The sequence below is a fragment of the Apodemus sylvaticus genome, chromosome 12 (assembly GCF_947179515.1).
Source record: "Apodemus sylvaticus chromosome 12, mApoSyl1.1, whole genome shotgun sequence".
In the NCBI taxonomy this organism is placed as follows: Eukaryota; Metazoa; Chordata; class Mammalia; order Rodentia; family Muridae; genus Apodemus; species Apodemus sylvaticus.
Window position 1 is genome coordinate 69,015,400 of NC_067483.1, and position 1,153,433 is coordinate 70,168,832.

Here is a 1,153,433-nt window from a genome sequence, read left to right on the forward strand (position 1 = left end):
GAGCATGTATGGAATTTGGACCAATTCTGTCTTAGAACAATTGTCTCTACACTTGAGTGTTGGTCCTTCCAACACCACAGCACTTTTAGGAGGAATAATGGATTTAAATGAACAATTGTTCTAATCCTCAGAATTATGGCTTTAAAAATTAACAATCAAGATTCCAATTGCCTATACTGTTAGTGATTCAAACCACCAAATTACAATCATACTTAGATGAATTGTGAATAATAATTCTTGCAGTTTTCCATTAGTTCTCCTGTACTAATTTCCAGACTTCAGCACACATCAGTGAGTTCCCATCAACTGAAGTCAGAGCAGAAAGTATGTAGGGAAATCCAGGATTTGCCAAACCAGAGACCTTCTGCTAGTAACCCATGGGAAGTGTTAAGTTTCAAGCCAGGGACAAAAGGCTGAGGTGCTTGTTTACCATATCAAAGCAGACCTGGCCTCTAGGTTCTCACAGCTTGTTTTAGTTCCTACCTGCATGACTGACACACCCTGCTCATGACCCTGAACTCCAGCCTGAGCTGCCCTGTCCTCAAACACTTCCCCATATAATCCAGACATTTCAATTACCTGCCCCCTGCCCTGTTTTGTACCTTTGGTCTTCTAGCTGCTGCACATCTCTCTGCTCTCCCTTCCGCTCCCCCTCTTTCCACATGGCTCAAGGTCATGTCCACTCTGGACTGTCTCAAAGGTCCCGCCTCTGGCTGAGCTCTCCCATATATCTACATTAAACCTTCTCCTCCAATGTTTCCAGGAGCAGTCAAGACCTTGTTATTTCCTGCTTATTTCTTTCCTCATTCAGATAGCTATTACACACACACACACACACACATAGAGAGAGAGAGAGAGAGAGAGAGAGAGAGAGAGAGAGAGTTTGTGTGTCTGTGTCTCTCTTTCTCTGTGTATATTCTTTCTTTTTTTTAGCAACAAAAACAACAGAAAGCCCACATAAACATGGAAACTGAACAATACTCTACTCAATGATACCTTGGTCAAGGAAGAAAGAAAGAAAGAAATCAAAGACTTTTTAGAATTTAATGAAAATGAAGACACAACATACCCAAATCTATGGGACACAATGAAAGCAGCGCTAAGAGGAAAACTCATAGCCCTGGGTGCCTCCAAAAAGAAAATGGAGAGAGCATACATTAGCAGCTTAATGACACACCTGAAAGCCCTGGAGCAAAAAGAAGTGAATTCACCCAGGAGGAGTAGAAGGCAGGAAATCATCAAACTCGGGGCCAAAATCAATCAAGTAGAAACAAAGAGAACCATACAAAGAATCAACAAAACCAGGAGCTGGTTCTTTGAGAAAATCAACAAGATAGATAAACCCTTAGCCAGACTAACCAAAGGGCACAGAGACAGTATCCAGATTAACAAAATTAGAAATGAAAAGGGAGATATAACAACAGCAACTGAGGAAATTCAAAAAATCATCAGATCTTACTACCAAAGCCTATACTCAACACAACTGGAGAATCTGGAGGAAATGGACAATTTCCTAGACAGATATCAAACACCAAAATTAAATCAGGATCAAATAGATCATCTAAATAGTCCCATAACCCCTAAAGAAATAAAAGGGGTCATAGAAAGTTTCCCAACCAAAAAAAGCACAGGACCAGATGGCTTCAGTGCAGAATTCTATCAGACCTTCAGAGAAGACCTAACACCAATACTCTTCAAACTGTTCCACAAAATAGAATCAGAAGGAACACTCACTACCCAACTTGTTCTATGAAGCCACAGTTACACTGATACCAAAACCACACAAAGATCCAACAAAGAAAGAGAACTTCTCTGTGTATGTTCAATAACATAAGATTTGTTAAATTCATGAGTAATTTTCCCTTAGAATGATGAAAGTACACTGAAAGAAATCAGAAACCTCATTAAAAGTGAGAGATTTACCTAACTCCTTGTGCTTCCTGTGTCACAGGGTATGGGAGGAATCTTTCTGAGGTTTGCTGAAATAAAGGTCAGGGAGAAAGACTGAAGGCAGGTTCTCAGCTCTTAACTCTCACAGTGAAAGCAGGACTTTAGTGAGAACACAAAGGAAGCAATGGTTTTAGAAGTGACCACTGGGGTTGCAGGTCTCTCAATTCTGGTAACAACTAAACAAAACTTGACCTCAGCAGGTTTTAAGCCATTTCCATGGGTAGTGGGTGTGGCAGGCTGAGCAAGGGCTGACATATTCAGTGTCCAAAGGAACACATTACTATAGACAGGCACAATGTCTTCCCGTGTGTCTTTAGACAATGGGAGGAAGCTAGCCTGCTCACTAGAGCCTTGGAGGTTGAAGAGACATTGTGGTAGGTAGCTCTTGTATATGGGCATCCCATCCCTAGAGAGGATGCTACCTACCCTCCACTGCTGTCTGCACATTGGCATGCTCCAACTTGTCTTGAAATCTATTGAAAATAAGACACCGCTCCCCCAAAATCATGAAAACAGAATACTATGGTTTTGGAATACCCTTCACTTCTAATATCTCAGCCAATGTAGGCTGGAAACATACAATTTTGTTTGGTGGTAATTGAGATTTGCCAAGCCACAGTGGCTATTTTTTTCTCAGATATCTCAGTTTGCATCTACTCTCTCTACTCACAAGACTTTTGAAATTAGGTTCTTTTCTAGTAAGCTCCATTGTAGCTGCATCTCAGCACCTGACCTTTTTCTGCAAAGGTCTACCAAGGTCTTTATGTTCTTGTCTTTGAAGCTGCCCTGTTCTAGTTTTTTAGATGCCTTATAATACTTACTAAATATGATTCCCCTTGCTAAGTATAAAATACAAATGCACTTATTCATTTAGTCAGGTATACAACAATTAACTATTCCTCAGTTTCCTAACCCTGTTCCTCTCAAGACCCAAATAATCCCACTCAAAACAAGACTTTTTTTCAGAGGCTAGACAAGGTTCCTTGGTACTGCAAGAATCTTACAATCTACATGTAAGTAAGGAACCCAACAGCAAGGCAGTTCTCTACAGTTGAGTTCACTGTTTGTTTGGTTTGGTTTTTTTTTTGATTTGTAAATATTTACTCCAAAAATTTTGAAATCCTAGAAGAAACAGATAATAAATGTAAATATATATATATATATATATATATATATATATATATATATATATATATATATATATATATATATATATATATACATACATATATAGGCAAATAGAAACTATCAAAGTTGAAACAAAAGGATGCAGATGACATGTTAATAACTAATAGGATGATGAAAACATTAATGGATGTCACTTTTTACCACATTTATCTCTGAAAAAAAACCTCACCAGTTCTCTTTGAACCATTCTATAAGACAAAGCAGTAAGAAACATGTGCAGATTCATTTCTTGTAAACACTATCACCCTTATACCATTATATCTAAGAAATAAAAACCAAACCAAAACAATTCTTTCAGCAACAAAAATTAGAGCAATATCCTTGATGAAAACAGTCCAGACACCCTCCATAATATTTTTAATTCTAAAATTAATAGCATATTAAAATCATCATGTACAAATATTAAATCAGTTGCATTTCAATTATCAAGGATGGTTCAACTTATGCAAATCACTACAAAATATCCAGCAAGTAAAAAAAAAAGGACAAGAATCATAGGACCATTTCAATGGTTGCAGATAAAGTTTTCTTCACAATTCAATAATCTCTTAAGTATGATAAAACCCCCAAGGAAACTATAAAGAGAATGTTCAGACCCACAACATAATAAAGGTGATATGCAAGCAGTCCACAGCCCAAACCAGGGACTGTGGGAATCCTGAAAGCATTTTATCTAAGATCAGGAAGAAGAAAAGAATGCTCACTCTTTGTTCAAAGTGCCTGAATTCTAAGCCAGAGCTCTAATACAAGAGAAAGACATAAAGAAGATAAAACCAAGAAAAGGAAGAAGGCAAATTATTTCTATTTGCAAATGAAATGAGGCAATACTTCAAAGATACAAAATTCTCAAACCCATGAGTTTTACTTCTGATCAGTAATGTAATAGAATATAAAATTTAAAAAAAGAATCCCCTAATAATAACAAAGTAAAAGAAGATATAACCTTGGGAGAGATGTGTATGGGCACTAACTGATTGGAAGAAATAAATGTGGAGTGAATATAACCAAGATATTTTGGAAAAGCCAGAGGATAGAGTGTCGGCTGTGAGATGATGTCTCCTTCATGCAGAAGAATGCGAATTGATCCATCCTTGTCTCCTTGTACTAAGCTCAACTCCAAATGGATCAAGGACCTACACGTAAAGCCAGACACTCTGAAGCTAATAGAAAAGAAACTGGGGAAGACCCTTGAGGACATTGGTACAGGGGGAAAGTTTCTGAACAGATCACCAATAGCATACGCTCTAAGATCAAGAATTGACAAACGGGACCTCATAAAATTACAAAGTTTCTGTAAGGCAAAGGACACCATCAAAAGGACAAATTGGCAACCAACAAATTGGGAAAAGATCTTCACCAACTCTACATCAGATAGAGGGCTAATATCCAATATATACAAAGAACTCAAGAAGTTAGACCCCAGAAAACCAAATAACCCTATTAAAAAATGGAGTACAGAGTTAAACAAAGAATTTTCACCTGAAGAACTTCAGATGGTGGAGAAGCATCTTAAAAAATGCTCAACTTCATTAGTCATTAGGGAAATGCAAATCAAAACAACCCTGAGATTTCACCTTACACCAGTCAGAATGGCTAAGATTAAAAATTCAGGAGACAGCAGGTGTTGGCAAGGATGTGGAGAAAGAGGAACACTCCTCCACTGCTGGTGGGGTTGCAAATTGGTACAAACAGTCTGGAAATCAGTTTGGCAGTTCCTCAGAAAACTGGGCACGTCACTTCCGGAAGATCCTGCTGTACCACTCCTGGGCATATACCCAGAGGATTCCCCAGCATGTAATAAGGATGCATGCTCCACTATGTTCATAGCAGCCCTATTTATAATAGCCAGAAGTTGGAAAGAACCCAGGTATCCCTCAACAGAAGAATGGATGCAAAAAAATGTGGTATATCTACACAATGGAGTACTATTCCGCCATTAGAAACAATGAATTCATGAAATTCTTAGGCAAATGGATGGAGCTGGAGAACATCATACTAAGTGAGGTAACCCAGTCTCAAAAAATCAATCATGGTATGCACTCACTAATAAGTGGATATTAACCTAGAAAACTGGAATACCCAAAACACAATCCACACATCAAATGAGGTACAAGAAGAACGGAGGAGTGGCCCTTGTTCTGGAAAGACTCAGTATAGCAGTATAAGGCAAAACCAGAACAGGGAAGTGGGAAGGGATGGGTGGAAGAACAGGGGGAGGGAAGGGGGTGTATGGGACTTTTGTGGAGTGGGGGGCCAGAAAAGGGGAAATCATTTGAAATGTAAATAAAAAATATATTGAATTAAAAAAAACGAAAGAAAAAAAAGTGACCAGAAAGCTTCATCTATGAAACCTTAACAATATGTATGCCTACAGAAGACCTGAAGAAGTACAATGCCAAGAGCTATGATAATGGAGAAGGGGAAACTCTCACAGGAATAGGAAACTAAGAATACTAAAGCAGGAAATGTGAGTGGTGAGCAGGCATGCGAATGGTCAGCATTGAACTCACACAAATGAAAGTAACACTAAAGCAAGATACATATCTAAGTAGAGGTGTACATGAGACGGGTTGGAGTCAGGATGGGAAAAGGGAAATCATATGATTATATTTTAATTCAAAGTGAACAAAGTTTAAAATGTAAAACATGTTATTCAAATAATTCTCATTTTTTGAGTTCACTGTTTTTGACCTGGGATCTTCTGGTTTTTCTTTCTGGTTCTTTATTTTTCACTATTGGTAGTGGCAGGTTCAGCACTCCAGCTTATATTTAAAAGATATGTATGTATTGAGATAATGTATAGGAATGCATAGTAGCTTTGCTTATGTTTCTGAATAGACAATGACTGGGTTCATGATGCTCACATGAATAGTGTTTTTCTCCTGGTAGTGATGGGTTCCAGATCAAGCCTTGATAGGAGACACTTTTCCCCAATCCCTCCCATCTCCTCTCATGCTTTTAAATTTCTAAAGCCCACACCAGCCACTTCTACATACTCCTTTGACTACTGAAGCATTTTTTTTTTCTGAAAGAACAAAAAGGCAAAACAGTGCTTGGAAAGATTTCCCCATCTTCCCATGTCCCCTCGCTCCGACTAGACAGTGACTGTGTGTAGAAATATGAATACCCTTACATAACTCACAGCCCCTTGGGATTGGACTGAAGCAGTGATTCTGCTTGAAGTTCTACCCTTGTAGATGGACTATTAGGCCTCTGGATTCATATGCCCAAAATAAGCCCTCTCTTCTATAAGTTGCCTTGACCATAGTGTTTTATCACAATAGAAAAATCACCAATTTAGGCTCTGTCTTGTCCTGACTCCAGCCAGTGACAGAAACTTTCAGGGGCAGATGTCCCACATTCCTGACATCTCCAACATCTGCCCATAGCCTTGCAGGATCTGCTGCAGACAATATGAACATGAACCACAATGAGTATCTCATACAGCAAACCCGGAGTCCTGTTTCCTGAAGACTCCTTGTTACTGCAAGGCTTTGCTGTTTTGCCTTGTAAGAATATCTTCAGGGAGGAAGGTCTAATTCTCCACTGAGCAATATAATCACAATGCATAACAACAGTGATAATTTTCCAAAAATCAATACCATTCAGCTTGATTAATGACTTAGCTAAAGATTTCTAAAAAAAAAAAAAAAATTAAAAATATGTATGGTTAAAAAGACTGGGTCAAGGTGATTTTTATGTGCCATTAACTAAATTAGGTCAGGGTGTTTTACTAGTTGCTTTGTAGTAGAAAAACCTAGGGTACAACATGAAAGTAAAAGTAAAAACTAAAAAAAAAAAAAAAAAAAAAACCCACCCCCCCCCCCAAAAAAAAACCCCACATTCTTAGTTACCTAATGAAAGGCCTGGTAAGGTCAGAGAACAAGAATAAAGTGTCCCTAGTTGCTAGGGGCTCGTGAGTTTTCCCTACAGGAGGTAGGCTAATTATGAAACACAGTAGTTGAGTTTCAATGCCCACTATGAAGATTGAGCTTCCATGTCCATTGTAAATCTGATTGTCTTGGCATATAACGATAAATTTGTTCATATGCTTTGGTGAGTGTCTTGGGGGCTTAGTGCTGTGCAGCATGTAGACTGGGTAGATTCTGCTTTTTCTGTTGTCTCAAGAAAAGTAAAAGATCTCTGACCTATAGTAATCTAGTTAACTATACATTTACTTTACTTATTAAAACACTCTAAGAATAGGTGTATAGTTACCTGTGTTAGATAATAAGAATTGTGTGAAGTTAGAATAACATGATGTCTATCTCCTTCCTTGTAACTTTAAACTTCTACCTACCAGTACAAGAGAAACTGGCTGTTAATAATATTTGACTTCCTCAAATTATGTTAATCTATATAGAAAAACTATTACTTTAGGATATAGATGTATTATGGGACGAAACCACATGAGAAGCTGGGTGATCAGGTATGAGACTTAGAATAACTTTTTTTTAAAATATGAAAATTATAATCATTATGTATGATTAAAACTGCAAAGCCCATAGGAAGAACAACAATATCAACCAACCAGACCCCCCCCCAGAGCTCCCAGGGACTAAACCACCAATCAAAGAGAACACATGGATCAACCCATGGCTCCAGCTACATATGTGGCAAAGGATGGCCTTGTCAGACATGAATGGAAGGAGAGGCCCTTGGTCCTGTGAAGGACGAATGCCCCAAAGTAGAGGAGCTAGGGTGGTGAGGTGGGAGTGGGGGGTAGCACCCTCATAGAAGCAGGAGGGGCATGAGGTAGGTGGACTCTGGAGGAGAAACAGGGAAAGGGGATTGTGGTGGGAAATATTTTTCTTAATTTTCTAATAAGACTAAATTTATTCAATACCCTAGAGTAAAGATTTGATTATAAGTATCCACAGTATAAAAAGTACAACACAGATCTGTAGATTTCTAATATATTAATACAAAGTGCATGACTACATACAGCACATCCTACAGGCAGAGAGTAGAAGCGGAGAAGGCTGTAGTTGAGGTCTAGTAATAAATAAATAAATAAATAAATAAATAAATAAATAAATAAATACAGAAATAGAGATGATCCATCAAAGTATATTCTACCACTAATACTGCAGCCAAAATGTATTAAAAAAAAAACCCATGTTAAAGTAACGCAGGAGAATGGTAATTGCTGGACTCTGTACTACCCCAGGGTTGTGGAGAAATTACCCACTCACTGGGCAGTCTGTGAACGTGGTAGTTTGTACTAGGTAAGTTTTTTCCAAAAGGAAGAAATACACAATGTAAAACTATAGTATGCCACAGACTGTGGCTTCTCCTTGTGAAACTCTAAAAGACTTTAAAATCCAGTTTCTAGAATAATCATGAGCAACAGAACTCTAAGGCAGCCACATACACCTCCTCTACGAGGTCTCAAGTGGCACTACTTATTTTTCCTGAACTTTGAGAAGAGGCAATTGGACAACTTCAGTTGGGTTCCACTGAGCCATTGAGATCTAGGAGTGTGAAACTCCATTCAGCTATCTTGATGTTAAGAAGTCAACCCAACCAAAGAACTCCGCCTCAACATACAACTCTTCTCTTTTAGTCAACTTTAAATAGTGGGGGGGAAACGACGAAACAACAAAACCCCAAATCCTAATAAGGTCTATGACAAGGCAAAGAACTACTCTATAGATAAAACCCCCACAAAGGTAAACTGAGGTAATCCAGAGCTAGAACTGAATCATGTGGATTTCAGTGAATCCCAGACAGTCATGTTAATACCAATGTCAATTATTTATATACTGTAAGCCCTCTAAGAAATGTGTCCCAAGCAGCATCAACGGTGTCCGTTGCAGGAAATATTTAAAAAAGAAAGAAAGAAAAAAGAACCGACATGTTCCCATGCTTGTGCCTTTGCCCCTGCAGCTTGGCCAGCCATGCACTGGCAGGCAATGACCAACCTGATTCAAATCTCATGGAGACTGATTCATAACTCCTCAATCTCTCCACCAGCTCACTAGGTTCCCACTTGCAGGTTGCTACCATGCCAACCCCAAACTTCAAATCCCCCATGGCTTTTATGGTGTACATCTGGTAAACCCATGCTTTGCCACCATACCTTTCTTTCTTGAACCCAGACAAGACATAACATGAAGGAAAACGCAACACAAACTTAGTTCAGAAACAATAGTAACTCAATTTCTGGCCACACTAAAACCTAATCTTGTAACCTTATTAAAATCTGATTCCTCTGGTGGTGAATCCTTGCGGATCTGCCATGATGTTGGGAAATTCTATGAGCTACATCTTACCCATATGCTGTCCCTGTTCCAAAAGGACTAACGCTCTCCTCCTTCCTCTTTTCCTCAGTCCAACTCGGAAGTCCCGCCTACTCGCCCAGTGATTGGCTCCTTTATTCATTAGGGGATTAGTTTACAAGAACAGCACACAGGCCCATCCACACAACAGGGTATAACACTTGAAATGTAAATAAATAAAATATTCAGTTTTTTAAAAAGTTACTGAAATGTGATTGTTTATCTACATGAGATATTTTATTCAAAAGGTATATAAGGACTAAAAGAAAAAATAAAATTGTTGGAGCCTTGCTTCATCTACCAAGTGTATGTGAGAGTGCTCCTGCTTTAAGTCAGTCTCAGACTCCACATCATCTCCTCTTTGGATTGCTAAGCACACTGTTGGAACTGGCCCCAGACAAAGGCAGTACCACATGAACAATAGAGGACTCTGGTGCCAGCCCAAGATTCTCCCCTATTACCAGCTGAAAGGTCACTGAGTCACTGTTGGCAAAACCTGGGAAAACACTCTCCTTGGCATGCCTGTTGGAGTGGGGCATTCCTGTGGTGGCACTCTATCACATACTCCTTTTTAAATGAAAGCTTTTCGAATGTGGAGCTCCCGCAGCCTGAAGCTTCTAATGGGGAGAACTTTCCTGAAGGTGCTTTTTATATTGTCGGAGTAAAAGGTTTCTCTTTAATGGTACTGATCTCACTAGCAGATACAGTCATTTGCAGCACTTACTTTGACTATAACTTTAATTCAGCTCATGTTCTTTTTCATATCAAGTTGAATGGTCTTTTTCCCCCCTCCTAATTTTACTAGAAATCTGGTGAAATGTAGGAAGCAGTCACAAGACAGCCTGAACTCTACTGCCTTGGAGTTTCATCGGACAAATTAATTAGGCCATTACTTTTGAATTCAGCCTCCCTCTAGTTATTAGGACACAGACAGAGCACATCTAGATTCTTTTAGAATGGATCATGAATTTCCTCTAGTCCACTTTGCAATAAAGTCTTATTTCCTCCTGAAAGACTACAATCTCTACTATGTGCATTTCTATCAGAACTCAGGCCTTCTAGGCTTTCCTGAAAACTGCCCATTAAAATCCATTTACAGCATTCTAGGGTTCTATAGGAATAGCCCATAGCTATATCCCTCCACCCAACTGGCTACTTTTACATCAACTTGACACAAGCTATTGTTATCTGAGAGGAGGGAACCTCAATTGAGAAAAAAATGCCTCCATAAGATCTGCTATAGGCAAGCCTGTGAAGTATTTTCTTAATTAGTGATTAATGGGGGACAGCCCAGCCCAATGTAGGTGGTGGTACCATCTTTAGGATGGTGGTAGTGAGATCTATTTAAAAATAAATGAAAGAAAGAAAGCAGGTTGAGTAAGCCAGGGAAAGCAAGCTAGTAAAAAGCATTCCTTCATGGCCTCAAGATTCCTGCCCTGTTTGAGGTCCTGTCCTGACTTCATCCAGTGATGAACAGCGTTATGGAAGTGTAAGCCAAATAAACCCTTGACTTCCCAACTCGCTTTTGGTCATGGTGTTTTATCACAGCAGTAGTAACCCTAACTAGGATACTTCCTTAACACCAGTTCTGGAATCTCTAAGGATCACATGATAGGTCACTCTGATATTCTTATGTTTTTCACATTGATTACTTTTAATGTTGTGAAAATACCCTAATAGTGGTTCTCAAGCAATTAAAGGGTCAGTGCTGTGACCCTTTAATACAGTTCCTCATGTTCTGGTGACCCCAACCATAAAATTATTTAGTTAGTACTCCATAACTGTAATTTTGCTACTATTATGATTCATAATGTAAATAGCTATCTGATATGCAGGATATCTGATATGTGGCCTCTTGGGGGTTGTGAGCCACAGGTTGAGAACAGCTGGCTTAGAAATAGTGCACAGGAAATAGAGCCATGATTCATTTGGCAAACAGTACAATTGGAGTTTTGCTTAAAAAGAAGACCAATACCAATGAGTCTGAATGCAGATGTGTAATTGGGTTGGGTAGAAATGTCCAAAGAGCAAGAATGGAATTCCCATGGGGTATGACAGTTATGCGTTGAATTGTCTAAAACATGAATGTCAAATTTCCCTCTAGATTTTTCTCTATTAAGATTCATTTATTGTTTCAAGGTTTCTTGCTCCCAATTTCAGTTTTAATTACAAAAATTATTCTTAACTGGAGATTATACTATTCAGACTTAGTGGATTGAAAAATGAAGACAGTGACCCTTGAGTGTTTTAGTTTTATTGTTAAGTGAAGTCTACAAAACTGAGCTTGTGCTCATCTATATGACTCTGTATAGAGAACGACATATTCACTTCACAATATGAGGATGCGTTTCTCTTGAATGGGTTATACCCCTTGATGTAACCCTAACTCTTGATTCTTAGTAGCATTCAGTCTCCTGAATAATTTGGAGAGTCACGCAAAATGTTAATCCATGAAAGTATTTTATTCTGTATACTGTATTGCCATATGCAATTTCATAAAACTTCTATAGATAGTCTATATATCTTTACAATAGACTCAATGACTAATAGTGTCTAGAAAGCATAAACCAATATCAGTATTAGCCATTATTTTCAAAAACCAGCTAGCTTACATTCTGAAACCCATGTGTAACAGCAGAGCCTTGTTTAAGTTGACCACAGAAGCAGTAGTTTGGAGGCTTCTATAAGGTCAGTCTTAGATCATGACATTTAATTTTAATAGCAGAGAAATGAAATGACATGGCTCCAGGTTCAAGTACTGTTGGCCATTTGTGAAATGTCAAGCAAAACAGTCCTTAAATTGACACATATTAAATATTTGATTTAGGGATGACATTAGCTATCTACATTATAAGCTTTCAGAACAAGCCCCAAACCTCCAGTCACTAAAAAAGTGATTCATGTATTTTTGAACTTTTCATTGATTCCTTGTGAGTTTCACATCATGTATCCCAATCCCACTCATCTCCCATCCCCCATATCTGCCCTTTGCACTTGCAACCTCCCCACGAAATAAAAACCACACACATACGTACATGCACACACACAAATAATGAGTTTGAATACACACACACACACACACACACACACACATATATCCATGAATATATATACATACATGTATGTATGTATGTATGTATGTATGCATATATGTATATATTGCTGTGCCCATAAGCCATCGGTAACTAACCAGAAATTCCAGTCCCAGGCATCTGGGATAGCCTGATATCCTAGGTATCCAATGGGATACCTCTTGATGAGATGATGGTCTGGGAGGATCCAGAGATCCAAAAATAATACAAGCTATTGCCCTTGCTCTGGTTTATACACCAGAGCAAGATGATAAAGATTCCACTGCTGAAAATATCAGACTTTGGTTGCAGAACATAGAGAAACAAGGCTGGAAGTGATCTGGAAACTTGTAACGTGTGTTAGCTTTTGTAGTGACAGGGAATGACATGCAAGTCACTGGGTGAGAAATGCTGGGTTGATCTTACCCAGTAGTGGGTCCTGGATACTACAGTACTGGCCTGCCAGGGAAGTTGTGTCCACTGATATAACATAGGTATGAAATCTATTGGGATAATCAATCACTTTCAAGGACATAGCATTGTCATTTTGTCCTATTGACAGTGTTCTTTGCATTACAGAAACTTTGTAATTTTATGAGGTCCCATTTGTCAATTCTTGATATTAGAGCATAAGCTATTGGTGTTCTGTTCAGAAAATTTTCCCGTGTCCCTGTGCTCAAGGCTCTTCCCCACTTTCTTTTCTTTTAATTTTAGTGTGTTTCATGTGGAGGTCCTTGATCCACTTGGACTTGAGCTTAGTACAAGGAGAGGACTTGAGCTTAGTACAAGGAGATAAGAATGGATCAATTTGCATTCTTCTGCACACTAACTGCCAGTTGAACTAGCACCATTTGTTGAAAGACAACAAAAGGAGGTCAAAGGGATACAAATTGGAAAGGAAGAAGTCAAACTATCACTATTTGCAGATGATATGATAGTATACTTAAGCGACCCAAAAAAATCCACCAGAGAACTCCTACAGCTGATAAACAACTTCAGCAAAGTGGCCAGATATAAAATCAACTCAAACAAATCAGTAGCCTTCCTATACTCAAAGGATAAACGGGCTAAGAAAGAGATTAAGGAAACATATCCTTCACAATACTCATAAACAATATAAAGTATCGTGGTGTGACTCTAACCAAACAAGCCAAAGATCTGTATGACAAGAACTTCAAGTCTCTGAAGAAAGAAATCAAAGAAGACCTCAGAAGATGGAAAGATCTCCCATGCTTGTGGATTGGCAGGATTAATATAGTAAAAATGGTAGATGCTTACCAAAATCAATCTACAGATTCAATGCAATTCCCATCAAAATTCCAACTCAATTCTTCAGAGTTAGAAAGAGCAGTTCTTAAATTCATCTGGAATAACAAAAAACCCAAGATAGCTAAAACTATTCTCAACAATTAAAGAACTTCTGGGGGAATCAGTATCCCAGACCTCAAGCAATACTCCAGAGCAATAGTGTTCAAAACTGCATGGTATTGGTACAGTGACAGTGCGGTCGATCAATTGAATTGAAGATCCAAAAATGAACCCACACACCTATGGTCACTTGATCTTTGACAAAGGAGCTAAATCCATCCAGTGGGGGGTGGGGAAACTATGTTCTTTTTAGTGCTGTTCAAGTCTTTTTATAAAAGAAAGCATGCATTCACACATACATGGCTGGAGACGTCAGCGCTTCCCTTACGTATGAGGCATAATGCTCCAGATAACTGAAGGGATTTTGGGGTTCATCTGGTGCTGCTATGTATTCAAGTGCTAAATATTTTATCTCAAGACCTGGTTACCACTAGATGAGTGAGTTCTCATGTTCACCAACTTTTGTTGTGCAAATCTTGCTTCCCAAGTTGATTGGTCAATAAAAGACTAAAGCCTATGATTGGGCAGTAGAGGTAGGCAGGTTTTCAGTTATCTGGCTGGGGACCTTAGGGAGAGAGGAAAGAGAAGGGAGAAAAGACCTGGAAGGAGGAGGAGGCCACCATGACAGCAAATGCACCACAAGCACGTGGCCAAGAGAAACAGCAAGTAACAAGGGATATAAGGCTGGGATGTAAATAGAATATGTGTGAAAACTGCCCAGTCTAGGCATACAGCTTGTAAATAAAATACCTGTATTGTGTGTCTTTTATACAGGCTAGCTAGAATTTATAATTCCCATTACAAAGGACCCCAGTTCTTTGGAGACATAAAAAAAATCTTATTTTATTAACTACTTTTGTTTTCTAAGTTGGAGATAGGACATGCATTCATTACTAGGCTTTGTGACAGGATTTACAAGGATCAGGCTTCAATGGCGAATTCACTAGGGTTAATGTCCCAGTATCACATCTATCATATTTTTTAATACACCTATGGTCCAAATTACTTCATCCCTGTCAAGCCCAGATTCAACAGATGGGGAAATAGATTCTACTCCTTGACAAGGGCAACAGTATTGTCACACTGAGTAAAGGACAGCCTATGAAGAGAATGCTTTCCCTCCCTCCTTCCTTCTCTGATATTTAACTTGCTTTCCTGATTTTTTTTTTGGTAAAAAAGAGTTACACCAAGACATTCTTTATAAGGAAAAAGCCAGTCTCCAAAAGGAACTCATGAATATCTGTTTCTTTTTCCTTGTCAATTATCTTTGAAAAAATTATCATAATTAAGAGTGTTATTTGACAATGAGCAAAAGAAGAGGTTTTTTCCTCTCCCCAAATCTGTTTCAGTAATTTGATTTTTTTTTTAACAATTATAAACACTGGATCATCATTTCAGTAACTGTTTTCAACCAATTTACTTTCAGAAAATTCCTTGCCTTCAATTTTTACTCACATTGAGCAATCTCTATTTGGCACACTTAGAAAGGATTTCTCTTGTGCCCATGGTCTTGCTATTTATGACATGAAAGGGCTTCATTGTCATTTGGTAATGAAACTAAGGCTAATCATGGTGACTTGCAGGTCTCCCTGTCTGTGGAATACTAAGAGTTCTTTTAGATGAAGGCCTTTGCACTTGTGACTCTCTTTGTCCCAAAATTCTTTCATGGTATCAAGTATATAAAATTAGTATGCCAAGTAAACTATGACTAATAATAACTCATAAATAAATTTATTTTAAAAAATTCTTTGGTATTTATGTACTCTTACTATTCGTTGAAGACTAAAGCAAATGTGAACCACTTAAAGCATATATTATTGTTTATTTCCACTGAAATCAGTAAGCCTTGATACTGCAGGAGGCAGAGAATCTTCAGTGTTTCAATGTTTTTCAGAGTTGATTGATGTTTTGATTTTACAGTCCTCAATGCTGAAAACACCGTGTCATGTGAATATGGATGCAAAACAGCGGAAGCTTGCCATTTCAGAATTTGTTGGGGATTCTGTACTGTCAGGCCAATATTCATTTAACAATTTTTAAAACAGTAACTTTCAAGATTAAACATTCTAAGACAATGTAGTCTGAAGTCAAAGCTTAATAACAACACACTAAGGAAGGTCAGTAAAAAACACAAAGGTCTGTTTTACATAATTGAATGACTATGTTTATCTAAGAGCAAATGGTGTATATACAATGAGTCACAGCAGCGCATAGCACACAATAGTCTCAAGTCTGAGCTTAGGGCACCATTTGTTGGCATTGTGTAACACGAGGGCACATACTGGGCAGAGTACACAATACTGTGTGTTTATAACCAAGTGTAACTCTAATTTTTTTAAACCTTAATTTTAATGATGCTTTTTAAACATTTTAACCTCCTTTTTAGCCCACCACCCACCAGAGGAAGAGGGAAAGAAAGAATACAGGGGAAGTGGACCTGTTCAGAAAGGATCACTAGACCATCTGCAATCTGTGTTATCTGGAAATCGGCAGCTCAGTTTACAGGTTAGCAGGCAGCAGCAGTTCGATACACTCACAAATACTTCATGGATATACACCAGCAGTCCAGTTCAGTAGAGTGGAGATAGCAAACAAGAATCAGCATGACCTAGCAGAGACAGCTAAGCCTCAGTCTCAACTCAAGTCAGCAGAGGGACCAGCAGGAACACCTGGAGAAGTTCTTTTTTTTTTTAATATTTTTATTTTCTATATTCTTTGTTTACATTCCAAATGATTTCCCCTTTCCCGGATCCCCCTTCCCCATATGTCCCATAAACCTTCTTCTCTCCATCCCTTCTCCAATCACCTCCCTCTTTTTTTTCTCTGTTCTTATATTCCCCTCCAATGCTAGATTAATCCTTTCCAGGATCAGGACCCTCTCCATACTTCTTCATGGGAGTCATTTGTTATGCAATTTGTGCCTTGGGTATTCAGAGCTTCTGGGCTAATTAATATCCACTTATCAGAGATTGCATTCCATGTATATTCTTTTGTGATTGGGTTACCTCACTTAGGATGATATTTTCCAGATCAAACCATTTGCCTAAAAATTTTGTGAATTCATTGTTTCTAATTGCTGAGTAGTATTCCATTGTGTAAATATACCACATTTTCTATACCACATGTTCCTCCTTTGAGGGACATCTGGGTTCATTCCAGCTTCTGGCTATTATAAATAAGGCTGCTATGTACATAATGGAGCATGTGTCTTTATTGCATGCCGGGGAATCCTTTGGGTATATGCCCAAGAGAGGTATAGTAGGGTCCGCTGGAAGTCTCATGATCCAGTGGAAAAAAGATAGCCTTTTCAACAAATGGTGCTGGATCAATTGGAGGTCAGCATGCAGAAGAATGCGCATTGATCCATTCTTATCTCCATGTACTAAACTTCACTCCAAGAGGATCAAGGACCTCCATGTAACACCAGACACACTGAAACTAATAGAAAAGAAACTGGGAAAGACCCTTGAGGACATGGGCACAGGGGAAAAGTTCCTGAACAGATCACCAATATCTTATGCTTTAAGATCAAGAATTGACAAATGGGACCTCATAAAATTACAAAGTTTCTGTAAGGCAAAGGACACTGTTAAAAGGACAAAACACCTGGAGAAGTTCTTAGCTGTACCTCTCTCAGTGAAGCAAAGACCAGAGAAGATCTGAGCCCCAGGTGTTGTACAGCTAGCTGTACCAGCAAGCCAAGCTCAGAAATGTCTCCAGCACTCCACTGAGTCCTATTTGTACCCTCCAATATCACGTCCTCTGTGTGCCTTGCTCAGCAGGTATCTTGCCTTAGCATGTTCGTTCAAGCAGCCTGAGTCCACGGGGTCTTGATAAATGGAGCTCAACTACACAATATAAGGCAGACCAATACATGTGTGTTGTTAGCCAAAAAATCCTCCATCGTATGTCCTTTCATGTGTTTGATTTAGTAGACCACCCTCTCTCTTGTGTCTGCTTTAGTGAAACGTTCCTTTATGAGTCTGCCTTAGCCTTTCAGCTGATCCTTCACATGATTGCCATCCAACACAACTGACTTTCCAAAGAACCCTTAAGTTTCCACTTCAGCCATGACTACATGGAAGTTATCTGATGCAACACAGGCAAGTGATTCTTTATATATTTATTTTAAATTAATATCTGACAAGCCTTTTATCCCTTCCATGTCCAGTTATGACCTATATAGCACCCATGACCTACAATGTATGAAGCCATGCTTTAAGACATCAATCAGGTTTGTTCTCCCCATTCTTCAGACTTAAAAAAAAATATTTCCCATGGGAGTCTACTAGAGAGTTCTTTAGCTACTATGCATGGTGCAACTATCTTCCTTTAGGCATTTCTGCCTTTGTCATACAAAATCGTGAAGATACACACATAAAACAAGAGATACATCCAGATGACATCCCTCAAGGACAATTCTGAATTGTACTCCAATACAGGAGCTTATAAGTATAGCTTATGCAGTCACAAAACAATATCCTTGGCCCAGGCCCACCTACATGCTCCCAGAACCTTTCTCCTCTATGTAGAAGCTATTCTGTCTTGTGCTTATCAGCTACAGCACTATAGTAATTCTGAAAATGACAGTTATTAGTGTCTTCTTGTCCTTTGTGAATACTCTTGTTCCTGGAATCATGGCGGATACTAGCACTAGTGCCCTTCATTTTTATCGGCTTACTATCAAGAAGCCTGGTAGGCTGTCAGTCTTGGGAAGGAAGAAATGTCAGCCCTGTAACATTGCCATACAAAATCATCCCAATGGACTGAGGCTCTGAGATTATGTTGATCAAGAACGGGAAGCTAAACAACAATAACCAAGTAGAATAAAATTGTTACCAAAGCTAGGCCTTCAGTCAGTAAACTTCCAGTTCCAAACATATAGAATGTCCTTTTCTGCCTCATAGATTAGTTCCTTTATCAACAATTTTCTTCTCCTTTCTAGTTATCTAGGTCTCAGTTCTATTATACATGATTCCATCGCATCTTATCATGGGACTCTCCAACAGCAGCAGAGCCTGAGGCATGGATTCAGGTACCAAAGAATTACTGGGAAGGTCGACAAGGGAGTAGAGAAGTGAGGGAAGAGAAAGCAGCCAGGCAATGATGTGCTATTACAGAAAAGAGAAGGGTAACTGTGAAGAAAGCCTGGGAGATAAAGTGGGAGCTGTTCCTGAGAGAACACTAAGAAGTTCATGAACCAAGTTCCTCCAGCGCTGTGTCAGGTTTGGTTCTGGGGGCCATGAACAGTCTGACATTTGTTTCACACAAACCTGGGCACAGCATCCTTTGATGCTCATTTAAAATAGAATGCCATATCTGTTAGTGGTCTTCGTAGATCTTTTCAGAGTTCATTGGACAACTTGTCTCTTTGAATAGAAACTAGAAAGGCATGAATGACCGAACAGCTTAGAGTGTGTCTTCAAAACAGTATCAGCTGTTGCTGCTGCCAATCACTATGAATTATATTCTTTACAGATAAGATAAATTTAACTTTTCTAAGTATTTGGTCACATATTCCTATTAAGGAGGATGTTGCTTCAAATTTCCCTACATTGTTTCTGGCATTTGATTGATTAGATCAGTAGTGGTGGCTAAACAGAATTTCTTAGTCTGAATGAAAAAAAAAAAAGAGATGACTTTGTACATCACTCAACAAGGTTGGCCTCTCTCTCTCTCTCTCTCTCTCTCTCTCTCTCTCTCCTATAAGTTCATGGTTTTTAAGATAAAGAAAGAAAAAGAAAAGCTAAAATGTTGTTCATTAGTAATGCCCTGGGTTTGATACCCAAGTATAGCAAAAATAAAAGTAATTTAACAAATATATAACTATTCAAAAACTAAAAAAAAAGAAAATCATTATTTTGTCTTTCCACAATCTGTCAATTTATTAAATAGCCATAAATACAAAAGTGTTTTGGGAGAGATTTCAGCATGTTTTATTTAAATTTCCTTTATTGAATTAAATTTGTTTCTAAACAATGTATTATTTTAAAAAATTATTTTATTTATTTACATTTCAAATGTTGCCTCCTTCCTGGTCCCCCCTCCCAGAGTTCTTCACCCCATTCCCCTAGCCCTTAGCCTCTGAGAAGGTGCTCCCCAAGCCATGCACTCACCCATCCCCATCTCACCCCCTATCCTCAGCATCCCCCTTTCCCTGGGACAGCAAGTCTCTACCAGATAGACACATCCTCTGCCACTGAAGCCAGACAAGGCAGTCCTCTGCTACAAATGTGCTTGGGGCCATGGAGCCTCTCAGAGGACACCCATGCCAGGCTCCTGTCTGCAAGTACAACATGGCATCAGTAATAGTGTCAGGGTTTGGTGCCTGTCCATGGGATGGATCCCAAGTTGAGTCAGTCACTGGATGGCCTTTCCCGAAGTCTCTCCTTCATTTTTGTCACTGCATTTCTTTTAGATAGGAACCAATCTGGGTCAAAGTTTTTAAAGGTAGGTTGGTGACCCATCCCTCCACTGGAGGCCCTGTCTATCCAGTAGGAGGTGGTTCCTTTAGATTCCATCTCCCCACTGTGGGGCATTGCAGCTAAGGTCATGCCCATTGAGTCCTAGGAGCCTCTCACATCCCAGGTCTCTAGAACTTTCTTGAGGTTCCCCCTCCCCCTTCCTCCCACCCACGACAGCTGCATAAGAGAAACCCAGAGGGCCAGGAGGAAAAAAATCATTTCTAAATAATGAGAGGAAGGACACTAAAGAGATGACTCAGCAGGAAAACTTTCACTATTCTCTCAGAATTCACTTTCAATTCCCAGCACCCACTTCAGGTAGTTCACAAGGTAGTTCCAGCTCCTGGAAATCTGATGCCCTCTTTCTGGCCTATGTGAATACCTGCATTCATGTGCCCATATACACACATAGACATACACATATACATGTAACTTCTTAAACAATGTTTTGAGACTATAATATAATCATAATAATATAACTTTCTCTATCCTTCCCTCTATCCAAATCCTTATGTGCCCCCTTCTTGCTTTCTTTCTAATTCATGGCCTCCTTTTGTTTATGTAATGAATACAACTAGACAGAGGGTCCACAAAAGTTTTAATGATATGATAAAGCAACTTTATCCAAGAAACATCAATGTAACACCCACCTAGTGTGGATCTTAATGTAGGCCATAAAATTAGCTCAAAAAATTTGATAATTGAAATTATGAACTACATTCTCAGACAAAAATAAAGTAAAACTCTAAATTAATAACAATGGAAAATTTGGAAATCCACAAATAAGTAAAACAAAGTTAATCTCTCAAATAAACAAATTAAGGAAAAATAAGGCAGCAATGACACTAGGGGAGAAAAGCACGATCCAATTGAGTATTATATGTGAAAATGAAAATGCAGCATACTTTCCTATGAATTTTTCAGGAAAAAGAAAGGAAAGAAGGAGAAAGGTTAAGGCAAAAAATATTGCTTAAAAACAGAAAACAGTGGATGATAGCAATGAAATCAAAAGTTGGCTCCTTGGAAAGATAATAAAATTGGTACACCTTTACTCTGGATGACAGGGAAAAATGGAAGATTTAAACTACTATTATATTGACTAGTAATTATCAAGGAGAGGATTTTATTTGCTAATTTTCCAAAATGAAGAACAATGGTAAAGAAAGAACAAGTTGGATAACTTAATAAAGTAGGAAAATCCCTAAAAGACACATGTAGCTAAAATTGACTGGTCAAGAAACTTTAAAATCCCAATAGATTTATTACAAGTAAAGAAAATTAAATTAGATATTTAGAAACTTTTCATAATGAAAGGCTCAAAGATATACAACTCCACTGGTAAAATCTAAGGAGTAATATCAATTCTTTATGTGCACTTTCAAAAAGTATAATAATAAAACACTATAACTATTTCTATGAGGCCCAAAGTACCCTGATGTTCAAGCCAGACAAAGCCATTACAAGAAAGAAAACCATATGCCAATAGCTTTATTATATTGGTGAGAAAATTTATGTAAGAAGCAGCAAATCAGCAATATTTGAGAACTTTAACAATACATATCAAATGCAGATTATCCCAGCAATTGAAGGTTGTCTCAATGTACAAAATAAAATAAAATCAACCAGTGGAACTACACTTGAACATATACAGAGTTATCAGCTGCTGTTTCCCAGGCCCCTCCTGGGTCAGAAGGGGCCGAGGTTGCTATGTCAACAGGCTTGCGGTTTGCTCTAAGAATAGAGAAAGGATGCTAAATCCAGACTGTGGAGGTTACACAATCCTGTGACTATACTAAACACTACTGAAGGGTACTTTCTTTTTTTTTCTTTTTTTTTAATTTTATTTTTATTCGATATATTTTTTATTTACAATTCAAAAGATTTCCCCTTTCCTAGCCCCCCCACTCCCCGAAAGTCCCGTAAGCCCCCTTCTCTCCCCCGCCCTCCCACCCACCCCTTCCCACTTCCCCGTTCTGGTTTTGCTGAATACTGCTTCACTGAGTCTTTCCAGAACAAGGGGCCACTCTTCCTTTCTTCTTGTACCTCATTTGATGTGTAGATTATGTTTTGGGTATTCCAGGTTTCTAGGTTAATATCCACTTATTAGTGAGTGCATACCATGATTCACCTTTTGCGTCTGGGTTACCTCACTTAGGATGATGTTCTCTAGATCCATCCATTTGCCTAAGAATTTCATGAATTCATTGTTTCTAATGACTGAATAGTACTCCATTGTGTAGATATACCACATTTTTTTGCATCCACTCTTCTGTTGAGGGATACCTGGATTCTTTCCAGCATCTGGCAATTATAAATAGGGCTGCTATGAACATAGTAGAGCATGTATCCTTATTACATGGTGGGGAATCCTCTGGGTATATGCCCAGGAGTGGTATAGCAGGATCCTCTGGAAGTGAGGTGCCCAGTTTTCGGAGGAACCGCCAGACTGCTTTCCAGAGTGGTTGTACCAATTTGGAACCCTACCAGCAGTGGAGGAGTGTTCCTCTTTCTCCACACCCTCTCCAACACCTGCTGTCTCCTGAATTTTTAATCTTAGCCATTCTGACTGGTGTAAGGCGAAATCTCAGGGTTGTTTTGATTTGCATTTCCCTAATGACTAATGAAGTTGAGCATTTTTTAAGATGCTTCTCTGCCATCCGAAGTTCTTCAGGTGAGAATTCTTTGTTTAACTCTGTACCCCATTTTTAATAGGGTTGTTTGGTTTTCTGGAGTCTAACTTCTTGAGTTCTTTATATATATTGGATATTGCCCTCTATCTGATGTAGGATTGGTGAAGATCTTTTCCCAATTTGTTGGTTGCCGATTTGTCCTTTTGATGGTGTCCTTTGCCTTACAGAAACTTTGTAATTTTATGAGGTCCCATTTGTCAATTCTTGATCTTAGAACATAAGCTATTGGTGTTCTGTTCAGAAAATTTCTCCCTGTACCGATGTCCTCAAGGGTCTTCCCCAGTTTCTTTTCTATTAGCTTCAGAGTGTCTGGCTTTATGTGGAGGTCCTTGATCCATTTGGATTTGAGTTTAGTACAAGGAGACAAGGATGGATCAATTCGCAATCTTCTGCATGCTGATCTCCAGTTGAACCAGCACCATTTGTTGAAAAGGCTATCTTTTTTCCATTGGATGTTTTCAGCCCCTTTGTCGAGGATCAAGTGGCCATAGGTGTGTGGGTTCATTTCTGGATCTTCAATCCTCTTCCATTGATCCTCCTGCCTGTCACTGTACCAATACCATGCAGTTTTTAACACTATTGCTCTGTAGTATTGCTTGAGGTCAGGGATACTGATTCCCCCAGACTTTCTTTTGTTGCTGAGAATAGTTTTAGCTATCCTGGGTTTTTTGTTGTTCCAGATAAATTTGATAATTGCTCTTTCTAACTCTGTGAAGAATTGAGTTGGGATTTTGATGGGTATTGCATTGAATCTGTATATTGCTTTTGGCAAAATGGCCATTTTAACTATATTGATTCTACCAATCCATGAGCATGGGAGGTTTTCCCATTTTTTGAGGTCTTATTCCATTTCCTTCTTCAGAATCTTGAAGTTCTTGTCATACAGATCTTTCACATGTTTGATAAGAGTCACCCCAAGATACTTTATATTGTTTGTGGCTATTGTGAAGGGGGTCATTTCCCTAATTTTTTTCTCAGCCTGCTTATCCTTTGAGTATAGGAAGGCCACTGATTTGCTTGAGTTGATTTTATAACCTGCCACTTTGCTGAAGTTGTTTATCAGCTGTAGGAGCTCTCTAGTGGAGTTTTTTGGGTCACTTAGGTAGACTATCATGTCATCTGCAAATAATGATAGTTTGACTTCTTCCTTTCCAATTTGTATCCCTTTGACATCCTTATGTTGTCTAATTGCCCGAGCTAGTACCTCAAGTACAATATTGAAAAGATAAGGAGAAAGGGGGCAGCCCAGTCTAGTCCCTGATTTTAGTGGGATTGCTTCAAGTTTGTCTCCATTTAGTTTGATGCTGGCTACTGGTTTGCTGTATATTGCTTTTACTATGTTTAGGTATGGGCCTTGAATTCCTGTTCTTTCCAAGACTTTAAGCATTAAAGGATGCTGAATTTTGTCAAATGCTTTTTCAGCATCCAATGAAATGACCATGTGGTTTTTTTCTTTGAGTTTGTTTATGTAGTGGATTGCATTGATGGATTTCCGTATATTGAACCAACCCGGATTTCCCGGGATAAAGCCTACTTGATCATGGTGGATCTTTTGATGTGTTCTTGGATTCGGTAGGCAAGAATTTTATTGAGTGTTTTTGCATCGATGTTCATAAGGAAAATTGGTCTGAAGTTCTCTTTCTTTGTTGGATCTTTGTGTGGTTTTGGTATCAGCGTAATTGTGGCTTCGTAGAAGGAATTGGGTAGTGTTCCTTCTGTTTCTATTTTGTGGAATAGTTTGAAGAGTATTGGTGTTAACTCTTCTTTGAAGATCTGATAGAATTCTGCACTGAAACCATCTGGTCCTGTGCATTTTTTGGTTGGGAGACTTTCTATGACTCCTTCTATTTCTTTAGGTGTTATGGGACTGTTTAGATGATCTATTTGGTCCTGATTTAATTTTGGTATTTGGTATCTGTCAAGGAAATTGTCCATTTCCTCCAGATTCTCCAGTTGTGTTGAGTACAGGCTCTTGTAGTAGGATCTGATGATTTTTTGGATTTCCTCAGTCTCTGTTGTTATATCTCCCTTTTCAGTTCTAAGTTTGTTAATTTTGATACTTTTTCTGTGCCCTTTGGTCAGTCTGGCTGAGGGTTTATCTATCTTGTTGATTTTCTCAAAGAACTAGGTCTTGGTTTTGTTGATTCTTTGTATGGTTCTCTTTGTTTCTACTGGATTGATTTCAGCCCTGAGTTTGATGATTTCCTGCCTTCTACTCCTCCTGGGTGAAATAGCTTCTTTTTGTTCCAGGGCTTTCAGGTGTGTTATTAAGCTGGTAATGTATGCTCTCTCCATTTTCTTTTTGGAGGCACTCAGGGCTATGAGTTTTCCTCTTAGCACTGCTTTCATTGTGTCCCATACATAGATTTGGGTATGTTGTGTCTTCATTTTCATTGTGTTCTAAAAAGTCTTTAATTTTTCTTTATTTCTTCCTTGACCAAGGTATCATTGAGTAGAATATTGTTCAGTTTCCACGTGTATGTGGGTTTTCTGTTGTTTTTGTTGCTATTGAAGACCACTTTTACTCCATAGTGATCTGATAGGAGGCATGGGATTAGTTTGATCTTCTTATATTTGTTGAGGTCTGTCTTGTGACCAATTATATGGTCGATTTTGGAGAAGGTACCATGAGGTGCTGAGAAAAAGGTATATTCTTTTGCTTTAGGATAGAATGTTCTATATATATATCTGTTAAATCTAATTGGTCCAAAGCTTCAATTAGTTTCATTGTGTCCTGGTTTAGTTTCTGTTTTCCTGATCGGTCCATTGAGGAAAGTGCAGTGTTGAAGTCACCCACAATTATTGTGTTAGGTGCAATGTGTGCTTTGAGCTTTAATAAAGTTTCTTTTACGAAAGAGGGTGCCCTTGCATTTGGAGCATAGATGTTCAGGATTGAGAGTTCTTCTTGTTGTATTTTTCCTTTGACCAGCAAGAAGTGTCCCTCAGAGTCTCTTTTGATGATTTTGGGTTGGAAGTCAATTTTATCTGATATTAAAATGGCTACTCCAGCTTGTTTCCTGAGACCATTTGCTTGTAAAATTGTCTTCCAGCCTTTTACTCTAAGGTAGTGTTTGTCTTTGACCCTGAGGTGTGTTTCCTGTAAGCAGCAAAATGTAGGGTCCTGTTTAGGTATCTAGTCAGTTAGTCTATGTCTTTTTATTGGGGCATTGAGTCCATTGATGTTAAGAGATATTAAGGAATAGTGATTGTTACTTCCTGTCATTTTTGACGTTATTTTTTAAATTTGATTGGTTAACTTCTTTTGGGTTTGATGAAAGGTTACTATCTTGCTTTTTCCAGGGTGAAGTTTCCCTCCTTGTATTGGTGTTTTCCTCCTATTATCCTTTTTAGGGCTGGGTTTGTGGATAGATATTGGGTAAACTTGGTTTTGTCATGGAATATCTTAGTTTCTCCATCTACGATGATTGAGAGTTTTGCTGGATATAGTAGTTTTGGCTGGCATTTGTGTTCTCTTAGAGTCTGCATGAGATCTGCCCAGGATCTTCTAGCCTTCATAGTCTCAGGTGAAATGTCTGCTGTATTCTTTCTTTGTTTCATACATTTGGTGTTTTGATTATTATGTGATGGGAAGTATTTCTGTTCTGGTCCAGTCTGTTTGGAATTCTGTAGGCTTCTTGTATATTCATGGGCATCTCTCTCTTTACGTTAGGGAAGTTTTCTTCCATAATTTTATTGAAGATATTTGCTGGCCCTTTAAGTTGTAAATCTTCACTCTCATCTATGCCTATAATCCTTAGCTTTGGTCCTCTCATTGTGTCCTGTATTTCCTGGATATTTTGGGTTACAAGCTTTTTGCATTTTGCATTTTCTTTAACTGTTGAGTCCATGGTTTCTATGGTATCTTCAGCATCTGAGATTCTTTCTTCTATCTCTTGTATTCTGTTGTTGATATTTGCATCTCTGTCCCCTGATTTCTTCCCAAAGCTTTCTATCTCCAAAGTTGTCTCCCTTTGAGTTTTCTTAGTTGTTTCTACTTCTGATTTTAGATCCTGGATGGTTTTGCTTAGCTCCTTCACTTGCTTGTTTGTGCTTTCCTGTAATTCTTTAACAGATTTTTGTGTTTCCTCTTTCATGACCTCAGCCTGTTGACCAAAGTTCTCCTGTATTTCTTTAAGTGTTTTTTGCATTTCCTCATTATTGGCTTTTGTATTCTCCTGGATTTCTTTCAATGATTTTTGTGTTTCCCTTGCAAGGGCTTCTAACTTTTGATCCATTTTCTCCTGAATTTCTTTAAGTATGTCCTTCATGTGTTCCTGTACCAGCATCATGACCAGTGATTTTAAATCCAAATCTTGTTTTACTGGTGTGATGGGGTATCCAGGACATGCTGGTAAAGGAGAATTGGGTTCAGATGTTGCCATATTGCCTTGATTTCTGTTAGTGAGGTTCCTGCATTTGCCTTTTGCCATCTAGTTCTCACTGGTATTAGTTGTGCAAGCTGCCCCTTCCCAGGTGGCCGCTGGGGCACAGCTTACCTCCTGCAGTGCCTGGAGACAGGGTGCTGTTGCCCAGGCTGTTCAGATCCTGAAGCAGACACCTGAAGGCTCCCGCTGGGGCCTGCTGGATTCACTGGAGCACACTGACTTCTCCCTGCTGGTCGCCCGGAAGCCCCTCTTGCCTCTTGTAGGACCTGGCGATGTGGTGTTGCCGCCCAGGCTGATCTGGATCCAGAAGCGGAGAGATCTGAGGGCTCCCGCCAGAGGTCTCAGGACTGGAACCTAAGCTCCGTGCCACAGGAGCAAGCTGTGCTGTGAGCTCCCAGACTGCCTCTCAGTGCATCCATTTAATCTCTGTATTTAGGAGGCAGAGCTAGGAGAATCTCTGAATTGAAGGTCAGCCTGGTCTATAAGAGCAAATTCTAGAATAGCCACAGTCATTCTAGAGAATATCTTGAAAATCACAACAAAACAAGAATGACAAAAATGACTTTTATGAATTATCTAAAATAAACAGTAACCATTTATTTAAAATGTATTTTGTACACAATTTCTATCTTTAAAAACTATCTGTATTAATTCTGAGTTTATGCTATTAGATGTTTTGTTATCTGGAACGATAAGAAAACTGGAGTTGATTAGCACCTTAAAAGTTGTGGGTAATTGTTATCTCATTACAGTTTCTGCATCTGGAATCATGTATATACGGATAATAAACTATGTTCACTAATAGGAAAGCTATGTTCAGAACAGTAGCTTAACTAAAGTGATAACTTGTTAGTAATGTGGGCTTAATTATTCCTAACTCCATTGCTCTTTCGAATATCTTCAAGAACAGAATCTACAAGAAAACCAGGTGGAATAATACATCTGAAAATGTTTTGTAGATTTCTTGGCTAAGGAAAGGGGAACCCAAGGAAAGTACAGTATGGTTTTAGGATAACAACACCAAGTACTAGTGAAAAAAGACCAGCAGAGATTCAGCCACGTGGTCCAGATCAGAGCTGGGTTTGATCTAGAATTTGCTACCAAGTCCCTGGGAACTTTGAATCATTCCAAATGCCCAGTAGATCATTCAGCAACAAATCACCAATATCTTTACTTTTCTACTTTTCCATGTTTTCAAAATGCTAGTTAAACGCGTTCAGACTCTGCCATTCCTTCATGCTGTGAATTCACTAGACAGTCTTAGATCTGTGGCTCTAAACCTCTCCATGTTAATTCCTCACCGGACTGATGCTTTTACTGCTTTGTTTCATTTCTAACCAATCTTGATTTTTCAAATGGTATTTCCTTACATGCTTTTCTTATGTGTAGGAAGGACTGGTAATTTTTTAAACTTTCCTCTGTCTTTATCTTCAATTCCATCAGTGACCACTTGAACTTTGATATTTTTCATAGGCCTCTTCAAAGGCCGTTGGTTGACACTTCAGTGGGTCTAGAATAACCGATGGGCTGTGTACTGGATGAACTACACTGCTGGGAATTGCTGATGTGTTGGTAACAGATTTTAGAAGGATGAGACCTTAGCCTAACCAAGAAATTTCATACTGGATGACTCCCTTGGCAAAGTAACTATTCTCTAGATAGTGGGGAGTTATGCTACTGACTCTGCTGAGTTTCTACTTCCTAAGTTGCAGTTGGAAGAATTGGACTGAAATCAGCATGGTAAATGTTTGTCAGCAGAAATGTACCTGACCTCTCAGTTGAAAGGTCTCTAGAATCCTTACTTTAATTAGTTATTTGCTCAATTTGATTTAAACCTCAGAGTTGAATTTATTATCAATCATCTATATTTATGTATGTATCTATCTATCATCTGTCATCTCTCTATATCTCTACCATCTATCTATATATCTAAATCTACCTATATCATCTCTATCTATAGATCTTTTATCTATCATTTATACATCATCTATCATCTTGTGTGTATGCCTGAGTGCATGTGTGTGCATGCATGCAAGTGTGTGTGTGTATGTGTGTGTATGTATGTGTGTAGGTGTTATTGTATACATGTATATGCACGTGTTTGTTGCTGGTACATGCAGAGAAGAGAATTTCAGGTATCTCACTTTATCATTCTCTGAATTATATATTTCCCCAGCACAGGGTTTCAGACTGAACCCAGAGCTTTTCTATTTTAGCCAGGCTGGCTGACCAGCAAGCTCCCAGAATCTACTTGTCTCCTGACCCAAGTGCTAACAATATTAGCATGCAGGACCATTCCTTGCTGTAATTAGGCTCTGGGTACTCTAACCCAGGTCTTAATTCTTGCATAGGAGATGCCCACGAATATACAAGAAGCCTACAGAACTCCAAACAGACTGGACCAGAACAGAAATACTTCCCGTCACATAATAATCAAAACACCAAATGTACTAAACAAAGAAAGAATATTAAAGGCAGTAAGAGAAAAAGGCCAAGTAACATATAAAGGAAGACCTATCAGAATCACACCAGACTCCTCACCTGAGACTATAAAAGCTAGAAGATCCTGGGCAGATCTCATGCAGACTCTAGGAAAACACAAATGCCAGCCAAAACTACTATACCCAGCAAAACTCTCAATCACCATAGATGGAGAAACTAAGATATTCCATGACAAAACCAAGTTTACGCAATATCTATCCACAAACACAGCCCTATAAAGGATAATATGAGGAAACCACCAATACAAGGAGGGGAAAATTCGCCCTGGAAAAAGCAAGATAGTAACCTTCTTTAGGAACATTTCATCCTAAAGCAAAAGAATATAACTTTTTCTCAGCACCTCATGGTACCTTCTCCAAAATTGACCATATAATTGCTCACAAGACAGACCTCAGCAAATATAAGAAGACCGAAATAATCCCATGCCTCCTATCAGATCACTATGGAGTAAAAGTGGTTTTCAATAGCAACAAAAACAACAGAAAACCCACATACACGTGGAAACTGAACAATACTCAATGATACCTTGGTCAAGGAAGAAATAAAGAAAGACATCAGAGACTTTTTAGAATTTAATGAAAATGAAGACACAACATACCCAAATCTATGGGACACAATGAAAGCAGTGCTAAGAGGAAAACTCATAGCCCTGAGTGTCTCCAAAAAGAAAATGGAGAGAACATACACTAACAGCTTAATGACACACCTGAAAGCCCTGGAACAAAAAGAAGGTATTTCACCCAGGAGGAGTAGAAGGCAGGAAATCATCAAACTCAGGGCTGAAATCAATCAAGTAGAAACTAAGAGAACCATACAAAGGATCAACAAAACCAGGAGATGTTTTTTTGAGAAAATCAACAAGATAGATAAACCCTTAGCCAGACTAATCAAAGGGCACAGAGACAGTATACAGATTAACAAACTTAGAAATGAAAAGGGAGATATAACAACAGAAACTGAGGAAATTAAAAAAATCATTAGATCCTACTACAAAAGTCTATACTCAACACAACTGGAGAATCTGGAGGAAATGGACAGTTTCCTAGACAGATATCAGCCACCAAAACTAAATCAGGATCAAATAGATCATCTAAACAGTCCCATGACACCTGAAGAAATAAAAAGGGTCATAGAAAGTCTCCCAAACAAAAAAAGCACGGGACCACATGGCTTCAGTGCAGAATTCTATCAGACCTTCATAGAAGACCTAACACCACTACTCTTCAAACTATTCCACAAAATAGAAACAGAAGGAACTCTACCCAACTCGTTCTATGAAGCCACAGTTACGCTGATACCAAAACCACACAAAGATCCAATAATGAAAGAGAACTTCAGCAAATTTCCCTTATGAATATTGATGCAAAAATAATAAAATTCTTGCCAACTGAATCCAAGAACACATCAAAATGATCATCCACCATGATCAAGTAGGCTTCATCCCAGGGATGTAGGGATGGTTCAATATAAGGAAATCCATCAATGCAATCCACTACATAAAAAAACTCAAAGAAAAAAACCATATGATCATCTCATTAGATGCTGAAAAAGCATTTGACAAAATTCAGCATCCTTTCACGCTAAAAGTCTTGGAAGGAACAGGAATTCAAGGCCCATACCTAAACATCCTTAAAGCAATATACAACAAACCAGTAGCCAACATCAAACTAAACCGAGAGAAACTTGAAGCAATCCCACCCACTAAAATCAGGTACTAGACAAGGCTGTCCTCTCTCTCCATATCTTTTCAATATAGTACTTGAAGTTCTAGATAGAGCAATTAGACAACATAAGGAGGTCAAGGGGATACAAATTGGAAAGGAAGAAGTCAAATTATCACTATTTGCAGATGACATGATAGTCTTCTTAAGTGACCCGAAAACCTCCACCAGAGAACTCCTACAGATGATAAACAACTTCAGCAAAGTGGCTGGTTATAAAATCAACTCAAGCAAATCAGTTGGCTTCCTATACTCAAAGGATAAGCAGGCTGAGAAAGAAGTTAGGGAAGTGACACCCTTCACAATAGCCATAAACAATATAAAGTATCTTGGTGTGACTCTAACCAAACAAGTGAAAGATCTATATGACAAGAACTTCAGGTCTCTGAGGAAGGAAATCAAAGAAGACCTCAGAAAATGGAAAAATCTGCCATGCTCATGGATTGGCAGGATTAATATTCTTAAAATGGCCATCTTGCCAAAAGCAATCTACAGATTCAACGCAATACCTATCAAAATCCCAACTCAGTTCTTCACAGAGTTAGAAAAAGCAATTCTCAAATTCATCTGGAATAACAAAAAAAAAAAAAAAAAAAAAAAAAAAAAAAAACCAGGATAGCTAAAACTATTCTCAACAACAAAAGAAATTCTGGGGGAATCAGTATCCTGACTTCAAGCAATACTACAGAGCAATAGTGTTAAAAACTGCATGGTATTGGCACAGTGACAGACAAGTGGACCAATGGAATAGAATTGAAGACCCAGAAATGCATCCACACACCTATGGTCACTTGATCTTCAACAAAGGAGCTGAAAACATCCAGTGGGAAAAAAAAAGATATCCTTTTCAACAAATGGTGCTGGTTCAATTGGAGGTCAGCATGCTGAAGACTGCGACTTGATCCATTCTTATCTCCATGTACTAAACTCCACTCCAAGTGGATTAAGGACCTCCACATAAAACCAGACACACTGAAACTAATAGAAAAGAAACTGGGGAAAACCCTTGAAGACATGGGCACAGGGGAAAAGTTCCTGAACAGAACACCAATAGCTTATGCTCTAAGATCAAGAATTGACAAATGGGACCTCATAAAATTACAAAGTTTCTGTAAGGCAAAGGACACTGTTAAAAGGACAAAATGACAACCAACAAATTGGGAAAGGATATTCACCAACCCTACATCTGATAGAGGGCTAATATCCAAAATATACAAAGAACTCAAGAAGTTAGACCCCAGGGAACCAAATAACCCTATTAAAAATGGGGTACAGATCTAAACAAAGAATTTTCACTTGAAGGAATTCGGATGGCAGAGAGGCACCTTAAGAAGTGCTCAACATCATTAGTCATTAGGGAAATGCAAATCAAAACAACCCTGAGATTTCACCTTACACCAGTCAGAATGGCTAAGGTCAAAAACTCAGGAGACAGCAGGTGTTAGCAAAGATGTGGAGAAAGAGGAACACTCCTCCACTGCTGGTGGGGCTGTAAGATGGTACAACCACTTTGGAAATCAGTCTGGTGGTTCCTCAGAAAACTGGACATGACACTTCCGGAGGACCCCCGCTATACCTCTCCTGGGCATATACCCAAAGGATTCCCCGGCATGCAATAAAGACACATGCTCCATTATGTTTATAGCAGCCTTATTTATAATAACCAGAAGCTGGAAAGAACCCAGATGTCCCTCAAAGGAGAAATGGATACAGAAAATGTGGTATATTTACACAATGGAATACTACTCAGCTATTAGAAACAATGAATTCACAAAAATTTTAGGCAAATGGTTTGATCTGGAAAATATCATCCTAAATGAGGTAACCCAATCACAAAAGAATACACATGGAATGCAATCTCTGATAAGTGGATATTAATTAGCCCAGAAGCTCTGAATACTGAAGTCACAAATCGCATAACAGATGACTCCCATGAAGAAGAATGGAGAGGGTCCTGATCCTGGAATGTTTTGATCTAGAGTTGGAGGAGAATATAAGGACAGAGAAAAAGGAGGGAGGTGATTGGAGAATGGGTGGAAAGAAGAAGGTTTATGGGCCATATGGGGAGGGCGGATCTGGGAAAGGGGAAATCATTTGGAATGTAAACAAAGAATATAGAAAATAAAAGTATGAAAAAAGAAAGAAAGAAAGAAAGAAAGAAAGAAAGAAAGAAAGAAAGAAAGAAAGAAAGAAAGAAAGAAAAAGAAATAAAGAAAGAACTACGCAGTCTCTGTCTCCATGGACAGCTCATTCAGGACAAACCCAGAATGTCTTCATTCCTTTAATCCTTATTTTCTTAGAAAGAAGTTGTTTTCTAATGCTAATCATTTTAATGCCATAAAACTGATCAGTAGTGTGATGTCATCACAGTATAGAAACTCAAAACCCTGGAGAGATTCTCTTCCCTAGAGTCGAATCTTCCTATTCAGAAAGACACTGTAGGGTCAGCAATGTATTCCTCTGACCGCATCTGTCCCAGCAAGAGTCCCTCTTCACCACATGCCCCCCCCACACACACACACACAAGGAACAGTAGAACTACATGAAAAGACTCACAAGCATGTCGATATCAATATCTCCATGCTACATATAAAACCTAGTGAAGAAAGGTGAGGCAGCTAAAACAGGAAGGAGTCCATGAGACTTCATATTGCTGAGGCTATCATGGATAACAGTAATACATAGGTGCCTTTTGAGCAGGTCAGAAACTCGTGTAGCGAGAGAGGGAGGGAGGGAGGAAGGCTCAACTCACAATATGATAATGTGTTCTGTGTCTCATCTTTCTCACCAGAGGGCAGTGTCCTGAAAAGGCAAGAATCGCATCTTCCAATTCACTGATAAATCCCCAGGACTTAGAAATATGCCTGGTGTATTAGAGGCTCAAACGTTTGTGGGATGAATGAATTAATGAATGGCGTAAGGAGGGTTATGAACTACATTCAGAACCAGAGTCCATGACACCTTGGTTAGCTCCTTTCAATGCCCTGCCCCAAACATGTATTTATTCATACATGCAGAAGAATGCGAATCAATCCATTCTTATCTCTTTGTACTGAGCTTTGTACTAAGCTCAGCTCCAAGTGGATCAAGGACCTCCACATAAAACCAGACACACTGAAACTAACAGAAAAGAAACTGGAGAAGCCCCTTGAGGATATCAGTACAGGGGGAAAGTTCCTGAACAGAACACCAATAGCTTATGCTCTAAGATCAAGAATTGACAAATGGGACCTCATAAAATTACAAAGTTTCTGTAAGGCAAAGAACACTGTTAAAAGGACAAAACGGCAACCAACAATTGGGAAAGGATATTCACCAACCCTACATCAGATAGAAGGCTAATATCCAATATATACAAAGAACTCAAGAAGTTAGACCCCAGAGAACCAAATAACCCTATTAAAAATGGGGTACAGAGCTAAACAAAGAATTTTCACCTGAAGAACTTGGAATGGCTGAGAAGCACCTTAAGAAATGTTCAGCATCATTAGTCATCAGGGAAATGCAAATCAAAACAACCCTGAGACTTCACCTCACACCAGTCAGAATGGCTAAGATTAAAAACTCAGGAAACAGCAGGTGTTGGTGAGGATGTGGAGAAAGAGGAACACTTCTCCACTGCTGGTGGGAATGCAAGTTGGTACAACCAGTCTGGAAATCAGTCTGGATGTTCCTCAGAAAACTGGGCATGACACTTCCAGAGGACCCTGCTATACCACTCCTGGGCATATACCCAAAAGATTCCCCAGCATGTAATAAGGATACATGTTCCACTATGTTCATAGCAGCCCTGTTTATAATAGTCAGAAGCTGGAAAGAACCCAGATGTCTCTCAATGGAGGAATGGTTACAGAAAATGTGGTATATTTACACAATGGAATACTACTCAGCAATTAAAAACAATGAATTCACAAAATTCTTAGGCAAATGGTTGGATCTGGAAAATATCATCCTAAGTGAGATAACCCAATCACAAAATAACACACATGGAATGCAGTCACTGATAAATTGATATTACCCCAGAAGTTCTGAATACCCAAGACATAATTCACATATCAAATCATTCCCAAGAAGAAGGAAGGAGAAGGCCCTGGTCCTGGAAAGGCTTGATGCAGCAAGCCTTGTAGGGGATTACCAAGACAGAGAAGTAGGAGGGGATTGATTGGAGAAAAGGAGGAGGAAAGAGGGCTTATGGGGCTTATGGGGAGGGAGGAACCAGGAAAGGTAAAATCATTTGGAATGTAAACAAAGAATATAGAAAAGAATAAAAAAAAGAATACAAAAATCAGACTTGTCATGTGTAGGTTAGGATAACCAAGTTAAGTAACTGGCTTCACTATATCACTTATCTGCATTCATTTATCCTAAATTCTAGCTCATCCAAGAAATAAGCACTCAGACTGTGAGGTACTGAAGAATGCTGTTATGTTACACAACAGGTTTGGTGCTATGACCTCAGGCCCGTTACTTGTAAATTAAAAGTTAGGTCACCTCTTTAGGTTATCGTAAGAATTAAATGAACAAGTTATATAAGTAACAGTGTCCAATATGCCATAGTTCTATTTAGTTGTTTTCTATAATTGCTCTAATTTAATGAGAATAATTCTCATTTCTCAGATTCTGTCATTATTCTTGGGAAATTCAATCTTTTTGTGCTACAAATTTTGACATTCTGGTTATGCCTGTTGGCCATTTCTCATCATAATACGATAAAAACATAAGTTGTATGAGCTAACCAATGAAAACAAATTTATACATCAGACTTTTTTTTATCTGTGATGTGGTAATATCTATCCTCTACAAATATTCTATAGCAAGAGATAACGACTAGATTTCACAGTTACCACAGATTTGAAGAAGCAATGACAGGCATAAACTCTTTTCAAGTTACTGGCAACACAGTGGAAAGATTTGTGAGCTCCATTGGTGGCACAGTCTCAGCCACTTCAAACACCGTTGTGGCTTGATGTCAATAATTAAAGGGAAATTTAAATTTTAGAATTTGGGGGAAATGAAATTTTAGAATTTGGGGGAAAAGAAATTTTAGAATTTGGGGGAAATGAAAGTTTTTCCCCTATTTAGGTTCATAAACAATTGAATGTCCAGTCCCTAACCCAAATTAATGACTTATGCTACAGAGCTGTGCACTTTAGCAGCTATCCAGAGTATTTTCAAAATACACATCATATGCATACGTATATATATGTATAATTTGACAACTAGACAGAAATATACACACATACCACATTTATATATAAAATATTCAATAGCGCACTGTCTAAAACTGCAAAAGATCCAAACAGCTAAAATATCTATGAGTAGGAATTAAAAAATAATTAATCCACACATTGTAAAACACAAATTGATTTTTGTTCATTAACAAGAAAAGAGTGAAGATTTAAGATCATCTTTTTTATGATATCAAAGACACAAAGTTACAAAGTATGTATAGTATATTCCATCTTCATGAAAAATACAGTTATATAGTTACTGGCTAACAGTGGCCACAAGGTGACTGATTATGTCAAACTTCTACTTTCTATCCATTTTGGTAAACATTTTATTTCCCACTAGGGCTGAATCTCCTCTTATAAAAATGTGAGAATGCTTATTATAGGATGAAAAGTTGAGCCTATGCTTACCTGGCACCCAGAAACCAATAATTACAGACTGTGTAGGAACCAAACATCTCCAGTGTTACTTGAATGTCTTCAGATAGTCTGAGAGAGATAACTTCTGGAGACTTGCCCACAATTCCTAGATAAGGATGATACCTGTGGTCCCCAAACAACAGCCCAATGGTTTTATATTACTGAAGATCTGAGCAACCATTTAATCTCAAAATCTTGTACACACTTTTGCTCTAAGTCTCCAAATATTTCCTGCTGGTGGGCCCCACTATCTCCACAGTCTCCAGACCTGCTGCTCCTTGATGTAAATCAAGGATTTAAGTCCTGTCCATTCATCCATAACATCTTCCTTCTCCCTGCAGCTCTCCCTCCCAGGCTTCACCCATGCAATAATTTGGTCTCTTTAAGATCAAACACTCTTTGAGTCAATCTCCAACTGCATTGCTACCATGAGGAAAGGTCAAATCTCAGTACAGGGGAGCCTTTGTGGGCAACAACAGGAAAATTGTTGAAGTTCTAAAAACATGTATGTGCTTTTATGATAGAGATGCCTTTATTTCCATATCTGGTAGCTTCCTGGTTTACAGCTATGTGGTTTCTGTGCTTCTGTTCGGCATCTGCCAAGCCGCTTGTGCACTTGTGTCCTTCTTTGTCTTCACTATGTCTGAACCCGTTGCTTACTCACAGCCATGAGTGTATGTCCTTCCTCCTGCAGTCCCCAAGCAACAGCCTGAGGGCTTTGTATTACTCATATGAGATACACTTTAATCTCACCGGGACCACTCCTATGACACTGTGCTCTTTGACTTCCTGTCTCTTAGAGATCCCCCCCCCACACTCATCTCTTAAATGTCAGGGTTCCTCAGAATTCTATTTATTGTCAAAAAGTAACAGCCCATAACAGTGCCAAGTTCAACATCCTAAACTCATCATTTTTTTTCTTTCCAAACACTCTCTTTTCTCTAACTTCCATTTCTTATCACAATTCATGACAACTGAGATTTTATATTTATCTTGTACCAAATATTAATCATCCTTCTAGAATACTCCTCACACATTATCCTGTATCCAAGCTATCTTTTTTAATCCATGTAAGTCACCCCCATGATTCTTTTGGATCCAGCTTACCCATTTGCTTTTGTAATTTGGGGCCTCCTTATCTCTCACTGGGGCAACTGCACATTTTTTACTATTGCCTCTAGTTTGGCTAACTTTACAGGTACCTAAACTATCTTCCTAAAGCCCAAACTTGATTAGTAAACACCCTTTGTTAAGTTTCTATCACAGATGCCAATAGCTTCTGGTATACAAGTAAAAATTCTTTAGTAATCAACCAATGTCCTTCATGATATGTTTTCTGTCTTATTTTTCTGGGTTTATAATTTGCTACTCCTGTTCCATACTGTTCAATCTACCTTTGTAAATGAATAGTTTATATGTCTATGTACTCATGAATGAATGAGTCTCTGTTCTTCAAACACCTGGTTGTCACACATATCACTACTATCACACATGTCCACAAACACACACCTGATATGTCTAGTTGATGTGTATCCATCCTTCAAAACCCAAATACAGCACCACTTACCCATATAGCATTGCTTCATCCTGTCCCTCCTTACCTGAGTTAAATTTTCTTTTCACTAGCACTCTCAGTGGCAACTTGGTTAGAAGGTTTTCAGTGATAAATGCCACAAATTATTGGACTGAATATCACCAACTACTGGACACTCAATAAATATTTGTGGAATAAACAAATGAACAGACTCTAACTCATAACGGTTGTTATGACACCAAACCTACCCGCTGCACTACACAGCCCCCAAACTGATAATGAGCTCATTTCACCCACTTCCTTACATGTTTCCTTCATGCTACCACTAGAATATAGTCTGTGTTTGATTTTCTTCACTATGACAAAATATCAGAGAAAATCAACTTAATAAGAAGAAGTTTTATACAAAGTTTCAGCACATTGTCTTGGCCTTCTTGCTTTGAACCTTTGTTAGCACTGTACATCATGATGAAAGGCCCTGGCTGATAAGGGTGCTCACCTCATGGTAACAAAGAAGCACCAGGAGTTGGGGTAGGGAGAAGGCTGGTCTTCCAGTATTCCATTCTACAACATCTCTCTAGTGAGAATTAGGCCTTTGAAAGCCACTTGAGATGTAAACCATCACAAAATCTGAACTCATCCATCACGAGTTTCAGGGAATCACAATCCATTCTGAAACTGACTTTTTTGAAGAATTTCTCACCATGGTCCTCAGAGACCTTTGCTGTAGCCTTATCCTAGCAGGCATCCTCCCCTTGAGTCTTATGCTTCCCAACTGTGGCTTACCAAGGTAGAACTAATGAAATCAGTCCTAACTAGGAAACATGGTTCTCTCCAAAAAGAAACCATTTCTTTTCCTTTTTTGTTCTCAACACAATGATGTCTCTATGTGGTGCTAATTACATTTTACTCCTTTCGTATGTAATTGCCTTTCTCCTCCAGTGCTCCTTAGAGCTTAGGTTGGCATTGCTAACCCTTCTCTATTTTCAGCACCATGATAGTTATTTTAATATAGTAATAAATAGAAGCCTGTTGAATTACATTACTCAGCTGCTAAGTTCCACTTCATTTAAAATTTGGAGCTTACTAAAGCAAAACTGTGCCCAAATTCAATGTAATGATCTACTAGTGGATTCTAAGTACTGAAACAACAAGGAAAAAAATACAAGAAACTATCACAAACCATGTATAAGATAAAGTCAATATCTAAACTATGGAATGTTCACCAACAATTTAATATTCCTAAACAAATCTGACTAAAAAGCAGAAGGTTCTAAAGGTTCCAAATAGACACTGATGAAGATATTCAAATGGCCAGTGGCTCTAGGGAAAGGTTTAGCATCACTATTATCATGGAAATAAAAACTGCAAATGAAAATCATGATGAAGAATCACCTCCAAACAGAACGGCTAATACTCTATAGCAGAAGATGTGGGGGAAAAAAGGAAGCCCTGTGTACCACTAACAGGCATGGAAAGTAGTGCAGTTCCTAGGGAAGGGAGAAGATGATATAAATGTGCCTCAAAAATTAGAAAGGAAATTGCCATCTGCTCCAGGAATCCTACTTCTTGGTATGTATCTAAAAGAATAGTGATCAAAATTGTAGGCAGCTACTATATGCCTCTACCTTTCCTCACAATAGTCGAGACATTGGAGCCACCCACATGACTGCTGGTGAGTTAATGGATAATGAAAATGAGATAGATATACATAAGTGAAAAGCACTCAGCCTTAAAGAGGTAGAAGATAGTCATCTGGGAGGCTTGTACTGCTTGTCACTCCATCAAAAACTGAAGAACATATTGGTGAGCAGAAGGAGATATATTCAAGGCTGGCCCTGAGAATGATGGAACCTTTTCTGTCTCATATCTCTATCTTCAAGAAGGTCCAGGGGTACAGATGGCCTTTGTGGGACACATGCGTGACATGAGACAATGCATGGGAAATCCCTGTGTTTGAGAGCCTTCATCATACACAAGCGCATTTCCTTCCTCTTCTCTGCCAAAAGCCACACAATAGATTTTGCTTTCCTGTGATTAGTCAACCAGAACCCGAGGAAGGACCTTTTTTTTTTTTTTTTCAGAAAAAAAAGGATCAATAATGGGAAACAAAGGGCAGTTTCAAATGAATCACTGTTGTAGTTCTGGAATAAAAGCCAGTGCAGTGGTTCTGAACCTTTCTAATGCTGTGACCCCTTAATACAGTTCCTTATGCTGTGGTGACCCTCAACCATAAACCTATTCTCATTGCTACTTTATAACCATAATTTTGCTACTGTTATCAATAGTAATGTAAACATCTGTGCTTTCTGATGGTCTTAGATGAGCCCTGTGAAAGGATCCTTCTACCAACAGGTTGAGAACTGCTGGTGTAGTGACTTCTTCCTTTTGGGCATTTAGTGAAGGTTGTACAACAGAGTGTATAGAATAGAGCGAATCTCATATTTCAGCAGCAGATGAAGAAATTTTTCTTCAAAAGCACACTGCTTATGACTGAAGGATCTTCCAAAAGCCTTCCCAGTACAGCACCACCCTGGGGACCTCATTTTGTCAATGAGACCATGGCAGGCTAACAGTATAGAAAATGACAAATCTCCTCTTTGTGAACTCTAAGCCAATGGAATAATATAGTACTCAAAAGAGAAAATGAAGCAGATATCCCTGGTTATCTTACAGCAGCCTTTGAGTATATGCCTGTGAAAGGGTAGTTCTCTCAGTCTGCCCTGTATCCTTCCATCCCTATAGGGAAATTCCAAGGTTCTCTTAGGCCACTGATGGGAGAAACACAGTGAATGTGATAGGACTAGGTGGTTCCCTCTGATTGTGTCAGAAACCCAAGTATCTCTCCTAGAATTACTCAGCATGTGGTCCCCATAGAAAGTAAAGGGCTTTGGCCAAAGATGAGAATGATGCCAATGAATGTAGGTGAATGTGAATGATGTGGGAAGAGATGAAGTCCGCTGGTTCAGGAAGGGAAGAGAGATGAAGTGCAGGGAAATCCCCTCCTTGGTCCTGGGTAAGGAGGAGGGAATTTCTTTTCTTTTCTTTTCTTTTCTTTTCTTTTCTTTTCTTTTCTTTTCTTTTCTTTTCTTTTCTTTTCTTTTCTTCTTCATCACAGTATCAGCTTACATCAGCTGAGCTCAGTGAGCACTATTTGTGAGTTTGGGTTTCTTTTAGACCTTGGGAAGAGTTATGAACAAAATGTCACAAAATCCTGGAGTGGCCCATTATTACAAAGGAAAACCATGAGGAAACAACAGGAAATTTGGTTACTAAAGGTCAGTTATAATCAGGTGATTCAGAATTCACACTTTGAGTAACTAGGAGGAAGAGATTCAGTAGCCAAAATACTCAAGGAGGCTCTTCTAGAGAATCTTCAGACTAAACTCACTTTAGTAAAAATAAGTGATTTCAACAGGAAAATTGTGGGAATCAACATACCAGGAGCTTGGAGAACTAAACTAAAACTTGTCATTTGTATAAAATGCTAGGAAGTCTAAATCTTTGAAGAATTTCTTCAGGGGTCATTTTACTTTAAAAATTAACTCAATTCTTTCTTTTTTCATTATTTAAAAGCCTTGATAATGGAGTCTCTTTGAATTTGCTCTATGTGGCCTCTTGATTCACCCCTGTCTACCCCTAGGCAATGGATTTTCAATCAATAAAACAATAAAAATAAAATCTCGAGATTTACATAGACCTTTCTTCCTTCTCCTCTTGAGAAATGTAATCCCAAGGCATCATCCTATAAAGAAATTCCCATTTATGCAGAAGGCCTCATAAACCCATGTAGCTTCTGCTGCACACCTGGGTCTTCATCCCATGTAAGCCCTCTCATCTATCACTCTATCTCTGATGTCCATTACCCTTTCTATTGATGATCTCAGTGTCTTTTCTGAGCTCTGAACACCATGACTCACCTAGGTTTATGAGAGTTCCAAACCAAATGGGAAGCTTTATACAGGATGGTGTCAGTATGATGCATCAGTGCAAACTGGGCTACACATGAGAAATAGAACTACGGAATTCTAGAACCTTTGAGCAAATGAGGGTTAATGTAGTGACAGTTTTTGGAGTTTTGTTTAAAAAAAACCAACAACACAGAACTATCATGGGAGTATGTTTTCATTTTAGTTCCAGGTGTGGGATATAAGGCTGCTTCAAATTGTCCACAGCAGCTGATTATGATGTGCCTCGTGCTCTAAGAGAAGTGGGTGGGTGGCTGGTTTTTGGTTGTTTGCTGTTGGTTGCTGTTGATCACAGTTTGTTAAATTGTAGTGTGCAAAAAAGAAAGAAGATGGAGGAAATTAAACTTACCCCAAGGAACTCAATGTCCCTAATCAGCCTAATCATCAGGAAGTAGTCTAATGACAGCCTTGTCCCCTTTCCAGCTGCTTACTTTATTCAGGGATCTCTTTACCTTCTCTCCTATGTAGTGTCAGAGAGTTGAAAGTATAGACGAAAAGAGGTGAAGAAGGGTGGAAGAATGAAAATAACCCCGAAGTAGCCAAAGTCTGGCTACAGGTTTGAGATCCAGGATGTAGCCAAGCACAGGACATTAGACCAGAGGGATGCTGCAGTGGTTCTTTTAGGTGTCTCTATGGTGAGACAACGTGATATTGGTTATGAGCAGGAAAGTAAATCAGAAGCATGTTCAGAACATTTGGTTAGGACAAAAATTAGAATGAATCAGATGACATTAGATGGCTGTTGGGAGTACTGACATGAAAACATGGATTATAGCATGTAAAGACAAAGACATTTCTATGGTAGAAGTATGTTTAAGTGTGTGTGCACTCATAGTGAGCACATAAAAGTACATATCCCCCTCATTCACTCCTTTGAGAGGTCCTAGGACAAATGACATTACAAGAATGATAAACATATCCAGCTCTTACACTGCTTTGAAACATTATCCTCTAGAAAGGCCCAAGACCCCTTAGAAACAGCTGGCTCTAGTACTAGATGATACAAATCACAAAATATTTTTGGATGTCTTATACCAGAAAACAAGAAAGTGCTCAAAAAACGGTAACATTGAAAAGGACACAGAAGCTGGACAGAAAGATTTGCAATACCTACAATTCAGACAATTATAAATTCTAAAGAGAATAGAGTCCACAGAGAATGGTTCAGCAGATAAAGACACTTGCTCCCTGAGCAGAGATCCCAAATACCAAATGGTAGAGAGAATTGACACCTGCAGATTGTCCTTTGGCTGTCACATGCACACTGTGGCATGTGTTTGTGTATGCATGGACAGCATGTGTATACATTCACACACAGACACACACACAAACACATAGGAATAAATAAAAAGTGCAGTAAAGATTAAAATTAAAAACAAGAATAATGTGGTACATTATGGTTTATTGAATTAAACAGAAATGCTACAAGCTTATATTGATATAAATAAATGTAAAAGCAAACAGCAAATATAAACTTCTGCCCAGAATGGTATAATTACATAGTTTCAAAGAATTTTTCTATAAAGTAAATTTGAACTACAAAGCAGGGAAATAGTAAATGGTAAAGTTATAGTATATAAGCCTGGATGATACACAGGCTCACTTCAATTCATTAGAAAAAGTAAATCATCAAAAGTAGCACAGTCAGGAAAGTAAAAGGAAGGCTAAAAATAGAGGGAGCCAACTGACAAAATTCAACATGCATCCCCAAACAGATATTCTTCCTGTAATGGCATCTGTGTGCAGCAAGTTCCTCCTCTGAGGTAAACACTTTCATCTTGCTGAGAAGCAGAGGTGATATGTTCTGTACTTCAGAGGAGCCCCTTAAGCCTAGGAAGCAAACAACCCAAAGGCTTCCGGAAGTTCCTAAAACTGACCAGAATCACTAGCCACCTCTCTTCTCAAGCACATATAAATAGTAAATACTATTCAGAGATGCTCTCAGACAAACTAAGCTGCCTAGAAGACCATCAAAACCCCTGAGCTGCCTGGAAGAGACAGGCTTCCATGCTGTGCATGCAGTCCAAGTTTCTAGGTTTGATCAGCTGTCCATTCATGCTGGAGTAGGCTTTAGTGATGCAGCTGTTGTTGAGGTTGAGTCATTTCTGCTCTTATAAGTAACCCCACACCCATATTCCTGTAGGTAATCCTATTAAAACTCATTGGTTCACCTCCAGAGAAATTGATTAAACACACACACACACACACAGTCTTGTCTGCCCTAGTGCAAAAAGAGAACCACCTCTGTCTCTGGAGTGCTGAGATTAAAGGCATGGACTACTATGCTCTTGCTTCATATTTTCTTGATTGCTAATTGATGTTGGGAAGACCTGCCCACTATGGGTGGGACCATACCTAGGCTGTATACTAAGCTGTATAGTAAATGTAAATGAGCATGGAAGTGAGCAGCTAAGCAGCATTCTTCTATGATCTGTACTTTAGGGTTTTGGCACGAGCTTATCCTGGCTTCCCTCCAGAATGGAGTATAGCATGAAATGCAAACACAAAACAAAACAAAACAAAGCAAAGCAAAAAAAAAAATACCCTTTTCCTCCTCCAAGCAGCTTTTGCTCAGTGTTTTATCCCAGCAACAGAAACCAAAGTGGGACGCAGCCATTTCAATTTTAGGGAACCCCTAAAAAGGCTGATATATTTATTTAGAATACTTTTGCCTCAGGTTAATTTTTTAGAGCAGTAAAATTTCCTGTTTTAAGAAAAATAATAGTTTTAACTAAAATGGTAACAATAGTTTTAACTAAAATAGTAACATTCTATATCTTGGGTATTTCAAATTTAATATTAGAAATTCACACACTAGTTTGGCACCAGGACTCAGACCTTAGTCCTCTCCTGACTTCCTACACTAAATGGTTCAAAATGTGACTTCCAAACATTAGCGTGTTCTGATGTCAGTTTAGAAAGTCACAACCAGTATTTCAAATGAGATAAACTTGAAAATGTCAGTGCATAAATAACATTTGTGCACTCAGATTTTGCTCCTCCAGAAATTTTAATCAGGAGGTGGGTGTCTTGCCTTGTTGGGTGACAGAAATGTCTTCTTGTTGTCCAAAAGCTTTGAGAACACTGCTCTAAGTGACTCTGTCCTATGTCATGCTTTCTCATGGCACTGCTGTGCTAATGATTTGTAAATCAAACTTATATCTTTGCAGGCACTTGACTGCCTGCCAGACTCCAGGTCTAGCTCTATCCAGCTTTTGAGCTGATACACAAATTTGGATGCTCATCATGTTCCTCAAACTAATGAGATCAAGTCTGAACACCTGGTGCTCCCACACACCGGCCCCACCTGCTCCTCTCTCCTCCTTAGATATGGCAGCTACGTGCCTCTCATTCCTGGACCAAAGACTCTATAGTCACCGTCAACATCTTTGTCACTTTCGTGCCCCATATTCATTGAGCCACCAGTTTCATCTGTTCAAACTGACAAGGTTCAGACAATTCATAGAACCAAAATGACTGCCCCTGTCCTGCTATAGTTTGATACAGCTGTTGCGGTAATAGCCTCCTCCTTCCTTTCTATTACATATGGTGGCCCTGTGCAAATATCAGACAGATAATCTCTCCCCTCTATTTTAAACCCTCTAATGGTGTGATGGTTTGTCTATGCTCAGCCCAGGGAGTGGCACTATTAGAAGGTGTGGCCTTGTTGGAGTGGGTGTGACCTTGTTGGAGTCACTGTGGGTGTGGGCTTTAAGACCTCATCCTAGCTTCCTGAAAGCCAGTATTCTTCTAGCAGCCTTCAGATGAAGATGCAGAACCCTCAGGTCCTCCTGCACCATGCTGGCCTGGATGCTACCATGTTCCCACCTTGAAAATAGTGGACTAAACTTCTGAAGCTGTAAGTCAGTCCCAATCAAATGTTGGCTTTATAAGAGTTGCCTTGGTCATGGTGTCTGTTCACAGCAGTAAACCCTGAGTAAGATAAATGGTTTCCTAATGTCATATAAGTAAAGCCCCAAGACCTGTCCAACATGTGCTGAATGTTCTTATTCCAAATACCCACGTGATTATTCCTTTATTATATTCAGACCCCTACTTAAATGCCACCTTACAGTAAGCCCTCTCATCCACAGCCTCTCATGACTATCCAGTACTCTCCCTATTGTACCTTACTCTGGATATTACACAGCATCAGGCAGAACTAACTGCTTTGCAGATCTATAACTACCCAGGGTAACCACAATATCAAGAATGAGCACTGCTCATTCTGACATACTCCTCAAGTCTCTTGAATACAGTTGGTAGTCTCTTCAGGAGCCTCTTCTTCAGGTAGGCTCTTCTCAACATGATGTTTTCACTAGCCCAGACTTCCAGAAATGCCACTTCTCCATCCACACATCCATTCTGTCTACCACACACATGAGACATAGGCTGGAGCCCCTTGATGGCTCAGGAATCTTTTTAAAAATCCCGAGGAATCACAGCACCTGGCATGGAGGAACATGCTCTCAGAGAGCTTTTCCTGATGAGACATGGCAAAATGGAGAGATGAAGACTTGCTTATCGGACTCTCCCATCAGACCATAAAATTTTTAACATTATCTGATGCATTTCATTTCCGACTTCCCAATATCACTTCAGTGTCTGCCACACAATACAAGCTCAAACATTTACACAATAAAGGAACAAGGATAAAGCTACCAAGATAGAAATAGATGGCTTTCTCAAGAAAAAAAAGGTCAGAACTAGAAAGCAGGACAGTGATAGTTATGATACCTTATTCACTCTCAAAAGCTATGAAATTGTCATGTTTCTGTAAGAGAAGATGGAGCTTAAATGGTTAAAGTCATTTACCAAAGATCAGCACAGTGATCTCTGTCTCTCTGAAGGAGTGGAGAGGAAAGACAGACAGGAACAGGGCAAAAGGATTCTGTACTCTCACGAGTAGAGAAAGCGGTGCTAAACTAAATCAGGTGACACGGACAAATTGTGTCAGCTGGGATGACTCTAGAGCATGTATTCAGATTAGAAAAGAAGTCAGTACAAAATTTAGAAATTACGCTAAATGAAGTTTTATTCCCTAAGACACTGTTTGACTAATAGAAATCGGTGATGAAGCCACCACAGGAGAGGGTGGGAGAAAGGAGTTACACGGGCTAAGAGAAACAAGGAGGTAGGAAGCAGGAAGAGGCCAGAATCCAGGAGGGACAAATCAGGGATCTGAGCTGAGAGAGTGTCTTCATCACGAGCAGGAAATGCTCAATAGCTTTGAAGCAATCTGAGCATTATCAAACGCATATCCACAGGGTCTTTCTGCAACGTCAGCACCTCCAGCTGCTAAGCAATTTACTGTAAAATCCAGAAGTAGGGCAGAAGATCAGTGTGTGGGCGTTCTAAACCACACTCCAGAGTCCAGGGGATTACCACGGGGTAAGGGCAGGGACCTGTCCAGGATTTGAAAATTTTATCAGAGGTGGTCAGAGACAACACTGAGGAGCACTCAGGGTAGAAAGCTAGAATACAGTCTTCACATTAGGTGTCTGAAGTGGCTTCACTTTAACGTTAAAGGAGCTTATCAGAGAATAATAGGAAACAGAGAAGCAGCTTCATGATCCCATGGCTTTGCTTTGAAGGAAGGGAAAGATGCAGAAGACAGGAAAGGGGTTGGGAAAGACACCCTGAGCAAAGAAAGACTCTAAAGCAGGAATTATCATGTGAACACGTGTGAGCATGCACGCATGCGCACAAGGGCTAGAGAGGCTCACCAGGGGTCTTTAGGTTTGACTTGGGTTACGCCCTGTTTTTCATTTCTATGCCTATGTGGGCTCACATGTTGTATGCACATAGGTGTGCAGATAAGGCAAATGTGGGCAGTCCTGCTCCATCACGTGACCTCAGCCTTATTCCCCTGAGACAGTCTCACACTGAACCTGGAGCTTGCCTTTCATGCTCAGTGGTCGACCAGCTATCTATAATGAGTCTCCTGTCACCACCACCCACTAGAACACTGAAATTAAGTACAGAGGTGATGCCTGGCTTTAACAACAAAACACAAACAACCAACAAGAAATGCAAACAACCACCACCACCCCCAACACAAAAACCATGAATGGTGGATGGGTGCTGGAGACCCAGAAGAAGTTACTTATGATTGTATAGAAGGTTTTCTTAGCCAGCAAGTCTGCCCCACAGCCCCGTTATTTAAATTTGTATAAGGAAATAAGATGGGGTTGGAGACATACCTCTCGCAGATCACAGCATCATTGTAAGACTAGACAGATGGAGGGGACCAGGGAGATGGTTCAGTAAAGGGCTCTTCTTGGCAGCATGAGGCCTCACATGTGTACCCTCTGTACCCACATAAAAATCTGTGTTAGACAGAACATACCTGTAGTTGTGGGTTGTAGAGGGAGAGACAGGAGGATCCCTGGAAGTGAGCCCAACTTCAGTGAGAAAGACCCCATCTTAAAATTTAAGATGGAGATTAGTTGAAGAAGTCACCTGATAGAAAACTCTGGCCTCTTCATGCACCCATATGTACATGTGCAATACATCCAAACTTGTACAATTACATATGCTCCCCACACACACATAAGGAAAAAACCCTACTAGATAGAATCCTACAAAACCTCCACTTTCCAGTGACACCAATGAATTTATGTGAACTGATGAAGTTAGTATGTATGGAACCAGAAACCATAGAACATCATTTTCTGTCATGAAACTATGATCAGGATAAAGATGTTATTATTAGAATCTGTCTGTAAAAGGGCAAAGCCTCCCTCTGCCTTCTCTCCATTTCTCTTTCCTCCTTCCTAATCCATTTTCTTCTTCCTTTCTTCTTCCCTTCCTTCCTTCGTTCCTCCTCCCCTCCCTCCTCCCCTCCCTTCTTCCCTCCCTTTTTGCTTTCTTTCCTTCATCCATTGCTCCTTATTACATACATACTAGCTGAATGCTAAGAGCATAGTAAAGGAATGTAAATGACATGAATTGTGCTTCCAGGGAGCTTCAAGGTAAAAAGCAAGAGGGAATTAGGGTATGGGGTGGGGTGGGGCAGGCTCCTGTGGTCAAGTTCAGTTTGGTCTTAGCCTTTCTTCAAGCAAGAAGCAGCCCCACTCTTTGTTTTCCTCTTTCAGTCCCACTTTCCCAGGGTGTTAGGCAACTTCCCACTTCCTGAGTGTGTTAGGCAACTTTCCATGAGCACAAGTAGTTTAGAGGTTGGTAAACGTTGTGACAAAACATAAAAAGGTTTCCCCCTGTAATAATTAAAGAGATACATGAAGCACTGTTGCCTATGTATTGAATTGGTTGTAAAATATTCACTTGACATAGCGATGTGTCAAATAATGAATTCTTAGCTCAGCCACTTCAGAGAACCATTTGAGACATAATTATAATCATAGTGGCGTTCAGATCTCTCGTTTGGTCATGAGTCTTAACAGAAACAAACAAACAAACACACACAGAAACAAATAGAGAAAGACCAATAGCACTGTTTGGAGAAGCCAAGGGAATCAGCAGTGCCACAATAAATGGCGGTCCCTGACGTGACTGGTCGGCTTCCCCAGCTCTCCCTCTGTCTCCTAGCCAACATTCAGTCTTCACTTCCAGCTATTCGTATTCATCTTTCAATTAGAGCACACATTTCCCTGTTAGGAAAGTTCAGTGCACTAAATTGTGGAATTGTTTTCCTAAAGTCAGTAAAAATGGGGCAGCCAGATGTTTCTCTTTTACAAATGACCTCATCCATCATAGATTGATTCGTTTAAATGAAAATCTCTTTTCACGAGCTTTGAGGTTTTTCCATCAATTTATTTATTCTCTTTACATCCCAATCATAGCCACCCCTTCCCAGTTCCCTCCATTACATAGCACCTCTTCAAATCCTACCTCCCCTTCTCTTCTGAAAAGGGACCCCCCCCATGCCAACACACCCTGGCACAAACCCTGGGTTTTATATCATTTTCTTAACTATTTTTTATTATTTGTGATTATAATTTAATTATATCATTTACCTCTTCCTCCCCTTCCTCAGACCCCTCCTATACACCCCTCTGTGCTCTCTTTCAAATTCATAGCCTCTTTTTTCATTAACTGTTGTTATATACATGTATATCTATACATACACATATATGTATACATATAGACACATACATATGCATTCCTAAACACATAACTATAATCTGCTTAGTCATTATAATATCACTTATGTGCATGTTTTCAGGGCCCGCCATTTGTATTGGATAATGAGCTGGTGTGTTCTTCCCTGGGGAAGACATTTTCCTGTTCTATTTTATAAGAATTCTAGGAAATGTAAGAAAAAAAAAGAGTCCTCAGAATGCTCTTCTAAAATGTTATCAGGTACAAAAATTAAACTCTCTTCAACTGGTTGAAGAGATAAAAATGGAATAGGATTTGCTATCAAGCACCACTAGGGCTTCCTTACCCAGCTGCAGCATGAGTACCTCGTGGTGAGCATCAGCCAGATCTTACACATTGGGATGCCCAGGGCACGTCCAGAATCTGCCTTCTTAGGGTTCTTTTACAGATAGTACTTTGTGGGAAGGTAAAAGCTATTCTGTGTTTTCACATGAGTTCTGAATCCTATTATCATTAAGAAAACAGAGAAAAACTGCTTCCCATGGCTATTTCCCAGATGAAATTGAAGGAACTCCAAAGACTGACAAAGGAATTCTGTTTTCTAGAAGCATCTAGGGTTTTAACATTATACAGAAGTCACTTAAGGGCACACTGAATTCTTTTATGTTCTTAAGAAAACTATTTAAGTTTTAACCAAATATATATATATATATATATATATATATATATATATATATATATATATATAGCTTGTTTTCTGACTCTTGGCATTTAATAAACAATTTCGTATCATTGTAGTTAATTTGCTCTGTATCTACTTTGACTTGATATGGCTGCCCTATCAGTTTCACGTATTTGCAATTATTTAATGTTACTATCACTTAAAATGCCTATATACCTATAATTTGGAAATATCATGGCAATATAATTGTTGTTACTCAGATTTGACAAATGTTAATTATTACTTTATAGAACCAAGCTTCTCAACTCTTTCAAAACATTCTCAGGAATAAAGTGCATTTCCACTGTGATAGAGATTCACCATGGTAACCGTCTCAGCATCTTCCAGACCAGTGGCTGTGGGGAAGAGGGTTACCTTTGGGAATTCTCATAGTGCACATACAGCTTGTATTAGTTCTCCTCACTGCTGTCCACCTGCACACCTATGTCCTAAACCTTGTAAATCAGACACAGTTCAAATCCCCCCAAAAGTTTTAAAAATAGTATACTGAAACACAAGTAAACTATAAGGCTAAACAGGAAGTCAAATAATGTCATGCGTGAACATTTTTTTTTCAAGCAGAGCATAGGGCACATGCCTTGAATTCCAACCCTTGGGGGTGGTGATGGGAACAAGCATATCTCTGAGTTCGAGACCAAGCTGGACTAGTGAGTTCCAGGACAGCCAGGGCTACATCATCAGACCTGGTTTAAAAGAAAAACAAAAACCTTTTTGTTGTAGCTGTTCTAATAGTCTCCACAGAGAAGAAAAATAACCTCTACTTGGAGAGCTTGGACTAAGTTTTTTGAGAAGGCACAGGCTTAGTTTTATCCTTTCCCTAAGGACTCCAGCACATCTTACAGGAGCCAACTTCAAAGTCTAGAGCAGAGAACAGAGTGCTGCCCATGTGCATGGGCACTCCACGACTGCAGGAGTTCCAGCCTGCCTTCTCCTCGCAGATCCAGAGGCAGGCATCACCACACGATTGTAGATCTGCTCCTCCCTCTTATTCTGCACCCCGAGCTATCAGACTGTTTCCTTTCCAACAGGACCATACACCACCCAGTCTGCTCTCCACCTAGCAGAACACTCCAGATATATCTCGTGGTGTTTCTACTGTGTCTATTCGTGTCTTGATGTAGGTGTCATGTCATGGGCACACCTTTCCTGACCTTGCTATCTACAATGGACCCCTCTGCTCTCCCCTATCACAGCATGACTCCTCTGTGACAATTCCCTGTGAAATAGCTTTGATTTGTCCTTTCTCTACCATGTTATCCCTGTTCTACTTAATTTCCCTGACAACAGGACTGATGTAATCTGCTCTCTAAGAGTACAACCATTTCTAGATTAGGGTTAGTGCTGAGATGGATTAATAAATGGGGGGGGGGGAGTTCATAAATAATATGTCAAACTGAAGTCTTATGTGTCAGAGAGTTTTATCAGCTGCCTTGGACTTAGTGTGACTGGAGAAAAGTAAAACAAAAAATTTATGAAATCTATCAGGAAAGGAGGCTTCCAGGCTTCCCTGTTGTTATCCCAGGGTGAAGATAGTAACTATCGGCTACGAGAGCTTTGGGATTTACCAAATCATTTACATATTTCAGAAGGTATGGAAAAGAATAAGAGAAGAGAAAGGGAGAAGAGAAGGAAGAAGAAAGAGAGGGAGAAGACAGAAGGGAAGCTATCAGTGAACCATGCTCTGCTTAAATGCATCTTGCGCATACACTTAATGACTATTATAGTTCACCATGGTGAACCGCAGCAGGATGAACGGTCCTCAAACTTAAAACCCAAAGCCACTTGCGCCTCCCAGTTACACAGGAGCCTGGCATGGGGTATCTGCCTCTTCCTCCTGGAGCATGTTTAATTTCCACCTGCAGTTTAGGAGGTCGAAGAGGCAAGGATGGTCTTTAGCAGGATGTCATGGCTACAAAGTGGCTTCAGAGCCTTTCTTCTTCTTCATTTCCACACAGAATCTCCAGAGGGTAGCTGGCCTTCTCATATAAAAGCTCAGAGTTCCACCCCAAGGGAGAATCTGCTTCGCCACCTCACTAAGTATAAAGCTGGTCTGCCATTGCTCCCATGTCATGCATTGGCCAGAGCAGTTGTGGCTTAGAACGAGATTCAAAATGAGGAGAAATAAATAGCAGCTCTTCATTGGAAAATTGGCAAAAAATATACAGCTGTTTTCAATATGCCATAATAAATAACCCTTCGACAAAAGATACTGGCATTTTTGGTTTTTAATTTTTTTAAAAAACGTATTAGTATGTGTACAGGTACTGGTGTATACATATACATGTGTGGGAGTTTGTGTTTTTACTTATTAGTGTGTGTACATGTGTATACATGTACATGTATGTAGTAGGGTACATGCATACCACATGTATGTGTGAAAGAGGACAATTTGCTGGGCTCAGTTCTCTCTTTTCAGCACCTGGGTCCCATGGTTCAAACTCAGGTTGCCAGCCTTCATGTTTTTCTTAATTAACACCTTCACCCACTGAGGTATCTCCCTGATCTCATCTCCAGTTTGCAGATATAGTCATTGAAATCTTGTATGAGTCTCTGCCTATATTATTTCTACAGTGGTCAAGGGGACAGATTTTTTTTGTAACTATTCTTTAGAGTAAAACAGCACATAAATATTGAGTAAGAGTAATGTAGTAAACATCACACACACACACACACACACACACACACTTTTATTCTAAGTAATTCCCTGTGGATTACATGAAATTTAGTTTCATGAGATCAAGATCCAATTATTTGTTGTGGGACCTTGGAGAAATCATAGTACTTCACTGAATCTCTTTAACTATGAAATAAAGATTATATTAAGTAATAAACAATTTCTTCCATATCTGTGTATCTGTTATTCAGACTCTTAAGGATGCTTTTGTGTTGTAATTCATATTTTCTATGAGATGGATTTTCCTGGTTCTGATTCCACAGAGCAGTCCTATCATCTGCTCCAGGTTGGAACACAGCCATCATTACAGAAGGAAGAATCTTCTGGTTCCCCTCTATAGAACATACACACACACACACACACACACACACACACACACACACGTGCGCAAATACACATTCACATACAAACACATGCAAATGCACATTCACATACAAACTCATACACTCATATACAAACATACACTCATATACACACACTTATATACAAACACACACACAACTCACACAATGCACATACAATGTACACACATACACACATACACACACTGCTGTAATACAATGGTGCCAGAAGTAAATTTCTTGAGAATGCATGGGATATGCAGTCTTATCATCTCAGAGAATGATTCTGTACAAACTACCCTGCATTTCTTGCTTTGCCTCTTAGGAGATGGCGTTGGAGAACCAAACTAAACCATCAGAGATAAACAGCATCAAACTTTCATTTTCCAAGCTATTCACCACAACAAATGCATACTCTTGCCCTGGGCTTTGAAGAGCTCCCTTCACTTCCTCTGTCACTGACTAAGAGCAGGTTTGGGTATGACACACCTCCCCTCTCGCTCACAGCTGTGGAGGTATAGGGCACAGATAGAGAAAGTAAGACTCACGAAAACATGACTCATTTTTGCATCCTTCGGGTTTTGATCAAATGCCAAGAGATGGCAAGAGATAAATGAGTCTTGGGGCATATGGAAACCAGTAACATTATGGGTGATAATTCAAGTTTCATTATTAATTTTCTTCTTCACAAAACTATAAATAAATTGTAGCACAGCAGGTAAAGGATGCAGTCCTGAAAATTCCTGGGAATAAGTAGATATTTCTTTCCCAGCAGTGTTTGTTACAGACACTAATGATTTACTGACACACGTGTCATGTTGGCAGAAAGGAAACAACCCGTTCACCACAAAACCTTGAGCCTCAGATCACCATGGCAAAGGGATACTAGTTACCTAGGAAAATATGAAAGGAGGGTTTTCTTTTAAGATACACTTGATTTTCTTCCCTTCAATGACAGAAAGAAGAAAACATTTCATAAATAGAATGTACTAACTTCCCCTGGAACAGAGCTAGAATACGGACCTAAACATGACCTTCTCCTGCTTCAGCCTCTCAAGCACTAGTGTTAGGGGTGCACCCTACTCTGACCCAGTTTTGTGATACCAAATGCTGTGATACCAAATTGGATCAAATCCAATGCTTTGTGCATGCTGGGCAGGAACTTTACCAACTGAATTATATCCTCAGCTTGTCCCCTTTAAAACAGAAGATCAAACCATGGTTCAAAGATAAAAGAGTGACCCAAGACAACAAATCCAATAACAGCCATTCACAAACCCACCAAGGAACACTCTCTGTTACCCACCATGCCGCCGATGGTGACGTTCTCATAATTTCATTATCTAGATCATGATGGCCAAGATTGAAGATGACAAAACAGTGGTTCTTTGTAGACACAGTGTTTGGGATATATCATGTACTTAATGAGCTCTATAAAATCAGTTATGTAAAAATTATCTTGAAAAATATGATTTAACAACATGTAAATGAAACACAAAAAAATTTGCAAGAATAGTAGCAAGTGGTAAACTAATCTCTTTGTGGCTCTTGGGTGAATTTTGCCTCCACAAAATTTTGCCTATGTGTACTGAGACCATTTAATTACATTTCCCTCCCTGCACCACAGTGACAGGTATACTCTTACAAAGCCTATATTTGCTTCTGAAATCAGAAGATAGAATTTGGAAATTCCTTTTATACTGCCTCTTGGGTAGTCGGCTGTGGCAGATGGAGATCTTTTTGTTACTGAAATATAATTGAAGTTATATTTCAACCCCATTGAAATAAAGCTCACAAAATATAATCCATATACAATATAACTGAGTCATTCGAAGTATATAATTTAGTGGCTTTCCAATTTTCCAATACATTTTAAAATATCTCCCCACTCTGAGAAACTTCAGATCCTCTTATCCCAGTCTCCACGTGCATCCGCCTTGTTCACCAACCTCTGGCACTACTCATTTGCCTTGTCTCTGTAGATGGAGATTTTCACACACTATTTAGTTTGTTGTGTCTAGCTTGACACTGAGAGTTGTGATTTTAGGATTCACCCAGGCTTGTCGCTGAGATAACTCAGGAGCAAAGCATCTGCCACATACCTGACCTCCTGAGCCCCAGGACACACACCTGACCTCCTGAGCCCCAGGACACACATGCCTATGAGTTGTCCTCTGACTTCCCTTGAATGCTTGGTATACCTGTATACACACATATTCACACACTCACACCCAACCAAAATAAAATACAATTTTTAAAAGGATTCATCTATGCTATACATATATCAGTACCTAATTCTCTTTTATGGCAAATTATAACAGTATATATATATATATATATATATATATATATATATACACACTCATATATAATATATTATATATAATCATATTTTATTCACACGTTTATTAGTTTAGGCATACATGAATTGATTTGGGCTCTAATTTGGGTCATGTTAATATGGACATTCATGAATATGGTTTCATGATTTTTTTCATTTCTTCTGGTTACATATCTATAAATATAGCTGCTGGGTCACTAAGAAATGGAATTTCACATGTAAACATGGGAATTTATACAACATTTTTTACAAAGTAAGAGAGCTGAAGGACAGTAATTGAAAGCGTGTCAGTCCATTAGATACCACTGTCAAGCCCAAGGAAGGGACTTGCCCATCTTTCTTGAACTGGCTATCCCAGGACAACTCTTACCATTTTCCTGTAATAGACAGCCCGTGCTGGAGAGAGCAGTCCCATTCTGGTTCCTCTTGTACACATGTATACCATTTTCCCATACACTTCTTCTTGCATACAATGAATCTATGGAATTATTCTGACAATGCATGTTAAGTATTTAGAAAACTATAAAACACAACACATACATACACACACATACACACACACACACACACTGCACACATACCTGTTAGACTACTTCCTCACACAGTTCTCTGAGACCTGAACAATCAGGGTAATATTAAAATCTTGCATTCTAAAGTTTGAAATTAAATGATTAATCACTACAATGAACAGGTCGTGTTTGAAGTCACAGTCATGAAGCAGTAGCGATATGATTTATGAGCGATGCTTCACATTGCACTGAACTGCCATTCAGATTCACAGTAAACTCAGTGCTTGCATTTCCTACAGAAAATGTAGAAATTGGCCATATTTTGTTCTGAAATTGTAATGAGACTTACAGTGTATATATCTTTGCTTTCAAAAGTAATCTGGCCTTATCCTTTACTTAGTTGTATGTGATAGCTGCGTACCACATACTTGGCATAGAGTTATTGCTTGTCTGTCACTGTGAGAGGTATCGCACAATAGCCTGCTATATGACACAGTTTCCAGGAACTCACTGTGGTGCTCAGTGGGGACTTTCTGCACCACAGTGTTGGGCTACACCTCCCCTGTTCTCATCACCCGTTGTCCTGTAGGTGATGCCGCAAATGTGTTACTGAGGTAGCTAGCTCTGGCAGGAATGTGGTATGATGGCTGTAGGGATGCCAGACCAGAGCCTCACCAAAAAGTACCTGCTGGTGACAAGCATGTTCTTTATATCTCTACTTTCAGAGAAAAAAAAAAACAAATCAAAAACCATGTCAGGTTATTTTCCAGGACATATGGGTCTATCAAGGCTGCTATTGCTTAAAGCTTGACAACAGAACTGCAGAGTCAGGAACTTTCCCTTACATCATATCAGTGCCCTAACTATCAAACATCAGAGCCCACCTGACTCCTAAGCTCTTAGCTGAACCATCTCATTTTTAAAAATAAAATTTTTATTGATAAATAATACTCATAGAATACAATGTATCACTTCTAGGCCTTTTGGCTAAGATCAAGTGTAGAATACTTACACAAGTGATGGTCTTTAATATGCCATAGTCATAAGATTATGAAGTCAGCACCACTTTCAATCTTAACACCTGGCACCATCATGAGAAGCAAGTAGCTAAAGCTACATAGGTTGTAAGCCTCAGAAAAGAACCTACTGCAGTTATCTTGCTAAATGGACATCATATCAAACTGGCCTCTAAGTTCATATCTTTATACCCCATAGGTCATTGTGCCCCTCAGCTCTTGTCACGGAAGCTGCTTCTTGTGATAGATAAAAGTTAACACAGGATCTACAACTTGTCATTAAAAAGTGTTCACTACTAAATCTTATAACACATTTTTATAATTTTATACACGTATAACATGTGAACATATCTCCTATGCCATTACCCTCTTATCTATCTCCAACTCCTGATGAGCCTTTCTTTCCTCCTCTTAGTCCCTGCTCTATTTTTGTTTTGTTTTTGTTTTGTTTTGTTTTGTTTTGTTTTGTTTTGTTTTGTTTTGTTTTTGGTAAGTTCTATGCGGTAGCCACAGCCACTGGTGTTCATAGTTGTGATGACCATGACATATCCAGAAGGCAGTGCTTCACCAAGAACTCCTTTTCTCCTCTCAGTCTTACAATCTTTGCACACCCTTTTCTACAGTGTTTCATTTCTTAAGCCTTAGACAGGGTGGTAGACATGTCACATTTAGACCTGGGCACTTAACAGTCACTTGTTCTCAGCCCTTTGGCTAGTTAAGAGCCTCTGCATTTACCTCAGCCCAATGTAAAAGGAAGCTTCTCTGGCCACCACTGAGAGCATCACTAGTCTATGGCCATAAACATTAATATGTGGAAGGCACTTTGATGGCATCTCCATTTAATAAACATCAGAAGTCAATTCCCTTAGGTCTTATGACCACCCCAGCCATGATACCTTGGTTATAGACAGACATATTTGACATCTGTAAACTCCTCACAGGGAGCTCAGCTCTCTCCTTTAGTTCAGGCATGCTAAACTCAGAGGCCTGGTGTTGAACCGTTCAGTTTTCTTAGAGTCTATATTGGTCCATGGAGCAGCCATTAATCACAGAACCAAATTAACAACCAAAATTGTTTCTATCTCTTTGGCAAATTAGCTTTGAAAAGTCTACCATAGAAATCACATTCTAAAACAACTAACCCTGGGTCCACAACTCCAGCCACCTCCTATGTCTAACCTTCTCATACAGAGCCAGTATCCTTTCATTAAACCACCAACCACCAGGACCACAAAACAAACACCTAGAGACCACCAGTCCTAAGAACAACCCTTCCCAAGCAAGTCAGGACTGATCTGTTGATTCTGACCTACTACACCAATTCCTCACAAAATGCCATGAAGACATCTGGCCTGTGTTTTCCTGTTGTTTCTCATTCTATCTCATGACTGGCTTAGGTGCCATATGGTCATTGTGGTGAATCATGTCTTCCACTCCAGGAAAACTGAGAGCCAATAACCTTTTATTTTTAACGGCATTGGTCCCTTGATGTCAACACTCAACGGCCAGTTTTATAAGCTGAGGCTTAGAGGCAACTGAGATTTGACTTTATAAGATGAAGACTCCTTGATGACCAACCTAGGACTTTTGGTAGATAAGTATTTGCTTTGCTCAACGACTGAAACTTTGAGGGGGTACATTGTTTTATTGTAACTTAGTTGAACCTCACTTTTGGGTTTTGTGTGTTTGTTTGCTTGTTTGTTTGGTAGCTAGAAGAGGGGATGTATGGAAATCATGCAGTATTCAAGATACAAAATAGGTATTCAAAACTTAGTAATTACTGGGCAGTTGGCAAGGATGAGTTTTGTCCCTTAAACCTATGTAAGCCTACCAACTGCAAGGGCCCACACTTGTGGTAAGTGGTGCTGGCAGCGGAATGAAGACTCCTTTGTACTCCCTGCTTCGTAAGTCTAGCCTATTCGGTGACCTGCAGGCCAATAAGACTCTGTCTCAAAGCATGACAGTGATCCTACAGATGACACCTGAGGCAGTCTCCCAGCCTTTTCAATCCCATGCATACACACACGCATGTCCATAATAGGAATTATTGTGACGATTGAGACTCAACAGCATCTAAAATTAACCTTTGTAAATAAAGCAAATGTAATCCACCCATTTATTATCCCATCAAGTAAAAAGAGTAAACAGATTTTGTTTCTTCTCCACTGAGAATTAAGAACATGATCAAGATCATCTGGCTTAAAACAAAAGTTGTGACATGCAAAAATATACTTTGGCAGTGTGGTCAAAGCCACAGGGAGTTGGCCTCTGGAAAAGCTAGAGGAGAGGCTGAAAGAGTCTCTTGTCGGGAATGGTACACTGTGGCAGACAGACAGAAAACGTCAGTGAATTAACAAGGGTGACCATATCAAGAGACAGGCACAAATAAATTACAGTTATTGCTTTGGTATCCATTTTCCCCCATAGGACAATTCATGCAACCAGGAGGCAGCAGAATGTATTCAGTAAGAAGTTAATAAGGCACAATAGGCCATTTAGTTTGTGTAACTTGCCACAGCTTACTTAAACACCCAGCATTTACAAACATCCCAACAAGTGCCATGTGAGGCACTCAGGGAAGCCTTGAGTTAGTGACAAAAAAAAAAAAAGCAGCAACCCGAACACATAACCACAGTTCTGTTTTGCATCTGTAACTGTGCCTGAGATCTGCGGCCCTCCATGTTGAATCTGGCCAATAACAAGTAAGGGAACAAGATTCAAATATGGAACATGAAGTGTGTAACCCCTGGGACTGATTCTTTCTCAGAGTGGTGCCTATAGGCAGGAAGGGAAGCACACTTCTTTAAGCCAGAGAAGCTCTATTTTACTGATGCCTCCTTCCATAGTAAGCATGGTCTCTGTCTTGACAATCTGTATGTTTATTCTTAGAGGTGACCCACACCTCACAGACCCTCCTCACAACCAAATATTATGCTTTATGTTAGTTTTCTGATTATAATTTGACTTCCCTCCCCATTCACCTTTTCTATGTGAATGGGAAGAACTAAGCAAAACAATCCTTCTAAATCTCTAGGCCCTAATACCTTGCACTATAACTTAATATGTTTACTCTACAAGATTGGTCGATTATGAACGTATTTTTTTTAAAGAAAACATCATAAGTTTACGTCAAAACTATGATGATGTCAATAACACTCAGGGGTGTTTTGGACATGGATGACCACATTTCAGAAACGATGTCATGTTGTGGTTCCATCAGACAATGCTGGATGATCATGACATTATTTAGCTTTTAGTACATTCCAAGAGCAGCTATTCACCATTAAGTAATTCTTATGAATCATACTATCCACATGTCATAGATAAGAGAACAGAGAAACAGAATTGTTAAGTAATTTCACTAACACCTGATGTGACAGAAACATGATTTAAACCCACACAGTCAGGCAGCAGTGTCAGCTTTCGTGACCTCTGTGCTAACCTGTTTCCATCCTGTCTCTCAAGAATGGTAAAATTTCAGAATCTTTCCACAAACTGTTTGTGTGTGTGTGTTGTTCAGAAGCATTAATAGGTCTTAAATGCCAAGGACCAGAGTGACCACAGTATTTGGTATAAATAAATAAATAAATAAATAAATAAATAAATAAAAGATGCCCACGTTTCAATTGGTGTTCTCTCTCACCTGTGTGGCCGAGGATGCTGCCTATGGCTTACAGACTAAACTATGGTTATGCTGGGCTCTCAAAGACAGTCTGCAGCTTGTACCTCAGATTCGCTTCTTCTGGTTCTAAGAATAGACTGACACAGACGCCAAGGCTGAATGGACTGAGGAAAGAGGCACAGGGCTTACCTTCAGCTGGTGCTGAAGCAATGGGAAAATGGATGAACTTAGGGAAAAAGCCACAGGAAGAGATACGAACTCAATGAATACTCCATATGGCTTAGGAGAGAAACTATGGTTGAAACCATAGAAACTCATAGAATACAGATGTGCTTTGCATTATCTGGATTTCTCTAGATCTATCTAGAATGTGAGAGTTTTCAGTTCTGTCTTGCTAACTAACGTATTAGAATTACCCACATAACAAACAGAGCAAGAATAGCATCATTTTACAAATAGAAGAACTGACCAACCATGGAATGATATCTGTATTTCTGTGCCTATGGAAAAGGTAGAGTGGCCCTAGGGACAGTACTAGACAGTACTTCGAGGTATTTTCTGTGCCCTTTGTAGACCTCTATGTGTATGACTAGGAGGATCCAGTATCATTATAATGTCATCAAATTGGTGAGTTTCCATCTTGTCTGAGTACATTTATGATATTCAAAACATTTCCATAAAGGATAAGGCAGCTATGTTCCCAGTATCAGCACAAAATGAAGAAGCCATCTTGCTAGTGCATTAAAGACATATTAGCAATATACTCAGTGCACATGATTGCGTTAGGAAGAGAAAACAAGCTAAGTAAAAAAGAGAAGTCCCATGAGATCTTCTATAATGTAAACTGAGCCTGAAGATTTAATAAACTTAGCCATAACTACCACCCCAGAACTGCATCTCTGGCATGCCAGTCCTGGTTCTTAGCAGTATTGAAGAAGGCATGCTCAAACAAGCAATGACTAATTATGGCAGTGACCTACTTCTTTCTATGTGCTTTAAGAAGTAAAATAATTGACTCTACTAGTAAACTGGCTCCACATTATTTTTAATTATTTGCCAGCTGTGTACTTTTCTCTAATCTATCCCATCCATGTATCTGCCTGTCTAACTAGAAGACATATCAGACCACTTCCCAGGAATCAGACAGGCATGGCTTACAAATGAGCATGCAGCTTGATTTTAATACTAAATGTGGTGGCTCACACCTGTAATCCCAGCATTCAGGGGCATACACAAGGAGGGTCTAGAGTTTGAGACCAACCTAGCTGATAGAGTGGGAATCTGAAAATAAAATCTAGCATTTACAAATTTATTTATAACTGATAAGCATGGTTGTTGATGGACTCTTGTTATTTGTAGAAATCATCTAAGCCTTTAAGTGTATACATAATATTTTTTAACAACTAGAGTTTTGGGGTTGGAGAGATATCTCGGTGCTAAGAGAGCACAGAGGGTGCAAATTTCCACCATCCATGTCAGATGACTCACAACATCTGTAACTGCAGTTCCATGGAAATCTGGCCAGTACAGGCATCTGTAGTCATGTGCACATAGCCACAAACACACACACACACAACCATACACATATTTTTTTAAAAAATAAATTAAATCATTAAAAAAAAACCCTGGAGTTAGAATTCTAAAACTTATAACTTTCAAAAAGTCACCTGGATTTTAATGTAAAATAGTGTTAAAAGATTTGGGAAAAAATGAATGTATTTATGACAATTTACTTGCTTCAAGTACTGCATGCATTTTTGGAACTACTACTAGCTGTTTTTAAAAAGATTTTAGAGTTTAAAGGAGTGTAAAAATAGTTGATTCAATATCGGTCAGCTGGAAGGCAAGACACACTGAGGAACCATGAAAGATGTATACGGGAAACTCAGAGAGAAGGCCACCAGATAATCTACTCCATGCAACCGAGATGCCGCAACAATGAAACAGAGAATCTGGAAGGAGGGTTTGTGCAATTGTAACAGAAGCGAGATGAATGCCATAGATTAGACTGTAGGAAGAACTGTGAAAATGCACAAAAGCACAACACAAAAAATACGTTACTGCTATGACAGCTTTGGTGAGAGTCATACAGCGGGGACAGCTAAGCACAACCCAAGACAGGTGGCAATGCTACAAATAGCTATCCAGATCTTTCAAGTCTGTGCTTTGCATAACTGATATGTAAAACTGCAGTAAACATGCTTATAATTGAATATTAGTGCCAAGCAAATATTTCTCTAAGATAACTTACAAGACCTTACCAAGATAGACATCTGATGCTCCAACATCTAATAAGGACGCATGTTCCACTGTGTTCATAGCAGCCTTATTTATAATAGCCAGAGCTGGAAAGAACCCAGATGTTCTTCAACAGAGGAATGGACACAGAAAATGTGGTACATTCACACAATGGAATACTAGTCAGATATTAAAAACAATGAATTCATTAAATTCTTAGGCAAATGGATGGAACTAGAAAATACGATCCTGAGTGAGGTAACCCAATCACAAAAGAACATACATGGTGTGCACTCACTGATAAGTGGATATTAGCCCAACAGCTTGGAATACCCAACATACAACTCACAGACCACATGAAGCTCAAGAAGAAGGAAGACTGAAGTGTGGATATTTCAGTCCCTCTTGGAAAGGGGAACAAAATACTCAAGGGAGGAAATGCAGAGACAAAGTGTGGAGCAGAGACTGAAGGAAAGGCCATCCAGAGATTGCCCCACCTGGGGATCCATCCCATATACAGATAGCAAAAGCAGATACTATTGTGGATGCCAAGAAGTGCTTGCTGACAGGAGCCTGATATAGCTGTCTCCTGAGAGGGTCTGCCAGAGCCTGACAACTACAGAGGTGGATGCTCACAGCCAACCATTGACTGAGCACGGGGTCCCCAATGAACCATATGTGTTAAAATATTTATCATGATTGGACATTTTCTTTCAATGCATTTATGTGTATGGGTCTTTTGCTTGTGTGGATGTCTGTGTATCCACATGTGTGCCTAGTGCCAGTGGAGGCCAGAAGAGGGCATCAGAGTCCCTAGGACTGAAGTTATAGTTGGTTGTGAGGCACCACAAGAATGCTGTGAATTGAATTCAGGTCCTCTGGAAGAGCAGCCAGTACTGTTAACCTCTGAGCCATCTCTCTAGTCCTGCGTACAAATATATTATCTATATGGTAATATAGATAAGATAATATATAATCTCAAACAGATCTTCTATGCTTGAGAATCAATCAACTAAGAGTCTACTAAGATTCAAAACAGCAGATCCATGCCTAGCTGAGCTTAAAGGTTGATTGACTTACTGACGGTGGCACTTCTTTCTCCAAAATAAAGTCTCACCCTCCCTCCCCAAGGCTCACACCTCGGAGCCCTCACTGTTCAACCCCTGCATCTCTTCCTTGAGCTGTCCATGTTCTCCTAATTTTCAAAATGCTAAGCTAACAATTCCTAAATCACCATGACTCAGTCTACCCTGTAAGCTAGTACTTGGGGTTTATTGGCAGATAGACCCAGATTTTATTCATCCATCCATCTTAAATGTGCAGTGCCCATAAGAATACCTCTTAACTATGAAATATTAAATCTCACATCTCAGATTCAAAGATGACAAGCCAAAGTTGTCTCCCTCATCCATTTCCCCCTTTATACTCCCCTCCTGCACATACGCTTTAAAATCACACTCCTACTTCCTACTGTGCTTTCTCTAAAATGTTCTGCCTTTCTCTGGGTGTTCTCATGCATAATCACAGTCCCTGCTAATGTTCCCTCGGGAGGGTCCACTAGAAAAATTGGCTTTTTCTGTTTTCCCTCACAGAATTGCCATTCTGGTCTGACATCTTTGCACCTGTGATTTCTTCCTGCCAGCCTTGCTGACTCCATCAGTTTCCTACGTCAGCTCTCCTTCTTCCCCAAACTGTCACACCCTCTGTCACTATGGAAATGCCTTGTCTCTATCCAAGGATCTCTACAAACTCCCTCGGTCTAGGAATGGGCCCCAAGTCCACCAGCCCCTCAGCCATCAGCCCCTCACCCACCAGCCCCTCACCAGAAGCTTCTAATGAGCTGGACTCCAGCCTGACCCTCCACTACTCTGCTCAGAAACCTGAAGTGTCCTCAGTTCTGTTTCTTCACCTCCTCTGTACTCACCCAATTCTTCCTAATTAGACTCCATTTCTCTCTACTAGTCCAAGGCCGGCGGACCCCTCTTCTCTTTTTTGGAAGCCAGTTTGGGCTAAAATCTTAGCACTTCACACAGCACGAGGACTCTGAGCCACATGTCAAATTCTATATAACAGAACCTTATTAAACATCCATTATTCATCAAATCAGGAACTGAGCCCTGTAATAGAAAATAAAAAGTATGACCCCGCCTTTGAAGGAGGCCTTGCCTATTAGAGAAGAGAAACAGAGGCATCTCACTCTACTAAGAGGAGACCCCACGAGGCAGATATAAGCATCTTTTTTGTGAATGTAGTAAAAAAAAAAATAACCAAAAGCACAAAAAACAGCCATTTCAATTAGAAACTAAGGAAGTCTTAGAAAAGATACCATTTGGTGAAGATATTGAAAGGTGCGTTTAAAAAAAAAAAAAAAAAACCAAGACAAAGGACATTTGGAAGAGAATCTGAGAGACAACGGGCATAAGATAAGTAAAACCAGAGACAAAAACCAAGCATCTTAGAATCATTAGACAATGTTGTAAAACAAGAGGAACTGGTAAGAGATGAGGTAAGAAGTGACGAGAAGACATCAACCAAGCAAGTGGGATTGGGAAATGATATTACGAATTTCACACTCTAATAATCTAGAACGACTGAGGGTGTTTGAGTAAAATAAAATTTTTTAAAAAAAGGTTAAATGATTAACTTTTGCTTTAGACAAAATATTTTCTTACTGCGAGAAAACAAGCGACTCAAGTCAGGAGGAAGGGGACCATAGTAAACAAAGTTCCAAGCCAGAAAGGGAAGGGCAGAATGCTGGGGGGTGGGGGTGGGGTCCCAAAGACAGAGTCAAATATCATTAAGAGCCCAAACCAACGAACCTCCCTGATTGTCAGACAAACAAGTGCTGAGTGATTCTACTCTTTCTGACCTGGGCAGCTAGATGAGGCTAGCAATGACGCTAACCACACTTTCACCTTGACTGCATATGTAATCTTTAGTTCCACATATTCCACAGAGCCTCAAATTTGGTATAAATTAAAACTTTCTTCTTGCTATTCTCTGCTCATAGCCTCTTGTGTGTACCAACAGTCTCCTAACAATGTTTGTGAAGTAAAGATAAAAACTTTGGGAGCAAGGATAGAAGAATCTTGGGGTACACCAGTAGCTAATGGACAGAGAAAATAGAAAAACTCATAAAAGCTAGAAATGAGTGGCTGAAGAGGTGTGAGGGGCCTGCAACACGGCTCAGTGGGTAGTGGTGCTTGCAGCCAAGCCTGGGGACCTGGGTTTCATCCCTGAGACCCCCACATGGTGGAAGAAGGCAGGAGAACGGTCCTTCCTTAGGGAAGAGCACTCCGATTGGTTGTCTGGTGCCAAATGGCCAGCTCTAAAAACACGCATACAGATAATATTATACCAGCTGAACAGATTGTTTTCAGGAATATATATGTGTATACATATACATACATGCATGCAGTTGATGAAAATGAGGCCATGGACCTGAAGAAGAGCAGAGAGGAATACATAGGAGGGCTTGATGAGAGGGAAAGGAAGGAAAAATGAAAATTCAAGTACAATCTCAAAAAATCAAACCAACAATAAGAATGAACTCCTGAAAGTTGTTCTATGGCTTCCACACGAACGCTGTGGCTCACGTCTTTCCTCCTCCCACCAAACGTCCGAGCATATTAAAGAACAATAAATGTCACAGGATTTGTTAAGTAAGAAGGGTGCGGGAAGAGATTACAGTCAGCAACATGAAGTGAAGACACAGAGAAAGACTGAGAAAGCCACCCACCACTCGGTGGTGTGAAATTCACCAGTGACCTTCAGAAAGTGAGGCTGAACCCCGTGCGTGCTGCGAGGAGATGAATAATAAATGGATTGCAATCATGACGCATAACCTAGCTGGAAAGAGAATTTTGATTGGGTAGAGGCAAGGTAGCCCCAGGGAAACCCAATTCAAACCAAAGGCATAAGGAGTGCAGAAACACGCAGTAAACTAGTAGATTCTTAATGAAATCCAATTCCTAAACAAATAAAAACCAAGTAGCTGCAAAGATACAAAGACTGGGGTGTCTCTTTCACACAAAAGACCGGAAGAAAAAGTCTCATGCATGCCTCTGGGAGAAGGCCAACGGCAGCATTCTCGACAGAAATATTAGAACGACCTATGAATCTGTTTTCCTGGAAGCTAGAAGCTCAAGGGAGCATTCCCCTTTTTCTGGGATCCCCTGGAGTCAGTGAAGATCTTCCTTTAGGGATCTAATCTTTTTGCTTCTGAATTAGCTGAGAGCCACTTTTGTGAGGTGTCACTGCGCCACCACGTGGGAACTTTCAGAAATAGCAATTTCCCCTAGTACAGTGGTTCTCCACATTCCTGACTCCGCGATCCTTCAGTTTAGGTCCTCATGTCGCGGTGACCCCAACCATAAAATTGTTTTCGTTGCTATCTCACAACTTTAATTTTGCTACTGTAATGCAAATATCTGTGTTTTCCGATGGTCTTAGATGACCCCTGTGAAAGGGTCATTCGACGCCAGAGACACAACATGTGCACGCACACCTTAGAAGTTGGCTACTGCATTGAATTACAAAATTCTGAGGCTGAGATTTTAGATACCCTTTATTTTGCAGTGAGAACAGAGGAGCCTTGCTTAGTTTTTCAAATTTCTTATTTTACCCTCATGGATACTGTAGGCACCTCTAAGTGCCTGCCCATAAAATGAAAACACATACAAAAATCTTAGTTTTATATTTTATTAGGCTTGTTCTTTGATTATTTCATGTATGTATTTGATGTATTCTGCTATCTTTACTTCTTTAATGTCCCTCATATCCCTTCAAAATCTATGAATCCTTGCCCCTCATCACAATTCCTCCGACCTTTGGAACATCTGATGTTCTCATTAAAACCCGTTGTAGCATCTACCTCTGTCTTAAGTTCAGTTCGTTAACTAAATGCAGAAAGGCAAAGCTTTGGTCTCAAACTTAATTCTTAGCAACCACCATTCTGTTGTGAGAGAGATACAATGTCTTGTGTTAATCTGAGTTACAGCAAAATAACAATTTTACAGTACGGAAGCTCAAATGCAAAGGTAATATAGGAATGAAGAGTCAGCCAGACAACATAATTAGTACGTGCTGATTGGTTGCTGCGAGGCCCCAAATACACCAGCAATCAAACCTCTCCCATCTCAACCCTCCATTACACAGGTAACCTTGGCTGTTTGACATGCTGTTTGAGTGATGATTAAATAATTTCTTTTAGAAAACCAGTACTTTAATACCTTTACCAATTTGTTTTACTCCTTTGATTGCTTTGTGGTTGTTTGTTTCTGAAAAATAATAGATGTAATTAAAGAAAATGTATGCATTTCTTGTGGAAGGAGTGAGACAAAATCACATGCAACTCCACAAGACACAACATCAATGTGTCTTAATATTTTGATACTTTCAATTCTTTAAATGTTTTACTAAAACATCAAACGGGTGGATTTATGTATGTACATAGGATTTATGTATGTGCATCTACGTATGCATGTATGTATCTAATGAGTTAAGTGTTCTGAATGTCTTCCGAGCACGGCAAAGCCTCCGCACTTCTGACTCACTGCAGAGATGTTTATCTTGGCACTGAATAGTCACTGTGGGAGGGAATGCCATGCCCTTGGAAGGGTGACGCTGACATGTTGCCCATGCTCCAGTAAACAACTTCCCATCCATGCAGAGGCATGAAGCCCTAATTAAATTTAGTGGCTACATACGAAAATCAGATGTGTGAAGTGTTTGCTGAGAAGAAAGGTCTCATCAGGAGGGGAGAGAGGAGAGGGGGAGGAGAGGTGAAAATGTATAAAACTCATTCAATAGACAGAGATTGTTAGTGATGCTCCTTCCCAGGGCTAATACTCAAGACGGTTAACTTCCACCCTGAACCCTATGGTTGTCTCAGCTTCCGTAGCTAGAATCCCTACTCCAATACATTGTCCAAGTGCCAAGTGCTTCGTGGGATACAGCTTTTTAATTCTTTGCAAACTATATCCATGTTATTCCATCAGGGCTGAGCACTTGGAAATCTTTTTAACTTACCCCTCTCTTTTGAATACATCAGACACATGTATCCATATTTTTTATGGGAGGGGGCCAGGGAAGACAAAAATATTTTAATAAAAAGAATGCAAAGAGAAAATTATCTAGTATCCAACCTCTGAAATACAAAAGATACATTTAAAAGGTATTATTTTATTGTTTGGAAAGGCAGTCTTTCCAAACTCTATTGAATCTCCGTCAAGATTCTCATTCTCAGAAATAGAACACAGAGCCCATAAGGGTGAATAGCCAGTCGGGCTTTCTGCTCTGAGATCACCAGTAGATACCACACTGGAAGTTAAAGGAAATGCCCATTCTCTCAATTGTTACAAAGAACAAAATGCTGGGGCAGCAGGAGAGCAATACTGCTATTGTGTGGGTTCCGGTTGCCTGTGTTCCAGACTTCCGTCCACAGTAGGTTCCGGTTGCGTGTGTTCCAGACTTCCATCCACAGTAGGTTCCGGTTGCGTGCATTCCGAGCTTCCGTCCACAGTAGGTTCCAGTTGCGTGTGTTCCAGACTTCCGTCCACAGTAGGTTCCAGTTGCGTGTGTTCCAGACTTCCGTCCACAGTAGGTTCCAGTTGCGTGTGTTCCAGACTTCTGTCCACAGTAGGTTCCCGTTGTGTGCGTTCCTGGCTTCCGTCCACAGTAGGTTCCGGTTGCGTGTGTTCCAGACTTCCGTCCACAGTAGGTTCCGGTTGCGTGCGTTCCGGGCTTCCATCCACAGTTGTGGAGATACATAGATAGCAACACAGGATGGCACACCTGCCTGCCTGTCACCTCCTCCCTATTGAGTTATCTGCAGAATACTCATATCCATACAGTGTGTGACCCACACAATTAGGACACTCAGTGTGGAGAGAATATCTCCTTCTGCTTCTAAAGCAACCTTCCCTTCTCTTCCCTTGGAATATCCAGGAGGAGTAGAAATCCAACAGACCACCCACTGATTTCACATTAGCAATATCATCACTTCAGAGGCTGAGGTAGGCCTGCAGACAAGTGGATTCACTGGAGAAAATGGTGGAAACCCCAGAGATTATGGCCAGTAAAAGCCATACTAACAGATTCTGAGCAGTTCAGATAAAGGTATCAGCTACCCTTAAACTTGCTTTGCCAGCAAGGCAAACAGCAGCCAGAAAAAAAACCACAAACATCACATGATTCTAGAGAATATGGGCCCAAAGTCCTTCACTCAAACGTGCTTAAGATGAATGTATATTATATAAAGTAGACACATAGAAGCAGGAAGAAGTGGCCAGAGAACATTAATCTAGTTTTATTTCCTAGACAGATGCAGTTACTTAAAGTGACAAATTAAATGATCAGATATAACTCATTTAAAACAAATTGAAAATGTTATCTCTCACTGCCCCCCAATCAACAGATGAATTTCCTGGATGAATATCAAGAAGTTTCTAGAAAAAAAATCTGACTTCCTTAGAGGGTCCAGGACGAGGTGGCAAATATCATATGTTCATCTCTTTCACTCCTTGAAACCATATGTACAGTGAAGCAAACCCTCAGAATGACAGAATAGAAGAGAAAAGGGGAAAAAAAGCCACAGCAACATAACACAGAAGCCTGAACAAGACAGACAACTCCTAAGCAACTGGATATCTGAGAGAACCGAATCGCTTAGACAGTAGACCCACCTGAGGAAGAATTATTCAATATCATAGAACCATCACTATTCTCAGGATCATTGTCTGAAGACCCTAGAGGTGCCAGTGTCTCTGGAATTAAGGGTGAGGGGATTATCTGAAATAAAGGCTGAGTGAACAGTTTCAGGGGAGGTTTGGAACCCCTGAATTCCTTGTCTTCCCCACAATCCACTCCCCACCCTGACATGTAATGTGTTCTCTGAAAAGGACAGCACAAAGTTCTCTGGATCAAAAGGCACAACTATGGTCACTGCAAGCTGACCCAGCAATGAGGAAGGATGGTACTTAATGACTACAGAGCACGGTAGGGTGTCGCCATCTTTCCCACTACACTTCCATGACAACACGTGTGGATGGACCGCTACTCCCAGGCAGGAAGCAAGAATCTAACTAAGCAGGCTGACCTGAAGCACTGGGATGTCAGAGATGGGTTTAGAGATGGTTTATCTAAGACTGTTGATTCAACTGAGCTGGCCTCTTTTGTTATATTGTTTTGTTTTTTGAGACAGGACATCACTTTGAGCCTAGGCTGACTTGGAATTCATTATGCAGTCCAAACTGTCCTCAAACTTCTTATGAGCCTCCTGCTTCAGCTAGGATTACAGACACGAGTCACTGTGCCCAGCTCTGAGACAGGTTTTTAACTTGAGTGCGGATTACATTGTCCAGTCAGACTAGTAATATAGCCCTTACTGTCATTGTCTTATTCTAATTTTGTGCTGAGTGATGTTTGCAGGGTCTCCTCCATCCCTTCAGTTTAGACGAGCTGAGGAGATTCCTTTAAACAAAACAAAACAAAACAAAAATCTCTTTTCCTGATGCCTAAAAGCTACAAGGAGATGATACTAAGAGGAAATAGAAAACATAAAGCATGTATTCATTCAATCTCACTGGCCAGCTACTCAGAGCCTGAAACACAGGGGAGCCCTGCCCGGAACCCCAACTATGGGGACTCCTGTTTCTCAGCTGCAATCTCTCTTGTCCACTGAATTCTCTCAGGGAATTTGTAAATTAATTCTTGACTGTAGCCTAGAGACTGTTAGGCTTGACATCTGTGAAGCTCTTGTACTGGGACAATGGCATGCTTTTTTCTATGTTCCACAGTTTCTATGCTCATCACTCAGGTTCCAAAAGCAAAGACACAAACTGCTTTAGGAATTTACACCCATACAGCAGGAGTGATAAAACACAGAGGTAAAAACAATCAAGACATCCCCATCCCTTTGGTACGTGGAGCTGTAAGCAGCACTAGAAACAGGAGGGCTGGCACACTGAGCAAGAGAAAGGTAGGGATGGCACCTGTCTGGGCCTGTCTGGATCTGCATATCATCAGGAGAACAGAGGACTCCACATTGAATGCACCCAGCTCTGCCCTCTAAGGGCTCACCGGGTACCCATCCCGCTTCCTAAAGAGAATGGGAATTTTTTTGTAAGTACACGGGAAACATCCCTTGAAAACCCCCAGCAGAATTAGGTGATGACGGTGGCAAAGGCAACTCGTCAAGATCTGGGCTCAGACTGACATCCCTACAGCCATCACCATAAGCTATTTCAGAACACCCAAGTGTGTTGTCCTTAATTATAAAATCAGTAGTGTGATGGACACGCATATTTGTTCAACCAATGACATTCACATAGCAAGCACCTATTCTGTGCCAGATCATTTATTGGCATTGGAATGTAACGATTAATTTTTTTTAAAGTCCTTGCTTTGTGGACTTTATAATCCAAAGGCATGAGGGAAAGAAGCAAAACAAATAGATACCTAATTGGAAAATCTATACAAAAGATAAACTCTGTGGAGGAAGGGTCTGGGCTGTTGTGAGTGTGGAGGATGCTGTGTTCAATTGTAGATAGGGCCACTACCATGACCTTCACTGGAAAGAAACAGTTGAGCTTGAAGGCTTGAATAATTGGAGGAGGACAGGACACCAGGTGACATGACCTTCCTCTTACTAGGCACCAGGGACGACTTAGTCTGATAACAACTTAGATCTTTTCTCAGATACGAGGACAGTGAATGCAGTAGGTCAGTGTCGACACAGGCATCGACTCATTGACCCATGTTGGCTTTTGATCATGCCTTGTTGAGCAGGCCTGTCCTAGATAGCATGTAAATGATCAACCACACACCCCTAAGACCAGAACAAAAAGAGACAGAGCAGAACCTCTCTCTAGATTTTTTTTTCAAATCATGGATTAAGTCTTTCTCCTAGACAGCCTGTTCCAGAATGTGTAGGCCTAAGTCATGCCACAGAATGAAAGACAAACTGGTGTTTGCTGTTGCATGTGAGAGGACTTAGTCCACAGTATCCCACACATGTGCAATACTCAATAGTTCATAGGTGTTTTAAGTGATTAGCAGAAAAAAATTAAAAATCAAAACAAAACACTGCAACCATCTTTGTTCCAGTTAACCGTAACCTCACAGTTATAGGCCATGAGACCCTTTGCTACCTGACCTCATGGACTGTGGGAAACCTGACTCTCTGATGAGGCATGCCACGACTCTCAGAAACTAATGGATAGCTCATGCAAGTTCCCTCCCAATTCTAACCAAAACACCGAGCTAACATAGAAGATCAAATAAAATGCAGATAGAAAATAGTCTCATGCTCCTACAGCTGATAAACAACTTCAGCAAAGTGGCAGGTTACAAAATCAACTCAAGCAAATCAGTGGCCTTCCTATACTCAAAGGATAAGCAGGCTGAGAAAGAAATTAGGGAAATGACCCCCTTCACAATAGCCACAAACAGTATAAAGTATCTTGGGGTGACTCTTACCAAACATGCGAAAGATCTGTATGGCAAGAACTTCAAGACTCTGAAGAAGGAAATGGAAGAAGACCTCAAAAAATGGGAAAACCTCCCATGCTCATGGATCGGTAGAATCAATATAGTTAAAATGGCCATTTTGCCTAAAGCACTATACAGATTCAATGCAATACCCATCAAAATCCCAACTCAATTCTTCACAGAGTTAGAAAGAGCAATTATCAAATTCATCTGGAACAACAAAAAACCCAGGATAGCTAAAACTATTCTCAGCAACAAAAGAAAATCTGGGGGAATCAGTATCCCTGACCTCAAGCAATACTACAGAGCAATAGTGTTAAAAACTGCATGGTATTGGTACAGTGACAGGCAGGAGGATCAATGGAACAGGATTGAAGATCCAGAAATGAACCCACACACCTATGGCCACTTGATCCTCGACAAAGAGGCTGAAAACATCCAATGGAAAAAAGATAGCCTTTTCAACAAATGGTGCTGGTTCAACTGGAGGTCAGCATGCAGAAGAATGCGAATTGATCCATCCTTGTCTCCTTGTACTAAGCTCAAATCCAAATGGATCAAGGACCTCCACATAAAGCCAGACACTCTGAAGCTAATAGAAAAGAAACTGGGGAAGACCCTTGAGGACATCGGTACAGGGAGAAAGTTTCTGAACAGAACACCAATAGCGTATGCTCTAAGAGCAAGAATTGACAAATGGGACCTCATAAGGTTACAGAGTTTCTGTAAGGCAAAGGACACCGTCAAGAGGACAGATCGGCAACCAACAAATTGGGAAAAGATCTTCACCAATCCTACATCAGATAGAGGGCTAATACCCAATATATATAAAGAACTCAAGAAGTTAGACTCCAGAAAACCGAACAACCCTATTAAAAAATGGGGTACAGAGTTAAACAAAGAATTCTCACCTGAAGAACTTCGGATGGCGGAGAAGCATCTTAAAAAATGCTCCACTTCATTAGTCATTAGGGAAATGCAAATCAAAACAACCCTAAGATTTCATCTTACACCAGTCAGAATGGCTAAGATTAAAAATTCAGGAGACAGCAGGTGTTGGAGAGGGTGCGGAGAAAGAGGAACACTCCTCCACTGCTGGTGGGGTTGCAAATTGGTACAACCACTCTGGAAAGCAGTCTGGCGGTTCCTCCGAAAACTGGGCACCTCACTTCCAGAAGATCCTGCTATACCACTCCTGGGCATATACCCAGAGGATTCCCCACCATGTAATAAGGATACATGCTCTACTATGTTCATAGCAGCCCTATTTATAATTGCCAGATGCTGGAAAGAACCCAGGTATCCCTCAACAGAAGAGTGGATACAAAAAATGTGGTATATCTACACAATGGAGTACTATTCAGCCATTAGAAACAATGAATTCATGAAATTCTTAGGCAAATGGATGGAGCTAGAGAACATCATACTAAGTGAGGTAACCCAGACTCAAAAGGTGAATCATGGTATGCACTCACTAATAAGTGGTTATTAACCTAGAAAACTGGAATACCCAAAACATAATCCACACATCAAATGAGATACAAGAAGAAAGCAGGAGTGGTCCCTGGTTCTGGAAAGACTCAGTGAAACAGTATTTGGCAAAACCAGAACGGGGAACTGGGAAGGGGTGGGAGGGAGGACAGGGGAAGAGAAGGGGGCTTACGGGACTTTCGGGGAGTGGGGGGGGGCTAGAAAAGGGGAAATCATTTGAAATGTAAATAAATTATATCAAATAAAAAAAAAAGACAAAAAAAAAAAAAAAGAAAAAAAAAAAAGAAAAGAAAATGGTCTCATGCACGGAAGTGCTGGGAGAAAGACAAGGAGACCCCGGGACCCATCAAAACAAAACTGAGCCATTTTACCCTGCGCCTTAGTGTCACAGGGTAACAGGCAGAAACTGAAACCAACAAGTCTTTATATTGATGCATTCTTCTGGGGCCCAAAGGTCCTGTAAGATTCTCAAACATTTCAAATAAGAGATTTCTCACCATGAAGTTGGGACAAAATGAGTTGGCCTGGCTGTTTGAAGCGTCAGGCAGGCCAGGGATCTCACACCACAAAACAAATACTGAAAAGAAAGGGAAGAGGAAACCCAACACCCTGCCAGCCCCATCCTGGAGTCTGTGAAGTCTCTTCTTTTTGCTTGACTGACAGCAAAGACATAGCCAGCTCCAATACATCAAAAAATGGGGGAAGTGACACCAGATGACATTCTCCACTCAAGAAATGAGTAATAATGTCAAAGGGGGTACAGTCTTCTACCCCTGCAGACTTTAGTGTGGCACTTGCGCCATAGAAACAGTGAGCCAGCAACAAGTGACAAATGCCACCCCAAACCAAACCTGTTACAGTCTGTTCCCCACTCAGCTGAAACTTGGAAGGGAGGAGACCAGCCAAGAACACAAAAGTCACACCTCGTCTGCATCTTTGGGACTCCACACAGACACCACACTGAGTACCCCTGGGTGCCAACTTCTAAGCTAAGTTTCTTTGCAAAATACTTAGCCTTGTTTAGATGAACACCCATGGCAGCCACAACCACTTTAGTTACCAGGAAAGCACTGGAAACCAAAGGGAATGATGTAGAGGAGATGAACCCTCTAGACATAAAAAAACAGATTCTGCTTTCTCATAATGAACTAGTGAACAGGGGGAACTTACAGAGCAGAAATGTCACTCAAGGAAACATGTCTTACCTGAGAATAACCCAACAAGGAATGGTCATGGCTGCTGTTACTGCAGTTTTTCCATCTCTGCTCTTGGTTGGTCTGGTCACACATGTTCTTAGTGTGGATACCTCATCCAAACACAGGGCCCTGTGGGCTGTGGAGTAGAAACCACTGCTTACAATTTTGCCAGATAAGAGGAATTTTAACCCAGACTATATCATAATACGGGATAATGGGACATCTTCATTGGATACATTCCTTCCTTTACCACCACAGCCTGTTCCCAGCCCCCAAATTCCTTCATTGTATATAGGAAGAGACACAAATCTCAAGAGGGGAAATAGATTCTACTTTCATATTTTATTACCAGGAATACATATGTGTTCATCAACATATTAAATGGCATTAGTAACATACCACCTTTCTGGAGTAGGTAAGATAGGTAACAAATCATGTAAAAACTTAAGTTTTTCATAATATTTGGGGGAAATGTGAGAAGAAACAGAACCCAAGAATGGACTTTAAGAAGTTTTTCTTTAAAGGTGGTGGTGGTGCCTTTAACCCCAGCACTTGGGAGGCAAAGGCAGGCAGATCTCTGTGAATTTGAGGCCAGCCTGGTCTACTGAGCAAGTTCCATGTCTGTAGGACTGTCAGGGATACACAGAGAAACAGTGTCTGTAAAAACAAACATACAAACAAATAAACAAATGAAAAAAACGAACAAAGAAGAGGAGGAGGAGGAAGAGGAGGAGGAGAAGAAGACAAAGTCGAAGCTATTTCTTGGCTCTTCATATTGTTCTTTCTCATCCCCATCCCAGGTCTTCTCTCTGTTATTCCCTTCCCCCTGTGTCAATTATCCTCAGGTGCAATGTGTCAATCTATAGATTATATACCATTTTCTCACAGGATACTTTCTCCCTCAAGTACCCGCCTGCACAGGACAGAACACAGGAAGAAAACATTCATATTCTTAGGTAAGACAGAGATCCCAGAGGAAGTATAACAGGGTCACGACTGGGTATCCTCAGCCTCCTCCCTTGGATAACTCTGTCATATTTTGACAACTAAGCAAGAAAACTTAAAATTTCTCTTGAGCTGTCCAAGAGTCAAAGGGCCACTTTCTCTGTCACCCACTGCAGCCCATTGTCTACCAGTTTTCCTTCAGTTACAGAACTTAGCCTCTCTATTCTAAACCATCACCTTAAAGCCCAGCACGCACACACCCCTTACTCTTCTATTGCTCCTGATGATGCGGTTCCTGTCCTGTCTCAATTTCCTGCACATTCTTTGTTTTTCTCAGTCTTACCCTTTGGGCTGGTCCCTTCGTGCAATTACCTGTATTTTTCTGAATCTTCCTGAGATCTTTCCTTCTACCTTTATCCTTTTCTAACCCTTCTCCTCTTCCACAGCATCACTCTTTCATTCTTCTAAGTTGTGTTGTCTTTCCACCCTTCTTGAATTACGTAAGGTTTAACTTCTAAATTCCTACATGGAGAGAAAAATAACAATAATTCTTGAATACTGTAGCCCACTGTAGTCTCAGATTTTGTTCCACATTCTTTGAAAGCATGCCTATTTTTATAGATAGCATTTTGTCTTTGTTGCAAGACACTTTCTTCCACCTGCAAACTTTCTTCGTTCCAGGAAAGGAAAATGTGTTTACTGTAGCCTCTTAGAGAAACGGTGCTCAAAAAATGAGCACTGTTCAACATGTTCTTCCCTCGTGGTCTCCAGGTTTAGAGTGCATCTCTTTGGAAAATGTTATTCAATGTATACCATTCTTATTCTGCTATTTAGTGGCTATATAAGGGTTTATTATTTATAAATAATGGCTACATTTTAACATGCCTAAAACCTTACAAATATTTTTGTATGTATTGGCCCCAGTGACTTAAAAATCAAGGGCACGAATAGAAAATGGAGATCAATAATAGTCTCAAGATTATTACTTCTGTCTAATAATTGTTCAATAAATGGTAATCAAAGTTAGCAGAACATTGATACTTCTATATTGACACTGGAGGAAGCTATGGAGATAAACTGGATCCAGGAAAGACACAGCACTTTGGAAAAATCATGCTACAACTTGGATGCTGTCTGAGTCAGGATTCATGAGCTAGATACTCTATTCCCAATCTAACAGTGATAGGATGTATCATTTAAGAGGTGGAACTTATTGAAAGTGGTTAGTTCACTGGGCATGCCATTCAGAAGAGATTAATGTAGTTTTATAAAGTCAAGAAAGTAGACAAGACTGCTCTGTGCTCTACACTATGCTGCTATTTCCTTCCACCCCTCTCACACGTATTATAGCCAAGGGAACCCTCATGAAAGTCCAAACACGTGTGTCTACCTAATACTGAACTTTCAACCTCCAAAACCATGAGCTAAACAGACCCTTTCCATTGACAAGTACCTTTCTCCAGGTATTGTGGTATAGTCACAACAAACAGAATAGTACAATACGGAATGAAACCATCCCCATGTTTATTTCAAGTCAAATAGAATGTAATGGTTGCTGAACACAGATTAATGGATCTTGACCTATAGTATTAATTTATATGTCAGACTGTAGAAGGCAGTCTATGTTCTGGTTGAGCTAGGTTTAAACCCGGAGACCCAGTGGACTTAATCCATGAGGGACAGAAGGCTGTTTGCCTATGCTCCCAGACACTAGGCTGACACCACAAGACCCTCAACTCCATAATTCTGTGGCCATCAGTCACGTAGGGCTTTGCCCCAGGCTCCTAGTATTCTGGCTGGACTCCACCCCCACAGTCACCTGGCTACAGCCAGGTTTGCCCCACCTCACAGTTGCCTGGCAACAGCCAGGTAGCCCAACCCACTATAAAAGGAGCTCCTTGGCCACTCCTCTCTCTTTTTCTCTTACTTTCTCACTCTCTTCTGTCTCTTGTCCCCTGTTCCCTCTCTTTCCATTTCCTTCCCCCTCTTTCCCCATGGCCATGGTTGGCTTCTACTTCCCTTCTCCCTTTTCTTTTTCCCTATACTTTTGACAATAAAGCTGTAAAATCTGTGTTCAGCAACCATTACATTCTATTTGATTTGAAATAAACATGGGCCTCAAGCAATACTACAGAGCAATAGTGATAAAAACTGCATGGTATTGGCACAGTGACAGGCAAGTGGAGCAATGGAATAGAATTTAAGACCCAGAAATGAACCCACACACCTATAGTCACTTGATCTTCGACAAAGGAGTGGAAAACATCCAGAGGAAAAAACATAGCCTTTTCAACAAATGGTGCTGATTCAACTGGAGGTCGGCATGCAGAAGAATGTGAATTGATCCATCCTTGTCACCTTGTTCTAAGCTCAACTCCAAGTGGATCAAGGACCTACACACAAAACCAGACACACTGAAACTAATAGAAAAGAAATTGGGGGAAACCCTTGAGGACATGGGCACAGGGGAAAAATTCCTGAATAGAACACCAATAGCTTATGCTCTAAGATCAAGAATTGACAAATGGGATCTCATAAAATTACAAAGTTTCTGTAAGGCCACTGTCAAAAGGACAAAACGTCAACCAATAAATTGGGAAAAGATCTTCACCAACCCTATATCTGATAGAGGGATAATATCAAATATATACAAAGAACTCAAGAAGTTAGACCCCAGGGAACCAAATAACCCTATTTAAAAATGGGGTACAGATCTAAACAAAGAATTTTCACCTGAAGAAATTCAGATGGCCGAGAAGCACCTTAAGAAATGCTCAACATCATTAGTCATTAGGGAAATGCAAATCAAAACAACCCTGAGATTTCACCTCACACCAGTCAGAATGGCTAAGGTTAAAAACTCAGGAGATAGCAGGTGTTGGCGAGGATGTGGAGAAAGAGGAACACTCCTCCACTGCTGATGGGATTGCAAAATGGTACAACCACTCTGGAAATCAGTCTGGTGGTTCCTCAGAAAACTGGACATGACACTTCCGGAGGACCCTGCTATACCTCTCCTGGGCATATACCCACAGGATTCCCCGGCATGCAATAAGGACACATGCTCTATTATGTTCATAGCAGCCTTATTTATAATAGCCAGAATCTGGAAAGAACCCAGATGTCCCTCAATGGAGGAATGGATACAGAAAATGTGGTATATTTACACAATGGAATACTACTCAGCAATTAAAAACAATGAATTCATGAAATTTTTAGGCAAATGGTTGGAACTGGAAAATATCATCCTAAGTGAGGTAACCCAATCACAAAAGAATATACAGGGAATGCAATCACTGATAAGTGGATATTAATTAGCCCAGAAGCTCTGAATACCCAAGACACAATTAGCATAACAAATGACTCCCATGAAGAAGTAAGGAGAGGGCCCTGATCCAGGAAAGGCTTGATCCAGCATTGTAGGGGAGTACCAGGAAGGAGAAAAAGGAGGGAGGTGATTGGAGAATAGGTGGGGAGAAGAAGGCTTATGGGACATATGGGGAGGGGGGAACCAGGAAAGGGGAAATCATTTAGAATGTAAACAAAGAATATAGGGAAAAAAAGAAAAGACAAAAAAAAAAAAGAATTCTCATCTGAGGAATACTGAATGGCTGAGAAACACCTAAAGAAATGTTCAACATCCTTAATCATCAGGGAAATGCAAATCAAAACTACCCTGAGATTCCACTTCACACCAGTCAGAATGGCTAAGATCAAAAACTCAGGGAACAGAAAATGCTGGAGAGGATGTGGAGAAAGAGGAACACTCCTCCATTGCTGTTGGGATTGCAAGCTGGCAAAACCACTCTGGAAATCAGTTTGTGGTTCCTCAGAAAATTGGACATAGTACTACCTGAGGACCCAGCTATACCACTCCTGTGCATATACCCAAAAGATGCTCCAACATGTAATAAGAACACATGCTCCACTATGTTCATAGCAGCCTTATTTACAATAGCCAGAAGCTGGAAAGAACCCAGATGTCCCTCAACAGAGGAATGGATACAGAAAATGTGGTACATTTACACAATGGAGTACTACTCAGCTATTAAAAACAAAGAATTCATGAAATTTTTAGGCAAATGGATGGAGCTAGAAAATATCATCCTGGGGCTGGTGAGATGGCTCAACAGGTAAGAGTACTGACTACTCTTCCCAAGGTCCTGAGTTCAAATCCCAGCAACCACACAGTGGCTAACAACCATTCATAATGAGATCTGACGCCCTCTTCTGGTGCATCTGAAGACAGCTACAGTATACTTACATATAGTAATAATAAATTCTTTTAAAAAAAAAAAAAGAAAAAAAGAAAGAAAATATCCTGAGTGAGGTACCCAATCACAAAAGAACACACATGGTCTGCAATCGCTGATACGTGGATATTAGCCCAAAAGCTCGGAACACCCAACATACAACTCACAGACCACATGAAACTCGAGAAGAAGGAAGACCAAAGTGTGGATACTTTCATCCTTATTGGAAAGTGGATCAAAATACCCATGGCTCAGTAGACTGAGCATAGGGTCCCCAGTGGAGCAGCTAGAGAAAGGACTCAAGGAGCTGAAGAGGTTTGCAGCCCCAAAGAAGAAACAATAATAAGTAACAACCAGTACCCTCAGAGCTCCCAGGGACTAAACCACATGGAGGGACTCATGGCTCCAGCTACATATGTAACAGAGGATGGCCATTTCAGACATCAATGAGAGAAGAGGCCTTTGGTCCTATGAAGGCTTGACACCCCAGTGTAGGGGAATGCCAGGTCAGGAAAGTGGGGGTGGGGGGTTGGTAAGCATGGAGAGGAGGGAGGGTATAGGTGGTTTTCAGAGGGGTAACAAGGAAAGGAGATACTATTTGAAATGTAAATAAAGCAAAGATCTACTTTAGAAAAAAAAGAAATAAACATGGGAATGATTTCATTCCATATTGTACTATTCTGTTTGTACAATGGGCTGTCTTCTTTCACCTAAACCCACCATGCTGGAGCAATGGAACAGTCCTCTCAGCATTTTCAGCCTCAGACCAGACCAAGGACTCGCACCCCACCCCCAGCCAGGTGTTCTCCACAGGCATCCAGTCCCATTTTTATATATAACTAAATATTGTGTATATATGGCTGACATGTGAATAATGTTTTTGTCATAAGAAGTAAAAATGCAGCTCATAGAGGCTAAACTGTGCTTTTCCTCTCCAATTTGTATCACTCTGTACTCAGTCATACATGGTCTACTAAAAAGCCTTGTCCTCTTACCCTACCTTTGACTACACCTTGAAGAAAGAGTCCATATCATGTAGGGAGACAAAAGAAGAACTCAAGAGTATTAGGCACTCACTTTGTTGTGTGCATTCTCCTATCTGCTCAACTCATTTTACTCTGAGAAGTAAACCCTGCTGTTTGTAGTTTTAGGAATGAGGAACTTGAGCTACTCTTCTCAAATTTGAATATTGTACTTTCGATCATATTCCAGAATAGAAAATGGGAGAACTGAAAATCTCAGGAGAATCTGACTTCAGTGACCTGGTCTTCCCTTCTGCACAGGACCAATTCCAATATTAGATTTGTTTTTGTTTTTGTTTTTTACAAGAGCACAAATTCACTTTTATTTATTTACTCTCCATTAGTTTAAATCCAGGATGAGTACAACATCACTCAGATTCTGAGTCCAACGGCCTTTGCAGGAAGGTTGCTTTGGAATTTGGCTCTATTCATGCCACTGCTTCAGTGGGGCAGAGTTATTTTTCGCCAGATCACTCTGGTTTTGTTAGGTTTGCTTCCAGTATTGTTTTTTGCTTTGTACACATAAGGATATCTCTTGCCTAAGTAGAACTCAATTTCATCTCGGGCATAAATGCCTTCAATTTTAAGAAGAGCAGTGTGCTCTCTTTGGTTCCCAAGACCTCACTTGCAGCCAACAAAAATGGACCTGCACCACAGCCTTCCAAACACACCTGCTTCTTTTCTTTTCTTTTCTTTTCTTTTCTTTTCTTTTCTTTTCTTTTCTTTTCTTTTCTTTTCTTTTCTCTTCTCTTCTTTTTTTCTTTTCTTTTCCTTTCTTTTCTTTTCTTCTCTTTTCTTTTCTTAGAAGTCATGTTTCCAGTAGGCCTCACAGGTGCCAAGATGGAAGAAAGAGCCCAACATTAGATTCTTAATGATATTTCATAGAGTACATCGTGGTTAACTCACACATGGTGGTACCTGTAATCCTAGCACACAAGGCTGTGATGGGGGTGTCAGAAGCTTGAGGTCCACTCGGGATACAAAGAGTAGCACAGTAGTGTTCGGTTATCATTATCTCTGCCTCATCCTGATCTTGGTTAGCATAATGGCCACACCAGTATGCTCAGTTTTTGAAAATTCACCAATCCTGTGATTTGTATACTTTATCTAACAAATAGTTCTACAAGTTTTCTTTCTCTAATAAAAATAGAGAAAATATGTTTAGATACTTTGGTTTCCAACTTTGTACTTACTGTTGTATAAAGTGCACATATTTATTACAAATCTGAAAACATAAAATTATAAAAGGCTTTCAGCAAGGAATCTCAGTTAACTAATCAGAGAGCAAAGTCATTACAGGGATATTTGAGGTAATATTAATTTTAATATTATGTTGGAAATAGCATAGCTGCCTTAGATTAAAATATATCCTTTTTTTAAAAGTTTATAAAATTAAAAGATTATATATAAATGTAATTATGTATAAATATGTTTAATGGAATATTGTACTTCTAACTATTATAAACATGAAAAATTAGTCTTTATATGTTAAAATAATATAATCAACAAGACAGATATTTAATTAAAATATATTTATATATAGGAATAAAATATACATATATACATAACTGCAAATATAGTGTGTAATATACAGAAGAATTCTTAGAAAAGTGAAAAGAAAATATCCTGGTTTTGTATCACAAGTATCTTTCCTAGAAAGTAAAATTATAAGTTGCCTTAATTTTCACTTTTACATTATTGTACATTTTCTAACTCGGATTTGGTTTTTACCCTAAATCCATCTTTGTTAGACATTGAGCACAATACTCCTCAACAAACTTACTTTATAATCTTTACACCGTGTGGCTCCTACAGTCAGAAAGACATCAACAAAGGCTGTGGAAAGGCAGAACACAAACCGCAGCATAGTGATGTTCCAGGTGGTGGTGACATTTGACATGATAGGTCTTCTTTCACTCCCGGGAATGCTTATGATCTTTCCAAGTTTTCTTCTATAACCATGGGTGGGGGGAGCTTTGAAGTATTCTGGAAAAGGAACCTTCCCGAACAATAGTATTGGAACCATCCAGTTTTTGTCTCTCCACAAAAGCAATATGTAGTGTTAAGAAATGCTGAAATCAACCTTCCCAGGTCTGTGGAAACTAACTGAAATGAAGTCTCTCAGTGACTTTAGGGTTTTGTTGTTCCCAAGAGTCGGGCCATCTAGTTTTGTGGCATTTGAATTTTCCCTATTCTTACTCCCTTCTTCTAATCCTCATAATAACCTCAAAGGTCTACAAGTTTGAAACCAGAGATGCTGTGAGATCAGCAACTTAACATCCGTGGAAGGGAACAGAGTAACTTTGGAGCATCCCAAAAATCTTCATCTTCACTTCAGGGAGTGAAAGTGGGGCTACTTCTAACATCTCACATTTCCAGGCTGTAGGCTTCCAGGAGCAGAGTGTGGCTTACAGCCAGCTGACAATGAACATGGCTTGTCTCTGTCCTCGGCTTTAAGGTGTAGAGAACAGCCAAGCTAGCTTCACATCAGTAATAGAAGCCATCTTGTAATCTGCTGCCCCAGGATTGGCAGCTGGACCATCTTCACAGGCATGTAGTCTTTGCCAGTCACAGAGCCATGGGCTTGGAATCACACTATACTCTGCTCCCACTGTCCTAACCTGGGTATCCTTAACTTTCATTTTCTCCTGCATCCCACAACCAAAATAATCAGGTTGCATCCAGAACAAGATGGAATGTGCACATATGTACTGTAGAGGTAACTGAGTCAGTGAACTGTGAGCCGGGCAAGCAAGAGGACTTATTGCCATACCCAAATCCACAGTAAAAAGCCAGGCTATGTGAATTTGTAATATCAGCATTGGAGATGCAGAGACAGCTAGATCCCTGGAGCTCACTTGCTGACCAACCTAGTCAATGTCAGCTAGGGAGCCCCAGATTCAGTGAGAGACTGTGTCTCAAAAATAAGATGCCTAATGCCAATTTCAGTTCTTTGCATATACCACAACACAAAGGCACACTGACACAGAGGCACAGACACACACACACACACACACACACACAGAGAGAGAGAGAGAGAAGGTGAACATATGTCAGCTTTGTTCTGCCTTCTAAGCTCCTGGATTTTGCAGTATATTTTCTATGGCTTCTGGTTCCTGCTCTTGATACTGCTCTGGATAGAGGCTAACAAGATGGAAGCTGAGGAAAACTGAGGAGGGTATAGCCCCCAAATACATGAGTAACTAGTTGGTGGTCATGATTTTGAAAGGTAAAAGGTTTTCAGCTTCTCTTTATGTATACCACATTTTCTTTACCTATCCATATACTGAAGGATACTGGGATTTGGATGTGTATTGTCCCATGATAAGCATGTGTGAGCAGATATACATGTGTTCAGATAAATATGTGTGTGTAGGTAACTCTGTACTGTGCAGCCTTATTGATTACTTCAGGTAATCATAATCAAGATTGGAATATCTGAATCGTATGCTAGCTCTATTTGATTTTTTTTGAAGAACTTTCCATACAGATCTCATTGTGACTGCACCAGTCCCTAGCAACAGTGCAGACATATCTTGCCACCCCACATCCTCAGCAGCATTTGTGTTGACGATGGCCATTCTGATCAGGATGAGACAGCATCTCAATACAGTTGCCACTTGCATTTCTGTGATAGCGAAAAATTTTGAAATTTTTTTCATGCATCTGTTGCCCATTTGTACTTCTTTTGAACAGATTTTTTTAAGGAGAAAGGGCCAATTGTGTACAGTGTAAGGATGAGAAAAGGAATCTATTCCATGCCAGACACTGCATGAAACATTACACACTTCTTATTTCTCAAAATGAATTATAAAATGTCACTATGATCCCAATTTGCAAATATATCAGTTAAATAGCTCATCCCAGAGTACACATCAAGCAACACAGATAGAGAGATCTCATGCCCACCGTAACAGCGAGGTCCATGTATTATCTTTGCTGGGCTCTCCATCTGAGTGCGCAGCATTTTTGTGGGAAACAATTAATAAATTGAGTATACAGTTTTTGCCATTTCATCTTTTAACTCATTTTAATTCTTTTGATACTCTAAGATAGATGCTTTTAACATTTCTAATGTAGATAAGCAAACACTTCCCAGTTTCCCTGCTAGTTAATGGTCAAAACCAGGTTTTAGAACATCCTTCCTAGCTCCATATACCAACATAATCATCACTGTATACTCTCACAAGGTAGAGAAAATTACCTAATAGAATAGAACTTGGTGGGTGGTGAGAGGCAGAGAGGGCAGCCACCAGCAGAACTGAGGTGACAGGGACCAGGCAGGCCCTGTGCCCACTACCACTGGCCATCACCGGCCAGCCAGGGTGCGGGATGCGTGTGGTGGAGTTGCAGCACTTTTTACCACACTGAAGCCCCATTAGACCTCTGCCTCCTGCCAGCCAGTTATGAGAGGTACTCTGCTATCTTGGCTACTGGACGCTAGAGAGATCTGACAGCACCAGGTACGCAGACATAGTACGAGGCTAACATCACTTAGGTCTAAACCTGTCAGGCTTTTGCCTGTACCCAGGCCCTGGGCAGCTCGGTTGGACCAGGCCAGGAGGTCGTTTGCCCTGCAGACTGCTCAGCATTTGCTGGGGCACTTTGCCATCTTGGCTACTAGACGCCAGAGAGATCTAACAGACAAAGCCAGATAGCAGACATAGCCCAAGGCTAACATCACTTGGATCTAAGCCTGGCAGGCTTTTGCCTGCACCTAGACCCTGGGCAGCTTGGGGGGCTATCTGTGTGCCAACCCGGCCAGGGGGTCGTTGGCCCTGCAGACTGCCCAGCACTTGCAGGGGTGTGCTCCACCATCGTGGCTACCAGATGCCAGAGAGATCTAAGAGACAAAGCCAGCTAGCAGTCATAGCCGAGGCTAACATCGCTCAGGCCTAAGCCTGTCAGGCTTTTGCATGCACCCAGGCCCTGGGCAGCTCGGTGGGCCATCTGTGCTCCAATCTGGTCAGGGATCGTTTGCCCTGCAGACTGCCCAGCACTTGCAGGGGTGCACCTTGCCATCTTGGCTACCTGACAAAACCAGTTAGCAGACATACCCCGAGGCGAACATCGCTTGGGCCTAAGCCTGTCAGGCTTTTACCTGGACTCAGAGCCTGGGCAGCTTGGCGGGCCACTTGTGCACCAACCTGGTTGGGGGATCTTTTGCCCTGCAGAGGGATCAGCACTTGGAAAAGGTCCCCGCAGCATCCACCATCATCACCCCCTGAAGGAGAAAACGGGCAACACCAGGTTCACAAAGACAACTTGGGGCAGGTCACACTAGGGCTCCAAGTGCACGAAGAGGAAGGCAACATATCAGCAATCTGTGCCAGGGGAAACCCAGTCATCCAGAGGTGCTGAAATAGCCTTACAGGCTCACAGGAGGTTCAAACACCAGTCAGTGGCAACAGGACCAACTAATGACAGAGATAACATGGCAAAAGGCAACCATAGGAACATTACTAACAGAAATCTAGGCAATATGGCAGCGTCTGAACCCAATTCTCCAACAACAGCAAGTCCTGGATACCCCAACACACCAGAAAAACAAGATTTGGATTTAAAATCACTGGTCCTGATGCTGCTAGAGGAATACAAAAAGGGCATAAATAAATCTCTTAAAGAAATACAGGGGAACATGAATAAGTTAGAAGCCCTTACAATGGAAACACAAAAATCATTTAAAGAAATTCAGGAGAATATGGGTCAACAGATAGAAGCCAATAAAGAGGAAACCAAAAATCACTTAAAGAAATGCAGGAGAAATTGAGTCAACAGGCAGAAGTCATGAAAGAGGAGACACAAAAATCTCTTAAAGAATTAAAGGAAAATGCAAACAAACAAATGAAGGAACTGAGCAAAACCATCCTGGATCTAAAAACAGAAGTAGAAACAACTAGGAAATCACAAAGGGAGACAACATTGGAGATAGAAAACCTTGGAAAGAAGTCAGGGTCCATAGATGCAAATATCAACACCAGAATACAAGAGATGGAAGAAAGAATCTCAAATGCCGAAGATATCATAGAAACCACTGACTCAACAGTCAAAGAAAATGCAAAATGCAAAAAGCTTGTAACCCAAAATATCCAGGAAATCCAGGACACAATGAGAAGACCAAAATTAGGATTATAGGTATAGATGATAGTGAAGAGTTACAAATGAAAGGAACAGCAAATATCTTCAACAAAATTATGGAAGAAAAAGAGAGAGATGCCCATGAATATACAAGAAGCCTACAGAACTCCAAACAGACTGGACCAGAACAGAAATACCTCCTGTCACATAATAATCAAAACCCCAAATATACTAAACAAAGAAAGAATATTAAAGGTAGTAAGAGAATAAGGCCAAGTAACATATAAAGGAAGACCTATCAGAATTACACCAGACTTCTCACCAGAGACCATGAAAGCTAGAAGATCCTGGGCATATCTCATGCAGACTTTAAGAGAACACAAATGTCAGCCAAGACTACTATACCCAGCAAAACTCTCATTCACCATAGATGGAGAAACCAAGATATTCCATGACAAAACCAAATTTACACAATATCTTTCCACAAACCCAGCCCTACAAAGAATAACAGGAGGAAAACACCAATAAAAAAACACCCTGAAAAAAGCAAGATAGTAACCTTCTTTCATCAAACCCAAAAGAAGATAACCACTCAAATATAAAAATAACATCAAAAATGACCAGAAGTAATAATCACTATTCCTTAATATCTCTTAACATCAGTGGTTTCAATTCCCCAAATAAAAGACATAGACTAACAGACTGGATTCATAAACAGGACCCTACATTTTGCTGCTTGCAGGAAACACAGCTCAGTGTCAAAGACAAAAACTACCTTAGAATAAAAGACTGGAAGACAATTTTACAAGTAAATGAACTCAGGAAACAAGCCAGAGTAGCCATTCTAATATCAGATAAAATTGACTTTCAACCTAAAGTCATCAAAAGAGACATGGAAGGATACTTCTTGCTGGTCAAAGGAAAAATCCTTTGACTCTCGATTCTAAACATCTATGCTCCAAATTCGAGGGCACCCTCATTCGTAAAAGAAACTTTACTAAAGCTCAAAGCACACATTGCACCTAACACAATAATTGTGGGTGACTTCAACACTCCATTCTCCTCAATGGACCAATCAGGAAAACAGAAACTAAACAGGGACACAGTAAAACTAATTGAATCTTTGGACCAATTGGATTTAACAGATATTTATAGAACATTTCATCCTAAAGCAAAAGAATATACCTTTTTCTCAGCACCTCATGGTATCTTCACCAAAATCGACCATATAATTGGTCATAAGACAGACCTCAACAAATATAAGAAGACTGATCTAATCCCATGCCTCCTATCAGATTACTATGGAGTAAGAGTGGTCTTCAATAGCAACAAAAACAACAGAAAGCCCACATACACATGGAGGCTGAACAATACTCTACTCAATGATGCCTTGGCCAAAGAAGAAATAAAGAAAGGAACCAAAGACTTTTTAGAATTTAATGAAAATGAAGTCACAACATACCCAAATCTACGGGATACAATGAAAGCAGTGCTAAGAGGAAAACTCATAGCCCTGAGTGCCTCCAAAAAGAAATGGGAGAGAGCATACACTAGCAGTTTAACAGCACGCAGGAAAGCTCTGGAACAAAAAGAAGCTAATTCACCCAGGAGGAATAGAAGACAGGAAATCATCTAACTCAGGGCTGAAATCAATCAAGTGGAAACAAAGAGAATCATACAAAGAATCAACAAAAACAAAAGAGAAAATCAACAAGATAGATAAACCCTTATCCAGACTAATCAAAGGGCACAGAGACAGTATTCAATTTAACAAAATTAGAAGTGAAAAGGGGGATATAACAACAGAAACTGAGGAAATTAAAAAAATCATCAGATCCTACTACAAAAACCTATACTCAACACAACTGGAGAATCTGGAGGGAATGGACATCAAAAGGACAAATCGACAACCAACAAATTGGGAAAAGATCTTCACTAACCCTACATCTGACAGAAGGCTAATATCCAATATATACAGAGAACTCAATAAGTTAGACCCCAGAAAACCAAATAACCCTATTAAAAAATGAGGTACAGAGCTAAACAAAGAATTTTCACCTGAAGAAAAAAGATTTCAGATGGCTGAGAAGCATCTTAAAAAATGTTCAACATCATTAGTCATTAGGGAAATGCAAATCAAAACAACCCTGAGATTTCACCTCACACCAGTCAGGATGGCTAAGATTAAAAACTCAGGAGACAGCAGGTATTGGCGAGGATGTGGAGAAAGAGGAACACTCCTCCACTGCTGGTGGGGTTGCAAATTGGTACAACCACTCTGGAAATCAGTCTGGAGGTTCCTCAGAAAACTGGGCATCTTACTTCCAGAAGACCCTGCTATACCACTCCTGGGCATATACCCAGAGGATTCCCCAGAATGTAATAAGGATACCTGCTCCACTATGTTCATAGCAGCCCTATTTATAATAGCCAGAAGCTGGAAACAACCCAGATGTCCCTCAACAGAGGAATGGATACAAAAAATGTGGTATATATACACAGTGGAGTACTATTCAGCCATTAGAAACAATGAATTCATGAAATTCTTAGACAAATAGATGGAGCTGGAGAACATCATACTAAGTGAGGTAACCCAGTCTCAAAAGATCAGTCATGGTATGCACTCACTAATAAGTGGATATTAGCCTAGAAAATTGGAATACCCAAGACATAATCCACATATCAAATGATGTCCAAGAAGAACAGAGGAGTGGCCCCTGGTTCTGGAAAGGCTCAGTGTTGCAGTATAGGGCAATACCAGAACAGGGAAGTGGGAAAGGGTGGATGGGGGAACAGGGGGATGGAAGAGGCCTTATGGGACTTTCGGAGAGTGGGGAGCCAGGAAAGGGGAAATCATTTGAAATGTAAATAAAAATTATATCAACTAAAAAAGAAAAAAAAAGAATAGAATGTAACTAAGATCCCTTCTGAGCATAAAGAGATATGGAAAAATTACCAGGTTCTTTTTTTTTTTAAATAGTCCTTGCACTAAATTGACTAAAGAATATCATGTTCTGGCATTAAACTGTCCCTATGTCATTTCCCAAGATGTACCACTTGGAAACTGATAACCAGCAAATCTCCCCAACCTAATCATCACAGCCTATCTCCCCCATGACCCTTGAAAATTCCCCTGCCATCCCATGAAAACATACTGTAAAGATCTTTCTCCATCCATCAGTCAATACGGGTCTCTTAGCAACCATCTTCCCATGTCAATGACTATGATACACTGAACAGACAGCATCCATTCCACACGGGGTGATCAAAGGTTCCTATTTTATACCACCATGATTCACTGTCCTTTCTCAGAACTCACTAGTTCATCTAGGACAAGAGAGATTCACTCAACACAAGCCATACTTGAGAGAGCCAGAGGCCAGTAGGAGGACTTCTAGATGAACAGAGAGTCGGGGGCCAGTAGGAGAACTTCTAGATGAACAGAGTCAGGGGCCAGTAGGAGAACTTCTAGATGAACAGAGAGTCAGGGGCCAGTAGGAGGACTTCTAGATGAACAGAGAGTCAGAGGCCAGTAGGAGGACTTCTAGATGAAGAGGATGGCCTTCGAACTTCCCTATACTTCCTCTGTCCATCATACCCACCCAATCCATTCCTCAGAGGGTACTTTTGTCAGGAGAAGCCAGTTATTCTCTCTCTCTCTCTCTCTCTCTCTCTCTCTCTCTCTCTCTCTCTCTCTCTCTCTCTCTCTCTCTCTCTCTCCAGAGCAGCCTTGGGATAGGAAACCACACACTTGTCTAGGTGTAGAAATGACTTTGATGTGTGGTCTAGAAACATACCAGTGAAACACAAGGTTGGGTCACAATCTCAGACATGCTACTGGATTATTCCACAGGCATTTTTGTGAAATATAGAGATGGGGGGATCCTTGCTGTGGTATAGAAGAAAAGGAAGAATGCAATTGGGGCAGTATGTGTGGCACCATTCCATTCTATCTGATAACTGGAAAAATATATTTTTAAATATGTCACTCAATAATAGTAATAGCTCTGGTCTCCATAATCGCTTGAGTTACTATTTATGTAGCACTTAGGGTCACCATTGTACTTTTCCTACAAAGCACCTACACTATCCCAATAGAGTGTCAACAGGTATCTTAATTAGTACAAACCTACATCATGTCTATTAATTTTTTAGGTGCATTTTGGCTTCTCTCACCTAAACAAGTATCTCTTTTAGGAAAGCAACTCCTTCAAAATTCTGCTACAATAACTCAATGATTTCATAATTCTGACCATATTCTATGAATCTAGCATCAAGGGTCACCTAGAAAAATCAAGTTAAAGAATAATATGCCTTGAGAGGAAACAAGAGTTTTTCTTCACAATTTTGAGAATATAAGTGTTTGTTTTATTCAGCCATCCTGAAACAAAACTGTGTATGTATTTGGAGATGGCTGTATGAAAAGAGACTTGGCCATCAAGTTCATCAAACAAGACATTTACTTGCACAAGAATAGTAAGTGTAGGTATAAACCAAGCTATTGATATAACTGGAAGGGAGATATTGATTCCTTGGTGGTGTACCTTGGACTTTGAGAATCTGAGGCGGCTCAGAGTAGATCATATCTATTTCACTTACCCCCTCTAAATAAAACAAATTATTACAGCTATACATGATTTTTCCAGGTCTTTTCATACCCTTTATTAAATCAGAATGGATTTTGATAGGAGTCTCAAAATTAATATTATCAAAGTTAAAAACATGACACTCAAAATTAATTCATTCTTCAATTATCAAAAATAAAACCCACATTGTTTCTAAGACAATATGTTCCTCCATGGCCATCCATTTCACTGATGGTCATTCCTTCAGTCAGTCCAAAGATAATAATACCCTGAGTGTCAGTTTCCATTTACAGACATCAAGGCACAAGCGCTGTGTCATTCACATATCAAATTCTAATCATGTTAGTTTACTGCACTGAATCTCCCCAGGGTTGAATCAATACATCTTGATTTTTTTCAGTAATCATATTCTTTTTTTAAAAAAATGTATATTCTCACTTTGTATCCAAGGCTGGCCTCAAACTCACAAATCTCCTTCTGCAACTTCTTGAATTACAGAATTATAGACATAAGCCACACTGCTCAGCTTTTGGTCAAATAATGGACTGCAGTTCACAGTAACTTCTAACTTACCATTTCCATCCTACAGTATGGGAATTTTATTTTCTCACTTTGTATTTCAATTAAGTGTTTTACTCGTTGTTTTCTACTTGGTTACACCAATTTGAGTCAGGGCAGGGTTGTGTTATTCAACCACCATTTAGGATTTATCTGACCTTTGGTTTATTTATGATTTTTTTCTTCTTCCCTTCCCCCCACCTAAAAAAGAAATGCACCAATTTTGTTTTCAAGTGGTATTATAATTATATATAATTATATAATAACAATGCAATAATTATAATCATTGCATTGTTGCAATGATTTCCATCTCTCTAGGATCTTTTGATGATTTTCTTCCTTTAGTTGTTGCTACACACAAATTATATATGTGTTCATTTCTAAACACATAAATACAATCTTCTCAGTCCATATACTGCTATAATTTCAAAAAATTAAAATTAAAAAAGAAAATGTAAAGATTATATATTTTATAAAGTTACTCAAAGTCAGAGACCAAATCAAGTTCTTGGGTGAAGGCAATATATTTGGGAAGTTGTCTCTGTCCTATGAGAAAATTTGGAGAACAGATAAGAAGTCAAGGAAGAATCAACACATATGTGACTAAGTGTGTTCAACTGAACCAAACACTCCTTAGACCCTCTGGGAACCTATGTGGGACATAAATGAAGACTTGTCCTCTTGGCTCTTCATAAATACTTTTCTGATAGCTCCTGCTTGCTTTGATGAAGAATTAGGCCAGTGTCACTGAGACATGCAGGAAGACTACAGCATCAGTGTCCCCAGGATACAAAATAAATGTCAGCTCTCACAGGAAAAGATGGCCAGTAAGAAACATCAAAAGAAAAGAAAAGGTCTAACAGGTCAACCAGTAGTTCTCAACTTATGCATCACAACAGCTTTAGGGTTGCATATCAGATATTTACATTACAGCTCATACCAGAGGCAAAATTACAGTTATAAAGTAGCAATAGTTTATAGTTAGGGGGTCACTATAACATTTTATTAAAGGGCCACAGCATTAGAAAAGTTGAGAACCACTAAGGTAGACAGACAATATTTCTCTCCCATAGTTAATTAGAAAATGGTAGCAAAGAAAGTAATCAGACACTAAGAAACCATTAATAGCTTTGGGATTCATATATATTTAAAGTATTTTGCCATCATACTCTCCTGACGTCTGCTTAAACAGCACAAGAGAAGTGCCCACGGACCTGCCCTGTGTTTCAAGTTTTGTAACTGCTTAACTGAGTTGCAGCTTGCTGGCTAGGATATTTTTCACCAGCATTATGTATTATCTTTGCAACAACTTCATGGGACAAGAATTATAGTCCCAATTTTCAGTAAAATGGAAGCTCAGAAAACGTAAACGATCCAAATAGGATCGCTCAACCAAATGACCAAGCTAGACCCAGAGGGAGTTCAGCTTGCTGCTGTCACAGTGGCCTGTCAATCAAGTCAGACTTCCTGCTGGGACAGACAAGGAGGAAAATGAAAGTGAGCACATGGATACCCCTGCTCTGTTTGTGCTCATGGAGGGGCACACCTCTGAGGGATGGGTCACCTTCACCAGGGGCAAGAGAAGAAAGAGCTGGGAATAAACACCACAGGTTTATTGCTGGGTTCCAAGCCAGAGGGGAAATCTACCTTTCAGGTTCCCTCCCAGACCCTGTAAACAGATGAGATAAGAACTAACTCTAAGCCACCAGCCTGAGGAGTGGCAACAAAGTTCCCAAGTGAGGGTGAGAATGTGTGATGTGAAGCATGGGGTTTAGGGAGGAGCTGAGGCCTTGACAGAAATACCCTTCAGAAACTATAATGTATTAAATGTACCCCAAATGGGGTTGGGGGAGGCAGCTTTCCCCTAGAGGCCTTCCAGTTAAAAATCACACTAATTGTCTATGGTCATGCCTGAAAAATCATACAAAGGCCTCTTGATCAGCACTTGGACTCCTCAGAGACTTCCTTCACTCAGAGTTTTGAAATCCAAATGTAATTTTGTTCCCTCTTCCTCAGGCCTGGGAATTTCATTTCTACATGCAGGAGGTAAGGACTCTTTAGGTCAAGGGAGATTTAAGAAGATTAATTGTTGTTCAAGTTGTCACTGAACCTTTAACATAAGGCAAGGAGAAAAGTAACAAATGCATTTTTTTTAGTTTAGATAATAATAATGATAATATTTATTAGGTTAAAAATAAATGTAACAAGCAACTGTTTCTGAAATTTTAGTGATAGTGACATCAATCATTGAGATACCTGTACCAATTCTTGAATGAAAATGTTCTTACTCAACATGAACCTTGAACAACCATATGAGCCTGAAACAGAATTGAATTCATCTGGAGCCCATCATTTCCATTCTGATGGGACACATGGCCTTAGCAGTGACTGTCAAAGAGTCAGCACTGATTAAGAATTATTCCCCAAATATTTCATTTTTAATAATTATTTACAGTTGAAAACCTTTTTCCTGGCCATTGTTATCAATAGGCAACATCATTGGATACTAATGATTTATTAGGGGTAGTAACAAATAGATAGAAACATCACAATATTACACGGAGGTATACAAAGTATTGATAATCCCAAACTGAAGTAAACTTTATATTCTCTTTATTGGATTATTTCTATCTTTCAAAAGGTTACAATGGTATCTCATCTTCTCTGATTTCTTTCCTCACAGATTATAGTGAGTCCTCAGTCCCCTCTACAAAGCAACCACAGCCTAAGGACTTCCCAACAGGAAGGGGCTTCTGAGAAGACTCTGCTTCAGCGAAGGATCCTGACACACATGTGTAACACTGAATGGATTTGTTGCATGTTGAAAGCTGGTATGTCACAATGCTCCCCATGAATGGCCAGTTAAGGTCAAACGCACCCTTCTGATTTCCTAGAGTCATTTTTTTTCATCTTACAAAAAGTAAATGAAGGAAGCGGGGGGAATAATACAGGAAATCTGTAAGATCTTTCTATATTATGAAGTCTGTCTCTATCTCTGTCTCTCTGACTCTCTCCCTCTCTTCCTCTTCTCCCTCATGCACATTGTGTGTGTGTGTGTGTGTGTGTGTGTGTGTGTGTGTGTGTACTGCTGAGAAATGAGGATTAATCATTATAAGATGGCCACTGAGGGACATCATGGCATCAATAATACTGAAGTTTCTATTTGGGTTTGTTCTCTGTCCATACAGGGCCTCCAGTGAAGAGGCATCTTGTGACAGAAATTAAACATGTGGTAATGAAGAAACAAGAAGAAAATAGTTTACACAGTCCAAGTCAACTCTCAAGGGGAAAACAAATATATATATATATATATATATATATATATATATATATATATATATATACCCTTCAAAACCTTGTCTAAATCTCACCTTAGCTTGCAGATAAAAGCACAGGGCCATCAGGCATGTGGAGTACCCCTCAGGGCTATCAGATCTCACTTTAAGGCAGTTTCTGCTAAGAAATGCTTATGGCATTTTCTGCTGGGTTTACAACATCCAGATCATAGAAACATACATGTGGGAAGCTCACCATTTGGAAGGATGCAGGTGCTGTGTGGTCTGCTGTTGCTGGGCCTGGACACAATCAGCTAGATACTATTGCCTTCTACTCTTCATAGGCAGAGAGCAGGCTCTCTGATTCTCTGCACCACCAAGGCCTCCTCCGCTCCCTTTCCACCGCTGCCATCTTGCTTCTCTGTCTTTACTGTTTATTTCCTTATAGCCGCCTGCCTCTGCTCTCTGGAACCAAGCTCATACTCTTTCCTCTGTAGATGCACTAAAGGTACAAAGGACATCTGACACAGCATCCTAGGAGTCCTCCCCTCTATTGCCTGGTAACAAACAAACAAAATATAAACAATGTGGTCACGTTTCATTCTAGAGAAACTAGGTCACTTGTGATTTCCAGAAAGATACACGCACAATTCCTCCCCCAAAAGAGCTGCAGAGACTTCAATTCAGAATGTTGGAAAGGAAGCAAAATACATAGGGCTGGCCAAACCTAAATATAAGAGTTATTTAGTATAATCTGGGGCTCTAAACAGAAGTCTGAGCATTAGGAGATAATAGCTGGGATTTGAATTAGAAATTAACAAAGACTTTAGAGTCGTAAAACTGTCACATGCCAGAGATCATTTGAGCTGGCTGCTTCATGTTTACAAAAGAAGAGAGTTTCATAGACTAAGGTTACTCAAGGTCATCTGACCAGTTAACAGTTGCCTTAATTATTCAAACCAGCATGTTTTGGGTGGTTTGGCTGTTTTCTTCTGTTCTTTGTTGCTCTTGTTTTGTTTTTGTGAATTTCATGGCTTCTGCACAGAAGAAAACAAAACTATAGCTTCCAAGCAACTAGAAGCCATGTTACCAGACTCTATTTTATACCTAACAAGTAGACTTCATTTTTGATCTAGTGTAAGTCTGACCAATCTTTATTTTCCATACACATTACCTGCTAATCCTCTCAATTTGAGTTCTCAGTTTAGAGACTCAGAAGTGATGTACAGTTCTGTTCTTCCCTCCTTTCTTGTTCTCATTGGCCTCCTGCTCAACCTTTTAGCTCACCACACAATGCCCAGTAGCACCCATTCTCTGTTTTCAATTTCTTGTCTCCATTCAGGCCACAGGACACCTAGAAGCACGCTGAGTGTAACCTTCACCTCCATCCAAGTTTATAAAAATCCTCAAGGAGAACACAGAGGGATTTGAGGCTAACTGATGATGTAGGGTTTTGTTTGCTTTTTTGTGTTTGTTTTTGTTTTATAATTGCTCTGTTTATGATACAAGGAGTTGAGGTCCTTTATAACAAGGACCTCAACCCACTGTTCTAGTACAAGACTGACTATCAGTAACCTTGACCGCAGAGCCAGTGCAATGTAGACATTCAGAAGTTTGAGTTCTGTACACTCAGCAATTGACAATTGCCCTGAAATGGAACCATCCAGGCTGAGAGAGAGTCTTAGAAGAATCCAAGAACCTCCATACAGCCATCTCTCCAAGGGCAGATGGGACTGTCTCCTCGACTCTGCAGTCACCATGCCTCATGCTTTTGGGAATCCCCACTTGCCTCCTGCTATAGAAAGATCTTGATGATTTCTCTTCAGCACACCTCACTGCCATGGCTCTGTGCCTCCCACTTTTGTACCCTCCTGAGTCTATACCACAGGACCTCTGCTCACCCCAGTCACCCCCTAGACATATGTCCCTTAGAACATCCCCAGATTTACATTCCACCCAGCCATCTCGTTCTTCACATACAGATTTCATTCCTCTGTATCTCCCATGTAGTATTTCCCATTCTGCCTCCTCTTAATCTTAACCTGCCATGGCCTACCAAGTAGCTCTGTCTACTTCCAGCTAATCCTCTTTGCTGGCTCTCCCTTCCTTATGCGGCATTCAGAAGTGTTAAAAGCATGGCATACCTTTCCTGGGCAATCTCCTTCATCCCTAATGGATGAGAGCATTATCAAATATTTTGCTTGTAGTCCAGAGTCTCCCATTAAACATTTGGTCTATGTGGCCTTTTGATTACTGAAGATTCTACAGCCACGAGTGGTTCAGCAGCTCCGCAAGTGAACTGTTTCCTCGATAGACTTTTCTCCTGAAAGGCAATGTGACTTTGGTGTCTGTCACTTTGGGAGTAGTCTGTCACTTTTCTCCTAAGAGTCAAGAGCTTCCCTGTTGTAAAAACCTAAGCAGAAGAACCAAAAATAAAGTGTTTTGTAGCTATTTTCCACAACTAGGGCTATTCTAAGAAAATGTAGACTCTAAGGCAGAAATACCACAAGTTTGAGACCAGTGTAGTTTACACAGTAAATTCTAAGCCAGTCAGTTCTAAATAGTGAGACTATTTAAAAATGTGTGTGTGAATTATCTGATTATAGTTTATGATAATATCTGTTAACTAGCTTATTTTCAAGGATTCAAAGACACATTATATTGACAATGCCAATTCTTGATTTAGCATGCAGATGTCCAATGAGTAGCTGAAATGAGATTAAATTGTTTAGCATCTCTGCTTTCATACCTTGTGTCTCTTTTACTCTCTGAACCTTTAGAGACCAGATTATTTCAAAATTTGCTTTTTATTTAGACATGTTGATAATTTGATAATTGGAATTTTTCTGGAGCTATAATATGGTCAAATTAACTATGTCTTGTCTCCTCATCTGGTTTCTCTTCTCCAAGACAGAAACATATACACACACACATACTCAACAAGACAGGAAACACCAGACCATAAAAGGGTGGTAACACTTTAGTTCCTGGAAGATCTCAACATACTCCAAGAAAGTCTACCAAGTTCTTCCCCTGTTCACACTGGCCACTCCCTTGTTATTCTCTTATTCTCTCACTATTCCTCAGAGTCCTTAGCAACTTGGAGCCAACACCCTGATTTAGCATTGATTCCCCTCTTCTCCATCCTTTTGCATTTGGGTGAGTGTGCACTGTTGACACTCATTGTTCAGTTTTAGATTCGTTAGCTTCATGACAACAAAAGAAAGAAGAGTCTGATTATGTATTACTAGCTATATGCCTGGAATCAATCTAAGTGCTATGTGTACAGCATTGAATTAAATAGACAAAGCCTCATGACCATGAAACTTGCATTTAGTAGTGAGAAGACTCAACATTGAATTGTATTCTTCCATATATGTTGAAATCATAACAACATAATAACATAACTGTGTTTGGAGATAGGGTTTTTACAATAACAAGATAAAGCTTGTGGAGTGGACCCTAATCCAGTATTGCTGGTATCTTTATAAGAAGAGAAAATATAGACTCAACTACAGAGGTAAGACAGTAAGAAGATAGGGAAAAGTTAGCTGTCCACTCTTCAAGGAGAGATATCAGATAATCCAAGCCTGCAAACATATTAATATCCAACTTTTAACTCCCAAAGTATGAGAAATTTAATTTCTGTTATTTATCCTGTCTGTAGGACTTTGTTGTGTCATCCCCGGAAAACAAGTAGAAAATCCTTTTCTTTTATGTTTTAAAGAAAAGAAAATTATAGAAGGTAAAAATGATAAGAAAAAAAGATGAGGCATGAACAAGTGATAACCAGGAAAGGGAGCAGTCCACCATGTTCTAGGCATGTTCTTCACGTGTAGGAAGAATGTTGGGGAGGAAAAGCAGACAGAATAAGAAGTTGAGAAGTGGGTATCCCAAAGCCTTCTTAGCTGAAGACAGAGAGTTGGTCTTTCTGTCAGTGTCTCTACCTAAGCACTATAACACTTTTTATCAAATAATTCTCTGATGTAAGAGGCTACCCTGTGTATATCAGGGCTTTAGTAGCCTCCATGAATTCTACCTAGGAAACACCAATGGAGCCCTGGTTCTTCCTGCTACCTCACTGTAGCAACATTTGTTGCCACCAAGGGACACAGAACAGCCTCTGCTTTGGAATTAATGCTACAGATGAAGCAGAGAACCACTGAAACTGTAATCGGACAATCACATGGTTCCAATCATATTGTCTGAATAAATCTAACAAGAGTGGATTGGGTCAAGGGGGAAGAGAGGGAGAAGGGGTGAAATCTAGGTAAGTTGCCCAAAAGAAAAAAGAAGATAGGTTTCAGAAATACAGGTGCGAGGCTCAGTGGAACGTGTGGTATGTAAGGGCAGGGAGGGGCAAGTCACAGATATCCTTTAGTTAGTGCTTTCAACACCCGGTGAATGGTACTGGGAGGAAGAAGCAGGTCTGGGGGGATGTCAGAGCATTATTTGTTCTTTTCTAAACATAGAATTGTCTTTTTAAAAACTACTTGTCCTTAGAGGAGAGATGTCAGTAAGAGATGCATATGTAAATCCGGAGCCCTAAAGAAACAATAGAACCAGAGATAAATCTTGAGTGTCCTCTTCTGGAGACAGCACTTAAAACCACAGAGTTGGAGCACACCCTCTAAGGAGAGCATCCAAAGCATAACAGGAATCTTCTTCACCTGCTTCTTTGATGAATTAGCAGTACATAGTCTTTGGCTAATTTTTCCTATTTAAAATTTTTTCCATTTTTGTCATGCAGAGGATAACTTTAATACTATAAAGATTAGTAGTCTAGCTAGTAGAAAAGCCAAACAATTTTTTTCCGTGTGGATTCTACACTGTATAGCTTGCCTTTAAAAAATCCTGATACTCCAAAACTATAGAACTATATATAATTCCCACAAGGATGGGCCTAATCATTGTTCCCAATTCTCTTCAAGGCTGAAATGGTCAGTAAATCCAGAGTAACCCATATTACTAACTGAGAGCTCACTAGACTAATGGAGGCTCAACCACACTATGGAATTACTGAGGTACTTACTTAAATACTCAGCAAGGACCTGAAGCCAGACTGGTTTTCCTAAGTCAAGAGCAGGGGCATTAAGTCTGCTAAGATCCAAGTATTCCTGCCCAGCTAACTGACCCATATGTTCACTAAAAGAAGGACAAAGAGAACTGGGACCTCTATAAATAAATCCCTTTAACTATCAGCAATCATTGTACCAAAAAGAGGAGAGTATACACTCCTTGTGTATTTCACAGTCAGCACAGGAGGGAAAACCCTGAGGTCTGGTCATATTTCTTTTGATTTTTTTGTGGTGTCAAGGATCAAACCAACACCCTCTTACATACTAGACAAGCACCCTTCCACTGAATTCCAACCCCTCATTTCTGCCTTTAATGTCTACCTTACCTTCTAGAAGGAGGATCCATCCCAGAGAACAACAGGTTCTTAAGTATAGATTAACTATTCCTCCCTTAGTAGGAAATATGTGTCAAGTGGGAAGAAACAAGAAAATGTCCCTTGGGTGCTTCCCAGAAAGGATGAAAGGAGAGATGGGGTTTCCCTTTCATGTGAATGATGGAGAAAAGAGATTTCCCATCAAAATCCACATGAATTTTCCATTATTAATTTCAGAAACCATCATGCTTTCATGCTTGTTACTAATAAGCAACATGTAAGCATCTTCACTTCATTTTTCAGAAAGACTGGTGCTCCATGATAGGCTGGGGGCAACAGAGTTGGGAAAGGTTTAGAGAATCTTGAGATGGACATTTCTCTGAACTAAGTGAAACTGGCTATTTCAAAGGCATATGATACAGGGCCTAAGAATTTACTCAAGTTAGACTGACTGGGCCTATTTATGTTTATTGACAATTATATCCAGGGTAGCAACAAACCAGCAAAAACATCTGGTCCACCTCCTTGCCCTGTGAGAAGGAACTGAGTATTCAGATATAAAGTTCTTCTCCATCTTTAAGAAGTAGCCCAAGACATGTCTGCAGAGGATTATGGCAGATAGCCTGACTATTTTTTAAAATACTCTGGCTCCTCCCCTTTCTGGGATATCTCTCCATTCAGAGGGATACAGGCTACATACACATCAGCTTTAGCCAAGTGGCTTGCTTTAGACTACTATATGGAAGCAGAATTGACATTTGTCACTTACAAGCAGAAGTTTTAAGAGACAACATGCAGCCACTGGGCTCAGTTTCCCTTATTCGTGCTCCAAGTAGAAGTTACATTGTTACCCTACATTCCTCAGTGAGGGCCTGGAGCAAAGCCTCACCAGAGCCATAACAGACATGTAAATTGGACAAAAACTCTTACTAGAGTTCAAGTCACTGTTAGTGTGGGTGCCATTTGTTACCTAAACACAACTTAGCTAAAGGGTCTGATGCAAGTGTTATTACACATGCCAACAGTGAGGATGTAGTAAACAAGTCTTTAAGAAGCAAACATCTTTTTATGAACTTGGATACATATAAAGGGGTCTAGTTGGAAGTGCAAAAGGAACTTACAAGGCATTGTGTGGAGATGGAGAGAATTGCCTTGAGTAATGAGTGTAGCAGTTTGGGAAAGTCAGACTATGCCATAATAGCAGCTGGATCCCAAATCTCAGACGCTCACACATTAGAAACTCATTTCTCATCTACACAGGTCCAGAGCAGGTTGGCCTCTTAGATAGCTTAACTATATACAGTGCTCAGAATTCAGGATGACCATAACTTGTGTTGCTTTCAACCTTATGAAAAATAAGTGGAAGATCTCACAGGAACTCCTCCTATGCCAGGCCAGAAAAAGTAAGACACGAGCCCCCTATGCTCTCAATTGATTATCTCTTCACTATCACCCCCAGATGCAAGGAAGGCTGGAGAACTAAACCTTCCTTAACCAGAAGGAAAGGAACATGGATTCACCAGCAATACTTTACCTTTGAAAGCTACACTTTTATAGGAAAAAAATATATAAAAGACAAGGCTTGAAAGCTTGAGGGAGATAAGTTAGAATACAACCAGATTGCAACCTTGTTAAGCTATTGCCACAGGATGTGCTGTGCGTGGGAACCCCAAAACCCAAAAAGCTTTCTGTTAGAGATAATGGGACCAAACACAGGCAAAAAAAAAAGAAAAAGAAAAAAAAGAAAGAAAAGCTGCAGATCAGAAGAGCTCGTGACAGCCAAGGGCATTACTGTTGTAAGGGACAAATGAACGCTGCTGGGAAGATGTTCAGGCCCAGTCTCCAGGCGTGCATGCAAGTGGTGGCGTGAGGAAGTGGACTCCAGTGGTTTCCATATTTAGCACCGGAGAAGGGTTGTGTTCCTCTCTGTGCTGCGTAAACTCTGGAATTCTTGGGGAATTTAAGTGGAGAGCTTCAAAAGAAAACATGCAACTGCTCCAGCAAAGGAATTAGAGAGAGAGAGAGAGAGAGAGAGAGAGAGAGAGAGAGAGAAACCATGCCCCTTTTTTGAATAGCAAATGTGTTGAGCATTTCTTTCTGGTTTTGCAAAGAAGATTATAGAAAAGACTACAGAGTAAGAGAGAAAGTGCAAGAATTCTAATATAGAAAAGTTAGTAGTATACTTTTACTAATTCTGGTTTTTGACTAAAATTTATTTTTAATCACTAACCAAATCTTGCAGCAATACAAAACAGTTTAACTGCCCACAGCATGGCACACTGAATGATGCATAGCTCAGTGCGAGCTAAATTCAGTTTAGAAATTCAGGGTCTTGAAAACAGAGCAAGATTTCTGTTCAAAATATTAAGAAACAAAGAGTATCTAGAGGATACCCTTCCGGGCCGTATTTAAAGTTCTCGTGTGACTGTGGGTGTCTGATCAGAGTTCTTATGTAAACAGGATCTATATGTGAGAACACTTTCAGAGGTCGAATGTGGAACTTGGTTACAAATGGAGTGAACGGTGGGCACCCAGCCAAGCAGTCACACAGGACTGAAACTGATGTTCTAAAGCCCGTTGGGCTCCTCACAACCTTCCCCACTGGCTCAGCCCACTCAAACACAAAACCAAACGAGGTGCTTCTCACCTGTGACTTGCCCCTACGCAAACCCCAAGTCATATCTGATCTCATCTGAGAAGGCCTTTTACACTGGCTCAAACACACCTCCTTCATGAGAAAAATGGCTTCTCTGACCCAGAGCGTGATTTTCCCTTGGGAACGCTAAGATTATTTTCTTTTAGTAAAAGAGAAGCATCAAGGACCTGTTAAGAAAGCCAACTGCTACTTTATATATCAAATCAAGTGACCCAAGGGCTTTGTCATTATTACAGGGATCTACCTATAACTCTTGCTCTCTGGCTCAAGAAGAATAGTAACCATAGTATCTTTGATGGACTCAGCAGCTGGACTGCACTGACATGAGCTCCAGAGGCCCTAAGACTAACTCTCTAGCATTCCAGGGCCTCCTGCTCTGCTGAATGGGTGGGGACCTATTTAACTAGGATCTCTAGTCTTAGGGTTGTCACTCAAACCACACAGGTATGAAGAGAACCACCTAACTGTAAGGCCATGTTCCCACCACACAAGTAGCTCCCATGATAGCTACAAGGCCCTCAACTATAACGGCTGTTACTCTTCTGCCCCAGGTATTCCAAACCCAGTATTTCTTTTTTGTTCCAGGTTTATTCCTAGTATTTTTAATGTACAGTGTTTTTGTTGTTGTTTTGGTTTTACACAAAAACTCTTAATTCATTGGGAATTTCTCTTATTCAACTATTAAGCCCAGAAGATAATCCAATTTTATTTTTATTATTTATTTATTTATTGTTTGGTTGGGTTTTGTTGTTGTTGTTGTTTGGTTGGTTTTTTTTTTTTTTTTGACAGGGTTTCTCTGTGTAGCCCTTGGCTGTCCTGGAGCTCACTCTGTAGACCAGGCTGGCCTTGAACTCAGAAATCCACCTGCCTCTGCCTCCCAGAGTGCTGGGATTACAGGTGTGCGCCACCACCGCCAGGCTTATTTTTATTATTTATATGCAGTTTAAGCCTGGAAAAATAAAAGGTAAATGATCTTGAAACCTTTGATGTGTCTTCTTTTATCCTTCCAACTTAAGACATAGGAAATCTTAAGGTATATATTTTCCCCAAACTCAGTTATGGCTCATTAGAGTGATATTGTAATTGGATCAATCTAAAAGTGACCCACAGGTGGTGGCACACGCCTGTAATCCCAGCACTCTGGGAGGCAGAGGCAGGCGGATTTCTGAGTTCAAGGCCAGCCTGGTCTACAGAGTGAGTTCCAGGAAAGCCAGGGCTATACAGAGAAACTCTGTCTCGGGGGAGGGGGGGACTAAAAGTGACCCACCCGATGTTTATGAGGAGGCATCTAAGTCACCATAAATCTACCTCAGTGATGCTCCTTGCCAATACCCAACAATGTGTCCCCTCCTATATTTTGTCTGAACTCTGATCAGGAATACTAATCCTGCCTCGTCTGTCTCCAATTAGCCCTATCAACGCTAATGCAAACAGCACTCCTAGTCCATTCTACCATAGCAGATTTTCTAAAATACTATGCGAATTAAACTCCCAGCATTGTGCCTAGTCTTTCTGCACTCTGGAAACTCCCAGCCCTGGGAATGAAGACTTGAAGAAGATGGTGCTATAGTTTTCAAGTGGCTCTGTTTTTGTCAAGCCAGCAAACCACTGAGCACCACGGTGTTGGAATGCTCTAGATTACTGAACTGGGTTCAGACAGTTCTTAGAAAAGCCTATTAGAGTTGGGCGTGGTAGCGCACGCCTGTAATCCCAGAACTTGGGAGGCAGAGGCAGGTGGATTTCTGAGTTCGAGGCCAGCCTGGTCTACAGAGTGAGTTCCAGGACAGCCAGGGCTACACAGAGAAACTCTGTCTCAAAAATCCGAAAAGAAAGAAAGAAAGAAAGAAGAAAGAAAGAAAGAAAGAAAGAAAGAAAGAAAGAAAGAAAGAAAGAAAGAAAGAAAGAAAGAAAGAAAGAAAGAAAGAAAAAGAAAGAAACCCTATTAGCTGGAAAAAACCAAGGAATTCCCCAGCTTGCACTAGGGGCAGCACCTTGTAAAGCTTTCAGTGGATTCAAGGAGGCACAGGGACAATCTGAGTTTGAAGAAAAGGGAAAACCAAGTTTCACTTGGTTATTTGGTTTTCCCTTCTCACAAGCTGCCAGAATCACAACTTTCGAGGATAAACTGCTCTTCTAAGGCCACCTGTGTAGCTCCTTGGACAGCAACAAATTGACTGCAAAGTAAAGTTTTCCAAGAAAAAAAAAGGAGTTGAAATAACTGTATTATGCAGAATGCGACTAAAGAACCTAGATGAATAAACTATAATAGGATATCAAAAGAGCATTGGTGGGTTAGGGTAATTTTACAGTAAAGTTTCAAAGTGATTTAGTTCCCCCGATGCCAAAGGATTCTTCATATATATATAAAAACACTCCGAAGTACTTCAGAAATTTCCCAAGGTTAGAACCTAGAAGAAAGCCACACTTTTTGCTATCTATGCAAATTTGAAGAATGATAAATATCACGGGGGTTGGGAAGTGACCTTAAAACCTTTCATATATCTGCCTATGCTTCTTCCAGTACAGGAGATCTTGTGAAACAGGCATATTTAGGAGGCTGCAGTCATGCACAGACTTAAAGAATCAATCACCTTTGGTTTGTATATTGTTGCTGTTTTTATTTTAATGCAAGTATCCAACGATGCCATCATTTCCAGAGCTGGTGACACAGGTCACAAGAGGAGTTGTGGAGAGGAGAAAAGGCTGTACTGGTGAGAGCTGAGCAGACACATTGGAGTTCTCAAGCTTACGGACCACCCCAGGAATGACCACTGCTGCAACCACCCAGTCCCGCTCACGAGTCTTCACATGCAGGCTCGTGAATCTAGCCACGGCAGGGTCTCATTTCCTTCAGAGCGGAGCTTCCCCAAGCTACAACTCTTCTACTTCTTCACCACAAATTTCTTCCACTTAATACAGAACATCCTACCTTCTATGTAAGATAAAGGTCATAGTTAAAACCAAAGAGTTTCACAAAAACAATAACCTCCTTGTTCCCCACTTCTCTCTACCGTGCAACCTCCTCACAGGGGAAACAACTGCAAGAAGGAATCTTGGTTTGAATAGAAATTGATTAAAGTGCTTTTTTTTTTCCAGTTTCAACACTACATCTTCTAAACACTTAGTTTCCAGTGACCTTTTAAAAGAAATCAAATGCAGAAATTGCAACAATTAAAAAAAAAAAGAAAGAAAAAAATCTAACTTTAAATGCCATTCAACAATTTGCCAATTCTTGTTTTTTGTGTTTCTTTTTCTTTTTGTTTTTAATAAATTGAGACTGAAATCCCAAGAGGTGAAAGCCTCCACATTTGTCATCATAACTCATCAGTTATACTGTCACCCTAAAAATGTCGAAACAACCATGACTGATAGCCCAGAAACTTCTCCCAAGAATGCTATTCCATACTTAAAAACCTACTTAAAGAAATGTTTTCAGCTATAGACATAGTTATCTATACTGGTAATACATAGGAAGACTTTCCAATGAACATGCATTTATACATATGTGTATAAATATAAACACACATATATGTATACTATCATCCATCTCTGACACACTTTCATGGACGTATGTGCACGCGCGCACGCGCACACACACACACACACACATGTACACACACATACACACACAGATAAACCCCACATAACATTTTGCTACCTGCATATATCCCTTAGCACTTCAGACTTGTGAACTGAAATAAAAAGATACAAACCACAACTCCAAACAGTTAATTCCTTCACATAGGTCTGGACAATGGTGCTCAGGTTCCCTCCATCAGTAGTCTTATTCTCTGAGACTCCTTGACTGTCAGATTTGGGGTCTGTGCTCCCCTTCCAACACCGCCTTTCCCACACTGAAGACCAACCTTTCTGCCTTTCCCTAAAACACCACTAGCATTAAGCTGCTGTACCTACCAGAATTCCAATGAAACTTTATAAGGCAGCTAGAGAGACAGTTCAGGGAGGAGTGTTTGCTGCTCTTTCAGAAGACCCAAGTTCAGATCCAAGCAGCTGTGAACAGCATCTCACAACCTCCTATAACATTAGCTACAAGGGATCTGGCACCCTCTTCTGCCCTTCACAGTCACCCATGCACACATGGAATACACGCGCACACTCTTAAATAAAAAATAAAAGTGAGTCTTTTTTTTTTTAAGAAAAGTTCAAGAGGGGTTTTGGAAAAGCTAGCAGACTCATGGAAGTATTAGTCGCCGCTATCCTCAAGTCTACTGACCATCTTCACCACACAGAGCCCCCGTGCACCACAGAGCACCCGTGTGCTTCAGGGCTCCTCTGCTGCCTCCTCAGCACCCTGCACTGGTGCCCCCTTTTCGCTGTCCGATGCTCTCCTTCGGGCTCTCCAAGTGCATGGAGTTGTATCACTATACCACACAGAGTCAGTTACTTCTCTCCCTGCGCTCTACTTTATGAGCAAAAGGACTCGTTATGGTGATTTTTTTTTCTAAGCAAAACATGTTTTTTTAACATGGGTTTATACCATAGTTAGGGAGGAGAAAATAGAAATGACCGTAGTGTTTAATGTTCTTTTTTAAGTTGCAGAGAAAGAGAGACAGGCAGGCAGGCAGGCAGGCAGGCAGGCAGAGAGACACAGGAGACATAGAGACAGAGAATAAACACACTGAATGTTCTGGAAAAACATGGCCTACTGACATGCTTCCATGCTCTTGATCGCAATCCACATCCTCCTCACAGGAGGGTGATTTAAAATCACACCCCAATACTTCCCAAATGCTTGAAACTTTTTACAGGCTTCAGTAAAGCCAAACACCTTCCCCAGACACTGTGGGCTCCGGCCCTGACCTTTCTCAGTGACCTCACTCCTGCTCCTATTCCTCACCCTGCCCCTGCCCCTGACCCTCCCCTGCCCCTGCTCACAATGCTCTACTCGTCCTAAGACTTCTTCAGGACCTCAGCATCTGCCTAGCACTCTCCACTCACTGACTTTTGTTGTTGTTGTTGTTGTTGTTGTTTGTTTGTTTTGTTTTGTTTTGCTTGTCTTAACTACAGCTGCAATTCCTCAGAAGACCTTGTGAGTACATTGTCTGAAAGCAAGCACAGTTTATTCTTCATTTAGATTACAATAAGAACATAGTAATGCTAAAATACAGATCTGTACTCTGTTTATTTTTAAGATTTATTTATTATTATATGTGAGTATACTGTAGTTATCTTCAGACACACCAGAAGAGGGCATCATCTCATTACAGGTGGTTGTGAGCCACCATGTGGTTGCTGGGATTTAAACTCAGGAGTCAGTGCTCTTAACCGCTGAGCCATCTTTCCAGCCCCCCAGATCTGTTCTCTTGATGGAAGCAAGTTCCACTCATGGGTTAACCCCTTGTGCCCAACCTTACTCATTGTTGTCTGTGTCAAAACTGGTTTCTACTACATCAGTTTGTCTTCCGACATTTTAGAAATGATATTTTTAAAAATGTTTTTCTTATCAGTACCTAAACAGAGCCAACTGTAACATCAATGACCTTTGTAACATGAATTTTGTGTTCTGCCTCCACTCCTGGACCCTCTTCAGGAACCAGTCCTTACTTTTTCATGTTTGTGTTGTTTCTAGTCAATTACTTCTTGCTTCAAGCTTTGTTATAGCTTGCTTACATCTTCTTTGAAAGAATGTTGAATATTTTCAAATATTGAAATACAAAGTAAATAGTTAAATACTATGTCGAGCACAGTTCTCACTAGACCATGTGTCTATGACTGTAAAAATCGGTAGTAAGCTAACAGGAAGAAAGAAGGAAGGGAAAGAGGTTTCCTGTTCTAGAAACCTGTGCCTCATAGTCAGGCTCTCCCATTAATCAACTTGCACCAGTCACCAGCCTTCCCCACCCCCAGCCCACTCCCACACTGAATCATTATCTTCACTGTCTCAAAGCAACCCTTGGCCATTTCCCTGAACTCATTTAGGTAGGGTGTGTCTCTCTTTGTCAGAGCTTGGGGCCCGGATCTGAGCAGCGACCATGGGGGTACCATTCCATGGAAACCCATAGACCAGTAGCTTGCATTCTGACTGCCTAAGCTAACCACATATTATCTGCAGTGCTGAATTTGTGCCCTCCCTAGGTAGACAGTCAATCTTATGAGAGGATTACTGCTAATGACTTCCTTTGAGTCTCGTAAGCATGTCTCAATAGAGGGGACCATGTAATTCATCACTGGGTGCTTCCTCTTATTACACATTTCTGACTTTGGTGCTTCTGTAGCTGTACAGTGGAAGTATAAAAGGTAGCAAACATTAGAGAAAAAAGCTTCCAGTCTAATATAATCTCACTTACATGTGTAGGAAAGGCTCACTAGGAGACCAGAAAGGACATGTGTGATTGAGCACAGGACACTTAGGAAAAAAGAAAATGAGGATATGGAGGAAGAAGGTTATTTTTCCCAAGGGGAGACAGCCTCAGACAAGGAAAATTGGAAATCTAAAAAGAACAGCAAAGACCATTGGCTGTAAATGTAGATAGGGAAGAAAGGAAAAGAAAATAGCATTTGCTGTTCACCAGTGACACCCCCCACCCCAAACTTAGACAATAAAAAAATGTCAGAGTTTTTAAGTGGGCAAAAGATCTGGACAGATACTCTCCCAAAGAAGATAAACAGATGAAAAATACATGAAAAGATGTTGATTATTATGGCCCTGGAGACTTGCAAGTTACAATGAGCTACTACTGCACACTAATTACATAGCAAACATCCAGTACGTAGAAACATCAAAAGCCTATGGACACTCGAAACAATGGCAAAGTTTATTCCTAACTTGTGAAAATGAGAAAAAAAAAACACAGACATTTTAGAAGATAGCTTGAGATCTCTGGATAAACTCCAAATAGTCATACACTATAACCCAGCAATTGCATTCATGGACCATTATCCAAATACACTGAAAACTTATGATCACACAAAGATTTGTCCATGACTGTTCAGAAATCTTATTCAGAATTGGAAACAATGGTGTCTTGCCATGAATAGTTGGATAAAGAAACTATAGTATGTTCATGAAATAGAATACTTCCCAGTAATTAAAAGAAATAAACTATTAAACCTCATGACTTTTCCATAAAAGAAAGAAAATTGCATGCACATTGCTCAGAGAAAGAAACCCGTCTGGGAAAGCTAAAATGATATGATTCTACTTACAGGGCATTCTAGAAAAGACAAAGCTATACTTAGTGATAGTATCAGTGGGTACTGCGGATTCAGGAAGGATGAATGATTAGGTGGGACTCGGGCAATGTTGGGTAGTGCAAACCATACTATAACAATGAGTACATGGCATTATAAATGTCTGAAAAATCTACAACAAAAACTATAGTGTTTTGACACTCTATTATGTAATAAATATCCCACAGCAATGTAAAACATTATTGATAACAAAAGGAATTGTGTAGGTGTGAGCACTGAAGAAAGAGTAATGTACATATACTTTCTTAATTTTTCTATAAACCTAAAACTACTCTTAAAAACTAAAGTGAATTAATTTGAAAAGTATTATGCCAAATTGAACTTTCTACTAAGTTCAGTGACTAGTCATCTGAGACTATAGACAGGTGTATATTTAGTTAACCTGTTATTACATGATTTCTCTTTCCTCCCTCAAACTTCTTCCATATCTCCTCCTCCTCCTCCTCCTCCTCCTCCTCCTCCTCCTCCTTCTCCTCCAGTCTCTCCCATGACCCCCATAATCCCTCTCAACTTCATGACCTCTTTGTCTATGATTATTGTTGTTACTAGTGTGAGTAAATGCACAGCTATATAGATACATCCTAGCTTGTCTGTCCAGGGCTGATCTTGTCAGTAAATATGTGTACTTAATGGAAGTTTTGCGGAGGTTTAGCCAAGTTTAATTTCTCTTAAACCTGAGATCAGCCTTTTCTTTTTCTTTTTTTTTTTTCAAGAGCTACCAAGTATTTTTGTTTCTGGGATTACTAATGTTAATTTTTCTATTAATCAATTCATGTCAAAAGCCACAATCTTGTCTCAGCATAAATCTATTTATTTTTTAACAAAATAAAATTTATTTTAAAATATACAACTCTGTATTGACATTTTTTTTAAGACAGGGTTTCTCTGTGTAGCCCTCAATATCCTGGAACTCACTCTGTAGACCAGGTTGGCCTCAAACTCAGAAATCCACCTGCCTCTGCCTCCCAAGTGCTGGGATTAAAGGCATGCACCACCACTGACATTTTTTAAGTCATCAAAATAATTTATAATAGTTAAATGCCCCTGAAATATACATGATATCTTCTGAAGCTAAAAGTAATATGCAATCAACCAGTTTGTTTTAGATATTTGCTTTATTTACATTTCAAATGTTACCCCCCTTTCCACATTACCCCACTGAAAACCCCCATCCCATCCCCCTCCGCCAGCTCACCCCCCTCCCCTAATTTCCTGACTTGTATTCCCCTATTCTGAGGAATTGAGCCTTCACAAGACTAATAGCCTCTCCTCTCATTGGTGTCTGAAATGGTCATCTTCTGCTACATATGTAGCTGGAGCCATGGGTCCCTCCATGTGTACTCTTTGGTTGGTGGTTTAGTCCCTAGGAGCTCTGGAGGTACTGGTTGGTACATATTATTGTTCCTACTGTGGAGCTGCAAACCTCTTCAGTTCCTTGGGTCCTCTCTCTAGCTGCTCCATTGGGGACCCTATGCTCATTCCATTTTATGTTTTTGTGGCTATCTTCTTTTGGGTTTTTGAAAGAAGATTACTTTTTTGCTTTTTCTAGGGTGTAGTTTCCATCTATTATCCTTTGTAGGGCTGGATTTGTGGAAAGATATTGTATAAATTTGTTTTTGTCACAGAATATCTTGGTTTCTCCATCTATGGTAACTGAGAGTTTGCTGGGTATAGTAGCCTGGGCTGGAATTTGTTTCTTAGGGTCTGTCTGTATGACATCTGCCCACAATCTTCTAGCATTCATAGTCTCCGGTGAGAAGTCTGGTGTAATTCTGATAGGCCTGCCTTTATATGTTACTTGATCTTTTTCCTTTACTGATTTTAGTATTCTTTTTTTGTTTTGTTTTGTGCATTTGATATTTTGACTATTATGCGACAGGAAGAATTTCTTTTCTGGTCCAATCTATTTGGAGTTCTATATGCCTCTTGTATGTTTTGGGGCATCTCTTACTTTAGGTTAGGGAACTTTTCTTCTATAATTTTGTTGAAGATATTTACTGGCCTTTTAAGTTGGGAATCTTCACTCTCTTCTATACCTATTATCTTTAGGTTTGGGCTTCTCATTGTGTCCTGAATTTCCTGGATGATTTGGGCTAGGAGCTTTTTGCATTTTGCATCTTCTTTGACTGTTGTGTTGATGTTTTCTATGGTATCTTCTGCACCTAAGATTCTCTCTTCTATCTCTTGTATATTGTTGTTGATGCTTGCATCTACAACTCCTGATCTCTTTCCTATGTTTCCTATCTCCGGGGTTGTCTCCCTCTGTGATTTCTTTATTGTTTCTATTTCCATATTTAGATTCTTGATGGTTTTGTTCAATTTCTTCACCTATTTGGTTGTATTTTCTTGTAATTCTTTAAGGGATTTTTGTGTTTCCTCTTTAAAGGTTTCTAGCTGTTTACATATGTTTTATTGTATTTCTTTAAGGGAGTTATTTATGTCCTTCTTAAAGTCCTCTATCATCGTCATGAGATGTGGTTTTAAATCAGAGTCTTGCTTTTTTGGTGTGTCGGGGTACCCAATGCTCAATGTGGTGGGAGAACTGGTTTCTGATGGTGCCAAGTAGCCTTGGTTTCTGCTGCTTATGTTCTTGCCCTTGCCTCTCACCATCTGGTTATCTCTGGTGTTAGCTGGTCTTGCTGTCTCTGACTGTGGCTTGTCCCTCCTACAAGCCTGTGTGTCAGTACTTCTGGGAGACCAGTTCTTTCTGGGAGGAATTTTGGTCTGGAGAGCTGTAGCACAGTATCAGGTCTGGAGTGCAGATGGAAACTAGAAGGATCCTGTCCCTGGCTGTTCTTTGGTTGCTGTGTCCTGATGGCTCTGGGTGGGCCCCTTTTGAGGCAGGAATTTGAGCAGAAGTGGTGATCTTACCTGTGCTCACAGGTGTGTCAGCACTCCTGGGAGACCAACTCTCAGCTGAAAGAATTTGGTATGGAGAGCTGTGGTACAGGATCAGCTCTGGGCCTAGCCTTTACTTTTAAGAACAGTCCTAAGGCTGCATATAATTTCAAATTTCTGCTTATGGCAAATGTATCATTTTCATACTTATTTAGTTTTCTAATAACTTTACAATTCCAAATTAGAGAAAATTTTATGTCAGTGGTAGGAGATTTTTTAGGACATAATCATGAGGACAAAGAGTATTCCTTCTAAACATATTTTTTTTAAAAAATTGTCTTTTGCAAATACTCATTCCTTTTTCCTTCACCCTCAACCCCCAAAACAAACCCCTCTCATTGGGATCCAGGGAGTGGTTCTACCACTCTAAACAAACAAACAAACAAACAAACAAACAAATTCCCAGTGATCACACAGTTCCAACCAGAAACACAATTCATTTAATTTAAATGTCTATTACCCCAGCCCACATCACAGAAAAAGAAAAGATTAGTGATGTCCATGCTAGAGTGTCACAGTTTGCTCATTATGACTTTATGTGGTTTCGTGAAAGGAGAGGGACTGTCATTATGTTACAATGTTTGCAGAAACAGGAAAGGAAAAAGAGGAACTAATCAAAGCCCTGGACAGCTACACATCAGAGTGCAGAGGGGACCAGTGGCACAAGTGGGACATTGGGGAATTTCCTCCAAGTCTTCGAAGCAAACAAATGAGACAACACCACAGAGTGCATTCAAACTGGCTGGTGCAGAAGTGAATTAGACGGACAAGCAGCTGGGTACCTCCTGGCTGCAGCTGCTGCTGGTCTTTGTCCTATGTAAAAGTGCCAAAGACAGAAACTGCAACTCAACCTTTCAATGAGAGGCGAAGGGTGACCATTTGAGAAAGGACCATCAACCTCTTTTACAAGTTTCATACATTTCTAGGAGGCCTCTAGTAAGATCTTGTTTAGAGTCAAGAGTTAGGCAAAATATTAAGTCTCATCTCTTGAGCCAGGTGTGGTAACCTCATACCTGTTACTCCAGCACTTGGGAGGTAGGGTGGGTGCAAGATCAAAGCTAGTGAGGGCAACAGAGAGCTTCAGGCCATGAAGCTACCCAGCTGCCTTGGAAAGAGACAGGGAGGGAGAAAAATGAGAGGGGGCAAAGAGAGAGGAAGAGAGGAGGGAAGAGAAAAAAGAGAAAGAGAGCGAAGACAGAAGAGAAGAGGGGAGGGGAGGGGAGGGGAGGGGAGGGGAGGGGAGGGGAGAAGAGAAGAGAAGAGAAGAGAAGAGAAGAGAAGAGAAGAGAAGAGAAGAGAAGAGAAGAGAAGAGAAGAGAAGAGAAGAGAAGAGGGAAGGGACGGGACCGGACGGGGAGGGGAGGGGAGGGGAGAGGAGGGGAAGGGAGGGAAGGGGAGGGGAAGGGAGGGAGGCGAGGGAAGGGGAGGGGAGGAGAGGAGGGAAGGGGAGGGGAGGAGAGGAGAGGAGAGGAGAGGAGAGAGAAGAGAAGAGAAGAGAAGAGAAGAGAAGAGAAGAGAAGAGAAGAGAAGAGAAGAGACGAGAAGAAGATTGGGGGAGGAAGAGAGGAAGGGAGGAAGGGAGGGAAGGAGAGAGAAGGAAGGTTAAGGATAAAGGGCAGAGGCAGTCTCCTCCTCAGACACTGCTTCGCTCCTAAGAACCAGAACAGACTGTGAACTAAACCAGCCTTGCCACAGCTCCTCTGTGCCATCCAGGGCCCAGCCCCCTCCCGCTCCCCTAGGGAAGTCCCTTCAGCATTAGCTTCACTAGTCTAGAATTTACTGGAGGTCTTGTTAGGCATAACCTCTGAATTCTTGATGTTTGTTTTGGAATAAGCAGGTGTGAAGGAATGTAATGGTGGAAGGATATTAGTCACTCATGTTATACAGTGACCTGCAAAACACACACACACATACACACACACACACACACACACAGAGAGAGAGAGAGAGAGAGAGAGAGTAAAAAAACTAGCAAGAAAATAAATTTAAATTATAACAATTCATATCTATCTTTACTGAATAAAATTTCCTTCAGGGACATGTAACAGGGCTTCTATAACTTCCAGCTTTGGGAATTAATTTTCAGATTTTGGACTAGCAAGATGGTTAAGTGGGTAAAGGCATTTGCTGCCACATCTGACCACTTGATGCCTGGGAGCCACACAGTGAAGGGGAGAAATAATTCCATTAAATTGTCCTCCACACCCCATACCTGATCGGCATACACATAAACACATGCAAATAACACACACATGCACACACATAAACATGCACATACATACATATATACATACATACACAGGCACACATGTAATAAAAATTAAAAATTCCATTTTAGTTAAATAAAATCTTTGGGAAGATTTCTACAATAAGAAAACACTAACCCAAACACCCTTCCTTTATGGTTAACCTATAGTAATCCACTTTCCACTTTAATTTTTATTTCTTTAATATCTTTAACATCAAAGATTGTAAAGCAAATCAATGTTCATCTTTTTTTTTCAGATTATCCACCAGAGCCTGCATAATCACATATATGAACACACATACAGCAATAGACAGCTGGGGAGACTGGATTGACTCCCTAAAAGTTGTATTTGGTCATCTGACTCTTTTTTTGTTCCCCAAAAGTGTGATTTCTCCAAAACTTAATCAACCGTTCAGTTGTATGTTAATGAATAGGCATTTACAGCAAGTGAATTTGAGATGAAACTACCATTTGCGTGAAGCTGAGGTGGTATAGTACCTGAGGGCACAGCATAGCCCATAGCATCAGTGGGGGCCACCGCCACCCCCACATACCTTTTTAATACTCTATTAAGCATTCTGGAAATCTCACAGGGCTCTGAGCCCATTCCACCCGGTCCTGTGAGAGGTGAATTTACTGGCATCGCCTGCCCAAGAAGGGCAGCTTCCGTGTGGGAGTAAAGGGAGCTAACAAGAGTAGTTAGAGTCCTGGGGAGCTAGGTAGCTGAAGCTGTGGTTTAACTACCAATTTCAGATCTGAGTTGTTGCCCCCACTGAGAAAGAGAAACGTAATGGTTGTTTGGTGGAGACTGGGTCTCAAGAACTCCCACCAGCACCTCAGTTCACCAAAGAGGAAACAGCATGGTCATTTTCATAGCGGCCGTGTTCCACAGACAGAGCCGGTTTCTCCATCACTGTCTGGTTCTCTGTGCTTACACCTCCCGCCCTCACCCCTGCCGCAGTCTGGTTAAACTAACGATCAACAGGTTCATCTACGTGACATCTGTCACCATTTCTTGACTGGGGCTGGGGCTAGGGGCGGGGGGACATGGAAACTTTGATTTACAGGTATAAGTGAGCAAGCCACCTGCCAAACTCTTACAAAACATTCTCCAAGTCCAGGTCCGATTTTAGCCGCTTAGTAAGCCTCCCTTAACAGTGCCCTCTGGCTTTGCACCGCTGCTAAATCCTTATCGCTGTGAAATTATGTCCTTTACGCAAATAACTGTTAAGGCATGTCCTTTGTGCAACACACATATTGTATTCACGTCAGATCCAAGGAACAAGTCTGTCCTTTGATTAGGACTGGGCTCTGTGTTCTTAGGAAAATGAAATAAGTATCGGAAGGAGAGAATATGATGGGGGAGGGGTGGTGAAAAGAGAGACGCGAAAAGTCAATTTTTCTTCCTGTTCACACAGTTATTATTCAAAAGACAAGCCATTCGATAGCTGTGTGCCCGCAGTCACGGGAAAGAACCAAAACCAAACTCTGACAAGGCGCAGGAGGCGAAGTGGGTCAACTTGTACCTCTACCCAAGACCAGCTTCCCATCATGGGACAGGGGAGGGGCTCAACAGGACACGCCCCTCCCTGAGGAGCTCTGAGCAGTTAAGGGTTACTCCAAAAGGAAGTCCTATTCCGCAATGGTGTAGCCCTGCTAAGTTGCCCTTCATTGAATAAATAACTGCCCACCTTCGCTCATGCAGGCATCCCCAATTAAATGTAGTGGGATGCCAATAAAGCAATTAAGAAAAAAAAGGTAGAAGGTATCTGTGTGTGTGTGTGTGTGTGTGTGTGTGCATGTGTGTGTGTGTGTGTGTGTGTGTGTGTGTATCTAGATCTAGATCTAGATATGGAATTGTGGAAGAATAATTAGCTTTTAAAAAACCAGACCATTATATTTGAGAATTATGTAATATACTCCTCGAGAGAAAGGTCAGTCAACCTGACCTACTTGAAGCCCTAATTTGGCCAAAGTTATACATATCTGTCCTGAGAATAAACAAAAGCTTAAACCCATATTTAGCAAAACTACATGGGAATGCCCTGAAGAAAGACAATCTGGCTGAGGTGAATTATATCGGCACCTGCGGCAAACAGAAGTCTGTGCCACTGTTGCAGAATGGCCAAGGGACCAGTCTTAGAAGTGGCTGGCCCAGGCAAGACTGGGCACCCATGCTCATTCCCAAAAAAATAAATCAGATTAACAGTAGCTTAACTGCTGGCTTTAGAAATACTGATAATTTTAATTGGAAGGAGACTATAGGAGACGAACCTAAAAGATACATTACCGTGCAAACAGACTCACACCTGATCTTGAAACAAACACTTGAACAAAAATTTAGAAGTTCAGAGCCCTAGTTTTGTGTCAACTTCAAATATGTGACTTCGTTCAGATCATTCCAGCTTTGCGGACTTTCCTTTTCTGCTTTGAAGGGCTAGGGCGCCTGGTGTGCCTGGGCAGGTGACGTGGTCAGATTCTCAAGAGTTTAAACTCCACAGGTCTCCTTAGCATTGACATGAACAATGAAAATAAAACTGTGTATGAATAAACAGAACTGTGATACAGTAAGTTTGGGGTTTAATGTTCTGAGTTAGAAACAGCACATTCATTCTTGTGTGTGTGTGTGTGTGTGCGCGCGCGCGCGCGCGCGCATGTGCATACATGCGTGCGCATTGAAAGCCAGAAGACAACCTCAGATTCAGGATTTAGTCACATCTTCGAGACTCTCCCTGGCCTGGAGCTTGCCGTGTGAGCGAAGCCGGCCAATGAGTAAGTCACAGAGTCTGCCTGTCTCCACCTCTCCAGGGCTGGGATTCCAAGCATGAGCTACCACAGCCAAGACTTAATTTTTACATGGTTTTCTAGGACTCAAATTCAGGTATTCTTTACCTCTGAGCTATCTCTCCAGCCCTCATCCATATTTTGTAATCCTTGCAAATAATGTAATGCAAATAATGTTCAAGATCCATTTATGCTTCTCATCACTGAAGTGGCAACATTCAACCCATCAGTTATTGCTAATGATATATATGTATATATATGTATATATATATAATCATGAATGTTTTGAAAACTGCATTTCAATATAACCTGTTCCTTTGTAACCCTGCACTTTGCTCTATACGTGACACTGTTCTGAGAAATGGTTTGTGAGCTTCATCCTATGGCCAATGGTTCCTGGCCAGCTTGACATTGTTTTAGTGACTAGATCTTTCTAGAAATTTCTAGCCATTTGGTCACTTCTCACAGCAACTCTAGGCTCTCCCCCGCAAGTCCCTGGTCTATACCTGTAATCTAGAGTTCGTGCCATTCCTGGCAACCAAGACTCCCACCGAAAACAACACATACCAGGTGCTTACCAACGTGAGTTTAACCCCTCTAGAAGGTATTAAAGAGGCTTTCGGAGCTAGGACCTACTGGAGCCCATCCATCGGAGCGGTTTCATAGGTCTCTCTGCTGAATTTAGTGTGCTCTAGCATATTGTTACAGTGTAGTTCCTAGGAACTGCCAACAACAGACCAAGTACCTGAAAGTTGTAGGAAATTCTCCTTTGTGAGGTAGGAGCAAGCTTTATACCCTTATAAAATGCAGAGGTCTTGAGGAGCTGAGTGATTATTCACTGCATCTTCCTCCCCCACCCAGATACTCCTGTCATTCTCTTCCCTCCCTTCCGCCATGAGTTTGCAAGGCATAGGCAGCAAAGACGTATCAGGGCTGGCGAGGTGAGAGTGCACTTGCTCCTTTTCAGAGTCAGGAGAGAATGACAGTCTGCCCATTGTGGTCCTGCCGTGACTCAGACTCCAAGGAGCCAAGTTAGATTGAAATTCTAGAACAGACATGCAAATAGGCTTCCTCTGGAGTGCCCAGCCTCTCTGTGTGGTGGGAGTCGCTGGCCAGAATGTAGAATGAGAAGAATCTCAACATGAAGAAATGCCACAGCTAACTGACAGGGCTCATCAAGGGTACGGAAGTGACAACATAGGTCACAGTATGTCACTTACATGCTTGAGGAAAGGAGGAAAGCGTAGCAGCTGCCAAAGGAGGGGTCACCTACATGTTTTCATGAGAAACAAAACAAAAAAACCAAACAAACAAAAAACACTGGGAGGGGACTGTGAAAAGAGCTAGACCCCAAGAAACCCCTTCTGTTTACTGGCTGGCTCTTCTCGGGCTCCATTTTTACGCTCAGTGGACCTCTAAGATTTCTCTAGTTCTGGTCAAATGGCTCAGTATCATGAGCTTTCTAATAGGCGTGAGACCTAAAAACATAACAACAGCCAATCACCCACTTGGAAACGTCCTTGTCTTGACTAGCTGATCAAATGAACCTGAGTCCATTTCTAGACTCTGCATCAACAGTATCACTCCCCAAAATAGGCAGAAAGACCCCAACAGTTCACCTTAAAGAAACATTCCACCTGAGACTCAGAAGCCAGAGACTGCTCTGATGGCTGGCACTCGCCACCGGAGGACTCTGCTGCGGAGTCTTTCTAGTCACAGTGCCCTTTTGAGCAAGGGTCACTCTTACTCCTAAGAGGAAAGTCGATCTGACTCACTTTCAGAAACTGAAAGCCTACGGTGTCCACGAGAGCTGGGACGCTTACTGTAAAACCACAAAAACCACATCAGAATTCTTCAGTTGCTCAGGAAGGAAAAGAGTCAGTGGGCCGAAAAAACTCATCCAGATTTCTCCACACATCGCTCACTGGAGGACTCACCAGCTTCTTTGCTAAGAGACTGGGAGCAAAGAACAGATTCTGGCAACCAGTGTGTGGACTGGGCCTCCACCTTCTGTTACTGAAGACAGGAGACAACGGCCCTCCCAAGGCTCCTTCAGGAAGCAGCATAGCTTTGGTTTTATTGTCTCTTCCCTTTTTTCTTGTCATTTTCTTCCCCAGATATCCATCTCAGGTCTAAATGTCTGTTGCTCAGTTAGTTTGTGCTAGCTGGTATGCAGGGACTAAGAGTGGGTCTTCGCTCTAGACTGGGCTCTTTCAGGATTCCAATAGAATGTTTTAATAATTTTACTCTATAATTGTGTGGAGAACAATCAAAGGCTGATGCTTTCATTGGCAAAGTAGCAGGAATCGTTTATTTATATTAACAAGAAGGATGATGGATGCCTCTTGACTACCCCACTCCCCTCTCCCCTTCCTTTCAGGGGGCAGAAGTATGAGTCTTGTGATTTCACAGTTTTCTGCTGCCACCTGGTGATAATTTACAATCAAACACCACTAAGCACCAACTTCCCTAATGCTGAGACCCTTTAATACAGTTCCCCATATTGTGGTGACCCCCCAAACATAAATGTATTTCATTACTACTTCATAAATGTAATTTTGCTACTGTTTTGAATTATAATGTAAACACCTGATATCTAGGATATCCGATATGTGACCTCCAAAGGAGTCGTGACCCACAGGTTGAGAACTAGAGTTTCAGTGGACGGAATTTCTGCTGTCCTCAGGCTGGCACATGGGGAATCATTCAAAGACAAAACGGTAGGTCCGTGACCACTCTATAAACATCTGGAACCGCCAGAGGAACCCTGGGAGCAAGATTACAGGATAATCCTCACCTCTCTTCTCTCTCCTGTGTCTCCTTACTACAGAGGGAAGAGGACTGATAGAGGAGAACCCAGATCTTCCCTGTGTGTCTCCACGGAGACCCCAGAGGGAATCAGAAAAGAAAGGGTCTGGACCTCTAGAAGAACTACGGCAAACTCGCTGAGGTCAGAGCAGCTGGAAGTCGTGTTCTGTCCCTGTAGTTCTGTCTATAGTTGGTCTTGAGAAGTGAATCCAAGACAGGTGTGGTGGTGGACAACTGTAATCCCAACCCTCAGGAGGCTAAGACCAAAGAATTGTGAGCAAACCTACACTATGTATCACGACTCTGTATTGGAAGAAAAGAACAAAAGAGTACAATGTCAAAGAAATGTGAGGGCCAGTGAGATGGCTCCGTGGGTAAAGGCACTTGCTGCCAAGCCTGATAACCTATTTGATACCTTAAACCCTCATGATAGAAAGATAGACTTCTCCAAATTTCAAATGCATACTGGGTATAACTCACAAGTGCGCACACACACACACACAAACACACACACACACACATCAATAAATAGATAAATACATTTAATTTAAAAAATTTTAAAGACATACCTGATTACTTCCTACTTATATTAGGACATATTTTTAATATAATCTTCCAAATGACTCTATAAGTGTGAATATTATAATTAGGTAAGTATATAATTATGTGTATTATTTATGGGATGAAATGTGATGTTTTGATTCATGTAAGTATTATAGAAAGACTCAGCTAAGCTGATGAACACAGCTATCACCTTGTAGGACGGGCCTTACTCTTCCATCTTCTGCCTCTCCCAATCCCTGCTGCTTGTTACAGAGTCTAGATACATACAAACTATAGTCTTTTAGCACATTTGAAACACACAGCACATCCCTGCTGTGTTCACTGAGCAGATTACTAAAACTAGAACTTTACAGACTTTGACTGATATCTTCCCTTTCCCAATCCCTCCCCAGGATAATGTATTTTCTCATTTCACAAATGAGGTGGGGAGGTGGGGAATGAAGGTGAAGAAAAGCTAAATCATGTGTCCATGTCCAAAGGCACCACTGATGCGGAGAAGAGATGAACCTGAGAAGAAATGGTTCCTAGGGCTTTGTTCTCCTGACTCTCCTGTGCCACCTGAAGCAGTGAACCAGGGAAAGGAGAGACTCATCCCTTTGACTGCTGGAGCCTGAATGCTGGGCCCCTGTGCATCACCACACTTCCAAGTACTGTAGCTCCATCAGACCAGATGCCCAGCTCCTGTGACCTCAAGGAATAAATACCCTCTTCTTTAATCTGGGTAGCTATAAGAAGGAATCAGAAAGCAAAATGTAAATCTGAATTCCCTTCTGGTCCAACCAATAAAACAATTAATGATTATTAGAATCAGTATGGAGGTACATAAGTTAAATAATCATAGGTCATAGTAATAAAAGTCACAGACCAAGTGGCAGCCAAAGAGCCCTCAGCTACAACCTCAGATGCTTTGACTGGTTCATTCATTGCTTGTTTGCCTCTGTCTGTCTGTCTGTCTGTCTGTCTGTCTGTCTGTCTGTCTAGCTCTATGTCTATCATATATCTATCAGTCATCTATCAACCATATATTTATCATCTACCTATTTATCATTTATCTATCATCTATCTACCATCTATTTATTCAGTGTATGTATCTCTATGTGAGACACACACACACAGAGAGAGAGAGACAGAGAGAGAGAGAGAGAGAGAGAGAGAGAGAGAGAGAGAGAGAGAGAGAGAGAGATCCTGAGTCCAGAAAAAGGGTATTAGATCCCTTGATACTGGAGTTACAGGAATTTGTGAACCCCTTGTCATAGGGGCTGAGAACCAAACCAGGACATCTGCAAGAGCAACAAGTGTTCTTAACCAAGGAGCCATCTCTCCAACCTTCATTCATCACTTTTTAAACCATGAAGATGCCTATGTTTAAAAAGCTAGGGAAAGTGTGATGGGTAACTCAAAGCTCAAGGCTTCTGACTCGATGTTCAGACTGTACAGGAAGTTCACTGAGATGGACGACAGAGTTGGGGGTTGGGAAGCGCTTGTTGGAGTCACTATGTTATTCTAACTTTCTGATTTTTGCTTTTGCTTTGCATGCTCTTCACAATAGGCTGACTTATAAAAACAGTTTTTTAAACTTTACTAAAGTCTGTGTGTGTGTGTGGCTTCTCTTGAAAAACGGGAAGGAAAAGGTCATATTATCACCACCTGATAACATACTGAGCTCATCTAGGCACTCCATAAAGGCAGTGCCTAGACAGCTGCTCATCTGTGGCAATCACTTAGTCCCTCCTCTGAAGTCCAAATGCTTTGAAACTTTGCCCTTAGTGGACAGACTACAACATCGCTACACTCTGATTTATAGGTAGCCTTTCTATTCTTGTTGACTTGGGAACTATTGAAACTCAAAGGTTTCCTCTTATTTATCTTTAGATTCTTTCCTCCTCCTCCCACCTCAATAGACCCTTAATAAAGTGTCTAGTGTTATATAATAACCTGTAATAGGTTATCCAAAAGGCAGCTTTAATTTTAAAGGGTTTCTGAATGGGCATTGGCTTCTACTGCCATCTACTGACAGAAATTAAAATTATGCCTAGAGCTCATTCTAAACCTAGTCATTCTGGCCTATTTTTAATTCCTTCCTATATTTTAAGATTTCATTTATTATTATTTTTATTTAATTGTTCATTCATTCAACTAGTAAAGCTTGGTATATTTTAGTAGCAGACTTACAAGAACATCAGGGCGGTGTTGGATGGAATGGAAGAAGTTGACCATAAATGAACAAAACAAGGATTTGGGGTGGTGATAGGACAATTCTGTAACTTGATTATGGTGGTAATTCTATAACTATGCCTTTACCAACATTCAAAATAGCATATACTTGGAGGAAATCTTAATTTATACAAAGATAAATATGATTGGAGAAAGTGTAATTGAGCATAATTACATTTACTGAGGTTCCCAACTATTAGACTATTTGGAGGGACTTGAACATTATCAACTAAAATAATCTTGTTTGGATCCAAGTTAGATGCATCGTTTAAGTCATCTGATATCAAATCGAACAGTTTGGAGGACCTGTGTGAAAACCTGAGTCTAAAGCCTGCCAACTCCCCTCACATACATATCTCTACCAGAGTGTCTCCTCAAGTTATCAATGAAATATGGCAAGAGGAGACCATTGGACAGCTGCTGCAATCTTTAAACCTTCCATTTCATGACTCCTTACTCAAACAGCAAGAGGCTATACCTAAATCCCCTCAGTCTAAGAAACAGCCTGACTGGTGGTCAACACCAGTAACTATCTGGATAAAGGAATTCTCAGGCCCTATGGTGATTCTCAGAAAGATGAATGGATCTCTGCAGCCATTGACTGCTTGGAATATCTTCCCAACCAGATGGTTGGGGATATAAGCAGGAATTTTCCTGAGCAACCAGACAGAACAGACTTAGTGAAGGAACTTCTGTTTGATGCTACAAATATTATATTTGTAGCAAATATTATAGTACTAGGGAGCCTCTGCTAAACCATCTGTATGATATTCATAATGGAATAGCAGAACTCCTGGTAAATGGGAAGACTGAAATAGCATTAGAAGCTACTCATCTGTTTCTGAAGTTTCTGGATTTCCAAAATAGGGAAGAATTTAGAAGACTGCTTTACTTCGTGGCTGTTGCAGCAGGTCCTTCTGAATTTAAATTACTGGAAGAAAGTGACAATGTGAAGGAAGTGAAAAGGGTATTCTAAAAAGCTACTATCAACAATTAAAAATTATCCAATGGAAAAACTGATCTTCTTGAACTCTTCTTAATAAATCACCAAAAAGATGTTTTCAAGGTTCCTGGAATTCTACCTAAAATTGTTAGTGTTAAGCTTCTGGCCATACAAAAGGGAAGAGATCCTACTAAAGACATAGGCTATATTTACTGCCAAGAATTGATGAGAGTATTCTAGCAGTAATCCACAATATAAACAAACTCAAAGAAGCAAAACCACATGATCATTTTATTAGATACTGAAAAATCATTTGACAAAGTTCAACATGCCTTCATTTAAAAGTCTTGGAAAGATCAGGAATTCAAGGTCAATACCTAGTATATGCAATATACAGCAAATCAGTAACCAACATCAAACTAAATGGAGAGAAACTTGAAGCAATCCCACTAAAATCAGGGACTAGACAAGGCTTCCCTCTCTATATATATCTATTCAATATAGTACTTGAAGTTCTACCTAGAGCAATTGGACCTCAAAAGCAGGTCCAGGGGATACAAATTGGAAAGGAAGAAGTTGAAATGTCACTATTTGCAGATGATATAATAGTATACTTAAGTGACCCCAAAAACTCCACCAGAGAACTCCTAAATCTGACAAACAACTTCAGCAAAGTCGCTGGATATAAAATTAACTCAAACAAATCAGTAGCCTTCTTATACTCACAGGATAAAGTGGCTGAGAAAGAAATTAGGGAAACAACACCCTTCACAATAGTCACAAACAATATAAAGTATCTTGATGTGACTCTAACCAAACAAGTGAAAGATCTATATGACAAGAACTTCAAGTGTCTCAAGAAATAAATTAAAGAAGACCTCAGAAGGTGGAAAGATCTTCCATGCTAATGGAATGGCAGGATTAATATAGTAAAAATGGCCATCTTGCTAAAAGCAATCTACAGATCCAATGCAATCCCCATCAAAATTCCAACTCAATTCTTCACAGAGTTAGAAAGAGCAATTCTCAAATCCATTTGGAATAACAAAAAAAGAAACCCAGGATATCAAAAACTATTATCAACAATAAAAGAACTTTGAGGGGGGAATCAGCATCCCTGACATCAAGCTGTACAATAGGGCAATAGTGATAAAACTGCATGCCATTGGTACAGGTACAGGCAGATAGATCAATGGAAGAGAATTGAAGACCCAGAAATAAACCCACACAGCTTCAGACACTTGATCTTTGACAAAGGAGCTAAAATCATCCAGGGGGCGGGGAGAAAGACAGCATTTTCAACAAATGGTGCTGGTTTAATTGGTGGTCAACATGTAGAAAAATTCAAATTCATCCATTCTTATCTCCCTGTACAAAGTTCAAGTTCAAATGGATCAAGGACCTCCACATAAAATCAGATACACAAAAGAAGAGAAAGTTGGGAAGAACCTCGAATCCATGGGCACAGGGGGAAAGTTCCTGAACAGAATACCAATGGCTTATGCTCTAAGATCAAGAATGGACAAATGGGACCTCATAAAATTGCAAAGATTCTGTAAGGCAAAGGACACTGTCAATAAGACAAAATGGCAACCAACAGACTGGGAAAAGATCTTTACTAATCCTACATCCGATAAAGGGCTAATAATATCCAATATAAACAAAGAACTCAAGAAGTTAGACTCTAGAGAACCAAATAATGCTGTTAAAAAATGGGGATCAGAGCTAAAAAGAGAATTCACAACTGAGGAAACTCAAAGGGCTGAGAAACAATCTAAAGAAATGCTCAACATCCTTAGTCATCAGGGAAATGCAAATCAAAACAATCCTGAGTTTCCAACATCTCACACCAGTCAGAATGGCTAAGATCAAAAACTTAGGTGACAGCAGATGTTGGCAAAGATGTGGAGAAAGAGGAACACTCCTCTATTGCTCGTTGGATTGCAAGCTGGTACAACCACTCTGGAAATCAGTCTGATGCTTCCTCAGAAAATTGGGCATGATACTACCGGAGGACCCAGCTATACCACTCCTGGGAATATACCCAAGAAGATGCTTCAACATGTAATAAGGACACATGCTCCACTATGTTTATAGCAGACATATTTATAATAGAATCTGGAAAGAGCCCAGATGTCCTTCAACAGAGGAATGGACACAGAAAATGTAGTACATTTACACAATGGAATACTACTCAGCTATTAAGAACAACGACTTCATAACATTCACAGGCAAATGGATGGAACTTGAGAATATCATCCTGAGTGAGGTGAATCAGTCACAAAGGAAAAAACATGGTATGTATTCTCTGATTATTGGATAATAGCCCAAAAGTTCCAAATACCTAAGATTCAATTCACAGGCCATATGAAGTCTAAGAAGAAGGAGGACCAAAATGTGAATGCTTCAGTGCTTTTTAGAAGGAAGAACAAAATGCTCACAAGAGGAAATATGGAGACAAAGTGTGGAGCAGAGACTGAAAGAAAGGCCATCCAGAGACTGCCCCACCTGGGGATCCATCCTGTATACAGCCACCAAACCTGGATGTGATTGTGGATGCCAGCTGGCAGGGAAATGCTTGCTGATGAAAACCTGATATGGCTGTTTCCTGAGAGGCTCTGCCAGATCCTGACAAAGACAAAGGCAGAAGCTCATAGCCAAACATTGGATTGAGCCCAGGGGTCCTTGATGGAGGAGTTGGAGAAGAGGATGAAGGAGCTGAGGGGGTTTGCAGCTCCATGAAGGGAGAAACAGTGTCAACGGGCAAGAGTCCCCAGAGCTCCTGGTGACTGGACCACCAACCAAAGAATACACATGGAGGGACCCATGGTGCTGACCACACTAATACACATAGTTGAATCGCTAAATACCCCAGGAGCAAAAGGACAATGTTCCCACTAAGGATGTGGTGTCTGACTAAGAACCTACATCTCAGCTAAAGGATATCTGGGTATAGCATGGCAGGTGGAAAGGTTTTTGCTGGCCTTTCTCTTGACCCAAAAATGAAGGTAATAAACTAAAGGTGCAGAGATATAAACCTTTGCCAGACCAGAACAGATGTAGAAAAGATTTATTAAAAGAAAACATAAGGAGAGACAGAGATTTAGAGAGAGGGACAGAGACAGAGAGAGACAGACAGAGATAGAAAGAGACAGGGAGAGACAGAAATAGGGATAGAGAGACAGATATACACAGAGAGAAAGAACCCTCCCTCTGAGATAGAATCAGTCCTTTTATAATGGTTCAGAGTTATTACATAGTCTTACCTCTTGTGCCATTTCTGCAATAAATAAGCAGGCATCTCACTATCTCATTACAGAGTAAATGTTACTATATCAGCCGCCTTTCTTCAGTCAGGCTATTGAAGGTAAGGGCGGTGGGTCACTAGTAATGAAGCTCGATATGTTTGTGGCATCACAAGTCATTCAGGTCAATGTCTGAGTCAGGGGCTAATTCTTAAAGATTAGTAATTCTTGCTTTTATTTGGGGCCTTTTTTGACTCTACACTTTATAACCCTTTAGGCAACTCCTGTCTTTGATGTGTCATTCTAAACTCCACAGAAAGGCTTTTGTAATGCTTGTCTCATTCCCAGTAAATATGAAATCACTTTTGGACAAATCTGGGAAGAAAATGCAGATGCAGGCCACAGACATGGAAATCCCAGTCCTGATTGCAAAAGAGGAGAAGGGGGCAAAGGAAACCACACACTGGGAAGATGGAGCACACACAGCTTGGTATCTTCTGCCTGTGGCTTCTCTGTGCTCTGACTGTTGTTTCCCCTGTATCTCATACATCCCCTTTGTGTTCCTGAATCCCTCAAGATGGAGAACTGAGACACAAATGCCTCCTCTGTTTCTCAAGGCCACCTGTGAACAAATATCTCCTTCTAATTTCTGCCTCTTAGGTTCTCCACCAAGCTGTGAGCAATACAACGTTAAACCCCATGATGACAGGAAGAGTGTGCAGAGACACAGGGTAAAGAATCCTAGTGTCTTTCCTCTAAGGGCCATGACCGCATACACTTTCTCCAGAGACAACTACCGGGAACTACTTGGAACCCAAAAGGCCAACGTGATGTTTTTCAACTGGAGGCTTTTGTAATTTCTTTTCACATGGGCAAATCCATGTTTTGTGACCAGCAGAGCTCTCTAAAAGTCTCCCTGACATTAAATCATACCAATCAGCAACCTCACTGTTATCAAATATAAAAAACAGATTTAAATTGCTCCAAATCTCTAGTTTCCATACTTATCAGTTGGCTTCAGACCTTTTCCAGATGGAAGACATCAAAACAGCAATTAATTCCAGGTTGAAGGGCCTGTGGACCCTTCCCATCTTTCTTGGAATTACCACTTAGGAAACAAAGAAGGGTTGTCTCCAAAGCCAGAGCCACCTTATCCCTGACATTCTCAGAAGTGCTCAGATTTGTCCCTGTTCCTTGACTGGCAGGGATGTCATAGATAAGTATTACTTCCAAGTCAGTGGAGGTTTACTACCTTCGTCATGGTTTATGTCAACACAGCATGACCAACTTCCTAAACACAAGGTTTTCTTGGGAGCATCTTTACAGTGGTGCCTACTCCAGGACTGAGGATGTAATAGATTGGTTCTAATGCTACTTGTGTTAATTGGGCTCCCAAAATTACACGGGGAGCCACCCGTCTGCAAGTAAGACACTGAGGGTCCCTTCCCCCAGTTGGCTTTGATTGGTAAAGTTGCCAGCAGCCAATGGCTGAGAAGAGAGACAGAGGTGGGACTTTCAAGTTCCTGGGCAAGGAACACAAAAGAGAGAGGGGAACCACCATTGCCGGGGAAGGAATAAGATGCAGGACTGAGAGCAGAGGAAGACAGAATACCGCCATGTAAGAGCTGGGAAAGAGCGCACCCCCCAATTGTGTCTAGGGTAACAACGATGGAATATAGATTTTAGTAACACCTCAAGCATGTCGGTGGGGAGGCTTTAGCAACATGGAAGTTTGAGAGTGGCCCAATCATTGTGCTGTTTAAGGCATATTAAAATAGAAATGTGCATATGTGTGTGTGTGTGTGTGTGTGTGTGTGTCTGATGTCTGTCTGTCTGTCATTTGAGAATCCAGAGCATTGCAGTGGCTAGTGAGGAATTCAAGCAGCTGCTTCCAGGGAGATAGAAAAGACTATTCAACTACAGCAACGAGGAGCTCAGCTAGCTGTCAATCACCTACCTGCTCAGTAACCCCTGCTCTCCACCTCTTCTCCCCTCAGATTGTCAGACCCACAACTCAGTGTGTTATATGGTATGACTGATTATACTTTTACAAAATTTCCAACCCCAGCAATCAAAGCTGGCTTTCTTACCTAGTGTCAGGAAAATCAACCACTGGCTATCAGTACAGGTTCCTCTCAGATTCCTCCAACTCTGAGTTTCCATTCCTGATGCAGGATCTCAACCCGTGAGCTTGGGACAGTATCCTTTAAAGACTCACACCATTTTTAAGAGGTCCCATTTGTCGATTCATAATCTTAGAGCATAAGCCATTGGTGTTCTGTTCAGGACATTTTCCCCTGTGCCCATGTGTTCAAGGCTCCTCCCCACTTTCTCCTCTGTAAGTTTCAGTGTATCTGGTTTTATGTGGAGATCCTTGATCCACTTGGGCTTGAGCTTTGTAAAAGGAGATAAGAATGGGTTGATTTGCATTCTTCTACATGCTGACCTCCATTTGAACCAGCACCATTTGTTTAAAATACTGTCTTTTTTCCACTGGATGTTTTTAGCTCCTTTGTCAAATATCAAGTGACCATAGGTGTGTGAGTTCATTTCTGGGTCTTCAATTCTGTTCCACTGATATACCTGCCTGTCACTGTACCAATACCATGCAGTTTTTAATCACTCTTGCTCTGTGATACAGCTTGAGGTCAGGGATGGTGATTCTCCTGAAGTTCTCTTATTGCTGAGAATAGTTTTTGCTATCCTGTTTTTTTTGTTGTTGTTGTTGTTACTCCAAATTAATTTGAAAATTGCTCTTTCTAACTCTATGAAGAATTGAGTTGGAATTTTGATAGGGATTGCATTGAATCTGTAGATTGCTTCTGTAAGGCAAAGGATACTGTCAATAGGACAAAACAGCAACCAACAAATTGGGGAAAGACCTTTATCAATCCAATAGAGGGCTAATATCCAATATATGCAAAGAACTCAAGAAGTTGGATTCCAGAGAATAACCCTATTTTAAAATAACCCTATTTAAAAATGGGCTAAACAAAGAATTTTCAACTGAGGAGTATCGAATAGCTGAGAAGCATCTAAAGAAATGTTCAACATCCTTAGTTATTAGGGAAATGCAAATCAAAACAACCCTGAGATTCCACCTCACACCAATCAGAATGGCTAAAATCAAAAACTCAGATGACAACAGATGGTGGTGAAGGTGTGGAGAAAGAGGAACACTCCTCCATTGCTGGTGGGATTGCAAGCTGGTACAACCACTCTGGAAATCAGTTTGGTGGCTCCTCAGAAAAATTGGACATAGCACTACCTGAGGACCCAGCTATACCACTCCTGGGCATATACCCAGAAAATGCTCCGATATGTAATAAGGACACATGCTCTACTATGTTCATAGCAGCCTTATTTATAATAGCCAGAAACTGGAAAGAACCCAGATGTCCTTCAACAGAGGAATGGATACAGAAAATGTGGTATATTTACACAATGCAATACTATTCAGCTATTAAGAGTGATGAATTCATTAAATTATTAGGCAAATGGATGGAACTAGAAAATATCATTCTCAGTGAGGTAACCAAATCACAAAAGAACACACATGGTACGCACTCAATGATAAGTGTATATTAGCCCAAAAGCTCTGAATACCCAAGATACAATTCTCAGACCACATGAAGCTTAAGAAGAAGGAAGACCAAAGTGTGGGTAATTCTGTTCTTCTGAGAAGGGGAACAAAATACTGACAGAAGCAAATATGTAGATAAAGTGTAGAGCATAAACTGAAGGAAAGGCTATCCAGAGACTGTACCACCTGGGGATTCATACCATATACAGTCACTAAACCCTGACACTATCATGGACGTCAAGAAATGCTTGCTGAAAGGAGCCTGATAAGGCTGTCTCCTGAGAGGCCCTGCCAGAGCCTTACAAATACAAAGTTGGATGCTTGCAGCCAACCATTGCACTGAGTGTGGGGTCCCCAATGGAGGAGTTAGAGAAAGGACTGAAGGAGCTGAAGGGTTTGCAACCCCATAGGAAGAACAACAATATCAACCAACCAGACTCCCCCCCCCCAGAGCTCCCAGGAACTAAGCCATCAACCAAGGGGTACACAAGGCTGTATCTGCACTTGTAGCAGAGGACTGCCTTGTCAGGCATCAATAGGAGGGGAAGTCCTTGGTCCTAGGGAGGCTTGATAGATGCCCCATTGTAGGGGAATCGAGGGCGGGGAGGTGAGAGTGGGGTGTGTGGAGGAACACCCTCATAGAAGTAGGGGGAAGGAAGATGGAATAGGGGCTATCCAGGAGGGGAAAACTAGGGAAGGGGATAACATTTGAAATGTAAATAAAGAATATATCCAATAAAAAAGAAAAGAAAAGAAAACTGACGCCAATTGAGCCTGAATAATGCCTACAATTGCCACTAGGTGGCATCAGTGAGCCAGATGTGTGTTAGGTGTTGGAGAAGGAAAAAAAGGAAACTAGAGAAAAGGAATGGAGGTGGTAGTGGATGGAAGGTCAGATGGGTGGGTGAGTAGATAGTTGAGGGGTGAGTGAATGGATCTATGGGTGGATGGATGGGTGTGGTGGTGGATGGGTGGATGGATGGATAGATAGATAGATAGATAGATAGATAGATAGATAGATAGATAGATAGACAGATAAATAGATAGAACAACACTGGCTGCATATCTACCTGTTCTTAACAACCATCTACTGGCTAAGCCCTACCAGCTTGGTAGGGGCAGGGAAAAGATTCCTGCTCCCTGGAATTCCTCCATAAGGCATGCACACATATCCTCCTTATTAAACTTAGAAAAAAAATAAGACATCAAATTATTATAAGACATCAAACATGGGAGATTAAATCATTCACACAAGCCCCTATTCTATGTTTTTCTGCCACATACATCTCAGCTTGTGCCTCACCAGGGCTCTGCTGTGCTCATTTAAGTCACATTTCCATATAACATATTATGCACGACTTCTTTCTTTGCAATGCAAAGGTGCCCAGGAACTGCTCAACTTCCCCACAAACAGATCTACAATTGAAATCCAAATCTGCCTGACTTCAAAACCTTCAGCTATTAAATGACCTATTTTATGTGACGCTTCCGGGAGCGCCTAAAAAGAAAAGAGCCACTTTATCTCAAAAAGGATGCTTCAGCTCCCGTTTCATCCAAAGTTCTTTCCTGGTGAGCGGGAAGGGAGAAAGGCTAGATTTAATCATGCAGCAAGCCAGCACGGGGCTGGGATCTGTAGGTGTGGCAGAGGCATGCCAGGTGAAAGGTTGAGAGAAGGTAGGTGCTGAGTCCTGTGTCTTCAGGACACAGAGATACTGTTTATCTGCTCAGGTTCACAGCTAAGCCCCTCACGCTGACCCCTCGGGCCTGGGTGATGGTTGCTGATGACATCATTTTTTCCTGGAATACTCCATTTGCTTTTGAGGAAGTGCCTTCCCTAAACCCTTAACAAGGTGGTCTGTGTGAATTTACCTCCACCCTCAGATCTTGGAGTTGGATTCACAGCAAAATCGGGACCTGAGAGACAAGGGTGAGTTTGCTGAGGGCTTCTTAGAGGGAACGCGTGTATTAATTTTTTTTACGTTTTGCTGTGTCAAAACACCTGACGAGGACAGACTAAGGAAAGGAAGGTTTGCTTAGCTCATAGTTTGAGGGTCTGTGGAAGAGAAGACAGCAGTGGCAGTAGCAGGCAGCTGGCCATATCTTACTTATGGGAAGCAGACAAAAGTGAATTTTCACGCTTAGTTCTTGTTCCATTTTGTATTCAGTCTGAGACCCCAATCCAGGGGCTTGGGGATAGGAGGAGTCAAACATTTACCATCTCAGCTAACCTGAACTAGGTGCTTCCTCATAGACACGCCCAGAGGTTTGTCTCCTGGGTCATTCTAGATCCTGCTGGAGTGACAGTATTTGCCATCACAAGACACCTCTCCCTCCTACCGGAAGGGAAAGTCCCCTAGCTATAAGGAAATACGGTCCAGGACCACTGTCACTGCTCTGGGGCCAGGCACCCCATGACAGAGCCAAAACCATGATGGTGTAGCCAGAGAAAACAAACAAATCAAAAACTGGAGCCGTGGAGATTCTGGATCACACAGGCCTGAAGTTCACTCAGTGTAGTTCATAATTCCACTGACTTCTTCTTTAAGCTAGCTGAAGTTAGTTTCCATTTCTATTGCTATATATAAGTACCAGCATGGAGAAAAAAAATCAATGCTTAGAAAATTTCTTAAGTCAGACCAATTGTAAAACTAAGGTTTGTCCCAAAAACTCTGGCCTCAGTGTTTTTTTTTTTCTGTTGTCGTTGCTGCTGTTCATTTGTTTCTTCCTCACCAGGATCTCTCCTGCCTCCATCTCCCGAGTTCTGGGAAGTACAGGCATGCACCAGCCTGGCCAGGCTCACCTAAACTAGAAACCACAAATGATTGCTTTCATATCTTTCAAAATAAGGAAGCTTCTTGTTCCCTCTAGCTTTAGCTAGCTGATGCTTAGCCCTTCTCCCCTGGGACTTCTCCTATTTTCTATGGAAACTCCCTTAAGCACCCTTCTTCACAGATCCATGGACCTGCCAAATGGCACTCTAATGGTCTGGGCTCATGAGAATAAACCGCTCTATTGGTTTTCAGGTGTGAACTATCAGGATAACTCAAAACCCAGCACCCAGTCAGGTGACTTCGGTGTTTTTTGGCTGTGCTCAGTAGCAGTCGTTCCTGGAACCCTGGTGACATCACAGAAAATACTGTCTAGTCACTGACATGGCTCAGCACGGCAGTCAGAGCAAACAGGGTGGCAAAGGCCTTGGAACGACACTGTTTACAACACGCTTGCCAAGAGGGTGAGAAGGTGATCACCCAGGGACCACTGCATCATCAAAGCACCGGCTCGGTGCCAATTCAGAACCACTCCCTCTCCTCTCAGAGTCCACGCGGAAAAGACCCAGACAGATCCACCACCTTCCATCACACCCAAGTTGCTCACTGCTTCCGCTAACTTAGCCAAATCCATAGAACAAGTGTGCCCTCAGTAGGATTATGAATGTGATTTCATGAGAGCGGAAGGGAGGGATGATGGGAAAGAAGAGGAACGGAGCAGAGGTGGAACTGGGAAGAGGCACCAAAATATTCACCAATAAAAACCATTAAAAAGACCAAAAGTGTCTTCTCATGAAGTAAAATTAGCAGAGAAAAGAAATCACTTCTTGGACACTGAAGGGCAGAGTCTCGGTTCAGTAAGCTCACTCCCCCAACTTGTTATTCAAGCTTTGTTTTTTTTAAAGTCACCCTGACCTTTTGTCTTTCTTCAAAGCCGCCTCCACTTTGTGGGCCCTCCTGTGGCCTCTGTAGCTAGTGGAGTTTGAAGGGTATACCCCAACAGCTGGGCTTTTGATGTGGGCTGGGCTGCTCTGCTTTCTTCATGGTTTGCAAGCCAGTTTCAACGATGTTTGTTCATCCGACTGATTTTCTGTTTGTTCTTTAGGTCTCCCAGGAGAATGGCAAAACGCGATACGTCTCTGTTGCTTTCTTCCGTCACGTGACAGAAAATCTCAGCTGGAGAGGAGGCGGGAGGAGGCGATGGAGGCACCGGTGGAGGAGGACAGGAGATAATTCTCCAAGTGCCTCCACCATAGCTTATGCCAAGATGGGGGAAAACCTCTGGACTTTAGCTATGGCTCTGAGAGTGAAGTCCAAACGTCTTATCAGGAATTTAATCCTGAGATCAGTGACATTTTTTGCAAAGTGGCTTCGGCATAAAGCCCCACTCCTAGCTGAGGAGCTACTGTCTGCTGGGGAAGATGTGGCCCCTGCAATATAACCTCTGCTCCAGTCTCCAGATTATTGTTGCTTCTAATACAGTCTATGAACTTGTGGGGGGAGGGGAAAGGATGAGGGGGAAGGAGAAAGTGGGGGGAAGAGAAGTGGTAGACTGGAGCAGAATTGATTTTATGCCTGTATAAAATTCTCAGACATTAAGAACTTTATCATTTGGACTATGGTCAGGTCAGACCATCTGAACAATAGTTTTTGTGACAACCATCAGACCAGCCTCGCCTGTGTCTACCAGGGGACCTTCTCTACCGTCCTTGTCTCACGTCTGTCCAGAACCTTCCTCTGCTGAGGTCCTTACTAGTTATATTTGAGATCTGTAGCTCAGGCATCAAGAAACCAAGGAACAAAACATATGCCAACCACTTCTCTACCACAGCTCTCTCCCTTTAACCACTGTGGGACAATTTCCACAAACACAAGATTAAACTTCCTCAGGCAGAATCTCAAGGTTTGGAATAAGAATCTAAAGGTAAACTAGTCAAATGTCTCTTGATGGAATTGCTTCTGTAGCATAAATTTTCACTGCTGTTGATGGAACCCAGTGCCTTCTTTCCAAAGCAAAATGTTCTGTACACAAAGAATTGCTCAAAAATATTTCTTGGGCTAGAAAGAGACTCAGCAGATAAAGGCTCCTGCTGCCTCTCCAGGGGACACAGTTTTGATTGCCCATAGCCACGTGGCAGCTCACAACTGTTTGTAACCCCAGTTCCAGGTAATCTGGTGGCCTCTTTTGGCAGGTACCAGATAGTGGTACATAGTCATGCAGGTAGGCAGAACACTCCTATACATAAAATAAGTGTTTTAAATTAAAACATATTTCTCCCTTGTATTTAAGATAAATCTGACTGTCTGTAATTTACATCTAGGGGCTCCTGGGATCTATGGATGCAAAGCTAGACCCTCTTTTGGAAGAGATGCTGGGCTGTGAAGCCCACCGCAGAGCAGAAGTTCAGCAGACAGGGGGACAAGCTCGTTCTTAGCATACAGTCTGATCTGAAAAAGCACCAAAGGCCATTGGGGTGATAGACACAAAGACATCATCATTCTGAAACAAGTGATTCTAACCAGAATCTTTTCTTTAAGTCACAATGGTCCTGAGAGAACCAGGGAAGTGCTGAGCGCCTGCGTTTCATGCTCTCTAGCAATCTTTGAACTTCTATCAGTGAATACGCTTTCATGTGGAGAACCCATGGAAGACAATAGTCTGCAGATGGAGAAATCCAGCTCTGGGTCATTTCAAGCGCTCACTTTGTAGGTGAAAAGAAGACCAAAGAGAAACGCTACAACAGTCGCTCTTTTGGGCTTCAAAGGAACAGCAAAGACTGGGGTTATCTTTTTAAATACATTTTTTTTATTGGAAGGAGATTAATCATTTACATCTTCTCTTTGTACATTTCTTTTTTGTACATATAACTGGTGCCATTCCTATCCTAGTTTCATTTTCTGTTAATGCAATAAAATGACCCCAAAATAACTCAAAATAGAAAAGCGCTTATGTCAGCTTACACTGCTGCGAAGACTGGGTGGTAACCCTAGGCAAGAACCTGGAGGCAGGAACTGAAGTAGACGGTGTGGAGGAATGCTGCTTGCTGGCTTGCTTCCCACGCTTGCTTAGCTTTCTTATACCAGCCAGGACCCACAAGGGGCTGAACCCTCCCACGCCAAACAGTAATCAGGAAAAGACTCTCATAGATTTGCATACAGGCCAATCTGATGGGGTCAAATCTTCAATTGAAGATCCATCTTTGGGGATAACAATGTCTTGTGTCAATTTGAACAGTACAATTCCTATCTCACTTTGCTTAATTCATGTCTAAGGAAGATTTGGTTGTGGTCTGGAATAAGAATGTGGTTAGAGAGAGAGAACTGGGTAGGAAGAGATCCTTTCAATGTTGTGTGGTGATTTCTGAGATGTGAATATGGGGACTGAAAACTACAAGGACACATGCCCTGGGTAATTTCTGGAGGAGACAAGGCTGCCTTCGGCCAAGTGGCGCAGAGTAGCCTCACTGCTAAGAACAAAACAAAAGCGATTCAGCAGAGGCCGTGCCAAAAATCCAGTATGCCATTGGAGAGACCTGTCATTCCAGCCTGGTTTTGCCTAGAAAATAGTATTCATATATTTCACTATATAGATTTCTCCATCTGAAGCCCTTTGTCTGAGAATGACTGGCAAAACTAAGAGCACAAAGACTTGATGCCAGCAAAAGAGCTTGCTTCTTTTACATTCATTCATTTATTCACCATTCATTCATTCACTATGACTTCGCTCTGTAGTCCAGAGTTGCCTGGAACTTTATCTGTAGTCCAGGATGTTCTCTAACTCATGATCCTCCTGCCTCAGTTTCCCAAGTGTTGGCATTACAGATCTGTGTCCCTACACCTATCCCTTACTTGTGTAGAAGCTAAGGAGGACAACACAAAGCCCTGTGAGTTAACTGTGCAGCTCACCATTTCTGCTAACAGATAATAGGCTAACAGGAACTTTATCTGACATTTAGCATGCTCTCAAAACTCCAAATCCCACACAGTTGGGTACATGTGAGTCCGGGGGTTTATTTCCTTTCTTGCACGTGGGAAGGACATTAGATACACTTTGTCTTAGCTGGAGTTTTTCTTCTCATAAGAGCCCATGGTTAATTCAACTTCCCAAGTTAATTCAAACGCACAGTATTGAGTCCCACGGGGAGTCCGTCCCATAGATATTGTGAGAGGGGGAGGGCTGGAAATCTCTATTTAAAACAATTACCATAGGTAGTCCTCAGTCCACACTTTGACATATATGGTTCTAGAAGTCCACAGAGCTCCCTACAATCAACATGAATAGAAAATCCAGAGGAATGAAGAACAACAGTGTCTCATCACCACAAAGGAAGACCCCTTCCCCTTCCCCCTCCCTCCTACTCCTTGTCTCTAATGTGTGTTTCTCTCACCTCAACACCCTTTCTGCCTGCCTCTTTCCCACGGCTTCTTCTTTCCCCTTGTTTCATTTTCAGCTACGATCATGAAAAAGGTAAATGAGGGGAGAAGAAAAGGGCTTGCGTGCCTTGGCATTTTTAGCACCAGGTAACTCTTTGATGATGTTCTTTTTACAGAAGATGCAGAAACCCTATGATACAGAATCATGACCTTTTTTCCTTTAGCATTGCTTAAAATATTGAAATCTTCATAACGAGTTAGTTTGGAGATGTAAAAAAAAAAGTGAAAAGTCAAGCTAGGGAGTTTCTTGTCAGCAGCTCAAGGAAAGCTTTATTGGAAAAGTAAAACTAGAAATCGTGAACACCAGGGACAAACTCATTCCCTCCTTTCAGTTCTTCAGGCATCAACAACTATACTTTTGGTGAAGACATGAGATAAAATTGAATAAAATGGATGCTGTTGATATTAAGAAACTGTTCATGGTGGGAGGGTGGGGGTCACTGGAGGGACGGCTCTGCAGGTAAAATCACTTGCATTCCAAACAATTAAAAAGCAAGAAAAGAGATAAAAATGGCAGTTGACAACTAGCATGAATTTCCATGTCACAGCAACCTTGCTTCCTGTTATTGAAAGGTGATCACTCTTTATTCATAAAGTCTTTAATCAATGGCCCACATCAACACATGGCCGTGGTCTAAAACAGGTTCAGGTGATGTTTTTCTACTTAAAGATGATGCAAAGGGAACAGTTGGCAGGTATTATTCTTCAAGCTTTGAAGTGGTTCTTTTATGCTTTGGTCATAGCATTATAATCAAGTATCTTCTCAAAATGCAGGGTGAGCATCAAGGTAATGAACTTCCGCTCTGAGAGAACCATGTGACCGTGCCACACCACTCTGTACAATGTACGCTACACTCCAGTGAATGGTGCTGCTGTACTGATTGACTCCTACAAGCTCTTAACAGAAACAACTGAAGATGGATGGATTGCCTTATACCCTTCCACCCATCTAAGGCATTGCTTCTTAACTGCTGCCCATAGGTCCTGAGAGCTCACTGGTAGATACCAGCAATTCAAGAACTTAAATTTAAGGAAAAAAAATATATATGTATACACCTTGATTTTCACTAATCTATTGTGTTTCTTTATTCTAATGTGGAAATGCTATTTTTAAATATAAAACCGATTGGTATTAATTTAATATGAGAGATTGTAATATACTTAGCTAAAAAACAAAACAAACAAACAAATGAAGGGGGCCATAGCATCAGAAAGAATTCTAGCAATAAGTTCACAAAAGTCTAATAAAGTATCAAATCAGATAATCTCTAAACAAAAATCTAGTGCTTAACACCTATTAAAATTCACTAGTGAGAAAAAGTTAGCATTATATCTCTTGGATTTATTTTTTAATTTCTTTCATTGTTTTTTAATTGAAAATAGATTCTTCTCTCATATATCCCAACCACAATTTTCCCTCCTTCAACTCCTCCAGCTCCTCTCTCGCTCCCCTCCCCCAGACTCACTCCCCACTCCTCTTCTGTTTCCATTTCAGAAAAAAGCAGGCCTCCAAGAGACAAGAGCCAAACAGGACAGAACAAGATTCAATAAGACAAGGCAAAAGCCCTCAAATTGAGGCTGGAGAGCCAACCCAATAGGAGAAAAAGTGTCTCAAGAAGAGGCAAAAAGGTCAGAGATACACCCGCTCCCATTGTCAGGAGTCCCACGAAAACACCAAGCTAACAGCAGATTATATATAAAATAAGTCTGCAGAGGACCTTGTGCAGACCCGTGCAGGCCCGTGCTTGCTGCTTCAGCCTCTGTGAGCCCAGGTGAGCCCTGCTTAGTTGGTTCAGTTAGCCATGTTCCCCTTTGTCCTCCATCCCTTCTAACTCATACAATCTTTCCTCCCCCTCCTCAGTGGAGTTCCCAATCCATGAGGGGAGGGACATGGTGGAGACCTCCAAGTTAGACTAGCTTCTTATAATGTCTGGCTGTAGGTCTATTCCTGTTGTGTGTTTGGATCTCTCATAGGTCGCTGGGCTATCCAGTCTCTGGTTCCTGACCATCCGAGCAGTAGAGGGCATGGGTTCTCTCTGGTGGCATAGGCCTTAAGTTAAGCCAAGCATTGGTTGGCCATCCCCACAAGTTCTGTGCACCAGTGCCCTAGCATATCATGCAAGCAGGACAGATTGTAGGTGGAAGGCTTTGTGGCTGGGTTGGCATCTGGGTTTCTCCTTCTATAGCCTGGAGCCTAGCTTCTTAAGCCAAAGAGACTAGAATGTAAAGGTGAACCCATGCAGGCACCAGATTGACCTTTTGTATTTGAAATCATCAGAATGTAAAAGATCTATCATAGGATCATAGAGCATCTTTTTAGACATCGTCCATTTCTTTATTCCTCTCTTACAAGGAAAATCACAAAGTTACTTTCTCTCAAAAAACCAATTCCATATATATGTATTTATGTATATGTATGTGTGTATATGTGTATGTGTATATGTATATATGTGTGTATCCCTCCTTTCATCCTTTCACTTTTCTAGACCCCTCTATCAAATAACAAGAATGATGTCATCTTTTGTTTCTTTTATTTAACTTTATTTATTTATTTATTTATTTATTTATTGGTGTACCTTGGGTTGTTTGACTAAAGCTGCCCAGTAAAATCTGTGCTAACTGTGGTCGTGGTGGTATTAACAGCATCATCTCAGTTTGACTGTAAAATTCTCCCTTCCCCGCAGTTTCTGTTATATTTTTACCTCTTGAAAATCATAACTTTTACGTACTTTTAAAAATAGGAAAGGCGAGAATTTTGGAAAAAAAATCATTTTAGGCAGTATCAAAGCCTACATATATCTCTATATATTGTCCAGGCTTTCCCTCATCCTAAGAAAATCAAAGGATCTCTCCTCCCCCATATAACTGCTAGAAGTTTCTGAGTCATTAGAGTTCAAAAACACTCTAGTACTAATCAACCTCAAACAAAGAAGAGCTTTTGCACCCAAATATTACAAGCCATGCCCACCACAAGATTCCACCAAGCTTAATAAAAATAGCTAGCCCCCATGACATTCCGATGATTCAGTCCTCCCAAGCATTAATTAACAGTTATGCAAATATTTCTGAGAGACAGAAGGACTTTGCCTTTTAAGGAGTTACTGATGACACCAACAAGTGGTGTTTAAAAATACATGTAATTGCTAACCACGCTCCACCTTCTTCCTCCCATAGCCAACTTCCTTTCCATCTCTCCATTATCCCTGGTCACTCACCCAATGGAACCTCCAGACACTCCTGGAAGATTTTCAAAGAAAATCGAAGAGCCGAAGAACTGATAATTCCTGTGGATAGCATCAAACCAGGAATGAGGCTGCTGGAGTCTTCACCCTCAGAAAGCGCCCACTGTCGCCACCCACCAAGATTTGATTTGGGCCCGACTCACTGGTATTGCAAGGGAGTGATGAGTCTTCCCAGTTCCCCATGAGAGTGAGGGGAGCTGAGTGAGGTAACTCGGCCCTTGGCCTTCTGGGGTCAGAAGGTGTGGGATGCCTTACTTAGCAGTTTCCTAAGTGCTGGGTAGGCTCCAGCAAAGAACTCTGACCTTTGGGGACTTAAAGCTACACACAATCAACATGAAGCTAAGCTTACAGAACCAAAGGTTAAGAAAGTAGAAAAGGCTTTCTGGTAGGGCTGGAGAGATGTTTACTGCTCTCGAAGAGGACTTGAATTTGGTTCCCAGCATCCATGAGAAGTCTTACGACTGCCTGTAACTCTAGCTCCAGTGAATCTGACAGTCTCTTCTGACCTCTTTGGGTACCTGCACTTACATGTACATGTACACACACACACACACACACACACACACACAGGGAGGCTGTGACATATGGAGACTCAGTTGGTATATTGTTTGCCACGCTAGCATAACAGTTGAGTTTCATCCCAGAATGTAGAAGAGAAAGTCAGGTGCTTGCACCTGTAATCTAAGTATTGAAGAGGCAGGGAAAAGTAGATCTCTGGGCTCTCTAGACAGCTAGCCTAACCTGCTTAGTGAGCTTGTGGCCAGTGGAAGATCCCCTTACTTTAAAAAAACCAAGACAGCTCCAGAAGAATGATACCTGAGGTCATTCTCTGGTCTCCTCCCATATATGCATATGCTCAGACACACATACACACACATACATATACACTCAGACACACATGCACACATACTCAGACACATGTACACACATATTCAAATATACATGCACATACAGACACACACATACACACATATGCATGCTCAGACACACATGCACATACACTCGGACACACATGCACACACTCAGACACATACACACACTCAAATACATACGCACATACACTCAGACACACATGCACACAGTCAAACACACATGCACACACATGCATACACAGTCAGAAATTCATACAGACATCTACACTCAAAAAGTGTTCACATATATGCACACACAAAAATTAAAAAGCTTTCTACCTGCAAAATAGCAAAAGGATGAGGAAAAGAAAGAAGGGAAAGAGAAAATGAAATACAGCAAAAGAAAATGCTTGAGTTTTATCTTAGAGTCATAATTTCTACAAAAAATATAAAATTGAAGAGGAAAAGTTGGCAGAGGCCTCTTCAAAATCACGACAGTAAAAGCAGGAGCATTAGCTCTCTCCTCAGAAAGACAGTGAAAAACTATGTATCAAACCTCGAAATAGAAACTGAGAGTGTTTCATGACTATATTAAACCTGAACATGTTTTAGTCACTTTTAAAAATACTGTTAGATATGCATCTACCCTATAACTTTGGAGTTCCACTTTTAGATACTTGCCCAAGACAAATGAATGCCTGTGTTCATAAGTACTTATATGCAAGCATTCAGAACAACCTTCCCATGATAATAAAAACTCAGGGAGAATCCAAGTTTCAAGAACATAGAATTGAGAAGAGATTGTTTTGTTGTATTCATACACTGGAAGGAAAAGGAATGGATTTCAGGTGTGGAGATCAAGATGACTGATGTGTTGGCAGAGAGAAGACAAACCCAGGCCAAAGTGATGTACACTGTCCTAAGTCAGTCAAGGGTGACCTGCGTGAATAACTAACTGGAGACCGGGGTGAGGGAACTTATATGAGAGTGATGGGAAGACTTACTTCCTGGGATCAAAGGCTTCTAAAAATCTTCCTTCTTTATTGCTGGTAAATTACACAAGAAGAGACAGACTGATAGGCAAAGAAGAAAAAATACTAGAGATAGGCTTTGTTGGCCAACAGAGAACAACTGGAAGTGTGTGAACAAATGGTCAACAAACATTATTAATACGCGCATGGTATGATAGAATGACACAAGAGAATACGGAAGACTCTTTAGGGCACTAGAAGACCTTTCTTAAACGATGGGCTGAGAAAAAGGATGAGAGAAATAAGCACACTGGTGGGGAGCGACATGGGTGGTTCCCTTGGGGCTGTGAGTACAGGGGAAGCTGGCATGTAGTAAGGTTGGGGAGGCAGGCAAGATGGGAGGACACAGAGCAAACTGGCCAATGTGGTTCAGAGGATGCTCTTAGCCGTGGAATAAAGGCAAGATTGCACTGATGTCTTAAAGAGATCATCCTGATGCCTGAGTAAAATGGACTGAAGAGACCTAAGTATTTCGTGACATGGTTTCTCTTTTAATAGATATTAACCTTTTAAAGATTGGATTTAACTTTCAAGTGTGTGCATATCAATTTTACTCTATGTCGAGCTTACTCTACTATGTCGATCTTACAGTCTTAAGTAGGGAATGGAAAAAAAGGGTAGTTCTCTACTCATTGAAATGGGTGGGCCATTAGTGTTGAAATCTAAAACACTTCTAGAGGGGTTTTCAAAGAAGTAGGATGAAATAGGAATTATCCTCACGGCCTGTCCCCTGCACTGATTCACCCAGAATCAGGGGGTGGAGGATGAGGAGAGGCTGGACAAGAGGACAGGGTAGAGACCCACAGCCAGAACACCTGAGGAGGCATTTCACATATCTTAAGCATAAAGCACTAAGGTAAGCAAAGGAGGAAAAGCCCTTTCTCAACCACCCTCCCCCGCACCTCATTTGCCTCACCTCACAAAGGGGAGACAGCTCAGTCTATAAGGCTAACTTGGAAAACACCCATTACGATCTAAGCTGTGGGGCCCAGACAACCCATCTATCCTATGCACCAAAGACGGCAAACCTCAAGTCGGTCTGGTTGTGCACTCATAGGAACAATGGATGAATCCCACCCCCACGGGGTTGCCTGAATAAACAAAAAGTAAAAGTTGACAAATAAGGGGAAATGGTGACGGGGCTCAGAAGTCTCTTCTATCTGCAGTGGAAATCAGTGCTCAGCAGACCTGAAGTGGGGAAGCACCACACAGGGGGAGAGATCAAAAGAAAAAGCTCCCGCTGTTCAGCGTGCTCCAGCCTGTCAGCTGAAGCAGGTGTCCTCTCACTTAGAAACTGAGCTGAGCAAGGGAAGGCCCACCTCCCACTCAGGGGAGAGTTTTACTTGCTAAGAAACAGAGGATTCCCACTGGTCTTTAAGGCACTTACTTATTTAAAAATAATGGTGAAGAAAATGAAGAAACAACATTGAAGTCGAGCGAATCAGGGGAAGAACCAGGTTGAGCTTGATAGAGCCACAGTGGAGCCAGAGTTCCAGACCTCTGCTAAGAAATTGTTGTTCCCCAAACCTGCTAAGCCAGGGCCTTGCTCATTTGAATCTGTTCTTGCCCAGATGTTCTCAATCCAGTTGAATGAAGGCCCAATACCAGCCACTGTTTTTAGTGCAAAAGTTGTTGTCTTCTCTCTGTGCCTCCTCTTGTCTCATAGATGCACAGATACCTTTTAGTGTAAATATTTCATCAAAGAAAATAATCTGATTATTATTAGATTTCCACACAATACAGAAAATAGAAAAAGAAAAATCTGTCTCTTAAGCCACAAGACTCTGATAGACCATTTAAATTCAGACCTAGACTAGATTAAGAGAGAAATAGATGCTGGACACAGATCGTACTTGATCAACAGTAATCATCACATTGTTTCAAAATGGAATATACAATTTTATTTTCATTTCTTTCTTCATTTATTTATTTATCTATTTATTTATTGGCTTTTCTGAGACGTAACAGGCTGTCCTGCTCCTCGCTGTCCAGACTGGCTATTTCTCTCCATGGAAGTCACACTGTCTGTTTATTCTAGGACACAAAAGACAGACAGGCACTTCAGCACAAGGCCTTTCACTGGTCCTAGAATTCAGCTTTACACAGAAGGGAACAACAGCAACAGCACAACAGAAATTCACACAGATTCTTCCCATGTGGATGTAGGTGTGTCACTTGGCATGATTAAGTAACATGATTCAGCTTGGGCATGGTGGTGCTCCCCTGTAACCCAAATTTTACAAAGGCCAAGGAAGGTAAATCATGAGTTGGAGGCTGGCCTGGGAAAATTAATAAAATTGTGCCTCAAAAATGGTAAACAGGCCTGTCATGGACCTCAGTGGTAGAGTATTGGACCAGTGTATGGGAGGCCTGAGGTTTGATCCTCAGTATTCCAAAATTAACCAACCAACCAACCAACCACTTGTGTCTTCTTAGGGAAAATTATTTGGTTCATATTTTCTATTAAATATATTGAATTTCTAATAGTCGCCACATATAGGGCACAAGCCAATGGTCTGGATTATATTTTCCCTGAAAAGGAAAACCAGTCACCAACCATGTGAAAGTATTCCAAGACTCCAGGGAGCATCCTTTGTTTGTAGAACACATGGTTTGGAATTTAATGGGAGTTTCTGCATTGAGGGAATAGCGTGTAGGGTTTTGTTTGGTTTTACAGTCTTTCTCTTTCTGTTCTGGACTGGATAGAGAGCACAGTATACATATGTGACTGGCTGGGAAAAAGAAATCTATCAAAATACATCGAACATATCCTTTAAAAAATGTCTTCTGGACACAGTGGGAGGGCTGCATATATGAACTCACAGTAGGTGTGACAACATGGACGAGACCTGTGCAAGCACAGGCTAGATCAAATCACATCATAAAGCAGGGAGTTGGATATAAAATGTCCCATTCTCTAGCTACGGAGTTATTGACAATTTTTAGCTGCTGGGAGAGAGAATGTGAGCTAAGATGTAGCATGTGATAGCTCAACTAGGCTTCAGTGGAAGGCTACAGATACAAGAATATTTGGATGGCACAAATTGGCTGTGGTGGTGGTAGGTGATAGAGACACAAAGTTGTGTCAGTATGGAGCGCAGTGTGAACCTGGGAAGAATCGGGGGAGGGATGAACACTGTACAAAATTCTCAAAAGAATTAATACATATGTATAATTTTTAATTGACAAAATTCATATTAAGTTACTGTGTAGAATTAGGTGTTTCAAATACATGTTCAATGAAGAATGGCCAGATTAACCATGCTTTCTATCCAATGCCTTGTCTATTTGACTTCTCTAATAACTTTTGATGCCTTCCTACTTTTGTATAATCTCTCCTAACTATTATAAAATGACAGCAGGACACACTGACACAAGTCATTGCTCACCCCCGTGTCTGTTGACCACATTGGTCTAGGCCTTCCCAACTCATCACCTTCGGTCATTATGAAAATTCTTTAAGCCTCAACCATAGCCCACTCTTAGAAAGGACCACAGTGCTCTGCCCAGAGGCATCTCGTCTCAAGGAGGGCCTTGAGACTCCTTTTATTCAGGGAGCAGCAAAGGAGAGTTTATCTTCCAGTATAGAATGAGAACTCTGAATGACAGACTGGGATGGGAGCTCAAGACCTCGGGATGAATTTGATAAGTGGTTGGGTAAACAGTGCCTGTAGTGACTGTAGTGACATCTTGGATGGGAACCTACAGTGTACTTGGAAGGGACCAGCAAGTGGTCACTAAGAGAGTATAGGGATGCCATGGAGGCTGGGACAATGACACACCGTGACCACATTTCTCTGCTACTTTGGACACACACACTCCTCTAACCTATGGATAGCCTGAGTGATTCTGAGGTGGGAAATCCATGAAAGATTGTTAATGCATCTTAATGTGTGGAAGCATTAATACATTTGACTCACCTACAAGAATATTTCTTTCTTCTAGATCCAGGTTAAACCAGGAAGACAGGGCTAATATCTGAGGAGCAATCTCTTGAAATTACAGTAGTCTGTCAACCCTCTGGCCCATCTATCTGAACAGACCACCATTCTCTCTTTTCTCCTCATAATGGGCATGTCTTCTTTGTAAGAACAATACAGGATCAAAGGGGTGAGGGTACCTAGTGTTAAGATCATGTTTTTTGTTTTTTTTCATAGTGACCCATAATATTAAAGGTTCTTTGAGTTGAAAAGTCACATTATTGACCAAAATGAGATTTCAAAATGATTTTTTCACTTACAACTTGTTTCCTAACCTTCTCTGTCTATGAAATACTTGCTCATCTCTGAAGACAGAAGGGCCAATCTACTGGTTCTGTCACAATACAAGAGCATTACAGTTCTTGGACCTTCATTAAAATATCTCTGCCAAGTCCATCATATCCTTTCCTCTTTCTAGGGGCATCTTCATCCACACCCCCAATCCAGAGAGTACCACCTTGTACCACAGGGAATCCCACTCTATAGCCCAGCTCAGAGCTGATTGGGAAGATTATGTGGCATTTAGCAAGGCCAGGGCTGCCTTGGTTCTAAATGGGATGTGGTTTGCCCAAGGTCACAGTGTTAATCAGAGCTTACCCTTGAATGGTCCCCATATCAGCACCTATCTTTAAACTGGTTAGTGAATAGATTCGCTTTCTATTCCATTACAAAGAGCAATAATCCAAGAATACAGATACACTGGAAGCAGTTATTCAATCCAGTTGGAATCCTGGGTTTATAAAATACAATAGTAGTTGGCCATCAATTCTGAGTAAATTTGGGGAAGGATGAGGTTCTAGAAGAGTGGGAGGGAGTGTGTTACACTGTCTCTTAGATCTTAGTATTCAAAGTCGGATCCTCAACAAGTAGGATCAGTTTCACCTGGGTGATTACTAGCAATGCAGAGTCTTAGGCCCCATCAGTGGTCTTCTGAGTCTGAAGATGCTTTCCAGAGACATCCACAGGTGAACTGTCTGAGGTTCTTTGCCTTAGAACAGCCCACTAGGTGCTCATTGCGATTACATTCATTATTGACAAGGAATATTTGATGAGTACAAAAGCAATGAAAAGCCCTTTAGGCTTCCTTTTTACTAAAGACCCAGGATCTGATATCATGAATGAGTGATAATAGGAAATGTGATTTGAAAAATTCTAGGTTAATATTTCAGATCACTTAAAAATTCAGAAGTACAACTCTGGCCTGAAAGAAATGCATGATCATTGCTAAACACCTTGTAAAATTAAACACATTCCAAGGGCAGCATTTAAATTAGCTAGATGCCTGTCCTATTTGGGGTGCCTCCTGCTGTGATGGAATACCATGGCCAAGACAATTTGGAGAGGAAGGGGTTTGTTTGGCTTCTACTTCTACACTGTAATCTACCACTGGGGGAAGTCAGGGCAGGAGCTCCAACAAGGCAGACCTGGAGGCAGGAGCTGATGCAGAGGCTTGGAGGCCTCATGCTTACTGGCTTACAACTCCTGGCTTGCTCAGCCTGACTTTTTATACACCCACCAACTCAAAGATGGCACCACCCACAATGGGCTGAGCTCTGCCCTGTCAATCAACAGTTAAAATATTGTCTTATCTTTAGGGAGGCATTTTTCAATTAAGCTACCTTTCTTTAAGAAGAATCTAGCTTGTGTCAAGTTGACACAAAACTAGCCAGCACAGTATTAACAGCATAGATTCTAAGATCAGAGCTCCTGACTTCTAAACTTGTCATTATGCTGTTAGCTATGTTTCCTGATCCAGTTTCCTTGGGCTCTCATTGTGTTTCGGTTTCCTCTTCTATGCAGCGGGAATAATAACAACAGAATTTACATAATAAGATTTTATGAAGACCAAATAAGGTAATACTTATTAAGAAATCAGCATAATGCCAAACACAAACTCTCAATATCAATTAAATAATATTTTAATTGCAGGATACAAATGACAGACAACCCTTTAGTGAAATAAGGAAAGCCTACCTAGATAAGCTGGGAAACACAGACCCTCAAAAGAGAGGGCTTTACACAGATGCTCAGAGAGCAGCCGTCACCGGACAATTGTAGGGTGAACTAGGTGAATGGGAACGGAAGGAGAGTGACAGACAGACACCCAAGTCTTCATAGCCCACAAACTGGTGACTCTTCTGCACATTCACAATCAATGGCAAGTGACTGAATCCTTGTAGACAAGGAAGGGAATGGAGCAACAGATGTTTGATGGGGCTCTTAGAGGAGAAAAGTCTGGAGAAAGTCCCCAAGATTTGTAACGATGAAAATCCATACTCATTTGTCATTTGGTTAGTCTGACTTGAGGGGAGGCATGTATTGCTGGAGTGGAACAATTCTCTATGCCCTCCTACCCTGCAGTCTGTACCTAAGAACATCCTCATTCAGCCCTGCTAGGAGCTGCTGCACTGTCCAGCCTCCCAGAGCTTGTTTGTCTGAGTTCACAGAACACCTACTATCTACCTCTGTCACAGAGAGCCTCCGCCTCACTCAATCACTACTAGCCGTGTACCTTTCACCCCTTCTCACTTTTTTGAGGCTGAATATACCTTTGCCAGCTCTGCAATCTAAGCACTATCCAAAGACCAGCTCGTGGTTTGTACTCAGTGCATGTTATCTTGAAAGGCAGAACCGATATTTGTTCTTAGTACAAAGATGTGTCTCTAATTCCATTTCCACATGGCACTGAGTGACCCTGAGGCTCACTTCTGATTTTCCTTCACGAAATTATTTCTTTCGGTGACAATTCTCAGAAAAAGAGAGAAAGGGAGGGAGAGTGGGAGGGAGAGAGAGTGAGGGAGAGAGAAAAGGGAGAGAGAGAGAGAAGGAGGGAAGGAGAGAGAAGGGAAGGAGAGTGGGAGGGAGAGGGAGGGAAGCAGAAAAGGAGGGAGGGAGAGGAGGGAGGGAGAGAAGGAGGGAGGGGGAGAGAGTGAGGGAATGAGAAAAGGAGGGAGAAGGAGGGAAGCAGAAAAGGAGGGAGGGAGGGAGGGAGAGGAGGGAGGAAGAGGAGGGAGGGAGGGAGACAGAAAGGGAGAGATAAAAGGATTTTAGTAACCAAAGATCTTGGATGATTGCTTACTTAATAGCTTTGTAGTTAATTTGTTTGTTTATTTGTTTGTTCATTTGTTTTACTTTAGCCCAAGCTTGTTACCATAGAAACCACAGACGATTTTTATTCAGCACCAGTGTGATGGAGTTATTTTGTTTAGTATGAGTTCCCAGGGCTCTTTGTAGTTCTTTTCACATTACTTAGTGAGAGGAAACTACCGCACAGGAAGAGCTGGCCACGCAGTGAGTCAGTGATCAGACATGCTTCCTGTGAGTGAAGTGGGTGCTACTGTGATGCAGCCACGCCCATCCCTGATGTCATTGGCCCCTTTCCTGGCTTGGCCTCTGCAAAAAAAGCCTGCAAGGGTTCAGCTTCACTCCCCACCTGTCTGGTCAGCCGGTCCTGTGTTCTAGGCCAACAACTTTCAGGAAAAAAAAGTGAAGACAAAAGTGTAATATGAAAATTGTAAATAAAAACAAGCAACATTGGAACATTAGAGAACAAAATGATAACAATGTGTGCTTTAAAAACAAAAGCTTATTATACCACAAATATCAGTGAGGAACCCCAAAGCCTGTTTCCTGGTTCACAGTGACTGTGTTCTAGACTTCTTTTCTCTCTTGGTTTCCAGCCTGTTTTGAAATAGTCTGTCCTTATCTCCCATTCCCAAACCTCAGAATCACTTCCTAATCCTAAGTGCACATTCTCCATTGATGCGCTGTTACTGAAACTATCTCAGATGACCCTGAGGTCTGTGTCACCTAGTCACAGGGCTTCTACTTCCCCCTCAGGCTACTGCCCCAGGCATTCTCAGAATGACACTTTCCTTCTCAGAATTCTGTCTGTCCTTTGCACAAAAGTGGCTCTACTGTCACAGCTCTCCCGTTGCATACGCTACTCTATTTCATTGACTTTGGTCAGTGATCTTGCCAGATCTGCTATAATCCAAGGTTCAGTCCTCAGTCTCCTGCTTTTTCCATTCAGTGCCCCTCATCTTCTCTCAAAGCTGAAAACACCCAGATAAACTGTAACCATGTATTTTTATGTTTTTACTTTTTAATTAATCATTTTATTCATTTACATTTCAAATTATATCCACCTTCCCAGTTACCCCTCCACGACCCCCACATCCCATCCCATTCACCCACTCCCACCACACCTCTCAAGCCTCCCTCCCCTCCCATTGATATCAGATAAGGCCATCCTCTGCTACATATGTAGCCCAAGTCCTGGCTCCCTTCATGTATATATACTCTCTGGTTGGTGGTTTAGTCCCTGTGTGGTCCAGTTAGTTGATATTGTTCTTCTTATGGGGTTGCAATTCCCTTCAGCTCCTTTAGTCCTTCCCCTAACTCCTCCACTGGGGTTCCCCGTGCTCAGTCTGATGGTTGGTTGTGAGATTATTAGTCAGATGCTGGTAGAACCTCTCAGGGGACAGCCTTGTCATGCTCCTGTCAGCAAGCTCTTCTTGGCAGCCACAATAGTGTAGGGGTGTGGTGTCTGCAGATGGGATGGATCCCTAGGTGAGGCCATCTCTGGATGGTCTTTCCTTCTGTCTCTGTTTCAATTTTTGTCCCTGTCTTTCCTTTGGATGGGAACATGTCTAGGTTAAAAGTTTTGAGATGTGTGGGTGGCTCCATCCCTCAACTGGGGGCTGTGCCTATCTACTGGAGGTGTTCTCTACCGATTCTATCCCCCTTTTGTTGGATATTTAGACTAAAGTCATCACCATTGGCTCCTGGGAGCCTCTTGCTTCCCTGGAGTCTGGGACTTTCTAGTGGCTAGCCCCAGTTCCCCATCCCCCACTGCTACATGTTTCTATTCAATATCACATCATCTGCCAGTGCTTTCAGTTTAACCAGCATTATATATATATATATATATATATATATATATATATATATATATATATATATATATATATATATATATTATATTTACCCCTCCATGATCCCCACATCCCATCCCTCCTCTCTTCCCTCCATTGTCTATAAATGTGCTCCTCCACCCATTCACCCACTCCCACCTCACCCCTCAAGCCTCCCTCCCCTCCCATTGATATCAGATAAGGCCATCCTCTGCTACATATGTAGCCCAATATATATTTACAAAAATATATATATATATTTGTAAAACCATGTTAAAAATCACTCCTGGGTGAGCACATGGGGAACTATGTCCTTCTTAAAGAAAAATCTAACAGCTAACATAAATATTCAGTCACCATGAATTTGGAGTTAAGTTTGCTTTTCCTTTCACATTAGCAGAGAGTTTCTGAACTACGAAGTCAACACAGAACAAGGCTTGCATCCTGCATGTTGGTTTCATGCTTAAGACAGGTATGCTAATTCAGATCATTTCTTAAACCTGTGAAGAATAACCAATAGAGAGATAGATAATGAAGCCTTTTATGTTGTGGTCTTTATAAGTCTGCTTCCGAATCCATGAGACTAGAATACATTGAAGGAAACTTATAATGAAAGGTAAAACACTGGAAAGCTCTAAGATCTTTACAAAGAAACTAGCAAGCCGACTAATCTAGAATTCCAACTCCATGCCTTCCCACAACCTAACATCTGAAAAGTCACCATTAGCTTCGAAGTGAGTTTTGGAAGTGTTGCTCAAACTTCACAGGTGAAATGACAGCCACCAATTCCTGCATCCTGCATGTGACCCTCTGAAGACCCCACCCTCCAGGACATACTTGTAATGATTGCCACTGTGAATTGGCGAAGAGCAGCATCCCATATGTTTTAAAAGATAAATCAAATATAAGTGAATAATTTTCCCTGAAAACACCAGGTTCCCACCACTGATATCAGAAGACAGTTTCACAGTCACGGTCATTTTTACCGTCCTTTGAGAGGCAAGGTGATCAGTAGTATAAAAAGCTACACCTAAATCTTGGAAGTGCTTCATTTCCAGAACATTGCAGGGCCGGGGCGGGGCGGGGCAGGGCGGGGCGGGGCGGGGCGGGGGAGCAGGGTGTGATGTTAATCTCATTATTTTATTGATGAGATTCAAGGTTTGTTCTTTTCTTTTCCTTTTCAGATGCAAAACTCTGGTGAGCCAGGATGGTTCGTAAGCAGGTCAATCATGGTGTTCCTCTTCCTGAACAGCCTTACCCTGTGAGCTGCTCAGCTATATGTTGAAGCAATGGCTGGCAAAGGCTGCCAAACATGTTGTGGTTCATAGGCACATAGAATGGCCACCACTAGAAACCGAGTGCTAAATTACTGTGGGTTTCCCTTCCCCCACTGCCTAAGCAACTGCCTTCTTCCCATTCACATTGTCACCTTACATCTCTTACCTGAAAATCTCTCAGTAGACTTAACCACACCATGGACTTTGAAACTTTTTGCAAGGTTTACTCAATGTCTTTCTCGATTCAACAAGTTTTGAATCCTAGGGCTCCATCCCATCTATGAACAAATTCAGACACTGTTGCTGATGCCAGGAGGTGCTTGCTGACAGGAGCCTGGTATAGCCATTGCCTGAGAGGCTCTCTCAGAGCCTGACCAGTATAGATGTTGATGCTCACAGCCAGCAGCCAACCATCAGACTGAGCATGGAGACCCCAATGGAGAAGTTAGGGGAAGGGCTGAAGGAGCTGCAGAGGTTTGTTTGCAACCCCAAAGGAAGAACAACAATATCAACCAACCAGGAGCTAAACCACCAACCAAAGAGCATGGCTCCATCTGCATATGTAGCAGAGGATGGCCTTATCTGGCATCAATGGGAGGGAGGCCCTTGGTCCTGTGGAGGCTTGATACCTCAGCACAGGGAGATGCTAGGGCAGTGAGACAGGAGTGGATGGGCGGGTGGGTGAAGGAGCACCCTCATAGAAACAGGGCTTGGGGATAGGGGGTTTGCAGAGGGGAAACTGGGAAGAGGGACATTTGAAATGTAAATAAATAAAATAACCAATTTTTTAAAAAAGAAATAACAAATATTTGCACTTTTGACCACAGAACAGGGAGGCAAACGGGAGATGGTGGCAGCACTGGCCAGGATGGTGATGGATTGGAGTCTTATTACTGGTAGCTAGGGGCTTTGGAAAATACCTGCAAAATAGACTCATTGCTGCCAAATGAGTCAAGAAGGGAAGGGCCTGAGGAGGGATGCCTGACTGTGACTGCTTTCTCCAACCCATCCCCCCACCAGCACCCCCAAAAGCCTCTGAACCTGGTGAGCACAATAGAGCAGGCAAGGAAGAGCAGAGTGATGTGGGGGCTGGACCTGAAGGCCAAGGGGTGAGACATGGCTGCCCCTGCTAGGTCCTTCCCACTGGGAAATGGCTAATGTTTAATCACACATTTGTAACCTCAGCAAACCGGATGTCCGAGCTCCTGAGGAAGCAGACGAGATGGTTCGAGGTCAAGGACACAGAAGGCACACTCAGGAAAATAAGAAAATCTAAGGGTTTAAGTCTAGAATATGTTGAAGAGGTTCCTGTAAAGTGACCTATATAAAACTATCATTTTTATGGTATTCCTGAGTGTGTGAACGAGTGTGTCTCTGATTCTTGTGCCTTCTTTCGGACCCTTTGTGTTTGTTTGTCTTGTCCAACTTTGATGTGATAGTTTTTGTTATATATTTTATTTTGTTATACTTTTTAAGTGAATGAATGAATGAGTGAATTAGTGAATGAATGAATGAATGAATTAATGAAAACCTAGCCACTGGGATAAAGGTTACCAACAGAAATGTTATTTAAACCTTCTGGGAAAATCAGTTATCTCCAATAGAGTGATGGCTGGATCGATCTATCAACCACTCCAGAGCAGGCCTGACATTCAGGAGTAGCTGACCAACAGATAATGGACTCCACGGTTTTGTGTGTGTGCTTTTATTTGATTTTAGTTTTATGCTTTTGTTTGTTTTTCCTCCGCTTGGGTCAGATATTTTGGTGTCTTGGTTTTGTTGCTACATTGAGTTTTTGTTTGGTTAAAAAAAATAAAACCACAAAAAATCTTAATAAAAACATTAAGAACTAAACAAAACTATATGAACACTTCCCCCAAAGGGGAGAAAAACATATAAATAAATGCTGAACCATTATACCACGTTTTCCCTGAGAGAGAAAGAGTGCAGAAGGGAAGAGGAGACTACGTCCCTATTGTGTCAGAGCAGCAGAGATGCAAAGCCCGTGCTGCTGTGCTCAGCTTGTGCTCTGCAAAGCTAGCTCATGTCCCCGCCACACCGCATCAGTGCAGGCTCTAAAGGCGTTATGGGGCTAAAACACTGCACCAATGCTCTATTGAAAAAATATAGTTATAAAATGAGGTGAGTCTAAGAATGAATGGCAAGGAGTTATGGAAGGCAAAAGAGATGTGTTTTGAAAACTCAAATATTTCTACATGGAAAATATTAACAGACAGATGACACACTGGAAGGAAATATCTGTAACATATGTAACAGATGCTATATGCTCTATTAACATGCAAAGTGTGGTCATGTACCACTGAAGAAAACACAGTGGCTTAATTTTTGTTTTTTTAAGATCAAATTATATTGGCTAACTACTACTGGGCATATACCCAGATGCTGCAACATGTAATAAGGACACGTGCTCCACTATGTTCGTATCAGCCTTATTTATAATAGCCAGAAGCTGGAAACAACCCAGGTGTCCCTCAACAGAGGAATGGATACAGAAAATGTGGTACATTTACACAGTGCAATCCTACTCAACTATTGCAAACAATGACTTCATGAAATTCACAGGCAAATGGATGGAACTTGAAAATATCATCCTGAGTGAGGTAACTCAGTCACAAAGAATACACATGGTATACACTCACTCATAGGTGGATATTAGCCATCCTATATACAATCAACAAACCCAGATGTTATTGTGGATGCCGGGAAGTGCTTGCTGATGGGACCCTGACATGGCTGAGCAGCTCAGACAAATACAAAGGTGGATGCTCGCAGCCAGCCATTGGACTGAGTGCCAGGTCCCTGATGGAGGAGTTGGAGAAAGGACTGAAGGAGCTGAGGGGGGTTGCAACCCCAGGAGGGAGCAACAGTGTCAACAGGCCAGACCCCCCCTGGAGCTCCTGGGGACTGGACCACCAACTAAAGAGTGCACAATGGAGGGACCCATGGCTCTGGCTACATATGTGGCAGAGGATGGCCTTGTTGGACATCAGTGGGAAGAGAGGCCCTTGGCCTGAGGGTGTTTGATGCCCCAGGGTAGAGGAATGCCAGGGCTGGAAAATGGGAGTGGGTAGGTGAGTGGGGGAGCACCCTCATAGAGGCAGGGGGGATGGGATAGGGGTTTCTGAAGGGGAGACCTGGAAAGAGGAAACATTTGAAATGTAAATAAAGAAAATATCCCCCCAAAAAAAGTTCACCAGGGAAACCAAAAATAAAAATGAAAAAATTCCAAAATATTTGTGAAATGTAAATTCTAATTCCAATTTTACCTGGCAGTTTCCATTTCTTCTTTTTTACTAATGACAAAACAGAATAGTAAAGAAACACTCTCAGGCGGTGGGCATAACAGTGTGAACTGATACAACATTTTAAATAATTTGACAAACATCAGAAGTTGGAGTAGACAGTATGTGCTTAGCCCTTTTAATTCTTTCTTTCCTAGGGACAGAGTAGCAGAAATATTGCTACATAAACATAATCACTGCAGCATTTTTTGAAAGAAGAACATTTTGAGAACAACCTAAATACCTTTAGGGAGATGGTGTGAAGGCCTGTGGAGGCTTTAAGATGAAGGAAGCTCTGTTTGCATGGAGAGGAGATATTTTTATTGTTTTTTATTGAAGCAATTGATCTTTGCACCAGACTAAAACCAGTTATGGATCTAATTGGAGAAACAAACACATAGAAAATTAAGTCTAGGAAATAATTGTGGTAAGTGCTATAAAGGAAACAGAGAAAAGGTAGGCGTAATCCTTGATTCATTTCTTTCCAACACCTAATCATCAGGCATGAAGGCCCTGCTATCAAAATATGTACCAACATTTTCCATTTCTCTTCCACTCCACTTCGATGACTCCATCCTGAAGCTTCCGTCAGTCCTATCAATAACGCAGAAACTCCTCACCCCAGCTTCCAGAGCCCTGTCCAGCGTTAACCCCACTTACTTCCCCAGCATCCATCTCTTCTCATCCCCAGGAATCCAGCAACATCGTTCTTTCTTCTCTTCATCCTACATGCGAAGCATACTCTTGCTTTAGATCCATCATCTAGTGGCTTTCAGTGAGAAGAGAGGAGTAAGACACCTCAGGTGGGGAGTCTGCAAACCAGGACAGATGTTTGATGTCCCAATGACAAGGTGGAAGTACAGATACGTAAACCTTAGGGATGCTCCCCAAAGCATATTGCCATGTGTTGTACAGTCTCCCGCCATAACGGAGGACTGTTTTGTATTGTTTGATTGCAATACAAATGATCACTATAAAGGAAATGATCTCTAGAATGATCACTACCTAGTGATTGTATTGCTATCTTATTTCTTATTATATCTTATAATTGTGTTCCTGTGGTAGTGCTAACGAGGGAACCCAGTGACTCCTGCAGGCATTCTCCCCCTTGGCTACATCTTCATCCCCGAATTTTCTTTTAAATTATACTCTATTATAATAATCACTAGCACATGCTGACTATATAAAAGGGTTCATGAAAGCATTTCAACGATTCCATATAAATTCATTTTGACTGCGCTCATGTACTCTTTCTTCCTCAGAGTCTTTTCTCTAATATCATTACCTAGTCTCTTTTTTAGCTTATTTTCTCTTTTAGTTCTCAAAATAGAACTTATCGTTGCCTAACAATTTCTGAGATCATGTGTTTATTTTCTTGTTTAGTTCTTTTAATCACATTTTTGAACCCCATTTAAGGATAAGTCTCATAAGAATGAATGAGAATTTGTGGGTGTACTTAGCAATAATAATACTTGCCTAGCAAATGCACAGTGCTGGGTTTGCTCCCCAGGACCCAAGATACAAATTAACAAAAGAATAATCATCATTATGTGTGCCATTCCATCCTCCAACTGGGCTTGGTCCCTGGCATGTTCTTACCAAATGGTTGTTAAATAACTGAATGCTGATAATTGTAATGAGGCCATAAGGCAAACTGATATGTGGCCAACAGTCCTCGGATGTGACAAGCCTAGCCGAGAGTTCTAACTGATGCTCCACAGCCACCGAGAAGTTGCCACTTCTCAGTTTTCTCACAGGCTGGAGTCAGGAATGTTTGGCTAAGGGGGTTGTTAAGGGTATACTTTCTAGAATTTTCTACAACCCTTACTCAAAGGGAGACAAGACAATCTTACTACGTACACGTGTCATGATTTGAGGGCAATAATAAGTTTTGTAGTAAATGTTATACCACTTTTAAAAGTTGAGATACTTAATCATTCAGTGAACCATAAACACAAATTTGGCTGTAAGGTAGAACAAAAGCATTCTTAATCAAACGTGAATCTGTCATGCGCTCACCTCGGCTCCTGGATACATTCTCTGCTAGAAACAGAAGCAATCTTCGTATCCATTGGGCAGGTTGGAAAAGCTGGCTGGCCAGCAACAACTGGGCCCAAGAGCACAACTCTAAAGGAAGCTTTAGCAGAATCAACCCTTGCTGGTTTCTTCTTTTCATCACCCTGTCCAAACCTCTGCAGAAGTCTTCTGAATTTCTTAGAAACCAGAATACGGCCACCTAAATGATGCAAAGAGGATGCTGAGGTTGAGATAATTCTTCCATCCAGCTCATGCTTCAGAGTTCTGTTTAACACCTCTGTGTCTCTTTCTCACCATCTAAAGGGTGTTGTCTCTTCTCAATGAATCTCAAAGGTCACTTCAGTCTAGACTTTAATCTCTTTGGTGAAGATCTAGCATCTTATTCATTTGCTTGAGTCTCTTTATAGTTCCACAAACCTCCTTCCATGGACCTTCTCTTTCAACGATAGACAACGTTTAGAACGTTCCATTCCAAAAAAAAACAAAAACAAAAACAAAAAAAAATGTGTATGCATTTTGTTCTACAGATTGGAAGTGGAACAAGAACAGAGTTGAGTTGAAGCAGGATGAAGCATAACTTCTAGAACAAATAAACTCAGAAGATCTATCCATGCCCATAGAAGCCTTGGAAACTCCAAGTGGCTGTCGTCTCATTGGCGATGGTTCTTGTCTTGTGTGCCTTACATATTTGAACACTTTAAAACTTGATGGTATCGAGGGTGTCTCTTACCAAAACTTCACATAGTCTTTGAAGTGGTTCACCCACAGAAAGTGGGGCTGTTAACATGAGAATCAGGAGGTTCTAGTCCCTCTATGACAGGCTGTACTGGAAAGAGGGGGAACCCCTTGGCAGCTCTCATCTCCTGAAGTGATCCCAGGTTTAATGAAGAGGGCAGCTACTGTCAAGGATAGCATGAAACTTAAATGTCCTGTTACCAAAATTAAATATTGAAATGTCATCTCTTAAAATTGTATTTCAGAATGAAAAGATACAGTCATCAGGATGGCTAATCAGATCTGCAGGATGTTAAGCAAAATATGCCAGACTTAGGAAAGTCAAATAGACAAGTATAATGTTTTACTTCAGATTGAAAACATGGATTTAAATATAAGTACATACTTACAAATAGAAAACAGAAGGAGGAAAGGAAGCCAGCAGGAAAGGAGAGAAAGGAACATGAGATGGCAACTGGAAATTAATATAAGCAAAATACATGATATGAATGTATGAATATGTTATGAGTCCCATTATTTGTATGCTAATTAAAATATGGCTAATCATAGTAGACTTTATATATAATGAACACATAAGATATCCAATATCTCAACTATGAATAAAGAATCTGACACAAACCAGTTGCTCTTCTTTGTATAGTGACATACTTAAAAATAAAAACAGGCTATAAAATGATTTTAAAGACTATGGTTAATATAAAATAGTATTCTTTTACTTTCACACCTCAGATTATTATTTTCTGTCTGTTTCTTATAACAGGGAGTTTTTTACAGTTGAGATTTTTCTATTTGAGTCTTATGAAAATATTAAAAAGCAAGAAATCTTAATTTTCTCTGTGCACATGTGTGTGTGTGTGTGTGATATGTGTATATAGGCACATATGTCACAGCACATGTGTGGGGGTCAGAAGAGTCAGTTTTCTCTTCCCACTTTTACACGCTTTCTGGGGAATTGACCTCGGTTCACTAGATTTGCAAGTGCCTTTGCCTGCCACACCATCTCACCTTCCCAGGAATTTATCTAACCATGACGATCAAGAAACTTGTAGAGAAATACTAAAGCTCCACTGTTCTTCCTCCAGTAGTCTTTCTGAGTCATGAAGTATTCCTTTTCATGGCATCAATGGCATTTCTATAGAGGACTAAGAAAAGAATTTTGCAATGTTCATGGGACTTACTTAAAGTCACACACACACAGTTAAGCAATAGCAGTGGGTGAACTCAGCCAGGCCTTGTCACCCTGACTTCAATCTCTTTCTTTCTTATCTCAAGACAACTGAGTTGCCAGAGAAAACAGCATGGTGGCTCTGGGAGTTCCGATGGAAGCAGAGTACATAGCTCTCAGAGGAAGAAGTTAGAGAAAATCTATGGACACCCCTGGGACACTGTGATCTCTATGTATAGGATGACCCTAACTCTGTCCTCTATTGCTACATCACAACACCATAGATTGAATAGTTTACAAGGTGAAGAATGAGGGACTCGTAAGGACCGGGAAGTCTATGGTCATATTGTGGGTATAAGGATGGGGCGGACAGAGGGAGGACATTTGACGATTGTCTTTGAACTGGTCCATAACTTGGCCAAAAGTGAGAGGACAAGAACACATGTTTTAAAAAGCAAAGTCAAAACACATAGTGGGCAGATTATTAGCCTAGTTCTTAATAAAATAAAATCAATCCACTCATGAGGGCTCTGTTTCATGACTTAGTCACCTCTTAATAGGTCCCATGTCCCAGAACTATCACTTCAAGGATTAAGTTTACAACATATGAATCTACATTACGCTAGAATAAAACCTAACAACTTTCCATTTTAAGTCTCTGAACTGGCAGCCTCTCTGCTTGAGCTGTTCTGCCCCAGACATCTGTATGTCTTCTTTTTGTCCTTTCAATGGCCACTTTCCCATCACTCTCTGCCACCTTAAATATGTGTTTGCTTTCTTCTGGAGAAGAGAAACTTGTGTAACCCAGTCTGACCTCAATCCTGCAATCCATCTGCCTTAGTCTGGTAAGTATAAGAATAACAGCTATGTACCTATATATTTTTTAATTATTTTTTATTGCCTGCTTTCCTCTTTGCCAATGAAATGAACTCTGTAAAGGACTCTATTATTGTATCATCTAGGAAAGTTTCTTTTGTATGGTAGACATTCAAAAGAAATGACACTTGCCAACTTCCAGGCAAGATGTCCCCACTAGTGTTGTAGTGGCTTTTGTTATAGGTGTGACTAACACCTCGTCAATTGAATTTGAGACTTGCTCCATTGGAGGGAAGCCATGCCAAGTATAATCTAGTCAAAAAATCCTTGCTGGTGGGAAATTACAGACTCTACCAGGGAAACTTGAATATCATGGTCTAGCTAAACGTTCATAGCAGCATCTGTCTTATAATTATTTATATCTTACCCATAGACAAATGTTACTTTCATCCTTAATCAAAGAAGTCTCTCTTCTTGATGAATGGTATTAAGTGCAGAGACTCATGTATACAAAGGGATGAAGACTTTGATCATGGGTGCTTGGTCCTAAACAAGACATTTATACCATACCCTTAAGGCTCAGAGAACATTATGAAAGAGGAACTAGGAAGAATGTAAAAGCCAGAAGTTAGGGAGAAGGGCTCCAATATGCTATCATCTGGTAAGACATAGCCACTTGCAATCACAGACTCACAACAGCTGCAGATGTTTGCACTGGGGCTGCACAAGAATAGGCCCATAATAAAAGTCAAACACAGAGGAGTGCCTCATAGGTTCCTGACCTTCACTAATGAACTATTTGCTACTGATAGACCCACAGAGAGAGGTAGTAATTGCCTTCAGTCCTGTGCCACCCGTGATCCTACCAGGCTCTAATTGTTCACATCGATGGCCAGGGTTAAATGAAATGAGTCACAGAACCAAACCAAAAGTCACACTTTATAGAAAGGGATGGATGGAGGGTAAGGGAGGTTGGAAATAAATAAGAAAGAGTGTAGGGGACAAAATAATCAGCAAACATATTATATGAGCATGAGATTGTCCAAATGACTGTCAGCAAAGACATTTTTAAAAGCCACTTGGAGAACAAATAAATATCTTAAGTTTAAGTACCAGAATTTTTGAGTGTCTACTCAAGAAGATATATGTGAATTTGGAAATGATGTAGTCTAATACTCAGTTTCACATGTAGCTTATATTTTGTGTATCACACACACACACACACACACACATACCATTACTCTAAACCTTTAGTTTATACACATTGTTTATACACATTGTTTTAGGGATGCCTTGAAGGCAATAAATTACTTTACTGTGGGAGTAGCAAGTGCTCTGGGAGAGCATCCACAGCTAGAATTCTAATTAGAGCCAGGAACCCTGCTATAATGGGTACTGTCCATTTACAGAGAATGGAGGTCTCATTGTCAGTCTTAGATTATGTGAAGACTGGAGCGCCTCTAAAATGTGAGCAGAAGTTTCACATCATTCTATAGAATTAGAATTTTAATTTCCCCACAGCTCCGAGGAAACCTCTGAATGAGACAGGATGGAAGCTGTATTGCCTTATTCTGAAGATGCATTTTCAGAAGTATGGAGAACTGTGTCACAGTTCAGCAGACCTGGGGCAGAAGTGAGCGGGTCAGCATGGAGATGACACTCTGCTGCTTTCTAAATGAACTTTAAGAAACAAGATGCCTGCTTAGCCATTTACATGGCTAAGTCTAGCACATTTTTAGGCGAGTTCTAAAGGTCCTTGGCACTATTCAGTTGGGCTCACTGCTGAGCCCATAAACGATGAGTTCTGCCTCTCTTTTTCTTTCTAAATCACTCATGACCCATGACATTAGGGAAGAAAAGGAATAAATGTAGAAATTCTACCCAGGTACTTTTAAACACACACACACACACACACACACACACACACAGCCTCTGTACTTCTTTTGATAAGGACCAGAGGATGTCTAAAGCTTAGCTCATAAAGGCAAGCATCTACTTTGGTTTTGAGGGGCCAGGTTTCCCCCTCCACTTCCCTCTTCTGAAAGGGTCTCAGATGAGGCACCTTTCTGATGATGGCCACAGGAGAGCTCTTTCCTGTTAAGCTGCGGTAAAGTCAAAACCTACTTCAGAGAACACAAAGCCACCACTCTGAGGGGCTAAGAAAAGAATGGGTGTTGTGTGCTGTTAGATGTTAGAAAACAAAACCTCAAACTACTGAACAAGAAGTGACTTCTGTGTGCGTCTGTGTTCAATTTTGTGTTTAATCATCTTTCGCTAAGAAACAACAGGTGATCCCCTTTTCAACAAATATATCTGAAGTTGTTTTGGTTTTAACATTACTTACATTTCAAGTTAAAGAAAAATACCTCAAGGGTTCTAAAGGTATTTTTACCATCTTTTGACTGGAACTAATACTATATTTGATCTTCACTGAAAGGCCAAGATCAGAACACTTCAAGTGTAGTGAGCTATTAATATAACCCCAGAGTCACCTTAGAGAGATGGAGATGATGAAAGTAGTTTGATTGCTAAGTTATAACACACACCAATCCCAAGATGCCTCTGCCCCACACTTAATTCTTCTTTACTGTAGAATGATTATCTAGAAATATCCACTGACCAAGAAAATAAAAACATCCAGAAAACATCCTGTGGCCCTTGGAGTAGGCGTCTTCAAAATATAAGGAAAAAAGATAAGGAAGGTTTTATCGTAGTGACTGGAAGGACAAATCTACAACCAAAAGACCAAATTCTCTCAGACATTCTGCAATTCTGCATTTAGGAACCAAACCACCCATAGCAGAATCTGAGGAAGAGCAGTTGAGTCTTTCCAACCTGAGTCTTTGGTTTTGTCCTTCGGTTCATTCAGGAAACATTTATTGTCTTTCAGATGAGATCTTGGAATCTGTTGTCTTGGTACTGTCCCTTCTCCTGCCCCTATTTAATTCCTGAACATATCGGATACCTAATGATATCAGTCTTGTGTCTAGTGCTATGGATTGTTGTGTGTTTCTTGTGTCTGTTTCCTTTTGTTCCACTTTCCCTCCTATTTGGTGCTTCAAACTCCCAGTCTGTAATCTATTCAAAGTTCTATTAAACATACACATTAAAGAGGCTCCACTGATATTACACATATATCAGCTCTTTTCTGCACATCAGAGGTCACCCAAAGACTACAAAGTGAGCTAAGAAAAAGGACAGAGACTCAACCCCAGCCTTTTAACTATGAAGCATGAGTCCTTTCCACTTTGTTCATAGCTCTGCCCCAGGAAAATATGAGCTGACATTGAATATATGAAAAGTTGGGTCTGCTTAACATTGGTCATAAAGCTGATAAACAAAACTCAGGGTAATGTGAGGTCCAGAGGAAAGTAACCAGAAAGAAAGAGAAGAGAAACCAAGGAAGATAGAGGAATTTGTCACATGGCTCTACTCACCTTTGCAAATTCTTCTCAGAATGCTCCAAAGTCATTATGAATGAAGAAACCGCAGAGAAAAGGAACAATAAACACATCTCACTGATTTCCAAAGTCTATGCCCTTAATTCATTTCTATACTCTATAACGTGATTTTATTTTTCTTTTCTTCATTAACATGCACAGGACATAAATACTAGTTATATTAAAGGAAAAACAGCATCAGTAGCTGATAATTAAAGATTTTTGAAGACTGTTAGAGTTTATTGCCAAGAAACATTCAGATCTTCTAGCATCAAATGTAACACAAACATTTCTAATATGTACTCCATAATGTACACATTATATTTCTATGACTCTTTAGAATCTGTTTCCTCTCATACATACAAACACACACAGAAATCATTGCACTGGAGGTACACATGCTATGTAGAGAATGATTTGTGCCTCAAGCATCCCTCTTATTTCTCTGTTAGTATCAAAGGTAGGCTCAGAAAACATCAGCTAACAGTAAAGATGGTGCCAATGGGACACTGGCTTTTTTCAGTCTCTAGCTTATCAGTTAAACCTAGCCTCCTTTCTCACCCTTGTATATTCATACCACAACTCTGGGTCTAAAAGATGGCGGCCTCCTGTGAGGTAGCAAGTAGACCCACCCTGGAAGGTGAGTTTAAAGGTGTCTTCTTCAATGGCTAAAATGCTCTTGACCGTTTGACATCAGACAGTTCCTTCTCTGTTGTGCCTCTGCATTGTCACACAGCAGCCCAAAGCTTTATGTTCCTCGGTCACAGTCCTCCTCCCATCTGGCTCATGATGCAGGCATTAAGGCCCACTCCATCAACCTCTAGAAAATGAAGGATAGCTGACCTGTTGGACCTTGTGATCGTGAGGTCTTTGTGGCTCACGTAGTCTTAATTAATCTCAATTGGTCTTAAGAAGACTCTCACTCAAGACAATATTCCTATTCAAGAATAATAGATCATTCTAAAATGCTTTTTCTTTTAAAGCTTATATAAGCCAAAAAAGGTCTTAGATTCCTCAAAATTGATCAGAGAGAGTTGAGATATGTTGACATATAAATGGTCAGCACTGGTAAGATTAAATACTGCCCCCAGGTAGCTGCTGTGGGCCCATATCTGGCCAGTAGTGCAGTAGTTCAACTTCTTCTCCTCCATTAGCACCAGATCCCCTGGATACTTAGAGTTCCTCATATAGACCTTGTGGTTTAGGGGCTGGTTGTTACAAGACTGACCCCGGAAGTATACTTTGGAATATACAAAGTACAAGCCAGCTTCACTGATCACAAGGCCACCTTTCTTATACTTCACTCCAGAGATCAGAGCAGTTCCATATGTGTCTTCCCATTCCAGAGGGATGGACCTTGAGTGGGGATTCCCTGTAATAAACCAGAGAGGAGCATTCAGCCAGAAAGACTCATACATCTGACACGCTAAGATTCCAAGGCAAAAACTGTGGGGCCTCCCTCAGCAAAAGTTCTATCCAGAATGACAGCTGATGCAAAAGTGGTCGAGGAGTTAAAACATGGTCCACCACGGAGTTTCTTCAACACGTTTGTTAAATTCCCCACCTCATTATAATCATCCATGTGATTAGGGCAAATTTAGTGTGTGACTCAGGTGAAACTCAGGGAAGATTATTAGGGTAATTTCAGCTCTCTGTAATAAACACTTTATAATCTAAATTAGTACAACACTTCTGGGCTCGAGGACCCCTCCATAAAGAAAGGGATCTCTGTCCCACATCTGGACAGAGTCTCATGATTATGTGGGCCATCTCCTCATTTAGTTGGTATTCCTTGGCCTCTTCTTTCAGGCTAATCCCCTTCCTTTGCATTCACACAGGATTAAATGTACCTACTCACAGCAAGTACTCAATAAGTGTTTATAGACCAAGATTAAGTTTTCTACAGTCTCCAGGTAATACAGAAGCCATGGTGAACCTCTTACTGTGAGATTTACCCACATTTTTGATGCTTAATTTTCTAATGGAGGGGCTCATACCATATTGCACTAAACCACTAAATAGCTAACCATTTCACCTTCTGGTGCTCCTATTGGACCTATGTCACAAGTCTCCCTGCAGACTTTGGAATGGTTGAAAAGAGTATGCTTTGCATGGGCAAGATGAAATCATACACAGTTCCATAGCACTAAGTTTTGTCAGATTAGGGTCATGAAATCCAAGAGATAAGAATGATCTTACATGATAACTATGGTTGTCAGTAATACTTTCCAAGAGCTACAATGGAAATTTAGCAGTTGGTCCACATTTTTCCAAAGGCTCTCTGTCCCCACCCACTCCTTGCAGACACAAACCTGTTAAATGGGCCACACTCCTTGGCTTTTTTTCAGAGGGTGTACTAGGGCTGGCTGCAACAACAGAGAGATAAAAGATATGTAAAAATTATTATGATAGAGGCCACCTACAATATATCTTGATGAGATTCTAAATCCCATCATTTAAATATAAGATTTTCAGAGCCTAAGATGAAATATTCCAGTACACACTCACCGAGAAAATCTAGACTGGGGGACTCATAGGAGTGTGTATTTCAAAAACAGTTTAAAAACACATGTTAGAAAAAGACAGATATATACATAAATTACATTGTAATAAAATCATGAATACAAACATTTCTGCACAAGACTGCTATTTTTGTCACTCCATTTAGAACTGGTCTTGGCCCCTTTAGGCCAAGATTACCCCCCTAATTATGTATGATTGGCAAAAAGACATTAGAAGCTGGCTGACGATAGTGATGGTGACAACCAGTATACACCCAGGCTGACTGTTACCCTGATTCTGCTGACTGATGAGAGTCTAGAAAAGATGACTGAGTCACCTTCTAGCCATCATCCTACAGTCTATTCCCAAACTGACTCTGTTAAGACCTCCTCACAGGTCATACGGTTGACAGGATTTTTATTCCATCAGGTTGCATTGCCTTGCTTCCTTTCCTTCCCCACATTGAGCACACTCATGCACAGCATGTGTCCTATGACCTGATTATGCCCCCTTCTTCCCTGCCCCTGGGCCTTCCTCATTCTGTCCGCAACACCCTCCAGATGAGATCTCTGTGTTACATTCCTGTCGATTCTCAGACCACCTTCACTGCTCTTTCTTTGGGAAACCCTTCTGCACCTTTTGTCAACTATGACCCTTCAACCTTTGAAACCTAAAAATCCCTCTGACTTTTCCTTTCTTGATACTTCTGGCTTCTCCTTGCTGGGGCAACTATTTAAAAAAAAAAAAAAAAAAAAAAAAACTCGTCTTTGCTTCCTTCTTGTCCAGGAAAACTGCACCTCTCTGGAATAAATACTTTATGACTAAACTAGTACTAACACTGCTGTGCTTTGAGATCTGGGCCACCAGGTCTTTCCCTAATGGCATTTTACAATATGGTAAAGTCACAAGAGCATTTAGTCTTATTTAGCGTAGCATCAGTAAACTAAATTGAGGAAATTAATATTGATAATATTCTTGAAAATAAACACCGTTTCTCTAACTGCAAAAATTTCAGCTAAGGTAGAAATCTATTACTGGGCTTCATGAATTCAGCTAACTGATATATTAAAAAAAAATTTATAGGAAAGTACTTGGTGACCTCAGGCTTGGAAGTAGACTATAAAACACACCCTGGGTGTAAAGATAGCCTGGTCTATTGAGTTCATGATAGAAACAATCGTGTCCTCTCTAGCACCTAGAACAAGCCCCCTTGAAAAACAGTGAGTGAACAGAATAGACAAGACTAGACCTTTTATACAGCATGAACCACCTGCGACCTAACCCAGCATTCCACCACACACTAACAGGAAATGGAACAGAGAGCCACACGTTGCTTACCTTTATTTTCCTCGTACAATCTAGTATGATGTTATTCTCGTAAAATATACTCCCATAAATATCTGCTCAACAGGTTCTAGCAATATCTAGAAATATAAGGAAAGACCTTTTCCTGCCTCAGACTCCTTGCATGGGAAATATGAATGTCCTTCCTGCTCCCTGACCCATACACACCTCTTCTCTCCAAGAGGTGTTTGACTGATCCCTGTGCCTCAGCATAAGCTACCCTACAAAGGAGGTTTCCAGACCACTCTGCTTCCTATCATTCTTAGTACAGATTGAAATTGTCTTGTTGCTTTGTTCCTATTCTCCACTGTGTGTAAGCTGAGAAAAGGCATCCATCTTTCTCTCTCATCCTCAATCACCAGCCAAGACTCAACCTCTGTCATGGGAGGTCCTCTAAAACCCTTGTATATAAGTAAGATGTCCAGTTAGCTAACCATGGGGAAGGTAGCAGTATAAAAAGAAACAGGGCTGGGCAGATGGCTGAGTGAGAAAAGGCAGTTGCTGCTAAGCATGAGTGCCTGAGTTTGATCCCTGGAACCCACAGGTAGAAGGAGAGAACTTATTCCCACAGGTTGTTCTCTGACCTCTACACACAAGCTTAGGCACACACACTACACATGTGCATGTGTACATAAACACACAATAGAATAAATAAATGTTTGAAAAGTATTTTCTTAGAAGTTTAAAAACATGCACATGCACTTGTATAATGAGTATTAAACTGAAAATGGCCTTTGATAACTTGTCTGTTTACCTAACAGCATTAAGTGCACAATATTCATGGCATTAAAAGTCCCACAAATCCTATTGTATTTCCACTCATCTTCTCTGAGAGTTCAGCTTCTTCCAAACTGCTCAAACTGTTGTTGTTTTATAAGAAAGTCATGAACACTACATATATATATATATATATATATATGTCTGTGTGTGTGTGTGTGTGTGTGTGTGAGAGAGAGAGAGAGAGAGAGAGAGAGAGAGAGAGAGAGAGAGAGAGAGAGAGAGATGACAACTAAAAGAATCTTTTGGTGATGTAATTACAAGGTAGACTAGCAGTTCAAGACCTCGGAATGAACTTTCTTCACTCAGTGAGTGTTCTTCAAGATTCTTAGAGCAATTTCCATGCACACTGGATGAGACTTGTGTCAAATATGACTTTTTTCTCTCTCACATATTTGATAATCTTTGTATTTTTCTTTTTATGAATTTGATGGAAGAAATAAATATTCCTTTCTTTAAATCAGCTCCTCTTAATAGTGAAGTTGCAATTTTGATGTTCCTGTGATGGTTCATCAATTTCTGGCCATCCACGTTGGTATAAAGAAGATAACCCCTGGGGTAGGCGACCTGACTCATCTGTTCATTTGACTTCTATTCACTAAAATGATTCCATCAAGTAGGTGAAAATGAGTGATCACCATCTGTTTCACAAGCCACGCTCCACTGATTTTCAAAATGATTTCACTTTAGAAATCCTGAGAAGTTTCGTTTTTCTAACAAGTTATTTCCACTGTGCCTGTGTAATCTGATCTCTGGGACTTGAATGCAGAGCTGAAAACCAGAGCACACCAGGATCATCCCTAGAAGAGCTTATATCCTCAGGCAGGAGCTAACTGGTTTCTTTCTTTCTTTCTTTCTTTCTTTCTTTCTTTCTTTCTTTCTTTCTTTCTTTCTTTCTTTCTTTCTTTCTTTCTTTCCTTCCTTCTTTCTTTCTTTCTTTGCTTCCTTCCTTCCTTCCTTCCTTCCTTCCTTCTTCCTTCCTTCCTTCCTTTCTTTTTCTTCCTTCCTTCCTTCATTTCTTTTCTTCTTTCCATTAATTTATTCATTCACTTTACATCTGGATCACAGCCCCTCCCCCATCCTCCTCCCACATAGCCCCTCCCCCACTCTTCTCCTTTGAGAAGGGGGAGCCCCCTGGATGTCACCCACTTTAGCACATCAAGTCACTAAGGACTAGGCACATCCTCTCCCACTGAGGCCAGACAAGGCAGCCAATTAGGGAAGTGGGATCCACAGGAAGGTAACAGACTCAGGGACAGCCCTCACTCCAGTTGTTGAAGGACCCGCATGAAGACCAAGCAGTACTATGTATGGGTCCAGCTCTCCTTTTCATGTTTTTCTTCAAAGTTATTAGGATAAAATTGTCATGTTGCCCTTGCAAAGGAAACTAGCTTTGTATTTGCTTCTCATTTCTGGGCCATTAGTGAGAGGTGGAGGTTTCTCTATGCATTGGAAAGTCCTAATAGGTAGCAAGGCATCAGGGGACTGTTCTCCTAGCCCCAGTTTTATTCCAGGAGGCTTGGGCACTGAACCTACTTGGTCTAGGATTTCGCATCTAGTACTCTTGCCTCTACTCCCCTCCTGTCCCTAGCAGTCACAGCCACCACAGTGCAAGATGGGACCAAGATGCTCTTGGAAGGAGCCAAGGGAAAAGGTCCAGGGCTATATGTGCATCTCTTTCTAAAGTCAAGTCCAAATCTGTTTGAGTTGTGTTCATTCAGAAACACTGATATTGAACAATAAACTGTAATCAATATTTTTACATAGTTCACTTTTTCTCAGGATTTCATACCTAAGAATGACAAGCCCAAAAATGAAACAGAATCCCAGGTGTCTCCCAACTCTGCTGAGTGTTGAAGACCACCTTTGGGAACTCAAAAGACAGACATAAAAGTACTTACCTATTTGCTTTTCAAAAGATGACACTTTAAGGCTTTGGTTGGTGAACTAGCGAGGGAAAAAGAATAAATGTGGAGTTATTTAAGCCAAGGAAGCGGAAGTCACAGCAGTCCATAGAAAGAGGACTCTAATACATCAGAGCCTGGCCTGAGTTAGAGTTTGGCCATGCGATTGTATCTACAGTAGTAGTAAGGCTTCTAAGTCTTTTCAAGATTTGGTTTATTTACTCTTCTGACAAATTCAAAATTGATTTTCTTCCTTGAATCACTAAATATGAAGCTTGTCAAATACCCTTGACAACTGAGAGAGGAATAATTATTTGCTTTGAATTCTCTAGAAGATGGAGAATAACCTCCTGTGAGTAGTGGTTCTCAACATTTCTAACACTGCAGCTCTTTAATACAGTCCTTCACATGATGGTGACCCCCAACCATAAAATTATTCCATTGTTACTTCATAACTGTAACTTTGCTACAGTTACAAATCATAATGCAAATATCTGATATGCAGACTATCTGATCTGCAACCCCCACAAAATGGTTGACTCCCCTCACTATGGGGTCACAGCCCACAGATTGAGAACAACTCTCTTTGAAGAAGTGAGCGCCTGATTCTCCAACTCTAAAGAAGAGACTCTAACAACTCTTTTCTAAAATAGAGGGCATTAAAAAAGATCTTTGCTACTAAAAACAAAACAACAACAAAAATCCCAAATCATTGCAAGCAACACAGTGGCCCATACGGACCATAGCAAGTCCCTACTCCCACGCCACAGGGTCATGGTGCAGCCATGGTGTTAACCCATGTGCTAGGCTTACCTCACGGAGTTCTGCCAGTTCCTTCTGCAGATGGAAGAGCTGGTACATTCCTAACCCCATTCCAACCAGAGCCACCAAAACCATGAAAAATATCACCGGTAGCCACAGATCTATGTTGTGCTCCTTCTTCTTTAGAGGGGTCAGTGGTGGCAGTGGGGGTGGTTGTGATGGCGGTGGTAGTGGTGATGGAGGTGGTGGTGGAGGTGGTGGTCTCCTTTGGTCCGGCCCTCTAGGCCCAGAAGATGGACAGGGAAAAACTGACTCTGGAGGAGCCCAAGGAGACGTGGCACTGCTGTCTACCCAGTAGATCTGGGGACATGGGTAGTTCATGGGCTGCTGCATGGCGCCCGGCCCCAGGAAAGGGTTTCCTTCTCTCAGTCTTGTGGAGACTCAAGTGTCAAGGACAGAACTCTGACGCTGACTGCTCCAGAGAACGTAAGTTTTCTTTATAAAGTTTCCACAGTCAAGGGAAACACCTCTCTCCTGTCCTCTTCTCTTTGCTTCTCAGTGAGACACCCACTCACCTGCATCTGAAGCTGAGAAGCCTCAAAAAGCTCACAGCAACCCCAGGAAGTTTCCGCCCACAAATTTCTGACGAAAAGTCTTCGAAGTTCCAATTGGTGATTCTGTGCTGAGAAGGCCGGTAAACCAGGCTTACCTGCCTGAGGTTCTCCTCAGCAAGTCAGCTGGACACCCCTTGAGGACATTAGCTATTCCGCAGCTGCAAGGCCCGTGCTGTGGAGTGTGTCCTGTGAAGCGTGTTGGTGCTGAGGCACTGGGAAAGACCAAGGAGTTTGGCTAGGGAAGCTATCTCCACATCCAAGCACAGGAAATTTGACCCTCTGTTGTCGTTCCTTCCCTCTCTCTATATATAGCCTTGGAGTTCACTGACTGAGAAGTGAGTGAACTTCTGAGAGGGTAAAAGTTGCCCCTCCCATTCCACAGATTAGATCAGAGGTTACAAACCACCGGGCCCATATGTCGTGTGGTACCACAGGATTGCTTTCCCATCAACAATATTTTTAGTTCCATTAGTTGCCCATTTTCAACATTGAGATCATGTCCACTGAAAATGCATACTTCTATTCTCTTTGGGAAACCGAAGAATATTACAGATCCCCTGAACTAACATCGGCAAGCTGCCACCAGGAATGTGTCGCAGGTGTTCCAGGTCGCCCTGCCCCCACTGTGCCTGCCTCCTATCCCACTCACCCCGGGCGGAAGTGGCCTTCCTACTCTGTAATCATTTAACTTTGCAATCTCTATTCTGGTCGCCCGATGAAAATTGAGGTGCCTAATTCAAAAGAGTTTGAGATAAGCAATAAATAATATTTTTTATAGCAAGTGTGCCTTAACCATCACCCAGAAGATACTAACACATTATTCAACATTTACAGCACATTCATATATATCTTATGCCTTTCTAATACTGACCACTCCCGCTTGGGTTTGACTTCAGTCTTCTGGCCACACACACACACACACACACACAGCGCATTTATGTCTAATAACCTCTAAGAACTCTGCCTTGGTTTCCATCACTTCCTCATATAAACCATATAAATCCCAATAAGTTCCTATATTCCACCTTTTTGGCAAACTCTACTTTTTAAGTGTTTTTTTTTTTTTTTTTTTTTTTTTAATTTCATGCTTTGGGATTTCTGTGATGAGCATCCTATCTCTCTCACCTATGCCAAAGCAACTCCCAAAGTGTTATTTTTCTGCCTTCATCCTGTCCCGCCCCAGCTGCTAATTCTCCTGAAGTCACTCTCCTGGCCACCTCAGGCTGCTCCTTCCTTTTGCCCCTGGTCACCCAGGCCTGCTTTTTCTCACCTAGGACACATTTCTTATCTTCCCCTCCTTCCCTATTGCCACGGCTGCTCCTCCTGTATCAGTGTCTCCTGGTTTTTCTACCTTAACTCCCAGCATTCTTCAGTAATTGCCATTCTGTCTGTACACATCTCTTTGTCGTTCTTTTGATTTACGTTTTTTCCCATCGAGGATTAGAAATATCAACCTCTACTGTCCACCAATCACAGGGAGAAAGTCCCAGCTGAAAGGGATGAGAAACTTCTAGAAACTGGATTGGAGTTTGGTAGTGCCATTCAGCAGAAATGGCACCATTACTGGCAGGATTGAAAAGAATAAACGCCCCTGCGAACGTTTTCAGGGACCCATTGCATTGGTACTAGAACCTTATCAATGAAATGAAATCACCATTCAAAGTAGAACTTAGCTCAGTAGCTGCTGAAGGAAAATCAGATGCAAGAGCCAGTGAGCTGAGGGCTCCCACGTCCTAGAACCTCGAACAGAGTCCTCTCAGCCTCCTACTCTTATGGTTCCACAGAATCAGCCTTAAAGTTGACTCTATAGACTCCAGGCCAGCTGAGTCCAGAGATGACTCAGGAGAAGCAGGGGCTGATGAATAGCCAGGGAACCTGCTATTTAACCGTAAGGAGCCTAGGGAAGCCCTCAGAGGCAGGCTGCCAAGCAGACAGACAGATCAGACAGGAATTTCTCAAATGTGAGCAAAGACCACAGTGCACTCCAAGCTTGTGTATTTATAAACACGAGCCCCCCCCCCCCCCAGTTCAACTTCTCTAAGTACCTCCAGGATGCTCACTTAGCAGCCCAGTCCCTCAGCACCACTGGCAGTTGCAGAAGGGCCATCCTGGCCTCTGCTTTCATCTCTGCTTTGTAAAATGCTACCCACCTTTCCAAGTTTTTGCCAGCATTATACCTATAAAGATAATGTCACTGACTATGAATTGCTTTCTCACTTGTTTCTTGTGAGTTTGAACGTCAGTCATTCATTGGGCAAGCAACTTTCCTGTTATGTGTGTTTTTCTGTTTGCCACATCCAATGACCAGGCTCCTAGAGGCCCCCTTGCATTGTAGACCATGCCTTGAATGCTTGAGCTCTAAGGAGACATCTACAGTTCAAACCAGGAGCCAGAAAGATGGTTCAGCAGTGAAGAGCATGTCCTGCTCTTGCAGAAGATCTGACGTCAGTCCCAGCACCCATCTCAGGCAGCGAACAACTCCTTACAGCTCCACAGGATCCCATGCCCTCTTCTGGTCTCCACAGGTACAGGTACCTGCATTCACAAGCACATGCCTACGCATAAGACACACATGCATATACATACTTAACAATTAGAAATAAGTTTCCAAAGCACAAACCTTGTACTATGTATGAACCGATTTCCTCAGCTTGGTCCCTCATGTCTTCTACTGAATCACAGTGGCATAGTTAATCATGGTTTCTACTGATGACATCTTACAGCTCTGATTTTTGTTTGATCTGCCCATCCATCTATCCTGGTACGAAAATTATGCAGCCTCCATAGTCATGGCATTGTAGATATGTTTTTTCCCCTTTATAGAAACAAAGAGTCTCTATGGACCCCAACTGACTCCCAACTCAGTGTGTACCCAGACTGGGCTCCTACTTGTAGCAATTCTCCATTTTCTTTAATTTTCTGGAATTACAGATGTTCATCTCCATGCCCAGCAACTTTAAAGATGTCTTGACTGGTTTGTTAGTCAGTTAGGCAAAATCTTTTTTCTCTTTGCTCTTAAAATACACACACACACACACACACACATTTGCATATATTTAATCTTCCATCTGTGTTAGCAAACAGTCATATTTGAAAAACATCCCATAGACTAGTAACTGTAATTGAAATAACCCAAGAAAAGTGCCGTACAAAGAACTGCAGTGTCGTCATTGTTAAAAATATGAGCAGTGGTCCTACAGAGATTAGCGTATTTTCTTCACAGATGAGCCAGGGAAACAAGAGAATTCTGGTGATGGAAATGTGACTCCATCACAAGGGAGATTGTTTCCCAATGACATGTACTCTTCCTGTTATTGTTTGCTGTGTGGTCCCTCTTCACTTCCACCATCATGATCCAATTGGTCAGGACAATTTCCTAGACAGACAGCGCTGTTGACAGCAACTAAGTAGGTGAATGTCTAGACCTTGCCTTACTTTACTTGATAGGTTTAGTCTTCAAAACAAAGAGGTTGTGGTATGTGTAACTTCTTTCTTATCATACCAGACTCAAGAGGGCTGTGGATGGGCTGTGATGACAGTAGTGATGGGTAGAAACTATTCCTCAACCCACAATAACACATGTGACAGCATTGTTATGATCTCCGAACTCTTTTTTTTAAAGATTTATTTATTATATGTCAGTACACTGTAGCTGTCTTCAGACACTCCAGAATAGGGTGTCAGATTTCGTTACGAATGGTTATGAGCCACCATGTGGTTGCTGGGATTTGAACTCAGGACCTTTGGAAGAGTAGTCAGTGCTCTTAACCACTGAGCCATCTCTCCAGCCCCCATCTCTGAACTCTTTACTTCCCTTCCGAAACTCATGGATATTGGTCAGGGCTGGTCAGGGAAATGGAAGTTACTCTGAGTATGAAGAGCTGTGGAAGGCTTATAATGAAAGGTTGGGTGGGGTTTTTTGTTTTGTTTTGTTCTGTTTTGTTTTGTTTGTTTGTATTCGTTGGTGTTGTTGTTATTATTTTTAAAGGTTATGAAGGCCAACTTTTAAACTGTTTAAAGGCTAGAACTCTTGTTACAACCAAAACTTCCAACTCCTAACAGCATTGTGATTATTAGGGGATCCCAAGATTATAGCAAAGCACCCACGGTGGCCTCTGCTATATTCAGCTGTCCTCTATGAGCTACTGTAAGTGCAGTGGCTTCTCCTTTCAGTCTTCTAAGCCCCACTGAGTTGTCACTTCTCAGTAAACTCTACTTAGTATCCTACCTGTAATGGAGAATAGGAATGATAGTTGTCATCTCTGGCCCTACCCTGGGAGGGGGAGGGGGCGGGCAGCAGGGAAGTGGGAGGATGGAGATGCCCCTGAGTATTAACAAATTGCACCCCATGCTTTGTATATCCTTATTCGCCATCACTGAATTCATAAGGAGATCCTGGCTGATTGGTGAGGGCAAGAGAGTCCCCTGTGAGGAAGAGGATGGCAGCCAGGAATGCTATGTGCTCCTCGTGCCCAAGGGCACTGAAGTTGTTAAGAGTTGCCTGGTAGCTTTCCCCCTGGTAGATCCATCAGGGGGATCCTGATGACACTACCTCTCCCTTCCTTCCATTAAGTTGGTTTATATGATTGCATGCTACTTTTATAATTTACAAATTTATAATTTAAAATTTATAATTCACTGTACCACTTCAAATAGCATATCATTGGCTTCTTGTTGATCTTAGGATAAAATATGAACTCTGTATTTATTTAAACTTCTCTATATACATGGCCCTGAAATATCAGTCACACCATAAAGTTGACAGCTGAGCCAAATTTATAGCCCAGAGAGGGTCTAATGTGGGAATGATCATAAGGATATTGAAGACTTGTTCACAAGCAGTGTTCTCGAGTGTCTCTCAAGGGTGTCTGGTACCTATAGTGTCACAGGGAAGTGAGACAGTGTATGAGGCACACCCCACAAGTATCTAGTAAGACTGGAAATATGTGGGTCTTGTGGGCACCTATTTTTGAGACAGTGCCTCTTGCACCCCAGACTGGCTTCAGACTCACTACATATGTGGTCAAGAGTAACTCTGAACTCCTAATTCCCCCACATCCACCTCTAAAGTGCTGGGATGGCATCCCTGTGTCACCCCACTTGTCTATTTTGAGGGACCTTTCTATGGGACTCTTTTTGATGTTTGAACCTCTTCATTAGAGAAACACATGTCACAATGGGTTTGTGGGAAAGCATGCTCACCCGAGGCTGACTTAAAGGTCAAGGTCGTTGCTTCTGGCACCCACTGTTTCCTCTGAGTCCTTTGCAGAGACTGTGTAGGGCATGCAGCCCGATGCTTCAAGAGCTTCCCAACCTTAGGGTAATCTCTTGAGAAATCACTTGTAAGCACACACTTAATCTTTGTGACACAGGTTTACTTGCTGTCTGTCCCAGACCTTGGACGAATAAGGAAATTAGAGCCTTGTTTTAGTAGTTGGTTATTTTATAAGTAAGATCTCTCCCAGAAGCCAAATTTAAAAATTATCTCCACTACTGCTGTTTTAGATAAAAACCTATACTTGGTGACTTAAGCAATAGAAACACAGTTCCTTCCAGTTCAGTAGGCCAGAAGTCCAAGTTCAACAGAGTATCATAACAGGTGGGTTCTGCTGGCCGAGGCCCCTCCTCTTGTCTTGCCCCTTAGTTAAAAATGATGGTCACTGGCCTTCAGAAACATAAGAGGGTTTCCCCAAGATTCCAAGATCCCACAGGCAGTGAAAAAATAAGGAAGAAAACATGGCCTGTCCCCTTGTGCCTTTCCACAAAATCAGATATCTGTAAATAAAAAAACACCCAACACCTGGTTTCTGTTCAAGTCCACCACTGAACTGTGTGTTCAGCATCTAGGATACTCAAGACGCCATGCAGGGTGCAAGGACAGGAGGACAGCCACCAGGTCCTAAGGAGCTCAGGGTGCCTCACGCCTCTGTTGTCATCCTCACTCTCAGTCCTGACCATTTATGGTTTTCATGATCAAATATGAATATAATGTTCGTTTAGACTAGATTGAGAGGAAAAGTGGAAAGACACATTTATTTAGTACCTACCACACACCAAGTTTTCTAGGAAAAATATACAGCAACTTTATTTGACTTTTGAGGGGACTTCTCAGGTAAGTATAATTATCCCTATTTTGCAAATGGTTCAGGGAAGTTAAAGAACTCATGAGACAGTTGAATATGAATTTGGGGATTTCTAGCATCCCTCGTTGCATCTGTTAGCTTCATCTTCTCCTCATGCATGTCTTCTTATCTCTGCAGAGTCTCACATCCTTTCAGGGTGCCTTCAAAAGCAAAGCTCCCAAAACATTGCTTACTGTTACCAAACATCTGACCAGAAGCAACCTAAGAGAAGAAAGGCTTTGGTTTTGTTTGTGCAGGAGGGGCTTACAGTTAGATACAGACCATCCTGCAGAGGCGACAGCAGTTGGTCACATTACATTTGTGGTCAGAAAAACACAGAATAGACAAGAAAGTTGAGCAAGGTTATGAAAGCTCCGCCCCACAGCAAACCACCTCCCCCAGTACATTCCACTTCAAAGGCCCCACAGTCTCACATGCCTCCCCCCCACCAAGTAATCGGAATTCTCTGCTCCTTTCTAAACTCGAACATCTTCCTGGGGAATGTTTCGAGGTGTGGATTTTAGAATCTGTTATTATTTACAGGCTGGCTTACAGGAAATCCTCAACAAGAGCTTCCTGAGATCAGTTCGTAGCCTTTGGCTGAGGTCAAACAAGTTACCACTCACTATTGACTTGTACAAACTCTATGAATAGAACCATATAACGAGACTGCAAAGGCAGCTCCATTAGTTTGAGTTACCTGAGGGTTGGGAGAAATACTGCTTCTGTCACTGGGTCCCCACTGTAGCAATCATCAAAGAATGACACACAGAATGAGTTGCCTTCAACATTCCCTGTCCCACACCTGCCAAGGACCAGAGACATTATGGTTCGACAAGGTTCAGGGCACAGAACTGTACGAAAGGTCTCTTGAGATCCCTGCTATCTCCATGTTGAGGGAAAGGATGAGTAGAGGGTGAGTAGAAGACAGGGTGGATGGAAGGAAAAGAGGTCCAAGAAGGAGAAAAGATGAGTCATTGAGGAAAGAGACATTGAAAAGTGGAGCTTGAAAGGGAATGGGAGAGGAGAAAATGTCAGGTGCAACATGGTTGTGAATGTGACTGCGTGACATCATTTTGACCGCAGGAGCACCATCAATGTGAGTACTGCATCTCTGGTTTTCTAGGATACAGATGGCCTTGCTCTTTTTTTTTGTATGCTTGTCTGTTTTGCCTTTTTCTATACCACATTTGTCCTCAAATATAACTCTGGTTAAAATTTTCTGGAAAAGGGTTGAGGGCATTACTAGAGAAGGAAATGGCTCTGATGTTTAATAGGAACAAATCGCTCTGGCCCTGATCATTCAAGTCATCAGCCCAGGCGTATCAGGACAAGGGGTTCTGGATGTGGAGGCTGGCGGCCTTAACTGTTCTCTGAGAGACAACTCTTAGCCAACTCATGATGATCAAGTTGACCAGGAAATGTTTTTGAGAAACCTGAAGTTTTCATAGTTAAGAGATTTGGAGACCCCAAGGAAAAAGAACACTGGACCCAGTCACTAAGGACAGGGATATCCATAGGAAATTCAAGGGACAAGAGAGATGAAGAAATAGGTAGCTCTGCTGGATTAGTGAGTGAGCAATGGTGAGAGCCCCCGCGAGAGAGATCTCTGAGAGTGGGAAGCTTGATCCAGAAATATTATTGGGGAAAATTGGAAGGCATATGTATAATAAAAAAATATGAAAGGATGGTTAAGAGTTTAGACCCCATAAGGAGGCCATTGGATTAGTGAGTTGACTTTTCTGGAAAGATTGGAAAATACTGATTTGACCCCCTGGCACTGCCTGCCTAAAGAAACTAGGGTACCAGTGATAAGAGATAGAAGTCAGGCAAGTAAAGGAGCCCTGGGGGGAAACTGCAAGAATTAGCATTTCATATGGAAAAGAGTTTGAAAAGCACTGTAGAAGCAGCTATTCAGATGAGTCCAATAAAGTGAGGAAGAGGTTCTGCAAATTTAGACAAGCTACAATATTAACATTCTTCTGACCTGCTAGCACTTTCTGTTCTCATGCTAATGCTGTAACTGCAAGTTTATGCCCAGATGACCTGTGATGTGGAGGTTTTCTGGAGAGTTAAAAGTTAATGTATAACTTGCTTTTGCAGGCACTGAATTGTGATTGTGTGTGTGCACTGTGCTTTCCGGTGACAGTTATATGGGTTTGAGGAAAATAATGAAAAGGTTTTTGATCAAGCATTATTGTATAACAAGGAAGTGTGTAACCAATACAAGACTGAGGTGAACTCAGAGAAAATAAGGAGAGAAAACCTGAGAGCTGTCTCTGAGCCTAGCTTCAGAACCAGTCCCCTGTCAGTTTCCACCTGCGTCCTTGCCTGACTCTGATTTTACCCCCCATCTAATCCTCCCATTCTCCAGACCCTCAAAACAACTGAGGCTGGCTTTCAGCAAGAAAATAGTTGTCCAATGGGCATCACTATCTCCTTCCCCTAAATAGGTGCTCACGGGGCACGATCAGATTCCTGGGTCTCTCTAGCCCATAGCACAAAGTCAGAGTAGTGAAGTTGGAGTCTGTGAGATGCTGCTTCTGCATGTCAGGCCTAAAGAAATATAATGCCCTCCCCACCCAAACGGGAACCAAAGTCTAAGGAAAACAAGCTACACTTGGCACAGCCGAGCCCTAACCAACTCTAAGTTAACCATCCAGAAGCATGAGCCCTCAAGCAACAAAACAATGAGATACCATAACCCCCTCCCCCAGCTGCAGTGATGCATCGGCTGCATACCCTTGAACCCTCTTTCCTCAGAGTTTACCACATAGTCTGCCACTGTTTCCAGGCACCATGAATGTGGTGGCGGGAGGCCAGCTCAAGGGGAGGCTCCAAGGCCTGACACTATTACTGATGCTATGGTGTGCTTACAGACAGGAGCCTAGCATGGCTGCCCTCCGAGAGGCCCAATAAACAGCTGAAAGAGTCAGATGCAGATACTTACACCCAACCAAAGGACAGAAGCTGGGGAACCCTGTGGTTGAATCAGGGAAAAGCTGGAAGAAACTGAGGAGGAGGGCGACCAGCTGGAGGAAAACCAGCAGCTTCAACTAACCTGGATCCCCAAGATCTCTCAGACACTGAGCCACTAACAAGGCAGCATACACCAGCTGATATGGGGCCCCAGACACATATACAGCAGAGGACTGTAGTGAGAAAAGTGGCCTCAGTGAGAGAAGATGCACCTAACCCTCAAGAGACTTGAGGCCCCAGGGAGTGGGGGAGGTCTGGTGGTGTGGGATGGGAACATCCTCTTGGAGAAGGAGAGTGGGGGGGGGGAGGAGGAATGGGATGAGGAACTGTTGGAGGGAGGACTGAGAGGGGGATAATGACTGGACTATAAAAAATAAAAAAGATTAAAGAATGATAATTTTTGAAAAAAAAAAAAAAGAAAAAAGAAAATGCCCTCCAGACCACTCTGATGGGTGCATTTTCTCCACTGAGGTTCCTTCTTCTCATATGATCCTGGCTTGTGTCAAATTGACAAGAATCAAAACAACACAAAACAGACTGAGTGGCCCTGGCGTCCATATAACACTGTTGCCCTATTTCATGGAGTCTTGTTCACGTGCTCTCTCCTGAGACAGGGCTCAGCTTACTTCTTTAGTCTTCCGATCGCTGGCCTTCTGCCCCAGAGCCTGTGCTGAGTCTCTACTACCTACTGCCTGAGTTTTCTGATGCAACCCCCTAATAGATGTGTCATCATGGTCTCAAGACACCTCTCTGCTGTCCTCTGTGGCCATATGGAGGTCAGTCTGCTGGACTTTTCCTGCCAGCACCAGAAACCCCAGGCATTATCATTACAGAGGTGAACGTTTAAAACTCACTGTCTACATATGGTCCATCTTCCCTGGTTAGAAACTTTTGGAACATAAATTGAACCACCAGAATTTATTCCCAAGATGGCTGCCAGCAGGATGAGCCAGATAAACAACTTCATCATCAAAGATTATTATGCTATTTTATATGAGTGTTAAGGATGCATGGAGCCATGGGACCAATTCTGTATGCATTCAAAGATAAATAACTCTTGAATCTGACAATGTATTTCCTCCTTTGGCCTCAAATTTCTCACATATCAAACATATTTGATTGTAAAAACAAAGAGACCTTGACCCTGGAGCCTATCGCCACGTTGATGTTTAACTAAGGGACTCAGCAGAGGAGCAACTGTGCTGAGGCTTCCTTTTCCTCTGAATTAGCTCCTTCGCTGTGCTACACATTCTATAAACCTGCAACACCGCTCCACACACACACACACCCCTCACTTCTCTTCTCCCCTTTCCCCTCTCACCCTCCCATCCCTGCTCATCTCCCTGTATCCTTGCACACATCTTGTGGCCTGCCCTGCTCCAAAACCTCCTAACCAACACCTTGCCCATACAGAAGGCCTGGAGAAGAACGGGAGGCAGAAACAATTACGTAAGGAACAAGTTTCACTTCCCCCTAACTCTTTCGGATGACTCTCTTCGGGTTACACCTCCAAAGACTGAAGCAGGGGCGCCGGAAGGCTGGTGGGTTAGTGAGGAAGTGGTCCAAAAGGTGACAGCAGGCATTTCCTTTCACAGAAGGCTTTGGGGGCAGAAGGTGAGTGGCATGGCGTCTCCATTAGAAATCTCGTCTGCAGTATGCATCTCCTTTCCACTTCACAGAATTCTGTCATGTGGCCATTCATTCACTCACTCACTCACTCATATTGTGAGAATATAATGCATCATTGTCCCAAGAGTAGGACCTGCTTCCAGAGCTCAACAGGAAGATAGCTATTCTAACGTTTTCATTGTCCAGGTGTTGATATGAAATGAAACAACCTTCCCAAACTGTACGTAACACTATAGCTAGTAGCTTATTGTCCTCAACAGTGAAATGTCTCAGTGAAAGAGAAAAATAGTAAACATTAAACTTATTTGGTTTTTGTGTTTCTGTGCACAGGTCTCTCCTTTACTTCCTATCCTCCAAAATTCCAGAATTCTAAGGATATTGGCTCATTTTTGGTGAGCAGTTGTTCTGGTTACAGTTCTATTGTTTTAAAGAAATATCATGACCAAGGCAACTCTTATAAGGAAAGCATTCATCTGAGGGCTTGCTACAGTTTCAGAGGCTGAGTCCATTAGCATCATGACAGGGCACGTGACAACATTCATGGCAGACATGGTGCTGGAGATGTAGCTGAGAGCTAGCTACACCCTAATCCATGCACAGAGAAAAAGAAGAGAGAAAGACAGGGACAGACAGAGACACAGAGGGAGAGGAGACAGACAGAGACAGAGATAGACAGAAAGACTCTAAACTTGGCATGAGCTTTTGAAACCTTGCCTACCTCCAGTGACACACTTCTTCCAACAAGGCCACACCTCCTAATCCTTTCAAATAGTGCCACTCCCTGGTAACTAAGCATTCAAATCTATGGCCTATGGGAGCCACTCTTATGTAATCCCCCCACAGCAGAGCCACGTCACAGAGTCAGCAGACACTGATGGTTAAATGTGCCTCAGGAACCAAGTATGGTCTTCACTGGATCACAACTTGCTAGGGTTATCTTTTGCTGGAAGCAAAGGTGGTCTGTCTGTCACTGGTAGACTTATACTCATCTCTGAATCAACTAAATTTGTTATCCTTTTATTCGTTACTGAATCTTGTAGCACACTAAGCTTCCCTGCCTATGAATACAGAGGAGGCAAGAAGGCCTGCAGTCTAGATGAATATTGTTTTTGAGGATCATGTTAATGACAATAACAATAAAATTATTTAGAAAAGAAATGGACTATACTGGAAAGAGAGTAGAGAGTTCAAAACAATACTATAGATGAGAATATTGAAACTCAGGGCAGGGGGAGGGAAGTGGGTTACTCAGACAAATCCAGGTGAAGAGCCACAGGGAAGAATTCAAACCTCCAGTCTCCCAACATCAAGACCACATACTGCCCACAGGAATTCCAAGTACTTTCCCTGGCTGGAGACAGGCCTCAAACTACGTGCAATTTTGCTTCTGTTCTGAAAATATAAGAAATAATTTTGTTCTAATAACTAGCTTTAGAAGCTTACATATTTTCCTTAGTTAACATGTAGAGATTATAATATTTCTCAATTCTCTGGACTGAAAAAGAATTAAATGGCTTGTCCTGTTGGTGATTGCTCCCAAGAGGAACACACCCATATTTTAGTAAACTTGCTTCTATATGGCAAAGGGAAGGTAAGACCTGACTTTAAGAACCATCTTTTAAAGATCACAGGAAGAAAAACCAATGTTCCCAGAGAAGCACTAACTCTTAGTTGGGATCTCTATTGAGCGACTGAACATGTTCATTGTAATATAAATTTGCCCTATAACCACAACCCCATCTTTTGGACAGCAACAACAGTCCAGTTTTCTTTCCTTGCGATCTAGTCGCTAATGATCCAAGATGAACTCTACCCTACTCCAGTCACAAGCACAGGACTCATTGTGTTCTGATTATTAGAAACACCAATAATGCCAAATGCTATAAGATGGTCTATTACGGCATTATTTTGGTTCCTAGAGTGAAGATAGCCTAGAAAACAAGATCTTTTGCTTCTGGGTTTGTTGATAACGAAGATGCAAAACCTTGGACTGCTTCTTCTAACCACTTCTATGGGAAGTCTGAAGACTGCAGAGAGACAGATGGAGAAAGACTCAAGGACTTTGGGTATCGGGTTCCAATTTGAGAAGTCCATTCTTCAATTTTATAAATTGTGGAAATCATAAAATTTCCTTTTTTAAATCACAAGCCAATTTGAGTTGGCTTCCTGTTTTTTGAAAAGAGAGAGAGGGGGGAGGGAAGGGAAGGGAAGGGAGAGAGCAAGAAGGATAGGGAAAGGGGGGAGGAAAGAGAGAGAGAGAGAGAGAGAGAGAGAGAGAGAGAGAGAGAGAGAGAGAGAGAGAGAGAGAGAGAGATTCAGTATGCACCCACAACAAAGATACTGGGGATGCTTGAACAGATTTCAGTGAAAGGGCAGGTGACAGGATCTGTGGTAAGTTCCTCTGAAAGTTGGATCCACTAAAATGGGGTAGCAGCTGGTCCTAAACAGGAGACCCTAGAAGCACAACAGAGCTCCGCAGGAGGAGAAGGCTCATCTCTGCTGACACCTAGCTCTACATCCACTAACATTCCTCTGAGTTCCAATGTGTGAGTATGAAACTCTCACAAGGCTTCGCTTGCTTGCCTCCCACAATGCTTTCCGGGTCCCTAGATTAGCTTTTATTTTAGAGGCACTTCAATATGCCTGGAATTGTACTTCACCACCAGATACACTTTCTGTATCACTGAAACCTGAATTTCCTACATTTGTGAGGACAAGCGTGACCTGAAGGCCCTTCTTTCTTTCTGACCGCCTCCCTCCAGTGTCCACCCACCCACAAGCAGGGAAGACAGCAGCCTTTTAACCACGGCACAGCATTGGGCCGTCATGGATTATTATGAGTAGATATTTTCATGCTGTATGCCATTTCCAGCATGATTTGTGCTAACCATTTAGTCCATCCTTGCCGACCATGGTTGAGGGTGAGAGCTTCAGACGCCAGATGGATGAGCCTCTGCAAAGCCGGGATGCCCACTTAGTCATCTCACCAACTCCTCCTGAGCCCCACGTGCCACTATGGAATGCAAAATAGCCTATCCTTAAGGGATTGAGTCAGAAAACCCTTACTGAAATCTTACCTGAAGTTCCTTGATCATAAAATAGTTACAAAGATCAGGGGCAGTCAAGACATCGCACATTTCTGAGGTTCGTGTCCTACAATGTGCTCCGTGCTTGAAATGTACAAGAGCTGCTTGGCTTTCCCTTCCCAGCATATGACAAATAGGGGACATCAGTCTCTAAGGAGATAGAAAGTTGGCCACCAGAGGCTGAGTCCCACGGTTCTATCATTGACCACTGAGTGCTTCTAAGATGTGATTTACATCAGTCACTACAGGAGGCAGAGGGACGAACCTTTGCTATCAGGTCCTCCACAACACTAAAGCTGGGAAGTACCCATGTGCCAGAAACTATTATTATAAGACTAACTTAGAGTGGGAAAAAAAACACTCTAAGAAAACACCAGGCTAGGCTACTATTAGGTTAGAGAAAAAAGAGCACATTTACACTGAAGTCTGGAGGAATGGACGAAGTTGGGAGCTAAAGAAACATTTCATGGAGGAGCTCACACATGTGAGATGATGCTTTTAAAACAATCTCACCAGGCCTGGTGGCCTGTCTTTGATCCTAGCACATGGAAAGCAAAGGATCTCTGTGAGTGTTAGGATTCGGTCTAAGCTCCACCCCATAATTACCTGGCAACAGCCTGCCCCTCACCACAGTTGCCTGGCAGCAGCCAGGTAGACCTGGCCCACTATAAAAGGGGCTGCTTGCCTCTCCTCTCTCTCTCATCACTCTTGCCTCTTGGCACCCTCACCTCTCTGCCCTTCTTGGGCTCTCCTCCCCCTCCCCGCTCTCTCTACGTGGTCATGGCCGGCCTCCACTTCTCTACTCCCCCTATCTCTCTGCCCTTCTCTGCCTCCACTACCCCATTAACTTCCATCCTCTGTCCTGAATAAACTCTATTCTATACCATGTCTGTGTGTGTGTGTCTGGTCTCTTAGGGCTGGGACGAGGGGAGGGGGGAATGGATGCCTGGGCATGAGCCCACCTAGGTACTCCCTTCCCCAACAGCCCATATACCACATTCTCTAAACATCTTTTTATGAACCCAACAGTGAGTTTGAGGCCAGCCTGGTCTACTTAGCGAGTTTCAGGACAGCTAGGATCACATAGAGAGACTGAAAAAATATCTCTACTTGTTTGAACAACAACCACAACAACGACAACAACAAAAACTTCTGACTCAATACATTGAAAAGACCACAGGAAGAAAAGAATTGAGCAGAAGTTGTAAATCTGTTAGGTGGTACTTGAGTATCCCTGCCAGTCTGGCTTGGGCTGCTCACTTGGCTCTCCTGTACCACCTGAAACCCTTCTCTCTCAAGGAAAGGTAAATTAAGCTATCTTTTGGCCATTAGTTCTTTCCCAGCCATCCTTTCAGGCCACAGACTCCCCTGGCAGCTAGGCAATTGTGGCCTGAGGCAACTGCTGTCCCTGAACAGAGTTCAACCAACCCTGGCTACTTTCTTTTAGAGGGGCTCAAAGCAGCTTAAAAGTCAAGGTTTCCAGAGGTGAGATCAAAGGCTTATCTGCCCACAGAACTCTGTGGTCTGGCTCAAAAGCTCAAGCGTTCCAGCATACAGTGGAACAAGTGCGTACTCCACAGAACAACAGAAATTCAGCTTCATCTTGTTCCATGGGGTGGCAACACACAAGGCCCCAGAGCCTCAGCCTCCAGTCTTCTAGAACACCTAGCCAGTCTCCAGGCATCTCAGACTAGTATGGAGTCTTATTGTGGACATACAGGCAGCCAGAGTCAGACGAAGCCACAGCGCGCAGGAAGACACTGAACAGAGATAGAACTGTACAGGGAGAGGTTTTTATACTTTCCTGTTGCGGTAAAAATGCATCCTGTTTGTCTAAGTTGATAAGTCTAAGTGCACATAAGGATGTCCCGACGTTTAGATGAACTGGCCACACGCCTAACATGTTTGTGTGCATGGTATATATATGATTATGCATCTGATATCTGACAACGAGATGACAGTACCGTAGCCTCCACTGATACCCTAGATTTCACTCTCGTGAAGAACCTTCCCAAAAATGAGGGTCATACACAATGGCTGTCAAGTTGGTTTTCCAAATCACCAATTGAGCAGTGTTGAAACAACAGAAAGAACTTTTCTTTGGGAAGAAATGAAAGAAAACAAGTCATAGAGTTTCTCTCCAAGTAAAGTAGCTCCCTTCCTGAACGTCTTTAGAAAGATGTCCTGTAATCAAAGAAGACAGAAAAGGAAAAGCAGTTGCCTTCAAGTTACTCTTTCTTAAATAGAATGTAAGTATTAACTTTAAGTTAAATCCATGGGGAATGTGTAGGAACAGGCACTCGGAAGCAAGAAGAAGGCTCACCAGTTCTGCACTGGCAAGATGGAGGCTGAAGACAGAACACATTTCAGTCGATGGGATAGCCAAACCACAGAGCAAAGGAAGAGTAGGAGGCAGTTTAACCTTGGGGAAAGGAGGGTCATTCAAGGTAGACAAAGAGCACCACAGAGCTTAAAGGAATGTCCTGCCATTCACCAAACTGGACCCCACCCATCCTTAATTTCTCTATGGTATTTGTTGTCATCTGACATTGTAATTTTGTTTGCTGTCTCCCTAAGTAGAATATAAGCTTTCTGAGGGCAAAGACTGTTTAATTCTATGCTGTGTCTATCAGCTTTAGGTCACTTAGGAAGAATCTGTAATCACTTGCAGAATATGTACACATGAAGAGTGAATGATCCTGAGTGAGCAGGTGAGGTAGCTGTCCCAGATCCCCAGGGTCTTGTGTACTTGTGTTGAGTGTAGGCATAACTTTGGACATTGAAAGCTGTGTTTACAAGCTGGCAACCCATGTGTCACAGATGGGGGTATTTTGTTTGACCAATATCATATTTCCAAACTAGAATATTTTATATAAAAACCTAGATTGATGAGTTTCCCTTAAAAATTCAGAGGCTACAGTGCTATGGAGCTGGTAGCCTCGAAGGTAAAGTCCTGGGTTGAGATACCAGTGTCTCAGGACTATAGCAGGTGCTTTCCAGGTGACCATTGTCTGCCTCAACTGGATCGCTGTGCCTCAGGTCGCCCTTACACCTACATCACATTGTCTTTCCTGGTGGACAAAGAGAGCTTTCAAACATGAGAATTGAAACTTCCATCATAATTACAACTCTCTGAAATGATCTCCTTCCTGATGAGCCATGCCTCTAGTAAGTATTTACGGAATCTAAAGGGTTCCTGGGCAATTGACAAGATTGTGAGACATGACCTATGACCAGCTCCCAAGACTCAAACCACTACAGGAGAGTCTGACTATGCTATGGCCTCCGTGCTGTGAGGAGGCCCAATCTAACATTGACGAGACCACACAGAGGAAAGTGAGATGCCCTAGCAGTCCCTTAGTGTTCTCTGATTCCATACGGTGCCAGATGTGTGGAAGCTGTATTTACACTGGGCAATTATTACAATTATTAGCTTTGAAGAGAGAAATCTATCTGATTACAATACACACAGATATGTAAGAAATCATAAGAGAACTGCTCAATTGTGCCTATTTGACTTATAGAACCATGATAAACAAAGTGCTGTGAACAACTGCTTTTTGTTTGCCTTGTTACCTGGTAATGTGCCCCTGCTCATATTAACACTCATTATCTGTAGGAGTCTTTGTAGCATGTAGTTTTTTTAAAACCCATCCCTGCTAAACTGACTAGGCACCGGCATCGGCGGCCTCACCCACCGCATGGCCAGCCTAAGGGGGTTTCTTGCCCTGCTTTCCCAGTCTGCTGCCAAGATGCTGGCACTTCTCAGGCCCTCTGCCCCTTGTGGCCAGCCTGCAGAAAGCCAGCTACCACTAAAATGATTAACGCTATATACCCGTAAATATCAGCCAGATTTATAATGGTAAATCTCCAACCCCCAAATGCCTATGCAAAGAATACAAAACTCAATTGATATAAATTCAAGCTGCATACCTAGGTTGGACAAATGTACCCTACATTTCTCTATTAATCCTGGTTCTCTATTAAATATACCCTACATTTCATCTATTAAATCCCTGGTTACTTAGGGCTCCTAGGGGCCACGTGGTTCTGGTTCGTCTTCCTCCATCTTCTTCTGTCCTCTGTCTCCTCTCATTTATCTTCTCTTTTCCCTCTAAAACTTTCAGCTCTGTCTTTTCCTTGCACTGCCCAATCACAGGCTCTAGCCTTATCTGATCAATTAAGATTTCACCTGATGGGGATTGTGTTGAATCTGTAGATCGCTTTTGGCAAGATGGCCATTTTAACTATATTAATCCTGCCAATCCACAAGCATGGGAGATTTTTCCATTTTCTGAGGTCTTCAATTTCCTTCTTCAGAGACCTGAAGTTCTTATCATACAGATCTTTCACTTGTTTGGTTAGAGTCACACCAAGATACTTTATATTGTTTGTGGCTATTGTGAAGGGTGTCATTTCCCTAATTTCTTTTTCAGCCTGCTTATCCTTTGAGTATAGGAAGGTTACTGATTTGCTTGAGTTGATTTTATAACCAGCCACTTTGCTGAAGTTGTTTATCAGTGGTAGGAGTTCTCTGGTGGAGTTTTTTGCTCACTGAAGTATACTCCTGCATCAGCAAATAGTGATAGTTTGACTTCTTCCTTTCCAATTTGTATCCTTTTGACCTCCTTATGTTGTCTAATTGCTCTAGCTAGTACAAGTACTATATTGAAAAGATATGGAGAGAGGGGGCAGCCTTGTCTAGTCCCCGGTTTTAGTGGGATTGCTTCAAGATTAGAAACAATGAATTCATGAAATTCTTAGACAAATGGATGGAGCTGGAGAACATCATCCTAAGTGAGGTTACCCAGTCTCAAAAGAACACTCATGGTATGCACTCACTGATAAGTGGATATTAGCCTAGAAACTTGGAATACCTGAGACACAATCCACATATCAAATGATGTCCAAGAAGAAGGAAGGAGTGGCCCCTGGTCCTGGAAAGGCTCAGTGCAGCAGTGTGGAGGAATACCAGGACAGGGAAGTGGGAAGGGGTGGATGGGGGAACAGGGAGAGGGAAGAGGATTTATGGGACTTTTGAGGAGGGGGGAGGTCCAGGAAAGGGGAAATCATTTGAAATGTAAATAAAGAATATATTGAATAAAAAAACAAAAACAACAAAAAAGAAGTGATTTTTGAAGGCCCATCATCAGAACAAAGAAAGTTTTTGTATAATTTTAAAATTAAAAAAATTTCCTTTAATAGAAAAAAAGAGATTTCACCTGACCTCACCTGAATACCAGCATCCCTCTCCAGGGAGCAGAAAATATAAACAGCAACCCATACCACCTCTATGCATGCAATTTCACACAAATACGGATCAATCATAACAGCTTGACTACAGGGATTATTCAAATTCATATTAGATCCATGAATGGAAAGCCTAGAACCCAGGCCAAGTAGGGTCAATAAATCACAAATGCTCCACAAATACCATGTGCTTCTCATTATTCGGGTTGTTGAAGCTTTTCTAGTGGAAAGCATATCTAAATCCAGGAACCAGAGCAGGGAAAAGGATAAAGACAGAAGATTAAGCAAGAGTAGGTTTGAGAAAAGTGCTCTTCATATGGTATATATGTTTCTGTGTCTCAAAGTCAGGTTCCAGGCAAGTGTCTACTCACCCCATTGGTATCCTGTACTAAGATGGTCCTACCAAATCATAATTAACCCATAATTTATTTAAAACTATGTATGAAACACAGATTGATATATGTAGTGTTCTATATGCTGGAGATGTATCAATAAATAAATTCACTCCTTTCATAAAGCTTCTAAACTAGTGTTAGGGAACAGACATAAAAGGAAATGAAATGTAGAGTTTTGGTCCAAAATGATAGGCGTGGTGGGGAAACAAAAATAATGGTGGACGGGAGCATGACTAGAGGGAACCAGGCTGTAATTGTAAGGCGGTAAGCTGAGGAAGGCTTTTCCTGTTAAAGAGGAGAGGTGCCTGCGTAGGGAGAAAGCATCAATTACACATAGTGAGAAGCCAAGATACAAAAGGGTGTGTCTTATATTGTTATATACATTGGTTATCATTCACACAATAAGTATGTTTCTCTCCAATAACTAAGGCAAATGTCGCTATACATTATCCTTACTCATTTTTATTGCTGTCTTACGAAACCAGCCAAGGCTGGCCTGGATATTACTATCATAACCCAGCCTGGCATCAAACTCACAGTCTCTGGCACCCACCTCTCAGTGCTGAGAGGTGTGCATAGCCCTGTCAGGCACTGATTCACTTTCTTATCCTATTGTGCTAATAGTTCTTAGAAATCGTTTGGGGACCAGGCAAGGCAGTATATTAATAAGCTTAAATTAGGCTAAGTGAGAAACAATCACAAAACCTCATTGGCTTACCACAGTAATTGTGTACTTTTGTTCCTACAAAGTCTACAGTAAGTAAACTATGGGGTCTTCATTAGGGGATCCTGAACAGCTGAGGCCCACCATTTACATTTTTAATCCTGCAGAGAGAAGACAATTTAAAATGCTTCTACAAATCTAGAAGGTATCCCTTCCCCTCCTGATTTACTAGCTAGAGCAACGTAAGAGCAACAGCATATGTGAGTAACCTATGTCCCTAAAATTAAAATAAAATACATACTGATAAATATTTTAACATGTGCCACATATTGATAAATAGAGTTTTCAGGTAGAATATAACTGATCAATAAAAAAAATAGATAGGTGGATAAGTAAGTAGATTGGGTGGATGGATAGATGGGTAAATGAACATATAGACAGATGTATACAAGAAACAGGGATTTAGAAATAGCAACCACTTACCATTCAACTAATCACATCTCAAAAATATTTGAAAACAAAAATGCCATGGTGTACTGAACTTGTCCAGGTAATTTTCCTTTGTTATCCCCAAACAATACGTTTCACACAGCATTTACACCGTACTGATATTACAAGTGGCTGTGCGTATGAGGTGACTGAATGCACAGGCTACCTGCAAACATTATGCTATTTTATGTGTGTGTTAAGGATGTGAGGGGCTGTGGGACCAATTCTGTATGCATTCATTTCAGAGAGCCTCCTGCTGTACAGCACCTATAAGGCTCTTTAGGAGCTCGGTGAGTCATGCATTAATGACTTTCAGTATCTCACATCTTCAAGGACGAGAGATATGATATGGGTCCCTTTCTTCTGACTAATAATTAGAGCCTTATTCTTACAGTTTGCTTTTTCCAGGCAGTGGGCTATGAGGGAAGGATCTGGCCTCAGTACCATCGAAATCTGCTCTTGATGAAATGTCAAAAATAGGGGCAAGTAGCTGGTAGAAGCCTTAAAACCAACATTGTATGAACATGTAAACGTCCTAAGACAAATGTCCAGTGACCTCTTGGTATGAATCTTGAGCTTCTGGGTAAACTGTAATTGGTCATTCCAGACATCTACGATCGAAAGTTTAAGAAATCAAAGTTCACGTTCCAGGAAGCAGCTGGAGACTGTCATAAGGCCTGCCATTTTGTCATGACCCTCTAGTTCCACTTTCAAAAGCTCTTTCAATATTATTTTTATCTCGATTTTTTTTTCTTGTTCTTTTCACAGCCTTCTAAAAGGAAAGCTTTGAAGCACAAGGATTGTACAGCAGGAGTCAGGACCGGTGACCTACACCATCACCGTCTTTCCTGCTGACAAATGTGTCCAGATGTTTCACGCATTGAGCTAGCCTCTTGAATACAGTCTCGATGAAACCTTACAGCTGCACTTTCTAAACCATCACTATCCCTAACTGATTTCTAAATGCTTACCTTCATACCCAAGGAAAAGCACAGTGCTTATTCCTCATCAAAGAAGTCTGACTCTCTTTGCAGCAGACAGAGACCATTACAGAAATCCACACTGGTCTAACACAGAGAACAATTGATCCTGGAGCCCAAGATCAGGGAGCATCACAGAAGAGGGGGCAGAATGCTTCTAAGAGCCAGCAGACCAGGAAGTCAGCTAAGATCATCTCTCTTAGAAATGACAGGGGAGCTCTACCTATGATAACCTCAACATTGCGGCCGTTATCATCAAAAGGGGAAATCTCACAGGACCCCACTCTTAGTCAAAGAACTGTATCAAGTAATGATAGCCAAGAGAAGGAGAATTGTGTTCAGGGATGAATCCCCTAGTTAACTATCCAATTCCAAAAGGTCAGCTCATAAATCACATACATACAAGCAACACTAAACAGATTCAATAGTTTATATTTATATATTTATACATATATGTAACAACAACAAAGAAAAGGATGACATAAATTTGAAAGGGAGTGAGGGTGTAAGGTATGTTTTCTGGTTTGGAGGAAAGAGAAGGGGGAAATAATAGTTATATTTTAATTTTAGAAAGAAAAAAATAAATATTTTTTAAATTTACAATACTGCCCCAAAATTAATACATTTTTAAAAAGTTCCTGAGACTCCAAGAAGACTAAGGATAAGTCCTTACAATATCAAAAAGAACATTTTGTATTCCCAAGGTACAAAAGCACAAAGGACAGAGTTCAATCCTTAAAGAGGATAAAAAAAAATTAATTTAAAAAAAAAAGGAAAGTTTCCTATTGGGTAGCATTCTTAGATTTTTGTGTATGAAAAATAAACATTTTTCTGGAGACAAAAATGCCAATTCCACATAAGAGCTTTCTAGCAGGGGTTGAGTTGGGCACTCTCCAATTAGGCTGCCCGAAAGAACAGGGAAGGGCTAGAGGCAGTGTGTTTCTTATATTTGGCTGTTAGCTGGATCTGGAATGAACTAAAAGGAAACCCACCAGGGATCTGTGACTCATTTCTTGATTAGAATATTTGAAGTACAAAGACCCACCCTTAAATGTGAGTGGCACCTTCCAGTGACAAATCAGATAGAAGCAAAATGGAAGACTGCTTTTTGTCTGCCTGCCTTAGCTCATTCTGGCAAATTCATTTTTTTTTTAAGATTTATTTATTGTTATATGTAAGTACATTGTAGCTGTCTTCAGAAACACAAGAAGAGGGTGTCAGATCTCATTATGAATGGTTGTGAACTACCATGTGGTTCCTGGGATTTGAACTCAGGACCTTCGGAAGAGCAGTCAGTGCTCTTAACTGCTGAGCCTTCTTACCAGCCCAGGTTCATCTATGCTGTTACTGCCACTGCTGCATTTCTTCCCAGCAGTTTCCAGAAATCCTCCAAGAGTTTAGGAAGATATTTGGACTACTGACATGTCCAGCCTCATGGACTATACAACTATGGGTTCTTGGCCTTTGTTGGACTACCCAGACAGTAACTGGTAAGGCCGTCTAATAAATCACACTTTAATCTATAGCTACTCTATTGGTTCTGTTCACCCAGGGAAGCCTGACTAAGACAGCAGTACTAGATCCTTGGAGCTGGACAGGAATAAACTGATGGACAAGATGTGTCACCAATATCTTCCAGAAACAAAGATGAGAAAAATCTAGCATGAGCTTCCTCCCAAACCTCCCAAACAGTGTGATGATAATCCTGATGTGTATCTTTATATGCATGCCAGACCTAGAAACCTGGCTCACCACAGCACCAGGTTACAACTTTCATGTTCTCTGCACCCTGCCCTCCCATTCTGCTCTACAGATATCTGCAAATCATCCAGCAAAGGGAGAAAAGGAGAACCAATGGTCAAGAGATGCTGCGAGCCCTGGCACCCAGGTTCTAACCCATCTCAGCCCTGGCAAGGGAAGAGAGTAGCTCAGTAAGATGGTATTTTATCTTTTATCTAGGACTGATGCTCTACATGGTAGTTTTGAGGCTGTTTTGCAGCTTATGATACTCAACATCAGAGTTCTGACCACATAATTCAGAAATACAGGAAGAACTAGTCGCATCAAGAGGCCGATGATTGTGTTTCTACTTTTGCTTGTTAAACTTACTACTTAAATTTGTTACTTCACAAGAAACGGCAGACAAGACCCTTTCTACAGGTCCATACTTTCCTCTGGATCACTTAAAGAGGTCAGTTTACCATTTCTCCTAGAAAACTCCAAAGTATCCATTTAAATGCAAGTTAGGGTTTAACGCTTATGGAGGTAAGTAGTTTCTGATGGGTATCATCCGTGTAGCATTTCCCCAAAATATCTAAAATTTACAAAAATAAAAACTATATTTGTATACATACATACATACATACATACATACATACATATATAGTTTATATATGTGAGAGACATTTATACCCAAACCACAAATATAGTTTTTATATACACACATAAACTATATATATGTGTACATATATGCAGCATTTCCCAAAATATCTATAACAAATATAAAAACTATAGTTTATATATCAACTACAAATATAAAAACCATATACATATATATTATATATACATTTTATATTATATTATATATCATATATATTACGTATTTATATTATACACAATTTATAAAAGAACTATAAACATATATTATATACATAGTTTGTAAAAAATACAAATAAAACTCTAAGTATTATATAGTTTATATGTAAACTATAAACAAAAACTATTCATATATATTTGTAGTTTTATAGATTTTTAGGGAAATGCTAGAGATATTTACACATACACATACATAGTTTGAGTTATGGAAGTAAGTAGTTTCCTACTAAACATAATACAGAAAGTTATATATATTTTGCATATACAGATATAGCTTTTACGTAGACGTATATAGATAGGTTTGGGGTGTAAAATATCCCCTATGGGCTTATGTATTTAAAAACCTGGTCTCATGTGATGGCACTGTTTGGAGCTGTAGGACCTTTATGACATGGATTCTGACTAATGGAAATGGGCCACTAGGGGTGATATACCCTGACAGATTCTGGTCCCACTGTTTCCTGGTACACAGCTGCTCTGTAAACAAGCCTCTGCCACATCCTTTCTATGCTACAGAACTTCTCTGTAAACTATGAACCAAAACAAATTCTTTCCCCAAGTTGCTTCTCTTGTCACATCAACAATAAAAACAACACACAAAAGCACTTTATTTTGGCTTACAGCTCAAGGCACAGTCCATCATGGTGGAGAAGTCAAAGCCAGCCAGAGCTTAAAGCAACCGGTCACACTGCATCCAAAAGGGAGGAGCGGAGGGCAGCAGATGTGTGCACTTAGCCTAGTTTCTCCTTTCTAGACGGTTCAGGATCCTTCTTAGGGAGCGGCCCCTTTTACCTCATATAACCTAAAATAATCCCCCCAGACAGTCCTGACTTCCAGGATTCTAGATCTGATTGTAGATCTTATCAGGTTAGAAATGAAATTAGGATTAACCATCACAATATGCATATTATATATATAAGCTATCATGTTTATATGTACACACGTGTACACACGTGTATGTGTAGGTATGGATATATAACTGAATTAATAGTTGAATCCAAAGATACACATACACACACACACACACATACACACACACACACACAGAGGAGGGGATGCAAGATGGAGTCTTATTGCCATCTAGGTGGATAGGGACCATGAAAAAAGATTATACAAGGAAAGGACAAAGATAAAATGTAACTTGTGAGTCATGCATTATATGTCCCAGGGCTCTGAAAGAATACCAGTCAGGAGACAGAACAGGCATCGTTGTCATGCAGGCTGCTTTTTGAGACTTTTCAAATACATTAGACAGAGCATGACCAAGAAGATAAGTGAAATAAAGAACATGAGATACTGCATTCTGTAATAAAAAGCCCCTACAATTAATATAGATAAATGCAGAGAAAGAAAGCCTGCAGTAACTCCTGATAATGAAATTAACCCTAAGAGAAACGCATTGTATACAGTGAAGCAAAGTGCTAATCATGATGAAAACATCCCCACGAACCAGTTCTGGACACACCTCTTAAAAGGTGGAAATGAGAGATATATCTAAAAACCCGCAGAGAAGGAAAAAGCAGATGCAAATTATGTCTAGGCAAATAATGCCCAACACAGCACCTTAACAAACTGTGCTGTGGGTACGGTATGGAAGCTTTCTGTATAAATAGGAAGACAGATAATGGGAAGAATTTCAGAGTCTGTAGCACAGACAGTTAAGAAAGTTTACCACAGTCCCTCCCAGTGAATAGAATTCATTAAGGTTAAATTGTTTAAAATGTTTAAATCAACCCTCTTCCTTTTCTCTCTAATATTAAAAATTATGGTAAAAGATATTAGGCAAAGAAACAGAAAGATCTCCCAAGTCTGCTTAGCCTGGGGTAATGACTTCAGCATTGAAGTCACAATACAAATAATATTTCATCCCACATTTGAGGTGTTCCAGCAGGTATGCTATCTCTGTGACTGTCTGACTTTTTGAGACTATGTGTTCCAAATAGTTTAAGGCAATAACAAAGGCCAACAGGCTCTATCAGACATTACAAAAGCGACAGTAGATTTCATGTGTTAACTGTCAGATTTGGCTTTTTATGAAAAAAATATAGCTTACCCTAGCCAACTAATAGAGCCAATACATAATAACAGATTCAAAAGCCAAGTTGATTCCTTCAAATAATATGGAGGATTTAGCACTGAATAATCTATTGTTAAATAATTCATTTCACATGACAAATCCCAGAAAAAAGTGCTAAACTTGTTTGTTGCTGAAAATATTTTAATAAAATCTACTATGTATTCCAAACTAAGAAAAAACTGTCAGCAAAACATTACTATGAAGATATTTATTGTTTTGCTTTTTGATAGGTTCTCTATATAGTCCAGACTCACCTCAATAAGCAATTCTCTATCAGCCTACCAAGTGCTACAATTCCATCACGAGCCACTGTGGCCAACTTAGAGTATCCATCTAGAACTAATTATTGACAACCATTGTACAATTTCTAATTTAGGTAAAGGAAAATGATGCCTGCTAGCATCCCTCCTGCTTAGGGCTGTCTGGGGAGTCCGGTTAACTCGAAATAAAGGTAGAAGGAATAGGAATGAGATAAATGTGATGAAGGTCAACTTTCTGGAAAAGAATCAACGGACAAAAAAAATGGAATCCAATAAGGTAAAATGATAAAATGCTTAAATAAAATGTCTTTTATCATATTATCAAAAAGTTATTAGAAAATATATTAGAAGTACCTCATTCATAATAGCAACAATATATAAAAGTATGAGAAATTACAGCAATCCTAAGAAGAGAATGTTTCAAAAAGACTTAAACATTTCACTACATATTGATTTTTACATTTTAATTAAAAGTTCAAGGGGAAGTCTTAGGAATTTGACAAAAGTAATTTCCTAATATAAATATATTCAGTCTACAGACTATCACAAACATTTTTAGTTATAGTTACACACCAGTCATTAAGACACTGAGCCACTCTCATAGTCTCTCTCTCTCTCTCTCTCTCACTCTCTCTCTCTCTTATACACACACACACACACACACACACACACACACACACACACACACACACACAAAGTAAATCTTAAAACCAAAACAAAACCCAATAGAGCCTATTCCTTTTAAGAGAATGATCAAAACAAAAAAAGAAACCTAGGAGGGATTTTCTGTGCCAAGAACCATTTGGTACCTAAGCCACACCACACTGGTCACGTCAGGTTGTGTCCAGCTGTAGCTACTATAGAAGTATAATCATGGATACCATGAAAGAGAAAGAAATGTGGCCTAGACTACATAAGCCCAGGTTGTAGAGAAAGGGCTAGGGCCATTTGACCAGTTGTAGAGATGAGGCTTAAAATTGAAGAGTGTTTCTGGTGTATTTTGTCAAGAATGAGTTGCAATAAATATTTGTGTTTTCTTCCCCCAATTTATCATGTGATGTAACATCAATTAGGAGAATATCAATGATTATCATATTTAAGTTTGAGATACTAAAAGAATTCTTCAAGAGACATTGCCACCTAAATTTATAATGCATTTGTAGTTTTATGAGGGATAGTTATATGGTTAGGTATAATTATGACTTGGTTAAATATATGTCAATGTCTGCAACTGTATGTAGGGTAGTTCTATCATCTTTAGGTGTAATAATGATTGCTATTGTTTTTATTTGGAAATTGATAATTACGACAAAAAGAATTGACAAGGGGTGAACTTAATGATAGCTATTCTTGGTTGTTAACTTTACTACATCTGGAATTAACTATAACCCACAAATGTGAGGGATTTTTTTAATTTGAAGTGGGAAGATCCATTTCTAATCTGGATCTTTGAGGTGGGAGACACATCTTTAAGTCAGATCATTTGGACTGGGAAGATGTACCTCTAATTTGGGCCATGCCTTCTGCTGGAAACGTATGTTAGGACATGGAAGAAAAGCTTTTGCTCTTTGCCTGCTTGCTTTTGACTCAATACCAACTCCACCCCTTTACTGGCATTGGAGTCTACTTCTTCAGGATTCCAGTATATACTGAAGAACAACTAAGATAGTTTTGTGGACTGAAGAACTGCTAGATTCTATGATTTTCTGTTTATAGGCAGCCATTGTTAGATTAGCTGGTCTTCAGCCTGTAAATCATTCTAAGAAATCTCCAAAATACAGAGATTCATTTGGTAAGTTGTTACCCTAGAGACCCCTAATATAGTCATGTAAGGATGGATATAAGGTAAATATCTTTATTCTAGGAAAATATATGAATTTATTCAAGGTAGAAGGGTCATGATGTCCTAACATATTCATCTAGTCTTATATATACACATACTTCTATATACCTATAACATACACTACACACATGTATGTATATGCAGACATATATATATACATATACATATATATACACACATATATAAACAAACTAAAAATATTAACAACTGGTAAATACAGGTAATGATGCATGAGTGTTTAACTTCTCCCTAAGTTTGGACCTTTCAGATTATCAGTTGAATAAAAACATGGTTTATGTCTGTCTGTGTCCAAATTGGACATGCATCTAAAACTAAAAATGTCAACAGAAGGCACAAGGTTAAGCACAGTAACTTGAATACAAAATTGAGAGTGAATGCCACTAGAATTGATATGGTGAACAGTGAAAGGTATTGGGGTAGTATGTATGTGTAACAGCATGAGGGAGAAAACCTATCTGTGTATAAACTTTGTAAAAACTATTTAATTCCTCAAATCATATGCATATATAAACCTCCACAGATACATGAAGATTTCAAAGAACTGACTTTGCTTGAGTTGAGTAAGTTTTATTTCATTCTGGTTTAATACCTTAATACTACAAATAAAATAAGTTTGGCTACCATGGAATGTTGAAAATCAGATTTACATACAGGTTTGAGTATGTCTGAAACACTTGGGAAATGTTTGAAGATTTTTGGATTCTGCTAATTTTGTTAGGTAGGCATCCTTAGTCCCAAAATCTAAAATCCAAACGTGCTAACCTCTAAAAATCCAAATCCTCTAAAAAAACTGAGCAGTAATTTAAAAGTTTAGGATTTTACAGCTCTTGGGTTTTGATTGTTACTTTTTAAAAACACAAATCTGCTCCTGGCAAGAATCTTCACTCAAAAACTCATTTAGTTTTTGTCACTTGGTTTTTTACGCTCTTACAAGTAGTTATAATCTGAAGGAGAAATAAAGCTCAGACTAAAGTTATAATTCTCTAGGTAGATAATGCATCTTACTAAATATTAGAACTGTCTGTTTAGACTTTGCAAAGGTAAATTATGATTATTAGCGAATATAATGCTTAGGTGAAAGACTGGTTGCCTGAAATGTGAGTGATACTGCCATATATTTAGCCTAAAAGATACCCCAAAAACCCCAACAAAACAAAGCAAAAAAACAAACAAACAAAAAACAAATCACCCTTAAATCTATGATCAGAAGTTAGTTATACATTTTTGCAATTTTTAAAGGACAAAAGAGCCAGTAATTAATAAAGACAAGTGTTCAGATTTATTTGGAAATTCACAGTTTCTAATGGTACTACAGCTCTGTAGTTACGGATTTAACCCTCTTCAGCACACAGTGACTTTCCACTTTCAGCTCTGCTTGCATCTGGACTTCTTGAGGGCCTGCTGTACCACCAGGCCATACTGCTCTGAATGGCTAACTGTGCAGACTGGAAGGGGGAAAATTCATTTCCTAAAACATACTGTTAACCTAAAGCAGCAACTTAAAACAAAAAGGCCTTAAATAAATCACATTACAAACAATACCAAAAAGGTATTAGACAAATTTAAAAACATTAACAAAAGTGCTCAATAAGTTATAACTTAAATTTTATAACACAAATGGTCAATTCTCTCTCAAAAACACGTATCACTTTCACTCATCCCTATACAATCACACATCAAAAAATCAATTTACTCAGACAGACACTGCCAATTACTAAAGGGGGAAAAACAACAAATGAAGACAGACACTGACACCACAACCATACACATCTGCACATTGTAGCCAACAAAAGCAAACATGAAGGAATCAGAATCCCAGACTTTACCAGGTAGACAGAGTCAGGCCTGACTCAGTGCTCACCGGCTGGTTCTGTGACTATGTACAAAGGCAGTGACTGGACCATGGAAAAACTGGTCTCGGTGGTGTAAAAAATTTGGAGGATTAGTGTTTACTGTGAACATTTAGAGCAATGTAAAGAAATCATCACAAATAGTTAAGTGTGTTTAAAGGTGAATTTATAATTTGTTTCAAAACCTGTCATTTCCAAGAAAATATTACCATTTTACTGAGTTAATAATAACTCAGGGGAAAAAAAAATAATGCAATCCAACTAATTTTAACGAGGCCAAGGGTGTTATCATCACCTTTTATCTGAAAGGCCTTTAGAAAACTTCAGCAAGTGTTTATTTCCAGTGAGACTACTGAGCGATTCTAAATTGGAAGTCTTTAGGATCTTTATGCAAATGACCCACATAGCTGAGCTTCAGGCAAGGACCACCTTTGTAGTGTTTGCAGCTTCAAAGACCTAATAAAGTTACAAAACAAATCAAACGACAGAAAAAGTTCTCCCTCCTCTTCCAGTGGCATTATAAATAGACAAAAGGCACATAAATATGGGAAGGTGCAAGAAACGGGAACCAAGCTGAAGGGAGAGGTTGAGGCTTTCATTCCTATCCACCCAAGGAACTGGGCTTCCAAATTACTTTTGTCCCAGTAATCATCTGTGAAAACACATCTTTATAAAATGTTTATCATCATCCTTATAGGAAGAGATCAGCCTTGTAAAACCGTAGTTCATCAGCCAAGATTGACACAATCCTGTCTACTTTTTAAAAGGCAAAATAAAAAGAAACCATAATTTCTGAATACTTTCCCCAATATTTTATCCCTCCCCCTGAACCCTTCAAATACCACAGGCTGTTCTTCAAAGAACAACAACAAAGTCCTCAGTATAAATATTCAGCTCCTTTTAGATATGTCCCGAGACTGCTGTAACCCCAAATGCTCCCACGGTGATCTCCTTGTTTCCTTTGATTATGTCATGCAGGCTCGGCAATGACCCCGACTTAGTCTGTATAAGAGCTTTTATTAACTTTCCTTGGTCTTGGACTTTAGATCGCCTTCGTTTTAAAGCTCTCTTCTCAGTTTTTGTCTTTTGGGTCTGTCCATTGCACAGACTTGTACAAGCTGAAATGCCACAAAAATAGGACTCTTCTGACTGTGATGAAGTTTCTGAGCTTCCCTCTGATGGAGGGCCCTTGTAGGAAGAGTGATAAACTTCTCCCATATTAGAAAAATCTCTCTGGTTCGTAAAAGGCTTTCTTCCTTTTATATCTCCATTTGCTATAGGTTGCAATGGATCTGCAGGCTTTATTGTCTCAATTTTTTCAGTTTTATACTTGCAACGTTTCTTCTACAACAGAAATAAAAGCACAGAAATTACTCCTCCTTATTAGATATGAGTTGTAAGAGGAAAGTAGCATTGCCTATGAGAAGTAACAAGTATTCTCTCTCTCTCATGCACACACACACACACACACACACACACACACACACTCTGCTGTGAATAAATAGTATCTCTGACATCCCCCTTTGTAAACTCAATGTTTCAATAGCTTACAGCAACTTGTGTATACAGAGTTAGGTAGAAACAGCTAATATCTGAATACCTCTATGTGTCAGAAGTTATACTGGTTACTTTCATATATGTTAACCCTGAGATGTTTGCCCTTGGCTCCTACATGAAAAAAAAAAAAAAAAAACTTTAGAGATTTGGCTCACTGCCTAAATTACAAAAGAGTAAATACTGAAGTTAGGATTAAAACCAATGCTGCTTTGCACTAATCTGAAATTCTACTACAGACAATTATTGTTAATCAAAATACATATTATATTTGAGAGGTTAAAAAAATCTCTCTTTATATCTGGGGGGGGCCTAGGAAGATACAAAGCAATGTCTACTATCTAATGGGGCATTCTAGTATAGCCTCTGGGTCTTCATTTTTTAAACGGAGATATTACCACTGCTAGGTTGTAGAGAGGATTATATAAACAGTACTTGTGCTGCTTTGCAGGCCTCATAAGTGTCTCTTTAATGAATTCTTAGTTTTACTTTGTAAACCTTTAAAAATAGGAATATACTTCTTGGCTCCTATTTCATTCAAAATAGACAATAGGTTGATGACCTCTCTAAACATTCATTTATACCTTATCACCACTGAAAATGAACATATAGGAACGGGGACTACAATTCAGTTAGCAAAGGGCTTGTACCGTAGGCATGAAGCCCAGGTTTGACCCTGAGTACTACATAAAACTGGGTGGGGTGTCTGCCTGCTCAAACAGTGCAATAGAGGCTCGAGGTCATTCTCAGGGTGCAACAAGAGTAGGCACCCTGGCACACATAAGACTTCATCCCAAACAAACAAAGACAAGGGGGCGGGGAGAAAAATCACCATTCTGGTTGGGTCTGATGGCTCCCATCTATTATCCTAGCCCTTGGAAGATTGAGGCAGGACTTCAGAGGGTTTGATGCCAGTCAGGGCTGCATACTGTAGTCCAGGCAAGCCTAAGCTACAGTGTGTGTGAGACTTTGTCTCAAAAACAACCGACCAAACAAAAAACAGCCAAACAACCCCCCCCCAAAAAAACAAAACAAAAAACCAAACCCAAAAACCTTAAAGCAGGGCCAACAAGATGGCTTAGCAGGAAATGACACTTGGTGTTAAGAATTCACAGGGTGGAGGAGTAACTCCTACAAGATACCCTTTTAGCACTGACACAATAAATGTAAAAACATCAACAACCACCCAAAACAACTAAAAAGAAAAAGAATAAACAAAATGCCAAAAAATACACATCAACATTTCAATATTTGTTTTTCATTTACTACCACACAGCTTGCAATAGACTTGAAAAGAAAAAGAATATTACCTTTTTCTCTGGAGAGAACTTGAGGGGTTCTACGATGTACAAATCATTCGGATCTACTATAAGTAAAGAAAAGGGGTGTAAAATAAAAGCAGATTATGCTATTACTAAACACATCCACAACAACATTAATGATTATTAGTGAAATGGATGACAGGTATCAGGATAACTATTATTTCTACATTGAAAATTAGTAAGCCAGAATAGTGTACTCTGAATTTGAATTTGGTCAAAGTTATTTGAAGATTGATCATCAACCCTGAAGGCAACCAACATTTAAATAAGTATATTTCCATTTTACATTTTGATTGAACAATTATCAATTGATACAGGAAGGGTCATTCTCTGGGACCAGATTTATTCCCCACCTGATGAGAAAAATGGCATACCTGGGCAAACCAACACTAAGCTTACAGGTAATCTAAAAGATGGATGGAGTCAGACAGGCACATTAATGATGTGTTGGAATCATAGATGTCAGAAGAACATAAAGTGAGATTTAGGAATGCTTTTTTTCTAATCTTTTATAATTCTGATTAAAACCATTAACTCTAAAATATAGAAATAGTTTGAACACAGTACATGTGACCACAAGCTCATGAAAAAAACATTCTGACATGATGAGGAAATCAAATCTATAGATTCACCTCTAAGTTTTTTTAAACTTACTGTTACTCAAAAACACATTCAGAGCCCCTACCTTTCCCTCCAACGACAAGCACAGATCTTGAGCTATTGAACTTCAGCCCTATGCAACTGGTTAAAACAACTTGTATTCTGACACAGACTAATTTATTATAAAGCTATACATACCAGAAACTTATTAATAACATGACTCCCATAAATTACAACTTGTATTATTCTAATCTCAAACATGGGCAATAAAGACACTATATTTAAGTGTGTTTAAATGTTAAAAAGCTGGAAAATATCTCAAGAAATACAAAGCAAGACTTTTAACAAAACACAAAGATCTCCTGGAAACAAAAAATGTGGTAAGTAAAATGCAAAACTCAATAGATAAACTTAAGGGTAGATTAGATATAGCTTTAGACTCTAGCTTAGGAAAAACCAAGGCACTGAAAAATATAAGAAAGCAAAAGCGGATTGGATTAATAGCAGATGCTACTCTACAGGGCTGAGCTTGGATTCCAGAATCCATGATAGGCAGCTCAGAGATCACAGCTCCAGGGATGAGCTGATTTCCAAAGGCACTTGCATCTACACTCACACAGTCACACACACAATTTTAAAAGGAAAAAACATAAACTTTACAAGAGGATGCATGAAGATGATTAATACATTTATGAACTTTGAGACTTAAGAGATGGAAGAATCAAGATAGGTAATATATCTAGGGGAAATTATCAGCTACAATTTTCCATTACTTATAAAATACCTATCTAAAGATCTAAAGAGCCCAACAAACCTAACACAGAATTAAAAAAAAAATGTAGTTCAAGGGGGTCAGTATGGTAGTGCACACCTCTAATCCCAGTAAAGGAAGGTGGATCTCTGAGTCATGAGACCAGTCTAGTTCCAGGACAGCAAGGGCCACAGAGGACAGCCAGGGCCAGAGAGAGATCCACAAAAAAAAAAAAAAAAAAAAAAAAGTAATTCAGAGGTTTAGAGATATAGTGGCAAATGAAAGATCTTAGAAAAAAAGATTTAAGACATACCAAAGAACTCACTCAGTAAATATGCAGACAAATTTGAAGATACAATAAATATAAAATATAACACTTTGAGTTAGAATTAAGCAGAAAAACTACAATAGAAGTAAAACAACATAAAAGTGAATATAATAAGAAAAACATGTAAATTAAATAGGATAAGCAAAGACTTTAATAGGATAATTGTACTGGTTCTGAAAGGGGCAAAACTGCTTCTTTAGATTAGTAAATTGTACCTTTCTTAAGTGACCAACAAAGACCAATAACTGTTTAACTCCCAACCTAAGTGTTATAATAGGGAAATGAATATCCCCGCCATCCAAACAAAAAGTCTCGAACAAGACAATGAAGGAGAAAGGAGGAGAGCACAGCAGACTGCTGCTTCACCAAATGCTCACTCTGAGAAAGTTCAGATGACGGGCTGAGTGTATGTTAATACACTCTAGCAGTTAAGGGAAAATGGGTAATTTTTGGAAATGCAATTGAACATGAAAACTTCATTCCTACAACTTACACTAAAGACCTATGTAGTTTACTAACTCAAGAGAGCCCATGAGCCATAACTATGGCATTATCTCAAAAGGACGAAACATAAACTTAAGAGGAGAATATGACAAGAAAAAACAAAAACAAAAAAACCAGAAGTGACATCTGAAACAGTAAGATGTAAATTTCCTCTTAAAAGTTCTGCTTTTTGAGGGGAAAATATCAAATATAATTCTTATCTTGCTTATGTATTCTTCAAAAGAGAATACTTTCATAAATAAGCAAAATAGAAGAAATGCTGTTGTCCAAAGATCTGCCTTGCAAAAAAATAATAGTAATTCAAAAAGAAGAAATAAAAAGAAACCTTTTTCTTATCCTTAAGTGGTTAACAGATAGCTATATTTAAATTAATATACACATGATTTTGTATGTATGTATAAGCTATATATGTATATGCATTAACAGAATAAATGATAGCAATATTACATGACATGGGAGACAGGATTTAGTATTAATTACTCTGTTGCTATAACCAAACCTGTGAAAAAGTATGGCTTTATTTAAAAGTGGAGGTAGGTTCGTTGTAAATGTATATGGTGAACAAGCAATCATTAGATTAACTCTATAAAGAATTATGTTGGATATGCTAACAAAAAAATCAGATAAAATAATTATAATCAAAAAGAGTAAAAATAAGTAATATAGGGGACAAAACAGAAACACAAATTAACAAATGGAAAATAATAATGATAATATTCTAACTATGTCAAAACAATTTTTAAAATCAGTAGTCTAAACAAACTAATTTAAGGGGTCTACCAGTCAATCAGATAATGAGATCTAACTATATATCACCTAAAAAATTTCATTTAAATGCAAAAGAAAGAGCTACACTCATTCGAGACAGAGGAAACTTTAGACATGGAACAAAATTGCATAATGACTATTGGACAAGAAAACATAATGATCACAAATTCATACACATTTAACATATTTAATAGGTCGTTAATAGTATGTAGAGATATGGTCAAGGGTTCTGTTTTACAAGGATGCTTGGACTACTCTCAAGGAGAAATAGATAATCTAGTCAATAAATTGTGCAGAGATAAATGGACCCCTTATATACAAAAATTAACTCCAAATACAGTACAGAACTAAACCTATAAAACTAGGAGAAAAAAAAACCATAAGTATCAGGACTCTGGACTTCACAAAGACTGCCTAGACAGGACATAGAAAGTACAGACAAGAAAACAAAATGGAGAGTGAAACCGCTACGTGCACAAAGGAAGATCTTCTTTCCTTCATGCATTACATTTACTTTTAAATGCTAATGTAAACATATGTATTTATATGTATGTGTGTTCACCCACATGTATACAAACACACACACACACACTCTGAATTAGAGAAATGCAAATCAAAGTCACAGTAGGCTATCCCACAGACATTAGAATAGCTATCATTACAAGGAAAAGCAAAAACTAACATACATGCGGATATGGAAACAACGGAACACTGTTGCTAGGCTTGTAAAGCAGTACAGTAAAATGGAAAATATGGAGATTACTCAAAGAGAAAAACCATGACTGTCACATGACCTAGCTATAAAATATGGAGAATACTCAAAGAGAAAAAACCAAGACTGTCACATGACCTAGCTATCCCATTTTCGGCTATATATGCAGAAGGACTGAGAGGGGACACTACTTAAATCTCATCAAAAGACGAACAGAAGGCTGATGAGATGGCTCACTGGGAAAAGGCACCTGATACCTTTTTTAAAATTTTAAGTTACTGCTTAAAAAAAGAAAATCTGACATGGTTCCTTCCTTCTAAGTTAAGAACTGAAAATACTAACAAAGTGGAAAAATTGAAGGCAGACCAAGAAAACTGCTCCAAGAAGAGCTTTAATTTTAAAAGAAAGGAAGAAAAGAAGGAAGGAAAGAAGGGAGGGAGAAAGGAAGGAAGAGGAGGAGAGAGGGAAGAGAAGGATGGATGGATGATGGATGGATGGATGGATGATGGATGGATGACAGAATCAGGACTGAAGTCAATTTCTTCCTACCTACTGTCCCCACCTATTGTCCTCAGCTTTCTTTAAAAGCAAGGTTAAGTCAAGATCACATTATTGTCTAAACAGAAGCAATTCTATTATGGGGGGGGGGGGAAAGCCTATTCTATTTGTCTTTAAAGAGTTAGAGGAAAAATAATAAAATATGTTAGTTCACTTAATTCAAAATAAGAGTAGAACTGAGATTGAAAACAAAAGCAATCTCAACATTATCTCACAACTATATGAATATACCTTAAAGAAGAAATGTATATACACCAAAAAGAATGACTATAAGACCCAAATTACTAAAATGTTTCCTAGGATGTGGAACATCTGACAAAGCTGGGGGGAAGCACCTAAAGTTGATGGAGGTCATTTACAGAAAGCCGTGCATTGTATTCACAAAGGCTGCCATACATGCTAAGACCCAGCACGACCACTTCCATTCCTGTTGGGAGATGCATGCATATCTTAAAGACATGTAAAGACTCTCTGAGTTTAATAAAGGCACATGGAGTGAAAAGCTTACACTCGTGACACTCAGGAAAGACTATCTGAAGGACATAATAACAGAAACATTTGTCTTAATTTCTAAAATCCTAAAAATAAGGGAAAACAGTTAGTTATGTAGGAAGCACCCTTAAATGAAATATATAATTATTTTACTATTGCTATAAGAATACATTTTTAAGTTTCTTAATAAGCACTAATTACAAAGGAAATAAAGTAGGAAAATAGTCACTCAGCATACATATTTTTATCCAAATGTTAACATGTCTTGAATGGAACCCAATTATAAACTCTGGGGCTATGAAAGTGCCTCGAAAATCCTAAACTAGAGATAAAAAAGGGTCCTACCTGCACAAGAAGAGGAGGCAGAAAAGCACAGGATGCTATGAGAGCACATTGAGCATTCAGGTTTTCCAAAGCTGTTGAACTTTCTCAAACATCCCTTTCTAAAAAGAAATACTTCTAAACAGGAGCATGTGCAAGCAAAACTACTCACTGCTAATTAACACTAAGTCCCCCTCCCCACCCTTTGGGCTTTCAAAGGAACAAAGAGTTTTAAAGCATGAAAATGATAAAGTGGCTTTGACTAGCACAAACACAAAGAGAACTGATTCGTTTTTTGGTTGCAGATGAAAACACAGCATGTACATTATACTTATTCCAGAAGCCAGTTTATACACATAGATCATATCCATAACAATCTACCTTCTTTGCCAGTAAACTGCAGAGATTTGGATCTGATGAGGGGAAATGATGTTCTTCTTTTCAAATTCATGTCATCATAGGAAGAGAAACACCTAAATATATTAAGAAAACAACATTACACACATTAAGCGTGTATATAAGATCTACCTTACTGTGTAGCCTATTTAAATGGAGGATTTGAGACCTGTATAATATACAGAACAAGCCTAAATTAGCACAATACTGCTAATATAAAACAAATCTTCTCCAAAGATCTTATCTTACAATGTTACTTCTCTTTCACCTTTGAATGCCACATTTGAACATCTTTCTCAACCAAAGTAAATTCAAAGGCTTGATGAATTTATCATTAGTTTCTCTTGATTACTCAGTTAGCACTATCTCCATATATAGTTACCATCTTGCTACAAGGATGTTTTTTGGTTGGTTGGTTGGTTGGTTGGTTGGTTGGTTGGTTTGGGTTTTTTTTTTTTTTTTTTTTTTTTTGGTTTTTTTCGAGATAGGGTTTCTCTGTGTAGCCCTGGCTGTCCTGGAACTCTCTCTGTAGACTAGGCTGGCCTCAAACTCAGAAATCTGCCTGCCTCTGCCTCCCAAGTGCTGGGATTATAGGCATGCGCCACCACCTCCTGGCTGCAAAGATGTTTTTAATATTTTGGTTTCATGTCCTTTTATCTGCTCAACATTTCTTTGAGGAAAACAAAACAAAATAAAACAAAACAGTGGTGAAAAAAAGAAAATTGTAAAATATAATGTTAACCTTACCTTTTAGGGCTTGGATACTGATTACTTTTAGGAAGTTTTGAAATGTAATCTCCATCAAATTGAGAAGTATTTCGACAACGTTGCATACAGAGCATCAGTCCCAAGACAACACATAAAACCAAAGACATGACAAGGTAACTCTGACGATCTGAAACCTGAAAAGATAAACCTAATTATAAACTATTTTAAAGAATAGACAGTGGAAGCTAAAATTCAAACAAGTAATTTTAAACAGTCAAGGTGCTCTGAACCATAAACACTGAGCATGCTGCTTGAACAAACTGTAGACATTTGCTCTTTCTTTTCTCTCCCCATCGAATTCTTTCTTGAAATATAATAAAAGCAGTACAGCAAGCACATATGCCTCAGACTTAAGCTTACCACTTAACATTCTTTTGATCTCTAGTCTGTTTTTCCATCTGCACTCTCTCCCTTAGGAATAGTATGCTAACACATAGCCTTTCCCACTATATACAATTCAACTTCTTAGTTATCAAACCTTAGATTCAACCTTAATTTTTATTTTATTTATCCTCACATACCCAATATTTCATTAAGGCTTATTTTTATTTTCTACCTCTTTAAATATATACTTAATTCAATTACCATCCTATTATTTTCTACTTCTAAAATCATAGTTAACTTCACCCAAGTTACTAAAATTGCCTTGTCCTTAAACAGATAATTCTCAGCAGGGTAGCAAATTAGGAGTTTCTCAACATGTTAAACATTATTGAAATGACCCAGATAATTTCTTTGATTAGTAATTTCCAATGATTTGCAATGTTCAGAATAAAAATCAAACTAAATTGCTTTTTCCAAAAGACCTGACAGAATTAACATAATACCTGCCTTATAGAAAGACCAAATCATGAAGGCCATGCTTTATAAAACTCTCAACAACACAGTTCCCAAACAATAAAATAATATATTTCGGTGTTACGAGAAAGTTCTACATAAGTCTCAGTTTTGTTTGGTTTAAGCTTTGAACTATCACATTCATATTTACAAGCTTGCCCTTCTGACAGTCTTCCTAGGAGCACTGTCTTACAAGGTAATTGAAAAATTACCTCTCGTTTTAATTCTGCTACAGTTGCTGATAAGTTTGAAACAAGCTGTGTCACATTGGCCAGTTGTGCCTGGAGCAAGTGGATGGCTTCAGTTTGTCGCTGATCCTATAACAAAAGATCATTTTTCTTTATATTTCATCTGTACATTAACTAAATTATAAATTTAAGTAAAATGTGTAATTTGGAAAAACCACTAAGTTCTTTCAAAATGTATTTTTGCAAAGATCTTAATAGAGAAACATGAACTTTGACTAAAAGTTTAAAAAAAAAAAAAAAGAAAAAGAAAATACATGAGAGTCTGGGATTGCTCAATCTCTCCCCTCAAAAGGAACTGTTCTGTCACTTCCCACCAGGATGTAGAATAGCATGTTAACAGAAGCTAATAATCTGCTTTTCAACTTAGTATTGAACTAGTGTATCATTAGATACATACATGCTACACTGACCAAGAGTTTTTAAAGCAAAGCAGCCAGTAGAAAGACGTGCCAAAATTTTTTTGAAGTTAGTTTCTGGATATAAGATATTTTAATATAAAAAAAAATCTTTCCTTTCATAGCAAAATACAATGGAATACAGGAAGTTATACCTATGTCATCTAATTGATGACTACTACCAATGAAGAAAAGGCCACCAAAGCTACCTTCATTTGGGTATTAGGCAAATGGTACTAAAATTTGAGTCTATTAAAAAAAGGAAGTAAAAAAAAGTCAGGAAGATGTCCAAGAACTTGAAAACTCTAATTTAAGACTTGATAGAAACTACATAAACTTTTATTATTCTAAGCTCAAAAAAAGTATCAAGTCTCAATTGTGTGTGAAGGAAGAAGGGTATATAAAACTAACAATGTGGTTTATTACTGAAAACCTTTGGTTCTTTCTAATATAGTTTACCTTTTAAAAATACTAAGTTAATACTTTATTAAATCACTTCTTTTGAAAGCCAACTCACATACTACACTAATTTGCCTGTGATAGTTACAAACAAGCTTAAACTGGTTGATACAATTGATTGATACTTTTAATCAATACATTTATTTTTGTTGAGATTACAAGAACATGAGGTTAAGAGCACTGACTGCTCTTCCAGAGGTCCTGAGTTCAATTCCCAGCAACCACATGGTGGCTCACAACCATCTGTAATGAAATCGGATGCCCTCTTCTGGTGTGTCTAAAGACAGCTACAGTGTACTTACATATAATAAACAAATCTTTTAAAAAAGACTATAAGACCATGAAAAGTATTTATATAAGTCTTTGAGAGATAAACTACAGATACTATATATAAAGCATAGAGAAAATAAAGGAGATATCAGATTAAATCTCAAAATATTTCTTGATTGTAACAGCACACACACACCATATTTAAAAGTATAATACTGGAATTTTTTCATTAAGACAGAGGAGTAAACTTATTACTGGTCATACTGTTATCATTATCTACATCTGGACAAGCAATAAATAAATAGAGAAAGATGGAAGGATCAAAAAGAAATAAAGCCATTCTTTTCTATAATCAACAAGAGTACTACAGAGAAAAACCACAAAACATTTTGCAGTTTTATCAAGTTGTAGAAAGGTTGTATACACATAATGCAATATTCAATGTTCAAATATTTTTCTAGATGACACCAATAGCTAGATAACTTCCAAAGCATGACATCATATCCAAGTTCCATCATTTGTTATCATGAAAAAATGTGAATAAGCATTACTTTTCCTACTTACATTTTACAAAAACAATAAATATTTACATCTAGAGTAACATGTAAGTCAGATGAGCCATTACTCAGAATAGTATTAAATTACTCTAAAAGGTAAAACAGACTTTTCCTATAACCCAGCAATTTCACTGTTGGGTGTGTTAAGGAGATAAAACAATGTCCAGTATTTATGGCAGAATTAGTCACAATAGATAAATTATGTCCTCATTCCTATATCTTTCAGTGAAGGAATGGACAAGAACCAAAAAACAGTGGTATATTTACATAATGGATACTATTCCACCATTAAAAAAAAAAAGAATAAAATATTGTTGCTTGTAACAATGTGGACCAATATGAAGACCATTACGTCAAGTGAAATGAACCACATACAGAAAGACACAGACCATATATTCTCACCCATTTGCAAAAAACTATCATCCTGAGTGAAATAACCCAGACTCAAAAGGACATGCACCGTATATATTCACTGATAAGTGGATATTAGCAAAAAAGTACAGAATACTTAGGATACAACTCACAGACTATAAGAAGTGTAACAAGTAGAAAGGCCCAAGAAAGGATGCTTCAATTCCACTAGAAGGAGGAAGAAAATAATCATAGGAGGCAAAAGGAGGAAGGTACCTGGGTAGAAGAGGACGGGGAAGGGAAAAGGGGAATAGGATCAGGTATGAGGAGAAGAGCAGAAGAAAAGCTCAGAGGGATAGGAGAATGAATAAAAATATGCAGCCTAGGAGGTGGGAGACTGGGGAACCATCTAGAAAGTCCCAGAGACTGGGAGGTGAGAGACTCTCAGAACTCAATAGGGGTGGCCTTAGTGAAAATGACCAACAATGGGGAAAGGGAACTCAAAGAGTCCACCTCCAGTAGATAGACAGGGCCTCACATGGCGGGATGGGATTACTAAATCAAAATTTGTGACCCAGAAATGTTTCTATCTAAAAGAATTGCAGGGACAAAAATGGAGAAGAGACATAAGACAGGAGGCTAGCATGGCTGACCTCTGAGAGAATCTACCAGCAGCTGACTGTGATAGATGCAGATACTTATACCAACCATTGAACTGAAGTCAGGGACTACTATGATTGAATAATGGTAAGGATTATTTAAGAAGCTGAAGAGGCCAATCTCATAGGAAGACCTGAAAACTCAACTAACCCAGACCCCAGGGAGCTACCAAAGAATGAGCCACCAACCAGGCAGCTTACGTGGGATGGTCCAAGGCCCCAGACACATACATAGCAGAGGACTGCCTGGTCTGGCTTCAGTGGGAGAAGATGCACCTAATCCACAAAAGGGGTAAGGGGGGAGGCCTGATGGAGGGGGCACCCTCTCGGAGGGAATGGGTAGCAGGAGTGGAATGAGGAATTGTGGGAGGAACAGGAGGCTCCAGAGCAAAGACTGGAATGTAAATAATTTTTTTTAACAATCCAGTAACATCAAATTTTATACAAAAAAATTGTCTAAATGGAGGTCCTATAAGGGAAGGAGGCTGACAGAGGCATTAATTATGTTGGAGTAGGAAGATATAGGTCAGCCAGAGAAGTGACACCAGAAAAATGAGAAGCTAGTTATGTTGTCAAAACACTAGGAAATGTATGGGCTAGCACTCTACAAACCTGATGAGAAAACTAGATAAAATTTCCAATAATTATAGAAAATAGCAACTGCAGACATACTTCTCTAACTAGAGAGAGAAGAAATAATTGTACTCCACAAAATAATACATGTGTACTCATATGCATAAAATACTTATATAATTACCATAAAGTAAATACTAAACATTCACATAAAACAAACCACCAGTATATTTTAAATGTATGAAATGGGCATACATGACATTGGAGAAGCTAATTTCAGTCACAGTACTGCCTAAAAATTGTAAAATATCCTTAAAATTACACTATCTAATAAGTGTCATTAAAAAGAAGTTTGTTGTAGTCTTCATTGATTAACAAAATTGGAAATAAGAAAAGTAAAATAGTATTGGTTTTTATTATCATCTAAAAAATGTATGATATACTTGAAATCAGACTATACTAACAATGGCTGAAATGACTTATTATCCTATTACACACTGTAGATGCGCATTAATTATAATACACTCTATAAAAATGGTTATCATGTTGCAGTGTGTTAAGTACATATACAGCAAAGAAGAAACCAACCTGCTCTTCTGCTATCCGTGAAGTATTCTGAAGTTTAACTATTGTCTTATTGAAAGCCTTTTGCATTTCTTCCATTTGTTTTCGGTACCTACAAAGTAAGAATTGCTTTAAATCCTCTTTCTTATTTATTAAGTACAGGAAAATAATTCTGATTTTGATATTGGAGAGTCTGTTTTTTCTTAAAATGTCCTACTCAGGACTGTGCAATACAGTAACACATATAAAAGGTAAACCGAATAGATCCTGGACATCAAGAGTAATGAAGCTGGACATGCTAGCAAAGGCCTACACTGCCAGTTAAGATGCTGACAAGGAGATCAAATTAAGCACAAGAGCTTGCGACTAATCATGACATGGTAAGAACACAAAAATTATAAAGGAGAAAACAAGACACAGAAAATGCATTAGCCCAATAATGCTTGTATGTCACTATAAGTATGGACAAAAACAGAAAAGAACAATTCTGGGAAGCTTTGAATATCATTTAAGTGGTTTCCTCCTTTTCCAGTTACAATATCTTACAATATCTTTGCAGATCACACTCAGCTGCTAAACTTATGGTGTAAAATGGCTGTACTTACCTTTGACTAAGCTCCTCCAGATAGCGACCACTGAGAGACATGTTAACTTCTAAGGCTTTAATACGATTATTGAGTCTCATAAATACTGACTCCTTCTGATTTGATCCATGCACAAGATTTCCATTACCATATCCCAGATCTGTAGAATTTTGTAACTCAGCATAGAAATCTGTAGCGGTCCTCTGTAAGCCTCTTAAAAGGGCATCTTCTGGAGACTGTTCATCTTCTTTCACTTCAGACAATGAAGGATCCATAACTGGAGTCACTGCATGCTTTAGTGTATCAGCTATACTAGGTTTGGTTTCCACACCCTCACTCTCTGGCACAGTGGCTGTGTTTATAGGTGGTGGTACTATTGTTTCAGGGTACTTGGTAACAACTTCTGTGGAGAATATGTCTTCTTTCACAGTACTGTCCATTACCTCATTAACTTTACTTGTTTCATAAATAACAGAGAGCTTCTCAACAGAACTAAAGCTCTCAGGCTTTTTTTCCATTTCATCATCAAACTCAACAGAACTCTCTTGGGGCATCACTTGTGATGGTATATGTCCACCCTCAGATTTAACAGACTCAGATCCTTCTACTTTAGACAGTGAATTGATTTCTGGAGTAACATCTAAAGGAAGAGACTGAGGAAGAGTTTGAGGGTAGCTTGGTTCAAGTTCAATTGTATCCACTGTGTGATTCATCAAATGACCCTGGTGCACACTACTTAAATCATCCAGAACAACATTTTCAGCTTCTCTTTCCACGTTCTCTTTATCCACATCTCCACTGGGAGGCTGCAGTACTGAAACCTCTATTGATTCTACAGGAAGTAGTAATGATGGCTGAGGTGACACAAAATCTTTTCCTTTACTCACAGTCCTGCTGCGTTGTCGATAGAGAGCAATTCTAACTGAGCACCATTTATATATGTACTCCGAAAAACTAGAAATACAACAAATTGAAGTCAGTTCACTACAAAGTATTTGTGTCTCAGACTCAAACCAGGATGACGATTCATCCTCCTGTTCACCGCTGCCCAAAAGGGTCACTGTAGATGGACTCGCTTCCTCTTCTTCCTCCTGAACTAGCTGCACAATTGGACTCTCTTTTGGAGGATCTGAGATTGATGGTTCTGTATCATGTGTATGTACTTCCTTGATTACATATCTAGAAATACATATACATAATTACATATCACTTAAGGAAGAAATCTAAATGTTAAAATAAGCTTAAGGAAAATGTATTAGGAACAACATAAAGATTGGGGTTATGGAAGAAATGCTGAGTACAAAAATGTACACAAATATGTTTGACAGTTTTCCCTATAGAACATTTTTCCATTTTATATAGAGTACTTAAGTCAGAAATGACAGCACAAAGTCCATATACCAAATAACCAACCAGATAGCTCAAACCACTGTACTCTACATCAAATTTGTGACTACCTCTCTCCCCTGTATGTACATTGTACCTTTGTTTCCATAATATTTACTAACTCATTGTAAGTCTTACCACTACTCTTTCAGATTAGAAATTAAAGATAACCAAGGGCTAGAACTAGAACCCAGGATTCCTAGTATCATCTACAGAAGGCAGCTAAAGTTCTAAAGACTATTTCTGTAGAAGCTGTGAGGAATTTCTACACAGCAGATTATCTACTTTTAAGGAAATACAATCTATATCATCTGAGCTAGTTTTCTTACTAAAAGACAAATGCTTAACCACTTTAATAAAAAGTGCTGAAGCGGGAAGTGGGGGGCCAGAAAAGGGTAAATCATTTGAAATGTAAATAAAAAATATATCGAATAAAAAAAAAAAAAAGAAAGATTCAAAAAAAAGTGCTGCCAGGTGGTGGTGGCGCACACCTGTAATCCCAGCACTCTGGGAGGCAGAGGCAGGCGGATTTCTGAGTTCGAGGCCAGCCTGGTCTACAGAGTGAGTTCCAGGACAGCCAGGGCTATACAGAGAAACCCTGTCTTGAAAAAAACCAAAAAAAAAAAAAAAAAAAAAAGTGCTGAAGCATCATAAATCTGTCTCACCACTGGATCTAGAGAAGGTCTGTGAGGTAGGGCCTAGAGAGGGGTAGTGTAGTAGAAACCAGGTTATAAATTATGATGCTTGTGGTTCTGTCTGTGATAAAGACAATTTCTGAACACAACTTTAAAGGACAAAGAAAAACCTTTATGAAAAACTCAGGTAATATGAAGACCAAAATTGAATTGTCTTTATATGCAAAATTTCCTACTTAAAAATTACTACCAGAAAATGTTTCCAAGTAGAGACATCTGCCACAATGACAAAAGCAAAGTCAAAGAGCATCTAAGCAGATTTTCATTTTTGCTGAAAACAAAATAAAAAAAAAAACAATTAAGTCATGTTTCTCTTAACAGAAAGCTATCTATAACCAGAGATCCATTTAGAACCTAATTGTCTTTCTTCCATATTCAAGTGGCATGTCAACTAATAGTTACAGGACAAACTGTGACAGTAAATAGGAGCAATGTCTGAAGAAAGGAAGGAGGAAATAAAAATCTGGTAAATACAAAGTTATATACTATATTGTAGTTAAAATACACTTAGGAAAAGAAAGTAACAGCTCTCTATAAATTTAGTAGTAATTTTGAATATGGAGACCTGCATTTTGGTTATCTTACCAAATGACTGCTATATAATCATTTTATAAAGTAAATAAATGAAGAAACTTTAAGTGAAAATTGTTCAATGATTTTGCCAATGTGGTGGCATGTGCCTGTAAGTCCAGTACTTGGGAGAAAGACACAGGAAGATCACAAGTTCAGGGCCAGGCTAGTATAAAAGGAAATTCTGACTCAAAGAAGTCCTCTTTCAAAATATTCACATTTGCATGTATGCATGTCTATGTGTGTATAAATAAAATTAGCTTGCTTAGTTTGCTTTAAAAAAAATCTGTTAACTGAAGAAGCAGCCTACTTATAAAATCAAAAATAGCAATTATACATCCAGATAATTAAAATACTAAGAATGTCTTTATCACGAATACATATTTTAAGTCCTTTTAAGAATCAGTAACATATGCTATATTTCTCACTCCAACCACCCAATAAATATTATCTTCATAGTCACTTTCAGAATATAAATATCTCACTCTACTTTTGAAAACACAAAATTACTTTTTGATTAGTATGCTAATTGGGAATTACAGTTTAAAGCATACATACTGCAATTCTGATTTCCTACTATTGTAAAATAGTTCAAATTCAAATATCCTTTCAGAGTTCCTCAGAGACAAAAAAGATTTAAAAATTTTACACAATAACCATAACCCATCAGCCAAATCACTGAGTTTATCGTCTTTTATAGATAACATATGTCTATGATGTAAATGCCTTTGGTAAGAAAACACCCACAGAATGAAGATATTTTATGCTATTTTACCTATATACAGTAAACCACTGACCAATGTGTGGCAATACAAAAAAAAAAAAAATCTATACAAATCAGTTTAAAAAGGGAATAAGTTAGCTTGTTGTGTGACAAACATGACTCAAGATCCACTGCACTAGGTATCTTGGGTACCCTCTATGGCTTTCTAGGGATGTTATATATACATACACAATGCTTTCAAACCTAAATTCAGTAAGAAGCCTTTGAAACCTGTCCTCAAGCCTAGAGTAATCACCCTCAGTAAGGAAATATTTTTCTTTAGAAAAGATTCAATGTGTGAAAGTGATGTATAATACTAAAACAATGGATTGTGGTCTGGAATAGTGTGTTTTTAATATACATATACACAAAAGAAAAGAAGCAACTGGAAAGTGTCCAGAGTAGCTGTAGGAATGTCTGTCCTATGTGGGCTCTCTTACAGATGACTATATACAGGTGATGAGCTCTTTCTCTTTCTGATAAACTCCGCTGTTTTAATAGAAATCTATTGTCGCAGCATCACTTACTCAGGTGATGGAACAGGAGTTGGAACACGAGTTGATTCAGGCATTTTAGGTTCAGTTGTGGCAGTGGCATTCTCAGATATACTTTTATTTCCTATTTTAAGAAAGATGCCCACATTGAGTTCAATGTTTAAAAACTGTACCATAAAATATTTTACTGTAACAAAGAGCTTTAGTCTCTCAGGGCAGAGGAAAAGGTCAAATACATTTGCTAATGAGGAGTTTTTTTCTTTTAAATCTCTTAGAAAGACATGACTGCACACGATCACAATTATAAAGAATGAACATTATTCCTTATTGGATGATATAAATTTTACATAATATTACATGATTAATATGCTTCTAGTCCAAAGTTATTGGAAAATGAGGAAGGAAAATGACTAACTTTGAAGCTTACACTTGGTTTAGTGGTTTTCAAAAACTAAAAGGCATCATTTGTTACTCTTCACTAATTGATATTTGCCATTCTCTAAAGAAAATAAAAATGGCCTAATATATTGATATATTTGCTACAAAAGAGGAAAGCTAACATAAAGTACCACTAGGACTTCAAATTCTCAATAAAGAGACGAGGGCATAGAATCATTACTGTGATGGCTAGAAGAATCAAATAGCAATTCAATTGAACAGGGTGGGAGCACCAGATACTAACAAGGCTAAGATAGGAGCACTGTTAAGTTCAAGGCCAGCCTGGCAACTTCATGAGACCTAGATTGAAAATAAAGGATCACTTGTATAGCACATATGATATTCTGGGTTAATCAATTCTACCAGGGTAGGAGAAGCATCTGGAAGGGCAGAGATCAATTCATGAAATTTATGTATATGAAGGTCTTTCATTTAAAAAAAAAGTGTGAAATTCAATAAACAATAGCTAATACAAGATTACTAAGTTCTATTCAATGGTCTCTTCATTTCTAAATGAAAATTCTATTTTGTTAGTTTATTACTTCTTTTTTCTAACTTAAAGGATCCATGAAGTAGCAGCTATTTTAAAAACCCATAAAATGATTAGGTACCTTCTGTCAAGTCTTCAGTTTTTGCTCCCAGAATATTAGCAGCAATATTCACCATATTTAGAATGGCATCTAAAACAAAATTCAATCAGAAAACAATACCAATATACCTAAAGAGTCTCATTAAAATCTTAAGATAACTTTTAAAAGGCCTATAAAGGTCATTTAATCATTTTCTTTTGACTAGATATTTTTTATTTTCTATCAAAATCTAATATAGGGTATAGATTTTAGCCAGAGTAAGTTGAAACTCTAAGGTTTGGAGGGAATTTTGAATAGTTTTTTTTTTTTAAAATAAAACTTCCTCCTACCTTTTACTAAATACTGTCTTTAAGACATTATAAAATTCAATTATAGTTCAACATATAGCCTGGACTGGAATATGGAGGACATGAGATAATCAAAATTCATATTTCAAACGTTTAAGAAGGTTCTATAGTTTAAAACAAAAAAATTAACTTATATAGACAAAGCAATTTTCTAAATGAGTGGTTATAGATAAAAATAAAATGGGGAGATTAGTATCCAAAGAAAAATAGAAAAATTCTATTAATTTTATAATACTATATTGTCATATAATATCTATCAGTCACATAAATTGGTAATATACATAATTAAATTTCCCTGTTGATGTTTAAAACTAATTAGGTAAACAGTATATTGTGGGTTATGTAACCCCTAATATCTTTTTGTGGGTAAGAGCTTTTTTAAAAGTCAAAGTCAGAACTGAGATATTTGCAACTTGGTTGTTTATTTGTTTGTTTTTTGCACAGTGGAGACATTTAGCTAACAAATAAAGGTACAAGCCTCTATTTCTATATAAAGACATCTATGAATGCCTAAGAATCAAAGAATGGCAGAAATCCATGAGAAACTGGTAATGGGAGTTGAGGGGGGTCTTCTAGGAATGTATTATAATTTCAGAGAATTTCCTCAGTCTACCTTGACCTGTCATCTGACATCAATTTCCATTATCACACACCTGTATTAAAGCACTAAGAATGGGCAGAGGCTATTCTGTAAGTCTCCCAAGTTACCCATCTTAGTCTCCAGATAAAAGTGTCTCATAGACTTTTGTATGATACTTTCAATAAAAAACAAAGATGTGAAATGCAAAGCTCTAAGGGAAAGCACATCGAGAAGGCTGAGACACTCAGCATGGTCATACAGACCCAGTTCTGAAAACCTGAGTGTAGGTAGGGAAAATTCACTGTTTTAATGAGGATTCCAAGTATAGTAATCTTGAAATGCACTTAACTGTGGTTTTATCAGAATATGACAATTTCAGTATTTTGTTTAGAGTCATCAGAATAACACAAAAGCTGCCAATGGCAATTGCCCCTAGATGTGACAATCTGATGAACAGAGAAGTACAACCCTGGATTTTTACTCAGGCTGAGATGTTTCACCTGAGGTAATGACAGGAACACAAACCTCCACGTGAGGAAACTGCTTCTTTCTAAGCCTACTCTGAAAGCCAATAATACCATCCTATTGGACATGAGCTTCTGCTTACACCACCACTCAAATAAAGTTCAGGCAAAGCTGCCTGCTTTACAAAAGTAAAAAAAAATTTATCTATACTTTATATTCTCTTGTATTCAAAGTAAACTTGTACTTTAGATTTCCAATTTAAGTCATCATTATTCAATTAACCAAAACCTATGTAAATCTGTATAAAGAACTAGTCTTTTATGTTATTTGGAACTCACTTTTATTACTAGCTCCACAGTAAGAAGACATAATCTATATCTTAAAAATTCATTTGTCATCATTTTAGGTGATGGCTTAGTAAGAAAACCAAATTTGGAAGATTTCTATTTTCTCAGTTCATCTAATGAAAAGAAACAATTTCCTTAAGTTCATGGAACATTTTTTCTTTTTGGTCTTTTGAGACAAAGCAACTTTATGAACAGTTTATTCTGACTGTTCTATATTCACAGCCGAATGTGGAGCAGCCTAGCATCACAGCCACGAAAATCCCTTTAGAATGGGTAAAGTAGTAATGTCAAACAGAACTCCATACTGGATTAAATATTCCCTCATTTCTCTGAGTAGAGAACATTACTAATCTCACATTATACCTTGGAATGAAAGACTCCTAGGACCAAATGTCTTTACATATGGTTGAGTCTTTCAGTACACCAATGGCACTTTGGCTACAGAAAACAAGAGTTGTCTAGGATGCAGAGATGCAGGAGTTTTTGTCTATGTTTCAATATACCAAGATAAACCAACCAAAATACCACTCCTTCTATGTGCTCTCAATTCCTTTGGATAATCATTTCTACTTTCTATCTGTAGGACCACATACTACATATATATTATTTTTCTAAAAATATGTTGATTTAAAAACTGCATTTTTGCCTTAAACATGCATCTAAGAGAAAAGACAAACTTGTAAAAATATCAAAGTAGACAGCAATCTGAAAAATCCACAAGACAAAATCCAAATGAAGCAGAAATGGTAGGGAGAATTCCTACTGACAAAAAAGATTTCCATGTTTTAGTTCAAGAATGTAAGCAGGAGTCAAAAGACTGAACAAGCATTCACACATGCTGCTGTAAGACAGCTATATCTATCTCCTTTGGTAATAAGTTACACAGGGATAAGCATGTCTGGATGTAGAGTATGTATGTATGTATGTGTGTATGTATATATTCTGGTGACGTATACTTCCTGTGAATACTAACTATAGGTTAAGCTATAAATTCTAAAAAAAAAAAAAAAAACTACTCTAAAAAGGTACAAAACTAACGCTTGACATGAAAGCCAAAATATTCCAAAAATATACTTTTTGGCCACTAACAGTTCCACAAGTAGAAAATTTTAAATATTACCTCATATGATAGATCATAAGTCAAAAATCAGGCACACTAAAAATATTGTATATAATTATCTTCAAGCATGCACAGTCAATAAATAAAAAGTAAAATTAAAAAAATGCCTCAAACTATGTATATAAATTATGAAACAGAATTTCACGTCTAAACTTAAATCTCATCCTCAAGATGCCTCATTATGCATATGTAAATATTCTGAAATACAAACTGTCAAATATTTCTGGCTCCAAGAATATCAATTAAGAGACACTGAACATGCTCCCAATAGAAAAAGGGAAAAGAAGTTTTTTATTAAGATTAAAATTACAAAATTCTGTTTGGTAGAGACTATGCACACTAATTTAAAAAGGAGGAAGTCTGTGTTGGTAAATACCTCTAATCACAACACTTCGGAAGTAGAGGCAAGAAGATGACAAGTCCGAAGCTACCTGACCTACACAGATGTTTCAAACATCTAAAAAGCAGGAGCAGAACAGTGCAGCAAAAGAGTACTTGCCTAGCATGTAAAAAGCCCTAGATCTGTTTTCCAGTACCAAAATGCTGGGTTCCAATCTCAAACTCATTTTGAACTGCCAAACTTGGACATTCTATGGTCAAATATTGGTTATTTAGACTATTTCTATACATGTATGCATTCCTTACACTATTAGTTATCCTATCTAAGACAATGTAGCTAAGCCAGGTTCAAAAGCAAACACTAATTTTTTAGAAGACTAACTATATAGGTCGGACCAGTAAACTTCATGACAGACAGCAAAGTAATGCTTTCTTCTCACCACCTCTTGTTTGGAAACCTTAAGAGGTACCAATAAATAAGTAAATAAACGGAAAAATATGTATCATAAAAAACATCATTTCAAAAGCTATTTTCCATACTATAGAGCAAGTAACATCTCCCTGTCCATATCATTTCACCATGCAAATTCTTTCAATATGCAGAACACTCAAAGGTAAATGGACAGCCCATCAAAACCCATTAAAGAAAAAAAAGAAGAAAAGTGTTAGTAAGAAACACATTTCTCAAGAAACAAGGAGAAAGACAAAAAATATTTGGGCCAAAGTAATCCTCTGTATATATTATATAACACTATATGGACAGAGAAAAGTCTACAAGTAGGGAAATGTCCTACACTGACATATAGTTATGTTTTTATGACATCTACAAACTAATCCCATAGGAAGAAAAAGTAAAATGCAGAATATTAATAGGATTTTCCCTTATCTAAATCTATGGTAAGAAACTACCTCTCTTTTGTGTCCTCTCCTTTCTGGTAACCATTAGAAGCTAAAGATATTTAGTCTGGATCTAATTCCATGTATAAAAAGAAAAGAAAAGAAAAAGGTACTTCCTTAGAACTAGCTCAGCATCATTAAGAATGATCATTATATAACATATAAAAATATATACTTAAGGAAATAAAAGCAAAATCCAGATATATAACATACAATCTCATTTTTTCATCACAGCAGTATTTTTATATCAGCAATAAAAATAACAACAGGTCCTAATTGAAACCAGTTGTTCAAATTTAAAAAGCCAAAAATTAGCAATAGGGGCTTGGGTTGTAGCCAAGTGCTACAGGGCTTTCCTAACTTATGAAAAAAAAAAAAAAAAAAAAACCAAAAACAAAATCAGAGAATATAAATGAAGTATAATGAACTAATAAGAAATGAATATTACATAACAGATTCTCCTCTAGCAGGTATTTTTAACACTCTTATTCTCATCCCTAGGAGGCTGCTAAAACTTATAATTTTCCATGGAGAAGAAAAGAGAGAGAAAAGAGACCAAAGAAAGTGACCCAACTCCACATACATATACATGGTGGCAGACAGTTTATATACACGTATTTGTATGACCTCTAGTTAATTTTGTATAAACAGAAAAATGTTCTAGTTGGGTAGTACTTTTCTAGAATTATCTTTAGCCAGCCTACCCCTATATTCACACTAGTTTGGAAGAAAAACAAACTAAACCACCAAGTAGGTCTCTTAGTCACTTTTTCATTGACAACAGTGTATTGTATTGGTACTATTATTGATGCACTCTGGAAGCAGCTTTGATATTTTACCATAAACAGAAAACTAGGCATAGGCACAGTTTACCAAGCCTTCATTCACTATGAATTTACTCATGTGATGCTTCCTTAATTTTTCCCCCAAAAATTCATAGGCCTATCTTTACAGCAAAGAGATTGTCCATCCCATGCTTACATTTTCCTCCTTTTTACCAACTCCATTTCACCTCCACTTCCACATAAGTACCATTCAAAGCTCACACAGGTCAATATTGGGAGTATAAGCATCCTAAACTATACTACAACAAATAGCAAGAGAGACTGAGACTTTGGCAGTATAAACAGGAACCCCCCAAATACTTACTAGTAGCAGAACCAAGAAGATTTTTTGAAGATTTATCCTCCATAGTATTATAATCCAGGGGATAATCTGTTTCAAGAGAAGAAAAAAATTTTGATGAAAATGATTTCCAATAATAGCATTTAAAGTTCCTGTATTTTGTCAATCAACTGACATTTCTAAAACATTATATAGTAAATATTAACTATAAATCTAAAACACATTTACATAAAGAGGAGGTTCAAGAAGAAGCCTTACAAGTGTAAATCAAGGATAATATATTAATGCTAACTAAAAATATTAAACTATATTTTCCCAAACTTTAGAAAATATCTTTGTATTTTTGGTAGGAAAATGACCAAAAAACACTTTCATTCTTAAAGTTAGGGTTTATACCATTTTGATCAAATAAAGAAGCGAGCCTAAAACTTTCCCCTCCCTTCTGACTCAAAAGAGCTTTTAAAAGACTCAGGTCTTCATGTGCTTATTCCAAAGCTCAAGGCAAATCAATAGAATCAATATTTTCTTCTGTTGTTTCAGTATCTTATGAGTTTAACACATTCTTCAACCTAGAATTGAGATAACTCATAATTTACAGCACTGATATTACAAAAGAAGAGTTCCAGTTACAAACAACTCACAGACAGGTTTGGGAAATAATTTAAGTTACAAAGCACTCACACTAGAAAATACATTTTTAAAACAGGCTAAACCATCTATGACTATGACTCACGCATTACTATTAGATTACCAAAAAAAAAAAAAAAAAAAAAAAAATTCCTGATAGTCTTCAGTTTAAAATCACTTACCATAGTCCTCATCAAATAGTTCCTGACGTTCTGACTGATACTGAGAGTCAGCAATTTCTTCATATTCTTCCACCATACTAGTACCGAAAACCCTAGTAACAATTTCATTACAGGTTTTCATTAAAATGCAAGACTCATCTTTTCTTAATTTTCATCTTAAAATTACTAAGGCTCATCTTTTCACAATACATGAGTAAAAATGTCACATTAATTGGGGTAATGTATTATGGGCCACTAGCTTTGCCCGCCAAAGCAATAAATATTTCTTACATTGATTCATTCGCTACTTCCATAAATATAATTAACTTAAAGCATTTAGAAATATAATGACCAATTTCCTATCAATCAGTGCTTCTATATATTACCAACATAATAAAACAGAATGTAAGTTAAGAACATATAAAAGGTTTATGTTTCAAATTCTCTTGACATTTTTTTCAAAGTACACTTACAAGAGATGAACAGCAGGAAATATTCATTTTGTATTACCTTATTAGGCTTAAAGGACAAAAGTGCTCTGATCCAAAATGTGATACTAGCTCCACCTGAAAAAAAGAAGTACATGAACTGGAAGCCAGCAGAGCACCTGCAAGGTTAACACACTCAGTAGTCTCAGTATAGCATTTCTAAAAACACAATCATTGCCCCCAAAATCAATACTTAAAAAGCTTTGGGACTGTTTTTTATCTTTGTAATGCATTAATACGTCATGGTCTGTTATTCAATATTGCAAAAGAGAAGGTTGCTAACCTTTAGGTACTTGATGAACATCTGAAGCAGGAGAAAGGAAAAGAAAAAGGAGTCAGTTGCCAAGTCTGGGTCACATGCCATAAGTAAGTAACAAGTATCTGCAACCCACATGTATGAAGTGTGGAAGCAACACGCTGTGACAGGTAAGACTGTAGTACTCCTAATTTTTTGCAGAGCCAAAACTCATAATTTCCATTCTTTACCATAACAACTGAAAAGCACAATCTAAATACTTGTAATAAATTAGCTTTAAGCTTATAAAGTGGAATAATCTTTAAATGCATTATTGTTTTCCATCTGTTAAATAAAAAAGGATTCTAAACCAATGGTTTCAAGAAATTACTGTCTTAAATATTACAGCCATATATACAGAAAAATGTATATATTAATAAACTAATTAATTTTTCTGGTGTTTTAAAATATTTTATCCAATGTGTTTCAGGTAAGGCATAAATTCTGGTATTCTATTATTTCATATATAACTAATACAACTGAAAGATGCTTTACTTACAAAATGTAAGTTTTAAAAAGTAATTTGTATATTTGTATTTAGTTAGTTTAGGTAAGCAAACCTAAACTAAAACTAATTAAGTTAGTTTAGGTGATACCCAGGTTAAGATTTTGTGTGCATATATAGCATTCATTACTACAAGCAAGTGGCTTTTAGACATGTCTCTACTAAAGAGGGTTTTTCCAAATAAAACAGTTCATAGACATTTTATGGTTTCTCTCCATAAAGCCAACAAGCAGAGAGTTTTACATGGCAATTTTGACACTGAAAATATCAACTGCATTTTCAATATAGAATCCAGCACTTTCATATTGAAATTAGGAATACTACAAGTTTACCCATTTGTAGAAATCAATTTAATTCATGCTTTAAAAAGAGAGAGTAAAAATCCCAGAAGACAAAATCAAGTAGCTATAAGTTCTTACAACTTAAAGAAAGCACAGAAATTAGAAGTTCTGCAGTTCCAAAAGGTCTTATTAACAGCATGGTACTTTAAGATGTGTCCATTATTTTCTATTAAAGGAAAAAGGGTTCAGGAAAGAGGCACAGAAACTTCCATATATTATTTAAATTCAACTCGAATAACAGTTGGTGAAGTAAGCAACAGAAATATTTAAAGTGTCTAAACTTTTATTTGACACTGCTAACTGGGCATAATGCTTCATTTAATTATAAAAAGAAAGAGCCAAAAGAAAAAAGGTACTAAAAATGAATCAATAATCTATGAATAAGATTTTAACAAATTAAAAATCAGAGCTACTTAAAAGATTCCAACGACAGCAGTATTTAAGTTTCACACTAGAGCACAGCACCAGGTGGATGACAATTTTGCGGTCTCAAGGATGCTGAGCATGGTGCTGCAGGACTGTACTCCACACATAGAGGCAGCAGTACCTGGTGAGTTAGGCCAGGGTGGGCTACATGAGACTCTGCCTCAAAAAATAAAAATAAAATAAAATAAAATAAAAGCAAAACTCAAAAACAATACTTGAAATTTGGCATTCATTAAAATAAATAGTTTGGTTTAGATTACCAAGAATACAAAAATGCCAGAAAAACAGTTGTCTATAAAATAAAATAGCTTAGTAAGAAGTATTTAATTGGTGTTATGCTAGGACTCTTAGTTTCTCTGATTCCTAAAAAGCAGGGTGGATAACTAAAATAGTTTCATTACAGAACATTGTCCTATATGGATAAAGGTTACCTTCACATATTTTGCATACATCTGTTCATCCAGAGGGAAACTTTGGACATTCCGCTCATCTCTACCGTGGAAAGTACCCAGCTTAATCCATTTATTTGTAGGATATCTAGAAAGTGTAAAAATAACTTTATCATGTACAGTTTTTCTTCTCATTTAAATACAACATGTCTTGAGTTCCACTTCACTGGGAGTTATTTGAAAAATCACATTAACAAACAGAAGACAGCCAGGCATGGTGGTGCACGCCTGTAATCTCATCACTTGGGAGGCAGAGGCAGGCGGATTTCTGAGTTCAAGGCCAGCCTGGTCTACAGAGTGAGTTCCAGGACAGCCAGGGCTACACAGAGAAACCCTGTCTCAAAGAACCAAAAAAACCAACCAACCAAACAAACAAACAAACAGAAGACAGCAAAAAGTCTTAAGACGAAGCAAGGCAGCTTCAAGGGTTTAGGGAACAAAAGGAACCATGAGACACCAAGAGAAATACGAAGAGACTGATACATGCAGCAGTGATGGGATTGTGATGAGGAAAGGCAGGAATATAGTACTAGCAGAAAGCAGTTAGAAAACACATTATTTAAATAGACACCTTCCATGGCTAATCCCTTTAAAAGGAAAGCTAGGATTCCAACTCTAAACCAACTATTGCTGTAACACTTAAAGAGCCCAAATTAATGAGTCATCTCTTCTCATCATTAAAAAACATGCGTACTTTAATTTTCAGAGCCAGATTTTACCATCTAACATACACAATATTAGGGGAATATTCTGGAAAAAAAGGTTGGTATCAAAATAATAGATGCAATTCTCAACACGTTTTGAGAACTAATTTCAAAAGGCGTACAGATACAAAGATGACACTGAGGGAGAGGAGAACACTGGAGCTGCCACCAACTGACAGCAGCACAGGGATTCACAGCATCCTTGAGGGCACACTAACATACAAACAAACACCTCTATTGTGGGACAAAATTAAATTATAATTAAAATTGCTATGCTTTAGGACAAAACATTTTCAGGATATAAGAAATAAAAACTCATTTTGGTAGAATAAAAAATTATACAGGAAAGGCTGAAAAGAATATATTTAAATGCTAAGAATGGTAAATTTAGGGTTGCTAAGAAGAGAATATAGTTCTCTTTCTTACTTCTTAGATTTTCACTTCTTCCATAATCATGCAAGTAAAAAAAGTTTTTAAAACACTTCACCAAAAACATACACTGTGATATAAAATGAAGCATATACATACATATATATACACAAACATACATAAGTAATATATATATGTACATACACACATTTTTAATACATTTAAAAGAACTGTCGGAAAGGAACAAGCATTAAAGTAACTGTGAAGTCACATAGTTTTTGATTGGAATCTTGTTTCTCCCAAATAATGAATCACATGACTTACACAAGCTAATCCCCTAACAGTGTCTTCCAGTTTATAAGGGAATAACATAGCATAGTTGTGATGTTTAAGGATTACAAGAGCTAAGATAAGTGATTAAAAAGAGCCCATAATCCAAATATTATCACACACTGGTATTAAAAACTGAAACAATAAAAGAGAACAGATTAGCATGTGAGCTTAATTTTTACTCTGAAATTCTATCATGGACTTTATAGAAAACAGTTTAAGAATTTACCTGTCACTGATAGAAACCAAAAAGTCTTTGGGAGTAGAAGAAAATAATTCATAATTTGCAATATCAAATTGTTTCACTTGAATTGGCTCACAAAGTTCAATAACAAACCTTCAAAAAGAAAATAAGACAATTATTTACATAAACCAACAAAAGCAGTTCATATTAAAACATCTGTATAAACTAGACATCTACAAGTTACTAAAATGTAATAAAGGAGTACTGTTTGCAATGTAACATATTCACTGATAAAACACCTTGATGGGGACAAGCATTATCTGTGAGAAGAAAAGAACATTGATATTTGGTCCTATGATGTTCTTTTCTTTTTTTTTTCTTTTATGTATGTGAGCACACTGTTGCTGTCATCAGACACAACAGAAGACGGCAATGGATCCCATTACAGATGGTTGTGAGTCACCATGTGGCTGCTGGGAATTTAACTCAGGACCTCTGGAAGAGCAGTCAGTGCTCTTAACCACTGAGCCATTTCTCCAGCCTGTTCTGTTCTTTTCTTAATGATACCTTTCTTTTCTTAATGAAATGATTTTTACTAAAAAACATCCTGTTATATACTGACAAGAATCTTGTCTCTAAATCTCTCTCTAAAATTATCTGATGGCAACAACTGTCCCAAATGTCCACCCCTGTATTAACATTTTGCAAAAGTTACTAAGAAAAACAAAAATGTCAATTTATATATTCATCCAAAAAGAATTAAAACCTGTCTTTCCAGACAAAGAAGCAACTAATGTCCATTATGATGATTAAGGCCTATCAATCAACTCCTATCACTTAAAGACAAAGATAGATAGATAGATAGATAGATAGATAGATAGATAGATAGATAGATAAAATTATGTGCAAGTCCTACCGATGGTTAGATGTTGTTGTCACATTCTGACCACTTAGGGGAAAAACTATCATAATAACTATGCTTCCACAGATACAAAAACTGCACATAACATCACATTTATGAAAAAAGAAACTTATGCATAGCATTCCAATCTGTTTAAATACTTTTTTCACCAAATGTAATTTAATTTTCATTGATTCACTGATTCATTGCTTCATTCAGTGTGCATATGTGTATGGCAATTTGAGGGCAACTTGCAGGAAGAGAGTTAGGTCTCTCTTCTCACCATGTTGGCCCAAGTCTGAACTCAGGTCACAAGTGCTTTCTTGACACACTGAGTGATATTGACAGACCCAAATGAAATGAAAGACATTAAAATTAACTGTCTAATTTTGGAGAAAAATAGAACTAAGTTTCAGGAGAAAGTAAAACAAACAAACAAACAATTAGGCTTCAGAGAAAGGTGAAGAGAGCCAAGTAACATTTATCAAACACTTACTGTGACTCAGATACTTCATTAGACAATTACATCTGTCCTCACACAAAACTATAAAGAATATTGTCTCTACAGAATCACTTAAAAGATATTGAGTACTTCACATTTTTTTTCTTCTTTTAATAACACAACCTCCTAAGCTATAGCTAGGATATGGCTTTCTATCACAAACTCTGTATTTTATGGTTTTAGATAATGAGCTGTAACCACAGCTGTCAACTATAACTTTCAAGTTAACTCCAGTTCTAGGGGATCTAATGCCTCTTCTGGCCTTACTTAGGACATCTAGCACATATGTGGTACAAAGACATACATGCAGACAAAACACCCCTAAGACATCAAAAACTTAATAATAAAGATACAAAGTTAGCAGCATTGTCTTTAAAATGCATGAGTCAAAAATGTCATTCTTTTAGTTGATAATTTTCAAGGACGAATCGCCATGCTGATGAAAAGGGAAAATGTGATAAGGAGAATTAGAAACTTTTGAAGTATTATTTTATAGGAACACTATATAGAATTCCCACATAGAGAAGCCCCTTGGCTTCTAAATTATTAGCAATAAAAAACACAAGGAGGTAGATATCTCCCAATATATGCAAATACATATATATAAGTCAAATACATATATATAAGTCAAATGCATCTCTTTATATAACAGTTTGAAAGAGATGCTTACAACAGTAATAAAAAAAACTGCTGAGGAATACATTTCAGAAAATATATATGGAAAAGGTTAAGTATGTTAAATAACGAGGAAGAACTTTATTTTACTGGAAATAAAACTCAGTATCTGTCATTTAAAGATTCAATATAATCACAAATAAAATCTCCATATGAAAATCAGGAATGCAACAAGAAGTCTAAAAGCAATAGCAATCAATCAGAGGTACAAAGATATTACAAAGTCCTAATATACAAAAATTTGCCCTACTTAGATATGAAGATATCTAAGACTAAATTGTGGCACTGACACAAATAATGATAAACTGACCAATGAGGAACAGCACTTTAACAGAAGTGCATGAACGGGAACTTTGTAATAAAGATTTTGAAGTTAAGAAATAGAGTGAATTACTGAATAAAAAATTACCCCAACAGGAAAACCAGCAAGTGGGGAATGAATTCTTCCTACACACAATATAAGAAGAAAATTCCAGAGATACCAAAATCAAGTTCAAAGTTTTATTGAAAGAAACTATAAAGAGGTTGTGGAATGGCTTAGTTGGTCAAGGGCTTGTAACACAAACATGTATATCAGCCTACATATATGTATGTGAGCTACTGTTTGCCTGTTTCCCACAGAGTGCAAAGTGGAGTTACAGATGTTTGTGAGCTATCAAGTAGGTCTTGGAAACCAAACCTGGGTCTTCTGAAAATACAGTAAGCACTCATAACCTGAGCTAGCTCTCCAGCTCCCTCAACTGGCTTTTAAACATGAACTTTTGAACAATAAAACAGTGTAATAAAAGTGTATTAATTCTCCCATAAACTGTTCCTAATGTCTATAATATTCATTAAAAGACGTATAAAGCAGTGAAACCAAAATAACAGAGTATTTCTTAGATGTTTTTCTCTTCTACATTCCTAATTACTGAGCATTGTCATTTTTACCTGTTTAAATCTCTTTCAGATATAATCCTCTCTTCCGTACTCAAACTGAAATGATTTAACTCAAGGTTATGATTTCAGACTGAAGTTATGGCAATAATCTTCCACCTCATTCTCTGCTTTAACTGCATTTTCTGGTAGAGGCCATTCTTTGGAAACAAGCTGTCTTGGAATGCTAATGAGACAATGCCATGTCTATAAATGCTAGCCTACCTGTCTTTAGAACAAAACTGTAAAACTGGAGAATGCTCAGCGAGAAAGTATGTGCTGGGCAAGTTTGAGGACAACTATTTATCATGCAAGTGTATGTGTGTGTGTGTGGGGGGGGGGTGAGAGAGAGAGAGAGAGAGAGAGAGAGAGAGAGAAACAGAGAGACACAGAGAGAGATGCATGCCCATTGCGAAGCTGAGTCTTGTCAAATGGTATGATTGTAGCTAGACAGCAAGATTAATGCTCCAGTCTCATCATCTCACTATTCTAACTATACCTTCTTGTCACATCTAAATTGCTTGTACATAGTCATCCAGAAGAAATATGGTCCTATTAAAACAGTGACTCCATCATCTGCTACTTCCTATGTATCCTTTAAGATTCAGCCCAGAAATGACCTCTCCTAAGAATTCTCCATTATATCTAGCTCTGTAGACAACCCGTCCAACAGAACCTCTGACCAGACCTGTCACTGTTAGTATTTCTATCTCCTTAAAAGAAAAGGTATCTTGTTTTTAATTTGGGAGTAAAATCAATACTGATCAATCATAAATGCTTATTAAATTACATGAATATATCAATCTTACCCCAATAAAGATTTTCACATATAAAAATATACTTTGCAAATTTTTAATTTCTTACCAAATTTTAGTGCTGCAAGGATTCAACATATAAAGGTCCATATTTTCTATAAGAATGGCAGATGTGCTCTATTTCAAGAAGCAAATAAAATAAAGACAGTTTAAAAATATTTCAATTCTATAATTTTGTGGAATTCCTATACTTTTACTTTTAAAATGAGCGTAAGATAGAATACTTGTGGGAAAAAAAAATAATAATTTACTAAATGGTTAAGATTTACCAGTTAAGGCTACAGCATTAAATTAGCCTTACATCAATTTGTCCTTTTAAAACTTACAATGCCTGTCATTATAAAGGAAAATAACATTTTATGAGCTATTTTTAAAGCTGCATACAGATTATTATTTTTAAAGATGTAATGTTATTAACAAATATAACAAAAATTGATACTATGAAATATTTAAAAGCATAATCTTGTATTAGTAAAGTTAAAAAATAATTCACAATCTAATAGTTATTGTCATACCAATGTCTGCTTTTAATAACGTCACTAGTTTCTTATATTTTCTTAAAGCAAAACAACAGCAACAACAACAACAACAACACAAAAAAACAAAAACAAAAAAAAAACATATACTTTAAGTACCTTGGCTTCTGGATTAGCTGCCAAAATTTTGGCACCACATTCTACAGAGGCATAATTATTTCTATTTTTCTGGACTTTTTTGGTGGCATGTGGACCTCCATTAGAAGACGGATGCAACGATTGACCTGTAGACAAACCTTATTATAAACACATATATGATGATTATGATTGAAAGTACACCCTTGACCCTTAGCAACATAATCATCTCAAAAGTAACAGGCTACTTTCCAGAAAGAAACAGGTTTTAATTCCTAAAAATATAGCTTTAAAATACATGAGAAATCCAAGTCAGACATGGTGGCCTATGTTCATAATCCCAGCATTTGAGATGCCACACAAAGAGGATTGCCATGAGTTTGAAGCCAGCCTATATTCACAGTTAGCTCAAGCCCAACCAAAGTTACATAGAGGGATTCTATCTCAAAACTAACAAACTAGAAATTCAAAATGCTTTAAAATATCTGGAATAAAAATTCCCATTTCTTGAGGTACATCTAATAACAGAACATAGATTTTCCATGAGAATACAGCCTTATTGGTTTTATGTTTTATTCTTTCTACTTCCAAACCCAACATCAAGAATTCTTACCTCATAATTATTATGTAAAAGGTTTAAAGCTTTCTGACTGAACTTTCCATGTCCAAGTTTTTTCCCCATACACTAGGAGTGATATTATAGTCTTCCTTATTTTACTGTCAGTAGGTAATTTCTAACAATAGATTTTAATTAATATTAAAACTGTACACTACCAGTAAATGGCAGTGTAATCAGCAGCAATGTGGTAAATCTCTGATGAAGGTTTTAGAAATGTTATTTGATTAATTAGAAAGAAAGAACATATTTAAACCATCCCTCAAATAATTAAAAGAATCCCAATGCTTGCTTACTTTTTTCTTTTTCTACTTCCATAACTTTCTTCTTCCATTCATCAAATGTTGGTATATCTTCTGGGTCTTTGGGACTTGTGACAGATGTAGGGTCAGTTTCTCCTGGTTTTGTATAATCAGAGCTCTGGAAGAAATGGCCCCCACCAAAAAGAACAGATTTCAATCTTTGAAAAAAAATAATAATGAAGGGGAGCACAAATGCTTCAACACTAAATAAAATTTTAATTTTATAATGAATACTATTTTAAAATGAAATACTGATTTATTTAAAAATTCAAGTTCACATAAAAGAACTGAAACTTTAAGCACTACAAAATTATGTTAGTAATATAAACATAAATTATTTTAAAAACAAAACAGAATGCTATATCCTAATCAAACTCATTACTCAGAGAGAGTACTTGCAATACCTTAAAATAAATGTAAGATATACTTACCTACTTATCAAAATAGTAATTTTAGATATAGCATATTGTTTTTATAAAATCAGTAACAAGTACTATATGCATACAAATTTTAAAGTAGATATTTAAAATGTTATTTTAAAGGCCCCAAGACTTTATGCTTTAAAAGAATACAAAAATTGTGTTACATGCTAGCAAAAGGATTTATAAAAAAAAATGGATGCATGGAATGCACTTGTAAAACTTTGGTGTACTGATTATATAAAATTTAAAAATAAAATGAAGACAGTAAGCTAGATGAAACAAGCCTCAAGTACATTCAACTAACAAACAAGTGAATATAAAGAATAACTGAAAATCAATAAGCAACAAAAGGAGTAGAAGCAATAAATTCAACAAAAAGAAAATGCAATCATAAAATAATCATGAGAAGCTATGAAAATAAGAGAGACAAATAATACCAATTTGATGGCACTTAGAGTGTGATCATCTGGGCAAAGTGTTCCATATCTAATGCATCATGGGGAACCTATCAGATTGCTGAAGGAGTCTTAAAATACTAGTATTAGCAAGATGTACATACCCCCTAATTCCATACCACATACAACATCAGTAAAAATGTGTATAACTAACTGCATAGTGCAGCACTACTTCTAATATAAGGAAATGAGAAACTTGAATATCCCTCAAACGAATAATTTTAAGAGAATAACTACATCAAGCATTAACAAATCTCTTAAGTCAACACTGAGTAAAAAGCTAAATGAAGGCATAAATATCATTACAGACTGTTTCAAATCCCTGAAATGAACATTTTTAAAATCACCAAATGCATCATAGCATTGTCTGAAGAGGAGCTGTAACTAACTACACTATTTTCTTTCCTTAAGCAGAATACTTATCTATTCATTTCATGGTTCAAAAACTTGTACATTACAAAAACAAAACTTAATATGTTTATTAATAAATTTTGTTTAAAGAACTAACTCTGGTAAGTAATTTAGCAATTATAAAAGTTCGCTTGGTTGAGATAATAAAGACCCTTCCCAAAACAAAAGAAAATTACAAATAACTCTAAGATCCAGGCAACAAAGTTTCTCTTACCAATTAAGAAATCTAAGCAAAACCATAAAACCAATTTCTAATGCACTGTCTATAAATGGAAGTACTTTGTAAAGCACTGTGTATATCATCATGCCAAAGTCCTAAATAATGGATGCTGCAAAGATCTACTTGTATTGGAAAGCAAACTGGTTTACATGAACTTAACTGGGCACAATTATTCTGAACAGGTATTTCTTTTGGGGATAGCAATTTGTTCAGGAAATAATTACACTTTTAATTAAAATTTCATTCTTCTACCTATTAGCACACGCTCACAGTCTAAGGCCTTGAGTACTGTAGCTGGCTAACAGTTGAGAACAAGTAAACTTAAGACAGAGCTGCCTGACAAGTTTCAATTCATATCTGAGACTTCAAGAGCTCCAAAGGAGACATGCGTTCATATTTGCCTACTTTCACTTATGGTGTGATATCTGACAACTGAACCTTAACAACTCTTGATCTGGTTTCAATGGGAAAATTAAAATGAGTTCTTTTAAAATACCAGATTAAAAAACACCGAGTTCCTGTGTTTCTAGTAAGCCCACAGACACACACAGCTAATCCTATGAAGAGTATAAAGCTCTGTAATAAAAGTTAGAAAATTTAAGTGAAAATTCACTAAAAAGAACAGAACATCCCAAACAAAAAGGAATAAAAAGGTGTGCTCGGCAATTTAAATTACTCTTTCATTCTTCTCTTTCATTCTCGGAAATTTTTTTTACTGGGCTCTTCTTTGAAATTAAAGTAGACTTCAGAAAGAATAAAGACAACTGCTTCACTATAAGAAAGCCCATCTTTATTGTAAGAATAGTTTCAAGACAGTAGTTTAGCATTCGTTGTACCTTGCATGTAAGTGAAGAAACCAAAAATGTACCCTTAAAATATTCTAGCTGAGCAGCATATATTTGCTCTTACTGAATTAAATGCTGTTCTTCAATTCGATGGTTGTGAAAGATTGAAAACAGCCAGGCAGTGGTGGCACATGCCTTTAATCCCAGCACTTGGGAGGCAGAGGTAGGCGGATTTCTGAGTTCGAGGCCAGCCTGGTCTACAGAATGAGTTCCAGGACAGACAGGACTACACAGAGAAACCCTGTCTCAAAAAAGCAAAACAAAACAAAACAAAAAAAGATTGAAAACACTTCTTAAGTAGGATTTCACTTATATTGTCCCAAAGAGCTGGTGGTGGGCAGAAAGTCGTGTAAACCCAAGAGAATCCAAGGCAGAACACCGTTATACATAAACACTAGACAGAACATCATGAAATAACTACTTGCTATACAGAGAAGCAGAGTTTATCAGTTTTATAACTAATACCCCTAATTTTATAACAAATATGTTTAGCAATTTTGTTTCAAGATTGCACTACTAAAGTACCTTAAATAACAGAGAACTAGCCAACCAAAATCACACACTAACCTCATTTTTTAAAGTATCTGAAGTGTTCAATGCAGACTTTGGATCACTGCCATCTTGTTTACTCAATGAAATTTTTGATTCAAATTCTGATTTTGTTTCTTTTTCTTTGCCATGTGAAGATGACACATTCTCTATATGTTCGCCAACAAGGCTATTTAAAAGCAAAAAATATATTAAACATATTTTAGATGGATAGCAAGTTTTTATACAATTGTTATCACTACCACACACAAGGAACACCTAAATACAAGCACAAAGAGATAAAATTCCAGTAATAAAAATACAATGAAATTTGCACCAAACACCTTTAAAAAACATTACACTGTGTTTATTATAGACTCCTATCACTAATCAGATGTGGTAGTGTGGGCCTCTAATCCTGGCATTTGGAAGGCTGAAGCAGGAGGATCCTGTGACTGAGGCAAGCCTGGGTTACCCATAAAAGTTCCAGGTTAGCCTGGGTGGTCTACATAAAAAGACAATGTCATGATAAGAAAGCAAAAAGAACCACAGTTAAAAGAACTATTGCTACCCACCTCTCTGGTGGACTGACAAAAGCAGGCTGTTCCACTGAAGCCTCTGCATCAGGAGCCTCCCCAGCATCACAGTCAGCTTCAGACTGCTCCGTTTCACCCGGCTTGACTACAGATAAAGTACCAGATTTTTCTACTTCACTAAATGAGGAAAGAAAAAATGGTAATTTAGATTTAATAGACTTAATATACATTTAATATTCATTCTAATAATGATGCTAAAACATAACCCAAGCCCAAGAAAGAACATTTGAAGATCTACAGAATGTTTTCAAGAATTACTTTTAAATAGGGCACAATGGCATATGCTTTTTTTTTTCACTTTTTTTTTAAATTTTTTATTCGATATAATTTATTTACATTTCAAATGATTTCCCCTTTTCTAGCCGCCCCCCCACTCCCCGAAAGTCCCATAAGCCCCCTTCTCTTCCCCTGTCCTCCCATCCACCCCTTCCCACTTCCCCGTTCTGGTTTTGCCGAATACTGCTTCACTGAGTCTTTCCAGAACCAGGGGCCACTCCTCCTTTCTTCTTATACCTCATTTGATGTGTGGATTATGTTTTGGGTATTCCAGTTTTCTAGGTTAATATCCACTTATTAGTGAGTGCATACCATGATTCATCTTTTGAGTCTGGGTTACCTCACTTAGTATGATGTTCTCTAGCTCCATCCATTTGCCTAAGAATCTCATGAATTCATTGTTTCTAATGGCTGAATAGTACTCCATTGTGTAGATATACCACATTTTTTGCATCCACTCTTCTGTTGAGGAATACCTGGGTTCTTTCCAGCATCTGGCAATTATAAATAGGGCTGCTATGAACATAGTAGAGCATGTATCCTTATTACATGGTGGGGAATCCTCTGGGTATAAGCCCAGGAGTGGTATAGCAGGATCTTCTGGAAGTGAGGTGCCCAGTTTTCGGAGGAACCACCAGACTGATTTCCAGAGTGGTTGTACCAATTTGCAACCCCACCAGCAGTGGAGGAGTGTTCCTCTTTCTCCACACCCTCTCCAACACCTGCTGTCTCCTGAATTTTTAATCTTAGCCATTCTGACTGGTGTAAGATGAAATCTCAGGGTTGTTTTGATTTGCATTTCCCTAATGACTGATGAAGTTGAACATTTTTTAAGATGCTTCTCCGCCATCCGAAGTTCTTCAGGTGAGAATTCTTTGTTTAACTCTGTACCCCATTTTTTAATAGGGTTGTTCGGTCTTCTGGAGTCTAACTTCTTGAGTTCTTTATATATATTGGATATTAGCCCTCTATCTGATGGAGGATTGGTGAAGATCTTTTCCCAATTTGTTGGTTGCCGATTTGTCCTCTTGATGGTGTCCTTTGCCTTACAGAAACTTTGTAATTTTATGAGGTCCCATTTGTCAATTCTTGCTCTTAGAGCATACGCTATTGGTGTTCTGTTCAGAAACTTTCTCCCTGTACCGATGTCCTCAAGGGTCTTCCCCAGTTTCTTTTCTATTAGCTTCAGAGTGTCTGGCTTTATGTGGAGGTCCTTGATCCATTTGGATTTGAGCTTAGTACAAGGAGACAAGGATGGATCAATTCCCATTCTTCTGCATGCTGACCTCCAGTTGAACCAGCACCATTTGTTGAAAAGGCTATCTTTTTTCCATTGGATGTTTTCAGCCTCTTTGTCGAGGATCAAGTGGCCATAGATGTGTGGGTTCATTTCTGGATCTTCAATCCTGTTCCATTGATCCTCCTGCCTGTCACTGTACCAATACCATGCAGTTTTTAACACTATTGCTCTGTAGTATTGCTTGAGGTCAGGGATACTGATTCCCCCAGATTTTCTTTTGTTGCTGAGAATAGTTTTAGCTATCCTGGGTTTTTTGTTGTTCCAGATGAATTTGATAATTTGTCTAGACTTTTCTCAACATGCTTTCTGTTCCCTTTTCCTTAACTGAGCAACATTCCCAAATGATACAATCTTTGTGCAAAACTCCATCAGCCCAGTCCCTTGTGTTCTTGAGGACTACAGATATTTAAAACCTGACTGTATTGCAGTAAGAACATTTTTAAAAGTGGCAATAAAGTAGTACTTACTCTTACTCTGAGTCAAAAACTCTTTTTTAAATGCTTACTATTATTAATTCTCACAATAAAGTAAATATTTAATGAGTATTGAGAGGGTGTTTGACTTTGCTCTCTCTGTTATAACCTAAGGAACTCAGAAGCACAGTACTAAGAGAACTAAGGATAACTTAAGCTTAAGTATTTCAAATGTTATTAAATTACAAAAAAGTAGCTAGTCACACAAAAACATGACTATATTACTGGAATGCTAGTTAACACTTGATGGAAATAAATTGACATTTGATTTTTGAATAATTATACAGATCAATTTTTAATGTATAATTTCTTCTAAGTAGAACATATACAATGCAAGAAATTCATGGCTAGGCTATAATCTATCATCTACTGAACTGAATAAAGCTCACTATTAAGATTATATTCAACATACACAATAAGACATGATACAATAAATTGTAACTGCTATCTAGCCCAAATATCAACTGTGAGTATATTCGGGTGTTTTGTTAAGAAATATTTCTAATTTGCTGTGTTGGCTTCTTCCCCCCTCCCCGCCCCCGACTCCTCCCTTCATAATGACTTACTCAGGCTTTGAGACTGCAGTCGTTTCTGAGGTAGATGAACTGGAATTATTTTCAATGTTTTCACTGCCTATAACTACACTGGAAGAATCGTCATGCAAATCAACTGTAGGGAGGACTTCAACCACAGGTAGGTTTAACTTCGTTGTTTTCAAATCCTGTTTTTTAAAAAATTATATTAAATGTTAAGATTAATAAGTTCCTTCTTCAGATGGGCATAAGTTCATAGAAAGCTGAAAAATGACTATATGATGTTCATAATCTAAGGGTATTTAGTCCAATGATAAAGTGCTTAATATACATAGACTGCAATCCTGGGTTTAATTCTCCAGTACTAAAGACAGAAAATTACTTAAAAGAAATACTTTTAAACACACATGTACACACACAAATCCTTTCTTCCAACATTACTACCCTTAGAATTTTATTTCATATTCTAATATAGAACTTGCATATTTTCATACATTAGCAGATACAGCTGTATAAGGTCTCACAAGTAATTTCATTTCTATTTAATACTGTACTGTTAGTAACTAAGGAATCCTATATAAATATATAAAATGGTATGATACAAACAGTTCTTTTATCTCAAAAAAAGTGAAAAATATGAAAAAGTATGCATCAACAAATAACAATATAAGATATGTACAAGTATTACAACACAATAAAGAATTTGTTTTTCTTTCAATCCTAAATGTTCTAGGTCAATCACCCCTCAGAAATTGACTGAATGCCTCTCAGACCTGAAAACCTTTATCAGCTCCAGTGATAACAGAATTCGTCTGCTCCCTTCCTTTCTGCTTCCATTATTCTCTATCCAGTCTCATCACAAGAGAGCATCCAAGATAGTCAACTGGTATCTGTCTTGCTTGTTTTCAATTGTAATATAAATGTATTAAATAAGGAGAATGTTCTCTTGATTTTAACAGTCCCAGTATTTAGCACACAATACACTTAAAAGTGTAACAAAGAATAACAAGTGAGAAAAATTCATACCAAGAAAGAATGTAGTTTTACAGACTACATGAGATGGGTCTTGAAAAATAGGTAAGCCAACGGTTTGGTAGCAAAAAGAAGACATAAGACAATGATCAAAGTGTGATCATTTGGAGAACTAGTAGTTGCAGTAAAATTTTTACAAATAACAATGACTTGTTTTTAAAGGTAGGAAATCTTTAGAAAGGACCTCATCAAATACTGTATTATTTCAGCATATATTTGAATTTTTTAAAAGTGGTATTTTACATTCTTTTTTAAGCCTAAGTCTTTGAAATTCAACGTGTATTTTGTAATTAACAGTAAATCTTACCTATCAGCCACATTTCAAATGGTCAATAACTGAAGGACCTAATGACTTCTATGCTAAACAACACAGGAATAAGAGATTCCACAAAATTTCAAAACATTCTAAATCTTCCTAATGCTGCAACTATTTAATATAGTTCCTCATGTTTTGGTGACCACCCCCCCAACCATAAAATTATTTTGCTACTACTTAACTGTAATTTTGCTACTGTTATGACTCATAATAAATATCTGATATGCAACCCCTGTGGGGGTCAAACCCAAGGCTGAGAACCACTGTTCTAGACTTCAATTACATAAACTTCAAGACAGTTGCATAATTGGAAAGGCAATAGATAGCAGTTTTTTTAGTCTATACCTAAATCTTTGGCAAATATTTTCCAAAATGTATTAAAATGAAACTTCTTCATTCTGAGATGAACATTTTTAAGATTTATTTAATGTATATGAGTACACTGAAGCTGTCTTCAGACATCCCAGAAGAGGGCACTTTACAGATGGTTCTGAGCCATAATGTGGTTGCTGAGAACTCAACTCAGGACCTCTGGAAGAACAGTCAGTGATCTCAACCACTGAACCATCTCTCTAGCCCCAAGATGAACATATTTAATCTGCAAAATGTTTTGGTTTTTCTTAATCTTTCTGTCTCTATATCAAATATCCCCAGTTCTTTCAACCTCTTAGATTAAGTGGTTTCCAGATGTATTGGCATTCTACTAGGTTTATAGTATTTGTTCACAATTTTAATAACTGCCGTATTTCAGGTACATAAAATAGAAAACAATACTTAGAATGAAAAAAAAAGGCAAACCATTTTAATGTATTAACTTAATATACTATGTAAATTTAAATACTGGTTTCAAAAATGTTCTATGTGCTACATACAACTACTTCAGTAGCAAAATAAAGAAGATAAAAAGATATGGTACTTAAAAAACAGAAAATACATGTTAAAATGAGCCCAAAAAATAAACCTTAGGAAGAAATATTTGCACTCAAATTTTACCTAAGAAAATAGCTTTATTTATTATTAAATCTTTAATTTTACATCTTCACAAAATCTATACTACTATTAACATGTGAATAATTTTACATTCCATTATATGGTTCTTTACAGTAAAGAAAATATAACAACATATAACATGTTAACTAAACAAAGGTATCTAATACTGTGCAAAAAACTCCCCCAGAACCATAGGTATATTATTAAAAGGAAAGGCAGTAAATAGCTTACTTGCGCATCCACAGTGTAGTCATCTTTTAGTTTCTTTTCTTCTGGAGATACAGTTAAATAGGAATTTTCTTTTCCTGATAGCTCAGCATTACTAAGTTCCTCTCTTACATTCTACATGGTGACAAAGAAATGACTGGTAAAATTATTTTATATACATAAATAAGTAAATAAATAAAGTTATCAAAACTATCTCCTTCTTTGCTATAAACCAGTCTTATATACATTGGATTCCCAACTTCATTTACATGTTTATTTTTCTATCCCTTTCCATCCCTCTCCTTCTCTCCATACTTTAAATATAAATATGTGATTTTAAAAACCTCATCTGACAGCTTAATAAGCCCATCCTATATGAAGTATTATGTACCAGACATCAAGTGAGACTTCCATAATAGTTGGAATATATATAGTTTTGTTTTATCTATCTTTTGATACACACTCAGTAATATTTTCTATCCCTATGTCTTTAAATGTGTTTCCTAAAATACACATTTCATAAAAGCAAAGTTCACATTTGCCTTTTTTTAACCTGAGCTTATCTAGTGCATACAAAATACTGAAGTGTTTGCTTAAAGAATTTCTCCCCATTTAATGTTTACTTAAAATGATTTTTGTAACATTTAGTATGTAAATATCTCATCAAGGAAGAAGTTAGAGACAAATTTTACTGATTATGGATAAAAGTATTACATTCTATGTTTTCTTTTTAGAGAAACTTGTCAAGAGTTTGCATCTTCCATCCCAGATATAAATTATATACAACTAAAGATTAAATAATCCAGTCCAAATATTACCAAATGTGTAAATAAAAGTCTGTCATGATGCACATGTACATACAGCTGAGGAAGAACACAAAAGTCTCATGAGGGAAAAATACATTCTGCTGTATCTGTATAATAAAGATTATGTACGTATAGCCTTAGAGAAGGAAGGAAATCCCTTTGTGGAACATTTTTATGTTACTGTAATGGAAATCAAAATATTAATTTGTGTTCCTATTTAAAAGTGTACCTATACCTACAAGAAAACATTTGAGCACTCACAAGAAGCAGTAAATATGGCTCTCCTTTGAGGATGGGAAAAGAATACACAAAGAAAACAATTTTATAGTCAGGTAAAGTTATTTCTGTAATTTGAAACACAGAAAGTTGGAGACAAAACACAAATACAAGTCAGTATTTACCTTTATCATTTGAAGTAGCAAAAATATAAAATGATTTCAAAACTATCACATATTTTATATCTAGTCACTGAACCTAATTATATCTAAGGAACTACAAAGCCTCCAACTGCAAATCCTCCATGCAATACTGCTGATAGCTCTTAATTTATAAGAGCAGATTTCTTTGCAGCAATAAAGGAGCAATTCTTATTAAATATACATCATACTTAACGTATAGTATTTGGAATACACGCAACAAAAAGTACAAATATTTCTGAACTATCTTAATATCAGAATTACCTCCATAGCCCTCATAACAATAAAAGAAATCTCCACAAATTTGTAGCCTAGTATTTCTCAAGTTACTTTCATTCTAAATTAAGACAGTCTTAGAAAGCAGGCTGTCAATCCCATTTAAGGTACCTTTTTCTGGAACTGTGTGTCTTCACTTCCTACTGCACAATTATCATCTTGAGAATAGTATGATGTTGAAGCTGAAGAACTCTCTTTACAGCAGACATGCCAACTTGGAAGCCTGCAGACACCCACCACCAGCAACAATGAACAAGAGAAGGAAAATTAAGGCAATACCCTTTCGATGGGCTACAACCTCAGGCAAAAAAAATACAAGTTTTTATCCTAAAATGCTCAAGAAAACAACTTCAGAGTATTGGTATCTTAGGAGGGGAAAAAGTTAATAATCATTCTATTACTATCGCTACCAAGTAATACGTAAATTATTGGAGGGTACAACAAAAGCAACAGAAGCAGTATGTGACAATTACCACAGAAGGTACAGAAAGCTGTCAGAGTTAGCCTCCTGAGAAAGTGTCCAGATGCCAAAGACATTTACAAATGTTTAAAGATAATTCGAAACTCGCCTAAACTTTTTCAAAGCATGGAAGTAAAGCTTGTACATAAAAGACACTGAAAGCCTGAAGTAACAAACTCTACAAGCACAAACACTGCAGGCTGACAATACTCTGAAGTTGTTTTCTTGAGCATTTTAGGATAAAAACTTGTATTTTAACTCTTCTAGGCCAAAAACCTCTCTGCAGGGGCTGGAGAGATGGCTCAGCAGTTAAGAGTACTGACTGCTTGTCCAGAGGACCCTGGTTCAATTCCCAGCACCCACAGGGCAACTCACAATTGTAACTCCAAGATCTGACAACCTCACACAGACATATGTGTAGGCAAAAACACAGCAATGTACATAAGAGAAAAATAAATAATTAAAAAAACCTCTGCAAATTTAACAAAGGAGGAATAGAATTCCTCCTTATGATTGTTTGGTTCAAAACAACAAGCATCAAAAACACAAATATCTGTGAACTATTTTAATGTCAAAATTACCTCAGTAGTTCCTCATAACAAAACAAATCTCCACAAGTTTGTAGTCTAGTATTTCAAGTGTCTTTCATTCTAAATTAACAGTCTTAGAAAGCAGGCTATCAAAACTGGTTTAGATATAAATGTTTTATTTGTAACACATACCTAGAAAACCATTATCACACCTACCTACTAAAAGACATCTGGATACATTACATAGCTATAAAGATCCTTCTAATGAATAAAACACATTTACCACATATGCATACGTGTGCGCGCGCATACACACACACACTGCGGAACATAATCCTAAAAATAATCCTAAAAGTCTTTGTTGTTGTTGTTGTTGTTGTTGTTGTTGTTGTTATTTCTCTATCAATGTAGCCCTTGCTGTCCTGGAACTCACTTTGTAGGCCAGGCTGTCCTCAAACTCAATGATCCATCTGCCTCTGCTTCCTTAGTGCTGGGATTAAAGAAGTGTGCCACTCAGCTTAAAAGTCAATGTTTCTTTAAAAATAACCCATGTAGTTCTGAAACAAGATCAGCATCACTGGTCTACTCTAAGTAGTATTACATGCTATAAGGATTAAAGACAAAAAAGGATTCCCACAACAGGAAAATGTACAGAGTAGATAGATCATGGACTACTCAGTCCTAAATGGGATGCCACCTTCAAATCCCTCCCCTCAGAACTTAGGGAACCCTACTGGAAGAGGAGTTGGTGGATTCTAAGAGCCAGAAGGGGTGAAGAACAGGAAGGAAACAAGGCCTTCTAAACACCAGCATGACTGAAGCACATTTGAACACAACAGACTGTGGTAGCACATACTGGGCCTACACAGATTTAAGCCAAAATGGGGGTCCCAGCTCTGAGAGGGAAAATGAACACAAGCCCCCATTCCTAACCCAGAGGGCATCTCTAATAACTGCTCATGAAGGAAAACTTTGTTTTCCCCAATGGACTCTCAATAGTTATACAAACTACTTTTAAGGACAGAGTCTATGCCCAGCAGTAGATAGTCAACACAAAATTAACTCAATGGCACTTCTGGAGGTTTTTTGTCTCATAATGCTTTGCCTGGGCAATATTTCCTTACAGGTCAGTATTGCTATAATTGTAGCTTCATATAGGAGGGTCAAAAACGACAGCTAGAAAGAAGGACAACAGGATAACTAGTCTAGATGAAGGTTATCACAAGTCCATGGGTCTGATAAAAGGTGAAATTTATAACATAAAATAGACTAATCTTTGAAAATCTGAAATACACAGAACTGAAAAATGTTTGTACTTAAAGAAAAAATAAGCAAATTTAGTAAAAGCAAGTCAATACTTCTGGGAAAACTATAGAGAAAAGGAAACAAATTGTGCAACATGAATTGGCTGTAAATATCATTAGCCATAGCAATATAAAAACTAAATATCAATTTAAACCAAACTATGACATGACTGTATTAGCAGCATGCAAAGGAATATAATCTACAGTAAGTAGAACAGTAGCTAAAATACTAAAGAAATTATTTCAGCAGTAAAGAATTCTTCTGATACCAATAATTATACACACACACACCTTACAGTTTGGAGCTCTTAATCACTGCTTTACTTCTGCTTGGTCTCTTGGTAGGTAAGAGCACAATGTGTCCTTTCTTTCCATCTCACTGAAAAGCCCTATTGACTGCTGATAATCAAACCTCTCAATTTAGTAGTTCAGATCATTACTAGTCAATCACATAAGCTGGGTCTTGGATATTCTCAGCTACCATACTCCATACATCAAATTATATTCAATGACTAGTCATTAAAAAATGGCCAATAATTTCAATAATCCATCATGAAGAAGCACTAAGCAACATAGGCAATATTTTATATCTTTAATCTACATTAGTAGTTTTGCCAATAAAAAACTGTCCTTAAAGCTGCTGGAAATAATCATACACTAATCCTACTTAAAGTGGCCTATTTTTAAAAATTGTATAAGATGTATTTATCCTAAATAAAAAAAAAAAAATCAAGTCACAGTTTTTCTATAGCAATTTTCAGTTCAAAATACAAATAAAGTTCCCAAATAAATTAGTGTAGGCTAACCATATAATCTGGGTAAACAGAAAAGCACATATTGAACAATTAAAGTTAACCTCCAAAAGTAGGTTAGGGACTGAGCCCTTCAAATTTTTATCCTTAGGAAGCAGGATAGTCTAAAAGAATTTCATTAAGGGACTGACAAAAATCATAAGTATGGGGCTGGAGAGATAGCTCAGTGGTTAAGAGTAGATATCACTTTTCAAGAGTACCAGAGTTCAGTTCCCAGCCTTTGAGTCGGGTAGCCTACAACAGACAGCCTCTAAATCTAGGGGATCAAAAGTTCTCGTCTGGCTTCCATATGCACCTGCATTCAGATACACAATCACACAGAGGCATGCAGACATATACATTTTAAGATAATAAATCTTTTTTTTTAAAGTAGTAAGTATAAGGCTACTGTGGGCATTAACTTTCTTATTATAAGTATTCTTTTTCCTCCAGGCTGCCAAACAACCATGCAAGAATGCATGCATGCCACCTCCCAAACATCTTCTATTTCAACTCAATGACTTACCAACACTTCCCTCTAAAAACCAGCATTTGTTTTCAAACGCTTCATCCTTATCAGACTCTCTACACTGTTGACAAAGTAATCTTAAACAGCTTTCCATCTTTATTTCCAGTTTCTTTCTTTCTATCCTTTTATTGGGTCTCATGTAGCTAAGACTGCCCTCTATGTAGCAGAGGCTGGCCTTGAATTCCTGATCCTCCTTCCTCCTGCCAAATGTCTGGGATTACAGGAATGCAGTAGCATACCAGGCCTTCAAAGCTTGCTTTCTTTGTCATCTTTCTTGATTCCTAATATCTGCAGAAACTCAGTGCTCTGTTTCAAAAGTCAAACATTCTCCTTCAAAAATTATTCCCTATGTGGAGAAAATTCCAGTCTTTTCTCTCTCATGCCCACATTTTAAAGTCCTAAACAATCTATACAATTCTGGGCTTACATATTCCATCCCCCTCCAACTATAAGATTATTCATCTTTCAATTTTTTAAAAATTCTTCCTCTTTTGTACACAACATAAGAACACAGTTTTCTCTCTCTTTGAACCTATTTTACAAGTTCATAATTTTTTGTTGCTGTTGTTGTTGTTCTTTTGTTTTTTGAGACAGGGTTTCTCTGTATAGCCCTGGCTGTCCTAGAACTCACTCTGTAGAACAGGCTGGCCTCAAACTGCCTCCCAAGTGCTGGGATTTAAGGCGTGAGCCACTACTGCCCAGTAAGTTCATAATTTAATATACAAGGACTTATGGTCTCATCTGCAGAATGTTCTAAGAAAGTTTCTACCTTTCCTTGTTTGGCAGAATGCTACCAAAAATACACAACACAGCACAGGAGCCTTACTAGATCTGTTGAGATGCGTAAGATAAAACAGTGCTGACAAGAGCAGGCCGGAGACAAAGTAAACAGCTCTTCTGAGTCCTAGCTCGATGCTGTACCATTGCACTACAGCTGCACTGCAGGCCAACTTCACAACCTATGATTATAAAACCAGATAATTTACTTCCATAAAATGTGTGCTTAATGCTCTTACTTTCTCCATTTCTAAAACCACATTCTTATTGTGGCAAACTCAATTACTCTGTTTCCAAGTATTTGTCTCTGGAAGTCTGTCTCTCTTCTCAGAAACACATCTAGTGCAATGATGTCAACATAACCTTTTCAAAACAACTTTCCTTGCTGCATATTTATCATCTAGCTCTTTGACTTCACCATGAAGCCAAATTCACCATGATCTCCTATCTGCTACTTTTTCTTCAGTTTAACCACTTATTGCCACTTCTATCCATTCATTATTAATTTGCTCATACTCTTTCCTCTTGATGAGTATGAGGCAGTGAGACACATACATACAGAAAGATATAGCCATCATTAGCAGCAACAGTGTATTTTATTTCAGCTCACCCAGCACCTGTTCTCAATGGAGAGTTTATGGCTGGCACATACACTTCAAGCCTTCCTAGCAGCTCCAGGCCAATCTTCTCCATTAATAAGTAGTATGAAACTCAGCTTTCTGAATGATTCATTAGCATTCTAATCATATTTCTAGAATGTTGGTTGTATAAAAATAGTTGACTTCATCTAATCCAATAACACTAAATTGAATATAAAAAACAAAAATATCCATAAATATAGTCTCTTTGAGGTAGGAATCCTCAAAAAGTGTACTTTTAAAAAGAGCTTCAGGTTGTTAACTGCTGCTGTCAAATCCTTCCTTGGCTCATCCCCACCATTTTTAAATAAAAAATCTAGCCCAAGGACAACAACTGGCATACAGGCAAACACACAGCGATTAAGAGAGCACAAGCTCAAAACACTAAGTTCTAGATCCATCCCTGTGGAAAAAAACTTGGCAAAGATGCTTAGTGTCTATAGGTCTTCCTTCTTCACTGTTAAATGAAGGAGTCCCACGGGAATCTATATTAAAAGGGGTATATATTTCACAAGTTATAATGATCATAAAATGACTATTGGCCCTTTCTAATACAGATATCTGTCTGTATTATGACAAGGAACTTACACACAAGGCTCAAGTTCCACACTCTGTTTCCTTCTCTATACCAAATGCATTAGGGGTAACCAAGTAATATTAGAAATAAATTTATAAAAATAAGTTGTATATTATTATAAACCCTTATAACCTCTATTTTACTCTATAAGCTGCCAAAGTGCCCAGAGTAAATGGATCAAAACTTACATAATAGCACTTAAATATATTATGAGCTTAGTACTTAAGAACTATGCTAACACTATAAAAGAGTGAATATATGTATATACATTGAATACATTTATATAAAATACAAAACTCACTTAAATTAGTAATTCTCTATAAAGTTCTGAAGCCAGTGGTGGTGACACAAGCCTTTAATCCCAGCACTTGGGAAGCAGAAGCAGGTAGGTCTCTGTGAGTTCAAGACCAGCCTGGTCTACAGAGTGGTAGGACATCCAGGGCTACACAAAGAAACCCAGTCTTGAAACAACAACAACAACAAAAAAAAAAAGTTCTGAATCTGGGGTGTAGATTATAGTAGAATACTTGTCTAGCATTTAGATAGCCCTTGGTTCTATATCCAACACCCAAAAAGGGAAGGAAGACAAAAGCAAACAAACCTTAAAAAAATAAATAAATAAAAAGCACTCAATTTATTAAATAAATATATCCCAAAGGATTATATTTTTAGACTGTAAATACTCAAAAGCAATTTCCCATTCCTTGTGACATATGAAATTATACTTTGTGAAAACACTTTATAATATTATATGGTCTTGAAAAACATAACAGGCAATGCAGGTAAAAATTGTGTTTTCTGCTCTATTTGTTATATAGCTTATTTTTTAAAGAAAAATCTGAAATATGTAAATCATTGTTTCAAGTAGAATGTTTTATTTATTTCCATATGTACAAACTATTAAACAGGGGTGTATACAGCATTTACACATATAACGTTCATAGCTGAAAATGACTTGAGAGATAAAAAGCAATTAAATACTTTTTAAAGTTTCTTTTCATTAGAAGTGTAAACTATACATTTTATTTCTCTGCTCAGATTGAGAGAAGTAGAAATTTACTAGTCACAAACAACAAAATTATGAGATAATAGTGCTCAAAGATAGTGCTCACTGTTAATCTTTCTTTTTTTATTGTCTGCCAAGTCTATTTATACTTGCATTCTAAAACATCTTCAAATGTATTAAACATTAAAAGGCAACATGAGCTACATCTCCAGTTCCTAAAATAATGCAAAGAATATTATAAAGAATCTGCCTTTTGGTATGTGGACATAGAACCCACAGATTTTTCTTTTTTTTTCCCCCTCTCTCCCTCTCCCAGATTTTCATAAAGAGAAGCTACCTTCTTTCAAGGATCTCTTCACACTAAAGCAACCTAGTTCACCCAGCTTATATGAAGGGATCTGGCACTGTTCGTAATGACCCTATACTCCTTCCAAGCACCAGATGCTATCCTTTGAATAAATATCTCAGCAAATATGATTTTTTTCAAGTTTCTTCATATTAAGTTCCAACAACAACAAAAGGCATCAAATGATGTGGAAAGCATGATTATTTCATTATTTATTTTGAATATCATTTTATTCAGAAAATACTTTTTAAAAGTCTGTACAGAAGCAGTAAACACACACACACACACACACACACACACACACACATTTTCCAGATAAAAGAATAGGAATTTTCAACTCTTCCACAATTAAAAAGAAAACAGTTTTTATATAGTTTTCTTCTTGTTTTTCTGCTCATATGTTAATTAACAAAAGAAGGTAGGGGCTGGAGAGATGGCTCAATAGTTAAGAGCACTGACTGGTCTTCCAGAGGTCCTGAGTTCAATTCCCAGCAACCACATGGTGGCTCACAACCATTTGTAATGGGATCTGATGCCCTCTTCTGGTGTGTCTGATGACAGCTACAGTGTACTCAAATTAAATGAATGAATGAATGAATGAATGATTTTTAAAAGAAGCTGGAAAAATTATTAGAGGAAAAAACAAAGAATACAGAAATCAGAATCCAAGGAGGAAAAAATCTCTTCCATCTATAAAAACTAGACTAAAGTCAAAAAAGGTCATCATCTTGATTTACACAGCTCCCAGTGCTCTCCTACTGCATCTCCATTTATGACCTACCACCTCCAGAATCCGTCTTAGGCAATCCATTCTATCTTTGATAGTAATCTAATTAAAATATCAATATGGCCTGCCTCTTTTCTTCTTCTTTATTTTTTTTCATGTAAAAACATTTCATGATAAAATTGAACATTTACATTGAAAATATTTGACAAAATTGAAAAAATATAAAGAAAAACATGTTAAAATCGACAATTTTCATGGAAAATTAAAGAGTAAAATGGTAGACATAAAGAACATTGCTAAATTAATTGAAAAAGTAGAAACATTTTATGATAGAATTGAAGATTTACATGGAAAAGATTTCTGATAAAATTGTAGAATATAGAATAACATGTTAAAATTGAAGATTATCATGGAAAATTACACAGATAAAAAGGTAGGCATAAAAATATTTCTAAGTTGATTGAAAGTGAAATTATCAACATTTTCTGATAAATTGAAGATTTACATGGAAGTATTTCTGATAAAATTGAAGAAATATATAGAAAAACATGTTAAAATTGAAGATTATCATGGAAAATTATACAGATAAAACGGTGGGCATAAAAATATTTCTAAGTTGATTGAAAGTGAAATTATAAACATTTTCTGATAAAATTGAAGATTTACATGAAAAAGACTTCTGTTAGTCTATGTCTTTTTACTGGGGAATTGAATCCATTGATGTTAAGAGATATTAAGGAATAGTGATTGCTGCTTTCTGTTATTTTTATGTTTGTGTGGTTACTTTCTTTTGGGTTTGTTGGAAGATTACTTTCTTGCTTTTTCCAGGGTGTAGTTTCCCTCCTTGTGTTGGCGTTTTTCCATCTATTATCCGTTGTAGGGTTGGATTTGTGGAAAGATATTGTGTAAATTTGGTTTTATCATGGAATATCTTGGTTTCTCCATCTTTGGTGATTGAGAGTTTTGCTGTTTGATTGAAAGTGAAATTATCAACATTTTCTGATAAATTGAAGATTTCCATGGAGGTATTTCTGATAAAATTGAAGAAATATATAGAAAAACATGTTAAAATTGAAGATTAATGCTGTTTTGTGTTCTCTTAGTGTCTGTGTGACATCTGCCCAGGATCTTCTAGTTTTCATGGTCCCAGTGAGAAGTCTGGTGTAATTCTGATAGGTCTGCCTTTATAAGTTATGTGACCTTTTTCCCTTACTGCCGTTAATATTCTTTGTTTAGTGAATTTGGTGTTTTGATTATTATGTGACGGAAGGACTTTCTGTTCTGGTCCAGTCTGTTTGGAGTTCTGTAGGCATCTTGTAAGTTCATGGGCATCTCTTTCTTTAGGTTGGGGAAGTTTTCTTCTACAATTTTATTGAAGGTATTTACTGGCCCTTAAGTTGTAAATCTTCACACTTCTATACCTATAATCCTTAGGTTTGGTCTTCTCATTGTGTCCTGGTTTTCCTGGATGTTTTGGGTTACAAGCCTTTTGCGTTTTGCATTTTACTTGCTCTTCTTCTATCCTGCTAGAATCAGAGTTTGCCTGGGCAATAATCAATTCTCTTCAAAACCCTATCCTTTTCAACTCTTTTCCACTGCTACTAAACATTCCAGATAACCCCACAAGAATGTTCCCACTGGGGTTATCTGGAGTCTTTAGAAGGGGTGGAGAAGAGTTGAAAGGGATAGAGTTTTGAAGAGAATTGATTATTGCCCCGATAACCCCACAAGAATGTTCCCTCTGGCTGGGCAGTGGTGGCGTACTCCTTTAATTCCAGCTCTTGGGGGGCAGAGGCAAGCGAATTTCAGAGTTTGAGGCCAGCCTGGTCTACAGAGTTCCAGGATAGCAAGGGCTATACAGAGAAACCCTGTCTCGAAAAACCAAAAAATAAAAATAAAATAATGTTCCCTCTGCTTGTTTCAGTTTCCCACCTTGACTATTCACCCTAGAAACCATTAATAGATGAGAACTGATGTTCACAGAAATAACTGACCCAAAGGCATATGATTGATGAATGGAGGACAAAAGACTCTAAAATACAAATTCTGCATTAGATACATTTAATGTCCTTTTAAGTACCTTTATTGTATGTCAAATATATCTGTTGTTAAACATCAACAAGTTTTTAGTCTAAATATTAGCTCCTCTAAGCTCATCCATTGAGTCACAGAAAGAATGTTACTATTTTTAAAAAGTTAGTCTTTATTAAGCTTAATGTAAAGATTTATTGTTCTTAAGGATTAGCTGAAGACATATCAAAAACTGCAAGAACTAAAGCCAGATATGCAAAGGAAAAATAAAGTTCTTAAGCAGTGGGTTTAATTCCAGCATACCATGATTCACTGTACTTTATACATGGAGGGATTATTGTAACTAAACAAACCCTTACTAAATGTATTTAAAAATAAAAACTAACAAAGATAATATTATAAGCATAAGCCAATAACAAAATAGCAAGGCTAAGAAGAGTAGCCATTATAAACCACTCATCTACACTTGATATAAAATAAACTCTTCAATTATACAGTTCTCACTGAAAATTACTTACTACTTTAATGAAAACAAATGGTAATATTAACACAGTATTTTTTATCTTTCTTGAACAACTAACTTATGTAATTATAAGTACTAATACTGGTGTCATATTGGTACATTTTAAAGACAAAGCACCAAATTTTACTACTAGGGAATGTACTGAGAACTATTCAAAGGTATGGATCATATCATCCACTTCAGTATGATCATCAACTACCCCCTGCCAATGATTGAGAGAGTTCTGCACCTTTGACTTCTGAATAGTCTACTTTATATCAGAAGACTTTGAAGACTTCAGCACACTAAGAATTTTGAGACATGGAGATTGACCAAGAGTAAACCCAATATAATAAGTCCTTGAAGGAGAAAGAGAAGGGCAGTCATAAGCAGATGTTAAAGGCCAAAAAGAGAGATTGAAGTGATATGAATCAGGAGAGAGAATCCATGCAACACCTAGAAGCTGAAAAAGTCAAAGTACTAGAGTCTCCCCTAAGGGCCTCCAGAATGAAGCAGACAGGCCACCTTAATACTTTGGCCCAGTGAGACTGATTTTGAACTCCTGCACACACGCACACACACACACACACACACACACACACACACACACACATGCGCGCTACAACTATAAAAGAACTATGTGTAAGCCACTGGATTTCTGATAGTTTTTATAGCAGTAGCAGGAACTCACAAGGGGGGCTTCTTAGGTGTCATAGTTTCAGTACTAAAAACAAGAAAGGCTGCTCACTCAAGCTTTCAAGAGTCACAATTGTCAGTACATAGTAAACAAAGAAAAACACCTTTAAATGTTTCTATAGTGAAAGACAGCATGCGCTTACTGTTTTTATAAGGTGTAGTATATGTGTTATCTCATTTGCTTTTAATAACTTTGATATGAATGGATCAATTTTATCATACTGAGGCTCTAAGAACTAAAGTTCAAAGGAATTATATAACATGTCCAAGTAGACATATCTAGTAAGCAATGGTACTGCATCTAACAAAGGCCTTATTAGTCAAAGGACCACTATAGTGAAGAGCCTATATTACAAGCTGCTTAGGTTCAAATCTAAATTCCAGAATGAAGTAGCTGCTTAACTTTAGCCATGTTACTGTTACAAGCATAACTGTAACCTCTCTATTTATTCATCTGTACAATACAGAATGAGATTAATAATACCTACCTGGGAGAGCCTTGCTGAGAAAGATGCTAAAATGTACAAATGCCACATGCTAGGCACATATAACAAAAAATATTAGCTACCACTGCTCTTCTGTAGTTACACTACAATTACACCTAGAATACACTGTACTACTTAAGAAGTGTGAGTAGCAGTGTGCAAAAGAGAAAAATAGCAACCAGAATGAATGAGATGGATAGGATGCATTTTGTTTTTCTGTTAAGGAATAAATATACAGCACTCTAGGCAGGAAAGGCAAAAGCAGAAAGACTGTATCACAACCTATCAACTATGATAGTATAAGATCAAACTACACTGCAGTAGTATTAACAGGGTAAGGGGGTAAACCCTAGAACTGATTATTATATGAACATAGAACACTCAATTCTACAAAACAGAAATGGGTAATAAAATTTGGAGATAATTTCTGAATGAGGGGAGAAAAATAAAGGCCAGTAAAAGAAGAAGCTCACCAACTTTAAGAAATTGCTATCTAATTCTACACTGGTTTCAGGTACCCAGTTCTGTTAAGGAGTATTTAAAGGATTCAGAATGTCAAGAGACCAAGCATTTTGTTCTCCAAAATACAGTCTTTCCAGTCAGATTTTCTCAGACAAGTGTTTTCTTTCGCCCATATTAATATATTACCCTATGTGAGCAACAACTCTGCAACTTGAGCGCCTCTGGATTCCATTACACACCCATAAAAATGGGAATTATTATTATTGGCGCTTCGAAGACAAAAAGTAAATATGAAAGTTTGTTTAGATTTTAACATAAGAAGCAAAATCACTTTAAGGCAAAAAGCCATCGTTTCTGTCACATGCCAAGGCTCTTTGGGAATTCCTTCAGAAAGAATGGCTTTCCCAAGTACACCTGTAGCAATCCTTTGGCTCACAAGCTATTTCTGCTCCTCAAAATCCAGAGGTGTGCTGAAAATGAACTTGAACTCCATAAAATTTTAGAGAGGACAGAGCAGGTCGCAAAACAGTTTACTTTCTAGTGCCAAAGGATATGCCCAAAAAATTATGGTTGACCCTACATCTGTGAAAACCCTCTCCCATCGAGCTAACCGAAAAAGGACTTCATAAGGGATCCGGCCCCACGCCGTCATGTTTCAAGAACAGCAGCCCCAAAAGTACTATTGGTCTAGATTGTGCAAGAACTGACCAGAAGAACAACTGTTTAGACATTACTCTTACCCTCATGACGACTCACGTTTTCAAAATCACAGGTCCGGGACACATCACACCTGACTCGCCCATGCCCTCACCTCAGAGCGAAAGCAAATGAACTGACAGTAAAACTGAATAACTCACTCGCCAGCTTTCTGAACACTACCCAAACTGCCCCAACTGCGGTGATGGAGTGAGTCCCTGGCTACAAAGGCAAAAAGCGGCCCCCAATATCCCCCTGTCCCTGCTGGACTCTGCAAATTCCAAAACACAACTCGCAAGCCTCAAGAGGAAGAACTGGGTGGCCGCTGTGTCCCTTGCTTGGGGGCAGGAGCACCAGCAACCCAAAAAGCCGAGATGATCTGGGGGTGTGCCCCGACCTACTCCCCCTCTCGTCCCCAGGCTAAGTCCCCAGAGGCCGCCCCTACTCACCAGACTAGAGAGCAGAGAGAGAGGCAGGAGACCAGGGCCAAGGCCCGCCGGTACTTCTTCATCTTCTCCTCCTTCTTCCCCCTGCCAGGAGGCGGCACATCCTCCCCGTAGCAGCCACAGCCGAGGCCAAGATGGAGGAGCCGGAGCAGGATCGAGAGGATGGGACCGAGAGTCCGAAGAGCTGTGGGGCTTGGCGAGCGGTTCCGCAGCACCTCGCGTCCCGGATGGGCTCCCCGAGTGGCCCACGGCAGCGGGAACAGGGATGCTTCACAGGAGCGCTCCAGAGACTGCCGCCGCCGCCGCCGCTGTGTCCGCCCGCTCGCCCGCGCCCGCCTCCTCCGGCCTTCGCTGCCACTGCCTCCCCATCCCCGCCCCGCCCGCCCGGGCCCTCGCTCCGTGCTGCCAGCGACCAACAGCCGCCGCGTACTCGCCTCTCAACAGCCAATCGCCGACCGGGCCAGGGCGCCTCACACTCCACTGAGCAGGATGGAAGGAGACGCGTCACCCACGTCCCTCTCGGCTCGCACTCCACCAGTCTCAGCGCGGGCCACGCCCCCTCCGCTGACAAAGCTCCAAAACGCCACAACCGCCGCCCTGCCTGCGCAGGTCCCACCCACTTGCTGGCGCTCGAACAGGAAGTCCCGTAACCCTCGGCCTTCCGCCTTTCAATGGCCCGCCCCCTCTCGAAGCGCGTGCCGCCTCCGCGCACGGCTATCTGGGGCTTGTAGTCCTACCGGAACCCGCCTTTTTCTTTTCTTTTTTTTTTTTTTCTTTTTTTTCCCTCTTCTTAGAACCCGCAGGTTTGGTTCTAGAATTTTATAGTTTCACTCTTCACCTCCAGACTGACTAGCTTTGTCATTTGTCATTGTTACATCCATATTGCTTCCTTGGAGCACAGTCACGGAATGGCCTGGAATGACTGGAGAGGGTCAGAAGAAAGCATTCTAATGTTATTTAAAAGTCGGTTTACTCCCGAGGGAGTGGGTCAGGCTAATTGAGCTAGATGCTGATTGGAAGGTAGAAAGAGGCGTGTCAAGGTTTCCTCTCATATGATTGGCTGAGGCTGAGAGATCGAGCTTTTCTTTCACCTAAGTGAGAATTCCTTACCTGCTGGCCAGATTCCTGAGATTTAGCCTTCTTTTTGTTCTTTTAATTTCGGACTGTGGGTTTCCTACTGCGAGGCAGAAAGGACACTTTGAACCCTCTGCATCCGAAAGCAGGGAAAGCAACCTACTACAAACCCTTGCTGCCGACAGGAAGAAAAAGAATTGTTTAGTGTTCACAGCATGGATACCCCCAAATCTGTAAAAAGCTGAGGCCCAGAATCCTAATTGAGGGAACGTTGGTGTGCAACCTCAGAATGCTTTGTGTCTACTGTCAGACATCTCAAGTAGCTTAGTGATCCGGAAAGACAACAGTTGGAAGAGACAAGACATTTGGCCTCTTAGTATAGCCCTTCATGCTCTAAGAATCTGTCTCTAGTGGCAGATTCTTAACATTTATAGAAACTAGTCATTACTGATGGATATTTTACTGGATACGGACACAGGTGTCGAAGGTCCCGAAACTAATAGATACAAAATATAAAACTGCAACTCAATTGTGCTGATCTTATTGTCTTTTCCTCCTATGAGACTAGAAACTACTTTCTCAAGAACATTGTTCAACAAAGTAGAGGACATGATGTGTGTGTGCGCGCGTGTGCGTGTGCGTGTGTGTGTGTGTTGGGGGGGACGGTAAAGTGGTGATAATTTCTCATGCCATCATAGAAAGAAAAGCAAGAAAACTGCCTAGAAAATACCAGGTTTGGGGACGTGTTTTCCTGAAGAACCTAAGTTGAATGAGTTATTCAGTTCCTGGGGAACAAAATAACCTACTGAGTAATTCTTGGAAATAAGACAATCAAATGTTAGGACTTCTACAAAAGATGCTAATGTTGTCCTCAGAAGAGTTCGGCCTAAACTTTTATCTGTCAATAGTTAACAGTTCAAATCATCTGATGCCATTTTTTAGTAATATGACAGTAAAAATCTTTTGTCAACTCCCCACTGCAGACCAGCATTTGCATGAAGAACATAACCAAATGATTATGTTTTGGTTTGAGATGTAGCACAGGCTAGCCTTGAACTCCACTTTCTCCCTGCCTTAACCTCCTGAGTTCTGAGATCCCAGGCAAGTGCCACCACTTGATCCTTGTTTTCTTAATTAAGGAACTATGCTAGTCAGGATAGGGAATTGGTATGCCTCTGCTAATCCTCAAAAGATTGCTGCCAAGGAGGGTTCCTTAGTGTGCACAAGCATTTCAAGCCTTGGAAAATATCAATTTTACTGTCCTATCTTCTAACTGTCTCATCCCAAAACAGCAAGTCAGCCCATTTAAAAAAAAAAAAAAAAGAAAGAAAAGAAAAGATTTCTATTTGGCACATAGTAATTGCATATGTATGGGACACACTATGATATTTCAATACAAGTATACAATATATAATGGTTATGTGGGACAACTAACATACATATTACCTAAAAATATTATCATTTTTTTTTGGTGTGGAAAACATTTAAAATCCTCTGTTCCTGAAAATAAAATCAAGTATTTGAAAAAGTCTGGTGCTGAAAAAATGGTTTGGCAGTTAAAAGTACTCGTCATGCAGAAGACCAGGGTCGAGCTGCCAGCACCTGCATAGAGCTCATCACCATCTGGAACTACAGTTCCGAGGGACCCTACACACTCTTCAACTGCTAAAAAATGTACACACATATATATGTTCAGACACTTGAAATAAGTCAATTTAAATAAATAAATAAAGATCAATGGATTGTTGTTAGCTACAGTTGTCCTAAAGTGCCATAAATAGAGCAGTTCCAGGTAGGTCTCAGCCCCAGGACAAATATCACTGATGTGCCTATTTAACAAATCCAAGCAGACCTGGCTGCCCCGATCTCCCAGCATTCTTCAGTCTCTACCTGTTCTGAGGGTTCTTATAGCTGGCGAAGCCCACCCCTTACCATAAACTTCTCCAGCCCAGGGCTGCACTGCCTCATGCACCCTTCCCTATAGAATCAGCCATTTTGGTTTCCTGGGCCTTTTGGACTGCCCTATACCATCCTGGCCTTAATCTCCTGGTCTCCTGGCTCTCCCTCCTCCACTTTCCTCACCTGGACCCTGCTCTGGTTCCTGTTCACTCTGGACTCTCCCAGATGCCTGCCTCTAGCCTTGTCTCCCTTTATCTACAATAAACCTTCTCCACCATGCCCAGGAGCAGTCATGCCCTCCTTTTTTTTTTTTTTTTTTTTTTTACTTTTTTTCTACTTTTTTTCAACTCCTCATCCATCTGTACCCCCATACCCATTAACCATTCGTTCTCCACTCCCAACCTCAGCTCCTGAGATCTGTGAACACTATTCTGTTCTCATCTTTGAAAGTGTCTTAACTTTCATGTATAAGTGAGAATACACGGTATTTGTATTTCTACCTCCGGTTTTACACAACATTCTCCAATTCTATCTGTGTTACAACTAATGACAAGAGTTCATTCTTTTTATGGTTGAATGTGTAAAATATACTGTATTTTCTTTATTTATCAATGGATTCCTAGGTTGCTTCCATATTTTGGCAATTGTGCAATTCCTCCTTGACATTTATCCAGGTGTTATGTTTTATAAAAAAGAAAAAGCCAGACATATGTTTGGTGGAGGCACAGCATGGAGGTGGGGGAGAAAGGGGTGTCTCTTGGAACCCATGCTGAGGCATCCCTTCTCCCTGAGGTACCAGCCATACAAATATAGTATAGAATAGTTTATTTAGGGCATGGGGAGGGGAGTCGATGGGGGTAGTAGAGGGAGAGAGACAGACAGACAGAGACAGTAGAGGAATAGAGGCTAGCCATGAGTACATGGAGAGGGAGAGGGGAACAAGGGGTGAAGGGACAGAGGGGGAAGAGGGTAGAAGGTCAAGAGAAAAGAGAGAGAGAAGGGGTCAAGCACCCCTTTTATAGTGAGTCAGGCATACCTGGCTGTTGCTAGGTAACTATGAAGTGGAGCCTAGAAATGCTAACACCAGGCAGCAGGATTGTTGAATTGTTTGGCAGCTTGTTGTTGTTTTGTTTTCATTTTTGTTGGTTTATTTGTCTTGTGTGACTTCCTACCTCAGTGGATTGTAGGCTCATATTGGTTCATAAGGGAAAAATGGAGCAGAAACTGGATGGGGAGAGGGAGGGGTGTCAGAAGCCCTGTGAGTACATCAGGTAATAATGACACACCAGTCCCAAATTCGAGGAAACAGATCAACCTACTTGGGGTGATGCAAGGCATACTTGTGGAGATGGGGGTGGCGTAGGAACATCTAGGATGGGTAAAGGTCAATGGATAAAGGCTAAAGGTACCAAGATGCCTCGTTAACATGGATAGGCATTCCAGAAATCTCAAGTGCTAGCTGAATGGGTTCATATTGGGAGAAAGAAAGTTGAACTTGTAATCTTAACCAAGGCTATGCAATATTCTGTAGATAGAGGTGCGTGGAGGGTTAAGGTTGGAGAAGGGGAAGCCATGCTAGTAAAGGGAGCCCTCCATTTTGTGCTGAGCCCAGAAGGCTTTCCAGGCAATGGTAGACTTTCACCTTAATTAGCAGGGGTTTTCCCATAGGTTTGGTTTGGCTTGGTTTGATTTGGTGGTTTTTGTTGTTGTTATTGTTATTTTGTGGGGGGTTGTTGTTTTTAAGAAAACTTCATTCTGTTTTCTATGTGCCCTAGTTAGAGTTTCTACTACTGTGATTAAAACAAAAATCATGAGGTACGAGGTTTATTTGGCTTACAGTCAATCTATCATAGAAAGAAGTCAGGGCAGAAGCACCAACACAGGAATCTGCAGGCAGGAACTAAGGCAAATACTGCAGAAGAACACTGCTTACTGGCTTTCTCCCCATAGCTTTTCCAGCCTAATTTCTCTTCTAGATGTATTTATTTTGTTATTTTGTATATATGACTGCTTTCCCTGCATTTATGTCTATGTACCAATGTATATGGACCAGGTGTCCAAGGAGGTGGAGAACTGCTATCTGGGTGTTAGAAATTGAACCCAAGTTCTTTGCAAGAATAACAAATGCTCTTAACCACTGATCCAATCCAGCAGTCCATCAGCCTGCTTTCTTATACAACTCAGGACTACCAGGCCTTAATTAGCACCCCATGCAGTGAGCTGAGAACTCCCACCTCAACCATTAATCAAGAAAATGGCCTTCAGACTTCCCCACATGCAATCGGATGGAGGTGTTTTCTTCACTGAGCTTCTTCATCACAGATAACTCTAGCTTATGTCAAGCTGACAAAAAAACAAGGACAACTGATTCCTTGCCAACTTGACACACAAACACAGCCCTAGTCAACTGTAACTTTTCTTCACAATCTAAATTGATGATCATTATAATAATATAAAACCTTGAAACTTTATATGGTTCCACAGTCTGTCTCAGGTTATGTACTTACTAAGACAGCACATAACTGTATTAACCTAGATTCCCATGAAGAGTATAGAAGAGTTCCCATTTTTCTCTTCCTTAGTCATATTTTCTTTTTGGGGGGGTATCTTTTTTATAGTAGTCATTCTAACTGGAGTAGGATTACATAATGTTATTTTCTTAATCTTTATTTTGCTAAGAAATTGTGATGATAATTTTTCATATAGTTATTGTGTATCTTCTTTTGAGAAATGTCTGGTAGGTCTTTGCTTATCTCTTAATTGGATATATATTGCTTTCTTTGCTTGTTTTTGAAAGAGAATCTACTATAACAAAAATCTCTCAATTCAATAAAATCTCAAACCTCTAACCACACACCTACACATAGTAACTAATGTTCCCTGCAGGTATTTAGGTTATTCTGGAAGTTACAAAGGGACATCATGCACAGTGAACAAAAGCTCACCCATTCCTAAAAGGTTAACTACACAGAAACTATGTAGAGGTCAGGTCCCAGACCTGATAAAGATCTGAAAGTCTTTACTGCTGGTAAGAAAGAACAGGCTGATCTCAGAAGGGCAGCCAACACCTTCTGGCCATCTCTTTTGTCCTTTATCTCCCATATAAATGGTACCTAAGAAACTCTAGATGAGAACTATTTGCTTTATTTAAGGAGGTGTTTTTTGATTAGCAGACGTTGACGTATTTTGATTTACTTGAAATTGTATCTGTTTCTTTTATTGTTAACAAAATGTTGAGAGAGTATGAGTAAGTGCAACTGAATTTACTGTGTTCTCCACCTAATTTTTTTGTTGTTGTTGTTGTTATGGACCTTTTTTATTTAGCTACTCTTTTTCTATTAAAAAAGAAGAAGAAGAAAGAAAATTACTTTGCAAGTCTACCTTAGCATCATGTATAATCTGACTATTTGGGGAAGAAGAGGTAGAATTGAGAAGGGGAGATGAGGAATTCTATTTCTAGCTAGCTGAGAACGTATTTAATTTTTTCATTGGGCGGGAATGCTGTCTTGTAGAGTACTGTTTATATTTCAAATAACAAAACACTCCTAGCTTGAAAAAAAAAAAGGATCTTGCAATTGTGGTGCATGTCTATAAATTCTAAAACCCAGGAAACTGAGTCAAGGGGAATTATGAGTATCAAATCAACTGGAACTACTTAGAAACATCCTACCTCAAGTCTATACTTTTGTTTTGTATTACCAAATTTATACTTCTATCACAAGCTTAACATGAGAGTGTTCTTTTTAGATGACTAGGTTTAGTAAGGTCATAGTGGAAGTAGCCAGAGGAAACATGGAGGACGGGGTAGGAGAAATCGGTGCCTAACTTCTAAGGGAATATGAATCATTACCTGGATGCAAAAGTCAGAAATTTCAATTTATCTGCACTAATTTTGTGCTTTTCTTTCTAAGGATACTTTGTACTTAATATTTTTTACTTAAGATATTTGTTTGTTGGAGGTTGGTCTTCTGCACTGTGTATTCAGACGCTGATTTGTATGTCCAGACATCTGTCTACAGTCCGGAAGATTGCATGGTCAAGCATTTCTAGCATCAATGTTATGTAAAAATTGTTTTCCATCATCTCTGATTGGTCAATAAAGAGATTATTCAGTCTATGACTAGGCAGAAGAGATAGGAAGGCTGGACTTCCAATCCCAGCCAGGGGTCCTGGTACAAAGAGAAGTAAGAGAAGGGCCATGAGGAAAGAAGGTAAAGAGACCATGAAGAGAGAGCATGAAGCAGAGGGTCCAGGAAGAGTTGTGATGAGCAGGTCGCCAAGGGACTTGCCATGAGGTCACGACGAGAGAGTAGACACATGTGAACCAGAGCGACAGAGTGAGACTTGGATTGAAGATAAGAGACCATATGGCTGGGAAATAAATAGCTTAGAGACTTAGCATAGATGCTTACCTACCCAGTAATAGCGGTTAAAGCTTATTAATAAATTTACTAGATCTTTGTGTCAATTACTTAGAAGCTAGAATGGGAACACATAAGACTATCATCCTTAAAATACTGTCTATGTTTGGATTTTTTACAGATTTCTAGGCTGAGAAGTCTAAGATCAATCATCTAGGGAGAACCCAAGATCATTCAATGATTCTAGGGAGGATCTAAGATCAACTGATGACTCTAGGGAGGATCTAAGATCAACTGATGACTCTAGGGAGGATCCAAATCAATTGATGGCTCTAGGGAAACCTAGGATCAATTGATGACTCCAATGAGGATCAATGATCAATTGATGATTCTAGGGAGGATTCAAGGATCAATGGACGACTCTAGAGAGGATCCTAGATCAATTGAGGACTCTGGGGTATAGGTGTACTAAGGATCAATCCATAACTCTAGAGAGGACCAAGGATCAATCAGTGACTCTAGGAAGGGATCCAAGGAAGTCTTTCTTGCTGTGTGGTAGCCTGGCAGAGAACAAAGAAGGGAGAGAGACAAACATAGAGGTAGGAAGAGGAATTGGAGAGGTAATGGAATAGAGAAAACATAAAGAGAGAGAGAGGGAAAGGAGATGAGAGGAATGAAGGGAGGGAAGAGAGGGAGAAGCAGAGGGGGAGAAATAGGGAAAGAGAGAGTAAGAGGGAGGGAGGGAGGGAGGGAGGGAGGGAGGAAAAAAGAGAGAGAGAGAGAGAGAGAGAGAGAGAGAGAGAGAGAGAGAAAGCCCATTATCAGGAACCTGATTTTGCACTAATGATATGAAACCATTCATGAAAGCAGAGTCCTCCGGACAACCATTGTTTTTGTTTGTTTGTTTAGATTAGTTTGTTTGGAAGCACAGTATTGGGTTTAAGGCTCTGATAGAAATGTCTAGCAACAACTTTGAAGGATAAGATTAGGAAAGAGTGGAAGTGTTGTGTCTCTCCTGTACAACACTGTCAGATAATAGCTTCCTAAAACACTGCCTCCATTCTGCCCTTGCTTTGATTTAAAAAAAAAAAAAAAAAACCTCATGTTGGCCTTGAATGCTTCTCTAATAAAGGGTTGCTTCCTTGGCCTGGCACTCAAAGCCTTCTTTGATTCAGCATAACTGATGGTTCAAGATTATCTAGCTTTTTTTTTCTTTCACGACTCAATTTCTCACCAAAGAAAACTGCTTTCCTTGCCCTGAAATACTTGGCCCTTATTTCAAGTTAATTTGTTTGTGTTCTGACTTCACAAACAGAGCATTAATTTATGAGATCAGGTATTTTATAGTACAATAACATTTTTAACAATGGCACAAGAAGTCATTGTTTTTGCTTAACTATTTCATTGCTGTAATCACACAAAATTAGTATAATCTACTCTGTTACTGAAATTCTTAGAAATAGTAAGATGTTACTAATTCCTAGAGGCCCTACATAGCCAACTATTATTTTTACTAATGACCACAGAAGGTTTTATTTGTATAATATTGCTTGTGGCACCCTGAGGCATACTGGGATGACTCAGCGTGCTCCAGTGGGTCTGGCCCCACAGAGATTAGGTTAAAGTCCTGAGGCTTCTGGCAGGAGCCTTCAGATCTCCGCTTCGGGATCCAGAACAACCTAGGCTACAACACCACATCTCCAGGCCCTGCAAGAGGCCAGAGGGGCACCGAGGAGGGCGGCTGGGAAGAGTCAGTGTGCGCTGGTGAGTCCAGCAGGCCCCGGGCGGGAGCCTTCAGGTGTCTGCTTTGGGATCTGAACAGCCTGGGTCACAGCACCCTGTGTCCAAGCAGTGCAGGAGGTCAGCTGTGCACCAGAGGCCAGCTGTGAAGAGGCATCTTGCACTGGTGAGTCCAGCATTGACAACAAGACCAACTAACACCAGTGAGAACTAGATGGCAAAAGGCAAACGCAGGAACGTCACTAACAGAAATCAAGGCAATATGGCAGCATCTGAACTCAATTCTCCTTTAACAGCATGTCCTGGATACCCCATCACACCAGAAAAACAAGATTTGAATTTAAAATGACTGGTCATGATACTGGTAGAGGAACACATGAACGACATACTTAAAGAAATTCAGGAGAAAATGGATCAAAAGTTAGAAGCCCTTACAAGGGAAACACAAAAATCATTGAAAGAAATTCAGGAGAATACAAAAGCCAATAAGGAGGAAACGCAAAAATCACTTAAAGAAATACAGGAGAACTTTGGTCAACAGGCTGAGGTCATGAAAGAGGAAACACAAAAATCTCTTAAAGAATTACACAAACAAGCAAGTGAAGGAGCTAAGCAAAACCATCCAGGATCTAAAATCAGAAGTAGAAACAACTAAGAAAACTCAAAGGGAGACAACTTTGGAGATAGAAAACCTTGGAAAGAAATCAAGGGACATGGATGCAAATATCAACAACAGAATACAAGAGATAGAAAAAAGAATCTCAGATGCCGAAGATACCATAGAAACCATGGACTCAACAGTTAAAGAAAATGCAAAATGCCAAAAGCTTGTAACCCAAAACATCCAGGAAATCCAGAACACAAGGAGAAGACCAAACCTAAGGATTATAGGCATAGATGAGAGTGAAGATTTACAACTTAAAGGGCCAGCAAATATCTTCAATAAAATTATGGAAGGAAACTTCCCTAACCTAAAGAGAGAGATGCCCATGAATATACAAGAAGCCTACAGAACTCCAAACAGACTGGACCAGAACAGAAATACCTCCTGTCACATAATAATCAAAACCCCAAATGTACTAAACAAAGAAAGAATATTAAAGGCAGTAAGAGAAAAAGGCCAAGTAACATATAAAGGAAGACCTATCAGAATCACACCAGACTTCTCACCTGAGACTATGAAAGCTAGAAGATCCTGGGCAGATCTCATAAAGACTTTAAGAGAACACAAATGCCAGCCAAAACTACTATACCCAGCAAAACTCTCAATCACCATAGATGGAAAAACTAAGATATTCCATGACAAAACCAAGTTTACCCAATATCTATCCACAAACCCAGGCCTACAAAGGATAATAGGAGGAAAACACCAATACAAAGAGGGAAACTTCACCCTGGAAAAAGCAAGATAGTAACCTTCTGTCATCAAACCCAAAAGAAGATAACCAATCAAATTTAAAAAATAACATCAAAAATGACAGGAAGTAATAATCACTATTCCTTAATATCTCTTAACATCAATGGGCTAAATGCCCCAGTAAAAAGACATAGACTAACCAACTGGATACATAAACAGGACCCTACATTTTGCTGCATACAGGAAACACACCTCAGTGTCAAAGACAAACACTACCTTAGAATAAAAGGCTGGAAGACAATTTTACAAGCAAATCGTCTCAGGAAACAAGCTGGAGTAGCCATTCTAATATCAGATAAAATTGATTTTCAACCCAAAGTCATCAAAAGAGACTCTGAGGGACACTTCTTGCTGGTCAAAGGAAAAATACAACAAGAAGAACTCTCAATCCTGAACATCTATGCTCCAAATGCAAGGGTGCCCTCATTCATAAAAGAAACTTTACTAAAGCTCAAAGCACACATTGCACCTAACACAATAATTGTGGGTGACTTCAACACTGCACTTTCCTCAATGGACTGATCAGGAAAACAGAAACTGAACAGGGACACAGTGAAACTAATTGAAGCTTTGGACCAATTAGATTTAACAGATATATATAGAACATTCTATCCTAAAGCAAAAGAATATACCTTTTTCTCAGCACCTCATGGTACCTTCTCCAAAATCGATCATATAATTGGTCACAAGACAGACCTCAACAACTATAAGAAGATCAAAATAATCCCATGCCTCCTATCAGATCACTATGGCGTAAAAGTGGTCTTCAATAGCAACAAAAACAACAGAAAACCCACATACACATGGAAACTGAACAATATTCTACTCAATGATACCTTGGTCAAGGAAGAAAAAAGAAAGAAATCAAAGATTTCTTAGCATTTAATGAAAATGAAGACACAACATACCCAAATCTATGGGACACAATGAAAGAAGTACTAAGAGGAAAACTCATAGCCATGAGTGCCTCCAAAAAGAAAACGGGGAGAGCATACACTAACAGCTTAATGACACACCTGAAAGCCCTGGAACAAAAAGAAGCTATTTCACCCAGGAGGAGTAGAAGGCAGGAAATCATCAAACTCAGGGCCGAAATCAATCAAGTGGAAACAGAGAACCATACAAAGAATCAACAAAACCAGGAGCTGATTCTTTGAGAAAATCAGCAACTTGGATAAACCCTTAGCAAGACTAACCAAAGGGCACAGAGACAGTATACAGATTAACAGACTTAGAAATGAAAGGGGAGATATAACAACAGAAACTGAGGAAATTCAAAAAATCATTAGATCCTACTACAAAAGCCTATACTCAACACAACTGGAGAATCTGGAGGAAATGGTCAGTTTCCTAGACAGATATCAGACACCAAAACTAAATCAGGATCAAATAGATCATCTAAACAGTCCTATAACACCTGAAGAAATAAAAAGGGTCATAGAAAGTTTCCCAACCAAAAAAAGCACGGGACCAGATAGCTTCAGTGCAGAATTCTGTCAGACCTTTATAGAAGACATAATACCAATACTCTGCAAACTATTCCACAAAATAGAAACAGAAGGAACTCTACCCAACTCGTTCTATGAAGCCACAATTACGCTGATACCAAAACCACACAAAGATCCAACAAAGAGAGAACTTCAGGCCAATTTCCCTTATGAATATTGATGCAAAAATACTTAATAAAATTCTTGCCAACTGAATCCAAGAACACATCAAAACGATCATCCACCATGATCAAGTAGGCTTCATCCCAGGGATGCAGGAATGGTTCAATATAAGGAAATCCATCAATGCAATCCACTACATAAACAAACTCAAAGAAAAAAATATGATCATCTCATTAGATGCTGAAAAAGCATTTGGCAAACTTCAGCATCCTTTCATGCTAAAAGTCTTGGAAAGAACAGGAATTCAAGGCCCATACCTAAACATCATTAAAGCAATATACAGCAAACCGGTAGCCAACATCAAATTAAATGGAGAGAAACTTAAAGCAATCCCACTAAAATCAGGGACTAGACAAGGCTGTCCTCTCTCTCCATATCTTTTCAATATAGTACTTGAAGTTCTAGCTAGAGCAATTAGACAACATAAGGAGGTCAAGGGGATACAAATTGGAAAGGAAGAAGTCAAATTATCATTATTTGCAGATGACATGATAGTCTACTTAAGTGACCCGAAAACTTCCACCAGAAAACTCCTACTGCTGATAAACAACTTCAGCAAAGTGGCTGGTTATAAAATCAACTCAAACAAATCAGTTGCCTTCCTATACTCAAAGGATAAGCAGGCTGAGAAAGAAGTCAGGGAAAGGACACCCTACACAATATCCACAAACAATATAAAGTATCTTGGTGTGACTCTAACCAAACAAGTGAAAGATCTATATGACAAGAACTTCAGGTCTCTGAAGAAGGAAATTGAAGAAGACCTCAGAAAATGGAAAAATCTGTCATGCTCATGGATTGGCAGGATTAATATAGTTAAAATGGCCATCTTGCCAAAAGCAATCTACAGATTCAACGCAATCCCCATCAAAATCCCAAGTCAGTTCTTCACAGAGTTAGAAAAAGCAATTCTCAATTCATCTGGAATAACAAAAAACCCAGGATAGCTAAAACTATTCTCAACAACAAAAGAAATTCTGGGGGAATCAGTATCCTGACTTCAAGCAATACAACAGAGCAATAGTGTTAAAAACTGCATGGCATTGGCACAGTAACAGACAAGTGGACAAATGGAATAGAATTGAAGACCCAGAAATGAATCCACACACCTATGGTCACTTGATCTTCGACAAAGGAGCTGAAAACATCCAGTGGAAAAGAAGATATCCTTTTCAACAAATGGTGCGGGTTCAATTTGAGGTCAGCATGCAAAAGAATGCAAATTGATCCATTCTTATCTCCATGTACTAAACTCCACTCCAAGTGGATCAAGGACCTCCACATAAAACCAGACACATTGAAACTAATAGAAAAGAAACTGGGGAAAATCTTTGAGGACATGGCACAGGAGAAAAGTTCCTAAACAGAACACCAATTGCTTATGCTCTAAGATCAAGAATTGACAAATGGGACCTCATAAAATTACAAAGTTTCTGTAAGGCAAAGGACACTGTTAAAAGGACAAAATGGTGGAGTACAGATCTAAACAAAGAATTTTCACCTGAAGAAATTCGGATGGCCAAGAGGCACCTTAAGAAGTGCTCAACATCATTAGTCATTAGGGAAATGCAAATCAAACAACCTTGAGATTTCACCTTACACCAGTCAGAATGGCTAAGGTCAAAAACTCAGGAGACAGCAGGTGTTGGCGAGGATGTGGAGAAAGAGGAACACTCCTCCACTGCTGGTGGGGCTCTAAGATGGTACAACCACTTTGGAAATAAGTCTGGTGGTTCCTCAGAAAACTGGACATGACACTTCCGGAGGACCCTGCTATACCTCTCCTGGGCATATACCCAAAGGATTCCCCGGCATGCAATAAAGACACATCACATGCTCCATTATGTTCATAGCAGCCTTATTTAAAATAGCCAGAAGCTGGAAAGAACCCAGATGTCCCTCAAAGGAGGAATGGATACAGAAAATATGGTATATTTACACAATGGGATACTACTCAGCAGTTGTAAACAATAAATTCACAAAATTTTTAGGCAAATGGTTTGATCTGGAAAATATCATCCTAAGTGAGGTCACCCAATCACAAAAGAATACACATGGAATGAAATCTATGATAAGAGGATAGTAATTAGCCCAGAAGCTCTGAATACCAAAGGCACAAATCACATAACAAATGACTCCCATGAAGAAGTATGGAGAGGGTCCTGATTCTGGAAAGGATTGATCTAGTGTTGCAGGGGAATATAAGCACAGAGAAAAAGGAGGGAGGTGATTGGAGAATGGGTGGAGAGAAGAAGGTTTATGGGACATATGGGGAGGGGGTATCTGGGAAGGGGAAAACATTTGAAATGTAAACAAAGAATACAGAAAATAAAAATATTAAAAAAATAATATTGCTTGTGTCTGACTTGATTGTTCTGAGTTTTCGGTTACTACTGTGTAACACGGAAAAGTACCTTGTTTAAAAAATATTTACTAATATTTCCTTATGTAAAATGTACTGAGACAGATAGCTACTCATAGAAAGGGAGTCTTAACATATTTCTGAAGAGTGTTGTTAAATCTCTGAAAGTTTATAAAGATATTAAAATGTATAGCTTAATTGAGAAGTCAGTTATGGAATATAATCTTCAAAACATGAGTCTATAATATACAAGTTATGCTTTTAGACTAATTATCACCTACATTCATATAACAAAAATATGAAATTTTAAAGTTTAGTAAGAATTTAGTGAAAGTAAAAGTGCACTTGTGTTTTCATCCAAGTTTTTAGACTAGTAAATAACATGTCTCAAATTAAGAAGCTTCTCAATAGAGCAACAGGTTAGGTCACAATTCATTAGAGGGTCAAGAGGCCAATTTTGAGGGAGAGAACAGCAGCATTTTTAGAAAGTAAAAGATGTCATACTTTGTGGCTCATGTCACATCATGAACTGCCGAAGTTGAGGCACAAGGATCACCCAAGAGTCTGAGGTCATCTGAGCTCCATAATGAAGTCAGGACTAGCTGGAATCACAGAATGAAACTCTCAAAACACAAAACTATTTTTAAAAAGAAAAAAATAATCACTCTAAAAAAATATATCAGAATATGTCTCAGTCATGGGGATGATTTCTCTTGGTATTCCTACTTCAGTTGTGTGTGTGTGCATGTGTGTGCTGTTATATATATATTCGTGAAATTGGGTTGCAGTATAAGAATGTGTCTAAATATGGGTTGCACTGAAAATAACGTGAAAGCATCTTCAGTCAGAGAAATGAGATGTGTAAGACGTGTTGAATAAAGGCCAAATGATATTAATAGAGGGTACCACAAGATTAAAGGAGAGTAAAGTCAGGTTTTATTTGAGGGAATAGTAGATAATGTATGGAGATAGTCCTTACGAGATGATGTAAAGCTAAAGATACAGGAGGTCGGTAACTCACTTGCCTTCAAACATGGGGATGAATATGGCCCCCAGAACCTATGTTTTTTAAAGTAACTGGTAGTAAGGCATGGCTTGTCACCCAGCACTGGAAAAGCAGAGGCAGTGTGTTACTAGAGGCCACTGGCTAGCCACCCTGGGCTACTGGTCTTCAGACCAGTGAGAAGTTCTATTTTTTTTTTTTAATGGCTATGGAACTTAAGTACATTCAAAGCTACTCTTTGGCCTCCGTAAAAACACAAACACACACACACTCACACACACACACACACACACACACACACACACACACACATACAGGTTGGGAGGAGAGGATTTTTCAAAGAAATGAGGACACAGTATCTTAGACACTGGGGACAGTAAGCCCTAGAACCTGCTAAAAAGTAACTTCAATAATTAGATCACATGACTTTTAATTCTGCTTTCCCTATTTGGAACTTTATGTTTGGGAAAACTTAGTGCTGGTGAATTGTAATCAGCTACTCGTGGTGCACCTTAGGTTATCTTCTAGTAGACTAGACAAGAATATTTAAATCTTAAAAAAAAAATGTAGCAGTTTGGAAGGAATCAAAGTAAGTTAACAATGATTAATCTTGGAAAAAGAACGCCTCAATTGAACCTGTCTACTCCCAAGGCACACAAAACTACAGAAGGTGGGTTTTGCTCTTTAATCCATGAGGTTCCAAGGCTGGAAGATGGATGAAGAGTTCATAATAATAAAACCTTGAAGCAGAAAGACAACCAAGGAATGGAGATTCCCTAAAATGCCCAGCTGCTCTGGCAAGTGAGAAGTTCTATTTTTTTTTTTAATGGTTATGGAACTTAAGTACATCCAAAGCTATTCTTTGGCCTCCATAAACACACACACACACACACACACACGCACACGCACACGCACACGCACACGCACACGCACACGCACACACACACACACACACACACACACACACACACACACATATACCGGTTGGGAGGAGAGAGAGGATCTGCTCACTCTATTAATACTTCTGACATAATTAATAACTGCCAACTTTTACTTTCAGATATGCTCCGGCTTGTGCAATAAGTAATATAGTCATCTTCAACACAGCAGACACCCGAAAGCAGAACTACAAGTTAGCAGCAGCAGATAAAATTTGATCCAACATGTGGCATGAAGTCCTCACAAAGCCACTTCAGGAAATAGGTTTAAAATCAGCATGTGGGAGATTAAAGGCGTGCATGTGCACGTGCACTTGTGTGTGTGTGAGTGTGTGTGTGTGTGTGTGTGTGTGTGTGTGTGTGTGTGAGATTAGTAGATATTCTCATCTTAATGACTCTGTAGGGGCTACTAAAGAGGTAAAGGTGCTTGCTATGCAAGCCCGGGACCTGAATTTAAAGCCCATATGAAGGCATGGAGAAAAGTTGTCCTCAGACTTCTATATGTTCATTGTGTTCCTGGAGATGACCACCATCTTTCATCAGTCGTCAAACTCGTGGTCTGTGATAGAAATTGAAAGAGTCTTATCTTGGAAAGGATGATCATTGCAAGAAAAACTGAGAGAAATGCCATGGAGATCTGATGTTATTCACTCTCTTGGGGAGGTCATATTCAAATATCACACATTTATTCAAAGTGATACTCACCCAGTGAGCATTTTTAATGATTATTTTTTGGGGTTCACAGGGGCTCTCCCTTCCCAAGCAAATATAAGCAGTAATTACCACTGACACTCTTGGAGGAGCCCAGCTGAGTAGACTTCCAGACCAGCTGAGCTGACAAGAGTCTGACTGGAGGAACTGCCTGGGCAGGACACTCTCCAACAGTGGAGCTGCCTGACAATAGTTCACTTCCCTCCAAGCTTCCAGGTTTCATGGTGGGTGGGCTTTTGGTGACACCATTGTCATTGCGTTATTTCTGCTCATGTAAGTAACTCCTTACTGATACCTCTCTATAAGTAACTCCAATAAAACCCATTGGCTAACCACGTTGGATTCTGGTCATCTCCTTTCTCAGACACGTCATTGGCTTCTTTTCTGGGGTGAATAGATCTTTGCTCACCTCTTCTCATGAATATTGGCAAAACAACTCTCACAAAAAGAGTTTCCCTCCCACAAGGAAACAAACAGACCTAATCAGCTTCTATTGGACCATCTACAAACATCATCTTGAAGAATTAGGATTTCAAAATCTAAACATGGGATGGAAGACAACACATTCAGATGGTGGAGACAGCTATTTAGAAAGCAGACATAATCTGAAAAGAAGCTATGCATGGAAAGTTTGTCTGTGAAAAGCAGTAACATACTCATCACAATACAAACACTAAAAATGCATCAAAAGTGTGATATAACTACATCAAGAAAGGAGGGATGGAGGAAAGCGGAGATCGCTCGGGACTTACTTGTCCATGAAGGAAAAAGCAAATCCTTAGCCTCCCTTGAAGCGCCTACAATTCAAAACATAAATCAAGAGATAACAAGTGTACTGCTTAAGACATGGAGCAAATACCAGAGAATTATTGGCTCTAAGAGATGGAAGCAGTTGAACGTGGAGAAGCAGGGGGAGGTTATGAACTTACTTTTATAATCCAATGGAAAAGATGTGATTCTTGTGTGTATATATAACTGGACTTAGGAAAATGCCTAAGGTCACAGTCGTCAGGTACTTACTATTTATGGCATAATAAGTTCATATATTAATGCTTTTCTTCTCCCTCTCTGCATACCTTTATACTTTATATGAGATAACCACACTATCTGCTATGGTGTATAGATTTTACAGTTCTCCTATTCAGCCAGTAGACCTCAAAACTGGTAAGAATATTATATATATAATTAGTATATATTATATATAATTAATATATGCTTTATATATAACTAATATACATATGAAGAAGAAATATGAAGTAAATGAAAAACATTTCCCTAAGGATTCTTTTGTATTTTAGGACATAAAGGTGTTAGAATTCTCACTACTGTCTGCCTTTCAGAACTTTAAAAATGTAACTTTTGTTACTCGCCTCAAGTTTCCTTTCTTGCCTGCTATTTGTGAGGCCATCTTAGACAGTCTTTCTAACGCATAAGTACTTAGGCAGCGATTGAGGAAAACTCACTCTGCTTTAGTCATTTAGTCATTATCACAGTTTGAGGCCTGAGTTGTGAACATCGTTACATAGATACAGTCATTTCATCTCATCCTTTTTCACGGGAAGATAATGTGGCATTAAATCATGCCCATCCATATATTATACCCATGTCTGTGTGAAAGGATATTCAAGGACAACTGGTACTGAGTTACTTTGCAATTTCCCTCCACCACACGGCCATCCTTTATTCACACACAAATGACTCAAACAGCTTAACTGATTTCATTGGGCAGGTCTATTCCATAGGAAAGCATTACACACTAATTACCTCTCATCACTGAATAAATTGACAAAGAGTGACAGAGACACTCCCAAGGGAGGTTAGCGGCTGTTGATAATACAGCACTTTTATAGGATGTATTTGCAAGTCAGCTCAATGGTCCCTTTCTCCAGAAGTTCTTCTTTTCTGACAGAGCTCTCCTTTACAGTCCCTCTACTTTGGGAGCTTCCATGCCATGAACTGTTACCACATTCTTACATTCTGATCAGTGGGTCCTCAACTAGAAAGGCAGGGATTGTATAGCCACTTCTATATCTCCCAGAGTGCTTTGCATTATCCCTGGCATAAAGGAGCATTTAACCAAGCCAATGATAGCAATCTAGGAAGTGGCATGTTTCTGTGTCTTAAGCACGTGCTATATAGCATTAGAGCTTTATGTACTACTAAAAGTCTACTAAAAGTGAAAAACACAGCCAAGCAGTATGATCTCCATTATATTGCTTGTAAGCTGGAGCAGTAAAATCAAACTTTTCAGAAACATGTGCCACATGTCTTATGATTGCCAGTTTCATCTTCTAAGATAATATTGGAAAGCAAATTACATTCTAAGAAGTTTTCAAGTTCCAGGTACTCAGGAGATGGAGGCAGCCATAAGTTCAAGACCAGCCTTAGCTACATCCAGACCAGTGTAAGCAACAGTGTGAGACTTGGTGTAAAAACAAAAAAACTAAAACGCAAAAGAAAACTGAGAGAAAAATCAAATGATTATTACTGAATTATAAGAACAGGAATGAAACTTAATAACACTGAACAGAACATAACTATATTTCAATTATCATACATAGTACTATCTTTCACTGTGACACTTTCAAGCGAATGTGTGTTTGATGCTTCTCCAAGCCCTCCCCTCCTCCTTTCCACTCTCCTGTCACCGTGAGACACGAGGTCTTCCTCAGCACCTCATTCTCCCCTTCATAATAGCTTCCCTTCTAGACAGAACTTAAACACTTTTTTTAATTACATGTATGTATGTGTGTCTGTGTGTGTCCACACCACATGAGTGAGGGGTCTCCCAGAAGCCAGGAGAGGTTATCATATTCCCCTGAACCAGAGTTACAGGTGGTCTTGCCTGCCTCCAGCCATGGGGCTGCAGTGAGCTACACTCCGGTCCTCTGGAAAAGCAGCAAATGCCCTCCGCCCTCTCTCCAGTCCCCTCTAGTTTGAATGGAATTTTTAGCCCTAATTTGTCTTTTAGATCATGTTTGGCTAATTTTAAACCTTGGGTGTGTTGTTTAATTTCACCACTTTCCGGGTCTGCTTATACGCTGAGAAATTAAATATGATATATCTATTTGCGTAACTGTAATTCGCTGTGTCTGCTTTTAAGTCAAACACAGCTGCTGGAAATATTTTCCTAAATAGGCAGGATATTTTAAGTTTTTTAAATTGCACTTCTCTGCAATGTCACCGACATGGCATGGATTGTGAAAGGTACACAAAGCATCGCACTCTCTTTCGTCTTTACACATAATGTTCTTTGTATTTTCACCTCTCCATGATCACAGAGCACGTCTCCTAAATAGAACAATTAGGAGAATTTCCCTTATTCCCAATTGTCCCTTAAGGCCAAATGCATTGCAGTTTCTTACTATTACACCGTAACCACAGGATGAGCATCTCCAGAAAGAATTCTGAGATCTGGACCTTTTTGTTGTTGTTGTTGGATATGTTTAGGAACTGTTCTAGAATATTCTTCCCCTGCTCCTTGGTGAATTATTCTTACAAGAGGAAATAAAATATTCCTATTTAAAATATTTCTATTTGCACTTCATTCAAGGTGTGGCTGTAAGAAACCATGGTTAAAAAATAATTTATATTTTAATTCTAGTTAATGTTTAAGCTCTGTCGCCATCATGAATGTGGATGTTTGTAGTTCCATTCTGATGTGAAAAAGTAGAAGAACACAGTGGGAATTATAACATCTGGTATAACTGCGATAATACAGAGCACATACAGTGAGAGAGAGTTCATATAATTACATATTAGATGGTACTGTCTTGTAATATCTATACCATCCAGCTAGTCTACTGAGTCTAGTAAAGTCCTAGACCAGATACTCATTTTCTGGTTCACCTATGCTTCTCACAGGCACATAACAGATGTAAACTGCATGGTACTGAGTGTAGATAAATTAAAATGTCAGAAGCCTAAAGAGATGCTACCTACACAGCCTTTCCTTGTGTGATTGCCTGGGTTGCCTTCAGCCCACCTAGAAGCAAGTAGCACTGCTCATGTTTCTCACTTAGCCAAGGTCAATTGGAGGCATTATCAGGAAGCTCCTCCCACCAAGCCCCTCCCCCTATAGTCTTCTGTCTCTTCTGTCTCTGCTCTTTTTTCCCAAATTCCCTCTGTGGACCCTGGTCTGTGCTTCTGCCCTTTTGTATGCAAAAGCTTTCTATCATGCTTATAATATACAACCTAGAATGTAAACTTCAATGAGGCAGAGACTCCCCGCAGAGCTTGTTGATGCTGGTCAAAATGTTAATAAAATAAACAGTAGGCCCTGGACTATAAACTGTCCTATTTAAAAAATAAAACTGGGACTTTCTTTAGTAGGAAAGCCAGTTATACCATACATGGTATTGCTGAACCTAGGTGCCTTTCCATGTACCAGGAAACAGCTCTGAGACTGTGGTTCACCAGACACCTACACAATCAAATATACATGCACATATACATTATGATTTTCAAATGATATTTATTGAAAGACAGGAAATCGAGGAAGAAAGAAAAATGGAAGAAAGGAGAAATGAACAGAGAGAAGGAAGGTAGGCTTAACTTCCCATTCTTTCTGGGTTTATTTTAAAGTCCTATCATTTAAAGACCACAATTATCAGACATCATAAGTGTGATGTGTGTCTGGCCAGAAATATATAAAAATATAAATATCTTTGTTATATGAATATGTTATAAATAAATATGTATAAATATGTTTAAAAGTATAAATATCCTTTGTGTTTTGTCTGGAAAAGGTATTGAAAGGCCTACTTTTTTGTGATCCAAATATGTCTATTAGGGAAGAAAAATTAGATACTCAAATCTGTTTTCCAGACACACATTTTATTTATAGGTTGTATCATTACTCTGCTGTGAGATCATATATGTACATGACAAGAAAACAGAGACTAAATAAGAAGTAAGTATATTTGGGGTATAGTTGGTGTCTGGCGTGTTGCAGTCTACACAAGGAAATGGGGCTTGCTTGAGGGGGTTGGAGATCAGAACATACATTCAGGGTAAGGTATTCTGATTATCATTTATGGGAGTATGTAAATAGAGAAGAAAACAGCATCATTTATGAGGTTAAATGCATGTTAGTAGACACTGTGGATTAGGTCCTCCAAGGTTAACACTGATGAAGATGGTAGAGACTTTAATGAGATGGTGCCTCCAGGAAGGGAGTTTTAGAGATCGTGGGCCTTCCTGTTCCTTTTTCTTTTCAGTTGTCTGAAGGTGAGCAGCTAGCTCTACCATGAATTCCCAGACATAATGTTCTGCCTTACCATGGACTTATGAGCAACAGGACCTGGCTGCCATGAACTGAATCTGAAACCCCGAGACAAAAGGAACCTTTCTTCTTTTGTGTTGATTGCCTCGGGTATTTTGTTACAATAATTAAAAGCTGAAGAACACTATAGCCAGCTGGGCACTAAGAGTACAGTCTCTCTCTCTCTCTCTCTCTCTCTCTCTCTCTCTCTCTCTCTCTCTCTCTCTCTCTCTCTCTCTCCCTCCCTCCCCCCCACTATCTCTTTCTTTTTGTCTGTGGCTTTTCTGTCTCTGTCTCCCTCTCTTCCTGTTGCTCTCTGTCTCTGTGTGTGTGTGTGGAGGGGGGATGGTCTCTTCTAAAACACAATATTTAAAAAATGTTGAGGTGAAATTTGAGGTTTTGATGGATTTCTAAGATCAGTCAATAGCTGCAAGATAGAAATGTGTGATAACTGTCATACAAAGAAGCCAGTAAAAACGGACTTTTCTGAAATAAGGGGTCATTCCCAGAAGGTGACATCTTATTTCCATCAGTTTTCTCTAACAAATTTTTCCTGTGTTTGTCGCCTTTTCTCAAGACCCTTTCTGCCATCCGGATCATCCTCTCTCTGCTTCTTGACCAAGACACGTACATGCACAAACAGGCTATTCTTCGAAGCCTGGAGAACGTTATCTTCTGCATCATATGTATTTTCAGAGTAGAGGTTAACGCTTGTCTGACCGTGTATATATTACAAAGCTCAGAAGAGAAAGGAGGGGGTGGAGGAAGCTGAGGAAGAAGAAGGCCTACAACTGAGTCTTTCCCCGCTTTTGTTAAAAATAGATATTTTTCTCACAATAATATATCCTGATTACAGTGTCCCCTCCCTCTACTCCTCCCACTTCCTCCCCCTTCCCCTCCAGATCCACCCCTTTTCTGTCTTCCATACTTAGTCTTAGTGGCTAGGTACATTTCCCTGACAGAGTCAGCATACATGTGCATAGTGAATTGAGAAGGACACACCCGCCAAGACATGGGGACAGAACCCCATCTGCTAAAGGGAAAGAAAGAAAATCAATTTACCATGAGAAAATCAATTTAACTATGAGATTGAGAAAAGATTACCCATGTGCCAGAGGGTTGTAGCGGGCATGGCTGAAAAAAAAAATTACTTGGGGTTATTTTACAAAAGGTCCCCAAAACCCAGTTACCCTCTCTCCATGTCGCCACCCCCACTAATTCTGCTCTCCTCCTTGTCCCAGGATGACACCCACCCCCACACCCCTCCTGCTCTAGCATCCAGCTTTTCAGCTTTAATTCTGCACATATACCTAAGGCCACTTCCTGACGTCTGATGGGTGCTCAGCATTCCAGAGAAGAGCCTCGCTGCCCAGCACGTGAAGCAATACTACAGAGCAATAGTGTTAAAAACTGCATGGTATTGGTACAGTGACAGGCAGGAGGATCAATGGAACAGGATTGAAGATCCAGAAATGAACCCACACACCTATGGCCACTTGATCCTCGACAAAGAGGCTGAAAACATCCAATGGAAAAAAGATAGCCTTTTCAACAAATGGTGCTGGTTCAACTGGAGGTCAGCATGCAGAAGAATGCGAATTGATCCATCCTTGTCTCCTTGTACTAAGCTCAAATCCAAATGGATCAAGGACCTCCACATAAAGCCAGACCCTCTGAAGCTAATAGAAAAGAAACTGGGGAAGACCCTTGAGGACATCGGTACAGGGAGAAAGTTTCTGAACAGAACACCAATAGCGTATGCTCTAAGAGCAAGAATTGACAAATGGGACCTCATAAAATTACAAAGTTTCTGTAAGGCAAAGGACACCATCAAGAGGACAGATCGGCAACCAACAAATTGGGAAAAGATCTTCACCAATCCTACATCAGATAGAGGGCTAATATCCAATATATATAAAGAACTCAAGAAGTTAGACTCCAGAAAACCGAACAACCCTATTAAAAAATGGGGTACAGAGTTAAACAAAGAATTCTCACCTGAAGAACTTCGGATGGCAGAGAAGCATCTTAAAAAATGCTCAACTTCATTAGTCATTAGGGAAATGCAAATCAAAACAACCCTAAGATTTCATCTTACACCAGTCAGAATGGCTAAGATTAAAAATTCAGGAGACAGCAGGTATTGGAGAGGGTGTGGAGAAAGAGGAACACTCCTCCATTGCTGGTGGGGTTGCAAATTGGTACAACCACTCTGGAAATCAGTCTGGCGGTTCCTCCGAAAACTGGGCACCTCACTTCCAGAAGATCCTGCTATACCACTCCTGGGCATATATCCAGAGGATTCCCCACCATGTAATAAGGATACATGCTCTACTATGTTCATAGCAGCCCTATTTATAATTGCCAGATGCTGGAAAGAACCCAGGTTTCCCTCAACAGAAGAGTGGATGCAAAAAATGTGGTATATCTACACAATGGAGTACTATTCAGCCATTAGAAACAATGAATTCATGAAATTCTTAGGCAAATGGATGGATGAATCATGGTATGCACTCACTAATAAGTGGTTATTAACCTAGAAAACTGGAATACCCAAAACATAATCCACACATCAAATGAGATACAAGAAGAAAGGAGGAGTGGCCCCTGGTTCTGGAAAGACTCAGTGAAACAGTATTCGGCAAAACCAGAACGGGGAAGTGGGAAGGGGTCGGAGGGAGGACAGGGGAAGAGAAGGGGGCTTACGGGACTATCGGGGAGTGGGGGGGCTAGAAAAGGGGAAATCATTTGAAATGTAAATAAATTATATCGAATAAAAAAAAAAAGAAAGTTTTGCTCAGTAGAAGTTACTCATCCGAAAACCCAAAGGAATCCTCCTGGGAGGTCATCAGAATGCGCAGATATTATTCCTTAACATTCTTACGCCGCCGCCAGAAATCTGTTGAGATGAAGGGATGCAAAGGGGAAGGGAAGGGGGGATCTGAACAGGAGATAAAGACGCAAGAGCTGTGAAGACGAACACGGCAAGCCTTGAGCTTTGTGTTTAAGAGGGACCCGGGAGCCATTTCTCTCTCTTCATACATGCACTCAGATGAATGGCCCTTGAAGGGAGAAGGGAGCCCAATGAATGACGGGAGAGCTACATAGTTTTTCTGTCGCCATGGATTTGGCAGGCAACAATCAATAGTTTTGTGTGAACTTTTACTTATTTTATTTATTTATATATTATTTATTTATTTATGCATTTACTTATTTACATTTAATTTTAAAGAAGGGTGCCTTGGGAGGGGTTCAGAGATGGAAAACTATAATTGTAATATCACATATGGAAAAAATATATATTTGCAGTTAGAAAAAACCAAAACACCTAAATGAGAAAGAAACTGAATTGTGACAAGAATAATTAGCAGATAGAAACCAAGCAACACTTCCTAGGAAATAAAGCGTGGTCTCGGGCCTTCCTGTTACAGTTGCTTGAGAAACTGAAAACACCCAGTCAGGAAGCAATGTCTCCCTTCGTCCGTTTGCACCAAAACTGACACTGGGTAGCGCAGGGATGGAGAGAAGTGTTCCTTTTGCAGCAGGTGGCATGCTTGCTGTGGTCTGCGAGTGCTTGTTTGAAGATCTATACGTTATCCAGAGTGGCAGAAGACAGTCACGCCCCTGAGTGCCATTATCCTAAAAATAAAGTGGAAGGCCAGGCAGGCCAACCCTTACAGTCACTTCTCAGAAGAGACTTAAGTGATGGACTCCAGAGAGTGATGTCCCTGGGAAGGAACTATACAGAAGTGACATTAGCTTTATTATTAAAGCAATGCGTTCAGAAATAGCTGGTTTTTGTTTTCTCCTTCATAACCCCTACTGATTTCAATTTTGGTTTACAATTCTCAGGTTTTCTATCCTTTCTTTAAAAAAAAAACTTCGAGTTTGCCAAAAGGATCTTTCACATGAAGTTAACAGACAGCTCTTGGTTTCAGCCAGCTTTGCAAAGGACAGCTTATCTCTAGGTCCCACATGGCTACATGGCCGTCTGACGTCACTGGTATGAGTGCTTCTTCCAAGATAAATCTGCTTCCAGACACACGCCACATAACGCTTTCAGAGAGTAAATAAAGCTCCCAGGGCTGGGAGCTCAGCTGCCCCTGCACCTCCTGCAGCTGCAACTGGCGTGTTTTACTGTTCGTGCTTTTCTGAAAGGCAGTGAGCTTGCTTATGCTACCAAACACACACACACACATACACACACACATACATACACACACATACACACACACACATACACACACACACACACACACACACACACACAGACACATTAGAGGGACAGAAAATTTCATAACTTGTCCCATGGCAACTTCAATTATGGATTCCCCGTTCTCTATTATTTCTAGGCATGGTAAATAATTCTTCTGTTTATAAAATCAAAACAATGGAAGAACACTATTCTCTCCACCCTCCACTCTCTTGTCATTTATTATTAAATGCTGGGGCAGGTCTTTGATTGACAAATGGCAAGAGCAGGGTTAGTGGAAGGAACACAGATCATGCTCTCAGAAAGAAAAAAAAAAAAGACGGCCTACAGGCCGTGAGATGACTTAGCCAGGAAAGTACTTGCCAAAAAAAAAAAAAAAAAAGCCTGATAGTGGGAATTTGGTAATGGGAATGATTTGGTAATTCTCCAATCTATAAACATGCATGTATGCATGCACACACACACAGAACACACACACAGAGCACACACACATAATACACATACACATACATACATACATACTACATACATACATACATACATACATACATACATGCAATCACAATAACAATATTTTTAAGTGACAGACTAGAATTTTCAAAACCCAGGCTGGCCACTCACCACTTCTGTGACCTTGGGGAACGTGCTTAGATTCTCTAGATCTGTCAAATGAGACTAGTGAGGCAGCTGTGGGGTTGAAGTAAGAACCGAGGGAGGGAATAGCAGTATCTAGCAAACACCATGGCGCAGAGCAGGCCAGTGAAGGAAGGAAGGACTCACTCTGAATCCATGGGGAGGAAGAGAACACGGCTGCTTGGAAAATGAACACGGGACTAGTTTTGTCAGATAACCAACTCTCCTCATTGAGGCAAGTGCCTAGTGTGCTGTGCCCATCACTCTGGAGTCCAGTAGAAAGTTTCCTCTTAGGAGCTGTGCTCAGTCAGAAATCCACTCAGTACCTTGGGCTAAGATTTACATGTATATAATAAAATGTATGTTATTCTTCATACTTCTTTCGTTCCATCTATACATGTAGCCAAGACCCATGTTTGGGATGAAATCCCTATTTCTGCTTCACATGCACGCATTCAGTAATGACTTTTCCAAACTCCATGCACAAAGAGGAAAACGTGCTTGCATTATGTCAGCTATGTGACGACGACGACTCTTCTTGTTTGCTTTTGCTTTGTCACTTTTGAGACACGGTCTCTCACTGTAGTCCAGGCTGGACTGGCACTCAACAGCGGTCCTCGTACCCCAACCTCCCTCTTAAGTTTTGGGTTTCCAGACAGTGTCCACCACACTCCCTTTACAATATTTAAAGCTGGGAGCTACAGAGCAAAAGCAAGATCTCTTTGTTAACATATAGATAGCCATGTCTATATTCTTCCTCAAGGCTACAGAGGAAGCGGGTTTCTTTGTTTAATCAAGTATGGAAGAGGAAATGATAGAGCAGAGGTTTGTGTCAGCGATTTCCTCCACTTCTGTTCACTCATTATGACACCACAGGAGGGGTTCTCACTGAGATCACTGTGAAGAATCCAGGTGAAGACAGGTTGGTAGCAAGCAGAGACTTGCTGGCCCAAGGCGAATTTGCTATGAGTTTTCCCTATTGCTTTATATGAGAAGAGGGAAGTTGGCTCTTAAACATATAGTCAGAGCCACCCGGACAGTTCCTTGAGGGTATAATCAGCAATGAACTTGTAATCAGACGCCTCTGTTTACAGAGAAGCCAAACTGGAAACCAGTAACAATTACAACTGAATCCTGTCTTTAATATAGAACATTTAATATGGAGCATTAATATAGAACTATTTAGGCCGGAAGTTGAAAAAAAAAACAATCTGAGACTATTATCAGTTATGACTCAAAGTCTTTTAGGTAATTTTCTTTAGAGAGAAAGAAAGAATGAAAGAAAAAGAGAGAGAGGGGTGGGGGAGGAAGGAAGGAAGAAAGGAAGGAAAAGGAAGGGAGAGAGGGGAGGGAGGGAGGGAGGAAAGGAAGGAAGGAAGGAGGAAAGAAGGAAGGAAGGAAGCATATTTATTGAGTGTGTGTGTGTCTGCGTGTGCGTGTCTGCGTGTGTGTGTGTGTGTGTGTGTGTGTGTGTGTGTGAAGACATACAATGTTGTGCATCTGGAGGTGAGAACAGTTTATGAGAGTTGGTTCTCTCCTTCCACCTTGTGGGTCCCAGAGATTGCACTAAGGTCATCGGGTTTGGTAGCAAGTGCCTTTCCTCTATGGAGCCGTGTCACAGCCCGTGTTAACTTTCCAACATCACCATGCTTCATGGTCCCCATCTGAAAAACCAGTAACCAGGCTTCTGTGTGCAGCTGCGAAGTATCTGGTTCACCGGTTTCCCCAAGACTAGCCACTCCAAACCAGGGGTCTGCTGCATGTCCTCTTTTGCCTGAGTTAGCTCAAGTTCCTATTCTGACCCTTAAATGAAGAGTTCCTGGTTATATACCTAATCATAGATAATCATTTGTGATCACAAAAAGAGCATGATTCATTTTTTCTCTGTCCATGATAGGGGCAGACTGTTTTCCATTGCTAGATCAGTCTCTATAGAATAACCAGAAATGGCAAGTCCGTGCTGCTGACTCTCCCTGACAGGGCAAGTAACTCATGAGAAGACCAACAGAGCATTTGTTAATAACCGACTTCCTTTTCAAATAATATTATGTCCTAATCATCAAGTCCAGTGACATTTTCTTCCTCCTTTTGCAATACAAGTTAACTTACTGTGGCAGCAACGGAAGCCCTTTCTGTTCCTTGGGAAATTTTCTCTCACCCAATCAAACGTTTCCATCAAACCAGAACTGATCTTCTCCTATCTTCAACCTCCTTTGCCATGGCTGCTTTCTCGTCCACTCACAAGCATTTTCTTATCATCTTTGTCTTAAGAGAAAAGAAATAGCCTCTAACAGCATTCTCCTTATGAAATAAAGATAAACTTATTTTTTTCTGTTGCCCAGATAAGTGTCTTCCAAAAGAATAAGCAATCTCGTGATTTGTTGAACAGCTCCAACTCTGAATATGATCCTTATCAATCTTGGTTGTGTAGTGTAGTCAGTTAGCCTTTGTAAATTACTGGCTAATGTAATTTCAAGAATTAAAATTCTTGAATTTGTAAACTAATAACTATTATTACAGATACTTATTAAATATAAAAATGTTATTATTTCACATGCTTAATGGGGTCCCTATAAAATAATATGCATGTCAGTGTTTAGTGGAATATTAGACAAACAACTAATATCAATACTCTCAACCATCAGTGTTACTATGAATACCCTCAGCCGCCATTATTACTATAACTCTATCTTCCTCTTTAACTGCTCTTTTCTTTAGCGTACTACCCCAGCTCTCTTCTTACCCCATTCTTCCTAGATCACCAATTCTTCTCAGTTGTTCAAGTGCAATGTTCATCATTTGGCCTCACAACTCAGCATCAACTCTGCAAGCCTTACTCTTCTCTTCCTCTCTCTCTGTTGTTCTGTATCTCTCATCTAACTCTGCTCTACCTATTCCTCTGGGGGGTACTTTGGTACCACTGACTCATTGGTTCTCTACTTCAGTGGAGAGTAGGCTCTGAGAGCAGTTGTATCCAGAACTCAAGTATACATGAGTTTGGGGCAAGGAGAGTTTGGGCCACAGCACCCTCACCAAGGAAACCAACCTTTTTTTCAAGGCTCAAAGACATGTGGAATAAAAGGCTAAAGGGATTTATCCATTTAACAGTCAATATTATTAGACAAAATTTTAGTTAGGCATTATAAAAGAAGATTCACCTTTGATAATTCATTGACCCAAACTTGATATGCATCCCAGTGTTAACTTCTTGCAAGCTTTTCTTAAGGTCACATTCACAGTCTAGTATCTGCTTATCTTCTCCCACTATTTGGATTCCAGGGATTGGACTCAGGTTGCTGAAGCTTGGTGGTAAATGCCTATACCATGCAATCAGAGATTTTAGGCATAATGTTCTTTGCACTGTGTAAAGATTACCCTTGTGTTTATCACATACTGATTTCTGTGACCCCATGTCTGGTTGCAATCATTATAATGCTTATTCTAAGAATCTCCTGTCTCAATATTGTATAAATATTGCTCCTCAATTATTCCCTGATTGTAAAGATTCTTTGACCAGTAAAGAGCTGATCAGCCAATGACTGAGCATAGGAGAGAATAAGGCTGGACTTCCAATTCCAGAAGGGGGAAGGGGGAAAAAAGAGAGGAAAAGAGGATTTGCTACAAGAGGAGGGTCCGGGAGATACCATGAGACCAAACATGGGGAAGAGAGCACCAGATCAATACTGAAATGCAACTATCTAGAGGATTTTGGCTGGGAGGTATCCAGATTAATTTAGAGGATCAGAATAGACCTGTAACTGCTTAGTTATTGCCCCATCAGGCTTATTAAATAAATGTAATAGTCTCTGTCTCATTTATTTGGTAGCTAGCCAGGATAAAGAAAAAAATTCTCACTTTTAAAACTGCATTAAGAAGAGATGAAGAGTGTTCCTGGTTGAAAAAGAGAACTATATGTTTTTCCCATACTAGAGGTAGACAGTTTTTGCACCAAAGTGAGTCTATATTGTTTTTTTTTTTTTAAGTTTCTATGGTGACCCATCATTTCTCCTTGATTTTAAATTACCCTGTGATTTCATATTGATCTGTTTTTATTTTTTCTAGTTCTCACTACAATCTTATTTTTATTTATATCTCACTGTAATCTTGAGGCAAGGGTGGTCTGTTTTTCCCACCTATAGGAAATGTCACCTGATACCTCTTGCCAGGTACTAGGATAGTTCTGCCTTGGTTCACACATGACATCTAACATTCTTAATTTATCATGGTCCCGATACAAATAATCAATAAAGCTCCCTTTTGTTTCAAGGTCTATCTATTCCTTCCTGAACAGTCTTATAGACAGAAACTATGCCTTTTCATCTTTGAAATCCAGTGTCTTTCATTAGGTAGACAATGTTTTACGTTCTAGGCAGAAGCGGGGAAATATGCTTTAGAGATTCTGAACAAAGCCTGCTTCCATTGTAACAACGGTGAGAGAAGCCACTTAGATGCAGAGGGACTCCAAGCTGATGAAACCAGGACTGACCTCATCTTCCACTTTCTTCTCCACAGTTCTCCTGAGCAGAGCAGCCTCCTTTCTGTCACTTCATGCTCTCTGAGCATGTGCTTTGTGAAACGGGATCCTGGTAGTGGTCTTTCAGAGTTGGGGTAGGAGGAAAAGAGTGACCATTCTCATTTATCATCTCATGTAATACTTTATAGCAGATCTTCTTAAACTTGTTCCATTTCTGGCACCTTTGGCTGTGTATCTGTGTATGCATATATACCCACAGTATTCATACAGACACTCATGAGTGCGAGCACATGCATTGAGAACAACCTTAGGGGTCACGCCTCAAGCACCATCCACCTTTCCTTGAGACTGCTTTGGAGCTTACCAAGGACTCTAGGCTAGCCTCAAAAGTTCTGATACTTACATACCCAGGAATGACAGAAAATATTAAGTCATTTTCTGTTATTAATAACTTTTATTAAAACATTATAAGCAATAACAATTGTAATTCATAACTACCAGGGTCTTAAATCTGAGCCAATCAACCTAGCTATTGTATAGCCTGTCAGCACGCACAGGCACAGTGCTCACGGTGTGTGCCCAGAACCAGGCTGGAGTGACGGCTCACAGAGGCAACAGAGGTGAGTGCCACCAAAGACACCTTAGACTCACTACATGCTTGACTCCATTTTTGGTTTTCTCAGTTTCGGAGATCTTTTTTAATTGCCAGATTCTTAGTAACTCCTATAACCAGTCATCCGGCAGGTTAGGAAGCTGTGCTTTATGGCATTCTGTAAGGTAAGTGCATTAGATATAACATATTTTAGTAACAAAAAAGCCTAACGCTTAAAAGATCAAGAGAATTCTGCAAGGTATTTCTGATAGTGGCTGAAAAAAATATTAGCAGTCAGGGTTCCTGGCTCAGACTCTGTTGTGGATATTAGGAGTTTTTATAGAGCACAGCTTCATTTAGGACTATGATATATATATCATATAGGACAACATATATAAAGGAACTTTCTCATATATTATCCACCCTCAGCACAGAAATGAACCACCAGGGCACCAGCTGTGCCGCTCAGCAAGCAATCTTCCCCATAAATAGATATGCTTACCTGACAATAATCTCTCTACACCTCAGTAATTGATGCATCATGTCCATGAAATTTAGAACGAAGTTGGCTTACTAATGTGGAAAGCCTTTGTGTCCAAACCCCACACCAGCAATTGGATCCCACAAGTAGGCAACCACTGTGGTCAGACCTGTTCTGATTTAGAATCCTCGTTTTAAAACTACAAAGTTCTCGGATAGACAATTACCCTCCTTGATAGAAACATCTTATGTATCTAGTCTTAGTTCCCCCAAACTCTGTCTAGTATATCCTCAGATTTAGTAAATGCTGAGCAAAGAAGTGAGTGATTTTAATCATCTATGGACACCTGCTCCCCACAGATTCACCCATTAGCTACTTTAGCACCTTCAAACCAAGTTCTACTATTGCCTGTCATCCCAGAACCCACATATAAGATTATGGTGATGTAATGCAGACAAGTCGAGATATCCAATGTCAGACTTGGTAGTTTGGGGTTAGAACACCAAGAAGGGTAAACCTGCTAAAGACAATGGTTCAAGTACATCTAGGCCCAGTTCTGGTAAGAAAACATGTAAAGAAAGCCTCAGATAATGCAGGGAGGTGCCCACTAAGAGAAAACAGAGGGCAGGCTCTGTGAAAGTCGGAGAGAGCTGTGAGATTATTAGTATGTGCTTTCTGCCCTAGAAGAGTGTGACAATTCTAGTTGTCTTCCTGCTTTGCAAGAGGGTTGGGGTGAGTTGACATTTTTATGAGTTGGGTTAGGCACTATTTGCACTTGATGTTTATAGAAGTTGATGTTGGAAGTGAGACTCGGGCCCCAGCCATCGTGGGAAATACAGATTTGATGCAAACCAACACAAGCTTATTTCTTTTTTTTTTTTTTTTTTTTTGTAAAAGAAATTTCCCCCAGGAGCAAAAGGAAGCATCTCTTATTTAACTGTTCATGGAAGAAGCCTAGAGAAGAACCTAGGTCCTCATAGTCTGCTCTGGACAGCTGAGGACGGCACCCAGGAAGATGAGGAGAACTCTGAGGAGTTGGCTGGTTCTAGCATGGATTGTGCCTTTCTGAGCCTATGGCCCAGGGATGGGTTAATAACTTCTCCCTGGCCTTATCTTTGCCATCAAAAGCAGCCTGTTCTTTCCCTCCACCTCCACAGAGAAACTGTTTCCAACTTGTCCTGAGTCCAGACCTGCTTTCTAAGCAAGCCCTGCCTGGCAAGGAAGTTGACACTGGAATCATTCGTTTACTTTGTAAACAGGTCAACCTATTTGTCTAAACAGGCCCCAATGAAATATTAAACTACTGTTAAGGCCTTAGTGGGAGTTCCTGGGAGTAAAAACAATTTGTCAATTTTTTTCCAATGGGCGAGTGACCTGCTTTTGAATGGCTATTCTTTGAAGTGTGGTAATTTAGCCCAATCTAATCATGTCTGCTATGGTCACAGGCAAGTTACAGGATATTCGCTTGCTGGCGTCTTGGTATTATCTTCCCATTTCAGGCTTAATCTATCCTCCCAAATAGACATCAAAGCCAACAAAGATGCACTGAGAGGCTTATAACTAATCGTGGCAATTCATTACCACTACATCTTAAAAATAATTTTATTATTTTTAGTTGTATGTATGTGCACCATATGTGTTCCTGATGCCTCGTGGAGAAGTTCAGAAATGGATGTCAGATCTCCTGTAACTGAAGTTATAGATGGTTATGGATGGTTACCATGTGGATGCTGGCAATGGAACTCAGGGTATCTACAAGAGTAACCATCGCTCTTAACCCCTGAGCCACCACTCCAGCTCCACTTATTTTCTTGTCCCCAAGCACAATGCTGTGTACCTACTAACCAATTCTTTCCAGGCACAGTGCTGGACTCTGAAATACAGGAATAAAAGGTGTTGTTATCCCTGTCTTTGAACTGCACACACAGCATGATTTGTAAGAAAGAAGAGTTCTATGACATGTCACCAAGAATCACAGATTTAAAGTCAGATATAAATTCTAATTTTGAACCTGACTTTTATTCATTATAAGCATATACAAATCCTTTCCAAGTTTCCTTTATCATATATATAAAGTGGGACTAATAGCTCTTCTTTGCAATGTTGGTATGAGAACTAATGTTCTAAGTCTCAGACCTAGAATGTGGTAAGAGTTCATCATCACTGTCATCATGTGGTTGGGGATGACATCACAATATCACATGTTGTGTCTGAAGATGGAGGTTGGCCTTATACGAACATAGTATGTGATCATGAAGAGGAAGAAGACTTAAACAAGATGGGAGATTGATACCCAGCTGAGACTAGAAGGGTTGAGAGCAGGATGGCAAAGACATTCCAGAAAGACAGAATAACAGAGCGTACAAAAGAAATAATGAGAATGCTGAAGGCACATGATAAAGACACTGGCATGTCTGTACTTTGGAATACAAGTAGGGAGAGTTAGGAGAACAAGAGAGGAAGGGGGAGGCTGTGCCGTTATCCTTGCAGTGGCCACAGAGCCCGCATAACTGTATTTCTACCATGTCCTCCCTGTCTAAGTAACTAGTGGTCCATAGTCCTTAGGCACCATCCCCATCCATTTTCCATCCCTTCTCATACTGCTGTAGATATAGGGAGAACAAGATTCTGATAGGCTCTTTCAGCATTTCCCCTGAGAAATGATACCTAGTATCTACTATCACACAAGGCTATAGGATCATTCAACACCAAAGAGGATCTCATGAGACAGAAAGAGGATCTTATGCTTAGTAGAAACTGAAGGAAGAAAGGTATTAGACTTTAGTAGCCATATATACACTAGTAGCCATTAGACTTTAGTAGCCATATATACACTAGTAGCCATTATACTATAGGTTATATTCCTATGGCCAGCATCTGTTTTTAATAGCCTTGACCTAGCTATAGCTTGAAAGAGAATCATTGAACTCACTGCTGTGTTTTATGGTTCCACAGATTCAAAGTTTGTAGGTACTAATCAAACATGTTTTTTTTTTTCTGTTAACAATGAGAAACTCAGGTCCTGAGACTATGATTTTTTTGTGATACAGTATGATGATATGTGGTATTAAACATGGACAGTTTTGCTCAGGGGTAGTTAGGAACACCATAGCCAGTCATGACATCACACAGTTTGTTGACTTAATGTGAATGACCTGGACACAAAGGAGGTTTTCATCCAGTCAACTAGAGGAATATTAGCTTTGCCAAGTGTGGATTATGGACATCTTAGCTGCTCTTCTAGGGATCAGCACTTGGTTTGCCCTTCAACACTGTTCTGGAAAGTCAGGAGAAACCAGGACAGAGTCTTGAGTCTGCTCTTAGACTAAGTCCAGAGGTAGGAGGTTCCATCTGTCCAAACAGACTAGGAACTAAAGGCAATAGCTAGAGCTAAGAGGTCTTATGAGATGTTCAGTTACCTTCCTCAGATTCAAACGAACAAACAAATAAACTCTCTCTCTCTCTCTCTCTCTCTCTCTCTCTCTCTCTCTGTGTGTGTGTGTGTGTGTGTACATGAGGAGGATGCAGGACAACTTCGCAAAGCTGACTCTCCTTCCACCTTTACCTGGGTTCTAATGGTTAAACACAGGTTGTTAAACTTGCAGAGCAAGCAACTATAATCACTGAGCCATCTTGCCCAGCTACCTTTGCCATATTTGATAATCAGTGTCTTAGATTAGTGCAACTTATCATTTGGTTCTATCTTCGTTGTTCAACACTTCTTTAAAAATAAACCCAATTTAATTATTTTAGGCATTGTGAGAAACACTCAAGACACTTAAAAAAAAAAAAAAAAGAACATAAAAACCAGTCCATCTTCCCAAGGGATGAGATGATGACATGACTTGAATCTATCACACTTAATTGCCTGCAAGAGATAAATACACAGAGGTCAACAGGATGGCTCGATGTGTTTAAACATCTGCCGTCAACCTTGGTGATATGAAATCAGTCTCTGGTGCCCCACATGTTGGAAGAGATCTGACTCCCACAGGTTGTCTTATGATGGCCAAACATGAACAGTGACACTTGAGCCACTCCTATATAGAATAATTAAATAAATAAAATACAATTTAAAAGTGTTTTTTAAAAGATAAACACCTATAGTTATATTGAGTAAGAATCGGGACCCACTGTACATGTTTACAAGAATAATTGACTGTAGAAGAAGTCTAAATAGAATAACTTCTTTCAGACCTAGTGCCCAACTTGGTTCACTATACGGAAGTAGAATTAAGAAATTTCAGTGCCTTCGATTAGGTGAAGATACTGCTTTCTCTCAGTTCCTGCCTCATAAAATGTCTAAGATGAAAAGTATACAACAAAAATTCGGATTGAAGGCCAGGAGAGATGGCTTAGCAGTTAAGAGTACTTGCTGTTCTTGTAGAGGACCCAAGTCCAATGCCCAGCACCCATATGGCGGCTCACAACACTTCATAAGTCCTGTTCTAGGGGAATCCAGTATTCTTCTGAGTCCCAAAGGCACTGCATGCGTGTGGTGCACTTACATATATGAAGGTAAAACACTTGTACACATAGAAAATAAAAATTTTAAAAATCTTTAAAAAGAAATACTAGTTGAGATCCTTAAAATAAATGACACCCCCAACACACACACACACAGACACACACACACACACACACACACACACACACACACAACTGTGTAAGTATATGATTTTTGACATTATTACTTGATAAGCTTATCATAGAAAAATTATGCTTGGAGACTTTTGCTGGTCATTTTGAGATTAATTTCTGGCCAACATCTCCTTCCTTAATTTCTCTCTGTACTAACATTAGTTAATCTAGATAGCCATCAACTCATGGAACCTATATTTCACTATAAGACCAGAGTATCCTGACCTTTGATTTTGTGATTGTCAGAGCCCTGGCATGTTCTTCCTCTTTCTCTTCCTCCACTTTTCCTATTCTAAAGAGAGATAGATGACTTTTCTCTTTCCTTATTCATCAAACATCATCAACAAATAACTGTTGAAGACCTACATGTATTCAGACTCTGCCGAGATACAGCCATTGGAAAGTTTACTGCTCATGCTCTTAAGAAGGACACAGGCTAATTCTTAATTCAATTCCTACCTAACCTTTTGATGCTGACATACAAGTGCATTTTAAAATATAATCTGCTGTCTACATATAATTGTGTCAATGTTTAAATATATGCACATATAAAAGTTTCATTTGGTAATATGATGTGCTATCTTCTGGTATCTTCTCTTTCATTTTAAATGATGCAGCATGTGACTCACTGCTGTCACTTCATGGTCAAGTAATGTGTTTTGACTTATGGGTTTGGAAAACATCAGTCTTGCTGAGATTCGAGCAGTCATGTTAAAACACAACACTGTCAGAAGCATGTCCTGTACTTTCTATTGTTCATTGATGTATCTATGGGACTCACATTACCTAGATGGTGAAAGGTTTTATGGTGATAGAAACCATGATCTGTGCCTCTCAGTATTCTTTCTCTACTCCTCATCCCTGGTGTAGTATAAAAATATAATTAGTAGATTATTGTTGGTGATAACTGTATATTGTTGTCATTGAATATGTTGAGGGCTCTGAGAAGTTGATCTTAGGGTTAGTGTGTTTGGAGAGATTTATGAGAGTCAAAGCCAGTGAAAGGTAAAGAGGGATAGACCACAGGAGAAGGTAGAGAGCATGCAGACTATGACTGCACGCTTAACAGCCAAGAATGGGCAGAGGAAGAGAAAGAGAAAGAGAAAGAAGTGAGAAAGATCTTTGAACTGGACCACAGTTATGGTAAAGCCCCAGCCTAACTAGCAGGCTGTCTCAAGCCAGACTTTTACGGGGAAAGTTCTTCATCTTACTTGGAATGAATGCATCTGCCTTAATAGTCTCTGCAGTGGTTCATCCGTGGGTGGGAACTGCCTGCCACACAAGGCCTGCACATGCACACGCAAGGGGATCCCGAGAATAGCAGCAGAGCTGAAATCTCTGCAGAGGTCTTGGCGTACGTGTTCAGGGCCACCACAGCGTCACAGTGCTCTTCTCACAGGCTAGGTTTCCTTTTAAGGTTACAGCAAGTTGTTTAAAAATAAACAAATAACAAGACGTGGATGCACCATGTTCCTGCTTGACCTCGTCCGGTTTTCCCACCCCCATTTCTCTTAGACTGCAGAATCAAATCTTCTGTTTTCTCTGCCCCAAGAGAAGCTTTAGGACACTTTTATTCCAGTTAGTGTCCCATGGGGATGAGATAAGGGTGAATGTTCTAGAAAATCGGTAAAGGGTAACCCACTGACAAAAGCTGCTGACCCCAGCGAGTGACCACGGAGGGTACTGTAGCTTCAGTTGTAAATGCCCCACAGACGCCTGTTTGTTAAAGGTCTGGTCTCCACAGTGGTAGTGTTTGTGCGACATTGAAAAGTGGGGTCTAATGAGAGGCCTTGAGGTCACTGAGCAATGTGGCCCTGGGCAGGATAAAGAACTCCTGACCCTTCCACAACACTGTTGCTCTCTGGCAATGAGATGAGTAGTTTCGCTCTGAGGTGTGCTCTAGTCCCTGCTATACTGCTTCACTAGAGGCCCAGAAGACATGGGCCAACCAACTACAGAACCACCAAGATAACTTTTCACAGTGATTATTTCAGGCATCTGCTCTTATACTGAAAAGCCGATTAAGATTAATTTAAGAGTTTGAATCTTAACAGTCCCACACCCAGAAACTTACAATCAGTCATTCCCCATTAGTGACTCAGTTCTTTCCTTCCCCTCCCCCACACCGAAATTCACTGAAGCCCACAAGGCAAATTTTGATACAAGGAGCCTCTACTCTTTCTTTAATTCAAATGCCACAAATAAACAAAACAAACAAACAAAATCATTCTTATTTTTAAGTCTGTGAAGTTAATGAAATAAACTGGGATCAAATTTATTCCTTGTGTTCTTTGTGTCTAACAGCTGAGGAGTAGAATTGCCCATTGGGTTATCGCTGGAACACTCTGTGATGGGTGCTCAGGTAGAGAAGGGAGGATCCCAGCCTACTAGTAACCACAGCTCTTAATGAGATCACTGACCATAACTGTGCTTAGCTAAGCATAACTGCAGAGCTGGGGCTGGGGCTGCTTGTTAGTTAGAGGAGCCCTTTGCCTTTTGTGGTTGGATAGTTCACAGCTCTATCTGGTTCAAAACCAGTTCTTTCGGCCACTCACAAGGAACAACTGTTCACAGGACTGTCAGGCAGGGTAACAACTACTAACAACTACGTTCTGTTTATTCAACATTTTCCTTAGCAGGAGGCCAAAACCTTACTCAAGTGTTCTATTAGGAACTCTCACAGCGGGCATTTGAAAGACTAGCCAAATAAATTTGTTTAGCTGCTATTGAGGAAGATGTCTGTGTTCACCAATTGTCTGTTGCTGTGACAAAACACCCTGAGAAATACCTGCTTTAATACAGGGATAGCAGAAGCTCTGGGCCTAAAGTGAGGTAGGATGCATATAATGAGGTCAGAGCCTGTGGTGGTTTGAAGATGCTTGTCCTAGGGAGTGGCACTATTAGGAGGTGTGGCCTTGTTGGAGTGGGTGGGCTTTAAGACCCTCCTCCTGGATGCCTGGAGACAGTCTGCTCCTGGTTTCCTTTCAATGAAGATGCAGAACTCTCAGCTCTTCCTGCACCTGGACACTGTCATGTGTCCTGCCATGATGATAATGGACTGAACCTCTGAAACTGTAGCTAAGCCCAATTAAATGTTGTCCTTTATAAGAGTTGCCTCAGTCATGGTGTCTCTTCACAGTATTGGAAATCCTAAGGCAGAAGAGACCTCATCATCTAGCTACTTCCCAAAAGCCCTATCTCTGAACACTGCTGTGTTGGGGACCAAGCCTTCAAGACGTAAGCTGTAGGTCTCAACACAACAGTCTTACAGATAAACGACAACTCAATCATGCAGTGTTCTGCCCGTGTTGAGACCGTTCCTCTATCTCTAGTTCCCGAAGTGCAGCAGTCCCCGGCTGCATTGTGTTCAGCCTCAGAAACACTGGCCAGTGCTAGGCTTTGCCTCAGGTCATTTTGAAGCTGTCAGCCTGAAAGAGAACCCATACTTGAAGTTGATTTTGATAGAGAGTGACTCATGCTCCCTTGCTACTTCAGTTCAAGAGTCAGAATTGAAAGAAGGCATACCACATGCTTCGCTGCTCTTATAACAGAGCGCCTTTGTGGACCTTAGCCTTCAGGAGAAAAGCTGATCTTTGGGATGGAGGTACAGCTGGTACAGAGTGGAAAGATTATCTAAAATACCTCTCCCCCGCCTGCTTTTTTTCCCTTGAAGTTAGACAAGACCCTGTTTCACAGTAACTCAGGAAATCTATAAGGATCTGTTTTAGTGCGATACAACTAAATCTCATGGCTAAAAATCATCTGAGATTGACAGAAAATGAAATGACTTAGCATTAGTATGTTAAAGGGCTCTTATTCTGTGTATTCTCTCTCCTAAGTTAACTTTCCAATTAGTAGCCATTAACATCCCCCTAACTAGTTCCAGATGTCCATTAGACTGTTTCCATATTACACAGATGGACTCTCCAACAGTTTGCTCCAAAGACTTGACTTGTGCTCTTCATCATCATATTATTTGGTGCAGAATTTGTTTTTGGTCTGGTTTTGTGGTTTAGGGACACTCCCTGGCACTTCTATAATCTATTCTCCTACTTGCTTGCTTATTATCTAGCCTTAATATCCCCGGGGCAGGTAGTAAGGGTCAAGTTTTATTACACAGGGTATGTAGTTTTCTTATTCAATAAGAAGGAATATTTTGCTTAGTGGTGGTCAGGGTCTGGGCTCAGTGTTTCTAGATTTTTGGCATCTTGTTCAAGAGTTAAATAAAAGCCCATATGGATTTTGAAGTAGCAGAAAAACACCTTATTCCAGGTTAAGAAATAGCACAGCTTAGCTGATTGACAGCAAGCCATGTGAGTGAAGGTACTGAGATTATAGTTTGGAATTTTCTTTGATGGGGTTCAAGAGAAGGTGGAATTTGGTTGCAAGAGGTGAGGCATAGTGCTGGAGGCTCACTGATTTGATTGGCAGATTGTTATGTAATGTTTTTTACTGTGCATGTTCCTTTCCACAATGCATGTCATTTTAACCACATAAATGCCCAATTATGCATAGGGATAATGGGGATTTCCCTTAAAAGTTTACTATAAGAACATAGTTTGCTTTACTGTGCATAATTTCAAAATCAATTCACGGGCTGGAGAGATGATGGTTCAGTGATTAAGAGCACACTAACTGCTCTTCTAGAGGATCTGAGTTTGATTTCAACACCCACATGGTGGCTGTAACTTAGAGAACCCCAATGGTGTCTTCTGGCCTCTGTGGGCACTGTATGTACACAAGTGATGCACAGACATACATTCAGGCAAAATACCTACACACATAAAGGTAAAATATATAAATCTCAGAAAACCAAACAAACAAAATAGAAAAACCACAGTTAAGGCCAATTGGCTTTCTTTCTCCCCTACCTTGACACAAGCACAGTGCGATTGAATAGAATCTAAGTTTGATGGTCATTAAGGGCAAGAGGACCTTATTCCATTGTTCAGAGTAAGGTATGCATGCAGCAGATACAGGTGGGGGTTCCAGGTTGCTAACAGGTAATGGAGTGAGGTGTGTACTCATAGTATATGTAGACAAGGGTCTCAGGCCTCTACATTAAGAGGGATGCTTGCATAACCCAAATCAAGTGGGGGTTCCTAGGTTTCTAAACTATTCTCTATTCTCGAGTCTCTCATATTGAAGCTATATACAAATATTTTTGTGACTGAAGTCATATTTATTTCTCTATCACAATTAGAGGAAACCTCTAGTCATCTCCTGGAAGTGCAAAGAAAGTATCCTTTGAGTCTACTTTCTGTCAAGGAAAGATACAAGTACCTGCACCACAGAGCATCAAGATGTTGATAGAGCCTTTTGGGGGACTATCTTCACTGGTATTCCTAGATAACTGCAAAGGTGAATTAACTTTTGCCCCTATGGACATGCAGAAGCCTTGGTTTTCTGAAACACTAAGTCACCAGCAGAGAACACAGATTTGGCATCTAGGTTTTTGTATGCTGATTAACTCCCCCTGAAATACATGGAAAGCTCAAAGGCCAAAGAAGTTGATTTTTAAAAAGACCAAATGGATCGTGCCCTTAGAGGTGTACCTGTGGGAGTGCAATAGGTACTGGCAAGGACGAGGCTGCCAAAGCTCACTGACAGGGATGTGAGGTGGCCCCAGTGTTTGGAAACAATTCTGCGATTTTGTAAAGACAGTTACAAAAGTGACACAATCTCTTTATGAGTAGGAACCAGCTAAATAGTTTCCTTCGACACCTTGCTATTACCATAATGCTTCTTCCTCTTCAGTCTGCAACATGGACATTCCAGAAGTGTTACTGTCATTGATACTGCTGCACACCTACCACAAACCTCACACCAGGCAAGATCCATTTGCTTGTGTTAATTGTCTTAATTCCCATGGGTAATTTGCATCTCATTAAGGATGGATGTAAGGCAACTGAGGCACTGAGAAGTTCAGAGACTAAGTTTTTCCAAGGGATCAAATGCTTTTAAATGTTGGGGCTGGTTGATGCCCACAACTGGTGGGGCTGGTTGATGTCCACATATATCCAGGGAGAGGAGAGAGTGACCCCTGGGAGAAATTGATCAGCAACACAAGGTGATCCTTCATTGACCAGACATTTTGCACCACTGACTCAGCCAAACACTGCCACATCGTTCTTCTAGGTGGAGTTTGGCACCTACTGCTTTCTCATCCCTCAGGTGACAGTGACACATGTGGCCCTTTGCAAGGGAACATGCAGAGAGACAGGTGACAAAGTTCAGTCTCCCAGCACTGTTTCGCTAGCCCAGAGGATAAGGGCTTCGAGCTGAAAAGAGACTTCGTTACTAATAACCAGAACAAAAGGAAGAGAAAGAAAGAAGGAAAGAAAAAAAGAAAGAAAGAAAGAAGAAAGAAAGATGAAAGAAAGCAGGAAACTGGGAGAGAGATAGGGTGAAGGCACTAGGAATTGCTGGTAGTGGTGGATAGATGGATCAACATGCTGTGTATACGTGTATACATTTCAAAGAAGAAAGCAAGGCCACATCCAGTCATTGCAGAGCCCCCTGGTCCTGGGGAGTTGACTCAGGTTCTGGCTGCCTTCCTTCTCAAGAGGAAATGGGCACCAATCACGCCCTTGTGGCTTCGGGGAGGGATATTTCATTTTCTGGCTGACATTTCGTCTGTGGAGGCTGCTGGGCAGGTCTAACCTGCTCCACCTTTTTCTGGCATGCAATCAGAGGCTACCCACCAAGTCTTTCCTTTTGGGCATTTTACAATGGGAGGGAGGATTCTGGTTTTCCCTGGGAGGAGGTGTATCAGAGCCATTATGTTTCTCCCTGGGAGACTTGAAGGCAAATGTCAAAGTTTCCAGAAAGCTGCCAGCTCACCTCCCCTGACAAGTGGGAGTACTACTGATTAGAGCCAAATTGCCTAAGAGCAAATTGTTCTTAGGTGACATCATATCTCCTTGCTTCAGCAAGGTGTGTGTCTATGGAGAGCAATGAATGACTCTCATATTCACTTCACAGAATAAGAACTTTGCTTCAGCTCTTCAACGAGGGGCAGACGTATATTGTGATCATAAAAAGAGAAAGCGGCATAAGAATATGTTCTATAGCAGTGTGGGGGAAGGGGGTGCCTCAGTGGGCCCATGCCAAGGCATCCCTTCCCCCTGAGGAACCAGCCAAACAACGATATAGTATAGAATAGAGTTTATTCAAGGCATAGGGAGGGGAGTTAAGGGGTAGTAGAGGCAGAGAAAGGCAGAGAGAGGGAGAGAGTAGAGAAATAGAAGCCGGCCATGACCACATGGTGGGGGGAGGGAGAAGAGCCCAAGAGGGCAAGAGAGAAGCTAAGAGAGTGAGAGAGTAAGAGAGAGGAGGGGGGAAGTAGCTCCTTTTATAGTGGGCCAGGCCTACCTGGCTGTTGCCAGGTAATGGTGGGGAGGGGCATACCTGCTTGTTGCCTGGTAACTGTGGGATAGAGTTTAGACAGAATCCTAACAATGCATATGACCTTGATCTCTCCACGACCCATGATCACTCTGGTTACTTTCTGAATAGTGGAAATACCAACCGTGGATCACTGTATCCCTGTGCAATGAAACTCCTCATCGCTCAGCACTGAGCCATTTTTTAAAACTAAACATGCAAAGGAAAAAGTCATGTATTTCCCTGTTTGATAGGCTAATAAAACTGGTAAGAACACAAAGGGCTCTTGTAACCAAGACCAAGGTCTGAAGAGAAAAGCTCCTTCCTTACTCAGGTCGGACACAGCCCTGGTGAGGTCTGTGGGAAAAGGCTAATTAAAACTGAGGGATCCTACCAGGAGGGGAAATGGACTCCACAAGAAGACCAACAGAGTCAACTAACCTGGACCCTTGGGGGCTCTGAAGCACCAGTCAAAGTGCACAGTGCAAAGCGGATATGCAGCCTTGTCTTCATTCGGATCCCCCAACAACTGGAACTGGGACTTACCCTGAGTCTGACTCTGTTACCTGCCTGTGGATCCTGTTCCCCTAACTGGGCTGTCTTATCGGGCCTCAGAGGGAAAGAATGTGCTAGTCCTGCAGTGACTTGAGTTACCATGGTGGTGTGGTACCCAGGGGAGGCCACCCCCTTCTAAGTAGTGAAAGGGGAGGAGGGATGGAAGGAGGACCCATGTGAGGGGAGGGGCTGAGATCAGGTTGTAAAGTGAATCAATTAATTAATGGAAAACAAACAAAAACTGAGGGTTCCTAAGAACCAATGGCTGATGGGGTTCCCAAAGCAAGACTTGGAGCAGTAGAGGTCATCCCTGAATTCAGCCCTCTTGATACCTTTACCAAAGGAAAGGAGGATGGGTTGAAGGCAGTAATGAAGTAGTGGATACAAACCTGAGAGCCACATCCGCCTGTGGAGCCTCTTGTGTAGTCAGCAGGAGGAAACTGACAGCTGCAAGCCTGGACCAGGGCTTTGGGGGGGGGGGGGGGATTACTGTTCCTCAGATTCACCTGGAGGCTCATTAACCCACGGTAGATTGAAACATGGAAGAACCTGTGTTCCACGTCTTGTAGCTCTGGGTGGGGTCTAGGCACAGACATTTCTAACTGGCTCCTGGGATGTTACTAGGGGATGCATTTGGAGTACCGATGGTTACTTGTGCCAGAGGGCTTCCAAGTCAGAGGGATTCGCAGGCGTCCCTCTAGCAACCCAAACTCATTGGTTCCTTGGCATCCCCCTCTAGCAACCCAAACTTAATGGTTCCTTGTTCCTCTTTGATTTCTCTTGTAGAAAAGCTGCTATTAAGAAAGCTGATTCTGAGCCGGGCGGTGGTGGCACAAGCCTTTAATCCCAGCACTTGGGAGTTGGGTCTATAGGTCAGGCTGGCCTTGAACTCAGAGAATTGCCAGCTAACATTAGCCTCCTGAATGCTGGGATTATACGTGAGCACCATCACTGCCTGTTAATTGTTGTTTTTGTTTTTTGTTTTGTTTTGCTGCAAAAGTTCTTAGTTTTGGGCCACACAAAAATTATAACCTTTTCTTAGACCTTAATGTGGGCCACTCACAGTACTAATTAAGGAATGTTTACCATTAGCCCTCTGTCCAGGTCTATGCAAACAAAACAAAGCTTTAAATGTGTCAAGGTTAGAAAAAATACTAGCCAAGGCTCTACGGTCCCCCCCCCCCCCCCACACACACACACCTGGCTCTCTGCTCAGATGGAAAACCAAAGGCCATGGCGAGTGTACCAATTCATGATTTACTTGCTGACATCTACATGACTGTTAGGTGCTACAGTGAGGAAATTCAGAGAGAGAGAGAGAATGAGAGAGAGAGGGGGGGGAGAGAGAGAGAGAGGAACAATAATGAACTATAAGACTGATGTGTGAATTAGATGACATCATCTGTGCTAAATGTTAACTTGAACATCTAAGAATGTCATTTACTTTCTATGTGGACAAGGATCTGAAAGTCTCCTCTCTTAACACGAAAAACTTCAAGGAATTACCTAAAATAATGAACTATCTTTTTCCTTCCAAAGGATAGGAAGAAAAGAAATTTATCAGTTTCCCCCCCTCCCCCCAACCCCCACCCTTCCACCTCAGAGATGGGCTCCCTTCTGGCAGACTTTCTGTCTCCAAAGAGCTGCACGGTTCTAAGGGCCTCAGGGCATGATGGGTGGGGCAGAGAGAATGCACTGGGGAGGAAGTTATGAGAATACAGAGCTCTGCTTGCGCTTGGTTAAGCTGGGAGTTGGGTATGAGACCTGACATCTCAAGAGAAAGCCGGCAGTGTGGGAATTCACCAGACCAAAAAGAAGAGAGCTGGGAGAACGCCCAGCCCTAGAGCTGCACCAGCACATTCCTGCATGATTGACACTTGCCATGGCCTTTGTTTTTTCTATCTGAGCAGAGAGCCAGGTGGGGGTGGGGGGTGGGGGGGTGGACCGTAGAGCCTTTGTTTTGTTTGCATAGACCTGGACATTGGGCTAATGCTAAACATTCCTTAAACTAATTGATATTTAGTCACCAACAGTAAATTGAGGGAAAAGTGATTATTCAATCTTCAGAGCATTCTATCTGAAAGTAAAACATTCTGATATAAGGATCATTATTCTGTTCCAACCATCTATTCTCCTTTCCTGTAGGTCTCCACGCTGTGCCTTTGCTTTGGATCAGTAAGCACTTGCCAAGTCCTTGGTATATTATAGCCCCTAGAGAGTTCCTAGTTCCCTCATCCAACCCATCCCCAGCCAGGGTGGATCAGATTCCCTAAAACTGATCTCATAGCTCCCCACTTTCTAAATCCATTGTTTCCTTGTGGTTTGATGAACTGTTTTCCTTCTTACCCAGTGAGAAGTGACAAGCTTCATATTCTTTTCTGATTTCCCAGTGTCAAACAAGCCATCGCTAAATTTGAGTGGTATTTCATACATGTCCCACCTGCCTGTTGATCGCTAATGGGCTTCTGCCTGTGGAAGAACAGATTTCTGTGCCAAAGAGGAACAAAGAAAAAGACAGGAAACACTTGACCAGTCAGCTTAGTTATGATAAACACTGGATCGAGAATATGCTTGACATATTCCTGCTTAAACTAGATCTTTATTTCTGGTTGTGTCTTGCCGTCTCCATATTTCTTGAATGCTTCTGAAGTCCACTTTCAGAGAGCCTAAAGCGTGGCTTTGTCCTCTGATGTCTGGGGTAACACATGACTGCACAAACGGGACATCATTCCTGCTATCTTGAAAACTTCAAAGTCATTTTTTTCACCTTGAAAGTAGGCTTAAATCTTTGATCTTGACAAATGAGTCTGTCTGCATTCTTAAAGGACACCTAGATATGGACTGGGCATTGAAAGTTAACCCTCAGCCCAAAAGAGGCCGGCCAGGCCTTATCTGGGCCTAAGGGTCCCTCCTGTCAACAGGAGAAACTGTTTACCACTTACTATGGCCCGTGTGTGTTTTCAGGATTCTGCAGTCTGGTAGCAGAAAATGTGATCCTGTCTGATAGAGGTGGCACGCCCTCGGGAGCAGGCAGCCAGCAACAAGGGTCTGCTGAAGCTGTAGGGCGGAACTTCCTACTAGAGGCGAGGAAGGGGGAAGGAGGGAGGCAGAGTCCCAGGCCAGCCGAAAGAGCAGGCCGCAAATGATAGAGTCTGAAATGTCTCCCATCCTCAAAGGACAACCCAAGGGTAGTTTCAAGCTCAAGAGATACCTAGGACCGTGCAGACAGTCACTCTGACCAGTGGGGGTGGGGTGGTTACTGGACTGGGCCTAGCAAGCATGGTTGTGGCTGAGATGGGGTACAAACCTCCAGAGTTTTGGATCCGAGTCACAAGGCACCAGTGTTGTGATCATAAAAAGAGAAAGAGGTGTGAGAATATGTTGTACAGTGGTGTGGAGGAAGGGGGTGCCTCAGTGGGCCCATGCTGAGGCATCCCTTCTCCCTGAGGGACCAGACACACACTGGTATAGTGTTGAATAGAGTTTATTCAGGGCATGGGGAGGGGAGTTAAGGGGGTAGTAGAGGCAGAGAAAGTCAAAGGGAGAGAATAGAGAAGCAGAGGCCGGCCATGACAATGTGGAGAGATGGGGGAGTGGAGGAGAGGCCAAGAGGGGGCAAGAGAGAGGCCAAGAGTGAGAGAATAAGAGAGGTAAGAGAGAGGAGGGGCTGAGCAGCCCTTTTATAGTAGACCAGGCCTACCTGCCTGTTGTCAGGTAACTGTGGGGAGGGGTATACCTGGCTGTTGCCAGGGAACTGTGGGGTGGAGCTTAGACAGAATCCTAACAGTATGACTTAAGTGTTCAGGAAATATAATCGTCTTTGTTTTCATATATATATGGGTACAAGTCTATAACCGAGTACATGTATGTCCGTGTGTGTGTGTGTGTGTGTGTGTGTGTGTGTGTGTGTGTACATGCATGCACAGGTGTTTTCATGTATATGTAAAGACCAGAGGCTGATATCAAGGGATCTTCTTATATCTTTCTTGCCTTGTTCTTTTTCTTTCTTTTTTTTGGGGGGGGGGGTTTGGATTTGGTTTTTGTCGAGACAGGGTTTCTCTGTGTAGCCCTGGCTGTCCTGGAACTCACTCTGTAGACCAGGCTGGCCTCGAACTCAGAAATCCGCCTGCCTCTGCCTCCCAGAGTGCTGGGATTACAGTCGTGCACCACCACTGCCTGGCATCCTTGTTCTTTTTCTAAGCAAGGTCTCTCACTGACTATGTTAACTGGGCTGCCTGGTCAGCATTTTCTAAAGGTCTATCCGCTTGTCTCTACATCCCCAGTGTTGGGTCTGCAGGCATAGTCCACCTGGCTTTTTGTGTGGCTATAGACATCTAAACTCAGGTCCTTGTCGTGGGGCAAGCAGTTTACTGACTGACTGAGACACCCTCCCAACACCTCTTTAGAATTTAGAATTCTTTCTTCCTCTTTTTCTCCTAATATTAATTCTGGATTTTTTAGGGGGCTTTTGAATGCCAAGAAAAGAAACAGGGGGGTTCCCTTGGGTTACGTGGGGGATCTGTTTGTGCTAAGTGATTGGCAGCGTGTAGGAACATGCTCACTAAGATTTTAGGAAGGCCATTCTCTGTTGCAAAATCTCATTCAGATGTGTGATCTCTCTCTTTAGCTGGCTTATGAAAACTTGGATTTCAGCCTGTAGTCAGAATGCAAAACACACACACACACACACACACCACACACACACAGAAGAGGAGGAGGAGGGAAGGGAGAGGGAGAGGAGCTGGAGAGTGAGGAAGAAGAGGAGGAGGAAGAGGAGGAGGCAGCAGGTGCTCTGCAGCAGCCTGTTAGCATCTGTGACCCCAGCACCCCTGTATGCTGGAGCTCTTGAGTTTCTAATTTTGCTCCTGAGTTGCAGATTGACCTTGAACTATCCTGTTTCCAGTCAGGGTGTAGCATATTGGCGTCTCCACCCATGGAGATATTTAAAGGATTACCTGGGGCCCTTTGAGACACTGAGAGATGGGAAAGACAATGGGCATAGTAATCCAGGCCTGCTGGTCTGACAGACAGGCTCTGCATTGTCAAGATCCTGAAAACCCTGGGATCACTTTCCTCTCAGAATCCTAAACCGCTTAGGACCTGAAATCTTGACTACTCGGAATTTCCTGTTGGGGATCAGACTCAACCCTTTGGGTGCTCAAAGGAAAGCCAGTAGGATCATGTAAAAGCCACAAAACCTAGGTCAGAGCAGAAGAGCTCTGGGGGGGGGGGGGAAGGGGGGAGAAAGAAAAAAGGAAGTGAGACCGGGGCCCTTGTTTGGTGGAGGGTCACCTGAGAGGGTCGAGGCAGGACAGAAAGCTCAGAATGATTTTATTTGGACCTCAGTTCTTTACTTTTACTGATCCTTATAGGATACTTTGTTTTTAAGACCTCTCGGTTTTAAAAAATTGATTGTTAAATTTGTATGTGTGTGCATATGGTATGCTCACCTGTGTGCGAGTACATGTGTCTATGTCAGAGAGTTTATGTTACATGTGTGCCCCAGGTGTGGATGCCTGAGGGCAACATCCAGTATCTTCGTCTATGACTTTCTGTTTATTTATCTAGGCAGAGTCTCTTAGTTAAACCCAGAGTTCACCAACCAGCTTGCTGCAGGGATTCCCCTGAATCCTGTCTCTTAAATGATGGGCTTACAGGTGGCTGCCAGGCTTACACAGCTTTTTTAAAAAATATTTTATTGATTCTTTTTGAGTTTCAGAACATGTACCCCAATTCTACCCATGTCCCCATCTCTTTATATCTGCCTTCTGCCTGTGCAACCTTCCCCCAGCAAATAAAATAAGAAAACAAAAAACAAACAAAGCAAAACTATGATGTGTCACAGTGTACCCCACAGTATACACATCTTTACTTGCAAATGTTCATTGCATTGAGTCATTGGTCTGGTTTGAGGCCTCTGGCTTCTGCTTCACCACCACTACTGCGTCCCCTCCAGTCTTCTCTCTGATATCCTGTTGTCTTGTGTCATGTGGATCCTGCAGCCTTGGATCTGCAGGACCAGCAGTTCATAGATGAGGTGGACCCAACCCAAAGCCCTGGATCTGGGTCTGGGTCCTAGCTGAGTTGTTCAGCCCTCCAGCACCCACACCACCAGGCTGACATGATTTTTATGTAGAGATTTGAACTCTGGTCTTCATGCTTTCCAGGCAAGTATTTTATCCACTAAGCCATCTCTCCAGCCCTGTCCTCTAAAGCCTCCTCATTTATAAGCTTTCATTGTAAAAGTTTCTAACAGCCCAAGACTTTGCTTTTGCATCATGTCTCTTGATGTTTACTGAAGATGCATTGGAGAAAAAAGATGCCATGGGAAGAAAGAGAAGGAAATCATGTGGCAGAGTCAAGTAAGGGACACAGAGCAAAGGGACATGGCAGATGGAGGGAGTCCCTAAGCCAAGCTGGTCGTTTTAGAGGAGCCTCTGGGGAGAGATGCTATCTAAGCTAGTCCATGGACTAGTGACTATTATCCAGGAAAGTGGAGGAAAAGGTATTTCCCTCTGAAGGAAGAGGATGTGCTTAGTGACAAGAGAAGGCACTGCAGGGCTGGAGAGATGGCTCAGTAGGTAAGAGCACCGACTGCTCTTCCAAAGGTTATGAGTTCAAATCCCAGCACCCACATGGTGGCTCACAACCATCCTTAAAGAGATCTGATGCCCTCTTCTGGTGTGTCTGAAGACAGCTACAGTGTACTTACATATAATAAATAAATTAAAAAAAAAAAGAAGTTTCATTTGCTTTAAAAAAAAAAAGAGAGAAGGCACTGCAAAGATCACTAAGTGAAGCTGGAACTTGATCAGAGAGGGAATTTGATCAGGGTGAACATGGGTCAGCAGGGACAGACTGGAATCCCCCTCTGGGCTATGCTGAGGAATTTGAAGTTCTTGGGGATGCCTTGCAAATGAGGAACTACTGAAGTCTTTTAAGCAAATATTAGCCCTGTTAGAACTGGAGAGAACGTAGTAGTATGTTCTTGTACTTTGTACTTCAAAATAGTAGTAAATAGTGACAGAAGTTGGTATTCATTGTGTACTTCTTATATCCCAGGCAATGTTTTAAACATTTTTCCTAATATAAGATGTGTTAGTGTCACAGAAGCCTTGCCCTAGACCACATAGTAGTGCTAAGGTATAAGAGCAAGGTACAAAGCACATTAGACTTCCACCACCCACCTTGCTCTCAACCACTAAGCTATAAACATCCCCACAGATCCATCTGCATGTCTCCCATTGTGCTTTCTCAGAAACAAATGCTAATTCCCAGTGCCGACCTCTTTCCCATTGTCTTTCTGTTTTAACCTACTGTGTTTAGAAGTTCTCACCCTAAACTAGAGCTATGACTGCAATCCCCTCCTCCCTCAGGTCTCAAGTCTCTGGGTCTAGAAGGCATAGAAAATTCCGTATGAGCTGGGTTCCTTTCTGTCCTTCATGGATAGCTGTGTGGTCGGTCCCCTCGAGGAGGCGAACTCTGCAAGGTACTTCCCTATGCTTTAGTATTGACCTTTGCTTGGCATCAGCTAGCTGCCCTAGTTAGGCAGCTAACTATTATTTTCCAGATCCCAGAATAATCCTTTCTTTCTTGAGAGGGCAAGGAAATGGAAAAATGTTATCTCACTTGGAGGTACTTGTTTTGAAGTAAATTTCCTGGTAACATGGAGCACAACTCAGAAAAATCAAATCCTGGTAAGCGAGATCTCATTAAAAAGTAAATAAGGGGTTTTCCTTCTGCGCTGGGAGCTGACCCTGTGCCACAGGGCTCCATGCCCAAATAGCGCAGAGAGTGGGCTAGCCTCCCAAGGAGTGCTGACAAGTTTGTGAGTACAGATAAAACCACTTCTGTTCAGAGAGACCCTCCAGGAACCCTCAGGACACAGGAGTGACCTGGGACCGGAGCCTTCCAATCCCCGTCTGCGCCCGGAGCTGATCCTGTGCCACAGCACTACATATACAATATCACCAGGAAAGAGCTGGCCTCCCAGGAGTAACCACACACCTGCGAGCACAGGTAAGACTACCACTTCTCTTTAAATTCCTGGCCCAAGAGGGACCCTCCCAGAGCCATCAAGACACAGGAACCAAGGAACAGCTGGGAACAGGATCCTTCTGGTTTCTGACTGCACCCTAGAGCTGACCCTGTACCATAGCTCTTCATACTTAAATTACTTCTGGAGAGAACTGGTCTCCCAGGAGTACTGACACACAGGCTTTCAGGAGGGGCAAGCCACAGTAAGAGACAGAAAGACCAGCTAACACCAGAGGTAAACAGATGGCGAATGGCAAAGGGCAAGAACACAAGCAACAGAAACCAAGGCCACTTGGCATCATCAGAACCTAGTTCTCCAACCACAGTGAGCCCTAGTTACCCCAACACACCAGAGAAACAAGACTTTAATTTAACATCACATCTCATAATGATGATAGAGGACTTTAAGAAAGACATAAATAACTCCCTTAAAGAAATACAAGAGAACACAGGTAAACAGGTAGAAGCCCTTAAAGAAGAAACACAAAAATCCCTTAAAGAATTATAGGAAAACACAACCAAACAGGTGAAGGAACTGAACAAAACCATCCAGGATCTAAAAATGGAAATAGAATCAATAAAGAAATCACAAAGCGAGACAACCCTGGAGATGGAAAGCCTAGGAAAGAGATCAGAAGTCATAGATGCGAGCATCACCAACACAATATAAGCGATAGAAGAAAGAATCTTGGGTGCAGAAGATACCATAGAAAACATTTGACACAGCAGTCAGAAAAAGTGCAAAATGCAAAAAGCTCCTAACCCAAAACATCCAGGAAATCCAGGACACAATGAGAAGACCAAATCTCAGGATTATAGATATAGAAGAGAGCGAAGATTCCCAACTTAAAGGGTCAGTAAATGTCTTCAACAAAATTATAGAAGAAAACTTTCCTAACCAAAAGAAAGAGATGCACATAAATATACAAGAAGCCTACAGAACTCCAAATAGATTGGGCCAAAAAAGAAATTACTCCTGTCACATAATAGTCAAAACACCAAATTCACAAAACAACAACAATAAAATATTAAAAGTAGTAAGAGAAAACGGTTAAGTAACATATAAAGGCAGACCTATCAGAATTACACCAGACTATGCTCAGAGTCTGTGAAAGCTAGAAGATCCTGGGCAGATCTCATACAAACCCTAAGAGAACACAAATGCCAGCCCAGACTACTATACCCAGCAAAACTTCAATTACCATAGATTGAGAAACCAAGATATTCTATACTGGGTAATAATTAAAAAATAGTACTGCTCCACCAGGCCTCTACACCAAGTCCCAGCATGTTCCACTCAGGGTGACTCTTTCTTTCAGCTAGCTCTCACAGCATCTATTGTGTTTCCTCTCCACCAAAGACTCTGTAAATGGCTGGAATTCCACGCTTCTTCTTTCCAAGTATCCAGTAAAGCATGATACTTAAACTTGAATAGTTAACCAAATATCTTTATGTATATAAAACTCCCAATTATATAATGTCAATTCACAATGATAAAGTCTTATCCCAATATTTCTGACCTCTCCAAAACAGCAGAAATATGTCTGAAGTCATCTGGATAGCTGTGTCTCCCTCTCTCCTCAGCTCCTGTTGTCCCCTGAGCCTCTCTCTCTCCTTCCCTCACTTCTCTTAGCTCCTCCTCCTCTCTCCCCTCCAATCACTGGCCTCTCGCTACCTCAATGTGAATAGATAGGAAATGTCTTGCAACAATATTCCATGACAAAACCAAATTTACACAATATCTTTCCACAAATCCAGCCCTACAAAGGATAATAGATGGAAAATGTCAACACAGAAGGAAACTACATCCTAGAAAAAGCAAGAAAATAATCTTCTGTCAATGAACCCAAAAGAAGATAAACACAGAAAAATAAAAATAACATCAAAAATAACAGGAAGCAACAATCACTATTTCCTTAATATTTTTAAAATCAATGGACTCAATTCCCCCAATAAAAAGACATGAACTAACATACTGGATACATAAACAGGACCCAGCATTTTGCTGCATACAGGAAACTCACCTCAGTGTCAAAGACAAACACTACCTAAGAGTACAGGGCTGGAAAACAGTTTTCCAAGCAAATGGTCCCAGGAAGCAAGCTGAAGTAGCCATTCTAATATTGGATAAAATCACCTTTCAACCAAAAGTCATCAAAAAAGATAAGGAAGGACAGAGGCTTCATACTCATCAAAGGAAAAATCTACCGAGAAGAAATCTCAATTCTGGACATCTATGCTCCAAATGCAAGGGCACCCACATTCATAAAAGAAAGTTTACTAAAGCTCAACGCACACATTGAACCTCACACAATAATAGTGGGAGACTTCAATACCCTACTCTCATCAATGGACAGATCATATAAACACAAACTAAACAGAGACACAGTGAAACTAATAGAAGTTATGAACCAAATGCATTTAACATATCTGTAGAACATTTCATCCTAAATCAAAAGAATATACCTTCTTCTCAACACCTCATGGTACCTTCTCCAAAATTGACCATATAATCAGTCACAAAACAAATATCAACAGATATAAGAAGATTGAAATAATCCCATGCCTCCAACAGATCGCTATAGATGAAGACTGGTCTTCAATAGCAACAAAAACAACAGAAAGCCCACATACACATAGAAGCTGAAGAATGCACTACTCAATGATAACTTGGTCAAGGATGAAATAAAGAAAAAATTAAGGACTTTTTAGAATTTAATAAAAATGAAGGTATAACATACCCAAAGTTATGGGACAGAATCAAAGTAGTGCTAAGAGAAAACCCATAGCTCTGAGTGCCTCCAAAAAGAAACTGGATAAAGCATACACTAGCAGCTTAACAGCATACCTGAAAGTTCTAGAACAAAAAGAAGCATATACATCCAAGAGAAATAGACTGCAGAAAAATAATCAAATTCAGGGGTGAAAACAACCAAGTAGAAACAAAAAGAACTATACAAATAATCAACAAAACCAGGAGCTGGTTCTTTGAGAAAATCAACAAGATAGATAAAACCTTAGCCAGACTAACCAGAAGACACAAAGACAGTATCCAAATTAACAAAATCAAAAATGAAAAGGGCAATATAATAGAAACTGAGGAAATTGAAAAAAATCATCAGATCCTACTACAAAAGCTGAAACTCAACACAGCTGAAAAATCTGGATGAAATGGGCAATTTTCTAGACAGATACCAAATACCAAAGTTAAATTAGGATCAGATAAACAATCTAAATAGTCCCATAATCCCTAAAGAAATAGAAGCAATCATTAAAAGTCTCCCAACCAAAACCAGTCTAGGACCAGATGAGTTTAGTACAGAATTATATCAGACCTTCAAAGAAGACCTAATACCAATACTCTTCAAATGATTCCACAAAATAGAAACAGAAGGAACACTACCCAATATCCCTTCTATGAAGCCACAGTTGTGCTGATACCAAAACCTTACAAAGACCCAACAAAGAAAGAAGCTTTAGACCAATTTCTTTTATGAATACCAATGCAAAAATAGTCAATAAATTTCTTGCAAATTGAATCAAAGAACACATCAAAATGATCATTCACCATGGTCAAGTAGGCTTCATCCCAGGGATGCAGGGCTGGTTCAATATACGGAAATCCATCAACGTAATCCACTACATAAACAAACTCAAAGAAAAAAAAACATGATCATTTCATTAGATACTGAAAAAGCTTTTGACAAAATTCAATATCCCTTCATGTTAAAAGTCTTGGAGAGATCAGGAATTCAAGACACATACATAAACATAGTAAAAACAATATACAGCAAACCAGTAGCCAACATCAAACTACATAGAGAGAAACATGAAGCAATCCCACTTAATCAGGGACTAGACAATAAATAGGGACTCCCCCTATCTATTGAATATAGTACTTGAAATTCTAGCTAGAGCAATTAGACAATAAAAGGAGGTCAAAGGGATACAAATTGGAAAGGAAGAAGTCAAACTATCAGTATTTCTAGATGATATGATAGTATACTTAAGTGACCCCAAAAACTCTGCCAGAGAATTCCTGCAGCTGATAAACAACTTCAGTAAAGTGGCTGGTTAAAAATTAACTCAAACAAATCAGTAGCCTTCCTATACCCAAAGGATAAAAAGACTGAGGAAGAAATTAGGGAAACAACACTTTTCACAATAGTCAAAAACAATATAAAGTATCTTGGTGTAACTCTAACCAAACAAGTGAAAAAGCTATATGACAAGAACTTAAAGTCTCTGAAGAAAGAAATTGAAGACCTCAGAAGATGGAAAGATCTCCCATGCTCATGGATTGGCAGGAATAATATAGCAAAAATGGCCAGCTTGCTGAAAGAAATGTACAGATTCAATGCATTCCCCATAAAAATTCCAACTCAATTCTTCATAGAGTTAGAAAAAGCAATTCTCAAATTCATTTGTAATATCAAAAAACCCAAGATAGCCAAAATTATTCTCAACAATAAAAGAACTTCTTCAGGAATTAACATCCCTGAACTGAAGCTGTACTACAGAGCAATAGTGATAAAAACTGCATAGTATTGGTACAGTGACAGGCAGGGAGATCAATGGAAGAGAATTAAAGACCCAGAAATGAACCCACACACACCTGTGGTCACTTGATCTTTGACAAAGGAGCTAAAATCATCCAGTGGAAAAAAGACAGCATTTTCAACAAATGGTGCTGGTTCACTGTCAGTCAACATCTAGAAGAATGCAAATTGGTCCATTCTTATCTCCCTGTACAAAGCTCAAGTCCAAGTGGATCAAAGACCTCCACATAAAACCAGATTCACTGAATGTAACAAAATAGAAAGTGGGGAAAACTCTCAAACACATGGGCACAGGGGACAATTTCCTGAACAGAACACCAATGGCTTATGCTCTATGATCAAGAATCAACAAATGGGACCTCATAAAATTGCAAAGTTTCTATAAAGCAAAGGACACTGCCAATAGGACAAAACAGAAACTAGCAGATTGGGAAAAGATCTTAACCAATCCTACATCTGATAGAGGGCTAATATCCAATACATACAAAGAACTAAGAAATCAGACTCTAGACAACCAAATAACCCTATTAAAATATGGGGAACAGAATTTTCAACTGAGGAAACTCAAAAGGCTGAGAAACACCTAAAAAAATGTTCAACATCCTTAGTTATCAGTGAAATGCAAATAAAAACAACCCTGAGATCCCATCTCATACCAGTCAGAATGGTTAAGATCAAAAACGCAGGTGACAACAGATGCTAACAGCAGATGCTGGTGAAGATGTGGATAAAGAGGAACACTCCTCCATTGCTGGTAGGGTTGCAAGCTGGTACAAGCACTCTGGAAATCAGTCTTCTATTCCTCAGAAAATTGGACACAGTACTACCTAAGGACCCAGCTATACTACTCCTGGGCATATACTCAGAAAATGCTCCAACATATAATAAGGACACATGCTCCACTTTGTTCCTAGCAGCTATATTTATAATAGCTAGAAGCTGGAACAACCCAGATGTCCCTTGACAGGAATGGATACAGAAAATGTGGTACATTTACACAATAGAATACTACTCAGCTATGAAAAATAACAACCTCATGATATTTGCAGGCAAATGGATGGAACTTGAGAATACATCTTGAATGAGGTGACTCAGTCACAAGGAACAAACACAGTATACTGTGGGATACTGATAAGTCCCTACTCTCTGATAAGTGGATATTAGCCCAAAAGTTTCAAATGCCCAAGATTCAATTCACAGACCATATGAAGCCTAAGAAGAATGAAGACCAAAATGTGGATGCTTCAGTGCTTTTTAGAAGGGTGAACAAAATACTCACAGGAGGAAATATAGAGACAAAGCGTGGAGCAGAGACCAAAGGAAAGGCCATCCAGAGACTGCCCCACCTGGGGATCCATCCCTTATACAGCCATCAAACCTAGATTTTAAGGTGAATGCCAGGAAGTGCTTGCTGATGGAAGCCTGATATGGCTGTCTCCTGAGAGGCTCTGCCAGAGCCTGACAAAGACAGAGGCAGAAGCTCGAAGCCAACCATTGGACTGAGCTTGGGAGTCCATGATGGAGGAGTTAGAGAAGGGACTGAAGGAGCTGAGGGGGTTCGCAGCCCCATGGAAGGAGCAACAGTGTCAACAGACCAGACTCCTCAGAGCTCCTGGAGACTGGACCACCAACCCAAGAATGCACATGGAGGGACCCATGGTGCTGGCCACATATGTGGCAGAGGATGGCCTTGTTGGGCATCAGTGGGAGAAGAAGCTCTTGGGCCTGAGGGTGGGAGGGCAGGAGGACAGGAGTGGGGGGGGAGGAAGTAGGGGGAGGGGTGGGAGGGAGGTTTTGGAAGGGGAGACCTGTAAAGGGGAAAACATTTGACATGTAAATAAAGAAAATATCCAATCAAAAGAAAAAAAAAAGGGAAATAAGGATTTATTCCTAGAGGGTAAATTCTACACCATTAGGAAGCACAAAGATATTCTTAGCTCCATACACTCACACATTTCAAATATTTTTATTCAATCACTCAATGATAATTTGCCTGAACCCCTGCTATAGGCAAGGTGACTTGCTAGTTAGAGACAGAGGCATGATTAAGCCTTAAGGAGCTCAGTTTCAGCCAGATGGAGAATCTGGATGCCATTGGGATTCTTACAGTGCAGGTGTGTAATGATTTTATCCCTCAGAATATTTCCATTTCCCCGTGGTTGTCAACTTACAGGTAATTTTCTATACTACATTTTGGGATGTGTGTGTGTGTATGTGTGTGTGCGCGCGTGTTCATTTCCATGCATCTGTGCCCATGAATAATTTGAGAGTTGGGGTGGGGCTATTAGTGGGCACATAGATGGAGGTTATAGGACAGCTTTCAGCAATTAATTCTCTCCTTCCATATATAGATCCCAAAGACTGAACTCAGGCTTGGAGGCAAGCACCTTTGCCAGCTAAGGCATTTTGCCAGTCCAACTTGTAGGTAACCGTAAAGCAGCATTTCTCTTGAAGCCCTACAGTGCTAACTAGCCAGCTACTTTCATTCTGGGAAAAGAGATGTGGTTCTTAACCTGACTGGGCAATTTGTCCTCAGTTTATCACTTCCTCTTACTCTCCCTTTGACTAACAAATGACTAGGCTTTCTCTGGCCCACATTGTTACAGGTCTACTTGGGAATTATTGAACTGTGGTAGTTTTCTTCAGCGAAAGGGAAGCAACTTTGCATCTCAGGATCTCCAAAGAATCACATTGCTTAAAGAAGCAGGAACAGAAATATTTCGAAAAGAAATGTCAGTGTCGTAGAGATTCTCTGAAAAGTCTATTATTTGCTCGTGACCCAGGGCCATCTGTTCTATACACTAAGAGTTTCTCTCAGGATTTTATACATCTAGGGCTCAGACAGACACCTGAGGGTAAGTCAATGTGGAAATAAAGCGAGGGTATAAGTCCCTCACTCAGTCAGACACCAATTTCCAAACAGGCATTTTTGTAAAGTGAGACCACACAAAGTAAGTGGACACAGCCAGAGGAAATGGAGGAAGCTGTGACCAGTGTCATACACTAAGGGACTCTGTTCTCTCTGAAGGTCAGAGCCTGGCTTTCTCATTCCTAGCTGGAGGAGTATGAGGAGAGCCACAAGGAAGTGAGATTTGCAGTTAATTCCCCATGGGCTCCATTGACTACATCCTTCCTCTGTTCTCTCTTCCTCTTCTCTCTACTTACACACTCATCTGGCTTCCCACTTCCTTCTGCTCATCTCCAAGACTGTAATACTGACCTCTTTTCCGTAATCCCAAGAGTCAGTAAACTGACTGTCGCCTGCACCACAGTCATTACTAATCCCCAAGTAACAGGTCACCCTGAACTGGAAAGACCGGATGCACCCTTTACAAAGGAAATGAGGACAGCCTCTACAAAGGGAGATGCCAATCTCAGCTGCTCTTAAACTAGAATCCTTTGACTTACTGAAGATACCATTTATAGCATTTTTGAGTGGGGCAGCAGCCATGACACCTTTGTTTTACAGGACAAAGCTTTAGTCATCTTTGTCTCATCAGCTTCCAACACAGTGCCAGCCATTATGAACACTGTAATGTTGACTGCTCAGCCTCACCCGGTTCCATCCGAAACTGTGTCCCCCTGCCCTGGCACCCCTTCACTGGTCAGAGCTTTGGAAGGTCAAAGTGGATTGCTTGCTGGTAGGTGCATTTTCATATCATAGCAGCTATCTTCTGGTGCTCAAGGTCTGCTACCACAAGTGACCCCAAACTTAGAGTGTGTTCATAGTCAGATCCTCCACCCCGGGGGTAATAGCACACTTCCCCCTTCTCACTTAAAGAAACATTGTCTTAAATCATTAATCTCTTTTATTTCTCACTCTTTCTCTTTAGTTTTTGATTAATAGTCACACAGGTCTCCTAATGGTAGCACATTATTCAGTAGGCAGAGGGCTGAGGGCTATGGCAGGCACTAAAGCCGTAGCACTAATTCCTCGAAGCAAAAGAATTACCCAAGAAAGCTTGGCGTAAACGTCACATCATGAGATTTGGTTCCTCTGAAATTAAAGTAATTAAGGTCGCCATTCTTGTGTCATCCGTTGGGGTCAGGAACTGTTTTGACTAGACTCATAGGGCTGAGCAGGGCCCTTGTCTGCTAGCCAGGTAAAGGAGAGAAGCAAGTTAACCGCTGACTTCAGGCAGCCTTCTTGATGAACGCTATGACTAAAAGAAGTAGACTAGCGATGAAACATTCGAGGTAGGTGGGCTATTATAAACAGAGCTGACAGTTGGCTTCTCAGAGGAGGTGCTAACTGGGGCCCGAGTTATGCAAGGGGATGAGCCATGTTCACGTCAACAGAGTTCACAGTCCTTCCAGATAGTCCACAGGAAGTTTTTTTGGACAGTCACTGGAGTTCCTACAGAGAAAAATCTAGGATTTTATACTTCTCATCTAGGTCACGTTTTATGACCCCCCCCCTTTTTTTTTGGTTCCCTCTCAAAATCTTCAGCAGCATTTAATTTTTTAAGTCTAATTTGTTAGGTTTGTTTTGGAGACAGAATCTTACTATGGAGTAGCTCTGGCTGCCCTGGAACTCCCTATATAAGCAAGGCAGGCAGGTTTCAAACTCACAGTGAGACTCTTGCCTTCCTCTCCCAATTGCCATTAAAGATGTGCATGGCCATGCCCAGTCACCATTTGTAAATTCCAATTACAAAGCCCAGAACTAGCAGAGGCTCTCTCAGATGCTTCAGCCTGGATTCAAGGCTCGTCTCTCCAGACCATATCTATGGATGCCAGGATGGCATTTAGCGAATGCTGCCACCAAGGAAGCTTGAGCCTAACCTGCTAGACAGAAGAGTTCTGATCTGTCAGGGACTTAGAGATGACTCTGCGGAGCACTAAACCAGCAACCCAGTATTCTGTTGATTTGTTAAAGTCCAAGCCTCCATTCTTTGATCTTTAGAGCTTTGGAATGCTCATACTAGACAATGTTTTGTTCTCTTAATTTAAACACACAAAAGAGAGATTATAGTCCAAACCTCTCTACAATGAAGTGTCACGGATGGCTGGTATTGTTGGCAGTGTTAGACATGAAAGGCTTTGCCTGTAGCTAATGGAAGGAGTGTATGGTTTGGATAATGTAAACTTTTGTTTTGAGGACTTGCTTTTGTGTCTGCCTGTCATTCTTAGACCACTTCAAATTAAACTGAAGATGTGTAGTCTAGACCAATCATACATTTTACCATCTGCATAAATGTCCAGCTGTTTTTTACTCTTCTTTTGGTTTTGCTAGGCCAGCAGTCAGACCCAGGGCCTTGAACCTACTAGGTAGGCACTCCACTAATGACTTCCATCTTTAGCCCATGAGTGATAGCTTGTAACTTAAATTCTCAAATGAATTTTCCCCCCCTCTTTCTCTCCTAGTGCCAAAATGGAGACACACATGATGCTCTTTTCTGTTCTCTAGTAAGTTTCTCTCTGGAATTATGTCTATATATAGCTATATATTATGGATGCAGACTTCTGATTTGTTTTTAGCTTTACTTAGGATCTTTTGTTAAATTTCTCAGCTTGAACATTTTTCTTCAATAGCACATAAAATAAGGCTGCATATTTTAATTGACAGCATGCTAGATTGAGCAATACATGGTAATGAATCGGGAACCATGGCATTTTATATGAAAAGCAAGATGGATACACAGAGAGAGCCATGGCAAGGGAGGAGAGCTCGCTGGAGAGAGAAACAGGAAGAAGACCATCTCAGAAAGGAAGGAGAATATGACTTGACTGATACGCCTACCAATGATTATTGGCTGATTTAACGTCTGAATGGGGACTAGTGCGAGCCTCCAGAGATGCTGGAGTCGAAGCCAGGTCAGCAGAGCTGCCAAGTGGGTCAGGAAGGAGGGAAGCTGGTGGGTGAGTAAGAGATTGGAGCTGGAATGCCAAGAGCTAAAAGGGCAGGCGTGGCTTCATTCCTTCCTGGTTCCTAAACCTATCTATGGGTGTGATAAAGACACGGAGAGAAGCCCACATGCAGTGAGCAGAGAGGTTTCAGGCTGACACTGGGGATACACTTCAAAAAGGCTGTGAATGAGATTCTTAAGTCAGAAAAATGCCTGTACAAAACGAAATCCAACCAGTCTCTGTGCCTCTTGTCCTGAATCTATTGTTCTTGATGAGTACGTCTGGCCTTTATGTAAACAGCCTCCTCCTCCTGGTATTTTCCCAGCAGACTGCTGACAGCTTAGGAATCTTTTTCCTAAGGCCTAGCTAGAAGGTTACCTTAATAAAACCTTGCCAGTTTCATAGTCAGTATTAATCATATCTGGGAGGGTTCTTAAAGTATTTAAGCACTCATGGTGTCTATGTTGTAATGCATCATATGTCTTTCATTAGTCTGTCAGTTTTGAAAGAAAAACATACCGAGAAGACGTCTTTGTAGGCTCGCTGTGAAGCATAAAGTCTGGTATATCTGAGGAACTCAAATGCTGAATGAATGAGTGAATGAAAGACCAGGCTAGAAGGTTCTCTTAGTGCCCTGTACTGCCTCTACCACAGCGCTTACATTTCACTATAGCTATCTGTTAACCTACAGTGGTCCCATCAGAGCGCAGCATCTAAAGTACAGAACATGGTTGTGTTCTTTATTGCACAATATCAACATCAACAGCAGCCAATGCAATAGATTTTTGGTGAATGCTAGAGGTTTAGTCTAGCTGAGATAAATCTTTTTTGTTTGTTTGTTTTTTGTTTTTTTGTTTTGTTTTGTTTTGTTTTTATTCAAGACAGGGTTTCTCTGTATAGCCTTGGCTGTCCTGGAACTCACTCTGTAGACCAGGCTGGCTTCTGACTCAGAAATCCACCTGTCTCTGCCTCCCAAGTGCTGGGATTAAAGGAGTGCACCACCACTGCTGGGCAGGATAACTTCTTTTTAAACACACATACACACACACACACACACACACACACACCAAAACAAACTTGCAGCTAGGCATAGTGGTTCATGTTCATAATCCAAGTCGTTTGGAGACTGAGGAAGAATTGTCATGAGTTTGAGGTTAGCCTGAACTTTATAGTAAACTCCAGGCTAGCCTAGACTAAAGAGTGAGACTCTATATCAAAACAAGCTTACCTAGCTTCATGCTAGACGGGGTCCCAGAACTGATAAGGGGGTGGACACGAGGTCTCACTCCTAACCAAGAAGCTGTCTGCGATTGATACCCACTGGCAAAGAAAAATCAGTTTTCTCCAACTGAGTCTTATTGGGTACACCAACCACACATAGGGGTGGGGCCCATGCCCAGGAGTAGTTGGCCAAAACAAAACAAAACTCAATGGTATTTTAAAAATATTATTTATTTAATATCTATGAGTACACTGTAGCTATCTCATAGACACACACCAGAAGAGTGCATCGAATCCCATTACAGATAGTTGTGAGCCACCATGTGGTTGCTGGAAATTGAATTCAGGACCTCTGGAAGAGCCGCAGTCAGTGCTCTTAACTGCTGAGCCATCTCTCCAGCCCTCACTGGTATTTTTGTAGACTTTTGGTCTCATGTTGCTTTTTGGGGGCACTTGTCTTGTTGACCTTTTGCTTGCTTAGGTTCTGTGGGTTTGTGTGAATGTGTACATAGATGTATTTTTTTTTAAGAAAAAGAAGAAAAACAAAGCTGAATGGGCAGGGAGGTGAAGAAGATTTCAGAGCAAAAAATCATGATCAAAATGTATTGTGCAGGGTTTTTTTTTTTCAATTAAAAATAAGAAGACATGTTACCAGACAAATTTTTAAAACATCACCTGTTGTCTAGGAGCCTATAGATGAAGAGACTAAAAGCCTTGTGCCAACCCAGGAAGGGTATTTCTAAGCACAGGGAGCATTGTAATTAAGTTTCCTCCAAATTCAAATGCAGACATATCAGGGGAAAAGGGTATTTAAAGTGAATACTTTATATTAATTCAGAGTTATGTACTAAAGTGCTGTATAGCTTGGATCTAGAACTTCTCCCAGATATCTGTGGATTAAGTGTAGGCTTTTCTCTAGGCTGTTGGGATCTGGCAGAACTTTTAACACACAGGGTCTGCTTGGAGGAAGTGAGGTCATGGCACATGACACTGGCCTCCATAAGGTGAAAAGTTTTTATCCACTTTGACCATTAAAACTTCTGAAACAATAAGCCAAGGTGAACTTTTCTTCCATTGTCTTGGATCAAGGTATTGGTCACGACAATGGAAACTTAATTCAGAGGTGCTTTAAATGCTCATTCCATTTAATCCTCATAGTAATCCTGTGAACTAGATATTATATTGCCATCTTGATGTTATTGATGAAGGCGATGTTATGTGCGTTGTTGGCCTAAGAATGAACTATCTAGACAGGACTTTAGCTAGCATGAGCACAGAGCCCAAACTTGTAGCCAGTGTGGCTTGCCAACCCTGAATAGCCTACTCCTTTAAGCCAGACTCGATACAAGCACTCCTTAAAATCTGTTTATGGACTTCCAGGAAATCTGTTCTGCTTTCCCTGTCCTTGCACACAAGTTGGACAGTGCTCTCCAGGGACCTTTACCACCTTGACTACATCACCTCTTATGTTTATTATGACTCTCTGCTAATGCACCTTTACTGTCCAATTAGACCACACACTTCCCCAGGATAGAAAATGCACTCATTATTGTGTAATGGCAACCGTACAATGCTTCTTGCTTAGTGTGTTTTCAGTTAAAGCTGAATTAACTAAGATGGAGAAAAACCCTAGACCAAAGTCACACTTTTGTGATAACTAGGTCTGCCCCAGAGTATCAGCTTTCCTTTCTTCTCACCAAAGGTTTCTAAATATTGCAACTGAATGAGTTATTTTAAAATATTCACAGGCCACTTAAAAATACTACTGTGTAAAAACAATTAATAGTTTTTAGTTCTAATTCACTTTCTGTACATCTTGCTAGCTAAAACTAATTTGTTCAGATTTACCTTCATTATTATATATTGCAAACATGAGAACTAAATTTTAAGTATGTATGTAAATATTTTTACATTGAACACAATAATTGTGTATTCCTTCCCTCTGGGTCATGACTCGGTCCCACTCAGAACCCCCAGGCTTCCTACTTGTCCTTTTGTAGACTCCTCTCCCCAGGCAGCATCCATCGTTCGGAAGCCTGTCCAGATAGTGGGCTTTACTACAGATAAATAGATGCATAACTCCTGCTCTCCATGCTTTCAGCTGCACATGTACATAGTTGTCACATGTTCCTTTCAGGTGCACATGTACATAGTTGTCACATGTTCCTTTCAGGTGCACATGTACATAGTTGTCACATGTTCCTTTCAGGTGCACATGTACATAGTTGTCACATGTTCCTTCGGCTCTGTTTGGGTTCTGAAGCTTAGCTGACTGACTGGTAAAAAGCATGATAGTTAATTCTGGCATTTTATTGGCCATCTTTGTCCCTAGTTCCCCTCTGAAGGCTTGTCTAGTATAATGGAAATTACCATGCCTATGGCTTCCTCTAACCCCTCCCTAGTGCTTTCCCGTGGCAAAACCATGAGATATTCCAATACACCCGAGTATCTAACAGGCTGAACGGACCGGGAGATTTCTGCCTGCAACCACCCTGTGGTGTTTCTCACCTGGGGAAGAACCAACAAGATGAGACTTGGCTGGCTTTGGTGTGTGGCCAGTTTTATCCCACAGAAGGAAGAGGAATCACAAGTGTGGTGTTATCCTTGTGACTGTGTTAAGTCATGATCAGAATGTTATTTCATACTTGGTGGAAGTTCTAATTGGTAGTTACATATAACTTTATAGTCACATGAAGAAGGATACTATTTAAGGAGTCTTTAGCAGTAAGCACACACACATGCGTGCAGGTAGAGGCATGCCATAGTATGTGTGTGGAGGACAGAGGACAAATTTAGGGAGTTATTTCTCTTTCCACTGTTGGTTCCAGGGATCAAACTTGGGCTAGAAGGATAGCACTTGTACTCACTGACCCATGTCTCCCTCATAAGCATTTTACAGGACAATTGTTTTGATCTCTTCTACAAGTCATTATTGAGGGAAGGAAAGTTGGGAGTACAGTTCTAGATTAAACAAGGCCAATAGATTATGTATCATCTTTAATTTGGTCTGACTTGAAAGAATATAACAGATATACAGGACTATCTTTCCTGTCAGACACATAACATCTTCAGGAGTTCAGCTGGGCATGCTTGCAAGTCACCAAAGCCCAGTTTGACAACAATTGGTGCTCCCTCACAGGGGGAGGGCATTGAGGGTCATGGGATCCTCAGCTGAGTATCTAGCCCCTCCTCCCACCCTGTTGTCTGTAATTCTACCTAAGTGCACATTGGGCTAGAGGAACAGGCTGGCAAGGCCCAGAGAGTGGCCTCCTTCTGTAGCCATGGGGAGTTATCATTGAGACTTGGTGCAGATCTTCCAGTGTGGCTGCTTCAAGGGCACCCAAATCCTGCCCAAACCCCTCACTTGCTGCTCTACTAAACTAACTCATTGGTTCTCCAGAGTGAATTTTGTGGACTTATACATAGATTTGAGATTGGGGCCTTATGAAGAGGGGGTAGATACTGTTTACACTTCCCCAAGAAAAGGAAATTTAACAACATTTCTAATAGTCACATTGAGGAATTTGGATATGGATCAAGGAGAGATAACACAGGCTGGTTTATAATTCTTAAGACAAGGGTGTTATGTGTTAAAGGAATTTGTTTTGGAGCTTTGAGTTGTACCACTCAGTGTAAAATGTCAGTGTCTTTAACATGACAGCAATCACTGCAGTTGGAGTAGATGTGACAAAGTGTAGATGAGTGTGGGTTCCAGTAGGTGAATAGATCAGTGCTCCTGTGTTATCTCTGCTTCTCTGTGTATGTAAATTTTTCTATAATTAAATGTAGGTTAAGTACAAAGTCTTTGGGATCCTTGACCTAACAGGAGTGCTGAGAAGAGAGTCATAGGTTTGTTTTCTGATTCTATTCTTTTCCATGAATTTAGCACAGAGAGAAAGAAGATCAGGTGATCAGATATGGACCAGTGAGTGATAAAGTTTAGAGTCAGAAATATGAAGACTGTCTGGAATCTAGTTAAAGAATACAAGCTCATGCCTAGGCTTCAAACAATATTACACTGGCTATGATAATGTATGCCTTTAATCCTTGCACTTGGGGAAAAAGGCAGGCATATCTCTTTTGATTTCTAGACCAGCCAGTGCTGCACAGTGAGACCCCATCTCAAAATATGCAGAGGAAAACTGTAAGAACTGCAGTTCTCACTAGAATGATAGATCCTCTTCCATTGGTGGCAAGGGCACAACAGAGACTGAATTAGGTATTTAAGCATTGTGAGAAAGAAAAATGGAATTTCATCCCATGTTTCAGGGAGTAGGATGTCTAGAACGAGGGTGTCTGGTTTTCCCAGCCTGGGATTTAGATTTCACCCTGAATGACACTGTGGTCTGAGTCCACATGGGAGGTCTGGAGTCATATCACTAGCCATAAACATGCAACCAACAACAATGAAAAAAAAAATCAAGCAAAATCAGGCACCCCATGTCAGTACAATGAAGGATTTTTGTGAAGTGCCCTAGGGAAGGATAAATGAATAACTCCTGTTTAATGTTAAGAGAGAAAGATGCAGAGTTAGTTGAGAGAGAGAGAGAGAGAGAGAGAGAGAGAGAGAGAGAGAGAGAGAGAGAGAGCATAATTATAAAATGCTGCACTAGCATGAACCGTTTATTGTTGGGTGCCAGAACTTGCCTTTCAATGGCAAACTTCCTGAGGGCCAGAGATAAAATGTATTCTTTGGACCGGATGCTTGCCTGAACTTGATAGAACTCAAGGTTTGCGTCGGAGGGAGTGTCAGCAAGACAATTATGCAGATAGTTTATTGGGTTTCCAATGTCAAAGCTAGATTAGCTTCTTGGCACTTTCAAAAAGGCCTTTTGTTTCACCAGGTTCTGTTCTGAGTCAGTGAAACACTGAAGTAGTTCATAGTTTAAAAGGAAAGTCAGGGTGAAGTTTGCAAAAACCTCTCTGCCATTTTCTGTCCTTTAGCCATACCTTTTGCCTTTTTAGAGCTAACCATTGTTATCATCATCTTTTTCTTGATTTTACACATCTTTATGCATTTTTCTCAAATCTAGAGTGTAAGCTTTCAAGTTTTTTCCCTAGCTTGGAATCCCTACTGGATGGCTTTTACTAGCTGAAGAACCCAGTGAACTTTCCCTGAAACAGCCATGATCCACCCATGCCTCACCTGGCTTTTCTGCACTTTGCTGACCAGGTGATAGAATGTCTTGCCAAAGACTTCACAAAGAACAAGTGATAACACATAGCTATTTCTCTCCCATCAGCCTTGCTCATGAGGTTCAATAACTGCTTCTTTGTCCTGTGCAGACAGCAGGGTGACTGGCGATACGGGAGACTGTTATTGCTGAAATTGCTGGGTGTTCCTTTTTGTAACTCCTGTTCCATGCTCTCTGAGTGTGTGTGTGTGTGTGTGTTAAGTGCACACACGTGTATATTTCTCTAAATGAAATGATAACTCCTTCAATGGCAGAATCCCAATACCTTACCAGGTCTGCTTTCAAACCCTCAAATTTATGGATCTTAGTTCAAGGTTTTACAGATTAGTTCGTAAACCTAGGGATAGACTTGCCTTTATTTGAAATATATCTCAAATAGCCGAGTTGCTCCTGCAGGGATACAGTGCAGCATGAGATGTTGTTATCCTTGTTAGGTTACACATAAAAAAAAAAAAGAAAGAAAGAAAGAAAAGAAAAAGAACAGATTTACAATTACAATTATGAGAGAGAGCTGTGAAATGCAATGCTGAATTAAGTTGGTTTTTAGCAGAATATGGTTGAAGACGAGCTTGATCACCCCAATTTCTAGGGGTTAGTTTATCCTTTCTTTTACTATCCACCTCGACATTCTCAAGATTGAACCCATGGCTTCCTGCATGACAGCAGAGCAGCACACGTTCACTTATATCGTGATCATTTTCTCTCCCCCTCCCCTGCCTCTGTGTCTGTGTGCATGCATAGACAGGCGCGTCTGCCTCGTTTTGTGACAGTGTCTCTCAGTGGTCTGGAACTCACTGATGAGGCTAGACTGGCCCACAGTCCCCAAGGATCTGCCTGTCTCCACCTTCCCAGCGTCAGGAAATTCTAGAGCAGCACTAGGCAGCTTCATGTTGCCACAGCCAGCTTTCTTATGTGAGTCCTGGGGCTGCCACCCCAATCTTTTCAAGTCAAGCACTTTACTAGCTTCCCAACCCCCTAAATCTTGATTCTTAGTAGTTTTGTCCTTAGGCTTATTTGGAGATAGCAATCCCATGGTGTTAGTGTTAGCATTTTGTCTAAGCTCTGTCCCACGGTTACCTGGCAACAGCCCTGTGTACCTGACTATACCTAACTCACTCTAAGAGGGGCTGCGTGCCTCCTCTGCTCTTTCTTGCTCTTGCCTTCTTGCTCCCACTCCGTCCTCTCGCCCCCTTCTCCCCTCTCACCCCATTCCCTTCCGCCTCTCCACGTGCTCATGGCTGGCCCCTTCCTCCTCTCCTCTCCTCTCCTCTCCCCTCCCCTCCCCTCCCCTCCCCTCTCCTCTCCTCTCCCCTCCCCTCCTCTCCCCTCCCCTCCCCTCCCCTCTCCCCTCTCCCCTCCCCCTCTCCCCTCCCCTCCCCCTCCCCCTCCCCCTCTCCCCTCCCCTCCCCTCCTCTCCTCTCCTCTCCTGTCTTCTTTCTCCCTCTCCCCCTCCCCCATCTCCCTCTCTCTCTCCCTCTCCCTCTCTTTCTGCCTTTCTCTGTCTCTACTACCCTCTCAACTCCCCTTCCCATGCCCTGAATAAACTCTGTTCTATCCTATACTGTCGTGTGACTGGTCCCTCAGGGGAAGGGATGCCTCAGCATGGGCCCACAGAGGCACCCCCTTACCTCATACCTGACTACACATCCACTGAATATATTCCTTCTCTCTTTATCTTTTTTCAAACATAACACATGGTTCTTCTTTTCTTGGGCAGTACCAACTCTGAACAACTGCACCAAGTGAAATCTAAACGGAGCACCTTTGAGACTACCTGGTGTTATGCACATTTAAAATAATGAACAGAAGCTGGCCCATGCGGAAGACCATTAGGCCAGGGAGCCAGCAACTTGCTAACAGTTTCAGTCTCCCACTCCCCCTCTCTCCTTCTCCCTCTCCTCACCCGACAGTTATGATCAAAAGAAAAATAAAAGGGACCCTGACAAGAGAACATAGCAGTGGACGCCTGTTCAACTTCCCAGAATTAATATTGGGACCAGGTGTGACCATGGCCATACATTATATAAAAATACAACAGGATAGAAAGTACAGCATGGATTTTGCCAAATGCAGCATTTCTTTCCATTCCTAACATAAGGGAAGTATGCAGATTGGTTTAAAATTCCCTGTTGGAGTAAGAGAAGGTAAGAGAGAAGTGGTTATGAATGACATCTGTAGATTTTTAACTTAATTGAGGTTTTTTTTTTTTAAGTAAAAATCAGGTTTTTGCTCTGAAGTAAAAACATCTGCCCAAGATTATCCATTTTTCAAATTTAATCTGAACTGCACACAACTTTGGTATAGGAATAACATTACTTCAACTGAAGACATTCTTGGCCTATTCATGACAGATTTTTTGGATGACACTTAAGAATGGTCAGGAGGTGAGATAACAACGGGCTCAGATTATCGCCTCTGAGGGAGAGGCGACTGAGCCAACAGGGTGCTGTCAAGCATTTGCCTCCCACAATACAATGGGAGCAAAGTATGATATAGATAAGATGATTTATTTTAAATACGTTTACTACTGATATAGAACAGCCACTCATATATCTGCAGATGTCTTTGCGGTTTGAATTTACATGGTAGTGGGTTAGTCATGCATGGGGATGTGTTAGAGGTGGAATCCCAATTTAGGGAATTCTGCCTTCAGTGTCATTACTCTCCAGGATTTGATTGTAGGAACAAAGTAACAAGGAAACTCTTCTTGGTTGTCTGCTTAGCAAAACTACTACTAGTGTGCTGAGGCCATAAGAAGTCAGGTTTGGGCCTTAGGTTCTGGGAAATGTTCTACAAACTGAAATGTAAATCAGTAAACAGTCATATTCAAATTAAAACATGACAGTGCTGTGGGAGCCAGACTCCTGTTCTCACTGGGACACTAGTTGACAAAAATTACAAAGTTCATATGTAGTAAAAGGAAGCTAAAAGTTAACCTAACATTTATTGCCTTCTCTCTAAATCATGTACCAAGGAACCATATTGCTTTGGGCATAAGTTACACTATACTATCCCTTTCCTGGAGATTTGGAGATTCAAGGATATATTGCAGACTTGAAGTCTTAAAATGTGGACTTGGAACCCTTTAGCCTTTGAAGTCCCTTTGAGTTCTCAAGTTCATAATTATTCATAATACACACACACACACACACACACATACACACACACACAGAGAGAGAGGGGGGGGGAAGAGACACTTTGATTCTTCTTCCTCAAATATGATAGGAATTTTCCCAAGACTAAGTGACATGTGATAATTTAAAAATTCTGACACCAAATTAATGTGTTTCAAAAATTATTTTTAAGTGTTTTTTAAATTATTTAATTTCTGATGTGGTAGATATCAATAAATATAGCTCCCATTTGAAAATTCTTTAGGGTTCTTAAATATTAAAGAGTGCAAATAGTATAAGAAACATGCAGAGGGAAAGAAAGAGGAGGATAGGGAGAGGAGGGGAGAACAGGACAGAGTCCCACTATCCCATTCAAGGCATGTACCCAAATGGTGTAACTTTCCACAGTACAGTGGAAGCAATGTATGATATAGGTGAGATTAGTCACCTATCACCTATCCTTGGCTCCATTTCTTAAAAATTATCCTACCCCTTGGTGGTATCATAAGTTTTTACTGTGTGGCCATTATTGGGATTTCAGATCTAAACCATAACACCTGTTGTCAAAATACTGGCAAATACCAAAATGCTATTCTTAATGATATAGTTTTGGGGTGTTTCTAGATAAGGTCATTTTAATGAGATTTTAGAAGCACTTTATCTCCTAAGCTACGTAATATTTATATTACCTCAAATAACTGTGCATGAGGGAAGTATTTCCCCTAATTCATGAGTGTAGGCAGCCCAAGTCCTTTTACTGAAGTAAAAGATTAGCTGAACACCTGATCAATTTGTAAGGAAGTAAAGAAGGCAATGTGGGGTGTATTTCCTGTGACCACATACTGCAATAAGTAATTATTTGTCACTTTCCAGTTATTACATCATAGCGTCCCCTATTTGTTATAAAACAGATAGAAAAAAAAAGGTGATTCTTCTCCCTTTTCTCCCTTATGGTGAAAAAGATGAAGCCACAGAGGGCTCAAGGAGCCATCCCTGGTCCTCCTACCTGAAGGAGTGGCCTAAATGACTTACGTGGAAAACTCATGACTTATAAGAAGGCTGTCATTTATTATAATATAACATGCATTAAAAATTTCAGCAAAACAACATGAACATATTCTATGTTAGTCAATACATCTTTATAGTTATATAAATTAGACCATGCTGTCTTTAGGAGGAAGTGGTAAGAGGCAGAAGAGCAGCACATGGGAAGGAAAAAATGACTCATAACTTTTGGGAGATACAAGATTAGGGGAAGGTCCCAGTGTCAGACTGGCTTGGAGAGGTGGCCTTTTCCCAGAGTGTTTGGAGGGAATGAGCTCTAGCCTCTCACTTACTGCTTCACTGCCTTGCTCGTTCCTTTCTTTCTGGGAAAGGCACTGTGTTGAGTATCCTGAGGAGTTTCGTAGGCACCTGACAGCAGCCTGTGGAAGACAGCAGTCCTGGGACCTAAAATGGGCAGTCTGTAGCGAATGCTCTCTGGAAGACAGTGTGAAGAAGAACAGAATAAAGGCTTATACACTGTTCTCACAAGTATACAAAGTAACTAAGGGCCACCAAAGATTCTTCTAGCCTTAGCATACACAAAATTCACATAAGTATTTCTTTTAATAGAACCATCTCATGGCAACAACATTTAGACTTTTATAAATCTGATCAAAGATGCCAAGTGAAATTTAGAAATAACACCCAAGTGTTAAGAATATTGCCAATTAAACTTAAATTGAAAATAAAATATATTTGGAATTGTAATATTAGCTTAAGGGAAAAGAGGGTTCACTTCTGAGGAGACCATTCCAAGACAAATAAATACATAGGTCTGTTCTTTAAAAAAAAAACAAAAAAAAACAAAAAAACCAAAAAAACAACAGACAGCTATGATCTTACAAAAAGGCTACAGTTGGGAAAGGGTTTAATATTTCAAAAGACACTTCATGCTGTTAGTAATTCTTAAGTTTTTACCACCTTGACCTCTTTTCAAACATGATTTGATTTAAAAAAAAAAAGAAGGTTTACATTTACCACTCCCCACACCCCACAGCTTTGTCTGCCTCCCAGGAGGCCTGCTATAACCATAGACACAGGTGGGAACCCCACCCCAACCTCCACACCAGCTGGGACTCCACAGAACCCAGCAAATGATGACTCTGCCCTGTGCCCTGTTGTAGCCCCATCTCCCTTGCAGTTTGAACCTTCACCTCCACTTTCCATGGATCAGCTCTTCCATTCCCATACCCTGACCCCACAGCCCTGTCTGTCTCTCAGGAGGCCTGCTCTAACCAGAGACACAACACTGCCTGCCTCCCAAGAGAACTGTTCAAACCCAGGACACACAGCTCCACCTGCCTTCTGGGAGGCCTGCTCCAATCCAGAACACCCAGACCAGTTAACACCAGAGACAACCAGATGGCAAAAGACAAGCACAAGAACATAATCAACAGAAGTCAATATAATTTGGCATCATCAGAATACAACTCTACTATAGCAAGCCCTGAATATCCTAACATACCTTAAGATCAAGATTCTGACCTTAAATCTCATCTCATAAAGATGATACAGACCTTTAAAAATGATATAATTTCCTTAAAGAAATACAGAAAAACACAAATAGAAGCCCTAAAAGAGGTAACAAATAAGTTCCTTAAAAAACAAACAAACAAACAAAAAACAGAAAAACACAGTCAAACAGGTAAAGGAAATGAGCAAAATGGTTCAAGACCTAAAAAGGAAATAGAAGCAATAAAGAAAACACAAATGAAAGCAACACTGGAGATGAAATACCTAGGAAAGAGAACAGGAACTACAGACACAAGCATCATCAACAGAATACAAGAGATGGAAGAGAGAATCTCAGACATAGAAGATACCGTAGAAGAAATTGATACACCAGTCAAAGAAAATGCCAAGTACAACAAGTTCCTAACCCAAAACATCCAGGAAATATGGGACAAAATGAAAAGACCAAACCTAAGAATAGGAATGTAAGGGGTGAAGATTCCAAGTTCAAAGGCCCAGAAAACATCTTCAACAAAATCATAGAGGAAAACTTCCTCACCTAAAGAAAGAAATGGCTATAAACATTCAAGAAGCCTACAGAATTCCAAATGGATTAGGCCAGAAAAGAAAATCCTCCCACCACATAATCATCAAAAGACTAAATGTACAGAAAAAAGAATACTAAATGAAAAAAAAGGAGCCAAATAACATATAAAGGCATACCTATCAGAATTACATATCACTTCTCAGCAAAGACCCTAAAAGCCAGAAGACCCTGGACAGATGTCTTGCAAACCCTAAGAGACTATAAATGTCAGTCCAGGCTACTATACCCAGAAAAACTGTCAATCATCATAGATGAAGAAACAAAGATATTCCTTGCATGACAAAACTAAATTTAAATACTCTATTTCTACTAATCCATCTCTCTAGAGGATACTAGAAGTTAAATGCCCCAACACAAGAAGGGTAACTATAGCCAGGAAAACACATGAAATTAATCATCTCACAACAAACCCAAAAAGAAGAGAAACACACACTCATAGTACCACTTCCAACAACAAAATAACAAGAAATAATAATCATTGGCTATTAATATCTTTCAATGTCATTGGACTCAGTTCATCAATAAAATGACACAAGCTAGCAGACTGGATACATAAACAGGATCCATCATTCTGTCATATTCATGAAACACACCTCATCAACAAAGATAGATACTACCTTAGAGTAAAGGGCTGGAAAAAAGTTTTCCAAGCAAATGGTCCCAAGAAACAAGATTGAATAGTCATTCTAATATCTAATAAACTAGACAACCAAAAGTAGTCAAAAGAGATGAGGAAGGACACTTCATACTCATCAAAGGAAAAATCCACCAAGATGACGTCTTAATTCTGAACATCGATGTCCCAAATGCAAGGACACCCAAATTCATAAACAAAACATTACTAGAATTCAAAACACACATCGAACCCCATGCAATAATAGTGGGAGACTTCAAGGTCCCACTCTCACCAATGGACAGATCATCAAAACAGAAACTAAACAGAGATACAATGAAACTACACTTGATCTTAGCCAAAAGGCCAAGAAGTGATGACACAATGAAACTAACAGAAGTTATGAACCAAATGGACTTAATAGATATCTATAGAACATTTCACCCAAACCCAAAAGAATATACATTCTTCTTAGCACCTCAGGGAACATTCTCCAAAATTGAGCTTATAACTGGACACAAAACAAGCCTAAACAGACAGAAGAAGATTGAAATAACCCCATGCACCCTATCAGATCACCACGAACTAAGGCTGCACATCAACAACAACAGAAACATCAGAAAGCCCAGAAACTCATGGAAACTGAACAACTCTATTAAATAATAACTTGGTCAGGGGAGAAATAAAGAAATTAAAGACTTTCTAGAGTTCAATATAAATGAAGGCACAAGATACCCAAACTTATGGACACAATGAAAGTAGTATTAAGAGGAAATTCATAAATAATTTTGCTTTCATAAAGAAATTCGAGAGATCTCAATGAATTAGGTGAGTTAGGGAAAAGCTGGAAGAAGCTGAGGAAGACAGCAACCCCATAGAATGACCAGCAGTCTCAATTAACGTGGACCCCTGGTGATCTCTCAGACACTGAGCCACAAACCAGGCAGCATACACCAGCTGATATGAGGCCCCCAAAACATATGCAGCAGTTGACTCAGTGTGCATATCCAGTGTGGACTCAGAGAGGATGCACCTAACCCTTGAGAGACTTAGGGCCCCAGGGAGTGGAGAGGTCTGGTGGGGTGGGAAAGGACAACCTCTTGGAGACCAGGGTAGGCGGTGGGGGAGGAGACATGGGATGTGGAACAGTCAGAGGGTAGGCCAGGAAGGGGATAGAGTCTGGGCTGTAAAAAAAAGATTAAAGAATAATAATAGTAATGGAAAAAAAAAGAAATTGGAGAGATCTCATACTAGCAACTTAATAGCACACCTAAAAGCTCTACAACAAAAAGAAGCAAACATACCCAAAAGGAGTAGACAGAAGGAAATAGTCAAACTCAGGGCTGAAATCAACCAATTAGAAACAAAGAGGACAATACAAAGAATCAACAAAACCACCAAGATAGACAAAAACTTAGCAAAATTTACTAAAAGGTACCGAGACAGTATCCAATTAACAAAATCAGAAATGAGAAGGGAGACACAACAGAAAACAGGTCTTATTACAAAACCTTATACTGAACAAAACTAGAAAATCTAAACAAAATAGATGATTTTTCTGGACAGATACTATGTACCAAAGTTAAATCAAGATCAGGTAAACTAAACACTCCCACAACCCCTAAGGAATAGAAGCAATAATTAAAAACCTCCCAATAACAAAAATCCCAGGGCCAGATGGTTTGAGTGCATAATTTGACCAGACTTTAAAAGAAAAGCTAATACCAGTGCCCTGCAATTTATTCCAGAATATAGGAACAGAAGGAACACTACCTAATTCATTCTATGAGGCCACAGTTACCCTGATACCTAAATCACATAAGGACCTAACAAAGAAAGAGAACCTCAAACAAAATTCGCTTATGAACATTGGTGTAGAAATCCTCAATACAATTCTCAGAAATCTAATCCAACAACACATAAAAAACATCATTCACCACAATTAAGTAGGCTTCATCCCAGGCATGCAGGGATGGTTCAACATATGAAAATCCACCAAATCTACTGTATAAACCAAATCAAAGAAAAAATATCAAGTGATCATTTCATTAGACACTAAAAAACTCTTTTACAAAATCCAACACCCCCTCATGTTAAAAGTCTTGGAGAAATCAGGAATTCAAGACATATACCAAGGCTGCCTACTCTACGTGTATCTATTCAATACATCACTCAAAGTTCTAGCTAGAACAATAAGACAACAAAAAGGAGATCAAAGGGATACAAATTGGAAAGTTAGAAGTTGAGGATCACTATACTTGGATTATATAATAGTATATATAAGTGACACCCCCCCCCCCAATTCAACCACAGAATTTCTACAGCTGATAAACAACTTCAGCAAAGTGGCTGTGTACAAAATTAACTCAAAGAAATCAGGAGCTCTCCTTTATACAAATGGTAAATGGGCTGAGAAGGAAATTATGGAAACAACACCTTTCACAATAGTCACAAATAATATAAACTCTAACCAAGCAAGTGAAAGATCTGTATAACAAGAACTTCAAGTCTCTGAAGAAAGAAATCTAAGAACACTTCAGAAGATGGGAAGATCTCTGATGCTCATGGATCAGTAGGATTAACATAGTTAAAAATGGCAGTCTTACTAAAATCAATCTACAGATTCAATGCAATTCCCATCAAAATTCCAACACAATTTTTTTACAGACATTGAAAGAACAATTTTCAAGCTCATATGGAAAAACAACAAAAAAACTAGGATAGCTAAAACAACCCTGAACAATAAAAGAACTTCTTGGGGTATCAAGCTTCTGTAAGGCAAAGGACAATGCCAATAGGACAAAACACCAGCCTACAGATTGGGAAAAGTTCTTTACTAACCCTACAACCGAGAGAGGGCTAATATCCAAAATATATAAAGAACTTAAAAAGTTAGACTCCAATAAACCAAATAATCCAATTAAACATTAAAAATGGGGTACAGGGCTAAACAGAATATTCTTAATAGAGGCACCTTGAATGGCAGGGAAGCAGTTAAAGAAATGTTCAGTGTATTTAGTCATCTGAGAGTACAAATCAAATGACTCTGAGATTCCACCTTATACCAATCAGAATAGCTAAGATAAATAAAAAAAAAAATCAAGGGACAGCACATGCTGGCGAGGATGTGCAGAAGGGAAACAATCCTGTATTGCTGGGTTGGAACTGCAGACTTGTACAGCCACTCTGGAAATCAATCTGGTATTTCCTCAGAAAATTAGAAATAGTTCTACCTACACATCTAGCTACATTGTTCCTGGGCATATACCCAAAGGATTCTCCACTATATCACAAGGACACAGTTCTACTATGTTCATAGCAGCCTTGTTCGTAATAGCCAGAAACTGGAAGCAACCTATATATCCCTCAACCAAAGAATGGATACAGAAAATGTGGTTCATTTACATAATGGAATACTTTTCAGGTATTAAAAACAAGGTCATCACAAATTTTGCAGGCAAATGGAAGGAACTAGAAAATATTATTCTGAGTTAGATAACCCAGACCCAAAAGGACATGCACGGTATGTACTCATACCATGAGTACATCCACCATAAGTGGATATTGGCTAAAATGTACAGAATACTCATGACACACCCCACAGACTCTTAGAAGTTCAACAATAAGGAAGACCCAAGCAAGGATGCTTAAGTCCTACTTAGAAGGAGGAACAAAATAGTCATGGGAGGCAGAGAGAAGGAGGGACCTGGGTGTGAGTGGGGAGGGGGAGAGGAATGGTGGGCAGGATCAGGTGTGGGGAGAGACAGGAGAAAGGCCCAGAGGGTCAGGAGAACTAAGGGAAATATTCAGCTGCCAAGGTTGGGGGGTGGGGGAATCTCTAGGAAGTCCCAGAGGCTTAGGATTCAAAGAGGCTCCCAGGACTCAATGCTCAACAGTGGGGATATGGAACCCGAAGAAACCACCTCCAGTAGCCATACAGGACCCCCAATGGAGGTATCACAATGGATGTGGACACCAAACCACCTATAAAACTTTCAACCTGCTCCTGTCTAAAAGAAATGCAGGGTCAATAACGGAGCACAGAAAGAAGGAATGGCTGACCCGTGACTGGCTCAAGTTGGGATTCATCCCATGGGCAGGTACCAATCCCTAGCATTATTACTGATGCTATGCTGTGCTTGTACATAGAAGCCTAGCATGGTTGTCCTCTGAGAGGCTCTATTCAGCAGCTGACCGAGGCAGATGCAGATACAACTAAGCACTGGATGGAGATTAGGACTCCCACGGAAGAGTTAGGGAAAGGATTGAAGGAACTGAAGGGAATGGCAACCGCGTGGAAAGTCCAACAGTGTCAAAGTCCAACAGTGTCAGCTAACCTGGACCCTGGGAGCTCCCAGAGGCTGAGCCACCGGCCAAAGAGCTGGTCTGAGGCTGCATATATGCACCAGAGGACTGCCTTGTCTGGCATCAGTGGGATAGGATGCACCTATTCCTGTAGAGAGACTTGGTGCCCGAGGGCGGGGAGATACTTTGGGTGGGAGGTACCCTCTCCAAGGCGAAGGGGAGGGGTACTGTGTGACCTAAAGAGGTCTTGGGGGAAAACACATGAAAACAAGTGAGACCTTTGGAGGGACAGAGTGAGCTGGAGTTGAAGATGGGGGAAGAGGAGGAGAAGGAGGAGGAAGAGAAGGGGAGGAGGAGGAAAAGGAGGAGGAGGAGGAAGAAGAGGAGGAGGAGGAGGAGGAGGAGGAGGTAACAATCAGAAAACATCAAAAAATGAAAAATAAAAAAAAAGGACAGAATGGAATTTGTTTAGAAAAATTTAGAGGCTATCATAGAAACTAAGTTTTCCATTCTCCGGCTCCAAGCAGAGTATGCATCACACCAGAAGTTAACACTCTAAAAGATAACACACCTGTTGGAATATCATTGCAGGAATGCAACTGCTGCACTTGCGACTGAAGGTTCACCTCTCTGGTGGAAGAATCAAGAGAAAGTACAGGTCATTTGGTTAGAGCCTAGTAAAAGAGGATCGTGTCTTTCTATAGAGAGCAGGGTGAGCTGCACTGCGGCCTTGCAGCAGGGTGGGAGGGTAAATGGTACAAACACCACTAACTCTCAGGTGCTTTTCCTCAGTAGTATCCTCATGAGTTTTGATAAAAACCTTTATTTAAACATATTTTATCTACTATAAAAACACATAGAAGCCGGGCGGTGGTGGCGCACGACTTTAATCCCAGCACTTGGGAGGCAGAGGCAGGCGGATTTCTGAGTTCAAGGCCAGCCTGGTCTACAGAGTGAGTTCCAGGACAGTCAGGGCTACACAGAGAAACCCTGTCTTGAAAAACCAACCAAACAAACAAACAAAAAAGAAAAAAACAACAACAACAACAAAAAAAACAAAACAAAAAACAAAACAAAAACCCACATAGAGTCTAAAACTAGTAAGGATTAAGGATCTTTAATTTTCATAAAAAATAATAAATCTTTCAAGTAAGTCAATTTGCCCCTGAAAAGCAAAACTGAGAAAATGTTTTAGTTAGAAACTTTGTGACATCTCCATTCCTCCATTCCGTCAAGGCTGTGGGTGTGACCCTCACTCCAAATACATTCAATTCTAAAACATTCTAGATTGATCTTAACTGCTTAATTGTTTAAGACTTACAATTTGTTCCCATTTGATGAACTAGCTAGCAATGTTTCTTAACCTGTGGGTCATGACCCCTTGGAGATGGCATATCAGATATCCTGCATATTAGATATTTCCACTACAATTCATAAGAGTAGCAAAATGAATTAATTTTATAGTTTCAGGCCACCACAGCTTGAGGAACTGTATTAAAAGGCCACAGCACTTGGAAAGTTGAGAACCAGAGAAAAGCTATCTATACATTTTAATGTGCCCACTTCCAAATAGATCTTCTGAGGTTGTTTTGTTACCAAAACATATGGTTGATCTAGACAAGTTTAATTCACTTGTCACTGGAGGTCTTATTGAAATGGAGAAAAGAAGCAGCAAAATTAATCCATTGTGCATGCTGTGCAAATAATCGGCAGTATTTTCAGGAACGAATAGTTTAAGACCTGTGTGTTCTATAATTCTACAAATAAGTATGGTGTCCCATCCCTTCTCTCTTCCTCTCTCCTTCATTCCTTGCATTCATAAACTATTAGCTCTCGTGCTGGCTCTAGTTAAAGCTGGGGAGAGGGCTTGGTGATTAAGAAGGCTTGCTTCTCCCAGAGGACCTGGGTTCAGGTCCCTGTTTTATGTTGGTTGGGCTCACATAACTTCACTTCCAGAGCATCTGGTGCCTTTTTGGCCTCTGGGGGTGCACTGCCCCTCCTCCACGACATACACAGAAACAAAGATAAAATACTTTCCCCCTATTTAATAGGGGAAAGGGAATTGTTTCGATGGGGACAATGTCATTAGTCATATGTGTGGTGAGAGCTAAAAAGCGTAGAGAAGATTTTATAAGCAGCAAACAGAGCCAAGTCCATAATTTACAGGCACTCTAAGGAGGTATCAACAGAAGCAGAAGGCTTTCTTTCATTATGTTGAAAATGAAACCAAAGCCAAAGGTTTGGGAGAATTTTAAGATCAATCAATTCTTAGCTACAGTTTAAAGGAACAGGAAGGACTTGCTTAAAATAAAAGCAATTAATGATTTGGGGATTAAGTGCTTTACTCAAAGTACAAAACATTCTAAATAAACCAGGGTAACAGGTTTTAAAGTCTCTTTCACAGAAGAATCCACTCTTGCTCAGAAAGCCTTGATTCAAAGAAATTCCTACTCAAAGTTTGCAAAGAGTATTTATCAGAATTACTTTTATCATGATAAAAAAAGTATGAGTAAGTGTTATTAGTTTTGGAACTTGGACTGCTGGACACGTATTTCCTCTGTGACCTTTGTGACCTGAGCATGCACTGGCACGTGGAGTCAGTGCACCGGGTTGTGTTGTAGTCTGGAACAAAAGGCCAAGATGGTGTAAAAGCAATCAGGACACTTGCTTCCGAGCCACATAACGTTACAGAAAGACCGATTAGCTCCTTCCACCTTTCTCTTTATATAAGCGAGAGAAGTAAATGCTCCTTAGGACCCTATATAACTCCTTTGTGAAGGTGACTCTACCCTCACATTCCATGGTCTATCACAAGACCTTCGGAACATTGAAGCTTTAGCCAGAGCAAGTCCATGTTTGCTGTGCTTGTTATGGTTGTTTTAGTTAACAAAACAATGAGTTTCATTATGATTTTTTTCATACATGGAGAGCATTGTATTTGGGCCTGGAGTTTTTTTTTTTTAATTGAAGTTTTCATAATGGGAATATTATATTCACGTGCGCACACACACACACACACACACAAATACACACGTATGCCTTCAACTCCTTCCATGTTCTTCCTAGAGTTTTGTTTTTGTTTTGTTTTTTTGGATTTTTTTTTTTTCCCGAGACAGGGTTTCTCTGTGTAGCCCTGGCTGTCCTGGAATTCACTCTGTAGACCAGGCTGGCCTCGAACTCAGAAATCCACCTGCCTCTGCCTCCCAAGTGCTGGTATTAAAGGCGTGCGCCACCACCACCTGGCCTCTTCCTAGAGTTTTAAAAAATAAAATAAGAAGTAAATTCTTTACTGTTAATAGTCAAACATAGGAAAAAGGTTTTAAAAAACCTCGCTATCCGAAATTTGACTAGATTCCCTTCTGTGGTATTGTTTTCTGTTATATTTCTGTTGCATTGCCACAAATGACAATTGAATGGATAACTAGACTTTGAGCTGCTGGGAGGTGACAGAGGATGACTGGAAGTCAGGACAAATCATGTGCTGTCACTCATATTTTGTTAATTAGATATATATCAACTACAGGAGAACTGTTATCTGCTCGAGGGTGAGGAAGAAATTCTTCCCCTCCTCCTTGGGCTGTTCTGATGTGGGTGGAAAGGAAGGTTGTGCTAATAGTAACTTAAACAGTCATTCATGTACAGAAGTGAAATAACTTCTTTATGAAGCATGACTCCTTTATTTCAACAGAAGATAAAACCGCTATGAAGTTCATTCTCGGGGTGGGGGTGGGGGTGGGGGTTGTTTACTGTCTTTTCAGTCCCAATCCTGTGTCACAAAGAGTTAGAACCAGAACTTACGTCATAGTTCAGTTTACGTCTTTGGCTCACCTGTGATTCATAGAATTCTGGGAGGATGGTTTCTGATGGTCAGGTATTATGAAAGTTTTTGGCCGTACCTGAGAAAGAAAGCCTGATTCAGTACGTTGGCTTAACTACAATCTGACCTACACAACCCCTACTTGTGTCTGGACTGTTCACATATCCTCCTGTGACCCTTCCACACAGTGAAGACTCCTGGTGCTTCTCTGCCCCTGGTCTAAAGGCCTGCTTTCAGAACACTCATAAAATCTCAGTGTACTTCCTGCTTAATTACACCTGGCTTTTCTGATCAACATTCATCTTTATGAGATGTGCTACATATAGCTCTACACTGCTATGGTCATATTTCTAGCTCCTACACTGCCCATTTAAGACATTTTCAAAGCTAGGCAGTGGTGGCACATGCCTTTAATCTGAGCACTTGGGAGACCGAGGCAGGCAGATTTCTGAGTTCGAGGCCAGCCCTAGTCTACAGAGTGAGTTCCAGAACAGCCAGGGCTACACAGAGAAAACCTGTCTTGAAAAAGAAAGGACATTTTAAAAATTAAATTACTGACCAAATGATGACATCTCGAAGCATGTTTGAAAATGTGTTCCTTTCACCCAGGCTAGAATCAGTACGGAGCCATGGTTTCTCTAGCTAGGAAATACCAAGCTTTAGATTTGACCCCAGCACTCCAGACTGGTTCCTTAAGGAGAATGCAAGTTCACACAGCACCTCCCTCCCAAAATGCTTATCCCTAGGACATTGAAATGACAATTACAAAAATACTGGTGCAGGTGTTCCCTTGGCCTACTTGATAATAGATTGTAAATTGTTCTGTGTCCTCTAGAGGTGCCTGAAAATGGAAAACATCAGTGCCAGATCTACCATTTTCAGTCATATTCTTCTTCTGAATCATTGGCTGAGGGAAGGCGGGGAGTAGGGGGCGGGATGACCAGGAGACCAGGAGTACCTGGAGAAAGTGGGGGGCAGCCAGGGCTTCAATAAGAACCCTGGGGAGAGATTTCTAGACACATGAAAGGGGAGAGAAGATGGCAGGACAAAGGCCTTGTCACTTTCCAAAATTTCATCTATGGTGGGCTGTGCCCCAAAGAGGGCGGGCAGGGAACTATCAACCTCCTGCAGAGTAGCATGAGCCTTGATCTAAAGCCCCTCACTCAAGCTGGTAGTATTTTATGCACAAGGATGGGTCTAGGGGATGCACAGGCCAAAGCTGCCCGCAATGGGATGTTTGTCTCTGAGACAAATTGCGTGAGGGTGAACCTAGTCATTCGCTTCCCACCTTTATTGATGTTCTTAAACTTTAAGTGTACAGACAAGGTCATAATTTGATATATGTGTATAGTGTGGTGATTAAATCAGGGCGGTTAAATATTTCTCTGTCCTTACACAAGTTTTTAAAATGGGACAAACATATTTGTACTAATTTACTTAGCACAGTGTGCTCACTTAGACACTTGACACTTTCCAAATTATTGGTTTGTATTTGTGGTTCTTCAGCTCCGTGTTTCTACTGACATAAAATAATAGGTTATCATGGACCGCAGTCCTGTACTCATTCCTCCCATCTGTGCTTTGGTACCACTAGTCAACTTTATCCCTTCCCACTCCCAGCTTTTAATGATCTCTACTAAATATCCTGATCAGCCTTTTAAGAAAACTCTACATATGAGAAAATAGGTAATATGTGTGTTTCAGTATCCGACTTATCTCCCTTAATTAGCACAGTGACATCAGGCTGTACAAGATTTTTGTTGCCAGTGAGAAGACACTATTCTTTATGTTGTTGAGTAGTATTCCATTACGCATTCTCCACCCACCCTTTATCCTCTCATTGCCTCGCAGGCCTCAAGGTTGGACATGTATCTTAGCTATTGTGAATAATACGGTAATCAGCGTGCGTGCTCAAATGCCTTGTTGGTATGCTGACAGTCTATACAGATGTTAGTTTCTTTGACTATATAATAGAAGATGGATGGTTGGGTCACATGGAGGTCCTATTTGGAGTATTTAAGAGCCACCGCACTGTGCTGGTCTCCACAATGACTAATTCCCTCCCCTTACCATTAATATACAAATGTTCACTCATCGATTTTGCCAGTATTTGTTATTTAGGGACTTTTTGGAAATAACTATTCTAATCAGAAGATGATTATGCGTTGGACAATAGTGGCACTCGCCTTTAATCCCAGCACTTGGGAGGCAGAGGCAGGCAGATTTCTGAGTTCGAGGTTAGCCTGGTCTACAGAGTGAGTTCCAGGACAGCCAGGGCTACACAGAGAAACCCTGTTTCGGGGAAAAAAAAAAATATGTGTTTGACTTCCTACTAAAGTACAGAGTCCCCCATCCGTGCTGCCATAAATTTGCTCATTTGAATTTCTCCATCTGAGAAGTGACTGCTCATTCTATATACGGATTTCCTTTTATTATTTAAAATCTATGTTCCTTATACAGTCTAGACATGAGCCCTTTGTAAAACAATAGTTCACAACCTACCCCTTCTGTGGCTGTCTCTTCACTCTGTTCTTGTTGTTTGGATTTTTATCTTGTTATATAACCTCATGCATTTTGTTTTCTGTTCTTTGGGTGTCTTACTCTCTTCTCCAAATCACAGTCTATATAGATATCATAAGTATGGTTCCTGTTTCTTTGTAGTAGGCTATTGGTCTATTTCTGTTTTTGGAAGGTGAGAAGAGCCGGGCATTTCTCTTTTCCCTGTGAGTACCTGGTTTCCCGAGAACTGTTCGTAGAGAGACTGCCTCCCCCCCCCCCCCCCCCCCGCCCCCCCAGTGCACAGTTTTGACATCTTTGTTGAGAACTGTAAAGCTGTAAAGCTGTGGAGTACCCTGTGCTGCTTGGCTTGTCTGTGGGCCTGCTTTCAAGCCGACGCCTTGCTCTTCCGACTGCTATAGCTTGTAGTGCAGTTTGAAGTAAGATGTTCAATAAAACTTTGGCTACTCAGTTATTTAAGTTTTCATATGAATTTTACATTATTTTCTAGTTTTGTTTAGAATGCCATTAGCAGTTTGACAAAGATTGCATTGAATGCAGAGTTTGGTCTGGGTAAACAAATATTTTAACAGTTTTCCGTCTTACAATTCATGAACTCTTTAATTTCTTTAATCATAGTTTTGTAATATTCATTGGAGATATCTTTCTTTTTTTGTAGCTATTGTGAATAGAATCCCTTTGGTTTTTTTTCAACAATTGCACTATATTACTGCCAACAAAATATTTCTGATTTTAAATGCTAATTTTTTATCCTGAACATTTCCTCACTGTATCAGTTCAAACAGAATCTTGATGATCTTTAATCTCTTCTTTATATATATATATATATATATATATATATATATATATATATATATATGTATCTCATACATATTTGATATTAAATTATAGCAAGCAGCCATAATTGGGCTTCCTTCATTTTTATCCCTGTCTTAATTTTTTCTTTTTCTTGCCTAGTTGGTTTGGCTAAAATGTCTAGTGCTGCATTAGAAGCAGTGAGTGCACACAAGGCTCTCTGTCATTGTTTCGTGGGGGGCGGTATTGTGTTTTGGTCTCCATTTCTGCTTGAAATTTTGCTGTTTTCTTTCAGTTACTTGGAGGTTGGCTTTCTCATCCTTTGAGCTACATAGAGGGTTGCTATTTGCAATCAGTTCTCCTCCGCATCTAAAAATATAGGTGCTTATTTGGTGTAAACTTCTCTCATAGTATTGCTTCTGTTATACTCTATATTTTTGTATGTTTGACATATATATACTTTCTCCATTATCAGTTGTTTAAAATTTTGGTAATTTTTACTTTTTTCACTCAATAGTTTTTTGCTTGTTTAATAATATGCTGCCATGTTTCCATGAATTTATACAATTTCTGAACTTTCCTTTTTAAAAGAGTTCATTGAATTATGGCCAGAAAAAATAAATCCAATTATTTCAATAATCTTTTCCTTGTTCAATAGTATGCTGACAAAGTCTCTTCCACTCATAGTGTCTTTACATTGTCCCCAACTATTGCTGAATAAGCTGTTAAGGAGGGATAGGGCCACAGAAAGTACAGTGGTTCATTAGTCCCCTCCCTTGAAGGATACTGTGCAGTGTAAGGCTAGCATTTCAGACTTGTTTTCTATCTTTCTGTAGTTTCTCAGCCTCTTTGACAGCAGTCGGGAAGAGTTTCTAGGCACTATTGTGTTGGAGCCATGGCCTAAGTGACTATTCCTGTCCGGCCTGAGATAGGGCAAAGGTCAAGGAAGAGGCCTTAAGAAAGCATCTTCTCAAGTCCCAAGTGTGTCTGTTGGCTGTGGCCAGCTTATCCCCAAGGTCAGGGCATTCTACATGTGATTCCAGAAATGGAACTAGGAGCAATCCCCCGAGTCCAGACCACAGCCAGTGCTTACACTGGACACTGTGGTGCCCGGTGTGTGGAAAACCAACAGACAGTAATGTTGAGGGCAGTGTCTGCCAGAGTTCACTCAGTTCACCTTCACTGATCACACATCTCAGCCTCCTCATCTAACTGGTCCCTGTGCTCCCTCATCCATGAACCCTTCGCCCAGTCTATTAGCCATTAGCTAAGTCACTCTTAATCCTTACTCTAACCCTACTATTATGCTACCCTAAACTCATTCTTAAATTAACCCATATCCTCATGCTGATCTGTGATCTCCTCTAAAACAGGTTTCTTTTCTGTAGTGAGTCTGACATGTGGCAGTGTTGTGTCCTTGTTCCTTTCAGATCTCCTGAGAGACTTCTTTTCCCATAACATTCCTCCTTACTAATATTTTCCATCACAAATTATAGTTATCCAGGCCAAGGGACACTCCTGACTGGCTGAAACCACTATAGGACCTCTCAGAGGCTCAGACTGAATTAATGACAAACTCCAAAGGAAGCAACTTGTTTCATAATTGTAATAATGGAGAAGCCTTGTGTGTGTGTGTGTGTGTGTGTGTGTGTGTGTGTGTGTGTGGTGGAGATGTCTTGGGGAGAGAAGAAGCCCCGCAGCTCTTGGAATCTCTGCAAGTATGGAGCTAATAACAAGCCTCAAAGTGACCCATCTCATCTCTTCCCCTTGGCCCACCTTCCCTGGTTTGTTTTTGGCTTTGGTTTTGGCTTTTGTCTTTGTTTTGGTTTTGAAATGAAGACGGTCGCCTACATTGCATCAGTAGATGCTGCTCTCAGGACCCACAGTCTCATCCGCAGGCTCTGCCTTTTTTTGTAGAGGGCTCCATCACTGTTTCTTTGCACAGAGCTCCTGGGGAAGCAGAGAGGCTCTGTACCTGGGAACGCATATATGCTTGTCTGTCTCCCTTTGCCTACCGTTTTCACTCCTTGACATCCCCGACATGTGGAGCACAGTTGCTTGTTTCTGGGTGACAGGTTTTCATGCTCGTTCTTTCTAGCCTGTGGGGAAAGGGAACAGAGATGGGTGAGGCGAGGGCAAGATACCCAGGGCATGGAAAAGGTTAAAAATCGGCAAAAGAGGGACGTTTTTTTCATTCAAAAAATAAAATGAATACTCTGATTTTAGCTCCCCAGGGTGGTTGCTGAAGCTGGAATTTGCTGTCATTTATAGGTTCTGAAAGGACTTAAGCAGGGAAAGGAAGGGGGGTGGGGAATGACTGTAGACAGGGTGTTGGTCTCAGTACTGCTGTATACAGTGATATGCAAGGACAGCTAGCTCAGGGGCCTAGAGATTAAAATCCAGTATGATCTCTGTCATTTAGCCTGTACATACATGACAGGTGGGCTGGATTTCCCCATAGGTTTCCCCCATTTTCAAATAAGTTCCACCAAATGTCCTGAGAACCTTTGACGCAATGAAGACGTCCCTCTGAGTCTTTCAGGAGGTTCTTCCAGGTAGCATCCTTTGCATCAGTTACTTAGCTCTGCTCAACACTGGCTCCCTAGCATCCATGGCCCAGCAAAACCTGGCGCTTCTGAACACTGTGCACTAGGCGTAGCTGAACTAGAGCTGGCACATGTCTTTTGAGCCCCATCCTTTGGGGAAGAAGGGCTGTGCCAACCATGGCAAAGCAACAGCTAGTGGAGAAAGGATGGGACTCCCTTCTGTCCACTGTAAGGACTACTTTTTTTGATTTTTACTTCATCTGTACAAAATGGGAGAGAGACTGAGGTCACATATATCCAGAACTGAAGTCCCTAATGCACATCTCTGGCAGAGAATCCTTTAGGAGGGAGATGAGAACTTGAATCTAAAATTACATTTGGAGATTCCATCTACCACCTTGCCATGCACACTGATATCAGAGTAATCTTATACACCCACAGAAAGTGTAGAGCACAGACAAGAACACCACAGTGACAGACAATGACTATCAACCTGGCTTACTCCCTCCAGTTGGCCCATGTTTGTCCTGACTCACTCCTGTTGCTCTGGGAGGTATGGGAGATAGGAGAGGTTGAATACGCCTACCCCTTATGATTAGTGTTCACAGAACATAACCTTTGTCACATTGATCTGCAAGAAGTTTCATCCTCTGGGAGAGACATGGTGTTTGGAGTTTGAAGACTGAATACTACTAACAAAAGTTGGACTCTTCCGACAAACAGTTAACATTTCCTTCATCTTTATAGGATGCGACAAAGAATCAACTCAGTGTTATTGTTGAGATTTGGTAAGTGCAAGCATGAGTGTGAATAAGTAGATTCAGTAATTTAACAACCAGCATTCACTGTGTGGACATCACATATGAGGTGGTGCCCTATGGGTCTGTAAATAAGACAAAGCTCTCACGAGGATATGAAGTTAACACAAATTCACTCACTTGTCTATTTGTCAGGTACACTGAGGTAAATAAGACACAGCTGCTCATGTCCAGCTGCTTACCATCCAGCAAGCTGAATCTCAAGAGCACATCTGTGCTTGTATTAGCTACCTTTCTCTGTTCTGTGACAAAATACTGGACAGAAACAAGGAAGGAAAGCTTTACCCTGGCTTATGGTTTCAGGGATTCAGGCCATCCTGGTGTGTGGGTGTGGGGGCTGGGGGCTGGGGCCGGGGGCAGAGTCATTTGGTCCATGGCATCGAGAGCTGATAGCAGCAGCGTGTTCACATAATAGTGGGCTGGGGAGGGGGGAGGGCTAGATGGCTCACACAGAGGCAGGGGTAGGTGTTATTCTCAAAGTCCAGGCCCCAGTGCTCTTATTTCCAGCTGGGCCTGACATTCTACAGGCTCCACAGCCTTCCATTTGGTACCACAGGCTGCAGATGGCATGCTCAAAACACAAACTTCTGTGGGATCATTTTGGATTCAGACTCTAGCAGTGTAAAGGTACTATAACTGCTGGGGACCCCAAAGCTCACGAGCATTGCTGAGTTCACTGGGAGGAGTAAATGAGGACAGGGTCTAAGAAGAGTAAAACGGCAAGAGATGAGTAGAAGATGAGTAGATAGGCTCGTGTTTAAGTGTGTGTGTCTGTGTGTGTGTGTCTGTGTGTGTGTGTGTGTGTGTGTGTGTGTGAGAGAGAGAGAGAGAGAGAGAGAGAGAGAGAGAGAGAGAGAGAGAGAGAGAGGGAACAAGAGTGTGGGAGAGGATCGCAGGTCCAGAAAACAGTCTATAATAACCTGGGAAAACAAATAAGCAAGCAAACCATCCTCTGGTGGTTGGAATATCTAGATTTTCTGGTGGGAGGAGGACTTGTGTATAAAGCGGGCTCTCTGTATATGTTCCTCAGGTTTGAGCTGAACCAACACCTGGCCATGCCTTCCTGGGCTCTCTGGGGGTAGCCTACCCTGTAACTCCTACATCTATTACCAGTAATTTTGGGGAGCAAATTTATTAGTGAAATCCCCAAGGTACAGTTACTAACAACTCTGGCAATGCTTATATAGTCCATTAACAATGGTGGCTACCATCCTTTGGCACAAAAGGGATAAAAATATTCTTTAGATTCTTAATCTGTCCTTGCTAACTCATTGTCCTCTAAGATACAGCTTTCCTTTCCCCGTAGCTGTGATAAAATACTTTGATCAAAGCAATTTAAGGGGTTTTTCTCTGGCTCACAGTTCCAAGGTACACAGCCAATCATAGCGGAGAAGTTAAGGTGGCAGGAAATTCAGCAGTTGGTTACATGGTGTTACAGTCAAGAAGCAGTTCAAGGGATGTTTGCAAGCTAGTGCTCAGTCCAGGATCACCTCCCCAGGAGTAGTGCCACCCACAACCGACAGATCCTCCAGTCTTAATACAGTGGACAAAGGCCATTCTCCCAGTGAGTAAAACCTAATCTTGGCCATACTGCAGCCTGGGCTCACCATTAGCCAGTCTTGTTTCCAAGAAGAGCTGCTCTAGTCCTCTTTATTTGGGGGTAAGTAGGAGCAGGGTTACAGAAGGCAGCTGCAACCAGACTATCTAAAGCTGACGTAAATCATTCTGGATTCCATGTTCCCTAGGGCTCCTGTCCCTTTCTGATCCGTTCTCCTTTTCCAGCCATGGAACCAAGCTCTTATCTGCTTGTACCATTCCTTCCTTACCCTCTTCACCTACAACTAGTGCAGCAGCAGCAGCAGCAGCAGCAGCAGCAGCAGCAGCAGCAGCAGCAGAGAGAAAACTAGGCAGGCTCACAGCTGAGCTCCTGGTGATACCATCTCTCCAGTTAAAGACATTGAAATGTTAATGTGTCTCTTATTTCCCAAGCAGCTGTCTTCAAGACAGATCCAAATAGCAGTGACAGCAACCTGTTGAAAGCCTAGTAGAGGTGTTACCAGATGCCAACCAGTCGCCAGATGTTGAGGGGTCCTTTTCATGTTTCATAGCTGGAAGATCTTATTTTAGGACAGTGTTTTCTGAGGTTCCTAAGAGCTGGCTTATGGCTCAAGATTTTGACTTTTTTCAATGCTTGGTGAAGAACCTGAAGTTTGCTTCATTCTTCACACACACACACACACACACACACACACGCACACGCACACGCACACGCACACGCACACGCACACACACACACACACACACACACACACACATTTACATAGCAAAAACTATAAATGTTAAGTCCCAGATGGTGATTTTAAAAATAGACAACCTTGACTTGATTATAACTGAGAATCTGCTGTGCGCTTTCTGCCCTTTGCCTATCTTTCCCTTTTCCTTGTTCTACTCCTGAGCTGGCAGAGATCTTCCTGGTTTCCTTTCTCATTAACCCAGTGAGAAAACAGTACCCCTGAAAGACTAAGAGACTTGCCTGGTAACGTACTTACTTAGCTTCACTGGGATGGGAATTTTTTTTGTCTTATTTTGCTTTTATAAGGAGGTCAGAGACAGATAACCCTACCCATCAGGGAAAAAGAGGATCCTTAGAAGTCCACTTGAGGACATATTATCCCTATACCCTTTAAAGACTGAAAGGGTGGTCAAGGACTAAGGGCAGTATTCCAGAAAATTCATAAATTAATTATGTAGAATTAATAACACAGAGGCTTTTGCCCCCTCCTTCTGACAATATCAATGATTTCCATCAAAGAATAAGTGTGAATATGGTTTCGAAAGTCTCCCTACTATTCCCTAGGAAAAATGTCAAGCATACATAAAAGAACCAGTCATCTACCATTCAGATTTATTAAACTTAAGCTGTAACCATAATCATTTTACAACAATCATGCTTGTTATTCTAAAATAATTTATATAAACAGAAAAAAGAACTTAGGAGCATATGAGGTAGTGTCATGTGGTCATGTCTTTCAAAATTTAGATTCAATGAGAAATAATTAGCAAAAGAGTTCCTAGTGGCGAGAAAATGGGATTCATCTTGTATTGTTTCCAAGATGAACAATGTCTTCAGCCAAAGCTTCTTGTCACAGGTCTGCTAAAGGCCAAATAAATAATGCTGTCATATTTACTGTGACTTCATTAGATCCAGAAAACCAAAGTCAGAGCAAAGAGAGAGGAGAGTGGGTGAGGACAGGGATGGAGAGAGCCGTAGTTAGTGCCAGCCTGCGAGTCCTGGCTGGCTTACAGTGCCCCACAGGTTGCCAAGGGAGGTTTAGAGCCTCTAGGTGTACTTCCCCAGGCACCATGCTCTCCTTTTCCCTCTCTGTGAAGTAAGTAACCTTCCTGGAACATGGCTAGTAAAAAGTCTCTGCCCCATAGACACTTGAGAAAATGTTTAGGCTTCATTTCTTGCCCTCATTAAGTAGTTTTTCATTTACCATCTCTGAGCCTCCAGCGCCCCTCCCCCAGTGGGTACCATTTTAGACCCTTGCAGGCACCTCCTCCCCTTGTCTGCCTTCCTCTCCCAGACCTGTGTCTTTCTTTGTCTATGTCTGCCCCAGGCACACTTGCCACCTGCAGCAGCTGCAGGGCCCCTCCAGGGCACGTGGAGGAATGCTTCTGTGGAATGTGACAGTTCAGATTGTGCCCTTTGACTGTTGATGGCGAAGAGAAGCTAGCCAGGTGTCGGGACCTTTGCACCTACAGTGTCCAGTTGGCTGTAGGATGGTCAGCAGTTTCTTGGCACATCGGGGGTTTAGGGATAAAGAAAGAGATAGAGTATCCACAAAACATTCCACTCCCTTGAGGTGCGACAGAGATTCTTTCTGGAAAGGAGCAGCTGCTGAGCCTGTTGAGCCTACCCCACAGCCTACCTCACAGCCTACCCCACAGCCCACAGCCCATAGCTCATAGCTCATAGTTCACAGCTCATAGCATACTGTGGAGTTCTGTTGTGACTTGAGGCACAGCATTGTGCTACACACACACACACACACACACACACACACACAGACACACACACACACACCAGTGAAGGAGCAGTCGCTAGGAAGTGAAAAATGAGGGTACAGTCCATGGATTTCTCATTTTTTGCTAAGAGAAGTGTGTCTGGAGTTTCTCTGAGGTCTACCCAGAGACTGATCTTTCAAACCCACTGTTGGTCAGGCCTCTGGAAGCTGTTGCTCCTAACTGCTATCTAGTGGCCAGGCACAGGTACTGCAGTCACAAAAAGCTAGGCATCCAGAGAGGAATGCTTCTCTAGTCTTTAGAAAAGCCCCTGCTGTAGATGACAGCTTGCTTTGGTGTTTTAGTGACTGGGCTGCCACAGGGCACTGAGACCCAGGGCACACTGTCAGCAGCAGGCATTTGGCAGCAGATGAGGGCTTGTCTAAATAGTTTATTCAGTGACTGAAAGTTTTTGCCTTGGTGGCCAGTTTTCCTTCTCCGGGTCACCCAGTGTGCGTCGGAGACTAATGGGGTGACTTAGCACAGTTTGGTCCCTGCCACTCCTGTGCTGAAAGTGGTATGTCTGCTCACCATTCCTGGCTTTATGGGCTCTGACCTTTGGATGTTCTTCAAGCATTTCCTGCACTTTCAGTTTCCATGTTTTGACTGATATTCCTTCCCTGGCCTGAGTCTCTTTTTGCTCTTTCTCTGAACTGGCTCTGGATTATAGGTGTTACCTTCAAGCCACGCAGGTGCTACTTCGTCCCTTGATAGCTTCTCAAGTCCTTTGCCCCAATCTCTGATATTTCTGTGGTTATCGCCGGTCCTGTCCCATCCAGTTTGCCCATGCTCTGTTTGTGTGGGCTGCAACTGAATGACTCATTTCTGTGTTGTGTCAGGATACATGAAAAGGGGCCGTGAGGGCTCCTAATCATTGCTGCTTATAGTAAGTGACGGGGTGCTGGGCATTGGGCCCTGGGCCAAGTGCTGTGGGAACTCTCCTCCAGGTGCTGCCTTGCAACAGCTCCAGGAATCCCTGCAGTTTTACAAGTGAATAATACCATGAATATCACTGGCGCGTCCCTCCTTTCCCTCCCTCCACAAGTGCTAACCAGTCAAGCTCAAGACTAACTAGCTCAGATGCCTAGGTGCCACACAGGGCCTCCAGGGGCCAGCAGCAACCAGTTGGATTGGATTTCTGTGGGCTGGATGGGAAGAGTGGGATTTTTAAATGGAAGGTTCCATAGGAGTAGGGATTTGTTTGTAGAAGAGGTAAGGAATTCACGGTGTTGCAGAAGAAGCTGGTTTAATGTCTCTAGAAACAAGGACCCATCAAGCTACAAGCCAAGAAACTGTGTTTGAAGGTTTCTGATAGACTCCTCCAAAATTAATTTCCATTTTCCCCTTTTGGTATTTCTAGCATTATTTAGTGTTAGTGAGGGTATACTGGGGCACTAAAATACTTGAGTCACAGTAGGGAATGAATAAAACCTGGTTTTATGTGTGGTGATACAAATTCATTTAACTGAACAAATAAATATTCACTGAACAATGATGATGTGCCAGACGCCAAATCACTTAAGGGGTTAGGAACTAGCTCCCCATTCTGTATATAAAGAAAAGATACAATGTCTACAAGACATCCCACTCTCTTGAAGCAGAGAATTAAGCCAGGTTCCATGAGAACTTTGAGTACCTTCGATATGGCATCCGGATCTTCAAGCAAGTGTGGTAAATACATATCCTTCTTGTATGACGTCAGAACAATGGAGGAGTGATACCTAGGCAACCAATGCAAAGGGAAGTTAGAGTGGCAGTGCGGGGCTGGGAGAGCCTGCCCTCGGCTGTTCCAGGGAAGGCCCAGGCTTGCACACTGCCTCCTGATGCACAGAATGAAATGCTCAGGTTTCCTCTTCAGAGCACCTGCAATGGATGCTTTAGCACTTACTGAGAACCCATCCTCTCGTGCCTGGCTGGATTTCCTACACGTTATGCCCCTGCACTCTCAAACAACTCACCTCTGTCCTCCCACACAGAACATCCCACTGAAACATTCTCCCCTGTTGTCAGGAAACATGAAGATGTGACAGGGCAGCACCAGTTGTCCCCACAGGATAACCCAGCCTCTCACTGAAGATCATTTAAAGAATGAGGGGCTGAGGCCTCGGTGTGGGAGCAGTGTCACTGAGCATGTCCCTGCTGTCCAAGAAATAGAAATATGGAATGCTGATCTTCTGCCAAGAACACCTCTCCGCTTTAGTGAGAAGGGATTTCGTTGTTCATTGTTCATGGGAGAGGAGTGTGGTGTTTGTGAAGGATTTATTGTTTCATTTCTCTTGCCACTTCCCTGGCTCCTAGGAAGCTGGGGAAGTGGTCTGATGTAAATTCCTCCACAAGCTCTTCTGTTACGGGAATGGGCTGCCTCAGATTTATTATCCCAAAAACCTACCAGGAAAGGCAAGAAGGCTGGCTTAGTCCTGCTTCAGTGTAACCTCTCACTAACAGCTGTGGATTCGGGACAATTTGGCCAAGCTGGGAGAGTGCTTCTGGACGCTTCGCACAGCACTTCCATGTTACTCCTGGAGCGGGTGTGTGTGTGTGTGTAAGCATGCACGAGTGTGTGCATGTGTGCATGTGTGTGGTCTCACCTCCATCCCCACAGCTGTGTTTCCAGAGCTCGTTTGAAGCTGGCATATTCTGAGACATATTCCACTAAACATCCCTTTACCTTTTGCTAGACCATTCTATTAGATCTGTGTGCCCAAGGGTGCATAATACTCCGAGTGCATTGAACTGTCCCCTAAGAGCTGAGGGAAATTACTGACAAAGGGTTTGAGACCTGGAACCCTGGAAAAACACAGTTTGTCCTTAAAAACAGCTATACATCAATTATCCTCTTTCCTTTCCCAAGAAGCTGCATTTCTATCCTGCCCTCTGAGAGCTGAGGGTATCCACGGGTGCCATTTAGTCATCTCACAATGTTATGAGGTAAGTAGGCTCATTTCTCCAACCAGACACCAAGATTGCTCCCTCAGTCTTAGCGTTTGATTGGGAGAATTTCACTTACAACCGTAAATAACTTCTCCTTACTAGCCTAAATTTGGCCAGTGGTAGATGCATGCATGTGTGTGTGTGTGTGTGTGTGTGTGTGTGTGTGTGTTATTGCATCCCTTTTCAGATGCTGCAGATAGACCAGTCTCCCTGACAAACCTGATCTTGACTCTGAAAGAACAGGTACCATGACTGTGCAGCTGAGTCCTAAGCCCGCCTCTCTCAAGCGCTGCTCTGATCTCTACTCCCTACCTTTCACTGAAAGCTTGCACAGACAACAGGGGAGCTGGAGGCAAGATGAGCATGCCCTGGGGTGCTTTGCCCCTGGGTTGAGAGGCACATCTAATGTGCAGGGAGTACTAAGGGATGATGGTGGTTTGTTGATTAATGTTAGGCATTAGCAACTGAAAAGTCCCATATTTCTAACTAGAAAACTGAGCCTATTTAGCCCGGGACTCAGTTACCTGAGGCAACATTGACTCAGGCAGAGGGAGTGTCACCTTTGGTCAGTTCTCCCATGCACTGCTACCTCCATCTGACTAACCTTATCAGTGTGGCTTCCAACTGACTGCATGTGAGCTTATGACCTAAGTTGAATTTAAAAAAGATGCTAAGTTATCATTACTCATGATGATTCTTGAGGTATTATCAACTTTTAATGGGTATATTACTTTGTTACTTCCTAAACAAACCTTTGAGTTTATTGAACCTCTGATTGCTCATGCCAGATAAACACACACACACACACACACACACACACACACACACACACACAACTGAGCAACAGGCACTCAAATGTTTGCTTTGAAAATACACAAAACCATCTATCATCCTTTTGATAACTGCTTTAAAGTGCAGACAAAGCAGATGTGTCTTATCGAGGTGTGCATGCCCACAGTGTAGTCATTTGCTCACAGCCCTAAGGATGCATGATGATTATCAACAGGAAAAGAAACTCTTAGAGTATTCTCTATCTAGCAACCATTTGTAGCCTATGACAGGCCTGTGGAACAGCCTCTGAACTTTCCTTACCTGTCCCCTGATTCCTTACTTCCCACCATCACCTCACAACCTACCTTCCCACCAGAGAAGACTTATCACCACACCCAGGGACAACTTAATTGCTAAGGGGGGGGGGGAGTGTTGAATGAAGAGCATAAGTATTTTAAATGGAAACTGAAATGCCCCTACATATAAATCCTCAGTTTTCAAAAAACAGAAATGTATTCTCTATTGGCTTTGTGTGGGGAGCCATGAACCCGGAGGAGGTCCCCTGTGAGATACAGCAATTGTTACTCTATAAAGATGGCAGGTTATAGTTCTAGACTTTTGATAGTTTAAATTCAAAGACTAGAAATTGAAGCAGGGTAGGGGGTAAGCTATGGAAGTGTTTTGAGTTATGGTGTCTGTGGTTAAACAGTGCATGCAGAAATGAAGGTTATGGTGGGTCTCATTTCTTCTAGCAAGGCCTTACACAGCATAACCTTTGTCTGAGAAATCCAGGGCATTTCTTATTTTTTGTGCGCTTGACTTGGTTTCTCAAGGGGTCAGACGCACCTCTCCCCCTTAAGAGCACAGCCACTGAGCTCTTTCTCAAATATTTCCGTCTCCAGAAGCTGGAAAATTACCTTCTAGGGATGCTGAGTATCAGTGGCTTGTTTACCAGGCTGGCTTCACTAAGCCAAGGAATCTTGTCAAATTTTGGAACAAAAGCCTAAAGAGAAATGGAAAGAGATCATTTTGCAGAGTTTATCATACTCATGAAAAAAAAATTAATCTTTAAGGGAGCCAGAGGGCTGGAGAGATGCCTCAGTGGCTAAAAGCACCCCTTCCTCTTGGAGAAAACCCAAGTTTTAGTTCACAGCACCCACATGCCAGATCATGACTGCCTGTAACTATAGCAACAGGGGATTCAGCACCACCTTCTGGCCTCCATGGGCGCCTGTGTTCAGGAGCACATGTGTAGATATAATTAAATATAAAATATTAAAAAAAAAGAGTCCCAAGACTTGACCAGTGCTGGTATTACAATAACCACAGTAAGCTATTAGCAACCACACAGCAATCAATACATTACAAACCATTTTTACACATGAGTCCTTCAACCATTCCACGAGGTGGCCAAGAACAAGAGAGCGGTGCCTTCTCTCTTTTACAGACAAAGAATTCAAAGCACAGATAGTGTGAATATTAGTAAATGGGTTCATACTTTCTGCTTTGTGTCCACTCTATTTAATATTCTCTACATTTTTCAGTTCTTTGAGCTTCCATCTATTTATAAATCCTGTGACACTTCCATGACTCCAGTTGAAAATCAGCAATCTCTTGTCCCCAAGGCCCTCCACCCTCATCCCTTTTAGGTGGCAAAGTCTAGGAAAGAATGTAGCTTTGGAATAGTCCACCTTTGGAGATTTATCATCTACTTGTAATTACTAACTAGCTGCCTGACTTTAGACAAATGCAAACTAACGATCACATCGCCCCCGTGGAAGTCAGTGCACAGAACATTATGTGAGAACTGGGATTTATTTATTTTATTTTATTTTTTTATTTATTTTTGCCTCTTTCAGGTGAATATCAGAAGCCTGGTTTGGCACCTAAAGAAGGAGGACTCGAGTGCGTGGAAAGTCTCTTGGCTGAGAACCTGACCACGCATGCTCAACCACCTTCCTGTTACCACTCTTCCACCAGCCCCGCGTCTCTTCCTGCCTTCTCCTGCCTTCCACCAATCCCTCCACTGAGGGATTTGTGTCCCAGGCTTAGAGCATTCCACTTCGAGCAGATTTCCAGGAGAGGAGCAACCAGTAGAGGGCAGCAGCGACTTCGCGGTGTGGCGTCTCGGGGCGGGACGCTTAGGCCGCCCAGTGGTGCCGATCCGGAAGTGCTTCTCCACAGTCGTCCCCTCCAAGCTCGCGTCCGGGATGTCGAAATAGCTGGGCCACCGCTCTTCTCGGTCGTGCACCCCCTAAAGAGCCTGGCGCAGGTGGGTTCCGGCGTCCTTCGCTTCGGGCGGTTCCGGCTGAGCCAAGGCTAGGAGAGGGGCGGCGGCGGCGGGCGGGGCAGGCCGGCTGGGTGAGTGGTAGCCCAAGACCCTTTCCCGCCCGCCCGGTGACGGTGACGCGGACCTCTCCAGTCTAGAGGTCCCAGTTCACGAGGGCGGATTCCAGGGTGTACGGTTTTTATTTTAAAACGCAAAGGTCCATTCTGGCCTCCACGAAATAAAGAAAGTCAGGCAGGAAGTTCTTTCTCAAATTTGCTCAATGACCTTCGCGTTTCTGACTCTGACTTTCCCATTCTGAAGATAGGATGGTCGTTTTCTTGATCCTGCGTTAGAATTTTGCTGTTTCAGTTAATTAGGATGATATAGCACTTTAAAGGATGGTGAGCTCAGCTAATGACCAAAGAAGATTTGAGTTCTTGGTTTGGGCTAAAACTGTAGAGATCATACCCTTTTGTATGTTGTTATTAGACCGATAACTTATTCAGATGCCTTTGGGAATCTGCTAGCGGCTATGGATTCTGACCCTATATATTTGCATAAGTTGCAAATCTAATCATGCAAAAATAGTACATACGTTAGGGTATTTGAACTTCCAAATTAAGACTTTCTTAGAGAAGAATGACCAGAAACACAGACGTTGACACTAGATTTTTGTTGGAATCTGGCTCCATTCTGTTACCCTCGGACCTAAATACTCTACTGTTTTGAAACTTCAGATGTCTTATTAGGTAAAGTGGGACTGGTATTAACTTGTAAGGCTGTGACAGTTAAAGAAGGTGCATAAGACATTTAACATTCCGAGTCAGCGGTGCCATGCAGATATCAGTTGTTAAGATTATACTTTAAAATGTGAAGGTTTAATGCCTCATTATGTCACCAGACACAATTTATGTAGGTTTTCAGTAAGCGAGTTGTTTTGATTGTACCTGATGCCTACCATGTTGTTTCCCAGCTGCCTTATAATCACATATTTACAGTTCTCTCTTTTTCTAATCTATTGCAGGCTTACCCTGGACTGAAGCCTTTGTAAACAAGGAAAGTGCTGTAGGGTATCAGCATGGCATTTCCAGAGAGGTCTTAATCTACAACTTTATCAAGAACCAGAACCCCATGGACGTCTTTGAGGGAGACTGAGCCTGCCTGGATTTGAGGAAGGAATGAGATAATGTGTGCTCAACGTGTAACGGACACCCCAGAAGTCAAGTGGCAGAAGGTTTTATATGAGCGGCAGCCGTTCCCTGATAACTATGTTGACCAGAGGTTCCTGGAAGAACTCCGGAAAAACATCTATGCCCGGAAATACCAATACTGGGCTGTGGTGTTTGAGTCCAGTGTGGTGATACAGCAGCTGTGCAGTGTCTGTGTTTTTGTAGTGATCTGGTGGTACATGGATGAGGGCCTTCTGGCTCCCCAGTGGCTTTTTGGGACCGGACTGGCATCTTCCTTGGTTGGGTATGTTTTATTTGATCTTATCGATGGAGGTGATGGACGGAGGAAGAGTGGGCGGACCCGTTGGGCCGACCTGAAGAGTACTCTGGTTTTCATTACTTTCACTTATGGTTTTTCACCAGTGCTGAAGACCCTGACGGAGTCTGTCAGTACGGACACCATCTATGCCATGTCAGTTTTTATGCTGTTAGGCCATCTCATCTTCTTTGATTATGGTGCCAATGCTGCCATCGTATCCAGCACACTGTCCTTGAACATGGCCATCTTTGCTTCTGTTTGCCTTGCCTCACGCCTCCCCCGCTCGCTACACGCCTTCATTATGGTGACGTTTGCCATCCAGATCTTTGCACTGTGGCCCATGTTACAGAAGAAACTGAAGGCATATACCCCGCGAAGCTACGTAGGGGTCACCCTGCTCTTTGCCTTTTCAGCTTTCGGAGGTCTTTTGTCCATCAGTGCCGTGGGAGCCGTACTCTTTGCCCTGCTGCTGTTTTCCATTTCCTGTCTCTGCCCTTACTACCTCATTCACCTACAGCTTTTTAAGGAAAATATTCATGGGCCTTGGGATGAAGCTGAAATCAAGGAAGACCTGTCTAGGTTCCTTAGCTAAGCTAGGGACCTTCATTTCATTATTCAGACAAGTTAAAAGACTTCGAACCTCACCAGCGTAGCATTTAAAGGTGGGGTTCCATTCTTGAAGCAGCAGGCTGATCAGGGTGGTAGAGCTGAGATCAGAAGAAAGCGTTTAACCAAGGGCTTGGGGGAAGGTGCTTGTCCTTCAGTTATTTTATGACCTAAAAAGCTTTCTGGTGCTGTTATGAATTATTGTCCTTTATTTGCTGTAACAACTGATGTAATGTGGGTTTTGCTTATTAAAAAAGTAACATCCATTGCATTGTCTGTTACTTAAAAAAACACCCTTATTTATGTGTGTATGAGAGAGAGGGTGGTCTATTTCCAGTATCTATGCCCCACACAGCAAATTTAGGCCTTGGCAACAAGCCTTTACCAGCTGAGCTATCACACGAGCCCATGATTTTTATGAGAGCATACGACAAAAGTAGTGTGTGTGTGTGTGTGTATGTGTGTGTGTGTGTAAAATCAGTTGTTTGGCCTTTTCTGCGTGTACTAAGGGGCACCTTTATATATCTAGAGCCCAAATTTGAGAATCCCGGATGGTGGCATGCAGTTGTCCAATACCACAGAAGTGGTTGCTCAAGGAAAGTTATGTATCATAGAGTCAAAATATTAGAGATATTGAAAGATGCTGGAGGAGAGTTCATTTCAAGCAATTAGGAAACCAGAGGTAGCATTTAATTTACTCTTGGAGGATAGCGGGTGAAAGCCTTTGAGAGTCAGATAGGTTCTAGCAAGTATGGAAAACTATGGAGCAAGCTAGTGTGCCCAGTGAGGGCAGCTGTCACTGCTCCAAAAATGATTGTACTCAGTTTGGGATTCATACCTGTGACATTTCAGAGAAAGTATTACTGTAGCTGTGAATCTGATTTGTAATATGAATATATACTTTGTAAACTGTCTCAAATTTAATCTGGGTTAGAAAAACATTTGCAGGTAAGCTGTGACTACATATGATACAGTCAAAGCACAAAAATGGGAAACTGATGGGGATTTAGTCACTGAGATCTGGGGGAGGTAAAAAAAAAAAGAGCGGGAGCTTGATTCATGGTTTGGCTCTATTGATCCAGCACTTGGGCTCTGTCGCTGGTGAGGAGCAGTCCAGCTTGTCTGAAGATGGGACAGATTGTGAAGTCTCGGACTGCCCAATTGTCCGGCTCTCAGTTTTCACATCTAATACTGAAGTGTCTCGAAGAGTGTCTGACCCTAAGCGCGACATCAGTGCTGAGCATCTTAAATGCAAAACTCTGAAATCTGAAATGCTCCAGGGTTCACTCTGAGAGCTTCTGACCACCAATGCTATGTGTGCCCTGTGACAATTCCACATTCTACACCGGGGAACCTGGGCAAAACTAAGAAGTACAACACTATCTTAATACTGTGTATAAGGTGTATATGAAATAAGCAAATCTTGTATTTAGATGGGTCCTTTTCTCATGCTATCCCTTTATGTAAAAAATTTCAAAATCTGAGAGGAAAAAATAAAAAATGTTTTTGGTATTGGATATGGGACATTAGATGTGTCCTAATAGTTGGAACGTAGGTTACATTTGAAGAGGGCAAAGGCACAAGATGAATGAGATACTTTCCCCAGTGGCTGCTTCCGTCTGTGAAAGGGATACTGTCCTCTGCTTATTGTAAGTAATTTCAGGTTAGAACTATCAGGGGGTAGCATGCTGTGAAGAATGCTTTTCATTTTTCTGGTTGCTCATAAAAGTCTTGACTAGGATTTTGAACTAATGACATTTTTTATGTTTACTGTTACTGATGATGATTATTTCATGATTTAAAAAAAAATGTGGGTTATTCGCTGGAGCGTTGGCTCAGCAGTTAAGAGCACCAACTACTTGCTCTTCCAGAGGTCCTGAGTTCAAATCCCAGCAACCACATGGTGGCTCACAACCATCTGTAATGGGATCCAGTGCACTCTTCTGGTGTGCCTGAAACCAGCTACAGTGTACTTACATATTATAAAAAGTGGGTTATTGTTCCCCAAGATCACTTGCCCTGCTTTCTCAAACCCAAGGGCACTTGGTGGTGGGGGACAAAGACAAAAGAAACTGCCCTGTGGAGCCCAAAGCATCCATACACTGCCTGTGATGGATCGTACACGTTGTGTCTCCAAAATGTCTCAACAACTTATTCTATTGTCCATATCAACGGATGGCAGTTGGATGTAATGAAGTATTGTAAAAAAAAAAAAAAAAACCGTGGGATTTGTTTTCATTGTTTCACGGTTTAATTCATTGCCTTATCTGAATGGGTTTCCAGTTGTTGACTTTAGGAAACTCAGTGAGCAGAATGTTCCAAAAGTTTGAGCCACTTTTAAGAAGAGTGGTGCAACTGAATACGACTACTGTTATCCCCAGCTCTGTTCTACCACTTTTATCTGGAGTCACTCAGTACTCAGTTGTATTTGTGGTTCTAGAAGGTCAGTGTGGAGGGGGTGGGGGATGGGGAGTTGTAAGATGCCCTTGGATTTGAGGGGGAAGGTACAGCAGTGTGGATACTAAGGGAACGGGAGGGGGAAGGGCACCCCACACAGAATCCAAAGTGGGTAGCACTGTGTGTTCAAAAGGGAACTAAAGCATCGCGGTGATGAGCAGAAACCAGGGATAACCGGATTACAGGTCGCAGAGACTGAGTGCTTTGTGTTACAGTATCCTGCCCTCAGTGGCAAGCTCAGGGACTTTACAGAGATCAGCCATGACACTATCACTATTACAGAGCCTTATATACAAGTGAAGTCTGAAGACTGGCAGTTGTCTTGAGGCTGAGCCTGGAGAGTGCGTGTGGGCAATATTGGAGAAAAGTGAGGGTCTGGATGGATTGTGTAGCAGCCGATGGAGGAACAAGTAGCATGATAGTGATTTCCAGGGAACTCACTAGCTTCCTGTAGAGCAGAGATTCTCAACCTGTGGGCCACGACCCCTTGGGTGCCGAATGGCCCTTTCACAGGGGTCACATATCAGATACACTGCATACCAGATATTTACGTTCCGATTCATCACAGTATTAAAGAAAGTTACAGTTATGAAATAGCGACACAAACGTATGGTTGGGGGATCACCACAAGCAGAGGGGGAAGTGTACAGCATTAGGGGTGCTGAGGACCACTGGTGTAGAGAGAAAGACGAGGAAGTATGCAGACAGGATCGCTGCAGATAGTCTAGCATGAGTGGACTTGTGTGCTTATTAACTCCGCATGAATTAACTAGTGAGTGCAGGGCATGGAACAGATGAAATCAACGGGATGGGCTTACATTTGGGCTGAGGATGAGCTCCACCCACTGCGCTCAGAGCCTGCTGACTCAACGGCTAAGCATACTGGAGCAGGATATCACTGTATTTGGCATTGCTGTTTTGTTTTATTTTGTTTTTGCTTGTTTGCTCTTTTTTTTACAGTTTTGTTGCCTCACTCCTAGGCAATCGAGGAACTAAAAATAGGTGACAGGAGGACAAACTGAATAACCCAAATGATAGAAATCAAAGGGACAGGAGGCAGCCTTCTAAAACGTGGAGTAGCCACTAGAACTCAGCCCAGGAGGAAGACTCACAGGACATGTAACCGTGGCCTATACGTTACTAAAGGTAGGGCTATGTTGTTTACTAGAGGGTACAAGCAAATGCCAACTTGTTCATTAGATTATGTCTTACTGTAGACACAGGCTGAAGTAACACCAGTATAAGTTTGGACCAAATGGAAATATAATTTTAGTGGAATTTCTGCATTTTTTCTAGGAAAAAATCTCACAGGCTTGCCTTGTAAATGGATTCTAAAGAGGTGTAGGAAGAATGACACCAAAAGTCACATTTTGTTTTTCAATACTGAGAAATTCTGAGCCCTTACCTGTTGCTAGTAGGATGATAAGACACACCTATGCCTCATTGGCTTGTGGCTGATCCGAATTCACAAGTGAGGAAAATATTCATCTGACCTGCTCTTAGGCCACTGTTTGTCACTTAAATTCAGTTCTCTAGCCAGTCTCAACTTTAAAGCACACGGAAATGGTGTGGGCAGTATATTAACGACTCAGATTTCTAAAGTAAATATTGTATTCGGGAGGAAGCGGGGGGGGGGGGGGGGGGGAAGAGTTCAATACTATTGTAATTATATCTGGACTTGTCAAATACTTGTTTACATAAAAAGCCACCGCCCTTCTGCCATTTTGCTTCTTTCCTTGAGCTCTGCTGTTGTTTGTTCTAAATTTCAGGGAAGGCTGGAGAGGGTTGGCGCAAGTGAGAGGAGGAGGAGGGAAGAGAGGGAGGGGAGGAGGAGGAAGAAGAGGAGGGTGGTGGAGGAGGAGGAGGAAGCAGTTTTGTCTACCTTGCCCAGATAGAGCTGGTAGCTGGTATAGACTGGTATATCCGTGTGACAGATCTTATCTGTCAGTCCAAGACTCACATGCCAAGTGTCTGATCTTACTGGGCAGTGCTAGAGCCTTCAGGGAACTGAAGGTGTGGAAGGATGTGGAGTCTCAGAGAGTTTGCCTTTGAAGGCCTGCTGGGCCTGACGCTCTCTGTTTCCCAGCGACTTGAAATGAGCAGCGCTGTTTCCCCAAGGGCTCCGTGCCATGGAACTGCTTCACCCAAAAGAGCCAACACCCAAAAGGCTGCACCCGATGAAACCACGTCCTTCCTCCTTCTTCAGCGTGATCACAGGGATTTTTATTTTCTTCCAGCTATGGAAAACTAAGTAACACAGGTATCAGGCTTTGACATCGGGGTGGAGAGGAGCAAGGGAGGCAGGGTGGCAGGGTGGACGAAAGACTGCTAATCTTGTGCTGCCCCGCACCAAGCAGAGAGCTAGAAGACACAGGTGTGTCTGCAGCAGCATGGGGGCTCCCATGGAAAGCACCATTTGTCTGCTGCTTTGGAAGAGTCCATAAGTACTGTGGACTTCTCAGAAAGCTCTCGGGCGGCTCTGGGTCTCAAAGTTCATGCTGAGCGTATGTGAGGAAGCATGTGAGGCTATCACTTACACCTTCCAAGCCAAAGAAAGGCCCAAGGACAAGAAAAAGTAAACAGTCAGCAGAGGGCATCAGTTACACAATTATGCAGTATTTCACTGGGCCACAGTGCCCTCTTGTGGACGTTACGGTTATTCTTCTCTGCAGAAGCATTTGTGAGTTGAAATTCTTACTGACTTGTGACTCAAGAAGTAAGTCTGAGGTCTCCACAAATCCAGGAGGCGACTAGTAAGCAGGAGCTTGATGAATAACAATATCCACATCTTAGAGGCAGGCACACTGTGTGTTGTGTGTTCCAGCCACTGTGCATACGTTTTGAGTATACATTATTTTATTCTCATAACAGCCCTGTAAGGGAGGTTGTTTCCAGTTTCCAGTTTAGGAGTTGGAGGAGGAGAGTGGAGACAGGCAGTTCTCAGAGGCAATGCTGACAGGTCAGGCCAGCGCTCTGCCTTTCTGACAGCTGAGTTGCTTCAAAGGCTAATGGCTGACTAGTAAACAGCTGCCTTGGATGCTTCAAATCCCCGTCATCCCTTGTATCCTAGATTCCCTTCCCTCATCATCTAATAAGATAGTTAAGAGACCGAAGCTATCACTAAGTACTTTATACCATTAGTATTTTAGGATGTTTGCCCTAGGAGTTTATTCAGTCAACAAATACTCTTTGTGTACTTACTTTATGCCAAGTATTGCTATTTGTATCTGGGGTATATCTATAAATGAAAGAACTTAAAGATCCTCAACCTAGTGCAGTTCAGCAGGAGGGGACAGGCAATGGATATAAACAGAAGGCATCAGGAGCTGTGAAATAGTGAATGGCGGCATTTCAGACGGCAAAACCAGGGAGGCAAGAGGAAAACCAAGAGGGTTGCGTGCCTTAGAAACCAAGGGCAACGCGTGGCTGTAGTGGGAAAGGGCGGTCAGCTGTGATCAGTCAGACTCTAAGGATGGAGAGCAAGCCATCAGACCCGCATGGGAGGAGGTCGCATCCTTGAAAAAGAGTAGAAGTGTAGCGTGGTGGATGGAGTCACAGCTTACTTGGAGTGTGCTTGGAAACTGGAGAGACATCGTAGTGGCAAAGCTTATCGGAAGTCTTGCTTCAAAGGACAGCCAAGGACTGGTACAGAAAAGGAGGGCTACTACGTAAACAGTGCTGGGGGGTGAGAGGCTCCTTGACCAGGAGGAGCTAACCGATTAGTATTCCTGAGTAGGCAAGAGGAAACGGGATGTGATGCCCAAGTGGAAGGACAGGCAGACAGGGCTGAGCTATTGTTAACAAGAGGTAAGGTAGGGTACATGGACACAGCGGTTGGCTATGGACGCTCAAGTGAGGAAATCCTTTCCTGGCTGCTTCAGTTTTCTAGAGAGAACTGAGAAAGGAGTCAGGTGAGAATTATGAGGGAGGGAGGGGGAGGAGATGAAGGAGTGGAGCCCAGGGAACAGCTGAGGGTATGGGGAGGACAGGGTACACCGGTTATCCTGGTACCATGATATACTCCTGCAATGGTCTGAGAGAACAGGGCCCCCACAGCCTCATATGTTTGGATGCTTTGTCCTGTTTGGTGAACGGTTTAGGAAGGATTAGGAAGTGTGTCCTTGTTGGAGGAGGTGTGTGACTGGGGGTGGGCTTTCCAAAGCTCCCTCCATGCCCACCCCACCAGACTTCTCCTCCTCTCCTGCTTTCTGTCTGTGAATCCCTCAGACAATGCGCCAGAGCCCTCCTTGCCAGCCTGCCACCGTGTTCTTCCTATGACGACACTGGGCCAACCCTCTGAAACTATAAGCAAGAGTCCGGTTAGATACTTTCTTTTATAAGCTGTTTTGGTTATGGTGTTTAGTCACAGCATTAGAACAATGAGTCTTTTCAGGATGTTGGTGAGGAATCTAAAATAAAGCCAGCTTCCACTCTATGTACTTGTTTATGTATTTTCCAGGTCATGCTCAGTTGTGTGGTGCAAACTAGGCTAGGTAAAGAATTGGTTTTATCCAGAGTGGTAGATTAGTCAAATGGATCTCAGGGTAGGAGGAAGGGCAGAGATTATAGGGTGGTAGAAAAAGTCAGTAGATTGAGCTCCAAGAAGTTACCCTAGAAATAGATAGGGATGAGAAGTGTAAGCCCTTTAGCAGGCAAGCTTAAAATTAGGGGGACAAGTGGCTGAGGTGTAGGGGAAGGTCAAGATTGAGGAGATGCTGGATGGGGTGGATTACCAGCTATATATGTAAAAGCCACAGAATTTAGACAGAAATGACATGGAAGAGGGCAGCCATGAATCAGGAGTTGAGATCATTGTGAGACAGTGGGGACTGGGCTGGAGAGCCACAGTTAGTCTGAAGTCCTGGGGTTTCCAAGCTGGGAAGAGGAAGGAAGAATGCTTGCCTGCCCAGCTGCAGGAGGTGTGCAGGAGGCTTGCTGCTGCTTTTGGGGGACAGGCTGCCGGGAAGTGGTGCTCACAGAGAAAACCTGTGTAAAGGTAAGCTCGTGGGGGCCAAGTCCTGGAGAACAGGCTGCATGGACTTTGAGTTGTGTTGCCTAGGCAGTGAGTTAGGTGCCTTGAGCACAGCACAGTGATCTTCAAAGTTTGAAATTCATGGGCTAAAGAATGTACGGAAGCCTACGGAGGTTGAGGTGAAGGGTGACCTAGGTTTCTAGGAGTTCTGAGATGGGTGGATTAACTGGAATAAAGACAAATGATACAATTATCAGTAAGCTCAAGTAGATCGTGTGTTAAGGGTGTTGGGCTAGGGCTGGATTCCGGGGCCTTCTCTTCATACTGAAGCAGGTCCAGTCTCAGATTATATTAAGGAGATGATGCTATACTGGTTCACTAACAGGACTCATGGACTCGTTTTCTGGGTGACATGCATTTTTTTGTCTAGAGCCCTTTGTGGATAATCACCAAGACTTCTGAAGAACTGTGAAAAATTCAGCAGCAGTGTTTTTGAAAATTTATTAGTTTCAAAAGTTTAGAAGTTTAGAAGTCTTGATTCTGGCAAGGGAACAGAGCTTAGCTGAAAGGCAAGGTTTGATGGAGAACTTTGGACCACGGAGCCTGAGGAAACCATTCCTTCTACCACTGGGACTGGATGGGCAAGCTGGGTGGCAGGGAGTGGCACATTGGAACCAGCAGAAGGCCTGCTGGGATATGCTTGGGCCAGGCCAGTGCTTTCGGCCCTTTCAGCCCTCAGCTGCCAGGTGTCATCAATGTTGGTTTACGTTGGGAAACAGCAGCAGTTACCAATCAAATGGGAGCGCTGCTTTCCTGCCCCGTGCATTTGTGTGTGAAGTGAGGATTGCAGAAAGCTAGAGTGATGAAGCAGCTGTTTCCCAACTGCCTAGCGTGTGCACAGTCCCCTCCGCAGGCCTGGCTCTGCTCTCTCATCGCACAATGGAGAGGTAAGAAAAGACGGGCCTTAGAAAAGCAGTGGTCACCTTGCTTCACAGCACGTCCAGGAGCAGATGGAGGTTTTCTGTCCTGAGGTTTGCTTTGCCCACACTGGTCCTGATTACCCCAGGGCCGAAAAAGACACAGTCTCTTGGGACCATTTAAAAGCTGCCTCTGCTTTCCCAAGCTTTCTGGCTAGCTGCTCACTACCCTGGGATGGCCTGTGGCCTCGTGCTGGGCCCAAGTCACATTTGGACTCTGGCAAGTGAGAACTCTGTGGGCCTCCCACTCTTCTTAAAATTACCAAATAAACAGATCTTTGAGGCCTCAGGCAGCCTTTGTGTACATAGCTGAAAATACTCTTTTCATGTTTAAAAGAGAAAAAGGCAGAAGAAACTGTCTCTTGGCTCGAACTTGCTCTCTGTTGCTGTCTACAGTGTTCACACAGGAGAAGAAAATACTGAGCCAGAGAGCCCGAAAGGTTAATAATCAGTAGTGTGCAGCAATTAAAAATGGTATTTTTAAAAAACATGCACAGGCAGACCCTCCTCAGAGTCTTCATCCTGACTGTATTTCCTGTTTCGAGGGCTCGATGATGACTCCCTGGCATTTGTTCATGACTGACAGGCCTGAGTTTCACTGAAGTTGCTATTGGAGTCTGCAAACTGGGTCTGTTATAAAGTACCATGGAACTTGATTCAGAACAGTACAGAAGTGGCGGTGTGTAGTTTTACCTCACCAGTAGCCAGCCACCTGTTGATCGCCTTAGCTTGTGTTTAATGTTAAGGTGTTGATGATGTTGAGATGTCATAGTGGCTTGCAGTGTTAGGCCACTGCATCCATGAGAACAGTAGGTGTATCGTATGGTGTGAAGACAGCTGGTTCTGCTGTCTTCCAATGTGGGGCACATTTCATGGGGCAATGGTTTAATTTCACTATGGTTTCCTCACCCAGAGACTCCAGTTAAAATATGGATAGCACAGAAGTGGTTTTCTTTTCAGTCATCTTTGTATGTGTGTATACTGCATGTGTGTATACTGCATGTGTGTACACCGCATGTGTGTACACCGCATGTGTGTATATTGCCTGTGCATATGGAGGCTAAGCCTCAATGTTATTTTTTCTCTCACACATTTTTATTTTATTTTTATTTTATTTTTCTCACACAATTTTATTTTATTTTATTTTTGGTTTTGGTTTTCTTTCTTTTTTTTAAGATTTATTTATTTTATGCATGTGAGTACACTGCAGCTGTTTTCAGACACAGCTGTTTTCTGCCAGAAGAGGGCAGAAGATCCCATTATAGATGGTCATGAGCCACCATGTGGTTGCTGGGAATTGAACTCAGGACCCCTGGAAGAGCAATCAGTGCTCTTAACTGCTGAGCCATCTGTCCAGCCTGGTTTTGGTTTTCTTGAGATAGGGTTTCTCTGTGTAGCCCTGGCTGCCCTGGCACTTGCTCTGTAGACCAGGCTGGCCTTGAACTCAGAGATTCTCCTGCCTCTGCTTCCCAAGCACCGGGATTAAAAGTGTGTGCTACCACTGCCTGTTGGCTCCCACCTTCTTTTAAAGCAGGTTTCTCACTGATCTAGAGCTTAAACGTTGGCTGGCCTGGCTGGCCTGAAAGCCTCAGGCATTGCTGTTGCTGCTTCCTTTGTGCTGGGATTCCAGATTCTTTTTTTTTTTTTTAACCTGGGCTGTGAGAACTGGATGTGTGGTGATCATGTTTACACAGCATCTCTCCTGACCTCCGTTTTTAGCAATCTTAACTCCCTGTGTACTTCATCTAAAAACTGGATTTGTAGTTGGATAAGCATCGGTCCTTATTTCTATCATCCTCATTGTTGAGTTATAAGATACATATTGGCAAGGACTATATTATTTTCAAGTCATGAAAAAAGGAGCCTTGGAGTCTATCACACTCACTAAAATGTCCTAGCCTGTACATGTGTAGTAGTGTGTTCCTCGTTATGGTTTCCTCTTTGCTATGGTTTGAACAGGAAGTGCCCCTACAGGCTCATGTGGGGGTCCGGGGCCTGGGTGTCACATGGGATTGGGAGAAGTAATTGGATCTTGAGCTAATCCTTGATAAGTTCATAATTGATGGCCTTGTTAGAAGGTGATGGAGAGTAGGAGGGAGGGAATCATGGGACATGCCATGGAGAGATGTATGTCATTTCCTGACCCTTCTTCTCTTTGCCTCCTGGCCTCCACATTGGAAGATGAAAGTTAGAATGAAGAATTGATATTAGTCGAGAAAGTGTATCTTTTTTTTAAATCATTCTTTTATTTTTTATTTTATTAGATATTTGCTTTATTTACATTTCAAATGGTATCCCCTTTCCTCATTACCCCTCTGAAAACCCCCTATCCCATCCCCCTTTCCCTGTGTATCAACCTCTTCTCTCCCCCTTTCCTGACCTGGCATTCCCTTACAATGGGGCATTGAACTTTCACAGGCCCAAGGGTCTCTCCTCTCATTGATGTCTAAAAAGGCCACCCTTTGCTATATATGTAGCTGGAGCCATGGGTCCCTCCATGTGTACTTTTTGGTTGGTGGTTTAGTGCCTGGGAGCTCTGGGGGTACTACTGGTTGGTATATTATTGTTCCTCCTATGGGGCTGCAAATCTCTTCAGCTCCTTGGGTCCTTTCTCTAGTTCCTCTACTGGGGACCTTATGCTCAGTCTATTGGTTGGCTGTTAGTCATGGGTATTTTGATCCACCTTCTAAGAAAGATCAAAGTATCCATACTTTAGTCTTCCTTCTTCTTGAGCTTCATGTGGTCTGTGAGTTGTATCTTGAGTGTTCCTACCTTTTGGGCTAATATCCATTTACCAGTGAGTGCATACCATGTGTGTTCTTTTGTGACTGGGTTACCTCACTCAGGATGATATTTTCTAGTTCCATCCATCTGCCTAAGAATTTCATGAATTCATTGTTTTTAATAGCTGAGTAGTACTCCATTGTGTGAATGAATCACATTTTCTGTAGAGGAAGTGTCTTATGAAAACACACACTTACCATTAACAGTATAGTCACATTAACAATCCTTAGCATAGTTTAATGCTTTCTTGCCTCAACTCGGGCCCAGAGCAATGGGTTCGCCCAAGCTTGGACTGAAGTCCTTTCTGCATGTGCATATGTTTCCCGAGATTGACATACATTTATTTAGTGGTGAAACTCCAGAAGAACTATTGCTATCAGAAGTTCTAATTTTTCTTACCTTTAGCTCTCTTTTTTCCATTTCTCAGACGTTCTCAGTTTTTTAAGCCGGGAACTGGAGAACACAGATACCTCTCTGTGCTGTCAAGAGGAGACTGCTACAGTACCTCTTGGTTAGACACCAAAGCAGGTGGGAGACCTCTCCATACTTTCAATACCAGGATGCCTGTCTCCAACACTTGAATGACTTAGAATCTTGCATGTATTCTGTTAGGAATGAGAACTTTGGTTTTGATTGGCTGGAATGCATTTCATTGTCCCTTTGTCAGAAGTCATAATTGCCACCTTCTGGAACATTAGGTCATGGTTGGAGCAAATGGAATAATGCTGTCAAGATCTCAGCTAGCAGCATCAGCAGCTGAATCATTAATGCTTTTCCCTAGGAAGATGACCAAGTCTTTTCTCTTATCATAAAAATATGTGATAACTGCTTATTGGGTTGTTTTGCAAACTGCTTCTTATTCTGTTACTTCTCTGGTGCTCCTGCTGACTAAGACACTATTATGAATCCCAGAGACATACATAAGGAGGTGACTAGGCAGAGAGTATTGTGGTTTTTAAAAGAAGTATTGACTCCTCTTGACCATCCCGAGTTCTAGTCCATCTTGAAGACTGTCTTCTTGACCATCCTGAGTTATTGTTGACTTTGAAGAGTGTAATACCTTTCCTCCTCTGTCACATGTGTAGGATGAAGGGAGAGGTGAGGACAGACAGTTATCGATGGTTGAGGAAGAGTATATTATGAAAGAAATGAAAACCATGTACAGTAACCACAGGCCAGTGTATTGTCATAGCATTTACTTCTATTCCAGACTCTTCTCCTCCCACCACAGACTCCCTCCTTTTTTGTTCTGTCTATAAGAGAACACACTTCAGGAGACTAAGGCCATTTCATTTTGATATAGTTGGAATTTTACTTTCATCTTATTCACAAGGTCGATTCAAATTGTAAATGTCCAAATTACATAGATATCAATTAAAAGTAAGTGCATTTTAATTTTAGACACAGTGAAAAAATAGTAAGTACTTAAAAAAGTCAGTTGGAGGCAAAACCTTGCTTACACTGGCAACACTTTGCTTGGCAAAGGGTTTTAAAACAACCATGGACTATTTATTGTGCCTGCTGGTGTAAGGGTCTATCTAGTAAAGAATATTATGAAATTCAAGGGGCTGGAAAGATGGTTCAGTGTCCAACAGTATTTGCTGCAGGAACATGAGAACATGAGATCCTATCTCAACACCCATGTGAAAAGGCAAGTGTGGTCACATGTTTGCATGGAACTCCAATGCTGTGTAAAGCAAAGACAGGAGGATCCTTGGGCCTTGTTGGCCACCAGCCTAGCTCCAAGTTCAGTGAGAAACCCTGACTGAGGAATAAGGTAGAGAGTGATAGAGTGGTGTCTTAGTCAGGGTTTCTAGTCCTGCACAAACATCATGACCAAGAAGCAAGTTGGGGAGGAAAGGGTTTATTCAGCTTACACTTCTGCATTGCTGTTCATCACAAAAGGAAGTCAGGACTGGAACTTAAGTAGGGTTGGAAGCAGGAGCTGATGTAGAGGCCATGGAGAGATGTTTTTTACTGGCTTGCTTCCCCTGGCTTGCTCAGCCTGTTCTCTTATAGAACCCAAGAGCACCAGCCCAAAGGTGGTACCACCCACAAGGGGCCTCCCCCACTTGATCACTAATTGAGAAAATGCCCCACAGATGGATCACATGGGGGCACTTCCCCAACTGAAACTCCTTTCTCTGTGATAACTCCAGCCTGTGTCAAGTTGACACACAAAACCAGTCAGTACAAGTGGGATAGTATATCCTCTGGTCTCTGAGAATTCACACACAGATGCACACATGAGCATTTACACATACATACATATATACATATATACAAACATACATACATATATACATACATACCTATCAAATGATGACTGAGGGTAAGGGAAAGGCCAAAAGAGTAATGTCTGTGTTATTTCACACCAGTTCAGTCGCCCTGGGTTACAGGACAGCCAGCTGAATGCTTCTGTTTACAAGCTTCAGCTTCTTTGCCAGTAACCCTGTTCATTAACCAACCTTGGATATGGCAGAAGGGAGGTAACCGGGATTTGCAATTTGAAACCTGAGAAGCTGGCTTTCATTTTTGAGTAGAGAATTTCTTAAAAATGATTTAAGTGGTTTTCATGATCCAAAAGAAGATGGTTTTAATGATGGGGTCTTCTTTTTAGAATAAGGAGGTCCTTGCCCAGATTTTCTTTATGCCTGCCTTTGCCAGGACTCCCTCAGGTCAAATCTAAATGGGATCCTAGTGGAGTGAATTGAACAGAGACTGATTTGCTCTCTTGATGTGCAGTGTTCTATTTTAAAGAGTGAAATGAGGCGTTTTCACAAGGACCCCCATCCGAGAAGAGAGAGCTACTTTTCAATCCAAACTCTGTCCAAGTACATCCCCAAAACAGAAAATCACAAATTAAATAAGCCATTGGCAAAGCTGTTCCACAGTTGGCAGAATGCACGACAGAGCTTTAAAAGTACTCATTCTCTTTGTATTAACTTCCTGTAAGGGGGGGGGGATGGTAAAAAAAAAACCTATGGCTGAAATTTTTAATATTGTTATTATTTTAAGGACAGATGCACTAAAAAGTTTTCTTTTCCCTCGAGCATCTACTTAGCCACTTTCTTTGGCACTTTACCGACACCCTGAGGAAACTACCCAAGGTGCTAACATTTCCGTTCTTTATCGCTCATGTATTTTAAGCAATATGATTTTTCTTTTTACCCCTAAATTTGTCAAGCAGAAGATGTGAGCTTATGTGTTTCAGGCCTACACTTTCTTCTGTAATATTTTTTATGTTTTAAAAAATCTTCTATATTAGCTTTAGGAAAAACAAGAACATATTTTGGTGCAATAATAACTATTGATAAGATTTCTGGTGACAGGTTGAAAGGATTCATACTTCTATGTCCTTTCCAGATTCTATTCTAGATCTTTCTTTCTTCCTTCCTTCCTTCCTTCCTTCCTTTCTTTCTTTCTTTCTTTCTTTCTTTCTTTCTTTCTTTCTTTCTTTCTTTCTTTCTTTCTTTCTTTCTTTCTTTCTTTCTTTCTCTCTCTCTCTTTCTTTCTCTTTCTTTCTTTGTATTCTATTGAAAGAAATTTTATTAACTTATTGTTCAATTCAGTGCAGTATCATTTTCTGTCAAAGATTATCTGAAATCACAGTGGTCTAATAATTCTGTAAATCTTTCCCTTTCAGCTCCTAATATATTAAACTCTACATTTTTCAGGAGTTGTGTATGGTGCTACATGCTAACTTCAGCACTTAGTGTGTGGATACAGGATCAGGAGTTCAAGGTCAGCCTTGGCTATGTGAAACCATGTCTTAAAATATTCATTAGAGCTGGGCGGTGGTGGCGCACGCCTGTAATCCCAGCACTTGGGAGGCAGAGGCAGGTGGATTTCTGAGTTCGAGGCCAGCCTGGTCTACAGAGTGAGTTCCAGGACAGCCAGGGCTACACAGAGAAACCCTGTCTCAAAAAACCAAAAAAAAAAAAAAAAAAAAAAAAAATTCATTAGAAAAAAAAAGGCTAGACAAATGCATTTCACTTTACCTGGCATTATCATAAGTGGATTATATTAAATTTGGGTCATTATTCTATAGGAAAAGAAATGGTACACATGTAATTTTTAAAATATAGACTAAACTTTATTTCTTTAATTAAAGATGCAGATCAAAAATAAAAGTTTTTATGTACACATAACGTATAGTGCAAACAGAAGGTTTTTTAAAATACCATGGGTAGACATGTTGTTAAGCAAAAGGAGATGGGATTAGGATGGTCGGCCTGGAACTGCAGGAGGGGGTCTCCTAGTGAAAACAAAACAAAACAATAACAACAACAAAAAAGAAAAAAAACAAAGGTAGAGGAAGAAGACAATGTTTAAATTATAAAATACGTCCAAATAATAGCATGCAAAAAATATCTCACAAAAGTCCAATTCAAGTCAGAAAAAAGTCAAAACAAACAAACCCCACAAATAAAGCAAAGGGTCAGGCATGCATGCAGAAGAAATCAAAGTACTTCAGGAGGCAAAGTTAGCAGCCATTAGGACCTGCCCACCACCAGGGTTGCCAGCAGCATGCTGAGACATTTCTGCCCACTCAAAAATATTACCACGACGCACCATGGAAGTATAAATCCTTGTAATCACATTTGGGTGAATTTGGCTAAGTATTATAGATACCTTTCAGACTTCCATAGTTGATTCTGAACCCTAATTTTCTGACACCAAATTCTTTCCGAAGTTTTAAGTGAATGATGTGAGTGTTCCCCAAGGGCAAAGGAGTTGCTGGAGAATTCCATGGAAGCAAATGTCAGTTTATTACCTTAGTCAACATGTTATCACGTCTAGCGGAGTATTTTGCTTTCAAAGCGAGGAAATGAAAAGGTATCAAGATCAACTGAGCACTATCATCCCAACACGGTAAACCTCGGGGATGGGGGGGTGGGGGTGGTTAACCTACTTCAGGAGGTTAACCTACCTCAGGGGGACAACCTACCTCAGGGGGACAACCTACCTCAGGGGGACAACCTACCTCAGGGGGGCAACCTACCTCAGGGGGACAACCTACCTCAGGAGGACAACCTACCTCAGGAGGTTAACCTACCTCAGGGGGACAACCTACCTCAGGGGGACAACCTACCTCAGGGGGTTAGTGTGCTTCAGGGGGTTAGTCTACCTGGGGGGGTTAGCCTACAGCCTGTGATTCATAACTAAGAATCTGTTTGAGGTGAATAATTGTATGGTATGGCAGCCTAGAATCAAGTCTAGGAAAAATAGCGGGTCAGGACTGGTTCTTGATTGGCCCAGGGTTTGTAGGAATCCCCTCTGTCTTAGAGGAAGGACAATCCTGACTTACTGGCAAGTGGGTCCAGGGTACACAGTCTTAGTTCTCTGGTTTGTGTCTGTCAGCCCATGAATTGTGGAGATGGATACAGAGCTGAGCGGCTGCTTGACACCAGCTTTTAGAATTTGAACTGATTCCCTTCTCCAGATGGTAGGGTAACCTCCACTCTGCTGCAGACACACAGCAGGCCAAAGAGAGACTGGTCAGTGGATTCCAGCAAAAGTCTGCGCTTTAATTCCCTCTTTCTAATCGACTGTGAGCTGAGAGACCATCAGAAGGCCCCCTCTCTGTGGTAATTCATTCGGAGTCATCGCCACATACATGTCCATACATATGTCCAGCAACATACTTCCACCTCAGTCTTGTTAAGACTACAGTTAGCTCTATAAAAAGCAAAACCCCAAACTTTTTTTTCCTTTTTTAATTCTTCTGTGAGATGTTAATAGATCCAAATGGACTTGGCTTTTCCTGAGCAGTGATAACAAAAACAAAACAAAACCAAAAAAAAGACAACAGTAAAAAAAAAAAATAAAAAAAAACCCCAAACCCATAAAAACAAAAACAAACAATAAAAAAGACCTTACCTTTTCCAAATTCCTAAACCAATTTTTCTCCAGTCCAATTTAATCTAGGTAAGCTAAGGAGGCCCCCCAAGCATATAAATGACGAAAAACTTGTTCTTAGTTCCTGACCTTTCAACTGTGGGGGGTCTGCAAGCCTTGGGCTCTGTGAGATCCAGGTAATGGTATCCCTGGTGTTTTCATGATGAAAGTGTAATTACATTTCTGTCAGGCTGAATGAGATTTATCACCTGCCTAGCAAACAGAAACTATTTTCAAGTTCTGAAGGGGCTTTAGAACACTTTAATTACCTCAGCATGGTGGGGCAGAGAGCCATTAAAACGAACAGCAAACCCACAGTGCTGAAGGGACATTCTACCAGCACATGCCAAAAACGCCTTCCCCGGGGAGCTAGTTTGGTGTTCCAATTCAGAAACAGGATCCAGACACATTATGTCCTAAAATATATTTCACTGACAGCAAGAAAGTGCTTCAAACAGTGTGGTGACGTTCCCTCGGACAACTCCTTCCTCCTCCTCTTCGAGTACCCCGTATCTGTATCTAGCGTTCCTGTTGTTGCCAGAAAAGCAACTCGGACAATCACAGCACTCAGTGGACCGGTTTGTTCTCTTATGGCTCTTGACAGTTTGGGTCTTTGCTAGTCCGGTTCAGAATTCTATATTATTTATAGAGTGCTTGAAGGTAAATGCTGAATATGTGTAGGCCTTGCACGTGTAAAAACTACAAAGGTACTAGAGTACCAAGCTAACCAAGCTAATTTTAAAGCTCAACAGACTGGCATAATGTAGCCAGGATTCTATACATCCGGGTTCTGTTGTCTCACATGTTTAGAAAAATAACTTCACAGATAGGGCTTTGTCCAAACTTTGAAGTGAAAAATTATCAGGACTCAGTTATTAAGAGTGAATTACGTACATACGTACATACTTCCTCTCAGCTCTAGACCATTTCTGTGTTTAGTTTGATGGTGAACTCGTGGAAGGTTTTCCTTCTGTGTTTTCTCTCTCCCGTGAAAATTCCACCAAACAAGCTCTGTTGGCTTGCTCTGTCCGTCCTGTAGGCAGCTTACCATCCCACAGCAGGGGAGTGCCTCTGAAGAGTGGGAAAGCTAGCAAAGATAGTCAGCAGGAATGCAAAGTCCTCTGTTCTCTGGTGAGGTTTAATTTTAAAAAGACCTGGTCTCTTCATTTGCAATAACCTCACAAGTGTAATGAAACGATTTATTCAATGCAGCTCTCTCTCTCTTTTTTTTAGTTTTGGGAGAGGAGAAAAAAAATAAGGTGGAGACGATGGCGTCGCAAAGGTTGGGTAAGAGTCAGCCTGTTCTGCTCCTGTGCCCCTGATCTTAGGTGATCTTCTTCCAGGGAACTCAGATGCTATTGCTACAAAGCCACCAGTGCTTCCAGATGTCTGTCTGAGCTGGCAGTTCATCTTGCTCTTACATTCGAACTTGTCCCACAACTTTTTGTTGGTGACAATTTACCCTAAAATAATCATGTACAATCGGCTTTCCTTCTTGCCTAATGCCCTGAAAGCTGTGTGTCCCTAAGGCGGGCACCTTAGAACCTGAGCTCTGTGGGATAGTGCATGCATGAAACTTTTATGATCAAAAAAAAGTTTGGGAAGCTTCTGGACACTATCAGTCTCAAAGATTCACAACATAATTTGGTTTACTTTTTTTTTTTTTTTTTTTAGTAAGAGACATTTAAATTATAGCAATTATTTCCCAGTGATACTGATAAAATGACTTCTTGGTGTCTCTGTGTGTGTGCACTCATTCCAACCTCAGGTGATGCCCTTTAGAAAGCTTTGAATTAAGGCAGGGATTTTAGCCAATATCTCTTGCATATATTCTGATCATTCTGTCACTACAGTGTGAACAAGCACCAATAAATAACCCGAAATTTGATAGTATCAAGAGTTGGTTGAAGAGTATAGGTGAAATGTACAAGAGTGTAGTGGATGTGGTTCTCAACATGCCATCGGAAGGTGGCAGAGGAAAGATGGGAGTCTTGAGAATAAATCAAGTGGAGATTTATGAAGATGGCAGAACTCTTTTAAAAGGGGGAAAGTTGCCAAAGAACGACAATATTGTCCTTTGTCTTTTGTTTTTATTTTTTTGTAATTTTCATTAGAATTGACTCTGAATATTATTACCATCCATTAGAATCATGTGATTAAAATAAAACAAGTGGCCAGCATGAGTTCTTATCCACAGTTGATCGATCACTCCCAGTGGGAGGCTTCCGTTGAATGCATAGGTTCTCCACTTATGGAAAATGTACAGAGAAGGAAGTTGCAGGGAACTTAGCACAGCAGTCTGCCCAGCTTTCCTTCCCACAATTACATAACCTGGCTGTGTATGAAAAATTAAACCAATATCCTTCCCATCTTACTGACTTATTGTCTGCATTTAGATGGCGTAATCTAGAACCATGTGTGTTGTTAGGGGGTGTTTATTATCTAAAAACACAACTAGGGGAAAACAGTTGTTTGTGTTGAGCACTTACATTTTCTTATTAATGAACAGCCTGGTGCCTTTCCTTGTCTATACCCATGAGAAGGTAACACTGATGAATTAGTGTACAGTGTTTGTCTTCTGTTGACCTAACATGTACACAGACCATCCCTCCTCCTCCCCACCAGGTTTTCCCACAAATTCTTCCTTCCCAGGGGCAAACTATCCCATTGCTTTCTGGTAAAGGCCATGCCATCCTGTTGTCTGAAGTTCTAGTCCTACAATCCGTTATTTTAAATTAGAGGCAATGTTTCCTCCCGTTTCCTTTCTTGGATTTACTTGATTTACTCTGTCCATCGCTCCCCCACTTTACTAGTGCGAGGCCAGTTTGAGCCAAGGGACAATGACTGTGACAAGGAAGAGGAATTGGGGGTTCCTTCAAATGTAATAATTTATTTCAGGTTCAGAAATACAGTTTCACATTTTTTTTTCACAATAGGTACATGACCTTCAAGGATGATACAGGCTTTAGGAATTTGCTTCAAAAATCCCATTCACAGAATCCATATTAATCCAGCATTAAGAAATCCCCAAAGTGGTATAAACGACAGTGGGAAGTATTCTGGCTCATGTTAAAGAATCAACAGAGAAAACAAGGTTTGACTTCTATGTACTCATTCACATAAAAGCAAAATGAAGTTTGATTCAGAACAGGGAGAGAAGAGGAACAGGTCCAAGCCCATGAAACAAAAGCAGTGCGTATATGAAATCAAGCACACAAGGTTATGGTGGTAGGGTTTCTGGTTTGTGAGGAGTCATTTTCACAGACTGGCAGCAGTCAGTACAAGACAGTGGAGTGGTTTTTGTCTGAACTGAAACATCATGAGTAAAGTTTAAGGGATTTAAAGGTAAAGGTTATAAGGAAATGAATGCCTTGAGCTGAGCCACGTGTGAAGCCCTTGCTTGAGCAGTGCAATGAGGAGTCTCACCGGCACACCAGTACTAACAGGTTCGTTGAGGTTCCTGTCTCTTGCTCTCCACACATACGGATATTACTACATGTATGTATATACAACTAGTGATGCAGATACTATATATACTTCAAAAATAGTAAGTTTCACATACAGAGCACCACGGAATTTTAAACACATCAGCTAGACAGACGTTCTATTATTATCTAGAAGACAAACTGAGTTCTTTAGAAAAGACTAAAGGATCTTGTGAACTACTCATTATCTCTCTGGAATTGGCTTCCTTCACATGAACGCTGTCCACAGCGACTACTGCTAGCTGAAACGAGGAGGCTCATGCTTCAGGCTTACACAGACCCTTCTCACTGAATTAAGACAGCTAGGAGGTCTGCTCAGGCTTTGTTACGCATCCTACAGAGAGGCCCCCCAATTTAAAGTAATTGCACAGTTTTTCAAATGTCAAAGGTTTGCCTGAGAGATAACCCTACCTGCAAGGAATTGCATGTCCTGTACCCCCGCACCCTGCGTTTTCACAGTTTTGCTCAGCAAGACCTATTACTTTCATTGTGTTCTGACTTTGATTTCTTTTAACCTTCACTGAAGACAACTCAGAACAATATAGATTAACTTAGCTTTTTAAAAAAGAGTCAGCTCAATAATCCCTAAACAACGCAATTTTAACTACAGACCCTGAAAAAAGCTTCCAAATTTCACTTTTTTTTTTCTATCAAAGAAGTATCACCCAAAAAGTAATGCCTTCTTAGGTAGCAGTGCTGTGGGTTTAAATACAAATGACCATAGACATTACTCTACCTTGTCATGGTTATAATTATGGTGGTCATCAAGGTTTTCATAAGCTTTGTGCCCCTCAAAATATATACAGTATGAGTTAGGAAATGTTTTGTTTCTCATGTATATTATGAGAAATGAACTACCATAATCAAGTTATGGCAGGTCGTCCCAACATATATATTAGCACAGCTAAAATATATATTCATAGTCTTACATACTGAGCACAGGTTTACATTGATATTTATATTCATATATATATATATGATGTACATAAAACACATTCATGCTTAATGGCATTTTAGTAAGTGCTTTTGAACATACTCAAAAGGACACGAAATACATGGTACTATATTATATACATAGTGTATTCCTAGAGACATGCAGAGAAAATGAGTGCACAGGAAACAACACTTGTCACATACTGGTGTCAGGTCCCATTTCATAGTTTAGAGTATGGCTACAGTCTAAAGAAATCACAAATGGATCTATGTGGCTACTTCTTAATTCTAAATTTAGAATGCATATATCACAGGAACTGGCTACATTTTTGGGTAGAATGATTATGTATCGGCACAGAAAAATTGCCAATAAATAGACCCCACTGCTCTTCTATATTATAAAACACACCTAAAGGCAATATTTAAGAAGGTATTATTATTGGTAGATGATTTTTGGAAATCTATTTGTTCTAAATCAATACTGTTTCATAGACCATCCACAAATGGTTGGTTATTCCAGTTAGCCAATCTGCATGCAAAATTTAGCATGGGACAGGAAAACTGGTTTTACTCATCAACCATGTACAGTTACATTTTCAAATCCTAAAAACACTTTTTAAAGTTATATTTATGCTAGACAAGATAAAGCTACATCTATTGTGCTGACAACATTGGCATCATCAACCAGGAGGTTGACTGAGAGATCAGAAACGGAGTGGGAAGCAGAGGTCCTTCAAACTTACATTCCCATCTCTAGGCCTTATGTGCACTCCTCACGCTCCAGGGAAACTTCAGGCTTTGTTCATGTTGGTGTCTCCTGTCAGCAGAGTGTAAACCCTTTGAACTGCAGCAATCTGAAAATATTCTGGGGTGGGGTGCCAGTGATGAGATTCTGGGGAGGCGGGTAGTGGAGTAGGGGATGCTGGCTGCCGCCAGATATAACTCGGTAGCAAAGAGAACAAAACTGTCCTGATAAAGGGAGAGATTTGGGACAGGGAATCTGTGGATCAAGAAGCAAGAGCTAAAGGTGACAAGCGCCGCTGTTTACAACCATCTAGGATCAATGGGAAGAAATTTGGAGAGACAAATCCCATGTTTTCCTTGACATTGCTTTGCGCTGATTCGAGAACACACCAGTGATTTTTCTGCAAGTTTCCTCCAACAGAAGGAAAAATTTGAAATACAGCAAGATGCAAAACCACAGGAAGAACAAAGCCAAACCCTGAAGTATCTAATTCATTAGCTGCCTATTTCAGAGAACTCATAGGAAGAAGCAAAGGGAGTGCTGAGAGGAGGGGTTTTGTGGGAGGACATCATTGCCCATTAGTTGTTTGATTATAGATGTTTGCTTAACGTTTTTCCATTTAGCTGGGACGCTGTTTTCAAAGACAATGTGCAGCACATCTTACATGAGTTCCATTGATAATTTCTTTTTCAACAGGGAAAAAGTTAGAGATGTTAAGAGTTATTCTGTGCCACTTAGAGGTTGAAAAACAGCCCCCTGACTGTCTCTTGTTCTCTAATTTTTGCTAATTAAGAATGGGATCTAACCCAGTAGACTAAGTCCAATGCAGTGGTCATTTCACTTGGGGAAAATACTTTTAAAAATAATGGTTAAAAGTTTTTACATCATACTTTATAGCCACTTGCTTTGGGTAGAAACTGCACAGGAAATTAAAGTGAAGTTCACATACAAATCATGTTGACTGCCTTCAAAGGGAGATGCCACAGTTAGTAAAACCTGATTTACCTTTGTGATTATGGAATGATGTCTCGGGATGCTACAATTCAGTGAAAGCCCACTCTGCTGTCTGGGTGCGGTTAGCAGCCAGGATTCCATTTGGCTTCTAGCTGTTTCCTACATGCTTAACCATCTGGTCATAGGTAGTTCAAAAGTTAGCCTCAAGGCTGAGCTAATAACCTCTAGGCTAGGCTGCTCTTGTAAAGTTTAGAGATCCTAGAAGCTGCAAACTTGTTCTGCAGCTCAATGTGGCAAAGATGTTTTCCAGGAGCGAGCTAGAGCTAGGCATCTGTAAACATGTGGCTTGTGCTCTTAGATCACAGCATCTCTGCTGGATTGCCTTCCCATACCTGGGGCCATACTTGCCATGCAATTGTGTCATAATAAGTTGCAAGATTTAAGAGTCTGGAATGGGTAGAGACATTAAAGTAGTTTTTAAAGGACTCTTGTATAATCATTTATATGGAAACCATAGAAATCATGTGCTAGCACACATTTAATTTTTCTACAGCCAAAATAGTAATCATAATAACTAAATGGGGTTAGGTACCCATGCCCCCCAGTCAACTGGAAAATTAAACACTTTCAATGTCAGCCTTCCTTCATCATAGCTCATAAAGAGGTAAATAATAAGATAATAAATTCTATTTTCTCAGACACTTTTAGAACAGTAATTAGTTTTTGCTTCTTCTTTGAGCTCTGAAAGTAGCCAAACCTATCAACTGATTACTGAAAAAAAAACCCTCCAGCTTTGCCTTGATGTTGCTTGTGCTTCTAGCTTGAAGCAAACCAGGCAGGCAGCAGGAGAAGCTCCCCAGGGCAAACCCTGGAGACTTTCCCTTTGCAAACTGCCTCATGCTCCTGAAAAGCTTCCTCTTAAGCAATCCTCATTTAAGAACTTTGCTTTTTTTTTTTTTTTAAGCAGTCCTATGACATAAGGAGGAAAAGAAGTCTAAAGCGACTTCGGACTTAGTGGTGGCATTAATACCAGACAACAGAGTTTCTGCCACCCTAAGCAGAAGGTGGGGAACGTCGGTGTGGTCCCAAACTCACACTCTTGTATCTGTTAAGAATTGTCATAAGCTTCTCTGTAGACAGCTTAGAAAATCCTTCCAAAGCAACTTCCGATGATATATGTTGGATAGATAAATGGAACCAAAGTATAGGACTGCTATATAAAGCTACCTTGGTCAATACAACATATTAAGCCTCTCTACAGGTTAGCAGGTTTTTCAGTCAAACCCCAGAGGTCTGACATACCATGAGCAATGAAGGTGAGTGATGCACACGTTAGTAAGACTGGCTACTTGCCTATGGAGGTCCATACATGCGACTACTCATGGTTGACTGCAAAGGTTACCGAATGTGCTGCGTTTGCATAAATCATTAGTGGTTAATTGCCATGCCGGACACTTCGTTTAGTCTAACAGTGAGGATTCTAGTGGACGGATTATAGTGGGGCGAGTTGGTGATGGGGGTGGCCTCCGGCTAGAAAAAGAGAAAGAGACAGGTAAAGGAACAGGTGTAGTAACAGTAGTTGTTTTCTTCAGGACACTGACATAGAGCCATCATGCGCATGCACATGCAATTCCGGCTGATAAGAGTGGTCACACTCTGCAGTGATTTAAGACTCTCCTCTTTGAGTCATTCAGGTAACTCAGTTTTCGGTGGACATTGTGTATTTTTTCATTATGCAAATCTTTATGAAAACCAGAGTTTTTTTTTCTTCAATACTAGCACAAATATGGAACAACTTAGAGGCCACTGTGAAGCATACTGCACGGATCTGTGGCAGTTTATCACAATGGTTATAGAGAATGAACTGTACCTAGGAATACCTACTCCAGGAACTAATAAGTCTCAACATTGGTTTTTAGTCTTTCCCTGTCTCTGCCAGGGTGCTATCAACTTCCTCTCATTACCTTTAGCAGTAGCTTTCCCCAATCATTCTTCCTTTTGCTTCTAATGCAGACCATGAAAAACCAGAAGTCAAGGCTTTTAGAGTTTTTTTTTCTGCAATGGTTATGAACAAGGGTCGATGGGTGTGATTTCCTGGTGAGTTGAATGAAGGAGAACTCCTGTATGGAGTCGTACAGGGTTCACTAAGATTCGTAGCGGTGTGGGCCACTAGGTGGTTGGACACAGTGTTTCTGAAAGCCATCCACGTGAGTGAATGTTCTTGTATCTGAGAAGCTCAACATTAACAAGTCCCGTTATTTAATCCCTTAAAATACATTTATGTCACAAATATGCTAATGAGCTTTCTCTGTGTGGACTCTATACACATACAGCTGCCTTGGGAACGGCTTTTCTTAACTCTAGTTAACACATAAGCTAAATGGAAATATTTTTTGACCGGTATTTCCAGCTGAAAATTTCAGAACCTTTGTAGAACTGTAGTCCTCTTTCTGACATGGAAGCACTGAGTTGGTCAGTTTGGAAACCCATTTTTCTGGGATGATGCTGAACTGTTGGAAAGGTGAACAAAACAGTGATGGGGTGTCTCAAAACCATACCTGTTTCCTGGTGCTTAGAGTTGATACTGTCACTGTGAAGGTCTAGGCTTGTTTCTCAGTCAATTAACCCAAACAAAAATGACAAGTTACATGATAAAATTCAAAGCCAAGAGAAAAATCAGAGCAGAAGAGCTATTGCTGATTTAATGGTAAGACTGACTACTGACTCCTTTAACATGAAGTCACAGAGAGTCCTTTTTGCCTCCTCTACCCAAAAAGTGGTGAAGAAACAATGGTAGGTTCTAATTTAATGTCTTATACTAGTTTTACTATTTAGAAGTGACTGGATTTTAAAAGGATGGATAGAGATACTTATTGGCAAAAGAACAAACATAGTCATTGCTAGTTGTTCAATGAACAAGTCTTTTTGCAGAAAGACTTCTGTAACCACTAGAACTGTTAGGCAATTCTCCACTGGGAAAAAGTAATTTTCTTCTTATGACTCTACAAAGATGATTTATCTTTTGTGAATATATTCTTCCATGTCTGAGATGACTGCCCATATTCCTTTAGCTTACATCCCAACTCTTGAACCTGCACCAAGTTCTCATTTGATAGAGAGGTCAGAGGTCATGCTGTGTCATTCAGTGCTTAGCGTGGTGTTACATGAAGTACTGTTCTCAAGGACTGTTTATCTTTCTAGACATTTCTCAGTGAAGGGAGCCTTCTCTGACTTCCTGATAGAGTTGCCTCAATGACCATGTGGTCGGTCATCACACTTTAGGCTCATATTCTCGTCTTTACTGATAAGAAATGGGTGGTTTTACTCATCTCCGTATTCCTGCAGTGCCTGGCCCCCTGCTTATCCTCCAGTGAGGGAGTGTTTGACAACCGCGTTAACTGAAAAATAATCCCGGGAGTGGGAAATACCTGTTATAGCCATTGATTTTATCATATAAAGGGCGTTTGTTAATCATAACTGTGGCACACATTTTTTTTCAAATTGTCGTTTAGATTTTATTATTTTAAATTGTGTATGAGGAGGTACATACACTCACACAACTGTACCTGTGTGTATATATATACATGAACATAGGTTCCAGAAGAGGCCAGAAGAGGGTGTTGGGTTTCTTAGAGCTGAAGTTACATCAGTTGTGAGCCACCTGATGTGGATGTTAAGAACAGAACTTGCATCCTATGGAGTAGTGATATGTACTCTCATTCACCGTGTTCTCTCTCCCAGTCCCCTCCCCCATATTTCATTGGTATGTGTATATATACATATGAGTATGGGATTGGGACTTGAAGATTCTTCCTTTGATTTATTATTCAGTTTAGTGTTTGAATGGTACTAAACAATAATATCCTGTTTCTGGGGAGTTGAACAAATGCAAAACCTATGGAGATGTATTTTGTGCATTTAAACAGTCATGAGGCGGGGGTTGAGAGCCAGAATTTGAACTTGAAGGAGGGGAACTCTACCAGGGCATGATAATACGCTGGGTTAGAGGATGAGTGGATGTTCAGGCTGTGAGCTGAGGGAGACTTAGGATACAGAAGGGCAAGGCAGACTGGAAGTTGTCCTTTGCAAACATGAGAGGTTACACAAAGACTTTTAGCCCAGAGAGAAAGGAGTGCACCTGGGCTCTCCTCACCCTTTAATTCTTGTCTTAAATGTCGCTTCCCAACACTTTGTTGTCTGAACTCCCCATAGATTCCAAATTCCTGAAGAATAGAGAATGCGCACGTTGCTTTGTGACACATGCATTCAGCATTTAGTCCATTTAGCTGCAGGAGCCTTGGGTGGATACTTGCTGAAGAATGGACAGGTGAGTGAACGATGGATGGAAAAGTGCCTAAGCAAGATTGAGGCTGGAGGCTGGCTGGAGCGGAGTCAGGGCGTGCGAGCGAGCGCGTGAGCCACCAGGCCAGGCATAGAACACTTTGGAGTTAGAGAGTTAGAAGTCTATGTCTGAGACTGCATGTTCATGTAGAGAGAGAGGGTCCTGGAGTAGAAGTTAAAAAAGACATCAAGTAAAGGTTTGATTGCTAGGTGATGCACGGGGTCCCCCCACCATGGCCCTACATTTTAAGTATGAAATCATGGAGTGAAGTTCTAGAATTCATCACCTGGGGATACACCCCGACAAGCTTGAATAAAATGTGACAGTGTGGTTCCAGCAGGGCAAAGATGATTTCAAGTACTACACAACAAAGCTTGCCAGCGGCAGGGGAATGTGGATGTAGGCCAACCAGAAAGGACTAGAAGTGCAGAGGAATTAAATACGCACAGGAGGGAAATCTCAGTGGTGGGAATGGAGAATGTGACGGACACTGAATACTTTGATGGAAGAGTAGATTCTCATAGATCTCTTCAACCTTAGAGCAGGGTGGTGGGCGAGTGCTGAACAGGAGTCGGCGGAGGCAGAGAAGAGGACTATGGAGACGTTTTTCCTAGCTGTCAGGCCTGCTGTACGCTTTGTCTACCATACCTCAGGATTTAGCATGCTCTTGGTTCACGGAAATTTTTCCCCCCAAAATGAATAAGATAGTTAAACCTCTTCACTTTTGTTGGGCTCCTTAAGGATGTCCCTAAGGCTGCACACAGAAAACACTGTTGCGTAGCCCGTGTGGTGAATCAATGACAAAGGGAAAGATGGAAGGATAGGACACCATTGTGTTCTCTCAGAATGACTAAGGCTTCTTTGGAATATGTTCACTTTCAGATTAAAGGAATCCATATATGAGGAATATTTGCAATTAAAAAAATCCCAAAGAGCTTTGACATACTCACTCTTTTGGAAGAGGTGAACATTATTTTATTTCTAAAACAATAAGAAAATTAAACCATGTTGTAAAACAGTACTTGGAAAAAAAAGCAACTCAAGACAGATCCTAAGTTGTTGAGGGCGTTTTGTTGTTGTTGTTGTTGTTGTTGTTTTAATAACCCAAGCAAAGATGTTTGCCAACTTCAACATTAAGAAGGTATTTAAGGCTTTCTGCTCACATTTATTTCATTGGTCCGGTTCCTAACCATTCCTATTGCCAAAGACATTCACCTCACAAGACAGTTTGTTTGGGGGCAAACTTATTTGTTTTGTACCAAATTTTCCTCAGTTGCTTTGTTAAGCGATGGGCTTCATTAAGTAATCCATTACATTGAAATGAAGCATCTTGTATCGTTTAAACATTTATTGAAACACTGTGTTGTGTGTGGGCGGTTTATGGTTATGATAGAAGAGCCGTGTTTCTGCTTTCAAATCAAAGGGAAAGATGTAAGACTTGAAGCTGTGGCTGCAGGGATGGCCCATTTACAGGATTTTGGACAATGAGAGTTTTTGTAATAAAGTCCCATGCTCCTGCGGGGTGGGTGGCATTTTTTTTGGGCAGAAGCTGGCTTCACTGATAAGGCTGAGAAGCCGACATTTGTTTCCTCTTCTCACACAATTGTCTTTTAAGAAGAGAAGTCTAATTCCATCTGTCCGTCTTTTCTGCTATCTGGCCTTGAGCGTTCATGATGTGAGGTCAGTCGTAATAAGTTTGGGGAGGCTCCACCAGGACAAACTGCATTGTTTATCAGCTTAGGGGTGGGGGTGTATGTGCGTGCGTGCATGCGTGGGCGGGTGGGTGGGTGGGTGGGTGGGTCGGTGGGTGTTAGAGTCTTCCTCAATCACTTTCACTCTATTTTTGAGACAGGGAGCTTCTTGAGTTAGCTAGACTGACTGGTCAGTAAGCTCCAGAGACCCTCCTGTCTCCTCTTTCCCAACACTGGTATTATAGACTCACACTACCCACCATACTTGGTTTTTCTCTCTCTTTTTTTTAAGCGTGGACAATGGCTACCCAATGGGTATCCAGAAGTAGGTTCCCATCCTTGCTTTGGTAAGCACTTTACTGAGTCGTCCCCGCAGCCCCCATCCGAACACTCGTCTTAACTCTCCCTGGAGCAAGCCCTTCTCTTACACTTTTTCTTCTAGAACTGCATGGCCCTTGCTGGGGACAGTGTGAAGATTTGGCGGTTATGAGTGTGAGTGAGTGTGTGCCTGAATCTAACAGGCAGGAGCGCATCTCTGAGGGAACGGGAAAGCAACGAGAAGCCAGCAGCTCACTGCCTCTGCTGAGTGTTTACTCTAGACAGCAGTCTGGGATCCAGTGTTTGAGATGTAGGTAATCCACTTATATTTTGATTCTTATTTTGCTAATTTTTAAGATAGGTATATATTTAGATGAACTTGGGCTCAACTCAGAAAAATGTTGTGATGCTCACGATTTTGTCTAAATGGAAGATATTTTATAATTTATTATAAACAATAATAAAGATACTTGCTCCCTGGCATAGTTTTTTTTTGCCCTTTGTAGCTTAAAGAATGTCATCAAGCCATTGTTGTCCAAGAATAGTTTGTGGTAGGTGTACGGATGTCTAAAAGATTGGAGTCTACCTGAAGGTATTTATACTAAAGACAGTATAACTCACTAAATAGAAGAAGTGACATATAGTTTCCCCATAAGAATAAACCCTTGATTTTATAATATTAATATATATATAAATATATAAATATATACATATATATATATATATACACACACACACACACATACACTCACACACATATATATGTATGGAAAACATGAATCAATTTGTGGGGCTTGAAATGAGAACATGAGGAAAATTGTTCACAATCTTTATTTGATGACGTAAGCATGTACTAACTTGAATACTTTAGTCTCTGGGGTAAATAGAAATAAAATGTACTGTGCTAAGATTCATTTAGATTGCTCTGTAGATCTGATCTTGGTTTGATGCTAATACCCCAACAACAACAACAACAACAAACTCTACCAAGCTTTTCAAAGATATGTTTCGCTAACTCTGTCTTAGTTGAGGATATCGGAAAGGGGTTTTCCTACAACACTGACTCGGATTCTTTCATTAGACTAGAAAAACAAGCCCTTATTTATACTGGTTTGTAAAATGCACTGCTTGGGGGGGGGGCAGTGTCCAAAGTGAGTTTTGATTTAGCGTTTCAGGCCAGCTCATTTGCATTTTTCTTTCTCTGTATGTGTTACAGGGCATGGCATTAACAGAGATATGGAAATAAAGATTGCCACTTTCTGGAAGGCTGTCTTGTTAGGACAGAGTCAGGTTAGCAGTGACAGCAGCAGGTACATGCTCACATAGAGCTCTGCTAGGACAGTGGCAGGGACACCTGGAGTCCTAGCCTAGAGTTGGTCTCTCTCTCTCTCTCTCTCTCTCTCTCTCTCTCTGTGTGTGTGTGTGTGTGTGTGATTCTAGGGCACAGGGGGAGTTCAGGTCTGGCATTCCAGGAACAGGAGTGAGTGCCTATGAAGAAAACAAGCTGGAATAAGTGATGCTGTTTAGAAAGTCAAGTGTCACCCAGCCTTTGTCACAAGTATCAAGTGACTTGTTTGAACCTGATAAAATGAGGAAACCACCTAGAGACTGTTTAGTTGTATGAAACTGTGGTGCTTACAAGACGAGATGTGATATTTCATTTTCTACAGTGGCCACTGTACTATCTCACTGACAATATGAGATGAGGAGAGGAAGGAAGGAAGGAGATGAAGAAGGTAGAGAGGAGTAGACTGAAGAACAGAGCCTGAGAAAATGGGGGCAGATACTGATTTTTCCAGAGATTTGCAGCAAATGACCATTGAGTTAAGTCAGGTGTCATGGCATTCCTTCTCGTGATTCCCTCCCTCTCTCCTATCCTCCTCTTTCTCCCTATTCCTTAGCATCCTCTCTTTCTCTTCCCCCACTTTCTCTTCATCTCCCCCTCCTCCCTCTGCACCCTCTCCCTACTTCCCCTAGAAATAGGTTTCCCTTTGGAACGTGGTACTATAGAGCCCACTCCCATTAAAAGGAGGGGACTAACATCTTTTTCTCAAATTCTCTGTCTCCCCTTTTCTTCCTGGCCCTCACCCTCTCCCACCTTAGGCTCCAGGAGAAGGAGGATCTGACCTTAACACCCAAAGGGAGGAAGTAAAGCTCTGAAGGAGGTGCCCAGAAGCAGCTGCCCCAGGTGGGGTCTCCACTTCCCGGAAAGGATGCAGTCCCCTGTCATTTGAAGTCACAGGAAAGAAAGGGCAGGGAAGGAAAAGACAGCAGTCCTCACCTCTCTGAGACAGTAGAACTTACTTCCACTTTAGGAAAGATGAGAGAGACCTTCTTGCCTTTCAGGCATAAATATAGGACGATGAGGGGGGTTTTCAGAGAGGGTAACTGTGAGCAGGCGAATTCTTTTTGAAAAATTGCTTTGCTGTTACAAAATAAACGTACAGAATCTGAAACTTTGAAAGGACTAGGCTGCAGCAACATTTCCTTTGTGCCAAATGACACCTGGTGAGTCAAAAGGCCAGTTTTAAATGCACCACACAGTATTTTTTTTGCCCTTTAAGTGGCAAAAATGGAGACAAAGAATTGCTGTGTACTGCGGGCTTACTCAACAGTGTTCTCAAAAACATCCAGCAGGGGGAGCTCTAATACGCCTTTGAAACTCGAAATTTAAAAACCAAAAAGAAAAGAAATTAAAGCAAACAGAAAAACAGAGAGGCAGTGTGCCTTTCGAGCTGCCATGCCAGTGAACAGATATGCGAGGAAGACCAGTTAAATGCTCAGAGGCCAAGCGACAGCACTTGGGGGAGGAGGGACACGTGCAAAGTGGCCCACAGTGTGTCCTTTGCAAGAGTCTGTAGCTGTGAAGCAGTTAACCAGGGCTGGGGCTCTCACAAAAGAGGGAGCGAAGCTGACTTCTGGGCAAGCCTCGAAGTTATTCTTTCCCTCTGAAAGGATCTTATTGTTCCTAGAGCAGCCTTGAACACTGGCTCAGAAACCACAATTTAAAACAGAATTTTCATTGTTGGTTGAAGGAGCTACCGAAATGCCAAATGGCTAAGTCCCTTACTCGGTGGCTTGTTGGGTGGTTTTCTTCTCCTTCAAGTCAGAAAAAATGCTGTGTTTGTAAAAATTGGTGCTAAAAGGGCAAGAAATCATAGGTCCCCTGGGCTATGTAAAGAAGGAATTAGAGCTTTCAAACACAGACACGCACACAGACACAGACACACAGACACACACACAGACACATAGACACAGACACACACATAGACACACACACACACACACACACACACACAAAGAATTTGTTCAAGAAAACAGTGAGGAGTTTACAGACTAAGAGTTACCCTCTGTTCTGAGCAGTTTGGAGGTACAAGGGGTGGGTGGACATTCAACATGATCAGAACAACTTCACCTAGAGGAAAGCGGCCAACGACCCCTTCCATTCTATTGCCAATATGAAGGCAACGTTTTTGTTTTATACCTTGATGGTATGCCCACATCTAAAAGGTTAAAAGTTTTATACAAGCTCCTGCAGAAACTTTAACTAGACCGGTTCAGACCGAGAGTCACTAAATAAAGCCAGTCTAGACAGAAAATGTATGGAAACCATATGTCCTTCAGGCATCCGTCTTACAAAGACCACCGTTGCCCTGGAGAAATCTCTCACAAAATATGCTCTTAGAAAAAAAAAAAAAACAAAAAACCCCGTGCTGCATAGCCACAGGGAGAAGAGGGCTTAAGAGGACGGCTGGACTCGGAGAAAATAGAGCCAAAAGTGTTCATAAATGCGAGGTGCTCGTTTCCCTGCACATCTGTGCGCAAACGGTTTTGAAAGGATGGGCCAAGGTAGATATCATTTATATTTCCATTGTTCTTCCAGGCTTCCACAGAATGTTAGACAGAGGGATCTCAAAGCCGCTCTGTTCTCACCCGCAGAGAGCTGTTTTGAGTAAAGCTGTACGTGGATGTGGCCAAAGAACCAGAACATTCTCTTCTGATTATTACCTCATCCTGCTGGCCTGCCAAACAGCGAGAAGGCAGGTGTCCACCATAAGTAACTAGCAGGAGACTGCTCTATAGAATGGTGTGTGTGTGGTGGGGGCAGAGAGACAAAGGAAGTAGGGACAGGGATGAATGAAGGACTGAGGCTCGAAGGAACAGCAAAGAGGGAGGGTCCTAAGGCCCGTTTTTTTTTTTCTTTTCTTCTTCCAATTTAACATTGCCTTCTGACCAAGAGACACCAATTCTATCTTCCCTACTCGCACAATTACACTTGAGTGAAACCAGCAAAAGCTGACATGATCGTGATTTTTTTTTAAGAAAGATCAAGAAGCATCATCAATATGCTTATTCAAAGACAATCATAGTTTAAAGGTTAAAAATTCTTATAATGGCTTTCAAGTATAAAATATTAAGATGTGGGTAGAGCCATTTAGAGTATTGGAAATATTAAGGCACCTTATAGTGCAGGGAATTGCGCTAACCACTGTGCTTCCATGGAGTATTATTTCAACACCTACTCCCTACGGGTTCCTGAAGATCATTTGGCCAGGCTAATTGAGGTCTCCTGGTATAGTTATGGGGATTTTTCTTGAGTGTTCCTACTTACTGGTATTCTAAAGCTTTAAGTTGGTTGTCCTGCTAATGGTTTGCAGAGCTTGGGGTTTTGTTTTGGTGTCAGGCCTAGATATGTGGAGGGAAAGTCCTGCCATGGTTTGTCTAGTTAACACATCCACTAATGCCTCCTTCATGTTTCACCCCAAAGCCAATAATTAAGATATTGTAGAACTTGTCTGACACGAAGGTTTATTATTTTAGTTATTAAAACAGTTTCCAACACTATGGGGAATGTTTTTTAAAAACCAGCGGATGTTTGGCTTAGACCTTTTTACAGCCTTTCCTTGTGAATGCAACCATAGTGGCAGAGTATGCATGCCTTGGGGTGCTGGGCCTTGGGCATGATACTTAAAAGAAAGGTTTACCTGAAGGAAAATTTTCATTCAGTCCTAAAATTATCTTCAAGATCACACTATGAACTTAAAAGAATACACGTGGTCCAGAATTCATCTTACGTAAGTATTCATTGTCAAGCAAGCAACCTGAAGGATTATAAAATGCCTTACATGTTTTTCCCCCACTGGGCAATATAGCATATACCTATAATCTGAACAGTTGGGAGTCAGGGACAGGAAGACTAGGAATTCAAGGCTGGAGGTGGCTATAAAGTAAGTTCATGGACACAGTAGACTATGGGAGACTTGGACTCAAAAACTAAGAACAAAACAAAATAGCCAAATAAATCAAGAGAAGGGCCTGCAAATTAATGTTATACTGAAGTATGCAGATGAAGGGGACATCTAGAAGATGTTGCTTCAGAGTATCTAAAACCAAATTCAAATGTTTACATGGTAGAGGCAAAGGGATATTAGATTGTAGACTAAGACCATTTTCCCTATTATACTGAAAGCCAACTGAGGCTTTCACACTGTGCATCTTTTTTGAAGGGAGAGTGGTGGGAATGAATTAGGATCTTACTATGTGCCTCATGATGGCCTGAGATCACTTTGTAGCCAAGGCTGGCCTTAAATTCGTGATCCTTCTGCCTCAGCCTTCCAAGTTTGCAGGGCTCTAGGTAGAGATCGTCATGTCCACCTTTATTTTAGCTTGTCTCCGTTTTTAAATCTTCCCTTGAAGCTTTGGATGTGTTTGTGGTAGAGTAGCTAGGTTGGCTCAGTCTTTATTTTCTTCTCTCAGTTTCTATATCAGCCTTTCCACCAAAGAGACAGGAAAGGATGCTGCTTATTGGCGACACTCATGTTGACCTGTGCATTTATGGGGTTTCCATAGAGCAGTGAGGAGAGTAATTATACCTTGCCTCATTTTCTGGTGCTTAGGTCACTCCCTGTGTGGGCAATTTCCTCTCTCTGAGCAGTTGAAATCAAGAGGCTCAACATTACCCACTGATGCCGAGATGTGGAGAATTTGGCTAATTGCCATTTTGATTATGCCCTCCCCAAACCCCCTTCCACCCATTCACGTGATTCATGTGAACTGATTATTCTGACTGAAAAACAAAGAGTGGATATTTCTTGGTGCTTGTTGGGCATGCTTAAAAATAAGAAATTAGAGTGTTTGGTATTTGTGGTTTTGCCTATCATGTGGCTCCGAAGCCCGAGGAGCAGCCAGATGCAAAGAATGAGCAAGCCAGGGTCTGGAGAGAGCTCCTGGATACCTCATGACTTTCGACATTGTCCTGTGTTGGAGTTCTATTTTGGGCTAGAGTGGCCATGTGATCTAAACATGTAAATGCTCAAGTAATGTGGCATCTATAAACATGTAGTGTCTGTCGCTCAGGCCCAGAGCCTCCCCAGAAACCCCCACCCTGGCCCTGACAATTCTAGCCTGACCAGAAGTGTAATATCCTTTTGGCAACAGCATTGGTGAGCCAGATGGAGCCCATTCGGCGACCAAAGGGTGTAAATATGTGTTTAGATTCAGAGGTTTCCCCCAGACAATGCTTCCAATATGTTGGCATGGGTAAGCTAAGGAATGTCAACGCCGGGCACTTAAACATTCTATGTTTAAGCAGCGATAGTCGCATGAAGAGCAGGCAGAGCCTCCATGCGCTCGGCCGACTCCTTCCCTCCTCCTCCTGCTGCCGCAGCAGCTAGGTGTCCCAGGCACTTACAGAGTAAGATGCCGCACTGACAATTTTGTTTTAAACTTCCTGTCTGTCTTGTAAGGTTTTTGCTAAGTCTCACTTTAATCTCACATAGTAACTGGTGAGTTGAAGGAAGGGAAAGGGGGAAATTAAAAGCCCCCAGCAGCCTATTCTTAAAAGAGTTCGCTGCTTAGAAAAAAGTTAGACATGAAAGAGGTGCAATTCATACACCGTGAGTCTCTGAGGCCTTTGAAAAATATACCGTCTAACCCGGATTACCTGGGCGTGAAGGTTTCTTGAAAATCTGCTCTTTCCTTTCAGCGAGGGGAATGAAAGAAACTCGAGCCCCAGCTAGCTTATGTGCTTCCATAAGTCTGGATGTCTGTTTACACATGGTAGAGTATTTTCCCCCTTTCTCCGAGCTGACACCAGCTTGTATATAGGAACCCGCGGTGGATTACAGCTGGTGACAGTTTGCTGCTGACTGGCCATAGGAAAAATAATCAACATCAACTATGCACTTTTCCCTGGCCAGAGCCTCTGCCTTGGCTGTCCGCCTCTATCCATCAGGTGAACCCCAGGGCAGAACCGGGCACCCTGAAATGCAAGGGCTTGTCCTGCAGTGACAGAGTTTAGCGACCAAGGAGTTCCAAAAGGAACAATGTCAGAGCTACTCATTCTTGACAGGAGACAAAGAAGCAGTTGTGTTTGCTTAACTGAAGAGCTGTCACCCGCTGCTTGGCTAACGGTAGGAGGAGCTGTCTCCTGTCTGCATTCATGCTATTTGCGTTTTTCATGACGGGAATCTTTCCTCATTTCCCTTTTCGCTTTTACTTTCCTGCAACATAGGATATGTGGGAAGGATCCAGACACAACGAGAGGAGAAAGGCAAAGGCGAATCTACCTACACACTGCCACAGAGTTCACAGATTCTGACTGAGGGACACTGGTGCTGTATGAGGACCTCGCGAAACAGACCGCCAGGCATCTGGACTGTGGCTGAATGGAAATATCTGTGTAAAATCGACTCTACTTAGTTAGACTCAAGGAGGAAACCACCAAAATAATTTGACTTTCACTTAAACCATATTGAAAACAGGACCTGAAGAGTGAAAGAAAACCTTTGACAGTCACCATTGCTTCCTTTCAGCGGAATAGTACATTGTCATAAGAATTGAAACAGTATATCGGAATAAGAACCGTCATGTAAATAGAATGTGCTTCCAGAGGTATATTTAATAGAGGGCCTTAAATTAAAGTGGACACTTCTTTTTAGAGAACAGTGGTTGAAATTTCAGTTTTATGACAACTCATGTTGAACCTGCAGCAAATTATTAATTACATTTGGAGGTTTCAGCACCAATTTACTTTTAATAATATGGTGGCCTCATGAGAGGCTTTGGATGTAAGAATCTGTAAGAACAATGTAAAGTTGTTCTGTTCCCAGCAATTACATTTTTGAGCTATAATATAGTTTCTTTTCCGTTTTTTTTTTTTTTTTTTTTTACTTTTAAATCTAGCTGTTAAAAAATAAAAACAGTTCCCTGACACTCCAGAATGTCTGAGTACGATTTTATTTTTTTATTTATTTATTTTTTCTGTAAGGAAGGCTAGTCAGGAGAACAGAAAGCTCGCCCGCAGCTGACATCACAAATCACAAGGTGATTTCACCCTTTGTCCAAATGACACTTGGCTGCTAAAAACATGACAGTTTTAGAGGGCTGTCGAGGAGAGGGTAAGTCGGGATGTTTCCATGTGTGACCGCAGGGGAATGACACCCAGGCTAGTCACACGGTTGCTTAGTTTCCGTGTACTCTGAGCCCCACGACTTCAAGGCTCGACAGCTTCCTCCTTCATGGCACCAAACCTTGATGTGAGGGACGCAAAGATAAAAGAATGATGGGTTGGTGGTTTGCCCTGGCTTGGCATTTAGGGAACTGGCTTACAAAGTAGAACAAAAACCTCAAGTCAAACAAGGAGACTTTATACCCCAAATAGAAAGGTTGCTGTATTAACTAACTTAACAACGAATAAAATGTGTGAAAGAGTTGGAGTTATGGTTAGGCAATGCAAGGCCATTGAGTTCAGAGACCAAACATTTAAAACAAATGAGGAAAACCAATTGGCCTTAACTTTTGTAACGTGGGGCTTCAGTTGTTTTGGAAAGGGGTGTGTACATCTTTCTGCATAGCTGTGTGCTTTGGTAAGTCAAAGAGACCATGGAAGACACCATGGGCGAAGTCTTGGTGCTGCCCTGGGCCTGTGCACAAACCAGGGGGCGGGGAGGGAGGATTTGTCTTCCTTGCAGGGATCACAAGAACATAGCTTAAAGGACCAGTTCTTGATTTTGGTCAGCTGGGTTGAGCAAAAGCAAAAGCCAAATGGAGCGAACCAGGCTTGGCTGTTTTTTAAAAGAAACCATCAGAGATGGTGACTGAGGGTGGGTCGGAGAAAGCTCTTCTTTAGCTCAACGCTGTTTAAAGTGGAGTACTGAGTGGTGAGGTAGATGATGTCTGCTCTCCCTTGGCTAGAGACCCTTTCTCCCACCCTTATCCCTTTGACCATTGCAAAAGAGCTTTGTCCTAGGCAAGGGGTGGGCGGTGGAGGGCAGGGGATGCAGAGTAAGGACAAATAAGCGAAATAGTGCCAGAGTTAGCTAGTGCCAGGAAAAACACACTCGGATTCAGCTAATTTGTTCTGTTAATGTCAAAGGCTACACTTGCCAATTATCTAATTTCAAGAAGTGGTAACTGAAAATAGCTATGCTAACTCTGAAGTTGGTGTCTGATGAGGATTGGGAGCTGCAACTGGGAGAACCAGGCACTGTCTGCTTGAGGACATCCTAAACAGGGCCAAGGCTGTTCCAAACTTTCAGGTTTTTTTTTTTTTGGGTCAGAGAGCCCCTGAATGGGGGCAGGAGACACAGGAGAGTCTAAATACTCAAGCCATGGGGGAAATGTCCCAAAGATCACAGATCTGTGTACTCCCAGCTGGCTAATGGCAGGCGTGTTCTTGCTAGTGGATCTCTCGGGATGCTTCTTAGTTCCCGTGGAAGTAATTAAAACCCACATGCAGTTTACAGTGTTTCTTGCACTCAAACCAAAAGGCTCCGAGACACAGCAACCAGAGCAGCCGAGTGGCCGGGCAGAGCTGAGTCAAAAGTGACTCCATCCCTTTGTCCCACCTCTTTCTGTGTATTTGAAATGGAAAGATATGGTAAAGATTCTGGTTAAAAAGATGGGGAACTCAAGTTTCCTGGGCTATGCCAAGGGCTTTGAAGACCTTGGAATTGGGTGAAAAGAAAAGTGATTACTAGTTGCTAAATGGCTCAGAGTATTAGGAGGAAAACTGGCTAGGCACACACTAGGGAGGCTTAAAAAAACACCTGTGGCCTCTAGAGTTCTGCTATTGTCTTTGTGATGTAAAAGGCCAGCAGGGAACCAGAGGGATAGATCATCTTTGTGCTGGGTTGTCCCGGGAGTTTCTCTAGATTCAGGTTGAAAATGGAGGAAGGGCCCTTAACAAAGAAAAGAACTTTGGGGAGAAACAAATTTGATGTTTTCTCCTTGAAAGCCAAACACTGTTTCCTGGGAAATGCTGGCTAGGGCATCTTGATTGTTTAGTTTTTAATAAAGAAAATGGAAGCAAATCATGGAAGGGAATGAATATATAAACAAGTGGGACAAGGTGTTGTTTCAATAAGAGCTTTCTTCATTTTCTCCTCTCCTTTCTTTTTATTCTCTCTCTCTCTCTCTCTCTCTCTCTCTCTCTCTCTCTCTCTCTCTTTCTTTTCTGAAATCTTAAACCCCACTTCTGGCTTGCATTTGGTAGGATTCCTGCTCTGGCTTTTATTAAAAACAGACGTAGTGAGTTCAGAATCTTCCATCTAAAGCAAGGCTCTAATAGGCGTCAGGACCCTGACCGGCCTCCAGCTCTGCTCAGGTGACCCCCGCCACAGGGATTCCCTCCCAGCCTACTCTGCTTGAGCCCTCAAGATTGAGGGTTCAGCACAAAACAACCAGCTTTCTTTCTTTCAATCAAAACTCTTTCGTTTCTGTTTTAAATTCAGGGTGGTACACAGAGCCAGATCAAGTTAGGTCTGGTTTTTAACTCGAGAGCGTTCTAGAGATTTTGAATGGCTCGACTGTTGTCCTACAAATTCCCCAGACTTGGGCTCCTCAAACCTGGTGGCTTCCCCTTCCCTGCTCTGCAGTCCAGTTCACATGGGTTACTTACTGACTGACTCCCACCCTTCTGCCTGCGTGCGAGCTCAAACATACCAAAGCTAACTCCACCCTGCTTAGCAAATCAGTTTAACATCCGAAAGCTGATTTTTCTGAAGAGCGCTGGCAAGCTAGCTTCTTGGAGACCAACAGGAAAGGCAGGGAAGCGAGCAGGCAAGACTCGCGCACACTCATTCCTGAGCACCGCACAGCCACAGGTCCCCCTGGCTCCTCCTCAGAGCAAAACAGACAGAACACCAGCGTGCACGGCAGGCTCCCCTGGGCCTTCGCCTTCCCACTCTCATATCCCCCACCCGGCCAGCAGGGCCCCTGTTCCCTCACAGCCTCCATACCATCCTGGCACAGCAGCAGACACTTCCCCAGTCAATTTGAGGTTCTCTAAAACAATAAACTTGATCTTGCCTGGAGCAACATTCAATGTTGAAATGTACGTTTTTTTTTTTTTTTTTTTTTTTTTTTTTTTTTTTTTTTTTTTTTTTTTTGATGTGGAAAGGAAATTCTTATGAATCTTGCAGCACCACCGTGGTGGTTGCCCAGTTGAGTCTGGCTTTACTTTCCTAAGGGACAGCTGCCACGTCTGTATTCTCGATGATCACAACATGAGGGCGGGAGATAACTGACAGCTAGTGACTGGAGGCCAGGGATGCTGTTAATCAGTCCCAAGTGCACAGGAGAGCCAGCCATAGCAGGAATGTCAGATGCTGGGGTCCTTAATGCCAGCCCAGACTGTAGTGCCCCAACCTGGGCTCTAGCAGGGTGCTGGGGATTAGAGCCCCGTGGGCTGGCACTGGACAGGCTGTTAACCTCACTGTCTATCTGTAAAACGTAAATAGTAGCCTATTTTATTGGACTCATGAACCTTAAAAATATGTGTGTGAGGCTTTTAGGACAACATTTAAGATTGAGAGCAACATTATTAGAAATCTAGCTCAGTTTCGGCTAAATTGAATTTAGAAAGAGAAAACAACTGGACTGAGTATTTATGTGTTCTTTGAGTAGGGCTAAAATGATGGTAATAGTACTGCCTCATTTCAAGATCTGGATGACAATACTGCAAGTGATTTCCTTTGTTTCCCAGATGGGGAACTTATGTCACCCAGATCGTATGTTTTCGAAGTCAAGTTATTGCACATACTTCATCTTCCAGCCCGGGGGTTCTCCTTCCTCTGCCCAGTATCCCTAACACTTTGAAGATCAAAATACAAGTCCCACAGGTGCTCTGGAGGGTGAACGGCATGAGCTATGATGGATGTAGTCAGGTTTTGCCCAATGGGGCCCATGGATATCCTGATTCTGTGAATTAAAGTTTATCTTTACATATGGGATAATTTTCTTTATCTTTAAATTTTTCTGATTTTGTGTGTGGGGCAGGTGAAACTCCACAATATATTATTATATCCTTTAAAGAGGTCAAAAAATAAATAACTGTATGTTGACCACATGAAGGAAGGAAAGCATATAGCTTTACCGTAGTATGTTTTAAGTTGATGATAAGTTTATATTGTATGACAATTAGACCAGAAAATCTGCTTATAATTGTCAAAGTCAGTCAATGGAGCAGCAGTCTATCTGATATATAATCCTTATATCTACATTATAATCTCTGTAGGTTTTAAAACAGTTGCAGATTAGTTGGCTAGATGGTACTTAGTTTGCATCAAAGTTAGTGATACTGGGGTCATAGTGCACAGAGTGGATGGATAGAGTTCCTCGTGTCAGTGATTTTCTAGGTCCTTCAGGTAATGGAGAAGGCAAGACGCATGTACCCCTCATGACCTACACACAGCTTGCCACGACACAGTGGCAGCTCTTTCTTTACCAGCCTGTTGGGAGAGTCTGACCCCTGGCCTTGAAAGTGCCATTCACTCAGTCCCATTGGCTTTGGGCTCACAAATTAGACATTAAAATCTGTGCCAGGTGGTTAAGGAGAGGATCGTCACATAGGGTGTCTTAATGAGCCCAGGCACCACAATTTGTCCTGTGCCTGCTGTTTTCACTGCCAGTGTGGAAATTGCAAACATGGGTGGAAAGAGGTTTGCAATTTTTTTTATTTTTTGTTGTTGTTTTGTTTTGATTTTTTTTTTTTTTTTTTTTTTTTGTCAAATAAATGTTGTCTGTTACACTCTGAGAAGAGAACCAAGGAGGATCTGTGGGAACTTCTGCAGCGCTACTTGCTTACCTTGGGACACTGGGGGGTGCCCTGGTGGGCCTGGATGGAACTTGCGGAGGGGTTCCAAAGGAGTCACTGCTGTTGGGAAAAGGAGGTAATGGACCAGGGCGGAATGGGATTGGGGGAGCCCCAGAGTGGGGGCCTGGAGAGGGAATAGCAGGAGCTGGTCCACGGCCAGATGTGGGCCTTGGGAGGGGAGCACTCAGAGTCAGCCTTCTTTGGGTGGTGGGACTTGGCGGAGGGGACCTGAGAAAAAAGACAAAGTTTTAATTATACCACTCTTCCTTCTTGTACTAAATTAACCTTTAAAAAGCAGTTTTGTAACTTCCTGGTTGCTTTTAAAAAATTAATTAATTAAAAGAAACTAAAATTAAAAATTAATGACCTTTTTGGCTGTATAACTTAGATTCGTGTTATAAGATGATTAGAGGCATTAAAAAAGATAAATGCTGACATTTAAGTTTCCTTCCCTCAGCCCACCCTCTGGAGACAATAACAGTTGTTATTTCTTCTAAAACATAAGGTATGTGATTATTTTCTTATACATGCATGCATACATGCATGTATGTATGTGTGATGGCCTACATTCTCCCTTGTTTTAAACTTATCTTTCCATTTGGGACACTTGGCACTATTTTACTCTTTTAACCACTATCAAGTTTCATTCTAAGGGTGTATTAAGCTTGTTCATGAAAAGACTTGGTGCACTTTGACCCTCTTTCCCTTTGGGTCGGCACCATCTTGGGGAAAGCATCCTTAGGAACTGAGAGTGGGCAAGCCCAGTAGAGGTCAGGTGCTGTGGGGCCTTCCTCCCTAACCTTCTGGAGTGCTGGAGCCAGGAGTCATCTACTGGAGGTGGGGCTGGGGTGGACACAGTGGCCGTGTTGATGTCGCCAATGATCGCGAGGGCTTCTTTCAGGGCTTGGTACATTCGGAGCATCTCATCCCGGCGCTGAGCCTGCTCCGCGGACTCTTCCATCAGAGTGTTTTGGTCCTCAGAAGAGTAGAGTTGTGCTAGGAGTTCAGAGTTGATGAAGTCTTTAACCTTTAAGAAAAAAAAAAAAAACCAAGATGAGAGGGCAAAACACAGACCCCTGGAAATTGCTCGCACGGGTCCTCCCCAAGGAAAAGGAAGTACCACACTACTGTTTGGGTTTTGCCACCTTTCTGGTGCAGAGAACAGCTTTCTCTCTGCCTTCTGTCTCTCAAAGAAATGGTGGTAGAGAGAACCAAAGAATGGTCAGACTTTGCTACCGTCAGCATATGTCTCATCAGCTATGGGGATCCCTCATGACGTTCTTAGAGGCCACTTGGTTTATATAACAGGAAGTCCCCAGGAAGTAATTTTCCACAGTTGAAAACTGAATACAAGGTGGTGATGCAAAGGAAGCTTTGTAGTTCAATTTTTCTCTTCCTCTGCATTCCTAGCCCTTTAGCTAGATAGTTACCAAAATAATCAAAATTACCCATTCAAAGTTTTAAAGGTATGGTAAAGGCAGAATTAGTAAGTATAAGTGGATATAAGATATTGATCACAACTATATATGTATAAAACTATATAAGTTGATTTCGAGCAATGTAAAAGAGATTGAGTCTTAGTTGAACAAGTATCTCGTGGCAGGATGGGCATAGAGGATGCACAACACGGAATGATTGAGGACCAGTCTCCATGCTTTATCAGATCTAAGCATCAGCCAGCCACTTTATATAACTATGGAGAAGATACCAGTTAATTATATCCAGATATCATTAAGTGCAAGTACATGTTCATATTAAATGTGAGAAAGTGAATGTACAAATCAATGAAATATATATATATATATATATATCCCAATTTTATATTAACCAGATATCAAAAGTTATCTGATTGAATTCACCACATAGTGGTGAGATTAAAATTAAAACCCCACAATGCAGAAACAAATTTAGAGATCACACAGCTGTGACATCAACCTAAAATCTTTTAACCAGCACTAATTCGATTTGCTTAAAACATGTCATGCAATGTAAACAGCTAGAAAAGACAATTTATATTCCTTCGTCTTTTCTTCTCTTTGTCCTCTTATCTCGCTGGTAATCCAGGGCCTTTTGTACAAGTATACACGTCACCATTGAGCTATACCACCAACTTAACGCTGATAGTTTAGAAGCAGCTAGCAAGTATGATAATTAGTTTAAACCAAGGAAAATAAACCTGTTGGAAGTTTTCAGTTCCTCTGTAATTTGAGAAAGCTTATCTGGATTACTTAGATCTTGATAAAATACCAAAGCAAGAGTATTTGTTTAAACTTCAGAAGGATGACAGGATACCTGTCAGTTAAAATTCTTGGATTGTAGTTTAGGTTTTTGCTCAAATGAGAAGATTCTAAAACACAGTTTCATTTTGTAATGGATTTTTTTTTTTAAATTGAGAACACTGGAAGAGGTCAAAAGGGTAGGGCTGCAGGTAGGTTAGTGCCTTTATGAGGAGTCAGTTTGGTCTCATGGGCCAAGGGGACAAGATGGCTTCTATATTCATTACATATATACATACCCATGTAGCCCTTGGGTGTGTAGTTCACACGACGGGAAGGAAGGCATTCAGTTTATCTGGCACACAATCCTCAGACATGAGCATAAGACACTGTGAATATAACTTCCAGTCCTGGTCCAGGGCTGGGCTCACAGAGGGCTGGGTTGCATGCAGCTCTGTGTTGCTGTTCCAGACTTCCCTCTATGATTTCCAGGGCAGTTTGGGAATTTGTAGAGACAGACCAACCCTGAATGTATGTTGACAAGCCTTCGAGATGGTAGATAAAGACAGTTGTGGCCAAATCTCAGAACCTGAGTTTGATTCCCCAGGTTCCACATAAGGGATAGAGAGGGCTTCTGATTCCTTGCAAGTTGTTTTCTGGCAAGATCTCTGTAGCACTGTGGGTAAACACGCAAACCACAGCCCAAACTAGGAAGACAGATAACTGGTTGACCTCATTACTTGCCCAGAATGAGCAAGGGCTAAAGTCCAGTCTGGAGAACTGGTAGACCTTATTTCTTGACAGGAAGGAAGGGGAGACAGGGGAGAGGACCATTTTCTTTCTTTCTTTCTTTCTTTCTTTCTTTCTTTCTTTCTTTCTTTCTTTCTTTCTTTCTTTCATAAAAGTTTCAAGTATGTAAAAAATTCTATTTGTAAAAGCATCTGCGGAATCAGTCTTGTGGTGAAATCAACAATTTTCTGTACACATTTCTGTAAGCCAAGAGTAATTCAAACATGGGAGAGTTGTCATGCTTGCTGTATTCAGAGTATTGTCTGGTGGGTGTGCAAAGTAAATTTGATCAGCAAGTCTAGGGCAAAATATGAGAGCTCTGGTACTAATGAGAAGTGTTTTAAACTTTATCAAGTTGGCAATATGACACCATGAAAGGCTTTTAACAGCTGAACAAAACAGATCATTAGGAAAATCAATCTGGTTTTAATTGGGGGAAAAAAAAAGCAAGCTTAGTAGTAGACATGGACCCAATAGGAGGCCATTGTTTACTGTTATTCATGGAATGATGGGAGTTTCTTAATGCCATAGTAGAATGGAAAAGATGGGTCCATGTGAATAAACACTACAGAGGAAAAATCATCTTGTATCTTCATGAGAAGGATGAGAAAGAAAAGACCAGTCGAAGGAAGGTGTCTCTGGTGTTGCTATCTGGCTAAGTTGGAGAACTGAGAATCAAATGGCAAAAGAGAAAGTCAGATTTTTAGGGAAGGTAGGAAATGTGGCCTTAGGAATGTTTTATGGTCTTTGAGGAGCTATTCATTTCTAAACACACACACAGGTACCCCTGGGGGCAGAGACATCTGCACAGGCTTTCCATTGTTGAGCACTTGTGTTTATCTGTGTGTGCACTTGGATACGAGATGCATCTTAAAACTCGAAACCAGACGGTTTCCCTGACATCAATCATCAGTTGGGTGGAGCTCTTTTGAAGCGTTACATCTCGCTGGAGTATCAATCAGGAGCTACTAAATATGATTTAAAAAGAAAGAGCCAAGAATAGCTCTAAAGCGGGTCTGAATGAAGACTCAATGGTTCAACTATGGGATGAAATAATAGGTCCTGATATTACATGCTGAAACTTACCTGCTGTCCACCATGACTTCATTTGTCAATGTCCTGAAAGAATGTAAGGGTTAATAGGAGGAGGAAAGACATGTTGTATTATTTTTCCTGTAAATGGACTAAATTGGCATTAGGTAGGCAAGTAGCAGCAGAGGATTTTAGAGACATATTGCCTTCAGATTGTTACACCTTCAAAGTGTAGTTGTTAAGATACATAAAGACCCTGCATGGGTTAATATTTTATTTTTCGATGTAAGGAAAAGTTTAGGCTTTCTCCTGGCTAGCCTAGCCTAGTCTTTCAGTGCTACAACTGGATTTTGCAACAACTCCAGTTGATAGAGGTAGGGACATTTGGGGGAGTTTCCAGACACTTTAGGGGCTTACTGAGCCATTTGGGTGTTGGTGGCACAGATATTTAAATCGAGGATTCTGCACCCGCCCTCCCCCCAACCCCCCAGTGAATCTCCTCTTAGGTGAACAGAACAGAACAAATCAGTTATACTTGGATGGAGATTTGGAGCAATATTTATGCTTTTAATTATAACACCTTATAACCTATACATCTTTGTGTGGCTCACAAAAATTCTCACACACAAAATCCCATTCCAGCTCAAACTCTGCAGGCTAAATAAACAGGCATTACTCCACCATGTCCCACTGCTCAGTGTAAAGGAATGTGAGGTCATTAAAAATGTTCCACATGTTTTCCTCCTCCCAACTTTTAACCCTTTGCTAGTCCCCTGAAAGATGTTTGCCTCTTAAAACCTTTGGAATGAGCCCCGTTTTAACACCTTCATCAAGAGACGGTTTGGTTGCCTGGAATCTCTGTCTCTGAGGGGTAGTCCCCATGTGCAGTGGCGGTGTGTGGCTCATTCATGTGTACAGTGTTTTCACAGAATCATTTCATTTTGTTTATCTGGAGATGTGACAGTTCGGCCACTATCCTCCTTCCTCATGACCTTCCTTGGCCGATTTAGTTTTGTTGTTTTCCATCTGCAAAACACAACCTCCACCGAATCACAAAATACAACTTCCACGGGCCCACAGTGCTAAACAAAGGAGGCCAGGGAAATAAGTGTGCATGCTGTAACATCCAAAGCTCCTGATAAGCAAAATATAAGGAAGAGTGGGAGTGTTCCTTGGTTGGAGGTGAAGATGGGGGAGCTTCTTGTGAAGAGTTTTTTTGGGAGGCCAGATGCGGTATTTGGCCGACACAAACAGATCATGGTTTAAAGGTTAGAATAATGGTCTGGCAAGCAGGGCACACTTTCCTCTGAAACGTTGTAAGGAAAAAAAACCTTATTTCGTTCTCTTTAAGGTTGCAGGATATGTTTGAAGCTGTGGCACATGCTGCCATGTGCTACCAAAAAGAGGATGAGTTGGAGGGCCCACGGTGGACCCGGCAACACACTGCAAGTGGTCATCGCCTCTGGGCTTCACGGATTTTGTTTATTTGTTTTCATTTTTAAAGAATGTATAAGAATTTTTGCATTTCACTTTGTATTCTGTGAGTTTGTTTGAATGTGGGTCAGAATGTTTTAAGATTGAAGACATTGAGATACTGTTTCTCATGTTGAAATGAATGCTAATTAAATCTTTGAGTCCCATGAACTCTTTGGGGGAGATAACCCTGTGACTATACTGCATCGGGGAAGAAGCTCTTTCTGACTTAGAGTTCTTCTCAGTCTCAACCACATGCCCTTATGTGCTGCTGAATTTGAGATAGCATCAGACCCAGCATAAGCCCCATCTGTGGTACAGGTTTGACTCTGACACTCACAGCTGTGTCATCCTGGGCAAGTCACTTTTCAGTGCTCCAGTTCTCCATGTGTAAGGTATGGAAGAGAAAACAAGATAGATGTTCAGGGGGTGCAAACAAAAAGCCGCATCTCCTGTACATGGTATTTTAGAATAAAGCTGGATTCTTTCAGTCTGTGATGGGGTGAACGCAGAGGGCATGCCATGGGGCTGTTATGTATGCTGGTCCTAAAGTCCCACACAGGGCTTTGCTGCTTTGACTTGAACCTGTGGCCGCCTGTCATAAACTCACAGTTCCTTTGTGCTGCTGTTACCTCGTATGTTTAAGTAAGGAAACAGCTGCTGTGTTTCAATAGACAAAGGCTTACAGTATGTCTGAGGCCAGGCATTTATTGCCTGGCTTTAAACCTTCTTAAACAATTCCATATGGCGAGCTGAGTGGCAGAACACTTAATGTAAACTTTCAAAGGAAACTGCCCACCGATTCCCGAACTTTATGAAAAGCTGGCTGAAACATATTCCTTTTCAGGAGGCTGGACAGCCATTCCCGCTTCCAGGGTGAAAGGCCACAGGCTAAGAAGACAGAGAAGCCAGCCTCGGGATTTACTCATTCAGAAGGAATACCAGTTTACAGAATAGGTGGAATTCAAACTTTTTAGCTGTGACTCTGTTACTAATTCTCTCATTTTATCAATTCAAATGGAATTTAAAAAGATACCCAGCTTCCCTGTATAGTATAGGCTCACTGATTTATTAGGTCTGTTTCTTTGTATTTAACAGGATACATCTGGAACAGACAGAAAGGCTTAGGCATTGAGATGCCGTGAGAATGTGGGTACCTTGTTTTAAAAAGATTTCACTCTCTGTTTGAAAAATATATAATATACACATGAAATGTTTTTATATACAGGCAGATAGAAGTAAAATAATAATACTCAAGAAAAGTCATCACTGTAGTTATCTGAACTCATTTCTGGCAGATGCAAAAGCTACATTCCTAGCACAGACAGCCATCACTTCATAAGACAGCAGTGTGGTCGGCTTTCTCCACATTGCTGTTGGTCTCTGCTTTACCATCTGACCCTGGAGATCGGGTCTTAAGTGGAGTCTCCTTTCCCATGACTTGAATGTGAGGTCTTTCTCAAGATAACTGGCAGAGCTTCTCCTCCAAGAATAATATTCTGTTAGGTGGGTGTTTGGACATTTCATTAAAGCAAGCAGATTCCAGCATTGAGGAGCTAGGAAATTATAGTAACCCGTGTGTGTTGTCTGTTTTTGTTTAATTTTAGAGGTGAAAGTAGAATAGATTTTGTAGTAGGATTTTTTCCCCCTTCCTTTTAACTAATTTGTGTCAAGCGACTTCTCAGAGCCACAGACAGGAAGTATGATTTCCTGTGCTGATGATTTAATATAACACAGAGCAAAGCAGAGCTTGAACCAAAGGCAGGAGTAATGACTCTCGGTAAAACGGTGGAAAGATAAATGGTCCTTAATCAGGAAAATGTTTAAATAGGCAAGTGCCTGAGATACCACAGCAAAACAACCTGAATCCATTGACGCAAGGTTAAGAGGGTAATTCTGAAGACACACAGACTATTTGCTTGGTACTTCAGATTTTTCTAAATGGCTTGCAGCCACATCTGTCACATTCTGACGGGTCTGTGAGGTCCCTTCACGGTCCCGCTAAAGTTCCAGAAGTGACCAACTTGAATTCAGAGGGGTTACAGGCTTCAGGTCAGGTCAGACAGCTGACCAACCACAGTGACATTTATAGTTTCTACTTTCCCAGCTCATTGCTTACCTGCTGTGTAGACTTCAAAGCATCATGTTTGTCTTACTTGGATATACAAACATAAGCAGATACAAGTTTGGCCACACAAGCACTCAGGGCTTCTTGATGTCAAGGCACACACAACTCCAGAGGTTATAGACAAGCAGATTGTCATGAACTTTACAAAGAAATCTTGAAGCACAGAATGACGAGTAGCCATACGAATTACTTACATTTACCACAGTACCTTGGTACACCCTATTCTTTCAGAAAAAATCCTCAAGTCAGATAGACTTACTACTGCTAGTGGTTTACGAATGGAACCCACAGCATCCAATGGGTTGAGTTAGGCCAACAGGCTTAGACACCAGGTTTCTCCTGAATTCTAGTTTAGGGTACTTCCCAGTTTTACAATCTGATTTTTGACTTTTCACAAGCTATGTTCATAACATATTTAAAGCAAAACATGTCATAAGAAGATACATATAAATAAAGTGGTTGGACTCTGGAAATCAGTCTGGCGGTTCCTCCGAAAACTGGGTACCTTACTTCCAGAAGATCCTGCTATACCACTCCTGGGCATATACCCAGAAGACTCCCCACCATGTAATAAGGATACATGTTCTACTATGTTCATAGCAGCCCTATTTGTAATTGCCAGATGCTGGAAAGAACCCAGGTATCCCTCAACAGAAGAGTGGATGCAAAAAATGTGGTATATCTACACAATGGAGTACTATTCAGCCATTAGAAACAATGAATTTATGAAATTCTTAGGCAAATGGATGGAGCTAGAGAATATCATACTAAGTGAGATAACCCAGACTCAAAAGGTGAATCATGGTATGCACTCACTAATAAGTGGATATTAACCTAGAAAACGGGAATACCCAAAACATAATCCACACATCAAATGAGGTACAAGAAGAAAGGAGGAGTGGCCCCTGGTTCTGGAAAGACTCAGTGAAACAGTATTCAGCAAAACCAGAACGGGGAAGTGGGAAGGGGTGGGTGGGAGGACAGGGGAAGAGAAGGGGGTTTGCGGGACTTTCGGGGAGTGGGGGGGCTAGAAAAGGGGAAATCATTTGAAATGTAAATAAATTATATCGAATAAAAAAAATAAAGTGGTTGGTTCCCCTTTATTGGGATTCAGAAAAGCCACCTTCTCTAATAAATAACTGTTTTTGCCAATGGTACTTAACCTGTACAATTTATCTTTTTTTTAAAAAAAGTACCACATCCAGACTGCCACCAACCAAAGCAGGAAGGAGCCAAGCAAAACCAATAGTTTTTGAATGGCTACAGTAGTAGGACTCTGAAGGATTGGTGGTTGTAGCATCTTTACCTTAGGAAGTCAGGCTGAGATGGACATAGTGGCTCACACCTGGAATCCTAGCACTTGGGAGGCTGAGTCAGAGAGGGCACCTAGAGCTCCAGGTAAGCTATACTACACAATGAAACCTCGTCTCAAGCTGCCCTCCAAAAGACAATATGATTGCCTGTATAGTCAGGGATTAAGGTAAGATGTCTCTTCCTAGGTGAGAAGCACATTCCATAGTTTGAGGATGATAAAAATGATCATATTAATATACACTGTGTAAGCCTTTAACTCCAAGGCCTAGGAGCACTGGTATCTGATTTCATCCTTTACTTCACAAGGCCATGAACATGATAGTCTTTGCTCCTTTCCAGAAGACAGCCAGTTAGAAGCAAGTTGATGTTGTAGTTAGACATTTCCTTTGTGATCTCTCCCATACTGGTCACCCACTTATAAAGGCAGAGCTACATACTGGGCAGTAAGTGCTTCAGTTATACTGAAAATATCACAGTGACACTCAAGAAAAGGCGCTCAGTTTCCAGATATGGAAGGGTTAGAGGGTAAAAGGAGAGAGTTTATAATCACTTACGTTATTGATCATAAGATGCATTATTGTTTTTGGAATTAGGTCTCGGATGCACTTGTTGATTATTGACATGTAGGAGTCTACTAGGTTGCGTATGGTCTCCACTTGTCTCTCCAACTGTGGGTCCATGGAAAAGTTTTCTGCTTGCCCATTTTCATCATTTTCAGTCTAACAGAATGGAAACAAAAATGTGGATTATCTCATATTCTCTCTCAGAATAAAAATACCAAACATCAAATGATTGGTTTCTGCTTAGGACAGTCAGTCAGAACCTTGCAATTGTCTTTTTACTTTGAACTTACCATGTTCTAGCCAAAGCAAACATTCTGATTACAAATGAACGTTGAGACAAATAACCAAATAAACAGTGCACCTAACAACACACCTCAAGAGAACAACCTAATCTTAAGCCATTTGTAAGCTGGCCAGAGGCCTGAGTCCAAACGGATGATGCAGATGTGAGCCTCTCTCTGGGAGGACTCTCCAGGGATCCTATAGATTACAATGACCTTGATGTAGTTCTGGCACTGCTGGCTTTGCTCTGGATTCGATCAGCCCAGCCTCAAAACTCAGTCCCCTAGGACTGGCCAGGAGTCCAAATTTGAGATCTGGAAGATAATTCATTCTTTCATGCACTTGCTGGAATTCACTGTGTAAATTCATGCTTCTGTCGTCACCGTGGAAGCCTGGCTCCATTGCGGAAAATGGGCCATTTTAACTTCCAATGTGTTATTCTTTGAATAAAGCAGAACCCTTTCATACACAAAGAATTTATTTGTGCAACATGAGCGAGGCATCTGTTTTCTATACTATACGACTTGAGTTAATTAATTTTGGCTTATCCACCTAGAGGCTGGGCTGGAATGGCATCTTCGTCATTAAGCGCTGACCTATTGGCTTGGCATTGAAATCAATTTAGAACAAATGGTCTCTATTTCAAGTCAGGTTGAAGCATCTAAACCTCAAAACATCATGCAGATATTGTTAGTGGTCTGGCTACTTTCTCATATTTGGAAAGATTTAATTATGAATGTAAAGGGGGGAGGGTAATTTATTGCTTCTGACATTGGCATGAAGTATTTTTCTTTGGAAATGTACGTACTTTGATCTGCCAGGTTTTCAATCAGCTCCAGGCAAAGCACTGTGCTAACTGACTGGATCTTTAAATGAGGAGTCTTTTCTTTGAATTGATATACACATATGAAAGCCACATTTATTTTAGGCTACAAAAATCATCAATAAAAGTGTATGGGCATTTCTAAATCAGAAGGGTCTCTTTGAAAATATATACTCACTCTAGATATCAGTGGTCCTTTTCTGCCCTGAGGTATAGCTCGTGCCTTGCTGTGGGCTATCAGAATAAGGGGATCCCTCAGGCAGCTGGGTGCAATAGCAAGGCAGAAGGCTTAGAGACTCAGAATCTTAGTGGTTATTCTGTTCTGTTCTTTTGCTTCTTTTAGTGGTCTTGGGTCACTAAAAGAATTACATCTGGTGTAATAGTTCTGTTCTTTTTGTTCTGTGACAAACACATATTTTAGATGAAAAGAATCTAAAACATTTCTAGTTAAAACATTATTTAAAATGCAAAACAACAACTACTAGTACTAAAGTACTAGTACTACTACTACTACTACACACACCTGGCTGTTATCTGCATAAGCCCCTTCCCAGAAGCACTCTCTTCCTCCCACTCTTCCTAGTGTAGACCCCCTTCGTATTTCAGACCTGCTTCATTCACCCTTACCTCTTCTGGACAAGCTCCTGCTGCCCTGAAGGCTCCACCCCCACTTCCCCCCAACTCCTTGCTCTTGTTTGTGTTATCTCCATTTATCTTACATCCCCCCCCCCCCCCCCCGCCTTGTGAGACTCTAGTATCTATTAGAGATACTCTAATGTATCTCTCCATTCTTAGCGCAGACCTCAGTGTTATGCGTTATGCGAGGAGGGGGAGAGAAGGGGGGTGTGTGTGGTTCATGCTACAGATGGCTTTACCTAAGTCCACGAAACTGTCCTAATGCACAAAACCTAGAATTTTGTGGATAGATTTATTTTTTCTGTGTAAAATAATATCAGCTTCCACAATGCTGAGAGTACAATAGAGTTTGTTTCTCTGGTCTCAAAAAACTTATGGACTTTTGTACAATTGTATTTAGCACTGGAGCATGATGGCATCTCAATATCAACCTGCTTCCTCTGGCAAAGCCTCTTTTCAGCATTTGGTGTGTTTCAGATACCATAATCAGCAGTTTGTATAGAAGAGGCGCACCTCAGTGCTAACACGTGGGCACCAGGGTTACTGCACCCCAGGCAGGAGCAGGACAGGGTTCTGAGTACGGAAACTCGTACGACTGATGTAAAATGAGCATGCTTTCCACAACAATGAAATAACTACATTACACCAATTCAGTTTTATACATGAAGTAGTAAGTTTAACAGGAGTTCCGAGGAAAATGTCATTAAGATACTGACATTCTCAAGAGCTAAATGACTGAGCCAAAAGAGGAAAGCTGAAAGCAGGAGACACACTGACTCTCCAGTGGCGGAGGTGGCGGGGGTGGGGAGGAACTATATTATTTGATTTCCTATCTCCCCATTCCACATCACTCTTAACCTTTAGCCTTGCATTTGCTTATCAAAATGCATTTGTACTTTCTGGAGCAATAATCTCAGGGTTAGAATGAACAACAGACATTGGCTGAATAGCGAAAACACCCCAGGATAGAGCTTCTGCTAGGACTCCGTGAACAGGACCCCAGGAACCCATGGAAGAAAACCAAGTGGCGTTGCCAAGATGTGAAGAAAGCTTCTGCGCAGAAAGAGGTGCGAGGAAAGCAACGCCTACAGGACAGAAAGAAAATGTTTGCCAGCTATGTGTATCAGACAGGGGATTAGTATCTTGCCTCTATAAAGAACTAAGAAAAATCAAATACTAAAATACCCCACTTCATCAAAGGAACAAGATATTTTGAAAACAATGGAGTACAAGTAGCTGATATACATATGAAAACAATGTCAACATCCTTAGTTATCAAGAATCAAGCCATCAAGTCAAAACTACACTGAGATAAAAAACGCATTGTCCCATTAGAATGGCTGTTCTTAAAACAAGGACGATAAAGCCCGCCACAATAAACGCTGGTGAGGATGAACATGATGCGGCTGGGAATAAAAAGCTCAGCGACTGTGGCGATCAGGATGGAAGTTCCTTAGAAAATCAACTCCCATATTCACCAGCTGTGCCACTCCTGGGGATAGACCCTCAAGAATGCAAGTCACTTTAACAAAAAGATACCTGCTCAACCATGTTTAATACAATGCCTCTCACTCACTGTAGGCCAGCTATGAAATTTACCTCGGTGTCTCTACAAGGGATAGCATGAAGAAAATGTGATGGATTTTATTTTTATTCTATTCTATAGAATCAAGCTATGCTCTTTGCAGGAAAATGGATGAGATTGTACATCCCATTAAGTAAAGTAAAACCAGACACCAACAGGCAAGCATTTTCTTTTAATGAGAAACCTAAGTTATACACACACACACACACACACACACACACACACACACGAGAGAGAGAGAGAGAGAGAGAGAGAGAGAGAGAGAGAGAGAGAGAGAGAGAGAGAGAGACTATTAAGAGGGAGACAAGGGTTGGGCTAGGAGAAGGGTCAAGGGAGTATGGATGGCCAAAGTGCATGATATATTCAACAAGACACTATGAAATCCATTAATTTGAATGGCAAATAATACATGAATAAAAAAAATAGTCAAAGTGGGAACACAGAGTTTAAGGCATTCCAGAATGGCCAATCAGACAAAGTGAAACTCTTCTCAGGTTTTGGAAATCTGGTAAATGGTAACCACACCTGGCATGCAATGAACACAATGGGGAGACCATGGAATCCCGAATGCAAATTCGACATCCTTGCTTTTACACGGGAAGCAGTATCTGGCCTTTCTAGCATGTCTGGCAAAGGGAAAGGAGTCTTAGGTGGGAATTTTAAACCCAGTACTTGCAGCAAGAAAACGCTCCCTTTTTCTGCCCCCCCTCAGCTCAAACCCTGTCGCCTCTTTCTGGTTGTATGCTGTGCGTAAGCTCGTGTTTTTTCCCCCTTTTGTTTAAATTACAGGATTGCAATTGGATTCTTTGCAGTCAGAGCACTGAAGTGACAGCTGTTTATCATTATCCTCATCAAGGGAATGTAAAATAAAAATAGTAATTTGTCTCTGATCTTTGGGGCAAAAAAAGAGCGGTCTGCAAACATTTAACCTTTTATGTGCGGGTTCATTGGTGCTGTTTACAAAATGTGAATAATACTGTAGAAACTTATTTTTTTTCCCTGAAAAACACAATGGATAGGCGATCTTGCTGCATGTTATTTTTTTTTCTTCTTCTACATGGCCTTTGAGAAATCTAATTAAAGCAATAAAAACAGTCCTATAAATATGAAGTTTAAATAACTTTCTAATGAATTAGTCACACAGTATTTAAGACATAGACTGTTTTTTTAACAACATTTTAAAGAAATGGCTACATATTTCTGTATCCTAAGGGCTGTGTGCTGACATCTTTCAGGAGTACAGCTTTTCCTCCCACTCTGTGAGTCCCAGGGATTAAAATTGGGCCTGTCAGGCTCAGTGGTAAACACTTTTAACTTCTGAGCCATTTCAGTGCCTTCTCCCCATTTTTTCATATAAAAGTTGTAACATATACTACTTTAACAGATGAGGGAGTGAAATATTAAAAGGAAGATAATTTTCATTAAATCTTGAAGACTCCATTATAGAATTCTGAGTGTGACTGAACACCTATTTTTCATGCCTCTGTATTTTCCTTAGAAAAATTTCTAAATTATTTGATAATCCTGAGGATTATTGGAACCATTCAGAAAGCAATGTTGACAGCAATATGTACATATTAAGCAGTAACATATAAACATAAAGATACCAAGGTGTGGAGCTTGCTGTGTCTTTTCTCAGTAGCAGAGAAAAACAGGGTAATACTCTATATATCTATACATACTTTGTTCCAGATAAGCAAGTTGTTCTCTTTAAAACATTTAATATGATTATATAGTTTACTATTTCTGTAAGCAACAAGAAAAAATAAGATTGGATCTGTCATTAGTGAATCCAGTCATCATTACGAAAACACTGTTACCATGGTAATGTACTTTCAGATTTTTCCAGCACCACATTATTAGAAATGTTTTCACTGAAAACTTTTCCTGCTTCCAATCAATTGCCTTTAAGTTTTTAAGGCTCTAAAATTATACAACCACACCGTGCAAAAACCCACAATCCAGAAAGCCTCAGAGGGTGGTCTAGGTGTCAGTCTGGCAATGTGACCTGTACCAGTGAATATTTAGTGTGTGGTGTGGAACTGCAAAAGGTATAATGTATAAAGGCAGAGACCCACATCTGAGCTCTAAGCAGGCAGGACATAAAATTATGAGCCTGAGTCCAAGGCTTTGCTACAGGGGCTCAGGAGGCACAGGATGGGGTGGAGGGTATCTCTCTGAACAGGAACATTTGAAAACAATCTCAGCACTTGGGTGAGGTTTCAAACACTTGTGACGGCAGGGGCATGGCCATCATTATCCCTTTAGTACTTTGCAGGAGCTAATGGACATTGTTGGCCTTTTCTTGAGGAGTTGGGCTTTTGTTTCAGGAGAGTTCTGAGACACAGCCTGAAATGGCTGGGTGTCAGTGTGGTGGGAAGCAAGGCAGCCAGCCCTCCCTTCGCATCCCTATGACTGAGCTTTTCATGTTGAGCCCTTCTTCATGGATGAGACAGAGAACCACCGAGAGCCAGTACTGCATTTAGTCAACCAGGCATCTTGACTACAACTGAAGGTGTCCTCAGATCTGAACTGTGGCTGTGGCCAAAACACCTAGCAGCAGGAGGAACTTGGGGCTGCAAGAAGCATTCCCAGTGCGGGAGGCAAACCCCAGCCTAATGTGACTCAGGTTACCCAGCGCATCCTTGCTGACCGGCTGGGCCAGGCTCTGAGGGTTCAGCCGCTTGCCTCTCCATCCTTCTTAGATTTTCCAGTTACTTCACCTGAATATTAGTTTTTATTCTTCATGTAGTTATAAACACATTTCTAAGTAATATCATAATAAAAGTGATAAAACCGCTAATTAAATCCTTCAGAATTGTCAGTACATCTAATTGAAAATAACAGCAACAAACGCTAATGAGACATTTTAAACTGAGAAGCAGGTTTGTGTCTTTTCTTAACTCTCTCCAGGCCAAAGCTTCCTCACTATATTTGTTTCTGTGTTCTGCCAGCATATCTGCGTCTAACAGGCAGCTTAGGGACAGCTGAAGTGACTAATTGGGGCTGGAGCGGGTAAGGGTCAAAGCTTCTGGCTTATAATGGCATTCACATTTAAAATCAATAAAATTGCTTTTATAAGTAAAAGGTAGAGATGAGGGGTCTTGGGACAATCTAAAAATCTTATACAACTGATCCTGAAGTGTCTGTATATGATCCCCATGGATCCTTTAATCTAGTTCAGTGGTTCTCAACCTTCCTAACGCTGCGACCCTTTAATACAGTCGCTCATGTTGTGGTTACTTCATAACTATAATTTTGCCACTGTTATGAATTGTAATGTAAATATCTGATGTGCAGGATATCTGATATGTGACCCCTGTTAAAACACACACACACACACACACACACACACACACACGCACGCACACACTTGCTTTTTTGAGACAAGATTATGTTAAACAGCCCATAGTGTCCAGGTTGATCTCAAACTTCTGGTTCTCCTGTCTCTGCTTGTAAGTATGCCATTATGTGCAGCCACCAGGCATCTTAACCCTCATTAAGAAATGGGTATCAGGGGCTATAACTCTGTACAGTGAAAAGCCAGTCTTGTTACAAAGTTTTGAAAGGTGAACAAGTGAAGGAAAAAAAAAACTTATAAGCTGTAGAAGAAAGTCTGATATCTAATAACTGATTTGTCTGTTAAAACATGTACATTAATTAATCATAGACTGAAGGAAGCTAGGTGGTGACAGCGAAGCCTGACTATTATGAAAGCAGCTTGGGAGTCGGCAATCGTAATAAATGAACTGTGTAGCGCTGAAACTATGCAGTTAGTGGTATTTACTGCTTTCCTTATAAGGTAGATCATCTTTCAAAGTTCGATGTGCATGAGTTACAAAGTAAACAATGTTTTTTAAGCAATGCATTGAAAGTACAAAATGGCATGGAGTCGCTTTTCCCTAAAGTGTAGCAAAGAATGTCAAAGCCATAGTCCTGAATGGAACATCTGTATCACATCCCTTTCTCCAGGGATCTGAGAGCATCACGCAAGATGGGGCATAAAGACTGTAAGAGCCAGAAGCTGGGAAGGACTTCTACAATGGCGTCTTTGAGCCATGATGGGCCATTACACCCATGAACTCACAACACATGCTGATTGTCTGTACAAGTCGTGTATAAGATCTAGTCAGTAAACATCCCAACATGGGAGGGGCTTCAGAGGCTCTACTCCTAGCTAAGGAGCGATTGGTAATTGATGACTGCTAGGGGAGTGAGAGTCAGTTTGCTACAGTGGTTTGGCCTCTCTTGGGTGACCTGTTCTCCAGAGCATGATGCTCTACACTTAGGGACACATGACCAGCACGAGTTAGATTCAGTTAGAAAGGAAAAGACATTTAAAGCTTATTTGAGATGGTATCTCAGAAAAAAAAAGAGATAAAGATGTGAATGCTGCTAAGTTATATGTTTGTTTATTTTTACTTGAAGGTGATGGGGTGGGATATTGGAGGAGGTGCTCCAGAAGGAACAGGGCATGACATCAGGGTATGACTAAAGACTACCATGTATGTGTATGGAATTTTCAAATGTTTTTAAAATCTCATTAAAAATGGTGAATTTTTTCAAAAGTCACATAGCGGGTTCCAGGTAAGCCTTGGTTACATGATGAGACCCCCATCTTATTTTTTTTTTTGAAGCATGAAGTACTTGAAGAACATAAGAGAAAAGTATATTAGTCTCCCTGTGTAGTCCTGGCTGTTTAGAAGCAGAATCAGATTGTTCTTTCTTTCTTTCTTTCTTTCTTTCTTTCTTTCTTTCTTTCTTTCTTTCTTTCTTTTTTTAGTTTCAATGTTTTATTATAGAAAAGTAAAAAGAGAAAAGGAGATAGAGAAATAAAGAGAAAAGAGAAGATAGAGGGATGAAGGATGGCCATGACCACGTGAAAAGGGAAAAAGAACAGAGAGAGAGGGGGAACAGAGAGAGAGGGGCAGAGAGGACAGAAAGAGGTAAGAGGCCAGAGAGGGGCAAGAGGGGCCAGAGCCAGATTATAATTTCTAACAAATATTAATGAGTTTATAATTCTAAATAATTAGTTTTATGGCCAAGATCAAAACTTTTAAAAAAAGTAACTGGGTAACGTTAAAGGTGCGAATGCAGGGTCAGATAACTCAGTGGATAAAGCTCTTGTCTATTATGAGCAAAGTACACCTAAACCAGGTGTGTGTGTGTGTGTGTGTGTGTGTGTGTGTTATCCCTGTAATCCCAGTACCTAGGAGATGGAAAAGTGAGGACAAGGCATTCCAGGTCATCTTGGCTACATATGAGCTCAAGGCTAGCCTGGTCTATCTGAGATGATGTCTCAGAAGAAAGAAAAGGATGCAGATGCTGCTAAGAAAAAAACATACATTTATAATTGATCTAAGGTTTCCTCTTTCCCAAGCATAGCTTTAAGAATCTTAGATGTCACTGAGTGTATAGAAAGAGGTGGCAGAATAAATCTACCCAGTGTACACCTCAACCTAGGTCACTGTGCCTGATCTGTGTTGTAAATGGAGAGACATGGAAAAAAAAGAATCCTAGATGTATCATTATTAATGAATACTATGATTTTCCCTTATAAATATATTCAAACTAAATAAAATGATTTATGAAATAAAGAGAAATGAAAAACTAGGTTAATTTTTTCTTAGAAATGTCACTTTTTAAAAATCAGTCATACTGTATGGTTATAACACACCAGTGTCCACATGAATCCAAAAGAGATGTAGCATCCAGCTAACTTCTTTTGACTCCAAGCTACTTATGTCTTAGAATACTTATAAGATGGAAAACATTAGAACTGTTTCATACATGTGTTTAAAGTCTAACTTTAGGAAAATCCACCACCAGAATCATGTGGAATGGACAACCTTGAGTGTTCAAATCACTTTCATCTGAGGAAAATTTAGAATAGAATATGAAAAATAAAATCAGACAGCCTATCATAGCTTTGACCTTAGTAAATTCTGTGACATTAAAGAAATTAATATTAGAAATTACTTAGCTTCTCTGGGCATTAATTTCTGGACCTGTAGGAGGAGTTACATTATCATCATGCACATTTAATGCAGAATAAGTGAGCTATAACCAAATAATATATTGAAGGCACTTAATGTAATGCCTACATATAGTAAGTGTGTGATCAAGATATGTTACTCATTTTTATCATTTGAGATGAGCGAGATCAATTTCACGTGTGAAAACAGTTTACAAAGTCATAAACACGAAGATCCCAAGGGATCTGCCAGTATCTATAGAGAGCTAGGGATGGTCCTAACCATACCTTGAAGCTCCATGGATATGGCTACTAGAAGACCTAGAAATGAGGTATTCTCTTATCTATGTCCTACAACTCCAAGGACATGAACCACAGAGCTGTAGGTTCTAATTATATTGATATGTGATAAAGTAGAATTCAGACCAAAATTCATATTGATGGAAGGTTTAATCCAGAGGGTACTACGGGTCTCAACATATGCATGCAAACATTGACACACCCAAAGGCTGTAAGTATGAATCTCTGGATCTACATAAACTATGTAAACACTAAAAGGGAGTAGACGAGCAAAGGAAGGAGTCAGTTATTGCTGTTTACAGATACAATGATCTTGTATTCAAGCCCTAAAGACTGCACCATAAATCTCTTAACACTGATACATGCCTTCAACAAAGCATCAGGATGTAAAAACAACATGCAAAAACTAGTTTTTCCTCTACATCAACAATGAACTTGCAGAGAAAGACTTCAGGAAAGCAGGCCCATTCACAATATCTTAAAAACCATATAGGAATTAATCTAACTAAGCAAGTGAATGACTTCTGTGCTGCAAAAGTTTAAAATACCAAATCAAGAGTTTGAAGACGATGCCGGTAGATGGCGAGGCCCCCTGTACTCATCGATTGTCGGAATTAGTATTGGGAAAGTGATGTTAGCACCAAACTGACATACAGTTTCTGTGTGGTCTCCATCAACACACTGTAACATTCTTCATAAAAATAAAAAAGGGAGATCTAAAATTCATATGGTCACATGAAGACCTTGGATCCAAAATAAGCCTTAGTAAAAGGAACAATGGTCAAGGCATCCCCTTATCTAACTTCAAGTTATACTACAGAGTCACAGTGATAAAACAACAGCACAAAAGCCAGATGTGTAGATCAATGAAATAGAAGAGAGGACCCAGAATTAAACCCAGGTAGCTATAGCCATTTAAGTTTTGACAGAGATGACAATCATATACCTTTGAGAAAAGACAGCCTCTTCTAGAAATGGTGCTGGGAAAACTGAAAATTCACTTGTAGGAAAATGAGACCCGACTGCTGTCTCTCACCTAGAGTAAATATCAATCCAAATGGATCAAAGATTTTAATGTGAGTCTTGAAAATCTGAAAGTGGTAGAGAAAAACACTTCAAGATATAGAGATAGGTGAGAGATTTCCAAAAAGACTTTTAGTGATTTGGGAAGTTAAATCAATAATTGAAGCTTCTACAAAGAAAAGGAGACAATCAAGGGATGAAGATTCAACCTGTGGAGTGGGACAAAAACTCTTTTCTAGCTATGTATTTGGCGGGGTATTAACAGCAAGACTACTTAAATGTTACAACTAGATACTAAAACCCCAAACAATGCAACCAATATAAGGCCTAATGACAAGAGCAGACAGTTCTCAAAAGATGAAGTACATGTGATCAAGAAACACCAAAGAGTTCAACATCTGTAGTCACCAAGGAAATGCAGTTAAAATTACACTGAAATTACATGTCACCCCAGTGAGAATATGCGCCATTTCAAACCGAGTAAGAGGAAATGTTGATGAGTGGGTAGGGGGAAGGGATGCCTGCACAATGTTGGTGGGGATGCGAACTGGTGATGCCCTTGTGGAAATCAGTGTGAAGTTTCCTCAATAGTGGAAACTGTACTATTATATGTCCAGTCACCACCCTAGATAAATACCAGAAGCATCTGTAAACTGAACATGCTGCAGAGACCTTGCACATCTGTGTTGACTGCAGCACTATTCACAACAGCTAATATTGAACTAGTAGATGAATGAATGCATAATAGATGGCATACATTTGGCATGACAATGCTCCCACAAGAACTATAGACTAACAAACGCCCTAACTACCAGTCATGAAAAAAACCTCCTTTTGGAGTGGTTGGTCAGAGGGATCCAAATGACTCCCAAAATAACACAGGCTATTGTTGCCCTTGGATGTCCTCAGGGACAGAGGGGTTGAAGCCCCTATTGCTTAAAACACCACATACTTAGGGCAGGGGACTTAGATTATTCAAGCTGTATCTAGCCTGAAAGCATCCTTCCAGGGGACAAGGTTCCACAGTACCAACAAGTACTATGTAAGCAGCAAAAGTAGGGGGGACAATAAGTTGTCCTGCCCAGCTGGGACACCTATGAATCACAGTGACCTATGGTATGACAAGATGTCCATAAAGGTATAATAGCAGTGCTCACATGGTGGTGGTAACCAACAGCTATCTAAATGGGTTTAAGGTCCACTCAACAGGAGAGAAATCATGCCTGGTATTAGAAAGCTAGCCACCAGCCTGGGACTAGAAGGGAATCCACTACCGCCACTTTACTAGAATCCCTTAACTGCATTATAAGTCTTATCCTTATACCCTTAAATAAGTATAATTATCACCTCATATCAAAGAAATGTGTCTTAACAGCAAATGGACACTATTACAAAACAACAACAAAACCCCACAACTGGACAAAATGTAAAGATCAATGGATTATGGGGAGCCCAGCCCCAACAGATACCTGTATAGCATAACATCTTCAGTGATGGCAAAGGAAGCAGTGTAGAATGGGTGGAAAGAGTCTGAGAACTCTACTGTGTGTCTGTCTCTCTTAGAAAGAACTGTCCAAACAAGACACTATCAGCAAGAACAATGATGACACTATCAGCAGACACGCTAATGTGGAGTTGGAGCATCTCACAAGGGCAGACAACTGCAGCTAACTAATGGCTGCCTAGAGAGGACAATTGGCCTCTTCCGGGAATGAGCATGATTGGCTCATCTAAGACAAAATAGTCAGCCCCGAAGCTTAATACACACAAACAATAAAAATGGACTCAGAAGGTTATATCTATATATTTGTTTGTCTCTCTGTGTGTAACAATAATAATAATAAAAAAAGAGGTTGTCAATTTGAGGTGGAGGACATGGGAGGGGTCGGAAGGAGGGAAGGGAGAAGTGATGCCATCATATTTTGATTAAAAATGAATAAAGTTATTTAAAATAAATAAAAGTTAAAAAGGAATGTGTCATGTATACATGATGGAGTTTTTATTTAGCTATAAAAGAGAATAAAGTTATATAGTTTGCTAGAAGATATACACAACTGGAGTTCATATTAAGCAAAGTAAGTCAGATTTAGAAAGATAAATACATCATGTTTTCTCAAATGTTATATAATGGATTAGTTTTAGACACACACACATACTCTCTCACACACACATACTCACAAAACATAAAAGACTGAGGGGAGGGGGGCTAGCAGGAGGAGTAAGTGCATGGAGTGGACATTGTCATCATCCATGAGGTACCTAACTGAAAATATCTTTATGCAGCTCATAACTAGTTCTTTGAGCACGTATCAATAATTTTTTACTTTTAAATAATTCTTAATAAATACTTCTGAAATAACTTATAGACAATGGCTATCTATCTATCTATCTATCTATCTATCTATCTGTCTGTCTGTCTGTCTGTCTGTCTATCTCCAACCACATTGATCATCAGAGAAATGCAAATCACAACACATTGCATATACATAGTAAGTTATTTATAATGTGCTCTGTAATGGTACACAAATGCCATTTTTTGTTTTATTTTTGTAGCAAGAGAATGATTTGTCTTATTGATTACATACTATTTCATCACTCCACCAGGATTTGCCTTGCTGTTTCCTTTGGTTATCTTTTAATGTACCCTTTCATGAATGTTGTAGAGCAAAAAATGGTCCTCAATGATCTTACAGAAATGGTATAAATAGAATTTTCTGTCATACTTGTAGAGTCTATCTTGGAATAAACCAGTTTATTGAACATTGGATTTCATTATAGCTAATCTTTGCTATGTGTTCAACTTTTTACATGCTATAGGCTTCTTGGAAGATTAAAGGAGGGAAGAGAGCACAGGTTTTGCCATCTATTTTGGGAAGAGACTATGAGCAGGTGAAAAGCAACATATCATGAGGTCAGTGAGTCGAGAGTGCCAAGAGTGTGGTTGCGTGTAACTGGCTTTCCAAGAGAGGAGGGAGCTCTAGAGGGAACTCTAGAAGTTTCAGGAAACAGACAAGGCTAGTATCAAGAAGACTGGTGAGACTTGATTTGGTTGCCATGGGACATGCAGATACCATGATGCCGGGGGTCAAGAATCTTTCTTTTAGGTGAGGAACATATGCCTTATGAAGTTCTAAGAGGCTATATTAGACAAAAGAGCGAAGACACTCAATATGGCGTGGAAAACTTGCAAGTGTCAGTATGCTGCTCAGGAAGAGGGAGATACAAGAACTTGCTTCCTATGCTCCTTTCCAATCATATCAGGGCATTGTCTATTCCCAATCAAAACTAGGTGCACCACAGCCTGTCACTTTGGGCCATGTTTTCCCTTTAACTCTGAATGACCGGTTGGTTGTCTAATAGTTACGAAAATCCTTCCATCATTCAAGATCTGGCCAATGTGACTGCCTTTTCTAGTAAGATAAGCCAGAATTAATCTCTCTCTCCTTCCTTCATGCTTAGCATATTCAATTCATTTTGTCATTAGGAAGTTATATTCTGTTCTTGTAGCTAACTTTCTAATGGGTCCTTTTGATTACATTTTAACGCATTTCACACAGTACCTGTCTTAGTCCATTCTCTATTCCTAAAACTGACTACAACAGTCTGGGCCATTTCTAGAGGTTTGCATAGTTCAAGGTTGTAGAGGCTTGGCAGTTCAAAAGCATGTACCTAGAGTCTGGTGGGGGCCTTCTTGGTATATCAGCACATGGCAGAAGTCAACTCAGGATGTGGCAGAGAAAGTGTACTAGCCCAGTTCTCTACCTTTAAAAGAATAAGGTCACTAGTGCCATCAAGGGCCACAAATATATCTAGTCTTAATGATCTTCTCAAAGCTCAACTCTTCAATACTACTAATATTTAAATTTGGAGATGAAATCTCCAACAAATAAACTTTTGGGGGGCATATTCAAACAGTGACAGTACTTAATCATATTTATGTAGAAGCAGCATTTTTCTTCATAAAGACCTAAAGGAGGAATCAGAAGAGAATGGTAAAGGAATGGTGTGTATATATAATTCCAGTACTGAGAGTTGACACAGGATAATTGTAAGTTCAAGAGTAGACTAAGATGCTAATTTAAATAACAAAACACAACACAACACAGGAGCCGCTTAGTAATATGTGTACATCATGTGTGAGTCTCACGTAAGAGGGATGAGAGGAGAAAACACATGTGCAGTGGAAGTGATTGTAAAGGTTTCTGGTACTTTTCTTCTGTTCTTCCTAGTAGGTGCCATGCCTTCTTGGAAGGGAAGTAAGCCATTGATGTGACTGAAGGTCTTATATGGAGCAGGTCACAGACTAGATGACCAAGAGGCCTATAGAAGCCAGTGAATATTCTGCAAGCATGAATTTGGAATGAGTCAGTATTCATAGGAAGATTTCCTTTATTGGGTTTTCACAGAACAGATAAAGCAGACAGTATAAAGACCTAACATTGTTGATGGATTCAGGTCCCTCGCCATAATCTCTAACAAGTATTCAACATGAAGAAGGAAGGGGAGGCATTGTAGAAGGATACCCCAGATGGCACTGAGACCCAGGAAGGGTGGGGATCTTCCTGAGGAACTGTCATAACTATCTGTTGTTAGAAATGAGGTGCTCCCCCAGCCTGCCTTCAGTGTCAGTGTCAACATCATCATCAGTCGCCAAGCCAAATGCCCTTTAAAAGGTCCCTACCATCACAGACTGCTCTCTTGCTCTCTTGCTGTCTGTCTGTCTGTCTGTCTGTCTCTTTAATCCCTATTCTGACACTGCCCCCCCCCCAACCTCCAATGAATCTTTTGCATGAGATCTGTTGTATGGTGTGATCTTTGCAGCATACCTTGGCCGCAACCTGTCAAGATATTCTGAGCAAAACCCTAACACCTGTCAGTCCAGGACTTCAACTTTGCTTTTGGGAGAATTATCCAGATGATTTTGAAGAAAACAGGACACCGGTGCTCTATCAACGAGGCTGTGCTAACTGGTCTGGAGGAAACCTGGCGCATTTGCAGTTTTAAACCGTGTTCCAGTTTGCGAGCCCCGGCAGTAGGGAGACGGCCTGGGAAGAGCTTAAATGACGGGAGGTTCTACTGACGATTTTGTATAGGGCAGAATAAAAATTGCTGTTTGTGATCTTGGGCCAAAGAGGAAAAAAAAAATCCCCAGGAAAAAGAAGGCTCTGAGTTAACATAAAAGTTAGTATGTATGGTTTAAGATCCAAATGTGATCTCAGCTAGTTTCCACTGGGCAGGCGTCACCATTCCCAGACAGTCAACCTTGGCACTGTGGTAGGCAGATGACTGAACAGAAAAGGAAAAATTACCAAACTTTCTTCTAAAAAGAAAGTTGCCTTCTTCAGAACAGTTTTGCGTGTGCGTGTATGTGCGTGTGCCTGCCTGCGTGCACATGTGTGTGCACGCCTGTGTGTGTGTGTGTGTATGTGTGTAGGGTGGTCATCTCTAAGATCCAGTAAGATTGAGAATAAGTGCTAAGAGGACGCAGGGTGCTTAGAAGACCCCACCGCAAGCTGCGTCAGAGTTCAGCCATTCGCAGTCCGTCTCCAGTGGTGACCATGGGAGGGCTTGAGGCAGCTGTACAATTTCAGTTGTAAAAGCTGGTCCCAGCCCTGGTATTCTTAGTAGCCATTTATGACTCTTTTTCATAAATCTGGCTAAAATGTTTTTGAATTCCTTTACGCTTCCTGCCAGTCCCACCTTTTGAAACTAATGAGTTCCGCAAGTTTATAACCTGCCTGTATGAAGTACATTTCCTTTCATTTACCCTGAACTTACTTCAGTGTGTTTTAAAGAGTACCCTCCTTGTCCTTAGGAAGAGAGAGTAAACAGGATTATGAGATGAGGACAGATTGGCTGAAGTAAGTAGGGGAGAAGAGGAGCCAGGTGTCTGAGGAACTGCAGACCGCCTTACATCCATAGTGTAGTTAAAAACACAGGGCAGGGATGGCAGGGCCAGGAGGGAGGAGCTCCTCCTCCGCACAATGGCTTAGTTGTTCTCCTGCCCAGACCTGGCCAGGGGGTCCTTGCTTCCTGTTTGGGGCTCCACAGCTCAAATGAAAGGGAGAGCTTAAATGTTTAGCAGATAGCAAGAAGAAAAAAAACAAAAACAAAACAAAAAAACACGAAGGAACACCAAAAGCAGAACCCACAGAAAAACAAGGCAAAGTTGGATTTTTTTGTTGTTGTTTACAATTAGGTACTTATTTCATTTTAGAATATGCATGACTCTATGTCTTAAAACGAAAACATCCAGGGCTGACAATCATTAGTAAGACTGGAGACAGAAAATGATGTCTCTTATTTTTTTGTTAAGTTTCTATTTCTGAAATAATTTGGGGTTTATCTTTGAACATGCCTCCCTGGACTAGATGTGAGGCCAAGTGCGTTATTGGTTCTGAAGCATGTGCCCCTTTCAGTCTAGGCCAAAGGATGAAACATGAAATAAACACCTTACAAAAGAAGGGGGCTGACTATCATAATGCTAATATGTGCCCTATTTTTAAAAGTATAAAGTAACAACTTTTTAAAACATTGATGTCTTTGGGCTGAAGGGTGAAGTATCAGTTGTGTACCCCCTCCCCGACTTCACCCCCCAGTCACAGTATAAAGCTGGTTACAGGAAAGTCTTGTGCTTTAATGGCAAATAGGGCAAAGGTTATATGCGGCAGGAATCCAGCCCTGTAGAATGTACAGGGCGCAGACTGGGTTATAAAACTGCTCATTAAATTGCCCTGCTCTGATTCAGAAGCAAATACATGAGCTCAGGGAGAAGAGGCACAGAAACTGTCTAGAAATATTTCCGTGAAAGACTGTGCAAATAGCCCTCCCTGGTCATGGTGTGAGCACAGTGGCCGCTCGTACAAATAGCTTCACTTAAAAGACTTTTTAAATACCTTCCCCCGCAACACTGACTTTGACCGACTGCCAAGAGTTACCTAATGTTGTTTGATTTTTTTTCTCTTTTAATTTTTCTGAATAGACTGTATGGTGCACACATAGTAGGAGGGCACGGGAAGGAGCCTGGTTACTCACCCTCCATCCCAAATCCCACTTTAAAGCTCCTGAGTTTTGTACTGGTTTTGAACGTCAACCCAAATGATAGAAAGGGAGGGGGAAAGGCATTTAACAATTGCCTGGGCGATGGTTGTCCACACTTCAGTATCTTAGTGGACGGAAAGGGTAGATGGAGGAATTCAAAGCTAATAATAGTAATGGCTGGCTGGCTAAATAATGAGCGGCAAGAGGACTTCTAAGAAGGCAGTTAGCCCCAGAGCAATTCAGACAGACTTGCTTACACAACGGCTGGCTGCTCTAGGAGGCAGCAAGCCAAAACCAACATCAACACCCAGCAGCGCCAGTTGCTCACAGAAGGAGTGTGTAGCTGGATGCTGCTGAAGTGCATTGTGGGAATGAATGAGAAGTCAAGACCCCCATCTCACTTTTAATGGGAATCTTGTGATGCCCCAGACCCTGTCTGAGCCATAGGAGGGGCACCCTGCTGGACTCTGCTTGGGCCCTGTGATTAATGGGAGTGACAGGAGGTCAGGCTTGTCTAGAAAATAGACTGGGGATGAAAGCGGTAGGCAGTGATTCATGAGCCCTGAGTTCGACCCCCACTGCTCTGTCTGGGGTCTCTCTCATCGTTTCCGCAGTATGCGCTGGGGTTGGGTTGGGATGAGGTACCCAATGAGGATATGTGTGTGAAAATTCTTATTTATTTATTTATTTTTTATATTAAAGAAAGAGCTACAGATGGTTTGATTCCGTTCTCCCAAGACTTGTGCTATCTTATAAAGGCAGCCTGGAGCTGCTTGTGAGAAACGTGAATCCAAGTGAGAGAGACTCCCTGTTAAAAGCAAGGCGGGATGGAGACAGGCTTCCAGCCCACATCCCGGGCTACCTAGGGCAGGTGTGGTCTTGAGGGGTTGTTGCTGATGCTTTGTGGTGGGGGAGGGAACTGTCTGAGAATCACACAGACATTTGGCCAGAGTAAAACTATGTGTTTGATACATAGGAGCTGTATTTCACCACTAAACCCAATCACATCCTGTGAGTTAGCTTGGACAGTGCTGAACACATCTTGCCAGCCAAGCTTGCCTTCTCAGAGTTTGCTACGAAAAGCATTTCCTCATTCACCTAGCTGTGAACAAACAAAATGAAACAAAACAAAACGAAACAAAACAAAACAAATGCCTTGGCTCTTTTCCCCACTTTTCTCTGGCTCCTAAAACATTTCATTCAGGAATAATCACTTCTTTTATGTTAATAGATTTTTAAAAATTGGTATCGTCCTTCTGAAGTGGCTCTTTACAGTTTGGCCTCTTCCTGATTTTACCAGCCATTTACTCTGATCTGTACATTTATCCCCTTGACATGGCCCGTGCTGCAGTGTGGCGTGGGTGTTCAGTGAACTGTATTCGTACACGGAACTCATCCTTAGATGGAAGAGTTACAGCACTAGCCCCGACAGACAGACGAGGAGGTGTTCACACTCTTTTTAAAGTGGCAAAGCAAGGGGGAGGGAGATTGTTAGGCACCAGCCCCAGGGTGTGGCTCTCCGGGACTCTGAGCAGCAAATAACTACCAAGGAAAAGGATGGAGTTCAAGAATTTACAACTGGCAGAGCTGTTCAAGTGAGGCACTGGCTGACATGAGTCTGGCTCAAGGAAATGTCCCACTTTCACTTCTGAGGGCCCCCTCTTTCTCTCTCTGTGATTGGTGCAAATGCAGAAATGAATCAACTCTGCTAGGAGTCTCTGAATGTGGCACTTAGTGTAGCCTCCTGATTCAAGTGGTACCTTATCCACATCCTCCCCTTAGTAGGATGAGCAAGTTAGGATGGATGGTGGGCTAAGGGGTGGGGAAAGGAAACAGCTCCCATTTAACCCTAGCACTCAGGAGACAGAGGCAGGGGAATCTCAAACCTGATCTACACAGCAAATTCAGTTTTAAGAACACAGCACCTGAAGGGTATCTCTGGTCTAGCAGAAAGATCTGTGGGAAGAATACTATGCCACATGTCAAAATAACTTTAGTTATCCTGGTGCTGTGTAAGAGACTTTTTTCCTGAGGAGACACATCTCATACACACACACACACACACACACACACAAATTAGCAAGATTTAAAACCCCTCATTTGTATTCCTGAATCCCTGGAAAGGAACTGTTATTCACGTGCCAAGGAATACAGCAATTCGTTATTATTTTTTCTTTCTTTCTCCCTATGTACCCTCCCAATAAGATTAAAAGCAGTCTGGGATGTGGATTGAATGTTGAGGGAGGAGAGGAGTGGGAGGGAGAAAAAGATGGCCTTTTAATAGCCTCTGCCCCACTCATTCAACACAGTAGAAACCTTGTGTTTCAGACTGAAACTCAACAGTTTCCTTCCTCTTAAGCCTTGACTTGGCTGAGAGCGAAAGCCATGTGCTGAGGTCTCTGGACAGATCTGGAGAGGCAGTAAGTCAACAAGTGGTCTTCCTGAGAGGGATGATGGAGAGGCTGTGGGAAAGTGTGGTAACCTTGGTTTGTAAATGAGCAAGCAAGCGAGCAAACATACATTTTGGAGTACTCCTGCCCTATCGATGGTCTCCAAGAACAACACGGAGTTTCTGTGCATCTTTTCAAGTGTGAGCATCTTGCAGAATTCCCCCACCTAGGGTGTGCTCAGGAAACTGATGTCCTGACGGATCTTTGCTCCAGATCTGGTTTTGGATGTCCACCCACACTATACCTGTTTAATTTGTGGCCATCCCTCAGTGTCTGTTCACCACACTCACACTTGGGAAGAGGACTGATCATCTGTTTTGTACGGTGCCCCTTGGTTGGAATTTAGTACTAATTTCAAGTTATATGAGTGCATTTTTGTTGTTGAAGAAATAAATCACATTGATGGCATGTTTTTCTCAGTGCTGTGTCAGGAGATGTGTGGTGTCCATCTGTCCTGCCATTACCAGGGACTTTGGTGATTTGGTTACAATGGTGTCTTCCAAGTTTTATCTCCTATCAAGTTTCTATTTTGTCTCCCTTTGAAACTTATCTTTTTAAAAATTGGATATTTTACTTATTTACATTTTAAATGTTATCCCCTTTCCGATTTTCCCCCAAAGCCCCCTCTTTCATCCCCCCTCCTCCTGCTTCTATGAGGATGTACCCCCACTCACCCACCCACTCCTGCCTCCCTGCCCTCACATTCCCCTACACTGAGGCATTGAGCCTTCACAGGGCCAAGGGCCTCTTTTCCCATTGATGCCCGACAAGGCCATCCTCTGCTGCCTATGTGGCTGGAGCCATGGGTCTCTTCGTGTGTGCTCCTTGGTTGGTGGTCCAGACCCTGTGAGCTCTGGTTGGTTGATCTTATGGTTCATATTTTGATAGTGTGAATATTCCATTTGTTATTCAACTTTCACTTCCTTGTTTCAATATCCACTGTTAATAACTGTGATAGATTGCACATGACAATTATTAAACTTCTTCTCAAAGCTTATGAAGTAGATTATCTTTGGTAACTAGGAGCTTTCCCTTCTACTTTTTCATTGTCAGCTGGTTTATTTACATGGCTATTTAGGCTTATAGCTGCTGGGTCCTATTCCACAGTGATGGTGACTTTACTAATAAAGTCACTCCAGATCTAGTCCCTAGGAACCTCCTTCAAGTTTGACTCTGGTATCCTTTTCACGTGTTCTATAAATGCTTGAACATTTCCTTGTTTTCCAGTGCTGTGAGATAGTCCAGGCCCTTCTTGTACTCCTCAGTTCCACTCCTGGAATCTCTCCAAGGACTGCTGGTTTCTTTTATTGGAGACTAAGATAAAATAATCTTATCTTTTCCTGTGAGTCACAGTGAGTACATAGTCCTCCCAGTAGAAAACAAAGAGATACTAGTATAGGCCCGGGGAGGAGTAAGGACCCTGAACTTTCAGTGTTGTCAGGTCAACATTTTTACAACCATAAACTCCCCCAATCTGGGTATGGTGGCAAACATCTGTATTCCAAGCAACCAGGAAGTAGCGGCGGGATGCTTACCACAAGAGTGCCAGTTTGGCCTACCCAGCAAGATCCAGATGTTCAAACACGAAAATAAAACAAGAAATTAACTTCATCTTCTGAGGCTCAGGGGGCATCAAGGAAGGAGGGGGTGGAAGGAGTTACAGAGTCCAGTGATAGGGAGAAGGGCTATGAAAACTCATCTTCTGTGCCTAACAGGGCCAGTGCAATCACAAATCCACCGCAGCTCCAGTTAGCGCCTTGTGCTGGGCCTGCACATGAGAGGGCTGAGCAGTAGTCAGACGTTGTTTGGCAGAGTGCTCATGGTGGAGTTATGGGAAATTATTGGCTATTGATGGATACTGGGAGAGGTGAGTCGTCCTTGTCTTTAGTTTGTATACCTACTATTGAGTCCACCGGGTTCCACTGAACAGTTCCACACTTGTGCATATGCAGAGAGCTCTACCTAAACTCAGCGGCTCACTAGACAAAACAAAAGAACACGTATGTGGGAAAAGGACTTCTAGGGAGGAAATAAGGTGTGGACAGGGGTAGGTAGGGATAAGAGAGGGCAGGGTGTGTTTTCATATAATGTGTTTAACTATGTGCTCCTGGAGTTTTAATATTTACAAATATAATCTGTTCTGGAAAAACTGCCATGTTGTCATTTTCTTCTGATGCCTTATATAATACACTAGGCCTTCCCTTCCTATCCTTTATGCCCCGTATACATTTCTTGTATCTTTGTCTATTTATATTTTATATTGCAATTGAGTAGTTTGCTCAAGTATATTGCACTGGAGTATTCTCTCTCTCTCTCTCCCTATCTTCTTTATCCTATCTGTCTGTCTGTCTGTCTGTCTGTCTATCACCTGCTTTTCCCCCTCTTCTCTCACCCCCCCTCATGGAGGATTTTGTTTATTCCATTCTCCCCACCTCCAGAAGAACTGTGATAACTGACGTTGCCTTGGTAACTATAATCCACTCATGGTGGATGGCTGACACTGTAATTCTTGTGTGATTGTTCCCCCTGAAGAGAGTTAGCATCTATCAGTACACTATTCGACATAATCCATTTCATTTGTTTTCTATTCAGATTTTCTATTCATTCATAGTTTTAATTTTAATGAGTGCCTTTTTCTTTCTTAAAGGTCCATTTGATTGTTCGTAAAACATGCCTTTAAAATAGTGATTGGCAAATTACATCTTTTTTAAAATATTTTTATTTTCTATATTCCTTGTTTACATTCCAAATGATTTCCCCTTTCCCAGATCCCCCCTCCCCATATGTCCCAAAAACCTTCTTCTCTCCATCCATTCTCCAATCACCTCCCTCCTTTTTTCTCTGTCCTTATATTCCCCTCCAATGCTAGATCAATCCTTTCCAGGATCAGGACCCTCTCCATACTTCTTGGGAGTCATTTGTTATGCAATTTGTGCCTTGGGTATTCAGAACTTCTGGGCTAATTAATCTTTAAACATTGACGCTGAGTCCACAGTCTCTCTAGCATATATTGTCATCTTGACTTACTTGTGATGTCTTTTCCAGTATTGGATTGAGTGTTTATGTTCAGTTGGGTGACAACAGAGTCAAACCTCTTAGGACAGAATCTGATAGATGTGTGGCTTGGGGAGGTGGAGGTCCTGGCTGCTAGGTAGTTTGAGAATCAGGACGTGAGCAGCGGGGGAAGGTGAGAAGAAATGGACTAAGATGGGGCTTGCTTCAGAAACAGACTCATCTTAAAGGTCTCTGCTCTGCTACTCAACAAGACATGGGACATTTTTAGGGACATCAAATGGCCAAATCCCTACTTTGTCCCCCTGCTTTGTCTTCCCTCTTCCCTCATTTTCTCTCTACTTTTTTTAATTGATTAGAAGGTTTGATCAAGATTATTTGATTAACACTTAATTTTGACTCATATAACTCCTTCAAAGGATCAGAGTCCCGCTCCAAGTTCAGAGAGCAGACAAGCGGTCGAGTCCTGGGGTCTCGTGCAGAAGCAGGAGCCAGAGGACCAGGGCATGGCTTGGCAGATGCTTCTGGCAGTGTCTTCTGAAGGACAAAGGCAACACCCTTCTCCTTCCTTCTGTAACTGGAGTCGAGTCACCCACATGAATTCTCTCGATAGCCACAGGAATACACACCCTTATTGGCTAGACTTATTATGTGAGCTACAACTGGTGTGTGTAGCAAGGTGTCTAGCAGCTTGAGATTTTGCTGAAGCGAACTGGAATCTGACGTTCAGCAAAGTTCTATGCAAACAACTGGCACAGGGGACTGACTGGAAGTTGCCTCTTCATCTCTAATAAGTATTCCTGTGAGAAGGAAGATGTTCATATGACAAATATAGCTGTTACTCAGCTTATGATTGGGTTACATCCCAATAAACTCACCACAAATTCAAATTATGGAGACAAACCTCATAGAATGTACCCAGCCCACCACATATCACAGTTTCCTCTCGTGTGGCTGATGTAGAGCTTGACTGCTACCACTTCCCCGTATCACGGGGTGTATCCTAGTGCATACTTTTAGCCTGAGAGAAGCTTGAAATTCATAATTCCAAGTACAGTTTCTATTGACTGCATCATTAAACTCATGCCACAGCTAGGTGGCTGGGGGGCCTCTCTAGTGCATTCAAAGCTATCCGGACCTCATTCACAGAAATGATCTTTCCAACTTGAATGGATTGGCAATTTCAAGATCCAGTCTCTCTGACTTTGTAGTCAAGTTCTTGCACAGAGAATAAACTGGAACACTGTGAATTTTTAACACCCACCATGAGATTGGTAGTAACAGCATTAGGTTCAAAAGTATATCCCTATTGTTCAGTGGATTGTGTGGGATCAGCCAGTGGAGTGAAGTCCTGTATTGCACAGATAGATGTACTCTGAGAAGTAATTTTAGACGCCAGGATAACATGTTGAAACCATGCAAAACTACAATCCAGTAGTGGATATGATACCTTTTGGCAAACTCCTGTTTGCTATATTAGTTTCTGTGTGATGCTTAGCTTCTATATTAGTGTCTGTATGGTGATCTGGGAAGCTGGAGAACAGAATTCATCACTTAAGCCCTTCATCCCCAGCTGCTGAGAAGGGAATGCATTCTGACCTCTGGTATCACAGTTGGGCCAAGTTCCATACACTGCCCTGCTGAGCCTGTGGTCATACAGCTCTGATGAAGACATCCTGCCTCAGGAACGCAGTGTGAAGAAAACTTCACGACACTCTGGTTGTTTGGGTATTTTCTGTCCCTTTCAGTTGAGTTGAGGCTGGCTTTGCCTTTACCCATGGATAGAAGGTTGTCCTGAAATGCTGTGATCACATTTCCTCCATTATGGCTTTCACTTGAAAAAAACAGATCTCATTTTCCTGAAAGCACACAAAACCTCCTGAGCTGAGACCTGATAGCTCAAGTTTCAGGCTGAAGAATGATTGGGGCTGATGGTTTATGCTAAAGATGCTGACAGATGTTGACCAGCCTTGGAAGGCAGTCTGCTTAGGGAGTCCTGGGTGACAGACCATGTGGCTACTTTGAAAATGCTAAATTCTTGTTGCCAAGCAGTTTTACTTTAAGAGAAACCCCAACATCCCTTGTATTAACATTTTAACAGATATTTGGAGAAAGCCACCAATTACTCTGCAGTGCAGGCGTCAGAAATTCCAAAGTCCTAATTTTGCATTTTTGTTGAGACACAAGATGTGTGCTTGACTTACACCTCTAAAAGGTCAAGTAAGGGTCAAACTCCCAGAATAACAATATTTAAAGAACAAAGTGAAATGTGAATCCCCCAAACTGTTACAGGAATGTAATGTCGGACCTTGATATATTTCTGACAATGGGTTTTCTTTACCTATACTCTAAAGTCTGAGTCAGGGGATGGATGACAACACCTGATGGATCAGAAACAATTGAATGTTTTAAGTGCTCTACAGGGGTTGAGTGCCTCCCTGGGAGGGTAATAATTCAAAGGATGTCAGTAGATGCAAATGAGTTTTACTATAAGGAGGAAAAAGAGGTGAATGGTACCTTTGTCTCTGGGAGACTTAGAATTTCAGACAGGCTTTATTTTGGATCGCTGTAGTCAGGCTGTCTACATTTCTGATACCTTTTTCAGTTTGGAATGATTGAATAATATTCTCTATCTCTGCATACTAGACTGTTTAGGAGTGTTATGCTATTCTGTGAACAGCTGTGCTCTCCACATGTATGCATGTATGAGTTCCCTGCTGTTACAAAAGAGTTTATGAATTGTGTCTAGTATAAAAAAAGAGCAAACCCTGTTTTTCTGATCTTTCTCTTTCCTTTTTAGTCATCCCTGCTATTTTAAAAGATTATCTAGAGGTTTTACTACATAGCTAGGCTCTTAGAAGAAGTCTTTCCTCCAAAGTTAACTACTTCCTTTCTTCTGCTCATGATAACGTAATAGATGAGTCTTATCTTCTAAAAGCCCAAACGCTGTAGAAGCAAACACGAGGTATCTACTGCTGCTTCACAAAAGAAAATTGAGTGCTCCAGAATCATTGGTACATTTAAATTGTCAGAGAAGTAGCCTACAAGAAATACACATAAGATAAAATGGAAGAGTATGCCAAATGTATGCGCCTGACAAAAGACTGCCCCTCATCACCCAGGAAGAAGACTGCTTGCTGACAGAGCTTTTGCTTATTAGCATTTTTTTATTTAAAAAAAGACTAATTAATTGGAAGCTAAAATATAGTATGTTATAACCCCCATGCTCATTAGGTATACTAAGCAAATGCAATCTGGAATAATTATAGTCATTTTTTGCTGAGGAATCTGTACCAGATTCATACTTTACATGGGTTCACATTGGACAGAGTGCAGGTGTTGACTGAGGGTTGTATTTACTTTTTCACCTCACTCTTTTTGGCCTTAGGATGGACTGATACATGGTCTATATACAGGAGGCTTGGCATCTTCTGTGCTTCTGATCCCAGCACTGCAGTGATCCCCACAATCACTGACTCATAAGAATTTATATAAAACTTCACAGAATCCCTTAGTTCAAAATAATATATCCTGAAGAAGGCCAGGATACTTCAGCCAAACTGACCCAAATAACACATGTATTGTAGTGGTTCTAACCTTCCTAATGCTGAGACCCCTTAATATAGTTCAAGTTGTGATGACCACAAGCATAAAATTTTTTTATTGCTACTCATAACTGTACTTTTGCTACTGTTAGGAATACTAATGCAAATATCTGATATGTGAGTTCCAAAGGGCTGTGACCCCCAGTTTGACAACCCTGCTCTAGAGGCTTAGAGAACGTTATAGTAAGCTCAATTCAGGGAATAAGTGAGAATTTTTTTTAAAATCTCATTTTATAAAATGGCTGGTTAGTAATTAATTGCTATATTCATAGCACCTAGATAATAAAAGTCAGACCAGAGTACAATTATTTTCCTACTAAGATGAGTTGAGATGAGTGGTAACCAGACCCCAAATGACATCATATCACAACAGTGAACCCAAGTAAAGATAGCTCACTTTTTTCTAGACAAAGAAGGATGGGTCAATGAATACCCCAACTACAAAAATTGTCTATACCATAAAAGGTCTAATAATAGCAGAATCAGTCTGTCACTTACTGAGAAAATCTCAGGGCCAGGGGCTGAACTAAGAACTTTATCAATTACTTTCTCAGTGAAGCCTTTTAAGGGTCCCCCCCTGTTATCCCAGTTTACATGGGGTGAAATTGAGACCTTACTGTAATAGTAGTAATACTACTACTAGTAATACTACTACTACTAGTAGGAGGTAGTAATTTGTCTCTTAGGTCTATGATACAGGATTAAATACTCTCACCATTAAAAATTGTATACTTTACATGGACTATGGAGGAGGTTGTGGTAGATGAATTGGTAAGATAGTCACCCTCTGGGAAAGAGGCCCGGCATGGATCTTCTACGTATCCCTCAGATCCTCTTCCATCAAAAGGCAGTGTCAGGCTTACCCACAAAGTGGTGTGTGTGTGCAGACAACCCCCACACTTCCCTTACATCGTTCATTTGCTGACTGTGTGGTGGGGATATGGTAGGTGTGGTGTCCTGGCTATATTCCTCTAGAATCTGAACTTATCACTTACCTGCTCTATAAGACCAGGTAAATTATCTATTCTCCCCCAGAATTTGTCTCTGGAATTATAAGATGAAAATAAGAATTCCAACCAATAAATATTGGCTATAGAAGAAAGTTTCTGTTTTTATTTTATTTTATTTTATTTTTAAGTATCAACACTATTCCTGGTCTATATTGAGAAATTACCAAAATGTGATTTGCTTTGTTTCTTCTGTACCTAAATATGTTTTGGCATATTTTTCATATGTCAAGCAGATGGTGGTTAACTTTCCAGATTTACAAATTTGCCCATTTTTCAGACTTGCATTCACTTCTGTGCACAAATGTTCCTGTACCTTGTCATATGATAAAACTTTGGTGGAACTGAGAACACAGGTATAAAAATAAGTCAAGACATGAATCTTGGTATTGGCTCTATGCACTAAACAATTCCACAGAGTTCAAAAGATCAACAACTACGCTGTGTCTTCTGTAAGTGGTCCTGATGATCCTAATGACAGTTCGTCTCCAGTTGGGGGTGCTATTCTGGGAGTTATGGACCATTTAAGATGCGGAGCCTTGCTAGAGTCTTGATTTGAGAGTTTGTAGACTCTCCCCACTTTCAGTTTGCATTCTCTGTTCTCAGTGTGTGGTTGAGATGCCACACTCCAGCTCCCGCCCCTGCTAACAAGCCTCCTGTTACCAGGCTGTCCCTGCCTTTATGGACTCTAAGCCATAAGAGGATAAGCTGCTTTCAGCCATGGTATTTTATCACAGCAAGAGGAAAGTGACTAATATTTTAAGTGACCTATTTTCTTGGGTTCTTCTACTATTTCTTTTCTTTGGTGGTCTGTACTTTTACTACAATGTGCCTGGAATGCTGATGAGATGATGCTGATAAGAAGATGATGACTCTATCTGGAATTTGCTGAGTTTCAAGGTTATGTCAATTGGAGAATTTAGAGAAATTGTCAGTAGCTCTATTTTCCCCCTTCTCAGTGTACTTCTAGAATGGAAAATTAGCCAAAATCTTTAGTTTATAGTACATTATCATCACTGGGAGATAAACAGGTCATTTTATTAATATTTTAATGAGTTAATTTCATAATTTGTTCAGTATGTGTGAATTTATTACTCAAAATAAATCGAGGACTATTCAAAACAACCTGAGCCCCTCTCATGGCACCAGCCAGGAGCTAATCCCCCTGCCTCTCTCACCTGATGTAACTGTCCGGGAGACCAATCATCATTCCTTCATTTTCTCAGTAGCTTTAGTGGATTTATATGTACTTAAATATTTAGTTTAACAATTAAGATATGCTATGTTTTTAGACTTGCATTGTTGAATTACTAGAGTTACTTATCTTGATAATTCAAGGTACTACTGGATGTACTGGAGTTCACTCATTTGGAATACCGTATAAAACTCTAACATGCAAGTGCATATAATTTATTCACTCCATAAGGGCAGATTAGGCTGCGGTTGCTAGGTTTTCAGTGTTATGGCAACCCTCTAGAAAACCTATCCTTACTTTTCTCTGAACACCATCTTCCACAATCTCTCTCATCTCCTCAACTCTGATAAAAATGTGTGAGCCCTCAGGCTGCTCCGTGATATCAGAGTATCTCTTCCTGTGTTTTATTCTGGTTGGTGCTTTCTGGGTCAGTTAATTCATCTTACCACAGCGTTCCACTTTACTAATTTTGAAAATGTATTATTGTTCCCTGTCCCCCCCAACACTGTGTGTGTGTGTGTGTGTGTGTGTGTTTGTGTATGTGTGCGTGTACATGTGTTTGTGTTTGCTATAGTGCATATGTGGAAGTTAGAGGACAACTTTATGGAGTCAATTTCTTCTACTTTTGTGTGTGTTCTGAGAATCGAACTTGGGTCTTCAGGCTTTTGTACCAAGTCCCTTTACCTGCTGAGCCATCTCACTGACTCCAGTTCACTAATTCTTTAACCACTTGACTGGCTCTTTTGATGTGCTTTTTCACTTCTGTGACCAAGTTAGAGTTTTCCAAATCCGTTTGCTCCTCACTGCTTTTGCTGTTATGCTTCTTCATTTCTCTATATTAAATGCTTTAATTTTACTTCCATGATTTATCTCCTTTCCATCTTCAGAGGGCTGATTTCACAGCCACTGTTTCTCATATTCTCCGGTGTGGCTCGCTTCTCTTTCTTCTCCTTATTTTGCTTCTTTTGAGATATTTTTCTTCAGAAAACTAGGAGAGAAGAGGTCTAGGTGGACCTTGAGGGTTTTCTGGCTTCTGCTGGTTTTCTGGAGGTACCACGGACCCAGGTTTAGTTGAATTTTTCACTGGATCTCATATAGACCAGACTGGCCTCCCATGTGGCGCATAGCTGGAGCTGGCCTTGAACTCCTGACCTTCCTTCCTGAGAGTTTTAGCATGTGCCAGCAGGCCCAGTTTGTCCATGAGGTTCTTAACTCACACACTGCATCAACTAGACCTTAAACTCAAATGTGGGCTTACAGACAGCACGTTTATTGCCCCAATGCCCTGGTCAACACATCCTTGTGCACATTGCTGTGTGTGTCTAACACATTTTTAAGCTAAGTTGTCGCTTGTTTTCAAGGAGCAGTGTTGTCAACCCCAAGACACTGCAAGTATCCTAAACTTTATACCTATTTCTTGGGGTTCTTTTTAGCTACCATTATGGAGGGCTATTTCAATCAATACTTTAATTATGAGTGACAACTTATAGGGGCATCTGCTCTGTCATTCTGTTGAAAAGAAGAGCCCGATCTGTCCCCATTTAAAATGTACCCATGATTTCTTTGGCTACTTAATGTTCGGTCCTATGTCTTGATTGTTTATGTTTGATGAGGTGTAAAGGTGATTGCAGGCTGTATTTGCGTTAGTGCCTTTATAGCCCTTAGGATAGAAATCCTTTTGACCAGATTGTAAAGGACCCAGCAGGATTTCCTCTAACTTCTGGCCTCTCAGTCTTTTCCACATATCGTCACAAATGTCACATAGCTACAGCTGTGTCCCCAACTTCCCCTATCACCGATTTAGTTATGCATCACATAGACTGATGCTGTGCTTGGGGTACATTCCATTTTCATAAACCTTCCTCCTGATTCTGAGGTCACTTTTCAACATCGTCTTAAAGTCCTTTCCAAAGCATTTTCTAGACCAACAGCTTTGAATGGAAAACACAATTAGGCATGTCTAAGTGCCTATTTTTAAAGACTGTTTCCTGACATCATTATACAACAAGGCCTTGAACTACATACATATTTTATACATGATATTTTCATCGGTCTTTTATAATATGATAGGAGATAATTTCACGTACTATTTCCTGAATAAAATGTATTGCTGAGTAAAGAGAAGATGCTAACTTAATGTCTGCACATTTAAGTGAATCAAACAGCACAACTGTACTTCACAGCTTAGCATATCTGGGGAGCAAGGACAGTGTGATGCACCCAGTAAAGTCTTGCACAGAATGATGGTCTGAAGTCCACATCTAACATCCAGTTAAAAATGGTGGACATACTGGTGTGCGCCTGTAATCCTAAAAATGGGAAGTAGAGACGGGAGGATTCCCAGAGCTTGCTGGCTAGGTTGTCTAACAGATTTTAAGAACTTCAGGTTCAGTAAGAGCCCCTGAATGATAAGGTGGAGAGTGACTGTGGAAGACATCTAACATTGATTTATACAAACACACACACACACACACACACACACACACACACACACACAGAGGACATAGACTTCTCATGATAATTTTCCTCCATATTTAAATCTTCAGCCATTAGTACTTTGAAGCAATTCTAGTCTAGTCAGTCTGAGCTGAGACTCATCATAAAAACACAGAGAAAAGGAAACCAATTGCATAGATTCCATTTGGCAAATGCAGGGCCTACAGATCTGCCTGTGGTTCAGCGTCTGGCGCCATCAGTTGGGCTCGGAATCAAATGCTTGTGGAAGCTGGTAATTAGCGAGGACTCTAGACCACTCAGTTGGCAGCGGCAGGCTTCTTATAGCCACTGGGAAAGTGGGTTCGGAATTGCTGTCTGAAGCCACAGTGCTCCCTCAGAATGAATGATTGCAATTATAGGGCCTTTTTCATGGAGGGAAAACTGTAATTAATATCCATATGGAGACATCTGTCAAGGTGTGAGTATTTAAGTTACCGTGCCTGGCTACTCCGGAGGACCACCTTTGTGGTCCCTGTTCAGTAAGATGCAGATGGAGAGCACCTTCCTCCCCATGGCTAGTGGTAAAAAGGACCTTACCCGAAGCATTGCAACCACCACTGATACTTGGCAAAAACCAAAACAAAACAAAAAAACAAAACAAAACAAAACACCAGCATACAGTTTCCCTCCTTTTGAACCAAGGAAATGTATTCTGCCAGGACAATGAAATGTCCTTATGTAGGTCACACTCAGAGGATGGAGTTCTTTGGATCTCGCCTGGACAGATCGTTCATTTCTCAAGCTTGAATATTTAAGGGAAAAAAAGCTGGCCGTACCAAGCTGCTTGGTTTGGCCTCAGATGTGATCATCGACAGGCGAAGGCGAGGAAACTTGAAGAAGAGAGGGTGAGATGAATGTGTTCCAAACTGACCAGATGCGGGAAAGCTTATATTTAAACACACACATACACACACACACACACACACACACACCAACCACACAGAGTGAATCACAGGGCAAGAATTATTAAGCTTTCTTCAAGGAAACTCAGTAAATAGCATGTACACTAAAATGGAGACGGTATTATCTGTTTCTCTCAGCTGTTTAGATCACATAATCAAACTCGTGTGTGTGTGTGTGTGTGTGTGTGTGTGTGTGTATGTGTGTGTGTGTGTGTGTGTGTGTGTGTGTGTCTGTATGTGGACACAAAGCGAGTGTTCCCTGTGGGAAATCCCCAAACAGTAAGAACTACTGTGGCTTCCTCACATTTTTTCTTCTTTCAGATTTGTGTCTTGGACTTGCATGTGAAAGGAAACTCTTGGAAGGAATATGGGAAGAAGCCTGCTTCCTGTTAGGGTGCTGAGGATTTTCTCAGTCAGTTGCTTCTCTGATTCCCACTGCACTCCATTGCTCTGAAAGTCAGAGCCACATATTAGAAGCAGTGCTGGCTGGAGTTGATTCTCCCCGCCCTGTCCTGGGGAGAACCAACAGCTTTTAGCGCGTTCCACATGACACACAAGAGTGAAGGAAAGGTCTCCGCCTGCATCGGTTTACTGGAGTATGGTGTAAATCACGTACTTTAAAGGCGATCTGGAGCCCCATGCTTTTAAAATGCAGGGCTAAACTGACATAATCTGTAACAGTTTCAGCTCTGCTCTTTTTAATTAACAAAAGCTTTTGGAATTCTGTTTTTTTTTTTTTTTTCTTTTTTTTTTGTCTCTAAGAACATTGTACAATGAAAAAAAAAAGGCTGAGCATAATAAAAATCTTCTCTGACTGATTAAAGAAAGCCTTGTTTTCAGGAAAGAGGAATAGGCAGACTTCCTTTTCCCAGCCCCTGCCTAGAAGGCTTTGTTCAGGGACTGGGCATCTAACCAGCATGCCTTTAGATTACTTTATGTTAATTAAACGTATGGTTAGTCCCAGAGGTGAAAGTCTGGATCTGCATGTGGCTTCAAAGGCTGTCCAACATTACTGGATACACTCCCTTGTGGAAGGCAGGACTGATCTGTGATAAAAACTGACCGCTTTAAACTAAGCTTATTACTTTATTACCGTAGAGAGATGGAGTGTTTTTCTCTCAATGGATAAAATGTATTTATAGGCTTCTTCAAGAATTACCCACTTTTAGATATCCTCTCTTCCCATAAAACTGAGATAGGAATAAAACAAAAGAAATTTAACAGGAAATAAAGGCTCTGACTTCTATTGGAAACACTGCCTTCTAGGTTAGCAAGCATGAGAGATAAAATACACGCACCCCATTTCTGTAACATGCTTATGCTTATTACAAATTAGGTGTGTGTGTGTGTGTGTGTGTGTGCACTCACAGCATATGAAGGTCAGAGGACTACTTTCAGGAGTCAGTTCTTTCCTTTCATTATGTGGACGCTGAAATCAAGCTCAAGTCCTTAGCCTCGCTAGCTAGCACCTTTACTCTCCAAACTACCTTCTAGCTCCACATGTACACTGCAAACTATAGAAATGTTTCCTTGTGCCGGTTTAGTGAGGAGGAAACCATCCCAGAATCAATGAAAAATGGATAATATATTTTCCACTTTTCTCATTTGATTGTGGCTTGATAGTGGGTTCTTGCTCTTGTTAGGTTGAGTGTCCCCCAAAAGTCCATGTGCCATGGCCCATGGTCCCTGAGCCACAGTTCTGTGGACCTTTAAGAGACAGGGTCCAGTGGAAGGTCCTAAGGACCCTTGAAAGGATTCCCTTTTCCACTCCTTGGGCCTCCATTCCTTTGTACTCCCTCTATCTATCTGTCCACCAGTCTGTCCTTCTCTCCTTCCTTCCCTCCCCCTCTCCCTTCTTTCCTTCCCTCATTATATGAATATTCTCCCTGTCATGTTCCCATCATTATTTTCCATTGACCTAATCAGAGATCAAACCAACAGGCTTAAATCTTGGCTTTGAACCTATAAACTGTGAGCTAAGTCATAACCTCTTTTCTTTATTCATCAGTTGCCATGGTGACACGAAGCTATATGTACAGTACTCCGTTTTTGTCAGTGGCTATTATCAGCACAAATGGCCAAGATGAACTCAGCTGAACAGCTCAGTAGGACTTGGGCAGGGGACCAATCAGGGAGACAGGAACAAACAACAAAAGCCACAAAGTTGTTCCCATATGAGAAGCTGCCAACCCACAAGTACAATACAGTCCTTAAAGGATGTGTTCCAACACTCTGGATATCTGAAACCATAGGTAGTACCAGATCTTGTCAATGTGATCTTTTCCCAATATATACACACCTATAACAGATTAATTTGTAACTTAGATACAAGAGGGTAATAGTAACTAATAATTAAAAGAACTGCAACAATATAATAAAATTATTTATAAAAGAACTTTTATATTTCTTTATTTTTTCCCATGCAAATTTTTGAACCATAGTTGACATAGGTTGATGTTGTAAGCTATGAAATTGAGAGGAGATTGGGGGAGCGCCACACAGATGTATGAATCAGCATCTGCTTCAACCATAAATTCTCAGGAAGCACAACATGACTGTGTTTCAATGGGTCAGGGTTCATCCACTGGGATATCTGCCCCGTCCTACTGAGCACCAGGCATTTGTCCTTCATGAGCTATGGAAATACAAATATGCCTTATTCCTCTAAGTTTATTTGTAGCTCCTCAAGAGCAAAAATGGCCCACTTAGTAATCACTGAATCCTTACATACCAGACGGTAGGCACCCAAGAAAAGCTTGTCTAACTGATGAGGTTGAACAAGCAATATGTGATACTGAACAGAACACACAGAGATGATGCAGGAGATAAGATGGGTTTCCAGACTTCCATATCTTCACAGAGATTGGGAGGTTACCTAGGAAGACCTAGGAAGCATTTTTGGATCATGCAGTTAGGGGAAAGTTCAGGAATATGTTGACCTATGATAGGGCTGAGCAAACCAAGCATTTGATGAATGGCTGAGGGCTTTGGTCTTTAATCACAGAATGGCAGCATCTAAATCAAAAGATACCACTCTGATGGAGATAGTCTCTTAGGACATCATACCATTGACTCCTAGGCAGGTGACTGATTTTTTGGATGCTGTCATCAGCAGATGTGAGTTTCCTAAAGCAATATAAGCTGACACAAATGTCCTAGCAGACTGGCAAAAAGAAATAAGTAGAAATAGACAGGAAGTTTGGATAAGAAGCATTTAAAAAAGAACATTTTCATTGAGTTCCCTTCCAATATCTTCAGAAGTCAAACTGGCAGCTCTCATAGACATGGACTCTGACATAATTCCAAAGGTGAGAGAGGAACATTTTGAAAAGGAATAAGAGTTTATCAACCACAAGCAACTATTTCACAAAGGGAACCAGAGCTTGACTCTCCTTCAAGACAAGTTAAAATGTATTTCCTATTTAGTAAAACAAAGGACAATGTACTGCAGGGCCACGCTTGGCATGGAAAAAAGTATGGAGATTACCAGTAAGAAAAATGGGGAAAAAAACCCTTTAAACAGGTTAATATTATTCTACAAAATAATCATAAAATTCTGGTGCTAGAAGAAAGAAAACCAAGACTATCTGCATAGACTAACTTTCTGCTTATCGACACATATCAATAACAGATGCAACTTATTCTACATTTTAAACCATAAAGAAGTATTGGTTATACACTGAGGCTCTGAAAAACTCCACGTATGTTTTCAGAGTTTGGCTTAGTGCAAAAGTACAAAGAGTTATGGTAATGGCTTCTCTGAGAAAACAAATATCCAGACAGGGTGAGCTGGTAGGAGCTGCAGGGGCAGACCCGCAGGCCGAGGATGCTCTGATCCTGTGCCATGAGAAAATGGATTAGAGCTCTCTGGGCCATCCTTCCAGCCTGGGGACCGCTGACTGTCATCTCTAATGAGAAAACTGAATGGCTCTCCACCGTCAGTGTCCCAGCTGTGAACAGAGCCCATTCACAGTCTACTTGAGCTACCAGCATGACGACCTGCTGTTGCTCACAGCTGGCAGTGACTTGGGAGGGACAAAATCCAAACACTGAATTTCCTGGTTGGTTGGACTCAGAACTGTTCTTATCATCATATCATTTACTAGGAGCAGTAAAACAAAACAAAAAGGTTGAGCTCTAAATGGTCTCAAAACCTTCTGTGGAACAGAAGGCAATCTGACAGTTTTTGTAACCTATCGCTTGTCCGCTGTTAATACTTTGAATAGCAGTGTAAGAGTTTGCTTTTTTGCTGTTGCGATAAACACCATGACCAAAAGCAACTTGTAGAGGAAAGGGTTTATTTGGCATATCCATAGCACAGTCTATTGTGGAGGGAAGTTGGGATAGGGACTCAACAGAAACAGAGGCAGGAACCATGGGGGGAAACTGCTTACTGGCTTGTTCTCTATGACATGCTCAGATCGCTTTTATATACAACCAGGACCACTTCTATGGCACTACCCATAGTGGGCTTGGCATTTAGACACTGATAATTGATGATGATGATGATGATGACGATGATAGTCCACAGTTATACCCACAGTCTAGTCTGATGAAAGTAATTCATTAGTTCAGTCTTTCCAGGTTATTCTACTTTGTGTCAAGTTGATGAAAAATGGCTAGCACAAGTAGTAAGAGAATTATAATATACTTTTTTGGTATGCATTTGTGGATGTGTTTATGTCTGTTCATATGTAAGTATGGACACATTGTGTGTCATGATGTCTATGTAGGTCAGAAGACATTTTTGGGTGTTGGTCCTCACCTTTCTCACCAACTTGCTTGGTTTTATGCATGATCCTCAGGCCAACATTCTCTTTCTGCCTCCTATATCCTGGTAGGGATATACTGGTATCACACACACACAAACATGTGTGTATATGTGTGTGCTACTGCATTTAGCTTAGTGTAGTTTCTAGAGATTTGACCTCTTGTCGTCTGGGTTGGGGATGGGTCAATAGCAGGGTATTTAAACACTGTGCCAAGGGAGGACTGAGGCACAGAAGTCAGAGCGTGAGCCACCCTGGATGGCAGAGCCAAGTCACTACTTGGTAACAGGAAACCCCGCTGGTGCCGCCAGGAGCCTGCTAGTGCATCTGGAAACAGAAGATATTTGGAGAATGGGGATGGTGATGGGAGTCAGAGTAACTTTATGGTCCAAAATCATGTATGAAACCTTCAGAGAGTTTCAGAGGCATGAAAGCAAGCAACACAAAACACACACACACACACACACACACACACACACACACACACACACCAGACACATGAAGGGGGAAAGATATTGAAGTAGCCATTACTGTCTGAGAATTTCCTTTGTTCCTGGCACTGTGTTTTACACAGTTTTTACACATCTCACAAGCATTGCTCATTATCTCTGTGAGGCAGGGGATGCCATCTAGATTTATTTAATGCATGAGGACAGGGTCTCAGTGTGAGTCTCACAGAGTCACTGAGCTGTTCAATGACAGATCTATGATTTGACCTCAGATTGCCTGCTTAAATCCTGCACTCCTGTATGCTGAAGAATTGATAGGGTCTTAATCAGTGTCCTGTTGCTATGAAGAGAAACCACGGCCATGGTGACTGTTGTAAAGGAAAATATTTGATTAGCACTGGCTTACAGTTTAGAGATTTAGTCCATTAATATTGTGGCGGGGGACATAGCTGCATGCAGGCAGACCTGGTGCTACAGAGTTCTGCATCCTAATGCATAGACAGCAGGCAGAGAGAGGAAGACACTGGGCCTGGTCTGAGCATTTGAAACCCCAAAGCCCACCCCTAGTGACATACTTCCGCCAACAAGGCCACACTACTCCAACAAGGCCACACCTAATAGTACCACTCCTTATAGGCCAGATGGGGGCCATTTTCTTTCAAACCACCACAGCATGTTGGCAGTTGAAGGAAGCAAGCTGAACAACAGAGAACTTTCTCATTTTGGAGAAAGACAAATAATTAAACTCCAAGTATTAAATGAGAAGATTTAAAGAAATGAGTTAATATAACCTACTGTTAGGTAAGACCTAAGGAGACTGAATAAGTTACAGTTCAAATAAAGAGATTTGCTGACATAACAAACAAACTCTTACACTTAGTATTGATAGTTACAAAAATTATACTATGTGAATAATATATTATATATATTATATATAATATGTAATTATAAAAATATGTAATTATAAAATTATTACTATTTGTTTTGATACTTTCAGCTTCTATATAATCCTAAGAAAATAATCAAAAAATGAAGATGAGTTATTCCCAAAGATATACATTTTACTTCTTTTTTTTTCCTCAAGACAGGGTTTCCCTGTATAGCCCTGCCTGTCTTAGAACTCACTTTGTAGACAAGGCTGGCCTCAAACTCAGAAATCTGCCTGCTTCTGCCTCCCAAGTGCTGGGATTAAAGGTGTGTGCCACCACTGCCTGGCTTACATTTTACATTTGAATGTGCTAGTTAGATTGAAGTAAAACACACACAGGCACATGCACATGCACGGATGACGAACTCAAACCTTACTCTAGATTAAGTCCTGGTACTAGCCCTTATTTGATATGTGACTTATTAGTTAGCTCCCGACACTGAGCCTAATAGTCTTCATTTCTAAAGGGAGAGAAAAATCTTTACCCTATACTAGGCATTCCTTTCAGCAGACTATTGGAATTTCAGGAAGGATAAATAACTCTTTGCTGTATGGAGCTATCCTCCTGTGCTTGTAGGATGGCCGACAGAGTCTGTGGTCTCTGTCACTAGAGTAACACCGCCAGTGTCTCCACACACTGCCAGATATACCTAGCAGACCATCGCCTCCTTACAGCAGCATTGGGGATTGATTTAAGTTAAAGATACTTAGGGGAAAAAGAAAGAATCTTTTTTTTTTTATAAATGAGGTAGTGAGGTTTAAAAAGGATACACACAGACATACAGACATTTCTCTTCTATAAAGATGAATCTTTTTATGTGGATAAAGTCAGTAACAGAAGAGAGAATAAATGTCCAAGAGCATGGGAGTAAAGAATCAGTGTTAAAGCATAACCTAAGGATGCTGAAGAGGTGGCTTGGGCAAAGGGGAGGACCGTCCCAGAGGGAAGAGTACAGAGGGAAGGGTAAAGGGAGGAAGCAATTCTGAAGGCTTCTCTGCAGGGTAATGTTGGTATACCCGTTTTACAAACACACACACAGACACACATACATACACACACACACAGACACACATATACACACATACACACTCACATACATACACTATACACACACAAACACACACACATATACACACATACACACACTATACACACATAAACACACACAAACACACACATATATACACACACACATACACACACTATACACACACACAAACACACACATATATACACACTATATACATACAGACAAACACACACACATATATACACACATACACACACTATATATACACACATACACACATACATACACATACACATACACACACAAACACACACATACACACACTATACACACACAAACACACACATATACACACATACACACACATACACACACACATACACACACATACACATACCACATACACACACACTATATACACACACATACACACACACATACACACACACATACACACACACATACACACACACATACATACACATACCACATACACACACACTATATATACACACATACACACACATACACACACACACATACACACACATACATACACATACACATACCACACACACAAACACACACACATACACACACACACAAGTCCTTTTTATTCCCATATTATAGCCTGTACTGACTGAGCTAAGAATAAAGTGCAATCAGACTTACGTTCCACACCCTGAAACAACCAGACAAACCCTAGTCATGTACACTGTATTATGGCTAGCCATGACAAATGATGTATCACTAAAATTCTGGAAATATAAAACTTTTCATGTCCATTAGACAACTGGTAAGAGTAATTTCAGGTAAGTCCATTATGTTGAGCAGGCAAACGTCTGCTTTTTGTCCTACCTCAGCCTTCCTCTTTCTCCATTTTGTCTCTTCCCCTGACCTCTTGCCTTCATGCTGCCACCCAAAACCATCATCCTTGGTCTGTGTGCAGATTCACAGTTCCCAATTCACTTTTCCATTATGCTAATTGATTGGATTGTTTCACAAATATCCTTATTGTATGCCAAGTTCTAGGTAATAATAAATTAACAGAACTAGAGGGGTCAGACTTGTTTTCACAGAGTGTAACAGTTAACAAGGCATATGGCCGGCAAGCTGACTCAAACATTATCAGTTGGTGGCACAACCCAGTGACTACCCGTGTAGAATATCCTGTTTTGATCTAAGACTCACTATTCCCTGACTGGTCCTGGAGTTTTAAACACTGCCCTTTGTGCTGTGTGGGAGGCCTTCCTACTCATTAGGCAGTTGCAACACACAACATGCTGTCTGTATTAATGACCAGTCCTTGGACCACAGCTGCCCTTTCACGCATCCACGCTGGCCACCTGTAGCCTATAAATCTAGAATGGTAGGAGTTATATACATGTTTCCCTTCTGCGGCCCGTCGGCATCATTATCCTCTCGGTACCTTGACCGAGTTAGAAATGCAAAAGTCTTAATGGCCTTTGCCAGCTTGGCTGCTATGGCAGACATCAGGAATTCTGTTACATTGGAAGGAAGTTAAAACACAACGGCTTTCCTGCTGTGCTTGAAAAGTTGACCTCTGGTGGAGCTGAGCAAGTCAGTGCGGATGGCTTTGTCTCTCAGCCCCGGCTCAACTGTCCAGCCTTACGTTGAAGATATTCAAATACATGATTTTGTTGTATTTTTAGTCAGAAAAGTTATCTGTCTGGTGACCCATGAGTTGGGCTGCCAAGCCTCCTGGAAAGCGAGGAACAAGGCTGGAAGGCTGGAAAAGTAGACCAAGTTTTCTTGATACAGGTTCAGATACTAGCTGCCGCTTCATGCGCCTATTTTTATAGTGCTTTCTAATACACAAATACAGAAAAATTGTAATGTTTTTTCCTCTTTTCATGGAATACTAATTTTGAAGCAGGCTTTTAGTGGAAGCACATAAAAGTTGCCCAAATTTACAAAAATTGCCTTTCCCCCCCTCCTTTAATAGAAGACACATGTTCATAAAACATGTTGGTAAAGGCGGCTCCTTACAACATTCGTAGACCTTGACCCTTAAATCCTCATGCAAGTATGTCCGCTTGAGTGGGAAATTTTGTATGGTTATTGTCATACTTTCCAAGACAAAATAACCAAGCAATGGGTGGGTCATGGGGCGGGGAGGGGGCTCATTAGTTAAACTGCTTGCTTTGCAAGCAAGAAAAAAACCTTGAGTTCAGATCTCCTGCACCCATGGGAAACCATTACAGCCTGGGTATCCCAGCAACTAGGGGAGGAGGCATGGAAACAGGTAGATCCCAGGAGCTTGTCAGCCAGCTTGCCTAAACTACCGGAGAGCTTCAGGTTCATTGAGAGAGCATGCCTCAAGGTAAGGTGGAGAGGGACTGAGGGAGACACCTCTCACATTGACCACTGGCCTCCACTGGTGTGCCCACCTGTGAACATGCACACAACCACATACACCATGCACAAACTTGTTGAAAACTTATCAGATTATTCTCATATGAAATGGGCACAGTAGCATGAAGGCAGCATGGGCTGCAGTCAGAGTTTAGAGTCTGAACAGATTCCGGTTCCTTCACCAATCTTATAAGAACTCACCTACAAGATAACACAGCCATGAAATGACTTTCTGATAATCCTCAGATATATGTATTACCAGTAGTTCACAGACATGGACAGCACCACAGCCATTGTGAACAATGGCGCTGCTGACAGGTAGAGATCTGGAATTTAAGGAAGAGTGATTGGACCAGAATGGGGGGGGGGCTTTGAACCCTAGAACCTGGGGATTTGGAACAACGACACTATTGATACCCAGAGCAAGGAGGAGCTACAACCTTTCAAACTTACAAAGGGGTCTTTCAGGACCTTTCAGTGAGGAGAATAACATATCTGCACAGGCAGGACTAACGGTTGAAGCCTGCATAATTGTTGCAAAATATTTGCAATCAGCAGGATTGCATGCTAATGTCCCAGTCTGCAGTCCCAGACACTCTTCCACTGGTATCTTGATGTCTATTTCATTTCCCACAATCATCTTTGACTTCCTCCAGACGGTCTATTTTTCTTAAGAACTTCAATTCTTATGTTACATATTTTCCTTCCTGGATATTTGGCTTTAAAAAATATTTTTACTTCTCCTCACCAGCCTCCATTTAAATAACATTCATTTACATTTGTTTATGCATTTGAAAAACTTTTCTCTTTAAAAGTTGTGCAAAAAGGCAGTTATCATAGGAAACGTGACACAAGAGTAAACATTGAGGACATGGAGAAACCCTGTCTCAAAAAAAGAAAAAAAAAAGAAAGAAAAAAGAAAAAAGAAAAAAGAAAAAGAAAAAAGAAAAATGAAAAAAGAAAAAAGAAAAAAAAAGGCTGAGACTAGTAACCCTAGTGGAATAGCTTCTGAAATTTCTATATGCAAACACATTCAACCCGTCTAAAGACTGCAAAGCAAAAGCAGATCTATGTTCTTCAGGATGAGTACATCTCTTAGTCTCTTATTTCCTGTGTGTGTGTGGGGGGAACCTACACTCCCACATACACTACATTTTAATTTACTTCCCAGCATTCCATGTAACCAATTATCTTTGAGGGCTGCTGGTGTTGTTCTTAAACACTCATAATTATGAACAATGTGTCAAAAGATGTTTGAGATAAATGTTGAAAAAAATCATAAATGTTTAGGAGGGGCATAGCTGGGCTCTAAGGTCTAAAGCCTAACACCAGCATTTAACACGCATTACAAAGTGGCTTCCAGGAGGACTGTCCAGCCCGCCACAGAAAGGACACCAGGACGCCTGCCTCCTCATCAGCTGTCAAGGCCATTTGTCTTAATTAGTATTGCTGTGATGGAATACGGTGACCAAAAACAAGCTGGAGAGGAGGGGGTTTATTTGGCTTAAATGTCTCATTGTAGTTTACCATTGAAGGAAATCTGAGCAGAAACTCCAAACAGAGCAAGAACCTGGATGGAGTCAGGAGCTGATGCAGAGGTCATGGAGGAGTGCCGACTCCTGGCTAGATAAGCCTGCTTTCTTTCTTTTTTTTATTCTACGTATTCTTTATTTACATTTCAAATGATTTCCCATTTTCTGGGTCCCCACTCCCCACAAGTCCCATAAGCTCTCTTCCCTCCCCCTGTTCCTCCATCAACTCCTTCCCACTTCCCTGTTCTGGTATTCACCTATACTATTTCATTGAGTCTTTCCAGAACCAGGGGCCACTCCTCTGTTCTTTTTGGACACCATTTAATATGTGGATTATTTCTTGGGTATTCCAAGTTTCTAGGTTATTATCTACTTATCAGTGAGTGCAAACCATGACTGATCTTTTGAGACTGGGTTACCTCACTTAGTATGATGTTCTCCAGCTCCATCCATTTGTCTATGAATTTCATGAATTCATTGTTTCTAATGGCTGATTTTGTGTAAATTACCACATTTTTTGTAATTTTGTAATTTTGTAAATTTTGTAAATTTACCACATTGTGTAAATATACCACATTTTTTTGTATCCATTCCTCTGTTGAGGGACACCTGGGTTGTTTCCAGCTTCTGGCTACTACAAATAGGGCTGCTATGAACATAGTGGAGCATGTGTCCTTATTACATGCTGGGGAATCCTCTGGGTATATGCCCAGGAGTTGTATAGCAGGGTCCTCTGGAAGTGCCATGCCCAGTTTTCTGAGGAACCGCCAGACTGATTTCCAAAGTGGTTGCACCATCTTACAATCCCACCAGCAGAGGAGGAGTGTTCCTCTTTCTCCACATCCTCGATAGCACCTGCTGTCTCCTGAGTTTTTGACCTTAGCCATTCTGACTGGTGTGAGGTGAAATCTCAGGGTTGTTTTGATTTGCATTTCCCTAATGATTAATGATGTTGAACATTTCTTAGGGTGTTTCTCAGCCCTCCGAAGTACCCCACTTTTTAATGGGGTTATTTGGTTCTCTAGGTTCTACCTTCTTGAGTTCTCTGTATATATTAGATATTAGCCCTCTGTCAGATTTAGGGTTGGTGAAGATCCTTTCCCAATCTGTTGGTTGACGTTTTGTCCTTTTGACAGTGTCCTTTGCCTTACAGAAACTTTGTAGTTTTATGAGGTCCCATTTGTCAATTCTTGATCTTAGAGCATAAACTATTGGTGTCATTAGATGCTGAAAAGGCATTTGACAAAATTCAGCATCCTTTCATGCTAAAAAGTCTTGGAAAGGACAGGAATTCAAGGCCCATATCTAAACATAGTAAAAGCAATATACAGCAAACCCGTAGCCAACATCAAACTAAATCGAGAGAAACTTGAAGCAATCCCACTAAAATCAGGGACTGGACAAGGCTGCCCCCTCTCTCCATATCTTTTTAATATAGTTCTTGAAGTCCTAGCTAGAGCAATTAGACAACAAAAGGAGGTCAAGGAGATTCAAATTGAAAAGGAAGAAGTCAAACTATCACTATTTGCAGATGATATGATAGTACACTTAAGTGACCCAAAAAAACTACTAGAGAACTCCTACAGCTGATAAACAACTTCAGCAAAGTGGCTGGCAACAAAATCAACTCAAACAAATCAGTAGCCTTTATATACTCAAAGGATAAGCAGACTGAGAAAGAAATTAGAGAAATGACACCCTTCACAATAGCCACAAACAACATAAAGTATTTTGGGGTGACTCTAACCAAACAAGTGAAAGACCTATATGACAAGAACTTCAGATCTCTGAAGAAGGAAATCGAAGAAGATCCTAGAAAATGGAAAAATCTTCCATGCTCGTGGATTGGCAGGATTAATATAGTTAAATGGCCATATTGCCAAAGGCAATCTACAGATTCAATGCAATCCCCATCAAAATCCCAACCCAGTTCTTCATAGAGCTAGAAAGAGCAATGCTCAAATTCATCTGGAATAACAAAAAACCCAGGATAGCTAAAACTATTCTCAACAGTAAAAGAACTTCAGGGGGATTCAGTATCCCAGACCTCAAACTTTACTACAGAGCAATAGTGATAAAAACTGCATGGTATTGGTATAATGTCAGGCAAGCGGATCAATGGAATAGGATTGAAGACCCAGAAATGAACCCACACACTTATGGTCACTTGATCTTCGACAAAGGAGCTGAAAGCATCCAGTGGAAAAAAGATAGTCTTTTCAACAAATGGTGCTGGTTCAATTGGAGGTCAGCATGCAGAAGAATGCGAATCGATCCATTCTTATCTCCTTGTACTAAGCTCAACTCCAAATGGATCAAGGACCTCCACATAAAACCTGACACACTGAAACTAATAGAAAAGAAACTGGGGAAGACCTTTGAGGACATGGGCACAGGGGAAAAGCCTGCTTTCTTACAGAATCCAGGAGCATCAGCTCAGGGTGGTCCCGCCCACAGTGGGCGGGTCCTTCCTGTGACAATCACTAATTAAGAAAATACATACAGGCCCCATCAACAGCCAGATCTTATGGAGGAATTTTCTCAACTGAGGCTCCTTCCTCTTCAGTGACTTTGACTTGTGTCAAGGGGACACAAAGCTGGCCAGTACACCATTCCTTCTAGTACCTTCAAACCTGAAAACTCAGTGTTGATATCTGGCCATTAAAACACTCAATTCTTGGTAAAAACATTGTTTGAACCCTATATATAGTGGCCATTTATTTTATTATTGCCCCTAATAATAATAATAATATTCTATTGATTTGACTAAATTTTCTTTTTACCGGTAAGTATGGTTTTATTATTAAAATTATCCTCTCTATTTTAAAATAAATTGAATATAAATACTCCTTTCAGGATATTTAATTCTCACATATGCTACAAAAGTTTACTAATTGCTTTATTTTAACCTTTTAATTATCTTTTTTTCCTGTTCAAAGGTTTATACATGTATACATATGACCTCTTATATTTTCATTATTTCCAAATATATTATTTTTTGCTTTATATTAACCTATTTCATTTTCCAAAGTTGTTTTGTTCTCTCTTTTGAAGATTTATATTTATGTGCATGAGTGTTTTACATCCATGTATGTCTGTGTACCATATGCATGCCTGGTGCCTGCAGAGGTCAAAAGAGGGTCTCACATCCTCTAGAAAGGAGAGTTATGGAGAGCTGTGAGCTGCCATATGGGTATTTGGGAATCTCTTAAACACTGAGCCATCTCTTCACCCTCCCTCTTTCCTGAAGTGTTTAGCTGTTCTCCTTTATTAAAAGTAATACTTCTACTTCCACTGGCTTTTCTCTTCCTAGGCAATGGTTACATACTATTGTACTTCCTGCCTATTATTTTATTGTCTGTTATACTTCAAATAGTGTTGTGATAAATACTAATGTCTGTTTGGATACATTTTGGTATGTATTTTCTCATTTAGGTAGATATGGTTTTTACATTTAAAATCTCCTAGACAGTTGTACCTCATCTTTTTGAGCATCTTAAAAATTGAAGGTTTGATACAACCCTGTGTTGATGAAGTCTTTGGTTCTATTATTTTGGCCATTGAGACTGCTACTATTTTTAACAAAAAGCAGTTAAAAAAAAACTAAGTTTAAAAATTAAAAAATTAAAAATTTTAAGTTAATTAAAATGACTTATTTTATGTGCATGCGTGGGTGCTTGCATGTCTGTGTGCATACTTGCATGTCCTTTTGTACCATGTGATTGTTGAGGTCAGATCTACTGGAACTGGACTTGTGAGCTCCTTTCTAATGGGGTTCTGGGAACTGATCGTTGGTTCTCTATAAAACATCAAGTGCTCTGACCATGGAGTTATCAAGCCTCAGTATATACACTGTTTACATAGAATGCTATTACGTTCTTAATGGACTATAGTCTAGTATAGATGTAAATTTTTTATGTACTGGGAAACTAACATGCATGTGTTGTGATGTATGTTTTATTGCAGTGGTTTGGAACTGAACCTATACTAGTTCTGAAGAACACCTTCTGTGAACCAGGTGGTAGTGGTGTACACCTTTAATCCCAGCACTCAGGAGGCAGAGGCAGGCAGATCTCTGTGAGTTCCAGGCTAGTCTGGTCTATACAGCAAGTTTCAGGGCAGCCAGAGATACGTAGAGAAACCTGGTCTCAAAAAAGCTAAAAGAGCATCCACTGTCTCTAGTGTCCCATGGTTTATTAGATATACAGTATCCAGTATTGATACATCTTACAATCTTAGAACTGTTTCCTCCTATCTAAAGAGGATACATTTCAGGAATTTCAGTGAATGCAGGATTTGAATAGTATGAAACCCATGCATGTGTTTATTCTTCAATATATACAGATCCAGGCTAGATGTTATCAAGTGTATACAGTGAGTCATTAGCAAACCAATGAGAGAGTAGACCAAGTATAACAAAATACCATACTAAAAGTTATGTGCAGGTGAGGTGGTCTCTCACAGTCTCAAATGTTGCCCATGTGTGTATGTGGGCACACTGGAGGCCAGAGGACAACACCAGTTGCCATCCTCAGAAATGTTGTTCTCCTTTTGAGATGGGATCTTTCACTGGCTTGGAATTCATCATCTGGGTCAGGCTATTTGGTCTGCAAGGTTCGGGGAACCTTTTGGCTTCCTTCCTAACACTGGGATTACCAACACACAAACCCATGCCTGGATTTTCTCTTTGGATTTTGGGGATCAAATTTAGGTCCTATGCTTGTGTGGCCAGTACCTTATTAACTGAGCTGTCTCCCCAGACCAACCTTTCCCCACATAAATGAAGCATTTTATAACTTTTTTTTGGCATACCGAAATTGGGGGTATTATCATTCTCATACTTGAATACACTTTGCAATAAGATGTCCGATAATCTGATAAACTGGGATTGCTACCAAGTAACTAATGGGAAGTCAACACATACAGTGTGGATACACTATGAATGTATCCAGTGGATACACTGGATAAAGGAGAGATTTATGTATGAGGCAGAACAGTGTGCTGCTTCTCTGTTTTGTCATGCTATACAGAGGGCAATTATTTATTTTTACACTCTTACACTCTATTTTTAGATTGCTGTTGCCATAGGTAACTGAATTTGAGGATACCAGGGACTGGGTTATACATATTTTGAATTGAAATTATTATGAATTGTACCTCTCCTTATTTTGTCCAAAGAATGAGTAAAGACAGTGGGAAAGGTTTTAAACTCTGATTACTATAGTGGTGTTATATGATAACTGAATATTTTGATAACTTCACTAAGGTAAGTCAGCCAGAAATATAAATGGCTACTTTTTAGTTCAAAAGGAATGCTGTTCACAGTGTTAGCTCCAAAAATCATAGCCAATGATAAAATGCTTTTAAAATAGGTGTAAAGAACTCCATTTTGGATAGAGGTATCTCAATGGCACAGTGCTTCTCTAACACACCCAGGGCCTGTGTCTACTAGGAAAAAATGAGATGCTTTTATGGTTGAGAAGGGTTAAAGCATTCCATTTAAAAACTACCATGAATCATACCAAAGACAGAAAAACATGTCAAAACATCTCTAATGTCTGAAACATGATTTCTCGTTCACTAGAGAAGTCATTTTATCTCAAACACATCAGAAGAAAATAAAAACATAACAATATGACCTACTGACCCTCCAGAAGCCCATCCCATCACCCACTACCTTCTTTCTTAGACAAAAGGTTCACTGAAACTTGCTGACCAACCAACCTGACCCAGATGTTGAGTTCCAAGCCAGCAAAAGATCCCATCTCAAAAGTAGAACGGCATTTCTGAGGATGGCAGCTGGTGTTGTCTAAGTGCCTAAGTTCTTCATTAATGTGGAGTCTTACATAACTCTAGAGTCTATTTGGCAAGATCAAAACATTCACGAATATAATAAAAACATCTAAATCACGTCTCAAAGTGTTCCACCTCAACTAGACTGTCTTCTCCTATGACTGGTTATGGATAAAGTTGGTGGACTCAAACTCTAGGCATCAATAATTTTCTTCTAATGTCATTTTGCCAAAGGAAAACCAAACGTTTTGTGGTGTTGAGGTGTTTTGAGAGATGATAGGCTTTCATGGACACATGGAACTGGAGGAACACTCAGAGGCCAATGGGTTTTCATCCCTTCCTTTAAGCTTAATATTATCCTTATTGGCTTATGCATAAAGCTAGTCAACCAGATGTATGGATGCTCTCTGGAAATCCCAAGGAAATGTATTATCAAGCTCCTCAGAAAACTAGGGAAATCATACATATTATTTGAAAAAAAAAATCTCAGTGGAGGAAAGTGTTCTCTAAGCATCTCAGAGTGTTCTTTCAGCCATCCTCTAGGCTTCTTCAATCAACCAATAAATATAACACACACTGTCAAGAAGATGCCACTAGGTCACAAGGATGGGGTTTCAGTGGTGACCAATGATCTCTCACTGGTGGCAAAACAACAAGGAGTTAAAGGCCTCTTATAAGAAGGTAAAGTGAACCAGCTTGATTTCAATATCTATTCTCTTCAGTATGCATCCTGGTGCCATTGGTTGGAGAATTCTATCATGAAAAATGACCAGCAGAAACCAGAGTTTCACTAAATAGGTACCCTGATGGAAGAAGGATAACCACCTTCCCCATTTACAAGAGCTGGCCAAGTCCATCAGACTTGCTGAAAGCATCAGGGATTGCTGGGCAAGGTATTGTTGAACAGTGGGAAGAGCAGGTGCTGGGATATGAGTCTCCTTCCTTTCTTTTCTTGCACATCAAGGTTCTTTAGCATGTGGGAAGTTATTGCATTTCACTGTGCTATGGATCAATACAGATACTACAAACATATAAATCTAATATTGAAATATTTCTCCTTTTCAAGTGAAATGTAGTCAATACTTTTCTCCTCCCTGGGAAGTATAAGACACCTTTGATTTAAAAAGACTGAAGTTAAATAAAAGAAAAATTAATATTTTTCTTTCAAAGGGTAATAAACTTCTTTCTATAATGTGAAACTTTTAGAAGTGTTATTGGGTCTAGACTTCTCTACATTTCCATTTGATTTTTTGCACCAATATCATTAAAAAAAATCACTCACCATTTGTTATAATGTCCTATTTCTTACATTTAAAATTTTTCTACCTTGAATTCTCCAAATTTAACAAAGATACTTAGCCAAACCATTTGATAAAGAAATAATATTTAAAGTTTACTAACTCTCTAGAAATATCCTTTCAGAGAGAATTAAATTATGTAAAGACATTAAATGTCTTTTCTCTAGGACTGAGCATGGAGATTTTTACCTGAAGACCTCAGGTTTGTAGATGGTATTTCTGGTTTATATTTGTATTCAACAAACAAACAAGCTTAACAAACCCCAAACAAGCTTTTTTAGCCCTTCTCACATACTACCTGCTGTTGTCCACATTCCCAAGCTGACTCATGTCCTGGTTTCTGTCCTTCCTAATGAGGACACGAACCTCTGTGCTCAAGAGCAATTTGCCTAAGGGGAAGAGAGACTCTACCTTGAATAATTTAGAATATCACAGTGCCAAAGATGAATGTTTTCCAAAGGGAAAATAAGTAAGTTCAAAAGAGGATTATTTCCCCAGGGGGAAAATTACCTTTTTTTTTTTTCAGAAGAAATAGCAATAAGTATCACTTTTGTTCTATCACGTGCCCATAATGTAAATCTAAATGTGTTTCTTTCATAGCAACTGGTGCTCTACATATGGATGTAGTATGGAGGATGAGCTCCCAAACTGTAAGCATAAATTAAAGATGGATGAGGCAAATCTGTCACTGAGAAATGAGCATCAGTGTTGTTCCAAACACCCTGGCTTATATGTAGGCATGTAGGGGGGATTCTATGTGGCCATAGAGGTGGTTATGTGCTGTACCTACTGTGGGTAGGGAGATGAGTCAAGTCCACTGTGCTCATAAAGAGAGTTAATTAAACAGAGTTTATTTTCCTTCGGATCTGGTTAACATCCTGAATGCTAAAATGTCATGCACTTAGTAAACAATCAGCCTTCTCAAATCTGAAATGGGCCATACATTACAGCTGGCTCTCCTCTACGGCAGGCGTGTTGCCTTAGGGATGACTTTGAGCAGTCATTCCAACACGAGAAGGGGAAAGATGAATCTCACATTCTCCTTCTAAAGAAGCCAGATCTATACTCTGGAGACAGCACAGCTTGGCTTGCAGTGTTTTCCATTTGCACTGAAATTCTAAGCTACAGGAAAATAGCATGCAGATGTGCTGCTTGGGATTCGAGGAGACTCTCTCATGCCAGAGTCTTTGGTCAGGAGTATGACCGCATTTTAAAAGTATTAGTGTATTTTTTTCACAAACTATCACTTATGTATAGTATAAACAATTAAAAAATAAGGCATGGGGTAATAAGGACCAATACCACTGAAGTATCCATCCTTCAATTACAAATCAACGCAGTGAGCACTTGTGTTTTTGAGAGCCTTTCAACCAGCTTTCGCCCCCCACCCCCACCCCCACGCACTACAATACTAGATATTCATGCTGTAGATAGCTGACTGTGGAGGCCATGAGTTCTTGCAGGGGCTTCAGCCCTATTCTAGAAGGTTTAATGAACAACAGTTTACAATTTTTGAAGTGTGTGTGTGTGTGTGTGTAGGACTATATGTGTGCACATGTGTGTATGTGTATATGTGTGTAGAGAGTATATGTACATGTATATGTATACACGTGGATGTCAAAAGACTACTTTGGATATAATTCCTCAGGTGCCATCCATTTTAGTTTTTGAGACAGAGCCTTTAACTGGCCTGTCCTCAAGAGTTAAACTAGGCTCCTGACCAAAGAGCCCCAGGGATCTGCCTGTCTCTATGTTACTAGTGCTGGAATTACAAACATACCGCCATATCCAACATTTTACACAGCTAAGGACTGAACTCAGGTCTTTGTGCTGCAAGACAAGTATTTTGCAGGCTAAGATACCCCACCCCAGCCCCAGTGTTTTATATCTTCTCATTCCCTTCATATAATGAATCGAAAAACAGCAAACTGTATCCACTGAAACATCCACAAGCCAAAAGAGCTTCTCAAAACTAGACATGACAAATGGATGACTCTTGCCATGGCATGTGTGTGTGTGTGTGTGTGTATGTTTGTGTGTGTGCATGCACGTACGCATGAATGTGATTTTATAAACACGCCATCCGTGAACTGCTTGAGAAAGAGACAAATCATGGATGCTCCTTTAGTGAGCAGAGTTAGCCGCTCTCCAATTGTTAGCAGCTGGCTCTCTATTAGTGTACTCACAATTAATCCAGGGCATGGATGTCCTGGATTAGTGGTTGGATGGATGGTTGGATGCTTTGTTTTCAAGTAACATATACAACACATGAAGTTTCAGACAGAGATCTACTGTGGTGCAAATGATCAGGATAAAATACTTACAAGTTAAGAACTGAAATACTGTAAGAATTAAAGCACGAGTTCCACATTTTGTCCAAATATTTGTCCCCAAGAGTTGTGATCTTATTTAGAAACACTATCTTTCACTTTGTGGAAGAAGCCTTTCACTTTTTTTTAAAGTTACCGGCTATTTTCTTTTAGAAGTGTACTATAAACGATGTAAGTTCACCTCCTTCCTTCTCCACAGATGCTGATCTTGTACATTTCTGGCTATATTTTAACTTTATTAAATAGTATTGCCTGGGTTGTGAGCAGTTATATCAGAGTATAAATTTATGAAGTGACACATTTTTTAGTACCAGCCATCTCTGTCAATTTACTCCATAATAACACAGTCCACCAAATTAAACTGCAAAATATTTCCCACATTTGTTTTACATTCTATACATATGGCTTATGAATAGCAATTTTGATGAATTCCAGCTGCTTTGGATCTGCAGGCCAACTCTTATATAACAGATTCCTTTCCATTCCTATCGAATCCACTGAGGCCCATTTTAAGCGGGCCACCTGGTAGGATAAACGACCGTTATGTGAAGGGAAAACAAAACAAAAAACAAGAAAACCCCAAAACAACAATAAAAAAATTTAGCCTGCCTAAAGCAAGGCTCCTTTCTCCAACTGTGTTACTCTTATATTTCTAAGTAAATGGCAAGTTGCATGAAGCTTCTGGGAAAGTTACGTGAAAATTTAACCAAACTAGAAATGCCAGGAAGCAGCACTTGCTCATTTATCTATTGTAACAAGAGCACTGAAACAACTCGCACATTCCCGTGGTGTGGTGCCCGTTATACCGACGGCTCGGCCTCCCCCCAACCTCCCGCCATTCTCCCGCTTCCACGCAGCTGGAATTCATCAAGGATATAGGAGCCAAGTCAAATGCTGACCCCACCCTCCTTCTCCATTTTAAGGCCCCTTCAAAGCCAGTGCACAGATCTTGTTCAGTTTTGCCAACAAAGTTTGCCATGCTTCCCTTTAAGGATCCAGTTTGGTTTTTTTTTTTTTTTTTTTTTATAATGGCACGAGCTTTGATTTGGGGTCAAATCTTCAGCTACACTGAGCCCCATCAGTCTGGCCCTTCTGTGACAAATTCTCACCATTCCTTTGCTCTTGAAGTTGGGCTTTTTCTTTTGAGCGACCCCTCTAACACGTCCCATAACCAGCTCTGAAAATATAACTTGTTTTCCTTCCGAAAGGTCAACACGGAGCAGCCACTGTGGCCATCCACACACACTGCCCCCAGAGAGTGTGGCCATCCCAACATGCACAGAATCACGTTTGTCAAGGCACATGCAGGAGCAGGGGCTGGGAAGACAGGAGAGACAGAAGAGCTGCAATAGGGCAGAGGACTTACTTTGTTGCTGCCCTGTGCATGCAGCCACAAGGAAGGAAAAAAAAAGAGAGAAATATGTTAAACAGAAATTTATCTCAGAACTATGAGGTTTTTCTTGCTAGATCAGATCCAAATGGATAGCTAAACCCTTCGAGAACTTCCCACTGGGTACATCTAGGGCTCACTCCTAAGTCAGGGAATCCATATAGGTAGGGTAAGTGAAGTCATGCGGTTACAACAGCGTGGCAATATCCCCCCATTCCTTTCTACTTGGAATACTTGGAGTATGGGAACCGAGCCAGAAAGAATTGGTTTGAATCGGTAATAAGTAAACCGCTAGCATAAAAGACAGAGAAGTTAGCATGCTGGCCTGCCTTTCCCGATAGCCCCTCCTCCAACATGCCAAGCACTGGAAATTTCATCAGCCATTACTTTTTTTTAAAAATAAGCACTGCATCCTTGGTTTCAAAGAAAGTAAAATTAAATTATTTTTCTTTCTTTCTTTTTTTCCTTTCCTTTCCTTTCCTTTCCTTTCCTTTCCTTTCCTTTCCTTTCCTTTCCTTTCCTTTCCTTTCTTTCTGTCTTTCTTTCTTTCTTTCTTTCTTTCTTTCTTTCTTTCTTTCTTTCTTTCTTTCTTTCTTTCTAAAGAAAAGAATTGAGTACTGAGGCACAGAGTGGGTGGTTTGAGGCAACAGAGGAAGCAGACCCAGTTACACTCTCCATCTGAGCCTTTCTTTTCTTTGGTAAGTTATGAGTTTCTGTCTCGATTTGGCATGGGAAGTCAAGACTGTAGAATGGGGCTTCAGCCAAAATAAACAGTACTCCACACTCAGCAACATGGACCTGCAAAGGTTAGTCACAAAAACGTTGACATTTCTAAATGAGATACTATGTGTATGGAGACGGGGTGGCCAGTGCCGAGTGGCAGCCAGAGGCTCTCCTGCTGCAAACTGAAGCGGGGAGAGTATGATTTACATCAGACAGTTTAACTCACATATGGCCTAAGAAAATAAAATGGTGATTCATTGCTCCTAGAGCAGCCGGAGTCCTTGCAAGGTCAGTTCCTGTGGGGCAGACGTGGTAGGATGTGAGCCCGGAACGGAGCTGAGTTCCTCCTCACAGGGGCCCAGAAGAAATGTCTCACTGAGATGGAAGGTTTGCAGAAGAGTTGTGAGAAAACTGTGTACACCAGAAGGAAAGCCTGGAGATGGGGCGGGGCCAGCCTAGAGGCCTGCTGTTTACATCTAGGTTGAGGATGTGTGTGTGTGTGTGGGGGGGGGAAACACACTGAGAAACATTCTGAGAGAGTGGGAAGAAACACTCCAGACAGAGTGTTTCCTGGAGTTCCATGCCGGCCGCTGACCTTAAGAAAGCCACCCATCTTTTCTAGGGACCATTGTGGCCATTGTATTTAACAAGGAAAATATAAAGGCATTGATAAAATCCTATAGAGAGGTTTCTTAAGCACTGGGCTGCCATGATACAGCTGTTTGCACACTAGTTTATCAGATGCATAAATAATGACACAAGAATGAATGAAGAAAAAAATAAACAAAACAAAACCCTAAAGGAATCCTTTCCTAGAGAGGATGCCAACTGCTCAGTAAGGAGTAAAGCCCTCACTGGGGATTTTACTGTGGGTAAGAGACCATTTTTGAGAATAATAGGATCCTGGTTCTCCTAAGAAGAACAGTATTGCTGGAAACACCTCAGACAGATGGAGTTTATTGCATTCCACAGCAGAGCAGCTTTTGACCTAGCAAATCAGTTTCAGGAGTTCAAGCAAGTGTTTCTGTATCCTCGGGAATGACTAGCTTCCCTGCGCAGTGGCAGATGGCTTGTGTAGCGGCAACAATGATGTCACGGTATAGGATACCCTGATCCTTAAATAAAAAACACAATGAAAGTAGAGAATGCAGTGTGGCCTGGCCAGTTGCTGTTTCAGTCAGTCAGTGCCCAGTCATCTGTTCGGTGACAGTCGTGGACGGCAGTTTTGAGTGGTAGATGATGTTTTTATAATGCTCTCCACTACTCTCGCTGACAATAGCTTATGTCTAAATCCTTGAGAGTGTACTTCCATAGAAGGATAACTAAGACCTTTGGAACGGGATACACAGCTGCTCAAAGTCTGGGAGAAGCATTGCTGTAATAGTGGTGGTAATGGGCTGTCAGACCCTCCCAAAGGTTCTCCCTGTATCCCTCAGTTTCTACCTGCTACAAAACCCTCCTGGTTGGCATACATCACTCCTACCCTAAACTTCTTTAGCCCAGGGGCGGGGCTGGGCTGTCCTCCCACCAGCTGCCCATCCCTATACAGTCCAGATAGTTTGGTGACCTGGTCTTTCTTGTCTACCCTCTTGGCCCAGGCTGCCTATCTTGGTCCTCAGCTGCTCTCCCGTCTCCTCTCTCTTCACACGGTCCAGCTCATCATGGTCATGTCCACTCGTGACTCTCTCAGATGTTCCCGTCTCTGACTATGTCTCATTTTTATCTACAATAAACTTTCTTCTCTGCCACATCAAGGTACTTTCATAGTCTCTCCTTTCCTTATTTCCTTTTTTTCATTCAATTATATTAGTAGATGTTTGTAAAAGTCCACAATAAATTCTTCATTTGGGAAGACACAGGGACCCTTTCTTTTAACTTTTTTTTTTTTTTTGACACAAAGAAAAAGTCACTGTGGAGTCTTCTAAAAATAACATTTTTGAGGTACCACAGGGACCTCGGTAGAAGATGGTTTCATCTCATGTTGATTATAGCTGCAGTGCCCTGAATTCATAGGAGATACTGGGGGACAGAGCTGTTCTGTTTTCTACCATTAGGTTAAGCTTCTGAAGAAGCAGTTCAAACTAGTTCACACCGGAGGAAGAAGATATGTAACGGAACTCCTCTGTATAGAAGTGTGTGTGTGTGTGTGTGTGTGTGTGTGTGGTGTTTTGCAGGGAACAGAAACCTCTTAAAATGCTCTGAGGTTTCTTAACTGACTTCACACCAAATCATTTCCAGGGCATGCCTGGATCTCACATTGCCTTTTTCCATGGCCGGAGGGCTAGCTTCTAAAGGCAGGCGTGAGACTTTTGGGTTGCTTCACTGCCCTTTGGCTAAGTCCTGTTCTCCATTTTCAACCTTGAAGTCTGGCCTGTTCCACAGGCACTCTTAGGACTCCCTCGAAACAACTAGGCTTCCTAGACAACAGGTAAGAAATTTCTTTCTGACACAGTCAAATCCAACTAATAGTTTCCAAAGAACATTTAAGCATACTATTGAGAATTGTAGATTTGTATGCACATTCAGTATGCCAAAGAAGAATAAAGGCGCAGCCCCGAACACAGTCACCTGTTAAAGGCAGGGAGCATGTGGTGATGCTCCAGAATCTTCTCTCTGAGGTGGGTGTTATTCAAGCTTAGAGAAGTAGAAAAGACTGGAGAGTTCATTGAGGTGCCTAAGTCACAGGACTAATACATGGCAGGGTCTGGATTTAAACAAAGAATAGACTTGCTTCTGTGTCTACCCTATTCTGCTACACATCTCATGGGCCTAAGAATTTGAATGTAGAATTCCTTAATGCCATATTGGAAACCAATAATTGGTGCCCAAAAGTCATGTTTATCATAGCATGTTCCTCAGATCAGATTCAGACTTATTTATAATCAAATTTAGGAGGAAGATTTGTACACATGTGTTGGTGAATAGTATTCTGAAGGTTTTTAACAGTTCCTGAGCATTAGTACACATGCACAATTCATATCTTATTCTGAACAGCTAACTAGAGATCCCACTAAAAACATCTTTATTTTGAAACTGCGTAAAGCCCCGTACACTCAGCAACACATGGTTTTATAGTGGTGATAACTTCAATTTAATAGCCCAAAGGAAGGAAGGAGAACTATAAAAAACAGGGGCAGAAGAGTATGCTTTGCTGGCAAAATACTTGCCACTTTTGCCCAATGACCTAAGCACAGGTGCCTAGCACCCATGTAAAAGGTTGGTAAGGTGGCACCCAGGTATGGTGTTCATGGGTGTGGTGGTGCCTGGCTATCGCATTCAGGGGTGTGGTGGTACCTGGCTATGGTGTTCAGGGGTGTGGTGGTGCTCAGGTATGGCATTCAGGGGTGTGGTGGTGCTCAGGTATGGCGTTCAGGGGTGTGGTGGTGCTTGGGGTATGGCGTTCAGGGGTGTGGTGGTGCCTGGGTATGGTGTTCATGGGTATGGTGGTTCCCAGGTATGGTGTTCATGGCTGTGGTAGTATAGGTATGAGTTGGTATAGGCCTGTGATTCCCATGACAGAGAAGTGGACCCCTAGGAGCGACTGAGCCAGCTATTCTAGGTGAGTTGGTAAGTTCCAACGAAGAAAAGATGGTAAGGGAAGGGAAGGAATGAAAAAAAGATGCATTTAAAAAAGAAAGTCTCCAGAGACAGCATTCAGGAGACAAGAAACAGGGTCACAGAATATTTTGATGTGAGGGACAGAAAATAATCTATTATATGGAGGCAACAGAAAATTCAGTGGTGAAGTTATTTCAAATGCACTTGTAAAATCTTAATAGATAAACTGACTGAAAACATTTAGATTGAGTGATAGGTGTTTATCTAAATGATCAAACTTACACAGTTCTTTAAAAATGGTGGAAATAGAAAAATATTTTTTCCCAGGCTGGGAGCTGGATGACTCAGTCATAAATACTTATCTTACAACCATGAGGATCTGAGTTCAGATCTCTTAGAGCCCAGGTAGACAACCTGGGCTGGTGTCACACATGTCTGTAATCTAGCAACACAAGATGGAAGGCAGAGACAGACAGATCCCTGGTGGCTTACAGCCAGGTAGCTTGGTCTAATTGGGGAACCAGGTCAATGAGTGATTCTGTCATAGACAAGGAGGGAGGCATCTAAGGTTCAGCTCCCTAAGTTATCCTCTGACCTACAAACACACAGTGAACATACATACATGTATACCATATACACACTTATGCTCACAAATGCACATATATAGGTAGCCATACATACGCCTTCCACAGCTTAAAATTAAGGATTTCCCTTCAAGCCAACTTTAGACACCTGTATAGAAAGAAAAACTGTTTCTCTACTAGTGGACCAACTAACTGATTTGTTAGTGACTCAATAATTGTAGACATGAAAGCAAAACACACTGCTTACAAGTCCTGAAATTTTGTTTAACGATATCAGTCTTTGGGTTAAGCTGATATCATCAAATCTTTCTATGTTATGGAGAACTATGGAGAACCATCACTTCTAGATGTAACTGAGAGTGTTCACAGAATGAAATCTGTAGCTGATCTTGATGGATCTCAACAGTTGGCTGCCATTAGACAGAGAGGGCCAAGCAACTGAAGAGGGCCTGAGGGACCACAGCATGGGGAAACACCAACGCCATTCTCAAACAACACTGAGAAAAGCAACAATTAGTGCATACTGCCAATTTCAGTTTCTCAGGTTTTTTTTGATCCACTATAAAGATCTATTTGTCTCTGTCTCCTAAGTGATGGTCACAAGTGTACACTGATAAGCATGTGGAAATTCCACACAAAGAGTCAAAATTGTATAGCACAACTCGAAGGTGGAGGATTAGGAGAAAACTTAGAAGATATTTCTTAGCTTGCTTTCTTGTATAGCTATTTTCCCCATGAAAATATTGGATTTTTAAAAGCAGTTCATGGGGGAGATAAATAACTTTTTTCTATGACTGTTTGTCCCTTACAAACATGTATTACATGATTTAAGTATGTAATTATTTCACTTAAAAGGGGTATAATTTACAAAGGCATAATATAAAACATACTTGGATGTAAGGAAAATATACACACAGACACACAAATAAGCATACATTGGACAAACCACCAACTATATTGGAAAATAAAAAACAGCAAAAATTTATAATTTCATGATGCTATAATATTCAGTGTATGTGTATATGTTTGTATACATACATACACTCATGTGTGTATTCCTGTATGTTTGTAGGTCAGAGGTAGATTGTATGGTTGATTTCAGCCTTATTTTTTGAGACAGGGTATCTTACAGAACCAGAAACTTGCCCATTTGACTAGAATGGCTAGCCAGAAATCCCCTGGGATCCTACCATGCCTGTGTCACTAACACTGAAATTACAGGTGCAAAACACCAAGCATGGCTTTTATGTGGATCCTGGAGATTTTACTTCAGGCCCACATGCTTGTACAAGATGTTCTCTGCTAGACAGTCTTCACAGACCCTCATCCAATATTTGAACCTTTGTTGGTTGCTAAAGAAAGCAGTTTATAATGAAAATGATAATGGTTGTAATGATCATTTTTATACATGAAAGTAAGAATGCTGGCATGTGCATGCCCCATTTTGTGTTTTCTATGCTCCACCTCACTGTGCTTTACTGACCGTACTCTAGGAGACTTACAGCCACCTTCATTTTAGAAATGAAACTCGGCGAAGACAAATAGACCAAGTCCTCTCCCAAACTCAAAGTTTATGAGTATCTGAAATTTACACAAAGGCGGTTTGACATTTAGTGCCTGCGCTTGAATTATGTCCCCTGCTTCTTGCCGCAGCCAGCCCCATCGGGCTCTTACAGATATGTCATTATTGTCTTGTGCTGTGTCATGATCCGGACTGATGCCTCTCATGGCTTCTCAGCTTAGAGTGACATCCAGGCTGTTCACCATTACTTTGGGGCTATATCGTCTGGTCCCAGATCACCCTCTTGTAAGCTAATGGCTACTGTGTGATTTCCTCAGGGTGCCCCACGCCGTGCACCCACCTGGTTGTTCCTCTGTGCCATTGTGGTTGCCTTGGCATTTGTTTTGCCTCTGCCAAGAATTCTCTCCACAGCGCTTACTCCATCTCTTCCCCAAGGAGCCTGCATAAAGACTCCTCATTCTTTACTAAAGTAGAGCAAAAGTAAACTAAAGCCGCCTTACTTTTCTAAAGTAAAGCTCCTCTCTTTCACTGGGGTTTCTTTGAACTTGATTGTCCCCAACCCTGTCTTGGAGTTTACCATTGTTGAGACAGGATCTCACTAAGTGCCCAGATTGTCCTTGAACTTGTCCAGTAGCCCAGCTCAGGATGTAGATTTGTTCTTTTCTGGCCTCAGCCTCACAAAGAGCCAGAGCTGCAAGTACATCATAGCTCACTTACTTCAAACAGAACTTATCACCCACTTCAACAAGGCCGTGAAGTCACAGCCAGGTATGCACCCATACAACGACCTTATAGCTCAACTATCTCCCTGATGGGTAGGATGATGACAGTCATGGGCTCAGAACCTTTGGGGCATCTAATTAAATAAAAAAAGAATTAAGTACAAATGCACTTTAATACAAAATATTTATGTAAGTAAATACTCTATAGTGTGTATATAAGTATAGTGATTTGCAGTCTATACAAGAACGCAGAGTTTTGAGAAGTGCTGATATAAAGTCTTGAGGGAAGACTCGGCCTATGGGAGTCTGTATGTGTACACACTAAAACGACGGACAACAGAAAATGACATAGATACACCTGGGTACCTTGTCAACAAGACATTATCAGATTTAATTTCCCTTTTGAGGGCACAGAACTTGTTTGAAAGATTCATTGCCTTATGTACTAACTAGAGAGGTATAGAATCAAGGGGGAGTGTTTAAGTTTGAACTAAAATAGGAGGGGAACACTTTTTGGTACAAATGTTGATTTTTGTCCCTGGCACTTCATTAGGTTCCAGTGTGCCCTCATGGCTGTGAAGCTCCCCCACATGCTGAGTGTTCTAAGTGTCCTTCTTTGCATTCATATGTCAGAATTTGTCTTGGAAAGACTTGTACCCTACTCAGAACACAGGAGAAATCCCACTGTCTGTGATCAGCCCCAGAAACAGAGAGCCAAGGAGAGACTGGGCGTGTCATGATGGAGCAAGTCCTCAGGGATCAATCCCAACAGGATAGGTTTACGAAGAGACATGGATCATGGCGAGAATTAGAGAGCAGCATGTGGGTAGAAAGGGCAGGAGGGAGAAAGGAAGAGAGACAGAGAGAGCGAGTGCCCTGGGGGTGGGAAAGGGAGAGCCAGAGATATACAGGTAGAGAGGCAGAGAGGTAGGGAGACAGAGAGAAGCAGAGAGACAGAGATACATAGAGAGACATAGAGTCAGAGAGACAGAGAGTAGCCTGGGGACAGGAGAGGGAGAAACAGAGATACACAGGGAGACATAGAGAGACAGAGAGATAGAGACAAAGATATATATATATATATATATATATAGAGAGAGAGAGAGAGAGAGAGAGAAAGAGACAGAGACAGAGACAGAGACAGAGACAGAGACAGAGAATGTTAAGGTTGGTGTATTATGTGGGTTGGTGTGAGCAAAGACAGTAGAGGGACTTCTGGCGTCTAATTTCAAAGGCGCCTGTGCAACATTACATTTGGTGAAGAGCATGAAGACAAGGTCTGTTTATTAACTTGGAGGAGAGAAGTGTCTCCCAGACACTCGACATATATTAATAAAGATAAGTGGGAGAGCTGTGTCTTTTTTCTGTTCTTCACACTCATAGTGACATTTTCCAGAGTCTGAATCAGACACAACCAGGGATACAAGTATAATACTGACATAGTAAAAGAAGCTTTTAGGGAAATAAGCATGATCTAAAATGTTAATATAAAATGCTATTATAATGATTGCTGGTATACTCTTACTATATCAGCTGTGGGATAATGTATAGAAGATATCAACTTTTTAAATAAAATTAAAATATTTCTCTTGGTCTAAGAGCACATATGTTGACTAAAAATGAAAGTTTTCTTTAACAAGTATACTCGTTAGCTTTTGAAGAAATCTGCTTGAGGGAGAAGCACAAAGGCGTCAATGTAAAAAGGAACAAAGAACCATCTTTAAAGGGGGACAAATTAGTCAAAGACAACACTTGCTTCACTAACATACAGAAACTGATGCATTTTCTTCAACACAGCGTGCAGTGATTTCTTTCAGATAAGAAATATATCCAACTTACTAAAGATTTATCTGGGTAGACCCCAGCTCTGAGCAGGGATGCCTTCCAGCTGTCCACGTCTTCCTGGGAATCACAGGCCAGCTCCAGGAAACGATAGTCTTTGTATACATTCCTAGAGTTAAAAAAAAAAAGAACCAAATATGCATTTAGCTAAGAGCTAAATTCAAAATGATCTCAGATCGCTGCAGACACAGATGACAGTTCAGAAGGGTAGTTCTCTGAAAACCACTAGACGCAAGCACAAACGACTCGCTGTATTTTAAAATAACAAATGAGCTCTGCTGTGTACTTCTCACCGGATTCTTTTTAAATAAATCATACCATGAAGATCTCACAGTTAGTTAACAGGGCTGAGATTTGAAACTAAAGAGTCTGTAGAAAGAGAACATCAGATTTTTAAATAAAAATGAAATCTTTCTCTTGGTCCAAGTGTACAGAGGGAGGAGCTCAGTGGTAGGACACTGAGCCAGCCTGGGAGAAACCCTGTGTTCAATTCCTAGATTCACAAAGACACACAGGAGATGCTGGGTATGTGTGCTGATAGGCAGCTGTGCGCTGGAGAAAGCACTTGCCATTGTCCAGTGATTAGGTCAGTTTTTGTAAACTTTTATGAAAATCTAGTTGACTAAATAGCTTAGAAAACTTGGAAAAGGACAGTAATGATTCTATGAATGTAAAAAAAAAACATGAAAAAACAAAAACAATTCCTACAACTTGCTCGATTTAGAGGACAGATGCTCCTTAGGGTGTGAAAAGAAATCATGGTCACTTGTGGTGACAGGCAAGGTGCCTCTTGTTGATAACCAGAGCAACGCTGGGGCTTTATATTTGTTTCTGGACAATAAAACAATACATAGTATGTAATAAATTTCAATAGGTGAAATTTTGGAACTAGACAAAAGAACAAAAATAAGAATAACCATCCAGGTTCCACTACTTATAGACGATCTTGTTTCTTATAATTTTCCATTCTAAATATATTTGATGTAGCTGAAATTCACGCTTACTCCTTTCCTTTCTATCACTGTCTTAGTCCCATGGTGCTGGGGTCTCCAGAATGCTGCAATTGGGCTGTACTTTCATTTTCACCAGAAGTCTTTTCTGGACTCTCTTCACAATGCCACCCTTCAATCCCGTGCCTGACCCTTTTAGCCCAAGGCTTCAGCATCTACTGAGGCTGCTCCTTTGCCCATTGTCTTGCCTTGGCTTCTCACAGTATTAAGCCTCAGCCTACAAATCCTCCCCAAATCAACATGGTCAGGTCTGCCACAGCAACACCAGACAATCCAATTTCTGTCATAGAATTTCTATCAGTGTGATGAAACACTAGAACAAAAAGCAACTTGGAGAGGAAGGGGTTTATTTCTGCTTACACTCCAGGTAACAAGTCACCATTAAAAGCAGTTAGGTCAGGAACTCAAACAGGGCAGGAGGCGGGCAGAAGCTGATGCGGAGGCCATTAAAACTGTCTACTAGCTTTCTCCCTGTGGCTTGCTCAGACTACTTTCTTATAGATCCTAGGACTATCAGTTCAGGGATGGCACCACCCACAATGGTCTCAGGCCTCCCCCATCAATCACTAACTAAGAAAATTCCCTACAGGCTTACCCACAGCCCAAACTTATACAGGCAATTTCTCTATTTAGGATCCCCCTGCTCAAATGACTCTAGCTTGCCTCAAATCCAGACAAAAGTAGCCAGTACGTGCTCTATTCATTTCATGTTCCTCCTTTACACTTACTGTTACACATGGCTATTTATAGGGCATAAAATCTTTATTATACAATGTGTTATGATGGAATTATGATCGCATAGTATCCATAAGTATGAATATATAATGATTTGCTTAACTTTCTAGAGGAATGAAATCATTTTATTTTTGCTTTTGCCATCATAAGGATATGTTGCCTACAACTGTCACAATTACTGCTATTGCTCTTTTTTTTTTTAAGGATTCTTACAGTTACTGAATCAAAACTCATGATCATCTGATGGATACTTAATGATATTATGCCATGTCTTTAGAAATGAATAGTTCAATTTCAATGGAGACTGGCCCTATTTTTCATTTTTTGTTTCTGCTTATTCTTGTTTGACTTGCTTTTATTTGAGATTAACAGCCCCTGTTCCCACCAGTCCCAGAAAGTGCTCATGTTTGGATCTCCTTTCCCGAGCCTCCTCAGTATCCCTGTTGGCTTCTCCACTTGAGTACCTCAAAGAAACATTATTTTGAACAACTCAATTGGTGATTTTCAGCTTGGCTTTTTCTACTGTTTCCATTGCCAGCAGCCATGGAACAACCCAGATATGATGCAGATATTTTTGATATCTGCACACCACACTTTTGGTATCCTACCAGGTCAGCTCCCTAACCATGCTTTTTCACATTCTACTCAACGTCCTTTGCTTCCTATTTCTTATGGAAGTTCTGATTTTAGAATGAATTTTTTTCTCTCTTCCATCCTCTTTCCTTTCCTTCCACCCTGCTTCCCTCCAATCTGGAACCATCACACTCTGTCTCTTTTGTTTATTCTGATGAACGTCTGTTTTTCAATCCATGCGGCACACATCATGAAGATGGTGAGTGCATTATGTTTATGCTCATCATTTTATTCTCCAGAGGATTTTGAAAAGATTGTGGCTTAATTGTATTCTGCTTTCTCTCCACTCTCCACTCAAGTGAACTATATCTGCAGCTCTCAAGTCACACCAACATCAGGACTGGTGCATGCACAGTAGAATGGTGTGTAAGTGAGAGAGTTTTCTTACTCTGAGCTGGACAAGAGCTTTCGCCTACACCAGTGCTCCAGGACAAGCACATAGCAGACCTTCAGGAGTGCTGTCCCTTAATGATGGCAGAACTGTTCAGTGTGCCCAATCTTCTGCCTCTAGGAACCCAGGTTTGGGGAACAAGATTTCTCTACTCAAATGCAGAAGAAAGACACATCTCCTACCCTGTGCCTCCATAGATAGATGGCACATAGACTATTTCTCATCCATGGTGAAGGAGAGGTTGCCTCTGCCTTTCCATGTTCATGGGAACAGTTTGCTCAAAGCACCTATATCTGAACTCCTGTCACAATGGCCAAATGAAAACAGAAGCACAAAAGGTCTGACAGAGAAAGAATGAATGAATTCAAGGAAGGAAGGAAGGCATCAGAAAGAAGATGCTTTTTGCTTTTGGGAAAGCAGAAAACAGAAGTGTAACAAGGACTTGACAAGGTACATGGACAGACTTCCTGAAATAATGAATTAGACAGTTTAAATGTTGAATAGATAGTGCAAGAAAAATGAATAGATCTCTTTCAAGATTAGGTTTTGCAGTTTTGAACATCCAGTGATGGAAACAACTTAAATGTCCTTCAGCTGCTGCGTGGATAATAAAAATTTGGTACATATACACAATGGAGTATTATTCAAAGAACAATGATGACATAAAACTTGTAAGGCAATGAACAGAACTAGAAAATGTTATATTGAGGTTACCCAGAGCAGAAAGCCAAGCACTGCACTTTCTCTTGTGGATCCTATCTCTGTATCTTTAGATGTCAGTATATCACTTGGAGTAACTGAAGATACCAGGAAAGTAAAAAGGGACCATGGGGTGCGGGTGGAGGGCTAGTCTAGATATAGGAATGGAAGGGTGGGTACAGGTGCTTTGAAGTGGTAAATGTGAAAGATGGGAGGAAGATTTATCTGAAATATGGGAGAAGGAGGAAGGGGAGGTAGGATAGATTAAAATTAGAATGTTTGGCAATATTTTCCTATTATATACAAAATCAGTTAAAATTTAGGTGACAACACATATATCATGCTAGACTTGACAGATTTGGAAAATCATATCCTTTGCTCCCAATGATGGTAGGAAGAAGAGGGAAAAGAGAAGAAAGAAGAAGGAGTTTCTAAAGAGAAGAGTACAAGCCAGGCATGATGGTGTGCTCCTTCAATCCCAGCACTCAGGAGACAAAGCCAGGTGGATCTCTGAGTTTGAGGCTAGCCTGGTCTACAGAGTGAGTTCCAAGACAGTTGCGCATTGAAATCCTGTCTCAAAAAATATTCAGAGATGGAAAATCAAATGAACCATATAATCATGAATGGTCCTTATATCCCAAATGAAGCGAGAATATGACTTATGTAGGAGGTAATAAGATGTCTAAATACTTCTCATCTACACAGGAGGGCAGTGGGAAAGCAGCAGAACAATGCATGACCCTAGATGTTTTTATTGCTTAGGAAAGAAAAGAAAGGAAGGAAGAATGGAAGGAAGGAAGGAAGGAAGGAAGGAAGGAAGGAAGGAAGGAAGGAAGGAAGGAAGGAAGAAAGAAAGGAAGGAAGGAAGGGTCAGAGTCTATAGGGAAACCCTAAAAGATTGGAAAATCAAAGTAGATCATTCATGTAGGTTAAAAGGATCAATGAAACAGTCAAGACAAACATGACACAAAGGATATGCACATCTACAGCTGTTTTATCATCCCAGTAGCTATTACACATGGTTCCAAACATGGGGAAATGGGAGAAAGAAGTGTGCAAGATTTGCCCACAGCAAAGAAGAAAGGATCCATAGCTACAAATACAAGAGAAACGGAGAAAATATCTCAACCAGATGTTTTATGCAACCTAACAATGAGATATCAGAGTATTATAGAAATTCATAACATCCTAATGATAAGCACTATTGGAATCTTCTCAGAACTAGATTAACCAAAACCATAACAAAACATAAACTGCAGGCCAGTGAGATGGCTCAGAGGGCAAGGGCACTTATTACCAGGCTTGGTGACCTACGGTCAAACTCACAAGGTAGGAAGAGAGAGTCAACTACAGAAAAACATCTTCTGACCTCCACATACACACCATGGCAGTCACATGCCCCCACATGCTCCCACATGCCTCCACACACATGCCCCCCAACATGCCCCCACATGCCCCTATATACATGCCCCCCCCACACATACCTCCACACAAATGTCCCCCCACACATGTAAGCTCATGCACACATATACACACACATACATAAACTACAGAACTATGATTAAATGAGTCACTTTGTGTAAAAGGCCAGTATTAATTTCAGGATATATAAAAAAAATCAACTGATTTTCACAATAGCGTAGAGATTGAAATGGGAAAATAATTTACATTAGGAGTAAAGTCTTTTTGTTTTTGTTTTTGTTTTTTTTTTTTTGTTTTTTGATTTTTGTTTTTTTGAGACAGGGTTTCTCTGTATAGCCCTGGCTGTCCTGGAACTCACTCTATAGACCAGGCTGGCCTCGAACTCATAAATCTGCCTGCCTCTGCCTCCCAGAGTGCTGGGATTACAAGTGTGCGCCACCACTGCCCCAGGAGTAAAGTCTTTAAAATGTGTGGAAATAATTAATTTGAATATGTGGTACCCCAAGCTGTGGCAAGTTAGTGTGTGCAGGCATTCTACAGATAGTAACGCCTGGAGGTACTAAACACCACCTTTAAACAGCTCTGTGAATTGCTAAGTGACTCTTCAGCAAATCCTTAAAAATTTTTTTCAATAAAGAGGTTGATCATCTTTTTGTTGGCCTTGTGGATGCTCTTTGTCTTGAAGTCATTATCGACAGCATAAAACAGATGCCAACATTTTATTATATATCACTCCAATGGGTTCCCACTTTTATTTGCATTTACCCAACATTCACATTTCCTTCTCTTTGGTTTTTGTTTTTTTTTTTTTTTTGTTCTCTCTAACTTTTATCTATTTTGTTTTTCAAAGCACCCATTTATGGAAAACTTCCAATAGCAAATTGGATTTCATTTTTCATCCCGAGCTGCAGACCATCACCTATGAGTGAGAAAGTCTCTCTGATGTTTATTTCTTGCCATGGCTGTATGTTTGCTTTAGGGTTTGTCATGCTGAGACACACATGGCTTTTAAAAAAAACTTTATTTTACTATTTCCTTTGTTTGTGTCGAGAATTAAACTGCCTTTTTTGGCCTTGACATTTTTTTCAGCAGTTCTCAGTTCTAGGCAAAATTAATTATCTTCCAGTTTGCACATCTTGAGTTCATTCTTGTATACGTGACACTCAGTAATAAAACAATAACCCCTTAGGGGCTGGAGCCACGCCTCAGCTGTTAGAGCCCTGGCTGCTCTTCCAGAGGACCTGGATTGATTTGCAGCATCCATGTGGCAGCTCACAGCAACTGTGTGTAACCCCAGTTTAGGGGACTCTAGCACCATCTTCTGGCCTGTGTCAGAACCAGGCATGGATGTGGTACACAAGCATGCATGCAGGCCCATACACATAAAATAAAACTCTAAGATAATAACCTCTGACTTATCAAGGTATATAAAGCTGCCACTTTACTGCAGAGCATTTGCTGAGTTGCCTAAGTGTTGACCTAGATTATTTAAGTACAGCTGTCATGTCTTAAACATTTGACTTTATTTTTACTTCTGTGTTTTGTTTTGTTTTGTTTTTTTGCTTTTCCATTTAAGCAGTGTTTTGGAAGGAACTTTGCATTCCTCTTGAGGAAATATTTTTTGTCAGGATTTCCCCATTTGGAACATTTTCCCTCAGACTCATTTCTTTACAACGCAGCTGGACATCTAGATTCTGGAGGGCACAGTACCTGCAGTTTCCCAGATGCAGTGGTATCTTTAGGATATTCTTGCTAGCTTGCATGGGTCAATGATAAATATTTTAATTCAGTTCAGTTTATGAGTTTTACAAGCAGCTGACTGACATCTCTGGTGTTTTTGGCTATTGAGGTATAGCAATTGGTGGAGAGAAGCCAAGAAAAACCTCTCTGTCTCTGTCTCTGTCTCTGTCTCTGTGTCTGTCTCTGTCTCTCTGTCTGTCTGTCTCTCCTGCCCTTCCTCCCTCCTCTCCTTCCTCCCTTCTTTCCTCCCTCTCTCTTTAACCATCTTATGAGAGAAGCCATCCTACTAGATCTCTAAGGGAACCCTGAAAATTGGGTCAAAGAGCTGTTTTCATAGATGAGGAAACAGATTCAGAGAGAGCTGGGGGATTTTCCCTGAATCATAGGCCAGCTAACCAGTAGAACCAGAACCTCCCACAGTCCTTGGCATATGATCTCTATACAGCAGCTGTATGGGTGAAGAAATACATTAATGGGTGAAAACACAGTGGAGCAGACTTGGTCATGTTTAAAATCATGTAGGTAGGTTTTTTTTTTTTTTTTTTTTTTAATTTTTGACCAGATCTTGACTTTTATAGAAAACACAGGATATAAACTAGAAGTAGGGTGAGTAATTTCAAATAAGCTAGGCTACAGCTCAAGGAAATATACTGTTCATGTCTAAGGATAAAAGTCCACAGTGGGAAAATTAGAAAAGCTACACCTTTGCTCTGGGGCAGAAAGGGTGATAGTTTATTTAAAGAGAATAAAAAAAAATACATCGCTTTTAAAGGATCTAATTAAGCCTCTACTGTGTCTCCAGTTTTAACTACTGCTTAGGTTTCCATTTGGAGCTCTTTCCAGCACACAGCCATGGCTCCTTCGAGATGTAAAGGTGCGAGGCGGCCAAAGCTGGACACCGCTGTCTGGAGAGCCCCTGGCCAGCTGGAAGGCAGGAGGAGTGGAGTCTGCACAGACTTTCCACATTCTCCGAGCGGCTCTGAGGAATCCAGCTTTGGCTCCGTCACACTGACCTTTCTCCAGGGTATTTTCTTTCAGGGGTTCTTCACACGGAAAATCTTATTTTTTCCCCCTTAAAGGACAGCCAAATTCTTGAGAGGGAAAATAATTATCTGGTTGAAACATTAGAAGAAGGTCAAAGGCTTCTGGTGGCTTTGGCAGCTTCGTCTCTACCCATTTCTGAAGCCTCATCCTAGGCCGTGTCTCGACAGCCAAGGCGAGTTGGACACAGGTCTGAAACACTGAGCTGGGCTGATTTACTGGAAGGCTCATAAATTCTGCCCAGGGAGCTTCCAGGCTCTCACCACACGCTGTAGCTGTATAGATAACCCACAGCAATTTGTACTGAGTGCATTTTTTGTTTAGTCTATTTCAGCTGCAATCATGCAGATATGGGCTTCTGAATGACTCTGCTCAGAAACCAAGTTATGCATCTCACAGTTCGAAGAGTTGAAAAGTTGTTACGGTGCTGAAAAAGAAAATAAAGGGAGAGGAAAGACTCAGCCCTTAGGTAAAAGGCTTTTTAAGTGCTTTGCTGAAGTGAACAGGACTGCAGGATGAGCTTATGTTTTGATTAATCATGAAAAAAAATGCTCTTACATGTCAAAAGAAAGCTTCTGGCTGTTAAAAAGTATAAAGTTTAATTTTCTTATTTCTTTTTCATGTCTCTTCAATCATCTGACACCAGATATTAAGAAAGATAGTTTCAAAATAATCTCTTAACAGATTCCTTTTTATAATTTGAGTTGTTTGATAAAATAAATGCCTTTAGGAGTGGAATTTTGCTGGGACCCAAGGTCTCCAGATAATGCTAGAGTTTAACACACAGTGCTACGTTGATCCCAGGCAGGCTGCACAGCCGACCACGGAGAGGAATGAGGCCAGCTTCCTCCTCTTTGCCACCAGCCATAACTATTCCTTTCAGTATCTATGATTCTGAAAGGCCAGTCACGATGTCTAGCTGACTAATTGGCAATTCTTGGCTTCTAGCAAAGTTGGACCATATTGTCATGTGCTTATTAATTTATCGATCTCAAGTAAGAGTTCACAGGACATACATTACATAATTTTGCAAACTGTAGACTTTTCTACTGAATTTAAGACAGGTTTAATTTATTATTAAAAATCTTGACTTAAGATGGGCATGACAGCAAAAGATATCAGTACATGAGGAGACAGAGGCAGGAGGATCATGGGTTTGAGACCAGCCTGGGCTACACTGTGAGACTGACTAAAAGAACTCATGACTTCATAAGCATAGCTAGGAAACTTTGGAGGCCAAGAAAATGTGTGTGTGTGTATGTGTGTGTGTGTGTGTGTGTCCATGTGTCCCAAGCCTTTCAGTCTCCAAGCCAACTCTTTAGTCAGTCTCTTAAAACATTTCTTAGATGTACTTTCTAGACACTGGGGCATTCTTGGTTCTATGTACTTGTTACATTTTAATACGGTTTTCTGAAAGGGACTTGCAAGCAACTCTCATGAACTTCTCTATGAAATATTACACATATGCAATGAAGGAGTTTGATGCAATTTTTTTTGCCATTTTTCTTGACAATATACTTTTCTTAATACAGGCTTGGCAAATACAGTAATATACAATAGAGTAGAATATAGCAAGGGCCATGAACATCGGTTAACAATCTAGTCTGCACTGTTCATCTGTGTGTGTGTATGTGTATGTGTGTGTGTGTTTGTGTGTGTATGTGTGTGTGTGTGTGTGTGTGTACTTGCTCATGTTGTCTGTGGAAATCAGCCTCTACTTCTTTTTTTGAACCATGGTCTCTCACTGAATCCAGAGCTCACCACTTAGGCACATATTTACATAACAGTACATTTATATAGAAACCACCAGTGAGAAATTCAATTTTGTTTTCCTTTTAAAAATCTGGACAACTCAGGCTGAGAGATGGTGGTGCATGTTGTTAATCCACCATTTAGATGGATTATGATTCTGGGGCAGAGGCAGCTGAATCTTTGGGTTTAAGGCCAGCCTGGTCTGCAGAGTAATTTTCAGGACAGCCAAGGCTGCACAGAGATACCCTGTCTTAAAAAACATTTTAAATAAAATAAAACCTGGAGAACTCACTGTGGGTTTTCGTTGCTGACTAAGTCTAGAAGTTTCCTAGTGGTCATTACTACCGTGATAACTGCATCTCTGCACACACCCACTACACCAACCTTGATAGACCTCGGCTTCCTCTCTCATCTTTCCTTTCACCATTTTTTCTAATAAAACATCAAGCAAATAATATTTTTCTTTAACTGCTGTACCCATGGTGCTAAATATACAAGAAAAAAACCATTCACTCCAAACTTACATTTTCAGTTATCAAGTTGGCACCAGCCTTTGCAGACATCTCACCATAATTCTGTACTAAGTATTTTCTGTGTCACAGACAATTATCAGTTCATATGTTTTCTTGCCTGGAACCTTTCATTGTTCATACTTAGTTGATCACCTTGCTTCATGCCTTATAAGGAACATATAACCTACCGATGAAACTGATTATCACTCTTTCCGACAAATCTATCGATTGCTTTCATTCGCAGCTGCAAACTCTGCCTCTTGACAGAGCTCAGAGGATAAAATGGCCAAACTATTGGAGTGTGCTCTGTGGGCCATCTATCCTAATGCCTAAAGCCACATGTTATCTTTCTTCCTACAATCGCCCACTTTGTCTCCACTGAACAGTTCCTTTGGACTCCTTGATCACTAGTATAACATGCTCACATGCCTTAAAGACAACCATCTTAAAGCATGTCTCTGTCCTATCCACTCCACAAAACTCCACTATTTATAGCAAATTTACAGCCAAGACCCCCAATGCTTTCCTCCATCTTCTCCCTTCATTTCTTTCACGATGTTGCCCCCCCCCCCCCGGCTTACCCCACTGCCATGAGTAAAATGATCCTGCTTCTGTGATACAGCTCTTGTCCAAGTCATAGATCTATCTCTATCTATCTATCTATCTATCTATCTATCTATCTATCTATCTATCTATCTATCTATCATCTATCCATCTATACCATCTGCATGTACATCTACACCTATGTGAAAGCAAGTGTCAGCCCTTTGGTTTCTGCTGTTTGACTTTACCACAGCACTGGCATTCTGGTCACTGTCTCTCTCTTCAAGGGTATTTTTCTCAAGACTCCTGTGACTCATGTTTTCAATCCTGCCTTCATCCTCCCTGATCATACTTTTGTAATCTCTTTTGTTGTTTTCCCCAACTGTTTTGATTGAAGACTTCTGGAGACTGCCCTCTCCTCCCCGACAACTTATCCCTGGTCAGTCCGTTTCTCTCTATCCACCATTTTCCCCTGATGTGACCAGAGGCCATGTGGCAGAAAACAACACTGACATGTGGGTGACTCCAGTTTCCCACCATGAACCCAGATGCCAGGCTGATCATCTCTCCCATGGGGATGAGGGTGGTTGTTTACTTCCCTTTACGTTTTTCACAGAAGCCACAGTGACTATCTGAGAGTCCTTGTACTATGACTGGAAAACTCTGGGCTCTCTCTCTCGTTCATCCTTCTCTCACCCACTCTTTCCTTGCTTGCACGGCTCCATCCACACTGGCCTGTTTATTTGGCAGGATGTACAGGTGCTATTCCTTTTTCCTTGAATGATACTCTATCCATCCCTGAAGTTCCCTGCTGTCTCTTACATTGAGGTCACCCAATGACCACCCTGCCAACAATTTCCAATTTTCTCACTATTCGCTCTCTTTGTAGCATTCACCTATATCAATGATACAATGGTCTTAGTTCCTACCAATTAAGAATTAATAAGCCTATGCTATCAATAATATAAATTTAATGAGCTGGAAACAATAATTATTTTTATCTTTTCAGACATTATTCCCCATTCCACATATCGATGGTAACAAAACAACAGTACAGTTAAATGAGAAATCATGATTGAAAGTTAAACAGAAAAGGACCACCAATCCACATCAAATAAGATATAGCTAAAAACCAAGACAAAATAAAAACAATTGGCAGATGTCAACTCAAAATGGCAATTACACACTACTTAGTAAACAAACAAACTAGCATTATACTCTGGATTGGAACTCAGTACATGCAACCAAAGTCCATTTGGAACAAAATTTATAGTTGTAGATATCTTATTAAAAACCATAAAAACAACTACAAAAGGCTATACTGGTAGCATTGAGATTAGCCAGTTGGAGGATTACAAAACAATACAAGAAGAATTATAGGGGGTTTATAAAATCAGGAATTAATTATGAATACCAAATATGTCCTGGGCAAACTTAGGAGCCCGTCAGATGAATCAGGCAATGAAACAATACTGGGGTGTAAAAGAGAGAAAGCAAAATTAGAAAATAGGCATACAATTCAACAGAGGATTCAGAGGTGACACGTCTACTTTTATGATAGGAAATTTATAAGCATCAATTATGCCAATTATTATGTATAATTCCTAAGGACTATACATAAATTAAAATAATAAAATCATGAGATTAAACCTAGAGTATATATTGAAAAAAAGTTCTTGTCTCAGAGTTTTATGTCTTTCCACAGCCTCCCCACATATGTGTGTGTGCATTCACATGTGTCTACGTATATGTGTCTGTATGCATGCCCATGTGACTATATGTGTCTGTGTATCTGTATGTCTGTGTGTGTGTGTGTATTAGGAAAGCTTTTATGCACTAATTCTCAGACATGTGGAGAGACGGAAGCATGGGAAAGAGTGAGGGGACATGAGAGGGAAGATTACCCCCCCCCCCCCCAGTGCTGGACTTGTCTTTGTCTTTCCTGTAGGCTGAAAGTCAGAAGCTTCAATACAAATGCAGAGACAGTGGGTATTTTCCTAAGGACACCTTCAATGGAGATATGATTTTATTTTTGAGAGAGTATTTCACTGGGCAGCCCCAGCTAGCCTATAGCTTCTTATATAGACTAAGCTGGCTTTGAATTCACATAGATCAGCCTGTTTTTGCTGCCCCAAGAGCTACTGACTATCATTTCTCCTATGAGGATGCTCTATGAATCCCAGGAAAGGAACCCTGATACCATGTACCAGCTTGTACACATACATGGGCTTGTACAGTTCTGTAACAAAGCCATCTGTGTGCCTTGGTGTCAGCACTTGTCACACCACTGGGAAATGCCAGACTCCTCATATCTATGGCTACCTTCTTGATGTGTCCTGTTCAAATATCTTGATGTCCTTCAGTTTTCTCCTCTCTCCAAGGTTCGCACTTTAGTAAATGGTCCTAGATACCTGTACTGGATGCCTAGGCATCATTCTCCACGTGTCTGTCCACTACCTCACCCTAAGAGCCCCTTTATGACCCACAGCAGCTCTTCTCCTCCATCTCTCTCCTCCAGCATGACATCAGGCCTTATCTGAAGCACAGCAAGCCCTCAACTTCTGTACTTGATCCACCTCTACTCTGTTTTGCACTTTCAATGGATTCTTATGGTATTAGGACTAAGATAATAAACAACCTCTGACTTGCAGGTCATCGGTGCCCAGGGTAGTGGTCTGTTTCCACAAATTCTTCTAACGTTAATTTTAACTGTCCCTTGATTCTCAGAATGGAGAGGCCTCTCTGTTATGAATTCTTCTGCAAGCTGTAATTCACAGTTGTAATTAAATAACTGTTCTTGGCTGTTAATGTCCCTCCTTATTAACTCATTTCCGGGAAGTGGGGAACATGTTTGTCTTGTTGCTGGAACTGTAGCCCAGCATCATTGCTAGGCGGTGAACAACTTCCTCTCATAAATGGCAGACCTTAGCCTCTTTCCTTCTTAAACACGTTTTCCTTATCTCAACATCACCCATAAAGATCACTCTCACAGTTCTGTAACAAGGTCATCTGCGTACCTTTGTCTAAAAGTATCAAGATTCATTGTTCATTGTCTGTGAGATGGGTTTCTTTGGTGCAGGTTGACTTGATATATAACTAGTACTATATTTTTTCTTTGACATAAGCAAAAAATAAAAGCAATAGAGGATGAATAAATAAGTAATAAAACATCTTAAATAAAATTGAAAAAATCAAATTTGTGGAAAAGGCTTTTAAACAGGAAACCTTCACAAATCACATTTGCTCTAAATGGAGCTACAGTGTCAGCTGAGTCACTGCTGGCCCTGATCTGCTTGGGCTTCCATTGCCGTGGTGCTTGGCCATGCCAGCGCTAACGTAGTCATCGCCGAAGGACTGGGGGTATGGGTCTAGTTTGTAACCGGGGGTCGAAACATAGTTAGGTTTCACAGTTTAACTGTTAGAAATTCTCAGGATAGAAAAGGCTTAATATCCGAATATTCTTCCCCAAACTCAAATGCTAATCTCATGTTCTACAAAGGTACCAAAATAAAAATAGAAAAGCTGGGAGTGGCTAATGGGTGGGAACTTGATCTCCTGGGCCTTTCCCTAAGTCTTCATTGTTTCCTCTTCTCAAGAGGAGGGAAGCTGGCTGGTTTGGTTGCTGACTTATAAAGGAGAAATTGAGCAAGCTGTGCCTGCAGGACACAGGCATTCTCTCCCATTCCCAGATGTCCTGGTGAGTTCTGGCTTCTGGCAGAGCTTGCGGTTGCTCAGCTGTGGTTGCGATCATTGAGAGCTCAAGTCTGAACAAGAAATTTGGCCTCAGAACTCAAGCTACTTGTCTCATGCCATATCTGTTTGCTTCCTTTATACTGCTTGCTTCTAAAACTGGCACCAGGCATGATTTTCGTTAGAGACAGAAGTTGAGGTTGCGATAAAGTGGTCCATCCCCAGAACTCCACGTGGGAGACAGGGCTTTAATGGGAAGACTATTGATGGCTGTGGTTTCAGAGGGGTTAAAGAAGAAGCAACAGAAGGCTTTCTTAGTAAAGATGCCCAGTAGGCAGTTGGGGATGTGGGACTGATGTCTCAGGCTAATAAACAACAACCACACTGCATGTGGCTGTGCTGCTGGGTGCCATGTGAATTTGTTTATTTTATTTTAATATAGCTTATTAGCTTCATTAAGTTATTTCCCCATAGGAGGACAAGCCAAACAGCCACAGGTCATGTGTCTGCTTGGGCATAACCAATAGCAGGCAAATTAGCCAATATTACAATATCATAAAAAAAAATTGTTGTCGCAATCCGAACTTCATTTAGCCCAGAGCAACAAGAGACATTAGAAAGGAATAAAGGCAACTGGTGAAGAAAGCAGAGAAAGAACCACAATTATCCGCAGTCTGCCTACTTTATTAGGTCATAAAAGGTTGCTGTAATGGCCTGCTTAAGCTGAGCATTTTTAGAATCTGAGGAATAAGTGTGGAGTGGCCGCGGGCTCATGCCAGCCATGTTTTATCACATGTTAGAAAAAAGTGCACTTCAGGCTGTGTTTGCCTGGTCTCTACCCTTCAACGTTTGTTGTTTGAGAATAGCTCTTTATGTCACCTTCTATTTGTGTTAATGAGTCAATAATAACAGTGAGTATTATGTAAATACAAAAGATGACTCATTAAACGCTTCTAGAAAACGGGAGTGATGGAGAACCACCAATAAAGGAAAAGCATCACATGTCTCCCAGTCGGTGTCAAGAAGCCAACAATACAAAATCAAATAAAGCAAAGCCAATCCCAAGACAATATGGACAGTCTGGGTTAATTTTTCACCTAAAGAGAGAGTTAGATGAGAGTTCTTGGAGTCCAGAGCTTGTAGAAAATGTCCATGGGAGACACCATTAAAGAATGAGCAGGACTGGCAGTGTTGTGAGATATGATAGAAGGATGGATGCATTGTGCGTCTAATTACATGACATGCTTTGTATAACAGATGCTATGTTTTCTATCTTTTGGTTAATTTAATAAACATTTGCTGAAAAGCTGTGCACCGGGCATTATTATGTTAGGTCCAGAGGGATACCTGTTGATTAAGAGAGACAAGGTCCTTGTTCTCATGAATCATATATAATGGCTTTAGGTAGAGGCACCGTAGTGAGTGGAATGTGGACACTAATTATTTATTTAGATTTTGCTGTCAAGGTACCAAGTAAATCCCAATGACATATCCCTCTTCCTCCTAAAATGAGACAGAAACCAGACATCCGTTTTATTCCAGTAAACTTCATCATCTCAGCAATTACTCAAAAGACTGAAAATAATTCATGACACAGATAAAGTACTTCTTTACAAAATCCCCAAGTGGTTTTTAAAAATTGTTTTTTAAATATGTACACTACAAAAGAGTCTTTGACCAGGCAGCTGTTTCAAACAACAATGATTTCATGTCTTAAGACTAACTTTAAAATTGAGATGTCTTTGCCTTCCAGGAAAGGCCGGCAGCTGTGAGAGTCATTCACTTCTTTCTTTTGAATTTTAATGGACTTAATTTTAATCGGAAAAAAATATATATTACATATGAGAAAATTGTATGCAACCTAGAACCCAAATTATTGCATAATAAACAACAGTACATTTTTAACCACAAAGAAAACACAAAGGAAAGCTTTAGTAAAAATTACCCAATGAAAGGGACAACATGACCCTTTCCCAATGACACTTAACCTTGTCCCTGCCATGCTTAGAAATGGATCTTCCCAGGTATCAATCAAATCCACACTGATAGTGATTGCAACAGGAATGGGGATCCCGAGGAGAGACTGAAAGGCTTCTGGAAGCAGCGTAGAAAATCAGCTCAGATTAAGAATGCAAGTAATCTCTGCATAGGCACAGTTCATCTGAACACAGTGCGGATGTCGGAGTGCCAAGGCACAAGATGGTTCTCATAAGTGAGGGCAACGCAACAGGCCTTGGATGACTAGAGTTGGGTAAATGATTCTAAGAGGCCACGGGAAGGTATGCCTAATGCAAAACAGCAGGAAGACCTGGCTATCCACAGAGAGAGCACAGGTAGATCTGTCTCTTACTCCATTCAGAAGCTAAAACAAATGGTTCAAGGGTCTTAACATGAGACCTGAAATCTTAAAAGTGTCAATGGAAAACCCCTCAAGACAGAGGAAGAGGCAGCTTATTTTTTAATAGAACTCCAACAAAGCAGGGCATGTCACCAAGAACCAATAAAGAGGATTGCTTGCAATAAAAATATTACCACAGAGGGGAAAAAATGCCAGGATGAGGAGACAGCTTAGAGTATGCAAGAAAATCTTTGTCAGCTATGTATCTGATAAGTGAGTAACTCATGAATATATAAATAACTCAAGAAAACCTAACACCAAAAAAATAAATAAATCAATATGAATTAAAGTCATCAAAAGAAGTACTACAAATGACTGATAAATACATGAAAAATGTTCAATATCTTTAGCAATAAAAGACATGTATGCTTAAGAGATTTTCCCCAATGAGTTTGTCAGTATGACTGTTATCAAAGAAACTACCAATTAAAAATGTTTGTCAAGATGTGTGTGTATGTGTGTGTGTGTGTGTGTGTTGAGGAATGCATAGAAATCTTTACATACTGTTGATATCAATATAAATTAGCAGATCCACTGTAGAAGCCAGTTTAAAATGCCTCAAAATAAAAGGCAAAGAAGCACAAACAAAAACAAAAACAAGACAAAAAACCAAAAACTCCCCAAACCTTGAAACTAGAACCATAATATAGTCCTACTGTTCGACTCTTGGGTGTGTACCTGAGCGAATCTAGTCAGCACAAAGCAGAGCCACCTGTGCACTCTCACACCCCCTGTTGCACATTTATAATATCTAGGTTAATAGAACCAGCCTAGGTCCCCATCGACACGTGACTACATAAAGAAATGCATTACATATAGCAGAGTATCATCCCACCAAGATGAACAAAGCTGTGGCATTTTCTAGAAAGTGGATGAAAATGTATAGTGATTTATTTAGCCAGGCAAACACTGTTCATTTTATACTACCTTGTAGGTAGATTTTTAAAAGTCACAAAAGTAGGAGGGAGGGAGAGAGCGAGAGAGGGAGGGAGGGAGAGAGAGAGAGAGAGAGAGAGAGAGAGAGAGAGAGAGAGAGAGAGAGAGAGAGAGAGAGAGAGAGAGAAATAGTGGTGAGGGGGGACAAGTGAGTCAAAGGGGAGGTAATAATATATGCTATGAAGGTAGCAGACACAGTGCTACCCACGATGAACCCTTTAACAGAGAGAGCCTCTGGCACTGCAGCTGTTGACCTCGCTGGACAATGCAGAAGGAAAGCAGACATGAGCAATGGGAAAAGGTGAGGATCTCGACAACCCCGAGCACCTGATAATCACACTAGAAAATAATCAGTGGCTAGCAAGGCCTGAGAAGGAAGGCTGTCTTAACTCTTTCTTCATATTAGGGCAGGTGTGAATCTGCTTGGGCTTCTATTACCAGGTGAGAAAGATGAGAGAGAAGAGGGTACGAAGATGGACATCTATAATCCTAGCACTGGGAGGCTAAGGCAAGAGAATATGGACTTTGAGGCCGGCCTCAAAATTCTCTACTCCCATTAGGATCACAGTGGCCTAATGAAGTCAGGGGAAGTTTTGATATGAGGAGTGGATGAACAGTTGGATCCCATCTGGAATGTCTTTATCTGCAATTAAAGTTCTTACCCACCAGTTAAGTAAGTATCTGGCTATTTCTGGCAATTTTACTCCTTTAAGTCATGTGGACTTTTCAGAATCAGCATGATGTAATGGAAGGAACATACACTTTGGCATCAGATGGAAGGGTTCAAACCCTCTCCACGCTTGTTAAATACATGTCAGTTAGTCTGTGAATACAGATGAAATTCCTCACATTCTCAGAAACTCACTCTGGTCGTGACACACTATCTGTACGAGTTGTTGCAAGGCTTTAAAATAATATATGCATACTGTCCAGCGGTGGGTATTGTCAAAGTGCAAATGTTCCTATAGGAATGCTAACTTGCATGGCCAGATACTGAAGGCTGTAACTGAAGAGTAAAGAGGTAAGCAGACTGAGCATCGAGGGAGAGCAGTGGACGTACCCAAGCACAAAGCTTAGGTCCTCTCTGCTCTTCCCCACGCTCGGCTAAAATGCTGGGATAAGGTATGTTGGGTTAGATTGTCCTCTTGTTAATATTTTACAGATTGGTCTGGCCAACAGCTGAAATGCAACATCTCTTGGATTCTTTCCATTTTAACAATATAGAGTTCTGGAACTTCAAATGAAAGGACTTGGATTACCAAAATGTATTTTTATGTTTCAAGGTATCAGTGAGAGAGAAGTATAATGCTGTCAAACACAGGTGCTCACGGGAGAAACAAAACTTCAAATGACAGAATTTGTTCTTCAACCAGTATGGATCATTAAGAAAGTCCCAAAATGACCTTTGATGCTAAGTATCTAAAACCTACTACTTATAACTACTGTCTATAAAGTGATCCAGAGCTGAGCGCTGTGGTTTGTCAATACTTTGGGCTCTGAAGGACTTTGTAGAGGCAAAGAGCTGGCCTATGGGTGTTCAGTCTTCCTGCTGGGGTGGACATGCTTCTAGCATATGTCTGCTGAGGAAAATGGGGATGTTGTCTCTCGTGCTACATAAAGTCTACCGGGAAAGGCTTTTCCTGGTGATTCTCCTCTTGAGACTGGCATTGTGGTGCTTAATTTGTAAGCCATGTGGGAAAGAAACCAATTTCAAACGTGTTTTCATCTTTAAGGACGTCTCATCGCATTCCTAGGCACCACTCTCAAGTGTTTTACCTTCATCCTTCCAGTTCACACTGTATTTCATTAAGAACATGTTGTTCTCCTTAGAACTGTCATCTCCCTTCTAAAACTCCAGAGGCTTCCTATCCCTTTGCTTTAAGTTTTTCCATACTGTCACATTGCAGACTTACTCTTCAAACTGATAACCTCCCCCCCATCACAATTTCTACATTCATTTCTCATAATTTTCAGTTTTGACTAATTAATTTCCATAAAAACCAAACTTTCTCCCTTCCACACTGTGTGTACTACATAAAACACAGATCCTGTTAACATATGATTTTTAGTTTCAACCACTTTCCTTGATTTCATGAATATTTTCTGGTTATCTGTTATTAACCAGGGTATCATGGGGGGGTGACATCTTACACATTTAACAAGCAAACTTGCAATGTAACACATGAAGTGCTACATAGTATTTGCTGCCAGTTTTTTTTTTTTAAGAAATATCTTCATATGACATGGGCCTATCTTTAAAAAAATGTTGGCAGAAACTTTAGGAGGAAAAAAATCCATTAAGAAGATACTCCAGAATATCAAAGTTTGCATTCTCACCTGCTTATGTATTCTGGAATAGCTACAACATTTTAAGCTCTGCACCAGGTCCTGAAGATATAACGTAACAGTGAACAATGAAAACAGCACAAAAGTATTAATAAGCCATCAGTGTTATGAATAATATGGAGTAAGAAAGAATGTTGGGATATTTACTTAAAACATGAAACAGTGACATTTGAAAAGAGACATGAATTGAAGGGAGAGGGGTACAACCCATGAATGTTTTAAGAAAGAACATTCCTGACAATTACAGAAGTCCCCAGACAGAGTCGAGCTCAGCATATCCAAGAAACAAAGCAGGGGAGGGGGGTCCCTGGAGAAGGGAGAAACATATGGAGTTATTAGAACAGAACTCAGAGAAGCAGATGTGGAGAGCACACAGCACATGAGACGGAGTTGCCCTTTTGTTTAGAGCTTGCTGCGGAGATATGCCAGGGAGGTAGGCAGAGAACGGTGTGATGACGTCTGGTGCATTCTGGAAGCATCTCTGACTGTTGCATGAAAAGCATTGTGACCGTGGAGAGCAGACAACAGAGAGGGGGCTCAGCTAGGGAGGAGCAGAATGGGGAGGGAAACCGGATGAAAGGACAAAGTTGATCACTAAGCAAGTTCTCCAAAGGACAGCCAGCCCACGGTCCTGAGAAACTGACTGTGGAACGTGAGGAAAAGAGTGGACTCAAGAAGGACCTGGATGTGTTTGGTCTGAGTGACTTGGAGAACGGAGAATTATGCCTGGTCAGGGAAACCAGGGTTCAGAGTTAAAATGGGCTTAGGTAGTCAGGAAGTGAGATGCAGATTTCATACCTAGGAGAAGGAAACTTGGATCCTAAAACGTCTCATTTGTTGCACTCCAGATACCAACACACCCCAGAACTAGCTGGGTTGTGTTAGACCGTCAACACAGCAGTGTAGGAAGGATATGCTTGTAATGTTTCTATGACAACACTGCTCAGCAGGGTATGTGGGAACTGACTTAAAGCAAAGACTGACAGTAACCATGAGAATGCGCATGTGTTTTCTAGTTAACTTGTGCTGATGTGGGAATTCTTCAAGGGCAAACACATAGACACACTAGCCCATTATACACATGCCCAAAAATAAAACCCTATGCACTGGGTAGAATATTCTACTTCCTACTCAGTTAAATACTTTTTAAAGATTGTATATTTTGAACATGTAAGCTTTTGCTATAAACATTATATAAAGGATGTTAAAACATCCTCCATCAGCTTTCAACAGCATGAGAGTCCCAAGCTTTCTCACAAAGAAACTGTACCTTTTAAAGGTGGTGAGGCTCCTAGTCTTTCATAACATACACTGATTCCTTCACTAAAGGTGTGTGTGGGGGGGAGGGGAAGGGAGTGACCTGAAATCAGGCAGGCTAATGTATATGAAACTAGACAGCTAGTGAAAATAAGCAAAGCAAAAACTAGCAACAGAGGGGGAAGAAAAAGAAAAAAGAAAGAGCTGGCCTAACTCCATGGGTTAAGCATAGGCAGACAGATCTCATTTCCTGGGAAAAGTCACAGTGGCAACAGAAACTACCAGGGAAAGAACAGTTTAACCTCCCAATTAGAGCAATCACTGTGGTCTGCTGGGTTCCCCTCCAGCCAGCATGTGCTGGCTCTATTATAGAAACACACGGAGCTTGACAGGCGGGAAGGCAGTGTGCAGTAGGGACACAGGCTTGGACTGCAGGCTTATGCAACAAGTCACATGCTGTGGCTCCCGACTGGTGCTGATGGCAGGGGACAGGAGGAGTGTTCCCAAGGAAAAGGGCTTGGTGAATCACGGGCACTCCTGTGGCTTGTGGGAGAGTGGGTGGTAAGAGCCACACTGCAGACAACTCAACACTGTGAGGTCTGCTGGAAACCATAATCCGTGATCAGTACTTAGCATCTGTAATTTTTTTTTGTCTTAGGAATATTGACTTTGGAGAAAGGGATATTTCATTCCAGGGGAGAATGGGCTGTATAGTACTCCTCAGGAACCCCTTGTCATTTTAATTCCTTGGTTCTTTGAAGAAACTGCAAAATTGTACAATTCTACATCAGTCTAGAGATCACTCAGGTTGTATTCCACATCTGAGGGAGAAGATGGCAACCTCAGGGAAGGCCAAGAGGTTTTCCTTAGCCTCAGCCTCTGAACTCAGAGCTGCTTTCCTTCAGTAGCAGGCCGACTTGTACTGCAATTATCATTTCATAGACACTGTGTGGCTAATATCCAGACCAACCCCCCAGCCCAGTGCTATCTAAGTCCATTATCAGTAGAGCTTCAGTACAACCTCTATTTTTATCCAAGGTATATTTTCTCCCAGAAGTTTATGATCTTGGCCTGGGGTAAACTGCCACAAAATAATCCAGTGACATTAGCATGTTGAAAATGCCTCATCTTTCTTTCAAAAAGAAAGAGCTGGCCTAACTCCATGGGTTAAGCATAGGCAGACAGATCTCATTTCCTGGGAAAAGTCACAGTGACAACAGAGACTACCAGGGAAAGAACAGTTTAACCTCCCAATTAGAGCGATCACTGTGGTCTGCTGGGTTCCCCTCCAGCCAGCATGTGCTGGCTCTATTATAGAAACACACGGAGCTTGACAGGAGGGAATCAAGTGATAGTTTAATCTTCCTGCTAAGAACACAAAAAGGTAATTTTCTTATTTTACCAATTATCTTTGGTGACTTTATGTAGAATATCTATCTATCTATCTATCTATCTATCTATCTATCTATCTATCTATCTATCTATCTACCACCAACATCATCATCATTATCATTGTAATTGACTGACAAAACTTTAATGTTCAATGTCTTAGGTTGTTAAACACAGTGTTTCCATTCAGAAGTCAAGGTTTTCTATGATGTCTATCTGGTCACGACAACCATTGCATACATTCTCTCAGGAATAGCCTATAGAGTTCTTTCCACACACCAGAACTTGGATTCTCTTGACCAGAATCCAAGGGTCTATAAAAAGAGTTTGGATTGCTTTCCACAAAACTCACAGGGCACCTCGTGTTTTCCCCTTTGCAATTACTCTGCAATTTTCCTAATTACTACTAAAGTCCCGTGAAATCTTCAGGGCTGCCTTTCACTATGCAAGTGAGTTTCAGCTGTGAAGCTGTACTTTGTGTGATATATTTCTGATGATTCACACAGATGAGGGTGGGCACTGGGATTCTAGGAAATTGGGATCCTAAGAAATCTCGTTTGTTGTAGCACATCATTGATAGGCAGATTCTTCTCCTCTACACGTCAAGCTGTAGATGCAGAGGATAAAAAGCACTTACTGGACATAGCATTCTAAACTGCATATCCTCAAATGTAACAGGTAAGCCAGCCAAGCTCTCAGATGCTGCATAATTTTGACCTCCAACTTATTTGTTATCTCTAAGATAATTTCCTAGCCAATCAAAAACAAACAAACAAACAAACAAAAACCCAGAAATGTTTTTAATTTAAAATAACCCAAGAAGCTCATGTTTTGAATGTGTAGTTCTGTGATTGCAGCACTGGTTTTGGGTAGGTGTGGAATCTTTAACAAGAGGGAACAAGTTGTGGAGGTTTTATGCAGCTTTTGGTTTCTGCCTCACTCTCTGGTTCCTGGTCTGTTGTATTGTGTGAGAAGCATCCCACACATGGCCCTAGTGCTATCAACTGAGTTTCCTAACTGTCCATCTTTCCTATGATGAATGTAACCCTCTTCTTTTTCTGCTCTTTTACCTTGATTGTGTTCTTTGGATTTCCTTGAGTTGGAAACCGGTATTTGCTTCTAAGCGTTTTAGAGCAGCCACACTCTGGAGAGGAAATACCAATTGAGAGAAGTCAGCAGGGCACAATGGCTGAAGAACAGGACTGCTGGAACATCAGTACCATGGCCTTCTTAATCGTTTTGTTCTCATTCACAAATGGCTCAGACACGGTCACAGCAGGAACACATAAATATTCCCAAGAAGATGAAATTCAATTGAAAATAACTATTGATAGAATATTTTTTAGTGACAAACTATGAGTATTCATGCCATAGTTCTATGCTCATATAGACAAGAATTGTGGTTTAACCAGGGATATAATTAAGCATGATTTAATTATACTTACTAAATCCATCCAATAATTTAATTCTGTCAGTTATAGGAAGATACAGTTTATTACTTGAGTTATTCTACCTGTGGAACCCATTGTACTGTAACTTGTAGTAAGAGGGAAACAAGGGCCCTGTGAAGTTTATCGTTGGTTGTTTGTTTGAGGATGTGTGGGAGGGGTCGAACGTAAGCTTTTGGTTGCTAAGACAAACCCTTCTAGCTCCTGGTCTGAAATGAGCCTGATTTTCCAGATGTGTTCTGTCTTCACCATCTGCTTTAGGGGATACATTGAAGGCCAATTTGGTAACTGATGCACTCTTAAGTTTTCAAAACTAAAAGAAATAAAACCAGATTAACTTATGCAATAGGCTTCATGTCCCTTAAAGACATGAAGATAATTGTTAAATGGATGTGACAGTAAGTCATTATGTCACAGATTGCCCAAGTGCCACTTCATACTAACACAGTCCTTTGACTCTCCCAGGACTTTCTAAAGCCTTTTCAAGGGTTTTCAAGGCCAGGGGACTTTGCATCACCTTATCTTGATTTTTTACTTTTTTCTTGTTTAAGTACATGAGGGTCTTTTTCTAAAAGCTATATGGCATGTGATGATGTCATCACTTGACCAGTCAGTGGAAGGGAAGCTTACTCTCACGTGGTCTAGGATTTTTCACGGTGGGCATGCTCAGTGTTAGAGGTTGGCTCATCTGTTCTACTTGTGCTGTTTTTAACAGCTGCTTTTGCTGTACTCTCCATGACTTTGATACTTCATTATCACTAAGACATCATGTGAACCTCTACAAGTTCCCTTGCGCATGTGTGGAAACACAAGAAGCTTATGTTCTTGTTTAGTTTTCCAATACACCAACCTAAAACTCCTGCTCTTTAAATTTTTGTAAAAATTATGAGATTCTTATTTTCTTTGAAAGATGGCTCACTGGTTTATAAGTAGAAAGATGATGCAAAGGCTAGTTCTCTCTACCTGGGTAACTACAGCTTCCCCTAAAGATGTTAAAAAGGAGACCAATTCACCTAACATTTCTTTGCTTCTGAAGAGGATATATATATTAGTCCTGTTTCTTTATATATATATATATAGAGAGAGAGACTAATATACCAATCTAAAACAAAACCAAGATCAAGGTACCTGGACAGGTTGCCTTACGAATCTCTTGGACTCACAGATACCTTTAATTTACCCTGCCCTATGCTACCAAACATCACTATGATGCCAGCTCAATTCCAGGATTATTTTGAAGTTGACCTTCTAAGATCCTTTTTATAAAGCAATTAGATCCTGTAGACACAGCCACGCTGCCTCAGTGACAAAGGTGGCTTGGTAAAGGAGCTGGGAGGGAAGTTAAAGGGCCAGCCAGAGCGGTGAGGTGGCTGGCCAGTGCCCACAGCGAGTGACATCACAAGGAAGCTTTGTCAGTGGCTAAGTGACAAAAGTGGCTGCTGGATTAAAAAAATCAAGATGAAGAAGTAGCCATCAGTTTCTAATAATACAATTTGAGTTGTCTAATTAGAGACTTAGTTGCTATCATGAAATGCAAGTTAAAGCATTGTACTTTCCTCTGAAAATGAACAAATCTTGAGAGTGGCTGCTTACTTTACTTGGATTTATCTGGTGTCAGTACTTGCTAATGCTTGAAGACCTTCATTTATGAGAAAGCACATCAAAATCCACAAACCCTATATTCAAAGGGTACAGTTGTTGTTTTTAAATGATGGCTTATTGTACGACAACTGTAGCAACATTTGTATTAGGTTGAAAAGCAATAGATGCTGTAGCATGAGTCAAGGCATGTCACAGGGAGGTCCCAGTTTTGCTTAAGGATATTCTGATGAAAACTTTACCACTATCAGATCAATAGGGTGAATTTGAATTAACATACTCTAGATAATAATTCAGTTTAGTAATTATATGAATTCATGTGTCTAGGTTGCTATGTTAATCTTTCCTATAGATTAAAATTGATACTAAATTTAACAAAATGGGTTAGGTGTATAAGCACTCCTCCTGTCCAGCTGCTGTCCCCAGTAAGGCACTTGTGGGACTGGACTGGAAAGGTTGCTTTATTGGTAAGCTTCCATAGTCACTCAAAGTACTAACCGCCCACTTGTGATTTTTAAAGTTTGAGTTTGGGACAGGCAGTCATTATTTTAAAAATAAACAAAACAAGCCTGTGATTTAAAGGAAAATGCCCAACACCATCTGTGGCCCAGTGATAAGACTTGGCATCAAAATGTTGGAAACCTGATAGCTATCACCACAGCCTGTCAGCTTCCCCATTACCAATGAGATCGGCAGAGATGATAATGAATAGGATTCTCAAATAGAGTACAACAAATCGTGCAAACACCTGGGAGGCATGCATAAGCTGGTGGGCCGGGGTTTTCCAAGTGACAGCTGCGTATAAAATGAATCACTCCCAAGTGACGCATCAGCTTAGACTGCAGGGCAAGCTGCTGGCTGCAGTGGATGCAGAGAACAAGGCAGAGAGCTACTAACTTGAGAAAGTATCACTTGTTGAGTTTCAGTGCAGTATCAAAGTGGAAAGCCCGTAATTATCTGGAAAAGTTATTAAAATATTCTCTCACTTTCCAACTATAGATTTATATCAGGCCAGATTTTCTCCATACATTTCAACCAAAACAACATATTGTAACAGATTGAAAGCAGAATCAGATACAAGGATCCAGCTGGGTTATATTAAGCAGCCACGCATTAAAGAGGTTTCTAGGATTGTAAAAACAATGCCACTTTTTCTCACTAATTTTAAAAATATTTTTCCATTCAAAGCATACTAGTTGTGGTAACATGAAATGGTTATTTTAAGTGAATTAATAAGCATTTTAAATTTTTCTCATTTTTATTTCCTAATGATGGCTATAAGCAATGGTGTGTTGATAGAAGTTTGTCAACTGACCTTGGGTTAGCAGCATCCACCAAGTCTGCTATGTAATGTTCCTACTATGTGCAATGGTCAATGCCAGGTAACAGTGGGAAAACAGTAGGCTCCCAGTATTCCTGATACAAGTCATAAAGTATACACAAAAGTCCTTTGATGCCGTTACTAAACTTTGAGTGAGAAAGTGTCCCCAGACCAAAAAACAGAGGCATTATTGATAATGCAGATCTTGTTTTCAATCTTCTTATAAGCATCAAGCACACTGAAAGACCAAAGTTAGTCCACTGGTTACACATACACACACACCCCTTAGACTTAGACACACACATTGCAAGCATTTAATATTCTCTAAGGCAAAATCATTTTATAATATTTGTAATATTTTGTATATCTGAAGGACTCCGGTCTATTATCTAGTTGTATAAACCCCACATCGAGCACACTTTGGCCTATAAGTGATTTTAACAAGGGATAGCTTTAACATAGACACTAACAGTAAACGTGCTGAGATCTGAGTCATGAAAGCTAGCCTTCAGTGTTAAATTTTGGAGGGTGGATGTCCTCCTCATATGTGCAGAGCACTTTTCCCCAGAATCTAAGAAATAAACACAGGCAGTTTCAAAATCTGAAAAAGAAAAGAGAGGAGGAAACGCTCACTACAGCTAGACTTTGTAAATATTTTCTTTATGAGACCTTCATGCATCTGCTCAGAGTTAACTGCAAAGTGTGACTAACATTTTCTTCTAAAGTATGTGTGCGCCATGTCAGTTCCCTTCGAGGAGGCTCTCTGTGTTAATTAAAATTAATTACACATGCTGAGGGTTACCCTTGGAATTGAAAACTGAAGCAGAAGACTATCATTTAAGCAAGACATATGGTTGGGATTTCCATAGTATTTTTTTTTTCTCAGAAGGTATAGTCTCTAAGAACGTTGTTTATGAATATGTTGACTCTACCATAAAGTAGTTGACAGAAAATAAAATAGGTTGCTTATGAAATGTTAACTCATGGAAAGAAGCATGGCTTGAAAACTGCTGTTTTTAAAGTTGGGCTTACAATGAGTACTTTACTGGGGGAGTTGCCCAATGATATCCAAACCACTGTGTGTATCTAAGTCCAACTCTGAACTAACTAATGCCTGTTTCTTCTTTTCACACTGGCGAGTCCTGGGTAACTGTCTGCCTTGTTAATGCCAGGGCAGTATATGGCCACACTGCAGAGAAGGGGAGATGCCAGAAGGGGCCACGAGGCCATTATTCACCTGCCACTGGATTTAAATGGCAGTCATCTTGACAAATAACGGCATTTTGTGCTTATTCCAGTGTTTGACAACATTTCCTTCTCATTGACAGGCAGACTTTGACAGTATTCTGCAGGTCATCTTCAAAACCCAATTATTCCTATTGTCACTAAAATATGCCCTTCGTTGGGGCGGGAGGCCTTTGAGATTACCAAAGGACTTGGATGTTCAAAAAAAAAAAATCCTTCAGGCTCAACCCAGCTCATGAATGTTTTGAATCTTACCATTAATTTTGCCCAGGGCACTGAATCAAACACGTTCACTCCTCAGCCACCTCTCTGACGGCTTCAGTCTGGGGATGCCAAGCTGCGACGAAACCCCCACTGCCTGAATGGAAGCTCCTGGACTCGAGTTCTTTTAAATCTACCCTTCCTGTGAATGACCAGGATGTAACTAATTATTTAAAATTAAAGTCTTTAAGATGAGTCAGGAGAGTCAGTTCAGACCAGGACCCTCCCTCCCCTGACTTTTCCATTAGAATGACTCATTGGTTTTCAAGGAAAAGAAGAAGAGGAGGAAAAGGAGGAGGAAACGGAGGAGGAAGAGGCAGCAGCATGGATAAATCTTTAACAAATATTAGGAATCCGTTGTTATTCATGAATAGTCACATGTATAAAGACTGGTCTTTCTGTATCGATTTCTTTCAAGGTAGAATCATTCTCTGCTGGACATTCTGCCAATGGAAGTTTCCAGAGACATCGGTCATGTCAAGGTTGTATTTTAGAACCATCCATATACTGGTCTGTAGCGTGTGAACAAGTAGCAAATGTTCCCCTATAATTAATAAACATTGGCTGGTGCTTGTTTTAGTGTTTCTTAATTGGAGACACACTCCAGTCCCAAGTCACAGTGTTGGGGACAGAGCGGGTGGGTGTTGAGGTGGGGAGAAGGCAGTGTGTCTGAAACTGTAGAAGGAAAACAAGCTTGCTGTGAAGGACGTAGTTTGTTGTTGTTCTTGAACTTCACACAGCCATGTTGGGCTCACTCCTTACCACGGCCTTCCGAAGAAAACCCTCTGTGGGTCAGTATCTCAGACCCTGGCCCAAGGCCCACTGGGGCTCCAGCAGATTAAGGAACAAGTCCATTCTAAGTATTTGGGAGAAATAGACCAATTCTACACTGCTGATCTGATTCTATCAATTCTTTTGTTTGAAACAGGAATGGCTGCTGAGGGAATCAATGCTTAATTCCCTAGGAAAACAGATAGAGACCACTCACAGGTGTCTCAGGCACAAAGAATCCTTCCAAAGCATTCTGATGACATTGTGAAAGTCCTAAAGTACAAACTTACTATACCACCAGCCCCCACACACCACCCAGTAAAGGCAGAAACAGTTATCAAGTAGAAGGTCATATTCCTATTTTATTTCATGTTTTAATTAAAAAACCAGTAAGAGAAGGATTTAAACTGATTGCTTCAAGCCATGGGCATATTTCACTCAAGCCACTGTGAAGCTTCTCGTGGGGACTCATCTTAGCTGTGAAATCAGGTGCTGCCGGCTTGGCTGAAAGATCACAACAGAGCCTATCTGAGTTTTGTCTTAGGGTAGCTGGCGAACCAAATATATCAAGTGGGCAGTTAATTTTGGTTCTCTCGTCTCTCTGGTGGCTCCCCTTTGAAACCTCTTCCTCCCACCTCTGCTGTACCTAGAATTTGCTAGTGATGCAGTTTTACAACCAGAAACAGTCATAAAGGGAATTTTTGAAGTAGCAAAACCTGGGAAACTATGATAATGCACAGGGCCAGCGTCCACATGACCTCAGTGGTGTTGAGAGTGGGGCTGAATAAGTACACGGCTTGAAGGGGTGATGGCTTACACCATTATAAACTCCCATTCATACCAATACTAACTCCCACCAAAAGAAAACATAGCATTCATCTTTCTGGGTTGACAGAATAAAAATGTGACCACTCACAACAGCCACAGCCTGACAGTCTGCAAAAAAAAAAAAAAAAAAAAAAAAAAAAAAAAAAAAAAAACCTGCCTTGTGTGATCTCGACCATCACAGCAGAGAACAGAAGGGAAAGCTTAGGATAAGAGAGGGAAACGTCTGCCTTTTGTGTATTTTCTAAAACTTTAAAAATTCTAAAGACAAAAGAAAAGCTCAGGGCTGGAAGGGTCGCTCAGTGGTAGACCATTTCCCTAATGTGTACAGAGCTCTGGATTCAATCCCCAGCACTGGCGGGAGCAGGCATGGGGAGGGGAGCACAAGAAAAGAAAACCTTAGTTTTGGTACTGGGTTAGATTTAAATGATGAATTTTTATATTTAATCATCTAGATGTTAATATTTACAGAACATTTTTGAGTAATTGCAGTAAGATGACAGGAACAAGATTGAGACAATTTATATATAATACATCTTCTACACTGCGAGGATTTTTTTTTTAAGGTACCATCTTGGAATTTTGTTTGGGCTTGAACATCTGTTCTATGACATGTAACTGAAAATGCCTAAATTCTCCATTTAAAGGAACTAGTCACCTTTGTCTTCAAACTATAATACTTAATAATCAGAGTATAAGGCAACATTTCTATTTTCAGTGTACTAGGGTCTAAGGTTCTGGCTTTTAGAGTTCTGGCTTTTTGACCTACAGAATTCTTCTTTATTAACAAGTAGCAACATTTGTATCTTCTCCATATAACAGGAGAGGGCTGTACAGCACCCACCCATTAATTCCTTCATGTCTTGAACTCCCAAATGGCCATGGATTGTTCGAAGCTCTAGGATCAAACCAATAAGGTAATAAACCATTCAATGGAGCGTAACCTAGAGGGGAAGGTGATTGCAAAATCTATAACAATATTTTAATTACTTTATTGAGTTATTTGTCTTAAAATCAGAAAACAGTGCCACATTCTAAAATATCTACTCAGGCTCTCCAGCTCTTAAACATATTGCTTATATTTCCTATAGGGATTCATCTGACATCGGACTACTACCAGGGTGTGTACTAGTGTTCTCTCCTGGAGGAAACATCAGAGGTCAAATGATCTCATGCTCTCTCTCTCTCTCTCTCTCTCTCTCTCTCTCTCTCTCTCCACATATGTATGTGTATGTATATATATATATATATATATATATATACTAAAATATTTCCACATCCATGTGGAACACAATCTTTTAGGGCTAGCATTGGGTATCATTCTTTGACCAGCATATTTGTTTAATTTAGCATTTTTACAAGCAACTTAAACATAATATATATGTGTGTGTGTGTGTATGTGTGTGTATATGTGTGTGTGTGTGTGTGTGTGTGTGTACTTATTCTGAGCCTGGGAAAAGCCATGAAATTAGAGAAGGAGTACAAGGAACTATATAGATCTTTACAACCCATGTATTCTGTATAACACTGAGAATTATAAAGAGTTTCTACTCTCAAACTAATTTACTGTTTCTTCCAGTAGATACCCCTAGGTAAGAGGATTACACACAGCCCTTCTGTAAGGATGGCCCAGCTACCCACCCTCATGGGAAAAGTATGGTGCTGCTAACATTATCATCTCATTTCGCAGTGTGGGGTTCTGGGCTGGCTACAGAATGAATCTTCATGTGACTCAGGAAACTTGACTCCATGAACAAACAATGAACAGCACTCTGTGAAGCAGAAAGCAATGCCTTAAGCATTGTATCAAGAACAGTGGGATAAAAAATAGTTCACCAGGTATGTTATTTATGTTCCTTACACAAGCATAACTGTACTGGGTTCCTATGTGATATTTCACTTCGTGATCTGAAGGAATTTGTGTTGACCTCTGGAGATTCCGGTAACCATGAGCATTTGCCCTCCTGACTTGAAGAAGAGTCCCTGCTTCCTTTTGAACAGACATTTAACCACGTCCATGTGGTGCACAACCTTGTAGGGCTGGCATTGGGTATCAGTTTTTGCCCAGCATATTTGTTTAATTTAGCATTTTCACAAGCAACTTAAACATGAAGCATGCTTAATATAGAAACATAGCCATAGAGGTATAAAATGGGGCAAATCTGACCCCAATTTCATTTTCAACTAACAAGTGGAAAAATATGCCATCCAACAATGAGAATAAAGGCCTCTTCTTTTCAGAACACCTAAAGAGCATGTGGTTAACCACAGGACAGCATTCTCTGACATTTATTAAGTGTCAGCAACAAGCTGGGGACAAGGTAGAACAGCGAGACATCCTAAAAAATCACTTTCTATAGGAAAAGGGGGTGTGTGGGGGGAATTGAATAGAAATACTTGGTGTTATTAACAAACCATACCCTGAACTCGAGCTACAAAGCAGCGTCAAAGAAAGAATGCCTTATTTTAAAAGAAAACAAAACTTGACAACCCCAAGGAGTGTTCAGAAAATACCCTGCAGCTGCCCTACCAACCCCTTAGACAGAAATGGATCTCATCTGGCTACCAAAGCTGACATACCTGGGACCAAATGGGCCTTAGCGTGACCTTCAAGCTGAAGGCCTGTCTGGGGAGGCTGAAGACCAGCACAGTGAGGCCACTATGCAGACACACTTCCTCCCCCTGAGAGGAAGCCTGGCATTCCTAGCAAAATCAAATGGAATAAAACCCGGGGGACATTCCAATGCACGATTTAGTGCATGTCACAATGAAGCTCAGGAATCCTCTTACTCAGATTTAACTTGTAATGTATGGCAAGGCAGTGAATGAGAGAGCAAAGCCCTGTGAGGCACTGGGTGGGTCTAGAGCCCAGGTATGCGGGATACCATGCTTCTAAGAGCCACAGGGTGGCTGGGAACTGCGTGTTCTTACCTGCAGCTTAGGTAGATTAAAACAGCCTGGGTGTCAGTTTTGCTCTCCTCAAGCACTGAAGTCACTGTGACCAGAAACAAATCCTTCCATTTATAAAACTCCTAGCACTGGAGCCCTGTTTAGAATGGCTCTAAAATCTGCTCAGCAGACTCATAAAGATCACATTAATTCACTAGGACACTGGAGGCTTTTTAAAAAGGGATGTTAAAGGTATCCATTCCCACACACCTGATGGTGTGGGACCACAGAGAAACAGTTTTAAAATTTATAGTGGAAAGCTGAAATAGCAAGTGAATGAGCTCCTAGCAATCACACCACAACACACACAGCAAGGGCTAAAGCGGTTTTTCAGGAACTCTGTAGCAGGAAGGTGGTGGGTCAGCTCTACACAGGGCTTTAAAACTGAGACTAAAAGCATTCCATGGAAATGTGTACGACCCGAGAACAAACTGCAGAGCTCGTACAAGAAGATAAAAACTTTTCACTGTTTTTCTTCACGGACAAGTCTGGTTAAGACATTGATGGGATTCCAATTCATTCCCCCACGGTCAACATTCAAACAACAGTGTTGGAAGCAGCAAGGATACATTGAACTTGGGGTATGGTTCCCTTATCACAGAGCATCTTAATATGCATTTTAGATCTTTAGCCTAATGGGGAAGAAAAGAGGACAAACAAGCTTATCCCTAAAGCCCCAGGGAACTCTAGTAAGTCTCAATATTTTAGCACACCTATTCTGTGGCCAGCTTCGACATTCCAAGGGGACTCCTAACCTTGAGACTTCTGTGGGTCTGCTGTCATGGATGACAGGGTAAAAGAATAAAAAACAAGAGAGGTGCTTAGAAGACCTTTCCCCAAATTAGCCAAGGTATCTATCTAAAGACAGAAAAAGAACACTCCCCCCCCCCCTCCATTGCTATGAGGTCTTGCTTCAGAAGAAAGCACAGCTTCATGACAAGTTGGGACCGATGACCGAGGAGTGGTTGATAAGAGTTATCTATGAAGATGACTTCAATAAATGCACGGCTTCTCCTTTATTTGGAGCATCAGAACCTGGATGCTTACAAGGTAGGCCCAAGTCAATCACAAACCTTATAGAAGCAATGGAGGAATGTTTATGTCTGGTCATATGTGCGTCCCTTTCCTTTGAGTTTAGCTTTCTCCCTATCCTGAAAAAGTGGTCAAGGAATTAGTTGGCATTTCCCACCAATTGATACTTCCTCTTTGGGACAGTCTTTTTCTGTTTCCTCTAGACCCATTAAGGGTGTGATCCATGACTTCTATGCTGATGGTGTTGATTTTGGGTCCATCCTGTGTTCCAGCACTGCTGTGTAAGTGCTAGAGTGGAGGACACACTGCCATTTACTCTTGTTAAATGTGACCAGAAACACTGGAGCCCATTTGCACTATATTGTCTCTTAACTAGACTATATTTTCTTCCTGTTTTTTATTTTTTTAATTTGTCAGTGGGAAATGGATCTATAGAACACTCAATTGCTATATGCAAATGCTATCAAAACATAATCACATCCCCTATTTCATTTAGAGTACCAATACAGACATGTCTGACAGTGAAGAACTGCTTAAAGATCACTCTGAAAAGGGTAACATAATAGAAATGTAGGACATAAGAGAATGAGGGACCAGTCATCTTTCCTATTGGTCTGTGTGTAGCTTGCAGTTCAGACTGGTCTTCCCTGTTACGACAGACCTTAACCCTGTGGAAGTCAGGACACAGCTTTATGTTCCTATAATTTCATGTCAATGAAAATTTCATCATTTCAACTGAAGTGACTGGCTGCAAGGTCTAAGATCTCTTTCCTATAAGACATCTAAAACTTAAAGACATTATTAAATCTAGGCTCTTTCCAAAATGCAAAAAGAAAAAAATAACCCACTAACATCTCCCTAGTACCTACCCTACAAAAAGGAAAACATCTCTTTTTCTGCTTTTCCATTGGATGACATCCATTTTAGAAATACAAAGGCTTGGTGGTCAGTGTCCTCAAAAGGATGGGAAACAGTATCTTAAAACTTAAGTGAGAACCAGCACCCTCCAAAGGCCACATCCTTAGCAAAGGATAAATTGAAACAAACTAGTCCCCTAACAAAGTATGGAAACTGGCAAGTTACAAGAAGACACAGAACAATATGCAGCCTATGAAGGGAGGGTTCAATATATGGGGACAAGGAGAGACAAAATTCTCTAGCATGTATCTAGATGAGATTTATAAAGAGAAACAAGAAGGGGAAGAAAAGAGACAAAAGAATGTAAAGTCTCAGATATCTGGAAAGCTATGAGCTCTCAGAATTAAGAACCATAGATCCCAAAGAGGAAACACAAAGCAACATACATTCAAACAGACAAATTCTACTTAAATTTCAGAATACCAAAGATAAAAGAGATCTTTAAAGAACTGGTAAGAAAATAGATTGGCTTTAAAATGGGTTGACAGTAAGACTCTCCAGAGCCGAAGTGAAACACATCCTGGAGGGGAAGGACCTTCAACACAATGGGATAGATGCTATCCTTCTATCTGATAGAATGATGATCAATTTGTAGTTTACTATCGGGTGAAAGCTCTACTCAAAAAATGAGGTCAAAAATTAAACATTTTAAGGAAAGTAAATACCAACCTGAGGATTTTAACTAAGTAGCAGCTACAGATAGGATTTCTTCAGGTTGTGCTTCCACCGGAAGAACATGGAAACGGAAACAAAACATAGGCTTAATGCAAGAAGAAAGGCGAACAAGTAGCTTGGTAATCTAAGCACTTGTCACGTTTACATTTGTGGCTTATTTTATTGATTAAAGTAGTGGAGGAATTAAGGCGGAATTCAAATCCTGGCCTAACAATGTGGAAATCAGAAGATGCATATTGGAATCAAAATGTCTCAGGTTATTTTAGAAAGAGGATAAAAAGACTAACTTACAACTTTAAAATGAATAGAATGTCAGAGTATTAAGAATGTAAAATAGAATAAATATGGTGTATAATTACCAAACCTGGGAAAAGTAAACCAAGAGGTCAGGAAGTGGGGCGCATTATATAGCAAGACACAGTGAAGACTAAAAATGATACTCAAATTAAATTCAAGTAACTCAGCAATGATTACAAAATATAAATGGGCTAAAATCACTAAGTCCCTGCCCCTAACGATTATGGGGCTGGAGAGATAGGTCAGTGAGAGCACTGACTGCTCTTCCAGAGGTTCTGAGTTCAATTCCCAGCAACCACATGGTGGCCCATAACCATCTGTGATGGGATTTGATGCCCTCTTCTGGTGTGTCTGAATATAGCTACGGTGTATTCATGTAAAATACATACATACATACTTTATTTTATACTTAAAGAAATCGGGATACATGCTACTAAAAGGAAGTGAAAGGCACACCGAGAAAGAATTAACCAGAAGATATTCTATACTGACATCAAACAGAGCAAATCCTAAGAAAAAAAGACCATTATGAGAAATAAAGACTATAAAAAAAACCATTCCTTAAAATCACTAGGCATTCTAAGTGTGTTTGTTAAGATCTTGTTTTTATTTTAATTATGTGAATGTGCATATGCATATCTCTGGGTGTGAATTTGTACACGTGACTGCAGTGCCCATGGAGGGTAGAATAAGATGCCAGATCCCCAGAGCTGAAGGTACAGGCAGTTGTGAGCAGCCTGATGTGGGTGTTGGCTGCAAAAGCAATGTGTACTTCTACCCACCCTAAGAGCTCTATCTTTTAATGAATATAAGCATGGGTTATCCTCAAAACACATAAAATGACAATTGAAAGACTTGCTAAACTATTCAAATCACAACAAAGAGGGCAAAGTGTAGCTGTTTGTAACTTTTAAGTTTCCCTGGTCAAATCTCTCTCTGGAATGACTCTGCCTTCAGAGCTTTTCTGTCTGTTTCATTCACGATTGTATTTTAAAGCTTAGAGGAACAGGATACACAGTGGCTGCCTAATGTACTTGTTGAGTGTTTGAATTAGTCAAGATGAAAACAAGATAGTAACAACAGGGACCAGATAATGCAACCAACAAGCGTGACCCAGAGACCTCCATAACATGTACAGACACTCGTGGGATACTTAAGAAAATTCAGAATGTGCCAGACCACATTTTTGGACCACAACACAATTAAGTTAGAAGTAAACAACAACAAAACAATAAAATTCTATAAGTTATAAAATATAAAACACATTTTGGAGTAACTCAAAGGGAAGGGAAAAACAGAGCAGGCATAGCAACAGAACCACCGAAGACTGGTTAAATTATCATAACCGATATTTGTGGTAAGCAGCTGAAGACAATAAGGGCAAAGCTGATGAACTGCCCGTACGAATGAGGGCTGACAACACAAACACCAGGAAGATACATGGCAGGAAATAAAAAGGAGACCATCGAAGTAGAAAAATATACACAATAAAGAATAAGAAAGTCAAGAGCTGTTTCTTTGAAAATAACTCAAAACTCTGACAAGTGTGATCAGGGAGCGAAAAGAGGTGAGGTTTAATATTAGAGAGAAAAGATGCCAAATCTCAGATACACCAGAGATGTTAAAAATAAGAGAACAATAAGATACTTGGGGCTAATTTATTTTAAAATAAATGGATTTGAGAATTTGCTGGAAAAGGTATAATTTACCTAAACTGATCCAAATAAAATACAAAATATAGACTATCTCTACAATGTACAATGAGTAAATAGACGAAGTCAGAGGTACCCATCCACTTGCCAAAAATACCTTATGGTGGTGGTGGTTCCTTAGCTCCCATCCCAACAGAGGAGCTATTGATAGTTGGCTTCTGGGAGAAGGGGGGAAGAACAGCCAGGTGTTTTTGTAAGTGTGACCTCTAGTAAGTTGACTATGCTCCAACAGATAGCCCCATACCCATTTGAATAGGAGCAGCCCAAATTAAACTTGGCGGGTTATTTTAAAAAATGTATATAATGTTGGTAGGACGTGGGGAGGTAGGGGATAGATCAGGAGAGGCTGGGGGAGGGAATGAGGGGGAATATGATCAAAATACACAGAACACTTAAATATAAAATTCTCTAAGACTTAATAAAAATATTTTTTAAAAAAACACCTTCCAGAATAAAATCCTGATGATATAAAATCCAGAAGATTTTAGCAGTGACTTCCATCAAACATCCACCTTCAGGTTAATTCCAGATTTTAATGGCATATGATTGTATGAGGGTGAGAACCTTGATTCCCGAAGCTTCCAGTGGTGGAACACAAACAGTATTTCTTGCTCAGTCTTCCTTATGAAATTGCAAAACTTCAATAAAACACTGGCAATTTTAAGCCAAGAATGCATGGTACACCTTGACAGTAGGAGATCAAGGATGGCTCATCATTAGAAAACTTAACTGTGTTTCTCCACACAAGCAGATTATAGGGGGAATAATCAAATATTCTTCTAGATGGAGATATTGATAAAATTGATCCATTTGCCTTGTTTTGAAAGTGTACACCGAATCCCCTGTACCGAGAAACACAAAGAATGATCTGTTCCTTAAAGGATAGCAAGTGTTTTTCAAAGACTTTTTAAGTAGTTCTCTTCGAAATCAGAAACAGAATTAGGATGCCTGCTTATGATTGACACTGTCCTGGCAGACACAGAGCACAAAAACTATCCAAAGAGCTCAGGATTCCAAAGCAAAAGACGATGGCAAATACAGTGCTTGGGGTGTTGGACTTCCAGTATGATGGAATTCCCTCAGAGCACACCCTTGGGTTCTTCAGATTCTTCAGGACCCAAGAAGAACCCAGAACAGCACTAAGCTCGGACCGAGACTGCTCTGACAAGTCTTTTTATTCGTTATCATTTTCAGTGGTGTTTGTTGATTCGGATTTTGTTGTTGTTTTGCTTTGTTTTGTTTTGTTCTGCACAAGGGACTTTCAAATAACACTAAGTTCTCCATAGCGGGGAAAATTCCATCTCAATATTTCATTGTAGAGCACTATTTAATTTTCTTTCCCCTTGATTCTTTAAATGGTTTGTTCTTGTGGTTTTTCCAAGTATTTTTGTATTCTGAGTCACTCTGAGCAACTGACTGGGAATGTAGGAAGAAGTCTTTTGCTGTTTTGATTAACTGTCTGTTTGACCCTGGGCTCCTTACTGAACCTAATCAAGTAACTTCATTCATTGCTAAATCAAGATACAATGTAGCCTGGAAACACTGGTTAAAATTAGACCCTGCCACCTGATGACTCACTTCTCGTTAATTTACACAAATTAGAGTTTTTTTCCTGTAATGTTTCCAATTGAAGAAAAATAAAGATACCCTCCCTTCATTAATTTTGTCGACTATAGTGCAATTCCATGTGTCATTTGTTCAATTCCACTGATTAGTTTTAGGAAACAACCACAGCTCCTGGTGATGGTCAGTGGTAGGCACTTAAGTCAAGCCCTGATGCTCCCAGCAGCAATGAAGGGAGAGATTAGAAAAGTATCATAAGGAATATGCAAGGAAGGGGGAGAAAGTCAATGTCCCTGTGCAGCCTCCACCTCTGGTCCAGGTCTGCACTGTGTGATCTTAAGAAAGTCAGAAGAACTTGGAGACAGTGCTTTCTAACTTACAAAATGGTCACCCACAGCCTTCTCTCTTTTAACCTTCTGTGGGATTGGTTCAAATCTCCCCAGTCCCACCCCAAAAGTGAGGACTGGCAAATTTGTAAACAGTAAACCCTGGTATGGAGGGCCATAGGTAATAAAATGTAGTTTTAAGAAAAGATTTGGTAAGATTTTAGTGCCTGCTGTGAAATCAGGGAATAAACCAGGAATTGAAGATCTTTCTGACTCTTGTGTTTTGGTTAGGGTTAGGTTGTTTGAAGCCATAACACATGGTGGATGTTAAAAATATAAAATGAAGTCTAAGGAAAGCCAGTGTAGTGGCCTTGCCTGTAATCCCAACACTAGGGATTAAGAGTTCAAGGCCAGCCTTGGCTACAAAATGAATTCCAGTCTAGCCTGAGGTACCTGATATCCAGACTGGAAAAAAAAAATTAAAAATGTGAGAGAAAAACTCTTAGCACAAAAGCTGCTGCACTGTCTTACCTTTGTTCTGTGTTGAAGAGTGCAAAGACGTGCTTGCTGGACATGAAGCCCTTCTCCACATCCCGGACCTTCAGGTTGTCCAGGGGAAGCATGTATTTCTTTTCTTTCTCCTGTTATACAGAGGTGAGAGAGGAGATGTTAATAGAACATCACACCAATGGCAACACACCATCCGAGCCAGCTATCACTTAATAACACTTGATTACATTACCTTGATACTGTCAAACACTACTTTTACCCCAGCTCCCGAGGAATACAAAGGTATCTGAGACAGGGGAGTCCAGGGACTCTCAACACGTGGGGTGGGGGAGGGGAGTGTACAGGGAAAATCTCAGATGGAGAAAACATATGCTCCTCTCTCCTTGCCCCTCATGTGGGTCCCCTTAGATGTTTTGAAATGTTAGTTTGATATTAAGAATTTAGCCATCTGTTAATATTTAACAAAAATGTTCTGGTCCTAATTCAATGAGAAATGCCAGATGGATTTCATTTCACGTTTTATTTGCAGCCTAAGCAGTTTTGATAGCCAGCATTGGCAGGGGAGTGTGTGGAAGCACAAGGACCCTGGTATGAAATGCCCCATAAACTGAGATAAAGCACAGAAAACCTTTCCTTCATTTGGGTCTAAGATAAAGGTATAGGTCCACAAAAGGATCCTTCTACACAGTTCTTAAAAGCTCCAGTGAGCTCTTTAGCTCACTGGAGAAGAAAAACCTGTTAGGATTTGATTGATATTAATTATCATAACTTCTCTTTTAAAACAGACAATTCTTTATAAGGAATATGGGTATTGGAAAGGTAAGGTTTATGAGTATAACCAAACCACATTGGTAAAACATACCAAATGCCAACAAGTTACCAGAAACACTTTTAAAGACTGGCCCAGGGACAAGGTATAAATGCCTATCAACCTATATAACAGGCAAGAGGCAAATCCTCAGTTCAGGAAGCCCAGTAAAAACCTATTAGCAGGTTACCTTAGCCTGGCACTTGTTAAACAGTAGTTCTCTGTATGAGGAAGGACTAGACCTCAGCGCAGTGAAGCACACGCTCTAATTCTAGCTCCTAGCTCTAATTCTAACACGCATCTATCTGTCGTTGCCTACGGGAGCTGTGCCCCACACACCCATGTTTGCCAAAGACTTGGCGGCTCCTATAGCATATGGGATGCTTGGGAGCTCATGGCTGAGGAGCACACAGCATGTGCAGTGTTGGATTGCAGGGGATATCACTGGTCTTGCCATTTTCTGTGACTGAAAAAAAAATGAGCAGAGTACATTGGGGTTGCCTGCCCCTCCCCCCCCAGAAAAGAAAAAAGACTGTACTTAACTACAAAATAAGACCTTGAAAAAAGAAGAGCTGCAAAAGTTGGATGAGGTTGGCTGGAAAACAAAATGGCTGACCTGGCAAACAAAGCCTTCAAAGCATTGAAAAAAAAAAATAAAATAAAAGGGACTCAGTGGGGGAGGAGGAAAAAAAATCACATGGGAAGAGCACTGTGAACCCGGTCCACTATTTCCTGAGTAAAATTAATAATTTATTCATAAATGCATGGGTATGCTAAATAGCAAAATATATAACTCAAGTAAATGAGGTATCAGGGCAGAGTCCAACTTCCTTAAAACATTTGTCAAACTATTTTTGGGCAGAATTCTAAGAGGCCAGACTAGATTGAATAAACCCTCTCCAATACATAATCAAATGAAAATGCTTGAGACCCAGAGAACATTTTTTTTTAAATTGGATGATTTTCAATGCCCTAAATTTAAGCAGCTGGGTTTTTATTTTTTATTTTTTTATGCACCATCCTATTCAACCTTTTGAAATGATGGATTGGCCTTTTTAATAGGAAATCTGCATTTCATTGTAAAGATGGAACACAATGTCCTTGGCTTGTGTTCTATAGAAGCAGGCCCCGCTTTGTACTGCATTCTTCAGCATATAGGGAAGACTGACAATCCTGCAAGTTTACATCAGCTTTTAAACTCTGTGTGTGTGTGTGGGGGGGGGGAACATTCAGATGCAGACAGGGAAGTGGGGGAAGTACAGGCTTCACTCCTGAAGAAGGAGAATTAAACGGCTTATTGATCGAAGGGTTTTAAGGACATGGTATTAGATTATTTCATAATCACACAGTTTAAGACTGACAAAGAAGACAGTTTCTCCTGACTGACTTGGGTAACTGAATTGTAAGCTAAACAGAACTAAACAGAACAGCAACACCAAGTAATGAAACTTTGTCATGAGCATGTCTGAAAAACCTTGGTAGTTCAGGGAGTGTGGTTCAAAAACAACAACAGCAAAAATCTTGAATCTCAAATAGCTTAAACAAAAGGCTAGGGAAGGGAGATATATGTAGAACTATAATTTCTAAAATGTAGTGACACTTAGCAGCATCTTAATTAAGAAACTTGGTATGCCACCTGTCAGTTCTAATAACCCTAACCCCTATCCAATTTGACAGCCACCAACTACAGGTCGCCATGAAACCACTTGAAATGTAGCTACATAAATTGGAATATGTGTGAATGCAAGGCAGACACCTGATTCCAATGTTTTGGTATCAAGTAATGAGAACAATAATTACTTAGGTGCCTGATTATTTTAAATTTTTTTATGTGTATGGGTGTTGTGGCTTCATGTCTGTCTGTCTAGCACATGCATGCCACGGTGGCTAGCCAAGACCATCAGATCCCCTGGAACTGTAGTAATAAACAGTTGTAAGCCACCCTGCTGGTGCTGGGAACTAGACCTGGGTCCTCTGGAAGAGCAACCAGTACTCTTCACTAATGAACTATGTCTCCAGTCCACCTGTAATAACTCTAATAAACCATCTCATTAGTACTTTTAACAAATGAAAATTGTATAATCTCACCAATATCTTTCTATTAAGTTGAAATGATATGAATATGTCAGCGTATTATTAAACATAATTTCTCTTGCTTCTTTTCTTTTCTTTTGAAGATGGCTGTGGACAAACACAAATGACATGTGGCTCACATGAAGTTTCTTTTAACAGCACTGAGCCCCATGCGCTCAACCTGTCCTTCCTGACTCCTGTCTGCTCAAGCAGTCTCCCTTTCTGGTTGCTTGTTTCTGCCATGTGGCATGTTCTTTATGAAGCTCGGCACCTTTCTGGTGTGCTCTCTTCTACACAACTCACATCACAAACATTGTTTACTGTTTCTATTTGACCATTTCCATGCTGTCCCAGGTCTCTGGCATCTCAGAAGCACTCTGTTTTCATTAGCTTTCCTTTGTTTATAGAGGAATATCCACTAATGTGACATTGTTAAACACCTAGAATTTGGCCCCATCCTAATTTATCAAAAGATTGCTTCCCTTTCTTTAAGAAATTTCCATCCTTAGCTGTGCAATCCATAATCCCACCATTTGGGAAGCAGAGATTGGAGTGTCTGTGAGAATTTGAGATTAGCCAGCTCTACACCGTGAGTTCCATTAAAACTGGAATGACACAGCAAGATCCTGCGTTAACGACCACAAACAATAACAAATTCCATTATGACCAAATCCACCTTCATCAAGACTACACACCCTTTCAACTCCTTTCTACCATACCCATGGTTCACATCAAGTCCTACTCTGTGAACTTTCATTAACTTATAACTGTTACCTCTGCTTCTCTCCTGTTTCAGTGGCTATAAAAGGTTTTACTTATTCCATTCATTTTTAGCACATATATCATATATGAGATATTCAACTGGGCTTCCCATACAAAGAAAAATGAAGTAAAGAATACTTTTGCTGCGAATTGATCCATCCTTGTCTCCTTGTACTAAGCTCAAATCCAAATGGATCAAGGACCTCCACATAAAGCCAGACACTCTGAAGCTAATAGAAAAGAAACTGGGGAAGACCCTTGAGGACATCGGTACAGGGAGAAAGTTTCTGAACAGAACACCAATAGCGTATGCTCTAAGAGCAAGAATTGACAAATGGGACCTCATAAAATTACAAAGTTTCTGTAAGGCAAAGGACACCATCAAGAGGACAAATCGGCAACCAACAAATTGGGAAAAGATCTTCACCAATCCTACATCAGATAGAGGGCTAATATCCAATATATATAAAGAACTCAAGAAGTTAGACTCCAGAAAACCAAACAACCCCATTAAAAAATGGGGTACAGAGTTAAACAAAGAATTCTCACCTGAAGAACTTCGGATGGCGGAGAAGCATCTTAAAAAATGCTCAACTTCATTAGTCATTAGGGAAATGCAAATCAAAACAACCCTAAGATTTCATCTTACACCAGTCAGAATGGCTAAGATTAAAAATTCAGGAGACAGCAGGTGTTGGAGAGGGTGTGGAGAAAGAGGAACACTCCTCCACTGCTGGTGGGGTTGCAAATTGGTACAACCACTCTGGAAATCAGTCTGGCGGTTCCTCCGAAAACTGGGCACCTCACTTCCAGAAGATCCTGCTATACCACTCCTGGGCATATACCCAGAAGACTCTCCACCATGTAATAAGGATACATGTTCTACTATGTTCATAGCAGCCCTATTTATAATTGCCAGATGCTGGAAAGAACCCAGGTGTCCCTCAACAGAAGAGTGGATGCAAAAAATGTGGTATATCTACACAATGGAGTACTATTCAGCCATTAGAAACAATGAATTCATGAAATTCTTAGGCAAATGGATGGAGCTAGAGAATATCATACTAAGTGAGGTAACCCAGACTCAAAAGGTGAATCATGGTATGCACTCACTAATAAGTGGATATTAACCTAGAAAACTGGAATACCCAAAACATAATCCACACATCAAATGAGGTACAAGAAGAAAGGAGGAGCGGTCCCTGGTTCTGGAAAGACTCAGTGAAGCAGTATTCGGCAAAACCAGAACGGGGAAGTGGGAAGGGGTGGGTGGGAGGACAGGGGAAGAGAAGGGGGCTTACAGGACTTTCGGGGAATGGGGGGGCTAGAAAAGGGAAATCATTTGAAATGTAAATAAATTATATCGAATAAAAAAAAAGAATACTTTTGCTGTAAAAGGGACTTAAAACTTGATCATTTAAATGGTATTTTGGGCAGACATTTCAAAGTGGAAACCTATATAAAGTTTTAGAGATTTATTTTAATGCCAATTCTTAAAGGAGTTTCTTGCATGTTTTTAGAAGCTTCTGGGACTGTTGTCATGTTGGTGACACCATTCTTTTTTCATACTTAAACAGTACTTTGTTTTCTTTTCTTAACACAGGAGAGTCACTAGCATTATTCGTATGAGGTATCCAGGATAAGAGAGATGATTTGTTTAATGAGCATGGGTGCATAGGAGACCTAGTTTTCTATCCCAGTAACTGGGTAAAAGCTCTTGGAAACATAGGAGAGGCCCAAAGAAGGGTAGCTCTTATGAGAGAGAGTGGCCCAGCGTTCAAGGGAAAGATGAGTAGTACCAGAGGAATGACAGGGAAGAGAGGTGGGGATACAGGACGATCCCTATACTATGTGATCCCTCAACTTGGAATCTGTGGGCTTGTCAAGTTCTCAGTTGTGGCCCCTAGGTAGCAAAGCACCATTTAGTTGGTCGCTAGAAGGGCATAGGCATATAGTGGGTGTGAGCAGAGGACTGGATTTGTGGAAGAATAGTTCCTATCATGAAGAATATGGGGAAATGTGCATTTACTTGGCCATTTATACAAACCAAGTTTCATAACTTGGAAATTATTTGAATGGCCTTAGTTTGAATTTTTTATTTTTTTTATTTTTTTATTTTTTTTACTCATAAGACAACAAAACTCTTCCTGGAGATTGACTGAAGAGACTGATCTTTTTCTCATTCCTATCCAGTGCCTAGCAAAGCACTGAACAAAACACATTCCATTACATATATATATATATATATATATATATATATATATATATATATATAATAGCATCAAATTGATTTTTAGAAGGTTGATTAACAAAGGCAAGTGCTTAATTTTTTGACAGTTATATACATTTAAGAATTAAATAAAAATCCATTTTTAAAACTGGTATGAGGTGTGGTTTTAGCTTCTTGTTGCTTTGACAAAACACCTGACCAAAAATAATTTAAATAGAAGTCTTATGTGGGTCCATGGTTTCAGAGGTGCTGTGCCAGCACATCATGGTAGGGAGCCGTTCACATGCAACAGCTCATAGTGTGACAGCCAGAAGGCATGCTGCTCCCACAATTCCTCTTCCTTCTCCCTTCGTTTCATTTGATGTCCAGGCTGTATCCAGGGCAGGTCTCCCCACTTCCCCTTAGTAAACCCTCTCTGAAAACACCCTCACAGACACACCCAGAGGCATGCCTCCCTAATCATCCGAGTGCTTCTCAATCACACGAGGTAAGTAATCAAGACTAAGAGCAGATTCCTTGCTGGCATGGCTTCTGACCACTAAATCTATACAAAGTTTAGGTTGACAGGCTGTGTTTATTTCCTTGTTCATGTTCGCATTGCTTTGATTTGCTAGTGATGCCTCCTTTCCTGAAAGGAAATGGGTACTTGAGGCACTGAAGAGCCTGCCAAGGACCTCCCTCCATCCCACAAAGCTAATTCTGTTGACAGAACGCTGCATGCTTCTTTCTTTAGCACTCACATTTCCCACAGTTGTCATGGACTATCTTGACTATCCATATGTTGGGGGTTCATATTGAGGCCCCTCAATAAAGCTTAAGGAGAAGGACTTCTTTTGTATTTGTTCTCAGCAGCCATCACATGGCTGCCTGTTCAGATGCTGCCTAAGGAACACTTGATTCTTGGTGATACATCACAAATAACGTTTCACCATGGTTGATCTACTTATACCATTAAGTTAAAATGCATTTAGCCAGGTGTGTGATATTCACACATATTTGTGGTGCTTCAAAGATTGCTTTTTAAGTGGTTTCACAGTATTTTAGGCATATATAATTTATTACATGAAGTTTTAACAATCTAGATCAATATACCTAATTTGATTCACCCAAGTCTTATGACTTCTTCACGTGACAATCCAAATACACTTGATAAAAATGCAAAATCAAAAAGACCTGAGGGATCTGCTCTTTAAAAACACCAGTTCCCTGACAAATCCTAGGTGAGAATGCACTAGTGCCATTTTCCTAAATCAGTGTCTTTGAACAGCATTCTAAATATTTATCTTTATATTCACAGATTAAGCTTCTCATTTTGCAGCAGATGAAGGTGACTACGGAGATCCACAACTGACTAAAACAGAGAAAATCAGTGGTTGTGGGTACCCAGGTCCAGTTGGTACATTACAATAGCATCCCTATATCCCAGGCTCAGAGACCAAGAAGAGGGGCCCAAAAGACGTGGGAACAAAAGGACCAGAGAGTCTTCTAGACAAGGGGGATGCTGAGCCCATGAAATCACAACAATATGGTAGCCTGAACAAGACTTAAGGAGAGTATCTCAAGCTGTTGAGAATAGCAGTACTCCAGTAATACAAAAGTTTCTAGTACACGTATCCCTTTCTTAGATCCCCATAGCAACTGTCCCTGTGTACTTGTTACCATCCCTACCTTTGCCACACCATATACAACCAGTTTACTAAATGTCTTCTCCTCTTGGGAAACTGATATGTATCTGTTCTAAGTTTTGTACCTTTCATTTATGATGAATGGGACATTCCCATGACAGGGCCCTGCCAAACACCAGCAGAGAGTGCAGACTGAAGAGGTATTAGTACTGTGCCAGTCAAAAACAAAGTGGTTGTCCCACCAAGCACTTGGTCCAAAAACAGGCCAGTAGCTCTCAGACTTACACAAGTTGAGAGATTCTTTATCCCAAAACTAACTAACTGAATAATTTTCCAGAATTCTAGAAGCTCATGAGATACCAAGGCACATCAAATTACTTGCTGCTCCGGGGATAATAATGTTGATCAATATTTTTTTCTAATAAAGTTTTAGTTTTCCTTTGTTGCACTGTAGCTAGATGTAAGTGACATTATCCTGGGTATCAGGGTCATGGGTGTTAGGACAAGCCTTCTGGTTTAATCTTACACAGAGTCATGCATAAGTGCACATATTCATCACACCTTTCTCCTATCATCCATCACATCTTGAAAAGGACATTGTATGCTTGTCACAATGAATTGAAGCTCTTCACCTTGTCTGCTGCACCACCTCCAAGACTGGTCTTTACAGGGTAGTCAATAATGTCTTCAAAGGAAATGTTTTCATTTTCTGTGCATAATATATCCAATTATATCTTCTTGAGTCTTTGCAAATAAGGGCGCTCAATCTGTAGCTATGGACTGGATATATCCCAGGATAGCCAGGAATGTAGTCCAACACCCTTGTAAATGACAACATCCTCTTGCTTTGTCAAAAGGTTGAACCCCTGACACAATTTTTTTTCCAGTAGGATTTTATTTCCCTAATTGTCACTCTCAGCTTCCATTTGACTCCAAAGTCTGACAAAACATTATCCTATTGAGTTCAGACTTGATTTACAGTTTTTCTAACAATATTATAGGTGTCCTTTCCTCATTTCACGGGTGGAGTCCAAGCAAGAAAAAGGTTTCATCATCGATGTCCATCATATTAATTGGTTTAAAAGTGAAGTAGCCCTGACTTTGGCAGAACTGGTGTCATGAAGAGAGTCATCCTTTATATTCATCTGGCTACTCTGATGTTGGCTTTTAGATGGTCTCATGGATGTGTCTAGAATATGACATCACCTAGATTTCTGTACACTTCCTGCCAGTCTTCCTTCTCCAGGTGGTAGGAGCAGAGTTCCTCCCCTGTCCTTTAGATTCTAGGAACTTGCTTGACTCTTGCCTTCAGATCTTCCACACTTCAGATCTTCCAGCTCTACGGAGCTGGCCCTAACCTCTGACTATCTAAATCCATCACCACCTATCCCGGCCAGAACTCCAGAGACAATTCACTGGGCCCTCAAATTCAAGCTACCCATGTTACACCCTGTGGATCTGATTGGTCACTTTGGTGTACTTGCTAAGACCTCATAAAGGCAAGAAGTGCTGTTGAGGAAGGAGAAAGCAGGCTGCTGCCAGGCCTTCCTTCCTCAGCTGCTTCCAGGACTCCTTGTGTCTAAGTCTGACCTCTTAGCAGCACTAGCATTCTTGGTCTCTACTATATTATTCTGTATCTCTGTCTTATTCTCTAAGTATCCAAGTGCTCCTTCTAAGTGTGTGAACATTCTTCCGTTAAGTATGACATAAACTCATGTGGGGAGGAGCAAAGCCTACTATCACTGCTGTCATTGCCACCTGTCCTCCTCCATTTCTCTAGCGTTGCTGCTGTGCCATTTGTGAGCTGGGGGAGAGAGTTCTTTATTTGTTGGTGTTTGTTGTTGTTGGTGAAGTAGCGGATATTCACCAAACACTTGCTGGTTGAACAACAAGTAGTCCCCTCAGGGCTAACTCAGTGCTTAGTCCAGAATAAAGACTCAGAAGTAATGACCGACTTATAAAACACTTGAAGTACCAAAGGAAGAAAAGGAGGCTATAAAAATATTGAGAATACCAAAATGCTGGTTTCACATGCTGTTGAAAACCAGAATCTGGTGTTTATTGCTATTGAAGACTTTGCAATTATAGAGATGTACAAGTATGAAGTGCACACTATAAACTTCTTGTCTTTTTATATGGATTTTAATTACTTGTTTTAATCAGAACTACACTTTGAATGGCAAGGAACATCTGTCAACCAGTGGGCTGCGGAATATACTTCTTTAGATTTATTCTCTGATGCTAAAGAAAGTAGCTATGAAAAATGAATGGGTCTCCTAGGAAATGCCAGTGTCTGGTCTATCAGCTTTGGGACCATTGGGGCCATGACTGTACTTACCTGGACTCTAGGATGGAACTGACCATGGCATATCTCCATTGGGAAGGCAAAGAAAACCAGTGGTTCTTGTCACCTCCCACCCTAGCTGGAGTGCTTTGCTCCTGGTTCAGAATCTGCCTCACTATTTACTCCCTCCAAGAAGTCCATCAGGCCATTCTGACACATTACCTTGAAGCTGGTGGAGCCTCACTTCCAGACTTCACTGCAGGGACCCTTTCCTGGAAATTCAAACTAGCCTCTATAATTTTTCCTCTTTATAGTTGTCTACAGAGCAATTTATTCACTTAATAATTTGTTTCTATTTGAAGTAACTGGAGAAGGTTCTAGTTAGCAAGAAAGCATTCTGAAGATACACTAGCAATATCTAGTCAATTTCTATATTTGTGCTTTAGCAGAACAGTCACGTTCATCAGGAACTCTCCACAAGTAACAACAACTTACATGGCTCCCGTGCTAACATGTATGTGTACCATATGCTCACACAGTCTTTAATTTCTGAAACTTTGCACTGAGAGTCGTTGCATGCTTATTGGATTTGAGATCTGAAATCCAAGGTATGAGCGAGAGGGATAGCACTTGCCCAGCTATGCAAGAAAACGAAAGGCAACGCTTACGAATAAGGAAGGGAGAGACGCCCAGCTGCTGGCACATCTGTAAGCGCCAGGCTATCCACAGCAGCAGTGAACCTTGTAAGTTAACTTTCTAAAGCCAAGCTTAAGGACCAAGCTTAGTGCTTTGTCTTTGTTTTCAGTTACTGGGAAGGAAAGTAGTTTTTAGACATCATGACTCCATATGCTGCAAGCCTTTTAAATGAGCATGTTTCAGATGCTTGCTGGTTACATTTTTTTCATTTCTTTCTGTGTTCTAAGGCAAGGCAATTTACTATTTTTTTTTTAAACAGAAACTTTTAAGTTTGGAATAGTGATGGACTTACTAGGAAAAGTACATGACTTGATTCACATTCCTGACATTAAAACTCAAAGACAAATACTCTTCAATGTTGACTATTGTGGCTGTATGTTAAATCACATGTGAGTATAAAAGCGGCCACAAGAGCTGGAATTATGCTTACCCTGTAGCAGCTCAGAGTGCATATTAGCCACACCACATTCTTCATGCACAGCCCTTTGGGTACTTGTATTAAATAAAAGTGTTATTTTGGCTGAGTGTACCATACATTTGTAAAAGTGCAGCTTAATAAAAGTGCTCTGTTTACAAATCCAGCACATTTTTTTTTCTTTTACTTCTCTGAGAAAATGTGGGTCAGGAAGGCATAGTACAAATAAAAATCTTCTGACGATTCCCAGAGCTCAGCAGATGAATGGTTTGAAATTTTCCTCCATCATTTGTCAGCAAGTTACAAACAAACATCAAAGCTTCCCGTTTCCCTTTCTCCTCTATCATTTCAGCATAAAAACACTAAAAAGGGGGAGGGGGCAACACTAAGAAGAAAAGGGAGGGTGGGGGGATAGTCAACCAAATTAGCCAAGGCTTTTTAAGTGTTTTGTGGCTGCAGCCCAACTGTTTAGTTCTTTGTCTGCTTCCTGGTCTGCTGATAGTAACATAATTTGAAGAGATGTCTTCTCAGAGGAAAAGGCAGACTTGAGTCAGCCCTGCGTCCTTTGTCTCTGGAAAGGTAGTTAAGAGCCCTTCTCCCAGGGAGTCAGACTCATGAACAGGGTAAGAGGAACCCCTGCAAGTGCCTTCTGAGACATAGCCTTGTACATTAGAGGACATTTGACCAGATTGTTCTAAGACAGATGGTCCACTGTGCATTGTTACTGGGTCAAGCATGTTTCCACAAAGAACAGGCTTTGAAGCATTGGGGGTGGGGGTGGAGGTGGGGGTGGGGGTAAGAACCAGGATGCTTCTCCTTTGTTAACCCTAATAGTGACTGTTAGCCTACCTACTGCTTTGGGGGGTGAGGGGAATGAAACACACACACACAGTGTGTGTGTGTGTGTGCGCGCGCGCGCGCGCGCGCACTTACACTCCAAATTGAAACTCAGGAAAGGACAGAAGAAAGGCAGGGGTATAAGCAGAAGAGCAAAACTACCTTCCTGGGGAGGAGCTACTTCTCTCTGCCTCCCATCCATGCTCAGGTGGGCCAATCAATCCTCCACCTCTGAGGCCCAAGTACACGGGAAGCGGGTCCTCGTGAGGGATAGGGTCCTTGTGAGGGATAGGGTCCTCGTGAGGGATAGGGTCCTCGTGAGGGATAGGACAAAGAAGGAATGACCCATGGCTTCTAGTGACCCCAGCTGTGTGAATCCCCAAGTCACTTAGCTCAGCAAGTCCTCTTCTGTGTGTGAACTCATGTCTCAGGAAGGAGATGAGGTCAGTAAGTCCTTGGGGTAAGCGGCACACTTAGGGACTCTCTTTTAATTTCCCTTTGCTTGGAGAAAAATAAAAACTCTTTAAAAAAATCGACTTGACACTTAGAAATATAATATCTTTTAACATATTTATGACAGTACACTTGCAGGCCACTGAACTAGGAGGCGGGGACAGAAGGTCAGCTCCAAATTCAGATGTAAGTACATATTGGACATGAACAGTGTCAAGCCAGATGTGTGCACAGCAGCTACGTCATCGCTGCAATTCAGCTAAACGTGTGCGTCGTGATTCCAGGAGGGAATGGGAGAACTCCAGAACTATGGACCTGGTTACAGCCACACCCATACCGAGGGCATGGGAACATAAGCTGTATAAGCGTCATCTGCCTCCTGCCCCTAGAAGAGATCAAGGAAAGGACCTGGAGACAAGCTCTTAAAAGGCATACAACATACTAATTCCATCATTAGCGATTCGTTAACCTTTTCTGATAGAGATGTTCGCACACATAACGGTCAGTGCCCAGGAATCTCAATGCAGACTGGGCAGTGTAAGCTTTTCTGCTGCCCTCAAAGCTGTACCATATAGACGGCTGCTGGAGTTGTTCTGAGTTCTCCATATAGACCGGTGCTGGAGTTGTTCTGAGTTCTCCATATAAACCGCTGCTGGAGCTGTTCTGAGTTCTCCATATAGACGGCTGCTGGAGTTGTTCTGAGTTCTCCATATAGACCGCTGCTGGAGCTGTTCTGAGTTCTCCATATAGACGGGTGCTGGAGTTGTTCTGAGTTCTCCTCGCTCATCCTCAGAGGTTTCCTCTCACACTTTGTTTACCCTGAAGTGCTCAGATCTGATGTAGCCTGGGTGGGGACTGTGTTCTTTCTTCTGCGGACCTCTAACAGTAGTAGGTGCTTCACCTCATGCTGCTGTAGGATACTCCCTGGGCCCCCTGTCTCCAAGCTTGGCTTCACCTATAACCGTGCTTACTAGTCATGTATGAATATCTTCTAGATAATCACCTGCCAATAACTAGTATTTCCTGATACTGATTATATCCTGACTTTGAGTTCTTTAATCCTTCTACATGTTCTGTTTTATAAAAAGATTGACTGTGAATCATGGTATGCACTCACTAATAAGTGGATATTAACCTAGAAAACTGGAATACCCAAAACATAATCCACACATCAAATGAGGTACAAGAAGAAAGGAGGAGTGGCCCCTGGTTCTGGAAAGACTCAGTGAAACAGTATTCAGCAAAACCAGAACGGGGAAGTGGGAAGGGGTGGGTGGGAGGACAGGGGAAGAGAAGGGGGCTTGCGGGACTTTCGGGGAGTGGGGGGGCTAGAAAAGGGGAAATTATTTGAAATGTAAATAAATTATATCGAATAATAAAAAAAAAAAAAGATTGACTGTTTGGTGGATGTGTAGTAAGGTGTAGGGGAATGGGGTGCCTCCAAGGGCCCACGCTGAGGCATCCCTTCTCCCTGAGGGACCACCCACAAGATGGTATAGGATAGAATAGAGTTTATTCAGGGCATGGAGAGGGGAGTTGAGAGGGTAGAGACAGAGAAAGGCAGGAGATATAGATAGATAGATAGATAGATAGATAGATAGATAGATAGATAGATAGATAGATAGATAGATAGAGTAGAGGAGTTGAGGTTGGCCATGAGCTCCTGGATAGAGTAGGGGAAGGGAGTAGGGAGAGAGGGGAGAAGGTGTGAGAGGACAGAGAGGGAGAGCAAGAGGCAAAGAGAGTGGGTGGGTGGGGGAGAGCAGCCCCTTTTATAGTCAGGCACACCTGGCTGTTGCCAGGTAACTGTTGAGCAGAGCTTAGACAAAATGCTAACACTACCTACTAAAGCACTGAATACTTCAAGGATTTTAATAACAAGATAAAGAAGTAGGACCAGTGGCTTGAGACACCCTTAAGCCATTCAATGCTTTAAGTAGCTGCCTAGTCTAAGGCTAGGCTTAAAAAATTCTGATGTGCTTCCAAACCTTAGGCAAAGAAAGACATTTAAGTCAGTGTTTCTTTAACTATGATCCCTGATTTCCACAATCTGTAAATTCTTATGACAATTTAGAGTAAATTTTACTTTGGTATATAAAGCTTGTATAAAGTACTTACTGGATTGGGAGGGGCAGCTAATGTGATTCAATACTGCTGTCCAGTGTCAGTTCATGTGTTTGCACTGGATCGAGTACTACTACTCATTTATGTGGATGAGAAAAGGTACAAGGCAGACATCAAAACCTCGGTTATCTACTATCCCCTGGTGGATTATGTTCCCTGGCAGATTGAGGTTTCATTCCAATAGTAGCAGGAGGATGGTGGGGTTGCCAGGCCAGGGTAGCCAGGGATGCCAAGGTCGAAATACCATATGCCAGGCAACTAAACTACCATCCTCCTTGTTACCTAACGCAGTTCCCTAAAAGAACACCATCTCTCATATGATTACAATAACCGGTCAGCTAAAGTTAGAAACTTCAGAGAGTATTGCTTTGCTTGAATTCCACCTGTAATTTTGGTTGTTGTTTTTGGTTTTGGTTTTTTTTTTATGTCTAACAATAAGTATAAAGTATTTGAATGCTTGCAGAAATGCAAAATAAGTTTATTTTCTATTTGTATGTACTTCAGCACCATAGTGGACAAAAAAATAACATGCCTGCAATCAGAATGAGAGATTGCTTTTCTTTAAAGCAATGGTTTTAAAGAAACCATTATGGGCAACCTATGGGACACACCTCTTTATGGGGGATATCTTATGACCCTTTCACAAGGGTTGCCGAGACCATTGAAAAATACAGATACTTACATTACAATTCAAAATTATAGTCATGAAGTAATAGTGAAAATAATTTTATGGTTGGGGGTCACTACGACATGAGGAACTATATTAAAGGGTCACAGCATTAGGAAGGGTGAGGATCATTAGGAAGGGGAGGATTCAAAGGGGACCTGCCTGTCACTTAGGAAACGGTGTTTTGTTTTTTTTAAAGTTATTTTAAATTCTCTTAAAGGGGCTGAGAGATAAGCTCATTGTCATTTTGCATTAAAAATCAGCTCAAACAAATGGTCGTGATGGGGAATGGCTTGGGGTGGGACTTGGAGATTGCTTTGGTTTCTGTGCACTTTGAGGATGACCTGGAGGAGAGTACAGACTTGGTCCTCACTAAACTGAAGCTGTGCTTTTGTGCCTGAGCAGACTGGCATTTAGGAAGGCTTCTCCTGCTTTTGGTTTCACCAAATGTAAAGCAGGAATAATAATAGCCAATGCCAATCCTAAAAAAGAAAGAAGACAAATAAACATAAGTTTCTGAGAACAAAGAGGCAATAGAGGGAAGGCATTTCGATCTTTTCCGTATGAGCTCTTGAAACGGTCTCCAGGATGGTGTGTCTAATCCATGCTGACGTGTAATTAAACCTTGTTTAATTTTTGTTGCAAATTATCTGCTTCCTTTAAGAAGTGGGGTTGGTAAAATAGGAGTTGCAGGAATCAAAAAAAAAAAAAAAAAGATCCCAGGAAGGGCACAGGGTGATAGGTTTTGAGACACAACACAGTTGAGCCCTACATAGAAGAGAATGAAGGAAATGGAGGTGAAGATGGAAAATGGAGAAGAAGGTAGCACCAAGTGGGAGGAAAGAGTTTTTCTCATCAAAAGTCTTCAAGACACTAGTAGGCGGGACGAATGGAAGAATGGGGAAGTGGATAAAAGCAATAGACTTTAGAACAGAGAGTTTAGATAGGACAAGACCCACAGGGGCCCTAAGAGGGGACAATGTGAATATAAATGATGGTGATTAGGTGATTAGCCCTCTTAATCTTCCCTTTTTTCTCCCTACTCCCCCTCTTCCTCTATCTGGCTTTTGCTCAAAAGCTAGATAATCTCTGGACTAGAACCGGTGGAACTTGAGAGAGGGAGGGAGATGAGAGATAGGAAGGGAGGAGAGCTTCGGTGTCTCTCCTCATCAACCGAGTCATGGTGCACCTGCTTCCTCATTGCAGCCTGTGGCACAGACCCTCCGGGGCTGTATTATGTTCCTGTCCTTACTCTGAGGTCATATTTACTTACCTACATACCCATCTCACCTCCATGGTAGAGAGTTTGCCAAGTAGCTCACTTTCATAACAATATTCAGAGCACCTAGTCATGTACAGAACATATGCTATGTGACTAGGGAATAACAACAGTTTTCTTCCAAATAAAATGCCTATTTTTTCCCATTTAAGAATTTATCAATATTTTGTGGCCATCTGTTTCTCAATGTGACCTGCATGTTATGTTGAGATAAGAATAAGTCTCGATTACAAGTCATGACAAGAAACTATAATTTATGCAATTTCATGTAGACATCCCCATGCATATTTATTTTATGTGAACTGAAAGCTATCTCTTACGGCTCACATGTCAAGTGTCCCTATTGGTGCACGCATAGACTTGGTCCCTGATGGTGGTACTGTTTGGGAAGGTTACAGAGCCTTTAAGAGGTGAGGCCTTGGCTGATGGGAGTAGACTTGTGGGTGCAGGCCTTGGGTAATAGCCAGGCCTGGCTTCCCACTAATGCGAAGAAGGCACCTCATGTTCCTACTGCCGTGGCTAGGAACTGTTTTCGCTACTGCATTGTGCTTGTCTTGAGCAACTATATCCCTTGAGCTTGAGGCATAATGAATCTTTCCTCCCTAAATTGTTTCTGGCAGTTGTTCTATCACAGGGATAACTCATACACCATCTTTCCAAGAGTGTGATTAAGGAAAGCACAAAAGAAAGACTCAACAGTAGAGCATTATATTATAGGATAATGAAGAAGAAAATGGATTGACTATGTGAGGGCAGGGGGCTGGTAAAAGAAAGAACTCCCCAGGCCTATGCTTTCATGTCCATGGTGGAGTCCCTTACTAAGGCGGGGAAGAGTGACGTGGAAATTTCTGGTTTCTTAGGAAACTCAGTTGTGTCACATGATGTTTTTATGGAAGTTGTCTTGTGAGAGGATGTTGCTGAAATAGACACGAGAGGATATTTTGCTGAACCAGGCATATTGGAGGGCATGTGATGTTTTGCTGGAATAGACATTTGAGGGGGTGCATAATGTTTGGAAAGAGTATAAATGGAACCCCGTAAACAATGAGAGGTGACTCTTGCATTGTAACACTATGTATTACTTCACTGGTCTTGCTTTGACTGATCTTTGCTGGTCTTCACTTCAGTAGAGAGAAATGCACCTAAGAATTTCTCCATGGTATTCCAGCTGATTCTAGCTGCTTTCATGTTGATTCAGTAGAGCCTTGATATTTCTGCTGGATCATGCCTCTGTTACTGATTTGTGTTTGGTGTTTGCTATTGAACTGGACTGCTGGTATCCTGACAATGAAGAGTGGCATTTCCCCCAAAGAACTACTACTATACAGGTCTACGAGCCCCTTTTCCTACGACTCCCCCACCTCTGGTCAGTGGCTAGAAGGGAAGTCAAAGCACTTAAAATTTTTTAATAGAGTAGGTTTACTAAACCTACAGAAAACTGTGGGCATGTGGGGAGATTTGTTTTAGAAAGTTAGTAAAGAAAATGAAGCCAAGGATAGAGTTCACAGTAGAGGATGCAATTTTACCATCATATCATAACAGTATCATGTAGACAGGGGACAGATGAGTTAAGAGAGTGTGACATAGGAAAAGAGAAAGCCTAGGCCATTCCAACCTCTATGAGAGAAGAGGGAAGGCAGAGGCAACAGAGTAAGGAGGAAGAGGAGGAGAAAAGGAGGAGGAAAAGGAGGAGGAGGAGGAGGAGGAGGAGGAGGAGGAGGAGGAGGAGGAGGAGGAGGAAGAGAGTGAAGTATACTGGAAGCCAAGATAAAGAATGTTCTTGTAACATCCATGATGTGAATTAAAAAGTAACCACTGCAGTAACTAGGGTATAGAATATCGAACACTATCAACAGTGTTTTGTGGAGGGGTGAGGATGGAAGCCTGCCGGAAGTGGGTTTAAGCTGGTTCTACAGAGAATGAGAACAGAGAAATACAAACCACATGGTAAGAAGAGGCATCCCTTGGAACCTCTAGCCCTCGAGCTTCCGTTAAAAAGAAACTGCACATAAGAAACAGCATTCACTTGAATAAACTGATTTTGCTAAAATACTAATATACTGACTTTCACTCATTCTTCCTGTTCTCTGGGACAGCAACTGTGGAGGTTTCCCAAGGTTTCTAGTGCACAATATTGCATGCAAAATAATGGCTCCCCTGAAGTCGCATGCAGACCTTTGTAACTGCTGGTGTGTTGTGAGAGGATGGAAGAAGCCAGAGTTTTAATAGAATTCTAAAGTGACTGTGTTGAACAGGAACATGCTGGACTTTGCTATGGGAGGCAGAGAGGGCAGCGAGGTAATGGCATTATAAAGGTGTGTTCTCAAACCCCTGATTGCATCCAGGGGAGAAAACAAATTGTGACTTCATTCCAATCAGGAACTCTGTTTGCACAAAATAATAACTCCTGGTTGGTTTCACAGAGGACAGAGCACAGTATTCCCAAAGTCCACAGAACATAAGCCTGTCAAAGAACATTGTGGCAGTGTCGTCACCAGCCATAGCCAAGCAGGAGTAACATTTACAGCTTCACCTTGTAAAGGAATTGACAGACCAAACTTAGGGAACACAACTGATTAATTCCAGTTTTCTCTGAATTGGGAAGTGTTGGAGGACTTTTAAAACTTTCTACTGTAGATGTTTCTTAGAAAGGTGTCTTATAAAGTATGTTTTCATTCTGGGAAATGTGAATTTGGTAAATCTTATAATGTTCTAACAAGTGAACAATCTGGCTCCTGTGATTATGAACTATTATCTTCTCTTTTTAACCTGTTTATCCTGGCCTCAAAATAACATTCTTATCTCTTCCTTTTTAATTATTCTAAGTTTTCCTGAAGGCTAGCTGTGTTGGCTAGTTTTAAGTCACCTTGACACAGGGTAAAGTCACTGGAGAGGAGGGAACCTCAACTGAGAAAAATGCCTCATAAGATCAAGTTGTAGGCACCCTTGTAAGGTGTTTCCTTAATTAGTGATTGATGGGGGAGGGTCAGCCAATCCACCCACCCAGATTGTGGGTGGGGTCATCCCTGAGGTGGTGGTCCTAAGTTTATAAAAAAGCAGACTGAATAAGCCATGAGGAGCAAGCCAGTAAGCAGCACCCCTCTATGGTGTCTGAATCAGCTCCTGCCTTTAGGATCCTGCCCTGAATTCCTGTCCTGGCTCCCTTTAGCAGTGAACAGTAATAAGGTAGTGTAAGTCAATTAAACCCTTTCCTCCCAAAGTTACATTGGTCATGGTATTTTATCACAGCAATAAAAACCCTAAGACACTAGGATAAAATAAAGTTCTTAGAACTACACAAAAACTCAACTCCCTTGTGTTAATGCACTTTTTGTAGGAAAGTTTAGCATTCGTAGATGGGCTAGGCTAGAGCAGTGGTTTTCAACCTGTGGGTCATAACCCACTTTGGGGGCTCACATATCAGATAGCTTGCACATCAGATACTTAATATATTACGATTCACAGCAGTTAGCAAAATTATAGTTATAAAGTAGCAACAAAATAATTTTATGGTTGGGGGTTAGCACAACATGAGGGATTGTACTAAAAGGTCACAGTGTTAAGTACATTGAGAACTACTTGGCTAAAGATTTATGGCAGAAAATACAGCTATTGTAGATGAAGAGTTTAAGTATTCTACCAAGACACTCAAAACGTTGAGAGGCTACTTTGCACATGTGTTGATGTGACTAGAGAGAGGCACAGAGCACCAATGATAAGAGCAGGAAGTAATTGAAGAGAACATTAAATCAGTCACAAGTCAAAAGTCTTGTTCTTGGCCATACAGCAGTCCATTTCCATGGTCTTACGCCTTCACTGAAATGGGTTGTTTCTAGGCCCTTGTAGTTACCAGAGGTTCTCTGAATGAGCTTCAAAGGCCAACACAGAAACCACAGAGCCCTGGAGTGAATCCTGGTCTCCTTACTGTTTTACCCAAAGCAACCTTTCTGTTAATTATTTCATGTCATGGGATTCCACAGGAGACTGTGGAAATGAAGGGTTCTAATGCTTACAAGCACACAAGGAGAGGGAGGAAAGTTGAGATCCACTCACTGAGCTAATGATGGGTTCCTTGTTGCTTTAAGTTCTGAAATTCATCTATGCACTCAAATATTTGTGAGTAGGCAAAGGAAATGCAGTATGCCCTGAGGAGAATTTCCAGGTTGCTGCACATCAATCACAAGGAATCTGCTTGGAACATGTGGCAAGGTTTTCTAGGATTGGTGTTGCTTCCCTCCAGTTAGTTCCATCTGCCCCGTCCTCATCAAAACATTAATTTCAGCTTAATCCCCTTTCTTCCTCTCTGGTAGTAAAAGGACCTGGTTTACTTTGAAATAACATAGAGTTATGATTACGCTTTCATATGTGGGGTGTTTTCCATTTTATTAATATAGAACTCTAGAATACCAAAATGAATTTGATGATTAAGCTCTCCTCTGAGATTCAAGGTCTATAAAACACATTCAAATAAAATGTACTAAAATTCATCAAATGCATTGAGGAATTACTATTTGCCAGGGGCAGTGCAAGATGTGGTCTAGTGAATGAAACTGGGTATGCCTTTGCTTGCAAAGTTGTCTACATTGTTCAATAGGAAGGCAAATTATCCTATGTAAGTTCAAAAGACAAAAGGGCACCATCAGCCTCAAAAGAGGTGAGAAAAGGCCTTAAGATATTAGGAAAAATTTTGATAGGTCTGGTATAGGGGAGAGGGCACTTCTTCTCTTCTTCTTCTTCTTCTTCTTCTTCTTCTTCTTCTTCTTCTTCTTCTTCTTCTTCTTCTTCTTCTTCTTCTTCTTCTTCTTCTTCTTCTTCTTCTTCTTCCTCTTCTTCTTCTTCTTCTCCTTCCTTCCTTCCTTCCTTCTTCCTTCCTTCCTCCTTCCTTCCTTCTTCCTTCTTCCTTCTTCCTTCCTTCTTCCTTCCCTCCTCCTTCCTTCCTTCCTTCCTCCTTCCTTCCTTCCTCCTTTCTTCCTTCCTCCTTCCTTCCTCCTTCCTTCCTTCCTCCTTTCTTCCTTCCTCCTTCCTTCCTCCTTCCTTCCTTCTTCCTTCCTTCTTCCTTCCTTCCTCCTTCCTCCCTTCTTCCTCCCTTCTCCTCCTCCTCCTCCTTCTTCTTCTTTATTCAATATATTCTTTATTTATATTTCAAGTGATTTTCCCTTTCCTGGGTCCCCTCTTCCCTCCCCCCTGTTCCCCAATCCACCCCTTCCCACTTCCCTGTCCTGGTATTCCCTGACACTGCTGCATTGAGCTTTTCCAGGACCGGCAGCCACTCCTTCCTTCTTCTTGGGCATCATTTGATATGTGCATTGTGTCTTGGGTATTCCACACTTCTAGGCTAAGAACCATTTATCAGTAAGTGCATACCATGAGTGTTCTTTTGAGACTGGGTCACTTAGGAAGATGTTCTCCAGTTCCATTCATTTGTCTAAGAATTTCACGAATTCATTGTTTCTAATGACTGAATAGTACTCTATTGTGTATATATACCACATTTTCTGTATCCATTCCTCCATTGAGGGACATCTGGCTCAATGAGGGACATTCCAGCTTCTGGCTATTATAAATAGGGCTGCTATGAACATAGTGGAGCATGTGTCCTTATTACATGCTGGAGAATCCTCTGGGTATATGCCCAGGAGTGGTATAGCAGGCTCCTCTGGAAGTATCATTCCCAGTTTCTGAGGAACCTCAAGACTGACTTCCAGAGTGGTAGTACCAGCTTGCAACCCCACCAGCAGTGGAGGGGTGTTCGAGAGGGCACTTCTCAGATGTAATAGAAGCAACACATTTGCTGGAGAATATGTATGTTTTATGGAGATCAAGGTGGTATTAAAATTAAAATATGTATAAATAGAAGATAGCACAGACCCAAAGGTGAGAAGATAACACAAGGGCAGGATGGATGCACCAGTGGTCTAGATTAAAAGTAATGAAGTAGACAGGCGGCAGTGGGAAGGCCAAGGCCATGTCTGCTTGATGAGAAGTACACCTGGAGCCTACATCCAAGCACTCAAGAAAATGGCCAAAGGTCATAAAAGAGCAGGCAGCAAGCTATCAAAACACTCTGGGAAGAAGACAGTTGACGATGGTAGCTTAGACTAATGTGACTGGAGAGTAGATAAAGTTATGTGTACTTGAAAACCACATAACAGGTGGTATGGAGATAATGCTACTGAGACAGGTGAGAAAGGATTCAGGTAAGTCACATATCTAGTGAGAGCCAGCAGGTTTTAAAAGTGGACACAGGGATTACTCGAAAGGCATTCTATGTTTGAAATGCTCTGAATGTGTGGTATTTTGAGAAGATAAATGTCAGTGGATGAACAGGGCTGTAACAGCAGTGGGTAAAGTGATATGCCATATGGGATTTTTTTCCACAGGCCTACATTGGTGAGGTCGCTTCGTGGTGTCTCATAGGATATACAGAAAGCAGAATGGATACTTACTGTGAAAGAATGGGAGATACAAACTCATCTTTACTGACGTTGTTTGTGGACTAGCTCTCAACGAACAAATGATGCCTCTTTTGAGATTTTGGCCGGTAGATTTTCCTCTTCATCACATGCTTGGATGTTTAGAACTCTGCTAATGTTCTATTTAGTTCAAGTGGTTGGGTGTTGTTACTTTGGCGCCATTGTCAATAATACAGTTCAACAAAACAAACCCCTAAATAGGGTTTAGTTTTTCTCTTTTTAAACATATCTGATTCTCAGCCCAAACCAAGATGCAATTGCTGTGTCTTATGTGTTTGACAAGTGTAATTGACTGACCACTGTTAAGAGGACCTTAGCCAGTATATTCTGCCTTCTTCTACCAACCTGTCTCTCTACTCTGTTACCCACAGTGCTTCTCCCCATCTCAATTATTTATTGGCACTCTCTCTGATATGCTTCTCTGACCCTTCACCAATATCTTGCTATATTCTTTTTTCTTTCCATGAACTGAGCCAGGGAGTTTAGGGAGTTAATATTAACCAGTAATTAAGCAAATTTGAGAAAATTTGTATAGGGTCTCTTTAGGAACCCCATTCCACTCATTACAAAGACAGGGAAAAAAAAACCCAAGCTGGTTCATATTCCTTTTGCCTAGTTCACCTAGACTAAATTTGCAAATCACTGTTTTTCTATATGGCTTCTACATAAATTTCCAGATGAAACAAGAAGCCAGTTGCTTGGTATGCTTAAAAATCACTGATGTTGGATCCATTGCTTCTGGAGCTTTCCACTCTAGTCAAATATTAACCATCAATTTCGAATTTCTTGGGTACTTGATAATTCAGTTTGAACGGTACTCAAGAGGCCTTTCTACGTGATGAAGTCTATTTTATATGCTGAAAAAAAAACCCTACAGAATCCTTGCTTTCAAGTGGGAGGAATAAATAATAAATATGTAAAATTTTAAAGTATTTTAAACTTTTAAGTGTTACAGAGAAACATAAATCATGGGTGTGGCGGGGGAGGCTACACAGCCACAGAAAGGCTGTGTGTTTTTAGGCTCTTGCATGCTTACTGAATTGGGTTTGTGCTCAGGGTCACATACAATAGCACAATTTGAAATAGTAACTAAAGTGGCTAATGACTGGGGAAAGACCTAAGAGAGGCAAGGAGGCAAGCAATGCAGAGATCTGAGGTAAAAGCATTGCATCACGAAGATATAGGAAATGACAGAGGTCCCATTAGCATTTGTAGAGTAAATGTGTATTTATGGAGGCTTTCCTTATCAAAGTAGTTCTGTCCAGAGTGGCATCCTTGTCTTCATGTTGTTACTGTAACACCATTTACTTTACTGAGACACCTGTCTACCCATGACATCATTACAAGTATTTCTTTTTTTTTTTCTTTTTCTTTTTTTCAGGTTATTTTTTTCCTTTCTAATTTTCTTTCTTTTTTTTTTTTTAATTTTTCTATATTCTTTGTTTACATTCCAAAAGCTTTCCCCTTTCCCAGCCCCACCCCCATATGTCCCATAAGTCCTCTTCTCTCCATCCATTCTCCTATCTTTCCCCCTCCCTTTTCTCTGTCCTGGTACTCCCCTACAATGCTGGATCAAGCCTTTCCAGGATTAGGGCCCTCTTCTTCCTTCTTCATGGGAATCATTTTATATGCTAATTGTATCTTTATTATTCAGAGCTTCAGGGCTAATTAATATCCAGTTATCAATGATTGCATTCCATGTGTATTCTTCTGTGATTGCGTTACCTCGCTTAGGATGATATTTTCCAGTTCCAACCATTTGCCTAAAAAATTCATGAATTCATTGTTTTTAATTGCTGAATAGTACTCCATTGTGTATATATACCACATTTTCTGTATCCATTCCTCCATTGAGGGATATCTGGGTTCTTTCCAGCTTCTGGATATTATAAATAAGGCTGCTATGAACATAGTGGAGCATGCGTCCTTATTGCATGCTAGGGAATCCTCTGGGTATATGCCCAGGAGAGGTATAGCAGAGTCCTCCGGAAGTGTCATGTCCAGTTTTCTTAGGAACCGCCAGACTGATTTCCATAGTGGTTGTACCATCTTAAAATCCCACCAGCAGTGAAGGAGTGTTTCTCTTTCTCCACATCCTCACCAACACCTGCTGTCTCCTAAGTCGTGGAGATGGACACAGAGAGGCCTGAAGTCTTAGCATTACTGCGGAGCTCCTCAGAGATAGAGATCGGGTCTTCTAATTCCAAATTCCAGTTCTGGTTAACAAGGTTTTTATTCTGTAGGTCAGACATCTAACTGAACACTGCTCTTGCTAAATGCTTTCTTACTGAATAACGTTTCTGTAATAATAGTGCAAGCAGTTACTGCAACAGTAAAGACCTTTCCTCTGCATACTGCTAAGTTTCTGTTATGTCCACTTATGCCTATGGGGATAAAAATGAAGAAATAATGGGGAATAGAAGTGAAAGGGGCAGGGGGGGTGAATAAACTTTCCAATAATCCTACTCCTCTCTGAATCAATACATTAGAATGATAATTACAACCTCCCATTAATTTTGAAGTAGATTAGAATATGTATCCAGAAAGAAAAAGTTTAGAGTCAGTGAGATAGCTCACCTGGCAAAAGTGCTTTCTGCTAAACCTAACGACCTGAGTTCAATTCCCTGGACCCACTTGATAGGAGAGAACAAACTCCACACAATCATGCTGCAGCTCAGCTGTGCACGTGCGCACATAAACAGAAGGTAATAGAAATATCTTAATAAAATATTTCATCTTCTCTTCCACTGCACAATATTATTAACACATGAACAAAGCATTCGCCATTGTCCTCCAGTGACGAGGCCTTGTGACTCTGCTGTGACCACTCCGGTGCTTGTGGCTTTCATACAACATCCCAGCTAGCCACACACACCTTCCCTCCCTGTCTCATTTTGCGACACAGTCCCCATCTCTACCATTTGCTCTTCTGTGAGAAGCACTGCTGTTTCTGATGTCTGTCCCTTCCCATGTGCTTTTGTAAAGTGAGGTCGGGATGAAGTTTTCCCAGACTATCAGCTCATCTGTCACCCGACTTGCTCAGCCACCTGTCATAAGCTTCACTTCCCCTGTACTCTTAATCTGACACCGAATGTTGAGTCCCCTTCAGGGCTTATTTTTTTCCTTCTTCTCATTCTCTGTATCTTCCCATTAACTTCTCATATGTGGGGTTTAGTCATAATGTATCTGGCCACATCTCATTCAGATTGCTTTGCATATAGCTCCCACACCACAATTTCTGACCTATCAAAGTGTGGTGGTGTGCTGTTTCAAGAAACCTCCTTCCGTCTAAGCCTCAACAGATCAACCCTAGGGTTAAACCTATAATCTGGGTGTTTGAAGAGGCAGCACAGCTGCTACAGCTGCTAAGATGAGTCTAAAGCAAACAATGACCTCATCAGATTTGTTCATGCCTTCAGAAGATTCTATCTGGATTAGGGCCCCCTTGAAGACCACCTGTGAGATTAGTTAGCGTGATACTTTGGGACCCTGGTCCGATGACTCATGCTTCACTCACCCTTATATTTCACTTGCAATCTAAAACAACAACCAAAAAAAGAGCTAACGCTATACTGAACATCTGTAAAACACTGCCTGCTCCTGTGCATTTTCTCACGATCTTCCTTGTTGAGAGTAGAGATTAAATAGAAACTTTCTATGTAAAAATGCTCTTCTGCTTCACTCACAAAGGGAGTGGGGCAAACATCTGAGCACCTTCTTGTTTTGAAGGCTGTCTTCCCTAGATGCATGGGAAAAAGTTTCATGGTCATTTCATATTTTTCTTCTCTCTCTACCCTCCTCTTGCCTCAGCTGGATTCAGAGCTTTTCTAACAAGTCTAGCACCAGGAAGAATCCTGTCTGCGCCCTCTCACCCTTGCCCCACTTTGCCAGAGCCATCTCCTGCATGTACATATGAGTGCATTTCTCTTAGCTGGGAAATAGCTGCCCCTCTCTTGTCTGCTCATAATTCTAGACCAGAGCTTATGGTTTGGGCACATTAGATTTTCACATGCAAGTTTTTCCATATGAGAACTCTTGAAGATTCTATTACATTGCCAGACACAGTGCCTAGCATATTATTCAAAACTCAAGCCAAATTGGTTAGTTGATTTTTACAACTGAGTCATGCATGCATGTGATAACAGTTCAAAGAATTCTGAAATGAGCATGATAAGAGGCTATTCCTTTATTCTGATGTTCTCCACTTAAGAGAAAATTCTTTGTAATTTCTCTGGTCTTCTGGTCTAAAACTCTATATAATATTTTCAACCTAATTATGTTAGATATAGCTGCTGAGTTCTCTCACTAAAGAGGAGGTTTAAGCTTGCTCACAGCACATCTTATAGGACCCCCCTCTCCCAATAACTAATAGTCATAGAAACCCACAATTTTCTCTCAGAAATCTTGGAAATATGTATGCGTGTGAATTCAAAGTGTTTTCAAAGTTTAAACAAGTGATATTTGTGTGTAGTGTGCTACACATACAAGTGGTTTGCTGGTAAAACCTTGCCAAAAGTTGTCTTCTTCGGCTTCTTTCAGATCCATGTGACATTTCCACCTGACCAAAATGTGGACAAGGGATTTTAAGTGACTCAGTGGCTTGGCCTCCATATCCTGACTATGGTGCTTTCAGTGACGCCAAACTAACAGCATATGCTCCCTTTCACGTTCACAACACTCACTTCACATCCCCTAAACTCAAAGTGCACAATAATTTAGTTTCTCTCACTTCCATTGTTTAATTCTGACCAGCCTCCACAGTTATTGTCTCCTCACAGTTTTTCATAAGAGTTCAGTGAAGTTTGCAATTAGCTCGTGCACCTGTCTTTGTGTGTGTGTCTGTTGAGACAGGGTTTCACTATCCAGCCCTGACTGGCCTGGAACTCACTAAGTAAATCAGACTGGCCCAGACCTCTGAGATCCACCTAATTTACCGTCTGAATTCTAGGATTAAAGGTACAGACTACCATACCCAGCTGTTTATTTTGAGACAGGGTTTCATAATGGAGACCAGGCTGATCTTGAATTCCTGATCCTTGGCACTCTCAGTGCTGGGATTGCTGGTGTGGACCACTATGACCGTTGCTATAATCTTTTCAGTTTTCTTCTGTACAGTCACCCATTGAAGTCCCTCCCTGTAAGGGAATGCTACTGAGATCAAGTCCATAGAAAAGGCTTGGAAACTGGGGGTATTTCCAGAGCTCTCAAACACGTAGGAGACATTTCAGTTAGTAGCTGTAATAGTCCGCAGTTTCAATATGGATAAAAATACTCTGGAAACAGTCTGTACCCCCATTATCTACAAGTGTCAAGAAATTACAAAATGTTATTTAGAACAAAACTAGCTTGAGATAATTCAGGGCCGTTCTCATGCAAAACATGATACAAAATATAAAGACAAACAGTTCATTCCTTTCTAAGATACACTCGCAATGATTCATCCACCAACATCCTACATGTCTTTTTCCCAAGAGAAAGTAGACTATAAAGTTCAGTTGATAAACTAGGAGTAAAAAAATGCAAGGGAGACTGGAACACCATTATTTATGAGAAAACAGAGTTACTTTTTCAGAAGTAATTTTGGCTAGAAGGGGGAAAGGAGAACAGATCAAGTAATTTTATACGAGATACTGAGTAGAAGGCAGCAAAGTACAAAGGTATAATACCCAGAATCCACCTCGCAGCTCAGCGCTTCCCTGGCCCAGTTGAAGCTTTGCCCCATTAGACCTCCATTCCCTTCTATATCATTGGAGCTCTGAGGGACTTTAAAGTCTGTTAGAGGGAAAAGGACTGCCACCCCAGCCACGCACACGGTTTCCTGAACTACACTTCAGCTCTCTGAGCTCCTTGTAGAGACAATGGTCATAGCCAGAGAGGAAATCAGCCGAGTTCCCAAGCTCAGAAATAAGCCTGTGCCAGCAGGCGATGGGGAGTTAGAGCATGGGGCCTCCGGAGACTGAGAAAACTCAGGAGACTGGGATAGTCAGCGCTTTCCAAGTATTGCCATATAAGTCCTACTGCTATGAGCTGTAATTAGAATTAGGACATTAGTTTTCTAAGAAATGTTTCATTTCTATTATATAAATAATCATAGATATATCAAGAGAAGGTTCTTGTGAAGTTTTGAATGATCCGGTGAAGAAAGTGAGAAATTATAGATTGTTAATCATTAAAATCAAGTTTTAATATCTTTTGCAGAATTCACTGCTATAGTAGTATTTAGACATCTAAATACCTGTCTAAATAATTATAAATGTCTAGGGGGAAAACTTTGCCTTATCATAACCTATTATACTATAAGCAAAGTTCACAGACATATTCAATAAATTCTTTAGGTGGTTGAAATTTAATATTCAAAGTCATGCTTATATACATAATACAGGAACATATATACAAATGTGTACAGATAAGCATACATAAAAGGGCCTGACTTCCCACACTGCCTTCTCTAAATTTACCCTAGACAAGCTTCTGTGATTATAGAAGCAAGACGTATGTTATATTTTCACAAGGAGTAAACTCCATTTATAGGAAATAAACCTTAGAAAGAATTCATCATGTGTCTCTGATGTACCGTGAGTGTGTTAGAGAAACTGTGACCTTTTGAAGCTGGAGACTAACAAGTGGTTTTGGGTTTCAGAAGTAATCCTGATAAATGGAAGCTCTTCATCTGCTCACAGCATTAGCACTCATGACAAATGAGGGCGCTGGGGCTCGGATTTTGCTCTCTTTCTGTGTGGAGCTGGGGTTTCCAAGACTGGCCACCAGTTAATGTGGCTCGTGGTCACCAAAGGGAGATGTCAAAGTGCCCCCATTTTACGCACATTCCTCTAAACATTTTAAGGGTAGGTTGTGGGTAGTATACATGAATATCCTGTGGGGACCATCCCTTTGAATGGAGACTCCACTCTAGACTTCCACTTCTAGACAAAGTAGGAAATGATTTGGGAACGAGGTCAGAAATTCTCCATCCGATTTTATAAGCAAATGTCCTGATTTTCCTCACATTCTTTTATGGCTCCGTTTTTATTGATGAGGCATTCAAAAAGTAAGCCTTCAGGTTTGTGCTTCCACTAAGCCAAACCCCATCCTGCCTCCTTTCTTGAAAAAGGAAATTACCAGTTGGCTTATAAGGGCGAGAGGCAAGTGTCCATACTCAGCCAATGCTCTCAAAGGTTAGAAGTCAGCTGGGGGCTTCTCCAGCCAAGGGACAGTCATCTGGCTCAGCTCAGCAGTTACGGAGATGACCTCTTAGCTGCAGTAAGAGAAGATGGCTGCGTACTGGGCCCAACTGATGGATATGGACAATTTAAAGGTTGGATTTCCAGGCTTATTCATCTTAAAATCCTGTTTCTGCTATTGCTCTGTGCCATTGCTTTTCCTTAACCCATTCTTTAATCTTCCAAACTCTGTTTTGGTATAATTACTATACTGAGTTTCAACTTTTGGATTGTTTCTTAATCAGAAACACACATACTTAATAGAGACAGGCAGGTGAAAACATCCCTGAGCTCATGCTATTCTCTGAGGTCATGCGTTCTCAGAGACCGCATGTTTCCCAGGAAAGATACCTCCAATTGTCTGTGCGTGAGAATCCTGGGATAGATACATATGCTACATAGAACCAAGAATTCAAATTAGAGCCACATCGAGCAGGTGCCAGGCATAATATTCCACAGAATATCATTATTCCATATGTCCTAAAGTGCAAATGATTCAAATTTTCTGTTCTCAACTACAGTAGATATATGTCATGCCTGATTGGCTGGACTATAATTATCACTTAAAGAGTCCACATATATTAGCCAATATTATTGTTAGAACCACTCCAAAATGTTCTATGAAAACACTTATCAATTATCTTCAGTTTTAGATGTGTGTACTTGATATTTGCATCTGTGGCTATAGCTGAAATTTCTTTTTCCCCCCTTTTTTATTCGATATATTCTCTATTTATATTTCAAATGATTTCCCCTTTTCTGGCTCCATTGTTTAAGAACTTGGCAGCTGTTTCTTAACTCATCTCAAGAAAGGCAACCGTTTATTAGATCAGGGTCAGTTACTCAGGCAGCTCATGCCAAAGATCTCCTTTTTGCCTTTTGTGTTTTGTATAGTTCCATATGAGAGAGACAGTGTGTTCTTGGATTATACAATTAGTGAAGTTGCTAAGAAAATATACTTCTTAATTTAATTTACTTCCACACTTAATTTTTCTCTATAGGGAATCTATCAGGTTACCATAAATTCTAAAATACATTTCTAAGGTATTTAGATATAAATTAAAAATATTTAATGAAATTTGAGGGAAAAAAATCTTTGTGTTATCTCTAATTTAGAATCATTCCCAGAATCCAATGCAGTAAGCATGTAATAGCTTTTGCTTTTGAATGGTTTTTCATCAGTTCCATAGTGTCAAGGCAGGACCATGTATCCGAAAAAAATTCCTCACTTCAGGAAACAGGATAAATTCACTTTACCTTGACAAACTCTGTTCATGCCAAACAGTGATGGAACAGGGATGCTTGCTTAATGATTTCTGTTTTAATTAAATGTGCTTGGAAAATCTGCAGGTGTTTAACTTCTTTGGTGCCACAATGACCTTTAATTTTTCCATATTTTTAACGTTTTGTTAAAGTATCTGGGAAAGCACAGCCTCCAGAATTTGCACAAGTGGAATGTCCTCATATCACAAATTTGAATGAAGACTAGAGAAGGCCAGCAGCACGGAGCTCACGATGTAACCCAGGCTGGTCTCAAACTCAGAATGCCATGATTCCATGCCAGTGCCCTTGCACCTGTCCTGCCTTTAAGCAATGCCCTTTGCATTGCTGTTGTGTCTATAGAACAATGGCTTCCAAAGCATGTTTAGCAAAGCCTGGCCTGGGCTTTCTAGCTCCGGTGGCCCAACACTTAGGAGGCTTGTGTGCAGAGCTTCCCTCTGAAAGCACATCCTCGCTTTGCCTTACTGGTGGCTTTCTTGTATATGGGGGGACACAAAGTGGAAAGGATAGTGGGTAGGGAACATACAATGCCACATGTGGCCAGCTGCAGAGCCTGTTTAGGGATACATATTCTTTTCCTCTACCCAGCTCTTTGGCCCTGGAGAACTTAGCTCTCCTTTCTGGTCCTTGATATCCTCATCTAGGAGAAAGTTGATGACGGTCTATAGGATTTCTAAGGCTTGTTCCAAGGCTTGGGTGTCTCCCTTTTCAGACAGCAGCATGAGTGTGTGTGTGCAGGGGACAGGTGAGCATGAAGGAGGTTAAGGGTGGGTTCTCTTTCCACCATCTGACTTTCACACTTTCTCTTTCTTATTTCTGATCTGGAATCCATCCCATGTTGACCATGGACTTTATGAACATCTGTGCTAATAAAAGAAAGTCAGCTTGTAGTGTCAAAGGAACTGCTTCTAAAGCCAGAATATAAATACACCATTCAGTTTTTATCTCTATTGCTCTGTAGTAATGTTTGAGGTCTGGGATACTGATTCCCCCAGAAGTTCTTTTACTGTTGAGAATAGTTTTAGCTATCCTGGGTTCTTTGTTATTCCAGATGAATTTGAGAATTGCTCTCTCTAGCTCTATGAAGAACTGAGTTGGGATTTTGATGGAGATTGCATTGAATCTGTAGATTGCTTTTGACAAGATGGCCATTTTAAGTATATTAATCCTGCCAATCCACGAACATGGAAGAGTTTTCCATTTTCTGAGGTCTTCTTCGATTTCCTTCTTCAGAGATCTGAAGTTCTTGTCTTATAGGTCTTTTACTTGTTTGGTTAGAGTTACCCCAAGATACTTTATGCTGTTTGTGGCTATGTGAAGGGTGTCATTTCTCTAGTTTCTTTCTCAGTCTGCTTATCCTTTGAGTGTAGAAAGGCTACTGATTTGCTTGAGTTGATTTTGTAACCAGCCACTTTGCTGAAGTTGTTTATCAGCTGTAGGAGTTCTCTGGTAGAGGTTTTTTTGGGTCACTTAAGTATACTATCATATCATCTGCAAATAGTGATAGTTTGACTTCTTCCTTTCCAATTTGTATCCATTTGACCTCTTTATGTTGTCTAATTGCTCTAGCTAGGACTTCAAGAACTATATTGAAAATATATGGAAAGAAGGGGCAGCTTTGTCTAGTCCCTGATCTTAGTGGGATTGCTTCAAGTTTCTCTCTATTTAGTTTGATGTTGGCTACCGGTTTGCTGTATATTGCTTTTACTATGTTTAGATATGGGCCTTGAATTCCTGTCCTTTCCAAGACTTTTAGCATGAAAGGATGCTGAATTTTGTCAAATGCTTTTTTAGCATCTAATGAAATGATCATGTGGTTTTTTTTCTTTGAGTTTGTTTATATAGTGAATAGCACTGATAGATTTCCGTATATTGAACCATCCCTGCATCCCTGGGATGAAGCCTACTAGATCATGGTGGATGATCATTTTGATGTGTTCTTGGATTTGGTGGGCAAGAATTTTATTGAGTATTTTTGCATCGATATTCATAAGGGAAATTGGCCTGAAATTCTCTTTCTTAGTTGGATCTTTGTGTGGTTTTGGTATCAGAGTAATTGTGGCTTCGTAGAAGGAGTTGGGTAGTGTTCCTTCTGTTTCTATTTGGTGAAATAGTTTGAAGAGTATTGGTGTTAAGTCTTCTTTGAAGGTCTGATAGAATTCTGTACTGAAACCATCTGGTCCTGTGCTTTTTTTGGTCGGAAGGCTTTCTATGACCCCTTCTATTTCTTTAGTGGTTATGGGTCTGTTTAAATGATCTATTTGATCCTGATTTAATTTTAGTATTTGGTATCTGACTAAGAAATTGTCCATTTCCTCCGGATTCTCCAGTTGTGTTGAGTACAGGCTTTTGTAGTAGGATCTGATGATTTTTTTGAATTTCCTCAGTTTCTGTTGTTATATCTCCCTTTTCTTTTCTAATTTTGTTAATTTGGATACTGTCTCTGTGCCCTTTGGTTAGTCTGGATAAAAACTGCATGGTATTGGTACAATGTCAGGCAAGTGGATCAATGGAATAGGATCGAAGACCCAGAAATGAACCCACACACCTATGGTCACTTGATCTTCAACAAAGGAGCTGAAAGCATCCAGTGGAAAAAAGATAGCCTTTTCAACAAATGGTGTTGGTTCAACTGAAGGTCAGCATGCAGAAGAATGCAAATCGATCCATTCTTATCTCTTTGTACTAAGCTCAACTCCAAGTGGATCAAGGACCTCCACATAAAACCTGACACACTGAAACTAATAGAAAAGAAACTGGGGAAGACCCTTGAGGACATGGGCACAGGGGAAAAGTTCCTGAACAGAACACCAATAGCTTATGCTCTAAGATCAAGGATTGACAAATGGGATCTCATAAAACTACAAAGTTTCTGTAAGGCAAAGGACACTGTCAAAAGGACAAAACATCAACCAACAGATTAGGAAGGGATCTTCACCAACCCTAAATCCGACAGAGGACTAATATCTAATATATACAAAGAACTCAAGAAGGTAGAACCCAGAGAGCCAAATAACCCTATTAAAAAGTAGGGTACAGAGCTAAACAAAGAATTTTCACATGAAGAACTTCCGGATGGCTGAGAAGCACCTTAAGAAATGTTCAACATCATTAATCATTAGGGAAATGCAAATCAAAACAATCCTAAAATTTCACCTCACACCAGTCAGAATGGCTAAGGTCAAAAAATCAGGAGACAGCAGGTGTTGTCGAGGGTGTGGAGAAAGAGGAACACTCCTCCACTACTGGTGGGATTGCAAGATGGTGCAACCACTTTGGAAATCAGTCTGGCAGTTCCTCAGAAATCTGGGCATGACACTTCCAGAGGACCCTGCTATTCCACTCCTGGGCATATACCCAGAGGATTCCCCAGCATGCAATAAGGACACATGCTTCACTATGTTCATAGCAGCCCTATTTGTAGTAGCCAGAAGCTGGAAAGAAGCCAGGTGTCCCTCAACAGAGGAAGGGATACAAAAAATGTGGTATATTTACACAATGGAGTACTATTCAGCCATTAGAAAGAACAAATTCATGAAATTCTTAGACAAATGGATGGAGCTGGAGAACATCATACTAAGTGAGGTAACCCAGTCTCAAAAGATCAATCGTGATATGCACTCACTGATAAGTGGATATTAGCCTAGAAACTTTGAATACCCAAGACATAATCCACACATCAAATGATGTCCAAGAAGAATGGAGGAGTGGCCCCTGGTTCTGGAAAGACTTGGTGCATCAGTATAGGGGAATACCAGAACAGGGAAGTGGGAAGGGATAGATGGGGGAACAGGGGGAGGGAAGAGGGCTTATGGGACTTTCGGGGAGTGGGGAGCCAGAAAAGGGGAAATCATTTGAAATGTAAATAAGGATATATCGAATAAAAAAAATAAAAAAAATACACCATTGCCTCCTTTCTAGGCCCTTTGGACGTCACAAAGCAAAAGGCTTGATGTTCTTAAACAGCATCCTTTACCTTGTCACATGGCAACCTGAATGCTATTCCCACATAAACTAGGGACCTCTTGGGAAATGGGGTGCTCACAAATGGCCCCCTCACTTCAGGGAGAGGAGCCCAGTCCTAAGATGAGGTACAGATTCTCTCTTCTGCCGAGTGAAGATAGAAAAGTCTTCATTCCCCATCACATGAAGTGTGTCCAGTGACTGCACAACAGCAAGAGACACCCATCAGCTTCACTAAAGAACTTCAGAGCTCCTGGCTGCTAGCTCATCTGACCGTGCAGGAAGGAGTCTCCCGGCAGCAGTGGCTGGCCTGGACGTGCCATCTAGCTGAGATGGCACTGAGATCAGGCATGAGTGGCATGTCAGCTTTCAGCAAGGATAGAAACTGCTAGGGAAGGGAGAATTTGAAAATCGCAGAATTGATGTCCCTTACTCTGCTAGCTGACTGATCCTTCTTCAATGCACTTACCCTTTGTAGCTCACCAGGAAGTCCTGGTGTGGCCCTGCGACATTTATGTGCATTGGATAAGACACTACCCACTAGCTATAGGCTCACTCCTGCAATGCCAACAATGAATAGATCCACTAGAGAACAATTTGATCTTAAAGCCAATAAACCTTCAAACACCCCCCCCCCCCCATCCTGGTGAATACCATCTGCTGAAGACGGATTTACCCAGGCTTTGCTCCCAGCTCCAGTGCCTGATAGAAGCCATTGTACCACATTTATTCTTGGACTTGCTGTCTCTTTCTTTGGCAACAGGACTGCACAGAACTGGATTTTTAGTAATTGGTAACAATTTAGTATATGTAAGCACCATGAATGGAAGGATTTGTTTTCCTCTTTATACTCATATGACCCATATTTTTTAAAATGATGATTTAAACTAGACACTATATATAAAAATCAGAGTGGCAACCTCCTCCACTTAGCCCATGGGAAATAGTTAAGGTTATGGTAAAACATGAGAGTATCAGCTAGCTGTTCTCTCTCTCTCCTGCCCTCCCTCCCTCCCCCTCTCTCCTTTGAAAAGGAGGGGAAAAAATCCTTTCAGACAGTCATCAATTTTACCACGGCAGACACTTCTGCAAAACACATTAAGGAGTCCAGGCCTGTGGTGAAGGCCACGCACATATTTTGGGCTGCCTCCCAGATTATCAGGCTTTTTCCAGACATCCAGGAGGGATGTGAGGGTGACAGGGATCCTGCTTGAGGCCTTAAAAAACATCAGAGAAGGAAAACTTCTGAAGGTTCAGTTTCAGCTGGATTTTGTTTCTTAGACAGCCGAGTTGCCCTGGTTATGGAAAAAGCTTGTAACTATAGTGACGATAATCAGAAAGGTCCCCCTTTGTCTCCCCACCACCCCTGCTCTGAAAACCTAATCAGTTAAGATACTCCTTGTCCCACTTGGGGTTTTTGTGTGTGCCTAGGTGTATGTGTGTGGGAGGTTGGTTATTGGTTTTTGTTTGTTTGTTTGTTTGCAGAGGGGTAGATTTTGTCCTACATCATGGGCTGAAGTCCCTGAAAAAATTTCCATAGCATTTTTCAGTGTTTGGAAACAATAAAATATATGGTTGTGGCTGCTCACTTCTGTGTGCTTATAATAGCAACCTTCAATTTGTCCACGGTTGGGCTTTGAGGCACGGGGATGGCAGCAATGACTGGGTGTGAAAGCCCCAGGGCCAGCTCCCTCTTTACCCTGTTTAGCCCAGAGCCCTCCCCTCCCTTTGGGTGTGCCTGTGGTGAGAAAGTCAAATCTGCAGATAGAAAACGATGGACTTTGTGTCTTAAAGGATGAGCTATTGTGTGCTGAAGCCTTAGGATTATCGCTTTTTTCTCTCGCAAACTCAAAACTTTCTTTTCAGATACATTTCGCCTTTCTAATTTACTGTGTGCATAAAAAAAATAAATAAATGAAAGATGATGGTTTCCCCCAAGCATTTTTGCTTCATGTTCTGTCTTGATTCACTTAAAAATGTTTCTGATTGACTCATGTGGTACTCCATATGACTTAATATTCCTTTTTTGCTCTTTGGCATCTTAAGCCACCGCTCAGCTTCCTCCTGTTTCTCACATTCTAGGCACCTGGAGGCAGAAGGTTTGTGCTTCTGATTCCATTCATTATCCCAAGACTTCCTGAGGTCTGAGGTAGTGGCTGCTGGGGGCAAGAATGACAAGTGCTCTCCTAATCTTCCTGATTCTGACAGTTCTTTGTTTAAGACCTAAAGAGAAAGAGAAGCATGTTTTCCCTCTCTTTCTGTCTCCATCTCCCATTCTCTCTCTCTCTCTCTGTCTCTCTCTCTCTTACACACACACACACACACACACACACACAATTTGATGTCATTTATAAGGAAGAGCAGTTTGAAAGTAGCCCCATTAACTAGGGAATCTAAAGGACTAGATTGTGCCACACTGAGAAGAGTCATCAAATTTTCCTGAGCCCTGGTCTCCTCATTGGCAGCCATGGGAACAATTGCTCGCCACGCTGAACTCATTTTTACAACACGGACCAAATGAGATAGTCTGAGTCAGGAAGATTCCCACTTAACATCAGCAAAAATATTACAAGTAATTGTGTTTGGCAGAGAGTTTATACTAAAGTAGTCCTACCTCGTCTGAGGTATCATTTTCATGGTTTCAATTATTTGCCATAAAGTACAGTCCAAAAATCATTAAATGGAAAATTCCAGAGACAATCAACTTAAAAGTCTCAAACTACATGCCATTTAAAACAGCACTATGAGATCATGCCCTTAATTTCTGCATCCCATCTTCCCAAGATGTCAATCATCCTTTGTGCAGAGTATCCATACCGTATATACTACCTACCAGAGACTAACTCTGAGTCACCTCAGTTATCACCTAACTGTTGAGGCGTCATTGTTGTGCTAAGTGGCCCTTCTGTAATCACCTATCACTGTGTGGCAATGCCTGTTACATTCACAACACTTCTTGTAAATGCAGGCTTCACATTACGGCACATCAGCACGAGGAGACAGGTAAGTATATTTAAAACAAAATTCTGAGAGAGGAAAACCCATGGTCATATATCCTTTGTTAAAGCAGAGGGTTCTGATTATCGCTATCAATCTTCAATTGTGTTTATTTTATAAACTATCATAGATATATGTGCATAGGATAAAAACACAATACAGATAGGATTTAATACCATGTATGATTTCAGGCTTCCACTGAAAGCCTTAGAATGTGTCCCTTGCAGGTGAAAATTACTATACTGTAGTGTTACGTATAGTGTTATTGCCATGCAGTTATATTATCATATAATTATTATTCTTAAAATGGTAAACCCCAAACAATGATTATATAGCTGGTACATTTTTTGATGATTGTATCTTACTATCCATAATGTAAAGCCTTTTTCAAAATAACTCTGTAAATCTACTTTCGCAAGTATGTCTGTGTGGTGTCCACATGTGTATGTGTGTGGGCAAGCGTGTGGATAGGTGTGATGGAAGAGGGTGGCAGCGAGTCTCTGTGAGTGAGGCAGGGCATGAACCTGGTGTTCTCTCACTCAGCTAGCCTCACTAGCCAGTTTGCTCTGGGGATCCTCTGTCTCTGCTTCTAAATGCTGAGCCCACCGGTAGACTACCACGCCTGTGCAGCTAGCATTTGCTTGGGCACAGGAATTCTGAATCTTGGTCCTTGTGCTCTCATAATTAGGCACTTACCCACTGTGCCATCTCCCACGCCTTTATAAATCTCTTTTGCTATTTAAATCCAAATATGATTATAGTATAAGAGGAAGTAAAAGGAGGCCTGGAACACATTAAGATAAAAAAGAAAATCATCAGACTGTTTGAAATGTCCTATGATGTTGTATAGCTTGATGGCTGCATGAGGTCTACTGTGGTTTGTCATGCGAAACTCATATTGCAATGTGAGTGATGTCAGAAGCGAGGCTCTCTAGGAGATGTTTGGGAATTGATGCCTTTCTCTCTAGACTGGGCTAGTTACTGGAGAGCAGGTTGTTACAAACTGAAACTGTGCCCCATGCTCCATGTTTTCTGCTTGTAGCCTCCCCATGAGCTGAAGCAGTGTGAGTCCCCCTTAGGAGCCACGGATTCTGGAAGCTTGCTTTTGGACTTCTCAGCCTCTAGGATTATGAACTAAAATACAACTCTGCTGTTGATAAGTCACCATTGTCCAGAATTCTGTTGCAGTGATGGGTTGCAGATGAAGATAATATGAGTTGTCCTGAGCTGCATCTGTTGACACATGCATGAACTGGCATGAACTAACACAGGGGTCTCTGCCCTTCTTTAACACACACAGCAAAAGTTACCATAATCTCCTTTAAACCAGTCAGAGGAGCGCTAGTCTGTTCTCTCTCTCTCTCTCTCTCTCTCTCTCTCTCTCTCTCTCTCTCTCTCTCTCTCTTTCTCTCTCTCTCTCTCTCTCTCTCTCTCTGTGTGTGTGTGTGTGTATTTATGTGATTGTGCACACATGCATATACATAGGTGTAAGGGTGTGGGCCTGTGATGTGCAGAAGTTGGAAGAGGTCATTAGGAACTGGATTTACAGGCATTTGCAGGATTCTGGCTTGTTAAATTGGTGCTGGGATCCAAACCCTAGTCCTCCTGGCTATGAAACAAGTGTTCTTCATAACTGAGCCACTTCTCCAGCCCTGCAAGGCAGTTCTTGCAATTCACTGACTTGCTCTGGGTAAATGGGGATGTCCTGCACTATGTAAAGTTTAGAAGGCACCGGCATTTGCTATGCTGCCCCATGTACTTCTTATGGCTACAGTCAGTACCCCAGACAAGGTGGCCTCAATGACAAAGATTCATTTTCCCACAACTATGAAAGCTGAAAGTCTGAGATGGAGTTGTAGCCAGTGTCCTTTGAATCTTCCTCCTTTGACCTGAAGGTAGTCCCCATTATCAGTTAGTCCTCGATGCTCTTTCCCCTCTAGGTCTAAATGTCCCCTCCTCATAACAATAGAAGACAATAGACCATGTCTCCTCATTGCCTCATTTTAACCAGTTACCTCTTGAAACGCTATGGTTATACCTTGAGGTGCTGAGGGCTAAGGCTATTCTGTTCCAGTTTGTAGGTAGGTCAATGCTATAGCCTCTATTGGGACCTTTTCCTCAATTATCTAGTCTGTTATTTCTTCCGTCAGTTACTCTTCTCTTCTAGGGCCACACAGTTCAATAACTCTCTTTGTCCTGTTATTCTGTGTGTCCTTGTTACTTCTAAGTACATCTATAAAATCAGGTAATTGTGCACGGATGCAGATGCTTTTAAGAGTAAACTGTTATCTGACATAAGACATTATTGTGGTTTCTATGAGCCCAGGCCTGACAGTCTGAGACGCAGAGGGACACACACAGCATCTTGTCCCTTGGATGATCATAAGACAATAAGCAGTGGTAAGGTAGCTGTATTAACTAGAACTTACCAGAAAGACAGAACCAATAGGGCATGAATACACGAAGAGATTCACTTTAAGAAATTGGATCAAGTGATTGTGGGGCTAGAAAATCCAAAACTTGCATACGAGGCCAAGAAGCAGAAAATCTAGGAAGAGCTGATATCCATCTCCCCTTGAACTGTCATGGAAATCTATCCCCATTACTGAATACACTTCAAGTCTATTTATTTAAAAGCTAATCTCATCTAAAAAGCATATAGCATTAAGACTCATGTTTAATGAGCTGGCTGAGGCTGGCAGCCTGACATCAGTAATGAATTGCCTTATTAATGGCGCATGAAGGCAGATTTAGGCAACAACCAAGAACCAGTGCAACTGTTTCTTCCCAGAAGCCTCATAACTCCGGGCCTTCCTTCTGCTCATTCTCAACAAAGACTCACAAGCTGCAAATTATAGAGCTACTCTCAATCAAAATAAACTATTTTTGTGTTTCATACCATTTATCTTTTCTCTAAATAAATAAGTTCTTTGGACCCCAATACACTTTTAACACTAAACCACACTTAGAAATCTCATGATATAACTGAATGGAAATACAGAGTCCATCTACTTATAGATACGATACTCATGGAAAAGCACACATACTCTGTGCAGCCTCTAAAAAGGCCAATGTAATGTTCAGACTCAACACTGAGGTCCTACGCCATAGAATGATACACTAATAATGGTGAGTTTTACTTTTAGAAGTCTTACTCTAAACACTGCATTTCTGAGTAAGAGCCTCAATACTATTTTTAAAGGAAAGGCAAGAAGATGGGCAAGTGAACCTATCTAAGACAATTTGTACATGCCAAATTGTCATTTATATAGTTTACTCTTACAAAAAATGAAAAAAAAAACTTACTTAGTTACCAAATTTAAAGATATAGCCAACAAAGTAGTAAAATCTGAAATTCAAATCTAAATACTTTTTTCTATATAAGTAGAAATTTAAATATATTTGATAAAGTCCTATAAAATCATTTGATTTGAAAGTAGCATATCTAAGAATATCTTCCATTAGTATGGAATTACCTAAACTGATTCCTTGACCTGATTATTAATACTTATTTCAAAGCATTACAAGGGAAATATATATGTACACAGCGATCAGAAGTTACTTTTTGTATTGTTAGTGTCAGGGTCATAGAATCAACTTCATATACAGTCCTGGTACCTTAAATACCATGTCAGTGCTTTCTGAAGTATGAATAGTTTGACTAAGAAAATGTAAGATACTCCTTTCTCTAGAAAATTTAGTAGAGACTCAGAGAATAGCATAAACCAAGCTTGTAGCCAGAGTGAAGAGGTCTCTGTTCTCTGTGCATTCTGAGCATCTGCCAGCATGGTAGGCCCTCGGAAGTGAGTGTCAGCCCTCATTAGCAGTACATAATGAACAAAGCAAAACATGAAAAATGATAAGGTGGACACGGGAGGACGGACAAATTAAGCCGGCAGGAGAACACGAGGAGGCAGAACAAAGCACCTGGAAAGTAGGTGTAAGGAGATACTTCAGGTCAACAGTCCAAGTGTAGGGTGCATTCCTTTGGAAATCAGCATGACCATTTCTGGGGCCCATGGGTAAGGCCCATATAAGGACTGCTAATGCACTCATTGGTTGCATTCTCATTGCAGAACATTTCTATGGGTGGTGCAGAATGGGTAGATAAAACTGTAGCCACCTGAGCATGTGTCAAGATAGCAGTGGCTCCAGCTCCTGTCCTGGTGATTGAAGTCTTCAATGGCAGGTATTTGTGGTAAAGGGGAAAATAAAGGACCTCTATCTAATTGCATCCCATACAAAGCAGCAAACAATAGTAATTTTTAACAGATACCCCTTTAACCTTCTATACAATGAAAAGGGAAGTGCACACAAAATGCCTCTCCACATTGGACCACAGTGGTTGCACCAAAGAGAAATACTTTTATAACCAAGTTGAGCTGTTTTTTTTTTTTCCCCTTTCAGATAGGGTCTCAGGTAAGACAGACTATCTTCAAATGCATATCCTTCAATAACTAACCAGGCTTCATCCATCTCCCTAGTGAGTACGGAGATTGCAGGGATGCACCACGCTACCGGCAGGTCTGTTGTGTAGATGTTAAGGCCATTAACTGAAGATAGACCATACATGGGAACCACAGGCACGTAGGACATGAGGTAACGGTGACAGCTACACATGGAGGTAAAGGTGACAACCCCACACCTGAACTGTCATGAGTTCTTGATGGTCAGGGTTGAAGAAGCCTACAAGATAATCCCCTAATGCCTAAGAGAGGAATATAAATTTGATTATATGGGAATAATCAGAATTCAAGTCTAAAATGCAGAGAAAATGATAGGTTCATCTCCACATTCATTTTAGAACATCTGTATTAGTCCCTTACATCTACTGTTGAGACTATCATCATCATCATCATCATCATCATCATCATCATCATGATTATTATTCCCAAGGCGGGGAGTGAACTGGAGATGAGAAGAACCCTGCCTGAGACTGTGGGCCTCAGGTGGAAGTGAGCCCAAGACAGATGACCCTCCCATGAGGCCACATGGGAGGGTCTAGGCAAGGAGCGATCCTGAGAGAACCACTAAACCTACACCATGGGGTCCAGACAGGGAGCTACCTTCCTGGCATGATAATGCACGAGTTGAGCATAGCACTCCTGAGATGACCCCAGACACTCAGATACCCCAGGTGTCGCTAAGAGGAGCAAATAAGTGATGGGGAAATGGAAGACTAAGAGACACAGAAAGATGTGGGCACAATGAAGAGAGGCAGAACTGGAGACTGGGGAGGTGGGGGGGGGTGCGGTTAGTGATGTGAGTAGCTAGTGATGCCGCCTGGGACCATGGTGGGGTCCTGGCCTGTGCTTCTGCCCTGTACCATGTCTGGGTCTGTGGCCCTGCAACAGCAGGGGTCTGTTACCACCAAAGACCAGAAAGACATCCCTGGTCTGGGCTACTACCCAGGGATATGTTGATATCTGAGGGCACTGCAGAACTGGCCCGACCCCTCACCAGGGCATCCTGAGAGAGCTGTACCTGCCCCTCACCAGCTGCTGTACTCAGAAGATCAGGCTCAGCATCTTGCTTGGGTAGCACAGTAGAACTGACCCTGGTGGCCAGAGATGTGGATGAGCCAGCTCTGAATGTGTAAGCCTGGGAGAGGCGGCCTCACAACCTGTCTGCGTCTACCCTTATACCTGGCCATTTACAGCAGGCAAGAGATCTGTCCCTGAGGTCATGAGAGATGAGAGCTAGCCCTGTCCCTCACCTGCTGCAGCATCTGGAAGACTAGGCCCAGCACCTCGCCTGAGCAGCACAGTAGAAGTGACCCTGGTGGCAAGGTTTGGGGGTGAGCCAGCCTTCGGGGTGAGAGCAAGAGAGCTGGTAGGCTAACTAGCTCAGCTACCTCTCAGGCTAAGATCCAGAGATTTGAATTGGCTCACTCCAACGTTTATCCCATCGATGAAACTGCTAGAGTACACGAAGGGGCCCATCGTACAGATCCAAAACTACAGGATCTCCAAAGTACCAGGCAACAACAAGATATCCAAGAGAAGTACCAGTAAGGTTTCAGTATTGACAGTGTCGCAGAAGCCAGAGGCCTTGAAACAGAATCACTGCAATGAGTATTTGCAGGTGAAGAAGCGTGGACAAAAGGGAATACTGTGGGACATACCACAGCTTCTACTAATAGATTTTTCTCTCTGTTGTGGGGGAGGTTACAAGGGTGGAGTGTGGGTGTGAGGGGAGGGGGAGATGAGTAGGATTGGGGTACATGATGTGAAATTCACAAAGAACCAATAAAAAGTTTAGAAAAATAAGAATGTAACACAGTTTTACTGTTTTCATAGTTATAGAATTTAAGAAACAAAACTTGATCTTGCAGATATCACACACTACATAAATAAACAACTCAGCAATCAATCATTGATTAGAATTGTCCATTGTATCTTGTACAGTTATAACTAAAAAATTACATGCACTTAATTCTAGTACCAACCCACTCAGAACATCACTAAACATTTTAAAGACACACAGCAGTGATCTCTTGTTGCCTACTCTAAAAATAGTTATACAAAAGCAAACTTCATAGACCACAGCAAAGAAATCCAGATAAGATGATCAGTGCTATGAGAAATAATACAAGAACCAAAGTCACAAAGAAATTGGGCTCTTTACTGTGATGACCACAAATTTCAAAAGTGGTCACACAGCATTGGACATACGCAAAATGTTGGGGATCAGATGTGACAAAAAAACAAAAAACAACAACAAAAAAAAAAAACCCGTTGCCGCTGCTGCCACTAACAACAGTTCCTTAAAAACATGCTTGGGTGACCAAAAACCATTCCTTGACCCAAACTTGTCAGCACAATGTTTACACGTTAGTTTCTCTGACCAAAAGGGCCCAAACACATCCATGCAATGCAACACCGAGACTCAGCGGATGTAGCACTTGAGGGCTCACAAGTAATCTAAACACTGTGTCTGGGGAGAGCAGGTCGTGGCTCATCCTCTGGGAACACAGGGTACCACAATTGCACAACAGCAGTTAACAGATCAGAGCAGAGATTAAAAAGACCCTCCAGCTCATCCTTTGTCCTGAACATAATATTTAATCATAGCCAAAGACTAAGCAGAAACTTAAATTATAAGTCTAACTTCCTGTTTTGTAATTTTTAACGATCAGTTGACCCTGGTAGAGCTTGGATTCTATGGTTATCATGTCTATGTGTCTGCTCAGGTGTGCTCTGTTTTATGCAACAGATAATTTCTAGGCATTGAGAAAGAGTTGACTCACATGTTTATAATTCTATGATTACTGCACTTTGGATAAAAACGAACTCTTCTGTAGGATTAGATTGTCCTTGTTCATTGTCAGCCTGCTCTTAAACAATAGAAATGTAGTGCAGAACTTAACTTGTTGGAAGGGATTACTTAAATCCTTGTAAAGTATAAAAGGTTTTCTGGACAGCTATGGTCCCACACATACTTGGAAGGGAACATAAAGAGGATGGTGAGTCTGAAGCCAGCCCAGAAAACATAGTGAGAGCCTGTCCTAAATTAACAAGACAAGAAAAGCTTTGCAGAAGTTAAAAGTTTACGATACAAATAACCATCTCATGTCTTCCACATTACAGTTATGGTATTTCTGGTGTAGGTCTTATGTCCAGTTGATATATTAGAGACAAGTATTTCATTCAACATTCATTGAAATATCCTAGTCATGGTGTTAAATAAAGGAATGTAAAGATTGAAAACATGGTCCATACTAGAAGAACAGTTTAGTAGAAGGGAAATATATTAAGTATAAAGGATGAAATATGGTGTATAAAAATAGACAAATCCTTTAGAAACAGAATTTTTAAAGATGGATTAAACAGTTCTTTGAAGGATACAATCTACTAAAGCTTATATAAAGAAAAAGAAATAATTTGAGTAGGTCCATATCTATTCAATAAAAACAATGGTAAACACCCATCAAGAATAAACACTAGGCATAATAAACATTAGGCATACATAGCTTCATTGGTGAATTTTGATAGATTAAGAAAAGACTTCACTTGTTCTCTATGATCTTTTCCAGAAAATGAAAACAAGGATACACTCTCAACTTACAAGACTTTTTCTACCCTGAAAAATATGATAAAGTCATTAGAAAACATGGAAATTAAAGACCAGTATTATTTGTTAACATGGATAAAAAAATCCTAACCACACATTAGTAAGTTACATATAACAATGTATGACAAGAATTATGTATCAAAATCAAGCATGATTTACTCTAGATAAATAAGGCTAGTTCAACATTTTAAAAAAATCAATTACCAAACCCCTTTATTACATGGTTTTGTTAGGATTTGTAGAATAGGCAATTGATAAAATCTAACATCAATGATATAAAACTTTCTTTTTGAAAACTAGGTATAGAGAAAATTTCTTGAACTTAATAATGAACATCTTTAGAAACATCTAAAGCTGACACCATAGTTGAGGATTTTTAAAAAAATGAGAGAGAACTAGATTACTCTCCCTAAGGCCAGAAACAAAACAGGGATGTCCATTATCACAGCTCCTACTCAACCTCATTCTAGAGATTCCAGATGATGCAAAATAACAAAAAGAAACTAAAGTGTCTGCATGCCATGCATGTGAGAGACAGAGGGATTATATAAACTGTGTTTGTTCAAAGATGATATAATTGCCTATGAAGAAAATCTCAAAGATCAATAAGATAAAAAATAAACTCCTGAAACTACTACATAGTAAAACAAACCTGTAAAATAAAAGGAATGTTAATAAACCAAAGTCAATGTCTTCTTATATCCATAATGAATAATATGAAAGTGAGACTAAAATATCATACCATATACATTAGTACCAAAGAGGAAAATCAGAACATATTTTACAAATTTTGCACAAGATGTGTTTGAAGAAAATAAACTGATAGCAGGAAATGATGGAAAAATAAGTAAAGGCTTCCTGCTCGAAGAAAGAAAGGCTTGACTGTATTCAGCTGTCAGCATGCCCTAACTTGATTTGTAGATTCAAGACCATCACTCTCACAACACATCGAATTGTCTTGTAGATAATTTGTTGACAAACTGCTGTAAACATAGAGAGACAACGACAGCCAGAACTTTCGCCACAAATACTGAAGAATAGAAGGGTTGACACTACTTTAAAGCTTTCTAGAAGTAAGATGGTATGGTACTGATGAAAGAAAAGCAAGAAGAAAAGGAGGAGGAAGTAGAAGAGGAAGAGGGAAGAGAGAGAGAGAGAGAAGAGAGAGAGAGAGAGAGAGAGAGAGAGAGAGAGAGAGAGAGAGAGAGAGAACACATAAAGGAAAAAAATAGCAATGGCCCCAGAAATGGAACACAGAAGTTGCTCAATGATAATTGGCAAATAGAATCCAAAGGGGAAACTGATAGTCTTTTTATAAACACTTTTGAAATGTGCATGAAATGAAAATGTAAGAGAGGAGAGCTGTGTGTGCCTTTGACGTACACTTTTCTTGTTTTCTAAAAAATTACTTGTTTTGATTTCCTGTGTATGGGTATTTTGCCTGCATCCATTCTATGGTCCATGTGCATGTCTGGTTCCATAGTTTGTATCAGATCCCCTAAAACTGGAGTTTTAAAACCAAGAATCAAACCTGTGTCCTCTGCAAAAGCAGCAAATACTCTTAACTACTGAATCACCTCTCCAGCCCCTGACTACACTTTTTACAAAAAAAAAAAAAAAAAAAAAAAAAATGAAAGACAAAAAATATTTACAAAATAAATTTTAGAAAATAACCTTTGAAGCAAATCTGGGAGAACTTGGATTTGATGGTAAACATTAAATACAGCAGTAACAACCACAGTCCGTGAATGACAATGTTAGACTTCATTTCATTAAAAGCTTCTGCTTTAAAAATTAAGACAATCTAATTTTCCTTTTAGTAAAACTTTAGTTACTTTTCTACTGTTGTGGTAGAATTCCCTGCCAAAAGCAATGTAAGGCTAGACAAGTGTGTCTGGATCACAGAATAAGGTGTAAGTTGCCATGGTGTCCAGTCAAGGTAGCAGGAGTTTGAAGCAGTTGATCAAACGTGACATTCACGGGCAAGAAGAAGAAAGCCCTGCTCATGCTCACTTGCTCCCCCTTTTGATACACTCCAGGATCCCAGTTTAGGGAATGATGTCACCTACGGTGGACAGGTCTTCCTACTCAATGAACCAGATCAACAAAATCCCTTACAGGCATGGCCTGAGGCTAGCTTAACCAGGAGAGTCCCTCATAGATGTACATAGAAACTTGACTCCTAGGTGATTCTAGAAGTTGAAAATCAGGATCAGTGATCACAGTCATTGTCAAGGCAGTGAAAAGTCAAAATCTAGCATAGGAGCCAATGTTTAGAAAATGCAAAGAGCATCTTTAGTAAAGAACACACACATATTGCTATTTTAACAATACAAAATCAAACAACTGGATCCCATTATTAAAAAAAAAAATCTGGATGCCTATTTCATCTCCTGCGAGGCTCAGGGAACATCTTGGTAGAGGGAGAAGAAGAGCATGGGAGGCAAAGGAGGGTGGGAGGTGAAGGAGGGTGGGAGGCGAAGGAGGGTGGGAGGTGAAGGAGGGTGGGAGGCGAAGGAGGGTGGGAGGCGAAGGAGGGTGGGAGGTGAAGGAGCGTGGGGAGTGCTGAGCTACACGCTTCGGAGCATGACATAGCCACTGCACTCTTGACATTGAAGCGACTGTGGTTACCTGTGCAAGGCTTGCACAGAATTGGGCCTGCCAACATCCCCTCATGGGCAGTTCCCAAGATACTACCCTCCTTAAGAATTTAGTTACAGTTAATGGCCAGTGTGGGAGGGAAAGGCATTTTCTTCAGAGGTACTGGCAAAGGTGCTGGCGCTCTTGTAACAATACCTTGCTTCGATTTCTATAATCAACTCTGATATCAAAATATCAAAAATATTTAAATATCAAAAATATTTAAAATATATGAAAGCAGAGTGGGGGTGGAGAGACTAGTTGGGAATAGGAAAAGAATCAATGGGGATGAGGATAACAAGCGAGGGTAACAGGAAAGAGGTGGATATGATCAAAGTACCTTATACACACAAGAAGAAAGTATCGTAATGAAACCTATTCTGTACAGTCGATATAGTATTTAAAAAGACACAAGCCCGAATGAAGATATGAGCAGACAACTCACCCAAAGAAAAGTAAAAGAAATGGCGTGTGAGCCAACGAATGGACCTCAGCATCAGACATCACTAGGAGAACTACAAATTTAAACAAGGTGTCATTATAGTGAGGTAACAGGATGCACGGGTGAGAATAACCAAGAGCTGAAAAACTGGTAACACTGAAGAAGCAAAGACAGAGGCAATAAGAAGAACATGCAGTCATTTCTGGTGGGGATGAAAGATGGCTGTCACAGCCACTTGTACAGAGCCTCTGACACTTCCATACAAGTCTAAATGATGTCTTGCTGTAAAAGCTAGTCATTGTCCTTTTCTTGTTACCCAAATGAGTTCATACAAAAACATGCATACAAATTTTTATAGCAACGTTTTTCATAGTTGCCCAAATACAGTAAGCAATCCAGATGCCCCTGTGCGGGGAAATGTATAAATAAACTGTGGTTCATCTAGAGAGTGGAATGTTATTCATCAATGAAAAGGGAAGGGATTACAGAGCCACAAAAAGCCATGGTGGAACTTTAGATGCAATCTTTGTAAGTGAAAAAAGGCAGGCTGGCTCCGTACCATATCACTCCAATTATAGGACATTCTGGAAAGGCGAAACAACACAACAAAAAGAGCATTGCTTCCCTAGGGTTTAGATAGGGAAAGACAGTCAAGAAAGGATGGGTATATTTGAGACCAATGACACGGTTCCACGTGATGGACACTGTATGGCGGCTGTATGACCTCATGCATTGCTCCACATCTAACAAATGCACAACACCAACACTGAACCGCCGTTTAAACCATGTACTTTAGCTAATTATAATAATGGTGGTTAATAACAGTAGATGATAGCAATGTATTGATATTGGCCTAGCAATTATGGTGATAATGGGAAGACTTAAGAAGGGAAACTGAAAGAAGTGTATAAATGGGTTCTCCAGCATCTGCTCAAGGCTTTTAATAGATTAAAACTGTCCAAAAACAAAGGCTAGTAAGTTTGTATAAACATATATTTCAGTGCTGATTTTTTAAAAGTTGATTTCAGTGTGTGGGTGTATGGATACATGATATGGATATACACATTCTTGCAAGTGTGTACAGGTGCATGTGTGTGTGTGTGTATGCATGCATGTGATGACCAGAGGTTGACACTAGGTGACTTCTTAATCCCCCTCTACTTTAATTACTGAGGTGGGGTCTCCTCCTGAACCCTGAGCTCCCCAGTTTGGCAAGTATAGTCAGCCATCTTGTTCAAGGGATCCAGTCTCCACCTCTAGAACACTGTGGTTACAAGTGGGCAGTTTTACAATGCAGCTGAGGATTCAAACTATGGTCCTTATTTTTGTGCAACAAGTGTTTTAGCCACTGAGCCATATCCTTAGCCCAATACTAGAATATACTTTAAACCTTATTTATTTTAAACTTTATTATAAAAAAATTACAAAAAATTTATAAAAAAAAATCACACATCTAAATTAACCATAGCCAAAGTACACAACTCAATAAACTACACAGTGTAGACATGTAGAATGGAAGCTGTGGAGTCTCACATTGGATTATATATTTTGACTGTTGGGTATACTTTCATGCATTTATCTACAACCAAAAATGAAAAATCCAAGGTAGAGTTAGAACTAGGAAAGAATAGATGTTTTAAGGATTGGTCAGTTCTTGGAAAGAGCAGGGAGGAGACTCAAGACACAATGAGAGTAAGAATCTCCTTGCAATTTTGAAGGCTGAGCCAGTTTTCCTTGCAATTCAATTAACCTCTAAAATTAACTGTATATTTTATAGCTGAGCAAATGTTTGTGAATTATTTTTGCAGAAGACTCTGAGTTATTTTTTTGCAGGAGATTCCAGAAGCATAAGAAAAACACACCAACTTTGAAGACTTGACTCAGATCTGGGGGTAGAGGAACTCAGTGAATCAAAAAGATGACAGATGTTGGCACCAGACATATTTTACCTCCCGTACCCTCATCCACATCAACCACCCCAAGGACAGCTGGAGTGGTGTTCTGTGAGCAGCATGTCTTACACCACCCTGTAAGACAGTGTCACACCAAGCAGCTTTTACAACCTTTGCTTAGCTCCGATTTGTGTGTGTGTGTGTGTGTGTGTGTGTGTGTGTGTTAACTGATGGGCTTTAAGCAAGTTACTTAGCTTTATTTATTCATTGGGTTTCTTATCTGTGAAGCTATTAGTTTATGCCTCAAATTAAAATGATAACTTACTGCATGTGACATGCTTAGACACTTCTCAATACCTAGCAAGTGACATAAGAATTCAAGATGTTGTCACTGCTATTGCCTGCATTAATTACTAGCAGTGACTGGAAGAAGTCCCCTTTGCCTTTTGAGTCTCAGTTTCTATTACTGCCACTTAGGTTGATAAGGAGTTGGCAAAAGAATTAGAGGCAATCTAATGAGTCTCAGTGTCTAGCCTTCAACAAGGTTAGTGACTGCTCTTCTAAAACATTTGGCTACATTGATGCACAGCGGTGAGAGGAGTGGGCAGTGGGTTCTGAGGATGGGTAGGGTTTCCCTGTGGCCAAGTCAGAAAGAAAAGGAAACCTGTTTAAACCTCTCATGTGACTTTAGGAAGCACACTGACATTAGGTTGTGAGGTCCTCTGACTGAGCTCTGTTGATGCCTAAGAGGAGGGGCAGAGAGAGGCGGGGTCAGAGGAGGACTTGTTATTTTCTACAGATGTTTCCTCTCCACAAGGTCACCTGGCCAAGAGGAGTGGCTTTTCCCAGAGACAAGCCACTGGATGTCACTGCTTTCAGAACTTAGAGACATGTATCCTATAAAACTGTAGTTTGTAACCATGATCCAAAGGCAGTCATTTTGTAAATGCACACCATTTTTGGAGAAAGAAAGTCTGTAACTCTCAATGTTAACACAGCTCCAAAGGCTTGCAGGTGTCAACAGAGTACACATTAGGGCAGGAGAAAAGTTTCTTTGAAACTTTGTTAGACAATTGATTCTGGGTCCTTTTGCTGAGCTGGCTGAGGACTGCCATATGCCTGTGTCTTAGGCCACTCTCAAAGACCAAAACCCTGTACTAACCCTCTATGTCGTCTCCGGAGGGGAGGGGGTGTCACATTGTACCTTTTACTATTTCCCTCCCCAGATAGGAGGAAATGAGCTCCATTCTGCCTGCATTTGGCATTGCCTTACAAGTGCTGAGGCAAGCAGAAACTGCATTTCATCACGACAGGGCTGAAAAAAAAAATCTGACACCGGGTCAGCCCCGAAGTCCACATTCCCAAAGCCTTGCTCAGCTCTCTAGGTCAGGCTGTCTTTCTGGTTTATATCTCCACATTTCTTGGAATTTGTAACCGACATTTAAATTAACTCTTGTGCATGCTGCACTTTGAGGTAATGTTGGTTGTGAGCAAAAACAACTTCAAAAGTCTGCAGCCCTTGTTTCCCTTGCACCCGAATACTCAGAAGACCTCAAATTCTGGAATCTTCCCAGAAAAGTCAGCCCGAGTGGCATCTCTGTCCATCGCTATTTTTATTGTCCCTACTGATTAATGATACTTAGTTTCTTACTTCTTGTGGTTTTGCTTATTTTTTTCAACTATTAAAGTGTATTAAGCAGCAAAGGCCATTTATAAGACAATGTAAAAATTTAACAACTGTTTACAATAAGACTGCTTGGAATTAAAGAACCATTTTTACTTAAGGAAGGGCCAAATTCCTCAGATGAGGGGAAAAGGAGTCAAAATATGTCTTAGTCATTTCTGAAAGCTTATTATCATAGTGGAACTAATCAATAAACCTCTCTACATTATTTCCAGTTTCAAAACAAGCTGTAAAATCAACTTAGCTAACTTGATTAAATTACTCAGCAGTCTTTCTTATCTAGCTATAATATAGTGTTTGCAATATATTTACACTAGAACCTCCTGAAATAGCAAAACAATTACAGAATTCCAGAAGAATGATTCCTAAGTACACCAATACATTTTTAAAAAAGAAAACAACCTTCTGTTCATGCCAGGTTGCTATCTAATTCTCAATACAGAGTGACCTCGCTTCCCTTAGAGACCCTTTGGAATTTGGCCCTCATCTGAGACTTCCCTCTGCCAAGCATATAGAATGAATTAGGTGAAACCCTGTTACAAACTCACCCCACCCACGGTGGTTCCATCAGAAAGCTCAATGTTTTAAATGCACAGTTCAACCTAAATGCAAAAGGGTTCTTTTAAACCCGAGTTCCTCTTCCTCTGTCCTGTATGCTCCCCTCTTCTATTCCTTCTGACTCAACTTCCCAAAGAGGGAATACATTCAGGATGAGCAGAAGCAAGACACTGACATTCAAAGTGAAGAAAATGCTCAAGTACATATTGGTAGCTTTCATCTCAAGCTTTCACATAGCAAGAGGGGGACCTGTCAATCTCCTCACCTACGTACTTAAGGCATGTGAGGAGCTGCTGGCAGTTCCATATTAGCTTTGGTTCCAAAGCCCCTGGAGGTGGAAAGCAGAACTGACGGCTCTAGGACCTAGGACACTTCACACACACGGAGATCTGCTCCACGTGCAGACTGGCCAAGCTTCTGGTCCCTGTCTCGTCTCTTCCTGCCCTTGTCCCCTCTGTTACTCTTACCAGCTCTATTTTTAATGCAGATACTTGGCACTCTCTGGCTGTTCTGTGATTGAGAGGAAAGCTACTCATGGATTAATTTACTGTGAGGTCTTGAGTGTGCAGAGGTAAGATGACGAGGACTACGAGGACTAGCGAGGAGACTGCATCTCAGCGCCATAGTATTATATATTTATTCATGAAGCAATTAGGGAAGATTATGGAGTAAGGAATTTGGAGTCTACATTTGTAAAGTGGGCGGCACTAAAGATAGTCCAAAACCTAGATCCTATGCTCTGTAAAGTCTATGTTGACTTCTCCATCCTCACTTTTGCCTGGCTTATACTTGCCAGAACAATCTGTCATTTAAAACTTGACAACATGAAAAGAGGCATGTCTGACAGAACTGGTGAAATTCATTGAAAGGGGTGGTTCAGAGTCCCCTCGGGGTCAGGCTTTGCTCTCCCCATTTTGCTATTTAACTGCCATTGGAGGCAATTATTTAAAAGCGATAATGAAAATGCTTCAACTTTTAAACCAGTGGAGTCCAACCCTCCTAATGCTGCAACCCTTTAAAGTAGTTCCTCACGCTGTGGTGACCCCAACCATAACATTATTTTCATGGCTACTTCATAACTGTAACCTGATACTGTTGGGAATCATAATGTAAATTTCTGTGTTTTCCAATGGTCTGAGGTGACCCCTATGAGAAGGTTATGTGACCCCAAAGGGGGTGGCAACCCTCAGGTTGAGAACCACTGTTCTAAACAAACTCTAGATTCCTATTTTTTAAATTTCCCCCTCCCCAGCTGCAGAAACACTACGATTCCGTTACAGATCTGACCTAGTCTATCTGGTGAATGCGTCTTAGAAAAGCTATGAAATCTGAATAGTTGGAAATATACTATTAACCCTTTTCACCAAGTAACAATTGTCTTTACCTGTTTAATAAATCTTACTGTGAGATGTTAAATACAGACTCCATGTGTAAATCCCATGTCCCTATTCTTGGAATTGTTTGGGTTCTTACTTGTTCTTAACCTCCTTGATAGGAAGATTCCGGAAATTATCATGGAGCCATGTATGGTGCCTGCTTGGTGCTGGAAGTACCATGCCTCTCAATTCTTTATTTCATCTATATTCACATCTACATCCACAGTAGATTTCAGTGTCTGGCCTTAAACTTGGCATCCCCTTATCCTCTTCAAGCATGCGGAGAGTGAGATATTTTCTAAGGACACAGTTTCTCTATATAAGAAGTTATTGTCTAGGTGGTGTGATAGGCACTGTGTTTCTCACATCCACAGACGAAGAGTCTGAGGCCCGAGAGTGTGCCAGCAGCTGGTGAGTCTGGCTCCTGAGCTGTTCCCACAAACAATGCTGCACAGTCCATCGGAACAGACTCCTTGGAGAAAGACGGGGCACAGAGCAGCTTGGATTTACAACAGCGACTGGGACATTTTTGTGTGCATCAAGTTTTCAGAGTCAAAGGCTCTCCGGGTTTCAGGTTTGTTCTTTGTAGCTCAGAGGTATCTCATTCTTGCTCCACTAAGTTCTTTGACGTTTCTAAGCATCTAGGTTTAGTACATGCATTCATGTCATAGATGATTCTTAGTAAAACATTTTAAACACAGATAACAGCTTATAGATTGCATAGTTATCATTTCCAGAGACATAAGGCATATACCTGCACACCGAAGCAGCTTGTGTCCTCCTAACATGCTGACAGTAACTACTCAACACACCAGGGACACTGACACAGCCTGCTCTTAACAAGCATGAGTCTACTTGTCCTCTGTTTATGATTTCCCTCTGAAAGTCATAAGTAATGATGAAAGAGGGGTTGGAGAGATGGTTCAGTGACAGAGCACTTGTGAGTACATGTGTGCTCATACACACACACACACACATACACACACACACATACACAATGGTGAGTAGCACTGTGTCTTTATTGTACCTATTATTCTCTTCTACATTGTAGTGGTTAGAAGGTCTTAAAACTAACTAGCAACTTTTCTGTTTTAATAGTTTACACAACCCTAAATCTCTATCAGGGTTCCTGCAAATGTCAGTGGTAATGGAATCCTGGCGTGTGAGAAGTCCATCCAGCTGAGAGATTCTTAAGTCCTGATGCTGCTTTCCTATGTATGACTTTGAGAAAAATAAATTATCCTCCTTGATCTTTATAAGACATCTTTGAAAATGCTCTCTGAGCTATGGAGTCGTTCCAAACAATTCTTGTTCCTCCTTTTTCCTCATTAAATGACTGTGAGTTCACATCGACCAGGGACTTGGGTAAAATTAGCTTTGCATTCCCAGTGCTTGGCCTGGCGCCATTTTTTGAACCTTCTGCATTCCAGGCAATACGTGTGTCTCTCTGGGGTCGGTAGTAAACAATGAGAGCAGAGCTCCTGGCCTCCTGGGGCTTATACTAAGGAACAGATGCCTAGATACATAAGTGATGACGTACTGGAGTCAGTGTTCCAGGGGAAAATCAGAAGGTGCCACGAGGGCGGCTAACAGGAGAGGTCTGACTTCGGACCAGAGGGGGAATTCTGAAAATCCAGGAAAAAAAATGTTCTAATTGTGTTCCATCTTCGAGCTGAGGGTGTGTAGGCCCTTGGTGGGAAAGATCTGGCCTGGACGAAGCAGTGGGGAAAGGGCTGGGTCATGGGAATCAAATTAAAGACTACACTGAACACCCCCTTCTCTTCCCCCCATCCCCCGCCCCAAACTACAGTTCTGGCGGATTTGAGCAAGGGAGTAACAGGATCTGTCTTATCCTTTTAAGACTGTCCTGGGAGCTGCTTGTGAGAAAGCCCAAAGGGTAAGTGTTGAGGAGAGGGAGAGGCCCCTGCAGCTGCTCAGGCCAGGCACAGGACTGGGGAAACCAAAGAACAGGGCAGTGGGCCTGAGATATAAGAACCAACCAACCAACCAACGTGGAGAAATTATTTAAAAGTATAACATGAAGAAAGGACAAAGGATTCACGCTAGGCATCCTGTTGCTCTAGAGATAGAGGCAGGCACTCAACTACCATTAGAGCAAGAACTGATTTCAAAGGGTAGAAGGAGTGGGTACTTGTGAACAGTGATTGCAGGATATAGCAACGAAGACAATGGCTTCCATACCTTTCAGAAGAATGAGAGAGCAATACCAACCATATTTTACAGGGGAAAGTTGATGCTCCATAAGTAAATTAGTCAAACCACATGATACAACTGAGCCAATGGTCCAGACATTTCTGTTATTACTGTAGCTGATGTTTCATTATTAGTAATGTTAATACACTACATTGCAAATTCTCTAACAAGAACACATCTTGCATTTGCCAAATGATATATAATTTTAAGTAACCGGTGTCTTCATGCAACAGACTAGATACAATGTTTCATTGCATTTGGGTTTTGAGATCCAGAATCGCTGTATATTTCATAAGCTACCATACAAATAATTTAAGTACTTACTTACCAAATCTTTAGTTATGAGAGTAAATATTAATTTATACTAATGTTTTTTTTAAAAGATGGATAATGTGAAGTGTTTTCAACATCAAGGAATTATATGTTCATATGATGGGTAAATATCAATATATTTAAATTTTCCAGAATGATTATGTTTGAAATATAAATAAATGTCAATAGACTTACTCTAAGCCTTCCCAGGCAGACACTACGGTCTGCTCCTACCTCTAACTGAAATATAGCTCTCTGGAGAGTGTCTGGACACAACGTAGAAGAGAATGCTGGGCACTCTGTGCTGTGTCACAGTAGCATCACAGTGCTACTCATCACTGTGTAAGTTTATGTTCATATACATCCACATGCTCAGATATACATATGAACATACTCATCACTGTGTAAGTTTATGTTCATATACATCCACATGCTCAGATATACATATGAACATACTCATTACTGTGTAAGTTTATGTTCATATACATCCACATGCTCAGATATACATATGAACATACTCATCACTGTGTAAGTTTATGTTCATATACATCCACATGCTCACATATACATATGAACATATGTCTACCCCTTCCTCATTCTGGATATTTGTCAAGAGACACTACCTTTTCCTGACAATTTTTGTTTTATAAAAACAATTCCCCTTCTAGTTTGTGGCGAAGAAACTAAGAAAATAAATTATGATACTAAAGTTAAGCTTTAATTAAATTCATACCTGCCCAGTTAGAGTGATACTAAAAAGTCAACTCTTAATCTCAAAGCACAGTTGGGATTTCTATTCCAATACTGATGCTGTAGGACAGTAATCAGCCAGGGACTGCTGGACCACTGGCAATCAGGCCTATAAACCTTCCTTAAACAAGAAGGAGACATTGGGCATTCAAAGTCCTCTATGCTGTCTCCCTGGGTTGGAAATGTGGGTCAGCTGGTGAGTGCTTGCCTAGTGTACATTACGTTCTGGGTCTGAACCTTAGCAAAACATGAGCCTGATAGGTCAGCGCATGCCTCAATTTTAGCATTACAGCAGTAAATGCAGGATGATCAGAAGTTTAAGGTGGTCCTTGGCTGTGTGGGAAAGTCAAAGCCAGCCTGAGATACACAAAACAAGGGTCAGAGGCATGATTAACACATCACACCTCTAATCTTAGAACTGTGGCCTAAGGAGGCATAGAATTTTAATTCCTAGGGGAGTTCTGGTGAGCGCACATGCAGAGAGGGGTACAGACACTCAGGCCAGGGGTTGCCCTATGCTCCACTTAGGAAGATGTATTAGCAAACCAATTGTCATTTAATTTCCTATTTATTTCTGTTCTTACATATAGCAAGTGAAAAGCAAGTCTTTATGACAACCCATAACCTACAGATTTCTATAACCAGTGATGGACATCAAAAGTTCATTCCATGCACACAAGGCCAACATCATTTTTATGCTTTATCTATTAAACAAAGCTTCTTAAAGAGACATTTCATCTCTTCGTCTACCTCCCTTGACCAGCTGGGAACTACATTTAAAAGCTTCTTTAAATGCTTTTATCGTTTCTCTGAACCTCTGACTAGCTTGCACTGTTTGCCTTAAGACCTTTCCCACATTATACAGGTTAACATTGCCCGTTTCTTGTGGTAAAAGGCCGCAGTCCGTAACAAGCCAAAAAACTCAAGAAAGAAGCACTTATGCCTGCAACCATGAAATGTGGTGCCTCTGCTTGGAATGACAGCTACCAAGAACAGCCACAAGGCAGCCTGATTCATCAGTACCCTGAGTTAATTAAGAAACAAAGGCACCAGGAACACACACACACTCATGACTGGCCTGGCTTGGCTTATTCGGTTTCAGTCAGAGACCACAACTTCTTTCAAATAACCCCAGTTTATTTTTGAGGGGGGAAAAAAAACCCTGTCCTCAGACAGGATACGGAGGCGGAGTTAAGGGGTGATGTTTTACACATGCACATCTGGACACAGTCCAGTTATTTCCCTTAAACATATTCCCCCAGTTGTTTTCATTTTGGTGCTTGCTTTGGCATTCATAAATTTGTGAGATTAATTGTGCGTCGGCAGTCTGCAAGCCTGGAGCTGGGCACCACTTCCACAGCGAGACAGCTACAAAACTCCTCTGTGGAGAAATAAATTCACTTAGGAAAAAAAAAAAGAAGGAAAGAAAGAACAGACTGTGGTTCACTTCTGTTTAATATTGTGGCACTGACAGTAGACATAAGAAAATAGTACTGTCTGTACATACACCCAGCTAGTGAAGCTTTTGTGTGTGTGTGTGTGTGTGTGTGTGTGTGTGTGTGTGTGTGTGTGTGTTTCAAACATGAGAAAGGATTTATCTCGAGCTATAATAGAGACTCCAGGGCTGAGCATTTAGGTTTATTCTTCTCATCTGATCGTTCTGAGAAGCATAAGGCTTTCTCTTCACCCTAGAAACAAGCCAACAATTAAAATCACTTTTGTTAAAGGAAATAAACTCAGCTTAGAAGTGGTGGAAAAGGAACCTTGTTTTAGGCTGTATTTTGAGAAGTCTACTATACTTCAAAACTGCTGTATGAAGAGGGAAACGTGATGTCTGCTTGTCTAGATGTGTGGAGACCTGTCAGCTTAGTCTATGAAGGCAGGGAAGGTTCAGGCTGTTTACCCTGGAGCCCAGAAAGGGTCCAACACTTGGTAGATACCCCACAAATACTATCTGACAATGGAAAGACTGTTCTGTAAATGTGTGTAAGTGGTCAATCTGTTCTCAGTTGATACTGGTGTGTATTACATCAATGGCTGGGAAGCACGCCTGCTGTGTATTGTGGTATTTCTAAAAGAAGACTCTGCGTGTCCACATACACAAATAGCTGAGCATTCTAGACAAAAGTCCGAGGACTGAGGACATCACCATGGGAAGGAAACTGGGCTTCTCTTCTTACCCTCTGCACAAACACAAAAACATGCAGCTATTGGAAAAGTGTTGCTCACGCCTCTGGGAAATAATTATGATTCAAATAGTTGGTATGCTGGCTCTGCAGAACAAGGAGGAAAGAAACTTTTTAGAACCTCCTATGTTTCTTGAAGTGTGCTATGGGATGGGAGTTTTTACCTAAATCAAATCATAATCTGGCACTGAACTATAAGAAACATTGTGTTACCATATTGGACAACTTGCTGTATTTAGGCAGTTTAACTCTCAGAATCTTTTCTCAAGTAGATACATTTGAAGGCTGCTGATTTAAAAACACACACACACACACACACCATCCATTGGCTTTGACATTATCTTCTATAAAATGAGGAGAATTATGTCAGCCCTATGAATTCCATGAGATGATACTTGGGGTTAAATGGGTGATAAGAAGGAATTCCCAAGCAACAGCGAAATCACAAAACATGAACCAATGCTGGACTCCAAGAAATATCAAGGCCACTTTATGGTCTGAAGTGGTAAAAGGCCAAGGTACAAAAGGAAAGATCTTTCCTCCACTAAATTACTAATCTTGAGACTAACGGGAAGTGTCCTAAGAAGCCCACTTAGTCTAGATTGATTGCTAGTGACAAAGGCCATGTGTTGATGCCAAAGTCAGACAAGAGTGGTTGGTCAGCAACAGAAGCAACAAGACTGAAAAAACAAAACAAAACAAAACAAAAAGACAACCCCCAGTGTTGACTCTGTCACATGATATGATTCCAGCAACATGTTTACAGATACAATCACGCTTTATCTGGCCAATTCACTTTCGCCTTGCTTGAGCTGATTATCTCCTGTTGGTGGAGTATCTACTCAGACTAGAATCCTTGCTACGTAGGCCTGTAGCCAAAAAGCTTACTGACCACTCAGAGCCCTGGTTTCACTGTTTATGAGAAGGTCATTACTCCTGCTCCAACCAAGTCATTATGAGAATTAAGAGACAAAATATGAAGACAGTTTTCTCATTTGGTGGTCACCCAATAGTCACTGCCTAATCCACAGTCCCCAAACAAAACTGCAAAATCACACTTAGAATTAAATTAGGTTTCAAGTGTTCCACATGAACAATCAAACAGTGAATCACCCAAACACACGAATTATGTAATGATAGCCTTGCATATACATTTCTTGAATATTTCCTATGAGTTACACAGGCTGAAATCTACCAGCACTGAAGATGCCTCCAGTACCAAACGGTACCTTAAGTCCAGCAGCTTCAATGTCATTTTAATAAAGTGATTCTTTCAACCATGATGACAATGATCATATTAATGCTCATCTTGGTTATTTGCTTTTGCGAAGGGACTGATTGATATTTTGAACTCAGTGTCTAATTATAACAGAAACCTGGTGCAAATGATGCTCCAGGGTTAGTCAGAAAAGCTCTGTTATCTAACCTCATCACTCAAGATCCAAAAGTTATGATTGACAATTGGACACAAGGCCACAGAACAATTTCCATTAATAAGGCAAATTACCCAGCAGCCCTTCTGCTATCCAGATTGATGGCTACCCTTCTGAGAAACCCAGCCTAGTCCCTGTATTTCCGGGTCAAAAGCAATTGATTTTCACTTTTTTTTATGAACTAAGGCCGAAAGTGCTGTAATCAAGTCCCTGGAGGTGGGATAGTGACATTCATTCCACTAACTCTGCCTGACCCTTGAAGGTGCCTGCTCCACCCACCACAGTCCTACTTCTGTCTGATCACACTGACAAAGAGATCCTGAAGATTGGTGGTGAGCAACTGATGGAGAGACCCAGGGCATTGTCTTGTTTCTGTTCATTAATATCCTTATCAATTTATTTGACATTGCAATTAGCACAGGTACATTCCCACTTTCTCTTCCCCCAAATGTCTCTCTCTCTCTCCTGTTCCTCCTCCTCCTCCTCCTCCTCCTCCTTTTCTTTTCCATCCTTCATCACTAGGGAGTGCTTTGTCTCACTATTTTGTTTCCCTAATTGCTTCGTCATCCCTAATTTCTATGACTCTCTTCAAAGATCTCAGTTAAACGATATCTCCTCCCCTTCTTCTTGACTTCAGTAGAAGATATACACATGTACACACACACACACACACTAGTCACTATCTCAGCATCTTCCACGAACCCACACACGTAAGAAAATAATCAGACAATGTTCATAATCGAGGAAGTGACTCCCAGTGGCAGTGTCAATTTGTGGATACTATCTCAAGGTTTATGCCCTCTCAAGGCTTAGGTTTATGTAATATTTTTAAAACAGTATTTTGGAGAAGTATTTTGAGTTGATTTTATTCTTATCTGACTACCTTACTGAGATCATTGAGAAAGGCAAAACAAAATCAAGACACATGTACAAAGCAGCGAATTGTGGAATTTAGTAGAGAGCAATGGGGAGAACGAGGCTACCCCCTGGGACGATCCCCTGGAGACATCGCTCTCAGAGACATTGCCTCATTGACACCCAAACGGCTCAGTGTTTCCTCCAGGGTGGCTGTAGGCACATTCAGGACCGAAGCATATAGGGCTTTCTAATGTGCAGTTATGGAAGTCTAATGGCATATTCCCTGCTCTTCCTGTCTTACTTCTCGGTTTTATTTTTTAACTTAAGGTCCCATGGTGCAGAGTGAGTGCTTTATCATAAACCCCTTTCAGAATATCTCACTCATTCATCTCAATGTCAAAAAGAATAAGAAAATAATTTTAAAATGTGTTTCTTCCAACAAAATACTTCATTATGAGAATCATACATTATTTTCTCTCAAACATAAAATGTGATATTCAAGATTTTTGTTGCTTGAATTCCTTTTGAGTCCATTCAGTCATCAAGTTCAAGTCGTACGACAGTAGGGATTTTTTTGGAGGTGGGGGTGGTGGTTGATTAGTTGGGTTTTATTTTGTTTTGTTTCCTGTATGGTGTTTGTTCATTTGTTTCTTTCTTTTTTCTTTGGTGGGGGTGGGGCACAGTGGTTAAAATCAAACCCACACATTGCAGGCAAGATTTAACCACTGAGACCTGTCCAGCACACTGCTGTGTTTCCTTGTAGACTTATTCATTGTCCTCTCTCTCTCTCTATATATATATATATATATATGTGTGTGTGTGTGTGTGTGTGTGTGTGTGTGTATCTTCCTATCCCCATAGTAACTGTAATTGTTATAGCAAATATTACTACCAATATTATTGTACCTATTTTATTTTCTATAATCTTATCTTTCTCTGATATACACAGTGAACTAATCTTTCAATTGTGAGATCAAACACGTTGAAGGGTTCCCTATAAGAACTCAATTAGTCTGGCATTCAAAATCCAAACTATCTATCTCCAGTCTGTCTTTTCAACTGGATTACTGTATTAGTTTCCCACTGCTGCTGTAACAAATTATCATCTACTCTGTGGCTGAAAGCAATAAAAATTTATAACTCTCAAATTCTAGAGATCATATGCTTAAAAATGGGTCCACAGAGTTAGATTCTTTTTAGAGGTTCTGCGACAGAATCTATTTCCTCTGTTTTCTGGCTTCTAGAAGCTACTTTTGTGGTCTGTTTTCCATCTCAAAAATCTAGCAATATAGCATTTTTTTCTCCTTCCTCACTTCTGCTTCAGTCCTTGCACTTTCAAAACCTACTGCTTCTCTCTTAGAGGATCGAACAGTCACAAATGCCTACTTTAAAGACATGCACTTAGTCACAAAACATGTCCAGTCTTGTCAGCCATACAAGAACATATTAGGTATCAGGGATTAGGCATCTTTGGGAGGGTTGGGGAGGATGCTATTTAGCCAACTACATTATTTCCCACCAACCCTGGTAAACGTGAAAAGAGATTATACAAAGATGCAGGCTGCTACTACAACCCTATCTTCAACCCTTCTCCAGCCTTGTGCACACTTTGATCCTTCTGGTTAGGCCTGTCAAGTTTCATTCTTTAGCAGGCTATACCTCATGTGATAAAACAGGTCTTGTTTATGTTGATAATGTACTAGTGTTTGCTCTAAGATTCTTTCGATGCTTGAATGTTTGAGAGTTTTCCCAGCCAAATGTGGGAGAAAAGTACTTCAGCTCCCATCTCCTTCTCCCACATTATTAGGTCTCAGAGGACTGTCTGTCTTATTGCCTTTTATTTGTGTTTATTTGGTAAACAACATCAAGCCAATAGGACCTTCCTGAAGTCACTGAAGTTATACATGCATGATTACTCCTCTGTCTGATATAATCCATCATCGGGGAAAAGAGGATGGTGTCTGACACTCTCTGCATTCTGGTGACCCAACCTATGACTGTTAGAAGCCAGCATTGTTAACAAATATCTCATGCTCACCAGGGCTTAGGGCTCTAAACTCTGTTTTCCCATTATATCAGTTTATTGTAATCACCTTAAAAAGTAAAGAGGCAATGCAAAATGCACACGGTGGAGGGAAGAGGGCTGCTGTTTACAGGTTCATTCCTGACTTGTCATTTGAATATGTGACTAGTGCTGCTTTTCCAGACATATGGATCCATTTCACACCTTTTTACCTGTCTCCAGTGTACAGTAAGGATGTGAAAAGCAAATTACTAATGATGGAAGAGAATGGGGCAATGAAACAGACTATTGCTATGAGTTGAAATCTCTGGTGTGTGTCTTAGCAGAATGTTATGTGTTTTTATCAACTGAACTTAGTTCATATTGAATATGATTTAAAAAAAATTAAAGTCAGCGTATCTTCAACTTAAGGGTGTTCTTAAAAGATATTAAGCAATTTAGATAAATTATTGGAATCATTTTGTAATATTCTCCTTAGGAAAATATATGTTGGCTTTTCATGGGACTCTTAAAAGTTACTTTCATGTTAAAAGAATAAAACTTTCATTCATTCATGAAAATACAAAAGAAAAAAGTTGTGGTCAGTGCCATTTGTAAGACTAGTTACAAGTCCTCCTCTTCAGACACTGCTTTCTCTGACATAAGGCAAATGAACACACAATGTAAAGTGATAAGAAAATGAGACATTAAGATCAACCCCAACTCTCAGTATAACACTAAGGCGTTTGTCACACGTGTTTGTCAAGGAAGACAGAGCAGGATATTATAACCTGTCGGTCTTTCCAAAACCAAACAGCAAAACTCAAGAGCTGGTATCTAAGCCTTAGATACTACCAAGGAAAGGGTAGCTTGGGTCTGAAATCTTCTCCGATGGACACACTTAGTTCAGAGCATGAGCACATTCACAGAGGAGCCACAGCTGTGTGGGAGGCATACACCTGGGTTTAGCCTCCACCTTACATTCTATTAAGTTAAGTTCCCTTCCTGGGCTCATGGACTACAGCTGAGGGGAAAAGAAGACAAGTTCACTGAAGGAGCAGCTACAACACTCTTAGGAAACAGCCCTCACATTCCAGGGCGTGTTGGCCTCCACTTCCGGGGGAGCCCACTGTGTAGAAACGTGCCACATTTAAGTATTTGCAAATCAAGAAAAGCAGAAGATTTGGATTTGTTTGTTTGTTTGTTTGTTTGTTCCTTGGAAATACAATTATGGTCTCAAAATCTGCTCCATCGTGAGTACAAGCTCAGCACCAAAGATGCTGATCTCCACTCGCTCAGGTGTCAGCACCAAAGATGCTGATCTCCACTCGCTCAGGCGGCCTCTGCGGAGTCCTGTGCTGTTGGAGTTTTGGCCATGGCTTCACATCCACTTTGTAAATACAAAATTGTTAAGCCCAGTAAAATTAACTGTCAATAAATCTTGGAAAGGTAAAACATGGATGCTAAGAGGAACCAAAATGCTTCATATTACTCTTTAAGATTTTTCATCATAAGTAAATCTAAGTTTATTCTCACATACACGCCCCTCTTTTGTCTGGCTCCGCTAGCTAGCCTAAGATCACACTGAACTTCGGGTCAGCCTGCCTCCACTTCCCACGTGCTAGGCTTACTAGCATACATCCTCAGGTCTTGGGGTCAACCCCACAGCTTTGAGTATCCTAGGCAAGCACCAGACCAGCTGAGCTGCATCTCCATCCTTTTATCCACTTTTTCATTTATCCCAATGCCATGGGATTAGACTTTCCCTGAGTTCAAAGATTTAAAGCTTTGGTGATGGTGCTGAAGTCAAATGCTCCTACAACAATGGCCTACAGCAGTTTGTCAATGTGTGAGTCAGTGCTCTCTCTCACCTGCTCAACCCCTTGGCTGTCAGCGTCAGACTAGTGTCAACTCTGTTCCCCACAATGAGCAGTTACTTCTGTCACATTGCCCTATCCACATCTTTACTCTTCCAGGATATCCTCCTGCCACTACTAGAAAGATGTGTAGGAAGATGTTCTTCACCACCTGTTATATTCTATGCGCAACCTAAGAGATATATGCAATTATTATAAGACATTAATTGGTTAAAAGTGCCAAGTTTGAGAAGCAGGAAATGCCTGTGAACTCTTCTATCTGTAGCTTTTTAGCAGTGAGTCACTCCCCAGGTGAGAAAGAATACTTCCCACCCACATAGGCTGGCTTGCCCCATTCAGAAAGGCCCATCAATTGATGCGCCCTAAATCCAACTGAGTACAAGAGTAGATATTTGCAGATGTAACACAGAGGAAGGACTGCAGGTGCCAGCATGAACTGATCTTGTTTCCTTGATAGGCAGCAACAGCTCAGGGGTGAACCGTTTATCTGAAGTCTGAGTGTCAACTCTTCAGCAGGCTCTCCACCTTGCCGGACACATTCCCTACTTTTCTTTTCATGGCGGCCTGCTGACTCTTCCAACAAAGAGTTACTCCTCCAACTCACTACATGCACCACATTCTAGCATAAGTACAGCTCGCTGAACACAGCACAGTGCAGAGTGTACTGTGACCCTAGGCCTGTATCATCCAGATGTCCTGTATCTCCTGTATCTGGAACATAGCTCCTTACCACTCTTCTTAGCCCTTTATATTCCCCTTATATTGGGGGAATATAAAGACTCAAAGAGATGCAATTAAAGCTAGGAAGTAACTAAGCTATGGAATACTTGTCTAGTATACAGGAGACACCTAACGGGTCTCTGGAGGAAGAAAGTAAGTAAACAATTAATGAAGAAAAGTAACATGAGAGAGAGGGAGGAAGGTGAGAGGGAGGGAGGAAGGTATAAGAGAGGAAGGGGGGTGGAGAGAGAGGAAGGAAAGAAGAGGAGGAAAAAGAACAAGGGAAGGAAAAGAGGGAACTTGGGAAGGAAGGAAGAACTTCTATTTATGGGATTTAGAGGAATTGTTCTATATACTTTGTCATAAGAAATCAACTCTCTTGCCGGGTGGTGGTGGTGCACACCTTTAATCTCAGCACTCGGGAGGCAGAGGCAGGTGGATTTCTGAGTTCAAGTCCAGCCTGGTCTACAGAGTGAGTTCTAGGACAGCCAGGGCTACACAGAGAAACCCTGTCTCGAAAAGCAAAAAAAAAAAAAAAAAAAAAGGAAGAAAGAAAACTCTCCTTAACATGACCAAACAATTGATACTGGTTAAATGAATCTAACAAATACTGTCACATGCTGTCACATAAATGCCAATGTCTTACAGTGCACAGAATTTCTTCTTTCACTCTCTTTCCTAAGCATACTTAGGAAAAAAAAATGCAGTTACATTTACCAGCAGACCAGACCTACAAAGGATTTATTCACACACTGAAACATTTATCATTTGGTTATGATCTATTTAAACAGAAAGTAGAATGTCTTTGAAAGAAGAAAGACCGTAATGTAGAATTCATTTAAACATCACAATAAAGCGTCTCACCATCTCAGAAACCCATATTCATTTCAAGCAGCAGCTTACTAAGCCTCCTCCTTCAGTAAGAGGAATATTACAAGCTTATGTCTATAACTGCAACCATCTCTTCCTAGTTGACCTGGTTTATTTATGAAGCTTTCTCTAAAATTATGCTAGATCATCCCAAGGCATTCATTCCCTTATCCTTGAGTTCAAGGACCCAAGCTACCCAGCAATTTTAGTTTTGCTTGTTTTTCAAGTCAGGAATTCTCTGTGTATTCATGGTTGACCTGGAACTTACTCTGTAGAACAGGCTGGCCTCAAACTCAGAGATCTGCCTGCCTCTGCTTCCTAAATGCTGGGATTAAAGGTGTGTGCCACCACACCCAGCAACCAGGCACATTCAAAGAAGAAATAAGTTAAAGATCAGGGAAATTGCTGGTCACATTTAGGGAGATCAGAAACCAAAAAGTCAGAAAATAGCTTGACCATTTGAATGCTGCGTATCTGTAGGCAAAATGCATTTTTTCCTAAGCCTTGAAACCCAGGTGAGAGGAAGAAATGGTTATGAAGTCATTGAAAATGAAACAATTAATTTCTTTCTTCTGAAAATAAAAATAGCGGGCAAAGGGATACAACTGTTAAGATTAGCAAATAAAGAAATGCTCAACTCTGGAAAAGCGGCTTTGTGGTAAAGGATGTGCTTGGCACACATTGTAGAGCCCTGGGTTAATTTCCTGCACAAGCAAGTAAAAGTATCAGTAGTGAAGAAAAGGCAAGTCAGTGTTGAATTTCCTCCTGGGCAGATTGCAGAAACAGGGAAGGGTGGTCCTATAAAACGGGTAGATGGATGTAAAGACAAAAAGGGAACACTATTTATAAAGCCCTGATGTGAACCCTGAGGTATGCAAAGCTAAATGAACAACCTTTAAAGAAGATAGTTAGCCTATGTATCCAACGTCTACTATTTCCACTATGCTTGGCTTTTTATCAGTCTCTTGTCGCTTGTCAACCTTTGCACCTTTAAAAGCTCAGACACAAAAGAGCAATGTTCAGCTCAGAAATGTCGGCAGAGGCAGAGTTTCATCTCTTGCACCGATAGCCTGAAGTTCTTTGTGAATTGTTTGCCTTCACGTTTTTGCTCTTCGCCGTGTAGACTCTGAAGATCTCAACCTAAAGTTAACAGGCTTACAAGCGTGCAGCAGCGCCATTCCCATAAGCAAGACATCTGTGTGAGGGGCTCATCCCACCTGGCGTTGGCCAGGGGCACATTGTTGATGTAAGGCCTGCCATAGGGCTTCGCATATAGAGACCTTCCAAGGACAAAAAGAAGGCAAGAGGGAGAATGGAACACTTCTAACCCTGTAGCATCTCCCAGGGATCCCATGCACTCCGATCGCTTAGTGGAGATAGCCCACAGCATGTGGCTGCTTGTGAGCATTTCTAATCATTCCAGCACCCTGTGGTAATCCAGACACAGACTTGGACAGCTTCCAGAGGGCTGTTCCCAATCAGGCAATTGTCTTCACAATAGAACTATTGCAGTACTCAGCCCTACTTAAAGCACCCACCCAGCGATGACCACAGAGCCTTTTGTTACAATCTACAAGGTCCACTTTTATCTTGACTTCACTGTTAACTACACTGGAAGAAAAGATGGGGCAGGGTAAAGAGACAGACAGTGGTTACCTTTATTTTCTTTCATTGTAGTGTAGTTAACATTGCAAGAAAAAGACTGAAAAACAAATTTAGGGATGTTCTGCTGAACAACGGATGGCGCACAGGCATTCACTCATAACAACGTATTGGCCAATAGAGGGGGCAGCCACCGTGAATTACTGCAGGGTGAACTATGATCTGGAGCATCAGAAGATGCTCGGTTTTACTCTGTACTCCTGTTCAAGGAAACAGCGTAATCACTATAAGACATAGAAAGAGTAATTACTGCCAGAAAAGGAATGTCCAAGCTCTCCCTTGCTGGCCTTTTATCTAAACCTAAACCCTCAACGCAGAGAGGATTAATCTATACTTGGCAGGAAGTCGCTCTGGAAAGACAAAGTTTCTGTAATATGATAAGCTGTCAAGGCAGGGTTTAAAGATGCAAATCTGTCTACCCTTCAAGTTCTTGCTGTGATATTTCCGAGCAGAGTCGTCTAAGTGATTGTAGCTAGATCTATCTCTGTTTTCAGTATACTGCCTTGGATCAATTCTTTATAGCCAAACTTAGGTACCCGCTTGCCCAACGGAGACCCCAGTGATATAATTTAAAAAAAAATGCATGCACTTTTCCTTGATATTGTGTTTAAAAGTCCTTTCCCATCTGCATAGGCCTGAGAACTAATTTTTAGGAGGGAGGTTTGTGTGTGTGTGTGGGGGGGGGGGAGTCTTTGTTATCCCTTTAGCCTTAGCTCCTCTTCTTCACCATTTCAGAACTTTAGAGCAAAAAGGCAAGAATACAGGTCTCCTGAGAGGCTCTGCCAGAGCCTGACCAATACAGGTGCCGATGCAGGTAGCCAAACATCATACTGTGCGCAGGCACCCCAATGGAGAAGTTAGGGCAAGGACTGAAGGAGCTGAAGGGGTTTGCAACCCCATAGGAAGGAAGAACAACAATATCAACCAACCAGAGCCCCCAAAGCTCCCAGGGACTGAATCACCAACCAAAGAGTTCATAGGGGCAGGGGGACCCATGACTCCAGCTGGATATGTAGCACAGGATGGCCTTACCTGGCTGGCATCAATGGGAGGGGAGCCTCTTGGTCCTGTGGAGGCTTGATATCCCAGTGTAGGGGAATGCTGAGGCAAGAGTGGGCAGGTGGGGGAGCACCCTCATAGAGATAGAAGAGAGGGGGAGGGGATAAGGAGTTTGTGGAGGGGAAACTGGGAAGGGGGATAACATTTGAAATGTAAGTAAATAAAATAACCAATAAAAGAATTTTAAAAATTTTAAAAAGACAAGAAGGCAAGAATAGTAGCAGAAAATACAAACCAGAAAAGTCCATTTCCTATATCTGATAAGACCACAAGATACTATAGTGACTAGGAGGGGAGGAGATACTGAGTGTGAAAAGAAATTACAATTATTTTCATCAGTCCCATAGATATGTATTGCACATACAAGGTTTTCCTGGATGTTTCATCTGTGTTTGGATACTTGTGAGTCAAAAATGGGTCACTTGCCTTCAAGGGACTCTGTGCTAACATATCTGTACCTCCACATTCACTCCTGGAGATAAGGGAGCTGGCAGGACATGCCTGTCTCTGGAATTTGAAACCCTTGTAGAAGCTACACTAGTGACTGCCATGCAGCACATACAATCTGAGGAAAGCGTATGTGAGTCGTGAGTCAGGAAAACACTTTAGTGATTTGAAAACACACGGATTAAAGCAGAAGAAAGAATAAGAAGCCACCAGAATGTGATTTGCAAGTGTTTTGCTTAAAAGCTAATGAGCCATTTAGGTGAGGGCCTCAGCCATGAGGATTCCACCAATTAACCACAGCCTTCAACTGCAGCTTATTTTTATTTTTTAAAGCATTTGAGTTCATTTGGCCCACATGTATCTTGCATTCCTGACTGTTCTCTTCTAAACCCTGGGAATTCAAGGAGAAAGGAACAAGTATCAGTGTCCAAAGGTAATAAAATCTGGAGGAGACAGACATATTATCCAGCAATACACGTCACCTTTAAGTTAAGAGCAGAAAGAACAGGATACAAGAGAACCACAGAAGCATCTAAGCTGCCCAGAGGGAAACAGAGCAGCCCTCCTTAAGACATCTCTGCACAGGACTGGAGAGACGGCCTCTCAGAATCAAGTACTGCTCTTCCAAAGGACCTCATCACCCACACTTAACAGCTAAGCACCACCTGTAGCTCAATCAAACTCCAGGTGTTCCAACACCCTCCTCTTGCATCTGAAAACTTGTGGCACACACAAGACGTATTCTCCCACGGATATGCATACATACACACGTACATAAAAGTAAATCTTATATTAAAGCGGTCTTTGCACTATTTTTTTATATTCCATTCTCTCAGCACAGTGTCTGATGTAAAAACGAAAACTGAGGACATTTTGTGGAACCACAATGTACTCTAAGTGATGTAAAAAATTCAGACAGTATACACTTTAACTCAGAGCAGCTCAAAGTTACAAACACAAAATCAACAGATGAAGGAAGGAATAAAGGCACCAAGGCGCGCGCATGCGCGCGCGCACACACACACACACACACACACACACGGAATACAATCCATAAAGATGAATGAAATTAAGTCATTTTCAAGAAAACTGATGGAGATAGATCTTGTGAGTGAAATATGGCAGATCTGGAAAAACATCATGTCTTATCTCATATACAGAACCTAGACTTATGCACATATCACATGCCAACAGTAGAAAGGGGTGCCTAAAAGGTAGGTAGAAGAGAGAGTCGGGGACAGAGTAATCAGGGAAAAGAATATGACAAACTTCCTCCGATATACAAAATTTCAAAAAATGTATATTAAGAAAACAGAAAAGGGACTAGTTTTAGGGAGGAAGGAGACCAGCAGGAGTCAGGTGGAGGACACGGGAGGACCGTAAGGGACGTTAGAGCAAGGCACAATGATATATATGTGAAAATGGCACAATGACATTCTTTTGAACACTAAGAAAATAGTAAGGGGTTCCAATATGTACTGAAGTCACATACACAGATATTTGCTATGTCAAAGTTAATGAACTCAAACTGTATTTTATGAATTATAGCAAGTCAGTAAAAGTTTTACTGTAAAAATTGGTAAAATATAGGTTGTATTTGTATGCGTGTTAAATATGTAAGGCTATCATTATTCCTTTTGCCCGCTCTGTGTGCTTGTGCTGTGTGTGGTGTGTGCACATGAGTGTGTGGGTGTGTACACCCATGTGTGTGCATGTGAAGGCCAGAGTAGGATCCTGGCTGTCTTACACCTTGAGACAGGGTCTCTCCTTGAGCTTGTGGTCATAGGCTTGTGGTCTCAGCAAGGCTAGCTCGCCAGAGCAGGCTAAGCTCTCCCAGTCTCTGGCTCCATGCTGAGCCGGAAGCTCAGGCTTGTCTGGCTTTTTAGCATGGGTGCTTGAGATCTGAATTCAAGTCCTGGTCATTACACAGCAAATGCTTTTACCCATAGAGTCATTTCCCACTTTAAAAAACAAGCAAACAAAATCTTATTTATGCTTTACCGAAGCATTAGAAAAGCAATACTGAGAGTTTCTTTTTGCTTATTACCCAATAAAACTGTATTTTCAAAAGATTAATCAGGTTAAAGAATAGTTGGGCCTGTAACACATACATACTTTAAGCAAATTCACTCAGATTGCTTCTATAGATAGACTTAAAGTGGACAATTACAGAAATTAGATCTGGAGAAACTCTTGTAAACTTGGCTAAAATGACAGGGTTGCCTTTGTGCCAAGTACTCAGCCTCAGGACAGCAACTTGTGTGACATTCAGATAAGCCAGATGAATTTGTGCTTCAGGCTTCTAAACAAGAGCCTAGCAAGACTGCACTGGTGCATCTGCTTCTGAAGGCCCCGGAATCACCATGCAGTTGCTCTTAGGAGCAACTTGCTTCTAGGTTATGCCCCACTTTCCTCACTCAATGAGTCTGTATTCCACCACTACCACTCCTGCCCCCAAGATAGCGGCTGTGGCTGTGGGTTGGATCACTCCCACTATAGGAATTAACAGGGAAAGACCAGTTCAACAGAATGTTGATCTTCCTCTGGGCTGTGCCTTTAGCGACAAGACTCATGACCCCCTATGACCAAACACATTTATTTCTTGATTCTTTCTAACATGTAACTGAAGTTTGCCAAGACATGAGGGCTCACATAATACCCCAGCCTGGAAATGGACCTCAAGGCCTTAGAAGCCACTGTCCAGGTAGGTAGTCTACCCCAGCCAGCCAAACTTCTTTGTAGTTAAGTGTGGGTCCAAATCCTCAGAAAGTAGTGAGGTGTTATTTTGCGTTTCTTTGACATGATCCCAAAAATCATAAACCACCAGAGAAGTGATAAGAGGGATTGTGAGGAGACTTGGGTGTTTCTAGCCATCATGTCAAACATCACCAGAACCTCAGGGCAATCCTTCACAAGTGAAGGGTCTCCATCAGCTCTTTGCTATCCTGGTCCAAGGCAAAGCTTTGAGATTCTCTTTGTCTGTGACTGTAAGAAGAACTCCAGGGCTACTGATTAAAGCTGAGTGATGCTTCTGAGCAGTAGGTCAGTAGCCAGAGGGCATGTTCCTAATAAAGGATGGACTGGCCCTGCCTCCCTGTTCACCCTTCTGCCTCTCCTGGTTTCCACTGCCTCTCACCTCCTCATGCCTTTCCCCATGCCTGTGATGCTGTGACAAGACCTGTGACTGGACTTTTCCAGGTTCTGGAACCTTGAAACATATGAATTTAGCATTAATGAACTGCTTGGTGTGTTAGCACTATAAAAAAATGAGTTCCTCTTTGCTTTTCTAGAAAAGCTCAGAATCGTTACAAAGTCTTGAGCTTGTACTTGCTGTATTCAAAAAATATACACATATGTGCATATGTGTATTAGTGGTGAAGTGGATAAGCCTGCCGAGTCCCTTTAGTGCTGCACAAATATGTATGTATTTAGAGCTGATCAACTGGGATTGGATACCTCTAGATGAAGAGCTACAGGCATCTACTGGCTGCTGAGAGAGAACTGGACAAGCGTTCTTAGACACACAGAGAAAGGCAATTGTGTGAGGTGACAGACACCTCTGCTTTATTGAAGAGATTAGTCTACATGTGTATTCAGGCATCTGGTTACATGTCATCTTGTAGTGACTATAGGCTCCTGTATTTGTTAGATATTTGAAAAATACTTAAGAATATTCCTGTATATATTATGGAAGTCACATTATGTGGAACCCTGAACCAACAGGAAGTATAAAATACTCACATAATGACTTGAGCTTAAGCCATTAGTTTTGGAAATTATTAGGAATAATCATTCTAGGAAACCTGATTTTTTTAATCCAGTTCTTTAAAAAAAATAGATTGAAAAGATAAGTTTGTTTATAAAGCAAAATGAGCAATTAAAACTTTTTAATATGATTCTGTAATATTTTAAAATAAGCAATGTATTCACACCTTAAAATTCAGGAAACACAAAAAGATATGCAAGGGAAAACCATCTTTATTGCCTCTGATTAATATTTTTAAAGCTTCAGAAATATATGCCGGAGCCACCCCTCCCTCTTCCTCTAAAATCTGCTTTGTGTGTTTGTTTCTGAGTGAGTATCACCATGACAACATCTTACATGAAGCTACCTAACATTAATCAAGAGGCCAGGATTCATTGCCAAATGTTTGGAAGGCAGCTCTCGTGTGAGTATTATTTAACCCAAAACGATGGGGAATGGTTTTTGACCTCTGTAAATCATGAATTCTTTAAGGCAAATCTCAAAATTGATAACTGAAACAACAGCTATGCCATTGCATCATACAGGGTTCGGAGCATTTTCGTTTCTGAAAGCTCTATACAGGCGATCACAGGGCCGAGGGGGAACAGTAAGCCCTGCTCTTCAATGATGATGAGAGCACAGACTGCCGATTTCTCACCACTAGGAAAACATCTGCTCACAAAGGTCCCATGACCAATGTACACTTGGAAGAAATGTTTTGCAGTAAGCAAAGCCATGAGAATTAACAGATGACAGCCGGATTTCACAATTCCCTTGTAAATATGCTTTAGCTAGTCTGTGGCCTCAGCGAGAACGATGCCTTTAGAAAATAAGAGAACACGGCACCCAAGCCCAGAGGGTAGATCTCGGTGTTTCAAAGATAATCAGAGCACGTCTAGAGCTGGAGAGAGGGGACTTCCTGGAACATCTCGGGCGACTGATCCAGGTTCTTCATCTTGCTCACTTTTTCCCTTATTGCAGTTTCCATCCGTTCACTCTGCTTGCTCTCCTTTGGAAAATAAACTCTGCTGACCGATCTCCTTGCTCTGAAATCTAACACTACTAATGGCAGTTAGGTCAATATTAAGTTTCCTCCCCACTCGAAACACCTCCTTTTGCTTCTCTACATTCTCTCCTTCCGCCACACACACCCCAGACTCCAGATTTAGAGCTATCTTGTTGCTCATTTGTGACACCCTTTTCCAGTTTCATCTCTCTTAAAATGTGAGTGCAGACATGGGCTCCTAGCTCATTAACTAAATAAAGCCAATGCCAAGCAGGGGAGAACCATCACTCTTAATTTTATTATATCGTATCTTCACCCTATTCCAGAAATATTTAATGTATTTATTTGGTATCCCAATTTCATAATAACTTATTTATTTTATGAGAATTTCACATATGAATATTATATTGATATAATTTCTACCCCTCCCCCTGTCTTTTTCCAACTCCTCTGTGTCCCTGAATCCCTCTTATATTAATGGCTTCTTCTTTGATCATCATTGTTGCATATATATATATGCACAGAAAGATAAGTATTTAGAATATAGCTAGAAATTAAATTCGATTAAGAAATAACAGGAGTAGATTTTCCTCTAGGGTCTAGAACCTCTCCAGTCACAAATAGTTAGCTAGGTTTACAATATCTGAGGCATGAATTCCTATAATTAAGTGGTCCTCATATTCAATTAGACAGTTGTTGGTTTCCTCTAAGATAATATGGCTACTATCACATCACTGGGGATGTATTAGGAGGCTGACCATTGCTATAATTCATAGACTTCAGACTTGTTGTAATGAACTTCCAAACAGACACTTAAATGCTGTAATGTCGTTTGTTCTCATCTACTTGATCCATGTTATGTTTCCAGCTGGGGAAGAAGACAGTCCCGTTCATGCCAGGTGGGTGTCCTGCCACTTAGCCACGTGCAACTTCACATGGTACTTTAATGTCAACCCACTGGGGTACTGCTAGAGTACCTGAAGAAGCCAGTCCTACAGATCCAAAACTACGAGATCTCCATGACACAGGGCAACAGCAAGCTATCCAAGAGGAGTCTCAGTGAGGTTTCAGTATTGACAGTGTGGCAGAAGCCAGAGGCCTTGTTCCACGAGTCACTGCAATGAGCATTTGCAAGTAAAGAAGTATGGACAAAAGGGTGTACTGTGGGACACACTGGGACACACTGTAGTTTCCACTGTTACCTTTTTTCTCTGTTGTAGGGGAGGTTGTAAGGGTGGAGGGTGGGTTGGAGGGGAGGGGGAGATAATGGAGATTGAGGTTCACGGTGTAAAATTTATCACATAAAATAAAACGTTAAAACAAAAACCAGAATGGTCCTTATATGTAAAGTTTGATCACCAGCCTAAAGCTATCCTACAAAGACTAGATTGCTGATACCATTGTACACACCACATCTGGCAAGGAGGAAGGAAGGCTACCAAATCCCCTAGCCAAGGCTAAAGGCTAAAGCTGGCCACTCTGCAGGTACAATTACCCTAGAGTGACCAAATGGGACCTGTGGCTCAGTAGACTACCTAAACTGCCAAAATGTACAGCCTTGGGTAGATATTAAAGAAGCTAATGACCCATGAAGCTGTATGTTGAGTTACTGTGACAGACAGAACATGCACATGAAGCCTGTGCTGTGCAAATGAGCTCTCCAGCCCCAGGCTGCTTGACATAAAGGCCCTGCATGGCCACTGGGACTACTTAACCCTCCCTCTGTTTTAGCCACTTCTTCCCATGAAAGTGAATCTCTTTCTGATGTCCTAATGACATTCCTGCTTTTGTTCCTGTGTGCCAAATGTTTACCTATTTTTTCCAAGACATGGGAACCTGGAACTTTTGCAGGGTGCCCATCAAGCTCTGATTTCACTGAAAAAAAAAATGTTATGATTTTGAGTCTATAAATGGAGACAAAGAGTGAATGAATGAACCCAGGTTAGGTGGTTTATTGGTGCCACTGCTGGAAACCAAATCTTCTGACTGGAAGGCTCAGCATCTTTTGCATCTCTTGTGTCTTTTAACTGGCCCTTGTCACCACAAATTACCAGCTAGTGAGAGCAAAGACTTAATTCATAGAATAAAATCCTTAAAAAAAGTAATTTGAAGCAATTAGCTTTAGATGCCATCATTCTCTTGTCAGTAGAAAGAAAAGGGAGGTTGAAGGGAGAAAGAGAGGAGGGGAGGGGTGGTGAGAGGAGAAGGAAAGAAAGGGGAGAGGAGACAGAAAGGAGGGTAAGGGAGGGGAGGGCAAAGAAAAAGGGGGAAATAAAGACGACAGCATAAGTTATTAACCAACATTGGGGAAAATAGACGGAAAAGCTAAAACTTGTCTCTAGTGTCTTCCTAGACGTTATTAGCCAATAAAAACACTCCTAACTATCTAGAACATTAAAATCGGTCTACTAAAACCAGTTAGATAAACTTAAAGAGATATTTAAGTGTCTAAAAGCCCATGCTCTAATTATCAGGGAAAAATCAAAACAACACTGAGATTCCACCTCACACCAGTCAGAATGGCTAAGATGAAAAACTCAGGGGGCAGCAGATACTGGAGAGGATGTGGGGAAAAGGAACACTTCTCCATTGTTGGTGGGATTGCAGGCAGGTAAAACCACTCTGAAAATCAGTTTGGGGATTCCTCAGAAAATTAGACATAGTACTACCTGAAGACCCAGCCATACCACTCCTGGGCATATACCCAGAACAGAACATGTAATAAGGACAAATGTTCCACTATGTTCATAGCTGCCTTAATAATAGCCAGAAGCTGGAAAGAACCCAGATATCCTTCAACAGAGGAATGGATACAGAAACTGTGATATATATACACAATGGAGTACTATTCAGCTATTAAAAACAATGAATTCATGAAATTCTTAGGCAAATGGATGGAACTAGAAAGTGTCATCCTGAGTGAGGTAACCCAATCATAAAAGAACACACATGGTATGCACTCACTAATAAGCGGATGTTAGCCCAAAAGCTCAAAATAAACAAGTTACAATTCACCCAGCACAGGAAGCTCAAGAAGGAAGATTTAAGTGTGGGTGCATTTGGTTCCTCTGAGAAAGGGAACAAAATACTCACAGGAGCAATAAGGGAGACAATATGTGGAGCAGAGACTGAAGTAAAGGCCACACAGAAGTTGCCCTACCTGGGGATTCACCCTATAAACAGTCACCAAACCCCAACACTACTATGGTCGAAAAGAAGTGAATACCAAAAGGAGCATGCCATGGTTGTCTCTGGAGGGGCCCTGCCAGAGTCTTACAAATACAGAGGCAGATGCTAGCCGCCAACCATTGGATTGGGCGTGGGATCCCCAATGGAGGACCTGGAGGGTGGTTAGGAGGAGCAGAAGGGGTTTACAGCCCCATGGGAAGAACAATGATTTCAGCCACCCAGATGCCCCATGACTCCCAGGGACTAAACCATCAACCAAGGGACATGGTTCCAGTCAAAAATGTGGCAGAGGAAAGCCTTGTTGGACATCAGTGGGAGGAGTGGTCCTTGGTCAGGTAAAGGCTCAATAGAGGCCCCCACAAAGGGAAATTGAGGTGGGGAGTGGAGGAGATAGGAGTGGGTCAGGTGGAGGGGTATATACATGGACGCAGGGGGTGGGAGGAGGGGCTGGGGGTCTTTGAGGAGGGGGAAATCTGGAAATGCTTTACCAATGGTAATGTAAATGAAGGCAATATTCAATAAAACAAACAAACAAACAAAACAAACAAAAGCTCGTGCTCCACGAGCAGACTGGCTGAAGCTGTTCACCACGGGATGGGGCTAGATCTGGTACCCAAGTTGTCTGTGGCAAGAACAACTGCAGTGGAGGTATACTGGGCCGATGGCTACACCATACACACTGGTGGGGGCAGGGACACAGAAGGTCTTCAGGCCCAACAGCAGCCTATACCGGCTGGTTCCCTGCTTTCCTGGTCATCAAATATCTTGAAAATCCTTCCTGAAGCTAGTAATGTTTAACATGGGCCAGGACCATACTGAACACACAATCTCCACAGTCATTCTGTGAAGTCAACGCTCTTAGTACATTTCTTCAGTAACTTAGTTCATTTCTTCAGATGAAAAGTGAGAATGTCAAGTAATACTCCCTCCAGACAGCAGCAGCAGAGCCAGGGGTGGCTCAAAGCTCAGGCTCTGCCCTCCATCTCTTCACCCTGTGGCCGAAAGACAACAACCCCACGGGGCGACTAACACAATACAACCACAGCAGAAACTGGTTAGTTGTGTTTGAACAGGCAAAAGGATACTTTTAGAGCAATATGAACATTTGTGTAAATTCCCATTTATCCAAAAGATTAGTTAACATCATTATTTTTCTCCCTAACAGTTGTTTGTGGATACGCCTTTTCCACTCAACTCTCTGCAAGCAGGTTGTGTTTACCTTCAGATACCCAGCAGAGGGTGTCCAGGTGTGTTTGATGTTTGTGACGAGAGTAAATGAAGGTATAAATAAAAGAATGGGTGACTAAAGTTTTCTCATCTTCTGAGAAAGATGGCAGTTTCCAAAGGTATTAGATCCCTGGGCTATGAATTTAGGCTTGGACAAATCGTGTATTATTAAGTATAGGAAGTTCGGAGTTTTCAGATTAGAAGATAAAGTAGGTGAAAATGCGCTAGTGTACATAAAATAAACTTTGATTAACTCAACCTCTTTTTCTCTACTATAAAGTGGGACAGAAAATCAATTTATGGAAGGAAAGCTTAAATCTACTTAAGTGCATAATCAACTTAATTTTATAATCTGCTCCATCTCACTGGCTTTCTCAAAGCACAAGGCCTTCTGAATTCAGAAACACATGTCCATTGAGACTCAGCGTGGATCTGGATGACCTAATCCTGTTTGCAAAATAAATAAATAAATAAATAAATAAATAATCCCCAATTGAGTGAGTGGTCTTCATGCTTCAAATCGAAAATGTGTTGCTCAAAATACATTTTATCTTAATTGGGCCTACTCTATACTTTGAATATCAACCTTGTGACATATTTAAACTGCCAAAGAGTCATTAAATGGTGAACTTCAAAGAAAACAAACTTTCAGAATATTTTTTCTGAAAATCAAAACAGCTCAACCATTTTCCAACTCCACCCATATGACGTTTTCATATACAGAGTTTTAAATAGCTACATTAAAATACCAGGTTGATTTTTTTTTCCCCTATCCCTAGAAGGGGCGGTGAAAAAGTAACCAAAAACATCATCATCATCAACAACAAAAACAAAACATATTTTCTTGATTCCTTCTTCTCAGATCAGTGTCTGCCTACCACAGCCTGGAAGCAAACCTTTGTCTTCAGTCGGAGTGTCAGTAGACACGAACCTTAGGCTGCAGGACTGTACATCAACAGGAAGCAAGATGACTCATGGCTCCACGGAGATACCTAAGCCGGGAAGACTCGGCATGCTTTCTCCCTTCTCAGAGGATGCTATGTGATGGATTAAGTTTCCCAAACTCCAAAATACATTTACGATATAGGATTTTAACATTTAATCCCCTGGCCATTCGCTTTGGCTTTAAACAGATTGTTTATCTTCCTCCCGCGAGCACAAAGCGCCGTGCCGAAATGGGAACCAGATTTCTCTACTCAGTGAACTTCCATGTGGTTTCCCCATTTCTCCTGGCGTCGGCTTCCCGGCAGACATTCGTCTGAAACATTCCTGCTTGAGTGATTTGTTAGGAAGATGGGATCTGGAGCTTTCTGGGGCACATTTTTAGCGTATGCCTGACTGCACTAAAGCTGCATGCCTCGCTTAGGACCTTACTCCGGAGCTGGAAAGTCCTTTGTGAGGGGGTGGGGGGAGCATTGTGTAATCTAAAAGTGACCTTGATTAAGAAATCCCCTTTCTTTGAATTTTCTCATGCAGGAAAGTTTCATGTTAAATAATAGGTATTTATTTGCTGACTCCATTTGGAGACCATTGAGGAACACACAGAAATTATAGCTACTTCTGCCATCTAGGAACGTAAAACAAAGTTGGAAAGCTTAGATATAAAAGCCTGAACAGGTTTTTTTTTTTTGTTTTGTTTTGTTTTTGTTTTTAAAGACAGTTTAAAAGGATTCCAAAGAGTACAGGCAGCAAATATATGAAAAAGATGTTAGGTTTAAGGGAGATGCCTGAAAATATTTGCTAGGTTCTTTGGAGCTGACTTAAAATTAAAAAGGTCTAATCACTATATACTCCCTGCCATTCTCTTTCCTTTGTAAAGGAAAGTGTTCTTCCTCCACCCCTCCCTTCTCTTTCTTTTACACACACACACACACACACACACACACACACCACTACCACCACCACCACCAAGGGACAAGAGGGAGAAGGGAGGGAGGAGTGAACTCATAAAAGAATTACTGTATTACTATAAGGGGGTAAAAACAATTTCATATCATTTGGAAGTTATTTGTTTTTAAACAGTGCATAGGAAGTGTTATATTTATCAGACTAAAAATGGAACCCAAAACGCCAACTCTTAGACAGTGTAACAAGCACTTCACTGTCAAGTCTGTTTCATGTTTTAAAGAAGAAACCAAGTGAGTAGGGGCTGGGAAGAAGGGAGAGGAAAGTGGGAAGATGGAAAGGAAGGACACAATAGGGGAAAGGAACAAGATAGCAACTTATTTTCCCTAAATGCCTTCTGATCTGTTCTGACTGAACCTAGTTAATTTTTTGAATGTCAAATGGTTTAAAAACTTGGCCCCAGTTGCGGGGATTGTTTTGGTACCTTTGCAGTCTAGGGCCTAGCTGGTTGAGAAGGCCACTGTTAGGAAGGGCAGATTCTGAGGGCCAAAGCCTAGCCCTACTTCTGGCCTTCTAGCCAAGTCCCTGATTTCTGGTCAGAATGTGAACAGTCTCCTCATGTTCCTTCCCTTGTAGCTGGAAGTCATCATGCCTTCTCTGTCAAAGTAGAGTGTAGCCAAACCAAATCACCTGCGATGTAAGTTGATTCTGCCAGGTATATGGTGACAGATGTGACATGAAACCACCTAGGGTGCCCGGCATGGGACACTGAGACAATTACTGTCCTTTGACAACCTTTAGGTCCTCTACAAATGTTACTGAGAGGTTGCTTGGTACCATGTCACCGCCATGATTGTGCAGTAAGTGGCTACCATGAGAGCAGTTGCAGGTCATTTTCTAAAGCCTCAGAGTTCATTTCCTCTCTATCACTCAGTCAGGCCTGCCAACTACCTCTGTGGGAGGAGTCTCTACACTATTCAAGAGATGAGAAAATAACAGAGGTGACTTATACCACTTACTTCTGTAGCTACGTATCTCTTCGTATTCAGGAAAGCATGATCTTCATTTAACCTCGGAGAAACATTTCAGCAGTGGACAACTTTCGACATTAAAGCCAAGCAGGTAAGGATGCCGCAAATGGGAAATTATCTCTCCTTTAGGCACTGACAAATCTGGTCTCAGGGTTCTTCCTGATAATGTTCATTCAAAACTTCTATTTCACCATCATGTTGTACACTGCTAAGCAAAGGAGGTATATAGCATGAAAACCTTACACAGTTAAAAAAGAGTGTCTAACTGGCCTTCCTCTCCATTTCTGTCAGCATCTGTGAACACAGAAAAACTCACTGAAACTCTCACATACTGAATACAAAGGAGACAGGCCATAGGTACTGTGAGAGTGGCAGGTTTAAATGGCGAGCGAATACAGTCTGTGACTGCTGTGTTGACACACAGAGTAGATGTGCTGGAAATGAGAGAGCTAGGGAATTCAACAAACCTGCTCTTCCTTTCATCCATTTGTAGCTTCCACAGATAATCTAAACAAAAGCAATATAATTATGAAAGAATGAAATAGTCGACTCAACTTTAGCTCACGTGAGGTTCGCTCTAACTAGGACTAGTGCTGTGGAGGTGGCCTCTACCAGTGATTTACAATGCAAAGACTCTCATGGAACAGAACTAAGGTTGATTTCTAAAACAGAGGGCAAGAATCGCTGGATTTCAGCTCCTGCTGGTTTTCTTATTCTTTGTTGATATTAAAAATAAAAGGAAGAAAAAGAAGAAAAGTTGAAAGAAAAAAGAAAAACCGACTCAGCTTTTCAAAAGGTAACCAATTGAAATGCTGTGTTAAAAGTTTGCATCCTGAATCACGTGAAAAGAAAGTCCACTGTCCTCAAAATATTTCCCCTATCCCCAAAACACCTTATACCATGTTCACTCACTTTGCTCTTCATAGAAAGCTTGAAGACAACCTCATAACAATTGTGAGTTTCTAAGTAATAACTCCAAAGGGTTTTGAAAAAGGCCAGAGCAGGCAAGGTAAATCCCAGGCAGTTTCTCTCACAGGATGGATACACACACACACACACACACACACACACAGAGAGAGAGAGAGAGAGAGAGAGAGAGAGAGAGAGAGATATTCCAAAATAAATTCCAAAGAAATCATAATCCATTCAGCCAACGCACTCCAACATTAGCACTTCCATCAAAAAAAAAAAAAAATGAAAGTGCAAAAGGGAATGGAGGTAAGGAGATGGGGGCAAGGGCCACGGGGCAGTGCTTCTCACACAAAGAGCTCCAGGAGGGCGAGTGCACCTCTGCCTTGTTCGCTGGGAAGGACACAGTGGAGAGACCCATCTGCTTGCTTTGTTGCATTTGTAGGCAACAAGGTACACGCCTGAGATTCCAGCTGCCTAGGAAGCAGGGGATGAGAGTCTGAGGCCAGCATCGCTCAGAAGTTAAAACAAAAAAAACAACTGTTAGATTTACAACATTAAAATGCTGCTTCTCATCTATATTCTTTCTGTTAACCGTCAACTCCTGCAGGGAAGCTCTGTTTAGCACGAACAGAAGCAGGAGGCTAAAGTGGGCACACCCTGAGGCTAATACCTAAGGTATGTGCTTCACTCTTAAAAGCATTATAATCTCAAAACACAAGAGACATTGTCTTAAAAGCTACTAAAAAAGAAAAGGCTTTACTTTGATACTGGTTGTTTTCATACAGATATGTTTTTATGCCTATATTTGCATATATATATATATATATATATAACCACACAAATATATATTCATATACTGATAGTCATATATATATATTACATATATATCTTGTAAAGATATATGATTAATACTCACTTGAAATATGTGAAAAAATTATGCACATATTATATATACATGCACTATAAATATATAATATATACATACACACATACACACATATATGTAAGATATACACACAATTTTAAGGGCCTATGAACTCAGAAAGAAAGCTGTTGCTTTTTTAAGGCTCTTCCAAGATATCTTGGAATGATTTCCACAGAGCTTTTTTAAGATATCCGTTATCTTTCTTACAGAATGCAGCACTTTCTTGTGCCTTGACTTGGTTTGCACACTGATGATATATTCACTGTTGGGGATTATAAACACTGGGGGTGTGCCTTTAAGAGCCATACTTGCTGTGGCTGCTTTAGACAGTGGCTCAGAGTTGCCCAGGGTTGGTGACAGGATGAAGGAGGTGCCTGATGCACTCCCACAGCAGCAGCCTGCCTGCCTGCAGCCTGACTCTGGGCCCTGATCTTCAGTTCTGCATACATTAATTCATTTCTCCTTAAAGAAACAACAACAGTAAAACCGATCACATCTAAGGAAGCCAGAGCTCAGAACAGTTCAGTAATGTGTAAGGCGGCAGCGGCAGCAGCAGCAGCAGCAGCAGCAGCAGCAGCAGCAGCACCACCACCACCACCACCACCACCACCACCATAGCTTGGGATTCGAGCCCACACAGTCTTGCTCTGCACCCGCCCTCCCCACTACTTCCTAAAGCCCCGGTCCCTTATCTGAAGCCACGGAGAACCCTGCCTTTCAAGGATATTGGATTAAGTTTTCACTCTGTGTGGGAAACACTAGAAAGAGCCTGGCATAAAATAAATTCATGAATCAAAGCTTTAACGAATAAAAATAAGTCTCTAAATATGAAAGTGGAGGCCTGGCCTTTCCTTCTGGCTGCTTCCAGGCTGATATCCTGAGAATCAATGAAGTAACATGATCTGTCTTTGCAAGGCATGCTGGAGCCATTTTTGGTGGATTAATATTCAAATAATTTTACTGCTTATAAAGATATATATACCTAATACACATTTATAACACATAAATTATCTGTAGACATGATGTAGTTTATATACCAAGTGGTTGCTCAGAGTATGTTACGCAAGTTACTATGGGGCACATATAAAATTTTTTTTAATGGACTAATGAATACATGAAAATTTAAATAAATTCTCTGGAGATTGAACAGAATTAAGAAACCAGGCAAGACATCTATGTAGTGGACATAGCTAAATAGGTTCACGCTGGCTCAAATTCTTTTAGAAATGCACAATTTGCTCTTTGCATTTTGTGTATGGCAAAAGGTATAAATCTTAAGACGACACACCATGTATTACACAAATGATAAGCATGCTTGTATAACTTCCCATTGCTTAGAGATGCGGCAGTGCTGACGGGAGCAGCTATCAGGAGCCGGGGTAAAGCAGGATTCGCACATTCTTTTCCTCATCGCCATTCTCATCCATTCTCATCAGCAGAAGATGACTTTAGCCCTGGGGTGGGGGAGCTGTTCTTCTGAGTGTTTATAAGCTATGCGCATAGATCCCCCACAGTGGGGACTGGGAAGATGGTTCATTGGGTAAGAGCACTTCGCTGCAAGCATGAAGACCTAAGTTCAAATCTTCACTATCCCTGCAAAATTCTAGGAATGGCTGCCCATGTCTGGAACCCCAGCTTTCGGAGGCAGAGATAGGAAGACAGAGCCTGAGCCATGGGCCAACCAGCCTGGCTTCAGTTCAGTAAGGGACCCTGATGTAGAGAACAATGGTGATGTACAGAGACACCCACAGTCCTGCCTTGGCTTCTGCATACATATGCAGGGGTGTGCATAGCCACAGACTCACTTGCACAACACACACACACACACACACACACACACACACACACACACACATTAAAAGAATCCCTCACCTTTAGGTTTTCATGCATTCTCATTCCTGAGTAGCACTAAGCAAAACAAACAAGCAAGCAAATAGAAAAACAAATACACTGATACCAAAAACTATCAGGAATCAACACTCTCATATCCTCAAACTTTGCATGACCCAAGAGACACTACTCTTCTCTTGTCTAAGTAAGCCAGTGCTCCTTCTAAAGCCTCGTTTTAACATGGAATTCAAGGAGACCTCATAGCACACAGCGTTCACATGCTACTCCTTAGTTCTTTTGGTTTGGAGTAGGCATCAAATTGCATTCCTAGTACGTTCTCATTTGAAATCTTCCTGAGAAAGCCAGAAACAGGTTTTCAAGACAGAGCTTCAAATTTACTGGTATTCTGAATCACGTATTTACCTTTGTGTGACTGGTTTCCAGACAGCCAGTCTTTCCAGGTTTGCCTGCCGGATGTATTGTGTTACCGGGATATAGAAATGGCTGCTGTGCACGCCAGTGGTTAGGAGAGCTCAAAGATGTAACATTATCTCTCTCAATTGATTTGAGGAAAGAATGTTCATAAAATATATACTGCTTTTGGTTAGGGGTTGATTTCTAAATAAACAGACCCAGCCATGGAAACTCTAGAAACAGGCTAAACAAAACATGCATTCATGAATGTATGTTTTAAAATCAACTCACAATCTTAGGCCTTTTATAAGCTCTCAAGAGACTGCGGATTCGGCTGTATTAAGTTTATGATGCATAGTATAGCTGTTCTGATTTAACTTCGTTTTCAGTCACTTGTGGAATACCTGAACTCTCCTGAATATTCTGTACTTTCTTAAAGACCAGTGAGCTTCCAGGCCTGCACAGGTCCTTGGGGACAGTGATTAGAACGAGGCACTTTAGGAGACAGACAAAGAAGAGTAAAGAGCTTTGTGCCCTAACAGAATATAGATTAGAGGACTGTAGACCTCCAACTCCCTCTCTGCAAAGTGCTAATTTGTACAGCATAAAGCCTGACTAAGTGGAGCTATCTTCCCTCATTTCAAAGAACTGAGGTCAACTAGATTTTTATCTCAGCTACACACTGGGAAGGAAACACCACAGCCTGGTTAGATCCTGCTTTTTAACACAAGATTGTAGGGCCAATGGCTGCACAGTGTGCTTCCAGATTAAAAGGCCCAAAATAAGCAAGAGAATATGTTTGCTCCCATGTTCCTATGTATTCCAAAAAGAACAGGATCATATGGTTCATAGCTATAGTATACATACATACATACATGAATACATACATACATACATCCTAAGATCCCACTATGCTTTCTAAGCTTCAATGCTCAAGTTATTGTCATGGAGAAAGTTAGGTCAGAAACCATGTTCACACCTTATAGCTCTTGCATGCTGCATCTACACTGCTGAAGAAGCTAGCATAGTGTTGTTGGGCAAGCCAAACATAAAAAACGATGTCCCTACCTTCACCCCGATTATACTCTAGCTGGAGGGAGAGAAGTATGTGAAATAGCAAATAGTTCAGTAAAAAAAAAAAAAATCTATAACAGAGTAACCAGACAGCTGACATTTTATTAGCATGGAATATAAAGTTATAAAAATGGGTTGAGATGTGCATTTTTTGTATGTGAAGTGGAAAAAAATGTGAGTTGAATGCTCTGGCATTTAGAGTGATCCACAAAATAAGCTTCTTGTCTGAGTCGTGATTTAATCATTAGGGAAATGATAACAACTGCACTTCAGAGGTATATTAAAGAACTAATACACCTTATGTGGAAGGACTTCGTAACCTGTACAGACACTATGAGGTGACCACTGCAAAGGCAGTGGAAGGAATCACACCATTAACTTGGGAAGGCAAAAAACCATGAAGAGGTGGAAGGCTGAGCTGATGAACATTATTTACACGTCTCTGTTAGTGCTGCCACTGATGTGGAGCTGGAGCACACGGTAGAGTATTTACTTTGCAGGCTTGAAGCTGTACAGCCAATCCCCTTGGCTAACTTCTACACAAGTTTTCTAATAAAATAATTTCAAGCTAAATCATATATGGTTGAGGTATGCATATCTAGATATCACAAAAAAATAACTGTGGACACTAATAACTCTGATTTGATCAAGTACAGGGACGGGGGGTGGGGGGGGGACACCTACTTTGAATCTAAGAATTTCAAGTTATTAAAATTAGCCAATCTTGGGAATGATAACCAATAGGAAGGGCGTTTCCAAAACATTTTAAAGTTGTGTAAATTTCATAGTCACTCAAAGTGACCCAACAAGGGAGCAAAGCTCTCAGACAAATGGCTTTTAAAACAAGGAGGTGAACTAACTGGTGTTAAAACATCCTGCCGAAGGCAGGTACAAATGGCTCCCTTTGCCATCTGGGCCCACACATTTCAGGTATTTGACTGGTAATTTTACAGGCACTTCCTACAATAGCACGAAGGCTTTTCTCACTGAGTGAGAACACGAACATTGCTAACCATTGCCCTGTGAGGGTAAAAGAATCCTCCAAGCTCCTTCCCTTTCTATGCCTAGCCCTTCCTACTGGGCAAGCACACAAGCAGACAAGACCAAATCTGTCCCTCCTCCCCTCAGCCCCCCAGTCCTCCCCAGCTATCTGCAGCACAGACAACTCCTCAAAAAACAACTGGTCCACTGGAAGCTCAAGTAGATGGGGGAAAGGGTTTATAAGAATTTCTGAAGAAAAATCACTTATGATGCTTTAAAAAAAAAGCCTTAACTAAAATCATACATTTAAGCCCTTGTGGAAACAGAATAAAGTCTTCATTTGGTGTAGGTAGAGCCACTGAGAGGGTCTAGCTGTATGAACTGAGACGGAATCCTGGAGCAGTCTAGTCCGAACCATTTTTTCTTTTGCCAAGTCCTGTTGCACTGACAGAAACTGAAGCGGGCAGAAGAAAGGCCTTCACTATGTGCAGCAGGAACAGGCCAAACCCGGAGTGATGGGTTCCAAGTGGACCCCCTCTCACAAGCCCATGCCTTCTGTAGGACTTGGTGTGACAGACATTCTGAGGATACAGCAGCCTCCTCCTGCAATCAGACCATTAGGTCACACTTAGTCACCCTTCCATCATTTCCAGGAAACAGGCAGCTGAGTCACACTGAGGTCTCCAACTACTCTCAAATTGTCCCTAAAGAAGAAGGTGCTACAAAGACCCTGATAGGAGGCATCTCCACTGGCTTACATTGACTATTTAATCCTATATCAACCTGGTGTATTTAACCTGACATAAACCTCGCTCTATCATAAGATTCTAGATAATGTACTCTTATTTAATCTTCTTCACACAGGCTCGTGACCACTTTTGAACCCTTTGAGGTATGTCAATCTAAAAGAAACCATGTTAGGAAAAAATAAATATCTTAAAGCGGTTTTCACTTGAAGCATTTTGAAACAGTCAATATAGATTTGTACGTCTCAAAAGTATCACAGAATGCAGGTACAGATGAGTTGTCTGGGCTCTAATTCTTACAATGATGCTAACATCCCATCATCCTGTTAGTTAAGTTAAATTTAGAAAATCTCCCACATTGTGATCTCTACAAGACCAATTGAGACAAAAGTGCAATATCAATTACATTTGATTGTCTCTCTTATTTGAGACAAAAATGTAATATCAATCAGAACACAGTGGAAAAGAAGGTAGAGGAAGTCATGTTCATAACATTCTACAGCATACATAATTGCAAACAGTTAACAGCTGGGACAGAGGCTAGAGGCCAGTGAGCGGATAGCTAGTAACCTGGTCAAGCTCTGCTTAGCCAGTTTCAACAGATTTACTTAACCAGAGATAAAACTCGTCATCAGAATACCATGTAAACAAAACAAAACAAAACAAAAATATTCAAACAGGATTGGGAGTAGCCAGCGGGATAAAACAATAGTGCACACAACAACAGTGTGGCCCGACCAGAGGGACGTTTTCAGAACAGAGCTGGCAGACTGCTGCGGGTGCTTGAAATCTAAACTTTTTAACGTTTCCTTAGGTAAAGCTATAGAACAGCATGCAGAGAGCCAGCCAAAATAGCTGAGGGAGACCAGGAAGGCCACATATGGAACTAATTACTCATGGAGAGGCCGTGACAAAGAGCATTTCTCCAGACTTTTCATGGGGGCTTCACTTTCAGGAAGTTGCTGTAATTACTGCTCAAGTCTAGAGCAGCCTGCAAGCTGCTGACAGGTCCAGTGGAGGAGGAGGAGGAGGAGGAGGAGGAGGAGGAGGAGGAGGAGGAGGAGGAGGAGGAGGAGGAGGAGGAGGAGGAGGAAAGGGGGGAACTCCAACTTATCTGGCTTTACTAAGGAGTAAAATACAAGAAAACAAAGTATCACTCAGGAAAATTAAAAAAAAAAAAAAAGGCCTCCAAGTTTGCCTGCTTAGCAGTGTTGGGCTTTCTGTTTACTCTTTTATCATCCCCTGTCTTCAAATTCCTTCTTCAGCCTGGATCAGGCTCACTTTCGGTTGGCCACGGCAGAAATGTACATCTTGACTCTTTCCTTTCTTTCTTTCTTTCTTTCTTTCTTTCTTTCTTTCTTTCTTTCTTTCTTTCTTTCTTTCTTTCTTTCTTTCTTTCTTTCTTTCTTTCTTTCTTTCTTTCTCTTTCTTTCTTTTTCTTTTTCTTTTTCTTTTTTCTTTTTTCTTTTTCTTTTTTTTTTTAACAGCTTTTCCATACTGGGGCCCACTTCCTGCCCAGTTGAGGAAAAAAATCTGGCCTGAAGATGAAATGACTGCTTAACATTACACGAAAACATCTGGTACCATTTTATGCACAGGCCCATGTCTGAGAGCAGGCGATTCTAGCGGTCTCTCCAGCGGCACAGCGCATACCCAAACCTCCCCAGGGTGACATCATCCCATATATGGACTCTCCAGCCCAGCCCTCCCCCTTTTCCTGGTCCTAAATTCATTGCCAGTTCCCTAGTCTGCTGCAAATGTGCCACGTCAAGACTGGAAATCACAGCCCTTTAGTGTGTCTCAGTCAATGCAGCAGACAGAATTCAGGGGGGAAGCAGAGCAAGCCCCTGGTGCAGAAAGACAGGCTCTCCCCAGCCCCGGGACAGGATTTTCCACACACCGATGGAAGCTTCTGGAGATCCTGCTCCGTCGCCCCAGTGTTCAGACTACCTGTTCAGGACAATGCCGTTGTACAGTAGTCTGCACATTGGTTAGACTGGGCAAGGGCCAGCTACGCCATGGACGGCTGGGGACACAATGTGCTGTTTCCAAGGAGAGGACAGCTGGGTGCTCCTTTGTTGAATCTCATATCCAGTGTTTCTCTTCACAGGTTTTGCAAACTAGGGACCAAGAAGCCCTCAGGGACTCTGCCAGGGGAGAGGACTGCTCCAGGGAAGACCAGCGGGTAAGGCCTCGGGATCGCGCGCCTGGTCTGTGATTGGGGGACTGGATAGGGATCTCATCCTCTGTGTGAAGATACAGGAGACACAGCTGCAGGACAAATACCCATGAATTTAACTTACAAAAGAGCAAGGTCTTATGGTAAATAGTGACTTTCTGTGTGTTTTTTAAAAGTCTAAATGTTGATCGTTCAAATGCTTTCTTAAATGTAAAGGTCTTGCACTTTAAAATGAAAAGTGAAAAAAAACCTCACTCCAGACAAGTAACAGTAAGTGAAGGAGACTTAGCTTTGAATGGTTGAAACTGATAATTCAGAGACTTAAACTCGGGCATGAATGAGTACTATGCATGCAACTTCTAACATCTCAGGAATGAATGCATTTTGCTCTAAAGAAGAAAAAAAACATGGAATTTTTCAAAACTGTTGTATGAACAGGGAGCTTTTCTGTTTACCTATATAATAGAAACGCCGGAAATAATAGTACCTAACAATAAAAGAAGAGGCGGTCAAGTTTTTTGATTTTTGTTTTTACTATCAGACAATGCAGACGCACTTAGCCAGAGATGACTGCCGAAGTGCCAAACCTACAACTTACTGACTCAGCAGCTTAGCAGGCCAGAGGAATAGCCCTCGATCTTAGAGAACTAACTAGATGCATTGAAATTGTTCTTTTAAAATCCAAGAATGGTTGATACTTGCTGGTCAGCTGAGCCTTTCTAGTCCATCTTTTTTTTTTTTTTTTTTTTTTTTTCTTTCTTTAACAAGGCCCTCACTTGTCCTGGGCCTTTGAAATGATAAGGCACGTCACCTAGAAAGATGCTGATAAAACAGGAATTTGTAAACTGAAGGCAAAAGTTTTCTTTGGTCAGTTTCCAGCTGTCCTGGAGGTGAATGAGAATGGGGGAGGCAGGCAGATGGGAAACAAGAAAACTTCCTCCGGCTGAATGAAATACTGAAAGAGAAAACACTAGAAAAATCTGGGTTGCTAAGTGAGCTGGGAGATTTGTATTGAGCATTAGTGGTAACTCCGCTAAAGAAAGTTCTGGGGGAAAATGCTGCTGCTGGACCCATAAAGTCTAACCTTTTGTTTTTTTTTTCTACCCCTAAAAAATTTCATTCCACATTCTGTGGAATGAAACATTTATTACCTGCTCTTTGAGCTTTTTGTGAAAAATGAATATGCTTTCTTTTGTCTTTTAAAGTGTGAATTCTTGTCTACGTGACATATTCTCCAATAACCCAAAGATGAATACAAACTCTCTTTAGTGAAATACTGTATTATAGCTGTATCTCTGAGTTTTCTTTTTAAAATTTTTATTTTTTAAAAAATGATGCTTCAGGTAATCTCAAAACCGGTGTGTCAGTCATAAAATTTTCTGATGAATAATGGCAGTTAAATAAGAAATATAGCAGGGGGCACTTAGCTGTTTGTCACTTAGTGAAACAGGCAAGGTGCCTTCCATTGTTCTGTGAGAACTGAAGAATCTTAACTGTTTTTAAAAGAAGAGTTGAGATTTAAAAAAAAAAAAAAACTTTCACTTTGTTTACACAGAAAGCAAAAAGCACTATTAGTTCACTATGGAAGTTTGTTTGTTTCAGGAAACACTCTTTCCTGGCTAACACATCACAAAAGGGGACAGACAAGAAACACTTGGGTCATATTTCAGATTTCTCTAATTTTGAGGGTCTATTTTACATTAGAAATAATTGAATTTTATAACTTGCTTTTATATAATGTAGATTTAATTTAAAATATTCTCTTCGTATTAAATGCATTTTTTTTTTAATTTCAAGAAGAATAACCTTTCTTTACAGGTCCCTTACCTATTCCTCCCAGGGGACAGTTTTTAGTCTGAAGATACAAAAGGCCTAAGGGTGATTCTCCTGTAAGTCCAACAGTAAAAAGTAACATTTTTTTTGTAAATCTGGAGTCCTTTGCCTGTACATGGTTGGAATGTATAACACGCCATTTTCAAGGAAAATAAATGAATGAAGGGGAATAGTGCTTAATTTTAAATGTATGAGTTATATTAGCAATACAAAAATATTGTTTGCTAACCCTCTGCTGAGTGAAGACAGGGTGTTAAATCTATTTGCTGGTGGATGTAGCCCTTATCGACACTTTAGGATAAAAATAGCCATATCTATCCCAAAATAATTAGAAGAATGTCTAATTTTATTCCAATATTACTTCCAAAGAGTATATACAAATATTTTAGGGATCGTGTAATCTAGTTCAGAAGAGAGTAACCAGCAGCAAACATCTTCCACTGGACATATGGCAAAGTCTAAATAGTAAAAAGGAAACATTGTAGGTGCTTTGTCCTACCTTCCCTTTAGTGAAAATTGCATCTCTGTTTCTTATTTCAGAGAGTCAATGATTGATAAGCTAGGCTAGGTACTGAAGTCAAAAGAATTTTTTTCAACTATCAAAGAGAAAAATTCGGAGCTGCAGCCTCAACACTGTCATTTCAGAGTCTGTTTAATTTCTCAAAATAAGTTTTTTGGTTTTGTTTTTTAACCTTAGATCTCAAAATCAAAGAAAGTTTGTTTCTACAGGGACAAAGTATGCCGTGGATCGCTCTAGTCCAATTAGTTAACGTGCTAGCCCTCTTTCCTGCCTCCCCTTGAGCCTTTAGCTTGGAGAATGCATTTGTTTTTAAAAGACAATCTCCCCCACCTTTTGCCTATGGACCACCCAAGTATTTTACTCGATGGGAAAGAGAAATCTTAGGCATAAAAGATACTATGAAAATAATGTCTTCCCAACCCTGGTTGGAGTCTAAAACTGGTATGGGAAAAAGAAACTACACGTTGTCTAAGAAGTTTCGAGTCACTGGTCCACAAATTGTCACTAAAGGAAGCTGAAGTTCCCAGTGAGTCTTTAAAATTAACCTTTTCTCTCATCTCAGGACCATAGCCCAACCACCACCATGATGTCCAAATAGTAACTATGAGACCATCATACAGAGACCCCAGCTTATAATAACTGGGGTCCAGACTCTAGCCTGAGGCAAGTGAAAGCTGAAATTTTCAAGTCAGATTTTTACCTTGGTGTCCTGCAGATGATGTGGAGGTAAATAGGTAAATAGTTAGCCTTTTTTCCAAGGACTTAATAATAGTGAGCTTCCTAATTTGTTTTGTAAGTTAAGGAAAATAATCAAGTCTTTACTTTGTATCTTCTGACTTATTGTGATAGCCAGTTTACTACAGTTGCGATGACTCTATTTTCCAGCTAGAGATTTAGAAGATAATTCTTTTCTTGCCTTTCTGTCTTGAGACATGTCACCATCAACACATTAAGCATCACAGACTATGACAACTACATACTAGTGTTTTCATCTTTTAAATAGTAATCAAGTAAGTGTGGCTTGGGACACAGGGTAGGGGAAGTCTTTCTGATTATTTTTTAACATGTCTGGAGCAGGTTTAAATAGTTATTAATTATGATTGTGCTACATACATATTTACTATAAATATTTTCAATTGATCAAAAAATAAATTGTCCTCAAATCTCATGAATAAAATAATCTCCCCCACCTTATTTTGATTTATTTTTCTCTTCAGAGAAGAAATTATGATAGTTCAGGCTCAAACATTTTAGATAGCATGGTATAAATAAAACTGCTTCATTCTGAAAAATAACACATGGACTCACCTTTCTTTGTATTTTTCAGGCTGTACCGTTCCTTTAATTAAGCAGAGTAAACTGGATCAGATTACTTATGGGAGGAGGGAAAGCAATACAGAGTTATAGTAACTTTTAATTGCTGCTAATACATTCTTTGTAAGTGAATCACTCTATTATAGTTTTCTGCTGTGCTGAATGAAACAACAAATCAAATAGTATTTCAAGGTATTCCAGTTGTGTGTACTTGACTCTGTAACTACTTGAATAACAATTGAGCGAAGTGTTGGACAGAAGCACACATTTATTTTCTTGAAGTTAAATAAGTCTAGATATAATCACATTCATCAACTCTGTTAAAAGGATACCATCTCTAGGCACTGCACAAAAATTCAGATGTACAGTAAACTATTATTTCTCATTCTCAAAAAAAGATTTTATTATTCATAAAACTTCTATCTGCTTTTTTTTTTTAGATTTTCAAATTAAAGGTAAATAATAAAGTATTTGTTTTCTTTAAGGTTAATCTCTAATGTATACCTCTTAGATAATAATGTGTTTTGTTTTTAAAGAAGTTCCACTTTTTAGACTTTGAACTCTTTGGCTGTTTTGTGTTTAAAAATGACGGGAAAGTTGTTAAATATCTCAGCATATGTGAATTGACAAAGCATATTAAAGTAGTCAGAATTCCTGACTCAGTAGGATTGCAGTTTACATCTGTATGTTTAACACCATTGACTCATATTTTCATTGTGGGTATGAAGTGAACTTTCCTTTTCTGTGTTTAAGGTCCTACTCTATAATGATATTATATTAACAACATCAAATTCAGAGCACTAGTGTGGGAAAGAACATTCTCGATTATGCCTTTGATTCATGGCCTCACCCTGCCTGTTAATCAAGGGGAATATAAGCTTATGAACTGTTTGCTTTTCATATGGATACTATAAAAGGAAAATTAAAAATTAAATACATTTCTGTTGCTTGGATATATATATATATCCAAAAATCTGTTGGCTGGATTGCTTATTAATAACTTGGAAATGGCTGCTGTTACCATGTAAATAACAATATACTTTTTCATGGGAAAAACATGTATAACCATAGGCTTTAACTTCACTGTTAAGAGATGCAGAGGTCTTGTGAAAAGGAAAAACACATGGTTCAATTACTCTGAACTCTGACTGCATGAGGGCCAGTAACAACAGGAATTGGATTTTTAAAATTATGTTATTTTTTTTTCCTTAAAATCATGTGAATTTTCTGTTTTTGACAATCATCCTTGTTAGCAACATTTGGATCAAATGTATGAGAGTACTTCTGAATAAAGTCAAACGTCTAACTTCTTTTTAGTTCCATAATGTTTTAATGTTTAATTCTATTGTGTGTTTTTCTCCTTTCCCTTTATTTCCCCCTCCCCCCTCCCCCCTCCCCTCCCAAATCACCAAATCTGGAAAACAGGCTGATTGTATCTGTCCATGAGCAAAGGAAACCTGAAGGACCCAAGGGCCTGGCTGGACAGAGTTGTCATGTGTCTGCCTGTCTACACTTGCTGTGCAGAACATCCGCTCACCTGTACAGCAGGCACAGACAGGCAGTCACATGACAACCCAGCCTGAATGACAACCAGCCATTGAAAGAAAGCTGCCCTCACACCATAGCATCTACACCAAGAGCTACAACCACAGTGAGGGGTTTGGGGGGCCTGGGGTTTTAAACTGTTGGTTTATTAAAAAAAAAAACAAACTCGTATGTAATCCTTTTATTTTGATTCGCATATTAAAACCTACCAGAAGTAAAGTGAGTGGTACCTATGAAACCTAATAAAGCCAGTTTCTGAAAATGCTCCTGTGTCTGACGTGGTCTTCTTGCCTTGACCGCACTCCCGCCATTCACTGTACACACCTTTGCTGCCTCCCGACAATGATGTGCAAATCAATTCAACAAAACCATTTGTCTTCAGGTAGATGTTTGTCGAAGAAATTATTCTGCTGGGTCTCATCTATAAATGATTGTTTTATGTATTGTAACTTTTAAATGGGGCAGTCGGGGAGGAGAAGGAAAGTGTGGAAAGAGGGGACAGAATAAACAAGTAATATATTCTGAAGGATCAAATATTTCAAGTTAACAAACTGCCCGTCTGGTCTGGGTAAAAGATAATTTAAAATATTTTCAATAGATTTTTCACTCATATTCAAATTCTTGTGATAAGCAAGAATATTGAACCATCAATATTTCTGGGTACCCTGGCACACGCAGAGTAGCCACCATTTTGCTATTTAGCTAAGAAAGCTTTTCCAGTGCAGCCACCGGGATGAAATATACTAAGATGGTTCGCTCACCTGGGATCCATGTTTCCAGTCACGTAAACTCTCAGCCCAAGATTTTCAAGCCCATTGATAATTTCAAAGGGGCAAAAATAAGCCTGCATGATATATTTTGCCCTAATTTTTTAGGAAACATCAAAGTTTCTGTAATGGCATGAACTGGAGAAGTGGTCAGATCTGGCTATGTACATGAGCATTTAAAAATAAAAATAAGGGTAACATGCAGAGACAGGTAAATTTAGAAAACTGTTCTATTTTGACCTGGTTTATTAACAGATTTACCTTTCAATGTTTCACATTTAACTTTTTTATATTCTAATCAAGCTTTAAAATTATAATCTGAGGCTACCCCAGATACTATTTTGAAATGATTGGAATAACTGTCTCAAGAAAACTGTCTTCCCACAGGCATTTCATTTTTAAAATGTATGATTTAATCTTAAGGCTAAGAGCCTACAGTTTCCAATTTTTCTGAATTTTACTGTATTTGTACTAAATCTAAAAGTACACTTCAAGAGAGAAAAATAGGCCTGAGTCGTAGGCAAGATTGTGTCATGAAAATATAAAGTTAAATGGCTTGCATGCAAACAGTCTGGACTCACAGAAACTATATATATATATATATATATATATATATCATTCACACATACACACACACACACACACACACACATATATATATATACATATATATATATATATATATATATATATATATATATATATATATATATATATATAATTTGTCCTTTAGGAAACTTGTGAAGAATTACAGGACTTTTTGCCTTAGAGGAAACTCCTATGACCACCCAACAGAATGCTAAATGAGACTTCACAAAACGTGAAGTATAAATAGGAAGTATACACTGTCCATGAGGCTATTTGCATAGTCCTGCCCAACTTTAAATGTTTCACACCAACTGCAGCAGACACTACAAGAGTTCTTGTGAGGAATTGTTCTTTTGTACCCTTCCAGGACAGGAATGTAGCCCGCTCAGGGTGACACAGTGTCCCAGTCAGAACATGAAGGAACTGGGGATTAACAGAGATATCCAGCTTAATGTATCAAATAATTTTTCCATAAATCATAAAAAAATTACCCTTAAAAACATTTCTGACTCTACTCTCAAAAGTCTTGGCTATTTTATATGCACTTTAAATTCATACAATAAGGCACACTTAAGTTTTATTCTTCTAGGAAAAGGGTAATATAAAGAATGTGGACTTTCCAGTATTAGATTTTAGGAACAACAAACAGTAGTAGTCAGTTCGTAGTTAAAGGGTACTTTGAATAACTTTGAAATAGCACAGGCCATTATAGTTTATTAAATAACACTTATTTTATTTCCCAAATCATAAATCTTTGGAGAATACCAGGATGTGGAAATGATTAATCTCATATTAAAAAGCACAATGGTAGTTACTTTCTATATGAATAAAATTACAAGTATGAAGACAAAGACTTTTAAGTTATATAAGTTGGTGTTTGATATTTATTCGGACTTTAAATAAATGAAAATAGCCAAGTCTGGGCTGAGTGAAAGATTTTGACAAGGAATGTGCAGTGTTCGGCGGTCTGGGTGACCTCCTCCATCCCTGAGGCCTGCCCCTCCAGTCGCAGCTAGGCACAATAGAAAGTGTTACACGAAGAGACAGAGAGCTCTGCGTCCCTGGGCTACGCATCTCTGGGGTCTGCATCCCTGTGACATTGCTCTCCTGGTTTTGCACATCCAGGCCTGCCGCTATCACTTTCCTTCCTATTTTCAAAGTTATATTTGTCATCCATTAGGACTGCACAATAAAAGCAATGCTAAATAAGCATCCCTATAAGGGAATGATATAATCTCCTTATCAAGCTATCTAAACATTTCAGCCCACAAAAATGAGGCCTGTAATTTCTTAAGAGTCCAAAGAATGTCCTGTTTCAATGCAGATTTTGATTTCCTTCAGTTGGGCAGGGTTAGTACATCTCTGCTGGAAAGGCTGTTTCTCTGACTCCAGTTTCTGTTGCTATTTCAATTTCTGTCCTGGGCCACAGATGTAGAATAAGACTTGGCAACTGGCTTCACTGTATATGAATGAGCAGTTGCTTCTCTCTGGCTAATTTAACTCTGGGAAAACTTGCACATTCAGATGTAGCTCTATTTGCCCATTTCTTGGGGATATTAAGAAAAACGAAAGCCTCTTCCCTTGAATCAAAGTATTCCTTTCTCTCAAAATGTATACCTTAGAAATATTGTCAAGAAAGTTTATCATTAGAGTATTAGTATAAAATTATCAAAACTAAATGTTTTAAATAGTTTATGTTTTATTCTTTTATCTTTACTAAATTCTCCAAGAATTTATACATGGAAACTAATAATGAGAAATTCTGCTTTGCTCAAATGGTTTCAAGCCCAGGAAGCCATACATGGCCAGCAGATCAAAACCCACTCAACAATGATAAAAATAAACAAAATCCTATCCTTCAATAATTCCCCTTTGGTCCTTGGTAATACTATCACATGATAAAATTCCACCATAGCTTAGGCAGTCACTCACTGTCTCAGACGCTCACTCATCAATATTTGATCTGTTTGGTTTTTTCTCATTCTTGGATCTACTGGAGGCAGGACATGAGCACAGCAACAGCCCATGGGCACACAGTGCTTACAGTCCTCACAGGCCAAGTCGCCCCGTCAGCTTCCATGTTCCACAACATCTCTTAGATCGTGTCTACCAACTCTCATCATCAGCTCAGGCCAGCCTAGGATGCCATGGCCTCTCAGATAGTCGTGGCAACAACTTCTAATCCCCAGTACAATTTTGTCCTCTTCTAATCAATTCTCAGATAGATAGATAGATAGATAGATAGATAGATAGATAGATAGACGGATAGATAGATAGATAGATAGATAGATAGATAGATAGATAGATAGACGGATAGATAGATAGATAGATAGATAGATAGATAGATAGATAGATAGATAGACCAGACAGACAGACAGACAGACAGACAGGCAGGCAGGCAGGCAGGCAGGCAGACAGACAGACAGACAGACAGACAGACAGACAGATAGATAGATAGATAGATAGATAGATAGATAGATAGATAGATAGAGTCTGATTATGTGACCTCCAATTAAGAAATTTTTCCAAGGCTCATTTTACCTGACAGTTGAAATCCTTCATCTCTAGAGTTGCTGTTTCTTTTCTCCCAGTCTCTCCAGTTGAGTTCTGCCCCAGGACACTAGTACAGCCTTCTCGGATGACTCAAAGCTTTTGTCTCCTTCCTGTGACCCCTTCACCTCAGACACAGCTTATGTCACACACATCACTGACTTGACTTTTCATGGACCATAATCAGCACCGGGCAAGCTTTGTGGTTTGTTTCTATGTTTTCTTTATCAGACTATCCCCCTCAAAAGGGCAGGCGCCATGGGGTCTTTGTTAATCATTTTATCCTGAGTGACCATAGCACTGCCTTGCATATAACAAGGCTGCAAAACATACATGTTTGGACATGTTCAGGTGCTGAAGGATATGGCACTCACATGTCACGGCTGACTAAATCCCTTGCTCTCATAGATCTCTAAACATAAAGCATTCACTTAACTCGATGCCTGGTACATTGTAAATACACAAATGGTACCCCTAACGATGAAAACAATCACCAGGGAAGTCCAGGGAGGGAGAACAGGCCTGGCATTTAAGCAGGTGGGATGTCAACAAGAAGTGCTATTTACCATTGCCACAACTACCTTGGGAGTGCCCTCTTTTCTAAAGCCAGTTGGCATTTGGTTTTGTCAAACATTTTCACGATTTTGGCTGGACTAGTGTTGATATATGAATATATAATACATGGAGAATCATAATATAGTGAGTATGTGTGCTCACGTATGTAGGACATATATAAACACATTTCAAATGGCTTATTCCAGATGGAAACCATCAAAGGGTTAAATAGCAAGGTAAAAAGAAAGACAGAAGCCAATGTGCTATTCTGGGGATGGATCCAAAGAGGCTAAGACTGCCAAAAGCATACCCACACAGGGTGCCCACAGGCATAACGGCTATAGAGAGGGACACAGAAAATTCTACATGACATTGTTAAAGTTGCTGTACTTCTCCTGTGAGTACTTGGCATAGACACTTGCTATAACCACCCTTATGCTCTGGTTTTGATAGAAGTCAAAGAGCTATGTGCCAGTCATCTCAGATCCCAAGTCTGCATGTCTGAGCTCTAAGATCACCCTAATAAGTGGATGCCCCTAACCCTGCAGGCCTTGGCATGCACACACTGGCAAAGGGACATGGGGAAGACACCATAATCAGGCCTAGGCAACTAATTATAAAGATGTGTTCATGACCATCTACATAGGAAATTCCAGGTCTGGGGTTCTGCTGCATGATCTAGAAGAGCAGAGGAAATCCCCTAAGAATGACTTAGGAAGGACTGTTGTGCTCTGAAAGATGAACCTTGACCTTTCACATTGCACAAGCTCTAGTCTTAGAACATGTTAGAGGCTAAGATGTTGTTGAGTAGATAAATTTTGTCAGCTGTAATACACTGTATTAGAATAACTCTATGAAGATAATATGGTGACATTATATAACCTGGAACACAGGTAGAAACCTTTCAGTTAAAGTCATATATCTGTGGCATGTGTGAGCTGTTGCTGTACTGAACGGTTTAAGCACAGGTTCAAAAACTATCAATTGATCCTTTGTGTGTGTGGGGGGGTATTTATACATCCAATGAAACTTAAGAGCAAGGTATATGTATCTGATCTGAACAAGAAGAAAATAGAAAACAAGTCTCCAGTCATACTCATCCCTTGATTATCATGGTCTTGCCGTGCCAGCTCGGGAAGAAGTCAGTGTCATAGCATCATTCCTAATTCTTGTTTAAGACATAGGAAAACCCATGTGCTAGAAGAGAGACAAAGTGCAGAACCTAGCTGAACAAGCCTAACAGATGTGAGTTCCCCTTTGTTACCTGAACCTTGCCATTCTTCATTAAGAAAACCCAGACCCCAGATCACAGTGCGTCATAACGTGAATTAACCAAAGCAAACTGGGAACCAGAGAATAAGTTAGTCAAGGAGTGACATTACCTACTCAGGGTGACTGTGTTGATACCTTTCAATAGCACAAGTAAACACACTAGCATGGTACCAAGGCAACTGGCTCACACCTGGTTTATGAAAGCTTTCTGGGAAATCATGAAATCCCTCCGAGATGGTTGGGTCAGCAGTGGTCTCCACAGCTCAGTGAAAAGACTGAGGCTCAGAAGAGTGGAGTGGCTTGACCTGGTATAGGCAGCCACAACAAGCCTACACCCACAGCCCATGCCTGTCAGTAGCACCTGCTCTACACAGCCCTGTGTCCCATCAGTGTCAATTTGCAACCTCCTTGAACTTGTTCCTTAATCACGGGTATATTTCTTAAGACATTTATCCCCCCCCCCAAAAAAAAAACTATCAAAAGTTAAATAAAACCATGTATTTTCACAGTACATAATCTATTTATTGAGCATCCATTTAGGTAACAGTGAAACCTGCCTAATTACAAAAGAAAGCAAGATGGTGACCTAAAAAAAATCATAATACAAGACCTTCTATGAAAATGTAAATATAAGTTATCATTAAACAAAATAATGAATCTACAACTAACCCAAGGACTTTTCCCTTGTTACATATTTGACAATAATAATAATAATAGTAATTTCTGACTCGGGCTTCCACTGTACGCTAGTGCTATTGTACATAGGGTCCGTCCAAGCATTCCACTCACCAAAACATTAGCTCCACAAATTAAGGTAGAATAATAGCTTTTTTTTCACACAGCAATAATCTATATTTGGGGGAATTTTAAAAAGGTTGTCAATAGAACCACCTTCAATCAACCTGTAGTTGAGCCATGGTGGCAAGTCCCTTTAAAACCTAAGCAATCAAGACAGGGCATCAAGTGAGGGAGGGGGCTGCCATCCCACAGTCAAAACTCGGACCCATAATTGTTCCTGTCTGAAAGAACTGCAGGGATGGAAATAGAGAAGGGCCTGAGGAAAAGAAGGTCCAGTACAGGCCCAAAGTGGGATCCAGCTCAAGGGGAGGCCCCAAGGCCTGACACTGTTACTGAGGCTACGGAGCACTCACAAAATGGAACCTATCATGACTGCCCAGCAAGTCATGATAGACCCAACAAGCGGCCAAAAGAGTCAGGTGCGGATATTTGTACTCAACCAATAGACAGAAGCTGCTGACCCATGTGGCTGAATTAAGGAAAGGCTGCAAGAAGTTTAGGAAGGGGGCGACCCAGTAGGAGGACCAGCAGTCTCAATTAACCTGGACCCCCGAGATCTCTCAAACACTGGACCACCAACCAGGCAGCATATACCAGCTGATATGAGGCCCCCAACACATATACAGCAGAGGACTGCCAGGTCTGGGTTCAGTCAGATGCACCTAACCCTCAAGGGATTGGAGGCCCCAGGGAGTTTAGAGGTTTGGTGGGGTGGGTCGTAGGTGGTAGGGACATGCTCGTGAAGACAGGGGTGGGGAAGCGGGAGGAAGTATGGGATGTGGGACGGGGCGGGGGGGGGGGGAGGGAGGGGAATAAAATCTGAAGTGAAATAAATAAATAACCCCCTAAGCATCATTTACAGCAGTAATGTTCCCAGAGAAGTACCACGCAGACTCGAGATATCCGCAGTGTGCAGCTCAGCCCCACCACACACTCCTCGTACTTCCGGTGTGAACCTGATCCTCTTACCTTCCTTCCTACTGCAGCACCCAGCAGACACTATCACTTGTTTATTCCCTCCCAAAAGGCAAGGAGCTGTGCTATCCCTCTCCTTAGGCCTGACTGCATACTTGGAAATGCTCTGCAGAGGCCAGTAGCTTTGGCCTGGAAAGTCAGTGAGCGGTAGAGAAGGACCGTGGTGGCCGCAGTGGAGGTGTAGTGGGCTGAGAATGAAGGATGCCGGGGAGGGTTCTGCCCCATTAACACCAAGTCCTTGGAGATAGTCACCATCCTTGGGTTGGACACCATGACCAAGGCAACTCTTCGAAAAGAAAGCATCTAATTGGGGCTTTGCTTACAGTTTCAGAGGTTTGGTACATTATCAGCATGGCGGGGAGCATGGCAGAATACAGGCAGGCAGGCACTGGAGCACCAGCTGAGAGCTATATTCTGATTTGTATGCTGGGAAAGAGAGAGAGAGCCTGAGCCTGGGACTGTCATGGGCTTTTGAAACCTCAAAGCCCACCTCCAGTGATGCACTTCCTCCAATGAGGGTACAACTACTTCCGCAAGGGCATACCTTCCAATTCTTCTCATCCTTTCAAATAATACCATTCCCTGCTGACTCAAGGAGTCAAAAGGGGCATGAGGAGTCTATGGGGGCTGTTCTGATTCAAACCACCAGAATGACCAATATTACCTTTTACTGGGGTTGGTGACATGAACATCTGAAAATTACACCTTGGATGGCAAATTTTGTTTTAACATTTCTATGGAATGTGTGTTTCCATATCACAGGAGGGATATCAAGCCATTGTCCAATATTTTCCAACACACTGTCAGACAAGAAGACATGGAGCAAAGGAAAAAAACCCTGAGCTATGAAGCTTTAATTCCAAGAAATGACAAAAGCATCTTTTGATGCTTTCAAAAGCAATCAAGCTAAAGTAGGAGGGACTGCTACCTCTGACACGTGCTATAGCCAAGAAGAATGAGGTGATCTCACCTGTACGTGGGTCTGCTCTCAGAGAACACTCTTATCTAATGCTTGTGCACTGTATTACAAATGCCAATGACATCGCTGAGATATTAACATTTGCAAAACATAGTTCAATTTCAACCCATGCCCTCCTGCATCTAGCTCTACAATTTTATGATGCCTTAATAGCTCTGTAAGGCTAATGTGAGTTTTCTGTGCCTATGTTGCTCTCAGATTTAAATAAGCAGTAAGTCACGGGATGACATTATTAGTGCTGAACATGAGCCAGAATGCCACTATTTATGTTTTTACAGAGATATCAAATTCTCAAAGGAGAAAATGTGTATAATGATCTAATACTTAGGCAAAGACCAGAAATTTCAACATGCCTCTAGCCTGTCATTTGAAGTGATACCACAGCAATGATTCCATAATGCCTTACTCATAGCAGTTCCCCTATTACCTTATGTCTTTTCAACAGATCATTTAATAAAAATTGCTTTCATTAAGTTGTACCAGTGACTTGATATTAATATAAGGAAGAAAGTTTCCAACTCCAGACCCATAAATCTTCATTTCTTTCCGTCAGCAAAATAGGACTACACTTAAGAAATAAGCAGGAGGGGAAATTCAATGGGAATGTTGTAAAACTAAAGATCTGTAAGAAGAAAGAAGAGTGGGGGCTTCTTTCAAGCAGTATTTACAGACAGACCTCACTGGTGTCTGGAACTGAGCATCCCAATGGTATCTGTTAATTTCACTCTAGAAGCACTTTGGGGGAACGTCGCTCTCCTTGGCTTACCTCATCGTCTTTATACCAGGACAAGCTTTCTGCTGTGAGGACAAACCAGTAGCCCTTCGAGCCTCCTTTCATGATGCCAATGTTGCTGACGGTCAGCCAGCCCTTACGAATCACCTGCAAAAAAGCAGACATCAGCAAAAGCATTGAGTGCAAGCTAATGAAGAGCAGAAGTGAAGGCAAGATATGAACGATGGTAAGAACGGCATGGCCCGCCCCCCACCCTCGGCACACTCAGCTTCCACTGAGCTGTCTGAGAAAGTGCATCTTCCAAAAATTGAGATGGCTGGAGGGAGGTCTTATCCACCCCATCCATGAGCAAAACAAAAATGTTGGACTCATATGGCTGGCAGAAGCAGAGTTGACTGAAATAGACAAGAATGAGATGTGGCAGCCTGACAGACTTGTCCCAGCCTGTTTATTGCAGGGTTGCTACAATTAAAACATATTTTGTTGATTGATTCAATAGACTCTCCGTGCCCGCTACTTCATCACTCCTTCCAGGCTACTGGTCCACTTGTCTGCCTTGCTTGAAACTCATTAAAACTAGTAGCAGACACTGGTCAGCAAATGGCAAAAACCAGAAACTCAAGCCAACCAATTAGAGCCTTGTTAACGGTCCTGAATAAGGCTGATTGAGGAAGAAAGCTGAAGTAATGAGCTAAAAAGGAAAGTCTGGGGCCTTTGAATGGTCTTGATTTAATCCACCACCTCCTTCTGGGTGTTATTTGCCATAGGAGTAAAATTGGAAGCATCTTAGAAAAAAAAATTCAATGATTTTCAAATTCTAAAACGCTAACAACTGGGCAACAAATTTGACAGAACTTAAAAGTGGTATTTAATGAAAAAATGCATTTTTTTTCCTCACAGTTGTTATAAAGTTAACTTATTCCACACATGGAATAGTTTCCCATATCCTCTATGCTAGATGGTTTTATCATCTCTGAACCAGAAATGCAATTGTCTATGGAATTTTATATGATCTTATAGTTAAAAATGTATTCTATTTCAAAAACATTCACTGTCCTAGACATCCCTAAAATGTTTTTTTAATTATTTGTTGTTGAATGACCATTGGTTTCTGAAGGCAGATTAAAATACTCTAATAATAAGATTTTATATTTCTGTTAAATTTTACTTTGAAGCTTAAGAAGTGCCATGGGAAAATTATGAACTACGCCAAGATTCTCACTGCTAATTTTTCAAATTTCCCTGCACATTTGCCGTGCAGGCAATGCGTGACGCCTTGTTTCAGCATCCCAGCTGTGCACCTCGTTCCTCAAGGCCTTGTTGGTTTTACATATCTCCAGAGAGCACCCCTCCTGGCCCATACTGAGGTGCGTTTTCAGCCCCTCCTTCTTAGGCTTTACCATAGGAAGAAGACAACATACTTCAAAGTACAATTCCTACCAGACACAAGAGTCATTCAAATGCTTTCTGAAAAATCACCGCAGAATCCTAGACTGGGTGTTCTCTGAGTACACCAGAACACATTCACAAGAACTTAAATGATCTACATTTTAATATATTTCCAAGGAGATCCTTACTCCTACTTCAGAGAGTGAAGACTGTGAAACATGTTCATACAAGGCATAAAATTGAAGCTCTGTCTTCCTTAGAGGAAATGATCATGGTGAGGTTTCAGTAAAACAGATTAAAAGATTTTAACCCCAATACTGCGTCATCCTATCACGGCCCAAAATTTATCAGTGGAAAGTACTCCAATTATTTCACTTTATTCAGTATCTTTGGATATGGAAGAGCTCTTCCAGATCTACAGTAACAATTTACTACTTTACCTGTTAGTAGAGCAGGCTGGCTCTAACAAGCTGGGTCATGAATTTGTTTGTTTGCTTGTTTAAATTAAAGTAGCACAGGGGTTCTATATTGTCCTTAGGAATCCTGTAGTTTAGCAGGAAAGGCAGATCCAGAAAGACAAAGTTTCCATATACTCATATAGGAAGAGATGGTTACCAATATAAGGTATTTAGGAGGGCATGCTGGATTGCCCTGAGAAGGTTTCGAAAGAGGAACTGGAAGGTGATTGGGTCACCTAGTTTGTTGTTTTGTTTTTCCATAGAAGACTGTATGTATGTACGTACGTATGTATGTATGTATGTATGTATGTATGCATGCATGTATGTATGCATGTATGTATGCATGTATGTGTATGTATAATATATATGTATAAGTATGTGCATATGTATATGATGTATATATGTGTGTATATGTGTATATATACACATATATGGCAGGGCTCTTGTATGTTCTTGCTCTCTCTCACTCACTCAAATCCATTAAAAAAGAAAGAAGAGAGTGAAGGCTGGAAGGGAGGTGGGCTGAGACTGAAACGAACTGCTAGCTTTCACTATTTCACTTTTCTGCAAATGCCAGAAGTAAATTCTAGGTGTGTATCTTTGATGCAAGTATCCTCATTTTTAAATTCTTGGGTTCACCAGATTTCTCAGTGGAAAGAGGCACCTGGCTGGTGTAGAGAGAGACCAACTCCTGTAATTTAATTTGTCCTCTGGTCTCATGTCCTATACATGAATAAGTAAAGGTGATATTTTTCAAAATTATGTATATCACTACTGTATTCACAGATTGTATGAGCTGTATGAAAACTACTTAGAAATAAATTTGAAACTATGATGGGGCAATGAAAAATATTTTTAGCTGTCTTGAAAGTGTAGTATATGTATCAGCTTCTTAATATTGATAGTTTTATTGCTGGCCTCTTAGATACCCAGTTCAAGAATGATGACTTCAATGTGTGTAGTAAATGTTAACGACTCTGGGATGTTTTCTTATCCTCTTGATATAAGTAGATGTCCCACTGCATCCATCATTCCAATGGATCTAGCATGCTCCCTTGAACAGAGAGAGCTTGCTTGGTTTATTTGTTTCGTCTTTTAAGGGCTCTTACATGCCCAGCAAACATTACACTAGTAACCCATGGCCTTGATCTTGTTTTTAGTTTTTATTTTGAAACAAGTCTCACTAAACTATCCAAGCTAGCCTTGAACTTACTCTTACAGGCAAGGTAGGCCTTGAAATTGTGAGTCTCCTGCCTCAGTCCCAAACAGCTGGGATTTATAGGCCTGTCCCACCCAGGCCTAGTTAAAACAAGTTCTTATAAGCCATTGAAATACCCCAAAATGAGAAATAACTAGTGTGCAAATTAAAGTCAGGATGAGGAAAGTGAAAAAGGACTTGCAGGGTTATAGCAAGATGAAGGGAGATTTGTGGTGGTGACAGTGAGCGGCCAATAATCACTCGCCACAGACCAGGCTCCAGTTGCAATGAGTAGTTTCAACTGAGATGTGCCATAGCAAAATATACTCTAGATTTCAAGCCTTTAAAAAGAATTGAAAATATCTGTAAATACTTATAAAGAAATGACACTGGATGAAAATTAGGTTAAATAAAATCTATTTCTAATTAACTCATCTGTTCTGTTTTATAGTTTAAAACAGTGGCTATTGGAAAGTATAGGAATTGGGTTGTGGTATTTCAGAATGGTTCTGAAATGTTTGCCTCTACCTGCTTTCAGAGCCAACCACTTTAAAATTCAGAACAGAGAAAGGACCCTCTAGAGAAAGGGGTAGAAGTTAAGGCTAAACCTACAGATTTGCAAGTCCTCAGTAGTCATGTCCGCAAAGGCTAACAGCAATGGCTCAGAGTGGAATTCTGTGGGAATACCAACATGCAAAAGGGTACCATAAAAGGCTGGAAGCAAAACCAGAAATAGAGGTAATAAGGTCATAGAAGTCAAGGAAAATAGAACCTCAAACTTATCAAGCTCAGTATAGAAGGGGGGCATTGATGTCCAACGTTTGGATTTAGCTATTTCAGTTTCAGTAGTGTGGTCATAGGATGGGGAGGGAAAATTCACTGGAATGGAAAGAACAAAGAATAAAAAAAGGACAAAACAGCTGAAGAGAGATTGTCCCAGAAGTTAAAACCAACATAGGTCCTGGGATCAAGGGGATAGAGAGGTGTTTTGTTGTTGTTGTTGCTTGTTTGTTTTTGCTTTTCTTTTCATCTAGGCAACTGTTTAAAAGAAAATAATTATCAGAGAGGAGGGGGTTGGTGGTGCTAGAAGATGTAAAAAGCAAGGAAGATGGGAGTGGGGGGGCGAGGAGGAGGAGGCGGGGGAGGGGCTGGCCTTGACTCGGGCTGCCTTACTTTGTGAGCCTTGGGGAGGATGGCAGAAAGGGTAAGGGCAGGATGGTGGGGCTCATATCTTTCCTACAGGAAACCCCTCAAAGTCTAGGGAGGTTTTGTTTGATCTTTTCCTCCATTAAAGCAGAGTCTTGGTCACCTGCAGAGAGTCGAGGATGAGAGGTTGGAAGGAAGGACTCAGGGGGTGGTGACACTGAGTCACAGAGGAGAGTGAACATGCTAGAGGTGGTTCAGGAGGGGCAGGGTGAAAGCCGAGCCTGAAGAAACTCATCTGCAGGGACAGGGCAGTCAGCACTGCTGTCCTACTGTGCTCCAGAGGCTCCGTGGATATCTAACAGGGGATGGGACACTAGATACGATTGGATCAAGCACACAGAGTAGCCTTGGCAGAAAAGCTGGGACCAGGATAGAGGTGGGTCAACCAACAAAGACAACAAATGAGAAGGTAAAGAGAGGAACTTGAGATTCCAGTGAGGTATACAGACAAGTGGGTCTCATCCACTGTGGTACTGTGGGTTGTAACCCCTTTGCAAAACCTCTATCTCAAAAAAAAAAAAATCACATTAGGATTCATAAAAGTAGCAAGCAAGATTACAGTTATAAAGTAGCAACAAAAATAATTTGGTGGTTGGGAACATAAAGGCTCAAACCTTAAGAAGCAAGGACCAGTGATGTAGTAGAAGGCAAGAACAGCGCTTAGATTTGTAAGATGATGTGAAGCAATAAATTGCCTGCTGTTACCAGCACTATTGGATTCATCACTCAAGCATGCACCACTATTTCCAGACGCGTTTAATGTTATGGCTGAAACAGTGTTTACTAAACATTGTTTAGTCTGGTGGATATAGTCAATTGAGCTACTTAAAAACCACGAGTTACTAAGAACAGTGAAAATATGAGTGGTTGAGTATTTGCCCCTCATGTGTAAGGCATCCTAGGATCCCCAGAATCAATCAATCATCAATCAATCAATCAATCAATCTCTCTATCTCTCTTTTCTCTCTTTCTCTCTCTCTCACTTACACACACATATACTCACACACACACACACATATACTCTCACACATACACACTCTCACACTCATATACACACAAAGAGATACTGACATACTCTCTCACACACACATACACTTACATAGACACAGAGACACATACACAGACACACACAGACATTCTCTCATACACACTCACACATGGACACACACAGAGACTCTCATGCACACACGCACATACACACAGACTCTCACACATTCACACATACACTCATAGGCACACAGACACACATAGAGACAGACACATAGACACACACAGTCTCTCACATACACTCACATACACACACTCATGGGCACAGACACATACATTCTCACATACTCACAGACACAGAGAGACACTGACACACACATACTCACACACATAGATACACTCTCACATACACACATACACATAGACACACTCAAACACATACACAGACACATACACACTTGTGCACAGTTAGAAACACATAGAAACACAGATACTCTCACACACATACACACACATACACACACACTCTCACACACAGGCACAGACACACACAGACACTCTCTCTCACACACACACTCACACACAATCATATACTCACATACACTCCTTCTAAGACACTTTTTCATACACACACTCACACAGTCATACATATACAGACACACACTCACTCACACACTCATACACAGTCATACACTCACACACTCACACAAGATACTTTCTCTCACACACACACTCACTCATGCACTCATACACACACACTCATACTCATGCATACTACAAAGGCATAAGCAAAGATAAATACAATGGATTAACTACCATCCTGATGATGACACTGTAGTCATTGACATCCTAATAGGCTTTCTAATTTGGAGAGAAGCACATGAGGATGTAGCTGCTTTCCAGTACACACATCCCTTGTCAATGCTTGGGGAAATCATGGCCCTGCCCTCAGCACTGAGCGCTAACAGCACGTCACAGAGGCTCACAGAGGTTTGTCCTTTACAGAGAGGTGGAAACACATTGTCCACAAACAGATGACAATTGGTTTAACATGGAAATTTGGAAAATATTTCTTTCTTACATTGCTTTTCACTGAGAAACGAAGGGAGAAGCCAGGAACCAAGGTAAGATATGCTGACACAGGAGAAGATCCCATTGAATTGGGCAGACCAACCAAGCATGGTGATTTAACCATCATCCCAGCACCCCAGAGGCTGTGGCAGAAGACATCCACAAGTTCAAAGTCAGCCTGGGCCATGGGGTGAAAGAGATCCTGCTTCAGACAATAAACAAAACAAGCCAAAAAAGTTCAGATCACAAGGGGTATGTGTACAAAGGGGAATTAATAAGAAAGAAACTAAAGGGCACTAAGGGAGAAAGGAAGAAAAAATAAACAAACAGAATTCGAATAGAATGCAAAGGAAATAGGAAGAGCTATTGCATCCTTTCGTATTCACGTTTGAGACTGCAAGAGAAAAGAAACAATCAGCACAATAACCGCTCACGCCCCTTAGTGTCCGAGCATCATAAATAACCAAGTAACCGAAAAACCGGGCGGCGGCGGCGGCGGCGGCGGCGGCGGCGGCAGCGGCAGCAGTGGCTGCTCCAGCTGAAGGGCCATCAGCAGTGGAACCAAGGCGTCACAGGGACCAGTTGGGCCCTGCGCCCACGACCACTGACCTTCGCTGACCAGCCGGGCAGCAAGCAGCTGCAGTTGTGCGGCGCCTTTCCTGCACGGAGGCCACTTCAGAACTCGGCCTCCCACCAGTCAGGAGAGGAGTATCCATCTTGGTTCCGTACTCCAGGAATCGGACAGACTGAGGTACACAAACATAATCCGAGGCCAACACCGCGGTGGTCTGAGCCCGACGGGCGTTGGCCTGCACCCAGGCCCTGGGCGGGTCGGGGGGCCATCGGGGTGCCAACCCAGCCAGGAGGTTTTTTGCCCAGGCCTGCTAGCGCGCCGCCGCCATTTTGCCTGCAGGACGACAGAGAGCTCAGGCGGGCAGACCTGTAACAGGCATAGCCTAAGGCTAACAAAGCGGGGGTCCAGGCCCCAAAAGGCACAGGACTGACCCCAAGAACTGGGCGGCTTGGTGGGCAATCTGTGAGTCAACCCGCCCAGGTGATTGTTAGCAAAGCAGACTCTCCCGGCGCTTTCAGGGAGCGCGGGCGCACACGCCCGCCATCCTAGTCACCTGGCAAACCCAATTAACAGTCATAGCTCTAGGGGAACTTTGCTCGGACCTTGGCCTCCCAGGCTTTTGCCTGGACTCAGGGACTGGGCGGCCAGGCTAACCTTGTGTGCGACAGCCCGGTTGGCAGATCGGCTGCCCAGCGGAGTGAGCGGAACACAGGGGAGGTCACAGTAGCATACACCTTCCGCACTCCCTGGGAGTGCACACAGGCTCCATCTGCTCCACAGACACAATCTGGGGCAAGGCCTCAGGCAGAAGCCCTTAGCTCTACTCTCTCGGCTTCCGGATCCAGATCAGTCTGGGCGGCAGCATTACATCTCCAAGTCCTGCAAGTGGCTAGCTGGGCTTCCGGGCGGCCAGCTGGGAGAAGTCAGTGTGCTCCAGTGAATCCAGCGGGCCCCAGCGGGAGCCTTCGGGTGCCTGCTTTGGGATCTGAACAGCCTGGGCAGCAGCACACTGTCTACAAGCAGTGCAGGAGGTAAGCTGTGCACCAGAGGCCAACTGGGAAGGGGCAGCTTGCACTGGTGAGTCCAGCACTGACAAGATAAACTAACACCAGTGAGATCTAGATGGCAAAAGGCAAACGCAGGAACGTCACTAACAGAAATCAAGGCAATATGGCAACATCTGAACCCAATTCTCCTCTACCAACATGTCCTGGATACCCCATCACACCAGTAAAACAAGATTTGGATTTAAAATCACTGGTCATGATGCTGGTACAGGAACACATGAAGGTCATACATAAAGAAATTCAGGAGAAAATGGATCAAAAGTTAGAAGCCCTTGCAAGGGAAACACAAAAATCATTGAAAGAAATCCAGGAGAATACAAAAGCCAACAAGGAGGAAATGCAAAAAACACTTAAAGAAATACAGGAGAACTTTGCTCAACAGGCTGAGGTCATGAAAGACGAAACACAAAAATCTCTTAAAGAAATACAGGAGAACTTTGGTCAACAGGCTGAGCTCATGAAAGAGGAAACACAAAAATCTCTTAAAGAATTACAGGAAAACACAAACATGCAAGTGAAGGAGCTAAGCAAAACCATCCAGGATCTAAAATCAGAAGTAGAAACAACTAAGAAAACTCAAAGGGAGACAACTTTGGAGATAGAAAGCCTTGGGAAGAAATCAGGGGACAGAGATACAAATATCAACAACAGAATACAAGAGATAGAAGAAAGAATCTCAGATGCTGAAGATTCCATAGAAACCATGGACTCAACAGTTAAAGAAAATGCAAAATGCAAAAAGCTTGTAACCCAAAATATCCAGGAAATCCAGGACACAATGAGAAGACCAAACCTAAGGATTATAGGCATAGATGAGAGTGAAGATTTACAACTTAAAGGGCCAGCAAATATCTTCAATAAAATTATGGAAGAAAACTTCCCTAACCTAAAGAGAGAGATGCCCATGAATATACAAGAAGCCTACAGAACTCCAAACAGACTGGACCAGAACAGAAATACTTCCCGTCACATAATAATCAAAACACCAAATGTTCTAAACAAAGAAAGAATACTAAAGGCAGTAAGAGAAAAAGGCCAAGTAACATATAAAGGAAGACCTATCAGAATCACAGCAGACTTTTCACCTGAGACTATGAAGGCTAGAAGGTCCTGGGCAGATCTCATGCAGACTCTAAGAGAACACAAATGCCAACCAAAACTACTATATCCAGCAAAACTCTCAATCACCATAGATGGAGAAACTAAGATATTTCATGACAAAACCAAGTTTACCCAATATCTATCCACAAACCCGGCCCTAAAAAGGATAATAGGAGGACAACACCAATACAAGGAGGGAAACTTCACCCTGGAAAAAGCAAGATAGTAACCTTTCATCAAACCCAAAAGAAGTTAAGCATTCAAATTTAAAAAATAACGTCAAAAATGATAGGAAGTAACAATCACTATTCCTTAATATCTCTTAACATCAATGGACTTAATGCCCCAATAAAAAGACACAGACTAACTGAATGGATACGTAAACAGGACCCTACATTTTGCTGCTTACAGGAAACACACCTCAGGGTCAAAGACAAACACTACCTTAGAGTAAAAGGCTGGAAGACAATTTTACAAGCAAATGGTCTCAGGAAACAAGCTGGAGTAGCCATTTTAATATCAGATAAAATTGACTTTCAACCCAAAGTCATCAAAAGAGACCCTGAGGGACACTTCTTGCTGGTCAAAGGAAAAATACAAAAAGAAGAACTGTCAATCCTGAACATCTATGCCCCAAATGCAAGGGCACCCTCTTTCGTAAAAGAAACTTTATTAAAACTAAAAGCACACATTGCACCTAACACAATAATTGTGGGTGACTTCAACACTGCACTTTCCTCAATGGACCGATCAGGAAAACAGAAACTAAACAGGGACACAATGAAACTAATTGAAGCTTTGGACCAATTAGATTTAACAGATATATATAGAACATTCTATCCTAAAACAAAAGAATATACCTTTTTCTCAGCACCTCATGGTACCTTCTCCAAAATCGACCATATAATTGGTCACAAGACAGACCTCAACAAATATAAGAAGATCGAACTAATCCCATGCCTCCTATCTGATCACTATGGAGTAAAAGTGGTCTTCAATAGCAACAGAAACAACAGAAAGCCCACATACACGTGGAAACTGAACAATACTCTACTCAATGATACCTTGGTCAAGGAAGAAATAAAGAAAGAAATTAAAGACTTTTTAGAACACAATGAAAATGAAAACACAACATATCCAAATCTATGGGACACAATGAAAGCAGTGCTAAGAGGAAAACTCATAGCCCTGAGTGCCTCCAAAAAGAAAATGGAGAGAGCATACATTACCAGCTTAATGACACACCTGAAAGCCCTAGAACAAAAAGAAGCTATTTCGCCCAGGAGGAGTAGAAGGCAGGAAATCATCAAACTCAGGGCCGAAATCAATCAAGTAGAAACAAAGAGAACCATACAAAAAATCAACAATACCAGGAGCTGGTTCTTTGAGAAAATCAACAAGATAGATAAACCCTTAGCCAGAATGACCAAAGGGCACAGAGAAAGTATCCAAATTAACAAACTTAGAAATGAAAAGGGAGATATAACAACGGAAACTGAGGAAATCCAAAAAATCATCAGATCCTACTACAAGAGCCTATACTCAACACAACTGGAGAATCTGGAGGAAATGGACAATTTCCTTGACAGATACCAAATACCAAAATTAAATCAGGACCAACTAGACCATCTAAACAGTCCCATAATGCCTAAAGAAATAGAAGGAGTCATAGAAAGTCTTCCAACCAAAAAAAGCACAGGACCAGATGGCTTCAGTGCAGAATTCTACCAGACCTTCAAAGAAGAGTTAACACCAATACTCTTCAAACTATTCCACAAAATAGAAACAGAAGGAACACTACCCAATTCCTTCTACGAAGCCACAATTACGCTGATACCAAAGCCACACAAAGATCCAACAAAGAAAGAGAACTTCAGACCAATTTCCCTTATGAACATCGATGCAAAAATACTCAATAAAATTCTTGCCAACCGAATCAAAGAACACATCAAAACGATCATCCACCATGATCAAGTAGGCTTTATCCCGGGAATGCAGGGTTGGTTCAATATACGGAAATCCATCAATACAATCCACTACATAAACAAACTCAAAGAACAAAACCACATGGTCATTTCATTGGATGCTGAAAAAGCATTTGACAAAATTCAGCATCCCTTCATGCTTAAAGTCTTGGAGAGAACAGGAATTCAAGGCCCATACCTAAACATAGTAAAAGCAATATACAGCAAACCGGTAGCCAGCATCAAACTAAATGGAGAGAAACTTGAAGCAATCCCACTGAAATCAGGGACCAGACAAGGCTGCCCCCTTTCTCCTTATCTTTTCAATATTGTACTTGAGGTACTAGCTCGGGCAATTCGACAACATAAGGAGGTCAAAGGGATACAAATTGGAAAGGAAGAACTCAAACTATCATTATTTGCAGACGACATGATCGTCTACCTAAGTGACCCAAAGAACTCCACTAGAGAGCTCCTACAGCTGATAAACAACTTCAGCAAAGTGGCAGGTTATAAAGTCAACTCAAGCAAATCAGTGGCCTTCCTATACTCAAAGGATAAGCAGGCTGAGAAAGAAATTAGGGAAATGACCCCCTTCACAATAGCCACAAACAGTATAAAGTATCTTGGGGTGACTCTTACCAAACATGTGAAAGATCTGTATGACAAGAACTTCAAGACTCTGAAGAAGGAAATGGAAGAAGACCTCAAAAAATGGGAAAACCTCCCATGCTCATGGATCGGTAGAATCAATATAGTTAAAATGGCCATTTTGCCTAAAGTACTATACAGATTCAATGCAATACCCATCAAAATCCCAACTCAATTCTTCACAGAGTTATAAAGAGCAATTATCAAATTCATCTGGAACAACAAAAAACCCAGGATAGCTAAAACTATTCTCAGCAACAAAAGAAAATCTGGGGGAATCAGTATCCCTGACCTCAAGCAATACTACAGAGCAATAGTGCTAAAAACTGCATGGTATTGGTACCGTGACAGGCAGGAGGATCAATGGAACAGGATTGAAGATCCAGAAATGAACCCACACACCTATGGCCACTTGATCCTCGACAAAGAGGCTGAAAACATCCAATGGAAAAAAGATAGCCTTTTCAACAAATGGTGCTGGTTCAACTGGAGGTCAGCATGCAGAAGAATGCGAATTGATCCATCCTTGTCTCCTTGTACTAAGCTCAAATCCAAATGGATCAAGGACCTCCACATAAAGCCAGACACTCTGAAGCTAATAGAAAAAAAACTGGGGAAGACCCTTGAAGACATCGGTACAGGGAGAAAGTTCCTGAACAGAACACCAATAGCGTATGCTCTAAGAGCAAGAATTGACAAATGGGACCTCATAAAATTACAAAGTTTCTGTAAGGCAAAGGACACCATCAAGAGGACAAATCGGCAACCAACAAATTGGGAAAAGATCTTCACCAATCCTACATCAGACAGAGGGCTAATATCCAATATATATAAAGAACTCATGAAGTTAGACTCCAGAAAACCAAACAACCCTATTAAAAAATGGGGTACAGAGTTAAACAAAGAATTCTCCCCTGAAGAACTTCGGATGGCGGAGAAGCATCTTAAAAAATGCTCAACTTCATTAGTCATTAGGGAAATGCAAATCAAAACAACCCTAAGATTTCATCTTACACCAGTCAGAATGGCTAAGATTAAAAATTCAGGAGACAGCAGGTGTTGGAGAGGGTGTGGAGAAAGAGGAACACTCCTCCACTGCTGGTGGGGTTGCAAATTGGTACAACCACTCTGGAAATCAGTCTGGCGGTTCCTCCGAAAACTGGGCACCTCACTTCCAGAAGATCCTGCTATACCACTCCTGGGCATATACCCAGAAGACTCCCCACCATGTAATAAGGATACATGTTCTACTATGTTCATAGCAGCCCTATTTGTAATTGCCAGATGCTGGAAAGAACCCAGGTATCCCTCAACAGAAGAGTGGATGCAAAAAATGTGGTATATCTACACAATGGAGTACTATTCAGCCATTAGAAACAATGAATTCATGAAATTCTTAGGCAAATGGATGGAGCTAGAGAATATCATACTAAGTGAGGTAACCCAGACTCAAAAGGTGAATCATGGTATGCACTCACTAATAAGTGGATATTAACCTAGAAAACTGGAATACCCAAAACATAATCCACACATCAAATGAGGTACAAGAAGAAAGGAGGAGTGGCCCCTGGTTCTGGAAAGACTCAGTGAAACAGTATTCAGCAAAACCAGAACGGGGAAGTGGGAAGGGGTGGGTGGGAGGACAGGGGAAGAGAAGGGGGCATACGGGACTTTCGGGGAGTGGGGGGGCTAGAAGAGGGGAAATCATTTGAAATGTAAATAAATTATATCGAATAAAAAAAAATACTGAAAAAAAAAAAATAACCAAGTAACCAAGAGCAAGCAGCCCCTTCATTACCAGGCTACAGGGGCCTTGGGAATGGAGAGGGCATGTTCTCATTTGTTTAGCTGGAGACAACTTTCTTCTTCTTCCTTCTTCCTTCTTCCTTCTTCCTTCTTCCTTCTTCCTTCTTCCTTCCTTCCTTCTTCCTTCCTTCCTCCTTCCTCCTCCTTCCTCCTTCCTCCTTCCTCCTTCCTCCTTCCTCCTTCCTCCTTCCTCCTTCCTTCCTCCTTCCTCCTTCCTCCTTCCTCCTTCCTCCTTCCTCCTTCCTCCTTCCTCCTTCCTCCTTCCTCCTTCCTCCTCCTCCTCCTCCTCCTCCTCCTCCTCCTCCTCCTCCTCCTCCTCCTCCTCTTTAATTTACTACTACAAGGCTATTTTGACAAATGGAGAGAGTTGAAAGCACCCACAGGATCAGTAGTCAAGACCGGGCCAGCCTCACCCTTGCCTCTCATGGAAGCCCTACCCTAAGAGAGTTCTACTGGGAGTCTCGCATGCAGCAAGAAGCAGGCATTGCCAGGTTTGGCAAACCCTGCATGTGAAGGGCCTACATTCAGGGCCCAACATCTGGTCATCACGCTAGACAATAAAAGGAATTAAATTTGGGGGAGGAAAAAAAAAGCGCACGAGGAAAAGTTCCAGCATGGTCACGGCCTTAAATTTTATTTGTGAACAGGGAGCTTTGACTTTGGCTTTGCTTATGAAAGACCAACGCAAGCTCTTTCTTTTTCTTTTTCTTTTCCTTTTCCTTTTTCTTTTTTCCAGCTTTGCAGCTGTCTTTTACTGCTGCAGCTTGGGGAGAGGTTGCAGAACACTGGCTATTTGATAGTTTGGCCTCGGTGGATTATAAAAGCTCCCGAACATCCTTTCTCCACAGATGAGTACCTCGTCATAAGGACAGTTCACATTCTGCAGGGCCTACCTGGCCAGACGCTGGGAGCTTACAGAATCCAGCTAAGCTGTGGGTCAAGCCAGTCACCCTGACGGTTTGGGAGAAGCTTCTGTTGCAAGGTCAGGCATCCTCAGAACAAGCAGCTTGTTTGGAATCTGCCTGGCAGAGGTGTACCTGAGATCTGATGAGGGAAAAAGTGTTTTCCAATGTACAGGCATCTGGCTTCAACCTGTGAAAGTGGATTCACTACATTGATACTGAATGATATCTGAGAGTGATGGGTGCACAGAATACTCATTCAGGTCTGGCTATTAAGGCTTGGCTTAGGTAGGAAGGATTAGATCAGCATTCTTAATAGTAGTTCATCCCACTATTATACACTACCATCACCAGCAGCCCGACTCTACTTAGTCTTGGAAGAGAACTATCAGAATCATGAGCCAAGTAACCTTTTTCTTGTGATAATTTTACTGCTTCAAGCATTTCATTATAGCTATGGGAGGTTAAGTAACTTAAGAGCAGGGGGATATTTCAATCTCAAATACCAAGGAAAACCAAGTATGCTGTGGAGATCCATTCAGTGTACAGCTGCCAAAGAGAAGTCACCTGGATGAGAGAGCCCTTGTGGCCCAGGCTGCCTGTTTAATCATTAATTCATTGTTTTACCAATACTTGGGCTTTGTGAACTCTTTTTGGAATATAATCTTCTGGCTTTAAGTATGGAGAACTTTGAAGTAAGAAGGAGTTTATACTTACTTCCAGGACATGACTATTAGTTGATGTTTTATTACTGATGTGTAACATCTTATAAGACATCTATGATGTCATTTGACTATTTTCAGAATCTCTGACAGTCATGAAAAGAAACTTGTGGAATATAATTTGAAACAAAACATGGACTAGGAATCTACATCCCAGGAATAAACATCCAATGTTGAGCAAAGGCAGCCTCAGAATGAGTTTTGACCAGTGCACTGTTTGGATGATTGCAGTTTTTTGTGCTCTGGTTGTCTTCAGAGGATGCCCATGGGAGCCATGCTAGCTTTGGGGGAGTGGTTTTCAAGACTAGTGAACTGCTGTTGGCCTCTTCCCTTAAAGAAGACCCAAGCCACTAGTACCTCTCCCACCTGATGGTTAAAGTCAATGAAACGGAAGACAACAACAGTATGAGGAGAAACAGCGAGGGTTGGGGGTAGAAGAACTGTTTCTTGACTTGCTCTCCCAGTAACAAAGTGACTGCTCATACTGGCACACCCGAAAAGAGGCACAGGGAAGTATTGGCCATGCCTTTCTCTTCCTTTCCTTTGCCCCTGTTCTCTGTAGAAAATACCATTATGAGTGACAAGTTCCGTAGAGGAAAGTGTCCAAAGACATAGCTCACCTAAGAGTCAACTGAGCAGGGGTTTCTGGACACCTATAGAAGAACCAGGCACTGTGCAAGGTACCTTGAAGCAAGGGTCAGACTGGACCTAGGAAAGTCTTAACAGTGACTGGCTTACTATTAAAAAAAGAGAGGCTTTAATGTCTGATGGACTAACCTCACAATTGAAGCAATGCATATATAAAAATGCTTAATAGCCCAATTAAGATGGAACATGACATATTTGAGAAAACATCCTTTTGTTCAAGACTGGAACATCTGTCACCACTCTGAAGGACTTGGCTATGCAATGCTTGTGTGTTTGGGTGTCCCTTCATGGCTTTAACTTTCTAGGAAGTCAGAGTATAACTCTGACCCCATTTCTAGGAACCCAAGGACAACAACAACACTTGCTCCATGCCAGGAACTGAGCTAACAGCTCCACACATACTCTGATACTTCCTTTAGTCCACATGATCATCTTATGAGGAAGGTAATATATTCCTTATGTGGCAGAGGAAGAGACAGAGTTCTGGTTCCTTCCTGATAGCCATGCCCATGCTACTAACCAGCTACTAACTAGCTACTAACCAGCAGGCCTCCCTTGCAGGGCCCTGTACTCTGTGTACCATTTTGCTCTACTTGGAAAGGTATTTTTTTTTAACATGTCACTGAAGTAAAGTCTCCCTGCTTGTTCAGCTTCAGAGTCCATTCATTCATTCCTCAAGCCACGGCACAGATGAAGATGTTGGCTACAGTATGGATTTTAACAACAGCAACAACAAACAGTCATCAAAACCACACAGAGCTTTCAGGGAAAACATGTCTTTCCAATCACTGCTACCGGAATGACACTGGGCTTACTTGACCTGTGCCTGTGTATAACCTGAGATAATAACACCTATAGCACAAAGCTGTTGTGAGACTCATGTGAGTTAGTGTATGATAAGGACTCAGATCGCCACCTACTAACAATATACTAACAATACTTTCCAATAATATGAATAACATTAAAAATCTAAGCGGACATCTGCTATTGCTTGTTTAGGGAGACCCTGTCTTGAAGTCCTTTTTAGTATGCAATGAACAAAGTATGTTGAGAAAACTGATGCAGGATTAAAAATAACCTAACCGTGGAAATAAACCCAAGCACATAAGATAAAAAGAACTGGTCCCGAGTCAGCACTGGGAAAGTCCCAGTTTGAAAGCGGCTTGACTATGTTAAGGACAGATCTGACCCGATTGACTGAAAACATGCTAATACAGAGCAGTCAGCGCTGGCTGGGAATATGGAACCAATCGCAGGCATGTCAATTCTTTTCACTTGAACCCCCCAACTGTCAGAAGGCTAATACTGTGGTGTCTCTGTAAAACCTTACTAACCTCGACCTCACTGCAGGGGTGTAAATTTCCATTGTAAATAGGTAAATATATCTCACTGTCAGAGAAACCCAAGTGGCTATTCCACAGGATGATCTCACCTCATGAGGGAAGCAACCCTTCCCATTTTTACTTTCTGGAATGTTCTCGGCTCCTAGGACAGCTGCTACAGGAGCCTCCATTCCTCCTGTCCACTCTGCCCTGCGGGGAATCTGACACTCCTGCAGGTCTCCCCAGGTCAGGAGGTGTCTTTTTTATTTTTTTCAACCTCTGAGGCTCACTCAGCTTTTGCATTATTTAGATTCATAAAGTTGCTGCTGGAGAATTTCTTCCTCTTTTGCTATTCTGAGGAGCTTGTTTTGGCATCGCTTCTGCCCCAGTCACTGTTTGAAGCTGTTTCTTCTCCTATTTTTTACTCAGCTCAACCTCTCTGAGATCTGGGCCACTAACTCTGATGAAAATCACGGCTCCTCTTTCGTTCCCGTGTTTTTCTCCCGTGTATCATTTCCATGTGCAGAGCTCCCTTTGAAGTTGCTGGACCCTCGGTGTGGAAGAGATTCCACGTGACACAAAACAGAGCGGGCCCAAGCCTGGCATCTATTTCTCTACATTTCAGGACAAAACTCCATGTGCACAGAGAACGGAACACTCAGACTTAGCAGGGCCTGAACAAAGCGTGGACATTTTACTAAAAATAGTCCAGAAAAAAAAAAGGAAAGAAAGAAGGAAAAGAAAAGAAAAATTAACTTAGCAGAAAGGAAATTATTTAATAGTCAACTAGTTAGCACCTTATATATTTTCGAATGTACATGGCGAACTCAAGAAGAAGCTGAGATAATGACAATGAAATAGAAAAACTGGCCCAGTTCTTGGCCTTACTAGGGGAGTTCTCGGACAAAGAAGGGAACAGCCGCTAAGAAAGCATGGATCCACATTAAAGTCACAACTGCTGCAGACACTTTACAGGAATGGTGATCTTGGGGATTGTTAGAGAAAGCGTGCTTGAGGCTTTTGGAACATGAGTTAAAATCTGAGGGGAGTTAAGAGAACATGGGGTTTGAGGTGGCACACAGTGTGGCCATGGAGCAAGAAGGGGCTGTTGTTTGGTGAGTCGGAAGAGAAGGCTAGCTACGCTTGGCTCTGTGACTCATGTGAAAAACATTCGGTTTGTGTCCTTGGAGGTGCTTTTAAAGGAAAGCAGTCACATAAGATTTACTTCACATAAAATCTCCCCGTTTAGCTCCAGTTTGGTGAAGAGATTACAGAAAAGGAATGAGGAGGGTGGGAGACAGAGAGAGCTGACCGCTGCCGAGCCCCGAGCCACAGAGGCGATAACTTTGACAGGCACATTGGGAGTTGGACAGATGGGGATGTAGATGGATCAGAGGAATGTTTGGGGAGAAAAATCAGTATGGCAATGATGAATTAGATAGGCAGGATGAGAGAGAATGAGGTGTGAGGGATGGCTCCCAGAGGTTCAGTCTGGGAAACTGAGCAGAGCCGGGAGGCTCGCCCGCCGAGGGAGTGTGTGTTTGTGGAAAGGGATGAGGCAAGAGCTCTGTCTGGACGTGTCCCAGTAAGAATGTGCAGAACAGAATGGCTGTGATGTAACCTAGAGGAGGTCTACAGATTTGTGAACCATTGGTTTGTAGATGTGAATAAGATGTAGGTGTCGGGAGGTCAGGGGAAATTAACGGGAGGGCAGAGGATGGCCCTGGTCTGAGCCTTAAGGACAGCAAGCATGCTGGGTAAAGAGGAGGAGCATGTGAGGGAGGGGTGGCTGGAAGGGTAAGAGAAGAGAAGATTGCACATGCCAAAGCCCACTGTCAGAGAATGCTTTACCGAAAGGATCAAAGAACCCAACGTCACTGTGAGGGAAAGTCAGATTAAAGGAAAACATTTTCATTGGTTTGGGTAACACAGAAACTGTCAAAGAGATGGTATCTAATCTAAGAGGGCATCAGCCTGGGCAACTGTGGGCAAAAGGTCCCAGGAGCTAAGGGTACTGGAGGCTCCTGCTGTGTCTGCCCTCTATCTTTAAATTTCTGCACAGAGGAACCAGATTCTGAGGCCGGACTTAGTGTCTCTAATGGCAGCAAGGACACATTAGAAGTGATATAAAAACATTCAACGTACGAACTCTGTGTTCTGCTAACATGCTGAACATGCCACACTGGCTAATGTTTCTGTGCCCTGATGGAGCTGGTAGACAGAAAGGTACGCAGTAGAGCTGATGTTTGCCCATACTCCTGGGATCACATATAACTAATCAATTCCATCCCAATATCCTCTCTCTCTCTCTGTCTCTCTGTCTCTCTGTCTCTCTCTCTCCCCCCCCCCTTCCCCTCTTCCCTCCACTTCCTTTTCGAATTAGTTCTTTTAGAGTTTGATACAATCTATTTTGATCACATTATGGGTTTTTTAAAAAGTTCCTAGAAATTGTTGTCCCTACAGGCAAGGAAGGAGATTAGCTGTCTCACTTTCAGATGGAACTCAGACATTAATGATTAATATTAAGAGAATTTGCCAACAAAGCGCAAGGGCTGGGGTTGCCAGTATAACCACAGAAACCTATTTATCCTACAGTACCTTGGAAGAGTACAAAACTCTTGGAGATTCTCAGTGTATCCAGGTTTTAAATGAATACTACTAGTAGCTGTACCTGCCTACATACATACATCCATGATGGCAATGTCCCATCTCGGACACTGGTACTCTGAGGAAAATATATCAGCTAATCTAGCATGGAATTTTGGTTTTTATTCAGGGTCACTGAAATGTAAAAACATTGTACATACTGAGGAAAGTTTAGAACCACTCTGTGCTTTGAAGACAACAGACGTTGGGCATCAGGAGACACACGGAGGTAGTAGATGGGTTCAACCCAGGACTACATTTCTGACCATTTCTTCTACTTTCTAGCCTCTAGGTGGACAGAAATTTATAAAATGTAAAACGAAGTCTTTAACTGACTCCAAGATGTCCATGGCTTCCGAGGTATCAAAAGACTTGTACGTGATCTCCCCGTGCCACAGTGAGACCAGATCTGTGACCCTCTCAGACTTGGCTCTGTCCCTTAGGGCAAGTTCCTCTTGGAACCTCAATCTATTCATGAAGATGGTAGTATCTATTCCAGAGGACAAATGATAAAACAGAGAACATTCAGCATCATATGTCTCCTCACTCCACAACGAGCCACCTAAAGGTTGGTGCTAGTAGGGGAAACCAAGCAAAAATACATACAGGAGAAGAAAACCCTGCTTGTTACTAAGACTGGCATTCTATTCCATTTGCAGTTTTGCCACATTGCTGTGTTGGGCAGATACATAAGTCTGCATAAATCTTAGAAATTCTGGTAATAAAAGAATTTTACTAAGGGTAAGAAACTGGCAAGAAGCAATCATCTAATTCTCTTATTCACACTAAGAACGGTACTGGACGTGGGCTGGTCCCCTTCTGCTCCTTTACTACTGAGCTTCACTACACCAGCTAATTTCTGTGTCTACAAAGCCAAGCTTTAGTTCTGTTCTGTTTTGTTTTGTTTTGTTTTCCTGGCCTTGCCCTGGCCTGCTGGCGGGATCATGTTTCCTGCCCAGGTTACAGGGTGCTCGCTCTCTCACTCTGAACAGAACTCCTCTTCAAAGAGGCTCTGCCTTTCCCTCTTCCCAACATGTCCGACAATTTACTCTCTCTGCATCCACTCTCCTCTACTACAGTAATCTCCCTTTTCCTTGCTCGTCTTCTTGTTCTTGTGCTGTCTCTGCCGTCACTGGACTGGAACCATCGTGAGAACAAGAACTACTCTGTAGAAGATGAACAAATACTGATTTTCCTCAACAAGGCTGGAATCAGGTCAGTTACAAAAACAAAACAAAACAAAACCCAGATACAAACCAGTCCAGAGAACTGGAGTGTGCTTGAGTACACTAAGGGAATAGTTTACCAATGACTCTGCGTGACCTTGGAAACAATGAACAAATTGGTTGTAAAAGCTTTGGACATTTGTGTAGGTTAATTTTGATGAAGGAGCTTAAAAGCTTATCTTAAGGAAGATGGACTTCATGGGTCTTGCTAAGATATTTGATCTTCAACTACAAAAGAGAAAAAGAATATGAAAGAGATGGCTATGTTATATCCCCGTGAAGAATTGCAAAAACTGAATGAGACAGTCCAGGAGAAAATACCTGATGAGGAGTGGGAGTTAAACGATATTAGCTGTTTGGCCTTTGGTCAAGAGAAAACATTAAGTAACATTGGGTGTTCTTGTAACTTATTTTCTGATTATTATTTTGAACTCTTTCATATCAATAAGACCATGCTTGCTAAGAAACCCTTTTCCACCTTTAATCATCAAACTGTACAACCAAGTATGCATACTCAGTAAACAGTAGGTTAGGCATTCGTTCAGACACAGAGAACTATTTCCAACTGCTAATATTTAGAAGAGCTACTGTTTGAATCAGAACTTTAGAGTAGAATCCTATGAATTCAAGAGCACAACTTCATTTATTACAGTAACAGAAGTGATGCTCACACCTTGGAAAGATTCCCTGTGAACAGTGGACCATCTTCCCAGTCTCCTCACTGTCCCTACCCAGTGTGTGTGTGTGTGTGTGTGTGTGTGTGTGTGTGTGTGTGTGTGCTCTTCCTATTTCATCTTTGACTACCATGAGACAGAGAGAGCGGCTAACTATATGACATGGAAGATTCAGCTAGCCAGTGACAAGTTGAAACCAACATCTTCTTGGGTTCCAAGTCTATGTTTAGGGGCAAACTATGTCCCCAGTACATTTTTCTTTCCACAAAATATGTCCTAGATGCATTTTTCTTCCACCTGTATTAAAACTAACCTTTAACTTACACAAGAATGGAATGTTTTTTAAGTTATACCTGTCAGAAAACAGAAAGCACAGAGACCAAGGCCAGGGCCGCAGGGATGAGAGAGTCACTCCAATGTAAAAGTCAGAAAACTAAAAGAGGGTGAAGGACCAAGGCTTCACAGTTCCACTGCATCGTTTGAAGGAAGCAGAATAGCTTTGGATGCCAGTTCCAGTCTTGGTGCTCATGGGTTCAAATCCAAGTGTTAGCACATACTATGACTATCATCTCAAACAATACACCCAGCTTCTTAGAGCCTAGACTAACCACGGTCATGGAGCCATTGCCACCCATACCTTCAGGTCATTGCGATGATTAAAGAAAAAAGTGGGAAAGTATTTGGAGTAGGACTTTATACAATAAGTTCTTAATACATTCTAGCTGTTGTCATTGTCTGTCAAAATAGAGATGATACTGTGTGACTGTGTGGGTGACAGGAGACTAAGGGGCAAACACACTGCCTCACACAAAACAGCCAATTAATAAGCTTAGGCTATTGCTATGAGTGTAACTATTAGAAAATAAAATATTCTAGAGAATGGTAGGTACACACAAAAGTATAGGGGCAGTTCCAAGAAATATAACCATGTAGTAAAAGACAAAGGAGCCTCCATCTGGCATGATTGTCACAAGTAGCAAAGCAGTTTAGTAGCCCACGTGGCTCTCTTCTCTCTGAATATTTGTCGTGCTCACTGAATTTTGCACTTACATCTTCTCCTTTCTTCACTTACTTGCAGTCAGGTTGTCTGGGCTCCCAACTTCCAAAAAAGCTTGCAGTGTAGTGGCTGAAAGCAGGCAAGCCCTGTACAAATGGAGTTACCTCCCCAGACCCAGGTTGATCAATGATTGCTATAATGGTTGTAAGTTGGAGGTAATCCCAACCCTCAGGGCTATTTGTAAATGCACAAAAGACACATTGTTTTGTCTCACTGTCCAGGAACTCAAGGGGGTAAGTGAAAAGCTTGCTGACTTAAGATGACAATAACATCTGTCAGAGTTCAAGCATAACTCATTCTACTTGTTAGACATGAGTTAGTGTCCTTATAATACTGGAGTTTACTATATTCATAAACTGCATTTCAGAGCAGGGAAATAAACATTGTGATGACATATGCGGATGGGAACCTTAAGTAATGACTGTGGGTAAATGCCACATGAGCCATGTGTGAATGTTAATCTTGAAGAGACAACTGTTTATTACCTTGAGTCACAGAAAAGTAACTTATTGGTTCAAAACTAGTAAGAGCTTAAGTAGACACGAGAGTTTCCCTTCTGAATGTGAATGTCATAACCACCATTTTGTAGATGGTTTGCATATCTAGCTGTTTAATTCCAGATGTTGAAAGCTCTGTCTCTTCCATCTAGTCAACATCTATTAAACATTAACTAGAGAGGTTTTGGTGCTAGATGCAGAGAATATAGCAGCAAAAGTAGCAACAACCATCTTGAACCTAACAAAGCCCATGGGTAACTACAAGAGATGGACATTTACAGCTATGTATTAAAAGCAGTCCTAGAGAGAGACAGGTTTCTATGGCAACGTAGAGTGTAGACTGAAGACAGTATAGGAGTCAGTGACAGTCCTCTCAGTGAAGCTATTTAAGTAGAAAGGTGTGAAGATGTGCTATTCAGGCAGAAATGAAAATTCCCCTCCCCCCCCCCCCCCCCCCCCCCCCCCCCCCCCCCCGCACCCAAAGGAAAAGATCGTAGACCAGTTGTTCTCAACCTTTCTTAGGCTGTGACCCTTTAATACAATGGTAACCCCCAAGCATAAAATTATTTTTGTTGCTCTATCATAGCTGTAATTTTGCTGGTTATGAATCGTAATGTAAATATCTGATATGCAGGATATCTGCTGTGGGGTTACAACCCACAGGTTGAGAATGATGTGCCTAGGCCTCGGCTAAGTTGTCTGAAGACCAGTGTTTTCAGAGCACAGAACCTCGAGAGGCAGGATGAAGAAAAGAGCAAGAGCAGGAAGCAGGCAGGATTGGGGGGTCATGGACATCATCAGAATCTGGCCTTTATCCTAAAGATGAAGAAGTGTTTTTGGAACGGCTATAAGCTGAGGGGGTCATGTTTGTGTTCATGCTTGCACTGAAACAAAATGAGAAAAACACATCAAGTACTTCTCTTGTTTGCAATTTTAGCAACGAGTTTCAGGAGAGAGCGTTGGAGTTTCTGGTTCAAGTCAGTCTTTTCCTTGCTTGTGGATGTTAATTACCCATGATCTCCCTGACCTCCATAATCATGGCTAATTGAGATTTGGCTCAAACTCAAGAGAGTCCACGAGGAAACCTAATAAGGTATGTAGCAGATGAAATTGTGATTTCGATTGGAAACTAAAGCCCCTGTAAGTAACAGGCATTTTGATTTCTGTGGGAAATGGTCCTGGCAAATCTCAGCCATCGAGAGCAGCTATTTCGTTAATCCCCTAAACTAGCTGCAGATGTTGGCTCAAACAGCCAGAAGTTTGCATCTGTAATTTTAAAATTGTCTCATGTTTCTAAAACTTGACTCCACAGGCACCGGAAATCACTGACATGAATCATGAGGCCCAGGAAGAGAAGAAGCAGAAGAAACGGCAGAAGAGATGGGAGAGAATGCTGAGAGAGGCTGGGCTGAGAGATGAGATGGGAGGTAATGCTGAGAGAGAGAGGCTGCGCTGTGGCTGGACGGCGCGCACAGGAGGAGTGAGAGACGATGACACAGTTCCTTCCTCCTGGACATGGATCCTGCAACCAGACATCTGAAAATGAAAATCCACACGGAGATGTACCAAACAAGAGGAAGTCATTTATAGATGGTTGCGTTCCCAAAAACACATCCTCCTTTTCCCTACCCCCCTCCTCCACTTCACAACAGGTCAACAGGAAGGCTGGAATACTAGAAAAGGAAAAGGTTTCTGAAGGGGTAGGGGGAGTCACTAAAAACATAACTGTAAACTAAACACTCCTTACCTTAATGAACAAAGTCATTTTTAGCAGAATAGGAAAGGAAAAAATAATTTAAAAAATTCTATAACTAATCCTATGTTTGAGTTCTTTTGATTAAAAAAACTCATAGAGATCCAGGACTTAAAGAGTGCACTTTATCATATGAACAAAAGAATAACCAGGGGCCACTAAAAATAAATTGCACTGTGCTAAGATGCTCTCATTATCTGTCTTGCTTAGGCTGATTTTCATTTGTATTTCTGTGCATCATTTCCAAGACTGTGCTCCATCCATCCAAGAAGTCTAAGTGGCAGCAGATCTAGTAATCTGCCCACAGGGGCCATCCATCACAGGCGCTGTGTAAATAACTTCACCAGAATGGAGGACAAACGTTTCAGCCAATTACTTAGTAAGGAGGGGGTTTGGTGCCGGGCTTCAGGGAACCAAGATGTGATTATAAAACCAGGGCGCTCATTTCCTGAATGGGGAACATTCATCCTGGAGAGGTTAGCCTAACAGAATCCCATGGGGTGGAGAGGGGTTGGTTTCTGAATCAAAGGCATTTCATAGTAATTTTGAGGTTGAGCATTTCATTCCTTCATTTTGCTGAAGCTCTACATATTTACATTTTGTTCAAAAGATTATCTAAAAGCTATGCTTCTTTTCTAAACTTACATAATTAAAAAATGCATACTACTAGGCAAATAAAACCACTTTGGTTTTTCTAGATTTAAATCTCAGAGCAGCATTAACTCTTGAGTTACCCAGACTGCTCTAGGGAGGTCATGATCTCATTGCACCACAGGACTCCCCCAAAAGGAAACATGAACTCACAGAAACTGTGAGGGGCCTGCTCATTGCAAATATTTGGGGGAAGGAGGAGAGGGGCTTTATGAAAGGCAGGGAGATGAGAGCACATAGAACTCTAGACTAATCCCCAGAGCTCCCATATGGGGCACCTACAAGCCATTGTTTTCAATGAGGATTATCATATTAGAAAATACGTTTTGGAAATGGTTTATACCAACTGACATTAATGTATTGCTATGTAGATACCTGACCAGAGGCTCCATGGAGCACTGACAGTTCCAGTGAAGCTAAGAATGGAGCCCAAGAGGCTAAACAAGACGTCCTCCCTTGCCTGGATATTATGGTTTTTGCATGAAGCTCCTTTTCCATCAATACCTATTGCTAGATTCTCTAATTGCAGTAAATTAAGGACCTAGTTAAAGATGCCTCTTTGGGTGCTCCCAAGTTAAACATGCTAATACAGAAAAGGTGTCAATGACGCTATTGTGCTAGATGTGAAAAATCCATGCTCTAGGGAAAGAAAGGGCAATGGGCCTCAGCCATGGTGAATTTGGGAATGTTTACAATTGGTGGGTTTGATTTAAATATGAGAAGCAATGGTCAAGAATGAAAACAAGAGCACTGCTGAAAACATAAGCGTGCCTCCGGTTTTTACTGATAGTCATAGCAAGCCAGTGGCCTCCTGCCCAAGAGGCATATAGAGCCTGGGTATCATCACTAACTCTTGACAGTTTGTCTTTTGCTAATCCCTTAAATTACTGCATTGAAAGGACTGGGGGTCCTCTAATAACTATGAAGTTGGCATTGCTGTGATGGATTCTTAGCCCCCAAACTGGTGGTGAGGCTCCTAGCTTGTCAGCAGCTGAAAGCTTCCCTCTCCTCCCATCAGTGAAGAGCCTGAGAGGCCTAGCACTTCACACAGCACTGAGGTATCTTACTCCATCCTCACTCGCATACCGAGCAGCCACTGTCTTATCTAGCGGACTGTGATTTGAAAGTTCTTCTTAGTTCCTGGGAACTTCCCTTTCTGTAAGCATCATATATACATGCTTTTCTATAAATGATAATTTTATTTCAACGGCAAATTATGCTACTCTGAAATTGAATAGTAGGAGAATGAATTCGATTTATAAATGATTGCTTTGCCCCAGAAGCTAGAAGTCTTATGCCAGGAAAATATAGATACTTGCTGAAGACATTAGTAGATGAAATCACAGGTTTTGCTTAGGGTAGAAAGATGTGATCATGTGACTGGAACTCAAACATCCTTCCTAAAGGAGAGACACCTTTTTATCATCATTGTATACATTCTCAAATCAAATTGCAACATCAAAACTAATACTAATCAATTAAAAGTTTTAAAAATTAAAACTTTAAAAATTTTAAAAACACTTAATAAAACCCATTACTGGTTTATATTATTCTGAAAGGAATAACATATCAAAGCAGAAACAGAAGATACAAGTATGCAAAGAGTTAAAAAATTAAAATTATGTGAAAAAAGCTACCAGAGAATCCTGTAAATCCTACTAATATAGAATGTCCTTATTCGATATTTTTCACACACCAATAGTTAGAAAACCTAATTCAAAACATCCCATTTATAAATCACATTTCAAGAAGAAATGTGAATGTGCCTATGTTAAGGAAAATAGAAAATACAATCAACAGAATAAACAATTATCTGATCGGAAGGCAGAACATCTTAAGAACAAAAGAGACTTTGTCCTGGATTAATTTTCTAAGCTTTGCAAGCACGCAGTTGCAATTTAAACAGTACTCTAGTTGGAATAGGACAAGATTTTAATCTTTGGCTAAGAATGAGCAATTTTCAGGAGAAAAAAAAAAGTACGTTTGCAAAGGATGGCGATGGAAGGGAATGGCTGGCAGATGCTAAAATAAACAAGAGCTGACGTACTTAAGAAACAGCACTATACAAACACCAGTAGACAGAGGGACGCAATGAATTACCTAAGCAAAGACTCCAGGTTAAAAGGCTCGACTGGGCCTAGGGCCAGGATCCACCACTCGTCTACTATTGTACTACCTAGGGTAGTGCTTTTCCAAAGATCACTTACATGACTCATAAAACTGAAGAAATGGTGATGGTCCTGCATCAAGGGTTGCCGATGAACTGGATACGTTAATGGAAGAAGCATACTTCAGGTAATGGCTGCCCACAAAGTGTTTAAGAAGTGTTGGAGCTAGGTGTGTGTGGTGGCACAAACCTGTGAGCCCAGCACTAGAGAGGGTTTAGTCAATAGGACTGGGAATCCAGCAGCAGCCTAGGCTACACAGTAAGTGGCAGGCAGTATGTGTCCTGATCATTACACTGTCACAGATGAAATTATTGTATGAACAAGGGTATTGCAAACTAGTGGTGATGGAATACATCATTCATGCAATTACACATGTGCACGGAATAGGTGGCAGTAGAAATTGAGTTAGGTGCCACAGCCCTATCTCCTTTACAACAGCCTCTCAGAGACAGATTCACTAGTTGTGTCCCTTGGACAAAAAAGGAAACAGGGAATAGGGTGCTAGGTGATATCTGCTGCTTCTGAGGGCAAGAGCCATCAGCTGATGCCTGGCACAAAATCCATGTTCATAACGTCCACATTCTGCTGTGTAAGTGGTCCCCCGCTTTGTACCACGTGCTGGGATGAACCTCACTTGGTGGGTTACAGAGACAGATGCCCAGAATGACATCATAACATCAGGGGAGGGGAAGAACATGCTCAGAATAGACTTAAAGTCAAAAAAATTGTTTTAAATAATAAAAGTCACTTTTTTAAATGCTGTGAGGGTATGGGTGGATATTTCCTGCTCTTGGAGTAGAAACCTCCTTCCTAATGATAATTGTTGTGGAAGGAAGGAAAGAAAAAGAGGAAGTCAATGCTAGATTCCGAAGCAGGGGCAGCGCAGAGGTGCCAGGCACCGGGAAGTGCTAAGGAAGTAAGGACCTGTGCTGTGCAGAGTAGAGGAAGAGCTTCAGAGTTTCCACAGCATAGGAGGACAGGTGTGGCTGAAGTTGGTATGTCAAAGTAGTAACTCTGAATGCTTTCAACACTGAGAAATGAGGCAGGCCCCCAAGGAGTGTACCGATTACACAGATCTGATCATTACACATTGTGTATATATGTTCAAATTTCAGGTTGTATCTCAGACATGCTTTACTATGCAGAAAACATAAATATTATATCTTTAATAAAGCTTAAAAAGGAAAAGAATGGCAGATAAAGCTTAAAAAGAAAAGGAATAGTACATATCACTATAATTTTAAAAAACTTTACCAAAACATTACAAAAGTTAAAACATACAAGTAAATAAAAGAAAACTGTAAGCAAATATAATAAAAGCTCAATACAAAAGGTCAAAAATACCATATAAAATTAAGTTATGAAGTAAAAATATTAAAAAATTCAAAAATATAAGGGAAGATAAGAATGGTTCATTTAGAGAAGAATGCTCACTGTCAGTAAACTTGAAATACTTCTCACAGCTTCAGAGGACAGAAGCACCAGCCAAAAACTGGTCTCCATACATTTACATACCAGTCTAGAAAACTACTATGGAAAAAACACTTACAAGAAACAAGACAAAGTATATATATATTTAAATTATCTAAGCAAAGTTAGCAACTTTTATTCTATAATTTAAAAAGCTAAAAAGGCAGAAAACACTTTATAATGTGTGAAAATATCCAAATTATTTTAGAAAGCTTAAAAGTCAATATGAAAATAAATCACAGTGCCACTCAGAAGGCTAAAGAGCACACAAAACATTTCAAAAAAAGAAAAATCCAAAAGCATGTTTAAATCCAAAGATGAAAAAAAACAAGTCAAAACATCAATGTATTATTACTCTTTTCATCAGAGTACCAAAACTTATTTAAGGTAGACTTATTTGGAACCAGGGTTTAGAACCTTGTATGTGGATTGCTGTTGGTCTGTTGACTGGTGCAGCAATTTTGGAAGCCAGTGATAGGTGGTAGTAAGGATGGGAATACAACCGTCAAACCACAATGAAACTTCAGTGAAACTGGAAAGAGCAGGGAGTGGCCACAGGCACTCCTGATGGATGAAGTAGGACTCTGAAAGGGGTCAGTGGTGTAGGGTGAGCAAGGCTTTGGACTGGGCATATGATGGACCAATCAGAAAGACAGAAGCAGCAGACTTTGGTGTCAGCTGGGACAACAACCCCAGAGTGCTTTACCTTGCAGGTGTCTGAGTGTCATAAGGCAAAGGCTGTTCCAGGATCTGGAGTCAAGGTTAATCAAGCAACCATTAAAAAGGACTTGATACTCTGAGATCAAACAGCTGATACAATCCCAATGTCCGTGAATACCCAGAGTCACAAACTGGAACCTCTTAGGAAACCACTCATCCATTGATGCAGAGAAATGTTCAGGTCTGAAAATCACAGTTAATAAAATGGCTCCTTTACTGGGAGATGCTAAATTTTTTTAAGTGTCTTATAAGTTCCAGGAAATTCTGGGGCCACTCAGGTGAGGAATCATACACAACTTGTGTATAGATGAAAACAAACAAAAAAAAATAAACAAGCAAACACCAAGTGGTCATGAGATGAAGGAAGAGAAGAAAAGATGGGGCAGGGGGAAAGGGGAACAGGGGGGGATTGATGGCCACGGACACACAGGCTACAGATAGCAGCGAGATGCCTGGCTTACCACACTGCTCTGTCCCCAGGCAAAGCCAGACCAGACCTCTACTACCCAAGAGAAGCTGCCACCCAGGGGTGGGCTGGATTTTGTCTGCTGAGGTTTTCAAGATAATTTGAATAAACGGGGTTTTCTCTCTTACTTTTTATGACCTGTGAGTCTTCCATTAAGACAAGTTGGCCTTTAAAGTATGGTAAGCATATTTTTTTGTCTCATCTGGAGAAAAACACTATTGCTACATAGTAAGTCATAGTCTAAGCAAAATTCTAAGTTTAAAAGATACAGAATTGCATAAAAGCCATCTTTCTACTGGTCTCACAGTCTCCATTCTCTCTTCTTAGTAATTTTTTCTGATCTTATGAGGTATTAACTGGCACCTTTGGAATAATTTATAGAATTTAAGGATAAGAGAGAAATTCAAATGGCTGTTGCTTTTTCAATGTTGATTAGATTGACTTATATATTGCTTAAATTCATTGTTTCTAGAAAGCATTGCTGTAAGAAAAAGTATTACAAAGAAAATAACAGCAAATGGATATACTGATGATTTGCAGTGATTGAGACTGTGGCATGGTATTCTCGTAATTTATCAACTATTGGAAGCAATGGAAGCTTGGGATTACAAGAAGGCCAATGGTCACTTGTCCTTCCATGTCTGCTGTTGCTCTCCTTGCGACAGCTAGGGAATGAAAACAGCCCAGACGCCTGTTAACTGATGAATGGGTCATAGAAGTACTAATATTTTGTGGAAGTGAGGCTAGGGAGAATGTAAGAGCCAGAAGGTGGTGGATGGCTTCAGTGATTGCTTTCTGAACACAGCAGAGCAGTTACACATATGAACTCACAGTGATTGTGACAGTGTGCATAAGACCTGCACAGGCTCAAGCCAGACAAAAGCCCAGCATGGAGAGGGAAGGAGGAGGGAGGCCCAAAGGACCACTAGTTGTGGAGCCATTGCTGTTTGGTGACTACTGGGACACAGTATCAGTTTTATTTAATGGTGTGACCCCCTAGTAGGTTGACAACACTACACGACAGACCCCAATCCCAAGAGCAGTTAGGCCACACAAAGTGGACTCAATGGGTTTTAAAAAGAAACAGGAAAAACAAAACAAAACAAAAAAAAAACCCTCAGTGCTTGGTAGATAACGAAGTGGGGGTGGATCTGAGAGAACTTGGAGGAAGGGGTGAATATGGTCTAAATGCATTGTATGAAGTTCTTAAAATAGTAATTAAGTATTATTTGAAAAACAGTGATATTTTATTTCATATTCCTGATTAATAAAGATTCACCTTCTGTACCATTAATAAACTCTATATATTCTTTAATCTAAATTCCTGAAGATAGAAATTAGACAAAAATAAATTTCTTTTTTAAAAGAGTAAGCTTATTGGGCTGGAGAGATGGCTCAGTAGTTAAGAGCACTGTCTGCTTTTTCAGAGATCCTGAGTTCAATTCCCAGCAACCACATGGTGGCGGCTCACAACCGTCTGTAATGGGATACGATGCCCTCTTCTGGTAGGTATGAAGACAGCTAAAGTGTGCTTATATACATAAAATAATTTTTTTTTTTTTTTTTTTTTTTTTTTTTTTTTTTTTTTTTTTACAAAAAGAGTAAGCTTATGCTCAGATACCCTGGATTTGAATCTTGGAAACATCATTGATAATCTGTATGAGTCAGCAGGTAACTGTCTCAGCATGCCTCAGCTTTGGACCAGGTAATACTAAAGTAATAGAAGTGCCTATCTCAGGGGGGGATTAATAATCTCTCTCAATCTCTCTCAATCTCTCTCTCTTTCTCTCTCTCTCTCTCTCTCTCTCTCTCTCTCTCTCTCTCTCTCTCTCATACACACACACACACACACACACCCACACACACACACACACACACACCATGCATGTACACCCATGGGCACACACGCACACATTCCACTTCTATGTTTCCTTCTTACTACCTATCTCATTTAACATCTATAAAAACATGGGTAGCACCAGGCAGTGGTGACGCATGCCTTTAATCCCAGCACTTGGCAGGCAGAGGCAGGCAGATTTCTGAGTTTGAGGTCACTCTGGTCTACAGAGTGAGTTTTAGGACAGCCAGGGCTACACAGAGAAACCCTGTCTCGGAAAACAAAAAACAAAAAAACATAAAAACAAAAGGCAAAACAAAACAAAACAAAACCTGTGTAGCTGCTCCTCTTGTTATCTTATTTCAGATTAGATACTCGGGAACAAGGTGCTTCTGCTTACACGGTGACTTTACATTTTCATAACCGAAGACTGATCCAAATATGTTGTTGCTTTAAAGGAAAGGGAAAGTAGGGAGTGGGATTATGATAACAGATTGGGGAAAAAAAAATCATTAAATGAGTTCATTAGGTAGCCAATGAGTTCTAATAAGGAGGAGTAAATCCACTGTTACTATGACTTTGAGACGGTAACTCTCCCAAACATGCAGATGGAGTTGTCCAGGTGGCAAAGGTTCAACAACATCCATCCTCTGGTGTGCCCCTGGCATGGCTGAGCCCCTGGCATGGCTGAGCCCCTGGCATGGCTGAGGGCTCTTCTTTGAGCAGCACCTCCGAGTTTAGGGCAGAAGGTGAAGTGAAACTGGGTGAAACTGGGCCCATCCCCACTCCAGGCCTGGTGATCAGATGAGGAGCCAGCTCTGTGCTCATATCCAGGCCTAGGCCATTAAGCAGAGTTTGCTATCTGGCCACAGCAGGCAGACAGGTGGGCACGGGATCCCAGGAGTCCGATCAAAGTGAAACTCCATAGAGTTTTCTGAAACCCCTGAGCTCTTTTATCCTAGCTGGGTTCCAGTTAGGCAGGGAATGCCCGAGTGATGGGAGCAGTGACCCGAGGGGCCAAACAGCAACAAACAAACAGCCAAAAATGCGGAAAAGGCCAGTCCGAGTCATGAATTAGAAAATCCACAATTCTACTACCTCCTTATCTCAATTACATACATTAATAAATCCATTCTTCCAGTCTCTTTAAGTTGAGTTTTCTGAAATTTACAGCTGAAAGAATCTGAACTGATACAAATATAGGTACCAGGAAATCAACTAAGGGTCAGGATAAAGGGGGTTAAAAGGAGAAGACAGCCACAAGCTTCCTCAGCTGGGGACCTGACAATCACTCTAACCTAGTTCTAAAATAACTGAATTCAGCCCTGGCTATATTTCCCTCAAGCTGTGTACCACAGCAACAGGAGAATGGGAACCTTGGTCCCAAAACTTGAGGACTGGTTAGTGTGAATGAAGGATTTTCTTTTTTGTTGTTGTTGTTTTGGTTTTTTTGTTTGTTTCGTTCTTTTGAGACATGAAGGAGATTCTAAGAAAGATGCTAATTAAACTTTCAAAAAGTAAAAGGAGGAGGAATCCTGTTTGGAAAGGAAGGATCTGGGCTGCTTGGAGCCTATAGTACAAAAGACTGATAAGCCAGTTACCTGAATATTCACAGCACAAGTTGGGAAGTCACGACCCAATCTAAAGTCGGAGCGGTAGTGAGCACATTGCTATAAAATGCATAAACCATAGACTTTGGCTCTGAGGTACATGGGTGGCCCACGCAAGCAGCTGCTCTCCTCCTGCCTCAGGAGGATGACCTCACAGTTACACAGATGTAGGTGAGTACAGCCTGGGGCCTGGGAGCACATCAGGTGCTTTTCTGTCCTAACACCGACCGGGGAGGCTATGTGAAATATTAGTCATTTAAATGTCAATCATTCCTCTTTTCCCTTAACATATTAAAGTCTAGAAAACCCTCTCCCTGTTCCTCTTTAGCAACTTACATCTTAAAACAAACGAGGCTCCACCACGCCTCTCCATGCCTCCACATTGCTGGCTCGGCTCTCTTTGATTCAGATTAACAACCTCAGGCAACAACCTCAGGCTTTCAAGTGGTATTCAAAGACCTCAGCTGCCTGCCCACTCACTACCTTCAGTCCTCACCTCACTGCTGCTTCTCCTTAACCCTGGGACTTACTTTCTCCCACCTCAGTGAAGCCTCCAGCGCCCTAGCAAATTGATTGCTTTTCAACGTTCTATTAGCATCATCTTTTTCTCTTTGCACAAATTCAGATGCACCCTCTTCTCTCCTTTGTCATTCGGTGAGCCCAAACAACTGAGTGCATTCTCAAGTCTGGCCATCAGGTTGTTGTTTCAATATAAAATGTCCCTTGGGGCTTCCAGGGTCAAGGCCCGGTTGGTTGCCAGCTGGTAAGTTTTGGGGAAACTACTGGACCATGAGAGTTCTGACTTTGTTGCTAGATCAATGTAGAGCCATGGGTACATAATTGGATGACGTTAGCAGGTCACTGTGTGCCCTGATTCTCTTGGAAAGGTGCATCTTCTGTCTGCCTCTTCCTTGGTCTCAGCTTCATGGCCGCTGCAAAGTGAGCAACTTGCTTCGCTGGGTTTTCTTCCACCCCAACGTCCCTGCTCAGGACAGTGAAAAAGAATGAAGCCAGTGATGCATGGACGGGAACCATGAGTCAAAGTCACACCCACTTCCGTAAGTTGTTTCTTTCAAGCATCTTGTCAAACTGACATGAGTCTTCATCTTGAGAGTGGGACAGCCATCTTTCTGATTTCTTGGGGCTGTCAGGGCCCCCACTACATAAGGCTTTCATTGTAATGGCTGCTAAGATTCAGAGGTTGTTTGCTGCTTGGTTAATGTCTCCTAGTTTATACACAATCCAAACCACTCCTACCAAGCAGTGCCTCGTCACACTTCTCTCTGCAAAACTGCAGTGTGAATTTTCTCTTGCCTTTCCATGGTGACTCTTGGAAAAATCTCAAGCCATGACAATTTAGTTTTATGTATCTTCAGCTTGATGACAGCTTTGGATTACAGACTAGAAAAGCAGTCTTTAAGACCAATAGGACCGCTGATATCACTAGGTCTCGGATGATGCCTTACCTCCTGACGATCCAGTCCCCCACCACCACCAGATCTGCTTCCTGAGATCTCCCATTTTGGGGATCATCCACAGCCACTGACTGTTATCCTTGGAATGTTCTCTGACTCTGTCTTCTATTCTGCTCCTCTCCAGGTTGTCCAGTTTTTCTTATCACATTTGATCCTCGTTTCAGTTTTCTTATATGTTCTAGTTCTTTCTCCATCATTCTTTGGACCCTGTATTTCTTCTTATGGTTTCACCCTTTGGGGTTAATCTCATCTCTGCCATTACTTTGATAACTATGTGACTCCAAAACTCCAAGCCATAATGATGTCTCCGATAGGCACACACCCACTCTAACATGCTCCTTTTCCTGCCTTCCCTTGTCAGTGGATTCTCCTTAGCTGTAAGCCTGGAAGGGCACTGAACCCCTTCAATAACTATTCATAATTATTCCTAAAAATGGTTTGAATCTCTTCTTTCTTCTATATGCTCCCTGATACCAATATTTGCATTTTTAACATAAGTTACTCAAAAGCACCATTCATTCCTGGATCTGTACTTGTGTTCTTCCAAACCATTCTGTAGACTTTCCTGATAGAAAAATCAGTTAATATCCCTTCCCTATTGGAAATCTATCAGTGGCTCTCCTGTGACTTTAAAGAAGGTCTCTGTCTCTTCTGAACTCCAGAGACATCAAACATCAAGTTTCCCACTAGATGTGCTCACTATAACTTCTCAAGTTGTGAATCTAGACTCACATTCAACAGACCTGCCAGTGATTTGAGTCTGAATCAAAACCTAACCTTTCCTGTCCTTTTCCTGTGGCCAAATCAGAAGTCTGAGAGCAATGGAGTCCTCAGCCCTCTCGCTGACATCCAGTTCATCTCCAGAGCTTTTGAAATTCTTCCCATTTAATCAAATTCGTGAATTTATCAGAATTTCCACTAACTTGGAAATATCCATAATTTCTTATCCAAAATGTCTTAGTCTCTTCTTTCCATCTTGCCTCCTGTTCAAAGCCTCCTCCTATTCCATAAGCATCAGGATGCTTCTAAAATGTTCATGAGGATTGTGCTTAAAAACTCAGTGTTTGCTCTCAGCCAACCAAAAAAGCGTTGCTGGAACTCTGATCCTCATAACTGGCAGGCAAAATGTCGTAAGAAAAACTTGAGTGGTAAATAAGACCCTGAGGAAGGAATGCAATCAGACACAGGACAGAGGGAGAACTGACATTTCAGCATAGCTCATGTGAGCAAACGTATCTAGAATCAGTACAGGACACCGGAGCTTGCTAACCAATATCCCCAGCTGTACCATCAGCACATCTTAACTGGCCTACATATCGCCACAGGTTTTGGCACATTTAGACTTTAAATACATGTTCAACAAGTAGAGAGATGGCTGAAGCTTCCATTTAAATGGTGAAAAGCCCAACTTTATACAAATTGCATAAATATAATTTTAGGCGGCACATGTTGGCATTGCTTTATGGGACTGCTAAAATGTCAAGGCAGATCAAAACGAGTGGGGTAGCATCCTGTTATTTCTGTTGCATGGAGGTGTCCCTTCCCCCACACCAGTGAGCCGGCTGGCAACCCCCACTCTTCCACTGTTGTTATCTCCGGCCCTTGTTCCTTGGAACAATAAGGCACTTTCACCTTGACTACCAAGAAGGCCTCAAGGCAGTCTCACCTGGAAGCCAGCAGAGACCCTGCCAGACTGGAAGCAGGCGACCCGCTGAGAATTGGAGCCAAGGAGTTCTCGGCCGGCCCTTTGATGTGACCACCTTCTGGGGGTCAGGGTTGTTCCCTAAAGACTATATATCTTGACATAATAATATTAAAGTCAGTCTTGACCGGCACTGTCGCCTTGACTCAGTTTCTCTTTCGCCCCCTCCCCATCACCCCCAGAATTCTCTTTCAGGTATTCCGGTTCGCAGGTGGCTGCGGGCGGCTACATGGAGGTTACCAAATTTGCCTCATACCTCGGAGCCTTGAGATGACTGCAGAGTAGATGTAGCACTTGAGAGACACTGTGGCATCTTTCATCTTTATCATATATGCAGCAGCAGTGAGACAGCTGGGAGCTAAGGTCCCAGGCTCTACACCCTTTCGTAGGCAAGCTATTTGCATATAAATGCAAGTAACATGCCCAGATTCAGAAATAAACAACTTTTAGTTGTGGTGGTATATCTCTGCTAAGCAGAAAAACCATAAAAGATCCTCTTAAATACATGGTCATGTGTTATAAATGGCAGGATTTGATTCTGGAAAATAAGTTATTGAGATTGTGAAAGCTAATATTTGCAAGTGGAGAGACTCTTAAATGGCAGGAAAAATCTTACCTACAACAAGAGATTTACCACTTTCATTTAGTCTATCTGCTGTGCCTAGTAGCTTGTTTCACTATATAAATGGGCTGTGCTGGATGACAGGATCCAGGAGAATGCTGGGTCTTGCATGACATTGTCTACACGCTGTTTTTCTAAAGCTAACATTTACTTTGACTTTCAAGACTTAAGTGACCCTAGGAGTTTGGAGTTCTATTTTCCAACATGCACCCAATTCTGATATTTTGGGTTATAAAACTTCCATTATGTGTGGGATTCAATGTTCTTGGCAAAAATGAAGTCAACAGAAGCACAGCTATGACTTCAGCATTTAGAGATTCTCTGAGAACAATTCCAAGCTTTGAACAATTCAGATCAAATTTAAAGCAGGCTTCCAGGTCACTATACTATTCCATTTCCTGACTGTGTCTACTGACCATGAGGGAATGTTTATAGGTAAACCCCTGCCACACCAAGCCACAATCTAGACGTTGTGGGCATTGGAATAATTTGTTGTAACTTCTTATTTTCCAAATACTTCCTTATCCCCATCTTATAACATCTATAATTTTCTCAAATTTTATACATGTTTATATATAAGTTCCAAGTAGCACATGCTTTCTGGTAGCAAAGATGGTACTCTTTCTAGGGTGTGCATGCAGCTGGCACTTGGCTGAGGAAGCGTCTTAATGCATATTGTTTCTGACATTCACAATCACCTGGTAGGGCCCAGTTGGGCTGGATCTCACTATGTAGGCCAGGCTGGCCTTTAGCTCTTGGCAATCCTCTGTCTCATGCTCCTACACGCCTCCCTCTCTCTCCACAGAGGCATTCTGCTCTTCCCATGACACATTTGAGCAACTTGGGATCATTTTGGATAAAGTTCTGTGGGCACAGAGGGGCACAATTAAAGTAGAACCCAGAAACACCAAAACTTGTGTTTTCCTAAACAGTAGGGGCAAATAACTGACCCACCCCAATCTCCTTCTCAACCTGTGCAGCTGAAAGGACAAGTCTATTCCTTTCACAGCACAAATGAGAACACGGTTTCTTTCTAAATGCCTCTGTGCTCATTTGATTGTGTTTTTGTAAAAAGTAGAAAGACCATCTAATAGTAAAAGATTCAACTTCTGCAGCCATATTTTTAAAAACCAGTGTTTTGCTCTGAGAATTTTTTTTATATTCTTTTAAAAAAACACAAATAATTAGAATTGGGTAAGCTTACAAATAACTATATCAAAGTCAGACAATCAGTGTTCACCCACCTTTTTGAAGCATCGGGTACATGTACTGAGATTGTTATATATGAGAAAGAGAAAGGCTTATGTCTCAGAATGACAAATCAGAAGAGGGTAGAGGGGGAGATTGTTAATGATTTTAATGATTTTAAAGGCCCATTAAAATTAGAGAAACATCCAAGCGCCCACCAGGTGAAGGGTTTATGGTTACAGCACTGTAGGGTTTACTAGTTCATACCTTTCAACCACAGCGAGTTATTAGCAGTGAAGGGTAACCCTTCACAGAGGGTTTATTTCAGTGCTAGAGTGTTAATATCAAGACAACCTAAGTTTTAAAAAAAAATTAGTAGCAGGCGCTAGTTGAGTTAATCAGTTAAAGACAAACTGTGCCCTTGGGAAGCTGAATAAAAAAGCGACAGTAAAGCTTACAGAACTTAGCTCGTACAATTTGCCTTGAAGGCGGAAGATTGGTTCCCTGAAATAGCAAAGAATTATATGCTTTAGTTCAAAAAAAAAAGAAAGGTTTTAAAATAAAGTCTGTTATTACATCTTCTCCTTTCAAAACAATGGGAAAAAAAATGGTCTAGAGCAGAGGTTTCAATTTGTTCAATAATTGTACCTCTGCGTTTAAAAAAAAAAAGCTTTAAAAAAGATCATCATTGTTTTGACTTGAAAAGAAATAACAATGCAAATATTCATTATCACATAAAACACAGAAGAGACGGCAAACTGTCGGAGTTAATGCAATCTCTGCAGAGCGCTGTTAGTCGGGAGACAGCTCGTCAGCCCCAAAGCTTAAAAATTCTCAAGTGAGCAGATCGCCTTAGCAATGGACATGGTCGATAGCCAAGAGAAAGTTGGCATGGCAGAGATGAAACCCAACACGGCCGGCCTTCTTTCTGAGTTGTCCTTTCACTGCCACCAAGCTGTGCAAACGTGTGAACTAGCCAGCGGCACCCGGAAAGCCCATGCAGCTACTCACCGTATGGTTAACCTTGAACCACCTCGGGGGTTCAAGGTTAAATTAAGCTCGGTGGTGGTAACGGAAGCAAGCAAAGGAGGATGCAAAGGGTCTAATGCAGAATGCACAGCAAGGGGCGGGAATTTACGTAAGGTGAGGTGGGAGGGTTAACTGCAAAAATAGCCAAGATGAAATGCAAAATTCACTCCAAAAACTTGAAAAGCAAAAACAAAATGATAAGCTGCACCTTAAGCAAAACCTACACATGATTAATTTGCATTTGTTTTTTTTTTTTTTTAAGAGCTGTCAGTCAAGCAGTTTAGTTCCAATGCTTTGGGGCATGCATGCACTGGGTTGCTTACATGGTTCCTACCTGATTTCCAATTGTGCTTTTCTTGTGAACCTGACTGCTCCTCTGCTGAGCACTGAGAAAAGCAAAGGAAAGCAACACTGAAGAAACGCAGACTTTTTTTTTTCTGAACAAGTAATGGATACTAAAATACATTACACATTAAATCAAACAATCAAACAAACAAACAAACAAACTCAAGGCAGAAGTAATGGCATCAAGCCAGCTCCAAATAATTCTGGAAGATAAAACAACCCAGTGGGATTTCTTTCATCAATTAGCAACCAGAAACAAAAACTCTAATTATTCCATGTGGGGAAACAAAAAAGGACATTAATAACAATGGGTTGGTTGATGTGGCAGTGGGTAGGGAGGCTTCCCACAGTACACACAATTAAGGAGACTGAGCACCAAGTGATGCTTGTGGAGTGTACACTGCTTTCTATGCACTAGTGATTTTCATTCACACAGCATGTTCATTGCCCTCTACTTCCATCAGCACTGTTCTATTCAAAGGCCAAAGCCAAGGACCTTGCCATAGGTTTCAAGGCCTTGCTCCACTCTCTGCCATTTTGATATAGATCCTCTTCCCTCCAACTCGTTCACTGGTGCGATCCAGCCACCAAGGCCTCAGACTGAGCCACTTGGTGTAGCCCTGCACAACAAACAGGCTTCGTGCTGGCATACTGCTCTAAAGATATTAAGTACACATGGCTCCGGCTGCATGTGCAGCAGAGGCCGGCCTTGTCAGGCATCAGTGGGAGGAGAGGTCCTTGGTCATATGAAGGTTCTTCAGATGCTCCTGTGTAGGAGAATCGAGGGCAGGGAGGCAGGAGTGGGTGGGTGGTGGAGGAACACCCTCATAGAAGCAGAGGGAGGGTGGACAGGATAGGAGATTTCCTGGAAGGGGGGAACCAGGTTAGGGGATTACACTTGAAATGTAAATAAAATAAATAAATAAATAAATAAATAAAAAATTTTAGTATAAAAAACATATTTCTCCTATACTTATGCAAGGTCCCTAACGTCTCTTCAAGTGCTAGCCCAAATTTATCTTTACAGTAGGGCCTAAGTTGGTCACTATATAAAAGTGGGTCCCTGCTTTCCTCCAGAGACCCCTCTGTCCCCGCACTATCTTTCTCACTACAATATTTCACCTTCTAACCTGCTAAAGTTTGGTTTGTGTCTGTTTCTCCACACATACCCTTCCACATTAAACTGGAAGACACGATACTCTGTTTGGCTACTGCTCTATCCCCAGGGCTTACAGAGGACCTGCAACAAACATGTTGGCAGGTTATTGATTGAATGAAATGTTTCTCGAGGCTGGTGTTTTGTTTCCCCACTTCACAGTGAGCATGAAAGGAGGGTTGAAAGTCTGGTGTCACTCCTAGCAACTTAGCTCCAGAGCCTACACTGTTAAGTATGATGATATTCTAGCTCTTAGAAGAATGAAGGCTTTGGCTTGGTGGATCCGTTAGATCTATCACAAGAAAGCATAGCCCCTCTCAGGTATTCTGGCAGGACTAGCAATTGCCTAACCTCTGTCAGTTCATCTAAAGTTTATGTTCAGAGAACAGCGGAATGACCTGAAATAAAGAAAAGATAGATTAAAGCCACAAGTTGTCTGCTTAAAGTGATTGCATATTATGGTTCAGGAGCAAGATAGAAATCAAAAACCCACTTGGAACAGTTGTTCAAAACAGCAGATTTTCACAATCTCCCCTAATATATTTAAGCTGCCGGCCTCCGCTCAAACTCATAAAAACCTCACACTGCCCTCGGCTGAGGCTAGGCAGAATGGGCGGTGAAAGGGAACACTGTTTCTGGTTGCTGGAGATATTTTGTGTGTGCTTTTGCTTTTGACCTCTCATGTACTAACTTTAGTTTCTTTCTTGCCTTTGGCCTAGTTTTATCATTCTTAGCTAAATGACCAATTCCCCTCATTTCTTTGCAGTCATTTCTTTAAGGAATCTGAGCCCAAAGTTCTCAGTGTTTTATAAGCACCATGGAAAAGCCAGCTTGTGTGTGTGGCCAGGATCCCATGTGCCCACACTGCCCTCTGGCTGCCCACCAAACCTGGCACACTGGATGTCTCAAATACTACTCTCCTTGAGCTTGAGTCTCTCTCTTACATTGTCTTTCCAAAGTCACCTTTGCAGGGGCCTCCTGGGTTCACCCATCTTCTAGGAATAAACAGGAAAATGTCTACTGCAATGTGAATGTGCCTTGGCTGTGGCCGGCTTCCAATACCATCACTTAGAAGCTACAACAGACCCAGAAGTGAGCATTTTAAAATAGATTCCTGTGGACATTATGATAAGTATAGATTCCCTTAAAATAACACAGGGAAAAGGAAGGAAGCAGAATTTAGGACAGAGCCCATTAGAAGCCATCTAAACAAAAGAAGCCATGACCTCACTTCTTCTGTCATGTCTTCCTCCATGAACAACACAGAGACAGAAATTCAGAAGAGTATGCTAAGGATTCATCAACTAAGTCCTGTACATGGGACTTGCTTGCAACATCTAACCTTAGGCAGAGGGTGACCCCATTGGCCCACAATTTCTCAGTGGCAAAGTGTGAAGGTCTGAATTATCAGGAGCGTGGGTGACTTGGACAGAGAAGGAAGGCAGACTGGATGAGTTGTCTCTTGGACTCGAGGTCTTGTCTGTCTGGGTAATTAGTTTTGGTTTCTGATTGGGGTTATCTCAGTGTTAGAGATTGAATCTAAGACCTACAAGGTAGGCAAGGATGCTTCTGCTGATATACACACACAGCCTTCTTGGGCTCCTTCTAGATCCAAATGCCCTGAGTCACAGCATTTCTCTCAAAGCTTATTAGCAATGTTAAAGGGTCTTTCTGCTAACAGCGTTCCTGTAGGGAACAATGCTTGTTTACTATCTACCACTTACACAGAGGAAAAACAGATTTATTTATGAGTCAATCTAAAGTACTAGGGTTAGAGTAAATACTAACTACCATTACTTTGTACCTAGTGAATATCTTTTTTTTTTAAAGCAACTTCCCCATAAATTCAAACATACAGCTGGTAATTATGTACTTAGGTTCACACAGTTGTTCCATAAGTAATAAAGAAGCAAGCTATTTAATTAAAATACACTCATTATCATAAAAATCTTGGTAACTGAGTTGCTGAATTTTTTTAAGAATGTGTTCATAATAGAACATGTGAAGAATTAAGTTAATTTGAATCTTTAGTTACATTCTTAGATACGGATATATACTAGGTTATCTCACCTAGCGTATAAAATATGTTCCTACACAGTGTTTTAATTTGACACAAATCAAACAGTTTTAGTGAAACAACCTTGAGGAAGTAGAAATGAATAATGTATGGTCTTTTTAACCAAAAGTATGAGTTCATGTGAAGAAGGTGTGTGTGCGTGTGCATGTGCGTGTGCGCGTGTGTGTGTGTGTGTGTGTGTGTGTAATATATAATATACATATATATACATACATACACATATAATATAAAATATAACAAATAAAGGATAAGTTTTATTAAAACAAGAGAACATATTAGGAAAAAGAGTCCTATTTTCAGATTTAGAATAAAATTGCCTCAGCTCCTATTATGTTTGTGAATATTTCTTTTACTATGCAAAGTTTTGCCAGATACCACAGCATAAAACCGTATTCAGTCTATTACACTTACACTTAAGACATAATGGTTTTTAAAGTAAATAACAGGAAATTGAAATTTTTATAAAATGTAAGAGCCCATTAGAAGCCATCTAAACAAAAGAAGCCATGACCTCACTTCTTCTGTCACGTCTTCTTCCATGAACAACACAGAGACAGAAAATCAGAAGAGTGTGCTAAGGATTCATCAACTAAGTCCTATACATGGGACTTGCTTGCAACATCCAAAGACCAGGAATACTATTTCAGTCTGCTGTCCTGAGACTTTTATAAGAAATTTAAAATGTGAATTTTCTATGAGGAGGGTGTTAAGCAAAGCCAGGGTGTGAGGAGGGGAGAATTCAGGGAAGCTGCATGTGAAACATTGATGGTGAATTCATGAATTTAGTTTGTAAATGACCTTAAAACCCTTTTAGACCAATGAGTTTACACTGAGGCCAGTTACAGAGTATTTGGCCATCAAAGAACAGCAGATAACATTTAGTTATCTAAGCCAGAAAATAGTTTGGCCGAAGAATTGCTTTTATAAAAATTACTTCCCCAAAATGGCCAGTATTGATTCTAAAGCCAGAGAGAGAGGAGCCAACACAGACCAGCCCCTTCAAATGTTGGATTTCTCCCCAGCATTTATAATCAAATGAAGTTCCCTTTATGGATCCTGTCTTCTGAGAAGTGTCCGGTTATCTCTCCTTGCCATGAGCCCTAAAGCCTTCAGCTTGTGCCCATACTGCATAACCAGGCTGGTATTACAGGTCTTTATTGCTTCTCCAACAATGCCTGTACTTTGATAGCAGATGGTGTTCTGTATGCAATTTATTTCTTCTACCATTGTTCCATTGATAATACCAAACACAAAGTTGAAGGCAGCTTCTTAAGAACACATTGTTGATATGTTTGTTTGTTTGGGCAAAGGATGTGACTGCCCTGTGCCACTATGCATGCCTGGCAGTCAGAGGGTAATCTGTAGGAGTTACTTCTCTCCTTTCACCAGGTGGTACTGGGGATTGAGCTCAGGTTGTCAGGCTTGGCAGTAGCATTGAGCCGTCTTGTCAGCTGCTTAAGAAACATTTTTGAGATTTTATTTTGATTTCATGCTTATGTACAGTCAAACTATCAATGTGTAGCTGCAAAAGAAATTTAAATACTCTGAAGAAACATAGTATAGGCATGTAGTAAAGTGATATTGATTTGGAGCTTACAAAATGCTCAAACTTGCTGGAATATAAAGTTGGGGATTAGATTTGAGAGGGCTGATGGCCATGTAGTGAGCTGAGGTTATAAGCAGAAGACAGAGATAGAGGACTTTGGAGTCATGCTGATTAATTCAAACTTTGTCCTGAAAGCAATGGAGAATCCCCCAAAGAGTGAAAAGGACCAGGACAGGAGGCAGGGAAAGTTGTGTAGCAACCCAGCTGGGAGAAGAAAAGCTTTGGCAAAGCAGCGATGGCTGAAGAAAGGAGTCAAACTCAGAAACATAACATGGAAACAAAACCAAATAGAGTTGACAAGGATGAAGAGAGGAGAGGTAGATAGAGAATAAGAAGCACAGAAGGATGTCCGATTTCTAGTTTATGCAACCGAGAGAACATCCCCAGAGAGAGGAGACAAGGTAAGAACTGGAGGTTAGGACATGGTAATGACTTCAGGGGATGCTGGGTTGTGGCTTCTCTTGGACACATAAGCAGAACATGCAGGAAGAGGCTGAACATCACAAGTAGTTCAGGAAAAAGATGCCAGAACAAAGGTCTGGATTCAGAGTCTTCCAACAGAGTTGGTAAGCGAGCCTTGGGGCCAGGGAGTTTGGCCAGACGTAATAAAATGACTAACAAAGGAAGAAGTATAGGAAAGAAAGACAGTGAAGGATGTCGCTCCTAAAGATGGCTGAAGAGGAAAGGCTGGAGTAGAAAGATGAAAACAAGAACAGGGTGTGTGGAATAACATAGAAGCAAAGAGCCAGACCTCAAAGGAGTACTCAAGGGTATCAGCTGACCGATGTGGGGCTGTCCACTGTTAAACTATTCGTACTGGACAAAAGCAGTTATGATACAGTGCTGCAGCAAAGACCAGACAGTAGGGGATTAAAAAGTGAAAGATCAAAGAGGGAGAAGAGAAGAACATATATAGACTCCAAGTCAGCTTAAAGGAGATCAGAGCAGCAGGGAAATGGAGAAGTCACCAGAAGCATGGACATCCCTCTAGCCACAGCCCACTTCTTTTGAGAAAAGAGATATGGAAATAGAAGAAACTTCAGCAACACATAGACTAATAGGAGGATCAGAAGCAGCCGAGAGCCTTTCTCTACAGTCTAGTGGTAGGCCTTGGGCTCATTCTGGAGTAATGGAAAGACCTCATTTCCGGTTCTTTCCTGTAGCCGCCACTATAGTCAAGCCATCAGCAAAGTAGAACTCATGGATGAAGGACACCATGGCAGCAGCTGAATCCAGTGACTGAAAATCTGGACTATGCAATATAGGAGCTGCTGGACAAGGGTGGCAATTAAAGTAAAACTTCACTTTTTTTTTTCATTAGCTAGTTCACTAGCCTTTCAACTGCTTGGCAGCCACGTGTACTAGTGGATAGTATACTGATCAGCACACTCTAAGTGTGCCTGTCTTTTCTAAGCCTGTTGTGCACACTGCTGTGGGGTGAAGAAGCTCTGTCAGAGTGTTCTTTTGGGTGACCCCCAAAAGATAAGACCATTCCTCAGGCCCAGGAGTGCAACTTACCATTTGAGTCAGGTTCCATCCAGTCAGATTGAATAAAAAAAAAAAGAGTGAAGAGCTTCTAAAAGACCTTCAGGGAGTTTCTGGGTAAATGTTATGTTGAACATCTTACAGGATTGTGTTAGAAGAGGGGGACTATGAAAGGACTTATTCCTAAGATTCACATGAAGAATGAAGAAAATTCTTAAAATTGACAGTTGATGTTCAGTGCTGAGACCCCAACTGATCCATCCACAATATGCCTAAGACTCAGGGAAAATCTCAAAAATGCAACAACGTCAAGGGGTGTGCATGTGTGTACAAGCATGTGTGCATGCTGTATGTGTATGTGTATGTGTATTTGCATGAGAGTGTGGGGGCTGGGTATCTGTGTGTGCGGACATTCTTGAGTGTGTGTGTGTGTGTGTGTGTGTGTGTGTGTGTGGATGAGAGCCAAGGGACCCAACCAGGACACCCACTGCCAGATAGTGTTCTCTGCCAGATAGTGTTCTCTTTTTCTTTCTTTCTTTCTTTCTTTCTTTCTTTCTTTCTTTCTTTCTTTCTTTCTTTCTTTCTTTCTTTCTTTCTTTCTTTCTTTCTTTCTTTCTTTCTTTCTTTCTTTCTTTCTTTCTTTCTTCCTTTCTTCCTTTCTTCCTTTCTTCCTTTCTTCCTTTCTTCCTTTCTTCCTTTCTTCCTTTCTTCCTTTCTTCCTTTCTTCCTTTCTTCCTTTCTTCCTTTCTTCCTTTCTTCCTTTCTTCCTTCCTTCCTTCCTTCCTTCCTTCCTTCCTTCCTTCCTTTCTTTCTTTCTTTCTTTCTAAAGGACAATATTTAATTGGGGCTGACTTACAAGTTCTGAGATTCAATTCATTATCATATGACGAGAAGCCCAGCAGCATCCAGGAAGGCATGGTGCTGAAGGAGCTGAGAGTTCTATATCGTGATCCAAAGGCAGATAGGAAAAGACTGGCAAAGCCCACCCCTGCAGTGATACGCTTCTTCCAACAAGGGCACACCTATTTAAACAAGGACACACCTCCTTCCTGTGGGCCAAGCATTCAAACACAATCCACTACCAGTCTCTTGGGAGCCTCTATGAACCCGTGTTAGTTGATTCCTTGGATTTTCTTGTGGTATCCTTGACCCCTCTTGTCTCCTACAATCCTTTCCTACCCATCTTTTACAGGATTCTCCAAGGTCCTCCTAATGTTTGGCTGTGGGTCTCTGCATCTGTTTCTATCAGTTGCTGAGTGAAGCATCTCTGATGACAGTGGCTAGGCTCTTGTCTACATGTATAGCAGAACAGCATTAACTGTGTCGAGGCTGAGCTCCCTTTCATAGCATGGATGTCAAGCTAGGCCAGTCTTTGGTTGGCTCCTCCTTCAATTTCGACTCCATCTTTACCCCTGCCCATCTTGTAGGCAGGACAAATTACAGGCCAAAGATTCTGTGGCTGGGTTGGTGTCTCAGTCGCTCCATTGGAAGTCTTGCCCAGTTACAGGAAATGACTGGTTTAAGTTTCATATCCCCCATTGCTAGAAGTTTTTAGTCCTTAGAGATTCAGGGGAGTTTCCATTGCCCTAGGTTTCTAGCTTGTCCCCAAGATGGCCCTTCCCGTATTCTAGTTGTCTCTCCCAGTACTCCCTCCCTCCCTCCTCTCCACACCTCATCCCTTCTGTTCCCCTCCCACCTCTTCCCTTGTCCAGTTCCCATCCACCTACCCACAATGTCTATTCTATTTCCATTTCTTAGTGGTAATTTATATATTTTTTGATGTAAGTTTTCATTTGTTTGTTTTTTTGGTCAGAGATGTGATTTACAGATGTTTTATCTCAATCTCTGATCTGCCCTTTCACTTTCTTTTTTCTTTTCTACATAACAGGAAAGCTGTACCCACAGCATCTCACAGTATGGCTGCCTGACTATAACATGCAGGGGGACACTGCCAGCTGACATGCTGATTATCAGAATGGCAACAAACTCACAGGGCCCCAACCTTACATGGTGGCTGAAAGAAGGAAAGCTGTTTTTCCCAGGAAAAATCTCCCTGAAAGGTGATGTAATCTCAACTGGCCAGTCCTGAATGCATGCACATCTGAGTAACATTATATGTACTCTGTAAGAGTGTGGGTGTGTGTATTAGACAATTGAAGAGGTCATGAGTTTGAGAGGGAGTTGGGGAGCACACACAGGACAAGTTGGAGAGGAGAAAAGGAGGGATGGAAATGATATGCAATGCTCATACAGAATTCTCAATAGTATAAACAAGTTTAAAGTCTAAAACAGGTTTCAGAATAAAAACCCACTTATCTTTAAAATGATGATGCTTAGAACATTGGACTTTATAACTCACTTGAATGGATGATTTTTTTATTTTGGGAGGATTATAATATAATTACATCATTTCCCCCTTCCCTTTCCTTTCTCCAAACCATCCATATCCCCTCCCTATCTCTTGCAAATTGATGACCTCTTTTTAATTAATTGTTGTCACATACAAATATGTATACATATACATATACACACATATACACATATACATATACATGTTTCTAAATGCATAAATACAACCTGCTCAGTGTGCATAATGGTATTTGTATGTATATTTTCAGGGCTGATCATTTGGCATTGAGTAACCAATTGGTGTGCTCTCCCTAAGAGAAGGCTCTTTCTCCCACTCTCTGCATTCTTTATGCTAAAGTAGAAGAGTGATACTTTCAATGTCTTCTCAATTTGCCCAAACTTAAGAGTTCTACCTGATAACTATCCCAGTCAGGGACCAAACATTCAAACATTTTATCCCTAAACTTGGATATGAGTCAAAAATAAAACAAAGCAACCTCCCCCCAAAAAATAAAACAAAACAAAACAAAACCCCCTCTATTTGACACTGGTAGCCAAGCTCTGGCTGCACGGAAAGGGGACGCTCTGGTGTAGAGTAGAGACAAGGAATCTCATTGATTTAGAAGTTATTTTTGCTGTAGGGAAACATGAAGGCAAATGTAGCGGGAAAGGCCCTGCTGCTGGCTCGGGCGTTTAGTGGAAGGTTTAAACTCAGTGCCTTTGATAACCGGCAACAGAGGCATTCCTCAGGCTCTGGATGGAGACACAGTGAGGGTCCCAGGCCCCAGCATTTTCATGGTGCTCACATAACAAGATCTGAAGTAAGCTCACTGTGTTGTTTCAAGTGTGAGAAAACAGGTGTTCCGATCTCCTCAGCAGACGGGAAGCGAGACTGACCTTGGGGTCTGCTGCTTTACAGAGGGGGGAATGTGTCTTTAATGGCCCATGACTGGAGCTTTGGTTCTCTAAAACCATGGACTGCATAAATCTCAGGGACTCCAGAGGCAATTTGTGTCCAAGAACGAATCCAAGAAGGGCACAAGAATTTGAACTTTCACTTCCCAAGACCCTCGGTGAAGGCATTTGCCCTTATGTTCAAACAGTGGGGGTGCTGGGAATGCCTGGAGCGGACAGACAACTGGCCCAGGCCTTATTTTCTCAAACAGCAAAGATGAGGTAGGTTACCTAAGAAAATATAATTTAGGAGAATTTTTCCCCTGACAAAGAAGAAGGACAAATTAAAATCTCTTAAGTCATGAGGAAAGTTGATATTTTCATCTGAAATGTTGAACTTTTAGGGTCAGAAATTATATTGTTATAGTTGAAATACCAAGCTTTGGAAGTCAGGAAATTCCAAGGCCGGCCTTCAGCAGAGCTCACTGAGGCGGATTGCACATGGCACATATTTTATGGTCCACAGTTAAGAAACAACCATGGGGTAGAGAATGAAGGCCTTCAGTGGAGAATAGATTCTGTAGCAGAAAGAACCCTGAGATATCCTGAACATTACTCTAAAAGTAAAGATTCTGTTAGTCTAATTTTAGCATTTTTTCCTTATAAAACAATAACAACAACAACAACAAAAAAAAACACTTTTAGATCAAAAAGTCAGCTCCATTGCAAACATCAGACATGCCTAATACGTTGCTATCCCACAGACCTGAGGGCCGGTGCTGAGGGCCGTGATGACTGACTGAAACTCTTAGGATCCAGGGGCCTATTTTCTTTGGTCCTAGACCTTTCATTTCTATCTTTGGAACTAAGAAATACTTACATAATTATCTTCAAATATGGCTTGATTTTCCCTCCTTGATGGAAACAGCATTCCTGCCAACTTTAAAATTTATAGCTACGACCATATTTTTTTAATTTTTAAAAGTATGAAAATACCACAATCCTTCAAAGTGATTTTGAAATGAACATTTCCCCATCTTCGTGATTACCTCACATCACACTGAAATGTGCTCTGCATACAAATGGAAAGAACATTTACCTTTGATTCTTAGCGCCAAGCATTATCTTTGATGGGATTACTAGAAAAATGAGGGACGGAATAAACAGGGACTAAGTCTGATCGAGCCTGCTGTATGCATGTATTGAAATAGTGCACTGAGAGCCATCACTGTGTAGTTAACACATATTAATTAAAGCATTGTCTTTGGAATAATGAAATTAGCACCTAAAAATATTCCGGAGGCAACCATACAAAAGTTATTATAAACTTTAATCCAAAATAAAACCCCATGGCTGGGGGGATAGTTCAGTGGTAACAGCACTTGCCATCCAAGCAAACGGGACTTCAGTTCAATTCTCATCCTCCACTCACACAACCGCTCATGGCTATAGGTACCAGTAACCCCGCACTGGGAGTCCACAATAGATGGGTCCCTGGAACTCACTGGCCAGCCAGCCTAGCAGAAATGGTAAGCTTCCATTTCAGACACAAGTCTTAAGAAAAAGTAAGGCATTGCGTACCAGAAGACAACCAGCTCCATCCTCTGGTTTTGCACATGTGTGAATGGGTATATGATCCCACATGCCCACCATACGCTATGCACCTCATATATACATACACATATGTACTACAAACTACACACACACACACACACCACAAACATGCATTTTAAAAAAGAACAGTGAGTCCTGTGATCAAGTTACTTTGTTTTTATGTATGGGAAGAGAAAAGGGGAGGAGAACAAGGCAGGCAGACAAGTAGAGGGGGGCAGAGAGAGGTATAGAGGGGGTAGAAGGGAGGGAAGGAGAGAGAAGAGATATAGATAGATAGATAGATAGATAGATAGATAGATAGATAGATAGATAGACAGATAGAGAAACTTACCTTAACAGACTACACCATAGTTTTCTAACACATTTCCTAATTTCATTGATTTATCTTCTAACAATTCTCAGAGGGATATAAGACAGAGATTATTCTTTGTTCTGTTTGTTAAATCAGTAAGAGGAGAAAAAAATACCCAGCTGCTGGCTCTCAAACCAGTTCTTTGAAAGAAAGTTTGGGGGAGAACCATGCAGCATTCCGATCTTCTGGGAAGGTTGCAACAGCACGCCTTTTCACTCAACAAACTACAGGCCAAATCACTGGCAATCAGAAGACATTCCCTGGATCACAGAGACACTGCACCAAAGGCTGTGTATGAAAGATCTAGTCTTGAAATTTTTCTTTGAAAATCTAAAAATCAATATAATAATATATCCCTGCAGCCTTTGAGGCAAAATATATTGAAATTTATTGGAAAAAGAAATAAACCCAAGCCTATCAAAAGAAAGAAAGTAAAGAAGAGAGCATGATTGTTAGGTTGACGGACAGACTGAAAGGTAGGTAGGTAGGTGGGAGGGTAGGTAGGTGGATAAGTTGGTAAGTAGCTGAGTGGGTGGGTAAATAGGTAGATGGTAGGTAGGGAGGTGGGTAGGTAGGTGGGTGGGTAGATGGGTGGATGGGTAGGCAGGTAGCTATTGATCTGGAAAAGAGGGTAAAGCTGGGTAGGTTTGCACACCCCTACCAGCATTGATAAAGCAGAGGCAGGAAGATCAAGAGTTCAAGGCCGTCTTTGGCTACATAAAGAGTTTGGAGCTAGCATGGACTAGATGGTACCATATCTCAAGGGGTATAAACCCCACAATGCGTAGTAAAGTTTATATTGTAACAGTGATTCTGTGATGATGCTTTTAAGCATCAAAGGTATTGTGGTTTTGGTCCATCTGCTTGACTTGGGGTAGCAACTTAACAACCTTTATGCTTTTGACACACTTTTGCATCTAGCTTACTTACATAACTACCACATGTCTGTAAGATCCTAAATGGTGTTTTCCCATCACAAAAACCAACATTGAAGGAAGCATTCCCGTTATTTCTAGTGATGCAAAGATAACATTCATCTTTTAAACTACTCAGAGAAGCCAGTGAGACAATTGAAGAGCTTGCCATTTTAAGATCTCACATATCTGTCACTTATTAGACAACCCTCCGAAAGGCAGATGATCATTTCTCTGTCTTTTTGTCTCCTCTAGAGGAGCTAGAACAGAGCTGCCTGGAGTTGACCGACTAAAGGGAGAACGATGAGAAATTCTCAGATCTCCTTCTAGACCAAGGAGGGAGAGAAACACGCTGAAGGCTAAGTGATTTTACAGAATGATATGAGCAGAAAATGGGGGAGGACCATGGGACCAAAAGGAAGAGCACTGGCCTGTAGGAAAGGCTCATGTAGTAGGGAGTGGTCGGTGTAGCTGAAAGGACAACTGGGTAAGGGAACATGTTTATCGTAGAGCTCTGAGATGTTCACCCATAGCACATGGATGGGAATGGCCAGGAAACATTAAACAGTGGGAGCCACTAGGTGAAGAATGACTGACACTATTACTTCAGCCATGAAAGTTACAGCTTAAGTCAGAACGAGATGCTTTCCTTTGGATAATTGAGATTCTCGTGCCTAAAACAAACCTATAAATCTCTCAGGCCAGTATTTAGTTTAGATCGCATGGTTGATGTATGTTTCTTCTAAGTCTGGGTATAATAAAATAAATTGGGTTGGTATTTTGGTATGTCTTATTTTCCTTTGTCCATGTTCTTGGACATGTAGTTCAAGTAAAAGCGCATAAGTTCTTTTATTTTATACTTAATATAAAATACGCTCTACTTTGTATTCTTTAGATAGTAACAACGTGATTGCCATGTTAGAACTAGAGTGGAGATTCTCAAAACATAATAAACATTGGCTACATTGACAGGCAAAAAAATAGTGAATTCAGAATCTTTAAATGTAACATAATTAATAACTATCTGTATGTATGACCTGTGAAGAATAGTAATATATAAACAAAGTATATAAGTCTATATATTTTATAAAAAGTAATATGGTCAGTCCAACAGATCACATCTAAATTTTAAAAGAAATTTTAAGTCCCCCTCATTGTGGTATAGGGAAGTCTAAACAGCTTACTATTTTGGATCATAAGGGCTGTTTTTTGGGATTTTATTTATTGCCTATTGCCTTTTGAGACAGGCTCTAACTCTGTAGCTCAAGCCTGTAGAATTCAGCTCACAACAATCCTCCTGACTCAACCTCCCAAATGCTATGATTACAAGTGGGAAATGCCACACCCACCCTGAATTGTAGTTGATAGTATTTGATATAGGATATAATTTGAATTGTATTTTACATTAATTGAAGAAAGAATATCACCCTGAAATTTTAATGTGTGATTATTATTGTTCATCTATGGTAGTTCAAATACACACTGAAGATCATCTTCCAAAAATAATGAGTATTGAAGACACATGACTATACAAGAGACCCAACTACAATCTTTTCTCAAGAGAATAACTAATTTCCCTGCTCTATAACTGCAGGGTTCTAAGGTACATGGATTCAGAATTACCCTGACCCAGACTGTACTGCCAAAAGGAAGTATTGCTGTAGTAGAAATTAATTACTTATGTTTAAAAAAAATAGCAGTAGGAATGCATACAAGGATCAGTTATCTCACGTACTTTGCAAAGCCAATGAAGTCCTCATGGTTGGTGTTAATGTAAGAGACTTGAATGTCAATCAATAGCAGGACCTAGAAGACAGAGAGAACCACTATTGTAATGACCAATCTTCAAATTTTTCATAGGTTAAATCCAGTCATTGCTCTTTTTATTTATCTGTATTTGGTTTTTAAAGTGATCTTTTAATTAAAATAGCACATAGGTTTTCCCTTTTGGAGTCTTTTGCACTCTAAATATGTAAGTTAAAAATCTATGTGGTAGATAAGTCCAAGTATCATGTGAAGAGAATAGTGTTGTAGTTCACAAACAGGCACTGCTTGCTCTCACAGCACAAAACCTAGAATTCTGTTCCTCTAAAGCAAAGGCTTTGTTCTAAGAAAGGTAAGCATATATGAGCAATATTACTCCCTGGTTTTCTTAGCCTTTTCCATCCCTTTCTTTTTTTTAAAAAACTTCAATATTTTATTTACTTATTCACTTTGCATCCTGATTACAACCCCCCTTCCTCCTGTCCTCTCAGTCTACCCTTACAAATCTTTCCCTCCATTACCTCCTCTCCTTCTCCTCAGAGAAGAGGAGCCCCACCTTGGGTACCACTGGCCCTGGGACATCTAATCCAAGCAGGACTAAGGGCATTCTCTCCAACTGAGGCTAGACAAGGTAGCCCAGGTAGGGGGAAGGGGATTCGATGGCAAGGAATTGAGACCTAGACAGCCCCTGCTCTGATTATTAGAGGAACCACATGAAGACCAAGCTGCATATCTTCTACAAAAATGTAGGGGGCCTAGGTCTGGCCCCTGGGTGCTCTTTGGTTGGTGGTTCAGTCTCGGTGAGCCCCCTTGGGCCCAGGCAAGTTGACTCTGTAGGTCTTCTTGTGGTGCCCTAGACCATGCCAGCTCGCTCAATTCTATCTTTTAAGATCCCTCTAGGAAGTAGGAATACTTCATTTATCAACTCTGAAAAGGAATATACAAAGAAATGCAGACCCTGCTTCAGAGGAGTGAAGTTCAAAACTTCAGCAAAAGCTCTCAGTTAAACAGTCATCTCAACAAGGGATGCTTCCCTGGTATTTCAGCCTCAGTTACTCAACATGTTCCACCAGTCTACCGTACCTCGTTTCCTATAGAGCATGAGTTAGTACTTGGCCCAGAGGAGATTTGACATACTCTGCACAGAGCTCTATGTGATGCGCCTCGAGACTGGCCAGGGCTGGGTGTATCAAGCGACCTGTGTATTGGTGGGATTTATGAAGGAGTGTGTTGAACCCGTGACAAGCAACACAGAAACGTTTTTCACTGTTAGATGCTTGTAAAATACAGCTTAGAGGTATGGAAGGCCTCTTTGTGAGGAAATGTTCAGTGGGCATCCATAAGACCTGAGAAAGGCAAGAAGGGAGTGGTGCGAACAGAAATTGCCAGAGAGAGACTTCTCTCATTATGCTGCCTTTTGGTCCTTCAACTGTGCTGTATCCTTTTGAGGATGCTGAGACTTGAGGACATGTAAAAACAAATTAAGAACCTCTGCCTGATCTATGTTTACATTTTTGAGCCTTTTTTTTCTTTAACAAGAAAAGGAAGAGGAAAAAAATGCTTTATGTAGCCCAGGTTAGCCATAAGCTCTCTATATATGCAAGGATGATCTTCTCTATCTCTGATACTGATTATAAAATCTAGGGTTTGGACTGTGCTAGGCAAGCATGTACCAGTTGATCTGCTTTTGAGAGCCACAGTAAGGGTTTTTGCACTGAGTACCTTCACTGTCAGGGTCATTAAAGAGCACCAGAGTCATCATGATGGTTAAAAGGTATGTGCTCTTCATAACACTGGAGGATTGGTGCTTCCATGGCAATATCTTCCCTAATACTGACCATCCAGGACCAGGCTTCCCTATGCCATGACTCAATTCTATAATACACATGCATCATATATCACCATAACACCTATTGTGTGTGTTTACCACACATGTAATAAATTGTTTGCATCACTTTTTAGTTTGGTGATTTTCTCAACAGAAATAGGTACAGTCAACAGTCACACCACCCTAAATGCATCCGATGTCTTCAGAAGCAAAGACAATGCTTGTTTTACTCCTCATCTTATCCCAAGAACCAATCATGACATAAAATAGATGGCCAATAAATGCTTGTGGTTTTACTTTTGTTAACTATTTATGAATCTAAAAGAAAGGTCTATTTTCATGGGAGCAACTTCTTCCCATTTAATTAGTGCATAGCCAGTTATGATCGTTTTAGTACTTAGTATTCAGTACCCCATGCTTCTCAGCCTTTTGGCTAGGATCAACTATAGTACTCAGTACCCAGCACCGTAGGCCCCGAAGATTTGCTTGTGTGACTAATCTCAACTAGTCATCTGACCAAATCTTGCTCAGAATAACAAAGGGCCCTGCCAAAGATGGATTTTAAAGATCACTCTGGGTCTACTCTGCTACCCAAAAATTAAGCCAAAGCTCAGGGATTGTTAAGCCAGCAAAGTTATATGATCATGAAAAAAAATTCCATATCAGACACAAATTGATTTTATCTCTTGTAAACTACTGAGGAATAATCATTAATTTACCTATAATGTTACCTCTATTCTCCCAAAACTCAAGTAAGATTCTCCTAGATATTATATTCTCCAGACTTATTTGCCAAGATTCCATACCCTATGAAGTATAAGGTTTAAGTACAAATAAATTGTTCCACCATAAAGAGTGAAATATCCACATATTTGCCAGCATAATCCACAGCTACTGTGAGCACCCTGGGCAGAGATACACATTAGCTTGGACTGCAGTGCAGGAAAAGAGTAGAAAAATAAAAGCCATGGCTCTTCTCTTTCATATTCCTGGAAATTTGTAGTCTGGGTTCACTCAAGGATAACAGCCAGGTTGTATTTGGGGGATGAAGAAAATGGTACATTTTTCCTCACTTTTTCACTTTCTCAGAGTTTCTCTCTGTGGTTTTACCCAGTTACTGAATAATGGTTAAAGAAAAACAAATCTGTTCCTTATAGCAGCAGTAACTAACAAAAACAACTACTTTGACATGCAATTAGGCATATAGAAACAGCTAGAAGAATAGCTGGTGCATATGATGTTTTAAAAACCTTTAAGAAGAAAACTTACAGATTTATGTGTTTTTGTGTTTAATTTGAGGATTCTTTTCCACCCTCAGTGTTTTCTGGGCAGGGGTGGTTAATACTTTCATTTAAAAAAATTTTTTTAAAGAAAGTAAATGGTAGGAATGTCTTGAAGTATTGCAGAGACATGGAGACTTGATGGAATGATGAGATGTTTCAACAGTACAGACTCAAGACATCACATAGCCCAGCATGTAAAATGGTTGTCTACCCAAGGTGGCATGATTACATTTCCAAAACATGTTTCTCCTGTTAAGTCTAAACCAGGAGAGACTACAAGCTCTAGAGGTAGTGAGTAAATTTAGAGCAGGCACTCAGGTTATCCCTTTAAGAGGAAAGCTAGACGGAGGGTTCAACAGTTAGGAGCACTTGCTGCACAATCAGGGAGACTGTGATCTGGATCCCGGCACCCATGATAAGCTGGGAACCCAACATATGCTGTAACCCCGGTTCTGAGAGAGAGGTGGGGGATCACTGAAGCTTATTGCTTTCTAGCTTCTAGTCCAGTGGTTCTTAACCCTCTCAACACTTTAATACAGTTCCATAGGTTGTGGTGACCGCTTCAACCATAAAATCATTTTCATTGCTACTTCATAACTGTAAATTTTCTACTGTTGTGGATCGTAATGTAAACATCCAATATGCAGGATATCTGATATGCAAAATCTGTGAAAACATTCAACCCTAAAGGGGCCGTGGCCCACAGGTTGAGAACCACTGGACTATCCTCCTATTCAGAGAGATTTCTGAAGGTCTTCTAAAGGTCTAAAGAAGAGCCTCTAAGGAACAAGTGGAGAGTATTATATGAGAATACTTAATTCTCTCCTCTAGTCTCTGTGCACATGCAGATAGATATTCAAATACTTGTACACATATACATATATACTCACACATGTGCTTATACACTCTCACACATAAGTAAATAAATAAATACTCCAAAAAAAAAAAAAGAGAGAGACACGTATCCCTCTCTAACCTCCCTCATGGAGAATGGATTAATTAATAAAACATGGAAAGTTTCCCTGCAGTCAGAACAGGCCATTATTTCCCATCCCTCCCATGCCTCAAGAAGTAAATAACAGCTCAAGTTAATTTCCATGGTTTTAATCTGAAGATGCTGCTCACACGTTCATGCTTCAAATCTTTGCTCTTGTTTCATGGTGCTATTGGGGGAAGTTCTGGAACCTCGCTGTAGAGCTAGCTGGAAGAAGTCACTAGAGGTGGGCCCTTGACAGTTATATCCAACCCTGGGTCCAGGTCACTCCCTGCTTCCTGGTTTGGCAGCATATAAACAGACTTGGTCCTTTCCACCAAACTGTGAGATTTTTCCCACCATGATGGACTGGAACCCATTGAAACTAACCCATTCTCTCCTTAGGTTGTTTATTTAGATGCTGTAGTCTCAATAATGCAAAGGTAATAAATATAGACCATGTAGTTTCTCAGCCTTTGGAGTTGATTTGCAGGAGGGATTTGAAAATATAGAGATAAGAGATTTTAAAAAAAATCTTAGAATATTTTACATTGTATGATTATTATATTCTGGCAAAGAATTTGTCTATGTTTGGCCTGTGTCTTGAAATTTTTAAGGCTGAATTCAAAAAGAAATGGACCAATTATTTGGTGAGAGAATTTCAAGACAGTTTAGAATTCAGGCATGTGGTATGGTTTATTGCTAGCTGCTTTTAGTAAGATTCTCAGAAAGAATCAGGAGCAAAAAAAAAGCAAAATATGTGGAAAAATGCTCTGGGGGAAGGAAAATGAGCTCACTTGCATTGGCAGGTAAACAGACATAGCTGTTAAAATATTTAGAGCCCTTAAAGAAAATCCAAGTGGTTGTACAAGATAACACTAGGGCCTCACAAATATTTTGGGTATTGGGCAGATCCCACCCATCAAAGATCCCAGCTATAAAACTTCAAACTCAGAATACTTCTCCTTGATAAACAATGATCACCTCTAGAACATCGTGCTCACAAAGAGTCACATGTGAAAGCGTTCCCCAGATTCAACCACCTAGGTAATCAGAGGTTACTACAACCACAGCCAAAGAGAGTCTGACAACTCTTCAGGCCAGACAGTATATCTTGCCATTGTCCATAAAGTGCTGCAGTTTGTATTTGAAATGTCTCTCATGAGCTTATGTTTTGAATGCTTGTTCCTCAGATAATGGTGCTATTGTGGAAGACTGCTGAAATTTTGGAGGTGGATCCTGGCTGGAAGAAGTGTGACACCTTTAGTGAGTCTTTGAAAGTTATGGCCATGTGTTGTGCATGGATGTCCTCTGAGCAGAACCACTGCATTTTCAGAATTTAGATTGTGCCTATTCACCAAAGATCATTACAGCTGTTTTATTGACTGTTGGAGGATTATGGGTCCCCTATCTGAATATCCTGTCAACCCTTGCAACCAGTTGTATACAATTCTGAGCTAACTGCACATGGCCTTTTAGTCTCTGAGAAGGACTAGGGTAGTGAATCCCAACCTTCCTAATGCCAGGACTCTTTAATACAGTTCCTCGTGTTGTGGTGATGCCCAACCACAAAATTATTTTTGTTGCCACTTCATAATTATAATTTTTCTATTGTAATTATGAATTGTAATATAAATGTCTATGTTTTTGATGGCCTTAAATGACCCCTGTGAAAAGGTCATTCAGCCTCAAAGGGCTCATGATCCACAGGCTGAGAACCACTGGGCTAGAGGCTACATCTAGGGAAGGGTTAGGGGAGGGGCTCCATCTAATGCAACCATGGAGGTGTCATTATCCACAGTGGGTAAAAACCTACAGTGGCTGCTTTAAGGTCACCCATTCTCCTGCCTAAAGCTACTGAGCCATTACTCTGTCAGAAAGCCCAATAAACTCTCTTGTCTCAAGTGAACTTTGGTAGAATCACAACTTGGTTTGTCATTGGGACTATAGGGAGAGGGGGGATACATAATACAACTTCCCTCTCTTGAGTTGTTTTTGTTGTGCATTATGGTCACAGTGATGCAAAGGCACATAACCAGAACAAAGAGCTGTGTGTGGATTACTCCATTTCTTCTTTACAATGCCCATAAGTTAAGTACCATTGTTTACCTCCAGGGTGAGGAAATTGATGGAAAAGTATACGTATATATACATACATACATACACACACACACACACACACACACATATGAAGAACACAAGTTGGGAGACTGAAATAACTCATCAGGTAAAGACACTTGCCTTCAAGCCTGAACTTGATCTTTATAACTATCATAAGAGAGAGAACTGATTCTCACAGATTGCCTTCTGGCGCGTGTCATGGCAAAGAAGTATGTACACACACACAAGCACACAGACACACACAAATGAAACACTAAATAGTTTAAAAGAATGAAAATAACTTATAAGATGTTACATAGAAAGTAAGAGTTAGAGATGGGACTTGATGTCTAAGCTCAGATTCCTCTATCTTAACAACAATTAGAGCTCCAGTCACAAGGTATTAGCCTGGCATACTTCACAACAATGACATAGGGGCTCACCGTGACTCAACCATAGCCTTTTTGAATCATAATCACTACAATAACTATATACCACACCCCCACACTCTCACATATCTTCTCAGCATGTTATAAATATGCAGCACTATCTGGTTGCTAGGAGTGTTAGGACCAAACTCTGATGTCAGTACTTCGAGTGACTCTTTGATGTTAGCACGGCATAAAATAAGCATATCCCGGCCAGAAGTAGTGCCTTTCGTCCTGGTCACTTTAGAAGCTTATGTCTTCTGAAGTAGATCCTTGGCTCCACCTTATGGCACTGCAAGCCAGGACCAGGCTTCAGTCAGAAAGTCTGGTATAAACTTAAGTCTGGGTAGTCACCGATCTATCTGCGCACTCTTCCATTTCATGACTTTGGGGTTGGTTCTTGGACACTGGGATCTGCTTGTTCCAGAATGAATGCTAAACTGAACATGTCTCTTTAGCAAAACAGAAAAAGAAATGGAAGAATGAAAAAGTCAATGTGAAAATGTCAACACCTGACCTGTGTAAGGTCACAAAGATGGTTAAAACAATGTATTACTTTTTTCTCAATATTGTTTTTACTTAGGAACCCTATGAATTAAGTTTATATACTATCATTTGAATGTTACAGCCTAAAAACACAAATTAACGTAGTATCTTATTTATTTATGATCATGTGTATAGTTGATTCCTATAGGTCTGCGATGGGTAGGTTTTTTTCCACTGTCAACTTGACACAACCTCATGTCACCTGGAAAGAGAGTTGCAGTGAGGGACTATATATAGTCTGGGCCCTGATCAGATCAGTGGGCCTGAGCACGGAAGAGCCACACAGCCATTTCTCTCTGTCCTTGGCTGTGGGCATGACCTAATAAGCTGCTTCCAGTCGCTGGCACCTTTGGGAGCTCTGCAGTGACAGACTACAGCCTGGAACTGCAAGCCAAAAGAGATTCTTTCTCTCCTAAGCTGCTTTTCAACTGGTTTGTTTTATCAGGGCAAAGTAAATGAAATTGGAACAGGCACTCATGTAGCCCAGCCCGGACTTGAACCGGCTGCATGATAGAGAATGAACTTGAATTCTTAAGTCCCCTGCCTCTACTTCCTAAGTGCTGCAATTACAGGCATGTGCATTAGATTTTATAGAACTAAGTTTTATTGGTCCATTCCATGGGGAGAAGGAGCCTCTAGCTTGGGACTATATGCCTAGTCCCAGGCTTCATTTCACCGGCTCGTGAGTTAATGCTGGCTAAGTTACAATAACTCTATTCTCTGCTTTGGGCTGCTATCCAAGATCGTAAAAGCTGGAAAACAAGTGGAAATTATAAATAGTGGGCAGTTAATTTTCAAAGCACACTGATAAAAAGTAGTAACAACGAGTCCTGAGCTTAAGCAGGGAAATGGTTTTCACTGGGGTCCCTTGCAAAGGTCACGGCCTGCCAAGCTTCTGACACTGTCCCCTCACTTCCTGTCCCCCCCCCCATCTGCACTGACTCTATGCGAGCGTGCGTGTCTTTTCCTGTGGTTTCTACACTCAATTTTTCCTCTGTTTTTTTCTTTTTTTTTCTCCTTCCTCTAATCATCTGACCATCACAAAACTCTTGGAATACTGACTTACAGAGACACGCGCCCAAAGACCAGAAAGGATGGCATCCCAATTCTGCCCAGGGAGGGGGGACCACAAACAACAGTTCTAAGAGGTGATTTTTCACAAGAACATGCTGTTATTTGGGATAGAACACATGGCCTAAGTCCAGTGTTCCCGCCACATGATGCTTGCAGCTGGAAGTGTCGTGGAAGAACATTGGAAAGTCAGTGTTTTCCACTATCGTGTTGATAAGTAACTAAGAAAAAGCCATTTTGACATAAGAATTTGTTATTCTTTTCTCAAATAAGTGTCCTCCCTTAAAAATAATCTTTCTGAGGCAGAGAGCTAGGGTTCAAAGATGCTTTCAAGGCCATTCCTTACAAGCCATGTGAATTTGCAAGATGGTTCTGAATGTTTAAAAGATTCATCCATAAACATCTTCCTTTGACGTACATTTCACAGGAAAGTTCATAGAAACTTATAAGTAAAACATTTAGGAAAAAATTAATATAGCGGAGCACATGTGCACATCCATTCATATGTGAGAAATCCACATAAAAGAAAAAATGGATTATGTTTCTGGATTCCCAGTTATCCAAGAGCTGTGCATATATGCTAGAGAGGTACATATGATGGCCATAGAAGGTGGATGGGAAAATAAGAGAGTTTATTATGTGGGAGGCAGGCTGTTCTTCATTGTTGATTGGTTCACTGAGACAGTCTTATACCGCAGCTCATGCTGGCCTGAAGATTTGAGGCAATCCCTCTGCCTCTGCCTCTCTGCCTCTCTGCCTCTCTGCCTCTCTGCCTCTCTGCCTCTCTGCCTCTCTGCCTCTCTGCCTCTCTGCTTCTCTGCCTCTCTGCCTCTCTGCCTCTCTGCCTCTCCTCTGCCTCTCTGCCTCTCTGCCTCTCCTCTGCCTCTCCTCTGCCTCTGTGCCTGCCTCTGCGCCTGCCTCTGCCTCTCAAGATCTGAGATTGTGTGTGAGCCCCTATACTTGGCTCTGAAATTCTATTATTGATTAAAAACTTTTAGACTTCTAGACTGGATTCTTGTTTATATTGTAGCATGCATGAGGTATTAGTATAGCAGTAACATACAGGATTTATAAAAAGTAAGTACGAAGTTGCTATATGCTTCCCTGTTCTATCATTGAGTATCAAGGCCAACACATTGGTAAATCCTTCCACTCCCACAGAGGACCCAGCCACCAGACAAGGGCTCACTCACCTGGTCCTTTGTCTTCCCTTCTCGCTCACGGATGTGGTTAGCAACAATCCTTTCTGTTTCTTCACAAAGTCTAGGGAAGTTTGCCAGCTGTCAAGAAAACATGTCTGGGCATTAATACCACACAAAGATTGTACCACAAAAACAGAAATAGAGATGTGTGGAGTTATTACAGAGGCTGCTCTTTCTGAGAGTAAACTCGAGACATGAACTTCTGAAGGAGAAAAACCCCAGCAGCCCTGTCAACTATGAGGAGCCGCCTCAAACCAAGCATAGCTGTTCTCTAGAAACAGAGCAGAAACCCAGTGGCCTGGATAGATCATTGTCAATGGGACAAATGCTGAAGTTATTTGGGGGAAAGGCTCTTAATAAAGAAAATACCTCTGTAAGATTTGCCTGTAGGCAAGTCAGTAGTGCATTTTCTTAATTAACGGTTGATGTGAACGGGCCCAGCCCATTGTAGGCAGGGCCACCCATGGGCAGATACTTCTGGGGTACATAAGAAAGCAGGCTGACCCAGGAATGGGGATCAAGCCAGTAAGCAGCACTCCTCCAAGGTTTTGTTTCAATTCCTGCCTCTAGGTTCCTGCCTTGATTGAGTTTGTGCCCTGACTTCCTTCAGTGATAGCCTGTGATGTGAAAGTATACACTGAACCAAACCCCTTTCCTTTATTAAGTTGCTTTTAGTCATGGTGTTTTATCACAGCAAAAGAAACCCTAAAATACCAGGCAAATGCATGGAGGTTTGTCAGGACTTTTTGGCTACTGAAAAAAAAAAATTGGAAAAGAAACAGTGGCTTTGACAGAGGCAGTAATATGAGGAAATAGAAAAGAATGGACAGGCTGATGGCTATTCCAAGTAAATGATGAATTTCAATTATAAGAAAACATGTACACCTTCACAGTAACAAAATAGCACAATACAAAAAGGCAAGAACAAGATCCAAGCAGTAAATGTGTTGGAGTCTATAAGGGGAGGGTAAACATTGAACGGACTTAGTGACATTGCAGAGGAAAAGAGTAGGTACTATGTCGTCAAGTCGCTGCTATTATTTTTGTAAGACAACAGGTGAAGTTAGACTGAGATCTCTGTGGTTTAGCCGAGGACTCCCTGGGGGAAATGCTGGAAATGTTTATCAAGTACCTCATTGTACATGACATACACAATGTGTCTTTCAGTCTTCACATCTCTCTCTCTTTTCACACACACACATACATACACACACACACACACAAACACACGCGCGCGCGCACGCACGCGCACACACACACACACACACACACACACACACACACGCACATTTCAACATAACAACCTCCCAGAATCCTGAGATCAAATCATAAAGACTTTAATTACAAGATTAACTGGAATGGCAAAATGCAACAAACAGGAACTTAATACCTAAGTATCGATGATATTAAATGAATCAAAGTCGACCCATTTATGAGTGGCCATTACAAATTATGTCTTTAATAATGTATTAATTTGAATTCATTTATGTGTATGTATGTATGCATACCTATGTGACTAACCTATTTGCTTATGCGTGGGTGGGTATGTTCACACCTGAACATGCCTGGAGGCTAGAATAGAGTGTCGGGGCCTTTTCAATAACTCTCTTGCCATTTCTTTGAAGAGGACTTGCTCCCTGAACCTAGGGCTTGTTCATGGCTAGACTGGAAGCTGGAGAGGTACAGCAAGCCTACGCAGTCCTCAGAGCTGGGGTTTCAAACATTTGCAAATCTACTGTGTGTGAACACAGAAAGCTGAGCAAGCATGATACAATATTACCAGGGTGACTCTTTTAGCGACATACACATTTACTCCTCTGCAGAGGTTTTTATAGTAGAGTATTTTTATACAGCTATCAAAAAATACAGAAAGCCAACTATTTCCATAACCTAGTAAGGAAAAGCACTTGCTGTACAAACATACAGACCACGTCTGATGTCCCAGAAACATGTGTAATAAAATCCAGGTATGCCTACACATGTCTGTTATCTCATTCCTGGGAAGCCTGAGAAAGGAGGGGCTCTGAGGCTCACTGGCCAGCAAGGCAGACTACATGACAAGTCCCCGGCCAATAAGAGACCCTGATTCAAAAAGTAAACGGGGCAATATCTGAGGTTGTCCTCTGGCCTCTCCACAAATGCATACCATATATACATGAACACACACACACACACACACACACAGAGAGAGAGAGAGAGAGAGAGAGAGAGAGAGAGAGGCAGACAGGCAGGCAGACAGACACAGAGACAGAGACAGAGAGACAGAAAGAGACAGAGAGAGACATTATCTGAATCTTGAGATGTACATTCTTTGAAATCTTACTTCATGGGTTATTGGCAAGGTACAAATAAATTTCCCATTTCGGAAACACTTTACCAGAGTCTATCAGTCAAACCACACTCTGACACTTTGAGAATTCTGCAGAGTATCTTTTATGAGGTTTCTTTTTTTTTTTTTTTTTTTTTTTTTTTTTTTTTTTTATTCGATATAATTTATTTACATTTCAAATGATTTCCCCTTTTCTACCCCCCCACTCCCCGAAAGTCCCGCAAGCCCCCTTCTCTTCCCCTGTCCTCCCACCCACCCCTTCCCACTTCCCCGTTCTGGTTTTGCTGAATACTATTTCACTGAGTCTTTCCAGAACCAGGGGCCACTCCTCCTTTCTTCTTGTACCTCATTTGATGTGTGGATTATGTTTTGGGTATTCCAGTTTTCTAGGTTAATATCCACTTATTAGTGAGTGCATACCATGATTCACCTTTTGAGTCTGGGTTACCTCACTTAGTATGATATTCTCTAGCTCCATCCATTTGCCTAAGAATTTCATGAATTCATTGTTTCTAATGGCTGAATAGTACTCCATTGTGTAGATATACCACATTTTTTGCATCCACTCTTCTGTTGAGGGATACCTGGGTTCTTTCCAGCATCTGGCAATTACAAATAGGGCTGCTATGAACATAGTAGAACATGTATCCTTATTACATGGTGGGGAGTCTTCTGGGTATATGCCCAGGAGTGGTATAGCAGGATCTTCTGGAAGTGAGGTGCCCAGTTTTCGGAGGAACCGCCAGACTGATTTCCAGAGTGGTTGTACCAATTTGCAACCCCACCAGCAGTGGAGGAGTGTTCCTCTTTCTCCACACCCTCTCCAACACCTGCTGTCTCCTGAATTTTTAATCTTAGCCATTCTGACTGGTGTAAGATGAAATCTTAGGGTTGTTTTGATTTGCATTTCCCTAATGACTAATGAAGTTGAGCATTTTTTAAGATGCTTCTCCGCCATCCGAAGTTCTTCAGGTGAGAATTCTTTGTTTAACTCTGTACCCCATTTTTTAATAGGGTTGTTTGGTTTTCTGGAGTCTAACTTCTTGAGTTCTTTATATATATTGGATATTAGCCCTCTATCTGATGTAGGATTGGTGAAGATCTTTTCCCAATTTGTTGGTTGCCGATTTGTCCTCTTGATGGTGTCCTTTGCCTTACAGAAACTTTGTAATTTTATGAGGTCCCATTTGTCAATTCTTGCTCTTAGAGCATACGCTATTGGTGTTCTGTTCAGAAACTTTCTCCCTGTACCGATGTCCTCAAGGGTCTTCCCCAGTTTTTTTTCTATTAGCTTCAGAGTGTCTGGCTTTATGTGGAGGTCCTTGATCCATTTGGATTTGAGCTTAGTACAAGGAGACAAGGATGGATCAATTCGCATTCTTCTGCATGCTGACCTCCAGTTGAACCAGCACCATTTGTTGAAAAGGCTATCTTTTTTCCATTGGATGTTTTCAGCCTCTTTGTCGAGGATCAGGTGGCCATAGGTGTGTGGGTTCATTTCTGGATCTTCAATCCTGTTCCATTGATCCTCCTGTCTGTCACTGTACCAATACCATGCAGTTTTTAACACTATTGCTCTGTAGTATTGCTTGAGGTCAGGGATACTGATTCCCCCAGATTTCCTTTTGTTGCTGAGAATAGTTTTAGCTATCCTGGGTTTTTTGTTGTTCCAGATGAATTTGATAATTGCTCTTTCTAGCTCTGTGAAGAATTGAGTTGGGATTTTGATGGGTATTGCATTGAATCTGTATAGTGCTTTAGGCAAAATGGCCATTTTAACTATATTGATTCTGCCGATCCATGAGCATGGGAGGTTTTCCCATTTTTTGAGGTCTTCTTCCATTTCCTTCTTCAGAGTCTTGAAGTTCTTGTCATACAGATCTTTCACATGTTTGGTAAGAGTCACCCCAAGATACTTTATACTGTTTGTGGCTATTGTGAAGGGGGTCATTTCCCTAATTTCTTTCTCAGCCTGCTTATCATTTGAGTATAGGAAGGCCACTGATTTGCTTGAGTTGACTTTATAACCTGCCACTTTGCTGAAGTTGTTTATCAGCTGTAGGAGTTCTCTAGTGGAGTTCTTTGGGTCACTTAGGTAGACGATCATGTCGTCTGCAAATAATGATAGTTTGACTTCTTCCTTTCCAATTTGTATCCCTTTGACCTCCTTATGTTGTCGAATTGCCCGAGCTAGTACCTCAAGTACAATATTGAAAAGATAAGGAGAAAGGGGGCAGCCTTGTCTGGTCCCTGATTTCAGTGGGATTGCTTCAAGTTTCTCTCCATTTAGTTTGATGCTGGCTACCGGTTTGCTGTATATTGCTTTTACTATGTTTAGGTATGGGCCTTGAATTCCTGTTCTCTCCAAGACTTTAAGCATGAAGGGATGCTGAATTTTGTCAAATGCTTTTTCAGCATCCAATGAAATGACCATGTGGTTTTGTTCTTTGAGTTTGTTTATGTAGTGGATTGTATTGATGGATTTCCGTATATTGAACCAACCCTGCATTCTTGGGATAAAGCCTACTTGATCATGGTGGATGATCGTTTTGATGTGTTCTTGGATTCGGTTGGCAAGAATTTTATTGAGTATTTTTGCATCGATGTTCATAAGGGAAATTGGTCTGAAGTTCTCTTTCTTTGTTGGATCTTTGTGTGGCTTTGGTATCAGCGTAATTGTGGCTTCGTAGAAGGAATTGGGTAGTGTTCCTTCTGTTTCTATTTTGTGGAATAGTTTGAAGAGTATTGGTGTTAACTCTTCTTTGAAGGTCTGGTAGAATTCTGCACTGAAGCCATCTGGTCCTGTGCTTTTTTTGGTTGGAAGACTTTCTATGACTCCTTCTATTTCTTTAGGCATTATGGGACTGTTTAGATGGTCTAGTTGGTCCTGATTTAATTTTGGTATTTGGTATCTGTCAAGGAAATTGTCCATTTCCTCCAGATTCTCCAGTTGTGTTGAGTATAGGCTCTTGTAGTAGGATCTGATGATTTTTTGGATTTCCTCAGTTTCCGTTGTTATATCTCCCTTTTCATTTCTAAGTTTGTTAATTTGGATACTTTCTCTGTGCCCTTTGGTCATTCTGGCTAAGGGTTTATCTATCTTGTTGATTTTCTCAAAGAACCAGCTCCTGGTATTGTTGATTTTTTGTATGGTTCTCTTTGTTTCTACTTGATTGATTTCGGCCCTGAGTTTGATGATTTCCTGCCTTCTACTCCTCCTGGGCGAAATAGCTTCTTTTTGTTCCAGGGCTTTCAGGTGTGTCATTAAGCTGGTAATGTATGCTCTCTCCATTTTCTTTTTGGAGGCACTCAGGGCTATGAGTTTTCCTCTTAGCACTGCTTTCATTGTGTCCCATAGATTTGGGTATGTTGTGTTTTCATTTTCATTGTGTTCTAAAAAGTCTTTAATTTCTTTCTTTATTTCTTCCTTGACCAAGGTATCATTGAGTAGAGTATTGTTCAGTTTCCACGTGTATGTGGGCTTTCTGTTGTTTCTGTTGCTATTGAAGACCACTTTTACTCCGTAGTGATCAGATAGGAGGCATGGGATTAGTTCGATCTTCTTATATTTGTTGAGGTCTGTCTTGTGACCAATTATATGGTCGATTTTGGAGAAGGTACCATGAGGTGCTGAGAAAAAGGTATATTCTTTTGTTTTAGGATAGAATGTTCTATATATATCTGTTAAATCTAATTGGTCCAAAGCTTCAATTAGTTTCATTGTGTCCCTGTTTAGTTTCTGTTTTCCTGATCGGTCCATTGAGGAAAGTGCAGTGTTGAAGTCACCCACAATTATTGTGTTAGGTGCAATGTGTGCTTTTAGTTTTAATAAAGTTTCTTTTACAAAAGAGGGTGCCCTTACATTTGGGGCATAGATGTTCAGGATTGTCAGTTCTTCTTTTTGTATTTTTCCTTTGACCAGCAAGAAGTGTCCCTCAGGGTCTCTTTTGATGACTTTGGGTTGAAAGTCAATTTTATCTGATATTAAAATGGCTACTCCAGCTTGTTTCCTGGGACCATTTGCTTGTAAAATTGTCTTCCAGCCTTTTACTCTAAGGTAGTGTTTGTCTTTGACCCTGAGGTGTGTTTCCTGTAAGCAGCAAAATGTAGGGTCCTGTTTACGTATCCATTCAGTTAGTCTGTGTCTTTTTATTGGGGCATTAAGTCCATTGATGTTAAGAGATATTAAGGAATAGTGATTGTTACTTCCTATCATTTTTGACGTTATGTTTTAAATTTGAATGCTTAACTTCTTTTGGGTTTGATGAAAGGTTACTATCTTGCTTTTTCCAGGGTGAAGTTTCCCTCCTTGTATTGGTGTTGTCCTCCTATTATCCTTTTTAGGGCCGGGTTTGTGGATAGATGGACTCAACAGTTAAAGAAAATGCAAAATGCAAAAAGCTTGTAACCCAAAATATCCAGGAAATCCAGGACACAATGAGAAGACCAAACCTAAGGATTATAGGCATAGAGGAGAGTGAAGATTTACAACTTAAAGGGCCAGCAAATATCTTCAATAAAATTATGGAAGAAAACTTCCCTAACCTAAAGAGAGAGATGCCCATGAATATACAAGAAGCCTACAGAACTCCAAACAGACTGGACCAGAACAGAAATACTTCCCGTCACATAATAATCAAAACACCAAATGTTCTAAACAAAGAAAGAATACTAAAGGCAGTAAGAGAAAAAGGCCAAGTAACATATAAAGGAAGACCTATCAGAATCACAGCAGACTTTTCACCTGAGACTATGAAGGCTAGAAGGTCCTGGGCAGATCTCATGCAGACTCTAAGAGAACACAAATGCCAACCAAAACTACTATATCCAGCAAAACTCTCAATCACCATAGATGGAGAAACTAAGATATTTCATGACAAAACCAAGTTTTATGAGGTTTCTAATCGAGAAAGAGGCCATTGCTTTGAGAGGGGATGAAGGAGAGTGGTGGAGAGCTAGGCGAGAAGAGATGGAAGGGTATTGTGTTCATGTGAGCATGCACGTCTGTTCACATATGCACGTGTGCATGTGTGTGTGTGTGCATGTGTGTGTGTGTGCATGCATGTCTGTGTGCTCATCTTTCTAAGCTTGCTACTCACTGAGCTCAATTTTATCATGAAAGCAGCCTGCAGTTTTGTACCAACAACTGAGACAAAAGCAAATATACTAAATTATAAGGAAGCAAAACAAACAAAAAAACAGAAAACAAAGAAAGAAAATAAAAGTTCTGACCTCACATAGGGATGGGGATGTGGTGGGGGATGGGTGGAGGACTAGAGACAGTACCAGGCAATGCCAGCCTTGAGAATCATGGAAAGGCATCAATAAAGCAACTACATTGGCTATGTGCTTGATCTGCAAAGGATTCTGAGGGTGCAGTGAGCCAACATGTTGATGTCCATTGTGGATTTACACATGTGGTGCTCAGCTTTTATGATGCACACGGGAAAGGGAGCATCAAAGTCCTCTGATGTTCAGAATGACTGCTGACTGGGTTCTGACTCCTCTGCCTCATCAGCTCATTCCATAGGATTCGATCCATGTTTGTGTGGCCCTCCTGCCTGCTCCCAAACATACTCTATCCTGATTGCCCGGTCTTCGTCCGCCTCGCTGCTGTATCTCTTGTTTAAGGCACAATTACAATTTCAACAGTCACCTAAATCATCATCCCTCTCAAGGTCTTCAATTAAAAGCCTACATTGCAAAGAATTCTAATCCTGTCTGCCTAAATAATGTCGATCTGAAAAGCACCATATTTAGACCTTAACTCCCCATTAGTTACTTTTATTCTATAAATTATTCATAAGGAATCATGGGAGGAAAGTTTTGCTACTAGTTATAGAAACGTTATATTTTTTTGATTTATAGTATATCTGACACTCACTAGGCAATTGCCATCTGCTGATACTATGTTTCCTTCTTGTCAGGGCACCCGATGGTGAATCTTACCATCAGGAATGGCTGGTTAACTGTCTAAATGCATAGTCACACAAGTGAAATGCCCTCAAAAAGCTAGAGAGAAAGCACAAAGGAACCAATAGTTAAACCTTCCTTAAGAATGACCTCATAATGAGCCTGAAACTTCCAGTCACACTGTACATTGATTAAATGGCAAATTACTTCCAAATTCCTTCTATCTTAAATCACTTGGCTATTCTTAAATAATGAAGATTCAATAAACAACAGCACGGATCTTTTTTTCTCAGAATCCAACCTTTGGATGTTTGCCTCTGAGAACATTTTTATTACACATGTTCTGAGAGAAAGCTGCATTATGATGAAAAGGTACAAAACTACATCTTAATTATGCCCAACAGTTTCAGTGTTATTAGGGTTGTGTGTAATTATTTGGGGGAACACCTATATAAAAATTTCAGTATTAACCACATTTTTCTCCAGAGGTAAAAGAAACACTTGAAAGGTATTTCCATCCAATAAAACAAAAATTACACACTTATAAAACTCACTAATCATTAATTGATTGGCTCATAGGAGGCAGGCTGTTCAGTGCCTCCCGGGACAAGCATGAGCCAGCCAAGGTTTCTATGGCCTCAAGAGTAACTAGTCTGACACCTCCAGCACAAACCCAGGTTGTTGGATAATCACCACCATTCCTGAACCTGCAGCAGGGACCACAGAGAAAACAAGCCAGAACCAGAACAGTTTCTTATATCTATTATACCTGACTTTGTGAGACTGTATAGGTCTTGTTGTTATTTTAAATCTAAAAGCTACAACCCTTCAAATGCTGACCACATTATAAACTAACCATCTGTTATGATTGCACTGCTCACGAAAACATGTAAAATGTACTTCATTTTCTGTGAATTAAGCGTGTCATCCTCAAAGGTCCCTAGCACCCCCTTTACACGTGTGTGGTGTCTTGCTCAATTTATTCAAGAGATGAGAAAGGAAGGGTTGCAAAAAAAAAAAAAAAAATAGGAGCTGCATTCACCACACAGGTCTGCAAAGGCTTGGACGTGAGGAGTGATTTCAGTCCAGCGCTGTCAGGAAATGGTGAGGCTCCTCCTTGCTGCACAGAAGTACTTTCTGTTTTATAAATGGCATTTTGGGAAATCTACAAAGCCAGTGGGGGTGGGAGAAAGGAGCCAGCTCCTGGCTAACTTGGCTAAAGTGAATACCAAGCAAGAAATGTGTCAGCTTCCCGCCTCCAAGTGGGTGAATTCCAAATTGCTAAACCTCAAATACTTTCTGCAGCTGGAGAGAGAAATGATGAGGCGCGTGATGAAAAAAAAAAACTTTTAAACGGAGAAATAGAGAACTTTCGTGTTATCCAGCAAATGCTAAAGAATTGAAATTTCCTTAGCCAACCTAAGATGGGAGAAAGCTGAAGGGCTGTTGGTAAAGGAGTGCTTGGTCTCTTAAGGAATGCAGAAGACATCCAAACAGGTCGGAGTGGGTTGACACTGTGTCAAAACTACCTGAAGCTCTTAGTTGGGTTTTCGTCTCCTCTGTCATCCCAGGTTTACCTTTGGTAAGACACACTAATAAGAATTTAAGTTGGAAAAGAAGAAAAACAGAAGATAGGAGGCCCCTGGTCTCTAAGTATAGGATGTAGATTTCCTATAGCATCCAATAAACACTTCAAGCAATAATCAGTGAGATGCAGAGAAATGGAAACTCAAGTCTTTTACACAGAACAAAAGCCACAGTGCATTGACAGAGGCCATACTGGCCCTGTTCCGTGTTCCATGGTTTTTCCTTCTACTTCCGCCATGTTGACTGTCATGTGGTACATCAACATGAAGTGATTTCAATATCCTTCCATTTACACATTCAAAACTACTATTGGGGAAAGAGGACAGTCTATGGTCAGAAATAAAACTGAACTCTATAAATCAAGCCCCCACCACCAGAGCTTATATTCTCAGGGTCCCTTCATTGCCCAACAACAAGAGACACACAGAGTATAATTCACACAGGCATGTGTGACACAAAGGAAAGGAGGAGTGGGGTAAGAGGAAGACTGGGGGAGTCTCCTGAGTGTTTGGGGTTGGAGAGACTATGAAACTATAGATAGAAAATTCAAGATACTCTGCTCATAAGGCCTTTGAACACAGACCGGAGGCAAGTAAAGTTGATCTTTGCAGCAACTGCAAGGAACAGAGAGAAAAGCAAAGTTCCCTCTCCCCTATCTCTTCAGCACACTACAGAAACAAGCACAGCAGTGCAGCTGCAGTGTGGAGAGGAGGGAAGGAAGAAGGTGAACTTAGAAAGGGGAGAAAGATCATGCAGGGCACTGAAACCACAGTCAGGGCCTTAGAGTTTCTTCTTTAGTTTATGTGGACTCAGGGCCAGATATTGACTGACCTAATGTACCACAGAACTGGGCATTCCTTCAAACAGTACTTTTAATGCAAAGTTCTTCCCTGGGTTTCTTGCAGAAAACTAAAGTAAGGTATTTTCATGGCAATTTTTTTATTCTAAACAGTGGGGGGGGGTGTCAATTAATTGGTATCATAGCCATCCAAGAATGTGGTTTCCCAAGAGGTCAATAAATGACATAGTTGCTAAACTGTGGGCACAAAAACAAGTTGTTCCTCCCTGTGCTCCCTGCAAAAAGCTTGAGACATGAGCCAGAGGAGAGGAGGTAAAGGAAGGCAGATGAAATCTGATGCCCACCAGAAAAATTCCAAAGTGGAGATGTCCCTGAGAGAGGCCGGACAGCATAAAGAGCTCTCTTGTTATCCTGTGCCCCAGAGACGACAGTGAGAAAGTATTTGTGAAGAAACACATTCCCCAGAGCAAAAAAAAAAAAAAAAAAAAAAAAAAAAAAATAGCTTTTCTCTGTGGTGTTTTCACACATATAAACCCCATATGTTTTAAGCTAATGCATGTTCATGTGCATAAGGGGAAAAAACATTAAAGGTTTTTACACATGAAGCAATCAGCATGAAGCGTATACATTCAAAAAAAAAGGGGGGCTTTTAACTATGAAACTACAATGTAGCCAGAATAACTATACATTTTATATTGCCTAGAGCAGTTCTATTTTACTCTCCTAATTATGGTGAAAGTATTAATAGCTCCCTTTAACTCTCAAGAATGTCCTGTACTGGATGATAAATTATATAGTCACTTTCTTAATGCCTTGCACTCAAAAGGGCCGGATAATGAAGTGTTAGCATATGTAATGCTAATTAGGATTCTTACCTGAAAAAATTAATTTTAATTAGACTAGTTTAAAATAAGAGGATGATGGTAGACCTAAGGCCAAAAGTTTTGGGTATCAAAATTAGACATAAAGAAAGGCAGGTGTTTGAACAAGCCCTGTCCAGATGTCACCATTTTCCAAGAAACTACTAAGACGCTCTTTCAAAATGAGGTGCAGCTTTCTTCAGCATCAAGGAAACTTCAGAACATGTAAAATTTTAACAAATATTTCTACACTATCTCTCCTAGGGAGTCGTAGCCATTGCAGATGGTCCTAGGGTTTGAAAGATAAATGAACATGGTTCTCTGTTATAAACAAATTTACTATCAGCAAGAGGGGAGGGCTCAGGGGAACAAATGAACACATACAAATCCCACACCCAGTCTCAGGCATGATGAGAGAAACAGACATGGGTTAGCAACTGAAGCGAGGAGAAAGGGGTACGGAAAGGGGCTGGGAAAGGAGTCGCAGAGGAGTTTCCCCCGCCAGGAAAGCAGTTAGGAAAAGATGAAGAATGGGCCTTTATAAATGACAAATGATGAAGAAGGACAGTAGAGGAAAGAGAAACATTCCAGGCAAAGAGAATCACGTGTACAAATGCCAACAGCAAGAAAAATCTTAGAGGGGAATGAACAGTGGCCATAACAAGCAGTTGGACAATAAACACAGCTGAGTAAGTACTTGGAAATTAGATGGTGAAATGCAAACCTGAGAGATTTAAACTTCATGCTCAAGGCTTGAAAGGGCATTTATTTTAATAAAACAGACAAAAATATATATCTGAATTTAGAAAGGCTACTTTGATAACAGGGTGAATTTGAGGGTATTGAGCTTAGAGGTCAAAGGATCAGTAGGCTACCAGCAGAATCCTCAGAATTTATGAAAGAATATGACATAGATGTAGTAAGCTGGGAGACAGGATTGAACCTGTAATGTTTGCCCACAGACTCTGTTAGAAACCATTGGTCCTTAGTTTGCACCACTAATTTGAAGGCTATGTATCTTTGAAGTGATGGGGACTGCCTGGAGGAACTGAGTGGTTAGACACAGATTTCTTAAGGTTATAATGTGCCATGGGTTCTATCTAGCCTTGATCTCTGCTTCCTGGATTATGTAATCTCAATGGCTTCATCACGTGCCCAGGACCACACACTTTCTCAGCCATGAAAAACTGAATCTTCTCTAAAACCATAAGCTAAATGGAACCTTTTCTCAGCAAGCTATGGATACAGATCATTTCAGAAGGCTTGTTCTGGAGGTGTAGATTTGGGAAGGTTTAAGGTTTAAAGGGCAGCGGATGCTAGGGGATGCATCTGCCAACTAAGACTAGAAAACAAGAGAGGAAAGCCGAGCAGGTTTGATCCCAGGGTCTGCAGGGTGGCAGAGGTGGACAGTCACTGCGAACAAGGGAGGGAACAGGCAAAGGTGGAGGAGGGCCTGGAAGAGAGAGACCTGGCCAGGCCTGGAATAAGAGCCATGGCAGTCAGGCCCCAGGTGACCTTGGTATCTCCGTAAAGTAGTGGGGTGTGGGCTAGATAAAGGTTGAAGAATTAGCTGGAGAAGAAGAGGGGAGCAGTCCATAGGCTTGAGATAGGGTTTGCTTTTGTTTTTGTTTTTGTTCTTCTGAGTTATGGGTATATGCCAGCCTTAGAAATGTAAAGGAAGTGAGAGTAAAGATAGGAATGTAGTCCTTTGAGCTTCACCTGATAGAAAAGTTAAATCAGGCAGAAATTGGGTAACTGGTCAGCAAATCAAGAGTGCCTCACTCACCCATGTGTCCCCACAACAGTGGGCTCTCTGAAAAAAAAAGTCCCCACTCTACATTTTTGAACCTAGGCCTCAGGAGGCAAAGAGGAAGTGGCTTACGAACACCTTCTGAGTACCTGCATTCACTCTTAATGGAAGTCCAAGGGGTAGCGTAAGTTCTGAGTGCCATAGACTTCGGGGCTGCATCATCTAAGACATCTGTTGATGATGCCAAGGACCACAAGAAGGCAGGGGAGCCGGGGTGCAGGGGAGCAGGGGAGCAGAGGAGCAGGGGAGCAGGGGAGCCGGGGTGCAGGGACTGAATGGAAGTCCCTGGAATCAACAACATTAAACAACAATAGCTGTTGGCTGTTAGAGATGAGCTCTGCACAGATACTGGACACCGATGGTGAATTGTAAGTGAAGGATAAACAGTATAAGTCAACTTCTAAGAATCCTGATGCATCATGGGAGGAGACGGACTGCTAGTGACAGCAGTAAGGGTTGGAGGAGTACTGGTGCCATTTGGGCCTTAAGGAAAGACTTTTTTGAGAGAATGATAAAAGTATATGTGAGGCCCATGACAGGAGAGGTAAGCAAACTCAGGACCTAATCTCAGGCCTTTGGATATTCTTTAGGATTATACCAATAAACTTTTATCTATAAAGAAATCTCCAGGACAAACAACAACCTTGTGGAAAAAGCTGGGCTTTGTTTGTTTTACTTTTATTGTATTTAAAGCAAAATATAGAATGCTCTGAGAAGACAGTAAAGATACACAGGAGATTGATACACAGAGAGTCTAATGGAAGTGGGGTCCAAAAGTGGGGGAGGGGTTAAGAATAGAAGCCAGAGGGTATCTGGGAACATGATATCTTATCCCAGGCTGACTGTTGCTTTTCCAGTAAGTCAGAAAAAAATGGGAAATGATAGAAAAAATAAATAAATAAAGATTCATACATACCATAAACACTTTATATAACTGAAAACATAAATGTACACACATGTGCCCATCTTTTGATGTTGGGCCAGGGCCCACTCTCTGCATATGGATCCACTGATTACAGTTATGTCTCTTCTGTATTTCATAAGCCACATCCCTCATCTGCGCTTGCCAGCGCTGCTTTCTCTAATGGGGGAGGGGGAGAACCTGAGCACACTTGTTAAATAATCTGAATGCAGAATCTGAACGCAGAAAGCACCCCCCCCCATTTTTACAAGGAGCCAGCCAACAACACGCACTGTTTTACAGCTATCCTGCCCACACATCACCAGAAGCACGGAGTTCACAGCTAAGAATTTACTGAGGCTTTGCAAAGCCTTCAGTTCAGTTTTCAGAGAAACCAAACAACTTTTTTTTTTTTTTTTGCATTTGATCAGAGTCCATTCTGTAAAATCAAATCGAGCAGGGCTCTGAGGACCAGTGCGTGAAAGCTTTCCACAGGCCACATCTTCACTCTGAAGCTAATGATCCAGGTGGCTAGAACAGGGTGCAGTAATAGTTAATCCTACATCTCAGTTAAGAAGCCAGTCAAGAGTACTCAGATGCACAGGCAACAAGGCAGGGTTTGTGGAGTATTCACCAGCTCCTGCGACAATGAATGTGGCTGTTTACAAGATGGCTTTCTTCCCCTTGTGCTTCCTCCGCCCCCACTATGCCCAGTACTGATCCTTTTGGGCACTTGCTGTTTGGGAGAAGAGATGGGGATTTGGATAACAAGGCTCCCAGAAGAACAGTAGACATTTCACAGGTTGCTTCTCAGCTTTAAGATACCACATCACTTTCCTTGCCTCTTTTCAATTCGGAAATCATAGCTAGAAGTCTCATTCATTTGACTTATTCACTATGCACACAGATCTTCTTCATTTGAGCTTTTCTAGCAGGAGACTGAAACCAACCTTCACACCCTTCCTACCAGTCACTGCCAGGGACCTCACATAAAGCAAAGGGCAACAAAAATAAAACCATGTTTCCCAGAAATGCTAATGATCCCAGTACCAACTGTCAGGAGTTAGGCCTGCTTTGCCCTAAAGACTTTCACCTAAACAGCACTACTAACTCTCTTTTCCACTACAAAAGATTTCTTTAAATTTTTCCTGGTGGGCCACACCTTTAATTCTGGTACTTAAGAGGCAAAGGAAGGCTGATCTCTGCAAGTTCAAGACTGACCTGATGAACACAGCAAGCTCCAGGCAAGCCAAATCTACACAGAGAGACCCTGCCACAAAGAAAAGGAAAAAATGAAAGAAAGAAGGAAAGGAAGGAAGGAAGAAAAGAAAAGAGAGAGAGAGAGAGGAGGAGGGAGGGATAAGAAACAATAAAGACATTTAGATTTAAAATGTATTATCTGTGTGCACATACATGCACGTATGTGGGTACCTGTAGAAGCCGGAAGAACACTTCAGATCTTTTGAACCAGAATTATAAGCACTCACGAGCTACTACATGTGATACTAGGAACCCAACTCCAGTCCTCTGCAAGAACAGTGAGTGCTCTTAACTGCTGAGTCATCTTTCTAACCCTCCCCTCAAAATAGCCTTCTAGTGGTCTAAGCAATTTAGGACATTTTCTCCATATCCTTTAGTGTGATGCCACCCAAACTGAGAAGTCTTTCCTCAACTGCTCTCCATAGACTCAATATATATTATACACACACACACACACACACACACAGACTGCTGTGGAAATGGCCCCCTGTGAATGAGCCACTGTTTGTTAAGGCAGTACTGACGAATTGGTGTGTTAGGTTTCTGTAAGACCTCAGAGGCACCATTCTGGTTATTCCTTGCTGTGTGATCTCAGGCATCGTTGTACTTACTTCCCCTGGCTTATTCATTTACATATGATATGGGAAGGCAACTGTGCCCCCCAGTATACCATCAGTGCACGCTAATGTGTGACATGGGATTATGCCAATGATAACTCACAGCAGTGAAAAATATAATGCCTGAAGTCTCTGGATGCCTAACACAATGGTGCTGTAAATATGCAAAACACGTATACAGGCATGGGGCGTGGCACACCTGAGACAGACATATTTGCATGTGCATCACAAGGTGCCTACAGACAGAAGTCAGAAATTATGTTTGAATCTGGGTCACCAGACCTCAGAGCCTGGACTCTTAACCAATATAGTGTTTGCTTTCAGACTACCAGGCTAAAGTGCTATTAATTTATAAGAATTTGCTCTTTATTGATACACACAAAGTCAATGATGCCCTTCCCTAACAATTACCTTCAACCACAGACCATGGGAATTAGGTCAGGGAATTCATCAAATTGTCCTAAGGTGATGCTTATCTTAATTCAGACAACAAAGAAAAATATTATGTGACTAAAAGATATATACCTACTGAGCTAAGCAAAGTTATGGCAGAGCACGATGGAAGTGCATGCTCTGCTTACTGAAAAGGCAGTTTCTACAGTAATTTGCCAGAGTCTTTGTCCTTGCACAGATGCAAACCTCTTTAATAAAGTAGAGTTATGGAGACAGAGCCGTGCAGTGGGACGGGAAAGGCGAATGAATCCATGAGACATTTCCTGGGTAGTTAAATAATCCAAGCTTACCCTCTTGGTACACTTCTTCACAGTGTTGATCAGCTCCTGCATTACCAGGTCCACGCTCTTCAAGGACGGCCCTTTCAGTTTCACTATCTGCTTCTTGACTATGGCCTCGAACGCCATGTCTGGAGTAAACAGTCCTGTCCTGAGGGTAAGAAAGAGAGATGAGACTTCAGCAGCTGAGGAGTAGCCAAGAGCCCTCGAAAGGTGTTTAAATTGGCGTGGGACTTAAATTGAGTATGCAGTCTACTACCAAGTTTTAAACAGTGGTTGAAGCGACATGTCAGTCATTAAATACTGGCCTTGCAAGCATGAGAATCTGATGCACCCACACACTAAAAAGACAGGACTGTGGTATAAGCCTGTGGTCCCAGAGGAGGTAAGGCTTGGATCTCTGGGGCTCACTGTTTGGCCTCCATAGCTTGCTTGGAAAGCGTAGGGTTAATAAGATATCCTGTCTTCAAGATCAAAGGGAGATGGCTCCTGAAGAATGACAGCCGAGGCTGTCCTGTGCCTTCCACTAGGTGCCCCAGTACACTTATACCATGGCCACACACTGGCAACACACCAGCATACAAGCTCATGCCAGCACACAATACACACACATATACACACACTAGCATACAAACATACCCCAGAACATAGCCCACCACACATGTATACATACACACACACTAGTACCCAAACATACCCCAGCATACATCACATACACACTAGCACACAAACATACCCAAGTGTATGTGCATGCACTCATGTACATACACACACACACACACACACCTTGGCATACATACATGCACACAGAAACATGCATATATCCATACACACAAAGATAATACTATCTTTAATAACCTTAAAATACAAGTTCCTGTCTAACAGCAATGCCCACGCATTAAGAAAAGTAGTGTTTGCCCAGCCTTGGCCAAGCACTGGGCTCAGTGCCCTGAGCAGCACACAAAATAGCCATGCATGTTTTCATAACTTACAAAGTAATGTTAACTGTAATTTGTCTCAACTCACTATTTCAAAACAACACAAAGGAACAAACATAACCAGGCCTCCATAACACCATGTTCCTTGTAGATTCAACCACTGTCTGAAATTTTTCAGAAAAAAAAATTGTGTATATAGAACACTACAGACAGTATTGTTGACATTATTTGTCCAAAAAATGCCATGTAACAACTATTTTCATACAGCATTAGGTATTTTGAGTAATTTAGAGATAACTCAAACCATAGAGAAGTTGAGTGCTTGTTACATGTACATAGTGTGCTATTTTATAGGAGAATGTGCATCTGTGGACTGGGTTATCTCTGGGGAGTCCCGAGACCAACACTCAGTAGATTCCAAGAGTTGATTTACTAAGTTTCCATTTACCATCCCGAAAGGATTTCAAAAGCAGCCCACTCTTAGCAAGTAAACCTCCCCTTTACATGGCAAAAAAGTGGGGCCCCAGAGTCTGCTCTTTCCAGAAAGGCTTCTGTAATACAGAGAGATAGCTGGCTCTCAGCAAAAAGTCCCTGGGTGCCGGAGGAAGGGTGTGACTGTAGAGGAGCTGTCAATCACTTAGACAATGCACAATGCCTAAATGATGCACTTATAAAATCAACAAATAACAAGAATCACAAAAATCTTTTTATCTGGAATTAATTCAAATTTGATGTCATTATATGCTTTTCTCATGTGAAACAGGAAATCAGGGAAGCAAATATAAGGATAGAAGAAGTTATGTATGTTTTATAAACAGTGGAAAATGCAGTTCCGTTGTTAAGTATTTGACATACCAACATCAAGGTCTCAACTCCATCCCAGTGCCTGAGAAGCTAGGTGTGCTGGTGTGTGCCTATAACCCCAGCACGGGGAGCAGGTGGAGATGGGGGAGAAGTCCTTTTTAGAATCTCTTCCCAACATAATCTCGTCCTGACCCTGTGTCAGAAGCTGAACTACACTGGCCTCCAACACTCCTTCACTTAAGGTAACCTATGAACCATGAACCAGCAGCCTACGTGGGATTAGCTTACTCTACGTGGGCTCAAAAAATGTGTTTTAAAATAATTTATGTCAGAATTCTAGACTATATCACTATGTGCTGAATGTGCATGTTTCCCCTAAGATGTATATGTTAAAGCCCTGTATACTTGATGTCACCACATATGATGTAGGGCCTTTGGCATGAAACTAGATTGTAAGGGTGAAACTTTCAGGAATGAGGTGAGTGTCTCGTGGGAAGAGATCAGAGAGCTTGGTGGTCTTCCTTTGACCACATACAGGCACTATGAGAGCTGAGTGATACACACACCGGAAGAAGCCCCTCACCTAGCCAGGCCAGGTCAAGCTGGGGAACTCTTGTGATTTCAGCCTCCAAAACCGTGAGAGACCCATTTCGTTGTTGATAAGCTACTCTGTCTATGAGGATTTGTTATCTAAAGCCTAAGAACACTAAAATACAAAATAAGAGAATAGCACTACTCTCAATGAGGGGAAATTCAGTTTCTACTCCAGGTCATATTCATGCCCCTGTCACCCCAGTCTCCCGACCATACAACCTGCAACAGCCAAAATGGAAAACTCAGCTCCACTAAGACCAGCATCTCTCTGCACTCAGTATCTCTCTGCTTGACTCCCACTACCCTTCCTTCCTCAACACTGCATTATTGTCTTCCACCCTTCAGGCCCACTGCACGAGTTCTTCATATGCATGTACCTATGTATCTGCATGTTCACACACACACACACTCATACTCACACACACTCACAGACACACACACTCACATACATTCATACACACATACATACACACTCATACACACTCACACACACATTCACACATACTCACACACATACTCACACACTTATACTCACATACTCATGCACACATTCACACACACATTCACACACTCACACATTCATACTCACACACTTACACACACTCACCAGTCATGCACACATTCACACAGACATACACTCACATATACTCACACGCACTCACACATACACACACTCACACACACATTCACACACTCACACATACACACACACATGCACACACTCACACACACACTCATACACACATACACTCACACTCTATCTCACACAAACACAAATATAGGCACGCAACACACTATGATTGAAATTATTCATTACATAGGAAAGGTTCCATTGAAAAATAATTCCCTTTCCCAATTTCTCTCCACAACCCCAAATTATTCTGCCAGTTCTCCATTGCTTGTAAGCATCTCACATAAGCAAGTCCCCCCAGGTAGAGAACAAACAGACTCTTGTTCACCTACTCAGAGATGAATAGAATGCTCAGTTCTTATTGGAAAGAGCATAGGCCAAGGGTACAGAAAGGTTTTTATCATCATCATCATCATCATCATCACTAAAATCTCTCTAGCAGTATAGAAAACTAACACTAAGTCAAAAACCGAGATTTTCTTTTTCTGACTTCTAACTCTCTTTCTTTTGATGATGAAAAACCACTTTACCAGCCATTTGAAATACTCATTTTCTTTGGGTAGCTTGAAGTCAGGAAAAAATGTGGCCCACTTGCCTGATCCCATGTATGTTTTTGATTGCATAGCTTATTTCTCTTCTCAGTTCTTTCTCATTGAACTCCATCTGCAGATGCAAAGCGAGCCACGGTTATGACACTTAATTCTTTCGGATAATATTATTGGATAGTATAGAATGAGGATAACCTTACTGTTATTAATAAATGGATACTCATGTCTTTTGTAAGCTAAACCCAGATGGTCAAAACATCTGTTTATATGGAGTTCAAGGCCACATGGGACACTGGGGATTTCTGGAAGTTCCAGTGGATCAGAGGGTTTTTTTTTTTTTAACTCTGTTATACATGAGGAATACTGTGCATAAGGAAAACCTCCTGGACACAAACCCAGCCACTCATTTGAAACACACAATTATTTTTTGCTGAATGTACTAAAGTGGAGGCCACAGGAGGCTGCCTCAATGAGAACGTCTTCTGATGGGTGGCCGCGGCACAGCTGTCTTTTCTTTCTGGCCATCTTAACCACCTGACCATAAGACCTCTTTATAAGAGGAAATTAATAATACCTTACGAAGCCAACACAGGATGCATTGCTATATAAATATTTCCCAGAAGACCTAGGCACTACAAATCGACTTGGAAGTAAGATCAAAGTGCCACAGAGCTTCGTCCCAAAAGGCACATCCAGAGAGCACCAGACTCAGCTTTGACAGGGACGCGGCCGGTCCAGCCTCGCTCTGTCCATTTCCTCCCCCCTTATGCTTTACATCTCGGAGTTAACGACGTGCTCTAAGCTTCTGGCATACGCTGTGGCTTCAGAGTTCAGATCCGTCGTCATTTCTTCCTTTGTGTCATGAGCATTTGCACCCCCTCTCCCACCTCTTCCGGCTTTACTAGCTACCCATCCTTCCAAGCTCTGTTCAGGCGCTGGCTCCCTGGCATCCTCCGGCTGGGATTCATGTCTGTGGGTTCTGTTGCCATAGCACCCTATGCTGAAGTTTGTCACTTTACTTAGCACATTTTAATAAAACGATCTATTTACCCACCTTCTTCCCACACCAATACATAAACACTCGCCTCCTCATCCTGAGGCGAGTGGCGTGGGCCCTAAACTGTTCAGCTGCCTTGCTGAGCAATCACTCTCAGCAAATGAAAACAATTCTCATTTCCTTCCTACACACCGACACTTTCCCTCAGTTCCCTCGTCTGATGGGCACCATCATGCACTCAACGGCAAGAGACCAACCTTGGGGAGTAATTTTGAACCTCTGGTTTCTGTCTCGGGAATCGATCCAAGCCTGTCAACCTTACCCCTAAATTCCCAGTCATCCGTTTCTCTCCACTCTTTCTCATTACATCATTTTGACCAAGAAGCTTTAAAAATGTACATTTCAGAGCTTCCTCCTTGCACAAGATCCCTTCCAAGACCATGTGCCCAGCCATGTGTTTGTAATTTTGCTTTCTTTGTCTCTAAGAGACTCCTGAGATTACAGAAGCTTCGGGCAGAAAACATTGTCCGTCCATCTCTGGTGAGGCCCTCCTCTTCTTTACCACATCTACTGCTTATCTCTTGGTGATCCCGCAGTCACCATTCTCTATGGCGATGATCGACCCAATCAGATAACAGTCGCCTGTCTGAAATCCTCCTCTTGCTTTCCATTGTGAACCATGAACAACAGCAGCCAGGACAGCCCTGGATGCATAGCTTCTTCCCTAAGCGAGCCTCTCCCCAGGACTTCTCTTAACACTGATGTCACTGTGACCGGCTGGTCATGGATAATGTCCCCTTCTTCGCTCAGAGGGAGCCTATCTAAATATCCCATGGAAAGGAACCTTTACATCACGTCACCGGAGCAGCACTTGGATTTTTCTTATGTTGTCTACTTATTTCATTTTCCTTACTAAATAAATTCGACCCTTTTCTCTCTTGGCCACTGGGACCTTGGCCTGTAGGAGAGTCTCAGAAATATTTTAAATTAGACAACTGATAGATATCATGGAAAACTGAGGTATTGTTTCTTGAAGTAATTTCTATGAGCTCACTGAAGTCAGAAAAGCAGATTTCGAGTACAAAGGATTCTGTTGGTCCTGTGATACATCACAGTGCATCAATAGAGCTGCAGGGGAGACCAGGAAATGAGGTGGGACAAAGGGAGAAAAGAACGTTCCTTACAGACCTTCACTATCTCAAAAGGAAAGCGTTCGTGGAAAATGCGGTTGATCTTAGCACCGCCAGAGAGCTCTAAGGTGTCGACTTGATCCCCTGAGCCTTCGATTCTCTTCTCAAAGTCCACAGCAAACTGTTGGACCATCCTAGAATTGAGAAAGAGAAATAAACCCAAGTTAAAGTTAGTTAACATCACACAGCTCTCCTGTCCTTGCCTGATTTTACTAAGGGTGTAGCTTTGACTCCTTTCCTGGTGTTCTTAGTGACACCTACTGGCTAAGTTAGCACTGCGCGTCATTTGGCTGTAGCAAGGCTGTTGCAGGAACAGATTTATTTTACACATTTTAACTAGAGTAAATATTTTAAGTATCATTCTCTTTAAATGTGTTCTATTCATTGTGATTATGACATGAAATGGTAGTCAAGGAACACTTGGATTTTAAAAGTTATGTAATTAATCTTAAGTGAGCCTCCACTTCTGTGACATCATGCCTGTCCACTCCCAGCTCCTGCCACTGAAACACCCACACACAAGCCCAGCCACACACCTACATACACACACACACCTACATACACACACACACAGCACAGGCTCCTTTTCTTCCTCCAATATGGCACCTCAGTCTGTCCTCCTCATCCTACAACTATGTGCTGGGTGCTCTAAAGGTTACCAGAGCTTCAAAAGTCATCAAGACACAGTTTCCCCCACCTTCAGATGCCATCGTTCAGAGGAGTCCCTGGCCTGCATATTCAATCGTGTGCTGGACATATATTTTCTCTTAGCTGTCTTGGATCAAAACACCTAAACCGTGAACCGCTTAAACTGTTTTCTTTCTCTCAGTCTGGGGCCTGCTGATTCCCTCCCCTTAGCTCAGCCCTCCACAACCCCTTCTTGAATTACTAAGGTACCTGTAGGTTTCCATCCTGATCCTAGGATTCTGTCTGGTCAGATCCTACCCTGACACAGCCACACAAACCTGCTGTCACAGACCCTTCTAACCAGTTCTGCCTTGCCTTCCAGTGGGTTCCCACGATTTGAGTTAACCCATTATGTAGGATTCTTTGTGCTGTGGTTTTGGCTGTTCTTGAGGATGATCTCTTGCTCCATAATATACACCATCCAATCTAAACTCAAAGACTCTTCTGGCTAATCCCCACATGTACCATGTCCCTGTATTTTTGTATGTGCTTTGAGGATTTACAGCACCATTGACTCCATCCCCTGCCTGGAATAATTGCCTTCTATTCTCAAGACTCAGCTTGAGTATTAATTCTTCTGAGAAACCCATCATGATCAGTGGTCCTCAGCTCCCAGCATCATCTATGACTGCCCAGATTAAGGGAGCCTCTGCTTCTTCAGCCTATGTCTAACAACGTTTCTTAGAGCACTGCTTCCCCGTCAGTCACTCCCTGGTGGGCAAGGGCGTGCACCACATGGGTAACATACAAGATATGCTTAATAAATATTTGACCAGTGAATCAATTAACTATCTTAAACCACTGGTAAAAATAAAAGACAGAAGAGAAAAAGTATTGCCATTTTGTGTTGATCACTTGACATAGAGATTCTAATTCTGACATACTAGAACTACTACTTTCAAATTCAAAATCTAATGGAAAGTATTTTCAGATCTTTCTGAAACTTGTATGTTTTTAGTGTCAACAATTGATTGGATATAGTGGGTCAAAGTAATGACAAACTATTTAGCCATGCTCAAGTATCTGATGTTTTTAATGGTTTTTGTTAAGTGCCTAGAAAGTTGTGGTATGTGCATTAAAACACTAGAAAATTTTGCAGACTTCATCTCTGTCAATTCTTCCCATACCCTCCATTTGGAGGTATTGGAATAAGCTTTCCCTGAGCCCATTCTAGTCTCTTACCCTCCTCCTTAAACCTAACATACATCCCTCGTACTTGAGGGCCTTGAACATCATTAATTGCCATCTGGGAATTAATAATTCCTCTCTTCACATGTTCCCAACTCCTCCTCTGGGCTCCAACATTCTCTACTTATGACTAACAGCATTTATTAGTGTCTAACACAATTCATCATTTATAAGCTTGTCTTGATGATCCTCTTCTTAAACACAAAGTGTCACAGTCATTGTTGACATGGTAGGACTCAGAGCCAGAGTTTGAGTCCAGTACATGGAAAGATGGAAGGAAGAGGGAACAAGGAAACGTGTCAGGAAAGAGGAGCACACACAAAAAGAAGACAACAGAATCAACAGGCTAGTCAACTACCTAATGGTGGAACATTCTGCAGCTAAGACCCATGATGTGACAGAGGCAAAGACTAGTCTTTGCATCCTAGCTTCAGACAGATGTAGAGATAGTGATGTATGACCTCAATATAAGTACATTTCTTTTCTATATAACTTGAAATTTTTTATAAGAGTTTAACCAAAGACAAGGAGAAACAAACAAACTTGGAAATCATTCTACTCTTTAAAAAATTTCATCTTTGTCAAGGTATTATTTTAAGTGAAAGACAGCATGATGCAATTAAGATGCCACTAAAACTTTTTGAATATTTGGAAATCTCTTTTTTAAAAAACCTGAAAAACCACCAGTTTGGTATCATTGTGACTTCTGACCAAAGCAAGAACCATAGAATGCATTTTGATGCATCCTTGCACATTTGAAGGAAGATTATGCCCCCCCCACTCTTTCCAAAGAGCTGTGACAGTAATGTAATGCTAGATGTACACCTGTCTGAATGGACGATGACATTCAAATTGTAGGAGGGCACTACAGAAGTCTTCAGGGTGCCAAAGTGGCCCAGGTTTACAGAAATATGCTGCCTCCACAGATGGGTACAGCAGAAAAGTGCTGATGGCATTCCTGTCCATGTGGGTGCTCGGCCCAGGAGGTTGGTATCACCAGGCTATAGCTGGACTACAGTAGAAACAAGTTCCTAGGACAAGAAGCCAAATCTCACCAAGTAGAGAAGAAAAAAGACAAATATAAGGAAGAAACTATTGGGATGTGTCATGGCTCAGAGGTCCTTGTGCACACAGATAAGGACTGGAAATGCCAGGAACGTTAAACATGCAGGCTTGTGTCTTCAAAGGAAGGAGGTGTTTGCCATTCCACACAGAATTCTGGGAAAGGATTTAGTTTATGACCTGGTGATCTTTTGCTATCTGTAGGGCCAGACTTCACCCAAATATTGTGTCTATTTTTTCCAGACTTCCCACCACGCCTAAATCTTAATCATTGCTTCTCAGTTCATAAAATCCATCCTTATGAGAGATGTCACTTGCAGTTCTCAACAACTATATGGCCTGCATAGCTTCTGTTATCTTAGGGCCAGGCTAATCCCGATTCCTATGGGTATTCTGTTTACCTCAGTCATTCTCCCCAGACTCTTATCCCTATCTTGAGTTGTGCCCTGACTCAACAGAACTGATCTTTATGGAAAAGGTCACACACACACACACACACACACACACACACACACACTTTGAAAAGAGTTTCCACACAAACATGTCTTAAGTATTGTTGTACACGTGGGACTCGACTCATTGCTATCAGAAAACTTTCTTTCTGAATTTGTGCTGTGCTTAAATATGACTAAAATAAACTACCTGGTGTCAGACTCCTGAAGTCTGTCCTAGCACCACTACATAAGTCAGCCTGGACCAGGTTTGATTCTTGTCTCTCTTCCCTGCCAGCAATGAAGCTTGCAGGCACACACACAGTGAAGATGCAGAAGAAAGGAATGTTGCATACTACAGAGGGGTTGAATGAAAAATAAAGTTTGCTTTGAGGTACAAGAGATAAAGGTGCCACAAAATCAGCCAGGGAAATGGTTTAGTTGCTAAAATGTTTCCACACAAGTAAAAGGACCTGAGTTCAGACCCCTAGCACCTACATAGAAAGCCAGGCCCAGTACCATGCACCTACAATTCCATGATTGGAGCAGGGAAGATAGGAGTCTCTCTTGGGCTTGTTAGCTAGACTAGCTAAATTGGTGAGCTCCTGGTTCAGTGAGAGATACTGTCCCAAAAAATGAGAGCGCAATTAAAGAAGACATCAATGTTAACCTCTGATCCGCACACACACACACACACACACACACACACATGCATGCCCACAATATGTACATATATGGAACAATTTCATATATGTACATATATGGAACAATTTCATATATGTACATATATGAAATAATGCACACAACTGTAAATGAATAAGTAAAATAATAGTACTTTAAGAGATATCAACTATCATCATTGATGGATAACTTAGGTATGTGGGAATGCTAGATCTTCCAGTTGAAACAGACCTAGTGCAAGTTGATGCACACGGATGAAGAAACATGTGGAGTCTACAGGGGTTGAAGGAGAGATAAAAGGAGCCAGTGTTCTCTAGCAACTCTGCTATCATATCTTCAAATACCGCAAGAATAAAGGAGGATGGGAAGATTGTGAAGATGGACAGATCATGAAGGCATAAAAGCCCAAAGCCCTGCTTGAGTTTTTAATGCTTGAAGTTTAAACAGCCATATTAAAATCATTATGGTAGTGTGGATAGTTATGGATGAGAGCTATAGAACAATAGTAAGAAGTTAAGATGTATAGCCATTTTCTTTACGAAAACAAAATGAATTAAAAAAAATCATTACCAGAAAGGGAAAGGAAATTGAAATGTAATTGTTTTTAAGTAAGCCTTTTATATGTCCTGTGATATACACAAGGACAAATCATGTGAAAATTGGAAACAAAGATAATAAGGCAACATCTATAGATATAGTTATAAAATATAAAAAAAGATATGCTCATCTCTTCTGACTTCTGAGGCCAAGGGAGAAACACTCTGCTGAATTATCACTGCTAGTTATGCTCCCTGAGTGAATCTGCAGAAATGGACAACTGGTTAGCTTTGTAATAACAGTAAAATCTGAAAGTGTTCCCTGAGAAAACATAAGGAGTCAAGGGCCACTGTATCACATGCGGGACCTCAGCTCTGCCCTTGCTGCTTCCAGAAGGCAACACGAGGAGCATGCGCAGGCAAGGCAAGCAGTTTCAAACAAACAGAGGAAGAGAGAGGTGACCCACTGTAGCAGTGCTTTGGTCTTCCTTGTGGGGTCTTCCGGTTTGAAGTTTTTGAAGGCTTCTACTTCATGTTCTATGGAGAGCAGCTGTCCCTGTAGCTTGTTCCTGAAGTTAGGCAGGGTATCTCGAATATGGTTGGTAAGTTGCTAAATAAAACACAGCAAAATCACACATGTATATAAGCTTGGAGATCAGCGTATGAGGAAAACTTCAGCCTCCATTGTTACCTCTCGTGACTCAAGTCCAAACAGGACTTCCTGTCTCTGCTGTTGGCATATACATTCAACCATCTCCTTCTGGATCCATAAATAGCACCCCAGCTCCAACACACCCAAATTAACTCCCCCATTATTACAGTTTGAATCTGTGGTGTCTTCAAATGTCCAAAAGCTTGGTCACAAACCTGTAGAATTGTTGGAAGGTCATTAGAACACTTAGGATATAGGGCTACTGGGAAGAAGTTAGATTTCAGGAATCATGCCCTTGAAGGCCATTGAGACTTTGGTTCCTTTTTCAACCTTCTCTGCTATGAAGGCCCAGCACAGTAAAATCAGATGGCCATGAACTGAACTCCAAAAGCAGGAGCCAAAATTCATCTCTTTTCCCTGTGAGTTGTTTGTTTAGGGGTATTTTCTTATATTTGTGAAAGCCAACCAGTACACCTGACTTCTCTGACAGGCATCCAACTTCCTAATAATCTGGTAGCATGGGAGTTAGTCTAGCCAACTAGTTATTCATCAAAGATTACGGTCCCCCACCACAAGCTCTATTGTGTCTAAGTTCTCAGCTCTCGCTGGCATCTCTCAAAGCTATTAGCCCTAACAAAGACCAAGGTAGCACATTTTTTTTCACTTTTCTATTAACTGATCTCCCCAATTTTAATTCTACCTAGTCTACAATTAATCTTCCTGCCTGTGATTTGCATATTCCTTTAAATTCACCAACTTGACCCCTTTATTATTTTTAGTAAGTCTCTTAAACCAATCTCTCTGCTTAAGATAATAGCAAAAGCTCTTGACTCACACTTGTGAACATTAGAGGCCCTAACCATTGTCTGCCTTCCCAAGGCATACTATTGATGTTTATTTTCTAAAACGTCCTTCCCCTTCATCTCTTTCCATTGACACCCTCTCCATGTTTTCCAGCCATGATGGCACTCCTCTAAACCCCTCAAAAATGCCATTCTATGTTCTATCTTTCCCATACCAACTGTTCTTTGGGGCCACAGCACTGAATCACTAATAATGGTTTTCCTAATTTCTAACAGAGTGAAGATATTTGCAATAACAGAGAGTGCTTATATAGGAAAGGAAAGATCTGCAATACAAAATCCAGTCAAATTTCATCCAGTAAGAATGCATTTATGTCCTAACTTAGTGATCACTGGCAACCTAAATAGGTGACTTGTGCCCTTCAGGTTTTCTAGTATTCAAAACCTACTTTATTTCTAACTTTATATTTCTAAGCATATTAGTGACTTTTCTCTAAGGTATCTCTTAATCTGTCTATAGTTTAGTTAAGCCAATATAGGTATGGAAGCAATAACATAGGAAGTGTTTCAAGCACTGGCTACACCGGTAAAAGAATACTGTGTTTCTTACATGATCAACTTGTGTAGCTGTTTAAAATGTATTGGTGTCTTAAGTGATACAGCCAAATGCAGACACATAGCTTCTAAATGCTCGTTTTTCTCTTAATTAAAAAGCATGAATTTTATGGTAGTCTGTTACATCACTTAAAATTATAATATTGGTCTTTATTTTCTAAAAACGTCCTCAGTTGTTTTGTCCAAGTAGCTCAGATACAATATCAGCTACTGTTACCATGACAACTTCCTCTGATTCCTTCAAGGAGCCAACATCAGAACTTTTATCCCTGACTCATTAGCAGACTGCGTTCATAAAGACGAGTTCAAATAGAGACTGTTAGGATATTTGTGACAGAAGTTACTCGCAATGTAAGTCAATAGAGTGGAAACTCAGGAAGGAAGCCTGTATTTATTGACTACCTATGCTTGCTAAGATGTTCAACTCCCTTATGGAAAGAAGGTATGTTAAGTAAGTATACTGAGGACTTCTGGGAATGATGTATGTGATGCACAGAAGAGGGCAGGCTGAATGCCAATTCCAAGTCTATTTATGTTGAGTGAGCGTGTTCTCTGGAAAAGATGTTTTAGCTTAGTGGAAATCAATGATTACTTCATGAAGATTTATTGTTTCAATATTTTAAATTAAAAAACCAATAAAGATTTAATAAAACCATAAAACAGTTAATGCAAGAATCGAACCTAACCACCCCAGCTGGACATTTGAAACAGATCCTAAGAGACTACCTTGTCAGGGCTGTGTAAGTTTATCCAAAGATACCGTGTACTGTTGGTGAGCACATGCTCATATGTGTCTCCTGTTCACTGTTCCTAAATCAAAGTGTGGTTTTCCTTTGGATAGTATCAACAATACTGAGGTGGATTCATTTCAATGAGAATGGTAAGCGTGTGGGTCTAAATTATTAGTATTGATAAATTATTATCAATAGCAGAGTGAATCTTACCTGGACAAAATAAAATCTTATAATAAGAAATGTTCATTCTGGTAATCTACACTTTTTATAATTACACTTACTGCTTAAACGAATAGTTTTACCTGATTCAGGACCTTTTGGAGGTGTGGGGTCCCCATACGGTCAGCAATATGTCTATACGCCGGGTGAGAAAGAAAAAATTTCCTTTCTGCCAGCATGGCCGCCTTAATGTCTTTCTTTCCATCTATGTCCTTCTGGCTTCTGTTGACCACCCCAACATAGCCTGAAATGAAACACAAACCCATGCGGCTTGGCACACTTCCTGCTATTTATTCTAGAGAAACTTCAAGGCTCTCTACCAGGCAAAATTAGTTTTAAGGCCTAAAGCTTGTGCCTTCTTACAACATTTCATCTAAGATCTTACTGTTGAATAAATGCCACTGGTTTGGCTATTGATAGGTTGTTAACATCAACACAATAATATCCTTCACCTTTTAAATCTCTATATACTTTAAGAAACTATATCTCGACTGTTGTATCATATAGCAGGCAAGTAAATATCAGACTTAAGACGGTGTATATTTATATAGCCATGATGAATATTTATAACCTTCCTCTGAGCTCCTTCCTTTCCCTGTTTTCCTATTCCTGTTATTTTAAGACATAGTTCTCTTCCTGAAATGTTCTTTAATACAACACTTGGGAACAGTGTGCCATTCCATATAAAGTATTCCTAATAATAAATCACTCCCTTTTAACAGAGGAAGATGTAAAGCCAAGCCTCCCCGTGGCTTGCCAGTCGTTTCTCTGCTGTATTATAAAAGGCAGGCCTGGGGAAAGCGCAGTACATTACCCCTGCGAAGAGGCAGAAGCTTGTTCTCCAGCACATCCCTGGCATCCGTTCCTTCATCCATGAGATCCAGCTTGGTGATAACGCCGATGGTCCTCAGACCTGTATCATCAGCAAACACAATTCTCACTATATAGTTTACAGAAAGCACTGCTATGAGCACTACATGTAAGGCTCATAATCCAGGCCCTTCTCATCCCTGTTTCTTTGTAGCTCTCTTGGCTTCCAGTCTTCGGTCACACAAGTCTGCTGACTATCTGTGTGATAAGAGGGGAGGGCTTACAAACCCACTTATCCAGGAGATAATTTTCCATCCAGGAGAGAAAATCAGCCATATCTCAAAAGCACTTCTAAATACAGCCATGTTTCATTTAATCACAGGGATGTGTTCTGAGAGATGGGTTGTGTATAGAATTCATCACTGTGTGATGCAATCATCGTAGAATATATTTACATAAAGTAAGTGGCTCGGTGCAGTGTCTCAGTGGGGCCTGGTATAAGTAAGAAATGCAACTAGCCTGCAGCCAGTCTAAGATGGGATAAGGCTTTATGCTTGATGTATGTGCATGCACATGTGTGTAGGGGTATGCATGTTTGTTTGTGTTCATGCATGTGGACATCCAGAAACAACCCCAGGTATTTCTCTTCAGGAACCACTGACCCTTCCTTCTTTTTCTCTATCAATAAGCTCTCTTGTTGCTCTAGAACTAAGTAGGGTAAGCAAGATGCAGGAATTCATTTATCTCTGCTTTCTCAGCCGTGGGGTTGCAAGCATGCAACACTATGCCTGGCTTTTTGCATGTGAGTTCTGGAGCTCACACTCAGGAACTGTGAGGCAAGGCATACACCCTACCAACTGATCTGTAACCTGGCCCCTCAGCACTTTTGATGACTAGCAGAAGAAAATAGCTCTTAGATAATACTATGACCAATTTTCTGAGGAAATTTCCAGAGTAGTTTTACCAGCTTGCAATCCCACCAGCAACTAAGGACTATTCCTCTTTCTCCACATCCTAAACACATCTGCTGTCCCCTGAGGTTTTTAGTCTTAACCATTCTGACTGGTATGAGGTGGAATCTCAGGATTGTATTGATTTGCATTTCCCTGATAACGAAGGATGTTGAACATTTCTTTAGGTGTTTCTCTGCCATCCGGTATTCCTCATTTGAGAATTATTTGTTTATCTCTGTACCCCATTTTTAATAGGACTATTGGATTCTCTGGCGTCTAACTTCTTGAGTTCTTTGTATATATTGGATATTAGCCCTCTGTCAGATGTAGGGTTGGTGAAGATCTTTTCCCAATCAGTTGGTTGCTGTTTTGGCCTATTGACAGTGTCCTTTGCAAAGTTGCTTTGCAATTTTATGAGGTCCCATTTGTTGATTCTTGATCATAGAGCTTAAGTCACTAGTGTTCTGTTGAGGAAATTTTCCTTTGTGCCCATGTGTTCAAGACTCTTCCCTACTTTCTCCTGGGCATATACCCAAAAGATTCTCCAACATATAACAAGGATATATGCTCCACTCTGTTCATAGTTGTCCTATTTATAATAGCCAGAAGCTGGAAAGAACCCAGATGTCCTTCAACAGGAATGAATACAGAAAATGTGGTACATTTACACAATGGAGTATTACTCAGCTATTAAAAACAATGAGTTCATGAAATTTTTAGGCAAATGGATGGAACCAGAAAATATCATGCTGAGTAAGGTAACCCAATCACAAAAGAACACACATGGTATGCACTCACTGATAAGTAGATATTAGCCCAAAAGCTTAGAATACCCAAGATATAATTCACAGACTGCATGAATCTGAAGAAGAAGGAAGACCAAAGTGTGGGTGCTTCAGTTCTTCTTAGAAAGGGGAACAAAATACTCATAGGAGCAAATATGGAGACAAAAATGTAGAGCAGAAACTAAAGGAAAGGCCACCCAGAGACTGCCCTACCTGGGGATCCATCCCATATACAGTCACCAAACCCAGACACTATTTTGGATGCCAAGAAGTGCTTGCTGAAAGGAGCCTGATATAGCTGTCTCCTGAGAGGCTCTGCCAGAGCCTGACAAATACAGAGGTGCAAGCTCTCAGCTCCCCCAATGGAGGAGTTAGAGAAAGGACTAAAGGAGCTGAAGGGGTTTGTAACCCCATAGGAAGAACAAAAATATCAACCAACCAGACCCCCCAAAGCTCCCAGGGACTAAGCCACTAACCAAAGAGTACACCTGGAGGGACCCAAGACTCCAGTCACACATGTAGCAGAGAATGGCCTTGTCTAGCATCAATGGGAAAAGAGGCCCTTGGATCCTGCTTAAGCCTTGATGGATACCTCAGCGTAGGAGAATTTGAGAGTGGGGAAGTAGGGGCAGGTGGGTGGGTAGGGAAACACCCTCATAGAAGCAGGGTAAGAGGGGTATGATAGGGGATTTCTGGGGGCGGGGGGGGGGGGATAAGGACTAGGAAAGGGGATAACATTTGAAATGTAAATAAAGAAAATATCCAATAAAAATATTTTTTTAAAAAAGAAAATAGCTCTTAGTAAATAAATCACAACACAGTCATCTATTACCATTACCAAGCTTTATGTGCATATGTGATTGAGCATGTGATACCCTCCTTACATTGACAGAATAGTGGGCGTATCCACAGCAGTATCACCATGAACATGAGGAAGGAGTTTCAGTGTGGTGCTTTAAAGGCAATGATGTCACTAGGCTCTGAGGATTTTTAAGTTCCATAATGATCTCACAAGACTGCTATTATACATATGCATCCCACCACGAATGAAAAAGTTGTCATATAGCATTGTAACTGTATGAGTTCCACACACAAAGCAAAGGATGAAAAAGACAGAAATTTTCATTGTTGTAAAAGAAGTCTGTGGTTTGTAAAGAATCAAACACCATAGATACGCTCAGATAAAGCAGAGGTGACAATGTTAGTATAGTGGTCAGAAGATGATATTGATGAGTATGCAGAAAATATCTTTAAAAATAAATAAATGTCTAAATAAATAAATATTTATGAAGATACAATGCCTAAACAATTAGTGCCGCAGAGGGGAGAGCCCATGCAGGAATAGTCTGAGACTGAGAAGATCTTAATCAAGAAGAATGTCCCCGAAGTAAAAGGTACGATTTTAGAAGTTGGATGAACTCAGGGAGTGCCCAGCACAAAGTGAGAACATAAGCAAGTTGTCACATCAGTGTCAGATTTCAAACCAGTAGAAACAGAATGTTCCAGAAATTCTGCCAGATGCGTTTAAAAAGGAAGCCACATGGAAATGGTTGGGAGTCACAGCCATCTCAGCCTTCCCAGAAGCAAACTGGAAACCCAAAAGCAACAGAGAAATTGCTTCAAAATTCAAAAGGAAGAAAAATAGCCTAGATTCTAATTTATCAATAAATGCAACAAAAGAACAAAACCTAACTATAGTCTTTAAAAAAATCCCAGAATATTTAAGCTCCTTTTATTTTTTAGGTACCTAGTAAAGTGGTACCCTACAAAACACAGGGGTAATTTTAAGAAGAAACAAGAACTAGGAGCTGTGTGGTGTCTTCAGCAGCAGGGTTGCGCCTCCTTTTTCTGGAAGACACCAAGACCAATGGCCTACTTGGTTTTGGGGGGTGGGAGGGGCGTCTTGAATTCCTTTATCCAGTAGCTTCAAGGGTTTTTCATGCCTGCCCCTGAGGCTTTTGTTGGATAGCCTGTAGTTTTGGGAGAAGCACTGTCCCAAGTGGCATGATTTTAATTACATTTGCATTATATATAAATATTAATATATATAATATATATTATATATATTTTAAGTGAATATAAAATCATCTACTATGGCTTTATCAAACACCCTTAGTGTTACTTATCCCTCATCTTTCTCCCCTCCATCTGGGTCTGAAATCAAATGTGCCTCTCTGTTTAGGTGCATGTAGATAACGGGAGAGTGATGTAAGGACTTTTAAGTTTTCTTCCTCCACACTACAAAGTCAAATAAGAATTCAAAGCTTTTAAATATTGAGAAGTAGCAATATAAACCTATCGTATAGAGACAGGGAGGCAGATACCAACCTCAACAGTTACAGGGAATCAGAAATCATGAGGGACAGAGTCAAAGGGATGGAATCAAATATATATATAATGTAATATTAATATGTAATATATTAAATATATCTTAAATGTGTATGTATATGTGTAAGAAATATATATGTAGAATTTTATTTTTTAAAAGCTTGTCACAAGCATCTATTTCCTACTGTATTTCTGGAAAAGCAGCCAAGCCCTCTCTTAGTGAGGTGGTGGACCAGAAATGAGAAGAGGCCTGTTTCCTTTTCTTCACATTTGGTTCCATAAATAGGCAGCTTAAAATAATCAATGAATGAACTCTTGCTGGCAGAACCAAGGCCTGCATTGATGGCTCTCAAAAAGCCATTGTCAAAAGAGATTTCAAAGGCTTTCCAGGCATGCCCCTGGGAATTTAAAGACCTGCATAAAACAAAACACATTGTTGATCCCTGATCCTGTGCCAGTCTCATTAGGAACTCAAAATGAAAACCATATGAGATACAGTGACACAGGTTGAGGAGGAGTGAGAGGGAAACACACTAGCCTGGGGCAGTGGGGGGGGGGGGTGGAGGCGTCCACAGCCTCTACCCGAGAAGCTGGAGTTCAATAAATCCAACAACCTTGCTCCATGTTAAATCAGACTAATTCTTCTGCATCTCAGTTCTCAGATTCTATAAGTAATAGCTGTGTTCTGTGACAGTTTAGTCGCAACATCTACTTCCATGTCTCTACAGATAGTATTCGAGGTTCGCTGCAAGTCAGAATTCTGGAGATGGGAGTGATTTCCAGATTAGGAAGTGGTGTCTTTAGTGGTGATTGAAGATCTGACTACAGGTTAAGAACACTCCTTACCCTCTTGATAAAGCAAGTTCAGAGTGGCTAAAATGTTCACTATCGTGTCTCCACTGTGCTTTTCTCCAATAAAGGATGCTGAGAACCCGTAGCCCTGGGCTTGACCTTGAGGAGGCACAGACATCTCCAAAACTGCCACTTAGGTCATCAGGAGGTTCAGTGCTCTGACTTATGAAGGGACCTTATCCCCCTTCTTAGCTCTGGGCTATTCGTTTCTTGATCAGTAGGAAACTGAGTCTGTCAGTTGGGGAGTCACACACCACAGCTTCCTGCTGCCCAGGACTGGTTACTGGTTATTAGCCACACTCCTTTCTAAAGAAGTTGTATGTGCACCCTGGGTCATCACAAAAAGGGAGAAGATAATGACTCTGGAAGCTAAGCTAGAATAGCAGGAGTCTAGCTTGGCAGGCAAACTTCTCAGATCCATCTTCACAACAGGTAAAAGTATAAATGGCCAAGCCCGGCAACAACTCCTTGCACATCTGTCAGAGGTAAGATCCCAGTGAATGATGCTGCCAAATAGATTTGTGAAGAAACAACACTTTGGCTTTACAAAAGTAGAAACAGAACAGGAAACCTCCTTGAGAGTCAGACTTAGAGTGGGGAAGCCTAGTTTGTGCTTCCATAAGGCAATCTTTGGGGCCGTTAAAGGGAATGTTATTATCCCAGGACAATAAAGCTTGGTTTCCCAACTGATGTCCCAACAGATGAGTAAACTAGTGTTCAGTGTTGAAGCAGAAGAAGCTAAACACTGCTGGACATACTTCACTGTAAAAACCACAGGAGTTCAGAGCAAGACACCTCCACATTGTAGGCATGCATAAGTGTGTATGTTTGTACATATGCATATGCACGTGTATGCACGTGTATGCACGTGTGTGTGCGTGTGTGTGTGTGTGTGTGTGTGTGTGTGTGTAAATCATTCATATAGGTGGTAAATACAGTGCGAATTTAGTTTATGAGCCAAATAACTTACTGAAAACACAATGTTATCTATTTTTATCAGGATCATACACAAGTTGAAATACAAGTTCTAGAGAAGTAGTTCCAAGATAAAATTCTCCCAAGCCACCTAGGCTCACCGCCAGTACACAGTGATTGATTATAAGGATGTTGCCACTTCTTCCATTCATGTGTGCTACTAAACATCTAATTAAGAAGTGGAGTGAGGCCGAGCCAGCATTATCAGTTGCTGGGAAAGCAATCTGGAACAGAGTACACAGTTAAATAACAACAATAAAAAATAGTCATTATAGAAGGAATACAAAAATATACACAGAAAAATTTTAAACTTATTAATTTATATGTACTTCAGTTTGTGCATGGTTTAGGTTTAGGTGGAGTTGGGAGTGAAATAAATGTAGCTCTTTCTGTTTGGCAATGGTTATTGAATATTTTATTTCTGAAAGCAACCAGCAGTGAATGGGAAGAGTTTAACCTCTTTTTTCCATGAGTTTTATTTTCTTGCTATGTCTAACTCTTCTGAAAACTGTTCTTCTGATTTTCAAAGTCATCCGTCATCATTAGTTCACGTGTCACTGAGTCAGATGCTAAGTGCAAAGTATAAAGCTATGCTGGCAGCAGAGACGCCATGTTGTTCTTGTTCACCAGAATAGTCCAGAGAAAAAGCCAAGTATTGGGAAATTCTAATGCCCAAGAAGGAGAATGGGGAGAAATATATACGAAAAGGGGAAGGGGGGAGAGAGAAAGAACAAAGGATTATTTCAAAAGCAAGAAAATCTGCCTTCAGTGTTTCTTTCACTGAGACATTTTACTCCAAAACACAACTGAGGAAAACTAGAGAAAACTGACCCATGTGCGCCTAAGCCTCCTGCTGTGTGTCAGCGGCACAGGCCTCCTCCTTCTCCCCTAGCACGGGGCTAAATTTAGTGTCCAAGTCTCATTTACAAGTGAGTAGCCATGTGCCTTATATCAATCCTGTGGTTGAGATTGAGCTAAAGGGATACATGCAGAACTGGTATATGCCATTTGTAGAATTGGTCCATACGACCTTTCCCATGTCTGTCCCTAAATGTCTGTTTGCCTTTTGTCTTGCTGGATAGAGTCCTAAAAGATTATAAGGTAGTTAATGGTGGCAAGATGGAAGCAGTATGGTTCTGTGAATGACATCATGGAGAAGGACAGCACATCTAGGATGCCTGCACTTACGCCTGAGTCCGACTAATACTGTGCATCAATGTGTGGTCCATCTTTGAAGAGGAGAGCTGCCGTAATGAACACCTGACATAGAAAGGCTGAGAGGCAGAGAAACGGTTACTGCAGGTCAGTTAGAAAGCTGATCTGTTTTCCAAAATGACTACCGTCTGGATGCACATGATAACCTGGGAAAGCTACTGCTGGAAATATCCAGAGTGCCTTTTTGTCTTGATTGTTCCTTGCCACTTAAAACAAAATGTTCCCAAAATATATTAGTCATGCAAGAAATTTATCATCTTGTAAATAGAAACAAGAGATTCAAAGAAATCTATAAAGTTAAGTCTGTTGATCTTTTAAAATCTCACATGTACTTAGGACTCAAATAATAGAAGAAACAAAAGTCAATTAAGAATTTTTCAGGAAACAAATCATCAAAAATTTCTGCCTCAAACCATAATAATGGAATTCAGATATATTCTTCTTTGTTGATTGTACAGTGTGAGTCTGTGTGTATCTGTGCATGTGTGTGTGTACGTGCGTGTGTGTGTGTGTGTGTGTGTGTATGTGCATTCATGTCTATGGGTGCTCATGACAGAAGGCATGCACAAGCACATGTAATCACATGCATGTAGAGATCATAGGTTGAGGCTATGTCTCTTCCTCCATCACTCTCCGTCATATATACTGAGGCAGTATCTCTCACTTTGAACCTAGAATTAGCTGTTCTAGCCAATCAGCCTTCTCTAAGTATCACCTGTCTCTGCTTCCCATGGGCTGGGCTTGTGGACAGGCTATCACACCCGGCCAACATTCATGTGGGTACCAGGGACCTCATCTCTGGTCCTCACGTTTGCATGTCGAGCACTTTATTCACTGAAATATTATCTCCCCAGCCTTGGACACACCTCTCTTTTACAAACTTTATGAAACTAGACATGCATTAATATGAAAACTGTTTCAGGCACTGACCACCTTGTTTCACAGAACAGTGATAGTGAGAGAAGAAAACCAAAATACTTCGGCAGCCACTTGCTACCTGGTGGCACTTTTCAGGCTGTGAATAGGAAGATGCCATCCAAGGAGACACCATTAGTCATGCTTAGTTCAGGAAGCACAGGCTAGCATTTAAAGACACTGAGACGTTAAGACTTCGCAGAATCGTGCACCAGATAAGAAGGAGGCAAGAAAAGAAAGAGCTCCAGAAATGTTCACGGGGCTTCTTCAAGTCCCTGTAAACAGAGGGACGCACTAGGTAAAAAACTCCATGTGCCTGGCAGATAAAAGAAAATATCTAGGATGCTCTAAGGAAAATAATGCCATGAGCTTTCATAGCAATGGGAGCCACTTAAGATCCTACTGGCAACCACAGACGGGACCTGGAAGTGGGACACAGGAGGCACGAGATGGGCCAAACCTCAGGAAACACTACTGTAGACTAAGACTTTGAAAACATGAAAATCCTGCAAGAAACAACAACAAACAAACTGATCTTCAGGTAATGTAGCTACTTTCTAAAACCAAGTACAATTTTTTTTAAAGAAAGCAATAAAACCCAGAACTCACTAAAGTAAAATTCAAAATATCTAACATTTAGGGGTAGGGAGATGCTTGGTGCTTAAAAGTGCTTGCTGCTCATGCAGAGGACTCAAGTTTTGGTTCCAGCACCCATACCAGCCGTTCTGAGTGGCCTGTAGGTCTAGCTCTAGGAGAACCGGTGCCCTCTTCTGGCCTCTATGAGTACTACACTCATGTGCACATAATCCTACACAGATGCACATGCATACACATACTTTTAAAAAACTACATCATTGCAGGGCAGTGGTGGCGCACACCTTTAATCCCAGCATTTGGGAGGCAGAGGTAGGCAGATTTCTGAGTTTGAGGCCAGCCTGGTCTACAGAGTGAGTTCCAGAGTGACAGCCAGGGCTATACAGAGAAACCCTGTCTCGGAAAACAAACAAACAAAACAAAACAAAAAACAACAACAAAAAAACCCTACATCATTTCTTTTTTAAAAAATACATCATACATAAATTCATATCAGAAAGCTTTCTATATAATTGCAAACTATTTTGAAATTAGGGAATAGGTCTTGAAACAAACATGGACTATAAAAGAGGTCACAAGGAAAGTTTATAATATAGACAATCCTCAATTTACTATGGTTCAACTTAGAATGATTTTTAAAATATTATTTATTTGTGTTTATTTATTTTATATGTATGTATCTAGGCATGTGTACAAATTCCACAAGACACATGTGGAGCCCTTCAGTAGTCCTTTCTCTCCTTTCTCCATGTGGGTCCCAGGGACCCCAGGGTCATCGGGTTGGGCAGCAGTATCGTTACCCACTGAACCATCTCACCAACCCAAGGATGTTTGGACTCTATGGCAGTACAAAGCCAGACACATTCACCCATATTCTGAATTTTACATTTTGATCCTTTTCTGCACTGGGTATCTGTGGTACAACATATGGGTCTATGATTATAATCAATGACAGAAATCTACAACTAACTCAGTCTGCCGAGAAGTAAACAGCCAGTTTTCGGCAGTATGTTTTGATGCTAAGCTATACTGCTGTTCCATAGATTACGTATATTGATGGCACTTTAAATTTTATGTTATTTTCAACTTGTTCTGGTTATGTTTATAGCTTTGTTATATGTGAAGAGTCATCTGTGCTCTAAACTGAATAAAGTGAAAGCTCACCATATCAAATGTTTGGTAAATAGCTACACTAAGGCTGAGAAGCTTTCAAACACTACCACCAACTAATGAATGCTCTAAAAATACCAATCTAAGCTTCTGCCTTATGGAACTGGAGGCGGGTGGAATTAAATCCGAGGTAAGAAGTGTAAGTATTAGTGATAAAGAGTGTAAGTGAACGGAATGGGTATAAATAAGTAACAAAAATAATCCACTGAATCCAAAGGCTTGTTTTTTGAAAAGATCAGTTACATTGTTTATTTTCACTCTTTAACTCAACTTTTACTGGTGCTCTCAGCCAAAGCAAGAAGGGAAAGTCAAATGTATGCAGTTGTGAAGGAAAAAGGAACTGTTTGTCTCAGATGAAAGAAAAAATTTAGACCCAGCATGATTCTATATGTAGACTATTTCAAAGAACCAACAAAATCTATGAGAGCCAAACAAGTAAATTTATTAAGACAGCAAAAATAAGATTAAGATATAAAAAGAACCTATATACTGTATTTATGCTTGCAATCAAAAGATATAAAATACTAGGGATTCATCTAATGAATTTTATATGGAAAAATGTAAACTAAAAATTATATATGATAAAAAGAATTAAATAAATCCCAGCACTTGAGAGGCAGAGGCAGGTAGATTTCTGAGTTCGAGGTCAGCCGGGTCTACAGAGTGAGTTCCAGGACAGCCAGGGGTACACAGAGAAACCCTGTCTCAAAAAAAAAAAAAAAAAAAAATTTAAAAAAAGAATTAAATAAAAAGAAAAATCACACATATTGATTGGAGCATTCAATACTGTTAATATTATTTTTTCCACATTAGTATGTAATTGTCCTACCCAATAAAACTTATTATTATAATAAAAGTGTTCCCCACATGTGAGATTTTCTTAGAGAAAAGCTGTTAGCCATGGTACCAAATACTTTAAACTAATTTAAAATTCAATAGCCTCATGTGGATAGAAAATAACATGTCAGATAGTAGGAGCTACAAAGTTAATGTTATTCCAAGTAAAAACCTAGAAAAATTTTTGTAGAAACTGAAAAACTCATAGCATATCTATTATACATCATAGTATATATGTGTGGATATGTATGTATGTATGCATGCATGCATGTATGTATGGTGTTTGGATATGCTTGGCCCATAGAAAGGAATACTGTTAGGAGGTATGACCTTGTTGGAAGAAGTCTGTCCCTGTGAGGTGGGCTTTGGAGGTCTCCTCCTATGCCCAGGTTATACCCATTACAGAAGAGTGCTTCCTCCTGGCTGCCTGGAAGTCATTCTCTCCTGGTCAATCAAGATGCACAACTCTCAGCTCCTTTTCCAGCCACATGTCTGCCTAGACACCACCATGTTTCCTGCTATGATGGTGATGGACTAAACCTCTGAAGCTATAAGCCAGCCCCAATTAAATGTTTGCCTTTATAAAAGCTGCCTTGGTCATGGTGTCTCTTCATAGCAATGAAAGCCAAACTAAGAATGTATACATACATACATACATACATACATACATACACACACACACATACATAAATGTATATATCTATGATATATATTATCATAGATATATATGATAATCATAGGAATGTAATACAGGCACAGGGATAGTTATACAGACAAATGTAATAATGCAGTGAATTTTATAGATAAAGATAAAATAATTCATCAATAAAATATCGAACATATAATATATGAATATGCATATACATACATGTATAATTGGCTTTGGTCAAAGATATTTGTGTAATTTAATGGAGAAGAGATAATTTGTTTAATATACAAATGATTCCAGAACTGAGTCTCTGATCTTTCACTGTATACACACAACACACACACACACATACATACAAAGGATCACAGACTGAAATTTAAGCTAAAACTATAAAACTTCTAGAGGAAAAGCAAGGAAGAAAAGTTTCTGTAAACCTGGAGAGAATTCAAGAAAGTATGCACTGCAAGAGGAAAACTGGTGAGCTGAACATTCAAATCAAACTATTTTCTTCTAGAGTCAAGGTTTAAGAATATAAAACAGTAAACTACAAAGTGTGAGAACACATTCACAATTTAAAGATTTAAAGAAAAAATGTACTGTGAAGGCCTCCTAACTTAATTCTAAGAAGACAACAGCTTAATTTAAAAATAGGCAAAGGAGTTAATAATGCAGCTCAGGGGGAGAATTTACTTAGAAAATGTGTGTCTTAATCTCCAGCAACATGAGATAAATAAGCGGGGGGGAAGGGGAGAAATAAGTAAGTAGGCAAAAGGCCCAAATATACATTTCATAAAACAGTGCATACAAATGACAAACGGTGGCACAGACTGACTGTCAGCGGTGCACGCCAGAGAAAGGCAGGGCAGTACCACCGCAGGGCATCCAAATGAGAGCTACTGAAACTAGCAAGCGCTAATGTCTGTCAGCATGTGCGACGCCCAAGACAGCTACTGACACTGGAGATAAACACTGTGCAGCCTCTAAATGGACATCCCTTTAGTGGGGCTCTTCAGATGTTAATGTTTTCACAAGTGGAATAACATATGAATGTAAAAGCCACATTCATTGATAGCTGTGCCAGCTTTATTGGTGATTATTCAAAACTGGAAATAGCCTAACGCTGTCTTCACAGATAAACGCATTGTCAAAACATGGTGCCGACTCAGGAAAATGCAAGTCAGCAGCCCAGAAACATGACTGGCCAGGCCTGTGGCAGTGGAGGCATCTCAGGAGAAAGCCAGGCATAATGAGGACTCATATGCCACCCCATCTCAGCAAAACTCTAAAAAGTACAAATGTGCAAAGACAGAATGCTGCTTCCCTGACTTCCTGGGGCCAACAGTGTGGTGGGCTGGTCGAGGCTGGCCTGAGAGTTAGCACAAGGGAATCTTTGTGGGTGATGGAAATGTTCCCGACATTTCTGTCAGCTGTGGCAGACAGAACAAGGACTCCGACTTCACAACGTACACACTCTGTGTGAGGCTCTAGCCTGCAGTAGTCTTAGCTAACTGGGGCAAAGAGGTGGGAGGGGGAGAAAGAGAGAGAGAGACAGAGGGGGAGAGAGAGAGAGAGAGAGAGAGAGAGAGAGAGAGAGAGAGAGAGAGCTGGGTGGTAGAGGTGTTACATTTGTATCAAAGGAGCAAAGAATAAAACAGATTTAAGAGCTAAGTCTAGAGAAATCTCTAGGCACAGTTGTTTTTATGTAGAAATACTGAGAAGCCAAGAGTCAAGAAAGAAAAGGCCTGAACCGTACAGCCGCCCTTAATGCCTTATGTTCCTATGAGAAGCAGGCAGATATTGAAAGCTATGTTTCCCTCAAGAAGGCAAGAACCACCATTTCTACTTCACATAAAGGAAAATGGGCAAGGAAGAGATTCCCAGAGGTTGGTTTGGTTGGTTGGTTGGTTGGTTGATGTTTTGTTTTGTTTGTTTGTTGTTTTATTTTTATGTTGGTTTTTTGTTTGTTTGTTTGTTTTGACCAAGTTTACAGAGCGAGCTGAAACTCAAACTCTAGCAGCAGGACCCCTCGTCTTGTGCTATTAACCACCAGCTCTGCTTCAATTTGTAATTCTTGTGGTGTTACTGTTTCATTTGTGTAAATTCTTAGTAAGGCAAAGGTTCCTGGGCATGTGGTCTGCTGTTTTAGCAGAGCAGCTTGTGCTTTTGGTCCAGCTCTCAGCTGCTTCCTAGTCTGGCCTAGCTGTTGCACATACACATGCGCACACACACACACACACACAAACACTCGAGCCCACAGACATGCACACACAGTCACAAGCACACACACACACACACATGTGCACACTCACATGCACACACACACTTGTAAACATGAACACAATCACACACACACACTGAGGCTGTTAGCACCCTAGTACTCCTCACTACCCTTAGCTGCCCACTCTCCAGGCAGAGCTGGTATGTATGCAGACACGCGCATGCGGGTCTCTGCCCACTCTCCAGGCAGAGCTGGTATGTATGCAGACACGTGCATGCGGGTCTCTGACTGTTCCATCCCTGAGCCCTTAACGCTCACATTTCACCTACACACTCTATTGGCAGTTCCTCTTTCCACAACCACATCCTATGTGGACTAAAACCTGGATTTATTTGTCCTAGGTATAAATCAAAAGTTCTTCTCCCAGTTCCTAGTCTCCAGTCCCTGTGCTCGTTACAGACATGCACTGCCTTTCTCCCTCTTATCCAGAACCCCAACCCTGAAACACTTCAGTTCCCTAAAACTTATGGGTCTTATTTTGTTTTAATACCCTCCTTTCTTCCACAGCCCACCTCTCAAACGTCTTTTAGGATATCCTCAAACGGTTCAACACAATTCTCCTCAGAGGTCTACATTACCCACCTCCCTCTCTTCCATCCCGCAACCCCGATTCTAATTTTATAGTCTTTCCAAATACCTACAGTAAGGGTTTAGGGTCTAGTCACACATACCCTCTTACTTCACTTGTCTTTGCTGGAAAAAAATAGGGTTTTACTACCCATACCATCCACACTATCCACAGCATACAGCAAGCACTCAATAAATGCTGGGAATACAGACAAGAGTGAGCAGGATGGGAGGGAAGGAGGGAGGGAGGGAGGGAGGGACGGAGGGAGGGACGGAGGGAGGGAGGGAGGGACGGAGGGAGGAATGGTGGGGTTCATTTGGTTGGTCTGGATCGTGTTTTATTTATACTGCTAGATTTACTTTGGTTGTATATTTAGGAGAAGGCTTGCAGACTTTTCATAGAAATATTCTTAAAAGTTGCTTTATTAATAGGAATGTTAAAAACAAATGCTCCTATCCAAATCTAAGAGTAAGATGTGATTGCATAGGCAACTTTAGCACTTTTTCTGTTTCTCTCAGTTTTTATCTACCCCAATCCCCCCATACACACACATACACACACACACACACACACACACACACACACACACGCTTGTGTGTGAACCTATGGCTTTAGGGGAGCTATACATTATGCACTCTCCCACTAAACAACACCTCCAGCTCTATTTTTATGTTCTTTTCTTTTCTTCTTTTCTTCTCTCTTCTCTCACTTTAGACAGAGTCTCCCTAAGCTGGATCAGCTGGCTGGCCTTTAGTTCATTCTGTCACCCAGGCCGGTCTTGAACTTATAACCCTCCTGCCTGAGCTTCCAATCAGTTGGACTGACCTGCCTGTGAAACCAGACCCAGTTTTAGTTGTATTTTTAATTTGAATTTTGAAAAGAGAAATCCCTGACAGCACATTTATGCTATAATACTAAGGTCACCTTAATTAAGTGTTTCCAGTTTGCTGTAACTCACATTATGGTAAAGGTAAGCTCTGAGAAAATATTCATGTTACTACTTTGCAATTAAATCAACAGAAATAGAAGGAATATGTTTTAAGCTTTTTTTTCTTTTTTTTCTTTCAGTCATTCCTGAGAATAGTGTTTCTTTTCCTGCATTAAGTTTCTAGGTCCTAATTCCACAAAGCAGCTCAGGAAGTTTTAAATTTCAAGTCATGTCTTTACAGTGACCCCCAGTGGCAAAGGAATGAATGAATACTTTGGTGTAAGTAACCCACATCTTCCTGTTCTTCTATATGGACAGTAACAAGTTCCATCTTAACAGCATATTTACATTGTCAAATTTGGCTCCTTTGTTCATGTTTTTAAGATAATTCAAATCTCTCTCTCTCCCTCTCCCTCTCTCTCTGCCTCAAACTCCAAACATATTCATTCATGTTTTATGACCATGGCCACAAGTTTATTTCCCCAACCAAATATAGAATTTGCATAGAATATGTATCATTATTTGAATTATTTCCCCCGAGGAAAATTTTATTATATGTCTTAGCTTGCTTTCTACTGCTGTGATAAAACACTGATCAAGGGTAATTTAGGGAGGAAAGTGTTTATTTCAGCTTAAAGGTTATAGACCATTGTCACGAGAAACCATTGCAAGGAATTCAAGACAGGAGCTTGAAGGAGAATCAGAGAGGAACGCTGCCTACTGGCTTGCTCTCAGGCTCCAGGAGACCTGCCCCTTTTTGGCCCTGGCCTACCTGAATAGATACAGTCCTGCAGTGGGCTGGGCCCTCCTATACCACTTGGCAGTGAAGGAACTGCCCACAGACACTTCTGCAGGCCATCCGAGGGAGGCAGCCCCTCAGTTGAGACCCCCCTCTTCTCAAGTGTGCCAAGTACACAATGAAGATTAGACATGATCCTTTCAGGTCTAAATAATATCCAAATTACATTTTTTTGTTGTTTCTTAACCTTGACACTTATTCCCAAAACAAATAGAATATTAAGAGGCAGATCAGCTTCCATAATAGGAAAATTACTGATTATTAAAGTAATTGTAGAGATGCGATTAGCTAGGAAAGTCCAAGGCATAGGAAGTCCATAGGAATGCCCAGTTAAGGAAAGTGGACTTGATATTGAAAGAAAAGGAAATGAAGAGTTAGCATAATAAACTGACTAGTTGAATAATACTGCCCTTACAAGGAAGAACTTACTGAGCTAGAATATCTGGTTTTAAAGGAGATGAGAAAACACCCCATGAGTCTTCCACAATAGGACACAAAGGTACAATGGGCTGATGGATGTCACAATGGATACAACATGCTCCATTATGTTCATAGCAGCCTTATTTATAATAGCCAGAAGCTGGAAAGAACCCAGATGTCCCTCAATGGAGGAATGGATACAGAAAATGCGGTATATTTACACAATGGAATACTATTCAGCAATTAAAAACAATAAATTCATGAAATTTTTAGTCAGATGGTTGGAACTGGAAAATATCACCCTAAGTGAGGGAACCCAATCACAAAAGAATACACATGGAATGCAATCTCTGACTAGTGGATATTAATTAGCCCAGAAGCTCTGAATACCCAAGGCACAATTAGCATAACAAATGACTCCCATGAAGAAGTAAGGAGAGGGTCCTGATCCTGGAAAGGCTTGATCTAGCATTGTAGGGGAGTACCAGGACAGAGAAAAAGGAGGGAGGTGATTGGAGAATGGGTGGAGAGAAGAAGGCTTATGGGACATATGGGGAGGGAGGGACTGGGAAAGGGGAAATCATTTGGAATGGAAACAAAGAATATAGAAAAGAAAAAAAGAAAAGTGGGTAGGACAAAATTGGATCGTTATTGTGAATGTGAGTGTGTGTGCATGCACACGTGCACACATGTGCACACATATGTCATAGTATACAAGTGGAAGCTTTTGAGAGTTGGCTCTCTTATTTCATCTTGGGTTTGAAGAACACCCAATGAGTTATCTTGATGGCCTTTAAGGTGTTTTTTTCTGAGACTGAGATGAAAGTTCTTAATTGCTCTTAGGCAAGCCTATTTATGAGGGAGATTATCTACCTCTTTGCAAATGTGCCAACTGATAATATCAGATTGATCAAATCTATCTGAATTGCATAGGCATAAAACCCAAATAATATGAATAAAACATGTGAAATAAAGTACCTGCAGTGTAAAGCAGCAGTGTGCATTGAGATGTCACGTGACTCTGATCTGAGTCTAATGATGATATAGCCCGTCCACTCCCTATGCAAGTTCCCATGGGAATGTAAGACCGTGTGTGCTTGAGGCCCTTGGTGTCTGTAGAGCAGGCAGACACCTGATTTCCTCAAAGCCTTGTTAATGCTCTAGGTCAAAGGATGAGTAATTGGACAGAAGTGACAGACAATTTTTCAAATAAATATATTTTGATTTAAGTCAATATTCTTAGCACTTTTTTCATTTGTAAAAGAAAAAATCATAGTTTGCCTTCATGTTAGAAATAAGTTCAAAAGTGAATTCTTAAGGCAAAAATAAGTGACATACATTATTTCTCCTTAAAAAGCAATATATATTCATAACTATTAATTTAATATCAGTGTTATTTATATTCATTTTACTATAATTACTTAATTTTTATTAATTTTATTTATGTGTGTTTCCTTAGTAAACCTGCTCAGACTATATAATGTTATTTGTCTGTCTGCTTTCAGAGCTGATAACCAATTGGTCCGCTCTTGCCAAAGGAAAATGGCTTCTCCCACTCTCAGAATTCTTTAGTTGCCTATAATTCTTTGTGTAGGGTTGAAGCCTCATGGACTTTCCTCTGTCAAGTTTGGCATGTCTGTTGTCTTCATGTTTATTTGATCGTATAATTAAGGTAAAATCTCATGGTAAAGATGGGAATCCAATTTTGAGGAAAGAATTGATACTGAAACAAACACAGTGCCTGAGGAAAAAAATGGGGTTTCTACCTAGAACATCCCTATATTTGTCAGGTATAAATGTATTCATTTTATCATGAGGGTTGACTGAGTTCCCAGATATGGGAAGTTTCCTCTCAGCTTAGCACTCCAAGATTCTCTCTAATGAGACAACAGAGGGGACTCCTAGTAAATAGTACTGAAGGCCATAACAACTTACAATACCCATGGACTACAGCTTTGCCAGATTAAAAAGGAAGACAGGAAAAAAAAAAAAAAAACACATAGCCTCCTGCTAAGTAGCTAAGTAAAGTCAATGCTTGCCCAGTTCACAAATTATCTCAAGGGGAAATGGCTCCCTCTTTGCCAGCCAGAGGCCTGACATTCTTCATGGGCTGATTGTACACTCCAGGAAGATGTACGGCTATGGTAGATTCAGAAACAAAATTTATTTGAATGTGGAATAAATCACCATGAAAGGAGTGTCCAGACCTATCCGCCTCCCAGCAAGGCCTTGGAACAGCCCTCTGCTGTGGGTGGCAAGCTGGATGGGGTGCTAAAATACTGCTGTTCTCCAAAGACACAAAGGCACAGTGACAGTCTTCCCGGGTAATGAACTTGGATCCAAGTAATAAATCAATACCCACCACAAAATGTGAATGCCCGTTTATGATGAATTGCCCCACTTAAGGTCTAGCTGAACCTATAAAGCATAGATGTCCACTGAGAACATATGCTGAGCCAAAGGGTAAACATGGCGTCACTGTCACACAACCATTAAAGCCTTTCAGGAGAGAAGGCCCTCGTGCCATCATAAATAAACTTAATGTGACTGTTAAAGAAATCTCTCTACTAATCAATCTTTGAGCCTCTATCATTTGTATACAGATCTCACTTTTCATACTGATAAGATGGAAAAACAATACAATCTTCTCTTCTAACCAGGACTTGCACAGGTACTGCACCTCATCCCTACTTCCTTAAGTCAATTATTTATCTTATATATTTATCTTCTCTTTATCCTCTCTGTGTTTAACTCATCACTGTCTCTCTTGTCAACTATTCCCATCATCAACACACAAGGAAGCTGTGACATCTATCTCTAAAAATGTTCTCTTAATCTTTCACTACCTTTGCTGCTAAAATCTTCTTTTTTTGTCCTTGGTAAAACTTAAACCTGTTAACTGCAGTTCTTGTCTCTATTTCCTTATGTTCCACATTTCTTGAATGTTTCCTTACCATACCCATCTTGTCAATACCACCAAGGACTTTTATGCACCAAATTCAATGGCCAACTCTCCCGTCCCATCTCCATTAGCAGAAAACCTAAAGTTCTGCTGTATACACCAAGATTAGAGGGAGTGATGACATCAGGCCGTTTCAATGTTGCTTTCTTTCTGTTTACCACTGGAATGATCATCTAAACCTACCAATGGATATGAATGCAATGATGGGAAGGCCGCTTACACATGGAAGCAGTTTCACAGCACTTCTAGGCAGTTTTGATCCAAGGTTGAAAATAGACTGAAGACTTGGCTAAAGAAGAGAAGCAAATAAATATGGCACCCTCCCTTTTATGCCTTTGGATGAATGTAGACTAGTTAGTTATTTCATAAAGAATGTCACTGCTCTAAGCCACCAGCACCAGTTCTCCTTCTGACTCTGTTGTGCCTTTTCACAGGTTCTGAGCTGTAGACCTGGTTGAGTGATCTACAATGTCACTCTTCTTAACCTTGCTATAGGTTTTGGCAAAAACAGTAACATTCTCCTTCTTAAAGATCTCTTTGCCTTAGCTTTTAGAATACAATGCCTACCTGGTTCTCTGCCACTTCTCCATGACTTCTATTTCTCTCCTGTCACTAGAGGTCTTCCAGGCTCCTTCTCTGGCTTTCCTCTTTTTTTTTTTTTTCTAAATACATTCATGCCCTAAATCGTCACAACTGAAAGCTAAGACTCTAGATATTACCTGATTCCATCTGTTAGGCCTGTTATAATAAACTGGTTAGTTAAAACAACAAGAATTTGTTGTCTTGAACTTCTGGAAAACTTAAGTCAAAAGTCAAGATGCCAGTAATGCCACATTCCCTCAAAGTCTCTAGGGAAAATTAAATTTGCTCTTTTGCTATGGATTGTAATACTACATACTGACCCCCAACATCTCTTGCCTCCAGGGATGAGGAGATTCTCACGTACACCAAGTGATGCTATGTGACCTTGCACCTTAATTTAAAACTATTGGTTAAATAAAGATGCCTACAACTTATAGCTGGGCATAAGAGAGATAGGCAGGGTTTCGATTCCCAGGCTTGGGGTCTGTGGCAGGACCACAGGAAGAGAGGGGTAAGAAAGTGGAGAGAAAAGAAGATGCCACTGGGGTAAGGGATCAATCGTGAGAGCTGGTCATGAGGGCTGTCTCGTGAGAGTAACAGCAGCATGGGCAGAACATAGCATGTCATATTGGCAGGGAGATCGACAAAATAGCATAGAGGGCAGATATCTGCCCAGGTCTAGTGCTTTACAACTTTATTATAAATGTAAGCATTTTATGTCCTTTATTCAAAAACTGGATGATCAAAGGTGCGGTAGACATTAGATATTTACCACAACAAAAGAAGGCTCTGTCCTTGTCTCTTCCATGGCGTCATTCATTCTCTTGCTTGTGTCAGCCATAACTCAATCCCCATCTCCATCTCCACACGACCTCCTTCTCTGCCTCTATGCAAATATCTTTCTCTTTGTTTGTCTATAAGGATACAAGTCACTGCCATTTGGCAATCCTATTCTAAACCCAAGATTGTCTCAACATCCTTAATAACACTTGAAATATGCATACTACTTAACCTGATTCTTTTCCATTTGTGTCTTTTTTTAAACAAAATAATGCACATAATTTATAATTTACTTTTCGACATAAAGTTTTTAACCAACTATATATTTGAATATCCTTCAGTCATACTATAATGGAAATGGCTTCTCTGTGTCAAGTACTCTTAATTAGTATAAAGTAGAACTTCTGAAATAGATTACCACTCAAAACAAACCTGTATAATTTGGTGTCTTGGTGAATATGATTTTAGTTTGTATACCCTTGAATAGAGAATGGGCCCTTGCAGTCTAAATAGGTCAACATTTTTTAGCTAGCCAAGGGAAAAATTTTTAGAAAAGATATATGTGGCATGATGAGGAGAGACCAGGCAAATCAACCCCGAGGGCCAATGGGAGCAGATGTCACAGCTAGACTGTCCTCACCATGTAACTCAGAGGCATTTGCATGGAAAGCTTCTGGCTATGGCAATTGTGTGGTGTGAAGGCTGTCTGTGGGAATGCTGGAGTAAATACCTTTGAAAAGGCCATTTTCCCTGAAGCACTGAGAAAGAACATGGCCAAAAATGCCAAAATCAACTTTTTTTTTCAAAGCTGCATAATTAAAGACAGGCTCGCAGTGATCTGAAGGGCATCCATCCCAGAAAAACAGATTAATCTCAATAAAAACAACAGACTGGGTGGTATAGTGACCTGTCCTGCTGCCCTCTCCAGCCCCCTGATCTCTATTCATGCTCATTCCATAGGGCAGGGTAAAAACTGGCTTCCTGGTGAGTCTGGATAGAGCAGATGGGGCTGGAGAGTACCAAAAATAGAATTTTTTAAAAACAACTGTTATTATTTAACCTATAGAACAATCCCCTAAAAGTTGACCTCCCTGTAGTTTTTCCTTATTTAACCAGACTGAGAGCCTACTTGGTGTCAAAGATCTCTACCCGAGGGAGTAGTTGTCAAAAATAATCAGTGGCAATTATTTAAAGCTGTAGCTGCTTCGGGCAGTGAGAACAAATGTGACAAAGAAACATCTCAGCAGAAAAGAAAGAAAGAAAAAAGAAAAAGAAGAAAGAAAAGAGAAAAAGAAGAAAGAAACATTTGGAATGAGGAGTTGACAAAGGCCTTTAAAATGTTTATACATGAGCATTATGAGATCGGGCATAGGAGAATCCTAAATTTTCACCTACTTGGGCTCTGTATTAGCAGAAAGTGAAGGTGAAGATGGGGCATTAGTGACATATACAACTTGACACTAATAATAATAATAATAAACTTGGAGCATTAGTGCCATATACAACGAGGCTCCAGTAAACGCTGGGAGAACTGTTGACTCTGATATAAGGAAAATGCAGAGTTATCAGCCATCTGTGAAGGGAACTGAGCAAGACTGGAGAGGCTGCATACATCAGAGAATTCTGGTTCAGGAAAAGTGCTAACCAAGCAAGTAACAACATCTGCAAAAAAAAAAAATCTTGGGTTGGGGGATGTGCATGAGTGGGAGTGTGGACAGAATCTGCCCAAACACCCTATTCAACAAAAGTAAAAATATATATGAAGAAATTATGACTCATACAAATGAAAATAACCAGTTAATAGAAATTATGCCTGAAGACATCAGACAATGGAAGAAGGAAGGTTTTCTTCTTCTGTGCCTGCTTGCAGCCCATCTGTTGGAACCTACTCCCTCAGGATTCCAGCTTATACAGAAAGACAGCTGAGACACCTAGCCTCACAGATCTGAGCAACTACCAGACCCTCGGACTCCCCATTCACAGATGCCCATTGTTGGGTTAGTTGGAATGCAGACTGTAAACCAGCAATAATTTCCCTTAATCTACAGAGACATTCCATAAGTTCTGAGACTCTACAGAACCCTGACTAATATAGCATGTTTAATGTATTAAGAAGCTATGTTTATTCAAAAAAATCAAATATGTGATCCAACTGCATACTGTCTACAATAGACATATTTGGTTTCAAAATGACTAAAACAGTTGAGTGTAAAAAATGGAGAGGATATGCCGCTCAAACATCAGCCACATGAGAACTGGGAAGTCACCAATACGAAACAAAATAGAAGTTTCTCAAGGACAACACATGATGATAAAAGATTAAGAAGAAATGACTATTAGAAATGCTTCTAAAAACGTAACAACCCTCCCCTGAAGGGGGAAGACTAACATAGAGAAAAATAATAGATGGTTCAACAATAATGGAGACTTTAATGCCACCCTTTCTACCACACAGAAGAAGATCAACAAGAAAATAACAAATCTAAACAAGCATATGTGGAACATGTAGCCCCACAACAACATAGGAAACATATGACTTGTCGTTGTGTTTTCCTTTACTAGATTTGTGTGAGTCGTGAGGATGGCAGCAAAAACAACAGAGTTCCTGCCACCTGTACACAGAGTCACTACCACCTGTACACAGAGTTCCTACCACCTGTACACAGAGTCACTACCACCTGTACACAGAGTCACTACCACCTGTACACAGAGTTCCTGCCACCTGTACACAGAGTCACTACCACCTGTACGCAGAGTCACTACCACCTGTGCACAGAGTTCCTGCCACCTGTACACAGAGTCACTACCACCTATACAGAGTCACTACCACCTGTACACAGAGTCACTACCACCTGTACACAGAGTCACTACCACCTGTACACAGAGTTCCTACCACCTGTACACAGAGTTCCTACCACCTGTACACAGAGTCACTACCACCTGTACACAGAGTTCCTGCCACCTGTACACAGAGTCACTACCACCTGTACACAGAGTCACTACCACCTGTACACAGAGTCACTACCACCTGTACACAGAGTTCCTACCACCTGTACACAGAGTTCCTACCACCTGTACACAGAGGCACTACCACCTGTACACAGAGTTCCTGCCACCTGTACACAGAGTCACTACCACCTGTACACAGAGTCTAAATCACAAAAGAATAAGTTTCAAGTGTGGGGGTGAGGGTCAGATAGAATGAAGAGGGAGTCAGGGACTGGGTATGGTTTCACCTGCACTCCTGCAGGAAGTTTTGTCTGGTTTGATTACATGTGGACTTCTCAGGAGCTAATGACACTACAGTCAACTGTAGAAGGACTATCTGTACCCTAACTCCACAACCATTGCCTTGCCTCCTGGGGACAAAATGACTGTGGACAAGCATGGTATAGTATCATTTTAATAGCAACATTGTGCAGTCTGTATCTACAAGATAACTTTCCTGGGACACTGGTACAGGGAGTCCTGATGTAGGTCCTTATTTGAGCATTGATAACCTTCATCTGCATTGTTCTAAGTCTTCATCTCAAGGATGATGGAGAAAGCCAAACAGAAAGAAACCAATTGTTATTTCAGAACTTGGGGAAAGCTCCAACATTGGAGCACCAGGGACATAGACAGAGTTGAAAATAGCAGAGGTGCTTCATCTGTTAGATGAACTGGACTCTGTTAGAGCTCCAGACCCAAATTCACCTTCTGTAACACCCAGCTACCCTGCGTCAACCTCAGTATAGTGCTCAATTGCTTTCAGAAGAGGCTGAGTCAGGTGGTCCTCAGACTCAGACCTTAGGAAATGTCATATGAGATCAGAGAGATTCATAAAGTCTATGTATTATGCCTAGTGATGAAAATTACTTTCCTTCCATCCTACTGGTGCATTCTTGCTCTTGGATTCAAATACATTGGGTACATAGTCTACCGTAGACCAGCTAAAGAGAAGATACCCATTCTAGCAGCTCGGAAATTCTCCTAACAAAAGTGATCAGGTCACAGCCCAGTTGCTGCATGTAAAGTCTATTCACCAATAGATCCCAATCCTGTTCATACATCAGCTCTTCAGCATTTCACCCTTAGCAAGGAACAGGTGGAAGAAAGTTATCACATATTTGATAAAAGCCTCTAGCATCTGAGACAGAGACGAGACAGAGGCCACCAGAAAACAATGCACTCCGAGATTACGTGCATCATAAAAGAAGAATCTGAGAAGTTTCTAATTAAAATCCTTAGTCACTGCACTCGTGAAAGCAAGAGCAGGCAGCTATTTGCAAAACATAAAAATAACATGCATAAACTAAGAAGATGCTCTTGGAACCTCAGAAATATCACAAATGAAAAATTAATTAGAGGAGAAGATCTAATTGAATAAATCGTGCAAGTGTGAAGCTCAAAAAGGCCTAAGAGTGTACACTAGAAGAGGAACAGTTTGGAGGAGGGAAGAAGAAATGGTAAGAATTAAAAATAAAGACAATAAACAAAAGGGGAGGATTAACCATAGCAAAAACCGAAAGTCCTAGAATTGAGGACCAACCACATATCTCCATGTTGAAAGTGCACGTCTCTGAGAATCTTTTATTACTTTAGACATGCACACACCAGGGTATGCAACTGAAGTCTTTGAAGATGGCCGTTTTTCAACTCAGAGGAAGGAAAAATTAAAGCATCAGCATAAGGAAGAAGCTTTTCTGGATTCCTATCTACAAATAACAAGAAAAAGGTCCCTGATGCTAAGATATATGTCAAATAAATACAAACTAAAAATCTGCTGTATACTTTGTTGTTGTTTATATTTCCTGCTTTCAGTGAACAGTAAACAAAAGACAATATAAAATGTTCTCATCGGCACATTTGGGAAATTCCTACAATAACTAAGTAAGCATAATCCCTCTGTGAGAGTTTATCTTATTAACCTTTAAAACTAAGCACTCCATTAGGTTTGACAGTGTATATGTTCCTGGCTTTCATTTAATGGAATTTTTAATTATGTAGTGTTTGACTGGTTTTTCCTAGTTATTCTTCTTTCAACATCCAAAATATAAAATATTTGCCAACACTGACCTTGCAGAATTTTATGAAATCAAGTCATGAGAATCTGGGCTGCCTGGACATATGACCAAAATTCTTGGATCCTTGCAATGGTTCTTTCTCAGGGGAATGGCCACACACACTCACCTTGAGGATCAACTTCTTTGGCTAGCTTCAGTGCATCCGAGTTAGCAAGATCGGTGTTGGCTGGTGTGACAGCCAAAATCAGGCAGTTCTCCCTCGTGATGAACTGCATAATCATATCTCTGATCTGATACTCAATATCTGGTGGCTGGTCTCCCACGGGCACTTTTGTTATTCCAGGTAGGTCGATTAGCGTTAGATTTAACACTGTGGGAAAGAATGGGAGAGTCTTACCGATACCCATAGTCCAAAAGATACCCACAGTCCAAAAGATACCCACAGGTGACCACCTGTGGACCCCGTAGGTGTCTGCATCATCTGCCACTCATCGGCTTTCCATACTGTGTATGTAAATGACTCCATCACAGGGGTGGAGAAAGGAAAGCATTGAGTACAAAATGAGCGCGCTAGTTTTCTCTATTTTTACATGATTGTGCTAAGCCAGACATTCATCTTAACATGATCTGAATGGCACTGATTTACATGCCTACCAGTTTGCTGAGAGAGCTTTCATACCCTAGCTGTCATAACTAGGCAGCTATGATTAAGACACCAAACAATAAATGCATATGTTGTCTGCCAGTCTTGTGCATTGCCTTCTAGTGGTATAAACACTTTCGGGGTAACAATAGCGCTTCCCTTCTAAGGCATCATATGCTATTTGCAGAGGGTCAGCCACTTTGCCTCTGTGGAAGCTGTGAACCGTTTGTGTTGCTTTGAATGGAACAAGGGGGCTCTAAAGCAGTGGATGGCAAGATGACTCCAGTCCAGCCTGCCTACCATCTCCTCTGTGTGGGTACCAATTCCTTATGGGAATCCATGCAGACAGTCCAGGGATAAGATTCATGCTTGGTTCCTCAGGAATGAAATAAATAAAAATATAAACGCACTACAGGGAGAGCAACTGGGAGGGACTCAGCTACATACCTCTAAAAGTTTTTGGCACAGACTAAAGATGAGTAATAATTTAAAAAGAAGTTTTCAGTTGCCCACCTTGCAATTTCCGATTTCTGAAGGTTTATAATAGAAAATAAAAGGATTCTTTTTAAATTCCCAAGTCTATACAATGCTGTCAGCCCCTTCCTGCCTTCCTCTAGTCTGAGCTCTTTGAACTGTATATCAGGCATCAGAGCACGAATGTGCCAGAGACTTGGCATTGTTTGATGATCTGCAAAGACTGAGAATTGCTCTAGTGAAAAAGGTTTGAGGAGAATCACTCACATTCGGAAGTCGCCCTTACCGTGGGGAGAGTAGACTCGGAGGTTAATGGGTATAGAAGAGATGCCTTTATTCATTCCTGTTACTCGGTCCGTTTCTGCTTCGATCTCATGGCGAACTTCATCAAAATCTGTAAATTTTTTTCCTTTGCAATGTAGAAACTCAGCATATTCTAAAACAAACAAAAAAAAAAACCCCAGAGATATTCATGGATTTATGTCAAGATTACATCAAGGAAACAATGCTGCATTTAAATAAAAATCCAATTACTTAAATAAAAATAAGTTGTTGTTCCTCAGCTGTCAAAACAATCAGTAGTTACTAAGAATGATGGTGCTCTAAAAAATGGCAAATTTGCTAACTTTCACGTAACAGTTAAGTCCTAGAAGTCCCCGAGCCTTCAAGCCTAACAAATGGTTAGAAATAAGTGTGGCTACCTAAATGATAGAACAAACAAAAACATGGTACCCTGCTATTAAAAGCCTTACATCTGGAATGCATGAAAGGCCTGCTTCCTAACTCTGGACTACTGGCATCTCCTTTTTCAACATCACCATCCTATTAGCATGGAATGCTGTTACACAAATACAACTTAAGGAGCTAGGTGACTTAGAAACAGTATTTCCTCAGTTCTTTTTAAATGCAGTGTTTTCGATTTAGCAACATACTATTCAAAATACCGTATCAATTTGTATACGTAGAAGTTTTCTCAAGAAAAAAAGTAGACAAAGTATTACATCAAAAATGTTTTCCTGCAGTCAAAAAACTATTAGGGAGGCAGAAGAAAGAACTCTTTAGAGCCAGGCAGTGGTGGTGCATGCCTTTAATCCCTGCACTTGGGAGGCAGAGGCAGGCAGATTTCTGAGTTCAAGGCCATCCAGGTCTACAGAGAGTTCCAGGACATCCAGGGCTACACAGATAAACCCTGTCTCGAAAAAAAAAATTCTTTAAAAAAAAAAACTATATAAATAATGAAAAAAATAGAGGGGTTGCTTGGTTGTTTGGCTTTTTTGTTTGTTTTAAGTTTTTGTTTTTGTTTTGTTTTAATTTTTTATTCCATCGTTTTTGAAACAATGTCTGGCTATATAGTCCAAGCTGGTCTAAAATTTGCTATGTAACCCCAGATGGTCTCAACCTCTTGCCTCAGCCTCCTAAGTATGAGAATTACAAAGGCATGCCAACACTTCCCAACAACTATACTACCAATTTTGATGCCCACTTCTAGAGATATCGGTGAAAACAAAACTTTACCATAGTAGTAATACTAAACAAATCTTGGAAGATATTTTCATTTCTCCAAGCTGAAGAAATGTTCCATCAAACATATAATAAGGCTGAGCATCTTTTGCCCAATGGATAGTTGAGTCCAAGACAGACATCCTTTCTACATTTTTTTTCCAAAGACATTGAAAATTCATCTAATAAACCTGGCCAAAACCAATGGGGGCGTTGTTTTAGAATGTAGTCCTTCTTCATCAAGCACATTAGCATTGACTTGAGGAGCCATCTAGAATATAAAGCTAACACAGGCTTTGTGTAGGAGGTAGGAGTCTGCACTTTAAATACTAGGACATGCAGAGATAGAGACGTGGGAAAAGACAGGAAGTAGAGCAGGAACAATGGACTGAAGTGTGGGAAGAAGTTTATGCCATATATGAAGAAAGAAGAAATCAGAGTATTAATTATGTCAAGAGATCCCTAGAAGAGGCTTCTGTCTGAACCCATTCACTGAGGATGAACTAAAGGTTTGACCTCTTATTTGAGAACTTAAAAATCAGTTTTAATTGGAAAATAATTCTTTATGCTTACATAACATCAGCCTCCTTGTCTCATTCCATTGTTTCAACCATTGCCTTATAGGACTGAATGACAAGGGTCTTTGAACTGTATATCAGGCATCAGAGTACAAATGTGCCAGAGACTTGGCATTGTTTGATGATCTGCAAAGACCAAGAATTGCTCTAGTGAATTAGACCAGGGACTAATCTGAATGTCCACTCTCAGAGGTCGCCTCCTTCCTGAGACTCTTGTCACCTGCCCTTGCTTATCTGACCACTGCTCCTGTCGCCTATCAGCAGACCATCTCCTCCCCAGCAAGGGGAGTGAAAACAAGGGCTCCTGAGGGGGAACTAAGGAGTCCCGCTTCAAGTCATTAAAGTTCTGAAATGACCTTGCTTCCCAATGCTAGACTGACAGTCACAACCTAGCAGAGTTGGCTGTCTTGCAGGTCAAGGGGTACAGATAGAATTTCTTTCCTCTCCTTAGGTTCTCCATATGATGCTCAGTCCTGCTCTCTACAAAATACTGAGCTAGCTCAGACAGTGCAGTCTTCTAGATGCTGGCGAACACACAGTAATGGTTCATAGGGCTTTGGCATCACTCCTTGAGAGAACACTTGTTTTTTTCCTGCAGTTTTACTCTACCACCTGACATTAGTATCAGAATATAACTCTCCAGAAGATTGGGCCCTCACTTCATTATCCTCTAAACTTGTGGGAATGTGAGCATTTGAAGGTAAGTGTAAGGCCCACAAAAGGAAAAAGAAAAAAGAAATCAGATTTCAAATAAATAAGTATTAATAGGATAAATGGTTCAGTATCTAGTTCCGTGATATACAGATGTAGAGCATAGGCAAGGCCCTGAGTTTGATCCCCCAAACACAGTGGAGAAGTGGAAAGAAAGTAATTTTACAAAAATAAAACTCCTTATTTTCCAGTGAGGTATAATCTGTAGGAAGTGTACCCATGCAACTTGACACTATCCTAGTTACTATTATCAGAAAGCTCTATTGCGGCCACATTTTCACCTGTTAATAAATTTGAGTAGAATGTATCACTGGTCAAACTGAAGACAATAAATGACTGTTGAGTGCTTGGCCCCAAAAGCAAAACCTGTGTCACACCCTCTACATCCCAGAGCACATCAGGGAAAGGGAAGCCCATAAGACCTGGGGGGGGGGGGGGCATCTATGAAACACTGTCTTCTATGGTGAGGGTAACAGACATGAAGCACAGCAACTGGGCAACTGCACAGGACCTATGTGTACAGGAAGACAAGAAAGTACAAGGGACTGGTTGAGAAGAGTACTGTCTTTAGGCATATGAGGGGGTAAAAGAGAGCCAGAAGGATTGAATATGTTTATAGCCTATTAGACAATTGTGTCAAATTGTCAGTTAAATTAATAAACATTTACTGGTGACAATTTACATAGCACAAAGAGGGGTTCCTTGGTCGCCACTAGATGGCACCTACTTGCTCTTTCTGCAGGAACCTAGCCAACGTCCTTCCAGAAGGTTATAAAATCACTGAGGCTTTCAATTTAGATTTAAATTCACTTCTGGACTCCGGAAAATACTTTTATCCTAGGACTTGGAGAGTTGGTGTCTGCAGGATCATCAGAAACCTTTATGTCCTACAAATGGACTCTGGGGTGTCTTTATTTACTTAGTTAAGTGAAGAATCCTCTTTTAACTCTACTAGCAGAAACTGGAGTTTAACAGAGGGAAAAGAACCTGTCTGCTCACAAAGTTACTATGTAATGAAGTTACACAGTAACAATGTGCACCTGAAGGTCGGCAAGAGTGGCAGAAACAACAAAAGACAGGGGGCTGGATATTGTGTGAGATTTTGGAGTATAATTTTGTTTGAGGTTTTTTTGATATGATAGAGTGCCATCTGAGCAAAAACCGAAGAACAGGAGAGAGCAAACTATCTCTGTGTGTAGCCAAGGTATGCTGGGCTTGCTGGAGAGGAGCATGAAGGCTGCTATGTTTGGAGATGGAGACAGAGTTGGATGATGTGTGAATTTTGTGTTTACCCTGAGTGATACAGTAGACTACAGAGGGATGGAGTTAGAAAGAAAATGTGATGGCATTGAAATGAGTGGCACCGGATGCTGTGTTAAGGGAAGACAATGAGGAGCTAGAGAGAAAGCGGATGCTAGAATAATCCAAGTCATGGTTGAAGAGGCTTGGCACAGAGGGACCAAAGTGGGATGTTGAGAAATGGTTGAATTCTAATGTACTTTGAAAAGAAAGAGAAATATGATCTCCTAATGGGTTCAAGTTGAGCTGCAGGAGAGGAGGGTGCTAACAATAGCTTCACAGGAGTCCATCTCAGGAAGAAGGAAGAGGGGGAGAAGGAGGAGGAAGAAGAGAAGGAGGAGGAAGAAGAAACAGGAGGAGGAGGAAGAGGAGGAGAAGGAAGAGGAGGAAGAGGAGGAGGAGGAAGAGAAGGACATGAAGGAGAAGGAGGAGGAAGAGGAGAAGGAGAGGAAGAGGAGGAGGAGAAGAAGGAGGAGGAGGAGAAGGAGGAGAAGGAGAAGGAGAAGGAAGGAGAGAGGAGGAGGAGGAGGAGGAGGAGGAGAAGGAGAGGAGGAAGAAGAAGAAGAAGAAGAAGAAGAAGAAGAAGAAGAAGAAGAAGAAGAAGAAGAAGAAGAAGAAGAAGAAGAAGAAGAAGAAGAAGAAGAAGAAGAAGAAAAAGAAACTAGAAGGAAGGGCCTGAGACAGTATGGAGAAGGAGGCAGAAATCAGGAGTCTAGGGTGGGTACTCACTGTGTGGGTTGCGAGTGCATACACACACACACTACCACAGGGACATCTGCTCCTGATGGAGATTGTATCAATGCAGTTGGTTCAGTTTAATCCAGTGTGTGTAGACTCTGCAGACTCCCCCAGAAGATGGCAGTCAAGTGCTTGAAGCCAACAAAATAAATAAATAAATAAATAAAATAAGGTGGCTTTTTCTAATTAGCACAGAAATGCCTCTGGGGCTACATTCCTGCAGTCTGTCATGCAAGGAGAAGACTGAGTTGGGTAAACAGATATATTCATTCAGAACGTGTTACATTCAGGCAGAAAGCCTGAGGGCCCTGGGCCCAGGTGTGCTAATCAGGAATAGAGCTGGAGGGCTGAGAGAAAACTCAGGAGAGGTGAGCTGAAGTCCTATAGAATGCTGAAGACCTTCCAGGCCCTTCAGGAAGTTAGTAAGTCACAGTGGAGATGCAGGAGAAAGGATAACTCAATTGGGATTATAGGAAAGCGAAAAGCCAGGAAGTAGAGACCAATGATCAGTAACGCTTTAAAGGAGTTTTGTTGTGAAAGCAAGAGAAGTGTCGCAGAGTCTGGGGCAGAGTGTGAAGTCAAGAGAGCCCCTGTCATACACACAAACAAACAGCGTGTTCACAGGCTAACACTGACAGCTTCTGTCCCGCATTACAGGAGAGGTGACAATGAAGAGCAAGAAGCAGGAGATACTGAAAATGTGTCTGGGGAAGAGGCAGTATAAAGTTGAAAGAAACAGAGCAGGGTGGAGTAAGGCGGATAGTGGTGTGTGGCATACACCCTTCAGGGTGAGAACTTGTCCTGCTTATCTCAAGCCAAGTGAGATGGCTCGGTGCTGCTAAGGCTGGTGACCTGAGTTTGATTCTGGAACCCATACAGTAGAAGAAAAGAGCCTATACTCTCAAATTATCCTCTCCCTCTCTCTCTCTCTCTCTCTCTCTCTCTCTCTCTCTCTCACACACACACACACACACACACACACACACTCGTTGGGTTGGGTTGGGTTGGGTTGGGTTGGATTGGTCTGGTCTGGTCTGGTCAGGTCTGGTCAGGTCTGGTCTGGTCTGGTCTGGTCTGGTCTGGTTTGGTTTGGTTTGGTTTAATGGGCTGAGAGACAGCTCAGTACTTAAGAACACTTATTGCTCTTGAAGAGGACCAGGGCTCAGTTCTCAGCACACACATGGCAACTCATTCATCTGTAACTATAGTTCCCAGGGATCCAGTGCCTTCTTTTGACCTCTACAGGCATTGAAGTTGCATGTACATGTATGCAGGCAGAAATATTCATACACATAAAATAAAAATAAAACCTAGAATTAAAAACTAAGCAAAACTAAATTGAAAAAGTAAAAATGCTTACATATATTCTCATTGGTTACTAATTGTACAATAATAGTATTTCTACTACAATATAAATTATAGAAAGAGAGAAAGAGACAGCACATACACCGGCTAGCTGTAAAAGGATTCTAAATGAGTAACCAAAATAACCACCGCAAGCATGTCGATTTGGGCTTAACTTATATCTACCTCTGGGCCCAGATCTGCCCAGCATTTTAGGAAAACTGACAGGATGAGGATCTTCCTATGGAGTCAAATCTTACGGGATGGGAAAAAACAGAAGCTTTACCATTTTCAATATTCGGTTAAACTCAGCAAATCCAAGTTGACAGAGAGAAGCTGTCTATAATTCATCCTCTACTCAATCTGAGACTCACAGGTCTGGACCCCTCTGTGTCTAACCGCATGGTGAGAACTGACAGACGTGTGTCCCACTTTCTTACTAGAAAAACAGTTCCCATAAGTGCAGTTCATAGCCATAGGATTAGACTGTTCAACAGCTGAGTTCCTCTAGTAGTAAATCCAGTGCTGTTACGGGATGTCTGCACCTAGCAGGAAGACCACATGTAAGTGGAGAGCAGAGGTGGCATGAGCATTTTCTGGGCACTTGACCACTGGTGTGATCAACATCCTGTCAGCCAGCATAAGGCATCACAATTCTCTCGTGAATCTTTCAAGCAATGCAAAGCCTAAGGGATCATGTTTATCTCCCTGCTGTTCAAAATCCAAGTATATGAGGAGCTCAGAGAGTGTTATCACAAGACTAAAGCACCACTCAGGGAGAGGTTTGTATGAGTCCGGGCGTGAAGGAAATTCTAGCACTGATTCTAAGCTGAACTCCATAGGACAAGTTTTTGAGAAACTGAATGGAGAGACATTTTTAAGGGCCTGGAGAGAGTGTGCCTGCTATAACTTGTTTACAATGGTGATCTATTTTGCTTGAAGACCTATGAGGCACAATCTCATTTTATGATTTTTGAGATGCATTCTCATAGGAAATCACAGTCTCCAGTGAGGGGCTCTTTTGCTACATCTCCTGTGTTCTTTTCACTCCGAATGCAGTCACATGAACGGTCTCTTTCTCCAACAATGCCAGGCTTCAGCCCAGGATTGATCTGAACAGTACATTCAATATCTTAGCCACAAGCTGAGATAAAGGATGAAGGCTGTGTGTGGATAAGCCTGAAACCCTGGGAACGCATCAGGAAATGTTAATTTAGGGCAGTATGTCTTCAGTTTCACAAAGTAGAACCCTTACATTTAAATACCTTTCCTGTTTTATTAATGGAGGCATAGCCTGCACTAAAGCAACGATAAGACACTCTTTATAGCAGATAATACTAATAATGGAAGAGCATTCGTAAAAACAGAGCCATAGTTCTTTTTGTTCTAGGTCCCTGTACAATTAACACTGTCATTTTGACTAGTAGGGAAAAACAGATTATGCTAGGTTAAACGACTGGCAAATGGTGTGGAGGAAGGGTAAGATGGTGTCTGCCTGGGCATGGTTCCAATCATCTGAGAAAAGCACAGCGTGACCATAAGATTTTAAATGTTTCCAATATGCTCCCCTCCCCCAGGGAACATGTATATGTTTCAATTACTGGGGGTTAACTAGAAAACAGCAGTTATGAAGAACCAGTATACAACCACTCATCAGTCTATTCTGAGATTTGTGGTGTTTAGCGTTTTATCTGTAGCCTTAGATTTGATAATGTTCTGATAATGCCGTTTTCTGAGCAAAGGGCTCCAAGGAAAATGGAATGCATTTAGCACATAAGCAAGAGGAATTTGTGCCACACTTAGCTTTCTTTTCTGGTTGTAAAGAGTACCTTTGTATGACTGTGTTTTTTAAACATATTTCCCCAAAAGCAGAGGCTACATTGTATGTGTCTGTCCTTCCCTGATGCCTGGTATAGTTAATGAACATCTTCAGAATTCCTCCTTCTCTAAAGGAATATACTTTGCATATACCATTGAGGAATGCAAGTTTTTAAAAAAGGAAAGCTTCAGATGTTGGAGGGGGATGGAGGGAGGTAACTGGGCAGGGGAGAGGATGAAGAGGCAGGAATCATGTATGGGGAAAGCAAGGAGAGAGAATGGAAATACATCTATGCATGTATACATCCATGTGGTGCATACATGAATGCATACATACATACATGCACACACATAAAGACAGACATACACACATATACATACATACATACATACATACATACATACATACATACATATGACCTAATTATATTCCTGATTCCACTCCTGTTCCACTCAATCCATTCAAACCCAACATTTGGAAATCAGGGCCTCTCTACAAGTTGCTCCTCTTTGGGAAGGCTCTTCCTACAGACCTGTTCACATATGGTTCCTTACTGTCATTTGTTTCTCATCCAAAATATCAATCCTTTATGGAGGCTTCCGGGCCAGATAAATGAAGTCACACTACATCATTTTACACAACTTATCTTCTTGGTACACTTGGTCATTATGTGAAGTGGTTTGGTTTGTTTGTATTTTTCTACTCAGCATCTTCATACACTACAATATAGCTCCAAGAGAACTAGAAATGTTGTCTGTCTTATCTGTTCTCGTCTCCCAGTGAAATACACTGTCTGTATATATTTGTTGAACTGATGGATAAACAGAGTAAAGTGGTGAATGAATAAATGAATGAATGAATCAATCGATCGATCAATCAATTAACAAATGTGGGTCAAAGCCTGGAAGTGGTTGTAAAGGAAAAAACAGTCTCAAATGTGGCTTCTGGTATATTGTGACTGAGTTATTTTTTTTGAAATATCCATGTAGAGTTTTAAGGGATCCGTTAGAAATAAGGGCTGCCATTTTAGCCCAAGAGCCACGACTGTGAGAGTCACATGGACTGAAGGCACAGAGTGATGATGACTGTCGAAGAAGACTATGAAATGACTCCAGAAAGAGCCGTGGGAAGATGCAACCTTCAAGGTCAGGTAGAAGATAATGTATTCACAAAGCTGACGGAGAAGCCAACGGTGCAAACACCACGCTTGTCACCATGGTGCTCTAAATCAGAGTGTAAACTTCAAGACGGTAACAATCAATAGCTCTGAAAGATGCTGGAAAGAGATCATCACATGCTACTATTGGAACTGATATAGACTGGGTAGGTGGTGTATGATCTGCAGTAATAAGAAATACTATTCTATGTGCAGTCTAACCATGTATTGTTATTTCAATGACTTTTGTGATGAAAAGCTTTACCTAATTCTCTGAATCCCATTTTCTTATGTCTCATCCCTTGTTGCCAGATTTATAGCCATGGATTCTTGCAGTTGGCAATACTTTGCATTTTTTAAAGAATTACTTATTTTTATTTTCTGTACATGAGTCATTTACTTACATGTAGGTAAGTCTGCTGTGTGCATGCAGTGCTCACAGAGGCCAAAAGAGAGCATTAGAACCCTTGGAACTGTAGTTAAAGGTTTCAAGCCATCATGTGGGTCCTGGAAACCAAACCCCAGTCCTCTGCAAGAGTAATCAGTACTCTTAATTACTGAGCCATTCCTCCAGCCATGGCACTTTGATTTTTTTTAAAGCCCTATTCCCATTTTAACTGTATTTTACTTTATACTTGAGAAAGCTAACACAACAAGGTGTGTGACCGGAGTCTAAAATAAGACTGCTAGAACACAAAGGCAGGCCAGTGCCCCCCAGACTCAGGAGGCTTGCACTATGCTGTGTCTGTGTTTCTGGCTCGCCGTGGGTCTTTTTTCTTCTTCTCGATCATCAGCTAGATTTTAAAACTGAAAACATCAAGAGGAAGGCTCTGAGGAAGTAGGTTATTCCAGCCCTATCCATGAAGAACAGAATGTGAAAATCCAGAAGCAGCAAATGATTCAACACTGCTTCTTAACAATGCAGCAAGTAGCTGTCAGGTAAAGATCTTTAGGGTGATTAGAAGTGAAACAAGACTGTCGTGCAAAGAAGTAATCAGAGTTTCAGACAGAAAACACAACAGAAACTAGGATTATTGAAAAATGAAAGCACTACCTCACCCAAAAAAAAGCTTAGATGCAAGAAATAAAGTTAATAACTGAGACCAAGTAGCAGTCAAACCATAACAGTTGATACTTATGTAATCAAAAATATTTCCAAAGGTAATGAGGTGGAGTGTGTACAGCTGGAATATAAATATATGATACTGACATATAATCTTACTTTGTAGCCTTGGTTGGAAATCTATCTCTGCTCCCTCAGTATTGGAACTAAAGGAATGCACCACCATGCCTGGAAGTTGCTGACTATATGTTAATTACTCAACTGTTTTATACACATACATATACACATACACATACATACACACATACATATGCATATACATATACACATACACACATACACAGGCATACACACACATACACATTCACATATACACACACATGCACACATAGATACACATTCACATATACACACACATACATACACATATACACATTCACACATACATATATACATATATACATATACATATATACACATATATTCACATGCACACGCACACACATACACATACACATACACATTCACATACACACATATACACAAACACACATACAAACATACACACACATACATACACATACACACAACACATATACACATATAAACACATATACACATACATATACACATGCATATATACACATGCATACATATATACACATATACACATAGATACACATACACACAAATACACATTTACACATTCACATATGCACACAAACACATGCACATACACATACACATTTACACATTCACATACACATACATGCACATAAACATACACGCACATACACATACACACACATATACACACACATATACACATGTAAACATATACATACGCACTTCTATTTTTCTATTTTATGCACAATTGACAGTGTTCCATCTAAGTAACTAAAGATCTTCAGTATACCTAATAAGACCCTCAAATGTCTTCAGGATAAATGTCTAGAAGTTATTATTAGCTGAAAACACAGCCAAGTTGCTTTTATTTCCTAACATTGTGGGATATGAGTGGAAGTTTGGGTATTTTGCATTGTAAAGTCTTTATCCAGTATCATTTACTGAAAAAAATTACCATATCATCACTGAACTGCCTTTGTACCTTAGTCGCAGAGCATTTAGCTAAATCTGTGTAGGCACATTTTTAACTCCAGACCCCTAATCTATGTGTCATTATGCAAATGCCATGCTACTGATTACTATAGCTTTATTAGTCTTGAAATAAAATATTGATTCAACTTTACTGTTGCTTTGCAAAGGTATTTCCGTTATTTTGAGTTTTTTGCATTTCCACAAGAATTTTAGAATTACCCTCTCAGTTTTTATGAAAGAAAATTAATTATTACCTATAAGAACATTCACAAAAGGTTTTCTTCTCTGCCCTAAGTGACACACAGGGGTTGTGGGGGACAGTGGACATGGTTAACCAAAAGCATAAGGATTTTTGGCAAATATCTTCTCTAAAAGATATATTAAATTTAAAAAGAACTATCCTAGTCTGGGAGAATAGCTTGGTTGATAAGGTGTGTGTGCTTAGCATGTTTAAGCACTGAGTTTAACTGTATTCACCACATAAACTGTGTGGTACACAGGCTTGCAATCCCAGGACTTTAGAGGCAGGAGGATCAGAACATCAGAATTATCTTTCATGAGGCTGGAGAGATGGCTCAGAGGTTAAGAGCAGCACTGACTGCTCTTCTAGAGGTCCTGAGTTCAACTCCCAGCAACCACATGGTGGCTCACAACCCTCTGAAATGGGCTCTCATGCCCTCTGCTGGGTGTTTGAAGAAAGTGACAGTATGCTCATATAAAACAAATAAACAAATCTTTAAAAAAAAAAAAAAAAAAAAAAAAGAATCTTTCATTTGAGGCTAGCCTGGGCTACATGAGACCCTGACTCCAAATGAAAACTAGAGATCCTTATATTTCCTCTAAACTCTATCTCAGTAGTACCACCACTTCAGTGTTGTGGGGTCTTATGAAAACATATTTCATCATTTATACCCCATATAATAACTAGCTAGTCAAGGTAAAATTCCTTGATAATGAGAGTACATATTTTTGTAAAAAAAGAGTAAAAATATTTGTAAATTTAGAGAAACATGTTTGAAATTGCTTGAATAAAATTAAAATGTAAAGAATCCTTATTTTGACAAATGTCTTCGTTTCATAGATGGCAAAATTATCTATGACTCAGACCATAAATCCTACTGAATCATTTTTTGAAAAGTTTTGTTAAATAAAAGGAAAAGCTAAGTATTGGCCAGAAACAAAAAGGGCTCAGTGGGATATATCAATGTGTATATAAAATATCTAAATAGAAACACATAAATTTATAATGCTTTAACGTCTCCCTTACATGGCCACTGGGGTTTTTATTTAAAGTTCTTGTTTTGTTTTTGTTGATTTTATTGTTTTTTTAATGTCTTAAATTCCAAGACATTTTTGTAAAAATACCTGGCACTCAGGAAAAAAAACATAAATATAATGTAACCTGATTTTTCATGTGTGTGTGTGTGTGTGTGTGTGTGTGTGTGTGTGTGTACATCATATACATACACATACACATATGAAAATGGTAACATCAGTGAAGCACCAATAGGGGAAAGCAATTTGAAGTCATGGTCTGACATTTACTGTTGCTGTTTTGTAAATCAGCTTGCATAGATATTGTTTCTTAGCTACAACAGTCACCAATTTTGTTTTGTTTTGTTTTATTTTTCATAAAAACTTAGTAGAAAAATCTGTAAGTTCTTCCACCTCCTTTAAAGGAGATTCCAGCAAAGGAAGTAATCAATAATGTTTGCAAACTACAAAAAAAATAGGAGTTGGAAAATGGATAAAGAGTAGAAAAGAAATGAGAAAAAAAATATCTTGTTTGCAATAAGGACACTTAACCTACAGCATGTTCAAAAACTGTGTCATGGGCTAGAAGGATAGCTCAGTAGTTAACAACCTGTACAGCTCCCGTGGATGACCCAAGTTTGATTCCCAGCACCCACATTGGGCAGCTCACAAATGCCTGTAATTAGAGCTCTGGGGGATCAGGCAGGGCCCTCCAGCCTTTCCAAACACCTGAACAAAGGCTCACACACTCATAGGTATATTCATAATTAAAAATAAAATATTTTAATGTGTATTTTGTTGTGGGTAATAATGAAAAAATGAAATATGATAAGAGTGTAGTAACTCTCCTGTCATCAAATATGTCATCATATAAAATTAATTGGAGATATACTGTATTACTTAATGACTATTATCTAATATTGGTGTTGTATTTCTCCCAAATGTAAGTTGATGCATACATAAACCATTCCTAAACAAAACTAGGTATCCCCTTTCTCAAAGCAGCACTCAAACCTGTACTATGATCTACAGTGGCCAAGGCTTGAGAGTCAACCTCATGTCTGTAGTGCTGTTTCTTCCACACATAGCTCTTGAAGTCATTTTAACTTCTGCAGGGTACAGCTCTCACTGGGGAAGCTGATGTCTTTCCTAGGCAGCTGTGAGCACATGAGAACATTCTTGTGGGCTCCAGTCACCAGAGTTACCCAGTGACTACTGACTGGACCTCCACAAATTTATACTACATCAAATAATAAACTAGTAAAGACTCTTAAGAAGTCCCTCATTTAAAAAGGAAGCTCCAGGGCCAGGCAATGGTGGTGCATGCCTTGAGCCCAGCACTGGGGAGGCAGGCAGGTCTCTATGAGTTCAAGGCCAGCATGGTCTGCAGAGCAAGTTCCAGAACAGCACAGACAGACAGACAGACAGACAGACAGACAGATAGATAGATAGATAAAAAGAAAGCTTAAAACATACAAGTAAAAATCTAGATAGCAAACTCTTTGATCTCAAGGAAGTTACAGCAGTCATCTCTGGACACCGGGCCAAGATTTAAAGACACGCATTCTGGTTCTCAAGGACAAGATAGCGCTCCCTGCATCCCCTGCTCCTCACTTCTCCATGCCCCTCCATCCTTCGCCTCCAATTTTCATCTCTTCTCAGGTCTCATCTACACTGTTGCTTCTTCTCCTCCACTCCCCTTCCCCAAAACAGAGCATCTGTATATGTGAAGGAGGCATGTATCCTAGTCCCTATAAAGGAGGCACATGTCCTGGTGTCTCTATACCATGTCGTCACATTTCTAGGGTCATGGATGACTAAGTCAAAACAATGGCACCTTTCACCACACCCCCCAAAAAAATGTACAAACTTGCATTTACTCAAAATTTAACAAATAATTTTGAGAGTCTTCACAGAAAATGCCATTCCAACGCCTTCCCTGAAAGAAGATAATCACTATCACAGTCATGAGCTATGCCTACCCAAACCTGATGTAGCAAAGGCCAACTCACATGCCATCATCACCAAAACCCTTCCATCACTCCAGTATGGGGAATGCTTTTCTGTTCTTTTTTTTTTTTTAGAACTTTGCAAATCAACCATTTATGTAATTATATAGGTAGAAACAATCTCAAAACTCTTGTTGTAGCTAGTATTCTCATTTTATGTAAATAAGGTAATTAAAGTCTAGAAAGCTAAATAACATGTTCAAGAATATTAGACAATGTGCTTATGCGTTCTACAGATGGATAGCCAATATTGTATGCGTCCAGAGAATCAGACGGACATATTTCAAACCAGCAATTCTTCTGCACCCAGGGGTGATTGAAAGAGCAGATGAGTGGGCACTACCAAATAAACCTGAGCTGCTTGTTGTTTTTCAAACACTCTGACATCTTTAATATTCCTTCCGGATGTTCTCTTGGTGCACTCAGTTTTGTTTTCTCATTGGGTGTAAAACAACACTTTTCTAAAAGCGTCCTTTTAGGAGAGGATGCTTTCTCTTCCCTTCTGGACCAATTGGTTATGGACTAACTGGAGACTCCCATGAGCCATCATGGCTCTCTGGTAAGAAGTTTAATATCCATCAAATGTTTCCAGTCTTCTAAAACCTGTTCTGCCTTTTTCAGCATGGTTTTGCATCCTCTTGGCGAGCAGGAGGCCTTTGATCATACATGCCCCAATTTGAGTTTTCAGAATTCCTGCTGTCTTGCATGCTGTGATATCATATTCTTGTTCATTGAGAAATGAGATTTCTGGCCATATGGAAATTTGTAACTACTAAGAAACTACAACTACAGGAACACAAACCATTCTGTGGCTCTGGAGAACTTGGTCAGGTTGGAGTAAGAAAACAGATTTGTGGTAGTTAGCAACGGTTTTAAACGTAGCTTGAGAAAAATCAAGCGACTGCTGTAACTGACAGTTGAATCGTGTTTATGTGGTGTTTATGTGGGCTTTCAAAGTGGAGAGGTCATCTGAAACTGAAATGGTCTATGCAGGATTTATGGAAAGGGGAGAGTCTGGACTAGAGGTAAGAGGCTATACAGAACAGTGGGAAACCAAAACACATGCCTGTAATCCAGCACTCGGGAAGCTGAGGCCAAAGAATTGGGAGTTCAATACCAGCCTGAGCTACACAGAAAGAAATCACCACAATTTAAAAAGAGAGAGAACCAAGAAGAGAAAAGAGAGCATTGATATCATCAACCAATTACTAATAAAGTCATCTGAGACAAATAGCAAGTGGACAAACGGAGTGGGCAAATGACAGCATTCTAGAAGAACTGCATGTGTGGACAAAGGCATGAAATGAAGGCACAAGGCCTGCGCAGGAGCGTAAGAGGAGGGAGGGATGAGCCCCCTCGGAGATCGCTGTCATAAGATAATGTACGTAAGCCAATATCTCCTAATTGTACAAGAATGTGAAATACGGAGGCCACTGTTTCTAAATGATCACCATTAAAGAAAGAGCTGGAGTCTGATGAGACTTCATTCCATTGCTAAAGGCGGTTATGAAAAAGTTCGCTGTAGGAGGGAAAAAGCAGAGTTGTGACAAAAGCTGCCTGATTCTTCTGTGTAAATGTCTCAAAAGAAGAAATTGAAGAGCTAATTGGGGTCATTAATAGACCACGATAAGGGAGATTTAGAAGGGAGAGTAGTTACACAGGCATATATGCTGCTTTGCCCTTCATGACCCCAGTGTGAATACTCCTGATTTTAAATGCAGTCATCACACAAGACAGAAAGCACTACATGCAAAAATTCAAGCCCATCCCAAACATAATTGAGAGAGTGGTTACACAACTTATGAAAAACTGCTCCACTGCTCACATTTAAAACAAATATGAATAATTTTATATCGTATTTTATGATCATTTTCTCCTTTCTTTTTTCTTTCTTTTTTTTTAAGATAGGATATCATATTATAGCTCAACTAGCCTACAAGTCACTATGTAACTCAGGCTCATCTTAAACTCATGGCAATCCTTCTGCATCAGGATGCTGAGTACTGTAATCATAGGTAATGAGCTACCACACCTAACTTATCTCTACAGTTTGTTTGTTTTGTTTTTTTTTTAATCTGCAATGTTTTAGGCTGAGGTTATTCCTGTGTTTTCTTTTTTGTTTCTCCAATTTCCTCTGAGGTCATCTTTTTCTCCTGTGCAGCCTCTCATGCTCCAGGAAGAACTGATTCCGTTTTGGAGAGGATCACTCCAATGTAGCTGGAGCTCCTGTGTCTAGTACCCTGACTGCGAGTGCTGTAATCCAGCAGTGCATCCCGTCTTCGGTTCACTTGCAGATATGCGCTGAGGAGGGACTCTGCATCCAAGCTCTTAAGATCAAGCTCTTACTCTCCACATTTGTGAGCATGGATAAAAATCTCAGCACTCTTTGGGGGTCCTTCAACCCAGCCCCCAGCCTCACAGTTTACCTTGGGCTCATCTACCTGCTCCACTATTACATCAGCAGAATAGCACACACTGTGTCTTTAAAGTGATATCTTTCAGCAGCCTTTTGAGTATGCACTTATTTCAAAGGGGCTCTTAAAGTGAACATGAAAATTGAAACTCTTGATATGCATGATTTTGTGAGGTTTTCTGGGTCAAGAGAGCAGCCAATCATTTCAAAGATCACCTCAGACTACTTTAAAGAAGAATCTTATGCACACATTCTTAAGGAGCATTTGTTACATAAGCCATGGACCAGCTTGCCATACACTGTCTCATGTTGACATCCACAAAATCCTGAAGTATTCTTATCCTGGCTTAGGTGTAACTTCTGGGTGTCCCAGTTTCCTCCTTTATGAAGTGGGCAGAATAGTAACATCTTGAAAAGTAACAGTGTTTTCCAAAAGCTGTGTCTTTGCCTTTGTTTCTTTTCCTGTTCCTACAATAAAATACTATGACAAAAGCAACTTAAGGGATAATGGGTTTATTTTGTTCATAGCTCAAGGCATAGTGCTTAGGATGGGGACAATCAGGATAGGGACAATCAAGGCAGCAAGATCTGGAAGCAACGGATCACATTGCATTCACAGTCAGAAGCAGAGAAGAATGGATGCATGACTGCACATTCTTCACACACACACACACACACACACACACACACTACATTATATACATATATACATATATACATATATACATATATACATACACATACACATATACATACATACATACACATACATATACACATATACCTACACCTACACATATACATACACATACACATATATATATTTCAAGTCCCCAGCTGGGGAGAATGAGGTACACCCACAGTGAGAAGTCTTCCCAGCTCACCTAAAGCAATCAAGATAATCTCCAGCAAAGACATGCCAGAGAACCATGTTCCAGTCAATTCTAGACTCTGTCATCACTCTACCCTTTGTTGACTTGACACCTAAACACCACTCTGAAACCATAACCTTCCACCCTTTGTCCCCACAGGACCATTACCATAGTAGAAGATGAATTAAGACCAATGTTACAAGTCCCCACCTTGCAGCCCCACCCACACATCCATCTCTCCTGAGCCAGCTAGACTCCAAAGCTCTCCTTGGCAGGTGTCCCAGAGTCCTGCCATCTCCAACACTCCAGAATCTCAATGCAGCCTGATCTTCCCCTCCGGTGCTTCACAGAACGGTCTCCGAGTCTCTGCGAGGATGGGACCACACAGAGCTCCGACGATTTTCATGTAGTTTCCATGCCTTCTAAACTAGTATCACATAGACATCACTATCAAGATGGAGGCCCCTCACTTAGGCGACAGCTGCAGCGGCTCCTGGGTTTTAAAGCTGGGGGACACTTTCCTAAGCAGTTGCACTCAAGGGACCAGGGAACCCTCCGTCTAGGCTTTCCTCCTTTAGATGAAGTTGGGTCTTCTCAACATGGAGCCTCCAGGGGCTGAGGTCTCACCTTTGGGACACATTTCCTGGTGTCCCAGTGAGGCACACGAGAATTGTGTTCAGTGGTACTGTTTTCTCTAACAATTGTAGTTGCTTTCTCAACACTACGTGACTATTACTCTCCTATCTTGAAATTTCCTCTGCCAAACAAGTTAATCCATTATCATTAAATTTGACTTCAGCCATGCTCTCAAGATGTGGGAGGATCAAAGCCACATTCTTATCTATCACACACATAGCCCCTATTGCTGGTTCTGATTAGAATCCATGTTCCCTTCTGAAACCTGTGAGTCAAGCCTCCCGTTACATATTCTCTCAGCATTACCATCTTCCACAGAAATCCCAGGAGCAGCCCATTAACCTCTGCCTCTAACACACTAAAACATTTTTAGCCCAAAATACCAAACGCTTCTACATTTCAGCCACAAATGTCTCCAAGGCTTAAGATCCACATGGTCAGCTCTTTTGTAGCAAAGCCCCTCTACTCTGTGCCCATGTCTGTCCTACTTTCTTTTCTAATCTCTGTGACAAAAATCTTCTGATAAGAGCAACTCAGGGGAGGAGTTTATCTTACCTCACAGCTCAAGGTAGAATCAATCAGGATGGGGAAATCAAGGCAGCGTGAATGTGCAGCAGCTGGTCACATCCAAGTCACAATCAGAAACAGAAATGGATGGATGGATGCTTGCTGCTAGGTCCCTTTCTCCATTTATTCAGCCCAGGACCATAGCAGAACATGATGACCCACCACAGGCAGGGCTTCCCATGTCAGATCAGTCATGATGACAACTCCCTTACAGCCCAGGACCATAGCAGAACATGATGACCCACCACAGGCAGGGCTTCCCATGTCAGATCAGCCATGATGACAACTCCCTTACAGCCCAGGACCATAGCAGAACATGGTGACCTACCACAGGCAGGGCTTCCCATGTCAGATCAGCCATGATGACAACTCCCTTACAGCCCAGGACCATAGCAGAACATGGTGTGACCCACCATAGGCAGGGCTTCCCATGTCAGATCAGCCATGATGACAACTCCCTTACAGCCCAGGACCATAGCAGAACATGGTGACCCACCACAGGCAGGGCTTCCCATGTCAGATCAGTCATGATGACAACTCCCTTACAGCCCAGGACCATAGCAGAACATGGTGACCCACCACAGGCAGGGCTTCCCATGTCAGATCAGCCATGATGACAACTCCCTTACAGCCCAGGACCATAGCAGAACATGGTGACCTACCACAGGCAGGGCTTCCCATGTCAGATCAGCCATGATGACAACTCCCTTACAGCCCAGGACCATAGCAGAACATGGTGTGACCCACCACAGGCAGGGCTTCCCATGTCAGATCAGCCATGATGACAACTCCCTTACAGCCCAGGACCATAGCAGAACATGGTGTGACCCACCACAGGCAGGGCTTCCCATGTCAGATCAGCCATGATGACAACTCCCTTACAGCCCAGGACCATAGCAGAACATGGTGACCCACCACAGGCAGGGCTTCCCATGTCAGATCAGCCATGATGACAACTCCCTTACAGTCCAGGACCATAGCAGAACATGGTGACCCATCACAGGCAGGGCTTCCCATGTCAGATCAGTCATGATCGTCCCCTAGCATTGTGCCCAGGGACTCATCCCCTAGTTGGCTCTGCATCATCTATATCATCTATCAATGAACACTAACTAACCACTGCAGCTTAGAATGCTTACTATAGATGGTCTCCCCTTTATTGTTCTTTAAAAGTTATGAGTATGTTGTTAGATTATTTAAAACACACTAAGCTATGATTTCTGTTGTGCTTCAAAAAGTTCATATAAAAGTAAATTTAGGAATATAATACAAAAAAACTATTTTAAATACATTCTTATTTTTATCTGTTTCTACCCAAATCTGTGATTTTACAGAACTCATATTGACTTCCACAATAACTAACTCTTGAACTTTATAGTAAAGTTTAAATGATTAATAATCTGTTAGATGCCAAGCTTTTCATAGATAGTTGTTACTATCCTGGGTAAGCCACACATTTTCTATTCCTCAGTCTCCTCTATATCATCATCATCATCATCATCTGGCTGGGGACTGTTGTGAAAATTAGGCAAGTCAGCAATAACAAAGAGCTTAGATGAGTAGCAAGTAGACATGGAAAAGCCAGTTCCATGGAGCTCGACAGGTGGATCAGCAGTTAAGTGCACCGAATCCTCTTCCACAAGACCCAGATTTGATTTCCAGAACCCACATTGCTGCTCACGATCATCTATAACTCTAGTTTCAGGGGATCTGACACCCTCACACAGGCACACAGGCCGGTAAAACATCAATGCCCATGAAACACAAACAAAATCACTATTGTATAAAGCTAACTGCTAAGGATAAAAGCTGTCACCACTTTTCTTGAAATAAAGAAATGATTCAAATAAAGGCAGACTCTGGCATTTCTACAAGCATTGGCTCTAGCTACCAAAATTCTCACTTGGACAACATGACACTATAATTTTGCTTAAGGTATTTGAGATTTCCCTTGATGTAGTGATCATTTGTTTGTTCTCATGAAAAAGAAAAAGCCATAACAATAAATGTAATCCTATTTTTTTCCACAGCATAGCTCAGAAGATAAATTAACACAAGAAAGGCCTTCCTTCCATGGACTCCCATTATAAAAATCATTTGTAACCAACATTTTTAGTGACAGAAGGAAAAAAGTTCTCTGTTTCTATGACCACAAAATCATGTCTCTTAGAAGCTTCAACACTAGGAAAAAGAAAATTTTTTGAACTGAGTTTAGCAGACATGTAACATTCAACGTTCTTTCATTCCATTGTGTGTCAGTATAGCATCTCTGTGAAAGGCACCATGGCTCTTATAAGAGAAAGCGTTTCATTGGGGACTTGCTTATAATTTCAGAGAGCTAGTCCATGATCATCCTGATGGGAAGCAGACAGGCGTGGCAGTGGAGCAGTAGTGAAGAGCTTTACATCCTGATATGCAGGTAATGGCAGAGAGGCACTGGTCTAGTGTGAGCACCTTCAAGCCCTCCCCCAGGGACACACTTGCTCCAGTAAGGCTACACTTTCTGATCCTCTCCCAACACTTTGTCAACTGGGAACAACACATGCAATATATATGTCTATATATATGTCTACGGAGGCCATTTTCATTCCAATCAACGCATGCTGTCTTGTTCAAGCTTCAAAGCCCTTGCATGGAAAACAACAGGAAGAATAAATGAATTCTTTCTGACTACATACAGGAGAAAATGTGAGGCTGGGTCATTTCACCATACCAAACTACATCTTCACAGAAGAGCATTTGAGTTACAGGGGGCATCTTCTGTACATGATTGACAGCAGATCTAGAATTAGCAGAGCAAATATCTAAGAACCAATTTTCCTAACCTCTGAACCCCCTTAACTTCTCTGAGATCATAACAATAAAAGGCTCAGAGAACATAAAGGTTTGTGAAGCCTGAAGGTCTCTGGTCCTACAGGGGAAGGGCTGCCAATCCTGCAGCTGAGGGACACTGAAGCCAGAAAAGGCACCAGCTCACAGTAAGAGGCTGCTCAGCCTACATACCTATGGCACTGACTCACTGGTCACATGTGTCACACAGGAAAGACACTTAAATCTTGCTCAGGAAGTCTACCTGGGAGAGTATCTACATAGACTGGTGGATCAATGAAACATCCTAAGAAATACACATATCGGCCCACAGTTCCTGACATAGATTCTGAAGTCCTTGTCATGTTATGACTCTTGGGGATGAGAGGATATATATATATATATTCCCATTATATATTTTATTATATGTATGTTTGTACTGGAGAGGAAACTTTATTAATGGACTCCTTTAAGTTTTGAGATGGATCTTAAGATCGATCATAAAGAGCCAGTGATTTATCAATAGCACCAGTGGAACAGAACTTCCACTATACCCTAACCAAAGGGAACATAAGACTCCAAAATTGGAGACTCCATCCACGTGAGGAGAGGGCACTGCATGTCAGCTGCATGGGGACAGGAACTCCTGAGCACTGGCCTGTGTGCCTCCTCTTCCCTCTGCTGACACCAATCATTTGTATGTTTCCTAATCACCAGTAAAAGTAGACAGAATCTTTCCCTGGATATTATCAACTCTTAAGAAAAAAATCATTAAGCCAAATCATGCCACCTGGGACCCAGTACTCAGATCTGCGTCAGAACTGAGGTCACTCTTGTGAGATTAAGGCCTTAACCCTGGAGTCCATTGTAACTCCAGATCACATCAGACTAGAATTAAATTATAGCCCATCCAACTGCCATCCACAGAGAACTGAAAAATGGCTTGACATAAAAAGTATACACCTTTTTGTGAAAAAAAAAAGTGTTGTGAGCTCAGATCTCCCCCTTGGGAGCCAGGAGAAATGTTTTGGGGATGTACTATTCTTTTCCTAGGTATCTTTTTCTCCCTTAATGCTGATGGTTCAATCTGTATTAAAATCTTTTCATATATTTCAACTTTACCTTGTTCAAGAAAATCATGTGGAAAAAGAAATATTTTTCCATTAATCAGAATGAACAGAGGTGAGTTATGCACAGAGTGCCACAGTGCAGCTGCCTGGGGGTGAGAAATCTCTGAGGGGAGATTTCAATGAGGCCCCCCATTCCTTCATGAGTCCTGCATCTTCTACTCATGCTCACACTGGAAACGTGTTCAAGCGTGCAAAGCGCAGTTCACAATTGCTCTGCATAATTCTATGAATCAGAGTATTCTGAATAAAGCAAACAACTTTGAAGAAAATATGTTTTGGGGAATTTTCGCTATACAATAATACAATATATATGATTACAAACTTATGGTATCGGCATACTATATGTGCATGATTTATCGTTTTGATCATTTTTAGGTCCACAGAAAAATTAAAGGGCAAGGGTAGAGATTTCCCATACAATTCCAGCTCCAGCTGTGCATCAACATAGTGGTAGCCTTGCTGGATTGGTGAGCCTGCATCGCTATATCACTATCATTCTGTCCTTGTTTCAGTTTGTGGCTTACTCTGCTACTCTGTCCTCTGAGAGCAACTGAAAGGACAGCGGGAGAGGGCAGCCTACCGCTAGGTCTTACGTTAGGCTTGTTTTTCTGTTTGCTTGTTTGTCTGTCTGTTTGCTTGTCCGTCTGTCTGTTTGCTTGTCCGTCTGTCTGTAACACATCATTTGGAGACCACTCCTGATCATACACATCATCTCTTCTCTTCTCTCTTGTACCACTACTTCTTTATTGCACATTCTTAGCTCAACTCTAGAATCCACTTTTTCTGATATTAACGCATAAGTCTGAATGCTCCCTGGAGATGTAATAGCCTATTCTATACTTATTAACAGTTTTCAAACTTGGGAGAGCCCTGGTACTAATTATCAATCATATGTGGTTTCTGATCATTTTCCTGGTCCTTAGTAGATACTACAAGTCTCCACTACATCTAACTCAACTTTCTCTTCATAGTCATCCTCAGTAGAAATTACTCTCTGACGATCCTTTTGACAAACATCTAGGCTGCTATTTTTTTTAACTTACTGATCTTTCTCTCACCTACAAATATAACTTATGTCTCACTCAAACTTTCTGTATTTCTCAGATTACAGTGTATACTGTTTTTCTTTCAAATCCAAATAGCTGATTTCAGTCTTTGTCCTCTTCTCAATACCCCAGACATCTTAATGTTGTTTCCCTATCTTCACTCCTTAACTATTCTGAAAAAAAAATCATCCTCTGAACAATACAGTCCCTTTACCTAATCAAATACCAGCTACAACTTGTTACAACTAATTATTACATGTGTTTCCTGGGGGCTGAATCACAATCTGAGTGGTGTAAGACTATAGACATTTATATTTTACTTTTTTATAATTCTGTTCTCTAGCAGTCCAAAATTAAGATGCTGGCGAGGCCATCCTTTCTCTGAAGATTCTGGAGAAGAATATGCCCCAGGCATCCTCTTAGCTATAGGTGGTTGCCAGCAACCCTTGCTGTTCCTTGTCTTAAGAATAATCTTAACCACTATAATCTTTGCCTTCTTCCCATTTGCAGATCAGTGACTTTTAAAAGCTGTTTTATTTATTTACATTTCAAATACTTTGATCCAGTTCCCTTTCCAAGAGTTCTTCACCCCATTTCCCACCCTCTACCCATTCCCATCAATCATCTACCCACCCTCACATCACCTCCCAGCCCCCCAGCCCCTTCCCTAGGGCTCTATAGGATTCAGCTTATCCTTTCCCACTGAGGCCAGATAAGGCAATCCTCTGCTATATATGTGTCATGGGCCACAGATCAGCCCATGCATGTTCTTTGGTTGGTGGCTTAGTCTCAAGGATCTCCCAGGGTTCTGGGTTAGTTGATACTTGATACTGTTGGTCTCCCTATAGGGTTGCCATCACCCTTAGTTCCTTCAATTCTTCCCCTAACTCTTCCCTAGGGGTCCCCAACATCAGTCCAGTGGTTGTCTGCAAGTATCTGCATCTTTCAAAATAGGCTGGACCTAGGCCTCCTGCTCATGTGTAGCAGATGTGCAGCTTGACCTTCATGTAGAACCTGAACAACTGGAGTGGGGCTGTCCCAAAAGCTGATGCCTGCCATATTACCCAAATATTACCTTAGAGAATGCTGTAAAAGATGGAAAGCCCTTATTGCATTGTAAAGACTCTTTTTCAACCAGAGGACAGAAACTGCTGGAAATCAACTGGTGGAATTCAACCATGAGGATGGCAAAAGACAGGAGCCTAGCATGGCTGTCCTCCGAGAGGTTCTAACAGGAACCAACTGAGAATGGTGACTTTGAGAAGACACTACTCTACTCAGTGTGCTAACTTCCTGCTAATTCTCCAGCCTCTGGACCAAGTGACCCACATCCATTGCCCCGTTTCCACTTCATTCCTTGGTGTCCACTGCTTAGGGACAGAGCTGGCTACGGTCCATACACACCTAATGCCAAGCTCCGCCTTCCTAAGTGGCCTGGTTGCATCTGCCATTGCTGCTCAGCCCTCCTTCCCTCACTACTTCCCAGCTCCTGCCTGCCACTCTCTGGGTTCTCCTTGTCCGCAAGGGTTGCTCTTGCTTCTCACACTTCAGTGTGAGTTCACCTTAAAATCTCTTTCCTGAAATGATCATTTGGGATCATTCTTTGGAGATTTTTATCCACTTAGGAGGTTGTGTTTATGATGTACAAATCTAAAGGGTGAATTAGGTTTGTATTCACTTGCTTGGATGTGCTCCAAGGACCCTATCCATCCCGTTTCATGAATAAGCTGTCTGTTTTCTTTATTTGAAGATTATTTTGAAATTTATTAGATTGGTGATCTAATAATCCACGCCAAAAGCCTGGTAGCAACTTACCCCTGTTTCTATTCATACAACTCTTGTCATTTTGGTGTATTTAATAATAGACTAGAATATATTGACATGTCCACCAGATGACAGTAAAATCAACCCCAGGAACCCATCATAAGAACCAGGAATATCCAATCATTTCACACACACACATACCTACCCCCACGTATGTATCTCTTCCTTTATTCCTCTCCTCATGAGAGTTAGTTATTTTCCTTTGTTTTATGACTTCTCTTCCCACATTAGTTACTTATATACATAGGGTTACACATAGGTATCTCTAAGCCATATATCATCTCATTTTGCTTCTTTGGAGCTTTATAAAAATAAATAAATTCACCTGGTACCTACTCTAAATCAACACTAAACATTATGTTTCAAATATTTATCCGTGTTACACAGAGAGAGAGAGACAGACAGACAGACAGACATAATATTAGTATAAGTTCTATAGTACACAAAGTAAACCTAACAATAGGTAACTAGGTCTAACTCTCTGACTTTACTTCCTTAAGCTTTCTTGTTTCCCTTCTAAATCACTCTCACAAACACCCATCAAGAAAAGCTTTTGTGCCCTCTCATCTGGGCATCTTACTTCATGGTTACATCCTGGCTAACTCTGTTCAGTCTGTTCTCCTACCACCATCACAGTAATCTGTCAGCGTGGAGAGATGCCTGGACTACCCCTTCACTCCAAAGCTTTGATAAGCCCCCTTTGTAGGTGGACTTTGCATTGTGCCTCCATCTCATGTGCCCCAAGACAGTGTGCACTCCAGAAATTTCACTGGCTGCCTTCCCTTCAGGCTTTTAACTGCACTTACTTCCACCTGTTTTCTTTGTTCTTGCAAATATGCAAATACCACACATTCACATGCACACATGTATCCTGATATGGCTAGTTTCTGCTCATTAAGACTCAGCTTAGGCTCCTCAATGCAGAATTGCCCACTCATTCTGCCCATGCTAATCACTGGTGTATCATGTGCACCTCCAACAAGAGTCCCATCATAGAGGTAACCATGGTTATGGCTGTGGGAAGAAAGAGACATAACCATGGTTATGGCTGTGGGAAGAGTATATGAATGTAGGCTTTATGACTTTATTTTCTACACTGAACTGTTCTTGCCTCTGAGTTACATTCCAGTTCACAAGTTCCTATAAAGCCAAATTTTCTCATATCCATCTCTGACTTCTACCTGTATGGTACTTCAAACAAAGAATATGACTGATTTTTATTGGGTGATTATTCTGTATATCCATGTGTGGTGGTTCAAATATGCTTGGCCCAGGGAGTGTCACTATTAGGAGATATGGCCTTGTTGGAGTAGGTGTGGTCTTGTTGAAGAAAGTATGTCACTGTGGGCATGGGCTTTAAGACCCTCATCCTAGCTGCTGCCTGAAAGTCAATCTTCTCCTGTTTGCTTTTAGAACAAGATGTTGAACTCTTGGCTCCTCCTGCACCATGTCTACTTGGATGCTGCCCTGCTCCCACCTTGATGATAATGGACTGAACCTCTGAACCTGTAAGCCAACCCCAATTAAATGGTGTCCTTATAAGAATTGATCATGGTATCTGTCCACAGCAGTAAAACCTTAACTAAGACATCATGAAAGTAAAGTTAATTGTTTTGTGAATATGTAGTAGTAAGTCAGATATTGTAAAATACAGCATTGCATAGCTTTAATGTCATTAACCAGTTCCTTAACCAATATACTTCATGCAGGCAGTTAAGATGATGCTCAACAGGCAAAAACATAACACTTCTCCAACAGCTCACTCAAAAGAGAATAAAAAGAAAGAGCCTGCCCATCTAGAGGTGCAAGGTAGAAGAGTCTATCATACAGTAACACCATTCTGTGTGCTTCAATTCTTTATGTTAGCAAACTGAGCCACGTATTTTAAAGTGGGCTAATCAACCTAAGCTGTTCTAACAAGATATCTATCTCTATTTTCACACTGTGGTAAAAATTTATTAGGAAGTTAAATATCCCTAATTTAAACACAACTGCTAAGCATCAAGTCACTATACTTCATTAATTCTCCACTTAAAAATAAGCCAAAAGCATATTTTTAGCTTTCTCAGAAAAATTGCATAACAAAGACCTGTCCTAGTTTCCCAATTCTCCTTCTACTTGAAACACCACAACGTGAAAGCACGCTTTCATTAAATACTCATCCCCCCTCTGGCAGCACTCCCCACTGCTGTGGTTTGGAATTTTCTGGACTTGACATGAACAACTAGGCTCCTTGTAGAGACGAGGAAGCTTCCTACTGAAACAGAGTGTGATCGGATATAGGACATCATTGCCTGGGGGATCTGCTCACCAGCCTCGAGGAGCAGAGTCAGTTAAGAGTGCTGAGGTTGACACCACCTCACCTTCTTAATGTTCTGTTCTCATTTCAGCATCACAGGACTGGGTGAGAACGGACAAGCCGCCGCCACTGTGCCCGCTTCTCCCTCCGCCCTGCTGCTTCTGAAAAGCCCTGGCCCTGTTCTAACTACTAGTGTTTGCCATCCCACCCCAAGAATTTGGAAAACCATGGTAAGATTGTTAAGATCATAGGAGAGGTGCTGCAAGCAGGTTGAGAAGGGGGAGTCAAGAACTCAAGTTACTTCAATGGTCATGCAAAGTTCAAAAGTGAAAAAAAAAAACAAAACGACTATTTGTCAACTGTGGTTGACTATAAGCTTGTTATTATTCAATAATAAACTATCAATAATAAAATATCTTGCAATGTAAGGCTGCATTAATGAGAGGTTCCTGTCCAGACCTCAGGCTTCATCAGTCCTCTGGGCTGTGCTGGGCAGAGACTACACACTCGCCTGAAGTGCTGAACGTACACATCTCACTTGCTTCATTGACAAGTGTCCGTTCTTTGATTTGTGCATGCCAGTGTATTGTTTCTTGGTGTCAAACTGGAAATGAAATCCTGTTAAGATAGCAAAGTAACAATCCACACTAGTGAATATTGTCAATGACAACAATATTGGGGGAATTAAGTCTACATCTCACGTCTTCCTATCACAAATTAAAACAAAAGCGTTAAGGAGTTATCTGTGTTTTCATTGACATCTTTGAACATATTTACAACTGTACTTTTGAATTCTTTGTCTAAAATTTCATTTAAGTTGTTCTCATTGGACTCTATCGCTATTGGATAGGTGATCTTTAGAAGAGATGTGGTGAATTGGTTTTTCACGGTGCCTGTATATTTACTAAGACTTGTGCATCTTTCAATTGCTATATTTTTAGATAAAAGCTTCGGACCCTTGTGTGTTATGTGGACACTGAAGTCTCTGATTGCCATTAGCCTGGCTTGATTGTTTGGGATGCAGCTAAATAATGCTTGAAATTCAGTCTTAGAATCACTTAGTCCTGACTCCATATCATTTTTACCATCTTCACAATAGCTAGGAAATGGGAATCGACCCAGCTATCCACCAGTTTATGGATATAAAAATAATACATTTACACCAAGGGATTCTAGTCAGGTCTGTAAAAAAATAAAATTACAAAACTCTCAGTAAAACAGAACTGAATATACACACACTACAGATAGATAGCTGATATATAGATAGGTAGGTAGGTAGATAGATAGATAGATAGATAGATAGATAGATAGATAGATATTATAGATAGAGATATAGAGTTTTAAGTGAGCATAGACCCAGAAAGACAAATGTCGTATGTTCACTTCCATACGCAGATTTTGGACTTGGATTTTTAAGGGCTGCATTTAAGTTGGAATGAGATGTTAATAGAGGCCAGGTAGCAAGAAAAGATCCATAAGAGGTGAGAGGAGGGGCTCTGAGGCTCCCTGTGGCAGAGTTAAACACAAGTAATGTGAAAGAAGAAAAGGATTATACTATGGGACGAAATGCAGGAGGTGGGGAGACAGGAGTAGGAAAATAAGGAAACTGTGGGTGGGGGAAGGTCAACTAAAAATAAAGGTGCTCACTGTAGACTCTGTATTTGAACACTTGGTCCTCAGTTGGCAGCACAGTTTGGAGGAGATTATGGAGCAAGAGCTTTGCTGGAGGCAGTGGATGCTGAGGCTGGATTTGGAGAGCTTATATCTCACCACACTTCCTATTCTAGTTTCAGTGTGCTGATAAACTCTGATCTTGGTCAGTGCCCTTCTCTGGCTGTCTGCTGCCACGTCCTTTTACCATCATGGATGCTTAGTCTCAAACTGGAAGCCCAACTCAACTCTTTCTTCTCTAAGTCACTTTTGGTCATGGTATTTTACTGCAGCAATTGAAACCTAATACTGTGTGTGTCTGGAAGGAGGGTCACAGCACACACAACTTCACGAAGCCAGTTCTTTTCTTCCCCTTCACATAGGTCCCAGAGATCAAACTCAGGCCACCAGACTTCCACAGCAAGCACCTCTGCCCACAAATCCATTTCACTCACTGTCCTCCAAAAGCTATATTCTATTAATGTTTTAACTGATACAATAATTATACATATTTATGGGATATAATATGAATGTTTAATATGTGTATATAATGTATAATAAGGGTAGCTAACATTCTTATTATTAAGCATTATTTATATTAAGAATCCTAAAATTCTTCTTTCCTATTATTTTTAAGAAACATAAGTTGTTGTGAACTGCATTTACCATGAGAAATGGAAGACATTAGAACTTACATTCCTGTAATGTAGCTCTATTTTGGAGCCCATTGTCTGTTCTCCCCCCCACCTCTCTCTCTCTCTCACCACGTGAGAATTTTTAAGTAGTTAGAATTTAGCACCATAAAGCTTTGCAGTCCTTCTTGCCCCAGAATAAACTATTATGTAAATGTCTAGAATTATCATCCATTTCTTACCAAAGTCATGATATAATAACTACCTCTCTGAATTGAGATATTGAAACAATGTAAGGAGGAGAGAGTTTTATTCAGATGTTGGCAATAAGGTCTGTGCTATTAATGATGAGAAATCTAAATTACCGGCTCCCTAGGAGTCATCCTTTAAAAATGTAAATGCGCTTCTTGATCCGCTCTTGGATTCCCACAGCAACAGGGGCAGCTCTGAAAGTTATCCAGTGGTTCCCACTGAGAAGCAATGGCCCCAACCACAGCCAAACAGTTTATTAAGTCTCCTGTAAATTTTTCATGTCATCAACTTTTGTGGGATACAAATTTCAATTCTATTTGCGCTCATGAAAGCTTAACTTGGGAATTTCTGACTAAGATCTCAGATTCAAACTGCAGAGGGGAATAGGATTTGTTCATTGAAGACAGGTGCACAACAGTTCTTCTTCGTCCCTTCCCAGGAGCCATGTACCGGGACTTGAAACACAAATATAAACAAGATATGGCCCTTAAACTCAAGAAATGTACTGCAATAAAACAATCAGACCAATGCCTAAACACCGTGCTGTGGAACAGTAGGTGGAACAGGGGACTGGAGAAGCCTGCACCAAGTATAGAAGAACAAGGCTGGGAAGCTGGCCCAGAAGACTCCTGGGGGAAATGGCACCTGACCCATAGCTGCTTTGGCAAGAAAAGGTGATCACTCATCTGGAAGAAAGGGTGATAGGTGGTTTTGGCTGAGTTGAGGATGCACCTTAGTTGGTAGGATACTGGCCCAGCATACATGGCCTCTGGGTTTGATCCCTAGCATCACATAAACTAGACATGGCGGCACATACCTACCATCTTAGCACTGGGGAGTTAGAGGCAAAAGGATGGAGAAGTTCAAAGTCATCCTCAGTAATACAGTGAGGACCAAGCCAGCCCAGGGCCTGTGAGATCCTTTCTGAGGGAAAAAATAAACCAACTAGAAATAAAGAGTTGACTGTATGCACAATCTGACCAGGGATCAGCAGTGGTTCTGGATCTGTGGGTCAAAAGGGGTCCAATGACGCTAAGGTCACAGATCAAATATCCTGCATATTAGATATTTACACTATAATTCATAATGGTATCAACATTAGAGTTACAAAGTAGCAATAAAATAATTTTATGGTTGGGGTTCACCATAACACAAGGAACTGTATTAAAGGGTCACAGCATTGGGAAGGTTGAGAACCACTGGGTTAGAGCATCCTTTGGGAATTTACTGATTCCTGGTTCAAAATGTCAACTTATCCTTCATTACAAGAATGCCATCAGCCACACTTCAAAGAAGAAATAAGTAAGCAGCAACTATGCTACGTTCTGTCCAAGGTCACACAATAAATCAGCAAAACCATATTCCTATACTCATTTGCTGCCTGAGCAAAAATCTGCCTCTTCAGAAACATGCCTATGCAGAAGCACAGTTCTTTACAAGTAAATCTTTTAGAGAATGGGGGTGTTCTTGGCAGACATAAGCACGGAAGGGCAAGTGCGTGATAAATAGTCTTTATAATGCAAAGCACTGCAGTAAAATATTCTAACACTTCTCCTATTTGATAACCAAATAGGTGCAAAGTCACATTCATGCAAAGTACTAGGGGCAAGTGATTGGCAATATTTTTCTGCCTTGAGATTAAAAAGCATAATCTCTGTCAATGTAATCTTCCTCTATAATATCAGTCAACAGCACCGTTAGAACTCAGAGTTCAAAGCTGGATTCTACTAAGGAATCAACAAATATAAAGCTGTCTGGTTCACAATATCAGAAAGGAACATAACCTTAGGAAAATGTGTGTGAGAAGAGACAGATATGCATGTGCACACAGGTACACACACACACACAAACACACAGACACAAGTGAGAGAGACAAAAACAGGGAGGCAGAGAGACAAAGAGACAAACATAGACAGAGACAGAAACAGAGACTGAGCAGAGATTGCCCAATGACTCTGGGAAACCCAAAGTTTAGAAATCACAACATGGCTGGTGGCACAGCCCACCCTTCTTCTACCACTCCACTCCTGGGAAAAATAAATAAAGAAAACACAGTAACCTCTGCAACTGACCGAGACACAAAGTCACAGCCCTTAGGTAGAAGGATACATAACACTGTAATGGCTTTACTGGGGTATGATTGCTATAAAACAAAATGCATATATTTAAAGTGCACAGCTTCACATGTACATAGAGGTGTATACCACCACCACAATCAAGATGAAGCCATGCTCACACCTCCACAGCTTCCCCCACACTCCCAGCAATCCCCTCTTCCTTCAGATTGTCTTCCCATGCTGCCCCAAACCAGAGATGTGCCTTTTGTCACTATGGCCATTCCGTTTTTGCTTCCTGAGCAATATACCTAAATAAATTACATAATTAGGGAAGTCACATAATGGCGCTTTTCTCAGAACTCCTGAATGTCTGAATACTAGGAAGTAGAATCGTTTTTATAATTCAGTTGTAGCCTAACAAATCTTGACCTTAGGACTTCCTCTACCTGGATTCAGTCGCAACCACCAGAGTTGTTCAAGGCTTTCCGTGGACTGCAGGGTAGGAATCTGGCTCCTGCAGGAAACGCCTGTTCAAGGAACTATGTCAACAGGGCCCTAGTGACAGGCTGTAACTGTTTTCCTTGGCAATTCTTCTTTCGATTACTGTTTTATCAGTGAAGAACTGCCTTCCTTTTTGTCTCTGGCATGATCAGAACTGTCAGAGCTTGTTCATCTGTGAGCTGATCTATACAGTGAGGGCAGTTTCACCTCAGCATTGTCCATTGATCTGTCATCTCACTGTCTGCACTGAGAATGCTAATAAGTGTATGTATGTATATGTATATCCACATGTGTGTGTATAGTGTGTGTATGTATACATAAATATATACACAAATACATAAGAATATATGTGTGTGTACATGTGTGTTTGTGTGTGGGTATATATCCACATGTGTATGTATGTATTTGTATGCATGTTTGTATGTATGTGTATATATATATATTGTGTGCATGTATACATAAGTAGATACATATATATACACACATGGGAATGTGTGTGTGTGTGTGTGTGTGTGTATGTGTGTGTTTCATTTTGGTATTCTTACCACATCTCACTCTTCCAACACCTCAATATAAGCTTTTCCTTTCCTTATTCATTATAAACTAGTTTCTTGATTAAACATTTAGTGGACTGGCTTAAAGTGTCAGATCTTACACAAATTGGCAAAGAATCCTTTGTATTCGTACCACAAACTAATACTTTTCAAAGTGTTTTCAAATGTACTGACTTCCTGCTCTAAAACATGTGTTTGTCTCATCAGCTGTCAAACAGACTAGATCATCCTCTGCTCATAGCAGACTGAGTTCTTTAAAGACCAGAAATAATTCATAAGGCACGCTGCACAGAGAAGAGATGGAATTACCTTGAGGTGTCAGCCTTGGATAGAAGCAGAGCTGTAGTCACCTGGGTGGGGTGACTTAAAGAACATTTTTAAAAGGCCTCTACACATTAAAAAAATAGCAACAATTAAAAAAATCAAAACAAAACAAACAAACATGAAACAGTCCTTTCTTTGCTGGAAGCTCCAAGGAAAGACATTACGCCCTGTGCCAGGTGAGGGGGAAGGAGGGCTCTCCTTTCTTTCTACTGAAATGCAAAGGCCTTTGATGCATCTCAGTTACCTGCTTCTGAGTATGAATAAACTCACACTAGGAAAGGGTTTCAAGGCAGAAGATATAAAACCAGGCACTAGAGAGACAGAAAGGGACTGAGTATGAAATGGTGGCAGAGAAGACAATGGGGTCCCAGGAAACAAGTCTAATTTGCTCAATGAACTTATGGTCTTATTTTATAGAGATCTTGAAATTCTTTATAAAATACTAAGGAAATTTATTGTTATTTATAATCCTAAAGTTATTACTAATAAGCATTTGAGGCTAAAGTCAAGTAAAAATGTCAATATTTGCTTTCAATACTGAATTTCCCTTACCCTTCATAAAGAGATGCTAAAAAATTTAAACTATGCATAAAACATATAGTTCATATCAACTTAGAACCTCAATGAATGGTGTGCAATCCCTTCTTTAATGTATATAGACATTAAACCTGCCAAAGGATAGTGGCCAACAGGCAGCATAGCAGATATTATACAGGCATGCCTGAACACACACACATACAGAGACACATATACATAATTACACAGAGATACATACATACAGGCATAGGTACACATAGATACACACAGAGATACATACAGAGAGAGACACATACAAAAACACACATAGGCACACACATACTGAGACACACAAAGAGAAAAATGTACACAGAAAAAGAAACACTCAACAGACACTCACACAGAGAGACAGAGACAAAGAGAGACAGAAGAGAAAAAGAAAGGGGTGGGGGGGAAACAGGAACACAGAGACACAGACAGAAAGACATTCCTATTGATTAAAACTCAAACTCAACTTTTGAAAAGAGATTGAGTTTTTTTAATTGAATATTGTGTTCATTTACATTGCCAATGGTAAAACCTTTCCCGATTTCCCCCTCCCCTAAGACTCCTAACCCCTCCTCCCTCCCCCTGCATCCACTTATATGCCCCTCCACCCAGCACACTCCCACCTCCCCAGCCTTCGGTTTCCCTTTGTTGGGTCCTCTATTGAACCTTTACCTGACCAAGGACCATTCTTCCCACTGATGCCCAACAAGGCCTTCCTCTACCATATTTTTGGCTGGAACCATGTGTGCCCCTTGGTTTATGGTTCAGTCCCTAGAAGTCTTGGGGCATCTGGGTGGCCGAAATCATTGTTCTTCCCATGGGGCTGTAAACCCCTTCAGCTCCTCTGGACCACCCTCCAGCTCCTCCATTGGGGATCCCATGCCCAGTCCAATAGTTGACTGCTAGCATCTGCCTCTGTATTTGTAAGGCTCTGGCAGGGCCCCTCCAGAGACAACCAAGGCATACTCCTTTTGGTATATACTTCTTGTCATCCATAGTAGTGTCAGGGTTTGTTGACTGTTTATAGGATGAATCCCAAGGTAGGGCAGTCTCTGGGTGGCCTTTACATCAATCTCTGCTCCACACTTTGTCTCCCTTATTGCTCCTGTGAGTATTTTGTTCCCTTTCTTAGAGGAACCAAAGCACCCTCACTAAAGTCCTCCTCCTTCTTCAGCTTCCTGTGCTGGGTGAATTGTAACTTGTTTATTTTGAGCTTTGGGGCCAACATCTGCTTATTAGTGAGTGCATACCATGTGTGTTCTTTTGTGATTGGGTTGCCTCGCTCAGGATGACACTTTCTAGTTCCATCCATTTGCCTAAGAATTTCATGATCTTTACTAACCCTACATCCAATAGAGGGCTAATATCCAATGTATACAAAGAACTCAAGAAGTTAGTCCCCAGAGAGTCAAATAACCCTATTAAAAATGGGGTACAGAGCTAAACAGGGAATTCTCAACTGAAGAAACTCGAATGGCTCTAAAACACCTAAAGAAATGTTCAGCATCCTTACTTATCAGGGAAATGCAAATCAAAACAACACTGAGATTCCACCTTATACCAGTCAGAATGGCTAGGATGAAAAACTCAGGGGACAGCAGATGCTGGAGAGGACTTGGGGAAAAAGGAACACTTCTCCATTGTTGGTGGGATTGCAAGCTGGTAAAACCACTCTGGAAATCAGTTTGGTGATTCCTCAGAAAATCAGACATAGTTCTCCCTGCTAAAACACTCCTGGGCATATACCCAGAATATGCTCCTACATGTAATAAGGATACATGCTCCACTATGTTCATAGCTGCCTTATAGCCAGAAGCTAGAAAGAACCCAGATGTCCCTCAACAGAGGAATGGATACAGAAACTGTGGTATGTATACATAATGGAGTACTATTCAGCTATTAAAAACAATGAATTCAAGATATTTTTAATCAATAGAAACCAGAGAGAAGAACAGAGAAGAAACAGGAGGATTTGAAGCCTCCATCTAACACCAATAGATACACTGACATGGAAGGAATCTCACAGGGTCCCAAAAAAGATCCACAACATCTAAGGAATGAAGAGAGTGGGAGAAATAGTCTTCCTCAGGAAAGACAAGTTATCCAATACCAAGGGGTCAGACCTGAAATCATATACAGACAAGTAACAGTTTATGAACTAAGAAAGTTGCATTTATAAATTTATGAATTTACATATATATACACATGTACATGTATTTTATATATATATATATGTACTACCAATTATATACATATATATATACACACACATACATACACATAAATGATGGTTTAGTGGGAAGAATGAAAGGGAGAAATGAAGCAATTGTACTTTAATTTCAAAAATAAAAATGTACTTAAAAATAAAAAATTAAGTGTTTGTTTATGGGTAATCCCTATTCATAGGAACCACAAACCCTATGGCCAAAATGCCATCTGAGTATCGTGCTTGTTCTCTCTCTCTCTCTCTCTCTCTCTCTCTCTCTCTCTCTCTCTTTCTCTTGCTCTCTCTCTCTCTCTCTCTCTCTCTTCCTGTCTTACTTGTGTGTATGGTGTGTGTGTGTGTGTGTGTATGTGTGGTATGCATATATATGTATGGTGTGTGTATATGGTATATGTGTGTATGGTGGGGGAGTATATATTGTGGGAGTATACATATGTGGTTTGTATGTGTGAGTGTGTGTGTGTGTTGTGGATTTTAAGACAGTCTCACTATACAGCCCAAACTCCCAGTAATCCTCCTACCTCAGACTCCCAGTACTGTGATTCCATACATAAGCCACCATGTTTAGCTTCTTATCCTACTTCTGATAGCTGCCATTGCTGGCTCCTAATGACTGCTATCAATTACAGTTACATGTAACAGACTTCCTAACATGGAGCATGTGTGCCTAAACATCTTTTTACACACACACGTCTCACATGGTCATAATGAGTTTATCATCCTTCTAAAAGCTCAGGGAGAGATGTTTCTCACTCAGCACAGCTCCCAGCCCACAGATGGCTCTTCTGAGGCCTACAGGGACCCTTATTTCCTCCCTCAACTACCACATAACTGCTTCCTCAGTTATTTAAAAGTACTTAACATGATTTAATTCTTAATTTAAAATTATGGATCTAAGCCACATATTTGTGTGATGTGTTTATACTTTTAAACAAGTTCTCTCGATTAGTTCTTGGTGGCGGCTTCCTCTAAAATCCAATTCCCACTCCAATTAGGAAAGGTGAAAACAAGACACAGACTTCAGGAGTAAAGGTAGCCGGGCGAAGTAGATGCACCAGTGAGAGAATTTGCCCTTTTTCTACTGCCTCTGTTATTATTGTTAGGTTTACTGGGATGGCCTTTGAAACAGCCAAACTCCAGTAGAGCAAGCAACAGTCAACAACTCTGATGAGGTCTCAAGACTGATTGTCCACCTGGCGAACATTACCACGTGGAAGCAGCTGTGCCCACAAACTAGCAAAGGCACATTTTTAAGTTGTCTGAGCTTGACAACCACAAATCCAAGTCCATTCCCACTTCCAAGTCCCTCCCATCTCATCTCTCTGTCCCCTAAAAGTGCCTGGGCTCCACATCCTATGTGTAAGAGAGGGAGATTGCTCTGTGGGTAGATGCTTGTAGTGCATTCTTGAGAACCCAGTTTGATTGCCTGGTGCCTACTTTAAAAGCTAGTCGTGGCAACACATGCCTGTAACCAGCACAGGAGACAGAAACGAGAGGATCCCAGAAGCTCACTGGCTTAGCCAAGGAATGAGCTTGAAGTCCAGAGAGTCTCTCTCTCTGTCTGTCTGTCTCTGTCTGTCTCTGTCTCTCTCTGTCTCTCTCTCTCTCTCTCTCTCTGTGTGTGTGTGTGTGTGTGTGTCCCTTCCCCTGCCTCTCTCTTCCTCCCTTCCTCCCTCTCCCTCCCCCTTCACACATACATACAAACACACACACACACACACACACACAAATGTGGTTTTATTTTGAGTTTGGTTTGGTTTGGTTTGGGCAATTTGGGAATTTAAAACTTGAATAAAACACCTCATACATTCAATAGTTTATGATATGTTTTGGTTATCTATGAGAGAAGATAGAGGAAAGAAAGGAAAAAGCAAAAGGGAAACGGAAACAATTTAAAAACCTTACCAAAGATAACTGGGGTTAATTCTACCACCACAGACACAAAGCAATGTCAGAAACAATCCTAGCATTGTTTTCATGGGCTGAGCCGTAAAGACAAGTGATCTTGTGGGACTTTTGGGGAGTGGGGGGCTAGAAAAGGGGAAATCATTTGAAATGAAAATAAAAAATATATCGAATAAAAAAAAGAAAAGACAAGCGATCTTCAATGTGGAACCATTAACAAATAAGGTTAAAGGTTAACACAGTCTCACCCCTACTCCCAGCTATGACTGGATTTCAGAAATAATATTCACCCTCTCATCCTAAACAACAAAGGGAAAAAACAGATTTATGAAAGAATTGTTTTCAAACAGGCAACACAAGATAGAGAGGCAAGGGAGATGGCAGCTTCGGCTGTTGCTGCATATTCTAGAGAGAATGTCAGTCAATCTCCTGGCAGTGGAGGGCGAGCCAAACCAATCTCAGTGATCCTCCAAAGGGGAAGAATCAGAAGTCTGAGTTCAAAGAGACCAGGACATGTGACGTTGTGGGAAGCAAAGTGCTGAAGAAAAAGGAGCTACTTTGAGAGAAAGTTCTAGAGACAGGCATTTAGAAGAGTCTCTGAATGACCCTCACCTAGTGTCTGAGAACACTGTTGGTGCCATGGAAAGATCCTCCAGAGAGAGAAGGACGAATAAAGCCCAGGGTTCACAGCAGGCTCAAGGTGGTCCAGGATCCAGAGGACCAAAGAGAAACAACTCTGCTATTAGGGTTCCAAACAAGATCCATCAGTCAAATTCACCCCATGTGAAGGCTGCTTTAATAAATCTTAAAAACTTCAAAACTTTAACAACAAAGTCTCAAATTATTAAAACAAACTCCAGAGTAATGTAAAATCTATGGCAGTACAGTAGCCAATCAAAATTACCAGGAAAGCAAAAAGGAAAATATGACCTATAAACAGAATGAAATCAGTAGGAAACACAAAAATCACAGATGAAGAAAGTATTTGCTATCTATGTATGCACGTGCAGACACTCACATATGCAGAGGTACTCCATGTTGTTCAATAATAAACTACACGTGTGGTGAACCTCCTCATAATCATCCTTTCAAATTGTTCATCAGGCAGCAGCATCAACTCTACTTTCTTTGGCATCCATTGCTAGAGGCTTATGTACTTTAGGAAACGTCTTGTTTTCCTTGTAGCTCTTGTTGCTCCCATGTTGAGCCTGGCACATCTGCTGGATCGATTATCTCTACCACAGAGGCACTGATAGACAAGTACACCTTGATCTCACTCATACGTGGAGATTAAAATCAGTGGAAGCATAGAACTTGAGAGAGGAATAACTGTTACCAGGGGCTGGAAAGAGATCAGTGGACAGAGAAATAGATACCAGAGCAGGCTGATACAGCGATACCAGGGCAGAATGGGCATGACTATATATAATGTGTATGTGTAGACCATCCAAAAGAAAGGTAAAAGAAAGGATTTGAATATGTTCGCCATGGGTGAATGGTAGGTGATAGATGAGATGGGCTACGTTTAACCTGATTTAAACACTACACTATATACATGCCAAAACCTCACATGATGCTGACTCAGTAGTATATGACATTTTCTGTAAGCTTAAAGTAAAATAAATTACAATCAAATGCCTGAACATACTTTGAGAACATTTCTTAGCATTTGAGAATGGAAATACATTCAGATTTCACAGTCCCTTAAATGCACTGGAGTGTACCCGTACCCTTTCAGTTTCCTCACAGTCTACAGATGTGTTCAGGTTACAGCAAAGTTATGTAGTTACATATGTAGGGGTTGGGGCTATAAAACCTAAAAGCTGGAAAGGTCTTATGGGAAAGGTCTGACAGCACCTATTTTAAATGAAATTTTCTTTTTTTTAAAGATTTATTTATTTATTATATGTAAGTACTCTGTAGCTGTCTTCATGCACCCCAGAAGAGGGCATCAGATCTCATTATGGATGGTTGTGAGACACCATGTGGTTACTCGGATTTGAACTCAGGACCTTCAAAAGAGCAGTCAGTGCTCTTAATCACTGAGCCATCTCTCCAGCCCCAAATGAAATTTTCTTAACACATATTAAATTTTTTCTTTTAAAAAAATCAATAATATGTTTATGGGACAAATACTTCTTTCAGTTAACCACAAAGTAGAAATCAACTCAAACACTTTGTCTGCTATTACATATGAGACAGAATATTTCCTATGACATGGGCCACACTAATCTCTCTGCACTTCTGTTGTGACCCAGGTACCTGCCCATCTTGGCACTGTGCAATGGCTCTTGTGCTTTGTGAATTTCATTTTCCGAGAGAGCCCCTGGAACCACCCTCTTGGCCCCTCAAGACTGTGAGACATTAACAAACAACATCAAAATGCAATCCTGCCTCTTAAGCCCAACTTTTATTATTCTAAGTCATTTAACATTCTGTAACATCCCACAGAAATTACTTAATCTTGTTTATATCAGTCTATCCTAGAGTCAAAATAGACTCCCTTATTTTGATCATTATGGACCATATATGCAAACCACCAACATTTGCAGAGTGAATGAATGCATAAATGAATGAAAGTTTCAGCCAACATCTAATGATAATAGTTATCCTTAGATTGACACCATTATTTCATAATTAAAGTTGTATTGCTTGCATAATTGTAAAAGCCTTTCATTTTGCACATTTCTTTGTCCAAAGGTTTGTGTATATCTCTAACATTACTACCGATGCCTTTGCCTTAAGGTGATGATTTCCGAAGACAATGTTTGATTTTACTCTATTTTAAATGCATAGTATGTGTCTTTCTTGACTTCAGACATTGAAACAGAATTTCAAAGCATCTTATCTGGAGGGACTCAAACATCTTAATAAACAGTCATACAACCTTCAATAGGTTCTCTCTTTGTGTGTCATGTAAAACTTCTTATCCTTCTTGAATTCAAACATATTAATAATATGAATATGAATATCTCTTGCAACAAATACACAGATAATTCACCCACTATAATACAAAGAAAAACAAATTGCAAACTACAAACTTGTGTGTATGATTATATGCTCAGGCATTTCTTTAGCCACAGAAACACAGCTTTATTATATGCATATTTACAAGTCACTATTCCTGGAGATAATTAGAAAAACACACAACACTGGCATGGAAATAGGAAATGTGTGTTGATTAGCGAGGGATTCATTCAACAGAATCATTTTCCTTCCTAATTAGTATGATAGCAAAACAAAGACTGTGTCAAGTGCAGCTTCTGTGAGCAAGGATATTGGTGTCATGCTCTTGGTCTCAGACACTGGAGAACAGACACCTTAGTAGGATGAGACACAGATACCCCAGTTTATAATACACCAACATCAACCCTGTGACATACAGCTATATAAAAGGTCGGGCCATCACACAGGAGAGAAAGGCTGGCTGTTCCTATGGGACTACTGTTGTAGAAATATTTAAATCTCAACCAGGGGTTTCTACCCTGTCTTTTACCATTTAGTTCCTGGGTTTAAAAAAAATACATTCAGCCTTTATATTTACAATAAGTCTTAAAAAGAATAATAGCTGGGCAGGTACCTAGTTTCTATGCTATTAGAATCTACTTACCTATTGATAGTCCCCAATTATTATTTATCACTTACTATGTTTCATCTGAGTTGCTCTTAACTCCAACTGGCCAGCCCTCAGGGCCACGATCTCTTGACTCCTAAAGAGGTGCCTTCTCCTCCCTCTCTTGTGTCTTCTATCCCTTCCTGGTTCTCCTCTGACACCAAGCCCACCAAACCTAAATGAAGCTATGTCTCTTCTGCTCAGCTATAAGTTGTTGGTATCTTTATTTACTAATCAGAAATAACTTGGGGGCAGCATGACTTAGCATCTTACCTGTGGACTCTAATCTCTAGAACAACCATGTCTTGGGGGGTTGTACTTAGCATTACAATAGATAGCAAAAGACCAAACCTCAACAATTCTGCCTTTTAAGCCAATAAAAGACTCTTTCCTCTCAAATATAAATTAAATATGATTATAACAATTATGTAAATTATAAGGTATGATATACATTTATAACATCTAGCCTAATATATTTGGCAATTTAGATAAAATACTATATTGTCTATCATAACTTAATGAGTTTACAATTCTTTACCTCAATCATATTTGATTTTAATTTGTACTAAATCTAAAAACTATCTTCTTAAATATAAAACATCCTCTTTAATGTTAAACAACTTAAGTTCAATTGTGAGACTATAACTAGTCTTCAACTCCATCAGAGATTTAAGAAGGAGTATATATTTGAGTGTGCAGGAATATGGCTTCTAAAATTTTGGAAGAGATAGCTGGATAGTCCCAAAAAAAAGCAGGAATTATGAAGACTAGCTTACCCTGTCTTAGTAGAGCCAAGCAGTTGACTATCCTGCATTCATGTATCCTTTTTCTACAGCATTCTATCTGCAGATAAAATTAGGGCATTTCTTGCCCAGTGGCTAGCTTGCCACCATTGAAGCAACTCCCCATGGAGGTATTGATGCTCACTGCATTCCTTAGAGTGGGGGTACTGTCGGGAGCAGACATGTCTCATAGTCAAAAGATCTTTTAATGAAATAACATTAAATGCCATATTCTGTGGATCTCTGGTGCTTTTGAAGATCATCTATCTATGTTGGTTTTTATTTGTTGTTGTTGGTTTTGGGGGGTTTTGTTTGGGTTTTTTTTTTTTTTTTTTTTTTTTTTTTTTTGATTTGCTTTTTTTGAGACAGGATTTCTCTGTATAGCTCTGGCTGTCCTGGAACTCACTCTGTAGACCAGGCTGGCCTCGAACTCAGAAATCCACCTGCTTCTACCTCCCAGAGTGCTGGGATTACAGGCATGTGCCACCACCACCCAGCTAGCTGAATTGTTAAAAACAGATTTTTTTTTTAAGGTATTTACTATTGAATAACCCTGAAAACATTTTTTAAAGTTTTTTTTTGTTTTTGTTTTTGGTTTTTTGTTTGTTTATTTTGTTTTTGAGACAGGGTTTCTCTGTGTAACCCTGGCTGTCCTGGAACTCACTCTGTAGACCAGGCTGGCCTCGAACTCAGAAATCTGCCTGCCTCTGCCTCCCAAGTGCTGGGATTAAAAGCATGTGCCACCACCACCTGGCTTTACTTATTATTGTTTTTAAATACATTATAGCTGTCTTCAGCCACACCAGAAGAGGTCATTAGATCTCATTACAGATGGTTGTGAGCCACCATGTGGTTGCTGGGATTTAAACTCAGGACCTTCAGGAAAGCAGTCGGTGTTCTTAACCACTGAGCCATCTCAACAGCCCCCTTGAAAACACTTTATTGTAATTAATTAAATTAGTATCTAATAAGGCCATGAGTTTGACTACTAACTTGTATTTCTTAATTATTGTCAACAGTTTGTAATAGCTATTTAAGGGACTGGATCTAAGACTTTTATTCTTCAATGACTTGTGTATGCACAATGCCTATCTAAAAGTAACAAATTTTAAATTTTTTTATGTATATAACATACTCTGTGTGTGTGTGTGTGTGTGTGTGTGTGTGTGCACATGGATGTTTGAGTTCTTCCTAGGAAACGGGACGCAAACTGTGACAAAGACAACACCTTGAGGAATAAAAGACCAAGAAAACACATTCTTGCTTCCCAACACATCCAGCAAATGCTAACCCAGTGGCACCATGGGCTGTGATTTCTGTGACTTGAGACAGAAGAAAAACTAGCTAACGGGCAGTGTGGAGAGAGGTGGTAGGCACGTGTTCTCTGTAGGAGGGAATCCCATGCCTCTTCTCTCATCCTCATTTACAACCCCTTGACAGCAGACCTTTTAGACCTCTGCACTGCTGATTGTTGTAAGACAACCCAGTATTTCAGTGGGAGTAGAAAAGAAAGGGAGTAGAAAGGAAAGGAAATTCCTAAAGTTAGGCTGCTTATTGCTCCTCCCCTCCAAGCACTTTAAGCTGATGGAGGTCTGGAGTGAACAGTACAGGAGCCAAAGAGGTCTCCATAGAAACAGAACTCCAGGGTGGAAACTCAAGATGGCTGTAACCATCAGTGCTTTCTCCTACAAGAGAACTGGGGAAGCAGGAAGAAACGAATTATTGCCAATTCAAGGCACCTTCGACTTCACAATCGCAGGCACCTGGACGACCAAAGTGCAGAATTCCTTTGTTTTCATTAGGAAAGAATGCCATTAGCTTACTCCTTGCTCCCCTGAAAGGAAATGCACTAAGTGTTAAAGGGCCATCTTCTCAGTGTGAAGAAGTGGGATCTGGGCCTGTTCGCTTACAAGGCCTCATTGGCTCATCTGAAAATCTTTACAGTTTGGCAAATACTGCTGTTGACTTTATGTTAGAAGGCCCGCGGCTACTAGAAATTTCAAGCCTGCTAATGGATAAGCCGTCCTAAAGCCCAGAACAATGGGTAGCAAAATAAAATGTGTAAAAATATCAGTTTTGGAACATTGTAACAGGAAAGAGGTATGGGAAGCAGGGAGGGAGGAGGAGAGGGGCAGGGTACAGGGATCATTTACAGGATGATCAAGCACAAAATAAAGTCTCTTGAATTTCTCCACTTAGTGCAAATATTAAAAAGTAATGACAAGAAAGACAAGGTCAAACCAGATTTAAGGTACATCTGGATAAGAATCCTAGGTAGCACCCACTCTCATAAACAAGGTTTATAAGATTCTACAAAAAGGCATGGGCAGATAGCCCAGTGGTCAAGATTGCATGCTATTCTTTCAATAGACTGGAGTTGAGTCCACAGTACTACAACCACCTATAACTCCAGCTCTAAGAGATCCAACACCCTCTTCTGACATCTAAGGGCACCTGCACACATAATCATGGATAAAAATTGTTGACAAAAAGAGAATCATTTTGACTGTGGTGAAGTGGGTTATAAATATGAGAATATTCTGACAAGCATGAGGGTAGCATCCTGTACACTTCACAAGTGTGTTCTCCCATCCAAAACCTTTGGTCATCTACTTATTTTCAAAGTAACCAATATTCAAAGAAAATATCCCAAAGCTCTCACCAAAAGATAAACACCTTCAATTCCTTCTATGCCAGTGGTCCTCCATTTCTTTTTGAAAACTCAACTGTTGTTCCCAGTTTAATTCCTCCACCATGTATTTTCCGGGTTATTTTTCCTAGTTAAATTTCTCAGAAACAAAGTTTTATACTTGATATCCACAGGTTATCCACTGATATTCAGGGGCCACGGGAAACTCAACTGGGGGCTTTCAGGATCTCAACCTCGGATAGACTATGGAAACCTTAGACTCTTGAAAAGCTAAGTCAGGATGCCCGCGTCTAAACTTCCCATCCAAGGAGCAGGAGACTCCAGCTCAGCACAGAACAAGTGCCTGCCACACCACCACATAGGCATAAATTCCTGTGTGGATCCCAGGACCAAACATGGAGACATCAAGAGAATAACACGTTATGACCTATTTTCCTTTCCTACTAAAGGGGAAAGGAAAAATCATCTAAGTGAAGAGAATATCATAACTCAGAGACTGGCAAAACTGCCTGGAGTCTAAGAATGTGCTTCTAAACACCCAAAGATGGTGTTTAAAACATAGTTCCTGAGCCCTTACCCAGATCCAGTGATTCAAAATTCTGAGTATCTTCAAGACCTCCCCAGGGCATCCGTGGGCACTGAATTTTAAGAATAATCAAAGCCGAGGAAACTGTAACCTGCACTTCATGTGACGAGCAACAGAGCCAGCAGAAAGTCCAACAAATTCAGAGCTGCAGTTAAGAAAGAATGTTCTCAGAAATGCATGGATCTCTTTTACCATGAGGTTAATTTGTTACTAAGAAAACTAGCATTTTGTTCTTTGTAGAATGCAGGCTGTCTTGCTCCAGAAGGCCAGCTTTGATCAGACTCAGATGTTTGAACATGTACTGAGATATGAAGTTTTCAGTGCTACACCCTAATATTTATATTGTTCCTATCAAATTTATGAAACTAGAAGGAAAACTCCTGGTCACTGCATACAAATTGGGACTCCAAGTCAGGCTGGGCTAGCAGTGTCTTCCAGGCAGCCATGGGAGGGCGGGCTTTCACTCAGATGTAGGGATTCCTTTGGCAATTCCCACAAATGTAGCTTATTGAGTACCACCCCAGCCTCTGTGCTCTCTGGCCAAAAGGAAGACTCCTGCCTGAGAGCAAAAAGGGTGACTCACTCTCCCAATGGTGGCCTGCTGTTCCTAGAGCCCCTACTGCACAGACAGCACGTCACCTCTCTATCAGCCTCTAACACAGGCTTCGAATCCCCTTACCAGATATCTGTTAGTATTAAAATGACTGTGTATAGCAGCTCCAACTAAGAATTCAAAATACCGACTGACACCCATTCTGTAATAAACTACAAGCCATATACAACTTATTTGACCGTGGCTGCTGTCCTAGTTTGCTTTCTGTTGCTATGATAAAACACTGACCAAAGCTAGCTGGGAAGAACAAAGGGCTTGTTTTATTTAGCTTTAGTTTATGTCCGTCCCTGAGGAAAGCCCTCACAGAAACTAAAGGTGAGACCACGGAAGTCAGGACCACAGAGGTCAGAGCTGAGGCTAAACTGGCTTTGTTAACTGGCTTTGTGCGCTCTCTCTCTCTCTCTCTCTCTCTCTCTCTCTCTCTCTCTCTCTCTCTCTTTCTCTCTCTCCCTCCCTCTCCCTTCCTTTCCTTCATTTGTGTGTGTGTGTGTGTGTGTGTGTGTGTGTTGATTGTTTTTTGAAACAGAGCTTGTGTTGTGTGATGTTTTGAATAGGTATGGCTCACATAGACTCCTGTTTGTGAATGCTTGGCCCATAGGGGCTGGCACTATCAGGATGTGTGATTTTGTTAAAGAAAGTGTGTCACTGTGGAGGAGGCTTTTGATGTCTTACATGCTCAAGCTATGCCCAGTGTGGCCCACAGTCTCCTGCTGCCTCCAGATCAACTCTTAGCTCCTCCTCTAGCACCATGTCTGCCTGCACACCACCAAGCTCTCCACCACGATGACAATAAACTAAACCTCTTAATTGAAGGCCAGCTCCAGTTAAATGTTGTCCTTTATAAGAATTGCTGTGGTCATGCTATCTCTCACAGCAAGAGAAACTCTGAACTAAGATAGTTCTACTGTAAAGCCATGGCTATCCTGGAACTCACTCGATGAACCAGACTGCCCTAGAAAATTCAGAGACCTGCCTGCTTCTGCCTCCTAAGTGCCAGGATTAAAGGCATGTGTTACCACTGCCTGACTCGACTAGCTTCTTATACAGCTCAGTTTGTGGAAAAATATTAAAACCAGATGTCACAGATGCATTTTGTACTGTACAGCGCCTGAAACTTAAAGATGGCGGGTCAACTTTTAATAGATTTATATTTAAAATACATAAATGCTGCAAGCAGCCGGGGATTTCTCACACAGGAAAGAATATTTCTATATTGTGAAGAATAACCATCAACTCATCTTTGTAACTGCTGACTTTAAAATGTTTATACTAATATTGAAATAAAGCAGAATAAACAATATACCAGCATTCTGAGAGACATTTTTCATAGAAAGGTCCTCAAGCACTCATTTATGCCTAGGATGAGCAGAAATTACTTTTGTAAGGACTTTACACAGGAGTGAGTTAGATTCTGACATCTTTTAAAAGCTAATTCCTGCTTCAGGCCCCAGGGAGTTTAGAGGTCTGGTGGGGGGTGGTGACATCCTTGTGGAGACAGGGCAGCAGGGGGGCGGGGAGGAGGTCGGAGGGTGGACAGGGGTGGGGTGAGGATAAAATCCTAGGTTTAAAATAAAAAATGAGAGAGAATATTAAATTCCAAATGACTCCATCTGAAAGCAAAGGCACTAGGACATGTTCTGTGCTCAACGTGTTTGCTCTTAGGGTGTGACATGTGAGTGAGCCAGCTAACTGGAAGGTCAGGTGTTAAGATCAGGTAAAGCGGTGGGGGCGGCAAATACTCACTAACTGGTTCCCTGGTCTGGAAAAAGCCCTGGCTTGAAGCATTGGCCAATTTCTCTCCAGTTTTGCAGAGCTACGAATACTGGCCTGTTGTCTCCCACCCCCCCCCCCCCCCCCGTGACATTTCACGTCTCATCTGACACTGACAAATGTCGTTCCAGGCTCTCAGTCTCCTGGGTCACACCTTAAAAATACTCCTACAGTGCTTTACAGTGACCTGCGCCTTCAAGTATTCACCTTGATTAATAAAGGACAGGTCGTCCATTTCCTCGCTTTCTCCATGTAGTATATGATTTCTTGGAATGCTCTTCTGTGCTAAGCACTAAGTGTCCTGAAGCAAATGATGTGCAGTGAAGGTTACATCACTAATTAGTTGTCTGGTTTAGCCACTAGTATAGCAGGTGGCAGAGACAGGAAACTAAATGTTACTTAATGGATAGCATGCTAAAAACTAGAAGGAATTTATAAATTAGCTAAAGAATTTCAAATTTACATATGTGTGCTTTTCACCTACTATACGAAATATATGGTATGTTATATATGGTATGTTTTAGAATATAAAAGCAAGCACTAAAACCTCCTGCGCCTTTAGTTTTGCATTGTATATGATGTTTTATGAACACATGTTAATTGTGCTTAAGGATATTCATCACAGTATTTGGTAAAAGAACCTAAGTCATGACTGGGGGAACTAGGAAGAGAAGATTTTGATTACCAACAAATGCCCGGCCTCTTCCTGAAGCCAACAAACACATGACAAGAAGATCACTGAAGGAGTCTCTGAACTCAGTCCAAGTACAGGCTTGCCTGCACCTCTCCTCACACTTCGCTGCCCTCATCCCCACCCCCACTGCAGAAGGTCCTGCTTCTTGCACACAGGTAGAGGAGATCTTAGCCCACCCTCTATCCCTCGGACATTCTAGCCCTGGCCTCTACTTAAGTTCTAATTCTCCCGTTGTGTTCTCACGAAAGGCCTCTGACCAATGATGTCCCTGCCCCCAGCAGCCTTCTTCTCACTGACAGCACTACTGTGTCTTTAGTCTTTACTGCATCCCCTCCTGCCCTTCCCATTCCCTGCACCTCCACACCTACTGACCATCCCTGCCAGTTAAACTTCAAGCACATAAGCTACATGACTGCATGTCCTCTCATTTCCCTTGCTTTCTTTTCTGCCTCTCCTCATTATTCTCCACCTTCTTCTCCTCCTCTTTGACTTTTGTTAGGTTTTGTTTTGTTTTGTTTTGTTTTGTTTCTGTTCACTGAGCTAGAGTTTTGATTTCTCCACAGCTGAACTAAAACTCACTACATAGATTAAGCTGGCCTCAAGCTTGCCTCTCCTTTCTAAGTGCCAATCAGTCCTCTTTCCTGTTATCTAATATTCTCTGAACTTATTTTGACTGGTTTTGACTAGATGGCAAGTTCCACAATGAGAGTGAAATTTGCTTGGTGGCACACAGACTTCTTTAAGAAGTATTTGTTGAATGGTGCTGGTTCAACTGGAGGTGAGCATGCAGAAGAATGCGAATTGATCCATCCTTGTCTCCTTGTACTAAGCTCAACTCCAAATGGATCAAGGACCTCCACATAAAACCAGACATACTGAAGCTAATAGAAAAGAAACTGGGGAAGACCCTTGAGGACATTGGTACAGGGGGAAAGTTCCTGAACAGAACACCAATAGCTTATGCTCTAAGATCAAGAATTGACAAATAGGACCTCATAAATTACAAAGTTTCTGTAAGGTAAAGGACATCATTAAAAGGATAAATTATCAACCAACAAACTGGGAAAAGATTGTCACCAACCCTACATCTGATAGAGGGCTAATATCCAATATATACAAAGAACTCAAGAAGTTAGACCCCAGAAAACCAAATAACCCTATTAAAAATGGAGTACAGAGCTAAACAAAGAATTTTCACCTGAAGAATTTCGGATGGCTGAGAAGCATCTTAAAAAAATGCTCAACATTATTAGACATTAGGGAAATGCAAATCAAAACAACCCTGAGATTTCACCTTACACCAGTCAGAATGGCGAAGATTAAAAACTCAGGAGACTAGAGGTGTTGGCAAGGATGTGAAGAAAGAGAAACACTCCTCCACTGCTGGCGGGAATGCAAACTTGTACAACCACTCTGGAAATCAGTCTGGTGGTTCCTTAGAAAACTGGGCACGTCACTTCCGGAGGACCCTGCTATACTACTTCTGGGCATATACCCAGAGGATTCCCCAGCATGTAATAAGGATACATTCTCCACTGTATTCATAGCAGCCCTATTTATAATAGCCAGAAGCTGGAAAGAACCCAGGTGTCCCTCAGCGGAGGAACGGATACAAAAAATGTGGTATATATACACAGTGGAGTACTATTCAGCCATTAGAAACAATGAATTCGTGAAATTCTTAGACAAATGGATGGAGCTGGGGAGCATCATACTAAGTGAGGTAACCCCAGTTTCAAAAGATCAGTCATGGTATGCACTCACTGATAAGTGGATATTAGCCTAGAAACTTCGAATACCCAAGACATAATCCACATATCAAATGATGTCCAAGAAGAACTGAGGAGTGGCCCCTGGTTCTGGAAAGGCTCGGTGCAGCAGTATAGGGCAAAACCAGAACAGGGAAGTGGGAAGGGGTGGATGGAGGAACAGGGGGAGTGAAGAGGGCTTATGGGACTTTTGGGGAGTAGGGAGCCAGAAAAGGAGAAATCATTTGAAATGTAAATAAAAAAATATATCGAATAAAAAAAAAAGAAGTATTTGTTGAAGGCAGAGGAAGAGAAAAGGAAGAAGTGTAGTACAATTCCATTCTGAATCCATCTGGACATGGGCTTTTTTAGTTTATCTAGGACCATCTGTGTGACCACAGGTTGGGAACTGTCCTTTGGAGCCTGGTAGGTTAACCAGTGGACACAATTTGACAAAATGACTGTGCTCGCCCAAGATCCATCAGTAACCAATAATCCAGTAGTGAGCACTAGGACCCCATGACCCCTTCCAAATCTATGACTGTTGACAGTCTCAGTCTTGTGTAGGCTCACTCCTGGAAGTCATCGTTGCTGTGATGCCATGATTATGATGTCATGCCTGGAACAAGCATTTCCTGGCTCCCCACAGTCTAGCTTCTGCATACTTTCTGCTTTCTCTAAATCTTAGAGAGGGTGATGCGGATGTCCTAAAGTTTAGGGCTGAGCAATCAACTTCCACTAATTCCTAGCACCTTGACCAGCCAGGCATCTCGGCATTCATTATCATTCACTTCAAAATGAAGTTTCTCTGATTAAGACTGAAAGTAGCGTCTATTTATTTAGATAGCAGGCTAGCACCAGTTTAAATAGTACTAAGCTCCCTAAGGGCTTGAGGCTCCCTTAGCCATGGGTTCTAGACTAGGTCCACAGTATCAAGTACAAATTCCCTTCTATTAAGAGTTGGCCTCAAATTCAACCAGAGAGAGAGGGAGATGGAGGGAGAGATTACTACTGATTACCCCTAGAACAGTCGTGTAACTATTATATCATTACATATGCTTTGATACCACTGATAGGGACCATCCTGGAATCAGCCTAGACAACCATCAGCAATAATGAAAATATTGCTCATACACATGACAAAACCTCATTCAGTTTGAGAGACAAGGTTTTTCACTAAACAGGAAGCTCCCTGTTTTGGCTAGGCTGGATGTGCAGCCAACTCTTGAGATTCACCTGCCTCATCTCCCTGGTGAATGCAGCCATGCCCAGAGTTTATACGGGTGCTATGGATTGGAACTCCGAACTCCAGTTCTCCCATTGGCAGAGCAAACACTCTTTCTCAATGAGCCATCTCCCTGATTCCTTTTGCATTTCTTTTGTTAAATGAATTCTTGACCAATGTGCTCTTTTTTGGTGCTAGTGTAAATGGAGTTGGTTTTACAATTTTACTTGTAGATCGTTCATTGCAAGTGGACATAATATAATTGAGCTTGACATATTGATCTTGAAATTCTAATTCTAATAGCATATTAGTGATTCCTTCATATTTTCCATATGCATCCTGAACCCTCTGTAAATAGCCATCATTTTACTTCATCCTTCCCAATCTAGACAGCTTTAATTTCTTTCTCTTGGAAAAATTTCTTTTACTAAAACTATCAAGACAATATAGAATTGGAAGGAGCAAGCGTGTTTAGCGTCTTCCTCATCTTAGAGCAGTGGTTCTCAACCTGTGGGTCATGACTGCCTTGACCAATCTGTGTCTCTATAACTATTTACATTGATATTTGTAACAGTACCAAAACTATAGTTATAAAGTAGCAACAAGAATGATTTCGTGGTTTGGGGGTCACCTCAACATGAGGAACTGCATCAAAAGGTCCCGGCACTAGGAAGGTTGAGAACCACTGTCTTAGAAAGCATTCCAGTTTTTACCATTAGCTGTGTTAGCTGAGGGGTTTTCACATGTTTATTAGGCTAAGGATCACTGTCTCTTCCTAGTTTACTAAAAGTTTTCCATGGGGATGTGTAATGCTTTTGCTGAGCCTTCTGAGACAATACTGTGTGTTTTGTTGGTTTTAACTCTATTGACAAAATGCATTATTACATTAACTGGTTTTTAGAAGTTAAAAATATAATCTCACATTTTTTTAAAGAAACAAAATGATTCTAGATTTCTAGATTCATACAGAATTTGGAACTCAGAGTAGCTAAAATGGTCTTGAAACAAAAGAGTAAAATAGAAGTACCACTTTCTAAACACACACACACACACACACACATATATGTATGTAGATATATGTATATAACTATATATAACTATATATATATATACATATATATATGTATATATATGTATACATATACATATATATATGTATATATTTGTATCAGACCAGAGGAACTGAAGCTATGATATTGGTATAAAGGTAAAAATAGAGATATGAGAATTCAAATACAAGGCCATATAGCTACAGTCAAAAACATTTTGTCAAGGATTCTAAGAACACATGAGGCACAAAGAATAGTCTTTTAGACAAATGATGCCCAGCAGATGGTTGGTTATGTATGAGTAGAAAGTGCAATTCAACCTTACATAATTATAATTATATGCATGTATGTATTTGAGTATGGCCACATAAATATAGTGCTCCACGAAGGCCAGAGAAGGTATTAGATCCCCTGGACCTGAAGGTACAGGTGGTTGGAGCCACCTGATTTGGGTGCTGAGAAATGAACTCAGGTCCTCTGAAATACAAGGAAGTATTTTTTAGAGGTGTCTCTCTAGTTCCCTAAATAGTTTAATTTTATGGCAAAGTAGTCACACATATAATATACATACTTGCAAAAAGAGTATGCACCAAAGGAGCGTTCATGATTATTTGGTACTATGAACTTATATAGGTAGATTACAATAAGCCAATTTATTGGCAGAAGAAGCTAGTAATAAAAATCTATATTTGTGTGAGACTTCCTCTTCACCGTAATCAAAGGAGTCAAAAGAACAAAGCATTTTAGAGAGAAATCTAGGCACTGCTCGCAGGGGTTTGAGGAGTGATTTGTTGGTGCATCTAGAACCCAGGAATGAGTATGTCATGCAGTGTGTGCATCCACACAGTAAACATCTTCACTAATTAATGACCTACCTGCTTTAGAGGTGACGAGCTGGAGTACAAGAGGTCGTCTGGTTACAATGCCTGAGCCTCGAGGAAGAAAGTCCCTGAAAACAAACAACAAACAAGAGATGAAGGCATGGTGGGACTATAAACTGGCTCCATGGTAATTCCTCTAGTCTCCAAACTTTCAAGGTATTCTCTGTCTCAAGACAGCTTACACCCACCTGTGAAAGGGGTACTTGCAAAGTTCAAGGACAAATAAATCTCCTGTCAGCAACGGATCCATTATTGCACAGTTCCTCAACCAGACACAGCACTCACCTACCTGGGTAGGACTGAGAAAGGCGTGCTTAGGTTTCCCTGGGCTGTCCTTTCATTTTCACTTTCAGAGAATCTGAATTTTTAAAATGGTCTGATACTGAAATTCATCCCACAATTTCTGATAACTGCAAAATCATTATTGGCTTTGGCTTCAACATCAATATTAGCACCATGAAAATGCTAGCCATTATGAAGAGGGTAGATAATAGTGTATTTCCTAAATAGCCTAAAATTTTTCTCCAATAAGAAGACTCACAAAATGCAGTCTCAAATGGAAGTGATTATAACATCATAGAAATTAACGCTAGAAAAAAAAAATATTGCAACTTCAGTTGTTCTTCTTGTTCCAGTCAGGTGGAAGGCTTTCAAAAAAGATTGTATTGAAAATGACATGTTAACATTGGCTAAACCACACCAATAAACCTGCAGCAAAGGAAGTTTTGCATTAAATTACTTGGGCAATATCACATGTATCATTGTTGATTCTACAATGTCAATGTCATAAGCACCTGTATCTCAGCTTTTTATCTGTGTTGGTGTTTTATGGTTGCTATGTATTGGGAAGTGAACTTGGAGGGCACTGGGTGTATTGTCTAAGCACTCTACTGGTGACCTATATATATCTGCATCCTTCTTGTGACTTTTTGTTTTGCAATAGGGTCTCACTACACTGCTCAAACTAAATTTGAACTCACTCTGTAGCCCAGATAGATCTTGAACTTGCAATTCTCTGGCCTCAGGCCCTGATTATATCATAGTTTTTAGGCATATTTACAATGCCTCAAAACTGTAGAGAGAATGTCACAGAATCCTATTCAAAATAAATGTTTGACTCAATGACTCAGTGGGAGTTTTTCTCAAAACAGAGTTTTAGGACCATCTAAGAGTTAGAATTCCAGACACCTAGTACTAAGCCCTAGAGGTGAACTTGAGGGGAGGGGTAAACTCCCAGGAGAACCTGACATTTGCCAAGGTTTGCTCAACAGCTACATGGTCACACAGGTATATGAGAAGCACAGAGGCTTCAAAAAGAGCTTCAATATAATGAAATTTTGATGCACAACAACTTATTAAATAAACACAGGCCAGAGGACATGTTTCAAAGCAGGAGCCACCAAAGACGCTGATGTTCTCAGTAGATACTCACAAAGATAAAATTAAGTAAATTTTCCTCTATAAACATCATTTTGTAAGTGCTAAAATATGTTCTGAAAGAGTTCATTATAATGAACAGTCCCTCAACTAAGCTAACACCGTATTCCTTAGCCCCAAGGGCCAAGAACCATGCAGAAATTACTATGTGCTGTTGAATTACAGAAGAATGAGGAAAGATGTTAGGATCTGAACTAAAAAAAAATACCTCCTAAACAAATAGTATTTTTTTTTTATTCACAAATAGAATTGCCTTGATTGAGCGTGGTGGTGTGCACCTGTAACCCCAACACTTGGAGAGGTGAGGCAGGAGAATCCTGAGTTCAAGGCCAGCTAAGCTACACAGTGAGACTCTGTCTCAAACAAAGAAACAAAAACACAGAACAGAGCAGCTATGTTCTGTGCCTACAACGAAAAGGGAAGGGGTTCATTTGAAAGTCAAAATGAATGAAGGGAAAGCTAAACACCAGAGTAGAAAGCTGAAAAAAATAATCTGTGTTTCTGTGAATGAGGTTTGAAGCTTTATAGATGCCAAAGAGAAATGTAGGGTCTTAAATGCCTGAATACCGCCATTTGAAAACTGAAATGTTCTCCACTAAAAGAGGGATAGAGGGGAAGGAAGGGAGAGGAGGAGAAGGAGGGTGAGGAGGCTTGTTGGCTTTCTACACTCCTGAGGAGCTTGCTTCAGCTTGTGTTGGGGACTGTTCATTTACACTATATAGTCTTAGCAGCAACTTCGCTGGATAGGATTGATATAAGACATAAATAATACTTTCAACAACTAACTGGTTTTTGGCATCTAGCTGAAAGCAAACCCACCTATATTCTAATGCTTTTCTCTACCTTTTTTTTTTAAATCAGCCAAGCCTAACACTGCACTGTGAGGGATAAGTGGATTCAGACATCTGACCTCTCTTACTCACTGCCTGCCTCTAATACATACTCTCACCAAGCATAAAGACACTGGGGTGATGAAATTTGGCTGTCTGGAATTCTCTCTTGTTTCACAGGGGCCTCTAACATAAGACAAACCACTGGAGAGAAATCTCTCTCTAATAAAGAAGTAGGTGATCAATCTGGCCCCCTGAAAACACACCTCCTTCTTCTGATGACCCAGAATTAGAACCATAGAGCCTTCCTGCTGTGTGAGCTGAGGGCAGAGGACCTCAAAGGAGAGACAAAGAACACTGGTTTCAGTGCCAGCTCCCCCACTGCACAGGCAAAATTCTCTCTAAACATGTTTCAGTAATTCTAACTAAAAACCAGATCATATGGCTCAAATGAAAGGCAACATATGGCAACTCATTGAAAACCCAAGCACCATAAAAATGCACATCCATAGTGCCACAATTATTGCTACATTGTAGTCATAATGTGCTCCCCTTAATATCGTAGCATTCTCGTGCAATAAATGATCTAAGTCCCTAGTTACAAAAACATTAGCTCTAAATGAGTGGGATCTGAGCTAAGGGGCCAGAGGACCGGTTGGAACTACCCACTTGGTGCAGACCAGCTGCAGTGGTTTGCAATGCTCAGCTTGTTACCCCTGCCTCCATCCACACCAAGCCGGGCACTGGCACAAACAGTCTTGAATAATTCATTAGCCACTGAGTGCAATCATCCACTTGATTTTCATTTCTTCTGCGCAATAGACAGTTGGCTTTTTGTCTCCCATCAGCAAGTCTTATATGGGGAAGTGAGTTTTCTACATTAAAGTCGGGGAGCTAATTCTCTACCTTTAGCAGTAGCTTTAATGTAATATGTATGTTTTCTATATTATAGTCTAATTCGCACACATAAAGAAATAAGAAGGGGTAAAGGCCCCATTTAAAATACATACATACATACACACACACACACACAAAATCATGCAAGCAAACAACCAACCAACCAAGTGCCTGTCATTCCAGTCTAAGCATGAGTTTTTCAGACATTAAGTACATGCTTTTCCTACTTTCATAATTCCTAAGAAAAAAAAGGAAAAAATCATTTCTATCATCCTATAGAAAGAATGGAATTTGTAGCACTTTTTACTGGCCTTTTCAGATCTGGTAGCCAAGAAATAGTATTTTTGCTTCAGTAGGAAATGGTTGGACTTTGGAAACCCTGTGAGACAGTGTAGCTGCTGTCTCAAAAAAAAAAAAAAAATTACACAGGATTTCCTTCTGGACAGCAATGGCTTCCTTCAGCAGAGAGGTAAATGGCCATTAACCAGATGATCTTGGTGCTTTGGCAATCACACTCATGGCCTGCGCTTGGAACAGCCGGCCTCCTCGGGCCAGCTCCTACTTCAGCAGTTAACTCTGTCCTCCTTCTTCAGCTCCCCCAATGTGAGCCCCTGTCTAAGCTCTCAACAAACACTGGTATGTTCATAGGCTTGTCCTCAGTCCTGTGTGCTCCTCCAGGACCAATTAGATGTCCAAGTATTTCATTAAAGTTTTACCCCCACCCCCTTCAGAGAGGCCCCTGGTTGCTTGTTGAAGTCTTTAACACACAAGGGAAGCAGTCTTGAATTTGCCTCTTCACCTGGAAAACAGCTAAGTGGAATTATATGAGTGAAAGAACAGCAGATCTTCCAATTTATTAAATATTGGCTGAAATCATTTAATTTGCTATTTTAATATGCACATTTAAAATAAAAAAGTATTCACTAAAGCATAAAGTATGAAACACAGTGTTGACCTGTATTACCCATTGTATAAAGACATGGAATAGGATTTGAAGAAGATAGTTTGTTTTTTTTTATCCAAGAAATAGCATACTTCTAAAAATTAGTCTTTACACTAGAAAAAAAAAATCTCTTGAAATTATTGCTTTGAGTATAATTTTCTGTACTGTAGAATAATCCCTGTGGTGGTATCATCTCAAAACACCTCACAAGAAAGTGAGGAAGGTAAGAGACAAGGACAGAAGAAGGCAGGGAAAAAAGGAGACAGAAGCAAACACAAGCAGGTAAGTACTAAATACCGCCTGCCCCACCCCAGGAAGTGCTAGGGCCTGTGTCTGATTCTACTACTGAATGGAATGCGCTGCTAATGCCTCTGCGCTTTCCTGCAGGAACCCCGAGCCTCACCAGCCTACACTGCCACTCCGGCTGAAGGAAGTCAGAACACCAAGAGTCTCCGATTCTTCAGGAAATTCCCACTGCAGTTTCCGTCCCACATATACGTTATTGGCCACGTTAAGGATATTAACATTTATTTATTTGTAATCGCATGTTGCTGATGCCAGCCACTCTATGAAGTGACCTCGTTACTAACATCACTTTGCTTGGGAAATATGAGATCATAATTACAGAAAGCACACTGCTTGTACATATCCGGAAACAGTGATAGCCACCCACGAAACTCAAAATTTCTAGGCAACACATTTTCATCAACCAAATTAATTATGGATCAATAGTTCCTACCAAAGCATTTAGAATGTAAAGTCTCTGTATCCAAGATCTATAAACTGAATGAAGACAGTCCTCAGCTTACAAATACTAGGGCATATTCACCAGAATACAAAAGTAGTTTATTTATAAACTTTGAGCACCAGATTAATGAGTCTTGGTACAAAATAGAAATAGCATCACTTTCCCCCCAAATCTCACATTATACTTTACTCTTTTTAACTAACGTAAAAATAAATAGCTAGAGAGACTATTAAGTAGGATATTGGTTGCCTACACAATGTCCATTTTTTCTTTCTTATTAGCACAGCCTAAATTTCACTGGGGATGGCAACATGCCTAATGTTAATAAATGAATTAACCATGATCCCCCAGACTTCCTTGCAAATGCCGTGCCCCTCGTTGTGTTCTGCACGGTAAGATGTCTTTGGAGATTGCTGAGTGCCAACCAATGATTTCCATGACATGATCTGATTTCACCCCAATGTACTCTTTGCCCTTCCTCTTCTTTCTTCTGCCTGTCAGTTATCTGTGTTTTCTCTCAGTTGTCTGTGTTGTCAGTTGTCTGTGTTGTCAGTTGTCTGTGATTGCGGTGCTGCAGTGATCATCTCCACACGGAGAGGCAAGGGGATCCTGTGGATAGAAGCCATGTGCCCAGGACAACAAAGAACACACCACAGAGAACCCAGGGCGCTGATAACATTACAGTCAGTGGAGCCAACCTGGTGCTTCCTGGGAAGGAGAGGAAACATGAAATGTTGTGCTCTGGGCAAGTGTTTGCAATTTGCTTTTCATTGCTGCCTCTTTATGAAAACATTATTTGATTGTTTTCCCTTCTCACAGTTTCTCTTTGCAAATTTGATATCATAAATTTAAGTTTATATGAAGATTTGATGTACATATTTGTTATTTAAACTTAAATAGAAGATTCCTCCAAAAACCAATTTTACCTCCTTGAGGGAAATACCAGGCCTATCAATAATATTTTATGGGGCAGAAAATAAGAGAACTGAGATTATTCGGCATTCAGTCCCTCGAGCCATGTTTTCCTGCAGATTTTTCTGAAGAGATAAATATGGAGAAGGCAAGGTCCAACAGCTTTTGCCTCAAATCCAATGAATTCCCTTTCCAAGACTGGAAAGATAGACAGGATGAAATGAAGCCCTCACCATCCTGTGAGATAGGCTGACTGAACTCCACTGCCCCTTTTTCATGAAACTGAGGTCACAAGCCTTTGTGCAATGACTAACAAAAACCCATTTGGACCAGATCAAACCAGTCAAAGAGAAGATACAAGGACACAAGGACATTTATAAGGTGACCAGGCAAAGGGTGGTGCAGACATCCCTCTACCCCCTTTCCCCTCTGTGGAAAAGCTTAGGGGCCCAATATCTGTCCTTGGTTCTGAAGGTCCATCACTGTTCCTTGTAACAGGACTGGAAGCGAGGTACATAGCAGAAAGCAGACATGAGCTAACTCCCCTGTGCAATTTTTGTTTCTTATTTTTCTAAGACTTTAAAAGAAAAATGACATATGCCATTTAAAAAAAAACAGGATAGTACAGGTCAATTTCACCATTAAAATACAAAATAGATTACCACAGGCTAGAACACACATCCTGATTATTTATAAAGACTAGAAACAACTTTCTAATTAACCTATGAGTTCTTACACCCAGCCCTTCCTCTCTGGAAGCTGCATCCATTATCTCCTCAAACTTGTTATTAGGTCAGTCTCTCAAGGGATTTCAGACTTCTCTGATGTCTCAGTGTTGATGCTTACCACAGAAGCCCTTCTCCAATGCCCCCTTCTTCACCAGATTCTCCCTCCCAGGAGAAATATCTCCAGATATGCCAGTATGACCAAATGTTTTTGCCTTCTGTACTCAAGGTTCCAAGACTCCTCCAGCACATCCCTCCCTAGAAACACTCTCTTAGGACAGGCCTGTCTAGTGTAGCACCTTCCACGGACTTGGCAACCCAATCAACACCATACTTTAGAAATTAAAACTGGTGAATTCAGAGACAAACTTCATAGGATAAGTTGGTGAAAGAAAGAAAGAAAGAAAGAAAGAAAGAAAGAAAGAAAGAAAGAAAGAAAGAAAGAAAGAAAGAAAGAAAGAAAGAAAGAAAGAAAGAAAAGAGAGAGGGAGGGAAGGAAGGAGGGAGGAAGATAGATAGATAGATAGATAGATAGATAGATAGATAGATAGATAGATAGATAGATAGATAGATAGATAGATCTAGATTCATCCTTGAGAGTCCATAGCTACCTAAACACTTCATTTCCTGAGAACTCTCTAGATCATGCTACCTCCTTCCACAATAAAGGGTTAATTCAAAACATGGAATGATCTTGAAAACCAGCAAAAGACTCAGCACACATTCCAACCACAGTGTGCTTGATTCAAACACAGAATGAACCGAACCTCCTGGTATCCAGAATATTCCACACGCATGCGGCAAGTGTTATTTCTGGCCACTTAAAAGCACCACAGCAAAGAGCTCAAATTCTTAGAAAAGAAAAGGTTTCCATTCCCATGAGGAGAGGCATTTATTAGCCCTTAATGGTCTTCTTTCATTGCCTTTCCACTGACGCATCTCTAATTGTTCCAATTATAACTGCAAGTAAAAGAAAATCCGTAATGGTAAAAGTGTACAGTTCAATGTGTGCATTGTGAGATAAGGTCTTACAGCATAAACCACACACACAAGTGAGTGTGCAACAGCATGGGTCCGACGGGCAATATCACAACAGTGAGAAAGGAGGTGGTGTGGGCAAGGCTTTTGGCAAGAAGTGAGCTTGGGTGCCAGCTGTGAGCTCACCACACCCTTGAAGCTGTAAGAGACCAAGTTTCTGCCTCTCTAAAATGTAAGGACTGGAGGAATATCTTTTAATTCCCCCATTAATTCTAAGACTCTTTCCATCTCTGAGGCTGGCTATCAGCCAACATGCTTAGTCAAATGTACTTTCAAAGCAATCTTGTGTCTTCCTACTACTGACTTCATATTTTCTGTGCTCATGCATTTAAAATGTTTTAAAATTTTAACTATGTATCTATATAAGGTAATGAATTAATGTTGTATTACTTCAAAATCATGATGCACAAATCATTTTTTCACCCCTACACATTTTTCTACACTGTTAATATTTAGTATCTCTGTAATAGCTATTCCTGGTTGTCAACTTGACTATATCTGGAATGAACTACAATCCAGAATTGGAGGACATACCTGTGATCCAGATCTCAAGGCTGGAAGACCCGAGTTTCTGACCTGGATCTTGGTATGAAGATCTTGAGGCACAGTGGCCAAGAAAAGTTAAGGCCCGGGCAAGGTAATACATGCCTTTAATCCCAGGAAATTAAGGCAAGGAGATCTCTGAGTTCAAGGTCAGCCTGGGACAAAGCAAGTCCCAGATCCAGGTGTGGTGGTAGACACCTTTAATCTGGGCCACACCTCCTGCTGGAGACCTACATAAGGACACTGGAAGAAGGAAGACTCATTCTTCTTCACCTGCTTGCACTTACTAGCTAGCACACCTGTTGGAACCTACTTCTGCAGAAGACCAGCTCATGGTACCTCATGGTACTGAGCATCTACTAGATTCTTGGACTTCCCATCCACAATTGACCATTGTTGGGGGAGTTGGACTATAGACTGTAAGTCATCACAACAAATTCCCTTAATATAGAGAGACTACCCATAAGTTCTATGACTCTAGAGAACCCTGACTAAGACAATCTCTGAAGGAAAATAAACATCAATTAACTGAAAATTAAAACTCCTGAAATTTGGTAGGAAAGATAAAACAAAAACCTTCTGACACAGCAGGTGGGATTAAATATTTCTCATTTAAGAATTCTAATATTAACAAATTGAATCAACAAAATGTAAGAGTGTCAAATTAATTACCTATCTATGCAATTTAATCACCTTTGTTATGATGAATGCAAATGTACAATTCTCATCAGAAGCCACATGCCAGTACCTCAGAGGGTGTAAATTCCAGTCATGACCCTCCATGAGTTGTGTTCTGGAAGTTAACACATAAGATTCCTATCTTAGTCCTCTGAGTTCAGAGAATCTGAAGAGCAATCATCCACACCATTTAAGTCAGGGGTTGTAGGCACTAAGTAAATTATGAGACCAGTTTTATAGATCATGGCCAACATAGTTTTATAATACAAAACTAACAGACTGCACATGGAAGCATATAAGCACATTACACATATTTGTGTACACACACACATGCATACACACAAACATATACACACATATACAAACACATATACCTACATACACACACAAACACATATATACATATATACACAAACACACAAATACACACACACATACACACACACATACACACACACATACATATGCATGCATATACAAGCTGTGCATTTTGTAGAATTTTGGTTTCCATTTTGTATTCATACACGTGGGAGGATCACAATGGACAAAACTGGAATAGTGAAGGCAGGAAGGGGTTAATGGGGCAAGAGTGGAAGGGGATGGAGAGAAGGAATACAAGGAGGGATAATTGACCCTTAGGACCTTTTGAAAAGTCCCGTGAAAACCTAGGATCACAGAAAACCTATTATTTATCTTTTTTTTTAAAAAAGTCTCTGGAAAACTTCAGTCCTTAACACTTGTGAATGAATGTTGTAGTATTTTACATCTATTTAATTTTGTATTTCAACATAAAGAAGTTATCCCTGCAGAAAGAAGCAGAGAATTTTAGAGGTTTAAAGTTTTGTTTTATCTATCTATCATCTATTTTATCAAAGGCTTAAAAATCCTAAATGATTGCACCGCACACCCTACTGGAGCTAAGGTTTCAATAGTAATTCAAGGTAAGCATCGATGAGAAAATAAGATTTGAGTGATGACATCGAAGACATCATAAGAGCATGCTGAGAAGGAATAGTGGGTGGAAGAAACGGGAATTGGATGAGAGAGAGAAGGAGAAAGGGGAGCGTGGGCCATCGAAGGGGTCAGGTCTTTCTATGAATGAACTGGAGAGAAACGGATATATTTTGTGCGGAAGGTGGCATGAACTGCAGCTTAAGAGGATCATGGCGGCTAGTGAGCGTACACTATTGAAGTCCAAGAGGAAGGCAGAAGAAACAAGTTGGCAATGTGAGACTAACAGAGTCTAGGACTTTGGGCCACAAGAGGAGTGATGGAGGTGGCCCACAGAGTAGATGGAGTTGGTCAGGGTCAGGATGTATCTAAAAGCAGAAACCATTGAAAACTGTGTCTGTCTTCACATGCAACAAAACAGGACAAGAGCAACCAGTCTCGGAAAGAATAGAGTCTACCGCTCACTGACACCATCACCCTGGCTATGTTTACATTCAAAGTTAACAGTCTGGGCTTATTCAGGGAAGAAGTTTTTCATTTACTCTGAAGGTCTATGAACATTTCAACCAAATGACCTGCATAAAGCACATATGTTACTGTCATTATTTCTTAGAGACATATTCACAGTAAAAAAAAAAAAAAAAAAAAAAAAAACTAGGGAACTGCAACAAATAAACATTTCCCAAACATTTAGAATCTTTTGGTAAAGATAATGTGATCATCAGAACAAATGAGGTGCTTGCAAAATTTAAAAGATTTTAATGCATTTCAACTTTTAAAAAACAAAGTAAATTAATGGTTCTATTAGACTCTTCAAATTAAAGTAAATTAGGGCTAGAGAGATGGCTCAGTGGTTAAGAACACTGACTGTTCTTCCAGAGGTCCCGAGTTCAATTCCCAGCAACTACATGGTGCCTCACAACCATCCCTAATGGGGTCTGGTGCCCTCTTCTGAGGTGTCTGAAAAAAATTAAAGTAAATTACTAGTGAGAATTTTTGCTAAGGTCACCTCACTGGTTCATCCCAGTCATAATACTAATTTGCAACAGGACAAAGAACGGGTCTCAGGTGCAAGAAGCTGTGGGCCTTTGTGGTGGGGTATTTAAACAGTTAGTTAATAAGGAAGAATTAAATGTGGTTTTAAACAAAATGTGACTGAACTATATCATGCTAACATTTGACAAGCATTTCTCCAGCATATCTTTCAACACTAGCGATAGAGATGAGGTTAAGGATTCCAGCAACAGCCCCTTCCCTTAAAGTACATGCAACCTTATAGGAAGAACAACAATATCAACCAACCAGACCCCCGCCCCCAGAGCTCCCAGGGACTAAGCTACCAACCAAGGAGTACACATGGCTCCAGCTGCATATGTAGCAGAGGATGGCCTTGTCAGGCATCAATAGGAGGAGAGGTCCTTGATCCTATGAAGAAGGCTCCATAGATGCCCCAGTGTAGGGGAATCGCGGGTGGGGAGGTGGGAGTGGGTGGGTGGAGGGACAACCCTCATAGAAGCAGGGGAAGGGAGGATGGGATAGGGGGTCCTAGGAGGGGGGGAAACGAGGAAAGGGGATAACATTTGAAATGTAAATAAAGAAAATATCCAATAAAAAAAAGAAACATAAACAAATAAAATATCCAATAAAAATAGAAATTGAAAAAAAATGACATAGTCATGTGCATCGGCCCTTCACACGCTAAGATCCCACTCCACCTACCTCAGCCGCGGGCTCCTCCTTAGAACTAAAACCTCCGACATGTTTCAGTCATGAAACTGCCATTTTAATCCCTCCCAAACCCGCCCTTCACCATCTATTCACTCCAAGTTCATCTCCAAGTCCTGTCTAGCCAGGCTCTTTGCCCTACAATAAAAGCAGTTTTTAATCAATCCAAGCAGCATATACTCAAGGTGCCTTCCTTGTCACTCGGGGGAGAGAGACAATTTTCTGATCGTCATTGCATAAGAAGTCCCCTTCCTAATTTATAAGAACCCTTCTCTTAATTCCAAGCTCATGTTGAGGAAATAATAAATCAATTGACTGCTTTCTTCCACACCATGAATAGCCTCAGCTTTCTCCAGACATGTCTCCCATGCACCAAATTCCTCTGTTCCATGGCGATGGCTAGTAGAGTCCTCAAGACCTTCTTTTCAATGTAAGTGGTTTAATTCAGGCAACACAGCCAGATTGATTCAAGCAGGGTAGGCCTTTCTGCACTTGGCCAACTAAGAAATGAGGGTTATTTTTAGACTCCCTAATCACTGCTTATACAAAAGAGAGACATGAATTTTGAATGATAAGGAACCTTTTCCAGGTTGTCAGGTAAGACTGAGAACATTCTGGAATGAATGTCTAAAGATTGAGGAGGTGTGAAAGAGATGTGTGTGTGTGTGTGTATATATGTGTGTGTGTGTGTGTGTGTGTGTGTGTGTATGTGTGTGTGTGTGTGCATATACATATATAAGTATGTATATGTGTATATGTATGTGTTCATTTATATGTGCATATGTAAGAACATATGTATATATAAACTGCCCCACTAGAGTTAAGAAATAAGAAATATCACATCATTTTGTTGGCCATTTTTAATTCAATGTATACCTAAGACCAAGATTCAGCTAAGAAGTCTAAGATTACATTCTTTGACCGACATGGCTGTATTAGAACCTCAAGGGGGTTACAATGAAGAAAAGGAAGCAAATCTTACTTGTGGTGGCCCCCACTAAGGATGTTCGCTGTCTGTATCCTAGGGCCTGGTTAGAGGTAATTTAGTTCCATTGATGATATCCTTGGTTCATCTTCTCTGAGTATCTCCCCGGGCAAACACCTCTCCTCAACACCCACATAGCCATTACCACTTCAGAAACCTCCAGGAACCTCCTCTTCAAGAGAACTCCGGCTTTAACTACCCACAAAGGAGGAAGAGGAAGACATCATGCTAAGTGAAAGAAGCCAGTCACATCAAGACAAGCACGGATGCTCTCTCAAGCACTCACGCATACAAACTGGGGATAAAAATAACTCAAGTCTTTGATCAATTAAATAAAAACTCTCTCTTCCTTTCAACAAAGATTATCACTTGGGAACAAGTGTTTACAGCATCAACAACACTCCAGGCTACTACTTTGATTTGAAGCCATTGTCTGGAGTTCAGACTGGGGCTTGTGAAGGACAAAGCATTTCTCATGGCTGGAATTCAATGTCTTGGAAGGTTTCAAGGCCTGAGGTCCTGCGTGAGTGTGAGGAGAGCCACCCACTCACTCAGCAGCACTTTTATTTTCATTTCACATAAGTTTGACTCTGATCATTGGCAATCACCAAAGAACAACTAAAACCCCTGCTCCTCTTCAATGTGAAAGAGATGCAGCAGCCTCTCGTATTTGATTTTTAACAATCTCGGCTACAGACTGCCTCTTAGATTGTAAGAAATGACAGTGTGCTTTAGAGTGAAAATACAGGGAGTCTTTGCTACTCTGAAGCTAGTAAATGTTTTGTTTTGCACTGTTGGAATACAGTCTTTATTATTAAAAACCCTGACTACTGTTATGGCTTCTTATCACCCAGAGGACCAGACTGACCAAAGATGCCCTGCAGAAATGGAGGCTTCAGTGATGTCTAGACAGTCTCATCCTCTTCATCTGGAAATGGACTGACAGTACCTGCTACTCACCATAGTTCTCTATTGGCCAGCGATTTATGAAAGAAGCCCCGAGACTCAGGCATCCTGCAAACACATCGAAGGGAGACCCTTTGGGAAAGGACAGGTTGTAGCCAGTATTTCCTTGTTGACACTATTTAAATGTAGTATGCCAAGAGTTTAAGCATTCCGTGATAGACTCTTCACTTGAAGTGCCAGTTCCTGACTGACGTTAAAACATAGGGATGTCTTCTGTGGCCGTTAAAAGGGGGACCTGATAACCCTGTACAAACTATGGGCTATTACCTTTATTATTAGTACTACCATTGCTATCTTCTTTGGAGGCATGTCGTGATCTCTCCGCCCCTACTTAGGCTGTCTTCTTCATTTTGGGTACCACTTCTCCCAGGCATCACACTTTCCTTCTTCACCCCATCGTCATCAGCTCCTCTCTGGTAATGGCTGTGGCCTCTGAGAATTCTTTAGGAATGAATGGACTCTGGCAAATAGCCTGAAGTGTTCTCTTGACAGCAGTCCATCACTAGGATTCTGGCACAGCATCTCAGTTGCTCTGAGCTCACTTCATTCACTTCCCGCGTTTCAGGGCTGTCTTCTTGGGTTATGTGGAAATATTGCATATGTAAAAACAGTTTCCATGACATGAAACATAATGCTGTAACTGTTAAAATTACAGAAAGCGAGATCGGCGGCGGCGGCGGCGGCGGCGGCGGCGGCGGCGGCGGGGGCAGCAGTAGCTGGTCCAGCTGAAGGGCCATCAGCGGTGGAACCAAGGCGACACAGGGTCCAGTTAGGCCCTGCGCCCACGACCACTGACCTTCGCTGACCAGCCGGGCGGCAAGCAGCTGCGGTTCTGCGGAGCCTTTCGCTGCACGGAAGCCACTTCAGAACTCGGCTTCCCGCCAGTCAGGAGAGACTCACCTCCATCTTGATTCCGGGCTCCAGAGATCGGACAGACTGAGGTACACAAACATAATCCTAGGCCCAACACCACAGGGGTCTGAGCCTGACGGGCGTTGGCCTGCACCCAGGCCCTGGGCTGTTCGAGTGGCCATCGGGGCGCCAACCCAGCCAGGAGTTTTTTTTGCCCTGGCCAGCGCACGCGCCGCCATTTTGCCTACAGGACCCAGAGTGCTCGGGAGGGCAGAGACTGCTAACAAGCATAGCCTGAGGCTAACAAAACGGGGGTCTAGGCCCCAAAAGGCACAGGACTGACCCCAAGAACTGGGCGGCTTGGTGGGCCATCTGTGTGTCAACCCGCCCAGGAGGTTATTAGCACAACAGACTCTCCCGGTGCTTTCGGGGAGCGCGGACGCGCACGCCCGCCATCCAGGTCACCTGGCAGACCCAAATAACAGTGATAGCCCTAGGGGAACTTTGCTCGGACCTTGGCCTCCCAGGCTTTTGCCTGGACTCAGGGCCTGGGCGACAAGGCTAACCTAGTGTGCGCCAGCACGGTTGGGGAAATCGGCTGCTCAGCGGAGTGAGCGGAACACAGGGGAGGTCACAGCAGCATACACCTTCGGAGCTCCCTGGAGGTGCACACGGGTTCCATCTGGTCCACAGACACAATCTGGGGCAAGGCCTCAGGCAGAAGCCCTCAGGTCAACTCTCTCCGCTTCAGATCAGCCTGGGTGGCCGCACCACATCTCCAGGTCCCTCAAGAGGCTAGTGGGGGCTTCCGGGCGGCCAGCTGGGAGAAGTCGGTGTGCTCCAATAAATGCTGCGGGCCCCAGCGGGAGCCTTCAGGTGCCTGCTTCGGGATCTGAACAGCCTGGACAACAGCACCCTGTCTACAGGCAGTGCAGGGTGTAAGCTGTGCACCAGAGGCCAACGGGGAAGGGGCAGCTTGCACTGGTGAGTCCAGCACTGACAAGACCAAGTAACACCAGTGAGAGCTAGATGGCAAAAGGCAAACGCAGGAACGTCACTAACAGAAATCAAGGCAATATGGCAACATCTGAACCCAATTCTCCTCTGCCAGCAAGTCCTGGACACTCCATCACACCAGTAAAACAAGATTTGGATTTAAAATCACTGGTCATGATGCTGGTACAGGAACACATGAAGGACATTCAGGAGAAAATGGATCAAAAGTTAGAAGCCCTTGCAAGGGAAACACAAAAATCATTGAAAGAAATCCAGGAGAATACAAAAGCCAACAAGGAGGAAATGCAAAAAACACTTAAAGAAATACAGGAGAACTTTGGTCAACAGGCTGAGGTCATGAAAGAGGAAACACAAAAATCTCTTAAAGAAATACAGGAGAACTTTGGTCAACAGGCTGAGGTCATGAAAGAAAAAACACAAAAATCTCTTAAAGAATTACAGGAAAGCACAAACAAGCAAGTGAAGGAGCTAAGCAAAACCATCCAGGATCTAAAATCAGAAGTAGAAACAACTAAGAAAACTCAAAAGGAGACAACTTTGGAGATAGAAAGCCTTGGGAAGAAATCAGGGGACAGAGATGCAAATATCAACAACAGAATACAAGAAATAGAAGAAAGAATCTCAGATGCTGAAGATTCCATAGAAACCATGGACTCAACAGTTAAAGAAAATGCAAAATGCAAAAAGCTTGTAACCCAAAATATCCAGGAAATCCAGGACACAATGAGAAGACCAAACCTAAGGATTATAGGCATAGATGAGAGTGAAGATTTACAACTTAAAGGGCCAGCAAATATCTTCAATAAAATTATGGAAGAAAACTTCCCTAACCTAAAGAGAGAGATGCCCATGAATATACAAGAAGCCTACAGAACTCCAAACAGACTGGACCAGAACAGAAATACTTCCCGTCACATAATAATCAAAACACCAAATGTTCTAAACAAAGAAAGAATATTAAAGGCAGTAAGAGAAAAAGGCCAAGTAACATATAAAGGAAGACCTATCAGAATCACAGCAGACTTTTCACCTGAGACTATGAAGGCTAGAAGGTCCTGGGCAGATCTCATGCAGACTCTAAGAGAACACAAATGCCAACCAAAACTACTATATCCAGCAAAGCTCTCAATCACCATAGATGGAGAAACTAAGATATTTCACGACAAAACCAAGTTTACCCAATATCTATCCACAAACCCAGCCCTAAAAAGGATAATAGGAGGACAACACCAATACAAGGAGGGAAACTTCACCCTGAAAAAAGCAAGATAGTAACCTTGCATCAAACCCAAAAGAAGTTAAGCAATCAAATTTAAAAAATAACGTCAAAAATGATAGGAAGTAACAATCACTATTCCTTAATATCTCTTAACATCAATGGACTCAATGCCCCAATAAAAAGACACAGACTAACTGACTGGATACGTAAACAGGACCCTACATTTTGCTGCTTACAGGAAACACACCTCAGGGTCAAAGACAAACACTACCTTAGAGTAAAAGGCTGGAAGACAATTTTACAAGCAAATGGTCTCAGGAAACAAGCTGGAGTAGCCATTTTAATATCAGATAAAATTGACTTTCAACCCAAAGTCATCAAAAGAGACTCTGAGGGACACTTCTTGCTGGTCAAAGGAAAAATACAACAAGAAGAACTCTCAATCCTGAACATCTATGCTCCAAATGCAAGGGCACCCTCTTTCATAAAAGAAACTTTATTAAAACTCAAAGCACACATTGCACCTAACACAATAATTGTGGGTGACTTCAACACTGCACTTTCCTCAATGGACCGATCAGGAAAACAGAAACTAAACAAGGACACAATGAAACTAATTGAAGCTTTGGACCAATTAGATTTAACTGATATATATAGAACATTCTATCCTAAAACAAAAGAATATACCTTTTTTTCAGCACCTCATGGTACCTTCTCCAAAATCGACCATATAATTGGTCACAAGACAGACCTCAACAAATATAAGAAGATAGAACTAATCCCATGCCTCCTATCTGATCACTATGGAATAAAAGTGGTCTTCAATAGCAACAGAAACAACAGAAAACCCACATACACGTGGAAATTGAACAATACTCTACTCAATGATACCTTGGTCAAGGAAGAAATAAAGAAAGAAATTAAAGACTTTTTAGAACACAATGAAAATGAAAACAAAACATACCCAAATCTATGGGACACAATGAAGGCAGTGCTAAGAGGAAAACTCATAGCCCTGAGTGCCTCCAAAAAGAAAATGGAGAGAGCATACATTACCAACTTAATGACACACCTGAAAGCCCTAGAACAAAAAGAAGCTATTTCACCCAAGAGGAGTAGAAGGCAGGAAATCATCAAACTCAGGGCCGAAATCAATCAAGTAGAAACAAAGAGAACCATACAAAAAATCAACAAAACCAGGAGCTGGTTCTTTGAGAAAATCAACAAGATAGATAAACCCTTAGCCAGACTGACCAAAGGGCACAGAGAAAGTATCCAAATTAACAAACTTAGAAATGAAAAGGGAGACATAACAACGGAAATTGAGGAAATCCAAAAAATCATCAGATCCTACTACAAGAGCCTGTACTCAACACAACTGGAGAATCTGGAGGAAATGGACAATTTCCTTGACAGATACCAAATACCAAAATTAAATCAGGACCAACTAGACCATCTGAACAATCCCATAAAGCCTAAAGAAATAGAAGGAGTCATAGAAAGTCTTCCAACCAAAAAAAGCACAGGACCAGATGGTTTCAGTGCAGAATTCTACCAGACCTTCAAAGAAGAGTTAACACCAATACTCTTCAAACTATTCCACAAAATAGAAACAGAAGGAACACTACCCAATTCCTTCTACGAAGCCACAATTACGCTGATACCAAAGCCACACAAAGATCCAACAAAGAAAGAGAACTTCAGACCAATTTCCCTTATGAACATCGATGCAAAAATACTCAATAAAATTCTTGCCAACCGAATCCAAGAACACATCAAAACGATCATCCACCATGATCAAGTAGGCTTTATCCCAGGAATGCAGGGTTGGTTCAATATACGGAAATCCATCAATACAATCCACTACATAAACAAACTCAAAGAACAAAACCACATGGTCATTTCATTGGATGCTGAAAAAGCATTTGACAAAATTCAGCATCCTTTCATGCTTAAAGTCTTGGAGAGAACAGGAATTCAAGGCCCATACCTAAACATAGTAAAAGCAATATACAGCAAACTGGTAGCCAGCATCAAACTAAATGGAGAGAAACTTGAAGCAATCCCACTGAAATCAGGGACCAGACAAGGCTGCCCCCTTTCTCCTTATCTTTTCAATATTGTACTTGAGGTACTAGCTCGGGCAATTCGACAACATAAGGAGGTCAAAGGGATACAAACTGGAAAGGAGGAAGTCAAACTATCATTATTTGCAGACGACATGATAGTCTACCTAAGTGACCCAAAAAACTCCACTAGAGAACTCCTACAGCTGATAAACAACTTCAGCAAAGTGGCAGGTTATAAAATCAACTCAAGCAAATCAGTGGCCTTCCTATACTCAAAGGATAAACAGGCTGAGAAAGAAATTAGGGAAATGACCCCCTTCACAATAGCCACAAACAGTATAAAGTATCTTGGGGTGACTCTTACCAAACATGCGAAAGATCTGTATGACAAGAACTTCAAGACTCTGAAGAAGGAAATGGAAGAAGACCTCAAAAAATGGGAAAACCTCCCATGCTCATGGATCGGTAGAATCAATATAGTTAAAATGGCCATTTTGCCTAAAGCACTATACAGATTCAATGCAATACCCATCAAAATCCCAACTCAATTCTTCACAGAGTTAGAAAGAGCAATTATCAAATTCATCTGGAACAACAAAAAACCCAGGATAGCTAAAACTATTCTCAGCAACAAAAGAAAATCTGGGGGAATCAGTATCCCTGACCTCAAGCAATACTACAGAGCAATAGTGTTAAAAACTGCATGGTATTGGTACAGTGACAGGCAGGAGGATCAATGGAACAGGATTGAAGATCCAGAAATGAACCCACACACCTATGGCCACTTGATCCTCGACAAAGAGGCTGAAAACATCCAATGGAAAAAAGATAGCCTTTTCAACAAATGGTACTGGTTCAACTGGAGGTCAGCATGCAGAAGAATGCGAATTGATCCATCCTTGTCTCCTTGTACTAAGCTCAAATCCAAATGGATCAAGGACCTCCACATAAAGCCAGACACTCTGAAGCTAATAGAAAAGAAACTGGGCAAGACCCTTGAGGACATCGGTACAGGGAGAAAGTTTCTGAACAGAACACCAATAGTGTATGCTCTAAGAGCAAGAATTGACAAATGGGACCTCATAAGGTTACAGAGTTTCTGTAAGGCAACGGACACCATCAAGAGGACAGATCGGCAACCAACAAATTGGGAAAAGATCTTCACCAATCCTACATCAGATAGAGGGCTAAAATCCAATATATATAAAGAACTCAAGAAGTTAGACTCCAGAAAACCAAACAACCCTATTAAAAAATGGGGTACAGAGTTAAACAAAGAATTCTCACCTGAAGAACTTCGGATGGCGGAGAAGCATCTTAAAAAATGCTCAACTTCATTAGTCATTAGGGAAATGCAAATCAAAACAACCCTAAGATTTCATTTTACACCAGTCAGAATGGCTAAGATTAAAAATTCAGGAGACAGCAGCTGTTGGAGAGGGTGCAGAGAAAGAGGAACACTCCTCCACTGCTGGTGGGGTTGCAAATTGGTACAACCACTCTGGAAAGCAGTCTGGTGGTTCCTCCGAAAACTGGGCACCTCACTTCCAGAAGATCCTGCTATACCACTCCTGGGCATATACCCAGAGGATTCCCCACCATGTAATAAGGATACATGCTCTACTATGTTCATAGCAGCCCTATTTATAATTGCCAGATGCTGGAAAGAACCCAGGTATCCCTCAACAGAAGAGTGGATGCAAAAAATGTGGTATATCTACACAATGGAGTACTATTCAGCCATTAGAAACAATGAATTCATGAAATTCTTAGGCAAATGGATGGAGCTGGAGAATATCATACTAAGTGAGGTAACCCAGACTCAAAAGGTGAATCATGGTATGCACTCACTAATAAGTGGTTATTAACCTAGAAAACTGGAATACCCAAAACATAATCCACACATCAAATGAGATACAAGAAGAAAGCAGGAGTGGTCCCTGGTTCTGGAAAGACTCAGTGAAACAGTATTTGGCAAAACCAGAACGGGGAACTGGGAAGGGGTGGGAGGGAGGACAGGGGAAGAGAAGGGGGCTTACGGGACTTTCGGGGAGTGGGGGGGGGGGGCTAGAAAAGGGGAAATCATTTGAAATGTAAATAAATTATATCGAATAAAAAAAATAACAATAAAAAAAACAAACAAAAAAAAACAAAAAAAAATTACAGAAAGCTCGGCTCTCTCAGTTCTAGCTAGGTAAAATATGACTGCAATAGTGTCAGCTTCCTGTGGACTCTAGGCATTTCAAAGCATTTACGATACCCACATATTATCAGTATTCGTTCTCTGGGCTGTAAAAGAGTTAAATATAATGGTTCTTCTCCCATGTTGAAAGTGGGGAAAGTCTGGAAAGAGTCAAGGGACTCCTTCTACACCACTGCTCATTAGTAAAGTTTGGGCTGGAGTCTGACATCCCAGATTTCACGCCTTCCCTTTTTCTAAGAAAGAAATGCTTTCCAAAGAAGTGTCTCCCAGGCTGGAGAGATAGCTCAGTGGTTAAAAGCACTGACTGCTCTTCTGAAGGTCCTGAGTTCAAATTCCAGCAACCACACGGTGGCTCATAACCATCTGTAATGAGATCGGATGCCCCCTTCTGGTGTGTCTGAAAACAGCTACAGTGTACTTACATATGATAAATAAATAAATCTTTTTTTAAAAAAAAAGTTGTTTCCCATCAGCAGATAGCATGCCCTCACTGCCTTAAAGGGATGTTGTCAAGGATATAGTCCCTGCCCCCATTACCTTGATGTTGATCCTTTTCCATTGGGAAAAAGTATTTGTGTGGCTCATGTATGAAACTAGAGAGAAGAAAGCTGGAGCTGGAGGGAACTTACACTTTTACTTGGGAAATAAAAACGTTGGGGCTCAGACGCAAGCCCTTGCTCACACTGTAGGTAGCATTCGTGGGGATGCAGCCCCATTCGAGCAGACTATGAACTGCTATATTTAGAGATATCACCACTCAGAGGTCTTTCAGGGACCTCAGGACAGTTATTCATCTGTGTCCAGAATCCCAGCTCTAACACCTCCTCCTCCCTGGAAGCATCCTCCAACCAGCCATTTCCCCATTCTGAATCTCTACTCTGTTTCCAACCTTTTCTCTTCGGTGGTTTCTTTTCTTTTCTTTTTTCTTTCTTTTTACTTTTTTCTTTTTTAAGTGTTCCAGCTTTCCCACTTCTAAACAAAAGCAGTACCATCAGCCACCCTTGTGATAATATATATATATCACTTCCTTAAGTAACGTGTTAAGTCACTGGCCTCTTCCTCCTAGTCCTCCTCCTCCTCCCTCCCTTCCTGGCACTTTTCTTCCTCAATACAGTCTACTGTCTCCTTTTTTCTTCCAGGACTTTTCTTCAGCCATCCGCAGCTTCTCCCTCCCCTACTCCCTGATCACTGTTACTATTCATGAACAGTACTGCAGCCCCAGTCTCCCAGACATCTAAATACTAGATTGCCGTGTTCTAGTTCGCGTTCTGACACCGCCATGAAGCACTCTAACCCAAAGCTACTTGGGTGGAGTGAGGATTTATTTCAGCTTACAGTTTATGGTTCATGGTTGAGGGGAGTCAATGCAGGCGCTTGAGACAGGAACCTGGAGGCAGGCACTGAAGCAGAGACCATGGAGGAGCGCTGCTTACCAGCCGACTCCCCCACAGTGAAGCTCCAAAGCTCAGCTTGTTCTTTTATACAACCCAGGATGGCACCACCACCGAGGGCTGGGCCCTCCAATATCAATCATTAATCAAAGACAACACCCCACAGACTTGCCCACAGGCTAACCTGATAGAAGGAATTACACAATTGTGGTTCCCTCTTCATTAGTGACTATTTTCCGTCAAGTTGACAAAAACTGTCCACCACACACGATGTCACACACGCTCAGCAGATCTCAACATGCTCTTTCCTCTCGGAATCTCTCCCTCCTTGCTTGTTGCTATGGTTGTGAAAGGCACCCTGACCACTCAATCACTAAATTTTGAGTCTGGGCATCATTCTCATCTCGCTCCCAGCACTTGCTGGCCCAGGTGAAACCCCACCACACATGTGTTGCCAGTTCTCCCCTATTTACGCCCCCCCCTTTTACTGCACATTGAACTCCTCACAGCTCCTACATCTGCCATCTCCTTGGGCTCCTGCCTTTGCAAACATGGCCTCTTCTAGACCAAGTACCTACTCACTTTTTCTTTAAGACAGCTACAGCCTCAAAGACAAAGACATCTTTTACCCACTAAGATGGTCTACAGTGCCCCAATGCTGCGTACCCACGTTGTTAGAGACATCTTTACTGTGCATTATTTGTTTATTTTCCCAACCAGACTATCAACTCCCAGGGAACAGGCACCGCTTGTACTTTATTCTAGATTTTCCGAAGCCTAGGAAATGTCCTGCTCCATCAGAATCTCCGATTCATGGTTTTTGTTGTTTTGTTTTCATGAATGAGCAAGCCAAGCATCGAACCTGTTGTCCACTGTGGTGCTCCCAGCCCCAGAGGGAGCACTGTTCATCACTTTGCTCAAATACTATCTCTCTTGGGAAAGCTTCCCTGCTCCCACCCCTGCTCTCTCCTGTGATGATTAACCTGATTGCAAAGTAGTGAGATCTACTGGGGACACGGGGAAAGGGGAAAGGCGTTTTTCTTTTGTTTCCCTCAGAACCGGTCCTTAGCTCACCTGGGGCTCTTTAGGAAGGCACATTCACATCTGGAAGAAAGGAAAAGCCACACACAGCAGAAACCTCCCCTCCATTTGAGCAGGGCAGCCGCCCACAATGGAGCTTTCAAAGGGCCTTGCAGATCCCTGTGTGGCGTTTCTCTCTCCTGTCACATGGCAGTGCAGGAAAATGTCCCTGCACCAGGCAGGACAAAACAGAGATGAAGCCCGCCCCGCTGTGTTCCTGCTGACTGCACTGAGGCAAGGCGGCCACTCTGCTGGGAGAGAAACAAGCCTCTCAGGGCACCAGCTACTCCTGCAGCCCCGGAAAGACTCAGAACCTCCAGGGAGTCAGGGATCCAAGGGCAGCCATGCTCTGCCAGCTCCCATTAGCCTCAAATACCACTCAGGTCCTTTCTCCTCAAGAGACAAAACATAGCCTCCGGACCAATTAGCACTAAGATAAAATTGTTATTGGAAGTCAAATAGACATCCAAAAGGAGGGCCCGCTCACCCAAACCAAGATTAAGTCATCATTAAGAAAGAGGCAAATTCTCAAGGGAAAAATGCTTACAGTTGAAAAGGTAAGTTAACAAAATCCAATGTGCTGTGTGACATCACAATAGGTACATCGATAGATGGATAGAGGATGTAAATACACACACACACACACACACACGTACACTCACACACACAAGTACATATACACACACCTTTAAACCATATACTGTGATAGTCTAACATAATAAAGAATCAAGATGTTAAAGGTGGCTAAATTTCAGTGAATTAGATTATAGCTGACTTGCTTTTCCTTGTATTTTATACATCTTTTTCTAAATGTTCTTTTAAAACCATTTATTTTTAAGAATAATTGTTTTTAAGTAGTCTCCAGACAAGATCCTGAGTTTGTAGGTTTTTATATGTGTATTTCATTTTTGTTTATATTCTGATGGCTCAGAATAATTTTTACATGAGTCTTACTGGTGTTTATGGGAGAGTCTATAAGAGTTATAGAACAATAGTATATCAGCAGCATGACATCTTCAGATATTGAATTTAAGGCTCCAGGAACCAGGTTCAAAATGAAAACAAGAATGAGAATTATTTATTTATTTTTCCTATCAAGAAGCTTTCTAAAGCAAAGTCAGTTAATCAAGAGGAAATGTTAATACTAGCCAATCTGGGTGAATATCATATTTTTATTCTCTTTGTCAATAAAATGTAGAAAAGTCAGATTAGTAATGTTACATAAAGTTCTCAGCAGAAGCAACATAATTTCCAGGTATTTCCCATAAGCCATGGGTCCATGACCTGACCTGTGCAGGCGCTGGAGGGGTAAGCACTTCTCTACCTGAAAATGTTACAGACAATAAATGAAAACTTCAATAAAATAGAGTCCATGCAAACGGAAGTATTCATCCAAAGAAACTTGAGCCTATACGTTCAATTAGTCCACTACAATAGCATTTAATGAACAAAAAAAATAACAATAACGATTCTAATATGTGATTGTATCTTTCTGTTCATCTAGTTGGTTTCATGAGCCAATGTGCACAAAAATAATATTCAGCACCCAGGTACGGCCGAGACAAACCAGGGAAGACAGCGACAGGTAGAGCTCACGACTGAAGGGCTTCTGAGAGCTCAGTGTTCCTGCATGCTGGATTTTATATAATCTCATGAATGGTTGGGATTCTTTGGAAACATTTGTGTTTTTAACTCATTAGCAGGTGTTTCTATTACTGTGAAATAATGAAACACCATGACTAAAAGCAACTTGGAGAGGAAAGGTTTTATCACAGTTCACAGTTCTACATCACAGTCTATCACTCAGGGAAATCGAGGTAGGAACTCAAAACAGGACAGGAACCTGAAGATGGTAGCTGTACTGGCTAGTTTTGTGTGTCAACTTGACACAGGCTGGAGTTATCACAGAGAAAGGAGCTTCAGTTGGGGAAGTGCCTCCATGAGATCCAGCTGTGGGGCATTTTCTCAATTAGTGATCAAGGGGGGAGGGCCCCTTATGGGTGGTACCACCTTTGGGCTGGTGCTCTTGGGTTCTATAAGAGAGCAGGCTGAGCAAGCCAGGGGAAGCAAGCCAGTAAGAAACATCCCTCCATGGCCTCTGCATCAGCTCCTGCTTCCTGACCTGCTTGAGTTCCAGTCCTGACTTCCTTTAGTGATGAACAGCAGCGTGGAAGTGTAAGCTCAATAAACCCTTTCCTCCCCAACTAGCTTCTTGGTCATGATGTTTGTGCAGGAATAGAAACCCTGACTAAGACATCAGCTACTGATGCAGAGGCCGTGGAAGAATGTTGTACTTCATTGTTCTTTTAGCTTACTTTCTCATATCATTCAGGATCACCAGCCCAGAGGGCGGCACCGCAACTGTGTTCTGGGACCTCCCTCATCAATTATCAAGAAGATGTACCACAGGCTAGCCCACGGACCAATCTGGTGAGAACATATACTGATATTCCCCCTCCTAAAATGACTATAGCTTGTGCAAGTTGACATAAAATGATCCAGTGTAGTAAACACCCATTCACTAAATGGAGAATCCATCCTCCATAGTGTTTTCTTCATCTGACTGACAAGGGGCAAGCACGATTACTCATCATTATCAAACCCCTGACATTTGTTCTGCTTATTAAAGAAAGATCTATCCTATAACAGTTAAGATCAGTTAAGAAAGAAAGCTTTAAGTAGAACTAGATTCAAAAAAGCTACATCAACTGGCCCATGAAAATCAGCAAATTGGGAGTCATGAGTCCCGAGAACATTTTCGCCACCCAAAATCAGGCTGACCTTGAGGTCAAAGCCCAAGATGCTTAATTTGAAGTTCTACTTACTAATTCAATGTCACACCTGCAAAAGAAGATACAAAAAATACATTTGTTGAGTGAAGAAATGTAGCCCTATTTCATATAGGAGAAGTGGCTGGCTACAAGCCCACTTTAAAATGACTCCAACTACTTAAGGTGTTCAGAGGTTCAAAACCAAACCAGGAGAAGGAATTCCATTAAGGCACAAGGAAGGGAGTCACCTTGAGAAAGCAAAGTTTTTCACTTTGTTACCTACAAATTTCTAATTCACAGCTCAGAGTGCCAGAGTCCAGCATAGGTCAGATATATTTCAATTAACATGTACTCTACTTTGAAAATGTAAATAATCTGGAGAGAATAAAGGAATGTGACTTTTAAAGTAAGTATTTTATCAGAAAAAATTGCAGGAATTTTTGTTAGAGTGGCCACTAAGTATGTAAAATCTAACTATATAATTAAGATTATGAGATATTTATAAACATAAAAGTTTTAACTATTTGCTTCTGCTTGGCAGTGGTTCTCACCTTTCCTAATGCCGTGACCCTTTAATACATTTCCTCAGGTTGCAGTGACCCCTTCAACCATGAAGTTATTTCATTGCTACTTCATAACTGTAATTTTGCTACTGTTATGAATTATAATGTAAACATCCGCTATGCAGGATATCTGATATGCAATCCCCTAAGGGAATCGACACCTTCAGGTTGAGAACCATTGCTATATGTAAATAAAATATTGGCTTAGTCCTCAAATTATATTATATGAAATTACTAGGTCAAAAGTATTCAGTAACTGGGGCAGTTTTTCTGTAATCAAAAACCATGACAATGTGCATTATCAAAATCTAGAAAGCTTTAGAGTACAAAGAGTATACTTGAGCTATACCATTTTTATGAAGTCCTTAAGGATATCAGAGGATCTTAGAATGGAATGCTACATATAAAAAAGCTAACACAATCTAAATTTGTTATAAATGCATGAGATGACCTCTCGGAAGGAACTTGAGGGTAAGAGAGTGCCTGTCAGGTAAGTGCGAAGGCATAAAACCCAGAGTCCTGAGGCAAAGCTGCTCTGCTCCAGTTGATAAAGCCTTTACCTGTGAGGGGACAAGTCAGCTTTTCTAAGCTTTTTGTGTCTGCATAAGAATAAATAAATTAAGAGAATGAATAAAATAGTGACTTGTAGAAACCAAGCTTGCCACTGGCAGAATGAGGAGTTTCAGGTACGGATGAGGCGGTGGCTAGAATTACTGATGTGTTAATAAGATTAGAGCTAGAGGCAACAGCATCAAGTGATGATTGACTTAACAGATATAGATGGTCTCTGTCTATCTCTGTGTGTCTGTGTGCCTCTCTCCCTCTCTCTCTCTCTCTCTCTCTCTCTCTCTCTCTCTCTCACACACACACACACACACACACACACACACACACACACACACGAAAAATCTCAGGTAAGGGGCATTCTCCAAGATATCTAAATGAGACTCCCCAAAACTACTGAAAGATTTTCCAAAGCAAGGTATGTCTAAGAAGTTGTCACATCTAAGAGAAGCCGGAAGGGACACAGTGGCAAAGTGTGACATTGTCATCTGTATATGAATAGAGAAAGGAAGGAGGCCAGAATTCATGAAAACCTGAATAAATGTGTGCTTCAACTCAAGAATATGCACTTAGTGGTCCATTCCCACCCCAGTGCAAACTCCTAAAAATCAGTGGATCAGGCGTGATGAACAGGACGCTGTGTGAAGACTCTATCCTTTTCATATAAATCTAAACCTGTTCTGAAATAAAAAAATAAATTATTTAAAAGATGGCTCAGATAGAGGTGAGGGTTAAGTACTCCAATAGCTGCCAAGTTTCCCTGAGAGCACTCCCTTAGAGAGGCCCAGACCTGGTGAGTAGGCCATTGTGACCTCTTCATTCTGATGTTCTCCCTGTCTTTAGTAGGCTGGACCCATCCAGCAACAGCTTTGTTGAAGAAAACGTAAGAGGCAGATGTAACCAGGTATGATATTAGCATGTCTGCAATCCCAGCACTTGGGGACTGGGGCAGGGGGATTGTGAGTCCACAGACAGCCTAAGCAATACAATGAAACCATGTCTCAAAAAATTTTTTTTAATTTTTTTATATGAGAAAAATTTTCAGAAACCAATTACTCTTAAGACAGACATCACACATCCCCTTCTCTTTTCCACTTTCCCCTCCTACTCGATCTCAAATTTCTGGCCTCCCTTTCTTCCATATTGCCACATATATACACATATATTTGCATAAATATATATAAATACAGCCTGAAGAATCCATTTAGTGTATATATGACATTCAGGGATGACCACTTGGTGCTGGGTAACCAATTAACGGTCTCACCCCTGAGGAAACCTAATGCCCCTGCTCTCAGCATTCCTTAGCTGCCTATGGTTCTCTGTCCTGGGGCGAGGCCCTGTGAGATTTCCTCCTTCCACACTGACATGCCTACTAGAGTTACAGCTAGCACTTCTCCTGCACCTAAGGCTCCAGGAGCATCGCTGAAAATAGAGTGGAAAGACTGCAAGAGCCGAGGCCCAGGATGTCTGCTGTGAGATCACGTCTCTTAGAACAGAGCAGGCTTCTGGATAGTCATGAGGATGGCGTGGGCAGTGCTGTCTTCCCCGCCGTCCTGGTGTCCAGTCGTTTACACTGTTGTGGCTGGCACTGATCTCTGATAAGCGAGACCACACATACAGAACTGAACATTATTATTACTCTACCCTCATGGACTACGACATTCATGATTCCCACACACATCCATAGGTGTGGTACTCAAAATATCAACCTAAGGATATCTTTCCCGGTGTAAGTCGATTTCAGGCTAATTACATTGACATTCAATACTTCCGATGGATTCCTTTTTCATTCAGAGAGCTGTGGAGTAGATGTAGCATCTATCTTCTTGGAAATACATTCTGTTAAATTCACAATTTGAAATTAGCTTTACCTGGGAAGTTACTAACTCGGGTTTGCATGGATTTGATCATATTTAAGCTCTAGGAGAGCATCTGGTGGTTTTCTAGGAAAATGAACTAATCATTTTTTTTGAGGGGTTTTTTTTCCTGCCTGGCCAGAAATACTACTCCTATATAGATTTACAGGATAAGCATGTCTCACAAGAATGGAGAAAGCTTGGAACAGCTAGGTCTTAAAATAAAACCAGAGAACCAATTCACTACAAACGTTATTCTTAGCCCCCTTCTCACAGTACAATGAACAGGCTGGGGTTTAAAGTATGAAATGGCCCTCAGGCAGGCTCTAAGGTGAAGCCAGTGTTCACCTGCCCCCTCCCTTAGCACTCTGGGTATCACCTCAAATCTAAAGACCTGGCTTCAAACTCAGAGCCAGAGCAACCCAAAATGAGTTTGCAGAAAATCCTAGTTTGCCTTCTTTGGCTCTGGTGAACACCAAGACCAAAAACAGCTTGGGGAGGAGAGTTTATTTCAGCTGGGAGATTACAGTCCATGACAGAGGGCAGCTAAGGCAGGAACTCAAGGCAGGGGCCGGAGCAGAAAGCACACACTGCTCACTGGCTGGCTCAGCTGGGTTTCTTAGCCAGCCCAGGCCCACCTCGAGCTAGGCAAATCCTCAGGTGAGGATCCCTCTTTCCTGGTGACTCTGGGTTGTGTCCAGTGGACAGCTGAAGCTAACCATGACATAGTACATCCACCCACATCCATGAAGTATGTCAGCTACATTAAATAAAGAATCTATCAACACCAGGTCAAACAACTGCCTATCTTTCAGTGTCTTTGATTAGCCCAGACGAGTGTTCTGCCAATGTCTACTAATATATTTCCCATAAAGAATCAGTTTTAAAAAGATCTTTCCAGCTTCTCTAGCCAGTGGCCTTATCTTTGTCTGTCTTCGATAAAGAGACGTAGCCCAAAGCTTTCGAGAAGAAAACAAAGAGCTCTTTTTCTCTTTTCTCTTGTTTTAACTTCTTCACGATCGTCTTCTCCTAATCTTCTCACCGACTTCACTAATTCTCTGCTGCAGGCTCCTGGCACCATACTGCCAAAATGTTTAAGTTCTTTTTCTGTGAACATGTAGGAGTAGCTACCTGTTCTTCAAATTGTAAAGTATGTCCTATTAAATGCATAAACTAGAGCCATTTTTTCTACTAGAAAGTCATTACATTTTATGTAAGTGCTACTCTCTCATTTTCCTTTAGATGCTCCCTCCTTTGTATTTTGCACATTTTCCACACACTTTATACACAGAAAATTATTTAAATAAGTACACTGTTTTTTGTTTTTGTTTTTGTTTTTGTAAATTGGGTTTTTTAAAGTAAATTTTCTTGTTTGTATAACTTTCTCTCCTATTTAAATCATTCATAAGTAAATTATTAGATTTCCAGGGGCTTAGTGAATATCACTTGAACAAGCCAATGTGATCACTTGTGATATTTTCCTATTTGTATATAATGGACTTTGATTTTATATTTTCATTTTTTTTATTATAGCCCATCCTCACTACTCATGGCCTACTAAAATAGCCACTTTTGCATTAAACTTCTTTCAGATGACTTTTTAAAAATATATATACATGCCCAGGAGCCAGTGAGCTGACTCAGCAGGGAGGGTGCCTACCACGAACCTGATGACTTGAGTTTGATCTCTGGGACCCAAATGATGGAGAGAGCCAGTACATTGTCCTCCAACCTCCACAGGTTCACTGTGCTATGCCCATGATTTTCTTATTAAAGTGGACTCTAATGTGGCCACTGCTCCCTAGAATTCCTCCTGAAACCACATCGCCAAGGTACTTTTGATATCCCTTCAAAGATAGAGAACTGTGATTCTCTCTACTTCTGAAGAACGTTGCTGCCAGATGTCCTGGCATCTGGCTAACTCCCATGCATGCAGCACTCTGTGTTATCACATTTGATCCTCATGGAGTCTGACAAGTTTGTGAGGAGCAGCCTTATTACCCCCAACGCTGAAAACAGCTAAATAAGTTACTCTGGGTCAGAAGGTCAAGCAGAAAGGCAGCAGGCACTCCCCTCCTGCTTGTCAATGGTTTGCCTCCTCCTTACAGCAGACTTCTTCCCAGCTAATGACAGGGTGCTAGAGGATCCCAGCACCATCATTTCCTGTATCTGCACCAGCTCTGTGTATATTGGGAAACCTTTTAAAGTGTTTCAAATAGTGACTGAGCTTGTTCTCTAGGAAAATAATATTGTTTCCTCTTCCTAACAGAATGATTTCGTGCCTACTTCCATTTCATGTCTATTGTATAACCTGAGATCTGGCTCCTAAACTCTATTGTAAATACGATGTTGTCCTTCTTATTTTTCCACACACTTCACAAGCAAAATTCTTTAGTGATAAAGTAAAACAAATTTTTTTACTACTTAGCTTTGCCTAGATACTTATTATATTATAATAAACAAACTGATTTCCAGCTATAGGTAACAGAAAAAGAAAAATATCAAAAGTGAGAAATGAAAACTTATATGTCAGAGGAACATGGCCTGGCAGTAGGAGTCTTAAAATGTAAAGAAACAGTCATCGAGTCCCATGACTTTATGGATAAGGGCACCATTTCTAGTGGCCCAAATCTCTAAAGGGGACTACTTTGAGCTCTGCAAACCACCCACGTCTAGCAGGTAAGTGATTTTCCCTTAACAGAGCAATGGTTTCCCTGATAATTAAGCAATCTGACAAAGTGACCTTCTTCTGTCCTTATGCTTGACAATAATGTTAGTCCACAATCACACATCACATTAGACTACAGTTCTATAATAAGCAAAGGAAATAACCTTCTGCAAAGAGATGTGCAGTGCCTCTTTCAAACGGTAAACTCACAAGAAGGAGAAGAAAAATGCAGACCGTTCTGGGGGAGGGGATCCCTAACAGAGGTCTGCAGGCATCTGAAGTAATGCTTATAGGGTGCTCATTAATCAGACACCTTGAAAACGAAATCACTAAGCATGCATTCATTACCAATCACTCCCTGGCTTAACACTCAGACTATAAAAGATAAGACATCATTCTGTTCCATCTTACACCAAATTCTAACCAGAGCCAACCAATCTTAAGCTGTAATTCTAATTCTATGACAGAGTCCAGGACCATTCTAAAATTCTCAAGAGCAATATAAACAAAAGTAATTTACCAGGATAATGATTCCAGACACATTCTTTACACAGAGGTGACAGAGGGACAGGAAAACAATGTGTAAAATATATGTTAACTGCAGAGCCACTACTTACCTATCGATTCTTTCTGGTTCTATGAATGCATTCATTACCCTGTGCCAGGCCCTCACAATTCCCTATTCTGGGCCCCATGCCACATGCTCACTAGGATGCCACCTTACTTAAATTCACATGAACCTGGTACCTATTTATTGGAGCCTATTTATGGAAATCTTAACAACTCTAATTTCTTGGGGTTTTTTTCTAATATCTTCAAACTATCTTGAGTTCACTTTTTCTTCCCATACATTAATAGCCAACATCTCCAATTAAACTTTCACAACATGGGTAACCAAATCCACTTGCTCACCTAGAAAGCCAGTGAGAGAAGTGCGCGCACATACACACACACACACACACAGCACTTTTTAGCTCATCGTATTCCAGATGCCATTCCCCACCTTAGCAAAGCATCCGAAATACAAATCGGAACAAATCATTCTCTGGAAAAATGCCGGCACTCGCGATAGCTTGTGGAAATCTTCATGAGGATCACCCTGACCTTTGCAGCTCAGGGTAAAGCAGCCTAAGACCTGCCAATACTTCATCCTGACCCCAGCTTTAGCCTTCTCTTTCTGGAACATCCAGAGTAAGGTTAGAGAACTACTCCCCAAAACTCATGCTCCGTCCCTTTCCCGCAGCCCCCAGTGTGCATCAGCTACTCCCCAGCCTCTGGACCTGGAAGGACCACGTGGCAGAGCACACCTGCAGGAGAAAAGCAGTGTCACACACATGTCCTGAAGTCAGCTGGGGGATATTTACAGAGAGCCATGAGGTCCAGGTTACCTAGAATGCCGTTCGTAAGGAGCCTGAACTCCAGATGGATAGCTATCCAGGTACAGCCTTGCCCCACCCTACCCCAGTACCTAGCCACATGAGGAGGCACATGCTAAAGACAGAGCAGAGCGCTCTAAAAACACTATGACAGAAGTCCAAAGGTGGTGCTGTTCCTGGTCATGTGACATTTCACAATGACCACGCCAGGGGTCTTGACTACTAGGGTTGGTCTTGACAAATGTGTGCTCTCTCTCTCTTGTCTCAGAATGAAAGTAAACTAAAATAAATAGGGGCATCGTGTGGAAGAAAAGGAAGATATGGCATAATAGTCAGCATAGGTATGTTCTTGACTAGAATTATTCTTGAATAGAAACTGTTATGGGATTCTAAGCAACCTCTGACAGTTTTAACTGAGGGTTATATCCAAGTCCTTGCTATAGACTTTTCTAACATCTTCTAACTCAGCACACCTAGAGTGGTCCTTTTGTGCCATCACTGTGCACCAGAGACGACCCAAGCTCGGGCTGGGAGGTGATGACAAAAGCCAGATAACACAGTCAACATTTTCACAGCACCAAGCCCTTGACAAACATCATGAGAGGATCAAGGAGATGGGTAAGAAATGACCCTGACATCACTTAGCTTGTCAGAGTGACCCTATTTCTTCACTCCTCCCTCTACACACACCCTTTGCTGGAGCCTTCACACACTGGCTCTGGGTATGGCTACCTGATTTCTCTCTGGACAATGGGACAGAAGCAGATTCGTCCTGTTTTGTAGCTACAGAAACCTGAAAATTTACTGTACCTTAAAGAATGTGCCCTCTCGGTGGTCTTGGGAGCCCTGCTGGCAATATCACATGATGCGTGTAAGCTAGACCAGGAGTCCGGGAAAGCATAACTGAGCTGGTCCAGGGCACCAGTCAGGCACCCAGCTGACCCAGCAGCTGTGCATGTGAGTGACTCTCAGCAGAACTCAGCTGAACCCTGCTGAGCCCAGCCTGAAGTGCTGATTGCACAGAATCACGAGCCAAATTAATAGGTGCTACATTTGGGGTCGTTTATCACAAGGCAAACAGTTCATAAAGCCTTCCAGGAAGCCACTGAGTAATTAATACTAAGTAATTAGTGTGAGTGAAGTAATAACAGACCTAAGGACAGAACGTGGAAAGATGGACAGAGCATCACACAGGAGATGATGCTGTGTCCTGGGACAAAGAACTACTTCAAGAGTCGACCTCTCCTGCTACTGGCCTTGCTACAAGACTCCAAAGAGAATGGTGGGACCAAGGAGAAGTCTATTTCCCACTGGGAAACTGGAAGCTATCCCTTGAATCAAAAGCCCACGCCTTCTCCCAGAGTCCAAGAAGTTTATCAGCACTGGAACTAGGCCAGACCTTGAAGACACAGCCAACTGAACCGTACTCGGTGTCATGTGGTCCTACAGCAGTCAGGCTGAGAAAATGACAACACACTGTCATTGTGAATGATGTGATAAGCCCACTGAACAATACAGTAGCCTCATTAGAGTACACATACACACACACACACACACCTTTAATTATTGGTCTGGCATCAGGTCTACTATAAGTCTTTATGTGTTAAAAGAATGAGCTTGTGTCATTTTAAGGTAAAGAAGGTATCAAATACTAATTTATTGAGTAAAAAATATTTATCCTTATGTTGTATTTTTATAGAAAATAGATATTCAATGATAAGAATATATACTTTACGATAGTTTAACTATGATTTAAAAGTGAAAACCTACAAAAATGCTTTTCAAAGAAAATTTCATAAATTGGACTAATAATTATACATATAGAATAATCCCAACAGGGTGAAACAAGTTGTAAGGGTAGGGAATGGACAGAGGATCTGTGAGGGGTTGGGAAAACATATGAATATGGTCAAAACTCCTTCTCAAAGAACTAATTAAATCACATATATGTATATCATATATATATCATATATATATATAAACATCATAAAAAAAGGAAAGTCTAAGGAATTATTCTAAATCAAAGTATTAAAAGACATGACAGTAAGACACAAAGTGTGGCTGTGACTTCCTTAGGCACAGTTTTTGAGGCATGGACTTCGTGTCTCTGTGGTTATACCAGATGGCATAGCTGCTCCTAGGAAACACATGCTGACATGGTTACGAGTAAAGGGTGTGATACTGATTCCTGACTGTCAAATGGTAAGGACTCAAAAGGGACAGAAATAGAACGACAATGCAAAGTCTAACAAACCAAGGTTTGCTTTAATGCTGTTCTTACAAACTTTTGGCAGCTTGAAATTACCTCAAAATAAAATCGAAAATAGTTCTAATCTGATAAGAATTCATTTTAAGAAGAAGTTTTCACTGGTTTTTTTATAAATGTACCATTTTGAAGATTTGGATCTGAAATGTTCCAGAACGTTTTTGTGCTGGCTGGTTAACCCTTCCTTGGGGAACTAAAGTGAGACAAATCCTTTTGTGAACCCTGTTTTTCTGCTAGGTTTCTGGGCTGAGGCTGGGAACTCACCTTTGACCCCTAGGGGTCAAAGGTACCTGCAGCACACTGGGGCCTGGTCTTGAGTGCTGATATTCAAAGAACCTCGAATAGTAGTACCTCATTAATGATTACATCCTGTCCCCTCTCTAGCCATCAAACCCTGGCTGAAGGATGCCACTTGGTTTGGCCTGGCCTTCTGCCTAGAGTCAGAGAACTTCAATCCTGAAACCTCCCCAATTATGACAGAGAGCCATGCCCTCCGGGCCCTCTGCACAGGTCTAACAAGGAAAGACAAACCTGACAAGCAGAACAACCCTCCTCCTCAGCACCATCAATCACTGACCATCTCTGAAATTCAAGCTACTGAAAGGACAAAGACCATCTCAAGTCTGGTCTACATTAGAGTTAATGTGTATTCAAAATCATGATCACAATAAAGAATTTTAATGATATTCAAAGAGTCCTGTCATAAATTTCACCTCTCTGTAGGTAGTTATTTGTGGTTCAAGCAAGAAACCAGCAAAGCCAGAAATTTTTCACATGTAATTGATTAAATTATAAGCAAGCTTATAAATAGAACATGATCAAAACATTTTTATGATACAAAAGAAGTCATGGGACAGTATCACAAGTGCCCTTGCCAAACTAAGTATTCTTATATTCCAAGATTTGGGGCACGCACCAGCAAAATCAGTTCTATTTACAACAAAACTACTTTAGAATAAACTACACAAAGTATTATGGGCCAACCATAAAAATTTATTGAAATTCAGAAAAAAATAAACAGCACATAGCATTATTTACTTGGTTGGTTGGTTTACAGTTTTTGTTTTACTATTCATGATTTGCTCTGTATCTCGGACAGATGTTTTAATAGATATCTTAGTTGAAAAACTAAGAGAATTACAGTAATCATTCCTTTATGATAAAAATACTATGAGCTCATTAGATTTTTAAAATTAATATAACTAAACAAAAAGTAAACTATAGCTCTACTACCAGTCAAGTGTTGACATGGATTTTTATCTTAGGCCTTTCCAGACATGTTTACCCACACATTTTCATAACAATATTGCCACACTCGACATATGGTTTTGTAGCTTGTATTGCTAACTTAGCTGCATAATGCTGCTTCTTGGCAATCAACACACCTCTTCACCATCAGGTTTACAGGCTGTAGATTAGCCTATTTTGAGATGTTCCAAATGTTTGACATTTAGCTTGCTTCTGTTTCCTCCTAACATATACAACTCTAGTAATAAATACACAGATATTGATGGCTATTTTCCAGAACAGACTTTTCAGTGCTCTTTGGTTACACAGAGAGCCTCCCACCGCTGGCGCATCTGGACTTGACACCCACTAATAGCTTTCCTCTAGCCTGTAGGCAGTAATCCTCCACTAGCTATAACACAGCGGGACTGGGACCACAGCACACAGCACAATAGATCATTCTTTTCTCTGTAATTTTGTATACAAGAACTCCTATAAAATATACAGCAGACTAATATTATTCTATATAATAAACTATGTTTATAAAGGAAAATAGCATACTGTCTCACTAGCATACAGTAAGTACATATTGTTCATATCAACTTTCCCAAATCTAGGAAAGCTTTGTTCATAACTAATTTACAGATGCATAAAGAAATGCTTATCTTGCTCTCAACAGGACAAACCACAAAACAAAACAAAACAAAACAAAACAAAAACAACAACAAAAAACCTTCTATAGTACCTAAAACCACCTATAGGGGTTAGAGATAGCTCAGCAGCTAACAGCATTTACTGCCAGAGGATCAAAGTTCGTTACCCAGCACCCTCTGGGTTGTTCACAACAATCCCTAACTTTCATGGGTACCAGGCATAAGTGCGGTACACACATGCAGATGAGACACTCATACACGGGAAATAAAAATAGACGATAACTCTGTAAAGAATTTAAGAGTGGGTACTGCCCTTGAAGAGGACCAGAGTTCGATTCCCAGCACCCACATGATGCAGGGAGGGGAGGGGAACTCACAACCACTTGTATCTGCAACCAGGGGCTCTGCCTCCCTCCTCTGGATTCTATAGCAATCTGCATTCATGTGCGCATACACACATGTGGACACACACATACGTAATTTATAAATAATAAATCTTAAAAAAAACTGACCTTTTTGTTTTATGTGCTTAATCTAACCTAAAGGAGGCTTAAAGGTATCCAGTTCTCTTAAGCTGGAAAGCAGAAGCATGAGATGGCCAGATTTACAGTAAGTCCATCTATCCACAGATTATGGAAAAGCATGCAGGTGTCAGGTGTCAGCCTTGCTATGAAGCACCAGCATGGCTTCTGTCAAGGAGCACACGGGACTCGTGCAGAAGGCAGTGGACTTCCTGGATTGCAGCGCTGACTCCCTGAGTGCCACTCCAGTGCCGTTCACTATCAGCTTATTCATCTATTTATCCAAATATTGAACACTCTCTGTGTGCCAAGCCGTGGTCTAGGTTCTGAAACAATGAACATGACAAAAGCTCTGTATACAGCTTAAAAATTATTATTATTGTTGTTGTTATTATTATTATTATGGGTTATCCTCCAAGGTAATGGGATGGATTAATTTTTTTCACCTATACATTGTGGAATAAGAGGCTACTTCACAGCAACTGATTATAATTTGCCATGTGTACTAAATGCGGGTTTTATCTGGCTGCAGATAGTTTACTTAGGAATTCTGGGAACTTTTCGAGAGAGCCCTTAAAGTGAGTTCTGAAGCGGCTGCTGCTCCTGTGTGCTGCTGTTGTGGTTTGTCAAGCGGCTGTGCACAGAGACATGAAGAAGAAAGGGAATAACCTGCCAGTGAAGACTCCACTGGCCCCAAGGAACACAACGCCCCTAATTAACAGGAAGTAGCCCATAGAGGTCTGTGTCCCCCTTTCCCCTCTAACCTTCCTTCTCTCCTACCTAGTTGGATGGTTGGAAGAGATTGGAATGGAATAAGGGCTAGAAGGGAGGTCAAGATACAAGAATCTAATCAAGTAGTCTAAGAATCAGGCACCAACACATGTCCTCACAAATCAGAATGTTACCAGGAAGGCATGTGTCCCTCACATCCCTGCTTTCTCCTGGTTTACTCTGCCTTCCAGATCTTAGATCAGCCTTGGTGTCTAGACCGTGTGTGCTGGACAGGGGTAATTTTATTCCATAGAACACTCAGGATTGTGCTAGCTGAACTTCACAGACTACAAAACTAAAATTGCTTGTGCTTCATTTACTCTACTTACTGTTCTCTGTTCCAAAACATCTCAGTTAAATATGCCAGCATATCACCAGTGGGAAAAGTTTAATGTCAAAGATAACCAAGTTTGAAGAGATGGGATTCAGACTGTGAATACATCAAAACCTGAGCTATTCCAGATGCCACATCTGACTGTGCAATTAGAGGCTGCTGGATGCTCTTCTGGAGACCTAGATAATGTTAACAAAAGCAAAATCTATCTTAAGATGCTATTTGGAGGGCAGGAGAAACACCCCAACAGTAAAGCAGCTCTCTGGAATTTATAAGGCCCTGGGCTCAAACCCCAGCATGATAGAACTCTTAATTAAAGACCTATGTAACAGAAGTTTTATGTCCGAACATTGTTTCTTTCACTTAGCCAAATTCTAAATGTATTTTCTGGTCACTAAGGGAAACAACACTGGAACAAAGTCTCCCAACTTCTCTTTTAATCTCTCAATTTGCCTTCTTACAATACAGAGCTTAGGCCACTAAAACGCTCTTTTCCCAGACTCCCCTGTAACTAGCATTCTTGATGCAATTTAGGTCTCACCATAGATGTACAACTGTGAGGGTAAATTGCAGTTTAGTCTTTTGCCATTAGAGGCATTTCCAGGAGATCTGGAGTTAGAGTTAAATTAAGTGTGAGAAAGGAAGCACTCAGGCATCAGTGACGCAGACGCAGCAGCCAGGAGTGTGCTCTGAAGCCTCTAGTGCTCCTAGTCATGCCGTCCTTCAGTCAGAGCTAACAGAACATTCCAGAAGGCCACTGTTGCCTCCTGGCTCCTAATCAGAGCTCAAGTGGATCCATTTTTAAGCTAGTAGCTGTCGTACAGATTTCCTGTGTCCCCAGCCTCTTAAACGTGACAAAGAAGGCATCAGTTCTTCTAGCTCTACAAGTCTTTCTGAAATGCACATCTGGAGGCCTTGCTTAGGAGCTGATCCTCTTTTAAAATAACTATACCAACAATTAATAATTAGTAAGAACCTAATCCCTTTTGGGACATGTTTTTACTTATATTCTATTTTTTCTTGAATACTTATAGTAGTCCCCCATTATCTGTAAATGAACTTTGAATGATGCATTATTAAGACAAGTGTCTGGCAATGTTCAACTACCTGAACACTTCTGTGCCTTCAAACACCAGAGCAATCTAAAGTGGCCCTGAAGGAAGTACATTGTGTAGCCACTTCTTAGTTCTTTCTCTAAATGGTAGCAGAAAGGATTCTTGGAACACAGATACTCAATACTGAAATGATTTTACATTCAAACCTATGATGACTTGGCATTTGAGATCCAAAGCAGGGGTAGGGGAAGTATCTGGCCTCCAACTTCTTTAAGCGACTACAGCAGTATCTCGCACTTGGTAGACTACCTATGCACTAGATGGACTGAGTCAGGAAAGAACACATCATTCAAGCCAGTAGGTAAACCAAAGCCATGTTTGATTGAACCAGGACCCACAAGCTAAATGAGGACGATGTTCCAGGAAATTAAAGCCGGTAACACAAAAGTTATTCATTTTACTCCAGGACTACACACACCTAGACGGCAGGAAGCTCAGTGTTAACATTTTTACAAACATGTTATAAAATCTAGACTGGTGAGATAACGTTCCATGATGTCAGAGATCTAATCAGATGCATGATTGCCTCTGAATATTTCCAGCTTTCCGTGTATTTGTTTCCCAACAAAATACTGAAAAAGAAAATCTGACCTTAAATGTGAGGAATATATTCATCAAGGTTATAGGATCTGCTTGACCAAGGTCCCAACAAGATCACTATTTAAGACAAATCAGAGGCACTGGTTAAAATAAGAAATCTTTGCAGATGTATCAAGCTGAGATAGAAAAAGGAAACAGAGTTCAGGTGGTAAGTCAGCTGGAAAAGTGCTTATCATTCAAGCTTGAAGATCTGAGTTAATACCCCAGAGCCAACAGAAAAGCTGGGCGTGGCCGTGTGTGCTCATCATCCCAGTGCTGGGGAAGCAGAGGCGGGGAAGACCCCGGGACACACTGGCCGGCCAGCCTCGTCTACTCAGAGAGCTACAAACTACTGAGAGAACCTGTCTCAAAAAGCAAGGTGGGTGGGACCTGAGAAATGATACCCAAAGTTATCCTTGGCTTCTACACACAGATGGAGTGAGGTGGGGCGCAGAGGGAGGGGGAGGAGGAAGGGAAGGAGGACAATAAAAGGTGTGGCCATGTTGCTCTCTGATGACAAATGGATAAATCTGGGTTCACAGCTATGAAGAAAAGCAGCGGACCAGTAAGATTTGCCTCCGTCTCTGTCACAGCAAATGTCTGCCCAACAACTCTTAAGAAAGCCGCAGTTCAGCAGACCCTTCTACCAGAGCTGTTAGGCATTTGAAGAAAGGGGGTAAGTTACAGACAACTTTTCCTGAATAAATTCCCTGTCAACCCAAGAGGCCAGTTTCTCAACAGATTCAGTTTTTCCCCAACATCATAAAAAAGGAATTATAAATTAATGTTCTGGATTATTCAATTTGTGGAGAGCCCTTCATTAATTACCATGAAAAAATACAAAAGACTAGGAAATAAGGCTGTTGTCCCTAAGGAATATGATTTAAAGGAGAAAACATCTATTTTCTTTCAGTTTGCATTGAAGAGAATCTCATGCAAGCCTCACCAAGTGTAACTGGGCCTCGATTTGGAAGCTTGCTGAGTGTCTTATCTTTAGTGATGACTCCCCCATGCTCCTTCACACTTCTCCACGCCATGGTCGAAGATGAAAATGTCACTTTATCTTCCAGATTCTCTCAGGGCCGGGCTGAGCATCCCTGCCCTGAGTGCTGTGAACTCTCAGTGAGTAATTAGGACAACAGTGATCAGTGCGTTCTCAGAACACCCACTCTCTTATAGCCTGTTCACGATCAGACGCCCCACCTAAAACTCAAGCGCGGTCTGAACCCTGCAGATATGAATGAGGCGATTCACAGTTGGGGAGTCTGGATTCTTCGCTGCAGTAGCTAAAGGTCAGGGAATGGGGTTAAGGAGAACACGTCACTGGGGCAGCAGCAGAGCTGGGCTGGGGCTGGGGAGAAACCAAAGGCAGGGAATATTTTTTACTCTCCATGGCAAACAGGAGTCACGGCAAAATGATTTCAGACCTCGTTAAACTGCTCTTGACTTCACTTAGTTCACGGATTACTTTTTCTTTTTAGCATCATCTTTTAACTAGTTCTCTAGGAAAGCTGCGCCTAAACCAGGAGTAAAAGAGGGTCTGGGGGGTCTGGGGAGAGGAAGCTTAGCAGTTAGGGGCACTCGCTGGCCTTCCAGAGGACCCAGGTGCAGTTCCCATCACCCGCATATATGACAGCTGACAACATCCATAACTTCAATTCCATGCCATCTAAGACTCTCTTTAGGCCTCCGTGTGTATCAGGCATGCACATGACATATATATACACATGCAAAATACTCATAAAATAAATCTTTTTTAAAAAATTAAAGAATAAAAAATGAGAAGGAGATTAACGGTCACCCAATCCACCTTTTATTTAAAATATTCAACTTCCCAAAATGTGCTTTTTCATATGATGCTTTAAGAACACCTAAATAAAAGTCTATGATAGCAGCAGAGAGTGGACACAATTTTCATTATTTTCATTGATTTCTTTGGCTTGTGGGCCTAAAGCCAAGCAAGGTTCTGGGAGTTGGGTCTTGAAAACTTTCTGTCATAATGCAGCACATTTCTGCACTTCTGTCAAATTAACAGCACCCTTGAGACTCTAACTCAAATGTGACACACTTTGTCCTTCCCTCTGGCTTTCCCTTGTCCCCCTGCAGTGAGTGCTTTGTCATTCCTCTCAAATTTTTTCCTGCACACCTTATCACATACTTTTGCAGATAAGTTATCAGTTGGCTACTGGAGGCAGAAGCCAAAGCTTAGACCTGTATGTTGTCTGGCAGACAGTAGGAGCCTAGCAATTGTTGGATAAACTGAAGAAATAAAAACTCACTAACTCTTAGCTGCATAGAATCTGTCTTCCTGGGGAAATACTTTAAAGGTTTCTTTTTTGCTGTGGCAGAGAAAAATAAACAAACCGCCACTAAGTTTTAACAAAAAGGGAATGGGGTTAAGATATATAGTTTATACAGCGTCTGAAACACCAGTTGGGCAATGGTTGTAGGGAAGAGGAACAGATCAATGGTGATGTTGTGGGGCCAAGAATGCTAAACACCCTGCAGCCCTGAGCAGTTGCTCCATATCCCAAAGGGTTTTTCCACATTTTGCTGCATATTCATATGGGCCAGATGATCTGAGCTGTGGCCAAATTCTGTTTTATAACCAAATACCAAGGATTTTGGCAATATACTGAATTTGCTAGGAAGGCAACAGTCAGATTAATTGCAGGGAAACCTGTACTTTGTTTCATCTGGAACACTATGAAGAACTGTTTAATGTGTCGGAAAATCCAGTTCATGACATAAGTGCCCCTTTGGGGATTTGACTTGCCAAAATAGCATGCCTACTCCTGAGGCTCTAGCAGGGCAAGCAACAAGTGCTCAGTTGTACATAGTACCTCTTGCTTCCATGTGTGGTGGGTCCTCCATCCCACCCCGCCTCCTCTCTCCCTCTCCCTCTATCTCTATCTCTCCCTCTTTCCCCCATTCTTACCCCTCCCTCTCCCTCTCCCTTCCCCCCTTCCTCACCCTCTTGCCCTCCCTCTCTCCCCCCTCACTCTTCCCCTTTCTTACCCTCCCCCTCCCTCACTGTCCCCCCTCTCCCTCTCCCTCTCTCCCTCTCTCTCCCTCATTCCCACCCCCCTTCCTCTCCCTCTCCACCTTCCTCACCCTCTCGCCTTCCCTCTCTCCCCCTCACTCTTCCCCTTTCTTACCCTCCCCCTCCCTCACTGTCCCCCTCCCCTCTCCCTCTTCCTGTCCCCCTCCCCTCCCTCTCCTCCTTTCTCACCCCTCTCCCCCTTCCTCTCCCTCTCCCTTTCTCTCTGCTGCCATCCTTCTAACAATGTCCTCTGACATTTTCTGACACATTGCAGCATATATAAAGTCTCACCTGCTTAACACAAATACTCACCTATAAGCCCAGACTTTTCTCTCATCTCTTCAAGTGTTTATTCAAGCCATTTCTTTCCCAGACGTGTGCACGCGCTCGCGCGCGCTCGCGCGCCGCGCGCACACACACACACACACACACCTTCCACCTTTCCCTTTGCCCAACTCCTATCACTTCCAGGGATACAGGGTGCTCCTTGTTTTAAGACCGCCCCCCCCTAGGCTCCACCCTCCAAAGTCGGTGATTTCCTTGATTGCCCTGCACCATATAAAGGCCCCAGCCCCCCGGTGCCTGGTTATGTTCAGCTTAGTGCTTAGTTCCAAAGCTTTGTGATGTTTGCTCATCATTCCATACTTCACCTTTTTCCCCTAAAACTATAATTTGGAGTACAGAGGAAGATTCTATGCCTGTTTCAACATACAATCTACTTTATAAAGTGATATGATTATAAGCATTCAGCTAAAAGTCAGTCCCTGATTTTAAAGGTTAAAGAACTGTGGTCATCCCTTTCCAAAGAAGAAAATAATATGGCAGACTTCAGGGGTCCCAAGATTTGCTGGTTATCAGATCACAATAAAAACAGACAAATATTAGTTTATATCTGGTTTTGCATGAAACCTACCTTCAGTAGTGTTCTCCTGGTTTACACTTATTATTTTATTTTATATGTGCAGGTGTTTTTTTCCTCCATTTATGTCTGTGTACCATATGCATGCCTTGTGCCCAGGTAGGTCAGAAGGGGGCATCCAGTGTCCTGGAACTGTAGTTATGAGTGTTTGTAAGCCACTATGTAGGTGCTGGGAACTGAACCCAGGTCCTGAGATCACCACGTGTTCTTAATCTCAAGGCCATCTCTTCAGCCCTCATTTTTTTCATAAATATTCCTATTTTATATGTATAGATGTTTGACACACGTGTATGTATACACACACACACACATGCACCGAGTATGTGCCTGTTGTCCTCAGAGGTCATAAGGAGCATCAAATCCCCTAAAATTGGAGTTACAGACAGTTGTGAGCCACTATGTGGGTACTGGGAACTGAACCCAAATCCTCTGCAAGAGCAGGTAGTGCTTTTAACCACTGAGACCTCCTAATAATGTATTCTTAATCAAGATATAGACAGGGCCCATGAAATGAGGAAACAATTTTATTTTAAATTAGTCAGGAATCTAAAGAGTCATCTTTAGATATCATTATTTACTATTTTCAGAGAGCGACAAATATAGAACAGAGGACCCGGTACTTAAGCGACTCCTGAAGGAAACCCTCAGGCTTAGTTACAGCCAGTCAGTTCTGCAGCTCGCTTTCCGGGGCACCTGTATTACCCGCACCAGTGCTGTGCTTCTAATAGTTCTTAACAACGGTGCCAACGCCACAGCTCCACAACCCAAATATTTAGTGGATGAAGCACATATGTAACATGATGAACTGTAATTAAAGCTATAGGGTGTATGCTTGAGCCTTCTATATTTGAAAATTAACTTAAGTCAGAGCTTAGTCTCCACCTTTAGCTCGCAAAAGGTTAAACTGAGAGTAATTGGTAAGAGTGGCTCTCTGCCTTACGGTGACAGGAAATATCCATTGCCTATAGGCGTACTTTTAATCTTGAAGCAATAGTAAGGCAGAGCAGTGAACTATCTTAGCAACAATGACCCAGCATCATATCTCAATGAAAACTATAACCACCAGTCATGTCTCAAGTATATGTGTGACTGAGTGAATGGAAAAAGATAAAATGAATGAATAGTCAGGATTTTTCAGGTCAAGAATTTAAGTTCTTCGTGGATCTGAGTGCCACAGGGGTAAGGAGGTGGGGGGATGCTTTATAAGTTAGAGAGAAGGAATTCCAGAGTGAAACCCTCATTGTTTAAGAGCAAACTGTCAGTGAGAGGCTTCACTTCCTGGTTCTGTCATAAAGACAATGCCTCTGAACGAATGCAGCCCACACTGGACACTTAGGACAGCTGGACTCTGCTGAGCTTCTACATGGCCAGGCTAGGAGGCAGCAAGTGACAGGGGCACTGAGGCGGAAGCCCCAGACCGGAAGGACAAGGGAAACAGTGCTTAGGCTATGTGCCAGGGGTGTTCACACACCTTCCTTCAGAGACAAAAGAAGTGGTTTGTGCTTCAGAATGTTCCCAAAGTACTTTTCTCCAAAACGCCAAACTATGTTATGGTTCAAAACTATAGCCCCAGAAAAAAAGCACAGTTGAGAGGATTCAGCCCCTCCATAATTCAAAATGGTAGCATGCAAAATTGTTTTAAAGGCTTCTTTCGTTCCTTCTCATACATAAGATAGGAAATCAAAAATTAATACAGAGAAGCTAGCCCTTGCTGGATGCAGCAAGCCTGAGTTGCCAAGAAACGCTAACTTAGCTGTCCTTTCTCTGTGCTGGCAGAGTTGCCTACACTGCGCCATCTCTAACTCTATCATGCATGGCTGAGGATATGCCACAGAATAGGTGGGCCTAGCATTCCAAACAGACCTGTCATGAAGCTATTTCTTGCTTAAGAATTTCCACTCATTCATACAATGGACATGTTTCGGCATTGAGGATGAAACAGAGGAAAAATCACTTGGCCTGATACCAAATGCTTTCAGGGAGGTTTGGCTTCTGCCATTGGCCTGAGCAAACCACACAGAAGACGGATGCCTGACAAGGCAGAAGCTGCCAGGACACCCTTCCTGGGAGGGAGGGACCCAGGATGCAGGGGAAGGTAAGCCCTCCAGCTAGACACGCTTCTCCCCTGAGATTCCTTACTGTTTGACAAAACAGATGTTCCCTTTGAGCTGAAGCACGATTCATAAAAGTTACTTAATATGAATAACTGATTTCATTTTTATCTTATACTTTATATAATAGATAACAACCTGAGAGTTTTTCCAATAGATATAAACCTAAAATTTCAAATGTTAAGGGAAAAATGTCTTCGTTTAGCTGACCGTAATTTTCTTTTTTAACTGAATATAAGATAATATGCATCCTAAAATAGTGGTATCTTTGATAGCTAAAATATGGTAGGTTACAACAATGTTCTCTGTAGATACAGATAGATAGATAGATAGATAGATAGATAGATAGATAGATAGATAGAAAGAAAGAAAGATAGATAGATAGATAGATAGATAGATAGATAGATAGATAGATAGATAGATAGATATAGATATCTAGATAGATAGACCAAATGTGTGGCACGTAACTAAAAGAGCTACACTACACAGAAAGGTCAAACCTGTAGGTGGCAAATACTCTGGTGCCCAAGTACGTAGGTCCTGAGCCTACCAATCACATCAAAGTAGACACTAAATATGACACCTTCATTATTCCAAGGTGGAATTATATTTGAATGAAAACAGATCTAAGAATGGAGATAAATAAATTAGTAAAGTGCTTGCCTTGCAAGAATTTAGGCCCTGAGTTCCATCTCCAGAACTCATGGAAGTTTTGCCAGTTACAGTAGCCCACATTTGTAACCCCTTGCACTGGGGAGACACAGACAGGCAGATCCCTGGGGCATGATGAATGACTCTGTCATCTTGGCAAATTCCAGCCAGTGAGAAACCCTTTCTCAAAACAATTCCCAAGATTGTCCTCTAGTTCCATGTCCACATATATACATGCATGTACACACACACACACACACACACACACATGCACTCATGCATGCATGCAAATTTGTTATAAAAAGATAGAGAAACCTAAGTTAATACCATAAGCACATAAGCACATAAAAAATGGCCTCAATAAATCTAACCTAACTGTAGAATGAAGTATATGAAACTAACCCCATGTTCTTTGCAACTCCCCAATGTGTGTTGCTTTCCTCTCTATTAATAGAAATTCTATAAACTTGATGAACCACAAGTATGACCTACTATACTCCAAATGTTCAAGATCTGAAGCATGAACATCTATATCTACATACAAGATTTTAGTGGGGAAAAGGGTTTATTATGATAAGGCCAAAAAAGGAATATTGATAACCAGTGTCCATTTCTAAACAGACTAACCAAAACATTAAATTTTTAGTCAATCACCTTCCACATGGATACAAGTTTGTTCCAAAGATGTTTACAGCCTCCCCTTCAGTTCCTCTGCTCCTTGTGGCTACCAGACCACATGATCTGTCTCCCATCCCCACCCAACCATTCCAAGCTCTTCTTTACCCAGTCTGTGAACTCTGGGTGAGCTAAAGGTTATACTCCCTGTACAATTACACATATCACTTGAAAGTCTGGGAACTAAAGAGATGGCTAAAGCTGTGGAAAGCACTGGAAAGATGGTGTGTTAAGTAATGCACTGGCTTTGTTACCACTGCTAGAAAATGCATGAACAACTTAGGAGGAAGGGTTAGAAGGTTTCAAGCCATGGTCAGATGGGCCTGTTGCTTTGGGTCCTGTGATGGGGAAACAACACCTAGAAGATGGAAAAGAGAAAGACAGGAAAGGATGGACCCACAATACCCACTCCCAGGATATGTCCACTCAGGGCTTGGCTTCCTAAAGAGTCCCCTACCTCACAGTAGAAAGTCTCCAGCACCTGAGCATTTTGGGGGACACATATCCAAACTATGTGCCCTACATCTAGGTCCATAGTCCTAGCTGAAAAGTACCAGCAGGGGCTTTAAAAGAGATGAAATAATAAATTTAAACTGGTAATATAGATGAGAAAACAATATTTGAATTTCAGATAACCAGTTCCTCCAAATACCTTGTGAACTCTTTGGACAGGTTTGGTTTGGTTGGGTTGGGTTGGGTTGAGTTGGGTTGGGTTGGGATGAGTTGGGTTGGGTTGGGTTGGGATGGGTAGGGTTGGGTTGGGATGGGTTGGGATGAGTTGGGATGGGTTAGGTTGGTTTGGGTTGGGTTGGGTTGGGTTGGGTTGGGTTGGGTTGGGTTGGGATGGGTAGGGTTGGGTTGGGATGGGTTGGGATGAGTTGGGATGGGTTAGGTTGGTTTGGGTTGGGTTGGGTTGGGTTGGGTTGGGTTGGGTTGGGTTGGGTTGGGTTGGGTTGGGTTTTTATCCTTGCCCTTGGGTCAACTGTATCTGCCTCCTTAGGCATATAGCAAACACTGAGGAAAAGCTCAAAGGAATGAAAGACGATTGGAGAAATGGAAGAGCAGAAAGCATTCTAGGTGGTGAGGAAATCCTGTGAGGAATGGCACACACTAAAAAGAAAAATCCCAGGAACATTTCAAGGACCCTTGCCAGTGCTGTGTGAATGGGAGGAGTGGATTCCCTAGAAAGTAGCTGGCGGCTGGCAGCTGGCGGCCAGACAGTAGCAAGCTTTAAATGTCATGCTAAACTAGGATTTCTTATACAGGGAAAGAAAATGTTCAGTGTTGTCTGATGCACTCAGGGTGGCTTAGGCATTGAGTAACACTGGAGAACTAACCTATGTAGTATAGTAAGTGGCTAAGCATATCAAGCAAGAGGGAGAAAACATCAGAACGGACCTATAGCAACATACATGGGAGGGCACCCACAGAGATCAGAGGCCTCACTCAAGCAGCACCCACAGTGTTTAGAAGTTAAGGAGACAGGGTAGACAACAAAATATAAAAATGAAGTCCAGCCACATGCATGGGAAATAGAAAATTACTTATTGGGGAAGATGGTGATTCTATTAGTGAAATTATGAACATTTATGTTGAAATCTCAATACTTGTCTGCAGCATGGGAAGGATAGATGGTCACACTCAAGATTGCAGTCATCTGGCCCATCTGTGCCCTGCCTCTTGGTTACTAGCCTGCAGAGGAGGTTGGTAACAGAATAAGGTAAACATGTCCCACTTTCCCCGTGACCACCAGAGTGCTTATATGTGTTCACTGCTGTTATTTTGACGTTGGTGTTTGGGAAGTTTTCCGTTTTCCTTCTCTTGGTCTTATGTTTCTCACTGGCTCATCTCGGCCCTACTTCTTCACTTCTCTCTCCCTTTATCACTTCACCTTATGCACCCATTAGTGGTTTTCACACCAGTGAAAATGCTGTGTGAGGAGCCATCACAAAGCCTTTGCATAAAAGCAGGCCATAAATTTTAATCTTAAAATAAGGGATAAATGATACAAATGCATTCACACAGCACACACTTAGCAACTGTAGGGAGCTGGGTCCAATCCTCAGCGTGTGTGTGCACATGCGCATGCAAACACATACACACACAGAGTATAAGACTATTTTTCCCAGTTTATTAAAACCCCTACTTTTTTTTTTTTTTTTTTGGTTTTTTGGATTTGGTTTTTTCCAGACAGGGTTTCTCTGTGTAGTCCTGGCTGCCCTGGAATTCACTCTGTAGAACTCTGTCCTCGAACTCAGAAATTCGCCTGCCTCTGCCTCCCAAAGTTTTGGGATTACAGGCGTGCTCCACCACCACCTGGCTTTTTGTTTTGTTTGTTTGTTTGTTTGTTTGTTTGTTTTTAACCCCTACATCTTTTAAGACAAAATTTAAAAATTAATTCCATCACAGAACAATTTGCTCTCTCTTTCTTTCTCTTTCTCTCTCTCTCTCTCTTTCTCTCTGTCTCTCTCTGTCTCTTTCTCTCTCTCTCTCTCTCTCTCTCTCTCTCTCTCTCTCTCTCTCTATCTCTCTCTCTCTCACACACACACACAAAGATTCTCATTCTAAATTAGGAATGCCAAGCTCTACAACCAAGAAAAAAATTTAAACAAAAATTTGAAACTTTTGGCAACCAAAACTGGAAATTAAAGTATCTATAATCTAATTACACAAAACAGTGAGAAAGCATTTCTGGCAAGCATTTGGTTCATACGCAGCTTTAAGGGAGAGAACATACAGTACAATGATAATGACACACCCCACCCCAAACAGGGATATCTGTTAGATGTCCATACTATGAGCTCTTTGTGCGTTCCATGGTTCAGGCTTAATACTGAGGCTCCTTTTCTCAGCACAGGGGCTTCCACTAAACACACGATGCCTCCACAAGTCCTATCTGTTCACCAGACAACTGGGAGTTTGTCTGGCAGCTTGGCAGACCTCATCCCAAGCTCTGCTAGCTTGCTTTAACCAGTTACTAAGCCTTGTTCCCCCATCACCAGCACCGGTCCTCAGTGCCCAGGAAGATGGACACCTGAGTGAAGATGGTACAGGCAGATCTCAGTCTTTTCCTTCCAAACTAAATGTTCTCTCCATTTACGCCCCCCATAGATCCAAAGCAGGAAATCAAAGATCAAAGGCCTTCGGTGACAGGTTTTTATTATTTGTCTTAAATATTTATTATATGAGAATATACAATGTTTTAAGTAGAACTGGGTTCTTGCAGTGAGAGACATGCAGAGGTTTGTGTAAGCATTATTTTTAACCTATCATTTATTAAGGACTATAGATACTATACACTTACATTTTGGACCAAAAAGGAAATTAAGAGAGTGTATACTATCTCTGTTCTGCAGACTCTGAAAACCACAACAATGCAGGAGCCCAAGGCTTCTTGTGTTGTCTTCTTGTACATACAACAGTGCACCTCTACATCATTCTACCTTCAAACAGTATATCCCTTAGACACGACTCTAAGAACCTGCAGTCTTGTGGACTACATCTAGTCCTACCTGAAGGCTTCCTGGAAAAACACATAGGTGTTTGTTGAGAGATGAGTAAAGTTAGTCACACAAAGGTGAGCACATTCTCTGGACTCTAGTTCAAGGGGGGTGGACAGAGAAGCAGATGGACAGAGAGGCAGATAGATGGACAGAGAGGCAGATGGTTGATCCTGAAAGGGAACAGGACGTCATGCTGAGAAGATGCCGGATGGGATTGCAGAGAAGCTTGATACAGCCAGTGTGATGTTAGTCTCAACTGACAACTAGAGGGAATGTAGACTCAGCTGGAGACATGTCTCTGAGCATGTCTGCAGTAAGCATTTCCAGAGGTGAGACGTCCTACCTGCAAAATGGGTGGCACCCACCAGGCAGCAGGATAGAAGGAAGAGCCGTGGCGCTTGCGTGTCTCTGATTCCTCCTAAGCAAGAGTATCTGTCGCTGTGACTGCCACACTTTGGTAACAGACTCTAGCTTCCCCAGCTGCCCAACACAGACTGAATATCAGTGGCTTCCCAAGGAGCTCCATGCCTTTAGTGCTAAGTGAAGACTGAAGAAGCATCCAGCCTCTAGGACTACGCAGCTACTGGGTTTTTGTCCTTCCTTTGTGCAGAAAGTCTATGATGGAGTGTACACAGCCCTGACTGTGATTGTGTAATGAACCCAGTCTAGTAAAGCCTCTTCGGTTGTGTGGTGTGTGTGTGTGTGTGTGTGTGTGTGTGTGTGTGTGTTGCATATATATGTAGATCTATACATATTTGCATCACATGCACACACACACACACACACCTCACCTCACCATCAACAACCTATGTCTTTCAGGCACTGAGGATGAGGCATCCCCCCACAGGACCCCTGCATCCCATCCATCCATCACACTCTGTTCTTTCCACTTCCCTCCCCTCTTGCATTCATGTCTTTCCCTTCTAGATCATTCCCACAATCAAACAGGCACCTCCCACCAAATAAAGCATCTTCTACAAATTCTATGTTCCAATTAGTAAGGATTTCAATTTCCATAGGTCCTTACCAACATGTCCCATTAAAAGCCTTGATCGATACTGAATGTTTATAAAGTCTACAGTTAGAAAAGAAGCTTGATGTTCCAAATCACTTTGTTTTGCAATAACTAAATCTATTGCTTCTAACAGCAGGCATGAGGTTATTAAAATTATGCGCAATAGCAATTCTGGCTTCTCGGGCATGTTAACTTCAGTGGCACCTCAGGGTCCATGACTGCTGCTATCTTCAATAATACTGACCTAGTGTGCCCTTTCTAGACTGCAAATCAGATTGTCCTGATTAAAACCCTCCCTTCTGTGCTTATCACAGTGCTCTGGGTAAACTCTAACATATCTGGGCTTCAATAAACCCTACCTAACTTCCTTCTGCCACCTTTCCCTGCAGTGTTTCTCCCACATCTATGGCTGGGGTCGTGATGACTTAAATTTCACCAAAACTCAGTTCTGAGACACAGCAGAAGCTTGCCACACAGCGTTCCTTCTGATGAAAATGGTTCTCACTCCTCACCCTTCTCATGGCTGAGTCCTTATCCTCCAACTGAGGTGCCACCGAAGGGTGGCTTTCGGGGAAAATCTCTACGTGCCATCATCCTTTCATGCTCCTTCTCCCAGTGGCTGCTCTCATGCTGTCTAGGCCAATTCTTAGTGCCCATTACTTGATAACTTGAGGTCTCTGTTAGACAGAAAACACCCTGCTTTAAAAAAAAAAAAAGTTCCTGTTTTCTTATTTCAGTTTTTCTGATGCTTAAGACAGGGACTGAAGCTCGGGGAATGCATGCAAAAACAACCAAAGCATGCATTGCAAAGAAGTCAAGTGCCATAGAGCCGGAAAGCTCTCCACGCTGCTTGTTGGTTAATTCAGTCAGCATTTATTTAGAAGTTGCCAGGCACTGGAAACGAAAATAAACAAGAACAAGACATTCTGCCCTTAAGGAATTTACAATTTAGTAGTTAGAAGCAATAAACATAATTTGATGCAATATAGTAAGTATAAGGTTAAAGAAACACAGAGAGAATTCTGGATGCCCAGGAGAGAGACAAATTACCCAGGAAATAGTGTGCAAGAGGCCACGGAGGCTTCCTAGAGAAAAAGAGATTTGAGTTAAGTAGAGAAGATATTGGCCAGGAGCTATAATATTATTCCTATAAAGAGGTCCACATGGATAAAAGCAAGGGAACTGGTGAGTGCGCTCAGGGTGTAACTAATCTACAATACCAGCTGATAACCTTGAAGGGCTGAACCACCCAAGGCCTTATACGAGACAACAAGAAACCTGCCATCTAAATACAGTGGTGTCACTTGATTTGAATTTCTTACTGTGGCATGTATCATTTCACCACTATGAACAAAAATGCCTGATACAAATCAATGCTGTGGAGCAAAGGTTTGCCTTGGCTCACACTTACTGTCCATGATCCACACTTACAGTTTCTGTCCATGATCACTTGGCCCCATTGCTTTGGGGACCTGTATCAAGGCAGCACATTCTAGCAAAAGAAAAAAAAAAAACACTGTTCATCTCATGATGACCAGGACACAAACAAAAGAGGGTCCTAATATAGCCTGTGGTTTGAATATGAGTACCTCCCAGTGTTGGCTAGTTTTTATGTCAACTTGGCCTGAGATATAGTCATCTGAGAGGAGAGAATCTCAATCAGGAAAATGCATCCACAGGATTGGGTTGTAGGTGAGCCTGTAGGGCATTTTCTTAATTGGTGATTGACGTGAGAGGGTCCAGACCATTGAGGTCGGTGCCATCCATGGACTGGTGGTCCTGGGTTCTACAAGAAAGCAGGCTGAAGCATGCCATGAGGAACAAGTCAATAAACAGTACTCCTACATGGCCTCTTCAGCTCCTGCCTCCAGGTTCCCGCCCTACCTTGGCTTCTGTGATGGTTTGTATATGCTTGGCCCTGGATGTGACTATCTAACAAGGATGGGTGGCCTTGTTGGAGTAGGAGTGTCACTGTGGGTGTGGGCTTTAATACCCTATTCCTATGCAAATAAAAACAGCCCTGAGATTCCATCTCACCCAAGAAGGGCTAAATTCAAAAACTCAAGTGACAGCAGATGCTGGAGAGGATGTGGAGAAAGAAGAACACTCCTCCATTGTTTGTGGGATTGCAAGCTGGTACCATGACTCTAGGAATCAGTATGGATCTTCCTCGGACTTAAGTATTATCTGAGGACCCAGATATACCACTCCTGGATATATAACCAAAGGATTCTCTGACATATAATAAGAACACATGCTCCACTGTGTTCATAGTAGCCTTATTTATGATAGCCAGAAGCTGAAAAGAACCCAGAGATGCTTCAACAGAGGAATGGATACATAAAATGTGGTACATCTACACAATGGAGTACTACTCGGCTATTAAAAATGACAAATTCATGAAATTCTTAGGTAAATTGATGGAACTAGAAAATATCATCCTGAGTAAGGTAACCCAGTCACAAAAGAACTTGGTATGCACTCACTAATAAGTGGATATTAGCCCCAAAACTCCAATACCCAAGATACAACTTACAGACCACATGAAGCTCAAGAAGAAGGAAGATCAAAGTGTGGATGCTTTGGTCCTTCTTAGAAAGGGGAACAAAATACTCACGGGAGCAAATATGGGGACAAAGTGTAGAGCAGAGGCCATCCAGTGACTGACTGTTCCATCTGGAGATTCATCCTATATACAGTCACCAAACCCCGACACTATTGTGGATGCTAAGAAAGGATTGCTGAAAGGAGCCTGATATAGCTGTCTCCTGAGAGGCCCTGACAGAGCCTGACAAATACAAAGTTGGATGCTCATAGCCAACCATTGCACTGAGTGTGGGTCCCCAAAGGAAGAGTTAGAGAAAGTATTGAAAGAGCTGAAGGGGTTTTCAACCCCATAGGAAGAACAACAATATCAACCAACCAGAGCCGCCCCCCCCCCCAGAGCTCCCAGGGATTAAGCCACCAACCAAGGAGTACAAATGGCTCTGGCTGCATATGTAGCAGAGGATGGCCTTGTCAGGCATCAGTGGGAGGAGAGGTCCTTGGTCCTATGAAGGATGGATAGATGCCCCCACATAGGGGAATCAAGGGAGGGGAGGCAGGAGTTGGTGGGTGGGTGGAAGAACACCCTCATAGAAGCAGGGGGAGAGGGGATGAGATATGAGGTTTCTGGGAGGGGGGAAACTGGGGTAAAGAGTTAACACTTGAAATGCAAATACATTTTTTTTTAAAAATGCCCTATTCCTAGCTCCCTGGGAGTCAATATTCTGCTAGCAGCCTTCAGACGAAGATGTAGAGCTCTCAGCTCCTCCTGCACCATGCCTGCCTGGATGCTGCCATGGTCCCACCTTGATGATAACAGCTGAACCTCTGAACCTGTAAGCCAGCCCCAATTAAATGATGTCCTTATAAGAGTTGCCTTGGTTATAATGTCTGTTCACAGCAGTAAAACCCTAACTAAGAAAGCTTCTCTCAATAGACTGTGACTATTGAGAGAAAACAACCCTTTCCTACCTAAGCTGCTTTTTTTGGTCATGGCATTTCAAGACAGCAATAGTAACCATAACTAAGACGTCACCCCCATGGGCTCATATGTTCAAATAATTGGTGGAACTATTTGGGAAGGATTAGGAGGTATGGCCTTGTGTCACAGGATAGAACTTTGAGGCTTCAAAAGCTTCCCCCATTCCCATGCATTCTGACTCTTGCTTTCAATTCAAGGTGTAAGCTTTCAACTGATCCTGCTGCTATGCCTTCCATGTATCATCATGGACACTAATCTTCTATAGCCATGAGCCCAGTTAAATGCTGCCTTTTTAAAGTGCCTTATTCCTGCTGTTTTGTCACAGGCATAGAAAGGTAACTAATACATACCCCACCCAAGGCTTGCCACCAGTGGCTCAGCTTCTTCCATAAGGCCTCATATCCTAAAGGCTCCACCTCCCAATAGTACCTGGGCTTTAATACTACCAACACTTTAATACTTGGGCCACCCTAGGACACTCCAGATCTAAACTATGGTACATTTTAATTGTGTATGACTGTGCAGAGGCTAGATTGGAGGATTAGAGAAGGCACTGTGAGTCCGTAACTAGAGTTCAGAAGGTCATTGATGATCACTTTGAGTCAGTCAGTAGGAACTCATAATCAGGCACAGACAGATAGATTTAGAAATCAGGTTTCTATAGGGCCATTTTGGTGTAAACGTTGTGAGGGGAAGACATATTGCATTGCCTATCCACAGCTGTGGAAATAATTAGAGTTATAGATATGGTGGTTAGGAGCTCTCCTATTTGGCTGTTTACCAGAAGCACTTCCGAAGAGGGCTTTAGAAAAATACAACCGGCTCTGGCTTGGTTCCTGAGCCAGTGCACCAGCCTCCATGGGAGGGTCCCAGGAACCTCTAATTGATAAGCTCCTTGGCTAAATCTTACACACATATGTGTACTGGCCTTGGGGGCGGGAGTCCTGGGTTGGACCATCTTTTAAGTGGCGCTTTCCCCTGTCACTCAAATTGGTGTGGAGGGTATCAAGGGGAGGCGGGGTAAAGCTAAGCCAACAACGGAAGCAGGCAGAGGCTAAAACAGGACACTCAGAGGTATGTCTGTATCATCCACAAAAAGGAGAGGGAAGTTCAGGCTAGAGAAGAGATGACTCTATAGAACACAGACTAAGGGCTTTAGTTTGAGCGAGCGTTCATGAGCCAACTTTCTTGTGGAAAACCAGAGGTCTTCGTTAAAGCCAGGAGCCTCACTGTCAGTACCAATCCATCTAAGTCACATCGCCAGTGTAACTAGCGAGAACTCAATAAGAATTAAGTGACTGCATTAGTCTGCTCAGGCTTCTGGAACAAAAGGCCACAGGCACGGTAGCTCAAACAACACTAATTTATTTCTTGACTGTCGTGGAGACTAGAAATCTAAGAGCAAGGTCGAGACACTCTTCCTGGCTTATCCACAGCTGCTTCCTTCTGGACCTTGGCTGCTTGGGCCCACAGAAGCAAAGGGAGTCTCTGATGCCTCACCTTTTAAGGCAATGGTTCTCAACATGTGGGTCGAGACCCCTTGGGCGGGGTGGTCGATGACCCTTTCCCGGGGGGTCATCTAAGACCATCTGCATATCAGATATTTCTATTATGATTTATAACAGTAGGAAAATTAGTTATGAGTAGCAACAAACTAATTTCATGGTTGGGGGTGGTCAGCACAACATGAACAACTGTATTTAAGGGTCATGAAATTAGGAGGGTTGAGAACCACTGTCTTAGGGTCACTAATCCTTTTAGCACAAGACCCCACATGTATGACCTCTTAATGACTTCTTTAGGGACCAGTCTCCAACACAGTCACATGTAGATTCTGATGTCTGTATGAACTCTAGAGGGTCTAAACATCCAGTCTATCACAGTACCTAAAATAATAGTATCCAAGATACAAGATTCTGTGCTGGATGCTAACAAAAGGTCTTCAGTCCACCTCAGTGGCCCAGAACTGATATCGAGCCAACAAATGGAAATAGTCAACTGCTAAACAATGTGATCAGCGCGTAGGGGAGGGTGGTTGGGGATCACAATCAGTATAACCAGGGTGGTCCGACAGGGTGCTTCACAGACGACCCTGAACATGAAAAGAGTCAAGTATTTATTTATCAAGTCAAGTACTTCTGGGATCAACCTCATGCATGTTAGGCAAACAACCAAACACTGGACTGTATACCCAGTCATGTTCTTTCTTTTCTTTTCTTTCTTTTCTTTTAAATTTTGAGACAGGAAAAGCCTTGACTCACTATATAAACCAAGCTGACCTGACTTTGTATCCCCCTAGTCTGCTATTTCCAAAATTGCTGGGATTATTAATTGGCCTGTGCCATGGGGCCCAAGTACAGTGAGAGATTCAATTAGTTGGAAGTAGAGGGAGGATGTGTTTCTTCCTTCAGCACATATGCTTATCTAAATAAATTACACTAACATTCCTGCAGGGGCCCAGTCAAAGTTTCAAATTATTTGGGGTTCCTGTCTCTGAGGTTTTCCTCATTTAACATGAGTAACCATAGACTATCCCTGAAATGATCTTTTTTTTTTCTCTGTTTCTACTAAAGAAAAAAATTACAAGCTCACACCTCCATCAATATTATATTGGTCAATTTTCAGTAGAATCCCTGATACCTCCTTCATCTGTGCAGAATACAGTATGTGGTCATCTTACTCTCCCCAACACCTGGCTCCACTGCATCCTTCCTAAGTATTCATAGGTCTTACTGTTTCTTGGGTTAAGGACTGATTTCTTATTTTAGCGACCCAAAAATAGGACCCAGTTCATTCTGCCAGGTATCTCCCACCAGTCCCCGTCCAGGCTGGATGGAAAGGTCTCTGCTCCGTAAGAACATTCTCACCTGGTACCTCTGGCCCCGTCTTGATTTATCAGATTCATACTCTTTGATATGCATCTTAAATCACAGCCCTTTTCATGACATCTTTCTTGGATTTTACAGAAGCAACAGGGATAGAAAGATTTATTCATTCCGACTCGTAGTTTGGAAGTACAATCCATCATGGCCAGGAAGGTATGGGAGCAAGAGCATGGATAGACAGACGGCCACACTGTGTCTGCACCAAGGAAACGGGGAGAGATGGATGCCCGCATCCCCCTCGCCTCCTCGCTTTCATCCAGTGTGAAGCCCTCGTCCATAGAACAGTGCCTTTCTTCCCTTCTCAGCTAAGCACCTCTGAAACCACTCTCTGAGGAATGCCTAGAAGTGTGTCTCTTCAGTGGTTCTCAATCCTATCAAGTTGATAATGAAGATGCCATCACATTTGTTTACCCAAAACAGCAGCAGTGCCATGCATATCAGAGTCTACTGGGTACCAACTTTCTGAGAGGTGACTACACACACAGAGCCTCCCACCATTCTGAAATCCAGGGGACTCTCAAAGCATGACTGTTAAAGAAGGGACTCAGCGGCCAAACAAACCCATCCGCTACCAGTTTCCAAGCAGAACTCGCCGCTGTATTTGTCAGCCACCTACAAACAAGTGTATTAAAGTCTCTTTGCCCTCAAAATTAAATTTCACATAATGAGAATATAAACTCCGAGCTGGAGAAAGAGCTCATCCAGGAAAGCACTGGTCAGACAAGCGTCAGGACCTGAGTTCAGATGTCCGTAAACAGTGCTCAGGAGGAGGAGCCCTCAAGACCCCTGAAGCTCATTGGCTATCCAGTCACATCAGTGAGCTCTAGGTTCTAGGAGAGACCGTCACTCAAAAAATTAACACTGAAAGCAATTAAGAAAGACACTCAAGGGCTGGAGAGATGGAGTGGTAATTAAGAGCACTGACTGCTCTTCCAGAAGTCCTGAGTTCAATTCCCAGCAACCACATGGTGACTCATAACCACCTGTAATGGGATCTGATGCCCTCTTCTGGTGTGTCTAAAGAGAGCAACAGTGTACTCACATATATAAAATAAATTTTAAAAGATGCTGGATATTAAAGTTTGGTCTTCCCACATGTGCACACACATACACATGTGAACATACAAGGAAAACATAAGCCCAGAAGCAATCTGGCAAGCACGAAGGTAAATGGAATATATTAAGAAGTCTCCTCGGACAAAGAACAATTTTTATTACACATTCATTTAGAATGGCTGAATTTTATTACATACATATTCTACTTTTTCACCATACTAAAATGATCTCTGGTTTAATTCATCTTCATAGGACAGTGTGGTATAATGGGAAGTGTGTCTACTATAAGGAAAAGATAAATTCATCCATTTAAATGCAGAATCAACAAAGAACTAGAGGAACATTAGCTTTAAAACAGTACAGAAACATTCAACAGCTTTAAGAAAAACAAGAGCACAGGCTAATGCTACCCGGCCTATGTTTACAAATATCTGCCATTGCTACCTGAGATGTGATAGCCTTATTTAAGGCTATCACAACCAACTACTTAGACACCATGGCCCACTAAGAGGTTGTAACCTTTGTGGCTAAAGTCTACTGTCAACAGGATCTGGAGTTACCTAGGAGGCAAGCCTTCAGGTACACCTATGAGGGAATCATTTTGATGGCTCTCACTGTGGTAGGAAGACCCACCCTAGAAGAAGAAAACAGGGCTCCCTAGCCTGTGTACTGGGCTGCATACAAAGCAAAAGACTAGCTAAGTTGTACTTACAATGTGACCAGCTTTCCAAAGCTCCTGGTGCCATGGCTTCTCTGCCATGATGGACCAAGCTGTGACCCCAAACAAGCCCTTTTCTCCCTTAGGTCTCCTTTGTCAGGATATGCTATCACAGCAATGGAAAACCAACCACTACTCAACACATACTTAGAAAAACTCTGATCTCATCCCGTGCTCCCCTCACCCACTCACAACCATTTTTTGGGTAAACTAAGAGCATATTTCAGCTTAGAAAAATGGCTCGTAAAGGGTCATGTGGCTAAGACACTCATTTAGTTCCTGCTGTATGCCAGCATCACATTACAAAAAATAACAAGCATACAGGAAGCTGCAAATAATTGGGAAAATTGACAGGGAACCAATCACATAGTGCAAACTCTGCACAGACATAGGCACAAGGACACTGGAGGCAGGCCCTGAGGAAGACAGGACAGCAGTGGAGAACACCAGTATGTTATCTCGCCTTACCTGGGACATTTCTTCAACATATACCCAGGAAGGACCTGCCACCAGTGTAAACCAAATCCACAAACACACTCCTAGTCCTTACAGCAGTTAGACTTCTGGCTGGGCTAGAAAGATCCATGCTTATCATATTCTCTCTCTCTCTCTCTGTCTCTCTCTCTCTCTCTCTCTCTCTCTCTCTCTCTCTCTCTCTCCTTCTCCGTGTGTGTGTGTGTGTGTGTGTGTGTGTGTGTGTGAGAGAGAGAGAGAGAGAGAGAGAGAGAGAGAGAGAGAGCTAGCATTTCCAAACAAAAAATGCACCCTAAAAATGAGGTACTTCATATAATAGAATCTAATGCCTCCCTTAAGCCTATTCCGTGTCCAGCAAGATGGCTCTTTAGGCAAAGAAGCCTGCTCCCAACCCTTACAACCTGAATTCCATCTCTGGGAACTATACGGTGGGAAAAGAGAAGCAACTGCACAAGTTGTCCTCTGACCTATGTGGCATGAGCACCAACATACGTACACATGTATGCACACACATGCACACACTTGTGTACACACAAAGTAAAGAGTTTCTAAAGTGATAAAAAAAAAATCTACCCTCTAGTATAGCTAAGAATGCCTGCAAAATTCATTCTATTACTTCTGCTTCAATTGCACTCATGGTGTCTAGGATTCACCTTGAGACTCCTCGTGTGTCACTTGATTTTTTTTTTCAACTTAATACTTTTCATTTATAAATTAAATTAGCAAAATATGCTTGACTACTCTCTCAGGGAGCGTTAGAGATTAATGAATTAATAAACAAAAAAGTGCTTTGAAACTGCTGGAAGGGAGAAGCAATCTAATTCAGTTTCTGTGTATGTATCTATTGAGAGAAAACAGTTACATCGTAATACTGCTGAAAGTGAAGGACCATTTCTCTCAGGGAGTCACAAATGTGCACTAAGTTAGTCCAGGCTTTTTAAAAGTGCACTTTAATGCAATTGTAATTGTGTAATACACACACACAGACACACACACATACACACACACACACATCCTACACTGCAACTACATGTTAATATTCCTATACTTTCTTTTCTTTGGGATGGGATGGTTTTTGTTAGCTTAGTTTGTTTTTGTTTTATTTTTATTTATTTTTAGTTTTGATTGTTTGTTTTGAGATAGGATCTGGAACTCTGTCTCATACTGGCCTGGAGGAAACCTATCTATCATCATACCCAGGCACATAAAACTCATGGAAAGCCCCTGCCTCGGTATCCCAACCATTCTATGCTTACTTTTTTAGTATTCAAAAACATCTAGCCTAAATAAAAGATTTAAGGAAAATATCATCTTTTAATGAATGTATCTTTTGGGCCAGATACAAGACACCATCTTAGACATCTTAGACTTCTCTCTCTCTCTCTCTCTCTCTCTCTCTCTCTCTCACACACACACACACACACACACACACACACACACACACCAAATATGAAGTCAAAGAGGCTTATATAGGACACCTACTCCAGTTGGCCAAGCATAAGCCATATCACCATAACGGGATGACTCCTTTTCAAGAGCTGCTCCCTGGGGTCTCTAAATGAAAACCACAAACAATGAAGGTTTGTCATTGTGCTGGATGGTGTTAAGTCAACTTAAACATAAGCTAAACTTATCTAAGAGGGGAAAACCTCAATTAAGGAAAATCCTCCCAAAGATTAGGCTGTAAGCAAGCATGCAGAGCACTGTTTTTTTACCTAGTGGTGGGTGAGGGAGGGCTCAGCTCATTACAGGCGGTGCTATCTCCATAAGAAAACAGCCTAAGCAAGCCATGGAGAACAAAACAGCAAGCAGCAGCTCTCCAAGGCCTCTTCATCAGCTCCTGCCTCCAGGTTCCATGTTTGAGCTTTCCTGCCCTGACTTCCTTTGATGATGAACAGTACTGTGGAAGTATAAGCCAAATAAGCCCTTTCTTCCCAGAGTTGCTGTACTCAGGTGTTTTGTTGAAGCAATGGTAACCCTAACTAAGATAGTCACCTATCAACTTACTTATTTAAGTTTATCTATCTTTTTTTATTATTCCAGGTCACTGATACAATAGGCAACAGGGTGCTTCAGCAACCCTATTTCTAATATGCCTAAATATGCAACTTATAGTTCCAGCATTTCCTTAAAGCAGAGACACGACATACTGTCGTAAGGAATCAGCGATGGACCCTTTCAGGACCTGGAAATAGAGATCTCTCTCCAACATGAAAGACTTAAAACAATATTGATGCTTATTTAAAACGGATGATACAAATAACTTATGATACTGATGGCCCTTAATGGCTCTCAGTTCACTTGAAGACTGCACACACAATAAAAGCAATAATATGAACCAGACAAACTGAAGTATGTCATTTGCTACACAAATGCATTTGGTTTTAACCTAAAAACTCATCCCTTTCTTTAAGAAGTGACATTTGGGGCCTATTGTTTATTTATATACAATTTTACAGAAGCATGCCTTGGTTTGAGAAAAATCAGTGACTACGACAGGCTCAGCTTTCTAGCTGATGCCCACCTAGACAATACCTCTAGTGTGTCATTTGGACCTTTTGCATCTCATGCTTTCTTTACTCAGGGAGTTACTATCTCAGAGAATTATCTGGTCTAAATCTGAGAGGAACTCTATTCCCTGTCTCCATTTACCATCCTGTATGGGGCTGAGGTGGGGGTGGGGTGGGGGGACAATGTTCTGATGGTGCTAGCAAGAAGAGTAAGTCATGGAAGTGTCAAGAAGATCTGGTCCAATACTGATACCACTAAGGGATGGGAAAAGGAGGAGGCAGGGTGGGGTTGAGAGGGAGGCTCTCGAAAACAATAGGAGGAGGGGGAGCAGACAATGAAACCAAACCCAAGGCCATGAGTTCTGAACATCAAGTTCCAAAGCCAGCTCTCTGACTTTTCCTGACCTTGAACAAATCTCTTGAATCCTCTGAATCCTAACTCCAGGAAATGAGTGTAAATTAAACCAGAGGGAGGTTTCTTACATCAGTCTTGTTTGATGCCAAAGTTCTTGCTTCTGGTAAAGGAAGAAAAGTTAGACTATTCACAGCTACAGATGTGCAAGGTACCATTAATGTTCCATTTATAAACACTGTCATTTGTTAAAAATGGTTTCTGAAAAATACACTTTTTAAAGCTTATATATTAAGACTCAGTCTTACTCTGTATTTCTGGCTAATCTGGAACTTCATATGAAGGCTAGGCAGGCCCCAAACTTACAAAGATTCACCTGCCTCTGACTCTGGAGTGCTGGGGTTAAAGGCTACCATGCCCAGCAATATACATTACTTAACGCCAACCTCTTCTTTTTCCTCTCATACTTTCTGAACAAAACAATGTTTTTAGGTTTGCCTATAAAAAATTTTCTCTGATACTTTTAGATCCAATTTATTTCAAAACTTTAACTAGTGCTTCATTTTGAAATAAGAAAATAGAATTCCTCTTCAGTGTCTCAGAAGCGTGTGTGTGTGTGTGTGTGTGTGTGTGTGTGTGTGTGCGCGCGCGCGCGCATATCCACTCGTGCTGTGCATGTGACTCCCATCAACACTCAGTCATATATTTAATCTCTCCAGTATCTTTTTTTCTCTTCCCCTCTTCAATGTACAGTATCTCTTTGTGTTTAAAAAGACAGTCTAAATTCAATAGCTTGTTGTCAAGCCAGACACTGAGATGTAGATCCCCACCTCCCTGCCTTGACATTGATACTTCAGTCCATGTAGCCTTGAGCTTAAATGACACTGGTAACCCATATATTGTCTGCTTTCCACTTAAACCCTGGATCGATTTCAGAGTGGCAGCTTGGGGAGGACTGTTTTATTTTAAAAAGCAATATGCTATAAAGCTTTATCCCAGCTAATTGACAGTGTATTTAACAGTCCTTATCTTATATATCCATTTGAAAATTATGGTCTCATACTTTATATTCTGTCAGCTTTCTTATTTTAATTACTAATTACTAGTGGGAGGGTACATGTGCCATGGTACTATGCAATAGTCAAGAGAGCAGATTTATGCAGATTCCATGGATAGCCAGGTCAGGTCATTAAGCTGACAGAGCACACCCCTCTCCCTGCTGAGGAATCTGGTGAGCTTGGCAGTTCTGTGAGTATACCCTCTCTCTCTCTCTCTCTCTCTCACACACACACACACACACACACACACACACACACACACACACACACGTACACACATGTACACACCTGTACATAAATAAATATATATATATATATATATATATATATATATATACACAGACATCAGCTTCTGAATGTTTTACATGCCTACTAAGCTTAGAATTCAATAGATGTTCTTTAATGTTACTTCTACATTTCTCAAGGATTCCAATAAGTCTTGTCCAAGGTTAAGTCAAGGTTTGGCTGCTTACTAACCATTCGATCTAAACAAATAACTTTCTTTCTGCCTCTGGGTTGTATCCCCATCAGCATTTGGATATGAAAACCATAGGAACTGAGAGATATGGGGGCTCTGTCAAAGAGTCCAGTAGACTTAGATTGGGAAATGGAAGAACGCTGTCCATATAGAATATTACATATTTAAAGTTTTAATATAGAATATTAAATTTGATTATTCTATACAGTACATTAGCTTTCAGCTCTCTTAATTTGTCCCTGGTCAGAGAGGGAAAAAGTCCCCTTTTCCTGCCTGCCTTTGGTCCTCTTCAAACTAAATAAGAGCATCATAATAAGTAATACCTCATGGTTTAACTCTACTTAAAAATACCCATGGCAAAAGGTGAGGTCCACAGAAAGCCTCATGCTGCTCTGTTGTGGGTAGGGTTTGTCTGAGAAGCTTGGGTTCCAACTGCAATGCTAAGAGGTTGGAGAACTTTCATGAGACCTTAGGAAGAATGATTGAGATCACTGGGGTCTTTGATCTCTGGAGTAACTGATGCACATCCGTGGGACTTGGATAAATTCTCCAGATGGTTGTTACATGAGAACATCCCCCCTCCCCTTTGTCTCTCTGGCTTCCCACTTTGTCATGAAACCTGTACCTCTTTCCCACACACTCCCACCATGAAACCTTCACCAGAACCATACCAGAACCTGTTTGAGGCTCCAGACTCTAAAAACTTTGTACTAAATAAACCTTATTTCTTTATAAAATTGCCTGGTCTCTACTATTCTGCTATAGCAAGAGAAAGCATACTAATACATAAAACAAATATTATATCTCATTGATAGAGAGCCTAATACCCCTACTTTCTAATGTGCCTGATACTGTTTCCAATCCTCTGAGATTATGGAAGACTGCCTGCCCAACATCTTTAGTTGTGGTATAGTAGTGGGGGTTTATGGTTAGTAGGACAAGTGTCATGGGTGCATGCCCGAGGAAGGCAAGATGTCTGATGTCTTCTCCTATTGCTCTCCATCTTAGTTTTCAAGATGGCATCTCTCACTAAACCTGATGCTCATTTTTCTGACTAGGTTGGCTGCCTAGCAAGTTCCTGGGATCCACATGTTTCTGGGGTTACAGTCACCTAAGGCCATACCTAATACCAAACTGCAAGAGCTTACATAGCAAGCATTCTTAATCACTGAACCATCTTCTGGGGCCCTTAACTTCATTCTTTAAGACAATAAAGAACATTTTTTTAATAATAGTTAATCAGAAGTAAAACCAAAACAAAGATATTCAGTTGAAACCAGATCACTGAGCCATATTTTTTTTTCCGGACAAAAATGTTGATCGTGGTGAATAAATCCTACTAACTGTGAACCTGTGATAACCTTAAAGGGCATTATATAATGCAGATTCAGCGTGAATGTCTTCATAATTTCAGGTTCCACCAACTCATTAGATAAAGAACAGTTCATGTTTTTCATATTTTGCTGAGTAAGTTCCTTGGAGATTTCTAAGCATAATTTTCAATTAGTTATCCCATTTTAGTTGTTAGCCACCATTAACCTAATAACTAAAATCTTAGAAGCCATTTCTTTTTTTGAAAATACAATAACTAACATGCTTTGATATTTTAACAGAATCCTTCTCAATACAAACCTACTCTGGCTTAATAAGTTTTCATCTTGATCACAATTAGAGGACTCTTACTTTGAGACATGTTCACGGAATCCATCAAGGAGTCGAGTCTGTTAGTCCTTGAGCTATAACAAACTTCAGGTTTAATTCTGATCACACCCAACAACATCACCAAATGACTCAGTTCCCCTCAAACAAGATAGCCAACATCTTCATAAACCTCATAAATAAATAAATAAATATTATTGAGATGTTTCACACTGAAACAAACTTCCATATAGTCCATGTTTAAAAATCTTTTATCTGGTTTCCAGTAACCACAAAATCTTCACGACTTGTTCAGAATTAGGGACCTGTTTGCCATTCAGACTAAAATAAAATAACACAAAATCTTCTGCCTATATAATCAGCATTGAGCAGCTAATGCTGCTAACAAGTGTATCATTAAAAATATTTGCACATTAGCAGCTTGTATAGTTTTCACTTAGCACCTCGATAAATAAGTTATATGCACTCTAAACACATACTTAAGGAAACAGCTCAATTACATTTCATAGCTATCTTCAAGAATGCCTAGTAAATAAAAATGTGTACCTTTTCATTAACTCTTCTAAGATAGTAGATGAACACAACATAGTAGACATAAACTTATCAAAATAGCGCCCAGAGTTATAAGACTAAAAAGATACTGCAAGTATTAACCAAAGGTCTGATAACGCCCCATGTGGAAGGGCAGTACAGCACATAGGATTTTGGGGGGAGGGTTTTGGTTTTTTGTTTGTTTGTTTTTTGGGTTTTCAAGACAGGGTTTCTCTGTGTAGCCCTAGCTGTCCTGGAATTCACTCTGTAGACCAGGCTGGCCTTGAACTCAGAAATCTGCCTGCCTCTGCCTTCCAAGTGCTGGGATTAAAGGTCTGAGCCACCACTGTCTGGCAGCACATAGGTTTTAAAGACTGGGTTAAGGAGTTCGAACACCTCAGGTTGGACTGAAGTTTTTACATTAACTCAAATTAGCCACGAGTGACTTGTTTGAGCTCATTATATTTTAATTTACTATTAGGTAAAAATGAAATGAATAAGTGTACTTACCTCTTCAGAGTTTTATGAGGATTAAATGTGATTTTTCATATAAAAGGACCCACGATAGTATCCAAGATAAAGCAATCACTCAGTAAATAGTAGCCATTATTTTTTATCAATACTGAAATCTAAATATACAAATTTAGAGTCAGGCCTCAAAATCTTTTCTATTTGTGCAGGGGATTCAGGCCTGTACTCCCAGCTACGGCAGCTGCTGAGAGAGGACAGTCCCGAGTTCAGTGCCTGCCTGGGATACAGGGTGATTCAAGTCTACAAGGTGGGGGTCAGGGCCGGGGCGAGGGAGGAAATGAGTTGGAAATGTGGCTGAGTGGTGAAGCACTTGCCTGCCATATACCAGGCCCTGAGTTCAACTGGAAGGGAGGACAAGAGCGTTCCTATAAATACACAAATAAGAAAGCAGTTGAATAAAGTCAATTCTTCCATTTACAAACCAGACCAAAGGACAGATGTGAGCCTGGTCGTGAACCCGTCTTCCTTCGATCCATGGGTTTTACTTTCTGGGTATTAGACCATAAGCAGCTTCTGACTACCAGCATATAGGCTCCCTTGAACAATCACAACAATCTAGCTACTCACACTATAGCACATTAATATGCAAATCCATCGCTTCAGCAAGAAAATCACAAACAAGTAGTTCATTCATGACACGTTTTATTCATAACAAACTTGTCACCCAAAAACTGGTTTTATAGATACAGTTAAATAAACACATTCAACATCCTGATATATTCAATGGTATCTCTTAAAAGAAAAACAGTATAAGCAAACTATTTTTGATGGAAAGATATGGTCAGTAACTAAAGGTGGATTGTTAAGTGGTAAATAAATCAGTAAATAAATGCAACAGAATTTTGAAGAGAGCAAGCTTAATTCAGAAGCAAACAGTTCACACACGTGAAGATCCTGGGGCTTGACTGTACGCGGTCACTACACAATTGGTCAAGCATTGAACCGAGAACAGCTATGAGCAGAGGAGAAAGACTGACTGCCTTTTAAAGAACTTTATATTGGTTATAAAGCTCCTGCTTAATAAAAATTAAAAGATTCCACTGAAACATGAAAACCTTTTCTTTTTCAACCTGGGCTGATTCACTTCTGAAATGGAGGGTTGTTTTTTTTTTTTTTTTTCCTCTCCTAAGGTTGAGTTATAATTAGAAATTAGATTCCTCAATCATTCAATGACCGAAATCTTTATTAAAGTCAAATGACCTTCTTCTAATTAAGTTTTCTCCTTAGTATATAAGTTGTGCTAGACAGGGCTACTCTGAAGCTAATAAAGGTTTTATGTACTTACTTTGTGAACATATTCTATGCCCATTATTTTCTTATCAGCCTTATAGTCAACTACTGGTAAAACTTTATAAAGTAGGAGAAATTACTAACACATTCTGATAAGTGCTCTGATTTTTATAGTCCCTTTTTTCATTTTATTATGGAAGAATGCTCAGAATTAAATATGTTACTCTCCTGTGCCTCTGTTTTATTCTCATTACAGAAGAATATAGCTAATGAGGAGAAATGTACACACTTTCATTATACCATTAAGAAGATTGTTCTGATTTGCCAACCTAGAGGGCAGAACTGAGATATGTGCAAACACTTTACATTGAATTCAAAAGCACTGAACAAAATATGCTTAGATATATGCTCATCCAAGCAAATTATAAGGAAGATAAATAAGAACATGAACATGGCTGTTGTGTTTGAAAAATTTTAATCCTTAAGAATGAGGATCATTAAAGAACTTCTTGCCTTAGACCAGAGGTCTGAGATGACGCAGGCAAAATGTTTGGCTGTTGCCTTTCCTATTGAGCAAAAATTAATTATAAAACCAAGGAGAAATGATCAAGGCAACTAACTACGCAGGGGTAGCTGCCAATTGCGAGCAATTACACGGTTTTATCTTTCTAGTTCACAATGAAGAGTATCTCCTGAGAGACGGAGCATCATCTGAGAAAAAGGGAAACGCACTTCACAAAGCTCACACCCAAAAATGTGGGAACAGTTTACACATTGCCAAGCAGTAACAAAAAGAAAGAACGGGATGGAGAGCCGCAGCAGGAACCCTCTGCATCACAAGCCGCTCACCAGCCAAATAAAAGAATGAAGTGCAATCCCAGATTGTCCCCTCCAGCCCACTGTTTTCATTGCTGCACCTTCTACCTGGTTTACTACTAGGAACCAGATTCCAGCCTCCAGGATGCACTCCTCATGCAAGGCCATTAAGGTAACTCAATCCTTCCTGAATTGTTGGCTGAAAAAAAAAACGTTGATTCCCGACTTAAAACAGTAACAATTCTTTGTTGTTGTTGTTGTTGTTGTTGTTGTTTTAATTAGGAGACGTGAAGCTATAACTACAATTTGGATTCTGGATGTTAGCTTGAAGACCCGCTGGATAAACAAGAGCTTAAGGAACGCAAGAGAATGCTGGGGGGGGAGGGGGCATAGAGAGAGTGCGAGAAAGATGCTGGTCAGTTCTGAGATGGTGCAGGAATGACACCGCACCGGAACATCGCAAGTCCACGGTCACCCCTGGAGGTCTCTGGTTTTCAGTCATCCTGAGCAGCAAATGGATGCACATTCAAACACACCACCGTTTATTCTTCCAAGGCGAATGGTAGGCAAGCATCTCCAGATAAGCCTTCACCACAAGGATTTTTGGGTTCACACACCCCGCCTCCCCTGCTCGCTCGGGGCAGGCGATGACTGTCTCAAACAGTAGACAGCTGAGAAGATCGGAGAGCCAGGGCCAGGGGATTGGGGGAGGTGGAGGGGGGGGACGAAGGAGGATGGGTAAATCCCTGCTGCCGAACTGAGAGCCTCGGTGAGAGTGACAGGGAAAGGAGAGGGATGTTGAGCCCGAGAAAGAGCTGGGAACTGGAAAACACCGGGCTGCGCGTCCAGGCTGCCAGAGGCTGGCGCGCACCAAGCCAGCGAGGGAAGTGGATCCCAGGGCGTACCCCGACTCCCCACCGAGGGTGGGGAGGAAATGGCTTTGGCTTTGTACGGCAGGATGAAAGGCAGACAAGGGGTCACCACCGGGTAGAGAATGCTAGGACGAAGGATGCCCAGAGCAAGGAGGACCCCGCCTGCTCCAGGGACACTACCGCTCTGCCTCCAATCCGCTGCAGCCTCTAATCCACCCTCGGGCTCCCCACACCGTTCCACGTTCCAACGGCCTGAAGCACAGGGCTCCCCCACGGACGCGCCCCCACCGCGCTCCCGGTGCGCTCACCTGCCCACGAAGTTCTCGAGCACTGAGCTCTTGCCGGCGCTCTGGCCGCCCACCACGGCGATCTGCGGCAGCTCTAGCAGACAGCTCTGTCCCAGAGCGGAGAAAGCGTCCTGCAGACGGTTCACCAGAGGGATCAGCTCTTCCATCTCCCGGTTCCCCATCTTGCCCGTGCGGCCAACTGCCCCACAGGTCCCCGCTCGACTCTGTGACCTGGCAGGCAGCCCAGGCCTCGCAGCACTTGTCCCGGTTGTCACAGCGCGGGGCTCACACGGCTGTGTCCCTGCACCGATGTCCGAACCCTGCCTCCCGCGGCTAGGCTCCTGACAGCTCACAGCAGACAGCGCGCTTGCGCAGCTGAGAAAGGCGAAGGAGGCGTGGCCTGGTCCTGAGACGGCCACGCCCACACCACACCTCTCGCCTGCTTCTCCCTAGAGTTTTCAACCCTACTGGCCTAGCCCGGGCACATATACACTGCCGTCCAGCTTAGGCAAGATGCCACCGCCCAGGCTAAAGGGCAGAGTACTGCACTCGGTCAAGGAATAGCCTAAAATCACACCCAACAGGAATTGCTGTTCCTTTTGAAGGAGCTACACCCCTCAGAGGAAACCCAGCGGAAAGCACTACCGTTTGTCCTCAGCTAACAGCACATTGACAACAGCTTCACCGTGCACCACCACCACCACTGTACGCACCAGAATATATTTCCCAAAAGGAAATCTCACTTTTCACCCTCTACTCCAAAACCCCAGATTGCTGTGGGATGCAGAGATAAGCTAGGCTTTTGGAGTCAATCTGACCTTATCAAAGTACTCACCATTACCAGCCTGTTCTACTCAACCTCCTGTAAGCTAAAATGTAGTTCCTCGAACTTTCTGCTCCCTACTCCTACCATACTCATTCTGGCTTTTGGGATTCCTTGCTGAGCCTAGCTGTCCTTTTAGCTTCTGGATAGGACAAAGACTTTGGCTGTGGAGCCCATCAATAACCGTGCGGTCTGCACTCAATCCGTTAAATTTAGCACACTGAGAAGATTCTGTGCCCAGTGATGGAGACACAGAGATAAATGGCCATGCCTCTTCACCTCCTTCCAGTGGTCCTCCACCCTGTGCATTGTGAATACTGACACCTCTTAGGGTTTAGTGTGTAGTATTTACTTTCTTTATTATTTTTTGTATTATTATTTACTTGTCATTATTGTCCAATGACTTTAAGGAACATTAAGGCTAGAGACTACATAGGAAAATAGGTTGCATCTCCAGCATTCTGGGGTCTTCACTGTAACTTAGGCATCACCCTCACACTATCGCCCCTCTAGGGCAACAGTGAACGAAGTCTGCTCTGCCTCATGTTCCCTAGCCTCGGTGGCTGTCTGGATATGGTATACGATCTCATGGCTGAGTCAATCTTTCGCTTTTCATGCCTGCAAAACCAGTACCACATGAAGTACAGTGCCTCATTTCGGGATGGGAACTTTGGATCACTGTTGCAGCAGCCTCTGGGCACAGACCCTGAGGAAATACTTTTCTCTAGGCATCTCTTCCAGGAGCTGGTTGCAGGGACATCTGCGGCAGAAGTGGGTGGAGCCTGGCCATATTGCATCTGTAGTCAGAAGGCAGAGAGAAACAGATGCTGGTCATCAACTTCCTTTGTCCTTCCTATGAAGTCAGAAATCTCAGAAATCCCAACATGTGGAATAGTCCCACCTTAATTAACCTAATCTAAATAATCTTTTAAAGACACGCCCAGAGGTTTGTTTCCATGGTGATTCTAGATCCTGCCAAGTTAACAGTCAATATTTGCCACCACAAGTGACCTTCCAAGGTCAATGTACTTACTATAAGGAAATTGTTATGGTTAAATTAAGTCATAATGGTAGAACCCTAGTTTGAAAGACCTAGTGTTCCTGTGATAAAAGACACCAGAGAACCAGGCCTATCTGCTATATAAAGACACAAGAAGGCAATCATCTTCCAAGCAGAAAGATGGCCCTCACCAGGACAGATCAACAGGCATCGTCGCCTTAAATTTCGTAGCCCTGAGAACATTGGATAAAAATGTCTTTCAATGGTATGTAATTATACAATTCAAGCTTACTGCAGGTGTAGGATGTCTTTAAGGGAACCTGTCATGGATATCAGGGAGCAACGACTCCATCTGCAGAGGGTCATAGACAGCTTCTGAGAAGACATGGTCCTTGCTGGGTTCCTCCTTCACACCTCTACACTACATGCTGTGTAAGCTGGGTACACGAGCCCATGTCCAAAGTCTTTCGAGCTCTAATGCAGAAGACGATGATGCTATCGTGCCTTAGAAAGAAAATATATCAGCTACTGGAAACCTCTAATCAGTCCTGTTCACTTGGTTCAAGAAGCCATCCCCAATTACTCTTGCCAGCTGCTTTTCTTCTTTACCTCCCTTTTCCAGAATATTCTGCAGTAGCGTGGTGGCAGGAGAATCTAAATCCACTTGAAATAGCCAAGGTCCTTCAGAGGTATAAATTTCTATTCATAAGTTAATCCAGGTAAAACAAATAGGAAACAGAAATATGAATTGGAAAAGCAGATAGGACAACACCACAGAAAGCCAACATCTACCTTTTCCAGTATATATGAAGGCTGAGGAGGGGTGTCTGAGGAGGGGTGTCTGAGGAGGGGTGTCTGAGGAGGGGTGTCTGAGGAGGGGTGTCTGAGGAGGGGTGTCTGAGGAGGGGTGTCTGAGGAGGGGTGTCTGAGGAGGGGTGTCTGAAGAGGGGTGTCTGAGGAGGGGTGTCTGAGGAGGGGTGTCTGAAGAGGGGTGTCTGAGGAGGGGTGTCTGAGGAGGGGTGTCTGAAGAGGGGTGTCTGAGGAGGGGTGTCTGAGGAGGGGTGTCTGAGGAGGGGTGTCTGAGGAGGGGTGTCTGAGGAGGGGTATCTGAGGAGGGGTGTCTGAGGAGGGGTGTCTGAAGAGGGGTGTCTGAGGAGGGGTGTCTGAGGAGGGGTGTCTGAAGAGGGGTGTCTGAGGAGGGGTGTCTGAGGAGGGGTGTCTGAGGAGGGGTGTCTGAGGAGGGGTGTCTGAGGGGGGGTGTCTGAGGAGGGGTGTCTGAGGAGGGGTGTCTGCTCAGTGCCCAGTTTCTTGAGCGCATCATGCAATCATCCCCACCCAGTCCCAACCCCGGTGATGGACGGCAAGTTCCTTCCCCTGCCTCTCATCTTTATGTCGTCACTTCTTTGCTGGTAGTTCCTAAAGGTTTAAAACCCTTTTTGGCTTCTGTGTGTGAGAAGTTAGGATTTTGATAAGCCCATGAGAACACTGTTATATAAGTGTGTATTTTACTTCATGGTCATTCTCAGAGATGACCTTAAGGAAAGAATACCACAAAAAAAAAAAAAATGAGATGAACTGTTTTAAAACTGATATGGCATCCCCACCACCCAAAAAAGTAACACTCCATGAAACACAGTCACACTTCACTCTAGATAAACAGAATTTTTCTCCATTTTGATCACCTACCTTATTTATTGGACTTAGTTCCACACAGCCTGGATATTTCCAAAATCAAATCTATAAATAATAAATATACATGTATATACACAGACATATATTTTAAATATCCTGCAGGATGAAAGCATGAAAGAAAACTTTTTCAGTAAAGAAAATATGCCTAGAAAAAAATGTGTGAGCTCTCCAAAATCGCAGACTTGAATATATATGAATTTAGGAATTCATGTTCACAAAAATCCACAGCATTATTACAAAGTCCTATCTTGGTTATTTCCCATAGTGCCCAGCACAACATTTAATAAATTTTTATGAGGCGAGCTGAACCAAAATTGTAAGCATCTGCCATGCTATCCATTCAACAGCTGGGCATTAATCCCCCTGCTCCAGACACTGTTTAGGATCTGTTTGAGCTCTTTGCTTCTTTCCCCCAAAGTTTTTTTTTCTTCCCCTCGCACAGATTCTAGACCTTTCTGAAAATCAGACTCACTGCAGAGGCCTTTTCAAGCTTGTTAAACAGGATGAGCAATTTAAACAGGCAGGCTCTCCAAGGTGCAGTCGCTCTCTGTGGCACTGACATCATCCCTTCTCTCCTTCGGCTTATCAGGCTAGTGAAAGGTATGGACTCCCTACTCCACACGCCTCACCTGCTGCCAGGCATCAAAACAACTGTGGAAGAAGCCCTCCAGGCTCCTGCTCCAATGGCTTCTGTTCATTTGAGATCTGACAGATGGACACTCACCAGTAGTCTCCTCAAAACGTGGTCAAATTGACACGTGTGCAGGCCAGAGAACAGTGGTAAGCAAGCGCCAAACACTGAGAAAGCAAGGTCGAGAAGAACCGGTCTGTGTCTCACATGTTTGATTTAGCACACTATCTGTGCTTCCTTCTACCAAGCAGATCTACATGTGTTTCTCTGGGATCACTTTGAAAGGAAAGCTCTTCCCTAATTTAAATCTCACTTGTTGAGTTATATCTTCACAATTTACAATTGAATTGTTGAATTGACCTCCCTGTAAATTTTGTGTGTGTGTGTGAGAGAGAGAGAGAGAGAGAAGCTATAAAGTCCCATTTAAAATTACATTTATGACATTTCCAATGGCACAGAAAGAAGATCAAAATGTTAAATGAGTCTCTCTCAGTTCCTCCAGACCCAATCCCTCAGTCTCTTCCCCAGTGATACAACAAAACATTGCAACAACTGCAGCCTCCATTTCCCCCTGCCCATATGTCCCTGTGGATGCCACAGACCATGCCCTCCTAACCTCAGCTCCATCCTCACTATTCCCATCCCCCAACTCTAGCAGGCACCCCTGCTAAACCACAGGTCATGCCCACTAAAAAACTAGGTCTGCTGAAGGCAGACCTTCTCCACTCTCTTTCCCCAGATCCAATACCCCAGCCTCATCCCCAACCCAGCAGCACACCCTTGGCAGCCTCCCATGTCCCCTGCTCCCATCTCCTGTGAATTCCACAAAGCTTCCCCTTCTAACCTTCCTTTCCCTACTTGGTACTTGGTCCCAGCCCTCAACAGCAGCAGGCACTCCCTACTAACCCACAGACCACTCCTGACAATCTGGAGATTTTCCGTTCTCCTTCTGTTTCCTAGATATAAATCCCAGACTCATGCCCAGAGCTTTACCAGAGCCTCTGGGTGTCCTCTCTTCACTGTCTCTCCTCAGTCCAAGGAGACAAAATAAGCAGATCCTGATTTTAAGAATAAAACAAAAACAAAACAAAAAAGCTCTCTTCTCCCTCCTTTGAACCCATTCTGAGCCCTAGCCTATCTCCATCCCTTATGTCATCCAATAGCCAGAAGCACATTTTACCTGGAACCCCCAGGGGCCACAATTATCAAATCCAACGAAATCCTACCAGGCAACACAAAAGCATCACACTCTCTAAAAATCCAAAAAGGAAACAGAAACCAAGAAATAAAACACCTAAACAACAAAGACAAATCCATAAATCGCCACGTAGATATATAATCATGCCAAACCCAGATACCTAGACACCAGCATAAAAACAAAATCAATAACAGCCAGGACACGATGTCTCCACTAAAGCCAGCTATCAGCAGGCTCTGAATATTCCAACATAGCTGAAGGACAGAAAAAGACCTTGAAACTAAGTGCATGAAGATGGTAGAGATGCTTACAGAGGAAATGAATAAATCCCTTAAAGAAATACAGGAAAATACCAACAATTGGAGGAAAAGAATAAATCTCTTAAAGAAAGCCAAGAAAACACGAACAGTTGCTGGAAATGAATAACACTCTTCAAGACCTGAAAATGGAAATAGAATCAATAAGAAAAAAACACAAACTAAGAGAATTCTGGAAATAAAAACTTTAGGAATTTGAACAAGAACTACAACATCAAGTATTATCCTCAGCCTACAAAAGATGGAAAAGAGAATCTCAGGAGTTAAAGATACAATAGAAGAAAATGTTAAATCAACAAAATCCTGACCCAAAGCACCCATGAACTCTGGGACACTATAAAAAGATCAAAGATAACAATAATAGAAATAGAGGAAAGAAAAAAAGCCCAGTTCAAAGACCCATAAAATATCTTTAACAAAATCATAAAAGAAAACTTTCCTAACCTAAAGAAGGCAATGCCAATCTGATAAAGGTATAAGAATCATACAGAACACCAAATAGATTGGGCCAGAAAGGAAAGTCCCTTGTCACATAATAATCAAAACACTAAACATACAGAAGAATATTAAACACTGTAAGGGGAAAAGACCAAGTAACATATAAAGGCAAACCTATTAGAATTAAGCCTGACTTCTTAGTGGAGACTCTAAATGTCAGAAGGGCCTGGAAAGATGAGCTGCAGGCTCTAAGAAAGCACAGATGCCAGCCCAGACTATACTCAGAAAACCTTTCAATTACCATAGATGAAAAATAAGATATTGTATGATGAAGTTAAATTTAAACAGAAATAACCACAAGATGGCTAAAATAATCTTGAGGAAAAACTGCTGAAGGTATCATCCCTAATTTCAAGTTGTACTAAGGATGTGTAGTATAAAAACCTCATATTGATATAAAAACAGACATATTAATAAATTGAATCTAATTGAAAACCCAAACATAAATCTAAACACATATGAACATCCAATTTTTTTTTTATAAAGGAGTTAGAAACACACTGGGAAAAAAGCATCTTCAACAAGTGTAGTTGGTCAAACTGAATGTCTGCATATAGACGAATTCAAAGAAACCCATATTTATCACCCTGCACAAAATTCAAGTCTAAGTAGATGAAAGACATTCACACAAAACTAGACACACTGAGGCTGATAGAAGAAAAAGTGGGGAATAGCCTTGAATGCACTAGTACAAGAGATGACGTTCTGAACAGACCACTCATAGGGTAGACACTAAGTTCAACAACTAATAATGCGGCCTCATGAAAACTAAAAGGCTCTGTAAGGCAGAAAACACTGTCATTCAGACAAAGTGGTAGTCTATTGATTTTTACCACGTCTACATCTGACAGTTGTCTAGTATCCAAAATATATTTTAAAAACTCAAAAAGCTAGTTACTGAAAAACAAATAATCCAATTAAAACTGGGGTACAGATCTAAATAGAAATCTCAATATAAGAATCTCAAAATGGCTGAGAAGCACTTAAGGAAATGTTCAATATCCTTAGCCATCTGGGAAATGAAAATCAAAACTACTTTGAGATTCCATCTTACACCCATCAGAATGACAAAGATCAACAGCACAAGTGACAGCTCATGAGGGTAAGAAGCATGAACTAGGAGGACAAGTCATCATTGCTAGTAAGAGTGCAAATGTGTACAGCCACTATGGAAATCAATATGGCACTTCCTAGAAAGTTGGGGACTGATCTACCTCAAGACCTAGCTATACCATGCTTCAGCATATACCCAAAGGTTGCTTCATCTCACCTCTACAGTGTAGTCTCTTTGGTTCAGGAAGGTACTCAACAGGCTACTAAAAGAGAAATGTGGGCACTAACTCAGACATAAAACCTTGACTGACAATCTGTCCTGCCTGCAAATATGCTAGGGCAATGGTGGTGCAGAACTTGTGGAATAACCAACCAGTGTCTGATTTGATTTAAGGCCCACTCCACAAGAAAGACTCCTTACCTGACACTGCTTACATAACCAAGAACCAAAGATTGCATAGCCCAGAGACCTAGGGCAAAACGAAACACTACCAGTCTGAAAAAAAAAAAAAACAAATCAGAAAAATGTTTCCTAATAACATTTTGCTATACTCATAGACCAGCAGCAGATGGAAACAGATGCAGAAACCTACAGCCAGACATTGTGCCAAGAGACTCTAAATTGGAGGTCTCCATCAAATCTCTCCCCTCAGATCCCAGGGAATCCAGTAGAAGAGGAAGCAGAAAGACTCTAAGAGCCAGAGAGGACAGAGGATACCGGGAGAAGACAATCTTCTGAATCAACTTAGCAAAGTGTATGTGAGCTCACAGAGAGTGAAACAGCAAATCCAGGGTCTATTTATGTCTTTTGTGTATATATTAGCTATTAACTTAGTATTTTATGGGACCCCTGACCATGAGAACAAGTGGGTCTCTGACTCCTGTGCCTGCCTTCGGAACTCTTTTCCTCTTGTTGGGTTGCCATGTCCAACTGTGATATGATAGTTTTTGCTTCATCGTGTATTTTACTTCATTGTTGTTTAGTGGTTATCCCTTAGAAGTCTGTTCTTTTCAAATGAAAGACAGAAAGGGAATGGATCTAGAGGAAAGGGGAAGCTGGGAGGAACTGGGAGGGCCAGAAGGAGAGAAAACTATAATCAGAATATATTGTATGAGAAAATAATCTATTTCCAATAAAAGAAAAATCAAAAACAACAAACAAAAAACTCAACTTGTTCTCCACAACTAAAAAGCAGCATAGCCTTCCCTGAATTGAGTGCCATGCTCGGAGAAAGTCTCATCCTAACTTTGTGCTGCAGAGCTCTCATGGGAAGAGAAAGCACCTCCTGGTATCCTCGTGGGGTGTGGTCAGGGTAAAAAGTCAAACAGTAGTGCACATACAACGTGAAGCTAAGTGGTCAGGCCAGTCAACTGGACGGATGTGACAGGCACTGGATGTGACAATGACCAGCTTTGCATTCAGGGGCAGACACTGACCCAAAGTTTGAAGTCACTAGGGAAGAGCTGCACTATTTAACAGTGTCCCTCCCCATAACACAGGTCAATATTATTAGCTCTCCAATTGTCTCAATGAATAAACACATCCCACACGTAATTGTTGACCTGTATCCTTCTCGTTAGAGTAGGATTTTGGCAAGATTATATTATGGCTTTCTTCTCCATTCACATTTTTCTTTATGGTTTTAGTAAAAAACAAAAATAAATTAAATCTACCATTCTCAAACAGTACCTTTCATGTTCTAAATGTTGAAAATATTTTAAAATTATTTAAATGTAAGCATACAAATAATTGGTGTTGTATGAAAACTTTGAATTTTAAACATGTGGAATATCAGTTCATGATCATCTTAGCAATGTTCACCAATAAATCATCCCTTGGTGTCTGAACTGCTTCCAGGACTCGCCAGGGATACCAAAATCTATAGATATCCAGATTCTTCACATTAAATGAAACAGTATTTTCATGTAGCCCACATAAACCCTCTGGTATACTTTAAATTGTCTTTGTGTTACTTTCAATATCTAACACAAAGAAAATGGCATGCAAGTAAGTGGAAACAATGACAAAATAATCTGTACTGAGCAGAGACACAAGCAGAGTGGGCCTGAATGTGTAGTTTAGCGGGAAGCCAGGTGGAGGCATGCAGCGGTTGGCTGGCTCCACAGAAGCAGTCTATAGTTGTAGAGGGTCAACTCTCTTCTGTTCAAATTAAATTGTTTGACCTATTTATCTAATAAAGCCATAAGTTTTTTAGGAGCAGACCAACTCCACATCCTTATTCTGCTTGTTTTGTTTACTGGATAAAGTCATATTTTATATATGGGCTTTAATACAAACAAGTGATGATAGATATATATTGCATATTTACCATATACTTTATCAGTTATCAAAAGAAATTTCTATAGTAATTATAATATTTATTCTTCTTTAAAATGTGTTTATTTTAGTTTGTATGTGTGCCTAAGTATATGTGAACACATCACATACACGCAAGTGGCCATGGGGGTCAGAAGAGAATATTAGATGCCCTGGAACTGGAGCTAGGGGCACTTGTGAGCCCCCTGATATGAATGGTGGGAGCCAAACTGGTCACTCTGCAAGGGCAGTAAGTGCTTTTAGCCACTGAACCATTTCTCCAGCCTCTTAATTAATTCTTCTTTTTGAGACATTGTCTTGCTGTCCTGGAACTCACTATGTAGATCAGGCTGGCCTTAAACACACAAAGGTCTACCTGCCTCTGCCTCTACTGTTCCCCTCAGCATCCTGATCCTCCTGCTATCAGCCTCCCTGCCCCAACTTAGAAAAAGCAGTCCTTTAGCAAATTTATTAACTCATTGCAACAAGCCACCATCCCAAACCTTCCTAAATGATATCACTACACAACTATTGGATGCAGCAGTTACCCTGTGTGATGGAAGGGTCTCTGCTGTCTCCTTTATGGCCTTCAAAATCTCCTTACTCTAAAGTTACTCCAAGAAATCGGTTTGTTTTCTCTTTTTCCTCTGTCCCCACAGAACTTTACTACAGTAGTATAAATGCCAGCAGATAACTGTTGAGAATATAGGAAGAAAAAAGACATTTAAAGGGTAGTAAACAAGTTTGGCTCAGTCTTCTCAAATTATTTATTATGAAAACTGTCAAAAAATAACTATTGTTGAAGAGATAGGTTCTGAAAACTAAGACAGAAGTTAGGAGACTAAGTCTCAGGTCCAGTGGTAGAGAACTCTGACTCCATAGGCAACCCCACCCCCACCCCAGGATATACCAGGCTGCACAGTGAGAACTGGTCTCATACATACATTCTACTGGCAGCTTTTCCTGCTGTGACAACACACTCAGCACAGAGTATTTGCAAAGAAAATGGCATTCAGCACAGTTTTAAAGGCTCAAAGCCCAAGAGTAGATGAGGTCCCATCGTTCTGGTTTCTAGTGACTATATTAGAGAACAGCAGTCCTGCCTTCCCCCCTCCAAAAAAGAAAAAAAATGTATTAGAAACAAGTGGTCATATCTCCAACAATAATAGAGAGGGTAGAAGGAGCCCCTTCCATTACAACCTTCTCAAGAACTAACAGGTGTCCATGAGAACATCATGGCTTCAATGACCTAATATCTTCCTGTTCTGACCCACCTTTTAAAGATACACAGCACCTCCAAATGCCTACTTCTGGAACTTTTTCCTCTCCTCTCTTCTCCCCTCCTCCCCTCTCCTCCCCTCTCTTTTCTTTTCCCCTCCTGCCTCCTACCCTTCCTCTCTCCCTCTCCCTCCTTCTCTCCTACCTTCCCTTCCTCCATTCTTTCCTTTGACAGGGTTTTACTACGCATCACAGACTGATCTTGGACTCATGGTAATCTTCCTGCCAAAATCTCTAAGTGCTGGGATCACATGCGATTCTTGTGTAACATAGGGTGAGGTAGGCATCGTGGAGGGGCTTCTGGAGTATGACAGACCCTCAGCAGAACTTTAAGAAAATGACAAAGGCTTCATGGGTAAAGTGGGGATTATTGATTGTGGTGAGAGAAAATTCTTTCTCTTGCTTCCAGTAGACTGTTTTCCTGTGGCAAATGTGTCCCAGTTCACTTTAAAAAGGAACTAGTTCCTGGGTCAAATGGAAGAAAATAATGTCTAGCACTATGGGTTTAAATCTATCATCAGGCAATTCAGGGCTGGCTGCTCTGAAAGAGAATTTTCTGACTTTTCCCCCTGTTCAGATCAAGACATTGTGCACCATTGGGAGTAAGAAATAAACATCTTTGAAAATCTCATTTCTATTGGATAGAAGACATGGCAAGAGGAAAATTTCTCATCTTACTGCAGTTCCCAGCTCCAGTAGCAAGGGAAATTATGCCCATGGATAGAGACTCAAGCTAACACCCCAGCTCGTGAAAAAAACCAAAGAGAAAAAGAAAGAAAACATATACCTTTTCACAGTAGTACTTTTTGTTATTTAAAATAACTTTTATATTTTATATTTAAATATATTTTTATCATATTGCCCTTCCCCCAAGTCTTTCTAGATCCTCTCCCCCGACTCACCCAACTTTATGTTCGGATTCAAAAACCAAATACCCCCCCAGACAAGAAAATAAAATAAAACTATACCAAAGAGGAAAAAAATCACCAAACTTTCACAAAAAAAAACTGGGTGTCCACCATATGTTGGCAATTACTCCTAAACATGTAGCTTTTCCTGGAGTGGTTGACATATCCAGTGTCACTCTATTGGAGAAAACTGGTTTCCCCTCTCTAGTAGGTATACATGGTAGTTCAGATGCTAACCTTTATCCTAGAGGAATAAAAGTTCATTCATTCATTCATTCATTCATTTTGTTAAAAAAATAACAAAATAAAACATAAGATAAAAACTATCAGTTCGGAGTAGGACAAGATAAACCATCTGAAGGAAGGGACGAAGAGAAGGGACAAGAATCAGACGCATTAGTTCATTCACTCAGGAATCTTATAAAAACACTAAACAGGAAGCCATAATAAATATTCAGAGGACCTGGTTTAGACCTGGGCAGGCCCCATGTGTGCTGCCTCAGTCCCTGTGAGTTCATATGAGCTTTGCTCCTGTTGTTAAAGGCCTGCTTTCTCGGTGTCCTCCACCCCTCTGGTGCTTACACTTTTTCCACCTCCTTTTCTTCAGGGTTCCCTGGGCTCTGAGAGGAGGGATTTGATGGAAGAGGCATCTCATTTATGGCTGAGTGTCCCAAGCTCTCTCATTGTCTGCATAATGCCTGGCTGTGGGTCTTTATATTTGTTCCCAAGAGAAAAAAGTTCAGAGAAAGTTCTGTTGATAGGTGAACAAGGCACTGACCTATTAGTATAACAGAATATCATTAGGAGTCATTTAATCAATACATTTCTTTTATTGTTTTATCTGGTAAGGTAATATCTGGTTTCCTTTAGGTCCCTGGGTGATCTAGTCTTGTGGTCACCCAAGCAGTGTCAAGTATGGGTTACCTCTTATAGAGTGGGCCTTAAGGAATTTCCTGTCCAATTACATGAGAGCAGTGGGAGACCTGTGACTGGACAGGGAAAAGGGAGATGGAGTTAAGAGTTGCAGAGACAGGGAGCGTCTCAGAGGGGAAAGGAAGATGGTGGTGGACATGAATCTACGTAACTATGACCAGCCACAGGTTGTTATGTCATAAAGGTTAGAATATTGGGATAATTTGTCTAATCTAGGTGAGCAGCTTTTATCATTATCAATTGGTTCTGAAATTATTGTATTGGCATTTGTGTACTGAGAATTTATTGATATATAAATCTGATTGGTTAACTATAAGCATTGAGTCAAGCATTGAGTCTTGTTTTTACGGGGTTACTGGGTATTGTGTTATCAAACCACAAGGATGGTGGATCTATTTGGTTATTGGAATGTGGGACAGAGCTGATGGGCCCCCACCAGGACATAGTGTTGTGGTTCACCAGTGCCGGTATCAGAGGGGGAAAGTGGTCCAGTGGGGTCGGATAGCTGGCGAGTTGAGAGAAGCAGGAGCGTGGAGAGTTGTCAGGTTCTTTTTTAATATTTCATGCAACAAAGTCAATCAGTTATTACTCCCACGAGCTTTGTGCCATTACTACCCTAGTATATCTAACATGTCACACCATTATAGAAAAAGGGTTTGTGTCTAGTTTGGGGTTTACATTTCTCCTTTGGTAGCTGCAGAGCACCTTCCTATACCAAAGACACTAGAACATAGGAGTGGAGGCAGTAGTAGGCCCCAGCTCAACTTTTCCATGTTCAATGAGTTATGTAGGTGTAGTCTTCAGTAATGGGACCTTGCTGTCAGTTTGTAGAGAATAGCCTAGTCATGGCAATAACCTGAATTGTTTGGGGATTCTTTTTTTGGGGGGGGGGGGAGGGGGTGTTTGGTTTTTGGTTTTTGGTTTTTTGGATCTGGTGTTTGCGAGACAGGGTTTCTCTGTATAGGCCTGGCTGTCCTGGAACTCACTCTGTAGACCAGGCTGGCCTCGAACTCAGAAATCCGCCTGCCTCTGCCTCCCAGAGTGCTGGGATTACAGGCGTGCGCATCGCCACCGCCTGGCTGTTTGGAGATTCTTATAAGGAAAAAATGTTTTCTAAGGAGAGATAAACTACTTGAGATAAGCATCTTCATAGCTGTCTTCTTGCTGCTGACCTGCTCCAGGAGCTGCCAATTTGGAGATGTCAATATTTTGAAATTGATTCTGACAATGGACATGCGATGTGTGTGTGTGTGTGTGTGTGTGTGTGCACGCGCATGCACATGAATGTACTATAAAGATTGTATTGTGTATGTGTGTCTCCTGTCACTAAAAATTTATATATAGGAAAAGGAAAAGAGGGGGGAGGGAAGAGGAATGGGGGAGGGGTAAGAACGAAAGGGAAGGGAAGGAGGGGAGGAGAGAGGAGAGGAGAGGGGAGGGGAGAGGAGGGGAAAGGGAGGGGAGGGGAGGGGAGAGGGGAGGGAAGAGGGAAGGAGAGGGGAGAGGGGAGGAGAGGGGAGAGAGGAGGGAAGAGGGAAGGAGAGGGGAGGGGAGAGGGGAGGGGAGAGGGGAAAGGGAGCGGGAAGAAGAGGGGAGAGGGGAGAGCAGAGGGGAGGGGAGGGGAGGAGAGGAGGGGAGGAGAAGAGAGGGGAGGGGAGAAGAGGGGAGGGGAGAAGAGGGTAGGGGAGGAGAGGAGAGGGGAGGAGAGGAGAGGAGAGGGGCGGAGAGGAGAGGAGAAGAGAGGAGAGGAGAGGAGAGGAGGGGAGAAGAGGGGAGGGGAGAAGAGGGGAGGGGAGAAGAGGGGAAAAGAGGGGAGGGGAGAAGAGGGGAAAAGAGGGGAGGGGAGGAGAGGAGAGGAGGGGAGAAGAGGGGAGAAGAGGGGAGGGGAGAAGAGGGGAGAAGAGGGGAGAAGAGGGGAGGGGAGGAGAGGAGAGGGGAGGAGAGGAGAGGAGAGGGGAGGGGAGGGGAGGAGAGGGGAGGGGGGAAGGGAGGGGAGAAGAGGGGAGGGGAAGGGAGGGGGAAGAGAGGGGAGGGGAAGGGGGAGGGGAGGGGGAGGAGAGGGGAAGGGGGAGGAGAGGGGAGGAGAGGAGAGGGGAGGGGAAGGGAAGGGAGGGGAGGGGAGGGGAGGGGAGGGGAGGGGAGGGGAGGGGAGGGGAGGGGAGGAGGAGAGGAGAGGAGAGGAGAGGAGAGGAGAGGAGAGGAGAGGAGAGGAGAGGAGAGGAGAGGAGAGGAGAGGAGAGGAGAGGAGAGGAGGGATTACTTTTATACTCAGCTCTTCTACAAAGTCCGTGGAAATGTGGTTCTGTCCTGAGTCTTGTTGCTGCTGGGGTCTCAGGCAGCATCTATTACCCTTCTCCTGCCTCCCAGGCTATGATGCCAGAACTGATGGGAGTGTGGCCTGCTCCTCACTGCTGCTTTTAGCTCATTCTTACTCCTTTTTCCTAAAATGTCCCAGCTTTGAACCTCATCGTCTTTATCATCATCCCTGCCTCTTCTCATCAGCCCAGACCTCTGCCATGCCCATGGTCACTCTCCTGTGTTTCAGCAATTTCTCAGCTCGTGATTCACTGCTACTCTCTGAGAAAATGCCTCTTCATTCCTGGTGACTTCAGCTCCCTATTGATGACACACTGAACACTGCTTTCATTGGTCTCTGGTGTCCGTCCCACCAATGGTTTCATGTTACCCCCCACCTCTGCTTGTCTTCTCGGGATCAACCTCTGGTCCTGTCCTTTCCAAGATGCACTACCATTTGTCACCTCAAACATCACATGTTCAGCTTTCAATCTACTCCTTCCAGTTCACTCTCTGCCCACTAGGACCTGCTCCATTAATCCAATCACTTGTTCTCTGTCCTTCACCCCTTCAAGCTCTGACTTGCTTCTTCCTCTTTAAGCACCATGGTCTATCACTACAAACACTCTCTTGCACAAAGCCTCAACTTCCTGTTTCTCCCTCAGGTTTTCAGCCCGAATTCAGTCATGCATGCAGACAGGAATTGCTCTACCTGAAGAGCTCTGAACTTCAAATGGACCTAGAACTACTGCAATCCCACATCCATGCCCTCGTTCTCTCCTAGATAGGAATCTCCTACTTTTCCTCTCTCTTCAAGCCTCCAGTGCCTTCATTTTTCTCAAATGATGAAAAATAGAAATAATCATAAAATAAATTCTATTGGTTCCCATCCTCTCAAATGATGATTTACCAGTTTCTGTGGCACATTCTCTTCTTGATCCAGTGTTTCTGCAAGTGGACCACCCCATCTCCTAAGGCTAACACCTCCATACATACAGCTAGTCCTTCTTCCTGTCAACTCCTCCCTCTTGTTGAATCGTTCCATTGCACGCAAGTATACCACTGCACACAACATACTATCCTCCCAAGCACATCATCTCTTACTTTTCTCCCCTGTCACCATTGATAAAATCATTCTCCCAGTTGCTGAAGCCAAAACACATGTGTAGTCATTGCTTTTTTTTTGGTTTGTTTGTTTGTTTGTTTTGTTTTTGGGGTTTTTTTTTTTTGGTTGGTTTTCTTCTTTTCTGAGTTTTTAATAGGTACGTTATCTTCAGCAATATAAATAAAAGATCATTTGATAACATGATAAACATTACTCCAACCAACTTTTTCAAGCCCAAATAATGGAACTTGTCAATTCATATTTTGCTTCAAGTATTACAAACTCCATTCCTGTCAACACTGGGAATTTAATCTTGCCTAACATTGTCGTATTTCTCATGTGAATAAGCTCTAGTGACTGAATCTGAAATGTCAAGCACGCACGTCTGTTATCTGAAAAATTCTTAACCAATTTCATGTGCTCATTCTTACATTTTATTTCTTTAGGTGCCTGCTGCCCAAGAGTGTTAAAAGATGACTAGCATAGTGGTTCTTGCTGCTGTGTGTTAAAAGATGACTAGCATAGTGGTTTGCTCAAATATATATTAGAGAAAATTATGGTGAGAGACTTAATATTTTTCAAAATCATTAGATTTATTTTTAATTAATTAATTAATTAATTAATTTTTTTACACTCCATACCTTATTCCCTCCCACGTCTACCTTCCGACCGTTCTACATCTCATACCTCCACTAGATTCAATCCCCGCTACCACAAAGGAAATACAAAACAGCCTTGATTTTAAAGATGGTGTTTTTAAAAGGCTTTTTATCGATACTCTACACTCTAGAAAAAAAAATGCCTTCTTCATCGCTCCCTCTGGAGTGCACATAGGATTTAAAAGTGTCTAAACCACATACATACAAACTATAAACTACTAATTTATTTTCTCAGAGAGTCAGATTACTTTTTTAAAGTATGGGTTTGCTAAAACTTATTCTTTCATGGTTGAAGTTTTTTAAATTATTTCTAATATTAATACTTATTAGCTTTTATTCTTTCACAAATTTAAGTATTAATAAAAAGTCCTTACAAAGTATCACTTTGGCTACTACATTGGGTGTAGTTCCTGGGAGGACAAAGGTGGATATATTCTTCCATATTCTCTCAGTTATAAAAATACTCACCTTAGACAGTAAATACAGGAGCATAACAATAAGTTTGTACAATGGATGGGAAATTTCAGGCCACATAGATCTAAAGTTGCAGTTACACTCAGTAGAACTTCCTTGAAGTCTGGTGTCCACAGTGGTATAAATTCAGTCTTCTTCTTTCCGCAAAGGTTTCAAACAACTAAGAAAGGATGCTGAACATGATTGCTGGCCTTAATATTTTCTCTCCAAATATTTTTCTTGGTCTCAGTCTCTAACTACATACATTCAATGCTGTTCAATGGATTTGTAATGAGCTTGCAAAATGAGGGGAATTTTTTCACTCATTTGCCTGAAATGTTGGCTCATGTCCATCTTTTTAAACAAAAATGAAGCTGTAAAAATGCCCACAAGTTCAGATACTAAAACTCCTCTAAGGATCTTCCTAGCCAGCGGTCCCGTGGACTGGATCATCCTGAGGCCCGTGTACCTAGACCCACATGGCCATTTTTGACTTCTTTCTCTTTCACACCAACTATACAGGGGCCCACCAAGGAATTGTGCTGGTTTTACTTTCAAAGCCCAGTTGTTTCTCAACTGTCCTGCTACTATACATGAGTCTAGGCAAATATCATCTAGTGTCTAGATTAAGACAGTGGTCTCCTACCTGGTCTCCATATATCTACCTTTACTGCCCCATTCAGTAGGCAAAGTGATGTGTAAGCATAAACCCACCATGTTAGCTCTCTCCACAAAGACTTGCAGTGTTTGCCTCACTTGCTCAACAAAGAGACTGACAAGGCCTGTGCCTACTCGTTTTCAGCACTGCAATCTTCTTCCATGCAGTGTGAAGAATAATCTAAGAGATACATTGTTATCCTCAACATGTAGTTTCCAAAGCAACCATGAAAGTTTTCTTTATTCTAACTGACCAAAAAAAAAAAAAAAAAAGGAAATAAACATTCAGAAGCACACTTAGAAAGTTTATAGGGCTAGTCCTAAAAGTGACCGATCATTTCATAAACATACCATTATTAGAACTAGAGCACATGACCATATCCACCAGTAAGGGATACTGGGAAGTGTAGTCAGCTATGTGTCCAGGAAGTGAGATTGCCAGAGCTTTGAAAAGCATAAAACCAAACAGGGAATTCTATTTAAAAGAAAATAACATTTCTGTTGAATATTCATATATTATGTTATGAATATTCATCATTGTTGAATCTTTAAATAAGGAGGAATGAGGTCCCACTATGTAGGAGGAACGGTGGCAACCACCTCTGTGTAAACTCTGAGGGTTCTGCAACCACAAAGGCATCTCTTGCAGGAGGACCTAACTGAGAGACCAAGGATTGCTGGTGCAGACAATGCCAGCCAATCAGGAACTACTGTTTAGAAGAGACGCTTTCTTGAAACCAATGGGGTGCAGGTGGACGGTATTAAAAGAGCTTGCCGCAGTGTTCAGAGGAGCTTGCTGAGGTGTTTCTCCCCCATTCCCGGAGTCTGTGTTGTTAACTCTGAGACACCTCAACTCCAACCCTCAAGGGCAGATCGGGTCAGGCAGCAAGTAGTCCAGGACACAGGCAGCATCGCTACACTACGTATTCTTTATTTGAAAGGTTTAATTATTTGTGTGTGTGTGTGTGTGTGTGTGTGTGTATGTGTGTGTGTTCCTGCATGAGCTGATTGTACCACATGCATATAGGAGCTCACAGAGACCGGAAAAGGTTATTGGACCATTTGGAAGTGGAGTTCTAGGTAGTTCTAAGTTGCCATGTGGGTGCTAGGAACTAAACTTGGTTTCTCTACAAAAAGCAGTAAGTACACGAAGAACAGAGGAGTGGCCCCTTGTTCTGGAAAGACTCAGTGAAGCAGTATAGAGCAAAATCAGAACAGGGAAGTGGGAAGGGTTGGGTGGGAAAACAGGGGGAGGGAAGGGGACTGATGGGACTTTCGGGGAGTGGGGGTCCAGAAAAGGGGAAATCATTTGAAATGTAAATAAATATATCAATAAATTTTTTAAAAAAAAAGCAGTAAGTAGTTTTCACATGGGCCAACTCTTCAACTCCCTCACTACATATTTTTAATATCTCTGTATTAATTAGTTTTTTATTGTCAATAGCAAAATACCTAACCAAAGCAAATTAAGAAAGAGAGGATTTATCTGGGGCCACAGTTGAGGCTACCTGGGAGGATGGACTGATAACACCTGTTCCCATCACATGCACAGTCGGGAGCAAGGCAAGAAGAAGGTAGGTAAACAGCTCTCTCCTTCATATGCAGTCCAAGACTCTAGCCAATGGAGTAATGTCATGTACATTTTGGGTCAGTTTTCTACCTCAATTAATCTCTAGAAATTGCCTCACAGACATGTCCAGAAGTTTGTCTCTTAGGCAAGTCTAGATCAATAGTTCTCAATCTGTTGGTTGTGACCCCCTTTGAAAAGGTCATTTAATTTTTCAAAATGGTCACCCAAAGCCATTGGAAAAGACAGATATTTACATTATGATTCATAATAGTAGGAAAATTACCATTACAAAGTAGCAACAAAAATAATGTTATGATTATAGGTTACCACAAAATGAGGAAAAATGCATTAAAGGGTTTCAGCATTAGGAAAGTTGAAAACCACTGGTCTAGATCCTGTCATGCTGGCAATATCCACCATCACAATGTCCCAGTCTTTTGACAGCATCTGATACAGTTTGAATGGATCTTACAACGTTCATGCTTTGGACACTTAATCTCCAATGCTAATGATGTTGAGAAGTGCAAGCCTTAGGAGGCAGTTAGGTCATGGGAACAGAGCCCTTGTGAATGGATTGTGGTATTATCACGGGAGCAGGCTCATTATTAAAAAATAAGTTTGTCACAAATTCATGTTCAGTCCTCTGCCACCATCTCGCTCTTCAGCACAAGATGACACAGCAAGAAGGCCCTTGACAAACTAGGGGAAACTTGATCCTGAATGTCCCAGCCTTCAGAACTGTAAGGAATAGATTTTGATTATTTATAAATCTGCTTTACTCCATTACAGCTGCTCAAAGCAGATTAGGAAAGCATCCATTTCAGAATCCTAAAGACTAGTAATGACTCAAAATCAGCAAGATTGTGCAGTGTGCCAGTGAATTCACAAAGGAATGGAAAGATCTGCTTATGAAGCACAAAGGCAAGAAACCACCAAGAAAGGTAAGCGATGGCGTCTCTAGATGACCACATCTGGCAGGATCCTGTAACTGGTTCACAGAAAAGCACTTTTAGAGCATCACAGCCATTTGGCGATTACTTGTTGAGACAGAGGATGGTAGAGACAGCAGGTTTGAAGACCTCTCACAACTTTCCACCTGGAAGCTTTCAACCCTCTTCACTGTCTACTCCCCTGCCACAGTAATAATTTTAGCATCCCGTTACTTCCAGGAAAGGTAGTGAGTCTGACAGTTTCCATCCATTCACAACCACCCAGCCTACCAGCTAAACTCAAAGTAACTGATGACTAACTCAGGGAACATTGAGTATCATTGATTGAAGGGGTCATAAAACTACCCCTTTGGATAAATAGAATTGAGTTCCATTGTATTAAAGTTTAGCCTTGGCTCTCAAAAGCATTTCATAATGTCCCCCATTATTAGACGAAAGGTTAATTATTGGGGGATAAATGAGGAAATAAAGAAACTGTGACTATCAGAATGTCTGACCCAGTCCTACTGGAGACCTCACTTGGGCGCAACACCTCATTGGTTTATTTTCTGGATCCAACTAAACCTGACACACTGGAGAGGCAGCCTATGTATTTAGAAAGGTAGCAAGCTATGTGGTTTCTATTTTCATATCATTTCCCACATTTCTGTGTCATTATGATTCTGTTTTTGTAGCTCTAAAGCCGAACTATGATTTGAGACTATTCTGGGGATGTTCAATTTTCTTTCCAACAGGACACACATTACCATCCATTTGCCTTGAGAGGCCAGAGTCAGGGAGAGATAATGGCTCCATTGAAGGGGGAATCCAATACAAGCTTCTTTGTAGATTTCTTTTTTTAATCTCCATGCCCCTCCTTTTCCAGGCCTATGTGATGGAAATGAAGCACAGAGGGCCACCATAATGCAGAAAACAAGTTGGGGGAAGGTGTCAAAGGTCAGAGGTCCCTCAGAGACAAAGTCAGGGTTGAAAAGACTTTTGGTGAAGCGATCCTTTTTGGTGAAGAGATCCTCAGTGCTATGTGGGGTGTGGGAGTTCTACTTGTCGCATCTGTTCTTCTAGGGCAGGCTTTAAAATAAAACCTCAGGACAAAAAAAAATAAATAAATGTTCCGTTAATAGCATAGTTTTCATAAATATTTCCTCAGGAAAACTCCAACTATTCTCATATCCACAACATCTCCTGTGGGTGTTTATTTTGCTCTATTTGGAAGTAGTAGACAATTCCATATGACTGAGAGAAGAGAGAGAGAGAGAGAGAGAGAGAGAGAGAGAGAGAGAGAGAGAGAGAGAACTGACATGACGGTCTGCCATCTCCATCCTGCTACTCAACCATAAAGGGACATCAGTTTGGGATTTTTGTTTTCAGTTAAACTACAATGTAGCAAGAATGAAATCTGGCCAAATATGTTTGATCTCCAGGTGTGGTTGTTTATGCTCAGCAGACTTTAATCAATTCCAAGATGCCTACCAAACTGACATATATCTCGAATAATATGAAGCCTATGATGTCTATAAGGCTATGACTTCTGGGCGGAGCCCAGAGAGCTCAGGCCAGAAATGTCAGCAAGCATCCACAGTGTTTTAGTGTCCCAAATGGGATCATTTCCACTAATATTCACCCAAAGAAACTGGATGATATCACTTTAATTTTCCCTTTATCTAGGCCAGTGGTTCTCAACCTGTGGGTCACGACCCCTTTGGGGGTCACATATCAGATTTATATCAGACATATATGATATTTACATATGGGCTGGAGAGATGACTCAGTGATTAAGAGCACTGACTACTCTTCCAGAGGTCCTGAGTTCAATTCCCAGCAACCACACACGGTGGCTCACAACCATCTATAATGGGATCTGATGCCCTCTTCTGGTGTGTCTGAAGGTAGCCACAGTTTCATGTACTCATATACATAAAACAAATTTTTTAAAAAGATATTTATATATGATTCATAACAGCAGCAAAATTACAGTTATGAAATAGCAACAAAATAATTTTATGGTTGGGGAGGGTCACCACAACATGAAGAACTGTATTAAGTAGTTGTAGTATCAGGAAGACTGAGATCCACTGACCTAGACTACCAACATTTATGCAAGTCTTTTGGTGCTAAATGTTATTTTTAAACTTTGGAATGCGTGACAATTACCTGAGGAGACTCTCACCATCCTTGTCTTCTCTTTCTTCAGAGCCTCAGAAATCAAAGGACAAAAAAGGCCTGGCATGCCACACATTCTTAAGAGACCAAATGTCCTCTAAGGGAAAGCCATGCTTTCTCTTAAAATTACTAAGCTTTCTCTGTAATTTAAGTAATAAGTATTTAGTAATTAAGCAACTAGGAATTTAAGTAATAAATATTACTAAAACACTAAGCCTATGCCCATACTTACCTTATGAAGGCCACTTGTCAGAAGCACAAGCTCAGCTCAGTCGCTGGGATGTCCCTTCTGCATCGGCGGTATCTCAGGCATCTGTAGAAAGAGTCACACAGGAACATCACCAGACCCGGGCCCTGCTGCACATGCTCTCCTCTCATCTAGCAAGGCAGTAAAAATAGTCTTTATTTTTTCCTCACTTACTCAGCATTTCATGCCTAATATCACTGGGCACAAAAAGAATAAGAGATATGGATCTTAACTCAAAGGATGCACTGCAATACCTTACCTTCATTTTGAAAAAGTTATTCCTAAACCTGAATGGATAATAAGAACTCAAGGGAATGGTAGGTGCCGCAAGTCTGAATTTCCAGTGCAAACCCCCATTCTTCCTCGTGTCCCTGTTCACTGCCCCGATCCCAAACTGGTCCCTTTTGTAGATAGATATTTCATGTCTTACATTCCCTTCATATACAGACTTGGGGATATGTAAATCACACATATCTTTCTTTGTAAGCAGGCAGCAAGCCTTTGAGGGAGGGAGTTCAACTTCACTCCTTCTTCTTTTATGCATTCCAAAGGTCCTAAAGAAATATTTGTTAAGTGGATCAGTAAAAATGAATATGGTATTCACGCTGCCTGCCTTGCTTTGTGGGGTCCACCCATCTTCAGCCACAATGATCCTCACCCCAGCATAAGACATGGCCTACATACTTAGCAAGGTCTCCAGAACAGCTGGGGAAGCAAATGGGATGTGAAGCAGCAGCTTACACTGGTCATCAGTACCGTACTTGAAGAGAAGGATCTATTCTGCATCTTCACGATCCACATTTGCAAAACCTTTCTGAGCTCTTCAACTCCTTGGTTTCATCTCTCTCTCTCTCTCTCTCTCTCTCTCTCTCTCTCTCTCTCTCTCTCTCTCTCTCTCTCATTGATTCTTTGTAAAAGTTAGTAACATGGAGTTAGTCGGCCCACCAGAGCCATTGGGTGAGCTTTGCAGCACTGTCCCAGCAAGGGCAAGGGGAAGGCGAGCTCTCCTGCTCTGGGCACTGTCTCCAGTGCCCACATCCCCAGGACCAGCTCCAGGCTGCTCAGATGAGATGCAGACCCACTCTCCAGGGTGCTGAAGCTTTTGAAGGACGTGGCCAGTTCTCCCACCCTGCCAAGTTAAGAGGCAGTGCCATGTTTCCCATGCCTACGCCACCAGGGCCAGCTCTACTGTGCCGCCCATGTGAGGTGCTCTTACACTGAAGTAGATGGAAGGTGGTTCCCACTTTACTATTGGAAAACTCGAGAAGCACAAGCGGCAAAGGAGCTGCCTACCTAGTAACTTATACTAGATATGTTTTTCTCCACTCTGCTCTCCTCCCTGAGAGACCGCCCCCCATAGGCACTATAAACAACTCAGTTATTCTCTGGCTCTCTCTAAGACCCCGTACCACTCCTTGTTGCCCCCCCCCCCCCCGAACTCTACCCTTATCTTTGTGATTACTCTTTCAACTAAGAACTCTTTAGTTGCCCATATACCATTCGTCTTGCTGGAATCCCGAGGACTATATGTTAATCTTGACCCTGCCTTCTAGCTCTCGCCCCAATTTGACCCCCAATTCTCAATACTCGCTAGTCCTGATACCAAATTAGAAGAGCCATCTCCCCACTACGCCCCACAGCTCCTGCTACTTGATCCGTTTAAGGGAGAGTCTGCCTTTGCTCTTCAGAGGAAACGCTTCCGGAATCAAGGCTCTTCCACTCTGCCAGTGAGCTCAGACGTCTGTACCTGCAGACAGCTCCAGCTTTCTCTCTCAGTAAACAAGTCTGCTCCAGCTGCCGGGACATTAATGGAAGCCAGACAATGCAATGACTCATCAGAGAGGCTGAAGTCACTTGACCCCCCTGTGAGTCAGACAGATTCCGCAGTCAACAAAGCACTGATCTGAATAAAAACTAAACCAACCCTTTGCCTCCTGTGAGTCCCTGGCAATCAAGTAGTTAAAAAAAAAATACTAGGACTAAAAGCCTATGGGATGCTCTCCCACTACCTCAGCCCTCCTCCCCAAATAGCCAGTCCTTCAAGTCCTCCAAGCTTCTTTTGTTAGCCTTCTCCTTTTCTCCCCAACTACAAAAAAAAAAAAAAAAAAAAAAAAAAAGGATAGTTCTGAAAATGAAAATGAATCAGACAGAGAATCACAAGGGCTGCATTTCCGAGATAAGGAGCAGAGGCCACCAGCCTGCCAGCCGGCCACTTTGCTTTAATCATTGTGTGGTACTTGGTGCCACAATCTGAAGCTTTACTTCTCCAACTTTCCATTTTAGCTCTAACAAGAAACTCAGTTTGAGAGGCAAGTGCCCTCAGCTGGCTTCTCATCCAGCCTTGTCCTGACTTAGTTCCTTCCTCTCTTGGTTAAGCCTCCTTTAGCTTTTGCAAATTTAACAGCCTTACCGCTGACCTATCCTTGCAAGCTTTGGAGTGTGAGAGTCACATAATATGTTGAGCATAACATGTTCAGTGAGATAACATTGCACGTGTATCAGGTGTCTATCATATACCAGAGCTTTTGCTTACCCATGAATTGTCTTAATAACAGACAGCACATATGTGTATAATTTACCGAAGAAGATAGGCCCAGACAAGGGTTTAGCTACAGTCGTATGGTTAACAGTAAAAAGAGATTTCAATTCGGCTTGGCCTATTCATACACTTCTCTATTATCGCACTTCTATCACCTAAATTTCAGATATCTACAACTCTAGACAGAACCCTTCGTCGCAAATTAATACAACCTATTATTTTTGGCACTTAAGCTTAGCACTTATTTACTGAGCACATACTATCCACTGATTGCTGTGCAGGATACCAGGGGCACAAGGCTGGAAGTTTTCTTCTTCCAGAAAGCTCCCATCCTGATTAGAGGAGAAGCTAAGCAATTTCTTTTAAAGCCACTGGTTTCCTTTGGGACCTGGGATTATATAAAATATTATATCAGCATCAAAGCTGAGGAACTTCTGCTTCTTACTTTAAGACCCAAAGAGGTGAACAGTTGTAGGTATACTTATGGAAAAATTGGGAAAGCAAAGAGACAAGATCATCAGTACAATAACCTGACCAGAGCTTAAGGGTATGAAAGTTTGAAAGAGAAACTGTTTCCAAAATTCTGGAGCATAGATTACTGCTCCTCATAGCAGGACTCATTCATTAAACAAACATTTCTTGAACACATCTGAGCTATAAATGGTGCATCAGGAAGAGAGTCAGATAAGTAAGTCAATGCTTACAGCTCAACAGGAGAAAAATCATAGCAGCGATTATAACATTCCATGAGAAGACAAGAGAGAATTCATGAATGGGGATAGTGCGGAAAGACCAGGTATGATAGGAAGGAGATAGTAGTTCAAGTGGGAATTAGCCAAGGGAGGTAATTAGGAAGAAATTTCCAGGAAAAAAAAGGGGGGTGGGGCCTGGGTTATACACAGGAATGAAAGCAAAAAAAAAAAAAAAAAAAAAACCTCAGGACTTTGTGTGGGAACCATTGAACACATACTAAGTTTACACCATTAAAATTAACAAAGGAAATTCATTGAAATCGTATTCCCATGCCTGTCCCCAGCCTCCCTGTCCCCACACCCTCGCTCCTCACACTCCACACTCCCATCCTCAGCCCTTAGAGGGCTTCAAAGAGTGCTTATGCTTCCTCGGGATGTGACTTCTAGAGTTCTGTGTGTTCTGAAGATTCATACAGTCTTCATCATTGTGTTGCTTGAGGACAATAAATTCTGCAGCCTAATATTTTGGAAGAATGACTTTCTTGGATTGCTATCATTGTTCGTGAATGGGCTGCCTGTGGGATGCAGTATATTTCCATCTTATAAACAAAGAAGTGAGACTTGGAAAGGTCACGTGATGACTTGGTCCTCTTTCAGAGAAGGAGTCCTACCTTCACCTGATGACTAACGCTGGAAACCCAAGTCTTTCTCTCCTTATATCCAGTCAATCACCCACTCTTTCTGATTCAAAGTCCTTATTTTTCAAACTCACCCTCTTCTCTTCACCTCCATCACCAGCCTCTTCTGTGGCTCTCACTATCCCTCACCTGGTCAATATTACTTTCTCTTTCTTTCTCTCTTTCCTCTTCAGGCTGATGTTACCTCTAATCTGTTTTCCATTCTGCTGCTAGAATGGTCTAGCACATAAGTCTTGGGTGTTTTTCTGCCTCAAAAGTCTTCATGGTTCTCAGTTTATAGGAATAGGTATAAAGATAGATAGATAGATAGATAGATAGATAGATAGATAGATAGATAGATAGATAATCAGGCATGCTTGCATGACTGGGCCCCAGACACATTTCTTAACCTACCACCACAAATAATGCTACAAAACAAAACAAAAATCCAATTTTATAGAACTCTCCAGGTCTTTCACACTCTGGGCCTTTCTTTGCCAAGCTAATTTGTCCAGAATACTCGCCCTTCTCAGCTAGCAGCTTGTCCTCCAAATCATGTACTTGATTTCCTGGAAACCTCTTCTTATCTCCCCAGGCAGAGACAGACCCTTTTTTCCTATGAGTTGCTTACATCTCATGATTTAAATGTCTGTTCCCCCAAATTCATATGTCAGGGGGAGGTGACTGGTGCAGTCCTTGCACCATGATTAATTCATTCATAACCTAATGAGTTATCAAGAGCGGGGCTTTAATATAAAATAAACTCTAATGTAGCTATTCTGTCTTGATGCCACACCCTGTGTCAGACTTCAGGACTTCAGAGTGTCACATGAAGAGCAAAGGCAGACTCTCATAGACTTGAGAACTGTGATAAATCAACTTGATTTCTTGATAAAGAATTCAGGAAGAAATGTTCTTTATAGCAACAGACAATATAAAGACAATATCCATATTACAACAGTCATCTCCATATCTAATGGTTTGTGTTTCTCTGCCCTAAACTTTATCTTCTTTCCATATACAAACTACTCTCCCTCTAGTTTCAGGTCCAGTCCTTAGGATGGTATTAATGACATGCTAAGTCTTTGGTTTGTGCTTCTGAATATTTATTATGTGAATGACTCTAAATCCCAAGCTCCTTTCATCCTTTGTTCCAGGCTGTCTCCCTAAATGCCAGGATTACCACTGGTACGGCTCCACAAGACTCATGAATCTAAAGAGAATTACTTGTATTACAAGTATATGGTCTAATCTCAATATGAATCAAGAAAGGTCCTGGTGGAGACCATTATAGAAAACCAATCAGAAAGTGGAGTTGTAGAGTCAGTCCTAACTGATCTAAAGCACAACTTCCAGACTTAAGGCTCACACATCATTTCAAAAGAGGCCAAAAAGACTTTAAGAGACATAGAGACAGAGACAGAAGCTATAATCATAAATTCTCACCAATGTGGCTGCCTGTGTATGCGCAGGATAAGAACAACACTAACAGACAAACTTGAGTGGACAGGGAAGCCCACTAGACCTCGGCCTTGCAGAGAACTACAGACAACTGAGGGCTGAGAAACAGGCTTCCCTAGGGAAAAGCACACCAACTGATTATTTGATAACAAATGGTCAACCCTGAGTAACATTATACGGACACAGAGAGTTATATTTAGGTATTTAGAAGAACATACAGGCATAGATAGATAGATAGATAGATAGATAGATAGATAGATAGATAACAGATAGATAGAGATAAGAGAGATGATACATACATATCATATATACATATACACACACACACACAAACACACATGTAACAACAGCTAATAAGAAGTAAGGCAATAAACAAATTTGAAAGAGACTAAAGAGAGGTATTTTAGAGAGTCTGGAGAAAGAAAGAAAAATGTGCCTCTATTATAATCTCAAAAAATGCACATTGAAATAAAACTTTTAAATATATAAAATAAATAACTTCTCTTAAGGAAAGAAAGAAAAGAAAGCAAAAGAAAAAGAGGGTCCTTTAAGATCCCAGTCATTATGAGGGTGAAGGGAACTTTCAGGAAAAGCAGAATTAGTTGACTCAGAAATTAAGACAAATTTTACCAACTTCCCAACTTTGTCTTGAGCAGGTCTAGACTCAAACAGAATGTAAGTGGACTTTTAAGCTTAATAACTTTTTTTTATTAATCATATACTGAGCCCATATTGGAACAAAGAAAGAAATCCTATATTAAGAGCCCAGAATCCTAGGTGAAATTACTACTACAAGAGGATTTCCTCTAATTATTGATCCTAAGGGTCTGTGTGTAAGGGTCATTCCCATAGCTGTCACACCTTCCAGACTCCAGAGATGCTTTCCTAACAAGCATCTATGTTGCAGAGGAAGAGGAAGAAGAGGAGGAAGATGACAATGTGTAGGTAATGTTCGAAGTTGTCTTAAAGTCCCTTTAGCTATACATTCATGTTTGAATTTATTTTTCAACACAGGGTGTCATTATATAGCCCTGGCTGGCCTGAAGCTCACTATATAGACCAAGCCAACTTCAAACTCAACAGTAACCCACCTGCCTCTGCCTTCTGAGTACTGAGATCAAAGTTATGCACTATCATACCTTGCTGAGTTTTTGGTTATAAAAGTTATATCATGAATACATGTAAAATGGAAATAAATATAAAGATGATGATTTATATTGTCTAGCTGCACTATTGAGGATTCATCAGTGTTCAGTCCAAGCATGGAGGGTGCCTCTAAATGAAATGTTCTCAAGGGCTTCATTTAGGAAGATGTCCAACTTCAAAACTTAAGCAAGTATCTGTTTCTGTTTTTTCATGTATCAAACACTATGCTAGACTACTTCATCCATATTTCCTCACTTAATCACCCCAAAAGTTATATTATCAATCATAAATAATGTAGCTCATGTTATCCCTCAGTCTGTATATTGAAACTTACTCCACAATGCAATAGTACTGAGATGTGGAATATTTAATCGGTTATTATCTCATGAGAGGAGGAGTGCCAGAGTGAGTGAGTGTTATCACACGGAATAGATTTCTCCGCCTCACGCCCTCTCAGCCTTCATCTTCTGACTCAGGAGCACAGAGCATGGAAGCCCTGTCCAGACGGCAGTGCTGGGCTCTTACTTTTCCCAACCTACAGAATTGTGAGCCGAGCGAATTTATATTACTTTTAAGTAATTTAATATATCATAGTTTGCCATAGTGCCACAAAACACAGAAGGAATTGCGACCAAGCAAGGTCGTCGCTGTAATAATAAGTAACTGAAAATGAAGAAGTGGCTTTGGAATGAGGCCAGTGAAATCCAGAAGAATTCGAGAAACTGGCTTTAAAAAGGTCTGCATTTCTGTACATGGAGTGTGCACTGAAATGCCAGAGGACTTGGAAGAAGGGAAGGCATTTGGTGAGCGTCTTATGTGACATGATCAGAATGCTGGTAGAACTGTGGGTAGTGAGGGCAATCTGATACAGTGTCAGGGGAAAATAAGGAATATGCTGTAAGAAAGAAATAAAAATGACCTTTGTCATAAAGGAGCAAAGATCACAGCAGAGCTGTGTTCATGTTCTAGCAAGCACTTCCAACCTTATGGACATTGCAACATGACACTGGCATCTCAACGTTCATGCTCAAGGAACACTTGATTGAATTACAAAAATAAATAAGTGAATGAATGAATGAATGAATAAATAAATAAATAAATAAATAAAGCTTACAATGTTTAAATAATCTTTGGGTTTTGTTAGCCCACATATATAGCTATACTCAGCATCAGGTAGATTAGACACACCTAGGGTCTCTAAGGATGGTAGAATGCACAGTGAGCCAGCATGGTCAGTGGAAGAAACATCTAAGCAAAATACTGCAGGAGCTGCACAGTGACATTCATACTGGAACTGTACATACAATGTGAGAGGAAGAAAAGTTTTTAAAGACAACACAAAATGGAAAAGAAGTAATGGAAAATTATATGGAAAATGTATAGACTGTCTTACTTGAAAGTAAAGAAGTATGTTTAAGAGCAGACAAAAATATATATATATATATGGCAAAGTGGTGCTTTGGTAAAAAACCATCTCTGAATAGAAGACCCAAAAGCTATATCTCAAATGTTAGAGAGGAATGAGGACCACCTGCAGCAGCTGCTCTAGAACCCTGTCTTAAGAACAAGAGTTTCTTGTAGACAGGATAAATTTTGGGTCAAAAGTTTTGTGGGTGTGTTACTGTCCCTATCGCTCCAATGGGGTTCCTGCCTGGCTACAGGAGATGGCCTCTTTAGGTCCCATATCCCCATGGCTGTGAGTTTCAGCTAAGATTACCCCCATTGATTCGTGGGAGCTTCCCCCATTCCAGGTCTCTGGCATGTTCCCCCTCCTGCCCCCACCAACCTCCACACTGTAGATTTCCATTTTTTCTCCTGGCACTCTGGCTGTCTCTCTCATGTCTCTCCCCATACCTGATCCTGAACCCCCGCCCAATTCTCTCTGTCCCTTCTCCCACACAGTTCCTGCCCTTCATCAGCCTCCTATGACTATTTTATTCCCTCTTCTAAGTTAGATTTAAGCATCCTTGTGTGGGCCTTCCTTCTTGCTTAGTTTTGCTGGGTCTGTGGAGTGTAGTGGGTATCCTGTATTTTATAGCTAATAGCCACTTACAAGTGAGTACACACCATACATGTCCTTTTGGGTCTGGGTTACCTAAGTCAAGATGATATTCTCAAGTTCCATCCATTTGCCTGAAAAACTTATGATGTCTTTGTTTTTAATGACTGAATAGTATTCCATTGTACAGATGTACCGCATTTTCTTTATCCAGTTGAGGGACATCTCAACTTCCAGTTTCTGGCTATTATGAATAAAGCTGCCATGAACATAGTTGAGCAGGTGTCCCTGTGGTATAGTGGGGCATCTTCTGGGCATGTCCCCAGGAGTGATATAGGTTGGATCTTGAGGTAGAACTATTCCCAGTTTTCTGAGAAACCGCCAAATGGATTTCCAAAGTGGTTGTACAAGTTTGCACTCCCACCAGCAATGAGGAGCGTTCCCTATGTTCCATATCCAGTCCCTGACACTATCAATGACACTCTGTTATGTTTGCAGACAGGAGCCTAGCATAACTGTCCTCTGAGAGGCTCCATTCAGCAGCTAATTGAAACAGATGCAGACACCCCCCAGCCAAACAGTGGATGGAACTGGGGGACTCTTATGGAAGAACAGGAGGAAGGATTATGGGCCCCAAAAGGAATAGGAAATCCACAGGAAGACCAACAACCAAACCACCTGAACCACCAGGCCTGAACCACCAACCAAAGAGCATACATGGGCTGGATCTAGCTCCCCTCGACCCCTGAACATAAGTAACAGATGTGCATTTTGGTCTTCATGCAGATTCCCCAACACCTGGAGCAGGGGCTGTCCCTAAAGCTGTTGTCTGTCCATGGAGTCTGTTTGCCTAACTTGGCTGCCTTGCCTGGTCTCAGTGGGAGAGGATGTAATAGCCTGAAATAGTTGATGTGCCAGAGTGGAGTGATACCCAGGGTGGGGGGGCCTCCACGCTCTCACAGGAGAAGGGGATGGGAGACAAGGGGAGGGATTGTGTAAGAAGAAGATGGGAGGGCAGTGATCAGGATGTAAAGTGAAGGAAAAAAAGAGCAAGGGTTTCAGACAGATGTTCTTGGGCCTTTAGCAGTCACTCTCCTGGGGTACCTTGAGTGTCTGCTCTCCAATCCTTGACACAAAACCTCCTGGCTGTCCCAGATGTGTCTCACATGTACACAGATACAGCTCATAGTTCTACAGGGCCACACATTAAGCCTTGCCTATATCCACATGACAAATGGTTCTACAGGATGCCAGGACTCATGCTACCTGCTTCTAGAGTTCTGAGGATGTTATCCAGAGACGCCGGTAGAAACATGCCGTGGGAATGGAGCCACTATGAAGAATCTGCAGCAGAGCAATGCTCAGTGGGAAGTGGAGCACCTCTGAAACATTACTCCAGAAGAGCTGTAATCATAGCACTGCATACATAACCAGAGAGTGGAGGCATGCTTAAAACTCAATACAAACGGACTGAAGACAGAGAATTTTTAATAACAATTACAGACGCGAGATCTGAAAATGTTGCCTAATGCCTCACAGAAATAAGTGATGAGAAAAGAATTTCAGTGAAGGCCTTGTGAATTTTTCATCATATTCTGTATATCAGTCATGAGCTTCTGCAAGTGCATGAGAATAAATCCAGCTTTGGTGAATTAAAGAGTGGCTTATATTTTTAATAACAGAAATGCCCCGTGTGTAGAATCCAGACTAAGAGGTTCCACAGTAGTAGTAGGAATTAATATTCTCTCTCTCCCTCTCTCACTCCCCTCTCTCCTGACTGACATCCTTAGCAGGTTATTTTGTCACAACTGTTTAGCCTACCTCCTCCAGGAATCGTAACTATGTTCCTGGAACATAAAACGAAAATGAGGGTGAAAGCTAAAAAGTCACTTAAGAAATGACTCAGTCCACTGAACAGGCTTTCTCAGAAAGCCACTTTGGAAACCTGATCTCACATTTTACTGACCAGAACTGTGTCACAGAGACATCTGTATATCCATTCTGTATGTTTTAAATTATAAATTATTGTTACTATTATTATTATTATTATTACTTCTCATAAACAAAAGAGGATGAACTTAGAAATGACCACAATACAACCACTTTGGAAACCAGTCTGGCGCTTCCTCAGAAAACTGGACATGACACTTCCGGAGGACCCTGCTATACCTCTCCTGGGCATATAGCCAAAGGATTCCCCGGCATGCAATAAAGACACATGCTCCATTATGTTCATAGCAGCCTTGTTTATAATAGCCAGAAGCTGGAAAGAACCCAGATGCCCCTCAAAGGAGGAATGGATACAGAAAATGTGGTATATTTACACAATGGAATACTACTCAGCAATTAGAAACAATGAATTCACAAAATTTTTAGGCAAATGGTTTGATCTGGAAAATATCATCCTAAGTGAGATAACCCAATCACAAAAGAATACACATGGAATGCAATCTCTGATAAGTGGATATTAATTAACCCAGAAGCTCTGAATACCCAAGGCACAAATCGCATAACAAATGACTCCCATGAAGAAGTATGGAGAGGGTCCTGATCCTGGAAAGGATTGATCTAGCGTTGGAGGGGAATATAAGGACAGAGAAAAAAAGGAGGGAGGTGATTGGAGAATGGATGGAGAGAAGGTTTATGGGACATATGGGGAGGGGGGATCTGGGAAAGGGGAAATCATTTGGAATGTAAACAAAGAATATAGAAAATAAAAATATTAAAATGAAAAAAAAATGACCACAAGGAACACCTGCCACATGACTTCTGCCATCGCCCTAAAACTAGCGCACAACTGTGTCTATTACATTAACCCAATATTGGGATTCCCCAAACACAATATTTTCAAGTTGTGTTGTCTGTCTCCCCCTTCAAGTGCAAAGTGGTCTTCTCTTAGATGAGTATTTGTAATCCACTAATGGTTTCTGGAAGAAGGAGAAATATTTTCTTCAGTGGTGTCGCCATTGGTAAGATGCCCACATGCCCTTAAGCAACCCAAGGAAGAAAAAGCTCAGAACTTAACCTTGAAACCTATTCTGTATGAAAGGGGACGTAGCTGCTAAAGTTTCTAGTCTAACTATAGACAGACCCATCTATACTAGCTTCTTAGAATTAGGAGATAATACTTGTCCATATCTGTACCCAGCATCACTACCACAAAGCAATTGCCCAAGAAAAGATGCAAAAAAAAAAAAAAAAAAAAGAAAGAAAGAAAGAAAGAAAAGAAAAGAAAAAAGAAAAGAAAAGAAAAGTTGTCTTTTTGTATTGAGATTAAATGATTCTTCTAATCTTAAAAACAATGTTGTCTCTCCTGGTCCATCCCATTCAACTGCTATATATATATATATATATATATATATATATATATATATATATATATATATACCACATTTTTTGCATCCACTCTTCTGTTGAGGGATACCTGGTTCTTTCTAGCTTCTGGCAATTATAAATAGGGCTGCTATGAACATAGTGGAACATGTATCCTTGTTACATGCTGGGGAATCTTTTCGGTATATGCCCAGGAGTAGTATAGCAGGATCTTCTGGAAGTGAGGTGCCCAGTTTTCGGAGGAACCGCCAGACTGATTTCCAGAGTGGTTGTACCAATTTGCAACCTCACCAGCAGTGGAGGAGTGTTCCTCTTTCTCCACATCCTGGCCAACATCTGTTGTCTCCTGAATTTTTAATCTTAGCCATTCTGACTGGTTTAAGGTGAAATCTCAGGGTTGTTTTGATTTGCATTTCCCTAATGACTAATGAAGTTGAGCATTTTTTAAGATGCTTCTCCGCCATCCGAAGTTCTTCAGGTGAAAATTCTTTGTTTAACTCTATACTCCATTTTTTAATAGGGTTATTTATGGAAATCCATCAATGCAATCCACTAGGTAAACAAACTCAAAGAAAAAAACCACATGGCCATTTCATTGGATGCTGAAAAAGCATTTGACAAAATTCAGCATCCTTTCATGCTTAAAGTCTTGGAAAGAACAGGAATTCAAGGCCCATACCTAAACATAGTAAAAGCAATATACAGCAAACCGGTAGCCAGCATCAAACTAAATGGAGAGAAACTTGAAGCAATCCCACTAAAATCAGGGACTAGACAGGGCTGCCCCCTTTCTCCTTATCTTTTCAATATTGTACTTGAGGTACTAGCTCAAGCAATTCGACAGCATAAGGAGGTCAAAGGGATACAAATTGGAAAGGAAGAAGTCAAACTATCATTATTTGCAGATGATATGATAGTCTACCTAAGTGACCCAAAAAACTCCACTAGAGAACTCCTACAGCTGATAAACAACTTCAGCAAAGTGGCAGGTTATAAAATCAACTCAAGCAAATCAGTAGCCTTCCTATACTCAAAGGATAAGCAGGCTGAGAAAGAAATTAGGGAAATGACACCTTTCACAATAGCCACAAACAGTATAAAGTACCTTGGGGTGACTCTTACCAAACATGTGAAAGATCTGTATGACAAGAACTTCAAGACTATGAAGAAGGAAATGGAAGAAGACCTCAAAAAATGGAAAAACCTCCCATGCTCATGGATCGGCAGGATTAATATAGTTAAAATGGCCATTTTGCCAAAAGCAATATACAGATTCAATGCAATCCCCATCAAAATCCCAACTCAATTCTTCACAGAGTTAGAAAGAGCAATCCTCAAATTCATCTGGAATAACAAAAAACCCAGGATAGCTAAAACTATTCTCAACAATAAAAGAAATTCTGGGGGTATCAGTATCCCTGACATCAAGCAATACTACAGAGCAATAGTGCTAAAAACTGCATGGTATTGGTACAGTGACAGGCAGGAGGATCAATGGAACAGGATTGAAGATCCAGAAATGAACCCACACACCTATGGCCACTTGATCCTCGACAAAGGGGCAGAAAACATCCAATGGGGAAAAAAGATAGCCTTTTCAACAAATGGTGCTGGTTCAACTGGAGGTCAGCATGCAGAAGAATGGGAATTGATCCATCCTTGTCTCCTTGTACTAAGCTCAACTCCAAATGAATCAAGGACCTCTACATAAAGCCAGACACTCTGAAGCTAATAGAATAGAAACTGGGGAAGACCCTTGAGGACATCGGTACAGGGGGAAAGTTCCTGAACAGAACACCAATAGCTTATGCTCTAAGATCAAGAATTGACAAATGGGACCTCATAAAATTACAGTTTCTGTAAGGCAAAGGACACCATCAAAAGGGCAAATCGGCAACCAACAAATTGGGAAAAGATCTTCACCAACCCTATATCAGATAGAGGGTTAATATCCAATATATATAAAGAACTCAAGAAGATGCTTGTGATCTTGACATATAACACTGAGAAATGGGGCTCTGCAGAGCAGTCACTAACCCCAAACCCAAAAATTCACCACATTTCCTCTTGTACTGGCTGGTTTTGTGTGTCAACTTGACACAGGCTATTATTACAGAGAAAGGAGCTTCAGGTGAGGAAATGTCTCTGTGAGATCCAGCTGTAAGGCATTTTCTCAATTAGTGATCAAGGGGGGGGGGGGCCCATATATATGGTGGGTGGCGCCATCTCTCGACTGGTAGTCTTGAGTTCTATAAAAGAGCAGGCTGAGCAAGCCAGGGAAAGCAAGTCAGTAAGTAACATTCCCTCCATGGCCTCTGCATCAGCTCCTGCTTCCTGACCTGTTTGAGTTCCAGTCCTGACTTCCTTTAGTGATGAACAACAATGTGGAAGTGTAAGCAGAATAAACCCTTTCCTTCCCCAACTTGCTTCTTGGTCATGATGTTTGTGCAGGAATAGAAACCCTGACTAAGACACCTCTACAACCTGCCTATCTGTGTTCCTGTGTTCCTGCAATACCCTTTGGGAAAAGTCTGTCACCATGAATGACTTAAGAAGCTAGTTATTATGTTTTGCCCAAATTCTTAGAAATGTAAAAATACTATGAAGGTGGTGAGAGGAAGAGTCTCCAAATTGTTAGAAGCCTTACTGGAGCCAGTGGGGCAAGACATTGGATCTCTGACAGGATGTCCATGGTGTTCAGGGATTGTGAAAGTGTGGGACTTTCCCACTGAGTTCTTTGGGAAAGTCAGGAACTTGCTTAATTGTTAAGAGCATTTTGCTTGCCAAACCCTGCACTAAGTGCTTGGAGGTGGCAGAATTTTAGGGAAAAATAATACATTCCTGGTAGTGGTGGCACACACCTTTAATCCTAACACTTTGGAGGGAGAGGCAGATGGGTCTCTGTGAGCTTGAGGCAAGCCTGGTTTACCAAGTGAGTTCCAGGACAGCCATGGCTACACAGAAAAACCCTGTCTTAGAAGAAAAGAGAAGAAAAGAAAAGAGAAGAAAAGAAAAGAGAAGAAAAGAAAAGAAAAGAAAAGAAAAGAAAAGAAAAGAAAAGAAAAGAAAGAGTCTTTAGAAGGGATAAGAAACCAGGTTCAATATATAGTACTTAAAGAAAACAGGCATGGTCTGCAAAAACAGGTTCCAGACAGCAACTGAAAGGTTCTTAGGAGTTCCCTGGCATAGGAAACTCACATGACTTGACAGAATCATACAGATCTTTGAAATTGGAAGCTCAGACTTAGGACAAAAAGACTCCTTAAAATATATTTCCCTCAGTTAGCTTAAAACTAAGGTTTTATAAGCCATGGTCCTGTCATACAAAAAAAAATGAGAACAAAAATGTTCTTAGTCAAATTGGATTCTTTTCTAGATTAAGTTTCATGATGTGAATTTTATTTCCAAGAAATATGTAGTGTCAGGGACAATACTTTTTGCTCTCAGGTGAAATATAAGACAGAATACATTCAACAATAAAGAGCAATAATCATGGGAGATAGGGGAGGAAGAGGAGTCACGTGATCAAGGCAGATCAGTGCCTCGTGAGCTTGCAGGTGATGGCCCTGAGAGCAGGGACAGACATGAGGCCTGTCAGACACCATGAGGTGAAGAGACATAACTGAACATCCAAGCAGATCAACTAGAGTTTTTGACGTAGAGGGTCCCAAGTTTTCTGCTCTGCCTGAAAAGACTGAAATAATCACAAGAGTTGACATAGGGTCAGGAGTTGCTTCTTTGTCCTGACTGGAAAGCCTCAGAAGGCATAAGGTAAAGAAATTAAGCATTTACCACAGAAGTGGGGTAAAGTTGACTTACATGCTGCTCCTTATTTCCATCTAGAAAAATGTATGAACAAGACCCTAAAGGTCAAACTATTTCTCAGTACCTTTCCTATATCTTGGGGCAAAGCTCAAGAATATTCAGAGGCAGACACACACATAGCAATGATACCGAGTGCACAATATTCAGTATCTAATCAACAATAAAAAGCATATCAAAAAATAAGAAAGAGAAGTATCCATAAAGAGAAGAAAATTCAACACCAAATGCAAGACACAGCTGACAGAATTAGTAGAAAATGGGCATTGAAGCAATGGTTGTAACTGTGTCTTAGTTAGACTTTTACGCTGTGAACAGACACTATGACTGAGGCAACTCTTATAAGGACAATATTTAATTGGGATTGGCTTACAGGTTCAGATGTTCAGTCAATTATCATCAAGGTAGGAGCATGGCAGCATCCAGGCGGGCATGGTGCAGGAAGAGCTGAGAGTTCTATATCTTCATCTGAAGGTTGCTAGTGTAAGACTCACTTCCAGGCAACTAGGATGAGGGTCCTAAGCCCCTGCCCACAGTGACACACTTCCTCCAACAAGGCCACCACTCCTAATAGTGCCACTCTCTGGGCCAGGCATATACAAACCATCACACTGTGTAAAATGCTAAAGACTGAACATGAGTGAGGTATCTATGACTAACTATTGTGTGACACTTTTTCTGGGGAGACCCACGCAACACACACACACACACACACATACACACACACACAATTTACTCACCCCAGATAGTGAACCTGTAACAGACCAAAATACAGCTACCACCAAAGTCCAACTTGGTGCACCAATGAGTTTTATTGGGGTCACTATAGGAATATGGGTGGGGGTGACTACAAAAAAGAGGACTCAAAGATAGCAGCACTGCTGAAGATCCCCACTCTCAGCATGAATGACAGCTCACAGAAGTAGGAACCCAGAACACCCACACAGCCTACAGGCAGCTCAACATGGGGAAGAGTGTTCTCATACAAGGGGAAGGTGGTTCAACTGATCTGAGTCTCTTAGTTATGGTTTCTATTGCTGTAATAAGACACCATGACTAAAGCAATTTGTAGAAGAAAGTCTTTATTTGTCTTAAGTTTCCATATCACAGTTTGTCATCAAAAGAAATAAGGACAGGAACTCAAGCAGGGCAGGAACCTGGAGGCAGAAGTTGATGCAGAGGCCATAGAAGGGTGCTGCTTACCAGTTTGTTTCTCATGGCTTGCTCTTACAGAATTCATGACCACCAGCCCTGGGGTAGCAACACCCACAATGGACTGTGGGCCCTTCCCCATCAATCACGAATTGAGAAAATGCCCTACAGCCAGACCTTATAGAGGCATTTTCTCTATTGAGGGTCCCTCCTTCCACATAACTCTAGCTTGGGTCATTGACATAAAACTAACCAGCACAGTTTGTCTGCGAATCTTCTTTGCAGCTTGGATCCTCTGAGAATGACTCTCATCAGCCCTTATTGTTTACTCTTGGGAAGGAGGGGCCTAGTGAATCTGGTCAGTTTCAGGGACTTCCTGAAGTTATTTTGAGTTGTGCACAGTCTGTCTTGAGCTTTCCTGGGAAATGGGATGTTTTAATCTCCAGAAAGCTGTTACACAACACTTACAAACTTTCCAGATAGGAGACAACTACAATACTAGAGATTTAAAACAACAAACCAAAAACAAAGAAACAGGGGCTAGAGAGATGGCTCAGAGCTTAAGAGGAGATACTGTAATACTCTTGCAGTGGATCCAAGTCACATTCCCGGACCCGTGTTGGATGGCTCACAACTGCCTGTAACTCCAGCTCCTGGACAGCTGGTGCTTTGTTCTGTGCTGTGCCAGCACCTGCACACATGTGCACATTGCCCCCTCAACATATACACAACCTTAAAAATCTTAAAAACATGAAGATACGAGGTTTTTAAGTATACAAGTAAAAAAAACAGACAAGTGATAAGATTAATGGCAGATTAAATATCGCAGAAGAAAACACAAGTAACTTTAAGAACGTAACAGAAATATAAAATGAAATGTGGGGAGAAAAGATGAGGAAAAATGCATAGAACACGAATGAGCTGTAGAGCGAACTTGAGAAGCCTATGGTGTATGCAATCACAAGAGCAGGGAATGAGGAATGAAAAGAACAAAAAATTGACGAAACAGTGGGGAAAATTCAAATTTGATGAAAATTATAAACTTGTTATGCAGATGCTCCCGAGCTTGTGATGGAGTTAACATCCTGATCAAGCTCTTGTAGCTAGAGATTTGGATTTGAACACCTAACATCACAGCTTAGCAACACAGTGCACGAGGGTGTGTTGGTCATTGACCCTGTGATCCTGTGGCTCACTGTGAGCAGTAATTTGACAGTATGCTCAGTAGCCTAGGAAAGCATCCATGTTCAATATTTAAACCATAGTTTCAGCTAAACATATATTATTTCTATGTCACTGTAAATTAGAGAAAGTTCCAATAAAATCCTTAAAAATCAAAGACCCTCTGTCACCTGTGAGAGACCTACATTCGAGGATTACAATTCAAAGGGAGAGGAAGGGAGGATAAGCAACAGTGACGTCACATGTTACCAAATGCAGAATTGAGACTTAAATACAGACATGACAGCAGCAGTGGACTGCTCTGAGGGAGAAGAGGACCGAAATGAGAGTGGGGGACAACAGGAGGTGACAGGTAAGCATGCACAAACTACAGTGATATATATGCAATTATATATATATGGTTGCATACACCATAGGATTCTCAAGTTTGCTCTCTATATATAAATACAGTGATACAGTGGGTGACGACACATGACCTTGGGAAAGCTCTTTGGCGGAATCTTGAAAAGGTAAATACACACCATAGGACACATTCATTGCATGGTTAGGTATTTACCTAAAAAAAAAACAAAAAAACAAAAAAATATAAAGTATATAGCCATACAAAATGTGGTCATGAATATTCATAGCTGCCTTACTTGTAATGGTTCAAATCTGAAAATGACAAAATGACCTACACACTCACCAAAATGTAGATGGGTAAAGAACGATGTACCAAAGCAAAAACAAAAACAAAAAACAAATGTGTGGAAATCCACACGATGCAAAGCTTCCCGCAATGAAAATGGATGAACTGAATACACAGCAGCTTGATGGACCACAAAGTGGTTCAAACAGGAGAGAGCAGATGGCCTCCAATACACGCATAAGTTCCTGGACACATACAACCTACTGGAACAGAATCAAGAAGAGAAAAACCATGAATGCTGAAATTAAAGCCATAATTTAAAATCTCCCATCTAAAAGAAAAAGAACTCTAGTACCTGTTGACTTTACTTTTGAAATCCATAAAATATTTAAAGAACTAATTTCAATTAAAATTGAAATGGAAGGAACTCTACTGAACGTATTTTTTAGAAGGCTACATCACCCCTGACACAAAAACAGAAAAATGTGGGAGGAGTGCGGGGGGGGGGGGGGGGGGGTGAGGTGCATCCCTGCCATCTCCACAAGGAGGTGAAGACAGGAAGATTATGACCTCAAGGTCATCCTCCACCACAGAGGGAGTTGGAGAACACCCTGGGCTGGATGAGATCGTGTCTCAAAATATAAATAAGTATTTTAAATCAAAATAAACTTTTTTCCTTAACTGAGGACCCAAATATGATGAGAAGGGACACAAAACTCCTCAACAAAATACTAGCAGGAACCTGACTTCAATGGCACCTTAAAAAGACTATTAAAGCTTTACAATGTTTTGAAACAACCTATGACATACCTCATTATAGATGCCATGGGCCCAGTAGTGACTCGGTCCATGCTGCGGCAGCTGTCTTCGCTGACACTAGAACCCAGTTTCTTCAGTCCTCCAGCATGGACTTAAGACCAGCAACTCTCCAGTCATCTTCGATTGGGACTGTGCGGCATCCAGCTTCAGGGACTGGGTTCTCTGCCAGGTTCTCTGCCCATCCCCACACACCCAGTGGACAGTCACTACTAAGCTACCCAGCCCCTACTGTGTAAGGCAATCTAATAGACTTTTTATAACACGGAATCATTCTACTGTTTCTGTTTTTCTAGAGAACTCTGACTAATACAACAATGCCCAGCAAAACAAAGTCAGAGGCACACAAAGTTGATTTGAAATGTACTACAAAGCTATCCTAACCAGCACAGCACAGTACTACATAGAACTATACATAAACCAGTAGAATGAAGTATAGAACACCTGATTTTTTTTTACACCCTTATAGTGAGAATTTTGTTTCTTTAAAAGCCCAGTTATATGAATGGTTTTATTTTAATCCCAGGTGTGGGATGTGGGGCTGCTTCAGATTGTCCACAGTGGCTATGATTTGTTACATACTCTGGCAGGGGTGTGATTCTGCCAGCTGAAAATTGTTTACATTTGGAATTCTGGGAATTCGTGAGAAGATATAGTAATGCCAGAGACCCAAGAGGTGACAGCAGCTGCTGCTCACTCCTGCCGCTGGTCCCTGCTACAGCTGGTTCCTGCTGCTGTTTTTGGTGTTTGCTAGATTGCTAGCTGCTGATTGCTTTTGGTGTTTGCTGGATTGCTGGTTGGAGATATCCTGACAATGAAGACTGGACTTGCCCCAAGGAACTCGATGCCCCTAATCAGCAGGAAGTAATCTAAAGAGATCTATGCTGAAGTGAAGACTCGGGGTTAAAAGCACCGTCTGCTCTTCCAAAACGTCCTGAGTTCAATTCCCAGCAACCATATGGTGGCTCACAACCATCTGTACTGGGATCTGATGCCCTCTTCTGGCACGTAGGCACACATCCAGATAGAGCATTCATAAACATAAATAAATCTTTAAAAAGAGATCTACATCCCTCTTTCCCCCTCTAACCTTCTTTCTCGCCTATCTAGTGTTGTTGAGGGGTTGGAAGGGATTGGGGTAGAGAAGGCTGGTAGATATAAGAATCCAATAAAGTAGCCAAAACGTATGACTACACAACAATCTATTACATACTATCAAATTAACAAAATGTATCCCATAACTATGTATAATATTTCTATTTATAAAAAGGAAATGCTTTCCCTCTTGGCACAACTCGTGCAGGGATGCCAGCCCAGACCCTCCTGCGTTGTTTTCTCACGCTGCTCTTGCTTTAGGCTTCTTTTCTTACGAGCATTTCCCCCATCCCTCTGCCTTCTAACATCAAAGATGTGGAGCAAAAAGATAGCCAGGTTTGCACCATTAGAGGTTGACTGAAACAGATGTACTGTCTCCGTGTACAGGGTAAGGGGAACGGGGAGGCCAGAAAAGTGTGGGCAGAGCATTCGAAGACTGAAGAGGAAGACAAAGTAGGAGAGTGTCCTCAGAGTTGGAAGAATCAGAAATAATGTTCAAATGAAATGGTCTCTTGAGTTTTTCCCTTCCGTCAGGAATGTTACAGACACCACGGAATTTAAATGTGATTTCTAGTGCCATCTACTGGGAAGCTTGGGAACCAGCTAAGCCAGGAGTTGGGGACAGGAGAAGGCAAGGACCAATGGTCACTCTAAGGAGGCAGCTTTTCTTGAGACTGGGTCTTTTTCTGCCTGTCCTAGTAAGTCTCTAAGAGACACCCAGGAAAGGATCTAGCCATTTTCTATACTACCTCATGACCACCTGGTTCCAGGGCCTATCCATGTAAATTATCAGTTGCTCCACTGTCTGCACAGGAGCTGATGTCTTTCCTTTACATATCCTTATCATAATGGCAAGGGATAGCCTTTCAAAAAAAAAAAAAAATCCCTAGGGAACATCAAAAAAGGAAACTCAATTTACAGATCCTATTTCTTATTGATGATTTAACAAATCTATAGGAACCCATCAGCAAGACAAGCCACAAGCAAGAGAGAAATTGAACTGATAGTGGTTTACTAGAAGCCTGGAGCTCCAGTAAGTAGACCCCGTGCTCTCACTGTTCTGTCATGGTGGGACAGGAAGCTGCTTGCTCCACAGAGGAAATCACCCTCTGTGGCAAGCTCGTGTCCTCAGTTAACTCAAAGGACATTTACTTCAGGCAAAGAATTGAGAGGGAGGCTAGCATGTGGCAAGACAAGAACATTCAATTACCAAGTGAAAGTTGAACTTGTCTTTTAGAGCTAGTTAAGCTGCTGTCTCAGTTAGAGTTTCTATTGCTGCAACAAAACACCATGACCAAAAAGCAACTTTGGGAGGAAAGGTTTGATTTAGACTACACCTCCACATTGCTGATCATCATCAAAAGAAGTCAGGACATGAATCCAAACAGGAAAGGAACCCGGAAGCAAGAGGTGCTGCAGCGGCCATGAACCAGTGTTGCTTACTGGCTTGCTCTTGATCAACCTACTTCATTATAGATTTCAGAACTACCAGCCCAGGGATGGCCACCCACAATAGGCTGGGTCCTCCCACATTGATCACTAATTGAGAAAATGCCTCACAGCTGGATTTCATGGAGGCATGTCCTCAACAAAGGCTCTTTTCTCTCCAATGACGCTAAGCTTGTGTCAAGTTGACACATAAAACCAGCCAGTACAACTGACCCCTTGTCAACTTGACACACAAACACTATTAAGCCACAACCCTTCCTTTCTCATTCAGCCCCAAGATCTCACATTAAAAACACAAATAACTTTTCTTGTCCCTCAGTCTTTACAAATTCAAGCACATTAACATGTCAGTCCCTTTAAAATAGCAGATTTCTTTTAAAATTCAAAGTCTCCCCAGTAAAATAAAAGAAATAAATCAATTACTTTCTTACTTCAAGAGGAAAAATCAGGGTGCGGTCACAGTCAAATCAGAGCAAAACCAAACTCCAACTATCCATAGTGTGGGATCCACTCCGGGATCTTCTGGACTCCTCCAAAGGGCTTGGGTCACTTCTCCAGCTCTGCCCTTTGTAACACACACTTTGTCTTCTAGGCTCTAGCTGGCTTCACTCCACTGCTGCTGCTGTTCTTGGTGGTCATCCCATGGTACTAGCATGTCCAAAGCACTGGGGTCTTCTGCTGCAACTGCCCTGCACTTTCACCAATAGCCTCTCATAGGCTCTCTTCATGGTGCCAAGCCTCAACTTCTTTGTATGACCCCTTCAGTCCTGGGCCTTCAAGTGCCACTGAGGCTGCACCTTCACCAATAGCCTCTCACAGTGCCAAGTCTCAGCTGCTCTCCATGACTCCCTTCATGCCTTCAAAACCAGTACTACCTGGATAACTCTTATACATTACCAAGTCTGGCTGCAAATGTGAGATACAACCTTGGCTGCTTCTGGAACACAGCTTCTCTGTACTCCGAGAACACTTCCCAGAGTTCACCTCTGTGATTCTGGTCTCTTCTTAATCACTGATAATTTCTCAGCTCCATCTGATCAGTATCAATTGTCCTGGTAATGCAAAGGTTTCACTTCAATGGTGCTATTCTCGTTAACTGTGTTGACTCTTCAGCTCCAGCTGACCTGCATGACAGAATCTCAATCCAAATTAGCAAATGGCCCTAAGAGAGTCTTTAAAGTTCCCTCTGCAACTTCACAAGCCAGGCCTTTTTCACAGTCCACAGAGGCTTTTTTAAAAAAATATTTATTTAATGTTTGAGTGCTCTAGCTGCATGTACACCTACAAGCCTGAAGAGGGCACCAGACCGTGTTGTAGATGGTTGTGGGCCACCATGTGGTTGCTGAGAACTCAGAAACCTCTGGAAGAACAGACAGAACTCTTAACCACAGGGCCATCTCTCCAGACCCAGTTCTCAATAGTCTTATCTTCCAAGCACCTAAAAGAACATCCCATTGAGATCTCAACATTCAAGGGCTTTGCTAGCCCAAAGTTAAGTCCTCCCCAAAACATGGTCAAGTCTGTGTCAGACAACACCAACTTCTCTTAGTTACATTTCCTACTGCTGTGACAAAGCACCACAAAAAAAGCAAGTTGGGGAGGAAAGGGTTTACTCAGCTTACACTTCCACATTGCTGTTCATCACCAATGGAAGTCAGGATAGGAACTCAAACAGGGCAGGAACCTGGAGGCAGGAGCTAACATGGAGGGGCGTGGTTTACTGGCTTGCTTGAAATGGCTTGTTCAGCTTTCTTACAAAACCCAGGACAACCAGCCTAGGGATGGCACCACCTGCCATGGGCTGGGCCCTTCCCTATTGATCACTAATAAAGAAAATGCTTTCCAGCTGAATTTCATTGAGGCATTTCCTCCACAAAGGCTCCTTTCTGATGACTCTTAGTTTATGTCAAGTTGACATAAAACCAGCCAGTAAAAATGCTGACCACTGATGGCAACTTGTTCCTGGTTCCCAGAGTGTGTCCAATCAGAGCAGCCTTCAACTTTAGTGACCTTTAAAGCAGCCCAGATTAGCTTCCTAGGGCTGCTTGTGACAAGCTACTCAAAGTTATGCTACTTGAGTTTTAGATTAACTCAAACATTACGACGCAGTCCTGTAATTCAGTCGACTTGTAGAAGCTAGGAAATGTAAGAAAACGAATCAGGCGCTCACCAGAATGAGGCTCTCCGCTCTTCCATCTCCAGCACTGCTGTTTGCAGCAACTGTTAACAACTCAGTTTTAGCCAGTGAGGTCCATTTTTTGGATTTCTCAATTACAGGACTCATCATAAAAACCTAGGCACACTAGAGATACCTTTCTGAGAATCTACAGGGCTCCAAGAACCACAGGGCCCATTGCATGGTGTCTCTCTGGTTTGCCTACGTGTTTCCCTTAGCATTTATTTTACGCCTAAATCACTTCACAATTTGTTAGGCACATAGGGCTCATAAGGACCCACCCACTCCCCAAAAACTACAGTTAATGTTTGTGGGATTGGGATGGAAATAATACTCCATAATGCTGTAGCAATGGCCTACGCCCCCCCGCCCCCCCAAAAAGGAAAGTTTTGGTAGGAAAAGGGCATTTGTTGAGAGAAAAATGGCTGGGGAAATATAATCAAAGAACATTATATGTGTATATAATCAATTTTTTTTAAACTTGCATATGGAGTCATTTGCCTGACATTATGTTTTGTTTGTTGAGACAAAAGTTTCTCTGTGCCCTGGCTATCCTGCCACTCACTCTGTAGACCAGGCTGGCCTCAAACTCATGGAGATCCACCTGCCTCTGCCTCCCAAACCCTGGGACTAAAGGTGTGTGCCACCATGCCCAGCAGCAAACCATTCTTTAGTGGGAAAGATGGGACATAGAAGTGACTCTGGGTACATAAAACCTTTGCAAAAGCCAGTGCGTGTCCAAGGACTCAGATGAAGGATTGAGTCCCAGACCAGCAGCTGGGGAGCACACTGGTCCTCAGTGGTACAAATTTCTGTTGTGTAGGAAATGAAGCTGAAAACTGCCTCTAAGTTTTCAGTTACTATAAAAATACCTGAGAGAAACCAACTTTCAAGGAAGAAAGTTTATTTGGCTTAGTGTGGAGGTTCCAGGCTACCTGTGAGCACACCCATTCACTGGCCCGTGCCTGGGTAAAGCAGTGCGTCGTGACGGGGACGCTATGAGGGGAGGGATGAGTTCTTCACTTGACAGCAGCCAAGAGGCCAAGCAGAAGGCCAGTGTCCCATCGGCCCCTTCAAGGGCACACCAGTGACCCAATTTCCTTCTACAAAGTCCCTCCCTAAAAGTTCTACCATCTTCCAAAGGAGCCACAGGGGCTGAGACAGCTTTCAACACAGGAGCTTTGGGAAGATGTTAAATACCCACGATACCTCAATGCTCGACTGTTAACTTGTCCTTGGTCTTCCCTCAGCTTCCAGAAGCAGAGGTGACCAAACCTACTCTTCTTCCACAATCAGACTTGTTTTGTTTTGTTTGTTCTCTGTGTAACCTTGAATGTCCTGAACTCACTCTGTAGACCAGACTGGCCTTGTACTTACAGAGATCCAGCTGCCTCTCAAGTGCTGAGATTAAAGGCCTGAGCTACCACACCTGGCTTTCATAATCACCCCAGGTGCTGCCGCCCATCCCAAAAGGTGGGCAGCATGGAGCTGACTATGACAAGGAAACCATGAGGTCTAAAAGGACTGTGCACCATTCTTTAGCTTCCAGCAGCCCAGGAGTTCAACTCAGTCTGGACAGAAAGCTGAGAGCTGCCTGGCCCCGGGGCTCACACAATCTTCACAGTCTTCAGCATATCTGACAGAACATAGGTGTCATCCCAGCCCTGCCCAGGCCTCCTCAGCGTCCGCTCCAAAGCCTGGGCCATCTCCAGGAGCTCTGGTGTAGCAAGTTTCTGTTCTGGATGCAGCTGACAAAACAGGATCTCATTCACTTCCCCTTCAATCCGCCGGACATAGAGGAGCGGGAAGGCCGCCTTGAGGTCGGCCAGCACCGAGTCCTTTAACCCCAGGTCCCGACACACAAGGTTAAGGATGAAGATACCTGTAGAGCAGGAAGGAAGAGGAGACTGAGCAGACCCAGAGACATGCAACAAGGAGAATACAAAGTCCTGTAACAGGGAGGCGGGTGGATGAAGAAAGCCAGTAGATCTTATAGAGACACAGCACACAGAAGCATGTGTAAGAAAACTTCAGCCTTATTTTTTGATGTTTTCCACAGTATTCCCATATTTTAATATTCTCTGTGCCTAAATAATCTTTTAAAGTAATTAATACCTTCCATAAAAGATAAATTTATCAATTCCACAAGGATGCTACATTCTTGGCACACACACCACAAGAATATTTACTAGAGAAAGAACTAAATAATCTTTTCATAAAAAAGTAATTAATACCTTCCATAAAAGATAAATTTATCAATTCCACAAGGATGCTACATTCTTGGCACACACACCACAAGAATATTTACTAGAGAAAGCCAAGGTTATCCTGACTTCTGGCAATCAAAGTTCTAATCAACCCAGTATACCAGAGGCTATTCTAGTCTATTCTATTCTATTCTATTCTATTTTATTTTTTCGAGACAGGGTTTCTCTGTGTAGGCCTGGCTGTCCTGGAACTCACTCTGTAGACCGGGCTGGCCAGGAACTCAGAAATCTGCCTGCCTCTGCCTCCCAAGTGCTGGGATTAAAAGCGTGAGCCACTACTGCCCAAGACCAGAGGCCTTTAGAAATGTCAAATACCTAGGGGGTTGAGAACAGAGGTTTCAAGTGACAAAGAACTGGAACTCCACTTCTGTCACCTTTCAAGTCACTCAACCTAAGCTCCCTCATCTGAAAGTGGGCTCCTGTGAATACTAAGTAACACAAAGCCAACTCCAGGGTATCTGGAGAGCATCCGAGTGGGAGTGAGTCACCAAGCTGCTTCCACGTGACCTACTCTGATCACCATGTGAACTGGTCAGCAGTCTACAAAAGCTGACCATCCTCATGAGGCCGGCGCAGCTCCAGCCCTGTAGCTACCGAAGACCCTGCAAGCAGTTAGCAAGTAGCACATTCTAGACTATCACTGGGAATGCTACTGCTATCACCCCCAGGGGTGCTGGACGAATGAATGCTAGCAGTCACATGATCGCAGTAGCAGTAAAAAAACGGACAATATAAACTCAGCACAATGGTTGACTCTCACAAGATGAGTGACAAGGAGCAGATGCTTTTAATACATATGACTCTATATCAAGGACATAAACTAAGTTATGATGACCATTAAAGGCTAGCCCTTTATAGAGGAAGAATTACTGAGGAGATAAGGAGGTAGACTCCCAGAATCTGGAAACGTTTGGTGCTGGCAGATAGTCAGTTTGGGAAAACTAAGCAAACCATACATTTAAATGCAGTTTTTATTAAAGAATAATTCATGTTTTATTTTTTTAATTATGTGTATGTGAGGAAAGTGCATGTTGTTAGTGCAGACACCTGGAGTCCGGAAGAGGGCCTCAATTCCTTGCAGCTGGAATGAGAAGCAGTTGATGTGGGTGGCAAGAACCTGAGTCCTCTGTGACAGCAACTGATGCTTTTAACTCTACACTCCAGCCCAAATAATGTTTTCAAAGGACCGTTCCTTCTTACCCTCCCAATGTCAAGTGTTCCTTACCTTCATCAGACAGGATGCTTTTGACCTTCTGCAGGAAGAGCTGGTCCACAAATGCTGGGGGAGGACAGCTCATCCCGAGCGTTGGATCCTTGCTGTCCACATCAAACATTATCACATCATAGAGAGGGCGTGCTGGGAAAGACGACAGTGAGTCCTTGGCTTGGAAGGATAAGATGACATCATTTACGTTTCTATACCCTGCTCTGAGAGATTAAGTCTAAAAGATGACGTGAGTACTCTACCTACTGAAGACGTGAATGTCATGGCTTAGACCAGTCTTTCTCATCAAAGTTCAAACTATCCTACAGTAGAGATGAGCGTTCCTCTGAATCTAGAAATGTGTTTCAAAGACAGATATCAACAGGCTCATTCCAACACGAATGATATAAGCTATGCTTGTGGGTTTTAATGCTGGAAGAAATTCGTATCACCCTGGAAGTTTCTACAAGTTTCAACATAGTTGGAGAACGTGGGCTGCATACCCAGTCATGTCAAAACCCCAGGGTGGTGCAAGAAGATATGAGAGGAGCTGAGAAGCCTGTGGTACTTTCTGCCAGCTCACTAGGTAAATCTCAAAGTATAATCAAAACTGAGACCCAGCCACCTAGCCAAAGCAGCCGGCTAGGCCTCTAAGGGCTGACCAAGCACACAGTAACTGTAAGAGCATCATAGGAGCCTATAAATGAAGCTGTAGAAGGAGCAAGACCAATGAAATCCAGCACTTTACAGAAAAGTAATGTATATTTCATCCTAGGTCTAAGATACACAGTAAGAAACACTGCAATAGTATTTCACAACCTCACACACCTGACATTTTGTCTAAAGTGGCAGTAACCTCCCCTCCAATCTGTGACAACCAAAACAATCTTGGCAGACCTTACCAAATGCCCCTGAGTCTAGAAGTCACTGATTTGTGCAAATGCAGTTTTACCCTGGACTGCGGTCCCACAGCCTATATTCCTCCAGATGCTCTCGGCAGTACCTTCTCCTCCTGCCAGGCTGGTAATGAAGTCAAGGCCATCTGCAATGTGAACCTTCATCCGGTCGCTCTGGGAGAAGCCAAACCACTGTGTGGCCACTTCCAACATGGAGGGGTCAATCTCAACAGCATCAATACGGGACTTCGGGAAATGATCATGAATGAAGAGGGGGAGGCTACCCCCACCCAGGCCCACCACCAACAGTGCCAGTGGAGTCTCTGTAATAAAAGAAGAGAATTTCATTTTGTCATCTGGTTACAGAAAAGTTCTGTTCAGGGAGAACAGAAAAGGGAGTTAAGATTGTTGTTTAGCCTAGTGATAAATATAAGGATCTAGTCTCCCTGTCTCATCCTAGACACTGAGAAGTCTCCGGACATTTGACCTTTCTACCCTGGCCTCATTTTGACCAGATCAGAACAATGAAGCATGTGCTATGTTGTGGTCCCTTACAAACCCCAATGTAATTGGCTGACACAGTACCAAGAGTTCCTTGAGAGTTACTGGATATACTCCCATCCTAGAAAATGAGGTGCAATCGTATGCACAGCCATAAAGCACTAGGAATGCCACATCACCCAGATCTTAACTCAAAGGGCCGTAACTACCTTCTCAGACACCCCGACAAAGTAAAATCAATCCACTCAAGTTCTTTAAAGCACAGAAAATAAACACCCAATCCAAGTCCTAAGCACAGAGAACCACAGTACAAGAGTACTAAAGAAAGCAAACAAGCCACTAAAACGGACTAGACCCTAAGATTAAATAAGGCAGTTAGGGAGTTCAGGTGAAAACACCTGTGAGTGAACGCACCAAACTTCTTATTAATGATAAAGTTATCATTTTAACCATAATTAAAATTTATATTTTGTCCTGGAACACAATGAGTTACACTCTGTGGAACAGGTCACAGAGAGAAACCTTGTCTCAAAACAAACAACAACAACAACAACAAAAAAGAATTAATTTTGTGCTCAAATAAGACATTATCAAAAACCCATATATTACCTAATGCCATTGGAAATGAGAGGAGATAAATGTACCATCTAGTTAACATGATTATATACACATGTGAAAATTTACAAATAACTTAAAATTTTATGGATAACTTAAAATCTGTAAGTTTCACATACCTTACTGAATATATTTTATACTTTTATTTTAAAGCAAAATAACCAGAAAAAACAAAACTTATACCCCAACATGGGCAGCTATTTCAAGATGGCAAGCTATTTGAGGTAAGTTACCTTCAAGCTCATTTACGGGGACCGTGGCTGAGATGAGGGAGGGAGGGTAGGAACCTATGGCGCCTGTCAGTCTGTAGTGACTGCCTAAGCTACACAGCCACACACTCACTTCCGCAGGCTTACATGCTCTGACTGTGGAAGGCAGTAGTGTCTTACCTAACAGCAGCTCTGGGTTTCTCAGCAGGGCAAGGCCAGCAATCATGGCTTTATGGTGTTCACAACACAGGTAACTCTTATCAATGGACTGCCCTGGGGCAGACGGGAAGTCCTCAGAAATATCAGCGGGTCGCTGTTTCTTCTTGTCCTTTTTTCGTTTCTTCTGGGCTAAACAAAAGAGTTACATTACTGAAGTCCCATGCTTTTAAGGCCAGTCCTTGGAAATCAAGGGATACTAGCAACAGGGGATAGCTTTAAACAGACTGAAAGAGCCAATTCTAAAGTAAGCAGATTGGTTGACTTCATACAGACCGCCTGAACTTGGGTACTGAGGAAATATTTATCATGGAAACTGGCAAGTTCTACAAATCAGACCCACAAAGGCACAGCTGTTTTAACCTTCACTATACACCATTGCATACCAAGTGGCCAGAAAAGGTACACAGGGAAGGCACATTCAAAACCTGGAATAACTAATTAAAGGACTTCCCTCTGAGGCTGCAAGACCAGTGACAGGAGGGAAGTTGGCTCATTATTCTTTTACAGAAATGGAAAGTCAATACTACGTCCTCTACACCAATTACTCAAAAGCACTTTTTTACTCTTAGTGCCTCTCATAACTGCTTCCACTTCTTTGCCTGTGAAGAAAATGAGAATCTCCAGTATTCAATAGAGTACCCAGTTATTAGGTGGTACAGGTAAGACATTTGTCTCCTGTGTCAATCACCTTTCTATCTCCTAGACATCACACTACACCATCCCATCGAAAAGGAATCATTAAGGGTTTGTCTATCTTGATGATTTTCTCAAAGAACCAGTTCTTCTTGATTCTTTGTATTGTTCTCTCTGTTGCCAATTGATTGATTTCAACCCTGGGTTTGATTATTTCCTCCCGCCTACTTCTCTCAGGTGTGTTCACTTTTTTTCCTAGAGCTTTCAGATGTACTTTTAATTCATTAGTATGAGATCTCTCCAATTTCTTTATGAGGGCACTCAATGTGTTATTAACTTTCCTCTTAGCACTGCTTTCAGTGTCCCGTAAGTTTGGGCATGTTGTGCCTTCATTTTCATTCAATTCTACAAAGGCTTTAATTTCTTTATTTCTTTCCTGACCACAGAGTAGAGAGTTGTTCAGTTTCCATTAATATGTAGGCTTTGTGTTGTTGTTGAAGTCCAGCTTTAATCCATGGTGATCTGATAAGATACAGGAGGCTATTTCAATCTTCTTGTATCTGTTGAGGCTTGCTTTGTGACCTATTATATGGACACCTTTGGAGAAGTTCCATGAGGTGATGAGAAGAAGGTATATTCTTTTGTGTTTCTATAGGTATCTGTTGGTCCATGTGAGCTATAACTGTTACTTTTATTACTTCTCTGTTTAGTTTCTCTCTCAATGATCTGCCCATTGGTGAGAGTGCTATGTTGAAGTCTCCCACTGTTCATGTGTGGGGTGTGATGTGTGACAATGCCAGGTAGTGGTGGTACATGCCTTTAATTCCAACACTCAGGAGATGGAGGCAGAAGGATCTGAGTTCAAGGCCAGCCTGATCTACATAGTGAGTTTCAGGAAAGCCAGGGCTACATAGAAGAAAGCCAGCCTCAAAAAACAAAAACAAATAAAAACACGAAAACAAAACAAAAAAAAATCTCAAAAACTTGACAAAGTGAAAAAATATGAAACTCAAACTGAAAAGAACAAATTTTTTTTCTTCAGCAATCTGACTGAGGTACAGGACAAGATTATCATAAGCTGCAGCCAGAATTACCAAATGAGAGGAGGGAGCCCACAGCATGGAAAATGCTCTAAAGACAAATCATTCTAATGGTACTGGACAAGGGTCAATCCATGGCCTCAGGAGTCTAAATTCTCTGACTTCTTCCAGCCTTGCTGAGGGGATAGCTCGGCCAAGTAACAGCAGTGACTGGGAATCAAGGCGTCCCATTTCTGATTTCTGTGACCAAACTGAAGTAATACTTGAGAGGAGGACAGAAACAGTTACCGTTCAGTCTGAAGCAGTTTTTTAAGACAAAGCTCATTCTGTAGTCCTGTCCAGCCTGGAAACTGCTTTGTAGGCCAAGCCGGCCTTCTGAGCACTGGGATTAATGCAATACACCACCAAGTCCAGCCTTAGTTTACTCTAAATACATGATTTTATACTGTCACTAGACAGATAAGGTAGGCAGGCAGGCAGGCAGACAGACAGACAGAGAGGTAACGATAATACAAATAGACATAGGCAGGGAACAGTGGTAGGTACCACAAACTAGTGATTTCTTCATTGGTGAAACATCTATGTAACATCTTAAGAGTGACCCTCAGAGGTTAACTACACTGGGTTGTCCTTATAAAGGAACAGGGTTCAGGTCCCAGCACCCATACCAGACAGCTCACAGCTGCCTGTTAACTCTAGCTCCAGAAGATCTAATGCTTTCTTTGGACCTCTACAAGTACCTATATCACATGCATGCAAGTGTGCACATGTGTGGACACTCTTTTTTTTTTTTTTACTTAAAAATAAAATAAACCATAAAAAAAGAAAATGAGCGCTCCTGAGGGAGGTCTGGATCTCACTGGCCAACACTGTAAACATTAGACAGCTGTGGCCACATTCATTAAAATATAAATGAATTCAAATTCAAGCCAGTGTGGTGGCTCATGCCTATAATCCCAGCTTAGGAGACACAGGCAGGACTGCTGAAAGTTTAAGAACAACCTAAAGAGTACCACCATCTTAAAAATAAAATACACATCACAGCAACCATATTCCATATGCTCAGTGATATTTCATATCACTGAGCGGCGCTGGGCTAGACGGCAGCTAAGGCACCCACTCAGAATCCCTTGGAAGCAGCCAGGTGAGGGCACACTATGGATGCGGGCAGGGCTTCCCACGACCCTCATGTGTGTGGGTCATCTTACAGGGCAGATGGGGATGTGTGCGGAGCAGCTTATGAACAGAGCCCTCTAACCTGAGGGAGGCACTAAAGCCATTATCCCGTTCGGTCAGCTTCACCGCCCTACTCACTATCGCTTCAGAGCTCGGCGTTGCTCAGGACGTGAACAAGCACCTCTATTCGCCTATCTCCAAATACCCTGCCCAGATGGTGAGAAAGGAGAGCCCAAGGAGCCCTGAGCCTCCAGTCACAGAGCCAGGTCTGTCCTCCATCTTGGCTGAGTCATCTGAACACTCTAAATCAAGAGGCCAATCCCCTCCAGCTGGCTTCCACGACCACACCTGTGATGCCTCACCTCTGTGAGACACATCCTTCAGCAGCCTGGCTTCTGACTGCACCACGTTCCTGTTGCTGAGGAAGATGAGTCGCCGAAAGTAGCGCTTGTCTTCCCCTTGCACATCCTCAATGACATAGTCACCACTCAAGGCACTGTGGTCTTGGTGCTGAACAGTCCGGACCCCGATGTCCCCGCCCACAGACAGGAAGGGCACCTAAAGGAGGAGACAGAGATGCGGCAAAAACATCAGCTCAATTAACAAGCATGTGATGTTATCCACTCTGATTTGGTATGAGCATAGGGACTTCTCCAGGCCAAGGACAGCACAGCTGACTTCCTGGGCCTTCGTCTTCTGAGAGAGCTCGAGAGGCTTGCTCCACTTTAGAAACTGAGGTGAACAGAGATCCCCCAACCACTAGAGAGCCACACCTGGATTCCCTACAGCCCAGGACAATAATGAGTGAGAGAGCCACCGGGAAGGAGCTGTGCTGTGTGAGAAGGAATCTGGACAAGAACAGAAATAACCAAAGCCCAGGGAAACCACGACCGCTCCTCCCCGCTCAGTGTCATCTTTGGCCTGTTTGTACACGTCCCAGGAGAGGAGTACAGCCCCTCAACTTGCTCCCTCCCATCCTTACTTCTGTCTCTGAAGGACCTTATCGCATATTTTCCATCAGTAATTCCTGCCCTTGCAGACGTAGTGACGAGAGAAGCTCTCCAGAGAACCTAGGCCTTTGTGAGATGAACCTCTCTAAGCGATAACAATCCCAGAGTCCGACAAAAAAAAATCTGAGTCCTGGTCAGCCCAGGTAAGCCCAGTGTGCAGGAGCACAAGCTAGGAACCCAGGTAGACCCATCGCTATCGTGCTGACCCTCCAGAGCCCTGGCTTTCCTAGAGTCCAGCTCCTACAACAGACCTGTCGATTTCTTATGGTGACAAATGTCAACTGGTGAAGTCACTTCCTACTATAACTGTTCCCTTTCCAGCAAGGCTAACATCCTGAAGTGAGCTGGTTGGTTTCTCTCTTTTAGATCCTCACATGATACTTCTGAGACACAAATCAACCAGGAAAGTCCATTTCAAATGTGGCGGGGAGGGGCTGGAAAGATGCCCCAGTGGTTAAGAGCACAGGCTGCTCTTCTAGAAATCCTGGGCTCAGTTCCCAGTACCCACATGATGGCAGCTCGCAACTGTCTACTGCTGCAGTCCCATGGGAGCCAATGCTCTCTTCTGGGATGCAGACATATACACAGAGGAAAGACCATATACAGAAAATACATTAATAAATCTTTTTGTAAAAAAATGTAACCACAGGCCCAACCTCATATATAAAATACATAAATAAATCTCTTTTTTTGAAAAATGTACAGAGCCATATTGGGGCAGTCATGCACATGGTCAGAGTTTGACTTTGGTCAAGGTTAACTTCTCCCATATAGCCAGGATCCTGCTCCACCTAGTGCCGAGTGCTCTAATTAAAGGTTAAATTCATTGTTCCTCCAAGTCTAGGAATTCCTGAATTAAGCAGGTGACCCACCCAGCTGCCGGAGCAGTCAAGACGAGGACCTCCAAGAGAAGCTAGACAACTTCCACCGGAACTCAGCCTGGAGTCTGGGGGGAAGGGTTTGCCCAAACTGTTAAAAGGTCTGGCGCCATTAAAGTTTCTGGCTTTGATCAGTGAATATTGTCTTAGCCATACTTCTTTTCGCCCCTCTTCCCTATTTATTCCTCAGCTTCTGTTCCAGAAACCCACTTCGTAATAGCTGCAGGCAGCTATGGAACCCTACATATTGGCGCCATAACGTGGGACAACCTGGTACGGGAGAATTTCCTGAGGTAACCCTATCAAGCGAAGCTTCGCAGAAAAGGTGATAAGGAATGGTATCCGCACGGTAAGCAACATAGAGGTCAAAAACTAGCGCTAGTGGAAAAATTTTTCTATTGTTGTGAGTGCAGAGGGATACGGGTTTTTCAAGCAAACTGTGTTGACCCGGCACAGTGGCCGCTTGGGTTGAAAAGATAGGGAAATATGGGGAAGGAATTTGGTAGGCATTTGCCCAAAGCTTGTAAGAGCTGATTTCGGCGAAAAAAAAAGGGGTTTTAAAAATAGGCATATGTCCACAGCCTCTAAGAGCTGTTTAAAGAGGAAAATGGATGCAATTGCTTAACAAGCGCGCTTAACTTTCTGTGTATCTTTCCGTGTTTGTCCCGGTGCACCGACTGTTTGTCTATGTGTATGTTTATGTCCTCTCTGTGTTTTTGTGTGAATGACTGTTTCATGTTAAAAAGAAAAATTGGTAAGGATTTCATCTGCTGGCAACCTCTTGAGCCAGCCACAGTTTGTGTGGGGATTGATTTAAAGCCGCGCCGCAGCAGCGCAGCTCACTCACCCAAGAGGCAAGCATGGCTGGGGAAAAAGCCGCTTTTAAAAGCCCAGAAGCCTCAAGATTTGGGAAAACTTTGGTTTGGCTTGTGAAATTCATGTAGTCGCTTTATACTTGTTTCTAATTGGTTTTAATGGTATAAGGCTTTACATGTCTTGACTAAAGAGTTATAAATTAATTGGTTATTATGTAAAAGGTATAGTGTTATTAAGAAAAGGTTATGAACATAGTAGAGCATGTATCCTTATTACATGGTGGGGAATCCTCTGGGTATATGCCCAGGAGTGGTATAGCAGGATCTTCTGGAAGTGAGGTGCCCAGTTTTCGGAGGAACCGCCAGACTGCTTTCCAGAGTGGTTGTACCAATTTGCAACCCCACCAGCAGTGGAGGAGTGTTCCTCTTTCTCCGCACCCTCTCCAACACCTGCTGTCTCCTGAATTTTTAATCTTAGCCATTCTGACTGGTGTAAGATGAAATCTTAGGGTTGTTTTGATTTGCATTTCCCTAATGACTAATGAAGTTGAGCATTTTTTAAGATGCTTCTCCGCCATCCGAAGTTCCTCACGCCATCCGTATCCCTCAACAGAAGAGTGGATACAAAAAATGTGGTATATCTACACATGGAGTACTATTCAGCCATTAGAAACAATGAATTCATGAAATTCTTAGGCAAATGGATGGAGCTAGAGAACATCATACTAAGTGAGGTAACCCAGACTCAAAAGGTGAATCATGGTATGCACTCACTAATAAGTGGTTATTAACCTAGAAAACTGGAATACCCAAAACATAATCCACACATCAAATGAGATACAAGAAGAAAGCAGGAGTGGTCCCTGGTTCTGGAAAGACTCAGTGAAACAGTATTTGGCAAAACCAGAACGAGGAACTGGGAAGGGGTGGGAGGGAGGACAGGGGAAGAGAAGGGGGCTTACGGGACTTTCGGGGAGTGGGGGGGGGGGCGCTAGAAAAGGGGAAATCATTTGAAATGTAAATAAATTATATCAAATAAAAAAAAAAAGAATGAAAAAAAAAAAAAAGGTTAGTTTAAAACTGGTGATTCAGTGTTGGAGCCATCTTAACTAGCTACACGTGGCCTAACGCAACTCATGCTTTGTTCTTGTTTATAATTGGATTTAAAGGTATATTTTGCATGTCTTGACTATAGAGTATTGGCTTAAGTCACTGGACATGATTTAAAAGGTATAATGTTATTAACAAAAAGTTAGGTTAAAGCTGGTAGTTTAGGGTAGTCGCCATTTTTAAACAACACTTGGCATGACGGTTAAAGCTGGTAGTTTAGGGTAGTCGCCATTTTTAAACAACATGTGGCATGACGGTTAAAGCTGGTAGTTTAGGGTAGTCGCCATTTTTAAACAACACGTGGCATGACGGTTAAAGCTGGTAGTTTAGGGTAGTCGCCATTTTTAAACAACATGTGGCATGACGCAATCCAGGAAATACAGGCCTTTAAGATGCTCCTAAATTGGCATGGTGTTTCATGTGAATCTTGGCCTGGAGATTGGACTTAATGAAGATTAAGATTTAAAATATTGTCTCTTTAATAAGTTACACTGTCATACACTTGAACATAAGAACTGACAGACAAACCTTGTGCTGTAAATATGTGTTTGCCATTGATTTTAAAGAAAATAGATTGTTTAAAATTGGGATTTGCTTCCAAAATTGCAATTGTGCTCTAATATTGCAAGAAAACATTGAGTTACAATAAAAATCAGTGTGTCATTGGCTGCAGTTTTCAGTTTGCAGGCTCATAATTGTTAACATTTTGTAATTAAGATAATTTTGAGAGTGATACAGCTATGGGTTTTAGAGGCCCATTGCCACTTTTCCACAAGTTTATAGGCTACAATGGTAGGAGCAAAATTTAACCCTCCAAGATTAAAAAGGAGATCTCAGTGGAAATGTATTTGATATCAAGTAGGTTCCTTTGACCATGGAATTACAGGTTTCTTTTGTTTAATCCTCAAAATGTCCTTGCAGGTTTGGGTCTGGTCTTAGATAAAAGGCTCAGATCTAGTCCTTGCCAAGGACTAAAGGTGGATCCTAGGGCAGATAAAAAAAAAATGTTTTGTTTCTGTTTCAATACTAGAAGTTAAGATCTTAAAATTTTCAGTGTATAATGTTCATAGAATGTTTGTTACAGGCCCTTGCTCCTATGGACTTTTAGAATTTTTAGGTAAATGGCTTTCAAAAGTTGTTAGGATATATTAATTGGCTTTATCTTATATTTACCTCATTTTAAGCTTGCCACAGAAGGTCTTAAACCTCTGTTTTCAAGGTAGGAAACATGTGTTCCTTGCTTCAAGTAGCAATCAAATTTATTATCTATTACATGACAAACATTTTTAGGCAAAATTAATAATTGTTATCCAAAAGATAATTTGTACTATCAGATCACATGTTTATTCCTTTAAGTTTCTCCCTGCTTCAACACAGATACCTGAATCGGGTGCTATAGCAGCTATTTTTAAGATGTTAAAAGTCAAGCTTTTTAATAATAGTTGATATATAAGCTCATGGTTTATAATTGCTTAAAATTGGTCCATTTTTAATACTGCTAATTCTTAATTTCTACAGTTTATGCAAATGTGATTTAAAATTCTAAGAACAAAGGATATGTTCTCTAAATGACTGTCCTTTAGGTATTTAAAATAATTTTATATTTTGTGCACATCAAATTATAAAGATTTGTTCTTGATGTCCTCAATTTCTACCTCTACCACGTAATGGTGTTAATCCTAGAGGACTTAGTTATTACAGATAAATGATATTCATATTTCTAATTTAGAAGATTAAAAAACATGTGCATGACTGCCCCAATATGGCTCTGTACACAAAACCAAACCAAACAAAACCAAAACCAAATCACAGACCTCAAACCTCAATACCGAGTGGCTCATCTTTCTCTCTCTGCCTGGGACATTTACTCTCCAAGTCCAGTGACTCTCCAGACTATGGTCAGATTCTAGTCCTAATTTTCTTCTTTAACTTTTTACAATAATTTATTATTATTTAATGTGCACTGGTGGATTGCTGGCATATGTCTGTGTGAAGGTGTTGGGTTCCCTGGAACTAGGGTTATAAACAGTTGTGAACTGCCATGTGGGTGCTGGGAATTGAACCCGGGTCCTCTGGAAGAGCAGCCAGTGCTCATAACCAAAGAACCACCTCTCCAGCCTCTCGATTAATTATTCTAGCACACAAAGCAACGGGTCTCATCAAGGCTTCTTTATGCATCTCCATCTTCATACTTTGTTCTCATCTGTGCCCCTCCCTGGCCCTGCCTTTCAAACGCTCCTCCTGCCTTCCTAGCTGCCAGTGGGACTCCGGAAACCAGTGACAGCTGCTGTCAGGGCTCTGGTACCTGCTGCTGGGGAGGCATCCAGGCTGGAGCCAGCTCCAGGACTCTGGTCGACAGCTCTGCCTGAATGCTTTCCATGCCAGCGTACTGCTGGCCTCGGTGAAGAGCCACTGTGACCAACCTCCTGAAGCCCGCACTGGCTGCCAGCTGCTTCCGGCCCTCCTCCATGCCAAAGAGCCACTCAGTCTCGCGACCCTGGGGAACTGGAATAGACAAAACTGGTCACAGGGAGTGATGGTGAAATGTTCAAGGCTCACAATCAGTATGTCCATGTGGCAGAACCAGTCACGGCTCAGGACAGCTCCCCTCCTGTGACCCACTGACAGGTTAGCAACTCCCAAAGCAAAGCAGCCCACCAAAGGCGAAGCGGGACTAAGGGCGATACAAGTGTGGGTGTGTCTGACGGGAAGGGAGACACGCAAAGTGCGCGCTCACACATGCTCATGCATGTGCACTCTCTGTCTCTCTCTCTCTCTCTCTCTCTCTCTCTCTCTCTCTCTCTCACACACACACACACACACACACACACACACACACACCAGATAGTGCTGTTTTTCCAGGCAGGCCTAACTCCAAGCTGTTTGCAAATACTCCAAGCTGTTTGCAAATACAAATAATAGAATCCTTAAAATGGCCCACAATGACGGTGGCATTATTTCCATCTTTGAAATGAGCAAAGAGAAGCACAGAACTCAAGCTACTTGTCTAAGTTCACACTGCCGGTGAATGCAAAGCTCAGCTCCAATCGGACGGCCTGGCCCACTGCCACGCTCCTATCTGTGCCCCTGTTCACTGAGGCGAGGCAGGATACAAAATACTTGGAAAGGTGGGCTCAGTTCTCAAGAAAGCAGGTTTCCAACATAACCACACGTTGCATTCACCTACAATGCTCACATTTTCTTCACTTCTCCCACTCTTCTCATCCCTCCAGCTGGCTGGTATCTTCGGTTCTTTACCTTCGGTTCTTTACACGGCAACCGCCGACATTCACACAGTACTTACCGCACGGCCAGCATCATTTCTAAGAGTTTACACTTCCCGACTATGCAGGAGAGTCAAAGTTCCATTTATAGGGAAAATTTAAGGCACACAGGAAACAGTCACCTTTGCTGGGTCAAATCACCAGGAAGTACCTAAAGCTGGCCTGGACCCCAAGAGCCTGCAGAGCTCCATCCTGTCTGCTACCGCGTCCTGCCTCCCGAATCCTGCAGAGTGGCTTTCCTTCTGGAGTCCAACAGTACACATGCTAGAACTCAGCTAAGATAGCCCAGCTGGCACAGACCAGACCAGACCAGACCAGCCTCCCTTTATCCAGTCCACCGTGGAACTAACCTTGCTATGCAATGTGTAACGGGTCTAACTTTACACTTACTATCTCCTGCCTACAACCTCCATTCTCAAACTTCATTACACCTTTAGAATGGGCTATAAGAACAAGCTCAAGTCTAAGATGAGCTATTATTCTCTCTTCATTAGACCTTGGCTAATCTAACCTTAAAATAAAAAACAGGCACGATATACCCAATCACCAGTACCCAAGCCCAGCCCCAGCAAGCCAGCCCTTCCGTGGGAGAGGCGGAGCAAGCCCAACTCACTTATGAAAATGGCAAAATGATTGTCCCGCGATGGTTTCACGGTGGGGTTGTCCACCACGTGCAGGGTGTAGCGTGGCTCCCCCGTGTCCCCACTGCACAAGTCCAGAGACACACTCCCCAGCCCGGTTTTGCGGCGCAGCTGACTACACAGCCAGGCATAGTGTTGCCGCTCCCGCACGGCCTCGGCCAGCTGATGGGCACTCTCCAGCCGCACAGGCTTGCCCTGCTCCTGAGTACACAGCTCAAAGATCTGCAGGGCAGAGCCAGGGACTGGCCTGAACTTGGTCATGACGAAGGCAAAGACAGGCAGGGAGAACCGAGGCTCTGCTTCAGACACCTGCTCCTGGCTGCTGGCCACCTGGTGCACCCTCACCATCCACCCCTCCCGAGAGAAGTGACCCACGGCTCTCTTCAGGATGTGAGCCTGAGCCAGGGAGATGCAGAGGTAGCGCCCGCCCACCTGCAGGACACGGCCGACCTCAGCCAGCATCCTGTCCACCTGACGCAGGGTCTTCTCCTCCTCATCTGTCAGGACAGCGTCCAGCGTGCCCTTGTCCAACACCACCTGGAACGTGGCATCAGGAAACTCCATCTGGGTCATGTCCATCTTCAAGAAGCTCATGTGGGGCCGTCGGCTGGCATTGCGTTCTTTCATTTGCTTGATGACAACCTCGCTGATGTCGATGTTCACGATGTCCTGATAGCCCACGTCGTAGAGTTGTTCACTGAGCTCTGAGTTGCCACATCCGATCACAAGCACCTGGAGGGAAGAAACATGGACAAAATGAAAGTGACCAAATCTGCTTCAGATACCTCAAGCACTGAAGACTAGTAGACTTTGGTTATTTCATTCTCCAAAGACAGAGAGTACTACTCTGAGGAAGAAGCATTCCGGTTAACTCTAGGCACCATCTTGCAACTAGCAATGCAGGTATGCACAACCCACTGCCCAGCATAACCATGCATGGAGTCCAAAACAAGACTGTAAATGTTCTTAAAATAGTGTGGGGTTTTTGTTTTTTGGGTTTTGTTTTGTTTTGTTTTGCAGTCTTTTGTCTGTGTTACTTGATTGCATGGTTCTCAAGTGAGTCTTATAGATGATAACCTCTTCTTACAATATCAAAAGCTAGATACCCCTGGGAGGAATTCACAAATCCAAACAGTATTGTGCCACACTAAGGGTCATGTGAGAACAGGCTGGTGTGGTGTGTGCTATTCAAAACTTTAATGTGCAGCGTGGGAGATGGTTCAGTAGGTTAGCGCAACTACTGCACTTGCAGAGGACCCAAGTTCAGTTCTCAGCACCCAGCTCACAATTGCCTATATAACTCCATTTCCAGGGACTTTGGTCCTCTTCTGGCCTCCACAACCTCCTGTACGCACATGATGCACAAAAACTCAGGCAGGAAGCACACATCTAAATAATAAGGAATTCTTTGCTTTGACGTCGGCAGGAAGTTGCAAAATCCAAAACACCTGTTGCAACCTAGTTTTTTACTGTTAAAAACTGTAAAAAGGCTGGCTGACAGAACTGTTTCCAACGACTCACACTTCCTATTTCCAGACAATAAACTACAGTTTGTGAGGATTTGGAACCTGCTCCCACTCCAGATTCCATCTCATGCTATCTAGTTACTTTTCTGAAGCCAAACTTAAAATACAAATTGTTGTCTCTTTCTGTGGCACATTCTCCCATTCATCTTCCAAAACTTCTGTTGTCACCATCTCTAGAGGTAAAAAGCACAGTTCTGTGGGAAGTAATAAGCTCTGGAGCTAGACGGACCTGCTTTTAAATCTCCATTTGACCAGCTACTACATTTGTAACCTCCCAACAGTCACCTGAAAAAAATATGTGCAAAACTACCCTCCTGGATTTGTTGAGAATAAAAGGCCTGTGCATAGCAGACCTTAAGTCTTCGTCCCTACCGCAGCTACAACTCATGCACACCTATCTAACTTGGAATTTAATTTGGAACTTATCGCTTTCTGAGTGCGTGCGGTTTATGCCTTCCTGCTCCTGTAGCTTGAGGGCCGAGCACAATGCCTGAAATGTGATGAGCACGCAGCTGTCACTTAATAAACATATACACCAATAAAGCCCCACAACGCTGCCCACTCCACACTTGTGCACGGTGGCACAACACCCTTTCAGTCTACCTAGGAAGTCACCATTCCAAAACGGGTTAAGGAAGAAGTTTTAACTGAAAATCTTTAAAAGGCTATCTTTAAGGTTGTCGTTTAGCCAAAACGCTGGGCGGAATCCCAAAATTATGGATCTGAGTGGGGTCCCCGCGCCTGCGTGTCTCCTAAATTTAGGATTGCTATCTTCAGTCCCCACAGAGGGCCGCCTGGCCACACGTCTTACCTTCTCCTTGGGCTTGATGTATTTGTGCAGCACCTCACACAGCTCCAGATAAGTTCCATACCACTCGAAAGCTTTCTTTCCTCGCTGCTGGAAGAACTTCTCCCAGTAGTCGGCAGAGCCAAACTCCTTGGAGCTTTTAGGTAAGAGATTCATGTTCCCACCGCGAGCTGCGTCTTCTAGACTGCTCCTGGAGACAGTTCACCCCGGGAAGCACCGGGAGGCAGCAGCGGTAAGTTTATCTACTACAGACACCATAGGTTCGTTCTGCACTCAAAACCCAACCGAACGGCCCTGTGCAGTATTCGCGTGAACGTACCACTGAGCTTGCCACGCGTCGCCCCCTTTTTTGCACCCTCAGTCCGCGCCCCACGTGCAGCAGCCCAACACTCCGGTAGCTACACTCAGAACCCGGAAACCATATCCGGGTAAGAAGTATTGTGATTGGTCAGGCGAGCTTGCGTAAGCGCCACGCGCTCAGAGTGGGCGGGACTTCCTGCCGAACTCCGGGCGGAAGAGGCTGGCTTCCGGGAGCAGGGAGCGCAGACACGCGCAGCCTCTGTGAGCTGTGCTCTATCTCCAGTAGAGGGCGCGCGGGCTATAGGAGCTGACTTGTGCAGGAGCGGAGGTCTCAGATAGAAATCTCCTGTTCAGGAAAATGTGAGCTCATCTCTTCTCCCCGGACTTTGCCACCGTTCTTGCTCAATTCAGAGGAAAATAGCTTGACTGATTTTTCTGCTCCAAAATACAGGGCTCTGCTTTCAATACAGTAACAACGGTGAATTTCAGGAGGAAAGGTTTAAACGATAATTAAGAAGTGCCTCCCTTTCCCCCTTCCCTCGCTCCTCAAAACAGAGTAACTATTATGAAGATGCTCATTTTATCACTGGCTTCCTTAAATTGTCATTCTGATGTCAGTTGTAAAGACAAATTTTATGTGTCTGATGAACAATGCCATCCTTTTAAATGTTCATTTTATGAAAATATTCCAAGGAAGTTCCTAGTGAAGCGCTGCTTTTGAAAAAACGATGAAAGAAATAGCTCTCACGATAAAGGAATAAGAGATGGTGCAGTGGTGATGCATGCCTTTAATCCCAGCACTTGGGAGGCAGAGGCAGGCGGATTTCGGAGTTCGAGGCCAGCCTGGTCTACAGAGTGAGTTCCAGGACAGCCAGAGCTATGCAGAGAAACCCTGTCTCCAAAAAAGAAAGAGTGAGAGAGATGGAGCCCAAATATGAGTGATCATAGCCCGGGAACACAGATTTAGGTTCTCAAATACCATGTTCCCATGACATAGCAATTGCATGAACTTTTTATAGTAACAACACAGAAAGCAGTAAAATGGGACACTTGCAAATACATTGGTGAGTATATTGTAAGATAATTGAAACTAAGCAGGAAAAACTAGGTCTATTCATACCTTCCAAGTTGCCAAGTACAGAGGACACTAACTGTTAAAGGGCCTGAAGACATCCTAGGATAATTTGGCTCTGGAATTGCAACCTTTCAACCTCCACACATCATTGACGTTGAAATCAGTCAATGCAACGTCAATGACTTTGAGGACATGGCTCCAACTTTCTGTGAGAGAGCTTCTTTCTCACAGACTACACACACAGTGCTAGCACAGACACTGAACAGTTATAGACATAAGTTTTAAAGAAATCTTTACACATTTCAGAATCATCTATTGAATTTGTTTTGGTTTGGTTTGGTTTGGTTTTGGTTTTTTGGATTTTGGTATTTTCAAGACAGGGTTTCTCTGTATAGCCCTGAGTGTCCTGGAACTCACTCTGTAGACTAGTCTGGCCTAGAACTCAGAAATCCACTTGCCTCTGCCTTCAAGAGTGCTGGAATTACAGGCGTGTGCCACCACCGCCCGGCTTGAATTTGTTATTGAAAAAGTTTCATATGATATAATCTGATCCAGGTTTCTCCTCTCCCAACTTGTCCCAGCTCACCCCCCCTCAACTCCATGACCTTTCTCTCTAAATAAAGCATACAGTATTTTTAAAATAATAAATTAATAATAATTATTATTATTATTATTATTATTAGTGTTCTGCCTGTATATATGCCTACAAGCCAGAAGAGGGCACCAGATCTCATTATAGATGGTTATGAGCCACCATGTGGTTGCAGGCAATTGAAAACTCAGGACCTCCTTCTTCTTCTTGAGCTTCCTGTGCTGGTTGCATTGTAACTTGTTTATTTTGAGTTTTTGGGCTAACATCTGCTTATTAGCGAGCATACCCCCCTGTGTGTTCTTTTGTGACTGGGTTACCTTGCTCAGGATGACACTTTCTAGCTCCATCCATTTGCCTAAGAATTTCATGAATTCTTTGTTTTTAATAGCTGAATAGTACTCCATTGTGTATATATACCACAGTTTCTATATTCATTCCTCTGTTGAAGGACATCTGGGTTCTGTCCAGCTTCTGGCTGTTATAAATAAGGCTGCTATGAACATAGTGGAGCATGTGTCCTTATTACATGTAGGAGCATCTTCTGAGTCTATGCCCAGGAGAACTTAGTAAGGGTGCTTTGGTTCCTCTGAGAAAGGGAACAAAATACTCACAGGAACAATAAGGGAGAAAATGTGTGGAGCAGAGACTGAAGTAAAGGCCATCCAGAGACTGCCCTACCTGTGGATTCATCCTATAAACAGTCACCAAACCCTGACATTACTATGGACAACAAAAAGTGTATACCAAAAGGAGCATGCCATGGTTGTCTCCGGAGGGGCCCTGCCAGAGCCTTATAAATACAGAGGCAGATGCTAGCTGTCAACCATTGGACTGGGCGTGGGGTTCCCAATGGAGGAGCTGGAGAGTGGTGGGGAGGAGCCGAAGAGGTTTACAGCCCCCATGGGAAGAACAATGATTTCGGACACCCAGAAGCCCCAGGACTCCCAGGGACTAAGCCTTCAACTGAGGGATACACATGGTTCCAGCCAAAAATGTGGCAGAGGAATGCCTCGTTGGGCATCAGTGGAAGGAGTGGTCCTTGGTTAGGTAAAGGCTCAATAGAGGTTCCAACAAAGGGAAATCGAGGCGGGGGAGGTGGGAGTGTGTCCGGTGGAGGGGCATATATGTGGAAGTAGGGTGTGGGAGGAGGGATTGGGGATCTTTGTCGGGGGGAGGGAATCGGGAAAGGTTTTACCATTGGCAATGTAAATGAAGACAATATTCAATAAAAAAATTAAAAATAAAATATTAAAAAAAAAAAAAGAAAACTCAGGACCTCTGGAAGAGCACCTAGCGCTCTTAACCTCTGAGCCATCTCTCCAGCCTAAAACACACAGAATTAAAAAATAAGTAAATGAAGAAAAAACAGAGAAGCTACCCATTAAAACACAAGATTAGGGCTCACAGGTTCAGAGGGTCAGTCCATTATCATCAAGGCAGGGACATGGCAACGTCCAGGCAGGCATGGTGCAGGAGAAGGTGAGAGTTCTACATCTTCACCTGAAGGCTGCTAGCAGAAAACTGGCTTCTAGGCAGCTAGGATGAAGTTCTTAAAGCCCATATCCACAGTGGCACACCTACTCCAACAGGGCCACGCCTAGTAGTGCCACTCAGTGGGCCAACAGATACAAACCATCACAGATGAGTTGCCCCACCCCCATCCCCTAGCAAAGTTCTGAGGTTTTAGTTCAGTTTCTAACAAGTTGCCAGGTGATGCTTTACTGATGGTACCTCTGAGCTACTGTCAGATCCTTGCAGGCATGCCTCGTGTGATCATAGTGCTCCAAGACCACACTTGGAAAACCACTGCTTTAAAATGTAATTGAGTCATGAGTAAAAATGGATATGGTGTGAGACAGGATAGAAAGGCAGGACAAATTACGGGGAAATGAGAAGGAAAAGAAGCCCCTCCCCTTAGAACGTAGTTCTGTTTCCCACTAGCTCAAAGCCAACACAAAACAACAACAACCTTAACACAGTTGATAAGTCTAGAACTACCTACAGAGATTGTGCTAGTTTTCCTAAAAATATATCAAGCATTTTTTTTTTTTTAATGCCAAACGGTGATGTGACAAACATCAAACTGCTTACACAGGGCCTGGTTGCTTAAACCCGTGGGTTTAACCACGTCTGCACTCCTCTCTCTAGGCCCAAACAATATACCATATAAAGCTACTTTAACAATTTCACTTATTTAAAAAAATAAGATGAGGAAAAATAAACAAAATAGCTCATATTTCTGTACAAAATTCTAAAGCTTTAATTGTTTATTCTTGTTGTAAATTACATCCTCTAAGCAATGAAATGCAGCATAAAGTCACATTATGCAGCCATTGTAAAGTTGCCTGAGTGGTAGTTTCTTGAGAAGACCACACCCATACTTGGGTATATTTTGTCCTTTTCTTTTCTTTCTTTTGTTTTTGTTTTTTGTTTGTTTGTTTGTTTTTTGTTTTTTCGAGACAGGGTTTCTCTGTGTAGCCCTGGCTGTACTGGAACTCACTCTGTAGACCAGGCTAGCCTCGAACTCAGAAATCCGCCTGCTTCTGCCTCCCAAGTGCTGGGATTAAAGGCATGAGCCACCACCGCCGGCTATTTTGCCCTTTTCTTAGGTATCTCTTTCTAAAAACAAGTACTTAAATCTAAATTTTGCATTATCTATCTCTTATGGATAATAAATGCACTAATTTGCCCTCACTCTGACTTGTCTTGGAATTCTTTTCTTCAGAGCAGTAAAGAATTTGTGTTCCTAGAGTGGAGGTCCCTAAGAACCAGAAGTCCTCGGGCCATTGGTGGCAGTTCCAGGATGTATCTCCTCACTGCTGCTGATAGTGTTAACCCCACAATTTTAAAGGGTTAACCCAAAATTCCGTACAAGGAACATAAAGAACTATTTCTCTCCTGTTTCACTTCCTCAGTTCCCTCCCTCTCTGCCCAAACTAAAAACTGAAGAGTCTTTGATATAACTTTAGCTACTTTATCACACAAGGCTCCCAATCAGGGAGCTGTGGGGCCTTTCAGAAAGCCCTTATTAGGAGTCAAGGACATCACTTGTACTTGAAAAACTATGAAATACTATAAAATTGCAGAGAAGCGAAACACACAGTGGATGGCACACATGTGGGATGTCGAATGTGAACTATCACAGTAGGCATGGTTAAGATAATAGACAAGCAATAAGCAGGACGACATTAAACAGCTGCAAACATCTTCAATCTGGGCAGTGACGCTCTAAAGGAAAAGTATAACATTTTTATACCAAATACCTTTGAGATCTCTTTCTGGTCTAAGGTATGCCAAAGAAGGTTAATATGCTTTGGTCTGTACTGCATACTGGACTTTAGTTCAATAAAAGCATGCCAAAAGGTGGAGGAGGAAGGAGAGGAGGAAGAGGAGAATGAGGAAGAGAAGGAGAAGAAGAAAAAGGGGGATTATGAGAAGGAGATAGTTCACCCTCTATATCAGTGGTTCTCAACCTTTCTAACAGTGACCCTTTAATACACTTCCTCGTGTTGTGGTGACCTCCCAACCATACAATTATTTTTGTTGGTACTTCATAACTGCAATCTTGCTACTGTTATTCAACACAATGTAAGCATCTGTGTTTTCTGATGGTCTTAGGCAACCCCTTTAAGTAGACTGTGTGACCCTAAACAGGTCATAATCCACAGGTTGAGAAACACTGATCTAGAGGCCTCTCCAAGAAACTCTGCTGTTTCTTTCCCCATTAGCTCTACAATTCTTTCTGTCAAGGACGTAGCATCAGAAGAAAATAATACAAGTACTGCCTCTTCAGACATAACTCTGGGATCCTTACATACTGCCCCCAAAAGGTAATTACTGTTTACAGTATGTTCCATACTAAAAAGCAAGCAACTCACCTGTTGCCATCTGTGCTTGCCCCGCCCTTTAGTCCAAAGAAAGCAATAGCAACCAGAGCACTGGTAGTGATTTGCTAAAATGAGATCATTAATGTAGAAACATTTTAGAATGTTTAGAATATTTAGAATGTTCTGTTGCTCAGACTCTAGTCTTCACTTGTTGGAAATATTTCTTGCAAGATTTAACTATGATACACAATTAATAAATGTGTTATCATTAGTACAGTTAAAGTTAGATGCTGAGATGCTTCATGATATTAGGATTCCCAAACTGACTCCCTCAATGACTTAAAAACTGAAAGGCTGGAGAATTTCTCAGTGACTAAAACTGCCTGCTCCTTTCACAGAGAACCCAGGGTCAGTTCCCAGCAACCCACATGATAGTTCAAAACCACCCATAACTCCAGTTCCAGGGGATCTGATGCCTTTTTCCAACCCCATAGAATCTAAACACATATGTACACATACATACATGCAGATAAAACACTAAGATATATGACATAAATAAACCTAAAGTAAACTGAAATAAAGGCTGGGTTTAGAAAAAAGCACATTCAACTTTGTAGAGTTTACTTACAAAAAGAGGAATTAAGATGTCTGGATATATAATTTGCAAGTTATTCTTACTCAGTTATAATATATACTTGAGGTTTTGCTGACAATATTCAAAACTTTGGTCATTACAGCAATTAACTAAGTAATAAGTAATAAATGTGCTTCTGACTGTCTGGAGGGGGGTGGGAATAGGATAGATGAGTATGGAGCAGGTAGAGTAATGTTCCCCTAAAGATGGCTGCATCCTCATACTCCAGAATCTGCAAAGCACACAGAAGAGGAAAGGCAGTAGACACAGTTAAGGTTGCTAATCTGCTCATATTAAAATCATATTAGCTTAGATTATTCATGTGGGTCCAGTGTAATAATAGGGTCCCTTTAAAGCAAAAGTGCAAGAACACAGTGCTGGTAGCACAACAGGACCTGGTGTGTATGTCTGCCTTTAAACATAGAAGACTCCATAAGCCAAGGAAAAAGGGTAGCCTGCAGAAGATGGAAAGGGAACCTAAGATGATCTCCTCCCCTGCAGAGCAGGCAGGATACAGGCCCTGATGATGTGTATTTTGTGGTCTAAAGAAATGCATGTCAAGTTTTTGACCTTTGCAACTAAAATATAATACATTTGCATTGTCCACAGCACTAATTTTTTTTTTTTTGGCCATTCATTGCAGAGGCAATGAAAAACCATTACTGAGTATAAACATGAGAGGGAGAAATTTGTATGCCTTGGGCAAGGGTTTACAGCGGGACGAAAGCAGCAGCAGGTCAAACTAGAAACTGAGTTTAAAAGCAAGCTTTAGGAGTCTTCTTTAGGAGTTTTCTTTCAGAAGAAAAGTTAAGCTTCCTTTAGCTCAAACCTATCAGACCACAAGAAGCTAACAAAGAATCAGGATTGTGAAAATTGGGAAGAAATGATCTGAGAAATATGCTTTGGAAGGACTGAAGGGTTTGATGGCTACTGCTGCCTGTGCGCTGGACTACTGGCAGCCTGACCTTACCTGCCCTTGGGGTTTGAGGATGAGGTGACTCGGAGTCAATGACACAGACTCTGGGAGCAGGTAAGACATTGCAACAAGTTCATCTGAATGCTGCTGCAAGCTCCTTTAATACCCTCCATCTGCCCACCCCCCATTGGTCCCAAGAAAGCATCTCTTCTAAACAGCAATTCCTGGATGGCTGGCATTGTCCGCACCAGCAATCCCTGGTATCTCAGGCTGTCCTCTGTTAGGTCCTCCTGCAGGAGATGCCTTTGTGGCTTCACGGTCCCCAGGGTATACATAGAGGTGGCCACCACCGTTTCTCCAACAACTTACTAGAAGGGAATAAAAGACCTAGGGACTCAAAATGGCACCCACACTGGCATCTAGATAAGTGAAGGACTAGTCTATAGAAAGCACCAGGAGAACTGGAAAATCATTTGTTGAACTGTTCCTTGAAAGGAACTAGAAGATTTCCCCATGCTGTTGAATCCCAGAGCCAGATAGGCAAAAGCTGGACCTCACATTCTCATCTTAGCTGATGCCCTCCCACAGTTAGTTGCAACCAGTGCTGGGCACTGCTCCAAGGTTTGCAAACATCCCATGAGTGGGATATAAAACTGGATAAAAACAATTCGCCATGGTGGACAGGGAGTGGCTCGTGTAATAGGGAAACTATTTCATGCTGGTCATCTTAGCAGATGGACCTGTTTTCTACACTGAAGTTAAATGAATGGTCTCCTGTGTCTTGCAATCATGGAAATCAGGCATAACAACCCAGAGTGACTTAATACCCTTTTATTAGGTGGGTGTCAACACTTTCTTGGGGATATTGTTGACCTGAGGAGTAATTTGCAAGCTAATACTGGATTCCTCATAGTAATACAGTGTTCTCTCTGAATAGCTCTTATAGTTTGCCAAGAGTTTTTCTTATACAATGGTTTGGAATCATGGGGAAAAGATTCTGAGCTGCTAAATTAATTTTTTCATTAGCAGAACTAACCCTCCTGGCTGGAAGAACATGTCAATTGTTAAGTATTAATTAGCATCATCCTAGGAGATGGTCACATACCAGCAACCATACACACATAATTGATAATAAACTCCAATTGCTTGAAAATAAATGAAGGAAATTATACTTGGGTCTGATTGAGTTCAGTCATAGGTATTCCATTCACCTCCTAGTATTCTTTGTTCCGTCATTTCTTCTGTAACCGAATCTGTTGCTGTACCATTTTCCTCATTCATATGGATTGCTAAAGCATTCCCATTCATTTTGATGAGGGAAGTAAAGCAGATAGGAAACAGGTACGTCATTCGCCCTTAGGCCTGCAACAGTAACTTTAGGAAAGTCGGGAAGGTGGGGAGAGGAAGGGCTGCCCCAGGGTCAGTGATCTGCAACTGGAGTGTGGGACCCCCACATCAAAGGCTCACAAGTCTTCTTTTGGATCCTATGTGCAGCCTCGATATTGGGGAAGATTTTAAGGGTAGACTGTAACAATGTTTTCTCCATAATTTTATTTTAAACCAGTTCCTGTGCAAGGGAGGAAAAAATGCCCTGAAAAACAACTTATTTTTTCTTCATAACTGTAGCACTCAGCACTCTGACCCAAGAGCACCTCAAGTGTCTCATCTTAGGGGATGAGCCCTGTCCTCAGCCCACAAGAAAATTCTTTCCACAACCAAAGGAACAATTCTAAAATAGAATTCAATAAATAAAAACTCATTGAAATGTTCCACCCAACATATTCATCTTAAATTTCTGATCCAGCATCCTCAAAGATGCAAACCCAAAATTCCCCCTAGTCTAGTGTAATTCTTCTCTAAAGCAGAAACTCTTCTTGCCAAGGGGTGGCTGGGGTACAAGGAAGCTCCTTCCCTAAGAAGAATCACAAATTATGGTGCCAAGACTTTTTATTGTCGCTGATGCCCCTCATCTCCGAATAGTTCATCTCTCGTTGGTTAGTTGTTGGCTGACTGGTTGGGTCTTTGGTTTGGTTTTCTTTATTGTTTATTGCTTTGTATTTTAACAAGGTTTCCCTCTGTTGTCCTGGCTGGCCTAGAGCTTACTGTGTAGCCCATGCTGGCTTCACACTCGCGTCAATCCTCCTGCCCTAGCCTCAGGAGTGCTAGGACTACGGGCATGAGCCACCAGGCCTGGCTTGAATATAGTGTCCTTATCTTCATCTCACTCACATATGGTAGAAAAAGCCATATATTTTTTAAAAATGGCATTTTAAGAATTGAAATATACTCCATATAACAAAAACTCTATCAATAATAAAAATATAGACACTCCTTACCTTACTCCTATTCATCTCCCCAACCCCTCTATTTGTCTTTATAGGTTTACATACACTGTACATGCCATAAACATATAATTATAAGACGTCCAGGTTCGGGTGATACCGGTTTGCTATTCAAGGTTTGATCTCACGGCTTCCTGTTGCCACCATGCCTGCCACTTGTCACACTTCTACCCTGACATGATAAGACTTTCATGCCTCTGAAGCAGGACTGGTGATGCCTGTGATGGTTGTAGAGTGTTTTCCCAGCATGCACAAGGCTCAAAGTTCAATCCTCAGTACCACAAAAGCCAGTACACATGAAGGATTTGAGGAGAAAGGAGAATCAGCATTGAACCTTAATGTCTAAGGCCAAACATACATCCTGAGTATGTACTGGAGCTGCAGGTCAAAGCGGCATTTTCCAGCACAAAGGATGAGCTCACGTACCTTGATTTGCAGTGTTCAAAATCAATGGCTAAAGTTGCAAAGTCATTAAATCCTCCAGCTTTCGCTGCATATATAGGATTATAATGTGTGACATCTTGTGTTTGGCTTCTTTCACTTAGCTTATTTCCAAGGCTCGTGGCTTATGTAGCATGTATTAGTATTCCATTCTATTTTATGGCTAAATAATGCTGCTATGAACATTAACACATAGTATTTGCATAAAGTGTGTTTTTTAATATGGATATATGTCTAGGAGTAAGATTGCTGGATCATATGTTCATGATTATTTCAAAGGATAAATCTGATGGGCTTGGTCCAAAAAAGCAAGTTACAGCATGTGATTTTTTTCAAGGCATTGTTAAGATCTGTTCTATTCACAGTACATATTATATAAAGAACATCCTAAGACTCTACCACAATGAACACTGACTGAGAGGTAAAGAGAGGGGCACAGGTTGGTTATGGCAAAAAGGCCAATTGTAAACTCAGCACTAGTGTCCTCCAAAAGCCAGGACAGACTTAAAACTACATAGAACAAAAGGTGGAGGTTCACAGAGTTAAAAGCTTAGAGGAAAAAAAGATTCAAAAGCAAGGAGAGAGCTGGGAGTGGTGGTGCACTTGGGCAGAGGCAGGCAGGCCTCTGTAAGTCTGAGGCCAGCCTGGTCTGCATAAACAGTTCCAAGACAGCCTGGGCTACATAGAGACATTATCTCAATAACAACAAAGCAAGAAGGGAAAACAGTACTAGTGAAACAAATGCATTATCCCTCTGAAAAACTACAAAGATGCTAATGTTATTTGGAATTCCGTATGGAAAGTATCGGGGTTTTTATTTTTCAAGTATAAATCTGATCATGATGCTCTCCAGTTGCTAAATTCTTGGGATGCCTTAAAGTGCCTTCATGACCAATCTCATATTCTGCTATGCTCATTGTTAATTGTGCCCCAATCAACTGGCCTGCCCCCCTTTTCTCATAAATATTAAAATCTTGAATATTGAGAAACTGAGAAGCCAGTTGTAAAAGAATGAAGCTGGTTTCTTATCTTAATCACATACAAAACTCAAAATGAAGAAAGGATCAAAACCTACAAAGCATGCAAGGAAGGCTTTACACACATTGTACTTGGCAGGGAGTTCTTAGATATAACTCCAAAAGCAAAAATGGACAAGTGGAACTACACTAAACGCTAATCTCCTGTAGATGACAGCAATCATTCAACAAGTTAATGGACAACCTAAGGACAGGATACAATGCTTATAAATCACAAGTAACTAGGATTATTATCTAGAACATATGTACAACTCATATACTTCACCATCAATGGGCTATTGTAAAAATAGACAAAGGACTTGGGTATATATAATGCTACACATTGCTATTGTAAGGAAATATAAACTGAAACTATGAAACCACACCTGTAACCAGTGCTGAGAAGGAAGATATCAAGAACCAGGCCAGCCTGGACTGGACAGTAAGATCATACCTTAAGAGAAAATAATTGAAAAATTATTACATACCCCAGGATGAACACAGGAAAACAAAACAGAGCATACCAAACGCTATTTTTTATGTGGAGAAATTGAAACCCATCTGAACTGTTAGTGGAAATACAAAATGGTTCTGTCAAGGAAGTTTCTCAGAAATTTAAAAACTGGTTACTGTGTGATCCAGCAAGCTCACCCCAGGATCTATGTCTAAAAAGAGAAAAAAGCAAGAGGAAAACAGAAGTATGAAAAGAGAAGTCTTTTTAAAACATACTTACTACTTGTGTGTGTGTGCTTCTGTGTATGTGTAAGTGTATGCCACAGGTGGGAGAGTTTCCAGAGTCGATGGTGTCACATTTCCTGGTGTTAGACTTACAGGTAGTTGTGTGATCTGCCTGACATGAGTGCTGACTGTTGAACTTGGGTCCTCTGCAGTTGCGGAGCCATCTCCCGAGTAAAGAGAAATGCTCAAGAGGTACTTATATATCATGTTCTCAAGAGGCATGAGAGAAACAATTCAAGTGTTCCTAACAGAAGCAGCAAAAGTAGCTGGGCAGTGGTGGCACACACCTTTAATCCCAGCACTTGGGAGGCAGAGGCAGGCAAATTTCTGAGTTCGAGGCCAGTCTGGTCTACAGAGTGAGTTCCAGAACAGCCAGTGCTACTCAGAGAAACCCTGTCTTGAAAAAAACCAAAAAAAAAACCAAAAAAAACAAAAACAAAAAAAAACAAAACAACCAAACAAAAACAAACAAACAAAAAAAAAGAAGCAGCAAAAGTGGCAGGTATCTACAGTGGAGTGCTAATGAATGGGTAAGTGGACAAACAAAACGCAGGATATATGGCATTCAGCCCTAAAAACCAAACAGGCAGCATATACCAGCTGATATGAGGTCCCTCAACACACATACAGCAGAGGATCGCCAGGTCTGTGTTCAATCAAAGATGAACCCTCTAGACACTGGCCCGAAGAAGTGTAGAGGTCAGGTGGGGTGGGGTGGGTGGGAGGGTGGAGGATGGGGATGGGGACATCTTTGAGGAAATCCTGACACATGCTTAAAGACACTACTCTACAAAATAAGCCAGCCTCAAACTTATAAATCCTGCATGATTCCACCTACATAACGTATCTGACATAGCTTAACACACACAAATACAAGGCAGCCCTGGGAGCAGGGTGTGGTGACACATGCCAGATTGAGAGAAGGATCTTGAATTCAATGTCATCTTTAGCTACATAGAAATGCTGAAGCTAGCTTGGTGGCATGAGATTCTGTCTCAAAGTCTGGGATGGGGCTGAGGAAGGGCAGAAAAGAAAAGGAAAGCATTGTGTTTGCCAGCTGTAAGAGCTGGGGAGCAAAAGGGATGTTGCCCATAAGTGTACAATGTGAATTTCACAAGCTATAAAGGTTCCAGGGGTCTGACGCCCAACATGTGAGTGTACATAACACTGAAAACCACCCACTTCAACATAATGAAGATGGAAAGGTTTATGTGTTTTTAAGCACAATAGTTGGAATACTATTTTCTTAAATGTCACATTCTTCCCACCTAGTGGCCTCTGCTGTCCTTCTGCCTGGAACATTCTCTCCCTTGTTTTTCATGACAAGAATCTTTTACACTTTTAGTCAACTTAGATGTTTCCTCCCTCATAAAGCTTTTTTTTCTTTTTTTATTAACTTCTCTCCTAGTCTTACTGTCAATAACTCTTTTACAGTTTCTTAAATATCAATTGCAATGTGGAATTATTTAATGTACTTATTTCTGTTTGAAATGTAATCTATGGTGAAAGCAATAATGTATTTTGAACTATGCTCATGACTTAGTAGCAGACATACAACAGGTATTATGCATGTGAATACACACATCTGTAAATATTCCAAATGAACAGTGTCATTTCTCTCCTTGCACCACATAGATCCCGGGGATCAAACTCAGTACATTAGCTTTGCTGCCACACCCTCTACCAGCTGAGACACGACTAGCCCCATGTTTCTTTTTATGTTTTATCAAAAAAGAAAAAGAACAAAAACAAACCAACAAAACCAATGCCAATGGGTCCACTCTTGCTAACCAATTGTGATGGCTTTTGTTGGTTGTCTATAACTTGGCTATATCTGGAATGAGCTACAATCCAGAAATAAAGGGCATACCTGTGATCCAGATCTCAAGGGATGAAGACAACATGCCTTTAATCCAGATCTTGAGATGGGAAGACACACCCTTAATCTGGGCCACACCTTTGTCACTTTACATTTGATGCCATTTTATTTTCTCTTTCCCAGTTCACAATCTCTCATCCGTATCTGCACATTGCGCCTTTCCTTTAAGGACAGGTCCTCTCTCCTAGTCTAGAACTTGACATTTTGTAGTCTCAAACATCATCCTCTCATTTCTGTAGCTATTTATAGTTGGTTTTTCAATTTTACTCGTATATTGGCTAAATGTTGTTATTAGTAAATATAACTTTTTTTTTTCATGGCACCTTAACTCCATAAAATGTCTTAGTGACTGTTCTATTGCTGTGAAGAGATATCGTGACCAAAGTAACTATTATGATAGAAAGCATTTAATTGGGAATTTGCTTACTATTTTAGGGTTTTAGTCCATTATCAGCATGCAGGGAGCATGGCACCAGGCAGGCAGGCACTGGAGCAGTAGATAACTCCTGATGGCTAGGCAGAGAGAGACTCTAAGCTTGGCATGGGTATTTGAAACTTCAAAGCCCACACCCCAGTGGCATACTTCCTCCAACAAGACCACACCTCTTAATCCTTCTAATCCTTTCAAAAGTGCCACTTGACTAAGCATTCAAATATATGAGCCTATTGAAGGGCATTCTTATTCAAACCACCATAAAAACAAACCTGGAATTCTACTAAAAATTAAACTTGACAACGTGGCTTCTATTTCTCCCATGTTAATCAAAATACTTGTGAAAAATCAGTAATAGTCTAGGAGTCAATAAATCTAATGGATTTTCTAGTATTTTATTTTCTCTGAAGTTTTGATACGAATATTTACTCAGTCTCCTTTCCACTTCATTGGGGTGAGGGTGTTGGTGTTTCAAGGGCTAAACCTTTGCTAAACAAGTGCTTGACCAGTCTTCCACACTCTTCGATTTTTAATGTTTCCTTGTGGCTCCCCCTCCCCGCCCCCCACTGTCTCCTCCCCCCCCCCCTGCAACTAAGTTGGCTAGCGGGCACCCAACTCTTCCGATGGCTACCTCCGGCCTTTGTTCTGTGAACAATAAGGCTCCACACCTCGGCTATCAACACCGCCCCCAAGCCGGCATTTACCTGAGCCACCAGGCTGAAGGCAGACGACCCGCTGAGACCTGGAGCCAGAGGATTCACAGCACCGCCTTTGAAGCTACCGACTTCTGGGGGGTTGGCCGATCCCCCAAATGTCTATATAACCTGTCTTAAATTTATTAAAACCAGTCTTGACCAGAATCCTCGCCTTGACTCAAATCCCTTTGTCTCTGTCCCTGTACCCCAAGATTCTCTCAACAGGTAACCTGGTTCACATGTAGCTGCTGGCGGTTACATAACTGGCGCCTAAACGTGGGAAGACCTGGCACGAGAGAATTTCCTGAGGTAGCCCTATCCAGTGAAGCTTCGCAGAAAAGGTGGTAAGAAGTAGTATCCACACGGTAAGCAACATAGAGGTCAAAACTAGCGCTAGTGAATTCGTGTCTATTGTTGTGAGTGTAGGAAGGATACTGTTTTTCAAGCATACTGTGCGGGCCCGGCACAGTGGCTGCTTGGGTTTAAAGGATAGAGAAAATGGGACAGGAAAGTTCGCGCGAAATCTGCGCACGCAACATTCAAGAGTTGCTTCAGGCAAAAGGGATTGGGTTTGAAGAGGAAAGATTAGAAGATTTCTTGGACCAGATATATTCCTGTTGTCCTTGGTTCCGAGAAAAACGAACGTTAAATGAGAGAACTTGGCTGAGAATTGGTAATTCGCTAAAGGCAGCCAAGGCAGACAATATCACCCTCTGCCTCTGGACTCTGATTAAGGACATCATAGATGAAGGGAGTTTGGAAGAATTAGGTGTTATTCATGAAAGTGAGGATTTTCAAGTAAAAGGCCATGTGGAGAGGATCCCTGTAATAGAAGATTCTCCACAAACTAAGTCTCGTGAACACAGAGACAGTTCTGATGAGCATATTGTAAGAAAAAAAAATAGCTCATCCTGAGAAAGGAGCGATTGAAGTTCATGGAGAAACTTGGCCCCCCGTAGCGCCATCTGCTCCGCCTGTGACCTTGATGGCAGAGGCCGAGATCCAGAAGGACATGCAGTTACAAAAGTTAGAGTTTGAAATTAAATTGCAGAGATTGACTAATGAGTTACAGGAGCTAAAAAGGGTCTCTAATACTAGAGAGAACAATAACTCGGAGACCCGCCAGTCGCCATTAGAAAGAGTTATAAACCAGGCCCGAGGGGAGGGGCAGGATACGTCAGAAATCTTAGCTTTTCCAGTCCTTGAGATAGAAGACCAGGACAATGTGGTCAGACAATATCAGACCTTGGAATTTAAGGTGATAAAAGAGTTAAAGCTAGCCGTAGCCCAGTACGGCCCGACAGCTCCCTTTACACAGGCGTTGTTGGATACTGTGATAGAGTCGAATCTAACTCCACAGGATTGGAAAACGCTGTGTAAAGCTACGTTGTCGGGGGGAGATTTCTTGCTTTGGAGTTCTGAATGGCGTGAGGCTTGCAAAAGAACCGCCGCCACTAACACTCAAGCAGGCCATCCAGAATGGAATGCGGAGATGTTGTTGGGGGAAGGCCTATATGAAGGAAATAATAACCAGATTGGGTTTCCCATCGCAGTGTATGCGCAGATTGCGGTGGCCACCCGCCGTGCTTGGACTCTGTTACCAGCTAAGGGAGATATTAGTGGAAATCTAACAGCTGTGAAACAGGCTCCCGACGAACTCTTTCAGGATTTCGTAGACAGATTGCTAAAAACGGCTAATAGAATTTTTGGAAACTCTCAGGCAGAGAATCCGCTGGTTACGCAACTAGCCTATGAGAATGCTAATGCGGCCTGCCGAGAGGCCATTAGACCCCAGAGGGGAAAGACAGACCTAGCCGGTTACATTCGCCTTTGTTCTGAGATCGGTCCGTCCTATAATCAGGGTTTAGCTATAGCTGCAGCGCTGCAGGGAACAACTATTCAGGGGATTCTTTCACAAAGACGAGGAAATAGGAGATGTTTTAAATGTGGTAGTCTGGGTCATTTTAAAAGTGATTGTCCTGATAATAAGCCCAGTATAAACGGGCAATCAGGTGGTCCACCAGGAACGTGCCATAAGTGTAGAAAAGGAAATCAATGGGTTAAGAGAGACAAGTCAAAAAATAACTTCCAAGGTAGACCCGTGTCGGGAAACGGGGGGAGGGGCCAGCCCCAGGCCCCGATGCATCAGACTGTCTGCGGGGCACAGCTACTGCCGAGCCAAGGAAATCCATCCTTGACCTCGCCAGAGCTACACCAGGAAGTGCAGGGCTGGACCTCTGCTGCATGTGCCATGCCGTACTAGCTCCAGAGATGGGAGTTCAGGTTTTGCCCACGGGAGTCTTCGGACCATTACCCGAAGGTACTTGGGGATTGCTGTTAGGACGAAGCAGTTCTACTGTGAAGGAACTGCAGATTTATCCAGGAGTCATAGACAGTGATTATGAGGGAGAAATTAAAATTATGGCTGCTTCCTCTCGTGGTGTCATAACTATACCAGCTAATCAAAGAATTGCCCAGCTAGTCTTAGTCCCTTTACATCCACTGCATTCCAAATTCATTAAAGAAAAAAGAGGAGAGGAGGGCTTTGGCTCCTCCAGAGTGTTCTGGGTTCAGTCTATTACTAATAAAAGACCTAACCTTAAATTGACTATTGAAGGAAGGAGTTTTGAAGGATTAATAGATACGGGAGCTGATGTTACAATTATTAAGGGACAGGACTGGCCCTGTAACTGGCCATTGACAGAGACCCTAACGCATCTGCAGGGTATTGGTTACGCAAACAATCCCAAACAGAGCGCCAGACTTTTAACTTGGAAAGATGCAGATGGAAATTCAGGACAAATTCGGCCTTTTGTGATGCAGAAGTTGCCTACTACACTCTGGGGTAGAGACTTGCTATCTCAGATGAATTTAATTCTGTGTAATCCTAATGAAATTGCCTCTAAGCAAAAGACAGTGTCGGAGGAATCCGAACCTACTCAGGGGCTTGGAAATGAAGCACAAGGCACTAGGAAGCTTAAAAACCCCCAGGCAAACCCTAACTCTAGAAGTCTGGGGCATTTTCGGTAATGGCCACTATCTCGCCTGCACCCCACGCCGATAAAATTCAATGGCTTAGCGACATTCCAGTGTGGGTTGATCAGTGGCCTTTAACTAAAGAGAAATTGGAGGCCGCCTCTCTGCTGGTGCAGGAACAGTTAGAGGCAGGACATCTAATAGAGTCATTATCTCCATGGAACACGCCGATATTCGTAATTAAAAAGAAGTCCGGCAAATGGAGATTGTTACAGGATTTAAGAAAGGTAAATGAAACAATGTTGCCCATGGGAACCTTACAAGCGGGTCTTCCATCTCCCGTGGCTATTCCAAAAGGGTTTCATAAAATAGTCATAGATTTAAAAGATTGTTTCTTTACCATTCCTTTGCACCCTGAAGACTGCAAAAGGTTCGCGTTCAGTGTTCCTTCTATTAACTTTGCAGAGCCTATGAAAAGGTTTGAATGGACAGTGCTTCCCCAGGGTATGGCAAACAGCCCAGCCTTGTGCCAGAAATTCGTAGCACAGGCCATTCAACCTGTGAGACAGAAATGGCCAGATATTTACTTTATCCATTTCACAGATGATTTTCTAATTGCAGGAAAAAATCCTCAGACCTTGCTTTTATGTTTTAGAGATTTGCAGCAAGCCCTGGTCGCTAAAGGGCTGCAGATAGCCCCAGAGAAAGTTCAGATCCAGGAGCCATATAATTATCTGGGTTTTAAACTTACGGACCAGTCAATTTTTTCCCAGAAGATAATTATCCGCAGGGACAATTTGAAAACTTTAAATGATTTTCAGAAGTTATTGGGTGACATTAATTGGCTTCGGCCGTATTTAAAACTTACAACAGGGGAATTACAACCTTTATTTGATATTCTTAAAGGAAATGCTGATCCGACATCCCCTAGGGTATTAACTTCAGAAGGACTTTTTGCTTTACAGACAGTGGAGAAAGCTATTGAGAACCAATTTGTTACCTATATAGATTATTCCTTACCTCTGCATCTGCTAATTTTTAATACTACTCATTCGCCTACAGGATTATTATGGCAAAAGGCTCCTCTGATGTGGATTCATTTGAGGGTGTCTTCTAGGCGTAATATTTTGCCATATTTTGAGGCCGTGGCCCAAGTAATTATGCTTGGTAGAAAACAGGCGCTGACTTATTTCGGTAAGGAGCCGGACTTTATTATACAACCTTACAGTGTAAATCAGGATGAATGGCTAAAACAGCATAGCACAGATTGGCTGCTGGCTCAGATTGGTTTTAAAGGGTGTATAGACAATCATTATCCTCAAGACAAGTTAATAAAGTTTTTAAATATGCATGAGGTTGTATTTCCTAAAATGACATCTCTACAGCCGCTGCAGAATGCACTCCTAGTGTTCACAGATGGTTCATCAAAAGGAAAAGCCGGATATCGTGTTAACAATCAACAGGTGGTCGTAGAAACGCCTGGGTTATCTGCTCAGTTATCAGAGCTTACAGCAGTGCTGTGTGTTTTTCAAACTGTAAATAGTACGTTTAATCTCTTTACTGACAGTGCTTATGTTGCATTTTCTATACCGCAACTAGAAACCTGTGGCACGTTTAATTTTAATACGCCAGCTGGATCCTTGTTTTCACAATTGCAAGGTATCATTCTTGCTAGAAAAAATCCTTTTTATATAGGACATATTAGATCTCACTCGGGTCTCCCTGGACCTCTGGCTCAGGGCAATGAGTGCATTGACAAAGCACTAATTGGTCAAGTCTTGGCACTCACACCCATAGAATTGGCAAAATGTGATCATGATAAATTTCATCTTTCTAGTCATACGTTGAGGCTCCGTCATAAAATCACAAAGGAGCAAGCTAGAATGATCGTAAAGCAATGCCCTAATTGTCTCACTTTAGCACCAGTGCCCCATTTAGGGGTTAACCCACGTGGCCTTGTGCACAATCAAATTTGGCAAATGGATGTAACTCACTATGCGGAGTTTGGGAAATTAAAATTTATACATGTTTGCATTGATACGTGCTCAGGACTTATTTTTGCTTCCCTGCATACGGGAGAAGCCTCTAGAAATGTAATTGATCATTGTTTAGAAGCCTTTAATACCATGGGGGTACCTAAGCTCATTAAGACAGACAATGGACCAGCCTACACTGGTAAGAACTTTATCTCATTTTGTAAAGAATTTAATATAAAACTTAAAACTGGAATTCCTTATAATCCAATGGGGCAAGGAATAGTGGAGCGCGCCCATCGCACGCTTAAAAATTGGCTTATTAAAACTAAGAAGGGAAATTTATATCCCCCTCGGTCCCCAAAGTCACATCTTCCCTTTGTTCTATTCGTTTTAAATTTTCTCCAAACGGATGCGAAAGGCCAGTCTGCCGCTGACAGACATTGGCATCCGGCTACTTCCAATTCCTACGCCATGGTTAAGTGGCGGGATCCTTTAAATAATTCATGGAAAGGCCCAGACCCCGTTTTGATATGGGGAAGAGGCGCGGTATGCGTTTTCTCACAGGAACAGGACGAGGCGCGTTGGTTGCCAGAGAGATTGGTAAGACAAGTGGATTCGACCCCAAAAACGGTTGGTAAGTATATTTAGGTCAGAAGGCTGTTTTTCAAGCCGCCCCCCCATTCATTTGGGGAGATATAGTTCCTTTGCCTCCCATTCACTTGGGGAGATATAGTTCCTTTGTGTTCTTGCAAATTAAGTTGCAAGCCAGGCCTCTTGCCTGAGTGGATTCCACCCCCAAAACTGTAGGTAAGTATAATTAATTCAAAGGCTGTTTTTCAAGCCACCTCCCATTCACTTGGGGAGATATAGTTCCTTTGTGTTCTTGCAAACTAAGTTGCAAGCCAGGCCTCTTCCCTGAGGCCACTGAATTTCAATTAAACAAAAACCGGTTTGAGCTCCCAAGACTAACCAGACAGGTTCTCTTAATCTCCTTTTATATTTTAAGCAGATAACACTCAGAAGATGAAATTCCTTCAGCAATGGCCCTAGGTGGAGGTTGAGGTGGAGGATGGGTAGCCCTTTCAGCTAGCCAGCGCTTAGCCGCAGAGAATTTACTCTGCCAGTGGAATTCCTCGGAGATGAGGCTGCATGATACTCGGAATCATGCGTGTTTGTTATCACAACAAACATGGGCATCAGTTGAGGTGCGAGGCGAGGCACTGCAAGGGAAAGGGAAAAAATTCCTGGCTCCGAGTTTCCCTGAAAAGCACGCCCAGCTGCATGGGGGTTTGACATCATAAGACTGTCCTAAAAAAAGGCGGTCTAGCCCCCCCCCCCCTGAAAAAGATGTCCGTAACGCTTAAGGGGGCTGAAGGCCAATGCTTTCACTCACTGATGAATGCCCGTCATCCATTGGATGAACTTAATCATTTCCACTGAGTTGTTTTAAATTAATAATTAAGGGGGAATTGTCTCCTCCCCCCCCCCCCCCGCAACTAAGTTGGCTAGCGGGCACCCAACTCTTCCGATGGCTACCTCCGGCCTTTGTTCTGTGAACAATAAGGCTCCACACCTCAGCTATCCACACCGCCCCCAAGCCGGCGTTTACCTGAGCCACCAGGCTGAAGGCAGACGACCCGCTGAGACCTGGAGCCAGAGGATTCACAGCACCGCCTTTGAAGCTACCGACTTCTGGGGGGTTGGCCGATCCCCCAAATGTCTATATAACCTGTCTTAAATTTATTAAAACCAGTCTTGACCGGAATCCTCGCCTTGACTCAAATCCCTTTGTCTCTGTCCCTGTACCCCAAGATTCTCTCAACAGGTAACCTGGTTCACATGTAGCTGCTGGCGGTTACACCCCACCGTGGTGTGTGTGTGTGTGTGTTGTTTCACATTGCTGAGGCAGTCCTTGCTATAGACCCTCAGACTGACCTTGAGTTTATCATCTTTTGCCTTAGCACAACACTTCTCAAGTGTGATGTTTTCAAGGATATACCACAAGCCTAACTTGTCTCATTTAAAGTGTCCTGTCTTGACTACTCTGTATAAGTGTGGCCACTTACAGCTCTTTGTCCCTTCACCCCAGATGCTAACAGGCACTCATTCTCATAATCACAGCTCCTTCTCCTTTGCTGTGGTCTGGAAATCCTTTGCGAATGCTTCCCAAGAGTCCATGAGTTGGTCCTCAGAGCAGCAACATTGGAATTTTTAAGAAGTGGAGCTTAGTGGAAAGTAATTAAATCATCAAACATATCAAGACGGAGGGTGAGCTAAGGAGACAAACTGAAAACTAAGTCCTGGAGGTAGTACCTCTGTGTTATAAAAGCAACACTCTGTTCTCCCCACTGTGCCTTTCTATTTTCCATGTATCTGTCATCTTTTATGTGCTCCTTCCATGAGGCCATCTGCTGTGTGATGTAGACAAGGGGTCCTGACCAGAGGCCAATCTGATGGGGTTATTTGATCTTGGATGTTCATCCTCCCAAATGTAGTACTTAACTGAATCTTTTATACAATACTCAACTCCAAGGGCTGGAGACATGGCTCAATAGTTAAGAGCATTGACTATTCTTTCAGAGGGCCCACATTCAATTCCCAGCACCTACATGGAGGCTGACAACTGTCTGTAACTCCAGTTCCAAGGAATTGACACCCTCACACATACATACATACATACATACATACATACATACATACATACAGGTAAAACACCAATGCATATAAAAATAAATATGTCATTTAAAAATAATAAAATAATCAATTCTGATATCTCAATGCATTAATAGAAAATAGACTTTCTTGTAAATATTCTTCCTTGGACTCTTCCTAGATGGCAATTGGGAGGATCCCCATGTTAAATGTCTTTCTACCCTAAAAAAGAAAAGCACAAGGAAAAAAAGAGAGACTTCATCATCTTTCTTTCTGCCTTTCACTACAATCCACTTAGTTGGCAAGAGAAGTGGGAAGAGAAATAGATCAAGGTTAGCAATGGATATACTCCACTACCAGAGACCCTTCTACAACCGTGACTTCTGTTTTTCTTCTGCTGAGCAAACTATTGCAGGAAGTAATCCATGCCAAGACATAGTAATGTCTTCCCCTCATTACTACCCCCAAGGTATGACAGCACCCCCACTTGACTTCACTGTGATTTTAGTTTACTGCTAAACTCAAACAAATACATTCATCCCATTGCCCACTTGACTCTAAACCTGACTATATTCCTTTTCAACTGTTGCTTATTTTACAGTTTGGATCTTAAATGTCCCTCCAAAACCCATATAGTGAAGGCTTGGTCTTTAGCTTGCAGTGCTATTGGGAGGTAGTAGAGACTTCAGGATGTGGGCTTATTGGGAGGTCTTAGACCACTGGAGACATTGTTGGGGTTTTGTCTAAGCTCCACCCACACATACCTGGCAATAGCCAGGTATGCCCCACCCCAGAGATCTGGCCCACTATAAGAGGGGCTACTTGCTCCTCCTCTCCCTCTTTGCTCTCTGCTCTCCCACACTCTCTCACCTCTCTGCCCCTGGGGCTCTTCCCCCCTCCACATGGTCATGGCCGGCCTCCACTCTCTCTATTCTCTCTCTCTCTCTCTCTACCTCTCTCCCTACCTCTCTCTCTACCTCTCTCTACCACTAACTCCCAATAAACTCTATTCTATACCATGTATGTGTGTGTGTGGTCCCTCAGGGGCAGAGGTGCCCAGGCAAGGGCCTGCCTGGACACCTTCCCCCACGCCGCCTAGCCACACTCACCTAACCCCCTATACTCCCCCCTTTTAAGCCCCTTCATCCTGCTGCTGAAAGACCTACATTGGTGCTCAAAGTCCTTCAGACATTGCTTCCAAAAAAACTGTGGGACTTCAGCCTCTTTAACTTTTTCTCTTGGCCACTATAAAGTGATCAGCTTGCTCCTCGAAGTGCCCTTTTGCCATGATAATCTGTCTCATTTCTGGCCCAAAAGCAAGGAGCCCAAGTTATGAGCTAAAATCTCTGAAACTCATTAATTCAATTGATTTTCCTTCTTTTTATGCTATCTCATGCTGTGTTTGTTACTGTTTTATTGCTATGAAAAAACACCATAACTAATTTATAGAGCTTATAGAAGAAAGAATTCATTTGGGCTTATGGTTCCAATGAGTTGAGTCCATGAGGGTGGAGCAAAGGCATGACAGTGAGCCTGAATCACAACAAACACCAAGCAGGGAGGGAGGGAGGGAGGGGAGGAGGGAAGGAGGAAGGGAAGGGGGAGGGGGAGAGAGAGAGGGAGGGAGAGAGAGGGAGGGAGGGAGGGAGGGAGAGAGAGAGAGGGAGGGAGGGAGGGAGGGAGGGAAAGAGAGAGAGAGAGAGAGAGAGAGAGAGAGAGAGAGAGAGAGACAGGTTTGTGGCATCTTTTGAAAGCTCAAAGCCCACCTCCAGTACCATACTTCCTCCATCAGGGACCAAAGCTCTTAAACTACCCAACAGCAACACCAAGTGGGGACCAAGAGTTCAAACACCTGAGTCAACCTGAGGGGAGAGTCTCCTTCAAACTACCACACAATCATTTTATCATTGTAACAGAAGGTTAACACACTTAGTATTCTGCTGCTGTATCAGACTGTATTTGGAGGAGAGTGTATAGTTCACCACTTTTATATCCTTAAACTTCGATAGAATACCTGTCACATATATCTGAAAGATTAGTGGATTCACTTTGACGTTGCACCTAAAATTAGCATTACCACTTTCAGCAAGAAAGCCATGTTTGACCTTTAGCACACTAAAGCCTCCTAGATCATGGGGGATCATCACAAGGCACGAATCTGGAAAGATTGCTTCTATATGCTATAAGAATAAACTGGGGGTGGGGAGGAGGGCATGGCTGACCCACCAACAGTGGATGGGCTGCAGGAAGTCCACAGCTACCCCTACAGGATCAGAATGAGGTTCTGCTGGAGCAGCTGAAGAATCAATGACAGACAACGGAAAGAGGAGAAACTAAGAGAATTCTATGTTAGCCTGCCATATGACACTGTTGATATGTTATCAAATCAAAGAAAGGCTACAAAAAAAAATTAAACAAAAACAAGACCACGAGTCAATAACCAAGCGCTTGCTCATGGCACAGGGGACATTTTTCAGAGAAATTCTAAGCACTTGCCCCTTGGTGCATCCTCTCCTCTCACTAAAAGTAACTAGATGGAGCCAAGGCTACAGGTTGAATGCAGTAGAGTACAATGTTGTGTGAATAACCCCTCTGAATGGGAGCATTGCTCTTGGAAGAAGAGGTTCACAAGATTCAGGAGGCTATAAAATGCTACAAGGCTTAGGTAGTTCCAGGAGTCTCAAGACCCCAAGCTTAAATGGCTGCAAAGTCTTTCTAGTGATCTGCAAGTTGGGCAAGGAGCTTCCGGGATGCAACAAGCCATGTAGGGGGTTGGCTTTTGGGTGACAGGTTCTCTGCTTTTGGGTCACCTACACTCCAGGAAGTAACCCCAATAAACTCTCTGGTTCACCACAATAGACTTGGGTGGAATTATTCTCTTGTCTCCTGCTGGTGCCCTATCTGATGATAAACAGACATTTGTTCACACCTCCCCAGGAAGTCGCACACCACAGAAGAGAACTGGTCAGACAATGTGTTTGTTTATGGAACTTTCTGCTGCCCCCAGGTTGTAGTAGCTGTTGTCTGGCCTGCTGCTGGGCTGTATAGATAGCATTATTCACCATGGCAACTCAACACAGCTCACAGAAGTTGTGTCTTTTAGCCAAAACTTTTTGATAGGCTTTATATAATAAAATTATTGTTCTACTTATACTGAGATAAAATAACATACTGACCTTATATTTTACTACTTACATCTTGCACTAATTTTTAACTATAAAGTTGATAGATTTTTACTATCCCATTTTCTTGTTATTTGGCTTACAAATGTTGTTTAAGTGTCAGGATTTTCCCAGTAATAGGAACAATGTATCACAATGCAATATTTAAAAATAGTTTAATTTTAATATTGGTTCTCTTCTATTTTCTTTCTTTCTTTTCTTTTCTTTTTTTTTTATGTAGACCAGCTGATAATGAATGCTTAGAGATCCACTTGCCTCTCTTCCTGAGTCCTGGGATTAAAAGTGTAGGTCACCTAGACTTCAAACTACAAACATGTGATGACCACTGTGTCTCACAGTCTACCTCTGTGTGATCCTGGCATCCTGGCATGTTAATTCCATACCATTTTAAAGAACATAGTAGTGACGTATCTGAAAAATTCCTAATTTTACTAAAATAATATCTATTCACCACTGCAATTGACTCAATTTACCGATATACTTCCACAATTGAACATTTTTATCCCTCCTTTTAAAAATAAAGAACTGCCTTATTTCTATTTTAGGTGAAGCATGTGACCTATTTGGATAAAATGTTTATTTTGCCTTAATGTAAGCTTATAGCTCTGCCATATTTCTTAATGTGTACTCCCTAAACCCTGAGCAACTACACAGTCTTATCTCGGAATCATGGTCTCTAAGTCCACAAGGAAAATGATGCTATCTCTAGGTTGCTGTTTAGCAATATCATGTGTTAACTCTGAGGATGGTGCTTAAAGACCAGCAGTTGACAAATGGTGGCCATTTTTAACTTAACAGTAAATTAAAACTTATAACACAACAAGATGTGTTTCTCTGAAGTCCTCATTTGAGGGAGGGGCATTTCCCTAAGATGTATAGGAAACTAGAGGGGGAAACAGAGTGTCTCTGTGAACCCTTCTTTTAATGTCATGTTTAAAGTTTCTGAGGAAGTCATCAGGGCATTCCCAGTACCATACAAACATGATAAAAAAAAATAGTCAATCTGTATTTTAAAGCCACACTACACATGACTTAGTACAAAGTAGGGACAGGCTTAGATTACTTAGCATGGCTCCTTAGATTACTCTTGACTTGGGTAAACGTTTTGTCCAGGAAAATATATATGCTTCCTAAGCAAGATGTATAGTCACTCCACTAATACAGAATGAGCTAACTCAGCTATGAAACAACTGTTAAAGTTATGCTAATTCATAATTTACACTGCTATTTCCCAGTGATTTATACCCTTTGAGTCACATTCCTGATGCACTTATCATAAGTAATCTCAGCTCAGGGATATGTTGCTAAAGAAATTCCATACATATGAACTGTTCTGCAAGCAAATACTATTAGTTTGTTTGTCAGGGAGTCTGTATTTCTATATTTATACAATCACATTCTTGTTTGCTTAGGAGTGTTTCCCTATGAAGAAAGATTAGGCAGCATATTTTTTGCTGAGCTGTCTCCTACTGCTATTCACTGACAGGTGAAACTCAGCATTTTATTATTTCTTATTTATTAACATTCTTATAATTTGCATTCCTTTTTTTAACCTCATAGGGAACAATAGCAACAAAATATTGAAAGCTGGAAAGTAAATAAATCAAGTAGTAACTGCCTTAGCAGATTTGAGTAATAGGAATCCTAAGCAGGTCATGAGACAACCTGATTTACACACACACACACACACACAACACACACACACACACCTCAAATACAGCTGTGGAACGGGAATGAGAATTTTTGGAAAAAAGCATGAGATGAGCTAAAACGAAAAGAAATGATGGAAACTCCACTTAAGAATCTGACACTTGAGAGGCCGCTCAGCAGTTAAGAGCACGGGCTGATTTGCAGAAAAACTGATCAAATTCCAGCACCCACAACAGCTCACAACCATCTATCTGCTTCTGTTGTTTGCTTGCTTTCTTTCTTCCTTCCTTTCTTTGTTTTTTTCTGTTTCTTCCGTCCTTTCTTTCTATTTCTTCCTTTCCTTGTTCCTTCCTACTTTCCTTCCTTCCTTCCTTTCTTTCCTTTACATCCCAGTCCCTGCCCACCTCCCTCCTTACCTCCTGGTCCCACCCTCACAAGTCCCTCCCTCCATTATCCCTCCCCTTCTTCTAGGAGAATGGGAAGCCCCATTTGGGTGCCAGCAGGCCCTGGGATATCAAGTTACAGCAAGACTTAAGTGTGTCCTTTCACACTGAGGCCCTGCGGCCCTATCAGGCAGTCTAGCTAGGAGAAAGGGATCCAAAGTCGGGTAACAGAGTCACAGACAGGCGCCACTCCAATTGTTAGGAGACCCATGTGAAGACCAGGCTGCACATCTGCTACAAATGTCTAACGGTTCTAGGTCCAGCCCTAGTCCTTGGCTCTTCCAGCTATCTGTCTGCTGTTTCTAATGCAGCCACTAGAAATACTAAGAGTCCAGGCCAGACAGGATTGCACCTGCCTTTAATCCCAGTATTTTAGAAAGAGAGGCAGATGGATCTCTGTGGGTCTGAGGCCAGCCTGATCTACACAGTAAGTTCCAGGACAGCCAGGACCACATAGTGAGACCCTGTATCAAAGCCCACCATCTTTATGATGTGCTCCTTTCTCCTAGAGCCCGTGCTTCTCAGCCTTCCTAATGCTGAGACCCTTTAACACAGTTCCTCATGTTGTGGTGACCCCAACCATAAAATTATTTCATTGCTACTTCATAACTGTAATTTTGCTGCTGTTATAAATCATAATGTAAATATCTGTGTTTTCCGATGGTCCTGGGCAACCCCTGCTGTAGGCGAAAGACACTACTTGAGTGATTAATGTGTGTATGCAGAGTCAAGCCGGATTCTGAGCCAAAGTAAAGAAGACAGCCTCAATGAAGGTGACAATGCCTGACTCTCATGCTACTTTACCTTACTTTAGCAAGTAAGGACTCAAACAATCAGTGCTTTTTAATGAAAGTGGTTCCTAAGTTCTTATTACATAGATATTTATAATCATCCATGCTTACATGTAATATGCCACTGTGGTGGTTTGAATAAGTATTGCCCCAGGAAGCTGATAGATTTCAATGCTTGGCCAGTAGGGAGTGGCACCACTTGACAGGGATTAGGAAGTGTGCTCTTGTTGGAATAAATGTGGTCTTGTTGGAAGAATTGTGTCACTTGGGGTGGGCTTTGGGGTTTCAAATGTTCAAGCCAGGCTCAGAGTCTCTTTTGCCTGCTGCCTGCAGATCCAGAACTAGACCTCTCAGGTCTTCTCCAGCACCGTGTCCGCCTGATGCCACCATGCTGATAATGGACTATGCCTCTTACCTGTAAGCCAGCCCCAATTAAATGGTTTCTTTTATACAAGTTGCTGTGGTCATGGTGTCTCTTCACAGCAACAGAACACTAAATAAGACAGTGACTCACACTGACCATGAAAATCACATTTCCTAAGTCTTCACAAATGCTAATAGTCAAAGGGATTTTCCCACAGTACTAAAGAAGAGTGGGGTGGGGGTGGGGGTGGGGGTGGCATATGTTCCTGGCCCAAAAGCAATCAAAATAATTAGCCAAATTAAAACATTATGACTAAATACAAAGAAAAATAACAGATTGTTCATTAAAGCTAAAGAATGATGTGTCTATTGTAGCTCTATTATATTTCCTTATGCTGTTAACAAACAAAGCAAGGAAGTTTGACATAGTAAGCAAATATACAGATAAAATCGCCAACTGAAGGGGCTGGAGAGATGGCTCGGTGAGTAAAAGCTCGTATTGTTCCTGTTAAGGACCCAGATTTAATTCCCAGCACCCACATGGCAGCTTGCACCAGTCTGCAACTCTAGTCCCAGGGGATCTGAAGCCCTTATCTGATCTTTAAGAGCAGTAGGCACACATATGCATTCAGCCAAAACCACTTATACACATAAAATAATAAATTTTTAAAAATCATTAAATGAATAGAAACAGACAGACAAACAAACAAAAAATACCTCTGGGCTATCTTAAGGACTCTATGGTAATCTTACCACCATACCTGCCAGAGACACAAACCTTATCTTTCCATTCAGGGCAGGCCATTTCAGTCCAAGTCAACCAAGTTGTGTAGAAAAGTAGGCTCTCAAGTAGTGAGTCCAACATCAACCTTACTCTATAGACCAGGTGGTAGAGGGGTTTCAACTGGAAATGTTTCTCCTCCTGTTTATTTTCTTGTCCCAGAACATCTTTTCTTATTTTTGTGTCTATAAAATACTTGGCAATATATTTCCCCAGTTAAAAAAAAATACGTTTAAATGACATGTAGGAAGATAAATAAAAAGAGAAAATAAACACAAAATTCTACATTTTTGGAATAAGTCTAGCGGTGCCAGACTTAAAGAAATACGCCAAGCAGAGAATGAGAAGGAAATGAATATATTGGCGGAATGACAGCGTAAAGGTGGTTTCCCGCCTGAATTCCTATGTTTGGATCCTGCTGCCATTTAGGCTACAACCAAAGGAAATGAAACGAGTAACCCTCATCAATTTTGTAAATAGTATCAGGCAGATATTTCACCACACGTGTCCTCTCTTACTCAGCTCCCTCAGCTCGCAAAGTAGCATCTTCTAAGGGACATCCTAGTCACCCTTTTCAACGCCAGTCTCTGAGAGACGTCTCAATGGTCCCTACTCATCCCAAGTACAACCCACGTGCTCCTCCACCAGAGCTGAACGTCACAACCACTGGGGATTCTCAGGGAGTCAAGAAAAGCCTGAGCGATCGACCTGCTCAGTGTCTCCATTGCCCGAACCTGTCCCCTCCGCCAGAGGACAAGACCCAGAGCGCCGAGAGGCTCGATCTCCGTTGCCTGAGCCCGCCCCCTTGCGCCCTGTCCAGGCCTCGGAGTACCGAGCGGCTCGATCTCCCCGGCTTGAGCCCGCCCCCTCTGCCCAGCGCCAGGCGGCGGAGCGCCGAGTCGCTCGATGAGCGGGGGCGCTGCAGCGGAGCGGAGCGGAGCGGCGGCGGGTCTGCGCCCTCGGCCTTCCCCCTCCCTCCCTTCTTCCTCAGCTTCCCGCTCCCTCCCCCGCCCGCCCTGCGCCGCCAGCAGGGACTGCTGCGGGGAGCACTCCGGAGACCGCAGGTATCCCGCCCCGGCGCGCGTGAAGAGGAAGGAAGCCAGGCGACGCCCCAGCCGACCGCCCCCAACGTCCGCTGGGGCTGGGAGCTGGCCTGCGCGAGGGCCGGGTCGCGAGTGGGGAAGGCAGGGGCCCGGGGTACCCTGAGGAAGGGGCGCGAGGACTGGGGAGCGGCTGGGGCGGCCGAGGAGCTTTGGGATCGAGTCGCCTTCCAGGGGAAGAGCTGTTCCCGAGGGGGCACCTGTACGAGGAGTGGGGGGCCAGAGTTCCGAGGAGATGTCGGGGTGCGGGGCCTGGGGTGGCGGCGGGGAAGGGAGCGGAGGCACTGGCCAGGGAGGCTCGCCCGAGGTCCTTCCTCAGGGGTTCGGAGAAAGCGCGAGCTGTGCTTAGAATGACCCGAGGGGTCAAAGGAGGTGACTCCGTACACGTAACAGGTTTTGTGAGTAAGATTTCCAGTCACGATTTGCGTGGAACTGTCACCAGCCAAGATTGCAGATGAGAAATGAGGAAGAACCGGCAAGGGGGATGGAGGCTGAGCAAAGGAAAGCCGTGCCCAGCCAGATTCGAGCTGTTTAGCGAAATGAAATACACAGAGCTTGTTTTGTCAAGGAAAAAAAGCCAATGTAGATTAAACAACAGGTTAGAAGTGTGTTACGTGTAAAGCCATTGAATAGAGAACGTACTACAGAAGATGCATACGCGAGATTTAAGCGAGCGGGGAAGTACACGTAAGAGTCTTGCGATGTTGACACTTCAGTGAACCTTGTGGTGTTCTGTCCACGACGTGGCAAGACATCAGATGACTCTTGCTACGTAAGACACGTTAACCGATAAGAATATTTTTGGTAGGAGGAACTGTAGGCAGAATGTAGTCAACTCTGATTTCTGAGTACAGCTTATTTCCGGTACTTATGTTTAATCTCTAAATATCATTAGTTGCCGGTAGTTCCAGGGTAGCTCATTTATGTCTGCTGTCTTGCAGGTGGCTTGTTTGCTTATTTGTCTGGCCTGGGTTTGCATCCTTTCACAAACTGATACCTTGGATTTTAGAGCTTGAATAAGAGGTTTACTCCTCATTAAGGTTTAGTGTCATACCTTGTAAAGACATTTTGTGAATTTACATGATCCTTCTTTCCTGTTGGCTAAGATCAGTTGGAGTATCTGCTCTTATCAGCCATTATTGTTTCTTTTGGGCTGTCAAGGATATAAATACGAAGTCCAGATACAGTTAAAATCTCATTTTCTCCAATTTTTACTTTTATCAACTTTTTTCCAGTGCATTCTGTAACATTTCTGCATGAAATTTATTCCGAGATTAAGATGGAAGGAATAAAATGGGCCAGATGATTCTAACGGAAGTAATGTGGAATAAAGAATCCCAGAGCTGTCACTCAGGCAGGGATGGATAGTAGTTATAAGTGAAGTTGTTGGTTTGAAAACAAATAACAGGAAGCTGATTTCAATGATATTACGTTGATTTGGGTTTTTCTTAGTGCCTAACAGTCAATAAACTAATATCTAAATTATTCAAATATCTGTTTTTTTATAGGAGATGGTAGGTTATTTTAAGAAAGTATGTCTTACTAAAACAGAGTTCTAGAACATGATGACAACTAAATAAATATTAAAACTGATAGGGCATAGCGACTTATTGATCTGTTTGAGTGGTGTGACATAACACAATTATCTTACTAAATTTTCTTAATACTTACTTGAAAGAAGTGTCAAGAATAAAAGAAAATGTATATGTAACACTGGATGCTAAAAATGCTTCTGTTACTGAAGATACATATATGTGTTTAGCACATACTAAGCATCTTAGGCTTTTATCGATTTTGGGTCAGCCATCATCTACTCCAAAATACTGGAAATGTGTATTTGCATAACAGCTACTTCCCTAGGAAAAAAATCTAGTTATGTTGCATATTCAAGTATTTCCTGGGAAAATCACAGTGCAATATAAAAGGCTGTGAGGTGCTTCCACAGTAAAGGAACTCAGCTTTGTTTAACCTCTTTGTTTTTATATATGAAAAAGCACATTTCTCTCAGAAAATGTCTGTGAACCCACACAGCAAGGAGGGCATTTTTCCTCAGAAGCAAGCAATTTTTCAGGAGATTCTCCAGGAGACACCAGTTGAAAGTCCTCTTAGTTCGTTTTTACCACTCTTTACTAGGAACTAGCCACAACTGTCCTCTTCTTCAGGTGGTCTGAATAGAAAGCGTTCTACAGAAGATGCTTATGTGAGATTTAAGAGATCAGTGAAGTACATGTAGTGTACTTCCAAGTTATTGTACCTGATTGGCTGTAAATTGTGATGGACACAGTCTTTTTGTTGATTTCAATTAATTTACTAGACTGGTTCACAGAATGCAGGGAAACACTTTGCTTAAGTTTGCCAGTTTATTTTAAAGACTGCAGATTAATTATAAAGGGTGTGGATTAATTATCAGATGGGGTAGATGGAAAAGTATAGGAAGAACTGAGAGCTCTTCTGGCCCCTCCAGGTGTCACGTGTTTATACCTCAAAGCTCCCTAGGGTCTGGACCTCTTAGATTTTTGTATCTAGGATTCAGACCACTTGGCTTTTCATGGAAGCTTCATTTGTGTGACTAGTATATTACAACAGCAGCTGTCAGGAATCAGTTCGACCTTTATCCCTTTACCTTCTCCAGAGGTTGGAGTGGTGTAGACTGAAATAGCTCATCCTTTTAATCCCGACTTGGTTTTTTTTTTCAGTGATAGTCTCCATTCTGAAGCTGCTTATAGACTGCCAGATACCTGTCAATCTCATTAGCATAAAACTCACATTTCTCTCTTATGGGTATGGGACTTTTAGGATCTACATGTCAGGAAAAAAGAGGAAGGCCAGAGAGACAGAAAACATGTACATATACACATATTTGAATATGTGTATACATATATGTAGTGAGTTATATATATGCATATATATAAATATAGAATTGTTATTACCAGATTGTCACATTAATACAAACTAGCCATTCTCATGGAGTACCAATGGACCATAGTTTATAAATGTTTTTGTATGTTATCTCATGCAACTACCTAACTTCATACAGAATCCTGGAAATTACTATTTTATAGATGAGGTACTGAATCATTGCTTAAGCAACCAATTAAAAGTGCAGTGACTAGAAGTATACCACTCTTTTCTGACTCCAAATGAAAATCATAAAGCTTTTTCAAGATTTAGGAACTATTCCCATTTTCTCCCTCTTTGATAGTATCTGCTCTTTCATGTCATAAAATCCCAAATTTATTATTTTCTCTACATGTTTCCTTAGGGGAATAACATTCTTTTTTATTCTGGTTTTAACTAGTTCTTCAATCTAAGGCTTAGCATATAGACTGTAGTCAGTGGAATGGGGCAAAAGTAGTTAAAAGTTAGAAGTGAAGAGACCCTATCATACAGGGCATTGTACAATGTTAGGCACTTATACCTCAAGTTCCTCATATGGTGAAATTTTTTTTCCCCCTTAAGGTGGTGAATACTTATTCTGTTGGGAAACACAAGACTATTTTTGAGCAGAAAGTATGCCTCCCAAGTTCAAGCGCCACCTAAATGACGATGATGTCACTGGGTCTGTGAAAAGTGAGAGGGTAAGTTTAGAATCTTAAGCTTTAAAGAAGTTGAATGTAAGTTCCATTCCCTGAAAATAATAGAAGAGCATCTGAAATGTATGGAAACAGAAAAGGAGATAATCCTTTTCCTGTCCTCCTCAGGGTCGTGACTGATGCCCCATAATAAAAGAAAGGGTAACAGGAAAACGAGAACATATTTAATTGTTCATGGCTTTATTTTATGTGATATGTGGGCTTTTAGATGAATACCTAAAAAGCAGGGTGAATCGGCCTGTTTTTATGCTGAGATTTAATGAAGCATGGCCAACTATGTAAAAATATGACTGGACAAAAGGATGTGATCTAATAGCATAGAGAAAGGAGGAGGAGAAACTGTTTCCCCATTTCTTCTTGGTCTCCGTGTTCCTTCCTGCTGGATATGGGACAGATACCTTCTGGAGTTGGGGAGAGGGGGTCTTAAGAACTATCCTCAAGAGGATCCTTCTAATTTCTATCTACACCCAGAGCTGATCCTGTGCCACAGCTTTCCATACCCAAATACTGCTGGGAGAGAGCTGGTCTCCCAGGCGTGCAGGCACACCTGTGAGCACAGGCAATACCACCATTTCTGCTCAAATTCCTGCCCCAAGAGGGACCACCCATAGTCATCAGGACACAGGAACCAAGAAACAGCTGGGGACAGGATTTCTTTCTTCAGGTTTCTGTCTGCACCCCAGAGCTGACTCTGTGCCACAGCTCTCCATACCCAAATTCATCCTGGTAAGAACTGGTCTCCCAGGAGTACTGACACATAGGCTTGCGGGAGGGGCAAGCCACAGTCAGAGCCAACAAGACCAGCTAACACTAGAGATGGCAAGAGGCAAGGGCAAGAACATAAGCAACAGAAACCAAGATTACTTGGCATTGTCAGAGCCCAGTTTTCCCACCACAGCGATCCCTGGATACCCCAACACAACAGAAAAGCAAGACTCTGATTCTAAAGTCGCATCTCATGATGATAATAGAGGACTTTAAGAAGGACATAAATAACTCTTAAAGAAATACAGGAGAACACAGCTAAACAGGTAGAAGCCCTTAAAGAGGAAACACAAAAAATCCCTTTAAAAAATTACAGGAAAACACAACCAAACAGGTGAAGGAATTATACAAAACCATCCAGAATCTAAAAATGGAAATAGAATCAGTAAAGAAATCATAAAGGGAGATAACCCTGGAGATAGAAAACCTAGGAAAGAGATCAGAAGTCATAGACATAAGCATCACCAACAGAATACAAGAGATAGAAGAGAGAATCTCAGGTGCAGAAGATACCATAGAAAACATTGACACTGTCAGAGCCCAGTTTTCCCACCACAGCGATCCCTGGATACCCCAACACAACAGAAAAGCAAGACTCTGATTCTAAAGTTGCATCTCATGATGATAATAGAGGACTTTAAGAAGGACATAAATAACTCTTAAAGAAATACAGGAGAACACAGCTAAACAGGTAGAAGCCCTTAAAGAGGAAACACAAAAAATCCCTTTAAAAAATTACAGGAAAACACAACCAAACAGGTGAAGGAATTATACAAAACCATCCAGAATCTAAAAATGGAAATAGAATCAGTAAAGAAGTCATAAAGGGAGATAACCCTGGAGATAGAAAACCTAGGAAAGAGATCAGGAGTCATAGACATAAGCATCACCAACAGAATACAAGAGATAGAAGAGAGAATCTCAGGTGCAGAAGATACCATAGAAAACATTGACACAACAGTCAAAGAAAATGCAAAATACTCCTAACTCACAACATCCAGGAAATCCAGGATACAATGAGAAGACCAAACCTAAGGATAATAGGTATAGAAGAGAGTGAAGATTCCTAACTTAAAGAACCAGTAAATACCTTCAAAAAATTATAGAAGAAAACAAAACGTCCCTGTCCTAAAGAAAGAGATGTTCATAAACATACAAGAAACCTACAGAACTCCAAATAGACTGGGCCAGAAAAGAAAATCCTCCTGTTACATAATAGTCAAAACACCAAATACACAATACAAAGAAAGAATATTAAAAGCAGTAAGGGAAAAAGGTAAAGTAACATATAAAGGCAGACTATTAGAATTTCACCAAACTTCTCACCAGAGACTATGAAAGCTAGAAGATCCTAAGAGTATACAGATTCCAGCCAAAACTAACATACCCAACAAGACTCTACCATAGATGGAGAAACCAAGATATTCCATGACAAAACCAAATTTATACAATATCTTTCCACAAATCCAGCCCTACAAAGGATAATAGATGGAAAACTCCAACACAAGGAGGAAAACTATACCCTAGAAAAAGCAAGAAAGTTATCTTTGAAAAAATCCAAAAGAAGATAGCCACACAAACATAATTCCACCTCTAACAAAAATAACAGGAAGCAACAATCACTATTCCTTAATATCTCTTAACATCGGTGGACTCAGTTCCTCAATAAAAAGACATAGACTAACAGACTGAATGCGTAAACAGGACCCAGCATTTTGCTGCATACAGGAAACTCACCTCAGTGTCAAAGACAGACACTACCTCAGAGTAAAGGGCTAGAAAACAATTTTCCAAGCAAATGGTCCCAGGAAACAAGCTGGAGTAGCCATTCTAATATCTAATAAAATCGACTTTCAACCAAAAGTTGTCAAAAAAAAGATAAGGACACTTCATACTCATCAAAAGAAAAAAATCTACCAAGAAGAATTCTCAATTCTGCACATCTATGCTCCAAATGCAAGGGTTCCCACATTCATAAAAGAAACTTTACTAATAAAACTTTACAATAATGGTGGGAGACTCCAACATCCCACTCTTATCAATGGACAGATCATGGAAACAGAAACTAAACAGAGACACAGTAAAACTAACAGAAGTGATGGGCCAAATGATTTAACGGATATCTATAGAACGTTTCATCTTAAAACAAAAGAATATACCTTCTCAGCACCTCGTGGTACCTTCTCCAAAATTGACCATAATAATCAGTCACAAAACAGGCCTCAACAGATACAAGAAGATTGAAATAATCCCATGCATCCTATCAGATCACCATGGACTAAGGCTGGTCTTCAATAACAACAAAAACAACCGAAAGCCCACATACACATGGAAGCTGAACAATGCCCTACTCAATGATATATTGGTCATGGAAGAAATAAAGAAATTAAAGACTTTTTAGAATTTAATGAAAATGAAGCTACAGCATACCCAAACTTATGGGATACAATGAAAGCAGTGCCTTCAAAAGCAAACTGGAGAGAGCATTTACTAGCAGCTTAACAGCACACCTGAAATCTCTAGAACAAAAAGAAACAAAAACACCCAAGAGGAGTAGACTGCAGGAAATCATTAAACTCAGGGTTGAAATCAAGTAGAAACAAAAAGAACTATACAAAGAATCAACAAAACAGGAGCTGGTTCTTTGAGAATATCTATCTATCTATCTATCTATCTATCTATCTATCTATCTATCTATCTATCTACCTACCTACCTACCTATCTATCTATCTACCTACATACCTACCTACCTACCTATTTACCTTTCTTTCTTTTTTATCGAATATAGTCTAACAGTCAAACTGAAAAAGGAAACAGCACAGCTCACATATTAAATGCTCATATTAACAAGTATTTGTTAATGAACATTTCATAGAGCCTGCCTTTTTTACTCTTTAGTATGTGTTATATATTAATTATTCTACATATAGACACACAACTATCATACATATGCATTTCTTTTATTCCCTCACACTTGTGCCAAATTGGTTATTTTTCCCCTCATCTTTTACCTTTCCTTGGCACCTCTAGGTACCTTAGTGAATTTACTCTTTCTTCTTCTTCCCTCTGTTTTTTAAATATTAGTTGAATATTTTAGCAGTGATATTTAAATAAACTGATCCATCTTCACTATTATACTTTTTCTCTCCCTTCCTGCCCTCACTCGTCACCAGGTTGCGAACATGTCCACTTCCCCCCATCATCCTCCTGCACTCAGCCTCAGAACTTTAATAGGATAATCTTAAGCTCTCTCTCAGAGACTTCTTTTATGTTATACTTTTTTTAACTTATTGTTTACAATAACATTGTAATTTATTATTTGTGTGTGTGCATGTAAATGTGCTTGCCTGTACGTGTGCGTGTGAAGACTACACATCAACATTATATCTCTTCCTCTGTTACCCTTTACCTCATTTTTGAGAAAACATTTCTCACTGACCTGGCACTTGCTGACTGAGTAGGCTTGCTGGCCAGAGAGCACCAAGGATCCTCCTGTTTCCATACCTCAGCACTGTGTACGGATTAGATGCATGACACCACACCTGGCTATTTAACATGGATGCTGAGAATCCAAACTCAGGTCCTCGTGCTCATGAAGCAAGTACTACTGAGCCACCTCCCCAGGCCTCCTCAAACATGCAAAAGTGGCTATATCTTTGATTAGCTCCATCTGTGTGTTAAGACTTAGTCTTTGTGACTGGTCTAATTCTTGGAGGAGCAATGCCCTCAGAAAAGATACATATGTGATTCATTCCACATTTCTGTAGAAGCAAATTACCACAAAGTTAAAGCATGACAAAGCTACTATTTTATATTCACTTAGGAGGAAATTGCTCTTTGAGACAAGCTGCTAGAGGCTACCTATCTTTCTTGGTTCATACCCTTCCTCCATCTTTAATCTCAGTCTCACAGTGTCTCTTTCTTGCCTCCCTCCTCTCTTGAAAAAACTGTTTTCCGTAGTTGTGGCTTAAATGAATAATCAGTAAGGACCTTCAGACTCCTCAGTTACCCCTGCCAAGTCTCTTTCACCTCACAAGTTAACAGTCACAGATTTTGATATTGGGACTTGGATATATTTGGGGCACCATTACTCTGCCTACAAAATATATATTATCTGTGTCTGAAGGTCTAGATTTCACTTAATTTTAACATTCTATTAGGACCTCATACTCTTCTTTAGGAAGATGTACCATCATCTTCATTTCAAGGGAGATTTTCTGTTTGATAATGTGAAGCTGTAAAGTTACCTTGTTGGAAATTAGCATGACTATTTCAGGATAAGTATCTAGAAAAGCCTTTATCTCAGCTCTGAGGTCACCCCCCCCCCCTTACTCATTCTGGGGTAGCCCTTGGACTCCACAATTCAGTGCTGCCAACAGAAAGGGTGGAGGCAGGGGAATAATAGGATTCTGGCGTTGAAAGCATTTTCTCTGGAAGATCAACAAACAATGTTCCATCTCTTCTAGCTGCTACGGAGGCATCTGTAATTTACTGTTCCCTTTTTTGGAAGCTTGTTTTTTTAAAGAATGTCAGCAACCTAGAACTTGTCTCTAAGATTTTGTAGTTCCTTTGTATCTGAAAACTCAAGGCCTTTTCATTTCTTGACAGAGAAATCTTTTGGAAGATGATTCAGATGAAGAAGAGGACTTTTTTCTGTAAGTTAATTTTTTTTATCCAGTTGTAATTAACATACAAGGAAGTGAATCTAGTTAAAGTGTTCATGTGAGGTTTGATATGTGCTAAAATAAATCTTTATAGTATCATCAAAATAGAGAATGAGCACACAATTGCCCTAGAACTTTCCTGCAGCTTTTTGTAAGCTGTTGCTCTCCTGGGCTATACTCCTTTCTGTCACTGCAGATTTTGTGTCCTAGAGTTTCAGATAAATGAAACTGTATGTAATTCTCCCTCCTCTACAGACATCTTTTTATATGTTTAAAACTGTCTTCATTTACATGACTTGCTTATTTTGAGATCTATCTGTGGATGAGTAGATCATGCTTTGGGGTAATATTCTATTGTATGAGTACATACAGTCCGTGTATCCACTCACTTGTGTGTGAATGTTTTAAGCAGTTTCTAGATTTTTGCTCAAACATAAAAAAATGTTGTAAATGTTTGTGTACAGGGGTTTATGAGAACACAAGCCTCAATCTCTCTTGGCAAAACGCCTAGGCATGAAAGTTGCTGCACACGCAATATCAGTGTTCCAAAGTGACCACACCACGACTAGACCTTTGATTTAATTGAAATCAATTTTTTTACATATCTACCCTTCATCCCATCCTTCCAGCAGGGTCTTACTCTATAGCCCAGGCTGGCCTCAAACTCCGTTATTGCCTTGCCCCTGTTTTCCAGATTATATGTGTACCACTGTCTGGATGTCTCTTACTCTTTTTGATTTTTTTCTTACACTTTCCTTCCATATCCTTTTCACTCTCCTTGTTCTCCCTCTGTCTTTATTTTCTTGTTACTTCTTATATCATAAATACTATAGTGAAGAAATAATGCCATTATAGTAGATTTAATTTATGTTTTCTTATACGAGCATTATAGTTTGGACTTCTGAGTTTTGACCCTTTAGGCATTTTAAATTAAATTTTGTACATTGCTGAAGTAAGGATAAAGGACTTTTTTCTGAAATATGGCCATCTGACCTTTCCAGAACCATTTAATTAAAAGATTATTCTTTCCTAATGAGTTACCTTGCTGTAGTTGTCAGAAAGACTGTTCGTTCAGGGCTAGGTATGTGTTTAGGAAGGACAACTTTGCTGTAGGAGTCTTCTGGCCAGGGTAGTGTAGAGACACATGGTTGAGAGGGTCAACTTGTATTCTATTTATCACTATTCTTTCTTTCTCACTCTTTCCCTACCTTTCCTTCTCCTTCTCCTCCCTCTGTGAACTTCTAGGGCCCTGAGGAAAACACTGTACTGGGGGACGTTAAGACTCACATACATCACTTGGGAGGCAGAGGCAAGTGGATTTCTGAGTTTGAGGCCCGCCTGGTCTACAGAGTAAGGTCCAGGACAGCCAGGGCTACACAGAGAAACCCTGTCTCAAAAAACCAAAAAAAAAAAGAATCACATACATACATCCAGCGCTTGGAATCTCTAACTCCTGGTTCAAAATGTTCTGGATAAGGAATATATCAAACCCATACAGGGTGACTCTTAAGGTCCCCCAGTATAGCATTTTCCTCAGGGCCCTAGAAGTGGAAGAGAGGGAGAAGGAAAGGGAAAGAAAGAGAAAGAGTAATAGATAGGCAGACAGACAGATGACAAATTGACCATCTGCAGGCCTCATGAAAGAAGTTAATTTGAAATTCATCTAGTTGTTCACTTAGCTTCACTGATACTTTAAAAGGCTGCTTCCTCTTGGTCCCTGGGAAGGTCTTCACTGAGTAGTACTCATGGCCTGCAGTGAAAAAGCACCAGCCATGGACCCAGACTAGATATCCCGTAATCTGTGATGCACATTCTATGTATCTAGTACTTGGAGTCTCTACCTCCTGGTTCAATTTTCTGGATAAGGGTGACTCTTAAGGTCCCCTAGGACAGTGTTTGCCTCAGGCCCTAGAAGTTCACAGATGAAGGGCCAAGCCTGTGCTATTGTCCTCGGTGTCTCAGTGTGGCCCCTGATAAAGGTTTTCACTACAGTGCTGAGAACAGCTCCAAGTAAGATCATTACTCATCAGGCTCTCCCCTGCCAGCTCCAGGTGTGTGGTAAGTTCTGCACACTCACCCTGACTCATCCAATCCAGAAGGAGAATGCTGCTGAGGGAAGATAGAGTCGTCTTTTCAGGCCAACAGGAAAACCCTTTCCCAGCCTGTCTGAGAGCTTAGACCAGGGCTAGTGTCAGAGCCGTGACAATGCTGGGAGAGAGCTCAGCTTGCCTCTTCTGACTCAGTAGCTATAGTCACAGACTGTAACTGTCCTGGTAGCACCAAGATTTGTATCTCACAGATACTGAGGCAGATGCTAACCTGTCCACTTCCAACCACGGTTCCTCTGAAGCCTCTTGGTTTGTTTGTTTGTTTGTTTTTCTTTTTGTTGTTAATAAAAATATTTTGTGACAATTCATTGACACTGAGTATGGTGACAGCACCTATAGTTCTAACTGCTTGGGAAGTGGGAGATTGCCTGAGCCTAAGTATTCAAAATTTAGAAATTAAAATTTAAATAAAACTGAAGCCCATGAAGATTGTTGATTAGGCTACAATTCTAATCCAAGAATGGGAATAGTATCACTTGGGCAGAAATGTGAGATGAAATGAGATGATTTTCTATAGTTAACACGCAGTTGCAATGTTTGCTTTAGTTTTGGTTTGGGGGTTTCTCTACATAGCCCTGGCTGTCCTGAAACTCGCTGTGTAGACCACACTGGCCTCAGAATCACAGAACTTTCACTTGCCTCTGCCTCCAGAGTGCCGTGGTTAAAGGGGAGTGCCACTAGGCCTGATTTTAACATAATTATTTTTAGGTAACTACTTCATCTGTCACATCCTTTTTAATAACTGCGTTTTCATGCTTTTCTCTTGACTTATTATAACTCCTCTGTTTCAGAATATAAAATATTGTGCTTTGACTTATCATTTGGCATAGAATGCTGGTCTAGAACTCCAGTATTTAGTTGGAGCTCTGAAAACCTAAAGGGAAAGCTTACAAAAGTCACAACATCATGATATTTTCATACTAATAAATGGTATTATTTTAATGAATAGTTTGATTTTTTTGCTTCAAATACAATTTCTTAGAAATGCATACTTCCACTTCCTTTAGAAAGGTTCATGTGTAAATAAGAACCTATGTTCATTTTTTGTTTTGTGCTTTATACCTTATTCTCTATCTTCAGAAAAATATTCATCAAAATATCCTGAAGTTCCCATTCCTAGAACATTGAAATGGATGAGTCAAGGTGTTATACACACCTGACTGTAACAAGATAACAGTAGGGACTCAAGACCGGTAAATACTTCCTAGTGTCCTTTTTTTTAAAAAATCTTCTCTCTTTTTTTTAAATTGATTTATTTTATGTGTATGAGTACACTGTTACTCTCTTCAGACCCTCCAGAAGAGGGCAGCAGATCTCATTGCAGGTGGTTGTGAGCCACCATGTAGTTGCCGGGAATTGAGCTCAGGACCTCTGGAAGAGCAGTCAGTGCTCTTATTCACTGAGCCATCTCTCCAGCCCCTTCCTAGTGTTCTTGGATTTTCCTCTCACTGTGTGGGTATCTGTAAGAAAGATATTCAAAAATTATACTTGAAATTTTTAAATTTTTGAATAAATTCAAAGTGAATTTCATGTTTTAATTCTAGATTTGACCATGAAGGTATTCATAGTCTCTTACAGTTACATTGATATGACATTTCAGAGTTCCCTACCCCCCACCCCAGGGTTCCTCTGTGCAGCCCTGGCTGTCATGGAACTCACTCTGTAGACCAGGCTGGCCTTGAACTCAGAAATCCTCCTGCCTCTGCCTCCCAAGTACTGGGATTAAAGGTGTGCACCACCATGCCTGGGTGACATTTCAGAGTTTTATGCATAGAGGAAAAAGTATTATTTAGGATCAGGATTATGTGCTGGGCAGTGGTGGTGCATGTCTTTAATCCCAGCACTTTGGAGGCAGAAACAAGGGGATCTATGAGTTCGAGGCTACCTTGTTCTACCAGCAAGTTGCACAATAGGCACACTGAGAAACCCTATCTTAAACAAACAAACAAACAAAAAAACAAGCTGGTTAGAATTATGTAATCTGTACCTTCTCAGGAAGTTTTAACACTTGGAAGAGCGGGGCGGGCGGTGGTGGTGGTGGTGGTGGCGCACGCCTTTAATCCCAGTACTTGGGAGGCAGAGGCTGGCGATTTCTGAGTTCAAGGCCAGTCTGGTCTACAGAGTGAGTTCCAGGACAGCCAGAACTACACAGAGAAACCTGTCTCGAAAAACCAAAACAAACAAACAAACACTTGGAAGATTTAGATTATGGCCAACTTTATATACCATGAAGTCTATACATGATTTTACAGCATTCAGTTGTACCAACACCTGTAAAATACAGCTTTGTATGATTAATTATGATCCATATTTAGAATCTAGCTTGATTATACACATAGGTGTAATTCTTGTGCTCATATTTATGAAAAATTGTCATTATAAATGTATACTGAATGTTTTATTTTCAGACGGGGACCATCTGGACCAAGATTTGGACCTAGAAATGACAAAATTAAGCAGTAAGTTCCTAGATACTCATTTGTTTAAGTGATTTTCATAGTTCTTATGTGGACCATAGCTATCAGACTATATAGCCTATGAACAGATCTACTATTGTTTTTATAAACAAAGTTGTTTTTATTAGAACAGAGGCTATATCCATTTGTGTCCATATTATCCATTGCCTTTTTAAACTACAATAGCCGAGATCATATGGCCCAAAATGCCTGTAGATACATATTATATAGAAAAAGAAAGAATGACCAAAGGTGCTAGGTTCCTGCACCATTGTCTCACACTGCAGCGATAATACCAGAAGGAGCCAGTAACTTCAATTCCAATTGTAGAATAGTGTGTTGCAAGGGAATTGTTGCTAGATTTCAGCTAAGTGGATTTTATAGTCTACATATGTAGCCTCCAGAAACAGCATACTTCATCACTACCTGGAAGTTTTAAGGAAGTATGGTGGTCTTGTAAAGTACACACGGAGTGGAGTAAAGCTGGTCTCACAGGCCATTGTCTCTGGGCTTTAGTGGACTCACAGGACATTGTGCATGTGTGTATGTAAATATACCTGCAAGGGTGTCTATATGTAATTGAGTAGCAGTGACTGTCCATCCAGTCATCTATCCATCTCTCATATCTAAAGTGTTACTGGAGTAGAGGAATATAGAGACACATCTGGGTTTTTTGTTTAGCCAGTATACTTTGTTTCCATATGAAATGCTTCTGCAAAAGTGAACCTAATGTAGAATATGGCCCAGTGTGTCTTTAGAGCCACATACAAATGGCATGTATCTGGAAACAGTTACTGTAACTTTGACAATCACAGAATTTCTTAATACAAAGTAATTTTTGAGTGATGTAGTGGTTCTTACTGGCTGGCTGGATCTAGTTTGAAGTCAGTCAAATTGAAGCTTGATGACTGAGCCTCCTGAACACTAATCCCACACGACATGACTCAGCAATGTGTACAGTGGGACATACTGGTCATGCCACAAGCTAAGGCAAACTCTTGACGTTAGTACACCAAATTGCTCATTTTATTCAACTAAGATGCATTGTTACCACTTAATTTATAATAATTCAATAGAGTATTTCTCAGCTATATAGATCAGCAACATTGTTTGGATTTATATAATTATTTGGGTATACATAAAATACATAATTAAAAATAAACAAAAAAAAAAAACCCTCTTTGTCAGCAGTACCTTAAAAGACCACAAGGTGGGGGTATTAATGGAAAATTAGTGTTTTTTCTATAAAATAAGGAAGAGTGTGTATTGCAGAACATGAATTTTTTGTTTTAATGGAAGAGCATTGACATTATCAAGTACATGGCTAAGCATTGCGTGCTGTGTAAAGTGTTTGAAAGACTATCACATTTAATTCTCACAAGTGAGACAAATTATCACCATTTTAAAGGTGAGAAAATACAAGGCTGAAAGAGCCTTCTTTGCAAGTCGCACACATACATAGTAAGCGACGGGCTAAACTGCAAGGCAGCTCTTCCTGGATGTAGGACCGGAGCACTCTATACACCACCTGCATCCCTGGCAGTCGTTAGACTAGAGACCTTGCAGAACACAGGTGCTTCACACTCTGCTGAGAAAGTCAGACTTCTTCCTTTCTGTGTGTCTGATGACCTTTTCTAGTCCTGTGTGATCCTAAGGCTACAAAGCTGTTTCACCTCTTCTGTAAGATGTTTTAATTCTTAATTTTCTTTCAGCTGTGGCCATATCTTTTTCCCACTCAGCTGCATACCTTCTAGATCTAACAGTCTTCTTCCCTTTGCTGTCCCCAGTTCTTTGAGCCATATCTAATTCACCCAGTTATTGAAATAACCCTTCCTCTTACATATATTCTCTAGGTAAATCCAGTATCTCCTTCACTGTGCCCAACTCATTCTTTTCTAAAAATTTTAAATATATATTTTTAAAAATATATTTTTTTGTGTATGAGTGTTTTGCCTGCATGAATGTGTATGTGCCATATGCATAGCTAGTGCTTGCAGAATTCAGAAGAGGGTGTTAGGTCCCCTGGAACTGAAGTTAGGGATAGTTGTGAGCCACTAAATTGGAAAAGTAGCAAGTGATCCTAACTGCTGAGCCGTCTCTCCAGCTGCCACACCCCCCCAATTCCTTCTTTACCTCTCAAAATTGCTTTGGATATTTAGTTTATTTATTTCTATATGAATTTAGGAATGATTTTCCTATTTTTGAGAAGAATGTCATTGGAATTTTGATGGGAATTGTACTGGCTCTGAAGATTGCCTTTGGTAATACAGCAAATAATCTCTGAACACAGGAAGTCTTTTTGTTTGGTGTTTTCTACAGCTCTTCTTCCATGCTTTAGAGTTTTCAGCATAGGGTCTTTCCTATCTTTAGTTAAGTGTATGAATTCATGACTTCGAACTGTGTTACAGAGCCATAGTAATAGAACACCATTGTGCTGACACAAAAACAGACACATAGAGACCAATGGAATGGAAGATCAGAGAGAAATTAACCCTACACAATCACATCCATCCCATTCCTAATACAGGTGTCAAACATGCATTAGAAAAATAGCTGCCTCTTTAATAAATGATGCTGGGGACGCTGATGTCTACCTGAGGAAGACTGAAACTAGATCCCTTTCTCCTACTGTGCACAAAAGTCCATTCAAAAATGAGTCTAAAGACCTAAGACTTCAGAACTATTAGAGAAGAACACAGGGGGAGATGAGCAGAGCAGGGTCGGACGAATGGCTTTGCAGCAAACTAAAGAACTGGGAGCAGAAGAACAGAGAAGAACAGCATGGGAGAAGAGCTTTGCCAGCTGCTCAGACAATATGGGGTTAGTATCCACATTAAATAAAGAATGGATAGCAAAAGGCAGGTAACACTTGTGAAGAAGTATACATAGCCAATACATTCCCAAAAGGAATGGACACCATCCTTCAGCTGTCAAGGAAATGTCAATTAAGACTCTATTAAGATTTTACCTCAGCTGGGCAGTGTGTCATTATCCCAACTCTCAGAAGGTAAAGGCAGGTAGATATCTGAGTTGGAGGCCAACCTGGTGTGCAGAGTGAGTCTAGGACAGTCAGGGCTGCACAGAGAAACCTTGTATTGGAGGGGAGGGCTAGGGGCAGTGGTGGGTGATTCCTTCACACTAGTCAGAATGGCTGTTGCTAAGGAAAGGAAACAACAAATAAGATTCAGGAAAAAAGGAATCCTGACATACTGCTGGTAGAAATGAAAATTACTCCAGCCAGTACAGAGATCAATGTGGAAGTTCTTGGGGGAAAAAAGTTAAAGGTAACCCTACATATACCCCCCCAGACCCCCCCACCCCCCACAACCCAGTAGTGGACATGTAGGACAGGAGAATCAGAAGTCCAGCCTTGTCCTCAGCTACATAAGTTCTGAGTTTGAGGCAAGCTTGGATTGTCTAAGATCCCATTTTAATTTTTAAAAATTAAGAATTTTGAAAATTTAAAGAATTAAATTTAGGTTTTAAGAATTAATTTTAAAAATTTAAAGAATTTAATTTAAAAATTTAATAATTTTTTAAAAAAAATCTTAAAAATTAAAAATTTTGTGAAAACTCATGATTTTTTAATTAAAACTTCTGGGTATGAATACCCCTTCCCACCCTCCAAAAATAACCTCAAAGGCATCCTAAGACAGAGATGTATGTGGTGCCCTTTTGTCACAGCCTTCATAAGAGCAAAGTCACGGAACCAGCCTAGGTGCCCACCAGGAAGTGGAGTTGCAGGGGTCCTTTGTGTAGTCATGGCTGTGCTGGGATGTGCTCTGTAGACCAATTCAGAGATATTCCTGTCACTGCCTCCTGAGTTCTGGGACTAAAGGCATGCACCACCACACCTGGCAGCAAATGAATTTTTATTCAGATGTCAAGAAGAACAAATTATGTTTACAGAAAAGTGGGAGGAACTGGAGATTATTATGTTAAGTAGAGTATGGAGTCTGGTCGGGGAGACCTGGATGAAATGGACACAGGTAGAAGGATAGGAATGAGAGAAGGCAGGGAGAGAGGGAGAGAACAGACAGTGCAGGGGAGGCTATGCTCAAAGTACAGCCATGAAAATGTTGTAACCAAGCCTATTTCATAGGGGTGCGGAGTGCAGGGAGTTACTTCAGTCTGCCTTGACTCATGGAGTCTTGCTTACAGCAGTTTGGACACATGACTATTTCTACAACCTTTTGGTATTATTTTAAAATCATGAATAGTATGGCATATTAATATCTATAATAATTATAATCTGTCCGATTGTGTGGAACAATCATAGTATATTTTGATTATTTCTATCTTGCTAGACAACATTTGTGTAACATACAAATGTCTACTTGAAAATGTCAAGACTGTTGAGGCTTGCTCAAACTCACTATGTAGCTGAGGATAACCCTGAACTCCTCTGCCATTCAAGGACTAGGTATAGGTGGACAGAAACATACCTGGGAATATTTCTCACTTTTTCAGGAACTTTCATGTTGATTTCTGTATTGCTGTTTTAATTTACATTCCCACCAACAGTATAAGGGTTCACCTTACTGTATTCTCACCAACATTTGCTGTGAGCATAGACTTGCTTTCATTTTTAATGGTTAGAGGGTTTTCTGTCATTGCTTTATAGTTCTCTAGATACTAGGTCATCTTTACACACCCTAATGCTTAACTTACCCAGCACAAACATTTACAATACTCTGCCATAAGCCTGTTGGAGGTAAATCAGTAGGCACTCTCACTTCCTATCCAGTCCCTAAATGAAAAACAAATCATTGTGACTGAACTGGCTGTGTTTTAGCTTTAGGATTAATAAAATGTGATAATTGTACATGTGAGTAGTTATATAAACATTTATGCCACTGTTCTTTTGTAGGATAAACATCTTTAGCCTTCTGTTTGGATAATTAGGATTTGCAGTAAAACATCTCTTGGAGACTCAGCGGCCATGTCAGATCTTTATTGCATATCCCTGCTTGGTTGAGTTAGTTAGTCTTAGAGCCCTCAGTAGAATAATGTGTGGATGGAGAACTCTGGGAAGCTGTGATGAATCCTGAAGACTGTAGATAATTCATGGATGTGCATAATGTTTGTAACGCAGGTGGAAGATGAGCTCATCAGGCATAGTAATTGCTCCTAAAATGTGATGGCACTGCCTCTAAATTATCCATGTCTGAATGGGCCTTCACCTTGTTTTTAAAATACCCACTTTAACTAGCTCAAATAAAGGATAGGACTCTTTTTCATAATTGCATATGACTGGGTTAATTTGTGAGGAATAGTGTAGGACAGGATAGAAAAGAGGTGTGTATTAGGTTTTTTTAAAAAAAAAAAAAAGCCCAGATGATCTCTGCCTCTCTTTCTCTCTCTGCCCCCTCTCTCATTCTCTCTCTCTCTCTCTCTCTCTCTCTCTCTCTCTTTCTTTCTTTCTCCTCTCTCTCTCCTGTCTCCCCCCGTCTCTCTCACACACACACATGAAAAGACAAGTGCATATTCTTATTTGCTTAAATATATGTGGGTTTCTGTGTGTATATAGTTGCTAATAGTCATTGTGATTTAACATTTTTTGAGAGATTCACTTTATTTTTATATATTTCTTATTTAATATTTCTTATTTAAATATGTCTTATTCTATAAAGTAATTTAAGATGGGTATTTTTCTGTAGTTAGAACATCAGAGGAATACTAGGCATGCCAGTATGTGCGTTTTTTTATAGGGGGTAACTCCTAAATGACAGTAGATAGCTGAGAACATTTTACTAATTCTTAAGTTTGTTTCAGTTTCCATTGAACAGTATGAGTTTGATTAGAAGAAGCTTCCATCACATCAGAAGGAAAACATCTTCATTTAAAGACTGCATTGCTTTTTTAACTTGGTGGGCATTTCCCAATATTCCTGGGTGTTCCAAGTTGTCTTGAATCTTGCTTATGCTCAAGAGAAAACTAATAAACACTGAAGAGTTACATCCATTGGGTATCCAGTGCCTCAAAGAGGTGCTGTACATTTCCATTTGGAAACTAGGTATTTTTCATTAGTATTCAGTAAACCTGATCAAGCACCATGATAAGTATTCTGGTTGAAATGCGTTGCAAAGAAAGGTGGATTGTGATTTCTAGCGTTACCTACTGTTTCATCAGTTTACTGCCAAGAAAATGAAACATTTAGAGCCACGTTGAGCATTCTGTCAATGTCTGGTTTGCTTGTGAGCTACATTGAAGACAGAATCAAAACTAAAAGTAAGCTTTCAGTTAAATATTACTTTAAAGAGTATCCTTTGTCCTTAATTACCTGGATATTCAAACCCAGAAATGGAAGAATAATGCTTAATTTTATAGTTTAATGACAACTGTTAGTTCTCTGAGAATTTGCCACAGCTAGTAAAAGTTCCTTAAAGTGGGTATTTCTAAAAGAATGTTACCTTTTTTCAAACTAGTGTTCAGAATCAGGTGGATGAAGTTATTGATGTAATGCAAGAGAATATTACAAAAGTAATTGAAAGAGGAGAGAGGCTAGATGAACTACAGGACAAATCAGGTACAGCCACTGTTGCATGTGCTTCTTGGTGTTGTTTGTGACTCTGTGTAGCTAATGCATGCCTTCCGTTTGTCTGGCCAATGTTTAGGAATCGTGGCTTCAGAGATTAACATTCAGTTCTTAAGCTTGATTTCCAAGGCTTAGTTTCTGCCCATTAATGTGAATGGTCTTACTGTATAGTACTTACTTCTTACTCAGATAAGAATGGAAAGTTTAAAACTTCCTTGCCAAAAAGTTAAGTCCTCTCTTTTCTCTTGCCCTGTCATACTGATACATTTTATGCTTCTCAGGATGTCAAGATGTTAAAATCTAATTCATTGCTTTAGTTCTCCTTTCAAACTTTCATGCTGTTTTTGTCTTCCCTGGGACTTAGGTCGTCTTTATTTTCCGACAGATGTCAGTCTCTGTATCCATGATTCCTAGCACATATTTGGACCTGGAGTATTGTTTGGATGATGACTTACGCTTTCCCTGGAAACTTAGCAACTTCCTGTTTACAGGCAGATGTTAGTCTTTGAGCCTGAAGTGATTCTTGGCACATTTGCCCTTCTTGCTGTGTTAATGGTGAATAGCTGCATGCCAGATCATTCTTGATAGATTTGCTTGAGGTTTTTTTTTTCCACTCAAAATCAGTTATCTTTGTTTTCTAAAAATTAAAGTTTTTTTTCTGCGTGCAAATTTTTTCTAGAGATGTGGCCAAAGTATTTATTTTGTTTCTGGTGCTGAGATCTAGTGTGTACCATCAGAGATCTGTCCATGAGCAGCAATCCCAGCCCCTAATTTTAAACACTTTTGTTCCATTAATTTGTGGCATGTGTTTGCATGGGGAGCATGTATCCACGTGTACATGTGGGAGCTAGGGACCTGGCTCTGTCCTTCCATCCTGTGGCTCCCAGTGTATCAAACCTAGGTCATTAGGCTTCGTGTCCAGATTGCCTCCCCTGACTATTCTCGTTTTTAAACTCTATTTTCTTACCAGGATTAAGTGTGTGTAGAAGCACTGAGACCCTAAGAAGGGTTCTGGAAATCTCCAGTGGTGTCAGGGTGGGGGTGGGATGGTTGAACAAACTGACCTTCCACTGTGTTTTCCTTTGTTTTTTAATGTATACTAACAGACTTTGTGGGAACCAAATTTTAAGAAGTAGAGATTAATGTTTATTTTTGTATGACTATATAAAAGAATCCTATTATGTCATTTAACCCTTCTCTCCACCCTCTGTGTGATATAGAAAGCTTATCGGATAATGCAACCGCTTTCAGCAACAGATCCAAACAGCTGCGAAGGCAAATGTGGTGGCGTGGGTGCAAAGTAAGTGAATGAGGGGTGGGGGAGGGCAGAGAAGTTGTGAAGAGAGGCGGCAGCTAGTCACTGAGCTTGTGAGGATAAGCACTGTAAGGGCCTTGTTTGAAGATTTCCTCTGCCTGGGAAATCTAAAGGAGCAGAGCAGTGCCTGAAAGAGTGCGCTCAGCTCTCTCCACGAATGTGCCCACGTTGGTCAGAGTCAGCATCTGGACACACGGTGGCAAACACCTGCCCTTCTTAGACCCATCTCCACTTCTCCTAGCTCTTGGAGAACAGTTCACTAGTCAGAGCTGTTTGTATTTGGTGTTTTGGTTTTTGTTTTCTTAATAGAATAAAAACTTGAGAAAAGTGTGATTTTTTTTTCATAGTGGGAAAAACAGTAGCAGTTTGTATGCCAGAGAGTCTCCTAACAAAAGATTAATGAAAAAAATCTCATTTTATTCCTTCATTATTAAATTTTAATAAGGACAAATGGAATCACTGCATATTAACATTTCTGCAGAAATGAATTTTCCTCTTAAATATGAACAGTCATGAAAAATATCTTTTAAGATTTTACCAAAAAAATGATGTTGTGAGAGCAAGTTTTTCCTTTTTCCTCTCAAATCTAGGTATGTGTTTTTATTTTGCCAAAATCCTTAAGCATGGACTTATTGTTTTTAACCCCTCATTTTAAGGTTCAGCAATAATTTTCTAAACCTGACTTTGCTATATATTAAGGATCTCTTCCAAGAGATATCTTGGATTTACTGAATTTTGTCTGATTACATGTTAAATAGTCTGTTCCCAGAAATAGAAGTGAAGAAAGACAAGTTTTGTTGTTCCCTTTATAATAAACTTTTTTCCATTTATTTTTGTTTGCTTCAGAGAATAAATTTTGCATTTTCTTTAATTTCTTCTTCTTTGCCTCCTCCTCTAATGTTTTAAAGAGATTTAAAAATACATAGGATTGTTTTATAAACAGGCAAGGACTTAGTTTAAGTTTGTGGACCACTAATAGCATCAAGCATCTAATAAACCACATTGTATAAGTAGCAAGAACCTCCTTCTATCCCTTTCTAAGGGTTCTATTTCTTCAGTCTCATCCTACACTGTTAGTCATTGTGATCCTGTTCATCTAGGGAGGGTCCCCAGGCCTCCCACTTTTTGGATTGGCTTTCATCATGGATTTAGGAAGGCTATTCTAAAAAAGGAGGTGGGGAAAAAAGACATCAGAGGCTACCACTGGCGAAAGGGTGTGGGGTGGTGATAGGCTACAGTTGATGATGCAGGAGCTTTGAGCAGTGATGGAAATATGTTTGTCTATGACAGTGTAGATAGTTGGTTCCTGCCCCAAATTAGAAACCCAAGGAAGAACTCTCTATTCAATACAGGTTCTTTATACTTTTGTTGATATTTCCATTTAAATTTTTTAGAGTTCAGCCTGGTAATTTTATATTAACAGGACAAACTAATATATGTTTTAGGAAAGCTGCTCTTAAATTCCATATTATTTAGAAAATATTTTTAGGTTAAATAAAGAAAAGTATTTTTTAGTATAATATAAGCTCAGGTTCAAGACTTTTTATATTTTTAAGTAATAACTAAAGACCTGGACTTTCATAACTAAATTGCAAAGCTTTTTATATGTTCCTTGGCGACTTTGTTGGTGCCGTAGCTGCAATATCATGAAATGTTAGTGGCCATTTTAGGTTTAAAACATTTAATTCCTATTTCTATTTATAATTGTCACAAAAATGAATCAGCCCTATATAATATTAAATATACTGATTTAATTTTTGAAATGAACCATATAAAATCTTGGATATAAAAATTCACACACCAAAATTAACCAGTGTATCTTGATAACCTTCTGTCTAGTTAGAACAGCCACTCTGAAGCTGTGGGGGCTCACGCTGGACTTCACACTTTCATGGTCTAGTACATTCTTATGCACTGATCCACGAGCAACAGTGGTTTGTTTTTTAAGACTTGCTGGCCTGAACTCAGAGATTTCTAGTGAGTTCTCTGCCTCCCTAGTGCTGGGATTTAAAGGCATGATCATTCATGCTTGGCAGAGGCAGCCATTTTTAGTTATGTATGATGAAATGTTTGATGGAAGCAAGGCCTTTGATTCATCAAGGAAATAAAATTAGTTTATATAATGTATAAATTTAAAAGCAATGGAATGGTAACCCCATGTAGAAAGATAACATGATCTGAAAGTATTAAGCAGCTGACTGAAGTTTGATCTTAAGGTTTCTCTTTCTCACTTGAAGCTTTATAGTACTCTCAAGTTACTTAAGTATAGCTATTCATAAAGAAAATGTAGTCCTAAAAATGGAGATTAAAACATTGTGAAAGAAGTAAGGTGAGAAAACAACTCTCGGGTACTCAGGGAAAACTGCCATGGCGCCTGCGGCCATGCATAACCGTCCCCATGAGGCCTTTGGCCACGTATAACCATCCCCCATGGCACCTGCGGCCACGTGTAACCATCCCCCAGGAGCCTGTGGCCATGCATAACCATCCCCCATGAGGCCTGGGGCCATATTGATAGCAGTTCGTGGTCCATGGTTGTTTTCCATATTGTCCATATTGTTGCTTATGTGAGCTGCATTTGGGAAATCCAACTATTTATCCTGGCTCTTGGAAGAGAAACACCAAATTCACTTTGCCTTACTATATGCTTGTTCCATTTTGCTGTTTGTTATTAGTCTCTTCTATACAATTTATCAATTTATTATCATTGGTTGCCTTTATAGGGATAACTCCATGTAGAGGACTTGGTATGATCTGTGGGTTCAGGCATTCATGGTGGGACAAGGGAACATTCGTAAGGAACATAACTGCAGATAAGACAAGGCCACTTACATAAATAATACATGGTCTGTGGTTTTTCATCCAGTCCTGAGCAGAACTGCAGAAAGTACAGTTTTGTGTCTCACATTGGAAATAGAACCAACTCTGGGAAGGCTTCAATTGTGACTGCTTACTGCATAGTACAGCCTTAGGTAGTAACATCCAACACAACAATTTTGGCTATTTACACAAGCATAAGGAACAACCATCATGTACATGTGAGAAATAGAGAATTGGACACCCTTTAGTGAATGTGCCTGTTTATTAATGAGAGAGTGTAGAATAGTAAATTGTAGAACAGATAGTCTTATCTATATTAACAAGTCAAATCTTTCATTTGTCTTTTTGTGTGTTCTAGATAAAAGCCATCATGGCTTTGGCTGCAGCTATCCTTTTGCTAATGATTATCAGTAAGTATTTATTGGATCACTGTTCCTTAGGCTATTGTGTTTTGTAAAGCTTAGATTGATTTGGTCTTGATTTTTTGTTCAGAGACATAGTCTCACTATGTAGCCCAGGCTGTCCTAGATGCCACTGTGTAGCTCAGGTTGGCCTCTGGCTAGGCTATTATGTTAAAATTAATTCTTTTTAATTTTAGTTAACCCAATATATGAAATGTTAACGTTGAATAATGAATGGCATGACTTGACTAAGGAGCCAACATTTACCTAGAATCTGTCAATCTCTGAAAAATGCTTTTAAAATGTATAACCTTTTGTGTGATTATGCATATGTGCATTTGTGTGGGGAGTCTATATCTTTTTGTTAGATTCACAAAGGATACTCCCTCTCCTCCTACTCCTCAGCCACACCCCAGACAGCACAGGTCTCAGCTGGGCTTTTTGTTTTGTTTTTGTTTTTTGTTTTTTTATGCTAAATCTGGTGTTATACTTGGCACCAAAATATGATTTTCTGTTAATTGCTGTATTCGAAAGACAAACCCAGTTAATTTCTCCAAATGATTTTTTGTGTGCATATAGATTTGAACTTAATTTTAGTTCTGAAAGTATAACTCATTCTCTGATTTTCTTTAATATTCTTTTCAAAGTCAGATCATTTTTATATAAGTAGCTTTCTTCCAGGTCTCTTATGTTTACAGAGATTTTATGAAGAACTAAAAGGGGTCTTAAAAATTGAAAATATTTATAAGTTTATTTTTTAAATATAATAAGAATTTTATAAAGAAATACAATCTAGTCTCATTGCCTAGGCTGTTGTGTGAATTTGTTTTCTAGTTGAAGTGTGTTTGTAACCCCCGTGTTAATGCTCAACGTTACTTCCATAGTCATGTGCAGATGCATTCAGAGCAAAAAGGATTGACTCCCTTGACCCACAGGATTCTAGCTGGGGTTAAATGGAGATCTGCCTTTTTATTTCAACTTTTATTACATAACCAATGTCTTTTTCGTAGACTGCATGGTTTACATATATGTTGGCTTTATGGTTTGAAATGGACCTCAAAAATAAGTCTAGAAATGCTGTTCCCATTACTAAGTGGTAGCTGCCTGTAATACACCTTAACCAAGGAGGAGCTACAGTGCTACTGGCCTTGACTTCATAGTAATTTTTTAATTAATGATATCTAGTAAACATGATGTCTTTTAACAGAAACACTTAAAACAAGATAATATATTAATTTATTAAGTGTAGTAGCCAGAGGCGCATGGGAAGTTAACCTTGTATTTTTCCTAGGAGTAGTGGCTCAGTATTTATCAGTTCAGTGTTTGTGATAACTTTGTAGAACAGCTAACAAGGTTAGAGCAGTTAACGGGATATCGTGCAAAATACAGACAAGCATAGCAGGACTATAAGGTCCACTGTACTCTCCCTATGCGGTAGCTGCTGCCAAAGTAATTATTATACTAATAGAAGTAGATTAATACAAGTATATGCTTTTAGTCTTTTCCTATTGATATGTGAGCATGATTTTCAAAAGCTAAGATCATATCAGTTATTTCTAATAAATATTGTATTATTTTCTTATATCATTAAATATGGTAATAATATTTTAGAAGCTACGGGCTACTGTTTTGTCATGGTTTATTTGCTCAAGAGGCCAGTGTCAGACAGCCGGGTTGTTTATGATATCTTTGCATTCTTCTTATTTCATCATTGTTATTTTAGATCAGAGTCTGGCCCTCGTTTCTCCTCTAGAGGCCAAAACCTACACATAGGGTTGTGCTTCTAACTTAGCTGTGATATGGTTCTGATTTTGATGCATTCTTTTTCTTTTTTTTTCTTTTCTTTTCTTCTTTTTTGTTTTACTTTTTTCTCTTACAGTTCTTATAGTTGTGAAATTCCGTACTTGATTTGATGACAGAGATCCTCATTAAACAAGATCTGGGACAATAATATTTAAAGATTGCTGCATAATTTAAATGACACCTATGTATATAACTTTCAAATTTTCTTTTTCAAGAAACTAAAAGGCAAGTACCAATTCAAATTGGAGCATTGAGAATATCTAATTATCATCTTTCCAACTAACAAAATGTGTTTTGAATAATTATATTTGATGCAAAAATAAGTCTATTTTGCTTTATTCCAAAGATCTAATTTGAAACAAGATACTTGCCAGTTTGTTATTTGTGTATATATAGTTAAGCACTGATGACGATACCCCATACTTGTGTTTTAGTTGCATTAAAAACATTATTGCATCACAGTGAGAGTCAGACTGGTGATCAGGAAGCCTTTGTAGAGTCCTGACTCTTTGCTGCTAGAGATGCATAAACGTCCCATCAGTATTTACAAGAATGCCATTCCTTTCATATTGTAGTTGCTTTGCAGGCAATTTCCACACTTATGGATTAACAAAAGCTAAGCATTGTAAATGTTTCTGCCTTCAGCTCTACCTGAAAACATTCCAGTAAACCTATTTTGACTGTATAAGAAAATACGTGGTAATTTTTTGGTATTTGGATTTTTGAAAATGGGTTATTTAAACAGTGTGAAATCATAATATGGTACCATAAAACTGGATATAATAAAATTATTGGAGAATGTCATTGGAGTGTTTGAAAATGAGCAATATGTAGCTCTCAGTCTTGGTCCAGTTGGCTGTCAGCTAAACTACAATAAAAAGGGACTAATTCTGATGTGAGTGAGCGGGATCTGCAAGTAGTGTTTTCTTGACTTAATTTTTTTGTAGTTTTCTCTCTTTAATGTTAACTAACCCTGTGCCAGAAGTGCTGAAGTTAAGCACAGTCCATGCCTCTAATGCATTCTCATGTTCTCTGACACTCGAGGAGATAGATGCTGCAAGTGTTCACACAGCCAGTGTCAGCAAGTAGTCAGCTGTCAGGAGCCTAGGTGACCTTACATAATCAGTCAGTATCTGATGCTGAGGGGCCACCATTGACCCCAACCTGCTCTTAGAACAAGATGTCTTCATTATAAAGAGTGATCACCTCTTAATATTGTTTAAACAAGTCAAAGTAAAGATGCCTCTTGATGTGAAGAGGGAAGGCAGAGACCACAGAACTTGTTCACATGAACTTCTTAAGCTAGAAATAGAGTGCACAGAGTGGCTGGTATTTGATGGTGGGGGGCAATGGTCCTGTATAACAGATATTACTTTTTGTGATCCTTTTAATTCAAAATGTGTAAAACAATTTGGATTTTTCTTTGTTTAATTCTACAATGGTTAATACTAACAGACAAAATGTTTAGAATGGAAAGAATTTGAAAAGGTGGAAGCAAGATTAAGTGATAGCCTAGACATCTAAATATAATTGCTGGGGTTTACAGTTTGTTGCATCCTGTGGGAAACGACTATGGCCTTTTCACTGTGCTCGTCAGTTCCTGTGCACAGCATCTGAACTGATGATACATCCTTTGGAAAAAGATGGAAAGATGGGCCAAGGAATGGTCTCAGTCCCAGCAGCTGGTGGTTCAGGGATGGAGGTGTTTTCTCCATCAGCAGAGCTGATCCCAGTGTCTGTCTTGTGGACAACATTAGCTCCACTGCTTGGTGTGGAAGTCTACCTTCACTCAGTGTCTGTTAGTGAAGATGAAGTGTTGGTTTTTTTTTTTTTCTTAAAATGACTTCAAATTTCAATCTTCTTTTAATAAAGTATGCCACTTTTTCGAAACAATTATAAAACATAGAATCATAAAATTAATTTTAAAACAATAAGTATGAAACATTTATATTATTTAACTACTTATGTATGTAGTTGTTTGTATTTAAATTTATTGCTTCTGAGGAAGCCCTGTTGGCATGGGACTGAGAATTTTACAGCAGTGATGGCTTCAATCCCAGTTTATCACTTTGTCCCTTTTGATCTTACATAATCCTGAGATCTTAAAATGACATTAGTGTGAAATCCTGCAAATGTGGGTGTTTCTACAATAAGAAGCTGAGGAAAGCCAGGTGTGATGGCTCACACCTTAACCCCTGCTCTGTGAACTTTGAAGTAGGAAGGTTTCCCTGATTTTGAAGCCATCTTGGGCTTCATTGTGTGTTTGGGACTAGCCTGGGCTACAGAGTAAAGACCTGTCTCAAAAAACAAAATAAAATAAAAAGCCAACCAAGCAAACAGAAGAGAAACAGTTGTCAGATTGATGCCAAGCCTGCCTCCATTCCTGCCTTAATCATTCTTTTTCTCATTCAGCTCAGATCATCCTGCACTTGAAAAAATGAAGTTTTACCACCATCAAAACTATCATTATTTAACAACAGTGAAGATCAACAGAAACATTGAAGTAGCTTTGCTAATGTTAGTTTATGATGCCCAGTGAAATCAGGTCACCGCTGCCGTGCCTGACGTGTGCCCTCGTGGTTGGTCTGTAACAGAAGCCTCTTCCCTTGCAGCAGTTTGTGATGAGTGGGTTCCTCTTCCATCATAACCCAGTGTTGCCTGTGGTCTTTTGATTCCTTTGTCCTAACAAAACTCATTGGTAATTGTCCCAAAATTTTATAAACTGGGAATTTTATTGACTAAGAGAAGGCCCAGTATTGATGATGGAACATTGTTTAAAAATGGAAAACAGGTAAAACACCTCAGATACAGAGGTCCCTGTGATGGCGGACATTCTGTGGACTGTCATTACAGTTCACCCCTGGGCTGTGTGTTAGAAAGCAATGCTGGCATTCAATAGCAGAAACTGCACCTTTCTGTTCTGTATGCATGTGGGTTCCCTGTGAATGCGAACACACACACAGGGTGAGGCTCAAATGTGACAAGGGCCTGACCTCTATCCCTGTCACTTAACACCTGTTCTGTGTCCTGTCGGCACTGTATCCCAAGCAGACTTGTATTTACATCTCGTATATATTTTATGGCTAGAAAATATGCAAGAAGGTTTTTTAGTGTTGAAAACAGATGTCATTAGATGTTCTTAGTTGTATTGAGTCAGAGTGTTACTAAGCTAGGGACTGGACTACTAATCAGATTTTGTGTTTTCACATAGAAATGTTATCAGAGTCAGTTTTACTCTTCTGTGAGTGATAATAAGAGCATGAGTCAGTCTAAACACATGGGGTGGGGGTTGCCAAATAACAGCAGAAAGGTAATGGCTCAGAAGAAGCAGAAAGGGAGTATCTCAGTGCATACAGATGCACCCTCCCTTAGACTGACAGGGTCTGAGTTTGTCTTGTGTGGCTTGTTGGGGTTTTTTTGTTTTGTTTTGTTTTGTTTTGTTGGTTGTTTGGTTTTGGTTTTGGTTTATTTGATACATGGTCTCACTGTGTGACCCAGACTGGCCTCAGAAGCACAGAGAGCTATCGGCTTCCCAAGTGCTGGGATTAGAGGTATGTGCCACCACGTCCTGCAGCGTTTTTCTTTTTGATCAAAGAATTCCTGGGCTTAAGTTAACTTTCCAACTTAGCCTCAGAAGTAGCCAAGACTACAGTGGGCACCAGCATGTGCAATGGGCCTTCTCCTTAAGCCTGAGGTCAGTCTCACTGGATATTTATTTTCATATGTGGAGTAGAATAAGGAGTGGAACACACTTTTATTCCAGCTCTTGTTTTATTTTACAAAGCTACTTAGAACAGGTTAGCAGGGATGAGAAGAAAAACATTGCTAATCCAGTTGGGATAAGTGTAAGCTTAAGCTTTATAAGAAAGGACCACACCATGTTGTGTCCCTGTGTGTATAGCTGTGCCCCAGAAGTCACACCCTGTTGGTAGTGTGTAAGCGAGGACTGGTTTCCAGTGTGTGCTAAGAGGTAACATGATTGACTAGGCGAACCTAGTGATAAAAGGGTTCTTACAATTTAGTATTGAAAAATTGTGGTTGTAAGGTATTGCATTTGGTTCTTTTCACTTGAAAAGAACTCACATATTTTAAAGCTGTAAGTTGTTTATGTCTGAGGATTTAGTAAAATGTCAGAGATCAATCTGTAAGGAAATTCAAGGATTGTTTTTATATCTTAGTTGTATGTCATTATTTTAGATCCCACGATCCCTTATTTAACCATTTCGGCAAGTGCCTTTGACACTTAAGGAATATTATGGGAGATGAGCAAATGTAGGTGCCACGCCCCAGTTCCTGGCTTCTCAGTTCCTCGTGACGGTGTATGTTCTACAGTGCTACAAAGTTCAGTTCTTTGTGTTCATATGAGATTGTATAGTAAACAGCAAAATAAACCATTTTGCAGAAAATGAAAAGTAAGCACTGTGGCTTGTTCAGCGTGTTACCTGTTGACCTAACTTCAAGTAAAGTACCTGTGCAAGCACCCATTTCAGCCTCCCTGTCTCTGGTAAAGTACACGGAGGAAAGAATGGCTCAATGTTCAACACCGCGTCAGCTGCAGAGAAGCGATTGGGATATTCTTCCTTATCCATGATGGTGGCCATTTCAAAGAGAAAAGAGGACAAAGTCCACTTAATTTTAATATTTCAGTCCTAATCAGAGCTGAGAATGCTGGTATATATGCTCATAATCCCAGCACTCAGGAAGTGGAGACATGATCAGGAAGTAGTTCAAGGATAGAGACAACTGCATAGCTTGAGGTCTGCCTGGGCTACAAGACTGTGTGTGTGTATGTATATACACCTTGGCACTATCCCTCAGCTGTGCGGTACTGTCTTTTATAAGCAGTCTGAATAGTAACCATTGTCTCCAGCCTCCCTCCAGATCCTAAATGTTATCTCTTTACTACTCCAAAGAGGGCTATGAAGTGCTCTAGTCAGGAATAGAGAGAGGAACACCATAAGTACAGTCTAAGAATGACACCATTTAATATAATCTAATATTTTGCCTTATGGGAGAGCTAATGCAGAAGGCCAGGTCTTCCATAAATCCAACAGTCACACTTAGCTCTTCGATGTTAAGCACTGCTGTGCAGCATTCACTCCACTTTCCTGCTGTAGGGCCTTGAAGAAAGGTAGCACGCTTAGGCAGTTGTGTGAGTAGAACAGATCTCACTGAAGTATGTGTGTAAAGAGATGCATGTAAAGCCTCTGAGTAAGGAACACTGAACTTGGGAAGGGAGGATGTGCCAGGCTGAACCTTGTAACACGAAGGCCTGTTGTTCGCTCCATTTAAAAACTGGGGCCAGAGAGTTTGTTCACTGGGTAAGAGTGCTTGCCCTGCAAGCATGAGGACCTGAACTCACATCCCAAGGGCCCACATAAAAAGCAGGCATGGCTGCATGTGTCTGTAACCCCTGCATTGGGGAACAAAGGCACATGGGTCTAAGCCAGCTAGCCAGCCACTCTAGACAAAAGGATTGTCTTTAAATTTATTGAGAGATCCTGCCTCAAAACAATAAAGTAGAATACCAGAGGAGGATAGCTGACGCCTTGCTCTGACCACTGTGTACACATGCAACCACATAATGACATGCTGGCACCACACAAATACATAAGCCCATCATCTTTGTACTTGCTTGCTTTGTCACCTTCTATGCAAAACTTCGCTCTTTGTGGAGCTTTTTGCTTGTTCTCTTAAAGCACTTTGGTCAAGTTGTATGTGCATACCCACCCAATCTTAGTCTCACGAAAGTCACCAGTGACCCCTGTGCTGACAAATCCAAAGGTCCCTATTCTACCTTTACATTTGCCTATGAGCATGTGATACAGTTTGTGACCTCATTTCTGAAACTCCTTTTAATTATACCGGTTGGTACTCATCTCTCCAACTCTTAAAATTGTACTAATACTGGGTCCAACTCTTGCTCCTCTCTGAAGAACACATCCCCTTAGTAATCTTACTTAATATTATCATGAAACATGTTTGTTCTGATATATCGAAAGTTCATGTCTCCTCCTCTTGAAGTTGGACTCATGGAGTAGTCCATTGGACATCTTTCCTTATTGCACATTTCCTATTGTAATAAGAAATGCCCAAAGTGCAATTCTAATGCCGAGTGTGCTAGCACACGCCCATAATCTCAAGGCTGCCTTCAGTGTTACCAATTCTCTGCACCTCTCTATTCTTCTAACTTCGAACATTTTCCCCCTTCCCTTTCCTCCTCTTGCTCCAGCTCTTCTTGCTTCCATTCACTCCAGCCCTATTCGCTATGACCCATAGGTTCTTTATTTCTCATTATGGATGTGAGCTACCATGTGTTTGCTGGGATTTGAACTCATGACCTCCAGAAGAACAATTAGTGTTCTTAGTTGCTGAGTCATCTCACCAGCCCCTCTTCTAACATAGAAACTAATTATTAATGTTTGTTATCACTCTCTCCTCATTCCAAATGTAACATTCATAAAAAAGGATTTTTGTTTCTTGTTCACTAATATCTCCCAAATCATTTGCTGTAACAGCAGTAATGGCTGACTGAATGGCTCCATTATTCTGAAGGCCATAATTTTGAAAATGATGTACTACAGGAGCAAAATTGACTTTTAGAGTATGCCAGTAATAAGATGAAAGATGTGGTCTCTGTGATTCAGAAAGTCATAGACAAAGGTGGAAGAAAAATATAATTAAATACACGATGAAGGCAACTCAGGTCAGCTACAAGGGAAACAAAATAACTTGGTAGAAGATGCTGGAGAGGTGTCTTAGAGCACCTAGTCTGCAAGCATGAGGATCTAAGTTCAAATCCCCAGTATCCATGTAAAAAACAAAACAAAAAAAAGGCCAGGAAAAGTGAGTGCTGATGACCCAGCATTGCAATGACAAGTGGGTCCTCACAGCTAACTTGTCCATCAGCCTAGCCTAGATAAACCATGTCTGAAAGTAATACCATGTCAGAAGGCCCTGAGAATCTTGACTCCTTGTGTTCTCAGAACCCCAGAGTCTGCACAAGTGGCTGAACTCCCTCTTACTGAACAAGAAAGTCTCACTTTCTACCTGCCTCGGAGAGCAAAAAAAAAAAACCTACCCAGTATGCACACATACCAACTACATGCATACCACATGATGCACTGATAGTCATATGTTAGAAAGCAAACTGCAACATTCACATTAAGGCCTTCATGGAAGCAGCTGGGGATAACATTGCTTGAGAAAGTCAGTGTGTGTAAGAGAAGGGTTCTAGAAGCTACCACAAACATCAAAACTAAATGGAAAGGGTGCTAATTGGATCTTTAAAATTACTGAGAAGGATATAGTGTTTTAAAACTAGTGGAATAGAAGAGAGCTTCATGTTTTCCTTTGAGTAAAGCTTCAATTTTGAGAAAATCATCCAAGATAAAAAGATTTTTCAAGTACATGTAACTCAATGGACGAGCACTTACTGGCCATGTGTGAGGTCATGAGTCTTAGCATCAAAGAGAAAATCCCATAAGCACTGAGAATGCTACAAGTCTACAGCTATGAAACTTGAAATCTTAGCTGTCTCTAAACAACACATCACTAGGCTATCATCTATAGAGCTTTCGGAAGAACTGACAATGGAACTTCATATACATATCATGACTACAAAAAGGAAGATTCAAAAGTATGAAACACTTTTTCATTGGAAAAATAACTTGAAAATTGGTAGCTACAGGAAAAGGAAGATTAAAAATTGAGAGTCAAAATAATTTCATTCTGTCGAAAACCATTTCATGGATTCTCATTGTACATATGGTAAAACTAGGGTTTCGGTCTTGTTCCCCTCAGCTGTTGTCAGCTCTCTTGTTAGCTTTCGCCTCACTCAATATATACTTTAGTGTGGGAACAGGCAGGGCTTAAAGAAATGACAAGAATGGGATCTAGGGACATCTGAATAGAAGGCCCTGAGAATCTTGACTCCTTGTGTTCTTAGAACCCCAGAGTCTGCACAAGTGGCTGAACTCCCTCTTACTGAACAAGGAAGTCTCACTTTCCACCTGCCTCTGGCTTATTAAAAAGCCCCACAGAAGCCTCAAACAAGGCAAATGCCTTCCAAGATATCGCCCGGAATCGAACTTCAGTAGATTGAACAATGTTCCAGCACTTGCAAGTGTGATGCGTGACAGGCAAAGCTAAAACCTAAAGTGGAGGCAAACACCAGATCTCTCAAGATGTGCCACTCAGGCTGATCAGCTGCTCATATAAATCACAAAGTCTCTTGGTGCCTATTTCTGTTGTCGGTACAGATGAGGAATGGATGGTCACTACTTCCTGATGGAGAAGGGTCATTAATTCACAGATATATTTCCATTCTACCCTTTGTTTTGTGGTGCTAAGGCTTGGACCCAAGGCCTTATACATTCTAAACATGGTACCACTATTATATCCCTAGCGCTGAGAAAGATTCCCAAGTTCAAACGATCAGGTCCTGGACCTTTCCACCTTGTTCCTGCATTCCTTCCTGTGCGCAAAGCTGGCTACAGCATTTCAAGCACCCACCCAGTGTGAACTTAAAATGGGGAGAACTTTGCTCAAGGAGCAAAGAGAGAGGGACCTTAAGGTACTAATACTTAAAACATTTCCTTTATTATTATAAATTATACCAGGCTCATCATTAATAATCCCTAGAGACATATAAAACTACAATAAAATATGACCTCACATCCTAAGATATATTAGTATGAAAGCAGCAAGGAATTCAGTATGAAGGAATTAAGCCTCTGTACCCTGCTAATGGGAATGCAAATTGATAATAGCAATTATGAAAAACAGAGCACTAGAGCAATTCTCATAAAATTAAAAATAGAATCACCATTTGATCGGTGTGTAGCTATTGCTCCTGGGTTAAAATATTTCTGTAGAAATAGCTTCAGTGCTTAAGAGCACTTGCTGCTCTTCCAGAGGACCCAGGTTCAGTTGCCAGCACCTACATAGTGGCTCACAACCATCTGTAACTCTGGATCTGATGCCATCTTCTGGCCTCTGTGGGCACCAGGCATGCATGTGGTACACATACACACATGCAAGCAAAATACTCCTACACATAAAGCTAAAATGTTCACTCTGGGAAGAAGCAGGGTGGCTCATAAGACCAAGGAAGCCCCTGAAACAAAAGAGGCTCAGGAATGTTCTAAGGTTCACAGGGTCCTGCCCAAGGTTATATGGCACAGCAATTGGTGCAGAGAGGAGTCAAGAGTGGAGCTGCCTGTAAGCAGGGGAGGAATTCAGGGATGCAACGGTCACAATTTTATCACCCATACTGGGTGGGCTTTTCAATGATGTGACTGCTTCTGAGTCACCCATGGTTCTGTAAGCCACCCTAATACATTTATTGGTTTATCAAGCTACACTTTAATAAAATCATTTGTTTTGTCAACAGTGTTTTATCTGATGCAAACAGACATTTGTTCATAACTCCCCAGGAAAAGTCACACACATGCATGTGTGCACACACATACACACACACACAGTCACACACAGACATACCCACAAGCACACACAATTCTGCTTTGGATAGATTAAAGCAAACTGAGCCAAGTATGGTGGCAGACAGCTATAGCTGCCCCAGTACCCAGGATTCTAAGTCAGGAGAAGCAAAGGTTCTAGGCCAGTGTGGGCTATACAGCAAGGTCCAAGCTCATCCCGGATCCCCTGAGACAGGAGTAAAAAAGAAAAAGAGAAAGAAAGGGGGGAGATTAGTAATAGAAGTAGTGGTGGCTCAGCAGTTAAGAGCACAGACTGTTCTTCCAGAGGTACTAAGTTCAATTCCCAGCAACCACAGGGTGGCTCACAACCATCTGTAATGGGATCTGATACCCTCTTCTGATGTGAATGCAAACAGAGTGTGTGTCTACATAAAATAAATAATAAATCCTAACCCAGAAAGAGCAATGGGAAGATGTGTTTGTGCCCTGTTCTCAGCAGTGTTATTCACTACTGCCAAGGAAGGGAAGATATGGAAGGGTTCACTGATGAGTGAGTGGATCAGAAAAACATGGATTCTATATACTGAGGCATTATCCAGGATCTCTAACACACAACCACATGATGTATCTTGAGAACTTTATGTACAGTGCTATAAGCTAGCTGTAAGAAGGAAAATACACAAGACCTAAGTTCTATGAGAATTCTAGAGTAGTCAGACTCAGCAGAAAGCAGCACTGTGGTTACCAATGACTGGTAGATGGGTTGGTTCAGATGGACACAGAATTCAGTTTCAAAGTATGGTATTTAGGAAAATGGATGGTTGTGATGGCTGCACTATAAATGCTAATGCCACAAAATTGCACACTTTGTGGTTAAAGTGATAATCTTGCCGGGCAGTGGTGGTGCACGCCTTTAATCCCAGCACTTGGGAGGCAGAGGCAAGCAAATGTCTGAGTTTGAGGCCAGTCTGGTCTTCAGAGTGAGTTCCAGAATAGCCAGGGCTACACAGGGAAACCCTGTCTCAAAAAACCAAAAAAAAAAAAAAAAAGTTGTGTTCTTGTGTCAGTTCTATTATAGTTAACAGTAGTGATTGTTTAAATATTTTATTTGTATGACTGTTTTGCCTGCATGTACAGGTGTAGCATGTTTATATCTGGTGCCCTCAGAGGGCAGAAGGAACCAGATCTCTTGAGACAGGAGTTATGTGAGACAGGTTGTAAGCCACCGTCTGGGTGCTGGGAACTTAACCCGAGTCCTGTGCAAGAGCACTAACTGCTCTTAGCCTCTGTGTCATTTATCCAGCCTCAACAAGAACTTTTAATGGTTTAACAGGAACAATTATCATTGTAAGTAGAGGAAATTTTTTATTTTTTTTTACTTATAATGAAATAAATAAATTTTAGCGTTTATCAATTTTAAAGAAAAATTACAAGAACTCTTTTGTGCTTTTTAGTTCAAAAATGTCCAGGTGTTCATTATCAGAACATTGATAATGCCACACACACTTTATTTCACCTTTTGTATTCATGCATCCTGCCATTGTCTCGGTGATGAGTACGCAGACAGTCCTTGTACCATGAAAACTATAGATCAGCTCTCTTCCCTGCTCCTTCTATTGAAATCTCAGTGTATGTGATTGGGTCATGAATAGAAGTTGCAGAACAGCTGCAATAAGCCAATAAGTTTCCTGATTTGTATGATTATCAATACCTTCTTCTGTGTTTGAGGCAAATGCCGCTTCTGCTGGAAAGTGTGCTTTCCTGTGGGCTGTCAGCCCCTGCTAGTGCCATGCAGTTCACATGTGCACATGGAACAGATGTCAATAAACAAGGAGCACTGTTGGTTAAGCACGTGTTCAGATGAGCATACAGCACACGGAATTCCGATGGCTCCACAGAGGGTTGTTGGACGAGACACAAGGTCAGGTGCATCGTGCAAGCAGAAGTGTGGCACAGACGTGTACTCCTCTGCTCACACCCTGCCCCACTGTCACATTAGGTTCCACATATAGACCACAAGTTAAAAGAGCAGTTGTTGAGATTTCAAGACAGTGACAGAGTTGTTAACACCCATCTCCACTCAGCAATACAAAGAGCTTGAGCAAATCTTTGTGACTCTACACTTATACGCCAACAGAAGCAGTCCTGCCCTTCTGTGGCTCTCTTGAAGCATTTACAGATTTTCAGCATGGATGCTAAAAGACAGGCCCCGCCCATGCTAACCTCATACAATTGGCTGGGCCTACACCTTTAATCCCAGCTTTTTGGAGGTTGAGGCAGGAATGGTCTTTCAAGTTTGAGGCTATCCTGGACTACGTGAGTCAATGTTTCAAAAACCAGTAATTAATGGTGCTGGAAATTCTATCTACAGAAGAATGAAATTAGATACACACACACACACACACACACACACTAGTTCAAAGTGGATCAAACACCTCAATTTAAAGCCTAAAACTGGGGACCAGTGAGATGTCTCAGTAACTAAGAGCACATACTGGTCTTGTAGAATGCCTAACCTAGCACATATGGCAAGCAGCTCCTAGCTGCCTATAACTCCAGCTTCAAGGAGATGCAATGCTTCTGGCCTCTACAGGCATTTGCACTCATGTGTACCTACCTATACCCAAATAGACACAAATGCATGTACATGCATACACATACACCATACACACACGCGCACACACACACACACACACACAAATTAAAAACAAGTCTCTTAAAAAATTACTGTCATTAAGTCACCATCAAGTGTGGTAGCACATATATTTAATCCCAGCTCTTGGGTGGCAGAGGCAGGTAGATTTCTTTAAGTTCAAAGCCAGCCTGATCACTACATAGTAAATTCCAGGTGACATAGTAAGACCCTGTCTAAACCTCCCCCCCAAAAAAGAGAAATAAAACCTGAAACTCTTAAAGGAAAACATGCAAAATACAATTCAAACCATAGGTATGGCACTCAGATAGCTTAGGACATGATCCTCAGAATCAACAAAGAGGACTACATGGAGTTAAAACTGTGCACAGCAAAGGAAAATACCAGCAAAGTATAGACAACCTACAGAACGGGAGAAGACTCTCTGCCAGCTATACCTCAGAGAGAGAGTTATCAGAAATATATAAAGAACTGCAAAAGCTAAACAATAACAACAAAAAGAAAACAACCCCAAGTGCCAATCAATAAGTGAGCCGATGAACAGATAGTTCTCAAAAGGAGGAATACAAACAGCCAGTTGCTTTGGTTATTATTTGAATATTCAGCATCCTTTGCCAGCCGGGAATGCAAATTTAATTCACTTTAGGATTCTATTTCTCTGTGTCAGAGTGTCTAATATCAAGAAAACAAATACTAGAGAGGGTATGGCAAAGAATTTATTCACTGCTTCTAAGAACTAGTGGAGTCTTTGTGGAAATCTGTATGAACCTTTCAGAAAACTTATAGCTTTCTGAAAAAATAGTTGATCTGGATCAACTATACCATACTCCTGAACTCCAGAGAACTCTGTATCCTGCCACAGAGATACCTGTACATCCATGTTTGTTGGTGAATTATTCACATTTCAAGGCAATACATACAAGCTATATATTCATCAATTAAAGAATGGATGATAAAACATGGCCACAGACACAACTGAATTATGCTCAACTGATGAAATTATGGAATTACCAGGAAAATAGATCTGGAAAGTCTTACATTGTGGGGCGAGGAAAACTCAGAAAAAAAAGACAGATAACATCTTGCACACAGAGTTTAACTTTGAGTGTTTGTATAATGGGGATGGTGGACACAGGTTAAGAAACTATGTGTCAGCCAGGCAGTGGTAGCACATGCCTTTAATCCCAGCACTTTGGAGACAGAGGCGGGTGGATTCTGAGTTCAAGGCCAGCCTCGTCTACAGAGTGAGTTCCAGGACAACCAGGGCTATACAGAGAAACCCTGTCTTGTGGGGTGGGTGTGGGGGTGGGTAACTATGTGTCTTAGATAGGGTTCCCTTGCTGTAAAGAGACACCATGACCAAGGCAACTCATATAATGGACAATATTTCATTGGAGCTGGCCTACAGCTTCTGAGGTTCAGTCTATTTTCATCATGGCAGGAAACATGGCAGCTTCCAGACAGGCATGGTGCTGGAGGAGCTGAGTTCTATATCTTGATCTGAAGGCAAACAGGAGAAGACTTGTTTCCAGGCAGCTAGGAGGAGGATTTCAAAGTCTACCCCCATAGTGACACACTTCCTCCAACAAGACCATACCTCCTAATAGTGCCATTCCCTGGAACAAGCACATTCACACCACCACAGTAGGTAAGACACCACAGAGGGAAAGAGATGTTAAAGAAAGGAGGGGGCGGGCAAAGGGATACATGTAACATAAAAATGGGAAGGGAGCCAATGGATGGGAAGAAGAAAAGAGAAAGAGAAACAGGGGAGCAAAAGTCTGTCTGAAAAATGCTACAGTGAAACAACATTGGGGTGTTTCCTGACCATTCCTGGTGCTGACGGTTCTCAGGTACCAACTTTCTCCTCTAAATCAATTCACAGCCTCTGGTCAGTAAGTGAATGTTTGATTTGCCTTTGTGTCCAGTTGTGTTAGTTATTTCAATCTTCACAAAGGCAATTGCATGGGGGCTGATTTTCTACTCTTTATTCAGCCATGGGGTTAGTCAGGAATATATTCTAGCCATCTTTCTCTTCATCTTCATCTCCAGACACTCCCTTCTCTTCAAGTCTCCCATCTCCTTTCTTCACTCCACTTTCTCTGTGGATCAAGAATAAGGAATGGTGGTGGTTGTCCTTAATGTCAAACTGAAGAAAAAGTCCTGCATTTCCACTCTGCTTCTCTTACATGTCTCCCCGGTTTTATCGCCATTTACTCTGATCGTACATTTATCCCCTTGACATGGCACGTGCTGCAGTGTGGCGTGGGCGTTCAGTGAACTGTATTCATACACAGAACTCATCCTTAGATGGAAGTTGCAGCACTAGCCCCGACAGACGAGGCGGTGTTCACACTCCTTTTAAAGTGGCAAAGCAAGAGGGTGGGAGACTGTTAGGCACCAGCCCCAGGGTGTGGCTCTCTGGGACTCTGAGCAGCAAATAACTACCAAGGAAAAGGATGGAGTTCAAGAATTTACAACTGGCAGAGCTGTTCATGACATGAGTCTGGCTCAAGGCAATGTCCCATTCTTAGTTTCAAGGATCCTTTCTCTGTGAATGTGGTACTTAGTGTAACCTCCTGATTCAAGTAGAACTCTATCCACACCCTCTTTTTAGTAGGACAAGCAAGTTAGGATGGATGGTGGGCTAAGGGGTGGGAAAAGGCAACAGAAGAAAGGGAGAATTGCCTTTAACCCCAGCACTCAGTAGGCAGAGGCAAGGGAATCCCTAAGTTTGAGGCCAACCTGATCTACAGAACAAGTTCAGTCTTAAGCACACAGCTCCTGAAGGGTGTCTCTGGTCTGGCAGAAAGATTTATGGGAAGAATACTATGCCATATGTCAAAATAACTTTAGTTGTCCTGGTGTTGTGTGAGAGACTTTTCCTGAGGAGACACAATACATATACACACAGACACACATCTACACACACATGCACACATATATACACATGCACATATACACACACAGGCACATACACATACATTCACACACACTCATGCACACGCACACACACACAAACACATATACACATGAACACACATACACAGATAAGGAACTCACAACTGACAAAGCAATGAATGCAATAAAGTCCATCTTGGCGAACCTATGGGTTTTTACGAGGGTGTGAACAGTTCTGGGAGGATCTGCATACAGGAGCACAGAAGACTCAGAAGCATCACCAAAATGCCCATCTGACACCATGATGATGCAAAGAGCTGCATCTCTGCAGTTCTCTGCATGACTTGTCTGAAAGATCTCTTCTGTGTCTTCTCTCAGCAGTTGTTAAAGGTTTCTTTAAAAACTATTGGGTCTTCCAGAATCTTCCAAATTTCAGCCTTTTCAGGCATATGATATTTGTTTACCCCCTGAGTCTCATGATCTACCCACCCCCTTACTCCTAGAGGGAATGTTTCGGTTTAGAGAAAACTGTCAGGCAGAGAACTCATCCTTTCTGAGTCTTATATTTTCCCTCTAATGTGGAAGGCAATGGTTACTTCACAACCTTTCTAGTATTTGCTGCTAAGAAGCTAATCAACGTCTACCCGCTTACGGCTTATTGAGTGCCGAAACCAATTATTTACTGACCGTATGTGCACAATGGATGTGGATTTCATTGACTTTTGATGAAATATGAGAAACTTGAAAGCATTACCAAGCCTGTGAGTAATATGCTATCTTCTTCCTTTTCTGTGTCTTCCCTGCAACTAAATTCTGTTTGTCTGGTGGGTGTGTACTTCTCACGAGGCCAAGTTGGTATTAATTGGTACCAGAAGATGCCCTGTGTATAAAAGAATGAAGACTTGAAAATAATTGGACCAAAAAAAAAAAAAAAGCATAGTTTGATGAAAATGCAGTCAAATCCCCTTTCCCCCCACGACTCCTCCTTTCTCCTCCACTCTCCCTATTCACAAGCTACGAGCCTTGCTGAGTGGGAAGCAGGCAGAGAAAGCCTAAAGTTGCCTGGAGGTGTATTAGTGCCAGGAACAAACTCCAGGCCTTTCAAGCTTATTGTTTACATTTGAAGACCATTACTTTTGCTTAAGAGCTGCTCTTTCTCTCCTGTTGCCCTTTTCCAAACTAAATCAGTTTTCAAGGCCATTCATTTTACAGCCACTGACTTGTGTATCCCAAGAATGTGGCCGCCAGCAGACTTTGTGTTCTGTTCCCTTTCTAAGCCACCTCTTCCTGCCCCGCCCCTTCCCTCCACCCCATGCCTGTCCATCACCATCTGTGACAACATGGTGTTTTTGAGTGCTGAAGGAATGGTGTGCTTTATTTATACACCTTACTTTGTACTTTTTTTTGTACTTTTTTTTGGCCCTTACTTTGTTAGAAATAGGCTAATGAGGATAATTTATTAAACAAGCCTGCTGATTTCTTTTATAATCAGAAGGTAAATATTTTATTTTATTTTTTTGACAGAGTCTTGTTGAGCTCAGGCTGACCTCAAGTGCCCTCCGTCCTTCACCTCCAGAGAGTTAGGACCACAGGCACTCACAGGCGCGCCCCACTCTATCCCGGTTCAGACAGTGAGTTGTAAGTAGTTTATCTCAACATTTTTAAGTTAAGTCAGTGGCTGATTGGCACCCATAGGATGATGTTAGTATGTGGAGAGACACTTTTGGTCCTCATAGCTGCTGGTGGTGGGCTTGCTGTTGGTGTGTAGGTGGTCAAGCCCTTAACATCCTACCAGGTGCAAAATGACCCGTTGTTAAAGATTATCTGGCCAAAAGCATCAGACAGACTCAGGTTGTTAAATCTTAAGATAAATTGATCTTCTGTAGGGATGGGAGCCACATGCCACTAAGAAAAACTTTACTTCCCATTGAGGTTTATATCACATCAAACTAAATCATCAGAAATGTGTTTCAAAGCACTGAGAGAAACACAGCCAGCCAAGTACTTTTTATCCTCTGTCACACAAAGAGCAAAAAGTAGATGCTTTAGCATCATAAAAATACCATCTCCTTAATAAAAAATAAGTTATTGAGTCAGTGGGCAGTGTCTTCTTTTTACAAGGGAATTGGGAAATTTTCATTCTTTTATGATTTGACCTTTAACCCCCAGTGTTGCTGACTGACCCTAAGTTGAACCTGTTTACACTCTCTTAACCAAAACTTCATGGGGCTTTCTCCAACCGAGGGGCTTCTTCCAGATTGCAGAAGAAGGGATTTGAAAGAAAAGTTTAAATGTCTCTATTTTAAACAAACAGCAAGCTCCAACAACACTAAGCGTTTTCTTTCATTTCTGATATTTAACCTCATATTCCATATAATTTTATCAGTTAGTTGTTGTCCTTACTCTCTATCTTTTCTTCAAGCAATGTCCATTTTTCCCTTACTTTCCTAAACCCTTGACACCCGGCCCTGTCTGCAGTGTGCCTCCCTCCCTCCATAGTGTTTGTCTGCACCAGCCCCTGCAGACAGAGCCTGCTCCTGATAGCTTTCATGCTTGGCTTTCTTCAGATCCACTGTCAACTGGACCTAGCCAGTTTGGCTCAATATTGTATGTGCCTAACGTTGCCTGGAGACGTATTAGTGCCAGGAACAAACTCCAGGCCTTGTCAAGCTTACTGTTATGTTTGAAGGCCATTCGTTTTACTTAAGAGCTGCCCCTTCTCTCCCTTCGCCCTTTTCCAAATTAATCAGCTTTCAAGGCCTCTCATTCTAGAGCCGCCAAGCCTCCCAAGAATGTGGCTGGTGGACTCTGGACTCTGAACAGCACGGCCTGTCCTCCTTAAGGGGAGCTTAGGAAGAGAGGCTAGACTTTCCAGAGGCATGCAGCTAAAATGCTAACCCAGCTACTTTTCAGAACTGGATGGTTTCTTCCTTCTTTGTTTTGTAAAGAGGGTGGGTTGGAGGTCATCACAGCTTAATGACTTCCCACGCGTCAGGCATGCTTTTGTGAACAAGTTGTCCCTTGCCATAGGGCTCTCTGGTCTATAGTCCTCAGCATCTCCATCCTCTGTCCATTTTTTCCATACTCTATATTAGTTCTGAAGGAAATTTGTGCTGAGATGTTCTCGTCCTGTGTTAATTGGATTCACAAGTAGCCTTAAAGAGATTGATACCTCCCTTTTTTGTATTTGCAAAGTAAATATTAGGCCCTTGCATCTTCCAGCAGATCCATTTGTAAACTTACTCCAGTTATATCTGAAGGCAGAAGCATAACTTAACAATGAAAGTCTTAAATACTGACATAATTTTTCATTTTCCCCCAAATAGTTTGCTTACTATAAATAAGCATTTGAAGTTAGACCTAAGTATTACCACTCATGTAAAGCTAAGTCTTCTTCCTTTATGTTCAAGAATAAAGCATTACCCTTTGGTCTGCCTATCCTTCATAAAGGTTCTTAAAATTGCTTCCACTAAGAGGCTGGTATCCGAATGGGTCCAAATGGCTCTGCTGGTTCCATGTTTGCCTTTAAAGCAGCCATGTACTGTCCGTAACTGCCATTCCAGGAATCCTAGCCCTCTAATTAAATTTTTAAAAAAAGTCATAGGATTGCGTCTTATATTCCTTTTGTGTTTATCTATGTATTAATTTGTGGCCAGATGTGTGTGGTGCTGGAATGCGTGTGTGCATGCATGTGGAGGCGAAGGAAAACTTCTGGTTGCATCTGCTTACTGAGACCAGGTCTCTCGCTGGCCTGGAGCATCTGCTTAGTGAGACCAGGTCTCTCCATGGCCTGGAACTCACCTTCAGAGTGGGCTCACCTCCCCAGCACTGGGGTTAGGAACACGTGCTAAGAGCCAAATGTCCTTTATATTTCTCAGTATAAGAAAATTTTAATCAGGAAAAGCATCCCCTGACTAGTTGGGAATCTCTGTGTCTTATACTTTGCTGACCCAAATCCCTCCCAAGACTTTCCTCTGTATGTTTTTGGTCTTGGAAAGAGGATAATCTGACTTATAATAGATCCAACCTACCAAGAAGAAAAACCACTCAGAGGCCTCATCTTAATGGACCTGTTGACTCACCCCTGAGTACCCTCTGTGCTGTCACATTTCCTGTCTCTTCATTTCTCTGTGATGCTGTCTTTGTAATGTATTGAGAGTTCTCTTTCTCATTACTTTCTCCAAATGCTTGTCCTTCTTTTGGTAGTGTCATCATTTTTTTCTTAGGGTTTCAAGTATTTCTTCTAAGAAGTCAATTATGTTTTCTTTTTATGGTTTTCAGCATATTATTGTTTAGAAGTAGAAGGTAGTGAGTTTGGGCAATGTGGATCAGAGTATCACTCAGCCTCGTCAGAGAAGCTTCTTCTTGCAATAGATGGGAATTAACAGAGACCCACAGCTGGAAAGAGAGCAAGAGACTAGAACACTCAGTCCTAAACGGCAAGCCTTTACTAAACCCCACCCCTCAGGGCCAGGGGGTCTAGGTAGAAGAGGAGGCAGAAAGATTGTAAAAGCAAGAGGTGCTGGATGGCTCCAAGGAAACTGTCTTCCAGACAGAACAGAGCTGATGCACACATGAACTCACAGAGACTGAGTCGCCATATACAAGACCTGCACAAAATCCCACCAGAGAAGGCACAAAGTCCCACCCCTAACCACGGAGCTATTTGCTTGTACAGGCTGGGAGGGGGAAAGTCAGTTTTCTCCAATGGAATGCCTCTGAGTATAGCAACCACACTCCCGACACCAAGTGGACTTCATGTTTTACTGTGTTCTTTTCATTGTTCCTCTTACAGTTTGGTGTTATTTGGTTCAGGGTTTATTTTGTTTGTTATTTGTTGGGGATTTTTTGCTTGTTTGTTTGTTTATTTATTTATTTATTTATTTGGATTTGGTTTTTTCGAGACAAGGTTTCTCTGTGTAACCCTGGCTGTCCTGGAACTCACTCTGTAGACCAGGCTGGCCTTGAACTCAGAGATCCGCCTGCCTCTGCCTCCCAGAGTGCTGGGATCACAGGTGTGCGCCACCACTGCCTGGCTTGTTTATTTGCTTTTAGACAAAACATGAATTGGGTAGAATCTTAGGGAAAGAATATGGTCAAAATATATAAAAGTTTTTTTAAGTAATTTTTACGGTAAGTTTAAAAAGAATTTGGACAAGTCAGAGACATTCCATCTCATTTTTTGCCAGTTTTGACATGGGTATATATACACATATATATTTGATTATTTACTGGGTGCTCATAAAGAGAGGCTTGGCTTCCACTCAAGAAAGGAGTCTATGCTTTTGCATTTGGGGCCATGGTGTTTCAGATTCCTGTTTGTAAATCACTGTTCCTTTTATAATCTTGGACAAAGGCTAACTTCCCTCATCTGTAAAGTATTATGAGAATATTAACATTTACTTGATGACTGTGCTGTGGAAGCCTAGGGAGGTAATCCTGGTAGAGTGTCTAGCATGGCTCCTGGCACAGGGACATGCCTAATAAATACCAGCTACTGTTATTGCTATAATCTGCCCTACTGGCTCCTTTCTCCTAGCATATAAACACATTAAGATTTCTTTCCATCTTAAAAAATGTAATAGTCTGAGGCTAGAGAGACAGCTCCGTGGTTAGGAGTCTTGCTTCTCCGGGAGCTGCACTCATTTCCCAGCCCTCTTGTCAGATGGCTTACAACTGCCTCATCCTCTAGCTTCAGGAATCTGATGCCCTCTTTTGGGCTCCATGGGCACCCAGACAAACAAATGTGCTAGCATTTCTTCTCCTCTCCACCCAATGGTTATCTAGCAACAGCCTGGTAGGCCTGGCTTACTGTGCGCTCTCTCTCTCTCTCTCTCTCTCTCTCTCTCTCTCTCCCCCCCCTTCTCAACTCCCCTTCCCATGCCCTAAATAAACTCATAAACTCTATTCTATATTAGCCCCATCTTTTTAAGATTTATTTATTTATTTATATTATAAATATTTATTTATAAATAAATAAATATTCTTTAGATTTTTTAGATTTATTTATTTATAAATAAATATTTATTATATGTAAGTAGACTGTAACTGTCTTCAGACACCCCAGAAGAGGGCATCAGGTCTCATTACAGATAGTTGTGAGCCACCTTATGGTTAAGGGATTTGAACTCATGACCTTTGGAAGAGCAATCAGTACTCTTAACCACTGAGCCATCTCTCCAGCCCTACTAGCTCCATCTTATGTACCTTTAGGGGCAGGGATGTTTCAGCATGGGTCCACTAAGGCACCCCTCTCACCTCACCATACCACGTTCTACAAAACATATCCTGGTCTGTTTATAAAACACAACATTTGGTGCCATCACTCAGATTTAGAAACTGGCAGGTTCACATTTTCCAAGACTCAGATTTACAACCTCTCGGGTTCTTATTTCCCGCCGCCACCACATGGATTTTGCAGCCATTGGATCACAAGAACTCTCCATCCAAAAACCGGCGAATTGGTAAGCTTCCTATATCCACAGTCTTGTTTTAGGACTTCTACCCTTGAGTGAGCTCACTGTGTTTCCTCGAGATGGTTTCAGAAACAGTTTCTCTCTCATGCTGCTGGAAACTCCCAGGCCCAGGTAAACCGTTCTCTCTCGGGCGCTGGCCCTTCAGCTTGGACGCTGGTCTCACGGCTCATCCCCTAGCTTATAGCGTGGAGACCTTGTAAATCTCACCTGGCTGCTCGGTATTAGCTATGACGTGTCCTTGGGATGCAGAAAGTAATATTAATAGCCTCTACTCTCACCTTGTCTGTACCTCCAGGCTCCCCACTGGGATGCCTCCATCACTCAAAGGGAAGTCTTCACCACCACTTAAGTGCTTCCTACCAAGCCGCCTCCTGATTGTAAAGGCTTCCAAATTCACAGGCTAAATTTGCTCCCAGTACCCAGTAGCTTAACGAATCTTTAAAAAAAAAAAACGAAACGAAACGCAAAACAAGAACCTTTTAGAACTCTCGCCAGTGATCCAAAATTGGAAAGATTTCTATGTGGGCTGTACCCCACCTTTGCTCCCAAACGTTTACCCTTTCCCTCCCCACTCCTGCTCGCTCCCGCCCCTTTGACTTTTAGCAGTGTGCTCCAGATCTTGTTTTGGACTTAATTTGCTCTGCAGCTGAATCCCTGGGCTCCTGCTGCGTGTCCGCCCACCCTCCTTCCTCTCCAGCGCTGCTGTTGCTTCCTCGCTCCCGCGGGCAGTCTTTAAGTTCAACTTCTTGGGAAATTTTTATCTCTAATCTCTGATTTCCTTCCATTCTGGTCCACACCAGCTCTGGGATAGGTATGCCAGGAGAAGGGAGCCTTACACCCAACAACAGAGGCTGACTGCGGTGTCACGGAGAGACCTCCTGTCCACCAGACAAAATGTGTCCGTTTGCCTCTGGTGATTGATAGCAACACTCCTGCCAGTCCATTCTAAGGTATAACCTTTGACTTTCCTCCACAGGAGGAGCTATCACTTCAGTGCCATCTTAGCTAAGGGTGGTCACATAGCTGGCTGTAGCTTCAGCACCATATTGATTAAAGGCAGGCTCATGACCACCTACCATCTTTGTTATGGGCAGCTCCCTCCTCACCACATTTTTTTTTTTAAAGCAAACTGACCTAAAGTCTTCAAAGACACTGTTTTTTCAAGACAGGGTTTCTCTGTGTAGCCCTGGCTGTCCTGGAACTCACTCTGTAGACCAGGCTGTCCTGGAACTCAGAAATCCGCCTGCCTCTGCCTCCTAAGAGATGGGATTAAAGGCGTGTGCCACCACTGCCCAGCTTCCAAAGACACTTTTAAGATAAGGGTTTCATGTGATTACCTGACTTGGTAAATAATTTTAATATAAATTTCAAAATTTAAAACAATAAAAAATGTTAAAGATCACTGCCTTAAAGATTTTTTTAGCCTTATTTTTGCTACTGTCATTAGGTTATAATATTCCCTCTTTGTTTGCTAGGTACAATCCAGGACAAGTAATTAAAAACAAATACAGATTGTTTGACTCAGATATGCTTAATATATACTAACTCTCAATCTTGTCAGAAATCTGCTAAATGTAATGTTAAATATTTAAGCTTATATGACAGAGACTCCCAAATCCACACAGTGACACTCCTAACATCTCCAAGAATATATGGGCATAGCAACTAGGTACTACCTAGATTGTGATATGATAACCAATGAGAAACACTGCTCCGTTGCCTTGCTTGCTGCCAGGGCTTGGCCCAAACTGTAGAGAAACAGAGGACACCCAGAGAGTTAGGTGCCCCAGACTGCCTGCGACAAGGTGAGTCATTTCTCCCATGTTCCTCCTCCACAGGAAAAGCCTTCTCACCTGGGCCTGACAGCCAGGCTGACTGCCCAAGTTGTGATGGAGAACACAGGGACTGTTAAGATAGTGGATTATAGACTAACCTCTGTCATTTTAATTAATATATGACATCTAGATTATATAATTATAATAAATTATAATTTATTCTTCCCAGATTTCTGATTACATCGACAGCTAAGCTAACTATAGCTCGACAGCTAGAGGACAGACCTCTAGCTCCTTACCCCAAGGCAATACCCCACCTTATTAGTTCATTAGTCAGTTTGTTAACTAGCTAAGACTACCAAATCTCTTATCAAAAAGACAGACAGAGCCCGGGTAGTGGCGTACGCCTGTAATCCCAGCACTCTGGGAGGCAGAGGCAGGCGGATTTCTGAGTTCGAGGCCAGCCTGGTTTACAAAGTGAGTTCCAGGACAGCCAGGGATACACAGAGAAACCCTGGCTAAAAAAAAAAAAAAAAAAAAAAAAAAAAAAAAAAAAAAAAAAAAAAAAAGACAGGCTTGCCTTAAAGGCTTCATGATAAACGATACACAAAAGATCTATGTAACCTTTCACAGATGTAATCTTCTGCTACTTCCTTATCTAAACTCAGTTTCCAGTGACTAAAGACTTCAGATTTTCTCCCCTTGGTATGTCACTGTCCAAATATTAACCAAAATAGTTCTTATAAATTAGCCTAGCTATAATAAAACATTCCATTATACGATCCACTTTTATAATCACTTAGTTCAAATTTTAAGTTTCCTTTAGTTATCTTTTTAACCATAAACTTAAGGTGTTTCTCCTGCTAAACTATGTGATCAACTATCATATTCACAAGCTCATCACATTTTCGAGTTTCCTCTAATTGTTTTTTATTGTATACATTTTAATTGTATACTTGAAAATGCTTCTCACTATGCTAAATTAAAAAAAAAAAAAAAAAAAAAAAAAAAAAAAAAAAAAAAAAAGCTCTTCTTGCTCCTCCTGCTCCACAAAAGGTTTTTGTCTTTCCTAAGCTCACCTTAAAGACTGGCCATGCTGTAAACAACTTTATCTCTTTTATAAGCCTTTATATAAGCACCAAGAAATACACTTAGATCTACCTTTCATGGACCAAACAGACTCCCTCAGGATAAGTGCACCTGCCATTCAATAGCCCGAGTTTCTACCTGATGTGAGGCTGGGATTTCTCTCCTCTTCCCTGGGATTGGGACTCTCGTCACCTCAACCACCAAGACCGAAGGGTTTCAAATGTACACCTAAGGAAAACAATTTCCCCCAAACCTACTAAACGTTTTCTACCTCTAACATATATGTATGTTTTTCAGCATCTTGCCAAGTCCAGGTGTTTACTCAAAATCTACTACATCCAGGACAGCTCCAGAAAAGCAACCCACACATGTTCCAGCCTACTCTCACTGACACAGAAGTACATCTGTTCCTGACACAGACGTGTCTTCTGGACCTGTTCCTTTCTACCCACAGATGGTTCCACTGATCCTGGACATCAAGAAAACAGCCAACTCTCCTCAGACTAGACCAACATCCCCATCCCGGTCTCTATTTTCTTAGCTTTCCCAGAGATCCATCACCCCAAGTCAACAGGACGCAGCTGAAGATCATGACAGCCCTATTCCCTCTTGACTCTTGCCTCTTTCTAGTTTCTCCTTTTTTAATTAAACCAAAATGGAGGAATGTTGGCATTCTTTCTAGACTCTGTCCAACAGTTACCTACTAACAGCCAGGTAGGCCTGGCTTGCTGTATAAGGGGCTGTTTGGTCCCTTGCTCTCTCTACCCTTTTCTCTCTTTGACTCCCTTTGCTCTCTCTAATCCCTTTCTCCCTCTTTCCCTTTCCCCTCCCTCCTCTCTCTCCACACATTCCTGTCCAGTCTCTCCTCTCTTTCTCCTTTCATTGCCTCTATTCCCTTCTCAACTCCCCTTTCCATGCCCCTAAATAAAGTCTATTCTATATTAGACCCATTATATGGCTGGGACCTCAGGGGAAGAGATGCCTCAGCATGGCCTGCTGAGGCGCCCCTCCCACCACACCGTACAGAGCCTCCACCAAACATATCTCTGGCTTTTACAAAATACAACACACATAGCATATACTCACACAAAAACATGCATATGTACAAATATTTCTTTTAATGTAGTGGGGACCTTGAGTTTGGAATAACTCAAATCTGTATTGCTGGTCCTGCCACTTACACATTTGACTTCAAAATAAATGATCTCTTATTTCGCCCCCCTTAAAAATGTAGTAGTCCTGTAGTAATTACTTTTATTTACAGCCCTTCTTATTCTTTTTTTTTATTCGTATCCATCACTTTGTTACGGAGGCAGTAATGACCACCTGACCACACCCCAAGCCAGGACCATAGACCAGACAAGTACATGGCACGGAAGAAAGAGGACAAGCTTGTGCCAAAGGTCTCCACTCATAACGGTCTCCTAAGTATGCGACTTGGTGCAATTCTTGTTATTTCTGAATCTCAGCTTCATCACCAAATACTGCAGGTGAAAACATTTGCTCTACAGGGGCATAGTGAGGTCAAAACAGATACGGAGTGTAAAGTACAAGGCAGAGTACCACACTGTAGGCAGTGTGGAGAGGAGCAGAGAAATATCTGTCACAAAATATAAGGGTCACAGTGGCTTACAACTCGAGGAATAAGACAAGCATAGGAAAGACTCGAGAAGAATTTGAAAGCCATTTGTCACCATCTCCAGGACACAGAAGGAACGTCTGTGCTAAAGCCAAAACCAGTCTGAGTTGAAATCTACAGAGTATTTAGAGAGGATAGGGTCAAGGGTGTGTGCAGGACATCGTTTATCCTTGCCCCAAGCTGCCCCCAGGCCCATATTGCAACATTAGACTCTCCAAAAGGCTTCCCATGTGTCGTCATTTCCTGTGTGCTTTTAGCAGAGTAGGTTGAGCTGGAAGATGAAGAAAGAAGCCATGGCACTGAAGACAGCACATGGTCAGCAGCTGAGCTGGGGAGGCAGTGAAGAGAAAAGTAGGTCTAGCTTGGACAGCTGCAGAAGACGCACATCTGTGGGAACTGCGGGTGGCCACCATAGTGGCAAAGATAGAGTTGTACCCCAGCAGCAGAACAGAGCAATGGAGAAGCAACAGCAGCGGGCAGCATGGCTGATGGAAATCAGCATAAGAAGGTTGTAGCAGATCTGATTTCCTAAGAATACTCCTTACCCCAAGAAATAGGATCTCTGACCCCAGAACTACACAAAGCAACAACCTGCTGCTGTTCCCGGCTGTCTACTGATACCATTTGTTGTCTAACACAATAGACACTGAACTGAAAAGCCTCTTAATAAATTGCACAATTTCTATGCAGGTACCAAAAAAGGCCCCCAGCCATTTCGTTGGTAACAAAGAGTGTAGGTAGGATACTTTGAAGGAGGAGAAGGTTTGGAAATGATTAAGTAGAGCTGTTGGGAATGGGTAGTGATCAGAAAAATAGCTGATTTGGGCGGCACCATCCTGGCAGCTACAAAGCCAGGATTACAGGGCGAAGAGGAATTCCAACCTGGGAATTAAATGTGGAGGCAATACAACAATATGTCTCTATCTACTGTTAAATTTCAAAACTTAGCTAATTAAAACAAGCATTTATTGCCTAGTTCCTGTAGGTTCTAGAATGGCTTAGATTAGATGGCTCTGGCTTGGGGGTCTCTCGTGAGGTCACAGTCAGGGTATCTGGGTGGCAGGACCCATGTCCAAGCTCATTGGCGATGGTATATTGTTGCTTCCTTACTAGACAGGTCCCTCCATGCACGACTCACCAAACAGCTTCTCAAGTGAATGCCAGAAGGAGGAGGAGAAGAGACCTCAGCCTCCTGTACCCCATCACAGGGGACACGCCATCACTCCTGCCACTGCTGTCTGTCATGCAGGCCAGCCCTGGTGTGTTGTGGGGGGTGACTTACACAGGGCACAGGCACTGGCAGTTGGGTGGCATGGGATCTTTAAGGTCTATCTCAGAGGCTGGTGACCAAAGGTGAATACCCCAAGTAATCTTAAAATATCACACACAAAAAAAAATGCATGGATTTGCAAAGAGCATGGGGCACACATCAATACACACCAGAAGGAAAGACGATCTGAACTAAGTCAGAGAAACAACTAAAGAGTCAGGAATACCAGTATTGCTGCCACAAGAGTGTGGCAGAATTCCAGAAGAAATAGAAAGCCAACCGCCATGATTTAAAAAAAAATAAAAATCATGGACAGCTTAAACAAACACAACTAAATTAAAAAAAAAACCGACTTAATTTGAACTGTACTGTATTGTTGGAGTCTGGTTTTGTTTCTTAGCAGATTTACCTTTTAAATTCAGTCCTGATGTTGCAGGTGTTAAAATCATCTGAGCTCTCTGGCATGGGCTAGGAGATTAGATTTATTAGAAGCTGGCTGGACCTGAGCTTCATCCACAGATAGCCCATAGTGTGTGTAATTCCCAGAACGATGCCTCAGAGCCAGTGACACGAAGACATCAGATTTTCCACATCTGATGTTTTCTGCTTTCACACAGGCCAAAAAGCCACAAAGATAGCTTTCTTCTGTTAAGGCAATTTCCCCCACTGAGAATTAGAGGTAACCTCCCAGAACTCGACTTTTGAAGGACAAGCTGTTCTTGCTTAAAGCCAGACTTCGAACATGTGCACCTGCCTCCCTGGAGGTCTCTCGTCCCCTGACTTTGCTAGTAGAAGGTCACAATTTCTGTTCAAAAACAAAACACGTTATAACGCTTAATTAAAAACGCTTTGAGTCGTGCTTGCCAAAACATGTTATGTCACGCAGCTGTGGAGGAGAGGTTTTATAGTCTCTGCAGAATTCAGTAACCAAGAGAGGAAATGAACTGATGAACATACCAGAGAAGTGATGTCCCGTCCTTTGCCTTACATGTCACACTGAACTGCTGATGTCTGTGGAAGGTTTCTTTAAGAGTCAGTCAGAAGCCGCAAGCTGTGAATTGCTTGTTCCCATCTTAACTCTCATACGTACCAACATGTCTTCAAAAGTCAGAAACTGAATTTCTTTATGACTAATAAGAACACCACAGGTCACCTGTTACTGGATGGTCAACTGTATGTGAAGCCAGCAGTGTTTACAAGGGCACGAGTTAAAGTGGGTATTTTATCCAAAGGCCTGGGACCTTGTTCTTGCTAGACAGTCTCTCCCCCCCCCCCCCTGAGCTACAGCCTCAAACAGGGAGCAGGTCTCAACTCTTGCTACTGTCCCACAGCATCGGGAAGTAAATTCTAGGCCTTTCCTGGTCCTGTTTACCAAATGCAAGAGAGGAAGGAAAGGGCCCAGATCCTGCTCAAAGCTCTGAAGGTGACATCTGACCAGTACTTTCTGAGGCATATTAGATCTGGAGAAATGGAGGCATGGCCAGTCAACCAGTGCTTTTAGTGACACAGGGAGCGAGCAGAGGATGTGGAAACATCTGAGTATCTTTTCTAATTAGTATGCTGGCCCCAAATAAATAGAAAGAAAAAGAAAAAGATGGATGAACCAAATAGAAGTCTACAATATTCTAGAATATTCTTCAAAAAGAAATTAAAATAAATTATTTAATATCTGCTTTAAACAATTTCATATTGATTATTTGTATGATAATTAGATTACTATCAATCTTCCAATAGTAACTAAAACAGTGTTTTTCTTTTTTTTTTTTTATGGTTTTTTTCGAGACAGGGTTTCTCTGTGTAGCCCTGGCTGTCCTGGAACTCACTCTGTAGACCAGGCTGGCCTCAAACTCAGAAATCCACCTGCCTCTGCCTCCCAGAGTGCTGGGATTACAGGCGTGCGCCACCACCGCCTGGCTCAAAACAGTTTTTAAAGGTATATGTCAGCAGATATGGTAGTAATCCTGTAATCCCAGGGCTTAAGTATGCAAGGTAGTAAGGAGCTCAAGGCCACCTGGTTCTGGAAAGACTCAGTGAAGCAGTATTCGGCAAAACCAGAGGGAAGTGGGAAGGGGTGCGTGGGAGGACAGGGGAAGAGAAGGGGGCTTATGGGACTTTTGGGGAGTGGGGGGCTAGAAAAGGGGAAATCATTTGAAATGTAAATAAATTATATCGAATAAAAAAAAAGGAGCTCAAGGCCATTCTTAACTAGAAAGTGAGTTCAAGGCTAGACAAAACTTTGTGAGAGAGATCGTGTCTTCAATGGGAGAAAAAAAAGGAATAATTTAGTCTAGAATGAGCACACAGCTGATTGGTAATTCTACCACTCAGGAGCCCAAAGACCTAGAGTTTGATGTGAGCCCAGCCTACATGGCAAACCCTGTCTCCAAGTAGGGAAGGGCACTATGTTAAATATGTTTAATATAAGGTTCTTAATAAATGGCATTTTGAAAATAGTATTTGTGCGAATTATCTTCCCAAAAAAAGAATCAGTATAAACTTAATATTGATCTGGACTAACATTTTAAAGTTTTATATATCATGTTGGAGAGGTGGAGAGGAGGTGGTGGCAGCTTAGTGAGAGTGGGGGATCCATGAGGAGACTCATTCTAACCACTGCACGAATTATGTCTCTTAATTTCCTGCTTCCTGCTCTGGGGAATACAGTCAGTGCTATCCATTTCTTGCCTGCTCCCAAGTTTCAAAACTAATGCAGCTTGATATAATTCATATAAAAATATGTTTAAGTATACGTAAGAGGCCACTGAAATAAATAAAACCATATTTTATCTATCCATGAACCTCTTCGAAAGCCAAAGTCTTTGGCTGGATATTTTGCACATTCATTTCACACTGCAGCTCTACCTGGTTTCCCACGTGTCACTCCCTATGGCACGCATGGGCCTTCTCAGACTCTTCCGTCCCTCCCATTGAGTACCAGCATTTAGTCAGCATTAAGTCAAGAGAGGTTCCGACTCCATACCAAAGAGAGAAAGTAGATTGTGCTTGATTGGTAATGTATGAACCTCCAATACATGGTAAACCATTATAGACCGTCACAGTATTTCTCAGATCCTTCTCGAATAGCTGTGAGACTGAGTAGCTGCTAATATCCACTGACTAAGGAAACATGCATGGTACAGGAACGTATAGCCTGCTCAATCACAACAGCTCTTCATGATGTTTCTTTTTCCTTCCATTGTCCCCATGTAAAGCTTTTTGTAACGCAAAAGGTGTTTTTATTTTTTCCTTTTAAAATGAAAACCATGAGAAGTATTTCATCACAGAAAAGTATAAAAGGAAGTGCAGATCCAGAAAAAAACAATTCAGATCTCTTCTATCTGTGGCTGCTAACTGACCAGCAAATGCAGTTTTTCTTTTATCCCATGTGTGGCTGAGAAGGGAGTAAAACTTTCAGCAAGTTGTCTCTGTCTTCTCCATCTCCTTCCACCTCACAGTTGTTACCAAGAACTTTGGGAATGCTGGTCAGTCACAAAGAAGCGAAAGCACTGGCTGAGCACCACGCACACCCCTCCCACCACTTTTTTGGGTAAGAAATTCCTGCTCACAAAGAGGAAGCGACTGGTTTAGAGCACTGAACTACAGTCAGAGAATGCCTCTTGACAAATCCACATCTCTCTCTTTAAGGCATTGTCTTTACACCTGTGGACCACAACCCCTTTGAGGGTCATATATTAGATAACTTACATAGCAGCTATTTACATCACAGTTCAATTCATAACAGTAGCAGAAGTACAGTTATGAAGTAGCAATGAAATAACATTATGGTTGAGGGTCACCACAACATGAGGAACTGTATTAAAAGGTCAGAGCATTGGGAAGGTTGAGAACCACTGCCCTAAGTGGATCCTTGCTTCTCTGTCCATTGTCTGCTCTATTTCTAGTCCTCAGACTCCTCAACACAGCATAACTTGCTGGGTCTGGGTTAAGTATCTGTCCCAGGCTAGCAGTTTGGGGGCCTTGTACTGGTTGGTTTTGTGTGTCAACTTGACACAGGTTGGAGTTATCACAGAGAAAGGAGCTTCAGCTGGGGAAGTGCCTCCATGAGATCCAGCTGTGGGGCATTTTCTCAACTAGTGATCAAGTGGGGAGGGCCCCTTGTGAGTGGTACTACCTTTGGGCTGGTGCTCTTGGGTCCTATAAGAGAGCAGACTGAGCAAGCCAGGGGAAGCAAGCCAGTAAGAAACATCCCTCCATGGCTTCTGCATCAGCTCCTGCTTCCTGACCTACTTGAGTTCCAGTCCTGACTTCCTTTTGTGATGAACAGCAGTGTGGAAGTGTAAGCTGAATAAACCCTTTCCTCCCCAACTTGCTTCTTGGTCATGATGTTTGTGCAGGAATAGAAACCCAGACTAAGACAGGCCTATAAGACAACTTCCAACTTGTGTGGCCACTTGAGGGCATCCTCTTGGCAGCTGAGTGAGATGCATCTCCAGAAAGATGGTTTGGGAGACAGAGAATGTTAGTAAGCAGACTGAAATATGCTCCAGACAGGCTCACATCACAAGGGGCCAGTATGAAACTGGAGCCAGCAGCCAGGTGCTGGGAAAGTGCAGAACAGGCTCAGCACAGAGAATACACAAAAATGAATGAGGTACTGGACAGGCAGGCACACGACACATAAGCACACACTTGTCCTTCTATCAAAGGTCATCTTCAATTGCTGTTCAACTGGTTATCAGGCTCTGATGTATGCACAGACCCCTCTGCTGTGTTTTCCTAAAGGAGCTAGACAGGGCATCTTACATTAAAACTAAGGTGGCAAGACTTCGTGCTCGGCCTCAGGAAGCTTTATGCTCTCACTGCCTCATGAACGTCCTCAGGGATGACCCAAGACTGCACCAGGACCATCAGGGTCATTGGAAGCTTGTCATTTATGTTGTGCTTCTCTCGACAATGTGAGGTGATCCCCTAGCCAATACCCTGTGTCCATTTGAGCAAATCTGGCTCCCAAGATACAAGTCAAGACATTGTGTGGGATAGGAATATTTAACTATACAGCCATGTATACTTTTATTGGCCACGTGACCATGAATATATAGTTCCTTAATGTGCAAAAGAGAAATTAATTTTTTTTACCTAGTCTATTTAAGACTCTTATGAAAATTAAACAAGACACGTGGGAATGTCTGGTAGGTTCCTCAGCCCTCAGCCAAACCTATGCCTGGTGTCATCATTTGACAAGGAGACAGGAAGGTGTATCGGTACTAGTGAGGTATTTAGCTAGGCTGGCACCTACTTTACTGAGCAGAGTTGCTCCTGACAAAAGCTGTCCTTTAGCAAGCATGAGCTCCCATATGCTCTGTCCACTAAGAAGTCTCTGAGACACCTGAGGAAGGAATGGAGGAAGGGTCAGAAAGAGGAAGAGGAAGACAAGTGGAGCAGTTTAAGCATTACGAGGAGACATAGAACTGGAGACTGGAGGGTGGAGAGGACTAGCCAGGTGTGAGTGGCCAGCCCTGCCACCTGGGGCCACAGTGAGGTCCCAGGCCTCTGAGGGCCATGTCTCAGTCCATGGCTATGCCGCCGGAAGGTGGTCTCTCGTATTACCACTAAAGAACATGGGGCATCCCTGGTCAGGGCAGCTTTGGGGGGCCATGTGGATGTCTAGGGACTGTCCACACCTGGCCCCACCACTCACTGACTGCTGGCCCAGCTCTTTAGAAGCTACCACAGTTGAGAGAGTGAGCCCAGTGCCTTGACTGGGCATCACAGTGTAGGTGGCTCTGGAGGTGTGAGTGTGGACAAGTTGGCCCTGGAGGCTTGATAGAGGAGCGCTGACCTTGCCTCCTGCTGAATGACAGCACTGGGTAGTCTAGCCTGAGCAGTGCCTGAGAGCTACCCCTGGTGGGGCAGATAAGGGAGAGCTGGCACACTGACCAGCTCAGCTACCACCATACCCACATGCAGGGCTCTGAGTTGGCCCAGCCCAAAATCTACATCATCTTTGAACTGTTGGGATGTGTGAAGGGGCAGTGCTGCTGACCCAAAACTGCAGGATCTCCATGACACAGGGCAACATCAGGATGACCAGGAGGCAACCCGGTGAGGATCCAATATTGATGGTGTCACAGGAGCCAGAGATCTTGAGTCAGACCAATGTCTCATTGCAATGAACATTTCCAAGGAAAGATGTATGAACAGAGGGGGTATACTGCGTGACACACTATGACATATTAGAGCTTCCACAATCAGATGGTTTCTATGCTGTGTGTGTGTGTGTGTGTGTGTGTGTGTTATTTTGTGGAGAAGGTTGCAAGGGCAAAGAGCAGATATGAAGGGACAGGAAGATGAGTAGGACTGGGGTACATGATGTTGAACTCACTAAAATGTTTTTTAAAATAGTTTTTAAAAGAATGAAGAAAAGGCTTTCCCTTATTTTTAATTTCAGTAAACAAATAGAGATAGATGATAGATAGATAGATAGATAGATAGATAGATAGATAGATAGATAGATAGATGGGTGGGTGGGTGGGTGGGTGGGTGGGTGAGTAGATGGATGGACGGATGGGACGGAAGGATGGATGGACAGATGGACAGACAGATGGAAGGACAGACAGACACAGACAGATATACAGATACACAGACACGCAGATAAATGGTGAGAACCAACAGTGGATGGTAAGGAAAACACACAGAGAAAAGATGTTTTCAAGTTAAGAATTAAGTACCTGTTCTTTAGGAAGGGACGTCCATGCCAATTTGAAGAGAAAAATGAGAAAACCATTTTAAAAACCCTAATATTACCATGTCCCAAAGTGGATCATGTTTTCTTATTTGTTTATATGCATGGGTGTTTGCCTGCATCACGTATATATGTACACCACTGACATGCAGCCCTTGTGGAGGCCAAAGGAATGAGGTCACAGACATGTGTGAGCATTCATGTGGGGGCTGGGCATTCTACCCAGGTCCTCTGGAAGAACAGCCAATGCTCTGCATGTAACTGCTGGATCCTCTCTCCAGCTCCTGAATCACTGTTTTAAAACCGACATGACAATCTGGGTGTGATGGTGCATAACTTTAGTTCTAGCACTTGGGAGGCAGAGGCAGGCATGACTCTATAAACTTGGAGACCAGTTTGGTCTACATAGAGAGTTTTCAGGCAATCAAGAGCTATCTGGTAAAACTTTGTCTCAAAACAAAACAACACAACCTACCAAAACAACAAATAAAAACTAACTAGGCAAACACAGAACACCAAGGGGGGGGGGCTACAGAGAGAGCTGAGCAGTACTTGCTCCTTAGGATTACCTGCTACTTTTACAGAAGACCCAGGTTCAATTTCAGTACCCATATGGTTCCTCATAACCTCCTGTAACTCCAGTTCCATTGGATCTAGCTCTCTCTTCTGGTTCCAATGGGCACCAGACATGCACATGATATATACACATATATGCAAACATTCACCCAAACACATAAAAATAAATACACATTAAACAAATTAAAATAAAAAACCATATGGGATTGCTGTGAGAAGAGAAGCTGAGAAAAACCAGGGCATCAGAGACAAAAACCCCAGCAAATCCAAAGGCAGGCGATAATGATTTCTGGGAGCCATAACACAATATCCTTGTACACGATATTTTACAAAATTATTACCACTACTAAATTGATAATGAAGAATGTAATATTTTTCTTGCACTTAAGATGATAACTGATTATTGTTTGAGAGTTTAAGTGGTTGGGTTGCTTTAGTCACCAAGGGGGACAGATGGCTACATGGGTCCATGGCACCTGCCACTCCTGTCAGGCGACACAAACAGATGCTTAGATGACATCTGGCTTTTAAAAGGAAAGGTCAAAAAAACAGAATCAGTCAAAAGACTTAAAGGTCAACTAGAAATTACGTCAAACCAAATCAACAGAGACTGTCTGCAGAACCTTGAGGCAAATGCATCTGATAGCCAAGTTTTCCTAGAGTCTTAAACTCTCAAACAATCAGTTATCATCTTAAGTGCAAGATAAATATTGCATTCTTCATTATCAGCTTAGTAGTGGTAATAATTTTGTAAAATATTGTGCACGAGGATACTGCATTATGGCTCCCAGAAGTCATCAGAAGCCATGTCATCTCCCCTCTACCCTTTCTAGGCTGACATCTCAGGACCTCCACACAGGGGTGATTCTCTTTCTGAACTTTGCTCCACCTTTTTCAGCCTTTTGGATGACATTTTTCTTATGTCCACGTGCTTTGTGGACATCCTATGCACAGTTTTAGTAAATATTAATTTAGCACACCATATCACAAGCCTTCCCTCAGATGCTCATCGACCTTCAGTTGCCAGCCTTGCTATTGGGATGCCATGCGTGAGGTTTGTCTTTCATGGGATACCAGCCTGACATCTGAGCTCCCAGGGCTCTGCCGAGAAGATGGTTGCTATACTTATTTAGCGCTGTAGTGTCCTCCTGCCTCGTGGACCAGGATCAAGCTTCTGGATTATGTAAATGTGCCTACAGCTGCAGAGCCCAACTTCTGCAAACCTTGCTCTTTCCAGATAGGAGAAGGAGGATGTCCGATACCCAGGACCAGGTCTGACTCCCTGATCAGCACTAGGCAGCCACTGAGCAAACACTTGCACAATGAGATTGTATAAAACTCTCTTGTTTGAATCCCTCCCTCCCTGTTGTAGGCTCAAGAGAGTCAGGGGTAACAATGGCAGAAGGCAGCAGTGAATATATACTGTACATTTTTACCCTGGAAATGACCCTGATTTTCTTATCTTAGATACAGCCTAGATGCAGAGACGCAAGCCACGTTTAGACCTGTAGTCTAGTCTCTAAAAGGAGCACCTTGATACCATCTTAACAGTTCCATCACAAATGGCACCTTCCCTTCAAAGCCTGCTTTGTTCAAAGGTAGTCTCCCTTTTCTAGATTTCTCTGCCATTTACTTTAGGCAAACAGTCTTAGAGCTTGAAAATAGCACCTAGAAGGGAGAGGCAGGAGGAATATAACTTTGATGCTAACTTGAACTACATAAAAAGACTTTATCCCAACCCCAAGCACCATCTGAAGTTTTAAAATGATGTACTAATCCATCCAGGAGACAGATGAAAGTTGTGATAATCACAGGGAGCTTTGCCAGATAAAATAGAAGAACTCCGGTTCACAACCACGTGCTCAGTCACTTCCTGGCCCTCATTTTCATGCTATTGAATTACTAGTATGTTCACCATGTTTCTGTGGTAAATCTCCTTCTGCTCCTTCATGAAGAAAAGCAGTCATGTGTGTTTGCAGAGGAGCTCGCCCTGTAAAGCCCTCCCAGTTTCCTCCCCAGCTTCTACAGGCAACACTAGGGTGGTCCAGAGTGTTCCCACCAGCCTGGAAGATGTCACCACTTGACACCCTGCTTTCATCCTGTGGGGTCCTTTTCTATTTCTGCCCACCTGTTTTTATTCCTCATCCTGTTTCATCTCATATCATCTTGGTTTTTGAGACAAGGTCCTTTCATGAAGCCCAGGCTGGCCTGCAATTTACAGTCCTTGTGCTTCAGCCTTCTGAGTGTTAGGATTGCAGGCATAGGTCACCACACCTTCTTCATAACTCATCCATCTATCCATCTGTCTGTCTGTCTGTCCATCAATCCATCCATCTATCCATCCATCATCCATCTATCCATCCATCCATCCATCCATCCATCCATCCATCCATCCATCCATCCATCTATCCACTCATCTGCCAGGGTCCTGCTTTGACAGTTAAGTTCCTGAGGAAGGCAGTGAGAGGTATGGCGACATCTAACTCTTTCCTGCTAATTTGGGGCCAAAAGTTATTGGCTTCTGGCAATATGACTCTCCTGCTAGTCAGGGGCCAAAAGCCAATGGATTCTGGCCATTAATACCTGCTTATGGTAGCTGGGAAAAAGAAACTTACTTTTCTCTTTGACTCAGGGACTCCTCACTGGCCAGGTGAGAGGCTTGAAGTTTGTTGGTTCTTTTGAGTCAGAGAGAAAAGAAGAGAAGGAGAGAGAAAGAAAGAAAGAAAGAAAGAAAGAAAGAAAGAAAGAAAGAAAGAAAGAAAGAAAGAAAGAAAGAAAGAAAGAAGGAAGGAAGGAAGGAAAGAAAGAAAGAAAGAAAGAAAGAAAGAAAGAAAGAAAGAAAGAAAAAGAAAGAAAGAAAGAAGAAAGAAAAAAAGAAAAAAGAAAGAAGGAAGGAAGGAAAGAAAGAAAGAAAGAAAGAAAGAAAGAAAGAAAGAAAGAAAGAAAGAAGGAAGGAAGAAAGAAAGAAAGAAAGAAAGAAAGAAAAAAGAAAGAAGGAAGGAAGGAGGGAAGGAAAGAAAGAAGGAAGGAAGGAAGGAAGGAAGGAAGGAAGGAAGGAAGGAAGGAAGGAAGGTCAGGCACAGAGACAGCACACACACATACACACACACACACACACACACACACTGGATGAAGCAGAAAAAGGTCTCCACCACAGTTCATTGTTGTTCTTAGTTTTTACCTTCTCAGAATAATTGTTCCCATGGTTTTTAAAGCATCTTTACATTCCATAAGTTCATAGTAAGCTTAAGGCAACAGTTAAAGAGTTAGAGCAGAATCGTTTACATATCTTTCCATTAAGACTAGTACCTAACCATTCATTATCTGTTTTCACCCTTAAGTTGCTTTTGTTCAGCTATTTTATTGGGGCAACAGGAAATGAAATAAAATCAGCAGTATCGGAGTGTCATTTGGAGGGTTATTGTCTCGTATAGGAGACCCACAGAATGAAATCAGTAGCCAACAAATCTAAACCCACTGCTGAAGGAAGAGAAGCAAATTCAATCTTGAGTGGTTATGCAAGACACCCCTGAATAATGTCACCTCCCTGGAGGGTCTGCTGCCTTCACTTCTCCAGGCATGCACCCTCCAAACGTTTTCAATAATAACTGGGCTGCAGTTGAGCTGACACACCCCATGAGCATCTTTCTGGCTCATCTGAGATGGAGACTTCCTGGCTCCTGGCTCCTGGCTCCTGGCTCCTGGCTCCTGGCTCTAAGGAAATGGAGAAGGAATATAGTCTAACTGAACATTTGGAGTGGCCAGTGTTTCCTCAGTGGGAAAAGAGTATCTGCGTCCAGCAATCCAGGAGGTGGGGACTGCAGGGAGTGGGGCGGCTGGCCTGCCAGGAGTGACAGGAAGGTGAAAAGGGTAGGCTAAATCTCACCAGATGTTCATGGCTGTTGGTGGAGTGGGGTGGTTCCTGTTTTCCCCACAGAGCCCTTTTCTGTGCTTAGAGGAGAATGGTTCTATCTTATGAAAGGATGCAGTTTCATGAAATCATTTGCTAAAAGCCCAAGGGTGCTGTAAGTTTTCCGGCACTGAAGGCTTTCATTTACTGGGCATAGAGGAAGCAAGCTCATTTCCTAGCGCATTGGGTCATGGGAGAAGTGACTGCTGTGTCTCATGACTTTGAAGCAAGTGGTGGGTGGTTTCTCTGACTTACCTGGTGTGAAAAGGCTAAGCTTGGGAATCAGGTTTTCCTTCGTGCTGTACCATTCATTGGCTGTGTGACCCTGAGCAAGACTCTCTCCTTCCCTGGCTTTAGTTTTGCTCACCTCAGAGAGCCGGCAGCCCCAGTGTTCTGTGTGAAAGAGAAGCTGAACGCTGGCAGGAGGCTGAGCTCACATCACTGAGCTGTGAAGAGGCGATAGTTGGTTTGTGGGGCGGTGAGCTATGATAGGCAGCCTGGTCTGTGGTCAAGCTCAGGCTTAAAACCCAGCAGGTGACTAGCAAGGGATGGCAGGCATTTGACCACGCCCCTTGGGCCCCTGTCTCCTGTCACATAGCTACAGCCTCCCACAGCCCTCATAGAGAGGTCTGTGGCCATCAGTCATGGAGGAGCAGCACCAAGCCCTCCCACGTGCAGATAAGGTATCCTCAGGCTCTCAGACCAACCCAAGGGTCTGTCAGACCCTGACCCACCACAAAACTGTAAATAAAAATGGTATCCAGAAGGAATAGAGGTGTGTGAGAACTACTCCATCTTCTGAGAACTTCTGTCATAAGAGCTGTAACACTGCCGCTTGGGAAGAAGTCGGCTCTCCCAAAACGCCACCTGAAGCTCCTCCGTACTCGTCGCTGGCTAGTTGGCCTCTCATCTGCCCAGCATAGCCTGACCCAGGGCAGGATGAAGTGGATCAACTGAAACAGCAATGGCGGGCGGAGACTGAGGTGGGGCCAGCTGCAGCAATGCAGGCAGTGGAGACGACTCCCCCTTCCTGCTCAGACTCTCTCCCCTTTGCCTGAGCCCTCGCACTGGCCAGGTGGAAAGCCTACAGTACACAGGCCCACCTTGGTCGACAGAGGCAGAAGAACGTGGATGATCCATCAGTCCCTACCTGCCATCGTAGGCGCGGGGGAGATGCTGGTAGAGAGCCAGAGTGATTGAAGAAGCATACTCAATAACTAGAGAAAGCCCCATGTTCTTCCCCTAAGCATAGACGTCCGCCAGGAACTAGGAAGAGAGCGGAGGTTGACTGGTGGTCTGTGCTATGTATCCACAACGGCGCTGGAGTGAGTAGAAATGCCAGGGACTGTTTGTTGTCCATTTCACCCCTGGCCAGGACCCACACAGCTGGACAAGGGTTGCAATGCTACAGACTAGCTTGCAGCTTACAGGCGACAAAGAGAGATGGATGGCGAGTGAGAGAGGCAGAGATCCACAGAAGACAAGGCTCTCAGAAAAAGGCCGGGGCAAGCATGGACGGCAGGGGCCCAAGCTGCACTGTGGAGGGAAAATTGACTGAAGTCAGGCGTCCTACCCTAGTACTGTGTTACATTTCTCTTTCCCAGAAGTCTTTTCTTCTATGCAGCTGGCAGGACAAGACTCGTCTTAGACCTTTCAGAAGAAAGAAATTTTCCTAAGAGTAACGGCAAATAGATTTGAACCTCATTCCTGCTGACTATGTGATTGTTTTATTTTTTTTTTTAAATTGCTTTCCGTAATCCTGATTTACGAAATGAGAGCAGCACTTGTTTAGTCAGCAGTAAACAAGAAGCCATTCCTGACATCTCAGGCCGAGGTTTACTTTAGGAATCCTGAATAACAGTAACAGCTTAGGAGGCAGGGGAGGCAACTTCCTTGTGCAAAGACTTGCTATGCAAGCGGGCCGCTTTAGTTTGATAGCCAGTACCAATAGTGAAAGCCAGGGACATCCCAGTAATCCCAGCTTTGGGGAGGCGGAGACTGAAGGCGCCTGGTACCTGCTGGCTGGCCAATCTAACCAAACCGGTGAGCCCCGGGCTCAGGGAGAGAATCCATCTCACAAAACAAAACAGAAAGTGAGAGAAGACAACACCTGACACCAGCCTCTGTCCGACACATGCATGTGCACGCAGATGAACGCAGATGCACACATACCTCACCTGTACAAGAATGATCTCCCAGGGGTGAGGCAGCTCAGAGGGTGAAGGTGCTTAGGGAAGCCTTACAGACTGAGTGCAAACCCTAGATCCCATGCCGGTAGGAGAGAACTGGACCCCAAAAGTTGACCTCTGACCTCCACACATGGCACGTATGACTCATTGCACTCATATACCCCCCATATGAACAGACCACCAGTAGATAAACACGTTGAAAGATTCTCAAGAGGCTTCCACTCATGCGCTGACTCAGGTGAACTTCTGGCAGTCCTTAGTACTTGGTGCTCCTGCTCAAGTTTTTTTTTTCCATTTATTTTATTTTTTTTATTTAGAAGAAGGTGTGTGTGTGTGTGTGTGTGTTTGTGTGTGGGTGCTGTTATCATTGTTTACCATTTCTTTTTTAAGGAGAAAAAGTCTCATTCTATTGCCCAGTTGTTCTTGAACTTTTTTTGAGACTTAACAATCCTGAGCCGGGCAGTGGTGGCGCACGCCTGTAATCCCAGCACTCTGGAGGCAGAGGCAGGAGGATTTCTGAGTTCGAGGCCAGCCTGGTCTACAGAGTGAGTTCCAGGACAGCCAGGGCTACACAGAGAAACCCTGTCTCGAAAAAAAAACCAAATCCAAAAAAACAAAAACAAAAACAAAAACAAACAAACAAACAAACAAACAAACAAAACCCAAAAAAACAAACAAACAAACAAAAAAAAACCCAAAACCCAATCCTCCTACATCGTATTCAAAATAGTTGGCAGGTATTAGTTTGAAAATAGTTTGAAAAGCAGGTATTATTAGGTTACAGCCCATGAATTTGAACTGGGAAATAAACTACATCTATTTTCATAATCTTCTAACTCAGTTATTTCATCTCATCATAGATATCTACCTAACCTAAAGTTCTGCTAACAATGCCTGTATCTTTATCCCTATGTTACAGTTGATACAGGTTTCGTGAAATACTGTATATACTCAAAAGTACTTTAACATTAGACCTTATGTTGAATATCTCATGTAGCACATATTTCAGGCATTTAAATACCTTCATATTCCTAACCTAGTAATGTTAGGTTAAATTTGATTCCTCACATTTTATATATCTGAACCTATCTTTCAGAGATGGACGCACAGGTTTCACCAGCAGGTTTTTGGGGGTACACTCAATCATAAAACCTGGTCCAGAGTATTGGCAAGGTTCCTGAGACAAGAGGCTGTAGTTAGGGAGTTTTTCTAAGGATGGTCACATGTTTATTCTAAATCTAGGGCAATATCATGTTCTTACCCCCTCTGTGGGAATCTGGAACCTTCTTCAGGCTCTTCTTTGTCTCTGCTACAGGGCATGTCTACTCAGGCATGTCTGTCTCCCTAGTTCCTTCTGCTGGTCCAAAGCAGGGTCCAACGAAACACAAAATAGACATATAACCCTGTTCAAACGAGCACACAACCAGCTGCTCCTGTCAGACAAGATAGGCATATGTGCACATGTATAAACAGACTAGAAACTTAAGGGTATTATTGGGATGTGGGGTACATGCAGGGGACTTCAAAAAATAAATAAATTCAAAATAGCCTCTGGCACTTCGTTTTTTAAGGCTCTTGCTGGCAGTGAGTGCAATCCTCCTATCCCCCCATGGCCGGTCCAACCCAGCTTCATGTGATCACCTCTCCCTCCCTCCCTCCACACAGGGCTGGCTCCCCAGGATGTATAAACCTCACTGGACTTCAGGCTTGAGCCAGCAGGGCCACCCATCCAGACACCTTGCCGCAGAGCTTTCCAGAAGAAGGCTCGCCCAGCCTTCACACCGACGTCCTTCTGTGCATGCTGCTGCAGCTGTAGTCCCAAGATGCCAGCTCTCCAGCTGCTGTTGGTGGCCTGCCTGGTGTGGGGAACGGGGGCCAGGACAGCACAGCTCCGAAAGGCCAATGATCGGAGTGGCCGGTGCCAGTACACCTTCACCGTGGCCAGCCCCAACGAATCTAGCTGCCCAAGGGAGGACCAGGCCATGTCAGCCATCCAAGACCTTCAGAGAGACAGCAGCGTCCAGCATGCAGACCTAGAGTCCATCAAGGCCAGAGTCAGATCCCTGGAGAGTCTCTTCCACCAGATGACCTTGGGCCGAGTTACTGGGACTCAGGAGGCCCAGGAGGGGCTTCAGGACCAGCTGGGTGCCCTCAGGAGAGAACGGGACCAGCTAGAGACCCAAACCAGGGATCTGGAGGTAGCCTACAACAATCTCCTGCGAGACAAGTCGGCTTTAGAGGAAGAGAAGAGGCAGCTGGAACAAGAGAATGAAGATTTGGCCAGGAGGCTAGAAGGCAGCAGCCAGGAGGTAGCAAGGCTGAGGAGAGACCAGTGTCCCTCAGGCCAGCACCCCTCTCAGGACATACTGCCAGGCCCCAGGGAAGGTAAGAGCACAAGGTGGAGGGTCACCTGACCCAGCAGGTAGCACGTCTGCTGGTGACCCATTATGGGACTCCTAGGTTTCTCCTTCTGTTTTGTCTTTTCTCTCAGAAACTGAAAATCCAGCATGCAATAGTTTCAGTAAGGCAAGCAAAGCAAACACTTTCCCATGTTTCCTGAAAGTTGGCTCCTTGTTTAGGTCAGTGGATCTGAGCTCTTGTGCCCAGTCATGACAAAATGGTCACAACCCACAGCCAAATGAGAAACATGGGGCCAGGTGGGAGATGCATATGGTGAATAATCAGTAGAAAATGGCTTGCTGTGCCTTTGGATAATGCATTCTTTTTCAATCTTTGCTTAGAAATCGCGATTCTTACCAAATGACCCTATTTATGAGATGCCAAATGATTTGTGCAATGAAAACTGGTATATTATTATTATTATTATTATTATTACTACTACTACTACTTACTGTTGTTGTTGTTGTTAATGTATTTGGTTTCTCGAGACAGGGTCCCTTTGTAGACTAGACTGGCCTTGAACTCAAAGATCTGCCTGCCTGTGCCTTCCGAGTGCCAGTATTAAAGGTAAACATCCCCATGCCTGATAGTATTTTTTAATCTCCTACTTTGGAAAAGAAAGAGGAAGCAATTTCTCTCTCAAGTCCCTTGGTGTGTAGCTTTGGAAATTTTGTCTTTTGTTGCTGAATCAAAGAATGTCTGCTTTCAGGTCACTAGAGAACTCTGCGGTGGCCCTTCTCACAACTGGCTATCTCTGTTTGTCCCAGCTCCTGCTTGGAGATGGGTATTTGGGGGCATTGAGAGATGGGCATGTTATTTTTGATGATTAGGAGACAGTATATGTGCCACTTCTTATGAGTGTTTTGTTCCCAAAAAGTCACTTGTTTCATGAACAAACACATTCAGATGTGGGAAGTCTGGGTCCTTAAATGTGTCGATGACAAGCACCGAGGAAACTGAGGGGACAGATTCATTTTAAACAAAGGGGTCTAAGAAACCTGGTAACCAAGCTCGTGGGCATCCTCCATCAGCTCTCCGCGGCCAGGTGACAGCTACAGAAGGGGTGTTGGGATGGTCGGGGAACGTGGCACCTGTTAGAGGTTGTTAGGTCAGCACTGCATTTCTCAGGTGACAGTGTAGTTATGAGGGAGACGATCCTGTGTGTGCTCAAGTACCTAGAACAGAACTGTCAGGATCTATTATACAGTTTACTCGCTGAGAGTGAGAGGAGGAGAGGCCACACTAGACATGGAGTAGTTCTGGATCCTCGTAAACAATGCCCGAGAGCATGATCTCAAGTGTCCTATCACCTTCTCGGGGTTGAAAACCTCCAAACTCACATGATGGAATAAATGTTTTCTAAAAGAGATCCTTACCTGAAAGGTAGGATCTGCATGACTGAGGCTCCAGACCCTGAGTCGACGCTGGGCTCGGCAGCAGGCAAGGTATTTCCTTCTCTGCCTGTTCTTTCTTATCCATAACATGGCAAAGAATCCACTCTGTAATCACTTTTGTGGGGCCCAAATGAGCAACTGTAACATAGGAGTGATGCTTTCTGTTATTGAAACTGAAGTTAGAATACAAAATCATGGACTTTTTTTTTTTTAATGTATGTGAATACACTGTAGCTATTTTCAGACACACCAGAAGAAGGCATTGGATTTCATTACAGATGGTTGTGAGCCACCATGTGGTTGCTGGGAATTGAACTCAGGACCTCCAGAAGAGCAGTTAGTGCTTTTAACCTCTGAGCTATCTCTCTAGGCCATTATATGATCTTTTTAAGACACACTGTTATACTTTTTCTATCTCCCTTCCTGTGCCCCTCCTAATGTTTACCCTCCCAGCTGGTGCCTGCTTTTACAGCAAGCGTATGTCTTTAATCACACTTTCTCTTCCTCCCGTTAATGATTACCTAGTTAAATATTTATATTTAAGCTGGAAGAGATCCAGTTCTGAATTGGACAACAGAGGAAAGTTGAGGTCCTGAGCCGCTAAGGGGCCAAGGGCTGCCCAGCTGTCCAGTGGTGGGTAAGACTTCAACTGGACTCTGACAGGTCAGACAGGGAAATATCATCACTAAAAGTTATATGCGAATTTCAGACTTGAAGTTACACTCTCAAAAAAAAAAACTATGTAATTGTATATATGCAGAGTGTTTGTGTGTGTGTGTGTGTGTGTGAAAATAGAGGCAATGCTCTATAATTTTACTGTCTTGTGGTCTTTTAGTTTAAAGGACATGCCTGGCCTTGGGAATTTATTGGATGTGTTCTCTAATTTTATTTCCATCCTCCTTTCCAGCTGCTCTCCTTTTGACCTAGGTCCACAGCCCATTATAATCAACTTCAAGTGTGGGCATCTTTGTCTACAGTGGAGCATCATCGGGCCAGGGATTGCATGAGGCATGGACAGATGACTAGACAGGAACCTTGAGAGCATTTGGCCGTGGGCTCATTTGTGAACATGTGGAAACTGAGCCAGCGAGCCTGCAGGTCCATGGCCACCTAGTCTGTGAATGACACTATGAGAACCAGAATTCTGCCTTTTCTAAGAGTTGATGACATTCATGACCCCTACTGTCTTCAAGCTTACAAACCTTAAAAATGTCAGAGCGCTCCAGGTGTGGTGGTGGATGCCTTTAACCCCAGCACTTGGAAAGCAGGGGTAGTGGATCTCAGTGAGTTAAGGGCCAGCCTGCTGTACAGAGCAGGTTCCACAACAGACAAGGCTACACAGAGAGATCTTGTCTGGGTGGAGTGGGGGCTACCATTTCCAGGCCTCAGGCTTGGAGATCAGTAGTATTCTGAGGGGCTGGAGCTCAAGTGGCAGGAACTGAGGTATAAAATGAAGGCTGAGAAGGGAGGCTTCTTCCTACCCACCACACAGTACAAACTGACACTGACACTTTAGCATGTAATTGTTACATAGAAAAAAAAATCTCCTCAGCATCAATCACTTATGTGTATGCATGAGGATTTCAGCATGCGCACCCACACAGATGTAAACAGAAGTACTATTCACCTAAAGACGAATGCAACAGCAGTTCCCTCTGAGACCCAGGAGTTGGGCCCAGTCATCAGTGAGCACCTGTGAACATGTCATGGGTCCTGAGGCCAGGAAAAGAAACAGGGACACAGAGGAGAGTGATTCAGGAACGAAAATAAGAAGGGAGGGCCATCAAATTGATTGCCACATGTGATGTGTTTATTCAAAGATAGAGAAGGGGGAGGATATGCTCTGTGGAGATGTGGTGAGGTGTGGGGGAACGGGGTGCCTCAGCAGGGCCATGCCAAGGCCTCCCTTCCCACTGAGGGCCCAGCCACGTGACAGAATAGAGTTTATTAAGGGCATGCGAAGGAGAGTTAGGGTAGTAGAGACAGAGTAGAGAAGAGGAGCGCATGGAGAGGGAGGGTGTAAGGGAATAGGGAGGAGGGGGAGGGGCAAGGAGACAGAGTGGGAGCAAGAAGGCAAGAGACCAAGAGAGCAAGGAGGGGGCATGCAGCCCCTTTTATAGTGGGTCAGGCCTACCGGGCTGTTGCCAGGTAACTATGGAGTGGAGTTTAGACCGAATGCTAATCACATGAGAAACAAAAGCTTAGCACCAGGGAACATTTATCCCTGGATCTGATAGTCCCTCATCTATGAGAAACAAGACGCCAGGCTGGTCCTCACAGTCAGAGAAGCTTGGGCAGGAAGCTGATACCTCGAAGAGTCAGGTTGCCATAACAACTGCTGGGGAAAGATGGGCAGGAGGGGGTTGAGCGCCAGAGTGGTTGGTCGGCAAGACTCTGGGTTATCATGCTGAGCAGTGGGGAGAGGAGGAAGCATCTTGGGCCATTTCTGATGGAGTGACCACCCAGGCAAGGGACTGCAATTGTAATGTTTTCCTCTGGGTGAGTCCTACCATTGTGTGCAGATGCCGTGCAGTCATTAAGAACCTCGGCCTGTACTTAACATAAAGTCTCTGTATTACACACATGGGATCCAGAGATAGTATCTAGGACACATGACAACCAGGCAAGTAGCTAAACTTTCTTTTTCCTGATGTATTTGTGTCAACCTGGACATATCATGGCATTGCTTTGTCCTATTCTCTCCATTTAAATAATACTAGCTCTTTCACAGTGATAGAAAATGTTTACAAAAATCTTTATAATGCCATTGGAATTTGCATGCAAATTAGTTAATAATTTATCTGGTCCATAGGTTCCTCTCCACTACAGTATGAGGTCAAGGACAGGGCAGGCAGATGGTCTCAACCAATCTTAACAATAGAGGAATGAATCCATACCAATTAATTAAGGACCATTAATTAATGGTAACCATTAATTACCATTAAGAACATAAATAAGCAAAAGGCATGAAAGCTTCAAATATCTGACACAATGCAGATATTGCTTTCCACAATCATTTGTTTTCCTTCTATATTCAAAATTGAATGTCAGTGGTTTTAAACATTCCAGAAAAATCAGAGTTTGGACATTTCTTTATTCGGGATTATTTGCTCATGGTACTATATAATCTTCAAAAACAACCTGACATTTCTGTACACTCAGAATGCTGGTGTTCAGAGAGGTTGACTCATTTGCCCAAAGTCCCACAGCTGGGACACAGTGGGACAGAAGGAAACTACAGCTTGCGGCTCAGGCCAGCCCCCTTGGCGCAGAGCTTCCGGGCTTCAGCAGACTTTGCCAGATGGCTCTCCCCTGGGAATCGGAATGCTGCCAGCAGCTCCTGGCTGAGAGGGCTGCAAAGCCACCAGGAGTTTCCTAATCCAGCCACCACACCTGCCAAGTGGAAATGAGTCAAGTGGTCTCTGGAAGGCTTTCCTTGACATTCGGTGTTACTACAGCTCTTGTTTACCACAAGGAAAGTGCATTAGGTGTGGCTCCCTGCAAAGAGTGAGGGAAGACTGGAAGGGGGCCAGAGCTGAGGACTCCTATCCTAAGCCAAGCCGTGGAGGTGGGACCAGGATTGGATCACAATCCCATACTCCTGTGCGTCTGCCTCTCTGACCAAAGATCTGATCTCTGTGGGAATGCTGAGCCATCAACTAGGGCCTGAGCTCTGCCCCAGGAGGGGGTCGTTCTACAAGAGCTCACTGGCTCTCCTGAAGCCTCTAGCCACTCACTCTCTGGGCCCAGTGAAGGTGCAGAAGCCACTCAGTACACTAATCCAGGGACGTTTAACAGAAGGAATTATTACAGTTTCTTTTACTGACAGATTTTTTTATACAATATATTCCGATTTTCCCTCCTGTTCCTCCTCCTTGTTCCTGCCTCCCCTCTCATCCAGATCCATCTCCTTTCTGTCTCTCTTTAGAGAACAAACAGGCATCTAAAGAATAATAATAAAATAAATATAAGACAAAATAAAATTAAATCAGGGTAGGACAAAACAAAAAGCAGAAGGAAGAGAGCCCAAGAAAAGGCACAAGGGATAGATGGAGATACAGAAGCACACATTCGGGAATCCCGAAATGCCACACAATTGGAAGGCATAAAATATATGCAGGGGGGAAAGTCCTGCTGTAATATTTTGAGACAAGGAAACTCGAAAGACACCATGGAGCTAATTTTTCTGCTGGCTGTCTACTGCTGGGCATGTGGCCTATACTTAAGAGCAATTTGTTTCCTCAGGGAGATTCCCTCGGAGAAAATGATTTAGTTGCACATGCTTTTCCGTGGGATATTATGCACGAGAGGTGGGGTGTGTCCACTTCTCAGCTCTAGGACTCCATCTGGTGCAGGCCTGAGCAGCCTCTGAACTCTGTGTTCTTCATATGAGCCAATCTCCTTGACTTAATGGGTCTGGTTTTCCTAATGTCCTCATCTTCGCTGGCTCTGACGCTCTTTCTGCCTCCTCTTCTACCGGTTCCTGAGCTCTGAAAGGAGGGATTTGATGGAGACATCCTCTTTAGGGCCAAACGTCACAAGGTCTCTTACTCTCTGCATATTGTCTGGGGCTCTCTGTATTTGTGCCCATCTGCAGCCGGAAGAAGCTTTTCTGATGATGGCTGAGCGGCACTGATCTATGAGTATAGCTAACTGTCATTAGGAGTCATTTTACTGCTGTGTTCCTTTTGTAGAATAGTAAGCAGTGTTTAGTTTTCCCCTGGGTCTAGCCTCAGGCTCTTGGTCATCCAAGAGCACATACCTCAGGTATGTTCTCCATGGAGTGGGTTGTAAATCAAGTATCAGTTGGTTATTCCCACAAGATTTGTACTACCATTAGCTAGCAGATCTTGCAGGCAGGACATCATTGTAAATCAAAGGGTTTGTAGCTGGGTTGGTGTTTACAGTTCTCCTTTGGTAGAGTGCAGAGTACCTTCTGGTACCAAGAACACCAGCCAGTGGAGGTAAAGGCTTTTGGTAGGCCCCAGCGTAACTTCTCCTTGTCCAATAAGTTGTATAGGTAATACTTTTAGCAATAGGACCTTGTCATTAGCTTGTGGAGAGCGATCTTGCAACAGCCTGAGTTGTTTGGGGGTTCACATGGGACCCCTTTGCCAACAACCCATTCCCAGTTATAGAGTTTCATTTGGTGATATGAGGTGTTCTCCTGCTAATTGGCAATTTAATTTAGATCACCTTCATATATATATATATATAGATAAATAGATAGATATAGATATATGTAATTTAGGACATTTCTGATGCATTAGGTTCCCTACACAACTCAGCAATGGCTGTTGATTTTAGCTCCTCCTCTCTGTACTTCCTTCCTTAACCCCCTCTTCCCTTCCCCTTCCAGATTGACCCTCCCCACACCCCTTACTCTCATCTGTCCATAACTATCCATTCTACTTTCACACCCAAGAGAGACCTGTTCCTCCCGGATAGTCCTTTACTCTATACCTAACTACAGAGAAAATTATTAATGATGGTGAGAAAGCAAATATAATGAACTCCATATGTAAATAACCTCCAAATGGCAGTCTAGGGCTACAGGGATAGGGGTAGGATGGACAGACTTGGGAGGACTTCAAGACCTCGCTAGGGAAGAGACACCCTGCTTGTTTGTCCTGACCTCGGCCGCATATGCAGATGGGGACCCATGGCACAGCATGGAGGAGTCCTGAGCAGATGTGATGGTCACATTCATAACATCGAAGCCCTCCTACAGCAGCTCTGACTTCCTTATGGAATATGTACCACAAGGCTGAAGTTTCAGAGGAACTCCATGCAAGGCTAGGGACCTCCGGATGGTCTCAAGTACACGTGACAGGAAGCCAAGAAAGAACTGCAGCCCTTCCTCCTCACACGATGGCGCTGTAGCGCCCTCTACTGGGATAGTTCAACAGTGCTCACTTCTACACAGCACTTGTAGAAAGGAGCATCCAGCTGTGAGAGCCAAGACTTTTGTTTGTAGCCAACAGAGCCCCTAACCCCAAAGCAGAAGGGTCACAAACGTCAAGACTTCAGAAAACAGCAGTTCAACTCCCAGCCTTGGCACTTGCTAGCTGTGAAACCTTGGTAGATTACCCACCCCTTCTGATCTTTGTTTTCCTCCTTTGCCAATAAGAATAATAGCAGTTACTTTCTTATGGAGATAGGAGATAAACACAGGGCAGGGCACACATCAGTGACAACAGTATATAGGTCACTGGGTCAGATGGCAGGACTAAAGTCCGACTTCAGTGTCTGAAACTTTAGAGGCAGCACGAGGCTTCATCTTTCTGCACGCATGTACACACATGTACCCTTCTTGGCATCTGTGTAGCTTCCTACTCTTTTTTTCCACTTTATTTTCTCCAAAGCTAAAGAGGGCATCTTATTTTCTTCCTGCTGAGTGACAAATGTGTACAGTTCTTTTCTTAATACACACAGCATCAGTAAGTCACTAAACAGAAAACCAACCTACTGTCAAATATGAAATAGTTGTTATCAGGTGTGAACAGGATGGGAAGGGACACCGGGAGAAGACTGCTCATGGTGACCCTGGTATGGTGGCCTCTCCCTTTTTCTAGGAATTTCTAGAAGAACCAAAAACGAGTTCTTCCTTATGCAACCTGACTTCAGAAAGGTTACATGCAAAGCTTAATGTGTTACTGACAGTGACCTGAATACTTCAAAATAGCTACAAATTATTGTAAATGTTTCCAACCCAAAGTAGTAATAAATAGCTAAGGTAATGGATATATAGTTATTTGAACTGATCACTAATCAATATATATACAGAAATGTCACCTTACATCATCAGTATACATAATTATGTCAAGTGAAAATAGGATTATAGTTAAAAACCAAATTTGATCTATTCTTAAGATAGTCACACATGGCAAGGAATGCTTAGCTGTTGAAATTCAAACGTTTAAGAGCTTGCTAATGACTGTCTTCTATTCCTTGAAACCATACTTTACTAACAATCAATTTCCCTAGTGGAGTGTATATAAATCACATAAAATTCTTATTGTAATTTGTTTTGTGATGAATATTCAACCCAGCGTTAAACAGAGAGCTGTGCAATGTATTATTTGTAAGCTTTTTAATTATGCAAATTTCCCAAGCAGGAAAAAAAAAAAAACCAGTGAAGCCATCGCCTAGTTCCAATGAGCTACCAATGTGGTTCGGTCATATTCCATCTTCCCTTTCTGGGCCCCCAAAGCAAATGTCAGATATCAAACATCATCCTCCACAGAGTCCATTCTTGTGCCCTTTCTTCTCCAAGTACCATTTGTTTCTTTCTTTGAATACAGTCTCTCAGTGGAATTTGGATACATTGGCCTTCCAGGAACTGAAGTCAGAGTTAACAGAGGTTCCTGCTTCCCAAATCTTGAAGGAGAATCCATCTGGCCAACCCAGGAGCAAAGAGGGAGACAAAGGTATAGTTAGATTTCTTCCTTTTGAGCCTACCTGGCCTCTCCCTCTCCATCTCTGAGTGTGGGTGTGTGTGTGTGTGCGTGCGTGTGTGTGTGTGTGTGTGTGTGTGTGTGCGCGCGTGTGCGCGTGCGCGTGCGCATGTGTGCGTGCGTGCTTGTGTGTGTGTGTGTGTGTGTACACGCGCCTTGTTCTGTGTTCAGTTTGGAGAGAGCAACTGTTCACCCAGAAGAGAAGACAGGTGTCTCCCAAGAAGCAGAGTTGGGGAGGAAGAGGCTGAAACCCCTGAACTGCCTTTTCCAGACATATGAACAGGAAGCCAACCTTGGAGGGTGAGGCACATACTATAGATCATTTCTGCATGTCTGTTACAAAAAGCATTTTTCTGACCTTTTTCTATCAAGGAAAAGAGCATTTGCCCCTCAAAAAAAAGCATTCCATGGAATACGGCAGCTGTTTCCAGAAAATAGCATTGGCTGTGTCATTAGCAATCCCTGCTAACACTGACTGGTATGTAGGGGTGATCAATTACATTATGATTCCCTGAGAGAGATAAGCATCGCTGTAGCCTTTTGTGGGGAAATCAAAGACAACCATGAAAGGAGAAATTTATCTTAAATCCACTAACTAAAATTCTCATCTATTCATTATATTAAAAAATAGACTCTTGCCAGACAGTGGTGGCACACGCTTGTAATCCCAGCACTCTGGGAGGCAGAGGCAGGCAGATTTCTAAGTTCGAGGCCAGCCTGGTCTACAGAGTGAGTTCCAGGACAGCCAGGGCTATACAGAGAAACCCTGTCTTGAAAAAAAAAACAAATGCAAAAAAAAAAATAGACTCTCTTTATGACATTTAAATGGATGCATCAGGTATGTGGCCCATCAAATAAAGCTTGAAAATCTTTGTCATATAGATTATGCTTACAATGTTAAATAAACCCAATTTATTTATGAATTGCAATGGAATAAGTCATGAAGTGCAATGGAATAAATATAGAATAAATACCCGTGATCCCTGCTGAGCTCGTGGAGAGTCTGGACAGAGTCAGAGCTCTGTACAACTTTTTCCCTCCTGAGTGAGAGAACCATTCACCCCACAGACTCATCACATGATGTTTGCTGTGCGTATCTCTAGAGAAAGCACCCGGGCTCGTCTAGTCACTTCTACACTGACAACCTCATTACCCCAAACCTTTATCCCCCCTATATTAATGAGAATGTCAGGGGAATGGAGAGATGGCTCAGTGGTTAAAAGCATTGGCTAGTCTTCCAGAGGACATGGGTTCAATTCTCAGCACCCACACGGCAGCTCACAACTCTCTGTAACTCCAGTTCCAGGGCATCCGACACCCTCACAGAGACATACGCGCAGGCAAAACACCAATGCACAGAAAACACAAATGAGAAAGTCAAGGCTCACAGAGCTAATAAGTACCTCACTGGTCACACAGTCAGTGGGTAGCAGGGCTCAGATGGCGGCCCACCCTGTCTCTGCCCTCTCGGCTTTGCTCCTACTGTCCAGCCTGCTGTCTGTATTTGGATATAGATATTTATTTAATATCATGACAACTTTTTTTAATTCATCAGGATGTGGAATGCTAGTCTGGGTAGGAGAGCCAGTCACCCTGAGGACCGCTGAAACAATCGCTGGCAAGTATGGAGTGTGGATGAGAGACCCCAAACCCACCCACCCCTACACCGAGGAGAGCACTTGGAGGATTGACACCGTTGGCACAGACATCCGCCAGGTGTTTGAATACAGTCAGATAAACCAGTTCGAGCAGGGCTACCCTTCGAAGGTCCATGTGCTCCCCCGGGCCTTGGAAAGCACGGGGGCTGTGGTGTATTCGGGGAGCCTCTATTTCCAGGGGGCTGAGTCTAGAACAGTGCTGAGGTATCAGCTGGACACCGAGACCGTGAAGGCAGAGAAAGAAATTCCTGGAGCTGGCTACCACGGACAGTTCCCGTACGCCTGGGGTGGCTACACAGACATCGACTTAGCCGTGGACGAAAGCGGCCTCTGGATCATCTACAGCACGGAGGAAACCAAAGGGGCCATAGTCCTCTCCAAATTGAACCCAGAGAACCTGGAACTTGAGCGTACCTGGGAGACCAACATCCGTAAGCAGTCTGTGGCCAATGCCTTTGTTATCTGTGGCATCTTATACACCGTGAGCAGCTACTCTTCCGCTCATGCAACCATCAACTTCGCCTACGACACCAACACCGGGATCAGCAAGACCCTGACCATCCCATTCAAGAACCGCTACAAGTACAGCAGCATGATCGACTACAACCCCCTGGAGAGGAAGCTCTTTGCCTGGGACAACTTCAACATGGTCACCTATGATATCAAGCTCTCGGAGATGTGAGGAGCCCCTCCCAGCAAAGGCCGGAAATGGTGAAGTTCCCGGCTCCCAGGTGAAGCGACTGCAAGGAGAGGCAACCAGATGCTGGGAGTGTCTCCTGCTTCAAGATTTTGTTTGACCAGGTCAATGTACAGTTACCTCTAACTGATGCGATCCCGGGCTTGTACAGTTAGTCGTACATACTCTGTTCTGTCAGCTTTCAAAGGGGTATCCATCTTTTAAACATCATATCGTGCAGCAGTCCAGAGAAAAACTAGAAGTAGGGTTGGTTCTTCATGAAACCATTGCTTTTGCAAGCCGTATACTTACCATGAGCCTTGAGAGGCAGCAGCAGTTCTATAGAGAACTCTACAGAGAGTTCTACTGCACTCATGCTTAGAACTGCTCTTGCTGAAGGTGTATTTACTCCAGCGGGTGTCTAATGCTACAGATATAGCATGTAGTTGGATAGTACATCAACCCTTTGCCCTGTGAAAATAAAGTTATCTTACACGACGTTACTGTCTTTGAGATCTATGGAAATTTTTGCTCAAAAGCACAGATTCCAGAGTGTGCCTTGCCTCTGGGTTGGATAATATGACAGGCGTGTGTGCATGCAGGTGCGGGGGTGTCTGTCTGTCTGAGAGGCTTGCGCCTATCTTTTCCTGTTTTGCCCATGAAGGCAGTAGGTCAACAGTGGGCTGCACGGCTTCCTCTGGTTTCCCAGATCCATCTAATTGTGTTCTTGCCTCTTTCTGAGCAGCCTTGGTGTCTTTCCCTCAGCCTAACCCACTTTTCTAGGTTTTATCTGTTACAGACACCAGCTTTAAAAAAAAAAAAAAAAAAAAAGACAGTGACTCTCTAAAAAAAATCCCTAGATATCCCAGAACTCACTCTATAGAACAGGTTGGCCTAAAACTAAAGAGATCTGTCTGCCTCTGCCTCCAGGTTGCGGGCATATAAAGGTGTGCGCCATCACACCTGGCCCAGGCACTATATGTGAGCAATGAGCAAACTTTGTAGAACTTCTTTCACAACGGTAAAACTGGCAATAACACACATGATAAAAATGACCACCGTGACCATTTAAAAATGGCTTCACGTGCTATGGAGCGTGTGGTCAGAGGACAGCGTAAGGGAGTCAGTCTCCTCTGCCTAAGATGTGGGACCTGGTACTGAACTTAAGCAGTCAGCCTTAGTGGCAAGAGTTTTTACCGGCTGAGTCATTTTGACTGTACATATAGGTGTTAATACATGGTTTTGTGCCAACAATCGCCACATATGGAGAACTCTTCCCATCACACCAAAACGAAAGCTGTCCACCCAGAAAACGACTCTGCTTCAGAGGACAGGACAGCCTGAAGCATCATTCTTCAGCCACTATGTTCCTTTTTTAATTTTATTTATTTATTTTTTGACAGGCTTTCTTACTAGCCTGGCACCTGCCGAACTCCCATCTTCTCCCTTGGTGCTGGGAACACTGGTACACCCTGTACTCAGCTTCTTAAATTTCCCATGGCTCCCAGGGGTCGAACTCACTCTTCATGCTCACACCGCGCTATTGCCCCAGAGCTTTTTAGGAACCGAGGTTAGCTCCCTTCTCCGTGGTGTGTAGTGGTAGCGTATCTTACCTTACCAGTTCAGCCTGGGCTTTCTCCCACTGGGTGTCAGTCCACCAAAGCTTTCCATCCCCAGCCCCATGTCTGTGTTGGGCCTGCTATCACAACAGGGAGAATCCAGGAAGATACCCAGTGTTATCTGTCATTAACACTCACATCTTCATCATCTTCATGTCTGGTTCCACATCTGCCACCCCCCCCCCCCAGTCTGGTGTCCAGATCTCTCGGGCACAGTGTTTGAAAAACAGAAAAGGAAAGGAAGGCTTTTACATCTCCGTGACCCTCGGTGCATTTCAGGAGTGCTCCTGAAGCAAAGGAGCATGGTTCCCTTTGGTCTTTTGCTGCTGTTCCTGCTGGGGGTGGGTTGCTTCTCCCAGGGACCTGATGAGCACCAGGCCCTCTGATTTCAGGTACCTGTGTAAGGTTTGTGTACACCACATTCACATAGAATGTAGCTTTACATATTTCAGTGTGACTTCAGTTTGATTAGCCCATCACGTAAGGATAGGTGGAGAAGTCCCCACATTAGGCATTATGTGAGTTCCCTCAAACCTTTGAATGTTGGAGCATTTCAAAGTCAGGACTTTTGAGTTTGTATTAAGACTTGAGCCAGGTAATAATGGCCCATGCCTTTAATTTCAACAGTTGGGGGTCAGAGGCACGCAGATCTCTGAGTTAGAAGGCCAGCCTGGTTTACTGGGAGTTTCAGGATAGCTAGGGCTACACAGAGAAACCCTGTCTTGAAGAAAACAAAACAAACAAATAACCCCAAAAGACTTCAACATAGGACTCAGAAGAATACAATTCAGCAACTGGGTTTTAATCTAAACCCTCTCTCAGACCCAAAGACCCTGAAGTCAAAATGCAAGGACTCATCCATCTGTTCAGCTGACAGGTGTCCAAGTGTGCAGAAGACTCACAAGAGTGATGAGAGAAATCACAGACACAGACAGGCGAGGAAATCCAGTCAGCCCACCCTACCCTGCCCAGGCTCCCTCTCTCTCCATCAGCTATCGCCTAGGTCTGGGGAAGAAGATGGTGAAGCCGGATGGTCCTCTGTTTCTGAACACTCTTACTAATTCCATGTCGTTTGACGTCTACAGTCAGAGTCCTCATAGAGCTCTTTGGGATCCACCTTCTCTCTCACCTTATCTTCTATTACTATCTTGACTCACTGGAGTCCAGCCAACTCAACTAGCTTGTTATCCTTCAAATATGCCATGGATGCCTTCATCTTTCAACTTTCAGAGTGGCTCTTCACTCTGCCTTCAGCATCCACACACTTAACTCCATCACTGGGTTTTAATCCTTACTCAAATGTCACCTTTCTAAAGAGGCACGCCCATACACCTCTCCTAAAAACCACAATCAGTCTGCTGTTTCCTCAGACACATATAATGTCCTTTTCTCCTTTGTTATTTTATTTCTTATTTTAAATTTTCTTTTCTAGTTAAATCCCCCTGACTTGAGATAGACTTTATATTTTTAGGTTGTGACAGTCTTTTCCTGCTGAAATGCAGACTCTGTTGGGATAAAGACCAATCCTCCTACATAATAATGTAACACTAGGACATTGCTTGAACTACATAGCACGTTCTCAGTAATATTTATTGGACCAAAGAATATCCCAGAATATGCTTAGACACCAGATTAGAAAGGAAACCAACACAGTAGTGAGTCTTTCCAATCCTCTCCTCTCCTTGATTCTAATCTCTGCTAGCAGTGTGACCCTGGACCCTTCACTTCACCTCTGTAGCATATGCTAGAAATTTCTATAGTCTTCACATTCTCCATCTTCAAGATCTAAATGTGGTAACCACTAGCCACAGGTAGCCACTGGGCAATTGAAAGGTGGGCCGTATAACATGTTTGCTTTCTTTGGATGGTCTTATACTCAAGTGATCACACATATAACTGGTGGCTCTATTATGGGACATCAAGGGTCTGAGTTTCCTCACTTGACCAAGGATGAGGTGGTGATGGCAGGTTTCATTGTACACTCCTTCCCTGTCTGACACCTGGGCCGGCGTTCACAGAAGACAACCTTGCTGGCTGTGGGTAGGAGGACCCACACACTTACGCAGAAAGAACTTTTTGAAGATGGAGAGGACCTAAAGGATAAGCAGATAAGCACTCTCTCCTGTGTGAGTCAGAACGATCATGTTCCTGGTGTCTTCAACGCAGTCAGAGAAGCCCTCTAAGTCATTAGAGGCCCCGAGGGGTCTCCTGAGGGGTCTGGGTGAGACATCCAAGACGTGTACCCACCAGACAGTTGCCTTTCTTCAAGGCTAGTGTGTTCTGTTACAGAGTTTAAAAATCACCCCAACCCTCTACAAGTAAACATTGAAATACTGACAGTGACTTTCAAACTTCACAGTCCTAGTTACGCTCAGGCTAGGGATGCAAACAGCATAGTATGAAAAGTTCATGTGACTACGGAAGTGCCTGGCATAAGGCTTGATAACCTTAAACATCTCAGGATTCTCTGGACCACAGACCTTTTTTAAGGTTTATTTGTGTAATTATGTGCATGTATGTAGGTAGATAGGCAGATAGTATGTTATGTGGGTACCAATGGAGGCCAGAAGAGGCATCCAGTTCTCTGCATCTAGAGTTACACAGCTGACAACCAGGTCTATACAGTGTAGTCCAAATTGAAGACAAAACCAAACACAGTCATCATCTCAGAGGCTGGGCTTGAAAACTCCTTACCTTGAAGTGTGTCAGTGGGGCACTGGTTTGGATGTGAACTGCCTTCACAGGCTTGTGTGTCTGACTACTTGGCCCCCAGATGCTGCTGCATTAGTGGCGAGGCTGCAGGGACTTCTGGAGATAGAACTTACCTGGAGGAGGTGCCACTGGGGACAGGCCCTGGGGTTTAGCCGGGCCCTGCTCCCTGCCCTGCCTGTTTTTTCTAGTCTGCTGAGAGATGAGCAAGCAGCTGCCCCACACCTGTACACTGTGAAGCCAGTCACCTGCTGACACGCCCTTCATGCCACGCTAAACAGTATCACCTCAGATCATAAGCCTGAATAAACCCTCCTGTCCTTAACGTCTTCTGTGAGAACTTCATCAGCGGTAGGAAAGTTAACGAACACACAGGGCAAGAATCACTCTAGAGCACAAAGAGAGAAGCCCAAGACTTCTAGAACAGTCTTCAAAAGCCTGCCCAGAGACCCCAAATGAGTTCGTGTGTTGGTACCTACATCCATGCCCATTAAACAATTTAATTTGTACTTGCTTATGTCCGCAGCATCCGCTGGAGAAGGAGGGGGAGCAGGAGGCACCATGAGGTGGTCTTTGCTGGGAGACTCTTGGTCTACGCCCACGCTGGGGAGCACTTTCCCACCTTTGCCACTTTTCTTGGTGATTGTTTCATCTCTAGGAGGAAAAAAACACATTAAATGTTATTCAAGTAAGGGTAGGATAGGGCCTGGGGAGAGGGCTCAGTGGGTAAAGGTGCTTGCCGCTAAGTCTGAATTCAATTCTCAGAACCTGATGGTAGGACAGAATATCACCTGAAAGTTGTCCTCGATGTCCATGATGTGTGTGTGTGGGGGGGGGGGCACACACAGAAATGCAATGGTTGTTTTTAAGGGAGGGAGAGAGTAAGAGAGAGAGGGAGAGAGGGGGGAAGGGAGAGAGACAGAGGGGAAGGGAGGGAGGAAGAGGAGAGAGGGAAAAAGAGATAGAGAAAAGGAGGGAGAAAGGGGGGAAAGGGGGAAAGAAGAAATAAGGGAGGGAAAGAGAGAGAAAGAAAGCAGATCCAAGATGCCAATAACAAAAAGAACTACTTACTATTTTACAATTTTACAGGACATCCCTTGTTCATACCTTCATAGCTATCCACTTGCAAAAATGAGATGATTATTAGGAGTCTGCCCTCCTTGGAATGAACTCACTAATCCCTGTTGGTCCCCAAGAACCAATGAGGTATAATTCACTCTCTGATCTGATGATAAAAGCACAATATCTCTTGGCTTACTTTTCTCTACCGCCACCAGGGTATTCTCACAGAATCTCCACTCAGCTTCCTTCGTTCTCAGGGCCTGTCCTCCCGTGGGCTCATTTCAAGTTCATCTCCCTTCTACCCAACTTTCCCCTCTTCCCACCTGCTAGGTTTTCTCCTCCTCTACTGAGGTGTAGTAGGCCTTTCCCAGCTCTCTCAGGTCTGGGCGAACCCTGCCTGCAAGGGCAGAGGATTGGCATATTACTCTATTACGGACTGGAATTGGGACACCTGATCCCAATAAAAACAACTTCCTCCTGCTGTTGAGAGGACGTGAGTGGGGCTGGTGGGTAGTGAGAGCGAGTTCTCAGAGCGAGCGTACTGAGAACAATACCGGATGGAAGGGCATCTTCGAACGTAATGTCTGCTCCTTTGGTCAGTTATCTTGTAAGATTTAGCAAGAATAGGGTGTCCGGGTTCCGACTGCCAAAGAGCTAGCGCTGGAAGTGCTGACAGAGCATCAGCTGCTGCTTTTTGCCATATCCGAATTATTTCAACCTGAGGTCTCTTGGAAGAGTTTTCTTTTTTTTAGATCACATCTCCTTTAAGGGTCATCCAACTTCTAAAGCCATTAAAGAAACTTACATGGCATCGTTTGTTAAAGATGAAGGACAATTTCTGCTCCGTGCTTAAAGAAACCTGACTGCACCTCAACAGTGGGACCACTGTGCTTAGCTGGGTGGCAGTTTCAGGAGAGTCCCACCATTCTCCACAGAGATGCTGTCCCCAACGCTGACACCACAGGCACACCAAAGGAAGTCAGTGAAAATGCAGGGAGAGCTGCGGGTGGGGGCACACATCTCTACTCCTGATCTCTGTGAGTTCGAGGCCAGCCTAGTCTACAGAGTGAGTTCTAGGACAGCCAGGGCAACATAGTAAAACCCTGTGTCAAAAACAAACAAACAAACAAAAAACAAAAGCAAACAGACCAAAACAGAGTGCCCAATTAAATATGTAATTCAGATAAATGGCCAATTTGTAGTATATTCCCCAGATGTATTTAAACTTAAAAATTTAAAACTCAAATTCAACTGAGGTTTCTGTATTCTATGTGCTAAGCCTACGATCAAAAGCACGCTCCTTGGCAGACAAAGACTATCAGGACCGAAACACTTGTATCACATCATCAAAAATGAGGGCGGACTACACAGACCCGAAGACCTGAGCTCAATCCCCAGAATCCCAGGTAGAGACAGACAGACAAGCAGGTGTGTGCACGCGCATATGGATGCAAAACAATACAATTTAAAGTTAAATAAATAAACATGATCCGCTGCCCACAATGATTTGAAGCTCACCCCACCACCCACAGGAGGGCCAGACACACAGAACGCCACCCCTCCTGAAGGGACTGTGAAGAAGGTCTGCCCCGCACAGTGGATGGAGACGGGTCAGCTTTGCCGCTCAGGTGCAGCTAAGAGCGCAGCGGATGGGTGAACTCACAGGATCCCTGCTTCCTGCAGCTTCTGCCTCACTGGCTGAGCCTCAGCGACCCTGGCCTAACTGACAAGCAAGCCCAAGAACCTTTGGGTACCTTGTGGCCATGGCCTTTCTACGCTTGTTGACCTCAGAGACCAGGTCAATGTTCGGGAAGCCGATCTTGTCCATAGGGCTTTTCTGGACGGCAGCTTCACTCGGTCGGATGGAGGGTTTCAGATACGCCGCACCTGGGAAGCAGGAAATGGGCGTCAGGCCGCTCAGCTGGGTCCGACTCGCTCTTGTCAAGAGGCAGATATTCCCTCAAACCTGGATGAGGGAAGGGCCCCGGTCTCATTGACCATGTAAACAAAACGCATGTGCAACCACTAAATGAAGAAGCAAATCAGCCATAACTGGCCCTGGTAAGGCGAGGAAACGGGCCTGAAGAAGAGAACCGAGTCTCCCCAGGTTGCTCGTAGCCCTGTCTCATGAGAGTTCTCAACTATTGGTGCCAGTGCAGGGCAGCAGTTCTCCCTCCCAGGGTTCTTTGGCGCTTGTAGACCTTTCTTCCCAGAGCCCTTGCCTTCTAGAGCATGGGAACAGGCTAACATAAAGCTGGAGCAAAGAGTTAGGTCATTTAGACCAAGGCGCACAGAGCTTAGATACCAGAGGCTGGCCCCGGGAACGGAAGTTCCCATCCTACCCATGGGCAGTGCCGGAGACCACAGGGCAGCTTTTCCACGAGTTTATTTGATAGCCACCACTTCTCATGTATCATAATCGCCACAAGAGAAATGGGGCCAAGTGAACAAGAGAGAAAGAAGCTCGGAGATTTCACCGGGATGTCCAGAACCCGAACCTGTGTCTGTCTGAAGTCAGAAACAACAGCTTTCTCTACAACACAGGCAAACAACCCGCAGGTCCTGCCGTCATGCCTGGCCTTCCCTTAAGGAATAGGAGAGTCTGCACACAGGCGCCCCATGCCAGTGGTGGGTCGCCCTGCTAATGTCACAGCGTGAATTTTAATAGCCTGAGCTCAACGGGCCTGGCTTCTGGTTGAACAGATCGGTTCCTGCGGAGACAAACATTGAACTCACCTCTGAAGCCCAGATCTGCTGGTGGATAGCCACTTTCACACGTCATGGCTCTGCTAAGAAATGCTACCATTGCATTCGGTACCCACAGAATAGCTCTATCTCCTCAGGGAAGGAAAGAGCCAACGGATGACCAACATCTTCATTTCCTTCACTCTTTTATCCTCCCGGAGTGAGTCTCTCTCCCTCCCCAGAACGTGAGTTGACAGAATCATTTGCACCTGAAGCCCACAGCAGCTGACTGACCCGGTATTCGCTCCCACTGGAGTCTACCGATGGCAAAATGCTCCCTGGTTGTTTCAGGGCGAAGTTGCGGGTCCTGTTCGGAGAAGGACGCTGTTCTGTATGTTTCTTGGGCATCAGGGAAGGTGCCAGCTTAGACCGTGGGGAGCTGGCCTGGCAAGCATCCTGACCTGTAGCTCTGGAGTACATGGTAAAAAGCAGATTCGTGAGCATCTGTCTTCCCAGAGCTAAAATAATCGGTGCTTCTTCCTCTGCCTAAAATGACCTCTGCCGGACTTCGGATGCAGAGGAGGGCAAATCTCTGTGAGATTCAGCCTGGACTACATAACAGGAGTTATACATATCAGGCCAGCCAAACCAGGAGTGAGACCCTGCTTCAAACAAGCAGGTTCTCTGTGCTGTGGGCTCTGAAATGTCAACACGGGGACTCCCGGCTTCCTTTTCTGAGCCGAGTGATTTTGGGCAAGTAACTTAACCTCTGGGTTTTGATTTTCCTATCAGTCAACAAATTTTATCTTACTCCTAGGGTACTTACTTGTAAAGACTGAGCAAATATTTGTAAAAAAAAAAAAATCCCTCCTTTATTAACTCTCCCTCCAGTCTTAAAAATGCTTAAATGAATGCTTGAATATAGGATATGTTCAGCCCAGGCAGGAAGGAATGTAGGAATGATGATATGAATACATGTGCATGCGTGTACAGGTATTTCCACTCCTGTACTGCTGTGGATATGCCTGCTGTCCCCAAACACAGCCTCGCACATTTTGGAAAACGGGAGCCCTGCTTTGTCCCTTTCTCTTAAGAGCTTAGCAAGATTGAACGCATGGGACCCCAACAACCACGTAAGCTGGGCCAGAATCTTGAAATTTCATCCTTTTTATTTTGTTTTTAAGGCCAGGGTTAGACCCAGGGCCTTATGACCACTAGGCAAGTGCTCTACCACTGACCTGAGTTTCCATCCCCTTGAATCCAAATCTTAGCTAGCATTGTGTTCCTGTCTGTTTCTTTTTTGTGAGGTTTTGTGTCTTTTTGGTTTTTGTTTTTGTTGGTGGTGGTCGTGTTTTGTTTTTGTTTTTTTTTTCCCCCTGAGACAGGGTTTCTCTGTATAGCCCTGGCTGTCCTGGAACTCACTCAGGCTGCCCTCGAACTCAGAAATCCGCCTGCTGCTGCCTCCCAAGTGCTGGGATCAAAGGCGTGTGCCACCACCACGGTCTGTTTCTTTTAACTAGGTGATTTCCCAAGTGCCTAGTCATCTATGATGTGAAGGATTTCCAAAGCGTGGATTTTTTGGTATGTTTTGCTTTAATTTGCATGTGGTTGAGGAGTCAGAAGCAATTACTATCTGCACATTTCAGAAAGACAGGACATCGGGCTGATTTCTCGCTCTGGCCTCCCAGTCTTCTTTCTGCACTGACTTTTTGTTCTTTTTATTTGTCATGGTGTCCTGTCAAAACTCAATGTGTAGACGAGGATTACCAGGGGCCAGCCTCAGCAATGTCAGGTCCTGCAGAGGAGATAGGTGTCAGGGAGGGAGGAGGGAGTCAGGCACAGGACTCTGGGAGTCTTGCAGCCTGACAAGTGGCAGTCAGAGTTCTTTGCTTGTACAGAACTCAGTAGGCAGGGATAGATTTATGTTGTTCCAAAGCATAGATCATGTCATGCTTTTGTCCTCAGACATGGGTTTTAATTTACTATTGGCCATAAGTTTAGTCATCATTAATAAACACTCACAGAACAGAACTGTCTTTTACAATCATTTTCCCACATCAATCCCATATTTAAGAATCTTGTGGTTTCAAGGACATTAGACAGAAGAAAATCTCCAAGCCAGCATGGGCACATTGTCATGTCGTTATAAAGCAGTGTGTTACTGACTCTCAGTGCTCAGAGGGTATCATAGGAAGAGGCTTCTAGTCTGATTTATTGCCAACTCCTCTAGCTCCCTGCCTGAACCTTGTTTATCTTTTTTTTTTTTTTTTGGTTTTTTTCGAGATTCTGTGTAGCTCTGGCTGTCCTGGAACTCACTCTGTAGACCAGGCTGGCCTCAAACTCAGAGATCGCCTGCCTCTGCTTCCCAGAGTGCTGGGATTACAGGCATGCACCACCACCGCATATAAAGATAACTTGTTTATCTTTTAAAGTTAACTTTGTTCTGTTGTCTTGCTCCTGTGGAAGTACAAAGGCAGATGCTCCAAGAGTATCTTGGAGTCAGAATCTTGTAAGGAGATCTCTGGTGTCTTTATTTTTGAGTTACAACCTTCTGGGCACAAGGAAACCCTTCTAGTAGGGCCAGATAAGGATATCTCCTTTCTTAAAAGAGGGAGGGGTGATAGTGTAGGACTTTCTTGGGAAAGCTTAGGAGCAGTACTCCTGGAAGAAGGTGTAAATGATTATAAGAAGCTTTCCATCAATCCAGTCTCTCAAGCTGTACAGATACTAAAAGCCTCTCAGCGTGCAACACATGGAGACAAGAGGAACACTGAAAGGCAGCAGGGCAGATTGCGTCACTCTCTGGGTCACTCTCAGCGACTGCATCGCTCGCTCCCTCCCTCGCTCACTCCTAGGCTCAGCTTTCTCCCCATCGCTGTTCCCATCAGATAAGGCTGTGCCAGAGGATGGCCATGAACTCCTTACCCTCTGGCCTCCCTCCCCTAGAGACCTGTCGCAGGCAATGACTTTGTGGGAACTCCCCGACTAGTTCCATCAAGCATCAGGACCTCAGTTAGATCCTCAGCCCCCACTGAGTCAGATCTCAGAGGCAGAATCAAGTGAGAGCCAGATTTAGAGAGATCTTATCTAAAAAACTAACGTGAAAACCAGACATGGCGGTCCACTCCTGTAATCCCAAAACCAGGGAGGCAGAAGCAGGCAAATGTCTGTAAATACAGGCTAGCCAGGGCTAGCTACTAGTCTCACACTAAGCAAATTAACATGGTAAAGGGCAGCTATGGAAGATACCTGATGCTTACCACACAGAGAGAGGGGGAGGGGGAGGGGCAGGGGAGGGGTGGAGGAGGGGGAGGGGGAAGGGAGAGGGAGAGGGAGAAGGAGAGAGAGGGAATAAACAGAGAATTTAAAAAAATGTCATACTTTCCTGGCTTTCAGAGTTGCTGATGAAAAATGCACTAGTCCATTGTATTTGCCTTTGTACCTAAGTTAGAATTTTTCCATTACATTAAAAAAAAAAGATTTATTATTATATGTAAGTAAACTGTTGCTGTCTTTAGACACACCAGAAGAGGGAGTCAGAACTCATTATGGATGGTTGTGAGCCACCATGTGGTTGCTGGGAATTGAAATCAGGACCTCTGGAAGAGCAGTCAGAGCTCTAACCACTGAGCCATCTCACCAGCCCCGCATTATGTCTTTTAATATTGTCCTTTGTTTTGCATTTTTAGTATCCTGATGATAATATGTTATGGACAGGTTCTTCTCTGGTCATTTCTCCTGGAGATTCTAAATGATTCTAGTGTTCAGATGCCCAGTTCTTATCTAGATTTGGGGGAATTTCCTGCTATAACCTCGTTGACTAGATTCTCTAAGCCTTTAGCTTTTATCTCAGTCTCTTCTACCCCAACAGTTCCTAGATTTGGCCTCTTGATCATATTTCAGAGTTCTCGCCATGTTGGTTTTTCTTTATTGAAATTTGAATTTGGTATTCCTCCATCCCTGGTTTTCTGTCTTCTGCTTGATTGACTCAATTGGTGACTTGCTCTGCCATGTTTTGGTTGTTGTTGGTGGTGATTTGTTTGTTTTGTTGTGCTTTTAATTTCTTGCTTTCCAATGCCATTTCTTTCTTTTTTTTTTTTTTTCATCAAATGTCTCAATTTCATTACCTGAGTTTTTTGGTTCTGTTTCTGACTTTTCATGCGCATCACTGACCTTTATCTCCGTCTTCCTGACTTCTTCTGTGTTTCTGGCTCTCCTCTCCAGGTTGGTGTCTTGGGTTGATGTCTCTGACTTCATCCATCTGCTTGTTTGTGTCCACTTTAAGGTTATTATTCATTTTTTAAAAGATTATATATATATATGACTATACTGTAGCTGTCTTCAGACATACAAAAAGAGGGCATCAGACCCCACTGCAGGTGGTCGTGAGCCTCCATGTGGTTGCTGGGAATTGAACTCAAGACCTAAGGAAGAGCCATCAGTGCTCTTAACCTCTGAGCCATCTCTCCAGCCCCGCTTCTATCTCTCTCTCTCTCTCTCTCTCTCTCTCTCTCTCTCTCTCCCTCCCTCTCTCTCTTCCTTCTTCTCTTTTTTAAACTGGTGAGTATTCCACCCCCACCCCACAATAGTACTTTACTATTTCAGTGTCTTTCATCCACTAGTGGAGAGATGGTGGTCTTCTGTGGGAGCTGTGCTGCCTGACTTTCCTCGCATTTCTGTCGTGACTCACACATCTGTCGGGTTGGCAATCCCCTCCATTTTTCTTTGGGTGTTTTTCTTATGGAATAGCCTACTCTACTCTTGAGGGGTAAATTTCCAGTAGCAGAGTAGAGAAATCAATTGGCTTCCAAAGCAGTGATGTCCAACTGTACATGACATGGAACCAGTAAGTGGACAGCGTAAGTGAGCCTGGCAGGGAGGGGGGAAGGGACAAAGCAAATAGGAAAAAAGAGAAGACACAGTGCAGCAAGCTCTGAAGGAGAAGAAAGACCTCAAGACATCAAAACAGAATCAAACATTCCCAATAATGAGAGAATCCATAACCCCAGTCACATGAAGGTAAGAGGGGGGAGGCAAAACAAAAACAGCAACGTTTTAAAAGCCTAGAGTGGGGCCAGACCATAATAGTACTAAAAGCATAATAGTAAAGTTTGAAAACAGAAGGCTAAAAAAGTCCCCACAACAATAACAACACAACAATAACAACAACAACAAAACGTTTTCATACTAATGAGTAGACAAATGTATAAAGATGAATAAAAAGAAACATAAGAGTCTTTAAAATACGATGGTGGTGGGATGAAGATGATGGTGGTGGTGGTGATGATGCTGATGCTGATGATAGCAGGGTGCTTAAGAGACAGTTCACACCAGGTCGATGGTGCACACTTTTAATCCTAGCTCTGAGGAGGTAGAGGCAGGTAGATTTTCGAGTTGGAAGCCTCACAAGTATACATAGCAAGTTCCCAGACAGCCAGGGCTACACAGAGAAATCTTTACACACACACACACACACACATACACAGAGAGAGAGACAGAGACAGAGAGAGACAGAGACAGACAGACACACAGTCACACAGAGACAGAGAGCGGGGTGTTCAGTCGTTAAAACACTTGCTGATTTTTCCAGGGAGCAAGCACCCACAAAGCAGCAGACAACCCTCTGTCCCTCCAATTCCAGGAGTCTCTTTGGGCACCAGGCAGACACAAGATTCACATAAATACAAGTAGGCAAGCCTTCATACACATGAAATGAAAATAAATCTTAAACTCAAGGGACAAACTAACAGATGAAACGTTGGCATTCTTTCTGGATTCAAGGTGGTGGTGGTGGGGCCAGGGAAGAGGGCCAGTTGAATTCGGGGTTCATGTTTGGGGTTCATTCGTAAATAACCAGCAGCTGCCACAACAGGCTGCGCCCTTAGTGTTCGTCTTTATGTACTAGCGCCCTCTGCTGGTCACACAGAGCTTTGCGGTCTGTGGTCTGGGATGGGTTTCCCCTTCCTCCTGCAGATTTTCTCCTTTGTAGGGCGCAAGAAGTTAACTAACATTCCACCTGCGAGCTTGGGAGAAGGAGAGGGAGAAGCACCGAGATACGGATGGACACACTTTTCTTTAGTTTCAAAACCCGCTAAGCATTACTTACCCGGCTAGAGGTTGTGTGTGCCTAAAGATGTCACATGACCTGCTGCAGCTTCAGAGTTCTCTGACACCAGTAGCTGACCCATGGGCTAATTAATGTCAGGCTCTGGATGATCAGTCTCCAGAGCTTTCTCAGCGGATGAGGGTCTGCTGAACTGGCTTGACTCCCTAGGACTTCTACTCCCCCGCTTGTCAGTACCCAACGCCCCTCACCCCCAGCTGTTTCCTGAGCTGTCTCATTCTGGAGCTGTGACAGACTGTATTTCGGCTTTCCTACTTGTGATTGTTCCCTGGCCTCAAGTCCTTAGCATAGTTCAGTTCGAAGCAACAGGGTGTCTCTCAAGATGACCCCTGGCCACAGCCGTTGGAGCGTGAACTCCCTCCACTGCTGACTCCCCCGCCAGCGCACTCTGCAACTGTGTCTGAGGTGTCTTTAGAGCTATGGCCTGCCGTGTGAACCGCACAAGGCTCACCCTTTAATGATTCCCTTCCTGCATTCTGGGCGCCTGCTGGCTGGGGCTCTGTTCTGTTCACCACCTTCTCTCTGGTGTGTCTCTCTTGTTTCTCTGAAGTTTCAACAACTTCTTTCTCTTCCACCACCACCACCACCACCTCCTCCTCCTTCTCCCTTGGTGTAGGTTTCTGAAGCTCTTTTAAATAGTCTCCTTTCCTTTACCCCCTTATCCTGATGCTTTTTATTTATGTTTATTTCTAATTGTATTAAAGACTCTTAGTTAGTTAGTTAAGGGTTTACTAATATTGTTCACTATTTCAAAAAATCAACTCTTGGTTAATACATTTTTTTTTTTAAGAATTTCATACACATGCACATTAAAAAAAAATCCTACTCATCCTCCACTTCTTACCCAGCTCGTCCCAGACCCACCTCCCGACGTCACGGAGTTCCTCTCTGGCAAGTTTGTCTATGTGGTGCTGCTGGTAGTTAGACTCAGCTACGGCAGGATTCCAGTACAGATTGAAGATAGGAGCTCTTCAGAAGGCCTCCAGGACTCCAGGGCCAGATCGGGACTGCTGCGATATCCTGCCTGTAGGCTGAACACCTATGAAATTCTCAGCCTTTGCATTGTCAGACAGTCATCATTGAGCTGCCTGCAGCACACCTTGGGAGCCAGTCTAATAAATCCTATATATATGAATGTATATTTAATTAATTTTTTCCGTTCTGTTCATTTAAAGAACCCTGACTAAAACACTGGCTTTATCAATTTGTTGTTTGATCATTTTCTAATTCTAATAATTATGGTTATTCTTCTAATGAGAGCTCTCCTTTCTATGCACTAGTGACTGGGACTTCCTCATCTGTGCCTAGGTTTCCCGCAAGTGTCTCTCCTGCACGCTGATTTAGGTATCAAGGGGCTGCTTTAATTTGTCCTTCTCTTGGAATTTCCTTATTTTCTAAAGACTCCAAGATAACTTTGCTGGGTATAATAATCTTGTCAGTTATTTATTCTTAGAGCTTACAATCAATTATTCTATGTGTCCTTGACTTTCAGGGTTTCTACTGCTGTAATTCTAGTGAAGTTGCCCTTGTTAGCTTATTGCTTCTCTTTGCAGCAATGTTCTTATCAGAACTTCCACACAATTTTAACTGTGTAACATGCAGAATCCCTTTCTTTAGTCTATTTTTAAAAAGATTTTATTTATTTTATACATGAGTGCTCTATTTGCATATATGCCTGCGTGTCAGAAGATCCCATTACAGATGGTTGTGCGAAACCATGTGGTTGCTGGGAATCAAACTCAGGTCCTCTGGAAGAGCAGACTCTTAACCACCACCGAGCCATCCTCCAGGCTCCTAGGCTTTTTTATTATTTTTTATAATAAAAAATTATATTTTTTGATATAATTATATTATCTCATATAATTATATAAATTCAATATTTCATATTAATATATATTTATGTTAAATATAAATATTTAATATAGATATTTATTCAATACATATTTGATACAAATATTAAATATATTTAACATATTATATATTTATGTTAATTATATTATAAATATTATATATTTAATATAAATATATTTAATATAAGTATTAAATATGTAATATATAATATAAACAATATATATTTAATATAAATATTTACTTAAATATATAATATATTTACTATATAAAGTAATATAGTTATATTAAATATAATTTTATATTAAATAAATATAAAATTATATTTATTTAATATAATTATATTATCTTAATATAATTATATTATTTTTTATTATAAAATATTTTTATAATAAAAAATAAATTTATTATTTATTTATTTTTTAATGTAGGAGTGCTCTATCTGCATGTATATCTACATGTCAGAAGGCATCAACCTTCATAGATGATGGTTGTGAGCCACTTTGTGCATGTTGGAATTGAACTCAGGGTCTCTGGAAGAATAACCAGTAGTCTTTTTTTGTTTCATTTTAGTAATTTTTTTACACTCCATATTTTATTCCCCTCACCTGTCCATATCCCATACTTTCTCCTCACCCACTCATCCACTCCACGTGGATGTCCACCCCTCACCCCATCTCACCCCTAAATTCTCTGGGGGGGCCTCAAATCACTCTTTCTCTCGTTTATTTTTGAGACAGTGTTTCTCTGTACAGTCCTGGCTGTCCTGGACCAGGCTGGCCTCGAACTCAGAAATCACCTGCATCTGCCTCCCAAGAGCTGGGATTAAAGGTGTGCGACACCACCGCCTGGCCCGGGACCTCAAGTCTCTTGAGGGTTAAGTGCATCATCTCTGAATGAACACAGACCTGGCAGTCCTCTATGTGTGTTGGGGACCTCATATCAGCTGGTGTGTGCTGCCTGTTTGGGGGTCCAGTTTAATTGAGACTTAACGGGATTGCCCTTCTCCTCAGCTTCTTTCAGCCTTCTCTAATTCAACCACAGGGGTCAGCAGCTTCAGTTCATTGGTTGGGTGTAAATCTCTGCATCTGACTCTTTCAGCTGCAGTCATGCTAGGTCCCTTTTTGTGAGTGCTCCATAACCTCAGTAACAGTGTCCAGCTTGGGGCCTCCCCTTGAGCTGGATCCCATTTTGGGCTGTCACTGGACCTCCTTTCCTCAGGCTCCTCTCCATTTCCATCCCTGTAGTTCTTTCAGACAGGAACAATTATGGGTCAGAGTTGTGACTGTGGGATGGCAACCCCCTCCCTCACTTGATGCCCTGTCTTTCTGCTGGAGGTGGTGGGCTGAGCTATAAGTTCCCTCTTCCTACTATCCGTCGGGCATTTCCTCTAAGGTCCCTCCATTTGAGTCCTGAGAATCTCTCACCTCCCAGGTCTCTGGTGCATTCTGGAGGGTCCCTCCACCTTCCTACCTCCTGAGATTGCCTGTTCCCATTCTGCTGGCCCTCAGTCCTTTTCCTTTAACCAATAGCAGATCAGGCTCCCCTCTCTCCTTCTCCCCACCCCCTCCGCTTTCCCTAGCAGACTGTTCTAATGGCACACCCATACCTGTCACCGCCCACCTCTGGCTGCAGTTCCCAGGTGGATGATGCTTCTGCAGTCCAAGCACACATCTTACGTTGCTTAACCGTCTCAAGCTCTTGTTTTCGAGCTCCAACTTGGTGCGTGATTTCCAGGGAGGCTATTCCCTTAGACGGTTGGATTTAGAGTAAGGTGGGGACTTTGGAGTCCAGCGATATAAAAAGGCCAAGGCTTCTGTCTGTTCTGCCCCCTTGGGTAAAATATCTTTTAAATACAGATAGCAGCAGTCTGCTCAGAAAGGGAAGCTGACATATAGTTATGGATATCTAAACATGATGGGATTTTTTTTTTTAGAGCTAAGGAGATAGCTGTCGTGAAGAGGGGCTGCAATGGGAGAAGGGAACAAAGGAGCCTCCTCTGAGCAAACCTGAGAAACCTGTGATCAGTCCTCAGAACAGAGACCTGTTATTATCTTTGAGGATGGCCATTGTTCTGCATGATACAATGTATGTATGTGTATATGTATGTGTGCATGCATGCATGTATGTACATACGTATGAATGACATAGTATACTTGACAAAGTGTTAAGTCAGGTACCAGGACAGTGGTGAAGTCACAGTAGACTGCTTAAACTAAGAACTCCAAGTGGTGTTGCATGATTCCTGTTACGGGGTCTGGATTAAAGATGAGACCCTTGCTTCAACAGTTTTGAGACTGCAACATCCAAGATGGCACCAGTGAGTTAGGGAGACTAACTCATCTTCAGTTATATTTCAGCAGAGGATCAGGATTGGGTGTAGCTGTTGCGTCTCCCTTTATTTTTCTCCTTTGTTTTAAACCCCAAGACTCTCCACTTCCAAGTTCCCTATTACTTATTTTCCTTGCCTGCGCCCTACTGGGCTCTACCATACTACAAACCTGGCTCTGATGCAGGATCATGGAGATGCAGGAGAGGGCTAACTCTCCACATTTGAAACTTTGCAGTACCTCGAGGGCCTTGAGTCAAAGGTACCACACCAAAGCAACACTTTCTTGACCCAAAAGAACCTTGTTATTTTGATCCACTACATTTTCAACTGACTACACCACGCAAAACTCAATGCTAATAAACTATACAATTTAATATACAACGACAGCACAAAGGAAAAAAAAACCTGAACAAACTGGTGACTGAACTATTAGAACACACACCTAAACATTCCATTCTGGCATTCCCAACTCAACCTATAATATAAGCTCATTCAGCCTTTCAGATCTTGTCTCCAGCCCAGGATTTACATGAAAAGAACTTTTAAAATTGTATCTACCCTCATCTTATCCCACCACTCTTTGCAATGGCAATTTATTAACTAAGTGAAACGCCCCAGAGCCTGCTTTTACAGGAGCAGTGGCTGCCTGGAGCTATTTATTTTGGATTGAGAAGACAGTCAGGGACTGAGTTGCACTTACACCAGTGGTCCTCAACCTACCTGATGCTGCAACCTTAATACATTTTCTCATGTGGCGACCTCCAGCCATAAAATTGTAGCTATAATTTTGCTGCTGTTACGAATTATATTTTCCAGTGGTCTTAGTTGACTCCTGTGGTGACCCCTCCCCCCAGCTGATTTACAAATTTTCTCACTTCCATTTTTGTTACCTTTATCCATTGCAAACAAGGCAAAAGTATCAGGGGTGTCTTACTTTGGCACAGCAGAGACAATGTAAGTTATACAGGATTTTTATCTTTTATGACCTAGAACTTAGGAGCTCAAGATTAGAATTTACAAAGTGACTCAATAAGAGAGCCAGTGTGGCACAGTAACTATAGCTCTTTGGCAGGGGTTCTAAACCTTTCATCATCTTCTCCTGATCCCTAGAATAAACCACAACTTTCAGAAAAACGCAGACCGAAAAGCTTAGCCAATGTCCTTGGACCCCCAATATATTATTGATTCAGTGATTAGCTCTGCTAAAACTTTCTAACAGCCTTATGTTCCACATCTAGGAATAAACAAAATCTCCCTGAGCTTTGCCAACTCAGTAAATGTTAATGACTATGAAGATGCTAACGAAAATACTGAAAAACACACATTCAGGTCTACTACTGGTCCTTCCATTTATATCCAAGAATGGCAAAACATCTATTTGGTTGTTTAAGTCAGGATCTTAGATTTTATTTTTCATATCTGACTCTCCAATTCTGGGCTGCCTCTCCCCTCCCCAATTTCTTTGTGTAGGCCTGGCTGCCCTGGGATTCACTGGTAGTCCATTCAATGGCCTAGAACTCAGCCTGCCTCTGCCTCCCGAGCTCTGGGATTATAGGCATGCACTACCATGTGTGTCTCTCTAGGTTTTCTCCAATAATACAGGACCTCACACAGTCCAAAATGGGCCTCAAACTTGCTACCTAGCTGAGAATGGCCTTTAACTCCTGATCATCCTCCTGTTTCTACCTTTCAATCCAAGTCTGATCATCCTGAGAACAGGAGTCATAAATATCACCCTCCTCAACACCACCTTTGATTGAGTAAGCTTTAAGATTCTTGAACTCAGGGCAGCCCTTAACTCTTTGGATAACTGTAAATGTACTCTTGGCTGTGGTCTTTGGTACATTAACAAGCCTTGCTTTGCTGGGCAGTGATGGCGCACCTTTAATCCCAGCACTTGAGAGGCAGAGGCAGGCGGATTTCTGAGTTTGAGGCCAGCCTGGTCTACAGAGTGAGTTCCAGGACAGCCAGGGATACACAGAGAAACCCTGTCTCGAAAAACAAAACAAAACAAAACAAAACAAAACAAAACAAAACAAATGGCCTGGCTTCAAATTTTGGAATGGATTAGAATTTCTAAGACTCATTATTTAGAGAATACTTTATTAGTTTTTGTAATCAAACCCACGTAGATAAGACCTTACATATTTAATACAGTGCGTTACCCCTGTACAAATGGAAAAAAAATTAAGTTCAACATTTCTAGACCAATATGGCTGTTAATTTCTGTACAATGCCAACTCAACACAGTAAACTGGGATACTTTTTTCCAAAGTTGACAGCACAGCTAAAGTTTCCAAAAATTCAAATTATATATATGTATATATATATATTTATATTTATATAAAAAGACCAATAATAGCAGTATGTTATGCATCAATAGCAGCAACAGCTTTTCCAGGTTCTGCAGTCATTTGAACAAAATTGTAGAGACATCTAGCACACTCTATTTAAAAAAAAAAAAAAAAAAAAAAAAGTAAAAAACAAAGCCCCAGAAAACAGCACAGTTCCGTTACTCTTGTGGTACCTGGCACCATTTTTTTTTTTTAAATTAGCTTCTCAATCATCATCTGGAAAGAAACATTCTGAGCAACATCATTAAAAACAGCTCTGATAAAGCACGGTCACTACTACGTATCATAAAGCAGGTACAAGCTATTTTACATTCACAGAGGTATGATACAGTACTGTCCTACATCTATAATACTAGGGGATACAATTTAAAAGGCATTATTTGAGACTTGATTCTACTTTTCCAGCAGAGGGCCCAAAGGATGGTGTGACACTGCTCTGTAAAGAAACACACTTAGATTGGATTTCCTTTCACTAGTGGCAGTTCTAAGGATTCATTCTCTCCATGAATGTCAGCTAAAAACCGTTATTAAAAAAATGAAATATCCCTAAAACAAAACTGTATAACCACTGGTTCATATGAAAATGAACTAGTGGAGAGAAGACCTCACCTTACCAAAACGTTATCAAATCTGTTATGTTTAAATGGTGAGACCTCCAAGGAAGGAGATGCCAAATAGTGCTTCGAAGCTTTGGACCACAATCAAACACAGCATCATTTTAAATAGAAGCAGAAGCTACATGTTGCTCATCTGAATATACTCAAGGATGCTGACACCAATATTTAATCATCTGCTCACTCATCCAGGAAGGGGAGATCAGTCACTACTGTACTTTATTGTGTTCAACCAAACCACCATGTTACAAAAATAGCAAGCTGCCCCAATAAAAAGTAAGGCTCCTCTGTGCAGCACCAGTTAGCATTTGACTCTCAAGCTTAGAAATGCCATAGACCATCCAAAGAACAGGAGGAAGCAAAAGAAACACAGCGGATGGATTAATGGGACCACCCAGTGTCCAGCTGAGCTGCTCTGTGGTCTCACTCTCCTCCTACGTGCGGTGTTTGCTGCCCCTTAGGACTAAACTGTATGCACTTACAGACTGTTTACACACTTGTACATAAACCAACTGAAGTTGCAAATGTTACACAGGAGGTGCGAGCCTGTGGAGCCTCATTGTGATTGGTATAGCAGCTCTGTCAGTGTAAAATGCTCTATGCCCCTTGTGTGTCTCACAGGATAATGTCACAGATCACTTTACCCCCGTGGCTGCTGGCATTATTTGACTTCACTTTCCCTACCCACCCACCCCAATAAACCACAGCCTTTATGACTTTGTTTCTTCGGTTTTGATCGCCTGAGGTTTGATTGGTCCAGTTCTAACAGGTTTGGTGGTTATGGTGGGTGCAGGGGGTGGCTTTTCTTCAACTTTTTCCTGACAAGTCCCAGGAGGGTCGCTCAGCGTTTCAGGTTTACTTGTATCACTGTCCACTCTCTGGGCTTTGCCTCCTATCTGTTTGCTCTGTTGCTGCTCAGAGAAGAACCGCTGCGTGGATTGAAGAACCTCTGCTCTCTGCTTTGCCTTTAAAAATAAGAAAACAAGAACTGAAAATACTGCAACATTACCAAAGCCTGTCAAATCAATCTCAGTTCAAATTTTTGTACCAATCACAAAATCAGTTTTTCCTAAGTTTGTTTGGCCCCATTGATCTTTCAGTTTTTAATGCATAGGCTTCTCCTAGCTCTGGAAATATTCTATGTGATTTAAAAAAACACCTGAAACAAGGCCACCCCCCCACCATCTTTCTAGCGTCTGCCCTCTTATAAACAATAAAATACACATTGCTGCTGGTTCATATATTTTTTGGGAACAGCTCACTAATACTAAAATTTGGGAAGGCTGCTTGCAAAGTCTGAAAACATACATGTAATGTAACACTTACAACTTCTAGTTACAATCTGTGGTCTACAGTAAAATGAAAAGGAAGCACTTATATTGTGGCATTACCAACACCTAGGACCAAATGTCTTGTGGCTGAGTCCTCTTCCCACAGCTCTCTTCTGCAGGGGAAGAGCATCAGAAATTAGTAACTACAACTTCACTTGATCACTAAGTTCTGATAGCTCCTACCACATTCTGAGCTGGTAAATAATCTGTTTCAATGACAATGTGCCCCAAAGAATATACTTACGTTAATTTGTAAATTATAGTACCATACTATATCCAATTAAACTTAACTTTCTACTCCTTTTGCACGTAACAAAAAACCAAAAAACAAAAAACCACAAGAACTCCTTCATGTTCTACAGGTAAATCTATACTATCTAAAAATCTAAAACAATTTAAGAAATTTGTACTCTCCCACCCCATTAATATTACATTCTAATGTCATTTTTAACATAAGAATGGCTAAAAATCAAGTGGCAATTAGCCAGGCGTGGAAGGCACACAATCTGCAAAGCTCTTGGTGCTAGTACCTTCAGTGGTAATAATCACATGAAAACCCTGGGCACACAGTCTAACAAAACTGAGTAATGTGTCATAGACAGTCTCCTAAAGGATAACCTTCAAATCGGATTACTTAGCTTTAGAAACACAAGGGGACTTTGGTCAGTTACCTGAATTCTTTAATAGTATTACCACAAATGTGCTTCTAACTTAGAGGAAAGCATCACTGCTTGTAAGCACCAAGCTTCTCTCTGTTCTAGCCTAATCTATGTAGTGAGGAAACAAAACTGCTAAGATTCTTAAAGTCAACCCTAAAGTAACTACAGAAACAAACTCAAACTGGTTGTATAGGCAGACGGGTGAGAATTATACTAAGAACTGTCCCCACACAGACTCCTAATTGTCTCAGCAAACCCCTGTTTATTTGTGCCTTTTACCATGAAGGAAGGATCCCAAAGTGCTTTTCTGAATTCTTCACCTATAACTGCATTCTGGAATATGGCCACCTCAGGTGGCAGGCAAATTAAAAAAAAAAAAAAAAGAAAGAAAAAGAAAGAAAAAAAAAGGGGGGGGGGGAGATGTGGAAAGTTTAAGATGAAAATAACTCCAATGACTTCTGAAGAAACAAGAGTCAAGGTAGCTAACACGTCTTACCCATTCCAGAGCTCACAAAGTAAGTATGTATTAAGTTGGGTTGGGGAGGGATGGAGGGCAGGGGGGAAAAAAAAGAAAGAAAATAAAATGGGGTGACTGGTAATAACAATCCATGTTACTTTTTTTAATATTTAAAAATACTGCATCCAAATTCAGATCTCCCTCAATACTTATTTCATAAGCAATCTGTTTGAATATAGTTTAAAATGTTAATTTCTTTTCTGACTACAGTGGCAAGGGGGGTGGTCATAAAAAGGAGGAAAAGGTTAAGGATGGAAAGGGAGAAACAAAACAACAAAAAACCTGAGGGTCTGGGACGAATAAAAGCAGTTAGCTGGTTACGTCTGGTGAAGACAGCGATGCCTGGATACATGGCTTGGGCCAGAGGCATGTACACAGGGCTCAGACAGACACGTGCTCTGCTGGCCACCAACACTGTACTAACCTTCATGTCTTGTTCAGCCTTCAGCGCAGCCTGGGCCTGATTACCTCTGACTCCAGAGAGTGATCCACAAGGGCCCCTGGCTACATGTGGCAGCCGAGCATGGCCCAGGAGGCCTGTGGTCAGCGGAGGAGGCATCTGACTGGCCAGTGCCATTGGAGGCCTCTGGACAGGCGCTGGGAAGGTGTTAGTATGTGGGGCTCTTACCAATGGAGGGACCAGGTTAGGCTGAGAGAGAATCTGAGTGAAAAAACAAAACATACAACATTGAACTGTTAAAAAAAAAAAAAAAAAAAAAAAAAAAAAAAAAAAAAAAAGTAAAAAGAAAAAAGAAAAAAGAAAAAAGGAAAAAAAGAAAAGAGAGAAAAAAAAAAAAAAAGCCAACTAGACCAGGCTGGCTTATCCCAGAGTAAACCTGTGCCCATTCTGCCAGCCAAAGTTTTGTGCCATTCCATTAATAAGGACAAAGAGTAAATGGGCCATGCTTATAAAGTTTAACAGAAAAATTAGGTAAAGCATGCTGTGGCACTTCAGGCGGAAACTCTAAGGGGGAGACAGAAAAGGACAACTGCAGAAAAGCACACTTCTATACTCAACATAATCTGAAGGTACAGTTACAGGAACTCAACCAGGGCATTCCTTAGGAACCAATTCTAACCAGTCCTCAATATGATTCAGCAAGGGGAGGAGAAACACACACACCTATGCATTATTATTAAAGTCTTACTGTGCAGGCACCATAAGAACAAAACCCAACTGTGGGCCTGGAAAACTTAAGCACTGGGACCCTTCACTGAAAATCAAACTTCTTCCAAGAAGACAAAAGGAATAGGACTTAAACTGTCAGAGCTGTGTGGGGAATCTTGAGCATTTCGAATGTCTGCTTTAAAACTAAACTACTGCATCTGTCTATTTTCATTTGAGTATCATACATTCACTTTAAAAACCAGACAAGTTTTCATTCAAAGGTGCACACGGTAACTGCTCACCTACGTCATGATTATAAAGCCACAACCTTAGTCGGATTAGCCATCATTTACAAGCACTGCGTGAACCCCCTCGGAGCTGCCTACCTGGGGGGCAAACTGTGCAGGAAACGGCTGCGCCATCCTCACTGTGGCAGGGGCTGACTGGAACTGTTTCTGATACACAATGCTGTTCATTTTGCTGGACTGGCTGTTTGGACTTGTTGATGTAGCCCTTGGAAAAGAAGTCACTGGTCAGTAAAGCAGTGCCAGGTAAACATTGCTGTTAGACTTTAAAGGTATTTACTTTTATATTTTCATCTCATTTAGTGGCTGAACATGGTAATGGGCAGCAAAGGTAAGAGAAGAGTTTCTTTATTTGTATTAACAAAAATGTTCTTAAAATACGGTGTTAACATCTTAAATAAAATTAACAAAATAAATGTTTCAATAACTTCTGCTTAACAAAGGATTGGTAACACCGTAAGGATTTTAACAACTGAATTTTAAGAATTTCAAATTATCATGTAATTTCCTAAGCAAATTTAAATGTCCACCTTACCTGAATGGACTAGATGTTGGCGTGGTGCTTCGACCACCAATTGGAGGTGTTCCTGGTTTGATATCAATACCACTCCCAAAGGCTTTTAGTTCCATTTCAGACATCTGGGGGGAAAAAAAGCACATTAATGTTAGCATTCCTCTAATTCTGTCAGCAATGTGTTGGGCTTAATGTCCTATATATGATGGTTAACTATACAGTGGTTAGAAAAAAAAAAAAAAAAAAAAAAAAAAACCCAAAAACCTTACTATAGCCAAAGGACCAAGCAGACTGATAGGATTATGTAATTCTGCTGCTTCCATAAAAAACTGAATTCTTTGTTATCAGACAAAACTAGGAAGTGTAGAAATAATGATGTAAGAAGAAAAACAAAAGCATTCATCCATTCTCTTGAGGTTTTCTGTGGAGCTGTAAAAATGGGTCTTTGACTTATATTAGATTTTGCCTATGCACTTAGTGTGTGCACACTTATCACCCTCACTATGGAGGCCAATTTTTGAATTATTAGTTCTCTCCTTCCACGTGGCTTCCTGGCACTGAAATGAGGTCTTAGGTCTTGGCAGCAGGTGACTTTACCTGATGAGCTATCTTCCAACCCTCTCCACACAGACCTGACCCCTGTAGCTGCACAGCCTCCCGGGCACGAAGCAGGCCTCACTTACTTTCCCTGTGGCTGCCATCATGCTGTGCTGGGCTCCCGCAGGGATCAATCCTCTGAAGGGCTGGCTTACTTGCGCAGGACGGCTCAAGCTCTGAGCCTGTGCTTGTGGGGTTGTGTGCTGTAACTGGGGCTGAAGTGTCTGAGGCAAAGCAATCAGAGGTTGTCCTGTAGATCCAAAATTAGTCAAGGAAAGCTGAGATGCTGGCAAAGGTACTGTAACCTAGAAAAAGAAACAAAAAGAAACTGTAAACATTTGCTTGTAATTATTGTGTTTATCTACACATATGCCAAGAGATCTTCAAATAATTTTCAAATTAAAAATATAAGTAAAATACTTTCAAATATAAAGTATATAGAAATAAATGGGAAGTGACTAGCTCTTCCCCCAACCCCCTAAGACAGGGTCTCACTATGCAGTCCTGACTGGTTTGAACTCCTTTGCCTCTGTTCCAAGTGATGGGATTACAGGTATGAACCACCACACCTAGCCACTCAGCCCTCCCTACACCTGTTCTTGTGTTAGAGGTATGACAACAATACATAGCCTTACACTGCTCTGGAGGAATGTGGGATTTGGTGGTTTCATTATCGCACGAAGGTCAAGATTTACAGTTCTATATGTTGACTGTAGTGAAGAAACCATAGACTAAAATGGTCACTAACTTTGAATATACTCAGAGCACAAATCAAATACCAGAAAATACACACTTAAAATAGCTCAAGTTCCCTCCACCAATATTTCTATATTATTTACAGGCTGGTCAAATTGAGTGTTTATAAGTAAAAGGTCTTTTTAATTTTCATATAAACAACTCTGACTTGACAATACCTTCTACCACATGACGCATAACAAGGTCAGAGGTGAGCACTCCAGTCACACCATGCACTTAAGATGCTGCCCCTGGAGCTACTCTGCTACGTTATACTGACCACCTCAGAGTCTTCTTTCACCTCTAACACTAAATGTACTATATTTTTGAATAAATGATTTTCAAACTTTCATATGCATGGATTCCTTTCTTATAAGCCCAGCTTAAATAAAGCAAGTAAACCTAGGATGAATTAGAGGGGGAGGTACAGTGGGAAGAAGCTGGCTGTTTCAGGAGTCAAGCAAGCACGGTCCACCTCCAATAGACCTAATGGGATTCCCCACAACATTCCAGTGTAAATTTGAAAACCACCTCCTCTATCTTGGTTCTATATAAACGTCAAAATAACAACAAAATACAAAGAATAATATAGAAAATTGAGGAAATTTACCATGCCATAGTTTACCTGCTGGAGAGCACTTGGTGATTGGGCAGTGTTATAAAAATTTGTCTGACCAGGCTGCTGTACTTGTCCAGAGTAAAGATTTGAGGCTTGAGTAAGATTTGCTCTTGCCTGGAAAAATTTACAAGAAAACAAAAACTGAGAGGTAAGTCTCATGCAATTTGTATCAACATTATCATCTTAAAAGGGAAGATCCGAGCCAGGCATGGTGGTGTACACCTTTGAGACAGAAGCAGTGGACCTCTTGAGTTTGGAGACCAGCATGGTCTACAGAGAGAAACTCTATTTCAAAAACAGCAGAAACAACAAAAAGGAAGATCTTTCCATTTTATCTTTTAATATTTACCTTGTACAGATCTTTTTCTTTGTTAAGCTATAATTATAAGCCTAAAGGATCTGGATTTAAAAACCCAATAAGAACACAAGTAAGCACAGTCTTGCCTGAAGAAGGTGTGTATCAATCAGCTGAGAGCTCCCCAGCCCAGAGGCCTGCCCTAGCTGATGCTCATACAGGATGGGGATGGGCTGAGGATTTGAGGTCTGGGGAAAGGCGAGCCCCGACTGGGCCTTGGCGAGCTCCTGGTGTGGGACAGCTGGGAAGTTGTGGATGGCTGTGCCCGAGAGGACCACCGAGGGCTGGGAAAGACTGCTCTGCATAAAGGCTGGCTGCGATCTAGGAAAAGCATTAAAGAGGAGAAGGTCAATACTATACATTAATTTTATTTAGAATTGTGAAAATCTTGTGTCCCAAATAACCAAGTACTCTTAAATCAGTAATTAGACAGAGAAGACAAGGTCTTTGACCACTTGTTTCAAGATTAACTCCTATTTGCAACAGAACTCCAAATGCAAAAGTTTGAGGGAAAAGCCTGCTCTTGGTAACAATAGTTTACATGTTACTTTTTAATTATAATAATTATTTACATTTTACATGTTCTCTACAAAACTGAGAGTCAAACCTAGTTTTCTCTTTGGTGACATTACACATATAGTCTTGAGACCAGTATGGAAGAAAGTAAAGCCTCTTGTTTAATTGCTTTGAGCAGGATTTCACTTTACGACCCAGGCTGGCCTTGAGCTCACAATGATCCTTTTGCCTTTGCCTCTCAAGAACTGGGACTCTAAGTGTGAGTCACCATGCCTAGATAGAATAGCTCTAATTAAGATAGTTCACGGGTTTTGAAAATTCTATCTGAACAAAAAGTACAAGAACAAAAGAAAACAAGGCATAGTTGAAATCTCCAAGCACAGGCTTGAAAATATAATGTATATACTTAATTATTTAGTTTATAATATAATAATAGGGTTTGGGGAAAAGGAATTCGCACTAGATACTGCATAACCTCAAGGGTTATTAAAAATTATAGAAACAACTTTTAAGGCTATTTACCTATATGGTTGAATTGAAGAACTGAATAATTCCTGAGCCTGGGAAACAGCAGGCCCAGCCCCCAAGCTCAGCTGGGCTTGATGCTGCCCTTGCAATGGGGCGTAGATAGGGATTGGAATCTGCTGAACCGACGTGGGCTGCAATGAAATAAAAAGTGCACATGTAATATATAGGCACACTCTTCACAAGATTGGGAAAGTAAAAACAAAACTCCAGACATAAAAATAAGATTTACAAGTATATATCATCAACCCTTTAAAACCAATTTTGTTTTTAACCTATGACTTACTGCACATTGGTATATTAAGCTCTGGGAATGTGGGAATCAAAAATGTCTCCAAGTTTTGGTAATAGCCTATCCTGGTAATTCAAAGTTGATTTTAACTTAAGTGATTCTAATACTAAAGCCCAAGGTAGATAAGTTATAGAAGTATCAAGAAATACAGGGTCAGGACGTTTACCTGTGAGAGACCAGGCTGGAAGCCCTGCTGCTGGGCCAGGGATGGTGGGGCCAATCGTGCATGCTGGGTATTGAATAGATGACTTGTATCCATATAGAAGGCTGGGATTTGAGCTAGAACATCAGGAAAAACAAACACTATTATCTAAATTTCAGAATTCTCCAAGCAGTAAATTGAATTACTTATAGCACTTAAAAAAAAAAAAAAAAAAAAAAGATTTCAAATCATGAGCATTCTGAAAAGTCACTGAAAAAGTATAAATGCAAAAAGATATAAAATAAAATTTTCTAGCAGAAAGGTGCATGCAAATAAAACATTGTAAATTTGGGGCTACTTGGTCCCATATTTAAGTGCTCTCATATGTTCTCAATTAGCTACGTACTGGTAACATTTTACACAAGAAACAAATCTGACAACTGAACCAGCAAATCCACCCCAATATTAAAAACTATGGAGTAGAATAGGGCAACATCGGAAACAATTAGCATTTAGTGATTACAATGTTTGGTATAGATTTTAAAAATAATTTTACATGTTTTCAACAAGCAATTTTGATGCAGATAGGAATTAAGATTCCTATGTATAATACAGTCACTAGATTACCACAAGTCTTAGAAGATTCTTAAAAGAATTGTGGATTTATATGCTTTATGACTTACTAGTAAGGCAGTATCTTTAGATATAATTCATTAACAGATGGTACTGATAGCACTTTTAGGTGACAATTGGAACAGTCACTATACAGTGTTATTGTTTGCTATATATATGTTCTCTTCACCAAGAACTTCATTATTTATTATTTTTCAAGTAACAAAGTTTGGTGATTTTAGTGAAAGTGCAGAACATGCATAAATTATTTTGCAAATTATAAGACACTAACTTGTCATAAATATAGAACACACACACACACACACACACACACACACACACACACACTTTAAACAATCTCAGAATTCTTGTCGTGGATGAAAAAGGACTCAAACCTACAAGTCCATTTTCTAAATTCCTATAACTAGCTCTAGGAATATTACCTGCTGCGGATTGAGACACATAAACCTGCGGACTTTGCTGTTGCTGCGCAATGAGGGAAGGCATACAGCTTAACTGTGAAAAATGACTTGCAGAAGGTAGGCTGCCGGTCTGTAATTGCTGGGGCTTTACTTTACAAATATTAGGAGGGTCCGATGTGGTTGTAGATTTTGTACTCAACGAAGAGGTGGTGTAAGTACCAGCTCCTGTATTTGAAGAAAAAAGAAAAAATACAGCATGTTCACTCTTCCTATCCTATGGGTTCCATGGGTTTTATCTATGTTAAGTATTTAAGCAGCATTCAAAAAATTCAAAAGCATTTGAGGAGGTTGGAGTGTCTGGGAGCTAGCCATGGAATGCAGACAAGGTGGCATATGCCCGTAATCCTGTCCATATTACTGTGGTCTCTGTACTCGGGAGGTATAGGCACAATCCTACTCTCACCTACAGAGTTCCAGGAATATAGGCGACCTTGTCTTGGGAAGGAAAGATGAAAAAAAATCCTGTCAGTATGAAGGATGGACGGCCTTTTATCCTTGTTACTGTCTGCTTAACAATATACTGGATACTGGAGACAATTAGCTTGACCTGAAAATAAGTTACTGGATTCCAAAGAAAGACTGAATAACTTTTCAACTCATCCTACCAATCTCCTGTTTGTTTATACCAATTTCCACTAAAGTAGAGGAGTTCAAGCTAGTCTATAAAATAGGCAAGTTTTAAAGATTGGACAAGGTTTAAAGAAAGAAAAAAATGTAACTATCTGGCATGACATTACAATGCAGGAATCAACTCCAAGGTTTTTTTTTTTTTTTTCATTTTCGTTTTTGAGACAGTGCCTTCATAGTTGTCTAGGCTGGCATCAAATTTCCTATCTTCCTGTTTCAATGAACCAAGTGCTGAGACCACAGGCATGTATTACTACACCCACTTTGGGATTGTCTAAATGTACCTATTACAGATAATAGAAAAACTGCTCTAGGATAGCCCAGACACCAATGGCGGAGTGGGGTGGATTCTTCAAATTAGTATAAAAACAAAGCAAGCAAATTCTGCACAAGGTATATTTTTTATCCATTGGAAAGGTATTTTCCACTGCTTTGGAAACATCAGGGAATACTGTAAAAACCTGAAATAAAATTTGTTTTTAAAAAAATGAAGCACGGCTAACTAATGGGTAAAAGGGATGAACTTCCTTCCAAGTTAAGCATTTGGAAACATTTGCCATAGAACTACAAAGCTTCTAACTCAGAAGTTGTGCAAAGCTGTAAGTAAGGGACAATAGTTTCTTCTAACTCTAGTCTGACAGTTTTCCCAGGCACCAAACAGTAGTAACACTATCCACCTAGCTTTTCATTAGAAAATATAACTTATTCTATTAATACCTTTAAATCAGATGTACTGAAAAAATCATTTAAAAGTGGTGGGAATTTATATTCTGAATTGTGTGTTTAATTACTGGGGTATAGTAAAATTGGTAACAAAAGGGTGAGCTTAAGAGAAAAATTTGGAAGACAATTTTATGCAGTGAGGGAGAATTTGGCAAAATCTTTCCTACTAAGTAATCATAAAATAGTCACATTAAAATTCTGAGACACAAGTAAAAGGACAAGTAAGAGAAGGGGAGTTTTCATCAAGTTTTTGCTCAGGGAACAGCACATCATTAAGCTGGGAGTGTGGTTTAGTGGCACAGTACCTATCTAGGAAACATTAGGCTCAAACCTCAAACAAAAGGTTAGAGGGAAGTGGAGACCCAGCTCTACCTGACAGCGATGCTGTAGGAGTGACTGACGCAACTGGGATCTGTGGCATCGACGCACTGGAGAACGAGCTGTAATTAGCAGTGCTTGGTCCACTGGCACTGCTGCTGACTCCACTTACAATTGGAGGTGCTGTAGATGTTACTGGGGACCCTTTTTCTCTTAGATTTGGAGAATTTTCCCATGCCTTCCGTGCAGACTCCATCTGCAATAAAACAAACTTCTGTTAAAGCAAACTAAGTAAAAAACAAATTAAGAAAAACAAACAGACCACACCCTCTATACCCCAGCATGCAGATTTCAAACAGTGTCAGCTTCAGAGTTTTCAAACTTTCTACCCAAAGGGTTATTTCTTATTTTTTTTTTTAAACAGAGTTTATTGAAAGCTTTTGGAAATACACATTGAAACATAGCTAAAGCACTTATCAAAGAACATGCGGCCCTACCTGCCACCAGTGTAAATAAAGAAAGGTCCCTCCATGGGACAGACCTAATGCTCTGCCTGTTTTCAGAAAGGGCCTTAGGCAGCACTGTCCTGCTCCTTCTTTTTAAATCAATACTTCTCAAATGCACATGGGCTGTAACAGGGCAAGTACTGTCTTAGACATATGTATTTGTGGCCCTGGTTCACATGGACTTTCATGGGTTTTTTTTGGGAGGGGGAGGGGGAATTTGTTTTTTTTCAAAACAGGGTTTCTCTGTATAGCCCTGGCTGTCCTGGAACTAACTCTGTAGATCAGACTGGCCTCAAACTCAGAAATCCACCTGCCTCTGCCTCCCAGAGTGCTGGGATCACTAATTTCTAAATTTGTTTTTAAAAGTCTTTTTTGGGCGAGTGGGGGTGGGGAGTGTTAAAGACAGGGTTTCTCTGTGTAGCCCTGGCTATCCTCAAACTCAGAGATCTGCTTGGTACTGCTACCATCGCCTGGCAATTTCTAAATTTTTAACCTACCTTAACAAGTATCTCATCATTTCCTTTTTAAAAACCACACGACTCCTCATCTATGCAGACCACCACCATAGTTAAACACCCAAATTGCATGATTCTTCTATATTTAAGAACAAATATATATTTCTTACACTCACTATGCCATTCATGTGTATTTTACTTTATATAAAAGCTGCAGAGGGTAGGGTAGGACAGGAACCCCAGCCTCGACTCCCATTTGTAAGATCTGTCTTAAGTCTAGACTAGTACCTGAACAGAGACCTCTGCTCCTGCACTGCCCTGTTTTTGAACTCTTATTCAGGATATGGACTCTGGTGTTTTAGCTGAGTTTTCATTAGTTGTTCTGAATGATGGAACCCATTGCACAGGTTTGTGGGATCACTTCCATCCCTTAAAGAATAATTGATGTTTCTGTCTAACTTCTGATGGAAAACTGGCTTTGCTCATGTGTATCCAGTCTTATTTTACGTTTGGATTCTCCATAAATATATAAAATATGTTGAGAAGAAAGTATGAAGATACCCTTTTGGATTAATTAGGAAATTTCTTCTGAGGTAAAAGTAAATAATCTACCTATCTAGTAAATGCCAACTTTTAGTCTTTATATATGGCTTGATTTCATTTCTTAATCAGCAAGGAAACAGTTTGTCTTTGGAGATTCAAGAAGACTAAATAAGTATAATTATTTTTACATGCTGGGAATAATGCCCATAAAGAACTTTACTACAACTAAATATTTTTCCAAGACAAATATGTGTGTGTGTGTGTGTGTGTGTGTTGTGTGTTTGGAATGATAGGTTAAATTTATTTAATTTTAACTTTGTGTATAATAGTTTTGGAATGTTAAAAATGAATCAAAAAAGGCAAACCCAACAGATATTCTTAAGAATTATTAACTGGCTCAATAATTAAGTATATATGATGTTTGCTTATGTGAAGTTGATCAATATAATCATAAAAATCATTCGAATTATAATAAAACAAGGTAATTAGCCAAGATTGAGAGAGTCCTGAGTAGAAAATCAGCAGCAAGGCCAAACAAGAACTGATGCTGAACAGTAGGAACTGGGCACGATACATCTCTTACAAAGAGATAATCATGAGGTTATGTAGCAAGAATTTAGAAATAAACATTGGCCAAATGACTAAAACAACTCAGCTTCTTCTTCCTATAGTACATAACACCAAAGGTTTACTATAATCCAATCAGGAAAACCTGCCTTTAGATGTTAAATACCATGTTGAATAGGATTATGAACAAAGAGAACATTAATAAAGAGACACTCACACAAACCCAATTCCACTTTCTCCCCCTTAACCATTAACTTAATACCAAGATAATAATCTCCAACAAGAAGAATTAATACATGCCAAAAAAATAAAAATAAAAAAAATAAAATAAAAAAATCAGGAAAATAAGAGCTAGAAAATCAAAGCAAATGCCAGCTGAAGGGGACAGACTGCAACCCTTGCTGTCTAAGGCAGGCAGTAGGATCATCAAATTAAAAGCCATCCTGGGCTACTTAGAAGAAGCCTTGTCGAAGGAAACAAAGGACTGGGATGTGGTAAAATGTTTGTCTCATACGTGAGGTCCCAAGTTCAATCTTTAGTATTTCAAACCAAAAATTCTCAGTTTTGCTTATAAAGTATGCCTGTGTTAATAGCCTTTTCATGAAATATTTCTGCATATTAATTTATAAATGACTTATATAAAAAAGAACATTCTTAATATTATAATTAGCACTTTGCATTTGAGTATAAATCATAAGCTATAATTCTATTTTGATGACAAAATGCATAAGCATAATAGACTTTGTCATTGCCAAGCAGTGTTAAAAGCTAACATGACTTTTAAGGTATAATTTGACGTCATTAAAAAAGAAAAGAAAAGAAAAGAAAAGAAAAGAAAAGAAAAGAAAAGAAAAGAAAGAAAGAAAGAGAGAGAGAGACTATTATTGTCACCTTGCATTCCTTGCATGCAATAATTAAGGAGCCGTAAAGATGGATGCTGTACATACCTTGAAGGTGAGGCTGAAAGTAGTGGGAGGAACTGAAGTCAGGCTGGAGCTTTGCTGTATAGTCTCCCTCTTAGGGAGGGGAAGGGTGTTGGGCAGGGGCACCTGAAAGGCAGGCAACATATCACAATCCAAGTATGCGACAAAAGTCCCATCGTCCAAAAAGCAGTATCTGATTACTTAACTTACAGTGCATATAGTGGGTGGTAATTACGTTAAAGTTCTGAAGAGAAACATTATCCACGTGGATATGTACAAATTATCAGGAAAAAAGAGCTCATCTATTATAAAGTACATACTGCTCAAGGTAGCACTTTTATACTTGAGGTGAAATCTTATATCTTAAACTCCCCAGGGTGGGGGTGGGGTGGTGATAATACTACAGATCCAAAAGCCATACTCTGTGCACTAAAGTTCTAAGACATATAACTTTCAGTATATATGGAGTATGTATAGGTTCCAATTTTGAGTGTATAACACAGCAGTGCAAACATCTTCCCTAATCAGCCTCTTATAAGATTCAAAAACCAGAGTAACCCCTGGATCAAAGTATAGACTATACCCTTACCTCATCACAGCAACCTGTTCTATTATGTAAAGACACGACTGTAGCAAACACACACTTTTATAAACTTTAAGGTGGTATGCGCTATTCCTACCTCACAGTCCCTGGATGTTGTAACCTTACTCTGTGCATTGCTTTATGTTTACTTCAGTTATTCAGAAAATAATGGCTGGCATGCTTTCATATTTTAAGACCACTCTGAGATATTCTGGAGTATATATTGAATAAAGATCTGTCAAAACATATGCTACCTAACAAAGATTTTAAAGTAAATCTTGATACCAGTTAAACCATAGTAATAAAAATTGTCATCTGTACTTAACTCTGTGGGACATTCAAAATACAAAATAATTTTAATACTGGACAACATTAACTATCACACAAGTTAAGATATTTATTTTAAAAGCCTATCCTGGGGCTGGGGAGATGCCTCAGTGGTTCAGAGTGCTTACACTGCCTTTTCAAAGGACCCAGGTTCTGTTTCTAGTGACTCACCACAATACAGTTCAAGTGTTGTTTATCATGTTTTCTTTGGCTCATGCATTCAAGCTGTGCATACAAACTCACTCAAGCTCAAACATACATAAAAATATGCATTTTAAAAAAGGAATCTATATGAAGTTTCAACAGATATGTATTTTTAAAGACAAAAGTTCTGCATTTTAAAATGTAAGCCTCCAATAGACTAATGAAAAGACATCTCAAAAGGCCTTAAAATTTCTTCCCATGTAAGACTTTAGTTACCACACTTGGCCCAAGGAAACAACATTGATGTCATCTACGCTGAATTTACAATACCCCCAACCTAAATTTTGTCATTCATAGGTGCCTTAGAGATACTGCTAATAGGCAGATAGACTATTTGTCTATCCATGAGACTACATGTGCTCTTCCTCACATCTGCCAGTGAACAAAGCCATATGCTAATTGGCTTTAGGAGTACATAAGGACTACTTAAGTGCTCATGTGCATATATATTTTTTAATGACAAAATACTACAAGTTTAGAGAATGAAAAACTGACATTTTATAAATATTTTTTAAATGAGAAAAGAGAGCACAATTAAAGCATATACTTTAACACTTCAGAAAAGCTAGCAGTGGAACCAGGATTTAAACTCAACAATGGATCTTTCTTCTAAGTTTCCTATTATACAGAAAACACTTCTCCTAAAGATGGGGATGGTGGTGGTAGTATATTATCCCAGGCTTTGGTGCATGAAGCAGTCTTATAAATTCTCAACACTAGACAATCTAACCAGTTCTCAATATCAAGTACAACTGACTCCTTTCCATCCCTTTTCTTCAGCTATGTAGAAGTCTTTTGATTTGATTATAATTTGATTAGCTGACCCCTCGTGTAGCTCACCTTTCTAAATTTCCACATACTTGATGCTAGAGGGACAGACAGACAGCATAAGGGAAAAATATAAAACAAATATCAAGATTTTTATACTGAAAAATGATAAATATTTTTGAAGAAATCTTTATTTTTGGAAAGAATAATCATCATTTGACTATGACAGCTTTTGATTACATTAGTTTATATTCAAAGGGGAGATCAGGTGACCAAAATTTTCCCTATTTATTCTCAAAAGCAAGAACCATAAAAGCAAGTAACTTTTAAATGTCACAATTATGCTGTGCATGAGGTCAGAGTAAGTTACTTTTTTAGACTAGTTTTTTCCTCTACATTGAACAAGGCAAAATGATAAACTGTACTGACTTAAAACATCCAATTATAATCTGGTCGCTCAGGAAAACTAGTGCTTTATCTGCCATACAACTTAACATCACCTAATATTAGATAATTTAAGAAATTATGGAATACTATGGTCATATTACAGCTCAATTTCCATAAAATCAATGTAGGCAAGGCCAGGTCTATGTACTTCAGTTTGAAAATACTTGTTTGTTTTTTTAAAAACAAATCAAAATCCCAGTCTCTTTTATTCTACTGACCTTAAATGAGTATGGCTCCATTGAATCATAAAGTCTTATTTGTGAACAAAATTACCCAACCAAATAAAATTAACTATAAGGGTGAACTCAAAACTTTTTACCAAACTAGATTAATAGGATGAGTGCTTATGAAATCCAAGTCCCAGCACAAGTTTTTGAAAGCTGTCAACTTAAACAGGTTGCGGGAAGAAGAGGGGAGGGGAAGAGAGGAGAGGGAGGCCTAAGCTTTGATTTTAAAAGTGTGTATGTGTTTGTGTGTGTGTATATATATATATATATAATTTTTTAAAGATTTATTTATTATTATTGTATCTAAGTACACTGTAGCTGTCTTCAGATGCACCAGAAGAGGGCATCAGATCTCTACTGTTGTGAGTCAGCATGTGGTTGCTGGGATTTGAACTCAAGACCTTCGGAAGAGTAATCAGTGCTCTTAACCACTGAACCACCTCTCCAGCCCAAAAGTAGGTATATTTATACACTGCTCAAAACACAAAATTGCTATCTACTCATTTCTTATTAAGAGTCAAACACTGTTCACAACAGTGTGCTTAAGGAACAGTGATGGATGAGTTAGGTTCCTATCCAAACCTGATAAATGTGATTGATTACTTACATTATTAACCAAAGTATCCTCCATCTTTGCATTATTAGTAGCCACAGTGTTAGGCAGAGAAGAGGAAGGTGTGGTGTAGTCTGTTACAGACTCCTGTGGAGGAGTAAAAGAAAACAAAGCTGAGTTTATAGGTCACTTCCTGACAGTCTAATAGAAGTAAAGCTGTTCTGGACAGAGAGAGATAATAAACCACTATGTCCTACAATGTCAATCCACCAACTAACAGTAGGCTGAAAGCGCATGGACCGGCCTTCAAGAGACAGTTTAGAATTACAGTAGAAGGCCAAATAAAGCTATACCAGACAAAGACAAGTTTGAATGCTTACAAACTTAAGGCAAAGAATTCTGATCTTTTACAGTTTTCTATTTAAGCCATTCAGCAAAATACAGATCAACTTCTACAAAAATATAACCTTTTGCAGGGACATTTATATCATTTGACAGAACATCACAAAGTAAGCTTGTGGTATGCCAGGTGGTGGTAATCCCAGCCCTCCGGAGGCAGAGGCAGGTTGATCTAGTTAAGAGACCAGCCTGGTCTACAGAGCATGTTCCAGCCAGCTAGCTTGAGCTACACAGAACCAAAAACAAACAAACAAACAAACAAACAAACAAACAAACAAACAACAACAAAAGCCACCAAAAAGGGTTTGATACAACCAACATTAAAATCAAATGCGCAGCATAAAAAGTACATTATTAATGTTCCTGTCACTCATTTGGACCTCATTTGTGTATCAAATCAACAGTCAGTGTATACCCACCTTTGCATCAGTGCTATATTCTGGAGATGATACTGAGATCATGGCTCCTATCTCAGCAGACATTTCTGAGACGGCTTTGGTTTCTTTTGCTGTTCCAGGATCTGTGCTTCTGACCACAGCTGGGCTTGGCTTCTCCTGTCCTTCTGGCTCAACCTGCTGGGCATCTTTCACTTTTCTATTTTTTAATGATCGTTCCTTTCCAATGGGACCAGGTTTATGTTCTTTGTTTTCTACCAGACTCAAGTCTGGAAGCTAAAGTCAATGTTATGACAAAATACATTGTTAATGAAAGATTTATTAAAAACTAAATTAAATTTTAGAGCATTATATCCATTCCAGAATCACATCTTCCTAAAGAATAATAGGTACCTTCTGAGCTTTAATGGGCCCTGCCCGTGGCTGTTTCTGCCGCTGCTCTTTAGGCTCAGGAACTTTGTCAGTTGGCTTCTCTGAAAGCACAGGAACCACCTCATTCTCATTCCCATTTGAGGCTGGAGCACCAAACTGAATTGTGTCAATTCCAATTTCAGCACCACTCTCTTGACCATTTCTTGTTCCCTAATAAAATAATGTTTTAACACTTGGTATATCACAGTAAACAAATTCAGACTTGACTGAAAAAATGTATGCAGTGTCTGTCACATATAAAAAGCACAATAGAAGCATGTTTAAAGCAATTCTACATATTAACTGAGACTTCAGCTTAAGTGTTCAAAGCCCTAGTTTTGTGATGAGAAAAACCAAGAAAAGCTTCCAGTTTTTTTTTTTAACATTAAAACAACTTTAAACTTAACTCATAAATGGCCAAGGGGTCTTCTAAGTCTGCTCTGATAGTAACTTACAAATGAAAACATCAACAATGCACTGTGGGATCGGGAAGGTAATACACATACCCATGGAGTCATGTCAGCAATTAAAAAGCTAATTTTCTAAACACATTCTTTGTGCTAGACAATCACACTTCGGTTATATTAAATAAAATGAAAGAACCAAAGTTTGATAGGGATGTAAGAAAAGCTAAGATAGAATGTTAGATGAAGAAAATTCTTAAGCAAAACATACTGAAAAGGAAAAAAAAACCAATAAAAAGTAATGCCAGAAATAATAGGAAATAGCAACTTATGTGTTAGACCAAAGCAAATTTGGATTTTGCTTCTAGCTTTGTTTTTTGTTCTTGCTTTGCTAGGAACAAAACTAAGTCACTGACTGCTCCATGTACCTAGCCTCATACATGTCGCCTCCATCGTAGTTCTCTGTGCTGTGCTCTGGACTGACTCACTGATAACTTCTACAATAAATAGCTTTCTGAGAATCCTAAATAATGAAAGATACTCCAGGATGACCAATGATTCCCACGTGCACACATGTGTGATACAAGTACACATGTGTACTCACAGAAAAGGAAATGGAAAACCATCTGAGAATTCTTGTCATTGTCTGAAATGTCAATTTTGTTAACATAAAAAGCTGGAAATTGCAAAGAACATGAGGATGACCAAAAAAAGCTATGAAAGATAAATAAGACATACCAAAACATATGGTTTTAGAATTTCTGCAGCCAAGAAAGAAAACAAATTTCCATACTGTCCCCTTTAAATTAGTATGGATCAACTGGCTTTGCAAGAAATGTACCGTATGATGAATCTTAAAAAAAAAAAAAAAGTAATATCAGGCTGGAGAAATGGTTAAGAGCACTGACTACTCTTTAGGAGGACCTGAGTACAATTGCCAGCAACCACGTGGTGGCTCACAACCATCTGTAATGGGATCTGATGCCCACTTCTGGTGTGTCTGAAGGCAGTGAAAATATACTCATACATAAAAAAATAGAAATAAAATAGCAACAATACATATCAAATAAAGGCTCTCAAACATGACTCTTAAAAATTTTAATACCAAAATAAATGATGAGGCCTATTCCAGACATGCGAGAATACTGGGAAGGGAGGGTAACAGGAAGACTTCTAAAAAGAGAAAATACTGACCTACAGTGTAACTGTGATTACATTGTATAACAAGACACATTCTGAGAAATGCATCACAAGAAAATTGTTTTGTTCTGCAAATATTACAGCATACTGAAGCTAAGACTACTATAATGTCAGACGATACCTTATGTGCACACCATGGCCTTTGTGGCCTCAAAATGACATAACCAACGAAATTCTATTTAGCGAATGACTGTACCCTAAAACTCTCTATTCGCCTTTTCTTAATTTAAAATTCTCTATTCACTCTTTTCTTAATCTTATGCTAATGTGTTTTCATGTCAGTGTCGGCAATGGGCCCTATACATTAATTTCTATTGGCAATTCAGTGTATGTACCACTTGCTATTTCAGCAGTACTGAACATGATGATCTACCCCTCTTTCTTTTCTTTCAGATACTTCTTTTATCAGCTGGCACCTGCATCTCCCACATTTCTCTGAGTGGAAAGCCTCAACACTTAGTTTAGATTTCCCACTTTTCCATCTTCAAAATTCATCTTACCTTTATAATTTCATCCAACCCCATGAATGTTGATATGTTGATGACTTAGCAAATAAAATCTTCAAACCAGACTCTCTTTGATTTACACACTCTGATAGCTGACACATCCACTTATACTTTGGTGTGTTAGCATGTGTGGGAGAGCTCCAGTGCTAGAGGGTGACAGATGTGAGACCCCTTAGGTGTCTTGATCCACCTGCTGTGAGCGCTAGAGCCAAACGTGGGTCCTTTGCAAAAGCATTAGGCACGCAAGCCCAGGCAATATCTTCCTAAAAAACGTAGCTCTGTGACCTTCTTATGCTCATGCCTAATCTGGACCCATTTGTACCTGCTTATTTTACTACTGAAACTAAAGAAAGACCTCTGTCTTTCTTGTCCACACCAGGTCGGTTTTGGGTTAATGGCTCACTTTCTCCTGACATCCACATCAATCATTTGACTATACTATTATCCTTATTCCCTCCAAACAAGACAGCTCTGAACACAGTGATCTATATATTCACACCTTGCCACCCCTGTGCATCACACCCCCAATGGTTCTCCATGTCTTCCAAAGCCCCTAAATCCTCTCCACACTCTGTTGTTCTTTCTCTTAGATCACTTCAGTCATCTGGACTTCCCAGAACTATTTCGAATATACCAGACCTGTCTTTAATTTTTTTTTAAGATTTATTTATTTTATATATATGGCTAAATTGTACAGGACATACAAGAAGAGGGCATCAGATTCTATTACAGATGGTTGCAAGCCACCATGTGGTTGCTGGTAATTGCACTCAGGCACTCTAGAAGAGCAGTCAGTACTTTTAACAGCTGAGCCATCTCTCCAGCCCCCATCAGACTTGTTCTTACCTCATGGCTTTTTTAACTACTATTCCCTGAACTGGGAATCAACTTTTGCTAAGGTGTTTGCTAAGGTATCTGAATAACCTACTTTATCTTCTCCAAATCTTCAATTAAATGACACACAAGTAGGATCCCCTGTTCTTTAAGCTATCTTAGTTACTTTAAGCTACCTCCATATATTTTGGGAAAATTCTCTGCTATCATCTTGATTAAAGAAGTGTACTGCTGATTACTCCCATGAGGCCTTTTGCTTCTATTATCTGTGAAAGTTTTATAAACTCAGAAAGGAGACTAGCTGGCACATTAAAAATACTTTGTAAAATGTTCACTCACTTAATGAATAACCACTGACCAGTATTAGACAGGAATATAAGGCAAGCCTGGAAAATAGTGACTAGATTATGTTCTCTACCAGGTCCTTTCTTGACATTAGAATGAAACAAATGTTTAACCTTTAGCAGCCTGTAAATATGGAGGACTAGTAGCATTAGCATCATCTGGGTACTTGACAGAAATGTACACTCAACCCATACCAAAGCAGAAATTCTGGGCATGAATTTAATTAATGTTTTAGTGGCCCCAAGGTAATAACTAGATACAATGAAGTTTTGGAAATTATTTTAAAAACTATGTCACTAACTCCCCATTTATGCCAGTAAGTCTATTCTTACCTCTGATGAAGTTGCTGATCCAAATGATGTTAAGGGCTTATTCCATGCACTAACTGAAGGAGGCTGTGGTGGACTAATAGGACCTACTAAAAAGAAGCCAGAGGAAATGTGACCATTAAAATTTAGATGCTGAAGTCTAGTACATTCAACCCTTTTATTACAATGGTGGCCACACAATAAAACAATTCTTCACTCACAGATTCTTTCCCCCCCAAGACAGGGTTTTCTTAGTGTAGCTAGCTGTCCTGGAACTTGCTCTGTAGACCTGCCTGCCTCTGCCTCCTGAGTACCAGGATTAAAGGTGTGTGCCATTACTGCCTGGCTAAGAGATTCTTTTTGTTTGTTTGTTTTCTCTGAAACAGGGTTTCTCTGTGTAGCCCTGGTTGTCCTGGAACTCACTCTGTAGACCAGGCTGGCCTCGAACTCAGAAATCTGCCTGCCTCTGCCTCCCAAGTGCTAGGATTACAGGCATGCGCCACCACCACCCGGCTTGGCTAAGAGATTCTTAAATGCCCCCCACCCCAAAAGATAGTCCAATTGCAAGGTTTCTTACACATCCCTATTATCATTTTTTTAGTCTATAAGACATATGTTTTATATTTATTGTATTATGTTGCCCTTTTTAGTTATGTTAAATGGTTCTTTCCCTGTCCTTATACACAAATTAGATTCCATTTGAGAAAACCACACTTTTAACCTTAGTTCCCCCTTTCATCTTTATTTTCATCTATGTGTGCACCGTACTTAACTTCAACCTAAAGCTCACAGGAAGAAAACAAACTGCGTGTTCTCCGAATCTGTTTTAACACACTGATTTCCATTTCCATTCATTTCTCTATAAATGACAGAAATCATTCTTTATGGTTCAGTAAAATTCTGTTATAGTAGTCTATTATTAATTTATCTGTTACTGGGCATCTGGGCTGATTACGTACGTATCTTGGTTACTATCCATACTGTCATCAATGCACAAGTTTCTCTGTTAATCTACATCCTCTTAGATACACATCCAAAAGGGGAATAGGCAAATCCTATGGTGATTCTATTTTTTGTTTTTTGAAGAACCTCCTTACTGAGTTTCACACTGGCTGAGCCAACTTACCAGTTATATGTAAGGGGTTCTTTCTTCCCCCACCCCCTCAACTGGCATTTGTTGGTTTTTCTGATAACAGCTAGTCTAATTAGGATGATATGAAACCTTAATGTAGTATCCTGTTAACTGTTTTAGAGAGATAAAGGAAAGGAAACTAAGCTACTAAAATAAAAGAAGCTAAAATTTTTAAAATAAGATATAATCAAATTTCAGTACTTCTGTCTTTTCCTACCCCATACTTCTCTACTGTATACTTACATTTTTTAGAAATGTCATTCAGCACAGCTGGAGCAGCCACTTTGTTGTCCCATAACTCAGCTGTTAGAGACCCATGGGACTGGGAAGTGGGCGTGGGTTTCCCAGTGGCTACATAATCTGGGCCATTAGATGCCTGAGCTGAAGGTAATCTAATTGAAGGTGGTGGCTGCTTTAAAGATTGTGTTGAAGGTGGAAGTGGACTCTGGACTGGTTTGTGGGTCTGTGTCTGTGTCTGTACCGTTGAGGCTGGGGGTGGGGCAGTGGATGTAGCTGGGGGTGGGACAAGCGGAACTGAGGCTGTTGGGGCTGAGGCCGGGGCAGCTGGTGTTGAAATAGATGGCACAGCTGTAGCTGAGACCACTGGGGTTGGAGAAGAGACTGAAGCTGGTGCTAGGGCTGAGGCAAGGATAGGAGTTGGAGCTGGGACTGATGGCTGGGATGAGGAAGAGGCTGTGACTGGAGATGAAGTGGATGCTGGAACAGGAGCTGAGGCTGAGGTTGGAACTGGAGCTGCGGTTGACACTGGAACTAGAGCCGTAGCTGATGCCAGAATGGGAACTGGAACTGGGGTGGAGGCAGGAACTGCAGTTGCTGGGGATGTCAGGACTGGGGCTGAGGAAGAGACTGGAACTGGCACAGAGGGTGGAGCTTGTACTTGCTGAGTCCCAGTAGCTTGTTTTTTGGCAAACCTTGGAGGAAGCTTAGACGTTTGACTTCTTCCTTTTTCACCTATATTTTTTTTGCTCCATACCTTAAAAAAACACATCATTTATTTTGACATTAAGTTACCCAAAGAAACAGTACACATATGTAATTTCTACTTCCTAGTGCTTTTAGAACTTCATACTGCTAACTCAGTTATTTCAATTAATTGGACACTCTTAGGGTACTAATGAGATTACAAAGTGTAAGAAGTTAAGACAGTATGGAATATGGACAAGTATAATTTTATATATTTGAAGTAGATTTTATATATTTGAATTTTATAAATTTGAAGTAGATTTGACACCAGCCAACCAACCAACCAAAAAAGAAAGGATCAGGGCACTTGTGTTCATTCAATTTCCAACATAATTTAAACAAACTGAATTCTACCATACATAGAACAAATTAATAAAAAAAATAATATATATTGTTGAATTAAATAAACTATGGTCTGTTATAAGGAAAATAGCAAGCTATAATAATATCTCATTTTAAAATTACTTCAGTTCTGGGCAAGAGTTCCTAGGTGTGAAGATAATCACTCAACTCTTTATGACTTTATGAGCAGACAGTAACCCCGGTCATTTGCTAATAAGTCCTGAACAACAATATACAAAGCTACCAATAAAATTATAAGCTTAAACCTGTACGACTTGTTCTTCCTTCTTTCGGCGTTCCTCATCCTGTAACCGCTTTTGCTGTTTTTTAGATACAACTTCAGTAAAGCCATCATCATTCAAATTTGACTGGGGGTCTTCAATTACAGTTACTTCAGGATGATCATCAATGATAACAACACCTGAAAGTGTGGGAAAAGATTTAATTTGAGAGTATAACTTATTTCCTACCCTGTAAGATGGCCCTTAATGGACTCGCAAATTTCAAAGTTATTTTACCTTTCTGAAAAAGTTTCATAGACAAGATTAAAAAACAACCTAAAATGGCATACTTTGAATGATAGAACCTTTTGGTTTTTGAAACAGGGCCTCAAGTAGCCAATACTCAAATATACAAGATATACAATTCTCAAACTTGTATAGCTGAGGCTGGCCTTGAATTCCAGATCCTGCTCTACCTATCAAGTGTTGGAACTATACACATGTGGCACCATTTCCAGTAAGATATTTTTCTCCTTTATAATGCATAACACATACAGGCATGTGAGCTCCTCTCCCTCCACTCTTATACAGTTTTATTTTAAATAAAAACAAACCAATGTCTTCTCAGCCTCAGATATGTGTAATGTTCACCCAAAAGTAGTACTTTACTTCATATACATGTAATCATCCTAAGAAGTGGGAATTATTGTCATGTATTCTCAAACCATGATAATTTTGCCTAAAGTTACTATACTGTAGACAGAATAGCAAATCTAAATTATCAATAAATAATGCTTGAAAGTCAGAAGAGATGTGACTTTTGGCTACAGATATAAAATTCTGAAGGAATTTGCAGAGAACCTACAATTCTATTTTTTTAATTAAAATTTTATGTACAGAACAAGGAAAAATATAAAACACTAAAATTGGCTTTTGTGGATGTCATATTATTTCAGATTAATGAAGTGAACTTACCACAATTCTATCATTTATAGTTGTTTTGAGACAAGTTTTCATTTTGTAAGCCAGGCTAACCTAGAACATCATGCTCCACCTTAAAGACGTCTGCACTACTGATATGCACCACCACACATGACTAATATCACAATCCTAAATTCACTTCAGGTTTTCATGTAACAGGGTCTGAGTTACTTCAGCTATGAGACAAAATTATTAAGTGGAAAAATGTAAAAATCTATACTGCTTAATTTTAAATTCCATGACATAAATCATCCAGTGAAAACATATGTCATCCTGCCTGAAGCATTTCTTTGTTCCCCTTATTGATAACAGCTGTTCATGAACTACCTGGTAGCTGTTTACCAGATCAGCTAGGGTACCACTACCTCTGCTGAAGTAGTAACTCCTGTGTAGTAACTAACAGCACACCCACTGCACCTCATCACTCATCCACCTCACCATCAGCACAAAAGGCAAAGAAAGCACAAGGCATTCTGAGAACTGTCACCCTGTGGTCTGGCTGTTTTATACACTGTAGAATTCTTAGTAGCATCTCTGTCCCTCTATATTCACAGGACATAATCAGCACTTGTCCCAGCTCTGGTGACTGACTCACTGAGTGGAAAGTCACTTATATTGAGAATCACTTTTCTAAATAATCCAGCAAAAAATTCCTAAACATGCAATTAAGATCAGTTATTTCTTTCTCATTTCCCCCCCATTTGAATTACAAATACTAGTTCTCAAAATCATATTCGTTAGGTAATAATTTGTATTTGAATTTCCTACTGAGACAAATAGTTGAGAACCACACTTTAAGAACCACTGGCCTAGAAATAATGTCTGATATCTGAGCCCAAACAAACAAGAGCTTAATAAAAACACACACCAAAATACCACACACAATTAGAAGCAAGGAAAAAGACACCTACATCTCATACTGGGACAACTACCTCACCCAACCTTCCATTACTATTACCTCATCAAGAAATCTCAGTTTTATTCACATTAAGCTTTGGCTTCATCTGAATGAACGACAAATATACTATTAGAAGTAAACTAATCTACTGTGAGACACTTTGTACTAATCTCTTCACCCAATATTTCTGTATTGCTTTTCCCATCATGTTGGATACCTGTTTACTTGTAGCTTCCTTAATCTAAGTCTACAGTAAGTCTCCCACTATTATTCTGCTTGTATTCACTATTTTTTCTTTTTAAAAAGAAATGTTCAGAACTGCTTCAGTTCTAACTTAAAATCTTCACTTAATGTTTTTCTGTGCTTTCTCAAGCATGTTTTGCAATTTTACTGGTTTAATCAATTTCAACCCCCTCCCAATGAGAACAGTGAAATCTTCCTAGAGTATCATTATCAAAACTTGTACCCAATATTCATAACATGCTAAAGGCTAGTGTTCTTTCAGTCTAAGTCAAGTTATTATTTTGGTCAGTTTCTATGTCTAACATAAATGCACAACATTCTCCTTCCTCATGTTTTCATAGTATTTGCTCCAATTTACCAAAAAGTAAAGAATCGGAAACATACTTGCATAATTGTTGAGATCAAACTGTGACAGAGCATCTACTTTCTCTTTCGGTTTTTTAGGACCCAGTTTGGTATCTTCTCTCTTTTTCCCAGTAGCATCCTTGGAATTCTTTTGTCCTGCACCATTAGGCACACCTTCTTGATGGTGTGCAGAATTACCACTGACAGGGTCAACACCAGCTGTGCCTGAAGACTGGTCATCAAATGGCCTAAAGAAGAGATAATTTGAGATGATTTTGACATACTCCAACAAAACAAAACTGTGTTTCCTGGCAGTTTCTAAAGTCATACCTAAGATACAACAGCACTGAAAAACACTTAGTCACTCTCAGTAGCCTCTTTCATTAAAACTAAAGCTCCAATACAGCAGCCCAGCTCTTTGAAGTTCTCCCCAACAATCAAAGTCTAGAATACTAATTATCCCTAGAGGTAACTAGGTTTGTTTGTCATCTTATTAAAACACCTTTAATATGAAAACTCACTTTAAAGGCAAATAAATATATCCTTAGTTTTTGTTCCCTAACAACATAACAATACCAGGTTTATTTTTAAGAATTTCCCAGATGAAAACATAACATAAAAACGGGTTTACTGTTTAATTTTCATATCAGTCTATACAATTTCTCAAGATAAAGAATTACTCTATGTCTGACATGACTCCCAACAGTTGGAGAATGAATTCAATCCTTCCAAATGGGCCCTTCCAAACTGTTGTCACTACAACCGTCTGGAGTTTCTATAAGTTTAAAGTTGTCGCTATCTACACAACACGAAAATCAAATCAAGTTTTTAAGCACTTGAAATTCTAAAAGTTTGGTCTGGCTAGATACTTACTGTGTTGCTTTTGTTGTTGTTACCCTGACTCTTGAACATTTTCATATCAGTCTATACAATTTCTCAAGATAAAGAATTACTCTATGTCTGACATGACTCCCAACAGTTGGAGAATGAATTCAATCCTTCCAAATGGGCCCTTCCAAACTGTTGTCACTACAACCGTCTGGAGTTTCTATAAGTTTAAAGTTGTCGCTATCTACACAACACGAAAATCAAATCAAGTTTTTAAGCACTTGAAATTCTAAAAGTTTGGTCTGGCTAGATACTTACTGTGTTGCTTTTGTTGTTGTTACCCTGACTCTTGAACATTCAAAGTGAAATTTATATTGAGCATGTATTCAGAAAACAAACTTGGTCCATTACTCTAAAATTTTGATTGAAAATACTAATTACATATAACTAAGAAATTGAGATTACCTGTAATTATGCTAATTCCTAAACAATGCTTTTAAGATTTATTTTTGTTTTATGTGTACAGGTATTTTGGCTGCATTTATGTCTGTCCTCATGTGTACATTGCCCAGGGAAGCAAGAGGAAAGAGTTGGATGCCTAGAACTGGAGTTAGCTTCCATATGGGCACTGGGAATCAAACCCAGATCCTCTGGAAGAGCTACCAGTGCTCTTAGCCCCTCATAGGCCTCATCACCTCATGAATGATCATGGTATACTATGTGCTACAATATCCTGTACTCTTATAAAATATATAAAGCTTCCATCTTCTACAATAAACATGTCAAAGATCTGAGTGGAGCCAATTTACTTAATACTGAAACCAATATTAACATTATAACCAACATTTTAATATTAAAAGAGCAACCTTAGCACACTTTATTAAAATTTCTTTTTTCTTTTTCTTTTTGGGAAACAGAGTCTCTTCTCCCAGGTTGTCTTTGAACCATCTAGTCAAGGATAACCTTGAACTTCTGACTGACCTGCCCGCCACCTTCCCAAGCACTGAGATGACTTGTAAGCACCTTGCCTAGTTTTCTGCAGTGCTAGGTAAACACTTCCACCAATTGAGCTACTCCACCTTCAGACACCAGGTTTTAAAAAAATTAGTTAATACCCATTGCCAGAGGACTCATGCTGGCCACTAGAGCCTAGTAGACAGGCAGGGATTAGCTTTCTGGGACTAATATAACTCCAGAAGGGAATATAATTTATGACAACTCACCAAGGATTTCTGAGCTAACAGCAGAGTGCCGGAGTTACGTATCTCAAAACACACCTGAATAACTTAAGGACGCAGAGCTACTCGGCAGCACAAGAGCACTTACTAAACACAGAAACTGGACTTTCATTTCTGGGTATACAAGTACTTCTAAAGCTCTATGCAGTATTTCCAAGAAAACCCTTTTAGAAGAAGTGTCTTAGCCTAAGGGGAGGACAGGGTCTTTTTTATCTAGCCTGGCACCTTGTGTATCTTCTCTCAAGGTATGTTTTAAATCTAAACTACAGTACTCACCCTCTCTTTCCACTTTTTGATGGTGGGCCATTTCTTCTTTCATTCCTAGGACCTGAAAAATTCCTTCCTGATTTGGGCGGGCCACTGTTACCACGTCGACTCTGGCGATCAACCCCAGGTCTCTGACTAGAAAAACTTCTCTTTGCTAGTTCTCTTTTTGGAGGCAAAGCACTTTCCCCAGCCTTCACAATCGCTTGGGAACCCAGATCAGCGTTTTTTTTCTCATCCCTCTCTCGCCTCTCATTAAAATCACTGCTTTCAGAGGCTGTTTCCCACTCTTCGTTTGCCTGATCTGAAGAGTTCTGATTAGACAAATCTGGTGTCTTATTTCCAGAAACATCTGCGGGTGGATTAACTGGTTCTTGAACACTATTAACTGTGCCATTTGTGGGTACCAAGACCTCATTTGTCTTTGAAGCAGCCTCTCTCTCTCTCAGACGTCTAAATCGAGGAGGCTTATCTTGCCTTGGTGGTCGGGTAGGACGCTGTCTTCGGGGCCTCTCTCTAGCTGGGTCAAATTTTCGTTCAAATTTGGGAGGTCGTTTATCTGCAGGTATTGGTATAAACTGCTCGTGTCTTCTTGGTGGCTCCCCATCTTCAGGTTTAGGAGGGTCTGCCTGCCTTGTGTTCCACTGATTGTCTCGATAAGCAGGCCTTCTTAAGGTAGCAGGACGTGATGGCCGGCCTCCAGGATCCCTTCCACCTCGTCTGAATGTTCCTCCTCTGCCACGCCTTGTAGGCTCCCCTTTGGGAAGGAAACCTGGCTTGGCTTTATCCTCGTCTCTTACATAAGGCTTCTCTAATGCCCTATTTTCTATTCGGACATGGTTTTCAGGTTTAAAAGAAGTCTGGGGCTTGACAGGTTTTTTGTTTTCAGACCGTTCTTCTCTTTTGGGAAGTTTCCCTTTGCTTAAACTATCCTTGTCACTTGCGCTTTCATGAACTTCACTGTCTGTGTCAGTCTCAGAACCCCTCTGTCGCCTTCTTTTGGGAACAACCTCAAAATCAGAACTCTCACTTCGTGTTTCGCTTTCTTCTCGTTGTCTGAGAGGTCCTGAAGGCACATGTTCTGGTCTTGGTTTACTGTCTCTATACTGAGGATAATCACGAGTGTGCCCTCTACCACCTCTGCCACGACCCCCGTAAGAGCCTCTATAACTTCGACCTCTGGAGTAATACTCGCCTCTGCCTCGGCCTCTGTATCCCTGGTCTGGAAACCAATCCCGATCTCTAGCTTCTTTCCAATAGGTCCTAGTTGGCAGAGGTGCTTCTTTTTTAACTGCTGGTCTAGAATCTGGACGAGGTCTTTCTACTCCGACATCTTTGTTAATGACTTTCTCAGGTGGTTTTTCTTCCTTGACCGTAGGTGCTGCAACACTCTGTTGGTTTACAGTTTTAACTACAGGCTCTACCTGGACACTCCCGACAGGTTCCAAAGGTTTCTCATCTTGAGATGGCTTCTGAGTCAGAGCTGATGTTGCTGTTGATGGTGGTTTCTCTGGTTCTGGCTGTACCGGTGGTGAAACCAACGGCTGCAGCTGAGCTGGTGCTGGAGGTGGTAGAGGAAGAGGAAGATCTTTCTTTTCTGGTTTTTCTGCTTTAACAGCTTTTTCAGTGACCTTCTCAACTTTTTCACCTTCTTTCTCCTTCCTCTGTTCCCGCTCTTCTTTCATATCTCTAAGTACAGGCTTTTTAATGGGACCTGATCTTCTCACAGGCCTGTCATTACCTTCTTCTCTTCTGTTGGAGCTTGGTCTTGGACCCCACCGAGTTTCTGATTTAGATTTATAGATTTTCTCTGGTTTAGGCCCTTCAGAAGATCGCAGAAAGCCATCTTTCCTTGGCTTCTCCTCTGGCTTTTCTACAGTTTCTTTGGAATCAATACATCGGTTGGCAACCTTAGGTATGCTGACAGATGGCTCATTTCTTTGTTCCTCTGCATTCTGAGCATGACTGGATCCATGGGAAACACTTCTTTTTCGGACAGGTTGACTTTCTAGTGCTGAGATCCGCTCTTCTGTAGGAGTAGGCAAGCTCTTTTGATCAATTGCATCAAAACAAGTAGACTGATTATTTGTATCAACATGGTGAGGTTTTACATCTTCCACTGATCGGCTTAAAAACTTTTGTCCTTCTGTTTCAGTTGAGTCTCTAGCAACATCTGTTTTTGAATGCGTTTCCAACTGACTATGTTCTACAGGATAAGCAGCAGTCACATGCTCATGGTCCACTGCAGTTTCAGGCCTGTGATGAGAAGTCAAAGGTATTACCAACAAAACAACCTTATCCATGTGTATGCAAACCCTCCACTGCACCATTACTCCCACCACACAGTCCCCAAAATATAAAATAATGAATCCTAAGTATAAAGAGCATTATTATTCCCCAATTAAAAAAAAAAAAACTTAGCAAAGGGAAGAACATAGAATGTCTATATCATTGAGTCAATGAAGAAAAGATGACAATGTTACTCAGGGAAAATAAGAAAAGATAATTGTGAAACACCCAGATAAGAGTTTTGCTGGTAGCAAAGGCACCAACTGTATCAAGGGTGCAAATATAATAACTAACCTCATTCACGGAGAATATAGAATGAGGATTGCTAGAGGGCTTAGGGCAATCAGAAACATGGAGATGCTATTCTAAATAATGGGGTAAAGTTTCAGTCACACAATATGAAGCTCTGTATCTGCAACTGCAGACAGTTAAGTATATGGACTTGTATATTTAACTAATGGAAGCTAAAACCTCAAACAAGAAATGTTTATATAAGAACTTCTAATGCACCAATTAGTATAACTAACATATTAGATCAAGTCTATCTGGCTTAATGGTGAACACCTTTGTCCATGGGTGATACTGTTGGCACCCAGAATGATCTTCAGGGATGCAATATTCTCCTTATCTTTGTTAATGATTTAAATAACTTATTACCGTGCACCCCCAGTTTCTTCAGCAGATTTGGGAGTAGCTGCCTGCTGAGGCTCAGCATGATAGGGATCTGACCCCCACATCATCCGAGGTTCAGAAAGTGAAAGTCCGTGATCTCTTGTAGACCGAGCTATATGCTCAAACGATTCAGAGGTATTAGGCGACCCTTCCATCTGGTCTCTTCTGATTAATGGCTTAGGAGGAATCATTCCTGTAAGAAAAGTTCACACAAGAGAATTAGTTAAGGTAAAAGAAACAAAACCACGATAAAAATGTACAAAATGAGTGCTAAAAAAAAAAAATCAAAAGGGGAAAACACAATAGGAGCCCACTTTATTTTAAAAGAAAAAATATGCATATCAAAAACAGCTAACAGAAAAACAGAGATCAGAATCATACCAACAAGGCTAAGTTCTGGGAAAAATTACTTCTTATAGCAAATTTTATTAATCTTTGGTGCTAAAATAGGTAACTGCATTACATAATGAGATTTACAAACCGACTAACTGCCCCTTCTAGACAGCCCTAAGTTCTGAGCCTCCTGGGCCCTGAGATTACAGGCACTGCCACTAGGCCTTGAATGAGTTGTAATTTGTGAATAGCTTTTTAATCACTCCTAGACCTTCGACAATATCATTCTGATGATAGATTATCTGGCTTAATTCTAAATGGATCCCCAAAAGAGCTGGATTATTTACTTTTGGCTAACCTATGAAGACATTCAAGTTGTTATGAAAATAATAGGAAACTATAAATATATGAAGATAAAATTTAAATGTTGAAATATTTAGCAAAATGAGAATACTAATAACAGATTTTAGCAAGAATAAATGCCATCTCAAAAATTTAAATTTCTAAAACAAAAAGAGCTAGTAAACAGCTGACACAAATGTCTATATTAAAAGCTCTAACTTCCTGATAAAGACCTAGAGGTACTATTTTAAGTTTTTACTAGATTTCTGCTACTGAGGGAATTATAAAAAAAAGAAGAGGACAGGCCAAGGCAACCTTAAAAACTGCACGTAGTCCCACCATCCCTCCCTCTCTCCCTCCCGGCGCACCAGGATGAATGGGTGGGATGTCCATTGCAGGCCTTCCTGACATCATCCGAGGATCCATGTAGGACTGCATCATGAGCCACCTTGGGTCAAAACCCATAGAAGCCAGATGTTGAGGGTGGGGCTGCATTGGCTGGTAAAGGGGCCTGTGTGGTGGAGGGACTGAACCATTAGATGGCTGTGAAGGCACAGTTTGTGAAAGTACGCCTTGCTGCTGCTGCTGTTGCTGCTGCCACTGCTGCTGTTTCATCTGTTCCTGGAAAACCAAAATCACACTTACTGACATTTCTATTCTATAATCAATTAATCATATTTGAAAACAATGGCGCTTTGGGCTATTTAAAGATAAAAACAATTAACACAGAGTTGGTAAAAGACCAAACAAGTTACAGTACTTTCTTATAATTTACGTAAGCATCTCATCATTTCCTAGAAGTAGAAGATATGTCTATTAGTAAAGCTTAAGATAAAAAAGGCATTGCAGAGAAAGTCAACTTCAACTCAAGTACTGCAAAGAAAAAAAGGAATTAAGTCAGTTTTTATGCTTTATTTATTTTGTTCTATATTGTATTATCAGATACTGAACAATAAGTACTTCCAATCCCAAATGAGGTAAACTATTTTCTGGTTTTAGTATTACCTGCTGCCGCTGAAATCGTGGTGGCAATGATTTCTGAAACTGTTTGAAATAGCCAGGTCGGGGCTGAGACCCTGATTCAGGTTCTGCTTCTTGTACCACTTGTAAGGTCTCCTTTTCACTGCGATTGCTGTCCTGTCTAGTGAAAACTGGTTCTTCTTCTGCTCAAAAAAATAGTAAAAGATAATCCTATCAACCATGTTGATAAAGAAGAAAAAGGGTCTCCACAGTTCTCCAAACCACCATTTTGTAACCCAATAAGGAAACCACCAATAACAGATCACTGGATTATCAACAGATTGTTTTAAAGCTGGACTCTAAAGAGACCACAGATCCAAATTCTTCATTTACATACAAATGTATTTACTTGACAAAAACTTAAGGTTCTAATACTTCCATTTATTTCGATAAATATTAATGTTAACACTCAGTACCTACATGATATGATCTATATGTGGGTAGGGTGAGGACCAAGTGATCTATGTATATTTTAAAAAAGCAAATTATGTTCAGCACATGCCTTTAACCCCAGCACCTCAGGAGATATAGGAGATAGATTTTTGAGTTTGAGGCCAATCTGGTCTACAGAGCAATTTCAGGCCAGCCAGAACTACAGGCAAAGACCTGTTAAAACAAAACAAAACAAAAAAACAAAAAGAAAAAAGAAAAAGAAAACCTCAGAGTGATTACTAGTTATGCTGAAACAAATTTATTTGTAATCGGGATAAGAATTCCCTCTAAACCTTAGTCATAACTGTTTTTATCCTGAGGAAAACTAGTTCCATCTATTCTAGAGGATGACAAGTCACAAGTAAATATATATGCCTTCACTTTCCACCATTAACAAATTAAAGAGAATCCATAAGTAACTATGAAATGTGGGCGGGGCACCATACCTTTCTTGGAGTTTTCACTTTCTTTGCTTTCTGTTGCAGGCTCCACAGCAGGCTCTTGGGGTTCCACTTTTCCCTCTCTGTCCTGTTCCTTCAGCTCGCTCTCCTTTTCCTGTTCTCTCAACCTCTGTAGCTCCTGTTCCTTTTCTCTCTGTTGTTCTAACTCTTTCTCTTGCTGTCTTGCCCTCTCCATTTCTCTCTGCTTTTCCTGCTCTTTTTCAAGTTCCTGCTGCCTCTCTCGTTCCTGTTCTTTTTCTTTTTCAAGTTCTTTCTCTCGCTCCCGCTCCTTCTCTCTCTCTCTTTCTCTAAGTTCCTCTGGAGATGGTTGCTTTTCTATGATCCCGAGCTTCTCATCCAGCTGTTTCAATTTCTCTGCACACGCAGCCTTCCTCTGTTCCTCCATCCTTCGCTCTTCCTCCTCACGGCGTTTACGAGCACGCTCCACTGCTGCAGATATTTCAGACTGTTGTTTTCGTCTTTGCTTCCATATTTCATCATTATCAGGTACTGGAGGTTTGGAGGGAAAGGGGCCTTGTCTTCCAGGGATCTGTCGATCTGGAGGTGGGGGGTGCTGAAGAAGATAGCAGATGAAGACAAGAACTTGGTATTTGAAATAATTTGTGTTACATCTCTCTGTGTGTGCATGTGCACACGTGGAGGTCAGAGAACAATTTGTGCGAGTCAGCTCTCTTATTATCCCATTCTATGGACTCTCCAGAGTGAACTTGGGTTGTCAAGCTTGGCAGCAAGCAACCTTAACATCCAAGCCATCAACAACCTGGTAACTTTCTGTTACTGATATTGTGTGCCATAAATATGGAGAGATGGGAAGAGGGGCCAAAAAGAAGGAAAAAGAAAAAAGAAATTCTGTCAAAGCATAAACAAGATAATGAAAAGAGAAAGGGCCAGCAAGATGGTGATGGAGGGCAGAAGGAACCTGCTGTCAACTGGACAACCTGAGTTTATTCCAGGCGCCACACTGCAGAAAGAGAGAACTAACTTCCCAAACTTGACTCTTAGTAAGTCTAGACAATGTACTAAATTAGGAAGGCGAACATTAACTGGGGCAACAAATACTGAATGAAGAAATACCCATTCATTGTGTTAGGCATCATTGCTCACTCAGCTTATACTAGGGTAAAATGTAGAGATAACAGAAATTTAAGTGTATGCTTTAGTAGTAGCCTACAGACAAACTGCCTTAGAAGGAGAATTCCTCATGGAGAAAAATCAAGGCCCAAATATACAAAATGACAGCCCATATGTACCAAGGAGATGAACAAGGAAGAAGTGAAGTAAGAAGCAAGGAACAAGATGGCTGCTAGAGAAACTGCCTTGAAGGAAATTTCAAAACTAAGTCTGGGAAGAGAGATTTACACCTTATCCAGAATACAATGATGATTTAGAGGTTCATCATGTGAGTGGCATTATTTTCATTAACATTTTCAAATGATGACTAAAAGTTAAACAACACTGCTGGAAACTGCAAAAATAAGAGAAAAAGCACACAAAGTGCTAAATCATAAAGAATAAAAATAAAAAAAGATTTTCAACAAAGAGAAATGAAAACTTACCAGGATAAACAGGATAAAGAAATACTTAGATTCATATATAGAATTTCAAAAAAAAAGAAAAGAAAAGAAAGAAAGAAAAGCATAGTGAAATCAAATAGCAGTGAAAAAGTAAATGTATACCATGGCCTATAATTTCATGGCTTCATCTATAGCTCAGAAAAGAGCTGAAAGGATAGAAGTGACTTCACATGAGGATGGTATCCACAGAAAACTTCTCTGCATCACATCACTCCTGCTCCTACCATGACCTCCACATACCTTAATCCTAACACTGGTTTTCCTGTGCTAGAATTTCCCTGACGCAGACGAATTGCTCGTGACATTCTCTTTGGCTCTCTGCAATACTTTGGAGACAATTTTGTGGTGGCTTACACCATTTCACTGCCATATAGTATTCCATTATAGGTTCAAGAAACAATGACAGATGTGTATCCTGGGATATAAAGGCACACACCTGCATATTTTCATTCCTCTTGAATAAACAGGTGGCAGTGACCTTCCCAATTATGTTTCCTTAACAAGAAACTGCCAAGCTGCCTTCCTACACTGTTCAAGTGTGCATGCTATCCTATATGCTATTACTATAGGGTAATGATGGGTACAAAAAAAAGAATATTACCATGATTTAAATTTACATTACATGGTTATTAGATAATAGCACAGTTATTGAACATACTGAATACCTTTCCATGTACTTACTGACCACTCATATTTTTTCTTTGTGAATGTGTGTATGATTTTTATATACATGAACGTGGTCATAACATATCTACACACACAAGTGTATAGAAGTGAGAAAACAACCTCAGATGTTATTCTTTCAAGTGTCACTGTTGCTTATTACTGTGCACACCACAAACATCTATGGAGTCTCCTGAATGTGGATATTCATAGCCTCATGCTTGTACAGTTTACGCACTGGGCTATCTCCCTAGACCACATTCACATATTTTTCTTTGTGAAGCTAAAAATCATTTTTACTGAGCTATGTGCTTTATTATTATTGTGTTTTTTCTTAATATAATCTAGTACATATTCCTTGTTAGATTAATATTTGAAAATCTAATTTATTAGAAGAGGCAATGGATGTATATATGTGTTCATACAACACTCATGGGAGTGGTGGTAAACTTAAGACTTATCCAGATAAGTGTAACTTATTAAAAGAATTTTGCTATGATGGAGAACAAAGAAATAGAGCAGATGATGGAAGAGAATGAAGAGCAGGGCACAGTGTTCTGTAGACAGTAAATGGCACGACTGCCTGCCTTTAGGGCACAAGTAAAAAAAGGGCCACTCTTACAGCAAGGGCTGCAGGAAGGACGACTACAAGTGTGAACGTGGCAGCCATTAGCTGTGTGCCTCTTTCCCTAGTGAAGAGATGAGCAATGTGCTTGTTAGAGAAGAATGATGAACTAGAAGGAAAAAAAAGCCACAGAGTGAACAGTGTACAATTGGTTAATGAAAATCATCCCAACAAAAGAAAACAAATAAAAGCCAAATACAGTATAGTATACATCAACACTTATTTAAAATCTACCTGTTGTGCAAGCAATTTGGGAGGTGGTGGCAAGTGTGAAGATGGGCCACGTTCCTATAAAAACCAAGAAATTAAAAAAAAAAGATTTAAAAAAATTACCCTACACATTAATTACCACAGTGTACTAGTTTTCTCAATGAGCACAAAACTGTTCAACGTCGACCTATTAGGCCTCTCTTAATTCTAGAAAAAAGTTCATCAGTGACTGTAAAATTACACTTTACAGAACCACACTGCCATATCAGTATGGCAACAAGCAAACCTACAACACTGAAAAATTTCCTTTCTCTTTCAAAAACCGCCAGTTTGCTCCTTTTAGCTTACAAGTATATTTTTCCATTTGTTTTGTACAAACTCAAATACCACCTACATAATTACAGCCTCTTTCAGTTTATAATGTAGCTACTGCTATACTATCAACTCATGAGATCAAAATATATATTCCCCATATATGTCTATCCTTTTAACTATCTTTCCCAGAATAACCAGGTATTATGAGTCTCCATTTTCTTCCTGTTCAGATTTCTCTACAGTGTACTCTCCCCCACAAGTACCAAGGTGTCTAAGACATTCAGTCAATGGTGAAGCACCTTGGTTTATTCTGAGACAATATCCCTCTGACTTCATCTTCAGTTTGGGCTTAATAATTTAAGCAACCATATCAATAATTTCATTTAACAGGTAATAAAAACAGCAAAGAAATACCCCGTCCCAGTCAAGCAGTGTATCACATAGCTGACAGTTCAGCATCCAGAAGGAGAGGCAGGAGAATCTGAGTCCAGCTACAGACCTTATGTCAAAGAAACTAACCCAAAACTCCAACCAGCATTCCATGCCTGCCTGCAAACCATACAACCCCCTTTCTCAAGTCATCCAATTTTGATTCTAAGATTAACTCATCCAAAGCACTGGTAATGATAAGGATCTGTACAGGCCCAACAAACCTGATTAAATGGTGGCCCCTTCCCATAAGGACTTTTTGGGACTGGAGGCTGAGCAGGTATCTGAGAGGATGATTTAGTGATGGAAGCTTCATCTTCTTTTCGGTTTTCTGTGCTTTCAGGTGTTTTTGATGTTTGATCCTCACTGAAGAAACAAAATGGAGGAGAGGAAAGGAGAAAACAAATAGAAATTACATAACAAGCAAATGGATTTTCCTCTGTAAAGTCTTCCATATAATTTCAAGGGAAGAAAATGTATAAAGCAATCAATGACAGGTTTGTGACTTAGTGATGTTAATAGTGATCGTGTAATGTACACAATGTTTCTGTGGTGTCTTGGGGACTAGTTAGTTCACATTTTCAAAGTGTAACTAAAATAGCAATATAGCAGCTGCTCAAATTTGTGATATAAATGAATCTAATACACCATTTTCTCTTTTCTGTCCTCTCAAAATGTCACCTAAATATAAGTGATATTAAAATATTATTGACTGTATTCTAATTTACTCTGGTCCAGAAAAGATACATTAGTGTGTGTGTGTGTGTATGTATATGTATGTATGTATGTATGTATGTATGTATGTATACATAGATATAAAAAAACCAACATATCAAGTATCTCAAATATGATCAATTGTGAAACTATAGAATACTGTAATGCTACGTCTGAGAAAATTATAAATAAGGCATGTAAAAGCCCAATGTTTTTCCTATACACTAGCCCACATACTCCTTACTTGGACGCCCTTCAAGAAGTAATAGAGATAAAAAGCTCCATCCCCCCAAATTTCTACTGTCGCTTGCTAATAAGCTTTTAAGGAATAACAATTAGAAATAAAACAAGAACCTGAAGCAATTAAGTAATATAAGAAAAATGAAGAAATTCTATATTTTTTTAAAATAAAAAGTATGAACGAAGCATCTTTGCACCAACAGCTCATGTTCTATCAATCAAAATCATGCGATCAATAGCACATCTGTCACTGAGTACCTGCTGCTCTCCTTAGGACTAGTGCTCCCTTGCTCATCATCATCACTGAAATTCAACTGTTCTGTGTAATCTACTTCCATCTGAGCACCTGTTAAATGAAAGAAAATGTAGATGGAGCTCATAAACACACCACTAATTGTGTCAAATCAAACCCCAACCAGTTTAAAGTGCTTAGTGAATTGTTTACCTGCCCAACCTTCATCAGCTTCAGCGTCTAGGTTATCAAATTTATCGAGCTCCTTCAGTTCTGATGCACTAAGGATGGATGGGCGTTCAGGCTCAGAAGCCCAAGAAGGAGGAGGGCCTCTTCCTCGAAGGCCTCTAATTAATGGGAAGGCAGAGAAAAAAAGCACAGGTTTCAGTTGTATTGAGTTGAGAGTATTAAAACACTGGAATTTAGTTCATTTCAATTTGATATTAGTATTTTCTATAGCAAAATATACCATGGCAATGGCATGACTATAAAGAAATCATTAATATATAATTAGTAGTTTAAATAGTTCTTTTATTTTTCATTTCAAAATAAGTAATTAGAACCATTACTTAAAGGATTCTAAAACCCTCACATTAGGAAGAATGGAGAGATTAACATGGCAAGAAAAAGAAAAGTAATTATCATTGTTTTTTAGGATTGTAATTTCCTGTTTTCAAAAACTTGTGCCAATTACATTTTTAAAATACTGAACTATTATTTTAAGTTTTTTTGCTTTTGTTTTTTTTTTTTTTGAGTCAGGATCACTCTGTGTAGCTCTGGCTGTCCTGGAACTGCCTCTGTAGACCACGTTGGTCAGTTTTTAAACTCAAAGATCCTCCTACCTTTGCTTCCTGAATGCTGAGATTAAAGGCACGTGCCAAACCGCCTAGCTACTATTTTAGTTTTATCTTATAAGAGGTAAGCAATTAATACTTTTGAGAGTTAAAAACAAAACAAAACAAAACAAAAACAACCCTCAATGCTAAAAAAAAAAAATCTTAAGCACATATCCCTTGTAGGCTTTCTTTAAGTCTTACTTGTTTGTTTCTGATAAAGAAGGTGGGAACCTCATGGGACCATGTAGAGGAGGATAGGCCATCCTTGGGTACTGCTGAAACATCTGGATGAAAAAGAAAAAAGAAATTTAGTAACTTATGCAAATTCAGTTTGAAATTGTCTTAAAATATAAGAAAGTATGAATGATTGAAGCAAATAATATGAATATTTAAGTTTGTCTGCTACTATAGACTGCCACTCATCCTCACCAACAAACCATTTACACAACAGTGATTCCAGGAAGTCTTGTTTTTAAGGCAGGAATCTTGCTATGTAGCCTTGGTGGGGCTATAGTTTGCTCTAAAACAGCTGGTTGTGAACTTGGGATCTGACTATTTTAAAGACATGTGCCCTTACACCCCCACTTCCAGAAATCATAACACAACATAGAACTAGGACACTGAAGAACCTCCATGTTACATTAATATAATTTTAATTTATGTAATGACACAAAATGTAAAAAACACAAATTTGTAACACAACCAGAAAGACAATGTTGAAGAGGAACTCACTTCAGAGAACAGAAAGATGTTAAAAATGGCATAGAAAATGTGCTCATAGTCAAGTTTCAATACAGATGACATGAATTAAATGCTAAGAAAAACCAATCAAGGTCATTTCTGTGAAATCTCAGCTTTGAAAAGGTAAGCCTAAAAGTAGGTGGGGGACAGATTATGCAAATACTGGTAACTAAAGGATTCAACTGTGAGCTGGAGAGTCTCAACAAGTATTTCTTCATTTACAGACACATAAGCCTGAAAATAATTTGCTTCTGCTAAAAAATGTCTTACAAAAAACCAAAAATCTTTTTAGATAAGGAAATCACACTTTGAAAGGAAAATCTTTGTGTGACTGTACTGTCTAAAGGGGCCATTCCTACCACACAGGGCTGAAATGAAGTCAAATTAAACACCAGCTCAATGTCAAGTATTGAGGAAATCTGAAGGTATGGGGGGGAAGGGGGGAGGGGGCGCCCGGGGCGGGGGCACTGGCTGCATGGGTCTTTTGATTACATTAGCTCCTCCTTTAATTAATCAGACACATTAATTCTATGAGGTGTATGCTTAAAATTCAGAGTTTGTCATAACATTAATTGCAGAAACTATCTCTAAATACTCAGTATCTACTTGCAGTGTTAAGTGGTGATTGGTTTTGATACTTAGTAAAACACCTCTTCAGACAGAATCATCCTTCTGCTTTGATGTTCCTTCCAATATCCACACCTGAAAGCTCAAAAATCTAGAAGCACAATTTGAAAATTAGGCCCAAACTGACAGGTCAGTTTACAAAGTTTTCTTTACTTTTTTAAAAGTCATACTCTCATACTTCTTAGGATGTCATCCTCCAGCACTGTGAGGGAGTCACAGTCAGGGGCTCAGGCACAATGAACTCTAACCTGCCACCTTATTTCCTCTGCTTCTCTAGACCAGTTAAAACATGGCAGAGAGAAGGAACAAAGCACAAGCAACTTGAAACAAGTAAAACAAAGAAAAAAAAAAAAAGAGAGAAAATGCAATAGAGGTATCACGCAGGCAACAAGATCCCTAAGAAATATGAATCTATACTAACAATGACCTACTATTTAAGAATTCATTTTTTAAATTTTAGCCACGTTAATGGGGCTATGTACTTTCTCAGGTTTTCTCCTTTTAAAACACAAGCAAAAATATCCACGAAATATTGTATCCAGGATTGATTTAGTAACCTAAAATCAGGAAGAATGGGCATTTATTTCCCACGATTCTTCTGTAAAACTTAATTTAGGTAGGCCTATAAAGCATACTGGTAACCTCAGTACTCAATAGCCTGGGGTACGACTAATCTTGAAGCCTACTTCAACTACACACAGACCTTGTCTCATACAAACCAAAATGTAGATTTAAAAACTTAATTAGAATTCAAACAGCTCTTAACATTTAGGTTCTTTTCTTTTCTTTTGGCCATGAACTATCAGGCAATTTAGCAAACCCAATGAACTTATCATAAAAAAAGTTTTACTCCTGTGGGCACCGCTCACAGATCCTGGTCAATTTCTGTAATGAGATTGGGGGAGGGCTCTGTTTGGTTTTAACAAAATGGGCCATTAGCACATGGGTGTGGGACTCCACTCCGGAAGCTGAAGTGTGCTGGTTGTGTGCAATGACACAAAGCTTGTGTGCTATAATTCTGGCTAAAATGGATTTGCCTTAATTGTTGTAGACAATTCCTTGTTTTACTTCATGGATTCAGGTGAAGGAATCCGGGTGCAAAAGCACTGCCTCCATCTCATCTTCCCAGCCCACAAACTTAAATAAAATCTTATTTTCTTGAAAAAAAAAAAGTTTTAAATCTATAATCTAAAATACTCATTAATACAAAGAACTGTTATACCAAAATTATATTTCCACAATAATTAAAAGTTGTGATACTGCAATTAACATTTGTTCTTTTGTTTGTTTTGAGATAAGCTCTCACTATGTAGTCATGGCTGACCTCAAATTCATAGTGCTCAACCTGGCTCCTAAGCGCACGGACTTAATATGCTGTGAAAATGTGTGGTCTCTTAATGATAAAGCTACTTGTGCTACTGAGGCATGTGACTTGTTACCATACTATACTCACAGTTTAGCTTTAGTTAGATGCTAATGAGACCAAAGACCTACATCGTCCCCATTCCAATTCTCTTGAGTCCCAGAGTAGAACATGCTTTGTGCCTTGCCATGTTTAGCAATACTCACATAAGGAGGCATCATAGCTCTGTACTGAGAAGCAAGCGCTGGCTGCTGTCCATTCAGTTTGGCCTGAGGAGGACCACAAGCTATCCTCTTTTCCACCACTTTGAGAATATCATTTTGTTCTGATGTTATAGCCGCGCTTTCATCCTGGCCAAGTTGCTTTTCATCCTGATCAGAGGAAGGTGGCCCAGCAGACTTACCACCATCTCTCCAGCAAGCCACATCTGGTGTGGAGGACAAAAAGGATGAAGAAAGTATTAGTAACATAACAGAAACAGCAAGCTTAGCATATTTTAAGAAAATGTACAGTAAAGGAGTGGGGGAACCCAATGCGATGATCTGCTAAGCCTTGTAATACAGACTAGGGTCATGGATTGTGAAGCAGAAAGGTTAGTATATGTCAGGCAGCCATGACAACCATCAAAGGAGGGTTATCAGAACTTGTATAAAGCTTTCTATGATTCAAAAATCACTACTCTCACTGGTCTGTCAGGTATCTAGAGGGAAGATGGGTGAAGTTCTACAACTTAGAAAAGCTGACAGGTGTACCATTTACTTTTAGTCAACTCTTACTAGTTACATGGGACCTGATGAGCAGATTCACTGACATTATCTCAAAAATGTATTTCTATTTTTAGTTTGTGCTTTATAATGCACATAAAGTATCCTTCATTATCTAAAATATTCCCTCATTTGAGTCCAGAAAGCAAGGAATCACGGAATACAAAAATATGTTAAGGGGGGGGGAGCAGATCTTACACAGTGAGGAAATATGCTAAAAACAAAACAAACTTAATTATATATAAAAACTATGTATGGCTAGGCACAATAGCATATGCCTATAATCCCAGACCTTGAGAGGCTAAGGCAGATAGATGCATGTGAAGAGGAAGAGAATAGCGAAGGAACAGGGCAAAGATAAGGGCAAAAGGATCAAACATTATTTACAAAGAGGATACCTGGATACTTTATAAATTTTGACTTACTAAGTCAGATATAATGAAATTTCCAACAAGCTCTATAGTTACAGTGGTACTATTGTTAGCACCACAAAAATCCTGTGTTTTAAGTGAATACAACACTAGTCTCTAGAAAGCAGGCAAGTACACAAGAGCGCACAACATCTTAGGACATCTACGACAAACATGTAGAAAGCATTCTCACTTGGTGGGCGTAAGCTGGGTCCAGGTCCATAGGTCTCATCATTTGCTTCCTTTTCTTTTTTTTCCTGATCTCCAGCTGCCTGCAGACTGGGAAATTCCTGCTGAAATTGACTGTTCACTTGGATTCCTAAACATTTTTCAAAAACACATTAAGGTAACTTTTATAATGAAGATAATTCAAGCAACCCTCCAAGGATAGAGCTCTTGCTTCTGATAAATTAATTAGTCCACATTTTAATGATTGTTTATATCAATACAACTCATAAATTGTACCGAAGCCTTTGAAAAGTTAACGAACAGCCATAAGGAGACAAACCCTGAAAGAAACCTTCCAGATCTGCTGTAGGAGCTTTTGTTTCTCTTTCATTATGACTCCTATGATTGGTCTCTGCTAAAATCTTTTACCAACTAGCAGATAGTGGATTATTGAAATATACTTTGACCAAGTCCTGAACAAGGCTAAGATGTTTTCGTTTGATTTACTGCTTTGATTTACACTAAATAGCTAAGAGCAACTCACTATACATTAAAATGTGTCAATTTTTCGGAGTATTATAGCTACTGTGCTTTATGAACATTCTTTGTCACTTTCCAGAAATCCTAACAGGATTTCTGTAAAAGACATTTGGGATAATTAGGGAAAGGAATATAATATCAATATACAATGTATTTGTATTCACTGAAATGTTAGGGTGCAAGCCATGTCTGTTGAGCTGTGTCTTATTAATTCATACAAGTTCTTTAAAGGGCAGAGGCTAACTCAGAGACTCTCTTTAGATTAGATCACATATGACTTTTGGCAGTGCTGTCTACCTTTACCCTCTGCACGGCTGTTCAGTGACCACTGAACCTCCCCAGACCCCAGCTATGCCCACTTACCATCTCCGTGCCCACCTTGCTTGTTACTGGCCCATGACTTGGGAGCAGGTGCTACTTCCGGGGGAGCTGCAACCCCAGGTTTGGGCTGTGATGGTGACACTTCTGGTGCTCTTTAAAAAAATATTAATCCATTATTTCAGATATTACATGTTAAAAAAGTGTTTAAGTGCTGCTACGTTTGGCTATAAATTTATTAATACTTATAGATTACAGATGTATAATTATGTCTGCTTTCTCCCATTCATCTCTACCTTTGAATAAGAGATGACAGCAGCCTATTTTCCATTTTGTTAAAAAAAGAAACAGAAACAAAACAACTTGATATTGAAAGTAACTATCATTAATGTTTTAAAGAAATACATATCAACAGGAATGTAAGTATATGCAGACATTCAGTTTATACTGGGATAATTAGTGCAAAGGCTAGGCAAACTCCCAAATGTCAGATGATAGATTCATCACTGCATTACAATCCAAACATGTAACAGCAATCTGTCTAATCCATTCTAATGAATAAAACATGATTAAAAACAGTCTGTAATTTTATGCAATCCTTGAAATATGGCAATACTTAAAAGTGAAAAGGTTATTCAAGAAACTAAAGAATGCCAGTATTATTTTTTGTACACCCAGCCCTAGAGCTCACATTCTACTATAATTCTCCAACAAACGAAAGTTTCTTCAAAGGAGGACAAGTTAAGCAGAAGCATGGAAATTTGATAAGATCTGTGCAAGCAAACAATGTAAATCCTACCAACTGACCAATAACTATTTAGTATTTAGCTCAGTTAATAATCCGGTACAAACCTTGACAAATAGAAGACAAAATATTTACTAAATGAATAAGGATTGAGGCAGACAGTGCTAAATCTTTTTTTTTTTTTTTTTTTTGAGACGAGGTTTCTCTGTATAGCCCTGGCTGTTATGGCACTCACTCTGTAGACCAGGCTGGCCTAGAACTCAGAAATCCACCTGCCTCTGCCTCCCAAGTGCTGGGATTACAGGTGTGCGCCATCACCATCTGGTGACAGTGTTAATTCTTGTTTTTCACTTATTTTATATAAATAATGCCAGAGCACCATGATACACCAAGGAGTTTCAATGATAGTCAGAATTCTTAGGCATCTTGGAATTTAGGCTACAAAGCCAATTCCTTATTTTTGTTTCTTTATTTTTTTATATTATTTCTTTCTGACTCAATTCCTTACTGTCATTAGAAAGAGAATGCCTGATTTGAACAGGATGGGAGAAGAGGCAGTGTGGTACAGAATATGCAATATAGGTACATTGTTTATTAGCTATTCTGTCATCTGCTCTATGGATAATACTGGACTCAAAAGAACGCAAAAATTATAAAAATATGTATATAATTATATAATTACTTTAAATGTGTATATGCACTTTAAGTATAATACATAAAAGATTTATATCATCTCTCTCTCACTCACTCACTCACTCACTTTTCAAATTAATCAAGGACTTATTAAAGCAGAACACTGGGTTCTACCCTCAGATAAAAGTTTATAGTAGATGTTGGTTGGCTTGTAGATTTGTTCTTAGGATGTTAAGTTAATTTTTCATGTTTATGCTAAGTAATAGTGTTAAGAGAAATCCACGATTTTATTCTTAGAGCTAGCAGGCATCAGATGACCACTAAAGAATGAGGTGACTTGTGTTTTCATCTGAGAAAAAAGTTCTCTGAATTATAAGTGTTATAGAGTGTTCTTATCTGCTGAACTCTCTCCACGCACAGCAGTAGCAGTTTCCTACAATGAGAGAAGTATTTTATTCTTTTAACAGAGTTTGACTCACTTTTCTTCCTCATGTTGCTCTTGTTTCGATGCCCATCCTGTACCATCTTTAGGCACAATATTCACATTAGGATCATTGCCTTTGTTTTCTGCTTTGAGACTTGGGAGGTTAGCAGGTGGGGGCATCCGCCGTGAAATACCAACTTTTCCAAGACTTTGTAATCCATGTCGAGCTGCAACTAAAAGATCAGTAACATCAATTTCCTTAGAACATCTACTGTATTATCTACTTTATTTGTCAAATAATATAGATGAACAGAAATAATATAGATGATTAGGAGTCAACAGAATTTCTGACTAGTCCCTAATGTTAAAGTAAAGCTCTGTAAACTTAAGTTTATAAACCTGTAACATTAATTCAAGGTAATACGTAAAGAATCCACGCAACATAGTAAGCCATCTTGGGACCCCAGCAAAATGTGTCTCAAAAAACAAAATGAACCCACCCACCAAAACCCCCTAACTTCTTAATATGGAACACTATATACTATGGGCTTGGGGGGCACGGGATGGGGGAATGCTAGTTTTGAAATGTTTTTAGGCAACTATTCTAAAAAATGTTAAGAGAACAAAGTTCAAACTCTACAACTTGGAAGGTAGAAGTGGGAAACTAGCTCTATGTTGGAGGCTGGCCAGATCCACAATAAGTTCTACACCAGTTAGGGTTAGACAGCATGACAGTTTGTTTATGCTAGGCCCATGGAGTGGCACTATGAGGTGTGGCCTTTAATATCCTTGTCCTAGCTGCCTGGAAGCCAGCCAGTCTTCTTCTGTCTGCCTTCGGAATAAGATATAAGAACAGAACTCTCGGGGAGTGGGGGGGGCTAGAAAAGGGAAATCATTTGAAATGTAAATAAATTATATCGAATAAAAAAAAAAAAAAAAAGAACAGAACTCTCAGCTCTTTTCATGCCTGCCAGGATGCTGCCAGGATCCCACCCTGATGATAATGAACTGCACCTCTGAATCTGTAAGCAATCTCCAATCAAATGTTGTCTTTATAAGAGTTGCCTTGGTCATGTGTCTGTTCACAGCAATAAAACCCTAACTAATACACAGCAACAAGATTTTGTCTCATCACTTCCTAACCCCAAGCAAACAAAGTTACTATGTTCACAATACTGCAGCAAATGCTCTACTTTTTACTCTATGTACTGGTGCAAGGGACCCAAGTTAAAAAGACAGGACTTTTTTTCCCCTGTAGCAAAACAGCATGTGAGTGCACACAAACACACAAGCACACACACGGTTCTGTCTCTTAATAGTTTCTTTCCTGTAGACACAAGTATATATAGAAGTATGTGTGTGTAGATTATATCTATATATCAGGTTCTGTGAGGTTAAGAACATTAGTTAAGTTCCAAGTCACACCTATCTGTAACTTCAGCTCCAAGGGGATGTACAGTAGCTCTGACCTCCACAGACATATGCACTCACTTCCCCATATCCACACAGAGACACACACACCTACAACATCTACACATAATTAAAAAATGAAAAATATTTTTTCAAAGGCAAAATATTTAACTCTTACTCCCTGAAAAGAATGTGAATACATACAAAAAAAAAAGCCAATATAAACGGCTCACTCTAGCTTCTAATCATGAACATTAGATACAGTATCATTTACATTAACAAATCCACAAACCACATAGCCTGGGTTACTGGATCTACTCACCTGTAGTCTTCTGTGTTTCCAAGGACTTTCCTTTGTAAGTATTAAACAAACTGAGTGTTGCATACTTCTTCCCATCCTTTGCTTTTGTGCTCTGGCCTGACTTCTCCGACATTTCGGTGGAAACTCATCTAGTCCAAAACCTCCTGTCACACCCCTTAAAAGTAGTCTTTGTGATGCATACAAGAAAAAAAAAAAAAGAAAGAAAATTTTCATCTTAGCTACTTCCAACAATAACGGAGCATCCAAAACTCTGTACTCAAGACAGCACCCCACTACCTAACTGTATCTCTCTTCTGAGCACATTTTCAACTTTACATAGAATACAGGAATAATACCTGTGGTTGTAAACACAGCCTTTACTGGCTGAATAAAGCTGAAATAAAGAAATACTTAAGAAGGACCTCCCTTTATAGTCCTAGTACTATGTAGACCAGGCTAACACTGAAATCAGAGATCCTCCTGCCTCTGAGTAGGATAAAGGTATGTACCACCATGTCTGGCCTTATACAAATATAATTTCTAAAAGCATAGAATTTGCAGCCATAAAAAGAAAAGCAGGTTAAGTAAAAAGGGACAGTCTCACCGTAAAAAATTCAGTTTAGTTAAAATTAAAGTTGAATTTTGCCCACTTGCTTTCTAGTGTTTTGCTTCTAAAAGGCTTGGGGTATACTTTCTACTCTCAATCAGATCAAAAACTTCACTGAAACAAAACACACTTGAAAGAATACCACTGACTTGTTCAGAAATGAAATCAGCCACCAACAGAACCCAAACAACTCAAAAAAGGTATCATCAAGATCTAAGTTTTTTTTTGTTTTTTTTTTTGGATTTGGTTTTGTCTAGACAGGGTTTCTCTGTATAGCCCTGGCTGTCCTGGAACTTACTCTGTAGACCAGGCTGGCCGAGAACCCTGCCTCTGTCTCCCAAAGTGCTGGGATTAGAGGTGTGTGCCACCACCGCCTGGGAAGATCTAAGTTTTTTAAATGAATTATTTAACTTACTTACATCCCAAATGTTGCCCTCCCCCCCCCCCCCCCCCCCCCGACCCCTTGGGCATCAAGTCTCTATAGGATTACAAACATCCTCTCCCACTGGGACCTGCCTGTTTTTGCTCTTTGGTTGATAGCTCCCAGGGGTTCCAGGTTAGTGGACACTGCTGTTCTTCCTATGGGGTCGCCATCCCCTTCAGCTCCTTCAACCCTTCCCCTAACTCTTCCATAGGGATCCCCAACCTCAGTTCAACAGTTGGCCCAAGTATCTGCATTTGTCTCAGTTAGCTGGTGGTAGAGACCAAAATTTAATTTTATTTTTGAATTATTATCACTGGGGTAGAGGGCTTTGAGGTCTCCCATGCTCAAGTCAGGCCAGAGTGGCACACAGTCATCTCCTGCTGCCTTTGGATCAAGATGTAGACCTCTGAGTTCTAGTGCCATGTCTTCATGCTTCCTACATTGATGATAATGAACTAATAAACCTCTGAAATTATAAGCTAGACAATTAAATGTTTTCCTTTTCAAGAGTCGTCATTGTCATGTGTCTCATTATAGCAAACCCTAAGATATATGGCTACCTAAAATTTTTCTAAGAAACAAAGTAATGATCAAAACAAATAACAGACATGAAATCCATCAAAACAAACACTAAAAGTAAATGACTGGGAGTGGTGGTCCACACTTGTATCTCAGCATTGGAAAGCTAAATCAAGCTGATCCAGATCAGGATATGCTACATACCAGATTCTTTTCTCAAAACTAAACAGCAAACTGAAAAGACACATTATCAATATAGTCATGCAAGCCTGTAACATCAACAGGCAGAGGTGGGAGAGGAGGCAAAGGATAGATGGGGTGTGAGCTCCAAGGATGGAGTAGGACACACATAATGTCCTCCCCTGACTCGTTTCTTTGTACAGACGTACCCCCACCCCTTCTCACCACCAGGTGGCTTATGTAGAATTGTTAGGGCCAGGCCAAATAAAAGTATTTCTTGAAAAACATCCCCTATATCCCAGAAGTGTAAGGTCAACAGTAAAATTAATGCCTATAGTAGTAGGAAGGAAATGTAGATGAAGCTGAAGTAGACAGAAATCAGATATTATAAAGCTTGCTAGATAGGTAAGTACTGCTCTTGTGTTTATTCTACATGCCAAGAGCCAACAGGGAAAAAAAAAAACTAGTTTAAAGATTCGCTGTGTGACTAAATAGCTGCATAAATAGCTTAACAAACAGTACAATGTAATTAGCAGTCCCCAAAACCCTTCAAACAATAAGTTCAAGAACTTGTTTTCAGCCTTTGACTTCTGATTTCAAAATTGTATTCACACAATTATGGGGACTGAGAGCACTACATTCTCTATCTGTAGCATTTCTAATTTTAAAACACCTCTTCAAGGGGATAGAAAGATTGTAATAGCCAGAGGACCAAGTCTTTCCTGCAAGAATGTCTGTTATATAGGACAGGAAAGCTGCATCCAGGAAATCAAACATGGTCATCTATACAAGACCAAAACAATGAAAACACCAATTGGCATGCCAACATGAAGGAATAACGATAAATGAAGAGCTCCAGGCTATTAGCAGCAGAGCAGCTAAGATCTCCAGGGACAAAACTAGGTTAAAAATTTGCTGCATAAATATCTTAACAAACAGTACAATGTAATTAGCAATCCCCAAAACCCTTCAAACAATAAGTTCAAGAACTTGTTTTCAGCCTTTGACCGGATAGGTTATCCAATCCAAAGGAGTTAATGCTAAACACATGTCTACGGGAGAAGCACTAAAGGGATTCACCAGGTTATATTTATAATTATATACGTGTAACAATAATAATTAAAGAACAAGAGGCTATGGATTAGTTAAGGTAATGGTGGGAAAGGAAATTATGTAAATATAGTACTCACATATGAAATTCTCAAAAAATAAATAAAAGCCTTTGGACTGGAGAGATGATGGCTCTGTGGTTAAGAGCATTAACTGCTCTCCTAGAGGACCTGGGTTCAATTCCTAGCACCCACATAGCACCTCACAACTGTCTCTAACTCCAGCTTCAGGGGATCCAACACCCTCACACACATAGCATAAACACTGGCAAAAATGCACATAAAATAAAAATAATTTTTAATAAGGCCTCTATAGTTATATAATATTAACAATAACACACGATCATTCATACTAAGGTCCCTAAATATCTGAAGAACTCAATCTGTGAAAACATCTTTTAAATAACTGCCGCCCACCCCAATCCTGCTTTTAGCATTAAAAAAATAATCATTCTCTCTAAAATTAAAGGTTCTGTGACTGAAGAAACCCAATAAAAATGGCACTTTCCACTGGAATTAGATATGGAGTATATGAATTTCCTAGATTTTGTACAACTGAATATTGTTTTCTAACAGATTTTGGCCAAAATAAACATAAACAAACACCTAAAAATTTATATGGAAATAAATGGGGTATATGTGGGGAACCAACATTTTTAAAGTAGCTGGTTTCCAAAAGATATAAATGAAATTTGAGAAGCATCTTATCAAAATATAAATAAACACCCCCAAAATTCCTTCAAACTACAATCTTTGAGACAGTTTTTAATTGCTGATATACTAAATTATCATCTAAGTTTCTAGACAGAGCTTCACAAATGCTGCCAATCCACAAGCATGGGAGATCTGTCTTCTGAGATCTTCTATTTCTTTCTTCAGAGACTTGAAGTTCTTATCATACAGATCTTTGACTTGTTTGGTTAGAGTCACACCAAGAATTTTATATTGTTTGTGGCTATTGTGAAGGGTATCCTTTCCCTAATTTCTTTCTCAGCCTGTTTATCCTTTGAGTATAGGAAGGCCACTGATTTGAGTTAATTTTATATCTAGCCACTTTGCTGAAGTTATCAGCTGCAGGAGTTCTCTGGTGGAATTTCTGGGGTCACTAAATATACTATCACATCTTCTGCAAACAGTGATATTTTGATTTCTTCCTTTCCAATTTGACGCCCTGTTGTTGTCTAATGCTCTAGCTAGAAATTCAAGTACTACACTGAACAGATAGGGAGAGAGAGGGCAGCCTTCTCTAGTACCCGATTTTAGTGGGATTACTTCCAAGTTTCTCTCCATTTAATTTGATATTGGCTACTGTTTTGCTGCATATTGCTTTCACTACATTTGGGTAAGGGCCTTGAATTCCTGATCTTTCCAAGACTTTTAACATGATGTTGAATTTTGTCAAATGCTTTTTCAGCATACAATGAAATGATCATGTGGTTTTCTTTGCGTTTCTTTATGTAGTGGATTAGAATGATGGATTTCCGAATATTAACCATCACTATGTCTGCATCCATGGGATGAAACCTATGCGATTGTGGTGAATGATTGTTTTGTTGTGTTCTTGGACTCAGTTTGCAAGAATTTTGTTGAGTATTTTTGCACTGATATTCATGACAGAAATTGGTTTGAAGTTTTCTTTCTTTGCTGGGCCTTTTGTGAGGTTTTGGTATCAGCATAATTGTGGCTTCATAAAACGAATTGAGCAGTATTCCTTATGCTTCTATTTTGTGGAATAGTTTGAAGAGTATTATCTGGTCCTTATTTAACTTTGGTGCCTGGTATCTGTCTAGAAAATTGTCCATTTCATCCAGATTTTCCAGTTTTGTTGAGTATAGGCTTTTATAGTAGGATCTGATGATTTTAATTTCCTCAGTTTGTGTTGTTATATCCCATTTCTGATTTTGTTAACTTGGATACTATCTATGTGCCCTCTGGTTTGTCTGGCTAAAGGTTTATTTATCCTGTCCTCTATCATCATCATGAGATGCCATTTTAAATCGAGCCTTGCTTCTCTAGTGTGTTGGGATACCCAGGGCTCATTGTGTTGGGAGAACTGTGTTCTGATGATGCCAAATACCCTTGGTTTCTGTTACTTATGTTCTTGTCCTTGCCTTTCACCACCTGGTTATCTCTGGTGTTAGCTGGTCTTGCCATCTCTGACTGTGGCTTATCCCTACCGCAAGTCTCTGTGGTCTCCTGAGAGACCAGTTCTCTCAGGGAGGAATTTGGGAATGAAGAGCTGTGGTACTGGGTCAGCTCTGGGGTGCAGACAGAAACCAGAGGGATCCTGTCCCCAGATGGCTCTGAGAGGGTCCCTCTTGGGACAGGAATTTGAAAAGAAGTGGTGGTCTTACCTGCACTCGCAGGTGTGTTGGCTCTCCTGGGAGATCAGCTTTCTCCCAGTGTACTATGGCACAGGATCAGCTCCAGGTACAGATGGAGACTGGAGGACTCCTGTCCCAGGCCACTACTAGGTTCTTGTGTTCTGAGGGTTCTGGGTGGGTCCCTCTGAACAGTAGTGGTGGTTTTACCTGAACCCACAGGCTTATGTTCAACTTGTGGGAGGCTAGCTCTCTCCCAGCCCTATTTCAGAAAATTACTTTTAAGATATGAAGTACAGAACCCACAAACCAATTTTTAATAGGAAATATTTTTTTAAAATAACATAAACACCTTTTAAAAAGCCACAAAAACATCAATACAGCATAACTATGCAGAATTTACATTGTTTAGGTGTGGTAAGTAATCTACTGATGACTTATCAGTTTATGAGAGCTGTGCACTGGTTATATGTGGACATCATGCTAATTTATTTGAGGCTGGGTCTAATGCAATTTAAGACAGTCTCAACTTCACATTATGCAGGTGATGCTTCTGACCTTCCAATCCTCCTATTTCTATTTCTCAAGTGTTGGGACTACAGGCACATAAGTACCAGTCATTTTATTATGTAAGAGGACTTGGACATTTATGCACTTTGTTTTGAGCAGGAGTGTTATCTGAATCTACTGGGTACTAGGGGATGACCACTATGGCCTAGATAATCTGCTGTATCTTATTCTTTTTAGTCGCTTGTCTAAAAACTTGGATAGAGCTGGAAAGCAGACATAACAAATGAAATCATAACCATATCTGAAAGAGCAACAATATGTTAATGGTTCCATAAGATAAGATCTCGGCCTTTTAAAGTATTTAAGAATAACTAGTCACAATTTAGAAACTTACAATTTCCTCCCATGTGGCAGGAGTCTATAATCCTAGCTACTCAGGTGGCTAAGGCATGGGGATTGCTTATGGTCAAGAAAAGGGTAAACTGAGTTTCATCGGCAGAGCCTCCAAAACTACCCCCCACAAACATGAATTTATTTATAAATATATTGTTGCATTAATAAAAATCTAATGTATGGATCTGGGATTTTAACTATTCTACTGAACTTATACTAAATTTAAAGTTTGGCTAGTTCTACTGCAGGTTCTGTCCTGTCCAGCTTACAACGTAGGCTGGTAATAAACTTTTTAACTGCTCAACTGTCCATTAGTGTAAGTAAGTTACTATAAAATAAAACTCACACCATTCTCTATTTTCAGAATTAACCAGGCAACTCCAAAGCTGTGAAATGACTTTGCCAAAGCACAGAATTTGCTACTGTGTTTGTTTCTACAAGGGCGCATCTAGGATATAAGCAAAATTAATTCTCCCTACGCCTATATACTGGGCACCTTTTCCTTTTCCCATGACTTTCTTCATTGTGTGCCTGTGGGGGTGGGATGGGGGAATATTCAGGAGTGGCATATATAGCTCACATGAAAAGAATCTACCAGCTTCTTAGAAAAAAATAGCTTTGAAAAGAAATGTTCATGGAAAGGGGAAAATGTTCTAATGTTATTATGGAATTTGCAATTTGGGATATGGAAATACCCTACCATATGCATCTTATTTAAAGATTGACTATGGTGACCTACCAAACACAATCTCTCAATCACAAGTGGCTTCCAAGTAAAAAAGCAAGCTATTATATCGCTCAGCTTCTAAGATCTTATGCTCACTGTACCCAATCAATAATCTGAATGTCTAAAATGGTATCCAATAATTTTACACATTCTAATTAACACAATCATATACTTGACGCATGATATCACAACTCACTTCATATGTGCTATATATACATATACATATATAAACACACACACATAGTGTGCAATGATCAGAGCAACTGTCCGTCTCAAGTGTTCATTTCTCTGTATAGAAAACATCAAATGGTTTTAAATTACATTTGTTTCTATAATAGCAAAGCTAAGAATGTACCACAATATGTTGAAGGCCTCTAAAATATCAAAAATTATCATTTCTTAAAAAACAAGGTGTTGTGCAAATAACTGTCAGGCTATAATTGGAAACAACATCGCTGGGTATGATGGTATATGCCTATAATCCCAGCACTTAGAAGATGGAAGCACCTGGATTATGAGACCACAACTCAAAACAAAAAATGAAATGGAAATAAGGGAATTATGTTTCCAGGACAGAGAAAACCCATTATATTAAAAAATCAATCTAGGTAGCAAATCTTTTGTACAAAAAACAAAATAAACAAACAAAAAACCCCACAGCTTCTTACATGGGTCAGGACATAAAATGTGGTAACAGTAAAGGGCTTCTGAACTTGAAATCCTACAATGAATCCAAAGCATTTTTGGAAGCACTCAAACCAGGTTGTTTGGACAACGTCACTGGGTATAACCGTATGCATTGTAACAATGCAGCTTGTAACGTCTTGGTTGATATTGGCAAAGCCTGTATGCTATGAATTTCAGTGTTTTACTGTACATATCATTTTGCTTGTATAGGAACGTAATGGTTTAATTACAGAACACAATATCCCTTCAGCATGTATCAAATCAGTTTACTCTTGGACTGTATTATGCTTCACTGCTTGATTTTAAAATTGCGTCTCAAGTTGTTGACTTTGTCAAGCTCATTCCAGTTTACAACACAATTCCTACAAATTTCTAAGATGGTCCTTGAACATACCTCTGATATGCAAAATGTCATTTTCCATACTGTACCAGTAAATCTCTGAAAAATGCTTAAGATTTTTACATTTGGCAAATCAAACACTCAAACAAAACTTAATTATTCATGCAAAAAAACAAGTTATCATCTGTAAAGCTTTTATCCTTAAAAAGTAAAATACCAAAAGAATTGTATTAAAATAAATTCATAATCATCACTAAATATCTATTTTGTATATTTTCGTATACCAGGATCACAGACAAAAAGAGTTAGTTACATGTGGAAAGGTAAAAAGGGAGAGATAGCTTAGTGGAAAAATGGACTTTGCAAACATGAATGAGACTATGAGGACTGGAATGCACGGGAGGTGGGGGTGAGGTGGAGCAGCTGTTTGCACCTCAAATCCCAGTGCTGAGGAGACAGACAGGAGGAGCTCTGGGATTTCCTGGCTAGTCAAACAGTGAGCTGATAAGATCATGGGAGATGATCTCAGTAAAGGAGGGCCAAAATGTTGAAAGCTATGAGAAAAAAAAGAATTCTTTCCCAATGCTCATCCTCCTTCTCCATCTTCCACATAACAAAAGGGTTAGAGTAAGGGCTAGAATTAAGCATAGCATCCTCTCCCTAACTTAGTAACTCTTCCAGTATCATTGAAATGTTGGTCTTCAAACATTAAAGAGAGTGCATCCTGCCCTTACACTTTCTAATTCTCATTCTTTCCAAGTTCGAATTTGCCATACATATTACATGACACTTTCCTTTTTCATCTTCAAAGGATCAGAATACTCTTGCCTGGTGGAAGATGTTTTGTCTTTCTACAATCTAACCTTAATTGTAGTAGATAGTACACAAATCTCAGTATTAGACTCACAAAACTATACAACAAAAGCACAACTTTACTTAATAAAAACTACAGCAATAGAAGCAAAAGCAATTCTCTGACCAGAATTGCTCTTTTATTTTTGCTTTAAAAGAAAGTAACTCATTAAAGCCCAGGCTGACCTGAAACCAGCGGCAATCTCCCTGACCCACTCACTTTCTCAGGCATGAAGAACAATTCAGCTTTCTTTTCCCACTTTTAAACTAAAATTTGTATGATCCACTTTCCTAACTTTCAACAGTAATTCTAGACCTCCCATATTATGTTTCTTCAATTTGATCTAAAAAATTTAAATTCTCAAAGCAGATTCTTGAATTACAGACTAACATACGACAACCATATTTTGAAAAACCAAAACTTTAATTCAGACAAAATGTTAAGATAAAACTGTATTAAATAAGGACTCTTTCTGCTTTGTTCTTCAGACAAAGTTTCTCCGTGTTGCCCTGGCTGTCCTGGAAACTCACTAAGAAAGAGAAGACTGGCTTTGAACTCACAGAGATTCTCCTACCTCCCCTCATGACTGCAGAGAATGACTGGCTAAATAATGACTCTTAAAATGCTCTTACCTCTTTGATGATATGATATTTAACACACTATTTTTCGTTTATACCAAACATTTTATAAGTTATAATACCTATTTGGGGGAAAGAAGGGGATTGTTTTGGTTTTTTAGAGACAAGGTTTCTCTGTGACCTGGCTGTCCTCAAACACATAGAGATCTGCCTACCACTGCCTCCTGAGTGCTGGGATTAAAGGCCCACCATGCCTGCCTGGCCTTAATACACATCTCTAAAATGCATTAAAAATGGAACTGGAGTTATAGATAGTTTGAGCCACCATGTGGATGCTGGGAACCAAATCTGGTTCCTCTGTAAGTGTTTTTAGCCATCTCTCCAGCCTGTTCCTGATGTTCTAAAAGCCTCTATAAAGCCTCTGAATAAATAGAAAAAGTGTATCTTTCTGGAAATAACTAGAGTTCTTAGCCAGAAGCTGGTGTCTTTAAAAGAGCACCTAACTCTGGAATATGGGCTACACTTAAGTTTGTATTATCTTGTTTCATTCTAGCACCTTTGTGTAGTGCATTGACCACAGAACCACAAACAGCAGTCTGGTACTTAGAAATTACCAGCTGGAAAGAAGAAGATGGATTACTATCTCTTTTCTTCAGACTCAAAATTTAGTGACTTGTTTGAGACAGGATCTCACAATATGTATGCCAAGGCTAAACTGGAACTCTCTGTAGACCAGGCTGGCCTTAAACTCGCAGACAGACCTGTCTGCCAGAGTGATTTTTTAAGCCAATTTCCCATTTTTTCTTTCCCACGATTGTACTTTTTTAAAGTTAGACACGGTAGCCCCTGCCTTTGATCCCAGCAGACAAGAGGCATGCAGATATCTGTGAAACTGAGGCCAGCCTGGCCAATACAGTGAGTTCCAGGACAGCCATGGCTATAGAGAGACCCTGCCTCAAAATCCCAAAAATAAATAGGCAAATAAATAAAGGCAAGACTGATGACATAAGGTACCACAGAATATTATGTTCAAAAGATATAGAAAACATATCTAATGGTCTCTTTGTAAAGTCAAGAGTCCAGACCTGAACTCGACAGCTGATACAAACTGAAAAGAACCAAACATAAGGTCAAATACTTTTTTTTTTTTTTTTTTTTTTTTTTTTGGTTTTTTGAGACAGGGTTTCTCTGTGTAGCCCTGGCTGTCTTCGAACTCACTCTGTAGACCAGGCTGGCCTTGAACTCAGAAATCCACCCGCCTCTGCCTCTCAAGTGCTGGGATCAAAGGTGTGTGCCAGCCACCACAAATACTTAACAGTTCAGAGTTCAAGTATTGAAACACCTGAAACTCAAGGTTTCATTCCTTTTTCTCACCACCCTGCCTTCGCTTTCACCAGTTCACCTTCTACCCCTAGCACTTGACTTTAAGTCTTTTGGGGTCACCAAGCATGTCACCTCAAGCAGAGGATTTAAGAAATGTTTCTTACACTGAACTTTAGTAATCCTACTACGTTTATAGTATGCCCTTCTACCCTATTTCTGTAGTAGCTTTGCTTATTCACTCTCGTAATTCTCTTGCTGACATACCAGTGCAGCTGTCAAGTACCTGTAAGGACTAGCTTGCATCCTTCTCTGCACTGCTGTCTTTTCCAGTTTCATGACTCTATCTCATTCTAGGCTTTTAATCACTTTTGGCCTTCATTACCTGCAAGTGTTGCTTGATCTTATCCAGCACTCATTTTTTATAGCAGTTATATATCCAGGGATGGAAAGACAGGCTGGTGGAATGCTAATTTGGAATGGCCCACAGATTAGAATTTAAGAGTTTATACACATGTTTATTTTAAATACCACCAAATAATCATGTACATTTTACTTTCAAATTCACTTAATTAAAAGCGAATTCACCTGTAATTCCAGTACTCTGAAGCCTGAGGTTTATAAGGGTGACAAATCTGAAGCAACTCTAATACACAATGAGATACTGGTGGGGTCAGGGTGCAGAAATAGGGAAATAAAGTATTAACACATGGGTTAAAGACAAAGCCAAAACTTACTAGCCAGGTAATCATAACAATCAACTTAAAAAAAAGTTTTCTAGTGTTGTAATGGAAGAATCCTCCTCTAAAGTTTACAGTAGTGCCCCATCTCCCCAGTCTTAGCCTAGGGCTGTGTGGAGCCCTTGACAAATACTAAAAAGTAATAGTAATTAGGATATAGTTTAGACATAGAATAGTTGTCAAGCATGAACTTGGAACGACCGACCAACCCTAACTCTGGAACATACCTGTAACCCTAGTACTTGAAAAGCTGAGGCAGGAGGATGTGGATTAAAGGCCAGTTTAGCTACATAATGAACCTCTGCCTCAAACACAACAATCAAAACTCTCAGCTAATGCCTGTAATGTTAGCACCAGGAGGGCTGAGGTAGGAGTTTGAGGCCAAGCTTTGAGCTATGGAGTGAAACTTAGGGACACACACACAAACACACACACACAGAGTAAGAAAATTAACAATTATTGATATTTGTGTGTGGATGGCCTATGTCAGGAGTCTTCTAAGACTCCACCTTGGTCTTTCTTTCTTTTTTTTTTTTTTTGGAGACAGGGTTTCTCTGTGTAGTCCTGGCTGTCCTGGAACTCACTCTGTAGACCAGGCTGGCCTCGAACTCAGAAATCCGCCTGCCTCTGCTGGGACTAAAGGCGGGTGCTGGGACTAAAGGCGGGTGCCACCACCGCCCGGCCTCCACCTTGTTTTTTAAGACAGTTTTTTAAGACAGTCTCTCACTAAACTGGAAGCTTACTACTCTGGATTACAGGCCCGTGTAGCAATGCATGTTCTTGAGTGCTGGGGATTTAAACCCAGGTTCTCTTGCTTTCACATCAAGCATTCTAACCCATCGAGTCATTTTTTTCTGCTCCACAATTGTTTTCTATTTTCCAGCCATCATGTCTTCCTGTAATTAACCAAGCATGATACATTTTTCTGTGAGCGGATATTTGTTCTACACCAAGTTTTCTCAAGTTTATCACATGCCTTTATTTTCATCCTCAGCTAATACTCCTAAGATTATAAGGGAACTTTTGTGGTGTGAAGGACAGTGTTGGGGACTAAACCTAAACCCTCATGGATGCCATACAAAAAGCTCTCTCCAGTTCTATGGTTACCCTGACTAATATATACTTTATTAATGTAGCCCCAGCAAGCCTGGAACTCAAAGAGAGCTTCTGCCTCGGAACTGCTGGGATTAAAGGCATGTATTAAAGGCACCACCACACTCCTCTGAAAACTGAGCCAGCTATGGGGCCACAAGCCTTCAATTCCAGCATTGGGGAGGCAGAGGTAGTAGGCCAATATGCAATTTCAAGGGCAGCCTAGTCTACACAAAGACTTCTAAGCCAGTTAGCACCAGTCTCAAACAAAACCAGAAAAATGTGATGCAAATCAACCTCAACCTTAAGTGAGTGTTGACTCACTTAACCTAATTTGTGGATATATTATTTGGCATTTCTAACCATTCAATAATGTAAATAAACTATAACACCCATCATATGAGCTAAGTGATTGCTACCATCACCTGGTTTCCTAGATAACTGTTTTTAAAAATTCTAGTAATGCTCTCTATATATGCTAGTTGTACCTTCCTCTAACATTCAGCACCCAGCAGTTCCTGCCTCTAAGGGTGAATCCAATACACTGGCAGTAATAGTCCTAGAATCCTAGGTAATATATGTCAATTACGCCTGCCAATGGAGCAAAAGGTGCTTGCTGAACTTCAGTAACACCCCTCATTTGATCTTCTAGCAAATACACACACAGGCTCCCAAACTATCCTGCTGTTAAACTCTAGAATAAAATGATAAATGGCACAAAGACTAATATAGTTTGCTTTAGAAAGAAAACACACAAGTGGCTCTCTAAAGAATACTTAGATTCACAAAGATGCTCGGATTGATACATCAATGGGAAACTAACATTAACTCAGACTTCTTAGCAACAATTAATACTGTGTCACTCCACTCTAAGTCAAGAATTGCTTTTCTGAAGTCAAAGTGTTTGGGTCAGAACTTGGCTATTAACTGCAGGGCTGCTTTCACTCGCCTTTACTCTCAGCACCCAGGAGTCAGGCAAAGGCAGGAAGATCTCTTGAGTTTGAGGCCAGAGCCTGATCAACAGGCCTGGATCAGCCAGGGCTTTGTTTTTTTTTTTTTTTTTTTTTTTTGGTTTTGTTTTTGTTTTTTTCAAGACAGGGTTTCTCTGTATAGCCCTGGTTGGCCTTGAACTCAGAAATCTGCCTGACTCTGCCTCCCGAGGGCAGGGTTTAGAGGCTTGTGCTAATACCGCCTGGCAACCAGGGCTTTGTAACAGAGCCTTTGTCTCAGAACAAATACTTCCCCAAAACAAGAGAATTCAGTTTCCTCAACATGTATGTAATTGACTTCTTTTGCATTTAATCAATGATGCACTCTTATAGATACCAGAATGACATAAATTGCATAAAAAGAACTCATCTGGAAGTGCCGGTTGGGGTCAGTGCACAGACTCAGGGAAACAGTATTAAATTCAAAGACATTGAAGAAATTCAGCACTTCATTCTGAGCTAGAACTGATCACTGGGTTCATTACAGAGCACAAGGAGAAATTTTTTTAAGAGAAGTGGAAGAGGAAAAAGAAAACTACTTAAGCATCTAAAGACTTAGGCTCTTCTGAGAACACAGATTATACTGCTTGAAAACTAGTTTCTTCTTCCAGTACTCTACTGCTCTCCTTTCATTTTTAGCTGTCCTTTTACTATGCACTAACCACAGTAACAAGACCATTACACAGTCTTAAATTCTACAGCAAGCCTGAGAGGCACTGATATTATCATCTTTAGTTTACAAATGAAGGGATGGTCTCACAATCATTTCTCAAACAAGTAAACATTCACCATGCAGCCTAGGCTGGCCTCTAGCCCATCTCTGCCTTCCCCTAGTCTTCCCATGTCATCAAACAGATATACCACGTTTATATCTGGTAACATTTTAACCTTCACATGTAACAATGTTCAAACACCCAAAGCAAGCTAAAGAAAAACTACCAGTTAAAACTGTGCCTTATTTTAGCGACAATGATAAACGTACAAGACCAACTGAGCACTTCAATGGAGCATCCCCTCTGGGTTTAGAAGTATGGCTTTGACTACAGTACCACTACAAATTTGTGACCTTGATCAAATTACTTCGATCTCTGAAATATCTTGTCCCCATCTGTAAACCACATACAAGAGCACCTTCCTCAAAGGCTAGAAGGAATCAAAACGGAAAATATATATAACGGCCTTGAGATTTAGAGGTTAAGTAATGAGGGAACAGCCAGCATTCTAAGTTCATCACACACCTACAGACCTCCCCCCCCAAAAAAAACCCAAACAGCTTATTTTGACAAATTAATCCCAGAAAAATCAAATAATAACTATTTTACTATATGCAAACTCAAATCTATTTCTAATTTTTGGAGCATCAATGCATTTGGGGCAAGCCGGAAAAGATACTGCAGTGCATCTGTGACACACACCTAAAAATGGCTCCATCCGAAGCAGCATCTTAATGACCAATATGGAAGCTTAAATCTACTTTTAAAAAATGCTGGAGGTCAGACGTGGTGGACGCTTCATAGAACGCTATCTATAACGTCTATTTGCAGAAATTGACTACTGAGCACTCAATTAAGCAAACATCTTCCGATTCTTCTGGTGCATTCCCAAAGAGAAACCCTAACAGGAGGGCCGCCTACTGTACAATTCTAAGTATCCTGCTGGGGTATGAATTTATGAACCGAAGCTGAAGACCAGCCAATACGGAAATCCGGGTAGTTTTAAGAGTCAGGGATTACTAGGCAAGTTGGACCCTCACCCCAAAGATCCCGAACAAACTTTAAAATAAACAAATATACATCTCTTTAAAGAGATCAGAGCGATCCTTATATGTAAAACCAAGCAAGAGTCCTCACTGACTACCTTGCTTCCTTCAGTCTTAAATAGGGTCTCTACCCTAGCAACCCGTGATACTAAACGCTCTCTGAAAACCAGGCAGCAGCCGAACCGCATTCCCACAAATGCGGGTCTGGAGCGGCCTAGCGGGAGGAAAAGACTACTCAAATCCTCCAAGAAGTTGTTCAGCTTGTCCCTAGCGGAAGTGGGGTAGGTCCCGGGTCCCGGCAGCGCCTTTACGACCAGCCTGGACTACACACCGCTGGCTGCAAACGCCAGCATCACCACAGGAGCATCCACAGGCACCGAGAGCCCTCGGAGCAGCCACCCGCACCATCTACCACGCCGTGGAAAAACGGCGCGCGCAGGCCCAGCGCGGGTGGAGGCTCCCTCGGCCGCCGCAGGGCCGCCCCGCCGCAGCACACGCCGCGCACATGGGCGGCGGGCCCGTGCCGGATCTCCGCGGACACCGCGATGCCCGGAGCCCAGGCAGAGGTGCCGCGGGCCCAGGGCCTCCAGCACCCCGCGCCCGCCCTCCTTCATCAGGCCTCCTCACGGCCCGGACGCCCTCGCTCTCCTTACCCGCCAGGGTGAGAACCAAGTCTGCGCGCTTCCAGGGGCTCTCCCGGTACGGGGCAGGGGCAGGGGCGGGGAAAGAGCCTCGAGAAATCGTCCGCAGGGCTGCTTGGTCCGGAAAGTCCGAGCCACGGCCGTACAAACCGCCAAAGCACTTTCGCTAGCTCCTGAGAGGGTGAGAGCGAGCGAGAAAAAGAAGCAAGATGGCGGCTAGCCAGCCTCTACGTGCTACGTCATGACGTTGCGTACGTAAGGCAAATCACCGCAAGGCCGCCCTCCGGGGTTGAGGCTGCGAGATCACGTGACAGCCTCCGCGGCCTCTCGACTGCGGCGGAAGGTAACGCTACCTCCTACTGGAAGGAGGGCGTTCCGTCAGTCAGAGCGATCTCAGGAAGACAAAGCTTTTCACTTGGGAAGAGTCCAAAAATCTTGAGTCGTGCAGAATTACGACTTGGTTTGTCTCCGTGCATTGACACAACTGATGGAAGAGCATATAAATTAACCTGCGCTTTGGCACAATGTTCTTAAGCAGAGGGCAAAGTGAGAGGATATGGTGTGGCAATTTGAGAAGATTGAAGTTATCTCGGAGGGAAAAAAGTAATCCAAGTGTTAGGGACAAAGGGACTGGCGTTTGTAATTTTGGTGTAAAATAAGGCACCGTTTATTTCTTACTTCTCTGGCAATGTTTACCTCTTGGACCAACTACCTAACAGAAAACTAACAGTTAAGATTCACTTACGTAGATGTTTACTAGGTAAGTGTACAGTAGATATACTATACATGGGGCTGTACATGGGGGCTGAGCATGTATCTCTCAGTGCCATAGTACCTTGCCACATGTGTGCAAGTCTCTAGGTGTGATCTTCCTTTCCCCAAAGGAAGGAAAGTAATTCACGAATATGTGATATTTTGTCCACTTTATGATGTATCTATAGTGTATACTAAATCCAAAGATTCTTGTCACCTATCCTGGTCCGAGTAAACTGCTGGTAACTGGTATGTATTCATGGGATGACACCACAACGTTATAACCATAAAATAACTGCACAGTAACCACAGGCAACTTCATCCTCAATTGACATTTGTGATAATTTGTTTTGGATTTTGTTTGCTTTGCATTACTGGGGCTCAAATCTAGAGCCTTTCACATGTTAGGCAAATGCTAATCCAACTGAACTATAACACTTAGTCCCTTCAGAGAGCATTTAAAATGGGATATATTTTGCTGATTGTTATAACAGGACAGAGAGAGGCCTGTCTTTTCACCAAAAAAACACCTCAGTCATTTTCCCACAATCCATTGGAACCAGTCTTCTGTATCCTAGAATTAAAGTACTTTTCTTGAGCCATGTAGGACACTTCTAACAATCAAATATGCTGATATCTGCCTGGCTATGAGACTGACATGTACAAACAGAATATTAATTCATGAGTTTTTAAGAGTTGTGCATTAGGATTCTCTAGAGTAATAGAATTTATAGAATGAATCTCTATGTGTATATATATATAGGAATAGATTTTGTTAGAATGACTTATGGACTGTGGCCCAGCTAATCCAACAATGGCTGCCAATGAATAGAAGTCCAAGAACTCAATAGGGCTTTCAGTCTACAAGGCTAGATTTCTCAGTTGGTCTTCAGTATATACCAGAATCCCCCCCAAAAAGAAGAAGACTTTAATACCAGTGAAGGAATAGACTCTTGCTAGTGAAGCAAGACCAAGAAGACAAATAGCAAAAGCTATCTTCTTCAATATCTTTATATTGGCTTCCAGCTGAAGGCATAGCCCAGATTAGAGGTGAGTCTTCCCACCTTAAAAAATTCTGATTATGCCTCTGAACCCAGAAGTGAGTCAAAAATCAATCTGCTGTAAACCTGGCATTCATCAACCAGGCAGCAACAGATACCCACTGAAAACTCCAGTGGCTGGAAGGCCTCTCTAGGAAATTGGAGATCATTGGACAAGGCTGGCCAGGTTACCTAGGTATTGTGGTAGCCACTGCTTTGCTGGTCAAGGAGGTAGATAAAATCACCATGGGACAAGAACTGATTATAACCATTCCTCATTTCATTGGCAGAGTATTATTCAACCTTCTCCCAGACTGCTGAATATCTAATTCCCTGCTGGTGTGTTATCAGTCCTTTCTCCTAAACCCACCATGTATTAAATACCACTCCACTTCTGCCTCAAACCCAGCTACTCTGCTCCTGAACCTGGATCTAAAAGCTGAATTAGTTGCCTTGACACAGGCCCTAAAACTGGCAAAGGGCAAAATTGCTAACATCTGGACAGACAGCTGATATGCCCTAGCTCATGTTCTTGAACTCATATATAATGAGAAGGGTCTACTCACAATAGAGGGAGTCAAAAATAATCACAGATTTTCCTTGACACCATAGCACACCCATTCCTTAGCACACCAGGCAAGCCCCCCCCCCATTTGTGGGCTTTAGTTAATTCCAGAGAGTAGTCAGGTTGATAACCCAGAATAGCCTTCACAAGGTATGACTTGTATACATCCGTGCTCAAAGCTGCAGAGCTGATGAAAAGAAATGATTTCCACCCCCCACCCCCACCACCCTCCTGTTCTCTCTTGAGACATGGTCTCACTGTGTAGCTCTGGCTGTCCTGGAACTCACTCCACCCATTTCATTCCCCCTCCTCCAATTCTGGGATTAAAGGTATGGGCCACTACCCAGGACTAGCCAGAGATTTGCCTGTTTCTTCCTCCCAAATGCTGGGATTCAAGGCATGGACCATTACCCAGGATAAACCAGAGATCTGCCTATTTCTTCCTCCCAAATGCTGGAATTCAAGGCATGGGCACTGCTCCTGGCTAGCTACGGCATTTTCTATAAGAAACCAAATGTGTCAGAAGATGCTTGGCGAGCATAGGTTCAGAACAAGTAGTTATATGTGAGGACATTCCTTAATTTATCTGGTTCCGCAAGAGGGTGATTTTGTTTCAAAAGTTGAAATATATATTGAGTTTCTAGTGGTTGCGGTTTCCTACGTTGATTGCCAATACAGCAGGGACATCCCGCTGTGTTTTTGATTTAGGTTTCTTTTCTCCTTGACAGCGCACGGATGGCCACCTGCCCTGAAGTGCCCCTGTGTGTTCCTTCCTCTGTTTCCATAGCTACCTCTTAGCAATGTTCTTTCAATAAAAATCAAATCACAGTGGAGTCAGGTCAGTTTGTGCTTTAAAGGTAAGGGTACATATTTCTGCTGGTGCTCATTGTATGCAATCTTAAAGTTTAACTCTCAGAAGGCAGCCTTCTTTTCCTTATTTCCCATTTCTTTTGGTGGTGGGAGGAGGGCAAATCCAATTAAAATCTCCACGTGTTAGTTTCATGTCCAAAGCCAAATACTACCTTTGATGCTTGTGAGATGATGACTCACTCAGTGAAGATGCTTGTCACCAAGCTTGATGGTCTGAGTTCAGTCCCCAGGACTCATGGCAGAGCAAAAGTTCCCACAAGTTATCATCTCCTTTCCACAGGGACAAATGGCAGGAACCTCTATATAGTAAAGAAATATAATGTAATAAAATTGTTGTAGCAACTGTTACTTTTTAAACACGTTTGGCACTGACCTAATGACTTAGTGGGTAAAGCACTTGGTGTGCAAGGGTTAGGACTGGCATTTGGATCCCCACAGCCCATACATATGTGCTTGAAGATGTTTGAAGGTTTGAAGATGCTTGGCCCACGGGAAGTGGCACTATTAGAAGGCATGGCCTGTTGAAGGAGATGGGCCACTGTGTAGGCAGACTTTGAGGTTCTATGTTCAAGCTCTGCCTAGTACAGGAGAGAGTCCCCCTCATGGCTGCCTGTGGAAGAGTCTCCTAATTGCCTTCAAATCAAGATGCAGAACTCTGAGCTCCTTCAGCACCATGCTTCCTGCTATGATGATAATGGTTAAACCTCTGAAACTGTAAGCCAGTCCAAAGTAAATGTTTGCCTTTATAAGACTTGCCTTGGTCATTGTATCTTTTCACACCAGTGAAAACCCTAAATAAGATACCATATAACTGCCAAGTAGGCATGGAAGCCACCTGTAATTTCCAATACTCAGAAGATATCCACAGGGATCCAAAGTCAAGCTGACTGGCTAGGTTAGCCGTATCTGTGTGCTCTGGTTCAATTGGAGAGCAATTGAGGACTCTGATGTCAATATCACACCTTCACATCCACACCGCACGCTTCTGCACATACAACACATACAACATATGTATACATATAAACACATAAAAATAAACAACTCTACTTTGTCTTAAGTTGCTTGTATAGCTCCGAACACCTCAACACTGTAGATAAATTTAACACAACAAAAAGCTTTTCATGAAAAATTAAAAAGAAAACTTGTGGCTTTCTAAACAATAATTTTAGGCTATCACTAGATTTGCAGTTTGGTGGTATGGAATCAGTGGTATTTGCTAGTGATTTTTTTCAAATAAAATATTTACTTATCTGGGTGTGGTGGCACAAACATTTAATGGCACTTGAGAGGCAGAGGCAGGTAAGGACTCTCTTTGAGTTTGAGGCCAGCTTGTCCTACAGATTGAGTTCCAGGACAGCAGGATTCCATAGAGAGACCCTGTTTCAAAAAACAAAAATAAATAAATTTAGCCGGGCAGTGGTGGCACACGCCTTTAATCCCAGCACTTGGGAGGCAGAAGCAGGCAGATTTCTGAGTTCAAGGCAAGCCTGGTCTACAGAGTGAGTTCCAGGACAGCCAGGGTTATACAGAGAAACCCTGTCTCGAAGAAAAAAAAAGAAACCAAAATAAATAAATAAATAAATAAATAAATAAATAAATAAATTTTACTTACTTAATTAAAATGTTTGCTTTATCTTTGTTTGATTCCAGAAACCTGGATGCACCAAAAATGTATGAGACATTAGGTTACAAATAAAACAGTGAGGCTGAGAGTTGTAGTACACTCCTTTACCCACATACTCTAGAGGCAGGACCAGGTGGATCTCTGTGAGTTCAAAGCCAGCCTTAGCATAGGAAGTCCCAGCTAAGGTCATATAGTGAAACATTAACTCAAACAAACAAGCAAACAAACAAATAAATAACACAAGGGGCTGGAGGTCCAGCACATGGAAATTTAGAAGATGAGACAGGAAGGAGGACTGAAAGCTGAGGGCCAGCTTGGGTTTTATAGAAAGATTCAGCTTCAACAAACAAACAATACCAGAATGTCTGTGAAATGTTAGTAAGACTGTGAGACATGATGGATTGGATGTAATGAAGGTCATGATAACCAAGCACTATGTGAAAATGTAATCTTATTTTTATTAATGACTACAGATGCTGTAAGTCTGTAAACAAAGATAAAAGCAATGTTATCATTGCTTCAAGGAACCACCTTTGGGTCTGGAGAGATGGCTCATGGGTTTCTGCTTCACCTCCAGTGACGCCAAGTGTTAAGTGACGAGCCCATCAGATGGCTCATATACCTTAGTGTGAGCTTTTAGGGGTCTTGTGAACCAAGAGTACCCAAAGCACATGTGGCACATTTGTGCATGGATACACTTACACAAACACACACACACACACACACACACACATGCTCAACACATACATGCTCTCTCTCACACACACATACACATGCTCACACACATACATGCTCTCTCACATACACATACTCATGCTCACACACACATGCTCACATACATACATGTTCTCTCACACACATACATGCTCACACACATACATGCTCTCACACACATACATGCTTACACACATACATGCTCTCACACACACATGCTCACACACATACATGCTCTCACACATACATGCTCACACACACATGCTCACACACATACATGCTCTCTCTCACACACATACATGCTCATACACATACATGCTCTCACACACACATGCTCACACACAAACATGCTCACACACACACATGCTCACACACATACATGCTCACACACATACATGCTCTCTCACACACACATGCTCTCAAACACACACATGCTCACACACGCAATAAGAAACAGTACAAAAAGAAACTGCCTTTTGGCAACTCATTCATCTTATGTGAAATATTAATATATATATTTAACATGTAAATATTCACATTATATGTAAAGTAAGATAATTTTATTCATCAATATATTATTAATTAGCTAAAAAGAACTTTTTTATAATTGAATAAAAGATAGATTTTGGCTAAATTTTGTGATATCATGTGCTAATAAATTTTGGAGTAATTGTCATTTACTATCCACTCAAAGTCTTGGTAACATCTAAGCTGAAAGAAGCTCAGTTCTTAGAGTGGGGAGTCAAGTTGAGAGGGTGCAGTGCAGTTAGAGAGCAGAGACCATTATCTGGGATGCTTACTCAGGGCTGGAGGAGAGGGAAGAGAGGAAGATGGAGATGACTTGGGTCACAGTTTTCTCCTAAGCTTTCTTGAATGAGTTCACCTGAGCCAGGAAATGAGTCACAGCATAAGGCAGGGATCAGAGGGGGAAGATCACTAAGGAGTGAGTCAGGTGCAGCAAATGCAGAAAACAGCTAAAAAGGAATGTAAGTGGTAGTAATTGGAGATACAGGAAAAATGCTTTTTAAAATATTTTTAGGCCGGAAAATAGAGATTTGCGATAATGCTGACAAATGTACTTACGATACTCAATTATTTCTGAAATTACAAGCCTGGCTGTTGCATCTAGCATTTTTCAAAGCATAAGGACTCTTTATTTATTTCCTGTCCAGCCTATTGTACATGCAGTACACAAGTGAAGCTACCCAGTTTCACATCTTATTTTTTGCTCCATGGTAACCAGGCATTTTGAGCAACGTCTTGTGGAAGAGGGAATTTCCTGTGCCACAGTCTGGAGCCCAGGCCTAGCTTGGTCCTTCTTTATCAGTTTCTTTGTGTTCTCCATTCTTATTTCTGCTGGGGTTAATTAAATGGTTATTTCAGAAGTACTTCTTCGAGTTGATTAGAGTCTCGTTGAGATAATTGCTTCAAATGGGAATTAGTTCAGTGCTCAGCACAGGGCCACCGTTAACTTCATATGGCACACAGTCTTGGAAGAAAGAAGACAAAATAGGACGAGGGACAAAGAACGTTAAAGAGCTTTGCAAGTATCGAATACCCTGGGTAAATTACACTCAATGGTAACTGGTTGCTCCAGGAGTCAGTACTGCTAATATGAACCTTACAAAAAGCAATTTGCTTATTGTGCATGTTGACTGCGTGCATACAGGCACTCTTGGAGCACCATGTGCCATTGCACAGATGGGAAAGTCAGGGGTTGGTTCGTCCTCTCCACTGTGGTCCTGGGAACCACATGTAAGTTGCCAGGTTTACATGGCGCATGCCTTTACCTACTGAGTCGTCACGCTGGTCCCCATATGAAGCTTTTAATTTGGAAATCTCAATGTAGCAACTAATTAAATCATGCTACACATCTAGTTTACATTTAACCATGATACCTACCCAACCCATACCCATACCCAACCCCTAACCCATAATCTAACACTAATTGATAACTGCTCAAAAAGGAAAAATTAGTTATCTCCAATGGCGTCTCACTGCATATACTTGACACACTCATGAGCAGGCCCCATACCTGCTAGATGGTAGATGGCCAACACAAAACGAACTCCATCCTTTAAACAGTGGAGGTTTTTGGGCACTTTTACAAGTCTTTTGCTTAACTCTGGGAGGCAGATTTCTGAGTTGAGGCCAGCCAGGTCTACAGAGTAAGTTCCAGGACAGCCAGGGCTATACAGAGAAACCCTGTCTCGAAAAATCCAAAAAACCAAAAAAAAAAAAAAAAAAAAAAAAAAAAAGAAAAAGAAAAAAAAAAGAAAGGATATGGGTTTGGGTTTGGGTGGATGGGACAGGAAGGAGGATCTGGGAGGAGTTGGGGGAGGAGTCTTACTATTGCTTTGAAAGTATTACTATTACTATTGAAAGGAGTTAGGCTTACTACTGCTTTGATGAACCTCCATGACCAAAGCAACTGGGAGAAGACTGGGTTTGTTTGGCTCACACTTTCACACACACGTTCATCGCTGCAGCAAGTCAGGAGAAAACTCAAACAGGCCAGGAACCTGGAGGCGGAAGCTGATACAGTGGTCATGGAGGGGTGCTGCTCACTGGCTTGCTCCCCATGGCTTGCTCAGCCTGCTTCCTTATAGAACTACCAGCTCAGGAGTGGCTCCACCCACAATGGGCTGGGCCCTCCCCCACTAAGAAAATGCCTTAGAGTTGGATCATATGGAGGCATTTTCTAAATTGAGGTCTCCCTCTAACTTGTGTCAATTTGACATAAAACTGGCCAGGATGGGATAATCAGAATATATTGTATGAAAAAAAAACTATTTTAATAAGATAAAATACAATGAAATTCCTTTGTAGATTGAAATGTCCCCTTCCTAAAATTGAACTCTTGATCTCCAGCAGGGCACGCTGTGTTTGGATGGCAGGATGGAAACTTTGAGTAGGTTACTGATGGCAGGTTGTTCCTGGATCCTTGCCCATATACCCTCTGGCTCCTGTTCAGGCCACCATTTGAGCAATCTCGGTATTTCCATTATCACACAGAGCATATTCACCAACACTTCCCTGCCATGGTGGACTGAAGTGGAAACTTCTGGTTTCTTTGGAAAGTCAGTTGACATTTTCCTAATGAAATGAAATGAAATGAAAACAGGTGAAAGGATAGCTGACAAGTGGAGGGACTCTGGATGAAGGAGTATAAATATGGCCCCACAGACAGTGGGAGCTTGAGCACTGGTTTGCTTTGCTCCGCCTCGTTAGTCTTTGCTAATGAAACATATATATTGGCTTACCTCACTTCTCCATTGCTGAGCTCCACAAGTGGAGACACCAGAGAGAAACTTGCCAGAGAACTTCTCATGAGGTTCCTGTGGCTTCTTTCTGCCTCCTGAGCTTTGGCCTGGTTGGAGAGCCTTGTGACTCCCTCAAGACTGAACTGCAGCTGCTGGTTCTTGCATGGTGTCTGCTTGCCAGCAGGACTTGACTGCAGCTGCTGCTTTGTATTTGATGTTTGCTATGGGACTGAGCTGCTGATATCCTGACAATGAAGATTGGACTTGTCCCCCCAAAGAACTATTTCTAAACAGGTCTACTTCCCCTGTGTCCTAATAACTTTTTTCTTTTACTACCTCTGCTGAGTGGTGAGCTAGAGAAGAGGTTGAACCCCTTTTTAAAATCAGCTGTGAAAAGTTTGTGCCTACAGTGGACCAAAAGCCCCAATACTGTGAACCAAAACCAATCCAGCCCTCCCTTTAGTTGTTTCTGCTATTTTTGTCACAGCAAGAGAGAAGTAACTAACACACTGTCATAGTTCAATTGTTCCTTACAAACCCGTATACTACTTGGCTGTTGCTTGTGAGTTTATAGCAGACACAATTGTTATTGACCCGAGAAAGGAGTGTTCTGTGCGTGCATGAGAGAGCTGCCAGCCACGGGAACAGTAGGATGTGCTGCAGAGAGGTCTTCTGTTGAGAATGTTGTTAGCTATTGGGAGTGCAGGCTGAGAACGGCACTGGGCTATGAATCCTGTTGAAAGGATGGCATCATTTAAAGAGAGCTGACTTTCCTGGGTTTATTTCCCAGAGGAACACACTGTTGGTTGGTGTGGCAGTGTAGAGGTCTGGCCATTTCACCTCATCAGATATCCAGAGTTCCACATGGGCTGCTGCTGGCTGTTCGCTCAGCCTCTCAGCCTAAGTCTGCTTCTTTTTTTCTCCTTAGGCTGTGCTCTCCAAAGCTCCATGTGCATAGTTCTGTTTCCTAGCAACTCAACCTGCAGTGGCACCATCTACACACTTTGTTCATACCAGAAATCTGGGAAAGCCCCCAGACTCCATTCTCCCCTCCCGTGGAGTATCCTCCACACACAGTTAATAGTCAGGTCTTTGCTTTGCCTTTCCATTTGCAGTGACTGTAGTCCAAGTCACCATGGCCTGTCACTTAAAGCAACTAGGTGGCTGGGGGCTGGGCTTGTACTGGCTGGTTTTGTGTGTCAACTTGATGCAGGCTGGAGTTGTCACAGAGAAAGAAGCTTCAGTTGGGGAAGTGCCTCCATGAGATTCAACTGTGGGGCATTTTCTCAATTAGTGATCAAGTGGGCCGGGCCCCATGTGGGCGGCGCCATTCTTGGGCTGGTGCTCTTGGGTTCTATAAGAAAGCAAGCTGAGCAAGCCAGGGGAAGGAAGCCAGTAAGAAACATCCCTCCATGGCCCCTACATCAGCTCCTGCTTCCTGACTTTCTTGAGTTCCAGTCCTGACCTCCTTTGGTGATGAACAGCAGTGTGGAAAGTGTAAGCTGAATAAACCCTTTCCTCCCCAACTTGTTTCTTGGTCATGATGTATGTGCAGGAACAGAAACCCTAACTAAGACACCTATATTCGAAAAAACCTTTCCTTGTAATTTTATTATATTTTGTGGATTTACTGAGATGTGTTTAACAGTATACCATCTAAGTTTAAAATGTACAACTTGTTAGATCTTGCCATGTGTGTATACCTGTGTAACTGACACCACACTCAGGATGACAAGTTTTTGTCAGTAGTGTATTATTATGTTTTAAATCCTTGAAGCCAGTTAATCATATATATTCACAGACCTATTTGTGTGCGTTGCACATATGCACTAAGAGAGTGAAAATGGAAATTGTACCTCCTTTCTCATTTGGAGAAAGTCTTAAAATTAAAGACTAAACGGTTTCTTCCTTTCTTAAATTCCTTCGACTGCTTCAGTTACCTTTGAATGAAGAAAAGAAGTTTTCTCAAAGCTTAGTTTGGTTCCTTGCCCACCTTTACAAAGTCCTCTGGCAAGGCTTTCTATTTAGCAATAGACTGGATCTTAGAACTAAATTATGCAAAACCAAAATAACTTAAGAAGTATCTTTCCTCCTGGGCCACAGGCCCTTTGCCCTGTCTCTCCGGTTCTATTCCATCTCCTCAAATCCTGGTTTTCCATGCTTATAACTTTTCTTCAGGAATAGTCTTTAATTTAATATTTTATATTCATATTTATTTAATTAATTAAGTTGTCTGAGACAGAGTTTCTTTGTATACTTAAATATTTATTAGTTTATCGAATGCCTCTTTTTTTTTTTTTTTAAAAAAATCAGGTTTGTGTACTGTGTCTCTTAATCCTAACAAAAGCTATAACTGAGGTCATCACCCTCAATTTGCAGATGGTAAACAATTACTTCCCCCAAACCACATAGGTGGGAAGTAAACTTGCTGCTTTGGGGATTTGTCTATGGATTTTATAAAAGAAATAAGAAGAAAGGACTTGAGTGCTCCTGGGTTATGTGGAGGAGAAAGTTTACTAAGATAAAGTGAGATATAATCAGAAGCAGGGACCTCTGGGAAAGTCCAGAGTGGACATGACCCTGAGACATGTGGGGAGTCGAGGGAGATAGAAAAGAGGGAATGGGGTGTGGCAGACAAGAAGTCAAAAGCTAAAAGAGGGGTGAGTAAGTAAAATGGATGGACTGCATAGGGAAGAACCTCTGGGGGCAAGGGAAACACAGC

The 1,153,433-nt window shown here is 41.0% G+C and overlaps 9 protein-coding genes, 1 non-coding gene and 3 pseudogenes across 35 annotated transcripts; 5 read left to right on the forward strand and 8 right to left on the reverse strand.

Moving 5' to 3' along the window:
* Positions 1-84,060: 84,060 nt before the first annotated feature.
* Positions 84,061-85,615, reverse strand: LOC127697061 (60S ribosomal protein L35a-like; annotated as a pseudogene).
* A 39,971-nt stretch (positions 85,616-125,586) lies between these two features.
* LOC127697062 (DEP domain-containing protein 7-like) lies at positions 125,587-138,968 on the forward strand (annotated as a pseudogene).
* A 29,889-nt stretch (positions 138,969-168,857) lies between these two features.
* On the reverse strand, positions 168,858-176,914 carry Faslg (Fas ligand). Its single transcript, XM_052200992.1, has 4 exons — positions 176,094-176,914; positions 175,278-175,323; positions 171,066-171,119; positions 168,858-170,125 (listed from the first exon to the last, which is right to left on the reverse strand). The coding sequence occupies exons 1-4, from the start codon at positions 176,433-176,435 to the stop codon at positions 169,731-169,733; spliced, it is 837 nt and encodes a 278-aa protein (XP_052056952.1). The 5' UTR covers positions 176,436-176,914; the 3' UTR covers positions 168,858-169,730.
* A 29,388-nt stretch (positions 176,915-206,302) lies between these two features.
* Positions 206,303-265,311, reverse strand: Suco (SUN domain containing ossification factor). 7 transcript variants are annotated; one of them, XM_052199869.1, is made up of 24 exons: positions 264,948-265,311; positions 252,053-252,164; positions 250,468-250,578; positions 247,932-248,086; positions 245,296-245,433; positions 244,760-244,910; positions 241,834-241,957; positions 240,946-241,082; positions 240,360-240,427; positions 236,548-236,655; positions 234,898-235,003; positions 233,183-233,203; positions 232,922-232,977; positions 232,433-232,524; positions 231,648-231,713; positions 226,425-226,493; positions 225,409-225,499; positions 221,489-222,646; positions 220,908-220,995; positions 217,020-217,124; positions 215,950-216,104; positions 215,188-215,279; positions 209,761-209,816; positions 206,303-208,240 (listed from the first exon to the last, which is right to left on the reverse strand). In XM_052199869.1, exons 1-24 carry the CDS (start codon positions 265,007-265,009, stop codon positions 207,797-207,799), a joined length of 3,765 nt encoding a protein of 1,254 aa, XP_052055829.1. In that variant the 5' UTR covers positions 265,010-265,311; the 3' UTR covers positions 206,303-207,796. The 7 variants fall into 7 exon arrangements, with proteins under 7 accessions (XP_052055829.1, XP_052055827.1, XP_052055826.1 ...); XM_052199867.1 differs by having other exon boundaries at positions 209,761-209,813; positions 240,946-241,070; positions 264,948-265,100; XM_052199866.1 differs by having other exon boundaries at positions 240,946-241,070; positions 264,948-265,100.
* A 74,354-nt stretch (positions 265,312-339,665) lies between these two features.
* On the reverse strand, positions 339,666-368,848 carry C12H1orf105 (chromosome 12 C1orf105 homolog). The gene is made up of 7 exons (XM_052200922.1): positions 368,785-368,848; positions 365,531-365,616; positions 362,548-362,632; positions 355,498-355,581; positions 350,182-350,249; positions 346,925-346,983; positions 339,666-339,811 (listed from the first exon to the last, which is right to left on the reverse strand). Exons 1-7 carry the CDS (start codon positions 368,803-368,805, stop codon positions 339,666-339,668), a joined length of 549 nt encoding a protein of 182 aa, XP_052056882.1. The 5' UTR covers positions 368,806-368,848.
* LOC127697956 (uncharacterized) lies at positions 342,291-342,426 on the reverse strand (annotated as a pseudogene).
* Positions 366,762-369,246, forward strand: Pigc (phosphatidylinositol glycan anchor biosynthesis class C). Of its 3 annotated transcripts, none has more exons than XM_052200918.1 (2): positions 366,762-366,885; positions 367,907-369,246. In XM_052200918.1, the coding sequence occupies exon 2, from the start codon at positions 368,069-368,071 to the stop codon at positions 368,960-368,962; it is 894 nt and encodes a 297-aa protein (XP_052056878.1). In that variant the 5' UTR covers positions 366,762-366,885; positions 367,907-368,068; the 3' UTR covers positions 368,963-369,246. The 3 variants fall into 3 exon arrangements, with proteins under 3 accessions (XP_052056878.1, XP_052056879.1, XP_052056881.1); XM_052200919.1 differs by lacking the exon at positions 366,762-366,885 and adding an exon at positions 366,899-366,974; XM_052200921.1 differs by lacking the exon at positions 366,762-366,885 and adding an exon at positions 366,994-367,129.
* A 23,936-nt stretch (positions 369,247-393,182) lies between these two features.
* On the reverse strand, positions 393,183-878,692 carry Dnm3 (dynamin 3). 4 transcript variants are annotated; one of them, XM_052200636.1, is made up of 21 exons: positions 878,365-878,692; positions 806,962-807,035; positions 752,816-752,965; positions 751,579-751,782; positions 725,821-725,919; positions 725,090-725,250; positions 722,451-722,593; positions 717,397-717,532; positions 715,259-715,326; positions 711,709-711,847; positions 694,881-694,967; positions 685,430-685,500; positions 671,237-671,288; positions 670,348-670,377; positions 631,079-631,192; positions 524,292-524,401; positions 484,322-484,433; positions 421,138-421,302; positions 412,432-412,658; positions 411,623-411,859; positions 393,183-393,714 (listed from the first exon to the last, which is right to left on the reverse strand). In XM_052200636.1, exons 1-21 carry the CDS (start codon positions 878,523-878,525, stop codon positions 393,645-393,647), a joined length of 2,610 nt encoding a protein of 869 aa, XP_052056596.1. In that variant the 5' UTR covers positions 878,526-878,692; the 3' UTR covers positions 393,183-393,644. The 4 variants fall into 4 exon arrangements, with proteins under 4 accessions (XP_052056596.1, XP_052056597.1, XP_052056594.1 ...); XM_052200634.1 differs by lacking the exon at positions 393,183-393,714 and adding an exon at positions 406,757-407,066; XM_052200637.1 differs by lacking the exon at positions 670,348-670,377 and having other exon boundaries at positions 393,184-393,714.
* LOC127697946 (small nucleolar RNA SNORA51) lies at positions 429,835-429,975 on the forward strand. The gene has a single exon (XR_007980613.1). It is a non-coding gene; the product is annotated as a small nucleolar RNA SNORA51 (small nucleolar RNA).
* Positions 878,693-922,493: 43,801 nt separating the features above from the next.
* Positions 922,494-944,502, reverse strand: Mettl13 (methyltransferase 13, eEF1A lysine and N-terminal methyltransferase). 3 transcript variants are annotated; one of them, XM_052200275.1, is made up of 9 exons: positions 944,406-944,502; positions 944,090-944,276; positions 941,725-942,484; positions 940,133-940,332; positions 934,377-934,572; positions 931,127-931,294; positions 929,729-929,944; positions 928,747-928,905; positions 922,494-927,136 (listed from the first exon to the last, which is right to left on the reverse strand). In XM_052200275.1, exons 2-9 carry the CDS (start codon positions 944,240-944,242, stop codon positions 926,862-926,864), a joined length of 2,127 nt encoding a protein of 708 aa, XP_052056235.1. In that variant the 5' UTR covers positions 944,243-944,276; positions 944,406-944,502; the 3' UTR covers positions 922,494-926,861. The 3 variants fall into 3 exon arrangements, with proteins under 3 accessions (XP_052056235.1, XP_052056236.1, XP_052056234.1); XM_052200276.1 differs by having other exon boundaries at positions 928,747-928,878; positions 944,090-944,502; XM_052200274.1 differs by having other exon boundaries at positions 944,090-944,502.
* Positions 944,503-974,662: 30,160 nt separating this feature from the next.
* Positions 974,663-1,005,835, forward strand: Vamp4 (vesicle associated membrane protein 4). 3 transcript variants are annotated; one of them, XM_052200156.1, is made up of 8 exons: positions 974,663-974,852; positions 978,348-978,466; positions 983,855-983,901; positions 988,427-988,477; positions 994,903-995,003; positions 996,233-996,312; positions 999,506-999,557; positions 1,003,764-1,005,835. In XM_052200156.1, the coding sequence occupies exons 2-8, from the start codon at positions 978,401-978,403 to the stop codon at positions 1,003,790-1,003,792; spliced, it is 426 nt and encodes a 141-aa protein (XP_052056116.1). In that variant the 5' UTR covers positions 974,663-974,852; positions 978,348-978,400; the 3' UTR covers positions 1,003,793-1,005,835. The 3 variants fall into 3 exon arrangements, with proteins under 3 accessions (XP_052056116.1, XP_052056115.1, XP_052056117.1); XM_052200155.1 differs by lacking the exon at positions 1,003,764-1,005,835 and adding an exon at positions 1,001,428-1,002,250 and having other exon boundaries at positions 974,664-974,852; XM_052200157.1 differs by lacking the exons at positions 974,663-974,852; positions 1,003,764-1,005,835 and adding exons at positions 975,070-975,090; positions 1,001,428-1,002,250.
* Positions 1,005,836-1,043,708: 37,873 nt separating this feature from the next.
* Positions 1,043,709-1,055,623, forward strand: Myoc (myocilin). The gene is made up of 3 exons (XM_052200711.1): positions 1,043,709-1,044,357; positions 1,053,071-1,053,196; positions 1,054,779-1,055,623. The coding sequence occupies exons 1-3, from the start codon at positions 1,043,796-1,043,798 to the stop codon at positions 1,055,561-1,055,563; spliced, it is 1,473 nt and encodes a 490-aa protein (XP_052056671.1). The 5' UTR covers positions 1,043,709-1,043,795; the 3' UTR covers positions 1,055,564-1,055,623.
* A 20,396-nt stretch (positions 1,055,624-1,076,019) lies between these two features.
* On the reverse strand, positions 1,076,020-1,142,105 carry Prrc2c (proline rich coiled-coil 2C). Of its 11 annotated transcripts, none has more exons than XM_052201170.1 (36): positions 1,141,895-1,142,105; positions 1,126,115-1,126,280; positions 1,124,438-1,124,615; positions 1,122,626-1,122,735; positions 1,121,748-1,121,873; positions 1,120,587-1,120,807; positions 1,117,851-1,117,933; positions 1,117,027-1,117,160; positions 1,116,840-1,116,927; positions 1,115,852-1,115,993; positions 1,114,908-1,114,961; positions 1,111,797-1,112,364; positions 1,110,904-1,111,061; positions 1,110,267-1,110,519; positions 1,109,209-1,109,416; positions 1,106,275-1,108,518; positions 1,103,972-1,104,180; positions 1,101,511-1,101,665; positions 1,100,162-1,100,912; positions 1,098,811-1,098,896; positions 1,095,172-1,095,360; positions 1,094,803-1,095,054; positions 1,094,039-1,094,131; positions 1,090,900-1,091,001; positions 1,087,936-1,088,137; positions 1,086,175-1,086,378; positions 1,085,144-1,085,256; positions 1,084,683-1,084,819; positions 1,083,734-1,083,965; positions 1,083,281-1,083,403; positions 1,082,022-1,082,240; positions 1,081,360-1,081,463; positions 1,080,906-1,081,032; positions 1,079,836-1,080,072; positions 1,078,296-1,078,348; positions 1,077,705-1,077,869 (listed from the first exon to the last, which is right to left on the reverse strand). In XM_052201170.1, exons 2-36 carry the CDS (start codon positions 1,126,224-1,126,226, stop codon positions 1,077,797-1,077,799), a joined length of 8,340 nt encoding a protein of 2,779 aa, XP_052057130.1. In that variant the 5' UTR covers positions 1,126,227-1,126,280; positions 1,141,895-1,142,105; the 3' UTR covers positions 1,077,705-1,077,796. The 11 variants fall into 11 exon arrangements, 10 of the variants coding, with proteins under 10 accessions (XP_052057127.1, XP_052057129.1, XP_052057125.1 ...); XR_007980545.1 differs by having other exon boundaries at positions 1,077,783-1,077,869; positions 1,078,231-1,078,348; XM_052201167.1 differs by lacking the exon at positions 1,078,296-1,078,348 and having other exon boundaries at positions 1,076,020-1,077,869; positions 1,124,438-1,124,609.
* Between the last annotated feature and the right edge of the window lie 11,328 nt (positions 1,142,106-1,153,433).

Bases quoted from the DNA above. Each gene is read 5' to 3' on its own strand.
- Faslg (XM_052200992.1), bottom strand. From the start codon at position 176,435: ATGCAGCAGCCCATGAACTACCCATGTCCCCAGATCTACTGGGTAGAC. The intron at 175,324-176,093 runs GTAAGCCTAGCA...TTCCCTCGCTAG, and splicing joins AACTGGCAGAACTCCGTGAG to TTCACCAACCAAAGCCTTAA. The intron at 170,126-171,065 runs GTTTGTGTCTGC...GGTTTATTACAG, and splicing joins GAGTGTGGCCCATTTAACAG to GGAATCCCCACTCAAGGTCC.
- Suco (XM_052199869.1), bottom strand. From the start codon at position 265,009: ATGAAGAAGTACCGGCGGGCCTTGGCCCTGGTCTCCTGCCTCTCTCTC. The intron at 235,004-236,547 runs GTAAATTCTTAA...TACACTTTCTAG, and splicing joins TTGGTTTCTATCAGTGACAG to ATATCCTACAAATAAATGGA. The intron at 208,241-209,760 runs GTAATATTCTTT...TTTCTGTTGTAG, and splicing joins AGTTCTCTCCAGAGAAAAAG to AAGAAACGTTGCAAGTATAA.
- Pigc (XM_052200918.1), top strand. From the start codon at position 368,069: ATGTGTGCTCAACGTGTAACGGACACCCCAGAAGTCAAGTGGCAGAAG.
- C12H1orf105 (XM_052200922.1), bottom strand. From the start codon at position 368,805: ATGGACAAAAGACCTCCGAAA. The intron at 362,633-365,530 runs GTAATTTTCCAG...TTGGTTGCCTAG, and splicing joins ATACTCAGCATCCCTAGAAG to GTATCACTCCTCCATTGTTC. The intron at 355,582-362,547 runs GTACTCAAAGTT...CTTTCCCCACAG, and splicing joins ATCCGGATGCCATATCGAAG to GCTAGAAAGAACGAGCATGA.
- Dnm3 (XM_052200636.1), bottom strand. From the start codon at position 878,525: ATGGGGAACCGGGAGATGGAAGAGCTGATCCCTCTGGTGAACCGTCTG. The intron at 484,434-524,291 runs GTAAGACAGTGC...TTTTAACTCTAG, and splicing joins CTCTTCAACACAGAACAAAG to GAATGTATACAAAGACTATC. The intron at 411,860-412,431 runs GTTAGGGAGGAA...CTTTTTTCTCAG, and splicing joins TGGCTCCAGCACTCCAGAAG to GTCCCCTCCGCCAAGTCCCA.
- Mettl13 (XM_052200275.1), bottom strand. From the start codon at position 944,242: ATGAATCTCTTACCTAAAAGCTCCAAGGAGTTTGGCTCTGCCGACTAC. The intron at 942,485-944,089 runs GTAAGACGTGTG...TCTTCCCTCCAG, and splicing joins ACATCAAGCCCAAGGAGAAG to GTGCTTGTGATCGGATGTGG. The intron at 934,573-940,132 runs GTACCAGAGCCC...CTCCTCCTTTAG, and splicing joins GGATGCCTCCCCAGCAGCAG to GTGCCCTTCCTGTCTGTGGG.
- Vamp4 (XM_052200156.1), top strand. From the start codon at position 978,401: ATGCCTCCCAAGTTCAAGCGCCACCTAAATGACGATGATGTCACTGGG. The intron at 988,478-994,902 runs GTAAGTTCCTAG...TTTTCAAACTAG, and splicing joins AGAAATGACAAAATTAAGCA to TGTTCAGAATCAGGTGGATG. The intron at 995,004-996,232 runs GTACAGCCACTG...TGTGTGATATAG, and splicing joins TGAACTACAGGACAAATCAG to AAAGCTTATCGGATAATGCA.
- Myoc (XM_052200711.1), top strand. From the start codon at position 1,043,796: ATGCCAGCTCTCCAGCTGCTGTTGGTGGCCTGCCTGGTGTGGGGAACG. The intron at 1,044,358-1,053,070 runs GTAAGAGCACAA...CTTTGAATACAG, and splicing joins ACTGCCAGGCCCCAGGGAAG to TCTCTCAGTGGAATTTGGAT. The intron at 1,053,197-1,054,778 runs GTATAGTTAGAT...TTAATTCATCAG, and splicing joins GAGCAAAGAGGGAGACAAAG to GATGTGGAATGCTAGTCTGG.
- Prrc2c (XM_052201164.1), bottom strand. From the start codon at position 1,126,226: ATGTCGGAGAAGTCAGGCCAGAGCACAAAAGCAAAGGATGGGAAGAAG. The intron at 1,109,417-1,110,266 runs GTGCGCCGGGAG...CTTTTCTTACAG, and splicing joins CATCCCACCCATTCATCCTG to GAATGATTCCTCCTAAGCCA. The intron at 1,077,870-1,079,835 runs GTTAGTACAGTG...TTATTTTTAAAG, and splicing joins AGGCTGAACAAGACATGAAG to GCAAAGCAGAGAGCAGAGGT.